Raw genomic sequence first — 1137898 nt, forward strand, 5'->3', positions numbered from 1 at the left:
GCCCATATGAGCACAAAGGCGGAGTGCTCACAACCTTTGTCTGTGGGTGTGCGTGCGTGCGTGTCTGTCCTTCCTCCCCACCCTTAATAATTTTTTAATCTGTTGGTCAATTGGTCGATCTGATTTGACAGAGGGAAAGAGCCTCCAGGAGCGATTATAAACATCCTGACCAGGGCAAAAATTTTGGGTGGAACTTGCACCTTGCTAGAACCCAGATAAGCCCAGCTGTGAGACGTGAATGCTTCAGAATCCAGTGTTAGCAGACGCTGGCCTTTGGGAGTTCTCGCAGAGCAGGGACACCAGCCCTGGCTCAGGCCTTTGTGTTTAACAAATAAACAAATACAGCTATTAGCAAACTTGAATACCAGGTGAATCTGTCAACAGATTCAGGAGGACAATAAATCCCCTAAGTCAGATAATAGAGGAGTAAAGCTTTGACGATGAACTTTTATACAGTCTCTAGGCAGCCAAGCAGGAGTTGCTAAAACCTGCTATTTCCAAATATCTAGAACACATGACTCTGTCATGCAGTGTTCAAAATTACTCAGAAGCATAATATAAAACCTCTCTCCAATTTCCTAATCTAAGAAAACAGATGTTAATCACACTTGAAAAAAACAGAGTACAAAGAGGATCCCAGCAGAACTTCCTCAGGCCTGATCTGCATATTGAGTTGTGCAACAGCTTGTATGCTGCCCTACCAGCTGCACAGGAGCTTTCTATGTAGCAAAATCAGAACGTGAAATGATTTGCATCAGTGTTATCACTGCACAAATTTAAGCACAGCCTTTTGTTTTAGAAGATGTACAAAACTGCTCCCAGCAGTGGAGAATTTTCAGCCAGTTGTGGGGAGTGGAGGTTTGGTCTTCCACTGATTTCTGTTGGACTCAGTGACACTTCGCACGTGCCCAGAGGTAACTCAACAGCTTGCTTGACATCCCTGAGATGCTGTCATGAATAAGAACTGGGTTTTTTTTCTGAGACAATCCATTTAAATGTGGCAGTGTTAAACTTCTTCGGCAACAGGTTATTTGCAGCATCTTTGCCTTTCCTCTAGCTGATAAAGGTATAACCTTTCCCTCTCCCCTTCTGGTAATGTTTCCTTTATGCCTGAAGAGAATGACACCTGCAACTGCATAAGTGTGAAGGAGGAATAGCAACATTTTGAAGGAGTAAATGGTAACAGAAAGGAGGTGCAAGGACTTAGGGTAAAGCAAAAACCCCAAACAAACTAACAACCCAAACAAAAGACCAAAGAGGTTTTCTCAGACACTTAAGGTCACACAGAGATGTTGCATATGGGTTGCATATGACTGTGCTCCAGATCCTAAGACAAGGTCAGTAACTCAGCTTTCATACGGGGAAAAAAAAGTGGGTTTTAAGACTCACGGTTGTTAGGACAGAGCATGAGTAGGTGGACCAGATATGATCTGTGCCTTTCTGAGTGGGCAAACCAACTGAAAACAACCACTGCAGGAGGTAGGAACTTCTTCATTCATTATATGCCTGAAGTCTGCTGCTTTGGGCAATTACCTACTTTAATAACACTCCTGCAGAATATTTTTCAGAGAGGCTTTTGCTCTGCTGCAGTATTGTCAGCAGAGAACACCTTGAAATGATGCTCAAGGGAGTGGAGAATGAATCTTTCCTTCTCTGGAAAAGCCCAAGTCTTAATATCGACTCAGCTGAACGCTGTGAAGGGTAGACACAGGAGTGGTGGCAGGTTCAACTCAAGGACCACACTAGTGAAGCTGCTTCAACACCTGCAGCTTCAAGTAGTGGAGTTGTACAGAGGTAGGGCCCAAGTGATTTGGCAGACACATAAGATCACCATATCTTTATGCCTGCAGTCATTTCAGTGTAGCTCTTTGGAAACTGTGTAGGATCCCTGGGTTTACTGGCAGAGGTCACAGTGGACTCTTCATGGACCCATATGGCTGGTATAGCTTTAGAGACAAATACTATCTTTGTGATGCTCTCCCATATTTAAATAACCAGCCTGGGAATGTCTCCTAAAGCCTTTGATAAAGCAATAGCACTATGGATAGTTAGAAGTTAGAGCTGGAATTATTTCCGTGTTTCCTTTTGATTTCTGTTTTATCTCATGACATGACATACTCTTAGAGCAAGGTTGTGAGGTTGCCTTGGAGATGGAAGGCTTAACCATAGGGCTATCTGTCATACTGAAACGTTCACATTAGCCAATGTAACTGTGAATGCTTTCAACAAACAATTGAGTGAAGTGACAAAAAGCTTACGAAACGGTCACAGGGGAATTGCATAAACTGGGGTCAGATGTTCAATTTGAGACTGTTACATGACCGAGGAGTTTTGCAGCTGGTTGACGAAAGGAAGCTGGAGGTCAGCTGGTCTCTAGTTGTTATAACAACAACCTGTTATGTTTCTCAGGCAACAGAGATGCCCATAGTCTTTTGGCAGGGTGGATCAGGAGGATGATTTCCTCTTTTCCTGGAATAATGTTCGAAAGCTGCGAATGTTTTTCAGCCGGTTGAATTTGGGATTTCTCTTGGAAGTGGCAGGATCCTCCCAAGTGCTAATACACCATGGTGCAGCTTTTGAGTGGATCAGCAGGAAGACTTTGGGAATGCACCATCGATGTAGCCAACTTGTAAATGATTGAGTGGAAAAGAGGAGGACAGAGAGAACCTACAGTTTTGCTGCAACATCCAGCTGGGGGAAAAAAAGAGACCCAAGTGTGCATTGCCTTTATCCCTAATGTTTAGTTTACATCTTCCAAGGTAAAACTGGCAAGTGACCGGCTATGAATAATGTACCCATGGGGAAAGTTTGTTTCTAAACATGAACAGTTAGTGCCTGGCTTATGTCTGGGTGGGTGTGCTGGCTATTTCATAAAGATTTCATTCTACTGAGGCAACCACATGAAAGAATTGCTTTGGAGGAATTCAAGGTGAGAATATCTTTATTCTGCATCTACATCAACACCAACACCCTTAATGCAGCAGAAGCAAAATGCAGAGACTAGCCTTTCTCCCTCATCTCTCCCATGCCCCTCTCTGTGCCTGAGCCCCTTGCGAATTATAACTGAAGTGGTATGATCCTTTATATTTCTAGCTGCTTCAGTTTGGCCCACTCAATGAAATGCTGGGCTTTTCTGCCATAGTGGCAGGACAAAGAAAAGGTATGGGCTCATGGTATAGTTTGTAGTTGTTTAGGAAAAGATGCTGGTGGAGTTAAGAGCTGCAAACAAAGCAAAACCAAAACATTTCCTTCAGCTATGGGAGTCACAAAAGTGAGGGAGCCTGAAGGTGCAGTTCTCATCAGAAATGGTAAATCTGATCACATGATAGCAGAATTTGCTTTGGTTTTTTTTACACATACCTAAGTCTCTCATCTGAACCCTACCAACCTTGAGGAGTCTCAGATGCTCTTCAGTACCTATGGTCCTCAGTCCCCCCTGGATAAGCAATGCCAAATACATATTCTCCTTTGCCCTCTTGGTCCTCTTCAGTGTTGCAGTTTGAAGGTAATGGCTCTTAGCAAAAGAGTTTATCATCTGATTCATCTGCAGTTAACCTTCTCTAACGAGTCTGAGAATGGTGTTTGTGTCTACATGTGAGAGAGGCAAAATATTACATTATATATGGAAAACCCTCATTCATGCCAATGTAAATCAGGAATAATTCTGTTTAAATTGGGTGCCATTGAGATGACTATCAGGTCTTGAGAATTCCCAATGTACAGAATATTTTATGCTGCGGTATAGGTAGGGCCAAAAAAACACAGCAAGGCTCAAGTAGTTAGAGAAACACTTTCCTAACAATTCCCACCAAAAAGTTCTGTTAAAAAGCAGTTAAGGTTGCTGCAGGGCAAAACACACCCACACAAGAAATGACAGGTTAGGGGAACCTTCTTCCCATAAGCTATCATGCACACCTCATACTAACCACTCCCAGTGACAGACTCCAAACCCCAACAAGAAGCTTCCCTTGTTCTGCAGGATAAAGAAACAAACTAAATACCCATCCCTCCTACACAATTCAGTGCAAAACCCTCTGGCTTCTGTAACACTAACATTAGCAGCTCGTGCATGCATAGAGGCTATGGTGATTATGGGAAAAATTTGAGATTAACCGGTGTCCCCCTGAGCATGCACTCTGCTGGTACTGCTGGTCTCAGGGACCTTCTCTGACTTGGTCAGATTCTATTTTCTCTGTGGTTGACTACTCCACTCAGTAGACCCCTTCCACAACGCAGAGCTGAAGAGCTGTCTGTTGCTTTTTATTAGATTGGAGAATGAGGTATTTGTTATATTTACACCAGAGTAAATATGGTTCCCTTGCTGCAAAAATACCTATACCTGCACCAGATATTTGTATGGGACTTCTTCTAGATGATTTATTCCCAGCTGGCCCAGGAGAGATTTTACGTGAAAAGGGTTTTGTCACCCAACACTACGGGGATTCTGGGCAGAATGATGACACCACTAAGGTGTAGTTAAAATTAAAGCTTTATTTTTTAAACAGAATTTTATGATTGCCATAGCATACAATTTTATGACCAGAATAGCACAAGACTTTTATAATCAGCATCAAAGTACCACAATTTTATAAGCAGCATAGCACATTTGTAGCACAGGTTAGCTTATGGTTCCTAATCACCTGGACCCTCTGCAGATCAGGTCAAATCTTGATATTTGGCTTGCACTATCAATATAACAATCATAATACAGACTCAAAACATGTCAAAGAATACGAGTCACTCAGTCCTTGGAGGAAGCAGATGGTGGAGGCATCCCTGACCACTGGGTGATCATGGGTTTTGCTGTCCAGCAGCAGTTGTGGTCCAAGTCCCCCTCAGGACTTGTAACTGCTTGGTTTTACAGACAGTGCTCTGTGTGCTGCTACGCTTCCCTGTTCTCTGATGGGGTCATCACAACCTGGTTGGCCGGGTGCCTGGGACCTTCAAGGCTGGTAAGGAGGGGAGTAGTCAGCCCGGTGCCCAGGAACATGGAGGCTGATGTGGACAGGGAGAAGAAGTCTGTCTGGTGTGCAGAACCTTCCAGGCCTGATGAGAAGGGGAAAGGGAACTGGTACACAACCAGCTTGGTCACAGAGAATGGCCATCTGCCTTATAAAATGGCATTAGTTATGCTAACGATATTACAAGGGGTCAGGAGCAGGGAGTACCGGTTACAGATTTGCGTTGAAGAAGCCTTTGCTTCAAAGTGTGTTGGTGGTCTTCCATCTACCTTCCCACATAGCTTTATACCTTCCCACACCTAGCTGCTACTTTCATCCCAGTTTCTTCTGCTCCACAAGGTCACAGTGACCGGTACTGACCAGGTTTCACGTTGTTTAAATGCTAATACAGAGTTAGTTCTGCCTTTTTGTACCCAGGTGCTCTAGGAGCAATGTCTTGGCATCACACTAACAGACTTTACCCGCTACCTCTGTGCTACTGGGGGCTCAAGAGTCTTCTCATACTCTGCAGAAAGATAAAGATGTGTTGGTCCAGGCACAGAAGCCAGGTTTATGTTGGGCTTCAGGGGAGGGTTTTGATGCCACTCCTATACAAAGCTGTATCTAAACGAAGAGTTAAAGACAAGTAGATGAAGTACAGTAGTGCTACAGACCTTTGTCCATTGAAAATGAGCTGGAGAAGACTTTGTGAAGATGTATTAGTCTAAGAATGTAATTTTGTGTCATGGGTGATGACCTTGAAGATGCTGAGGATGGTAAGACTGAAAACCTCCTCGACGAAGCTACCGTACATATGCCAATGCTGTGACCTGGTCATAGTCTGTTACTTGATCAGGTGTCTCCAAAATTCTGGCCCGGCTCTCCCTGACTGCTGTGCTGTGTGATCAGCTCTGATCTGGAAAACTGAAATCATATTAAAACTCTGCTCATTATGGACTAACCATTTTATAGTTCTGTCACAGTGCAAAGATCCCAGAGAGCAAACTAATAAAGGTTTGATATGCATTTATAACCTCGCCTTTAAAAAGTCAGCATGAAGTTTTTATTTTCCTGTCCCCCAGGAAAATCTATTTATATCAACAAATCCCAGAGAATCAATAATAATTTAGAAAGCTGTAATAACTGAAACATTAATCCTAATGCCTTTTTAGTGTTAAATGCCTTTATTAATGGTTTCTAACTTTACCATGGTCTATGTAAGGGTAATACCCAACATAAACCAAGCTTGGAGCAGGGGGCCTTTGAGGATACCTATACATGACATGCACGTCTCTATTCACTCGTCTAAGAATATGATATCAAAACGGGTGGAATCTTTTCTTTGTTTCCATGACAAGAATACATCCCATATGGAAGTCATCAGCATCAATGCTAAGCTTCCCTGTAAGCTCTTTTGAGCCACCGTTATTAAAAATACATTACACATACACCTGTACAAGTCGAAGTCTTGGAAGAACATGTCTATTCCCCAGAAATCAAAGTGCTTTCAGTGCGGATGCCTGCGGGGGACAGTGATCATAAAGCAGCCAGAGAGCAAAAGGAATGCTGAGATTTCAGAGCCTGCGTGATTACCCACAGCTGTACAAACAGTACAGTGGAGAAAACAGATTGACCTTGGCCATGTTTTGAGAGTGCCAGATAACCAGGTCCTTCAACAAGCCCTGTTTCAACATGAAGAGGAAAGAAGAGACGGTGACCCTGAGGAACACGAGGAAACACAATAATGACTAAAGCAGCAACATCGCAAGTCAGCAACTGAACATCTTCAATGGACAGGTCTGGGATAGAACTGGTTGGTGATGACAGACATCTGCCTTATGTACCTGGCAGTGTGAGAAGTGGATTAGGCTATATAATATATGACAGCAATATCTCAAGTACAAGCAGACAGCACTCTTCAAAACATGAATTATTGTGGCTTAACCATCCCATAAATATCCATGGCAGTGAAATTTTAGCCTGTTTGCAGGGAATTTGAAATAGAATTTAAAAGGCAGACAGTGTTTTGGTGTATTTCTAAATCCACAGGGCGACAGCTATCTTTTCCCAGCTTAGCAGTGCCTGTATCCTTCTGTATAGAGAGAACATGGGGGGGGCCCATACTAACAAATAATTGCAATGCTCATCTCACTGACCTCCCCTTCACCTTTGCAAATAAGTATTTTCTTTGCTGTTTCCTCACATGACTGGGGAACACACCCTCCAACACCAGGATCACTTGCAAAAGTGCAAACACTATCACTAGGCTGGCCATCAGCATCCCCTCTAACTCTTATCTTGGGCTGTGCCCCACTAAGGTTGTTAAGTTAGACGCTTAACCTTGGGGAATCTCCCCCCCCCCCCCCCCACTCGCTGTGGTGGATGAAACACAGTGGATCAGCTAACTGGTAGAAAGCTCACTAGATGTTAGGCCCATGAACCACGGAGGCTTATTCCAGGATGAAAGCTAGAAATGAACTTCCTCCAGAATCTCCAAAAACTCAGAGCAGGCTGTGGAGATGATCCTCAGAATGGTTGTGGGAAACAGCTTGAGGATTGAAGGAAACCTTATCTTTGCTGTGCTGGAAAACCGAGTGTTACACAATACTTGTTTTTCTCACCTTGTGAATTCTGCCCTTGCAATGTGCAAATCCTCAGGCAGACATGTGTTCACTGCCATCCAGTGTCTTGGTAACTAACTAGAGAATAAAGAAGAGATGTTTGGAGAGCTTGTGAAGATCACTGCGAAGAACATTACCGTAGTTCTGAAATGACAAGAGTTCCCTAAAGAAAAGGGGGGGGTGGGGGGGGAGATGGCAGAAAGGAGGTGGAAAGGGATCAGAAGGTGAAGGGCACTATTCTGTCAGTCAGTCACTGGTGGAGGGCTCCCCTCTGAGCACAGGGACTATGAAAGTGCTTCCCTGTTAAGGCTTCAGCTATAGCTGCTGCCAGCTTGGCAGGGAAAGCATCTCTCTGATGAAAACAAATTCCTGCGCTCCCCTGACATTGAGTTGCTCCTGCAACACTGCAGCTTTCAGGGAACCTGAGAGACTCCAAGGAGAAACACTGCATTTACCCTGGCTGTTTTGCTGTCCCCTTTCAAACACTAACTTTATATTCTACAGTCAGCCAAGCAACTCTTTGCAAATTTTACAACCCGTTCTCTGTAGAGCCTGAAGGCATAAAGCATTCATGCAGTGCACAACCTGAGAACTAAAGTATAAAATACTTGAAAACACATAAAGCCTATACGGAAGGTCCTGAATAAGATCAGTGAATCTGCCTACACCTTCAGGAGCAAGAACTCACCTGACTGATAAATAAAGAGTTAAAAATAGACCATGCTAAAAGCTGATGAAAGCACAAATAGGCATAGAAATATTATTTAGAACTGTCACACAAAAATCCTGTATCTGATTTATGAGAAAGTGTATGGAACCTGTCCTCACCAGATATCTGCCAACTGCATATTGAGACCTTTAGAACAAATTTAGAGGAATGAATAATTACAAATTGCATGTAATGAGTCGCTGGGAAACAGGATAAGATGCAAGATGGTTTCTTTCAAAACCAGATCATGCCAAACTAAGCAATTACCTTTCCTAGATGTGATAACTCAATCACTTTGGCAGCGGAAGCATGGTAGGTCTCACCTATTGGGCTTCAGTAAAGCATTTGATTCAGTGCCACTACTTAGGTGATTAAAAGGCAAACCAGAGAAGATGGAGGTTAGTCGGCAAATTGTAAAGGGGTGAGGAACTGCCTGAAGGGAAGGAGATAAGAAACATTGGAAAGGTGCCATGCTGGAATGAGGGGGTTCCACAAAGACCAGTCTTAGGGCTTTCAATATTTTTACTGACAGTTTAGATATTAAAAAAACAGGAGTGTTGTGAAATATGACTAATGTGTGATGAAATCTGTCAACAGCAGAAAGCTGGAGGGTATTGCTGGTACTCAAGAAGTTATGGATATCACAGGCAGAGATCCTCAAGAGATGAAATTATACAAGTAGAGTCAAACACTGTAGTAAAAATCAGATGGAAAAGAGGTGGAAATAATGCTAATAGCATTGTAAAAAAGACACTGAAGAAACTTCATCCGGAATACTGTATACAATTCCGGTTAGCTCTATTTTCAGAAAGCCCTCAAACTGGAACAGGTGCTGTGAAGAGATGTCCAGGAAAATTATGGGGAATGGACAGCCCACCCTGTAAGACATGGGAAGAATTTCAGCAAAGCAAAGGATGAGAGAGCTTACGATTTCTCTCTATAAACACCGTGGGGGGACAGGAGGGAAAAAGACAAACTATTCAACTTGACGGACAAGCTGACCCAAAAATATCTGAGTGCAAGCTGGCCATCAACAGACCGAGTCCTGAAATTAGAGGAAAGTTCCTAGTTACCACAGGCATGACCAAAGAGGCTTCCCACAGAGGAAGACAGCAGCAAATGTTGCCGATTTTTGGTATGAGGTGTATGTAGTTTCCAAAGAGCCTGTACCACATGGCCGCCTGCAGCGACTCGGGCCAGGCTCAGTGCCCCAAGGGATCAATTCCCATCTCTGTCCCCGCTCCTGTTCTCAAAGCAGCTGCCGGTGATGTCCCGGGAAGGCGTTCCTGGAGTCTGGTCTTACACAGGCGGGTGTCTCACCGGTTGCACAGACTGGGAGGCAAATCTTTGAACCTCTGTCTCCCAGCCCTCAAGGAAGGTCGCTCCCTTTTCTCACAGTGCTGCGCAAAACACAAAGTCCTCTTCTATTTCTCCAGCTGCCCCGGGCATTGCTTAATACTTGCCAGTTTTCCAAAGGTGCTCTTCATTTTGATCTTAGGCAGTAGTTCAATGGCTTATTTCTCCAGCCCAGGTGCTTCCTCCACCAAGGCAGCAGGGAAGAAGCAGGCTCTGTGGCAGGCGGGTTGCTGAGCCCCTGTGCGGCGTTTCTGCCCCTGCCACTTCACGGCTCTTTGCCCCGGGGCCACAGCGTGCCGAGCTCTCGGCTGTGGCAGTGCAAGTGTCTGTGGGGACCTACCAGAGCAAGAACCAGGTCTGGCCGAAAAAAACGTGCCAGTGCGGTTGCCAGGAAGGTGGACGCAGGGTCATGGGGAGAGGAGGAGGAAGGGGACGCACACAGCTACTGGTGATTATCCATGTTATGGCTACGTGTCCATAGCGGGCCAGCCACCTTTCTCGCTGGGGAAAAGAAATGTGTATTTTGAAAAGTTTAACATGATCTTTTCCGGACCTGACTACTTTAAAAACAGTATATTGACCGTGGTGGATGGCCAGGTGCTAAAACACATCACAGAAGCGCTCTTTCGTATTTATGAACTCCAAAGCCTGGTTCTTGAAGAAGGGGCAGAGAGTGTGGGTCAGGCAATAGGACTGTGATCTCTGACAATTGCACCAACACATCTGAAGCACCTCTGACCTCCAAAGCCATTGATCATCTCCCAGGGACTGGCTTTCTACCTGTGCTCATAGTGATGCACACTTTCATCTCCACTTGCTTTGACATGCAGCTGCACCCCCCACCCTCCCCAACCTCGAGGGTGACCACCAGGAAAATGCCCTTTGTCACCTCGGCACTGCTGGCCACGCCAGGTTTACTGAACCACCTGCCTTTTTTCTTCAGCATGGTACTGGCCTTGCAATAACTGGAACTTTTCAAAATCCTCTTGAAGCTCTCCCGTCTCTGCTCTCCCTCCTACTTGCTGGCAGCGGCTTTCTGTGGCCAGAGGAAGGAGTGGGTCACCTGCAGGGTGTCCCCCCGGGAAAGCAGCTTCTGCTGGGAAAGTAAAAGCTGACTTTTCCTTTGCACGCGTTGGCATCAAGGAGGTGCACTGGACTTGTCTGTCTGTGCCGCTCACGCGGATGTAAGATCCGCTGGCACCGAGGAGTCCCGTGGGATTTGAGAAGGGGATCTGGCCAGTTTTCATAGAAAGTGTTAACAGAGAACATACTGCGAGCAAGCTCGTGGAAGGCAGGGGATATGGGACAGGGCTATATTTTGAATTCTCTGTTAGCACAGTACAATCCTGGCCTGAGCCCAGGGCTCCTCAAAACCATCCAATACCTATTCAAATGGTGACAGCATTCAGAGGTAAACCTGTTCCTAGGCAGAGGGGACACACAATTGTCCCAATAAATAGTTCAGGAGTCTATCTTTAGAGCAGAGCTCCAGCACACAGGGAGAAAAGCTGCTATTTCTTCCACTCCTTTATATATTGGCCCTGATGTCCCAGTCTGGCTGACCTTTCACTAGTGTAAAACCTCCGAGGGCTATTTTCATCCTAGTGTAAATCAGCGTAGCTTCGGGGTTGGCATCACAGGAGGTTCTTATCTCATGGGGACTGTCCCAGCACAACCTTCCTCCCGAGCACACCTCTAGGCTGGAGAGAACAGGATCTGCCGTGCACGCTGACTGCTGCTGGCTGTGGCTGTCATCCCTCCACAGCGGAATCCTGAGCCAATCATTTAGGATTTCCCCCTTCCCTTCCTTAAGAGTGGCCCGAAACAACTACCAGTATCTTCCCTTTAGGCGGTGTTTCTGCCACCCTGCTCCCTTGCTGGAGCTGGACTCCTTGCAGGTGAGGAGTGTAGCTCACCTTCTGTGGTCGAGAGAGAGGGAGGTGCCTGCAGAAAGCAATTTATCCCTCCTAAAATCTGAACTGCGTCTCTCTCCGAGGGAGTGCCCAGGACGACTGTGCTCCTGACATTGATGCTTCATTTAGACACCTAAAATGAGGTGGGGGTAAATCCACACCTTCTGCTTCTCAGGCATGATGTTTAACAAGTAGAAGCGTTGTAATTCTCCTCCTGCTTGTTGCTCTCAGCCGCTACGTGTTAGGTAGGATGTTAGATAACGTACATCCTCCCACGTTCTGGTAGAGCTCTTTCACCCAACTGGCATAAATGATGACTTTCATCTTGCTACACTAGATATTCAACATTGCTTAGTGTAAAGGATGCATATTTTCATATCTGGCTGTGATCAATAAACAGTTCCTATCTATGGCAACAACTGCCTGCAACATCAAGTGTTTAGATTTTGTTATGTCATGGTTGTCAAAATGGGTATCTTTTGTAATCAATAGCCTGAGAGTCTTTCTCAGGAAGATTTGCGTTGCATGATCAACAGCAACAGTAGTCGAAGCCAACTTGATGAAAGGGACAGTTAATCCCAAAGAGCCAAGTAACTGGAATGTGCACTGCTCTGGGCGGGCATCATGCAGCTACGTGCGTGCAGCTGGGTATGGCTGGTGTAGCTGAAGCTGGTAGTTAGCCAGAGGTTTGGGGGTTGGTTGGTGTTTGGTTTGTGTTTTTTTTTTTTTAAGTAAGAAAAACATCCACAGTTGTTGCACAGGAAAAGAACAAGTAATCTACCCACGTGGAATATATGCAGTTGTCCTTGTTTCCTCTTTGCTTACTTTCACCTTCTGCTAATGTAATTTGGGTGACAAGATTTTTCCAAATGCCAAATTAGGATAAACAGCAGTTGGGTGCAACAGATGAAGGGGAATAACCGGCAGGCTTTTAACAAATGAGTAACACGTGCATAGGGCAGATACTGAAATGCATAAACCTTGCAGTATTTTACAGGAGGCAAAGGCATTTAACTCATCCACACAGGTAGAGTCCTATAGCTGGAGGGTCTCCGTGCTCCACTGCCCACTCTCCCCTTCCCCTGGAGGCAGCTGCTGCTGAGACGGAACAGCTGAGCTGCATGTGAAGCAACTCCTAACCCACTGAAGTTTGCAACCTGACATGTTAAAACAAACTCCCCCTCACCCAAGCAGAGGAGTGAAAAGAAGCCCAAGGCGTGATTCTCCATGAAGGTAAAACACCCCAGGTGACAGCCCCTGATAGGTGAGCAGGGGCCGTTTCCACATATGAACAGCAGTGGTTTGCACCTGCTTTGCACAGATGCACGTGCTTACGCAGTGCCCGGTGTGGTGAAGGACACGCTCTGAGTCACGTTCAATGCAAAGTCAGGTCCGAGCTGACCACGTGTGAAACACCTGCCAGAAGCCAGCCTGTGAAGCAGGCTCTCCTGGCGATTGATCCTGTGGAGCTGCACACACCCTGGCAATGGAGCAACAACTCTAAAAAGCATCCCAAACCTAAGGGGAAAGAGCAATGACAGTCAAAGCTAGAGCCACGTGAAACTGCATAGGTAGGCAATATTGCCTATGCCGTCTGAGCACCACTCAGCTGCATGCAAAACATCTGATTGACAAGTGCAAAGGCCTAAATTAAATGACTTTTAACATGTTACCATCCTCTTAGGTGAGGTCCAGTCACTGACTGTACACGCTTTCCTAGGCTGGTGCAATATGAAATGAAATGGGTTGGCATTAATTGTAAGCGAAGGTACTAAAACATGGCAAGCCTATGCCTGGTGCTTGGTGGAGCGGACCCAGGGAACGCTGCATTTCAGGGCACCTGGTTGGGTCTGTCTGGCCAAAGCCATTTCTCTGGGCTCCCCAGCTGAGCCGGCAAAACTGACTTTTGCCACCCCAAGGATAAAAGGCCAGGACTGGGACTGGCTGACATCACTTACAGGAAGATGGGAATGGCCAAGCTGGAGCAGGGAGCTGGCAGAAGACCTTGGACAGTTGGGTATGCTGTTCTACTACCATCGCAGAAGGGGGAAATAGCAGAGGTGGGAGCAGGGACAGTAGTTTGTACCCTCCCATTCCAGCTTCTCAAGCTCTGCTGTAGCTAAAATACGTAGCAAAGCCACCACCATTCCAGCTGCTTACTTTGCCAATGGTGAGAGCCAAACTCGACTCACGTTAGCTTTCCCTGTGTCTCGCTGCCTCAATGCCCAGAAGCAGCTCCGTTTCTCCTGACGAAAGGAAGACGGTGCTTTTATTTCTCTGTCAGGCCTCGAAAAGCCGCAACACAGCAGAGCAGATGGAAGGAGAGTTCAGATAAGCCTCACAAACTGGGGAAGAGCCCAGGCTGCCTGTGGGACCAGGTGCCCGGGATGTCCCCACGCCGTCCATTTGCAGGTAACCTAGCATGCCCCTCGCGAGGCCACCTGAGCGCCGGTGGAAACCAAAGCGTGGGGCTGGGCAGTAGCGTAGCCGAGAGGGATTAACACTGCTGTGCCCTACGTGCTCTAAGTTTCCACTGCTTACGTGCTGGGAGGGAACAAGTTCCTCCTGCCTGGCATGCGGCTGCCTCAGCCCTGGGCTGCTCGCTGCCTAGCCCGCACCCCGGCCCCGCTTGGATTCACAGGCGCCACGCAATACCTTCAACGTAGATATATTTATCAAGCTAAAAAAAAAAAAAAGTTCTGGTTAACTGGTGTGTTGACTGTGAGGCCTATGCACTATCTAGGGGGAAAAAGAGGCCACTTGGAGCTGCAAAGATCTCATGAGCCTGCAAAATAAGGAGGGCAGCACACTGGTGGGAGGTTGGATACTTACTGAAGTGGCAGAATTCCTGCAGCAATACAGAAATGACTCATTTTCACCCCACAGTCCTTCCCTCAACCATGAAAAAAAAAATTTACTTTTCACATATTTCCTGGAATATGTGATTTTACTAGAAGTGCACTTTACACTCTTGTTATGAAAGGGAATCCAGTCCAGTGGGACAAAGTCATTCTTGGAATAACTTTCAATGAAATCAAGAGTTACAACTGGACTGGCTTTGGCATAACAAGTCCTCAGGATGTTGGTGGCTGCTGCAGTCATGTTTTTGTAGGCAGTCTGGATCTACTAGTTTTCCTAGTATAATAATTGCAGTAAGAACTGTGATGTTTTGCAACCGAACTAGTTTATACTGGCAAAAGCCCTACTTTGGATGATAGAGAGGTGACTTATACCGCTAAATTTCTTCCAGTTCTTATTTGGGAATTGCTATTCTATTATAAAATATCTTTATGCTGTCTCCAGAATAGGTGGGGATGATTACTTCTGCATTGTTACAACAGTACCATTTTGTAGCACAAACAAGCTAAAATTTCTAAACTTTTATATTTTGTAAAATACTAACATTAGAATATGGTTTGGGGAAGAAAGAAACTACTGTCTTAAAATAAAGTAGACTGATGCTCTAGATTAGCCTGCAGGACAAATTCTGTGTGACAATAAGAGAACAGAATTCACAAAAAGATTAGAATATTTTCTTTCATTATTTCTATCAGGCTTCGGATCTTTATTTCCTAAGCCCTCTGTATAACTATCTGCATGAACCCAGAGCCTATATGTATCTATTTTAATTTCTAAGAACCGAGTTACTCTTTTCTGCAGCATGCAGAGAAATTGAGCAGTATTCTGTATGGGATACCACTTAGCGTCATACCCATTTAGAAATGCAGTAGCACTGTGGTATCACTGCCTGGCCAGCCCAAGGGGCAGTGGCACACCAGCCACCTTGCCATTGCCAGTTTGGCTGTGGACGGGTTTAAGGAGCTTTTGGGAAGCAGATGTTCACTGGGAGCATCTCCTGAAAGGGAAAGGCAGCATGATAGAGCACAAAGTTGCAGGGATAAAATCTAAGTATGGGGCAGTATGGGGCATCTCCTTGAAGGTGGGATTTTACCTTGTATTTTGTCACAGGGAGAATGGAGATAGGCTTGGAAGGCTTTGAGAGCAAAGGCAAGCAGCTGTGTGTGATGGTTTAAAATTAGGGGAAATTCAATCTGTGCTCGTTGAGAGCAGCTTCACAGTATTTCCATACGTATAGCATGTACCTTAGAAAAACTGGAGATCAGTGCCGTACCGTTCCTTAAAACAAGCCCCCAGATAACTTGCACAACATCTCAGCAGAGGCAGGAGAGCTGGTGAAGGAGAAAGAGTCTATGTAGAGTCCTAGCAGGCAATCTGCGGGGCAAGAAGGGGCTCTGGGCTACTCGAACGTGCAAATTGCTTCTGAGTGGCCCATCGTGGACAACACTAACAAAAATCGGGTCGTTTGGCCTAGAGCCTCCCTTTGACAACCTGTTTCTTGAGGCAACTTGGAACTCACAGCAATTAGGCTGCGGGGGGGGGGGGGGGGGGGGGGGGGCGGGAGGAATTTGCTCTGGGGGTGGCAGGGCTATTCTGGCCCCCTGCAGCCATCTGTCCCCAGGCCTCCTCGCTCTCTTGCCCATCACGGGAGTGGTGCACATCCTTGATGCAACAGCGATGGGGCCCTGGGACACCAGGAAAGGTGGTGCTGGAAACAAATAGCCGCCTGCGGCTCATTTGGAGCAAGCCCCGAGGGGTGTGTGATGCCCCGGGGGTGTCACAGCAGCAGGGTGCCTCCGGCTGAGCTCCTTCTTGCAGCAACCTGGGGCGCAGCAAAATCTGCTCCACCCGCTGTGCATGTGCAAATAAGTCCATCTGCATGGATAGGGTCATACCTTCAGCAACAATATAAATGGGCTTGTAGAAATTGGGTTGAGTACTTCTCCTACCCAGATAAGGGTGTCAGTGGAAAGGGGTGACAAAACTGGCAAGTGAAGAGAACAACTTTTGCAGCAGTCCTGTGAATAAATATCCGCAGGGCAAACGTGTATGCGTCTCACAACCAGAGAAAGGACGTTGCAGCAATCAAGGTATAAGAGAAGGAGAGTCTGGCACAGTTTTGGCTGTGAGGCTGGCTAAAACAGACTGTATCTTGTAGATATTATCCAAAAATACTCTGCAAGACTAAAAATAGCATGGATATATCAAGGTTTAAAAAGAAATCAGAACTGAAGCCTGTGAAGATCGAGAAAGTCATATGAGAGACAGAAAATCAGCATGAACTTCACAGCTTATAAAAGACAGAGAAATAGAGATTAAATTATACTAACTCACACTACCTAGTCTCAGCCTCCAGTCACCTGAGCCAAAACAAGCAGGCAGTTTTATTTACTGGTTTTTCATTTTTCCTGGGATGTACAAACTGAAGGTGCTGTATGCCAGACCTCCCATGCTTCTCGTGTACGGACCATGCTTCTTGCTTGCACAGGCCTCGCTCTTCTGCCAGCACCTCAAGCATGTGCTTTGGTGGCTACCTCAAAAATTGCCTGAAGGACTGAAAAGGGGAGAAGCAAGAAACCGGCTGTGGCTGGAGGAGCAGGCTGCGCATGAATCCCACTGCTTTCTGCAGGTCAGGCACCTGCCTCAGGTTTGCAGGGTTTTGCGAAGCATTTCATGTGCCACTTTCTTCTGCCGGTGGGTTAGGATGCCCACCACACGAGGCTGGTGTCCTGGTCTGGAACAGGCAGGTGCCAAGCTGCCCAGAGAGCAGCAGCTCTGGCTACGAACAGGGACGGGCAGCTCCCACGGGCAGCTGCCTAGCAAGTCTTGGCACCACGAGGGGTGTAGCCAGTTGCCTGGGGGCATTTGGGACTTTAGTTTTAGGCTCTGGACCCTTAGTTAAGCATATATCCTGCTCAGGTACTCTAATCTTTCATCTGATTTAACCCTCCATCCCTGCTCAGGTGTATTAAGGGTTTAATTCGGCATTTGCAAGGGGACCTAGATAGATGAAGAGCTTAAGGTGAAAGGACAGGGTAAGCAGAGGCTGATCCCTGTCCCGTCTGGGGGGACAGCACAGACCCCCGTCATTCCTGCTGCGTGTTGCTGCAAGCGCTGGACACGAGCCAGCTCAGCGCGGTGTGGCCGGCCCCTGCGCTGAGGACGCGGTGCTCGGTCCTCGGAGAGACAAGGGCAGCCATGGGAGAGGACCGGGGAGTCCTCTTGCTTGGGCAGTCATAGCCTGTATGCAGCTGTATGGCCACAACCAGGCTGCAGACCCAAGTCTTCTTCCAGCTGTAGTTGAAGGGTTAATGCCCCGGTCTACCCCACCCCGGCTGGCCACCGTTCTCCCGCTAACCACAACTACCCTCATGGTTTTGTCAGCAAAACTGCTCGTACGTGCTTCCCTCGGCCCTCTGGAGTCAAAGCGAGCCGTGCTAGCTCAAGCAGTTGAAAAGCAAGGTCTGCCTGCATCTATTTCATTGCTAGTAAATAGGTCAAGGAAAGCTGGCGGGGGGGGGGACACGGGGACGGTGTGCCTGAGTGCTGGGCGAGTGGTAATCTCTTCAGCCGACAGACCCGGAGTTTAAATATTGGCTTATACACCTCTGTGGTGATTTGCCCCATGCACCCAGAAGCTAAGGCAGCTGACATTCTCTTTCCGTGGCTCGTTGTGTTCGGCGTGAGCTACACCGAGAGGGCGAGTCTGGTCAGAGGAGCTCCTTTTCTCATCCCCACAGGCTCCTTGACTGCCTTTTCCCCACCTTGGCAGTTATCTACAGCTAGCATATAGGTCCACCCGGGGGGGACAAGCAAAGCCAGGCTGCCCCGTGCACGTTGCCGGTGTGAAAGCAGGGGGGTGCAGACGGTCCTGGCGATGCACGGCGAGCCTTCCTCTGCCGCGGTGGGGGAAGACAGCGGTGCCGCTGAGCTGCCTTCTCGCACCGGTGATTGTCGTGCACCTCGTTGCTTGCAGCTGCGAAGAAACTGTTTCAGTGCTGCTTTAGAATCTGGGATCTTGACTGCCGAGCCCTGGCAACACAAAGGAGAAGGAGATGCTCTCCTCATACGTGTAATACATGTCTTGTGGTGTAGATGGGGTTGGGGTTGAGCCTATGAGAGCACAGAATTTGCAAGTTCTCACCTCTTCCTTCCTTCTCAAGCACTCTCAAACCAGTACGCCGCACGCTCAAAACCAACCACTTCCTTGCAAGCATCTGTACTACCAAGTTTTTGGTAATTCAGAACTGCAAAATCACATTCTCTGGGTACCTTAGTGAGCATCAGTGTGGGATACTCTGACAAGGGATCCGAGGAGACGTGGCGTTCACTTCTCTGGACAGGCGAGAACCTTATTCTCTCTAAATAAGATGATTATCAAGGGGGTGTTTGTGCCCATTCTTGTTTTTGGGGACTCTCCTTTCCCTTTGCTGCCATGACTCATAAAACTCGTTAAACCAGAGTATGCCTAGCAGGAGAACATTTAATTACATAGCAGTTGCAGGGTAGTGATGGAATTTATGTTTGACAGGCTGACGGCAAGATGGCTTTATCTACAAAGCTGTTTAGATGTCAGTAGAGCCAATTCTGTCCATAAGGCTGGGCAAGCCATACCAGGCACCAAACCAGCAAGGAGGAAGGTAAAATACGTGCCAGGAGCAGGCTCGGGACACTGGTGGTTTGCATAAACAGCCTGAAAACGTGCCTGTCATCACCGCGTCTGGGTCAACGTGTGGAAACATTATCTGGTAAACCAACAGCCTCGCACTGCACAGTGACCTAGATAGGAAATATGATGCAGGGAGGGAGAAGGTGAGACTGTGCACTGTTGTAACACATGGATCAGGTTATTTGCTGCTGCTTTTATCTGGCTATAAGAGTTTAATAGTCAATAAACCACTTGGAAACAGGTTCTGGCCTCCCCCTTCCTTCTCAGGCACTCTCACACGAACACAGCGTGCAGCCAAACCAATCGATGAACAACGTATTTCAGTACTTAGCAAAATATTAACAAAATATTCTGGAAACCACTGTACACATCTCAGCTACGTGTGCACCACTTCAAGAGTACAGCCTTCAGGTTTCTGTGAAGCTGCTCAGAGGGATTACACCGACAGCGGAGTGACTGCTCTTCCCTTGTGTGTGTAAACAGATTTGTTTACATGAAAAAACTCCTTCCACTCTGGCCTTTGAGATTGCAGTAGACAATTCAGTTGAAGCAGGCTAGGATAGGCTAGGATGATTTTGCTCACTGGAATTAAAAAGCAAAGGGAAGTGTTTGGGAGCTAATGCATACTACTGTTTGAAATCCCTTCTCATTTGTACATGTTTTGTCACGGCATACTTGAAAGCCATATGTATGACCAAGTAATTTGACATTAGTTTTGGGCTGGGTTTTTTTTTCCTTGTAATTTACCTTATAATTAGCACATTGTATCATACATTCTAGCCCATCTAAGATCAGATTGTTCTGATTTTAAAACTACCATAAAACCTTAGCACGCTGAAAGAAGTTAGTACTGTTCTGGCACGGAAAGCACATCTCCCTCACCTTTAAAGAAATTGTATCTGGATGACACTTTCAGGAAGACAGAGGGATGATGATAATCTTGTAGGGCAATGGCTCAGTGTTCCTATATTATCATTTCCATATTATTTTTATATCAACAAAATAAAGATCTCTCTTAACTCTGAAATTCTGCTGGCAGGAAGAAAAACATTTCAAGATTGCATATCAAAGGTCTTTGAGATCAAATAGTAACTTATCTATAGCCCACTGTGTTCGATATGCAGTCTGTGAGCAGGAAAATGCTTTCGTTTTTCATTCTTCTGTAGACAGAATGTTGTCACCCAAATTAGCTTTGTTGGCTCCAAATTACTGTGCTTAGTCGGAATTAAGCCTCTTTTTTATATTTTCAGATTTTTCCCTGAAAATAATCAAACAGGTAATGGAGTATTCCTCTTTTAAATGTATAGTAACCGAGATTTTGATATTGCCATGAGGCTGAGCTATCAGAAGTCAAAGTGAATTTTTCTTTTTCAATAGCATTTTTAAAGTTATTTATTTTGAAAAAAATACACGAAGCTTGACCCCAACAAAATTTTTGCCCCACATTTAAACTGTAGATAAATCTTGGAAAATACAACGCTTTTTAATCTGCTCTCACAATCAAGGGACCTACGTTAATGAAAACGGAGAGTGTTAGGACAGATTTTTCTAGCTTCTGTAGCAATCAGCTGATTTTGTTATATATTTACATATTTTTTAGCAACAAAGTTCCAAGTGTTTTGCTCTTGGGTCTTACTCCAGAGTTATGTTTGTGATTACTCTGTCGCATATTATCTCACTTGTGACAGTCCATCAGAGCAATTAAAAAACTTCTACGTGGTAAACTACAGTAATTCTTATGGCATTTATTGCTGTTTTCGCTGATCCCAGCGAAAGCATTTTCCCGTTTGTTCCAGTGAGCAAAAGTTCTCCTCTTCAGGAGTGTTTCTTGACTGATTGAGGGAATATCAGGTATCTTTCTTTGTCATTTGCAGCTGACGGTCACTGTGGCTGCATTTTCCACTCTGCTGGCAGTAGTTTCTGTGTAGGATCTAAGGGAATTTCTCCCCGCACACCCGTTTTTGGGAAGAGCCTTCCATCTTAATTAGCCTCCTCTCTACCTGTCCGCAGACCTCATCTCACATTCAAGGAGATCCTGGTCCCCTTCCCGGTCCCACCATGCTGCTCCGTAACTCTCCTGCTGCTGCCTTCCTTGCAGTTCGGCACTCCCCTGCAGAACGGCATTGCAAAACCTCCTCGGGGATGAAGACCTCCTCTATTTATAGAGCGCTGAGGCTAGATGAAAGTTTCCAGAGAGCTTTCTGGAAGGGCTCCCATCTAGCTGCTCTGAAGGCTTACAAAGGAAAATGAGCTTGCTACCTTGCTTCATAGCTTTGCCCTGCATATAGCATTCACTAAACCTTTGCAGTAAAATATATAGCGCACCAGGCAAGCATTTGGGGTTATACATTGGCATTTATGAACCTCTGAAGTTTTCTTCCTGACATGTCTTGTCCATATCTGGATTACAAATGCAGAATCGGAGGCGTGGGGCAGATTCTCTGACATGAACCCACATTCTCAATTGATTTTTATCCTGGGTCTGCAATTCAGTACTATCTTAAGATAACAGAGAGGGAGAACTGTGTTTAGCTTCGCGCTGTAGTTTTTTCTTAAAAGATTCAGTCTCTTGAGGCCGATATTTTTAAATTGAAAATACGGTTCCATTAACAAATGCACCGCTGAGTGTTGCTCCACAAAGATATGATTCAGCATTTATTTTCCTCATGTCACAGATGAAATACGGAATATTTCTTAAAATAGGGGAGAAATGGTCACCTTAGCTAAAATAAGGCAGGAGCCAGGCTGGGTACGCAGAGTAGGCATATCCACAAACACACGAGCCTTTGTGTGTATATGAGCTATTTGGCCTCTCACATTGATAAGTTGCTGTTTATTTAAAAAAAAAAAAGCAGCAAGCCCTTAACTACTTTTGCCCACAGCACATGGCTTTTATTGGAGGATATGTTTGCACATGGGAGGAGCGTTGCCTCCCACCCAAATTTCAACAACATTTGGTAAATAGGTGAGGATTGAGTCTTTATCTATTCTCTGCCTATCCCCTCCAGTTCAGACTCTATCTATATCACACAGTGAGGAAACTGTAATCTGAGAAGTCCTTTTAGGAATCTGTTTTTTAATGAAAACTCCTGAACATGGTCCTAGCATTAGACACAGTCTGAGGTTAACCTTCCCCCAAAACCAACCAATCAACAACAAAAATACCCCAACTGACAACAACAAAAAAAAGAGCAAATATTGTCAGGGAGAAAATGTAAGCCTAATGAAACAGTAAGGAATAAAAAGTGAAATCCATCTCCTGACAAGATAAGCATTATCATCTTCCACTGCACTGTGGGTGGATGAAGAATGTGTAAATTGCTTGCTGACCTGTTTTTTGCTTCTGCATAAAAATGAAAGGCCATTTCTTCTAGTACCAATAAATGCCACCTTATCTCTAGGTCACTAATTAGCTAGCTGGGTGAGCAAGGAACAGGTTCAGGGGTAGCAATTCTAACAGTGACAATCTGACGCAGCACGATAGCAAGACTCAGATACAACCCAGCCCTAATTACAGCTCTGTAGCATGTACTATCACTCCAAGAACAAACCAAAGATGTTAATAATTCATATTCAGCTGTGTACTTGCACAAACTCCTCGTAAGTTTAATTCTCCGGGACCTAGTATTTAGGTACTGCTTTGTAAAAGCTCTCCAGCATACAATTCCGGCATTATGTTTTACTGGATCCATTAACAGCATTGTGCCATCTGAATGTCCATTGAAAGAGATAAAATGAATGGTGTCAATTTAGATCATGCAGGGGGAAGGAAACAATTTTTTCATATTAATATAGGAATTTAAATTACTATATATCCACTACCAGCATTCCTGGTTTAGTAAATATCTGTCATTGGTGTAAGTTGCTTGGGAAGAGCTTTAAAACATGCTGAAATACCTTACTCCGGTATTAGACTAAGAGTATTTGCACAAGGGTTGTTCTTCTTAGCATAGGAAACAAGAAGACACAGAACAACATCAGGATGAGTGTGCATCGATATCACAATTTTTAAGACCACATTTGTTCAGTTCTAAAATCTCAAGAAGTATTTTAATCAACAGACAGAACCTTTCAACTACTAAAACCTGAAAAGAAAAAAACACCAAACCCTTACAAAATGTGAGTCCCTGGCATGCTGTTCACAGCATCAATAGCCTAAAACACCTCTCCCTGCATCCTCAGATAGCCGAACCAGCTGATGCTAGCCATTATCCTGTCTTGGTATAGAATATCCCGCATTTTGGATCTGCTGATTCTCTCAATTCAAAAGTTTCAAAAGGAAAAGCTTCTCTCTCAGTCTCAGAGAAAGTAGAAATGGGTCAAGTTATATAATATGAAGTAAATAAGGGTGAAGTTACATGACGTGACTGAGTCAGCTTACCGTTCTGACTTGGGTGGTCCTGCTTTTCTCTCCCTGACTCCTGGCCCTGCTGGTCCACACCCTCTCTTGCACCACATCAAACCACTTGGTAAGCTGATCCAACTCGTTAATCCAACAGAAAACTATTCTCTTGAACTGACTCACCAAAGGGCTTGACAAGCGTGGTGCTAAGGAGCATGCTGCTGGAGGGAGCAGAACCACCCCTTTTGGTGGGCAGCAACTCAACACCGCGACTTAAATGTACCACAGCCGAAGAAAGCGTTGCAGAAGGGCACAAGAAGAGCGCTGATGGCAAACAGAAGGGCACAGGGTAAAAGCCTGCGTCTTCGGGAAGGACTGAAATGCAAGAAAAGGCTTCACCAAGCCCTGGGGATGGGGCAGACACTGAGGGGGGCAATGGCAGGAGAGCAAGAGGACATTGCATCTTGACACGAATCAGAGAGCTGCATGGGAACACACCGGCGCTGTCCTGGCAGAAGGGGGAGCAGGGAGTGCAGGAGAACACGGTGCTGAGCTGTACTGAGTCCATCTGGAACACGACAGCTCTTCAGGGTTCAGGCTCAGAATGCTTTTGTGCGTGTCTGCAGCCAGCCCTGGCAAAGGTGAGCTCTTCAGGACACATGTGCTATCTTGATAGTTTAACAAAACATGAGCTATAATATTGTATCCCCATTGTTCAAGAAAAGGGGGAGGACACCATTGTTCACTTGGCAAACAAACAAAAATGAAGCCTGTCCCCATTCTTCTCGAGAAATTGCTTTGTCAAAAAAAAAAAAAAAAAAAAAAAATCACCCCCCTAAGTCTTATTGAGGAATAACACCTAGTCGGTCTTATCAGCTCAAAAATTCCCTATTATCTTTTCCTTCCTCTCTTAAATTACTGCGACAGGTTTCTTCTTTTATTGCAGCAAACGTTTTAAGCTTGCTGTTGTCTTAGAATCTCTCTTACTGGTACAACTACCTCAATAAGAAACAGAATTTAGAGATACCAGAAATTGTGCTAGCCAGCTGGAGAAAGGGAAAAGAAACTGCATCTCCACCCAAAGATAAAACGTCCAGTCTTTTAACAAATACATCTTTATGGCATCAGGAACAGTTTGAGTTCCTCCCTTGAGCTCTGGGTAATAGTTACTAGGGAATCAGGAAAAAAAAAGCAGAGACTGTAACTCATTAAATAGCAGGATATATTGTAATGCATGAGCCGAGGCGCTCTCAAGCTTCCCAAACCAAGGGGCACAGAGCAAACTGTCCTTCTTGCCCACACCCCAGGGCATCCCTGTTCTCTTTCCCAAATGCGAGGCCAGGCACTGGCAGAAGGGAGAACTACGTGCCTGGCAGCTGAAAGACGAGGGAAGAGAAAATATGATGTGCAATAAATCAGGTACGTGCAAAATAATCATGGCAGGTCACATCATCCTAACACTGCTCGGCATTGTTTCCACCTTGATGATCTTTCAGCATGTCACGATGCTGAATCATGATGACACAGGGGCAGGAAGCACATATCAGATGCAAAGTGAAAAGGTCATGTTTTGCTTGTGGCCCTACGAAGCACTGGAGAGACTTTCTTTACGTTGGAGTCCCTTTTTCTCACGCTGGGAAGACTTGTCTCCACCAAAATAGAGAAAAGCTTCCGGAGCAGTGCAGATAAATTTGACCTACATACAGATAAACCAAGAATCTTTTCTTTTTGATTCCCCCCCTCCCCCCCAAACTTCTTATCGCTGTATCAGTGCATGGGATTTCAAATAGTGTTTAAAAAATGTTCTTTAAAAGTAACTTTCTGTCCATAATTGGACTTTAAGCACCCTGAGGGCCTGCTGGCTTGCTTAAGTTGAGGCCAAAAATGTACATAATTGTCAATCTTTAGCAAGACAGGGAGTTTTTTTTCTAACCAAAGCCAGAAATACTCCCTCTGGAGAAACCTCACAAACAATGTGGAACAAGCTTTTGAACTTTCCATGGTACAAAGTTTAAAATGAGGACAAAACTGGAATGAGTCAGTCTTGAGCATTTTCTAAGCTCAGCTGCATTTCCATAGCTTTACAGATACAGACATCTGGTAGCAGCATTTTCATTTAAAAAAAATAAAAAGGACATTGTCTTGTTCTTCACTAGTGTAATTAATCTTTCTTTAAATATGAAAAAAATTAATAGTCAAATATTTTAATATGTATAAATCTCTCTGGATCAACCCTAACCATATTTTTGGTGTAATAAAAATAGGCTATATTCCCAGAGAAGCAAATGCATATCATTTCAGACAGATTCAGGGACAGCAAAAACAATTTTAGTCGAAGAGCCCGGAGGAATCCCGCAATATTAAACACAATATTAAACACAAGTTTACACAAAGTAATTGAAAATACTTCTCCTTATAATTTAGCCCAACCCTTATAATCTCAGATTATAATGCAAGGTTTTTCCTTTAAACATTACACCATTATGCTATTCAGTGATAATCAACCAAATTATTCTGTTACTTTAGTTTCAGCAGAAACTTTTAGGGAAACTCTACAATGGCATCAACAAGCACTAAGCGGGATGGGAGGTGGTCCAGGGTTTATTTTCAGGACTCTGAGCCTGACCCTTCGTTGTCCCAAGGGCTGTGTGCCACTGCATACTGTGAGAGGAGAATATCAAGCTCTTGGTCTATCAGAGAGCTGAAGCCTGGATCCTGAACACTGCTGAGACCCCTTAGCTTGTGCTGGCCACAGAGTGACTTGATGGGACCCTGCAGGCAGTCGTGTGCTTCGCTGTAATGGTCCGCCGCTAGCACAGCCAGTCAATAACCCCACACCTTCCTGATCACCTCTAACGGGTGAGCCTTTCCTCGCTTTGCAGAAACAGGGGGGCAGGGGAGGTATCGGGGAGATGAATAAACCACGCCAAGAGCATGCATTTGACAAAGGAGTACTTCCACAGCCTTGTGGATGTACTTTGTACAGTTTGTCCTGTTTAGAAAGGAAGTGAGTTTAACAGAGAATCCAACTCAGACAAACAGTACTCTAGTTTTATTTGGAAAAGCTGCAAACCTGTTACAGTTCACTTGCTAGTATGAAAAGCAAGCCTGAAAAATGCCACTGTTGAGATCAGTGCACAGTGGTTTAAGTGGAGTAAGAGCAGTCAGGCTGAATAACACAGTGGAGTGGTGTGGAGGGAAAGAGAGCAAATGCTACAGGCCCCCAAGTTCTGAATTTTAATCGTGACGCTGTCGTGGGCACATGTGTCTGACTGACACCTTGCACTACCAGCTCAGGAGCATGTGTAGCTTCCAAGTGGCCTTCTGGCAGCAGTGAAAAACTTAGCCTGGAGTTCCAGGGACTTTTTTCCTGTTCACAGCGAACCTATCTGAAGATGAGATTACTTTTTTATTTAAACTTTATTCCTAAGCTGATTTTGTTCTGTGAATTAAAATTGCCTAATCTTGTTATTCTGTATTCCCCCCCTTGCCCTGGGCTTCAAAGATTCCTTTTTGGTTGCTTATACAACCTTACTGCTGCAGTACTCAAAATATCTAAAGCATGGTATAAATGCAGCTATTATTACTACTTAATGAAAACAGAGAAGTTATTCATTGACCAACCTTTTTTTTTTTTTTTTTGCATTTCTAATAAACATATCAGATCCATATCTAAGTGGTGAGAAAAAACTACGACCTTGCATCCTCATCATGACTGGTATTAAAGACTTTTCATCCGCATTCTCTGCAAAGCAGTATGTCTCATCATTACCTAGTCACCAGTCAAGTTCTTTTCCAACATTCACTGACACAGACAAGAAATTAGCTATCTTGGAAATGCCACATTAAGGAGCAAGTGAAGAGTAACCAGCAGAAAAGAAGGAGGAGGAAGTCCCTTCCCCCTCAGTTTTGGCAACCATCATGTTGGTCATTTTGCTTTGTATACCGCATGTCGGCTTTTCATCGTGCTTTGTCCTTACGCTCTCTTTTACGGAACAAGCTCTTTGGCAATGAATAGAGTCTTTATATGCTTGGAAAACATTTCTAGCATGCTGTAGACACTATTGTAATATAAATACTCATTGTCTTCCAGAGTTTCCTTACCACCACCACCACTCTTTCTGCAGCTTTGTCACTGGACAACAACCTTCATTAAACTGTTTTGTGCCTCTGGTGAAGTGCTGTAATCATAAAATATGGCAAATGCTTCACATAACCGAAGGTGGATTTTGTTGAACTTGGCATTTCTGTTGACCATGCTGGGGAACAGTATGTCAAGACAACCTGAAGTAGCTCAGCACATTAGCAAATGTAAAAACCAAGACCAAGACCTTTAATTGCATCCCAAAAGACAGGTGGGAAAGAACAAAAGACTTTTGAAGCCAAATTAGCCCATAAATTAGTAACTATCATTAGGTTTTAGCCAGGCACCATATTTGTACCTTGGTCCTTTTCTTGTTTCATAGTTGGACTACTGAGTTTAGGGTCTGTGACTTTCATCTCCATTATGTTTGGTGAAGGAGTATGCAACAAATGCAAAAGGTTTTTAACTCTTCAGTCTTTTTCTGGCAGAACGTCATTGTTTGCATTTCTCAAGTTTTTGAAAATAACAGCCTTGACTCTCTTCTCATTTAGCTCGGTTTAACAATGCTGCAAGTCCAAGGAATTCAGCTGCGTTAATCTCAGTTTAAAGCAAGCCAGAGGAATGCCTAGCCTAATATTTCCGACATACCTCATATACCTGTAGTTAAAGAACAACTCTCATTAAACCTAGATTAAAAATCTGTCCACTTTATGTTCTGAATTTAAAACTAGTTTTTGACCCACTTCCTTCTGCCTCTGCCGCTGTATTTTCCTCCCTTTAAGGGCAATGAACAAAGAAATTACTAATCTGCAACTCGTATCTGTTTTTAGTTCCCAGCTTTTCCAGTTCATTCGGCTTATTTTTATTTAATTCAGCCTTGGAGCTCGCTGATCACACTCACCTTGAAATCTCATCCTTTGGGCTTTCATGACCTTGTCCTCTCGGGATTCCTTCTGTCTTTCTAACAATTCACCCTGTTTTTGCTCCTCATTTTCTGTGTATGTACCACAGGCGTTTGTAGCCTTGGCACACTCTGTTTCTCCTTTTACGTTCTTCATGTAGTACACGCAGTGCCCAACATTCCTCCAAGTCCTACTGCTATGTCAATTAATTTTGAATCCAGTTCCATATAGAGAGATGATAAGAACCAAACCATTTTAATTGCGTACATAAAGCCATTTCACTGTAATACAAGTATATTACAGTCTTAAGCTTCACAACAGCCTGCGAGGAGCAAAAAAGCATTACTATTCCTCTTCTGCAGTGGCGAATTAAAACCGACTTGTCAAAATCACACGGAAGTCTGCGGCAGCCTATGGGTTACCAACCAGAGGATCCATTTCACCCTTCTACCTCCAGATCTGTATATTGGCTCATGTATTTGACACTTGGTGGACTTTAGAACGGATTCGCTTAACTTACAGGCTGGGCACACCAACTGCAGGCGCTGCCTCTCACCAGCCCAGCCCATGGAGCGCACGCTTGCTGCCTGTTCACCAAATGGTTCTCCGGGGGGGGGGGTGGGATGGGGTGGGCAGGAGAATTCCCCCAGCCCGGGAGGAGTCCTTGCTCCAGCTTACCACGAGGCTCTGAGGCACCGACCACCATGTTGGGCTGTATCGCAGGAAATCGTAGAAGAATACACTCCGCTTTCCTAACATCTACCACAAGCAAGCAAAGCCACGGTTAAGCCGGATCAATCGGAGCTTACGCATCACCTCAGAGGAGTCCCGGTCCTCGTGTGGCTTCTGACAGCCGACGTGACTGCGCCGGGCCCTTCGTCCTTCCACCGGCGCGGCTCTGCCAAACCAACTTCCTTTTTCCTGTCAGGGGCTTTGCCATGTTGATCACAGCACTGGCCCCAGCTCCTGGCCTCTCCTCCTTTCAGAGGCCACATCACCTGCTCCTTCTTCCTGCTTTTTGCTTTTTTAACCGGTCTGACTCCGGCCTTTGTTACCGCCGGGTTAGGCGGGACAGAAGCCACAGGTTATTTAGGAGGGAGCCAGCGCACGTCCCCCTCTGCCAGCTATCCGGCGGGGATATTTTGGGGCCTTACGGGAGTGACAAAACCTGGCCCGCCGCTGTGGCCGGGTGCGGCCGCCACCCTCCCTGTCACTCATGGCGCCACAGCGCCCGGCTTCCATGTCAGCCCGGCTCCCCTCCTGCTCCTCGGTGCCCCCTCCGCCCGACCCCGAGGGGCAGCTCGCCACCGGCGACAGGGACAAGGGCACCCACCATCGACCGCCCGGGGACGGCGGGGGGCGTCCCGGGCAGCCCACATCGGTGACACCCCCCCCCCCCCCCCCCCAAAGCCCGGTCTCCCCCCCCGCCTCTGGGGCCGTGGCGGAGACCGCGCTCCTCAGGGGGCCGCTGCCGCCCGCCGCCCCGGCCGAGGACCGCCCGGCCCACGGCCCGCAGCCCGTCCGTGCGCTCGACGCCGGGGCCGGGCTCCGCGCCGTGCGGTGCGGTGCGGTACGCTGCGGGCCGGCCTTCCCCGGCCCGGCCCGGCCCCGCCCGGCCCCGCCCGGTCAGCGGCGCGGCGCGGCCCCGCCCGCCGTGACGCGCCGGCGGCGCTGGCGGGCTGGAAGTGGCGTACGTGCAAAGCGGGCCGCGAGAGTGGCGCCTCCTCCTCGCCCCGACACAGCGGCGGAGAGAGGCGGCGGCCGCTCCGGCCCGCGCACTGGGCAGAGAGGCCGGGCGGGGAGCGGAAGGCAGCTCCCCCCCCCCCCCCGCCCCGCCATCCCCCCTCCTCCCGCCCCACCGCCGCTCCCCCCCCCCCCCCCACCACCACCCCCACCCCCCCGCCGCCGCCGCTGCCGCCACCCCCTCGGCCGCGCACGCCGCCGGCGGGGCGGCGATGAGGCGGCGCTAAGCGGCGTTAGCGGCGCAAGGGAGGGCGGCGCGCGGGCCCCCGCGGCAGCCCCGCGCCCGGCCGCCCCCGAAGGCAGGCCGCGGGCCGGCGGAGGGCGGGAGGGCGGCGGGGGCCGCGGCGGAGCCGGGCGGCCATGATGCAGTGAGCGCTCCCTCCCCGCGCGGCCGGGTGGGGGCCCGCGTTAGCGCCGCTCCCGCCCGCCTCCTTACATAACCCCTACGGCCGCGGAGCGGGGCTGCGGCGGCACCACCACCACCACCAGCGCCATGGCGAATGACAGCGGCGGCGGAGCCGGCCAGGGCGGCGGCGGCGGCGGCGAGAGTAGCGGCGGCGGAGGCAGCAGCGAGCGGGACCGTCAGTACTGCGAGCTGTGCGGGAAGATGGAGAACCTGCTGCGGTGCGGGCGCTGCCGCAGCTCCTTCTACTGCAGCAAGGAGCACCAGCGCCAGGACTGGAAGAAGCACAAGCTCATCTGCCGCGGCGGAGGCACGGCGGCGGCGGCGGCGGCAGCGGCAGCAGCGACGGCCGCAGCAGGGGGCGCTGCCGAGCCCCGCGGCGGGCAACCCCCGCCGCCGACCCGCGCCCACAGCGGCGGGGCCGCGGCGGGAGGCGGCAGCCGGGCGGCCGGAGCCGGAGCGGCGGCGGGGAAGGGCGCAGCGCCGCCGCCGCCGCCGCCGCCGCCTCCGGAGGCCCCCGGCGAGGCCGCCCCGCTGACCAACAACCACGTCGTCGCCGTCGCCGCCGCAGGAGCGGCCGCCGGCGGCGGTGAGGCGGAGGCCGCGGCCGCGGCCCCGGCCCCGGCGCCGGCCCAGTCCCCGTCGCCCTCCGGGGAGGCGGTGCTGCTGTACCGGGACAAGTCGAACCTGTACCCGGGCGGCGTGCAGGCGGGGCCCGGCGGGGCCGCGCTGCGCCCCAACGGGCAGACGAAGTCGCTGGTGCCGCAGCGGCTGGCGCTGGAGTACATCGTGCCCTGCATGAACAAGCACGGCATTTGCGTGGTGGACGACTTCCTCGGCAAGGAGCTGGGCGGGCTGGTGGCCCAGGAGGTGCGGGCCCTCCACCACACCGGCCGCTTCACCGACGGGCAGCTCGTCAGCCAGAAGAGCGACTCCTCCAAGGACATCCGCGGCGACAAGATCACCTGGGTGGAGGGCAAGGAGCCGGGCTGCCAGACCATCCGGCTCCTCATGAACAGCATGGACGATCTCATCCGACACTGCAACGGCAAGCTGGGCAACTACAAAATCAACGGCAGGACGAAAGTGAGTGCGGGGACCGGTGACACCCCCCCCCCCCCCCCCTTTCCCCTTCCTCCTGCAGCCGGGTCGGGCGGGAGGGGGGGGGGGGGGGGCGGCAGAGCCGGCGCTTGCCCGGGCAGGGGCGTGTGTGCGCGCACGTGTACGCCTGTCTGCGGGTGTGCGTGCGTGTGCGCACGTCCGTCCGTCTGTCTGGGTCGGTCGGTCTGTCTGTCTCACACACACGCACCCCGCTCCCTCCCCGCAGCCCCGTCCCCGGGGCCGGTTCGGCCGCAGCCCCGGGGACGGGTGTTGTCCGCGGTCAGCGCCCCGGGGGGGGGGGAAATCGCTTTGGACCCTGAAGGTGTGAAAGGGTTGGTTTGCCTCTCTGCTTTTCCAGAGCAGGGGGGAGGAAGGGGGGGGGGGGGGGGGGAAGGCAAACCCCCCCCCCCCCCCCCCCAAAGCGATCTCATTTATATCCTTGCGTTTTCTTAAAAACTTGACTTGGAAGCTGACCCGCTAGGCGATGAATTATTAAAATGCCAGTTTTGCCGAGGTCTCCCGAAAAAACTGAAAGCAATATACTCATTGGCTTCTGAACGCGGCGGGGTAGCGTGCGCTAGGCGCCGGCTGCAATGCCTTCTCGGCAGCCACAGCTGCACGCACCTTACCCGGAACGGGACTTCCCGAGGAGTATGAAAAATTCTGTGCGTAACTTTTTTGCAGGCTCGCATGAATAGGTCGCGTTTTGGTAAGCCCTGGCTCAGAATGCGGCCTGCCAAGTGTTAGACTTAAAAATGCGGAGAGGAGACCCCGGGCAGCAGAGGCACAGCCGTGAGGAGCAGGGTGGCTTTGGGAAGAGGTTGGGTTTTTCTGTGGGGTTTTTTGTTTCGGTTTTTTTTTTACTCTCATCAAGTCTCTTTTCTGCAAATCCTTACTCTTTAGCTGTATTTCGAGACCAGAGAACCGAGTCAAAATCTCCCATTGTATTAGCCTAATTTGCAATTCCCTTCCAGTCCTTTAAATAAAAATCACGCCCTTGATAAAGGGCTAGTAATGAATATTCATCAGTATCTTTTCAGTTCAAAAAAAAAAAAGAGGGGGGGAAGCCCCTTCACAATGTGCTACCTCTATTAAAACATAAGGAAGCTAGTGAATTGGTAGGAACCATCCCGCCGCGGTGGTTGCACTGTCACAGACAGACTGTTGTTGCTGCAGCTGCAGAATCTCAGCTGGTAGGAAGCTGCGGGAGGGAGGAGGGGAGAAACTGTAAGGCAAAAAAACAGCCTTGCATTTGTTTGGGGCACGAGAAACTCCCGTGATAAAGAGAAGTGAGTGGGAATTTTTCTTTTTCTTTTTCTTTTTTTTTTTTTTTTTTTTTGGAAACGCGGCCTTTGTGTACCTTTAGTTGAACCAGTACTGTGCTAAAACTTTTTAACAGGAGCGTGGTCTAGATTCCTCCTAGATCCCTGTTAGCTTGGACTTTTCTAACCCAACTCATCTTTCAGACACTCCTAAATCTCTTTAAGGCCCCCGTGCTTCAAACTTGCACTCTAAAAATATCAGTGGTTTTGCTGGGTTTCAGTTTTATGCAGCAAAGAGGAATACCGCTTCTGTGTTTATGCGCAGAGGTATGCTTCCATAAATAATACGTGCCAGGGCTTTAGAAAAGGACTTTCAGAATTGTAATCCTGAACCATGCGTGCGATTCCTGGGCTACTGTACCTTATTTTTCTAAGTAGTCGATACTTTGGCTAGTTGTGAAAGAGAGGGGAAAATCTCTTCATGCTGCATGCACGCTTTTGTGGAGCAACAGCGAAGCAATGAAGATTGTTGGTTTTCAGTCACTGCTGAAATTCCTCTGTATTTGGGGGATCAGAACAGATGCAGGGGGGCAGGCTGGTGAAGGTGCAGTGCTTTACTCCTTGGTGGTACAGAAGTGCATCACTTTCTGTCTTCTCACCTTCCCTTGCTTATCTCCCCACAAAAAGTCAGTGCTTGTGCTGCAGGAAAGCTCAGTTCCCTAAAGTTTCAGCAAGAGCAGAATGAAAGCTGTCAGTCACTCTCACAGATTCGCCCAAGCTGAAGAAACAGAAGCCGTTGATGAGAAGAGATGGACAAGTCAGTGGAAGAGTGTGATCTGTCGAAACGCGGGGTTTGTCAGCGTTTGGGAATGCTCATTCGTAAAGTCAGCAGGGATGGGAGTGGTGTGACTTTCCCCTTCTCTCTTCTTTTGCATCCCTGGAGATCTGTACCTTTCCTCTGCCCTTAATGCCGCAGTAAGTTGAGTCGGGGGTGGGGGGGGAGCAATCCGTCAGTGGAGACATCTGTACATCCCTTCAGGGCTCCTGGCTGTTTAGAGGGCAAAAGGGAAGTTGTAATATAAACAGAGACGCCTCTTGGTTATCTGAAGTAATTTTTTCTTCACTTCTTGCCCTTGCTGTTTCTGAATTGAGGTTTGATTGCGTTGCGCCAGAGTCCCGGTATACTTTTTATTCTTGGCAGTATAGAAGGCTGTGCAGTGGAGATACTTGAATAGCTGCAACAGGTTACTCTGGAGCTTTTCTGTCGGTGCACTTTGCGTGGTGACAGCTGCTTAGTTCATTTAGTCAAACACAGTCTGCTTTCAAATCTTGATGGGTACGTTGCGTTTGCATTTACAGCAGACTTTTTAAAAGGAACGATGCACGTGTAGTATTTATTCTCACTGGTTTCATTTCAAGTAATAAGACCAAAATGCATGGAAGGGTAGCACACCTTGGCCGACTGAGCTCTTACAGAATAGTTTTACTACTCCTGTGTGCATATGTTGCAGTACTGTGGTTTGCATAGTTGGTGTGTGGAGAACTTAGCGTACCATTTTACTGAAGGTGCTAAATAAACCAATTTGCAGTGTCACTGCTGAGATTTGTAGTTCCCCCGGCATCTGAACCAGCAAAAGAATGCCAGCCCTTGGGGATCCCCCTGCCCTCTCTAAAACACTACCAGTGCTAGCTGCACAAGGTGATGGGTTGGCATGTATTAAATGATTGCAGTTTGGTACAGCACCTCATGCAACAGGGGATCTGCTAGCATTGGACTGTGCTCATAAATGTCAGGGATGTACCTGGGCTGAGGAGATCTGGGGTGGTGAAGTCTAGGAGTTTGTGTTTCCTCAAAAAGCCATTTAGTGAGAAATCAGTTGTGCAGTGTTGTAGCTTTGAGGAGAAGATGATTTTTGTATTAACAGTTCTAAAGGTGTGTTGTCTTGTGGTTTTTTTAAGCCTAGCTTTAATATTTTTTTTATTAGACCTTTAAATGAAAAACAAGCAAAAACCCCAAACCACTTGCATCCAGTTACTGAAAATATTGTTGTTGGATTCACTGCAGTGTCGTCTTAGAAAACTGGCTTTGTTTTCGAATGTTGTGCAAGGGTTGGCATTATGTCACAGGAGTCACAGGAGCTTTTATTGAATCTTTAACCTTTACCAGATCTAGTTCAAGCTCTGTAAACAAGCATATCCTATTAGAGGGAATGAATCATAAATAAATCCGCTCCACAGTGTGCTGAAATACCTATCCTCTTTCTATTACTGAGTCTTCAAAAATGTTTTGTTAACTAAATATACCTATAAAATCTTAAGAGTTTTATTCTCTGTGCTTTAACTAGCAGCTGGGTACTTCTACAGAATTGAATGGATTATTGATCAAAGGTTTTAATGATGCTCTTGATCAAGGCTAATTGTTTTTGGTGTTGGGGAAAAAGAGCTGTAGGTAAAATGGAAGACATGATGCCTGGATTATCACTTCAAATTTAGCAAAGGCTTAACTCGCATACCTCTTGGCATTGTTGTTGTTGAACTTGCCATCACTTCTACAAAGTGTCTAGAAAGCAGTACATGAAAAGGGGAAAAGAAATGGGTCTTGAGATGTATACCTTGCATCTCTTAGCCTGTAAAACTCTGTATCAGGGAGAAAGCTACATTGTTTTAATGGAATCTGTTTTAAACTGATTTATATTCATCAGGGCCAGTCTCTTAAGGTAAAGGACATGAAATAAGGGAAAACATTAGGTGTGAGAAACCTGAGATTTAACATTTGAAAGCCTCTGTTGGGGTTTTTCTCTAGATTAACTGGGTTACCTAGAACTGATCTACTTAAACCGATGTGGTTCTGCTTAGACCTGACAGTAGATTACTCTCCAGCCTGAAAGTTATCCATATAGCAGTAGGTGCAAACTAGGCATCTACCTCTCAGGTGTGTGGACACTACAGCAGCAGGTATAAGAGAACGGCTAACTACTTACTCATCTCAGAAGTCTTGACTTACTGCATTCCTTGCTTTTGTTCTCTTAGTCTCTTTCTTTCCAGAGTCTGCTTCCTTCTTTTCTCTAGCAGATGGTGGCACATACTTGCATACGTGAGCTGTAGCGTCTTTCTCCTACTTCCTGTTATTTTCTACGTTTTTCTTCTTCCGTCTCTTCACAAAATATTAATCCCCTTTTTTTTTTTTCTTTTCTCTTATCAGTTACCATACTTGTATGTGCACATATTTCTGTTTCCTGCCTGTCCTGTCTTAGATAGCCAGTGGAGGTATAAACCTGCTCATCAAAGTCAGGGAATGAAATCCTTTTGAATCTCACCCAGGTGAGAAGGTTTTTAACTCCTTGCCCACACAGAGGCTGAGAAGGGGTTAAGGGAGGGGGCAGCTTTATCATTTCTTTGCTAGGTTTCTCTTTCCCCTGTTGTGGTCTCTGCTGATTATCTAAAACTTCATAGAAAGCTGAAGTTGGCATCCTTTACTGGTATTGCAGTAATATTGGGGCGTCCCAGCTGTGGACTGGATTCCTCATAATCGCTGTATGAACGGACATCTGATCTATTAGCTGTTCCTGCTTCTGCTCCCATCACACCCAGTGCCATCCGTCTCCTAAGCCTACCCATGGCCTTTTATTAGTAGGAGATTGAATAGACAGTTTGACAGTCCCTGGTTACATCCCTTTAGTTTTTGCTTCATTCCCGCTCCTTGTAACCTGTCAGAAGACCTATAGTTCAAATTGCTGCATTTTAATGCTCTCCTGTTTCTACCAGTAGGCCAGTGGTACCTGCCGCTTCTCAGCCGTCAGTGGCTTAAAAATTTGCTTTATTAGCTACGCATTGTGCAAGCCTGCTTTTCTGCTTTTTCTTGAAATTGTTGAATAGCAGATTTGCTCATCTCTAACTCTCCCCGCCTCCAATCTCAAAATAAACTGACCTGATTGTAAGTACTTTAACTGCTGCTTATAACTCCCTGGATGCTCATCAGTTTTCAATATGATGCTGCGCACTAGAGCATCCTGGAGTTTTCTGAAGACCTAGAGGGCTCCAGATTCGGACTAGTCTGACTGCGCCCTGTTAAATTAGCTTCTTTCAAAGTTAGTAATGCTCCTTTAGAAAATAATCCTCTAAGAGTGAGTGGATTTCTCATACCCTGCTGTTAGCTTTTCTGTAAGCTGGAAAGAAGAGGCTCTCTGCTCTGGCTGTTTGTTTATGTTGCAGCTTTCTTACAAACATGTTGGATTAATGTTACCAAGGAAAGAGAGATGTAATGAAGGAGCAGTAATCAGCTGATAGAACTGAAGCTGTCAGCAGCTGTGTAGCACTGAGGGGGGGGGGGGGGGGGGGGCAGAGGGAACATGGGAGGAGGATAGGTTAAATCTGAGTTTTGCAGATGCTGTTTAAAATAGCATACAGGAGACCCGAGCAAGATTCCTGGATGTTCTTTCCGCTGTATCTGATTCTGCAAAATACAACCATGAGTGTGCGTGGCAATAAGAAGACAGGGGAAAATCAGAGGTAGAGAATAAGGATTCAGCAAGCAAGCAGGTACTGGGAAGTGATGATGGTGGTGAAACGCCAGTAGAAGGAAAGTGAGCACAGAGGCGGGTGCGGGGCTCTGCTGCAGCTCCGGTGAGTCCCGCTCTGATCAGAGGACCCAAGAGCTGCGGCTGGGGATCCGGGCTGAGGAGCATCTGTAAAGTGGGGGGCTTCCCCTCAATTTGCTTGTGGCATGCCCAATTAGAGATTCTTCTGTATCATTCTGGGCATTTATTTCACTGTCACGCCTTGAATTTATTTCTTGGTAGAAAGCCTGCTGATTTAATTGGTTCGTAATGGATGGGTTTGACTTTGTCACCGAGTTGTGGGAAAGTGTGGCTAGGTCTCTCTGTCTCCCAATAATCGCTTGAGATGCTTGATACAGAATATGACTGATGCTCATCCTTACTGATTCTTTTCCTGACAGTGATGTGTTTGTTGGCAACAGTCTTTTTTTCTAGACGAAAGTGCTGGTTAGTGAAGGGTTGTATAGTGATTCATGGATACTCAGCAGCCCACAGTTCTCAAATCCCTGTTGGGCTAGAGCCCTGACATGCGATGAGTACAGTTTCGTTTGTTGTTGCTCATGTACAAGCATTTTGGGTCCCAAAATGAATAGATGATCAAAAGGCTCTCTCTTGTCTCTAATGCAGATGATCTTTTGATCAAGAAGCACAGCATCCAGAAAAGACACTTGTTTATGGCCAGTGAAAATGAAAACGTGAACACGGCTGAGATTACGGCAGGTTCTCCTACTAGAAAAAATTACAAAGATATACTAGTTTCTGAGGGGCAACTGTGTGGTGATTGTAATTTTGAAGTGTAGTATGAATATAGCATGTCTGAGGGTGGGGAGCACCACCTGTGACTGCTAGCAACTTCTCCATACCCCTGTGTCTTAGGCTGTAGTTCAGTGAACGCTTCTGGCTGGTGCTGCCGGAGAAGCAGTCCCTCTTCTTTGCCAGCACAAGTATTTACATGGCCATCCTGTGAACTGGTTTGGGGAACTGATCCATCTGAAAAATAAACTGGCAAAAGAAGTGCTCCTGGTTCAATGTTCGGATGTTTGTGCTGGCACAGGGGACTGGCAGATGGTGAGACTTTCTTTCAGCAGCAATGCAAATTTATGCCAGCTTAAAGTGTTTGCCAAACTACAGCCTTGGTTTAACACTTAGGGAGTGATTATCCCAAAATTTGCCTGTGAAAATTTGAACATGGTTTAAGAAATCTTTGCTAGCTGTGCATTTTTTTTTTTCTTTCTTAACCTTTCTTTTCTTTGTTCTTCCACGTTCAGTGTGAGACTCAATTCTTGCCATCAGAAGTGCATTCTTCTGTCCTCCAAGGATCTTCCTTGTGACAGTTTGATACAGAAGCTTTGCAGGTCTACCCACCGTGTGATCCTATCTAACATGCACAGGGAAAAAAGTATTTTCTCCAGATGAAAACTGATTATTTTTTTTTCTCCTCATCTCTGCCCACCCCCCAAGATATTCTTGGTTTCTCTGTTGCAAGGCAGAGCTGGACTGACATCCTCTGCGATGAACACTGTGTTGCAGCTTGCTACTGTTTGCTGCTGGCTGCTGCTGGTAAGGAAGGTCCCTGCTTGGCCACATCCCCTTGTGCAAGGTCCAGCACTCATTCTACTTCAAGGGCTCTATCTGAAATGGGCAATTTCAGTATTATTTCTTTTTTTGTTGTCCTGTTTCCTTGCTGTTCCCTGGTGCATTAGGATAGCTCTATGAAATTCTGGGTTGGTTTGTGGCTTGCTTTTCCCCAGTCATTTTTGACTCAGAAACTGCAGTTAGTTTTTGAGTTCTTGCTGTTCTGGACATTAGGAACCCATAGGCTTGTGGTTTGTGCACATGAGTGATTTCAGTACACTGTGGGTAATTAATTTCATTTTTTTCTTGTTAGTGGTGTCCGTGATTTTCTGACCATGTTACTGCTTTGATGTGCTATGCTGTCTCTTCTGTGCAGAATGGGCTTGATTCAATACTGCCCAAAAATCAAGCAGGATGCTTCTCATCATAGCTGTACAGCTCGAGAAGAAGAGCTGTCTTCCCTTGCCAGTGGCCTCTTGGACTGAAATTCCTTGGAAGTGATGTCCTGCCAAGTCATAGGACTGTCTGAACAGCAGTTCTCAAATCTCTGTGTTAGTTGTATCAGTAACCTTGACTGGCTGTTTGAGAGATGTTTTCCCTTCTTCTAGATGATGCTTAATTTCTGAATAGGTTGTCAGCTATTTCCTGCAAATAAATTGGCAGCATATTATTATTGTGATACTTATCTGCGTTCATGTTTGTAATTCAGTTGTGGTGTTTAGTCCGTCCTGGTTTATATCTGACAGCTTTTGGCTTGGAACAGGCTAGGTTGCTACGGGAATTTTGCAAAATGCTGTCTTTCTAGTTGCTACCATGTTGTCCTTTACTGACTGGTAGTATGTATGTATGTACTTGTAGGTATTTACACAGTATACTTGTAGCTAGTAAGCTATGTTTCACCTTGTTACTTAAATGAAGGCTTTCTGCTGCAGCAGAAAGGAAACTTGTTTTATAAAAGGGAAACCGGATGCTCTCTATAGAGCAAAAGTTTCTGGATGGGCAAGAAGAAACTAAATTGTTTTTCATTAGGCTCCTTGGAGAGCTCTTGTACAAAGACAGCACTTTTTTCAGTTCAAAATTCAGTTTGGGACTGTTGTGAATGGGTTGGTTAGTTAATTCCTCAGTGGGACACTTGTGGGGCTCCCTGTCTCTTGTGCTGCTGTATTTTACTTTACAGTAAGGGAATGACTGTGGACAATCCAAGGACTGTGCAGGTGTTTCTTGGAAACAAACTTATTTGGAGTATATCAATACAAGATCTTTAATCATTGGCATATGTTTTACACTGCACTAAGGAAATAATATTTTGAAAGCAGTATTTTCAGTGAACAGAACGGTAAAGTTATTTGACTTTGCAGCTAATTGTCATTTATGATACCCTTTTTGTCTGCCACATTTGTGACTTATTACTTATACCCTTCAAAAGGAGGACTAACATGGGTCTTTGTGGCCTTTTTAAAAAGTCATTTGGTGCTCATAGATTAAATTTTTGTAAGTTTCTGAAGATTGTTCGTTAAAAATAGCTGATAAAGCATATTTTCAGTGCAGGCTTGTGCTAGAATTAGCTGGTAAGCGGCAGTCATAAGCTTCAGGTCAAAAGCAAATTCACTTGCTGTTCCAGGGCAGTGTCTGTCAAAAATAGAGAAATGCTTTTATGCACGTAACAGCTGCTTGCACTTGAAGACTTTCTTGTTCTTTGGTATTTAACTTAAAACTACTCAAGAGTATTTTCGTTAGCATATGTTATGAACAGGAATCGGGTAGAAATGTGTCTGCCTGCACGTCGGTATGGACATTGTGTGCATCGTGCTCTAACAAAGAAATGAAAGCCATATCTGCATGGTAATTTATGGCACCAAACGAAAAAGACTGGTTTATACCCTGGGATTAATTTTACACGTTAATTTAGGGTCAGACCAGCTCAGAGCACATAGTTTGACCATGAAGGCGTTCTGGGCTGTACAAGTGATGTACAACTTTGAGGAGACGCTGCTATGTGGCCCCAGCATGCTGCTGTGAGAGCAGAGCCTGAGACTGCCTCACCTTGTTTCAGCAGAAACGAGCATTATGTTGAAAATGATAGAAAGGTGAACGCAGTGAGGGAGTTCAGGAACCTGTTCTCCCTTTTGGTCCTAACAAGGTGGAGGAACTGTTGTATTGGTTGTCAGATGACTGTAAGAAGTTTTAAAATGCAACAAACGGGCTGAAGGCTTGAGGGGCTTATATGTATTTGCTTGGTTTGGTGTTTTTTTTAAATATGAAGATATTTTAAATCTATTTACAGGAGGAGCTTGTATTGTCAATTCACATCACTTTGTTCTGTTGATAGCTTGAAATGGCAGAGGCTGTAGGTTTCTCTGCTGGGCATACTTCTGCTGTGGCTTGCTGACCTTCTGGTGTGGCAGTCTGTTATCCTCCTGCTTGCGTAGTTCAGAAGGCTGCAGCTATATAGTTAGAACAGTCCTGAAGTTACTAGTCAGATTAAACTGAAAAGCTACAATAGGCTAGCTTGACTGTTGTGGTAATGTGGAATTTAAATTGCTGTAGATGAAAACTTGGTCCGTACTATTTTTGAGGCAGAAATCGTCATATGTTTTAAGTTCTCTGCACTGTGAAGTAGTCCAGGGATGCCGTGCGTGAAAGACTTCCAAACCAGTTTATAGTTGGTTAATAACCTCTCTTTCTTGTTGCTGCTCTGTGTCCCAGTCAAGCGTCTGTTCAAGCAGCTAACGCTTGCCGTGGACACCAAGCTCCTTCAACAGCTTCTGCTGTATTCAAACAGCCTGTGGTCTGTGCTCGGCTGAAGGCATCGCGCCCGTCCAGCTCCAGTGGTTGCCGCATTGTTGTTCAGGCAGCTGGCACGCAGCCTTGCTGCTGTGAGAAAGGAAATTGTGGCCGGTTGATAAGGGCATCTTAAACTGACTCAGTTTCAGCTGGCATATTGTATGATGCCCAGTGAAATAGATGTTGGCTAATCGTAGCTCTGTTTGGCTTAACCTTATTTGTGTCTTCTTTAGCCCCTATATGACACAGCATCAGCCAGTCAGTAGCTCTCTTCGTAATAGTGGATTTGCTTTTTCAGGTCATATGGGGAGAGGCTGAGAGAGCTGGGGCTGTTTATGCTGGAGAGGAGAAGGTGGCAGGGGGACCGTACCGGTGTGTACAGATACCTGATGGGGGGAGTGAAGAAGAGGGAGCCAGGCTCTTCTCAGCGGTGCCCAGAGACCAGGCAGTGGGCTTGCTGAAATGCAAGAAATTCCATTTAAACGTAAGGAATGTTTTTTTCCACTGTGAGGGTGATCAAACAGAGAAGCAGGTTGTGGAATCTCCATCCTCGGAGACATTCGAAACCCCACTGCTGGTCACCCAGCCTGCTGTGGGTGACCCAGCTCTGAGCAGGGGGCTGGACCAGATGAACTCTGGAGGTGCCTGCCAACTTCAGCCCTCCTGTGGAAAAAAAAATACTGCAGTTTGGAGTGGAGGAGGTGCAAAACCAGCCAATTTTTGCAGTCTGTTAAAATAGCTTTTTTCCAGCAATGGTACAGTCAGTAGTAAGTCCTGCTTATTGCATCTCTGAGTGAAGTGACCAGAAGTCTGTCTTCCTACTAGTAGTCCTTTGCTTCTTAAAGGAACATGGTGGTTGGATATGTAAGCAATGTAACAGTTTCAAATATTCCTGGTTTGGATCCCTTTTGGTCATCCAGGTGGTCACTTGTACTACAGTCTGTGCTGCTGCCTATTCACCGTTTTCTCCCAGTTGCCTGTTTTAGAGTTCACATGCGCATATGTCCATTATGCAGTCCTGTCCTAGGGTAGCTTGCTGATGTAAAGCATGTGTACACTTCACAAGACTGATATAAGCAAAAGTTTAAGAAATTAAAATCAATTATTTATCTATAGGGGGTCTCATACTTTCTCTCCAAAACTATTTTGAAGTTATGTGTGATTTTGGGACCTCTTCTATAGTGAGAGGGCATAGTGCACCAGGGATAGCTACGCTTTCTTTGCTAGACAGGCAGAAAAGTGAAATGTGCTGTTTCAAAGCCATGAACTACCAAAAAGTGCTTGACTTTAATATTTCCCATATTTTTACTTTATGTAGCAAATTTGTAACAAACATCTGGACAAAATTATTTTAAGTACATTTTCTTTTACTTAAGAAAAATGCCACCCACTTAACATTAAAAACAGTTTCAGAGAAGTGTGAGGAGGGAACCTTTGAACAGGTAAGAGTCAGGCTCATTTATTTTGTCAGGCTGTTGTATAAATCAAACCCCTGCAGCTCTCAAGTTACAATCCTCACCCCCCATTTAACTTCCAGCCATTTTTCTTTCATCTGTATTCCCTGTACATACTTGCTGCTCCTGCCCGCTTCCCTCCTCCCTGTGCTCGCTCCCCTGGAGACCTCGGTCTGCAGTGGTGGGTTCCTTTGCTGTTGAGGGAGAGGAGAAGGGAGAAGGAGCAGGTCTTGAGAGAGGTGGGCTTCCCCTGGCAGGGGTGCAGAGGACTAGGCTTGCCTCGGTTGGTGCCCTCTGCCAGGTAGTCAGCAGTTGCAGGCACCCTGTCGATGGGCTATCCTCTGCAAGGACTGCGTTTGAAAGATAAGGGCTCCATGCCTCTCAGGAGATGCCAGTTTGACCATCCGTGCCCTATATCTAGTCACAAATTGAAGCCAGATGGAGTTGTGCTCATCTGAAGTGACCTTCTGTATGAAGTAGATGCTAGACCATCCCTGAATTGTAGGTTAAAGCTATGTGTTTTTGAAGAGTATCCAGTCTTACTGAAAAAAATAAAATATCAAAAATGCAGTGAAACAAAGTATAAACCAGCCATTGTTACTGTTCAAATGCTGATGACCCACTCTGCTCAAAACAAAGACCATTTTGCACTCTGACTAACGAGTTTCAGATTGTAGCAAGTTGCCTTCTCATGGTTGCTAGATGGGAGTTCTTCCTTATCGGATATCTCTGTTTCACACAAGTGTTTGTTATCTCTATTCATACCATTATGTACTTGTAAATAATCAATAAGTGGTGCGTCTATGAAGCTTCAAAATCTATATAGACTGATGCTCTTATGTACCATCCACCTTCTGGCAATTCAGGAACGCTCTGAGCCAGAGGTTGCATCTGGACCACTGCTCATAATACACACAGATGAATGGACGTACTTGCCATTAATTTATGTAATCTTGTTTTAAAAGCCATTTGTACTTTTGGCCTCTGTGACATCCTGTAGCAACGAGTCCCTCAGTTTGACTAGGTGGAAAAGGAACTTCCTTTTGTTTAAAACCTACTGCCTGGTGATTTCAGTGTCTCCTAGAGTCTGTATTGTAAAAACTCATTTCCCAGTAGTTTTACTTTTCATGGTTTCAAAAGTCAGGCATTTGCTTCCATACATTTTTCAGCTGACACTTTTTCCTTCCTAAACTGAAGAATTGTAGTTTTAGTATTTCTTCAGATGGGTACTGTAGCACGTTTCTGGTCATTCCTGCTGTCCTTCAGTGCAGCTTTTCTGGCTATGCTAATCCCTCCTTAAAGAAAGGCAACTGGAATTACAGTAGTTAACGTATGAGTACATCACGAATTTGAGTACATCACGAATTTGTATGCTGGCATAGTGATGTATTTTGTGTCGTCTTTCCCTGTCTAGTGATTTATGACACTTCACTTGCCTCTGTTACTGTGCTGAGATGATGTTCTTAGGAGAATGGCCTGTATTTACTACAGTTTTTTGTAAAGTCATGCTATCCAGTTTAGATGACATCGCTGTGTATGTGCTGAGATGATGTTCTTAGGAGAATAGCCTGTATTTACTACAGTTTTTTGTAAAGTCATACTATCCAGTTTAGACGACATCGCTGTGTATGAGGAGGCTTTTTTTTTTCTCTCCCCCCCCCGCGCCAAGGGTATTCCTTTGCACTTACTGTTTCCTGAATTTCACCTGCCATTTTGTTGTCCGGGCACTTGGTATCGTTTTGCCCTTCTGTGCACCTTTCTGCAGTCAGGGCTAGGGTGGATTACGCAACTTATTTCAGTACTGCATGTAAACACTGTCACTCTGCTTCTCACCCCCTTTTCCCAGGTCATGTATGAAAAGTATAGGTCCTGTGAGGGTCCTGCTGGTAACTCCTCATTTTTCACTGAAAGGGGGTTAGTTTACAGTAGTGAAATTCCTATTGCAATTTACTATTTTATTGCTCTTTGCTTTGCCTGTTCCAGTACTTTGGAATGCATTGGAAGCAAGATCCATGCTTAAAGCTTTCTAATTTTTGCATTAAAATTAATGCCTTGAGTAAATTTTTATTAGATCTCCATTATAGCTTGGAGAAAATGACATGTAGTGACTCCCCAAGGCTTCCTAACAGCTGGCACAGACTCAAGAAAAACACAGGAGTTCCTAGACTGGAGTCCTGACTTTGTCATTTTCCTTAGTGAAAATAGAAAACAGGAGTGGTCTCTCTCATGAGCCAAAGGCTACGCCAAAATTATATTGTAAGCTATATAGGTAATAAGATAAACGTATATTATTTTTACCTATTTAGTCCTATAAGTTTATAAAGAGCCTTGTAAACATGGAAAATAATATTCCTCTGCGGGACAGGAAACGTAAAAGAAGATACTATCAACTAGCTTTGTTTTCGGTTTAGTCTTCTCATATAGCAACATGAATGTTGCAGAGGTGTTGTTTCTGACTTTTTACTGTGCCTTTTACCCTTTCTACACTCACATCCTGCTACTTTGAAGGTACACACCCATTGAAAGACAAAGCTAGTAACAAGTGATCCTTCCTCACCCTTGAGGCTTCAGCTTCTGCAGTTCAACTAGTAATAGCTCCATAGTAAAAACCCAGAGAAAAAATTGCCTTTGAGTGAATGAAAATTCCAAAACACTTTGTTTGTTTGTTTGTTTCTTTCTCCTCCCCGTTCCCCCTCCCTCCCACCCCCCCTTTGGGTACAGCTTTCTAGAGGGAGTGATGGAATTCTTCAGGATCTCAGTGAGGAGCAGAATTTACCAGTGATGGAAAGATGGACTCCCTTTGAGATTTCTCTCTTTGAAAAATCTCTTCTACTTTTTTCATCGTCTGTCCTTCATTTGGAAGGAAGGGTTATCTTGGCTTGGGAACCGTTAATTAAGGTTGCCTTTACAGAGGAAGTAAATTCTGGAGTAACTTTCAGTCGGCTTGCTGGTAGCTGCATAGCATCATTGTTTGTATTGATCCTGGGAATAAAATATATTACAGTCTCTTTACTGGCACTTCAGGGCACTGGTGTGTGCCAAGCTGGGGGACCAGTCGATATGCTTGAGGGCAGAGCTGCCGTTCAGAGAGATGCAGACGGGCTGGAGGTAGTTAGCTTTTTGCAAGGCCACTCTGTGTGAACATTTTATCTGGGAGACAGATTATGCGAGCAGCCTTCTGCATGCAGTGGGTGGATATGAGCATGATAGTACTCTGCTGTGCATGGAGCAGTGGCTTTTTTCTTCGTTTTCAGTTGCAATTCTGTGGGCTCACAGTAACCTCCGATGTCCAAGATGTTTCGTAGCGTGGTTGATTAAGAGACCGGAGGACACAGAAAAGCAATGATAGCTGAGGCCTGACGGGGTATCTCAGTTAGTGCTTGCAGCTTGATGTCATGGGGTTAGCAGCAGGGCAGTCGCAATTAAAACCCATGCCGTGGAACTTGCTCCCTTTGCTATCGCAGCACATGGTTGGCAAGCACCTCTGCTGTCCTCGGGTCCTTACCTACTCCTCCTCTTCCTCTTCTTCCCTTCAGCTGTTCTCTGGCTTCAGAATCGGTTTTCCTCTTCTTTGGTTGCTCATCTCAGATCAGGTGAAGACTTAGAGAGGATGCAGAGCGAGTTCTGGGATCTGTAGTGTCTTTAGTGTAAAGATACAGGGCCGTCTGCTACATGTAATAGGAGTAAATCAGTTGGCTGCCCACAAGTAATTTCCTGAAATGCTGTTTCCTATTCAGAACTACTATCCACTGTTAGTGTACAATAATAGATACGTGGTTTAGAACACCTGTTGTTTATTTTCAGTAATGATGTAGGAATTTCGTTTTAAAATAGGGTCTGTGGCTGAAAAATACACTTCTGCCAACCCTAAAATCTGAAATGATTGCCTGCTGACTTGAAGGGGAAGTTGATTTCTTGTATAGAAATCTAATCTCATAGTATTTTGCAGAACTGACTGTTCCACTTGTTCCTGAGTTCTCATGGCACTCAGCATTATTTTCCCCCTTCCGGTAATGCAGACTTTTGTCAGTGCTGCTATTCCTTCTGCTGTCTGCTTCTCTTTCTTCATCTTCGTTTTGTTTCACTGTACTTTGTCCATCAGTAATTTCCACTGCTGCTGCTTAAGATGATGAGGAGTTCATATCCTTGAGTTGTTTCAGGGTGTTTATAGACTGAGGCAAACAGTTTTATTATGTTCTTGCATGTATTGTTTTTATTTATCTTTTGTTATTGTTGGGGTTTTGTTTTTTGTGTTTTTTTTGTTTTGTTTTGTTTTGGTTTTTTGTTACAACTTAAAGCTGGGAAGAAGCTTTGAAAAAAACCAAAACTTAAGCTCTGCAGATCTTGAGTGTAGGCTGCATAAATATGTCCTGTGGATCAGTTGTCATGGTCTGACGTGACACCTCTGTAGGCTACTACTGCTAATCCTGGCAGTCTCTCCGTAGTGGGTATGGTAGATTGTAAAGCCTTAACTGTCCTTTGGTTTACCAGAAAAGTTCCTGCTGACTGGGTTTTTAGGGACATACAGAAAAACGTTTCTGCAGAAACGTGAGAGAATGAGATGTGCATGTCCGGTCTTGAAATCCATCATTTCTGGGTGGGATGTGGAACAATGTGCTTCCCTTTTTTATTAAACATGGTGTTTTTAAGAAGGTTTAAGAGTATGTAAGTACTGGCTGCACTGTTTGCATGCTGACTCAGCCGGTGTTAGGATTTCTAACTTCCCGTGTGAGTATGTGGGGAGAGAAGTCCTGGTTCTGTACTCTTCTGAATGCCTTGAAAGAGGAAAAAAATCTCAGTGACAAGTTGTTTCAGAGAGGCTTTCTTCTTGTTCCTGTCAGGTTTTGTACGCTATGGCTTTTCTGCTTACATCATCACGTTGTGTGGAGTTTGGTTTCTGCCACCTTCTGATTTTTAGATTGGAAAATTCAGCGTTTGAGGTTAGCAGCCTACTTCTAACCATGATACTTGTTTGAATTACAGATAGTCATAGCAATGTTGATTGACAGGAGCCTTGACAGATAGCATCAACAGCTGTTTTAGTTGTTCACAGAAAGGGGCCCATCTGTGGAGAAGCCTACTTGCCTTTTAGGAAGGGTGAGTAATTTGATGAATATATAAAATATTGTTTTTGTCACTGAAATAGTGACAAGGACAAAAGTAGGTAATCTTTTTTGCCTGGATTGGTTGTTTTCATGGCATTTTCCTAATGCAAAGTATAAACGGACTTGGAATAAACCAGATGGGTTCCTTTTAATCAATTGATAGTTGGTACTGCAGCATGTTTCATTCTTCTGAAGGTATGAGGGTGTTGAGTTTTTCCATCACGCTGGTCTCTCCGGCCATAAGTGGTTGTGATTGATGGGAAGAGTGGGCGAAAGCCTGTTGGAGCAGCACCAGGGAGCTCTGCTCTCTGCAGGAGGTCCTGACCTAAAGATGATCTTGTTTCTGCCATGAGCATAAATTTGCTGTAGTCAGCTGCATTGGTGTTTAAGAAGACGGTGGGGCTTTTGTGTCAGCCACATGAGAACAGGCAGTTTCCTCAGGTGTTTCTTTCTCGTGGCCACATACTCCTAGAGCAAATACATCGCGTTCCTGAGCTGCCCTGTCGCAACAGAATGACTCCTTAACGTGAAATAACGTGGCTGGCTCTGCTGGGATGTATGTGGAAGCAGCGGGTTTTGGAATCGCTTTTCTGACTCACATGCCAACGTCAGCAGTCCTGCTCCTGGCGTTTATGGTCAACTTTCAGCTCTGCCTGGCCACAGCTGTTCCCCAAGGCTTTCCCCAAGCACTGGTGGGAGCCTGACACAGCTGGAACACCGGTGGGTTTGTATAATGCCTGCTTACATTTGAACTGGATACGCTGGGTGATCTGGTTAAAACCCAAAAAACCCCAAATGTTGTTTATACCAGCTGGGAGAGAGGCCTTATTACAGTGCGATGGTGGGATTGTAAAGAAGGGCTTGGATGGAGACAGTTTATGTGTGAAAGCCCATAAAAAGCAGTATGGGCAGAGTCAGCATTTCTTGGATTTAAATTGTAGGTGACTTGAAAGCGTATTACAGGCTGTTCATTGCTATTTGGCTTTAAACCTTACTCAGACTTTTGTGCAGTATGAATATAAATTAAAGCAACACTTTGTCTATTAGTGTTTCAGTGCAGAGTTATTTGTTTTTTTAATTTATAGATAATTTCAAAGAATTGTTTGGACTCCTAATAGTAGGAATGAATGCCGTAGTGTATGGTGTCAAGTTTGGAATGTTGTAGGCATGCTGAATCATGCATGTCCCCGCGCAAATATCATTAAAAACGATTTTAAAAATAATTTTCCTCAATGTACTGTTTATGGCAGTAATCTTTCTGTGGTTAAAATCTAGAGGTGGTGGCTGAGACCTGGACTTGGACACTTCTGTAAATGTTCATGTAGATGCAGTAAACTTAAGATACTTACCATACACAAGTACCTTCAAGTATCTGGCTAACCATGGTATTAAACATGCAATCCTATTACTATGCAGTTGCACAACATTCAGATTTACATAAAGATACCTTTCCTGCAAGCTAGATTTCAGTTATATGGTTATTTTGCTCCTTAAAGCAGAAACAAGATTACAGTTTTAAGTAAGAAGTGAAATAACTAAAATTGGTCCTTTATGTGTGTGTATGTGTGTATATATATCCTAGTATTTAGCAAAATTATCATGTACAGTTTCGTTTCTTCTATAGGGAAGAAGTTCTCAGTATGTATAGTCTTGGGAGGAGAATGGTAGTGATGATGAGTGATATTCTTTAAATGGCAGCTCTCTCAGCCATTCACTTTCACAGATATTACAGTGAGGTTTTATTTAAAAACAAAAACCAACCACCTCTTGCCTGCCCTTAATCCTTATGGTTTCTTCCTTCCCAGCCTCTGCTGGTATTAAGAAGTATAAAAAGTCTCCAGCTTTGAAGTCTGGGCTAGTGTGCATGCTTTATTTTTAAGGTAATGTAAGTTCAGCTTAACCAGTAGATCTCTCGCAACTGAACAAATTCACTGATTGTATCACTGATTGTATGTAATAATCTTAAAATAGGTAACCACGCTTTTTCACGTGTCATCCATCAGTGTGCCTGCATGTCATGTGGTTGGCTCTGGAAATCTGGTGTGCACAAACTCCTGTCAGAATATATTTTAAGTGATGTAGCTGAATGAGACTTAACTTCTTACTATTTTAGTGCACTGCGCTGTAATTTGGTTTAGTGTTGTGTTATTTTTAGTTCTTAAAGATGTTGCTTCTGTGTGCTCTTTTTGAATGGTTAGTAATGAAACTAGAAGTTGACTAGTCTCATGTGAGAGCAGAACATTGTGCCCCATCTTGGGGGGGAAAAGGTTTCAAAGTACTTATTTTCTAAATGGTATCATTCATTTCAAAGCATTATGAGGTTAAGTTAAAAACAGGCTCTTAAAATTTGTGTTGATTGACTTCTCTGTCAAATTTTTGTACAGTGCCAAAACACTTGAGTCACCAGTCTGCTTCTCTTGGAGGGAATGGGGAGTTATCCATGGAGGCCAGCCAATTCCACAAACACATCTTACATTATTCAACAGTTGTCTGAACCTGAAGTGTATTGGTCAACTTATTTAATCGTAATGTGGACAGATTTAGGCTGGCACAAATCAAAGTATGCTTTAAACCCTTCTCAGCTGCAAAGTCGAGTGTTGTGTTTGCTTGTAGGCTTTTAAGAGAAAACTTTCTGCCCCTGGTGATGGTGCTTTTCATCTACCTTCTTTGGGAAGCCTCGATTAGGTATATCTGTTTTGGGTTGGGTTTTTTTCCATTAGTTCTAGTTTGTTAACTTTTTTCTAAGTTTGTAGTAGACTTTGGTATCAAAACTATCAGAATGTGTCATGTTGAACCTTAGGGGAGCTATTAGTGCTTTGAAGCACTAACATAGCTTGGATGTGCTCATATTAAATGTTGGGAGTTTTTTTAAGGGAATGCAGGTGGTTTAGGCTTGAAGACATTGTTTATATTCAGAGATGCATTAGATAAACTTCACTTTTTTTTAATACTGTGTTTAAACCAGTGCACAACTCTGTATACTTTTTTGTATTTGAACCCAGTTTTATTTTCCTAATTTATTTTCCTGATAAGCAGTTAGATTAAGTTAATGGAAGCTAGGCCTTCGTAAGATTGAAGGGCAGCTGTGAGGTTATTTGCATCCATTTCACTGATTCAATTTTAAACCAGCATCTTTTGGTTGAAATGGCACAATTTTGAGAATACGCATGTCCTGCCTAACTCGGCTAGTAGGCTGGAAAATGCTAATGTGTTAACTATTAAGGAAGATAGAATCTTTATTTTTTCCCCTGAAGCTTTTAAGCTAACTCAGCGATCTCTTGTCTTTGCCTTTGGAGATTTGAGACTTGCACCTTTACAAGCTCAGGTACAGGAGAGCAGAGAGAACCTCGTTAATGTTTAAATGTTGTTATCTCAGTTTAGTAGCAGTGGGGGCTGCAGGACTTCAGCTGGGAGTTAGGAAGTGTATTTTTTAAGTCTTCCTGTTATGTCTGTCTGTAACACTGGTTTCAGTTGCTCATTGGTTCATCTTTTGAGATGCATTTCTCCGATTGCCCTGCTTTCCTCAGGGCTCAGTCCAAGCCTCCATGCAGGGGATGTGCCTTCTGTCCCCGCGCGAGAATCTCCACCATCTCCCCCAGGGTGGTGGCTCTTGATAGTTTCACGGGAGCTTCTCTATCCTATGCAAGTTTTTTATTTATTAGCCGTATTCATCAAAGTGTCAGCACATCCCACATTCACAGTTATTTCCTGAATATCAGACTTAAGCAACTGCAGTTCTGGGTTTTTTTCCTGTGCCATTTGGGAGAACTGATGAATTATTCGAACTTGTATGCACATTTCTTCAGCGATTCAAGAGCTCATGAACATTTCTTAGAGCCTACGCACATGCATGAATGAAAAGAATGCTGTTTGGAAATCAACTTTGTGTGATCTTGCTGTTGAGCGCAATTAGAATTGAACGGTAAAGGGGGAGTACCAAACTTAATGTGGCTACAGCGTAAAATACCTAAGCTTGTTTGCTGAGGAGCACCCTGGTTACATTCAAGGTGTTTGGATCCAAACTCCATGTGGGTCTTCTGGCCCTGGAGTGCTGGGCTGAGCACGGCCACTGAACCAGCATGAAAGTTTCTGCCTTCTGATTTGCGTCAGTTTATTAGGATGAGTGAAGTGAGTGTTGCAAGCAGGTAAACGTCACATAAAACTGAAGAGCAAAGCAGTGACTTAATTTGAAGAGAAGTTGTAGAGCCTGCCACTGAACTGCTAGGTTGGCAAAGCTTTCTCTGAACTGCAGTCTGAGAAATCAACATCTGATTGACAAGTTAGAAATAAGCAATGCTATTGTGCCAAACTTTTAACGGTATGTTATGTTGTTTGATTTTGCATGCTTGCAAAATGTGGTTCTATCAAAGCAGGTAGAAATCTTGTATTCGCCATTGCATTGAAAGGCCTGGTAAGGAGTGAGGTAGGTCAGGTTACCATTAGTTTCTGAGCTCCCTAGGAGCTCATGGAAGACATAATTCGTGCACATAGCCGTGTGCTGATTCTATTTATAGTGTAAGCAGCTATGTCAGCTCTCATTTTTTCCCCTCTCCCTTCCTATCTGAGTTCATTTTTCATCGCTGTTCCCAGTTCAGCTTGCCTCCCCTTTCCCAGCTCAAGAGCTGGCAGCTTTGCTGAGCCTACTGTCCTGGTAAAACTTCTGCTGCTGCCTTCAGCACCCAGAGGAGAGGGGTGACCCGTGCTTGCCGTTCTTGCCTTCAGTTTTTTCCTAGAAGAGCAGCTTACTCTGTGCTTGCCAGAAGATGACCCAAATAGTGGGTGTTTGAAGTAGTTGGGGGGTTTTGGGTTGTTTGTTTTTTCTTAATCTGCAGCTAGGTGTTTTACTATATCTGCAAAGAAAAATGCCACAGAAAATAATAGCTCATACTCCTTTGCTAATAGACAAATTCAATGTCTATAGTGGTAACTTAGGAGAGAGGACTTAAAGATAAATGATTCCAAGTGCTGCAGTGTGTCAGTCTTCTTTATGTTAGCTTCTAACTCAAATTTCCAGATTCCCATTCTCTCCTGGGGACGTGTGAACTACTGCATTGTTTAATTTTTAAGCCCATAAGTAGTAGTTTGCTTTCTTCCTGCAGGTTCTCCAGTTGACCATGATTGCAAGGCATGGATTTTTAATGAGGGAAGCTTTGCAGGGGCTGATAATTCTCTCCAGCTTTTCTAGTTTCATCGCGTTGACTCGTGTGACAACTTGGTTCTCTAGCCTTGCTTACTAGATAATGGAGGATATCAGCATAAAGTTTTACTCAGATGAAAGTTAGTATAGAAATACTTGGATTAGCTGTGTCCCAAAGAGTTCATTTTACCCCTTTCAGCTTCCTCTGTTTTGAGTAAAGGCTGACAGCAGTTTCTCCCTGTTTATGCTTTCTTTCTGTTCCAAGTTTTTGTCTACGCTTATGAAGAACTTGCAGGAGAAGAGTTAGAAATCCAAGCCAAGTTGTACCATGTTAGTATGTTTAAGTCAGTAACCTTGCCACTGCTCACACAAGGTAGTACCGGTACAGTCGTCTTTCCCTTCAATTTGATTGTTATTTTGTACACCTTGTGAAAAATTTTAAACTGACATGTGCTTCGGCTGAAATGTATTTCCTCAGGACTGTTTGTTTTCCCTGTTTGTCAGGGATGAACACATTCTTGAACTAGAATACATCACAGATGGACCAAACAGGGACAGATCAGATTTTTTTTTATTATTATTTTATTTGGTTTTTCATTGCAGTGGTGTGTCATTTGTGGTTTTGGGTTGTGTGGGTTGGTTTTTTTTCCTCTTTCTTTGAATAATCTGTCAGATGACCCATGCCAAGGATTTGCAGTGAAGTCTTTGTGAGAGCATCTAATAAATTTTGGTAGGAAGTAATTGATCTTGCATTTAGACATCTTGTTTTGCTCACTGAGATTTGCAGTTCCTTCAGCAAACAGCAAAAGTGACATCTCCTTGACTGATGCAGCTTTCTTTAATCCAAGCTGAACAATAAAGTTCTTTTACATTAATAGATTAATATGACAGAACATGTCCTCTCTCCGTTCTATGTTTGTGGTTCGGGTTTTGGGTTTTTTTCCCCTTAAGGAATTTTACGTTGTCATGTAACTGGTATTTTCCGCTCTTCCCTAAGAGTTTGCTTTTATTGCTTCCTTTTTTTAAGGAACAATACCTAAACTTGCAGGTATGTTGCTTTGAGAAGAATGGAGAGGATAGAGGAAAAAGCTTCAGTCTGTTTACCTGCAAGTCTTCCTTCTTTATATACGGGTGTGGCTGTCATACTTCCCTGTGAAAGGAGGTCGAGGCTACTCCCAAATGAAATCACGTTTTCAGCTGCACTGATGCCTCCTTACATAGTGAACAAAACCATATGCACTAGGGATTATTCCCCCTGATGTTACCTTCATGCATTTAATTGTTAACGGGAGTAATGGCTGATACACTAAGGATGCCAATGCTTTGCAGAAAATCTGTGGTTTCAATTAGTTCTTCTGTTAACAACTCAATGTTGCTCGTTTGGGCTGATGGCCTAAAGTTAATTTTCCAGAGTTAAACATTTGCAAGTAGAACATCTGTATGTGAATGAGGGATCAGCAGCTTCTGAAGTGCGTGAGTACTTTGGTTTGATAGACACAAGTTGGGGCGGATCGAGGAGTGGTGAGGGTGCTTTCATGCTTTCTCCATTACTCATGAATTCCAGAGGGTATCTTAGGACAGCACTCGTGCTAGGCATGAGAGCTCAGACTAAAAGAGAATGCTGTTGGGTTAAAGAAGGTTAATATTAAAAGTGTTGGCAAAGGAATCCAGTGGGTGAACAAATCCAGAGTGTGATTTAAATGTATTCTTTGCAGAAATTAAGATTACTGAGTGCTTAAAAATTATAATGCCCAAGAAGCATGAAAGGAGAGACCTTGAGAAGCAACTAATGCCTTGAATTGAATTCATAGATTACTTTTATGGGAGAACTAATGAGACAGGTAGCTTTTTGTTTTGAAGAGCTAACAATTTTATTGTTCATAGTCCAAAATGTTAAGGAATCTTGGACGTTCTGGTCTCAAATGCCTGGCTCTCCTGACTGCCATTAATAGTGTTTAAAAGAAAAGTCACAAACCCCAGATTTTCTCTCTGCTTAGCATACATGTATTTGCTTGCTTATTTTTTACAGTAAAATGTTAAAACAACAACAAAAGTATGTGACTTCATTATTTACCTGGGTCACTTTTTCCATGTGGGTAATCTTGCAGTACATGACAGTTTGACATGAACTCACTTCATATTGTTTCACAAAGCAATATATTTCCCATGTCCTGTAAATTGTGAAGTTTTATGACTTTCCTTATCATAGTTCAATTGGGGACAGGGAATTGTCACACTAACTGGCAAAAGCAATGTATATTATGACACACCGGTCGATTCGTGAATTTGTTTGCTTTCCAATTTGCTGCTAAAGGCTGAGTCATTCTTACTGTTATAACAAATACATATTAGATAAGTTATCGCAGCAAAACTGTTTCTCGTCGCTTGCAGTTAGTGATAGCAGAAGTTTCAGACTCTAAAGTGAAAAACAAGGGCTTTTTTTAAACATTTGACAGTATTTTAGACTCAAGTGATTGTATGAAACACTTCTGACATGGAATATGGCTGCTCGGTGTGTGAAGTTGATGAAAATTGGTGTCTCCCCAGACTTTCTAGAAAGTGCTGCTGGTCCTCTTTTTCTTCAGGAGCACTGATGTTAAAAGATTCTTTTCTTGATTTCCCTTCAGCAAAGAGAACAAGTACCCATTTCAGTACCTTATGAAAGAAACTTTAGGGTGCAAATTTATGCTTCTCTAACTGCAAAATTATCTTTTCCAGGAACAGATGGCAACAAGATGCCCTTGAAAAAAAACCTGAATTTTTTTCAGGCCAGAGAGACCTGGGAACTGTCCTAAACTTTAAACACTAGGTTTTTTAGCTCAGTGTCAGATACTTAGGTTATTTATGTGTCTGAAGACCTTTTCATATCTGAGTCTAACTCGTGATTTCAGTGATAATCGACATTGCTCTAGCTACTTGGTCTCAATGTTTTCTTCTTTCTGAATGAGTTTCAGTAGCTGTTTCACACAGACGTTGAACAACAACTAGTGTCGGGGTTTAATTTACATGATGCTTCTCAGCAAAACCCCTTAAATTAAAGCTTTCCTATTATTAGTAATGCTGTTACAGGATTGGACCTGGATCTGCTTTCACTGCTGCTCATGCTCCGTGAGAGCTTGGTAGGGTTTATGTGGTACGTGGGACTTTTTTCAAGAGGGTTGGCTTTCAGTGGAAACCAAATATCTTCCTCTTCCAGCCCAGCTTTGCTTTTGTTTTGTTCCTTTTTTCTCCATAAAGGAAATTACAGAACCCTTATTACATTATTTGGTATCTTTAACTCACTGTTTTGATTTTTGTGGGTTTATCTTCCTGCAGCAAAACTGTTAAATAAAGACTTTGCCAAATATTAAGTCACATTACTTGATACATGCAGTACGGTCATATAATGTGAGACCCGTTATGATGACTACACTATGGTTACAGTAAAGGGATTGAGAAGCTGAAGTGCCTAATCTCAGAGTTACAAGTATATTTGAATTCTGTAGTTTTGAGGACTTTCATGCAGTGTAGTCACTTCCATCTCATGTGAATGAAGTTTGGCTTAATTTTTAGGTGTGTTACAACCATGGTGCTACTGCCTGGCAGATACTATGTTCTGATTTTTGCTTAGAAGGAGCTACCAAAAAATTGCTTCTTCCCTAAGTAGGGGTATATGTGGAAATAAAGATTTTAAAATGTTTGCTGATATGGTGAAATCCATTCTGCTTACATGTGATATACAAATATTTAACTGATTGAACCGCAAGTACTTTAAACTAGTTCTCGGCTGGCTCGAAGGACAGTTTCTTGCAAGTAACGCAAACTGTGGAAAGCTTTATTTGTTAACATTTAAGGGGGGAGGGGAGTTAAAATTATCAGCAAAAAGCAAAAAACACACTCAGTTGATTTGAAACACTTTTATTCTGATGGGTTACATTTTCACAGTTAACACTTTATTGGGAAAACTGTTTTTGATATATTATGTAAGAGAGGTGAAAGAGTTTGCAATCTAGAGGTCTGACTTTAAATTCTAACTTAACCAGGCTAAATCTAGACAGGAGTGGTTGCATTTAAAAGTTTTTAGGTGGTTTTTTTTAGACAGCAGATGGTTCATTGAGGTTAGTAATGTATTGCACTGTTGGTAGAAACTTACTTTTTTGCTTTTCTTTTAAATTCATGGTACAACTTTTTGCAGATAGGATATTATCGCTGCAGACACCTGAGTACTGTGGTGGCAGTGGATGACTTGGCCTGGAAAACTTTTTTCTGATCTCTTTCAAAAACCTGAAATGATTACTACTTCCGCAAATGCATGAAGATACAGGGATGTGCCGTACAACAAACTGGCCATGTGAACCGATAGCTAATCAAGCTAATCAGGCCGTCCGTTAGCAAGGTGGCCAGTTTGTTTCACGCGCACATCTGCATGTCTGGACACTCAGAAACCAAACCACCTTCAAGGGGTCTTTCAAGTCAGCTGCGCTAAGTGCAGCATGGGAAGTTAAATACGTGACTGTACTGGGAATCGTTTGATGTCAGAAGGTTATTGGAGATTACTGTTCGGTGTCTGTTTTCAGTTTCTCACTTCTTGACTAAAGAGGATGTTTTTGTTGTACATGTAGGCTTCTTTCCACAAAGGTTCAAAGACCTCCTATGTACAAGACAGAATACAAGCCCAAGAATGCACTTGGACTGATAGAGTAAGATGGGCTAATGGTCTTGTCTAAAAAGTCTCCTAAAAATAAAGTTTGACGCTATTTTTTGAGGAGGAATTCTTTGCATTGGAAACACACAAGAAAAGAAAAAAAGACAAAAAGATAGCTGTCTGTGAACTTGAGTCTGGAAAACGAGTATTCTTATCACAAGGAGAAGCACATGCTACTTAATTATACACAAGACATTTTTCCTCTCTTGTAGTTCATTCAAGGGAGGGAAGCCTGAAAGATTAGTCACAACTTGGGAGCAGCCCCACCTTCCATACCTTAATTAACAGTGTTCCTCTCAATGTGTTTCATGACTTTTTTTGTAGACATCTCTTTTCAAAACCAGTTTTTAACTAGAAAGAAAACACAGATAAACAAATTCTTTTCCCATTATTTCTAACTTAATTTTTCTGTTGCTTATGTATGAATTACTTAGGAATTAATACAGATAAAATGTAGACTTTTTCCCCACACATACAGATAAAATTAATTATTGTGTTTGATTCTTTGACTCTAGGCTATGGTGGCATGTTATCCAGGCAATGGAACGGGATACGTGCGCCATGTTGATAATCCAAATGGAGACGGAAGATGCGTTACATGTATATATTATCTTAATAAAGACTGGGATGCTAAGGTATGCAATAATTTCTTTCTTATAACTTTTTTTTTACGTATGTCTGCTAATGCACCTTTGTTACAGGTCTTTGTTCATGTCCTTTATTTCTGTGCCTTACTTGTGTTCTTACATTATGTTAAGTGTAGGTATCCTTTGCCCCCCCTGATTCTGCTGTTAGTGAGAGCAGGTAGAGATGAGGTGTTTATTTTCAAGGTTTTGAATGATGCCAGCAGGATCTCCTTGACAGTGAGACTGAAGGGACGTTGCATGTTTTTCATGAATGTTTCTTAATTATACATATAAGTATGTGCTAGTATCCAAGTTTCATAAATATGTAATTATGCAACTTACTGTACATTACTTGTATGGTAACACCCCCACCCCCCCCATACACAAAGAGTAAATAAAGAACATTTGAAAGATAATGGCTTTTAGTTTATTTCTCCTTATATTCCTGTTGAGACTTGAGTTTACTGTTTGTGCAACTGGATTACTTAATTGAGTATGCTTATAAAAAGAAAGATGCTGTAGCTTGGGAGCAGTTTCATATAAGCCAAGTGTGATGGTTATTGCTACATCAGTACAGTTCAAAGCAGCACAAGTCTTTGTGCTATTGTAGGTACAGAGTGTAGAATAGATAAAGGTTTAGAACACAGTTCAAGTGGTCTAAGAATTTACTACGAGTGACTCAAAACTCTCCATAGATGTAGTGACTATGATAAAATAACTTTTTAATACAGATTTTCCTAGCAATTCAGTGGAATTAGGTAGATTTGAAGAAAGGATGTAGCTAACTGGCTGTATTGAAAGCATAAGAGAGTCACGCAGAGATAGCTTTGTTTATTCCTTGATGGCTATGCAGTTAACTATGGAGAAGTTTATTCTCGTTGTATATGGAAAAAAAAAGATAAAACTACTGATACTTCTGTCGTACTTAGGAAGTAGCATGTGGAAGAGCACGTAAGCAGTAAGTTTCTGTGAATTGGGTACACCAGATATCAATAACACAGGTTGCAGCTGAGGTGGGGGGGGGGGGGGTTGTGTTTTTCCTTTCTTCTCCTTTCTTTTCCTGAGTGCTGTACATTTCTTATAAGACCATACAATGAGACTAATAACATACTTGCATAAAACTGGTAGATCGGAAAGCTGAGTCAGAAATGGATGCGCTTGAAACTTTCTCTTTCTGACTTGCTCTTTGAAATGTCAAATTTAATCCTTCAATTAGAAAATAAATTACTACTAGCCTTTTTTTGCCATGATAGCATCTTTGCATATAAGTGCACTGGTTGGACTGAACATCTTAAAATGCACCTTTGGGGCATTTTTAGTTGATTTACGATTTCTCTCCTGGAAGAAAATGAATACATACCAGAGTGTAGAAGTCAAGCAAATTGCATTTTCACAATAACTGAAAAATTTACTAGCTGGATATTTAATTTATGAACAAAGGTATTTCGTTTCCTGCAGAATCCTTTTTAAATTACAAATTAATATATTATCAAGAACATTCATTAGCAAAGAAAGAAGCTCAAACTTTCTTTAGGAGAACAAATTCATCTAAATTGTCACTTCTTGTTCACTGATTTAGATCACAATTATAAAACAGTTATTTATATCAATTTACCTTGTTAGTACTTGCACTGTTATGACTTAACCATGAAGGCCTATAGTGGCTATCTGTAGTTAGATTTCATCCATACCATCAGTAGGAAAAGTTAATGTGACTTAAAAATGATTAACCCCACCTAGTGACTTAAAAATAATAACCCCACCTACCTGTGCTGTTTTCTAGGCATGCATAGGTAGGTCCAACTGTTTTTTGAAGCCTGGAAGAGATCTAAATTCACCAGGGGTAATAGAGATTCAAGCTTTAGTTTGAAGTTTCCTAGTCTTTCCCCATCTTAATTACAGAAACGTAACATAAACTTGTGCTGCTGTTAAATGAAACAGTCTCTTTAATGGGAAAGGGTGAAACTTGCATGTGAAATATGGTGTTTCTCTCATCTGTATTGGCATATTTTTAGCCACCTGTGTAATATCAGTCAGTCTTGTCCATTTTTTGTGAGTGGGTAATGCAGCTAATAAACAGCAAGTCTAAACCCACAGCTTTTTACTTAAACATGAATAGAGGTTTAATATTTGCAAGCATTCTGAAATTACTTAGTGAAAAATGTGCAAAACGTTTTGTTAAATGAAAGGTATCAACAGAAAAGCCGTAGATTCATAATTTCTGTAGCATCTGATAAAAGCTTTTATTTCAGTTCCAAGTGTCTGAAATATTTTCAAATGTGATATTCGGTACTTCTAAATGCAATGAGGCGTTGTTTTCAAGCACTGGTTTTAAATATTTAATTTGCAGGTAAGTGGAGGCATCCTTCGGATATTTCCAGAAGGCAAAGCCCAATTCGCTGATATTGAACCCAAATTTGATAGACTGCTATTCTTCTGGTCTGATCGCCGCAACCCTCATGAAGTACAGCCAGCATTTGCTACAAGGTAGGACTAATGGACTCTGTGTATTGCATGATGCCTCTCACTTACCAAGAAATGAGCAAATCCTAATGAGAAATGAGTGACACTATGAATTATGACCTGATCCCAGGTCTTTTCATGTACAGTTCCAGTTGCACCATGATGAGAAGGGTTTTTTTTCTACTGATTGATTAGTCTTCTGCTGTGCTGCTCAGTTTGTATCGATGTCTGATCTCTTATTTTGGAGAAAACATCCTCTTGTGTGGGTAGGAGGGAGGACTGGAAACACCAGAAGTTTCTGAGCATGTACTTGGCAGAACTGGGCAGGAGCTTGCAGAGCCATAAGCAGACCCCACCTTGGCCAAGGGGTGTTGTCTTCATTCTTTCTCCGTAATGGCTTTATGGCTTCTCCCTTCCCTGTGTCCTTAGCACCTTACTATGTTACTGGAAGATTAAGTACTCAGTTTTATGTCCCATCTTGTTGTGAGGGAGTCATTAGAAAATAGTCATTTTCAAACTAAGCCACAACTTTCTAGTTTTGGGAATTGGGAGAGGGCTGTGGGGCAGAAACGGCCATTGATACACAAATCTTTTCTTTCTTTGGAGTATTAGAGTTGCTGCTCCCAGTCTGAGTCACAGGGGGAACTTGCTATCTCCTTTGTCCCTCAGTGTAGGGCAGTGGATGATGCTAAAGGTACCTGCATTCAATGCCCCCACATCTTGAGTGGCGTTTCCAGATAATGTTAATAGGTGAATCATCGGAGTCGTTGATCCAGGCTTCCTGTTGCCCATGTCGCAACACAGTTTGGATGGCCAGAGCCCTGAACATTGGCTGGAGCTGCGAGATAACACCAGTACATTTGCAAGAAGTAACTTGAATTGCCATCGGCGTGTCCTCTTGCAGCCTTTCAGGAGGCTGTACCGCTCTGCCCTCCCCCTTTGTGCTCCGAGCAGAGTCAGGGGGTGAAATGCCATTTACTAAAGCTCCTTAAAGTCTTTTCTCAATAGCTGGCATTTCATATTTAAATCCTCTGTGGGCAGTGGAAAACCAGAGGAGCTGTGTAAGAAGGGGTAGTTAATTATCCCTTACAGCGAATGTCCAAAAAAAGAGGTTCTTGCAGTGTGACTCAGTGCTGGACTTGACCGAGTAAAGTAAAAGTTGAGGTCGCAGGGCAAGGTGATACGGACGGAGACTATATTACAGGTTCTGGGTGAGACCCCTAATAGCAACTCATCAGGAAAAAGAAGTGTAAACTTACAGCATCAGTGTCACCCTTTCAATGACTGTTCAAATGATACCTACTGATAGAAAAAAACAAACAAAAAAACCAAAACAAAAAACCTGCTTGCTTTGTGTTTCATGAAATCTTTCTTCTGTCAGACTGCAGAGGAATCATCTCATTTAGGCTGTGTTTTATCTCAAGTGCTTCACTGGGTTTTTTCTTCATAGTTCAGGAGTTCTTTTTCCATCCGTTTCCCTAGGTACGCAATAACAGTCTGGTATTTTGATGCAGATGAAAGAGCACGAGCTAAAGTAAAATATCTAACAGGTAATCTTGTTAATATCTTCTGTGTTCTTTTTTGCTGGAAGAATAGCTAGGTAGCGCAGCCTCATCTCCTTGGCCCACCCTGTGCACAAAAAGGGGGGAGAAAAACAGCGTAACTCGGAGTCAGGTTTTACAGGGAAAGGTGACCCAGTGGTTGAGCTGCTAGACAGGGACTTGGGAAATGCAGGTCGGTGCCTTGTCCTGCTCGTGCTTCCTCTGAGACCCGAGGCTGCGCAGTATTTTTATATGGGGGATACAGCTTCTCCCTCGTCTTGCCTGCCTAATAGCTGCGGAGGATAAATACACCAGAGACCGTGAGGTGCTGCAGAACCGAGAGCCCTGGAAATAGTTTTGATAGAATATAGAGATTCAGCAAGTGAATGCAACTTAACTTGACTAGAATCTGTATTGGAAAAACAAAAGCCTAAAATTAAAATCTGGAATCAAAGAATGGAGTTACTTCCTCTATTTCCAATTCCACATATCTAGCATCTGTTTTCCTTTTCTGGCTTCTCCCTCAAGAGGAAGTTGATCTAATTTTCCTGTTCAAATTAGCATTATAAGGAGAAATGGCCTAGGACTTCTGTCATGTTTGTAATTGCCATCACGATTTTGCGTTTGTTTCAGTAGTTTGAAAAATAAACCAAAATCAGGCGTACCGCAAGGCACGCATGCACACGGCCAGTTTCTCCCTGGTTTTGTCAAGAGCTCTGAAACCAGTGATGTCGAAGACGTGGGCCAGTCACTTCCGAGTGAGATTTCCATTCCTTGCTGTTAGGCGACTGGAGCAGGAAGCCCGTCTGTCTGTCTATGAGCTGGGCTTCGTGTCCAGATCGGAGCTGTTGGGGTTATTTCCACGCAGCTTCAGCTGCTGCTGTTTCGGAGAGAGTGCAGGGAAGCGGTTTGGGTGGGCTTGTGTCTGCAGGGGAGGTCTCCGTCCGTCCCCCCTGTCCCCCCTCCCTTTCCAGGATCCCCCTAAACTGCAGGCACTTAAGGAGGGAAGGCTGGGTTGGAGGGCGTATTTAAATCTCAGTATTGGTTTGCCCTGTAATTGATTTATATGATCATATTGTTGTGATTTCCATTTTCATTTGCAATTAAAATTGCATTCTTTGCTCTGTATCTGCAGCAAGAATTGTGCAAGATACTTTTTATTTTTTACTGACAGTAAAATAAAAATGTAGATATAATATAAATTATATATGTATAATTTATATTTATATATAAATATAATATACTATGTAAGTTATAGATCTACAACTATTCATTTTTGGCTTAGCGTCAGTCTAACTAAAGCCATGCAGAATATGTGTGATTTCTTCTTGAATATGGGATACTGTGTCTGTTAATGTTTTGACAGTCAAGTTTTTATTCAGGGGTATCTGAAGTTATCTAGGTCAATTTTTAGAAAAAAGGACAGAAGAGGTGTGGGTTAGTTGGTGGTTTGGTTTTGTTTATTTCTTAGCAGCAAGTCAAATGGAATGTTGCATTTTAAAAATCCCTCAGAGTTTCTTTACAAAGGTAAATACCCAGAAACTCTGGATATTCTGATGTACTAGACAGTCTTTGAAGTACTCTCTTAAAACTAATCTAGAAATTGATGTAGCAATTCTGTAGACTGTACTTTGATAAATGTTGAAAGTAATACCAATTTCCTTTTCATATTTCTGCAGGTGAAAAAGGTGTGAGGGTTGAACTTAATAAACCTTCTGACTCAGTTGGGAAAGACGTTTTATAAGCCTTTGATTTAGCAACTCCCCTTGCTATTCTCCCTGATAAATCTTGATGCTATCTATTAACTTTTGAATGTGAATAACAAGATAAAGGAAAATCAACAACAAACCAATATTTTAATAAAGAAGCAAACAGTGTTTCAATGTTGCATCAAATAGAAGGTTCTTTGACTGCTGAAGCATTGTACTATGTGATTGTGACTCCAGGCCTGTGACTGCTTATGTGAAGAAGATAAGCAATCAGTAAGAAACAGCATATGCATCTGGACATAAATAAGTGCCCTACATAGAATTTGTCCATCCTTATATTTTGCCAGACCTGTCATCCAGCTGAATCCAATTCATCTCTCCCTTTTTTTATATGGTAAAAGTTTGAATTTTGGGTAATTTTTGTATGACCAGGTACAGTTTATCAAAATTGAGTCTTAAAAAAAAAAAAAAAGAAAAACTGAAAAAAAAAAAAAGAAAAAAATTACAGTATTCTCCAAAATAACATGGATCTATTTTTGTAAAACTGTTCATACTGTTCTCCTCTGCCATGAAAGACCTAATTTAATGTAAGGGTTGCCAGTAACTGATAATCACTTTAATTTTCTTTACACCTTACGTCAGAAAAGGAGCACTTTAATTACCAGCTAAAAACCTGATTGTTTTATATCATATCTCACACTAATCTTAACTTTTAAAGATTGCTGCTGTATTGTTTTTTTGACTATGTCCTCTTGAACCTTATTAACAGAAGCAAATCAGTATCTCGCTATTAGTAACATTCAGTTTGTGGTTTTATGTGTTGAATCCACAGAGGGGAAGTTTCTGTCTCTTCTTTGTTTTTTTGGTTTGGTTTTGTTTTGTTTTGGGGGGGTTTTTTGTTTGTTTTGTTTTGTGGGGTTTTTTTTTAAGTGACTGGCACTAAGTGAACTTGACACTATCGGTTGCTGTCATTGGCTTTGGGGACCTGGTAAATACCATCAAGTTACAAGAATATACAAGGGCTTTCCTAGGCTATTAGAGGTACCCAGAACCTCCTTATGTACTTGACAGAAAATTTTGAGCTTTCTCCCTTTTCTAAAGAATACTTGCCACCGCCCTTTCCTTTGTATATAAGTTAATAGAATATCTAAAATTCACTTTTTTTTTAAATTTCCTTTTCAAATGTTGGTGTCCCATGTAGTCTGTAAGTTGACACCTTGATCTATTATATAGTATCAAGGAGAGGGTCGGCACACTGAAGCTGAAGTGCATCACTGTAGGCTCCTTGTGCAACACATCTTTAGGTTTTCGCTGTGCTGAAGGATTTCAAAAGGCACTGCCCTTTGATCAGTACTGAGGAATATATTTAGTAAGAAAACATTTACTTTCTTTTACATTGTTTTCATTTTATCAAGGAGAGGGGACATCACAGAATAGAAGTGAGATGTGCAGAAACTTTGATACTCTTATTTTTAAGAAATTAATGTTTTGGACGCTGATTTTTTTTTTTTTTCCCTTCCTCTTCTTTCTTTTTTTTTTCCCTGAGCTTTAAAAGCTTGAGAAAACAAAAGCAAACCGATGAAAGACAGCATTCATATTTATAGGAGTTTGGGGGTTGATCAACTTATCCACTGCAGTTTTCTATCTGTCCCTTATTTCCTTACTTAGCCAAAACAATGTGAGTGTACAGAAATATTTCTGTATATATTACAACTTGTGACAATTTTAGCATCTGTATAGTTTGTATTCAATTAGAGACCTTTTCTATGGAAAGCTCAGTAATTTTTTATTAAAAAGATTACTATTGTTCATGTAAAACATGAAAAAGCTAATTGTTTAGTAACAAACTGACAGAAGGGGGGGGAAGAATCAGTATTCGTATATCATTTAGGAGAACCAACAGAAATCCCAGGGTTTTTTTACTTTGCTTTTCCTTCTTTTTTTTTTTCTTTTTTTTTTTTTTTTTTTTTTTAATAAGTTCTTGCCCTTTACAGTTCTCTTCCTCTTTCCTCTTTTCTTCCCAGAAAAACAGACAGGATACCTTTACTGTAAGTGCCTCTGCCAACCTGGCCAAGGAGTGCAAATCTTCATTACTGTCTGGTCTGCAGTGCATTTAGGCTACTAATGAAACAAGCAAAAAAAAGCCACCTCTTCTACTTCATCTTCTTTAGTGCTACTTTATCGGAGGTTTGGTTGGTTTTGTTTTAGAAATGTAAGCATAAGCCTTTAAACTCATTTCACTCCCTCTGTAATTCAAACTTCTGCAGTTACATGGCGTATCAAATTCTAATCACACTGTAGGTTTGTGCTTGCCAGACAGGTTTAAAAAGTGCTTAATTTTTCACTCCATGTAAGTCGTTACAATAGGGTCAACCAATCAGGTCAGCCATTTCTTCCATGTCTTTAGAAACTGTTCATTTCATGTCGGTTGAACATTCAGTCTTGAGCATCACCAAGCAGGTCCTTGTTTTAAAACTATTTTTTAAACTGTCTTATGATCTGTATGTGTCTAGTCCTGGTTAAAGATAAAGCTTCATAATGTTATTTTTATTCATGATGTTAGCTGGCTGTGAAATATGAGACCTTTATCTATAGCAGGCGAAGAAATTCAGGATTCATTTACAGGTTGCCTATAAAGTTGTGTAATTTGAAAAGCAGTGTTCATTATGAAAGAGCTCTCAAGTTGCTTGTAAAGCTAATCTAATTAAAAAAAGATGATGTATAAAGGTTCTTGAAAACTATGTGGTTATTTGTAATCTTTGTAACTTTTAAAACTACTCCGTAGCAACTAATTTATAAATGCCCCCTGATAAAGGGGACGTGGATTTTTGGTGGGTTTGTGGAGGGTGTTTTGTTTTGTTGTGGGTTTTTTATTTTTAAATCAGAGCTATTTCTGCTCTGGAGAAGGATCTCGGGTTTGGGAGGGTTTTTTTAGACTGCCTGCAGTTACCCGGGTGTGGTGATCATTTTCCTGATTATTTTCTCCCTCAAAAACAGCACCAAGTTTAGGCTGGCTGGAGAGTGATGAAGGACATAGAGGCAGCTCTAGTTTATTCACCACTTTGTTGACAGGTACGTGGGGTGCAAAATGAAAGTCCTCTTCAAACAGGATTTGTAAGGTTTAGTGGGAGCTCTTCAGTTGTACGTGCCTCCGAATGAATTATGAGCCCTTTGAAGACGGCAGAAGAATGGGTAGAGTCTACAGATGCCAGCCCGTACTGAGATGCCACACCATTTCCCTAAGCTTTTTGATGAGCTTCATAATGAGTGTAATCAAGGAAACATCTGGCTGGCTGTGCTTCTGCTGTTTTTCTAACTCTTGTGAAGCCCCCCTGCGTGTGCTTGGCTCTCTCGTGATGGTTCAGGAAGAGTTACCTGGATCTCCAGATGAGTCTGCCAGCCTTAGTGCACCTTTCATGGCTTAGTTCTGCTCTGAGGTGATGGTTCTTGCCAGTGTGTTAGGCTGAAACCTAAGTGCAGCAGCACTGAGCTGATCCCAAAGTGCTTTCAGGCTTTTTCCATGCTTCAGTGCTGTATAACTTCTTACATGTTCTCTTGAAATAGCCCCTTCCCCATCTTTGTTTTACATTGAACAAGGAAGAATCCTTTCTAGCACTTACAACCATCCTGAGCAGACCTGATTTTATTATTTTTTTTAATTATCGCATTGTTGAGCACAATATGCTGAGGGATCATTTTGCATAGTGAAGTCAAACACTGCAGCAGGGAAAGAGGGAGTCTCTCATGGGGGTTTCTCAAAAGAAGGACACTTGCAAACCTGAGAGGAAGCAGCTGGCAGCCTGTATCTTCCGTAAAACATCTGGCTCTGCTGACCACTTTAAGGTCAGGAGTGGGAAGGTCACATCTCTAAGTCATACTGATAAGTATAATCAGGCTGGAAAGTACCATTTTTGTGCTTGCTGAAGGCTTTGAAGAAGAGAGGAGAGTGCTAAGTGACAATAGCAACCTCAAAGTCTCCAAACCCCGCAAGTCCAGCATGTGTACCTTGCCGGCTGGTGTGCAGATACACAACTGCCTGCACTTGCAGATATATAGTGGGAATGTAGTAGTACTGAGCAGCAAAGACTTTGAAGAAATTCATGGGACTTACTGGATTTGGATCTCATCTGCTTCCTTTGGGGTGGGGGTAAGGGGGTATGGATCTGCAGAAACTTGGGTCTCCCATCGTCAGCTTTCATATAAAATAGTCCCTTAGATTTGTTTTTTTGCAGATGTTAAGTAGAGCTTGAATGTAAGCAATTACTTCAAATGCGTTGAAGTCTGTCTGTGCGTTACACTGCTGCAGGAGCTGTGTTCACCCTGGAGCATCTGCTGAATCTGAGTTGTCTGACCCTGTCTGGTGGGGGTGGGTGGCAGCTGACAGAAGCAGGTTCAAGGTCCTCTGTCCTACCAGACAAAACCAGTTCCAGAGAATTTGCTCTGTTGACTTTTGCTACCACCTACTCAGTTCCATCAAGTGTTTCCCCATCGCTTTGAAGTTGAGTGAATGTACAGCACATTCATCCCTTTCCTGAAATAATTAAAAAAAAAAAAAAAAAAAGCCTATGGCTCCCAACTGGACGAGCCACATACTAAGAGTTGGCTATTAAAGTGGAAGGGGCAGATGAGATGCAAATCACCAGCCTACTGGGGATAGACTTAGGTCCTCAGCAGGACAGGGAGGAAGGCACGAGGTGAACAGGAATGGTAAAGTAGGATGGGAAGAGACTGATGCATGAGACCAAGATAAAACAATATGGAATATGAAACATGCCAAGTAAAAAAATTTGCTATAGGTGTTTGCTTTGGGGAGGAACGAAGTGGGAAGAGAAAGAATACACAATATGTTTGCCTCAGGAAAGACAGTTGTTGATGCATCCCATCCATCCTTTCTTTTCATGGATGTGTGTTGCAAAATAGCTTATTTTTATCTCTGCAGATGAGAGGTGCGTAACTTTTGGCTTGAACCAGGAGTTGGTTTCCTTGTCTGTCTTCCAGTTGTAAGTTGTTGGGCTTTGCGAATTTTTTTTCCCCTCTTATTAAATGTGCAGCTCAGGATTGAACTTCTACTCGTAATAGTTTATGGGTTCTTCTGGATAATTTACTATAACCACCTTATATATAATACGGTGATAAATGCTGGAAAAGGTGACCAGCTCATTTAGCCTATAAGCCCAGTACCAGTGTCTTCAGGTGGCTGAAAGGTTGCAGGACATGCCTCGCACCTGAGTGAGGGGGGATGTAAAACACACAGAGGGACTGACAACTTGCAGGTATCACATGCAGGTGCCTCACTGCTTCAGGGCAGTGTCTAAACTGGAAAGCCATGATTTCTTTCAAATGCAGTTGGGGCTGGGAAGTAAAATGTCATCTCTGAATATTCACCATGTGGATCCAGTGCTGCTTGTGGGACTGTGTGTGTCTCGGTGTGGTTTGCTGGGGTGGAACCAGTTCTTCTGGGCTCATTTCAAGGGCTGTTAGGGTTCAATTTTATTTTTGCTTTTAAATAAAAGATGAATCCACAATAACTAAAATGGAGAGATTTGACTCCTATTCACAAACAGAAAGCCTAATACCTGAATATTGTATTGAGTTGTGAGCTGGTATTTCACCACCTAAAGAAAGCAAGTGTCAAACAAAAAGCCAAGCAAAAAAACCCCAAACCGACCAGAACTATCTTGAGGCAGGTCACTTGGGTTGTAAATGTATCTTGCTTACATTACTGTATGTAAGCAATCTTTGTAAAGCTATTAATAAAGATTACATTATAGCAGAGGACATGGTAGTAGCTCTAAGAAACATAAGGAAACAGCAATTGATTAATTGCTGTTGCAGTCCTGAGAAGTTTTTCCGTACAGTGAAGACAGGAGTGAATGTGTCAAAAAGCCCCAACAAACCGCTAGTCAGCAACAAACTAAATGGCATCTCCCCTAAACCTGACAAGTGTGGACTTGGCTGTTGGTGAGGGCAGTACCTTAGGTTACTGGAACTGAAAGACATTTGAGAAGAACCATTTTTATTTGAGCACTTAACAACATCCTTGGGCATCAAGGTGGAAATAGTTTTCCAAGGAAGATGATTGTGGACAGCACTAACATCTGGCAAAGGGAATCGAGGCCATAGGTATTAACAGAATCTGTTTTCTGCGATTAGAGGCCAGTTGATGGTGTTCCTGATAGCAGAGAGCAAGGTTTGAGCTCTTAGATTGGGCATATTTATTTTCCCTTCACTTTCCCTTCCCCAGCCACAATGTAACACTAAGTAATGCGGTGCTGGGCGCATGTTCTGCATTTTAATGAACAAGCAAAAGCTGTAGTAAGCTAACTCTGTCCAGTCTTAAATTTTTGTTGTATGTAGAATGCTTTAAGAGGGTGTAGGTAGCCATTTCTAAACTTCTTTGATTACTTTTCTTTTTCCCCACTTACACTCTGAGAACATTTAGTCTCTAAGAAACGCCTTTAAAATGGCACAAGCAGGAAACAACTGTATATAGTCAAGAGTCGCTGCAACTTCATCACCATGCAGTGTCACGCAGTGACGTAGCCTGGGAAGGTCTGCATTTTCTGGTAAAAATTTTCTTATACAAGTCCAGGAGAACATGGAGGGGAGGTTTTGTGTGATCCTTGTCGTGTGTGGCTCAGGGAAGGTGCCCACGGCCGCGGCTGTTACTGGGGATGGAGGGATGCGGGGATGCAGGGATGGAGGGATGCTTTGGGAACCGGCTCCCAGGGACAGCTGGAAGCAAGAGTGAGTGACTGGGTCCCCCTGGTGTCCTCACCGGGACAAGGCTGCTCCGTAAGAGCAGAAAAAGGCGTTTTTAGTGTCCTAGAGAAGGCAAAGACAAGTCGCTCTATTTTAGGGGGAGGATGTTGTGCTGCACAAACAAAAGTTAAAATAACTTGTAGCAATCAAAGGATGTGTATTTTGGTTGGGAGGCTGTTTTTGTTGGTGATTACAATGGCGTAAGCTCTCGTCGAGGTACTCACGAGGCAGCTTTAACTACAACTAAAAACATCCACCGGCGCAGGGATGAAGGGAGTAGGGGAAGTGGTTGGTTACACCTCCAGTGCTTACAGTAGCTTTGCAAATTTGCTCTAGTTTCCTCAGGCGAGAGTGCACGGAGAACAACAGCTCTGCTTCCGACCTCCCCGGCACGTTCCCTTGCCATTTCTGCTCCCGCATGCGCGTCGGGGCCTCTTCTGCCCCTTGCTAACCCGGCACTTTTGCATCCTTCCAGGCTGCCTTAGCTCCCCAAGCATCCCACATGCTGTCAGCCGAGCTGCCGGTTTTTATGCTACACCCCTTGTGCTGCTGTCAGATTAAATTAGAAAATACTTGGCTGGGGAAAATGTTTGCGTTTAATTTTTTACTCTGAGATGAAGGCTGGCAGCAGCCTGGTGCCTGCCTTTTCAAGGTGGTCGGGTGCTACCTAAACCCTTGGCTCAGAGTTGCAAAAAAATGCCTAGAGAGAGTGGCTACCAAAAGTCATGGGCAGCAGCGTAGCCTCTGGCCGCTGCTCCCACCTGCCCTGAGCTGGTGCTGCTCCACAAAAGCTCCGTGTGGCAAGCTGCTGACCGTCTCGGGGAAGGAAACGAATCGTGAATTGCGGAGGGTGCTTCTCTTTTGGCAGAGGTGGGGGGATTATACACGACGCAGCTGAACCCTGGCAGTTCACGCGCCATACCCTTCAGCTGGCACTGAATTCAGTGTATGTAACCATGCCAGCATCGCCCAGGAGCAGTTTCACGCCAAGCTTGGGGAGGCTTTCTATTGAAGAAAGAAAGGGAGAGACACAAGGAGACTGGAAATTGGTGCAGGATTCACAAACAGGACGTTTACTTGTCAACCTCCTGAAAATGGTGTCGCTTTGACACAAATCCACAGCCACATGTGAAAATACGCTCGGGGCTGGCATCAACCCAGCATATAACAACTCAAAGCTAAGTGAGGATGCTTGCCCAACAGCAGAGACCTCCAATCCCTCTCCTCTTCCTAAAGGAGTTAAGGCAGCTTTTCCCTCAGTGCCTGCTGCAGGGTGGGCATGGACTGATGCCGACCCTATGCCGTGGCTCAGCGCCTGTGCTGCTGAGGGTGCAAAGCCGCAGAAGTCTTGGGGGAAGATAACGCTTCTGGAGTCTGTAAAGGGACTAAGAGAAAGGCTGCATTAAGGCAATTTTTCTGTTTTCCTCCAAACTGAGGTCTCCTCATTCCTTCAGGGGATGCTTGTGTCTGTAACGCCTTGCAAACAGCTCCAAAGTCATGGCATCGCTTACCACTTGGGACATCTGTCTGCTTTGACAAAACTGCATTTAAAGACTCAAGTCTCAGCCTGAACATTAGCAGTAAGACCTCTTGGGTGGTGTCCTCTTTACCAAATTGCCTGGGAAATGTTGCCAGCTAGCTTGAATAGTCTTTTTAAGGTTTTGCAGTGCCTGAAATACCTCCCATCTCCTGTCATCTGATGCTTTTCCTGCCTTCTAAATCTCTTACAGGTACATTCAGAGTTAATTACATCTGAGCTTTAATTCACGCCATCTGCAGGGCTGATAATCCTCCCCCCCCCCCCCAACTCCCAGCGTGGCTTGGCGAGGAAGCAGCAATTAAAATCTGCCTTTCCAGGGCAGGCTGTGAGCTGTGGTGATCCAGCTTGGCAGGGCAGAGCTTTCTCACACCCGTCTTTGTCCCCTGACGACTGCCTGGCTCCTGCCTGAAGTCATCCAGTCTCTGATGCATGGTGGGCAGACTTCTCCCTCATGGACATGATCTGGGTGGTGGCGGTGACAAGGGCTGCCCATGGCAAACCTTGCAGGGAGAGGAAGAAATGGTGCAGCTGGAAATAAACTGATAGTTAGAGATGATGTGAGCACTCCTGTGCCAGCCCAAAGGCAAGCAGGTGGATGCTAACGGCCTTCAGCTGTAATTTCACTCTGTCCTGAAGTGCCCGTGGGGTTGTTAGGCAGGAACCCAGGACTGTGGAGGTGGGAAGGGGCTCCTGGAGAGGGTCTGGTCCAGCTCCCCTGCCCTTGAGCTGGCTGCCCAGGACCACGTCCCGTTGGGGTTTGAGTATCTTCAAGGATGGAGACTCCACAACATCTCCAGGCAACCTGTTCCTGTGTTTGACCACCCTCACTGTAATAAAGCTGTTTCTTGTGTTTAAATCACATTTCCTATATAGGAACTGCTAAATGCAAATCAAAGGAATAACCCAAACAATTCTTAGCAGCATATCCTGCAGAAGACAGCAGATTTAAGACCAAAGTCCCTTACTCACAGCTTTCCATACCCCACCTGGTACAGGTGCCATCCCCTCTGAAGCCCCTGGGGTGTTTTATCCTGAGGAGGACTCTTCCCTTCGGATGTGTTTCCATTCGCCATCTTCCAGCCCAGCCCAGACTTCATACCATAGCCTTCCACCGCCGCCTTATCTGGAGCAGCCCGTGCCAAGTTGTGTGGTCCTGTCACACACCAGGGAGTTTGTCTTGCTGTTGGTTGAAAACCAGCTGTGCAGGGTAAATACCACAGCCCCTAAGACTCTTAGGAGTAACGCCTGTAAAAGAGCAAGTGTGTGCTGGGTTGTACCTGGAACAGGCCAAAACCATTGGACTTGGTAGGCTGCACTCAGAATGAAGGGGCGTTAAAAAAATAAACTGCTCTGGTTGAATTATTTCTTGCTTCTGGGAAGTGCTGCTCTCGAGTTGACCAAAATGGCCAGGGCTTCCTCAAGCCACGTGTGGGTGCTGCGGGCAGGCTGCGTCCCACAGGGCACCGGCTGCAAGCAAGTGCACCCTCCGAGCAAGGGTTTTGTACGGCTTTTTTGCTTTGTGCCTCTCCCAAAACACAACCCACACTCTCCTGGTGAATCGCACACGGGTGGCAGCACACCCACCGAGCGGATCCTTCTGGGAAGAATGCGGATTATTGCTGGGAGGCTTCTGGGAAGGGACCAGGGTGGTCAGTGGGAAGGCAAAGGAGGGGAGCAAAGCAGTGGAGAAAGAATAGAGAAGCCCCATGGCTGTTCCTCCCATTAGTAAGTTGCTGAATGAAGCTACCAGAAGAATTAAAAACCCCAGCCGAACCATATTCCTCTAGCTAAGATACTGTACCAGGACTTCACTGAGCTCTAGTCCACATCTTACCCCAGACGCTATGTGACTAGTGACAGATCTCTGAAGAGAAGGTACTTGCAGTGAACACAGAAATTATGGTCCAGAGGTTGATGTCATTTAAAGAAAAATAAAGTATTTACTGCTTCTAAATTAAGCAACGGGGGAGTCAAATATTTGTTGGTTTTTGCTCCTTCATTCTTTCTTATGCAGTTTATGAAATGTCATGTCTAAGACTTACTTATTAGGACAAAAAAGCAGATGAAACGATGTGAGTGAAAGGGGGATGGATGGGACAGAGACAGGGTGAGCTATTCAGGCCAAGCTCCTGCACCTTCTTAGTAACTTAATCTAGTCTTAAAGCAGCCTGGCCTGGCAGAAGCTAAAAGGGAACAGAGGGATTAAGGCCACAGCCATCTCCCTTTTTTAGCTTTCACACCTACAGTACAGTACACTACCCTTTCCTCAGCCTGTCGCACCCCTCCAGCTCCCCGGCTTAGCTGAAGCATGGGAGTTAAGTTTTGTGGTTTCTAAACCCCTCTGAGTTCCTACAACTCTGTCCTGCCTCTGTTGCAGAGCTGGGTTGATACCAAATGGTGCTGAAAATTAGATTTTTCGCTGCAGTGGATGCAAGTGGTGCGGTATATGTAGACCACAAAAGGATGCCTTTTGGGTTATTCACTGAGCCCTGAACTAGAAAAAGGAGCTACTGTCTCATCTTCCAATTCCCTCTTGCAGCAAAGCTGAAAAAAACACTCACAGAAAACCCAGTTAGTTGTAAATTTACTTCTCAACTCCCAGCTAGTTGCAGACCTCCCCCCACACTCGCCCATTCCTCCTCCTTTAACTTCTTCATGCTCCAGTCAGGGTTTCTGCTAATCCATCTTCAGCACAGGTGTAGCTGAAATACAAGCCTGCTAATTCTGCACTTTCTGTTCTTTCCCTGTAAAGGCTGGAGTGGAAGAAATAAGTATTCCTTAAGTGCAAGGAGTGCCGCCTAATGGCCTGTTGAAGAATCCCAAAGCTCCACACAGCTTAGTGTCTTGCACTTTTTTCCATATACACCCATATATGAAAACACGCACAGCGTTATTTTCACACACATATTGAAATGCAAGTCTCATTCACGGCCTGTCTACCCACAAACTATGCTTTAAGGGTAATATCAGGTAGAGTCTTTATGTTCATATGCAAACAGTTGTTTCTTTAAGCTCAAGACTTCAAAACAGCTGTAATAATCCACATACAAGTAAGAACTTGGGTAGTGTAGTTTGGAGTGTAAAATTCACGAATGCTGCTGGAGAGCAGCTGTTTCACTGCTGGCATTACTGTGTCAGGCAGCAACAATCACACCCTCATAGTGTAGGTCAGATGAAACCTCAGGAGGTCACCCAGTCCAACCTTTTAGTGGCCTTGCAATTTAAGGTGGCAAAATGCGACAGCTGATGCATGGACACCGTGCTCAAGGACGAGTGGATCCAGCAGCGATGAAGCAAACAGCTGCGGTGGCAGTTTCTTAAAATTCCCCAGCCAAAGCAGTCTGCATCATCCCTCATCACCATGAATTCCTCCAACCACTTGAGAAGAGACGTCCACCTCGCTTTTTCTCAGAAACTCATTGTTTGTTCTTTCCTGCTGTCACCCTTCAGTACAGTGTAACTTGCTTTACTTTAAGGATGTACAGGGAAGCTGCATGTATGGAAAATACAACAGATCCGAGGGGCTCCAGAACACGTGAGAAAGAAGAAAATCCCTACAAGCCATTTACTCTATTGCACATCCTGCTGCTGCAGCAAAAGCTTGGAGTTTGAGTAACTACTTTGTATTTCAGGAATTATTCCCTAGTTGTGCAGTTACAACTAAGCCCTCTCTAGCGTTTGATTTTTAAAATACTGTTACCCAGTATCCCTTATTACTAACACTGGAGCAGGGGCAGGTAGCATAGCCTGTTCCAAATGAACAACATGTAGTTGTTCTCTTGAAAAACGTTCCTAGAAAGGAGGGTCAGGTAACCAATTCCTACACAGTTTGAGCAGCAGCCCCTGCCCTGTCTGAGAAGTGTACTTCCACCTAGACGTAAGTAGCCTGCTCATCAGCTTATGCACAGGCATTAGGATTGAACTTGCTGTAAGAATACACTTCCCATGCGACCTAGATATCCCAAGTGAAAACAAACAGTGGTTGGACTACTGGAGATGGTAAAGTATAGAGGAACGCAAATTATCACCTTTAAAACATGTTATAAAGCAGACTATTTCTATTGCATCTCTTCTTGCAAGATACCAATTCATTTTTATTAGTCCAGAGAAAAATTCTACCTCCTCCTCCTTCATCAGACCTCATCAAGTATTAGGAAAACTTCCTAGGTAACATTCCCATAAAGTAAAAAATACTTGAAAATATTTGATCTTCAAGATTTCTTTCCTGATAACCAGTTTCAAGGCAATGTAAGAGCAGCCTTTTATTCTAATAATGAAATAGCTAAATAACCCCCACGTAGGTAGTTTAACCTCGGGAAATGTTATCTGAATCATTCTGAGCAATTCCAGTAGATCACCACAGAATGAGATTGCTTTTGCCTTTAGTTTGCAGAAACATTTGTTGACAAATAGCACGCACACGTTTGACCTCTCGTACCTGATTTGTCTCAGAAATCAAGTACATTAACTCATTTCTCAGATTTCCAGTCAGGCAACTTATTTTTGAAGTTCAGTGAAGCATGTTCATTCAAGATTCATTACTAGTTTGTGTTGTTATAGACAGTATCTGAACTCACTCAGGACAAAGTTAACTGATATAGAAGATGAAATTTCTCACCTTTGACCCAAATTTACCAGAATATTTGAAAAACATACCGGTAGTCATTGTTGTCATTGTAGGAAGGACACTGTATTCAAAAACAAAATCTTACAGAAACAGCATTCACAGTAATATATCCAAAAAAACGAGGCCATGACTCAGTAACAATAGCCCACGATAGGTAGCAACTGCAAAGCCTATCCACCCAGCTCTTCGTCACCTTTCTGTCTGTCTAAGAAAGATCTTGGCATCATAATACTTCATTGTAAAAGCATGCATGGGCAGAGGTGATATTTTTCCACATCTGTTCCAAAATTGCTCAGTTGTTTTGAAAACAGATCTATTTCAGGACATTTGTATATTTGAGACAGGACTTGCCTAAAGCTTAAGTTCCCCCCTGCCCCAACAGGCTATACTACTCACTGAATTCTACAGGTCGATTCCCACATTTGTTTTCTACTTGTTGTTCAAATGAACGCCACTGATATAAGAGACAACACTGGAAAAAAAAATTCTATTTAACAATATGCACAATCCTCCCTTCTTTACTCTTATCAGTTGCAGTGGGAAAGACAAACCAGGAAACTGATGAGAACAATAGTAAGGGAAATCTCTCAAAAAATGCTTCATGGTGTGAGAGACCATTCATGATATGAATCTAGTCCTCATCTTAAAAACATATGATAGTACAAATACTTCTGAGTAGTACTGTCCTTGTAAAAGTCAAGTTTCACTGGGAACACTTGACACATACTGCAGTTTTAAGAAGGAAGTACGGAAAATTAACATGTCAAATCAAGTTTTAGAATCAGTATTTGTAAAAGTTTCCACAGAGATGCAACAAAAGTAAAACCGTACTAAAAGTATGATGGAGAAGGCAGAGTTTGATGCAGTCTATATTCACCAATACCTGTTTTTACAGGGACATTTAAGAAGCAAAAATGTTAATACAGAAAGGATCTATTAAACCAAGACTGTTATTAGATATACAGGTAACCACACTGGTGAGTAAAGCAAGACGGATACAACTGCCATTTGAAACCCAGGCTTAATAAAATTTTAAAATGCGGTATCAATTTATTCAGAATATGCAAAACCAATCCAGTTCACATTAAACATCTGTAGCTCAGTATTTAAAAAAATACACCAATGTTTAAAAAGAGTTAAGGTATCATTTGCCAAATTCCATTGCACATCAGTTTATTTCCCAATGTCAAAAGGGAGCAGCAAGTAATTGATTATATAAAGGCAAACATGTATGCATCCAAGGCTAATACAGCCATTTGAAGTTGTAGCAACACTATGTGAAACAGCATAATATTTTTTTTAAACAAAAATATTTATAATCAGTTTTACAAGTAAGGAATCAAGCTGTTAACTGTTTAACCAGTTAAATACTTTCAGTGCAGCAAGAGAACTATTAACATTTCAGAAAATCTATATTAAAAAGACCACATCTGCTCAGCATTCATAACTTTTCACAGCACAGTGGTTTTAGTACTCAACCAACTGTTGGCTTGTTGGATACTAACCACCAAGCTGGCTGGCTTCCAGAAGAAGCAAAACAACAACTGTCAGCTAATATCAATTTAATGCCATTTTGACCTGTAAGCACTGGAAGTTTAACTGAAAAGTCATGAAGGCTTTTATGACATGGCCAAGAACAGTCTTTACCAGTATTGCTATCAATATTCCTCACAACTTTTATTTACTAGTGTCAGGATATGGAGGTCAGTTGCTCATGCACATAAAACCTATATCCTAAAAAAACTAGTGAACTTTTAACACAGAGTTTGTGCAAAACATCAGAAAAAGTGGGTGGAAAATCTAGCTGGGATCCTGGACCAAAAGACAGACATAAGACTGAGGTTCATTAGCTTCCATTTGACCACTCCAACTTTTAACAGCATAGCTGATTTTTAAATCCTTTTTGAAAACAAGCTCCTCAAAGCTTTTTTTTTTTTTTTTTTTTTAAATTCAGCCCTTAAGTGTAGGGCCTTCTCATCTACCAAGTATCTTGTGCTTGATTTCCTAGCACCTTCATCACCCTTCTGGATTTTCTCTTTTCCTGCTACAATGCACCCATTAAACCTAAATGGATGCTTTGCTATGTTTTTTATGCCTATGTCTCTCTCATCTTTGACAAAAGCCTGTATTTGAGATTCTCACTCTCATCTATCTTTTCAAAGAGGTCACAGGTGAGAAGGACCACCTCAGAGTGTAATTGTGGCTTATGCAAAATATTTAGTGTTCCAAAAAATACATGCCACTTAATTACATTGCAGTAAACACAAGAATTTTTATCTATTAGGTGGTTAACTTTAAGAATGGCCAAAAACACATTAAAAAAAAACAACCAACCAACACAAAGGGATCTTAAGAACAAAGATGAATTAGCAGGACTAAAAATGTTTTTAATTTTTAAAACTGCCTTGAAAATACACAGTTCGGCAAGTATCCACCTTCTCTTGTATTACCTAGATTCTGCAGCAAGAACGGTGGCACAAACATCCACCTACTAAAACTGGAGTATTCAATTCTTTGAAACAGAAGTAGCAGCTAGCTTCGTAGTCAGTGCTGATGTCCAACTCCACAAGACTTGTTGTTCAGCATGCTGACAGTAGTTTAAATTCCAGTTCATAACAGGCACAAGGGAAGTAACCACAGCTAAGCAAACCCTGAGCAAAGTAGTTTTCAAGCAATGTTTTCAGCCCTGGTCCATCTTTTTGAGATGGCTTTCTGAAAGGTTTTATGCAAGACAAGAATCAAGGTGTTCATTTATTTTAGACTCCAAAACCTCAGTCTGGCAAACAGGACAACTGACTTTTTCATCCTGCCCTACAGCAGTGCTGGAACTTGCAGAGGACACTGTAGATTCAGCTTTGGTTTTCATAGGTGTATTTATACTCAAAGTGGTACTCTCTTTTTTAATGAAATAGTTTTCAAAGGCAGTTTTGTCTTCCATTTTTGGCCATTGCTGCAGTGTATTAGTAGATTCTGAGCTTTTTTTCTCAGATGCAACCTGAGCTGCTGTTGTCTGCTCAAAACAAATTTGTTTCAGTGGCCTGTTGTGAAGTGGTCTAACCCTCTTGCCATTTGCAGAACCTTGGTTTGATTTTTCGTCCATAACACGAGCAATTTTAACAGGCGATCCACTAACATTCTTGTAAGCTTTTGTATCAGCAACAGAGAGTTTAGGAAACTCACGCTTTGAAGCCAAGTTGATTTTCTCACTGGCATCATCAGTATAAAGTGGAAAGAAGATGCCACTACGGGGTGATTTTTCAAATTTTATCTCATTTTTAGGGATTGGTATTGTCCTTACTGCTGAACGATGCTGTGAACCAGGTGTTTCACTGTTTCTAACACTGCTGCTGGAATTTGTGTTTTTTTCTGAGAGTCCACTCTCTCCTCCTCCAAGTTGATATCCCTTTCCACTAAAAGGGATCAGATTTTGCGTATCATGCATTTGTGCCTTGCCTGCAAAATAAGAAGAGCAGAAAATAAGAAAAGTTAGTAACTTTTTCCATATATAAATCATGGGCTTAGTATTTTACGTGCTTCACCTGAAAAATCTGCTGCTTGAAAATAGTGTAGCAAACTAAATCTTTTGCACACAATTAAGTTGTGAAGGAGCCTAGAAATGCACAAATAAAATGCGCCCTGTTTTTTGCTACGTAACAGCAATATCTAAACAAACCTCACATAGTGGTTGATCTGCATTTCTTCAAGGAACTGTTTGGACAAAAACAGTTTGAAAAAGAAAAAAATTATTTTAAATACCTTTATTAGTTGCCTTGGAATTTGGAAGTTTTGCTGGCTGAGTTTTCTCCTTGGACTTCTTAGAGAAGTTCTCTGGCTCCTTCACTTTTGTGAATGTACCTCCACACGTCTCTTGATGCTCAACCCACCAAAAGTCTCGTGCAGAAGGTGCTCTATTCATCGAACGTTTCACATATCCAAAGTAAGGTTTTCTATTTTGACAGGGGCCGTTGCATCGCCACCAGTGCTGGCGGTACAAATCCACCTCATCATGAAAAGTATGATAGATCTAGGTTAAAAAAAAAAAACAAACCACAAAAAAAACCCCACAGTCATTCATAAAGTTTCTAGTTTTATAGCACTAATTTAATTTAATTTTAATTTAACTTAAATGCCTCTATGCAAACGCACATAGCATGGGGAATAAACAAGAGGAGTTAAGAGACGTGCACACACTTGCAGGGCTATGATCTTAGTGGCATCACGGAGACGGCGTGGGATGGCTCCTGTGACTGGGGTGTTGGAATGGAAGGATACAGGCTCTTTAGGAAGGACAGGCTGGGGAGACAAGGAGGGGGTGTTGCCCAAAGCTGGAGTGCATGGAGCTCTGCTTGGGGATGGATGAGGAACTGACCAAGAGCTTATGGGTCAGGACTATAGGGAGGGCAGGGACAGGTGACATTATAGTGGGGGTCTGCTACAGGCCACCCGACCAGGATGACCGAGCGGATGAGGCCCTCTATAGACAGACAGGAGCAACCTCACATTCACAAGCCCTGGCCCTCATGGGGGACTTCAACCACCCCGATCCCTGTTGGAAGGACAACAGCAGGGCATAAGCAATCCAGGACGTTCCTGGAATGCATTGATAACAACTTCGTTCTCCAAGTGACAAAGGAGCCAACGAGGAGAGGTGCTATGCTGGACCTTGTTCTCACCAACAAGGAGGGGCTGGTGGGGAACGTGAAGCTTAAGGGCAGCCTTGGCTGCAGTGACCATGAGATGGTGGAGTTCCAAGATCCTTAGGGCAGTGAGGAGGGTGCACAGCAAGCTTGCTAGCCTGGACTTCAGGAGAGCAGACTTTGGCCTCTTCAGGGATCTGCTTGGTAGAGTACCAAGGGATACAGCCCTGGAGGGAAGAGGGGCCCAAGAAAGCTGGTTAGTATTCAAGGATCACCTCCTCCAAGCTCAGGAGCGATGAATCCCAACAGAGAAGAAGTCAGGCAAAAACACCAGGAGGCCCGCATGGATGAACAAGGAGGTCATGGACAAACTCAAACACAAAAAGGAAGCCTACAGAGGGTAGAAGCAAGGACAGGTAGCCTGGGAGAAATACAGAGAAACTGTCCGAGAAGCCACAGTTCAGGTTAGGAAAGCTAAAGCCCTGATACAATTAAATCTGGCCAGGGACATCAAGGGCAATAAGAAAAGCTTCTATAAGTACACCGGTGATAGGGAACATGTGGGCCCTCTCTGGAAGGAAACGGGAGACCTGGTTACCCAGGATATGGAGAAGGCCGAGATACTCAATGACTTTTTTGCTTCAGTCTTCACTGACAAGTGCTCCAGCCACCCACCCAAAGTTGCAGAAGGCAAAGGCAGGGACTGGGAGAATGAAGAACCACCCACTGTAGCAGAAGATCAGGCTCAAGACCATCTAAGGAACCTGAAGGAGCACAAGTCCATGGGACCTGATGAGATGCATCCATGGGTCCTGATGCAACTGGTGGATGAACTGGCTAAGCCAGTGCCCATCATATTTGAGAAGTCATGGCAGTCTGGGGAAGTTCCCACTGGCTGGAAAAGGGGAAACATAACCCCCATTTTTAAAAAGGGAAAAAAGAAAGACCTGGGGAACTACAGGCCAGTCATCTCAACTCTGTACTCGGCAAGATCAAGGAGCAGATTCTCCTGGAAATTATGCTAGGGTACATGAAAAATAAAGAGGTGACTGGTGACAGCTAACACAGCTTCACTAAGGGCAAATCATGCCTGACAAATCTGGCAGCCTTCTACAACAGGGTTACAGCATTGCTGGATAAGGGAAAAGCAACAGACATCATCTACCTGGACTTGTGCAAAACATGACATTCTGCCACAGAACATCTTCATCTCTAAATTGGAGAGACATGGATTTGACGGATGGATCACTTGGCAGATAAGGCATTGGTCACACTCAAAAAGTTGCAGTCAACGGCTCAATATCCAAGTGGAGAGCAGTGACAAGTGGCGTTCCTCAGATGTCAGTATTGGGACCGGCGCTGTTTAACATCTTTGTCAACAACATGGCCAGTGGGATTGAGCACACCCTCAGCAAGTGTGCCGAGGACACCAAGCTGTGTGGTGCAGTTGACACGCTGGAGGGAAGCGATGTCATCCAGAGGGACCTTGACAGCCGTGCAACAAAGCCAAGTGCAAGGTCCTGCACATGGGTCGGGGCAATCCCAAGCACAAATACAGGCTGGGCAATGAGTGGATTGAGAGCAGCCCTGTGGAGAAGGACTTGAGGGTATTAGTGGATGAAAAACTCAGTATGAGCCAACAATGTGCGCTTGCAGCCCGGAAAGCCAATCACGTCCTGGGCTGCATCAAAAGAAGCCTGACCAGCAAGTCGAGGGAGGGGATTCTGCCCCTCTGCTCTGGTAAGACCCCACGTGCAGTACTGTGTTCAGCTCTGGGGCCCACAGCATAAGAAAGACATGGACCAGGTCCAGAGGAGAGCCACGAAGATCATCAGGGGGCTGGAGCACCTCTCCTATGAGGTACAGGCTGAGAGAGTTGGGCTTGTTCAGCCTGGAGAAGAGAAGGCTCTGGGGAGATCTTATAGCAGCCTTCCAGTACTTAAAGGGGGCCTACAGGAAAGATGAGGAGGGACTCTTTATCAGGGAATGTAGTGACAGGACAAGGTAATGGTCTTAAACTGAAAGAGAGTAGATTTATATTAGATATTAGGAAGAAATCCTTTACTGTGAGTGTGGTGGGACACTGGAACAGGTTACCCAGAGAGGTTGCGGATGCCCCATCCCTGGCAGTGTTCAAGGCCAGGCTGGATGGGGTTTTGAGCAACCTGGTCTAGTGGAAGGTGTCCCTGCCCATGGCAGGGGGGTTGGAACTAGATGATCTTTAAGGTCCCTTCCAACCCAAACCACCCTGTGGTTCTATGATACTACCATTTCATTCCTTCCATTACTGCTGTAATTTTTACATTACCAGTTAAAAGAGCTGAACCTGGGTAAAATTTAATCAACATTTAGCTACCATTAAAACAAAGCTTTAAAAAAAAAAAAAAAGAGACAGGATATGTAGGAATAGGTCCTGGCTATCTTGTTTGAACTGGAATAAGATCACTTTGACAATCTATCTACAATTTCACCCTAAATGATGTACTGTTTAGAATGCATTGTAAACAATATCAGTATTGTATTCTTCCTCCAGCTATTATTTTAATTGATCTTATCAGACACATTATTTTTAAATATCATCAACCCATTAGCCACTACTGATATAAATCTTAACTAAAACAGACTGTTCTTCCCCAAGTGTTATTCTGAACATGGAGCTATTCTGTCCCTGGTATTAAGTTGTTTCAAGTTTAAAACAAAAGAAAAATACTTACAGAGGGTATACTGGAAAATTATACAACTAACAGCTCACCACTTCTTCTTCAACCTGTTCCCACCATCATCCCCAACAAAATAACTATGGAACTGGCATACACTTGGATGCAAGTTTATATTGGTACCAACTATGGAGCGTCTAACAAGAACAAGTATACTACTTATACCACACCAGGCATACTAAAAAGCCAAATAAGGAAGAAACTTCTATTAAATTAGGTTAAGTGGATTATGCTTACTGTGACATTGGCTCCAGTCAAGCGATTAATACGACGCATGTGTTTGCGGAACTCTGGTCCATGAGATTCACGATCTTTGTCGTTATTAGTAACAAAAAGCAGGGCATGGATCATTTCATGCAGCAGCGTCTGAAACAATGGAAATCATTAGCTATTTGCTGAAAAACATTACATATAGTTTCAAAATTAAGCTGGAAGTATTTTACTCCTCTACATTTATCTCGGTACTGATCTTATTTTCATGCATTCACACATGTTCAATCTGGGTCATAAAAACATAATACTTATTCTACCTGTCAAATCCAGTTACCTCTATTCCCATACCACCAAAGCATGCTGGAGAATATTACTACAATATGTGACATTCCAAAAATGAGAAATAATTCTCAAACTTAAGTTAAATCTTTAAAGAGATGATCCCCTCTACAACCCAAAAAGAGACACTTGTAAGAAAGTTGAAACTCTACAGCATTTCTGTTCATTAAGCAATTCTGAATGTTGAGCCAACTCAAAGCAGCAGCCCTGACAGAGGCACAAGAAGCAACACAAAGTTATGTTTACAATCATATCCTATATCCTTATTTTCTGCTGTTGGCCTTTTGTAGATGAAACTACAGCTATTTTCTGATCGTGCTTTCAGTCCATGTTTGGTTTTAATATTAAAGGATAATTTAGGAGTAAAAAAGTTGGTTTTTTTCTCTTTATAAAGTCAGTAACATAAACAAGTGACTTTAGACTCCTACTCAGAGTTGCCCATTTAGAAACACAAAACTGAAAAACTACCACGATATTGCAACACAAATGTAACAATAAAGTCTGTATATAAGAACCCCACTATGAAATGTAAAATGTTTGTATGGAGGCCGGAGAGGCACGATACATTTTATGTGCAGATTCATGAGCAATCTTCAAATACCTCAACGAGATCTTTCCTTGGTCTTAACTTTAGAAGTGGCTCACTTAGACGAATGGAACACATTCCACCTCTTCCTTCGTATCTACATACTCCAGCACAGCTAAGAGACACAAAAAGAAAAATATGAAAAGCTACTTGTTTCTGTAGTACATGAAGAAAATTGACAACTGGAGTTAAAACGCTGTCCCTTTCCAATGCATGCTAGGTAACTCTGAACAAGAAAAGACACTTTTAGTAGTTGCTTGAAAAATTCCACATCATTAAGGAAAAAAAAAAAAGCCCACAAGTTCCTTACAATAAGCTGTGACTGAAATAGCAAAAGTGAAACTGTAACTTATTAGATCTCTTGCAATCACTTAATACAAATCTAGCAATCCTGGAAAAAAAAAAAAAAGATTCAAAATCACAATGGACTGTTCCAAGCTAACCTGTTTAGGAGGCAGAGGATTGTTTTCATCAGAACTCCTGATGGAGTGAAATACATAAAACAGAGGCTGGAGATTCACAGCAGCCAAAAACAATTTAACTGCTGGTTGCTGCAATTTCACCCCTCACACTCCCCCAACTTTTGACGCTTACTGAACCTTCATTTCCACATGCTAATTCAGCAGAAAACACTTTTTTTTTTTTAACCGAGTTAGTCCTCTACCAGTTCAGCATCCAAATATTTTCAAGTGTCCAAAGAGTACTGCAACCAGCAGAGCACAAGAGGGGGCAGGACTCCAGCAGCTAGCAACTGCATCAGCTGATCTGCTGCAGAACTGCAGCCTCCACTGCAAAGCTTTTTTTTTTTTCATCTCAGATTGCCTATATATTCCCCTTCCTAGTCTAAGTCTTGTTAATTTGCTATTATCAAGTCATATTTGCCCTTCTGCCATGCTGTAAAAGTAACATAAAAACTGAGAACAAGAAAAACGACAGCAATACAAGCATGTTAAGTTTTGACACACACAGCTTAAGACCAAGTTATTTATTCCAGTTTAACATCTCTCCAGTTTTGCCTGCACCAGAGGAAAAGCCACTTATGGCTGCTAAGGTCGACAAACAAAGGACAAAACAGACAACAACAGTGACCAACCCAGGTCCTGGGGTACAAACTATGTTAGAAAAGCAGGACGTTCAAATATCCGGAAGAGAAGCTGTGGCACTCGCCCACGGTGCCTACTCGCCCCAGACAGGAGCGGCACATGGCGACATACAGCTTTTCTTCCCCGAAACCCACAGCTATATGATGAAAGGAGCTGCTGCCTCTCTGACGGGCCGCAGCCTCCTCCCACAGCTCTGGCTCAGCACCAGCACGATGCTGGGGCCCTGCAGAGGCACGGCAGCTTCTGAGCCCTAAGGCCGGTGAACGCCACCGGGCAGCGCTGCCCGGGAAAGGCCTTACCGGGCCCCCATACCCCCGGCCCCCTCCCCACGCAGGGCTGCCCTGCGAGCCGAGCCCGAACACCCCCCATCCCGTCCCGCCCCCCGCCCCGGATGGCGTACAGGGTCATGCGTGGGCTCCACGACACCTCCACAGCCGCCAGCCGCCCCCAGAAGAGCGCCTGGTTGAAGTGCACGAAGAGGCCGTGCACGTCGGGGCTGGGGTCCAGCAGCTCCCAGGCCTCGTCCACCACCGACAGCGAGCGGAGGAGTGAGGGGTCCGGCGAGGCCTCAGGGCACGCCGCCGCCGCCGCCTTCTTCTTCTTCTTCTCCTCCTCTTCCTCCTTATCCTCCGCTTCCCACAGCTCCTGCAGCTGCAGGGCCAGCACGAAGTCCTCCTCCTCCTCCTTCTTCATCCCCCTCAGCTCGGCCGCCTCCACGGCCGCGACGCCTCAGCGCATGCGCGCCGCGCTAAAAACCGCCACAAACGCCACCACTTCGTTCCTAGGACGCATGCGCCGAGCGCCCTCCAACGGCGCCCCGCCTTCGGTGCACGAAGCTCCTCCCCCGCCCCGCCCCACCCGAGGCCGGCGCTTCCTCCGCCTCGCTCCGGGCAGTTGCGTTGCGGCAGCGCGTCCGCGCATGCGCGATCGGCGCGGCGATGCTGGCGCAGGGGGCGTACGTACCGCTGTGCGCAGGCGCAGCGGCGGTCTCCCCGCTGGCGGCGGCCGTGGCTGTGGCGGCGGCGGCGGCGGCGGGGCGGGAGGCGGCGGCGGAGGCGGCGGGCGGAGGCGCGGCGATGGCGTTGTCGCTGGGGGAAGGTGGCGGGAGCCGGCTGCGGCGGCAGCTGGAGTCGGGGGGTTTCGCGGCGGGGGAGTACGTGAAACAACTGTCGCAGCAGTCCGACGGAGACCGGGACCTGCAGGAGCACCGGCAGCGTATCCAGGCGCTGAGCGAGGAGACGGCCCAGAGCCTGAAGCGCAACGTTTACCAGAACTACCGGCAGTTCATCGAGACGGCGCGGGAGATCAGCTACCTGGAGAGCGAGATGTACCAGCTCAGCCACATCCTCACCGAGCAGAAGGGCATCATGGAGGCCGTCACCCAGGCCCTGCTCCTCCAGGCCGACCGCGACGACCCCGCCCTGGGCGCCCGCCGTGCCGCCGCCGACCCCTTCCTACCGCTGTCGGCCAAGGAGGCCGCGGCCAGCGAAGAGGGCCGGCAGCGCACGCTCACCACCCTCCTGGAGAAGGTGGAGGGTTGCCGCGACCTCCTGCCCGAGAGCCCCGGCAAGTACCTGGTCTACAACGGCGACCTGGTGGAGTACGACGCCGACCACATGGCGCAGATCCAGCGGGTGCACGCCTTCCTCATGAACGACTGCTTGCTCGTGGCCACCGCCCTGCCCAACCGCCGCGGCGCCTACCGCTACGATGCCCTCTACCCCCTCGACGGGCTGGCTGTGGTCAACGTCAAGGACAACCCGCCCATGAAGGACATGTTCAAGCTGCTCATGTTCCCCGAGAGCCGCATCTTCCAGGCCGAGAACGCCAAGATCAAGAAGGAGTGGCTGGAGGTGCTGGAGGAGACCAAGCGCAACCGGGCCCTCAGCGAGAAGCGACGCCTGGAGCAGGAGGCCCTCCCGCGGCCTGCCCCGACGCCCCCCGAATCCACCAACCCCTTCGAGGAGGATGAGGAGGAGGAGGAGGAGGAGGAAGAGCCCTCTGCTGAGGAGGAGGTGGTCGACCTCTCGCTTGAGTGGATCCAGGAGCTGCCTGAGGACCTGGACGTCTGCATCGCTCAGCGGGACTTCGAGGGGGCGGTGGACCTCTTGGATAAACTCAACGAGTACCTTGGGGACAAGCCTGTGAGCCAGCCCGTGAAGGAGCTGCGGGCCAAGGTGGATGAGCGGGTCCGGCAGCTTACAGACGTGCTGGTGTTTGAGCTGTCTCCAGACCGCTCGCTGCGGGGAGGGCCGCGGGCCACCCGCCGAGCCGTGTCCCAGCTCATTCGCTTGGGCCAGTCCACCAAGGCGTGTGAGCTCTTCCTGAAGAACCGGGCGGCCGCGGTGCAGACGGCCATCCGACAGCTGCGCATCGAGGGTGCCACGCTGCTCTACATCCACAAGCTCTGCCACGTCTTCTTCACCAGCCTTCTAGAGACGGCGAGAGAGTTTGAGACGGACTTCGCTGGCAACAACGGCTGCTACTCGGCCTTCGTTGTTTGGGCCCGCTCTTCCATGAGGATGTTTGTAGACGCCTTCAGTAAGCAAGTATTTGATAGTAAAGAGAGCTTGTCAACTGCAGCAGAGTGTGTCAAGGTAAGAGGGCCCAAAGAGGGTGGTGCGACGTGATAGCCTAAACAAAGGCTGCAAAGCTTGTAAATCCTCTTTTCTAGCCCTAGTTTAGTTGTTGACTCTTGAGTGGGTCTCCAGAGAGGTTTCCTGCATTGCAAGGTTAATATTTGTTTGGGGTTGGGGAGTTTTTTTCAGTTTAACAGAGGGAAGCATTAAGATCATAGAACCACAGGATGGTTTGGGTTGGAAGGGACCTTGAAGATCACCTAGTTCCAACCCCCCTGCCAGGGACGGGGACACCTTCCACTAGACCAGGTTGCTCAAAGCCCCATCCAGCCTGGCCTTGAACACTTACAGGGATGGGGCATCCACAGCTTCTCTGGGCAACCTGTTCCAGTGCAAGAATGAAAGATGAAAATATACAGCAAGAAAAACCCTGCCTTTATCAGAAATGCAAAATGTGTTTATTTTTAATTTGCCTTTAACCAGTAGGAGGTCCTAAAATTTACGTAAGCTGTATCTGAACAATGAGTATTTGAAGACTTGTTGTTTGTTTTCCAAGCCTGTCCTGGACTACATTTACATAATTTTTTGCAAGACTAAATTTCTGAGGTTATGGTTTCTTTCAGCTGGTAACAGGGAGAGAAAAAAAAAAAAAAAAAGGGAAAAAAAAGCATGTGGGCTATAATGTAATTGTCCAGAGTATTTTTGACAAGCAGGGTTTTTCTTTCAGTTATTAATTTCTCATTAATAAGGAATTTCTTAAAGCAGGAGAAACAAGTGAAGTATGACTAATGCTTCCCCGTTTTCTGAGAGTGATGAGTTTGGTCAATGTGTAAGATGTAAAGGGAACCTGCACACTAGTAACACCCTTCACTTTTCGTTAATACCCAAGGTAGCTAAGGAGCACTGCAAGCAGCTTAGCGAGATTGGACTGGATCTCACCTTCATCATTCATGCCCTTCTGGTAAAGGATATCAAAGGTGCTTTACAGAGCTACAAGGATATCATTATCGAGGCCACCAAGCACCGCAATTCTGAGGAGATGTGGAGAAGGATGAACCTAATGACTCCAGAGGCGCTGGGGAAACTCAGGGAGGAGATGAGGAGCTGCGGGGTAGGCAATTTTGACCAATACACGGGTGATGACTGCTGGGTGAACCTTAGCTATACTGTAGTTGCTTTCACTAAGCAGACTATGGCCTTCTTGGAGGAAGCATTAAAGCTTTACTTTCCAGAGCTGCATATGGTTCTTTTGGAGAGTCTTGTGGAAATCATCCTGGTGGCTGTCCAGCATGTTGATTACAGTTTACGATGTGAACAGGACCCTGAAAAAAAAGCATTCATTAGGCAGAATGCATCCTTCCTGTATGAAACTGTCCTTCCTGTTGTGGAAAAAAGGTTTGAGGAAGGAGTTGGAAAGCCGGCCAAGCAGCTACAGGATCTGAGAAATGCTTCAAGATTGATGCGTGTAAATCCGGAAAGTACCACTTCGGTGGTGTGAAGTGACCTAACTGTTCTTATGAACAGAGTGTAAAAGCACTTACTGAAAATGTTGTACATTGAATATATGAACTAAATGTTTTTTCTGACTCCCTGAAAAATGCAGAAGTCTAACTGCTGCATTCCAGAAGCTGAAGACTTAGAATCAAAGCCTGCAAGGATGGAACGCTTTTCTTGGTGGATGGGGGGTAGGGGAGCGAGAAGTAAGGTCGCGGTCACGTGTCCTTGGACAGCATATCTTGTAAGAATGGCTTGTGTAGTGTTTGTGACTCGAGAAATACTGTAACAAACAATTTTTGGCCAAATGTTTGTGAAAGTCTTAAATATACATACATCATATGGCAGGAAAAGATCACTTCTCATCATGCCACGGTAGGAATTCTTTTTTTAAGGCAGCGTTCTGGTAAGAGGGGAAGTGCTGAAATGTTCCCAGGGTGTGGTATTCGGTAAGGCATGTCTACCATCCAGATGTGACTCAGCACTGCAGATAAACAACATGGATTTGCACAGTCTGATTTGTTTGGTAGCAATGCAGACTCCTAAGTTTCTCCAACATTCAAATTCTCTTTATTCATTTCAGAGGCAGATCTAAATTTAAAATATGTTTTGTATAGTTTTTTCTGTTTGGGTGAAGCAGCTTCTTCTGTTTAATAAGCTGGCTGTCGGTTTAAATTACAGCTCTCTGAAAGCAAACCTTCTGCTGCCAGAAACATTTATTCCCTTCAGAGGAGAAGTGAGAATAACTCTTCCCTTCCCCTTTGTGTTCCCCTTCCTTGTTTTCTCATGGACTTCATTGGGGTCAAGTCTATTTGATGAAGCGTGCACTCTTGCTTGAGGTGCTGTCATAAATGCATTACAGGCCATTACCTACTGGTAGAAAGCATAGTGAAGAGGCATAAATGCTCTTCAGATGTGCAGGGCAGGGAGAGGGTCTGAAGGTACTGTTTCATTTGGAAGAAACAGAATGCTAGTTTTGCTGTACAGAAGCAGCACAGGATGAAGAGACTGGGTGTGAGGCTTTTGGTAAATTATGTGATCTTCAAAATTCACACTCTGTCTCTCCTGCAAATATTGGTATCTTTTCCTGTAACACAGCAATAACCAAGAAGAACTATCTTTTTTTGCAGAAAGCACAAGGACTCTATTTGGTTGGGAATGCTAATGTAGATGGGAGAAGTTTATGCAAATGCCTGTATGTTTGGATTGAATGGTGATGGCTATCTCGTTCAGTATGTGTCTCTGAAAATAAAATAAGCAGAGACTTGTGTAAAGGCTGGCTTTTGAGCGCTGTCAGCATCACCTTCTACGCTGTGTAAACTTCTCCCCCTTTAGTGCAGACTTCTTAGTTGTGAGAAAATCATGTTATGGCTAAGTCACCATTGTATTAGACTCTGAATAAGTGTTCTTAACTGAAATAATTAAGTATCCTATTCCTCTTGCACTTTAAAATGAAAGCTTTTGCAATTTGTATCATGGTAATGAATGCCTTGTGACTGCCTGAACAAAGAAAAGATATCGCTAGTAAAACACTCTGCATAACTGCTTATACTGGAGCTTCTTTGTTTCTCCCTATTTTCACAGTGCTAGTTCAATGTATCTTTCACTTTAGTGGCTAGTTTCCGTTCTCTTGCTCTTTGGATGCCTTTTGAACTGTCAGATTTTGCAAAGCATCCTACTGTCTCTGCTCACTTGCCTTCCAGTGCTTGGGTCTTTTGCTAGCAAATCACGGAAGAAAACCGTACAAAATGGTTTTAAAGGGTAACTCATTGCTCTTAGCTAAAACTGATTGAAAACCACTGAAATAGCTATAGTTTTATTTCAAGGGACAGGGAGAGTTAGAGCTTCTGTGAATATGTTGCATCCAAGAGAGATCCACACAGGTGTTATTTCACTAGTGAACTATTTTTGATACCAGAACCTAGTGAAGTATATCAAAGGAATATATTCTGTATCACCTGTTTAAAGTGGGCAAAGGTAGTAACCTGGCCTTACTTCATCTGAGAAATATTTTCAAGTGGATTATAAGTGAGAGCTGTCCATGATAATGGGTATTTTGGAGCAGAGGGAGAAGGGAGGGCTTTTTTTTCTCTGAAGACAGGTATATTTTATTGTTTTCTTTACAGCAGAAGAAAGCAGAATAAATACAGATGAGCCTTATGTAATTTTTTTTTCCTTTTTTTTTCTGTGCAAGAGCAGGGTAAACTGTAGGACTGTAACTCAAGGCTCTGATTATTGTGATGCTTGAGGATTTTGTGTAAGAAGCTGAGTTGTAGTTTCCCAATTCCCAGCTCTGGCAGAAGATTGAATAGGGGGAGAGCCCTGGTCGTGCTTCTGTTGCAAGCTGGCGTAGCTCATCTTCATCCTTGTCAGAGGATGAAATGTAGAATGTAATTCTGCCATGTGCTCTGCTATGCCTCTGTCACCGCTCCCTTCATCAATCTATTTACGGCACGTGGTGCCTACTGGTTTTGGCTCTGCCGTCATCCATGGAGCAGCGGGCTTATGTGGATGTCGGTTTTAATGGATTGGGGAATCTGGCCTTTCGTTTGGGTGATCAAGTATCACGTTTGTGTGCCCGTCACAATTCAAACAGGTGTGGATTTGTATAAACTGCTGCAGGTAGCATTGATATTTTGTAACTTGTGAATCTATTCAAGTCATAATAAAAGACAAACAGTAACTTAAGGAAAATGATGTGCAATTAAATTAAACACGCTTTGGGTGTTAATTCAGTTAACAGTAAAAGTCAACATGTGCTGAGAGTCATGATTTAATAAATTTCAGATTTGCAGACAGTAATTTGGAATGGCACTTTTCTTTTCCTGAGCTGTACACTTGTGGGGATAGCGTTGTTCAAGTTGGAATTTGCAGTAACTACTGAATAATATGATAGCAGTTTTGTTGATTTGGGGAAGAACTAGTCATATTTTTTTTTGTTTTGAGACAATTGCATATAAAATCTGGTTTCCTTTAGCTGCTATGACAAAATTGTGATGTGTAAATTGAAGATTTTTTTTTTTTTTTAAATTCAGATGAATTTCTGTATTAGAATTTAATGCAATAACTTTTCTGAACAGTGAGGATCATGTATTAAAACTTTTGGACATACAACACTAGTGGTGTATTTCTGTTTTTATTACATCATCATCAGAAAGAGGATGTTGGTTCAAATTTCAAGTCCACTGATAAATTTCCTGTGAAGTCAAAGAGCTTTAGGTCAGTTGTTTGTGAGGGAGACGTAAGAGGCAGCCAGGCAATGAAAGCCAAGTGATGTCACTTCAGTTACGTTCTTACAAAGTCAGTGTGTGGCTTAATAAGGTGAAGTTGGAAGAAAATGTTTGTCAGCATTGTACCTGATTCAAATCGAGGAGAGGCTGTACTCTAGGCTAATAGGACTTTGGGTGAGTAGGTATGAGAGGTACTATCAACACCAGGATAACCAGTGTAATGCTGTAGGGTTTGTTACCTTCCAGAGATTATTTTGTCACTGGAGTCCATTCATACTTTAATGCTGAATGTGCAGTACAGTCCATCTCCTCACTAGGTGGAGTTCTGTCCATTGAAACGCAGGCACAGGCGTTAAAGCTGTGCTACCCAGCAGCGTGGCTTGGGATGTTTTTGTAGCACGTTGGGGAATGAAGGTGCTGCGCCAAACGATTCGGATGTTAGGGCCAACTTTTTCTGTCCTTGGTAGTGCTTTTCTTCTGCATTTTCTAATTTTTGTACTGTTAATTTCTTAATTCTCCATGTTTTCCTTTCCTGCTGTGTTTCTGTACCATCGGCAGGCATCCTGCAGAAGATCTCAGCTTTCTACTTTTTCTAAAGGTATGTACCAACATGTGCCTTTTGTTCTGCCCGAGAGACACTCTGCTAGACCGCAAGACCTTGCAGACATATGGAAAGTCGCTTGTCCCAGCTTCAGCTGTCGCGTGTATGATGTTCAGCTTAATGACTTCTCAAAGCCAAGCTGTGTGACCTCTTGTCATTTTACTTCAATATTGGGCTGAAATTCCACTGAGAGCTTGTGCTCATAATGCAGCTTTGCACACCAGCACAATAATGCAGAAGATCCCCAACACCAATCTTTGTAACTTGGACACTCTTTACATTCTCTTTGCTGCACAACTCTTATGTTTTAATTGGATTACCTTTTACTTAAAAATAGTAGTAGTTCCACAAACTCCCTGTGCATTTTCTCTGAAGAAAATCAAATCCAGAATGGGGCTTATCTGTCAGGGAGCTTTGTAAGCATAGCCTGTAGACACATCTTTTTCCTCAGAGGTTCAAGAGCTGTGTGTATTGGGTTTGTGTGGCAAGGTTTTGGTAGCGGGAGGGTTACAGGGGTGGCTTCTGTGAGAAGCTGCTAGAAGCTTCCCCTGTGTCCAATAGAGCCAATACCAGCCAGCTCTAAGATGGACCCGCTGCTGGCCAAGGCCAAGCCCATCAGCAATAGTGGTAATGCCTCTGTGATAACAGATTTAAGAAGGAAAAAAAGTTGCAGGGCACACAGAGACAGCAGCCGGAGAGAGGAGTGAGAACATATAAGAGAAACAACCCTGCAGACCCCCAGGTCAGTGCAGAAGGAGGGGGAGGAGATGCTCCAGGCACCGGAGCAGAGATTCCCCTGCAGCCCGCGGGGAAGACCACGGTGAGGCAGGCTGTCCCCCTGCAGCCCAGGGAGCTCCACGGTGGAGCAGATATCCACCTGCAGCCAGAGCAGGTGGGTTCCCAAAGGAGGCTGTAACCCCGTGGGAAGCCCGCACTGGAGCAGGCTCCTGGCAAGACCTGTGGATCTGTGGAGGGAGGAGCCCACGGTGGAGCAGGTTTTCTGGCAGGACTTGTGACCCCACGGGGGACCCACGCGGGAGCAGTCTGTGCCTGAAGGACTGCACACCGTGGAAAGGGACCCATGCGGGAGCAGTTTGTGAGGAACTGCAGCCCGTGGGAAGGACCCACGTTGGAGAAGTTCATGGAGGACTGTCTCCTGTGGGAGGGACCCCACGCTGGAGCATGGGAAGAGCGTGAGGAGTCCTGCCCCTGAAGAGGATGAAGCAGCAGAAACAACACGTGATGAACTGACCATAACCCCCATTCCCTGTCCCCCTGCGCTGCTGGGGGGTAGGTAGAGAATCCGTGAGTGAAGCTGTGCCCGGGAAGAAGGGAGGGGTGGAGGGAAGGTGTTTTGAGATTTGGTTTTATTTCTCACTACCCTACTCTGATTGGCAATAAATTAAGTTAATTTTCCCCAAGTTGAGTCTGTTTTGCCCATGACGGTAATTGGTTGAGCGATCTCGACCCGCAAGCCCTTTGTTATATTTTCTCTCCCCTGTCCAGCTGAGGGGGGTTAGTGATAGAATGGCTTTGGTGGGCACCTGGCGCCCAGCCAGGGTCAACCTACCACACTGTGGTACGCATTCAATCCTTACAAACTCTGAAAGGTAGCGGAGAGAGAAACACTGCAAACAGTGGAAAGAATGTTTCCCAGTCTTATGCAGTATACTGTTTTTGTGAAAATAGATTTACGCCCTTTATAATTACAAAGGATGCCGACTAGAGTAATAGATCAGAATTTGATTGAGCCACCTCGGACACGGAGTAATTACCTCTTGAGTATTTAGGAAACTTGCTAATACCACTTCAGCGGCCTCAACGTGCCCTGTAACACAGTTCTCAATTTCAGGGTTACAGGCTGAACTAGATTCTCTGCTGCAGGTGTGCTCTGTTTGACACAGCAGAGCGAAAGTCCTAGCAAGAGGCCTGCCGTGTGCTGACTGCTGAGCAGTATTCCCCTTCCCAATGGCTGATGTGACTGATCAGGACAGCTTTCAGGCAATTTTAGATCACCCTTCTGCGACCCTGTGGTATTTATCCTCTCTTGCTAACCATGCAGTAGCTGGATCACGGCTGCATTCCTTTTGATGGCCTGAGCATCCCACTTCTCATCCAAGCAGAAGATTATATGGGAGGATGGAGAGGGAGAATCTGCTCCCCAGATTACTTGAAGAGAGCTGTGATGGCACATGGTTACCAGCGGGGGTCCTACAAGAGCTCTGCATTGGTGAGCATCACCTCGGTGCAGGGAAAACAGGCGTCCTCTGCACATGCAAGCAGATACGATTGCATTCAATTTGTTCTCATAGAGCAGTACAAGAGCTAAAAGCAGGTATGAAAGCTGAGATATTAATCTCTTCATGTCATGGCAGGAGCTGAACTCTGAGGCATCAGCTTAGATCACCCAAAATATAATTTGGCCCTGCAGCTGCTGGGAATCTTGTTCAGATGTGCTAATGAGTTGGTATGTGATTATTGAATGTATTGCACTAGGGAGGTGGACCAGGGAGAAGAGCAGGTAGCATTAACTTCACTGCTGCTTGGGAAGTCCTTGGAGATGCTTGGATTAATAATGATTTCAAGTTATTTACAAAAAATAAATCATGCAGCTCTTCAGCTAGTTGCACCAACACACGCAGTCCTTTCTCTGTCCTCCCTGAAAGCTGACCCAGTGAAATTGAAATTCTCATGAAGGTGAGAGAGAGTTAGCCAAATCCTTTGCGATACATGTGAATCTAAACACCTGCAAACTTGGGCAAAATTGAGATCGGAACTGTGGGCTGAGGGAAAACTTTGCCTCAAACACTTCCAGACTTCAAGTTCTCCGGGCTTTGAGTCATTCCTACTGTTTCTAAAATCCCAATTCCCAGACAACCGTCTGTGCCAGTCAGATTTATTAAGACTAGCATGGTTGGGTTTTTTATTACAGCTTTACAGCACTGCTGCAGTCTGGGGACTCCTGTTGTTTTGTTCATTTTCAGTTCTCCAGACCCAGTTTCCACAATAGGAAGGGGCCCAGCTCCCTGCCCGAGCTCCTGCAGGATGGGGTTGTCAGAAGAGTACTTGAAGCTCTGCAGAGAATCCTTCCTTCCTCAGGATTCAGTAAATTTTCCTCTCAAAATGTGGGTCTCTGATAAGCAGCTCCTGTTCTGCTTTTTTTTTCCCAGCACTAACATTGGCAGGATTGTTTGTTTTCCCACTCAGCAATGTAACTTCTCCAGCAGAGGTGCCAGATTGGCTTTGTGGAGGAAGGAGGCCAAACTGCATGTTAAATTACAGCCTGTGCATCTGTCTTAACATCATTCAGGCCATATACCTCCCTGCCTGCTGTCGCTAATGACAACGTACGTGGGGAGGAGGGGGACTGGGAGGGTTGCAAGGAAAAATCTGTAATCTTTGTCCCTCCGACTTCCATCCAGCATGGTGCTTAAGCACACACTGAAGAGCATAATATGTCCCCCTGAATTTCAGGGGCCGACTCCTATACTCAGACCTCATTAGATGTTGAAGTCCTTTTTGTGCGTGGAGCATCAGTAAATTTCTGCTGAATCTTGCAAAAACAACTGGCAAAGAAGCGATAGAGGGGTGATACTAGAGCAACAGCAGCACATGAGCAAACACAGTGTGTGTTTCTGTAACACCTCAGCTCTAGTGTGACCAGCTGTGCTCCCAAACAACGCTTTCCCTTCTTCAGTGGGAGCGGTAAGCTCCATCCATCACCAGTGTTGCAGCATCCCAGGACGCAGCAATAATACACTTGGGCAGGCTAAAATAAAGTTGCTTCATCCGACCAGGTGCGATACGTGGCACGCGGCGTTAGGGTGGAGGAAATGCCCTGGGGAAAACGACGACGCTTAACGAAGGGTGCGTGGTGAGGGTGGATCAGCCGCTCTTCTGGGATGTTGGTCCACCTGAGCTGGACACCAGTGCCGGCTGGCACTGGGGAGGGTGGTCCCAGCCTCCCACCACACTCCATCCTCCCTTGTTTTACCCAAACTCAGCACCTCCCGCCATCAGCGCTTCCCTCCTGCCGTCCACCCGGCCCGAAATAGGTCTCCTCCCTCCCCGGTGGGATTAAACCCCATCTTGTTTGCTCGGCGAGGAGGCAGAAGGGGCCTGTGCCACCGCCTGGCATCTTCACACCAAATAGCCCCGCTCCTGGTGTGCCTGTAATCGTCGCCAGTTTTTTTTTTCCCCTGAAGTTTATTACCATTTAAATAGCCTTCCAACCTGAGACATCCTGGGGGGGGTTCTGGCTCTGCTTCCTCACACTCTGTGAAATTAATTCCCCTAAGATCGTGTCCTTGCAGGAAGATGGTACAGGTTCAACTAAACTGGTTTAGAAACTGTTTTAAACCCACGCGAGACCTTCTCTGGCCCTTTAGTTTTGACTGGAGCACTTTCTACGTACTTGGCTTGGAGTATGATACGCTTAAACAGAAAGTGTTTATTCCCAACCAAAATTACAGCACCGAACCCTGCTGTCTGGGGCAATGTTTTTGACTACTGTGGGCAAATTCCGTATTTAACTCAACTTGTGTTTTTAGTCCTTGAAGATTCAAGGGCCAGACTGCAAATGCCTTTAATCAGGAAGCAATTAATTGCACAAATTTCCTTCTCGCAGCCAGCATAGCGCTCATCCAGGTAATACTCCCTGTGAGGCGGTGGCTCATGCCTGCCTGTGCACTACTTTTATTACTGTATATCTCTGCTAATTAGTTCCTGTCGGATGGCAGGCCAGGTTGCTACAGGGGGTTCAGATAAAAGGTACCATCAGTTAAGACAGTCTAAAGATAGCTTTAAGAAGAAAAACAAATGGTTTGTTTTCCTGCTGAGCTCTTTTTATTATTATTTCTGAAGAAAACTCGCAAGCAGGATTCATGCTTTTGACGGAAGTCAGGACCGGGTTTGCAGGGGTTGTTCCAGTACCTTGATGCTGAGCACGCTCAACTGGAGCTTTTTCCAGAGCCCCCTGGTGCCCACCCAAAACCGGTCCCAAGCAGGAATCACCTAGTTTGTCTTCTTTGCACCCACCTCCGTGCGAAGGATCGCAGTCCTGGTTCTCCCCCAGAAACGATGCTCAGCTTCACTTTGAGAGAGGTGTACCTGTACCAGGGCAGGGGGAGCTGGGGGGATGTTTAGCCCTCCTCAACAGTCCCTGGGGCAGCACATACACAATCTCTCACAAAACAGGAGGGTAAGGCTTCAGCTGCCCCTCTGCCCCACGTCCACGGCTGGGCCATTCCCCCCCCACTAGCGCTGGCACCAACCTTGGCTTTTCCAAACACAAGCCACACATCCTTCCTGTCCTACGTGCTGCCTAGAAATGACAAACTCCTTCATTACGCTATTATTGTAATTTAGTAGCAGAAACCTTCCTCTCTGCACACACCACTCTTCATGTTTGACTATTATAATTGTATTTTCAAAGTTATAAATAACACATTAGCCTGGTTTATGTGTTCATGCAAGTCAAGCTATAAACTGGCAGATGAATGAAATTAACTGTCTCCAGAATTCACATTCCTGTCACTTATTCAATTATTTGATCAACATAATTGCTCAGAGCAAGAGCTAATTGGAAAATGACATGCATTTACCCTCTCTATAGAGGAGGAGAGGCTTATCGGGTATTTTACTGCAGGCACTTTCATTACTTCCAATATTCTGGAAGAAACAAGGTTTTTAAACGAGCCAGGCGCAAACACACAAAGCTTGTTTGCTAGCCAGATGCTCTCCCACCCTTAAAATAGTTCCAGTATTTTGCAGCGCGAGGGTTTCAACATGTCTATACTGCAGTGCGTACAAGTACCTTGGCACACATGTATGGAAGCCACAAGCCAAGCTTGCCTCCAGGAGTCTACAGCACGAAATGTGTCCTTGCTTCCGTGTATCCGTACTCAAGCTGGTGCTGCAGCTATACGTGTTTGGTTCTGCCTATGACCGGCTCCCATCCCTGGGAGCTGACGTGGAGAATATTGGTCGGCTGAGGCAGAAGAGCCTCTCAGGAGTAGGAAAGGCAGAAAGTGATTTTTTTTCTTGTTGCTTTTGTAGAAAAGACTGTAATTCCCCACCTTGCCAGCTCAAACCCCGCATCAAGGTCACAGTTTGAAACGCTGATACCTTTGGAATGATTTTTTTTGTCCCTCGCCTCACTCAGAGGTTCTGCTTAACTCACGTCCACACATCTGTGCACAGAGTTATTAAATGAAAAAATCTAAGAAGCGGGTGCCAGAGCAGAGGGGTGGGGATGGAAAGAATCAGGAGGTAGGAGACTCAAATCCTAAACTGGTCCCTGTGTCCATTACTAGCTCTAGCATTGTTTGGGGTTGGAATATTTAATTTGTTTAAGTAAAAGACAAGCAAGCACTTTTCCAGGCTGTGTGAAGGGGAGGAAGCTCATCTATCAACGCCAACAGTTTGCAGCCTATTGTCTGCAGGCCCCGAGGGGATCTGTGGGTTATCTGTAGGGGAAACGGAGCTAAGAAAATCAACCCTGTTGTCAGTTGCCTTAAATTCATGACAGATGGCCTGCACCTCTGCTGGAAAATATTGGGGTTTGCAAATTAAAACTGGGTAAAACCCATTTCCCTCCTGCTGTCCGTGAGCAGTTCAAACATCAGGTTTTGGCTGCTTGAAAAGACTCCAGAAGTGGTTCACGGAGCGATGGGAGGGCCGAGAAACACGCTGTCCTGGATCTTGCCCCCCCGAGCTCTAGCTGTGCTACTGACCCTGCACAAGTGGTACAGGACAGCTCTGGGAAACTCACTGTACTGCATGCAGTGTCCTAAAGGCTGGTACTGTCTATATTTGATGAGAAGTAGTTAACCAGGTGAGTAATTATTTAGTTCATCCAAGAGCAGATTAAGAAATGAGTGCAGCGCAGCCTAGTTGTACTTATACCAGGACATTTCTGATAGGTTTTTTAGGGTAGAAAGCAAAAGTATACAACAAGAGAATAAAAAAGTAGCCTCGCCACGGGTGGCCGGGGAGCTTGCAGAGGTCCAGGAACTACCTGTAAGCCCAAGTTTGTTGTGCTGCTTAGTAGGGACGCCCCGCAGTTTGGAAGAAGAGGGGTGCTGAGGACGCCGGGTGCCGCTCCCGCTCGCAGTTCTGCCACGCACATGGCCACGGCAGGCTGCGAACGAGGGCGATGCCAAGGTTTGGTGTCCTGTGAGCGACTCCAGCTAGTGGACAAATAGCCCCCGAGTGCGACGCTGTGATCTCTAAGCTGTGACTAATGGTATAAATCAGTAACCTAATGGCACCACAGGACATCTCACATGGAAAATGCAGGCTCCTTTGTTGCCGGCTCAAGGCACAAAGGAAAAAAAAAAGAGAAAGGAAAAAAAAAAAAACAAAACCAAACCAAAACCCACCAAAACCCCCACGATATGTCGGGATCTTGCAAATCCAGGCCGCCGCTACGGCCGAAGCGGGGCACAGGCGCGCAGGGCAGCGGCCGTGGGCAGGGCCGGAGAGAGCAGGCAGCCCTGCAGATGCCCCCCTGGGGGCCAGGCTGGCACCCCGCCGGCCCCAAACCCCCGCCACCCCGGCCCCCGGCCCCCGGCCGCCGCCGGGCTCCGCGGCGGGACCGACAGCAGGGGGCGGCCGCCGCCGCCGCCGCCGCCGCCGCAACCCGCGGCCCGGCACCTCCAGCGCCCCGCGGCCCGGCCCAGCTCCTCCGCGTCCCCGGCGCCGGCCCCGCGGCCTCCCGGCCCCGCACGCCGCTCCGCAGTCCCTCCACCCAGCGCCCCCCGCAGCCCCCCGGCCGGGTCGCAGCCCTCGGGCGCCGCGTTTCCGTGTGCCCGCCTCCCATTCCCCCAGCTCGGCGTCCCAGCCGGCCCGCAGCCAAGGCCACCGGCGGACCTGCGTCCAGATGGCCGGTTCTGGAGACCCACGGCCTCGCGTGCAGCCCCAAATCCCTGAATCCCCGCAGCCCCACAGCCCGGCATCCCAGCAGCCCCACAGCCTGGCATCCAGCCCCAAATCCCAGCATCCCAGCATCCCCACAGCCCACCAGCCAGCACGACATCCAAGCTGCGGAGCAGTCCCAAAGCTCTGCAACCCCGCAGCCAACATCCAGCCCCAAATCCCAGCATCCCAGCATCCCCACAGCCCACCAGCCAGCACATCAGCCGAGCTGTGGAGCAGTCCCAAACCTCTGCAGCTCTGCAACCCCGCAGCCTAGCATCCAGCCCCAAATCCCTGCATCCCCGCATCCCCGCATCCCCACAGCCCAGCATCCCAGCATCCCCACAGCCTGGCATCCAGCCCCAAATCCCAGCATCCCCACAGCCCACCAGCCAGCACGACATCCAAGCTGTGGAGCAGTCCCAAAGCTCTGCAGCTCTGCAACCCTGCAGCCAACATCCAGCCCAAAATCCCTGAATCCCCGCATCCCCACAGCCCAGCATCCCTGGAGCCCAGCATCCCTGGAGCCCAGCATCCCCACAGCCCAGCATCCCCGGAGCCCAGCATCCCCACAGCCCAGCATCCCTGGAGCCCAGCATCCCCGCAGCCCAGCATCCCTGCAGCCCACCATCCAGCACAACATCCAAGCTGTAGAACAGTCCCAAAGCTCCGCAGCTCAGCATCCCCGCAGCCCCCACACCCAGCAGCTCAGCAACCCAAGCGTCTCAGCATCCCAGCCCAGGGCAAGCCCGGCTGGCAGAGTGCTGCTGCTCATGGGTCTGGGTTTTATTGTGGGTTCTGCCCTCAGGGGCAATGACAACTGTGACTGCAGTGGTGGTTGTAGTGATGCTGGGGCTTTTTTGCCTGAGGCCCTGTTATAAACTGTACTGGCAGAGGTGCTATTTCATTCCTGGGGAGGTGGAAAAATCTAGCGCAGGCTTGCCAGAGCCTGAGGAAGCAGCTTTACAAACGTGCAGGATGCAGCCAGAGCTGCTGGTGCGCTCCTGGTCCCGCTGCTGTGCAGGGCTGGAGGCAGGCATGCAACGTGGGTAAAGGCAGGCAGCAGCTGCCTCTGCAACTTCTTGGCTCCAGTGCTACAGCCTGGTCGTTCACTGTAAGCTTTGTCCTCGTCAGGAACAGTCCCTCCCTAACCACAGTCACAGATTTTTCTGCAGGGTTTTAGCATTAGAAATGAATACTGGAAACCTGGTGCTTTTCTTACACTGGGTACATTCATCCTGCTGACTGTGAATCGACGTGATTGCATTTCTGCAACTGGAAAATTCAATAAATATATGCAGAAAAATTAGTCTCCTCCAGTTTTTTGTCAATTCCTGTCCACTTTCTTGTCCTGCTCAGCCTCAGGCAGGCAACTTCTTGCAGGAGGCCGGTAGCGTGTTTGGCCTGACGGAGGATCCTCTCCTGCCTGACTTAGAGCAGAGTCTTGCTCTATACCTGGAGCGATGGCACAGGTGTGCTGCTCCTCTGTGAACATATTCCAAAGGCACATGTGGGCTGTCTTAGCTGGAATTTCATCTTATTTTTTTATTTAGGCACAAAATATCTGGTTACTATTTTCAGCAGAGAGAAGGTACTTGAAATGGAAGACGTCCCTCAAGTCACAAAATGGGATAGAAAATCAAGCCGTGGAAAATACTTGCAGGCAAACAATAAAAATGCAGTTTGAGTCAATGGGAATATTCCATTTCAGTAGTTTCCAGCTGATTTTTTTTGATCACTTATAAGTAAAGTTATTTAAATTGTAGAAGACATTTGAATAAAGAAAATGCTATTCTAAATGTCAACAATGGAAAAACGTGATGTTTTGATATTCATAATTTTTTTCCCTTATTCCTTCTATTTGAGAAATGTATTGGGCATGTTTTCTTTTGTAGCTCCCACAAGAAAAACAGTAGTTTTAAGGAATGAGTATTTTTCAATTAGAAAATATTTTCCTGAAAAATTCTATCTGGAAAAAAGCTGGAAATAGTTAGTGTGAAAAGTCTAACAGGAAGCTTTTAGTTCCAGATGTGTTGTTCTACTTCCCCTGGTACAACAGAGGTACTTACAATTAAAGTTCAAAGATGCAGCGCCGGTGGAGCTAACTACGTATTTCCCGACGTTTGTGCCTGTCAGCGCAGGGGTGGTTAGACCGCTATTTACAAATCGGAGCTTAATTCATTCTCATACCAAAGGGAACAATCAGAACCCCAGCGATTCCCAGAAAGAAATCAGAGTCAGTGTACCCAAGGCTTTCTCCCATCTGATTTCTGGCTGTGTTGTGTTCGGAAGAAAGATGCACATAGCAGATACAGTCCAATCCCAGCCCTCCTCCGGTGAGTCAGAGTCAGCTTCTTAGGTCTTACGGATCTTAAGTCAGGAGGGAAGGATGGTCTTGTGGCTTAGGATGAGGACTGTGAGTCAGAAGAGTTTATTTATGAAAAAAAAAAAAAAAAATTGCTCCTTTCATTTATTAGCAGATGTCTCTAACCAGCCTAAGCAAGTTGCCGCTAGAAAATTTCAGCTGTAGGCATTTTAAAGCCGGAGGGGGTAAAAAAAAAAAGAAGTCCAATTGACATTTGATCATTTCTGCAGCAACGTACTTTTACCCATAACCAGTTGTCCTGATAGGAAAAGGACAAGCACCAGAGTAAATACCAGAAATATCCCGATTTGGTTTTCAGGCTAGCTGAACTCCAGTTGATTAAGCTGGGAATGTTGATTAAAGACCTCAAGCTGTGACCCACAACAATTCAGTCAGGTTACTCCTGCCGCTCAGCCAGGCTTGAGCTAAATTGGAAAGCAGGATGGAGCCTCAGTGAGTTTATCAGCTCTGAGCAGTGTGTTTCTAGGCTGATAATCTGCAAGTACCTCCCTGCTCAGCCCCAGAGTATTACGGGGGATTCAATAGGTTGTCTGTGTGGTGGTGGGAGATATTGAAGTCCTTCAGAAAAAAAACTAAAAACCAACCCAGCTTTGGACCAATCCTCTGGAAATCAGTCATTCAGTCAGTATAGTTAATGGTCAGTTGGTGGGTTAATAGCCAAACATGAAGTCATGGGTGATTAAAGCTTAAAAAAAAATTAACCGCTCAACGACTGTATGTAGTCAAAGACAACATTTGGTTATTTTTTGATGGTTACTTTTCTGTCCAGGCTCCCTCAGAGCTTGTCAAGGCAGTGGCACCATAGCAACAAAACCCTAAGAAGCCCATCAGTTTGGTGCACAGGACCTGTTTTGCATTGCAGGCCTTTGATCTCTAAGTATATTTAGTGTTGCCATTTTTTTGTGAGTGTGGTGGAAAGGTGAAATAGGTCCCTCGTTTAAGTAGGACAATTTATTATTGTCATTTAGCTTTTGAAGGACAAGCCATGCAGAAGAGCTCCAGTGAGGGGAGAGAGGCCTTGAATGCAAGAACATTTACGCTTGGGTTAACAGGGAAGCAAGTTGCACAAGGGGTTGCATAATCCAGTCCTTATTGCATTGGAAAAACATTGATATTTTCATTTGTTCATCTTCAATTCATGTTTCCTCAGTTTACGGACACAAGTAATTTTAATTATTTGAACTACAAATGCTACTGCAGTAAAGGTAAAGATAGGGCTTCTCCCTTCTGCTTCGTGCCACAGCAAGAAGGCTGTTGGGCAAACTTTGGCTGAATAACCTACGATGCCACTAGCTGCTGTGAAAAGTAGAAGGAATTCAGACTGATCTTGAGGGCGCCAGCTGGGTCTGTCAATCCACCGGGGAAGGAAAGCGGAATCACTGAGAACCAAATGGAGACCATACAGGGATGGTATGATATGGGTAAAAGATACAATATAGGTAAGAACGACTGCTGCTTCCAAACACTAACCTGTAAAGAGGCAAGTGTCGTTTCTTGTTCCTGTCATCTTTCTCTGATAGAGAGCAATCTGAAATCCAGGCCAGACAGCATTTAGCAGGATCTAGCTGTACATCTGACAGCTCTTGACTATGTCTTCTCGCAGGTTTTCGGGCAGCGGCCGGCAGCGTGAGCGCGGCAGGGCTCTGCTCAGCACCCAGTGCCCATCCGTGCCTCGCCCACAGAGACGAGCAGTCCCCTGGCCGCAAACAGCGCCCGGCGCTGGGCAGCTGGCCGCAATCACTCGGGGAAAGGACCCAAAAGGGCTCCCAAGAGGATGTCCAGTCCCGTGGTTTTCAGGCTGCCCTTCAGAGACACACCGGTGATCCACGGGACAAGAGGAGGTGGTTGGTGAAGTGGACGGAGAAAAAGTGAATGGAGCAGGCGCTTCTACTTCCACACATGCAAACAAATATTACGGTGAGGGAGCAAGAGCACTGAAATGTATCCTAGGCTTTGTCTGGTTTCCTTTCTGTTGTCAGCGAAAATCACCACGGAGCCATTGCACTTGACAGTCCTTGGATTGTTTTCCAAAAGTATGGTCGGAAAGAGCCTAGAAATAAAATCAGCTGTCCCTAACCATTCCTGACAGCCCTTGGGTGTCTCACCTTGCTGGAGATGCCTCAGCTCCTGGAGGCAACTGCAATATGCAACTGTCCAGACCATAAAAGTTTGTCCTGCCGTCTGTATTGAGCTTTCTGTGTTGCAATTTGAGCCCATTACATCTTGCCTTATTTACCTCCATGTGCTCTGGAGAATATTCCCTTTCTCGTCGATGTGGCAAAGCTGAATTGTGTTCAGCTCCCTGTTGTTCCTACGGCCCTTTTGCGGGGGCAACCCATCCTTCCTTCAGCTCGCTGCATGCCAATGAGCCAGCGATGACCAATTTACCCCAGAGCAGCCCGGGAACGGCACTCTCGGCACTCTCCACAGCTCCCCTTTTCTCTTGCCTTGGTTTTGTTTAGTCCGGTCTTCCCAACTTTAACCACCTGATGGATTTGCCTCTAGGTTTAAGTTTTTTTCAAGCGCTCATTCCTACCCCTGAGCTGTATTTCCCCGGAGCAGCCAAAGCACATTCCTGTTTCCTCTGCAGCCGCCTTGCTCCTTTGCTTCCCTTCAGGAGGGTTGCCCTTCACAAAAGGCAGCTCCTAAACCCACGGGGACTGCACCACACACACATATGCAACCAGCTCCACATGAACCAAGACCTAAGATAACCCAAAGCACGAGAAAAAAAAAAAAAAAAAAAAAAAGAGTTTTGTGTATAGTCAGTACCTGGAGCCAAACAGAGATATTCTACCCCTCATATTTTTTTGTTAATTGTTGCTCTGGACATTTTTGCTTTATCAGATGGGGAATGACACTCGAGACCTAACTAATTTGTGCCTCTTGTCAATGGCTCTTTGTTTTCTATTAAGTTTTTTTTCCCTTATTTTTTCGCTGACCCTATAATCATTTCTTTGTTCCCTTCGGTAAGCTGGCCACTCGGAGCATTACCTCCCTGCAAGGCAGGCCTGTCTTAAACCTGGCTCTATTATTATTTGCAGCAGCAGCAGCAGCATATGCTGGGATGGCAGCGATGCAGGGCTCCCTCTGCTAGGCACCGTGCAAAAAAATCATGCTACCTGCCATCAACCAAACCCTGTTCCGCAGTGACCAGGACAGAAGAGCTTGAACCCTGTACGAGAAAGTACCTTTTTCTTATAAAACCTGATGAAACACTTTGGACTTTTCGCTCATAGGCACTTTGTTGCCCTTGTTAATGGCAAGCTCTCTGTCTATACCAGTGTAGGCTAGCAGCAAGGTACTAATAAACTAATAAACAAAGTGGAGGCAGGGCACAAGCCCAGGTGGTTGCCTGTACAGTTAAATGGTTGGCATTGTCCTTGCATGAGTTTGTCCCAGACCAAGCAAATATTCCCGCAGCCGATGCCCAGGCATGTTTCAGAAGCTGGGGTGGGCCAGGGAGGGTTCCTGGCAGGCGGTTTGGGCACAGCTCTCCTGCTCCGGGGGGACAAGAGCTCGTCCCTCTGGGGATGGCTGGGCACGCTAATGGGTCTCGAGGGTGGAAAACATTCCCTGGCCTGTCTTATTAATTTGGTGTCTCGGCACTGCACAGCTTTTAATGGATTTACTCATCCCAGCAGCCCTGCGGGGTGGGGGAGAGCTGCTCAGCCGCTGGGGCTGAGGGGAAAACCAGACCCGTGGGGACACTGAAAGGGCAACGTGGCTCCAGAGAAGCCTTCAGGTCCCGCAGCCCACTTGTTTCCTGATCTCCTGCCCCAGCCCTGGGGCTTGAAGCCCCTTGGGCTGGTGAGGACGAGACAGCCAAGGAGGTGTGCTCCAGGTCTGGCGGGGATGCTGAGCTGCCCGGGACCACACGGGGTGAGACGGGGCCACCTCCTCTGAGCTCTGCGGCTGAGACGAAACCCAGGTTGGGCGGCTTAAAGCATGTGCCGGGCAAGTCTGGTCCCGAGAACAGGGTCAGGCTTGCACTTAACTTGACCCTTTGGGACTTGCAGAAGCTTAGGCAGGGACCTGGCTCCTCCACCCCCTACGCTTTGCCTTACTGGGACGTACGAGGCCTCAGGGCTTCTCAGAGACCCCGTATCAAATCCATATGGATAGTTTGTGCAGAGGAAATTGGTGGGGTCAGGAAGAGCGGAGGGTGCCCAGTTACAGCCGCATTGCCTGAAGTTCCTCTGCTGAGAAAAACAGAAAGCAGTTCAGCATCATGAATTTTCCATGTTCATTTTCCCCGTGCCTGTGTTAACAGGGAAATGATCCGTCTTAGCTACTGGGTCATCTGTCTCCACTCTTGGATCATGTCCATCACCATGGTGTCAGGGACTGCGAATCCAGAAAATCTGTGTTCATTAATTAAGGCACTATGTGAAAATGCACTATTTTATCTACAATCCTATTTTAAGATTTTTTTTTTATAAGCAATATCATTATTTTGATACCTGAACAGTCACAACTTGACCTTTTGACAGAGCACCTTCAGGTTTCCAGGGCCAGCTCCCAGGCGCCAATTTAACGCCCCTCAGAGCCCTGCGCACCTGGGGTGAGGATTTGCGGCAGGAGGAGGGACGTGTGGGGAGTCGCAGCTCCCCGTGACGGGTGGCCCTGTCCCAAGCCACCCAGCTGCAGCGAGCCCACCCCTGGCCGTAAATCAGCGATGAGCTTTGCTCTAGCCAGCGGCCAGCCCGAGGCTCCGCAGGGCAGGGACGGATCCGGGGGGGCCATACGGATCCAGGCTGTGAGGATTCAGCTGTATTTATCCCAGGCTTTTGTTCTTCCCGGCTCACCTCTCACTGACACCTGCACACCTCCTTCGTGGTGGGAATATTTGTGCCTTTCCCTGCTCCAGGGCGCTGACAGCAGAGGTGCAGCGAGGGGCCATTACCCACACAGGGTGGGGCTGCAAAATTGGACCCCACCGAGGAGGTAAAACCTGCTCATGGCCTTTCCCTAATTATTATTCTCCTCACTGAGTATTCTCCTTGCTTGGTACTGCCTCTCGTAGGACAGATTTTTTTTCTTGCATTATCAACGCAGCTTAAAAGGAAACAGAAAACTCAGCAAAATGAAAACTATCACCACCAACAACAACAAAAAAATCCATGCAAGAAATATGGGTCTCATCCACTCTTTTGTTAATTAGCTTTAAAGAAAACAATAAAACCAGAAAGCAAAGCAAAAGCTGATGGAGGTAATTGGGCCGGGCTGCTGGGGAAGCAGGAGCTGTGGGAAATGGGGAGACAGCTGCAGAAAGCATCACCTTGCAGGCAGCCCCAGATTTCTGAGGTCTGCCTCTCCCCTGAGCCCCATTTCGTAGCAAATCAGAGTAGATGGGGTAATTATCGCAGCTGTGTTTTGGGCTGGTTTAAGAGGTTGTACTTTCCCAGCTGCCTTCGGAGTGCAATAGCAGTGGCAGGCAGCATTCCTGCCAGCACAGCCCAGCTAAATCCACCAAAACAAGCCACCAGCCAGCCTTCTGGAAGAACTTGCTGGGTGATTTTTGCCTGTTTGTTTTCAGTGACAAGTTTCCAAGGAAAACAGTAGCTTTTAAAACCCACATGTACAGCCAAAAAGGCTTGTGGACTTTCCCCCCCTCCTCTCTAGCAAATACTTTGCTGCCTCTTTTACAATGCCATTTCTATTGACGTAAAGCAAAGATAAGAAATGTTTGCCCGCGCTGCCTCGCTCGGTTTTCCATGTGTGGCTTCTGGCTGATCTGTCATGTGTCCCTGCTGAGGTCTCAATCCACTTTTGACTGAAAGCGCCTGGGTCCTTGCTTGGCTTATCATGCCGACACAGCTGGCAACCTATTAATCTCCTGCTCCCAATGCCTTTACTTCAGTGGGAAAGCTCTGGGTGCCTTTTAGTGGTTTGTATTTGTAGCTAACAGACGCTGGTGCTCCAAGTCCCTCGGTCACCTGTCCATGAAAACCTCTCTCCTTAACCGTTGGAGCGGGGGGATGTTCAGCATTTTTGTCCCTCTTGCTCCGGCACTCTCTTTCAAAGGTATGGAGAACTGTAAAGCAGCAGAAGTAGGTCTGAAGCCAGGATCACATTATCTACCAGTAATGCTTTGCCCTTGTTCACATCTTTAATTTGAGGACTTCAGGACGTCCATGTATCTTCTCATACATTGATAAACTGAGGCTCAGTTTTCACTCTACAGAAGGTTCCCTGTAGAGCTATGTTTCTAGGCACATGAATTCTGCCTTCTCCCTCCCTCCCCAGCTAACAGAGGACCCTAGTCTGGCAAGATTATCCAGCAAAGGACTCCTTCGAATCTCATTCTGTTCAGAAAACTGTTTTAAACAAGGCTGGCTGGTGAAAGTAAATCATCCTAGAAGGGTTTGCCTTATAGACCCATGTTGGTAGTACTGTTCCAGCAACTTTTTCTTTCTAAATCCAGCTAAATCCTCAGGCAGAGGGAGGTTTGTGAGCAGGAAAGCTGGGACTAGAATGGCAATTTCCTGAGCCTGGCCTTGTACACTGGCCAGGCGACGCTCTGGCTGCTAACAAAATAGTTAGCTAGGGACTCACAGGTAGAGACAGGACGCCTGAAAGGGAAAAAATAACTTATATTGTGGCTGGCTTCTACATCTGGTTATGTATACCTATTATGGCTGAAAAGTACTGGCCTGAAAACCTGGAAATTGAAGGTTTTCATCCCTTCCCTGAAAAAGGAGAGAAACATAATGCCTGGCTAACTGCTCTCCAGTATCCCAAACCTGCTTACAGTTCCTCCCCCAAAGCAGATTTCTGGTGGGGCGAAGCACAGCATGCTGAGAAGTTACCTGCTCCTCCCCAGCTGTGGCTGCCAGCACTGGGGAGCTGGGCTGGACTCGGTGCTGAGCTGGCTCAGCTAAGCTGGGGATCAGGGAGGCACCTGGGAGCCTCCGTGTACAAACACCCGAGCCAGAACAGTGCAGATTTGGATGGCGGGGTTTGCTCTGTACCAAGTGAATCGTGTTCTTTGCTTTCCTGCCTTTGTATTACCATGCGGTGCAGAAAAAGTCGTGGCTTTTCCCCCTCTGCTAAGCTGCCCCGGAGTCATCTGTGGCTGCTGTCCTGCAATGCCTGTCCTTGAAGTCGGGCAGCTATCAGGGAAGCACAGCCTGCTCACTTTCAATAAAACTGACACTTGGGCTGGCTTGTTCCAAGCCTTTCAATCCCCACCAAAAAGATCCTAGCAACTGCTTTCAGAAAAGATCTTTAAACAGGGAAAGGGAAAAGGTTTTTCAGCAGCGGCCATGGGGTTCTTCCAAGTTTGATACCAAGAGGAAGCAGACGGCTCCAAAAGCGATAACACTAGGGCCAATCGTTGTTTTTCAGACTTTAAGAGTAACCAACTAAAAATGCATGGGCCAAACCGTCCACGGAGGCAGGTCAGCACAGATCCATTGGCTGAGACAAGTTTCACTGGGGAAGGTGGGTGCAGAAGTGAGCACAGGAGCGTCCCTGCAGAGCAGACAGATCTCTCTGCCCCCCTCACCTCCCAGCACTGCTGACAGACGATAAGTTCCTCGTTAGGAAGGTGCCTGCCCCCCCGTGAAACATGGGCTCACGCAAGGACACGTATGGCCCAGCGAGAGATGCCCCCAGGGACATCCCACGGTGGTGGAGTCCTCCAGGGAGTACTGATCTCTGTTCACCCTGGCTAGTGACCATTTCAGCCCAGTTTAGGCATATTTTACAAGCACAGTAAGATATCGCTCAGCGCTATGAGGCTGTTCAGTGTCCCGGTTCTCTATGCCTAGGGGAGACACGGACCGTCCGCTCCCTTGCATTCCCTTTCCTCTTGCAATGTTTGCATTTGGGTTCAAGATGCGCAAAACCTGTGTCCTTCCACCCGCCTCATTGCTGACTGTCTCCCTCTACGCTCACTGCCTTGCCCCATCAGCCTGAGCTCTGGCTGCCTATTCCTGGTCCTCCAGCCAGGTCTGATCACATTAGCCTCTGTCACAACCCATTTGCAAACTGGGACCTTATTCTTAAATACAGCCCCGCATCCAAAATGCAAAGAGATATCCTTGCATTTGCTGTATCAGTATGTATGGGGAGGAAACCCCAGGTCTGGCAGGCTGCTTTGGAACTTGGCTCACCTTTGAAGCAGCCCCGAGGCCCGAAACTCTGGCAAAGTGAGGGGTTCAGGCACGGCGTGCAGGTGGGGTGCACGGAGGCAGGTGATGAATTTTGGTGCACATGCACTGCTGGGGTTCATCCGCATTCAGAGAGACTCTGGGTGTCTAACCAGGGTGAAAACAAAACAGACGCCTGGCATAACCCTGAGCGGAAAACCGATAAAGGTCTTTTAGCTTGTCTAGGATAAAGAAAATGTCTGCTGTACAGAAAATGCCTCTGAGATACAGACAACTTCAGGAACACAAAGTACGACACTGAAGATCGGGGTAAGAGTGTACATGGGAGATGGTGGATTGGGCATGAAAGCCATGGAGACCTACCTGCGGGGTCATGTGAAGATGCCCATAAATACAGGTCACCTCAGCTCAAGCATGGGTGAAGGGTGAAGAGAGTGCTCACAGCACTAGGACTTTGACAGCTGCTTTGGGAGTCCACCTGGGGAACTGGTGGGGTTGTGGCAGCTAAGAAAAACTAGTAAGGGGATTCACATATGGGCTGATGGGCAGTGTGGCAAAGAGCATCCGTGCTGCAGACACCATGCCTGTTTTGAGTGCTAGCTGCTCTGCCCTGGCTCCTCAGAGACATGTGTCCAAACTGAGCTGTCGTTTCTCTGCTCAGCTCTCTCTTCTGCCACTCTCACCAGCCCCACCAATGTGCAGCACATTGCCCAAGCATGTTTTCTTCTCCTCCAGCTTAGTCTGCGGATTTACCTCCATCCCTCCGGATTGTCTCTGTAAACTGGGGCTCCTGGGGCAGAAATAGCATGGCAGGTTATAAATCCCAGTGAGCAGGAGGGCAATGAAATGCAGTGTGCCGCAGGGCAGGGGCAGTTCCTTCATTCAGATGTTTGGCAAAACTGATATCTGTTATTTTTCTTACCGAGACATTTATCTGCCACCACCTCGATCTTACCCAGTGTGTTCCCAGCAGTGTCCAGGCGACCTGCTGGGGCCACTGCTCCGTTCCGGCTCAGACCCAGCAGGCAGAGCCCTGGGAAGAGTGGCCGATGCGGAGCAGAGCTCCCACCTCTGGTGCACCCGGAGGGGTCTGGGGCAGCCCTAGGGCAGTGAGAGGCTTACAGGACAAGCAGGCAAATTGGTGACCTTCACACAAAATACAGGACATGCAGCACTTTTCAGCAGCTGTGACTGCAGATCAGCTGAAAAGGATTTTGAAAGTGAGATAAAGGGCTCACCTCCCACCGTGGTTCCCCTGCAGAGGCACTGCAGATAGGAGGTTAGGGTTAATTTGTTTTCTGAATTAACCAGGAATTTGGGAGGCTTGAAGCAACTGTGCTTTGTTTTGGGGTTTTCTTTTCAGGTTTATCTCAACAATCCTTTTTGCCTGGGAGTTTTTGGTAGCCTCTTCTCAATCAGAACTTAGCTGGAGGGGTGGTGAGAGTTTATTGTGTTAATAACGTGTGCTGCTTACTGATCCCTTTCCCCAGGTAGTGAAAACTTCCCTGAGATCAATATCTCAGGCGATGAAAATGTTCTTTAAAAAAGCCCTGGCATATATTTTTTTAAATTTTTTTTTAATTACAAATCAAATATATAATAAAAGCAGCAATATCTTGTACTTTTCTAGCCCTTTTCTCTCCTAGTTCTCAAAGAGCAGCCTCAAAAGCACTTCTCTGGAGTCAGAGCAGGTCAGAGCCATCCTTTATACAAGCTGCCTTTTCTTTCCCAGGTTGTGGCCCTTTCTTTGCTCCCTCATACTTCCCCTTTCTTTTCTCCCCACCTCCCCTGCCACCGGCCAGCTCAGCTGCGTCACTGTGATCCTGCTCTTTGGAAAATGAAGGGGTGCATCACAGATGGGTTTTTTCAAGACCTTGGAGTTGCTCTTCTCAACAAAGAACAGGATCTTGGTGACAGCCCTGCAGAGCAGGCTGTACTCTTCCCTTGAACAAGGAGCAGTGCATCACGTCACGCTCGGAGTGTGCCGCCTCACTCCCTCGCCTCTCTCCGTGTCAGGCTTTTCAAGTTTCTACAAGAAAAAAAAAAAAGAAAGTTTTCATTCTACAAGGCCAGCATCCAGTTCATATTTTTTTATATCACAGGGAAAATGATAAGCCAGGATATAACAATGACCTACTTCACGTCTTGATAAAATAATTTCCTCTCTCTGCCATTTTTCTCAAAGAATAATATTTGACTAACGCAAGCATGTGAGATAGAGCAAGAGCTTTTCTGTGAACTGGCTGATAATGTGCCAAATTCAGCCCTGAGACAGACAACTGCCACCCTGTTGACCTACGTGGAGTTAAGCCTGTTTATCCCCCAGCTCAGAGCTCTGAAAACAATTGGGTTCAAACCTGTAAGATGTGTGTGTGTGATAGGGTTGAGGCCAAAAGCTTCAGAGACAGCGGCTATCTGTTACAGCATCCCTCCATCAATGCACCCTCAGCCCACCGCCAGCACGCCTGCCCGGGAGCTGCTCCGACTTGCTGCTGTGGTGCAAACGGCCCCCCCCCTCTGCAAAACAACCGGTTAGCTCATCCTTTTACACAAAAGGCTACTGTATTTGGTAGGGTACATTACACTATAGGGCAACCATGCAGCTCTGAATCCACTCACGCCCCCCTCCCCGAGCACAGAAACAATGCAGACCGTTATAGCTATCTCACTGGAGCCTACTTAGCTCAATGCATTGACTGTATTTGTCTACTGAAGGTGTTTAAAAATGTGCACGTGGCATTTTTTGCTCGCAGCATTTGCATGAAGAGCTTTCTCACATCATCTTTCAACTCTGTTCAAACGGATTGTCACCCAGCGCCTATCGCCCACCCTCTCACCTCCCACCTACAGGAGTTTTCCTTGTGGTTGTGCATCTTTTCTCTTAACGAATTCTCATCACAGCATTGATACGGGCTATGGATTCACCATTCGTCACTGCAAATAAGAAGCGACATTGCTCAGGCATCCTTGTGCCCTCAGGTGGGTCATGTTCCGTCCTGGCATCAGAGATCACAGTGCATCCGCTCATCTTCACTTGGCACACTGTCCAAAATGGACAGAAATTTATCTGCTGTCATGACACGCTTACCAAGATGGCCAAAGCCGACCAGCGTACAGTGTTTACTGTATTTACCGTCAGCATATTTACCGTAGGCTGACTTCCCGCATCACATGCCATTCCACAGTACTAACAAGGTACATGATTTATGGGATGCTGCTGAGAGCAAAATATAGTTAAAATTTAATTATAGTACTCCTTTTACTTCTTTCCTTGCATAAATGTGGTATGAATCCAGTCTGGTCTATTGATTTTCCTCCAACTTCTTCTTCCCCGAGGTGGAAAGTTGCTCTGGATTTCTAGAGATGGAAAACTACCGACTGCTGGGCTCTGGCAGGAGAAGGGTAACAAGCATCTGGGGATGGAGATGGAGACTCCTCTTGACAGCTCTGCTCCTCAGGCACAACGGGCCTTTCTATCAAAGCTCATGTGTGTGTGAGACAACTTTCTTGGATGCTGCTCGGAGCCTGAAGAATAAACTCCCAGAGGGAACTAGAGCGCTAAAAGCCATACCTTTTCCCGTTGTACGAGCCTTTTGTTAGCATTGCCTTGTGTCAAGATGCAGCTATGTATACGCTCAGAACCATGCAGAATAAAAATGAGACACTGGGCTGCATATGTGCCTCTGCCCCCTCCACAGAGCAGTAGGGAGCAAATGCATCAGACATAACAGCATCTAATCTCCATGCTCCATGCAGTCCTTCAGAAATGACTGAAGATGTTATTCCTTGTCTTGCGTAGATCCTGACTACCTTCAAAGCTGCACTGAAGCAATTTGTTTCCAATTCAGAAGAAGGGACACAAGTCTCTCTGCTGTTCACCCATTTTCCCCTTGGCTCAGTTGAAAAGGACCTATATCTATTTTTGGTACTGGGACCTGATTTTGATCAGGGATGTGATTTGTCACCTGTATCACTCCTACCCCAAGGTATGTGATTCAATGTTGAAACAGCATCGGTGCTTGAGATATTACCACACTGCAGGTAGCTTGGAGCCCCCTCGACCATTACAGCTGAGCAGCCATGCAAAGGCTTCTCACTCCTTTCAGGGAAACATCTGCTGGGCTGAAGCTGCCTAATACTGAATTAAACGCCGTGACTTTGCAGGCAGGTGGCTGGGGAGCACGTAGGCTTTAGGGCTCTGCTATGGAGGGAGCAATCCCAGGAACAAGTGTGGCAACAGGCTGCTGTGGTGGTAACCTTTCAAACAGCTGCAGCTGTTTGCAAAGCGAGCCTGCACCTACACACGTAATGTTTTTCCCTTTCCTGACAAGAATAAGCCATATTAGCGTTATCCCAGCACAACTGCATCCATACTCTGGGGAGTTAGCTGTAACAGTATTGTTAAAGCAATCCAGCTTTTCGAGGTAGACTGCCTATAGTTACACTAAATTAAAATAGAATACTTTTGTTCTAACCCAGGCATCCCTACAAGGACTTGCACCAAAATAACCAAAGGTACGAATTAAGGCACTTCTGTTATTTTAGTACATGCCTGAGCGCAAACAAGCTCCCACTCCAATCCTTCTGGCTGTCGATCCTGGCAAAGCTCAGCTGCCTGCGTGATCTCCTCTTCTCAGGCTTCCTCACAGCGGGGATCAATATATGAAAGCACCCAATGGGGAAACGCTTCTTGGTTGTAGCCGGGTGCCCTGTACGTCTGTCTCTGACACCAAGTCCGGTACTTGACAGCACTGTCTTTGTTCATTTAGGGGAAGGTAATTCTGTAGGACTGGGGAGTCCCACAGGAGGGTCGGTGGCCCCTATGGGTCTTGAGCACGAGGGTCATGCTGAGCCCCTGTGCTCCGCTGGCTGCTGTGCTTGCTCCCTGCAGGGAGTGGGTGGGTGCTGCCGCCCCGGTGCAGTGCTCCAGGCAGCCGTTTCTCCCCTACCCCTCCAACTGCAGGCACAGGGCATCCAACCTGGGGTCTTCTCGGCTGGGAGGACCTTGGCTCCGGCCCTGCTTTGGAGCGCCCAACATGTTGTCTAAGTGCACAAGGACCACGACCCCACGGAGAGCCGCAGCGGCCATTCCCATGGGACAGGCCTGGGCACACAGGAAAGCGAGATCAGCTGTACCGAGTGCTTATTCTCACGAGGCACGAGCCTCGGCAGGGCCTTGGGTGGTCGGACCGCAGAGCCCCAGGGTTTAGAGAAGCAGGAAGACGACAGCCTCGTAGGCCCGACATTTCCAGCCCCTCCAGCGAGCAAGGGACGGGCAGCGGGAGCACGCGCTGCGCTACGAAACCAGCTGCATCACGTGGGTTTCCATTTCGGTGAGGGAAACGGGGAAACAGCACTCCAGGTCACACTGGGAACTCGATGATGCTGAAAACGGTAAACTGGAATCCCGGCCCTGCCACAGACGTATCAGCACTGATTTGGGTATATTGTTTAAGATACCCGTACTTGCTGTCTGCAAAATGAGGACACTGACATCTGTATCCCGGGTTCTCCAGGTGGCACCGTTCATGTTTGTACAGTGCTGTTAAGATCCCCAGAAGAAACGCGTTAATGATGTTCCCAATTTAGGGCAGGGCCAAACATCGCAGCAGCCTTTCGTTTTCTGTGCTCAACCGCAAAACTTTCCACGGCCAACTTACTGCTAAAAACTTAGTGTTCCACCCCCTTTCCCACGCCACACGGCCCAGTTTACCCCTCCCCAGGCCCGCAGGTGGGAGCTGCCCACTGCTTCCACGGCGAACGCCCCGAGACCACCTGTCGCGACTATCGGCTTTCGCTATCCCGAGGCGGGCGAGGGGCGCCCCGCAGCCAGTGTGTGTGGGGGGGCCGGCTCGCGTCGGAGCTCCGCCGCTGCCCACACCTGCACGGCGGAGCCTTCGGGCCCGCCGGCGAACGCCGCTTCCCCGCGGCCCCTCGGACGGACCAGCCGGGCAGGCCCGGTTCCCTCAGGGCGGCGGTGGGCAGGGGCGAGAAGGGCGGAGCGCCCCCGCCGCGCCAGCCAATGGCGGCGGGCGGTTCGTCGCCGCGCTGTTGCGGGCGGGGCGAGCTGGCCAATGAGGGGCGCGCCCGCGCGGCGGCGGCGGCGGCGGTAACGGCAACGGCGGCGCGCCCCCTGCCCGCTCTGCCCCGTCGGGGCGGGCGGCGCGGAGCACTGTGGCGCCCCCTGCTGGGCCGTGCCGTGCCGTGCCGTGCGGCGCCGGCTCCGGCTCCGGCTCCTCCCCGCGCGGCGCTATGTCACGCGGAGGCGCGGGGCCGGCGGTCGGGACTCGGTAGCGCGGGGCGAGGCGAGCGCAGCGCAGCCGGGATCTCGCCGCCGCCGCCGCCTGCTCCGGGAGCCGCCACCACCACTACCACCACCACCACCACCGCCGCCGCCGCCTGCGCCCGGGAAGAGCCAGCAGCGCCGGGGCTGGCTTCGCGGCGGTCGCGTCGCGCCTGCCGGCCCGCCGGGGCCCCGCACCGTCCACCCGTCGCCGCCGCCGCCGCTGCCGCCGCGCCCCGCCGCCCCCCGGCCGGCGGCCCCGGGCCGCACGCCGCCCCCCTCCCCCGGCCGGCGGGGCTCTGCGTCGCCGCGCGGATGCCGCCGCAGCAGGAGGGCGAGGCGGGCTACATCAGCAAGCCGGTACCGGGCGGCTGCGAGGTGCCGCCGGTGCCCCCGCGTAGGGTGCGCAGCGGGAGGGCGGCGGCGGCTCTCGGGGCGGCGTTGGGTGGGCGCTGCCGAGCGGCGGGAACCGGGACCGGGGCCTCGGCGGGGACCGGAGCCGGGACCGGAGCGGGGGCCGAGCCGCGGCGGAGCATCAAGTGCGTGCTGGTGGGGGACGGCGCCGTGGGGAAGACCAGCCTGGTGGTCAGCTACACCACCAACGGGTACCCCACCGAGTACATCCCCACCGCCTTCGACAACTTCTCCGGTAAGGGCCGGGGGGGGACGACACGGGACGACCGGGGCGGCGGGAGGGGGGTGCTGCCGCCCGCGCCTCTCCCCGGGGCCGTGGCGGGGCTGCTCGGGGGGCGGAGAAGGTGTGTGTGGGGGGGTGTCCAGCTTCGGTTATTTTTTCGTTATTCGTTTCTCCGGGGGCAGGACCGGAGGTTGTTAGCGTTCCCCCGCCGCCGGCAGCACCGGCTGATGGACCGTGTGACGGAGCCAGGCGGGCAGCCGGTGTGGCGGGCGGCCGTGCGGGCAAAGCCGGGCTTTAACCGGGAACTCCCCGGTGTAAAACTTCCAGCTCTCGGCCCGGGGAGGAAGCGCCTAAAAGGAGAAAGCTTAACTACTTGCCTTGGGTCCTCATGGCGAAGGGCTGGGGGAGGTTCGGGGGTTTCTCCTTGGTGCGGAGGGGGGGGAGCGGGGGGAGCTTTTTGTGTCCCGGGCGTGTTGGAGACGTGCAAGAGGGGGATAAACTGAACCCTTTGGAGCAGAAAAAGGAGCCGGACCGCTCGGCTGGCTCTCCCCGCTGCCCCCCGAGGGTTATTGCAGTCACCCTACCTCATCCCTTGCGGTGAAATGGGTCGGAAAGCCCTGAAGGGCTTGTGTGTGCCCAAGTGTTAGCGATAGACTCCCTTCCCGCTCTGTTAAGTTGTTAAATCTAACCTAATTGAAGACTATAAGAGCTGAGGGATGATAAATCTTTCTTCCTTCCTTCCTTCCTTTTTTTTTTTCTTTAATGGAAAACGTGTAAAGTTGGACTCACCACACTCTTCCCCCCTCCCTCCTCCTTTCTCTCCAAAGCTGTCGTGTCTGTCGATGGCAAGCCGGTGAGACTTCAGCTCTGCGACACAGCTGGTCAGGTCAGTGAAGCCACTCATTTGATTTAAGTGACAGCGGGAGGGGAGAAGTTGTTGCGCAAAGCAGTCCTGCTAATGACTTCATGGATTTGAAAGGATTCCCGGCGTTTGAACTTCTTATTAAACTGCTATCGTTTTCACTGTTGCTTAACCCACTGCTTTGCCGGGTGTCTGGTGAAGGGCGAGGGACGTACTGTGCCTTCGTATCGGGGCTGGGCACCGGCTGCCGCTCTGCTGGCTCAAGCTGCTGCTCTGCTTAGCTTGACTAGAAAGGCTGAACATATTGGGGATTCAAGGGCCACCTGGTTTTCTCTCTGAGCGGTTGTCACTGTCTTTATTTTTGCTAAGTAACTGCGGGCTTAAGAATTCTGGTGTTTGGGATGTACGCATGCAAAGCATCCCCAAGCTGTACGTGTCTGGAGATAAGAAGAGAGTGTGGTTTTGAAGGGGCAGGATCTTAAGGGAGAAAACTGTCCTATAGGGAGCTGTCTGTGGACACTTCGTATTTGCCATTCCCGCCCCCTAAAAAAGTGCTGCCGCCCCAAAGCTGAGGCTTGCTGTAATCCACGTCCTGAAGAGTCGAGGGTGGCTGATGCCTCTCAGCTCCTAGTTTGCCCGATACATAAAAAGAGGCCATTTCTTACCGCGTTATATTTTCTGCAAGTCCCTGGCTTGTACCACCCTGAGCAGCATGCAGCACTGCTTGCCAGAGGTTGAGTCTGAAGAGCCAAAAGTAGTGAAGAGTATTTTGCTACCTTGCTGGTGTTTGAAGGCAGCGGGAGTTAGGTTCCTGTGCAGCTTTGTGGATCTGGGTCTACGCCTTGACCAAAACCACGCTGAAAAATCTCAGTGGCCTTAACATGCAAACCTATTTAGATGAGTTGTAACTGGGCGTCCTACTTAGGAAAGGGCTTTGAAGGGCTGTGCAGTCCTAGACAGCAGTGTCGGACTCCCATGAGCCCTACAAACCAAAGCTAAAATCCTACAAGCAGCCTTCTGCGGGTAAGGATACGAAGTAAAAGAGCAGAACCATGCCCTGATTTTGTGTCCTGCTGAAGAGTCGGGGTGGTACCGCAACAGCCTGGGCTGTGCGTGTTCATATCCAGAGCAGCGTTGGCAGGTGAAATTGCCATCGGGTGACAGCCTGTGGACAGGCAGCACCTGCAGAAACGCAGCCGCAAGCTGCAGGAGGGACGGGCAGGCCCAGTCACCTCTTGCCTTCGCTGCCGTTTAATGATCAAGGTGTTTGCTCTGGCTGCCCAAGAGTCACTGCCTTCAAAATGAAGGGGTTATCTAAACCAACAGAAGTCGTCCTGAGTAAAAGATCCCTGGCTGGATACTTTGGTAAAACTGCTGCCGTGAGATGGCTGCTGAAATCTGCAGCTAAAAGAGCACTCCAGGCAGAGGGAAATTGTATTTCAGCATCACCAGCCCGAAGAGGTGTAGAGTCCCCGCAGGTCACGTACCTACCACTGCAACTGCGGGAGTGTACTTGGGCTATAAAGGGCACTATTTTATCTCGGTAGAAACCCTTAAGATCGGGGTTTGGCTTTCAAACCCATTGAATCGAGCCCTTTTGAGGTTTCTCACGTAGCGAGAAGAGGCAATTACATGGTAAGGTACCTTTCTGTAAACCGTCCTGTCGTTCAGGGCAGCATCTCTCAGTAAATGCGGGGTTTCTCTCGAGCCAAGCGGTGAGAGCCTGGTTTCCTCTGAGGCTTAATCTGAGAATCAAGAGAGCTAATGAAGCTTGCTTTCTTGACTCGTGTTTTATAAATCGCTGTCTCTCTCGGAGATACTGCTGGAAGAAATTCATTCGAGCAGAACAAGACTTCTGAGGCTTCCAGGGGGCTTTAAACTGCATATCCTGGGCCTCCAGAGGCTTTAAAGCAAAATTTCATGTCTCGAAAATTAACATGGAACTTGCAATTCAGCAGTAAACTGCTGGTACCAGAGAGATGTTTTCAGCTGTGTGTGTTCTTTGCACTTTCAATTCAGAGCTTTTGAGAACGGGGTCCGTTTTAATTAAAATGTCACTGCTGCTGAGGCAAATCCTACCTGTTCAGGCTGCTAGTGTTACCCTGCTTTTATCCTGCTGTCAGCATAAAAGCAGCCTGCCTGGAGTTAACCCTTACTTCTTGCTGCATTCTTCGCTGAGGATCAGCTCGCCTTTGTTACCAGAAGGTGTTTGGCTTTCTTGTGGCTAGCTCCTGAAGCTGAAAAAGGGCCTTGCTTTGCTGGAGTTTGCAGTAAAAGAAAAGAAAAGGGGGGGGGGGGGGGGGGGGAAAAAAAAAAAAAAAAAAGAAAGGTAGCGCTGGGAGGCCTGTTTGCAGTTTGTTTGATGTGGCATGGGTGGGAGGGAAAGGTAAAGCTCTTACTCTATGCCATTGGCATGTTAAGCCTGCACATTGTGAGTCATTATTGCTGCCATCAGATTTAAATCCCTGGGCACAATGGCAGGGAAATTATTCCCATATCCTGTAGGATGTTGTTAAGTAGTCACCAGTTTAAAAGCCTATTCCAGGAAAGGTACGCTTGCTGTCGCTTGTCTTGCTCCGCTCTTGCCTGTCTCTGGAGGTCTGGAAGTAGGGGTGTCTGTTGGCAGAGCAGCTTTGAGGTACGCGGGTGCTCCTCATCGCAGCAGCTCACCGACTCACCCCTGTAAGAGCTGGACCTGTAGAAAGTACCTTCGCCCTCCCATACTTTGATTTTTGGCTTCGTCGCTCGTGAGCCGTAACCTGCTTCCCGCAGCATTGCTCCTTTGCTGAAATAGGGCAGAGGGCCTGTGTACAAAGAGCGAAAGAAATATTTAAGCACTTGAAACAAGCTGCGGTGTTAGAAAATCTCAGCTACGTGGGGAAGCCAGCACCTTTGTCCTGTGTGCCCGACGGTGGCAGAGTGCCTGATGGCTCGCAGCCATGCTGGGGGAGACCTCAGGCTGGGTCCGGGCGACTTCTGCTCCTAACTCTGGGTGGTCTGGGTGCTGATATCAGGGTGCCTCTCAAGAGGGCAGCGGCAGGTGATCCTTAGTCCCTCCCAACATCGGCGGCAGGCTAGAGCCGGGAGCGTTTCGGGGCGTCCTCCGGGGCTGACGTGCTCTCGCTGTTGGGTGCTAACGCGATTTTGTTCCCTGCAGGATGAATTCGACAAGCTCAGGCCTCTGTGCTACACCAACACAGACATCTTCTTGCTGTGCTTCAGTGTGGTGAGTCCCTCGTCCTTCCAGAACGTGAGTGAGAAGTGGGTTCCCGAAATCCGATGCCACTGCCCCAAGGCGCCCATTATCCTGGTTGGGACGCAGTCGGACCTCCGGGAGGATGTCAAAGTTCTCATCGAGCTGGACAAGTGCAAAGAAAAGCCAGTCTCGGAGGAGGCCGCGAAGCTCTGTGCCGAGGAAATAAAAGCCGCGTCCTACATCGAGTGCTCTGCTTTGACTCAGAAAAACCTCAAGGAGGTCTTTGATGCGGCCATCGTGGCTGGTATTCAGTACTCGGATAGCCAGCAGCAACCAAAGAAATCCAAGTGTAGGACTCCAGACAAGATGAAAAACCTCTCCAAATCCTGGTGGAAAAAATACTGCTGTTTTGTATAGGGGTTGCAAGGACCTGAGTGCTGCTCTGAGGAAATCGAATAGAGGCTATATTAGCTGAAATCTCATTCTGTGTCGTCCCGAGTGTATAGTATAGATCTGTATGTATGTGTATATGTTGCTACTGGATATCTCGGTTGCCCTTTCGAGGGTGGCAGAAGGATTCTTAGTTAAATAGTTGCTATAAATCAGGTCTGGCATCCAGTTTCATGACTAAAGCCTCTCATTAAGGAAGAAGAGCACCACGTGTCTGTGAGGGTAGAAGGATTTGTCCAAAGGATTCGACTGCTTGTGTTGTAAGGTGTATGTGACGGGGAGGAGCACACCAGAGGCCTTTGCTGCCCGGGCTTCGCAGGAGGAACGCGCGAGCCACGGTGGAAACGTAGAGCTCTGCGTGTGGACGATCAAAGGGAAAAATAACACTGTGCCTCCTAACTGACATTTGTAGCTTTAAAACCCCCCTCCTGCTCTCTTCTCCGTGTCTTCCCAAGCCAACGCTCTTAGGGATCGCTTTAAAAAGTGTATGCGAGAGGTGTAATCTATACACAAATGCCACGGTTGGAAAGGTCATGAATATACCTTCAGCATGCGGTGAGGGAACCTGATCCCTTACGGAGCTGGCACCTCGTTTGTCACCTCCTGACTTTGTGAAAGTCCTTTCTGTCCTCCTTCCCCTGCCCTTCCCAGGCAGCCGAGCGGAAGCCCGAGAACACGACCAAGCTTTAACTCGCTACCTCGAGCAGTGGCGATTTCCTCTGTATTTTTGCAGACATGACGACAGTTCATCTATTTCAGCTGAAAGGAATGTAAATGCTGTTGTGTTGGGGGGTTATTTTATTATCTTTTTTTTTTTTAAAGAGATGTAACAAATATCCATGCAGCACCATGTAAACCACATCTGGTTTTAAGTCTACAGCCAAGAATTTCAGGATGTCCCTCCTTACCTTTTAAGGCTGCTAAACAAATAACAAATCAGGCAGATTAAGATCTATATCAAACCGGACTCTAGAAACTGAGGCTTCTGTGTCCTCTTCACGATGCTGTTTTCAACCAAGTTAATGTTTCCCTTCTAAAGGCAGCAGTCGCTTGTGGTTGAATCTTGTCCAAGCTAGTAGTCGTGAAATTGGCTGAGGCCACCCCAAAAATTTAACTGATTTTTTTTTTTTCCCAGATCAGTACAACAGATTAACTGAAATGTGCCTAAAATGTAGCTGTGTGGTCAACGTAGTGCAGAGTTCAGTGTGACCTATTCTCTGACTAAATCTGGTTCCTACTAAACTAAGCCTAATTCCAGCCCCGGCGAGTTTGAAAGGCCTGAGGGATAACATGACTCTCTGCAAAAATCAGTATTTTAACTTATTCTGCAGAGGACATTTCATTTGTGCTGTCTGTCTGTCTGCCTTTTTATGGCCCTACCTACTTTTTTTTTCCCCTAGGTATTTCAAGATCAGATTATATATATATATTTTTTTTTCTTTTTCCTTTGGCCATAGCCTTGAAGTGACCTTTTTCATAGTCTTAAACTAAACTGCAGTGACAGAAAGCCGGAACCTTTTTTTCATCAGAAATGAATCAATGCCTGATATAAAGAAGAACTGTGGAAGCCATTTGAGTTGATAAAGATGACCACAGTTTACCTCCTGGCCCATTAAAGAAAATGACACTATGTAAATGGATTCTGGGCTGTATTGGCATAGGGTCCACAGGCAGTATTTTTTCCTCCTCTACAGCGAAATGAGTGCAGAATGGGTAATGTTCCATTGCTGAAAACTTGAAAATGGGATGGAAATCTTTACCTAGGGCCTGATTCAATAAAAATGTGTTGGCTTCTGCACTGGAACAGCCTGGAAAAACAGTTTCCATAGCACAGAAGCTGGATGCATTTAACTTGGTTGCATCTGGTTGGTAATGGTTTAATGTTTACTGGTCATGAAGTTAGCATCTGAGCCTTTATATTTCTTACTCGAATGCTTTGACAGGATCTCAGATATGCAGTCATACCGTCATCTTGGAGAAAAACATAAAGCCAGATTTCTCTTGGGTGCTTTGCTCCTCTGAAAAACGGTCTCAGTTGATCAAAAATGTGGGTTTGGGGAGGAGACAGGCTTGAATCTGATCAGCTTCCATTTGCAAAAATAACAAAATTTCTTCTGCAAGATCATACTGCTTTATATCATGCTGTACTGGAAGCAGTAGGTTATATTTTATAAGCAGCCTGTTTCATAGTCTGGAGTAGCATTACTTTTAAATGTAGCCAGCTGTGACTGTTTCTGAAAATGTGATGTATATACAACTTGTTATAGCCCTTTACTAGGTGTGTGTAAACTGAGGTCTAATAACTTTATGAATACTGCTCTACATGGGGCTACACAGGGTCTAGGTTTTAGAAATATTACTTTGAAAATCAGCAGTATTTTATGAGCGCAAGTGAGGGGGAGATGTCTCTATGTAGTCTATAATCTGATGTGCCTTATTAAAAAAACACCTCTCTTCTGTTTTCTAAGTGTAGGCTATATTCCGAAAGAAATATTTCATGTGAGAATGATATAAATGAGGTATTTGGAAATAAATTCTGACCTGTGTACGTGTCTGCCTCTGCTGCCCGCTTGGGGAGGCTGGAGGGCAGGCTGGCCGTGCACCGTGCCGATACCCGGCGGGGAGGGGGCAGCTCCCGGTGCCCCAGCAAAAAGCCTCTCGTTAAAAAATACAGACTTTTTCCCGCGCTGCCCCGCCCCCAGGGAGCTGGGCTGGGTGGGAAGGGTGTGATGGTGGGCTTTCTGCCTCCCCGGCAGCACCGCAGCCTCTTGCTGGGGCCCTGCGAAGTGCGGGTGGGCTTGTTGTCCCTGGCTCCCAAAAATGGGGCGAGCAGCAGGAGGAGCACGGTCCGGCCGGGGCGACACCGAGACCGGTGCCGTGCGTGCCTCGGGGGTGCCAGAGGGCATTTTTGGAAAAGCGGAGCCCGTTGCCTCTTGGCACCAAGGGTCTTGTCACCCCCTCCCTGGGTCCTGTCCCTCATGCCAGGGCTGAGGCATGCGAGGCTTGAGGTTGTTCGTGGCCATGGCACAGGGGCCTCTTCCACCCTTGGGTGCCGTGACGGCTGCCCTGGGACCCCTGGGCATCCCTGTGGAGCCAGTGGTCCCGCTAAGAAACTGGTCCAGAGAATCATTTAGGTTGGAAAAGACCTTTAAGATCATCGAATCCAACCATCAACTCAACACCACCATGCCCACTAAACCATGTCCTGAAGTGCTTCGTCTACACGTTTTTTGAACACCTTCAGGGATGGTGACACCACCACTCCCCTGGGCAGCCTGTTCCAATGCCTGACAACCCTTTCAGTAAAGAAATTTTTTTCTAACATCCAATCTAAACGTCCGCTTGCGCAACTTGAGGCCATTTCCTCTCATCCTATCACTAGTTACTTGATGGAAGAGACCAGAACCCACCTCACTACAACCTTCTTTCAGGAGGAGCTTTGCTCTGGACAAAGGTTTGTAAACTGTGACTGTTGTGTTTGGTTTTTCTGTGAGCAGAGTGGAATACCGGGATGCCCTCCCATGTTGCCCGTCTCTCAAGTCATAAGGCCAATGTCTTTTCAACCATCAAAACGTGTGCAACCCGCACAAAGTAGAGGAAAGGAGATTGATGTGCTGTTCTTTTTGCCCATGGTCGGTTCCTCGCTTCTTTTCTGCTTCGTTAACTGGCGTGCTGGGGGCTACTGGGAAGCTTGTTCACCTGGTCATGCCTGCAGCACAGCCACCCTGCCCAGAGTGCCCGACCCACCAGCGAGCTCCTTTCTGGTGAGTACGTGGTGTTGAATCCCCGCTGCCGTTGCTGATGCCTTCGAAGAATCACTTCCACTGGGTTCGTGCGCTGGGCGGCGTGAAGTTGGGGTGTGCTCGCTGGAGACCGAGTCACCCCACCTTTGCACGCTGACTTTGCAGGAAAAGGGGCTGCACTAGCTGAAAAGCCCAGAACCCGCCGTTGCCAAATCCTGGCGCAAAAATCTTTCGGCTACTTGTGGGGCGTTGATTTTCTGCTGAGGCAGGCTGCTGTCTGACGCATCCCGACATCTGGACAGGGCTATGTTCAGGTCCTCCTTTACGGCGGGGTAACTCTCTGCATGTGTGTGCTGCCGTGATCAAAAGGCTCCTTCAGCTGCCCCGCTTCAGATACAGGCTGGGCTGGCAGCTGAGCCTGATAAGAACGAACCGAAGTGAGCTGGCTGTACATAAGGTTTTCCAGGAATACTGAAATCGCTGCTGCTTTGTGATGGATGGAAGTTCCCAAGAGAGGATTTTGTTTTCTTTCACATCAAAGTGCTCTGGGAAAAAAGTGATCTTTTTTTTTTCCGGTGGAAAAAATTGTCACCTTTACCATTTTCCCCCAGGTATTTTGTGCATTGGACATACCTCTAGGGTATGATTGAGGGTTGCCTAGAGCTGAGACATTGTCAAATGTGGCAGTTTTGGGAGAGGGTGTCTCTAAGGAAACTTCACCCTACTTTTACTTTGCTTTTTATTTTCTCCCTAGGCAGCAGTTACTGACCACAGGGAGGGAGAGACTGCTGCAGGGGGTGGCCTTTTTTATGACCGCATGCAGCTGACGTAATGTTGTCACACGTATTATGCTTAAACACTGAACCTCACCAAAGCACGTGAGCGCCCTTACAATTGAGCAACCTTTCTGAGCTCTAGTAGATAATCGATGTGCTCAGAGTTTTGTCCAGAAGAGACCTCTGTCAACTTCTGCCTTGAGTGTTGCCCTGGCATGCAGCAAGGTGGGGAGAGGGGAAAAACCAGCTACTCAGGGTAGTGAGACACTATAAACCTCAGAAGAACTGGCAAAGGGACTCCTGGGCAATGGGGATTGATAGAAACTACCTACTTTAGGCATAAGCAGATTAAAAGCCCAATTACAGAAATGGATGGGGAAACAAACAGCCTCGAGGAGGGCTGTTAGGTACAAAAGTACAACCTTTTCTTTAGGAAGTTTCAAAGCTGCGGTTAGCTGGAAGCTGGGAGGAAATATCCCTGCACACTATAGGGAAAAATCACTCTGCATTTGCTTGGTTCTTACACTCTCTTCCCAAGTACCTCTGCTGGCTAGGGACAGCATGTGGGATGAGGTGGACTTTTGGCATCAACCAGTACGGCCGTCCTAACTTACTTAATGGTTTTGAAAGAGCGGGATGGGTTTCAGGCGAACAGCAGGGCCCCAAGATCCAATAGGACCTGCTGAAGCTTTAGCTTCCCACATTGCTGGCAGCCAGTGGGAAGATGTAATGGGATGAGGGTTGTTCATTGCCCATTTAGTGCAGTCCTCTATGGTATAAGCTGGGGAACAAACAGTTGTGTAATTCGATGAATTTTACCATCTGAGGCAGAGTATTCTTCAGTGTAACCAACTTAACTTCCCACACTGTTTTAACAGGATGGATAAATCAGTGATGTGGATAAAAAAGGCATAAAGCCCCAACTCGGACCAGCATTTTTACTTCAGCCCCGATTTTTTTAATTGAGCCAGGGAAATGTGTCTAGAGGAGGAAGCCTGAGGAGCAGCCCTGCTGCTGTGCAGGGGACTGCACCGATCTCCTGAGGAGCACAGAGCAAGGAGACCTGGAGCAGACACCCATTCAGAAGCTGGTGGTGGGTGCAAGAGTCTCCCCACGTGTCTGTTCTTCTTCAGGTCTGTGCATTTAGGTCGGATCCCGATCTTATTATTTGGAGGCAAAAGAGGAATCATTTCACCACGGTTAAGCAGAGTTGTAGGCCTGTAAAGCTTTATGTAGCCTGAAAAAAACTCAAGCAGGGATCCCCGTTAAGCTTCTGGAGTTGCAGGTGTGCTGGTAATGACATTGCCTCTACATGGCTTTCTCCCCCGAACTTCACTGGGAGGGATGAATATTGCTCCGCTACTGCTGCTCAGAGTTTTGCTCCTTTTGGTGGTCCCCTGGGTCCAGCCCACCCACTTCAAGTCCTCTGTAAATTTTAGCCTGCCATTTCTGTGCATAAGCATTAATTATCCAAAGCAGCTAGTTTTTGTGTCTGCCTCACAGACTTACGTAGGAGTCCTTTGGTTATTGCTCATCAGAGGACAGCCTTAATCACTTGGCTTATACAATCCCAACCCAACACCTCTTGCAAATCATTTTGCTCACCCTTTCTAAAAAGTGTGTTGTCATCACCGATCTCCCCATGTACCTATCCGATTTTTCTGACTCCTGGTCCACAATTTATTCAGTTAACTCCAAACATCTTTTTAAAATCCTTCTCTCTGGGATGGCAATTTTAGCAGCAGTGACCTAATGGGGTTAATACGAATGGGATAAATATGCCATGGGATAAAGCAGGCTCCTTGTCCAGAGAGCCAGTGCTTTTCCTGAGACGGTGGGATGTCCCTGGCCACGTGTGTGTGCTGGGGGCCCTCCGTGGCCACCTCACCTGTGTCCCTGATGCCGGCCCCTGTGGCGGTGCTACTTGTTAACAACAGCAGAAAACTGGTTCTAAGCGGAAATGTGACTTTAATGTTTCATGTTTCCATTTTGAAATTGCTGATGGAGTGAGAGCTGCATGCATGGAGTCCTGTCTTCTGTCCCAGCAGGCACTTGGTCTTCCATGGTTCAGCGGGGGTAAAAACACCATGAAACAGCTTCACCGCTTTCCTCCGCCTCACTACACCTCGTCGTCTTTTGGTGGAGGAACGCCGAACAGGATTTATCTGAGGGCAGTGCTCGAACAATAGCCCCCCCCCCCAGTCTTCTTCTCTTTCCACGGCCACCTCTCCCCCCGCTCTCTATAGGCAATTTTCTCATTTATTTTTAATTCAAAATGGTGCATTGCCCGAAGCCTGGTGCTTAGCATTTTTCTGCTCCCTGTATCCCATTCTTCCGTCTTTTGAGCTCTGTCATGGCCTTTCCACATTTTAATTACAAGCTCAGCAGGCTTCAGGCTTCCCCGTTCCTCAGGGCTGAGCAAAACCACTCCGTTTTCTTTTCCCTCATTTTCGTGATCTGCCACAACCCACCTGGGTGAATCTGGGGAGAAGACGGGCAGCGTATCGCAAAGCAAAGACTGAAGATTGGGAGGTGATAGCAAGGGGGTAAAGTCTCTCCTGCTGCTCGTTGTTGGGGTGGTGATAAGGCAGCGCATCGCGGGGCGAGGGTGCCTATATCTGCTGGGCTACAGGCAGAGCCCTGGCCATTTTCAAAGGGCTTTGAAGTACCCTCTGACAATCCTCTGGGAGATAAGAGATTGCAGGGAGAGGAAGGCGTTCCTGGAAACAGTTTCAGCAGCACGTATTTTTATCTAGGCTGGACAACCCAGAAGGAGGCCAAAACCTGGGCTGCTGACACCCAAGAAGATACGCAGGGATTCAAGCAGAAAATGCAAAGTAATGTGAAACCGTGGGGTTTTAAAGTTTAAATCAATCATTTTTCTAGCATTTGACTTATGCCTGCAGTTGTATGAGGCAGGCATTGGTGGGTACGTCTCTGCCTGGTCCTTTCAGTATCTGCACGGAGCTGTTATTCGTGAATTTGCCTTCTCCCTGGCCGATGCCATCTGCCCACGCATCTGCCCAGGACAGCCAGCCCCAGAGGTCCCACACCCACCGCGTAAAGAAGTATTTGTTTTTCTTTGTTTTAAACTGAGTTCCCGTTCGTTCCATCACGTTCGCCATAGCTCCAGCATTGTAGGAGGTGGTGAAGAGCAGTTTACAGGTAAATAGGTGTCCACGTGAGCAGGTAAATGACAGTGTGACTTGATCTACTGCCTTTTCTGTTTTGTAAACTACTGACACGTGGATCAAACTTTACAACTCGGAGAGTGAGTTATAAAGCAGGCATGTTTATTTCGGCACCAGGTGCAAGGGGATTTCTCCTCAAAGCTTGCACACTGTCTCAGCAAGCAGCCAGATATTTATTACACCAAAACATACATATTCATAGGGTTACACAATACAAAATATACATATGTATAAGTTGGGGCGGGGTTAGTTCAAAAGCTTGTGTCAGCAGTTCTAAAATGTTTATGTCGTCTTGCGCAGGCTCAGATCTATCTCTGGTGGTCGTTTACTTCTTCCTCTTCTTCTGTCCTCTAAATGAACTTTAGTTAGTTCCCTGTATCACTACCATCGTATTTGCTTTTTTTCCTCCCCAGCTGCACAATCCCAGCTTTTTTTAGTGTCTCCTCATAGGACAGTCGCTCCATCCCCTCAATCATTTCAGTTGCCATCCCTCTGGGTCTCCCCTAGCCCCACTGTCCCACTCCCAAGGGGTGGAGAGCAGACGGGCAAAGTCTATGTCCCATGTTCTGTTCTTCAGCACTCTTCCTGGTAATGTATTATTGGTGGTGTTTCAATAAGCTTTGGTGTTGAACCTTGTCAAAAACTTTCTGGAAATCTAGCCATATCATGGCTCTGGGACCCCCATTGCCCCCCCTCTCCCCCCCCAGCTTGCCTTCATCTCGTAGAACTGCAGCAGCTTTCCAGAAGGATTTCCCTTCAGAGAAGGCAGACTGGCACTTTCCCAACAGACTGTGTTGTGCATGTGGCCCATTATATTACTCATTATTGTAGCATCTACCCTCCACGTGAACATATGGGAAATAGTCTTTGTTGTGAGAGCAGTACAGCACTGGGAAGGAGAAAGTGCCCAGGGGTTCCTCTGATCCAAATTCTTCTATGGATCTGTGATCTTACCAAGGATGAAAGTCAAGTGACTGCTTTCTGCATCATCACCTCCATCTGGAGGACACGGATAGCGAAAATTTCCTGTTGCACCAGAGTACTATAAGGCTCCAGTATGCTAGGCCAGGATTTTCAGGTGCAACACAAGTCTTTGGCCACTTTGGTGGGTAGCTCACCAGGTTTGCTGATCACCGACCCAGTGGAAAGCAAGTCCCTTTATCATTATTCCAGGTCTGACTGCACAAATCCCCAGCTGCATTTTTCCCTTAGGAGGGCACAAATGCTTGAGGTGTCTGAGATGGGAGGCAGAGCAGCAGTGCAGAATAATATTCTCCTGCTAAAGTGCTTCGGGAAAGGAGTCTCCATGTCCTTCTTTAAGGTAGAACTTAAAACTGACTTTGACTCACTGGACAAATATTTTGTGCTGAATGTGTCATTTGCCCAGTTGGAGTGGAAATTCAGTAAATTTTATCAAAATGACATTGAAAATGTTCCCATAATAAACTTCGTTGTGAAAGGCACTTGTGAGAATGTAATGTTTGTGGTGGGGTCACAGAGAGCAGATTTGGCCTAGTAATTTTAAAATATTCCTAATTTTGTGGCAGATTGTGATCTCAGGCTTTCAGCGATATACATCTGCTGTTGCTTGACATCAGGCAATGGGGATGCTTGATAAACTGTTACTCCAGGCTAGGAAAAAATGGAGTATTTGGATAATAATGGATATTATTATAACTGCTGCCTTTCACAGGAAAATACAAAAGAAGGAAGCATGTTGGACCCTAACCTAAGTTTTAAAGAGGTGAATCTCCTCCTTGTCGCATTGGGAGCTTAATGTAAGGATGCAAGGTGCAGCCTGTAGAGATGATCAGGCATTTTACCCCTGAGAATCTAGAGAAGCAACTGTTACATTCAATGCTTTTGGGAGCAGCAACATCAAAATAATGATGAGAAACGGACAGGAGGGACTTGGCAAACTTGATGACAGAAGGATGCCTTGATAAGCACCGCTATTTTTTGGGATCCAGTCCAGATTTTTGGAGTTCTTCATCTAAAACATCAGTTAAAGCAGTCACTAAACCCTTTTAAGTGCCCCAGATCGGTCCTAATTGGGACCAGGTTGCTCTGATGGGAGGCTGTGTTCAGTGGTAAGGCTTTCTGGCGTGAACCAGGGCTGGCCGACCAGCAAGCAGCCCCAGATCCTCATCGATCTACCACAGTTCAAAGTGCATCGACATGTCACAGCAACTTTCTTATGGGTTCTTTGCATCACTTTACAGCTGAGAGTCTTAACATCTATGAGTCTTGAAATTTTGACCTAGGCTTTGGACGCAGAAGACCATGGAGGAGAGAGGGATGTAGGGAGAGAAATGGCAGCAGGCAGGGTCAGGGCTGCAACCAAGCAGTGCCCCAGGGATGCCGGGGCTCTTTGTGGTCCTGACAGTTGTCGTTTCTGTAATAAACAGGATAAAAAGGTGTTTGGGGCTGGGGAGTGCTAGATCCTCGGTCCCGGTTTAACGCAAGCCCCCATTTGCTTTGTAGTCCAGTCTATTGGCTCCAGAGCAGTGTTTCCACAGTGAGGACAGCAGTTGCTGTGCAGGTTCCCATTCCTTTTCCCCTGACGCTTCGTATTTTTCACCCAGGCACTTCTGTTTCTGATCAATTAGCAATCAAGGTGGCAAAAAGATAGCACAATCTGGTGTTTACAAATAGCTTCGTCTCAGTGGGTGGAGCACAGTGGAAGTTCTCAGGACGCGTGGCCCATAAAATGCCCATGATGGAAGGGCTTGGGGTTGCTTTTTTTTTCCCCCTTCTCCTTTTCTCAGCCTGGTAGGCAGCGTTACTCCCAAGAGCAGTGTTGCTGATTGATCATTTCCCCAGGTGCTGCAAGCAGGCTGGGACTTCTGCTTCAAAGAGTAGTGCATTGGCTCACCCGTAGCCAACATGCCTTGCCTTTCAAAAGCGAACCCTTGAGTGGGAAAATGTGTAATAAATGGAATAGCAGCATTGATGGTGCTCATTTGGAAAAGGAGATAATCTCCTTTGTTTGCACTACCACATGTTAACGGGTGAAGCATCTGCGACATTTGCTCAATAAAGCTGGCCCTGGATTTGTCTCCATTGCCTGGAAAATCCCCTTTAATCTTGTGAAACGCTATCACTGTAATAAGAAGTGTATCATGACTTGCATCACTTTGCTTATTCCCCTCTATTGTCTCGATCCGATGTGGTGCCAATTTGCAAATATTTAGCTAGATTAAAGCATTAGGCTTGTATGAGGGGGAGAAGCATCATGTAACAGGAAGAGAAAGAGAAGAGACAGAATTTATCGTATAAATGTGATTCCAGACACCTTTTACTCAACACTTAAGTCTTTTGGTTTTACTTCTCCTCCAGTAAGCTTTGTACCCAGGCAAGTCAAACCTTTCCCCTCCACCTTTTATAGCTGCTGATAAAAATTAGATGTTGTTTGGTCCTTTTGGGCTGCATGCTGCCACATTAGTTAAATAAAAAACTCATTTATCTGTGACCCATTTGGCTGTGCTTGAAGGTGGGAGTGCTCTGGCTGGGTAGCTGAGGAAGGCCTTAGCTTTGTGTGCTTTTCTAAGCAGGCAGATTGGGCTGCTTACGCAACGAGCCGGGGAGTTTAGGTGAAACGAAGAGGGAGAGAGGTGGGATTTTCCCTTTGTGGTCTGGTTCTTTGGCCTGCAGACTCAGGTCCCAAATCTGCTCCCGGTTACACTGTGTAACTCTAAAGTAACTTGATTTACAACAGCCCACTCTGGATTTAACTCCACGTAATTGATGGCAGAGTCTGGTCCTTATTATTCATTCTGCACCTAGCCAGTTTAAAGGGTCAGGGAAAATATCTGAGGAACAGAACTGCCTTTGATCTTTGGTTTAATATCTCTGCTACATTTTACATACACAATGAGTTATCGTGGCCTTTTGCTAAGAATTGTTCAGCAAGGAGTGGCATAAGAGTGGTCCCTGGGATGGTGAGGAAGCTGCTGGGACATGTGAAGTTTAAAGTAGAAATGGGTGAAGGAACAAGACCCGTTTCTCCCCCTGTTATTCTGACTAATAAGGCTATATGCAGGTAGAGGAAAATAGTTAGTGAATACACATCCTCTTTATTAGATCTTTTCATTTGAAATTGTTGGTTTGCAGTGTCGCAGAGAATGACACTGCAAACACCAACACTGTCACTGTAATACATAGTGGGGTAGTTGCACCCAAGAATTCACATTTGCCAACACCTGCGCTACCTAGTCGTTAGAATATTCGAAGTATAGTGGTAAAAAAAAGATAAGACATCTCAGTTCACAGTTTGCACATGCCGGCTTTTGTGACATCGGTGCTAATATTTAATTTCACCGCTGAATGTAACAGGAAGTGTCAAGAGGGTTTCGGAGAGGTGAGACGTATATCTGTAACATCTGTTCCAGGTACTCACCAGGGCCCAGTTACTCAGTTGTATTTGACGCTATCTGAGCATAACTTGCTTTTCTTCTTTGCTTTGCAAATCACCTGTAGCAAAACAACGGGATGGAGACTTGAGAGGCGCTTTTCAACACCACTCATTACGAGAAGCAATGCAGCGTGGCTTCCCCGGCGCGTCAACAGCTCAGGTTTTCCTTTGGAGACCCATCCTCTCCAAATCAAGTTATCAGCCATGCAGAGCAACCGGTGGTTGGAAGGTCAGGATTAGCCCACAGAGACCGTTTAACTGGCTTCCAGACATGCCAGCAGGTCTCCAGGCCAGCCAGACTGTGGTGCCTGCTATGTGTTTTGGGGGATCAAAGACCTCTGCTAGAGCTGTCGGAGTTTGTTAAGTCAGGTGCAGACTGCGCAAATGAATTTCTAATGGTCCAGGGACTCAGCCCTTGACCAGCAAGGTGCGAGCGAACACGAGGTGGGAAGGAAGACGGCACATAAGCACACAGGGTCTGCTATAGGGACAGAAAGCCTTAGGTAGTGGAAGGGATTGGCTTGGACTTCAGAAATGTTTTACTTTTAAGTCCCTCCTCCTGCTTAAAGAAAAATAATTTGCCTTCTATGCTGAGATATCTGTGGGGGGACCTGTCTGCAAAATGGTAGTGTCTAGAAAAAACTATCACATGAGCATACATTCTCAACAAATTCCTTGAATTGTGATACTTACTGATCAGAAAAGGAGTTTGTCTTTATAGGCTGTTGCAGACTTTCAGTTGAATACATGCAGGGAATGAAGAGCACTTCAGATCTATATTGACATTTTTATCCAGCGGCATATAAAGCACTGCTGCCCCATAAAAATTCAGTATATCTGCTGTCTGTGTGCAAATTTTGTCTGCTTTTTGCATATTACTTCCATGACTTGTTGATGTTCAAGTTGACGCTGTGGAAAATTGGCTGTTTTCACTTCACACAGGGAATTAATTATACTTTTGCCATTCAAACTTGCAGAACTCATGCCAGATAATTTTCACAAAAGATTAGGGGACTGAGCAAACCTATGAAAAGCCAAACAGCATCAGCCCCGCGCCCCCCGCCATATTGAGGGACAGGCAATAAGAAGCCAATTAATGTCCCCAGGAAGGTTTATACACTTTGGCTTGCATCCAGGCGCAAACATGATAATGACTGGAAAGAAGACATTTGTCCGCAGCCTGTGCCAACTTTTTAGCTTGAAGTCCATTAATTATTCCATGTGCCATGGGACGATAGGACGTGCCCGCAGACAGACCGGCGGGTCTGCGCTGGTTGAGCAGCAGCAGCCCTGCCAGGTGAGTGAGATGCCTGCAAGCCCTGCCCTTCAAATGTGTCCTGCAAAAATTTAGCTGTCAGCGGGATGTGCCCGGCCTAAATTGCCTGCAGCCCTGGGTTAGGGCTACACGAGGGGATGCGGATGAGTTCCCAAGCTCCTTGCTCCTGGTGTTGCCCCAGCTGCACCCGGTCCCTGCAGCACTATGGGATCCAGGACCCCCGGGGCGAGCTGCAGCACCCAGCCTGCCCACGCAGCCCACGAGAAGACGACTGCATTGCCTCACCTGGAAATACCTGAAATACCTGTAGGCCACAGGTGCTCCCTCACTACGGGCTTACTGAGCACCCCCAATGACCTTCCCTCCCTGCGCTCCAGTTTTTTTCGTTCTCTGCCTCCTCGCTTTTGGGCTTTGCCTAACCTTGGCAGCGCAGGAGCTTGGCCCTGTCCTCCCCTCCCAGGGCGGAAGCACGTCCTCTCCTGGACCGTGCAAAAGTTTGGATTTGGACTGAAACTTTGCCTTGCGGGCCCATTCCTATAGTTTTGGAGTGGATTTTCCTTTCCCAGAATCTGCTCTCCAGTACAGGCGTAGCGCAGATATTTCCTCTTGCAATTAGTCCTTGAGCTTTAGAAAAAATGCAGCTTTTTAAAGGGGAAGGATTTTAAAACCCTCGCTGAAGCGGAGCGTCCAAGCTGACCCACATTGTGGTTTTACTGTCTCAACAGGGTCAAATCCTGCTTCCAGCGGACCGTAACACAAGTTTTGGTTTATACCTACGTGCCTAGAAAATGTAACCCAGGCCTTCCCCCGCACCGAACAAGACAAAGTGCTAAAAACCTCTCTTTCCTTCAGTGGGTGAAATGGTCTCTCTCCATCCTTGGGCAGCAGGCCCGTTCTCAGAGATGGGAGCTTAAATCAAAGATGAATCTGGGGTGTAACCTTGACATGCTGTCCAGCAGAAAGACCAATCGTATGAGCAACATGTGAATTTTCCCTTTCAGCGACAGGCAGCCCCGTGCCCACGGCAGCCCCTAACTCATCCCACTGACCCCACGAGTACGGCTGGTGGTAACACGGGCTTCAGTTTCCACAGGGAGAGGCATTTGGCAGGGAGGCAGGAGCCGGGGGAAGCCCTATGTCCCAGCAGTGTTGCAGAGGGAGCCCTGCCCTTGCCTGAGGTGCCCAGGCAGGCAGGAGCTTGCCACAGCTGGGTCCACACAGGGATGGGTCCTGCCATGGTGCAACCATCACAGGGTGGCTCAGAGCAGAGGGTGGCATGCAGGCAGGGAGGGCTCTGGGACAGCCGGGCTGCCCGGCCCCGTCCAGCTCCGAGCTGTGCAGCCGAAAAGAGCCGGTGCTCCCATGCACACCCGACTGCTTGCCGGGGAACGGACGCTGTGCATCTGGGGACAGCCCTTGGTATGAAGCAGCTGAACCTCATTCTCATACCTTGGTGGGAAAGCAATTGCTTGGCATGTTTATGCAGCGCAAGGCACTCGTGAAATGTATTTTGCAGGAGCTGTGTCCTACCGTTGCAATGGCTGAGGCAGCGTGCATGCCCTATACCCAGCACGTGGGATTCCCCGACGGAAAGCTGATGGGTGCTGCTTTGTTAAGACTGCCTTGAGCCTTCCAGCTAGCAGCAGAAGACTCCTCCAGCCTGACCAAATCTTTGCAAAAAGGTAGTACAGCACTCGGTCTCTTGTGCTGAGGCTGCACTGTAAGGTTCAAGCCTGGGATAAAGTCTGTAGGAGCATCTCCTCTGAGTTTCTAAAACACGGAGAAAACCTGCCTTTCTTTGAAAATGGCAAGTTCCATTCTGTAAGTTTTTTATTCCTCCTATCCTACAGGCACTTTAACATGAAGAGCAATGTGGGTTTTATGTCAGCTCTAAGAAACCATCATTCACGCTTTAAAGAACTGTCATTTATCTTCCAAAGACCTACCTTATAGTTGAACCTGGAGGGCTGAGAAGGATTCCTCTTCCAGAATTCCCCCAAAACATGCTTCCACATTTCTCACGTGGATTTTGAACACCCCGCAAAGAAGGGTCACAATTTGCAATAAATGCATTACATGGGATGTCGTGCCCTGAGACTCTGCCTGCAATGCAGACCTGACCTATAATCCCAAAGTTTCCGTTTTCCTTTGTTTAATCTTGATGTCTGTCTGGCTGCTTGGGGCACACCAGCATCCTGGCTAGCAATGCCACTTGGCCAGACCATGAGCATGGAGATTTTACAGTGCTTTTTTCTTTGCAGCTGAGTATCTGCGTGATCGTCCAGTCCCTGCATCACCTGAATAGTGCTCACAGCCCTTGCAGAGCCAAGCACTCAAACAATAAGCAGATGTCCCCAGGCATTTTGGCCTTTATTTTACCGAGCAAGGAGAAACCAGAAAAAGCTAAAGTCTCCCTGAGCATGCACAGGCAAATGCACACAAGTCACAAGTGAGTGACCTGTCTCCGGGCCCTCGCAGGCAGAAGTGGCCGGCAGTGATTTAAAGCTGCTGTCTGCAGAAAACAAGGGGATGATGGCTCCATTGCTCTGCACACAGCAGGGAGTAAGGGAACAGATATAGGGCTCAAGCAGGCCTTGCTTTGTGTCAGCAATAACCGCAGGGTCACAGGAGGATTCTGTTATTAAAGAAAATAAATTTGGGTAAGTTGGGCAGTTATTCTCCAGTGGGCTGTTTGAGACTGATTGATTGGACCACAACTGGTACCAGGAACACGAGGGCTCTCTGACCGACTGCTGCTTTTACAGCCATATTTCTCCTTCTCTCTCCTCTCCACTTTGTTTTCTTTAATAGATGAGGAGACTAAAATGCAGGTGAACTCTGTGAACTGCAAACAATGGGAGCCTAAAGCTTCCTGAATCGAGACATTCGGGGACAGGCCAGTATGTACTTTGTGCTGGGGTGGGGGGTGGGGGGGCTTTAGTTCCTCTGGAGGAAAGTCACTTGTTTGGAGACTTGGAGCTTGCAGAGCATGAAAGAGAATAAAAGAATTGAATCTGAGAGAAAGAAGGAAAGGAGGAAAGGAAGAGGGAAAGAAGGAAAAAAGAAGGAAAGAAGGAAGGAAAGACGGAAGGAAAGAAAGAAGGAAAGAAGGAAAGAAAGAAGGAAAGAAAGGAGGAAAGAAAGAGGGAAAGAAGGAAAGAAAGAAGAAGGAAAGAAGGAAGGAAAGAAAGAAGGAAAGAAAGAAGGAAAGGAGGAAAGAAAGAGGGAAAGAAGGAAAGAAAGAAAGAAAGAAAGAAAGAAAGAAAGAAAGAAAGAGAAAGAAAGAAAGAAAGAAAGAAAGAAAGAAAGAAAGAAAGAAAGAAAGAAAGAGAAGGAAAGAAGCAAAGGAGCCAAGGTGTTGCAGGGGGTCCTGAGCACTGAGATACTGAGGGGACCAGCCCCCGGGGTCAGAACGGATGGCCTTCAGTGTCTAGGAGGTGTCTGTGAGCTCTGGCCATGAGCAGAGAAGGGAAATCACCCCCTCCCAGACTTTCCTCAGCAACTGCAGCGTGGCACAGCTTGGAAGGAGATAACAGCTGAGGAGCTGCAAAGGGGGAGGCATGGGAGGGCTGAGGGGAGAAATAGTATTTGAGCGCACAAGAAAGAAAAAGCAGGGCAATAGGGAGAGGGTGTCTTCAGGAGCTGGTGTGCTGGAAGGGATCTGATGAAGAGGACGAAAGTGAGGAAGACCTATAGAAGAAGTCAGCACAAGTTTACTGGGCCTCTTGGTGTGAATACAAAGGCAAAAAACATGCTAGGGCCAAACTGGGTAACTGGGAAGTGGTGGGTTTCTGGACAGAGACCACAGGACTCAGTAGTGTATGTAAGTGGGGAGGTGGACAGCGCTGCCCATGCAAAAGACAGCTCGGAGAGCCTGGAGAGACGGAGACCGAGATGCAGCAGCAGAGTTCTGCACCAGGAAAAAAAGGAGTAAAACGAAACAAAGTACTTAGGAATTTGTGTCCTACCTGACAGAGAGAGCAAGAGGGATGCAAAACAACGGAGAACAAATGCAGGTGGGAGGGAAGTGGTTACAGGCACTTCTGTCTCACAGGATACCTCCTTCTGCCCCGTGTGAGCCTGGCCCAGGGCACAAAGGTGAACTTTCAACAGGATGGAGCCTGCATTAATAACAGGAACTGTTTGGACTCCAGTTTCCAGGCACAAACCCCAGCAATCCAGCATGAAGAACAGCTCAGATGGCTTGGCACCTGCTGAGGACTGAGAACAGTGTCTCTATGTACAAAATGTCAAGGAGAAGGAAATATATTCTATCTGTTGTTCCCCTGACTTAGAAAGGACATTTTTATGGGGCTGGAGATTGCCTGGAGTCTGTGGAAACTTAGGGAAAGGCACAACCACTTCCATCTCCTCCGGATGAGGGGGAATTTTGTCACTGGGAAGGGTCTGCCCTGCCTGGGCATGGGGCTGCAGAGGGCATTGACCCCTGCAGCACCGGTGCCTTAATGTCAGCAGTAACTACCCATAGCGTGGGATCTCTGAGTTGGTAAAAACCCATTTTACCATTGCAGCCTTCAAAACGTATTTTGGGGAAAACAGACATATGTTCACACTACCTTGAGTATTACCACAGGATAGCTCATTTTGGTGAGGCACAGGGAATATTTCTTCATGTAAGACAAAGGGCTGCTCTGCAGACAACAGGGAGGCTGCCTGGGGTGTGTTTAACCTTTACCGCTTTCTTTGGGCATAGTGTGTGTGGTGAATATCCAGCGTCCAGCAGAAATCCACTAGTGAGGTGGAGGAGAAAAAGTCCCCAGTCACACAGCGGATATGGTAGACAGCTGTCACTGCAAAGTAACACCGTTTATGACTTGAGTGAAAGACAAAAATGGAAAGTAGGAGAACGATGATTCATTTTAGGCAAACAAGGCAGAAGAAATACTGGTAAAATCTAGTGGTGTGCACCACATAGGAAAGAGTTAACTCCTGTAAGACTTCTCTCTGCACAGAAGCTGGGAACACTGACATCCCCCTCCAGCGAAGATCAGCCATTGAGATTTTTTCCTGATGATGTAACACTTGTAACGTGACATCTTGCATACATTTCCTGGTTGGGGTAGTTATCTGCAGAACCGGAATGATACCCCCTGTGCATTGCTCTGGCAGTTGCCACGGTGCGATGAAACTCAGTTGATTTATTTTCTCTTTAATAACACCAATTATTATTTCACTAATCATTACTTTGTTGTGTGGCGCTGTGGGCCAAATTATTGGTTTTCAGCTGTACCAGCAGGAACCGTTTATTCTTAATGTATAGGCTATAAATGGGGGGGGGGGGGGTGTGTGTGCAATGGAGGGAAATTATTCCAGCTGCCCCCCAAAAAAGCACTAGGCAACGGAAGCCTCCAACACATGTCAAGGGCTGAGCTGCTTTTCCAGATTAAATTTACAGTTTATGGAGGAAAGCAATCTTTTTGTGATTGCTGAGGGCTATTTTAGGTATCTACCATAGGAGAAGATGAATTGTTTCCTGTAAATGCCTGTTTATCTCTGTTAACTGAGCCCAGGGTGTCTGGCTCACGTGTAGATGTCACTCACATGTAAAGACATTTCAGACAAATCTACTGCAAAATCTGGGAAGAGACCGCAGGCAAATTTCCCAAGAGTGCCCAAGCCCCATTTTACAAAGACCTAAGCAAGCAGGGCTCCTAAGGCTCCTGCAATACTTTGCCTATGGTAACTAGAGGCTCATGGAAGTCTTCATCTCCCTCTTTGGGAAGTGGAATGTTGGTAGTTGAGCTCCAAGGGCAGCGCTGGTAACAGCACGAGCACTTTGAGAGCAGTGGCTGTAGCACAGCCCCAGCCTGTCTGCCAGGCATCTGCTCCTGGAGGCAGAAAGACCAGGACATTTAGGCAGCTAAGTGCTAAGTATTCCCCAAAGTTTCTGAAAGAGTGCCTAGTGGAAAAAAAAAATTAAAAAATAATAAAGGCTAGCAGGGGGTCCTGCGCGTAGGTCAGGGGAAGAAGATGGCCGGGTGTAGTGGCTGGCTGGGGCTGCTTTTGGAGTAGGTGCACAGGTCTGGCTGCTACAGAAAGGAGACAACTGAAGTGGAAAAAAATACAGCAGAGCCCAGCCAGAGTGCTGCAGGGGATGGAGGAAACATAACTAGGCAGGAAGTTTAGTAATGCTGGATTTGTTCTCTCAGGGGAAGAGGAGGTAAGGAGATGGGGCCGTTAGAATGCACGGAGTGCTTTGCTCTTCTCTTGCACTTTCCAGCAAAGGGCATGCAGATGTTCACATCCTCATGTCACCATGGGTTGCTACTTGTTTCCACCTTTTACAGAGGGAAGCAGCAAGAAGGACTGTTGTCTGACACAAAGCAAGGCAATGGCAATATTGGGAACAGAGCTATAGGTTCCAAGCCCTCATCCTCTGCTCGGTTTGCAGGTAGAGACTGCAGAAGACTGAGGCTTTCAGACTACCTACGTAACATCACACACAGCAAGATAGATACAATTTAAGGAAGACATGAGGGTCAAAAAATTGAAAGAAACATTTTAAAACATTGCTTGTCCAGGGCAGCAGGAAGATTGCTGTGGTGATCAGCAGTTCTGAGGACAAGTGGCCTGTGCACCAGGGTTTGCAGTCACATTGTGAAAGTGTCCTTTTGAACAGGAATCTCTGTTCGATTTCAATTAAGATATGGCAAAGGCCACCCACAGTACTGATCACACTAGAGAGAGTCATCATGAGCCTTGCAATGATCTGTTAACTCTGACTTTTTTTACTTTGTCAGTGAGAGCCATCTTATGGCACCTGAGTGTGCCTTAGTTTCCTTTCTAGGATGGAGAGGTCAATACTGCCTGCCGGTGGGCAAGCGAGAGGAGGAGAAACCAACATCTTTGATATAGTCACACCTTTAGTTTCTGATACTGAGGTAGAAAATGCTCGGAGTACAAAGCCTTGTTCTTGGTGCTGGGACAGAGATGGACAGAGCCCTTCAAGAAGTCAAGAAGGGCATCTCTGGGCTAGGATCATGGGATCACAGAAAAATTCTGGTCGGGAGGGACACCTCAGGGGTCTTTAGACCAACCCCTGCTCAAAGTTGGGCCAGCTTTGAGGTCAGGCCAGGTTGCTCAGGGCTTGATACAGCTGGGACTTGAAAACCTCCAGGGATGGAGCCAGCACAGCCTCTGCTTGTCTGGGTTGACTGGCAGGTGAACGTGGAGGCAGAGAGAGACCCGGCAGACGTGGCTCCATTTCAGAAAGGCATTAATAAGCTGTGAGGCTGAAGGATCTCCTGTAGCCAAACTTCCAGGCCCGGTAAAGCCCACTTGTCCCCAGTTCTACTGCAAGACCTGTGGTGCAGTGCGGTGCAGCTTTAGGGTGGCTGGCACAGCACAGAGCAATGGCTGGAAGATATTCCCAGCAGATGTTGCAGGCTACCCTGACCTCACACCGTAACTATTAGACCTTGGGTTTATTAGCCTGCTATTAGAGCCTGGATGTATTAGACCTATTAGATCAAAAGTAAGGCGGGTATGTCTACAACACAAATCAGTGTGGTGACTGCACTGCAGACATGCCCTTAGAAAGAAAGTAGGTAAATATTTAGAGAAGATATGCCCCTGGTTTCTGAGAGAAAATAAACAGTACGTTGTGGTGTATGATGAAAGCAATTAAATCAGATATTCTTTTTGGCTTCTTCCCTGGTTAGAGTTTTTTTTTCTCTTCCTAAGCAAAAGCCCAAAATATTAAGGATTTATTCTGTAGGAGACTGACATTCTCCACTTAAAGCCCTGAAGGCTTAAAAAAGTTCAAAACCAGACATTTGTCAAGTGAAGCGTTACGATCAGTTTGAAACTCAGCTTAAACGCTGTCTGTGTTATCCCGTTAGCGAGGCTTCCCTAAATCCCATTTGCACATCAGAGCTGCACATTGCCTTACAGATTATTATGGTTACTTACGGTGGCTACTGACAACAGCCCTAGTTTAAGAGAGAGAGTCTTGTTCCTGTGAAAGGGATGGTTTTAGACAGGGTTGAGGGAAGGAAAAAGAAGACTGGGAGTAGGAGCACACTTTGGGTGCATCCTCTGCATTCTTGGCGGAGACCGGCACCTTCATTTGGGGCCAAAAGTAAGTCTTAAAACCATCATCCGCAGAAGACTCCCCACGGTACCAGCCTCCCACTGCCCACCCCAGCCAGCTCCTGCCTTCTCCACCACGCTTGCTTGCCTTGCTGTGACCTAAAATCAGCACTAGGTACAGGTTTGAACCTATGAACTCTGTGTCCAAACAACCCCAGGCTTTTGAAGGGTTCAGCTCCAGGTAGATGGAAATCCGCCTTCACAGCTTGCTGCCTGCTCTCTATAAAGAGCAGGGATGAGGCCATCTTGCGTGCTTCCAGCATGGCCTGGAGCAAGAAGGACAAGCAACCTCCAGGCACAGCTTGTGCCTGTAATAGTGCAGCGTGGTTTTGAACATCTGAGCATCTGGCAGCCGAGGACGTGCAACTCCACATGCGCCCAGGACCTCTCTCTATTCCTATGGCTGGAAGCAGCTCTGTGGGGCATGGGGGGAGGACCACCCTGTCCCTCTTAGTGACGATGAGGAGCACAGCAAAGGCCCTGGCTCTCTGAGCAATGTGAGGCCGGGGGTACTTGTGGTTGCAGACAGCCTGCCAGGGCGGGGTTTAAAATAGTGTAGAATAGAATCATTAAGTTTGGAAAAGACTTCTAAGATTATCAAGTCCAACTGCCAACCCGACACCACCATGCCCACTGAACCATGTCCTGAAGTGCCTCGTCTACATGTTTTTTGAACACCTCCAGGGATGGTGACTCAACCACTTCCCTGGGCAGCCTGTTCCAATGCCTGACAACCCTTTCAGTAAAGAAATTTTTTCTAATACCCAATCTAAATGTCCCCCGGTGCAACTTGAGGCCATTTCCTCTCGGCCTATCACTAGTTACCTGGGAAAAGAGACCGACCCCACCTCACTACAACCCCCTTTCAGGTAGTTGTAGAGAGCGATGAGGTCTCCCCTCAGCCTCCTTTTCCCCAGACTAAACAACCCCAGTTCCCTCAGCTGCTTCTCATAAGACTTGTGCTCCAGGTCCTTCACCAGCTTTGTTGCCCTTCCTCCCATGATATTCAGATTGTCACCGTTCAGCCCCCTCCCCGGTTAGAGATGGAGTATGCCTCGGCAGACATTTGATAGCCTTCAGGAGGGAAGATAGAAGGGAGGAAAGGGTTTAAACTTGTCCTTGTGGCTCAGACAGCCTTTGCTCCATTTTGTCCTTACACCCAAAAGGCACTGGCCTGGCCCCCTCGCACTGCCCACGGTCATGGCTGGCAAACCCAGTTTTCCCTTGTGGTGAACCCAGTGCTGTGTGCATGGACAGTACAAGCTCACCTTCTTCACAAAGTCAAAGCAATGACCTTTTCAAGGTGTTTCAAGGTCTTCACAGAACATCAAGTGAGCCAGGGCCAGATCCTGCGCTTTGCAATTTCCGCGCAGTTGCTCTCAGTTACAGTTGTCTTTCTTGGATGTGAATTGCCAATAATATCTGCAGAAAATATGTGCGCCTCAGATCAGTCCTTGGTCAAGGTGGGAGTGGAGAGCGGAGGCATCACATTCTCCCTGGGCTGTAATACCTCTATAGCCATGATGAGATTTAAATGAAGGCAGAGTTTCATCTAAGGGTTCAAACTCCTAGCCGAGCTGACCTGACCTACCATTTCTCCTGGAACGCTGGGCATATAAGTAATACCAGTTTAGGATCATTAGAGTCCCTTAGATCCTATTTGCATGATCTTAAGCTCTGAGCTTCCTACACTTCACATCTAGCTTTGTCTCTCCACTGGATAGATGCTTGGAGGAGAACCAGGGGACTGTCAAGAGGGACAGGGGCAGGAAACGGTTTCATGAGCCAAAGAGAAACTGGAGAAGGTTAAAAATTAGCTGTCTGTATTCTCTGCTGATATCAGTTGGCCTAACATAATGGAGCTGCATTAATTTACTCTAGGAAACCATCTGACACCACTCCTTGTGCAGGACTATGCTGACAGAAGAGTAACCTGTCTGGGAGAGACGGGGAGGATGTCCGTGTCCCGTTTGACACGGACCTGTTGGTGCAGGCTGTTGCACACACATTTGTTTCTGCACCAGCGACCAAGCAAGAGATGGTGAGTTTTGCATATGTGAAAAATATTAAGTAAGTCTGGACGTAGGAAAGCCTTTGCAAGTGCTAACTCACACCAAGTTTTCTTTGGTCTCCTCTGAATCTGGCCCAGTGTTACTAAATAACTTAATGCTCTGTAGAGTTACAGCATTTGCTGAAAACAGTTTGTATGAAACCTGACCAGCTGAAAGAGTCTGAGAATATCTCCAGCTTGCAGAGATTAAACATTAACAGCAAGCAGCTGGGTCTCCCGTGGATAACGCAGGCTTGCACTCCTGTCACTGCTGGCGCGAGCAAGCTTCGTGAGGAGCGGAAGGAAAACACACCCTGGCATGTACAACCCAAACCGTGAGTCAGAGGAGCAACAGGTTTAAACTAGGACTACCAACCTTTGCCTCTGAGGCTGAAGTGGGAGGCATGTGTCCGCAGAACAAGCGGCTGGGTTAAACAGGGATGGAGCTGCCTCAGATGCAGCTGTTCATGCTGCTTTATTCGGTGTTCGCATTGCTTTCTGTCCAGCTCAGCATCGCAGCATCGTTAGGGGAAGCAGAGACTTTGGCAGAGGACATTTCACAGGGGCTCAGGTCCAACACCAGGCAGCAGAAAGCAAAATGAAAAAGAGGGGTCTCACCGATGACACTTGCAGCCCTGTGCTGGGCTAGCTGCTCCAAGCAGATTCGGGCTGGTGCAGACACTTTCCCTTGGCTGGGCCAGCGCAGGAGCTGGCCACCGCCAGCCTGGTACCTCCCAGGCTACCATTCACAGCAGCTAACGCTGCTTTGCCCTGCAGACCTCATTGCTGTGGCACAGGCGGGTGATGGCATTTGCCTCAACTCGCACAGGACCAGCACCGGCTCTCCTGCCACCAGTCCTAGCAACGGTTCAGCAGAGAGCTCTGCTAACTCGACGGAAATCCCTCGGAAAAGAATTAGTGGGGAAAGGAGATGAAGACAGACAGAGGCTTAGGGGCTGAGAACACGAGTGTCCTGACTTAGATTTGCCATGTAGTGCATTATTCTGTGGTGAATGCCCACGGGCACCCACTTGCTGATGGGGCAAGTACCGAGCCTCCCATCTGCCCGTGCCATGATACAACCCGTGAACGTAGGCAGTTACCGCAGGTAGCTATGGCACAGTGCCCGTGGCTTTCACCTTGCCTCGGGTGTGCAACCATACCTCTGGGCTTGCCTTTGAAGATCCCTTTGCAATCAATACGTCAGGGATCAAAATCTGGGGTGGTGACCCTGCGGACCACCACACCAACCAGTCCAGAGCCTTGACCACCATCTTCCTCCTGGCCTCTTCCCTGTGCGGCACGGCACAAGCGCTGGGTGCAGGCTGCGGGCTGGTGGCTGCAAACTGTGGGGCTTCACCCCTGTCTGGTTATGGGGAGGGGAGCCTTGGCCCAAGCCTCAAAAAAGACACACTCCCAGCCAGGGAGCAGAGCTGTAGTTAGTCTAAGTATCTTCTGATTATCCCATGCTCAGCACCACTCTTAGCTGAGGTGGAGCCTGTTGATCCAGTGAAGACTGGAAGACTGGCCAGTGACTGATTTTCTGTGGTTCAGCCAAAGGAAAGAAACCCCTGGGTTTGGATTGTAGACTGATTTAAGCTGAATTCTCCTCTCCAAGCGGGACCCGCTAGATACTTGTGTCACATCCTTATTCATTTAAAATACATATGATTAGCCCGTGTATGTGCAGGAGTCACACCACTCAACTCCATGGAATCAAAATGAGCAAAGCTCAGGATACGCAAGCTCTACATCAGTCCCAGCCCCTGTGTCTACACAAGGACTTGTCGACTCTGTGTCTGAAAGGCACCTCTTTCAGAGCGGATTTTCAGACCGTGGTGCCACAGCTGCACAGGTAGACAGGCAATTTCAACTGAAGTTAATAAGAGACATGGAGCTAAGAACCACCACCCCCACAACCCAGCATGGCTTTGAAAATGTGCCCCATAACTTTTTCTTTTTTTTTTTTTTTTTTTTTTTTTTTAATTTACTAGAGGTTTCATGGAATGGAAAACACATTTTTTATAGACCAATGTGTGTTTCATGGGTAACAGAGGTGGTGTGTTTCCAACCTAGGCTCAGCAGCAATTGGCATCAGAGCATACAGGAGAAGACAGTGAAACAATACACAGGAAGTCTTTAAAATACACTACAAGAGCACTTAGGCTGATGAAATAATAATTAGAAGCTGTATTCAGTAGAGTATTTAAGCATCTGCCTGATTCTGCCCAGAAACAGTTCCACTTGCTTCAGTAGGATTAATCACGAGACTACAAATGAATACTTTAAGACATCCTGCAGAATCATAGCTTGAGCAAACAGAGCACATTCATTTGATTTTTTTCACATGTACTTGTTTCAGGGCTCTTGCTTTGCTTGCTGGAGACTCTTGCAAGAGCTTGTTTTACTGGGAAACCTAGAGTACATTTCAAAATCCTGCATGAGGAGTCATGGAAAACAGATTTTAAATGCCCGTCCTCAGGCAGTCGCGCCAGGAGAGTTGGTGCCAGTAGGGGAAGAGCCCCAGTGTCATATGATTTATTTGTCTGGACAACGTGGCTTGGATTTCATGTATCTGCAATCCAATATTTCATGGAATAAATATCCAAACCGAGTTGTTTTAGATACCTGATACGTACTAGATGTTTGAATAATGAATAAATCTGAAGAAATCCCAGTATCCTCCAGGCTATTCCACCCATGGGGAAAAAGAATTGAAATGCTTCCCTACCCTGCGAGCCACTCACTCAGTTGCAGTCATAATACTTCAGTTTTCCAAATGCATCTTCCATTTCAAAGCACTTTTCAAATGCTAATTAACTCTGACCACAGCCTTGCCAGAAAGGGAAATATTATCCCATGCGACACAGGTGAGGAAGACAAAGACGTAAAGAAGTTCCCTTCCTTGCCCCAAATCTCATAGGAATCGGTGGCGGACAGAGCTGGGGCTAAAACAGAGCTCTTCTTTTTTTTTTTTTTTTTTTTTTGGTTTTTTGGTTTCTGGTCTTGTGCTTTAGCTGTTTGTCTAATCTGTGTCTAGACATTGCTTCCTTGTCAGAGCAGGACCGCTGTGGGGGTTGCTTGCCTTTGAGCAAGGGTGAGGAGTGGGAAGTACGTACGTCCCTCCACAGCACCACGTTCACGCGGGGCTTCACCCATGGGTGGGGAAAGAAGGCGATGACTAAAAGGGCTTCAGCCTCCGCCTGAGACCAGGAGGATGGGTGGGAGGTGGAGCAGGGGGGTGCTGCCCAGAGGAGCACAGACCCACTTCTCTGCACCTGCAGCAGGTTGGCCGAGATTCCCCAAAGCACGTTGCTCGCCTTGGCCCAGGGTGCCTGGGCAGCAGCGCCTGGGTTGGCTCCTTCTCCCCCAGAACAAGTTGGGGGACACAACTGGGCACTCACTGCTTGGGTCTCCAAGCCCCTCTGGGAAGGGGGCTGCAGCCTGGACGGGCACAGCCGGCGGGGCTGCAGCAGGTCGGGCTGCCCGCCGAGGCTGGATGATCTCCAAGCCTTCCCGAAGGGCACCCCTTGGAGAAAGGAGCATTGAGAGCTGGCCAGACCACTGTAAAAGGGTGCAAAAACCTAACCCTCAGGTGTAGAAGGGAAAGTCTTTAACCTCAGACTGGGTCCTTGGTGCTGGAAATGGTTCACAGCCCCCTTCTTTCCCGTCCCCCTCCCCGCAGCGCGGCCTCGCACACGAGGAAGGGAGAGGATGCGTGTTGAGGCTATTCACCATCACAAGGTGAGAGCCAGCAGCTCGAGGGCTTGTCTGTGGTGAAAAGGGCTTGCTGGGCTATTCCAGTGAAAATACAGCCCTATCCTGGCAAATAAAATCCAGATTGTCCTGCTGGTATAGTCTAAACCTGTTCCTTGACGGGGATAAGCTGTATTAGCAGCAAGGCGTCATTGCCTGCATAGCTACACGAACACTAGGAAGAGCGTAGGCTAGGGATGTAATATGTTTTTCTCTTACTCCCATAACTGATGTAGCTATACTGACCTGCCTTTTAATTCCAGTGCTAGCACCGCCCCTGCTGCAGCGTACCTTATATTTTCCCATTTCTCTGCCCAGCAGGTTGTGAACCACTTCAGGTGTAGTTAAAGCATCCCAGGGCTTTTTTTGCTGAGGTTATAAAGAAAGGCATTTAGTCAGCAGGAGGCCTCGGTGACACTTAAATCCCCACAGATGGGCTCCCCCCGACGCCCAGCCCTATGCTAGCCCTCAGCACAGTGCGAGCTCACCCAGGGGAAGGACTCCAGGAGGATGCTCCCAGGAGGAACCGTCCCTGTTTCACGGATGAGCAAACCCAAACCCAGGAAGATTAAGGGCTCCTATTCCCTCCAGCCACCACCGGCGTGGTGGTTACTCGACTGTGATTAAAAATGCAGGTGGACCGAGCTATCAGGGATTACACAGTGGGAAGGAGCCCTCTCTCCATCACATTAAGGCAAGGGGAACTGTGCTAGGGGCTGGGTTGTTAGAGGTGGACACCTGCCTGCTTACAGCCCTTGGTCTCAGGACCCAAATACTCCCATAATTAAGTGTACAGCTCTGGGGGAATAAGGCACCAGGGTAAGACCATTAGAGAGGGGATCTGCACCGGAGTAGAGATGTCAGGTGGGCATATGGGAGCCTTGTCAGGATGGGGCCACCCATGCTGACAGTCTTGCCCCAGAGAGTAAGGTGAAACCAACGTAACTCACAGAGCAAGTTTGCATTTGGTGAGCGTGTGTGGGTGCTGCAATGGGACCTAGAAGCGGGGAAATTAGAGCGTGGAAATCAGTGTGTGCATCTGTTTTAATTCCCATTTGTGCGATAGGATGACACATTGAAAAAAAAGAGTGGTAGAGCATGTGCGTGATGGAAACATACTTTTTTATATTCCTGTAATTCATGCTTTACATAGCTAAATAAATGTTAGTGAGCTCATAGGAGAGGGTGAAGATGACAGCCTGTGCTCATCATAGACGGACAGAGAAAGCAAATTCTCTGGATCCAGCCACAAAATGAGGATCTTCCTGATTTTTTTTCCCCTTGACATTTACACAAGGTTTGTTCTCACTAGAAAACTCCAGAACTATTTGGCAGGTGTGTCTTAAAATGTTTATGGCCGTACTCATGACTTCACATCTGTGAAACGCTGTCTGTGCGGGAGCCCGAGGGATAACTGCAGGCATCTTTCCTGGCCGTTCCTCTACAGTCCTCTCAGCAGATTTTGGCACCTCTAGTTTTTACATGAAAAAGCAGATGGGAGAGAGAGCACTTCTGAGAGGGCCTAACACCTTCTTAACCCAGAGACATTTAAAGCCTAAATCTGCTAAGAGACCTCACGAGGTTCCAGGCTCCAAACTCTCCCAGGGTAGCGGACTCAGGTCTGGTGTCCCGTGCTGTGCAAATGCAGAAGCAGTTGGGAAGGAGGTGCAGAGGCAGTGGGACCACTCCAGCTATAGTGGAGTCACACCAAATGAAGCCAACGTGGAAATTTACTGGGCAGAGGGGGAGAGCCAAATCCTCCACGCCAGAGAAAGTACCAAGTCGCCTTGAACTGATAACGCATTCACCAGTACAGAAGTGGCCAGATGAGCCTCCGTGGCTGGCCTGAACAAATGTCAGGAAAAGCAATCGTGGGATAATGCCAGTTTTTGGAGCTGGATGCCCGCCTCTGCCATCGGACAGCTTTGTTTCTGTACCGGCAGGAGCAGGGTGACCTGGTGAGAGGAAGGTGGCTTGCAAAGAAGGCATTGTGGCACAGCAAGGAGCTGCCACCGAGCCATCGGGACAGGCTGTACCTGTGCTCCTGACTTCTTCCAGCTGGGTGGTGAAGTTGCTTCAGCTTAGACCTTGGCTAGAAGTTATTTGTTGAGGGAGGAAAAGCACCAGCAGCTGTTGGTTAAATGAAGCAGGGGCAATGATTTGACCGCTGATTTGAATGCGCTTTCTTAAGAGCGTTATTCAAACCTGCCACACCGCTCGCTTCTCCTTCCCTGTTAATAATTACAGTCACAGTGCCATTGGTGTCAAATCGCTGTAGAGGCACGGGCTGAGCTTCTTTGCGAGCTGTTTGATAAAGAGAAAAAAGATCTTTCCCAAGTGTTCTGAAGAGCCAGCTGCAGAGCAGCCCAACTTCTCGCTGCCTCCCAGCTCCTTGACCCAACACCCACCTCAGCTCAGCACCCTGGTCCCCTCCGAGCACCCTGCCCCGGCTGCAGGGCCAGGAAACCTGCTTTCTTTGACAAAGTCCCTGCTGACTGCTGTTTAACTCAAGTGCCTCTTCAAGTGGAGGAGATGGGGTGTTGCTTGGCCGATGTCAATATGTTGTCCCTCAGGGCTGGCACCAGTTACTGATGTGCTCCGATGTGCCTCTGCCATACGGTGACGGGGATTGTGCCTCACCCTACTGATGTCAACTCGTAGACCAAACGCTTAAAAAAGCGTTGACCCTTAATTTCAAGGTGAGGTTGTTTTTAAACGTCACATATCTCCACAGTCCATGACACAATGCTTACCCTCTCTATCTTCAGGTTTCGGCCTTCCTCTGACTGAATTGCAAGCAGCAGTATCCCAGCATGACTGCTGTTTCCTATTCCATCAGTGGCTGTAATTAATGGCTGCTAAAGCAAGATTGGGACTGCCTTTTATATACATTTCCCCACCCAGCACTCCCTCAAGCTCTACGTTACCCCACTGGAGCCGCGCTGATTTATTAGCGCTCAGGCAGACCTGTAGTCATAACAGGCTGGGGAATATTTTCTGTACAGGTTCAAGATTGACACAGGGGTTCAGACCTTACTCAGAGAAAGGATTACAGCGTGGGTAAGTGGACCCCTGGTAGATATATCTAATGACACCAAAAAGCAGTGGCTGGGGATATGATGGAAGAGCCCAGGCCATAGGGTCACTGCTGCCAGAGCTGCAAGCCGCTCTCTGGGCATGCAGCATGTCATGTCGTGTCATGGGCATGGGCACTGCCACCACCCTCACAGGCTCACCCTTCCCTCCCTTGACTTCATTCATCATCCACCAAAGCCACAAGCCATTTTGCTGTCCCTTCAGGAGGCAGAAAATGGGGTACACCATTTCTCAGGGGCATTTTCTGCTCTGTAGAAGAGCACATTCATATGTCCCGGTGATCATTGGACACATTCATGCCATGAATGGTTCCAGTCAAGCCCATAACATCCTCTGAGGACCAAGGTACCATCCAGGAGGGGTGGCCCATGGTTTGCTGCCCTGGGTACTTACTGCTAACTTACTGCAAACTGTCCTCACAAAACCACCACCCTGTGCTGCGTTACATCATATCATGGTGTAATGCCTTTAAATCATTAATCTGTCTTACTTTCTGGACTAGGGCCAGAAAACCTGATGAAGGCCAGGCTGAGTTCAGATCAAACCAGAGGACATTGTGGTTACGTTTATGGTTTTTCAGAGGATCTCTCACCTGCAGCCACAAATCTGCCTTTATTTGGCTTGAGCATGATCCAAAATTACCTCAGAGGTCAGCAGTGCATGTCTTGCGGATTAGTGAAAACTACTGACTAACCTGACGTAATGCATTATTATTATTCTGGGAAAAAAGGGTGGCTGTAGTCTGTTGTTTTGTAATAAAAGCCTAACATCGATTTTTCCCTTCTGCAAAAAAAAAAAAAAAAAAAAAGGCACAGGAGTGTTTTGCACCCTGCGTCTTGCTGAATGCTGTAGCCCTTGCTACAAAGAATTCATTGTAGGCAGCGCTCTAAATCCACTTTGCAAATGCGAATTCATGAACCTTCCTAAGGTGTAAGTCAGAGGGTCTGAAGTCAGCCTCCGTAGGAGCCGTGTCGGGGAGAGGAACCATGACTCAGGCCAGCGGTGGCCGAGCCTCCGAGGGAGGATGGTGGTACTCCCTGGGATGCCTGGTGATGCAGCCAGGGAGCTCGGCTCCTGCCCACAGCCAGGCTGGCTCTGGCTGTTTACTCCGGCTGCTCCTGTCCAAAGTCCCTCAGACTCCGTGGTAAAAGCACCGCTGACTTTCCCCAGCTCGAGATTAAGTCACCTTTGCCCCAGTCGTGTATCTGTAAAATGGGAGTAATAATATTTCCCTGCTGCTCCATGGCCAGGGAGGATCTGTCATTGTTCCCATGGGTGAGAAGAGTGCAGAAAAGGGAAAGGAGAATAAATATTTACCCCAAATCAGATACAGATAAATCCATCTGTGCGATCATCCCCTCCTCCAACAATGTTCCCTTCCTACGGGAGAGGGAAACTCCTGCCTCTATTTGGTTAAATCATTTACGTACATTAACAAACAATTAGGGAGGGAAGAGGGGGAACCAGCCCAGAAAGCCTTCCACAAAAGAGTTGCCCTTGGTTCGGCTTGTTTGATTTAGGATAGGAGGGGAGCAACCTGACTGTGATAGATGAGGACTCTGTCGCGACCCCGAGCGTCTGTAAAATCAAGTCTGGGTGGGAGATTTAAGACAAAGGGCCAGACACGGTGTTGATTTAAACTATTGTAGTTTCTCCGGAGTCACTGGAGCGATAAGAGTCATATTGGGAAGGTCTGGTCCCATGGGTGCCAAAAGAGAAGGGCAGGGTTGGAGCAGCCCCACACTCTTGGCAGGGTTCTGGCTCCATCAGAGGAGTTGTGGGTTTTGCTCTCGGTTATTTAATTCACGCCTCTCAGCCTTGTGACGGTCCCTGGGGCCCAGCTGCTATTGAGAGCTTTCAGCTTTTCACGTGCAATCTATTGGATATGACAAGGTACACATGGGTCATATGCGTCTCTCTAAGTAAGCCACATTTAAGTCCAGCATCACAGTAAGAACGGTAAAACCCCAAACCCATCCTATTCACCCCAGTGCAATCCACCCCACATCCTGGCTTTGTTTCTGGACTCTTTTCCGGCAGTGTTCCCTGCTGGAAGCTGGGCAAGAGGTCCCCCCGCTGATCCTCTGCGCATCCTGGGGGTCTCTCCATGCAAGGAGAGCGTTGAGAGCAGAGTACGGAGCCGGTGAGTTGGCATGCTCTCCTAGTACAGAATGGCCAGAAGAGGCTAAAGCCCAGAAGGCATGTCCCTGTTTTATGATCATTTGGGCTGAGTAAACAGATCTCTGTGAGCTGGAGCTTTGGTTGCTAATTCTGACCGAAGTTCATCAAAGCTGGAGAGATGGGGGTGCGGAGCATGGAATAAACTAGATTGGCTTTGTGCTGAAACAGAGAAATATAGATCAAAGAAATGCAAATTCAAGGAGAATCCTTGTACCCTAGAAATCTTTGTTTAAAACCACCTTTTTTCGTCAAAAACCAAAGCATGAGGAGAGCAAACATAATACTGCTATGCCCAAGTCCTTTCTGCTCTGAGCAACGCTGCCTAGCTCTTTGCAGACTTCCCTATGCAGTTCTGCTAATTCCTACCTTTGGGGGATACAGCTGAACCATTATTTCAAACCACCTCCTCCGACCAGAGAAAACCAATACGTTAGAAATAGGGCACTGAAGCAGGACCTCTGGGACACCCGGCTCACTCCCAGCATTGCTGGATCTGCCCCTTTCCCACATGTTGGGGTTAATTCACTTGCACTTTCTCTGTCACAGCAGCCCTGGGACAATCTGCCATTTTTGGGGACAAGGACTGTGAGGTCACCAGGGACGCGGTGCCCTCTGCAAGCCAGGTGGGGATGGCTAGCGAGAGTGCCAACGTGACTGAAGTCTGCTTGGCTGTGTAGAAGTCCTTTGACGTGGCAAATGGCCATAACAGATCAGAATTGACTCAAATCCCGTCGGGTGTTTGAAGTTAAATCGCCAGAGGTTCAAATATTAGCCTACTCCATCACCTGTCCATCAAACATTAACTCACTCCACCAAGAGCACACTTACCCAGTCCCTTAGCTCACTACTTCCCGTACCAGTAATTTTTCTTGAGATGAATGCAAACCACTGCATCCTGGATGCTGCTACTCTTGCAGAAGGAGATAAGCTCAAGCCCAATTACGGGAGAACATTAAGTACCATTGATTCACGGCTGGGGATTTATATCTGGCTGGGAACTGAGGGTCAGGGTAAAGAAAAATAGTTTCAGTGCATCTGTGAGTTAATCTGTACATTAAATCTGCCTTCCTCTTGGTAATGAAACCTGGATTGCCAATGCCATGTATTTAAAAAAACATAAGTCATGTTCTTAAACAGTCACAAGACTACCTTGAAAATCATACAGCGATGTGTCCTTTTAATGGGCTTCCTGGTCCTGGAAGTACTAGGAGTGTGTAATTTCCATCCTTCTTATTTTGCAAGGTGAGTTAGATCTGTGCTGCTGTTCCTAGGAGTGGGGAGGGTCTGGGATAACCTGGTCCCTGGGGAAAGCAGGGCTCGGAGGAAAACGGGCTGCGACTCGTCATGAGAGCTGGCAGCGCTGCGCTGGCAATGCAATTTGTCCTGTCCTCTTTGCCTCCACGCATTAGCTGAAATCTTCTGGGAGTCAGAAAGTCTCAAAGGAGCTTGGGCCATCCAGTCCCCCACGGCTGCCCACCTCTGCTTGGTCAAGCAGGCATGGAAGCAGGAGGGGAGCAATAGGGCATCGGGACTCGCTGGAGGAGGTCTGTGGAGAAAAAACTCTGCTCTCTCTCAATATTCAACTGGTGCCTGAAAGGTTATAAGGGAAGTACGTTTTCCCTAATTCTTCTGAGACGCTTACGCAGCTTCGGTCCTGTTGCTTTTCAGAGGTGGGAAACAGTGAGGTTGCAGGAGGCAGCCTTGCGCTTGTTTGAACATTAGGTCTGTGCCCAGCAGTGAACAAGATTATTTCTACGGGTATTATCAAGATCATGTATTATATTAAAAAACATTATTTTTAACCTCTCTATATTGTGTACTCCAAACTCATTAATGATTAACCGAGAGGATGTATTCCCGGCCCTACTTCTCAGCTGCCTTAGGAAGCTTACTCAAGTGCTTTGAAATTCTGCGATGAGAAATACTGCCAAAGTGCTGTGTGTTATAATTATTACATATTTAGGAGACAAGTGATGACCATACGGTAATCTGATGAATGAATGGGGATTTTATGTGCTATTCCCTCAATCATAAACATTCTCAATGAACAGAGATCGCGGTATGAGAACCTGCTTAATACCATAAACTTTGACATAAAGGTGTAAAGCTGGGTTGATGGTCGCACGTTCGTCGTCTCCCTGAAGGAATGCACTTTGGACTCACTTCCCAGTGCCAGGATTTAGCACCCACAGCTTCCATTCTCTGGGAGATTAAACTCTGCCGCCAATGTTATCACACTATAATATTTGAAATGGTTTTACACAAGGACCGCGCAAGGCAGCTCTGGCTGGGGCAGCGGAGGCAAAGTCGCCTCGCTGCCAACCGGGGGTAACAGGCTCCTTTCTCAGGCAAATTGCTTGGCGATATTTTTAGTTGCAAATGTACTGTCTGATGCATTTAGTATTCGGTTTGCAGGGCTGCAGGACACATCACGGCAGCTCCTGCTAGGAGAAGTGACAGACGTGTGTAGGGTGCTTGCCAAGTGTGAGCTCCCCGCTCGGGTGGCTGGCCGGGAGCCGACGAGGAGCCCGGCATCACCGGGAACGCTGCTCTCAGCTCCAGGAGAGAAGAGCCGTGCCAGGCAGGCTGGCAGCACTCGTCCCCACATAGGAGCTGGTTATGTGTGTGTTACAGGACAAATCGTTAGTTCCTTTGCTGGTAATAACACAATCATGGAAATGACATCAGCTGCTGTTAATTATAGAACAAACCTTTCCAACCCCAAACCAAAACCAGGAGTGGGCTGGGCTCCTCGCAGAGCTGAGCTGCCCCAGTTTTTCCTTGCAGGCACAGGTGACCGTGATGGGGTACAGCCCATCTCCCTCCCACGGGGCGTCCAGGCCAACGCTGTGACTTCAGCTACAGTGAGGGGAACACGGACAATTCACCCAGTGACGTGGTGACCAGGGGAGAGGGAAGGTGGCCTCTGGCCTTGGGAGGTACCAGGCTATCGCTTCAGGGAAAGATGCAAAACCACTTGCTCCATCCCTCTCGCCCGAGGCAGAACCAAAACCTGCACTTCTGCATGCTCTGGTCTCAGACCATGGGGATTTTTTTCTGCATGAGTAACAGCAGGTTTCCCTGAACCTGTTTTTCTGGAGGAGTATCTCCAAATGGATAATCAGCCCTCCTCGTGCACGTGATACCAGGCTGGAGCTTTGGTCAGGTGGGATTTTGCAGGATCTCAGGCCCTCCTTCGATGGGACTGTGGCGAGAACACCTTTTCTAAAGAGGCATTTATGGGTAGCGGTTATTTCTTGCACTCAGCCTTCGGGCAGATTGCAGCTTCCCTCCCAACAGGAGCAAACTCGCTGCAGGAGGTGACGGAGCACACGAACAAGGCTTTAAATACATTTCAAGTAGGTCGTGGTATTTCTTGCACCTTTAACAGAGCAGGCAGCCAGAAAGCAGGTGCTAATAGACAAGGTGATAAGATGCCAACACCTGAATTACTCCTCACTGTGTTTCTGGTACCTTACAGCAATAGAGTCAAGATCTTAAAGCCCAGGAGAGACTATCGCAATGACCTAGTCAGTCCATCTGCATAACACAGCCCAGGAATTTCACTTCAGTTTTTACTCCACCAGCTTGAGTAATGTGTGGCTGAATTTTAGCGATGATTTAGAAGATCTACTCTTGAATTACACAGGCTTCAAGTGGTGGCAACTTCACGCCATCCTTCAGTGAATGCTTTCAGCAGTCATTTATCCCAGCTGTTAAAAACTTGCACCTCGCTTCTTGTTCCTGCTTTGCAATTTCAGCTTACAACTTCTGGCGTGCCAAGTGTTCTGTAACCTGCTGGGGAATTAAAAGTGGCGGAGAAGACCCAAACGCTTGCCTCTGACCACTCCAGAAGCCATCGGAAGCCACAGCAGTAGCCGCTGCACCTGGGGAGCGAGCTGGGATGCAGCCCTGCAGAGACCTGCCACGTTGGCTGCGGTGGGTTCTGCAGGGCTTCACTGGCTGGAAACTGCTTCCCGCTCCATGTCCGGGCTTCTTTTGGTGTGGATCTGTACAGCTTAGCTCTCCTGCAGGAAAAAAAAAGCTGGTTTAGTAACCTGAGCAACCCGATAAAGATTTCCATGATCCTCAGCAAATATTTTAGAGGTGAGGTGGCAGATTGCTTCTTACTGCTGTGCACATACCTACGTATATAAATATACATATGTATTTATATGAGATGTAGTCTTTCTGCCACTCCTTTAAAAGATTTAAAAATCCTTTCCCCGGGGATGTATGTGGAAGCTGTCATATTTTTAACATGTTGCAAATCTGCATTTCCTATTGATCTTATCTCCTTTGCTGTGCTGCAGCAGTCTCTCTTTCACATGGCAGCCCCGGGGCCTCCATGCTCATTAGGAATCCTTTCCCAGGAGACTGGAGATGCACCAGCTGATCACAGATGCAGTAGTAACAGCCGGTGACCAAACTCTCTGAGCCCCTGAAATAAAAGCGAGAAAAGGCATGTGAAACACAAGGTACCTTACAAGCAGGTTTTCTAACTCCCTGGTCCTGTTCCGCAGCCACAACAGTCACCAGGCTCTGCCTTGAGGTTTCACATCCTCCCACGGTACCACCGAAACCTCACCAGCCCATGCTGCTCCTTGCTGCCCCTGTGCCACTTGCACCCAGGAGCACACGCAGCTCAGACTTTGTTTTTGGTTTAAATCTGGGCATTAGGGAGCATGCCTGCCTCTCATATAGCCCAAACAGCGGCGTTGTCCCACTTCATTTCTCACGGTGCCTGTGGGCAAACCCCGTTGTCCTGGCAGCACAGCCCTCGCAGCTCCCCGATGCCCCGAAGCCCGTGGGGCAGTGAGCATCCAAAGGGTCTGAGCACGTGAGAGCAGATGAATTGTCTCTACAGTTACTGGGGCAAGAGCATGGTTTATGGGAGCTAAAAATGCCGGCACCTCAGGAATTTAACTGTTCTGACCGGACTTTTTCAGCCCGTCTTTGCCCCAGAACTGCTTGCCAGGCACTGCCTGAAGTTGCTGCTTTTCTTTGACATGCCACCTTCTGAAAACATTGTGGAAAATTCCTTGACTGCATCAGACTCTCTCTCCTTTTTGGTGGATTAAGCCTCACATATATGGTTTTCCCAGCTACAAATCTTAACCATGCTCCTTAGCAGGGCATTAAAACCCGTGCTGAAATCAAAGTGGTATCCTTCATTCATTCCTCTCACGGTCACAAGAAGTTCTTGAGCCCTGTGCTTGTACCATGCCTAACGCAACAGGACCCTGGCTGAAAACTGGGGATCCGTCAAGTCCAATAAAAATAATACATAAAAATTTCATTTTATATCAGGAACGAGAAAGCATCAAACTAGTATCCTTTTTAATATACAACACATGTGAAAATCAGCTACAGGAGCAGAAAAAGCTTTCCTGAGTTGTGCTTTTCTAAGCAGAGTTGCTGCCTATCCCTCTTCTCACAGCAGGCAGAAGAACCTCAAAGAAGCAGGTGTTTTTCATGGATGAGACAAGTCCCCGGACAGTGCTTGTAGTCCGCTTGAAACACACCACTAATCTTCAGTGGGGTCTCTGCTCAGCTGTGCAAACATGCTTTTTTTTTTTTGAGGATTAGGTTCAAATTCACATGAAGTTTGGTGGCTGTGTTTTAAAAAGAAAGATGAATCCAAAAAAACAATAGCATGGATTACCCTCCGTTTGGAGAAACAGATTGCAAGCTTTCCTGCAACCTAGGGCTAGACCGACCTCAAAATTATACAGCCCTAGCAACTTCCATTTGTAGATTTCAAGGCTTTTTATTAGAGGGAACATGATAAAAAAATGCAGCTTCCATGGGTTAGAGATGGGAGAAAGAGGCCTGGCCAGCTTAAAGGATTTCCTAAGGTTGTGGAGAAAGTACTAGACACAGCCAGGATCTGAACTGACTCCCAGCTTTAGCAGGTCTGCTTATGAGCAAAGCTGTCCGTCTCCAAGTACTCATGAAAACAGAGTGGGAAGAGTTGTTAAGAAGCTCACTAGAGAAGCTATTTTATATTTCCTAGTGTCTGTCTGTCTATTCAGCCCCATAAGAGGTGCAGGAGAGGTAAAGTGCAAGCACAAGCTGTATAAAAAGGAGAGGTGGAATCAACCCCGATACCAGGGATGAGTTTAGAGCAAAGGTTCAGGGCGGCTCTTGTTTATCCCCTTCCACCGCACCCCAGTCACTCTGAATAAATTGCCTTCAATGAAGCCATTCTGGGGCTGTCCCCTGCACGCAAGCAACATTTTTACATCGACATTTTCTCCTTGCAGGACAGCGAGGGCTGTGACTGGCACCATGGGGAGTAAGTGGCTGGAAGGCTAACGATGCGACCTGCTGATAGCTCCATTTTTACTACATCCAATTAAGCAATAAATGATTCTGGTGGAAGTGTGGAGGCACACAGATTATTATGCAAATCAGGTAGCTTTGCTACCAGCGGGCTCCTGCATTGCCCGAAATAGCACCGGTAGGATATTAGTGCAAATGTCACCTTTCTCCTCCGTTAGTTATTGCCTCCCATCTCAGCCACTGTGCAGCTTCCCAGAGGTCAAGAGCCATGATTTCTCACAGGCTCAGGACTGCAAATGGGTTTTAAAGGGGATTTTTAACAAAGCTCCCGTCACCTTCCACGAACATGCTAACAAATTCGGCGCCGGTGGCCAGGGAGCCTGCTGCGCTGGCAAGGCCACCTGAAGAAGCCCTCTTGACTTCTTCACCAAGAAATTTGTGTGGAGCCAAGATATGAACTGGTTTATGGATATGCTCCAGACTAGAAAAGACACCTACTTTTTGGGAGGTGGCGGACAGAGCTGCCTGGAAGCAACAAGCTGAGGGTTCTGGTGGAAATCTAGGGCTTTACCATCAGTTTACTTATACCATTAAAACGTAGAATGAAGGAGTGACACCGACAATTTTGAATCATTTTATTTCCCAAGTTATTTTGTCCTCCCTGCTTCCCTCAGAAAGGTCTCTTTTGCTCCACGTCCCTAAAATGTGAGTGAGACAAGAAGCGTGAGCTGCTTGCTCCCATCCCTGTCACTAGCTGTTGTTAGCAGACAAAAGCTATTGTTTGCTGCCACTGGTTATTGTTCCAGTGGTGGCAGCAGCCCCCAGCTCCAGCCCTCAGCTCTGGGTCCTTTTTGTACTCGGCATGGCACAAACAATTGCAGTCCCTTTCTGTAGAAGGCTGCAATTTAAAGAGAGAAATACTTTTCTCTGCATTTTCCCACAGGCCCCAGCGACACAGAAATTTGCAGGCTGGCTGCAGTCAGCCTGGAGATGGGGGTCAGGGAGGGAGCAATCGTCACCCATTGCTATAGCACGTCGCCCAGACCAAGCACACCGCAACCTCTCAAGTGAAAAAGAGTATCGCTCTGTTGGCTGCACCAGAGTAGATCTGTCCCTCAATCTCCAGACCAAAACCTCTGCGTTCATATAACACAGTTCAGTGGGGTTTACTGTCCCCTCTCTGTCCCCAGTGCAAAACTAAACTGAACTGCACTTGTCCAGATTTTGCAAAAGAAATGTAACTGTCCATGGCCAGTGATGCCGAGACCTGATGCTGGGCACAAGGCTGATAGAAAAGACGAATGCAAACAAACCCAGCTATATAAAATGCGCAAGGGACCCTGATAACAAGGCAGTCTGGGTCATTTAGTGATTTCTTTGAACATCCGCAGCACAAGTCCAAGATGTATGATGAAACCTGATCAAACTGCGTGGATTTGTTTGAATGTGTCTTGGAGTTTTGGGGGTTTATTCGGACATGGGACTCAGGAGACAGTGAGGAATGTGGTCTGAAACAGAGCCAGGAATGCCACGTGTCTCTGCAAACCCAAGGTCCCGCTGCTCAGTATCTCCAGGGATAAATGATGTTCACAACCATAAATAAATCTGCTTTAGCCTCTGACCATAATTTGCTTTGCACCAGAGTAAATCCAAAACTGCCTAACCCACCTCAGAATTAAAAAAAAAGAAAGAGACAAATCATTCTTTTCCTTCTGCAGTCAACAAGGCAGAATTCAATATTTTCTTCCTATGCCTAGATTGGAGAGAAAGGGATATTTGTCTTTTCAGATTGCAAATTGAATTGATTTTTGCTTGTCCCTTTGGGAGAAAAGGAGAGCAGTGACTTTTTAAAATGTCAGGAGACTGGTACAGATGGGCAAATCCCTTTGTCTCCAGGCCATGATGCAGAGCTGAGGAGTGGCCATCACCCCCTGAAATCCCTGGCTCTCTGTGATTGCTCCAGGGTTTTGAGATAGGAGAGAAAATCAAGAAGGAAATACGCAGCTTTTAGAGGTTCCTTTCTGCTCTGACAAGTGGTTCATCAAACAGCAGCCAAGCAGTTTCAGGGTTTCCTTTGCCTTCTCCTATTAATGGGCTTTGCCCCCAGCAAGCAGGAGTACAGCCCTCAAGCTCCATGCTACTATTTTTATACAGTGTATATAAACCAGATTCATATTAAATATAATAAAACATTAGATACATACATTTATATGAATATTTGTTTATTCATTCATTCATTTTAATGCCTTCATTCTCCAGAGGAACAAGCTTATATCCCAAAAGAAGTCAGTGTTCAGCACAGGCAGAAAATCAGAACTTATTTTAAGTCACCTCAAGTTGGCCACACAGCAGAGGCTTCCCCATTCCCCAGGGACTGACAAAAATGCCCACTGAGGATAGCCTAGAAGGCTCTCGACCAAGGAGGAGGAGTGCAAATAATGTAGTGTGAAGCTACCTGCTGTCTTGCTTATTACAAGTTTATTTTGTCATTTTTCCAAGTTACACTAATCATCTCATCATCACGCAGCTCTTTTGCTCTTCCTCTGCATGCCAAACAGTCCCTACAGCAATGCTCTGATCACACTTTGTTATTTGAAGCAACGCTATAAAGAGCTTAAAAAGGAAAAAATAAAAGCCTTGAATGAAAGAGCGGAACCTCTCCATGGTGTTTCCAGTAATACTTTTACATTACCAGTAGTGAAATACCATAAAGCATCTCAAATGCTTTTCACAGTTGTTGTCTTTTTTAATCTTCTCTTGCTTTTCCCACCTCTCAGTCCTGCCAGTGTCATTGCCGGGCAGTTTCACATTTGCTTGCGGTCCCACCACCCCGTGGAGGTGACCGTGTCCCTGGTGGTATTACACCCACACCCAACGCGGTCACCAACCCTGAGGTCCTGGCTACACCTCTGGCTCAGCAAAAGTAGCTCCCTGGTTTCCCTAAAGCTGCTGCTGGGCATGGTGGGGCTGGCGAGGCCACGGCACCGAGACCCTACGTTGCCGATGACCATCTTCTCCACCACCCCCGGGTGCCGTGCTGCTGGCCCGCTTGCGGAGCTGAGCAGACACTTGGTCTTCCAGCAGCAGACCCCACTGCATGGCACTGTGCCCACCACCGACGTTTAGGTGCCTCAAAATTTTATTTTCCAGTTTGGATTTCAACCAGCCTAGCAGGCCCCCCGACGCAGACCTTCCCCCATTGCAGGCAGGGCCTGGCTTGAAGACACAGGCCCGGCCTCCGCGGCTTGCTGGTCCCCTGAGACACGGACCGGTTTCAGTGAGAAAGAGAGCACATTTCTGTTAGTTCAGTCACCGAGGTCTCCAACACTTCATTCAGGTCTCGTTAGCATTTACCATCTGGGTCCAGTGACTCACAGTACTTAATTTATTAATTTGTTTCAGCACCTCCTCTTTCAACACCTCAGGTTCTTGTGGTGCCTTATTTTTATTACCTGAGTGTAGGAAGCCTCTCCAGCACCCTCTGTGGAAAAGACTTGCATTTAAAGGGACCAAATACCTGTTCTGGAATAAGATTACTGCTTTGTTTAATTGCTCTGCTTCCTAGTGACCCAGTGGGCAAATTTGTTTTCCCATGTATTTCAAGGAATAAGTACATTTGTATTTTTTCATGAGCTTAGTATTTGCTCTTCCAATTAGCCTTCCTAACTTACTTCTTATATTTTAATGATGCAAGATTTTTTTTATAAAAGAATTAAGAAAAGATAAATTCTTTTCTAAAAGTTCTAAATTTTTTTAATCCAAAAATTCTAAATTCTTTTCATGCTGTGGGAGCCTGACGCTAAAATTGAAGCATATGCCTTAACCACCATACCTCTTGTACCTCCCCAGGCAATAAATCTTCCTCACCTAGTGACTCTTCCAGCAGTCGATCCAGCCCCTGCCACCCTCCAGGACTCCCAAAGCTACCTGTGACCCCCCCCGTGGCTGCCCGGGGACCCTGGGGCTCCCTGTGCAATCCGGGTACTGAGTCTAATGGTCATTTCTAGCGAACTACTGCATACATACATGTGTGTACATACATACATCTGTATGTATGTAAATCCAGACAACATAAAACTGGTTAATTATTTGTGTGGAGTGGCTTTAAAAGAGCCAGGGGTCAAACCGAAACCAGCTGTCAACCTTCAGTCAATCCCAAATTAATAATACAACGCAAGGCAGGCCTCTAAAGGTTTTTTAATGTGTTTATATCTAGACTTGATAAACACAGTCGAGAGAGAAGATGGAAGAGGCAGGAAGCTTAGCAGGGTTACTTTTCTGTAAAAAACAACTTGTGAAAACATCTGCGCAGCCCGCAACTTCCCAGATGTTCTCTTTAACAGAGCACTTAACTTGTTTATATTTTGCCTAACACTGGAATCGTGGCAGATTATTTTTGTTGCGGGGTCCTTGCAACATTTTGTAGGTGGTCTCGTAAAAGAGAGCAGATATTTAACCCCACCACCACCTCCTTCTCCTCTGCCCTGGTTGTTTACACAGCGGAGCTTGGTACCAGTTCCCTCTGATAGCATGTGCGTGGGGGGCCTGGGGGCTCAGCTATCGCTCTGCTTCTGCACCAGAGTCTCTCCGTTGGCTCTGCCGCGAGGGCTGGAAGCTGACGAGGGTGAAAACGTGAGATTAGATGATTCAGGCATTCACTTCAGCCTGGGATGTCTGAAAGGTGGCTTGAAATCATTATTCGCTGCCTTCGACTTGTTCACACCAGCAGCAATGGGGCACCATCTCAAACCTGAATGACTTGTCCGTCTGAAGCTTGTGTAAAATAAACATGCCCACAGAAGAAGGATCTGACGATCAGAGTCCATATATATAGTAAACATCAGCAGGTTTCCTATTTGCATGGGCTGGAGAATCATATATATGTAGCTTTTACTATATGCAGATACAGCTTTCAATTGGGAGTGTTTTCCTTAATCCTGGCTATTTTGCCACATTTGCAGAAGATGCATGAAGCACCTGTGATCTTGTCAGGTCCAAAGCTTCTTGGAGTCCGAAGGGCTTTACCACCCCCCCCAAAAAAATCCCTCCTCACAATCCCATGTCATACGGCACAGTTGCAGCTCCACAGGGTTGCAGATGGGGCTGTGTCTCCTGCTCCTGGCCAGACTTCTCCACTTGAGCAAGTTTGGGCTGATTCATGATTGGATCAGTTTTTGGGGATGGCAGGTTCTCGAAGGAAAACCCAGGGGCTGGAGGAAATGGTGTGGGCTGCTTTTTGTGCTCAGCTTGTAGCTCTGACTGGAGTTGATGCTCTTTGCATCCTGCCCTAAAGGGCTCTTTCTACAGCAGGAATATATTTATGAAAAGCTGTTAGAGCGTGGCCCAAAGTGATGGGCAAAGCGAGGCTGGATATGTCTCCTGGGGAAGACTTGCACAGCTGTAGCTGGGAGCTAGGTATGTTGCCCCCAGAAAGGTCAAACAGGATTTACTATAGATGTCTTACTGACATTAGTGCCTTAGAAAATGTTTTTGAACATGTCTATATGATTGACAGACAGAGTTAGGTCACATAGGCTGAGGACTTGGGGAAGTCTTATATTTCTTTAATCCATTTGTTTTCTGGTTTGATTTTTTTTTTTTTTTTTGTCAATTTAAAATGAATTAATCCTGCCTGTACTGGGTGGATTTAAATGAAAGATGCTGTAGAAATACTCCACGTTTTCCAGTAATGATATTTGCAAGCTGTGCTGACAATATTCCGTCCCTCTGACAAAACACAGACAGTTATAAAAAGTCGTTTCTCCAGAGCCCTCTGTAGCTAAGTGCCTGAATGCTGGAGTACAAGCTGACAGTAGTATATATGGCTGGGATACAACCTAGCATATTGTCTAATGTACTCTTCATTTGTGCTTTAAATTCACAGTATACACTGACGAGTGTGCAGCCAGCTTTTTACACCGGTGTGCACAAAGTTCTCTAAGTCTACTTACTCTCTTTCTGGGTTGGTTTTTCAGGCTGGTTTTCTTTGATTCATTGGTTGTTGTTTTGTTCTTCCTTATTCCCTTTTATAGCCACTCCGTTTGGTTTTCCCATGTGTGGGAAAAACATTGACTTTCAGCGCAAGAAGCTGCTCTGCGGGGAATGGTGCCTAACGCACCATATGGTGTGGGCGAAACATCTGCGAATCTCTGACTCTGCAGTTCTGTTTCGTGGGCCCAGGGTGCATTTCACACGTGTGCTAGGGAGAAACGAATATGACACGAGTATTTCTCAGGAACCTTGACATATGAGAAACAGAATGAATTTGCTAGAGGAGACTGTAAAAAAATCAGAACACTACATTTTGCTAAACCCATTTCCCTAATGGAACTGTATCACCCCTATTACGCTCCCTTTCCCATTAAATTGCAGTATCTATTTTCTATTGCCATCATGTAGCACTGAAAATAAATCTCGTGGTGAACGGAGATGGCTCATCTTACAACTTGCAGAAAGGTTAATTAAATGGTGCGTGGTGCTGGCACTTGTTTGCTGCAGCCCAAACCCGGGGATGACAGACTGCCGGGGGCGTGCGAGCAGCCTCCTCCTTCACCCTCACACAACCCACACGTCAGAGAGCTGCACCGGGGACCACATCCTAAGAATATGTCCCCTCAGCAATAATTCCCCTTCTACAGGTAAAGTTATTCCCATGCATGTGGGCTTTCTGGAAAAGAAAGTTCAGATGTGCCTGTGTTTCAGATAACAGTTTCGTGGTCTTTTTCTGACTTTTTAGGAGCATCATTGGCCTGCTTACAAGTGACTTTTTTGGGGGGGGGGGGGGGGGGAATTGTCATGAGCACCTTTTGCTTACAATGGTCCTGGTGGTCTGCAACGCTAGTGATGTGGATGAGTGCTCAAGTGGAGACCGCTGCACACTTTTTGCATGATCTCTCCTCTTGATTTTGCTGCCGTAGCTGGGCACAGCTCCGTGCTGAGTGCCACTAGTTAACATCGAGCACCCAGACACTGCCAAGGAATGACAAAGCTAAGGATGACCTAGCATTAAAGTACTTCACAGGGACTGCTGGGGCTCAAATTCAGCTGCTGGCTCTGCCACAGCGCGCGTGTGCCATTCGGTGTGCAAACTTTGTGTGCCAGACTTGGTGCAAGGTGCCGAGGCGCAGGTCCTGCTGAGTGACTGACGTCAGTGATCGCTGGGGACCACAGACTTTGTGAAATGCTCGTGATGCTTCCTTACCTCCCAGGGCCATTTGGATATGGCAGAGGAAAGGTGGTGAGGTGCTTTGGGACAGGGGTGACTGGATTTCTGGAAGGACCTTATGCGGGGAGTAAACAGTAGCTGCATAGGAAAGACCAGCTTTTTCTGCTCACGTACTGCATGGAGGGTTGCTGTCTGCGTGGGCTTGGCTGAGGAAGAGAGGTGTGTGTCTGCTTATTGAGCACCATCACAGCAGAAATGTCATTCCTGGGACAGAGGCTTTTAGACACGGTGATGCTGGCTGCTCTGGAAAAGCAACCAGCTGTGCAGCTCCTCCAGAAGGTCGCAACCCCACTGGGAAATGACCACTGGGGTAAATCCCTAAAACTGTCATACAAGACAGTTGTTCTCAGGCTGGTTAGATATTGAGGACTCTTGCTGAATTTTGCATCTAGGCACAAGTCAAAAGCACCAGCACTAGCAAAGCATCCAGAGGCAGAATCCTTCCCTTGAAGTGTACGGGGAAGGCCTCTCCTCCTCCCAACAACGGTGAAGAGAAGGGTCTTCTGGAAGGACTCTACAGTGATCGCTTTCCCCAAAAATCAAGATGCTACGAACAAGGAACCCCATTTTTGAACTGACAGCCTTCCCTGTGGCTGTGCTGTGAAGCGGCTTGTGACCAACAGCTGAACATTGTGCTGGAAAGGTGCAATACGTAACAGTGCAGAGTCAGAAAGAAAATCCAGGCATTTCTTAGCCACAAAGTACAACCATAACCTTTAACTGTGAGGATAGCAAATACAGCAGCAGAAAAAAGTCATTGCTGCTACTTAGGACTTTAGTCCAGTGCTTGGAGTGCCTTGCTGAGCCTCCTGCATTTGTGGCTTCCTTGCCCCTTCTTTATTGCTCTGCTTAGCCCTGTTAAATAGGAAATAAATGTGGGAGTGCCTTGGGATCATTAAGGAGATTTAGGAGTAAAACCCTAGTCAAGGCTGTGAGAAAAACTCTGTTAAATGGCACCAGCCAAAGGCCCCATTCCCACACATACTTACGCACATGAGCAACTGCACACGCAGGAATAATCGCCCCGGAGCCCGGTAGGATCAAGGACAGATTCCTGCGTCAGCATCAGCAGCAACGGGCATCTCAGTGTGAGACTTGTTGCATGGCTTTTCTCAGTGTATCTACCCATAGCAAGCTGAAATGCTGTCCCCGGGTCTTTGATCAGGATACACTTCAGTGGCATTTGAATGTTGCACTGGCCTTGACCTGCAGAGAGAGGAATTTTACCCTTCCATAAATATGCTGTGCCCTGGCAGGTCCTGCTCTCTGGGGCTGGCTGGAGCTTGGGAAAAACTACCCAGCCACGGCATTTCTAATGTGGGTGCGTGGGGTTTGCTCACGCCTGGCTTGCTGGTGCACGTGGGCCACCCTGCGCATAAGTTCTCCAATAATTTCCAGAGAGGCAGCGGATCAAAAAGCACTGCATGTGTTTCCTGGGCTCCCACCCAGGGCTGTTGCCTTTACTGGTCCAGCCTCAACGGGCAGGCAGCAATGGTGCCAGGAGCGAGGATGGTTGTAGGGCCCGTGAACACCTGCTCTGCATGACCAGGCTGAGACCGTGGTCTGATTTTGCAGAGTTCACTCCATAAGGATTTTCAGGCCCCCTGGACCCCAGCTGTACTAAACCCCACGATGCTAATGTGAGGGGCACCAAGTTGCTGCCCTCCCGGGCACGTGCATCATGAGCCACTGTATGCCCGACGCCAGCTTTCCTCTCCCTTGGAGAAGAGGCTGAGCCTTGTATGAGGGATGCTGACAGCCGAGGGGTGTAGACTTGCCAGCGTACAGTTCGTATTTTCTGGACTAGGGATGCAGAGTGTGTTTACCTTGACTTAATGACGAGCACATTTAGAGAAGGTTTCCATCACGGAAGGCTGAGGAGACTGATAAAACCAAGGTCTGGTTCCTCCTGGACTGTAACACAAATGTTTCCTTTGGCTTTCTGTTTTATTGGCTCCATTCACGGTGGTCTCTAAGGAGCCCATCAGAGGCCTCTGTGCTCATTGCATTCAGAGCAAGCGTGGTTTCTACAGACAATTGCCTGCAGCTTGCAAAAGCAGATTTGCCAAACCACACATAATAAATCAAAACACAATTTCCAAGTGCTAGAATGGGCAAAAGCTACATCTTATTACAATGCACTCTTTCCAGGAGAATTGCTTGGCCTTGCTTTTTCAGGAACATATAACCAGAGGAAAGAAAACAGGTGGGTAGTAGAGAGAAACAAGATGGCACAGGTAGGTGGCTCATTGACTTTACCTGGTTATTCTCAAAAGCAATCATTTTACAACTGTCAGAGTTACAGTCTTTAGGAGCTGCTTCATATTCCCTTGTGCTAGGAGCTCCCACAAGCAGCCAAGCAAGTTCTGATACGATTCTCCATCACCCTTCGGAAGTAAACTTCCTTCAGAAACAACTGTCTTCTTTCCAGATACAAACCTCCAAAAAAGTCAAAGATAAGGTTGTACATAGTTTTTCTAAAGTTATAATAATGATGTTTTTCTACCTCCTAGATATTCATAGGTCTCTTTTTGTATAATAACAAAACTTTTCATAGTCTGAAACTGGTTCGGCACTGTCTTAATGTTTTTAACATCAGATTGCATTGTATCAGGATGTACTTACTGAAAAGATCTGAAAGCAAAGAAACTGTAGATGTGATTAAAAAACCCCCAAACATAAAAGCTGGGCCTATTGAATTAAGTTCCTAGCACAAGCCTCTATTTCTTACTTTCAGTTCTTTTTTTTTAACTGGCATCTGAAAGTAACCTGAGTTTCTCTCTCTATTTCCATCAGAGATCGCAACAAGATGCTTCCTGGCAGCTTTTGCCTGTCACTGCCTCTAACTGTCTCTAGGGTTAGTATTTTCAATAGGTGATGCAAAGGTATACCGTCCTGCAGCATTAATTCTTAAAAACTATCTTGGATGGGATCTTTCTGACAGCTCTACAGCCAGACTTTTTTGTTTGCATCTCACAGTTGTCCCTTTCCAGAGAGCAGGCTTTTAGAAATCCACGTGACACCTCCAGTTATGATCCGCAAAGCACAGGTCTGGCAGCTGATTTGTAGAGGAATGCGTGTGAACTAGAAGGGGCCCTGAACTACTTTTTAAAGTGGGCCTATCTGGTTACCATCTTTCATTAAATAAATGCTAATAGGCTGAAATTGCCTCCCCTCTCCCCTGCCGTTAGGGGCAAGGTTTGTAATGCAGACCTGTGCCTTTGTTAAACCCGTGTCACCTCTGCCTATCAGCAGCATCCCTTTGGCTTGGATCCTTGGGAGCCATCATCATCTGAATTTTGCGGGTTGCATTTCCCAGTCCCCGGCCCTGCTGCACTATCACCCCTCTTTCATTTGGGAGGTCCACACACACATATCAAAGTTAAGTACACGGGTGGGGGAGGAATATTCCTCCCTAATTTTCCAAAGTAGTTTTCAGGGATTCTCACACTTGGGGTGGGAATGAAGCGCATGGCGAACTCCCTTTAACTTTTGAGTTTTAACTTATCCGTTAGCTAAAGCTTAATGAATTATTTTGGAATCCATGCAAATTACGTATCAGATACCTTACTCATTCCTGTTAATTTTCTGCAGGCTCATTTAGTATTCCTGCAGATGACAAATGTCCTGCAGGGGCTATGCTAATGCACTTAGCATCTGTAAATGGGTCCATAAAAAGGGGCAGGTTCCCAGTCACTGAAGTGGGAGACGGAAGGATGCTCTAGGGTCACTGTGCCTGCATCCTCCCCCGCAGCACTCCTTCAGGCATAGTCCTCTCCAGGGCTTTGGTGTGACTAATTGCAAATGGCAGAGGAGATGGGGAATACCTTCTGTAAGAGGGAGTTTTGAAGCATTTCCCTCCCAAAGTGCCTTCCTTTGTTCAGAATTTGCAACCAAGTCAGGAAAAGCAAGTTTTCGCATGATGCAGTGAGGAGCACCAAAGATAACCTGGGTTGTGCTCTCTGTCTCAGACAAGAATTAGTGTGCAAGCAAAGTGAGGAGGCAGCAAGGTTTGCCAGCACCCCAGAGCTGGCAGGAGCTGAGTGAGCCTGGGGGGTGGTGGGCTCACCTCTCCTCCAGCCTTTCCCTTTCCTTCCCCAGCCAAGGGGCTGAAAGGGGGTTTCCAGATAAGACACCTTCAAACAGCCCTGCTGGGAAATCTGCATCTCTCCCAGCAGATTTCAAGGCTTATTGTATTTTCTTTCCCTTTCTCTGTCTCTTGGTGCCTTTTCCCCATCACCAGAGTATCCAACTTCTTCCATTTAAAGTAATTAACAATAATGAGGTCCCTGGTGAACTTCATAGACTTGAGTGTAATTTCTGCCTTTTCCAAGTTAAATTCTGTCTGGGATGGGGCAAGCTGCCTCCCTGTAGGGACAGTGAGACCTGGCGACGTTACCCTGACCGTGGGTCTCTCAGTCCCCTCCTGGTATTCTTGAAACCATTGACCAGGGGAGAAGTTAATCTACATTCCTTTAATAGCTTTTTTTTAATTGCCAGCAGGGTAGAAGAGGGGTGATGTGGCAGAGGGAAGGCAGGGGACCACCACTGTTGCGAGTTTGGCTTGTGGCTGCCGGCTGACCCCCATGGGACCAGCTCTGCCATCCCCTGCCCGCGGGTGCTCCTGTTACCCGTGGAGGAGCTGGGGGCAATACGGCATGGGGGATGCAAGCCAGAAAAAAACTCCCTCTGCCCAACAAACGATGTCTTTCTTTGCTTTTATTGTTTTCAAAAAGCCATGATTCCTGGAGTCATCAAAGGACACGAGGAACGCCCAGTTGTGGCAGAAAAGCCTGAAACCATGAATTCTTGAGGCTCAGCCTCTCCTCTTTCCCCCTCTGGCCTCTAAAAAGGGAGACAAGGCAGGAGGCTGGGGAAGACCCCCACATTTGGGTCTTACAGGGCTCCCAGGTCCCAGGCGCTACCAGTGTGGGCGCCTGACAGGGGATGCCCTCACCAACGTGGGATGCTCGTGCCCCGGACACGCAGGGTTTCTAGCCGTGCTTTGCTTCCCCTGCAGCCTTGTTACTACCCCTTCCCCGAGGGTGACATGCAGGTCAGAAGGAGAGGAGGAGGAGAAATGGGGGGGCTTTTGGTTAGGCGCTCCTTTTCTAGATTTCTCTCTGGGGTGTCGGAAGAGCCGTTTCCCTCTGCCTCCCCCAGCCCTGCGCTCAGCCGGCTCTGGGTTAACCCAGCACCCTCCGGAGCTGCAGCGCGGCTGCCCCCCATGGTCCCTGTACCCCAAAGTGCCAGGGCAGCCCCCATGGTGGCCCTCAGCCCCCGTGGCAGGCCTCCTCGCCACAGCTAATTGCTAGCATCTGTTGGGACGACCATTTCAGCAGTTTGCAAAATCCAGGGTGGGGATCTTTAGGTTTTCCATGAGAAACCACTTTCTTTCAGGATGGGATTATACACTTCCTTGAGCCGTAAGAACATGCAGATGTTGCAGGGCCAGACAGCCCCACCGCTCACCAGGGTGAGAGGAAATTACCCTCTTCTCTCACTTATTTTTTACAGGGGGTGGGAGTCTGTGTTTCCACTCCCTCCTCGCATTCGCACACAGGATTCACAAGCAGCAGAAGCTTAGCCCACTTGCACCAGGCTTCTGCTTTACGAAACTGGGCATTTTCCGAGCCCAAGGTGGGTGCAAACCTCTACCCGCAGATATTAAAGCAGAAGCTCCCATTCTTACTGCTGCTCTTTGCAGCACTGTTATGGCACTGATATCTGGAGGTGGTGACAAAACTTACCCCGCTGGGTTATTCTGTAGCCCTTCACCTGTGCCACCTGAATCATGGAAAGAGAGCATGGTTGCTGCCTCTGTGGGCAGGGGGAAGCAGGCACAAAGAGGGGGCAGCTGCCCCCGGTGAAGGCAGGAATAGGATTCCCTTGCCCTGGATCTTAGTCCGGTGCAGACTCCCTTTCCCTTCCCACTCACCTCCGCCAAACCATCAGACTGGGACATCCTCTGTCACCTTCCCAATTATTGCTTTCCTTGCTCCAGAGGCTTGCAGAGCTCTGTGGGCAGGGCTGGAGGTGATGTAAGCCAGCTCGCAAAATACAAATAGCAGCAAAGCAGACATCCCGGAGTACGGCACCTTTCGCAGAGCGTTGCGAAAGGGAGCGATGCTTCACTTCGCTTTGGGTTCGGGACTCCAGCATTTCCTTTTGTTCCAGATAGGAATGAGCAAACCCACCCACCCCCCCACCCCCAAATCCCCACAGTTGTCCATGAAAGATACCAAAAAAGATTTTAGTTTGACTGAAGCATTTTGTGTCAATTTTGGCTTTTTAGTTAATAACATGTTACAGTAGAGATAATAACCCTTTAAAAGCAGTCACATTAAAAGGCTGTTCCTGAGAAATCAAAACACTGAACTCTGTGACAATATTGAAACCTTCCACTTCCCTGCTTTCAATCTTCTTCATTGCTCCCATTTTTCACAAAACACAGAGCGGTTTTTGTTCAAATGGGAGCTGTGTTCCCAGCGGCTCAGCCACAGTTGTCACGGCTGGCTCTGACTGCATCCTCATAAAATAAAGAGGATGATTTAAAGGCTCATGTGATGTGATGGTCTGGATAGCTGATCTGAGTTAAAAATCTGTCCCATCCCAACTTCTCCTGTGTCTCAGAGCCTTCCCACCTTGTTGGTTGTTATTACACCAGAACTGCCTCTGTACGTGTATCTGTACCCATATTTATATCCTCTATATGCGTGTTGCTTCCTGAACTTCATCTAGACAAAAATACTCAGGAGCAGCCCGTTCTGGCAGAGCAGCAGTTGACTGTGCCCTCAGCCTTCCCTGGTTATTGACAAAGCAGAGAGGACATCTTTTCCTCCATCCCGTGTAACTCAGCTAAGAGCTGGACCTGTGCATCACCTATGGTGATCGTCTGAGCCAAGCAGAAATATAGCTGAGCTTCAAGGCAGGCAAGAATTTTTATGGCTTGTCAGTTAGTCCTTGGCCTCTCATCAGAGGGCAAAAATTAATGCTAATTAGAGCAAGTTAGTATCTTTGGAAATTTCTCAGCCTGGACTTTACATGACTGTGCATGCTACATTCAGAACCATAAATCAAATATCGGGAATGGGTTTCGGATGCCAGGCCATTGCTGCTGGGGCTTTTCTCTGCCTGCTGCCCAACATATACATGAACGGTGTGTTAGAAGTGGTTTCTCTGACCATCAGTAGCTTACCTCCAGGATAGATGTGCTCCATCCCAAAGAGCCCAGCGCCATGCTGCTCTGCGCCTTGCTCCACCTCACTCTGCAGGGACAGCTTTCCCCCCTTGTGTCCCCATTAGTTTCTGCTCTAAAACCAACATATGCCCCATGTGGGAAGCTCTGATGAATTGAGCAGCAATGCAACCTGCCAACAGCAGGTTAAACTGCGCGGGATGCATTTCCAGCAGCGCAGGGCTCGGCTGCTCCAGCGGCTGGTGCGGACACCCTGGCCCAGCACTGGGTTACCCTGTAGTGGGGCTACTCTTCCTCAAGCCAAACTGGGAAGCTTCACATCAGGACGTAAAATACCTGAGTTATCACTGAGCAGAAGACAAGGTTGTTAAAAAAAAAAGGGGGAAATTGTCTAATTTGTCTAGGGCTGATAACTAATCTACCTGTATAATTAACTCTCTTCTCTGCTAAGCAGGTTGTGGCACTGGATAAAAGTGATATAGGTAACATGCTGGTACCAGCCACATTATTAAGAAACTTTTTAGATGAGAAATGGTCAGGCTTTCGAAGGTAAATGCCTTCCTCCTACTCCCCATGGGAGTTATGCTGTTGGCTGCTGTTGGTTCCTTCATAAAACTCCACGCAAAATTTTGTTATATCAAAACCCCAAAGTCTGAGTCCCCTTCTAGAGGCTTAGTGTGGGCAGTTTGTACCAGACTCCCTCGACTCCTAAGTGTTGGAAGATGATGGACTTGTCAGTGGGTCTTTACACGGCTTCTCTGCTTGTCTGTGGAGCTGCGGGAACCCCAGGGCCTCTGTCCAGAAGCATATTCTGGACTATCCTAAGCACAGAGATATTGCAATGCTGCAAAAACTGTGGGAAAGAGACTCTTGTTAGACTTTAATCTTCCCTCGACATGTGGCTGATGTGTTCACCGTTGCCCAGGCCTTTCCCTCTGAAAGGATTACTTTATCACGGAGCTCTTTTCCTCATTAAATAAAAAAATCAAACCAAACTAACCAAGACCATAGTTTATTTTGTTTCATGCTATGGGTTTATTTTAAATGTATTAGATTTCCTTTCAAAAAAAAAAAAAGCAATAACTGATAACGAGCGCATATGGATCTTTTCAGTTTAATGCTTTGTTTACACTGAACACTGGTTTGCCTGCAAAGTGTGTGTTTTAAATTACTCTGCTTTATTTTAAACCAAATATTAACCTCTTTGTGCGTGCGTGAGAGAGAGAGAAGGAGAAAGGGAGACAAGAGGGAGCCGGGTGACAAGGACCATGTTGTGTGCTGCACTGTTGGCGGGTGCCTCCTCCCCTCCCGCTCCCGTGTCATTCCCCCCGCTCCGCTCCACCACCCTTAGGACGAGAGTCTGAATTTGGCACAACGTAATATGAGGTTTGTGCCACAAAATGCACCGCCTCCTCCCGTGGAGGAGCTCATTTCGGAAGAACACGGCGGTATGTTAAAACCACTGCCGCAGCCCCATCCCCGTGGGCTGGCTTTCCCCCGAGCCCCCCGCTGCTCCTCGTCCTGCAGACCCCCACGGTGTGTGTCCCCCACCAGCCCCGCGCCTGGGCTTGCTCTTGGCAGCAGTAACCGGAGCAAACGTCCATACAGTCGCTGAAGCACCGTGCATGTCAGTGCGGTGCTCCACTTCTTAGAATATTATTTGTCAACCAAGTTGTGACTCCAGCTATGAATGTGCTGGCCATATCTGCGAGGGGAACAGGTTAAAAAGGTGCTTTTTCACCCTTGGGGTTGGAGAAGGGGAGGGAGCTCGCTGCAGGTCTCAGCCCAGGAGCAGAGTTTACGGGGATTGTCAGACCCTTGTTGAACTGGGTCTCCGTGAGGAGGTAAATCCAAATTTCTCCTACAGTTACAGAAGTGGGGGTGCCTGGTGAGGACCTTTTCAGAGCCACAGCCCCCCTGAAGCAGCCTGTCGCATTGAGGAGGTGCTGTTCCCGGGCTTCCCTTAAACCCATGACAGTAACACAAAGTCCCGAAATGGCTTTCCAGCTTGCGTTCAAAGTTTTTTGGCTCAAGCTGATTCAACTTCAAAGGCAGGCAAATCCACGAAATTTCTAAATCTCCTCAGCCTATTTCTAAACACAGACCCGACATGTTACAGAGTGCTTCCTGTCTGTTGGACACATACCCCCAGTATTAAGTGAGCGCTAATACCACAAATTGAATCCCCTGGAATATCTCCAGACTGCCTAGAAAACATGACCCAGACTTGAATTAAATCCTTTAAAATCAGAAACAATGCTTCTTGCAAGCACAAATCATGTGGGTTTTAGTGCCTTCCAAAATGAATCTCGGCTCTAGGCTGGAGCTGGCCTTACACATCATTCCCATTTCTCAGCCCAAATTTCTCTGGATGTCACTGCCTCACTGCCTGGCTGTAAATTCAGCCTTATAAGTTGCATGTTGTCCATCCGTGGAAACTCTCGTGAAGCTAAGTGACTTCTGAAGGGAAGGATAGGAGTAGGATAGAGCCCATGTATATAGGTCCGGGCAGATCTTGATATAAAATAACCCCCATTTTTCCTAATGCTGCCACACAGACCCTAGTCCATATCTTAGTCCCATTCTTCTTCTGTTTGTCATCTCTGTGTCAACTGTATTTAGCATCTCTGTATTCTTTATTATTGTCATAACACCTAATCCCAACCGCAGCTCTATTGTGCCGGGTGCAGCCTAGGAGGGTTGTCTCTGCCCCAGGGAGCCTCGTTATTCAGACACAAGACGCGAGGCAGCAGACGGCCATAGGCGGGTGGACATGAGGAAACACTGGCTTGGGGTGTCTGCACACCAGACATACCATTTTCCAGCCCACCGTCTGGTAGTGATGCTCTGTTCAAACTTTTTCCCAGCAGTGGCTGAAAATACATCGCCTTCTAGTTTTTAGCAACAGAAACTAATGCTGGAAAGGAGGGACAGAGCACAGAGGAGTTTTGTGTTCCCTGTTTCCATCAAGTGTGTAAGGCCAGTGCTGAGGTGTCCTCATCCCCACCAGTGTCCCAGTGGTACTCGCATACCTGCTGACCCGCATGTCCTGCAATGGTGGGAAAGGCGTGAGAAGGAATAAAGGCTTCAATGAGAAGGGAAACTGAATTATCTCCTTTGCTGAGGCACTGAGCAGAGCTGGGGGAAAATGACCGGTCTGCAGCTCCCCGTATTTGACATCACTGCATGTTTGCCTTTCCTCTGTACGGTGACCAAAGCGGTGGGGTGAGCGGAGGACTGCGGTCTCACCACTTCCATGACTAGCAGGGAAATGCCCCAAAAGAAAAAAAAAATCTCCCCAAGACTTTGGAGCAAGCCAAATCTCGCAGTTCCTTTAAAGCGTCCCCATACAGCTTTCTTCCCCAACAGACCCTATATCACAACAGGGCCGTTATGATCATGGTGGGGCACTCCGGCTGACCAGGCACAAGTGCCCCAGGGCTGCTTTGCACTACCCAACCACGGAATTTTAGGGAAGCTCCGCTCCCCCACAGGGTGAACCCTCCAGAGTGCTCGGCATCCAGTGGCTCCTGGGATGCTGCTTCTGGCCCATTTTTTAGGCAACGTGGGTGCTCTTTCAAAAACCTAGCCACTAGTTTTGGGCTTGTGGTGGGAAGAGATGAAATTTTTTGCAAATCATTTCTTGCATGGGTGAGTCAGAAGGGAAGGTGTTTGGAGCAGTTCAGGGAGCGATCAGAGTGCAGTTGTCTGCTTCACAGCCTCTTTCATCCTCTCCTTTCCATCTTTCTTAGCGCAGTTATCTGATGTCTATTAGCGCTGAGTTTATCAACCTTTCACCTGGGGGAACACTGGCAGGATTTTTTTCCATTGCTACCTAGTTTATTTTCACAACCTGGCAGAAAAATAAGAGCTTTTAGACCTCCACTGTCTTGTCAAAATGGTTGAAACTGGCCAATAAGTTGAAAAGCTATTGGCAGCAGATAGTTGCAGATTAACTCACAAAGCCTGATCCTATGTCTTGTTTTCTTAGGGAAACAGGCTAAAACCAGCTGTAGCCTGAAGGTCATGGTATTTCCACCCAAGACAAGCCTTTTCAGTCTGGACAGCAACCAATTCATCCACCTAACACTCAAAGTAACACCTCCCTGCTCCACCTGTAGCAATGAGGAGGCAAGACGCGTTCACACAGTTTTCAGGGCAGTTTCAAAGCTGCTGAAGTGGAGCCCACACTGACAAGACCATCTCTCACCACCCTGCAGCCCACCGTGCAAGCAGTGACAGGCGTTTGCAGGACTCTGCTGGGTGGATCTGCCTGGAAGGGCGAGTATGTTTTTGGGGGAGATGGAAAAAGAAATGGGCTGGATGATCTGGAAGAGGGAGGCTTCCTTTGCAAGGGAGAGTGGCTACAGGTGCAGAGGCGCTTGTGACTTAAGAACCATTATACATTATTATTTATAATTAAATGTCCATCTGTCAAATTAAAATGCCTTCTTTTGAAGTTACACATCGCAGAAGAATAAGAGCGAAGCCACAGACATCTCTGTACAATGTTTTTTGTCCATCATTCTCGGAAGCCTATTGAAGCAGAAAACACATTTACATTACAAAGGATGCAGTGTCTTTGTGTCTCAGGCCTGAGCAACCTTCCTTTCTAATGATGGTCAAGTAAAAACCCTGGTCCAAATTAATCTGTGGTGTCACTGCTGTTACTTCAGAGGAGTTACAGCCAGAATAGAGGCACCCCACTAATCTCTTCTTCCAGCCAGGGCTCTTCACTTTGAGTGCAGCCTGTTGCATCAAGTCAGTTAGCTACAGGGGGGACACTGGCAAAGAGTCCCCAAGGACCTGGTTCTTTTCTTCCTCACAGTGCATATCACTTGCTTGACATGAATCAGCTGAATTAAGATAAAGTAAGAATGGCAAAATCACGGAATTTCTACTCATCAAGCCCACTTCCAGCACATTGATTTGGAGGCTCGAATATGTTCATCAACTGTCCCAGTATTCAAAAACCAAAGAAATGTGACAACTCCAGCCCACCTGTTTCTAAAGAAAAAGTTTTCAAAGGATCAGATATTTTCCAAACCTTTGTGTGACCCCTCCAAAGGCCTGGGTCACTCTAAGTCAGGGATTTGTAACATGGGCTAGGTTTTCTTGCTTTCACATTCATTCTCTAAGGCCACGTAGCGTAGGCAAGGCTGCCCTGCCCTGCTCGCTCTTGTTGTGCCGATGGGATCTTGCCTCTTCCCCATTAAGAAGTGCTCTCTCCTCCCCTGCCTCCTATGGCACAGACCCCAGCGAAAAGCCTTCCCTGCAAGGGGAGCACAAAGGTACAAGCGTCTGCATTGATGCCACCAAGTGAGCAAGCAATTAAAGCGCTCCTCGCCAGAAAAGAGCTTCTGCAGGCTGTTGCTGACTGCAGACCCGGTTTCTGACAGCAGCAGCTGATGCACAATGCTCCCATTCAGCCGCTGACAGGTCCTCGGAGCTCACAGGACGTGCTGGCCCTCGGCTTAATTCAGTGTGTAATGGATAAATCACATAGAGGCTTTGCTCTCTGCACTTACCCCCACCGGGAAGCGCAGCACTGGGGGAGCCTCAGCGGCCTTTGCCATGTTTTCACCCCCAGGCTTTGAAGGAGGCTATTTCACCGGCCATAGTTTGTAGCTGACTTTCCTTCAAGTCTTGAGTCTCTCTCCTACTGGTTTGATCAGGTTTCCTTGTTTTCAGTTTTCTCCTTTGCTCATTGCAGGGTGGCTCCCGCTGCCCGCAGCTACTGCTCCTGAGCAGTGGTCCCTCCGTGTGGCATCGCTGCCACCGATCCCCAGTGGTACCCGAGCATCACCACCAGCACCGTACGGCAGGGCGGGCAGCAGGGAGGGCGCTGGGGACAGGCTCGCTCTGTTCCTTCACCCCACAATGTGGGCTGGAGGTTGGGGGCTTGGTTTGGATTTAATCAGGTGTGATTTCTGTTTGGAAGATAAGAAGGGGTGGAAAAACAGGTCAGGCAGTGAAAGTGAGGGGTTACGGTTTAAGAGGGCATAGTGTGTGACTCGGAGGCAGAGGACAGTTTGGAGGCAGACAGAACAGAAAGCAGGAGGGTGATGGCTAAATACTTCTTGCTTCCTCCAAAATTTTCTGAGCCAGTTTGATCAGGAATGCAACTAAGAAAATCCCACCTTGTTTCTGTTCCCTTGTTGGATTTTGACTGACCCCAGAAAGGAAAGCCCCATCCGTACTGTACACTGCAGGCAAACCTCTGGCACGCTCGGAGCAGAAGGGATGTGTACGAGCTCCGGATTAAGCTGTGTGAGACCGTGAGCGTGGTGCTCGGCCAAACCAGCACATGCTGCCCCTCAGCAGGGCTTGTGCAGCGCACACGATGCCGTCTCTGCTCCGTGCAAGTGAGTACCATCCCTGTCCTCTCTGTCTACAGTGGGAAGGAAGCTTTTGCCAGCATGGGAGCCAACCTGCAGCTGATGAAACTGCTCAAAGCAGGGCCAACGAGACCAGGTCACCTAGGGCAATGTCCACTGGGGTTTGGAATATCTCTGAGGATGGAGATTGCCCAGCCACCCTGGGCCACAAGCATAGTGAAGAAGTTTTTCCTAATACCCATTGACTCATAGAATAACTCAGGTCATGATGACTAATATTATCTTATGACAGGAAGGGCACCTTTTCTTTCCTTGACGTGCATGCCCTTGTACCTGCGGCAATATCGGCTTAACTGCTGTGTGTGCACAGAAGGGAAAGCGGAGCTCTCAATACGTGATGCAGGGCTCCCTGAAAAATGCAGGCAAAGGTGGTTCTGTGAGGAATAAAAACCGTGCTCGAAAAGCTCTTAAAAGGCCTTGTAGCTCCAGCTTGGCTCAGGAAGTTTGAAATCTCATCAATGAATGAGGCTTAGTTTATGGGTTTAGATAGAAATCAAATAAATGTGTAGAGTTCTGGCTAAGAAACATGTTTGGGATTAGTAGCTTGTAGGATTTAAAAATAGCTGTATCATTTTAATTAGTTTGGGAGTCCTTTGGTGGTCCTACGTGGTGAAAGCTGCCAGGAACTGCTACAGGCAGCAGAACATATGAATATCTTTTTCATAGAGGATTATGTGGGATCCGGTTCTGCCCATGAGGTCTCTTCATATCAGTCAGCTGAGTAAGAGCAAAGAACTCTCTAAGGAAAGGTGGGTGCCCGCCCTTGGGTTTCATCGGGGTTTGGATTTTGTTGCTCTGACGTTGTCACCTCAAGTCCTGCTGTTTGGTGGCTGCTGGGGAGCCCCGGTGATGCACTTGTGGGAGAAGCCGAGGCAGCTGTAGGTCTACCCCACACCTGGAGCAGCCCACAACGCTGTCAGGCAAGTGGCGAAGGTCTGACTCAGGCTTTGCAATCAACATCTCCTGCGTGAACATGAGCCATGGTTTGGATTGATCTTCTCGCCATTCAACCAGGAGCTGAAGAAACACCCATAACTTGCTCCCGGTAGGATCTCCCCAGCTGTGGACAAGCCCATACCAGAAGCTGCTCTGTTTATTTTGGAGGGTGAAGATTTCTGCATTCTCCTGCTACTGCTCAGTGAAAAAGCCTGCAGGTCTGGAAATTCATTCCCTACAAGCTCTGCCAACCATGCCAAAAAATAGCACTTCAGCAGTTAAATCACATCCTACCCAACCCCGCCCTGCCCAAGAAAGCGAGAAGTCAGGATTTGCTGCCATTAAGCCCTCTCCACCATCAAACCTAAAGCAACTTCTCCAAGAGCTGTTGCTGGGGTTTTTTTTCTGCCAAGCCTAATTACCGAGACGCTGCTTAGTGGCCCAGGTCACCCTGGCTCTCTGCGCTGCACCGTTGCACAATTCATGTGTAAATGTCAAGTTTTAGCAGATCCCAGCCCCGGCCCTCGTGCCACAGAAAAAGGCGAGCAAGCGGGAGGGCGAGGGGTGGAGGGTGGGGAGTGGGCTGCTGCGGTACAGTGCGGAGGGAACAATAGCTGCTGCATATGGGACAGGTCAATAGGCTGCCATATGCTGGCTCCCTCAGCGCTCTGCTGCTTAATCCCCACTTTCAATATTGTTATCAGTGCTGGTTGCTCCCCCCCCCTCTGCAGAAAGGTGGTTTATACTGCGCCGTTTAATGCGTTCTTGTTTTTAAGTCTAAGAGTACTTTCTCTTTGTTGTACCCTTATTAAGATGGGGGACAGATTAACAGGGAAAGGTTAGCTCTCTGACAGCCCCAAGAATGAGTCCACAGCCAGCCTGGGAAAAGCATGAAATTCATCTTTTCTTAGCCAAAGGCTTCAGTCATGAAGTTTAGTTTGTGGCATTCACTCCGCGAAGCAGCGGGGCTGTTGGGAAGGAGTACAGAAAGGGCTTTGTTCATGCTTCCTTGGCTTGATTTATACGATGAAGGGGTTCTTGCTCCGCATAATATTTCATCTCTGCACGAAGTTGTGGCACCGCTGGAGCATGAGATTCCCCAGTGATCAGAAATGAACTCTCCACTCAGCGGCTTTTTATTCCACATCCTCCCCGGATCCTTCTTCTGCATCCATCCCCAGCAGCGCACAGCGCCTGGCACCCCCCCAGCCAGCAAAGTAAGCAGGGGGTGCTTATGCGAACCCTGACGGGTCCTCATGCTTCATTCAGCTTGGCACAGGCGAGCATATGTCTTTCTGATTATAAATGAGCAGCGAGGGTAAATAGGTCTCCTGACAGCAGGCTGTGTTTGCAGCAGGATTTCAGGGCACCTACACAAAGGGGGGAATAGGGGGGGAAGAGTATCCCGATCCCGGGGAGCATCCCAGTCCCAACCCACTCATGATGGGGCTAATCCCCTGTGTGCAGGATGCCCACCAGCCTGCTTCCCCCGCATCGCGGTGATGGCAGATACCCCCCCGGGAGGGATGGCCTGCCTGGCAGCAGCTGTGCAGGGCAGTGGGCTCGCTGTGGGAGGACAAGAGGGGATGTGGTTGGAGGTGAAGAGGGCTGGGAGCCCGCGGGACAGCACTGGCTCAGGTGGGAGGCCACCCCGGACCAGGCAGGGGACCAAGCTGTCATGCTTCGGCCGTGCAACCACCGCAGGGGCGTTTGCTGCTCCGGCACAGCAGAGCTGGAGGGTTTCCCCAGCATCATGGCTGGCACGGCAGAGCGGTGGGGTGCTCCTGGTTTTCCCCTGCTGACGAGCCCCAGGAGGTCCCCGTAACCACCCCTGCTGCTCTTGCCACCACCGTCCCCAGCAGCAGGGCAAGGGGGGTTCCTCCTCCTGCCCCTCCAGACGACTCCTGCTCCTCGCCACGGCACCATGCTCTCCCCCAAGCTCTCCAGCAGCACCTCTAGCACCAATTCCATCTTCTCCAGCTCGACGTGCTACAGTCCTGCATTGCTCCAGCACTCCCCAGTTACTTTCCTACAGACAACTGTGCTGTGGACATCTTGGGGGGAGTTTTGTTGTCCCTGGTTTTGGCTCCAGGGCTGAAGAGAGATGATGATGCTTGGTTGTCTTCTGGACAGAAAGGCAGCCAGGGGTAGGGATCTAACACAATCAAACTCTCCAAACCTTTAACTCTGAAGACCATTTGGGGAATACGGCTGAGGTTACTGGTTCGTATATCCCCACTGAAGATTCTTGTGTTGGTGGGTCTGAAAAATGCTTTGTCAGGTTAGATTGCTCCTCAGGGACATATAACAAAAAGGCAGAAAAACTGGCAGCCTTTTTCTGAAAGTGAGACTCCAAGCGAGAGCTCTGCGGTGGATTAATTAGTAGGTGACGGCTGGGAATCTGATGAGCTGCTGCTTAAAATTACAGCCTGCCTCTCTGCTTGTGGGACAGCTGAGCAATGCTTTTCAAAAATATGAGTGCGCTTGGGTGTCTTAAATTATCAGATAGATTTTATATCAGAGAATGGGGCTCCACTATAACCCTGGATGGATATTTCATTTCAGACAGGAGCAAACCACCCCTATAACCACAGATCCTCCCAAACTTAGTAGTTACAGTCTGCAGCCAGATACGGCAGTTGTCAAAACCTGAGGCACTCAGACTTGACCAGGGAGAGAGAGAGATTTGAACTGCAGGCTTGAAATGGGTTTTGAGCTGAAATTTTACTTTCATCCACCTCTAATCCTTAGTAATCCTTAACGTCTTCTTTCTCTCCCTTAACATATGAATTGATGTCACTGGTTAATGGAGCAAGGAACCTGGGAACAGGAACCCTCAGTATTACATATGTGCATGCCTAATATCACGCTGCGCTTGACAATAAAATTATGTAAGCAAAGCACAAATGGCTTGTGGTAGCATCAGATGCCCTGGGACAACCTGACTCATCTGATTCTTCATTCCCTTTGGTTATAGATTTTGTTAGACCACAAAAAAAAATCTAACCACAAAACATCTCCTTAAAGATCACTGTCATTCTCTCTTCCTTTTGTTTGTTTGCCATCTGTATCACCGCAGCTGCTGCCCACGACTGTAGGCTGAAAGTGCTCCCCATCACACAGAACTTGCACACTGCGTACAAGGCGACAGAAGACAGTGAAACAACCATAATGCCATCATTAGAGGAATCACAGGGCTCCTGTTGCTCACCCGCAGCTATGGTACACTCACATTTCTAAAACATTGCCATTTGATGTCTTCATAATGATCCCCAGGCCTGATACCTCCCTCAAGAGAGCTGCTCTTAGGTTGCTCTTTCCCAGCAGGACTTTTTGTCTGACATTATGAGCCAAGGCACAGGAAAGGCAGCTCCCTGGCCAAGAGCTAGAGGCAATGGGGATGCTCGTACCACTGCTGGGGTGAGTTCCTCCATTCCTGGGCAAAATATGCCCAGGGGCATTGGGGGCTGTGCCAGGGATGGGGTGAGCACAAGGCTCTTAGCCCAGGGACTTGCACGACTCGCACACTTTGCAACACACACACCTCTCTGTGCTGAAAGGTTGCACCAGCGCTGCGAGGGTCACAGGGAAGGGAAATTTCCTCCTATCAGTCAGGTTTTTCTCTAACTGTTGCCTTCTGAGGTACACATTTCATGTGTTTGGTTGAAGTCCAGAAAAAAAGTTTAATAAAATCCATTCCACCTTTTTTTTTTTTTTTTCGTACAAAAGCAGTGCCTGTGTGCTCCAACGATGAGGTCTGGCAGAGGTGCCATGGGGAGAGGAAGATTACCTCTTACCGTGAAAAGACCTATTACAATTTAAGTGCCAAGTGGCTGGATGGGTGGATGTTGCTGTAGGAACCTTCCTATCAGTTTCTTAAGCTTGTATCATAAAAATCTCAGGCTTACCTAGGGATTAACTTAGAGGGTTTGTTAAGCAGTTAGGACAATGTCATATATATTCTGGTGTTCATCTTCTGTGAACGAAAACTGTCATTAAGGGAGTATAGAAAGTGAGTATAGTGCACAGCAGCCACAGCACTGGTCTTTCAAACATTTAACTGAAACCTTACATGCCTGCTTATTCTGATCCTCATTATGTATTAAAATAAAAAATAATCCAGGTAGGTAGGTGACTGAAGAGTCACTGTGGGGTGATGTAAGAGAAGAGTGGAAGGGATATAGTATTCTTTCAGGTGGAAAAGGCAAGCTCAGAGGGGCTGAGTGACTGATTAGGGCTAGTCTGTCCCCTACAAGCTTAACCCATCTGGCACAGTCACTGGCAAAACTCATCTGGTGAATGTCTGCCTACTGGCTAGAGAAGTATTTTGACCAATTTTGTTAAATTTGAGCCTCAAACAATGTGAACTGAAAGGCAAAAGGGTGCTTTTAGCCTTGGAAATTACATCTGTACTAAAACAGCCAAAGGTTTTTTGTTTCGTAATCAGCAATCTTATTTTATTAATAAATGAAGACTGTCAATTATCTTCCTCTTTTTTAGGTCCCAGATAAATACTTCTGTTTGTATTTCTTCTTTCTACATCCCAAATTGGTTGCTGCCTTAATTTTTTATTGCTTTGGTTTTATTCTTGTTTTGAGTTTATTTGATTCACAAATAAACTTCTTTGAAAGAAGCCTTACCTGGTGGTATTTTTAGCAACATTAGGAAAAAAACTCCAAACCATATGAAAAATGTGTGCTGAAAGCAATCAAAATGATCCGTCTTCAACAGAAATTGTCTTCCTTTGTGTTTGTAGAACTGGGTGTCTAAATGCATGGGTCAAACTATGGTTTTGCTTGGTTTTAATAGCACGATTGGCAAGACTTGAGCTAGGGTCCTGCTGTTCCTCTTGACTAAAAAAAAAGAGTTTGTTGTTATTGGGCCGTCCTGGGAGAGCAGGAAAAGATGGATGGCTTCTTCTGAAGAGATCTGAGGTTTAGTGCACAGCTAGAAAATTGGAAATTTCTGCTTCTGGGGTGAGTTTGTGAAGCACAAGGAGTGTGTGTGAGGGTGGAAGGGAGAGACCATTGCAACTGCCCACCCAGTGACATAGCAGGTACCTCGGTAGAAGGCTTCCACCTTTCCCAACTGTCTTCAAAGGCAGCACCATTTTCAGTGGTGGATGGAAAGGAATATGCTCTCTGTCTAGCTGTGGACAGCATAAGTGAGAAATGCTACAGAAGGATTTCTTTAACTCGTGCCTGGTTAATTCACCCCAAATCAAGACGTTTGCCCAAACGAGAACTCCATAAACCATTGTCCTTTCACAATAGATGTACAAGGAGCTGTGGGTAAATCATCTAAAAATACTAGCAGCCTAATGCCAGACCCTGGGAAAGAGTGGTCCTGGAAACAACACCTACACAGCACTTCCTTGGTCTCCTCTTGCATGCCCGCATTCACTGATTTGAGTGATGGCACTGATTTGAGTGACGGTAGACTCATTTTCCAGGAAAAAATCAGCACAGCTGTGGTTTTGCATCCAAAACCTGTAAAATTAGCAGCATGGCTTTGTAACAGAGTAAGGCTAGGTTGTATTTTTCTTGAGAACTTTCAAGCGAAAATTCTTCTTTGTTGTTTTGGTTTGAATCTGAAACTCCAAGTGACAAGTAAGAATGTGACTACCAGTATGACCCACTTTCAAAGTAAGGGGAATTTCCATGAGAAGCCCTGGAAGTGAGGACAAGCAAGTCTTACAGAGTCTTACAGACCTCAGAGCAAGGGTAAAATGATGACAAATTCAGTTAATAGTGTTCTTCCTCTATGAATCTACTGTGACAGAGAAGACCTTCATGAGCTGGATGAAACATCTCAAAATAAAAGTGAAATAAAATATCCTTCTTCGTGAAGAATTTCACAGAAATCATAATCTTAAAAAAATTTTTCAAGAAAAAAGCTCTTACTACCTATAACATTCCTTCAGATGTTTGCTTGTATTTTTACAAATGGGAAATATTAATAATCAAAGGACAACCAAAGAGCAGTATTAAACTAGTCTATTTCAAAATGCATGATTTTGTTTTCTTTTTAAGTGAACTTTCATTCATTTTGAAAGCGGAACGATGAAGCAACTTTCCCAATTACATTTCTGGGTGATTGAAACGAAAAAAATTAACCCTTAGTAGTAATGCCCAGGCTCAGGCACTTTACCTCATGCCTTATTTGTATGAGACTGCTGCAACTGCATTAGCCCGTGCTGTTCTTTTAGATGGGAAATCAGGAGGTATTATTTTCAGGTTTTCTCATTCTCCCAGCTGTAGGGTGGTTTTGCGTAGCCGTGGCAGGGTGCCAGCTTGTTGTCAGTGAGGCCTATTAGATCATTATCCGGCATCATAGCGTATCACAGAGCCGTGCAGTGCTCCTAAAGTGATAAAATCCTGGTTCCCTGGTGAATTTTGGAGAAATGTTTATAGTGGCACTTGTTAAAGTTAAATGTCTATTAATGGTCCTACTAAAATCCCCCTTTTTTTTGTGGAAAGCACAGTGTATTCAGTGATTTAAACTCTTTCTTGGGAGAAAGGTGGGTTGTGGGAAAAGCCTGTATGTTTGTAATTATTGATTTCTTTATTTTGACGTAAAATGCCTTGGCTTTGTATTTTCCAAAAGAAGTGGGAGCAGGAAAAGCTACAAGGATTAGTTTTTAACATTTGCTTTAAGTTCTTTTAAAAGCTGCAGATTTTACAAAACATTTCTCTGCCCTGTAAACTAATGAATTTCTGTATTTATATAAAACCACAACAAATGATCACAAATGACTGGAAAAATAAGTCTTAATCAGGTTTTTCTCAAGCAGAGCAATTGGTAGCTGCAAAAGTGGTGGACGAAGGGGTGAAATGGGGAAGTTTGGGGTTTTTTTCTCTCATGTCAGCTCTAAGTTGTTAAAGGATTTTCATACTCCATTGCTTGTGTCTTTCTTACCATTAACTCTGCGTTTTAGTTTTTGAGGCTCTAGTCTTGTCAACACTAAAGCAGACGCTTAATGTAACAGTGCAGTAATTGCCACGGCTTTTCACTGAATCCTCCCCAATTTTTCAGCATCCTTCCTGATTTGCAGACCCCAGGAGAGGGCACGGTGCTCCAGCAGTGATTCCCTCTCACTTGGTAGTTCCCCAGTCTGCAACCCAGAGCAGCGCTGACCTCCCCAGCTGCAGCATAACGCTCAGATCTGCCTTTCCACTGACCACATGGCTGGACCTCCTTCTGCTTTCCTGCAGTTTTGGAAAGGACCTGATCCCCCTCCCACATGCCTGCACTCTCCGACCCCACTGTAAACCCATGCCTTGTTTGCTGGGCTTGCTTTCCCAGGGAACCAAATCGCTCTGGATCACTACACCTAATTTAATGTTTATCGCTATCTTTTGATCATCTGCAGGCTTTGCCAGTGGTGTATCTTCCAGCTCATTCATAGAAATATTAAATAAGCCCCCTGCCATTCTTTCCAAGGAAACTTGCCAGAGGCGCACCACTTTGTAATGCCGTGCATGCTTGCACTTCCCCATCCACTCTTTCATTTCAAGATCTCTCATTTACCTCGTTTCCAAGTCAGTCAGTGTCACACCAATTTTCTTCACTGCTCACATTTCTTAACCAAAATGTTGTATATCAAGTGGGAAGCCATGCAGGTGATGAAGTATACGGTAGTAACGTAAGCTGCTGCCTCTACCAGTCACACCAGCAATCCCATTGAAAAAAGATATCTGATTTGTTTAGCAAACTTCTTTACCTTAATTCATAAAAATCGTAGGAAATGTTGTCAGAAGATCATGTAGTCCAACCTCCTGCTCAAAGAAGGACTTCACCAATGCCAGGTCAGTCAGGCACGGCTTTGTCACCAAGGCTTGACGACCTCCGAGGACAGCAATTCAGCAGCCTCCCCGGGCACCTCTTCAAGGGCTGCCCTACCCCTTCTCCAGTGAAGAGGCTTTTTCCTACTGTCCAACCCATTTTGTGTCCATTGCCCCTGGCAGTACTACCTGTGTAACCATCCTTTAGACAGGTATAGGCAGCTATTAGATTAGCCCCCACATCGCACTAAGCAAGCCAGCCCCCCCAGGATCTCCTTGCAGGGCATGTTCCCTCAGCCCTGACCGTCTCCGTGCCCCTCCACCAGACTCGCCCCAGTTTCTTCACATCCCTGTTGAACTGGGAGACCCCAAATAGGATGCAGTATTCAAGACCTGACCTCACCAGTGTTGGACACAAGGGAATAATAACTGGCCATACACCTCCAAATGCAGCCCCGAGCAATGAGAGCACACTGTCGGCTCTGCAGTGGGTTGGCATCCAACGCAACCCTGAGGTGTCTTTCAGCAGGGCTGCTACTAAATCGTACCACTACTCCTCTTTAATTATTTCCTAAGCGTTTCCTGTCCCAGCCAGCTCTTGCTGCCCATTGTTATGAGCTGAAATGTTGTAAGTGCGTGCCCTGCTTGCCTAGTCTACCACTTTGCAAGTCTAATAGAGTACTAATTTTCTCCTAGTCCTATGGAAATGTCCCCATAAAGATCCATAAGACATAGCATAGCCACCATAGTTTCTTAGCTTCAAGTAGTCCCTACCTGCTGGTTCAAAAATAACTGTTTTTTCAGAATATATTTGTTAACATTTTCTTGTTGCTAGGCCATAAGAAGTATTTTACAGTCATCCTTCCCCTCACCCCCAGTATCATGAAAAAACTATTGACCATACCTGTCTTCCCAGAGTGCTACTGCTAAGTAGTGCTTACAAAGTGTTAGTACCTTTTGCTCTTAATGCTAACTCTCCCCTCTTTCATGCCCTTCAGTTCTACTGTAAATACAGAATAAATTTTCTTTGCCTTTTATGATCATTTTTCTTAACTTCTAATTCATATTTGCATTCATTACTGTTTTGTTTCTCTTAATCTAACACTTATTTTTTATACCTGCCTTCATGGCTCTTCTCAGCCAGGCTTTTTCTTTTTTAAAATCAGTGCATGCATCTTGTCTTGATCATAGGACAGGGACTAAAAAAGGTGTTGCAGTACCCTGCCAGTGCCAATCACACAGGAGGGTTATGTGCAGATAGAATATTGTTTCTGTTTTAACGCTCGCATACTTACTATTATCAGGATTTCTCAATGTGCAAGTTACATGGAAACCAACTACGGTTTGGCACTGAAAATATCTGGCAATAGGCTCCATCCTGCTCCCTGTGCTAAGCTGTAAAGCAAGAGTAATTTTGAGTCTTGCTGGAGTGATGCAAGACTGAGGCTGAACTCTCCTTCAGAGAGCTGTAAGAAGCTGCCTGCAAGGCTGATGGACGTTTCTGTTTTATATCCCACCTTAAACTGATGTAGAGGTTCCCTCGTGTGCCTAGACCAGCCGATCTGCACCAAAGGCCTCAGCATGGCAGAAGCACTGCCGTCGGGTATCCCTTGCCCAAAGCCCTGCTGATCCGTTGGTTTGCAAAGTGCCCTTGGCCAGGACGGTGGTGCAGGGCACAGGCAGGTGCCCCACTCAGACACCCTTTCCTGCCGTCCCTGAGGACTTTCTATCACCACCATCAGGATAACTTTTCCAGCTGTTGCTCCCCACCTCTGTTTTTCTGTTACTAGATAAAAATGGGGGAGAGAGGAGGCTGACACTGCAGAAATACCCATTTGTCACGGGCTGCACCTTTACCAAGATCACGCACCTCACTGGGGATGCCCAAAAAGCGTATTGCCCACAGCAGTGCAGGGTTGCTGCCGCCCCTTGCTTGCCTGTTTTAGGGGCGCCTGCTGGCATTTCAGTACTCACAAAGTGCTCTGGGTGCAGGTCTAATCTGGGACCAGCTGAGCCATTTTTGAACCTTTTTTTTACCGGTCTCGGAGCACCAGCAGAACTGGTTGGACACAGATGCGGCACCTGCTCGCTGGCACAGTTTTACTGAGGTGGCCACGGGGCTTTTGCTGGAGCCTGAGTCTTCCCTTGGTCCTTCCCATGGAGGTGTAGCCAGGCAGGCACCATCCCTTCGATGCTGGATCCTAAAAGAGATATGAGTCCCATTAGAGCCAGCCAGCGCTGGACCTGGCCCCCGGGAAGGATCCTTGCTGCTCCAGCTCATCTTCAGCGCACATATTTACAGCGGAGTCATGAACACTTGAAAACCTAGGCTCCTGGCAAAGAGGAAAGCAGGACATTAGCCTGAACAGTGTGAGCCACAATGCAGCAGCTCCAGCTATAAAAATACCCATTTGCAAAAAAGAAGCCCAGAACAAACAGACAGCAAACACATATTTGATAGAGAGGTCCTTATTACCTCACCCTCTGTCTGTGGGGACAGCCATGTTTTATTGACCAAAACCACAGACGATTATGTTTCTGGTCTTGTCTCTTCATGTGCCTCCTCCCCTGCTTCTCCAAGCAGCAGCTCTTGCTAGGATCTGGCACGCTGGCCGGCTTTGCCGGTTTGGGGGCAGCTTCCCTTCCCTGCTGCAGGTTTTCTCAGCCAGCCTTCTGCATTGCTGCGAGGAGAGCAGCCAGGCAAACTGGGATTGCCAAACTTTTTATTCTTTTTATTTATTTATTTATTTATTTTCTTTGATTGTCCCAACCTGCTGAGAGTGAGCGCCAGGCCCCAGAAGTCCCATCCAAGAGCGATGCTGGGGGCAATGGGGTTTTTTACTGTCTTGAGACATCAGATCTTGATCTGCCCTCCACCAGCCCAAATCTGGAGTAACCCCATTGCTATCCGAGAGGCCCTGCAGGAATAACGCTCCTGGCAAGCTGGCAGCCCTTCAGGACTGTAGCTCACCAAACAGACTAAAGCAGATTACACCAAAAGCTGGACCAGACATTAAACTGAATCCAGGACCAAGCAGAGCAAACCCATAGGAAGGGTAAGAGAAACATCCTTTGCACTTGGGACTGTGAGATCCTGAAGCACTTGGCTTCAGCCGGGGAAGTAGCACATCATCCCGGCGTTAAGTGTTGTTCTTCACAACAGGGAGAGTCAGGGTACACCGTTTGCTGACCTCCGTCCTTTAGGCTGGGTCTATGACCTGCTGAAATCCAGGGAGTATCCTCCTGTCCCTTGACAGGCTTTGCAGCTGACCCTGTGTGTTGCACTCTGTTAACCTGCCAGCAACTGAGTTTAACCCAGCTGAAGGTCTGTGGAAAGCAAATTTCAAAACCTGTGGTGGCATCCCTCTGTGAAAGCGGGCTGAGTATCTCAGCAGAGGAAGAACCTGTGCCAGGTGTGACTCTGCTGTCACCTGGCCTGGGGACAGTGAACTATGAACAGCACTATCCTGTGAGCTCTGGAAAACTGCATTTAAGGAACACAGCATCAAAATTTGAGCACTGTGAGCAGGGCGGGGGTAAGATTTGCAGCGATGATGGGACTTAGCAGCAGCAAGAGCAATAGAACCTGGGATTTTGTAGCATTAGTCTTATGCTCTCTGGAGCTATGGCAAGCAGAAGGAAGGGTCCATAATCACAACTTGTAGTTATGAACGTACAGCACCACCCTGCTCTTGCCTGAAGAAGGGGGAGATGCCATGGCATTGCTTGTCTGTTGTGATGGTCTCAGTGTGTTACTTGCCGGTTATTTCTTTCCTACTGGAAACAAATTGGATCTGTACCACTTTTGTTGTCTTTGAAATATTAAGTGGTTTATGTCCAACAGAGCTGAGCACTTAACTTCAGGGGGTTCTACTTGGCTTGCTGCCCAGCCTGGTGAATCCCCAGGGAAGATCTTTTTAAAGGCCGCCTGAAAGAAAACAACTTTAATGACATAATAAATAAGTACACCCACACCATGAGGAAATGGCATTGCTCTTGGAAAGGTGACATCCATAAGGAGTTCACCAGATGGATTATTTCCAGGGATGACCTCTTCAGGCTTCTACCGATTGCTGGTGGTTTAAAAACACTTGAGGTATTAAATGTTTGCTTTTAACTTTTCTCCTCCCACTTCAAGGATGGGTGACTGTAATGTGGAAGGAAAAAACAAAGGCAAGAAGGAAAGGAAGAAAAGAAAGGCAACAAGAAAAAGAGAGTGCATAAAAGGCAATAGCAAGAATTTTTCATGTAGCCAAGATCAACTTCAATCAAGTCCCAAGCTGCTGGAAAGCGGCACCCTAAAATGTGAAGTCTGCCAGCAACAGCGGGGACCCTTACCATGGGTCCCCAGCACCATTCTTCTGCAAGCCTGTCTCTCTGCCAGGCTGGCTGACCAAAGCAGGAGAAGACCCTCATGAACACAAGGCTTTCTAACCCTGGTGGCAGGAGGGCTGAGAAAGGTAAGTGGACTTCACTGGTTACAGCTGATGTGATCTGTGTCTTTTCCCTTCAATCCCCTCCCAAATTTAAAGGAAGCAGTAATTCCTTTTTAGTGTTGCCACCAGCTGCAGAAGGGGATGTGCAGGGCAAGAATCCTCAGCTGCAGGAACCAACAGTGAGGAACACAAATTGACAGCCTGTTTTTTGCGGGTGCTGGGTACTAAGCACATCACCTTTAACACATGCTGGTACCCAGAGCCAAATTTTCCCCAAGTTTTGGAATAAAGACGGATTTAGCATTTATACTTACCTCACTTCTATAGCTTCAGCTGAGAGCTGAAGTAGAAGGATCAGACCAACAGCAGTGATGTAGTAGCCTAGTCACGTAGATTTTGAATCTAAGCTGTGGAGACATAGATGCCTGAATCTGTTCTGAAAATGGGATAATGGGCCTCAGGTAGTGCACTTCTTCACCCCTTTCCCTGGAAGAAGGAGTGCTGGAGGGCACAGCCTTCCATACCGCCCGTGGAAGCCCAGCCACCCTTATGTCGAAGCACAGGTAACATCTAATTAGCTTCAGACAGGCGTTTTGTACACGCGCTCCAGCTCTAAGCCAATTCCTGCAAGTATACAAATACCCCGAAGGACATTTTTCCATCGTGCTCTGACTTTTTTAGATAGCAGCTGCTCCTTTTTATTATTTATAGGGACAAGCTCTGTTCTCCAGTGTTGTGGGTTGGTTTCGCCTCTTACAAGCTTGCCAAATGCTTCCCATTCCAGGAGCCTGATCTGAGGTATTTATCAGTGTTGCCAACACTTCACCTTGTGGGCTGAACGTTTACATTCCTGGGGGTTGCCCAGACTGAATTTTTGGTGAAACAGGTTAGCCATAGCTGAGAAGACTAGAGACTAATGGCTGTGTTGACAAAATCTGATGGCATATTCTTCTAGAAGTCCAAGTGCTCTTGCGGTTTAGAGCAAGGACTTGAAAGCACTCAAAAAATGAGGAAGCAAAGCAGCGACTGTCTGCAAAACATTTGGCCAGAGTGATGTGTTTAACATCTCCGAGGTGCTGAGCAGGAAGGACTCCATTACCCAGGGCAGTACTCAGCCACTCAGCACCACGACCTCTCTTCTCTTCACTACATCTCCTCCTGCCTCCATCCTTGCTTAACATGTTAAGTAACATGGGAGAAAAAACACTGACGAAGGAGTTGCGACGGCTAGAAGAGACTCCGAGAGAGTCACACAAGCACTATGGCTTGTGTAAGTTGGAAAAGCGTTTTGTTTGGAGCAAATCCAACATAAGCCCTTCTTCCCTAGCCTTCACTCTCATCCTCACCCTTGTACCACCCCTCCAGGCTTGGCACAGAATTGATTTGGGCAAGAAATAATCATTAGCTCCATCTGAGATATTTTCCATCCATCGGCTCCTCAACCCCATTGACCTGGTGGCCGTCCTGCGTCGTGCTCCCGCAGCTGCAGGGCAGACAGGAGGGACACGGGCTGGTACCTCCAACACATTCGGTCAGCCCTGTGTGACAGCTTTGCCGTGGGAGCGTGCGATACTGCCTATGTTTGAGTTCCTGCGGGAGCAGCAGGGAATTACTGAGGACACCCAAAAACTTGTCCCTGGGTTCTCCCACTCACAGCAGACAGGCTGCATGGAAACTGCAGACGCTGCTGCGGGAAGTCTGGACTCTTCGTGTATTAAAGTACAGAGGCAATATTAATTCTAATGTTTCCTAACTTTTGAGTACTTGGCTTTTCAACCTTAATATTGTGTCTGGGTATAATTATAATTTGGACGGTAATCCTGTGAGAGTCCCCCTCTGAGCACTGTTTAGATATTAGAAAAGAGAGTTCAAAGAGGTTAGAGGACAAATGGAGAACACAGACAGAAATCACAAAGCGTAGGACATATGAGGCAGACCAGAGGGTCTATCCGCTAGTGGCTGTGCACCCAGGACCTCTGTCTCTGCTGAATTCAGGCTGCCTCGCTCAGCCTGCCCCTGCTCCCACGGCAGGAGGTTTCTCCCTGTGTTTTTGGGACATGCAGGGCTATCCCTTCACCCCGGTAGCCTCCACACAACCCAAGAGAGGCAAGGAAGGTGGTCAGAAACCCAGGTGTCCTTTCATCCCTAGCTTCATACAGGAACCACCTGCGCCTGACACCGACCTCAGCACCTCGTAGAGGAATTGTGTTAGGTTTAGTGAAGTGAGGCCATGATGGAGATGGGGAAAGCTCACAGCCGAGTCCCTGGCTTCATTGTGACCAGTGCCTGCAGGACTCAAGTGCAGCATTTTTTAATAAAGCAAATCCCACCAGTGGCTCTTTCCCCATTGGGTTTGCCGTTTTGCTCACCGCTGTTTGCTGCAGAGCTGTGAGGAAATCTGAAAATGGTGCCCCTGTTGTTGGCTTCCCTCGGCTAAGGATGCTCCCACTGGCTTGTTAGCGCAGGCTTCTTCTGCTCCGGTTCTCTTACGGGGGAAAAAACCTCCAAACGACTACAAAAAAAACCAACCAAAGAGGGTTGTTTTGAGAACAAAGAGCTACGCAGGCTTTGCAGGCAGAGAGGATGGAACAGGTAGGTCGTGAGAGGAAAGTCTGTGAGCCACAGTGGCGTCCCCTGAAGCCTGCTGCAGAGCAAGCTTTTCTTTGGCCCAGAAACAAACCTAGCCAGTCACTGTTCCAGATCACTGCCCCAGCGAGGACAAAGACCTTGAAGTGAAGAGGACTGAGAGCCCGGAACGCTACCTCCTGTAGCAGCTGTATTATTAACAAAAGCAGTGTAACAGAAGGCTGCGCGTTCAGCTCACATACCTTAATGTGGCTCCCTTGGCATCGATGGAGGAAAGGTGGTGCTGCCTGCTGAGGCCCCCTCTTGCCGTGGCCCGGGGGACACTCGCTCACTGAAGGGCTCCATCCGTGAGGTGTGTGCGGTGCTGAGCCACTCACCCCAGCCCTCCTTCCGCCCCGCTGCCTCTTTTCCCTGCTCGCACGCTGATATTGCCATTAAAGAGAGAGCCTCTGTCTCAGGTGGATGTAAGTCATGAGGCACTTGAGTGAACCCACGATCATTTTAGATTGATCGGAGATGGTCCCTTGGGGGCGGTGGTTTTGCCGGTAACATTATCCGCTAAGCACTCAGCTCTAGCTCAGCAATATGTGGTATACAGGCATGCACAGGTACAAGAGACAGCTTTATTGACGGAAGCAGTGATGTTTAGGATGTGCATCTCTTGCTTCCTTCTTATTCCCAGCTGCTTTCTGTTGATTCCTTTTTTTCCTGGGTAGCAGCTAACAACTCATCTGAAGAATATAGCTAATCCCAATGACTGCATGGCTGTGTCAAAAGGCTGCCCTACCCCACCTTTGGTGTGAAGTTTGAATTTACAGTCATCTTCCTTGGAAAGGAAAATGAGGTTTTACAGCAAAGGGATCTTAAGAACAAAAAAACTGATGCACAGTTTCAGGTTGGATATACCCAGCTCAGCATTCTGTTTCTGCCAATGGCCAGTAGTGGGTACCTAAAAAAACAAAGAGCAGCAAGACAAAAGAAGAAGGATCCTCCCCTCAGCCTGCCTTTCTGGTTTCAGGCTTGAATCCACAGAATCTCAGAAAGTCTGGGTTGGGTGTCTGCTCCTGGGGACCATCTGGTCTATGGAGAGCAGGGTCTAGACTGGGCTATCCAGGGCCCTGTCAAACCCAGTCATGATTATTTCCAGCAAAGGAGAGTCCAATTCCTTATGCCACCCTAGTCGGCCAAACGTTCCAGCCCACCCAGGGCTCTCTGTGTGTTGACTCTTCCTTCTGGCCATCTGTACTGTCCTTTTCAACCACTGCTCATGGGCCAGTCTTTCCCAAGTTCTGCTGATCTCTTTTGCTGAGCCTGCTTAAACATTTGCCTTTGCAGCTTCCTCTGGCAGCAAGTTCCACAGTTTAAACTAAGTGTCATGCAAAAGAAGTACCTCCTTTAGCTCAAATCCTGGTACCCAATCCTTTCATCAGAGATCCTCATCCCTGTACTGTGAGAAGTGGTGAATAATTGGATAACTCCTGTGTGCTAGGTTTTAACAATAGTTCTGATGCCAGCATATAACTCAGTACAAAGATTTATCAACTTAAAAATAAATTACAGCCCAAAGATTGCATATGTCCATAACTCAGCCTGCTATCTCAGTGGACCTGAGGTCTGCAAGGAGACCTCTGTATTTTCACTCTTGAAGCTCGTACTCAATCCATTTGAGAATTCCTACGCTTGCTGCCAGGCTTCTGGTTTACAAGCAGTTAGAGGAGTGCAAATTAATGCAAGGAAAAGCAAGGAGGGTTAGGTGGGATGAGGAAAAGGGGCTATGCAGTCCAAACCCAGTGAGTCCTGTTAGGCATGAAAAACATCCTCAACTCCACAAGCTCTTCAATGCAGGGCGGAGAAAGAGCAGATCCCATTGGTTTTGTAAGGAAGCAGATGAGATTATAAAGCCATGGCTGCTAGGATCCTATTTCTAGCAATGCCTCCCTGCTTGTATGGTGGGTTTTGGTTTTGAATTTAATCGTGCTTTTCCAGAGGTTGCTTTAATGACAGGGGAATAGTAGTGGCACATGAGTAAAACCAAACCAAAGGAATTCACAAAGAGCCTATTGAATTATCAACTCTTGGATGGCTTTGCCAAGCCAGCGGCACTTGCTCACTAATTCTTTCATCTGCTTTTCTTCTTAACCAGCTCATCCTCAGGGAAATCATCAGATGGCTTACTGAAGACCTCAACTCTAACAGCTGAGGTGACCCTCCGTCTTCTTCTTCCTCCTCCCCAGCACGTAAGAAAAGGCATTTCCACAGGAACATCATGGGTAAGATCCTGCTCCCGCTGCTTTCTCCAGGCAAAAGCAAGCGTGTGAGATTAGTGCCTTTGAAGGTGAGCACACCTGAGTTCTGTACCTTTTCTTCAAGCCACCTCCAGCTTAGCTGGTCATCTCTCTGTCACTGTATGACAAAGTACCTCAATCCTGGTGCGTGATGACATTATTCATTCAGCCCTGAGCAAAGGCTGTAGCCTGGGCTTTTTCCAGGGCTCTGGCAGAGGGCTAAACAAAGATGCAGAAGGCAAACACGAAATGTGCCTTCACGGAGTTGTAGGCTAGTTTTGATCCCCATTGTTGATGAATATCAAAAGCAGGGGGGGATTTTGCAAGGAGGAGGAAAGTCGGTCATATAAAGCATAGCTGAGTACTATGTGTGGGATTAGAGTCTCAAAATGAGAAGAGATTGGGATGCATAAATCCCATTGATTTTCAGAGGAGGTATATGCCTAGCTATTTTCATTTTTTTAACCGAATTTCCTCCTTGGGAGGATATGAAGTGTATTTGGCATTCTCGCTTGAGCAGCAGAAGGCTCAGGCTACATGTGAGGTACACAAAGGAAAAACTCCTTGTTAACTTTTCTTTTTTCTAGACAAGGATTTGGTCTAACTATGGACAGCAGTATCTTTACCCCATATGAACACAGTGACTGATGTGGCCCTTTCTGTCTCACCCACGGTCAGCATCTCTGCTGTGGAAAGCTTTGCAAGCACGACTGCCTAACTCCCTCAGGCTCACAGTAATCAGCCTCTCACTGGGCTTCAGACAGATGCTTCGGCAGAAAGCATGACCAGTAAATCCCAGCTCACATCCCATCTATCTCCATGTGTTGCCTAACACTAGCTTTGAGCGTCAAAGCCAGTCTCTGTTCATACAGATTCACTAAAAATGATACTTTTGCAGGTACCAGCTCCATGGTGTTGTAGACAATGGCAGCCCCATAAGCAGTATAAAGGCTCTGGAGAAAATCATTGGTCCTATTAGCTTAGCTTCCTCACCTGAGCTGTTCAGAGACCACTAAGCACAGAAGACCCCCATGGATCAATACTGGTGCTTGCTTCGGTCCTGTTTATTCTCAACATGGCACAGGCACTCTGAATGCTAAGCTCCAAAGTCAGTTAGGTTTTACCGAGAGTCACTAAAACAAACAGCACCAAAAGATGCATAGGGTTTCTGCTAGACGAGAGCGTGAGGTCACCCTGCAAGACCTCTCGCATATCGCAGGGTATGGAGTTTCACACAGCTACCCCAGTATTGCACCCAATAAACAGGATTTGATCACCCATCTCCATGCAATAGCTGGGATTCCCATGCTTCTCAGCCCTCCATCCTCCAAGTCTCCAGCATAATAGAAGTTCATTACCAACACCCCACAGATGGACCCCAGATGAGCAAGCATTACAGTGCGACTGTGAGGGGGAATGATGACATTTCGGTGTGCGTATTGCATTCACGCCAACAAGCGTGGGCAGGAAGGGAAAAGTTAAATTAGCCACATGGGGTGGGGGAGGAAAGCCGCATCAGAGGAGCAGGGTCTTACCGCAGAAAGAAATGATTTGCCCAAGAAAAGAGTTGAGGCTTCCATTGCTCGAGTTCTCTGAGAGGAAATTAGACGAGACGTATAGACAAATACGTCTGAATGGCTCCTGCCTGATTGCAAAGCGGCTAGAGTAGATGGCCCCTTTTTGTTCATCGGTTGTTTTAAGAGTTTTACTGCTACTGTAGTTAAGCAGGTGAACATCTGTTGTCCACCTGACCCACCATAAAACCACAACTGTCAGGAGCAGGACACACTGCGCTGTGATCAAGGGGCGAAGTTTCCTATCGTGAAGCCCGAGGGCTTTCTTTTGCATCCCTCCATCCCGCTAACAAGTAGTTGTGCACGCGTTAAGAACAGGCTCACCAGAACCAAACAGCGTGCGAGTGCCTGCCAAAACAACTGGCATCGATTCTCGGACATATATGGGATAAATTATACTTTCTGTTATTATTAAGTAACTGCACTGAGTTCTCACTTAGTGGTGTGGATACGACACAGCTTTTGGTGGGTTTGTATGTAGTCCCAGTGACTGCCACCGATCTGCTGTGTAACTGTGGGCAAGGCACACTGCTTCATTGCACTTCAGCTTTTTCACCCCTTAAATGGCAATAACAATGTTCCTCTTTCTTTGTAAAGTGCTCTGAGCACCACAGGGAAAAAGCAATCTATTATTACAACTGCAGAACACAAATGCAGAATAGCTCTGGGTGTTTCGGCTTTCGTCTTCTCTAGTTAATGATTAGACATCAGCTGGGAGATTCTCCACAGGATACAGGACAACTCTTCAAGGTGTAAACAATTAAGAAACCAGGACATGATGTCGGTTGTGATAGAGGCTGACTCCCCTTTAACAGGAAGCAGTAAGTAAATGGCTGTAGGTGATGGTAGAAGGGGTAGTGTGACACTATCTAGTGATATTCATTATATGATGAAGCATGGCTCTCCCACAGTGTTATTAGCGTGTAATATTTCTGTTGCAATGGTGCCAAAGAGTCTTGACCCAGGTAGGGCTTGCCGTGCCGGGCCTTGCACAAACGTGTCAGCAAATGGCTATTGCTTCCCCAAAGACCATCCCGTAGCGAAGAGGTGGTGAATGGGTGAAAGGGAAAAAAAAGCAGAAAAGGGGGAGAGGATGCGAGGAGGAGGGTGTGCACAGTTCCTAGCACGCCCTGCAAGGGAACACGGGATGAAGAGAGAGCGTCCCGTGCTGCTCAGAGGGAGGCCAGGGAGGTCACGTCATCGCTGGATAAAAGCTGGTGGCAGCTCCCGAGCTGTAACGACTTAGTGCTGAGTGCTGGATCGCTGAGGACTGAGGCACACAATGGAAAATAGAATTCCCTCACTGCTTCCAATTAGCAAGGAGCTTCAGTCGATTTCCTGAAAACAGTCATGTTTAGTTAAAAGCATAAATCCGTGCACGTGAAGCAGTCTTGGCTCTGGTAGGAGGCAGGCTACCAGGGACTCCTTCACCCGCTCACCAGGGCTTGCTGGGAGTGCTGGTGGGCTGCAGCTGCCCAATATCCATTAGACCTGGGTGAGGTTTGTTCGCTGATGGCTCCTGAGGTCCCGCTCCCCGGGGACGGCTCCTGGCTGAGCCCCGCGCAGAGCCTTCCCTCTTCCCGTGCGGTTTTCGGGCAGATGCCAAAAGCTGAGGCAAAAGCTCATAACATGCCAATTACCCTGGCCTCAAAACCACAAATGATTGTATACAGCTGTTGGCAAATGAAACCTTGTTCCAAACATTTAATACCTAATTGAATAAACTTGTGGAGCCCGGCTCTGGGTTCGTCTGTTCCCCTGCCCTCGTGTCATCTCTCCAGCCCACTACCAGACCCTCTGTGTTCCAGTGAGAGGGGAAGGACGCTTGCCTTACGGCTTTCCATCATTCATTAAAAAAAAAAAAAAAAAAAAAAAAAAATTCTGCCACGGCATAAGTTTCAGATCTATCAATTTTCTGTTGGAGCACTAAGAGGGTTAATTATAAAGCCCATTTCCTCTGTTTTCCCTACACCAGCTTTCTGCTAATGGACAAATAAACCAACTCATAGCGGCTTTTGGTTCTCCAGTAAAGATGCAACAAGCGCTTCATTTAGATGTGGTGAATGGTAATTACGTTTGATGGGAAAAGTGGGCAGTTTTTCCTTTCTTTGTCAAATGCCTTGGATAAATTGTTTTTGTGACCTTATCTAGAACACAAAGGTCTAGTCACCACTTAAAATTATAAGGCAATTCATGAAATACATTCCTGGATCAGACAAAGAGACCAAAAGTGACTTTGCCAACAATAACGTACACCGCAGAGAAGGTCAAAAAAGGTTAGCACTGTCTTTTTTAGAATAACAATATCCTAAATTAAATGTACCATGTTTAATTTAAAAAAATCCAGAGATTATATGGTTTACTTCTAAAGAAAGAGTACCGTTCTGAAACATGTGTAATGTTTCAAAGGTTATGAGAAACAGATGCCACTACCCCATCCTTTTTGAATGACATCTGAAGTTATATGTAATTTTCTCCAAATTGCCTTTTAACATGTGATTGCCTCAAACCCAACTAACTGAGCTGCACTGTGCGATATGCAAATGGAAAGCCTACTGCCGCAATCAACATCTCCCGGGGAGGGAAATATTTCTGATCCAGCAAATCATTTTGACCCGTCAGTAATGAACTGTGCTGCAAGATGTTGCCCTCTTCTTCAAAATCTGTGCAAAGTGAACAGCTTCTAGTCTTTTTCTTTGCTTTAGGTTGCTAGTGTTACTAAAATAATTTTAAAGGATTTTCTGGCTTAGGGAGAAAAAGGGGTTGTGTTAAATCTCCCAAAGGGAATTTGTTTTTTCAGTGCTAGCCTGATCTCTCTGGTCCAGAGAGTCAGTATTCTGACAGAAAGTAGTTCAGATTATAATCCACATAACAGATCCCAAGACAAGCCTCCACTCTTTAGTGAAGATGTCAAGAGAAAAAAAAAAAAAAAAGTATGCATTATACTGCTTTCTAAACACACTTTCTGCTTCTCCAGTGGAATTGTTGCCTAACAGACAGCTCTGTTAACACTCTATATAACTCTCCATTGGAAAGACATTAAAGACTTTGTACTCAATGTGAAAATGTACAAATCAAATAGTGATGTTGATTCTTGGATTAATCGAAAATAATTCATTATCCACACCAAAAACAAAAGGAAAAGTGCAATCCTCTTCCTTCAGTTCCTCGCATACAGGATGCTGCAATGTCGGGGGGGGGGGGGGGGGGGGGGGGAGGTGCCTGGGTGTAGCGAGGGGCAGGATTTTGTCCTGGTGGGCTTCTGCTCTAATTCCAATGCAATGTGAGGAATCTGTCCAAAGACCCGTTTGGCAAGGCCCGTGGTGGCTCGATGTGCAGTGTGTCAAGCCCCTGAACCCACCAAATCTCTCAGTAAACTGTAACTTGTTTGTTCCCCCATCTCCCCCTCGCGTGGGTGCCCGGGACACAGCGGAGCAGAGTTCACTTGGTCACGCAGCCCCGTTGTGGCACCTAACCTCGGGGTCTGTGTCACCTTGAAGGGGGCTATTGTCAGCACAGGGAGGCGACCGGGGCTGCACAAAAGTCCTTTACATGGTCAGCTCGGGATGGAGACCAGCCAAAAGCCACAAATGACCTCTGCCCACCACCCCCAGGGTGGCCAACGCTGCCAACCCCAGGTGCCACGCAGAGCCCAGGTGCCCACAGGGGCATGACGTGAAGCCAGGCTTCTCCTCGCCAGCGCAGGGACTCGTGAAGGTGGCAGGTTGGACTGGGTGCAGCTGGGTGTCCGCTGGGACAGGGGCAAGAGGAGCCTGGGTTTGTGTGCAGGTGAGGAGATGGGCCCGAACACAACAGCGATGGTCAGGATAAAGTCAGCTGGGGAACGAAAAATAATTAATGCTTGAGCTTCTGTTCTGGGCAGACACATAAAGCCACGGTTCTTAACACCCCAGTTACTCCACCAGTGTTAGTGGGAGAGCTCACACGTTAAAGAAATGCACATCTTTAAGTACTTAGCCTGAATTAAAGGTTTAGCCTAGTGCCATTGGAAAGGAAAGAGGCAATGTGGAGCTCTACTGGTTTGGTAGCTGCACAGGCAGGACGGAGAGGTTGTATCTTGGAAGAGAAACAAGAACGATCCAGGAAAAGCTCTTCGTCCTGAAAAACTCTAGAGATCGCAGAGAGAGTACAATGGGGGATGTGGGCAAAAGCGGGGGTGGGATGCAGAAGGCGGGGAGGAGAGGAAACAAAAAAGAGCACAACTGTGGAAGCGGGGAGTGAAAAGGCGATGGGAAGTTTGAAAGGGAAAGCTGGAGAAACAGTCTGCAGTCCTTCCCTCTGGGGGTTACAGTCAGTGATGTGGGCTTTTTATAAGTTAGGATAACTCTTTTTTCCCTCCTGTTTATTCCCCCTTTTAAGATCTGTACCATGTTTGCATTTCCCCCCTCCCCTCCCTTTGCCATGGCTGTTCAAATCTAATTACCAGAGGTTCACTATATTCATTAGCTTCGTTCCCTCAAAACCCTGGGCTGCATGTCATCTGGATCTGATTATGTATGGTGCATTTCATTTTCCCAGCTATTCCCCTACCTGCTTTTAATCAGCATGAGATTTTTCATTTAAATGCCATTAGACTTTTGAATAAATACGTAAAGAACATTACATAAATATAAAAGCTTCGTGCAAGTCAGGCACAACGAAAGCTATGCCTGAGACCACCCATTGCAGTGTCCTTCTCCGAGGAGGCTATACCAGATATGCCCAGAGGTGCTAATACAGCCTGCCCCGTTTTGTTAGAAGAGCACTTTGTTAAGCAGCAGACTTTTACTAGCCCCTTGAACGCTCCTCTGAGGTTGTATATGAGGTATGTATGAAGCTCAACACTCGGCGATGCATATGTGACTTTCATTTCTGTGTGAGTTTGGTAACATTTCCACAAGTGATTTGCCTTGTGGCTTGCAAGGTGGCTAACCAGACACGCTCACCTGATGGTGTCTGCCAGCTCGTGGCCTTCAGCGCCTTTCCACACAAGTGAGGATTTATTGTGCATGGAGAGGGGATCTAATTAACAGAAATAATTGAGCTATACTCTTTGTAGTGAAGTTAAGCATTGTTACATGCTTAATTCTCCTTCCATGACTTGTTCGGCTCTGCTTGCCTTGGTAATGTTAAGTATCAGCTGAGTTCTCCACAGAGCGAAGGTGTCACGGTAGGATTCTAATGGACCAGAAGTAAAAATAAAGTACATATAACCTTTGGGATGGGTTAAAAGGAGGATTCAGCATCTTTGGGAGAGATTCCTCCGACACAGGTTTGTCGAAGTCTCTGTAGTTGTACTTCCTGACCCTTTAAAGAAGCAGCTCACTGCTTCAGTCAGGTTTAATTCTCATAGAATTTTCTCCTTCCCCTGTTTGTTCTAGTAGTTTGGTTTCTCCAGTATCTGTAAAGCCTGATCTTATTTTCTTAACCCTTTCCAAAAGATTTTTTTGCTCTACCCATCCTTTTGTCTTCTACAGAGTGCCTGGTATCTTCAGTTGCTCCTCTGAACAAGTATAGCACACAGTTCCTTAGCCATTAGACCCCAGCTTGAGGCTAGTATGGCTTAGCTTAACTTGGACTTCTGCTCTGATTCACTCTGAAGTTGACTTTACCTCTCTCTTTTCCCTGAGTAGCCCATCTAGCCTTCCATGCCTGAAGTCCTCATGCAGGACATGCTCCCCAGGATTTGGCTACTCTTATTTGTATTGCAGAAGAGCTGAGAGAAGGCACAGGTTTGAGTAAGCAGCTAAGCAAGCTTGCCTGCTTATTATATTTACACACACAACACCATGCTTGGCAATTCCCTAGAAGGATGCTGTGTACCAGACAGAGCTCAGAGCTCTCTCTCCTTTCCCATGTGGCACTGAGACTATGCCTATATTTAGAGGTAGATCTAAGTTTAGACCTCATATGGGGCACTCATCTGTAAATAAGCTAAAACGAACCTAATTAATGGCAGGAAAAAAAAATTCCAAACAGTGCATTTTAAGCAACTCTTACAGATTATTTTCAGGAAAAAAAAGCTTACATCTCTGCTGATATGGGTTTCAACACTGATTCTGTGGCATTACATTCACTGCATCAAGGAACAACAATGCACAATCATCTGAGTTATGTAGCCAGTGACATTGCTTTGAGTATCAGTTTATTTCAGTGACTTATTGTTGAATATTGGTTTGGTTCAGTTGCTCAAATTATTTAGCAAGTGGTCTGAGGTAGCAAACTGATTTTTAAAAGATCGCAACCTGTTTGAGGACAATTTATGAAGTAACATGAATGAAGCATAAACATGAAGAATCAATGGCATGATTTTCTTGCCTGGCCTGTGCACTTTCACTTTCCAACCCCTTTGTAGGGTTGTGTCCTCCCAGAACCGTCTATTAGTTTAGACAGGCCAAATTCAAGAAAGCTGTGGTCAGTATTACAAACTCTCCTATTGTCTTCAAACTTTTAGCCCTCTCCTCCTTCTGGATCATTTGATCTAGAATATTTTCACTTTTTTTGATTTATTATCTATCCTTTCCATGTCATAAAGTGGTCCTATCTGGAATAAAAGAATGATTTTGGCTTAAGATTGAGGAACATCATACCCAGCAGATGTCTAGGTAATTAAAGTCCCCATGAGCACAGTATCCTGATCTCCTGAGCTCCTGTATAAACGGTTCAGGAATGTTTCCTTCTTCCTTTTTTTGAGATCGGTAACAGATGCCCTCAGTAGTGATCCTTTCGTCTTTCATGACATGACTCCTTACCCAAAGCATCTGTGAGCTGGCTTCCTGCCAGTCAAACTCTGTCTTTGTCGGCAGCTGTATTTCACAGGTAGGAAGCTTTGTTGGGAAATGCATAGCCATTTTCCACTGACTTTTACAGATGGACTGATTCCTCGGGAAGAGGATAGGGGAAATCAGATCAATGGCACAATACTATTTATTCCTGGCTTGCAAGTAGCCTAGGTATCTCTCAGACTCTCTCTCTTTTTTTTTTTTTTTTTTTTTTGGGGGGGGGGGGAGGTGGCAAGATGTTAACAAAGTTGGGTTCTACTTGAGAAAATTCAATCCAGTATGTGCTTAAATGCTTGCTAAATCAGGAGCAGGGCAGACAGTTTGCAAAATGCATTATGAGGCTCGTAAGCAAAGAGAACAGACCCCTAAAGTATCTGTATTCACTGCTGCCTTGTAAAAAAAGAAATAAATTTGGTAGGAAGCAAATGATTATGAGTCTTCAGTCAATGAAATACTCACCAGCCAGGTGTTCAGCAATCTTACATCATCACAAAGTCCATTCATTTAAATGTAAAATTGCTTCATCTGAATGCCACCTTCACTTTTCCTACTTGATTTGTGTCCAGTTCCTCCACATTTCACGATTTCCTCCTTGCAACTGCTCTGTCATGGTAGACCCTCACCTAGGTCTGAATCCTGACTTTCTGACAGAAAATTCAGATTCAGATCTAAATCCAAACCCAAACCAGGGTAACTCATGTGTATCCTCAGTTCTTGACATCAAAGCAGAAAGATAATGACTGTCCTGACCCTACCATGACCCAACGCAGGAGCATGAGTGCCACCAGTCACTGCCCATCCAGGCCTGCTTTTGATCTCCATGACACTGACATAGATTGGGAACCAGCCCATGGAGTCAGTGAAAACCAGGTCCACGCAATTTAGTGAAATATCTTTGATTTTACAACAAGTAAATGACTGAGGAGAAAATCCAGCCCACTATTTTCAGAGGGTTAAGCGATACGTGAAAAGGTGGCCTTCTACAGGTTGAGCTCCCCATATCTGCTCCACTACTCTCTAGGAAAGATGGGACTAAGGCCTGCGAGGAAAGAAGGAAGCCACAACATGGAGCAGAAGTCTCATGAGGAGTGGCTGAGGAAACTGGGGTTGTTTACTCTGGAGAAAAGGAGGCTGAGGGGAGACCTCATCGCTCTCTACAACTACCTGAAAGGGGGTTGTAGTGAGGTGGGTGCTGGTCTCTTCTACCAAGTAACCAGTGATAGGATTAGAAGAAATGGCCTCAAGTTGCAGCAGGGGAGGTTTAGGTTTGATATTAGGAAAAATTTCTTTACTGAAAGGGTTGTCAGGCATTGGAACAGGCTGCCCAGGGAAGTGGATGAGTCACCATCCCTGCAGGTATTCAAAAAGCACACAGACAAGGCACTTCAGAACATGGTTTAGTGGGCATGGTTGGTGGTTGGACTTGATGATCATGAAGGTCTTTTCCAACCTAAATGATTCTATGATTCTAACATCAAAGTGCTCACCTCCGCACAAATTCGTGCAGCAATGGGGAAGCCAAAAGAGGTGGGTTTACTGTGCCATGAGTTCGTATAGCCCATGAGTGGACTCATGGAGGGAAAGGAGTTATTGACTGTGAGTAGAGAATTATAGAGGTCTTTACAACCCCAGGGAGTGACCATGGGGGTCAGACCCGGAGGCAAGGACTTTGGACCCAGGTTCCTTGGACGGTCACCTCAGGTTTTATAGATTCGGGGTGAATTAGCGAGGGGGCTTTTGTGGAGGAAAGGCACCGAAACACTTTGCAAGGAAAGCTGAAACTGAAGCTGAAGCCTCTTCCTTGTAATGAGAAGCTCTAATTCAAAGCAAGGTTTCCAAGGCACAGATATGTGTATGTGCTCACGAAGACTCACTGCAATAAAGAGGAAAATGGGATGACAAAAGAATGCTTTTCCTTGCTTTAATGAAGCTAATGGCCCTTTGCTCTCCATGGGGCGCAGGAGGATGCGCCCATTAACTTTTTATTTGCAATTTGTATGCACCTTGCTCCACTTGCTTCTTTTATAGTAGTAAACTCAGTGCAATATTTAGGATGGGAGGAAAAGCAGCATGTAGAGAGAGGGTCCCTGTAGTGGAAAATTATGAACTGCCCAGCCTATCTGCCAAGCTACCCCCTGCTAAGCTGCAGAAGTCGTGTGCCACTGTCAGGTAGCTTGGGCACAGGATGATGTTAGTAATGTCCACTTTTGATGGAGCACTGCGTGGGGTGAGCCCTCAGTCCCTTTTAGAAATGCCCTTGCAGCCAAGGGCTGAGCAGTTTATCTCGGTGGTAGAGTGAAGAGCACCCCTTTTATCTGAACTGCTTCATTTAGAGAAGACGTAGCAGATGGCACAGAGGGGAAGGAAAGCAAAATGTAGGGAAAAAAGGAGGCAGCACATCCTGTTCCACATGAAGCCTGCCTGCAAGGAAGGAAAACTATAAAAGCAGCATAAGTATATGACATTTCAGCATGTGCAAAAAAAAAAAAAAAAAGACTCTGGCTAATATATCCAAGGCTTTGCAATGAGTGACAAGACATTATTATCACGGTACCCTGTGTCTATGTACATATATATGTGTGTGGGATGGGACAGAGTGTCAAACAAAAGTCTAACTATCTCCTCAGGCACTGGCAGGTTTTCTTTTCTTTTCTTTGGTGGTAACTCTCAACACAAAGGCCACGCTTCTGACTGATCCACTTTTAAAAGTCAGTAACAGCTGTGGGATAGCTTAGTTGAGGACTTGGGGTCGTACAGCAAGAAGAGCTCCCTGTTGTTTTGGGAAGAAAGAAAAAGCTCTTCCAAGTTGTGGTGTGAGAAGGCTATGTTCAGTCCAGACCCAAGTGGGGAACTCTAGCCCTTATTAAACTCAGCCATAGGGGGGATTGCCATTTGCCTTGATGTCTCTTGTTAGTAGGGTCATTGATGATGTTAATAGCTGGAAAATCACTTACCGCCTATACAGCAGTAGGAAAACACAGAGAAACTGCTCCAAACGCAGTGTCATAAGCAGCCCTCGGGTTCAAGACAGCAGGCCAGGAGGGATAAGCCCACTGGTGAAATATAGGGGTGGGATGTGGGAGACCTGAGTCCTTGTCCCAGCTTTACCACATGTTCCCAGTGGGAGCTTGTCTGTCAGCAGCCACGGATTTCCTTTTCTGTGACCCCAGGCAGATCATACCTGCCCACCTGGCAAGGGTAACTCATCAGGGTCTGGAGGACACCCTGAGATGCTTAATTAAGAGGCAGTACTCAGGTTGGGACTCAGACAATGGTTGACTTTTTCCAGAGCCAAAATGACAATCAAAACACAGAGAAGATCCTACTGATCCCAGAAAAATATTTTTTTTTTCTTGGTGGATCAAACCAAGTGAAAAAAATTTGTATTTTACTTGAATTCATGTTGCATCTCTGGCCATAAAAACCCAAGAAAACAAAAGACACTCCATGCCCTCTTCTGAGGTGAGAGCCTGACCTTCTGACAGGGCGAGGAGTTGCTCTGTGTGGCTCATCCACAGACATCTGGAAGTACAATAAAGACGGGAACAGAATGAAGTTTTGCTGGGTCTTAGGTCTCTCCGCCAAAAGGCTTGCCAGACATCATCTCCTGATTTTCCTCTGGTGTTCTCTTGAAGTGTCTTATGTATCTCCCTGTATGAGCTAGAGCTATTTATAGCACAGCAGCAGGCAGGGAGGAGAATATAGCTAAGGCTACAGATTCACTGGCATTCATCATTGAACCAACATCCCATGGCTCTTGCAAGGACAGTGTGGCCATATGCAAAAAAAATTAATTTTTTAGCATATATCTTCACTCTTTCCTCCCTAAAACAGCCTCATCCATTTTAATGCTAAATGAATAAATAATAACAAGACACTTAAGGTGTTAATGGAGCATTAATTATTGCTGAGGTTTCCATGGAAGGGCATGTGACATCCACGTGAATACCGAATGACTTTCTTTATGACTAGCATAATTACAGAGAATATTAAATGAAGCAAAGAGCGATGGAGCTCTTAGCAGTAATTGTTAGCGATTGTTCATACAGAACCCGATTTCCGATACCGTATTTACCTAAACTGGCTAGGAAAAGCACACGAGGCATGTAAAGCACAATGAATCACTCCAGTTTACATCTCTAGCTTGAGAAACTGCTTCCTCATTGCCCACAGGAGAATAATAAGCATGGCCATTTGGGTCTGGTTTAAACCTGAGACTGTGGCGAAATGAGTCAGAAGAACAGAGTGCTGCTTTCCATTTCTGTTTGGAAAGTTGGGGTTTTGTTTTTTTCTTGTCAGGAGTAACAAGATTTTATGAATAAAAGCGAGGAGGGGAACTTAAATTCACCTGCCCGTTTGCACATTGCCGGGTAGTCAGAGTTTTACAGCCGGGTAGGGCTCTGGGTGAGCAGCTGATAAGTTTGGGCTCTTTGCTTGTATTTGTGTGGAAGAAGCTGTAGGAAGTGAGGACAGGGACATGTGAAGAGCCAAGTCCTGGTGCTTGGAGCACTTGGAAGCTATCGGGAATGAGGAAAGAATCTGGCCCTGAGGACAACTGCAGCATCCACCGGCTGATGGAAAGACTATCCCTGTATTTACCTTTGAAGCTGGAAAGGGATTTAATCCCTAGGAAAACACACAGAGTCCTCGCCCCCGGGAGAGAGGGCTGTAGGGTTGGGGGTCCCCTGTGTCCCCTCCCTGCCGAAGGAGGGATGGCAGCCCGGGAGGCAAAGGGGTCCCGGGTCAGTAAAGCCCAGACTGCAGGTACGCCCAAAGCAGGGTTGCAGCTCTGGGGCTTTGAATTGGATGCAGGTGGGAGGCTGCAGGGATAGAGGGGCTCCGGCAGCCACGCTGAGGTCCTGGGGTGTTTTCTAGGGTGTGCCCTATTGTACAGCCCCTCAGCACCACACTGGGTTTAATTATGTGAGACAAAGATTTGACCTGGGAGCATGAAAGCAGAATAAAGAGGCTTACGGCTACCTGTGAGAAAATATCCTCACTTGTGAACTTTGAATTTACTTGAAACTGAAACTTGAGCCTGGATTTCAGCATCAGGATTGACTGCTGAGTGTTCCCATTGAATAGCCTTTGATGAGCTGCTGTGCAGACCTCGCTGGCTTTTCTGCATGGCTGATCTCCAAACTCACGCGGCATCAATTCAGCGCATGACTGACTGCCTCGGAAACTGGCCTCCCTCTGCCCAAAGTGACTTGAGCTAACTTGCCAACATGGTTTAACTTTTGGATTAAACAAGTTCTAGATGTGTCTGAAATGTTCCCGCATGTAGAAATCCCTCTGTGAAAGGGCATGTGAAAGGTGAGCAAGATGTGGGGGAAACTTGTATTTCATTCATACTTTCTTCTCTAATTAGAAATGTGAGTTGATCGCTGTGTCCCTTTCTTCTATTTCTATAGGCTCTTTGGAAGCCCTATTGTATCTGTGTGCCTGTTAATTTCCTCAGCAGACTAATTCAACTTGCTCTGCTGACATGTAGTTAATTATGTTTCAGTTAACTCATTTTCCTGGATGATGCTCAACTGCTGTCTGTAAATGAAATCGCTGCCCAGCTAATCAAAAGTTTCTAAGAGCGATCTCTTCTACGTGTGCATGCACATGCTGGTCTGGCACTCCGCTTGAGATCCTGGCCAGAGTGTTGGAAGACAGACGTGTGCAAGTGAAACATAAAGAGGAAGAAAGTAAATGGACCCCAAACCTTCTGAAACTCCAAAAATCTTTCTGCAATTAAACTAATTAAGTGCCTATGCCTGGGACCATTTGATTAGAAATGGTTAGCCTGTGGCGGCTAAATGAGCTCTTATGGGAGACAGAGACATTTGCACAAGATGCCGTCAGCAAATATGTTCTCTCTGCTAGTGGTCACGTCCTTCCTTCAGCTGCCCGTTTGGGTCAAAGCAGGCCCAAATAAGTGCCTGCATCTCACGGAAATGTCCCCCTTTTTCCTGAGTGAATCTAGTCAAATTTTTGAGGATGTTAAGTGTCCTGGGCATGCTTTCACACCGGCTACGTACAAGATAGGTTTTCAGTATCACAGCTGCCCACAGAACCGAGCTCTTCCCAAGGGAGGCCACAGCACGACCCGTCACCACTTAATTAACTGTGAACTCACATGGCAAGAAAATTTAGAATTAATCAAACTGTGAGAAATGAACGTTAACTGGCCACTTTCACGGAAAGATGGGGCCAGACTTTGGCTTAGATCAACTTCATTGGTAGCTGCGGACTTAGATCCAGGATGAATTTGCTCGCGGTGTTACAATGGGCATGCAGTTCATCTTCGGACGACATGACCGGAGTGCAGCTTGCTGCTGGGCAGTGACAGGATGCCTCAGGTGACATTTCAGAGCCCTCCATCCCAGCTTCCAGAAGCGTGACGGTCCCCCAGGGAATGTACTCCTGCTATCATGAAATGGATTTCACGAATAAAGCGGAGGCAAGCACTGTGAGCCGTGCATGCCAGGAACGTCTGAGGTGAGGTGTCTGAGAGGCAAACAGCTTACATGGAGAACAGCTAATAAAACTCACTTGCATGCAGAATTCCAGAGTTATTTCACAATATCCCACATATTCCCCTTCATTTGCTTGTCTGGGACGCGTATAAAGCAGACATGGAAATTTTCTGTTTCAGGAAGCTTGCTTAGGTCTTTGTTTTTAATGGGGGAACTTAAGTAGACACCTGATTCCTCCTAAAACTCGCTGGCACCTGGGCATTTAGCTCCGGTTCCTTCATGTCCATTTTTGGTAACTGATTTATACTTCAGCTTACGGAAGGGGCATAGTTATGGGCTCTTTTCTTTCTTTTTCCTGCTCTCAGAGGCTTACTTTTCCTAGTCAAGTCTAGCATGAAAGTCAGTTCCATCTAAAGGTAATCTTAAGTGGCTAAGCATCTAAACTGAAGTGGAAAAAGTACATTTTCCACGCTTTAAAAAATTATTTTTCTCTATCTTAAAGGAGGGGGGAAAGAACATCATTAGGGCTGGATTTCTTCAACACCACTTCACTGTTGAGTATGTCTGAGGGAATGGTGGGTTAAGTTGTTAGAGATCTCTGGAAATCATGAGCACATCCTGGCTGATTTGCAGTAAGCAGTATCCAGCAAATACTCGCTGTACTGGTCATGCATGAAAAACAAAATTATTGGCAGAAATAACGGGTGGAAGGTGCACAAGGGCAAAGGATAAAAAATAGGGTTTTGGTCCCTACTCTGCAATACTACTAACAGTGTTTTACAGGTTACTCAGATATTTCGTAGAACTTCTTGGGATCTTATGTCCGGAGACCCTTACCACGCAGACATTACTGACAACACGGACCTGGCACCTATCTACATCTGTAACATCATACCGAACTGGATCTTCCCCTAAAGGTATGTCAGGATGCAATCTGTGTTAATATTTCAGGCTTCTTTCTTTTGTCTCTGGATTTTGAACACCAGTTCTGTCACCTGTACAAGTTCTTGCCACTGCTGTCAGCATCCTAGCTCAGGGCTCCCTCACTGATTCCCAGTAAGCAATTCAGGACTGGCAGCACTTATCTGTGGAGGATGGTTGCAGGGGGAATGTATTTCTCTACTCTTACTACTAGCAGGAGGAATGAACGGATCTGGATGAAGTACTGGCACCGTGTTGAAATCTCTGGCAAATATTCCACTGATCTCAGCGGGGATGAGTCAATTTTACTTTCAAAACTTCAACATATCATTGACATAACAGTTCCAAACACAGATTTTTTGAAGAAAAGAGTAGTGGGGCTAAGAGATATAAATAAAAAGAGTGCAAAATAAACTATGCATAAACCACTATGTACTTAACAATGAAATATAGCAGGATGGATTTTTCAGTAAATGAATGCATTAGCTCATGTGCTGCAGCATCTGTGCAAGCAAATTCCTGCTGTATGTAAATTGGATGCCTAACAACTTGTGTGGCTAGGCAAATAAGCCATATGTATGCTTACCTTGTGAATTTGTAATTAATTCATGCTCCTGGGTAAAACTGAGTCCTTCACGAAATCCAGCACCTGTATAAGTCTCCTCTTTGTCCTGAAAAATCTTAATGGTAGAATAATTCAGACATCTGAAATTCTATATGTAATTAATATTAAATGAAATCTAACACACAAGTTGTAGTCAAGAAATTAGCTCGTAATTAACACTCATTGACTGGCATCTGAAGACTGGAGGGAGGCAAATGTGAGTGTAATCACATGTAAAAGGGATGAGGACTGGGGAGGAATCTAGGAAATGACAAGTCTGACATCTGTGCCAGGCAAATTAGCTCAGACTGTGATACAGGATGGAGTTAGTGGACACCTGGAAAAAAACAGGCAAGTGATGAAGAGTCAGCCTGGCTTCTGAGAGAGAAGTTCTGCCTAACAAAGCTCTAGGGGCGTTTTGGTGAGGTCAGCTAATATGTAACGCTGATGACACTGTCTCCTTGGTTTTCCAACAGTCTTGTCATAAAGGTTTTTATGGAAATTAAGAAACCAGGGGCCAAGAGGTAAGGTCCTAATACACATAAGGAACTGGCTAAATGAAAGAAAACTACAGGTGGAAGTGAATGGTCATTTTCCTCATTGGAGGGAGTTGTGCAGGTCTCTTGTCTGTACTAGTAATCTGTGCCAGGTCTGGGTTGTTTGATGTGTTCATAAATGATCTGGAGAGGGAAGGGAGCCATGAGTTAATAGTTGTTGGTGATACAGAGTTATTTAAGGTATTGAAATGAAGGCCGACTTTTAGGAATTGCAAGAGGACCTAGTGATACTGACTGGCAATAAAAAAGCAAATCAAATTCTTGTAGATAAACGATCTATATTGTGAACCAGTTTACATCACTGTGCGAAGTGTCGCGGGGCGGGGGACACCCCATTTTGTGTGTACGGTGATGGGCTCTGAGCAGACAGGTCCATGGAAGGAGCAGCTCCCTCCACCGTGACAATCAAAAGCCAATTAAATATTGACGCTTATAGGGAAAGGAAGAGAACGTGAAACAGGAACCCAACGCTGCTGCCAGGGTAGGGGTCTGGGCTCACCCCTCTGCAGATCTGAGCGCTTCTCTGCAAACCGCTCCGGAGGACAGTAACAAGCACAACCAAAGGTATTCATACAAGGAATGACTGAGTTGGTGAGGACTATTAAAGCCTCCAAAAGGTAGCATTTAAGAAGATATAACAGAGATTTAGAAAGTTGTGAGTGTCGTGGGGGGGATGGCTAGGAATCAACAGCTCACTGTCTCTTCCGCTGCAAGTCCTAGGGCCATGCAACTGCTGTTGAGTGGAGCCAGTGAGACAAAGGCAACATAGCTGATCACTTCTCTTTGTCTACTGCTCATTCACATGCAAATACATTGGCTGTCGAGACTCAGTTGTTCAAGTGGACTCTGACAGTTTTACCCATCTGGGTTAAAATACAGCTGTAGGGTCTAGCTTTGGGCTTGCCTGTGGCAGCAGGGCAGAACTTGCAGGGCTGCCCCAGCTCCATCCTGCCTGGAGAATGGAAACAGGAGTGCTTTTTATTAACAGCCTGCTGAAATGACTTCCCAGTGGCAAATAAAGGACCAGACTCGCAAATGAGCTGCTCAGACACCATTAGCTCCTGTCATAGTGGTGCCAAAAGAAAAAAATGGAAGGAGGGAATGTGTTTATCCACGCCAATTGAACAATCTCCAACAACCATTAAAATGCTTTAATCATTTAATTATTGCAATCTTTTTACCACAGAGCAGAATTAAGTACGGTTTGCAAGGCAAAGCTTTATTTTTTCTCTTCACAAGTTTGAATTTCACAAGTGGAAAATAACTCCAAGTCTTCTTCGCGTTGAATGCTGAACAGGTGATTTTACTCTTAAATAACGGGTATGCCATCCACTTTGAGTGGATTCTAATGTAGTTTTCCTACTTTTGAGGGAAGACAGTCCTATAGATTTTGGCACCTTGCCTGTATAACCTAGTTAAGCAAAAGTGAGAGGTACATCTCAGCTGCCTGATCTGCAGGTCCATTTATTGCGGTGACTGCTGAGCTTGCACATGGTCCTGGAGTGACAACCCTCCTGTTTAGAGCAGGAACATATCTGATGAACGGAGAGCTGTATCTTCTGGACCCTCATGCCCACATGTGTCATCCATGAAGAGCAGAAGTTGAACTCTGCAAACGGCAGAGGATCAGCTGAGCTGCTCGCACAGCCCGGCTCATGTAGCTTAGGCTGGATGGCAGCTTGGGCTCCCGATGTAGCAGCTCAAGTGCTAACAGCAGCCTCCCACCGAGGCTGCCAGCAACACTCCAGCGCTCGTGGCTGTGAGCATCTCGTCTCTGCTGACTTTGGCATGGGGAGGGGGGTGAGCAGCTCTGTGCCTCCCCCGTGGCTGCTGAAGCCCCGCTGACTGCTGTCCTCCAAAGGATGCTCGTGCCAGAGCTGCCACTCGCCTGGGTGTTCGACGGATTCGCTTTTTGTTCTCTCTCTCTTTTTTTTCCCCGTGCATAAATCTTGTCAGCTTCAACCTAATTGCATCCCTTTCCGACAGACTGTCTCAGGAGCAATGCAAATGAGCTTTGAAATGTGGAGATCTGGTTTGTATTTGTCAGTTAATTGCCTGAGTGGCACAGACATGTAGAGCTGGCACCTGCCTTGTTGCATTAAGATCCACTTTTGATTTTAGGCCCGATGATGAGCTCCTGATGGAGGAGGAGGATGAGCTCTTCAGGCCGCATCTTGCTGTAGGTGACAGTGACCTAGATTCCTCAGACTGGGTCCCTTTTACACTGCAAGCGCTGATCAGAGGTTGTGTCCCAATGCACAGTAGCGTGGACCGGTTCACTTCTAGGCAAGCTGGCCCGGTCTTCACCCAGTGAAGCCCCAGCCTTCTCACCCATCTCTCTCTGTCCATGTTGTGTGACCATATGCATCCACGGTGCATGCACTTGCTGACTCTCTGATCCCTGAGATTTGACTTCAGGGTGCTTATGGACATGAACAGGGCAGGGAGAAGCAGCGCCTTCCCTAGTAGATTGTCTTACTCTGCATGCAGATGCTGGAAATAACAGGACCTTTTGTTCTTTTTGACTTCTTTAATTTAAAAAATTCCCTCACAGTTAAACATTAGGTCCTGAAATTCAGTCTATATTTCTTTTGCACTTCATTTCATCCCCTTGTCCAAATTTCTTCATTCAAATCCATGTCAGCTTTACCCAAACTCCCGGCAGCGCACAGATGAAGTTAGTCAAGTACAGAGCTGGCTCTCATACCAAATGTCTGCAATCAACCCTGTTTTCTTTCCCACACACTTCTGTCTTTTTCGCTCTCTCTCTCTCTTTTTTTAAACAACAAGATGGCAATCAGAAAAACAGCAACACATTTTCTGAGAAACTCTGATGAAGACCATCACAATTACTGTCACCCTATTGGGCTGTGTAAGATCTGGCTTCCCTTCAGATAAGACTCCCTGCTCCTGCTCCCTCTCTGCCAGCGACTCCTACGGCAGCAGATCAAATTAACTATTGGGTACCCTGCAAAAAAGCAGTACTACAAGCAATACATGCGTGCAACTCCACAACAGACCTAGTCCTAGCTCTGACATTTGCTAGCTCATCCTAACGCAGAACACAGCAGAGACATGTTGGAAAGGTTTGATGTCTTCCGCTGACACAAATATCATGGTACCTCCGTGCTGCCGTGACAGCTACATTAGAAATGCAGAGTTCAATTTATCTGTGCTGCAGAACGAATCTGGGTGGGCGCCTTCAAGGCTGGAAGGACTTGCCAGCATAGATCAGCACAGCATAAACTCACTGAGCTGTTCACTGGTTCTCTGGTTAAATTACCCAAATATTGAAGAAACGGTGAAGACGTATCGATTCAACGCGGCTCTGAGGATTTGTCCCAGGTGGTTCATCGTCTTTCCCACGGAGGCAACAGGCAAGGGTTGTTAGGACAGAGCAGAAAGATCCTGCAGTCAAATGCATGTACATGGGTGGGATCAAGAGCTTAAATCTCCATGAAACCTGGTGAAGGGATAAAACTGGCATCTTGCGTCTGTTGCCAGGGAGCTGGGACCATCAGGCAGGAACCGTAACAGTTTGTGCAAGGAGAAAGCCCTGGAAGTGATGTGCTTTCATGAAGAGTTTGCTTTTCTTTAAAAATCCGTGGAGGACTATTAAATTCAAGTCTTATCTGGGGAAACTGAACCACAGAGGCACAAGGAGGAGGGAAGTATCACCACGCCTGCCCTGTTCTCATACTCTTTCTGGGCTCCTGCTTGCTCACATAAGTCCTTATTCTTGTTTTGCAGGTGGGGAAATGTAGCCAGCTAGTGTTAAGGCTGGAAACCACCCCACAGCTGGATGTGGAGCCGCGTGGGTCAGCCAGCTGCGGGGAACAGCTTGCACTTTCACATGGAAGAAGCAGAGAGCATGACTAACTCCTGGGCTGCGGGCTGAGTTAAACCCACCACTGGTAGTGGTATCTGCTCGCTTCTCCCAGGAGCAGTACGCTGATCTCTGCTCTTGGCAGGCGGCTCTGTCTAATGCCTTGGTTTGTTTATCTCCATCGAGGCAAACTTATCCCGGCTGTACCTCCACCAGAGTGAGCTCAATAACACCAGGGATGAATGTGGGTCTCGCAGATTTTCACACTGTTGCCTTTGGCAGCACTGCAGTGGGCAAACACGCTAAGATTCAGTATTGGCAGTTCTTCATACTTTGTTTGTTGTAGAGGGTAAATACGTGTTGTAGAAGTCTTTATTTTCCCTATAATTTTTGCAATAGCCTGTAATTAACAAAATGCCCTGATTAATCAGAAAGGGGAATTTTAAAAATCCGCCTTCTGATTCTGCACTTCTACTGCTTATTAACAAACCAATACGTGCTGCCCCAGGGTATTTCCCATAGAATAACAACCAGATGAGTTATATTGCTTCAGGCTGTTAACCTGAGCTGGAAAAGGCTTATATACTTTAGCTCTTTAATGATGTCAAAAAGTTGCACAGAATATCTTTCTCATATTGCCCCTGATAGCTTTTCCAGAAGTATAAGGTTGATCAGCTTCTCTTGATAAGGAAACAATTTTTAAACCTTTATTCACATATATCTAAAGTGTTCACTAATGCTGTGGTCTCTGGTTTTCGTCCCTAAATGGAAACTTTCAGGGGCTCATTTCCATTGAAGCTGATCATTTGCAGTGCTCAATATTGAGTTGTGGCATCTCATTTTGTATCCTGCTTCTATCCATGCTAAGTGCCTAATTTTGGGCTGGAGATTATGCCCTGGGAGTAGACATGGAAAATTCAGCATTGCAGTGCTGGAGATGTGGAGATGGTGACATCTAAGGTCCTTTTTGGATCAGTTCCCGGGAATCTACCCACATAAATTTGTGTTGGTCTGCCTTGTAACATGAAACAACATCTACTCCCTTTGCAGTTCCTGCTACATTGCTGTTGTGTCAGTTACCCCACACACATTAAAAAAAAAAAAAATAATCCATGTCTGCCTATGAGTCTAATAATCATCATGTCAGTTTTATTTGTTGCACAGAGGAGAGGCTATAATAAACATAAAACAAAGAAATAAGGAAATCTCCATTACGGCATGCTTTTACTAGTATCTTGTACTAATAAACACAGTTGTCTATTTGGAAAGATGCCTTCAATCTGTTGATTTATTAGATATTAGCAGTGCCGCAAACGCCAGCTCCTCTGCTTTTATAAGGCAAGCAGAGGAAAGAGGGCTGCCTCACACGAGAACTATGTAAAATTAGCTTGGCTTTTTTTGTAAACACTGTTTTATGCCCGTCAGCTGGGAGATTATTCTGAGCAATCGAGAGAGCTCGTTGTCTCAGCCTTTCTGTTTGCTCCCACCAGGCCAAATCCTGGTCCTGGTTGAACCGGTGGGGGTCTTCTTGCTGACTTCAGTAGCACCAGAGCATGGCCAAAAGCCTTCAGGGGATTAGTTGCCATGGGTCACTGCCGACCTCATGGTCACTGCGGACAAAAATGTGTCCATAAATCTGGGCTTGCTGCGGCAGTGCCCAGGCAAGCTCCAGGGAAGGGCCACAGCCTGCTCCCATCCTGCTGGGGGGCAAAACCCAACCGGCTGCGGTTGTGTTCTCCATACGATAATGCTCGAACCCAAGGGTTTGCTCACTGGCACGTGGAAAATCTGAATGTTTTCAATTTTACTGATTGTTTTTTAAATGTAATCAGATTTTACTCTTGAAATGAGATAATGAGGTAGCTCTGGCAACCACTCCCTGGCTACTTGATCACCAGGGTGTGAGGAACAGGGCAGGGCTGCTTGCTGAGTTCCCTTCGGAGGGCAGCTTGGAGACCCTTTTCCTCAAAGAAGATGGAGACCTTGCTTCAGTTACAGCACTGTTCAAAGCTCCTTCTTCCTCACAGCTCTCGGCCAGCTTCCTCAGGCTGCTTTCCATGTACTTTTATACTTTTTTGCTTCAGAGGGTGCGGGAACAGTTGTGTATGCTGGTGTAGGGTGTAAGCAGCAGCATCCCGGGAAATGTGATTGCCCAGTGAGGATGGAGACTGCTCGAGGTGATGCTCTCCAGCTGGGGTAGCTCATACGAGGAAGAACCATGCATTTTTGCTCTCTTACAATTCTATTATAAATCTGAGAAAAACTGCCGTTTTGCCATAAGACCTAGCTCTAGATGTTATGTCCTCCCTTTATTGTGGTCACAGTTATTTTTCACAGTCGCAAAGAAAAGCAAAGACACAGTGTCTCTTGAAACTTCAGAAGCCAATTGGTAAGGAAGAAAGCTGATAAAGACAGTTGCATGAACAAATGCACGGAGAAGCGTATGTTTGGGAGCTCCTTGTTCTCCTTGCCGGGGATCATGTTATTTTACACTGATAAGTGGGCTCGGGCACAGAGAGCACACAGGGGCTTGTTCTGCAGCTGCAGTAGAGCTGCTGCCGGCCTCTGGTGATGCCTCTAATTGAGCTGCTTTGACGATGCCATCACAGCTTCATCCTGAGACTGCGTTAGTGAGCATTAACGCAGCGGGTGAGAAGCCCAGCTGGATACAGAGTGTTCCATCTCTCGTATTGACCTGTCAAGTCTCCCTTACAACGCAGAAGTAAGCAGCATTATTTCCTGCCCCCGTGACTTCTTTTTCTATTACTCGGATCTGGCAAATGTTATTCTTACCTGGAATCAGAGATTTAGCTTGGTGGGTTGGCTAGATCTGTTTAAGCCATTAGCCACCATGTGCTACGCAGGGTTGGGACCCATGGTTATAGCCTCCCCAAACCCTTTTTCCATTGTCCTATATTTTTATTCAAAAACCCTAAAAACATGGAGGGAGGGCACAGGACTCCCTGCACAATGATACATGACCTCAATTTTTCCATCTGAAGCTTGTGTAATGATTCCTCTGGTGCCACCAACACTGTAGACTCACTCTCTCAACCCACCCCCCCAGGGACAAGGTTCACTTTGCTGTGCCCAGGCCCACGGGTGAGTCTGCTCCTGAGTACCACCAGCCAAGGGGAAACTGATGTTTCTGTTCATTGCCTGCTCCACTGCAGCACCTGTTCCTACAGTAATAGAGCTCTTCATAATCTTTTGCTTAAATCGTATTTTTGCAGCTGGATTTTATTATGCTTAATTCTTCTCTCCTTGATGAATGTTAATTGATGCAAGTTCTCCTTCCACAATCCCTAATAGCCAGTGGCAGCTAAAAAATCACAACCTTCCTAAGTTTTGCTCATATTCAAACATTTCTATTATTCGTTTCTTCTACCATGAGAAATTTGCAGAAAGATTGCAAGGCCAGCTTTATATACTTGCAATACTTTTTTGAATTGTATTTTTCAAGTGGAAATGCAGTGCTTGTGCCCAGAGAGGGAATGAAAATCCTGAGGATCCAATGAAACATCCATATTGCAGCAGTGCCAGACTGCAAAGATCAGGGCCTCCTGTTGCAGATAGAGTGTGAAGACCCTGGGAAGGACAGCATCAGCCCAGAAGACCACAGTTTTGATCAGCTAGCTACAGTACAGCAGGTGGAAAAGAGCAGCAAGGAGGAGAAGCGATGTGCTGTTTTCATGTGCTCAGTGGCAGCACCAGGGATAGACCTAAGTGTCCTGATGTCCTTGTAGTATCCCTGCCCGGGAGAGCTCATCACCACAGATTTGCCATGATATCCGCTTGCCCTTGAAAGCTCCCCACTATCCCAGCCAGGCTTCCCAGAAAAAAGCTGCAATTAAGGCAAAAAGGGCTCCCTTACCCCTCTCTGAAGGGGGATTCAGCAGCAACAGATGCATCCCAGCCCAGATGGAGGCTGTAGCAATATGGGGTATAGGGAAGAGGGGCTCTGGAAACAGTTATTTCCTCATTTTGCAGGAGGAAGGGATGCAGTGTGAAATTTAGGTCCCAGCATACAGCTCGCTGGCTGTTTCGGAGCTGATCCCATTGAAGCCGTGCCTGCTCCGCCGTTCCCCCGCAGGCTGTGATGTTAGCTGTGTGCTGACTCCTGGTTTTGTAACACAAAACTGCTCCACCTTAGGCCTTGGTTCTGTTAATCTCACAATTCATTTCAGTAATCAGAGTCAACCCTGGTTTTAACTTTATTGCAGCCTGAGGGATTTCTGAGATAAGAAGCATGGGGTGGTGGGTGAGGGTGGTTAAAGGCATGTTTAAATACAGTTTTTCATACCTGGGCAATCCCCAGAAGACATATAGCAGGTGATAAACTTGGATGCCAAACATTCTGCTCCGCCGATGAAAGTTCCCGGTACATCTGAGCACCACACACGCTCCTCTCCTCCCCTGACAACTGATCTGCAGAAAAATTGGGGAAGGAAGGAGCACGGTTGTATCCTCAGCCATTTATTTAAGCTGCGGTTATTGCTTATAGTGCCATTATATTCATATGCATTACATGGCAGGTGACATTTCAGTTTTGTATAGTATCACTAAAGAAAGGGATAGGAGAAAATAGGAACACTGCATGCTGTAATTACATTACACAGGCCAAAGCCATGCATGATGTGACCTACCCCAAACACCCCCACAGCGTAAGAGGCAATGTGGTCTACAGAAGAAGCTGGTCTGAGGTGCCGGGGTGGGTGACAGGATGCCTGGGTTCACTTCCTGAGCCCGTCATTTTATGGCAGGTAACTTGGGGCAAAATACATTAACCTCTTTCTTGCTATGCCACTGAAGAAAGAACTAAACAATAAGCTATCACATTTTGTAGAGATCCAGCAACAAGAGAAAACATTGTGTAAGGGCTCAACTTTATTATTGAATAAGGAATTCAGCATAGCGTATTTAAGTTCATACACTTATGCATTCAGGTATAAAACTTTTTTTTGACAACTTGTCAATTGCAAGCAGGAGTGTAAAGCACATCTCCCTTGGGATGATTGTCTGTGCATCACTAATGATAGCTCTACTGGGAGGAGTAATCACATTAAATGTTCAAGTAAGAGAAAGATTTTAAAAAGTCAGGCTATGAGATATGAGAATTATTTCAAATAAACCACCCAAGTACATCTGTTTCCCTCCAAATGTTATCTTAAACTTTAGTGCTGGGTTTTCTGGCAGAGAAATTAAACTTCAGGAGGACTTTGAACACCCAGATATTATTTTCTTTTTGTTTGCTGATCATGACCTTTTCTTATGGCAACCTCAAGGAGTCTGAGGAGCTAGATTTTCCTCTCTTATACCGAAGTAACTCTGTAGATTGCCGCAAGGCGAATGCTACCTTATCTGTTACCTTACCTGCTCGCACGGATGTAGCAGGCTGCCCAAGTAGTCTGTCTGCCACTTCCAGTAAGAGAGTTGTGGACACAGTGTCCCCGGCCCTGCAATTCACTGTGGTGCAAACAGCTGGAACAAGTCGAAATCAAGCAGGAGACAGTATTGTTACCATATGTATTCCTTATCTTGATTTACTTTCACTGCGTAAATTTCTAAAGGAGTTTTTAAGAACTCAAGTGCCATCAAGGACTCTAGCCACTTCCAGAAAAAACAAAGACTACAGGTAGGAAGTTATATTTTAAAACAACATGTTTCAAATGCTGTTTGTTTTCCTCACAGGCATTCGAACATGATATATTTTTTCCTGACTTTTTTTTCCCCCAATCTGAAAGCCAGGATAAAGTGCTACAGACAAAACCAAAAAGGAATAGAAAGAGTATTCAGGCAAAATCATCTGAAAGTTTTTCTATTTTGCAGACTGCTTCCTTTAGGACTGAGAGATAATGAAGGCTTGTGGGAAAAATTTTGTTTAGTCATTTACTGTCTGATGTGCCTCTTGTTCAACAATTAACACAACTTGGCTGCAAATATGGAGATACGCAGTGAAGAGGAGTTGAACACCTTTAGGATCTCCTACATAGGCTTAGATCTATGGATCTGACCAAGAAAATGTCTTTCAAAGCGGAAGAGCATCAGGTTATATGAAAGAGACTTCTACCCAAGAGGAAGGGGGCACACAATTTCAGAGCCCGTAGTCAGACTTGAAAAACGGGATACATCCGCATGTCCCCCTGCTGAACGGACAACATGACTCTACTGACTTTGAAGACACATGCCAATTTTGAACTCGTGGGATTTCCCTCTAATGACCCATTCACCAATTTCAGAGGCACTGTGCCTGACCCACCTTCGTGTTAGTGAGAGCAGGACTAGGAGAAAACCTTCATGTGATGCTAACTTAGATGCAAGTTTCCTCTGGCATGTTGGTTGTGGCTTTCCGTGCCATCAGATGCTTGGTCATGAACTCTCCTTTAATTCCCAAAGCCAATGCATATCAACTGGAGCAGCTGCAGTGCTTAATGTGAGGACAGCGATACATACAAACAGTTGGCTGGAGTGACTTCAGATGAAACCCTGTTTCCTTTGAGACAACGCGGAGTTTTGGGGCTGACGGAGCCAGGACCTCAGCTTTCCCCTGCCCCTCACCCTTCACTCTCTCTAGACATTACAGCGCACTGCTTACCAAAGGATTTCACTCAGGGCTCTACCTGGTAGTGAGTATGCTATGGTTTAACAAGAGGTGGCTGGAGGCTGTCCCATCATTCTAGTTTGGGACTAGAATGACAGATTTGGGAAGTTACCATCGCTGAACGAATGCATGCACAGGGCTTTTGGGGACCTGCAGCCCACGGGGTCTCTCCTAAACTTCCTCTGACCTGTTTGGCCTCAAGCAGATCCCACCAGCACTCAGTCCATGGGCCAGCACTGCCACTTTGCCCAACCAGGACCCAGCTCTAAAATCCTCCCAACAGGGAGGAGGCCTGATCCTGCTGCAGGTACATGCTAAGGATGCTTCTGTACAAGCCTGCAGCATTACGGACATATGATGCAGCATTGGAGGCATTATGGAAAGCCCCTTTCCTTCTTCAAACAGGTTGCTTCAGCCCTGCTTCCAGGTCTTCCCGTAGCACTTTTCAGGGAAATAATTCTGGCCCAATGAGTAAGGCAGGGGCTCGGATGGGAATCCTCACGCTGCCTGGCTGCAGGCAGTGCCACTTGCTAAGAGCCCTCCAGCCCCCTCTGCACGGGCTGATGGGGGGAACTCACCCCAGGCTGTCCCTGTGCTGGACCTTCTAAGTAACTAAACCCAGCAGCGATTCCAACCATTGTCTGCCTGCAGCTCATGCAGTAAGGTGATTTGCCATCCCCTTTTTAGGCTGTTTTGAACAGGTACATAGATCAAAGCAGGATACCACCCGTTTTCATGGTCTCTCTGCAAAGCTGATTTCAGTGGCAAACTACCACTGGTTTCAACATAAATATCGTTTGGTCCACTGTAAATAGAAGTGGTGTCAGTTTTAGAAACAGTCAGAAATGCTTCCTTCCATTCTTTGCCAACCTTTGTCTCCTATTTTTAAGCTGTTTTTCCATTCCAGTCACCATTTTATCTTCCCTTTAATGTCTTTGTACAAAAGCCATTAATCTCCTGTATGGAAAACTGTCAAATGCTTCTGGAAAATCAAAATATTCTGCTACCCACTAAATTGCCCTTATCTGTCATGGCAGTGGTATCTTCAAAGAATTCCTGAGGAGTAGTTAAGCATGACATGATCCTCCTGTGCCTCAGCCTATGCTGGCTTCCTCTAATCAAGCTGGGGTTTGGTCGCCCTTCTCTTACCACATCCCTTGAAATGGGTCCCAAGCCTTTTCCCCAGAACAGATGTCCAGCTTACTGGCCTATTGCTTCCCAGATTGTCTCATTAGTCTATTTTTTTTTATTTTCTTAAACAATAGTCATCTTTGCCAATTCCCAGTTCTTGCATAGCATTTCCCCCTCCTTGGACCTTTTACAAATATGAGTGCTTCCCTGATTCCTGTGCACACTCTCTCAGATACCATGAGGTGTGTGATATGGGATCACGATGGACTTCTGACACTTGGTGAGTCCTGGGAGCACTTCTGGACAGAGCTTTCTCTTTTACACCTGGAAGTCTGATCTCAGACCTGAGCAGGCTCTTTTCTCCAACAGAGTTTAAAGCCTGCATTTTCCTGACATCAGTTATCTATTCTCTTAATCATGTTGTGTAATAGCTAATGATTGTTTGGATTATTAAAAGAGAACATGTCTTTGGAAACTTAAACCAGCTTCCCTGAACATTGTCTCAACACCCCCACCTCCAACAAGAGGTTTGTCTGGGGGACGGGGAGCAGTAATTGCTGTCCCATCCCTGGGAGGTGGAGACCGTAAGTAATTCTGTATCAGCCAGAGACATTTCTCTAGATAGCTCTGTCTTGCTGCGAGAGGCCACGCTGGTTCTTGGATGCCCAAGGTTGGACTGCGTTTAACTACTGCTCCGTGTCAGAAAGTCCATCTGGGCGTATCGAGAGGGGAAAGGCATCAGTGGAGAACACTCACTCCATCTGCACTCATTAAAAGCGGGGTTTTTTTCTAGATGATTAGCTCCAGGCTCCAAATACTGCTGGGTACTGACTAGATTCAGGTGTGATCTTCCCCTCCCACACACACATATTGCTAACATCTGTTAATATTCTTCTGGTTCAGTTTCTCAGCCCAGGAAGCGCTAACCTTGACACACATATTTAATTTCAAGTGCAGCAAGATTGTTGATGGTAAAGCACTTACTGAGCCTGCTTGGATGGATACATAAGTTAATAGCTTTCTGTTGGACTCATGTATATGCATTATGTTAATGACAGCTTTTACATGAATTCCTGTAGGGAAACAGAGCACAGTCTATATTAATATCCCGTCTCCATTTGAGTCTGCAAATTCACATATTAATTGATTAACAGCAGCCAGGAGGAATGAACAACAAGAACACCAGGCCAATTTTGGAAGGGCTGGCCAGCACATAAAGGGCTTAATGGATCTCTGTCTGCAATGGCCCCAGCCTTGACCTTACTGAAAGTAATGGTAGTTTTGTGCTTATTTCAACAGGAACTAATAGAGGCTCAATAGCTATACCTCAGCAACAGGAGATCTAAAGAATGCAAATACCACAACCTCTCTGCTTCATAATTAAAAATATTGACATCTACACCCAGATCTGCTTGGCCAAAGCCCATCCAGAAGTATGAAGCTACCATTCACAGTAACTGATAGTCACAAATGCAAAAAAAAAAAAAAAAAAGTGACCTAAAAGCAAGTTAGGAACTTCCCTCTTTTTAAAACTAGCCTGTACCCTCCCCGCACTCTCAGCACACTGCTTTTGAGCACAAAAGTCACTTCTTGTACTTAGGCTGATCTGTAAGCAGTTCTAGATCTATTTTAATATGTACTTATGTATGAATATACATATTTTGCAGAAGTTCCCACGTAGGGTCATTCTGACAGCAGCTAGAACTCAGCCCATCCTCAGCACTCCTTTCTCCCTGGGGATTTGTGCAGTGCAAGGATTTGAGCAGTGCCACTTTCCTGGTTAAAATGAGTCAGCAGGACTCTGCAGGTATGTCCAGGGAGGCCCCAGGCTGGCCCAGACTTGCCGTCTCAGGGGGGCAGAGATAGGGAGCAATAAGCCCATGGAGCTCACAAGTGTCCTGACCCTTCCTCATTGCCCTTTTTTCCTATTCCTGTGCCCTGCTGGAGCTCCCAGATCTCTTCAGTAATCCCTGAGGGTTGTCTTACATAGCAGGAGTCCCCTTCTGGCTTGTTAGGATGAATTAGGACCACTTTCTCCACCAAAACGCAAGGATAAAGCCTTGTGTGTCAGTGAATCTGGTGCGGGACTTCCATGGGGCTGCCAGCCCCTTGCCCTGGTGTCGGTGAGGGCACCTTCTTCCACTTGAGCATCTCTCCTCTCCGCTGGCACGTGCAAGCTCGAGAGCTCGAGGGCCATCGACAGCAGGACAAGGAGTGTTTTCTCCCACCTTTGTTCAGCGTGTCTTTAGTGACCTTTTCCGAGGGATCTAAAATAACAATGTTGAAAGGTTTTTAACTGAGTCAACCTCTCACTCCCCTGGAGTTAAAACCACTTCACGATTCAGATGCTTCTTCCAGCACTGCACAAACGAGGATTGTTTTCTAGAAGAAAGGTTGTGTGTATAAGGATTGTGTTATAAATCATCTTTTTCATTACATGTCTAATAAGCATGAGTAAATCTCAGGCAGAAATGTTCTTAAAGATTTTAAAGCGGTCTGTAGACTATTACTGGGCTATTCAGGGCTAGGGATTGGGGTTTTTAATGAGATGCTCTCTTTGTTTCATCTTTTCATTCCCAGCCAAAAATCGTATCAGGCAGAAGATTTAAAGTATTTTCTTCTGAGGTTGGTGAGTTGTTAGTGAACGCATAAGCCAACTCTTTCTTAAATACATAAATCCATCTAAGAGGTCTAGACATTTCCCCAGCTTTTTCGATTATTTCATTTACTTCTTGCTCACAAAATTTGCATTTAGTGTTGGGTAGGTTTCGTTTGGCATAACTCTTTTAACAGATGGTTTTCAGTAAATTGTGAGCATGGACTTGCCGGATCGCACCGGGGTTAAACAGTGGGCTATCATTTAGGTGGGCAGGGAATAAGGTTGCTCTGCTACACAATTCCTTTTTGGTCTGGTTAAATCAGGTTAAAACAGCCTGTCTATGCTTGCAATGTCATGTGGACTAAGACAGGCTGAGGATTTAACATGCAGCAGTGTTTCTGAAGGACCTCACGGTGACTGTCCTGGTGGCAGAAGAAGAGCCTGTGTCCAGTGTAAGCTAAGGAGATGGGTCGAAAGCCCTCTGGCTGCCGAAAAAGAGGGACACACGTGAAGTAAATCAGGAACACCTCGCAGTTCCTCTGCCTCTTCAGTTCCCTTGGCCAATAAATGGGACAATAATGAGCCCTTTTTCTCCCATTCTTTGTGTGTCTTGTTCATATACACTGCGAATTCTTCTGGGGCAGAGACTGGCCTTGCAAGGCAACTTTGAACTCTGAGGACACGTTGGCCCTAGGGCCAGAGGAGCAGTGGGCAACTCCAAGAAGCTACTGCTTTGTTTTGATACTGCTTTCAATTTTTTTAAGGAAACGCTACACGTTATGTACGGCTAGTTGCCATACAATCTCAGTGACGGGACAGATGCACTCGTCACACATACAGTAGTGCATGGGATTTCCAGACCTGCCTGCGCCCACCTCGGGTGCAGGACACGCTGGTGCGAGCCACTAGAGATCTGACAAGAAGGCGCTGGCTGCAGAAAGGTGATCAGCAAACTCCCCGAGTTTACCAAGCCAATCCCTTCATACACGTCTCCAGCATTTCAAAGGCCCAGCTAAAAGGTTTCTTTTACCGATCAGTTTTTCTGACACTATTTCTCTTGATTCACCTTCTCCAATGAGTCAACACAGCCATGCCAAAAGCCTCTCCCCTTTTGCAGTGGCTGAGAACTAAGTAGCAGCAAGCCAGTTCACGAGCCTCAGCTGAGTTACCAACTCAGTAGCTGCCCAGGGACCTGCAGGCTTTTTAGGGTACGCACAGCACATACGTGTGCGATTCCCCCGGTATTGGGGCAGGGGAGGTGGGCACTGCCGGCACTGGGGTTGCACAGGGATGGGAAGGGCTGTGGTTTAGCTGAGACAGACTCGTTTCACGCCATCACTGAGTTCTCAGGTTTGTTTAGGCAGAGCAAAAGAGGAAATGGAGGCTCCTTTGCCAAAGTAACAAAAAAGGGCGGGGGGGTGGGGAAACAAGGAAAGGAAACCCAAAAATGCTGATTAATAAACCTCTTTCCAGGCTCTGCTGTAAGGCGATATCCAGTGACAGGGAACACACACATCTCACCACTTCCACTATCTTGGAAGATGACAGGAAGGACGAGACCATTTTGCTTTGAGGATGAGCTGAGTTAAGCCCTTAAAACAAAACAAAGACAATTTGTAGACCCCTGATAAAAGCCCTGAGTGTGGCGTAGAAACTTCTCGCTGCAGTCCAATGGCTTTGTTATAATCCTATCGCCTGCTACTGACTTATCCAAACAGCTGCCTCCTACCTACTTATCTTTGTAGAGGGGTGGGGAAAATCACAGTATATAACAAAGAGCTGCGGACCACACACGCACGCACTCGGAAAGTCCTGTGTGCACAGGACTCTGAATTTTCAGGGGCAGAAAATCTCCAGTTAGGAAATGCAGGATTTACCTTCAGCTTGTTCCTTCTCCTGCTGCTGCTGCTCTCAGTTACAGCACAAATCGGTGTTTACTCTCCACTAAGGTTTTACCCAAGCAAATTAATAACTCTTCACACAGCTTCTCATGGCACAGTTCTTACTCTTCCAGCTTCCTGGGAGCAATTTGCTCCATATTAAGCTTTTCCTGGTGCAAGTAACTTTGAAACGGTGCTCCTTATTCTTCTGATGAAGTGGAGCTCACCTGAATTTTGAAAACACAGCTCTGGCTCCTTCATGCATAGAAGGAAATTAAATAATTGCCTCCACTTGGAAGACCTCAAGTCTGAAAAATGGTGAATTACAGTGGCAGCTCCTAGCCATGCTGCCGCGCTGAAACATGGATGCTTTGGGATGAAAGAGGCATCCAAAGAGTTATCCGCTTTGGCCATGTTAGAGCAAGTGCTGACCTCTTACATGGAGATCTTGTCCAAAATCAAAGTGTGCACAGGGCGTATAACAGGCAGGAAGACTATTTTATACCACTGATTTGCAGGTTGCCCAGGGAGGTTGTGGAGTCTCCATCCTCGGCGATATTCAAAAGCCATCTGGACATGGTCCTGGGCAACTGGCTCTCGGTGGCCCTGCTTGAGCAGAGGCGTTGGACAAGATGACTTCCAGAGGTCTCTTCCAACCTCAACCCTTCTGTGATTGATTCTGTGACACCACTGGCATCGTGGGACCCCTTGCAAAATTTCCTTGGTGACAGAACGACTTGATCTCTACTCCAGCAAATCCCCAATGCTTCAATGGCTTGCAGATTTTTTGATGCAGCGCGTAGTCCCTTTGAGTTGGCATTGCGGCTGTGGGTCATAAGGGAGTGCTGTACACACTTACGGCAAGCTGGGGCCCACAGTGAGCCAGGTCAGGTGCCAGCAGCAGTGATATCGTGCCAGTGGGGCTTTCTGTTAGATACCACTCCGGAGCCCACTCTGACTCCATGGCCCTCAGTAACTTGGAACTCGCTTGGCTTGATAAGAAAAGTTTTCCTAATATCTAGCTGAAATATCCTCCATCTATCGCTTTTTCTCCAGCTCTTCTTGGTCTCTCGCCTCCTGACATTACAAATTCATGTTCCCTGTCCTCTTTGTGGGGAAATGTTGTCTTTGTCCCATATATTACCTATCAAGCCCAGTCCTGTTCCTTTGCTTTGCCTTCTTTCCCAGTCTTACACCTGGGGTCCCTCTGGCAAACGGGCTTGAATCCACTGCCCTGACACACAGAGTAGAATAGTTCCCATATTTGAGACCTCATATTTTAAAGCCACAAATCAGTTTCCAAACTCAGCCGTAAGTCTATAAACCCAGTGTGATTTCCCTTGGACCCTCAGGACTTACATGCACTGGGCAGAGGTCAGAAGCAGGGAGCCCCACAGGACTCACTCGTGGAAAGGAAGATTTTCAAGAATGCAGATACGGTCCAGCAAGGTCCAGTGCACCCCAAGATGCTGCTCTCGGTCCTGGGGGTCCAGTCCCCCAGCAGCCTACACAAGGTGTATCCGTCTCCGTGGAAGCAGAAGTTGGCCCAGAGCATTGGTTTTGTTGAGACAGCTGTACATAGCTAAGAGATTTTCAGCTCATTATTCCCTTAAACTTCCAAATTGAATTTTGCTCAGGCCAAATAAAATTCACTGCTCAGAATCTGAGCGTCGTGTTATTCCTTCCTGAGCAAGGCACTTCACTGTCCTCCCTTTTTTCGCCCTTTCCTCTAAATCATCACCATCTCATTGTCAGTAAGGAGAACACTAGAGCTTGCTGTATTTTTCCACACAGGTCAATTGTTTGCATCAGCTCAATTTGCTTTACAAGAGACACAGAACTCTACAAAGTGCTGCTAAAACATCAGTATTTATTGTGTATCTATCTCTGCTGTTTAAAATGACTGAAATCGCATGCTTTTCTTTTGTTTTTGTTAATTTGGGAGCAGCTCCACGTTCAGTTTAATCCAAAGGCAAGAGTCATCCTAAACTCAATGAGAACATTGGACTGGATAGCCACACCAGTTTCTCAGTATGCAGTACATATATTTTAAATATAAATTGTGAACTAGAACAGATAAGGTACAGTTTCTATTAATTTGTACTGTGAACGGCTGAGAAACAAAGCTCAGAGGAGTCAGAGACTCATTTGGTTGTCTGGAGACACAGATGCCAAATCTTGAGCTATTTCGGAAAGAGCCGTGGCTTTTTTATTGTTTTCCTAAGGATCTGGCTGTACAGCCCTGTGAGTGCTTGAGGATCTCAGCTTTCTTTCTCCTGTGCATTGGGAAGAAAGGGGTTGCAAATATAAAACCTGAAGGTTCAAACAGAAGAGGGCAAATAAAATGGACCTGAAACCTTGTTATCTTAAAATCTCCTGATTATTGGCCACGACCCACTTGCAATAAGCAGCACTGCAAAGGCTTATCCAAAATCTGGACTGAAACTAATCCTCTGCAGAGGTCTGCCATCTTGGGAGACGCAGCCGGAGAGCCCGGCCCCTTTCAGCTAGAAAAGCGATGGTGAACCTTACAAGGAAGCCCTTTCTGACTTCATTTCTGCATTCAGATTCAAGGGAGGAATACAGGGGATTTTTGAGTTGAAGGTGCTCTTTGAAATCTTTTGCAAACATTGCATTAAGGTGTTTTTAAGAAACACCTATATATGCCTATAAAATGAGTTAAAAAAATTAGGCAGGAATGTTCAAACAGATCAGCAGAATTTAGTAGGTTTAAAACTAAGAGTTTTGAAACTACTCTGAAAATCTGCAAAATCTGATGGGAAAGGAGGTTCTTCCCAGCAGGTGTTTCAGCTGTACTGGACAATTCTATGAAATGGAAGTACCTCCTGACAGTGCCATGCAAGAGGCGGTTTTCAAAAATAATCATTTTTCACTAACTGCAGTAGGACTATTTTATAAAGTCAGCCTTGCTCAATTTAAATGCTCTCAGGCAAACAAACACCTTTTTTCTTAACCAAACCCAGTGTTTTCCCGATCACCTCCTTTTTACTGAAGCTCTACAAAAGGTTTGCAATGAAACGCAAATCCTTCTGAAGCCTGCCTGGTTTCGGATTTCGTTATGAGCTCGAAACTCAACCCAGGTTCGTCCAAAAGTTCAGTAAGGGTTCGTGAACTTTCCTAGCCCAACTGGATTGATTTATGATTTTGTGTCACAGCTACACAAATCACCCGGCTTCGGCATACGGCAAAACTCGGCAAGCCTGAGCACTGAGCCAAGCAAATCAGAACGGCGGCCTCTCCCCTTCCACCCTCTCCTCTTCCCATAAAGGGTGGATGCTGACTGTACATCCCCAGCGGCTTTCTGGGCCGTCATCTAATAAAAGAATCGATCTTTAGAAAGCTTTAAGGCGTCTAGTTGTGCTGACCTGTCAGGAAAATGGTCCAATCTCACAGGGACTCGTCCAAAATTAAAAAAAGAACAAAGCAGGAAAACAGATGCTCAAAGTTAAGTATCTTAATTTTTATTTTGGTGACCAAATAGCTGGGCTGATCTCCACACGCGGCTGAGCGTACAACAGCTCCTGGTTTTAATCAGAGCCCTTGTTTAGATGACCAAGTGCAAAGAGGAAGAAAGCTCAGACCGGTGCTCCTTGGAAAATCCTATCCCTCAGCTGCAGGCAGCGTTCCTGGTCGGCCGTGGGTGACGGAGGCAGCCCGAGGCTGCAGGCAGCCGGTGGCTCTGGGGACACGCGGGGACACGCGGGGAACTCGGGAAGTTGCGGAGGTGCGAGGGCAGTTTGGTGCCTTCCCCACCTCCCACCTTCCTGCCTCCCAGCCCCACGTACCGAAGGGCCTGATCCAGCCAAAACCTGCCCAAGGCCGTGTTTGCACGGTCCCCGCCGGTGTGGAGCATCTCTCCACCCCTTTCTACGCTCTGTGACGTGCTCGGCGTCTCAGGAGTACCTCGGCTGAGTCCAGCGGGACCGCGGTGACTGAATGCCACCGCTCCCACGTTCGCCTGTGGTTTTGGCTTTCCTGACCTCAAAGCCAGGCACGGAAACCCTATTCCACCCCAACTGCTTGGGATCCGGTAGCCACGCGTGTCGTTAGGATGCGGTGACGGTCCGTCGTCCTGCCACGCGACACCGAGTTCCATGAGACGGTGGCACCAGGCAGCAGCCCCCGGCGGGACCCCGACTCCGCGACCCTGTTGCTGTTTGTGCAGCTCTGAATCTCGAAACAGCACTGGGTGATCGCTGCAGTAACGAGGTGTAAACACAAACAGTTTCGGCTTTCTCTTAGCCGGTAGCTCGTGCCCCTCTCCCAGAGCGCCTGGGCTAATACTGTCCTTGCGGTGACGGGGTCCGTGCCGGTTGCAGTTGCTTGTCACCTTGCTGTCAGCTGGTGCGTGCCCGTGTCAGGCGGGTGACAGCCAAGAAAAACACTCTTCGTGAGATCATTACGTCTTAGCTCACGCTGCTCGTGTGCTATCTCCAGCTCTGTGGCTGGCCTGGGGGCCTTGAAATCAGTTCTGCTGGGCTTTCCAGTGGGAATTTTGGATTGTTTTGTTGTCTTCCTCGGGAAAAAAAAAAAAAAAGCAGAAAATATTGATTCAAAAGAAAATGTTGACTTGAACCACGCCGAGGTCAGGGTGTAATAAAAGCATTGTGTGCGGGGCTCTGTTTATCTACAACGCTAAGATTTTTACGCAAGTCCTAAGGGAATGAAAGCAGAGAGGATTTCCAGCACTGGTGCACCAGAAAATGCAGCATGTGCTCCTGAATGTAAAATGCTTGAGCTGTGGGAGAAATCACCGTGTCCGGTGGGTACCAGGGCACCCTCCTGAGTGTCTGCCTTGTCCTCCTCAGGAGCCTGTCACCCTCACCTGCCGGAGCAGAGCTGGGTGCTGGGCGAAGGGTGGTGGGAAGGCTGCGTGGAGGCGTTGAGCTGGGGGACCCAGTTTCCCGTGTTGGGAAGCGAGAGCAGAAAGCTCAGTGGAGGCCGGTGCTGCAGCAACAGGCATTGCAAGGGTGATGGATAAGCCACATCGCCCGGTGAAACCAGCAGTAAAATGGCTATCAACTTCAGGGTCCCTCAGCCACTGCCTGGGCATAAATAAATGAGAAGGAGCAGAGCTTTCAGGCTCCTCCAGAGATGTGCAAACTCGCACATGAAGAGTTTGCTGGTCTTCTCCCAGGAAGAACCACTGCAGATTTCAGCAGCATCTGCAGAGCTGCCGCTGCCTGGTCATGCCTGAGGACAGAGCAGGTCCTTCTTGCCCACCAGTGCTTCTGGCCAGGGGAGGAGGAGGAGGAGGAGGAGGAGGCGGAGGAGGGCTGAGCTCCCCATGTCGGCTCAGCGAGCGAGCAGAGGGCTTCAGGCCCCTGGGCCAAAACTTTTCCCTCCTCTGAGAGCTTTGAATCCCCTCTCCCGCATTAGATTAATGAGCAGAACGGAATTTTTTAAGTACATCCCTAGCTCAGTTCTGGTTTATCCTCTGGGTTTCCTCTCCTCTGATGGTACCACAATGCAGCATCTGCCGCGCTGCCAAACGTGGAGGAGAGTGGGCTCCAGCGTGCACAAACAGAGAGCGCGGTGTCTTTGGCAGCTGGCGGAGCAGCCGTCTCAGGTTTCCTTTCATTTTAATGGTTCACATACCTCTCTCCACGTCTGTGTCTGATTTTCAGGGCACGACCTTGATTTTACATCAAACATTCCCTATGTCTCTCCTCATCCCACTGCTGTCTGGCTAGATTACCGATGCTAGAGCTGATCTTTCTATTAAAATGTTTGGGTTTTATTATTTTTCTAACCTAAAGCCCATCTAAAATGAAAAGCCTTGTTCATCCTTTCCTCAAGGGCTCCTGCACTTTGATTCCTCCTCCTCCCTGCCACTGACAGACAGCTGCAAAGTGCGGTGCATCTGCAGGGGCCGAAGCTGGAGGCAGCCGCCGTCCTCTGTGTACTTACCAATACCATAGGTAGCTGCTGTGATCCTCCTCTTGTTCATAAATCAGCTCATAAACACCCAACATCTGGAGTACTTCCTATGTCATTGGCAGCTGTTGCAAAATTAATACTGCTGTTAAAGAAGTCCCACTGACAGCACAGGTACACCCCTGTTCGTCGGCACCTGAGTGCTGCTCACGAACAGGAACGGGGAACTGCCTGGCCAGCGATTTTGCAGTTGAACGTTTGGCACTTGATGAGGATCAGATAATTGGGACATAGATGGTAAATGTGGGTCGTTTTGTTCCTAACACAGTTTTCAGCCTGATCCACACTCTAGAAGGCTACGTCCTTTCATACTATGCCTAGCACCCCAGCATCCTTCAGAAGTCAGCAGGGATGTGCTACTTTTCCCCTTTTCCAGCTTGGAAAATGACCTCCCTGGGGATAGCCCATAGCAATATTGGAAAGCTCCATCTCTCCCCCGAACCCTAGGCCACCTTCCCCCTCATTAGTTCTCATTTGGGGCTTTACAGCCTAAGCCTATCTCTGCTTCCGTGTGGCTGTTACCAGGCCCTGTAGCAGGGAGACTTGTGCCCAGATGCCCACTGCAACAGCATCCCCTTCTCCTGTGTGGTGCCTTGGGCTGCTTTTTGCCTCTGCACAGCAGTGGTGTATACGTGTGAGTTGTAAAATGCCCCCAGACCCGCTTGGGTGAAAGCCATGGGTGCTACCACACTGTGGGAAACTTTCCTCTCGTTAATTTACCCACTGAGTACCTCCGGCATGGAAGCTGTAAGTAATGAATAGAAGCCACATTTCAAGCCCTGGGATGTGACCAGCCCTCGCGGAGTAAGTTCGGACTGTCCTTACATTGTAATGATAGCCGGCCCAAAGATCCAAGATTCAGGGAAAATTTGGTACCTAGGGTCAAGTATCAGGGATGTTCCCCCAGTATTAGTGGGAACCGAGACAGTTTCCTGGACTCGTAGCCTGTAGGGACTCTAAACAGGAACAAGCCTGGTTTTGAGCTCTCCTGAAAGAGGTGGGATATGCTTTGAAAGGTGAAACCCTCCCAGACGATACAGAGCATGGCTAAGGAGAAGTCAAGCTGAAAATTTGGTGAGAAGGCATGTTCACAAAACAGCAACAAGCAAAGACAGAAACTTTAAAAAGCCAAGAAGAGCTACATACCTCCATTCCCATTTCATAACTACACGCAAAGCCGCGCAGTTAGGTGCATAGGTGGGGATGACAGCGGGCACCATATGTGCCGATGAGCCCCCGCGCGCTGCCACGACCACGGTATAACCCTGCTGTGCTGCCCTTTATCCCCCGTACTGCCTATGCGAGCCCTGCTCAAAGAAGCCTCCGCCACCAAAGCCCCACCGCCAGCTCCCCGCGCTCTAACCCACGGGGTGACCTCAGTGAAGTTCAACCCGGTGCAGGCAAGATGTTCTGGGAAGATTCCCCACCCTGCCCCTCAGGGCCCTCGCCTGCTGTCACAGGCCCTTACTAATTGGATACATCTGACCTACCGGTGTCTTTGAAAGTCCTCCAAGGATCTGTTTCAAGAAACACATTTGGTTTCACACTGAATTTACAGAGTGAAAGTTTTACCAGCTGGAGCGGTCTGAACCAAAGCTGGTCTTTCCACAAGGAACAAATCACATATTGGATCCAGATCCCTCCCGGTTTCAGCTTTCCTCTCCGCTTACTCTGCTCATTACCTTTCGGGGCGAAGAGAGTGGAAACCGTGAAGGTCTAAACCCCGCTCTCTGGGGAGGGAGTTTATTAAAACATCAACAAGCAACAGTTCTGTTTTCTTGCCCCACAGTCCTTGCTGTGCCTTGGATGGCTTTTCAATAAATTTCAAGCCAAAAGCAAATCACAATTAAATGAGATGCTCCAAGTGTGAATGGCAAGGTGGCACCCAAAGAAGAACGAAATGAAGGCTATTCCTGTCCATCTCAGACTCTTCTAAAGCCCCCTTGATGGCAGAAGGCTTAGCTCAGGGAAAGTGTCCTCTTCCACAGACCCCAAACACTTCCTAGAGGAGGCGAAGCAGCCGTGTGTCCCAGTTATTAGGCAGGAGAGCTGGGGCACGGGCAGGTAAGTGACTTGCACAAGAAGACTGAGTAACAGAGCCAGCAACAAAATCTATGTCTCCCGAATATGAGGATAATCCTTTATCTCTCCAGTCAGGCTCCATCCCCCATCTGTCGGCAGCGTTGTTGTGTGGGGATAGATATTCTCCATTTCAATCAACTTGGACTTAGTAAAAGCGAAAAGAGCAGTGTCTCTTGTGCCTTAGCCCTCCTCATCAGGGTGAGATGAACGACCCAGGCAAGAAAACTTTGACTTTCATTTGTGTGACTGAGCAACATCCTGAATAATTTGTGTTTTTCAAATTATGTATCTGAATGATGCACCTAAAAGACAACGCTGATTACACATATTCAAACATCAGGAAACATTCAGATAATTGTCATGCCAATAAATAATTCAATGAGTCCCTGTATGGGCCATAAAGATACACATTAAGAAATGAAAAATGAGTCCTTACAATAATATTAGCTCATTTCTAGATAGAGCTGGTGAATGGCTAATGATAATACGGAAGAGTTCGATTGATATTTTTGTTCTGTACTTGAAAAGAAGAAGATGATATGTTGAGATGACATAAAGATGATAAAGTGCTCTCCAGCGCATTGCTGAGAAGAGTGACAGACAGCAGCTGTTAGGGATAAACAATTTTAAATTGCAAAGCCCAGATAACTTATACCCTGAAGTCCTTAAAGAGCTGTCTGGGAGATGTTTGCCTGTTGGCATTCATTTTTAATAACTCCGGGGGTGCCAGTGAAGTTCTAGTGGACTGGAAAAGGTCTAAGTGTATGCCAGTGTTTAAAAAAAGACAGGGTGGAAATATCTGACATCAGTCCCAGACCAAACAACAGAGAAGATGACATGGGATTCAAGTATGACAAAAATAGAAGAGAGAGAGCATCAGTGCCGGTTAACGGCATTTCATGGAAAACAGGTCTCATTTAATTTTCTGGTGAGTTTATAAATGTGACTGATAACAGTAGCTGCCTGGAGGCGATGCCTGGGTGAGGCAACACAAGGCACCACACAACACTTTTGGGGGAGAATGAGCATATTGCAACAGCTCCAGACAACACGTGAAACAGTTGAGGGCCCACATGGCTGACAGGCACTAATGGAGGTGACACACACAGGAGCACTTCTGGTGGGGCTCCACAGGGACCTCCTCCAGACCTGACCCTTTACAGCATCTTCCTCCAGTGATCTGGAAGAAGCGACTATTGCTACCGACAGAATTTGCAGGCGACCGCGGGACTGGTGAGGTGTCGGGGGGGTTTGGTGATCCCAGGCAATGAAGACAATTAGGAAGCTGAAGTCATTCGGACAAAATGCTCTTCAGTACAATTAAAAAAAACCCACCTTGTGCAAGGAAGACGGCGGTACCTACTGTGTATGGACCTGTAGCCTGAATTTTACCTTCCTTGTAGAAAAGCAGCACAGCGTGAACCTGCGAGACGATGATACCAGAAAAGGACTATCGGGGCCCTTGGTGAGAGTGCTGAAGGGACAGACATGGTTGTGTCAGGACACCCAGAAAGCTGATGAACTCCTGCAGCAAACCGCTGGAGGAAAATCGCACTCTCTGCCCTGACAATTGCCTCTCTGAAAGCTTGGTTGGTGCCAAGGTGAAAAAGAAGGAGCCGTCGTGTCCCCTGCATCAACAGCATTTCTCAACGAGGAGTTGCAGGCGGTAAAGTTACTCAATGCCACTGCACTGCTGCAAGGCGTGCAGCACAGCCACAGCCCTCGGGACCGCCTCGCTTCTCCATGATCCCTCCGAAAACCTGGGTGTGAGCTTTGTCAGGATTCTGCTCTCCTCGGATGCAAAATCAGCTCCTGTGATCTTTCTTCATTTTTGCCAGCCGGGACAGCGCATGTGTCCTTGAGGGGAAATGAACCAGGGGAGACAGTAGGTGACATTGCTGTTGTTACCAGTGATTTGGGTTGAGGCTCAAATATTCTTATTTTCTGCCATAACCATCCTATGGCATGGCTGGGGGCAGCTCCTGGGCACATGCCCTCTCTCCAAGTTTTGTCCAGCTTGTAAGGAAGGGATGGAGGAGGAACATATGAGGCCAGACCACATGGCAGTGAGGAAAAATTGTCGCTACAATTAAACAAACCCCCTCCAAATTTTCTTCAGTTGTACCCAACTGGATTCTCCCAACAACAATTCTCTAATTGTTGTATTTTTTTTCCCCATGAAGCCAGTCAAAACAAGAAATGACCTGCATCTCATTAATGCCTCATGCAAGTCCTCGCAGTGCATGTCTCACAGGTGGGGCAGTGGGGAGCAGGGCTGTCGAAAACAGCAGCAGGGTCCCACAGCGCTCCCCGGAATGGCGCAGGCAGTGCCATGGGTACATACAGACTGCCTCACCCTGCACCCACCGACACGGAGCACACTTTGTAATGTGCTTTGCACCACAAACACCCCGAGGTAGGATGGGGTTTGCCCTTGAGGCTGAAAAGAGACCACGTTGCTCATCTGCTAGGGCTATTTTTGGTTACCGTGCAGTGTTCAGTTAAGCCCCTTCATCCCAGCAATCCCCACGCAAAGAGGTGTTGCTGGTAGCTATGGGCTGCATCATCCACAGGCTGAGGTTAACATTTGCTTTCATTTAAAAACAAACCAAAAAAGCCACTGGCTTGAGAAGCTGGAGCGGTGAGGACACCAGGGGCCGACCTGCCAGATGGCAGCTCTGCACGGCAGCGAGGATGCTCGCTCGCCAGGGCCGGGAGCCAGGTTTTCGCCAGGGTTTGCGCTCCGTGAGCTCGCAGCCAAGCTGTGCATCATCCCAGTCTAATGGCACGCACGGAAATCACGCAGCACTGGCAAGGCTCGAAGCCCCAGCATCTGGAGGAGCTTGGACGGAGGCATCGTTGCCTGGTCCAAGTCCTGCTTGCATGGATGATGAAGTATCCTGGAGAAAACCAGGCAGGACTCGTGGGGTCAAGCAGTAGGTGATTAATAGGCCATTACCAAAAAGTTGTGATGCCATGGACTGGAAGCTGGAAGGAGGGGAGGGAGCTTGCCAGGTGAGGGTCAAATAGTCTGATTTTGGGGAATAAACATTCACGCATGGTTACTTTTGAATACCCCCCCTCTGCAGTGCTGGTAGCACAGATGTGCCGCTGCATGGGGAACCAAGAGGAATAAAAGAGCCATGGCCAAAAGGATCCTGGTTCAGAGGGGAGAAAAGGCTGAGATAAAACTGGCTGCTGAGATTAAACTGGCTGCTCAGTTTTGCCTAAGCCGAAAGGCCTGTAAATCACCAGTCCATTCCTCCTCAGCGAAGAGCTGTCCCTTCAGTGACAGCACAGGCTAATGTCTGTTTCCTTGTCCCTTACACTGATCTGATTTTGCTACATCAGAGAGAAGCTTATGAACCCATCTGCAGTAAGAGTGTATCAGTGAGAAAAGTGAGCTCTTTTGCTCCTTAGCTTAGATAATAGAAAGCTCTTTTTTAAATCTTAGAAGAAAACTCCCTTTCATTCCATTTATGAACATATCGCGTTAGTGTTCCTGGGAGCGATGGGAGGATTTTGTCTGGTGCATTATTGAAACGCTGTCATGTTTATTAATATTTCCAAATCGGCCCAAGCCCCAAGCACATCATTACACAGGCAAACAATAAACAATCATACATTTAGCGAATTCGACATCTACCACGAAGCACTGTTTATTGTAATGCAGGATTAGCTACACACGCTGCCTCTCACTGCGTTCACAGCTCAGCAATATCAAACCCCTACAAAAGCCCTGGAGACTCCCCAGGCCCCGCTCTATTACCCTGCCTGGCAGATAAACATGTGCACGGGACATTGGTGTAAAGCACTGTGTGAACATGAAAGGAGAGGGGGGAATGAACTGCTTGTCATGCCCTGAAATAGGAAGGATCCAAGTAATCAGAGCATCCCACCTGCCCCTGACGTCCCACGATGCTCATTGAGATTCAGATGGAAGCGCAGCGCGGTGCCACCGGCCAAGAGCATCCCGGCACGCGGACGGGCAGCTCCGAGCAAGCACCTGCTTCCCTGGGATCGGATCCAGCCAGCGCCCGCTGCTGCTGCCACGAAGATAGAAAAGGCCCTTCATGACACCAGATGATGTCATCTGCAGGAGAAGAAGGGAACATTCAAGCACGGGGCTCTGCATCAGCAACAAACCTATTAAAAACCTGCCCGGAGCGAAGCCTGGGATTTTAGCATGCCACCCCACTTTCTTATGACCCCTGAGCTGCAGCCAGGGATGAAGGGAAGGGGAAGAATTGCTGCCTGCAGTTTCCAGGAGAAGGTCCTCGAGAGCATAATGAGCAAAAGCCAAAACCAAATGCCCCCTTCAGCTAAGAGGGCCTTGCCTCTGCTTGCACATTGCAATATAATGGGGTATTCCTGATCCACTGGTTGCACCAGTTGAAACCCAGGACAAATGGATCAATGCCATTGCCACCCTTGCCCATGGGCAGTGCCACAGTCCTAACACTGATCTCCAGGGCAAAAGCCATCACGGCACCCCATGAATGACATCTTCATGCTGTCCCCGCTCTGCCCAGTGAGCCCACAGTGCTGTGAGCCATTCCGGGGAGCAGTTTGTTCCCTGCCACTCTGCTGGCACAAGGCACGGAGGGGCTGTCAGATGCAGGACTGGCTGAAGTCATCGGCGCTAGTGTGACTGTTCCTGTGACTGTTAAATTACATCTTCATTATGCACATGGTAAAAATTCTTCTACCAATGGGAAAATACACGTGTGGGCAGCAAATTTTATTTGGAATCAAGCAGATGAACCAGATCCTTGGAAACACCTCTTTGGAGTGGCTTTCTGCTCCTCTCAGTAAAAGTTAAATATTATATTATCATTTAGCAACTCTAGTAAAGACCAGCAATTTCATTCAGCTTTTTTTCTGTGTGAATGCCCCTTTGCATTTCCCAGGGAGATATGCAGAAACCAGTTTGAGATTCTTGAAAAGCAACATATTCCTCAAGCAACTTAACCGGGAGTTTGTTATAAATTTTCACCAATCTAGCAAGTATTGCACCCCGACTTGGCTGCTTGTGAAAGGGCAGCAAATAGTTTGCAGGCTGTGGGGGAGAGGGAGTTAGAGGATAGCTGGAGTCACGAACTGGGGAGAGGGGTGGCACCTGGCACACCTCAAACACCAAACCTGGCCTCCGAATGCTGAAGCTCTGAGCTGTGAAGCTGTACCACCCTGTCGTCTCAGAATAAGCAAATATTCCCTGTGAACTCTTCAGGAGATGCCCTCAGATGAGCTTTGAGGGACATTTGAGAGGGGCACAGGACATCAGTTACTATTTAAAACTTTTCTGCTGTTTCCCTGTATGGTCTCTAGCAAGTCATTTTCTACTTTCCTTGCTCCTATCAAGCACTGTGTAGCATTGAGGGCATTTGGTGCTCCCCCTCTGGAGGCTGTGAGTCTTAGTTCAATAGAGGCTGTAACCTGCAGTTTCCCTTTCTGCGGGCAAATAGCACTTACCTGTACAGGAAAGAGTGGAAGGGACAAGTCCTGGTTAGAAAAATGCTTTGCAATAGTGTTTCAAAACTGCTTTGGGATAGCCTAGGGTATGCAAATGAACATTAGCCGTTAATCTTTGTTTGTGCTCATGCAAGTCCTCTTGAAGGGAAAGAATTTGCATGAAAATCAGATTGTTGCTTTCACCTTGTTTGTTCATTTGGCGACTTGTTTTCAAGAGAAGGATGCTTAGCTGGTCCATCAACGCTCTTTGTTAAACAGGGCTTTTTACAAGTTTTCCCTCCCCTGCCTTTGTCTAAACAAGGGTATTGATTATACACAGCTCAGCGCCAATTAAAACAAAAAGATCTGAGTTAGCAGGAGTAGCAAGGCTGGTATAAGATGTTCTTTTCTGCTCCCTTCCCTTTGGGAGCAAACCCTAGAGGCCCATCCCCGGAGAGCTGGCAGGTTTTTAGGAAGCTGATGGTCAGGGTTGACAAAACCAATCCACGACTCTGTCCCTGGTGGGTGGCATTCAGCGTGAGGATGCTCTTTTCGTTCACACCACTGGTTAGGGAGAGAGCAAAGCGCGCAGATATTTCAAGGAACCTCTTCGAATTAACGTGTCTGGGCCTTACTGTGTATTGGTAGTGCATTAACGTACTAAATTCATCTAACTTTCCAAGTTTAGGTTGGTTACTCATCGCTCAACTCTTTCTCCGAACCCATCATTGCAGCTCTTGAGGACAAGTGCAGCTGTGAGCTGAAAGGCGTCGTTCTCATACAGAAATTCTATTTGCAGAATATCCAGGCTCTTGAAAGTTGCAAACACTGGACAGCCAAGCAGAAAGCCCTTCCATGTGATGAAGAGCCATATTTCTTGACCAAGAGTTTTGAACAGCTCTGAATAAAGGCCCAAGGTAATGTCTTGGCCCCACTGCCTCAGCCTTGGAGTTCAGAGAGGTTTCACCCCAAAACTCTTTGCCCAGCCTCCTGGAAGTCGCCCAGCCTCCTGGAAGTCACCCATCCCTGATGTGACCTCTTGGACTCTTTGCTGAGTGTATACTTTGGTAAATCCAGCGATGCAGCTGAGGATGTGGTAGCACCTGCCACATAGTTCAGAAGCTCATCTCTTACCTAACTGGAAGGCCATGGGCTTCCTCATCCTATCTAGTTTTAGAGCAAAGAACGAGTAGCGTAATCCCTGAGAATAAACAGGATAGGGTTTGTTCAAGATCACCATTGTGTGTATGAAAATAAACGAGCAGCATGACAAATTAACCCATTCGTATTTTGTCTTGTCAGTGCCAGACCCCAGATTTCTCCTGAGGCTCCACAGACATGCCGTTGCAGCAGAGAGACTTTCCCGCAGTGAGACGGCGTTCTTTCACGTGTTGCTGCCCGCTCACGTTGGCAGTGCTCGGGCACACTGGCACGCTCCCTGGGTCCCAAACCCCAGGGCAGAGGGTCCTGCAGCAAGTGCACCATCAACTCTACAGCCCGGCCAGAAGTATTGACCCGTCCTACGCATCTGGCCCCAGTTACAAGATGAGGCTGGGCTTCAGGGCTTTGTTAACACCATTATGTTACCATGTTAGTGTGTTACCTGCCTTCAGCTTCATAGTTATTCCTCGCCCTTGCTCCAACCTCCTCTTCTTTCTCACGTCTACTGCAGTAAACCCAAATCCTGGCTGCTTGTGGCTATTAAAACCCCCTCCCACGCATGACTGTCCCTGCAGTTCATTTTTGGAGGAAGAAAGGTGAAAAGGCACCCGTATTTGCAGACACGCACCATGCAAAGCCTTTGTAAATGCATTTTGGAGCACATGAGTGGCTTTCTGCTGATGTCAGTGTCAAGGCATAAGCCCTGCACACCCATCCTCAGCTGCAGTTACTGGTTATATTACAGTAGCTTCCTCCAGGATCAGGTTTCCTCCATGAAAACACACAGAGATCTGTCTCTGACTTCAGGTCAGCCACCCTAAAGAGCTTAAAAATTTGTTTCCCCTCTACAGATGAGGACCACAGTCACATACAACATTGGCAGCTGTGCCAAGAACCATTCTAGCAGCTTCAGAAGCTTTAGCCTGGTCAGGCTTTTCCTCTGCAGCTGCCTTCTTCAGTTGCTTTCCTCCCACCCTAGCCCTGCCTTCCAACTTTGAAGGGCAACAGTCTCACCCAGAGTTTGTACAGGAGCTGTTGTCACTAAACACCAGAGGACTTTGTTTCCTTTGTTTTACTAGATTCTGTTGTTGTTACAACAACAAAAAAAAAACAAGACTAGATTTTTTATTATTTTTTTTTAATTTTGTTTGCTTTTAAAAAATCCTGCCAGATTTTGTATACCAAGTTCCAGTGAAGAGCAAATGCTTACAGCGGCTGTAAAACCAGCTTGTTTTCAAAACAGCCTTTATCATGGAAGCAGCCCTATGGCTGTACTTAAAGCAGTCTGAAGGCCAGTGCTGCCAAAAGCACAGGAATGTCCTTGTCTTCCCTGCTTGTCCAGCGATGCTCTGCCTGGCTGAGCAGCCCATCTGTACCCCACCAGTGGGTTTTACACCAATTTAAAATCACTGCAACAGAATCACGCTTGGTTTGCCACCTTTTTTTTCTGCTTAAGAAAGTAAATGAAATTGAAAACTGCTTGTGAGAGGTTCAGTTCCAAGGGCAAGGAGGGTGGGGTAATAAAGATTTCTGTAAAAGCTCATATCCATCATACTCTGAAAGTTGTGGTGCGTATGGTAGCCATGCCCTTTGCTCTGGGCAGAGTTAAGGCAGAGCACTCATTCATCATTTGCTGAGAGCAATTTCATGATGGGAAATATCCAGGGGAGTGGTGAATCAGCCAGAACACGAGAGTGCCACTCAGCCAGCAAAGAAGGAAAAAAAGAGGCAGATTTGAAAAACAAGGGAGGTTGTGAATGTCACAGCTTTGTGGTCATCAAAGTCTTCCAGGAAAGACCAGGAATGAAATCACTCACATTTTCAGGTTGGCAATGTTATGTCTGAGCCTGACTTCAGGGGTCCCTTCAGAGTCAAGAGAGAGAAGGAGACACCAGTAAAGCACGATTCACCCGCCTAAAGTTAGAGGTGTGTTCTGGTTTGAGGTGACCTGGGCACAGAAATGCCCGTTTCCCTCCACTGACTGTAGCCAACTGTTGGATACTTACATTAGGTGTATCTAAAGGTCAATGAATAAATCGCACCAGGGATGTACTTCTAAAGGAGGACGTCAGCTACCAAGTCATGTCAGCTCTGTGCAGGTGTTGCTTGGTGGCATCCTGTGGCCCGTGTTAAAAGCAGTGGTGCCCTACCCTTCCTTTAAAATATGGGAAAACAATGTGTATTTTTTAAAATGTGTAGTAACTATATTTTTTTAAAAATTCATTTTGGTAGTGATTGTAATTGCTCCGCATGTCTCCCATGAACCAATAAGCCACTGCTTTCTACTGAGTCAAGCTTGCACACAAGAAGAGGTGCTGGTGTGTTTGTCTCAGTCAGGTACAAACGTGCACTGGCACAAGCTTCTTGTGTGATCAGGAGGCAGAAATACAAACCCCTGGCTTGTGCCAGCAGCCACTAGCAAATAACACAACTTACCACTTAAAAAGGAGATGACAGACACCTTGCATGTGCCCAAGGAACACGGGTGTGTAAAGTCAAGCAGCAGAGGGAAACAGATGGAAACAGCATTCAGTGCTGCATAGTAAGAAAGAGACATTTATTAAAAGTAATTGATAAGAGGAAAAGAGATGGCATTCACTGAATAAAACATTCCTTGCAAGCTATCATACCCAGATCTATATTTAAAATCAGAAAGCAAATCATTGAAATAAGTAAGCTCGTCTTACTAAGAGTTGCAGCTGCAGGACGGAAGGAAAACTACAGCTCAGCTGAAACCGCCTTCAAACCTCAGTCTCCGCAGCAGCGTCGTGGTATGAGGAATGGCAAACGAACGAAGCGAAGCCGAGGCGGGCGTCAGAGCGAGCTCCTGTTGGGGGGAGGCAGCTGGGGCAGCAGGGTGAACAGCACATCCATGCTGAAGGAGACTCACGGTGCTGCTGCCACGTAGGCAAAGCCGCTTGTCCTGGAGGAGCTGATGGGCGACCAAAGACACCCCGGGTAGCGCCCAGCAGAGCACGGCAGCCCGGCTGCCGCCCTCGGTGCCGCGAGCGGGACAGAGGTGCGAGGTCTCTGGGGAGGTGGGGAAGGACCCCACGGGCCGTGGGGGTCCTCCTCTGGGGAGGTGGGTGCCCTGAGCTACGGGCGAGAGCGGCCGAAAACCACGCGCCATCGGGCTTGTGTCAGGATGCCGATCTCTGCCCGCCTGTCCTCAAGCGTGGCTGTGCCAGGGAAGGTAACTTCTCCCTCCCGGGTGAATCAGCCCTGCAAGAAGGTGCTGGGAGCAGGAGGACGTCCGCTGCTGAGCATAAGGGGTCACGGTGCGTGCTGCCATTTTGCATCACGTGCCTCCCCCTCCACCCCGCGTGGCTGTCCCCAGGGCCGCTGAGAGCCTACCCTGCCCCGGGCTGCTGAGGGCACACAGGGAGCAGCCCCACGGCACCCCACCGTGCTCCCCTCAGCTCGCCATCGTGTCCCCCCCTGCAGCATCACCCCACCGAGCCCCCCACCCCGTTCCCACCAAAGGCAGCGGGAGATTTTGTCCCTGTCCGGAGCAGAATTGAGCTCAGGCCCTGAGCGACCTGTGTTATTGCTTGGTGGATTTATTTATGCCTGTGGCATAAATAGTTCCCCCTCTCCGCAGGACACGTAACGCCTCTGGAATTCAGCGAGAGGAGATGCAGGCACAGGCACAGGCGGTCTCCGGCGTAGCCGGGTGCTCGCCTGCAGGTACACGCGTGCACGGCCACCCCTGCGCAGCTCCGCAGAGGGTGGCACCCCTCCATCGGCCAGGTCTGCCATTGCCCACACCTTCCAGCCACCAGCCCTGCCTGCCGCAAACCACCCGAGGTGCACTGTCCCTATAGCATCGCTTTGGGAAAAAAAAAAAAAAACAAACAAACAAAAAAGTGGATTTGGTTAGAAAGCAAAAAGAATGGTATGGAGAGCCAGTTTGCAAATCCTGCGTGTTGTCAACATATTAGGGAGCAAGTTTTTCATTCCACCTGGGGAAAAGAGACTTCTGCAATAGGGCTGTCATGGGAGAAGTGGGAAGTCACTTTGCCCAAACTGCAGTCCACTAAATTTGTACGTCTGTGCCTTCACTGCTGTGTTTCACACACCTGGCCCCATGCCCACCGAATCCATGGGAAACGAAGCATCCAAAATAAAGCAGCAAGAGGAAAAATAGACACCAAAAGCACAAGTGGCCCAAGAGGAGAATGGAGGATAGGGATACATCATTGCTCTGGAAAGAAAGAAATATTCTTTAAACAGAGGGATGACCTGAAGGCTGTGCTGTCTGAGTATAAAAAAATTGACTTGGAGGGCACCCGCCCCAGTCCGGAGCTAGTGTAAAGCCTTGCCCCTCAGCTGCCCCACAGCTCAGGACTCACAGAGCTCCCGTGCCAGGAACGTACACTGGCCACAGGGGCAAAAGGCCTCTATGCGTTGTAGGGAGGTGAAGCAAACCTCCTCGGGAGCCGACGTGCTGAGCGGTTGCCCTCAGAGCGGCCAGAACCGGCACGTAGTTTCCTTGCGTTCCCTCTGCTCAGTGTATCTGATCCTGCTAAGACCCTGCTCTGGGTCAGTTCAGCGCCTAACGTGGAAAGACGACAGCCCTTGCTTTGGAGAGGCACCTCAAAACACACGAGCATTCATAACGTGGTCCGTTGGTATCTATAGGCTGCAAAACCACAGCGGTATTTTTTCAAAACAAGGCACTTTTAACTATGAGGACCAAGGAGCCTTGGCAGATTCTCAGTGTGGTCCTGCTCAAGGGAAGGCAGCTTTTTCTACACACCTCTCCACCCGGCTTAGTCCATTACCTGGGGAGAGGAAAGCAAAGCGGAGGCAATAGAAGGAGCAGCAAGGTGCTGCGTGCCCTGCCAGGAGGGCTGGCGCTGAGCTGTGCAGACCCAGGACCTGCTGCCCAGGCAGGGAGCCCTGCCTCCAACCCACCTCGGGTCCGCCGAGAAAGCTGAGCCTCTTGGCAAGCCACCTTATACGCCTAGCTGAAAATAGCACTGTTTTTGCCAAAACATACACTCAGGGCTTGGATTCAACAATGCTGCATCAGCAGCTCGTAATCAAGTTGACACGGGGCTGATTGTTTATTGAAAAGAAAGAGGAGGGGGAAATCGTGATTTGACCGGATTCAATAAAAAGCAAATAAGCCAGAGGAGAGAGGCTGGTTTTGGGGGGTTTTTTTGCACATGACGGGAAGTTTTTTCGGTGGACTTGTGACAACTCAGACCTTGACCTGCCATCTCCTCCGCATGCAGTCGGGGTGGTGGGGTGTGAACCCGGGGAAGGACTGGCTCAAAGTCTGAGCAGGATGCGAGGGAGGAGCAGAGCGCGTATTTGTGCAGCACAAGGCGTGTATATGAGCTGTCAGCGGAGAAATGGGGAGAAAGAAAATGTGGAGTGATATAAAATGTAATATGTAAACTGCCAATCATGTCCGTGATGGTTTGTGCTTGGGATATAAGGCTTTCATCTTTGCTTTTTATTTTATATGCGTTTCTTCCCTCTTTGACTCAAGCAAAGCCGACTCCCCCAGGGTAGAATATATTGGCTTTCCAGCCTCCTCTGTTTACTGTCCTGGGTTCCTGGCTGAAGCCGAAGCGATGTTTTTTTATTTGCTTGTTTTATTTTGGTTTGATTCTTGGGATTTTGGACCGCTGCCTCCCAGACTGCCTGAGATATTGCTGTCCTTTCGTTCCTGTGCCCACGCCAGGCCCCCCTGCAGCGCAGCACGGGTCCCTCCTCTGCCGAAGGGCAGCCACCGGCATGTGATTTGTTTTCCAGAGCAGCTGAGCTCTCGGCCCTCCTTGGTCCTCAGTGGGCTCCTGAGCACCCTGACTCTGAAAATCGCATGGCCTGGGGGCATCAGAAGGGGACACAGGGGAAGGGCTGTAGGGAGACGCTGTCCTCAAGCTTTCCAGCCATGGGAACACCCTGCTGTAGATGGGACCTCCCAGCCAAGAGCAGCACCTATGCTGATAAGCAGTAGAAAGAGGGATCTGGATATCACCATGGGAGAAGGGTGGAAGAGGGCAGTTGCATGCAGAGTATGGCCCAAACCAGGAACCAGGGCAGGCAAACTGGGCTTCAGGGCAGGACCGGGGCCATTCCCACCCTTCCCCGCACCAAGGGTGGCTCAGCCTGGGGTAACTGCTTCCTCCGCAGTCCCCAGCATGGTCCTGGGTTTTCATGCACTTTCTACAGCTGTCTGCTCCTAACAGAAATACCAGGTTGCTCCAGGGCAGGGAGGCAGCAGCCTCCAGACTGGGCTCTGCAGGCTCTGACAGAGCCCTTGGGGTGGCTGCAGTTTATCTCCCTGTTGTGCCGCTTCCAGGACGGAGCTCCGTGACACCAAGCTGAAGGTGGCCGAGGACTTTCCATTTACTGGGGGAAATGTATTCTTTACCTTATGGACTCAGTCCCCGGGGGCTCCTCCGCTGCTCCGGCTGCTCCTCTCCGGTAATCAGCTTAATCCCATGCGCTGCAGGCAGGCTGCACCTCGAAGTGCCTCCTGCATGATGTCACCCTTCACAGGCTTAGCTGGAAGCCAGGATGGACGCTGCCTGCTGCTAGCACGATGGAGGCTGGCCCTCCCAAAACGACAGCGTTATGTGCAAGCAATCTCCCAGCCCCCGCTGAAAAATGGGGCTGCACAGGAGCTGTCGTTATTTCTCACTCCACGAGCACGTTGAGAGGTGGCCGGCGGGGATTCGCCGCCTGGTGTATTTCTGCAGCGGTGGCTCTCAGCTCCTGCGCTCCTCTTGTCCCAGAGCAAAGGGGATTGCTTGCACCTGGCTCTGGCCAGGAAGGCTACCTCAGATCCCCAAGGAAGGAATATCTTGCATGGAGAGATCCTAAGTCACGTTTCAGCCCGCGGTTGTCCCCATGAGGGCAGAGGAAGGAGAAGGAGCCTGCACAGGACTTGCCTGCAGCAAGCAGGGCTGCCTCGGAGGTCACCCCCAGCACCCCTAGCCCCTGCCACCACGCTGACATAAATCAAGCCAGCGGGTGTTTCTAGACCCAGGATCCAGGTGGATCAAAGATGATTCCTTTCACTGCCATGGCAATTTAAATTAAGTCACATAGCGGAGGGCTAGGACGACTTACATGCTAAGTTAGTACCTACCTGACAGATTCCACTGAGTTGTGGCAACCAGTCAACCGTGCCCCAAGCTCTTAGTGTCAGTGGAGTGGCATGATCCACCCTACCGCCAGAGCCAAGAGCTGAGGCTCAGCACCCTCAGTCTGAGGCGCTAGTGGATTTTCCTCAGGTATAGATATCCAGGAGCCTGCGCAGCCACCCTACAGAGGTGATAAACTGTTCCCAAAACAGCAACATCCAATGCAAGTTTCAGGCTTGCTACTCTGAAACTCATCCTTGTTTTTCTCAGCTTGGTTAATAAATTGGGAAAGCTGAAAACAGGACTCTTTGTAAGCTCTGGGAGTAGCACAGTGCTGGTGCTGAGCTCCTGAAAGTGGTTTTTGGTTTGTTTTTAATACAATCTCTCCCCATAAAATTGATGGAAAATCTCATTGAAAATGAAATAGCTATTTCATTTTCAATCACATAATCTTGTAGGGGAAAACAACTTCTTGGATGCTGATGACGTTCAACACTACTTGTTCTATACAGCCACCAAAACACTGCAAAACAACCTTCCCCAAGGATATCATCTGACACTTGAGTCTTCGAGGCCTTGGTGTCTGGATCTCAGTTCTGAAATTGGACTCTGCCCTGTGTTTTTTTGGTAATCTTCTGCCACTCTTCCAAATTCCAGCTAAAGCACACAGGCTACAAAGGAGGAGATGAACTCGGACTTTTCTCCAAGTCTGTGTGGCACCTTCATCACTGCTGGGTCTACTGTCTTCTGCCAGCGAGAAACATGCCTGCCTCTGGTAGGACCAACCCAAACCCGATGATACAGGCTGGCAGCACAAAGAAATCAAATAAAAGAGTACTTTGCATCTATAAAAGAGGGTCAGATGTTTTAAGGTGTGATACCTACCTAAAGAGCCAACTTTTGGAAGAGTTAGTCATCCAAAGGCCAAGTTAAACAGGAGACAATCAAAGCTGCGTGGCTGTCCAGGGATGGGCTGGGTTTATGAATGACACTGGAGGTGGGGCCTCACTGAGTCACCAGCTTCTCTTGTTTAAGTTGGCCACATCTATGGACAACCCCTTGTAACTTGGCTCTCTTCAGCGGTTTCACACCTTTAAACAACTGCTTTTCTTTCGCTAGCTTGTCCCCTTAACTTTGCCTCAGATTAAATGGTTTTGGTCTGCTATATTTTCTTCTCTTTCAGTTTCAGGAAAACCAATAAAGTGACAAGACTTTAATCACCTGCTTTCTACCTAGTGATGATTAAAGCTAGTACAGCATCCTGGCACAATACAAGTTTGCATTAAGAGCAGACACCTCATCCACTATTGTACCTTTGGTTTATAGCACACATACCAGAACTTGCAGACATCTGGAAACGTGCATTTTCCCAAATCAATTGCCAATAGGCCTGAACGCACCACAGGCATGTCTGTACCCTCTGTTTTTATCTGTGCTGCTTGTGAGTAAGCGGAATCTCACACATCCCTTGGAATGACAAAGCACGCCGCTCGCCTTGCCCTTCGAGTCTCCCTTTTAACATAGAGACAGCATGTGCAATAGGGCATCACCACCACAGCCCTGGATATGAACCCATAAATGTTCCTCAGAAGGGAAGCCCAGGCTTTCAGGCAAGACTGAGGGACTCGCATCTGATCTCAGGGCATATTATGAAGCCATTTCCCAAGGATGGCTTTTCCCAATTTCCCATTACCTCACTGCACTATGTCTCCATAGGCTGTGACGACAGCCTGAGCGCACTTTCTGGTTTCCCGGCTCCAGGACCAAGCATACCAGGACCACACCAGGTCTTTAACGCAGTTAGCTCCTGGCTCCGCTCCCCCAGCACACCATTAAGGGCCTGAACGTCTTCAGCATGACTCCCAGCTCCTGCTCGCCCATGGCCCTCCTCTAGCGTGCCCACCCTGGTGGCAAGATGCAGCTGCTGGGACCGTGGGAGCATCAGGTGCCCACATCCACATCCCACTCCACCATCGCAGAACCAGGGAGGAGGAGGAAAGGGGATGCTCCCCCTCGCCACTCAAGGTTGTTGTGCTGCACCATAGCTATGCTGTCATGGCTACGTTATCCTGCCTGGCTGGGTAAAACTTGATTTTTGTTGGGAAATTTACAGGGCTTCTAAGGCAGAGTGGCCAGGTACCTGCCATGCATGATAGGGCACAAAAAGCCTTGGCATTTGCAATGGGCAGCCTCCAGATTTCATTATGCAATTGGTTTCTGTGTTTTGCAACTTTTAAAGAAAAATTGCTTTTCATTAGCAATGTGATCCCAACCTTTTGTTAGCAAGTTGCCACTTTAATCTTGCAGCAGGTACTTTCCCACATTTGGAGGTGTTTGGGGGTGTCTATATATACTTATGCCATACTGTACACCAAAGTTACGCTTGAACTTCAGGATTTTGTCTTTTCATCAGCGGTGCTGTTCTAGATTTGAAAACTGGCCTAATCAAGACCAAATTTAAGTCAGAAGTATGAGGGGCTGAGTCATGACCAGAGACGGCACACTCCTTACATCTGCTGTTCCCGGCTAGACAGCCACAACAGGAGCAGCCAGGTCAGCCCGACCACCTCTCGCCATAAGCTGAAACACAACAGTTAGATAGCTGCTCCACATTTTGTCCACCTCCTAGTCCAGATGTTCAAGGCACTAGATACCTGGAGCACCCTCCCTGTAGGATGCTTCTGCTACATGGTTTGGATGTAACCCTCAAAAGCCTTTGGATGAAAGATGTTTCATAAAAATGAATAGACATGGCAAAGAATATTTATTTGCTTGGTAGCCTTTAAGAATCTCTAAGTCAGGACCAAGATCCTGCTGTGCTAGGTGATGCGCATGAATACCAAAACAGCAATTTCCATTTTGCCCTTTCATAGGAATGAGAATTAGAGCAGTCCTTCCACAGTAATTTCCCTGACATGCTTGAAATGCAGAAGTGCTGGCTTCTCTTTGCACTTAGCTTGGGAAATACTGTTTGTGTCTCTGTTTCAATGACGATCTTGTCCATTTATGCCTTTACTTACTAGTCAAAATAGAAAGAAAAAAAATTCAATTATTCTTTCTACCTATCTGACTGCACTAAGGTAAAGTGTTCCACAAGTGAAGATATTAAAAAAGGATTGAACTCCCTACAGGAAAAGTTTCATTACAAAATTCAACTGAGATTAATAAAACAAAATAAATGTATGTGGCGTTTCTTTTGCATTTGTAGGAAAAACAACTTATTATTTATGATGTATGAGCTGCGATCTCAACGATCTCCATGATCCTCTTTTTTCATGTATGGAGTCCCCGTTTTTTAGATAAGCGATGTGTTGGTTGGTACACTTAGCAGCCAAAAATACCTCTTCAGACATGCTTTGGAGAGAGAAAATGATGGAATGGCCTTTTTGTAGAGCTTGATGGATGTCTTTGGCATTTCAAACTGAACAGCAAACACCATAAATCATGTCAGCAACACAGCCAGGATCCAAACCCCAAATGCACTGGAGCCCTAGGCCCAGATATTAGCCACCCATTGAGAGTACTCTTCTGGGCTTATTTTGCTGTAAAGGAGAGTGGGTGTGAAGAAGTAATGGATGGTGGGCCTGGCCTAAACATCACAAGGAGCAAAACACCCTAATACTTACTGGCGAAAGCTGAGGAATAAGGCTGTTGTATGCCAATAGTTCTTGCAATTTATGGCAAAGCTCACCGTTTTCTGCCTGTCTGTCTCTCTGCCTGTAAGCATCAAACCCATAGGCTCACTTGAGCCCAGGTTGACCCAAAAAGCTTAAGTTCATATGGGTTTTGTGGACACAGGTGGCTGGATGGAAAGGACTCAAAGTGCTGCTTGGCTAGAGGGTAAGGCTGCAGCCTGTGGCAGACACTGATTTTCTCTTTGCTATTTGCAGCTGAAAGATTCAAAGGGTCACTCCTTACTCCTGAAAAGGGGAATTTAGATGGAAACAGTGGAACCTGTTAAATCACTGGATTTTTAAAGTGTCTGCCATACGGAAGATGCAGAGGGACAATATGCATTCTTGCAGCACAAGCACTGGTGACACTGGTGTTAAGGTAGCTTCATATTCTTGTTATTATACCCTACTCCTGTCAGTAACCCAGCATCTATGTGTAGGCACTAATTTGCCCAGCAGAGTTGCCACAGTGACTTTGCTGAAGCTGCTGTTCTGTTGCACCAAGCTATGCACTCTCCAGGACATACCAAAAAGTTCCTCAAACACCTTCTAGTCCCATCGCAGACACACGTACACTCACACTTCAGAGCATATGGGCCGCTCCTGCAAGATTTTTGATCCACAATTTACATTTCCTTTTGCTTAATGCTAGAAGCAGTATTACAAAGGCACTGAATGGCTTAATGAAATGGAGGCCTGAGTTTTCAAGAAGACACTAGAGCTATCACAACCTTGACTATAATTGCATTAATAGCAATTGGACCATTTAACCTGCTGTAGTTCACTAATTGCAAACCTTGTTTCCTCTTTAAAAAATTCTGGGGGATTTTAAGACTTCCTGAAGGGCTGTCAGTTCAGCTCAACATCTGCTTTTCTTTCCTTAATTCCAAAAAAGCGAGTTGGCTTTATTAATACCTCAGCTGAGAGAACAGGGCGTTCGCTCAGTGAGGGGGGAACGTGGGCTCCCTGGAGTCTGTCTGAATCCTGGGAGGGGGCAGAAGGGGCAGAATGAGCTGTAATATTGTCTTCTTCTCTTGTCTTCCTTCTTTTTTCTTGCTTCCTTGGTCCCTCGTGAAGCTGACTGGCTCTCACAGCCTTGCTGGGACTCCCTCTGTATGCATATAGAAATATTCATACATACATTTGTATACACGTGTGTGTGTGCGTGCGTGCGCATGTGCCCATACCTCTTTTTGCCATGGTCCTGCTGCTGCAGGACCTCCCCCTTATTTTGAGGTGACAGAAATTCACTGAAAGCAATGGAAATTGCACCAGAAATTTTTGCCTGCGTGTTAAAAACCAGTTTTGTGCCCACAGAGTTGTACCCTCCTACCACCATCACCCACAACATGTCAATACCTCTCCCTCCCTTATCCACCCTCCACTGCCCCCCACCCCCAAACCACCTGGAAAGGCATTTCGGAGAGTGGAGGTGAGCTCTCTCTCAGCCTGGGATGTATCAACTATCTCCCCTCAAGACCCTCTCCCCAGAACTGCCTTTTTTAGGGTCCCCAGACGTGCATTTCTGATGCTTTTGGAAGAATTACCCTCTAATGCAGCGATGCAAGTAAGTGGGAATAGTGGTGTGATACAGATCTTCCATATTGAAGACAGATCCAGTCTCCAGATTCTTTAATGCACTTCAGCATTATTTACTCTGACATGACACAACCTGCCAAGATAAGATATTCTCAGTGAGGTGAGATATGCATTACCTCCAGAGGACTTTGCACCTCCCTGGAATTTTATGCTCCAAACACCACTACAACAGAGCCATTTCTGAGATTTTAAAGCATCCAGGTAACATTATTTTTCATGTGTTTTGGCTTTTTGAGCTCCAGCTGGGGCTAGAAATGCAAGTGCTGAAATACATCAGGAAAAGCCAGTCTGTTTATGTGGGATTCACAGTTCAAATTTTCAGACCAAAGGGGGGCAGGTATTTCTGCTACATTATTTTCATAGAGAAAATTAAATATCCATAGGGAGTCAGAATCAGTTTTGAGAGAAAAAAATAAGAACAACAAAATATTAAGAAGTAGACAATAGGTCTCAGTGGGAACTCAGGATCCACTTCTTTTCTGAAGCCTTCTGTACCAACGTCACAAAATGGCAGCTGTCCTGCAGCCAAGCCAGTCACCTCGAAAATTTTTAGGTTCAGCGCATAAGAGTTGAACAGTTACATTTGCTGTCAGCTCTCATAAACAACTGACGGCTTTCAGAAGGTCTCCTAACAACAGGCCTGATCCTCATCTGATTAAAATTAAATTCTGGACAATGAAACCTAGCCAGTTTAGAACATCTGAGGGTCTTGCTCACTGCACTCATGCCAATTATTACATAAATGTGCCTTCAATTAAGTAGAAAGTTTTGTTCAAAATGAAACTGCAAAGATAGAAATAAATGGGCAATATGTTTAAGCTCACTTAGTATTTTCTTTCAGCAAATACTATTAGAGGAAGTGAGGCTGCTTTTGGTGAGTTTGCTGTCTTTGTACAAGACCTTGTTATACTGCATCGGTAACACTAAACATTTCTTTGTAAGCATGGAATCAAACAGCTTGATTAATAGTGAGCTAATTGCTTCACTCAGAACACATGAGCTGGACGTGGGTCTCACCAGCTCTTGTGAGAACGCTACTGCTGAGCAGTCAGCCTCCGCTCACCCTGTACTGGAAAACCAACCCTACTGGCTAAATTATCTCCTTCTTCTTGTCCAGTTACGGGAGGTTAAAAATTATGCCTTTGATTTCCTAAGGCTTCCTCTGATTTTTTTCTTAAAGGCTTTTTTTTGTTTGAGAGGGAAAGAGGAGAAAAAGGGGGATAGGGAATAAAAAGCTGGAGAAACGCAGACATTTATTAATGCAACCATTTCCTTGCTAGGAGGGTTTTTAAAATCTCCTTGACCCCTCCAAACGAGCAATCCATCTCTACTCCGGTCAGGAAGAGTGGCTGAATTTCACTCAGCCAAGGTTACAGGAAAACCCAGCATCGTTTGCGGCAAGCTCTCTCTTTCCCGGCTCGGTATGAGAGACCCCAGGACGCCGGCACTCGGAGGCAGCCAGGCTGTCCCCTGCCACCGGGCACCACCTGCCATCCCACTGTGTGGGCTGAACACGCACGTGCAAGGTTGCAATTTATGGATTTCTGGCCTAGAGGCAGAAAGTGCTGCCTAGCGAGCCACCCCAACCACCAGAAAGAGATTGGATGTTAAAAAAGAAGAAGAAAGAAACGCACATTACATCCCTGCTTGCTTGCAATCTGATCCCAAGCTGTGCAGCCTTTGAACGAAGCACCTCTCTGAGAGGCAACTGTCCTATTAGCATAACGTATAGCATGAAAACATGGGGCTCTTCCCAGGGAATGCTTTATTGTGTGCATGCTTCATTTTTAATATTCATGGCCAGCTCCGTTTAGAACATCCTTTTGACAGAGCAGAGGCGCCGAGATAAGCCGTTGGGATAGCGGTTGTCCTGGAAACAGCAAGATCCACTTATTTTTAGCACCAAAGTCATCCAGTTAAACAAACTACATTAAAGGAACACCGTGATTATGACACAAGAATAAAAAGATGCGTGGCATATTTACAGTCACCGGGATGCTGTGACGCCTCGTCTTTGGCCGCCGGTTCTGGCTGCCAGCAGTCTGGCCCCCGTGCTGGCAGGGCAAAGCGTGCCCTTTCCTTCTGGGGGATGGCAGAAACCCAGGAATGGCCGGAGCCGGGTGGTGGGGAAAACACAACATGTGCCTCCCCTCTGCCAGGCTGCAGCCGCTGCTCTCGGTAAGTAAGGAGGATCCTCCCCAAAAGCGCAGCACAAAACAAACAAAGGTATACTTTTTCAGCGAGGTATGCTACCAGGAATGTATAGATCAGAAGGAGATAGGCCATGAAATATGGGCAAACCGGGGCAGAAACAGGGAGGTGAAGATTATCTCTTCATCTTCCTCCCTAGTGCTGATGGTCTCCAGTCCCTGGTGTGCACCACCGGAGTGACCCCAGAAAGTCTGGGAGCTCCACCCAGAACGTCACCCCCAAGCCCGAAAGCTAAACCACAGGCACAAGCAGTACACCAAAAAAGTGTCTCTCTCAAAAGGTTCCCTCCCCACCTGTGCTGGGGCAGGCCTGAACTGTAACAAGCAGCTCCCTGCTGCTGATAGTTTGATCCTTATCCTTCAGGATGCACAGCAAAACCGCACGTGTGTGAAACCAGAAAAAGCAATGAAAGTTAACTGCAGCTTTTCCAAAGGTAATTGGAAAAAATCTTAGGGCCACAATAAAACTTCAGTGACAGTTTAAAAGTGGTTCTTGCTTTATCTAGGCCAGTTTCGCTGCTCTCATTCCTTCAAGTGCATGGTAAGAAGGCCTGACGGGGAAGGAGACCTCCTAGCTTCAGCAAAAGCTGTGCCATTTTTACCACCATAAAGGTCTACTTGTCAGTTTGCAAAACATTGTTCTCAGGCAGTGCTGTTCGGCTATTAAAGCACATCTTCGAGACACTTTGACACACCGCTTCCAAAGTTTCAGGGGCTGTTCTACCTCCCCCCCGTTGGTTTTGGTGAGGATTAGCAAAGCCCAGTGGGTACAACAGATGTAAGAGCAAACAGGCACAGCCACCTCCATCGCTACCGGGTGATGGTGGCCAACACATCCCAGACAGTACCCATCAAATCAAGTGTTGCCTGAAACTTTGTCCCCCTGAAGGAGAAAGAAAAGAAGAATGAGAAAAGAGGAATAAAAATTAGAAAGGCTCAAAAGAGGGAAGGGAAGAGGTAGAGGAATTTGGGGTGCAGCTTGGGACAAGTTTCTCCTTGACATGGAGAAAAGGGTAACTTTTAGCTGAAGGAAGCACGTGGGGAAAGGCATAGAGACAGGGGAAGAAGTGGAGCCACAGAGAGCCCATGTACACATATACGGGAGAAATTCTAGGTAGAAAAAAGGATTGCAAGAAGGCTTTGGTATATGCGGCAAGCTTGGCCGTTAGCCTCAGTCGCACGAGCAGTCCTGCAGGTTACATCAGCTTGAAGCTGTCCAGTGCCACTACTCCTTGTCAACGTCAAGGCTTTTCCTTACACCAGAGCTGAATTGGGGTGTGAAGGTGCACAGAGACAGAAAACCCAAACACACTGTTCTTCTAGATAACATCTCGTAGCCTCTCCTGTACAGCATACAGTAAGTTTCAAGTAAATCCATCCAAGAGAGAGAGGCATAGCCACTCCCTGTGGGTAAAACTGGAGGGGTTCAAGGCTTTGCTGTGGTTGTTAGATCTCAAAAAAAGATGTGCATACCTGAAGTTCATCCTAACCTATTCACAGCTGTGGAAAAATGACTCATTGGAAGTTCAGTGTCTTCCTGGCACCAGTTAAAGTGGCTGTTATAAATCCATCTGAGCAGAGTGGCTGTTCTTGGAGCAGCTATTCTAACACGAGCTTCTCCCTCTGCTTTCAAGTAACTGCTCACTCCCAGAATAATTCTGAAGAAAAAACTTTGCTTGCTTCCTCAGTATATGTGTGCCATCGTACTTTTGGTCCATCGCTGATGGGAAATGAGGTGACCTCCTGTAAGCAGAGACAGCTGGTGAGGAGGGGGAAAGAGACACAAGATTTTCTGATCATTGCATACAGTTCCTGAGGGGCTCTGACAACACCCTCTTAACGCACTGTCTTCTTTGGAACTGGTGATGCCAGTTGGGATTAGATTTCACATTCATCATAGTGCTAATGCTGTAGAAAATGAGACCCTAATGCTTTAATTTATTTTGCTCTAGCTTTTGTAAGATGCTTTTGCTACAGTAATGAACTGGCCATTGTATAGCTTCACTAGCAGCAGGATGGGCTGCCACTGGCTCGGTGGCATGCTGTGACAGCAAGACTTAGCGGTGGCTCTCTCTTGGGCCGAAGGAGGTTATCTGTCATTCTGCCAGGAGAAGGTCACCAAATCCTCTCCGTCCTCCAAGTGGATGCAGGCATATAGCACTACTTGCGTTACCTCCCAGGAGAGGGGTCACAGAGCTACCCCATCATTCACCTGCAAATGCTGCCTGAAAATTAGTGCTTATATTAAGACACTGCGGCAAGAACAGCATCCCATGAGTTCCTGTAGTCTTGCCGAGTGCACGTCTGAAGCCCTCGGCGCAGGTATGAAAGACTCAATGTTCACAACTGCACGTTAATCCAGCAAGTATCCCCCCACCAGCTCTGACTTCCTCAGGTAGGTTCAAATACCTCTGGGCCAAGCATTCCTCCTCGTCACCCCAAGAATGTGCTTCTGGGCGCAAAAGGCATCAAGCAAAGCCAAACCACAGCTCTGCTATCTCATTTTGTGGCTGCAACTATTTGTTATAAGTGTTTTTTCCTTTTTCTCCCCCCCCCCCCCCATAACAAATGGTTCTTATTTTAAAACAAGAATTTCTGGGTAATTCCCCTGTCCCCAGCTTTTAGGTACTTTTTCCCCTTAAAAAATTCTGGTTTTTCATCCCTTGTGCCTTCTTTTTCTCCTTGTGTCACTCATCTATTTTTGCACTTTGCCAGATGGAGCTGAGGGAAGAAAACAGAGGGAAATAAACACAAAAGTGAGGGGGAAAAGAAAGCATCATCCCCAGTATTTTTATTGATTTAAACTCACCCAATATATTTACCAATTTTTCTTAATTAAAACCCCAGGAAGCTCATTTTTTTTAAGTTATTTTTTATAGCCTTCTCCCTTCCTACTTTTGCTGCTTTAGCTCAAACAAGCAACGTGCACTGACGTTCAGCTTTGCTGGGCTCGTCAGCCGGGGAGAGCAGCGCGGAGGCCAGCAGACTACCCCGTGTTCAACATCGTGCCCAGGAGCTGCCCTGGCCCCAGGTGTTGCCATGCTCAGCGGGGCTTTTTCAGCTCCCAAAAGCCGTGTCAGATGGTGGTAGCTGTCAGTCATGAGTAACCACAGCTGGAGTTCAACCCCTGACCTGTAAGTTGCTGGTCAATCCATTAAGCTGTGCTTTTCTCCTACAATCAATTTTTTAATATCTCAGTTTTCGGGTCAAGATGACTGCGTTAGCTCTAACACATAAATAGCAGGATGAGCGAGGAGCTGTGTTTACCCTTTCCACACCACACGCTTGGGCAAGAGGAGGTGGGGACACGGTGGAGCAGAGTGGATGGACGCCCATGTTACCCCTCCACTAACCTAACTCCATTTACATAGAAACAAACAAGCAAACAAGGCATGGAAAGAAGGAAGGATTCTTTCCGATGGTATCTTGCATTTTCATGTGGTGACTCAGAGATAAAATCATCTGGAAGGGAGCACACAAGCTCTTTCAAATCTCCCTTTTGAGGAGCTGTCTCCTGAAGCCTTGATTTTACTCTGGTATTTCCAACAGGAGTGCGCGGTACTGTCATGTCCTGCTTGCTTTGATAACTGGAGGCGAGGTGAGAAAGGTAAACCAGGTGTGTGCATGGACCCTTCGATGGCTGGGATATTACCACACTACCTTGGAAGGGCAGCTTCCTTGCTGATGAAAATCTGCCTTGCTTCAAAGGACCTCTGCTGTTTTCCATTAGCCGAGAGCACCGGCTGGCCAGATTACAGTGAGAAGAAAAATCCCGACACCCACAACACAGAGGGTATCCCACCCAGTCGCACACATGTTGCCAACCCAAGGCCACAGGAGCTTTGTGGGAAGAGAGGATGCCCACCTTGCATCCTCCAAGCAGCAACTCAGATGCTCTTTCAATCCACTGTTTGGGTGGCAACAGGATAGCTACTGGTGACAGCCATGCACTCCAGGTGACGGTGCTGTGGCGAGCTAGCTGCCTTCAGGTGCCGGGCAATTTGCCATCCCACAAGAAAATAAACATAAAGAATGTGAGCCACCGCTTCAGGAGCCCTAGCACAATGGAGTTACCCCAACCATATGGGAGAAATTACTTTTTCATGCCAACTGGAGTCCAAAAGACACAGATCTTTCAGTGGATTGCAAAGCAAACCTTTGCCTGATTTTTGTTACGTTTTAATAATAGACTTAAAAAATGCAAGGCACTTCCCTCCTTACTAACATATTTCCTTTACATTTAAGTAGAACTAAAGACTGCTGACGCTAAGTATATGTAGGAAGCAAAATACGTCCTCCCTTCCCCAAAAAACCCTCCTACTCACTTTGTGGCCCAAAAACTCTTCTCTGAAAAACTCAGGTTAACTTTCCTCAATCCTCACATTCCAGGGTACATTTACAGTTAGAGTAGTATTGGAGTAGAACGACTAAAAAAGCAAACAAAAAGCTATCAAATACGTACATGGACATATGTGAGAGTGTGCCTATAGCTATATAATTCTCTCTAACGGTAAAAGATACCGTTTTTCAGATTACCCAGAAACTGGTCAAATGCCTGGAAAATATTCTTTCCAAGTTTTCAGACCGGCCTCTGAAACTGCACAAACAAATCTTATCCCATTGGAGTTAGTGGAATAATTCCTGTTTGGCTTGGACTCAGTCTGCTGCATGCACATGAACTCGTACGTGCAGATACTTGTCTGAGTCTGCGAGCCAGGTAGATAACTGTGTAAACTTCTTATTTGCGTGCAATCTTGTCCAGCTGGCCCATAGCATTTGCGTAGGCTGTATAGGCAGACATAATTGCTGTATATGCTCTCGCTTTTCCTGCCCCATTTAGCCAAAAAGTTCACTCTTGCAGGCGTGCTGGACTGTACTGCTCTCATGGGATTAAAGCATGCAGTCACATCATCTGAATTCATCACAGGAGGGAGACAGTAGCCAAATATTTGCCCCTAAGGGCCCAGCTCTACACCGAATTGTGTTGAGGGCTAGTTTCAAGGATGAGCACTCAGGGGAATTGCACAGGGCCTCGGGACTTGCAGGGTCTCGTTAGAGTAAGGCAGGGAGCAAGCCAAACCAGCCAAAATGAGGGCTAAGACAGGGCTAGCCCATGGCTTGGACCCTGCCCAGGGTCACCCAAGGCACCGCTTGCCCCTTGTTACCCCCCCCCCCCATTAATTGCCTGACGTCAAACAGCCTGCAATATCTGGAAGTGATTTAGGGAAGAACTTGCTCCATAAATGGGTCTTGGGCTTCATTAACCCACCAAAGCTCAGCCATGCACTACTACATCTCGGGAGGCTTGCTGTGCCACCCAGAGCATCTCCAGGGGCACTGACATGCCAGAGTTACTTCAGGAGTGCTGCTATCCTAACTGCATGTAAAACAGCATGAAAATGGGAGGTTTTGCTGGGAAGAAAGATGGAATGAAATCTATGCGCACAAGGAAAGCTCTTTTGGGAAAAATTGTGAGGACCAAGCTGCCGATGGGGTGAAAGAGGAGGGGAATAGCAGGCGAAGATTATCACATACTAAGCAGGCAAGGGTATAAAGGAAGCAAAAACTGTAAAATTATAACACTCAAAATAGTCATTTGTTTGACTTCCGTTTTAAGTGGCTATATTTTATCCGTTGTCTCTTTTTGGCTTCTCATAACCGCCCGTGACAGCGACTGATGGAGACACAGAGAATTAACTTGCAGACAACCCATTCCAAACTTCAGCCACTCTGTAACCATTTAAGCAGATAACTCTGTTTTTATGTAGGGCAACTGGTGGGGAAAATGTGTCACCATTTTCTTTCCTACTTCCTTTGAGTGGTAAGATGAGAAGCAAGAACACTTCAGACCCAGAGAGCTCAGTTTCCCTTCCCCCTGCACCGGGGGTGCCAGGGTCACCCCCACAAATGCCAAAAGCTCTTGCTAGGCAGCAGCACGAAACCAGAGGCATCTCCCAGAGTCACAAAAGTTGGTCCTTACCTGCCTCAGGGCAAAGAGGGAAGAGAATTAAAGCAATTCAATCCCCTCTGCCGTCTGAGACAGGCAGCTGAGTGCTTTATGTGGCAGCCAGTTCCTTGGATTTATGTGGTACGCATAGTGAGAAAGTATGTTGGTCCTATTTGCTTTACTGGGCTTTGCCACGCTGTAAGTGTTACTGCCTGGCAACAAGTAAATCTCCCCAGATCCCATCTGAAATGAAACATAAGTTCTGGGATACAGTCTGGAAGGTGTTTGGAGAGCAGGGCAAAGACAATTATTTTTAAATGATCTAAAATGCCACTCAGCAACCTCAAAAGCTTTTTCCTGGGTCATCAGCAGCAAACTCACTTGCTCCCTTCAGTCTCCTGGGGAAGGCAGCATATTGGCTTAGCACAGATTTTGTTTCCTCTCTGGCAGGAGTCCGGCTGTGCCACCAAGGCATGGCGGCCAGCAAAGCCCAGTGCTCTGCCCATGCAGGAGGACGGCAAGGTGGTGGGAAACCCTTCCCGGTCAGATCAGAGCTCTACGGCACAGCTCCCGAGCGTGCCGGCACTGAGGAGGATGAGGGCAGGTAGGGCACAGAGGCAGAGCTGCTCTTGGGGATGTAGAAACTAACAGCCCTTGGGCTGCTGCAGCCTGGTAGTTCCCAACATCTTCTGTGTTACAGCAACCAAAGCAGTCAAAAGAGCACCCTGAGACTCGTGTTGTCAAGAAGAAGAAGGGGTGGCTGTGGTCTCCCAGACCCCACCTTGTGACCAGAGTCATTGCTGCTAGCCCTGCTTGTGTTCCCAGCACAAGGGAGCGGGGCGAGAAGGCATAAAGGTCCACTTGAACTTGCCTCTCGCTGACATGAGGGGCCAGACTGGACAGCCAGCAAGGACTGCAACAAAAGTTGGTCAAAAACCAGCTTTGAACCATCTCCACAGTCCCTTTTGCATTTAAAGCAAGAGAATGGGGTAACTTCAGCCTCCATGTAGCCAGCCTGCTGCCTTGTTGGCTCATGGTATGGCAAGTCTAGTGACTCAGTAATCTGTTTGCCATGCATTTTTTGAAGCAGGAACATAATTTAATTCCCTTTAAGGAGATCAAAACCAGGAAACATTTAAGTAGGACTTCCTGCCCAGTGTGAAATACAAATTCTTTTCATCATGGAAAGCTAACTGAGCTTAAACAATAGTAAATAAAACTGGTTATGCAATGAAGTTGTAGAAGATCAAAGCTGATTTTGGTTTTTAATTAAGATAACAAGGTACCTGGATTAAGGAAGCTAGTGGTAACCCACTGCCTAACTACTTAAAGAAACGCAAACACTTCCCCATTAACTTGGTGCATACACAGAAGAAAATGAGGCAGCATAAGAATTTGCCTGTACTTACAGTGAGGAATTGCAACTGGGGAAACATCCTACTTGAATTTATCTACATCAGACATCATTTCTTCAAGAAGGGAGAGGATCTCATGAATCCTCCTGAATATTAACCCTGCTCCCATCCATCTCTTCTGCTCACTTCTGCTGCAAATATTCTTCTGCTCACTTCCTTTAAATATGTCTTTGTGCGTATTGCTAGGTTGTCTGTCTGCACAAAACCCCTGCTGTTCCTCTTCCACCCATGGGGCTATCTAAAATTCACAATCTTGTAGGTTGTTGAGTCAGGAAGAAAAGTCTGTGCAGGGCTTAGGTAGTTTTTTGGAATCGGCTTTGTTTATTTACAAAGGAGAGACAAACTCCTGTGTGACACAGCAGGAGCCGAGCCACGGGAGAGTGTTTCTCTGTTCCCAACTTCCCCCACTGTTTTGGCCAAGCCTCCCACCCAAAAGCCCCCTCTTACTGGGCTTTTCGCAGGGCCACACACTGTGCTTGCTCAAGCGTCCACCTTTGTCTGGTTCTGCGCCGGCTCCACACTTCCCCTCGCGAACCGCCTGGCTTCACACCCACACTCACCTCTTCCCAAAACAGCTCCGCGCCAAAGCTCCCCTTCCCAGAGCCTGCACGCTCCTGAGGAAAACAAACGAGCCCGTGGTTTGGGCAGAGACCTCTGTGCAGGGTGGAGGTTTCGAGCTAGTCATTATTTTGCTGCCTGCTTTCCCAAGGCGATTGCGGGGGCTTTTTAAAGGAAAAATCTGAGAATGGGGGTTAATCTGGGGTCTATCTTATTAGTAAAGCCATAAAGCCTTTCAGGAAAGCCCTACAGAGCAGACCGGGGCTGAAGCCAGTAGGTTTCTGTAGAGGCTTGGAATATTTATAGGACCGTGTTAGGAGTGAATATTGGTGCGTGGTCGTTAGAGATGAAAGGGAGTTTAGCCTGGCTAACACCACAGGACTGTTCGAGGGTTTTATCTCTTCTGCAAGGTTGCGTGCACCATCCATGCATTTCAGTAGTGGGCGTACCGTTCCTAAGAACCTTGAAACGATGGTTCATTAAGCTTCCAGAAATGTTATCATTTTCCATAAAATTTGATAGGATTTTCCAGGACCTGCGATGCTTCAGTGTAATGCATTCTTGGCTATCAACAGCCATCTTGAGCCCCGGGAGAATGCTCTGCAGAAACTATAAAAAGGTTTTAAACATGCATTTTGATTTACGGCAATGTCGAGTTCCTCCCGTGGTGTGACTGGGGTGGGGATTCAGAACATATTTCTGGGCTTCATTCAATTTCCATGCTCGTTTTCCCAATTACTTTTGAAATCATGTTGTTCCCTCAGCCTTAACTGTAGTTTAGCCCATACTCATACCACCACATGGCAGAGATTCACGGGGAGGGGACTGTTGTCAGAAAAAATTGCTTCAGAGCTTGGACGTATATGTCTTCTCCTTGATTAATTTAGCTACCTTATTTGTTGAAAAACACGGCTTGTCCCTCTTAAAGTAACTCCCAGCTATTTAATGGAGAGGCAAGACTGTCATGTCCCTAGAGCTTGGTCTGCAACCACACTCCAACCTCTGTCGTTGCATAAAGGTATAACGGCGTGTTTGTCTCGCAAGCACTTGCTGCAAGCACTGAACCCTTATTAGTGCAGGACGTGTCCACGAGGGAAACCTGGCTGTCTGCTCCTGCCCTGTCCTGGGAAGAGCTGCTATCTCCCATCTTTTAAATTCCACTCAGTCTTTTTGAGTGAACATGGTGCTTATTCACATCCTGATTTGTAGTCTGCTTAAGTTAGTGGGAGCCTTGCAGTGAGCTTGGGATCTGGTGCTTACAGACCCAGCAGTAGCCGCTGGTGACTGAAGTCTCCTGTTTAATCCCAGACAGTTGGCAGGGGCAGGCCAACCTTCCCTATGCCTCACTGGTGACCTGTGAACACCTTCTTTCATCTTGAGAGGCCAGATCAATCTATAAACTTTCTGGGACTGCAGCCCTTGTGTTAAGACTCTCAGTAAAAAGTGGCTGCAGTGCTGGTTTAGGCAGTAGGGATATTTATCGTCTCAGGTTAAATATGGAGACCTCCTGTAATACAGTTCTCAACCCTGGGTGTGCCAGCATGCAGACCCTTTCCACATATCCAGAAGGGAGTCTTTGGGAAGTTAATCTGTGCCACAGCTTAGAAAGAGTCTGCAGAACAAGCAGCTTGATGCCCTTTCACTGAGGACAATATTTTCCCCTCTCCCGTCCTTGAGCCACAGCCTGGCAATTCACCCATTTCCAGCACTGTACCAACAGGCAGGTCCACTCCGGGCTCTGCATTGTGTCATGTAATATAATCACTTGCACCCAAAAAGGGGATGTGTCCCTTATCTCATAACCAGCAGGGGCTGCCTTTGAACCACTGGCCCAAGGGCCTGTATCTTACTATCATTTTTTTGAATCTTCTAGGCATGCTTCTTCTGTCCCTTACTAATAAAGTTTTGCATTTTATTGCTGCAAAGCATTCACCCTGAAAAAAAGGGAAAATAAAAAGACCAATCCAAGCTGAAAACATCATGGCCAAGCAAGAGAGATGTTTTTAAACATCCCCAAAGCAACATCTTTGTATTGGTGAATAACAGGACTTCCCGCAATCTGGGTGTCTTTATGCAGAGCCTTGTGAATAAGCAAATCACAGATCAATACAGGCCACAGTGTGCGTTACTCATTAGCATGCTGGGAGCTGGGAGTGCAGAGATGATATCAAACACCAGCCCCCCTTCCCCTGAACAGAGCTTACTGATAGGGCAGTGTGTGCTGCCAACAGTGAGTCATTCATCACTCCGTCCTCGTTTCACAACAGCATGATTCAGTGTTTGTAAAGGAAAGTCCTGACTGCAAACATTACCCTCATTCAGCCGCAGTTAGCCTCGTTGCAACATACAGCATAGATTGTGCTCTGCATGATATTTGCCAGGACAGTAAATCAGCGGAGGTAGAGCATCCCCCGGTGATCTGGAGATCTGCGGAAAAGAAGAGCAGTCTGGAGGGGGACTGTGCTGTGAAACTATTGCCCTTGGTACTCCTGACACTCACCCTCTCCTCACTGCCTCCAAGTCAGCCCCAGCGGAGAAGCCCAGCTGAGTGCCGTGCCTGTTGAGGTCTAGGATGAAACTGAAACAAAAGTTTCAAGCCATAAGATGAATTTTCTAACTGCCAGCCCTACTAATTCAACCTGAGGAGAAGGAAGAAATTAAGCAGTGCTATGCCCTTTCTGCCTCTTAAGTTTCCAGCAGCTGCAACGCTGTGACTGCAGACTGACAGTTTTGCTGATAAGGCAGGAAACAGAGTGAACTCACCTTGCTTTTCCCTAACCATATTAACTTCCTCTTGCCAGCAAGACTGAAAACTATTTTTTGTCAGTCAATGCAAAGCACTCAGTCTCTCAGAGTACAGATATGCTGATCAAAGAGATGCCTCTATGAGAGAGGAAGGTCAGCTCTATAGGATCAGCAGAATTGGTGTGGTTTGGCTGTGCTTAAACTGACACGAGCTGTTGGAAGCCAGAAAAGGATAGGGCGATGCAAGCAGTCTCCCCTCTGCGTGGTTCATTAGGTTGAGGGAAGATTTAGCCCCTAATCGGTTTTCTGATCCTCCTTAAGACCATCTACTACTCTGCTTGCTGTTTCTGTAATTCTCCTATTGGCTTTCTTGCAGCCATCAGTGTCAGGCAGCAAAGCAATTAGGGTAAGCATGGCATCGTCCCATCCAAGCTTGTTCCCATCCAGGCTATGCACCAATCCTGGATTTGATCTGAAAGGTACTTTGAAAGACAGAGTGAAATGTTTTCTAATAAGTAAGTAATTAGTAAAAATACTTTCTATTTTTCTTATTTTCCCCCTTTTTTCACGCAAGATTAATGAATGACCTTCTGATTTAGAGATATATCCAAAGCGTGTATAAATCAGCAGAGTCCCACTGACATCTGCGGTGCTTTGTCAATCTACACAAGCTGCAGATAAAGCCTTTAATGTTTCCACAAAGCAGAGTTATCAGGCTCCTTGTGGGCTTGTATGAGTTAACAGAAAGAGCTTTCTAGCAAAGTCATCCATCATTTGGCTATCTACAATCACCAGCGTGCAGGTAAATCACCAGGGTTCTGCTACCAGATGTTAAAAAGGCAGTTGACCTTCTTGTATATTCCACACATGAAAAGAACTCAGTAAATTATTTGACTTTTAGACAACAATATTCAACAATTTACTACAGAGCCCACTAACTGGATGAAGTGTTAACCTGGACATCCTGACCAAATTCCAGCTGGGTTAATTATACGTTGCCTGAGTGTTCCCCTCTGTTTCAATTGTGACACTATTTGATGTTATTTTTTTTGTTTCCCCCCCGCAAAGATTGTGCTGGAATCCTGCTGTTGCTGTGTTGCACACCAAAAGTGTACGTGCTACAATTGTAGATGAAAGATCTCTGTATGTAGAGTTTTAAAAGCACTCATAAATGCATTCTTTATGAGCATAGGAGCTCTAGTGCATGGATATGATTGTTTTTATTGCTTTTATTGATGTTATTATTGTTCCTGCTGTTTCAGATACTATTTACTACTGAAATACAGATTTGGATTAGCATTAAAATCAGAACCTGCATTTACCCAGAGTAATGTGGCGTTCAAATTTTGGGTTCCAATTCAGATCCATTTTAAGGCAAAACCATCAATGGCAAATCCTTATTGAGATTAGAGTTTGAATTTCCCAAATCTTGTGGGCAGGAATTGCTGCCAGAACTTACTTCAAGTCAGAATTAGATCAGAAACAAATCAAAACAAAAAAGGAGAAAGAAAGACAGGGTAATAATTACTGTGCTGGGAAATCTTACTAATACTACTTAGGGACCTGTCACATAAGATGTGATCAATAAATACTATGTTGGTTGCGGTTGTTCTGTAGAGGCTATTGACTAGTAATTCTACACACAGTTGTCTTGGCCGCTAACTTTTATGTATAGTTTTCTCTGAATACCTCCCCCATTTCTGTGTATACCAGAGTTCATATTCTTGGCTCACAGTAAGAAACATCAAAAGGCAGAAGCAAAATGAGGAGCAAAGTTCCCTTTGCTAAGGGCACATGCTGTGGCTGCAAGGTTGGGCTGTGGGCGAGACCTGGAAGGGAAGGAAATTCCAGCTCCGGTGAATTATCAAGTAAGCAAACTCTCTTGCCAGGGAGAAATGCCTGTGATCTGCCAATCATACTGCTCAGCTGGTTTAAGGGACTGAAACTATTAAAGACTTTTCACCCAGCTTAAGGTACATTCTGTACGCTTCAATGCAAAGACAGTGCATTTAAAAGGATAAGAAGAGGAGCTAAAGTTTTTATCAAAATCTGTGGTCTGTGGTAAATTTGCAAGCAGGAATAATAAGGAGCACAGGGCAAAATTCTGCCTCGCAGAGTGAAGTATGAACCTCTTGTGAATACTCTGCTCATATTCACCAGGATCATCCTACATATCAATACAACCTGGGCAAGGTCAATTTTAAACTCAGAGCATCTACCCAACAAATGAATTTCATATTACTTGGCTAATTATACATAGCTACCCAAGCACTACCTGTCAATGCAGAGAGTTAGCAAAAAATGACAACTGTATTACTTGGCTACATTACTTCATTAAGTAGGTCCAAAGTGGAGCTAGCTGATTGTTTGTTCCTTGTCCCCTTGTTAAGCCTATGACCTACTGCAATCCCAGCAGGTGGGTGGCCAGCAGGACAGTTTGCCCCAGCCTTTTCATCTGACAAAACACACAGGGCTCTGGCTCCTTACAATACATTTAATATGCCACAGGATAAAATTTTGTCTCGGGCTTTTCTGTAAATCAGTGTTAATTCAGGGGCAGGAGAGCTGAATACTACATACCTGTCCCCCTCCAAGGGGATGCAAGTCATCATTTCTTCCACATAAGCCACCAGCTGACTATCAGCTTGAAGCATTGCGTACGGGATTAAACCAGAATATTTGTGGGCACAGAGCCCATGGTTTGTTTTGCTTGCACAGCACCTAGCACCAGAAAGCCCTGCTCCCATAGCCCAACAATAATTCAGATCACTACAGAGTCATATTAGTGATGTGGCTAGCACTAACCATATAACCTGAATAACGCATCAAGCATCATTCTTTCTCCTCTCTCCAGCTCAGCTTATTTCCTAAACTCTAATAAAAAGCCAGCTGTTTCAAAGTGTCTACGGCACATACCTGGCAGGAAGGGGTTTACATTCTTCACCTTGCACACTAAAAGAAAGTGCCCAAGAACTGTACACAACAAGCCTGTAGCTGTGAAGACAAATTTTTGGATGCTGTTCTCCTGGCCACGATATTGAATGTGTCCTTTGCTACAGTGGAAAGAGAGCTTGTATTCAGCTGGTAGTGCTGCCGTACCTTCAGTCTTATCTAATTATATTCAATAAAGTGAGTTATTTGCCACATGTTTATATAACCACCCCTCCCTCTCTCTTCCTACATGTAGAGCAGCCCCTCAGCTGTCATTTGGCCACAAAGGCACCAGTTTACTAATCTAGTTTCATGGTCTGGTAGACCCGGACAGTGATCAGTTTGCTTCCAAGGCATTTGTGTAAGAGGGAAGAGAGCTCTGATCCCTATTGGCAAATCAAGCTAATAGGATTGCTCTTCTTATGCCTCAACCAGATTGTCACAGTATCCTTATGTGATAGTCTGCAGTAAATCCCATTCCCAGAAATTTAAGCCTGTGGCCTCTAGATCCAAAGCCATTAACTTCGTGACAATTAATGGGTTGACAATACAGTCCCCTTCCACGCAAAATTCAAAACAAAAGCAGGCTGGCAAGATATAACCTCTCTACAAGGCTAGTGGATCCTTTATGTAAATACCCTGCACTGCCTGAGCTATGAGGTGATGGAACATCTGAAAGACCTGCTGCAAAGAGACAAATTTGGGGCATTTTATCTAAATGCCAGGAAGAGGACTTAGCCATATCCTTTAATCCACAAGACATGAGATGAGGGGATACTGAGAAGGGAGGGGAGCAGGGAGTGGGGCAAGACCATAATTTAAAGCCACCCTGTTACGGGAAGCTTCAAATGCAAAACTTCCCTTCTTGCCTGAAGGGAACAGAAGTGTCCCAAAAGGAGACCAGCTCCACCACTCCCCAGGTGGCCTGAGGGAGGCCACCTCTGCCAACTCTGTGTCCTTCCTGCGTGCAAAACTCCCCTTCCCCTCCCACAAGTGCTTCTTTCACTCTATGCTCTACTAACAATGAGGGTGGCTGCAGACCAAACTGCAAGGCCTTTGGAGAACATGTGAAGGAAGGGACTCAGAACATCTCATTGCTCAACAGGACTGAGAGATTCAAAGGCACTGAACTGCTCAAAACAAAGACTATTGGATGGGACATAATGGAGGCAGGCTGGGAGGGAACATTATGCAAAGGGTTATTAATGTTCATTTTATTTTATAATCAAGATATAAAGAGGCACCTGTCCTGAGCCCTGGACATCTTTGCCGGGGAGCTCTGGGTGGACATCTCAGCCCTGCGGGAAGAGGTGGCACCCAAAATCCAAATGAGAGCTTTGGCTACACCATATCCCTGGGCCAGCTCCTGCTGGTCCTCCATCCTATCAGTCCTCCATCCTGCCTCTTCTGCTCTTTTCAAAGATAAGCCTTCCTGAGCCACACAAAAGAAAATGTATTTTCATGTCAGCCTGTTCCTCTAAACATTCAATTAGCCTGTCAAATACCAAACACCTCTTCTTTATGGGAAATTCCTCTGGCAGGCTCCACCTCTTCCTCCTGCCAACTGCTCTTTGCTTTGTCCTTTTAAAGTGGGGCTAGAGGCAACAGTTTCTGCCCTTACTTGTTAGCAAAGGCAATTATGACCACCTTCTGTGAGTAATTACCCACTTCTATCTGGTTCCTACAAAAAACTAAATTTTATACAATTATAGGCTGCCTGGCAACTCTCATGCTGCTGGGATGCACAGCAGAGCACTCAACGCAAGCCATGTTTCAGGCAGTTAAGTGCTGTGTATATTACTTTTTGTTGTCTTTCAGACAAGTGGTGCGATCCGCAGTGTAGAGTGACAGCTTAAGGGCTGGAAGAGCTGCCTTCTTTCTCTCCTCCCTCCCTCGCACGCTCTCAGGAAAGCCACACCAGGTCCCTGAGCAAGCAGTATGGCTATGCCAGTACAGACCTACACTTGGACTAAAACAGTCCTGTTGCAAAGCAAGGTATAACAAACTGGAAGACCACTGGAGTACACTGCTCCCAGGACCTCGACCGCCGTACTGTGCTGTGCCATGTATATGAACGAACTAGCCTTTCTCTGTGCCCCATTGTGTTACATGACAGTGGCGCACCCAAATTCCAGCTCAGTTCTCCATTTTTAGGCAAGAAATAGCCTTCTTTAAGAAATACAAAGTACTCGTGTGGATTTTTCAGTGAGAGCAACAAATGAAACTTTCTTTCTTTAAGCTTGCAAGATCAACCTCTTCTGCAATTTCTGAGAAACAGCACAGCCCAAGTAAGCTATGGCTTCCCATGTACGTACAAAGCACCTGCCTTCCAAGACCTCTGAGATGATCATGCACCTAACTCAGTTATGTGCATATCCAGTAAGATTAGTGATCCCGAAGCACTTCTGGAAATGCCCAACTGTGCCCTTACCCAAGAAAGGACTGAATTTGGTGACTGAGTTCCAACAAATAGCTGATCTAAGGTGTTGGACAGTTATGCATGTTTCTTGTTCTTGGTATAATGCTACGTGATGCCTCCTGTAAAATGGCAGTCATATATTTATTAAAGATATCTGAATCTGATCTCAGCCTGCCACAGCCTATTATTTGATTCTGCCTGTGGTGAACACAAAATGCTCTCTACACAGAAAGCGAATGCCTCCTGCCTACTTTGTGTGCAGGCAACTTTGACCGACCCAAGGCAACAGCCCACAGACTCAGTTGAATTTATACATGGTTTCTACTGAGAAGAGTTTAAAGTGAAAGGTCTGAATACTGACCCTGAGTTCCTGGTGTAGTATAGGGATAATTTCACTGAAATCAATGCATTACATAGGTGGGAAGCAAATTTAAAAATCAGGATTAAACTGTACATCAGAATGGCACTCAAACAGGCAGAAGCAACAGCAGCTCAAATTACCAGTGAGCCGAAATGGTGTCCCATTCATTCCACACATCTGCCATCTACGTCGGGTCTTTGTGATTAAATACAACCCTGCAAAGGACAAAGATCATGGCACTCATACAGATGTCCCTTTGGTATCAATAGTTGTGTGCATGTGAGGAAACAAACCAACTGCTCTGCGGAGGGAACATTTTTCTGTGGACTGTTATCCAGAAAACAAAGTAAGTAGCTCTGTGAGCAGCAGAACTGACATAATCCAGTTTCCTACAGGTTAATGCCTTGTGGCCATACTTTTTCACTGCAGTAACCCCTCCACCAAGTTCTCTTTGATCATTCCCACCTCCAAAATGCTTCCATTCCCCTTCCACACTGACGCCCTGAGCCCAAGCCCCTCTGCAGCATCTTGTGTGTACCCTAACTACTGAGAAGCCATGGGGCAACAAGGGCCCTGGTCGATCCCATGCCACATCTTGACTGGACAGACCCTGACCACATCCTCTCAGCAGGCACTGTATTCTTTCAAAAGATAACATTGAAATGACGCTGCAGCTTTTTCTTCACCAGAGGTACTGATTTTAAGTATGCCACAGGATACGCAGTCCCTTCTGAATAACCATCAGTTTCCATGAAACTTGTGGGAATGTAATGCCTTTTTTGATCTCCACCCCCATGTCAAATTTGGCTACGTTAGTCAAGGGGCTCAAAGTTTCTTTTGGGAAGGGGGGAAGTCTGAGAGACAAATGTGTGGAAAGAAATGCAATCACATAAGCCTTGCTTCATTAGGGAAGCAGAAAACCCCAAAAAGCTGCATAGTTAGCTGATATAACCCAAAGTATGAGGACATACATTGTCAGAGGGTGTGACTCTCTAGGATTAGTTGCATGTGTGATGGAAATCTCTATCAGAACATTAAAAGGATCAGAAATTGGCCCGTGTTCTCTTTTTGGCTCTGGAGAGCCAAACTCTCGGGGTTTTAACCAGATACATAATACAAAACTATAAATTGACAATTTTGCATGGCCTCCCATTCTCAGAGGATTCCTGAATACTTTAGGGAAAGAAAACCTCCCAACTCACCCGGCCAGTCACTCAGTGCCATGCTTGGAAGGCAATTCCTCCCTGTCCCCTGCTGGCTCTTGCTTTCCTCTCTGAGCGTTTGTTACCGACTGTCGCATTTGTTGCGCTGCTGTCCTTGAAAAAACATCTAGCTGCAAGAGCCTCCTGCAGCCCTGAATTCCAAGGGTTACAATGACAGTGCTGCCTGAAGCAGTATTTCCTTTTCCACGTTCTGCATTTGCCAGCTGTTAACTTCATCAAGATCCTGTATTGTGAGAGTCTTAAAAAAAAGGGGGCAGCTCTGTTTTCTCCATAGTCTTTGTGGGAAGGCTGTCAGGCCAGATTCGACCCTGAAAATTAGTGAATTCAATGGGGTGCCACAACGTGGCAGGCAGGGCAGAGAATAATTCAGCTGTAATTTTGAAAAACCACTCCTAGTTCAGGAACAATTCCCAGTCACCTCTGGCTTTTTAATGTCAGCCTTCCTGATAAACAGAGGGAGTAGAAATCACCTCCTCTTTTCTGAAATAATAATCATTTGTCTTAAATATCAACGGCACTGGAAAAGCTGCATCAGGCCCGCGGTTGCTGGGCTGGATTTCACTGCCCTCCCGAGACAATAGCAGATCTATAGGACACCCTGCGCCGTACGCGCCTGCGGGATGACTCAACCCACAACTGTCCCTCCTACCCAGGCACAGAAGTGATAGCTTTGACCTTTTGCTTATGGAAGAAATGATAGGGAAGAAAGGTCCTCCACATCTTTGGGACGAACTGCAGTGTCACTTTACTGGGGGAGAGCAAAGCTCTGGAACAATTTGGGATAGGAAGTGAGGAAGGGCTGTGCATTGACTGAAATGTCAGCTGACATTTCGAAAAGGCAGGACAGGATTAAGCAAACTGGAAGAGGGACAGGATGCAGACATGAAGAGATCTTTAATGCCGTACACACCCTGGCACACTTTTCATGCAGCACATCTTAAAGCTGGAGCGTCCCTCCCAAGCCCCCTTCCCGGAGCACTGGCTCCCTGGGAAGCACACCAGCTACAGAAACCTCCATCCTCCCATGCACCTCTGCTGTTTCCTAAGGCTCTCCTGTCTAGCTGTGCCCCGAAGCTGACTTTGCTTCATGTAGGGAGAGCAGACAGAGCCTGTGCAGCTGCAAATATCTCCTAAGTTGCATTGGGATCCAAGATCCATTGCATTTTCCCATCATAGCAGCTAAAGGGTTTCAGACTGAAGGTAAGTTCTCAAAAGGCTTTTGCTGTGCTTGAAGGTGCTGGTACAAATCCAGACTACCTTTTGTGAGAGCAGAGTTAGGGCGAGGCTGAGCACTGTTGAAAATCCTGCCCCAAAGCAGTGAAATGATCATATGAACAGAGCCATTTAATTAATAAATTTAGTGTCGTTTAATTATAGCTAATCCTTTTACTGAGAACACAACCATCACACGATTCCTCAAAGCTGTCAGGGCCCCTGAGCTACCACTATTATGCAGCCTTCCGAGGTGGGGGATCCACAATTATTAATTCCAGACCTGCGCCTCTCCAGCTCTCCTAGATTTGATGTGGATCACATGTGAGCACACAATAGTGTTTTTGTTGAATTAACCAGAGGACACATCCAGTATTTATGTCTAGGTGCACCGTGGGCTGGTATCAAGGGTTGATTGCATAGTATCCTGCCTCCCACTCTGCTTCCCAGTGGTTGCTTTGTGGGATGTCTGTATGCAGCTTCCCAGAGAGAGTATCCTTCTGTTTTCCAGCATCTGCAACCACTCCAGAGAGAAAATCAGCAAAAGTACGGTGTGGGACTAGGATGCCATATACACTTTGGCAGCACAAGGGTGCATGTCTCTCTATTTTGGCATGTCCATTTTCTGGAGGGCTTTTGCCAGGCAATTGTCCTATAAAAGGCAACGCACATATCTGCAAAGGGAATGAAGAGCATGGTTTCCTGACCACCAGGAGCCACACACAGAGTCCAGGTGGAACCAGAGGCAGCAGACACATCTGGCCGTGTGGCTAGCTGTCCTTTCTGCTGACGCAGGAGTGCAGGTGTAGGGTCCACGGAGCATCCACATCCCTGTAAGACCAATGAGGTGTTGGGGGGGGGGGGGGGCAGGCTCTCATCTCCAAAGTGTCTTGTCTCACACTTTCTCACTAGCTGGGCTAACAAGTCCCAAGATCCACTGCTTTCCACAAATCTTGCCTGATCAAAGCTGTATAGATAAGCCAGTGTGCCCTTGGTTCTCAGCCTGTGTCAGTAGCATTGATATCTCCAACTCCAATGGAGAAGACAGGGACCACTGTGAGGGAGAGCAGAACTGATTGCCTTACCTCCAGCACCTTCCCTGAAAGGGCAGACAGTGAAATTATCTGTTCTCACAACAGCAGGTATATGGAGTAACTCACTCACTCCCAAATACCTTTGGGCTAAGTGGGAACAGAACTTGCTTCTGCAGAATAAGACCTTATCGTCAAATCTGTGTAAGTACATATCTCTCTTCAACCGTCTGGGCTTCTTATTGTTTATCTGGACAATGGTAAGCTTTTACCAGCCTTTACTTTATTTCAGACAATGCCTAATGATGCAATTTTTTCTCACAAAAACACACCTATGACTCCCACCAAAGACAGTTAGAGTCACACAAAGATATCTGAGGGGTCAAATCTGGGAAAAAAAAAAAAAAAAAGTATTCAGCCTTTCTCTTCTGTTCATTCTTCCTATTCTTGCCTTTCTCTTCTGTTCATTCTTCTTATTCTTACCTATCTTCTGTTCACACAACAATGAACAAAGTTTTCTATCCTCCCATGCGCAGTTGACTATTTTATACTAATGTTACTCAGCTGGTTTTGATCCTTGGGTTCAGTCAAGACTCATCCAACGACAGGCTGAGGACAAGGGTGTCCTTTGCCACCTTCAGCTTGCCCCAGGTGCTTGGGCATGTAGGAGTCAGTCCTGGCTGCAGTCTCAGCTGTCCCTCCAACAAAATGGGCAGCGCTTAACTCCCAGCCCTGTATCATGAGTTCCGACCCAGCCTGCTGGGCAAGACTGTCAGCTGGTGTAACTGTGACAAGTCAGTGACAGATCCTAGCTGAAGATGTTGTTCATGGCTGCTCTGAGGACGATTCCTGATTTTCAGCAGTAGCCCCAGCCTGTGGTCTTACCTCTCAGTGGCAGTGCTAGGCTGGAACTCAGACAACACAGGAAATGAAAAAGCAGCTCTAAAAATAGCAGGTTCCAGCTAATGCAGCGACACCTGCTAGGGAGAGTTAAGATCAGAGCTGCAGCCTGCTAATTCTGAATTCCTCTGCGTTTTGTTGTTGCCAGTTCCTGTCCGAACACCACCACGTGCTGCTCCTCTACCCTTCTGCTGCCCACAGGGGAAAGCCCCTGGAAGGCAGATGTCAGATCCTGCCAGTACGTGCGAGAGGGACGCGGGGACAAGCTGTGTGGGATGGGCAGCCTGCATAGCCTCCGCGTCTTCACAAGGAGCAGGAACTGAAGGGCACAGGAGGAAGGAAGGCTAGGGCGAGTATAGTGAGGCATTAAATAGCATTTGCTGGATCTCTGCTTGGCAGGGATCCACCTGCCCCTGTTTCTAAGCCCTCAGATCCTGGGGAAGGCTGGATATGAGGAGGCTGGAGGAAGTACAGCTGAACTGGTGGGAGCAAAATTTACACCACCTACCACAGGCTCCTGTGCCCCATGCAGAAGTCAGTGACTCTATAGAGCTCCCAGCAGGTGGGAAAACTAGGCCTCAGCATCTGGCCTGCCAAGTTCCCAGAAGACATGCATGCAGTGATGGTGTAAACAACCTGTCTGGGATCCCACGTACGATATTTAGGGTCAGCTGTACTGAACAGCCCTACCTGTCCCCTGCAACCCTTGGCACAGCGCAGCCCTCTCCCCTTGCCCAGGAGGGCTTCACTTCTACCTTGCTTTCCTCCAGGCGGTGGGAGAGAGACTGATCTCCATCACCCTGCACTTCTCATCCCCTTAATGAATAAGGGAAGGAGGAAAAATACTTAGTGCAAGGAAGCACTCACTTGCAGTCCTTATGCTGGGGCTCTGTATGATCATTGCTAAAGCAAAGGACAGTAGTCCCTTCTGGTGGGAATTACTGGGTGAAATACTGTGGTCTGCATTACACCAGGAGTTATGCCAGAGAGCAAAGCTGGAATTAGAAGGGTCCCGGGACAAGCTCAGTCTACCACAACCGCAGGCAGATGGTTAGTTCAGACAGGTCTCCAGAGCATCCACCCCCCAGCCCATGGCCACAAAATGCTCCCCAGGGCTCTGTAACAAGCTCGAGACCTCACATTACAAAGGGAACGGGGAAAAATCCAACATGCAGTGGTGCCTCCCCATTTGACCTAAAGGGGCAATTGCAGAGGTCAGCTTGACCCCAGGATCATGAGCAAGATACACAAGACAGGACAACGTAGAGGCTGTCCTGCCACTAAGCCAACCTTCTCCTTAGCTTTAGCCACTTTTCTGAGCTTCTGCTGGTGAGGAAATGAGACCTGGGACCCAAACTGTCCTGTAAATTGGGGAACAAAAAGTCTCTCACGGCTTTTTCCTTGCCTTCCTTTCTGGCCTTAGGATGATTACGTCTCTGAGGGAGGCGTGTTTATTTGCCAAAGAATTGGGGAGTTTTCCACCTCCCTTTATTCTTACGAAAAGATAACGACCTTTTGGTGGGAAGATACAAGCCTTGCCAAGAAATATGTTTTGGCAGCTCTCCAGAGGCAATGACAGTTAGAGGCAAACAGACTTCCCTGGAGAATAAAAGGGTAGATGGAGCTATGTGACCCTGGACTTCAGTTTAGGCTTGGCAAATTCTTTGGATCTATGAATCTGTGTCGTAAGCAAGGGTGTTTGCTACCCGTTTGACCCCAGAGGAGAAATTAGCAGCATGGGCACCACAGCGCCCAGGCATGCAGTGGGGTATGTCTGAAAGGCATCACTATATTTTGTACACGCATTCTCAGCTGGAATGAAATTAGGTAGCTCAGGCACTCCCATTCCTGGCAGCATGGCTCCAAGCCAGCTGCAAAACCCATGCAGAAACTCTTTGGTTCTTGGCTATCACTGAACTCCACATTGCTATGACTCCCAGGTATTTCAGAGGTAACCTCCGTGTGTCTGCACGAGCTGTGGGCACAGCTTCGCACTGTAGCACAGGCACAGCTTGCTGACTCCGTACACGGCCCCACAGTCACCCTGGCCTGGTAGTGTCCACAGTGTGCCTAACCCAGGCAGGTTGGGGTTTCTGCTGCTCCTTGCCATCTTCAGGAGGTCCTGCTCAGAGCTCTCTGCAGAGAGCAAGATCCTAGTTCAGGGTCCATCTCTGGATGCATGTGTTGCTCAGAGATTCACGTATTGTTCTCTCAAAGGGACCGTGAACTCATATGTAAACGGGGAGAAGCATCTGTTTCCCCATCAGCGCTCAGGTTTGACATTTTCACTCTTGCCGGTTTCCAAAGTGCAGCTGAGAGCGTAGGTAATCACAATGGACAATGCTTCTCTCTTTAACAGACCATGACCTGGGCCGCTTCCTGGAGAAGCATCTGGCTCGGCACACTTTTGCTTCCAGGGATCCCCAGAGATCCCAGAGAGCTGCTGGAAATGTCAGTCATTCCCTGAAATTCAGCCTCCAGGCTTCACCACAGGAAGTGAAGTTATTTTGCTCAGCCCTGCAGCTCCTCATGCATCTTTATTCAGCAATTTCACGTGGAGGTACAGGACAGTTCCTCATGGACTTACCCCCTGCCTTTGGCCAAAGAACAAAGGTCAAGCAAATAATACCAAGTTATTGCAGTGACTGACACATAATCAACAGAATAGGTGTAAGGACTATATCCTGCGAGATCTGGGTTGCCTCTAGTCCTCACCAATTGCCTTCACTCATAGCCCATTTTGAAAGCTTTACAAGCCCTCAGCAGCCACAGATCAGTTACCTAAACTCTGCTTTCTGAACTTTTCTTGTTATCTTTGGACAGCTGGGTCTGTGAAATTGCCTATTAACAGTTTGCAGAGCGATTTAGCTAATCTCAGAAGAGTACATGTGAATCTAATGGTGAGGTATAGTGGCTTGACAGATCAACAAGGCACATTCCAACTCAGCAGAGTCTAGACTTCCCAGGGAGGGGTGGCGGGATTTTTACAGCAAAGTCACCAAAAAGTTATGCATGTGTTTGTGCAAGAGGGAAGGAAGAGGAGCAGAGAAGGGGTGATGTATTCAGCCAGAAAATGTTTTGAAGAGCCTGAAGAAGTTTGGTACTGGATCAAGACATCCTAGAGAGACCATTGTAAATGCTTCTGCTCACTAATTTCAGTGAAACTATACTTTCGTGAAGCTGAGAGGCTTTGCAGATCCAGGTTGGGTGGGTATATGAAACTGGACGCACATGTGCATAAGCCTGTATTGCAAGCACATAGGCACGCATGTCACACTGTGGGGAGCCTGTTGCACAGACAACATTTGGATCCACTGAAGTCCCTGGGACAAATGGGTTATGCAGCTGTGTCTGTCTGAGGACAGCCTGTGGAGGTACCTGACGATTCAGATGACTGATGGATACCTGCACCACCTGTGTACTTCAGCAGAGAAGAGACCATAACACATTTCCAGCCACATCTTTTGTCACTCCACTGCCTATTCCAGCAGTGTGACTACTCTCAAACATCATGCCCATTTCTGTAAATAAACTCTGATAAGGGCCTAGCCCCCAGCTGGCGTAACGGAAGACCATGCAGCGGCGCTAATTTACAGCAGCTGAGAATTCGCCTCAGTGTCTCCCAGCCCAAAACAAGACTATAAAAAGATGGTTTCTCAAGTTCAGCTGTGGTGCAAAAAGCCCTGTTCCTATAAGAGTGGACTAACTGGGTGGCTCACAGCAGCAATGCTCCTGCTAGCGTGCGTAGGAGACGGTAGCATGGCTACGCTGCAGCCTTCTCCCCCCGTTTCTCTCCTGCAGTCCAGGTGCAGCTGACCCTGACGTGCTGGCAGTAATTCTGGCAGCACTTTGGCCCACATGGATTTGCTCTGGCCAATCCTAGAAAAATGAGTCTGAGAAATCCTTTGCACGCACGGAAAGCTCTCCTCCCCACAGACACCAGAAGGCTGTGTCTTCCTCGTAGTATTTTCTGTTTTCCTTACTTCCCTCTCTTCTTCCCATTGTATTTGCCCAGTAGGTCCTAACAGGAGGTTTGCCACAATGTTCAGCAGAAGATGCTGGTGCCACTTTGTGACAGAAAATCCTGGCTTCTGTGCTGCCTGTGGAAAGCTTGGTTTGGTCTATCTCTACCTCAGCACAAATCACTTATTTGCTCTGTTTCTGCAGAGCCTGTACAGCTTCATTCTTTACCCTCCAAGTCACACAGTATACACTTAGCAGCAGGGATGAAAGGGGCTTCAGGAAATAGCATGCTGAGATGTGAGGCCTCCCAGGCCTCCAATCAACCCCCCTGAAGGGGAAAAGCCTAGGGCTAAAGACCAAACTCTAATTATAACAACAGATCTGCAGTCATTCCCAATTATGTCAAGCTCTTCAATGAGGAATTAAACAAGTTATAAAACTGGTGCACTATCTTATTCTTCCTTCTAGCATTAATAATGTGATGTTGTAAAAACGCGGCGATATCTAAACAACATGCGAAGGGAACATTAAAGTGGCATGTGAATGACAGAGGAAAACAATATTAGCATGATAGACACATCCTTTCTTGCTCCACAGGCATGATTTACTACTGAATTACACGAGGTTTAGGCTACAGTAATGCCTCAGATTGCAGTGGAGATAATTCTTAAATGAAACCAACAAAAACCTAACAAAATTTGATTGCTGGGATCTGGGAAACTGCAAAGATCACAATGTGAAGTAAAAGAAGATTCTGCGCTTGAGAACAAGGATCATGGATTATGTTACCAGCAAGCATCAGGAGTTGGTCAGTTTGCATCTTTGGATCAAGAGCGAGGAGCTTTCCAGGATACAGAACCTGAAAGTGTACCTCAATCATAATTTTCATGGTCAGAATCAAAATTGCTGGGAAAAAGAATAATAGCATGGTTAAATAATAATAATAAAATCACAGTTTTCCCTTCCAGGCTGAGAGTTTATGAAACTCTTAAAAACTAGTACCAGAGAGGTCAAATGGAACAGATCATAATTGCATGAGCCCAGATTGAGCATGCAGTCTCAATAGCTGTTCCTCCAGAAGCCTTCGCTAGCACTTTCACATCTGCTTATCTTGGTGTGCAGCTCTTTAGGTTAACTACACATGGGTGATACCTCCCTCCCTGTGGCCTGATTCCTTCACCGCCTTCTCCGTTGTGCAGTCATTTCCATCTGTGCAAAGTGGGTGGCATTTTACACTCACTTCACTTTCTCTTCAGTTAAGTGTAGATGCTGCAAAAGGTGCAAAACAGAGAGGAGCTGGGGGGAAGAATAAGAAAAATAGCCTGTGAGAAGGTTATTTCTCTCCATAAAATCTGCTTCTTGCCTCTAGCATTGTAGCCAGAATATGACTGAGAAAATGTCATAAGAATATTCCTACTAGTTCAATATATGACTGCACAGTACCTAGCACAGCCAAATAGTAATAAATAAAATTTTTACACTGTACCCAAAAGAAGCCCTAAATGTGATTTGTAAAGTGATATTAAAGAGACTCAGAAAGGCAGAGAATTCAGGCTGAGGAAAATGTTTCATGCATGAGCAAAAAACAGAGCACAGGATTACAATGGAAAAAAATTGTACTACTTCAACTGCAGTAGCAACAGCAAACTGCAAAGGACAGAGCACTTTGTTTTACATACATCAAACCTTTTTGCAGTTAACCTCTCCTATCAACTGTCAGTTGAAGGGATGAGTCACCTCTGCTCAAATACTCATTTCACATAATCTTCCCTCTCAGGCACTTTTTACCATGCAAAGTATTTCACAGAGCTGTGCAACAGACAACATAGGAGTTTGCAGTGAAATTTTTTTTTTAAAAGGACATTAAAGTGTTTCTTTTTAGTCTCTTAGGTGGGACCAGACAAACGGTGACAACACACTGTCTGTTTTAACAACAGGATACTGAGCGTTACTCTACCTGCCCGTCTGAGCAACTGCTATATCCAGGGGTGTGCATTTACATACTGCGCCTTCTGCAGCTCCACTCAAATCAGCAGGGTCTTTCAGACCACAAAATGCCCAAGTCAGAACCTGGCCCATTGGGGCTGTGCTGTCCTCCACCATCACCTGCTTTCCCTCTGCTCCGTGCAGGATGCATGTGTGGGGGTAATTCTTCCTTCTGCTTCCCTTTTTCTACTGCCAAAAGAAATGCCTGATGGATTTCCACCTGAGTATCAAGGTCTCTCAGATGCTTTTGGCCTGATACAGGGGCAGATTCTTAACTGCAGTGCAACTTCTAGGCTGTCTTTAAAACATTTCTTATCCTGACAAGAGGTTACAATGGATAAGGAGTTACTTGGGGCAAAGGGGCCTGCTATGACAGCTTAATCAAACTGAAACCTCTCCCTAGCTGCCCTTCCTTCCCAGGAGACCCACAGGGATTATGGGGTGGATTCAGTATTTTGTCAATGAATTGCTCCCTGGAGGGAGCTTAGGCAGGGGGCTTCTGTGTGCCTATAAGCACTGTAAAATATGTGGCATCAGGCCTCCTGTGCCTGCAGAGATCCACCCTCCTGCACATGGGTGGCATGCGTGGATGGGTTACACCGTGAGCGAGGTGCCTTAGCACATACCTTCTTGCCCCCAGTGGGTGACCCACCAAGCTGGGAACACTGCACACCCCCTCAATCTTTATTTTCATAGGAAATAAAAAAGAAAAATATTAAGGTACTTAGATATAAAAACAATACAGGACCAGATTTATCTTTCAGGTTTGCATTGCCTACAATTTAAGGCCAGAAGGGACTATCAGACAGACTGTTCGGTCTGACAGCTTGCTTATATATCACAGGTCACTTAATTTTAACCACTTTTCCCTGCAATGAACCCAAGAGCTTGTGTATTCAAAAGCCAGTTCAGTCCTGATCTGGAGCCATCAAAACATGGAGAATCCATCACATTCATTAATCATCTTCTCTGTTAAAATCTAAGCCTTCTGTCAGGTGCATTGATTTGGCTTTGATTCGCAGCCATTGTTTCTCATTTTGTCTTGCTTTGCCAGGGTAAGTAACCCTTTAGGGTCTTCCGTTTTATCCCTGTGAAGTTACTTATAAATTTTAATTCAGGCACCATTCCATCTCCTTTCTGACAAGCTAACCTCTGAGTCTCTCCCTGCAAGGCATTTCCTCCAGCCTGTGAATCATTTTGTAACTGCTTTCTCCACACTCCAATTTTTTCAACGTGAATTTTAAAGCATGGACACTAAAAGTATATGCTTTTCCGTTTGGGTTTCCCACATGTTGAGAAGTATGAATTATACTCCCCTCCTTCCTCTGTTCTTATCAACCGAATCACGTATCAGCTTTTCCATTATTTCACTCCAGACTGATGTCAGGCTAACCAGCACGGAGAAACCCAACTCATCCCCTCCCCTTTTTGGAACTACTGGCATAAAATTAGCCTTTGCCCAGTTTTCTGGGGGACTTCCAGCATCTGGGAACTGCTTGGCATTAGTACCAGTGGGCTCGTGATCCCCACAGCCAGGTCCTTTATAGCCCTGGACTGTAACTTCTCTGGAGGCACAGATATAAATATTTTTCTGCCTCTTAAAGGTTATTCAACAGTCTCTCTCCTTACTAATGGAAAGTATTTTGTGTCTTCATTTAAGAAGAGGATATACATTATTTGTTTCCGACTGCAAAACAGAAATATTTATCCAACACATCTGCCTTTCCCCATCACGGACATTTTCCTCATCCCCACCTAATCACATATCCTATCACCAGAGGCTCTCTTCTTTCTCTAAAGGCAAGTTGTTTTGGTTTTAATTCTCTTTTTTTCCCTGATATCTTTCACTTGCCTGAGCAGTTTCCTACATTTTATACTACCTCTCGGTTAGTATTTCTTGCAGTGTCTCTCCCTTTTTCCCATTTGTTATACACCTGAGAGAAGAGAATACTTCTACGTATTGCTTTCACCATGCCCTTGATCCAGCATTTGAGGTCATCAGCATCTTCTAGGTTTTAAAATGTGAGCATTCAGACACAGGGAGTCAGGACTGAAAAGAATACTTATTCTGCTTAGATGACTACAGAGGATATAAACCACATCAGTGACTGATTACTAATATTCAATCATTTTTGTTGTTTAGTTACAATATTGTTTACTTTTTTATAATAGTTTAATGTTGAATAATTTTACCCTGCAGCTCAGTATTTTCATTTTTCTCGGCTGAACCTCAACCTTCCAAAATAGTTAAGTCTAGCTCAAAATGCAGGTCTGTCATTTTTGGTCACATGCCCTGCTAATGCCCAATTACCCGTGGGCTGGAACGAACTTGCCACCCTTGTCGAAGGGGACAAAACCCTTTCGTTTACCAAAATAAGGCTGCTAATGGCACACCTGTGCAACGAGGCGATGTTCAAACAAGGGGTGTTTTCCCCTTAGGGCTGTGAGGGCCCTGTGGGGCTGGGGGGTTCCCCATGGGGGTCCCTTGGGGCAGGGCCTAGCAGCCAGGGCCTGGCCAGGGGCAGGGTAGCCGGGAACACCATCTTGGGTACCTCCTAGGGCTTTTATTTATTTATAACAACAGTGGATTACAGTAATTAACACGATGGAACCCCTCCTTCACCACAGGCAGGGTCCCCGGGAGCCACACTGCAATGGCGGTGCCACCGGTGGGCTGCTCCGGGCTCCCCCTCAGCTCCCCTGCGGCCCTGCCCGCCCTGCAATGCCCAAAGAGCGAACCCGCTCACTCTTCTTTCTACAGTTGCCTGAGTTTCAGTCTTCTGACCCATAACCAGTGGCAGCAAGAGGGGTCAGGCCTGACAGCAGTGCCCCTGCCGTGAGGGTGCCCCGCTTCCCTCCAGTTTCAGCTGCCAAAATCCGTCCCAGTGGAGGGGTGCGCCTGGCCCACGGCTTCCCGTGCGTGCCATGTCAGTGAGGCCCCTCTAAATTTCAAGGCGAAGCAATGTAGAGGTGCATTAGCCCGGGCTGGGAGAGCATCGCAGATGCCTCCTTGGCAACAGCCAAACAAGTTTCTTAATTTCCACTGGAGCAAGTTAAAAATGGTTCTGTAGATCCCTGGCAGAAGAGGGCGTTTATTTTTAGCTTGGATGACCAAGCCTCAATGGTCAAGATGCCTTAGCCAAGCTTTCCAAAACGGCGGGGAATTTCAGGCTTGAGGGTTTTGCTCAGGGGTCATCTCTGGTGCTCCCCGTTTTCAGCGGTTTCTGCTCCGTCACTCCTCTGAGGAAAGGCCAGGGCAGCTATGTGCTATTTCGGGAAGAAACCAACCATTTCCACAACACGTGATGGGCAAGCCCTGAAGCCACAGACTGTTTTATGAAATCAGAAATGAAGCAGGCAAATTTTAGATTAAATAAAAATTTAAAAAAACCAAAATGCATGTACAAACCACACACTTTGACAGCAGTAGGTGATTCGTTCCTTATTTATAAAAGCAGCATCTCTGAAGACTCATGGAGATTATTCTGTTTCAGCATAATTTTGTTTAATCAGGCCATGAATTAATTAACATAATTAGTCACTATGGGGGGGATAACTCGGACTGATTTTATGGAGCCTTTTGTTGTGCTAGTTCAGGTCTTACAGCTTGATTTAAATGTGGCTGGAGGGCCCTATTAACAAGAGTGATTAATGCTGCATAAAATTGATTACAACCTAATTTTAGCTGCAAAACCACGTTTCTGCCCGCTTTCGTCATGAGAAACCGCAGTGACTTCAGACCAAAAGCAGTTTGGCTTACGGTTGGGTAGCATCGATTGCACTGGGGCCCGCAGCCCTCGCCATCGGGGATGGCAAAATCCACCCTGGCTCACACTGCTGAAGAGCCTTCAGCCAAATTGGAGTTACTGTGAGGGGACAACACTTTGCCTGCAGATGGAGATAGAAAAATCCAGCAAATCCTCTTTACCAACTGAGAAATTGGTGTGCAGTTTTTTATGTGGTTGACTTCTCTACTTAAGCATCTGCCTGCTGCTTCTGTTCCTTTTTCTACAACACTAAACACAGAAAAGGCCTAGCCTTGAAAATTCCCACTCCTAACTTTCCTTATAAATAAAGTCAAAAGAATTTCAAACATTGGTGGGCTGCTGAGCTGTCCTGTGTATGTAAGCGTATACAAAATGCAAGTAACATATGTGTGCAACGGTTAGAAAGAACGGGACAGATCCTGCCAGAATGAGTAGTACCTGAGCCTACAAAGGGGCCCAGCAACTGTGCAAAGTGTCTGGCACTCTGCATTGATCTTTTAGATGACTTATATTTTTCTATTATTAATCGTACCACCAAAATATAGTAAAAATCTAATTTGAATTGTGCGGCCCTGGATATCATTAAATAAAGCAGATGTGAAGTCTCTAAACAAGATATCCTTGAGGTTTGGCTTTGAAAAAGAAGGAAGACATTTCACACAGCCAATGACATCTGATTTTTTTCAAAGGCTTAGCTCGACATTTCCAAGAAAAACAGTTCTTTTCTGATGAAAGGCTGCACAGAAAGAAATGTCATGTGGAAAGGAGGAGTTCAGATTTGTTTGGTGTTTATATTCATAAAAAGGAAGAAGTGAGGATTGTGAAAGAAAACAAAAAAATAAAACTTAAAATTTAACAAAGATGTAGCATGTCTCCATAATGTCTGACATAAAATTACCACAAAAACTGTATTAATTCATGTCCCTGAAATCAGCTTCTGCAGCAAATAGGACTCTTCTCCTTTTCCAGTAAATTATTTGTATGCCTGCAACTTTCCAGTCTAGTAAATGAGGGGGTTTTTTTTGGTTTTTTCTTCCTTCCATAAAGCTAGTTCAAGACAATGGGCCTTGCCACCACATAATTTGAGGACAAAGTACCAGGAAAAGTGCCAGCCTTCTGTGTTGGTAGAGCTTTTGCCCACACGCCTGACACTAACTACAGACAAGAAAGTAAGTGAGGAGTTTGCAAGCTTGCAAGCTGACGGGCTTGTTTCGACAGCCCGCCACGGCACGCTGAGGTCTGGATATCTGCCTCAAGCTGTGGGACCCTCGCCCAGAGGCTGTCGCCTTGCCCGTGACTTGGAAGGGAATGTGCACGCACATGCGGGGTGTACCAGCAACCCAGGCGCATGAGGTGTGTGCCCAGCTGGGTCATGCGCGTCAATGTCAACAGGAGATTCTGTATACTTTTTTGTATCGGGGGCAAAGGAGGAAAAGCAGAAAAGATCGGCTCGCTGAGCACTTGCCAAGACATCCATGAGTGCCATGTGCTGTCTGCATTTCTCGTTGGATCAACTAGAACTAGGGCTGGATGAATATTATTTGCCAAATACATTATTTAGCAAATGTTGATCTTCTTTACTGAATATGTTATTTGACTAATCATTTCTGCAGTAGCCTACCAGCTCTAGCACCATTCAAACACTATTTGTTGAATAATTTATGAGATGAACAAAGACAAAATGCATTGAATAATTTATTCAAAGCAAAATTGCTTCCAGTATTTGGTTAGCTCTAATTAGATCCTCTTTTCGGCTAGATTACACACATACGTGCACGTGCTCAGACATACGTACACAGGGGCACACGCGCACATACGCAGCAAGCTCGAGTTGGGATGCGCAGCAGATTAGCACCACTTTACTTCAGTGATTTTATGCTTGAGGCACGCTGGCACAGACAGGATCAGAACAAAGCCTCATAAACAGAGGGAAAGAGCGAGTCCAAGTCAGAAGCTTCGAATCTGAAACTGAATTTTCTCTGCAAAACACAGGGTGATATGCAGTGGGACAGGAAAACAGGAGCTGATAATTCATCTAGCAGATGATTTTAGGACAATTTGAGAAGAAGCAAGAACAAAAAGAAATTCTGCCTCAAGTGGATCACAAGTCCCCCATCTTTGACAGAATGCATGTAAAGAAAGAAGATATTAAATGTGGTTGTTTGCAAGCGCGGACTTTCCTATTTCACACTTATGTGTGGACAGAGAAGGAGATCAGAAGGGATGGATGGCAGGTATTTTGTGAACAGAATAAAAGACCACTGCAGCCTGATAGCAGGACTGCTGGAGCAGCAGGTAGTCCCGAACTGCCAAGAGGCCCAGATCATATTCCTGTGCCTCAGAATGGCTTTTTTCCCCCATCCCTCCTGGAGTACTTCCAGTTACTCCATTTCAACTGCAGTTTTTCTTATCTTTAGGACAGGTTATGCATGCATTCCTAGGGCAAGGTGAAGCTTCGCTGACCACAGTGAGCTGCTAGACAAAGACATGCTGGCATCTTCTGTTGGTTACCTGATTTTTCACAGCTAATTTGGGGGCAGGTATTTCAGGTAAAGTGTCAGCTTTAATCCACAGCCCCTTCAAAGCTACTTTCATATGGAGCCACGTAACCTCTCAGAGTCTGGTACCTCCAGGTCAGGGTTGAGGGCAGCAGAAAGATTTTACTGACAGTGCGGCTGTTTGCACCATACCTAACCACGTGGATAAACAAAGGGCTATAATTTAGCCAAGATAACCTTTGCGATAACCTTACAAATGCTGACATAAACCATATGCGCTGCCCAATCCCAGAAAGGCAAAGACAAACCTTACATAAACTCCCAAACTTTACAAAATTTACATGGTGGCATATCGAGGAGCATTCATAATGGAGAGGGATCCCACATTCAGGCCTAGATTTTAAAGCCTCTGCAGCACAGGGAGTAGAAGGTCATCTCCAATAATGAGACGTGTATCACATAAGAAAAGTAGCCAAAGCAGACTAGAAGGCAGTGTCTATCTCAAAGAAAAAAGCTTTCCTTGACTGTTTGTTGTCTGCATCTTTCATTTAGATAGCTGGACAAGATAAATGGGACAGATATGCAAGCAAATCAAAATGCAATGATAAAACAGAAACCTCTAACTGGTCATGTTGAAGGACAAAGCTGCATCTTCTGTGGTTAATTTGCTCCCAATTATTTTTTTTTTCCTGGTTCTATTTTTGTAGAGCTCCCAGAGCTGCCCTAATGGTAGAGAAAAACAGTAACGGAGATAATTGGGAACATCCTGAATAACCTAATTCCAGTGTCCCTACGGTATGAATAGACACCTAAAGGATGTCTCCAGGACAATGTCAAGCAGCATGAAAGGCTGCGGCAAAGGCATCAGAGCGAGGTCGCTCTGTTTAAAAGCTTGTTGGCACTTTCAGTTAATAAAAGTCACTTGGGAAGTATTTCCTTTTATGTCTGACAGGTTTCTTTTTTTGCCCTTTATATATGATGTGTTACTGTGAATACAGCTCATCCACTGTTTAATCATCCTGTCTGCTTGTGGTGCATACATAGCGCATCAGTTTGTATGTAGGACTTAAGGAGAACTTGGGTTTCAGAGAACATTAGCATTCAGAGGCAGGACTCAGAAAGACGACACCGTAGTTAGGCATCTTGCTTAGGAGTTGGCGTATGAGGCTTCTGCTCCCCCTCCAGCACAGGTAATCTCCAGCACAGGTAATTTTGCTGCACAGGTATGTGAACACAGTAGGAGCATGCCGGGATGGCTGGGGGATGCCAGCTGGAGCATCTCACATCAAAGAGCACGCACAGTGGTGCAGGCAGCCACGGGGACAGGGAAGCGGGTTATGAGCATCCCATAGCTGTCAACAGTTGTGTATCCAGATCCACTTCATCCCAGTGCCTCCTTGGAAGATACACAAGATTTCATTTCGCTGGGTACTTTCAGTAAGAACACACTGACACAGCTGTGAAGTGCCTGGATCCACTGCAATGGGGGAACATATCAGTAAATAAGAGCAATCTGAGATGACAAATGGTCAGCCCAGGCTGTACTCAAAACATGGCCCTAGCTGTCTCATGGGGGTCTTCAGTTCTGAAAACTGGCACCAAGAAATTAATGGAAATAGGAGTAATTTTAAATTCCCCACCTGAAAAGCAAATACCAAAGTCATAGGCTGCTATCATCTTCACTACCTGCAGGAGTTGGCTATAACACACACATTTAGCAAACGTAGGGGCAGGAAGGACTTTTTCTCCCAGTATTTACTGCACCTTCTGGCCAGTGTCCTCTTCCAGCATTGAGCAGGGACGATGATGTGTCAGCTCCAGGGGAAGATACTGCCTCTTGTCACAGTTTGCTGACCTTGCCAGGGTCCAGCGTAGTGCCCGGACCCCTTCTCTAATACGTGTTTTTAACTCTACATATGAGCACATGTATTTTAGCACGTCGCTATGTGGAGTGCCAAGTCAGGTCAGAGCCTGACGTTTGATTATTTTGCCATAAAGTGAGAGCTCTAAAAATTTCAGGCTTGGATAAATAATCACTGCCTTTTTTTTAAGGAATTTATTTACAAGAGCATCAAAATGAAAGTGACAGCAGTGGCAGCAAGTAAATTACCGCTGCCTAATTGGGCCCAAAGAGAGTTTGGGGCCTGAAATGTCCCTTCAGGTAGACTGACAGAGAAAAGAAAAGCATACTAGACACATGCACATTGACTTTACCAGTCCTTAAATTTCTTACTTTTCTGCTAGTCCCTGAAGTGCAAAAAGTGCTACATTCTTCCCTGCTTCCGTTCCTGTGTTTGCAGTTGGAGATCTTTATTCTTAATTAGACTTGAAAACAAACTTGCCAGGCACTCTTTGTTGACCTTGTTCAGTTCATTTTCTCTCCCCCATCCAGGAACACGGAGCCAGCCCAGTAATTCTGCTGCTCTGTGTCTCCTAGGCAATCCTGCTCAATGCTGACCAACTTCTTGTAAAAAGAGCTGCAAAAATGCCAAGTACTGTCTGCTGCACTTACAAATACACCTTGTTCCTTCACACTGAGAGCTCGAAATTTCACAGGGGAGCTTGCACATCCTTGCAGCACTGTCCTTCAAAAGTGTCCGGCACAGCCACAGCCCTTTGTTACCATGCCATTGGTTATAAAACAAAATCAAAAAGCCTTTAATTATTTCACTAGAAACAAAACTGTCTTCAGTTGGGAGGTAGGGAGAGGTTCATTGTTTGATCTCGGCTACTAACCAAATAGAAATTTCCATGGCTTCAAGGCTGTAAGCCATAGAATTTTGTATCACTGGGATTGAATAACTGCTTGAGAATAAATTTTCTGAAGTTAAAGGCTGATGATTCTGCATGTCTTAAAGGATTTTGTTCTGATTTCAGCTTTTTTTTAAAAAAAGAGATAAATGGAGATAATTCCTCAAATAACCTCAGTGTGTGAAGGTCTGGGGCTGCTTCACAAGCACAGCATGGGCCTGGGAGCCAGCAGGGAGGAGCAGCAGGCTGATGGCCACAGCTCAGCTAGATCCCCCCCAAGGCAGGGAGTCAGAGCCCCATGGGTGAGGACCATCGGTCTGGCAGGGCTTAGCCTCACCGGGCTGCCGAAGGGCACAAGAGCACTTGTATGAATGTCCCCCAGCCTCTTTATCCATTCTTACTTAAAGACAGGCATCTAATTTTCACAACAAAAACTTCACAATAAAAAGTGTGCATTAAAAATGTGGGGAAGGAAAAATATAACCCCAGCTTCTATATGAGTCCAAATTGCATGAGGACATCGAGGCAGCACCGTTTATCCTACAGGATTCAAAACAAAGAAAGGGCATGCCAGGCTCCAATGTTAAAAAAGCCCCGTGACTGAATTATATGAAAAAATGTTCAATCGCAGCAGAAAATTGAGTTAGGTTAACGGAGAAGCTGTCACTTTTAAAGATGTAGAAAGTTGCAAGATCAGATTTGTCATCAAAAGTCAAATTGGTGAAATTTACCTTGCTTGCTAGCAAACCTGAATATTAAGCATCATTCCCAAAAGAAGCTTTAGAGAAATGCATAATCCTCTTTCTATGGAGTTTTATTTCAGAAAGGGGCAATATTGCACATGATTTATCTTTTTTCTGTGAATAAATTTGTTAAGCCTGAGAAGATGGAGTCCATTATATGGTCCCATAGTCAGATAGCACAATATGCAGCTGTGAGATGTGTTATTATGCAGTAGAGATATAGCACAATTGCAATGAATCTTCTCAGAAGGGTTGCAAATCCAGTAAGAATGGAAAATTTTAATCTTTTGTTAACTTAGCTTTCGTTATTGATTTCTCTGGCATTTTAAAATGAAGGGAAGAGAAGAACCAGAAGCAATATGTGATAGAAAGCTTGTTAATTCAAAGCTGAAGTCAACCCCAAAATCCTATTGACGCTGGTGAGTTTAGAGCACACCTCATATGTAGGAAATTTCCTGAACCCACAAAGTCAGGCTTTAGGGTGAACAGACTGTAGAGCTGATAGAGAAGCAAGATAAACCACGTTCTTAGTCACTGGAACCTGTGAGCTGTAGTAACAGCTACAATATTTTGGCTGCTATTCACCGTCAGTTTTGCAGGGTACAGGGGCTCTTGGATTTGTTTAAACAGAAATCCGTGACCTGTACCTGACCTACCCTCACATTACCCCCAGCCTTCACAGAGCGTGAGTGACCTTCTCTGCTGCTGCAGTGCAAATTGTTAAAGATTATTGTTTTCTCTCGGGAAGGACTTGAGGCATGCTTTGCTGTTTCCACTGAAATACACTGTGGCTTTACCATTGATCACCAGAGGGCAAAAAGGAGAATTTCATCCCTCTGGGAAGAAATGCTCTCCAGCAATTTTCTTTTTTTGTTATATGTGCATGTCTTCTCATCTAATTTACTGAAATCATTCAGTTTTTCTCTGCAAAATGCTTTTATTCAATAAATGTTTGTCCTCTTTCAGCCCCCTTTGTGTTTGCTGTCCTTGATTTTATAGCTCTGCTAGCTCCACCAAGGTCTGAACTCCCTGTGCAGTCCCTCCCTGTGCAGTGAAACAGTCAAAGGTACACTTTACTTTCAAGTATTAAGGCATAACACTGCCCGAGCTTGGCAAGGACACTCCGTGCCAAGCTGGAGGGCTGGATCAGGTATCTGTTGGATTTAGCAAGGTTACTTCACCAAAAGCAGTACAGGCAAAGGAGGTATCTCCTAGCTGAACTAAGCATAGAGAGTAAAGCCTGCTCGCTAGATAATGAAAATGGGTTGACATACCAGCTTGCACCCTGCAGGGCAGAGAAGCCCTGGGCCAGGCCAGAGGAACAGCCAGGTCCGTGTCCTGGCCTCGGGAAGACATGGAGGACCCAAGCAGTCTACGCAGGCGATGCCTCCAGGCTACAGCCACAAGCGACCGCAGGACTTAGTGAGCTGGCGGTTGCATCCACATCATCACGTTTTATAAGTACAGTCTGACATTAATCATGTTGCCCTGTTTCAGTCAGTCAGGGTGCTGCACGTGGCCCTCGCGTAGTTAATCCTCTTGTGCTGTATAGGAAAGGGAACACGTGCTTGACACCAACGGTGCAACCCTCGGGTACAATTAAACATCAGGAACTACTCAAACATTTGTAAGGTTTCCTTTTTATGCACATCTGTTTGTTGACCTTTGGGAGAGAGACTCTTTCATGGCCGGTTTTCAGTGATAAGAAGCTGCTGTCACGAAAAGCCACGGTCATAGCTGGTGCAATACCAAAGACGGAGCTGGGAGATTGAATTGCTGCTGGAAGGGGTTCGTCCTAGTCCACATGGGGCAATGCAGGGAAGTTTGCTCTGCTGTCACCCTTGTTTTATCTCTTCAGTGGGTAAATAAAGGACTTCAATCTTCGCAGCTGCAAGCTCAGCAGCTTTCTCCACCACATCATTCACTTGAAGATAAAGACAATTGTGGAGAGTCCCAGGTCTTTGGTGCAAGCTGTTATTTGATTTATTTATTGGCACAGATTTCTAAAACATGGTAGGTGCTGCTTTGCAGATAGGAGGAGACACAATTCCCTGGCTTTGAAAGGCTGACAGCAAAGGTGTAGCGTACATAAAGAACACAAATACAGAAACAGAGAGAGGGAGAGAAAGCTTGCAACATTAGATTAAGTGGTTACTTATGGTTGTTACCCACGTCTTGGTTGGTTGAACAGAGATGGATATGTGCACATAGGCGCCTCTGTACTGAAGACGTTATATGTACAAACAACAAAATGGAGGCTCAATGATTTATCCAATGGGAATTAGGAAAAATCCAGCATTTCATGGCTAAGGTACCAGACCTAACCATGGCTCTAAATTATTACAGTGCTCAAAATAGTACAAAGGGCTGCAGTATAATCATTGCAGAAAACAACTGGGATGCAAAGGACAGAACAGGCACCACTCTAAAGAGCAAAAATGTCTTCCATTGCCCTGTGGATAGCGTCTGCATGTGAAAGAGCAAATCCCTGCTCAGCGAGCAGACTAGAACGTGATGGAAGGTGCGCAGAGCACCAGCCGACTGCAGGCACTGATTACTGAGTTGCCTCTGATGAAGCTCCCACTCTGCAGACAGTCCCTTTTTTGCAAGTGAGTTTACCATGATCTCAAACAGCTCCTCTACTTAGCCAGTTTATAACTCAGTGGATTGACTGCCTTCTTTTTAACCCCTGCTACAGCCCCTCGAGAGTGAAGGGTGCCCTCCTGCCTCTTGCCCTTGAAGGGGTTGCTGCGGTGGATGTGAACTTTTCCTAATACCACAGTATCTTGGCAAGGGTTGCTTCTGGCTTTTACTTTGTGTTGTTGCCTTTTCAAGAAACCAGTTGAGACTTGTGTGAGACTTTGATTTTAAAAATGCAAGAAATAATATTATAGAGAGAGATGTAAAAATTAAATGGGTGCCCTGTTTCTCATCTAAGTGGACTGGTAGTGTATAAGAGGGTATTTCTAGAGAGCCATGACACTAGATGCGATCCCTGAGAAGGCTGTCTGTGTTACGGGCTATTATTTAAGACTTTGGAGCATGTAATTGTTTCCTTTCTTCCTGAGATTAAAGACAGAAAAAGCAATACTGTCTCTTTAGGCAGGAGGAATGGACGTTCAAAGCCTTTTCTGCCGCTTGAGCAGAAAAGCCAGACATTTAGTGACTAGGTCCTAGTCACTAAGAATGGTGAGAAGGGATGCAGTGCTGCCCCATCAAAACGCCGCAGTGATGGCAGGGCCACATCCTCTGCCTGCCCTGTGGCAGGCAGCAGGCAGGACACTGCTGGCTATTTGCAGCAGGCGGACAAAGTGGCTGCACCCGAGTTAATGATGGCAAATCCTAAGGTAAAATTGCAGCCATACAAAATTGTCTGTCCCTTTTTTGTGCTTTTCTCAAGTGAAAGCCTTAGAGTGGGCTCTGAGGGTTTGTGGCTTTTACCTAAGAGCAAATGCACGTTTGTCACTGACTGAATATTCAAGCTAATTTGCTCTTGCTCCCCTGCTGCCCCCTCCTTCCCTGCAGGCTGAAGACCTGCAGCAAGCGGTGACTCCCAGTGCCTGACACCAGCGAGCACCTTGCACTGACTCCGCCAGGAGCAGCTCCAACACCAACCCATGGGCAGGCGGGAGGGGAGAGCGGCGGGGAGGGTGAGACACTCCTCCAGCACCATCCAGCACCTCTGTCTTTCTTCAGCCAAGCACCCCGCTTCCTCCTCTTTTGAAGTAAACCCCTGGTTGCTAATGAAGTCAGAGGGAACTGTGCCTTTGGCCTCAGCGGGGAACAGGAGTTGGCCCAGGATCCACCTGGACCCTCTGCTTTCTGGTTGCACTCCTGAAGCTGCAAAGCTGCCACCCTAAATGTTAACCAAAGGTAAATTTACCCGGCCCTCCGGTACCTTAGTTTCACGTTGACGTCTGACATCTTCTTGCTGATACCGGCTGGCTGATACCCAGCCTGGCCACCAGTGGACCCCCAAAACTCCTCCTCACCACCTCCCCTCTCCGACCTTTCGCATCCCTCCCGCAAGCAGCAGAGCCCGCACCGCCTGCCAGACCTGCAGCCCGGGGCCGGCTGGGGCTCAGCCCTCATGCCAGCACACCTACCTGTTTTCTAGACCGTTTTAAGGATTTAACCTTTCCTCTCTGCTCTCGTTCCAAGATTTTCCTCCAGGCCTTTGTCACCTGGAGTCTGGATTACCGCTGTGCCCCTGGCCCCAGCAGCCGTAGCCTTGCGTTCTGCAAGTTGCCACAGAAAAGTCCTCATCCTGGCTTGCCGATGGGGCTGCCTCACCCCCATTTGGACGTCAAACCACCATATCACCGGTAATGACTTGGCTGTGTGTTGGTGCTCTGGTAATGCTGACCTCCATCTTGGTTGTGCCAAATGGCCAAGTTTTCCTACCAGCTAAGTAGCTTCCCTCACGTTCACCATTTTATTTCCTCTCTTGCCCCTCTTTCAGGGAAGGAGAAATGAAGACAGAGAAGGAGCGCCAATGACAAGATGGTCTCACCCTGCCACAGAGCTCCCTGCCCTGCAGGTCCTCCCTGCTGAAATATGGGAAGGCATGAGGCGAGCTGCATTTCACCGCTCACAGTGCAAAGCTCAGCAGTGCCCCACTCCTTCATCTTACAAGCATCTGTACGATGCTTACAGCATGTCCCAGTGTGGTTTTGCAGGGACTGTATTTTCTTCCCTGCCCCACATTCATCATACCCCATATATGATGCACACTCTGGACCTCATGTTGCAGGGACAGCCATACAGCAGCACAGCCCCCTTTCCCTAACAACATTGTGGCTTCTGCACCCACCTCTGGTCCTGGCACAGTATTCACAGAGACTATCAATTACTCCTGACTCATCTCAGCACCATTTCTAGCATGACAGTGTCACTAGCTCTGCAAGCAAATCACTGCAATATATTACCAGCATGGAGTTGGTTTCCTTCTGCGGGCAAATGCAGACTCAGGTGCCCAAGACAGCACTGTTCTCCTGGACTCCCTCCCCATTCCCCTCTTCATTTTACCTTGCTGCCTCATGTTCTCCTTATCCATCATCCATTTCTGCACTTTGCCCTTACCTCCGCTCCTCCAGCCATTTCCATCTATCCTCCTCAAGTAATGGCTATATAATAACATTACTGAAGGATTTGTTTTCTTTTGCAGATAACCTGTCCATAGTCCAGCTGAGTCGAATTTAAACCTGACAACGAGGACTTGGTAAAAACCTAGAGAAAAAGACCTAGAGGAAGAACAGGTCTCCTGAGTCATGATCAGCAATCTAGCATCAGTCCTCAGACATTTCTGTGAGCTTCAATGGCGCTTAAATGCTTGTTGCAGATGCGCCTCTCTATAGATGTTTCTTAGAGTAGATTATTTTTAAATTAAAAAAAAATATTGCCCTGGAGAAAATAACCTTCCATTTGGCACAAAATACAATTCTGGACAACAACCAGATCTGCATACATTTGCTTTCTCTTGCACAACATCTTGTGTTACCTTCCTCCCTTCTCTAGAAAATGCACAACGAAATACAAGCGAATATATGTATTTTATTTTTCTTGTGAAACAATTCTTCTCATGAAAGAAAGGAGGCCTTGAGAGTATTTCAGACTGTCTTTTATAGTTCCTGTAGCTATAACTAAAACATGTGTTTTTAACATAAATCAGAGGGATATAACTATTTACACATCTTGTACAGTGCCTTTTTGTTCCTCCTATAGAAAACTCCTATAGGATCCAATAGAAAATTACTCTTTTACATCCAGCTTCAAAGGCTATGTTCTCATTTAGAGCAAGCAAAGAAAAACATGACAGCAGATGATGGTGAAGGAAGCTGGGTGCTGCAGACCTGGGGTGTTTGGGAGTTGTCCCTCTGTGCAACACACACATTTTGATGAGGCTGTGAAACCATTTCATATCATGGGGTGCCAAAAAAAGTGTATGTTCCAGTCAGATCAGATTTTGGGTCACTGGACGCCAGGGTGCAAATACCCGAGTTGTACTGCATAGACCTTGATATGTGGCTGGTGCAGCCTGGCTGGTTTTCCATCCCTGTGATGGCAGAAAGGGTTGGCATCTCAGATGTTGCAGAGAAGGAGAAGCAGAAGTCATTAAATGGTCTCTCAGGTCATCTTTGCTGTACTGTCCCACCCAGGAACCCTGTGCCCTCCAGCTGAGTAATAAGGAAGGCATGTTGTGAGAAAGGTGGCTGTGATGGTGCAAACATCCTCTGGCTGCTCCTCGTGCTGCAGGGGCAAAGTCTAACCACAGCTGGACACAGTCGTGATGAGGAAGAGGAGCGCCGGGGCTGCACAGCCTGGGCTCGGGGTGGAGGAGCTGCCCGGCTGGCTCCTCTAACAGGGACTTAGAGCGTGGCTGTCCCATGAAGTTAAGCACAGCACTGCCTGCAAATGTATGACCACAAGGTGAACCGGGGAGAGCTGTCAGCAGCAAGAATGGCAAGAGGAGGTGGGGCTGTTTGACTTGGCTCTGGGATACTGGTAAACCAAAGGAAATGTCAGTAAATGTGGAAATGTCACTCTAATAATAGTAACTGGCATTGCTGCTCCCTCTTTCATCAGAAATCCCGAACATTGGGTGGGGTGATAAGAAGAAGACTGCTTAACCCACCAGGGGCAGGTGGACACCTCTGAAACAACAGGATGGGAAGTTTGGACACAGAAACACCTCAGACATGAGTGCAGAGCCCACAAGAAAACCCTAGAAACACTGGGCCCACCTTGGTTATCAACAACCATCAGCAGGAGAGTTTGAGCCATGCAAAAAGGCAAAACGCAGTTTTAGGTCAAGCCCAAAAGGCAGGTGTTCCCAGTGCATCAGATTTTAGATCAGATTCAAGCAGGGTCTGTTTGGAGGAAAAGGATCAGGAATATTTTTATTGCTTTCTGTGGGGCAGTATAACGTAACCTTCTCCAAGCCTGATGTGACATGGAGCAGTATTTTGCTGTCGCTGGTTGATGAAATTCCACATCAGCAGAGTGACGATCAGCTGTCCTAAAGGTTTTGTTTTCTTGCCTTTTAGACTTTATTGATCCTCCTCCCCAAATCACACTCTCAGGCTTGACTGCTGCACACGGTGAAAGCTACAGCGTGGAAATGCCAAAAGCGGCTCTGTGAAAGCCCTGTTCTGAAATGATGCCTGTGCACCACTTTACCAACGAGTGCCACTCACACCCATCGAATTGCCAGGATGCCTGGGGGTGCCAAGAACCTGCTGCTCCTGCTGGAGCTCACTCGCAGGAGCAATGCGATGGTGACAATGACATTGACAGGGCAACGTGTTGTGGCACAGCTGCTCCCCATCTCCTGGCCTGCAGCACGCCCTGCGCTCAGCTGGTGCTCATGTGGAAGCAAAAACCTTCTGAGCAACCCCACTTTGCTACACCCCAAAGGGAAGCCTCCCTGCGCTGTGGATGCTCAGCACTTCTTAAAAACAAATGTGCAGCTGAAAAAGGACGTAGACAGACACGCACCTTTTTCCTCAGCCAGGGCCTATGGATGTTTCAGGTCCAATCAATGTAACACTTTGGTTTTATTTGAAAGAGCTTGAGGACCAGAATCGTGAGGTACAACTAGCATGCACTTATTCGAGATGTCCATACTTCTGGCTATGTCTCAGTGCTAAGATTCAGAGCTAATATCCTGGCAGTAAGCATAGAGACAGTTTGCACCTTTGAGAGATATTCTCAGACAGTGAAGAGTTTACATGCTTGAAAGGACTCTCTTTGCAACCACACATACAAGCCTGCATGTGTATAAAGGGTTGAGAAGTTGCTGTATGGTTCTTCAGTGATGAAAGACGCTAGGCCAGCATGCTCTGAAGTTTGCCAGCCAAATGCAAACAGGGCTCTTTCTTCCTTTGCTCCTGCTCCCCTCATATCTTGCACTGCATGATTTATTTAGAATTTTACATTTCATTCAGCTTAGTATAAACCCAGAGAGCTCTGAAAAGGGGGAAGGCAATATATGAGTAATTTCTGGCTGCTGCCCTCTGTTGCTTCTGCAGCTTGCTGTTAGGACAAATGTGTATAAGCAGAAAAGCTGTGTGAGCAAAGAGGCAAACAATAAAGTTCTATTAGAGAAAAAGCATCACCATTGTGTACTGGAAGGTACATTGAAATCAATGCTAATAGCTTGTTTGGAAAGAGTTTACAAGGTAAGTGTTCCTGAGAAGTGCCTAGCAGATAGATGTTCTGACTTACAGGAGGAAGCTGTAGCTTTCATGAGTCCCAGCTACTTACTCATAGATACCACTTGGATGAGACAAGCAGAGGTTTCTTATTTACTCAACTAGAGAAAGATGTCAGTTCCAATGTCTTCAGTGCTCGTAATTTAATTCTGAATCTTATAATATTCTTTTTTCCCCTTAAAGCCCTTTCACTTGGAGTCCTGTGAGTGTATCAGAATCAGGGCTTTCATTTATTGCAAGGAAGAATTTTGCAGCTCTCATGTTTTATAGGGGAAATCTTTAAAATATGACCCAAGAGCTCAAAAAAACCCAACAAAAAGCAAACATGCACAACAAATCAAGTAAAACTCAATGAACACCTTTATCTGGCAAGGTTGAGGCTATATACACACACCTTTTTGTCTGGGTGAAGCAACTGACAGAGCTCTAATCTGTACCTCACAGTCACTCTGGTTCAGAATAGCAAAACTATTTGAATTTGTTGAAAAGATGACTCCAAACCTTTGCTTCAGCCCATCGTCCCATCGAACATCTAAGCACAATTTGATGTTTTGTCTCCTGCACTTCCCCTCCAGCCTGCTGAGGTTTCCCTGGTGCTGGCCCATGACAGCCTGGCTCTCCCCATTGCTGCTCTGGTATCGCTCCTGCTGCTGTCTCCCAGCCGGCCGCGCTGGCAGCCCTGTCCGGGGATGGTCCTCTCCGAGAGGAGTGCCAAGCCTGGCAGAGCAACAGGCAAGGACAAAATGCCAAGGGGCCCAAATTCCTGCAGGCATCCAACACTAGCGCTCTGATTGCCATCTTTTAAAAAGTCCTGCACTATTGAACCCGCTCTTGGTAACCAAGGCATCTGATGGAGGGACATGAAAGATGTCACCATTATGTGCCTTTGAACTTCTTAAAGGTTCCCTAAAACATGACATAAACATCCCTGTAAGTGCAGCAACAAAGTTTTCTTTTGTCATACTGCAGGACCAGAGGGATCCCAGACTTCTCATTTTTATTATCTTACTTTCATGCAGCATTAATTTTGTATAGAATAGAGGTTTTGCAAAGAGGCACAACTGTGCTACTACATATAATGAAAGGATGTTTTTGTATGCTGGGAGCAGGCTTAGTACAACAAAACAGGCTCTGGTGTACAGCAACCATGGCTCCTGGTGCTCTGAAAGTTTGGGGATGCTAAAAAATGGGGATGTTGAGACAGACGTCTGCACTATCCCAGCACAAAGCTTGCTCTCCACTTAGGTCTTTCATGTCAAGGGGATTATGTTATCCTCAGGGACAATGAGAATGGGCCCAGCTCTGTCTCCCAGTGCTCTGGGCAGGGCTCAGTGACAGCTTCCCTGGCTAATCATCACGAACCTTTAATTTTCCTTCCTTGGTGGCGTGAGGCATCATACCCCACTGCTCAGAAGATTGTTTCTGATGGATTAAGGCAATTAGACATCGTACCTAATGGCAGAGGACTGTGCTGTCTTCCTTCCCAGCACTGCCAGAACTTTGCCTTGTGAGTCAGAAATATGTCCGCTATCAAGGACTAAGGAAGCAATTCAGGAATACCTGAAAAATTCAGGAGCCTCCACATAGTGCAGTCACAGAGGGCTTAGCCTCCTCCCCAGAGTGAGGTATGCCAAGACACATCACCTGCTGCTGGTGGACAGACAGCAATGGCAAAAAGCAGTGGGGTCCAACACCAGCCGTTGGACTGGACGGCTTGGGAGCAGGAGTTGTAGTAATATCATTTACGGTTTAGCTGCTACCTGTTGAACTGCTGGCCGATGGCAATGACTGTCATCCAGAAAAAAAATTATACCAGTGGATTACTCAGCTAGTGTTAACGATCCTTGAATAATCTAAATTTTCAGGACAATTAGGCTGCCCCCATCTTTGGGCTTGTACCACAGCATCCTGCCTCTACAGCACTGAAATACAGTCTTGTCTTGCGTTATCCCCGGGCTGCCCAGCTTATTCTGCAAAGACATCAATCGTGCGGCACCAGAAGAAACCCTGTGACTCCCATTTAGATAGTGCTATTTCCCTAAATTATGGTCACCAGGGCTGTATCCAGATTAGTAAACAAATAGATCAAAGACTACTCTCTGGCACTGAGGACAAGTGGCCCAAAGCAGCCCACATCTGCCTGGCTAAAGTCTTCTTTCCAGGAAAATGGGATGGCTGCCTCCAAACTGCCTGTTGGGAATGACCTGGGACATCCATACAATAAGTCATACCTTGGGTGGATCCATAACCCTAAGCAAACTATTCACATGAGCACTCAAATTATGCCTCCTTTTTTCTAACAGACCTCTCAGATCCAAATCTTCTTTCTTAATGGTGTAAACTATGAATAAAGCCCTGTTCTCCTGTGGCACAAGCATGTTTCTCTTCCCTAGGCATCTAAGAAAAAGAAGATTTTTATTTCATTTTGTTTTCTTCTCCATTTTTCAGTTTTGCAATTAGTAAAATTATTAGTATTATTCCAATGTAATTCACAGAACGCTTTCAGATGAGTGATGACAGGTTGGATATGTATCGACCCTAACATCTTGGCCTTGCTTTCCTTCATATGCCAGCATAAATCAGTGAAATCACTATATAAAACCAGTGTGAGATCAGAATCAAGTCTATGTGCAGTGACCATTATTAAAGGGGAAAAAAAAGTGCTTCCTTCCCATTATATCACACAGCATCGTTTGCCAAACAACATGCCATGTTGCCTTCAGGCACATGATTAATGCCAATGCAGTTCCAATAAAGCTTACAAAGCGCACAGCCCCAGTCTCCCTGGAGAGTTAGCAACAACAACGAGCAAAGCCTAAACGATGCTGTTCTTCATCTTTCAGTCACCGGGGACTTCCAGCCTTTTCCTCATTTCTGAGTATTAATCTTTATTTCTTTTTCAGAGTAATGACTTTTCTCAGCAGTGAACATTTTTATCAGCTGGCTACATCCACAAGACACTGACTGTTCATTTCAGCTGTCTTGTTGAATGGATTTTGCCTTGGAGTGCCACTTCCATTTCTCTTTTTCTAATTTGTTTATTCTCTTATTTGCATATTGTTTTCCAATTTGTTGCGGCCTGGATTTTCTCTGCTGTAAATACCAACCCCCAGCTCCTATGCTGGTGCAAAGGGCTTTCTTTCAAAGTTATCTCAGGTATTCTGTGTCTTTTATGTGCAGCACGAGGTGCAAGTCCCTTGTGACTGGGATAGTGGCTAGTCAGGGCTAGAACCAGCTAGAACATTAGTTTTCAATACAGTGAGGAACAACAGTAAGCCTAAAGTTATATTAATACGTGGGCTAAATCCAAATGCTTTTACCTAGGCAGAACTCCCAGGGGCCAAATTCTCATTTACATGAAAACCTCTTTATACTAGTCTGGCAGTGGAAAGAGACCTTACAGTGCCTACAGATATTGAATGGCTATTTGCAGTGCCAGAACATTGGAAATCCTTCAAGGAAGGATCAGCTCCCAACTCTCATGCGTTTGGCCTGACTCTGAAGTTATGGTTTTGACCTACTGTGGGTTTTATTCCTGGACACTTTACAGTATCAACCAAAGCACTTTCACAAACTAGGCATTTCACTGCCTGCTCAGAGGCAGCCATTTGCAGTGATTGTATGTGGGTGTAACAGTAATGTCTCTAAAGTCTGAAGGCCAAAAACTAAAAAATACCTTTTCCCTTTGATCCTCCAGGGGTGATTTTTGGTATGCAAAAAAATGTAGCTGCTCAGCCTAACTTCTAGCAGAGCTCTAGGATTTCAGGAACCGCAGTCTCCCCAGTGACCACACGTCGCCCTTCACCATCGTGGTGGGAAGGCAGGCGTGGAGGTGTGGAGTGTGTGCTGCTGGCGCGCTGCGGGACCTGACCCAAACCTCCAGCCTCAGCCTGCTCCAAGCTGATGGGCTCACAGCACAGAGGCAGGGCTGCAGTGGGTTGGACAGAATATGTAGGTGTACGTTATTCATGTGGGCCTGGTTCTATTTTCCAGATAGATAGCTAGATAGAGAAAGTGTGTGTGTGCGCGAGTGCATTAATAGCATGCTCGCTTTGAGTAAATGAAATATGCTTTCATTAACAATTGACTAAATCAAGTATGGCTTTTCTTTCTTTTACCCATTCTTGATCATGCTTATTAGAAAACCCTTGCTGATCAAGCCAGAAGTGATTATTATAAAGGCTTCTAATAAAAACTCCTAGCTGCAGTCTCCTGGGGAGCCCTGCAGATGTACTGGAGACCGATAGGGAATCAGGCAATTAAATCTTTGGTGGTACAGCTCTGGGGGAATAAATACAAATTTGGTATGTTTCGTACAGTCAGCAAGATCTGATATGATGCAAGACACTGAAAGTCTAGTCAAGTCTAATGCATTAGGACATTAGTTAAGCACGTGCAGGTGATGAGACAAACAGGTAGCATCGTTTCACTGGATATATGAATTTTAAAGGAGTGAGTGAAGAGAACTGCTGTTTTTTACAGCACCATCCACTGTCCATCCCTGGAGGCAGAAAACAAGATGTGATGAGCCAAGAGTCTGATCTGGGTGGCACATCCATCTTTAGCATGGGAAAAGCAGATACTTCGCTATGAAATGACATCATCTTTAATAGCGTGGGATCTGTCACCGGCAGTTGTAAACAGAGACTGATTTACAAGCCAAGCAGCCTTCTTAGACAGCAAGACTTGATTCAAATTTGCAATCCTATTCCTTTGTAGAAGAGATCTTAAAGTACCCTGACTTTATGTAACTCCTGCGTTTAAAGTTACCCAGCAAAGAATTTCTCCAGACTCAGCAAACCTGACCTTCTCACCAGGCGATTTCTACTTTAACAAAAGTTACTCAGGAAGATCTCCCTGATGCTGGGGTCTTTAAAACGAAGGATCATGTGCAGGTGGGGGGCCGGTCCTGCAGCACCATAAGGCTCCTGCTCATTTCATGCTATGTCATGTGTAGGACTCTAGCATGATCCTGTAACACATTGTGATTAATTTTGGACCCTGAGCACAGATTTGAGTTCCAGCAGTTGAAGCCCATGCTGTGAACTCCAGCCTCACACCTCCCTGCGGCTGGGGGCACGGCTTGTGCATTCACAGCCCCCTTGACACCGCCTGTCTCCTGCTGTAGGGCTTTGCCTGTCAGGCTGTGCTGATGTGATCTGCCAACCCCTGATCTCCCTCCTCTATAGTCACGAAGGGAGAGAGCGACAGACGTGCTGCCTTGCAATTGCAAGGGCTGTCCCACAAATCACCCTGCAAGCCAGCCTAAAAATCACCCTACAAGCCAGCCCACTCCTTAGGGGCCACCAAGAGCCATGGCCCTTTGCACTAGAGATGTCTGATGTGTGCCCCACTGTGACACCCGATACAGTGCTATCTCACAGAGCACATAAGGTGACGCTCAAGACAAATGTGTTACAGCACCTCTCTGCAAATGTGGTTGTGTGTAGATACGAGAAAATTGTCATCATAAGACAAGTTGCCCATTATAGCAATGCTTTATAGTACTAGAGCCTTCCAGCTGAGCAATCGTAACAGCATAGGAGTGGCTTATTTGTCTTAGCCTAAGTGCCTCCAAATTTGACATAAGATAAAACAGCATAGGCCTTCTCATATTAAAATAGCTTATATTACTAGCCTGCTATAAACTTACACCTGAAATTATAGCAAACATATTTATGTGCCAGTCTCTTACTTCCAAAACACAGTAGCATTTCAAAGAGAGACTCCAAATCTGTAGGCTCCTGTAAATTTTAGAGCCTGTTCCCATGAAGTGGTTTATGAAATAAACCCTAAGAACAAACAGGAGGCAGATGACCCTTTATGGAAGAGTATTACTGATGATCTTTGCCCTGTAGGAGGATGAAGTGGAAAGCTCAAGCAGTGCCAGTGCTGCAGCTGAATTTTGAAACACTGCCACCTCACGTCAGCTTAGCAAGGAGGCACAATGCAGGCTGGCCTCCCAGTGCCCTTGGTTCTTGATTCCTCTCGTGTTTGCCTGGCAGCATATGGCATGGCAGCCTCACTCCCAGCGGCACTGTTGTCCACATTACTGTTGTTATTTTTTAATTGAAAATCATTAATAATGTCCATACCGCTTTACAAACCCAGAGCCAAGCACGGGCTCTCCCTTTGCAGGCTAAGCATCCAGAAAACATGAGCTATAAAGCCAAGTACTGGTATTTGCTATTTCACATTGGTATCTCTGTCGTGTTGGATATATTGGCATCTCTCGAGAAGGTGTGAGGCACCAGAGGATCATTCCTCCTTCTTTCTGACTCTGCAGAAAGGCTTCAGGGGAAAGCTGGATGTGGATGGACACTCCCAGGGTGCCGAGACCATGACTCCAAAGGAGAGCTGCTCCTGCAGCTGGGCTCCATTTTCACATCCTGCAGCAGGGCTTGCTTTATTGCTCTATTTTCCACTACTGAGCAAGAACTGAAGTTTCTCTCTTCCATATCAGGGAGACAATTGGTGAGCAGCTTTCGGTGTGATTATTGGTTTTAGGATAGAGCAGAGACTTAAAATGAGTGCTATGGTTTTGTAGTTAATAGGAATGCTTCTGTATATAATACTTGGGTTATGTTGTGGTTTAATCCCAGCCAGCAACTAAGCACCACGGAGCTGCTCACTTACTCCCCCCCATCCAGTGGGATGGGGGAGAAAATCGGGAAAAAGAGGTAAAACTCGTGGGTTGAGATAAGAACAGTTTAATAGAACAGAAAAGAAGAAACTAATAACGATAATAACACTAATAAAATGACAACAGTAGTAATAAAAGGATTGGAATGTATGAATGATGCGCAGGGCAATTGCTCATCACCTGCCGATCAACACCCAGTTAGTCCCCGAGCAGCGATTCCCTGCCCCCACTTCCCAGTTCCTATTCTAGATGGGACGTTCTGTGGTATGGAATACACCGTTGGCCAGTTTGGGTCAGGTGCCCTGGTTGTGTCCTGTGCCAGCTTCTTGTGCCCTGGCTGGGCATGAGAAGCTGAAAAATCCTTGACTATACTCTAAACAATACTGAGCACCAACTGAAAACATCAGTGTTATCAACATTCTTCGCATACTGAACTCAAAACATAGCACTGTACCAGCTACTAGGAAGACAGTTAACTCTATCCCAGCTGAAACCAGGACAGGTTATCCAACTCTTCTGCAAAAGAAGTTTTTTTTGTAGCTGACCTGTGTTGAGCAGTGGTTATATTACAGGCTGAAGAGCAGGACTGAGACTCTTTGTGCCTCTATTGCTGGCTAAAACTTCAGCCCAAAGCAGCCAAACTCCTTAGGAAGAAGAAAGCTTGGGGATCTGCATCCAGTGGGCCTGGGAGCTGTGTCCATCTAGACTGCAGCAACAGGAGCAACAGCCCTACCAGAAAACTCAGTGCTGAAGGGTCCCCTCCCAGAAACATCTGGGGACTGGCCTGATGTACCCTCTTCATGCATGATCCTGCCTGAAAACAAACTGCTTCTTGCTTTTTAGACAAGTTAGTTTTCAGCCTGTTTAGCTTTCTGAGCCAGCTCACAAGAATTACAATGTTGTCCTCAGGACCTGCCCTGAGGATGGAGAAGGCTATACGGTTGTGCACTGTCTACTGCGGCGTTTGTGCATGTAATTCAGCTCACACATGCAGAACGGTGGTTCCGTGGAAAGGGCTGGAGCTCCCCCAGCATCCTCTCCTGCTGTCCCCCCAGTCGGACTATATCTGCTCATCTTATACATGTACGTGCGTGTGCTATTCACTCACGCAGGGGTTGCAGAATCAGGCTCTATTTCAATGCAGTAAGGTACCCACTTCAGCAAAAAATACATAAGCATGTGTTTAACTTCACACTCTTAACACTAGGCGTAACGTCAGCTTATGCTTACTTTAGGAGGCATAATTCTCTCTTCACCTTGAGTAGTCACCCGCTTGATCCCCTCTTCCAGCCTCTCTGAGACAGTCCGGCACCTACAGAGCCTACAAACACGTTGTGCAAGGAGCTCACTGAGCCTTGAAGTGCTCCTCTGGCTCCTGTGAGCACCCGGCAGGGACGACTCCTGATGCTGGTCGGCTCGATTCCCAAGCCCTGGGGACCACAGCCATGCCCCGGCACCAGCCGGCCGTAGGTGAGCAGTAAGGGGCTTGCAGGACACAGGAGGGGAATCCAAAGTGAAAATGGACCAGCGTCAGTAAATGAAACCTGGAGGGCCATGAGATGGCACTGGGGAACTGCACAGTACATGGCAGAGCGGGCAGATGAGGGACCTAATTAAAAACAACCTCAGGCTCCGACCCAGACCTAGCAGCCCCAGCTAGGAAGCAAGCCCAGACTCAGATCATATCTAAACAGGCTTGAAAGTTTTGTCAACAGTCTGGAGGTGTGGATTAAGGGCAAAGCATCATCTCAATGCTGAATAGAGAGGTGTTTAAAATCTGCCTTAAATTAGGGAGATGCTTACCCACTTCCCGGAATGGGTGGGTGTCAGGGACAGCCTCAGCCCCTGGGAGGCTGCGTTTTCCAGTTGCCACTCACCCTTCAGAGGGTGCCCATGGATGAAACTCCCTCGTTCTCAGTTTGATGGAGACTCCTGCATGGAAAAGTAGGTAGGGTTGAAGGTGGGAGTCTGTCGCAGCCCAGTCTCACACCAGTTTAAATGTCAGGGAACCACATTCTCCAGTAGCAAATGCTTGAGAGCTAGAGACAAGAATTTCTGCCATGGAAAACCGAAGAATAATCTGCCCATCTGCCCATGGGGAAAGCCTTTTCCAAACTCTAATCTGTTAATAGCTGCCTTAGGTCATGTAGCACAGTGATTTATATTTCCCATTACCGTATCAAATGTAACAGTTTTCATTATCTACCTAAATGGTTAATCCTTCTTGTCATTCGGCCTTTATTATGGGGCAGACCCTGACACATTGTAGCTGCTTTGGGCCATTGTGTTCATCTCCAGTACCCAGAAATCTGGATTATCCTGATAGATGCGGAATTTCCAGGTGGAATAGATGCAACTGCCCTTCCCATCCCTCCATGCTAGGGTTGCTTGTGCCCTCTGTACAGCTTTCAGGGATTTCTGCAAGAAACAAACTTGTCTGATGAGGTCGTTCTCTGCTGTCTTTTTGACAGTAGATTGTCGGAGAAAGCAGAACCAAAATGAAGACCTAACTCCCAGAACGGTGGTTTGCAGATACCCGTGCTTGAAATCGCATGGCTGCATATGTAGGTGTAGTTAATACCTTTGCCTGAACAAACAGGTTTCCCTACTGCAATGAGACAAGCCTCCCATGCAGGTATCTGGAAGTTCCTTTTGCATAGTGGAAACATCTGGTAGTAGGTGGATTAAATAAGCCAGAAATCGAGCTGGGGGGAGAGGAAGGAGACAAGTATAGGAAGGAAGCAAAGCTAGCAATTAGGTCCAGAGAGCTGTTACTGTGCAAGCTGAAGTGGGAGGAGAGGGAGTGAAACATTGTTTGGGTTGTCAGGAAGAAGAGAAAATAGAAGCCATGACAAAGAGGAAAGAACAATAAATATAGATAAATTCAAGTACTCTTTGAATCTGTGTACCAGTTTTGAGATTGAAAAATCTCACATCAGACCAGGACTGCTCTATCAACTCATCAAAGTGCCGTCCTGTTTTCTGAAGACAGAAAAGTGACAATCTCCCTTTCAAGGCAAGATGAGTCCTGGCACCCCGGAGGCTCCCCAGCAAAAGCATATACACATGCACGTGCATGTACACATGCACATGCACACACAAGCAAACAACGAGCACACACATGCACACAGCGTGACAGGGAACTGTTCAGAATTGCATTTAGCATCTCAAGAAACCTAGGGATTACAGACTGGACTGCAAAAATAAATCTGTGCAGCCTGCACTGGTATTGAAAATCTATGCCCACCAGCCGCTTGGTAGCCATCTGTCCTTGCCGGTGAATACCAAGCAGGAGCGTTCCATACATGCTTTTTGCAATTGCAATTCTGCTCACCTTAAGTTTGGGAGAAGCAGCAAACACCATCAGAATGACAAGCTGACACCAACAATACTGCAACAATATGCTGTGGGAGAAGGAAAAGGAGAGAAAGAAAGGGCATTTCCAAAAGAGATCAAGACGTGATGCTGACATTATCACACCCCAGGGAGAGGGCTGAAACCATCCAACATATTTCATTTTAAAACCTTAGGTTCATTCAGATTTCCATTCCCAAAGGTAAGCAGCCAATTTCCTTTCTCCATTAATAATTCAGCCTTGCTGGGTATTTACTCTTTCATATGTCATCCCCACCTTAGTGTGTAACAGTTCATTTTGGACAATATCTTCTCAATGTTCTGGAAAATATCTTTCTCTTTCCTATTACAAAACATTTGCAAATTTCTTCAGTTTCTAGATCAAAGCTATTGGAGTGAGTCCAGGAAAAGTGGAGTTGTTTTAGCCTGTGGCTGTATAGCAATCAGCAGGTCACCAAAGGTTTCTGGATCAAATGTTAACACTGCTTGGGAAGATGTCCATAAGTTACTGAACATTTCAGCACAGGAAGGAGGAAGCAAAGAGTGACTCAAATCGAAACCAGGATTTCTTGTTTCAGTAAGAGACAACCAAATCTCTTCACAACTTTGCCAAACCCCATGATTGAAGGCACACGGAAACACATGTCATAGCTTAATGTAGCTGTCCCTGAAGTCCACGAAGACATCCTTGTAAGGTTTTTGTGGTCTTTGGCTCAGACACAAAATGCACACAAAGCACTGATCAGAAAAAGGACTATGCAGAACTCAGTAGAGAAATGAAACCCTATCAGGGCAGGCTGATAGGTTAGAGATCAAGCTAAACTGAGTGTGAACTTCTCCAAAACGTAGGTTGGAGGGAAGTTTTTTATTCCTAGAGAAAAAAAGCTCTGAAAATTTTGGAGCCAGGTCCAAATTAACTCAAAATTTGGGACACATTTGGTTCGGGATTCTGTCTCACACTCATCCTAAGTATAAATAAGGAGAGTACTGAGCGAAGGGGTCCTTTCAGTAATCTAGTCACTGGTGCTGAGCACAAGCTGAAGCAAACTGGAAATCTGAACCAGATCCCAAACTTTCTGTTCAAGCTTGAAATTAATTTTCTCCCCCGCTAAGTTCTAGCATCTAGCTCTTCCGAGTGTGAAATAAACCACATTAACCAAGCCAAGAAAATCAAAAGGAGACACCCTTCTCGTGCCAGGCTGGTGCTGATGGGATGAGAAGCTGCTTGCATAAGACAAGCTTGCTTTATACTCCCTGCAACTAATAAAAAAAAAGGCCTAGCTATATTAGCATTTTAGATGATAACGGAGGTATAATTTGCAAAGCTGTAGTCAAAGGGTCTCTCTCTCTCTCTTCTTATACCAGGACTAAGACAGTCTTACAGAAACCAAGCTGGAACTTGTTGGAAGCTCCATCTATGACCAGGACCAAAGTGCCTTCCCCCTCACCCAGTTCTTAGAAGTTCAGATAAGGATCTGCTATTTCTGTTTTTAAGCCTAGAGCTGACTGCTGTCAGTCTCATTAAATGTGCAACATGCTCGAGAACTTGTACAGGGCAGAATTTTGCCAGAGGGCAAAATCTGGCCAAGGATATAAAAGCTCCAAACATCCAGGGCGGAGGAAATCAGGCCTCACAGTGAGGCATCCCTGAAAGCAGTAATAAAAAGGCGATCTTCCTTCCTTCCCATAAAATAAAGCAACAAATGGTATCTGCAGTGCTGATAGAACTTGCTGTTTGCTGAGGCTGAGATATAGCCATTGGCTGTTTATCTAACACAGATAAATAAGCAGATATCAGAGTAAAGGTCAATGAAGTATTTGCCCTATCCCTAAATTACACAAGAGTGTGTCATCATGCAGATCTTAGCTCAGTGTAGCTACCCTGGCTTGTGTTTTAGCTCCTTTCATCCCAGAAGTGAACATTCCTGCTTTTGACATATAAAGGGGCAGTGAACAAAGTTCAGGAGGCACCGCACAGAGGGAGAGCTCCCTAACGTTGTCATGGGAAAAGGGCTGCTGGCCAAAACAACAACTGTGTCAGCAGCATGTGTACATATTCAGAAAGTACATTTTATGAATCCATGGGTTTGTAGTCAGAGAATGTCAGAAAGCAAACACAGACACTGCCCCGTCTTCCCCCCTCCCCCAGTTTACCCAAATGATGTGGCCCAGCATAGTCCGGAAGGAGAGAGGGAGCGGGGAGGGAGGAGTTTTACGTGACTGAAAGAGCTTTTTTTCAGTGTGTGGTTGTACTAAATAAGAAAAACATGAGTAAGAGCCATGGGAGAATGTGAGGAAATCCCTTTGGAGCAGTTAGAGGTCAAACCCTCTTTCCTTGGACACGAATCTAAATGCTGGGTGCGCACTACTGAACCTAAGTGTGGATGTGGTCCACTGGTTCCATACTGGCCAGGATGAACGTGGCTGGACACAAATACCAGCGCATCATTTGCACCAATCTGAGAGAGTCCTCCTGGGCTCCTACGATGCATTGTTTTTTTCTTCCTCACATCACAGTGAAGTCTTCCTGGGGAATCACTATATTGAACAGGGTATGGAAAAAATTATTCTTACTTTTTATTTGTGAACTGCCGTAGTGCCCTGAGGCCTCAGCTGTGGCTGGAGCTCCACTGTGAAAAGCATCACTGCACATGGAAAAAACACCCTTCCTGGCTTTTGGCATCGCTCTCTGCCCCTGAGGAAGAGTCACTCCCAGGGGATGCTCTGCAGCCCCACTCTCCCCCTACTCAAGGTGAGAGTCTGCGGGTGGGCTCAGGACCCCAGCACAAGCTCTGCTCCAGGAGGTGTGTTTGTGAGCCCATCTTCTGGCTTTGCCTCATCTCTGATCAGCGTCTCTGACTTCCCAGGCCCTCAGCGAAAAAGAAAAGTAGCTGCTTCATGCCTTTGTGACTTCACGCAGTGAATTTCATCCTGCAGCTGGCTCTGTGCCCTGTATTACATCACTAGAAGGTGGGATAATACAAGGCCGGGTTTATCTTCATATGTTGTCAAGACATTTGGGACAGTAATGTTTTCCAAGCCTCCTCCACTCATCTTCAGGAACTGCAAGCCTTGGAAAACCAGATGCTCAGGCATATAATTCAGGCACAAGGCTGGTGCAGTGAATCAAAAACAATGCAGGAAAGCATCTTGACTCTCATTACCATGAATGAGAGAAAGATGAAACCCGTGGCTCAAGCCCCTCAAGAATTTATGCTCTGATATAACTGAAACCTCCCAAGAGATCCTGGGTCAAGATAGAAGAAACAGACAATTTATGCCATTCCTAACATATCCATCTCCTCCCTCAGCATGTAGCTGCCACTTACATTAGTTGTGGATTTTACTCAGACAAATGACTTTTCCTGCAAGCTGCTATGATGATTCCTGTTTTTTTGCATGAGCAATAAGAATACACAAAACAACAGAAAAGTCATAAGGGAGGGAGTAGGGACCAGAAGAAACTTCATTAAAACTTTTTTTGTATCCACAGCAGCAAGTTATCACAGACCAGTAACTTCAGCTAGGGTGAAAATGGTAGAGCAGTTACACAGTGCCAGCTGAACAGATGTAGTTGTTCAAAGAACGAAAATTTGCAAAACACACCAGAATTTAAAAAAAATATTTTCCAAGGACCAACGTTTTTCTCACCTAGGACAGAAGATGAGACATCACTTGCTATTTTCTTTTGTGAAAGCTCCTGCTACAGAAACATCCACATTTCAGTGGGGTGCTGGTGGTCTCATGCCAGCAAGAGCTGCAGGTACCAGGTGATGTCTGTGTGGCGGATGCACTAAGGTGATGGGTTATTCTAGCGGGTAGGATGCTCTGCATGTGCTGTGGTTAAGAAAACACCACTTCCACCAGAAAACAGCTTTCCAAAATGGGAAGCTTGCCCTTGCTGCCTGCCTGGTCTGAAACAGTCATCTGTCAAAAGCCACAGTGCTGCTTCTTCACCTTTGGTGTAAATGATCTGCCCCTCCACCCCAATTATCTGCTTGGATTATTCGAATGACTTACAGTGCCCAAGAGTGACCAGCATCACGAAGTTGGCCTTGTTGTCTCCCAGTGATACCTCCTGCAGGCACCCATGAGACCAAGGCATCACTCGGTCCCCAAAGCGGAAGGCTGTGCCCCCTGGGCTGTCAAAAACAGGTCCTTCATACAGCAGAGCAGAAAATAACCTACTAGAAAATCCCAGCCTTTTGTTTTCCCAATTAACACTTCCCGATTTAGCTGCTCCAAGACAATTGCTGAGTTATTTGTGGTTTGTTTTTTTCTTCCTCCACTGTGGCAGCTGCTACTTCTTTGCTTTTTCCAAGTCTCTTTCTGGCCACCATTGGGCAGCTGGCCAGCCAGGGAGCAGGGGGATGCTGCCGTAGCAGGTTACGTGTGCTTTCCCACAGCCTCACTTCTGGGGCATTACTAATATTGACTAAATACAAACACTTCGTGAATTTGACAGATATCTATGCTGTATATGCTTTCACAACGGCTAGAAAAATTAGCTCCCAGGAATTACAACTTTCTCTTAATTAGTAAAATTGCATAAAATAAGAGGTAGATTTCATTTCAAGATTTTCTCTATTTGCACATGAAGAAATTTTTTATTAGGTACAATCAAAAAATATCTTTACATTTGCTAGGTTTCTATAAACCTTTCAGAAAGTAAGAGCTAGCAGATTTGTGAAGGACATTCTGTTTAGGGCATCTACATTTAATAAGAGATTGATGTAGCAGCATTTTTGTTCTTAATAAATGTAATGTTATTAGAAGTTTTTCAGTTTACTAGGATACTAATGAGGGTTTATTTGAATGATATTTATGATTTCTATATTTGACAATATCAGCTTTGAAAGTGAAGTGTTGGCTAGAAGAGATGTATAATCAAGTGCATCCACCTGGGGAGTTTTGTACAATTTATACATAGACAAGGCAAGCCTTGCCTCTAAAAGCAGCTTCTGGTCTCAGCGGGGGCATCATTGGAACCAACATTTGGGAGCATTTTTAGGGGCATTTGAGGAACTTTCCTTTAGGCGTGACGCTGACAATCCCTGATTCAAACCATAGTGGCCAGATGGCTGAAACTACTGGAAGCCCACTTTAAATTACCTGTTTTCTATGAGCCTTCATTTTTGGAAGGATGGATCAAATTAATCATATTATTAAAACAACATCGAGGAATCCAATGACTGCAAGCACAGGGCATTGGTCCAGGGAGAATTAGATAATTAATTGCAGTTGCTCTAAACCGACTTGGGCACACCTGCTAAACTGGGGAAGCCAAAGCAATATTTATTTTGACACATTTTTGTGGGAGAATGCTTGGAAAGCTAAGGATATTGTAATGTTACTAGCTTATGTAGTTTTAAGTCTGAATTGTCCACAAATGATTGAATTTCACTGAGCTGTTAATACATGACACTTACGTGTATCCAATTAGGGCTATTAAAAGCAAGAATGTTGTGGATAATGTTTCCAATGTTAATTAATTGAAATAGTATCAGCTGGAGAATGCTTCCCCAGAAGCTGCCTCAACCAGCCCCTACCAGCTATGATTTATAGCCCCTTGGCCAGGCAGCATGGAAATTTTAAAGACTGAATTGCTGCTGCAAGCTTATTCTTTAGCAGTGAAATTAGGCTATAATTCTATACAATTTGTTAGGAATGAAATAAAGAAATATTTTTCTTTTAATAATGATGTTGTTTTAGAATGTTGTAAGGATTTGCAAGTTGAAGCCCAAAGGATTTATGTGATGATTGCTTGAAGCAAGCAGTGGGTAGCCTCTCTAAGTTTATTAATTTCATAGAATAGTTTGGATTGGAAGGGAGCTTTAAAGATCCTCTAGTCCAACCCCCTGGTTCAGTGGTTACTGTGAAGAAAAAAGTCACCAAGGAAAAAAAAAGAAGGTTCACAAATCTGTAATGTACTTTTTCAGCAGCGGCAGGGGCGAGGGTTCCTATGTTTTACCAAATACGAAGAACATGTATTAAAAGTCTATAAATTGGGAAATACTTGAAAAAGCCTGTAACAGGAAAAGGTGCTCATTATAGGATGGTGTGGTGAGGGGCAGGTTTCCTTTTAATCCTACAAAAGGTTTGAGGCAAAACCACCAAGACATCCAGTGGGTGTTCTCTGAATAAAATTCTCATTTTAGCTCAGGTTATGAGATATAGGGCTTGCTTATTTTTAAAGATTTTTAGATAGCAGAACTTGTTGTATTCATTCATGGTTAAGAAGAACCTTTCCTGAAAATGCAGATGAAAACTATTGGGCAAAGTTTTAAGTGTAAAATGCATCAGCCACAAAAGACAAACTTGTAATGGATTCAGTTCATAATACGTCATCTGACTAATGAAAGGGGATTAGAATAATTATTCAGCCACATATAAATGGATAGGGAAATAAATCATTTACTTAGTTGATAATAGCTAAGATAATGTGCTAAAGTTTTACGACCTAAGAATGAAAGATTACTCTCTAATTTTATTGTTTATTTAAATAATTTTAAAATAATTACGCTCACATGGTTTTATTACCTGCCATGGTGTTGCAGCACAAAATTTAAGAAATATTTGTATTTTGGCAACCCTCACACTTTATCCAAACACAGTTTTTGCTATTGGGACAGGAAGACCCTGTCTGTGTCGTTCTGGAGTTTTTACCTGTATGTTTGTGATTCATGAGGTGCTGATATTTCTGCACAATCATCCATTTCTGGTCACTTTGAAACCAGCATCTCTAAGACTGAGGATTAATTCAATGCCTCCCTTTTAAGTGTATAGCAGGAAGATACAAACATTGCTATCCAGCTTCATTTTGTCCATAGGTGTGCTGGGTTTAGCGTGACAACTAAAAGGTAAGCAGTACAAGCTAAGAGAAAAACAATGCTCAGAAAAATTGATTAGAAAAATTCTGGTCAACTGTGTGTGATGTACCCCCAAAAAACTGGCAAAGAAAACCACCCGAGTAAAGCTATAATTAGCATATGGGTATTTATTTTTTAAAATACAACAAAGCCCAACAGAAAGGTTCAGCAACTACTGTAAGCTTTCATTTAAAATTTTAGTAAGCCGTAAGTGTATTGTGGCTGCATAGGTTATGATTTAATTTGCAATATTAAAAATTGATCGAATAGAAATATTTTTAGTAACAGAAATTTACGGTGACATGCCACTAGCAAATCTGATTACTATTACAGGACCAAAGTTGTTACCAGCAAAAGTAAACACTGGATGTATTAAAATTTCCTTCCAAAGAAAGGCTGCCTATCAGTGTGTAATCTTGTTATCAGCCCAGCCAGGAAGGTCTCTCCCAACCCTGAGGGAATACTCTAATTTTGCAGAAATACAGGTTGGGAATATTTAGAGGCGAGATGTTCGCCTAATGTCAGTGAATTTCATTGTAGGCATGCAAGTATGTTGCCCAGCAAGGTTATAGGAAACCTTTTTCCTGGTTAAAAAGGAAAATGAAAATGTGCTGGTTTTATAAGTTTACTAGAATTCCTTCCAGTTAGTCATAAAGACGAGATAATATGAAAATATTGGGATGTTTTATATTTTGTGGACACCATTTGTAGAGCCACAAAATATTAATTGCCTTGACTAAAAGTTAATTAGAAAGGGAGAATGTAAAATAGAGAAAGCAGGGCCTAAACAGCATATTTAGGAGGAGGGCTCTTTTAAACCCTCCTAAGGGTGACACTTCTAGACTGCCCACCACAACACTGCTGCTGGGCTGTGCTGGAGTAGCCCAAGTCAATAACTGCTTTGCTGATAGCAATAATTACCTCTATATTTCAGTTTTAATGAATCCCTGAGGTTTCTCTAGTAATTTTAAAATGATGGGTCAGAAATGAAGCTGGAAAAGGCAAGAGGTGTTAATTGGCTGGTTTTTAATCTGAGGATAATCCAGTGCTATCTTTGCTAATGTCTCCAACAGAGAAAGCTTCGATCTCCTGCCTCTGGACTCCTGAGTGATTTGTGTCTGGAATTTTTAAAGTATCTACAAATTGTTTATTCAGACACAGGGCCTTCTTCCATCAGTATGGACCATGAGCATCATTTGAGTTATCCTCTTATGGGGGAGCATAATAATGGACTCAACAACAGATCAATATGATCATAGTTGAAGACCCTTTACTAGAGCAGCAGACATCATTTTTATACATTGGTTACATCCGTACATGCATTTAGCTATTTTACTATTGGTTACACACATTATGCACACGCTGTCCACGCGCCTAGTTACACTTAATGATAGGTTATATCAACTCTGTACACATGCATAAACATAAGATACAATTGGTTATACTAACTCTGTACACACGCATAAACATAGGGCATAATTGGTTATTCCAACTAAAACATGCAAAACTTGTCTCAGTCTAATTGGTCAAGATAAACTGCCCAATTGAGGTTCTTTGTGCCGAGTTCCCTTTATCGTGGAATGCGCACCTGTGTTCTTCTAATTGGCATCTTTCTTTTTTTGTCTTCTTGTTTATTCTGTTCAAGGTCTTCTAAAGGCGTCTGAAATTCTCTTGCAACCGTTAGCTAAATATGTGTCCACAATTCCCCCTTTTTTTGTTTTTTGTCAATTAACACCTGCTGTATTGCCCTTTGCAAAGATCTATGAACACAATTAATTAAACACAGTAAAAGCAACATTATACCTAATAAAAGAAACCCCGATTTTTAACAAAGATACAAACCAACTCCTAAGTCCCCATCCCGTAGCTAAATGCTCTAAGCCGAAATGACAGCATTCTTAACTGCGTTAAAGCTCTTGCAGCTCCTTCTTGCCTCTGCAGTTCTGTTATCTTGTTTATTAATTGCTCCACTGTCCAAGTTCCTCATGTCCGTTATTGTTCTGATGGTTCAAAGTCCTTTCATACTGCAGCTGTCACATACTCTGGCCCACTCCTGCTAACTGCGGCCTACTTAATGCTAACTCTAAATAATCAGGCTCAAAGAAATGTCCCCCATTTTCCATGAAATCTCCCACAATTCCCCCTTCTTGCTTTTGTTAAAGCCAAGTTACATGAAATGCTTTTGTTAAAGCATGTGAAAGTTTACATGAAATCATACGTTCAACTATTTTTATGATACATGGTACAATCATTACAACTGCTAATATTACAATTAAAATAACAAAGCCATGCATAAACCAAACTTATGTCAAGCTGCTAGTTTGGATAGGCCATATGTCCTTGTTCTGCCAAGTACATGGCCACAATTCCCCCTTTTTCTTCTTGGACTATCCAAACCTTTTTCATTGCCTTTTCAATCATGTTAGTGATACATCTAAATATGCAGGGTACAACAATTATAATTATTAAAATTATAATTAAAATCATTAAACCTTGTTTAAATCAGTTTAATCATGCTTAATGCTTAAAAACAATTCTATGCGTAATACAGCAAAAATATCCTCTAACTATTAATGACTCTATACTATTTACCCTATTACACCTAGTACATAAAGGACTAAAAGTTCTGCAAAGATGTATCTGTTGGCTCCCGTTAAGATGAATTATATTCCCACAATATTTACAATAACCAATTATATACAAACTGCAGCGATGACAAATGGGGCAAAGTTGACCGCTAGCTCTCGTTGTTACCCTTATTTCTTGGGTCGTCTGTTGTGGTGTTCCTCCCATTTACAGTGGCAGAAGATTTCCACGGTTTTACCCAGCGAGCCGGTACCCACTTTGGTTCTGAATCTGTAACGACACACATATATCCTCTACCGGTTACTTGTACTTCTGCTAGGCCCATCCACTGTCCCGTGTTCAAATCCTTATACATTACTTTAATTCCTGTTGTTTTTACTGTTGATAAATCATTGCTCAAGGCACTGTTATGAATTACCATGGGAGGGTTATCGGCATTGCCTGCCAGCCGCAAAAAATTGGGTACATATAAAACTTTCCATCAGTCTGTCCCATAATTCTCACTGTCTCCTCTGGTTTGACTTTTGAATATTTAAGGCCAATAGCACTGCAGGTGAACCAGAGGATCCAAAACCTGCATCCCCTCGCAAAAGTTCGCCAGATTTTGGTACTCAGGATGCAAACCAAACTAACTGCGCTATGCGTGCACCTTTCGCAATATTCACCGGTGGCGTTATTGTTTGGACCATGATCATGATCACGCCAGTGTAATCAGCATCAATTACTCCTGGCAAGACAAAAATCCCCTGTTGAGATGTTGATGATCGCCCCAACAATATCGCACATAATCCATGACCAAGAGGTCCTTTCATGTTTGATGGAATGCAACGCACCTTTGTGTCTAACAAAGTTACTTCTACTGCTGTTGCCACGTCCACTCCGGCACGTCCTGCAGTGGCGGAGGGGACGCTGTCCAGACACCCTGTATTTGTGTCGTGGCGCGTGGGGATCTCGCGTTCGGTTGAGGGTTTCCCAAAACTCTGCCGCTGACATGATACTTTGATTTACATTCTTTAGTCATGTGGCCTCTTTTCCCACATCGATCGCATGGTTTTTCAGCAGAGGTTTTATCATAAACTTTACATTGTGCCTTAAAATGCCCTAGCTTTCCACAATTAAAACATTTCTTTCCTCCTGGCCTTCCCCCACTTTTTGTTTGCAGCAGACGTCGCACTGCTGCGGCAAATGCAGAAGCAAAAAAAGCAGCTCTCTCTTGTTCACGCATACGGTCACAAGCTTCTAACATCTCGCTAACAGTAGCACCTCGAGGTAATATGCACAATACTCGCTTTGTTTTCGCATTTGCATTTTCAAATGCCAACTGATCAAGCAACTTAACCTTCATGTTACTATCAAGATCTGTATGAAATTCCAATGCGGTATGCAGTCTGTCTATAAACTGAGCAAACGGTTCAGATTCTCCCTGCCGAATACTAACACAGGAAGGAGAAACCTTTCCTTGCTCAGGTATGCTTTGGAGAGCTTTAAATGCCAATTCCTGAGATTGCATTAAAACTTGAGTACCAAATTGAGCTTGCCAAGCGGTGTTTGAAAATGGTCCAGAACCCATCAGCATTTGAGCAGTACATTGAAATAAGGGATCATTTTGTTGACGTCCCCTATTTCCTGCCTCTGCATCATCACAGAGTTCCTGCCACCTATGGAAAAAATATAACTGTTGTGATGGTGACAACAAGATTTTAGCAAGCATTCGTGAGTCATGTGGAGTTAAGGTTGACCCAAAAAATATACAGGACAAAACTGCCTGCGTAAAAGGAGATTTTAAACCATACTGAGCAATTGCAACTTTTGCTTCTTTTATGATTTTCCAATCAAATGAAACCCATTGGTTAGGTCCAGCCCCAGCCATAACCAGAAGCTCTGTGAGATCTGCTATGATTTCTCTCTCAATTAAGGCATCACGAATAATTCCCCACCATTTATTCCGGGGGCCCGTTGTTTCTGGAAAGGTGGGGATCGGTTCCCTGGGAGGTGGAGAAGGCAGAGGTATAGGTGCAGGATAAGGGGGGGGCAGAGGTAAGAAAGAGTTTGAAGGAGGAGGAGTAGGAAGAAGTGCATCAAAGGATACAGCTGGCGGTTTTTCTTGCTTCGCAGCAGCCTCCAACTGTGCCAGCTTTTCTGTTACTGACTGCAACTGCTGCGAAGTGAGCTCCGGCCCCTCTTCATGCTCTTGAGGCAACCCGGGCGTAGATGAAGGCAACAGAGGGTATATGCTAGGTATAGTTTGTTCATGTTGAGCGGCAGTATCGTATGCAGGAGGAGACACAGGAACCTCTGGGGGCTGTTTTTTCCTAGGCGGATTTTTACTCGCGTCCTGATTCTGTAGGGTTTCCTTTGAGTGTACGGTTAGGGAGGCTTGGGAACTGTCAGATGGCTGATTAATATCGGCAGTCCCAGCGACTGGAGCAGAAGTTAAGGGCACAGGAGCAAGCGAACAAGCTCTGGGGAAGCCAAAAGTCTCTCTCGCTGCATTATGTTTTTTTCCCCGCGGTTCCCCTTTGCTTGAGGTTGGGAAGAAAGCAGCAAAAGCAGCCGCAGCCGCTTTACGATCTGCTTCCATCTCTTGCAGAGTTGTCTTAATTAATTTCCATAAAGTTGCAAGACCTTTAACTTCTTTAGACCCGTCACTAATTTCATCCCATAGGGAGGTTCCTATAGCTTCCCAGGTACTAAGCTCAAAAGCTGTACCCGCACTAATTAAAAGGTTTCTGTCCTTGCTCCATTGTAAAAGCCGCTTTAAACAAGCTTCATCATATTTTATGCCTCTCTTTGAGAGTATATGTTGGAGGAGCTTAACTACCGCTTCTTCTTTGGAAAGCGTATGCCCCATCTCCTCCCCCGACCACTCACCTCCTTTACGGGCGAGTCCTCACCTCGACGGGCGAAAAAACCGACAGCGCTGTCTTATCTGCCTCTATGGGCGCACCAGCCGGGGCAGCCAGTCTTTCGATCGGGTTCCTCCCGTCCTCCTCTTATCCTGCCGTTCGTTCTCCAAATGTGGCACAAAATTTGGGGGTCCCTGTTCGGGCGCCAATTGCAGGAGCGTAATAATGGACTCAATGACAGATCAATGTGATCATAGTTGAAGACCCTTTACTAGAGCAGCAGACATCATTTTTATACATTGGTTACATCCGTACACGCGTTTAGCTATTTTACTATTGGTTACACACATTATGCACACGCTGTCCACGCGCCTCATAACACTTAATGATTGGTTATACCAACTCTGTACACACGCATAAACATAGGACATAATTGGTTATACCAACTAAAACATGTGAAACTTGTCTCAGTCTAATTGGTCAAGATAAACTGCCCAATTGAGGTTCTTTGTGCCAAGTTCCCTTTATCGTGGAATGTGCACCTGTGTTCTTCTAATTGGCATCTTTCTTTTTTTTGTCTTCTTGTTTATTCTGTTCAAGGTCTTCTAAAGGCGTCTGAAATGCTCTTGCGACCGTTAGCTAAATATGTGTCCACACTCTTAGAAGAAGATCACAACTGGAAGCCCAGGCCCAAGACTTTAAATCTTATTACAAGCCTTTTAATATAATTTTAGTGTTGACAAGCTGTAGGCAAATCTCCCAAAATTTCCTTTTACAGTATCAGATTGAGTGACATTTTTGCTACTACTAACAAAAATATTCTGAGCCATTGTGCAGAGGAAACGTACCCAAACATGCACAAGGTCCAGAAGCTAAAAGAAGAACACAGTGTAAAGCACCCTGGGCTGTGGAGATTTTTCCCATGAGAAACAAGAGCAGGCTTGCACTATGTCCCCTCTGAACATGATGCAGACTATCTTTTTGAATGTATGCAGCAGAAACCACCTAGAAGATCATCCAAGACAACCTTGCACGAGTCTCCAAAAGAGGGAGTGAAATCAGTCTTTTTCTGTCTTAATCAGCGTGAATCTCCTCAACATACAAGGTGCTTAAAGACTGCTGTAAAAGATGCGTTACAAAATACAGAGTTAGGCATGCTGGATCAATCGTAGCTTCTGCACAACTAACTCTCGCTACAGCTTCAGGAAGTAAATCCAGTGGATTTGTACTTTTATAGGATTTCCATTAAGTCCTGTGCTGTTTACATTGGCTTTATATTTAAGGACCTTATGCAGACCTAAATCTGATTTCTGGAACTTAGAGAGGGATTGTGTGTCTCAGCTGTAGTAAAATTTAATCCTGAGCCAAAACTTTGAGCACAGTCAGTGGTGTGCGGAGTATGGGCATCACCCCATCAGCTAAGTGGTGTCAGAAAATTATCCTCTTCGATCTCCCAGAAGAAGCTGACCTACACTGCTTCTGTTACATTGAATTGCTTTAATTGACTTTGTCCATCTAGATAATGTTGAAACTAACACACACGCAGAGCTTTCATGGCTTGACAGAAGCCTGCAAATACGTATTTTTGCAGCTTTAAAGGATGATGAGTTCTTCCTGTAGAGAGTCAATTGCATCTGATATTTTCAGCTGTGACTAGGATTTTGCTCAGTTCCATTTCTTTTTTACTTCACTTTCCAGCACAGAAAACCTCTTCTGTTGTTCTTTTGTTTATACCGAAGAGCATCCTATATTCTCAGGCAACACTTCATCCACTCAGCAAGCAAAGTGCTCAATTTATGCTTTGAACTCAGCAGGATTTTCTCCTTTTTTTTTAAGTAATTTTCTTGCTATTGCCATGGACTGACATTGGCATGACCTTCCATGGAACAGCCCAAGAGCTTTGCTGGCATAAGCTCCCTGTCCCTTAAAAGGAGAAGCAGTGTGAGAGCTTCCAAGCTGCCTACTGCAAGACAACCCATGTATCTGGCAAACAGCCCGAGCCCTCATTCCTCCTTTGCTGAAGGGGACGTCAACAAGAGTGGTCAAGAGTGAACAAACATTGTTCAGATACGTATGTGCTAGTGGTCTGAGGAGGCCACCATCCCGTTAGGAGGTCACTTGCCAGGTTACGAAGGTCAGGTACCAAACACCATGCCTGGCACAGCACCAGCACCTATGAAGAGGACCCGACCGGCCTGGGCCCAGTGCCATCCTGACAGATGGGCACATGTGCAAGTATCCAAGTAGGTGTAGGCAGGGTACCTGTTTTGGGATGTCTTAATGGGCATCTGCTCTGAATTTCTGTGCCTGTGGTAAAGGGAGACACCATCCCAAATCCCAGTCAGTACGCAGCTGCAGAAAAGCTTTGAGCTGAATTCTGGACGCCAAGCCTCTCATCTATACCTGCCTTCAAGGTCATTTTCGTTGCCAGAGTGATCCAAAGGGACCTTAATATGTGAGAATCGGACCTAAACACGTGCTTTTAACCAGAAGGAGGTGCTGTCAAGTGTACCTCCCCTCACAGTTGCGAAAGGGAATTTGCCCTTCTGGGGCAGTTGTAATGGGCAGCAAGAGGGACTGTGAAGAGCTGGTGCCTCTGATGTACCCAGTTGTAGGCATTGCTGTAGGTACAATGCACCTGAAAAACTAAAAGGCACAAAAACATTCAGCTGTCTTTGAAAGAGAAACACAGTGAGGGTCGAGTCTTCTGACAGACTTAAAAATTCTGTAACATCTGCTGAAAAACATATCTGCCTCATTTGTCTTCAACCTCTCCTCTAACTGGTGATAACAGATCTGTGTGGGTTTTGTGTGACAGCAACAGCTAGGAAGCTAGATAAGATCATCAAACACATTTTATATAAGCCATCAATAACAATATTCAGTCACTAGCACCGTAGGCTGGATGGAAATCCATGCCCATTCATTTCAATCAACATGTCAGTTTGATGATGTAATTTAAAAAAAAAAAAAGAAGAAGAAGAAGAAAGGAAGGAAACTTCTTCATAGACCACAAGTATTTTCAAAACTTTTCGAAAAAATACTATGGAAAAGAATAGCTACAAGGCAAAACTAGCTACAAGGTTATCTACAAGTGAAGGTGAACCAGGCAGAAACACAGCCATGAAAATTGATGTGCGTGGCCAGAGACAGAATTGCATTTTGGAACTGAGCTTCACTTGCTACACAGATATTGTAACATTTAGGCACAGATTCTTCCTTCAGACACTCTTGAACATGCCCAGCTTTCCTCTTTGTAGCACAAGTGAGCTTGCACACCTCATCCACGTGGGGCAGCTCAGGCACCTCTGCCCAGCAAACACAAGGTGAATTCCTTGGCTTTCATACCAAAAATATTGTGTATAAAAAAGCAACTTTAGACGTCAGATGTTCTGAATTTTATGTATGTCTAAAAAAAAAAAATCCAAAGTCTGATCCCTTAATAGGTGATCAGTTACTAAGAGATTTTCTTTTGTGGAATGCTTCATGAGTATATGATAGCAAGTTGAAAAATGCTAATTTTGCAGCTTTTAAGACAGAAATATTCTGTGGATTCAGAGAAATTTAACACATATTCAGCAGTGAAAGGCTTAACACTGCACTGCAGACCAGTCCTCTCAAACCATCTTGGCACAGATCATATCTCCAGGCTCATGCAAAGCCACAGCAAGACTTTAGCCGTAGAGACATGCCCTCACGAATAGCTGCCTTCTCTTCCCCCAGACCTCTTCCAGCTGCTGAGCTCTCCTTACGGCCACGACAGATGTGCAATGTGCCCTTCTTTGGCCTCTTTACATGAAAGCTGGCCTATCCCAGCTTTCACGGCTGCATAATATCACCACATTCAGGAGGGAGAGCAATATTGGGAAAGCGTTAGAGGCAGTTGCAGCTTATTTTGACAACACTGCGGCTGAAAATCACAGCACCTCATGACCAGAGGACTCTTGCCGGTCAGGGAGCTCTCTCCACTGAGCAGAGTTTAGCACTGCCAGCCTTTGTCCCACCAGCTCCCCCTCTAATCACATCTGTGCACAAAACAAAACAAACATATTCCAGGAGCTTCGCAGTCTGTTTAGACTATTTAATGAAAGAGGCTTTCAAAGTCAAGGATGTCACTACAGACTGCACTTTTAAAGGTATGTAACAGTTCAGAGAGGGAGATAAGCATATTAAAATTCGGCTTTACTTGCCAAACCTGAACAAAACAGCATGATGAACTTGCCAGTAGCAGGCCTAGAAGCTGCAAAATAATATACCATCAGCTGACTGCACAGACCTCCTGGCTGTCTCCAAAAGCAGCTGCAAGCAGAGCCTGCCGTGAGTATGCTGGCAGCAATGGGTCACTGGGGAGGCAGGAGGCCAGGGGACAGCCGAGGGGCACGGGCCCAGGGGATTCAGTGGTTTTCCCCACCAACCTGGTGCCTCATGGCTGGCCCCTCTTCATCTGCACAAGCAAGGCCTGGAGAAAGGAAGATGAAGCCAGACTCCCCGGGGTGGGCTTTGACAGTTCTTACTTTTAGGTATCTGTAATTTAGTCTTTCAAAGCCTACATTGGGCTTCCTCTATAACAGCGCCAGTGCAGAGAAAGTGATCCACTCTGTCCTCAGATGATGACAATCCCTGGGTCTCTGGAGGTGCCTCTCATTCTGCACTGATACAGACGGTGCCCAGACAACCAGTGTGTGTTTAGGCCACACCTGAACAAGGGACGTGGGAGTACTTCCACGGGCCAGGGTCCAGCTACGCTGCTACTTGCAGCCCCCACTGCAGCAAGGCACGGGCATCATGGTACATTTTGGACAGGCCACTGATTCAGCTGGCTGGGAGACAAGGACCTTGGGAGCATGAGGTCATGCATCCACCACTTGGTTACCTGTCACGTGGGATGTGACAAGACAAATTCCTCCTCGAGCATGCAGCTCACCACTGACCCAAACAGAGGCACTACTTGCTGAGCCATCCAGGTGAACCGTGCAGGTTGACACCCATGTCTGAAGCCAGCCTTGATTGCTTCCTGGTGCTGCATTCAAAGCAACTGAGGAGGCAGAATTGAATCAAGACTGCTATATGGCATCTTCGAGGATAGTCACTTGAGAAACAGGACCCAAACGAGCAACTGTTTCATTATATGTGAGTGCTCCTGAGCAGGAAGAACTGCTTTGAGCTTGAAAGGGGGAACACTCACATGGTCTCAAGTGTCCCCGAGTAATCTATTAACAAATCTTCTAGTTCAAGTATGTGGTATTAAAAATATCAAACCCCTCTGCTATTCCCTGTTGTTAAAAGTGAACAAGTACAGCCAATTACATTCCATTATCACTATTTCACTAACAGAGCAGTTAACTGGTGACACCATGAGGCTAACTTCATAAAACACAGGTGTCACACAAACCTGTGTGTTCTAGACACGGTTAATGAGTAATGTACTTTTATAACATGTCCCAAATTTCTGTTGCCTTCATTTTCCTGTGTCTCTCTTGACATGCTGAAATAAGTATTTAGGGCCCTTCACTCTATTTACATGATTCTTGCAAAATCAAATCGCTAACTGTTTTGAAAGCTATGGCCTATAGTCTGATTTCCTTTAAAATCTTTTTTTTTTTTTCCTATTCTGCACATTTCTTTTAAAAATATAGGGCTTCTATATAGCTTTATGCTAGTAAAAATGCATTAGTATGTTTCCCTGGACAAAACATCTAAAAATGTCATATAGGGTTCTGCAAGACACAAAGAGATGGTACTCAATCCCAAATCAGGGCAAATTTGTACTTCTGCATTACAGCATAAAGCTATCCTAAAATGAGCTTATCCCAGCTTCTGGTGATTCTTCACAAATACCAGGTTGCACAGCGTGGCTGCCTTCTCCCTACTACTGGTGAAGAGAGCATGATAAAAGACAAAAACAGATAGCTAGCATACAGCATGTCAGACTCGAGCCATCACTGGCTGCCAGTACGGTAGTGTAGCTTGTGGGCTTCATATTTATTCTTGGAAAAGTTCACTATGGGGCAAGATAAAGCAGTTCAATTAGAGCTCCAACGTCCCTTTGCATCAACTTCTTCACCAGCTCCCATCACTGTGGTCTAACAGCTGAGGGATGAGCCCATGATTGTAGAAGTATCCAACCCATACATTTCCACGCATAACTGCAATTACATCAATTGACAACCATGTTCATAGGTTGAGGGCAGCTTCGGCAGAAGCTGAAGATGACAGTGTTCAGATGATGTCAGTTGTTTTCAGATGAAGTCAGCTGGGCAATGACACTGCATACAAGGAGGTCATGGAAATCACAGAGGCTTCTCAGAGCATCAATACCTATCTTCATGTTTCATTTGGGTTGATGGAGCTAAATTCATTGCTGCTTCAAATCGAGCTGAAGCCTGCAGCTTCCACATACACTGGGTTGCTTTCCACATCCAGCACACAAGGAACAGGAAAGTGCGGCAGAATCCATTTTACCTGGGTCTCTCGGGTTGGACTGCGTGCCACACAGCCAAAACTAACGCAGAAAACACAGAGTAGTGTCAGGCTACTGCAGTGCCTTTCACATACGGCCTTGTAGTGCCACCTTCAGACCACAGCAAGACTTGGAATGCTAGGTCATTAAAAGCTGTGTCCTAATCTGCAAAGTCCTAGGTCAGGTTATTTTATTTTGGAAGAAAGAGCTTTCACAGAATACCCCGTCCTGAGTCTGGCTCTGAGGAGATCTTGTGGGTCCTCTTGCATTCCTAAGGTGTCAGGCACTAATATTATGGTACACTGGTTAGTAAAAACTGGTAAAAAATTAGATTAGCATTTTTAGAGAAATCTTAACGTGACCTTCTGAGCAGCAATTTTACAACCACAGCCAATTATAAGCACAATAATTCAGGTGAAACTAATCTGAGGAACAAATGATAGCATTTAAATGCCTGATCTGCAGATACAATTTGACTTAATATATCTGTTTTTACATGAGCCAGAAGTTTCTAGCAGATGTAAACAACAGAAACCATAAATCAGAAGATGAATTAAACATTTGGCTTTTGGGTTTTTTCACCCTCATACTCAAGATGGACACCAATGAGGTCAATTCTAGCTGTTTATTTTTTGATTACTCAGAAAGAATGATTTTATTAACACACAGGACCCTATATTCTCAAATTACTGAGGTATCAGCTATATATTTTCTAACCTAGTGCAATCTTTCTTAATTATTTCTGAATTTTACTTTGTTCTAATTTCCTCTTCAGAGCAGAAACACTGAAACACCGAAACACCGAGCCCTGTTCATCTCTCATGTTCTCCTGTCTTTGCTTTACTATTCTTCCAACCTCCCTTTTCCTCTTCAGTATTACTAATAGCTTTTATAGAGACCTTTACAGTTTTAATGTATTTTATTGGCATGTGCATGTAAACTAACTGGCAGTGGTTGGAGGCAGAGGAGTTGGCATTAGCACAGCGACATATTTATCAAATTATAACCTCCATATAAGCAAGCTCATCTTGCAAGATACTCATAATAAAAAACAAGATCTGACAAGACTAATTTGTCTCTTAGCCTAAAGTACTGCTTACACAGTGCAAGGTGTCTAAATCTCCATGTTCTCTTATTGATATAGCATGACATATTTTCAGTAATCTAGTAAAATCTGTCTAAATCTGTCTTAACTGATCTTTGGGGATTTTTTTGCTAACGCTTTTGGTCGGGGTTTTTTGTGGGTTTTTTTTGTTTGTTTGGTTGGTTGGTTTTCTTTTTGAGCAAAAATAACTAACATCTATCGGGGATTTGGTGACTTTACACCAAACTTCTTTAAGGCCCAACCTAAGCCTGAAAATGTATCATTTTGGAGGACAGCTTTCAGCCACAAAGCTCTCGTCTGTGATGTACTGGGATCCATTCAGCTCACGTGAAGACCCCTCAGCTTCCTCCAGCATTCCGGAGAGCAGATACCCCAGAGAAATGTTCACGCGTGGCATTTTAGACCTCAATATCCTCTGTGCGTCAGGGCTATGATAACTTTGGGAACCTGTGTATACAACCTCTAATTACTGTTAATAGTACGAATTCATTAAGTAGTTGGTTCTTTGAGAACTGTAGCAAGTTTCTTTGTCTATATCTATCCACAACATGAAGAATAATCAGCAGATTCTCTGAGGGGTTCTTGGTGCTGGCCTAGTGTGTATTGTTTCACTGATTAGAGATGGGAACTTCAAAGCTGACCTCTGTCCAGCAAAAGACACAGTAAAGAGGTGGCTGGGATGGGCAGAGGCAGTTTTTCCTACAGCTTGGGAGACCATGGAGAAGTGGAAAGAATGGGAAGTTGTGAGCAACAAGATGAAAAAGCCAGAAATGACAGAAGTGGAATTTTTAAAAGGACTGGCAGAAAGGAGAGTGCAGAGGACACACAAAGAAGTATGGTCTGAGGAAGGAAAAGATGGACAGGCTCCTGTGGTGGAGTCTTACTGCTCCTTGCTGCCAGACTAACTAGCATCACAGGGGAGTTAATAACACATCAGATAAAGAATAATATAAACGAGGTGCTATTGCACTCAGAAAGTTTATTCAACAATCCTTGGGGTTTATCTTGGAGCTAAGAAAAGCAATGGTGAAGTCCGGAGCTCTGAAAAAAAAAAAAAAAAAAATAAAAGCCCAAGTCCCTGTCTGTTAGCTTAGATACCATGTCCCTCAAAGAGATTTGCAGCAAAAGGCTCAGCCTTTGGCAGAAATGCTGGCAACTGGGGGGCAGGGGGACACGGATGGTATTTCAAAGAATCTGGGGTAGACATTTTAGGACTAAAGGTGGACAGTGGGATACAGTTTCCAGGAAGGACTGTCACAGGGAGGTTCTGCACCAGGGAAGAAAGGTTTGTGTGCTCACTAGCAGGAGAGTCACCTGGAATCAGCTCAGATTCGAGACAATCAAAACGTGCCAGAACCGAGGGACTATTCCTCGTGAAGGCAGACAGGAGCGCCCCGCTCCCTGCAGCCGCCTCCCCAGCTTCTGTCCTTTCCAGGAAGAGCGGAGGACAACTTCTTAACGGTATAAACACCGCCAACTGCCAAAGGCAGACATCGGAGCGGCAGGGCGTATGTTTGGATGAGGGAGGGTTTTGTGAAGGCGCAGGCGGCCGCCATGGCCGCCGCACCTCACAGCCCGTTCCCGCCTCGGCCCGGGGCGGGGTGTGGTGTGTGTGTGCGCGTGGGGTCACGTAGGCCGCGCTCGCGCCCTCGCCCCAACGGCTCCACAGCCCCCCACGTGCGCCTTGTTTTGGTGACGGCCACTGCGGGGGGAGGCGGGGCCTCCGCCCGCGAGCCCGCCGCGCCTGCGCGGGGAGGCGGGGCTTGCGCTCCACCCCGCCCCCACTCCCGCCGCCGCCGGCGGAGGGCGAGGCGGCACCGGCGCGCGTGCGCAGCTGCGGCCGTTGCTGGCGGGGGCTGAGGCGGGCAGGGGCGCCGGTGGCCTGTCCGCTTCCCTCCCGGCCCGCTCGGCTCTGCCGGGCCGCGAGCCTCCGCCGCTCAGCAGCAGTCCCCGGGCAGGAGACGCCCCTGAAATGTCGCAGACTGCCATGTCCGAGACCTACGGTAGGAACCGGGGGGGGGACGACGACCCTCCTCTTCCTTCTACCCCCCCCCCCGCCACCTCTGGGGGAGCGGGCCGGGGCCCGGGCAGTCACCTCCTGAGTGGTGGGGAGGCGGCGGCGGAGCGGGGTCTGAGGTGGCGTGGGGTGAGGAGCGCGGTTGCAGGCGGCGGTTCTGCGGGCTGAGGCGGGTGTGTCTGCCCCGGGTCAGGTGCGCTTGTCTTTTTTTGCCTGTTCTTGCGAGCTGCGTGCGCTGCAGCTGCCTCTGTTGCCCGGGCTGACATGGCAGCGAGCGTTCAGCATTATCTTTCGTGGTGTGGAGGTGTTGGCTCGAAACGTAAGTGAAATCTAGGCGAGGGAGCTCCTTGTTATCGTTAAGTGAATTCGGAAGGAAAGTTGCGGTGCGTGTCCTCTGGGAGAAGCTGCACGTTTCTTTCACTGGAGGTTGTGCTCTTTTGAGGGGCAAGTTAGGATTCCGGTCCTGTTGTCGTTGGTGTGCAAGCATCAAAAAGAACTGATTGTGAGAGTGAGTTAGGGGAGGAAGAAGATCAGTGAGTATGTTCGTACGTCCCTATGTTGGCACGGATGTCTAACTACTGCTGGTAGAAGAACACCTGAAGGAGTAAGTCGGTGTGCAGGCACTGCCACAATGTATCTTCACTTCAAAGAGAAGTGAGGAGCTGAAAAAGTAAGCAGAGCTAGTATTGCTGCTAGTATTGCTGGCTAGGGGGAGGAGGTGGGAAGCAACTGAATAGTATTCATTTCTCTTCTTTATAACTTTGCTTGAAACTACTCAGCTTGGATCAATTTCGGTTTTCTCCCCTTCCCATAACATACAGTTCTGTAATATTTTGTAGTATAAAAATGCCATCATACATGTAAATGTAGTCAAAGCCAAATGTGGTAGGTTGTTGGAGAGTAAGATCAGAATTGAATACTGTGACAAACCCTTTCACTTGACGTTTTCTAGCTTTTTCTGTTGCAACATCTTATATTCGTTAGCTGTTCAGACTTTAGAGCTGGACTTGCATCCTCTTGCTCTTAGAGAAGTCTTGAAAATAAAGAATAGTTTGGATAATTAAAGCAAAATTGGACACGACAACTCTGCTAACTGTGAGGGAGGCTGGCATGGACATCAGGAGTTCTTACTAGTAGGCCGACCCGATTGTTTCTGCTACGTAATTCAGTTTATTTTCAATACCCCAGTCATCAGTGCTCAAGATGTTTTGTCCCACTGGTCAGTGCTTCGGTGTACAGCAAATGCACGGAACTAAGGGGCAAAATGAGGCAAGAGTGTGGGGCAGCCCTTGAAGTGCAAACCTTAGGATTTTAAGACCCTGGTTCTTTTTTTCCATACTTTCTATATGTAGAAACCAGAGGGGTGTGCTTTGTAAATCTAGATTCGAGTTGGGATTAATTCTTCATGCTCTGAACTCTTGTGATGCAGAACTGGGATTGCTTTGGCTGTGCCTATAGTGGGATTGGTGGTCTCTAAGCAAATGGGTTGGTAGACAACCAGAGATGACAGAGGGACTTTCAGCGGTGCTCCTCTTTTGATGCTGTAATAGTAAGCAAGCTAAATAGATTATTGTATCTTAAAGAAGTACATTGCAACTTTTTTGCATTGTGCCAGAGATGCAAAATATCGACTGTAAGCCCACTGTAGCTGTTGATACTTTCAGATTGTTTTGGTGTCCTAGAAAACAAGCCCTTAAAATTGAAGTTTTGCAGTTGTGGGTAGTTCCTTCTATTTGCTTAATTCTTGTTTGGTATATCTCTCTTTTGAGCTTCGGTGTTTGTTCTATTCATACATATGCTACAAAAATTCTGGGCTAGAATACTTCAGAATGTCAAGGTTTAGAGTAGATAGAAGAACAAAAACTAAGTTATAAAAAATTAACAATGGCTATACTATCTCTGACCATAACAGTAATCAGTATCTAATTTTGCAGTGTCCTGTCCACATATGTAGCAGCCCAATTGACAGTTCAAAGTAAACAGTATGATGTGATAAAATTGTGGATCTTCTGTGCTGGATGAACTCTGGGATTTAATGTGCTCACCGTCCTAACAAATCATGGTTTGTTTCTGACCAGCTGTTACAGTGATTGTCAAGGATGATGGAATTATTAGGGCAGTTTCCCCCTGGTGACTGATCAGTGGCCACTGTATTGCCTCAGTGCTGGTATCCCTGTAGCTTCTGCCCTTGTAAATGCTTATTCATGAATTGGATTTTTCTTCTTACCGCCTGGATTATGACCCATTCTAATTATGTAACCTCAAGCTTTTCATCCCATAGAGAGAGGCTCAGGAAAGTGGTTGGTGGTTTTGTTTGGGGTTTTTTTATGTCATTTTGCTGTCTGACTTCTATGTGACTACTTTTACTGTAAGGTTTCATTTTCTCTTCCCTTTGAAAGGGGGGGTATTTTTTTTATATTTTTCTCAATCCATGAGAAATAGAGCCTTTCCTGTGGTCTGTCCTTTCTGCCTATCATACTACATTATACACCTCAGTTAATTTATGTGTCTCTTCCTGTTGTGGGACTTTTTTTCCTCCCTGAGTTCTTTTCTCTGTGTCAAATTCTGTCTGCTTTGAAGCTTTTCTGTTCACCCAGTTTTCCCTACTGTTTCTGTCCCTTACTGTGATTCTTGTCTCTTCCCCCTTTTCAAACCGAGGTCTGTAGCCTCTTACAGTCTTGGCTCTAAATTTTGTGTTCACAATCCATATTTTCTCTCCTATAGATCTATTTCATCAGTTGTATATCTTCTGTTCTTAGCTTTCTAATCTGTTTATCTGTTTGCTATGTGATCAATTTCTTTCCCTTACAAAGTGCCAAAACCATCATGAATACAAGAAAACTCCATGAATTTTGAGACTAAGCTTAGAAAGAACATTTTACTGCTGCTTTTGGGAGAGGAGGGTCGTTCTTGACAAAATTTATTTTATAACATTGGAAACAAATCTCTTATTCATAGAAAAATTATTTGAACTTGAGTTTTCTGAGATGCCATGGCCTCTCTGTAGATAGTTACTATGTAACAACACATGCCTTCTCCTGTTTCCCAGCGCAAAGTGTACATGGCTTTGTGTTATTGTAGACATAGACTGACATAAAAATAGCTTAGCGTTAATGGATAAATGCAAAACAGCCTTTGGATTTTAAATGGTAGAAAGATGGAAAAAGGTTGTACTACTTTTGAGTAAATGTTATATGTAAGATTCCAGTCAAATCTCTTCAGTACCTACTTCCCTGTGCTTTCTCCTCCAGTATCTACTATTGCCGGTCTGGTCACATTAAGTGTGTCGATCTCTGTCATTGTCAGAGAATAGATAGTCTTTTTGTCCATTCAAAAATACTACTTTTTCATCTGGACAGTTTGATTCATCCTTCTCTCCCCATCCCGTCCCCTTCCACTTAACTGATGGCCTCTGCATTTATCACCCTGGCCTTCAGTTTATTTCAAATTGATTTTATTGTTTAGAGGGCATAGCTCTTTTGCTTGTAAGGAAGATGATCTTCCCTCTTCCAAGCATTTGTTATGCAGATTGGAATAGAGCCAGGTTTATCTGTTCTACCTGTTTGTCTTGTTAACTCTTGCTGCTAGAGAAAGGAGTAAGCAGGGAGAATAGCTCTTCTTTTCTCTCATTTAGAGGCAGCATATGCCAGTAGGAATGCTTCAGAGCACTCTCTCCTTATGCAGACTTCTGCAAAATAGAAGATGTCTAACTACTAGAAGACTCTTTTTTCGGGGTGTGAATGAGAGAGTTTCCAAAGGGTCAGCATTAGTGAATATAACTTCTACTCTTTATCAAGGAGTTGGAAGAAGAATGAGCTGAGATTGAGGATATAATTGGGTCTTCCCCCCCAGCCCCCTTCTGTATTAGCAAGCATATAAGAAACAATTTAATTCTCATTACGTTTTAAAGACCAAGCTGCAATAGCTCAGAAGCTGTTCAATTGTTCCTTCTGCTGGCATAAACTTCAGTCAAAGGAGGAGGTTGGATGTCTGGAGATGGTTTCCACATCAACCATGTGGTTTTGCTGGTACTTGAGTCAAAGCCCACAATTGTCTCCCTTCTCCTTTCCCCTCAGCTCCCCCTCCTTTCCACCCCTTTCCCCCCAACTATGTAGTTTAGCTGCTGGTGCATCTTGGGGGTGGAGCCACACCTTTTCCTTTATACTAGAAAATACGTTTTGTTCCCTGTACCCCCTACCCAGTTTGGGATCAGGTGATGCATGTAGCTCACAGAGGGGAGTAAGTTGATTCTTTATATTGCCTTATTTCCTTTAACAGCCATGCTATGCTATCTTTCATCTCTTTATGCTTTTTCTAGTGCATGTCTTGTAACCCTTTTTCCTTTTGGCACAGAGTTCAGTTTTCGTCCTAAATCCTTTCTGTATATAATGATCTTATTTACAGGCACAGTACTTTAACTTTTCTAGACCTTTTCAGTAGCCAGCATGGTAGCAAGCATTTGTAACATCTGAATGATGCTGCTTTTCAGCTTTCCCATGAAGGAGGAACAACAGAATTCAAAAGAAAAACTTCTCTAGGGTGACAGCCTTGGCAGCTAGCTGGAATGTTGGAGCTCAGAGCTGCTTTGTCAGTTGGAAAAAAAAAAAAAAACCAGCCTATGAAATGACTTAACTCTTCTGGGAAGAGGACACCAAAAAGAAAAACTAGAGCAGTTAAGCAGTAGCGCAAACACCAGAATAGGAGTTGTGTTGGGTGAAATTGCAAATAATTAATATATAAAAGTTTTTCCTGAGTGTGAGTACACAGTGATGTTACAGTTGGGCTGAGAGAAGCTATCTGTCCAATCTCTCTCATGTTCTGTATTTCGGAACTGTGCTAAATTTTTAGATACATCTGTACAGTTCAAAGAGAAGATATTTCATGTCCTAAATCAAGCAATAAAATAAGTTATAAAAATGTAATTGATGTGGTTCCTGTTATCATACAGAATGACATTATAAGAAGGAAGATCCAGAATAACAAAATGAAAAATGTTCTCCCTGTTCTTACCTGGTATTACCTTACTCACTAATATGCTAGACTGTGAACTTAAAAATTTGTTAAATATGTATATTTGTGATTTTTAGTGTTGGCAAATCCCTTTTCTTGTCCTTCCTTGCAGTTGATTAAATGCTATATTTTCTGAAATGTGTTATCCATTGCTTGTGGATAAACTGTTAACTTAAGTCTAAAAGCCTTTTGCTATTTTAATCAATTTACATAAAATTGGCATTTAAGCTGATAAAAGCACAGTTACATTTGTGAATGTAACTTGAAAGTGTCATTTACTCTACAAGTCTACATGTGTTTGGAAACATTGCTGCAGCCTTTGGTGCAGAAAGGTTTTGATTTTTTTTTTTGTTAAAAGACTTTGATATTTCCATTCTATGGTAGAATAAAACATATTTCTCTTACTTTCATACTGTAAACAAGTGAATTGTAACTGCAGTTTCAAGTTTCACCTTAGAAAACTTGTTTGCTATTTTGCTAGAGGGAAATATATTTTTTGTCTACTAAGTAAGCAGGTATTGAATTGGCATCTAAGTGATTTATTTGTAGGAAAGACACCCTTTTAAAGTTGTCTGACACAATAGAATCTTGATAGGAATTGGGAGTCTATTATAAAGTGCTGATAGAACGTTATCAGTTTGAAGACATTAATATAAAATCCCCAAATATTGCTCTTGCTTTCAGAGCAAAATATAAAGCACCTCAACATAAAACACCTCTGGAAAAATACACTGCTGTTCTGAAGCTATTCCAGATCAGTCCATGACAGGAACACCGTTCTCTCAAATCTCTCACTGGCCTGCAGTCTGTCTGACCAGAATGGAGCAGTGTGTTAAATTTGCTGTTCAGCATGGTTTTTTGGGTTGTAGAAGTATGGGTTCATGAACCATGTTTAACAACCCGTGCTTACAATCACAGAGCAAATTAGTGTAGGAATACAGTTTTGTTTTTATTCTTTTCCTGGTTTAGTTTTACAGTAGCTGTTATACTACTGTCAATAATAGGAGTCTTCCATGGAGAAAAGGAAGGTGGACTTGAATTTTGTAGTTCTTAACATGAAAAATCTGACAAACAGCATTTGCCAGATACATAGGAGAAACAGTTTTAACTGGATTTCAGATTTATTTTTGGAAAAACTGCAGAGACCAGAAACAGATTATTTTAATTCTGACTATGTCTCAGAACATCTCGCATTTTGAGGAACTCTCTGAAGGTGGTAAAAACAGTGAGATTACACACACCCACAGTAGTTTAAATATACAAAAAGGTACACAAGGCAGATAACTAGTGGTATTTGGACCATAAAAAGAGAACTTGGCTTTCTTTTAGAGATGATTTTTTTCTTAATCTAACACTTTGGGGATATTTGATACCTACATTTCATACTAACAGTGAAGATTTGCTAGAATAAAGCATTCTCAGCTTCAGCATGTTTTGCAGTTGAGGTGACATGAAGGGCACTTCTTTACAGGAGATAACATGCAAAATTTTCACAACCTGAAGTAAAATCCTTTTTGTAACTACTTTTTTTGTCCAGAAAGCATGAGCAGCTGGGTGGGGGCGTGAAGAATGAGAGGCGTTTGGAACAGAATGTCTTGAGCGTGTAAATGGTCATATTTGTGAGCAAGAAACAGCAGTCTCTTTCTGAGGAGGGTAGAATACAGAATCTATACCAAGCCTGTTACAACATTTGAAACAAGAAAAATCATGCAAAGGTAAAATGTAAAAAAGAAAAATCCTCAGTAAAACACTACCTCATTTTAGATATGAATAAAATTTGGAAGACAGGTGAAGACAACGGATGGTGGATGTTCTCAGGGCTCATACTCCTCTGTTTTGCTACTGACTTCTCAACAGGGGGAATTTTCTTACCATATGAGAAACTTGCTTGTTGCTTTTACTGTTGCTAGGGCTTGTTTATGATGTGACATAACAAATAACAATTCCTGCGTAAAGGGAGTGAGCATGGAGATTTGTGTGCATGTTAAATTCAATTTGTAAAACTAAAGACTCAAAGTTCTGACAGAGTAATGTATCGGTGCTTTGACTTGCTTAACAGTTTTGTTTTGTTTTTTTATTCTGCCACCCCCTCGGCCAATATCTGTGTAACCCATTTGTCAGCTCTGAACCCTGTTAATGAAACTGATGTTAAGTTTTTATTTTTGTTGATATTGCAAACTTAATCCTTTTCATTGCATGCTTACCTGATGTCTTCTGGAGACCTGCTATATTTATAAGAAACTGTGCAATAAAGTTGTAAAGATGACTGTAAAAAAAGCTGCTGCTGGTATAAGAATAAATAGTGAATCTTGCACAATCTGTAAAGGTTGCCTTGATGGCTCTATATTGGGGGAAGCAATTGTAAACTTTCTAATCACAGTTTATCAGTGCACATGTTTGAGAGTGGTAAGGCAAGGAAGCTTTCTTCAGTCTTTAGCCAAACTGAAAGCAGATCTGGGGAGGTAGTATTAAAGCATTATATGTAACTGTTAAAGCAATACAAATGGACCATAAATCTTGAATACGTGTATTACTAATGAACACTGATGTAAATGGCTCATAAATAGGTAAAGTGCCAGAAGTACCTGTTTCTTAATTTGCCACATGGAGGAAATGTGAAAGCAGGTGTCCCAGAATAAAAATTATTTCTTGCCTGTAAATTTTGTAGAAAAATACTGTAGTTGTTCCAGCTTTACAAGTATTAAAACAAAGTATGAGTATTAAACAGTTAATGTAGAGAAGTTCAAATGAATGTGAATAAAATAAAATTTAAAAAAATTCTTAAAAGTACAAAACCATAGATTTTAAGAAGTGGCATCATTATATAGGACACTTGTACTGACTATAGTTAATAGCTTACTCTTAAAACAGGTTGCTGGAATACATGCCACCCATATGCCTGTAATTCAGCCTATTTTAACTGAATTCAAATTCAGCCATTTCCATCTCTTCTTGTCATTCTTGTATCGCCATAAACAAATAACGTTCTTAGCTCTTACTTTGCAACATCACTATTGACTACATTGGGTTATTCTTCAGATTTATTGTTATTTTGCTAATTTTGTCATCTATTCCCTTCTCTGGAATAACAGCTAGTAAAGAATAGCTGCCTTGTGTACTTGGACTTGTGACAAAAATCTGAGTGCATACTAAAATTTAGCTTTGGGATTTTTTTTTTTGTCTTTGACTCTTCAGATTTCCTGTTTAAGTTCTTGGTCATAGGAAATGCTGGAACTGGAAAATCCTGTTTACTACACCAGTTTATTGAAAAGAAATGTAAGTACATGTCAGTGCAGTAAGAGTTCTCCATTGCTTTACCACAGATGAAGGCTCTGCCTACATGAGTATCTATCATTTGTATGGAAGTTCCAGTAATTTTCTTATTTATATAGATGAAGATTTTGACTGAGAATTATGTTCAGAACCATGCTGTAAATCTTTATTGCTCACTGTTTGCCTCTAATCAAAAGCCTGATATTGAGCAGTATTCGCTATTACTCTCAAATATAATGGGATGTTGATGAAAATACAGACTTACATTTTTAAGAATTATACCTTGCAGCTATAAGCTTCCCTAGATATATAGTAGAGACTTGGATCTTTTTTCTAAAATACTGGGCAGATAAAAGAAAAGTTGAATTGCTTGAGTAGATTTAGAAAGCCTGTAGTCTCTAAATACATAGATACTTTGTGTTCTTTAAGGACAGTGTTCTATGATAAATACTGGTAGGGACTCCATTGTAAATGTTATTTAGAGATGAACAGATGATATAAAAGAAAATTTCCTGTTGGGTAGTGCATTTTTCATCATGATTAAACAAAGATAATATGCATTTAGAAACCTTTGTAAATCTAAGGTGACTGTTATCTTTCTTAACCAAACAGTAATTTACCTTATCTCTTGAGGAATAGCTCTAGGCTAGTAATGTGTAATCACTAAGGAACATAGTGTGGTTCTATGATTGAATTTGAGCCGTGACCTTGTTTCTGGTAAGGGCAGTTGTATATTGCTGAGAATCTATGATATCAACAGTGTACACAGAGCAAGTATCTTAACTTTGTGCTTTAAAGAAGTAGCTCTTGCTTATTTATGGGCAAGACTGTGTCTTTTTGTGTTCTGCACTTTTCCATGAATTTTAATTTTAAATTGCATCGAAGTATTTGAAAACACAGTTGGGGAAAAAAGCATACATAAGTTATCTTGGTGTTTATGAATGTGAACTGGGAATGATTTGATTTAAGGCAGGGCCTTTCTAGTAGTAATTTTGAATTGAATAAGCTGTTCAGAAATTGTAAGAATGTTTATTTCTGCATGGTGGCACTAGACTTATGAGTGGCACTGAATTTGGTGGTTCAGGAAGTAGTTTGTAATTTGAACACTGAGGAGTTTTGATAATACCTAAATTGGATTATGTAAAAACTAATTATTCACTCTAAATATTCTCCAAATAAGTCTGATTTTATTTCTCTTCTTGTAGTCAAAGATGACTCAAATCATACTATAGGAGTGGAATTTGGTTCAAAGATCATAAATGTTGGTGGAAAATATGTAAAATTGCAGATATGGGATACAGCAGGACAAGAGAGATTCAGGTACCCTTTTCAATCATTTTATTAAGTGTTTGTTGTGAAATTGTTGCTGTGGGTGTTGGGTATTATTTATCCCTGCTTATAAATAGGCTTAGTTTCTTGGTCAGTGGAATTGTTTGTCCACTTTCATATTATTAACTAGGCCAGATTTTCCAACTTGGACATAGTGACATAGATTTGTTGATTTCAGTAAAGCAATACTGCCGTGCAGGATCAGAGGTTCTGCTCTTTCTTTCATTGGGTATTTTCTATGATAGTTAAGGTATACAAGTGGAATATTTGGCTAAAAGTTTGTTCACCAGCCAAACTCAGAATAGGTTTTTAACTATGTGTGCTTAACTCTGTGTTTAGAAGACTTTCTGTTGTTTGGAATAAGTAAATGCCAGGAAGTTGTAAGCTGTTCAAAATCTGCGTGAGAACAATTTCATAGTATAATATCATTTTATTTGGGGGGGAGGGGGGATCAGTTGTCAAGTTCACTTGGCTAAATACACTTCTAGAAAGTCTGAGATCTCTTAAGTTTATTAGAGTAATGTATTTGTTGGCTTAGAACCACCAATGTACTTTTAATGCTGTATTTTAGCTGTGTCATACATCTGAGGCATAGATCAAACTCACTAAAGATCTAATGTATTCCTAAGTACATTCACTGTCAAATAGGACATCAGTTTTTTATTTTTGGGGGGGTTGTGTGGGGGAGGTTTCTTTGGTTTGGGAGGGGTGGGCCAGTGGTTAACAAAGGTGAGCATGGTGGTAGAAGTCTGAGTAATGGGCAGCAATCCAGGTAAATGTCCTTTGCTAGACAAATTCTTTGGATACATCCGTGACTAGGTAAAGCTGGGTAGTGCTGTGTAGTCTCTGTTAATGAGATCTCTTCAGTGTGTTGGCCAAATGTCCTGGGATTCTGAGGAGCTTGGAGGCTCTGTACTTTCAGAGGCTTGTGCAAATTCTGCTCTTTGAAGTTCAAAGTGTTCACAGGCTTGCAGGTCCTTTTTTTTCTTGTTGCTTTTTGTAATCTATCTAATTCTTTTCTTAAGGCTGATCACGCTTCTGTGTACTTAGCAGTTTTTCTCTTCTTCCTCTGCCTTTTGAAGGATGCTTTTCTTTGCTTTCCTTGCCTCCTCCTCTTCAACTTAAGGAGTCTTAAATTGTTCAATTACAGCTACTTTGGTCATTCTCGCTGCTGAGAGTTCAAACATAAGTTAATTATGCTGTTTTCATGCCACAGATGTCACCATCAGCTCCCAGTTCTGTATCAGGCCATATAATATGATGATATGTGTAGCTTCAGCAGCACACAGGTCATAAGGGACTTTGAGAATCCCCTGTACAGCTATATTTAGTGAAAGTGCTTCATCAAAAGTCTAGTTGTAAATACTGTGCTGCTGCACAGCTGATAATGTAATCTAAACCCCACATTTTATTTTAAATATGTAAATGAGAATTCTGTTTCATAATACGGATTGCATTATATTAACCCAGATTTGAAACAATGAAGCTATTGCAGAAATTTACATCTGTAATTCTATTTCAGGTCTGTAACAAGGAGTTACTATAGAGGAGCTGCAGGTGCTTTGCTTGTATATGATATAACCAGGTAAGAAAGCTAGCAACTCTCTTGCTTATAGACTACCAGATACAATTAATGCATAATGATTCCTCCCCAAGTACCTAATCCTCTGATGGAAAATGAGCAGGAAGAAAAGAAAATAAGTATAAAAAGTACTTCTGGTTTAGTGCATATTTAAGTTTTGGAACTTGCTTACATGAGATATTGTGAATGTCATAAATGTAAAGAGTCTCAAAGGATTAGACAAATACATGGGAATTGGCCCACCAGTAGCTGTTGTAATCATGGTGAACTATGTGCAACCACTGGCTCAGGAAGCCTTGCAACAGACACTAAGAGCAGACTTTAGTCACTTTTAACCAAGGTGGTACACCCCTATCTGTGGAAACTGCTTATTAGTATGCTGGTATAACAGGTCATCCTCTGAAGAAGCTAGGTCTACCTACAAATTCCTTAACTGTAGCACAAAATTCTGTTCATCTCTGCATCTTTTAACATTTTAACATTATAGGCAGCCAATAGGAATACCTTACCATTACACATTTCCACTTTTTTTCCTGGCCACCGTTGATGGATATTTGTCACATAAGTTTTGTGTTGATTAACGATGATTTGCTAGATCTGTTGCTTTTTGTCCTGTGAGTGGACTGTTCTCCTCTGAGCAGTCTTTGAAATCTGTGGTTTGTGCTTAAGGTCAGTTGGACTCATATGTCAGTCTTACCGCTTGAAGGCTTTATCTGTGACCACCACTACAATGACTAATGGTGTGTGCAGGGTAACTCCCTGCGGTATTATTGGTCTTGACACAAATGTGAAAGTTCAGGCATGTGATTCTCCACAAGTTTAGTAAATTCTTACAATCTCACCTGAAACTTAAGTATCAGTTGAATTCCATGTTAAACGATAACTCATTCTGTTACCCCAAAATTTCATATGCAAAAGGCTGAAACTAGATTAGTGCTTAAAATTTTAGCTTTTCACGTTAACAGGGTTGTCTATAATTGTGTGTATTTATTTACATTTTGTGGTTGATTTAGTTTTGCTTTTGAAAAACTTGAAGCTTTCAAATAGGTTCATGAAGGAACTTGATACTGTTCTCGGTTCATAGCTGGCATACTGAGATGTGTAGGTGACTTGCCTGACTAGCAGCAATTTGTTGTTTGCCGCAAATAGAGATTTGCCTTCTGAGTTTTAGTTTGGTGATCTGTGCATGAGAACTGAGTGTGTTCTAATAAAGGATGTCATTTTCTACATAGCCGGGAAACCTACAATGCACTTACTAATTGGTTGACGGATGCAAGAATGTTAGCAAGTCAAAATATTGTGATAATACTCTGTGGAAACAAAAAGGATCTTGATGCAGATCGTGAAGTTACTTTTTTAGAAGCATCCCGGTTTGCACAAGAAAATGGTAAGTAGTACAAAATCTTCATGTAGCATTCCAAGATACTTAATATTTTTGTGCAGTTAGGGAGTACTTTGGCCACTGTACCTTGTCAAGTACCTACAGAGAAGAAAGTTCTGTCAGTACATGAGGCAGAGAGAGAGGACAGTGCCTGCAGTGAAAACTGTATGTACTATTTAAGTCTTATTACCAGTGATTCTTTCAGTCGTAGCTGCTACTTAAAGAATACCTTTTATGTGGAGATATATTCCCTAGGGAATGTAATACAACTTCAGGTATTGCCTTGCCTCTAAAGGACTGAGGAGAAAATGAAAAGCACGATTTCCTAGTTTTCAGCATCTTATAGAATCTATAGATCATAGGCAAGGTTGGATGGGGTGCGCTGCAGTTGGAAGCAGTGAGTTTTACTCATTGGAAACTGAGTTCAGTGCATGGCATGGATCCAGAGGACTGCTACCTAGTCTGTAGCATTCAGTATTTCCCATCTGAGGACACATTTCTGTGGCAGCTAAAGCCAGTCTCAGTCTGAGCTTCTGTGCTGCAGTCCTGCCATCAGTAAAATCTGGTTTTGCTTTTATAAATAGTCTTTTCTACCAACTATGGCTAATGGCTGTCCTTTTGCATATAATTTTCTATTAATGGGTGACTATGTGAAGTTCTTTGGTTTCATGCACAGCCTGGGTTATTATCTTTGGATTCCAACTTTCTAGGGTTAATGTGTAAATTCCAGAGGAAGTTTTTTGTGGTTTTGCCATCAAAAGCTAATTTTTCCCAACCATACTATTTGACAATAGTTCTCCTTAAGAAAATTTTTATTGTTCCTAGTTTTAATGCTTTGAATTACTACATCAGATATTCGAGACTTGTTTTGAGATTGTTTTTCTGGTGTCAAATGCAGAGCTGATGTTCTTGGAAACAAGTGCACTAACGGGGGAAAATGTTGAAGAGGCCTTTGTACAGTGTGCAAGAAAAATACTCAATAAAATTGAATCAGGTAAATTGAGATTTATTTTCTTTTGATGTTTTGGGGTTTATTTTTTTCCCTTGAAAACTAAAAGTACACATGGAAGTACCGCCATTCGAAGTTCTCCAACAGAATTAACCCAAAGAACCAAAATTTCATGGTGGTACAATAACCCGTTTGGTTTATACCTGCTTCGCATATGTTTTAATAGGAATGGATGTCTAATTCAGATCTGTATATCTAAAAGGGGAGGTACTGTGAATTATGAATGTTTTTACACAGTGTTTACCTTAACAGTTAACTCAGTGTAGGTTCTGCATTCTGTGGGTTGCTGTGTCCCTACAAACATCAAGCCTGACATTAGGCAGTTTTAGCAATGCAAAATAAAAACCTAGTATCGGGGTGGATGTCACTTTTAATCCTGCTTCTCATACATAGCAGGAAATAAGTCAAGAGAACTTGAACAGTGATACTGAAAATTTCAGAGATGTTTCCTAGCAACCATGTTTCTTTGAAGTGACCTTCCTGCCTCTCGTTTGAAACCATTTTTACTTTTGCAGATCTAGAAATATACCAGAAGCTTCTCAGCACAAGTGGGCAGGTTTCTATCGGAGGCAGGCTCCTAAGTGTTAGGTGTCATGACAGCTAATTTGCATTTCAGTTTTCCTGTCATATTCTAGCTGTTTGATATCTTCAAAGTTTTAAGTATTGGCTATATTGAAAAGTCTGTCTCAGACTCTAATTACATATCTTGAATCCCAAACACAATTTTTTAGATTAAAAGAATATGGTATTTTCATAGGAATTTCCTGATTGCTACATCAAATTAATGGCAAACAGAAGCTTTCATTTTACACGAAACAAAACAAAAAAAAGTAAACAAAAAACCAAACCAAAAAAGCAAAGTATAGCTAGTTTCTCATGATACTGTAGTGCCATGACTGATTTAAAGAGGCATTACCATAACAGAGGTAGGTCCTACTTTCAGTGAGCTCCTCCTGTTTTCTTTGTGCCAGCACACATGCATTGAATCATGGAAAAATTGAGACTGGAAAGAACCTATGGAGGTCTCTAGTCCAGCCTCCTGTTTAAAGTACATTCAGGTTCAGAATGAGAGCAAGTTGCCTGGGGCTTGTCGAGGCACGTTTTTGTATGCTCCAGGAATGGAGATTCCACAGCCGCTCTGGGCAGTATGTTGCAGTGCTAGCCAATTGCTGCTATCTACCTAGTCAGCCCCCAGCCTGTACCAGTGCTTGTTCCATCACAGATGCAGAGCTCTGTATGTGTAGTTGCTCAATTTCATGAGGTTCCTGCTAACCTGTTCCCTTGGCTTAGCCAAGGTCTTTCCTGAATGGCAGCCCTACTCTTGAGCTATCAACTGGTCTCCTCAATGTGGTGTCATCTGCTAACTTATAAAGCGCTCACATGTGTGCGATGAACCTGAATAAGTGATCTGAATTATTTGCAGGGATTCTTTTTTTATTGTTGTTTGGTGGTTGGTTGTTTGGGTTTTGTGGTGGTTTGGTTTTTTTTAAGACTAAATGCTTCTAATCTTGGCCAGTTGACCATACAGCCATAAGAACATTTCTGTAGGCACAGGGTATGGAGTAGGCAGAAATGGGTACCAGAAGTAGGGAAGGTTGAGATAATTTCCTCTGGGGGCAGTGCTTTATGGAATCCTACTGTCAGATTGATCCATTTTTGTTTGGCTTGTTTTCTACAGTACTCCTTTCTTTGCACATTAGTCTCTAAAAGCAGATCTCTTTTAAACAGTGTTCACAGGAAACATTTTGAACATTTCCTTTGTTAGAAGCAGTTAGTGCAAATACATTTCTTGTTGCAGCTTAACTTGGAGACAAACCGTTTTGTCGTGGCTAAGGGCACACTGTTGAAATTACAGGAGAAAATGATACAGGTTTGGAATTGCCAAAAAATAAACAGAATTGCTATAGATCTCTCTGTAACTAAAGCAGAATATCATTATGCATTTTTTTAATCTAATGTTGTCAGTTAAACTGGAATGTATTATTTACACGTGATCCATCTTCTCGTGACCATTTTGTTTCTCATCAGGAGAATTGGATCCAGAAAGAATGGGCTCAGGTATTCAGTATGGAGATGCTGCCTTGAGACAGCTGAGATCACCACGTAGAGCACAAGCAGAAAGTGCTCAAGAATGTGGGTGTTAAAGAAACAAAACACAAAATCCCAAATACTTACTTTAGATACAGAAGGTAAGGTTACAAAAATCTCAGGGTGTTGGGTAAATTACCATATTTCATATATGTGCTGTATTGAGTGCTTGGCTTTTGCACAGTTAGCCTGTAAAGTAACATAGAATCTAGTGAAATAATGCACAGTAGAATGGATTATTTTTTTATACTGATTTTTTTCTTCTACCCTCTACATGCTAAAGCAAGACTAGTGGTCTTACTGAAGTATTTCTAGATCTTTGCTTACTCTGAGTAATGCTGTGGAAAACATTTTAAAATTCTGTATTTCTGAAATCCATTATAGCACTAATAGTTACTTAATGTACCGTAGAGAAGGTGAATCATTTCTGTTGTATCGTGGGCAAATATTACTAGAAATGAGAATTCACAAAATATATGGTGCAATATTTTCTCCAAAGCTATTATGTAGCCTTTTCTGAAAATAAGAATTTTAAAGACTGAGACTTGAAAATTAAAGGAAATACTGGATTTCAAACTTCCACTGACTTTTTTTTTTCCTGCTACCTAAAAGCAGCCTGAAGTCATTCTGATTCCTGTCTGCTGAGTAGAAATGTAAACGAGAGAATAGTAGTAGTTGCTGCTTAAGCAGTGTTGTCATCTCAAGTAGCTCTTCTAGGACTGTTTCAGCCTATGAAGGGGTGTACAGTCTTCCAAAGACAGTCTTCAGAGAAAGTGAGATTTTTCCCTTTAGCAGTGGCAGGGGAAGAGACATAAAAGTCACATAACCTACTCCTAAGAACAGCTTGGTGGTTAGTCTTTCTTATAAACAATTGTCTTTAAGACACTTCTCAATAGCCATGGATTTTACTTAACTCCTTGCAATATGTAAGTGACCCTTTCTCCCTGTGTAGTTAATTATTCTGACATAATTAATCCTTATTTCTGTAATACGAGGACAGTGATATCAAATTAAACAAGTACTGCAGGCATAGTTACTGCATCATTTTTACTGTATTCATTTTTTATCTGTTTGAGCCATGCACACCAGCAGAACCTTTAGAGAACATTAAATAAGGCAGCATACAATTCTACAGTCTCCTGTTTTGTTCTGTATTCTGGGAGCTTAGCTCTCAATTAAAGCTCAGAATTTTAAATAAATGGATCGGAATTGTTGAACTGCTTTCCTCCCCTTATTTTCCTCCTATAAAATATCATCCTTCAACTAAGAGACTGCTGAAAAAGGGCATTAATTTAGTCCAACTTTGGTATGGCTCTACAGGACTGAATATTTATTGATCTTATTTCAAGTGTTGAGTTTTCAGAGGGATCAGATGTAGATAATTGATGGAGTTCTTGTGTATTTTACAGCTGTCCTTGCAAATGGTGTTTGAAGAAACAGAAAAGCTTGAAGGCTATGCAGTTTTTAAAAACATCTTTCCACTAGCTACAAACAGAGCAGACCACTGCTGAGAGAAAAGGTATACTGTGTGGTGTGGGGCAGGAATGTTCACATGACACGAAAGTCTGCAAAGCGAACTTGATAATTTGGTGGACAATATTAACTCATACCTGTATGTAAACATTTTCCATTACCTATTTTTGTTCTTTCACCTCTAGTTTAAAGCATTGCTATATACTGTAAATAATGTAACAGTAAATTTACAAAGCATGGTATACTTCTGTATGCTGATAGAATGTTGCACTACAAGCAGTTTAATATTTTATTTTTTTATCATATAAACAAATCTAACTGAGGTAGGCTTTGTCATGTTTGTTTGTTGCACAATAGTTTATATTTATGACCTGGATTATAAAACCACTGGCACTGTCAGTGAAGGGTGGTGGTTTTATTTTTTTCCTACTTAGTTTGCCACATTCTAACAAGCTGTTGACATGACTGACTCTCAACATATGCTTAGGACCCATACTTATGTTTAGTAGTATGTCAAGTTGGAAGAGTAATTTTTATTGATGTTCACATATCCTGTTTTATCACGGTTCTTAAATAACTTCTGAAGCTCTTTTATCAAATTTCAGAAGTTTAGAAAAAATACTTTTTAAGTCTCTCAAATGGCTGTTGACTGACTTGGATTTTTTTTTTTCTTGGTCCTGATGTTTTGTATAGCACTGACATCATGAAGGTGGAATGTATATGTGAACAGAACTGTGCATCTTCTGTGTGTGTTGCAATTCTAGGGCAGGGGAATGGGCTTATGGAGAATTATCACAGCAGCAATTCTGACCTCTTATCACAAACAGCAATCAGCTGTGGAAATATGATCTCTGTTGAAGAATACATGGTGAGGTACAAACTGAACCCAAATGAGTGGTTCTAAAATACCCTGAATATATGAAATTTAAATTACTAATTCCTTTCTCTTAAAATTTCTTTCTCTTAAACATTCATAAGTACAGTTAAGAGCTTGAACTTTAAAATTAGACTTTAAAATTAGGAACTTAGTCTGTCTTGCTGGAGCTCTACCTTTGAACTTCATGCGAGTGCACTGCTATATGCAATGCTGTCCACATTGCCCCCAGGAGACTTGTGTGATGGAAAAAAAACAAGCGTACTACTTCAGTAGGTCTGTCTTCCTGTGAAACTCAAGGGGAATTTCAGCCTTGGTACTGGTTGGGTGTTTTTTCCCCCCCTATGCTAAAACACAATTCAGACTTTCTTTCCTGCCCTCTTATTGTGGGGAAGAGGCATGGGGCAAGACATTAGGAATCCTGTCCTCATTCCTCAGCTGGAGACAGAAGAGGAAGAGACTTCCATAGGGTCGAAGAGGGAGGACCAAACCAGAAGTATTGCATATCACTTTTACAGTGCCATGACAACTGACCAGGTAAGAGACCTGTGGCTTTTCCTTTGCCAGATAAGGAGCTGCAGAACTATGCTAGTGTTTCTGGAGGTAGCTGAATTCAACCAATTCAGTGGGGCAATTTCACATGCACTGATGGGAAGGAAGCACTAGTGATGTTTTAACTCGGTTGTATAACTAGAAATGGGATGTCTCCTTGGAAGTGCAAATTAACACAAAATAATTAATTTGATCAGAACCCAGTATTGAAATTCCAAGGTCAAACATGCTGTATTTTCTATATATGAATCTTTTCTATTTAAGGGTTATTTGTCAAATGCATGTTTAAAAACTAAACCAGAAAACAGAACTGATGCTGTAGTTTAGAGGGCAGTTAAAGCACAAGAGCAAAGCAGGAATGCTACACAGAGGTATATCATCTTTCATGGAATTATAATTGTGTTTAAAACTATTCCCTTTGTTGTGACATTTTTGGTTCAAATGGATGCTTATCTGAAAACTATATACCTTGGGTCATCTCTGAATTAAAAGGAATTAAGTTTGCTGTGTACTTGAAAAGCCTAGGTTTAGTTTTAAAAAGGCTGTTAGGTCTAAAGAGTTTTATGTTTAGTCTCTCTTCTATGTATCTTGTTATGTAACTGGTAACAATTATTCCCAAGGAGTATTCTCTTCCTGGTAAAAGTGTATTTTTGAAGCAGCTTAAGTGTGCATTTACAAGAACTCCAAAGAAACTTACCTATCTTAATTTATTTTGGGTTCCAGTACTCAGAACTGGAAGTAATTACTGAAAGTCAGTCCTCTGAAGTAGATGTTGGATGTAGTTGCCTCTTCCACCAGTCCAAATGGCAGATTATTAACTGGGATGTGTTGTGTTTCTGCCAGAGTTGGGGAGGGGAGAGTGTTGGTTCCAAAACCCCAAACCAGTTCTGGAATGCTGGGAAGAGATGAGGTATTGGGGAGTCTGTTTCCCCCCCCTTAGCACAATCTAATCGGGTTTCTTGGTACACTGACAAAAGTGAAACTAAGCATGCACTTACCAGCTGTGACATAGCACAAGTAAAGCTAAAGGTCTTCCCTGTCACTGTTAAAATTGTTGAAGTGATGGTGGTGGTGGCTGATCAAAACTTCTTTCCGTTACTACAGTAGCAGTTGAAGGGAGTGGGGGACTTACTTAATTCTGTTGCTTTTAAATAGAAATTTTAGGGGTTTGGCAGGGATTTTCTTATACTTCTTCCTGTCCCTTTCCCTTTACATACAAGGCTGGCCTCTTTTGTATACTTGGTTCTTATGATCATTTTTGTCAACTGTCTGTGGTTAAGAAGCAGTAAACACAGTTTTATTCTTTCTGTAACCAACTGTCTTAAGCTCTCCCCCTTCCTACCTGGAAGGAAAGAATAGTATCATTATAATGAGTTTTGACAGGTTTTTACCATTTTTTTTAATGTATACTTTTACTGTGTACACATTAACCAGGTTAATGTGCATGTTTTGTAGTCTTGCAACCTTTTATGCTGCATATCTTGCTGATGTTTTAAAAAGAAACTTTCTAAAATGGCAACTCCCGAGGGAAATACTGTTGGAAGCAATAGCTCTCACCAGTACAAGCTATATTGTTTACTTTTTTTCCTCTGAGGGTTTCTTATTTCTAAAAATAAACATCATGCCAATAATAGCCCTGGAGTAGATTTTAAGCTTTTTAGCATTATAGTTCACACAGCAAACCAAACCTAGCTCACCCAACCAGTAAGTAATAAATAGGTTAAATTATGTATGTTTTTAGTGTAAAATTCTTACTGCACCAAAGCAAGATGGCTTGGAGTTTTACATGAAATAATACTGGATACCTATATCCTAGGATTTATTGGATGTGAAGCTTTAGCTGTTCAGACCTTTACAAGATTTAAATGTCTTATTAAAGCCTGTGTCTTGCCTTTTAATGAGTCTGTTGGCCTACACCATTTCATTTAATGCTTGTATCTAGCACCAAATAAAGAATCTTTCTTGATTTTCTAGGTGTCTTACAGCACATTCTATTTACTTGTACAAGTTTTGCCTGCTAAGTGAAGTCTATGACATGACAAACCTTAGATGCTCCTGAAAAAAACACTTCTACTAAATTCATCACAGAGTCAGTATACTGCTGGGAAAGCAGCAGCAGCTGCTAAAGGAGCTGGAGTGCTTCAGTGTATTCCCCAGGAGCCAGGGCTCTTATTCCCATCTCTGGTGGCAGCTGTTTCCCCCTGTTAGAGAAGAACGATACCTTGTTTCTCTTCTGTGTCTTCCTTGTGTCTTCCTGCACTAATGATTAGGGATGAGATGGATCTGTCTAGGTCTTGGAGAATGTGGCTGCATAAGTTAATGCTTTAAAAAAGCTAAAGCAGAGGGGAAGATACTTTTCCACACTATTAGGCAACTCACATCATTGAATTCACAGCTGACCTGTCTCATCCATTCATTGTATTCAACTAGGTACCTTACGGCTTAAAAGTACACAGCTCCCTCAAGACCTTAAAAAATGAATGCTATAAAAAAAACAAAACAATTTCTCTGCAACTCACTCATTTACATTATATTCTATATGCTGAAAGAATTAACGCTAAAAAAATCTCAAGAAATAGATTGTAAATCCAGAGTAAAAACACCAGGTCTCTTTCACTCACAGTAGAACCAGCAGCATATAGAACTTAAGTCTAGCCATCCTTTCATAGCTTAACTAACTCTTCCTTTTTGCAAGATTGTACTTGTTCTCAGTGATGCAGCTTCCTGTTTTTTCCCTATGTAACCCTTTTTCCAAAGTTCTAAATTAAGATTCCCAAAGGCTTTAGCATGCATAGCACTTTGGACAGCTATTATATTTTCCACTGTATTTGTTTTCCCCTTGTTAGTGGTAGAAAAAGCCAGGCAGAGCTTTAAGAATCTGTGGGAGAATTACAGGAAGAACATAGGAGACAAGCTCAGCTCTTCAGCTGGACTTGTAACTAATCCAACCCTTTATCCAACACCAGATATTACAGAAGCCTGTTACTTTACATTCCAGGAGAGAATATATGGGACAAGCAGAAGCCAGAGTTTGCATGCAGAGACTGAAGCACCCCATACTAGAAAACCTGAGATCCCAAAAAACACAGTACTAGCAAAGCACTTTGTGTCACTCATTTTATTCACATATACAAGTTGACACTACACTATTAAATACAGACAATACAGAAGCATTAAAAACAAATACTGTTTAAAAACTTTAAAAAACACATATTGCTTCAAGCTTAAATGGTATTTCCCTATGGTTTTTAAAGTGAATTCAGTGCTAACAATAGCTGAGGCAACTTCCTATTCACTTGTACCCTTAATGTTATAGGGGCTACTGTCAAGGTGTTGTTGAGTCAGGCTCCATATGGCTTTGCTGCTGAGTGCACCAACTGAGCTGGAAAATAAACTGGAACATCCAGGTTACCACACAAGGCCCTCAGTTTGCTAGCTTTTGGTCCCTATCACAGTCAAAAACAAAAGAGTCAGGCCTTTATAGTTCAGTGGCACTGCATTATACCATAAAATAAAAATGAGAACAGATACACACACCTATATGTTAAAAACCTGATTAAAATGTGCATTTTCTACCCGAATAAAATTCTTACTAAAAATTCAGGTCTGCCCCTTAGTTTTGTTAAGTTTGGCTATAAGCTTAGCTGTTACCTTGACTATGTCTCTCAGCTTCCAGTGAAAGAATCTGTAATTCATAGTTGCAAAGATGTGACAGCAGTGACTGAACAGGCATGCTACTGTATTGTACAGGGACATTCTTATGCAGTTTTCATTGTAACATTTTACATTGTAAACACTAGTCTTCACAACACTATAGTTAAATTGCAGCATTACACATTGTAAAAAATCTTCTTTCACTTAGCCAAGTACTTTCAGAAACAAAAAGGAATAAACAGTTATTTTAATGAAGATTTTGGACAACTGAATATTTACTGTGTTCTTGCAAACAAAGTTTTACTTTTAAAACAGGACCGAGAAGTGTCATCGCTTGGCTGAATTCAAGAGTCCATGCAAGACAAAGTTCAGAACTTCCTTAATTGATAGGGTGACATTCACTGGGGTTTCCATTTTTTTAGCAAGTCCAATTTGATGCAAAACAGCCACATCTTGTTAGAATCTACAGAATATAGTTAAAGCTTTTATACTTGAAAAGCTCTGCTTTCCAAGTCAATTGGCTTTTCATTGGTTAACATGAAAACACTAAAATAATGGTTTTCCAGACTTGAGCCTGGCACATGCCAAATATTTTGCATATACAACTTGCCGTGATCAGAACTATACTATTTCACATAGTCTAAGCAAACCTACTAGCCTTGTTTTAGTCAAATAATGCCCAAATGCAGGAAGGCTACCTGATTTGCAGAATAATTTACCCCTCACTTCAGCCATTATATTACTTAAACCAAGATAGTACCAACATAGCACCCAGGACAATTTTTAGCTACAGACCATTTGAAAAAGCATGGTAGTGACTCACATGACCCAGTTAGTGTCACTACTGTCTTCTAGCAGATTGTTTTTGTGAGGAACAGCTCTTGACCAGACAAGGATAAAAACTGGATCATTTCCTCAGTACACAGCAGCTTTGATGCTGTTGAAGATTCTCATGCTCTGTAGAACACCTGAACAAGCCTGTTTGAAATGTTTTCAGTTTAGTACCCAGTATCCAAGGCAGAGGACATTTAAGCCTTCTATAATTATTGGAAAACCAACATCTAATGGGAAATCCATCTTAACCAAAAATGGGTACTTCAGGCAGACACGTAGTCATCTTGGCTCCTCCATTCTCTGTGGGAAGAGAGAACTGTAGAAGCCATCTTTGAAAGCATGGCAAGATGAGTCCTGCCCTACCCAATCAAGGAAACTCTTTAATATGACAAAATACACTGAGGGCACAGTCCCATCTGCTGTAGTTACATAAAGCCTACAAAGCCTGTGGGCAACAGGGACAGGCTGAGTTTTTATTGAATAAGGCTGTTAAACACTACTGAGCTAGTGCTTTGATACTATTGTTGAAAGCTAGGGTGGATTTCTGAATTGAAACAGCATCAGAAGCAACTTAAGCATATTTACAGCAGCTATTTGAAGAACACACAGCATAAAAGGAAATTAAAAGAATTTCATATTGAATAAAGGCATCCTCTGGAATAGTTTGCCTCAGTTCTGGGCGCTGTTCTGACATTTTAGAAAGTTCTAGCCTGTGGTTTACTTAAAAGTTGGAATACAGTAATTTTGCTGTGTATAAAACATAATCATACTTTGCATTCCCAGACTTAAAAGCTATAAGATGTCTAGTAGGTAGCCTGAACAACAGTTGTCAGTATTTTTATAGCTTTATACTTAAAAGGCAGGTAAAAAAATCAGATTATGATTCTAGGACATCTTGGTAAGATTAAAATTGAGAGTAATAAAACCTTTACTGATGTAATGTACTTAACACTAGGAGGCAGCAGTGCTTGGTCCCTTTCCATGATTACTGTCTATCAGTAACACTTGCAATCAGGCTTTCCACTAAGCCTGTAACTCTGTGTTGCAGTAGTAATTCTAGAGTCCTGCCTACTCACTGAGATTGTGGCATGAAGCTAAGACTAGTGCAGGTTTCTGCTGCAGAAGTGCAAGTGTGCTTCCTGTGAGAAGGTGTCCAGTTGGTAAAACACAAACTTCAAAACAATTAAACTGAGATAACCCAACATATATAACTAACACACAACACATCTGAACAAAACTTTGAAGCTCACAACTACAGCAATAATCTGCCTAAAGCTTAGTTACCAAACTGGAAAAAATAATTTACAGCAGCTTGAGGGGAAAAAAACAAACAAACCACTGAGGATCTCACAAACAATGACTGTCTTACCATGTAGAAGTAGGACCTACAAAGCAAGAGTCTTCAAACTCCATTATATGTTCTTGTTTACTGCAGGGTACACCTGTCCTTCCCCTAGCCCTCACCCCCCTGTAGTGAGGAGTTCTGCACCCACTTTGAGAGGCAGAAAGCTGCTCAGGAATTCATCTGCAAGTTTTATCAACATGATTTTCAAGGTTACAATCTTTAACAGTATACTTGTACAATACCACCAGATGGAATGCATATTTCACTCTGACCCCCACTGAGCATAATAGATATTCTTAAGCATTAATAGTAGACTTCACGAGACAGGAGCCAGCCCTCTCCTTCAATAAACTGGCATTTACATGATTAAGCCTAGAGTGTGTCCACAAGCTTAATACAGTGGTACAACGTGATACTAGTAGAACAAGCAACTGCTTATTAGGCAGCAGCTATCAGGTAATGATTGTCTACATCAGTTATTTGGTACAACTGGCACAGCAACAGCAAAACAATCCTGTAGCTGTTTCTTGCCCTGAAAATTAGTAGTTTAGTCTGATGACCTTAGAAACAGCAATAAAAGTTATCATCAGCAGATTCACTAATCAAACAAGGTTTTTTGAAAGTTTCTATGTACAGACAATACTTGGTATTTGCCTGCCTAAAGCATCTACATTTATTAGTGCTGCTTACTGGCTTTCCTGTTGCCTGTCTTAATACACTTATTTTGGTAGAAGTATTAAATCAAATAGTACTATAAATGCAAAGGCACCTCCATCACACCTTTAAAGTCTTTCCCCAACACCACCTCCCCATGACTTGGATTTTTAAAATATGGGACAACAGATTATTTGTAACCAAGTTCAAAAAAGTGTTTGCTTTGACTCCCTGTATGCTGAGGTTCCCCCCTCCTTCCCCCCAAAACAAGTCAACTGAAGCATTAGAAAAATTCCCAAAAGAGGAATTGTTTAAAAGTTTGGGTAGCTATATCTAAAAGCCTCTTCAAGTGTTATGGCTCCAACAATACACCCCACTGTGAGGTAGGTAGCCAAGATAAAAATATCATAACAAATATCTTAACAGCTGGAAACTCCCTATAAAAACCTTGCATAAGTAGTTTGGTTCCTTGCACCAGTGTCCTGATATGCGTAACTTCTTTTGAAGATGCCTAAGGAAATCCAAATTCACCGAGCTCTTGCTGAGTAGCATCTCATATACTCTGTCATCCAAGGGTTATCTGGTGGGGAGGGCTTTATTCGCCAAGTTTTCTCTGCTTCTGCTGATCGCACTCGCCTCTGAGAAAGCTTCCTTTTCTCCACTTGTCTCCTGTTCTTTGCTCGCAGAGCAGATTCATGAATCTAAAAGACCAGAGTTAGAATTACAGCAGGAAAACAGCCTAGGAACCCCCCCAGGAAAGCCAAGGATCACTTTGTATTTGTCCCAGTCCCCATCCTGAAGAATCAGGGTTTGCTAGCAAGATTGTATTTTCTTCTGTAATTTGTACCACTAACAGAAGAGAAGCACAGAAATTTTTTATAAAAAATGCCTTAAATTCTATTCTGCATTATCTTTCCCACTTCACACTATTAAACAACTCCAAAAATCTTGAATGTTTCTCAATCTTACTCTGACATTCTAAAACCCTCAATTTTCCTACTTCTGCTGTTAAAAATTCTTAAACATCCCTCAAATATGCCCAAGCATCCCTTAAAACCTAAGCCATAATAGTAAGACCAATCCCTAGAGATTCCTTACTAGAGACTGAAGAACTTAATTTTGACAACATGCCGCAGGCACACCTACATACATTTTTATATTAATAAATTATCATATGTTCCCCAAATTTAATCTTAAGAGCCAGATTCTATGTTTGCTTGCTTCTATTTCTAGATTTAAAACCCTGTCTCTCATCTCAATTAGGGGAAAGTAACACCTTTCAAACATTCAAGAAAAGTGACCTAGCCAGGCAGTACATAGCCAGTTCCCACTTAAGGAAACATCCTTAGTGACAAAGCACTACACAATTGGAAGTGTTTCAGAAGCATCCCACTCATTCACTCCAAACTCAAGACCTGATCTTAGGGGTTCTGTAACTGTTTCCAGCATAGGAAATGTTAGAAGTCTTAGACCGTATAAATATCTCTGCTCAAGTCAGGCATCAGCCTGTTAGGCTTCAATATAAAGCACTGGTCAGCTATTTCCACCACTAACCAAAGTTTATCAATCCAGTAACAGTGTCCATTATCAGGAAGGGCAGCTTCTTGCAAGAGCTGCAAGGCCCAAGTTCCTCATTTCCCCTCAAAGGATTGAGCTGTCCAGGAAGGAAAAGACTATGCTTGAACCACCTTCCAAAACAGCCCATCAGAAGTCAGCTCTTATACACCAAGAACACCATCCACCTTAATCCTCAGGTACCTTGGGTCATGGATTCAGACTCTGCATTAGTAGTAAGGTAAAGACAAGACACTGGCAGGGCTATATTAATGATTATGTTTTACCAGCCTAGGAGAGTTACAGAAAAGAAAGAAATGGATCTGTTTTAACACTCCAACCTTAGTGTTTCTTGCTAAGCCAGGAAACAGACCCCACTACAGCAGAATCCTGGTGCTGTCCATGACCATATGAATTTTATTTGGTGCTATTTTGATAATATTTACATCAACCCTGAAATCCATCAGCCATCCAATAGACCATTCTGCTGTCAGAAAAATGTTCCCCGTTGGCAACCCGCTGAAACAGGCTGCTAGACAGACATTTTAGCAGCAAAGCATTCGTACCTTCTCAGTGAGGCTCCCATTCCTAGGGAGTGCCCCAGGAAAAGTCACTCTTTCACAGCACAAGCGCTACCCCAGTGTTTCTATACCTGCCTGCTGTGGGATGCCTGGTGCTAACTGCCTGCTGCTTTTCTCTTGTTTTCATGAAGTTCAGAATGCAGAAATATATTTATAACAGCCAGTTTTGCTGGTAGCACTGTAACAGCCAGAAACAAGATAGCCAAGTTTTAATCAGAATTTGCAAGTATTAGTCAAACATGGGAAGTTTCAAAACTGATTAACAGTTAAGAGCTATTTGATTATTGCTAGAATTTTTTTATTATTTATTTTTTAGAATTTATTGCTATAATCTCCACGCACTCAAATAAAGGCAACCCTGAGAAGTTTTACCTAGATAATAGACATACATCTTATCCAGACACTGAGTAGTCACTGCCCTTTAATGAAACAGAAGCTTTTACTTACTTCACTCGCTGAAGCAGAAGCACAGACGTTGTGAGTTTTCTGGCTTCCAGTATCTGTCTGTCTTTCTCCCCACCCATACAGAGCAAATGGATGTTTATTCTCCTTTGGTGCATCTGTCTTTTGAGGACTTTTGGCTGATCTTCGATCATTACGACTGGACAAGGCACTTCGACTCGGATGTCGTCCTGAACGGCTGGTTTTGTCGGCTTCCTTTATAGAAGTGTGTTCTACAGTTTTTTCTTGCTCTTCCCTCTGCTGCTTTTCTTGATCTTCTTTTTCTTTCTCTAAAGAAAAAAAAAGTTATGCTTTAAGCTCCCAATGACAACGTATCAATGTCTCATTTGCACAGCCTCTCAATACAGCATTAAAGCTGTGCTTTTTTTAGAAAGGGAAGAATTAACTTCCTTTGCAACAGATGTATACCTTGCTTAAATGCTTTCATTCTTTCTTTAGTGATGACAGTATTTCTAAGCCCATCCCTCTGTACATCAGCTTTCACATACTTAAACATGCCTGTTGCTCCAGGCAGTTTTTTAAAGACTGTTTCCAGTGATCTTCTGTCTTCACTATTTCATCTTTCCATCTTTCAGACAGCAAACAGATGGACTGCTGAATGCCATGTAGACGCTGGCAGCCAGTCAGAGATGAAGTCTTATAAGAGTATGTGCAATACTAAATCCCTCATATTATCAGCTTCCACTGAAAGAAAAAAGTGGTTTGTTTTCAGGCTCCCTGATTATACATACATCTTGATTACAGTTTTCTGTTTATGGAGGAGAGGGGTGTATGAAGCAAAGGCTTACAAAGTGATAGACATCACCCTTGCTATATGTTCTGTGAAGTATGTTTACATTTAAAGTACCACACCCTACAGGCAATACTCTCCAAGGCTCATTTCCCCCACACATGCTTTTTAAACCTTCCATAACAAGGGTCCAGCATTTGTCCTCCAGGCAGTGGGTATTTTAGAGTAGGGTTTGAGAGGGAGAATTTAAAGTCTGTATCATTTGCACCATAATTTGCAGATGTAGACCAACACTGAAGGCTGAATCAGCATTATATAAGACATTAAATAATAAAAACACAGGGAAACAACTGTTCGTAAGATCCAATCTTCTTGCATTATAGAGCTATGGAGGAACTAGTTATCCTTTGTTTGTGGTGCCTCACAGCTAGCAGTTCTTGACTTTTCCTGCATACTACTTTTTGTATACAAAAGTTTGGGTCTTAGACTTGAGATGAAGAAAGCCAATGTCTGGTATAGCACTGCAATACTTCATAAATGTAAGAGAAAGGCTGGTAAGGAAGGCTGTAAGTAAGCCTTACAGTAAGGTTATAAGTTGTTTTGAACAAGTCTGTTTTATAACATCATTAATGCAGTCAAGTGAACGCCCATGGATAACAATTACTGACTGGAAAAGAACGACCAAAGATTTTTCCCCACCTTTGAGATCTGTAAGGTGTTACAAACTGATGACAAGGCCTTGAACTATTCTGTTAATACTAATCTAATCCGAAATCTTTATCAACGATCTAGACAAGGGGATTGAGTGCACCCTCAGTAAATTTGCAGACACCAAGTTGGGCAGGAGTGTTGATCTGCCCAAGGATAGGAAGGCTCTACAGAGGGATCTGGACAGGCTGGATTGATGGGCCAAGGCCAACTGTATGAGGATCAACAAGGCTCAGTGCTGGGTCCTGCACGTGCATCACAACCACCCCATGCAGCACTACAGACTTGGGGAAGAGTGGCTGGAAAGCTGCCTGGCAGAAAAAGACCTGGGGGTGTTGGTTGACAGCCTGCTGAATATGAGCCAGCAGTGTGCCCAGGTGGCCAAGAAGGTCAACAGCATCCTGGCCTGTATCAGAAATAGTGTGGCCAGCAGGAGCAGGGAGGTGATCGTCCCCCTGTACTCAGCACTGGTGAGGCCGCACCTCGAGTACCGTGTTCAGTTTTGGGCCCCTCACTACAGGAAAGACATTGAGGTGCTGGAGCATGTCCAGAGAAGGGCAGCAAAGCTGGTGAAGGGTCTAGAGCACATGTCTGATGAGGAACAGCTGAGGGAACTGGGATGGTTTAGTCTGGAGAAAAGGAGGCTGAGGGGAGACCTCATCGCTCTCTACAACTACCTGAAAGGAGGTTGTAGTGAGGTGGGTGCTGGTCTCTTCTGTCAAGTAACTAGTGATAGGACAAGAGGAAATGGCCTCAAGTTGCAGCAGGGGAGGTTTAGGTTTGATATTAGGAAAAATTTCTTTACTGGAAGGGTTGGCAGGTATTGGAACAGGCTGCCCAGGGAAGTGGTTGAGTCACCATCCCTGGAGGTACTTAAAAGATGTGTAGATGTGGTGCTTAGGGACATGGTTTAGTGCTGGACTTGGCAGTGTTAGGTTTACAGTTGGACTTGATCTTAAAGATCTTTTCCAACCTAAACAATTCTATGATTCGAATCAAATATACTGCTTACAGTATGTTAGTAAAATATGACTTTGGAAAAAAGTAAAATACACAACCCTGTTTTAGCTCTCCATCCTGCAAATCTTCATCAGTAGTGTGAACAAGTTGGAGGTGTGTGCTAGACACTGAGCATGACCCCTAAGCATCGTGGGCACAAGCAGACATTGTGATCCAAAGTCTCTGTGACTTTCAGGCCAACCGTGCCTTTTATATAAAAGGCAACTAAAGCCTTTTATTAACCTAACAGCAGTCCACTAGTAAGTGATTCTCTTCAAGTGTCTACCTTTGAGCATTAGATGCTGCCTTCTGTTAGACACACACAGTGTGATACATTCAAACTCTGCTGACCTTGCAAGTTTTCTGCCACACCATCTATTTCTGGTTGTGGTAGGGACCAGCTGCCAGCTACCCCTGTTCCAAGTCTCAGCACTTTCAGCCACCACCAGTGTACACTGGTGTGTATGGAGGGAATGCCTCCACTGGTGTAAGGAGGAGTTCATCTAGTTAAAGGCTTGCTTGCAGATTGATAGGCTGACCACAAACAGCTAGAACAAATTTTACCTAAGCATCTTCATTAAAAGCAGAAGGGCTTGCCAATCCTGTGACACAATAGCAGTCATTCTTGCTAATTGCTATGATTTAGCTAGTCAAGCAAGTACATGCCCAGTCTGACACTGCTTTAGTTTAATTTCATTCTGCATCCATCCAGCTCTGATGAAATGGAAGTTGCCTGCCTGGCACACAGGTTAAGCATCCATTTACTCTTGCACTCCCTTTGCAGTTGTAGGGTAAAGACATGCCACATGCCCCAGCATTCCCATAAGGCAAGCCTCATGCTCTCTCTTGCTAGCTGTTAGTCTTGCCAGCACATTTTCTACTTGCTGCCAACCAGCACAGAGGCCCTGGTGCCGGGCCCTGTTCAGGCTAGCCTATACACACATGCCTTCCAAGCTGTGCAGGTGCAGCATTCAGCTACAGATAATACTGCAGTGCAGCCAAGTATCTGGTTAGTAGCAGCCAGCAGCATTAATGTATTGGGAGCTGTATTTGTTAAGAATTCAGTTAAATGTCCCCACAAAACAACCAAGAGTAGTAGTCAAGGCCAAAGGAGCAACAGAGTGAGAACAAAAAAAGGCCAGACAAATTTCACATATCTAAATATTGGCTGCACAAAGTTTCAGTCATTATAGCCAAGGCTGGATAAAAAGCATGCAGCAGTGATCTCAATGTGGTAAAAGACCTGCTCTGCACAGTGTCCTGGGCTCTGGGACACACAGCTTCACCTCTAGCAAGGCAGCTCATCCATCACAGCTGCAACAGGTAGCAGAGCTATCCCCTTGCAAAATATTATCCATGCATCTCTCTACACAGCTGGCTAGGTCCCCTTCTTTGTAAGGGAGGTCATTATCAGAAGGAAGCACTGTTTTGAGAAAATAAAACATTGAAGAGTAACATTGCTGTCAATTCCAAAACAGGAGTGTTTTTATTTTGGGAAACTGTTCCATCCTCCATTCAAGAGAAAATGGCATCTTCCTTCTCTACAAAGGAGAATGGAGCAACACTGAGTTCATGAACAGCAGGGGTGGCATTTAGAGACTTAAAATTACAGGAGAGTGAGGACTCTGCAATTGCATGGGCACTCTAGCTTTAAGATACTACTTCAAGGCAACAGCCATGCCTGGGGATGCTGCTCACTAGGATATAGTTCCAGCTGGTGCAGAAATGATTGAGCCAGCTTGTCCCAAAATAGCAATAAAAGCATATGGGTAAATGGCACACAGAGTCCTGCGCACAGTCTTACAGTAAATGCTGTATGCCAGAGCATACTATAGCACCCTAAGAGCACCTGCTATTAGAGCAGGTATTTCAATGAATTCACTCCTACAGCACATTTATACAGAACTCAGCTGGTGAAGGCACAAGGCCGGTATCTTTAACAGTTATTTAAGGCTTTTATTTAGAACTATAGTTTATATCCAAGCCATTTTGTTAGGCATCCCTGTTCACAGGAAGGTAGAAAAGCAGCAGCTGATAGCAGGCAAGGAGTTAGACCCAGGTGCTCAGGGAGCCCAAGCACCAGCAATACCTACAAATCTCCTTCCCATGCAGTGTGCCAGCTCCAGCAGACACAGGAAACTGAACTGACTGGCTGCAGCATTACAGGGATTAAACAGAAGAGGGAAAAAGCTAGGAACATTTAAAACTGCCTCATGGATGCTAAGCAGAGCACACTGGACAGGAGGGGATTAAGTGCTTAGCAGGCAGAACAAGGCTGCCAGGCCCACCCAATATGGCTGTTGAAAGCTCCTGCCCAGAAGGTCACTTAACCCTGCTGCATCGCCCAGCTTGCATAACAGCTCCTCTCCAGGGCTCAAGCAGAAAAAGCTGAAATGGAGCTTCTCACCCTCCCACAGCACTGGATGCTCTCTGGGGCAGGACAGAATTCCATTTCAAAAGCTCTGTTGACTTACTAGAAGTATCAACAACCTTCTGATTAGACCCACAGGTCCTAGGGATCAATGGTATTAACCTCTGTATAGAGAGATTTGCTCCTTATAGGTAGTACTCAGGTTCAAGAGGAACACTTTGCACTTAAACTGCCATGGGCAGAACTCAAGTTTCCTGCTTTAGTACAAACTCCTCTCCTAACAGGTCAGGCCTCCAAGGCATCCTGAGGCCTCCACTCAGTTGAGGGTATGAACTGACTACAGCTGGGTAGAAAGTAGTGACTACAGCTGAAACAGATTGCAACATCATTGCTTCAAGACACACCTCATATGAGGCAGTATCAGAGCTACCAGCAGCACAGCAGTTAGATTCACACAAACTTCATCTGTAGCAGAGTCCAGAAAGCAATGACTGGCTCAGCTTGTTAGTAAAGCTTGTTTCCAACCAAAAAATTAGAGCAACTTGGAATCACAGTACTATAAACCCCTAAACTGACACTGTTGCATTCTTCCCCCACCACCAGCTACTCCTTCCCATGTTCTTGGGCCAGCAAATACACCTGCAGACAAGATCAGGGAACCAGGTTGAAATTGGATCTTCTGCCGAGTTGCACTAATGCAGATCAGTCGCTTTCCAACTACTGTGTGGCAACTGCTTTGATACCGGCTTATCACTGCTGTCATTTAAGACCTGTCCACAAGAATGCTGAAGGCGAAATGGCAATAAGGATTGAAAGATGCCTTCATGCTGCACATGTGTGCAGCAGTATCATTTCACAAGCAACAGGTCTGACAGCAGCGCTGCTGCCAAGAGCTCCTGTCTTTCACTTACCAGCCCACTGGGTTCTGTTGACAGTTTTGAGGACATGTCAACTAGACCAGTTGATTTAGGTCAAGATTTTGTTGGATTATGTTTAAAGCACATCTGTGCCTGGGCACATTCTACAGAACAGTCCCGCAAACAGTTGCTGCAAGTGAAGGGCCAGAAGGAATTAACCCAAAGTTGCCACCAAGCATGCCCTCCTATCACTCAGCTATAGCTTCAGTGTGAGATACAGTGACAAAACACATTTGTCCTACATGCCGTCTCAGGTGTTCATATTGATAGTACTTTAGAGCAACACCACTAAAGTCAAGCTGCATACATCAGCTTTCTCTACACATACCAGAAGCATTTACAAACTGCTTTACAAACACACAGAGGCTCATCTTAACAAGGAAAAGGAGAAACCACAGCCACACACACCATTACGAATTGGCTTTACCTTGGATACTAGGCAACATTAGTGCTGGCCAAACATACTTGGCCAAAAGCGCAGTGGATACCACTCAGCCAGAAGTCAGGTTCCCCACAGAAGAGGGAAGCAGCAGTAGCCAGGTAACAGCCAGGATGCTGCAGCATGTGGGTGGATGTCAGATTCAGAAGACAAAGGATGTCATCAACATGAGCACACTCAGCTACCCCCACAGCACTTCAGTGTAATTAAGTTCTTCCAGAAAAAAAGCAGGTGAATAATAGAAGATTCACAGAGTGGTAGTTTCTGTGCTATCTCCTCCGCATGTTTTAATTAGCCAGCCACTAAGCAAAAGAAAAATACATCCTTATAATTGTCCAGTACTGAATGAGTTGCTTGCTTACATGTTCATGTACACGCTAATATACAATAAATTGCCACTTAACCCAGCTGCCCAGAGTTGTTTTCAGTCCTTTTGCTAAGGACTTGCAAAGCTCTTAAATACTGGCAGAATTTGGGAAAACATTTATCCTAAGCCACTTGGCAAAGAAATGCATGTTAGGTGCAGATTTTTCTCCCATTGTAAGTGTAAAATTACAAGGACCTAATGGACTGTTAAGTGTTCCCTTACAGCAGCCATGGCAGAGTTGCATCAGCTAAAGAGGCACAATTGCCCCAAACACCGTGGATTGGCAGGCCGCTGTTGCTCTGCAGTCCCTTTGCCACTGGCATAAAGTGAGGACACAGCTATGTGTGTACTGGATAGTCACACACACCATCACCGACCACAGAAAGTGCCTGCATGAGCAGCACATCCACAGCTATCAAGCTCTTATCCACTGCCAAAACTGACCCAGCCAGAATCAGGCTACCAAGTAACGCCAGCCCCATCTCCCCCCAGAGAGGAGTGACGGAGAGCAGCGGGCGAGCAAGGCAAGGACTGAGCAGAGCAGCCTGGCCAGCAGCCTCTAGCCTTGGCAACTGCCAGTCCCACCTAGATTGTGGCAGGCTACCTGCTCCACCCCGCTGGCTCAATGAGCAGGCAAATGAAATTCCGGTCCCTGCCATAACTGCCCAAGATTGGCATGTGTTCAAACTGCACCAGAAAAGGTGTAAGTGCCAAGCTCCGAGTATAGCTTCAACAGCTTCCACCCTCCTCTCACTAGAAGCCAAGCCTTTAAACTGCCCACAGGACACATCACGTTTTCCCATGCAAGCATTCCCTGCTCTTTTGCAACTCCTTAGTGCTCCATCTCACCGAGATGCTCCCTACTTACTTCTTCCACACATACTCCCCAGTCTTAACTTCCTCAAAGCCTGCTTGAGGCCGGCAAGATTAGACCCGCTAATATTTTGTTACATACTGGTTAACTGGGGTGCTTTGGGGAGGTGGAATACACTACTACCCTGGCAGCCAGCAGCTGTGTGCACCCCCATACGGGGGCTGAGTACCACGGGCCCACCCAGCCACGAGGACCACAGCTCCCCGCAAAACCCTGCATCCCTCATACTCCTAAACACCGAGCCTCTTGAACAGATGACAGCATAGCTAAAGCTTTTGTGTAACACGGAATTCCCAAGGAGAATGAGTGCAGTTTAGCCTTGAATAGCAGAATACAGCTCATTCTGGTGAGCTCAGGCCCCAAGGGGCATTGAAACAGGTTAGTCTCCCCACTCCAAACAAGCACATCTAGCCCCAGAAAGGCCCCCAGGCAGCTTGAGGCTTAACTGAACAATTCTCAAGGATTTTTCGCTGCTGCTGTACAACAGGTATACACCCAATTCAAAATACATTGCAAAACACCAGTCAGTGGCTCCAGATAAAGTTTTCTTTCATTATAGGCAAGAGATAATAGCCTAAGGGATTAAAAATTGCCAATTTGGGAAGCTTGCCAGTGCTGTTACCTGTCTACCCACTCTGCACAGTTAATTCTCAAGACATCAAAAAGCAAGATACACCAGAAGAGAGCAAAACGTTATCAGCCCCGCACCTGCTTAGGCCTACAGAGCTGTCTGCACTCGGCTGCAAACCCCAGACCAAACCTGGGGCAGCATCAAGAACCAAGCGTTCAGCCGAGGCAGATTACGTGTATGGATGCAGGAAAGCAAGCGCGTCAAGCGCTCTGGCACACAGTCCAACTCGCCGCTGTTAGATTTTTTTTTTTTTTTTTTTTTTTGCCAGAGAACCTGCTTATATAATGGCAGAGATGCTCCGCTCCCATGGCAACAGTTGACATAAGCGGCTGTGACTCAGGATGAAGAGTTACCACCGCTCGGCTCTTGCGAGAGACGCCTCCGATGCCGCAGCTACGGCTTCTCCGCGGGCCTAGCAAGGATCCGCCCGGTTAACGGCGCCTTATTGCCTTCGGTCGGGAAGAGCGGGCCCTGAGGACAGTCGCCGTGGCCCCAGCCGACGAGAGGTGTCACCCCACACACACACACACCCCCCCCGAGCCCCCCGCCGCTCCGGCTTCCCCTCGTTGCGGGGGGGACACGGTCTGACGCCAGCGGCGGTGCCTGCTTTCCTCAGAAAACGCCGTCGTCCTCCCGCGGGGACCGCCCGGCCCGGGGCCCTGCGGACGCCCCACGCACCCGAGGGCGGGCAAGACGAGCTAGCCGGTGCCCCCCACCCACGGACGGAGCCATCTTTGACGTCCCCCGAGCTCACCGGAGACACACGCAGACCCGACCCCCCCCCCCCCCCCGCCAGCCATTACCCCCGCTCCCTACCGGGGCTCGCCCGTCCCGCCTCGCTCGGCGCCGCCGCCGCCGCCTCCTCCTCGTCCTGCGCGGCCGCGGGGCTGCCGGCACCCGGCGGGGAGGGAGACCCGGCGGTGCTGCCGCTGCCGCCGCCGCCGCTGTCCTCCTCCCAGCCGTCCCACAGCCAGGGCCGGTGCGCCTGCTCCAGGAGGCGGCGGCTGAGGCGGTAGCGCAGCAGCTCCAGGTAGCAGGCGCCGCACGACTCCCACTTGGGCTCCTTGAAACGCTTCATGTACTCCGTCTTCACCCGCCGCGCCGGCACCACCATGGCGGGGCCGCGAACCGCCGTCGTGACCGGGAACCGCCGCCGCCGGCCGGGCCCGCCCCCTCCCGCTGCAACGTTTAAATCCAAACAGCGGCGCTCGGCCCCGCCCCCGCCCGCCCCGCGCCAATGGCGGCGCGCCGCCCCTCCCCCCCCCCCCCCCGCCCCAACCGCCCCGGCCTTGCTGGCGTCACGGCACGCGCAGGGCTGGGGGAGAGGGGGGGGGAGCGATAGAGCGGTGAGCGGGGGGGGGGGGGGGGGTAAAGCGAATGAAAGAATAAAGTGGAAATTAGAATAGAATAGATTCAAATGAATAGAATAGGATAGATTCAAATAAATAGAATAGGATAGAATAGAATAGATTCAAAGAAACAGAATAAATAGATTCAAAAAAAGAGAATAGAATAGATTCAAAGAAATAGAATAGAATAAATAGATTCAAAGAAATAGAATAGATACAAAGAAATAGAACAGGTACAAAGAAATAGACTAGAATAGGTTCGAATAGAATAGATTCGAAGAAATAGAATAGATACAAAGAAATAGAACAGGTACAAAGAAATAGACTAGAATAGAATAGATTCAAAGAAATAGAATAAAAAGAATAGAGTAAATAGATTCAAAAAATAGGATAGAATAGATTCAGATAAGTAGAATAGAATAAAGTAGAATAGGATAAGTAGTGTAGAATAAAATGAGGTAAAATAGAATTGAAATAGAAAAAAATAAAATCATTGGAATAAAATAAAATAAGATAAAATAGAATAAAATAAGTAGAATAAAATAAAGTGAAAAGTAAAATAAAAATCAAAGAAACCAAAATAAAAGAAACCAAAATCAAAACTAAAATAAACCAAAATTAAAAATAAATAAATAAAATAAAATAAAATAAACCAAAGCACTGCAGCACAGCCAACCCCCCCCCTTGCCCACGCTTCAGGAGCAGGACCCAGCGCCAGGCTGGGGGCTCAGCCGCAGCGAGACCCTCCGCAGTACCCCAGCACCGAGCCCCCCCCCGCCCCCTCCCCGTGCGCAGCAGCCCCCCTCGACTCCCCCAGCCCGCACCAGGGCGAGCCGTGACCGGGCCCCAGCGGGACGAGGGTGCCCGTAAAACCGGGGTGCCCCCAGCGGCGCTGGAGGCCCAGGTGAGGCGGGAGCCCCGTCCTGCCTGGCGGCCGTGGCGGCACGGCCCCGCTGCCGCCAGCGGAGATCTAAAACCACGGGGTGCAGGATTAAGGCATTTGCAACCACAATTCCTTCTTTCCAACACCGCGGCAGGGGTGATGGCCGACGTACGCCCCGTTTCTGCGAGGCAAAAAAACCCAACCAGAACGGGGAGCAGCGGTCGGCCTGCCAAGGGGATGCAAAGGCGGCTGCGACGACAGGGACCTCTCTCCGTTTTGCGTTAATCTGCTTTAAAAAACCCATCTCCGGTGAACGCCGGCGTAGGATTCGCCTAACCCAGGCCTACGCGAGGTCACCGTTCCCGCTCGGGAAGACGAAACCCTTCGGAGATAAAACGAGGAGGCCTCTCCTGGGCGCCCACGGCACGCCGGCACGGCTGGTTCTCCACCGGACGGCTGCAGCGCCAGCCATGGCTGGAGATGTCCTCCGCAATCTCTCGTCGCTCCGTATTTAAGGCTTCGCACCCAAATCCCGCCCGTGCGTTATGGCTGTCCCGGGGACGGTTTCTGCGATGCCATCGCCACCGCATCGCCCGAGCATCCCAACACCCCTCGGAGAGGAGCCGGAGCTCTCCGGCCGCCTCTCCAGCCACTGCTCCAACACACGGGGGCACTGACGGATTTTCAGAAACGGTCCTAGGAAATGACTTTTTTTTTTTTTTTCTTAATAAGGAGACAAGCGGGTTTTTTCCCTTGCCTTGCCTTGTGCCTCCCCTAACTGGCACAAATGAAAAAAATGCAAGCTGACGCGGGTACCCGGGATGGAAAACGCCGGCCCAGACTGTTCAGCGTAACAAAAGTGCTGGCGGGCTTTAATGTGAGGGGCCGGTGGTTATACACAGCATCTCTGCCTGTGCAACACGTTGATGCAATCCCCGACACAGCTGCCATAACCAAACTCAGTCGAAACGATGCTCAGACCGAGCAGAATATAGCTCTCGGTTTTTACACGGAGCGGTTGAGGCTTTGCAACCCCGCGGTGCCCTGGCGTGAGTGATGCTGCCTGACCTCTGCAGAAGCACTGGGATATTCCCCTCCAGCCCTCGCAGACCCCCCCAGCCCTTACAGTTACAGCAACGGCCCCGTGACAGCAGGATCTTGGGCAAATCCAGGGTCCCCCTCTGCAATTTGGGAAAATGCCATCGGGAGAGTCCAACCACACTGGTGTCCGGAGCCTGGGGCTGCAGGTGGGCACATTGTACAGCTGCGTTCATAAACCTATTAAGCTCCATTTTAAAACCAGTTAGAGCTTCTCTGGCTCCCTTCGGCTCCGCCGGCTGCTCTCAGGGGCAGGCGGCAATGGAGCTACAAGGGAGCGGAGCCTGGGCAGTGTATCTACCAGGAAAACGGGCACAGAAATAGCACTCCAGAAGTGCCAACCATCACACAACGGCTTAAAAAATGAGCGAGGAGCAACTTCTGAGCGCGCCTCCCCACCGTGCTGTGCCGTGCGTGGTGCCTTTCCTGAGGCAGACGTACAGGACCCTTGCCTACACGCTTCGCTGGAAGATGCGGCGGTTATCCCCCTCTCCGTGCTGTCCTGGGGATTGCATTTGGGAACTGCCTCGCTCATTCGTTCTCCCCTACCGAGGGCTTGCGTGGCAGCTGGGTGGGTTGTCCCCGCTACCTTCTCCCGTTGGCCTTACCGGTACCTCTGTGATCCCGCTGCAGTCCAGCCATGCCCTCGGCACCACCTGCTCTAACGGAGGGTGTTTCCTGGAAAATAACAGGGGACAATTGGTATAAAAATACCTGTAACTGAAGACGGCACTAAAGAAGACTGCCGTAGCGGCGCAGGCTAGAGACCAGAGCTGATCCCTCCCCAATTAACCAGGACTCTGGTTCGTTACTCTGATATTCTGCTCGGTCCATATGAGCAGATGACATTAGTGGATTTCATATAAATGGGCAAGGTCTGGGGTTTGCAGCATTTGCTTTCCGTCTAGAAAATGTTATTTTGTACAAAATGTCATTTTGAGCCAACCTGCATGGTTTTAGCTTGGCAGTTGTGGTTACGAAAAGGCTGCTGCTGTTCCTAGGCACGATTTTAGAGCAACAACCATTCGCAGCTTTTCCTGCCCAAAGAACCTCTGTCCCCAGTTTAGGAAGATGCAGCTGTATCACAGGTACACGGATACCCTCTGGTGCCTTCCCTTCCTGACAGAGAAGAAAGGGTTCACCTTTTGCTGGGCCAAACTTCTCCTGGGGTGCCCATAAACCTGCTGCCCAGTCGTTAACCCCTGCCTCAGCCACCGCCACACATGAAACGCCAGAACAACAAACACCAGATCCTGGCACACGGTCTGTCAGTTCCCATTTTCTTGCATTTTTTCCCTAAACTCTGCACACTCCAGAGCAGGCACCTACTCTTCTTATCAGCCTGCAAGATATCAGCACCCTCGTGAATAACATAATATTGTTAGTAGCTGCCTCCACCCAACCTCTCCTGGTTTTAGGGCCTCTATCCCTTGCTGGCACTAAAACCAGCGCCCAGCCGCACGTGTGCTATGAGGCAAGCTGCACCTTCACCCTCCCGCTCCAGTTTTTCCTTTGCAGCTCAACCCTCCCATCCGACGGTTTGCACATACATCCCACAGTGCCTGGCGGATTGGCAGCAGCTAGGCTTGGAAAATGACGGGGGACCATTTGTATGAAAAGACCTGTAACAGAAGCACGCAGAGACTCCCCGCAACGCTGATGCTGCAAATCACACGTTACCTAAGGCTGATGCAAGCAGCAGCGGTGGCTGTCGGGCACGTTCCCCACGGCCTGCCACAATCAATCTCAGGTTTACAGCGGAGGGACCGCCAGGCAACAGGGCCCAGTGTCCTTCCAGGCCTCCCACCGTCCCAAACCAGCTCCGGAGACATTCAGCAGCTCTGGGGGAGGATGCTGAGACTGTCCTGGATGAAGGACAACTCCTCCCTCACTCCTCCAGTTAGAGCCAAGCAGCTCCGTGTGTGCCAGACAAGAATCATTCCCCGTCCTCAGCACAGCAGCTCTGGATGTTCTCAGTGTAGCTGTATAAACATCATTATTTTTTTTAATCCTCAAGTGTTTGGCTTCGATACCTCATGACAGAGATGTCCATGGGCTGAGAGTAGCCAGTTATTAAATGATTCCTGAATGAGGAACTACAATATTTATGAAGCCGATACTAACACTAGAATTTCCTCCCTTGCATAATTTCCTTGTTTTTTCACTTCATTAAAAAGCAAAATAAAGACACCATAAGACTGAAATTCTAAACATGCTTTTTTCCTTTTAAAGCGCTTTTCCCCTGAGGATCTTAGTTATGCCTCTTAATCCTTATTATTGCTTTCCTACAGGTAGCAAACCAGGTGGCCAGGTAGGTCTAGAGTTTCAAACCAGATCCATGGCAGGTGACTGATCAATGCCAAACCCCAGGAGTCCCGGTTCCCTCTGCTACCTCTGTTCGAATGGGAGCACCAGCGCTTCTCACCAGGGAGGACAGCAGCTTTACTTCTGTCTGAAAGAACCACGGCAAAGTCAACAGCAGAGAGATAACCTGATTTTTATGCAAAAAGTAGTGGGTAAGGAAAAACGAGCATGGGTTTTATTTTGCAGAGTGTGGTCACAGAAAGACACAGGGTAATCACGTGGGTGATTTACACAAGGTTTGGACTTGCAGTCTTTCGCCATTGAACCTCTCTGTGGCTCTGGGCAATAAGGGGGGATCGTGGACAGTTTATATGTAGTAGGAGTGGAAAATTACATGTCAACACATCTTTCAGATTGGCAGACTGGCTGCCAGCCGAAGCGGGAGCTGTCATGATCTGAAATTGGGCTGCCGAGGTATTGCTTGGGTGAAGTCTGGAGGAGAGAGAAAACAGGGAAAAGAAAGAAGCTGTTTCTCATAGAGAACCATATTTTTAAAGTATTTAACAACATCAAATCCAAACCAGCGAGAATATTTTGCCAGGCAGGGAAAAAACACAGACTTCCTAGACCTGTGAAACTCTGCCTTCACCTAGATCAGTGAAACTCTGCCAAATACTAGGGGTAGCTGTCCCAATCGCTTCACAAAACAAGCCATCGCGCTGTTAATAGAAGCCTGGTTAATCCCGCAGATGTGGGTTCTTTGGTTTCACGGGCTATTATCCCTTTTAGGTCTGCACCAGCTGCCCACAGGGTAACACTGTCATGAGAGAAGGATCAGAAGAACTGGTTCAAATGCTCTCTGTGGGGCAGCAGTAGGGCACTTGGCTGCAAAAGTCCCCCAGAACTGCCTGATGCTGTTATCCAGAGCTCTGGGAAATTTGCTCGTGGCCAGCATGGGCTGCGACCATCCAGGGAAGCCCTGCAACGCATCTTCCAGAAGCTCTGGGCACAAATCCTGTTACTTGTGCAAATCTCACATTTTTCTTGGAGCAGCTTGAAACTTTTTGCCATTACAGCTCAGAGCAGCACTCACAGCAGCACAGTTTACAGCTCCTCTCAGCCTTGTTGAAGGTCCACACTTTGCATCCACCTTTCTAAGAGGTGGAAAAAGAGCTGTAGCTCCTCGGGCTGTGTGCTAGAGGTGCGGGCCCAGGAGCAGGGAGAGACATCTCCCGCTGCTGAGTGTCCTCTGGCTGCTGCAGCTCTGAGTCCTGGACTGGGCACCCACCTTGCTGCTGCCTTTTCACCACGTGGTGTGAACGCAGCTCAGCTCCCGGCTTAAAAACTGTTAGCATGGGCAAAGAACAAGGTCCTTACTGGTATCAGCCTTTTTTTCCCCTTTCTTTTCTTCCTGTCTCCTACTCCTTAAGGTTGCAAGGTTGCACGCCATTGCTGACAGGTCAAGGGGGTCCTAGCAAGAGAAGAGGTCTCACGGCCAGCAGTAACAGGGTGCTTGTCAAGGCGCTGCCCCCGCAACACATTTGCAGGTTGCCGACTCAGCCTGAAAAAACTCCAAGTTTACATGCCGGCCAAGGAAGAGGCAAGAGAATCCAAGGAGATTTCCCCTCCTGCTCTCTTTTTATCTCCTGCTTGAGCAGCCCCAGTGACCAGCAGGCTGGCTGGGGAGACTGGGTCGCTGCCCGTCCCACGGCCGAGGCGAGGAACCGGGTCCCAGCTGTGCAGCCCCCATGGGCAGTGGAGGGGACCCCACTCTCGGGCGCATGCCTGAGTGTTTTCTGCGGTGGATTTGGGTTTCCCTGGAGGTGGGCACGGCTCCTTAGGAGCAGCAAGGCATGGGCAGGGGTGGAGGTGGCTGCGTGCAGGCGGCAGTGCTCGCCCCGCACCGACCCACCACATCCCTTCTTCCCAAGCGGCCAGTGAATGGGGTTTAAATCCAGATTCGGCTGCTCCCCGAAAATCCACATGTATTCGCTTGCTATCTCCAACCTAGGGCTCTTCTAAAGGCTTGGGGCCACTTTTCCCGGCACAGCTGGGTGGCTTTGTGAATGCACCCCCTCACTCACTGCCTTCCCACTTCCCAACAGCCAGCCTCTCCCCCTCCAGCAAATTAACCCTTGTTCCCCCACGCCGTCCATCAGATTTGCTTGCGTCCCTCTGGTCTGTGCAGGCTGCCTTTCTTTTCTACAGAGCAAAATGTGTTTCTTCACTGCTGGACTATCGCAGGCAGAACTGGGAACTGTCAGCTCTCATGGATTTCTTGGGTCCAGTCCTGCCCTGGAAAACCATCTCTGGGCTTTTTCATGCCTCTGGGCCTTTCTAGCTTGTTCCTGCATCTCTGTCCCTCCGAGGTGCAGCACAGGGGCAAGCAGGAGGAGCCTGCCCAGCGCCGGTGGGGATGTGCTGATTTACTCCTGCCGGGAAGGGGCTGGCCCCACATCTCTGCCCAGCTCCCAGGCTTCCCTCAGGAGAAAGAGCAGATTTGGTCCAACGTTTCAGATCATGCTGTAGGGACAGGGACTCTAGCCATGGTGAGGAGGCGGGAGGAGTGCTGGAAGCCAATTTCCATGTATGTGTCCCCTGCCTTGGTCCCCTCTGCCTTCCCTCAAACCTTGTTTTCTTTCCTCCTCTCCCCCTCACCAGCTCTGCTCCACACTGTCAGCCTGGCTACATCTCCACCGGGAACTGGGAGAGAAGCTGGAGAAGGGATGGGAGGTGTAACGCTGTGGGAACCTGCAGCCACCTCTCCTTCTCCGTGCTTAAAGGGGATAGTTCAAAACAAAGAAACCCAGTCTGAGAATGTCTGGGTTCTTCATATCTGTCAGAAATAACCAAAGTTCCCCTAAAAGAAAGGATAAGCAGGGATCGAGGCAGTTCTCCCTGTGGAGGGATCTCTTTTCCACAAAAAATCATCAAGACAGAACTGGATCACGTTCCAAGTGGCAGAGCCCAACACATTCGCCTGCAGCTTGCAAGACGTTGTCAAGTTCATGGTCTCAGTAACACCTCCAGGATGCCACCTCCGTGAGCCGAGGCAGGAGGCAGCCTGTGTGCACCCACTCAGGGACAGGCAAGAGGTGGAGAAGTATCTGAGCCCACCCACTTTCCTCCAACCTTCGCTCAAGCTCATAATGCTGCACAAAGCTGTTCTCTACTCATACTCCCTTGCCTCTGGAGCTCTGGGAGGGCAGTCTGGCCACTGGTCAGGGTTACTTTTACTCTTGTTCCTGTTCACCTTCCTTTTTCAATCCCAGACACGTCTTCCTCTCCTCTTGCCCCTGGACCACAGCACGGCACCCAAGAGGCTGGTACAACATTTGCCACAAGCAAGGGATTACAAATCTCCAGCGTGGGCTGGCCACCTCTGAGACCCAATCTGTCACTGGGAGAACACAAATTTGGGGGGAGAAATGGAGGTGCCTGTGCTGTAACCTACTCCCCATCTCACAGCAGTAAGGGAGTGCTGCTGAAATGATCAGCTCTGAAAGATCAGCGCTTCAGACCATCACTGCTGGGCTGGTGTCAGCCTCTAGGTGATGGGGATGGAAGATGTTCCTACGGCTTTGGGCTTGTTTTTCCAGCACAGGAACCCACATTTCTCACCATTCCCCATGTGCAAACCTGGCACCTGCCTGTCATGTGGCCCAGTGCCAGTCCTGAATCTAATTCCAGCCTGTACAGTGATGGGCCTCAGTTTCCCAAGCACTAAACTGAAGGGTAATAATAAATGCATTGTGGAAAATAATTTAATGCTTGAAAAGAACTTCACAGAATTTGCAATGAGAGGGCTGAGGAACAAGCCCAGCTCAAGTGCATATTCCTGAATCTGATTTTAAACACCAGAAATTAGTGGCAGCTCAGTGTTGACTCTTGGCTGATTTCACCGTCAGTTTGTGTAACCTAATCTCACTGTTCCTCCCCCTGGAAACGGTGGGCCTTCAACACAGAGTAAACCTCATCCCAAGGCAAACTCCATTTATGGACCTCAGTGGCACAACCGTGTGCTTTGAGATCATCCATTGAAAATTGCCACAGCCGTCTACCTTTTCTCCGAAGCCCTTCCAGCACCAGTTCACAAAAGCCTACGTATTAAAAGCTCTTCCCCAGCCCACCTAGAGAAGCAGCCCCAAGGGACCTGCTGGCTCCAGCTGAGGATGAGGGGTGGAGGAAGGCATCGCGATGGGGCAGGACAAAGGCTATATGGGGACGTAGGGACCTTCCCGAGAAGGGGTTTCCCTGCCCTTGCTGGTACCCGGCGGTGTGCAGGGGTCCCAGCCTCTTGATGGAGCAGTGCTGCACCCTGCCAAGGTTCAGTCCCAAATAAAGCCAGTTGCATCGAGGGCTTGGCTCTGAACAGGGACAGGGCTCAGCTGCTGAGCTAAGCTGCTAAATTGCTTCCAAAATTGCCCAGGGGCAGCAGGAAGAAACCGGGAAATGGTGGTGGGGAAGGTGAAGGCAGGCTTGGGAACCACGAGCAGTAGGCTGGCGGCTCCTGCTTCCCTCCTCCCCACTGGCACCTTGGCTCGTCCTCACTTCTTCCCGTTTGGGAAGAGCACTGGCTTGGAGGATGAGCAGCCGGGTCCCATCCTCCCTGCCTCTCACCCAGAAGCCGCTGCCTTTGCTGACTTTTTAAGTCAGGGTAGGGGGGACATCGCAGGGAGCCTTCCTATGGGGAACGTGATGGTGCGTACAGTCCGGACTCGGGGAACGGCATCCCTAATATGGTCTCAGCCGCGCTGACTGGCTGGGGGCTCCTGGGGGAGGAATGGAGCCCCTTATAAAAGCACCCAGGTCCTCCCACGAAGGCAAACCTCCCCGGGCTTTAGCAGAGTTAGAGTGAGGCTTGCTTGATATGGGAATTTTATCCGCCCTTTGGAGATTATCCAGGCTTTCTTGGGTTTCACACGGCGCGAGGTGGTGGCCTGGGCTGTTCGTGACCTGGTGGATGCCAGCAGAGAAAGCCCCTTTTCAAGCAGTGCGCGGCTCCTGCCAGCATCGCTCTCCGGAGGAAATCTGCTGGCACCCCTCGCTCCCCACTCCCGGCCACCGCAGAGGCATCGCACGCCTCCAAGTGTGCAGCCCAGTGCCACGGAGCCGGCCCCCACCTCGTTCCTCCCCTCCATGGCAGGACCCGCAGTGACTCCGCTTTGGTTTTCCTTCTTCTAAAATCTGCCCGATTGCCCGTTGGTGTATTACACCCATCACTTCATCCCATCCGCATCCCAAGCAGCCTCCTTGACCTGGGGAGCCATGCGTGGGACCCCCACCTGCCCTGCAGCACTGGCTGGGACTGGACCCGACCTGCACCGGGGCTGTGGTGTGCCCAGTATGCACCATTTCCCCCCTACCTTACCAGCGGTGGGGAGGTGGCAGCACTTGGGGGACCCAACCCCAGCAGCCCCAGTGAGGCCAGGGAGGGTGCCGGGCCAGGGATGGGTCACGCATGAACTGGGGTGACTGGTGCACCCAGGTCCAGCCCCAGCTGTTTCCGACAGCGTGCGCGTGGTGGATGCTTGGAGGAACATGTGCCTGGTACCTGCTGGGACGTCCACCCCAAAAGTAGTACCACCATCCCACACGGCCAACACGAACAAGTGGCAGAAAGGACGGCACTCTTCTAACAAGTCTTCCCTGCCCCGGTACATCAAAAGAAAGAAAGAAAAATGAAGAAAAGCACTTTATTCATTTACAAAGCGAATCCCTGCCTTGCTCAGAAATAAAAACTCGTTAGCTGCTGACTGTGTTGGGGCAGCCATCACCTCGGCAGCAGCGGAGAGCACCATGAACATGCCGGCAATCGTGATGCAGTTCCCCGTTTAGAACAGGGCAGTCAGGGGTGAATGCAGCCCCCCCCCCCGAAATAGCGCTTTGAAGGGGAGCTAGCCCGGGCAGCCACAGTTTTAAAAAAAAAACAAAAAACGGCCTTGGACAAAATGTCACCACCACGAAGGCATTTTCTCGGGTCTCACAGAGGAATGTTAGGATGCAAACAGATGAAAAGCATGGCACACCTTTAAATGGACATAAAATTTGCCATCGGCGGGGTGGGATCTATTTTTAACCCTTTGGAGTCCGCAGATGTGCAAACCCCACGTATGCAGGTCTCCATAGCTAGCGAGAGGCGTGGGATCAGCCATTTGGTTATCGGACCGGGAAAAGCCAGTGTAGTCAGGGTTCATTTAGCCTTCGTCAAGGAGGGAGATTAAAGTCTTACCATGCCCCTTCCTTTGGCTCGGTAGCGCCCCCAGCTCGCAGCCTAAGCACACGCGTACGTGCTAAGCGCTACCGACCGGACACCAGCTTTGCAGTTTTCTTTTTGGAAAGGGCCACGCTGGGTCCAGGTTTCTAACCTCGGTGTCCCGCCTGGCTCTGCCTGTTGGACAGAACTGGCAGCGGTGATGCAAGGCAAAGGCAAAGCAAGGCAAGGCAGCCTGGGGAGGGTGAGATGCACACCGGTGACCCGCCGGTAGCTGCCGGCAGCAGGACAGCATCTGCGGCGGAGGCTCAGCCCGTCTGTCAGCTTCGCTGCGATGCCATCGGGGCTGGATGCCAGCCAGCCCGGCCTGTGGTCTGGCATTGCCCTGAGCCCCACCGCCCCTTCTGCACCGGCAGCAGGTAACATACACCCGCCAACACGGGCCTCCTCTGTTTCTGTAATTAAACCACCAGCCTAATATGGTGGGGGGGTTGTCTGCAGCCCCTTACGCCACCCAGCATCTCCCATCATGTCTTAAGGGCTTCCTCATCGCTTCCTGGGAGAAAACCTAGTTGTTCAGCAAAACACAGTACTGATTTAAAGTACAGAAAAGCAGACACTACAGCCATTCCCCCAGGCCTTTCCAGATGAAAATTTTAATACATTTGTCTCCAGACACCTGTTTGTCCCCTCTGGTGCTCTCCATCCTAAAACACTCCAGCAAAGCAGCCTGCTCGCAAGGACAGTCACCGAAAAGGCCAGCTGCTCTCCAATGGCAGCTACGGACCCTGCGGCATCCTTACAAAAAGGATACTTCAAATCCACCGTCACACGGCCGGGTGCCGAGATTTCATTTCGCAGATGGCGGGGAGCAAGCGCAACCCGTGCGCGGCAGGAAAACCCCCAGCTTGAAACACCACATCCCCCCCCCCGGGGCACCAGAAATTATCTTGAGAATGGTTTTGACAAATGGATGCCCTTGAAAAAAACCTGTGCACCACTTGTGAGCAGCTCCCCTAGAGAGTGCTGACATCTGTGTATATTGTTTATAATGAATTATCTACTCGGCACGGGGAACCTGTTGGCTCTGGAGCGTGGCGTTAGGCTGACTTTCATCTCCCCAGCTTGCTGGTGTGAATCCAGCCCGAGCCGCCTGGGAACCAGACCTCTCCCTGCGTGACCCACCGTAGTATCCCGAGCCCACGGCGGCACGGAGTGGGGGAAGGCAGCTGGACCCCCTTGTCCCCACCGCCCTATGCAAAATGAACCATCGGTGTCCAGAAACACCGCTGTAAGTGTCAGCCGGGCTGCACGTTGAGGAGTACGTGCTGGTTTCCCCTCGGAGGGGGCCAAGGGCGCTGCAGGGGGCTGGTTTTGGAGCAGTGAAGGAGCTGGTTGTGCAGCTCGCTGGCTTCTGCTCCAGCACTGACACTTGTCTTCTGCTCCGGCAAGAAAGAAATGACTCCTGCTGCACCCGCCGCTCGCCCTGGATCAGGGGCGATGGACAACGTGAGGAAATTCGGGAGATACAGAATTGAAAATACTGTGCTGAGCTGAGCCCGCCGGAGAAGCTCAGTACCAGCTACGTGCTCGCCGAGAGGAAACCCAAATTATCCACGAGCACGCTCGAGCTGGGCATTTTGCTAGCAATGGCTGACGAGGCGGGTGGCTTTACTCCTGAGAGAGGAGACTGGGAATTTGGGAGTCTGGGTTGTGCTGCTGGCACTCCCACAGCCGTGTGGGCATCCCTGCTGTCCCCACGCTCCCACTCCCCGACCCGCGCAAGGGCAGAGCATCTTCCTCTGGCTGCGAAATACTGATTGATTTGTAGTCGTACGCCTGTCTGAAGAGCCCTACGTGATTGCTTCGGTACGCTGTCCCTGTGGTGCTCAGACCAACTGCACGCCCCAAGAACTCTGCGGAGAAAGGTGCTCAGCAAAGCTGAATGAAAGCTACAGCAGCCCAGCCTTGCTAAGCTGGGCAGGAAAGAAATTGCCTTCCCATGAAGTCCTTCAGAATCAAACATCCACCAGAAAGCAGTTAGCTCCAGGAGGCACACAGAAAGAGGCAAGCAGGAATAAAACCAGTACATTCCGTCACTAAAGTCTCAGAAACGGGCAACTCTGCAACCCCACCAATCTGCTTTCCAAGGAAGATTACGAATGTGCTGGACTTGCCTACCTCCATATTTGTAATTTTACAGCTATGCCCTAAGGTTCCAAGGAAGATAGAGAAGTAGGTCTCCTGCAGAAATCATGCTCCATCCCTCCCCTATCAAACCTCTCCATGGAGAGGAGCAAGACCACACAAACCCAGGATGCTCCCTGGACATTGCTCAGGGGACAAGTCTGGCCAAGAGGTACAAGTAGAAAGAGCCTTCATTAAATGTAGTGAACATTGAGCAATTTTGTTTCCCAAGATACGGCAGCTGTGCCAACACAGGGCTCTGCGGTCAGCTGAGGCAGAGGGGCACCACGCCTGGCTACTTTTGCACAGTCCTTCTAGACGCTTTGCCTGTCCCATTGAGTCCAAATACCGATTTATGTGTAGGGAACTTTGTGTATGTCCATGTACGCTACCAAACCGTGTTTTATTAAAGATCTTGGGGGCTACAGGCTGCTCCTGAAGCACACTGACTGCACCACCCTTCCTTCTGCGAAGGCAGACATGGCCCTCAGGCCCCAAGGTAGCTCCGAAAATGAGGATGGACGTGTCCCACGTTCAGCCCTCGTCTCTCATTTGCCCGATGATTTGCAGATAGCCACCATAGAAAAATGACTGACAGAGAAAGATGATCATGCATTCATCCAAACCACCCTTCAAAAACCCTCTGCATGTCTTTGTCCCTCTTCGCCTGTTGCCTGGGGAGCGGAGACGGGGAAAACAGGCCAGGACTTTTCCTTCTGCATTTAGCGGCACCGCTGCTGTGCTCCCCAGTACGATTCCCACGTCAGACCTCACGCACTTTTGCCTCATCTCCCCTGCCCTCCGCCCGCTTGACGGGGAGATGCGCATCACCGCACGAGTCACGGATTTGGGCATTTGAAGAAAACACCAAAGGGGACTCCCTGCAGAAGGCACCAGCTGCGCGGGAGGGGTCTGGATGGGGCCGGGGGGGGGCCCGTCTCTGCCCCCCCAGAAGGCAGCAGCAGGCAGGGCACAGGGAGCCTTTGCCTCCCCGTTGCAGGGAGCAACACAGACGGTGCCGGCGACCCTGTGCCGGCGGTGGACACTGATGCAGCGTCCGGGGGGGCTTCTGCAGCCCGGCTTTTGGTAACACGCTCTTTTTCCCGGCTCCAGCTGGAGCCCCAGCTCTGGAGATGTGTCCGTTCCCCCCTCCTGCACATCTAAGCCCTGTCGGCACCAAGGCACCCCACGGCCGGCAGCCAGCCGGCGGGCAGCGACCCGAAAATTCGCTCTCGTGTGTAGCAGGGCCCTGGAGAGATGCCGGCGGGGACCCCCGCAGACTCCGGTGCTCTCCACTCGCAGGGGTAGGGACCAGCTCCAGCAGGTGCCCACCCTCCCTACAGGCAGCGTGCACGGGGAGCGAACCACCGGCTTGATGGCAGCTGGGTTTGTGGGCATGTTTCCCTGGGATAACCTCACCCTGCTCTTCCACACGTCCTAAAACACAGCCAGGGCTCAGGCGAACCCTCGCTCTGCCCTTCTTTCCCCACCTTGTGCCCAGCAGACTCAACGGCCCCTTGCCTCCCGGGCTTTTTCACGGTGAAAAAGCCAAATAGCACATTAGCTCTGCTCTTCAGAAGGCGGCAGGCATTTGGAGATTTGCTGTGCCCTTTCTAACTTCCCCTACTCTTCTGAATTATTCCCCGTCTCCCATAATACGCCACCAGAATCCCTTCCGCAATTTGGAAGGCTTATTTAGGGAGTCAGATATAGCAAGGCATGACTTTATAAATAGAGAGGGGCATGGTTGGGGACTGTGCAACGTGACTCACAAGTCAAACTGCCAGTGCAGAACTTATCAGACATTTGCTTTAAATATTCATTTAGCAATACCAAACCCTGCTCACCGTTACACTTACCATATAAAAACACCGTTCCCATATGCAGTCAGTATATTTATGGCGATTTCTCCAAAACTACTCAGAAGCCACTTACTGTCTTGCTGGGCAGAGATAAACAAGGTTGGAAAGGAAAATACTTCCTCGGAGCTTGAGCCTGTCCTCACTTCCAGCTCTGCAACTCAGACCTCTTTCCCACTGCAAAGCTGATGGGGTGATGGTTATGTCATAAAACGTTTTCTCCCTAAATGGTTTTTTTTTCCATCCATGTACCTTATTTGTCAAAGCTGCTACTCCTACAGAATACCTGTGGTCCAGACTTGGGTCTTACTGCTTTTCAATTTTCTTCTGTACCCTCATTTGCTCACCTGGTCCTTAATTCAGACTGATTCTTCCACAGAAAATGGAGAAAAATAGATGTGAATTATGAGATCAGCAATAAAATCTTTACAGAACAGGCAATAGTTCAAATGCGTACATCTTACACATTTCAGGAAAATAATATTTTTTTAATCTTTTTCTTCCAGATGACCATTTCACAGCCTCAAGCCATGCCAGATTCCGGACTTACAGCAACAAAATTAATTATTCCCTCTTCCTCCCACCTCATGTGATTGCTTTTATTGCTATGGCTTTGTTTCTTAATCTGGAACCTGATCATGCAAGCACTTAAATATTAACCAAATCCGTTGTCCTCTCAGCGGCTTCAGAGAGGATTACTTGCGCGAATCAACACCAGCAGATTTGCAAATCGTTAAATTAAGGGTTTGTCCAACCCCGCAGAAGGTGTCTGAGACTGGATAAATGGGCTGAAAATTTGCCGCAAGGCTGAAATAGGCCACATCTAACTCGCACAAATAATAAAAATTGATACTGAGGATAGTGTCAATACAGGACCGCTGTATTGGAGCCCTCTCCATCATTCCTGTGCTGCAGATTATCGCAGACACCTTCTCCTTACGTGGCCATGCCTCCGTGTCCACGGCTCCCAGTATCTGTCCTGTCCTTGCCCAGACCCCCCTGCCCAGGCACGAGCCCTCCCCACGCCGTCTGCTGACCTTGCAATATTTTCCATGTTATTCTTTGCTCTCCCCTTTTTATTTTTAAACAATGATGCACGTTCAGCAGGTGCGCTCCCTCGGCTGCCCGCGGTCCTGCTGCAGCCTTTGCCGTGGGAAGCTGCGGCTGATGAAGAAACCGATCACCTCCAGTTTGGGCAGAGCTACACCTGGTTTCTGGATCCCGGTCGAGATGTGGCTGGGGTTATGTTGACTTGCTTCTCCACACAGGAGCATGTGCAGCAGGCGCATAGGAATAATAAAGCAAGGTGTCAGCAGAGGTTAAGCACCTCAAGGATTAACAGGCACCCTTTTTAACTTGGACTTTGGATTTTAGCACCAAGTTCCACTTAATGCCATATTTTGCTGTCTAAGCAGATCAATCTTCTTTATTAACCTGTCTGGCATTTAACCCCTCACATGTGAGCAGGGGGATCATAACCCCTCGACCATGGAGTCTCAGCCAGGATGGGCTGTCTTCAGTGGGCTGACACAAAAAAAGGGAAGAGGGACTAAATCTCAGAGAAGTAGGTCTAAAATCGATTGCCATGTTTTTCCTAAAACATATATCCCAAGAGAGATTTCTCATGTTCTCCCCGAGTTGACTGGATTGAATACTGTAATCCTCCTAAATTTGCCACTTCTATTAGGGTTGAAGAATAATCTTATCCCGCAGGGCTCTTGCAGGCCAAGTATGGAGGCATCACACCCAGAGCGAGGACAGAAACTGCTGGTGTTTCGGGCTGCTGGCGTGAACAGCTCGGGAAGAAGAGGGCGGTCTGGGCTCTCAGCAAGGCGAAGGACTCTCCGAAGGCACAGCTGGAGATCCCCAGCAACATCGGTGGCTACTGCAGCCTCCGGCTTTTGGCTGCTCTTGGAAAACGTTCAGATTTCAAGACTTTCTCTGGTATTTGTGCCCGGAAACTGGGCTGCATGACTTTCCGAGCTAAATTTAGGATTGCAAGTATTTCACATTCCCCAAACACCTTCTATGACAACATCTCAAAACCCTTCATGAACATTAGCTACTCCTCATTATCTTCCTTTGAGGTGGAAAACAGAAAAGCCACTTTGCTGGCGACAGAGCCACGGGCATTGACTTGCTCATGGTCACAGAGGAAAACCATGACGGGCTTCGTACGGGGAAGGAGAAAAGGGAAAGAAAACCAACCTCCCAATGTAAACTGCTTGTTCCTGCAGTCACAGAAACACGGCACATCACCTGCAGTAGTGCTGCTGGGTTTAGGTAGGAACACCACCATCACTACTTCAAAATGATTGGGGTTAGGGAGCTCTGGTAGCATTTTTTTTTGGGGGGGGGGGGTAGGTGTTTCCAGGTCAAAAAAATCCTTATGGAGGAAATATCCTGCTCTATAGCCTTTTGAAAAGTGCCTCAATCCCCACACAAACACTCCGAATAACCGATGGCAAGAAAGTGGACGGCCTCAGCACCTGGACCACACTTCATCTCCAGCCCGGGATGTAGTGCGGAGCACACAGAGCTCCCTCCCCGCCGCAGCCTTTGGCTGGACTCCACAGGCGTATAGTCCAGTCGCACCACTGTTCATCACCGGTGAACTCAAACCGGTTTAGATCCTCATGCCTCTGTTATTTTAACCATTCCTTGTGATTACGGTTGCTAAAGGGAATTAAAAAAACCTTACAGAAGCGGATACAGTTTCCCTGGGAAACCTTGTCGGCTTCTTTTGGATTGAACTGCTTCAGACCTCCTCGCGCTTGCATGGCCCACATCCCTCCCTCTGCGGACAGCCATCCCCCCGGACAGCCATCTCCCCTCAGCCACAGGGAGGTTTGGGAAGAGCAGGACTGTCCCGTCATCGTCTGCTCCCCCAGCACGGCTGGCAGTGCTGTGGGTCTTGCACTGCGCTGGCGACCAGCCCTTCCTCTGCAATCTGGGTGTCCCCTTCCCAGTCCGTCCTGGCCAATGCAACACCGGCTACCTAAGCTCAGCACCGGCCGCTGTTAATGGCACTGTAAAGTCATTTTCTTTTGCATTTAGCTGGGTTAGGTGACGTCTGTGTCTGAGGGAGCAGTAGGTGTGAGAGGAAGGGTCGCTATCTCCTGTAACCACCGCAGCGCCGCATCTGGGAGCACCCTTGTCCCTGCCTCCGTGCACCGGGCACCAGGGCAGCTCTTCCCCTGGGAAGAGGACAGACCTGCATCCACACGGAGGTCCCCTTACACTCATGTACCTGAACCCCTGCTCGCAGCACTCCTGCTCTGGTGAAAGAGGAGAACCTGACCAGAGGAGCTACGAGGCATGACCTCCTTTGCAAATACAACTCAGGTCCTCGTGTCCCTGTGAGCCAGGGTCAAGGACTGATGCCCGTTGCCACTGGCTTTAGGCTGCTCATCTCTGAATAGGTGTGAAAGCCCTTTTATAAGGCAGTCCTTCCCCTTTTCCCTCCAGCAGTGAGATTTCTCAGCTTTAAAGCTTTGTTTTCCCTGGGAGAGAAGCTGCTGGAAGCCGAGCAGCGAGGGCACAGCGGGGCAGGGAGAGCATGTTTGGTGGGTGTTACGGGTGGGAAGGATGTGCCAAGGAAGAAAGCTGCTTCCAGGGATCTATATATATGCAGGTCCCTGAGGTGGGGTTACAGAGAAGCTCATTCCCGGGCTGCCTGCGGCTATCCCTGAACAACGGTGGCCAGAGCTGCCTCCGAGCCGCACGCTTTAGTTTCAGAACATGGCCTCGAGCAGCCGAGACAAGACGGGGTTTGACTGTGGTCCCCGCAAGCACAAGAAGATAACCTGCCCAGGGTCACTGCCGTGCCGGAGGTTTGCACGCTGCCGGCCTCGGTTCTGCACCGGACGGTGTAGTTTCAAGGTTGACTGGATGTCCTGGAAGGGGGAAGAAGGAGACCCCCTGGGCGATAAAAGTTCTCTCCATCATCTGCTCATCTCCATCACACCCAGCGCACGTCCACGGTGGGAGCCAGCAATACTCCCACCTTTCCCCGCTGCACAGCAGTCAGAAGCTGCTTTATTTTTCAGCTCCCAAACAAATAATAAACGGAGCCTTTGCCGGCTGCAATTACAACTAAGTCCCCAGGCTTCAAGCTGGACCCTTTTGGTCCTCTCAAAGGCTGTTCTGCCCCTGAGGGACTGAAGAGGATTCCCAAAGCTGCCAGCAGTTCCTAGGACAGAGCGTGAGGCCGGGGGATGCTTCTAAGGGCCCTGTCGCTAAAGCTGCCCACTCCGTGTGATGGCATCTGTCCCACGTGGGAGCCCTCCAGAAGCAGCACTGCCTGCAGTTATCCATCGGTTGATCAATAGGTTACAGTCACCCTCATGTGCTCCTTTGTCCGGCCCCAGGAGGTGCACCGTGGAAATCTATACATCTGAATAGCTCTTTTAATTTTTTTTTTTGAAGAAAAAAATGCCTGTTTGGTTCAAAAAGAAAGAAAGAAAGAAACCCTAACAAGCAATGTGCCTTTTGATTAATTTTTTTTTGTGGATTAATGACATGGAAACAGCAAAAAATTTTCCTATAAAATAAAAGCATTTGAAGTTTTGAACAACTGTGCCTTGAAGGGCTTCGTTTTAATGCTTCCCTTTCAAAAATACAGATTGCCACAGAATTTGTTACTTAGGAGTTTCCTGTGAAAACTCATGGTAATTTTCAAGTAGTCTCTATTTTGCCCTTTTACTAAACCTCGCTGAATAAATATTATTGGCCAAATGCCCACGGAGATTCACAGTCAACTGAGTACGCAGTGGAGCTGCACTGGTGTTGGCACTGAGGGGTTGTTAGGTCCTCTCAGCAAAGCCAAACCCAATACATACTGTAGGTCGAAGTGCTTTTTGTTTCTGCAGTTTTGGAGCCTGAGGGGAGAAGTATGTTGGGGTGCCAGTTCCCTTCCCAAACTGGGGACAGCGCTGTGACATTTTGTGGGAGGTAGCCCATCCTGGGCCATGTTCTGCTCTCAGTGCAATGCAGATTATCACATTAGCAAAAGCTCTATCAAAATAAAATTAGAAAGCACCTTCAGTACCCTCATCTTCTCCAGGATTCCCTTTGTTCTTCTGCTCAGAGGCTCTCTGAAGCCTGTCCTTCAGAACCCAGGTGTTCCCTGCTACTTAGCTTCTTAAATAATTTTGCTAACGGCCCAGACACCTGCAGACCCTGGAGAAGCTTACATCAAAACCCAGTCATGGCCGTGCCTTTCAAGCTCATTTAAACAGCCCCATGTAATGTTTGTCCCCTCAAAGACTCTTTTTTTTCTTGAGATTTTCCATCCTTTGGTGATATTTGCCTCCAGCGCAGCTTCTCGCGTTGCCCACTGGGTGCGACTGAGGGTTGTCCTGCACCGGTCCAGCCCCAGGTGTAGCAGGCTGTGGAGCAAGCAGTCTGCTACAGCTCCAGAGGATGCTGTTGGTGCAGGCGAGAGCCATTCTGCCATTACCCTCTCTCCCGCGGCACGTCGGTGAAAATTAAATTAAAATTTAATTGAAAATTAAATTAAATAAATTTAATTGAAATTAAAACCTGAACAGGTTTGGTTTGGTAGGCTGTAAAATTTGTTGCATCCCAGCTCATTGGTTAAGCAACCAAAACAACAAAACAAACCAGTCATTTTTCCCAGCTGTAAGAATGCACTTTTTGGCACTTAACTTCAACAGGATGAAACTGGCACTAGGACTGTTGAGAATACCTGATGCTGTGGGTTAGTACGAGAAAAAATGCTGCTGTTTGTTAGAGACAGCAGACAACGAGATGCCAGTGGCAGCACCAGCTTCCCTGCATGAGGCAGTGCCCGTGCAGTGCCCTGGCTGCTGGAGGATTGCCCTCTGCCCATGGCTGCGCTTGTGAGCAGTCCTAAACCCAAGTTTGGCACTGCAAAATCCAGGTCTTGATTCAGAAGGAGCGAGCATCCCCTGCTCCCGCTGATTTTGATCAGGTTGGAGGGAGGGTGGCTGGATCAGCATCACTCCCCCCCAAAAAAATCAGCCCCTTCTGTTGTGGGTTTAGGACCCTAACTTCAATCACGCAGGTGGAAAAGCCGAGTCTGCACTAGTACCCCACAGCGAGTGCTGTCTAATCCATGAGGCTGCTTTTCTAACTTAACTTTTATCCGTGCTTCTTAAACAGCCTTTTAATCAAATAACAGAAGCAGGTCCTAAAATCCATCTCGTAACACCACTTAAGCCACAACTGAACCCGAGATCAGGGGTCAAGCACCGAGGACTTAACGTTAGCTAAGCAGCTCCCCAAATCCCAACACAGAGCTGTCAGATGAAATATGTGACACTACGCAATAACTTCCACACATGGCAAGTAAAAGCTTGTGTTTGGTTTTTAAGAAGCAACCGTGTTCCTGCTTTCCGGTCCAACCCCACTCACTCAGAGCGCGATCTCGGCTCAGGAGCTCCTAGGGCTGTCTGGGGCCCTCCCTGCCCCCAGATTCCAGGGAAGGATCAGGCCAACTCCTCCAGCAGGCTTTTCCTTCGGGATAGGGCTACAAAAATGTATCCTCAAGTATGGATCTCTCTTTAATGCAGATAAAACCAGCCGAAATACGAAAGAAGTGCACCCTTAGCATAGTTGCAGCAGAGCAAAAAAACCTTCCTGGTCTGGAAGTTTAGCTGAAAATCATCTTTTTTTTCCCCAGCACTGCTGTCTCCCACAGCAAAGGGACACCCCAAATGTCAAGCACTGCTTTCCTGCCAGGTCCCTGTGCTCCAGGAGGAGTCTTTCTCCAAAGGCTGCCTGCTCCAGCACGTGTGCCCTGACCCGGGGAGCTGTGCCAAGCCTGGCAGGGCTTTAGGGTGGCTCCCTGAGGGAGCCGAGCACGTGGTGGGGTGGAAGCAAAGAGGGACCCCAGACCCCCACCCCCCCCACCCCACCCCCCCAGTAAAAAAGAATTGAGACAAGCAGGGGCAGCTTCCCCACCTCCCACCCTGCTCTGCCTCCTCATAGGCAAAAAGGGCAGGCAAACCCCTGCGGCAGGGGGAAGCCCCTGGGGTTTTCCTTCGGGCTCCCAGGGAGTCCCTGCGTGAAGGATCTGGCCCTGGGAGGGGGTGGTCCCTTCGCAGGCAGCCCCTCATCCGTGACCATTGGCAAGGGCAAGCGAGTCAGGCAGGGTGAGGAAGTGGCCCTGCCTGCCCTCGGCCCCCCAGGGACAGCACGATGGCAGGCGGGTTTCCCATAAGTGGAGTGGAAAGCTCTTTATTTAACCTGCACCCGCCACCTGCCCTCAGCCCCAGCCTTGCCTCCGTCCATCACGCCTTGGAGCTGCATGAGCGTGCCAGGGCTACTTTTTTGGCAGGGCGAGCCAAATAAAATCCTTTGCAAGCCAAGGCTCCAAGTAACCCTTTCCTTTCCTCCCCCCACCCCGGGTCTAGGAGAAGCACGTTGCAGAGTGGCGGGCACCCACCTTGCAGTGGCAGGATGCAACACAGAGCCACCCCCGGGCTGCTCTCAGCGCCGCTGAGCTGCCTGCAACCCAAGCAAGTCACACGGGGCTGGCTCCTCCGGCTGGGGTCCTGTCCCCTCCCCAGTCCTCCTCCTGTCTGGGGAGGTCCAGCCCCACCACCCACCGCCCTCACTGTTCGGTGACGCACCACGTCAGCGAGTGATGGAAGAACCCAGGCAAATGACGACAAACAACCGCATTAGGGGTGTGACAGAATGACTGATGATTTAATGCTTCTTGAAGTTTTTTGTTTCCTTCCACAGGGCATTGGTTTTAAAAACAAACAAAACGAGGTAAAATAAATTAATTTATGTACACTTTACATACACTGTGTCACATGGAGCTTTGCAGCAACAGTAACCAGAAACCGTTACAAAATAGAAAGTTACATGGCTGTTGCAGGTCCTTGGCAGCCTGCAACCTAGAAGGCTGTCATCCTGAGTGTGGCTGGCAAAACGATCATGTAAACGTGTTTAGAAGCATTTACGGTGGACAATGGATGGGCCAGCTTCATCGTATTCCTGCTTTGTGATCCACATCTGCTGGAAGGTGGACAGGGAGGCCAGGATAGAGCCACCGATCCAGACAGAGTACTTGCGCTCAGGTGGGGCAATGATCTGGAAGAAGCCAAGAGAGCCAAGATCAGTAAACAAGAAACCGCTGCGGGTGACAGGCATCGGGGTGTGCACAGCCCCGCACGCTGTTTGCGGGAGGGCAAAAGAAGGCAGGTCCTGCGCCTGGGTCCTTCATGCTCCAGCCTTACCTTGATCTTCATTGTGCTGGGGGCCAGGGCTGTGATCTCCTTTTGCATGCGGTCAGCAATACCTGGGTACATGGTGGTACCCCCAGACATGACATTGTTGGCATACAGGTCCTTCCTGATGTCAATGTCACACTTCATGATGCTGTTGTAGGTGGTCTCATGGATCCCTGCGGACTCCATACCTGGGGGCAGGGAAGGGGAGAAGAGCAGGCACAAGTTAAGCACAAAGCGAGAGCTCTACGGGAGGACTCGGGAGACATGGGAAAGCTGGCAGGGGAGGAGAGAGGGAGGGGGGCACACACACCAATGAAGGAAGGCTGGAAGAGGGTTTCTGGGCAGCGGAAACGTTCGTTGCCGATGGTGATGACCTGCCCATCAGGCAGCTCGTAGCTCTTTTCGAGGGAGGAGGAAGAGGCAGCGGTGGCCATCTCGTTCTCAAAGTCCAGCGCCACATAGCACAGCTTCTCCTTGATGTCACGGACAATCTCACGTTCAGCTGTCGGGGGGAGCAAAGGCATCAGCGATTGCAAAAGAGGAAGAGGGAACGCTTGCATCTCCTCCATAGGTCTGCTGGGACTCCAGAGCCCCAACCACACGCAAACTCCCAACAGGGAGCGCTCACGGGGCTCGCCATGGGGCGAGAGGCTGCAGCACCCCTGGAGGTGCAAGGGTTGGAAGCGAGGGGGGGACATTTTGGGGGAGGGAAGAGGGCTTACCTGTGGTGACGAAGGAATAGCCACGCTCAGTCAGGATCTTCATCAGGTAGTCGGTGAGGTCCCGGCCGGCCAGATCCAAGCGCATGATGGCATGGGGCAGCGCATACCCTTCATAGATGGGGACATTGTGTGTCACACCATCGCCGGAGTCCAGCACGATACCTGGGGAAACAAGAAGCAGCCACCTGAGACGCAGCCCACAAAGGGCCCAGCCCTGGGGGGCAGAGTACTTGTCAGCTGTGGGGGACCAGTCCTGGGCGTCCTTGCTTGTGGAAGAGGGGCCAGCGGGACACTTGCACTCACCAGTGGTACGGCCAGAGGCATACAGGGACAGCACAGCCTGGATGGCCACGTACATGGCGGGGACGTTGAAGGTCTCAAACATGATTTGGGTCATCTTTTCACGGTTGGCTTTGGGGTTAAGGGGGGCCTCGGTGAGCAGGGTGGGGTGCTCCTCAGGGGCGACACGCAGCTCGTTGTAGAAGGTGTGGTGCCAGATCTTCTCCATGTCGTCCCAGTTTGTGATGATGCCATGTTCAATGGGGTACTTCAGGGTCAGGATACCTCTCTTGCTCTGGGCTTCGTCTCCTACGTAGGAGTCCTTCTGACCCATACCCACCATGACGCCCTGCAGGGGAGGAAAGGGGGGGCTCAGTGATCTCTCCACGGGCTTCCCCAGCAGTCCGGGCGTCCTCCCTCCACACGGAGGGCTGGGAGGCGGCGGGGACCCGTGACCGTGTCCAGGCTGGGGGGGAGGCTCGGAGGGGGACGGTGCCGTACCTGGTGGCGGGGGCGGCCCACGATGGAGGGGAACACGGCCCTTGGGGCGTCATCCCCGGCGAAGCCGGCCTTCACCAGGCCGGAGCCGTTGTCGCACACGAGCGCGGTGGTCTCGTCCTCGTCGCACATGGTGTCGGTTGTCTGTGGGGGCAGGGGCTGAGCCTGACGGGGACGGCGGACGGCCGCAGGCAGAGGGAGGAGGAGGAGGAGGAGGAGGACGAGGACGAGGACGAGGCAGCGGGGCCGGGAACTTACCTGGGCTGGCTGCGGGCTCTACGCGTCGGGCCACTGGCAGACAGGCCTCCCCGCTCCTCGCCGGGTAGCTCGTGGAGCCGCCGCCGGCCACCGAGCCTTTTATCGGGCCGGGCGGCGGCAACGGCCGGCCCCCAGGAATGCGGCCCCGGCCGTCGCCATATTTGGGCGTCGGGCCCGGCGCGGCCCCGGCCCGGCGCTGCCCAAAGAAGGCGCTCCTGGCCGCGGCCCAGGTGAGACGGGCCCGGCCGTATATGGAGCGTCTGACGGGGTGTCCCCGTCCCCCCCCCCCGCCCCGCTCCACCACCGGCGGCCGGGGACGAAATAATCCCCCCCGGCACCGCCGGGGCCGATAAGGGCAAGGCCGGGGGCAGTGTATGTGTGTGGATGAGGGGGGGCGCAGGGCCGGAGCGGGCCCGGGCCCGGCGGGGTGTGAGGGCGGAGCGGGCCCCGGGCCTCGGTGGGGGTTGTTTGGGGCTGTGAAGGGAAATAACGGCCCTCGCCTGGAGGTGTAGGGGAGGGCCTGGCGGGGGAGAGGGGGAGCTGGGGGAGAAGGGGAGGTGAGGAGGCAGATCTGGGGTCGGCACAGAAGGCCGACAGGCCGCGTAAAAGCCACAGCTTTACGCGCTCAGTTAAGCCGCGCGTTGTTTTCTGGCTTTGCCGGGGTTTAAAAATGGAAAACGAACGCAGGGGATAGCATCTGTTAGGCAAACGCCTGAAGAGAAACCCGGCGAAGCATTAATCCCCCCGATGGCAGGAGCCTGACGCAGCCGCCAGTGCTGGTGCCGTTACCCAGTGCCCTTGGCTGGGCAACTGGGCATCCTCCAGCTATCCCTGCGGCTCACCCGTTCGAAAAGGGCTGCAGCCTCACGGGCAAGTCATCTCCGACGAGCGGAAGGTACTGTGCGAGTGAAGAGGAACAGGTCACCTCCTTCAGCTACGGATATTTGAGCAGAGATTCCCCAGGGGACACGTGGGAAGGTTTTATACAGAAATTCTGGTTACTGGTGGAAAGAAGAGGCAGTGATGCAAGCGGATTTGCAGCCCTGCCGACGAGTCGATGCATAGAATCGTATCGACCTTCAAGATCTTCTCTGAAGGCACAACTGGCTAAGGGTAAATCCTTTTAAAATTTAGCAGAAGGGAGTCAGGAGAGGAGGAGGAAGAAATTAAGCTGGACGCGCTCGCGCTGTGAGGAGTCTCCTGCAAGTGAAGGCATTTCTGCAGCTGATTTCCTCCACTGCACGGCAGAGCAGACGAGTCAACAGAGAGGCAGACAACTTTTCTTCTCTATTTCACTTCTGCAGCCTCCAGTTTGGCAGCGTTCCTCTTTACCTCTGGCAGCTCTCTATTTCATTCTGCTATAGATTTTAAATTCCTGTCAAGTTATTGTATGAAAAGTATGCTGGGGATAAAACATGCTATTCTCTCATACTGTTCTTCAACTTCTCGTATTATTCTTCAGTTCTGTCATCGACAACTGGCAGTACAAAAATCGGAAGCCTGAAAGCACTTAAAGGCATCACAGCCATCAAATCTGTTTACAGAACTGTAACGGTCCATCGTGGTTTCCAGAATATAGTCAGTTGTGTGGAATCAGAAATCAAGTAACAAGAAAGCCTAACCTTGCTGAAAGAGAAACATTCTTAATCCTTCAGTGAAACCTGACACAAGCATAAACCCACTCTATCCCTTCTATTTCTTTTAATTTTCTCTCTGCCGCATCTACTTTACAGTAAAATGCCCAATGGCAACGTTAAATTGTTAACAGTTCTGTGTAAAAGATCATTTTCTGATATTTAAGGAGACTCACGAAATGAATTTTGTTTTGGTCCCAAGTCAGAAAACACTGGAAGCTAGTGTCCGGAACAGAGCTGGGCACAAAGGAGACCACTATCCACAACCCATAGCTTCTGAAATTGATGACAAATGACAACTGATAAGCTTTCCTGCTACTCTGGCAACAACAGAGGACAGAAGCGCAGACATCCTGTACTGTGTGTATTTTGCATTATTGAGAAAACAACTATTTAAGAAACAGCATGTACTTCCTTATTCAAAAGGAGCTATCCATACTCCTTAAGCCATTTTAACCAAAACTCGAAATCTTTTTGTCCCAAGTTTATTTGTTTATGTTACACTTGGAAACAACCTAGAGATGTGGCATGACCTGCCATATGCAGTGGTAAATGAAGGCATCCTCCCCGTCCAATAATCCGAGACAGGGGTTCTGCACCAGAACAGCTTATTACATAATGAAACAGTGGGCAGAGAGGCGGAATAGCCCCAAATCCCAGCCTCTTCAGGCTTCCCAAGGGAACAGTGAACTGGCTCAACATTCTTAATACAAGAACATTAAACTTCAGTTTAGACACGGAAGTTATTTTAATGAGGTTTTATTTAAGTAAACTCATTGCTTGTAGCCTTCTGTTTTGGCAATAGTCGGATGGAAAGCCGTTGTACAAATGCCAAATGCCTCTCAACCCAGCAATAGAATAAAACATCAGTTGTGAAGCCTACACGAGTGATGCTGAGAACCTGCGGAGTGCTTTTATACCAACCGGAATAAACCCATCCCAGCAGAGAAGCCAGGCACTTTGAAACAGATGGACAGCTAAGGAGGAACAGAAACGCCTGCTCCTGGAGCAAGCTTTCCAGGACTCACCCTGCCTCTCCTGACAGAATACAGCTGCTCGACAGTCTAGGAAGAGATGAGATAATCCCCAAAGTGTTTTACTGTGGACAGTCAATTAGAGAGATTCCTCTTCAAGCAAAATTCAGGAGTCTAGTAAAAGTCTGGGTAAAACATATTTCTGCAAGGGGTGGCAATCATTTGTTAGATTATTCCCTTTCTCCCAAAATGTTTAAGTTTATCAATAATGTGAAACCACCGTTAAAGTGACATTTAAGCAAGCACATGGCATTCTTCTAAGGCTTTAAATGACCCACTCCTTTGAAGCCACAGCTGGGAGTTATACCTGCACTTCTTTCTCTCAGCCATGCAAGGCTGCAGAAGAGCAAAGTTCGCTTCTTAGAACAATCTTAGAAGATGACTGCTAGTGCATTTCTTTCCCATATTAGTTAGAACCTCTCTAGATAAATCTATTCTTCCAAACATGTTCAGACTCTCAGCCCAGCTTACTGTATTAGTACAGGGAGGAGGGGAAGCCACGGAAAGGGAGCTGTGCTTTTAAAACTAGAAACTGGATTCTCTTCAACCAATTTAACTTCTGACCTTCTCAGCTGTTGGATCAAGTTGTTGCAGCAGGCATCAAGCCAGACAAGTAAAACATAAGGGCATGCAAGTTGCTCTGCACTCACTCTCGGGCTGTCAAGCTACTTGCAGAAGAAAGGTGCAACATGTCAGATAGAACTAACTTTTCTTTAAAGATTAAAATCTGCTGCCAATCAGAGTAATGAAAAGTGAAAACTTAAATCGATTTTTTTTTTTATTCCTATGTCAGAGATAACTAAATGGGGCAGTGGGGGGGGGGGGGGGGAAGTTAGCAGCATCAACTAGTAGAACAAGTCATCGAGTAAGGAAGATCATGCTGGACTCCTACACTTTCATAACTGCTTTCTAGGTTCAAGCAGTTGCTGTGAATGACTGCATGGTGAGCTGTTAATCTCATTTTTACATGTGTTCTAGAAATCTGGATATAACTTAAATGAAAGTTAAATAGATACAATATTAAAATGTTTTGAAAAAGTTTAATCTTACAGATATAAAATGAAAGAAAGGTATATTTACTGGACCAGAGGGCTTTGAATGAGAACTGTGCTTTATTCCTTTCTGTCACAGACAAGCTGCATGACCAGTGACAAGCCAGGTATCCCTTTTGTGGCAGTAATCTTTCATGCAAAATTGAAATTACCTATTTTCTACAGAAAAGTGTTGTACAAAAAGAGGGACTAGAGTTATCTTATAGAGTAATCATTTGTTTCTTCAGTAAGCTACACAGTCACCCAGCATTCATGTTTTCAGTATGTTCTCTGAATTGAAATCACAGCCCCAGTGAAGTGAGAGCAAAAAATTCCACCTTCTGCAGTGGGTCCCACATTTCACCCTGTGTGTCTGTGTATCTTTGAGTCTCAAGCAGCACTCATACTAATGAAGACATAAAACAAAACAGCAAGTTTATGAAAACGCGTGGAAAATGAAAACTTTATTTTTCTTTTGCCTGAAAACACACCTCTGCCTCCCCTGACTAAAGTGTCAATGTCTATAAATTTAAGACCAAGTATATTACTCATATAGATTTTATTACAAAGTTTTAGCAAAAACCCTAACAGAACATAAAAAAGTATACAAAAATTTAACAGTTCTTTAGAAAAAATATTTTAAAAAATAGCGAGAATCATGCTTGTCCCTGAACATAGAGTTCATAGTTTGCCTTTAACACAAATTCGAAGTAAGCATTGTATTTCAAGCTGCCAAGTTCGTTTGCCTGCAGGAAGTCCTTCACCTCTGGTAAATACTCACTTAACTGAACTCCTACAACACAAAACGTTTTATTACAGCACTGATAAAAAAAGTACTTTGCATTAGCAGCTAAGATCATTTTTAAGTAAACACTGGTGCCTGCCTCAGAGTTAAATTACTCTTTTGGAGTTGAAAAGATCTAATTCTATTACACATGTCAAGAAATACAATAAACCTTAAGTAGCCTGTAAAACCGAGATAAAAACAAAATAAAAATTTCCTACCCAAACATAGCTTCTCAGTGAACTTATTAAACCTAAAATCCTTAAACCTAAAATCCAAGTCTTCACATAACATGTCACCAAAATAAATAAATAAATAAGAAAAGAAAGATCAACAGATCAGTCATATAATAAATATTTATATCATCAGTTGCAACACTTCAGTCTGGGGTGTGAAAATCTTACAAAAGGAAAGAAATTGACAGGATTGAACACACAAAACTATGACTGTTCTGAAGAACTTCATTTTTGTATTTTCAACATGCAGCTTTCTCTGTTCTGGAAAAAGTTCATATGCAGTAATATTTAAAACAGATTTTTACTCTAAATTGCTTCTCTCCCCTCCCCAGCTATAACCTCCATGGCGATAACTTCCCATCATCAGCTTTAACTTGGGGGCGTGTGGTGTGTGTGTGTGCTTGCGTGTGTTCATCATTTTTTTTGTTTTTAGAGAGGGAAAACAAAAAAAAAAAAAAAACATTTAAGCTAAAATAGATTAAGATCTTCTGAATGACAGATAAACAGTTAGTAATCCATGTTTTACAGAAGATATACTTTACTGTAGAGTAAGGAACTGCTAAAAATCTGACGGCTGCCCTACTGAGCAAATAATTTGAGGGTACTAAGATTATAACCGAGAAATCTGCTCCTCTCTCATCCCCTCAATATTTTATAGACAGAATTAGCTCCATGTGATTGTAATTGTCTAGTGGAACATATATGGAAGTTTTTATTACTCTGAGAATTTATTAATGCTACTTTTATATAGTAGTGTTCATCTTAAGCAGCTTTTGAAACAACTGAACAATTTCAAGAAGTTCAATTATATTTAAGCACACTTTACCTTCTTTCAATAGTTTTTGTAGTATTTTCACAAATATACTATCTTTAGATGCTTCAATTGGATCATCTTTACCATCTGAACTGGACCATCTGCAAGTCAAAGAATAATTTGTTGAAAGAATTGCACAGATGAAATCAAAAGAAAACTAACAAGAAAGAATACGCAGGAAATTTGATAAATGACCAAAGGTGACTAATACGTGTTCACACATAAGTGTAATGTGCTTGGCTACAGCTCAAAGCAAGAGGTTTTTTTCTATCTTGTGTTAATTATTCTTTATTCCAGGAGTAAAACTGCAATAAAATTGCACTACTATAACACAGTCTAGTTAAGATGACAATAGAAATAATTCCCATCTTCTAAACTGTAAAAGAAAACATTATTTCTTCAATGAAATAAAAAATGTTATCCATCAAGATAAGAATTACCTATTCTCAGTAATTATATTTTATGATTGAGATGATGCAAGCATAGATTTATTTTCTGGTAGAATAAAGTAAGAGCTGCAATTTGCTAACATATGTGAAAAAAAACTCCCCACAAACAAAAAAGCAAACACCACGAAAAGGAAGGAGGAGGAAAAAAAAAGTGTAAAACATAAGGTGCAGGCCTGTAACAGCACACAGAGACACAAACTAAATACAGTTTGTCTCATTTGTGAAGTTGAAAACTATTGAATGCAAATCCCGTCTGTGATAAAAAAATCCCAAACAGATTTTTCTAAGAGAAAGATTATTTTAAAGGACAATTTTTCATCCTTGCAGAGCTTTATATGTAGTAGTTTTAAGTCAACATCAATATAACTTCTTTTGTTGTGGTTCTAACCTTTCAGCTGTTAGAATTTCCTGGTTCCATATGTTAAACTGCCAGTTCTCGTATCACTCCCTAAACCAACACAAACCTCCTTGGGCCAACGGGACATGCTTGCAACAGATCTGGACCTGGCTCCCAGAAGACATTACTGACAAATCCTCTGTACTTCACTGAAACCACAGTTTTACCCTGGATGACACTTAGATGCCTAAACTTCTAGAATTTCATCTTTAACTCTACTGGGAAGAATATGAGGGAAGGAGGGAGGGAAGGGGTGGGGGGCTTTAAGGAAACAAATCACTCTTAGGCACAGAGGAGAATAGTGAGGGCCCTACCAGAACGCCAGGAGCACACTCAGCAAGGCTCTCCATTCTACCCAAGAACCTTACCACCATTTGTAGCTGTTAAGCTAGAAACCAGATGTCATCCTTAAAAGTAGGTCCTGTAACATGTCAAATGCTTACTTTTGCATGCAGATGAAAGTTAACACTACCTCTTTTGAAATAACGATCAACCACTTTGTGAGCCTTCGAGCCTTGCTGGACTGGAAACTCAACTGGGACATCAAGTTTTCCAAACACCATTCAGTGCAAAGTTCTATTCAAATTGCATCTGGTTAGCTAGTGGAGTGGCCACAATCTTGCCAGCATTATATATGATTTGAATGGTTTAAATATTATGTCCAAAACTCTATTCTTGGCCCACAGTAGTCAGGACATAAACTAATTATTGGACTGGTGCCATGTAGGAGTTTCTGGATTCTTCTGACTTGAAAATAATAAGAAGGGAAGGAAACACTTGGAATAGTGTGAACCTGTTTCTGCATATTATTTATGTCATATGTGACAATAACTTAGTCATGCAACTAGGAATTTATTTTCTACAGACCACTGTCCTTTGGAATCTATCCTATGCCTAAGTGTGAATCCAAATACTGCTTATTTCCATTTTAATCACAAATGGCACGGTCCATTTGGAATCTAGTCTCTCCTCATCTTTTCTTCCTTAGGTCCTCTTGGAACATAGATGGGAGTTACAAAAGCTGGATAACTTCTGAAAATTAGAAAGGGCAGGGAGGAAATGCCATTTGAGTTATTTAACCTAGGAGAGAACAGTAGCACTGCTTGATGAGACGATTCTTCTGACCAACTGAATTCGGCCTGTGTTTGGTGTTGAACATCCCTAAGAGTGGCTCTCTTAAGCAGTATTTAAGGCTTCGATCGCTTACAGTCAGGAATGCAGCTTTAGCTCAAAAAGGTCATGAACTTGTCAGTGTGGTTCAATGGCCAAAAATTAGTGAAATGAAAGTTTGCAGGAGTGACCTCTGCATATGTTGCTCTTCAAAAGCTTCTACCTTGAGATGCTTCAAAGGGAAAAAAAAATGTTTCAGCACTGGTCATTCCTTTTACCTTAGCAAAGGGTTCAAGGATGAAAGCTGCATGGCTACACTTCTGTCTCAGTTGCCGAGAATGCATAGTAGGTTGCCAGTGAGCTAAGCGAACAAAGTACTACAGGGGTTTTTTTTGTGTTGAGGTTTCACTTCACAAATAAAAAGACACATTCAGATCACATACTTTATACTCTACTAACCTTATATTATGAAATTCAATCCTTTTTCTGAGCTAGAGAATAGTATACTAATATGTAATTCTGGAAAAGCTATGTCACAAATACTCCCAGTAATTTATATTTATATTGGACTTACCCATCTCTTTGGAGAGCCTTACAGAGAATTTTAAGTTTCAGATCATTTACATCCACTTCCTCTTCCTTCAATTCAAATAAGGAGAAGAGACAGGTAAGTTAATTTTTTTTTTTTTTTTAAAGAAATAATCACTCTGTCACACAAATTATACCAATGAATTAGATCCTTCAATTACTGAGCATTGTTTTTAACACATGCTATTTTAACAGATGACCTGATCAGACTGTTGAAACACCAAAGACTGTTCACTTCCATTTGAAAACATGGCTCAGACTTTCTACATCACCACAAGACTGCTGAAGACCAACTACCTCAATTTAAAACCCAGCATACTTTAAAGTACATGAACAAATACCAATCTGTAAAACAGTGTATTCTAGGCAAGGTTTATTTCAAAATGTGCTAACAGGTGACTGAAGTCAAGGCTCTTTTTTCAGCATGGCCAAGCTAACTGGCATGCATTAGTGTCCACATTAGGATGTATGTTTTATGAATATATTAGTAAATGTCTTCAAAAATACATATTTGTCTTGGAAAGGGCAGTCCCTTCATTGCACAGAAACTTTGAGATAATTGGTGTGAGAGCCCTTTTTAAAATATGTCAGGAAAAAGACCCCATATTTTTTCCACCTCTCAATGTCCCAAAGCATCACACCTACTTCAGATTCCCCTCATAAGAGATAACAGAAACCATGAACACTTGCATTTAGAAGCCTGGAAGCAAGAGGATGGGTCTCAACTTTATGCTATGCTTTTGCAAGAGAAAAGCAGGGAAAACTAGGGAACAGCTAGTTTTTGGACTCAAACCCACCATCTCTTAATTTGTGCTGAAGGTTCTACTCAAGTTGTTAGAGACTCAAATATCTGAGCAAAAAGTAATTTTGAAATCTCATGTTTTTAGAGTGACATTTCTTTTATTTAGATGTAAAAAAAATATAGTTGTCTCTGTTCATGAATTGTGTTGACAAAATTTAAGAGGAAAACGAATTTAAAAGAGAGAACGAAATGAATTCACTCAAATTTATTTTACTGCAAAATATTATTATTCGGACTATTTATGTTGTAAAAATTAAGGTGGAAGTTAGAAAAAAAGCTTTGAATTTTCTTTTTAAACTAAAGAGAACTAACTCAGAGTAACATGCTACTCTAAGTAGTAATACTCTCCTCAGTACACAAAATATAATATAGTACTAAACACAGGACAAGTAAACATATTCATACATAAAGCAAAAAAAAATACTAGTTAATAACAGTAATGTTATTCAAAAGAAAGTTTGGTAAAAGAAATGCAATTAAAACCAATTTTAAATCAATTTACATTTAAAAAAAATTTAATTATAAAGATATTTGTAGTTATCAAACCAAAGTTAGTGAAGACCAACAAAATGGCACAATGGTGTTTACAAAGCAATACTACAGAGAGGATTTTAACTTGAAGCCCTACCCAGACTAACAGGAATTGGGATAATCAGAAAAGAGGTCTCATTTTCAATTGATAAGGAATACTTCTGCTAAAATAATACAGCTTTAGCTTTTTAGCAAAGACTATTGCTAATTTAGGTTTGATGCTCCGCAGAAGTTGATTTATTCATGCTTAGTGAAAGTTACTCCTGACAAGATACTAGCTCATAGAATGAGATGCAGTGAGAAAGCAGACAGCAAATCTGTGGTTCAATGTTATTTACATATTAAAAAACTGGTGACTATCCCACCTTATCTCATGACAACCAGAGAAACTGCCAATAGGAAAGATACAAGGACTAAACTACTGAAAACAGATGATCTTTGTCCTGTTGGAGAAAGCCTGTAGGGAAGCAAGGCTCCAAAAAAGAAACCATAGACTATAAATGGGAAGTAAAGATGAGCGTCATTTTTCTTAAATTATCTAAACCACATTTGGCAGTAAGTCTCCAGTGACTTAAAAACAAACTGAAAAAAACCCACATCAGGGGTTATTTTTAATTACAGTACACTAAGCTAATATGTTAACTAACTACAGATGCATCATTCTAGCTTTAATAATAATAAATAAAAAAAGTGTCTGGGTTAGAAATCCTACAAAAACTTTTCGTACCTCATCAATATATTCCAGCAGATCAAGTGCTTTCTTGAAGTCATACTCATTGGCCCTTCTGTTCTCGTCACATATGTACATCTATGATATGAGAGATTAACGTAGAAAATTATTTTTAGCCTACAAACTAATGTAACTGATATCATGGACAACTCATTGTGGGAAGACCACCATGTATTTTCCACTTACATGACCTTCTCATGAAAATATGTCTTGATTCAACTGCAAGTATTTTTATAGTAAGGAATATACTTAAGGTTTTAGAGCAGCATTCCACCTACATGACAATGGTCTGTGGACAAATGATATTGGATATAAGGCTGCTAGGTTTCAAATTTAAATGCCATTTAAGGCTGTAACATTCCTGGACTATTGTAGCCAGAGCTCAGCTCCACAAATAAGATCTCAGAATTATTTTGGTAATTAAGCTCAAAGCAATGCTTAAGCACACGTACTGCCTTTCACCTTTTAAAAACAGATGAGTTTGCTATCAATATTTCATCCCCTCCTGCCTCCTAATTCTAAATTAGTACTTCAAAGGAAAATTAACATTAATGCTCTTTTTATTTACACTTTCCAAGTTTCATTCTTGCATTGCAAGTAGCAAGCATGAACATTGGTTTGACAATAGAGACAATTCAGAAGGAAAACTGTCATGGTGCCAGTGCTTGCCAAGTCATGAGTGACACTTCCTACTCTTCCCTAATCCCACAAATAGCCTCACTTAAAGATACAGGTAATGACTTCAGAATCTGCTATGAGTGTTATTCTAAGAAATTGCAGAGAATGTAAACAAGCACACTATCAGCTTTTGATTTTCCACAAGATTACAGAAAAGTAAGGAGTTGCAAAACTGACAACCAGACAGGACCTGATTTGTCTTAAAATGTCTTGTTGTTACTCATTGAATATTTTTTGTATGCATCACTGGATGGTAAAAATATGCTGCCAACAAGGCAGAAACAGTAAGGCTACTGGCTACCACCAGAAAGGGGTGCAGAAAAGGACTCAACGCTATTAGCGATCCCAGTACTGGAACAGTTCGTGGTTTTGTTTTGGTATGAGTTGGGTTTTTTTTGTTTTTGAAAAAGGAAGAAAAAGTAGAGAGACTTTGGGAGCCTCTTCTCAATAGATGACCAAAAGCCTCTTCCTGCTTCTAGCCCTTTCTTTTTCTAGATAGGGGCATCCTTTCTCCACTGAGGTGGAATTCTTTGGTCCTTTTACCTTCCAAGTTCTGCCCTACTGAGATTGTAACAGAAGGTAGAAATTGTCTCAGATTCAAAAACTGGCTTAGACCAGTAAACCAACTTCTAGCACCGATTTGCTTTTTCTCCTAGCAGCCCTCTAAAGCACACATTCAACAGGAAGAAATTTGAATGAAAAGCAGCATTCTGAAGTTTGGTGCTGGTAGAAGCTAAGCAAAGATAAACCAATTCATCATATACCAGATCTTTAGGTGCTTAGCAAGTCATATAACGGATAAAGACAACTGTGATCTCATTTATTTTATCACACAGAGGCAGAAAACATACTGGAACTTTACCTGTGTAATGAAGAAAATACGAGATACTTACATCAATGAGCTGAGATGCAGACAACACTGGCATATCATTGAGGTTCAACTGTTTTTCTGCCAGTAATTGTTCAGGAAGTGTCTCCTGATGTAACAGAAAGCGTTCTTGTTCTGATATTTCTTGTAGTCATTTAAGGAAATGAATGTTTCATGTTATTATGGCAGAGTAGTAACTGTCAAGTCACAATATTATTCAGGTCTACAAGTGTTTGTTATGAAGCATTCTATTTGGACACTCATCTATGTTCCTGAAGCACAGAAATACTTCCACTTCAGTATTACCATCCTGGTCAACTAGTTTTTACTTTCCACTCAGGTTCCCTGCATAATGCAGACTGATAACTCTTCTTTTTTTCTCAAAACCACAAAATGGAGGGATTGGAGGGAGGCTGTTGCACTATGCAGCAAAGTAAGTTGCTTGCAATGTTAAGAGCTACCTTTTGGCTGAAGACCTGTGCCATGGACCTGCTCCATCTCATGAATTATTCCATTTTTGATTGTTTTATTTTTCAGTGTGATCTGCTTCAGGGTTAGAAACTTATTAGGCTGAAATAATCAAAATGGAATAATTTCAGCCACGCTATGTGAACCCTGCCCTGCCCAGCCAGTTCCATTGCATGGTAGAAAGGGGAAAATAATTCTAAGGAGCACTTTATCTGTTTAAATGGATAAGCAAAATGTGGTGGAAATAATTGTTCTTTCTTTATCAATAGGAAACTGATAAACAAAGAGCATAGTTTTAAAAGCTGTGTCATGTGTCAATATAGAAACGTGTAGCAAAGTCCAGACCAAATTTTGAGAGTACATTAGTCTACTGAAATAAAGCTTTGATTTCCTCATTTTTCTACAGTCTTCCTATTTAAAGATGAGATTCTTCACATCAGCATAGGCTTTTTTTTTTTTTTCACAGTGGTGAGAAAAACAAATGGAAAATTTAAGATTTCATGCAATGTTTTACAATTTAAAAGGCAGATAACGTATTATTATTACAAACTAAAAATAATTTGTAAAGGCTACTTAGTTGTCATAATTATCCCTGGGCTTTTTCAACAGGATTTATTTTAAGAATTGTACATAACATACACGGATAAACTTGCAGATAAATAGAAGTAAGCTTGAGTAGTAACCTTGAGTAGTATTTCAAAGCTTCCCCCTGGTGGCCAGTACCAGCTTAACTATTAGTGTAGAACTGCCTTTTCACAAACTCACAGAACCACGTGCTGCACAAACAGTATCGGGAAAAGGGTATTTTCCAAAGTGATAGGAATAGCAGAGCAGTAGAACCGCTGCATTTGGTAAAGAAGCAGAATAGGTATTCCTACTTTACCTGTTAACATCCTTTCAGTTACAGCATAATGAAACGCTGTCACTGTAATCTTTCTAGATACAGAGCAAGATGCTGAGAAAGCACTTCTTGATCACAAATGTATATATTTGCAGGTATGTTATTACACTACAACACAGTTACTGGAGTTCCTTGTACAGCCTAAGAGTCTCAGGACTTGAGAAGAATTCAGAATTGAGAGCCATTCAATAAACAGACTTTATGAAATTAAATCATTTTTACCTTGCACCTGAAATATAAAATGCAGCTTCATGAAAACATTCAGTGAGAATGGTTTACAAGTTTCAGCCACTTCAGAACTGTCTATGACATCTCAAAATACTGTGCAGCTTGTTATGTATGCCAATATTTTGAATGTTATTAGAAGAAGTGAAAAGGTACAAATTTCCTATGCTCATAGTCCTAACTCACAGGTGAAAGTGAACACTGAGGTTACTGCCTCACACCATCTTCCTTATCGTTCCTGCAATGAGCAAAATCATCTGCCCATTTATCCTTACCACGTTAACTCAGAGCCCTCAACCTAACAAATTAACAATCTGCAAAATTAACATGATTCTAATTCATAGACTAATGAAGTTATTCTTCATTTGCTCTGTTTTTATTTCTTACCTTCTATTTTCTCTTGCAATATGTCTTCTGAGAAGTCAGATGCCAGTGCAGCTAATTTGCTCAAGCCAAGTAGCGTTTTCTTCTTTGCAAAATATCGGGTCTCCATATTTGCTAAAGTCTGCAACGTTCTGTGAGCCTGAAATTAATAAAGATATTAGAAATCAGTTTTATAAGTTAACATCAGAAGGTTAACAGATAAGGATTTAATCTGAACTACAGTCTCACAGCTATTTATCTTTTGTAATACTATAACTCTTATTTTTAAAAGTCGTACAACTTGCTCATTACAACTTTGCATTACACTCTTCAGGAAGAGACACAGATCTTTACTCCAATTATATCAAGAAAATCTTTCCAGTACCAATCAGGAAAAACTATCTTATGATCAAGGAAAAACTGCAACTTTGCATATTATACCTCTGGGATCTTATTCAAGATACTCAAGATAAGGTGGCTTTGCCATTAAAGCCAGGCAAATATGCTTTGACAGAACAGTTGCGCATGCAGTTTGATTTACTTGTTAATTCAGGAATTTGAAAAAACAGAATTGTATGTATAACTGCTGCGGTAACCAAACATATAGGCAAGAATTTATTTGTCTATCAGACAAAGGGAGAGAAAGTTTCTGAGCACTTACTCAGAAATAAACTATCCAGACTGAATTACTTGTATATTTTAGAGTCCTTGCCCCCTCTTCATAGCACTTTGCCATAACAGAGAAAACCTCAGTTGACACAAATAGAATATTACAATATTCTCAGGGTGGGGTTTTTTGTTGTTGTTGGTTTTTGTTTTGTTTGGGGTTTTGGTGGTGTTTTTTTTTTTAAGGGGCATACAGTATTATCAACCTATAATTTGCCATAAGGTACATGTTTCCATGCTCTGCATACTTAAGAAATGTGCACATGGACTGAAAGAAGCCATTTTTGTTTAGAAATAGTTGATTTGCTAAAGTGAAATACGTTCATAAGTCTTGCAGAAGGAAGGAAAGACTGACCAGCCGGAAGTGGGGAAAGAATAACTGGACAGCCTACAAGGCAACAAACGATCAAGTTTAAAAACAATGTCACATTAATCTATCCACATGCACATCTGCTATTAAAAAAAAACCCAACACTTTTAAACTATGCAAGTAAGTATTAAAGTAATCAATACCTTTTTTACTTTTGTGATATCTCCAAATTCCTTTGCTTTAAATAGTTGCTCTTGAAATAAAAGTTCAGTTTTTCCCTCACTGGATAATCTGATAATGTTATTGATATTCACTGTAAACCCCCAATTCCACCAAAGTAGTGATCACATAGCCAAACAAAACTTCCTTATTAGTCACCACAAGGGATGAAAAGCAGTCCTAATTTCCATTACATGGTGCAGTGGCTTATATGATATACCAGATGGTGCCCAGAGGGAGGTTATTGGTACTCCATTAATAATCTCTGTCATCTCTCCCCTAACTCATCTAGATAAGCCGTCTTTTGATGAAGAAGAGTCATAACTAGATTATTTGCCTACTTGAATATGTACTTGACTTGTTTAACATGTGATATTTCAGTTTGGTTGTATTTAAGAAACTCTACCTTTTGCAAATCCTGGCTATTGATTTCATGTAACCAGCTCAGATGCTCGTGAGCTTGCAAGAAATTGGCCAGCTGTCCGTGCTGAGCAATAGGCTGAGACAACAGCTTCCCTCGCTTTCCTTTTTCTAGATACCAGCGAAACAGGAAATCTGAAAAATTCTGAAGATAACAGGAATATGAATACATTTTAGAAGTTACATTTAAATATTTTGTTTGTCTTCTAAGGCAAAATGCTTCATAAAATACAATTGGGAAGAACATGGTAAGAACCTGCTTAACAAAACAAGACACACACACAAAAATATAGTGTTGATGAAAAAACTTAAGAGTCCTGATAGAAACAGTGTTTAAAGAATTCATGAGCTACTCTGCAACAGATGCTGATAGACACGGCATCTTTCAATGGAAGTGAAGGAAGTGCCAAATGTAAATTCTTCATGTTAACCCACAAGAATGGAAACAGATTTTGCATCAGTCACAGTTCTAGTCTTATTTTCTTACTTGTTCCTTTGCTCTCCCTTGGAACTCTGTGCTTACTATTTCCTTTCATATATGTTTACTTCCACTGTCACTGTTTTTGAAACATTCCCTCCTATCTCCAAGTGAATGTACAACCTTAATTCCCTCAGTCATTGTTAAAAACCAATGTATTTTAAAAAAAAACAACAAACCACAACAAAACTATCCTCAAAAACTTCAATGTGAAATAACTAATCAGGATTTGTGTTTGAGATTTAATTTAGTCTTTTCAGAGTAATTTAAAATAATGCTAAATTTTAATTGCATTAACAATTTAAAAAAGAAAGTTTAAAGAGGCCACTGGTCTGATATTCTATCCATTAGACTTGATCTATTCAGCTCTACATTTGCCACAGTAACTTCTTTTCAGAAAGTGTTCCATTTTTCCTTTAAAATAAAGCATGTAAAGAGAAAAGAAGAAAAAAAAAAAAGATAATTTATCCCCTTCTTTGGCAGTGAGTATTTAAGCCTCACTATTAAAAACATTTACTATAATTTCTGTCCATTACTGATACTTTTGCTTTTTCTTATTAAAACAACCTTTCTGTACTCTCTTTATTAGGAAACCTGTAGACTGCAGGATTTCTCTTTCCATAGTTGTTGTGGAAAGCTAAACAAATTGATCTCACCAACTCTCAAATTAGGAAACTTTTGTCCCAGTCCCCCTCACTTCAAGTAGTCTCTACTGCCTTTTCCTTAAGCTTGCAATTTTTTAGCACACTTCAAAGTTTTTACACCAGATTTTAATTGACATTGGAAAAATTGTCCAACAAGTACCTAGCAGGACAACAAAAAAGACCACAGCAAGACCCCTACCTTCCTACTCTTAACTACCTTTCTGTTTACACATTTAACAATCTCATCTTCTCTTTTGGAAATTATCCTTAAATTTCTATTATATTAGTTTAATAAAACGGCAGTACACTGACTACAGCACCTCAGTAAACAAGTCACAAAATGCTGAAAGCTGTTAAGAGTGAGACAATGTGTCTGAGGCACAAAAAAGGACCCATGAAAAGCCACTGTCCATACAGCTAGCACCCATATTTCTGCTGACTTGCTTTGCAGGGTCAGGGTTAAATACTCAATTGAGTTCTGCACAGTGAATGTTGAGTTCAATTTTCCACATTACCCACATATGTATATGTAAATACATGCGAATTAAAAAAAAACCAACAAAAAAAAAAACCCAAAAGAAATCATAACTTTTGCAACATTTCAGGTGCAAACTTATTATAAAACACTATCTAAAGGAAATAGATAAAAGAGTTACCTGATCTGCAAACTGACTCATGTAACGCTGTAATCTGGCCTGGTTGTCTGTCTGCTCACACATTTGCACCAGGATATCAAAGTCACAGTACTTCTCTGCTAAAGCAGCTGCCATCTGATACTGTCCCAGGGAAACTAAGTAACCAAGAAAAAGACATCATATCAAACAAGCTCATCTTTGACTGTAAGAGGATGACCGAGGGCAGAGACCAGAAAAACGAAAACAACTTTCAAGTGTTCACATCAAGAAGATACTTACACATTCCCAAAGAAACGTTCACCTACTGCATACATATCCTGTGCATGTGCAAGTTCACATACCTACCACCTGTGTCCCCCAACACAAGAGGGAAGAAGGGAAGTTTAGAATACTAAATGGCCAGTATACATCCTATTTTCTCTGAAAGTTGGTATCATCTGCTATTTGTGCTGGGACAGGGGGGAGGATTCAACCCATGATTTATTATCTGTAATAATAGCCATTTAATTACACAAAGTGAAAAAAAGCAGCAGGCAAAGGCTTTTGATAAAAAAATAGAACAAGTAAAGACAATGGGGTTTGTGTCAAAAATATGTTATTTAAACTCTTTCGGGTTCAGTTAAATACGTAAAAGTTGTTAGACTACTCAATTTTGTTTGTAAGGAAATATGAAGTTTAGATTGAACATAATGATATCAAATGTATTTACAAGCTAACAGAGCCCAGAAATGTCAGTAACACTGAGAATGATAGTTTAAGAGACTCTTCTTAAGAATATTTAAGAATGTTAGGAAGCAGTGATTATTAGATTGTTCTATTTATATAATTAATTTTTCATCTAAAAGATTTAAACTTTATTAAGTTACTAAAATATATTTACTCCAAGTTATTTCCACTTCAAAAGGGAGCTTTGCTGTCAAGTACTCATTAAAGACGTGACCACATCTGAGACATTAAACAACAGGTTTGATTATTAAATAATCAAGATTCAAAAAGTAACTTTTCCCTGATAAACACTAAACCAGCTTTCAGGCAGGTAAGTTTATGTCAACTTGCAACAATATAAACATTTAGAAATCCATGTATAAGTTATTTTCAGCCAAGTGGCAAGCCATAAATTACTGCCAGAAAAATGTAACAAGTTAGCAAAAGAAAAAAACTTCAAGCAACAATGTGTCTTATTACAGGTATGGGCATGGATGCAGTCCTGGATGCAATTATGTAATCTGTTTTTATTTTGCAAATATCTCATTAAATCTTAAAACCAGTCGTTTATACTCTGAGGGCAAACATGTAGAACAAATAGAATTCATACACAGATGCCATTTACTCTATCAGATTTGCATAATTTCCTCATCAAATGGAACATTTAATGCTTGCATTAAGGAAAACAGGCACTACTTACGGAGAGGAGACAAGAGTTCTGATCTTTTCTGCACATACTCCATTTCCAGACTGCTGTATCGCTCTTGATCAGCAGGGCGGTCCACAGATTTCAGCTGAGAAACATAGCCATCTAGAAAACAATCCAGTAGTGCCACCAACTGTTCAGCCACAATGCTACGGAGGTTACTGTCCACTTGGGGATACACCATCTTCAGAATGATTCCATGCTGACGTATTATTGCTGCACGAAGGCCACTAGATGCTTGGGAAAACAACACAGAAAACAATAACCCTGTCACCACAGGAATCTATGCTGAAGTGTAACAAAAACATTACTATATATAATGAAAAAACAATAGAAAGAAAAAAGCTAATAAACATTTAAATTTTAAAAATCAAAGCAATATTATAAAAAAACCCCGAACAAACCAAACCCGTACTCCCATCTACCTTTACATATTAAATTTGGCCAAAATGTAGTAAACAAAAAAGAACAGAAATAGAACCACCCCATGAACAACACAGATCTACACCATCAATTATCAATACCAGCTATGTTTCAGAAGAAAAGAATCACTTGCATGATCTGTAAGCAAAGTAGAGAATACACAAGGAAAAGGCAACTTCTGTTAACCTCATTTAAATACTTGGAGGTAGTCATCAAGATATATAACACACCAAAATAGCTTGCGTGGGTCCTACTTTTCAAAAGATTTTTATCTTGGGAGCACTAAACAAGTGTGTTTTATATGTAGAGGCCACAGGGAAGCTTAAGCACCAACTGGAAAGTGCTTGCTTCTGCAAACATCTGTACTGATAGTTTTTCATGTTATTAAACCATCAAAACAAAACACAATTAAGGGAGTGGAGAATCATCAGTTCTTTTAAAACAGTTATAGATCACCTTTTATGATTCATTTTAATGTTACATATCCCATAGGTCTGCCAACCAGAACCAGTATACACAAAACAAAACAACAAAGAATTAGTGTTGTTTCCCAAACTTTGGGTTTGTAGTCAAATCTGCAATGAAAGTTTTAAAGAATTATCATCAATACTGGACAAAATAAATGCTCATTGGTTCATTCCCCAAATGAAACCTTTAGCTTTTCCTATTCTTACTGACAGCCTTGTAGCAGCATTTAACAGCAAGTTTAACATTCAGATTGAAATTAATGTGTTCTGAAACTCATGAAAAGTACTTTTTGTTTAGGATAGATAATTAATAAACTAAGTAATAATAATTTCTCACCTGTCCATGGAATATATTCAGGTTCTCTTTCTGGAAGCTCTCCTGTTTTATATAAAGAAGCTTTTGATTGACGATACTGACAGGCAGCATGTAGCATGTCCTATTTAAAGGCAAGTACATAAGTATTTTTTAAAGTCTACCTGCATATACACAGACCATAAAAGACGTTGTCTTTTACAATTCCGAAATGTTCTTTTAATATCCCCTTCTTTCTATGTCACTTTCTCAGTTGTGCAGAAGAGCACATACTGACTGAGCAAGACACCTCAGTGCTCCAGCACAAGCTCTTCGCTCTTTGCTACATACTCACACTTTCACAACTCCTAACAATGCTGCAACTTCTCAAACTCTCTTTAGCAGTGGCTCAAGAGGAAGAGGAATGCCCCTAATTCCACATAAGACCATCTTTTCCTTCCTAATATATCTGGACACGTGAAAAGTGCATTCACTTTTGTTCTTGTGTCAGTAACTCAAATGTGCTGCACTTGACTTGATTGCTCTTCAAGATTTACCTTCCCCTCCCACAAACATTTAGTTAATGCAGTTCTATACCTTAATGATGTTGTTCACGTTGACAACTATCTGGGCCCACTCAATTGATTCAATAGGCATATCTTTCAGGATTTGTTCCTCTTCTTCCAGTAAGCATTCAAAGATGGAATCTATTTGGGACACCTTAAAGATAGAAAGAAAAATTGCACTAAACACAAACATATCCATTACCAGCTGATACACGAAAGCCAAGTTATGAGAGTTTGTCATGGTTTTGGCTGGGATGGAGTTAATTTTCTTTCTAGTAGCTGGTAGAGTGTTATGTTTTGGGTTCACTACCAGAAGAAGGTTGATAACACACTGATGTTTTCAGTTGTTGCTAAGTAGCATTTAGACCAAGTCAAGGATTTTTCAGCTTCTCATGCCCAGCCAGCAAGAAGGCTGGAGGGGCACAAGAAGTTGTGAGGGGACACAGCCAGGACAGCTGACCCAAACTGGCCAAAGGGGTATTCCATACCATGGGATGTCATGCCCAGTACATAAACTGGGGGAGAGTTGGCCTGGGAGGGGGGCGTGCAGATCCCTGCTCAGGAACTAACTGGGCATCAGTCAGCAAGTGGTGAGCAATTTTATTGTGCGTCACTTGCTTTGTATATTCCAATCCTTTTATTATTATTGTCATTTTATTATTGTTTTTATCATCATTATTAGTTTCTTCCTCTCTGTTCTATTAAACTGTTCTTATCTCAACCCACAAGTTTTACTCCCCCCCCCCCCCCCCCCCCAATTCTCTCCCCCATCCCACTGGGTGGGGGGAAGTGAGTGAGTGGCTGCATGGTGCTTAGATACTGGCTGGGGTTAAACTATGACAGAGTTACACAGAAAATAAACAAACGCTAGTAGAAACCACATCAATAACCAAAAATATTAAAAGGTGTCAACTACCTAAATGGATAATGATATCACCAGCTTATGGTTCATACAATTCTTAGAATACAAGAATTGCCTTCTTTCTGGACTTAAATGTTGGGGGGGTTGGAGGGGGACGGAAATCTTACTTTTGAAGGCAACCCCATAAACTTTCATTAAGCATATTCCTCCACCTTCTGAAACATTTGGCAGTAGAACCTTTGTTAGATAAAGTATACTGGATATCATACCTGTTTTAAAATAGTAGACAATTATTTCTATTGTCTTTTATATTTATTTTTCTCCATTAGCAACTACTGTCCTCTACAGGAAAAAAATTCCTAAGAATAAATGTTTTGTGCATAGTTCTTCTCAAGAAGGAAGAAAGAAATAAAGACTGGGTGCTTGACTGGAATGCAGCATAAACTGAGAACTAGCTTAGATGCACTAAAGTTAAAGACGACAAAAAAATATGAGAGACTGAATTGATAAAATTCCATCCAGGACAGCTCATCAAAGCAGCCCTCCTGTCTGAAAAGCTTCATATTCTGCAATTCACCCCTTAACAATGATAATTTAGCACACATTTTCTGATGTGCCAGAGCATTTCACTTGTCTCTTTCATTGCTCATCCATGTTGGTTAGTTGGAAATCATAACAACTTTATTTCTGCTGGATTAAATTCATGTTTCAGCTGCAGACATAAAAAAGTTTGTACACTAAAGTGAGGAAAATACTACCACACCATGCCTATTCAAAGAGAAATTGTGTAAAGTTGAATTGATTTTTAAAGGGAAAAATTTCAAAGTATACATTAAAGTATACAAATCAAATACAAATCATCAAAGTATACACTGCAACTTTTACTACATGCAATACTATACAATGATTCAGAAATAACAGGTTTCTTACCTCTCGAAAGAACACATCTGCAGGCGTAAGACTTGGTGGAATGTCACACTCCCTTTTGTTTAATGCGATCAGTATAGCAGCATTCACTAGATCAGGCAGCCTGGAGTGGTGATTCTTGAGAACAATAGTTGCTGCTAGTTTCTCTGCATGCTCACAGAGCAACAATCGAGTTGCCATCGGCATCCCTCGTACAGGAAAACTGCCCAGACGCTCAAATGCACCAACCTTTTATTAGAAAAAAACCCAACATCACATGCACTTTAAACAATGTTCTAGAAGAATTACTTTAAGACAAAATAATACTCTACTGTGTGTGCTAGTACCAAAAGAACAAGAAAATTTTACCTGATGAAGAAACTCAATGAAGAAGGAATGTGCTTTTGTCTTATCCTCTAGCTGATGAAGAAGAATGAGAGATGTGTTGCTGAAACCAGCTGCTTCTAAAAAGAGAAAAATCTTAGATCAGAGCACTTAATATCTTCATTTCTTTGATAACTATTTTTTCTTGCCTCTGAGGTAAACACATTTCTATAAATTTCTATAGTGTTACCGCACTGGTACTTTAAGTATGTGCACACACATTTATATATTGCTTACCATGCTATTTTTAATGTGGCTTTTGAACTCTATCATAGCTGAAGTAAAGCCTTTAGAAGAAATAAAGTATCTTCAGATCAGTACAACCATTCTGAAGCACTCAATTCATTATGCTGCTAAAATAGCAGCTCACCAGCTTGTTAAAGTTCTAGTAAGATTCAGATTCAAACTACCAAGATACAAAGACCCAGAACTATCACTACAAACAAAATTAGCAAGACTGTTTCCAAGAAGCTATCAATTTTCACTTCTTGCTTTAGCCAGGCCTAAATGCAGATAAGCCGCCAAACTAAAAATAAAATTGATCCAGAAAATACTAAGGATCTGATGCCTGACAATTTCTAACTGGCTGCCACACAGAAACAACAGCAGGAAGCATCATCCATCTGTAACTATTTACCACATGAATTTTCAAACTAAGTCTCTGCTCAGTAACCGGCAACTGCTGCCTAGAGGTCCTAGGGACAGTTTCAAATTAACACTGTGCATAAGTGACAGGGAAGTGTGAACAAAGAAGTTTCTTCCTCAGAACATGTCTGCTTTAATCCTTCATGTACAACAAATACTCCAAAATAAATTTCTCTAGTCCTCTTTTAGGTAGACATAAATACCAATGTCCCAGAGAGATACGAGCTCACTCTACCCAGGATCCAAACCTCCCAGAAGCTGTGTAGCCACACTGACAAAGGGCAAAGCATAAGCAAATAGACTCTTTCTCTCAACATATCTGTTTGTGGAAAATAATTTAGATTTATCCAAGGAAACACTAAAGTGACATCACCTGCTCCTTGCATAAAGTACCCTTCTCAGAAATGTTTTCTTTGCTGTTTGTGTTTACTATATGAAGTCAAGAACTAACCACAGTAGACTGCAAGTTTATCTGGTAGTCTCATAGGATGCATCTTTTAGCCTTTCTGGAAATATATCTAGTGGTAGAAGAGGGCAAGGGACATCTGTGCCTTTTTTGCAGAGCTCAAAATATAATTTTATCTAGAGTACTATAGAGAGATTTTCACAAAAAAAACCCAAACAAAAGAAAACCCCAAGAAAAAATCCCCACACCATTATGTTTACCTTCAGGTACAGATTCAGCCCATCTTGGATCAGAGGCAGGGTAATCATCCATTAAGTCCACACTGATCTGAGTCACTGCCCTATCCAATTCAGCATCAGAATCCAGCTCCGCATTACTTGGAAAGAGCTCAACTACCATGCTTTGTGCATTGACTATATCTTTTCTGAAATGAAGGAAATACAAAGCATGTGAAATAAAAACAATAGATAGGATTATAGGAACTTAGTAGGATTTTCTGATATGCTTTTTGTAAAGTGCTTTAGATTATACGCATCAAGCACTGTTTGGGATATCTTTAAACTAATTATGGATAAAAGGTATTCTGACTCTATGGATAAAAGGTATTCCGATTCTTTAAAAGCAAGGGGGCTGCACAATCTATAAAACAAATAAGTACAAACCAGGAAGTGATTCAAGTCACTTTTTATTTTATTATCCCTATCACTGTTATTTAAGAGAAAAGATTCATCATACAGAGCTAAGTCTGGATGTCTCTGGTAGCTAAGTCACCAAATTTCTATTCCTTGCATTAAAATCCTCTCTTGAGTACATGTAATCACTCCCACGAATGGCAGTAGAGTAAAAGCTCTCAGGAAAATGCTTCAGCAAATATAATGCATTATTCTTATTTGCTATAATTTCAGAGAACCCTCTTCAATTCAGGTCAATAAGTAAAAGAGTAAGAAGAATCCAAATGCTTAAACCTCCAACGTATGAAGTTGTACTGAAGAACTCTATGTAAGAAGTATGCAATATTCACAAAAAGCACTGATTTTGTTTTGTGACTAAAAATTATAGTATTCTGACTGACAAGGGATACTGTGATTCCAATATATCATCTGCTTTTGGAAATACTTAAATTTATGATGAGACTTTCATTCTGAATGCTTATATAACCAAGATATCTTGAAATAAAAACCATCAGTGCATCCAGAAATTTCACAAAGGCTTACTAAAGCAAACTATATTTTTAAAAACTAAAATATACTGAATCTTCTATTAAACAACCTTCCATTCTTTTCTCTGCATCAACTGCTTGGCTATCTAGACAGGCCATTGCTACATCTGTTCTGTGGACGATTTCTCCATTCATTTTACCACACTATTTTTCTGAAAAAAATCTGAATCAATACTATACACATCATATTACTAATTTCTTCTCATTTCATAAATAAAACCCAAATTTTCATCAAAACAACATTAAACTTTCATACTGTTCCACACCATTTTCCTTACTACCTCCTACTTTCTTTTGACCCTGTTTCCAACCCCCTTGTTCACATCTTCAGTGATACCAACTTTCACATTTGTTATCTGTGCTCAGACCTTAGCTACTTCAGTCACCTCAGGACCATCTGCAGCAACAGTTCTGTTTACTGACATGTCCACTTGTGAATACATGCAGATTTTCTTTCTAAAAATCTGTGCATGTTTACAGATCTTGTTTTGGTATCCTTTATTATATGTGCCTAACCTCCTTTATAATCGTCTAACTCACATGCAGCTCTATGTCAAAAGCACTCCTACTTCCTGTTATCTTAAATCTGTGCTTTCCAAGTTTTAAGACCCTTTAAGGAGATTAGTCCTAAGAGGTTTGTGGGTTGGTTTGTTTTGGTTTTTAAATAAATATATATTGAAAACAATCACCTCTAAATATAATTAATCTAAGTCTACAGCTCTGTTTATCTTATCTCTCCTCTTCCTCCTTTGTTTACATAACTTATCTCAATGTCAAACCTTTCAGAGGCATTGCATGCCCCCCAACAGCCAGGCTGCTTTTAATCAGGATAGTTTGATGAACAGTGTATTTCCTTCCATTCCCACTCCCCCCACATCAGTCAGTCTTAAAAACGGTATCATCTTGCCACAGAATCTGCCAGGCTAGTTATTCTTCATAGCCACATAAATAGTAATTAAATATATTCAAAAGTACTACTGAAAACAGCTATGCAAATAAAAATAAAAAAGAAAAGGAAAGAATTTTTTTTAACAACAAAACACCATTTACTAAAAGAATAAAGAAGTCAAACCAACAAAGTTTAAAGTTGTTTCACTGGCAGTAATGTAACATCACAGAGTTTATGCAAAGTAACCAAAAAGTCATTGAGATTATAGAAGCCTGCTCCTTTCTAGCATGTATCATTTCTTCACTAGCCCAAGATGTATCTAACACTTTCCTAATAAAGATGTGCATGTGTCATTAAAAAAAGCTTTAACACAGCACAAGAGTATCTTTACCAAGACCATCTCTCACTCAAATATCAGAGTGCCTTCAAGAATAACAAACACACATGCCTCAAAAATTAAGTGCAATGTCTACCTGCAGTACTGTAGAAAAGCAGCTTTCAGTAATTTAGTCTTGTCTTCTTGAGCTATAATTTCCAGCCTACTGGTTGCATCAAATGCAGGACTCTGAAAATGCAAAGTAAAAACTTCAGCTGAAACACAAATACCAATCTTCATTATGAAATGAAAACAATTTTTCTCAGTAGCAACAACAAAGATTTAAAATAGAAATGCCAGCTGGAAGCAGTTACATTTATTAAGCCAAACATAAGCCCACAAGATTCATTGTAATGTAAGTCACACTTACACCAATTTATTTCACCAGTCAAACTTTTTATGGTAATTTTAAGTATTTCAACATTCAAACCCAACATTTTAGACAGAATTTAAAAGGTATTCATGCGTACTATGACCCACAAAAACAATATAAATGCAGACAAGTCTAACTAGAGATTGATTCAATAAGAAAAATACAGTTCCATCTGAGCAATCACCACAAAGGTCTTCCACTAAATTACTAGTTATTATTAACTGATTTAAAAAGTGATTTAATTGGAATAAGGAGTGAAACTCACTATTACCAGAAAGAAATATTCTCTAATTATATTGTAACAACTTTTGTATTCTTCCCTCCCAAGCCAGGGACATCTCCACGGCACATACATTTTAAACAAAACATGTTTGATATAAGAGCTTAATAAATGCACATTACCCAAAATATCAATAAAAATACTTTAACATATTTTTGTAAGACTATATTAAAAAAATATATATATATAAAAAACAGAGCAGAAACAAAATTCAGCCACCATACAGCCCTTCTCAGCTTAGCCTCTACGCTTTTCACAGCATAAGAAAAAAGTGTCTCTTACATGCACAAAGGAACAGACACAAAAGACTGAAGAAACTATCCTGATCGAAAAGCGAGAACAAAGTCTGAGTCTCTGCTGTAGTGTTATATCAGCCCTAGTGACGTACAGTAATACATCCACTTGAAACAAAAAAAATTCATAGAAAACTTGACTTCAAAAAAAGGAAAACAAAAAAGTTACCCAAACTGGCAGATATTGTTAAGTTTCTTGGGGTTTGAAAACTGCCTTTGTTACAAGTGTTCGAGTCTCTATTTAAAAAAAAAACACTTTAAAACTCAAAACACTCTAGGATTTCCACAATGAAAAGTCAAAACTGCCAGAAAAACATTTTATTTCTACCCTCAGTTTTCAACTAGCCAAGCAAACAACCATTACCTCACTTCTTGGTCCAGCAACAGAAGAGGACAGGGAATCCTCAAGGTCTTCAGGAAGCACAGAAATGTTTTCCCTGGACAAGATAGTGATAAGTCCACTTTTTTTGGTAAAGAAGATGGGGAAGCTAGTACAGGAACCTGCTCCCAAAATGCTATCTCCTAAGATAAGGGGGGAGGGGGGGGAAAGGATGAAAAAAGAAAAAAAACCACATAAATGCCACTTTAATTCAAGAACAAAATGTAACAGTTTCATAGACAATTATTAAATTTTGTCATGAACCAACCAACAGCAATTGACAACCGCACCTGATTTACATAAGTTGTGGATACTATTTGCTACTAAAGATGCTGATTTCCAGATACTGCAAGTTGGGGGGGGGGGGGGGGAGAAAGGAGGGGAAAAAAGAGAAAAAGGAGGAGAAAAAAAAGAGGACTAAAGAGAAATAAAAAGGAGGAAGAAAAAAAAAGAAAAAGAAAAGTCAAGATTCAGGTGGTTCAAGTTCTACCTAAGGACTGATGTGCGCATCCTACTTGAAAACACCTCTGAAAGTCAAGGATGACATACTTGGAGACATCTGACACAGGCACCTAGTATCTAATTTAGACTGAGCCTTGACACAAAGTTAACTTCAAGAAAAAAAAAATATCCATAGTGAATGTTGGAAGAAAAGAAAACCAAAAAGGGCAAATAATCCCACAAACAAAACCCCCACCCTTTCATATACCATGAGGGGGGATCTACTTCATTTTCATCCAAAACACTGTAGAGAAAGCAATAACAATACTGGATTTCACGTCAGTGCTTTCTCCGTACTCTCATGAGAAACTCCCAACTTGAAAGATTTAATAAAGAGAAAAACGAGTGTAAATATGATTCTGCTCTCCAAGAAATCCAAATACTATAAAAACATTCAATTAGAAAGTATCAACAAAATGTGATTTTTTTTTTTCCCCTGCACGTTACCTTGTATGCCAAATACGATTTTCTCCTGTGGTAAAGAAATTCTTCCAGTTCCAGTGGAACAAGCAAACACTTCATCTTCCTTATAGAGGTAAGCTGCATGGCTAAAGTAATCTGGGACTACCAGACAGCACAACACTTCCTCTTCTGACTGAAAGTGTTACATACGAACAATATCACATATATAATCAAAACCTTAAACAAACATCTAACATTTTAAAGGCTGATCTGAGTTGCCTGAATTTGTTTTCATCAACAAGAAGATATGGATATAACTTACAACCTATAAAAACCAAACAAAACCACTTTTAATTTGCCCTAAAACTTAAGATCCTGGGGGTTTTTTGTTCCGTATATATTAAATTCTTGCTAATTTCACATGAAGAGATAAGTAAACATCAATTATTCCCCAGTTTTCACACTCTCCTTCCATCTTAAGATTCAATTTTAAGATGCCACTACAGGGAGGGGGGAGAAGTGGAAGAGTGGAAGAAGTTTACCAAAGAAAGTTAATGCCCAAGTTTATGCTTCCAGAAGAGATAGCACAAACAAGGAACACTAAGGACAACCAGTGTGTCCTCCCCTCCCAGCAAGCCAACTGTCTAGCAAGGACCAAAATACAAGCCTCTTCACTCCTTGTCCTGCTACAAGAGTCTCAGAGTCTGAGATCTGTTCTAAATGGATTGCATGAGTGTACCATAACATTACGCTGCAGAGACTTTCACATACGGGACAAAAAATAAAATAAACCAGTAATAATCAGATTTAGACTTCTATTTTTGAGGCTTTTTTATGTTATACTTTAAAATGCAAAGCATAAACTTTACATACAGTTACTATTAAACATCAAAAGATGCTAGTACACATTTTCCTCAGAATACTACAAATACATAGCTCCAAGAACAACCCTGAAACAGAGAACTTGATTTTCCTTTAGACAAAAATCTGATAGCTGATTTATGTACAGGAATATTCTGAAACACTGTGCTTTCTTAACTCAGTTTCAGAACCTTCATTTATGTACCTGAAAAGATGGATTATACTGTGTGACTTCCACAACAACGTCATCAGACATCTGGTAGCCTTTATCTTCTACTGTTATCAGAGTGTAGTAGACAAGACATGGACGATCTCTGGGATGCCATGCTGCAGCAAGTATCACCAGTCCATCACTATTCAACAACAGATATCACACCATTGAGAGATGATTATTACATATTTCACTTGCTCAAACTGTACCACTCACAAAGACAGGTATTTAAGTACAATCACAAATAAATATTTTCCAATATTGTATAGGACTTTTTTTTTTTTTTTAGAAAGAAAGACTATACTATTTGTTCTTTCAAGCTGTTTTATTAGAAGTATTCATATTTCAGTACAAAACTGAACCAAGGCAGTTGTGATTTATGTAATTAAATTAAATACAAGAGATATTGAATTCTCTGCATTTTCTGGAACATGTTACAATTGCTTACTTGCTGTCTTTGTAATATCAAGGCAAAACAAACACCCAAACCTGATAAAATGACACTAAAAAAAGTGAAAGGAATTATTCTTAGGTAATTTGTAATGCTACAGAGATAATGATAACATGAAGTATAGGATAACTTAGTTATCTACTATGACATGCTCATTTTATCAACAGTGGCACGGCACTCAAGTAAAATTAAATTGCAATTACTCATATAAAGTTTTTGCAAGAAAACAGAATGCATTTATCTCATTAATGTTAAGTCTTACAGATGCAACTGTACTTCCTTACCGATTCTGTTGCAAATCCATGTATTGTATATTTACTCCTCCTTTAATATCTTCATAGTTACTTTCAGAACCCTAAAAAACAATACAGCTGACATAACTATATATAAATAGGCTCTTAATTAAACAAACATACAAACACTTTCCAGGTGAGCTGGCTCTTACCCAAATTGCATCTGTAATATGTTCTTTCAGGATCCTGTTGACATCCCAGCTGAGAATATAACGTTCTGATGAATCATCGATGTCCCATTTGTTTAGATTTGAACTTGTCAGCATATAAAAGCTTGACCTCTCTTTATCCCAAAGAACGCTAGAAATCTGCATTTAAAAAAGAAAAAGCTAAAAAGGTTAAAGCACAGCCTTAATATTTGGATACAACAATCTACACCGCTCTCAGTCCACAAAAAAAATCACTTCCTTGGGCAACCTACACAAGTTATATTACAAGATGAGAGTATTACGATAATTTCCAAGAGAAGTCTTATTTTATAGATGTAAGAACATTTGTAGTATGTTTCTCTTCCAGTTTCTGTGGAGTTCGTTGACAAAGCTCAACCCAATCACCAACCCTTGGCAACCCCAAATCAGAAAAGTAAAATTACAGGTTACTGTTAGTTTCTCCAAGTAGTAATGAGGCTATTACTAGAAAGAGGCGAGACTTTGAATCATTGCATATTCCCCAGGAAGCATTACAACTTTAAAGTCTCCTTTCATTCAGATCTAAAGAGCAAGTCAGCATTCTTCTTCACAAAGCATATAGATTTATTTGGTTTCTGTCTTTCTTTCAAATTTCAAAGACATATGAGTAATATGAGTTGAGTCTTGCCTCTTTTTTTGGTCATCATACATCTTTATGCAGTCCTTTTATTTTTTCTTTCCTTAAACACTGAGGCTTAAAATTACAGAAAGAAACTAAAGCAGATTACTATATGAATGTTTTTCATGCTTACCACAGCATCATGTCCAGGAGACAATATACCCAGAAGAGAAGAAACCTTTCTACCAATTCCAGAAAACATGCCCTGACCCTGTGGCAGGGCATGCTGATGAATCTTGCCAGAACTATCTGGTATCAGTCGAACTAGCTGGCCTCTGGAAGATGATAAAATAAAGCTTCCTCCCTAACAAAAAGAAAAGCAACTATATTAAAAAAATAAAAATCACACTGCTTAAACAATTCTATTGTCAAATAAAATTCTTTATGTCCACTCATAAGGGTAAACACTAAACAAGAACAAGACACAAGGCATCCACAGTACTTGAGAGCTAACAAAGGAAAAAAAAAAAGCATTTATCACATAAAAAGCCTGTTTAAACAAATTTTCCACATTATTCTCTATGCTTGAATCAGTGCAAGGTACAGCTCACAGTAAACTTTTTTTTTAATTTTAAACCAAACTTTTAAAAAATATGAAAAGAAAATGTATTTAATCAATCTCTACAGGCACTATTACATGTAACATTCATATGTTGAATTATCAATTAAATAAATGCACACATGGAAGTTGAATGTTAAAATCTGAAGTGTTATTAAGCACACCATAACTTTTTTTTTTTAGTAGCATCCTATCCTACAGGCCACTAATCTAAATGAACTGCATAACCAGTCTTCCATCTTGTTATGTCAAAAAAGTCTGGGATGGGCAATGAAAAAATGAATAGTGCATTAGTCAATGTGTAACTGAGAAAAGATATCACAATGCTAGTGTCAGACCAGGAAAGAAAACAATACATGGATACAAAGAAATAAGTTGTTTTCTGTTGGGGTTTTATTGTTGGGTTTTTTTGGTGGTGGTTTTGATTTTTGTTTTGTTTTGGTTTTAAGAAATAATAAACACTAGTGCTAAGTCACACATCTGACTGGTACTTAGCACTGTCAGAGACTCATTTTCTTATCATTGCATGACATTCTTATTCATGAAACTCCATTTCAGTTTAACAATATGTCCTGGTTTCAGCTGGGATGGAGTTAATTTTCTTTCTAGTAGCTGGTAGAGTGTTATGTTTTGGGTTCACTACCAGAAGAAGGTTGATAACATACTGATGTTTTCAGTTGTTGCTAAGTAGCATTTAGACCAAGTCAAGGATTTTTCAGCTTCTCATGCCCAGCCAGCAAGAAGGCTGGAGGGGCACAAGAAGTTGTGAGGGGACGCAGCCAGGACAGCTGACCCAAACTGGCCAAAGGGATATTCCATACCATGGGATGTCATGCACAGAATACAAACTGGGGGAGAGTTGGCCTGGGGCAGGTGGGGGTCAGATCGCTGCTCAGGAACTAACTGGGCATAGGTCGGTGAGTGGTGAGCAATTGCATTGTGCGTCACTTGCTTTGTATATTCCAATCCTTTTATTATTATTGTCATTTTATTATTGTTATTATCATTATTAGTTTCTTCCTCTCTGTTCTATTAAACTGTTCTTATCTCAACTCACAAGTTTTACCTTCCCCCCCCACCCCCCGCCCCGATTCTCTCCCCCATCCCACTGGGTGGGAGGCAAAGTGAGTGGCTGGCTGCGTGGTGCTTAGTCGCTTGGTGGGGTTAAACCATGACACAACAGAACTAAAATCTCATGTAATCCTAATGATGAAAAATAGCGTTACCTTTGCACTAAGAAAATGTGAAGAGTCTTATGCATTATGCAAAATATGCACTCTATTGTAGGTGCTTATATACTTCATTTAGGAGGCAGAGACTTCTGTTAGTGCATCTCTTGCCCGTCCTAATGGGTGCACTTACATTAGCACTTTAATTAGTATCAAAAGCCTGCTTCTGAAGTGACCTTCTCTGAGTCCCCACATACTACCTGCTGGATCACATCACATAGCAGTCTGAGTGTACCAGCTGTACACCCTTTGAATGAAACTAAACTGAAAGATGGGCTCTGACCACTAACAGACATTAATTTCATGCAGCTAGGCTGGAACTAGTTTAAAATAACAACCTCCTCCTGCAGATGACCAGTGTAGATAGTGGCACTGCCTCAGCACTTATGTTTTTACTTTACAGATTCTCAACTATTGCCTTTCACTACTTGCTAACAGACATAGCCTTCGTGTGCCCCACCACCAAGTCATTAACAAAAGGGTGCCTTCAATTCAAAACTGATCAAAGTTTGTATGTTACAGGGAACAAACAAGGCCTGTTAGGTGTACAACAATTTTCAAAAAAATGAATGCTAAGGGCCTGGAGGTTGCTGAAAGGACGAACTGTTTACCTGTACAGGAAACATTCACAGAACAAAATTTTTAAAAAAAATTAAAAAACAAACCAAACAACCAAAACACAACAAAAAAACCCAAAACCAATCAAAACAAAAACCAGCACCATTTTCATCATCATTATACTATACAAAAATTTTGCTAAAGGTTAAATCTGCCCAGTGACAGGTTGACTAATGAAGTATTGTAGTTATATACATAATAGTGCAGCTTTAGAACACTGATTAATAAAAGGGTTCTGCTCTGAAAAAAAAGTTCCTCTAGCTCTGAATTCACATTGATTGACGTCAATGTTTGAACTACAGGTGTGATAAGACCTTGCTTTCCTCATCTTGATACCTGAAACTTGGACACAATTCAACTCTAATAGGGTAGATACAAGTTAGTATTTCTTAACATCTTGCAACTCTTAAGAAATTTGTCATTAAGATCACTGTCTTCTGATTAGGTTTACAAATGTTTATGACACACTGATGCCCTAAAGTAATATTTATAATACAGGATATGAACCGTAAATGTTGAAAAGGCCATGAGATAAAATGTAATTTAATTGATAATACCTAGTTTTGAAGATAAAAAAAAATTGTAACACACTGAATTTTTTTATATATTCCATTTTAAGAGTTCTCCCCATTTAGGCACACCAACAGCAGAAAACAGAATTTTTAAGAATAATTCATAATATACTTGTTCATTACTTTCATACAGAAATCTCTCAAATTCAGTCACTGGTGAGCTACACCACAAGATGCCAAGTGTGTGGTCTGCAGATTCAGATGAAATAGTTCTCTGTTTTTGTGATAGCAGGGTTTTTACGTAATCACAGTAGTTAATACTGACGCTCCTTATAAGCTGAGGTACCAAACCAGTCCTGTTAACTTTACGGTTGAATCCTGCATGCTTCCCCAACTTCAACATTATTATTTATGACTACCAGTCATCTCTGCTACTTAAGATCATCACACTCATCAACAACCTCTGAAATTACTCCTCAGAATATTTGATAGTTTGCTGTGCGACATTTATTGGAGATTTAGGACTGATAATATGGAACATGCTTTTTAATTTTTAAAACAGGAATTAGTGCAGTATTTTAATATAAATCATACTATACTGTACCTTTACTGCTGTTAGGAAACTGCACAGAGAGCCTCCAAAGTCTGTAAAAGTCTCAATATAGGAACCTTCATGTGCAAGATTGGGCCAGTAGCGCACAGAACCTTCGCTGGTAGCAACCATTATTGCCAGAGACTTGAAGTAAGAAAATAATTAATAGAACATGCAAAATAATAATAATCAGACCGCAGCTTTAACTAAAACATGTTATTTTACATATCAGGGTTGTGGGTGACAAACACACAAAATTAGTAAATACATATGGATGCACACTGACAAACGTAGAACCAAATTGCAAAATGATTCTGTAGCATAACTTAGTATGTGCAGGGAATGTTACACTCACTTATTTTGCTAACCATAATATTTTCTACTGGCTCTTGTTCCTGATAACTCAGGGTCTGCTATTGAAATGCAAACAAAACTTACAGTTGCAAGACAGAAGAGAGGCTGTGGAGAATTCCAGATGCCGAGAGTTATAAGCTACTATGGAAGATCTAAAATGCAGGCTGCAATTTAACAAAGAAAGTGCTCTAGTGTCATTAAGAGAAATATCAAATCACATGGTGGCTCTTCTCTTCATAAAGACACAAGCCCACAGCGTGCCTACATTAGGGTTTCTGACTCAGGAAATCACTAAGAGACCAAATTCAAAGCGTGAAGCAAGAGACTGTGGTCAAGTAGAGATTTAGGCAGAAAGCATCATACCTAATGTACTGGTTACTGAAAAAAATCACGGAACAATAGAAGAACTGTAGCTGAGAGCTCTTATTGATCTTGGAGTTTTCTAACTGATTTTTGACTAGACACAGATCTTCACAAAGGAAAGCAGTTGGCTAATGAACATCATAACTATTAAAAACACACCACAGAATGAGTCCTTTGTGATTCCTGCCCATTATTTGATAATTTTCATTGTAGTGAAATATTTTCTACCACTAATATTTCTACTTCGCTCTATACAATCATAGTATCCATGTATAGCTCACAAGCTGAAGAAAGATGAAATTGAAAAAAAATAAAATATCTTGGTTTAGGTGTATTACTTCCTCTTAAACTTCTTTGGATATGACTAAGTCATAGAGTATTTCAAGTTTTATGAGCTAATCACGAGATACTAAGATTGCTTTTCATCATCTGGAAGCGTAACAAAATAACGAGTCAAGAGAAAAGATCCTATTACATATTCTGTGCTGCTTCTTCCTTCCAAAGACAACTGCTTATCCAGTTTTATTAGAGCACCACATATATTAATTGAAAACTACACCCAAGCTGAAAATGAGAGCTTCTTTTCTTCATGAATGATAGCAACACACATATTAACATACTTTCAGAAAACTTAGCTGATCTTCAGACCTCACCCTCTAGCACAGTATGTTACGAAAAGGCACTTAGGAAAGTAATCAGTCAAGACAGATTGAATCATCTGTCCTCCCAGTGCCAGCTTCCTCATAAAGACCAGCCAAGGGAGGGTGCTGTTGTTTGCTTCTCATCCATCTATACTCAGAATTAAACCACCGGTGAACAACTTTTTTCTGCCAGTATGCATTTAAACTGCACTTGCTTAGACTGAGTATTTGATTGCCCTGGTGTTTGTTAATGCAATACTACTTAGCTTACTGTATTTTTGTTATGAAAGCATACCAATTAATCCTTCGCAAAACTATTATTTAATCTGATCCTACAACATGTAAATGATGTAATTTGAAAAGACGAGTTTATTTCAAACATATTTATTGCAAACTATCAACCCTGACCTTTTGAACAGATAGTACACCACCAAATGCAGTTTTCAAATAAGTACTTGATAAAATAGGATATATTCAAAGCTACTCTAAAAGTATTTTTTAAACACTAAAACTTAAAAGTTGATCACCTGCAGAGAAGGTGCTTCACCTGAGGAACTGAGACAAGATATAGCTGCTAAACTAGAACTCCACTGGAAGTCACTGGGTGGCAGCTGCAGTTCTTTGCACAGAGATAACTGTAAGAAAGAAAGAGATACCATAATAAATATGAGACTGGAAGAACTTATTCCTCTGCCACAAAGTCTTTAGACTTTTTGACCCTGCTAAATATTAATTTTCAACTAGTCCCAGACACTGTGTAAGGGAACCAAAAGAATGTCATTAGACATTTTCAGCAAGGTTCCAAACAGCTGAAAACCACCTACTTTTACATTTTCAAACGTTACTGTTTCTTTAGTTATTTCTGAGTGTTTCTCACAACACTACAATATGAATTAGTTCTTTCAGAGGTGCAATTATTTGACCATTCCTTAATACAATATGCTAACAAGGTAGCAAAACAAAATAAACTAGAAGTGCTTGAGAAAGCTCACTAAGTACTAAGAGTGGACTCCCCTCCCCCAAGTTAAACAATCAGGAAAATTTTAATCGCTTGAGAAATCTCTACAAGTACCAGAATGCATATACCTGACTCTCCACTATAAGTGCAGAAACTGTACAATTAACATACATCACACTAATTGAAAGATACTGATTTTGTAACTACAGGTTTCCTCTGACCATACTTGCAATTCACTGAAATGATGTTGAAAGAAACACTGCCCAGAGGGAAAAAAAATTTCTTGACATAAGAAACCTAGATGAAACATGTGTTCAGCACAGCTGAAACTAACTTTTTTTTTTTGAGACCTTGAAAATCAGTCCCAGAATAATCTAAACCGATCAGTAGCATATCAACTAGTTTTTAACTATCAAAATAAGCTTTACCAAGATTATCTAACACAAGAGACACACCTATTAAAATGTAAAGAATTAACCTTAGTGTTAAGGTGACAATTAAAAATGAAAAGAGGAATATAAAAATGTTAAGCTCCCTCAAAACCTTGAGTTTTAGTTACTGTTGTTACTATGACTTCATACCAACCCTGCTGCTTTTGAGGGAAACGAGACAAACTCCAATTTATAAAGAAACTCTTGCTTTAAAAGAACCACAACTGAATAACTTGTTCAACTAGCATAAAATACAGTTTCTCCATCTTCATCTTTCAGTTACCTTAGCTACTGGAGACTGACCAATCTTCCAAATAATCAGCCTTTCTTTATGGACTAGCCAGGCCCATCCACTTTCATCCACTTGAACGCTCAGCTGGTCATCAGCTACATAACAAGTAATTTTTTTTAAAGCATTCAGATTTTTAAAACACTGCAGAGTAACCTTAAAACCAATAAACTTTCATTCTCATATGAAAATAAGAAATATATTTTCTATTAAATTAATTTCCATGTTACAATTTCCATGTATTTAATTAAGATACCAAGCTACTATATATTGTTTAAAAATCCATTTGACAAACACTCAACTTTTACAAATGAAAAGCAAGACAATCCCAGGAGCTATTTCCATCAACTTACAGCAGATTATAATAGCTTTGTAAATTGCTCAGCAATTTTTAGGATTATTTTTAAGTATGCATTTTTGTTTCCTCTTATATCTACTATAAAAAGAAAACATGCACAGGGAAAAACTCTTAGGAGACCAATTTCTTGAACTCAGGGAAAGGTTTGTATCACTGGGGCTTTTAGAAGTGATAACAAATGTGGATTAAATATAAATTTAAAAAATTTAGAGCATCCACTCTAGAATCAAAACAAGTGAAAAAGGTGAGAAAGAACCAATAAGCAAAAGTTACTATAAAACTACTACTGGCTTTCTTGATAACCTTGGATTTTACGACCTACTGGTTAAGACAGCACCTGAAAGATATTTACATGCATCTATACCCACATGGATGTTATTACAATTACAGTTACATAGTTAACCAAGTTGGATTCAAACCAAGGCACAAACATTTCCATTTCCACGCTAAAGTCAGCATTTAAATGGCATCAACAACATGGTAACACTTTTCTTGTCTGACAGTTTTCATGAGAAAAATAACAGATAAAATCAGTTCTTACCATCAGCCTTCTTCAGGGCTTCCATAACCTTAACAGGCAGAGAGGATCCAAAAGCCTTAACATCATAATTAATAGTCTCACTTGCTGAGGGATGCTGGATAACCCTAGTAGGAGTTGCCCTTAAACAAAAAGTTATAGTTAGTTTTTTGTTGTTTCTTCATCAGTTTCAACAGACATTTACTTCATTAGTATCTGTTTAGAAATAATGTGATGAAATGGGTTTCTGTAAAATAAACATGCTCCCTCTGGGAGCACCATCTAAAGCAGTAATGTGGTGGCCTCCTTACAAGTTGTCAGCTGTCAGTAAATTCCTTTATTTTTTAAAGGACCGATTTCAAACATGCATTCCTCTGCCAGCAACAAAATCACTGTTCAACTTCTCTACATTCTGGTTATCTGTAGAATAAAGCTATCCACAATGCCAGGAGAAGCTCAACAGAAGTTCTTCCCCAACTGCAGGGCCAGTTCTGACACTGCTGGGCAATATGTACTGTACAACGCTTTGAACACCTGTGGCAGCTCAGATCAGCTAGCACTTCTACTGACCTTGTTTTACTGTGGAGACTGCAGTTCTTATCTGTTTCAGTCATTATTTGTTTCACAATATAATTTATAAAAGCTGCTTTGCACCTTCCCCTACCTTCTCTCTCTGGAACAGCATAGGTCTGTCTTGTCTTTTGAATGTGATTAAGTGGGTAAATTTCTCTCCTTTTAGAAGATACTGCCCTCTTTTTATTTCTCCTCACAAGGAAAATGATGTCACAGACCTCCCCAATGTGAAATGCCAAAAGATGATGACACATAGCTAGAACACAAGCCTGACACCCAGTTTGGGAAAATACTGTATTAAACAGACCTGAAGTAAAAGTTCCCTGAAACTGGAAATGGGCATGGAAATGTGTATCTCAACAAGAAACAGCTGCTCCTGAGAAAAGAGATTCTGAACCCTTGAAATTGATCTGGGGCTCATGTTAAATCTCATTTTTTGATTCATATGGAAAGGAGAAGGGGGGAAGCTGGGGCGAGGGGGGAATGCCTAAACTTTTACTATTTTATCTTCTTTTTAAATACAGAGGTTCTTATTATTTTCATATTTTTCCTTTACCAGGGATACATCTGAGGAACCCTCGAACTCAAATGCTAGTAAGAGATTATAACACTGGTATTGTATATTTATAATGTACAATACCACTTTTAAAGAACTTTAAAACTGTTCAACTATAAAACATTTCAGTCAGAATTTGTTACCATGAGAACAGAGTGTATCAAATATCCTACAAAGAATCTGAGAGCACCTGAGAAACCACAGACTCATAGTGTCTTAACTAGCGTAGGAAAGTAAATGAGCAAAATGAATAAACACAGATTACTAACTCTCTTTTTTTTTTTTTTTCCTTTTCATACAGAAAAGTCATACCTAACAGTTCAATCAGAATTTTCTGAAGAAAAAAAAAGTCAGTGAATATAATCCAGACAATATTAAGTACTTAAATTTCAAAAAATCTTTCAAGAAGATCTCTTATCAAAGATTCCTAAAGAAATCAAGCTGGGAGATAGGAAGAAAAGTCTTACTGTAGACCTAAACCTGTATAAAAGAAAGCAATAAGCAAAAATAATACAGAGGAATGAAAGGCTAATTCATACACTGCAGGAAAGTTTCCATGCTACAAATCTGTACTGGTGTCTCAAATCTTCAGCACAGTCATAAAAGAAACCAACTACCAGAGTGACAGTGTCCTGACAGTACAATATTATCTAGGACAGTCAAACAGCAAACAGAATATCTGAGTTGCTAAATACAGAATAAAAGGCAAAACAGAAAACACGACAACTCCACATACAGCTTCTTGTGTACTAGGATGACCTAGTATGCACACATCTCAAAGGGATATTGTAGAAAAGCTACTGAAAAGAGATTTAAGGGTGACCAGAGATAAAGAGTATCTTACAATACATCCCAACAGAAAAACAAATGGTAACTCTGCATTTGCGAAACAGCAATTTTGTAACCTACAATGGCTTCAGCATGTAAAAATGAGGCAGGGTTTGCAAAGACAGACGCAAAATATTTTTTTAAACCTTCTTGTATAGATAGTGGAAAGCAAGAGCTTTCAGGCAGAGCCCTCTCATTAGGCTCATTTAGAAGTATGCCTTAATACACTTACTGAGGCACAGGACCGATATGATCTAATTGCTATTACACATGACCAAACGACACTTTTTTCCCCTCCTTTTACTCAGTAAGGTCAAATGATTTTATCTAACCAAAAGCCTCCATGTCTGCATCTGGATTTTGGTTGTGTTCCTAAGACTCAACGAAGAGATTCGGATGGGCAAGCACTTGGAACGCTTGTCTTTTTTCTTTCTTTTTTTTTTTTAATTATGATACTTTTTTTTTTTTTTGCCACTTTTTTAAATCACTAGCCTAACTTCCCATTAGCTCTCTCAACAATTGCTGCTACTTCAGCAAAGAAAGAGCAAGTCTCTTCAGATCCTCAGCATCAGCAATTCTGTGTGTGACAGACCCTCTCCCCAAGCAACAAACGAGCAACTCTCCCCTCAACGAGGCAGGCGACGGGAATGGCAGTCAGATCTCCCGCAGCAAGAGGTAACGCCGCTCGCTGCTGGCCGCTGTGGAAGGGGCGGCCGGAGAGAGCCCGGCGGAGGAGCTGAGGGGCCCGGGGGACACTCCCTCGCCCTCCCCTCAGCGGGCCGGGAGGGGGCTGACCCTACGGGCAGCGGTCCCCGCCAGGCCCCGGCTGCGGTGCCTGCCACCGAACCCCGGCAACGGAGGGCTCGGGGTTCATTCCAGAAGCGGGGACGGAAAGGGAGAAGGGAAATCCCTCGGGGTCCGAGCGGCGCGGCCTGAGGCGGGCGGGAGGGGCGGGGCCCGGGCCCGGGCCCAGGCGACGGCCCGGCGGGAAAAGGCGGCTCGCGCCCCCGGGCCCCTGCCCGGGCGGGACTCACCGGGCGGAGAGGGAGCCGCTCCTCCGCGCCACCGGGGAGAACAGCACCGGGGAGCCGGCTGCCGCCACGACGGCCAGGTTCTTCCTGCCGCCCGGGCGGGAGAGAGGGCTGGGGGCGGCGCTGCCGAGGTTCCTGCGGGCCGACCCGCCGGGAGTCCGCGGGGAGGCGGGAGCCGAAGGGAACATGGCTGGGGAGAGAAAGCGGTACCGACCCTGGGCTCCCGCCGGGCGCCGGCTGACTGCGTCACTCCGGGGCGGGGCGGGGCGCAGCCCCTGCCGGGGAGCGGCGGAGACCCCGCAGCCGCCCGGCCGCCTTCCCGCCTTTCCTTGGTTCAACCCAGCAGCGGGAAGCGTCCGGTTTTTACCTCAGGTGCAGCAGCGCTCCCGCCGCGCCGCAGAAGAGGGGTTTTTGCTCTCCGGAGCGGGGGAGCCGAAGGAGACTGCTTCGGGCCCGCTGGCACGTCGTGACCTGCGGAGGATGGCTGCTTTACCGTGCCCTCCCGCCCGGCCCAGGAGCCTGAGCGGCCGCTCTCCTCACTCTGAGGCTTAGGCTGCCAGCTGTGGCGGGTGGTCTGGCAAAAACAGAAGTCCGTCCCCTCGCTGGGATCTTTCTGAGGAAGGGTGTGTGCGCTCGGTCCTTCAGGACGGTGCTGGTGGGATTCACAAGGCTGGATTTGAGAACCATTTTTCGCTGACTTCGTGCAGTTCTGGTGCTGACTTGGGCGGAGAAAGGCAACAGCATATGCTCAAAAAACTGCCGTCAAAAGACCATTGCGAACTTCAGGAAGGACGCGTGTTCCAGTAATAGTTGCCTAATCTTTAAAATAGCCTGTGCTGTAACCTGTGCTCGTCCCCAAATTCCTAATAAAAACCAGACCAAAACAAAAAAAACCAAAGAAAACACAGTCCATGCAAATCTGGGTATGTTTCACATCTATGGTAAATGACAATCGTGCGCTACAACTACCTGATGGTATAGAATTAGATTTTAGTCTTAAAGGGGAGCTAAATGTTCCCATTGAAAGAAAATACTCAACTGCATTTGTTTGTATGAAAAAAAGAGTTTCCAGAAGGTACATATGTACCATCTCTCTGGGAAGAAGTTGAGTTATATGTACATTATCAGCGGAGTTAATTAGTTAAGATAAAATTAGCTAAAAATAGAATATTCAAAAACTGCCCATCATTTGCCAAAACCACATTCTTTCATTAAAAGAGTTATGACAGTTACGCTTTCTATGTGGATTGTGGTCCCACAGGACCGAACCTGAAATGCAGAGGAGAGAAACTTGAGATACTTCATCTGGCAGTACTGAAGTATGAGGCACCTGTCTGAACGTTTCAATGCTTTGACTTTCAACTTCATTTCATCTCCGTTTTGCTTTGATTTTATGGGAAAGGCCAGATACGAACGTTTAGTGGAACATCACTATACTATTACATTAATGTAGTATCCTTCTATACAGCCTTCTCTATTTTACTCCATGCAGTGATGCTAAATCATCACGTTACTGTTGTTTCATCAAGAAAAACAAACGATCCAAACCAGAAAATGCATGCACAAAACATACAAATGGGGAAAAAACTGAGTAAAATTCAAGTTGCTGTCCACATTGCCCAACATCCATGAACAGTGACATTCAAATTATTTTAAAAACTGAAAGCTCCCCTTCACATCTCGTTTCTAAAATTTTTAAGATGATGCAGTGTGAGGCACTAGTTTTTTTGCTGATTGGATCCTGCACACACTTTGTTACACTTCCTGAGGGAATTACTTGGCTTCCTTTTGCTGTCCCAGTCCTGTGTTAAGAGCTCCATCTTCAGGAGAGAGGATACAACTCAACCTTTACATCTCATTTTTGACGGAGAAAGCTGGCTTATGCTAACTATATCGGTTAAAGGCTTAACCAGTTCTTGAACTGGGACTCATGTGGTACTTGTTTTTCACAAGAAAAGGTGACTGTCCAGCAAGCAATTTCGACAATACTGACCTAGTGGCAACTTGAACTAAGAGAATGGAAATAGTGGACTTACATTAAAGCCACAACTTCAAAATATATGGAATTGATAATCTTTTTATACGTCTGGTTTTGATTTATTGATTGATGGATTGAAAAACAGTGCAGAATATCTTGCTTGGGTAGACTAGCTACAAATAGCTGCCTACTTATTTAGAAAGAAAATTAGTTTGAAAGGATAGCAGGGATCAAACCCCATCATCTGCAGAGCAAAACAAAATTGCCATGTATTGGTTAACTGCTTGTGCCTTATTGGGACTATGCAGATGTTTAAACAAAGATGCGTAAAAAGATCAGTAACATTTTCTTCTTCATAACATATGTAATGTCTTGCTCATCAGAATACAGAATTCCCTAAGAGGTCAGAGTATTAATCCATTGGATCACTGCATCATGAATTTAAGACCTCTTACGCAACTGGAAATACTTCTCCCCATTCAAGACAGCTGAAAATGTTGAGCTGTGGAAATGTGAAGACAGAATTAATTGGAGAGACCACAAAGGCAGGATGTTGTCTTCTATTACTCCCCTAACTGGAGTCCACTCCCTTTTCAAAGATTAAAGTATTGACAGAAAAGAGGCTCTCTGTATCAGAAGATCAAAGCAAAAAGTTGCATTAACTACTTGAAAGCTGAGCTGAAAGAACTTCAGCTCTTTCAGAGATGCCGACCATTCACTGCATTGATGATGCTGTGACCAATACTCTATTTAAGCATTAAAATAAATAGTTTAATAAGTAGTTTAAGTAATAAAGTTATTCAAGATACTTTATTTGTCTCAGGAAAACATTCATGCTGTCAAGAATCACAAAACTAATTAGGAACACAGTAAAGAGATTAAGCATACATTGAGAGCTGACCTGTCATTTGATCTCCAAATACTCAACCCTAACTAATACATTCAATTTAGCAAGGTAGTTTTGAAAGCCATTAGATACAGTATTTAAACCCCAGAAGTCATGACTGAGTAGCAGAAGTTAAGGAAGGAAATAGTTCTGGCCTCCAAGGCAAGAAAGGCAGTATTACTAAAAGATGTCAAAATGTTGCCCATAGGTATCAACTAAAATATGGCAACTAGTGATAGAAACTGAAAAATGTTTATATTACATATTTGATATACATGTGTGCATGTAAAGTTAATTACATTTATTTTTTAATGTCTGGGAAATCATCTTTACTACTTTTCTACACAGAGAAGATATGTTTAGGCCAAAGTTGAACACTAGTGTGTGTGGCATAAGAGAGACATGGTCTTACATAATGTGCTGCACCAGGGCTACACGGACACTTTGAAACCTCTAACAATTCTGAATAAGGTCTGGCCTTTCCTTCAGGAAATGTTGGATAAGTTTAATTTGATTTAAATTGTATTTACCTGCAATCAAAAGAATTTCCGAGTAACTTTTGGCCTCTGGAACACAGTAGGAGTAGCACAGCTGTGTTTTGAGCTGTTAATACCATCCTTCATGGAACTGAACCTCTTTGTACTGACAGTAGCTTAAACAAAACAAATAGCAAATATGCAGTATTACTAAAAACTGAAGAGAGCAATGATGGAAAATAGGAGTCAGTGACTCTGAGAAAGTTTGGTTTATACTTCTTTCTGATGCACAGTTAGATATTCTCATGTTAAGTCTTTTCTACGTTGCATAGCCCATTTTTGTCCTATGGACGCAAGGCTGCAGCATGAAATAGTGGTCCTTAGCAAAAGATGCCTATCAAGATTGTTAATGATACACCAACAGTTTCCACCTTAGATAGGAAGATCTTCAACTCTCGTAACAAAAAGAATGCAATAGTTTAATTTCTCTTTCTCACACCTTTTTTCTCACTGATCTACTAGGGCACCTACAGTTAAAAAATGCAACCATACCCAGTGTTGACTAGCACTGCTGTGGAAGTACGCAGCATGCCACATGCACACATCACGTACATCACAGGTGCGTAAACCACAAATCTGTAGTTGTCCAGCAAAGCTTTCTACTTGCAGATTACTAAGAAACTCTGTTTTCTCACCTCGTTCAGGTCTGTGGTTTGTTCTAAGGAGTATTTGGAGTAGTTCTAACCTGAATAAAGTCTGTTATCCAAAGTACCTGTTATGACAGACATTCACCTTTCAGTGGACTAGAGCTTTTCTGTAGTTTTTCACACTTTTCTGTAGACTGCAATCCTGCCAGAACAACTAATGAACAAAAGACATAAAACATTAATTCAGTTTGGCTGCAAGTAATTCCTGTAACCTGTGTAAACACATGAATAAAGGGGCTCATTGCATCTCACATAAGGAGCAATTACATGAGTAAAGATTAAAGTTCAAGCCCCTCTAAATACATTATAAAGAGAATAATTGGTAGTCAACACTGAAATTAAACACTGGGTCAGTGGTATTTTTGGCATATCTTTAGTACAATATCTGCTTCTAGTAAAACTATATCAGAAGATAAAATTACATCTGGATGTAATTTTCTTTTCATTCCCTAGCACAGGCATCTCTTTAGCATTTTCACTATGTTCCACAAAATGCCATTAATGGCACATTAGATAAACATTTTAAGCTTGCCCAGCACTAGGTATCTCACCTATTGCCAATAAAGTTTTCCAGCAATAAGTTTTCCTAGCATAGATGATTTTTAATGTGACCTGGAAAGTTTCTAGCTTTTTTAAATTACCTTGTGGGTTTTTGCATCTTCAGAAGTTTAGAGAGATTCTGTTGGAAAAGATTCTTTAATTAGAAACGTGAAGCCTACTCTTTACTGCCAAATGTATCCTTCTGCAGTTAATCAAATTCATGTACAGCTCTTATTTTACTAGTTGTCCTTGAGAAGGTAGTTTCCTGGTTGACCCTAACAAGGCAGTTAGGCCAAACTCGGGATTTCTGTGAATGAAATTTTAAGCAACAATAATAAACTTACATAGGCCTTAAAAAAGGATAAAAACTTACATATGTAAGAGCGCATTCTTTGAATGTCATCTTAGAAAGGAAGTGAACCTAAAGGACTGGGAAAATAGGGAAGGGAAGAAAATGCATGCAAATTTTAGATTTTCCTATGCTGACTTAGTGTACTAATACACTTCCTTTGTCCTTATGTAAAGTCAGTTAGGTTTTTTGTTTGGTTGGGGGTTTTTTGTTTTTTGTTTGTTTAAAGAACTTTCCTCCAGCTCATGCTTCCATACTTGCTAAAATGTGTTCTCATATGTAATTCTCTACAGTAACTGTAGATGGTGATCATAATCAGCTTTCACATTTCAGAACAAATGGTAACTGAAAGGACAGTGCAGTGGAAGTCAGAACTTTCAGAGTACGTTAGTGTCACGCATTTTTGAATTCCAGCATTTTAAGACTACTGACAAGCAAAAGTTCCTTGAAAAGGGAAGAGACAATGATATGAAAATGATAAGATTGTCATTTAATTACCCTTAAAATACTGAACTTACTTGAGAATGCAGCACACCATTGTACAGTGCATTTCAGCAAACCAGATTCTAAATGGTCTCAATTAACATAACACAAAGGAGAAAAATCTATACACTGAAATTATCTCAATGTGATAGACATTTTAAAAAGTTGCAATAATTATTAAAAAGCTTTCAATAAAAAGTTTAAACACATTTAAGTTTCAAAAGAATATTTTGTACATTTTGGAAAAATATAACATTTACTTTACATAACTGAAACATAAGTTATATTCTTTGTCGTTTGTAAGCTTCTGTTATTCATACATTCTCATACATTTTCTTTTAATACATGCTTTTCTCTGGATTGTAAATCTAATGCAAAAGTATCATTATTCTGAAGAAAAGCTTGTTTCTGCATTAGTTTCCTGAAAAGTCCATTTGGATTTGCAAGTAGTTCCTCATGTTTTCCACATTCAAGAATTTTACCCTGGCCAAGGACTGCAACAAAATCAGCATTCTGAATAGTAGACAGACGATGAGCAATAATTAGGACTGTCCTCCCTTCCATCAGCCGGTCCAGAGCTTCTTGCACTAGATATTCATTTTCAGCATCCAAAGCACTAGTAAGAAATGGGAAGCAGGGAGGGGAGAGAGGGGATATTTGTTATTTTAAGACAGGTTAGTTTTGTAAGCATTAGGCTTATTTTGCTAAAACTGCAAACCCTTGCTATCGTTGGTGAATATGAACCAATGGAACTGCAGGAAAGTTTCAAGAATATGCTTAGTGCACACATCCAAGTTATAGGCATTGCATATTCTCATATGCAAAAGCGTGCATGGAGAAATAACACTAAATTAATTCTGTGAAAAAAAATTAAGTTATACTGCAGTATAATCATCTCTTTTACACTAAGATCTTCATTTAACTAAAGATAAAAAAAGCTTTAAGTAGCTGTTTCAAAATCAATTTACATATAACAAATTTAACTCCATGAAAAATTACAACACAGTGTACCAGCTATCCTTTCCACTTTGCATAAACAGCTTTTATCACAGGTCTCCTAACCAATTCACGCTTTCTAGAAAGCACATTCTTTTTGTGGGTAGAGAAGAATAAGGGGCTAGATAATTTTTGCAAGGGCATGCAGAGAAAGAAAGAAGAGAGAACACCTCCCAAATCAGCATTTTACAAATACATGATTTCTAAGTTTCTACTTCTTTTCTTTCTTACCTCGTTGCTTCATCTAACAGAAGAATTTTAGGATTCTGAAGAAGAAAGTAAAATTGGTTATAATAAAAATTAAACAAGATCTGAATATTTATATCAATAGAGAACTGGATTCATACAGCTTAAAATCCCAAGTAAGTGTACTTCATCAAAAGAACTGAGTGTCTTTCAAAGCATTACTTTTAAGAAGTCTAAATGCTAAGAGGACAAAACAGAAACAACACTCTTCCACCTTCACATTTTCCAGACTAAAGTAACAGAACACTATTACCTGATAACTATTTGGAAGATACAAACTAAAGGTGGGAGATGGTTTTTAATGCATACTTGGCAGCACTGTGGTCAAAAGTTCAATTTCCTATTTACTGCTCTTATGTGGATCTTTCACAGAGGCTCAGCTACCTTCCACTTGCAGTCTGCTATATATAACTCTCTAGTAACAAAAAATAACAAAAACCTACCAAAAAACAGTATTTCACTGACAGATGAAATACGTAATACTTAAGAACTAGCATTTAAGAAGTCTTCCCAATTAAATAAAAAAAAAAAAGAAATAGCTAGTGCTCAAATCCCTAACATGCTGCTTCTGAACTACAGTACATAACCCAAACTTCCTTGATAAAGTTGAGAGTAAAAGCTTTAGACTTTATCTGGAAGAGAAGGGACTCCATTGAACCCCAATCACATATATATCAACTACTCATTTTTTAAATTCCCACCCACCCCACACACACCCCCCAATAAAGTCTCTACTCCCATGAACTGTACTTGACATGAAATGCAATCAGCTTTTCAGCATTTGTGGGAAAAGAGAACTGGTATAATGAAAAATTCCCAGGAATCTAGCAGAACTGGGCATGCTAGGATGCTATAGAGACCCGTGTGGCTTAAGATGAATTTAAGTTGGGTTCAGCTAGGGTCAAAACTTCTAGCTGAGCATCAGCACCAAACCTCCTCCCTGTGAGGCCCTGAACTAAGCTCCCTGTCCTTCTGATTCTCAGAAGCCTCCTCAAATTTGTGAAACACAGAGCCCACCCTGAAGCTAGACCCACACCAACCCTTGAAGAAAAAAATGACACAACGTTGTGCCTGAAATAGTATCTTGTCCCAAATCCAGAGCAGCTCCCCTCAAAGCCAAGACAGGGCATCTATAGTGCTAGTAAGCTGCAACCCAGAAAAATCAACCCATGAATGATAGAGGTCTGAACACAGAGACAGAGCTGTCATATATGAGTTTACTAGCACCACATTCTTAAAGTTTTCCTTCATCCCAGACCTGATCTTATGAAAGTGGGCCATTATACAATGATTTACCATCAGTCTTGGCAAGAATTATGAAAAAAACATGACTGAAAGATAGGAAGAAGTACTTACATAAGTAAATTGTCTTTAGTTAAACCACTCAGCCCTTTCAACTTCCTCATTAACATAAAAGATATAATTTTCTTCTTAAAAATCTTTTTCTACCTCTCCCATTGAAAGACCTCCTCCTTTTTAACCCTTCCCACCTCCCCACAAAGTAGTTATATAGCTATTTGGGTACTGGCTTACCTTGAGCAGAGCTCGAGCAATTGCAATTCGTTGCTTCTGTCCACCTGGGGGAAAAAACTCAGTAAACTGAAGTAGGAAAACATATGTAAAGTAATTTTACCTGATGCCTGGACTGAGCAGAATTACGCACATGTACTTTAGGGGGTGGGATGGAGATGAAGGAGGGATTTTTTTAATACTTATGGCAGACTATGACTTGGAGAAAAAACTAGTAACAAAAAGTAATAGAATTTTTACTTCACTCTATAGCATCCAGACTTTTAAAATAAGCAATATAAAGATGTACCTGAAAGCAAAATGCCTTTTTCTCCAACTAGAGTGTCAAACCCTTTTGGAAAATCTCTGATAAAACTAGCAGCATTAGCTATTTCAGCAACTTTCTGAATCTCCTCTGCAGTCACAGTAGAAGGATCCTCTGCACCATACGCAATATTTTCAGCAATAGAACAGGAGAACAGAATTGGTTCCTAATAAATTCAAAAACATAACTAATATGGTAGAGATCTGTAATCACATGCATGTATTGTCTATATCTCAAATAACATAAATCCCACTTACAAGACCCAGCATTAATTTCTTTTATATCCATACAAAAGAATATGCAAGCTAGAGTTAATTGAATTAGAAACAAAAAACAAAGAAGAGGACTGGCGGAGAGGACAAGTGATGTACAATGGGAGAATGTCTGAAACAAGCTAAGTCTGCTCTGTTTATAAAATAGAGACATGCTATAGTATGAATACCAGTATGAATCTCCTACTGGTAACTCAAGGGGAATACATATATTCAAAAAGAAAAACACTAATGTGTCCACAGGAAAATAATTTTTGCACAAAAGCTTTTGGTGGCATTATTACATAAAGTAGATGTTTTGAAATGCAACATGTGCTCAGTTATCCTCATGCTTTTAACCAGAACATCAACCTAACAGTTAATTGCACTGTGAAGCACCTGGGGAGAAGAGGGAAGGAACATACATATTCTAATTGTCAAATAGTTTATTTTTAAGAGACCATTGAATATCTCTCTGTATTTGCAGAGTTTGGGGGTTGCTAGGGAGAGGGCACTACAAGATTAAGTGCCAACAGTGCTGTATTTTCATGCTTTCCTAATGGAATTGTGTTTGCCTGGAAACAACACAGAGCACAGGTGGTCAGTTTTCAAATGATTGTGTAAAATATGATTGTGTAACTGCCATTAGCACAAAACATGATTAAATGTTAAGCCTTGTGTTACTTTCTTCAACAAATCATAGCAAACATCAAGATGGTCATACCTACACAATTTGCAACAATGTATTTTCCAGTCTCCACATGCACACTTTTCTTCTAAGCTAACACTTTGAATCTCTATAATTACGTAAAAACAGACTACAGAATAATGGGACTAGCTCTGAATACTTATTTTTAGAACAAAGCATGCACAACAGCAGTTATGGTGACATGGAGGGATTTCACTGAGAAGCAAGATTATATAGTTTTAAAAAGAAGTGAGGCACAGCTAGTTGATCACACAAAATTATTTCATTCACTTAGAACTTTTTTTTTGTCCTTACCTGACTCACTGTTCCAATCTTTGTCCTGAACCACAGTGGATTTAACTGACGGATATCAAAGCCATCAACGGTGATAGTACCTTAAATTAAGAAACAGTAAAGTCAAATGTGTTTGACAAGTACTGAAAAGAGGCAGAAAGAACAGTTGAGGATAACGACTCCTGAGGAATCACATACTGGTGGATCAGAAATGCAAAGCTATACAGGCACCACCATAAGGTAAGAAACCATACACCCCAGCAGGAAGCACAGTTCATCAGTGGAACAGTCACATCAAGACGTCAAGCACAGGAAGCCTGACTGTTTGTAAGGTGTATCTGAGATGCAAAGCACCAGTTGTCACGAATGAGAGCAACACACAAAACATACCTGAGATAGGATCATACAGCCTCAGCAGAAGGGATACGATAGTTGATTTCCCTGTACCACTTGGGCCAACCAGAGCCATAACAGAGCCAGCCGGAATGGAAAGGCTAAAATCTTTGAAAATGGATGTTTCTGGGCGTGTTGGATACGCAAACTCGACGTCCTTGAATTCCAAAGCACCTTTGAACGTGTCTTTGCCTAGTGTGATTCCCTCTATATGAGAAAATAAAATACAAAAATGTGAACAGAAACAAAAATCAGCTCAGCCCTCCTAGAACTTGCTTTACAGAAACCCAATAGAAATATCTATCTCCATGTTAAATCCAGGGATAGCTGCAGGCCACAATTCAGGACCACAGGGGTTATATTTCAGCCGTAACTTAATCAGTGTGGTACACCACTGGTTCCTGAATGTAATTTCAGGTTGCTCACCAGCAGTGAAGCTGTAGGCTACCTACAGCAAGAGGGAGAATTTGCATCTTGACAATACCTAACAATGAACAATGTTCACTTCTAGTAGAATTATCTGAATTTTTAAGCATATTATGAACAATTTAAGTTTTGTCAATTAGAAGCAATGAAATGAAATGGCATTGTTGAAGGCCAAAGTCCTGTTGCCATAGAACACATGCAAAAAGATAAACATTGCAAATCATTTACTGCCCTTTCATCAAGCCACAAGTCACCTGAAACACCCTCCTCTGGATAAGAGCAGTTCCCTCTCCACCACCTGTTAACTGGGTAGCTTTTAAGCTGTCACTGGAATAAAGTTGCTGCTAGCTTTGTTGCATTAATGGCCATTTTTTAGGGTGTTTTTTTAAAGTGGAAAGTATATTTAATAAATTCAGGACTACATTATATTCAAAGACCAATCAGAGGCATAGCTCTTAGGCAACAGTTCACTGAAACTAAAATTTCAGTTTGTGAAATACCATAACAAACCATCGCGAATGAACAACTGCCAAAGTTAAATAAAACCAGCTTCTTTCTGGAGCACAGCACTGGATTTAAACAATTATCTTAAAAGAATATCAGTACTAGAAAAAGCTTATAAATAGGTAAGACAAAGAAACACAATTTCTTCAAGCCTTGTTAAATCCCAGCAACACATATCCATACCAAGCAAACTACATGGACAGTGGTGCTGCATTCCCAAATGATAGAGTCTCACTGAAAAAGTTCCTACTAGTTTTGTGAAAACTGGCAGCACCAGAGCAATAACCGAGCAGTGTTTGTTCATGCTGAAGACATGCAACTCAAACCCCTTAATTCTGTTCAGATGCAGCACATAGGTAACCCCCAACTAGCCACAGCATATGGTAGCACATGCCCGTGTTTGGTTAAACAGTAACTGTGGATAGGAAACACAGATACCCATCAGCTGCAATCAAGATTTCACTACTCCTGCAGTTCCTAGACCAAATAATTTATTTTGCTTTTCTTTTTCCCAGATTCCCTCCTCTTCTCCAGTCTTTCAGTTTAATGGTAGTAGCACAGCAATTGCAAAGGCAAGAGCATACGATTTCAGACTCCTTCCTTGACTTTAGTCCATGGACATACACATTGTAACTTCTTTGTTATGTAAAAGCACAATGGCCTGTAAACTGCCCTTTGGGAAAAGAAACGTATTTGCTAAAGTCTGTGCTAGCAGCATAACCTTTACTATTACCAAAGTAACAAGTAATCGCTTGTCTTTATTCTCAGTTCCAGTTATTGCACAGTCTATTCTGTGCCCTGAAACACCGAAATCTACTGCAATACAGGAAGTCTGGTACCACAAGTCCTTCCTCTATGTATTACTGTAAAAATATCCAAAAGCTATATTCAGGATTGTTCTTGTTTCTTGTTTGGATTCCAGATACAGGAAAAAAATACATTATAATTTGTTCCTGAGATATCTGTTGTCACCAACAACAACTGGAGTTCCGTGAAAATAAAACCTAAGTAGCCAAAAGAGTAGATGTTTCAGGTGGGTTTGGACAGTAGAGAAATAGTCTCTTGGCTTTATTGTCTGATGTGCCAGAAATCAACTATAATTGGGTTCTGAGACTAAGGTTTATATCCTTTCCTATTCATTTATTTTATACTGAAAGGAAACTTAAAAGAAGCTTTCTGTAAGCCTATGCTACATGGACATCTGAAACTTTGTCTGGCTTATGTTCTGTCTATGAAATAGTTTTCTGGATGTCACTATTGGTGTGATTAAACAATTCAATACCTGCAGTGGGAAAGACAACTTCTGCCCCAATACTGCTGCTTACTCTGCGCTGGTATCACTGTAAAGGTGAAGACCACTGAAATAATTCAGATTAAAAATAAAAAAAATCCCACGCTGCAGCGTGGCACTGGATGTCATGGAAGGAAGTTTAAGCCAGCTTCATTTGTAAAGACAAGAGTGTGTAACTATCCCTTCATCAGTCAGTTGGTGGTTACCTTTTGGACAAAGGACCTTTGGACCTTTTGCTATTCTAAGTCTGCCTCCATCCACTGGAGACAATATTACTTTTCAGTGCCTAAGTCAAGTCTATGCACATTGAAAAGCATCCTACAGACAGGCTTGCAGCTGTGAAGAGAAATGAGACAGAGGCCAACTGTGACTTGGTGTCCATCAGATTAAGAATCTGAGGAATTCCAGAGCAGGGAGACTGAAGCAGAACAGAAATTTGAAGCACAGCATTTCAGAAGAACCTCTCTGTAGTAACCAACTCAAAAGATAAAACTCCATTCTTTCTGTGCTGCTGTAGCAAAGAAAGCCAACAGGATGCTGGGTTGCATCAACAAGGGCATCACCAGCAGAGATAAAGAAGTCATTATCCTACTCTACTCCACGCTTGCCAGGCCACACCTGGAGTACTGGGTTCAGGTTTGGTCCCTGCTGTACAAAAAAGATGTGGGCAGGCTGGAGGGGGTCCAGAGAAGGGCCACAAAGACGATCCAAGGACTGGGAAGCCTGCCATATGAGGAAAGGCTGAGAGAACTGGGTTTGTTCAGCCTTGAGAAAAGCAGGCGTAGGGGAGACCTTATCACGATGTTCCAGTATTTAATGGGTGGCTACAAAGAAGATGGAGACTCCCTTTTTACAAGGAGTCAACTGGAAAAGACAAAGGGTGGGATGAGGGGGAGGGCAGGTAATGGGTACAACAATGCAAACAATCAGCCACTGGAAGAATCTCCCCAAGGAAGTGGTGTATTCCTGTATTCCCCAACATTGGACACTTTCAAGATTTGGCTGGACAGGGTGCTGGGCCATCTTGTCTAGACAGTGCTTTTGCCAAGAAAGATTGGACCCGGTGATCCTTGAGGTTCCTTCCAACATGGTATTCTATTATTCTTTACAGCCAGAGCTCACTCAAAAAACCTGTTAGGTCTGTTGGGTGTTCTTTTCTGACTCTGACTCTTAGAGCGGCCCTTACAAAGTTTCCAGATCAGAGGACCATATAAAACTCAGAGAGAAACTAGTGTTGACAGCTCACCTGGACTCTGCTATATTGCGTTTCTCAACAACATACAGAGCTGGTGAACACTGATGTAAGACTTTTGCTAAGTGGGATGCAGGCAATTAAATAAAACAGCAACTCACATAGAAAGTACCTTCTACAAGCAGCTTATTGAACTACTTTGATGGATACAGGCAAACACTGTTTACACAAAATACGCTCAGTACTAGAGGGCGTTGTCTAGCTTCCAAACAATACAACTGTAAATAAGGTGTTGCTGGCACTGTATTTTTATTTACTATATTTAAATATTATTAGATATTAAAAATATTTGCTTGTTCTATTTGAATAATTAAATATTATTAAATATTATTTTAATTATTATTAGTATTTTTTATATTTGTTTAAATGTTACTACATTTAAATACTTATTCAAAAGGTGGATTTATAGAGGAATTTTGTATATCTTCTTTCGGGGATTTGACTAGTACCTCAGTAAGCTTCCATAAAAAGCAAACTTCCGTAAAAGTCTAACACCTCTCAAAGGTGAGCACATTCTTCTATAAACATACTGATAAAACCAGATGTGGTTTCAGATTCACAAACCTATCTTTAGGCCTAAAGCAGCCCATGAAAAGAATTCAGATGTGAATGACTGATTTGCCACAAAAATTGGTTGTTTCTCCTCACACAACCAATAATGTCAAACTTGATTAATAAAGGACATTACCTCCTCTTCAAAACTTCCTTGTTCATACCTAAAGAAGGGAGAAATGTGGGTAGTGCTACTGTGAAGACAGGGGTGCAAATCATTCCAAAAGCAATACCTGCTGTACTTGCACATTCACACGCTCCCAAGAAGCTGGACTCTCCACCTCAGCTCCACCCCTTCCTTCCTTTCATTTCCCAGTCATGCCTCAGTCCCGCTGTGGCTGAAGAACTCAAAAATTCAGTTTGGCATGTGCTGCTGAAAGGCCTCAAACTTGTGCTTGCAAATTAGGTTTCAAATCAACATGTCTCACTAAGGAACTGTTTTCACTGGATCAGTATGAACCATTCAAACTCGAAACACTCTTAATGAAAAACACCTGGTTTTGAAAGCATCTCTTTTCAGACTGCTAATTTCTTAGCCATTAGAGATGAGCATGGTAAACCTTTTAGTGGAAATATGAGATACAACCATCTCAGAGCTCCTCCCTCCTCTCCTTTTTCTTCCTTCCACTCTTTTCACTCTAAAGCTGATCCAAGAGACAGTGGTGATGACATCAAAGACATATTCCAAGAAGCTAGAAATGAGCATGTCCTCAGTTACACTTTCAAAGTAATACATTTAAAACCATATTCTGACTTAATTACAGGAAAAAAACCACCACATTTTCAGCTTCTAAAATTTCTGATTAAAGGAAATTTTCATCATCTGTTTCATAGTTAGGAAAATTCACAACAATTACCACTATATCTAGTTTCTTTCAAAAGAATGTAAGTCAGTACTACCTTTAAGTACAACACACATCCTTCTGAAATACTGGTGACCAATACAAGAAAAATCCACCTATGAACAGTAATAAAGCAAGGACTCACCATTAAACGGAAGTTGAGGCTTCCTTTCAATAAGTTCCCAAAGACGTCCACCAGCACCTAGTCCTTTCATTAGCTCAGAATAAAAGGAACTTAGACCTAAATAAAAAGCAGAACAGTATTATGCATAAGGAGTGGAAGACACAGGAGGCATAAAATTTGCATTATACTTTTTGTCACCAGCACTGAAGCATCAAATGTGTAGGGGATCTTTTACTCCAACGCACTATCAAACACGTTGATTTAAATCCTATCTACTCTCACTTAAGAGCTACCAATAACCCTTATTCACCATTCTTACTTATATCTGTAAAAGAAATCATTCTGAAGAAAAAAGAAGAAAATGTTATTACACTTAAGCTTGCATATACTCAAAAGCAAAGCAACTCTTTTTCATTCATCTATCAGGAAGAACAGCATCCAACTTTAGAGAAATAGCCTTGCATGCAAGCAACTAGGACAATTTTTAAAATCATTCAGCAGAACGGAACACTCTGAACGCCCTTCTTTGTCAGACAGGGTTATACTACTACAGGGGAGCCTGACTGAGTCACCCACAGGGGAGGGAGGGCATAAAACCTAAGGCTGAACTGATGCTTGGGAAGCTATGTGGAGAATGAACAATGTAAAGAAATATATCTCCCAAGTCAGCATGCTTCAAACATTACTGGAGAAAGCAAAAGCTAAGGACAAGGCCTGTGTATAGCACTGGGTCCCAGCTCTTAGCAGCTGTGTGAATCATCTTGGAGCCGGCTTCACTGAAGGGCTTTCCAGCTGAAATAAACACAGAAACCAACCTAGAACCAAAAACGGAGTAAGACATAAATATAAAATGTCTTACTTCTTCAGTGTTTGTGTGTCTTTCAAAACAGCAACCAATTTAAAAAACTCTGAATTCCAACAGAATAAACATACAGAAGAAACCACTTCCATCTTAAAATGCATATAGTGTTAAGAGTGATTTCAGGAGGGAAGAAAACCCAAGGTATATTAAAATAGGTTTACTGGTTTATTCTTGCAGAGCAACAAGCCCAGCACAAGGTCATGAGTCTGTAAGTGTAGACAGGGCATTTCATCATGCTGCTGCTGAGGACTATCTGAAAGCTTGCAACACAAAGCACCAGCCGTGGTAAGAAGCTGTCTGCTTGGAAAAAAGAGCCAAAGCACCTACATCCTAGAGCAGAGCACAGGGGAGAAGGCATGAGCCTCACAGAGTACCTTGAAACTGAGACACTGAGGTTTGCAAATTCACAACCACTCTTAAAAAGCATTATATAATAAGGACAGGAAATACTACTTAGAAAATGGTTTTTAATTTTCATAACCTGTGTTCACAGTGTTTGGTAGAAAACACAGAAAACTGTTACAACAAAAAGCGGCAAAGTCCCAAATTATGCAGTGAACTTCACAGTTCATTGCATGAACTTCCATATGTATTGATGATGACATGGCAAGCAGACTTAGCACTTCAATGATTTACATGCCTTGTAGGTGTCAAGGAAGGCAGGCTTCTTGTGGCAAGACACCTTTATTTCAGAGTCCCCATGAGAATAAGCTCTGTACAGAACTATATTCTTCAATAATCTTAAGTAGAATTTAACAATATGTTTTTATAGCAAATAGAAATTAATTCAATGACATTTTATCACTGCTTCTAAACTTATTCTTCGTTTATTTTACATTAATTTGTCCCAAGTTTTCACAGTGCCAGGTATCTGTCTGTTGACCAAACTTGGATGACTTAACCAGAGATGAAAGGGTTTTGGTAGTTGGTATGGGTGCCACTGGAATTTTGATATTCGAGGAAGCAAGCTTTGTGAATTTTGCCTTCAGGCGCATCTTTGTGTTTCCCACAATATCAGGCTTAGTCTTAGAAGAGTACAGATGAGCTGCATTGCCCTGCCAGTCTATCAGACGTAACAGACTCATTTTAAAGAACAACCCTTCCAATCAGTTGTCAAACTTCAAAGTACCTTATCTTCGTTTTTGCCTGTATGCAGTAGTAAAGACTGCTCTGTCAAAAAGCTGAACAGTTTGTTTCTGGGCCAGTAGATTACAGAGCCTGAGCTTCAAAGGAGGAGCCAGTCAGTAAGGAAAAACAAAAGGTTAGCACCAGAGTGTAGTGTTCTGCTGGCACATTGTTTACTCTTCCAGCTCAAGACACTCTATACTGAGTTACAGCTAAATTCTACATGTCTTTCTAAATAGAGTAAGTTTAACACAGACCCACATATTTTGTAAAAATTATAATACCAGTGTTACTTCTCTACACAATATACCAAGTATCTTAATTTAGACCTAAAGAAAATTAAAGTAATATGTATCTGTCACATACACACATTGAAAAAAATAATCTCTATATTCCTTTGGGAAAATGGAAGGCTTATATTAAGTTATAAATTATTATTTTCATTAACTCTTCAGAAAAAAAAAATTATGTATAATTTCTTGGGAAGATCATTTGGAAGAAACTTTTTAAGAAAGCCAGATCTTTTAAGAGCTTCTTCCCTCCCGCCCCCATACTGACTGTAATGCTTTGAAGTGAAGAAAATCTCATTTCTCATTCCATACCTCCAATGCTTATTCCAACCCAGAAAGCATACATTAGGAAAGATGAGAGTTCACCAACTGTCATGTAGGCACTGCCCATTAATAATCCTCCTTTGTATAAGACTGAGAGGACAATTAAGTTTCCAGAAAGGCCAGTCTAAGGAAAAAGAGGAAAAGGCAGATTTTGTCACATATATCTTAAATTTCAACCTCTAAAATGTCGCTTCAGAATTTTCCTTCTAATAAAAGAATTCCCATATTACGGGTGTCTAGATTTTTAGAAGACTGATTTAAATTTAAACAAAACCAATTTGAAAGCAAACCAAGCCAACAGCCAGCCAAACATCCACTGGCACTGCACTGTGCTGTCCAACAAGTGCTCAAAAAGCAAGCAACTCTTTTCCCCATGCCCGTCTGCCCGCCCCCCCCTCCCCCCCAAATGGAAAGGAACACCAAACATTATTCTCAACCATCATTAAAGGAGAAGAGTTGATAGTCTGCAGTTACATTGCAGGTTTAGAATACTGTTAAGCAAACTCACTGCAAACTGTTATGGAAAAATGCAATCCCACCCTCCCTCCCCGACCTGCGCACTCCCCAGCTTCCTTTGCATTGATGCTCATCTCATCAGGAACACAAACCTGTAAAACACTAAGGGTGGGGGGAAAGGTTTCCACTAGTTTAGTTCCCCGAATAGGAGGTATGGGCTCAGATAAATACTACCAAGCTAAGCGTGTGGGGCAGAAATAGAGGCTTAAACTGGCTTTATCATACCACTGTATCTTGAAGTGCAGTTTCACAGCAATTTAGACTGATTTAAGTCCAGTCTTCCCACAGTTTTATGTAGGTTCAATTTACACTCAATTCATTTATTTGCGGATTTATAAGTACCTTCATGAATTTTAAAATAATCGACACTTGGCAAAACATGGTTGGTTTACTTTCATCAAAATATACTTACTGCTCCAAAGAAGCCTGCCCGAGCTAGTGCCTCTTTTTTAGCCAGTTGTAGTACATAATCAACTTTATTTGTATACTTTCCCACTTCAGCCACTTCTTGTCCAAAAGCTCGAACTGTTCTTATGTTTCCAATACGCTCTTCAGCTAACTACATTAAAGCAAAGAACAAAACAAATATATGCAGACACACAATTTGGAATGTTCATATTACAGAACATTTAAAAGCTAAACAAGTATCACTACACTAATCTCCAAATACATTCCTTTGGACACCACTGGAAAATTTCTTATGCCCTCCTCTCTCCACCCGCCCCCCCCTTTTTTTTTTTTATTTATTCTATTAAGTTGAAAGTAAACTGCGTGCCCAGACAGTTAAAAAAGAACTTCAAAATTGCCTTAAGTGCTAGCAGAGACAGAAAAATATAAAAGTAGCTTTAAAAAAAACACCTTAATTTGATGTAAATAACACACATAAGAAAATTACTATTCACAATAACTTGCAATAACAACGTGGGGAGGGGAAAAATAAAGAATATTCTATCCTACACTAAATCATGCAAGAAAGCCTGCTGTCATTTCCTGAAACAATTCCACTCATTTGATCAAAGCAACATTGGGAATTAATTTAGCCCAACTACTAATGTCTCATTTCAACTCAGTATTTTATTTTAACTTCTAAACAGCAAAGTATTAATTCTAAAATTACCTCAATTGTAACCAATTAGACTAAGTTGTTAACAGACACTGCGATGGTCTTACAAAAAACAAGGCCCCCTTTTGTGAGTAAAAATATGATATAAAAATATAATTCTCCTTCTTCCATCCTCCATTCAACCTGAAAATTCAAATGGAACACTAAAATTGCTTGTTCATGTGAAGTCCCACACTCGGTTTGCAAAGGCATGAGCTTCCCTTCAACACAGGATGAGGAAGATAAACAGAAGACGGATAATATTCCTTCTGCGCAGTCAATTTGCAGAAGTCCTACAAAGGACATGCCAAGTTTAAAACAGCTGACAATTGTGGTTATTTTAACTGGATCTTTCCTAATTATATTTCTATGGTTTTTAATGATGTGAGGAAAAGGTCACTATCACTACTCTTCTCTGATAGTGCTTTGCAATATTTCAGTGCAGTCAGCAAACACAACGGAAGCCCTTCTACAACAGCCTCTTTAGAAACAACAGCTTCCTCTACTTTCCTCCCAAATATCTGGATATGTGTTGAGATGCCCAGAAAAGCTTAAGAAATGTAAAACCTCACAAACATTAAAGAGCTGACAATAAGGTCAAACGTCAAGGATTCATTTCAGAGAAGGACTTGCTAGCAAAGTTTTCCTAAAAGACAGAACCATCTAGGATGCTTCTGATGGCTTCAAACTCATAACCATAGTCCAACGAAAGTGTTTTTCAAACCCAGGTACCAAATTACACAGGACTTTAAAGGTTGATTTTTTCATGCTCTCACAAAGCTAAAGCCTAACCTCTTTATCCTTTCCTACATTTCCAAATTCTCAAGGCCTGGTACCTCCACATTATATTGTTATGGACAACCAAAGCACCGTTGCTTTTGACATCTATGAATAAGTGTTACTGATGTTTACCTTTCATACTATTCAGGTGCAAAACTACTGGCTCAGCATGGCTTAGGGCAATGAACAGTACAATTATCTTCAGAAGTTCTTTAACTTCAGAGATATTAACCTAAATACCCTAGAGCAACTTTGAAGTTAACTAGAAAGCATCTGTTAAAAGATTACCTGTGTTGCTTCTGCGAGAGAATCTTGGGTCATTTTAGTTAGTTTTCGCAAGTATCTTCCATAAATCACAGCCAGGACAGCCAAGGGTGGCACAACGCTCAGAACAAATGCAGCAAGGCTAGGAGACACAAAAAACTGGAAGAAAAAGGTATGTGTCAGGGGTGGTGAGTGTTCAGATTAAAAAACCCACTAGAGTACTGCAGTGCAACTTGCCTCACTAGAGTTTTCTAAAACTAGTAGGACTGTAATTTAGTGCTGCCATGCTTTCATTTATCTTGTTTTATTTCTTCCAGACAAAATATCCATTCCTCCACAGCATTTGGGATGTATCCCATGGTTAGAACAAAGGATTATAAGCAAAGCGGTCTGGATTTAATTTCTTGCTTTCTCACTGGTTTGCTGTGTGGTCTTAGCCAAATATCTTAACCTGCCAGTAAACAGGCCTACTAGGAAATCTCTTGGGGATGCTGAAAGACATAAGTTACTATATAGTTTCTAAAGCACTTACACAATTTTTAAATAGACAGTGTAATCCAGAAAGTTTGAGTAGAGAAATATCGTACACTGCTTCTGGGTAACTGAGGAACAGGTGGAGTCACCAGTGCTCCCTAGCACCCACGAATGTTCACAACCTGGAATAATGGATTTAATTTAGTGTTGCAAAACCTTATCACTTGTAACAATCATCATCAAAGCTCCTAAATGGGTTCTTTTAATAGGATTTATTGAAATTAGATCTAATGTGCTTTCATTTAATCTTGCTTTCAGTATTGAAAACAAAAAAACTCCAGCAAAATTCAAAATCAACTTAACTGACAGGCTTTATAATTATTTCATAATAATGTCTTCTTTCTGGGCAAGCTTTTATAGTCCACCTTTTAACACTGTAGCATGGAAGCATTTTGAGCAGAATGCCTTACATAAAGTTATTCTATTTTATCTATGGTAGACTCTATTTGCTTAGATAAATACAGAAAGCCATAATTCCTATCAGTGACAAAGTATTAAAGCTTTAAAGCTTCATAATGGAAACTCTTAACAGTTTCTAATAACATCAATATTGGAAGCTTATTTTTATTTTGCTATCTGTTTTTAACTCCAGGTAGACAGCAGAAATTACCACACCTTCATTTAAGATGATTGCCACCAACGTATCTTTTCTCAGATAAACCTAACAAAATTAATGCCACCAAAAACTTCAAGGGAACTGATGCACTGCACTGAAGCCTTCATTAACATGCTTCCTACCTAAATATATTCTTTACCAACGGACTAAAGCAGAAAGACTAACACTTATAAAAATCCTCGGCAGTAGTTTGATATTCGGTGTTGCCTTTGCTCACCTAGGCCTTAACCAGAATCAACCAACACCAATGACTTTTACATCAGTCCCTTCACACCCTATTTTACCTACAAGCATGGGAACGTTATCACTGATTTTAATATCTTCAGTAAGAACAGAGTTAAGCTATTTGCCTACTATACTTTCCTTGATAAATTTGGGCAGCAACAGTAGTTCATTTCAAACCTTCATTCTCCATATTTTGGCCTGTGAGTAAACATCAAGTGGCTACAGGCACATCATCTATTGCAAGGCAGTACTTAAAAGTTATTGTAGATAACCAGTGAAATACACTTGTATCCAAGAACACACATTCAGTTTCTGTACTGAATCACATTCACCCATTACTTAACAGAACTGAAACAAACTTGAAACTACAAGAAGTGACAAGCAGGGAAGAGACCACCATACCATCATTCCAACCCCCACAGATGCCTGTGCTCCTGCCCGGAGCCCATCTGAAAGGTTTTCAGTCACTGAACGGCCCAAGAGGGCTGTATCCGAAGATAAGCGGTTTATCAGCTCTCCTGTTCTGGTCTTGTCAAAGAAAGCCGTTTCTTGCTTCAGAATAGAGGAGAACAAGGTTGTTCTCAAACGCTTCACAATTCTTTGTCCTGTCAGAAACAGAAGTCAGTGAAGCATGGCACACAAGACTTTACACAGACACCAACAATATAAAAATCACAGGATTACGCAGCACTGAACAAGTCACATTACAGAGTTTTAATATACCAGAAGAGAGTGAGCTTTAAGATGTCATGTAACAGTAAATAAAAATGAACAATTATTCCAGCATACTTATGTTTGCACTATTAGTTTACCTTTGACCTGGTTATAAAAGCTACTGATTCCAAGAGGATCTCTCAGCCCGTGCCAAGAATTTATTTCGGATCATTAGATATCCTGACTGTGAAATAAGGTGACTCTCAGTACCACTTTTTGCTTCTGTTTTTACCTGCAGTCTGCATGAGGTAGACACGAGTAGCATTAGCAGCAGCACCACATAGAAAGATTCCACTCAGCAAGGCACACAGGCTGGTCAGGCTGTCAGTGAATTCTTCACTGGGGTTTGTATAAATAATGTCAATAACTTTCCCCAGAAAGAAGGGGGCTGACATGGTAATGACACTGGAAACTGTCAGAAAGCCAACAGCAGCTGCAAATCAACAAGGAAAAGGACAGGAAAATTATTCTGAATTTGCAGGATCATTAATAGTATATATGAAATAATTTTTCACTTGAAATTTCTATTAAGCTTGCGAGTGCCAGTATTAAATAATCAGTGTTCTTTTAGGCCTAGTTCTGAATGGGCTATTTTAAGTCACTGTATAAATTAACTTGGGCAAGGCACATTTTAAGATCCTGAAAGCCTCTCTATACAATCAGTCCTGGAATTGCTTCTCTTGTCTAACCTTACATAGCACCATCCAACAAGGTTAACTTTTCACAGATGTCATCCTTAGAAAGCATTAACAGTTACCAAATTTTCCATATCTCACATATAATCCTTCAACTCCTGTTTGGTTTGGTTTTTATTATTCATGCTTGTTACTGTATTATAGCTTCCAATGGTCTATTTCTGAGATAGCAACGGACTGAAGTAAAGATCTGATCGGAGAACCATCTAAAACATGCTATTTTATTGGGGGGAAAAAACCAACAAAAAAGCTTTTGATTTACTCTTGACTGGAAAATTTATATACATTTGTTTTGTTTTACTCTTCACTATTGTTGGTCTAAAAGAAACATAACATAAGTTTGAATTAGAAGTACATTTGCTGATGAGCAGAGCTCTTGAATTCCATGTGCAAGGTCAGCTGTGGAACAACCTGCGTGACTTGATTTGACACTGTATCACAGAGAGTATGAAAATCGCACTGGACCAAGAGTTAGCCTTTTGAACGTTAATCTGCAAAGAAATTTCTTGAGCTAAGGACACAGCTTGGTTCTGAAAAGGCAAGCCAGGCTGAGAGCTAGGAAAAACCCCATCTTAAATGAAAACTGAACAAACTTGATATGAGAACCACTGAACCACAACAAACAATGCCATTTATACAGTATAATCTTCCAACAGCCGACCCCACACTTAAAGCAACCATTCATAGGATTGCTACAAAACTACTAGCAGATAATGTCTTTAAAGGCAAAAAGACACTGTACTGAAAATCCTGAAGTTGTCTGAGTTTTAGTTCCATTCTAGTGAGCTTCTTGTATCACTTCTGTGATGCAGACAGCAGAGAGCCTCCCAGCAGCGCGTGGCTGTAAGCAGTATTTCTAACATCTGCCACAGACGGTTTGATACCTTTTACCACCTCCACACACAAGTGGAAAGCTTTCAGTTTTTACTTGAAGTGTAAATACAGCTGTGCATTTATTTGGGGTACAAAAAAATGCATACCTGCCACCTCCTGAAGCAAACTCTTCTCTGCACCTTCATTGCAGCCCCCCCGAGCAGTCCTGGGAGAGCTCCACACACTGCCCAAACAAGCTTTATCCTTGCTGTTGCATCCAACCTGCAGCCTGTCGTTCTTATTCAAGATTTCTTCGTGATCTTTCCATTATGTTACACTCAGGCCAGCAAGCATATGAAAGATAAAGGACTCGGGACCTTAACTTGAAGCTATAGAAAGCATAAGAAGCCAGAGCAGAAAGGGAAAGACTTCCTGCTGCCATCCTGCTTTCTGATGCCATCAACACATCTCATAAGCATATTATTTACTAGCTGAAACTTTGTAAGAATGATTGACCTTATTAACAGGCTGGCTGCACCAATGTATTCAAGCTGTGAAGCAACAGGGAAAAATCCAACAAAAGCCAGGTCATCTCCTTTCAGGAAAAGCTGGTCTATAAGGCAGCTGGAGATGGCCAAAACATTGCTTATAAGCTGCACGGCAGCTCAAGTCTCCACTAATCCAGACAATTTCGCAGTTATGGATGGAACTGGACATATGAACTGCATATATAAATGGACTGTATGGCTAAAAATCCCTTATGTCTCTGTTTGGTGGTACAGCCTTCCTGGCTTGGATTTACCTTCAGCTCTTCTTCATGGGTTTTACTGTAATTACTTCCAACAGCCTTAACTGAACTAAAAGTAAATACTAGTACATAAACTGAACTGAAGACTACTAAACTACTTAAACATTTGACAAAGTGTCAATAATATATTGGAACAATGCAGTCCTGAAGATGAAAGCTTATATCATCCAGATGTCACTTAATTTTCTCCTTAAGCAATATACCTGTCTTTATTATTTTAATCACAAATCACATGCAAAATAAGGTTCCCTAATTGAAACTCTCACTTTGATTATACCAGAACAACTAGAAAATAGCACAGATGCCAAGCTGTTGCTTTTTTTTTTTTTTTTAAACTGTTGACTAATTGAAGAAATAGGAACCAGCAAATACTTGTTCTATCTCCTCATTCAAAGAAGAGCTGTCATTGTGATAACTGGCTAAAGGGAGGAGTATGAGGTGTTCAGCAACCAGATATGAAGACATTTCAGTGACACTGAAGGCTGTTACTGACAGAAAAAAGGTCAGAGTAAACCTTATAGTATTAGTTTCACATAGCTTACTCTGTTACCCAGAAAACTATGTCAAACAAAAGAGTATATTTTGGAAGCTTTATTTTTTAGAGTAAATCTGTTTTGTAGGCTATGAGATGAAAATAAAGTGGAACTTAAAAAAACAGGGCTACATCAAAGTGGCAACAGAAGCAAAGACAAGGCAAGCTGGCTGCGGCAGCAGCTGAGCAGTCCTCCTGGAAACGTTAGGCAAACAATTTGCTTGTCTGCCTGCACAGAAATCCAGATCACTGCACAGACAAAGTGATGTCTTTATCACTATTAAGACCAACATGCTCTCTGCCAAGGCTACTGTGGGCTTGTTTCTTGACAGCAGATCTGCAACTTCATTTCATAGTAGATGTATTCAGGTGCAAGGAATTGGTTACCAACTGATAAACCAGGACACTTACAAGCAGTAATTGGGCAGAGCTATCGGAAACCTCTCTTCAGAACATGGACTAAGTGACTCCAGAGAGTCATAAACCAATTTTCTACATGCAAGAACACCACCACGTGAGTGAAAATTTCTAATTTTGCTGGTTCTTACCAGAGCATACTTCTCACCCAGTACAGTATGTGGAAGTGTTCAAAGCCAAAAAAACTGCTTGCAAGCCTGTTGGGGGAAGGGCTATTTTAAACACAAATACATAAAAATTTGACCTCAGATGAATTAAGGTCATTCAAGACAATGAAGAACAGAAAAATAAGGTAATGATGATGTTTGGCAGTGCATGGTAACACAGCATAGTTTTTACTATTCAGTAAGGTTATGAATGCTACCTCCCAGAATCTTGTAAGTATTTTACCAGTTTCATTTGAAGATCAGGGCTGGCAGGTCACAAAACAAGCTTTGGATTTGTGAGAAGTACCCTTCTACCAGTAACTAAGAATGCCTGTCCTTTACCAGTTATCTGTGTAGTTTTATTCTAAGACACAATGACTTTTTTAGCTTAACACAGATTTCCACAAGGGCATTTGGAGTGATGAATAAAGTCTACTGCATTCTCTCATATGCATGCACAGGGATTGGGCTCTTCAGTTGTTCTTTTGTGGGAGAAAGATGCACTGATAAATTTTATATTTATTGGTTAGGTAAAGTCCATTTCCATTAGGTGAACCCTGGCCCACAAGAAATTTGTTTTGGATTAATATAGGGAGGTTGAAGGACTAGTATCAACCCTGCAAAGCGACAGTTCTACAAATATTTATTTCAAGAGAGAATCTTCTTCCAGAGTACACTGTAAGCACTTAAGAATGTTCTGTATAGTTCTATGTTAGGTATGACTGGTGTGGTTTTCTTTCCGTCTTAAATATCTGGACTGCACCTATTATTATGCAAGAAGAACCTTTTAGAATCATCGTCCTTACATTATTAAGAACAACTGTCATACTGTGCTCAGAAAAAAAATACAGTTCGTGTCTGATGGCATGGTTGTATACTGCATTCCTGGTGCATTCTGGAAAGCTGCTAGCTTTTTGAGTGGAGTTGTCTTAATTTGCAGGTATTGTCAATATACTGAATCTTGCAAGTTACTATTTCCAGTGATGATCACAGTTTTTAGAAAATGTTTATAGGAATATTCTATAGACAGTCTGATGTGGTCATTGAATCTGTGGTGCTTTTTCTTTTGTTATTTTTTTCAAGCACGAAAAAGCAGTTTGGGTTTTCAAATGGCAAAGACTGTTTTCTTTGGTACAATAATAATACAGTTGCACAACTTACTGAAAATATCTTCAAGACAGCTCATGAAAAGGCTGGCATACTGTGGGTCATCTGACTGACCAGGATTATACAACAGTTTGGAGAAATTAACAGTTGCAGAAAACGGCCGTGGGACATAATTAAACAAGAGAGACAAACAGTACCTTTGAGATAATATCTCAAGAACAAGATAATATCTCAAGAACAAGACTAGCATCCAGGGTTTGGAGGGCACAGTGAGATACCAGCACAGGAGCGAGCTCCAGATTAATCTCTCATGCTCACAACATTTACACGATGCAACCTACAGAAGTCTATCACCTTGAAGAAAGCCTGCTCTTTGAAACGATGAGGAGTTCAGGGTTGACAGAGATCACCCTGGGTAGCTCCTCAGTGAGGGTCCTGTGATCAACCAGGACAGACCTGCCAGGAGTCCTTTGCTATAGAGCAAACAAAACGTCAAGGAGCCTTTACAGAGTAGGCTATAGAGGGTTTGTCAGAAGAGCTCTCAGAGAAGATATTTAATAAGTGCCCCTCCAGGCAGAGCAGAAAACAGTGATTTGAGGAAGCCCAAGAAAGGGAAGAGCAAACAAGACTGCCACTTTGCACAGGAGAGAAGGAGGAAGAGGTAGCAAGGCACACAGCCTGGCGGAAGGCCTACGCAGAGCTGTGCAAAACTCTGCTTGAAAGCAAAGATGGAGGCTCGACTCTGACTGTAAGCAAGTATCTTCACTTTCTGTTAAGAAAGATGGTATCTCTGTTTTGCAAATTGTTATTATCAATACAAACAGTACCACAAGCTAGTCTTTTTAAGACACCCAAAACCAGCTCATCGAAAACAGGCCTGTTTAAGAACCCATTGAAATTTTTCTTTTTTCACTTTTTTTTTTTTTTTTTTTTGGCCATTGTGGAAAAATATTTGGAGAACTACACCCAAATCACCCACACCCAAAATGTAAAAGCAGTTCAGGGTGGGGGGAAGGGGAATGCTATAATTTTTATTTCTAAAAGCTTACTATCCTGCAAAAACCCACAATAAAAGGATGGCTCATATAGCCAGGCTAGAATCCTCTGAATGTTTTCAACAGCTTCCCTGGACTACTGTTTCAGGACAATGAACCAGTCTGTAGTTCAGATACAGCAGAAGTATAGGGCTTACTCAGAAAAGTAAGAAAATCCTAGTAATTTCTGTGTTTTATCACAACATGTTAAAATAGCATAAACCACTAATTGCGCACTCATAGTATTCAGATGGAGATATTTAGAAACCAGAATTCCTTTCAAAGACAAAGTATTTTAAAATGTCTGTTGTATTTTCTCATTATATTGATTTTCCTCACCCATAAAAATCAGCCGTTTCTAACCACCAAATGTTAGAAAGTAATAAAATAACTCTAGGTTTGCAGGAGAGAGTGTAGCTTCTTTTTTTTTTTTAACCGTGCGTTTAAAATTAAAGCATTTAACTTGTTCATATCTATTTTGTGTAGAATACAGTCTTTATGTCAGACCAATCTAGCTATGATTCCTTCTATCTTCACAATTTATACAAATAATGCAGCAAAAACATTCCGCAGAGAAATTAAGTTGTAAGCACCTAACAGATCACAGTGGTCAGCAGCTACCATTTCTGCAATGTCTTACATAAGCAGTTTCATTAACAGTTCACCACCAATTTAAAATAAGGAACTGTCACCAGCTAGCCACAGAAAAGCAAACTTTTTGTGATAAAGCTACAAGGTTGCTTGGACCTTTTGTGAGTTTCATACCAAACACTGACAAAATCAGAAGAAAAACTAGGGGGGAAACAACAAAAAAACATGTAGCCTTTTTCATTTCTACAAAAGGCACACTGCACATGAGAAAACAATGAGTAAGTTACCCTTGTATATACCACACATGTAGGAATTATGATCTTAAAACCACAAGAACTGCCTTCAGAAAATTCAAGTTAAGTGTGGTTGTTGAGTTGCTTTCAAATGATCGGAACCACTTCACAGTAACTAAATACAGTAACAAAAAACAGTGGCCATGTACGTGGACTTAAGAGGTGAACCCAAATTTTGGCCAGGAATTTCCCAGCTACAGGGTGACAGCACAGGAACAGCAAGATTTACAAGACTGGGGTTCAATCCAGGTTCCAAAGAGAAGGGTATTCTAGTGCTTATAAGCCTTGCCTCTGCTCCCACTGGCTTCCTTCCCATTGTGCACACTGCAATTAATTTGACTCACTGTCAAGGTTGGAATGGGTGTATGAAAACTGATTTTTCAGAGAGATGCCACTTGTCTGACTTTAATAAACTTTTAAATGGAGGTGGGAAAAGCATATCCTTAACAATGTGTGGCTTGTCTGTTGATGTTCAGACTCATGCTACAGAGCAAAAGTTTCAAAATTAAGTCATTTAAATGTTACTATAAACTAAATACATAGTATTTGCCCAATTTAATTTCCTAACATAACTGAAGTTTTCAAAGATACTCCTACTCAAGTACTTGACATAAGAAATGTCAGCTTGTACAAGTATAAATAACCGAAAGCATGACTTTCTAGTAGCAATACTCACAGCTGATGCATTCTACATTTCTAGCTGCATCTTGCACAAAAAAATTTGAAGTTGTTCACCACCCCAATCATCCCCAATCAAATGAATTATTAAAATCGTTTCTGAACTCCATTACAAAGAATACACCTAAAAAATTCAGGTAGTCTTAGGTAAAACATTTTGGGTTTTTTTAAATGCATTTCTTTAAGAATTGTTTTTATAGACATTTATTCCTTATTAGAAACTACAAAAGATAATTCTACAGCAATGCAGTCTTTCTTGTTCAAGGATGAGAAAGTGCATTACTTGGTGTAACTTCAAAGCACAGAAAAATCAGATTATGAATAAGGCAGTGGGCTTCTGATTTAACAGCAAATTTTAACCTATAGGAAAACAGCTATTAGAAATTATGCCCAAAATTCTAAAACTACTGAAATAACACTTTTTGCACATCTCTAGAGAAGACCTGTGTACAAAACAAGCCTTCTTACTCAGTGTGCAGGAAGTGTTATACAGGAAAAGGGCACACTTTGCTATTGGATTAAAAATTTCAGAGTTCCTTGTGCTTACTTTACAATTCAATAGAACTATTGTTTCCTTTGAGTGTGGTTTGGATAAAGTGCAACAGACAGATTCTCACAGGGAAAAACAAGGATGCTGGAGGAAATAAAAGGGATCGTTTTGAAAAGGCATTTTTGTAGCCTCGCACACACAGCAGGATTTAATAATTTCAACAATGGCCCTGTCCTCTTCCCTGGGAATGGAACTGAACTGAAGACACAGGTTTACCTGATCTGACTGCACAGGATCAGCCAAAGAATTCATGAAAATTACTTCTCCCCTATGTTAAACCTGGGAGGTATTACAGAATTTACAAACTCCTAATTACAAACTACACAAAATTGTGGCCACTAACAGTGAATTCCCATCATAGCATTTAGCCAGCTTTTTACCACTTTAAGTAAGAACAACAAAATTTAACACATATGTCCTGTTCACAACATATTCGCAACTCTACCCAGCTCTAGAAGTAACTGGACATGAAACATGGAACATATTAAACTGATTTTTTTTTTTTTTGGGGGTGGGGGGGGGGGGGGGGGGGGGCAGTAAGATATTTGGTACATTTATTTTCATTCTTAAGAGGCTCCGGAGGGTCAGAACCTCCTTCTGCAAGGAGAGTATTGCAAGGGGTGCTGCGTGCTGGAGGCGTTGGAACTCCTGACGAGAGCAAACTGCTTCTTCCTGAGCCAGCAGATGGTGAAGAGGCCCTGTGTAAAACAAGATGTGACTGTCTCTTTTGGTGTCAGACACAACAGGAGCAGGTCACCTTCACCTCTGTACCTGTACCTCCTCAGCTGACACCATTTCCCCACCACACCAAGATGGGTGAACCTAGTCTCGCTCAACCTCCTCACAAATCATCCTCTGCTTCCCAGGCCTCCGCTGCCATCACTGCAACAACTTCACCTTCTGTGACTGTGAATTTCAAGGTACAACTGCAATAAGCAGAATATCACAACCTGTGCCACATGGAATTACAGAAAAGGCACATATCACTTCACAGCGGTAATGCTATACACTTATGTTACCAACTACTACCAATGCAAAAGATCTGGAAGAGCTCAACTTTCTCGCAGAACGAAACAGCACCTGTAAGCCTCTGAAGAGATCCCACAGCATTTGTTTTACCAGTTACATGAACTTGAAGAGGATACTAAATGTTTGACCCTTGGTTCATTGTTTCATACAGTGAAACCATTAACCTTCCTCCTTCTTCGAATGCAGGGAAAACAGAGATACTGAGTTTTTAAGGACTAGTTTCTCAGTACGAAGATGCAACAGGAACAAAACACAAACTATTTTTACATATTTTAGAAAAAATGGGTAGATGTGATTTCCCTACAACCACCTACAAGGCATTTTACCCACATTTGTTATTCCTGCACTCTATAATGACCCGAAGTATTTTACTTGTTAGCTTTTCCATCCTCCCACTTAATTACAACTTAACAACACAAGTTCTCCCTTAAGTATGATGTCAACAAAGAAGAAAAATTTCATGTAAATTCACAGAACCAAGACCAACAGAACACTGAAAAGCAGTTATTACATTTGCATATTTTTTCCATCCTCATGATTTGATATCATCAAGTTGTTGTGTTGTGGGGTTTTTAAACTTCAATTCAGGCCATTTTGTTATCTCAAAAGACAAAACTGCATGTAGCTGATTTTTAGTAACCCTGATAGTCGACTGACTTAGATAAAACCATGAGCAGACTGCACAGATTAAGGATACTTAGCCCTATTTTGAAACATAGTTACAACCAAGTATACGGTACCCTGCCTGTGATAAACAAGTTGACAGCAAGTGCCCATTAAAGGGAACTAAATTAAGCTCATACTTAGTTAGGAGCCTTTGGCTCCTAAAAGCCATCCTTAAAATAACTGATTTATTTATTTGTTTCAATTTCAATGGGAAAAGCAAAGAACTTCACCATAAAATCAGAAGGTAATCTATCTGATCAGATACTCACTTCTTCACCAAAATCTGAATAGATGGAAGGTTAGTTACTGGCAAAGGGCTTTTTACTTTTTAGTCCATAAGCTAGTGAAGAAAAATAAGCCTGCACAAGACTGAAACCTTACTGAACATTGTACCTTTTCCCCCCTCCATCCAGCCCTGTCCCATCAATTTCCCCCCACTTTTGTTCTGCACACCCAAGACGGTGATATTAGCTGCATAAAACAGGTGTTCAACAACATAGAAATAATTCTAATTTTTTACAAAAATTCATTTGGATCCAAATTATTTTGGCTACGTAATGCCAACATGTAACGAAGCTCGCTAACTATCCACTGTGAATAAAATCTTGTACAAAGTACCTCCTATTTCTCAAAACCACCTCTTTATGTAAGCCTACCTACTTCACCTCTGATCTCTCGAACACCATTTACTCACTCCATGGGAACTACCCAAGTTTTTGCAAAAGCCTGCAGGCCTCACACTGCCATGATAGCACATGTGCTGTCCACTCATAAAGGTGGTTTTAAAAAAACCAAACCGCGTAGTAATTTGACAGTGTTTTCTTACTAGCAACTATTATCCGCACAAGAAGCGATGTGAAGAAAATTTTGTTTCTACTCTTCGTAGACAATACCATGTAAAGGGCACAATTTACGCAACCGTGGTGTTTGACTTCACCATATAGACGCTAAAAAAAAAAAAAAAAAAATCGTTTTCAAAATATCTCACAAAAGTGTTAGGCAAGAAGTTCTTGGGGGACAGAGCTCCAATTTATTTTTTTTAAAAAAGCTCAGGATTCCCGCTTTTACTTTGTTCCATGTAGTCTCAGGCCTGAGTTCATTGCAGGCTGCCTGTGAAGCCAGCGTTGAACAGCAGCACAGAGGCATTAACCGACACTACTAGCAAAATGGGAGAGTCCTCTAACTTCCCAAACTTTTGCCTTCCCTTCAAAACAACGACAAATTAAGAGGTGGCAAGAGGAGGAGGAGAGGGGTGCAGAATGCACGTTTGTAGCTTTTTACAGGCATCAGAACGCTCGCCTCGCTCGAAGACTCCACGTCGTGCTCCGATGCTACCAGATGGCTCCGGTTCGGGAGGGAAATACCCTCCTCCTCCTTCACCCCGGCCTCGGGCCGCCCCCCCCCCCCCCCCCTTCCCCCAGGCGGTTGGGCGGCGGGGCAGGACCCCCGCTCAGGCCGCTTACCTCGGCCCCGGGAGACCCTCCGGGCGGGGGACCGGAGCGGGGCCGAGGGGAGCCCGGCGTGGCCGCGGCGCCCCGCCGCCCCCTCCCCGCTCGGACAAAGCCCCAGGGCGGCCCCCGGCGCGGCGGCCCCGGGCCGCGGCCGGTACCTGTCAGTCTCCAGCGCTCGGGGTGGGCCAGGGCCAGCAGCCTCCCAGCCTCGAAGAGCGGCGGGCCGCCCGCAGCCCCCCGCGGCGGCGGCGGCGGCCCTTCCGCGCCCCCGGAGGCGCTCAGCGAGCGCGGGGCGCTGCCCGCCGCCGCGGGCGGGAGGAGGAGGAGGCGGCGGCGGCGGCCTGACGGCGGCGGCAGCGGCGGCGGCGGGAGAGGGGGGGACGTCCCGCACCTGCTGGCCGGGCGCGGCGGGGCGCGGAGGCCGGCGGTGCCGCCGGCGGCCCGAGCCCAGGGCGGGGGCGGCGCCGCCCGCCGCAGCAGCGGCAGCAGCCAGGGCAGGCGCGGCGGGTAGCCCGCCATGCGGCCGGTGCGGCGGAGCTGCTGCTGCTGCCGGTCCCCGCCGCGCGGGTCTTGCGGCAGGAGGAGGAGGAGGAGGCGCCTCCGAGCCGCCGCCGCCGCCGCCCATGGGCCGGCAACCGGGGACCCGCGGCGGCCCGGGGCCCAGCCGGCCTGCAGAGCGCTGATAAGGCTGCGGTTGTCGGCCTCCTCCCGGCCACCAGCCAGCGCCCGGGCCCGGGGAGGAGATGCGGCCGGGGCCGGGGCCTGCCGAAATGGCGTCCGAGTCTGTCCCGGCCTGCCCGGTGACAGCAAAGTCCCGGCCGGGAGGGGGCCGGGGGCTGAGGCACGCCGACCCCGGGAGAAGGAATCGGGGACTCTGGCCCCTTCCCCTGTGCCTCCCGCCCAGGCCTGTGCAGGTCACGCCGGGGGAGGCCATCTCCGGCTGGCCATCAGGCCTTGTCGGCCTGTGTCCACCGCGCGTCCTGCCTCTGTCCGTGGGTTTGGTCTCGGTCTGGACAAGAGAAAATCTCCAGCCAGGGCAGAGCTGCCTTTCAGAGACACCACGTGCCTGACTCCATGCCCGGACTAGAGCCCATGGGATCCATACGAACGGCCCTTCCTTGTTACCATTTTCTTCATGTATTACTGCTCAGGGTACAAGCTGTTTTCCAAAGAATCTACTGCCTCTAACCCTGATTTAAGACAAGGAAACTGAGTCACCAGAGATGCAGCTTTGCTGTGGCTGTGCAGTACTGGAAGCCAGAGCAGGGAACAGACCCCGGTGCCCTGTTTTCCCCTCTGGGGAGCCCGGTATAGGGATACCTACACTTTACTTTTAAAATTTTGACTCGAGCTTCATTGTGAATTAGTTAACGTCAGCTTGTGAGATTTGGTTTGCTAGAGCACTGTTTGAACAACCACACTTTAAAGTCTGCCAAGGGGAAAAATTGTGTGAAAAGAGCAGGAGAAAACACAAATACAGCCTTTCGCTACCACAAATGATATAGCCAAGTTCCCAGTATTTAGGGAAATTGAGGGGTTAGCACACCCAGCGAGCGTGCTGAGGGATGGAGCCTCATCCTGGGAAAACCACCACCTTGCCAGAGCTGTTCCCCTTGATATTTGAGTAAATTAGCGTAAACCTTCCTCACAGCCCTCAGGTGACGGCTGAAACATTTTGAGACCCACGCTGCGAGGGCAGCAGCGCGGCAGCCTCACCCAAAATGTTTGGTTTTCCTCCTTTCTCACACCCGACCTCCCTGCCCTTTACCATGCCGTCCTTTGAGCCTGCGAGGCGGAACCGTACATTTACACCAAATCCCATCTTCATTTTCCAGCACCTGGGGCACCTCACAGAACCCAAACGAACAAAGCTCCGTGACAGCAGAGCACCATGACCAGTGGTCAGCCATAGGCCCGCCAGCAGGTGTTTAGGCCATCGCCGACCCCCACTCCACACGGAGCCCTCTGGGAGCGGTGCCCGTGTGGGAGCTCACCCCTACCCACTCCACGGGTGCCAGGGGAGAAGCTTCGCTGGCTCCCGGCGACCAACGCCTCGCTTTTAATTAGCGCTTCGCCCAACGTTTCCGTTAAGGTCGGGCCGCCGCGCCTTCCCCTCAGCGCCCTGCGCCGCGGCGGCCCGCCAGGGGGCAGGCCACCGCCCGGCTCCCGCGCCAGGCGGAGCGTGAGGCGATATTTCACGCCTCTTCCTCCGCGGAGAGCACCTGGGGGACGTTTCTGGCGCTCGCCGCTTCCCCGAGGTGCAGTCGGAATAGAGGCTCAACCAATCGATCCCTCGGGCGAGGAGCGAGACTGGCGGGACGGGGCGGAGCTTCTCCGGGCCGGGCCGAGTCGCCTTGTGCCCGCCCGGCGCGGCCTGAGGGGGAGAGACCTCGGCCTCGGCCTGCGCGGAGCCGCCCCGGCCGCCGCCCCGTGAGGGGGCGGAAGGGGAATCTTGACCTGAACTTCCCCCTCCCCGTCTTCAGTTTTAGGGCGGTTTCGCTGGTTTTGGTTAATTCGCGCCTCCTTTGGAGAGGCAGCGCAGCGCGTTGCCGCTTCCCGCGGGTGAGGGAGAGGGCCCGGTCAGCACCCTTACGCGGCCTTGGACCCACCAAACGCGCCTTTCCCGAGCAAAGGAGCTTCTTGGAGGAAAGCTGTGTGGGATAGTCTGTAAAAGGGGGAAAGACCCAATAAAATAAGATAGTTTTAATAGGAGGGATGGGTTAGTTGAGCCTGTTGTGGCCTGTGAGGAGCCTCACGAGGTGCCATAGTGCTCCCCAGGAGGGGGGGCTGTGCCATTCCCTGTGCCTGCAGGGACACCACGCCAGCCCCAGGCTGACCACCCCACATCTCCAGGGGCTGGGGGTGAATAGGAGTCTGGGCCGCTGGACAGAGAACAAACCTTCGGCCTGGGGGCAATAGCGGGGCTCCTGCCAAACCTGTCACAGCCCGGGCCCCCTTCCCCTGTGGGGTGCTGGAAGGTGTGTGTGGGGAAAGCTGGTGAATGCAGGGGACGATACAGGTGAAAGGGAGGCAGGTGCAAGCACCGCAAGAAGGGCACGCTCGGGAAAGCGTGCAGAGATGTGAGTTTATGTCTTCCAGAAAATCTTCAGGTGCTGTGGGCTGTCCTGCCCAGCCTGTGCTGTCCCCAGGTTATCTGGGTGTATGAAAGCTGATGGGGTTACATGTTGTACATTAAACTGCAAATGCTAAATTTATATTTGGTTATAGTTTTGTAGCCTGTTCTGCATCTGCAAGGAGAAACAACCAGGCACTGCAGGGCAAAAGCCTTTGCATTGAGTGAAGCAAGCAGTACAAAAGCAACACAGAACATTGAAATCCCACAATACATGTTCTTTTGCAGTGCCATTTGAAGGCAAATGAAACATCTCCATCGTTAAATTAAACCTTGTTGAAGCATGCAGTTCCCATTGCCAGGTGCACAGTCCACACGAGCCAGGGCAGCGCACGCAGCTCGAGCAGCAAGGCGCCCAGGGTGGGGCTTTGGCATCCTCGTATGTAGATGTCACCAAGATGCGTGAGGTGATGTCTTGACAAAATTTTGCAGGTAAGCAGCACCACGCTCTTGCAATAAAACAATCCATATGGACATAAACAGTGCTTCAGGAAGGCAGGTTCTCTGCACTTGGATGTTTCCTGCGTTGGCTGCAGGATGAGAGCTGTTGGAGAACACAGGATTTTTTCTCTTGAGAGACTTTGGAGAAGTGATAAATAAGTATGGATAAATAATTTAAAAAGAAAAGAGAAAGCCAAGCACCCCCTGCCTCCTCCAGGACAGGGAGATCTGACTGGTAAAGGTGACGGGAAGTTTACATGCAGCAGAGCTTTACATTCAATTTTTTAGGCTTTGCTTCTGAGGAAAAAAAATAGCGTAAAAAACCACAACCACCCCCAAACTCACCAATGGTTATAGAGTCATCCCAAGTGGTCATGAAATATTTGTGCTAGTGGAATGGAGTTGCCAGGAGGGAAGAGAGCGCCTAAAATTCTGGCTATTCTTCTCCGGTTTGTTTACCACATGCAGATTGCTTTGCTATTGCCTTAAGCAAAAATGGCAGAAGCAACAGCAGTCCAGCACAGAAGTCTCCAGCTAAGCTGCTCACCAGTACAAAAAAATGAGCAAAAGCTGTGCAAACATGCCTCATTTCAACTCCAGCAATGGGTTGAGGTTGTGTTAACCTAAAATACTACCAAGTCGCCTATGCACTCACAACTCCAGACCTTGGGATGCCTAAGCATCCCGAGGTTTGGGCTTGGCTGCCTTCTGGTGTTGAACTACGTGCAGCTCTGGAAGGATCTGTGCTAGTTCTAAAGGGCAACTTGTCTTTACACGAGTTTTGCTGTGCTTTTATGGATGCCAGACAAATGGCCATCCTCCAGATGCGGTTGGCACTAGTTTGTCTGGAGTTGTCTTACAGCATGACCCCAGTTTATCACTGCAGCAAGCACACAGCAATTTCTGCCCTTATTTGCACTGTCCTTTCCCTCTCCATGAACTACGAAGCATCACTTGCTATTGCAAAGCCAGGTCCAGGGCTGGCCTAAGGCAGACATCAGAGTGGACAGGTACTATTGCTGCTGTCCAGAGATCATGAAACTCCTGGCAAGACTGGTTTGTTACCTAGTGGCCTTTTTCCCCCCTTAGTGTCCATCTACCTCTCCTCTACCCATCACTTTTAGGAACTTCCCAAGACTCATGCGCAACCCAGCCTTTTGACGCTTCAGTGGGAGCATTGCTGTGCTGCTGAATAGAGTTATAGCACTCACTGCTGTCTAGGTAGCCCGCTTGCCGAAGTGTAAAAGCAAAAGTAAAGTCTGAACCGGCAGCTTCCAAATTAGGGGTGAGGGATTCGGGACAACCCCCAAATATCCCAAAGAAAATCGCAAGACCAAAGACTTCTCGTGGATGGAAACAGGTAGTTCAGTATGCTGCAGCTTACCTCTATTAAACAATTTTAATCCACAGGAACAAAAAAAACCCCAAACCACCCCAAAACAAAACCCAGGCTTGATGAAGGAAATATTTAGAGGCAATTTACGAGCAAGGAAGGCAGCTTGATTATTTCAACAAGCTGCCTGACCCGCCCTGCTACCCTACCAAAGCTGCTGGAGTTGGTGGTGTTGCATGATGTGTAGCAGTGTGAACAGAACCATCGCTACTGGGTGGGGGGGGGAAGAAGTGGCAGCAAAGAAATAGAAATGGACACCATTATGATCCTAGTCTTTTGCCCTGACACTCACAGCTTCTGCGCCATCTCCCATCCCCTTCTCCAGAACTGGATACCAGTACACCTCCTCCCTTCGGCAGCAGGGTAGAGGGATTCAGGTGGGGTTTCTTCCTCCTGTTCTCAGACAAAGTATCAGAGGAGCACTGCCCATGTGCTGATACACTTGTACAGCACCAAATGTCATCAGTCTTGTTCTTAGCTGATCCCCTGGCTGTATAGGCTAAAATAGTTTTGTTATCAGGCTTGTCATAAACAGAGGATCATGACTTCACTGAAGATCACAAACCTATGCAAAGAGAAGAGAATTTTATCCTAAATGGAGCTGCAAAGATCTGGAGTAGGTAGGAAAGCAGGGCTACCGATAAAGCAGTCTTCAGAAGAAGTCTTCTTAGGAAAGCAGGGCTACTGAAAAAGTAGTCTTCTGAAGAAGTCTTTTTCCTTGTCTAACCCTCATCAGCTTAATGCAGTTGATCCCTTCTCCTGTTTAAAAACAGGATGCATGTTTTAGTCATAGAGTAACACCTATGATATCAAGTTATAGAAATAGCTTCCACAGCTGCCTTGTTCAAGAATTTCACTGTCCCAGGAGAGTATTTCTGCAGGATGAGAGACACAGCGGATAATGCCTTGTCTTAAACTGGGCACTTAGAATATACCACCTTCTCTGTACAACTGCTGCTCAGTGCTATTGTATAGCAGTGTCCAGGAAACAGAAAGCCCAATGCGTGTTTAAAATTGTTAAAAAGATTACCAGTCTAGAGACAAATTTTACCAGTATTTTGTACTTGAAATACATTGAGCATGGTGAGCATTGTTGAGTTATTTCAGTCAATTTGGGCTCCTATCCAGTACTTTTAAAAAAAACCCCACAGCTAACATGCGGCATGACGGGATAGTCTTTGGCGAGGGACATCCAGGCAGTTAATTTAACTGTCACATCGGTGTCTTGTAATGGTACAGTTTTAGAGCCTGGCTCACCGCGAGCAACCAGACACCACTCAGAAGGAAGGCCATTTCAGGACTTTGTTGAAGAACCCGCTGAGCCTGGAAGACTAACAAAGTCAGCAACAGTTGAAATAAGGTTAGCAAAACGGCCTGAAGTTCTTTTTATTTTTCTTGGCGAACCTGAAGGATCTGTTAATGGAAATATCATTTCTGTAAAATGTTTTTAGACTTGAAAGTCACTTGTAAGAGACCGCTTCTTCACAAAGGAACCAGAACGGGAAGGAATAGGATGAACTTCACCATTGGGAAAGTCAAGACGTTTAGACTGAACAGCGTGGCAGCACGCTGCTCAGGAGATGCCAGTGTTAAAAGTGGGAAGGGCAACTTTAAGGCAGACCTGTGAATGGGTGTAGCAGTTTATTAGAGCAATCAGTATTTCATCAGTATTCAGTGACTAAGCATGGACTGTACCTCAGCTTTGTCTATATTTACCTGACACCTTTTGAAAGGGTGTTTTGCTGTTCATTGCCTTTATCAATTCAAGAGGTTAGGGAACAGAACAAAATTATCAGATAACAGATGTCAAAAACAAGGAAATACTTTTCCCCCTCATAAAATCAGGGTGTAAAACTTGTTGCAGCAAACTGTGGAAGCTACAAATATAGAGCTGATTAATAAAAGGGATAAGACAAAATTAACGGAAACTAAATCCATCAGTGGCTATTGCAGATACATAGCCTGCAGCTCTGGAGGTCTACATAAAAAAAACCAACCACCAAAACCCAAAAAAACCAAACCCTGCAAAACCAAACAGTAACCAAGAGGATAGGAGTGTGTAAACCATGGAACGATCACCATCTATATGCCTTCTTTCTCCAAGCATCTCCTATTAGCCCCTGGCTGATACCATGCAGTGCCTGGTGTACCATTCATCGTCCAGGATGCGCATGAAGTGAGTAGAGCTTTGCAGGGGAAGGAGTGCCCAGTTACATGACTGGGAACTGCGTTGCACACAGACTGACAAGCAGCAACAGTCCCTGCTATGACACTTACTAATATTTGAGAGCTTACCTATGCCAACTTACATGCTTTTGTGTTTTTTATGATACATACTTAGAATAAGGAAGGGGTCTCTGCAAATGCAGACTTATTTCTGAACTACACAGTTAATTAAGATTATGGTCCAAATTTTGCTAGACTTAATGGTATTCCTTCCTCCCAGTTCTGCCCTGAAATGCAGCTTGTCAATCAATGGCAGACACTTCTTATAGTCTAGATTATTTCCTGGTTTCCTGCCTTCAAACGTTGACATTCCATGAGCACCAAAAACTGTCCACACAGTATGTCCACACAGTACATAAAGTTTATAGGTTTGAAGCGCATTGTTATGATATTGTTTTTGCAACACCTCAGAAATAATTTTTACATCTTTTGGCCTATGTACATATAATAGGATTTGCTTCCTAAGCCTCTTTACTCTTGTCAGTTTTGTATGCAAAATACTTCAGAATAGCCCAACTAATAAAAAGGCCAATTCCACTGCAGAAGATATTAAAGGGAAACTTTTTTCTCTGCCCATCTTGCCTTTATATCCCCCCCCCCCGGCTTTCAGTTGCCGTTTGCTCTACTTCAGTACCAGAAGTCCAGCTGTTCAACATCTAAACACTGTTCAGGACATATGGCAACAAACAGAAAATGAGTTCCAGTGAACACTGGTGAGCCATATCCTTTCTAGGTATTCACACAGGCATTCAGCCAAGCACTTCGATACTTTGCTATGATACAAGAGCAGCCATTTCACAATGAAATCTTTGGGCTAGAATCTGCATAATCGAGCAAAACCACTCAAAACAACCATAGACATTACTGCAGGTTGAAGAATACAGTGCATTTAGTCTGCTAAGCAGTTATCAGCTCAGTAGATCTGAAGCAGAAGGTCTCTCTAGAGACTTGCGTAGCACAAAGCATCAGCAATACAACGACCTCTCGTACTGTTTTTTTTTTTTTTTTTTTCAAAAAACCTGATCCTGGTCTGGGATTGTTCAGCTGCTTCGCACTTCTGATATCCAGCCATCAGAAGATGAGCAGTGCCATTCAACCCTGAGCGTACAGCGGGGTTTCTGGTGCTCACAGAGCTGAGCCACAGCACACACGTTACTAATCTCAGAAAGGTCAAACACTTTTCTGATAAAAGGTTTTGGTCGTTTACCAACCTAAGTAGACAAAAAAACCCCACCAAACCAATTGTGAGCTGTCATCTAAACTCTTAAGATTGTTTGGATGTTCTCAAGAGAATTCTCTCATGAAAGTCCAGAAGCCCTGAGGGAAGCTGAAGGGAATTATTATTTAATATTGACAGCCTGTCTAGAAGACATTAGGCCTGGGCCTCTGCTCAAAAGAGGCATTTTAGAACATGAAACCACCAAGTAAAGGTCATGCAGCGCTACAGAACGAGGCCTTCTGGTGCACAGTGTCAACCTCAGGGGGTACCTAGATCCTCCACATGCATTTCAGCTGACCTACAAAGCTGTGTCAATACCCTACTCCATGACCTGCCAAGTCAGCTCTGTGGAAAGCAAGCAGGGGACATCAAAACAGCATGCACCAAGTGAGTGAGACCACCAGATCCAGCCTCCCAGTGCCAAGCAGGCTCTGGCTCAAGCAGTGTAGGAGACGCATGCTCCTGCCCTCTCCTACCCCTGCAAGCCAGAGCAAGTTTCCCAGAAAGGGACCAAACCAAATTTTTTTTTTTTTTTTAAACTAAATGCTTTTAATAGAAAACAAAATACAAAATAACTCTTTCCAGAAAGCAGAAATATTTAATCTCTCCAAATGACAAACTAGAACGTGCTTTTTTCGCAGATCCTTGTTGTAAATGCTGATGATTTATCTCACAAAGCGTTCATGAAACTGATATTGCAACATTTTGAGAAAAATCCAACACTGGCAGAGCTGCCTCTGTGTACGCACAATAATTTAGTAATACTATTTTTTCCCATGTCACTTTGTGTTTGTCTCTCTCCCCCTTCCCCTCTCCCTAGACTGCCAACTTCCATTTACGGAAATATTTCTGTGAGGTGCAGTGGTGGACCGACATGCCCCGTTTCCATGAGGAGTCCAAACTTAGCCACTTCGGTTCTATAGTGCCCTCCCTCCAGACAAGGCAAGTTGTTTATTACCCTTAAAGCCACCGCTCTACCCCCACTGTCCTCCCATCCTCAAAACACAGTGCAAGCAGATTCAGAAAGATTCCTAATAAATGGAACATAAATACAAATATCACAGCTAGTACCAGGAACCAAACCCAAGTGACAATGCAGAGATGGGCCCCAACTGAGGTCAGATTTCCATCCCCCTACTAAAAAGAAAGATGGTATTTTCTACTTAGCTAGTCCAAAATACTCCAGAAGTGCTACAGGGAGCTGTAATATTTAGGACCACTATCACTGTAGAAAATACGTAATGTTCTTTTAATAGAAGGGTCTTAAAATGCTGGTCCTCTGCAAAAACAGGAAAATAAAAGCAAAACAAAACAAAAAACACTGGGCCAGTAGTTCTCCACACACTCAAGCCTCAGTTAACAGTAGGTAAGATGTGCCCATCAATCAATGCAGAATATTTAAGTGCAGGTCAGCAGCTTATCTGGTTGGCAGTTTCACTTGTCTGGACCAGGCTTTTGGTTTCCCCAAGCTACTGGAATTAGTCCCCTTTTCCCCATCCCTACAAGTACAAGATTAGAATGTATATGTATTTTCATCACTCCTTTTTTCCTTACTCCGTTCAACAGCACAGGCCTTTTTGCGGGCAAGACATTTTAAAGCATTTGCATCACTCTGAATGAACGTGCCTTTCAAGGGGGCAGAGGAAGAAAAGTGTTTCACAGTCAGTACTCTCAGCTTGCAATGGACTCTGACGTTCAGTACACCCACCCACTTCCCTAAGAAAAAAAAAAATAATTAAAGTTCCTGATTTTCTTGTGCAATTCCAGTCACTAGAAGAAGATTACAGGCCATAAACTGTACACTCAGTACATTATTCATTTGTCCGGTATATACACCAACCAGTTCACTGGAAGACCCATCTGCAGGGGCGTTGCAGTAAGTGTTCCGAATGTCCCAGACCCGGACTGAATTGTCCATCGACGCTGAAGCAATTAAACTACTGTCGGGGCTAAAAGTAAGGCTGGTTATGTTGTCCGTGTGGCCCCTCAGTTCTTTGTAAAGAGTTCCTGATGCCAAGTCCCACAGCTTTAGCCGCTGGTCTTCACCTGCTGATGCCAGGTACTTACCGTTGGGAGAAAACGCAAGCGCGAGTACAGGGCCACGGTGCCCGGTGAAAAGACGCACTGAGTTGCCTTGCTGAGTGCTCCACAAGCGCACAGTTTTGTCTGTGGAGCCCGTCGCTAAGTAGTTGGAATTGGGGTGGAACTTCACACAGTCTACGTCCGCCAAATGGCCTGCGTATATTCGCAGCGGGTACGTCCGATCAAATGACCAGAGTCTTGCAGTGCGATCGTGGGAACCACTGGCAAAGTACAGGCTGCAGGGGCTAATATCCAAATCCCAAACAGGATAGGCATGTCCTTGGTACAACACAGTGTTTGTAAAACTTCCGAGGTCCCAGTATCTGATGGACATGTCCTCAGAACAAGATAAGAGTCCCGAACTGTCTGAAAGGAACCTCGTGCTATACACAGGTCCACAGTGTCCTCTCAGGATCTTCATTTCTGTGCCTGCGCTGTCATCCTCTTCCTCCTGGTCAGGGAGGAGAAAAAGAAAGAAGAAAGGAAAGCATGTTTATCTGTTGAACAAATACAGGAACCACCATGAGGAAAACAGGGGGGTGTTAATACAGAAGAAGTTATTTTAGACGTGGCACACTGTGCAACTCTGAGACACAAACATTGTTAGCACTTTTGCTACACCTAAGTTAATGCTGGAAGAGGTGGAAAGATAAGGCTTTATATAAAGGTTTTATCTTCATTTTGGGTAGCTTCATGCTTACTCCAGAAGGCACCTTAACCTGGAACTGTACGCACACAGGGGAAAAGCCCCAATATCTTATGACATTTTTCCACTTGCTAAAAACATATGCTTATTCCCTATCCACTCTCTGCTAAACTTTTGGCTAAGATGTTGAAACAGATCTTGGCATCTGCTCTTTTGGTGTGGTCATTATTGGAAGTGAATCTCACAGTACAGAAAAAGAAACACAGATGTCTTAAACAAAAGGCAGGAGATGAGCAAGACAAAGTGTATTTGATAAACTGTCTGCTGGACATTATTTCTTAGCCCCACAAGTGAACAGAAATGCAGCAAGGCCATAATATCTCTTTCTCCATGCAAGCCCCGTCAGGATGCTTTCACATCCTCACCCTTCAAGAACAGCAAACGTATGCAGCTTATTTAGGTCAAAGGATCTATTCTGGGGTAGGAGAAGATGAATAACCACAAAAATGATGGCACTGGAAACCCTTTTATCCTGTAATTCTCCAATTCAAGTAGCAGGGCAGATAGTCAACAAGTAAAGGCTTTTACATTTAAAGACTGTTCAGTGAGCTGTGCTAATGCAATCTCCCAATGGAGGGTAAGAGTCTGAAAGTCAATGCCAGTAGCACCTCTTGACACTCAAAGGCTACAGGCTGCACAAGTTTCAACAATTCTCACCTCAAGAGAGCGTCCTTGCCTGACAAGCTGGGGTCTCACTGACAGAGTACAAGATAACCACAGCTTGGGGTGCACCAGTGTAGTAGCTCGAGACCACTCTTCCTCAGGGCTGTCAAGCAGACACTCTTCCTCAATACTGCATCAGTAACACTCATCCACAGACAATCTCAGTACATCAAATTCAACACACACCCTTTTGTTTGTGAGCAGCCCCTTTAACTTTTATCATTGCAAACTGGCCTGTTTCCTGCAGAAGGAACACTTCCTGCCCTGAGAGGAAACCCATTTCCCCAGGGCTGCCGGACTGCTGAAAACCAGCAGAAGTCACTGCATCGTGAGCAGCTCTCTTGGCTGACACGACATCTCCCATCCCTCTGACCTCAGGACCCACAGACGGTTTTGCTTCAGACTTAGCAAGAGTCCTGAAAGCCCTTCTCCTCCAGTGGTTTCACATCTCATGTCAGCGGTGAGCAAACTCTGACTTAGCTAGCTCACTGCCTTTCTCTCAGCTGTGTGTTTAGTAGTAGGCAGCAAGCCGTGTTTAGCAATGCTAATTCTCTTCAGAGTAGTCAGTGCCCATGGGAGTTTTATGATGGGGCTGTGAGCCAACTTCATCTCTACGATGGAGGTGAGGCAGAGAGAAATTGCAGGCTCTAGCACGAAAAGCCCCATTCTTATTCAAATTGCTTTTTCTACCTCAGATAGAGCATTGCTTGCCGGAATCCACAGCATCTCTAGGCTATGTTACCACATTAAAGGAGAGAAGCCGATACCTGCAGCATTTTATACTATTTAATTATGACCATAAGATTCCTGACAAGTTACCAGTGGAAGCCCATTCAAGTTACCCACGTTGTACTATAGTTTCTGTGAATTCTGCAGGACCAGATACTTAATTTTATGCCTTCAAATTCAAGCAGGGCTACTTAAGACTGTCTGCAAGCACATGCTCTTTCTCTCTGCAAGCACCTACTCTTTTCTTGTATTACAGTAGCAGCTTATTTGACAATGCCTTCTGCAGCATTCAAAACCACACTCCTGTATGGTCACAGGGAACAAATCTTATATTTGACTTCTGTTTGACACCCACTTAGCGTAACAACTGCACACTGCTGTTATAGCTCACCGAAAACGTATACCTATAATGCTTTCGAGTCACTAAATTTTTCCATTTCCCCCCCATCCAAGTTAGTCTGCTGACCGCATTAACAAAGCAGCTGGAAATCCAGCCACTATATTACTGCCTCACAGAACCAAGCTTCATTTCTTTGGCAGATCAAGCACACTCTTCCTTGCATCCCACAGCTACTACCATGCAGGTGAGCATTTGCAGCAGCTACAGAAGCACTGCAACCTGTGTTATAAACCAGCAGGAAGGCAGTGAATCCCTCTTCATAATATTTTTTCAGGATTCCCATTTCACACACTGAGTATGTTTCCTGGATATAACGTACCCCTGGGCACTACCCAGACATCCATTAGCTCCTTCTGAAGTGGTTGCTGCTGCAGGTTAACATAAACCTATTTGTATTTCCTTGGGATGGACAAGAAATTAAGTTATATATGCCTATTTTAATCAATAACCTACACACACTAAAAGCTACCTTTTATTATTTGAGCTATCCATTTTGAAAAGAACTATGAAAACAGATTTTACGTAATAGGATAGAACTGGAAAACCTACCAACAGTAGGGCTGAAAAAAAAAATTTCCGCTTCAACAGTGAACAAGAAATCTTCCTGAGCAAATACAAGACTCCCCAAAATTATATTACTAAGAAACTGAAAAGAACAAAAACATTGGCATGTTTTGTTACACAGGACACCTTCCAAATGATACACCTGTGGACAGACTGCCCAACTTCTCTGCTATTACTTAAATCAGTAATGGATTTTGCATGACAGTCATTTGGACGCAGAAAAAATTACCGATGATGAATTTAACCATGCGAGCAGCAAATGTTACCTAGCTGACAAAAATTATTTTGATCTTCCACCCAGCATAAGCCTCAAAGGAATGAGTGAGCTTCAAAAAGCAACAATAACCTCAAAAAAACGAAACACCCCCCCCTGTTCCCCCCCCCCCAACAAGTAACAGGCTTCTCTGGGTGTTGCCATCTCTCTCATCCTGAAGTGCTCTTAAGATGTCAAAAGGAAGGATCTCTTACCTGCCTACAGTAGGGATGTCCTAGCAGGAAAAGATGAGGAAGTACATACCACAGCTCTCTTTGCAGGACATTTCTTACTGCTCCTTCCAAAATTCCCTCCCATCTGCCATCCACCAAGGTGTCAGCATCATGCCTGCTGATTACCACTTGAAGGACTACTGCCACTTAAAACCAGAACCTTAGAAGCAAAGCTGAAAGACTCAAGTCTTAAGTCTTCACAGAATTTGAAGGCTGCCACTCTTGCAGCTTGGAACAGAAAGCATTGCTTTCTGTTGTTGATTTATGTAGTATCAGTAATGAGCATGGCAAAATTGCAGACACAAACAATACGTCCATTTGCACAGCTGCAAAAATGCATTTTTATACTGGACCTTAAGTAAGAGAGACTATAAAGTGGCATTTGTGAGATGCTACTATGAAGAAAACAGAATTACTTTATCCCAAATTAGTAAGGCTCTCCTATTTCCAAGAAGCAAGACAACACTGGTGAAGTGCACTGGGGCATCACAGTGATCAAAATTCACTAAAACTACACCTAGCTGATGATTTTGACCTTAGTGACACAAAGGTTTTACATGAACTAGCAAAAAATGTCGTTCTCTAATGCTTTTGCCAAGTCTCAACCTCATTTTTTTATATACATATATACAAAAAGAGTTAATAAACCCAATACCATAGTTCCGGTGCCACCTTGAACAAGATCCACTGAAACTAGCGCAGTTTTAGACTTCTATATCTTCATAAACAGAAGGACCCACTTGCAGCAAATCAGAAACCAAGCTGAAGAGTAATTATTTCAGGCACTACTATTTAAATACTGTATCCAAAGCTAACTACACAATACAGAAATCAACCAAACCAAACAAAATTTAGAAACCTTACAAAATCCAGCCAAGTTTAACATCCTCACAAGTTATTCTATAGAACTCACTGAAGTAATGTCAAAGCACATTCAGAATTTTTGTTCTTTATCAAAGTTTTCATCAGATTTCTCACTGTGAATTGTTGCTGATCAGACTGCAGTGGCAGTCTGAAGCACAGCCCCTGTTCACCCTGAGCTGCATTACTGATGACTGCAGCCTGGTCAGGGTGGTCTTGTCTTGTTTGTCTTGGTATCTGTGGCTTCCACTCCTGTGGCACCCAAGCAGGTACTGGTCTGTTCCCACCTGCAACCCCATGGGAGCCTGTGTATTTTCACTTAGGGCTTCCAGACACTGGAATTTATTTCCTTTGTAGTCAATAGGCTTTCTTTTGCATTGGGACCCATAACCAGCAGTGCACTCAGGCTGGTATCCTCCCTTAACTTTGAACTCCTGATCAGGTCACTTTGTTTTGTCAGTGATGGAAGATATTCAGGGCAATGATGACTTTGATCTGTGCTGGTCTTTGACCAGTTTTTGGCTTTAGACCTGTGCACAAATAATGCAGGATACACAAAATATTAAATGGCCAACAAGGGCCATTTGTACTCAAGCTTCCATTGCTGTTTCATAATACACTTATAACATGCAAGTATGTGCCTATGTGCCAAAAAAAGCCAAAACACACTCCTGATAACCTGGCAGTATCTCACTTTTCTATAGTCTGGAGCCAAAGGAGGTGACCTGCTGATTTACCAGAGAAATTCTCCTCTGTTGTAGGTTATTGACATTTGGTTTCCATGACAGGCAATACATAGACACATGCCCTATGAACTCTTGCAGCTTATAATGAAAACAAGTCAGTCCATAGCTCCATCTAGGGCTAGTCCGGCCCACTTACCTGCTCACTCTGCAGAAAGGGTTAGCCTGGGAAGCAGTGAGCATGCCACTGTGCTATCTCACCTGGATGCCTGCCTCTAGTTCTCAAGCTGACTAACAAAGCAATCCCTCACCATAGATCTCTGCACACAGCAAGCTCTCTGCACTCATCCAAAATAAACAGAACCCTGCCACTAGATATTTTTTATAAGAAAAAGCAGTGGAAAAAAGGATGTTTTTCCTGCTAAACACTCAACACAAGAACAAATGAGGCTTCACACACACCCCCCCCCCTTTCAAGAGGGGAGTGATTAAACAAAGGAAGAGTCACAAATTCTGATCTCTAACCAGATATAAGATGCTATGTGGGCAGCTGTGGTGAGAGAGAAGGAAGGGCGTGACTAGAAGGCAAAAGAGAATAAACTAGAAGATGCTATCTAGCCTGGCATGTGAAGGCACACACATCCCTGTTCTTGTCTCCAGCACTCCAGAGTGGGAAGCTGCTGAAGTTTCTACACCGCAGATTCCTTAACAGAGACATTTTGCATAATTTTTCCATGCCAACTCTTCACCTCTAGTTAAGGCGATTCCTGAAATACGGTTTTGCACTTGGGCATCCCTCCTTCTTCCCGAGACATCAGACCAGCCTCCTTTGGCTCTCTCCTTACTTTGTCTTTATTTTCCCTCTTCCTGCATTTCTCCCCTTCTCTCCACCCTCTAACTGCTTGTTCTGAGCCACCTTCCTTCTAGTTTTCAGTCATCACTGTGTGTTTTTACTGCCTGCATCTCCTCCTTTCATCTTCCCATCCATAAGAAGACTTCACTCCTCAGGGAAGGGAGCCTTCTCTAGTCACCCATCCTTACTGGGCTGCCTGTGTAGTGCTGTCTGTTCAAGGACAGCTGTAGGAAGGAGATCAGCACCTAGGGCTAAAACTATGACCCAAGCACATACTCATTGCAGCATTTACAGCCACTGCAGGAAAGAACAAGGATCAGAGTAGGCTATAAAATTTGTGCGTCAAGGCAGACAGGTTGTGGAACAGCCTTACAGTCCCCTAAGACATTACTAGATACTCCACAATGCATACCCACAATACCTTGGCAGAAAAGGGGGGGGGAGGGGAGGGGGGAATGGGTATCCAGACCTCCTCATCCAGGATGTCACAAGCCAGACGGATGCGGGACACATCAACCAGGTGGGGCTCAGATTTTAACTTCCTGGAACGCAGGCTCCACAGCTTCACACACGAATTATCAAACCCAGCAGCGAGCAGCTTGCTATTTGGTGAAATCTCTGCAGTGTTCAGCAACTGCTCCGTGTTATAGAAGGCATAGAAACAGATAGTTGTTAAGGAAGGGGGCCCGTCCTTGACACGTTTAATGCTGTCCTGCAGTAAATCCAGTGCTGCCTCGTTCTGCAGAATGGAAGCCGGCATGTCGCTGGGTTCCAGGCCGTTGCTCTCGTTGCGTGAGGAGCTCCCACCGGCGTAGAGCTGGTAGTCAGTCCTCTTGGCAGGCTGCACATCCAGGTGAATGTGCAAGGTCAGGACTTTGCACAGGGCGTTGTTGTTGTCACTTTGGAGGTAGCGAAGAAGGTAGTTGTAGCTGTCCTCTTGAAGGCGGATGACGTACTTGTTGTCCAGAAAAGCCCGGAGCTTCAAGTTGGACAGGATATCTTGAATAGTCATGGTAGTCTGCAACTGCTCAATGATATCCTTCTGGCTGGCATTCTGCAAGAACATGCCATGGAAGCGGCTGTAAAAACTGTCCACTGTGCTTTTTAGGCCATTCTGGACCATGTTCAGATGGAGGTAGACAAAAAGGGGATACAGAAGAGGCATCACTTCATGGCTGTGCTGAGAATCTGAATCTATATGAAAAACAGCAACAAACTTTGAATGATTCCTCAATCCACCTTCTACTGGGAATAAAACAGAGCAAGAACAATTACTGCAAAAAGCCTTGATGGTGGCATCAGAGAGCAAGCAAGAGGAGACTTTTGCTGACACACCTAAGTGAACCTCTTCTGTCACCTAAAAGGAGATACACAGTACCTATTAGAGATCTGAACAGAGATTTTCAAGTCAGCGAAGTACCTTGTCAGAACAAAATGCAGAGATTTCAAAACTCTTTTTAGGTGTGGGTCAGCTTTAAAATACCACCTCATAAAATACATGACAGCTGAATTTTTCCCCTGTTTATTTAAGGAGAAAAACTATGCCCTCTGCTTATTGTAATAAAATGGACTTCAAAATTTACTCTTTATATTTAAAATAGTATTTAACACGTTTAAGTCAAAATTATTTACCTAGCTTGTGTGGGCCTGAACTTTGGTGGCTTTTTTTTTTCTTCTCAGCTTCAATAAAACTTGCATGTGATGCTTTGGATGAAACTGATTTGTCTCCAGGGGAAAGGAAGCTGCAGCTTCCAAATGTACTGCAATATGCTGTGCTCTTGTGTTATTTCTGTGCCTGCTCATGTGCATGCTTTCTCTCTCTCCCCCATTCTCTCTGCCAAGGCAAATCCCAGCAGTAATTCCTAGTACACAGTGTAACGAACTCCTGATTAGGCTGTGCTGTACCTTGCAGAGACTAATCTGTGCCACAGCTCCACCCCTCCTTCACCAGCTTCTTGGGGCTGTTTCCCTCCCACATTCAGCTGGTTGCAGGGAGCTGGGAGGAGCAGAGCCCTGCCACAGAACACCATGGCAACATACAGGGCCACAACAACGAGCTACCGGAGGACCAAACGGTCCAAATTACTGGAACAAAATAGGCATTGCTGATCCTCAAACATCATTGCTTCTTTTCAGCTTGTTCTTTCCTCCTGCCACTCACCAATCCATATTCTTTTTTTCCCCTTCCCATTAGGTTATTTTTCCTCTCCTGTTGAGCACCCTTCAGACTTTCTCTGGTCCATACTGTGCCTCTTCCATTTCTACATGAGTAACTAGAATGTGTGTGGTGTGCAGTGTATGCATACGTATTTGCATACTTAGGCATCGTTCTCCCTTCCGTCCCACTGAAGCTGGGCCAAAGCCAGTGAAACCAGTGGTCTGTATGTAGTAAAAGCTCTAAGCAGCCAGCAGCCCCTCTTTTCTCTGCAGGTGCTCTAGTCCAGAAATGCAACAAGGGGAAGGACCTCACTCTGCAGTGGGGGAAAAAGGGAAGAGATAGGAAGTTGTCAGAAACAGGAACAAAGAAAACGTTCCCCAGGAACATATGAAGAGAGGTTACAGAAGCTGGGTCTGTCTAGCCTGGAGAAGAATAAAGGGATATCCAATTGCTGCCTTCAGTATCCAGTGGGACATTATGGAGGAAAAGGAGCTAGCTTCTTCTCTGAGGTGCTCAAAGGACAACAGGCAAGCTGCTGCAAAGGAAATTCTCACCAAATCGCTCAGCCCTGCAGCTGGGGCCCAGAGGTGCCAAGCAATCACCACACTTTTTGATTTTCAAACCCTGGCTGGACAAGGCCCCGAGCAACCTGATTGAACTCCGATCTTGCCCTGCTTTGAGCAGCTGGTTGAACTACAGACCTCTGGAGCAATTCCTAAATTATTCAGTGGTCCTAGTCCCCTGTCCAGACCTCAGTGCCCCTGGAGGCAGGCATCACAGAAATGGGAATTGTCCTGCTGTGCCTTGTGGCTGGCTGGCAAGTTACGCCCTTGCAGAAACAGAAGCAGTTCATGTGTGTAAAAAATCAAAACTGCGCAAGGTGGGGGGAGAAAACAGTCGACCTGAACACCAAAACCACACCTAGCACTTCCCCAAGCAATATTTAAGCCACTGAACAGAGCAATGGTACTTCTCAAAAATCTATCAAACAATAAGGATTTACCTCCAACACTAAAGTGCAATGGTGTTGAACTGCTCTAGATGGCAAGTCTAAGACTTCACTGTTTTCTGCCTCTGCTTGCCTCCCTCCCTTTCAACAACTATCAGGAATATTAATCCCAGTGTTGTGCACACTGGGATCAAATCCCTACACTGGACAAATGTAGATGTGCCCAAATATGGGAGGAGTGGCAACCTCACTTTCCCCGGTACTGTTCTCTAAAAATCCTATCTGGTTTCTTCCTACATTTGGGACTCACAGAATAAGGACATTCCCACTTTTTTTTTTAATTATTAAAAAGTCATTAAAAAAAAGAAACATCATTATAGTCTTCTGCATCACACTACAGAATGAGAATTTTTTAACTTTGTCATATACTTCCAGTCTCAAAGCCAGTACAGAAAAATTTAAGGGAACAAATTCTCCCCTAAAAAGCCAGACTATCATAAAAATAAGCCAATTATGAATAAAATTAAAAACCCTAAACTAGGAGACAGCAGAGAACTACACTCATTTTTAAGTTACCTGCCTTTCACATAAAACACTAATCTTCCTTCTTGTCATATATATGTATGCTGTTGTCTAGAAGATATACAAAGGCCAAATGCTTGAACAAGAAAGGCCAAACAGTCAGGTATCTACAAAAACCAAAGATACTCAGCACTTGGACAAAAACAAAAAAAAAAAAGAAAGAAAAATTAAGTATTTCTAATTGTAGTAACAGAAATCTCAAAACTAGAAATCAAAAGATTATTAGAGACATGATTTTAAATTTTATTATCTTGCCTTTTACTCAATGAAATGACAAAAAAAATCAGCTACTTTCCTCTTCCTTGCTTCCTGATATTTACCTGTGAGAAAATTGCGTAATCGTCCAAATTGTACTTCATATTGCTGTGGCTCTGCCAGGCAGGGAGCTGCAGACACAACGTTGGCGCAACCAGATTCAGATTGGACTGTGAAATAAAATAAGTAAAAATTAAAGAGGGATATAAGGAGTTTTGCATGTGTCTGGAAACAAAGCTTCTCAAAATCCAAGGTAATGCAGCCATCAAGATGACATTTCATCTTTCAAACCATCCAGGGATGACATAGTCTGAAGCATCTAAACATGGCAGTAACAACCTAGACAGATCATGAATGAGAAAGTATACTGAAAGCTTGAAAAAAACCCCACCCTAAAAATCTCAGCAACTCACCTGCTCCCCCCAGAACACATTTTTAATTTCAGAAACAACCTTAATTTCCCAAAAGATTCAGAGTAACACCGTCACAAGTCCCTTAACAGTTTTACGAGATACTCGGTGGTTTTACTCCTTTGCACTCAGAAAAGATGCAAGAAAGCAACCTACAACTTTCTCCAAAACAGAGTTTCTTTTTCAGGGGGACCCACCAACTATCGTGGACAGACGGCCTGCAGTGACACTACCTCAGTCTCAAATTCCTTGTCCCAGTCATTACCATTTACAACAAATGATAATCATTAGCATTTACTAGTCTCCCGGAGGTGGTGGTGAAAACACACTGCATCTCTAAGCAAGCACTTTTTAAATCAAAACATCTCCTCCTCCTCCCTGAGGATTTTAGGTTAAAGGGCAGCTGGTATCTGACCAAAAACCCAGTTGTATTGGTCTCCTGAGGTGGTGTTAAACTGATTTTCAGAACCAGTATCAACTCCGGTAAAAGTGGTTCTGAACTATTTAGAAAGGGAATTGGCTTTTCTTTCTCTGGCACCAAACCTTTGCTCTTCAGTTAACCTCTCAGAATCTGACAGGGGACTCTGTGCAAGTTTACAGACACCCACCAACAGACCCTAAGCATATACAAGTACCAGTGATTAGAAACACAAGTTACAAAATTATAACTAATGTGTTTATTTGTCTGCTCTTCTAAGAAGAGCACTAAAGGGCAAGGAGTTTCACTGTTTTCCTTTCCTAATTTTTTTTCAATTCATAACCATTTTCCCCTCCACAAAACCTGTTTTCATTACTCTCAACTCCTTCAACTTCTTTCAGTCTCCCCTGCCCCCCACTGCCTTCCATCCTCTCTCTTTGCCTTCCTACTCCCGATTCATCGCTTTTTGTTCCAACATTTGGCTCACACACAGAGGCACAACTCTGACAGCCCTGGAAATCTATAAACAACATCATTGAATGTTCACATGCTAAAGAGAGATAGGCCAGCCTCCAGCTCATCTAAATGCTTCTAATTAGAAAGAGATCAGCACATGGTGTACAGGCAGCCTGTCGCTATTCTCGCTCTCTCTCCCTGGTAAGACACAGGTCTATCTGCCTGGAGCTTACAGAAATACAGAAGGTATGTTTACCAACAGGGCAAGCTGAATTCAGCTTTGGAAACCGAGAGCTGGGCTGAGCTTATTATCCCTGCATGGGAAAAAACCAGACTCCAGCACCAATGCCATATCTTCTCTCAAATCAGTTTAGAAATAAACAAATATAACCTCTTGAAAGGTACAGATACACTGCACTTCCTACAGCCTGGCTGCTTGAGAAACTCAAAGCTGGCTCACATACTGGTATTACTTAACAACTAAAGTAAAAACTCTGCTATTCGGACTTAAAATTTAATATAATCAATATTCAGCATGAGAAAGTAAACTGCATGCACACACCTGTAGTAACTGAACAATGCTTAGTGACAGTTTTCAATGTCACCCATGCTCCTTTATTGTAAAAGCAAAGAAAAACAGAAATAGGAGAGCCTGTCTTTTACGCTGTCACAGGGTTACATACAAGGGTCAACTCTTCACAGAGTTCTTGTGGCCTCATTTCAGCAGGAATGGGAATGACTTCCCACCTTGCTCATGCCATGCAAGCACAACTTACTATCCTTGGCTTTATGAAGTGCTCCCCCCATGTCACCTATTCAACTTTCTCTGCATAGCAACTTAATTCCAAAATTAAGATGTACGTCATGCTTCAGAAAGAGGATCATCATCTTTGGCTACCTATCCTAGAACAGTCTGGCTGGGCAATCATTATGCTCTACTCTTTCAGTCATGATGCTAGAGCTCGTCCCCATCAAATGTTAAACAAACCCTACATACCAGACAGTTATAACAAGTTCAAATTCTAGTTCTTTTCCTTCCCAAAACTTCACACCAACCAGAACTGCAAAAAGGATCAAGAGCTCAACTGATTCCAAAACAAGAATAAAATTTTCAGGCATATTTTTCTCCTGGTGGAAATAAAACAGTGGCCATATCCTTTTCATACATTAATAAATATACCATAGTTTCTTTTCCACCTTCTCCAGTGGTCATAAGAACATCTATTGGAAATGTCTGCTCCTTGACATCACTTCCAGTAATTGCAGCCAGCTATGCAACCTGATAGCAAATTCAACGGAACTCGCTCCTAACTCAGGGATGTGGACAGTACCCTCCTGGTCTTGTGTGTTGGCTACGAGCAGCATTCCTTCCAGCTAACAAATGCAGGGCTACTGTAAATGCTGTTTAACAGCAACTGATTCCTCTTTTACGTGAGTGTATGATTTACATATGATTTTACATTATTTCAGATAGTCCTATGTGTCAATAGTATACTATGGACAATATTAGAGCAACCTGTTCCTTAGTCACTCATTCTGTCCTCAAATATTCTTCTAGTTTTCTACAGAAATACAGGGTAGTCACAAGGAAGCTCTGTGCTGTATTGTACTGCACATGCGATCAGGTATAGCAAGTATATGAAGCAATGGAGAAAGGCTGAACTGAAGAGACTCTGGATGAAGACAAAAAGAAATGCTGAGGTAAAACTGAGAAACATAACTACTTAAAACCAAAACCAGAGGACACTTTTCACTGTGAAAGAAGAAATCACAGAATTAAAGACAGAAGTAAGCAACTCTTCCATTTATACAGGCTGGTTAATTTAGAATTCAAACAAAATAGAAGAGCTGAACAGAAAAAGCAAGGTGAATTTTGTTAAGGAATGAGCAAAAACATCTTCAGCAAAAAATATTTGATTGCTTTCCTCGAAATAAAAGCAATTAAGGCTTTAGAATCTGGTCAGTTTTTATTCAGTTTGCAAAACTCAGATGACTGCAGCAGAAAGTGTTTTCAGCCTCTGTTGTCAGAGTAAGTTCAAGCTGAGTTTTTCTTTTTAGAGTCATTCATGGAACTGCAGCATACTCGCTGACAGCTTACTACAAGCATGTTTGACAAGAAGTAGTAAGCAGCTGAATACATAAGAGCTGACCATTTTCAGTTCTAATAAAAATTTATGACTAAGTTCTCAATCACTAGCCACAAAACCCTCGCACTGGCAAGAGCGTACAGACTAATAAATTTAGTAATAACATTTGGTGGAAGATTAGTAAAAAGACAAGACCCAATCAGACACTTATTCACACACTTTACTGAAACATTTTTTTCTGCACGATGCCATATGTGAATGCAAGGGCTCGAAATCCAATTAATCTCTCTTACTTCAGATAGTCGTCTCCTCCTGGTATGGACTGATCCCAAGTTCTAATCCCATTTCAACACTGGCCTTTATACCCACCTCTCCCATAAGATCTCACATCAAGAACAATTCAGCATTTTACTTTGGTTTAATACCTTCCCCGTCTCCCCCAGTATTACTTCAGGGAGTTGCAACAAACTTCTGATAGTTACTCTGAAAACAGCAAGGAAACGGAAAGTACTAAAATGCAAGTCACTTCTAATAATGAAATATTACCCAATTTCCTTTCAGGCCCCTGAAAGAGTTAGCCTGGACAGTTACTCACAAGTAACTCATCTTTGGATTGTAACTACAGCAAAATACTCTAGAGGTGGGAAGAGCTATTTTGGCATCCAATTGTACTGACCTACGAGGAGAGGAGTTACACAGCAACTAATGTTCTGTCAAATCAAGTTGTATCTCAAGTAAATAAGGTCTCCACCACTCTTAGCCTGGGATACTGTCACAATCTAAGCAGTTTCTTTAACAGAAAACATTTCCTCCTTTCATTTTCACCCAAAGGTGATCCCAGGATTTTCTATTACTTTTACAAGTAAATTGAATCTTTATAACCTCCACATGGCTTGCATCCTTTCAATATTTGTACATGCTCAAGCAGCAGCATAGTTTGTTGTAACAAAAATAATTACAATGAAGACTGTCACATACAGGATTTGAAAAGCACGTAGTATAACAGGATTCAGAAGCCTTTAAGGAAGAGGTGAAAGGACATGCAGGCACATAACTGTCTCATCTGCTGAAGGGTTTGTTGTGTGTCCCCCCCCACCGCCAAGTGACAGAGCAGAGCTTTCACAACTAGAAAGCTGACTAGGCCAGGGAAAGAAACAGCCTGTATCACTTCTATTTCACATGATACAGCTCTCCTGGAGTACAAAGGTACAACAGATTTTCCTGCTTCTTAATTCCTCATCTAGGTTCTTCTCACCTCCGTCCCAAAGCATCACTACTCACCAGACTTCATGTTCTTTGGGATACAACTCATACATTTTCCACTACCCTGACCTGATTATTTCAGTCTGCTGTTGCACTGACCATGAATCTCACCTTGTTACAATTTCATCCACATTTTCATTCTTCAAAAGTTCCCAACTCCAACTTCACACTGGAAAATTTCTTTATTTCAAAAGGAGAGTTGTCTGTATGTGCTGACAAATTCACGCAGTTACCAACATACATACTCACACTTGTCACAGCTCTGCCAAGAAGCATGCATGGAAAATAGGATAGGATTACCTGTGAGATTAGCTGCCATCTCTTCAGCAGTCTGACACAGCCTCAGCCCTTGTTTTAGGGGACCTTCCGAGTCCACATACTGACGGCGCTTGAGGTAGCAGGACACTGCCATCTGAATCTGTTCTGTGCGTACGCGTTTCATGACCTCAAAATAAAAGAAAGAGATGATGAGGCTCTTACTATGTAGATATACGCCAAGATCAACGTACACCATAGCTGTATTAAAACTGATGGAAGACAAATGGCTCAGTATTTTCATTGCTGAAGTCAAACAACTTCATTACTGAAATACAAAAGCAACAGAGAGCATTTGCCTCTCAGTACTAAGGCATAACTAGACACGTTGAATCAGATCCCTGAAAATATTTCACTGCCTAATCTACTAATTTCACCAAGGAATCAAAAATACTTTTCTGGATTCTGGGCTAAAACTGCAATGGTGAGCTGAAGCATTTGTTTTTGTTAAAAATAACTCATAAAAAGGGAACATTTCTCCTCCTTGCTTTTACAATAGCAGTTGGGTATTCTTCAGTCATTTTCTGATTCATCTGCTTGACCAACCAATAAAACAATTCCAGAAGAGTCAAGGGAATGAGAAAATAAAATAGAAAGAAGGAAATTTCAGAATCATAATGCTTTAAATAGTACACCTATTTGTGGAGTCCAAGAAGCAATAGTTTATCACCTAACCTTAAAGGTTTAGAGACAGACTTCTGGCACTTCAGTCAGGTAAGTCTCCAGAAAAAAAAACCCCAAAACCAACCAAACAGGGAAATTAAAAGCAGAGTCTTCTGCCTTTTTCACCTGCCCTCATCTATCTAGACTTCCCTCCTACAAAAGTAAAAAAAAACTAAAAAAGAATGCTCTGGAAATCCATCCTCACAAACACCACTTGGTAGTATCTCAAAACCAAAAAGAGCCCAACACTAGCTTTTAGACTCTGGCTTGTAATAAAAGAATCTGAGTAAGACGAATGCAATAGCTCTCTTGCTATTTGATTAGTCCCTGACTACCACCAATCCTTCGCAATACCCATTGATTTTACACAGAAGTTTAGATAACCTAAAAGGCTTTAAATAAAGCAGAACTAAGCGACAGTTTTATTCTAGCAGATTAACAGGTAAAGCCTGCCTCAAGATAGTTCTACACCTTACAGCCCCGCTATCAATGACCTGCGTAAGTTTTACAAATGCACATCCTTTCCAGTTTGAGCAGCTAAATGTAACGAAACACAGCTTCTCAGAGAGACAGACAAGGATGCCCTTCCCCCCCTTGTAAGAACTGTATTTCTAACAAACTGACAGCTTTAAAAACATGATCATAAATGAGCCTTTTCTAATAGCCATGCACACTTCAGTGCTTATCCCAGTTGTTAGAACAATAAGCCCTCTGTGAAGTTCCAAGCGGACGGGGATGCAAGGTTTCAGCAAAAGTTACTTTAAACAGATATGTGGAATTGCAAACCCATATGCTTTGGCGAAAACCTTAAGAAGACTTCCATTTGTTCTCACAGGTGAAGTAACTGTTGAAGGTGGGGAAGGGGCATCAACAGGTGTGGAGTTTTCACAGCATTTCCAGACAGACCTATTAAAATCATGAGTTTCAACCACAACTTTCCCACTCCAAAAGCAAACTTCCTTTTCATCTTCCTTTGCAATTAAAGAAATTATATCTGAAATGTACACAGTCTCAAATAGAACACTTATTCTGCCGCACAAAAGTGTAGGAAAGACAGAATTCTAATGAAGACCATGAAGAAGGGTGGACACAGAGATGGACCAGCATCTCGGCACCCTCCCAAAAACACACCCTTAACCAAGCTTTGCAATGTATTACATTTACCATGCTGCGTTTCAGCTAGCAGCATGGACTCACGTACAAGTGAATTGCCCAGGTCCACACTAACGCCTCTGCATCCAGTCTGCCATACAGCTTCAGTTTGGGTAAGCAACTTAATTATATTTGAGATGTTCTCATAGATGCTTATTTCAGGTCTAGAAACCATTTTGGAGATTTTGCATCTAGACTGTTGTATTTAGCTTATAATCCAAAAGAAACTCACTCCCAAAACGGCATGCAACAGATTCAACTAAATGTTTCTGAAGCGGTTTAGCCAGTCAGAACTGCGCAAATCAGCCTCAGGTCTGTGGTTCAATTGCAAAGAGAGAGCATCGAGAAATATCCTTGCCCATACTTTTTTGCTTCAGTTACAGGATCAATCTGCACTAGGTTAGATTTGGTGAGAAAACCCTTCTTATTTATGGCAGAGCATGCATGTACAGATAATTCCTCATAAACTCATAATGGATCGGAGAAACTGAAAACTGGTGTGTGAAAGACGCAGAACTCCAGAAGACCCTTTGAAATAACACTGACAAACAAAAGGAGTACCAAGATCAGCCTTTTCAAGCTGCTAAACAAGCAGATGACCAATAGAGAAAACGGTAAATTTTAAGTGATAGGCAAAAAAAAGCAGTAGGTTATCCAGTAATCTCAGATTCTAACATCAGGATTGGACATTTTAGCAGCAATAGCGGAAGACCTGGGAAAGGAGCAGTTGCTGGCAGCTGATGCAAATCTGAGCTTTTTCAGAGCTCTAGGGTAATAGTGAAGCCCCAGTTTCTTCAGCCAAGATTAGCAAGGTGCCATTTGCAGCTGCTTTATGCAATCTGTACAGTTTCTTTCCCCCTTTGCATACTCTTCCCAGCAGCCACAGTAGTGGTTGTTAGTAGCAGTATCTCAAGGAGATCTTTTTCCCTACTCCCAGGTGACAGAACAGGAACTACCTTACAGGAAATTCGTCTTCACGAAGAAACACCCATGGGCATCAGACACACTATCACCCCTACTTTCATTTCAGATCTTTGTTTCTTTGTTCACTTTGCCTTTATACTTCACCCTCAGCATTACAAAGAGCAATGTCACAGGAGCAGGCAAAGCGCTCATGAAAAGTGCAAGAGCAAAACCAACGTTCCTACAAATATTCTTCATCAAGCCCTCAAAATTAGACTACATCGTAAAATAAACATAAGGATGGCCTGCCAAAATACCTTTAGCTGGGTTCAAGCTGAGCCAGTGCACAACAGGTCAATGATGCAGAATTTAAAGGCAAAAAAGGACAAGCCTGCCAGTTTAACTTCCAATCATTTTTAAGACTCTAGCTCCCATCGCTAAACATAATCTCCAAAATATGAAACAAACTGAAGGCCTACAGCAATCCCCTTCCATGCCTGCAGAAAGCTTGAAACAATCGTTTGGAAGTCCCAGCTGCCTCATTCTTCTCAAACAGCCAGCGAGAACAATAAATACTAATGCCCTTAACTATTTTTACTGATAAGCAAAACACGTAAGGAAAGAGAGAGGAAAGATCACATCGGGAGTCTGCACAGCTACTATGTAGCCTCTTCCAAAGTGTCACAAATTGGAGCACAAAAAAATAATAAAAAAAGAATATTAGGTTAATTTTTTTTTTTAGGAACCAAAACTACTGAAGAAACCCAGAGGAGATGCTGCTCATACAAAACACATCACAAGTTCCTCTTTCGTAGAAAAGTTGGAAGTTAGCTGTGTACTAAGCACTGGACCCAGGAGATTAACTTCCTGCCTATGCTACATCTCATGTACAGGTTTAGGCAGATTCCACAGCCGTGAAATTTTACCAGTACAGCTTGAAAACTAGCATTGGAAATGCTGCTTCTAAATTACTCTGCATTCCCATCCTGACGCTGGGACGGCAGCCTCTTCCTTCCAACAGACTGAGGGAAGACCTGTGAGCATCAGAAAAGAACCAAAAAAACCCCCAAAGCAGTCAAACATCCCACAAAAGCACATTTTGAATATTCTCTACTGACAACTGTGTCTCAGGCCTCAGTTGTGGACAGAGAAGTACCATCTTTTATCCCTTATCGCTACAACTGAAATTTGGAGCCTACCAACAATACTAAATCACCCAATTTTCAATTTTGTGACATTCACTTAAGATTTACAAAATTTCAGAGTAAACAAGGATAAACTGACACGAAGGTAACTGTGAACCTAGAGCCAAGGGACTTCGCACACGCAGTGGCTGCAATTCAGAAAAACAAGCAAGTAAACAGGACAAGGCGACAGGGAGACGCGGCGTGGTGGTGCAAAATCGGAAAAGCGCCGCAGATCGCAGGAACTACGGAGAAGGCTTTTGCCTGGGCAGTGGTGTTCACGGGAAGAGGCAGAGGGGAAACAGCTGTGATTTTAGAAGAGCCTGCATCCATTTGCATTGGACCTACATTCGGCTCACCGTCCACAGATTAAGTTTTGCCAATTCCACAATGGTTTGGTTCTTTTTCACTCCCCCCCCCCCCCCCCAAAAAAAAAAAAAAAAGACAGAGCCAAACAGCGCGTTTCGCCCCTTCGATCTCCTCTGCGCTACCTGGGCAGGACGCGCTTTCCTCCTGCCCACGACACACCACCTTACGCCTTCAGCCTCCACCGCCGATGCCTTCCTCCTCCTCCTCCTCGGAGCAGAGCTGCCGGACCAAGCGCCGCTCGCCTTTTAGGCCCCAGGGACAGTAAACCCGGGCTAACGCCAAGAGTCCTACCGAGCCCCGAGCCCGTCCCAAACGCGTCCCGGGCTGCGGCGGCCGCCCGGGCAGCGCTGGCCAGAGGGAAAACCGAAGACGCTCGCTGAAGGGACGCGAAAGTGAAAGTCTTCCCCTATCAGGATTAAAAATAAAATTAAAAAAAAAAAAAGAAAAAGGGAAGAGAAACGCTGCGATAAGGAGCAGCTAATTAAACCCACGCGCTTTTCAAGGCGAAAAAAAAAAAAAAAAATACCAACGAGGGACAGCCCACCCCGCGACCCACGGGCGCAGGGCAGGCGCCCGGCCCTGTCCTCACCCGGGGCTCACCCCGTGCCCGAGGCCCACCCCACCCCACCCCGCCCCGCCCCGGGGCCCGCCGGCCTCCCGGGAGCCGCCCGCCCGCCGCGCCGGGCCGGGCCGGGCCTGCGGGCCTCCGCCACGAGGCGGCCCGGCGGGACGACCGGGGCCCTCCGCGCGCTCCCTCACGCCGGCCCGGCGCGGGCCTCGGCCCCGCGGCCCCCCTCCCCCCCCCCCGCCGCCGCCGCTCCTCGCTACTCACTGAGCATCGCAGGCGGCGGCGGCGGGAGGCGGGAGGCCGGCGGGGCCGGGGCGGGGGAGCCGGGGGCGCTGTCACTGCGCCCAGCGGCACCAGGCGCTGCCGGCGGGCTCGCCGCCGCTGCCGCCTCCCCTGGGTGCCGGGGGTGGTGGTGGTGGTGGTGGTGGTGGCGCGGCCGGTGCTGCCCGGGGGCCGGCGGCGGCTGGCGGCGGCCGCTCCATGGCCGGCTGACACACGCCGCGGCGGGCGGGTGGGCGGAGGGGGGGTGGGGTGGGGGTGTACGGGGCGGGGGGGGAGGGGGGGAGGAGGAAGCGGGGCTGGGGCCGCCCCGTGCGCAGGCGCCCGGCGGCCGCCAATGGGCGCGAGCTCCCGCCTCTCCCCGCGCTCTGCCGGGATCGGCGATCGGCTGGCGCTGCCTGGCGGGGACAGAGGTCGGCGGGGGGAGGAGCGGGAGGTGTGGGGTGTGCGGCGTGGGCCCGGCGGGACGGTGAGGGCCGGGCCGGGCCGTACCGGGCCGGGCCGTACCGGGGGACGGAGGGAGTGGGGTCCCTGCGAGGGGGACGGGGGGTCGGATCCCTGCGAGGGGGACTGGGGGTCGGGGGTCTGGTGGGGGAGAGGTGGGAGCGGGGGTGCGCGGGGGCCTGGTGTGCCCCCGGTGAGGGGGAGGCCGTGAGCGGTGGGTGCGGGGCCGCCTTCCCGTCCGAGCGCCTTCTCCTCCTCTGACGTTTCTTTCAGGGGTGCTGTCCCCATGGCAGCGATCTACTCTGGGATTTACCTGAAGCTGAAAAGCGCCAAGACTTCTTGGGAAGAGAAGCTCAAACTAGCCCATTTTGCGTGGATTTCTCACCAGTGTGTTCTTCCTAATAAGGAGCAAGTAAGTACTTTTCAATGGTAGGCAGCGAAAGAAAGAAAAAAATTATCTCAATAGTTAATTGGTGATGATGGCGAATTGATTCATCAAATCCAGGTCTAGTTGCTTGAGTGTTTGAGCCTAGGTAGTAGTGCAAATACAGCTCTGATGTGGAATTGTTGGTGACTCTTTATTTCTGCGTGGTTATATGAAATGTTTCCACAACATCAGCTTTCAGGTAGCTTCAGCAGAAAGATCTGCATTAGGGCAGGAAGGAAGAATCTTTCTTATAGAGAGGACAGTGCACGTGTTCTGTCTCCTGGGTCCACGAGAAACCACCCCCTTCAGAGCTGTCATTAGCATTGGTTATTATATCCTTATCCTTGGTTTCAGCTGGGATAGAGTTAATTTTCATCCTAGTAGCTGGTGTAGTGTTACGGTTTGGGTTCAACACCAGAAGAATGTTGATATCACACTGATGTTTTCAGCTGTTGCCAAGTAGCGTTTAGACTTAAGTCAAGGATTTTTCAGCTTCTCATGCCCAGCTAGCAAGAAGGCTGGAGGGGTACAAGAAGCTGGGAGGGGACACAGCCAGGACAGCTGACCCAAACTGGCCAAGGGGATATTCCATACCATGGGATGTCATGCCCAGTATATAAACTGGGGAGAGTTGACCTGGGAGGGTGTGTGTGCAGATCACTGCTCAGGAACTAACTGGGCATCGGTTGGCAAGTGGTGAGCAAGTGCATTGTGCATCACTTGTTTTGTATATTCCAATCCTTTTATTAGTATTATTATTGTCATTTTAGTATTGTTATTATTATCGTTAGTAGTTTCTTCTTCTCTGTACTATTAAACTGTTCTTATCTCAACCCATGAGTTATATTTGTTTTTCCAATTTTCTCCCCCATCCCACTGGGAGGAGGGGGAGGGGAAGTGAGCGAGCGGCTGCGTGGTGCTTAGTTGCTGGCTGAAGTTAAACCATGACAGTCCTATACAGGAACACTCTAAAGTCTGATGCTTCTGGTCATAGTTAAGAACAAAAACTTCAGGGTGGGAGAACTGACTGTAGCTAGACACGTGTTTTCAGGTGCTCTAAACTTGTGCACATGAAAGAGCGCACTGTGGATTCATGGGCTTCTCCTTAGAAGGTGGTTTGGTGTTCTCTGCTTGGAACCCACCCTCTCCCCTCAATCCTTTTGTTTTGACCCTGTTTCCCGAAGGTCTGCTCAGTGTTTCCCTGAGAGAAGGGTGTCTTGTGCTGCTCCTCCAGCCAAGCTGTTTTGTGGGGTCTAGGGTTTGCACCGTCCGAGATCCATGTTTTGAGTTCTTGCTACTTCAGGTACTTAGAATATTAAACCTAGCCATACACCATCCTTTTCTTTTTAAATCAATAATTTAAATTAGTAGGTTTCAACCTTTTCCAGTTTGCACACATCTAAATTCCTAGGCCTGAGCTTCTGGGTAGTAAATCTAAATATACAAAGAGGAGGATGTGAAAGGAATACCAATTGTCAGAAAGTGAAAACCATCTGATTCTTTAAGTTTTGATTTAAAAGACTACATTTATTAGTCAGTATCGACTGTCAGAATTATGCCCTGATGAAAGGGCCTTAGGGTGTTGACTCCTGAAAGCTGTTTTAGGATGGTACAGGGGAGCACAGGGCCAACGCTGGGTTTAGAATGAAAGCTTTTAGGAATTGAAACCTGCAAGGGTGAACTTCTCTGCTCGTTCAGAGCCTATTCTGCTTGGACATAGAGCAGTTCTCAAGGCACAAGTGCTGTAATCGTGAAGAGGTACTACTTTTGTCTTGTTTTCTTGTGGGCGTTATTAAAAATTATTTCTGTTCCCTGTTGTTAACAGGTATTACTCGATTGGGTGAGCCATGCGTTGGTTTCGTACTACAATAAGAAATCTGAACTGGAGGATGAAGTTGTTGAGAAACTCTGGGCGTATCTAGACAACGTTATCCATAGTAGAAGACTACAGAATCTCTTAAAGAGTGGGAAGACAATCGGTCTCAGTTTTTCAATTGCACAGGTAACTAAAACTGTGGGTATTTTGTCACATGCTGGATAGCAGTGCGTGTCTTCTACAGTATGTGACTCTTTCTCACAGTGTAGGATGTTACATGAAGTATATAATAATTAATCTGATGGCTTTTAGGACCACTACTAAAAACTCCTCTTATTTCTGTTCTGCAGTACAGTTTGTATTTGTGCAGCACTAAGGCTGAAAATGGCAGAGCATTCTAATAACCATCTTCCTCTCTGTCTTTAACTTCTTCAAACTATCAGAGAGTGAACTGGTTTAAGTATTTAAGTAAAGGCTCAGTTCCATATGTTGCTCTTCTAAATTATTTACTGCTTATATTGCCATTTTACCTGGGAGTCTTAGAGAGAGAGAGATTTTCCCTCACTGAGGGGCTCATCAGTGTGTTTGGCTTAAGTACTTGTGCACTGTGATGTGCTGTTCAGCAGACCCTGCAGCTTCTTATGATGACTCTGAACAGTGGTGGCACCAAATCGTTGCTGATCTTAATTGCATCATTTTAGCCTCAGCTGGATGTGAATGGGGGAGACTGCAGTTACAGTTTAGAACTGAATGAGAAAATGTAAATTCTTAGTCAGCTTCCTGGTTACAGAAATAGCAGAATTAGTGCATGGCTGCAAAGGCAGTCAAAATGACTGGAAAAATGACCTTTTTAGTTGTGATCTGGGTGGAAGGAAGCAAGTCAAGATTGTCTTTACCTGCAGAAATTGAGTTGTGAAGTACAGAGAATTGATTGGATGAAATCTGTGCTTCAGAGATGATACGTAGAAATTGTGCCAAATTTGAATCTGGTCTGGGTGTGAAAAGCTGTCTGGCTGAAGATTAGGTGAGAGGTACAGGCCAGAGTACCCTGAAGGCCAAGGACAGAGGTGGTAGAGGGTCCAGTGGAAAGAATTTAAGGATCTGTTTTAGTCCAGTGGGGCTTGAGCTGAGGAGGTGAACCATCCACTACAAGGTGTAAGGAGACAGGTGCAGTTTTTAACTCTGGAATGGAGGCAGATTTGTAAATTGCTGCTGAACTTGTTTGCTTCCGGATTATCCGGAGGTGAAAAAAGGGAGCAAATAAAAAGGGGATCAAAGGAGAAAACTGTAGGGAGATCAACACAAAGTTTGGGAACAGGAAGCAAAATGCAAGTTCAAGTAAACATTAATTCTTTAGAACTGTATATCCCTCAAAGAGGAGAGAGAATGTTCTTCACATTCCAGATATCAGCACAGGAAACTGGCTCTTTTTAAAATATAAAGATGATATTTAGTCACAGACATTCTTACTGAATGAGCTTCCTGGATCAAAGGTGTGATGTTTGTTGTGTGTGGGGTTTGTTGTTGTTTGTTTGGAGCATAGTTTTGGGGACCTTGCAAGAAGGGAGGAAATTTACCTCTACTCCCTTTCTGTAGGATCAACTATTAGGATCAAGTATGGATAGTCTTATGCTGTTGCCAGTAGCACACGTACTGAATGAGGGCTTCCTCACTCATCCTGTGGTGCAAACAAAAGCACGGACACAGTTCTGGCCAGAGGACCTTCTAGTTTGAGACCTATGATGTGAGAGGCCCAGCAGCAGCTGTTGGCAGGTCCCTGTCACTTCCTTCTTGCAGCCAGAGCTGACAGAAGGTGTTGTTGGCTCATTATGATGAGCTTTATCTTTGTGTGCAAAATTGACTGTTTTTTTTCTCTCCCCTTCCCCCCAATTTTCAGGTCATAAATGAAAGGTTATCAGAGGCCTGTTCTCAAAAAACGCAGCAAAACATTGGCACAGTGCTGAGTTGCTCCAGTGGCATCCTTTCTACTCCTTCACTCTCCATCATTTACACAGCAAAGTGTGAGCTCTTGGTTGATCTCCTCAGCAAGCTGTCCAAGCTGGCATGTCAGCAGCTAGCTTCTGATGATGCTGTGGGCTCCCAGTTGTTCAGCGTCCTCCAGCTTACCTTTGCTCAGTACCTCCTGATCCAGAGGCAGCAAACCAACCCGAATCGTGTGTTTGGGCAAGTGACAAGTCACTTGCTCCAGCCGTGTCTGCTCCTGAGGCACTTGCTAAGTGTGAGGAGCTGGACACAAGCAGATGACAGCCATGTTCGTCAGCACCTGAGCAGGGAAATCCGAAACCAAGTAGAAACTTTGCTGCAGGCTGGGTTATTTCAGCCTGAGCTTTTCTCATCCTACAAAGAGGAGCTGCTGCCGGAACAAGAACTCCAGGAGAAGAAGAAAGGAGCTTTGAAAAGTCTTTTGTTACCAGTCAACACAGTGCAGACCAAGCTGGGCAGTGGCTTTTGTGAACCTGCCCTCCACGGAGCTGTTGTAGCTGGTTCGGTGTCCCTGCTATATAAGCTATTTCTGGACTCATACTGTAAGGCAGAAAACCACCTTGTGTGTTTCCACATGCTCAGCAGGCTTTTTGGCTGTCTCAGGCTCTCTGGCCTACAGCAGGGTGCGAGGGAGGATACGCTCTCCTCTGCGGACTGGAGCACGGACCTGCTTGCTTTGGAACAACTTCTGAACTTGGTGCTTAGCAGTGATATCTATAATGTTGCCAGTGACCGTATCCGGCACAAGGAGGTACAGTTTGGGTTTTACCGCAAGCTAGCCCAGATGTTGATGAGGCACTCCCAAGCTTCCATCCCAGCTTGGTTCAGGTGTCTCAAACTCTTGATGTCATTAAACCACCTTATAGTAGAGCCAGACCTGGATGACTTAGTGGCTTCAGCTTGGATAGATGCCAAGGTCTCTGAGCCACGTACGAACAAGCCCCAGGAAGCTCTCATCAACACCATGTTTCAGACGTACTCCAAGCTGCGACAGTTCCCACGGCTCTTTGAGGAGGTGCTGACAGTCATTTGCTGGCCAGCTGCTGATGAACTGAGGCCGCCTGTCTTCTCTGCTGGCCTGACAGTAAAGCTTCGTGAGTGCCTCCTTGAATTGCCACCCAGCCAGATTCTGGACATTTTGTGCCTCTTCGTGGAGAAGTGCCAGACCCTTATCATTCCTGCTGTTGAAGGGTCAGCCGACATGGCCTTGAAGCTGCTCTCAGTGAGCTCGGTGCTGCATGCTTTTCTGTTCAACATGAGGAGCCTAGATGATGTCACTCCTTCACCTGTGGTCCTTCGCACTCAGAGTCTGCTGGCAAAGATGCAGAAGGGGGTAATTCAGCCACTGATGGAGCTGCTGCAGGCTCCTAGAGGAGAGGAAGAGAAGTCAGACCTTTGGCTAAGGAAGGCCAGTGACTCTGCTCTTCTCCTTGTTTACACTTGGGTTGAGGTAGACACTTTGTTCGGTGTTAGCTGCAGTAAATATGTGTCTCCAACGGCTGAAATTGCTGCTGCTGTTACTGAACCTGCTGCAAGGCACTGGGGCATTTCAGCTTTCCTCCTGGGTGTGGAGGAGCAGTGCTGGGAGAGAGTCATGGAACTTGCAGATAGTTTTGCCTCCACTAGCAAATATTGCTTAGAACTGCTCACACTTCAGAAAATGAAGATGATCTTAATGCAGACCAAAGCTGACCTACAGGCCTTGCAGCATGCTGCAGCTTTCATCCTGGAGTCTGGGAGATCCAGCATGAGCAGGGGAGAATCTGAACCATGGGATAGAGATATCAGCGCAATAAGCGATCTTACCTACCCTACAGCACATTGGCATCTTGTCATTTCCAACCTGACTATCCTGTTGCCATATATTTCCTTGAAAGATGTGGAGTACATTGCAAATGTGCTTCTAGAGACGTTAGTATTGGCCAAAGCTCAGGAAGCTGCCACAGACCAGGAGCCTTCCATCAGCATTGGAAAGATATCTCTTGGTTTGATGCATAGCTCCTTTCTCCCAGAAATGAAGGTTCTGCACTGTGCTTTTCTGACCAGTCTTATTCATCAGATCGCTAGGGTGCTGCCCACTGCTGCCAGGGATTCAGTAGATCTGCCACTTCAACTGCTGGCTGCAGGTAATATTCCTTGGCATGAAGAAATCCTGGCTCCTTGCAGACCTGTTGACCCGTTGGAAGAACCTTCCGAAAACAAACTGCTAAAGGATGAGCTCAGCTTGTCTTGGAAAACACTGGAGAAAGTTGCCCAATGTATAGTATTGTTAGCAAAAAATGACTGCCCTGTCATCCTGAAAGAAAGTCAGCTAGAAAACTGCTTGGGTTTGCTAGAAATTGCTTCTCTTCTGAAACTAGACAGTCTTCTTCCCTCTGACTGTACCCGGTGTTTTCTGGTGCTGCTGTCCCTGTTAGTCAATACCAGGGCTAGTGTCTCTTGCAGCAAGCTGTTATTGCTGAAGTTTTTAAGTACCTGCTTCCACCTCCTGAGGTGCCTGCAAGCTGGCAAGAATGCCAACTCTGTTTTTAAGGTGTTTCATGCCAGTGATGTTCTCGAGGCTGTCATGACCTCCCAGCTTACAGCTAGCAAAAATTTCACTGATGTCTTGACGGTTCCTCTTTGGGCGCAGTATCTTCAGGAAGTCCAAGCCTTTTTGGAAAATTTTCTTCAGATGATTATTGAAAGAAGGCAAAGTGTGAAGCTCAACTTGGAGAAGTTCATGTCTTTCCTGGTGAGCTGCAAGCCGGATGTTGGTGCAGCCAAAAGCAAAGACTCGAATGCTGCAGCTGGGCAGTTACTGCTCATGGCATTCACCACACTGTGTCATGTTGTCACACTCTACCTTCAGCAGCTGCCAGAAAAGAAGCTGCAGTCTGCAGATGTACTGTCTGCTCTGTTGGAGCCAGTAGTTCTGCAGATGGTCAGAACTGTTGAACACGGTCTTCAGAGTAACACCCAAACCCAGCCTTTGCCTGTAGCATTCATACCATCTGTCACTACTCTTCTCAAAGCAGATCTGAGCCATGGTGTCAAGAAGGGCTGGCAGAAGGAGCCCAGTGGGTTTTTGGAGCAACCCCGTATTAAACTGTACCAAAAGTTTTACTCTCAGATACTGAGAGAGCTGCCCTTCGCTGGGGGTAATCTGCAGTTCCTTCAGTCTGCGTTGCAGTTCCTGACGGTCTTCTGCTCAGTGCCAGAGCTGTATCCTGGAAAAGAAGCTGCGGTCATGGTTGTTTTTGCTATAAAAAAGCTTCTCACTGGTATGAAAAACCCTTTCTCCACTTCCTTTGCTAATTTTGCAGCACAGAGGCAAGTTAAAAGCCATTTAGCAAAACGTACATGTTTTTGAAAAGTCTGTATCTATTTACTTGCATTAAAGCAGTAGGCTATCCTTTTATAAATGCGTAACAGGAATATTTTCAAGGAGGCAGTGTTGTGGTACTAGGACCACAGCCACCATCTAATTTGGTAATGACCTTCTGGAAGATGTAAACATCTTAACAAAGTTGAGGTCCTAAGTTACTCATCCCTGGACAGCATTTTGACAGTAACTGGAACATGGTAATGCTTCTGGTTGTAGGGCTGAAGGTGCAGTGTCCTACTCGTGTCGTCGGTATGGTGGGCACCACTGCAGCAGCAGGTGTGCACCAGGTCAGATCTGGTATGTCTTATCTGAGGATCTCGGAGGACCTTGCAGTAAAATACACATCTGTTTTTGTATCTAATAGGTGAGGTTATAGAACAATGGAAGTCGCCTAACTGTTAAGGGTGCTGAACACCTGTAATTCTGATAAAGTCCGTGGGAGAGTGGCAGATTAGTCCCCTTATCCCCATCAAATAAAGAGCCAGGGCTAGAAATGACATGAAAAACCTCTCTTGCCAGCTGTATGACCTAATGGCTCCTTTAAATTGTCTCATTCAGAAAGAGGAACAAAACACAGCACGGGCATAACTGTTCTCTTTGACTTCTTCAAACAGTTGGAATTTGTCAAACTTGCTATTAACATGCTCTAGTGCAGTGGTCTCCAAACATTTTTAATTGTGCATACTTACCAGTTGAAAAAAAAAGTTTATTTACAAATTATATGCATGTGCTATTCTACTAGTATACTACGTACATGACAAAGCATACACAAAAAAAGTTTAAAAAGCATGAGATAAAGATGCAATAAACACTATTTTTACTTATTTATTAAAGATATTTTATTTATAATTCCCACACCCCAATGGATTGTCTTGTGCGTACCCTGGGGTGTGCGCACCTCACTTTGGATGCTACTGCTCAAGTGAACTACAGTCATAATCTCAATGTTTGTATTGGCATTAGGTAGTTAAGAACAGAGCACAGCTTTCCATAGAAAATCTGATCTTGAATTTGCGCAGTTGAATTTGAGCTAGAACTTACATATAGGTACAGGCTTAGTCTGTCTCTTCCCTGGCCTGCGTTTTGATCCTTCAGTGTTGTGGGGTTCAGTAAGGGCACTGGGAGCAGGGATTTCACATTAGAACTAGGAACCATGAGGATATGTCAATTGTTGTAATTTTTCTGCTGGCTTTTCTCTCTCTCCCATGCCTCACTTCACTAGTGTAAGATTGGTAAAGTGCTTTAGCCGGGAGACATAATTAATCACTGTGAAAATCTAAGAATTTCTGATGAATAAGTAAAGTATTCAATAAGATGAAATGTGGATTCCTGTTGAAAAAGACTTTCAGCATTGCCACAGATCCTGTGGGTACTCGTGGAACTAAAAAACAAGCCTTCAGAATCGATTAAGACAGAAGCTAGTCTAGGACTGTCTACGTAGTAATAATTGAGTAAAGGGGGAGTGTGACTTATGATCAGCAGAGACCTAAACTTTGTCAGTTTAATGCTTTTGTGATTTGTGATGGCTCTCTGGTCATCATTTGTAGTAAAGCCCTGTGGTTTGTTCAGCCTGCTCCCTTGGCTTGTGCACACACTTTGTGGCAGTACTTCATACTACTGAAGGCTTTTCATTGGTATGATGACTGCTCTGTGAACCCTCAGGTAGGAAATACTTGAGAGCAGCAATTCATTGTGCTAGAGGGGAGGGAGGTAAAGGGAAAGCCTGGGGCCCTCTATGAATTTGAGTGTTAAAAAGGTACCCACAGAGCTGTTTTAAGGTTCAATTCGCATTGTTCTTACTTGTGGAAGTCCCTGTCCTGGGAATTGGTTAAGACATGCTTGTGTCTCTTGAATGTGCAGGTCCTGCAATCACAACCCAGGTGATCCAAAGTATGGAGATGGAGCTGACGGAGGTGCTTGTCCAGCTGCTGGGAAACTGCTCTGCTGAGGAGTTTTATACCATAATGAGGCTGGTGCTGCAGGGACTTGAAATGAAGAATGTTTGGCAACAGAAGGCTAAAGTAAGGCATGAGTTTAGTTTATTGTCAACTTCTTTCTTCAGTCTTCTGCTGCCTCTTGAAAAAATTTTGTTGGCTGAATGACATCTGATAAATATTTTTTTCCTCTTCCTGGTTTATGTTCAGTGGTGAGTTCAAATTAATTTACATGGTTAAGAGCTTGGTGACTGTGCTGTGTTCTGGATATAAATTGAGAGAGGTGGAAAGATCATGGAAACCTACTGGAAAAACTTTCTGTCCAGTTTAAGGACACAGCAGTCTCTATGTGTTGTCAACAGAAACTACACAGTTGTGTAGTATTTATTTTATTAAACTACAGGCCATGCTGAATTTTTTTTTCTGCTTGCTGATCAGAGCTCTTCCACAACAGATGATAGCAGTCAGTGAGTTTAACCACTGTTTGTCTGTGGCTGCTCTTAACAGGGTTAAAGGCACTTTTAGAAATGCTGGCATTAAGTAAAACCAAAACTGCACCTGTGCTTTTGGGTTTTGTCTCTATAAAGACTTTTACTCTATAATAACCAGATATCACTCAGTAGCTTTTTAAATACTATGCCTTTCTCCAGAGCAGCTTAAGCAGCAGTGGTGACATATTGGAACACTTGCCAAAAAATCCAGCTGTACGCTCTGTAGAAAGCTCAGTGACTTGAGAATGAAACTTGGGGGTTTGTCTGGTTCTGTCTTATTTGTCAGAAATAGACACAGATATGCTGCATCAATTCTTGATATGGCTTTTTGAAAGTGTATCTGGAATTCCTGTACTGTGCATGTAATTCCTGCCACCTCAGTATAGCTCGTAATGTTTCTTTTATTAGTGTGTCATAACAGCCAGCAAGTAAAAAGCCCCTGCTGCCAAACGCAGCATTCTTAGCGTATAGTGTGCTGGTGTCTCTGTATTACCCCTGCTTCCCTCTGTTATTTAGTGGCAGTTGAAGGAGAAGGCTTTCATTTCTTAAGAATCACGTAAGCGTTTTTGTACAGTAAGTTGATTCTAAAATAAATGTAGCATGCAGTACATTTGGGCCAGAGCTGCTCAGCATATTGAATTTTGTTGAGCTGCTGCTTACTTTACAGTTTCCAAAGAGATGTGTTGGTGGGAGGACTTTCATGTGTCAAGGCTCTGGTAATGCTCAAAACTGCCACTGCCCTTGAAAAAGCTCTTCCTCTCTTGAAAGGAGCCAGTGCATCTTGTACCCGTGACTGATCATCAATCTGCTTTCTGCAGGAGGTATTGTCAGCTGTTACGCTAACCAAATTGTTGCTCAGCTGCCCATTGAGTGGAGACAAAGAGAAAGCTTTCTGGTTTGCCAGCCCACAGATAATCACAGCTTTAGCTGTAAGTATCTATTGTAGCTTCATTACCTATCCCTTTTATTTGCTGGAGTCTGTAGGCTTACATCTAACATGCACAGGAGCATACAGGAACAAAAAAGTTGTGCATATTAGACAAATCCATACCAGATTCACCTGCACTTTTTTGTCTAGACCCTTTCTCTCCTCCTTCCTCAAGTAAATCTCCTTCTGTGAGTGCAGTGTGTAGGTCATCCATTTCTTATTATCAGTAATTTGCTGGGACTGCACCATGTAATCTGGAGCTTGGGAGAAACTTGTTAGGCTGCAGAGAAGAGAGTCTGAGTCTCCTGTCCTTCCTCCTGTCCAAATGAGAAGGTAACTGTCAGCCACATGTCGCAGCAGAAGCCAATGGCAGCAAAACAAAAAGAAGAAAGTGCTCATATTAAAAAAATAATAATATAAATTCACTGAATTATGAATGGGAAACTTAACTGAAAGTAACCAAACTCAGGTTTCCTGTCCTTCCTGTACAGCATACAAACTTAGTGATTTAAGTTTTTCTTCGCTCATGGTGATGGTGTCTCCAGACCAGAATTTGTCAGAGTCTGGCTCTGCAATGCCTGTGAATTGTGAGCATGCAACTTCTGCCCTTTTTTGGTAGGTCTGCATGCTTGTAAAAGAGAGAACTGCATCAATGCATTCATGTGAAGAGGTGCTGGTTGTTGGGGGATGGGGGACCAGCTGCAATTCCACACTCACAGCAGTGCTTGCTTGAAATGCGTCATATGCATCCTCACCCAGGGTGCAGTTGCACAAAAATGGCTAAAGTGCAGGAGTCTCCCTGCCAGTCCAGCTTGCACCAGTGTAGTTTCAGTGACTCAAGTCAGAGCATTATGGTTCCATGGTGTGCGAATTCTAGTGATAGGTGGCTAATGCACTCCTCCTTATCTGTTTCCTGTCTTGTAGATGCAAACTAAAGAGGCCTGTCAGGACCAGTCACTGATTTCCACCATAGTTGTACCTATTCTAGAGACTGTAGCAGCTCTGCTAAGGCAAGGAGAAGGGGTTCTTTTGAATCCACACCATGTGTCATTGGCATTCAGCATTCTCCTAACAGTCCCTCTGGATCATCTGAAGACAGAAGACTATCACAATGTCTTTCTGGGAGTCCACGAAGTGCTCTTCTCTATTGTGCAGTGTCATCCGAAGGTATATCTGTGAGGGGGTGGGAGAAGGGGAAAGAGGTAGAAAAAACCAACACAGAGGCCAGTGATGAGAATTTTTTTTTTTTAATAGTGGTTTTGAAATAATTTGTCCTGATAGTATGAAAGTGCTTTGTACCGCTTGTCATTTAAAAGGCTGGGTATCTCAAAATTATGTCATTTACGTTGCTCTTCTGCTTTGTTTTATGCCTGCATTGTTGGTCTTTGGCAGCAGATTGCTTATCAGCATCTGATGCTGGATTAGAATAAAGCTTTCCCTTTTTTCATGATTGATTTCTGGAAGCACAAATGGCTCAGGCTCTAGGACCTCATTCTCACTGGAGATCAAGATTCTGCAGTCCTTTGAAAACAGTGCTTAGACATGTTAGAAGTTGATGACCTTCAAACATCGTACCATCCTGGTATTCTTGTCAGCCTTCTGGCATGGGAAAATGAAGATGTGCCAGGACTTGCCCAGGGTTGGAGATACTCCTACGTGGAATATGTAGGCAGAGGTAGAATAAAAAAGAAAGGGGCCTCATGCATTTTTGTTAGGACTGAGAGTGAAGAGAGTTAAAGGTGGGGAAATGGAAAATTCTAAAAGCAAGGCAGTACACATTGCTAAAATGCCCTTACAAAAACCCTGTGGTAGAAAGCTGCCTATCCAGGCTGTTTTCACAGAGTGATCTGTAATGTTGTCGGACCCTGCATTCTGTGAATCTGTCTGGCTACACAGGTTCTCTACCAAAAAGAACAAATTCCCTAGACATTAGACACTAAATGAAATGCTGGTTTGGAGAGATGAAGTAACTCTAATGTGATGTTTACTTGTTATTTATATTTGAATATGGCCAGGACTGCAGTCCTGCTCCAGGATTCTCTTGTGCTAGATTCTGTATGGATGCAGAGTGAAAAGATAGTCTCTGCTCCTGACAGCTCTAAAAGCTATACGGTTTCCTTCACAGGAATTAATTTCCCTCAGACTATGGGGTGGTGTATGTCTATCCTCTCCATTCCTTTTACTACATAATCTCAGATGTTTTTATTTCATGTCTTTGCAGGTGCTGTTGAAAGCAGCACCATCTTTTCTGAACAGTTTCCATCGTCTGGTTGTTTCTGTCATGCATGAAGGGCGTCAGAAAGGAGACAGAGGTACCATATCTTTTCCACATTGGCATTATACATGCACACTGTAATTCTGTATATTCTAGAAGAGGAGATGCAGAACAGGGCAGTCTGACACCAGGAGCAAAGTCCTCAAAACCTAGCTGTGGCATTGAAACTGTTAGCCCTATCTGTCCTTTATGTAAAATTGAGGATGAGCTTTGTAGTATCGTGGGCTTAAGAAGATAAGTGGGGCTCCTGAGGAGCTGCATGCAGACAGCACTTCTTTAGGTGGATAAGGTATTCTTCACTGACTGGCTGGCAAGTAGACAGGAACTGGTAAGGTTTGCTGTGCCCAATTTCTATCAACCCCTGTGCCTGAAAGTATGGTGGCTGTGAACTCTGGTGATATAGACTAATATGCTTGATTTATGGCCCCAAATCGATCCTAGTAAATGGAGCTTCTTGAGACTGGAACTATGGTTACTACAGACCTGAATTGTCACCATTCTATGCTAAGCATAAAGCCTGAACATTACACATATCTGAAGCATCAACTGGGATTAGATGGTTTGTCTGCATGGTCAAGGATTTGGAATTAATGTAGTTCATTATCTCAAAAGGAAGAAAAAAAAAAAAAAAGACTTATTACTGCAAATTATTAAAGAATTTGCATTGTTAAAGTAGCCAAGTCAAAGATGTTCACAGTGATTAAGGTAATCATCCTGTGCTTTATGCTGGTCAGGACACAAATACCCTGTCATTAATAGTGAGACAAGTTGACTTCATGGCCTGCAACTGACTGTATCCCAGCTTTCCACTGATGTCCTACAGCTTATGCCATGATCAGATTTATCTTAGGTGATATGTTGCATGCAACTGTGGGCAAATATAAGTGTATGTATGCATCGTGGAGGAATATACTAACAAAGGCTCAGTGATAGAGGAAAAGGTATGTTAAACTGGTGCCAAACTTTGAGAATTTGCTTCATTCTGCAATACGTTTACACAAGGCAAGGGTCACAGGAAACTTATGGGTACGTGGCATCCTCAAGTTGAAAAACATGCTGTTTATCTTTGCAGGATTGTTCTATTTTCCTAACAGATAACATGAAATTAATTTCTAAATTTCTCTTCTCCTTTGTTTGTGTTAGTTCTCTTCATTCACTACCTACTGAGTAAATTCTCAGGTGATCTCTCCAGTCTCACTTTAAGTATCTCCAGTTATGTGGCTTCTGCTGCTATCTTCCACATAACAGATCTCATCAGAAAGCTCTATTACTTTGCTGTTTCTAAAAGATGTCTTCTGATTTTCTGTAGGTAGAGAATATTATTTTTCTGTCTCCTTGTTCTCATGTCCACAGTGCTAGTTGGGACTGAATCATGGGAGGGACCATAGCTGCTGCTTTTAGCACTTCAGCACCTGTAACAAATACTTTTTGCCTTGCAGTGCACATGGAGTTGGAATCAGTGTGCTCTTACAAAATAACCATTGAAAGAGATGCATATGGTGTTGTGGAGGTGTGGGGGGCCTCTCAGCTGTGGCTTGATAAGAGAAGAAGATAAAATGGGCAAGCTGGTGTTGGCTTCATGTAGTTCAAGGATCATGGAAGACTGGGTGATTCTTTGGGTTTTTTTCCCTAGTGTTTTTAAGCCTCAGATGCCAGTCTGCAACCACTTTCTGTTTTAGGCAACACAGATGAGTTTGAAGATATACTGAAGTGTGCACACTTGGTGGAACGGATGTATACTCATATTGCTGCAGAAATGGAGGACTTTACAGTGTTTTCTGCTTTCATTGTGGCTCAGTATGTGACTGAATTGCAGAAGGTAACATGTTCTCATCCATCTTTAAAGTGCCATGGTATTGTGCGGGCTTTGGAGTTGCTGTTTCAAAGGCAACCTTGTTTTAAGTTCTGTAAAATCTGTGAAGTTATAAAAGTTGCTATGCCTCATGGGGATACAGGTTTGATCCAGACTCTCTGTTATTTTGAGCAAGAGTTCCTAAGAATCTTTCTTACCCAGCTCCTGAAAACTTTCTAAAGGTGTAGGCTGTGGGGTTTTTAAGGCAAAACAATGCAATGCCTATTTACAGAACTGTTTTGCTTTTCTGTCATGTTGGGTGTTGCTTTTTCTTCATGTGGTAGTTAGGTACTTCTCCCAGCTAGTCTCAGTTGTCCAGGACTGATAGCAGTTAGGGCCCCATCTGGCAAAGTAATGGAGAAAAATTCTCCTGGAAAACATCTTTTAATCTGGTCTAAATGAGTAAGTGAATGGAAAAAGTGTTACCAAGCCAGAGAATTGTTAGCTTTTCAGTAATTCTCCTTCTGAACCAAAGATATAATTCCGATCCTTACTGAAAACAGCTACTCCTGCTATTACAGATGCCAGAGCCAGGTCAGTAGCTTCTCACATCCAGACCTAAGTTCAAATTGTTATTCTGTTGAGCCTAATGGATTTAATTTTCACCAGGGTTTGAATGCTGCTTGTGTTGCAAGTACCTGCAAATTGATTATTTGTGGCTCTGGCCTGGGCATGGGCTGAAATACAGAAAGGAATTTTAGGTTTTGTTTTTAGGCTTTCTTACCACAAAAATATCCTAACTGGTGATATGTTTCTGAAGGATTATGGTGTAACCGGTGGCACTAACCATGAAGGTTGTTATGGAGCTTAAACTCAGCTGCCTTCTCTGTTCCCCAGCTTTTTTCCAAGGTTTGAGAGCAAAACAATGGGATATATCAGTTTTTAGCCATGTTATTTAGTGTTCTGGGTAAGTTAGTTTTTGTTTACATAGTAAACATAGTAGTTCAGCAAATACTAGGGACAAATTACTGTTAAGACTACTTCTGCTCTATTTAACTATCTCTGAACTCTGTAAGCTGTTTGTTGCTGAATGTAAGTCAGAAAGCCTGACTTGAATTGTTATATGACCTTTTCAAGTTGAAAGGGCACTTACCTCAGTATTAGCAGGAGTACAAAGTCTCATGAGACTTCTAGGAAAGTTTTGTGCAACACTTTCACTGGGAAGTGGAAGGTGATAGATGATAGCTGAAACCACAGATCACTAATGTGTGCATGGAACCTTTGGGCATGGAAAGGGGAATTGGTTTAGCGAGCCACCAGACGCTGTGACAAAGGGGTGTTTTCTGTCTGACAGAATAGATCACAAGTAGGTGATGATTTATTTGCTCATTAGACTGGTGAGAATTGATGGATATCGGAGGAAGGGCAGGCCAAAGCATGCCTGTCTTAAGGGGGGTACATACCCATCTTTCATGTTGCTCTGCAGAGGGAGAGAAAAACTCTTTTAACCATTCATCTCTTCTGAGTCCAGATCAGTGGCTTTCAGCCTGTGATCTGAAGACCCTGGGGGTCTGTCCAAGGTAACAGAAAAACGTGTTGGTAGATGTAAGTCTTTATATGGGCATCTGCACACTTACTGGAACCCTTTTAAGGGTCTGCAAACTAGAACTGATGAAAGCTACTGGCCTAAACAGTCACTTACTCCTAAAGTAGTTGTGTAACAGTTCCCTCAGTGCTCCTTTTTATACCAGGAAATAAAACATTTTGTGAATTATGTTGTGTTAATCTAGAAAGATTCCTTGCTGGGGTGCGTAGCATCTATAGCCTCTTTCATACTGTTGGCAGTGCTTTTCCCTTGTTGTCTATGAGCTGTTGCTTAATTCAGCAATAGTGAAATACCTCTTCGCACATTTAATGTCTCACATCAAGAGCTCTGTAATGCTTGACAAATTGGTAGTGCTAACTATATAGACCATAAAACTCTTACAAGCATAATTAACTGTCAGCCAGTTGTGGCAGCTGTTTAAATCTTTGGTTCTGCTTCCCATAGTGTTACTGGAGGGTGTTTATAGGAAACTGCACTGCAAAGCAAGAATGGCCCAAATAAGGCATGGGTCCAGAATAATTTGTGGTGTGAGGGATGCAGTTCCAGTAACTGCAGCTCTGAGGTATCTGCTTATCCCAGGTGGGACATCTTGTCAATAGCTGTGGGTTTTCCTGTCCTTGTTCTCTGCAGTCATTTCTCTGCCCTAGGGCGGGAGAGACCAGCCCAGTGCATTCACTGGGAGTTGTGATGCTCAACTGTTCTGTTACTTAAGTGCATGGTGTAGGGAGAAATAACATCTGTTATGAACCAGCCAATAGATAACTGACATAGAGGGGAAAAAATGACAACCTTCTGGACGTGCAAACTCTTCAGGGTCACAAATCCGAAGAGGCTTATGTGCCTTAATGCCCGCTATATGTTTTTCCCAGCTATGTTAGCAGGTCCAATAAAATATATTAGCTGTTTTACATTTAGGGCAGAAAGAGAGCAGGAGCCTGTCACAGTGATTAGGAGTGCACTTCATTAGCGGAAAGTTTATTAGTTGCCTCAGGAAGAAAGAAGTCTGAATTTTAATGACAGCTTTTTATGTAGTTTTCATTAGGCCTGGAGTGCGGAGGCTTAGGTCTGGAGGCATAAAGCTAATTTTGGGATTCAGCAAAGATAAGACAGGGTTCTGCGGCAAAAATAATGTGATTATGCCAGAGGCCAGCACCGCCTCAGGCACTGAAGTATTTAGCAAGTGATTTGTGAGCACAGGACAAATTTCAGTTAGCCTGGAGCACTAGTGGACTCCAGAGTCAGTACTGATGTTCCTGGTTGTAGCGGGGGTTTTGCTGGTTGTGAGGTTGAGCAGGGGTAATGGCAGGAGCAGGTCACTGAGTCCTGAGTCATTCCTTGTATTCCTTCAACTTTCTGCATGACTTCAGGCAAGGTACCTGATTCCTGATGTTAGAACAAATCAAGGAAACCCACATCTCCTGAGCTTTTTGAAGGTTTCTTTTATTAAGGCTTGAAGTCCTCAGATACAAATTGTTAGATAAATATCAAGTTGTTAAGTGATCAGTTAAAATTGATTGACTACCCAATGTAAATGGTAGAGTAGCCTAAAGGAAGTGCTCATGTGAAACTGAGACTTAGCATACAGCTAACACGAGACATACAGAATCTGCTGAAATGTGTAATCCAGTTTTCTTGCCTTTTTGTCTTCAAGTTTAATGCAGTTTTGTTTCTCGTAGGTGACTTTGCACCCGGCTGTGAAGAGCCATCTCACAGAAGGGATATATCACATCCTTGACCTTTGCATTGAACGTGACATCAAGTTCTTAAATGCGTCGCTACCAGCAGGTGTAAGGGAAGTCTTTAAGGATCTGTATAATGATTACAACCACTACCACAAAACAAAAAAACAGGGGGAGGAAAAGTATACTGCATGATGAATCCTGCCCGGTGCTGCGTAGTCAGTTATGAATTGATCTTGCAGTGCTCAGAAAATCCTCCGTTGCTGTTTGCTTTGGGATGACTAGCAAGATCAAATCTGAAAAGGGTCCGCTAAACATGGATTGCATCTATCTCTATACAGCCAGCCTTCATAATGGGGAAAAGGGGAACGGGGAGGGAGGATGTGCTGTTAGGTCTGGTCCTGCTGTGTGCCACAAATGGCACAAGTGCTGCACCTGTGCTGACCCCTGGTGAACTCACTGGGATCCCCAGGGAGCTCGCTGCAGTCTGGCAGCAGATGTCAGGCTTCAGGCTTTGGCACATCATGGTGCTTTTTTTATGGAATCAATAGTCTGGTGTAAAAGCCAGTGAGGGTTATAACTCCTGCTCTTGCTTACATAGTAAGCAGAATTAAAGCAGTTGAAGTGCTTATTTTTGTACCCTGTTATTTTACATTTTGTTACTGAAGAAATTTGTGAATGTTACACAGCTGCGCGGTAGGTTACTGTGCAAAACTCTGGAAATACAGTAAAAATTTGAAAGTTTGTATCTCTTTGCTTGATTGGTTTTGCTCTTGAGTCCAGCCCTGGGCAACAGGGTCTGACCTATTGAATTTCCTTCCCAACCGTATTATCTTGTGATCTCATGATAATCAAAAAGACTGACTACTTAGAGCTCTGGTCGATTTACTGTCATTAAGCAATTACACTTAGTCATCTGAGCTGTGGTCGGTCTCAGTGTACATTTTTAGCTTGTGATAAATGTTAAGTACCAAGACCTATCTGATACCTTTTTGGTCTAAGCTGAGCCTTGTTGCTTTTCATTCACTCTAGGTTAAGAGCAAGCCCTGGACTTACTGCAACTCAGCTGACAGTAATTTAATAAGCTGTGGTAAATTAATCTCATTTGAGCCTGTAAGAAGCTTTATCAAATAGCTCCTTTTCATTAGCTAAACTACAGAAGTTTATTTTCTTGAAAATGATAGAGACTAAAGATTTAAACTTTTATGTAAGTGGTAAAACAATCTTCACACGTGTATGCAGTTAGTAGTAAGAACTCGATACTCTCGCATGATTATTTGCTTTAATCGATAGGTAGGGTTTGGGCAGAGGAAGGCTGGAATGTGGCTTACCACTTTTACTGGGTCCGTCTGCCTCATAGCAGAGTCCAAAGGCTGAAGTTTGGCTGGGACAGGAGACTCCACGTGGCACAGACAGGGGAGGTGAGCAGGGCTGTGGGGGACCCAAGGCAGGTGGAGCTGCACCTCGGGGCAGGCAGGGCAGGGGCATGGCATGGCATGGCTTGGCAGCTGCTGTCTGTCATAAAGCCCTAGGTGCTCCCCCTGCACCGTCCCGCTGGCTGTGGCCGTGGCAGGGCACTCCTGCCACATCACAGACCTCCGCTGGGACCTTGATTAGGCTGTGCCATCAGGTCCCTGGCGGGTGTGCCCACGGGTGGGCAGCGCCTGCCCCTGGCCCTGGGGCAGCTACCTCTGCAATTCACACTGGTGCCTGCTCACCTCCTCCATCTTTGCCATGCAGAGCCTCCTGTGCTGAGTAAACTTCATCCTTTGGACTGGAGATGATCCTCCTCACGTCCTGAACAAGAAGCACGGAGAAAAAGCTTTGATACCATGCAAGTGCTGTTCAGAAGTAGCCACAACAGTGGCATGTCACCAACACTGTTCTAGCCACAAATGCAAAGCACAGCACCATATGGGCTGCTACAAAGCAAGTTGACTCCATCCAAGCTGGACCCTGTGTTTTATTTCAAAGCTGAAATGCTGATGTGGGCCAGCATTGGGAAGGACAATTACTGCTGCCTCACCAGGCAGTGGGACAGTGAAGTAGGTCCCAGAAGGGAAACATGTATGAGCTGTGTGCAGCCAAAGGGGCACCGAAGGAGGGAGGTCTCCAGGGTGAAGACAGTTAATACGCTAGTAAAATGAAGGAAGGTTATGAGCTCTGGGAGAGGGTCTGGAAAGAACAGTTTAAAAAGGAGAGCTAGGTTTGGAGCAGGGGAGGAAGGAAATGAGGTAGCATCTCTGGCGTGTAAGTGTCAAGACTCCCCCGATGTAGCTAGCCATATGGTTGCAAGCCACACACATAGCTCAAAAGCTTCTGAGTGTAGACCACAGAGTAAATAACATCTTACTCATCGCTTTGAAGGAGGTAAACTACTTGAAGTGATGTCAGTTTTATTTCATTAATACTAACTTTAAAGATTTTACCAATTTTAACTTTTTGGCTTGGAAATGAAAATGTGTAACTGACTGACATGGACAGGGGTGATGGAAATAACAGACTCCTACTATAAAAAGAACTCAGTGCTTGAATGAATGAAAACTTGAAACCCTGCCACAATTAAACCATCCTTTCAAACACGCTGTGCAACTGCCACTTACCTCACATCCCTCCTCCTTCTCCAGGCTAAGCAGGGGAGTTCTGAAACAGAAGGCAGCATTTCTGTGTAGAAGTTACAAAAGGGTTAAAAAGAAGGCTGTATTTCACTTGCTAATCCTAGGTCTTTGTCCAAGAACTGCTCGGAGTTTTTTTAGCTAGAATAAATTAAGTCACTGGCAGAGGACCACCTGCTGAGAAAGCAGGCTTTGTTTTATTGAGTACATTCCCATGTGGGTGCAGTGTTCCTCTTTTGTCACACGATGGAGCCATCCTGCAAGGGTACAAAAGCACCATCTGAAATCACAGTTTTGGAGTCCTTTCTCCTAGGCTGGTTTAGTTTATGAGCTCTGAGCAGCAGGAAGGTAAAGGCTTTGGAAGAAGCAGCATCTCAGGGCTAAAGGACAGGATTGCGACCTTTGTTTCACTTGAGCTTACAGGCTTCTGCAACAGTTAATCTTGGCCAAATTTCCAACTGTTGATGCAGTGCATCTCTTCTGAGGGCTTCTCTTGCTGCTGCTGCTGCACTAACAGAAATATGTCCCACAGCCAGAGCTCGCAGGCTGGGATATCAGGGTCCTGCTGGCTGTGCTGCAGGCTCAGCCTGTGACTCTGCCTGTGGCATTCATTAGTCGTGCCCGGGCAGTGCCCAAGTCTGCTGTGCCAAAACTAGCTCAGATATAAAGTAAGAGACAGGACGGGCAAGAAGAACACTCATGACCAGCAAAGATCACGTTGGTTTTATTTATCCCTTTTTGTGTTTTTTGTGTAGCTGCTGTGAAAATCAGCTGATTTTTCTGCTTATCTGGGGGTGGGGCTTGATGCTTGATTTATCTTGCTATTGTGGATAGAAATGCAGAAGAAGATGATGGTGTAAGATGGTAGAAGTTGTTTTGCTAGTTTAGAAAGAAGTTATTTTTCCTGTTCTTACTTGCTGGGAGGAGTCAACATACTGAGTACTTTGAGTTTGAAATGGATTAGTAACTTCCTATTCGTTTACTTCTTGAGGTGGGTCAGGGGCTACTGGATAACAGAAGGCTCCTTCCAAAGCTTCTTATGGGTTAAACAAAATAGCATGAATAAAGGAGTACTTTGAGAGATTCCTATATCATAATTACTGAACCATTAAATGTCTACAGTGATAATAGTTTGCTGATTATACCAAACTGAGTAGGGAGGTGGACACTTTGGAAGAGAGAGCCACCCTGCAGCAACCTGGATAGGGGGGAAGAGTGGGCTAACAAAAACCTTATGAAGTTCATCAGGATGCTGGGTTGCATCAACAAGGGCATCACCAGCAGAGATGAAGAAGTCATTATCCCACTCTAATCAGCGCTTGCCAGGCCACACCTGGAGTACTGGGTTCAGGTTTGGTCCCTGCTGTACAAAAAAGATGTGGACAGGCTGGAGGGGGTCCAGAGAAGGGCCACAAAGACGATCCAAGGACTGGGAAGCCTGCCATATGAGGAAAGGCTGAGAGAACTGGGTTTGTTCAGCCTTGAGAAAAGCAGGCGTAGGGGAGACCTTATCATGATGTTCCAGTATTTAATGGGTGGCTACAAAGAAGATGGAGACTCCCTTTTTACAAGGAGTCACATGGAAAAGATGAGGGGTAATGGGTACAAGTTACTCCCGGGAAGATACCAATTGGACACAAGAAGAAAATGTTTCATAATGAGAACAATCAGCCACTGGAATAATCTCTCCAAGGAAGTGTTGTATTCCCCAACATTGGACACTTTCAAGATTTGGCTGGACAGGGTGCTGGGCCATCTTGTCTAGACCGTGCTTTTGCCAAGAAAGGTTGGACCAGGTGATCCTTGAGGTTCCTTCCAACCCAGTATTCTATGATCCTGTGATAACAGCTATACTGGGATTCTATCATCTTTGTGTGTTACAGACTTGTAAGGACACTTGCCTTAAGGTGTAACAATTGCTCTTCTACTTGAAGTAGATTCTAGCCTTTCAGGTGGAGAACTGCATTTGTGCAAACACAAACTAAATGTCTTTGCAAGCATGGAGAAATGATTTTTTTTTCTTATTTTTTTCAGCGAAATGACTGCTTGATTTTTTTCAATAAGAAACATACAAAACTGCCATTGTATCACTGTTGACAGTGCTGACATTTGCTGCTGTATGACCAGTGAAGTACTCTGCAAATGGTTAAAGTTTCCAAAATGCAAGATGCTGCTGTTAATGTATCTATCCTGTAAGATTTATGTCACAGGCAAGTCAAAGTGAAACCTGACTTGCTATAGATTAGTACTCTTTTGTATTCACATACTTTTTTTAAAGTATGAAAGGGTTGGGGGGGTGTGTGTGACTTTAAAGCCTGGAAAATTTGTGAAAGAAGGTGTGTCCCTGTGACCTTCTCAGAGCTTTTTGTCTAGGAGAGCCCTCTAGCAAACCCCTTGACAGTTCTTCAAGAGAATTTGTGAAAAATAAATAAAGGCACTCCAAGTGCCTAAGCTGTATTGCCATCCCTTTCCTCCTCAGGCAGGGCGCTGACTTTTTTGTACTTATTTCTAAAGATGGTAACTAACGAACGTGGCAAAATCCATTTTGTCTTTTGTAGGCATGTTCTAATGCAAGCATAGAGTGGCAAGAGGTACAGCCCTGCAATGACTTTCCAGCAGTGGCTGCTCGGTCCTTTCTAGGTATAGAGCTGTTTGTGTCAGAAGAGCCTTATTCTGACACATAGTTCTGGGGCTTTTCTTTTAAGGTTGATGGAGACCAACTTCTGCCCCAAAGCAATTGTCATTGGCTTGATTACTTTTTGTAGAATTCAGAATTGCTTCTTGAAGGGAGAAGTTCTGCAGATGATCTGCTCTGAACTAGACATCTTCTTGTGGAGGCTGCTGCAGAGCCTGGGCTCTCTTTTTCCAGCAGGGAAGTCACTGTAATGCCTTTTCAGCTCTTCCCCACAACCAGAGGACAGGGCTCTTCCTCCTGATTGCTGGTGGAGAGGATTTGGAAAGCAAGCAAAGAATACAAGGAGAGGGAAATCGGGGACATGTCCCCTGTTAAGTTGTTCAGCAGCTGAGTTTTCTGTTAGGTGCAGGCACCCCTGCTTTTATTTCTACAGCCTCCACTTGAGGGATTGGTTCTGCAGATTTTCACAGGGCTGTGCTGGGGCTTCTCAGGAACGTACACAAACCTGAACATTGCTGTCCCGAGGATGAGAACCGTGAGCTGCTTCTGCTGTAGGACAGGAGAGAAGAAAAAGAGCAGAAATGGAGGTCTGGGATGCAGTCAGACTATTGCCAGGGCTCTTTGTTGATGAGATGACTTCATTAACGATCTGATTTTGGGTAGGAATCAGCAGCTTACAAGAAGGAAAGAAACTCCTGGTAGCTGAAAGCAGAGCAGCTTTGAAAATCAGGCTGTTCCTGGTTTTCAGTGCATCTTAAATATCCGTTGCTTTATTTGATGTACTACAAGCACCTAGAAACCTCTTTCAGTGGCGGTCCTCCCTGTGTGCAGCAGTGTGAACTGCGAGCAAGCACTCGGTGTCCTAACACACTGCCAGGTGTGAGAGACGGTGGGTGGGAGAAGAAACAACACTGCAGGATTGATTTCTATTTAGTTTTTCATGCTGGTTTTAGAACAGCGTGTGCGAGTTCCTCTTGGTAACCTCGGGGAATACTATTGTTGGGTTTGGGTTTTGTTAATATCCCAGGAAAAGAAAGGAAGAGTAAATGACCATGTTATAAAAAAATCAAATTTTCATGTTGGGGCACAAACAGACAAATCCATAAAAGACAATTTGATCAACTACTGCCAGCGGTAAATTACGTGGCCTGCGCAAACAAAGCCTCAGCTTTATCGGACAGTGTATTCACTCGTGGAGAGAAGGCTGATTTATTACTCCATCCAGTCAGTAATTGTCAGCCCATAATCCCCTGAAGGGAAAGTAGCCATCCGTGCTTAGCACTTGAGAAGAGACACTAGAACAAAATGATGCTGATTTTAGCCTGGCAAAAAACATTGCCACTTGAGCACAGCTGGTCTGTCCGAAGGCAAGTGGCTGCTGCTTGTTCCTGTTCACGAGACTCAGGGGTGCAGTTGATTCTGAGCACGCGCGGCGGGGAGTAAAGCTCGGGGCCTTTTTGGTGCAGCTTTGTTCTTGCATCTGCTGCAGGTCACCTGTGTGCTTTGCTTGCCGAGGCCTTACCTTCCTTGGCCTCTGACACAGACATGAGTCTTCCCCGTAGGGGATTTGTGAGGTTTGCATGATGTTTAATGCTCTGTGGGTACCTAGGTGAATGGAGATGATTTTTTTTGTAATGCTACAGAGGTGAGCGATACAGCATTATTCGATTTATTCACAATATTTCAAGTGATAACCGGAAAATATGTAGACTGTCAGCATCATTTCTGCCCCCTTTGTCCTCCCACCAGACTTATGTGAAACTTGCTATTGTTTTAGTGTGCATTTTACTTTATTTTCCAAGATTTGTTGAGATTGCTTAGTGCTTTCAGGAGACAGCTATGCAAATGTGAGCTGCTAGCACCTGATTTCTTCAGACTGACATTTTAAAGTATGTTCATTAAAGTTTTCATAACCTAAACCCATAATAATGAGAGCCTAGAGTATGTGCCTCCTGGTACCACATGTGAAGGAAATGTGTGTCTAAGAAACCTGTTATTAGCAGCTCGTATTTTGTTTGTGCAGTGACATCTAAGAGACTTTCTAAGCAACTTATTTTCCCTTGCTGTAAAGGGAGATTTCTTACTGCAGCAAGGGGCAAATCTGTTCTTCAGATCTCAGCCTGCACTGTATTGTCTGGATGAGGAGAAACCTGGAGAGGAGAAATACTTTAGTTCCTGAGCCATGGAAACTTCACCAAATGGAAATCTCCTTTGACCCACGTGCCCTTTCCCTGCAATAGCTAGGGATTATCATCTGTCACGGTACTTCTGCCCGCACTTCTGCCCTAAGCTGCTATTTCTCTAAAAGCATCACCAGACCTGTTGCATCTCGTCTATTAGCAAGGGGACTGTCCCAGCAGCTCTTGTTTGAGGGGAGACTGTTAGCATACTGAGAGTTGGGAAAACCCATTAGCGTAAGTGGTAAGAAATGGTAGCGTTCAACTTCCAAGGCATGAAGTTTCAATCTGTTCTTTCTAAGTAAGGATAATGGTATTATAGCTGGGCCATCTATCCACAGAGCATGGATGAACTGCATTAAATGTTTCCTCCTGGCACTCCTCCATTCCTGGTTTTGGAGGAGAATATGTAGCTGTGTTGTCTTAACACAGGTGGTATGTGGAAGATGGGTTAACCTCGGCATGCAGATCCAGGGTGTTGAGGAGTAGTTGTGGTATGTGCATCTTTCTCCCTGCCACACCGTAGTAGTGGTAATGTTTAGAATTAGCTTCTGCACACGATTCCACGGGACTTCGGAGGGCAGAAACGTGCCCTTAGAGCTCACGGCACTTTTCATCTTCAAAGTGCATTATAATCATTAATACATTAATTAGGCATTCTCCCCTTCCTTCCTGCTAACAAGGTTTATTAAGCTGAATGTATTTATCTTTGGGCAGCTTCTACAAGCAATTGAATGAATAATTTTCCTAATAACTTTAATAGCAAAGACATGAAAGGGAACAGGGATGATGAGAAGAACAAGAGACCGAGGTAAATAAAGCTGCACTATGAAAGGAGAGGAGCAATTTCATTCGAGGTGTAACTCCACCTACCCCTGCAACTCCCAGCTGTGCAGCCTTTGTTGCTTCTGTCTCCCCTAACCTACATGTAATCGCACATCTATGCAACATCTATGCAACATTTATGCTAGCACACACAAATGCAAAAAAAGGATGCTATGGATGACTGGGACCTGCAGGAAAGGAGAACGTGAAAATAGCTTGCAATTGACTTTTACATATGCTTACAATGTCCTAGGTGTTTCTATGAGAACCAGTATAATCTAGCAGAGTATTTCACAGTGGGTGAGTTGCCGGACCCGGGAGGTGGAGGAAGGTCATAAAAGGCTACGTCAGGGAGTTTAAGGCATTGAAAACTGTAATCTAAAGCAAATTAAAATCGTGCTTTCCTTCTCCATCTTTACCCCTCAAGCATTGTCTGTTGTGCCCTCAAAGCACACACAAATACATGGTGTGTGGATGTTACCATACATATGCTGGTTTGCTCCTAGTCTCACAGTAAATGTTGGTGGAAGGACATAAAGTGTTTTCTCTGAATAAGGACATGCCCCCAAAAAAGCTCTGAGACTGGATGACTTAGTGGCTGGGATGCTGCACTGTGAATTTAGTGATTTGCATCTTAGGCAATGCTCTGCCGTTTGCTAAGTGATTTCACCTCTGTCTTCTTCCTGTCTAGTTTATTTAGATTCACAAGCTTAAGACCAGGAGGGACTACTAGATCATCTGGCCAGACCTCTTGCGTATCACATCACAGTCCATTGAGCTTGATATAGTTACTGCTGTAGCGAACCCAATAACCTGTGGGTAGTTGCAATATATCTTCCACAAAGCCAAATTTTTGACATTAAGCTCTTCAGGGCAGGAGTTGTGTTCTAACCACGCTTTAAGTAGAGCTTCTCAGCAGTGTTATTAACCAAGAAAAACAACAACAAGGGTAATACCAATAATGTTAATTATAATAGAATCTATTAATATTTTATTGGTTAAGCTTGCAAAGATTTCTTTTTTAAATTGTGAAATCAGCTACTATATATGAACTGTAGCCTTCAGAAAGGAGATTGAGAGGTGGCTTTTCAATTCTGATATGCATATACTTCTGCAGGGCAACAGACCAGCTATTGGGAGGGCTCTTTAATGCAGTGGAGGAGGTTGTAAAAAAAAAACCAACAACCCCAACATAGCTAGGAGCTGTTCTCTGGCCACGCAGATTTGCAGTAAGTTGCAAATAGTTATGTTACTGAGCTCCATACAGCAGTAAAGGAGTAAAATGTTACAGCTGATGGCATACAGGATAAATGCTATGAATCTGAAATGTAGATTTTATTAAACATGGAGAATCAGCCCTGTTCTTATATCTCTTAATTCCTAATTTAAAGTTCAAGTAGTCTGCCTGTGCCACTTTGATGGAAAGTGCCTTGCCAAATGGAGGAAATATTATTTTTTTGGTAAGAATTCTTTCAGCTAAGGTGGATTTGATACTCCCACAGCTTTGCTCAAACTCCGTCAGACCGGGAAGATGTTTGTCAGCATCCTCTTTTACTGGAAAAGCTAACCTAGCCTGAAATCTTAAAGGAAGAAAACCTTGACTTAAAATAGAAGTGTTTGTGACAGGACGGGGTCATAGGAATGGAAGGATCCTTCCTATCCACCTGCCTGTTGTCAGAGGAGCTCATCTCTTCCCCTTGGCACCTTTGGCTGTGCAGAGTTTGCCACAGACTGCCTGCAGGCTGCGAAGACAGCACGGGAGATGAACGCATCCACTGAGAAGTGAACGGGATTTATTTGCTGCGATAGGAGCAGTGCCCACCACCACCACCACTGGCAGTCCCTTCTTACAGCCCTCGGATGGAGGAGCTTCAGCTGGTTTAACTGGAGCAGTGCAGGGTTTTATCAATCTCAGTGCACCCTCTTCGAAGTTACTTTCCCCACAGCAGCATCAGCAGAGCAGAGCTGTGGTCTCGCCTCAGACCCTGCAGCTCTGAGCCTGATCCATCACCCCAAAACACCGGTGAGGACGCTTTGAAATAAAATACCGAGTTGCAGAGAAGCTAACATGCTTCTGCTCTCTCTGGTCCCTGCTGTGGGGCAGTGGTCTTTGGCACACAGGCAGGATGAACGTGGCTGGTGAAACTCAAGGGAGAACCTGAAAGGGATGCAGCTAAGTCTGACAGCGCTGCCCGTGAAGTCCCAGGGCACTGCTGATCCTGCACGCTCAGGATGGAGCTCAGCCCCGTCCCGAAGCTCCCACCCTGCCCAGTGGTACGGCTGTGCTGCAGACGGAGGCACTCACAGCACCAGCGGGGAAACTACCTCTCAGCTGGCTTCCCACGGGTGCCAGAGCTCAAAAGTCAGGCTTCAATCCTGGCTACTAATTGCCTTGCATGGGGGTACTGTCTTCCCTTTAGCCCTTATTACCCTGGCACCACAGGTACTGCCATCACAACTACCTTGATTAAAGCTGGCCGAAGCATAGTGAGGAGCACTGCAGACATGCCTTGGCTTTAAAGCCTTGCCGTGGGCTTCAGCACAAGAATGGATTCTCTTTCTTACAGCAGCATGGGAGTTGTTCAGACTCTGCAGCAAGAAAGAGAAAGGAGGGAGTGAAACTGGACTGGAGCAAAATGAAGTTTATGGTTGCAGGGCTTGTGATGCAGTTTCCTCTCTGTAGCCAGAACTGAGCTTTCAGCCTGGTTCAGTGGACGAGATGAGCCACTAAGGCTTCATTACTTTAAGGTGCAGTGATAACACCCAGTTGTTTGGGAACCAAACAGCTTGGGAGTCCACCCTATTGGGACAATCTTAAAAAGAAACATTCCCAGGTTCAGATGCAAGTCTTTTTCACAGTGTTGTTTCAAAGCTAGTAGGAAACGTTCAAGTGGAAAGCGTGCAGGAAGAGAGCGAAGTAGAAATCCCCAGTGCAACTCAGTTCAAAGCAAGGTCTGCCTTGCTGTTTCTATTTAGAGTACCTCGAGAATGTGTTTATTTTGTTATTACAAGAGGCAGCTGGGATGGGAATTGCAGCGTGGAACAGGACAGGTTAAGACAAAAAAGCACTGTGGTGGTAGCCCCTCCTTCCTTTTCTTTTGGAGCCAGTGTAGACTGCAGGTGAACAAGGCCACGATGAGAGTAATGTGCAGCTGACAGATGTTAGCTGGAGTGGTGGATTGCCAGAGCTGTGGAAAGCATGTCTTGAAGACTGTGTGGCATGTGTTACAGGGTGGGTGGTTCCATGCTCCTTGCCTTGGATTCCCACGGGAATGGCCTGTTAGCAATGGCAGAATAAGCTGGGATGGGGTAAGTGCGGGCTCCTCGTGTTGTAGCCATTATTAAAGGTAATGTCTTCCACTGCTCTTTGACTGATCAAAGGTTGAGGTGGCTTTGTGCTCAGCTTTTGTGGGTACCTAGGCTCACGGGCCTTCATCTTGCCCAGGTTGCAATCCTCGGTGCTGGGCAGGGTCATCTCTGTCAGGCTGCTTATCCTCCTTGCTAAGTGCTGTATCCCAGCATCTGCAGTATTTCACTCCCTCATGCACTTCCTCTGTTTGCGTAATGATTACAGAAATAATTTTTGCCTGCTGTACAACATTCCTTAGGTTCCAGAAATGCAGGCTATTATTGTGATTGTTAAAGAAAAGCAAAGCTGCAGCACAGTACCGAGTATGAAATATTCCCTCAGTCAGATGTGGTAACTATGTCCATAACTCTCAGGCTTCTGAGATGTTAAACTGGTCTGAGAAATGAATGTGGTGCATAAGACCACTTGAGGGGAAGCCAGCCTCTATAGCAGATGACTGAGCAGCTTCACTTGCTCTAAACGTTTCAATTTTTTTCAACTCTTCTTTTCAATGTGCATCTTCTGAAATGCCTTCTCTTGCTCTGATTCTGCTGACAACAGTTTCCAGGGGTCTTCTGCAACAGCATGAAAATCATAAGCCCTGACACTTGTCAGTCTGATGACTGCTTTTCTTTTATGTGCCATCTGCATGAAGCCATGCTACTGTGTTGACCTTTTTGCTCCTCCTGTCTTGGGTTGGATATTTCTACAGCTAAGAATTGATCAAATGGGCTCATCTACATTTTGTGGGCAAAGGAACAGTTCTCAACATCTGCAAGAACCCTGCCCTTACAGGGAGGGAGGGGAACCCCAACATTTTGTTGCCATATGGTTTTGGCTGATTTGTGGCTTTAATCATTTTATCTTGGCAGAGAACTAGCCAGCTCTGTGCTCTCTACCAGGAACTGACTCATGGAAATGGAGTTTTCCCTCAGTGCATTGGGAGAGCAAATATCTGTGTGTGTTTGAGGAAGCTAGTGAGCTAATGTGCAGATGATGAAGATTTCTAAATGTGGGGGGGAAACCCATATTTAGCTATTTTACATAAAGCTTCTCATTTTATGCATCAGCTGATTGGAGGGTCATCTATTTTAAATCAGAGATCTGTCTGCCTCATTGCTCACAAATTGCAAAGCTAGAGACCTGAATGTTGTTGCTTTGTAGAGGTAAGTCATGGCTGGTAGTGGATAGAGCTGATCAGATGCCATGGTGATAAGCCTGATATAAAATACAAACCTTAGTCTTGCTGTCAGCTCTGTGCAGATCTTGTGTCCTGTGTTGATGTAACATCATGGCCTTAGGCATCATCATCATCATCATCATCATCATCGTCTAGGCCTGAACCTGGGATTTGTGGATCTAAAAGCACAAACTGCTATGAGCTGGAGACTCAAGCAGGCAAAGTGCACTGTGACCAAACCTGACGTAAAGCGTATTTGTGTAAGCTGCAATGAAAAAGATTTAAGCAAATACATTTTTATCTCACTTTTGTGATAGGCTAAGTGCGTATGTGGTCCGTCGCTGCAGCTCAGCAGATAAGCAGTGTCTTCTTGAGCTGTAGCAACTAATCAAGTATCTGAACTGTAAGCTGAGGGGCCCATCCTTCTTATTAGGAGACTGAACTGTCTCAGTAGTATTTGTGATCCAGCCACAAGAAGGAGACAGAACTGCAGCAGGCAGGGGTTCAGACTGTGTTTGCAGGAAATCCAGTTGATCATAGTGGAGCTCAGGGGGGCGGCAGGGATTTGCGTATTCAGGGGCCTCACAGGACGGGTGCTTCTGGTACGTTAGAAGTGTCTTGGCAAGCCAAGCTCATTAAATGATGTGGTGTGTCACCTGTACTGTCAAAAAGTTGGGGTTTTTTCACGCTGTTTGTTTTCTTCTGTGATAGGATTAAGCACTCCAAACAATGGAGCCTTCTCAGTATCCTCGGGAAGTTATTTCCTACCTTTAAAGATTAATGTCATGGAAATTTTTCTTTGATCTCAAGCCTGGCTTTCACTGGCTCAGTTTTATCCTCTTAGTCCTGGATACAAGGGACAACGGCAGGAGAAGTAGGATTTCTTGCATCAAGGTTTGGAGGCACGGTATCGCTGTCGCCCCAGCTGTGGAGGAGCCGTGGATGGCCAGGCTTCGAAGCAGCGATGCCTTTCCCTTATGAGCAGGAAACCTGCTGCGTTTTAGCTGTGTTGCCTGCTGACCCGCTGACTGATCTCCGACGTTTTTATTTTGAAACACATCCCACTGTACAAGATATATGCGTAGCTACAGCCCTGAAAGATTATCTGTATGCTGTTGCACACGAGCAGCCTGCGCCCAAGGCTAAATCCCGCAGCCTGGCCGGGTATTAGCTGACAAGCAGGTGATAGGCAGAGAACAAACGGGGAGCACAGAGGGTGTTTGTGAGGCTCCTGGGGCTGAAGAAACGGGGGTCTGTGCTCAGGAACAAAGGCAATTTGCATTTAATTTCTCTGGGCTGCAGCGCTGGCAACAATGGTAGATGTTCATCCGTAGCACTGAAGCGCTGCGCGGGCTGGGCTGAATGGCCGTCTTTGTTCAGGGCTGGAGCAGCGGGAGCACCGGGAATCGGGACCGAAGCACTGCGTGGCCACAAGCGTGAGGGGGGAGGAAGGCAGAGAAGCTGGCTGCTGGTAAAGCCTACCCCATCCCTCCTCCTGTCCCAGGGGAGGCGTTCGCTAAAGGGAAGATGGTGCCATCCTCAAGTGGCTCTCCTGCGGGGTTACGGTCAATGCCCGTCCGCGGTGGTGTCCACCTCTGCTCTGCACCGAGAAGGGGAGGAAGGCTCGGATGGTGCTCATCCCAGGGGACTGTTGTGGAGGGTCAGGCAGGAGCAAGCCAAGCCGTGCACGAGGTGCGTCCTGCTCCTGCAGCTAGCTGGGGCTCCACGAAAGAGATTGAACAGCCCAAAGTCCTACCTGGCTGGGACAGGGTCTCCTCCCTAGATGAGGCCGTCAGAAGGCGGCGAGGAGGGTGGGGATGGAGACGGAGTGCGAAGTGTGGTACAGAGCCCTGTTCCTCTAGCAGACACCCGAGTTCAGCCAGGTTCTACGTGGTGGCTGGCATTCCCCTTCCAGACTCTGGGGGACAGGCTTAGCGCTGGACCTGTCATTCAGCTTAACAGCCTTTTGCAGGGGCCTGAGGCTTGAGCAGCCCTTCCCCAGGGAACTCCAGGCGCTCACTGGGCTGGGAGAAGCACGTCCCCTCAGCCTGGCAGCTAGCAGCCACAGAACACGTCGCTGTGGCCACCAGCAGCGTTATCTTCCCCACAGTCCCTCACCTCCTCGCTCGTCACCGTCGCCGTAGTTCTGGTACAAGTGGCAAAGCCGTGGAAGTTCAGCTGAGACCACCACCAGGCAGCAGGTGACTGGTGGGGTCTTCTCCTTGGTCTCTCACCAGGAGTGATTTGCAGTCTGCTGTTGACAGCAACAGCCGGGAGAAAAGTATGAGAAGTAGGATCCTATTCTCTAGCCCCACAGAGAAATGGTGTTCGGCTCGGGGATCGACTGTGCCGAATAACATCACGGAAACCTGAGCTTCTCCCCCCTCACCTTACCCCGGTGTACAGTGCTCGCCATGCCAGCTAAATGAGAAGTCGTGTTAATTGCGCTGTGTGCTCCTAAGCTTCTTTCCATGGCTTTCTGGAGGCTGATTAAGAGAGTGAAAGTAAAGTGGGGATTATTGGGATCCTGGTGGAGGCTAGGGGTGGGGGGGGGGGGGGGGAAGGAAATTCCTTGGAGGGAGAAAAAAAGAGGGATTTGAACAGCTGATGGCAAGCCTCTGCAAACAAACTGGGAGAGTTAGGCAGCAGATGGACTAACACTCCCTGGGCTTGTGCCAATACATCAGATTGATTTTAAAGATGAAGAACCCACTGCCTGGGAAAGCAAGCCAGTAGCCCTGCGAGTAGGAGCGCTTCCTGGCAGCTGTTCAAACACTAGCTGCTTTACAGCTCGCTTTCGGTGCACCAGGAGCCAGTGAGAAGCACTGGGGACTTGAGCTATGAAATATGACCAGTGGGGACTATGGACCAATAAAGGGATTATTTTTGTAGGGAGGATTGTGTGGAAAATCATGTCCAGTTGCTCAGAAACTCACGGTGCACAATTAAAGGACCAGAAGAGATCAAAGGGCCATCAAGTCAAACTCTGAGCCTCCCAGCACAGTGAGTGCTGCATCTTTTGAAGCAAAGGTATAGGCTTCTCTGGAGTTCAGTTCCAGAGGGGAATTTTTTTTGCTGGACCTCAGCTGTAGACCTTGCTCTCGATCAGCTTATGTCCTGAGGTATGACTGCTGTCCCAAATGACATTAGCTGTGTTACAGACATCTACCATAAAGTGTTTGAGCTGAACTCACAGGGTACCTCAGTGATGGGTTTGGATACGTACACTGACGAATACCTCCTACTCCCACGCCATCCCTTTCCTTCTACAGAAACGATGTGAGCTGGAGTGGTTTATTTTTCCCTCCTGCACTTTTCTCAAAATGAAATGAACCCCCCCTGTTGATGAAATAAAACCACTGAATAATAAAACACATGAAGACTCTTCAGTAAAATAAGCATTTTCACAGCAGTTCATTCCATCGGATTATACATACATATGTATGTATATCCAACATAGCCTGATGGCCCACCTGATTTATGAGGGCTGTTCCATGGTTCTTCCTCTTAATTTCCCATTCTATATTATAATTTGGTCCTCTTTTAAGTATGCCATACACTGTTTTTACGGTATGCATGGCAAAGAGACACAGACTCAGACCCTGAGCTGGTGCCAACTCCCACATCTTGAATTGCCCCTTGAACATAAGCTTATATAAAAGTTAATCAGTCTTTAGGCTGATTGTACAACATGTGCAGTTGTGATTAGAGTCTATATTTAAGACTCGGCTGCCAAAAAGACTTCAGCAATGACAAGCTTACAAGTATTTCAGCAAAAGGCTGACATGAATGTGGGGTGGGCTGGGAGTGCCACGCAATTTACTCTCTGCCCCGAGGAAATGCCACCCCCCACCCCGGCACGGCACCTTCCTCCGCCTCTGTTGGCGTTGCAGCGCAAGGTGCTCGTGTTTGTCATCCTGCCTCCTCCTCCGTCCCGGGATTTCTGATGCAATAGGACCGGAGTGCGAAAACAAGTGTGATGCAGCAGGCCTGGCAAAGCACGGCCGTGGCAAATGGAGAAAGCGCTGGGAGGCTGGCGACAGGTCCGATAGCAGAGGTTTCAGGGGCAGAGGTATGGAAAGGTAAAGACAGAGCAGCATCAGCTGCTAGTTCACATTGACGAAGAGTTCCCTCTTCCCCTCGCTGTGCTGCGGGTTGTTTGCAGGCAGAGTAGTTTGGAGAAAACCAATATCCAGCTGTCACTCAGAGCACGGACGGGTTGCGTCCTGATGTTTGCAATAGTGTGTCCTGACTTTTGAGTAGCTGGGGTCTTGCTGAAGCCAGAGAACCTGATCGGAAAGGATTTTCAGTCAGATTTTTCAGCTTTAAGTTAAGACAGACTCTTATCTGCCCGCTTAGCTGACAGCCGCGGGTCTGGAGGCCGGTGACTTGGCCTTTCACCGCTGGGGCATTTGTTCGGGTGTACTCCACACAAAAAGCATGACAGGCTCCGACAGGCTCTACCAGCTGCTTGGCCATTTACGACCTTGTGTAAAATAGATGTGGTGGTCCCTAGAAAGCTAGCAGGAATTCCGCACAAGGACCGCTAGGCTCAGATGAGTATCACTTAAGCATTCGCTAAACGGGCATGTGTTCAGATTTGTCCAGTTTAATGGGAGAGCCGCCTTCTAGTTCCCAAAAATAGCATCCCATCAAGCGAAGGCCTCTCTTGGTCTGCTTTACTACAAGACTGTTGTTAAAATATTAAACCAAAAGTTACTTCCCCCTGTTGCAGTCTTCTGTTGTATCCCGCCAGTTTTACACCGCTGACTTTAGTGGAGCGATGCTGGCACGGAGCTCAGACAGCCTGATGGTGAGTCTGGTCCTGCATTTGCTTTAGCAAACTCATTTAATAGATTTCTAAAAGCGGGACTGTCATGGTAACTGATGGGAAATGCATCACGTAAGAAATGACAGGTTTCTGACTGATAGCCAGGCACGTTAAAGATATGGGTGTTTACTGGCAGGGAGGGTTACTGGAACAAAACATTTTATGATTCATGGAAAATAAATGTAAACATAAAATTATTTTGTTTTACTTTCTCCTTTTCTGGTCACTGAGGACACCTGATTTTAAATGTTACCTACCTGCTTAGAGAACAGAAATGTTTTCTGGGCAGATTCGGAGTCTGGTAACACCAAAGTCATCCTGGAGTCATGCCCCAGTGCAGCCTGTGGAGTTCCTCTGCATTTACACCAGCGTCGTAGATGAGCTTCTGGCTCACGAGAGCAATCAAAGCTAATCGACGTAGCTAGAATTTGAAATTTCAAATGCTTCTGCTGAATGGTTCGTGAGCAATCTACAGGCTAGGAGTTATTTGCGGAAAGTATCCAGCAGTTAATTTCAAATCCCATATACATTTGAGATGTTCATAAGCTACTTGCAGACAATTTGCAAACAGAAAAAGAGGCTAAAATTCATCAAAATAAATGATCTGCCATGAATTATTCATTTGGCTCCCATCAATCATGCCAAATGTCTCCCTTGTTGTTAGTCTCTGCAAAGAGATCAGGGATTGAATTTAGCTTAGAGACAGAAGTATGCTTTCACCCCTAGAGGTGCTTCTTCAAAGCAGACTAGCGGCATGTAGGTGATGAGAATAAGAAAGCTTCGGCAGCACAAAACGTTCCCACTCTGTGGATAAACAGCAGATTTTAGCCAGCAGGGCTGTCAGGCAGGCTGCTTCCACAAGGACCATTTTTACAAAAAAACCCCGCAACCACCAAAACAAACCCTGAACTTGAAGGGGAGAGGAAAGAGAGAATTTGGGGTGTTTGTTGTAAGCAGGAAAGGTGTCTTTCAGCCCATCCTGGCAGCTGCCTGAGGGTAGCTTTGCCTTTGAAGGTAGGAAGGAAGAGTATGGGTGAAGTGAAGCCTGGATCACTGAGAAATAAAAGCAGGTATCATGACCTGAGAGTGTTCCAGGCACCAGCATGGCTTCCCTTCCTTGCATACCTAATTCATTTCTGGTCATGGGCATATTCCTGTAACAAGCAGAAAGGGGATGGCCAGAATTAAACATGTAAGTGGTGTCCATGCAACATCTTGGAGAGAGGGGCTGCAGGGGGACGGTGCTGTACTGCTTGGTTAATATAGTGCACACCCTGTCCAGATACAGCTTTTTGGGGGAGCAAAGGTGGCTAATTAAAGGGAAAGGGCCTCATTCACTGCTGTTTTGCTCAGGTTGACAGCAGAGAAATACAGCTGACACCAACTGCATTTTGATAAATGACAGTGGCATAGCACAAATAAGAGCACTAAGAGTAAATAAGCTGTCTTAAGTTGAAAAAAAAAAAAAGCTGAATTTGATTCAAAAGCTATACATGTAGCAGCATAAGCCCTCAGCACTCAACAGACCCTCATATGTGGCTCTTATAACCTGGATTTACTTGCAGCATGGACGTATTATCCCTGTTTTTTCAATAAAGGCATTGCCATGGCTGCATGAGCAGTGACAAGCCAGACTCAACTCTCCAAAGCCTCAGCCCAGTGCCTGAGGTGCTAGGTTACAGCTTTTACAGTTCAGAAAATGGAAATAAATAGGGCATAATAGAGTTTGGGGAACTGAAATGCCACATACCTGAAAGAGGGGCATCTAACAGCAAAACTGATAAGAACGTATATTGAAGCAATCTCTTTGGACTTGAATTTACATCTGACGCTTTGCCGCGAGCCCTTTACTTGAGAACCACTCAGCAACATTTAATTTAGACAAGTGTACCTGTCATCTTTGGCCTGTTGCTTCTAGCATTGCTATAACACAGATGGCTTGCTGGGGGGGAGCGAGAGGGGCTGGTCTCCCGCAGTGGGAGAGCCTGGGCTGCTGGCAGCCGGCCGCCTGCCTCCGCGTACTGGTAGGTACCCAGACAGTTTCTCATTCGAGCCCTGGTTTGGAAAGGAAGGTCTTGTATGTCTGTCCTGGTTTCAGGTGGGATAGAGTTAATTGTCTTCCCAGTAGCTGGTAGGTGCTATGTTTTGAGTTCAGTATGCGAAGAATGTTGATAACACTGGTGTTTTCAGCTGGTGCTCAGTAGTGTTTAGACTATAGTCAAGGATTTTCCAGCTTCTCATGCCCAGCCAGCGAGAAAGATGGAGGGGCACAAGAAGCTGGCAGAGGGCACAGTCAGGGCAACTGACCCAAAGTGGCCGATGGGGTATTCTATGCCATGGGACATCACATCCAGTATAGGAACTGGGAGAGCGGGGGCGGGGGGAATTGCTGCTCGGGGACTGGCGGGGTGTCGATCGGCAGGTGGTGAGCAATTGCACTGCGCATCATTTGTACATTCCAATCCTTTTATTATTACTGTTGTCATTTTATTAGTGTTATCATTATCATTAGTAGTTTCTTCTTTTCTGTTCTATTAAACCGTTCTTATCTCAACCCACGAGTTTTACTTCTTTTCCCGATTTTCTCCCCCACCCCACGGCGGGGAGGGGGAGTGAGTGAGCGGCTGCGTGGTGCTTGGTTGCTGGCTGGGGTTAAACCACGACAATGTCTCCAGGAGAGAGCAGCCAGGGTCTATGAGAGAGGTCATGTGGAGGAAATGCTGATTTCTTTTCTAATAATATCGCCTTCCTTGCAGCAGATTAGAAACAGGCTTATCAGCCAGGTAGCTGTATTTGAGTTCGTTTCCCCCTTTTTTAAGCTTTTATTTCAGTCTATTTGACATAAAAAATTAATTCTAATTTACCATAAACAAAGTAACGTGTCTTATTTTACAGTATATTATGCTTGAAGGTCTTAACAAGCCCGTGTCACCAAGCTAAGGGCAGGGCTCAACGGGGCACGGGTGAGCTGACGACACCAGTGTCGTGAGAGGGGACGCAGCTCATGTCTGCAACGGGGCAACCTCGAGCGCCTGTCCTTGCCTGCCCCGGCACGCTACCCCTTTCCAGAAAGGCTCCCCAGCCCTGGAGACGAGATGCAGGCAGCAGCAGAAAGAGAGGAGAAACCCCACCACGAGCATCACTGCCTTCCCACGATGTCCCCGGTTCAGCGCTGACCGAGGCAGGCAAACCCCGTCCTGTCCCCTGCCTCCTCTTAAGGTCTCTGCTTCAGAAGGGGATATGGCAGGTCTTTCCCTTTCCTCGGTCTAAGCGACCCCTTTCCAGGTCCCTTCCCCAGATTCACACCTTCCTGCCAAAAATCTGTCATCGGCTGGGAGGCCGACAGTCCCGAGAGGAGCCCAAGTCCCACGCGGAGGCCGGCCCCGTCCCGTGTGGTGGATGGAGTCGGGCAGTTAGGCCTGGCTGAAGCTGCCGTGTTGACACCCCAGTACACCCACACAGTCTGGGGGCCGTGGGGGTACTGGGGCGGTGGTGGGGGGAAGCGGGAGCAGGGCAGCGTGGCTTTTCCCAGCCAGGATCGGCCGCCGCGCTCGCCGGGGCCTCCTGCGTTGGGTGGCCGTGCGCCGGTGGGAAGGGGCAGCCCTGCGACCCGAGCGGTGCTCCCTGCTCGCTGAGGGGGGACACGACCCCCCGCAGAAGGTCCCCGACACCGAAATCTGGGGCAGTGCTCTCACCAGTTGCAACCGGTGGTGATGGTGGGGGGTGCTGGAGTCCCGATGCTGCTAAATTGCTTTGCCATTAGTGACACAGACTCTGTTACCTCAGTTACCTCATGTTTCATTTTAAATACATTTGCTTGCAGACAGCAGTTTTGCAGTCTTACTTACATTGCCATAGAAACAATCTTTTGCATTCCTCTATTTGTTGTGCATTTTTGTTAGAGGCTCTTTCTTCTTTACTTATCCACTCCATCTTTTCATTTGCTGCCGCTCTCTTCATTATGTCCTTCTAATTCCCTCGCCTTCTAGCGTGCCGTGCTACAGCTAAATATTTTTCTCGGTAAAGATACCTGTATAGCTGTCAAAAGCCGCCAGCGATATGCCACACAGATAAGGAAATTGGGCTAAGTGTGTGCAAGCGTGCACGTGCCTATGCCCACAGGTGCTGGGATGAGGAGAGGAGAAGGAGGTGGGAAGAACTGTGATAATCTGGTATCAGACTGGTTGCCCTTGACAGTAATGAAACCAATTTTAACTTCTGCTTTGTGACCAGGGAATGAGGCTGCCCAGCAGATAAGGGACTGTGGGACTCCAAGGGATTTCTCGCCTGGTTCATTTACACTGGAAAGAAGTGCTGCTTAAAACTTCTATGCTCCACGTAATTATAAGAAGACAAAAATCTTTTTGGGCATGCTGATTAGACAGAGAGATTTTATGATGAATCACTCTCCCCAGTGGATTGCATTTGATTGTTTGCTTTAGAAGAGAAAAGGAAGAAAAAGGAAAAGGTAGAATGTAGGGCTTTTATGATTGCAAGGGGTGACTTTGCTAACACCCAGATTATATCTTGTTTCCCTTCTCCTCTGCTCTGGCTGGCAGGAAGTGCCCAAGAAGAAATAAGAGCTATTCAGGGGTGGTGGGGGGGGAGAAAAAAGGTGCAAATATATTCAGTGACTGATCACACGTAAACAAATAGGTCTTTTTTCCCCCATTCCTCATGGGAGGCTGCTCTACTGCTGGAGGAGGGACAGGCAATGATGCATCAGGATCACCTTGCATTGCAAGTGCTGGGCAGGGCTGGGGCCAGAGCCCTCTCTCCTGGGAGGCAGGGCAGGGCTCTGCATGCCAGGCTGGATGCTTCTGAGCTGCTGGAACATCTCCCAGCAGTGAGCTGGCATCACCGGCTCCAGAACTTGGGGAATGTTTTGCCCAGCCTTTGCTGTGCTGCGCAGTGGGTGAGGGAACGGAGGCTGTCACCTCTGCACTACCACTGGCTATTTTCCTTTTTTAAAAATTTTGTATTCAAGAGAAGGGTTAACTGCTTTGCACTTACTCTTCAGCGATACCTCTTATTTAAATTCCCCTTCCTCAGAGATGCAGCCATTCTGTATGTCCAGGCAATGAAACTGTGACAAGTGGCTAGAGCGTGTAGGAATCCTAAAGCCCTGCTTGTCTTGCACAACAGCCAAGGATAAACAAAACCAGAATTTCTCCTGTAAACAGGGCAGGAGAAGAAGAATTAACAGCTGCAAGTGTTTGGATTCAACATCAGGAAGCCACATGCAGCGCAGATTCAGTTCCTTCCTTCCCTTGCCTTTAGCAAATCCTTTAGGAGCACTTAGTGCAGTGATGATGGGGTGGACAGAGAGGACAAAAGAGGGAAAGCAGGACAAGATTTAACTTGATTCTTCCCACCCTTCAAAGTCAAGGGAAGCATGCTCAGGAGAGTTTTTGATTCTTGCTGGGTGGCTTTTCATTTTTTCCCTTGAAGCAGCCATGCACCAAAATCTGTTTATAGTACATAGTTATTAAGATCAAATGTAGCAGTAATAGCACGTGGCAGTCTTCTCTTTTCTGAATCAATTTGTACCATGTATGAGTCTTAGTCCTGTCAGATGAAGTGAACTGTGACAATGTCTATCCATCCATCAGGACAAATCAAGTTATTCATACATATACTCTGAGGACATCTTACTGCATTTAAGATTTTTTTCCTGTGGCAGAGTCTCTCTGTTTTGTAATGCCAAATCTAAGAACTGTGGGGTCACCAGGTCCTTCAAAACTGTGAGAACTGCATTGGCCATGTTGATGTCATCTAATCACTTGTATTTCTCATATTTGGCTTCCCTCCAGCATTGTTTTCTTTTTCAATTTTTTTTTTTTTTTTAATTTCATCTACAGGGAGCTCCTTTCCTCATGTCATGTATGGATGTCATGCACAAACTCACAGCTGTCCCATAGAGATGCTCCAGGTGCTATTAGCTAATGGCAGCTATTAGTGCTGCTGGCCTACTGGTGTGGAAGAGCACGGGCTTTTAGGATAGAAATGCACGCTTTTTTCAGCCTGGTGATGATGCAGTGCAAGTTCATTATTAGAAGTGAGTTACAGTAGTGGGAAACTGAGAGGCCCCAGAACTTTTGCTTGGAGGGTCCGAAATGTGTGTTAGTGCTAGAGCAGAGCACCTTTGCCCGTTCAAGGAGAGCAAGGCCAGCCATGGGCTGCTGTACCCAGTATATCCCCAGGACAATTTGTTATTTATAAAGATATGTCCAAAGGCTAAACCCCAGGGTGCAAATTCCTCCCTTTTATAACCCCCATTTGAAGTGGCAGTTACCATGGTCTGACTCCCAGGTGTTTTTTTGTGTAAGAACGTCACTTCTCTACTAGAGAAGCCCGTGGTGATTGTTCCAGCATCCTGAATCCATAAAACTCTTCAGAACCTCAGCTGCAGCTATTGATACTTTTTGTTTCCTAAGTTATTTTTCTCCCCTGTCCTCTCTAGAGACTTAATTACACAAGAAGCAGCTATATGAAGGATCGATAACCGACTCAGAGCAAGTGATGCTTCCATGTAGCAGCACAGTGGCTATCAGTACTTTCTGATACTCAGACCATGAGGGGAGCATCCTGACCAGCTCTAACCTCCGTTTCCATTTGCACTGGGCTCCTCTAGAGCATGCTGGCTTGTCAACAGGTTTATCGATATGGTGAACTACAACTTTCTCCTGCTTTACCTATCCCTCCCTGCGATGAGAGCAGTCATGCCCAGTAAGATGCTGTCGCTGCAGGAGAGAGCTGTTTCTTGCTATCACATCCATGCAAAAAATACAGAGAGCTGTCTTTACTCAGCAGCCAAACAGGTTTGGCTGGACAGAAGAGAGCACAATAAATCCCTTTGATGAGTCCCTGGATGGTGGGTGACAGGTTGTGGTTCAAGTCTTACAACAAAGTTTTGTTTTCACACCACTTTGGCCACATTAGGGCAGCCATAGGGAGTTGTTGCTCCTTCAGAGGTAAACAGTGTTTTGGCTGCAGAGTAAATGGATAGTCCTTTTGCACCTCCCTGCTGGAGAAGTGGCTCTGCTGGAAAGGAAAGAGATGACCTCAGTTTTTAACTGAGCATTTGTGTTTTTTTTTAATAAAAGCGGTTCCATTGCTTAGGCCAAAGATGCTACGTGACACATAGCAGTGATGCCCTCACCAACACAGACACTGCTGCCTTTGAAGGAGCAGCCCTGTGACTAAAGACTGCTGAGTGAAGCCTTTCCTTCCCCGAGCAGACTTAGTGGGGCTGTCATGGACCTCCTGGAAATAGTGACTGAGGTCTGGGTTTGTAACTGGGTAATAACGCAGAGAAGATTGCATGTGCTGTTAAGTCCTGCAGTGTGTAGAAATAGACCGTAGGCTTGATCTCTTACTCGCACTTACTTAAAATGTTCTCCTCTAACTAAGCAATAAGCTGTGGTAAATCACCCTTTTATATCCTGATGCTTTAGTTAAAATGTTTCATTAAACAGCTCAAATTGAATGTCTGGAAAAGTTTACACCTCCCACAAATTCTCTTCTGCTAATGGAAAAGTCATGTAAACAAGCATCACTTTATTATATCCATTGTTCCAATAATGCCCCTTCCAAATGGGAAAGACTTGAATCAGAGCAGTTTAGTCCTTGTCTCAGTGTAGTTTGTCTTCTGGCCACTTTTATTGGGGGGGAAAAATAAAAGACACCCTGAAAATACATTTGTGTGAAAAATGGTGGCAGCTTGCATGCTGCGTGGTCTCAGCAAGCCTTTTGAATGGCTTATTTAAAAACCAGTTGCAGAGTACACATCACCTCCTGGGGCTGATGTGGCCACTGAACTTTCTGCCCCGGTGCCTGTTGTGCCAGAGTGCTGTTGATGTGCTGGCAGCGTGGGAGTCAATCGATACCCCAACGCGATGTGAAGCAACCAGAGTCTGAATTGCCTTCCAGCGGTTGAGGCACTGCGGTCTTCAGCAGGGTTGTTCCCAATTTGTCCTGACTTGTAAGGTGTTTCAGGCCTCTAGTTTGGGTCCAGGTATTCAGTGAGAGCCAAAGTTAACCCCATAAGGTAAAAAAAAGGTAGTTTACCCTTGCATGAAAGCCCGTTACATTCCTTCTTTCCCATCATTTCTGGTGGATTTTTGCAGTGGTTCTTCTCTGTTCCTACCTAGTGGACAAGGCTGGGTGGATCTTCTGGGGACACACCGATGCACAGCAGTTCCCTGCAGTTGCTTTTAGAGGTTTTGACCGTATAGAGCTCAAATCCTCTCTGATGACTGGCCTGAGCTTTTCACAGCAGAACTTGCAGGTCCCAGGTGGGTAAAGTCTTCCAGCCCAAATGGTGCTGTTTCTCTGGTGCTTTTATTCCAGCGTTTGCTTTAGGGTAGCCCTTGTACCGACTTGCACCTCCAGTGGGGGATGCTTGAGCACCTCTCCTTTGAAGCTACACTTGGACAGCAGGACCTGTGCCTGGACCACAGGCACAGGCCCTTCATTGCATGTCAAGGGAGGGCAAAAGGCTTGAGCAAGCATCACTCTCCCTTCGGTTGCCTGAACCGTAAAAACTTGCAGGCAATTTCCTGGTAGAGCCTTGCACTCAGAACTTAAAAACTCCATCCCCAGCTCTTCTATTTGGTTTTCTCAAGGACCTTGCATGAATCACTCAGCTACCTGCACCCTCAAGTGTCTTCACTGTAAGAGCAGCAACAATATAACCCCGCAAGCTCGGTGTTTTGGTACCACAGCTGGGAGCCTCTGGGGTGCCCCATCCTACACATGTGTCCCTCTTTCCTACAGATCACTAGGCAAAACTCTTGCAAAAGACAGCATGAGAACCCCTTTCTGGGTCTTTGATCACCGACTCAAGTCTGACATAGGGTAAGGAGAACCAGGTGCTGTATCGCATGGGATGCTTTGAATTCTCTAGTCTGTTTTGGGGAGGAAAGGAGGAAAATGAGATCAAGGCAGTTACTGAAGGCAAGCCGGGCTCAAACTGTAATTGTGCTATGTTTAAAATATTTAATTCCACAGTATGAGTCACTATGACTAGGCTGCTATTGACCTGGGTAACCTGAGTGAATATTGCATAAAAGGCCCTCTCGTTTTGTCACTATAAATAAAATCTGTGATTATTCATAGGGAATGCTGAGTTTCTATTACCATAAGCAGCCTTACAAGAGCGTTATGCTCCAAGATGGGGCTGCATTCGTAGAGCTTGCGGGTCATGTGGAGTTGCCTTCATGGGTGACCGGCTTGAAAGGGGCAACGCATCTACCCTCGAGCATTTCTGCCCCTGCCTGGCAGAAGGAGATGCCTGCATCCATCAAGAACCAAAACCACTGAAAATAGACTGTGAAAAAATTGTGCAATGATTGAAAAAAAAAAACCCAACAAAAGAAGCTGAGGGAGAGAAAGCAAAAAGAACTAAACATCCGGAAAGTAAAAAAAGAAAAGGAAGACTTAAGGTCTCTCCCTCCCTGCCTCCCCCCCAGGCTAATTTTCATTACTGTCTGCTGTTTTATGGCACCGTCCCCTCCTGCTCCATGCGTTGTAATTGGGCTGGCACACGCTATACACATCCTAAAGGGACATGGTAATTATTTGTTGGATAACCAGAAAGTCTGTGCGGGGATCTGTGTTTGTGTTGAGCCCTGCGGTGCCATCTGGCCCTGCCTGGGACCAGCCCCATGCCAAACCTACCTGTGATCCCAGCCCATCTTACACAGCTTCCTCCGTCCTCTGAAGAGTATATAAATGCTCAGCGGACGGCACCGGGTGCCTCTGCAGGGGCATGAGTTAGCTGAGCTGCACTCGTCGTGTGCTTCAGGGGGAGATTTCAGTAAGCCTGGCAATGATGCGGGCTGCTGCCTGTGTTGGTGGCTGTGTGGACCAGGCTCAGGAGCAGCTCTAGGCAGCGGAGGATGAGGGTGCGTGAGGTTCTGTCCCCTAAAAGAGGAGGTGACACCTTGAACAAGGCGAGGGAACAGCAAAGGGACTGGTGTACCCGACACCAGAGCAGGGAGCTATTTGGGTATATCAGAGCTGTCCTTTCTAATGTTTTATTCCTGTATTTACTGATGATTAAGCACCATGCAAGGAAAAAGCAATTAGGTACTTAGAGTGAAGTGTGGCCTCTTGATTTTTGCCTGAGTTGTGCCACTGAAAGGCAGTCCTTAATTGGCTCTGTGATCGTCAGGGGAGCAGCACAGATCTGCTCCCTGCCCTTACCCTGGGAGACACAGGAGAGAGATGTCCCTGTTGTGCAAGAAGCATCAGCTGCGAGCAGCCACGGGTAGAGAGGTGCTTAGAGGTTGGATTACGGTGCTTGTGTTGCAGCTTGACCAGAGACTCTGCGATGGAGGCATTTTTCATGTTGGTTTAAGTTTTAATAGTGTTGAGATAGGAGAGTGACTTGTCCCTCAACACAAACTTCTGGTCTGCTTCCCCGTTGCATGTCCTGCCCTGCATCAAGCCTTCTGCCAAACTCTGGTGCTGGTGCTGGAGAGGGGGGCTGTTCCCACCGCTGCATCCCATCCACCTCCTCCTTTTGTCCCACACAGCGCAGCAGATGTCCCATTGACCCGCAGTGCCTTTCGACAGGTGCCTTCTGCCTGTGGTCGACTCAGTTGTCTGTATAAATCAGTCTATCAGATATCTCAGCTGCCCAACTTGATCTTCACGCTATGTCCTCACACAGATGGTGAACCTTGTGGCAGACAGAAAAGTCTTCTTCATTAATTACTTCACTCAAGTCCTTTACTGCAGACATCTCTATCCACAAACCAGGTAAGTAGATAATGTTGGCTCATTTTATGGCTGGGAAAATTAAGTCCGTGGGGTGATCAGCGGGGTTTAAATAGAAAAAGGCAGATGTTAAATGACTTTCCAAGAACATTAAGGTGTTCACTGTCCCCAGAGTCCTTGGTTTAGATTCACTAGCAGAGAACATTATTATAATAGAATGGCAGTGGGTTGCTTTTAAAAGATTTTCATGTTTGAATTGAAAGACCCACCTTACAGAAAGTGCCTGGATATGTGTGTGTCATGACAAATACAAGCACCCAGGTAACAGAGCATCACAGCACTGAGCTTGGAAAATGCTCGTTCCTGTTATTTACCAGATGTTCTGGGACTGGGACTAAAATACAGGCTAGACCACTCACAATCCTTTTACTCATCTATACCAGATTTACTGTACATGTTAATTGTCACCCACCAAAGTTACTGTTTTCCCAGAAAGCTGGAAATAATGTTAAGTTATGAGGCGTGAGTAGCCAATGGAAATTTGCTAGGGCAATATGATACCACTATGTAGATAATCTTGCTGGGAGCTCGGATACAGCTGGAATCCCTCTCTGCTGTTCGCACGGTCCCAGCTAAGCCCTGTTGAAGTAGCCTCTTGCCCTGGATTGCTCATCTGATGTATTTCTAACTCACCTTTGGACTCTTAAATATTTTTACACCAAATACTCCACTGTACTCTGCAAGCATTTACATAGCGCTCACCTGATTGATACTCCAGTGTACGCAGAGGTGTAGGGGGACACATTTTTGGAAAGTGTGTGTTGAGTATATGTTTAAAGATAAAAGCAGTGCAATAAAATTAGGAGCAGTTTCAGGTGTGAGGGGGGCAACAAGCCCACGGCAGGAGGGATTTGGGAGAGTAGGCTACTGACCCCAGCAATGGCAGGGTCCGGCTGAGCGGTTTTGCCAAGGCAAGTCCTTCTGCGGTGCCTCCTTCCCCCAGCTTGTAAAACAGTGCCTGCACCTAGCACCTGACTTGCTGTCCTAGGGTGCTCTGAGGTCTTCCTCAAGAAGCTACAAGTGCTGTCTGAGATACCATACGCAGCTAGAAAGACTTGTGTAAAATACTGCGTACCTCGGTTGAAAACCCTCCAGTGGCCCATGTTGGTTGTTGTCATTTTTTCAAAGAGCTAGAGGAGGTTTTGTGCTCTTTGCCATGCTCTGAATCAACAGTCCTTGATGCCCATTAACATACATGTTTCCACCGAATTTTGCTTGCATTTGCACTAGGTAAGCTGCAGCTAACATTTTCTTTCCTCTTTTCCCTAGCAAATTTTGTAGCAAAGAGAAGCCTTATCAATAAGCAGAAGCTTTTTCCAAATGAAAATTGAAGGGTTTTTTGCCCTTTCCCTTCTCTCTTGATTTCTAATGGGTGTTTTGATTTCTAATGGTTGTCTTAGAAATACTCAGTCTTCACAGAGAGACCAAAAGCAAACTCCGTCCCTGAGTAAATAAAAATGCATATTCATGTGTATGTATATGTGTATGTACATATATACTCCTGAACACATAAAAAAACCAAACACATGGCATTGCTTGGAATTATGTAGACAGTTTGGCTGCCTATTTTATTTATTGTACTTCTATTTGGAGAGGAAAATTGGATTTGGAGCTGTGTCTGTCTCTGAGAGTGCATTATTTGACTTTTAATCTACATCAGACTGTAACAAAGCACATCCCATATCACAACTTCTGTTGCTTCTGATACAAATTCTGTATTTCAAGAATATTTATGCATGCAGGATTATTTAGTTTGGTGGCAGAGGTGTTGCATTCTGCATTTTTTCTTCTGAAGGGTATTACTGGTTGTTACTGATTAAATGGACTGTTCACATAAATTCAATCTATGGAATGTGTAGTTATACATATGGGCTAGTGAATACTGAATGTCCCCAGAAAACAAAGGGTTAACTTTGTATCCCTTTTCCTCCGCTGGGGGAAGGCTGTCAGGGATGGAGAGAAGAAGAAATGGAGGCTCCCCCTCAAATTTGTGAGGAGAAGATGAGCCCTAGCAGGGAGGGGATCCCGGGTCATTTTGCAGCGGTGGTGGTGGCTCCTGTGGGTTTGCCCTGGGTTACAAAACACGAGTTGCTCCTGACAGACCTTGCTAGTTTCTGCTGTGACCTGACTGGGAGGAAGGATCATAAAATCTGTTTTGCGTAAGTTATTATGTCTTTACTTACCTGCCGCGGACCAGTCATGTTTCAACACGGGCTTGTCTAAAACTTCTGTGTTCAACTGTGGTTGCCGCACCTAATTTTTCCACTTGTCTTGTCTCCCAAGCCCAGCTCCTGCAAATACATAGGCCCATCCTAGACTGAAAAAAAGAGGAGCAGCAGTGCTGAGCTCTGTCAAATTCCCTTGATGACAGCAGTTTTTCCCTTGTGCCCCAGACAGCCCCGTCAACTGCCGTGCTCCCGTGACAAGGTGGCTGCGTTTCACAGCAAATGAGATGCTTTCTCAGTGCACGGCTCTAAAATATTTTGAAACCCTAGTGGATGAATAATGTTGTACCATAAATATAAAATGAATATTGTTTTACAGTTCCTGAAATATTAATTTGTGCATGGAGCCACTCTTGGAATGTTTTTTTACTAAATGTAAAGATCCTTTCGAGTCCTGAATGTCCTTGCTTAGTTTTATATTATTAATATTCCCTCCAGGAGACACTGACTTTCCCTTCCCCTAGACATGCTGACTCCTGCCTGCCAGAGTGATTCAGCAGCTTGCCACTCACTTTTACAGAAGGGAAGTTTTCTCCTGGCTTCTTCCACTGGCCTGGTGTGACCGTGGCTGCGATCGAGGGACGTATTTGTGTGGCTGGTTGATTTTTCACACCGAGTCACTGTCGAGCAGCCGGGCAGCCCTGAGCTCTCTGCCTAGCTGATGGCTCTGTCCTCTATGTGGGGAAGGAGATCCCCGTGGAGAGCATCGGGGCTCTCTCCTTCACAGTTTTCCCCTTTCCAGGCAGGATCACGTTAAGTAACCGAAAGTTATTTATAATTGAGGCTGGTTGCTGACTGTCTGTCACAGTCGTCCGGGTCTATAGAGGAAAGTCTATAGAAAAACGCTGCTTGTTTGTTTAGCTGCAACAAATGCCCATAAAAAATACAAGGGATGAGGAATGACTAGCGCTTCCTTCTCTTTCTTTCCCATGTGAAAAATGGGGGCAGGCCATTATTTTTAACTGAAGCTGAGGAGAGGAGACTCACATTCCAATACTTTAATTACGTTTTGGTTTTCCTAATAAAGTGTTAAATAGCTGTCAGAGCTTAAAAGCACAAAGCCTAACATAAACCAAACCAGAGACGTAGACGTATATACCTGTGTGCAAACCGACTGACTGGTATGCCTTATTTTATTAAAGCATGGTATATGAAGCTAAATTATGTGGGTTTTATGGATCCCTAAATTACATTTTTTTATCGATCTCTTGTCACTCTTAAAAATATATTACGAAGAAAAAGAATGCAGTCTTTGATATTGAAAAAGAAATTCAACTGCAACACATAAAAGATCTGGGAAACTATAATTCAATGTGTGGGGCTGACAGAAATGTAAAACACTTAATCGTAGCTAATTAGTTTTAAAAATTCCTGGTCACATGCCTTTAGGGACCAGCCGGAAAACCAATGCTGTAGTCATTCATGGGACAATTTTCCTGGTGACCCTGAGGTAGACAATTTGAAGCAGATGTCTTCACACAAAGAGTGTTGCTGCCCCTCACCTTCCTCCAGACCTGGGAAACAGGAACGTGGGGTTTGAGAGTGAGGTTTCCACAGCAGCATCATTTCTAGAAACCTGGTTTCCATCTTGGTCCCAACCTGGGGGAATAACACTGAGCTGCCAGCTCTGTGTGTGGCCTTCTGTGCTTGGACACCGAACAATTTGGGAAGTGGAAACCCGTGCCAGTAATATGGGAAGAGCTCGGGCACGAGGGGCAGGGGTCTGGCTTACCCTCTTGCAGCACCCATCCTCAGAGCGGGACTAAACCTCGGCAGTGCTTACGGCACGTGGCAAAGCGCTGCCGGTGAGATTGAGGATGCTGTGGTGTGTCTGACCTGGTGGGGAGGGGGTGGGATGGAGGACCAGGGTGGGTTTGGTGCTACTCCTCCGTGCTGGGGGTGTGTGATTTGGCTGATGGCTGTGGCATGGCTGTACCCTGCCACAGCTCGTTGCCTTGGTTGAGGTGTTGAGTGATTCAGAGCAGTCATTTTTCTGGTTTTTTTTTTCAGAAATTGGTCTGTTTCTCTAGTGGCCTCTTGCAGTTGCTGGAATTCAGCTGCTAGCCCCAAAATGGGCATCTCCTTTAATATTGCTTGGTTTTGTGACGCAAAACAAACCAGATGCTCATGTCCGATAGACCTGAACGTAACCTTGGTGCCGTCTTTTCTTACAATAGAGAAATCCCATCATTTAATCTGTCTCTGAACCTGGATTTTTGTGCTCGAATAAAGACAAATATGAAAGATGTACTCATATCCCGGGACTTGTTTCTGGTACTCAGCTACTAAAAATTCAGCCGTGGCCTTCATAAGTTGTTACTAATGTTTGAAGTTGCTTTTTTACCTTATCTGCAAGGAGCACCTGCTCTGCTGTATTTACGAAGAGCAAGAGTATTTCTTTTGTTTCTGCAGAAAGATTTAAAAGAAGGGACATGGCCAGTTCATATGCTAATGGAGGTACCAGCAGAATGTTAATAGCTGAGATGATAAACAATAACAAAAGGAAAAATAAAAGTACTTTTGTGGGTAGTTTTGAGTCTGAGGGCTGGGTTTGAGGGCATTTTCACCCCAACTTGCCTGTCTGACAACTGGATTTCATTGTAATACAACTTTCAGTGGAGGAAAGTTGTGAGTTTGTCTTGAGCACTAAGTCTGCTTTGAAAGCCCACTGAAATTCAAAAATCCTGTTTTCCAACAGCCTTCCCCTGGCACTTTACAATTCATGCCTCTAAACGGGGTTGTTTGCAAGAAACTGAACTGTGAAAGCATAACATGTGAAGACTTTAGGAATGTTGTCGTGAGCGTTTCCCGGGGGCCTTGCTACCGCTTTGACCCTGCTCTCAGTGAGGGCTCTGACCTGTGAGTGAGGACAGTGTCCTCGGGACATCTGGTTCCCTCTTCTACCTTCCACTACAGTCTGCTCCAAGGAGGCTCCCACTCAATTTACACTCTCATGCCCATTTCATTTCTCCTCTGTGCTTTGCTGTGCAGACTATGGTGGTCTAGGACCCACCTCGGGGCCACCTGAGATATCTGCAGTGGGGCCAGGGACCTCCCAGAGAGGACCAAGGCAACCGTCTGAGCGCAAAACCCACCGCACCATCCCGCTTTTTTGAGTCAGAGCCGCCGAGCTCAGTCCTGCTCTGTGCAAAGCCACTGACGAGCCTTCAAGCGTCCCACTTTGAACCCACACACCGAGTTATTTGTTCCCAAAGAGAGGAAGTGGTGTCGCACATTGAGGGTTGTTTGTGAAGCCGGGAATGTTCTGTGCTAACGAGAGCCTGAGACATGGCTGGCTGACAGGGTGGAAACGTGCCTGCAGAGGGCCTGGCGACTCATCCTGGATGCGAGTGATGTGGAACCAGGTAGGATGCTTCTGAGGACGTGGCACACTGGCCAGAAGAATCTGGATGGGTAATTCCCTTTATTGTATGTCTTCCCTCCCTTCACCCCGAAGGAGAAAAGAGATATCGCTCCGGGGTACGGCCATGCTCGCTACCTCTGAGTTTGTTCTGCGCAGAGGCTGTTGGTTTGTGCTTCAGGGAGAGTGAGAAAAACTGCTGCATTCGCAAAGTTCAGCACATTATAGCCAATGATGACAGTTGTGCTGCTATGCCGGTCCAGCCTACCACTGTGCAGTTAAAGTAGGGCTGTAAATGAGCCTCTGAGGCATTAACTCAATATATGTAATATTTCACATTTTCTTCTGGCATAAGGATCATAAGGTGTTTCTTCCAAGAGCTTTATGGAGAGGGTAAGGCGTCTTCACAGTCAAGGAGCTGAAATAACAGTGGTCATTCATTGCCCAAAATGGAGGGTAAGCTCAGGGGACGGTGTGAGCAAGGGGAGTTTGCGTGCCTGGGAGAGGAGAGCAGGAAGCCCACAGAAACTGGGAACGGAGGCAGCGGAGAAAGTCTTCAGCTTTGCTTGAAAAGGTGGTGGGAGCCTGGCACTGAAAGAAATGGCAGAGGTGGGGGACTTCTCAGTCAAGGCTGTGGGCAGAGGGCAATCTCCTGTTGTTTCAGTCCTACGGTACCCAGGAAAGCCAGACATTTCTGTGGCCTTAGTCGATGAGCAGGGGTCCATCAAAGACACAGAAGACTGCCACAGCTTCCCCTAAGAACCGAAACAACCTGCAGGGCCCTGAGCTTTGGCTCGTTGCTCATGCCAGGGGTAATACCAACTTCAGAGAACAAGCACCACCAAATTCTGTTTTCTTCTTGCTCCTGCAGTAGCAATGGAGAGGGCTTTCCTTCCTCCCTCCTTTGGCCAATGGCTCTTCAGAGATTGAGGCATGAGTGAGGAAATGTGCCCGCTGTGGAAACTGGCACCTCCACCATACCCCTTGCCATATTGTGCATGCCAGGAGAAGGGCTTCCACCTGTGGGGAGAAGACTGGCTAACGCTGACAGGCCCAAATCTTGTGTAGGTGCAGGCGTGCTGCACTAAAACAACGAGGGATGATGGGGTGATGACGTTTGCTCAAGCACATACCAGTCCCCCTGCACTGGCTTCCCCTCTGTTCCCAAAGCAGAAGGCATGGGATGGCACCACGGGCTGATGGTGTGGGACGGGATCATGAGTTCAGGTCCCCCCAAAACAAGTGCTAGAAACAGGGTTCTGCCATGCATTTCTCTCCATCTTCAGGTGGCAATGATAAAACCCCTGGATGTTTTGTTCTTCACTGCAGATATCTAGCCGCAGTCCTCCTGGGGCAAAGCCAGGGTGTCTGTGAGCTAGCCCACCCCACAGATACACCAAGGTGGGAGCCAATACGTCCCATAGCTGCAGGGTCGGAGTTCCTGCTGGGAGTGATGCTGGCATGGTGGTCTCGGGAGCAGATGCTGAGCCTGGGTCCCACTTCCCAGGGGCAGAATTTCACCTGCAGCCCATTGCTGTTCCCAGCGTATTCTGGCAGATGTTTCACTGGGGCTGACCCTGTCTCAGCATGCCAATCTGAAACACTTGTTCTTCTGAACATGAGGTTGGCTGGGAAAAGCGCAACTGTTTTTCTGATATCGTCTGCTGGGTGGCAGGAGGTCAGGAGGGTGGTGCAGATGGGATGGAAAGGATTTGAAGGGGAGCTGAAGAAGCAGGGGGCATTCAAGCAGCACTGCTCAAAGCATACACATACTTCTAGGAACGCTCTGCAAGTTATGTCATTACTACTGTAACGTCCACCGACTGAAACCAGCTACAAGCAAATGCTGGTTTCAGTCTTGCACCAGAATCCGGCATCAGCATGAGTCGACAGGGGACATTAAAATCGAAGCGGAGTTGTATTTACATTCTGGGCATGAACTAAGCCTATACCAATGGAGAGAACATGTACCCTCCCCACCACCTACCTTCAGGGAGTTTAAGCTTCCTTCTGCCAGTCTGACTCCCACTTGGGCAGTGGTTACTTACAATGCCATGGCATGAGCTGGAGGTTGCCTTTGAAATACAGCCTTTCCCAGTCAAAGGCCTTTGGAACAGGGCACTGTCTCTTTATTCTGGAATTACGGCATTTATATTAGCAAGGCTGCTAAGGAATTCATGTTCAGAAAATATGCACTCTGCAGAAATGTTTCATGGAAATTAGATTTCAAGAGGCAAAAATAGCACAGTACTCTGAGATTGCAGAAGGTGGAGATCCTTTTCTTCCCCCATTCCCTCAGTAATTAATTTCTCCTCTGGCATAATTTGAGGAAAATACTGTCTTTCATTAATGCACCCTCTACCTGTTAGGGAGCATTCTTTCAATGGATTTTTTTAAGTATGCACAACTTTGATCGAGTGCTCATCATAGATCTGGCAGAGCAATTTAATGCTGCTGAGCGTTTTCTTTGTAGGACATCAATGCTTCGTGCACTTAGTTAAATCCAAGTCTGGGGTAGGTAGGTTTCATCTCAGTGAAGCCATTTGAACTGCATCTACTTCTACATGAGCTCTGCTTGGCCATTTGTTTGCACAATGGAATTGGCTGTGACTCATAAAGTCAGATTGTATCTAGCTAAACAATAATATCTGTGGAACACACAATTCAGTGTGTTCCAGTCCTGCTTCTTTATAGTCATTTTCTTAGCAGACTTTTATCTCAGAGGCTAGTGAGTCTCTGCTGATTTAGGCTATGAGTGTTTCTCCCAACCTTTTACCTCTAGAAAACTGGAAAGAGCAATATTCACCTTTCATCTGACTTGTCCAGATAGTTCCCTCATGTCAAAAGTCAACTGAAGCCTTACCTGCACACAGCCTACACTGACAGACATACATGGTCAGGCTCAGCAGATGGGAACTGAGCAGAATCCATAGCCCATGATGGGCAGGAGGTTCGGCTGGAAGAGTTCCTTCCAACCTTAAACTCTAGGAGTTGATGGAAAACCCCTTTCTTCCTTTCCACAAGTAAGATTATGTAGGACATCCCCTTGGCTTAGATCAAGATCCTCCACTGTTTGGGGTTCAGATCCATCAAGAACGAGATTGTGTCTGGACGTTTCTATTCAAAACTCCTCTCTATTCCCGGAGAAAACACATTACCAGAGAGTCTGTTCCCTAGTGACAGTCACTTGCACAAGTGTCCTTTACTGTTAAAGATTGGTGCAGAGTGTCTTGGGCCTTTCCCCTCCTCAGCTTGATGTAATGATAGTTGAACTGAGATAGATGGTTCACCTCAACTAGAGGGTTATGTGGTGAAGCCACACTCATACATGTCCCACAATTTTGTCTTGATCTAAAATGGCACGTCTTGCTTTCAAGGTTTTGAGGGTAGTCACGTTTTCCTTGTCTGCAGGTTGATTTTGTTCTCAATGCTCAGCAGCTGTGAGATTCTTGGACAAACTCCAACTTTCATTGCATCTTCCACATTGTCCAGTGCATGGGGGACTGAGCCAGCAGCTTCCAGAGCTGCTCTTCACAACCTTTTCTCCTCACAGAACTGCATTTGAGGCCACAGTCTTCCTTCAGTTGGCACTTCTAGGCTCAAAGACCCAGGAGGAGCCACAGTTTATTGCACAGAAACCTCTGCTCAGGAGCTAGGCTGAATCTTCTTCATGAGCGGAAGGGAAGCAATGGATACTGCAGTCAGTCAAATGGATTCTTTGGGCATTACAGCTTTTGTGTGGGTGATTATTTTTTTTTCCTTAATGCAAAAAAATAAATAAAACCACTTGAGTCCAAATGGTCCATATGAGTCATGAAGAAACCGTTCTTCCTCCCCCTGAGACAGTTATTCACCCTATCACTACCAGAAAGGCAGAATTAGAATTCTGCTGACTGCACAGGAGGCATTTAGGAAAATTCCTGATAACCTGTGTGGAGTCTTCATAGCATGCTCATACTTGGAGTATAGGAATCCCGTCCAAGTCCTGCCTTGTCATTGACTGTTGCTCTGGAGAAAGTATTCAACGCCTGTGCCTCAGCTTCCCACCTATGAAATGGGAATTGCAAGGGGAATCACAGCCGCCCTGTGCCACTGTCTTATTCTGTGGCTGAACTAGTCAGTGTTTGGAAATCACTTTCAGGCAGTAAAGTGCTATCTTTTTAATAGTAAAGTTGCCCTTTTCCCCAGGAGTCCTATTCAGAACCTCTCAACCTTGACAATAAATTGAAATGGAAATCTTTTGAGTACTGTAATGAATATATTATCTTAATTTCAGAGGATTTTTTGAAGGGGTAAGATTTTGTGCAGAAGGTGATCTTGAATATTTAGCAACACAGCCTTAGCTAAAGCTTTTTGCTTCCATAATTATGTTTTTTAATACAATTCTCTTAGTATTTTAGATTCAAAATGAGGAAATATCCTTTGGCTCAAGTCCAAAGTTTCCTCTTTTTTTTTAATATTCTTTCAAAAGATAAGGGTCTAATTCTTCCTTCCCTGCTGCACTTTATAGTCATTTACACATGTAAAATGCTATTATTCTTTCTTGGAAACATATACCAAAATGCAAATTACTCTACAAATGAGAAAGCATCAAACCCAAGGACCCAGAGTATAAAGGACAAATGAGCATCCTACCAGGAGCAAGCTGGAGAGTCAACTTAAAGCCTGTCGGCTACTTTGTGGCCGTAATCCACATTCACACCCTTACTCCTTGGCAAAAGGAAGGTCAGATAAATACCTCACACCCACCACAGTCTGAAAGCACACACATGACTGTAACTTCATATCTGATCTTATGGGTTGGCGTCTTCTCTGGGGGTCTGTGTCCTCAGACTAACCCACCGCGAAAGTCGTCCAAACATAAAACTGTAGCTCACAGTGTACGTTCACGGCCTATGTGGCCTTGTCTATATTATAAATTAAATGATGGCTGAGCGTGGCTGGCAGTTGGTTTAGCAGGACGGGTGACCAAGCACGCTCCAGCTGCAAGCAGAGCCGAGGGTACCCTCAAACCAGCTCTGAGCAACGTGTCCTTCTGTCCGCTTGCCGTCTGTCTCTGGGCAGGCCTGAGGAGCTGGGCTGCAGGAACAACTTGCTGCTGCCTAACTGCAGCCGGATCGGGCGGTTTGGGGCTGGTCTAAGCTTTTGCAGCTCCGTCCCTCCGGTGTTGCTCCGGTTAAGCCTGTGCATTTAAGGGAAGCGGCAGGCTGCTGCTGGATCCAGTTCTGCTCTACCCCATCCTTTGGGCAGGCAGCCTCTGGAGGCAGGGCTTTTGGTCGAAAGGCAGCCTGGCTGGGCTTTATTTTCCTTTGAAAGCAGTCAACAAGCCCCGAGCTCTACGCTGTCAGAAAACATCAGGCTGATGTTCTCCTCCACATACTCCTCTTTCAGCCTGGAGGAGGGGATGGACCTGAAGAAGCAATTTGGCATGAAAATGAGAAACAGGCCAAGCTGCTTGCAAATCTGGCCTCTGAAAAAGAGATAGGGAAAGAGAACAGAAAAGCAATTACTTCAGAAAGCCAGGTTACACCTTACTCCAAATTAGTACAGCTGCTTGGAAAATCCCTGACAAAACCTTTTTGTAGCTCAACTGATAGGTTGGCTAAAGGTTCTCTGTCACCACTGAAGCAGTAATTTCCAAATCTGGAGGAGACCACCATTTCCACTTACTGAAATCCTCCCTGAATTGGAACGACCCGTCTTTGAGACCCTCATCTGAACAAAGCTTGGTGCTAGAGCTATGGAGGAAGAGGTATAGATTTATAAAGGTATCCAGGTGCCTAAGCGGTTGTCAAAATTCCCAGGTAACACAGTTAAGTCACCGACCATCTATATTTCTTCCTGAAGTTTGTTGAAGTTATTGGTAGGAACTCAACAGCTTTCAGAGTCAGGCTTGTGATCCTTGCTTGAGCAGTGGCTGTGGTATCTAGGAAGAATTAATATATGTATCATAAATGCACTTGGTCTCTTCTTGATGTATGTTCAAAGAAGTATTTTTGTGATGTGGCTCATTGCCAGTGTTCCTGAGAAAGTCACATATGTAATTTTTCCTCTATAAGTTGATAAAATACTATAATTAGTTTTTCAAATATTTCTAAACCTCTTTTTGCAGTATTTAACCCTTATTTGTTGAGAAAAAGGAAAAGCCAACATTTCCCTTCTTCCTCTGAAGTCCCAAACAAAGAGCTTCTCTCACAGTTGCAGTGACAGTCATACATTATCAGGCACCAAAAGCTGCCTGCCTCCTCCGCTCAGGCCACTCATATGAAAAGTTAGCTGAAGGGACTTGGTCAGTGAATTTCCTCACTTGCTTTGCAGTTTTCATTCCTGATTTTTATGCTATGTTAGAATAAATGTTTCTCATTTAATGTTAAAATCTCTGGATGATTTCTGATCCCACTAGATTAATTCCAACTTCCTGTCCCTCGATAGCTGATTTGGGTATATCAAATTATGTTCTGTCCATTCTGGCAGCTGCCCAAAGTAGCTGGTAATCCTAATTTGCCACTAGTCATGCCCATCTCTCAAAGAAGAAATTAGAACGTAACTCTCTCATATGTCAATTAAGGCCTTATATCTTTCTGCCCCCTGCCTTGACTGATAGGATTTTTTTCCCCTTTTCTTTGTTGTGCTCACAAAGGCCACTAGATTTACAACTCTTGAAGTCAAAGGCCTTTTACCTACAGATCAAGCACAGCAAAGAGAGCAGCAGTTTTCAGATTATCCTGCCCATCCATCTCAGTCCTGGAGGAGGCCAATTTATGAAATGAGAATTGGACATTCTCTGTGTCTGTTTCATCTTCTGCTGAAACCAGGGACGGGGAACAAATCACTGGCTATTTCAGGGTCTAAGGGTGCCAGAATGAAGACCTGGCCTCAAAAAAAAAAGCAGATTTCAGCAAATTCAGGAAACAGGCAGAGTCTCTTGGGAAGAAATTCTAAATGAAGAAGTGCAGAGAGCTGGTGGCTATAGTACCAGTAAATCAGCCGCTTGTCTCAGTGCAGACAAGCAACAGAGTTTACAGTAAACCCTATATAGGTGCATCAGGAGCACTTCATTACTTGAAATCCAAAAAAAGGAGTCTTGCAAAGAGTGAAAACAAGGCAACAAGGCAACATAAACAGTTCTTCTGAATGCATGAGGAGCAGGAGTAAGGCAAAGGGAATTGTAACTCCGCTACTTAATGGACACAGAGAACAAATAAAGCATGACAAAGAGGTGTTTGAAGTACTCAGTGCTTTTTTGGGTGAATCTTCATTAGAAAGGAAATCACCCTGAAGTCATGTTCAAGTGGTTGAAAAAATTTACTGACTGGTTTGCAATGGTCTCTTGTCAAAATGAGAAGGCATTTCAAGTTGGATTCTACAGGGGAATTTTTTCCTTGGGACTATTTCTGTTCACTGTCTTCATTATCAGGGTGGATGATGGAAACGACTTCATGTGCAGCAGACATCAAGCTGGGAAGGAGCTATAATGAGTTTGGAGGACATAATCAGAAAAAGAGTGATCTCGATGAGCTGGAGAAATGATCTGGACCCAGTGAGATGGAATTATTTTGAGGCAAGTTGGAAGCATTACACATAGAAATCAAATGCATAAAAACAGATTGCACAATAAATGCTGAGACAGCAGCACTGAAGAACAGGAGCTGAGGTTTTGGCGTATCACAAACTGAGCAAGCCAATAATATGTTGGTGTTTTGAAAAAGGTGAATCTATGGGTAGGAGGTGTTAGCAGGCAGGCAGTATGAGAGCTACTTATGCCACTCCACCCAGCGCTGCTGAAATCCCACCTGGTGCAATGTGTCCAGATTTGGATATCATGTCAGAGACAATCTGGTCAAAGCAGCAAAAATAGGAGAAGTTTCAGAATGCATGGGTTAAGTGGGACTTTGATTTTGTCTAGAAAGCAGATGACTGAGGGGAATCACAAACCTTTCAATACGTAGAGAACTGTTCATATAGCAACGTACCCTTAGATTAGGTGTAACAAAAGCCTGTAGAGAGCTGTAAGCCCTGGGCGTGGGGGGAGGAAGAATATTGCAGAATTGCCTTCAGCGAAAATTCTCCAGAGCAGGTGAGAGGGTGTAGGGGATGGAGTCAAACACCTCGCAAGGTCCCTCTGATCTCTTTCTCAAGCCAGGCTGTGGGACTGGGGAGAGATTTTGGGAGACTACATAGTCCATTCCTCCTCCGCAAAGCACAGTTAACTACAAAGCATTAGTGTGTTTCAGGAAACAAGGTAACAGTGCTTAAAATAACCCCACAAAATAGGAAGTAATGCTTTTAATTTCTGCTGTCCCCCAGCAGCGTCCCAAGGTCCGTCTGTCCCTGGCAGAGGTGGCAGTGGCAGCCCTGGGCTGCGAAGGGCTCTGCCCTGCAGTCTTGGCGTGGGTGTTGTGGGGTTTTGTGCAAAATAGTTTACAACCAGCAGATGCTCTGTAGGTCACTGCTTTGTTTATATCAACCTGCCCGTGAGGAGTTACGTCCAAAGAGCCGGTGGAGGGAGAAACATGCTGGGATGAAGCTGCATTGAAGGTGAAGCTGTTTGCCAGAATAAGGTGGTGATTTCCCCGGCTTCCCAGCCTCCCTTCCCACAAGGCTGGGCACCTAGGCCCTGACATTGGAAAGAAGTTGATCCTGGAAAAGAAGAGGGCACAAGCGACTCATCTGCCGCTGGAGACGATCCCCCTGTCCAACTGTAGCACCAGGGATGGTATTTTATGCAGGGAGAGCCCAGGTGGATTTTGTCAGAGAGGATGCTGAATGCAGAGGGCCAGAGTTTATTGGCAGGGAGATGTAAACTGTTAGTTCTTGGGGCTGGGGACGGTTCCCCAGTCCCCACAAACCTGTGCACAACCAGACGTCTGATCTCGCATGAAAGCTGCTGCACTGGAGCAGCCGTGGCGTGGGCACAGGAAGGCTCAGTGGGACGGCGTGAACTTCTCTCCTTGTGCAGAGGACGGGAAGCTGGCCCCAGTCCTATGTCTCAGTTGCACCTTTTTCTCATGGTCTGTGTTCAAAAGAAAAATAGGCTTTGTCTGTCCTAAGGTACTGGGATGTATGTCACTCCAGAATGAAGTATTCACATATGACTGGAGCTGCAAAGCTGCTCTCACTTTTTTTTGAGCTGTGGAGGAGAAGGAAGTCCCAAGGAAACTTGAGCATGAGTTTTGAGCTTGAAAAAATGAGTTTCTTAATCTCTCCCCACCTTGCTGGAGTTATGCCCATAAAATAATCATTGCTTTTGAAGCCAGCCCTTCTTTTCTCCCATGCTTGAAAAGCTGCTTCCCCCAGCTCGGTGTACAGGCACCGACTGGCTCTCCTCCAAGTAATACTCAGTGAAGAAACGCCTGCTCGCGTACCTGCTGCAAACTATTTACATTTTGCTTTCTTTGGCAATAAATTAGCTCCGCAGAGGAGGTCTGAGCAACAGTTGTTCTGAGCAGGGAGGGAATCTGGATCCTGCGACAACATTTAAACAGCCAGTCCTTATCATCATGAATGTAAGAGAGCAGGGAGCTTGTTGATGCAAACTAACATCAAGCGAACTGTGGTTGCCAGCAGAGCAGCTTCCCATGCGAAAACCCTGATTCCCTTCTTCTTGACAAGGCCATGGCAAAGCCAAGTCAAGGACAGAGCCTCTTTTTTTTTTTTTTTTTTCCCAAACCAACTGTTAATGGAATAAGTAATTCCGCAGACCTGTCTTTCACATCTCACTCACTTTATATGCAGTTTAATTAATTCTGTCGGGGAAAGTAATTGGCTCAGATCAGGTCGATCTGACTGAAGTTCTAAATAACTTTGGTTGAGTGGTATTTATATTTCAGCAACTAGTCTTGGGTGAAGCACTCACATGCGCAGAATACTAAGCCTGTGCTAACTTGGCACAAAAATAGTGCTGTGGTCCATCAAGTGACATTAAGTCCCAGCCATACAGCTGCCTCTGAAATGTGGCTATCTCGGGAGAGAGGGAGAGGAGCAGACCGACTTGTGTGGGTGCCGAGCAGCAGGCAGCACGGATGCACTACCCGTCAGCGGGAGGGTGAAATAAAATGTTTCTCAGCCGCAGAAGAGTGATAGGAATGACCCTGTGTGGACACAGGAGCTGGTGAGGAAAGATTTCGAGGATGCGCTCACGTCAGGAAGGTGCAGAGGCAAGGAGCAGTCAGTGGTGGGAAGGGACACGGGTTTCAGAAGATCTGATGTGTGGGAGGAGGCAGGGACAGGGGGGAACGGGGCACCACAGGCGAATAAAGTGCTGGTATGTCTGTAAGCTGTGACTGTCCTCACCTGAGGGGTAGACCTGGTCGGAGAGGATGGGCCTGAGTGCTGGCAGGAAGATGTTCTGACAGCTGGACTGCCATGGTCAGTAAGTGAATACCGTCCTCTCACCGCAATGTGGGGTGGGCTGTTCCCATCTGTGCTTCTTTAAGGCACGAGCATCTTGACTTCAGAAACACACAAATGGAAGGCAGGTGCTACTGTGCTGAGGGTCAGCGCTACACTAGAAGTACCTTTAGTTTTCTTCATCCTACCGGTTCTCTGTGAACATTTGGGCCAGCGCTTCTCTCCCCCTCCACCCAACAAATTTTAGATCTGCAGCCAGATCCTCACTCTCCAACTCAGCCTTCATCTCCGCTTGCAACAGCGTCAGCCCACTCTCTTGGATCCTAGAAAAGGAAATTCATCTTTCCATCTGGTCCTCTTCATCTCCTTGTTGAATAGGTAGTGTTTGCCTGAGATAGCTCGCCCCGTACTGAAGAACAACATGTTTCGTGCTGCACTGAGTGCCACAAAAGGCCTTCTTTCTGTAGGCAAATTGTGTAAACTGGCTCTCCTACTGAAAACCTTCTCTACTAGCCTGTGTTGGCTGCCGGTCTCTCTGGGGGAAGCCTGGGTAAATGAACAAGTGTGAAGAACAGTGTCACAGCCTTCTGCACTTCCTTTCTCCCCGATGCTAAAAATAACATCTCATTTGTAAATAAACTATCTCCTAGTCTATTTTTATAGTGCTTTTGAGATGTGCTGGATTAACAAGTCCACATCCTGACTTCCTCTTCAACCACAGCTCACATCCAGCCTGGGCAGTAGTTGTGTTTACTGTGTCAAATCACAGCATGCCGTCGGTGTATTTCCATCCTGTTCCAGCTTTCCATCCCCTTGCAGAGGAGAGAGTTTTTCGTTCCAGCTGAGTTTCTGATTTCTCTCCCGGGATTACCAACATGACATGCACACTGGCAGTTTCTGATCATTGTAATGAGGACACCAGTCTGCAAGAGCTACCGGCTCGTTCACAGGTAGTAACTGAAAGGTGCAGAGGACTCAAGCAAGTGTTGCTGTCACACTCACTCCCCTGCTCCGTTTGGGGCCAAGAGCTGCCTGCTGACTGACAGCGTTTGCCAACACTGTCACAATACTTGCTATCGCTAAAGAGTCTTGTCTCCTTTCCCAGCCCTTCAAAAGAGCACACCAACATGAATGTTTCTTTCAACCATCTCTCCTGTTGATCCTGCAGTTAAATCCCCGCAGAAGTCAGTAGCCCTGAAATGAATTGGCGAACAGAAATATGGGAGTGTGGGGGTGCTTAACACCCAGCCTACAAACTACACACTGGGCTGCCATTCTCCAGCTCTCCTTAATGTATCTGAATGAGGTCAAGTTGTGAGACAGCATGGAGAAAGGCTACTCAGAGCAGGTAGCTCTCCCTTCTCATTGCTAATCTAAAGGAGCAAAAGGGATCGTTGCAAAGCTACTCAAGCTACTGGACTGTGATTGCGCCCATCAGAGTGGAGCTAGTCTTAATCCAGCTAATTTGTGCACCACCAGCAACAAAATCATGGCAGCTTAGAGCCCAGGATGCCGTGTAAAAATGTGCCCGGAACCGTAGTGCTTACTGCAGCCTGGACCACCGCTGTTTCATCCCGATCTATACTGGAGCCAACTTTGTTGAAGCTATCCTGAGCGCATGTAAAGACACTGGTAGTTAGCCTGTATTCGGCTGGGATGGGACCTCCAGCTCTGAGGAAGCACCAAGGGATTGCAGTCTGTCCAGCTGCACCCCAGCACCCATCAGGTCTTTCCCAGCACAGCGCTGAAGTCAACAGGTACCCTTACTGGGGGACTCCAAGTCTTCCATCAGCTCCCAGAGCCTCCAACCCCAAAAAGGATTCTGGCTGTGTTGATTCACTGCTGAGGAACAAATGGAATAAGAAACCTCTGGTGGTGACTTAGGATGGATCCAAGCTGGTGGGACGGCACAGAAATCCTGCTGCCTGCCCCAAGGATCCTCCTCATCCCACCTCTCTGGGCAGCTGGAGCTGTGGTCACTGGCCTGTGATCGGTTCGCCACCCTCAGGTATGGTCCAAAAGCAGGACCAGCTGGATGAAATCCTATGACCTATGTTATGAACAAGATCAGGCACCTTCTGCCTTTAAATCTGTGAGTCCAGGAAAATTACCCAGCATTAAATAATGCCCTGCCTTAGGAAACTTCCGTGAGAGTGTTACCTATTTCTCAATGTACCTTTAAGTATTTTCCCCCATCCTTCCCTGCCCCCACTTAAAGATTTATTTGGTTTCCTTTCTCTCCAGGCTCAATCCAATTAAACAAAAAAAATTGCTTTATTCATGTGAGTGTTCTGTGAACTTTACTCGGGAAAAGTGCTGAATATACCAAAAGTAAAGAATAGTTTTTATGTGACTAGGTTTTTTTTCTGGGATTTTTTTTTTTCTATCTTGCTCAGCAAAGACCTTTTCCTCTTAAGTAAAGAAATGGCTGAAGCCCCACACTTCAATACAGAGACAAGTCAAACTTCAATAAAATGACAAAACCATGAAATGCTATTTTATTGGTCACTGAATTCCTTTTCCACGTTGGGAGCATTTCCATACAAGCGATTAACAAAATAAGGCCTTGATCCTCTGAATGTAAGAGGATTTTAAAACGGCAAAATTAAGCTCTTGGAATATAAGAATGGTTAGACTTAGGATTGTCTGGGCAATATTCATTTGTTTCCCATTTCCATATGTATTATGATACCATCTTTCATCTTGTACCTACGTACTTGCATACTAATTTTTCCCAGGGAACCTCTCCTACATTCACCGTCCAAAATAAATTGTGATCTCATGATCAGCTATTTCATACTTTTTATCATTTCTCTTCATTATTCAGAGTGCGTGTCATGCCTTATTTACAATCCGTGATTCAAGCTGTGCCGTGGAGGAAATGGATGGCAATTTCCTGATTAACTTTCCTGCCCAACCTCCTGTGGTAGCATCCAAGCGCTCCGCAAGTTTTCATGAATTTGTCTAGACAGCTTCTGTGGGAGGTGGACAGGGCCGCTGGAGGCAGGGATGTCAGAAAAAGACCTGGGAAACGGGAACGGCAAGAACAGGCATTTGCACGGCAGCGTGGTAAAGAAGGAGAAATGAGACACCGATTAGTCACGGTGCTGCGAACAGAAGGACAACTAGGAGCCCGAGGGAGGGCAAAAGTGTCGGTGGGTAAGCGGGGGCACTGGGTGCCGGTGTCCTACCAGGGAGGCGAAAACAACCGCGGAAATGTTACTAACGAGGCATCGCATCGCGTTCACCCCCAATCCGTCGCACTCCGGCTCGCTGGACGTCGCAGCCCAGGCCGGGAGGCAAGGGCTGAGTCCAACAGAATAAAAGGTCTTCTTCCCAGGCATGGGATCGCCAGAACGAGGGGCTTCTTGCTGGGTCTGACCTCTGGGGTGAATACAAAGAGCAGGAGTCACTCGCTGAGAATTTCCGACATGCGGCTGAAGAGGGCAAGTGGGATTTTCCCCTGGCAGGAGAGCGAGCCCCTGGTCCCGTCCGCAGGTGCCCCTTCAGCTCTTCTCCTGAAGTGTCCGCCTCTTCCCCCTCCAAACCCGACTGTGTTTTTTCTGGTGTATTCCTAGCTGTTCTGCTCAAGGGTGCTTCAGCTGGGAGGGGCGAGTGTGGGTATGCCAACGTGCTCAAAAAAGCAAGGATGGGCAGGAAGGTTTCTCAACGTTTACACTGCTCACACCGCTGGCGATTGCATGGCATGCTTTGAAATCTCGGGGGGATATAACTCTGGGTTTGCCATTCCCCGGTGAGACTGTTTCTCAATTAAAAAGCAATCTCATTTTCTTAAGAGGAAAGAAAAATGGCTCTAAGAACTAATATTAGCAGAGCCACACAGGTGGATTACAATATAAATTGAATGTAATTGAATATTCTGTATGGGAGGAAACTTTTGATGTGAATTTATGGATTAGGTGATTTTGTTTGTGTACTGGGCGAGGGAGGTGTATATATGTATATATGTCTGTATTTTAGATGTGATGCAGGTAGTTAACTCTTTAACTGATAACAGAATGTGATTATTCCTGCTTTTCTGATTTTCTGGCCTCATTACTCTACTGCTCCTCTGAACGTGGAACCTGCAAATACATTGAAGATTGAACCTTAGCCTGTAAGCTGTCAAACAACTGTGTTTCAGCAAAACTTAGTGTCATGCCTGGGTGACTCTGTCCCAAAGCTAAGCTCCATGCCATTGAAATAGTGTGGCAGAAAATAGCATATTGAAGCACGCAAAGGTATGGATCAATGAAGTCATTAACTAAGTGACCTTACGGATAGGGGAGACAATGCAGAGGCTCTGTGCGATGGTGCCCAAGAGTCTTCTTTAAGAGCAGGCTATACAGTAATGACTGGTAATGCGGAGAGCGGCAACATATTAAAGAGGCCCTTTATGACACCCCCCCTATAATTGAATTTCCAGGAACAAAAGAACTTTTCTCTCCCTCTCGTGCCAAGGCTTGTTTGAGCTGACATATTGGCAATGTCAGGAGGCTTATTCGGGGAAGACAGCCCTGTTGCCGTCACCATCGGCGCTGGTGCCCTTTTGCCTCTTGCTCCCCTGCCCTTGCCTCTCGCCAGCCTCGGGTGAGCCCTCCTTGGAGGACAGGCAGAGAAAGGCAACTGCAAGTTTCCAGAGAGGACCTGGCACTATGAAGCTGTAAGTGAGGCTTTATCGTCAAGCCATAAACTGCTCCTCCCCACCCCCCCCCCAACATGACTTGTCTGGCTAATATCACGCATAATAAATTGAATGAGCACACAAACATTGACCGGCTTGAGCATCTCTGTCCGATTATGAATTCACCAAGGGGAATAAGGTAGGAGCCAAGTCTCCATGAGGCAAAGTAAATAAAATAAAATTAAAATCTAGTTTTCTCTAGATTCCTACAAGCCTTTGGGAAGACGAGAGGTTCACAACAGGTATTTGTTTTCCTATAGATTTCCAATCATACTTTTGTTGCCTTATATTACCTACACATACACAGTGCCTGTTTATTTCTTCCCCATTCCGTAAAAAGTGGAAAATAAACTGGGGGGAGTCCAATTACTGAAACTTAATTAAAACAATTTAAAGATGACTTAAGCAATTATCTAACAAGTGATCTTTTTGGTAACAGCTGTACACAGGCAATTTATTAGTTAGTGAAGCCAACCCTGTTTTTTAATATAAACAGACTAATTAATCAGTGGTTAACTCTTGTAATGACCAGCTCTGGCATTTAATTATTGCTGCTGTCATGAAGCATAATAGCTTATTTCCCAGGGTTATTATGCAAATTGCCAACAGTGACCACTCTGTGTGAAGTTTAAAGCACTTTCCGTGATTATCTCTCATTTCCACATTCTCACGACTATTTGGAGCACATGCTTTTCCTGATGTGAAGAGTTTCATGCAGCTTTTCAGCTCAGTAGCAAATTTCTGGGAACGCTGGAGCAAAACATCCCAGTTCTTTATCTTCATCCCAGGTTTTAGTTGCTGGAGGAGAAAGGAGGAGGAAAAAAATATTTATTTCCCATGTTATAAATCCACTCTACGCACACATTTTTGAATGAGGCTGTGGCGAAAAGGACCAAAAGATCTGCAACAGGCAGACGTTGGAGGTGATATATTTATTTAAGCATTAAACTCAGTTTGGCGGTGAGGTCCTGCACATCCAGCAAAGCGAGGCAAACCCCTGCAGAGGAGAGCTGAGAGCTCTCCACAGCTCAGCAGAAGGCAGAAGTCTAAGTGCAGGCAGATAAGAAAAAAAGTTCAACGTGAGACCAAGGGGAGAAGGCAAGAAACCTCCTGGAGTCCCCAGAGCTCGTGAACAGTGGACCAAGAGCTGCTGTGGTTAGAAGAAAGGGACAAGAAGAACCCACAGAGATGACCTAGTCCTCACCTTAACCTTGGCCTTTCAAAGGCTTTGGGGACAATGACTAAGATAAGAGTAGTACATTGAATAATAACACTTAAAAGGAGGCATGGGCATTAAGTAAGAAAGACATCAAAATCTCCGAGATGAGCATACATATCTGGAGCGTGTATCCGTGGACATGGCAAGGACACGTAGGAAGGTAGGTGGATGGATGTGTGCATACAGCCAGTGTCTAAATCACTGCCCTGCCCCTCCTCTTGCTCACCCCTGGGAATTGCCCCGCAGTACTGGGTACTGAACCAGTGTAAACTGGGAGTGCACAGGGAACCTGGGGCCACCCCTTCTGCTTCCCTGCTGTTACCCAGTCCTGCACACGTTACAGAGTTAAAAGATTTTTTAACAGATTTAATAAACCTGAAATGTCCAGCAACAGATGCCAAATGTGATCATCTCACCGGAGCTGACAATAAAGAGGTTCACATAAACGCAGTGGGAAGGAAAGCAGAGAGAGCAGAGGAGCCGTTAGAGAAGAGGCTAGCGTGAAGCAATTGCAGGCAGCAGTCAGTAAGGCAGTAAAAGCTAATAAAACCTTGATGTACAAACCACCCTCATCAAAGAACAGGTCTCATAGTCGTGTCTCCCATCTCCTCAGCCTCCACACAGCAGCTGGTGGGAATAGCTTGGTCGTTCTTGTGGATAAACAGATCCCAAGTAAGCTATACCTGAGCATCTCTGTCTGCCCACCGAAGTGCAACAAGCCTTCAAAATCCTTAAAATGAAGCCATGAACTTCCACAAATTTTCAAACCGCCAGCTCTCCCCAGCCTTGTGGTAGAGAAAAGGCTCAGGGCTGGCTTTGAAGGTCCAAGTCAGCAAGGGGAAGGGAGGGAGGGAGGGAGGGAGGGAGGGAGGGAGAGGCAGCCTTTTTCTGGAGCCCATTTCTGGCCTGTTAGACAACTTGCGTTAACCTCCTGAATGCAAAGAAAGAACAAGTAGGAGTTGCTGTAATGGACCTAGACTAGACATGCATCTGAATTTCTACCTGCCATAACCACCTCTGCCCAATTCCTAGCATGAAGGCACCCAGTCCTCCCTCCCCATCACACAAATCCCCCCACCTGCAGCCCTCTCTGAGGTTAGCTCACATCTGGGGAAAAGTGAGACTTTTCTTAGAGACCTCATTACGTAGGTTAGTCCCAGTCATGACTGGGACCGAACCCATTTTGAGAAATCTAGCACTGTTCCACCACCAGCGAAGGCAGAACAGGCGGTTTTGAAGCACTTTAAACTCTGACCATTATTCTTGGCAATGGAAGAGTTTTCTAGTGGCTCAGCATCCAGAGCTGGGGTTAACCCAGCTTCTACTTAATTCAAACACCAAATCCAGAAGGAAACAGAAGAGCGGCTTTGCTGGCTGAAAATGCACCATGGAGGCAGTTGGTTTTGTCCTGGCTGCTCAGACCGCAATAAAGCGGCGTATGGCCCAACAGCACGGGCATTTACCCGCCTGCGCTGCAAGCATGCATGGGTTGTAAACAGGCTGCACATGTGCCAGCAAATGCTCTCCTCGCTGGGGAAGAATTGAAGGCCAGACCTTTTTCGGGGGCCACGTCTGCCCTCACGCTGTCACCGAAGACAAGAGGGACCTTGCTAGCATCAGGGGCTTTCTGCGGGTGTAAAAGCAGCTTCCTTCTGCAAGGGCAGGGGAGCAGAGAAGGCAGCCTGCCCGCCTGCGAGGCAGGACAGCAGGAGCTGTGCTCGACTCGCTGAGCTCGGCACGGCCCTCCGCGTGTATTTCTCGGTTATCTCAAAAGTTTGGTGACTCAGAAGTTTGTTTTCATTGGTGGGGAAAAGGGAAATTATTGCATTATTTCTTGATTGCATACCACGGCGTGTCTCCAGGAGCACAGATGCTCTTACAGCTCTTGATACCGACCGAGCAGAGATTAGTCTGGTCCGAAGCATCACATTTTTACTGAGCGTCAGGGGGTACCACTCGCCCCAGGTGCTGGCAGTACCAAGCGGTTTTGTAACTGATGTTCACATCTCCCATCAGAAAGCGCATGGAAATAGGGCAGCCATATATTTCCTCCAATTTGGCGTTGAACCGGAGGCATAGAACAAGCGTAATTTCCACGCCAGGCTGGAGATGTAATAGTAAAGCTATCTAACAGGTGAAAAATGAAGTGGCCCCTGACACAGGCAGCTACTCCCTCCTGCCTGTCACAGCTTTCCCCACTGCTCCCTGATGTCTCTCTGTAATATAAACTGTGCTCATTTTGCAAGCTCACTGCAGGCCAAATGGCTGTTAATCGCACTCGACTGTGCTTCTGTAATCATCTGCAGGCTTTCGGCTCCTACACGGGGTATCTGCACGCTGCAGCTGGAATACAGCATTGTAGAACGTGTCGCAATACCCAGACTGCTTGTAATCCAGGGTGGGCTGCACAGCCTGATGCTGCAGAAGCACAGGCTTCATTGCGGGCTGTCAAAACTTGCTGGCAGTCTGTGTACCTCCCTGTGCTTTCACAACTGATCACGACCAGCTCGGTTGTGTCGACGTGCATCACGGTCCCACCTCCTGGCTGTGGGGTGGATGTTCCTGAGACGGCAAGCGCTTGGAGGTGGACCATCTTCTTGTTTCACGGTGATGGTCCAGGTCGCTAGCAGGGCCCTTGGAGTTTGGCCAGGCAGGAGGGAGCACTCCGGCCCCTGCCGTGGCCTGGCCTCGCTGCCTGGGAGCTGATGCCGCGGGTCCCGGTTGCAGGATGAGCTCTGCAGACGGAGGTGTGGGCAGCTGCGCACGCCGGAGGGGGAGGCAGATGGGTAACAAGTACAGGTTGCCAAAGCTTGGTAGTAAAAGCCTTGTCCAGAACGTGCGTTGTGTGCTACGTGTTCCTAAAGAACAGCCACTTCTTTGCTTTTGCTGTGCCTTCCCTTTGTGGTCCAGTGTCACCGGCATGACTTGCTGGCTCTGCGGTCCTGGAGGAGTCTTCTTCTTTCCACAGCGGACCACTCTCAGATGTGTCTCGCCACCACCAGGGATGTCTTTCCGTGGTCCTAAAATCATTTGAATGGGTTTCATTAGCAAAAGAGGATCTGCTTTGAAAGAGATTTCTTTCTTTAACAGATGTGCCTCTTTGTGGTTATCCTATCTTAATACTCCAGTCTTGTTTTTGTAATATTTAACTGCCACCCAAGTGAGTTGCCCCTGCTCTTGTTTTGTCTCCCCAGTATGCCATACTCCCATGGTTATCGACCTGCATTAAGTGAAAGAGGTCTTTTTTTAATACCCAGTATCTTGAGTATTTGCTTTTTCGATTACTTTAGCCCCTAAAAGGACCTCACTGTACTACCTACTGTATAAGCAAATGGCTAGGGAATTTGTTCATTTTCGAAACGAAATGCATTCTTAGACCTAGACCTGGATGACTGATGAGCAAAACAATGTTGTGACTATGGCTTGATTAGACCTTAGCATTTAAAATAAATGAATCTGCTTTAGTGATGCTTACACAGTTTTTCTGCTACTCCTCAGTAGCCATGACATGGTGGAGCTTGGTTAAAGGAACATGGATTTCAAAATCATGTTTGTACACTTGTTCACTCGAACTGAATTTGAAATGTTTAAATATGCCTGTCTGCTTTGCCTTCATGCTAATCAATCACAGTGGTGAACTGGCACATTACCCGTTAGCTGGCCAATTAGGCAGCACAGCTCACAAATTCTAAGTAAAATATTGGGCAAGATAGCTGTCCATCACAGTTGAAAAATAGATTTGAGGAGTTAATGGTCTGTTCCCAGATATGTTATGAGCAAAAAACTGGCCTAAATATATAGAATTAGTTATTCACTGAGAACCATTCTCCCAATTTTTCTCATTCAAAACACAAGATAGTTAAATATGTGCCATTATCTCCACTCTTCTAGATTCATGGATCTTAAGGCCAAGGAGGTAATTAAGATCGTTTAGGTTGACCTCTAGCTTAATACAGGCTAAAAACTCTCTTCTGATTACTTCTGCATGGAGACCATAATTTCTGCTTGAGCAACAGCACATCTTTTTAAAAGACAGCTAATTATGGTTTGAAAACATCATGTGTTACAGAATCCGGTACATCCCTTTGAGCTGTTTGGATAATTACTCTTGTTGCTAACATTTTTGTCTTGTTTCTAATCTGAATTTGTCCTGCTTCAGCTTTCAGCCACAGCGTCTTACTACGCCTTTACACCACCAGATTACAGATCCATCTGCCATCAGAAATCCCTTTTATAATGGTGTTTGTAAGTCAGGATCAAGTCACCTTTTATCTTCTCTTGAATAAGCTAGAAACATTAAGCTTTGTTAGTCTTCTGCTGTACAGCCAGGTTGTCCCGTTTCGGATTATAACTGCAGCTTCCATCTGAACCTTTTCTGGTTTTCGCTTTTACTCATAAAACAGACACAAAATTTCCTTAGAATTGCCAAGACCCATAGCTGGCAATTCCCTTCCTGAGGGCGGCATCCAGCCTCGCATAGCTCCAAATCAGGCATTAACTCAGAAAGAAGGTTGCATCGGGCACAGAGCTGAAACTTGCCACTTGCTGGAGCGCAGTGATGGTGGCTTCGGTGTCTCTATTCTAGTCAAAGAAGCTACAGTCTGAGTCAGTAATGGAGAAAAACTTTGTAGTTTAAAAGCCCAGCTTCAGGAAGTTGAAAACCTTTAAAAGACAAGTCATGCTGGAGAAAGAATTTTAAATGCAAGACATCGCAGTAGTTCGCACAGTTTTGTTTCCCTGCATCTCGAAAAGCGTAAAGGAGAAGTAGAAAGGTTCAGAGCGGCACAAGAAGAGTGATCACAGATACAGTAAAAATAATTTCATTCAAGGAGTGATTAACTAGACTAGACTTTGTCAGCTTGGAAAGGAGTTGATTGAGGAAGGAAGGCGACAGAATACAACTGAAAATGATGCAGAAAAGGTGAATGGCAATGACTGAGTGCAATGATGAGGAGGCATCGAAAGAAAAGACAAAGTGAACAAAAAAAGGCTCTTCTTTATCCATCCTCTCATCAAACTCGGATCTTTCCTGTCACGTGGGCTGTGTGGCTGCTAAAAGTCTAGATGGATTCCAAAAGCGACTGGGCAAGGGAAGGGAAGAAATACCCAGTAAGACCTGGGGGATGCCAAGGCCCCCACCGCCAGCTCAGACCCCTCTGGGGGACGCACAGGAGCTGGGGGGGGGCGGAGGGGACGTACTGGGAGGCGCTGGCTCTGTTCGTGCTGCTCGGTTGGTTGTACTTCAGGCAAACTGGCCACTGCTGGAGGGTCACTGGATGGGCCCGTCCAGCTGTTCTCATGGTCTTAAAATGGGAAGCGTAATTGGGAATTTTATACAATGGCTTATTGCATGCCCCAAAGCCACACGGCTGCCCTAGTAAGACAGAAAAAGTTGTGCTGGTAAAAAGAACCAGGCTGGCTTGAAATAGGCAAATGTAGCTGAATACAAATGCACAGAGAGAGAGAGGAAAAAGAGATAGTAATGAATATAAATTAGAAGGGTGGAAAATCAGAAAATGTCTTAGCGAAGTGACAGGACACAAGGAAAAAAACGAAGGCAAGAGAGCGAATGGCAGTAAACCAAACTTTTTAGTATGTCTCTTCATAAAAAAAATTCCTAACAATGATACTAGTCTGTAAAAACATGTTTTTAATGTAGAAATGTCAAATAGTTTCAATATATCTTGTTGTTCCAAGCGTTTTTTTTTGAAAAGTCTGCATGAAGAATTCACTGAGGGCGAAGATGAAATCTGTTCCCTTCCAACAGTAACTTGGCAATATGCGAAGCAAGAGCTAATAAGCTGGCTGTTTTTAACCAGTAGGTCTGGCTGCAGCAAGAGCTTTAAAGAGCTGGATGAGGAGATGTGTGGGCTATTAAAGTTGGTAAATTATGGGAACACTAGAAAGACTTGCTTGCCTGGAGAAACAGAAGATACAGATATTGGTAATTATAGGCGTATCAGCCTGACATTGACAGTGAGCCTAAGCAAAATAATATGATTTCATTAACAACAAGGCAAAAAAAGAACTATGCTTAATAGTAATCAGTTTAGGCTTAAGGGAAACAAATTGTTCAATACCAGCATGGTACCACATGTATTTTTTCGGTGGCAGAGGTGTTGGGAGTAACGTATTCATATATCTCTAAGGTATTTGTTATCGTAATGAAAATTTTTTATTGAGAATTATTCAAAATAACATGGCATATTAAATGGGATTAAAAATATATTAGCTGACTGGGCCCCAAACCTGCTGTTATGTATAGGACCATCTTCAGAAGGGAACTGCTGGCTTTCTTGACCTGTGCTGTTTAACCCTTGGCTATATGAATGGCCTAAAAGCAAACCTACAAGTATTGCCAAAGACTGGGGAGTGAGGGTAATGAAGACATGCCACTGAGCTGAATTACTTCTTAAAATTGGGAACCTGCAAATTCTGTGTACTTCAGCACAGCCAAAACTGACGTGATACCTGTAGGAGGAAGATGAGTAGGCTGCACTTGCAGAAACAGGGATGCTGCCTTGGGTATCAGCAACCCCAGAAAAGACTTGACCGAAGCCTACGCAGCTACACCAAGAACAGAAATCTGATCCTAGAGGGCTCTTCACCCTACGGGCTTAACAAGATCCAACAGTTTAGAGCTGAAGCTACAAAGCTCCATTTTGAGATAAGATTCACTCTTTTTAACACGTGGAGTTCCTAGCCATCTAACTGCTTCCCAAGGTTTCTAGCAGATTCTTTGTCACCGTAAATCTTTTGTTTGCGAGAGTATATAAAGGTCTTTTATACAGAAGGTCAAACCAGAACAGAAATTTTCACCTTTTTCAGTAAGTGGACTCTTAAAAATTTCCATATGCCTACTGCTCTTTTTGTGGTCTTTTACAGATCTTCTAGAAGTAGCCGATGGACACCTCAGGAGACCAAACTGGCCCACTGATTCCTTCTGCACACCTAACCAACACATTTACAAGTAAGCCTCTGCAACGGGCACAGTATTACTGTGATAGTTTCAGTGGCTTTATATAGACGATTCCTCCACCTCCTTGATATTTCTTTGTGTCCTCCACATAACTGTACTATTGCAGGGGATGCTCAGCTGTGTGTCCAGGCTGACCACCCCCATCCTTTTCAGTATCCTGTAGTCCAGCTTTTAACAGTCACCATGTTCTTTGTTCCTATGGATGTGATCTTGCTCCTACACTAGAAACTGCCCGGACTGGTACGTATAAATGAGTTGTCTCCCTCACTGCTTCATAGTCCCTTATTTTTAGGCTCAGATAAAAACTTTGTCACCGATGATTTTCATAATTTATTTCGGGTAAAAGTATTAAGCGCAGCTAGCTTGCAGACTGATAGTAAGCTAGATTATTGTCCAGCCTAATTTCTGACCATCTAGGAAAACTCTTTGACTTCAGCAGGAGCCAGATTAAGATTTGACCAAGCGAGTTATGTTAGGATTAGGATTACAATTTTGTAATTATTTTGCTTTTCCGTCTTGGACTGCTAGACAACACTTCTGTCTCAGTTATTTCTATAACAGCAATAAGGGACAAAGCCAGGATTCAATTAAGTCAAAGAAGAAATGATCTTCAGTGGTGCAGGATTGTTTCTTTCTGCAGGAGCACACAAAGTGCCTGTTTGTTGTCTGCGCGTTTGCCAAGCTGAGAAGTTATAGACAATATTGATTTGGGCTCCCAGCTCTTTGGAAGCAGGCACTGGGTGGAGGCCAAGAAGGCTGAAGTCTAAATGCAAAGTTGGCCTCAATAAGCCGTTCTTTGAGAGAGGGGTCCCTTCTTTTCAGTGGTTGCACCTGTGCGGGTTGTGTGCGTGCGTGTACGGAGCTAACAGGAGGCAGCACTGTCCGGAGACCGCGGCAGGGAAACCAAGGGAAGGACGCTCCGCGCCAGCCCACGGTTTCAAGCTCTCTCGCTGCGATGGCAGCCAGTCCACGTGAACTCTTCCCTTGCCTGAATTTAAGTGCTGTGAAATGGGGATAACAGGACGCATGGCATGTTGAAGGTGGTTGGAGGGCTCTAGATGAAAGCTGAAAAGTAAACAAGTACTAAGTTTCATTATGAAATTTCATAAATCCTTTTCCTGAATTTTGATGGTTATTAGCTTTTCATATCGCTTCACGACTGTGTAAACCGGCAACTGAGACGACTTAATCCAAATTGATTTGATTTTTATTTTTTCAGGTAAGCCCTACAAGATTCCACAATAATTGCTCAGTGGTGGCTTCACACAGGTAAGAAGAAATACAGCTTCACTAGCCCTTCTGGGCACAGTGCTGGGACTAGGTGTGGAAGGTGAAGTCTCCATAATTACAGCGTTTTCTACCATTTGAAATCTTTCTGCCATGTTTTCTTCCAGCTGGGGGGAGTTTGACAACAGATCCGGCATTTCTCTGTCACAAAACTGGTTGGAAAATGTGAATGTGAATTCTCTTTTCCCCTTTTATAAACAATATAATTTATATAATAACACATACAAAGCTTATGCCTCTATCTGGTTTTTATGGCCTGTAAATGTGGAAAACGTGTGCCAAAGAAGGGCAAAAGCACTCCCAGAAATCAATATAATACGAATGGCCCCGCACAGCCAGCCTGCAAGAAAAATGTGATAGCTGACAAATTCTTTGCTCCCTGCAGTACTCTGGGTTGTTGGCTAACCTCAAACGTGCATCAGTTAAAGCTCCATGTGGACAGCAGGATTTTGCTCACATTGGCATTGTCTGACCTCTCCATTTCTGCTGAATATCTGTGTCACCTCCCGATTGCTCTCTCTGTAAAATAATCCTCCTTAAATTATTTAGATACATATTCTGCCTTCCCCTCGGCTGGTGTTCTAATTCTGGTGAGTGAAATGACCTCAATTAGAAATTCTTGCTTAAACATACAACATCACTAAGAGGCTTGCAGTTTGTCTTGTCCCTTCTTGCTTTTCTTCAAGCCCCATTTTGTATGTTTTTGCTTGTCTGCAACTCATTAGCTCCTGTCATTACCTTCTCTTAAAACAAAACTCACTAGAAGATCATTATTCAGTTTGCAAAAAGGAATTAAAAAATGCCATAATTAAGGTTACAGTTTTCCTTTTTATATCCTTGGGGGGATACTATGTTCTCTAATCATATCATCATAAAAAAACAGGCCCCATATACGCATATGTGCATGTTTTATATCAACATAATTTTTTTGGTTTCATTAGAAATACTTCCAATTTATGGCAGCAAAAGTGAGACTGGTGTTAGGGCTATTCATTTGTAACTCAGAGCCTTTTATTATTGCTCAGGTTACTATACTAATTAAGACGTACAGCATTGTATGTCTCTCAACTACTCTGTTATAGTACCATTTCCAAATATGTTTTGCACGTCATTCTTATGTCAAAATCAGTAATAACGTGGCTCTAAAAGTAGTTGTGTCCTGACCAACAGAGAGAGGACTTCAGCTTTACCAATTCTTGCAAAGAAAATTGAATTTCATCCCAGCATCCACTTACCTACAATTTTTTTTTGTTTCTTAGAAATGATCTGGCACTTACTCTGAAATTTAATTCTGTGGCCCACCAAAAATTTTATCACTTTTTTATTTTTTACTTCATCCCTAGTAATCTTCCAGTGCTTCCTCATTCATTCCATATTACTCCTGAGAAAATCAGGAGTAGTAGTACTGAACCGTGACCTTCACGTGAGCCAAGGCTCCCTCAGTCAGGACAGGCTTTTCAAGGTCACCCCTGGCTGTCACATCCACATGGTTTGAAGTTTATTGAGAATCCAGTTCAATTTTTACCTCATCTTTCCGAAAGCAAGTTATTTTGTGGAGAAAACCCACATCTGTCTGACATGATTTGCCTTTCAAAAAACTCTCCTGGCTCATGATTAATAAATAATTATCTCAGAATGTACAGTTTATGGTCCAACTGTTTGATCCCTAATCTCCAATATTAACTGTGGATTAACTCATACTTGCCTAGCATTTTGTATCTGTATCCTACATGAGAGGGTCTTTTGCATTCTTTCATTAATCTCAGTAATGTCTGGTTTGTGCTCATTAGTACCCACACATGTCCTCCACAGGTTTATTGTTAATATATTTTCTTAACTAATTCAGAGGCAAGGAAAACATTTAGTTCCTTTGTCACTTTTTTCCCCCCAGAGCTCTATTTATTGACCCATTATTTTTCTGGAGTTTTCATTCCTCACTGTATTGATGACATTTCCTTTCTTTAAATATTTATATGCTTTCTTCTTGGTTGCTTTTCCCCCCCTTTTGCTCTTCGTGTCCTAATGTTACTCATGTTTCTTCCCATAAACTCCTAAGATTGCTGTGCTGGGGTTTTTTTCCGTACCCGCAGTTAGAACATGGCTTCTTTACTGGAATACTGTAAGTATGGCCAAATTCCACCCTGATAGGATTTGTTGGATTTGGCAGATGAAAACCAAACAAGCCACATCCGGCATCGGTTTCATATGCAGATAGATTGCGAAATTAATCTTATATTTACTTCAAATATTTACTGACATCAAAAGACACCTATCTTCTTCCTCCTCCCCTTTCCCCCTCCTTTCCCCCATATGTTTTTTCTACCTGCCCTCTTGCTCATAACACCGAATATAGGTCCGACACTTGTGTTGAAGGTTGCTGGATGAGCGTGGAGGGTTGCTGCTTTCCCCTCGAGCCACCGGCCAGGAGGAGGAAAAAGAGAGAGGACTGGGCACAGAGCTGTTTGGCTCTGCAAAAGGCAAGCAACACATTTTCTGCTTCTGGAAGATGTTTACGCTACAGCTTTTTTTTTGGCATCATCTGGCATCTCGATGAAAATCTTACAAAAGTATAATGTAATGGGAAAAGGGGGTTGGTTAAGAAAAGTGGTTGTGGTAAAATCCAGTAAAATGAAAAGAAGTATTTGAGGAAAAAGAAGAGCTCCATTCCAAACTCAGTCAAATGAACATGACTTTGCTCTATTTTGTAAAACAACGTCACTGTTTTCCCATCATTTCTAGCAAGTACGCAGGAAGAGTGCTGACGGGAAAAGAGATTTATCATGGAAAAGTATAGTATAGAGAAAGGGTAGGCTTTCTCACTGACAACAACCTTAGGAAGGCATTTGAGCTGATACAAACCCAGCTGCCTGCAGCCTGTTGAATATAACTATCAATCAGAGAGGTACCTGGTGGGTTTTTTAATCTGTGTAAATTTATTATGCAGGTACGTGTAGAGATGCCAGACCTGGCGGCTGGGTACACAAGTATCCAGTACCTTGACGTCCCCGCTGCTGGTTACTATGGTTGTAAGTCTGAAATCTCCTCACTGGCAAGAGCATTGTCAGTCACTTTTGACCGCCTGTGTGAGAGCAGGAGAGACAAACTGGATCAGGCTAGTTACACCTACTGCCAGTTTTGGTGTATTTATCATTTTGTCACTTTGATTAGCGACAGCGCTTTGAGACTCTCGCTGTGGACTGGAGCCCCACTGTGCTACGTGCTGTGCAAGGACAAAGCAAAAAAATAGTCTTCTCCCTGAATACTTTACTTTTCCAAGATAAAAACCCATCCAGAGAGCAGAATGAGATAAAGGAACAATAGTTGTCAGAGCAATAGTGAAGCTTCAGGGTTACGAGCTAGGGATGTGGGTCTCTGCAGCGGTAGCCTTACGAAAGGATGAGGACAGGATTGCTTTAGTCAGGTCAAAGCCAGAGAAATGGGTGTCAGGCCAACAGAGATGTGAGATGGTGAGGAAGAGGGTAAGATTCTCAGTGGGTGATTGCATCACATTCTGGAAAATAAATGATGCAGAAAGAAAAGAGGGTGGAACCAAGGGCAGAGCCTTGAAGCCCCAAAAGCTGGAGGAAGGACACAGAAGGCCTCCTAGTTGAAGGGATGGGAAAGAAACATGCAGGGCAGAAAAAAAGAGTGTGGTTGCCTGCATTGAGAGTGATGGACAGGCCAAGATAAAGGAGGAGGAGGAGGATGGAGTCCTGTAGTCTGATTTAGAACAGATCGTGAAGGACTTGTCTGTAAATCCTTTGCCGACTCCTGTCCCTAGTGATACCTCAACACCGAAAATATATGATTTCCATGTCCTCAGTTCCCATGTGTGAAGCGGAAAAGGCTATTCACAGCCAGGTAGACTAAGCAGACATCTGCAGGGAAAGCAGCATCCCTGACTGAGAGCTGTGACTCTGCAGGAAAGACGGAAAGGAGGGATGAGAAGCAGGTTATTCCCAGTTGCCCAGTGCGGGAACGAGGGAGCTGCGGGGAGCTCTCCCAGAAGCCAAAAGCAGCGGCAGTAATTGAAAGAGGAAAGAGTGGGAGTCCAGGCATGACGCTGAGGTCACCAAAAGCACATGGAAGCAGAAACACTAGGAAAACAATCGAGATGCCAATAATATCATTGGCAAGGGAGATGCTGAAATCCACCAAGAGATCAAGAACATCAGGACGAGGAGGGAGAGGAAGCGGGAAAACAAAAGCTAAGGAGCGGGATCGTGCCATCGCATCCCTGCGCGAGTGTGGGCAGCAGCCCCTGGTTCCTGTGCCGTGTCCAACGATATCGTCTTCTCCAAGGAGGCCGGGCAGAGCGGACTCTGGATGCAGACGTTGGCCGGGGCCTGAAGCTGCGGGGCTGGTGTCCAGCCAAAGGCTTGGTTCTGCTGTGATTTTCTCCCTCTGCTCATCACCCACCTCTGCCCCGAAGCACACACCTGAAACAGGCCATTTTCTAGCCGTTGTGCTTTTTTTTTAACCTTGTCCTACGTTTTCTACCGATGGCTAGCGACAGAGGCCTGGTGGCATTTATATCTGGTTTTATTTCTTTTCTCTGTTTCTTCACGTTTGGATTTACACCACTGCTTTGTGGTGTGTGAGATGGGGAGAGCCGTTACGTAATATATGGCAGGCGACGTTTATTAAAAAAAGAGGGAGAAAACAGAGAAGTGAATGATTTGGTACAGCAACTCAATAAGCCAAAACATATTTTACAAAAAAACATCGGCAGTTGTGTAGTATAATATCACACACCGAGCGAAATAAGTTAGTGCAGTACCTTGACAGATAAAAAGATTAATGAAATCTTCCCTCTCTGCTCACAGAAAAAAATGGGTCTCACAGACACCCTTAAATCTCTTGTCATTGCCAAACTCCCATTTTCCTTCTCCATGAACTCAAAAGCCGGGGATGAAAAGGCATAGAGAAATTTTGCCAACCTCCAGCTTCATATTTTCTGGCATAGACATTTAATTATCTCTGCAGGCATGTGGCAGACAAGTCTGTTGCCGTACATTTTTTATATACCGAGGATGAAATTTCGTGTGGTGATTAGAAGGTGGTACCTGAGGTGGGGTGAGGAGGTTCATTGGCTTTTAAAACGATTGTCTGTGAATCAGCAAAAATGCGTAGGGCACTTTACACATGAAATAAGAAAATTTAGCTCACAGCGGGAGCAAAATACCTCCAGCCCCAGCTCTGCATTTACATATGCGCTCAACTTAACCTGCCTGTGCTGCTGGAGGGGACTGGGAAGCTGCTGGGCTTGATCCAGTAAGCCCCACGTGGATGTTTAGAGCCAACCGAGATGCCCTTGGATAACAAGCTGGTGACCCGGAGGGGCCCAGGGTCTTGGGAACTGGAGGGCAACCTCGGGCAGCACGAGGAAAGACCTGGTCCCTGGGTGGCTTTCGGAGCCTTGCTGGGTGCCATTGAGCTCCTGCTGAGGTCGGAGGTTTTAGATGCCCACGTGTGCTCCAGGTGCCTGGGCCAGGCGACGGTTGGGGCAACTGGGGGGGACTGAGGTGGGCAAGAGGGTCAGGCTTTCCTCTTGGCACTGCTTTACCTTCCAGGCCGCTTTCTTCACCCAGGGAACAATGATGGAGAGGGCTGGAAAGTGAACTTGACACCCGTTGCTTTCCCTCAGACAGGACCCAGCTGCAGCCCAGACAGCTGTGGTGGTTGTGTTCTTGCTGGTTATATTTTCCTAAACTGCTCATTATTTTAGGTGGCCTGAGTTGTTTAAGCCCTGTCCTCCTTCACAGCTGCCTTTTTAGCAGCTCTATGGATTGGCAATTGGTTTTTCTTTGCTTTTTTCCCTGTGTGAGAATAAAAATGGGAGTATTGAACGGTTCATTTTCATATTTACAAGACAGATGCATGCTGGCAGAATGAGTAGCTACGCACCTTATATATTCCTCCTTGAGCATTTTCTGCCCCTCTTCCCATGCCCAGCCCAGGTCTCTGCTCTGTCATGTCTTTCTCTACGCAGGTGAAAAGGTGTCTCTTGTGAGGTGTGATACATCTAATGCAGAAGATCCAGCTGATGAATGAGCCTGTGGCTACCATGAAGCAGCATCTGTAGTTATGAATGTCACACAGAGACAAGTAAGTCTGCTTTGGCAAATAAAACCCAAATAGGGATTTTTTTTTTTCTTTTTTTCTTTTTTCTTTGTTTTATTTTTGGGTTTTGATTTTTAAAAAATCATTCTGCTTTACTTGAATGCCCTTCTACCAGTAGACTTCCTCCCCCTCCCCCTTTGGAGGAAAAAAAATGTGAAAGAAAAGATGTAAAAATGCAAAATGATGTATTTTTCCCTCATGGAACAAGCCAGAGCTGAACATTTTTAACCAATTCCCCTAACTCACATGACTTTACAATAAGCAAAGAGTGTAAAAACACTTAACAGCCTCTTGCCTAGACAAATACAAAGCAGTGAGCCCAAACTTTCCAGCTGGGTGGGTCATGCTGTTATTCTGGTGTCAGGGTGGGCTGGATGCCAGAACCATTTCTCTTCTACCCACCCGGATCTCCTGCCCATGTGCCATATGGTCCATCGCTATAAATCCCAACCCCTCGTCAATGCGTTGCACCAGCGCGGGTCGTTTGCGGTGCGTCCTGCGTGGGGACGGTGCACAGCCCCCAACCCCGGGGGTCTGTAAGAGCAGATTAAGTGAACATCTGTCAGGAGGGCTGCAGGTTGAGCGTCCGATGAGGCTCGATGGGCTTGATGGTTCACAGGATCCCTTCAACCCTATGGTTGTGGGTGCTATGCATGATGTTTTTGCTGTCCCTGGGGAGTCCCCAGGAGGTGACCATCACGAGGACAACTAATGCTGCCTGGTCCCCACCACCCTCTTTCCGAGAAGTGCCTTCAGAGCGGGCAGGCAGCAGGGCACTGTTTGCTGTAGCTGCCCTGACAGCTGCTGGGACAGCTCCTCCTTGGCCGTTCCCAAGAGGAAAGGTACCAGGAGCAGGCTGTGGACCAGGTAAATAGCACTGGTGGCCTGTGTTTGGTCTATATATGAGCTATGAGTTTGGTAACCCAGATGTGGATGCCTCAGGACCTCTCCAGGCATCACACTGAAGTGCAAGTAGAAGCAATGCAGAATAATGAGAGTGGAAAAGACCCACAACAGCGAGACATTTGGAGGAAGACATACTTTGCTGGTGGATGTTGGGGTTTTCTTGCCATTCCCCTAAGGAGTTCGCCGAATAAGTAGGTAGTGAGGAAGCTGCTCCAGAGGCAGGAGGAGACTGGACAGATGGCACCAAGGTGGAGAGGGCAGCAGCATCCCAGTGTGCTTCTGGAAAAGCAGCAAGGGAAAGCATTTAGGAGGAGCGGGGCAGATGTGTAGGGGAAAGCAGAGCCAGTGGGAACCACAAGGAGCTTTGGGATGTGATACAGGAAAGAAAGAAAAGTGGTGCATAAGGTCCAGGCCTGGAGAGGACAGGGAAGTGTCAAAAAGCCAGGAAAGGAGGTTATCCATTATACTGGCTTATATGTGTGACGGCTTGGGGAAGGATTATGGTTACTCTGTGGGGATGAGGGTGAGGTGACAGTAATAGCCCAGCAAGTGTGTGGCCCAGTATGAAATTGCAAGCTGCGTCCCTGGATTTAATCACTCTGAGAAACATCTGGCTAAGATTAGCACGTCCGTGGCCAGCACAGCTCCATTAGCTGCCCCTTCAGGGCAGGCTAGCCGGCGGGCTGGCAGTGGCTGGCACGCAGGGAGGGGCAGGGACAGTGACTGAAACCAGTAACTTGAAGTGGGGTCCTCCCTCAGGACCTCCAAGCAGCACTTTGCAGGACCTCCAAGCAGCACTTTGCAGGACCTCCCTGCTCTCCATGGACCGCAGGGGCAGGCTGGGGAGACTCGCCTCCCGCCTCCAGCATCGCAGCATCTTCCACCAGCAGCGCGGTCCCAGGCAGCGGGGAGGGCAGGCAGGCAGGGGGCCCCACACCACCCTACCCCATCCCACCTGCCTCAGCCATGGATGGCCTTGGCCAAGTGGCTGGAAGTCTCGGTCCCCTCACAGTTTGATTCACCCTCACGGTTTGCAGAGGAAGGGCAACACAAGTATCACCAGCGGGTCTGTTGACCCCAGCTTGGTCCGAGCAGTGCTCGAATTTGCGGGGTGCTTGGTGAGTGCATAACCAGTGGGAGCCAGTAAATGGTTTCCATATGCTATTCATGTTCGTATTGTTCTTCTGACAGGTGATACCTTTTTTCCATTGAAATGGTATCCCCTCATTGGCAGGCTGCGGGTCAGCGAGGGGGAGACGTGGTCTGTTCCAGTTAATTCTGTAATTGCCATCTAACTGCTGACAGAAAGCATTTGGGAAGCTTCTTAAGCAGCCTAATGATTTTACATTGTGTACACCTAGAGGAGCGCTCAGCCTTTCCAGCTCTGTTGGTGCGTTAACATGTCATGTAATGAAACTATTCAGCTGAGATTAGAGCGGGCAGTGGGGAATTGGTTAGAGTCACAACTGTGTCTTCCTGACACTTGTATTGCCAGGGTCACAGAAACAGGCGGAGTGGAGCGTGAAATGAGTACATTGCTGATAATTTATTAAACAAAACAAATTGATATTAAGCCATCCAACAGAAAGGGTACAATTCCCCTCCAAAAGCCAGCTATCGCAACACCGCCCTCATGTTGCTATAAAGCACTTTTTGTCCCAAGATCTCGAAGCACGTCCTGGTCTGAGCATCTGCAGTTTGCAAATGGGAGTCAGGAGCTCAAGCACGGCGAGGTTCAATTGTCCGCTGCCTGTGTCCACAACCTGAGAGCAAAGCTGGGCCTTCAGCAGGACTTTTGTGTGCTGGTTCAGTGCTGTAACTCAGAGTCCACGCTGCCTCACTTGCCAAATGAGCAACAAATCTTCGACTTTAAAGCACCCCCTATTCAATGTCGTCCTTTCACTTTGGACAAGGCTTAGCCTTTCTGTACAGCGTTCTTCAAAAAAGCCTCTAGCTCGATGAATTGCAGTGGAATTAGATGGCAATTTCTTTTCCACGACAGAAGCTCCCCCATGCCTCGTTATTTATAGTTTTCAAATGTTGAAGTTAAGTCAACAAAATTGCAATTGTTTTTCCCCTAATCTTCCAGCCAAGGGAGGGAGTATTTATGCAGATATTGCTCAGAGTACTTGAGAAAATGTTTGTTTGTGGCTTTAAGTAAAGGACTGCAAATTTCCAGCAGAGCCCCCCACGGATTATTTCAGTCCTCTGCTTAGGGAACGCAGCCACGGTAGAGGAGCACAGCCTTCTGCAACCCTCGCAAGTGCTGGGCGGCTTGTGCTCCTGTGAGTAGCTCCCAGTAGATTCAAGGGACTACCTTTGCAAGCACCACTAAAAATTCATGTGGGTTTCGGAATTTGCCCTGGAAAGTCTGGTAGGGAAAACTCATCAGACAGTGGAGTGCTTTCTCAGTGCTCCAAACAGAAGAAATCGTCTTTCTTTTGTTCTCTCATGCCTCCATTTCCTTCCTTCCCTCCTGCCTTCCCGTCCTCCCTGGCTTGCTTTCTCTTCTTTCTCCCTCTTCTTCAACACAGATAATTGAAAAACTGTCATTCTGGAATTCCTTTGTCCCTGCAGAAGGCACTGAATAGTGATTCCAAAATAGCCCAGCCTTTTCTTTTAATCCATAATTCATCATCCTAAATTGTTGTTCACTCACTGAAACCCTGAACAAAATGTCACAGACGCACCATAAAGAAAAGAAATCAAGCAAATGTAAAAGGGACAAAAGGAAAAGCAGCAAACCCCAAGGGTATCTGCAAAGAGAAATAATTTAATCCAAAAGGCTCCTCAGCTCTCATATAGGAAACTTGACTTGTGCCATGTGTGTCACCACATATTAGGGGAACGCAGGACCGGTCTTATCCCGAGACGTGCTGTAGGGCGACTTATTGGGTGGAATAAAATGGAGACAGGACAGAGAAAGACACTAGAAAATAACTTTCTCCACCACCTGTACTTTCACAAGCAGGACTGCAGTGAGCAGCCAGGCCTGGCTCTGTCGAGACTTTATCCTATAGCAGATTCTCACCCGACTGCGATTTGCTCCAGCCGGCACCAAGAGCTGGCACTGACTGAGCCCGATGAGTCTGCCCTGATCCCTGTGAAATATTGTAGCAGCCATGGAAATGCCGGGAGAGTGGGACAGCAAAGTGGGATAGGATCCAGTGGGATCGTCTTCAGGCTTCTGAGACCTGTACCCAGAGCAAAACTCATCAAACCTCCCCGACACGCAGCGCATCTCGCAGTGCTACGCACGCCAACCTGAATGTCGCATTAATATGGCATTTCTTGAAAACACCTTCATCTGGAGGGAATCCAGAGAGAGAGTTTTGTGGCTTGCAACCTGTAATCTGTCTTCAGCTCTAAGCGCAGCACGTTCTGGCAGCGGTCGCCTGGATTCGGCTGCCCTCTGTACCCCGTGAAGTGCCACCAGCTTCAGGACGAGGAGCAGACAGTTTGGACAGGGTTGCGAGACGAGACAGGTACAAAGCCAGTCAGGCAAGAAAGGATCCTGAGAGCGGGAATAATTGAATTAATACGTACAAGTCTTCCTGCTCCTTCTGCCATTGATGTCAGTGGGGAATTTTACTACGACCTTCAGGGGAAACAGGATCAGGCTTACTTCCGTTGAAGAGCTCATCAAAACTGGGGAAAAAACCACTTGTATGTGGGATTGCGCTGTGATTTGAATCTTGTTTGTTATCCTGAGATGCCCATGCAAGGATGTTGGAGAAATCAGATTAAAAAAGAAGATTTTAAGGTCCCCCTGACAAGAGGAATGCAATGAAGAAAGCCATGGCTTTAGTAAATGTAGTTATTATCCATTCATCCTACGTATCCCCTCAGGCTTGTGGCATTCGCATTAGGGTTTCCTTTATATACACTGGTTTAAGTTAGTCTTGATGATCCAAATAATGCCGGGAAAAAAAAAAAAAAAAAAAAAAAAAGACGATAAACATATTCAAAGCCTTTTAAAACTTGCTCAGCTGTGAGAAAGAGGGGTTAAGTCCTTGATCCAGCAAGGTGTTTAAACATGGGCCCTTATTTTAAGCATGTGAGCGGTCCCATTGATTCACACTTAAGAATTCTGCTGAAGAGGGGTCTTTGGCCTCTGGCTCGGCAACGCAATTACGCACGTGCTTCGCTTTTGGCGTGTGTAGTCCTGTGACTTTCCTGTGGAAATTCACGTGCTTGGCCAGCTTGGGGCTGAAAGAGAGTCTTCAGGAGGTGGCCGGCGTTGCGGCATGGCCAGGGTTAGAGGGAAAAATGTCCCAGATCTGTGTCTCTGGCTCGGTCACCACCTCTGCCTCAACTGTTAAACTTTGTTCAACTGCTCGTAGCTTTGGGATAAGCCGTAGTGGTGAGGGAGTTTCTCAGGAAAAAACAAACTTTCACTCAACATTTTGGCACTTACAGTCCTGACCTTTGCCAGACATGGAAAAGAAAAGATGTAGCCAAAAAGTTTAGAGTCTTGAAGAAAAAGATACTATAAAAGTTTGGTTTTAATCAGGGAGAGGAATTTCGGGAAGCAGAGAGGAAACAACAATTTGGGTCTAATTCTGCTCCTTCTGGCAAAATACCACCCCCTGTGCATGAGATCACGAGTGTGACTTTTTTTCCAAGCTGATAACCGAAGTACCTGGCTTGTACGCCTTGCTCACATGCTCAGATAAACCCGTTGCCAGTTTTGAGGCGAAAAGGGATTTCTCCCTCAGGTCAGCTGCGCCGATTTGGTTTCACGTTCCTCTGCAGGGAAAGGCATGGTCTGCTCTGCAGACCGCTTGGGATGGTCTGCCAGCCCTCCTCCTGGGGCCGTCGGTGGGAATAGCTTTTGGTCTTTTACTACACAACTTGAGCTTATAATGGGACATTGGGAAGTATTGTGGAGGGGGTGGACTGTCCTTGTGCCCTAGGTCCCACTCCCCATGGCCTGCGATGCCGGGGTCTGGGCTCAGCAGCCCCAAGGTGGTCCCTTCCCATCCCTAAAATCCAGCTAATGTGTGCGTCGTAGGGAGGGACACCCGTCACAAGCAGTAGCTGCTGGTGTGTTGGCATGTAAATATTATCCCAGTAAGGGGATAAGGTGGATACATACAGGGCATAGGGTTTCTCGATTCATTTTGACAGCTGGAATACCTTCCGACTCGCTGTCAATGCACAACCTCAGCTCTACTTCCAAAGCAGAACAGAGCCTCTGTGCCGGGCACGCCGCTAGAGCTTTGGTGGGAGCTGAGCAGCACAGGCAGCTTGAGCAAACCGCATGGAGAAATATCTGAGCACTCTGGGACGCAGGAATGCTGGGGAAAGGATGATGGAGTTGTCTGGGATTCCAGCTCCCTGGGCCTGGCCCAAGACTTTACACTTTGTTTATACAATAGTAATCCCGAGCACTTCACGTGATAGAACCCGATGATACATTTCAGGGGAGTTACACTGATTTACACTGCTCGAGGCCTATATTTTCCAAAGGATTTTCCAAAATTTGCTAATGAAAAATACCAGACTGGTCTAATCAGCAGAGGGTTATGTTACCCCGGTCCGTGGGCTGGGCAGTGCGGGGACCCCCTCTCCCAAGCCCCCCAGGGAAGCCCTGGGTGCAAACCCTTGCAGCCTGCTGAGGGGTGCGGGACAAGGTCTGTAGGCATCGGGATACCGGGGGTTTATCTGCTGGCTCTCATCCCCTCTGGAAGACTGTCTGTAATGCACTCAGCTCCCACTTTCAAAAGCTGTGGGTCACTCCTCGCAGGGCGTTCAGATTTAAAAGTCTCGACACCAATTAACTCCTTCAGCACCAAAGGGCACCCCAGAGACAGTCTCCTCCCTTTGCCTAAATGGAGCTCTGGGAGTGGCAGAAATGAGGTGACAGTGCATTAGAGCCTGCAAAATCCCATTCCCCAAGTAAGAGGATGTAACAGTTGGGTCTTGACTTAACTCCACACGCTCCTGCTGCTATACAGCTCGGAAACAGAGCACTGCCCTCGCCAGTGCCTACTGGGGGGAGCCAGTTGGCAGGAGATAGGAAGGAGAGCAGGCATGACCAGAGAGGTCAGGAGATGTCCTCTGCACTGCTGGAGCCTCAGACTCATCTTTAGATATGAACAGCCCCAGTAAGTCAGCCGCAAGCTCCGTCTTGCCCAGTCTCCTGTTTCCAGCAGCGGCCCTGGGAGGACATCATGCGTGAGACCCTCATCACTCTCCATCCCCTTGTCCAGAGCTTCCCCGCAGGAACTTGTGTTCCTTTGAGGTAAGGACCAGGACAAATGTAGGTATCAACTGAGGATTGCTATCCAGGTAGAAGGAATTTACTCCTGCTGTGTTTATGGATCAGTGGAGAAATGGTGTAGGAGGAGAGAAGGGCTGATGAGAACACAGTAAGCAATCTAAACCAGGTTGTTTGTCAGGTTTTCAAAGTCTGTGTAAACCGTATTATTAATACCTAAACAAGGCTTGCTTTTTTCTCTTCCCCCCCCCCCCCCCCCCTTCCTGTCTTCCTGTTACAGGATTGCAAAACTCATTTCCAAACAGGCTTATTTCTTTCCTGTTACTAATAGCAGCAGAAGTGATTTATATGCACATTGGGGGAAGAAGCATATCTGAAAAGAAAAACCATCCATCCTTTCTTCCACCTGTATCCAAACCTGCTCTCTTCATCCTTCCCTCAGGGCTGAAACACACGATGGAGTTACTGTGGTTTCTGGAGCTGCCATGGTAACTTGATAGCGTGTCCAGGCCCAAGAACAGCCCAGCTTTGCATTGTTCAAAGCAAAAAGTCCCTTTTTTTGTTTCAGGGGCTGGGAAAGGCTGAGATGCTGAGTTAAGAAAATTGCCTGCTTACGGGCAGTGAGGTTTGGTCTGAAATTCACTGCTCCGGTAAGAATTTGTGTTGCAGGTTTTCACCTGGAATTCATTTTAATCATTACATCATGCAAGCTCTGGCAAAACGGAGTTTATACTGGAAACACTGGCTTCACTTTAATGGGAGCGATGAGAGAGCAATATCAATGCCCGTGATTATTTAAGCTTGTTTGGGCTGTTTTGGTGCTGGAAATGTGCAAGTCTTCCTCAGGGGCCAGAACGCAGGCTCAGGCTGGAGCGTGGTGGCCGGGCTGTGGGTAGCGCCTGCCCCTGTGATACGGCTGCTGCAGACCGTGGCCGAACAAGCCCTGCAAAGTCAGTAGCCTTGCCCAAACGCTTTTCTGTGGAAGCAGTTTACAAACCAGTACAGAAGAGCTCAACACTAGAACCGTGTCCACACTGTGGGAAAAGGATCAGGCTTAAATGAAAAAGGAGTTCTGGAGGTGAAACAAGTGGCTTAGGGAAGGGCTTTGGCAGGCCAGAATACAAGAAGTTAACAGCAAATGCTGCACCTGATTTTGGTGGGAGGATTTTCTGTGCGAGGTTGGCGAGGGTATGTTAATGAGTATCATTAGAATTGGGTAACAGCACACTTCCATGTAGGGTTGCCTAACTCTCTTGCTGTGCTTTCAAGCTGAACATATGTTTTCAATTATTAACATGATTAATGGGAATGAGGTGACTTGAATCCCAATGAGCTCTATCTTGCCATCACATGCAAAATCCACAATACCGGAATGTTTATGCAGTGTGGAAGTGCATGATTTCCTTCACCAGGAGGGGTCTTAGGAGGTCCGGGTGTCTAACTCTTCGCAAGTTTAGAGAACCACAATTAGAGCCGCTTACTGAATTAAGTCCCTGGGTCCCCTGTGTCTCCAGCAGCACGGGGTGTGGAAACTGCTGTGCACGAGCCAATTCGTAGTGTGCTGTCCCAGCTTGGCATGGTTTTTTGTCAGGAGTCCGAGAAGGGCTGGGAAACATGAAACCACCTTATTCCCATCGTCATCTGGAACAACCTCCAGGATGCATAAATCTCCGGTTCAGCTGAGACTCTTCCACTATTTCGTGGGGGCTGTAAACCTCCCTTTCCATTTGTGCTGGGCAAAATTTGCTAAGGTGTGCATCATTTTCGTCCTGCCCAATGTCTTTGGGAAGGAATAAGGTTCGGGATTTGGAACAAAAAACCCCCAGACTTGGAAATTCTTTTCATGTTTAATTCCTCTCCAGCTGCCAGACTCAGCAATCATCATTATACTCAGACCCTTTTTCCCTCATCAGTTAAGTCCTGCTCTAATTCCTTCTGACATAAGTATACGTCACTCACCCAAAATCTGAAATCATATCTCTGGAATTGAGTCATTCAGCCCTTTAACAAATGGGAAAGTGTTAGGTAGAAGCAAAATTGTACAGAATGAGCATATTTGCTGAAGGTCCAATCTAGAAATGAATAAAGGAACACCCTCCTTCAGATCAACAGAAACAACGTAGTGACATGAGCACCAGAACTAATGAAGCCAGCCTTCCCATCGGCTCAGGTCTGGTGGTTGAATGAAAGTTTGCATTTAAATTTTCCTAGAGTTGCTAGACTTTCAAATTTGCTGTCTCGTAGAGATTCTGTGGGTTAAAGTGAGGGTAAGTTCGTATTACAGCTTTTACCTCAGTCACGGTACAGATTGAGGCTTTTTCCTCTGTCTGGATGCATATTTTCATTGATTCTGTAAGAAATTAGCTGTCTCCAGGTAAGCTTGGAGCTGATAAAAAGGTTTGGGATTGCAAGGAGAGCAAGCAGGCAGAAGCAGAATGATTTCATAAATCATTATTTCCATGGGAAATGTGACTAAAATTGTTATACAGTGCAAGCACAGATGGTTTTTACAGTACCAGCAGTGTGTGCACGTGTGTGTATGCAGATAGACATATAGTATCCATTAGCATCAAGAAGCTGTGTGACTAAATCTCCTTTTTGGTTTTGAAATATTCTATATATATATATGTACATATGCATATATACACATACATACAGATGACATCTTCCTGTCTGTCTCTACACGTATATACCCGTGCATTTTTCTGCCTAAGCATTCTCTATATATTTAGCCAGAGTATATAGCATTGTTGAATAGGCTGGTATACAAGTATTTGTCTTACTGCACTTCAGGCATATACTGATGCTTTTCAGGTTTACCAAATCAAACAAATAAATAGGTTGCATATTAGGACTCCTGAATTCAGCCACACAAGGGGGGGGGGACGGACGGGGACTAGGGTCTGTGAGTATGTGTGTAGGTGATGTACAGGTGTATAATAGGTGAGGTACAGCAATACAAAGGTTGCACTCAGGTGAGAGACAGCTACATAATATAAAAGCAGTAAGGTCACGCCAAATAAGCACCTATTGCCACCATGACTGCCACAATCCGAGCGTCTGTATGCTAGCAAATGGTCCCAAATCACCCGTTCATTCTCCATCTTTCTGCGAGTAATTTTTCTGTTAGCAAAATGGAAATTCATGTCACAGGAATAATCTGCAAATGGTTATGGGTGGTATTTCCATGTGTGACTGTAGCTGGGATCTGTACAAATAAAAACTTGCCTAGTAATAAACTACAAGTTCCCGGGCTGTAAAATACTTATAATTGGATCTGCACGCAACTGATGTTTTGCTTGGGTGAGCTGCAGTGGAGGAGCGTGGAGCATTACCAGTTAACTAATGACACTTCAGTAGAAAGCATGGAATAGGCTCAACACCGCTGCTGCTATGGGTGTACAATCACACAGAAGTTGCCGTCAAACAGTAACAATTTTTGGTAATTGCCAAGCACGGCGAGAAGCAGCAATCCTCTATATTCCATTACCCGTTCTCCCAGACATCCACTTTTGCTGAGGAAGGGATTTTAGAAACAGAACCTATATTTAAGGTCAATTGAAGTCTGAAGAGATTCCAATTTTTTTTAAGTTGCCATTATTCAGCGTAATGCACTGCTGCGAGCATCTGGAAAAGGCGAGGCAGGGGGGCGAGCTGCTCTTGTGCTTGGAGCACAGGCAGGCATCTGAAAGCGGAGCAGCTGCTTTTCGGCTGGGGCAAGGCAAGCCTAAACCGAGGACCTTAAATAAAAGCAAACTGCCGTCTGTGAGAGAGCGTGTGCCAGGCCGCGAGCCACTTGCCGCACGACTCTTCGTTGGCACCGGCTGGGCTAAAGCGGTTATTTATGGCAGGTCACAGGATTTCAAAGGGAAAAGAAAAACCGCTTTAGCAAAGGGTGCTGGAGTGTCTCAGGCTGAAGGGCATGCTTTTAGGGCTGGCGGGATATGTCCCAAAAGAGATCTTCCCCTCCTGCCTCCCCATCTGCCTCCACTCAAGAGAACACCACGCGTGTGCTATAGCCCGGCCTGACGAGGAGGGCTGGCTCTCTCACGCTTCTCTTGTTTTTCTGTATGTAGCATGAAGCAGCCTGGGTTTTAATAACAAAAGCTCATCATTCCTGCGAGACGGGAGGCGAGCAGGAGGAGTCCACCGCGGTTAGTGCAGCAGTGCTAGCTGGTGCCTGCACAGGTTGCAGGGTTTGTCACCTTATTTTGGTACCGGTTTTTTTGCTGGCAAACTTTCCAAAGCCTTGGTGCCGTTAATGGCAAATCTTTGTATTTCATTCTCAGCATCAGACTAATCTGGCAGCTGGACTTTTCTTTGACCTTGCCAGGACTTCAGTCCTTGAAATAGCTGAAGAGGATGGAGAAAGGAGGATTTCCAAAGATAGGTCTGGGGACTCATCAGCCGGGCCAGGGCACGGTATGCAGAGGTGGGGGGGGACCGCTGAGACCCCAAACCACCCTACCTGGGACCCAGTGCCCCGAGATGGGGGCTGTGAGCTCCAGCAGCAAGGACAGAGCGGAGGCTTGCTTTCTCCCACCCCTCCTTCCCCAACGCTTTGCGTGGGCTGGCAGCCCCTGCCGAGCGGCTGGGGGGGAGCAGGGGGAGCACGGGGGCGGCTGCACCCGCGCCTGCCTTCCCCGCGCTTCAGTCACAGCCCTAATTCACTTCTGGAGTGAATTAAGATAAACTGAATTAGGGGCACTCTGTTTCTGCATAAGAGTGTTTAATCTGCCTCTGTTTATGTGTCAGCACGTAATCCACTTCCAAAGATAAATCAATTTAATTCTCCTAAATGTCCCCATATCAGCAAGCCCTGAACGCGACTGAGATGAAACCTATCCTTCATGCCTAAGGTGGCTGGAGAGATAACTAAGTTTAAGGACGTTTGCAGCACCTGATGACCCAAGGCAGACGTGAGGCGTGGCAGTAACCTACTCCCCGAAAACCCCGTGAAGAATTCCCTGTGAAACCCCCTGTGTCCGTGTCAGCGGAGGCATCCGGCAGCTTCAGCAGGGGAGCGAGCCAGAAGCCCGCGGGTGCTGGTGCTGGCTCGTGCTCAGCTCCATCACTTTGCACGCCCAGAGCATGTTCTTCCAGCTGAAGGCAACACCATGAACAAAACCACATTCTTCTGCCCACATTGTTTCCAGCTGCAGTTAGTTTTCAGCAAAATCAGATATTGTTTAATGAGGAAGGTTCACTTTTTTTTTGCTTCGTCTTGCAGGTTTCAGTTTGTAAACAGTACTTAAACTTCTGGATGAGAGTATTTTACAACTACGATGTGGCAAACCGTCAGCACAGCAAGTAGCACTTTGATGAATCCCAGTAGAGACATAGTGACCTGGAAGCATAAAAAAGATGTCAAATTCAGTTCTGAAAGAACTGTGCAGATTTGACTAAAATATAGTTGTATATTGATACTAATGTAAAACTGACAATATTGTACTTGTTTTTTTGAGATAGAATGACACTGAGAATACAGTGCTTTTTACTGCCGTGCTGCTATTTATAAGGAAGGGTCAAACCCAGCCAATCCAGACAGAAGAAAGCACTGCAGAGTGTTAGGAGGGTGATAACAAAAAAAAATGACAGTTTTGCTGTTGGAAACCGTAGGTCTAGAACACGACAGCAGGGGACCTGTGTCGTATTTTAAGTACTTTTAAATTAAATGTTTGTTTGAGACTGCTGAATTCTGTGGGAAATCACCCTTATCTGTGGCAGGAGCAAGTCATCAGTACCACCCTTCAAGGCGTATACCAAGGGGCTCAGAGGTCCTGCTAGCTCAGGGCAGAGCTCAGCTGCCTGGATGAATTTGCAGGGATGTCTTGTGATTTGTGCTGCTCCGGTCACAGCTGGAGACCAGAAGCCGAGCTAGAGGGATGGCTGGTTGCTTCCTCCAAGGCAGCAATGCTTCTGGTCGCACTAGGTCAGGTAGTGGCTCTTAAATGTTTGCCTGAAGTGCCTGAATGTGAATAGCTGAGATGTCTATTGACAGCAAGTAGCTTCCAATCCAAGACACCCATTTGCAATATGAGATGCGCTTAATACCAGCTTGAACCAGCTGGTGTTCATCTGCTTGTCCATAGCCCTGAATTATTTATCTATTACCCATTGCACAGCATTTTATTGCTGCAGCTTACTCTTTTGCGCCTTGCACTCATTCTCAAAAGAATAGTACAGATCCACAGAAAAATCTCCCGTGTCAGTCTCCTGCGACTAGAAATCCCTTGTTTCACTGCAGAGGTCCTGAACAACCTGAGAAGAAAGGACAATTTCCGAGATAGATGTTGTTCCATCAACATACACTTTTGTGCCTTCTGCACTCATCCAGCCTTTTTATTTTCCCCCAGTCCTCTCTCACAAATAACAAGTCTGGCAGGTCATCAAGATGCAAAGGTTGGACCGTATGTTAAGAGAAGAATTCAGATAACTTTAACGCTTCAGTCATTATTCCCAGAACACCATCCTTTTGGTTTATGGACCTCCAATATAATCTGCCTGATAATTTATATACTTTTTGACCTACCACAGTCTCAGATTATTGTTTTTATCACCCTGGCTGGAATAACTGGTGAAAAGTTAACAGTTACTTTACTGTAAGCTTCCAATGGAAGTGTATTTCCCTGTGCTGAAGGCAATGTGCCATTTCTAAGGGAATTCCCCACACAAGTAATTTCTGTGCATCCTGTTGGTTATGCTTCAGTTTTTGTTATCGTTATTTATTTATTGAGCATTGCCAATGAGCTCAGTTTTGTACACTGTGTAGGAAAAGCACGCAGAGCCTGACTCTCAGCCAAGTTAAACTGGCGTGTTGTCCTCTGGTGAGTCTGGCTTTCACTGGCTTATCTTCAGGGCTTACCATCAAAGGGTTTCACGGGGGTGCATTAGGTACCAAGCTCTTCTTTGTTTCGTTTGCTAGCTGTACATTCAAACACCTTTGGGGATCTGGCCTTGCGGAGAAACTGGGACTTAAATCAGCTGCAGTGGGAGTTCCAGTACCTCATTCCTAAATCACACCGGTCTGCTTTTCCTTTTATTTTCTCTCTCTTATTTCTTTTATCCCCCTTCTTGCATGCTGATAAAGTGCTGTATATTATTGGAAGCAAATACCACAAGGCTTCTCTTATTCCTTTGAACACAAAAGGAAAATTCTCCTGGACGTGAATAGCACACAAGCAGGGCACTTGGTGATGTGAGGTGTTGCACAGCCAAAAAGTTAACCTGCATTACCTTCTTCCCTGCTTGGACCCCTGAACATTGCTCACCCAGGGGCTACGAAAGGTCCCACTCCTCAGGGGAAAGATTATTTCCCTGTGAGCCCTGCAGGGAGCATCCACAAGGCTATATTCCTGGGCATTAGGCAAAGTCTGGGCAGAGATGTGCTGGGCTATCATGATTTGGGGTACATAAGGAAAGGGGGGGGGGCAGCTTTCTCCTCTGCCATTTCTAGACAGGATCATTTCTTCTGGCAAAGCCCTGGGAACATCCCCTGTTGGACTCCAGCAGAGTTTCTGCATTACTCAGAGCGTTCTGGAGCAACGCAGGACAGGGTCACGTACAGGTACCTAAAGGCTGCCGTGCCCTGACCGTGGAGGTTGTGAGCTCCGAGCTGTGCCTCTTACAGCTACTTTACTACGCAAGGATGCGCTTACAGCTGGCTTGGGCCTCGTGTAGCTGTCGCAGCATAGAGCAGAGCCACAGCTAAGCCCCCATGTATTTATTAAAATCCTGGACAGACTTTGCAGTCCATACTAATCCCTGCATAGCTATAGTCCTACTGTTTTTAATACTGAGCTAACGTAAACCTAGGTGTTCTATCGGCTGCAATTGTTGTGTACCCATAGCTGGAGGGGTGGAGTGCAGAAATGTACCCCCGCTGCAGGGGACACGAGCCAAAACTGGGAGCCAATGGGAAATGTGAAAAATGTGAGGGCTTCTGTGAGGCCAACAGCCAAAAGCAATAAATATATAAGTAAATAAATCAGTAAATGGCTGAGGAAACATATCTCTGGGTGTAGTAAGAGAAGTAAGTGGAAGAAAGAATAGAACTAGAGAAAAGGACTGGAAGACAACAAAAGGAGAAGAGATGGGAAAAAAAAGAGATAATTTTACGGGGTGTTTATTTTTCTTAGGGGGAGTTGGGAGAGGGAATTGGGGAATGGGAAGAAAGAAGATAGAAAACAAAGAGCTGTGAAAGGAAGGAGAAAAAGGAAGTTGCTGAAGGATGTAAAAAATGTTAAAAATAACATGTTGAAGTTATGGGATGGGAGAACATAGGCTGTGAATGGAAGTAAAAAGCAAGTAGAACCAGACTTTTCTGTCCTTCCACACAACATCCTGCTGTTCAGTGCGAGTAAGCCAGTGGACCCAGGGGGATGCTCTGCAGAGTAAAGGGCCTGTCTGCGTGAGAGAAAGCGTCAGAATCTGGCAGGAGGGTGAGGTAGATGGAGAATTGGATGGCTGAGAAAGTGTAAGAGAAAAAAGAAAAATCGATGTTGCTGTGGAAAGGCTGATGCCAGAATGTTGTGGAAACAAAATTTGATTTTTCACTTTCTGCAATGCGTGACTGCTGAGAGACTGCAGAAGAACTGGGCAGGTCTGGCGGTGGCTGAATGGTGTGCACATGAGCCCCTGCATTTTGGGGGCAAGTGCGAATCTCCCTTTTCAGAAGTTTTCTTGAGCTTTCCTGTGGTGGCTAGGACCCACATGAGTGCATCCATGCAGTGACTTTTCTTGGTGCACGCTGATGTATCAGAAGCCCAACAGCTTGTTATGAGCAAGTCAGAATTCTACCAGGAGCCTTCCTTTATTCTGACTTAAAATCTTTTTTGAACAAAAAAAGTTTTCTGAAAATACAGGCGATTGCACTTTTTTTATACTTTCAAAGAAAAAAATTACTTGCATGAAAGCATCTACATTTTGCTTTACTACCTCTTCACACAGGTTTGGTTGTCTGTTGGAGCGGGGCAGGGGGGGTTGAAATTCTCCAGCCATAATGAAAGCACCACAGGGTGATGCAAGGGAGATCTCTAGTCTGCTTTCCTGCACAGGTCTCAATCCTGAGGTTGCCATTCAGCTTTCCTCTCTGTGCTAATTGCATTGCTAGGGTTTTTGGGCTGTGAACAGAATAATTCGTAAGAAAGAGCCACTGTGAAGCAGGGCAAATCAGCCTGCGTGGTGCTCCATCCTCCTGCAGCTAAACCATTTCTTGTAATTTCAAGTTATCGTCTCACACATGTTGATGCTGGAGCACACAAGAGAGCAGAGATCCAGACGAACATTGCCCATACCGCTCCCCACCACTAAGACATGGCGCAAGTGAGGTGATGGTGGTATCTTCATTTTCTTGCTGCGCAGGCACTCTCTTGTGCTCTATTACAAACCTGCATGGAGGAAAGAGTCTGGTCCTTTCCTCCGGGTCCCTGGATGGTAAAGCTGTTGCAGGTCTGTGGCGCACTGGGAGAGGGAAGATTTGCGAGGGGCGCTGGGCTTTCAGGCTCTGGAGGTGACCTTTGTTTTACGGGACCCCTTGTGAAGCAGCATGCAGGGGGTAAACTGGAACAACGCTGTGGATTCCCCATTTTCTGGGCCCTGGTGGGCAGGGATGCAGGACTTGCAGCAGTTCAGGGCTCACACAGCACCTGCACAGCAGCCCACGGGTCAGGCTGGGGGGCTGTGGCATCCCACAGCTCAGGCTTTGCCTTCAGTGGGGGTTGATGCCGGGGTAGGGATTGGAGCCTGTGCGTCTTCATGGACAGCTGAACACTGAATAAATCCTCCCTGCTTTCAACCTCGGTGAGGATACAAATTCAGGGCGGCCTAGAAAATATTACGAGTAGATCTAGGAGTGATTGGAAAGGGGGTACGTGTGACCACGTGAGTGCACCGTGCCTGTAGCTGGGAACATGTGCAGCGTGCTGGGGGGAGAAGGGGGAATGCAACCCCCTCAGGACTCTCGCCACTGGAAAACCCACATGTGCAAGCAGGGAGCAGAGTTAGATGATGAGAATGGTCCCTGCTTGTCCAAAAAAAGCATGAGAAAGGAAAGGTGTCTGATCCTGAATTTGTAACTGCCAAAGTGTTGAAGTGACTGAAAAGCACTTGCAGCTCAGGTTCAGTTCTGTGCTGTTGCAAACAAAAAAGAACTTGACGGAGCTGTTGATAAAATAGGATCGAGAATGTTGGGAAGCTATATGAAACCACTGAGATAATTTCCCTGCTCCAAGTGGGATCAAATATACCTATAGCACTGCCAGATCTATTCCTAAAATCTTCTGCTAGCACAGAGTCCCGAGTCTCCCTATGGATTATTAGCCAGCCTTGGATTTTCCTCTAGTATCTAACTGCCATTCTGCAGGATCTAGTGGATTGTTTCCTGAAAACTGGGGAAAGGGAATAAGTGATTGTTGTCCTTTCTTGGACAGTCTTTCACATCCTGGGAAACTATTATGAAATCTTCCTTTGGAGCTTCTGGAGTGACCAACCTCATTATCTGAGCTCTTTCTGGTAGGCCACATTCTCTAAATGTCTTATATTCTTGTTGCTCTTTTTAAAAGCCACCCAGAACTAGATCCAATACGCCAGGTGGGTCTTCACCATCTCCTTGCAGAGCTGAATAATTCCCTATTGCATATGACACTCCTGTAATAATACATCTCCGTACGAGATTTGCCTTTCAGGAGATTTACCTGCTTTGCTGATATTTGCTTTGAGTTGTACTGTAGCTCTCACATCCTTTTTTTTTCAGTCCTTCCACCTCTCCTATGATTCCTCATTTTGTATTTGTGCATTTGATCTTTCATTTCTTCATGTAGTGCTTTGTACGTGTTGTTACTACATTCTGTCTTGATAGTTTTAGACTGTTTCTCCAATGTATCGAGATAATTTTGAATTCTGATCCCATCCTCTGAAGTGCTTCCATCCACTCCCACCTTGGTGTCATCCGCAAATTTTATAAGTGCACTCTCCACTCCATCATCTCTGAGGATGGCAAGAAGATACTGAGCTAGGTAATAAAACATTCTTTTTAAACCTTGCAAAGATAAATAGTGAGTTAAGCTCTGATAAAGAACACTTCAGGATGAAAAAGGTGTGAATATATCTCAGCTCTAGGACTTCTAATCCCGGTTTGTGTGAATAGTTCGCATGCGCTACATACTTGAGTAAAGATTGAAAAAACGCAATCCTAATTTTTGTGAGGGGCTTTCTTCCTCTACCAGCGTAACTGCAAATGAAGGACGCTAGTAAACTGAAGCATAAAAAGAGCCATATTGTATAGCACAAGATAGTACCAGGGAGAAGTTTAGTATTCAGGGAATGTACAGCACTAAAATACTTGTCAATGTTGCAGTATTTTGACGTATAAGTGGGACACATCTGAAGCCTTATCTTTGCCCTCCATTGCCTAGTGCTAAGAATTGGCACAGTGACAGAATTCATCTTGCTCAGGAGTCAAGATGTTACAAGAGCCATCTCTAGCAAAAAAAAAAAAAAAAAAGAAAATGGCAACACCTATAGAAGTCTTACAGCCCTGAGTTGGCAGTTGCAGCATCTATACTCTTGACAAGCCTGGGAGGTTTTGTCTGAACTCAGAAATGCACAATTTGCACATTTGCTTTCCGAGGAAATGTCAAGAAGCACTGGAGGAAAAGAATACTTTCCTTAGCCTTTGGGTTGTTGCCAGTTCTCCTAAACTGCTGTCAACTTTGCCACTGCTTGTATGATTTTCCCATCTGTGTAATCAATTGACAAAATACACCTTTTTTGCTTCCAGAAGGTATTTATCCTGCCTTCACTTGAAGCTGTTTTTTCCTATGTAGTGCTGTTTTCAGGCCTGGAGATCTAACTGGAACAATGAGCTGAAAAATGCAATAAACACCAGTTGTATCTGTTCTTTTTGTTCAGATGGTTTTAGCGACTTTAATGGTTCTGAACGGTGCCGGATCAACAGCCTCTGTGCCGATGTTCCCTTTCTTTTCCATAGAGCAGGTACAGGACCAGTGCTGGCTTTACTAAGGCTTCCTCACTGGGGCGTATCTCCGCCCAGTAGAACCAAGAGCAGCGTACTCGCACGGTTGTGGTCCCTGCAACAACCCCCAACACAGGTACCTGTTAGAAGTGCAAACGTTAATCATAACCCGTGCTGTGGACTCTGATCCACTACGAGCGGCCTGAGACCGGGCCATTTCACGGGCAGCTATTGAATGGCTTCGTGGGACTGAGGAGCCCGGCCAGTTCTCTCTGACGGAGGCTGGGAGCTCTGTGTGCTGGTACCGGCTGCCCGAGACTGCCAGCTCTCCCAGCAGACACGGGGAGAGCCTGCTTGTGGCAGGACCAGTCTGAATGCTTCTGGGCTTTTCTCAAGGAAGCAGAGGAAAATCTCAGCAGGGTGATTTACATGGGAAGGGGGGAACTGGTTACACACTGAAAAGAGGCCTTGGCTCAGCTGACTTATTTATTCAAACTTTTCTCAGCTCTAGGTAATGTCACTCCCCATGGGGCACGCAAGAAAAAAGCACTGCTCTGGCAGGGTTTCCTACATTGAAGAGGTTCCTCTCTGAAGACTTTTTTCTTCTTGGAAGGAGAAACTTCTGCACCTGGTAAATCCTGCAGTAAAAAACTGCAGACCTCTGTTGTGTTTGTAGGTGTGAGCCCTTTGGGTCTGCATTTCTTGGGATGTCAGAAGCATATCGACTCCTCTCTGACAGGTATCAGCTACTGCCTTGAGTTCCCACCAGGACCTTGCTTCCTTGGCTGGGGGGCTGGGGTGTGGGAGTCCTGTCAGGATCTCTTCTGGCTCTTGAAGGCACCTTTATTTCAAGTTGTTTTGCTTTTTCCTGTGCAGCAGCACAGTACAATTTTTCAAGAACTAAAAGAATGACACGTGCAGACTGACCCTGACAAGCGCTCGAGATCTGAATCTGTTCAGGTCCTTCAAACACAAACTCCCCATGCTTCCTCTCTCTCTCTCTCTCTCTCTCTTCATGAGCGATCATGGCTGATCAAATTCAGCAGCTGAAGTACCAGTGGGATCCTGAACTAATTTGGTGTCCCATCAAATTCTTTGATATAGCTATACAACAGCTCAATGTTTTAGTGAGTAGAGGGAAAAAACAGCTCTCCTGAGTGTATTTGGCCTGCTGATGTTTTTTTTTTGCTTTTAGAACAGAAAATCTAACTAAAATAATAATCTTACGAACTGCCTCATTTTTCCTGTTTATTATTGTTACTCAAGCACATGGTATGCCTGAAAGTAACCTAGCCAAGAAAGCAGCGTAGACAGCAAGCAAACGCTATGGAAAACCAGCACAGAGCATCCTGATCCAACCCAGGGAAACTCCAGCTGCCAGGTTAATTACTGTTATTTAGTCACATGCCAGAAAACATGTGATTGATTGCAACGAGAAAATGCCCTGCCCTTCGTCGAATTTGAAAGAAGTCTGCCTGCCAGGAAGACAGACAAAATCTGTGAAGATGATAAACTGAAAATGAAGCAGGAAAGAGAAAGATGAAAGCTAACAGCGGTCCGGCAGCAGGTGAGGCTTCCCGTTGCATCCATCCTCTAGCAGGGTCCCATCAGGAAGCAGGGAAAACCATGACACCCAAGCACAGAGGATGTCGCTTTTATCCTGGCTGAAATCCTGTACCGGTGGCTTGACAGAGCCCTGGGGAAGTGTGGGAGCACAGGGAGATGTTTCTTCAGTACAGGGTTTCTCTGCAGCGCGTAGGCGTGTGCCTGGCGAACGTGCAGTGACATGGCCCTCTTCTTGATGGGATCCCTGCCTTCAGGTGCGATGGTGTCTGCAGTGTCGAGCCGCCATCCGCCTTGCACTCTCGTCAGCAAGAGCTCTTGAGTCTCGACTGCTCCGGGGCATGTAGCATGCAGGATCCTGAAAGGGCGGATGACTCAGACAAATAATGGTTTAGTTGAGGCACTGCTAGGCTTGGCAGGGCCTATGCTGGATAAAGGCAGGATTTCTGCTGGTGGACTGCTAGGATTTCTGCTGGTGCTCCGCATGGTGTACGACCGCCAAGGTCAATATCGTGTATGTACATTTGTCTCGCCACTGTCACGCTGTACCTCTGCGGGTACATCTGTGTCCCTAGGCAAGTATTTAGTGACCTCTTCTGTAACAAGGACGCACAGACAATAGCTGGTAAATGTTTTGTACTGTGCGGTACAGTCAAGGATGTTTGCTCCTGTAAGATTGTCCTGGGACATCCATCTAGAGGGGACGACTCAGACAGTACAAGACAAAAATAAGTATACAGTAGAAGTGCCACTTACAAAGATGCGATACCAGAAATAGTGTTTTTCTTGTTCATCATCACAGAGTTTTCTACTCCCAGCATCGCAGCCAGAAGTGTTTCCTAAAATGTAGGGGTTTTCCCCTCCTTAACAAGTGACGTCTGAGAGGCTACAGTGTGAAGGCACATCCCTCATGCTGGGCTTCCTGACACAACCAGTGTATACAGCCTGTACATAACCAAGCAGAGGGTCTTTTCCGATTCTCCTCTCTCTTCCTCTTCCTCTTCCCATGCCTTCCTTACCATTGCCTCCCTGCACACAAGCCTTTGGGGCTGACAGCGGCCCCGTGAGCATTTCCATGCACAAGGTCTCCTCTGGTGATAGTTTTCAGGACTGTTCTGTGCAAAGTATACGTAGAGGTGCAATACTCTGTGCGAATGCCTTTTTTTCCCCCCACTGTATATTACCACCTTTCTGTGAGAGAAGGAGCTGTAGCGGAAATCTGATTCTTTTTCTCAACTTACATCAGTTTTTCCCTGTTGTAGTGACATGGCCTTCTACAGAGTTACTCCCAATTTACACCAGCGCATGTGAGATGACAATCAGACAAAGTGCCTCTCTCTTGGACTTTTGGAAGGAATGACCTTGCTGGGGAATTCCTGAGGCCAAAAATGTTATTTCAGTAGGGAAGGCCTCATTTACACCTGTATGCACTGGAAGAATCGAATTTACAAGTAGAAGTAAAAATCATTATTTGACCACTTCTCCACGAGGTGCATGTCTCTCTCAGTTCAGAAATAGTTTTGAAAGCTGGAGAAAACAGTGAGCGATGGTCTGGTAGAATGAGAGAGGAAAAAGGGTCTTAACCGCGGCTCACAAACCCACAGCTTACAGAAACAGGACAGAAAGTTCTTTTATTTGCCGTTTGACTTCTTGGAAGAAAACACTTGCTCCTCTACCTGAAAATCCTGAAAGAACAAAGGGGATGAAAAATACATGGTCTCTGCAGGGCAATCCCAGTTTCTCTTTCAAATTATTTTGTTTGCGTGATGGGCACCGGGGCCAAGTTCATTGTAGTTCAGTCATGTTACACAGAGGGTGGATCTGCCTACTTTTACTGGAAGAGGAACAGCGTAAAACTAATTTCTCCAGGTTTGCTGGTTTTGGCCCTGTTTTCAGAAACAATGACTTTCATGATTTCAACAGATGATGATAAGGGTTTGAAGCCAAAAGGGTCATGAAGGCTACAAACGGGGTCAATTTTCATCCTCTGTGGTAAGTGAGCCTATTTACTGTCTGTTCCAAAGTACTGAAAGATTAAATTTGGGAGAAATCAATATATGACTTCTAGAGGGTATGTGAACTGAAATAGCTGTGAGCATCTCTTTTCCCTCCTCCATGAAATACACTCTTGAGTGTGATATGGAAGACCTGTATAATTTGTTATAATGATTGTGGGATTCGAACACCGAATTTTGCAAATTGGCAAATATTCAAATGAACATGATAAAGCAACATATTTATTGATGATATGTGCTGTGTGAAAAGACTACTTTTAATTGCACAGTGCAAAATTTTCTTGAGCGGTATCCGGGAGTACAATCTATAGCACTGATAAAAATTTATCACCAGGGTTTATATGTTTAGCCGCAGTTGTAATGCAAAAAGCAGCCACGGTGCTAGGGCAGGCGTGTGGGGATTGGTATCCTTCACCTGGCGCAGAGGAGTCTCTGGGGATGTACAGCACTGCTGACTGTCAGATTGCACCGTGCCCAGGAGGAATTGTGTGAATAGGATTCTATGGACAGCATATCGCTTTTGAGGCATGGGCTCCACTGTGTGCATCTCAGTGGGAGCCAACAGTATGAAGATGGAAAATGATAGTATATTAAAAAAAAAAAATTAATCAAAGACATCTGAGCTGTATTCAGCCTGTCCACTATGGCATCTCTGGACGTTACTTGTCATTGTCAGTGATTAGGATGCTTCTCCACAAAACTGGCGACCTGCTTTCCATGTCTCAGACTGAAAGCACTTTCTTTAACACCTACTGTAAGGGAAGTGGGGAAGAAGTAAGGAGATGCTTTCCATTATCCAGTTGAAACTAAAATATTGTATAGCAACGAGAGGTATTCTCTCTCTCCCCCTCCAAATCATACAAAGTCACCGAAGAGAAGCATTTGCAATACCTAAGTTGAGCACTCACTAAGCATCAGATTCTCCCTGCTGGCTGTATAAGAAATCAGGGTCTGACATCCTAGGGAGCTGGTGATCCGAATCACTTATCAGTCTTTTCATTCAGACACTGCAGAGAGTCTAAATATGGTGCAGTAACTTTGAAAGGGAAAGGCCTATGTTGCTTCCTTGTACTCTCACCTCTCCTCCTACCACACCTCCTTCAGTCCTCTCTAAATTTTTTTCTTTCTTTTTCCCTTATTCTCTCACATTCCCTGTGGTGAGCTGATGATGGTGCAATTCGCTAGGGAAGACTTTATTTAAAGAGATAAGCAAAACCTGCTTCTGGTAGAACACTTTGACTCCGGGAAACCTTTTTCTTGATCTCCAGGAATCTTATTGTAGGGTAATTTAGCTGCATTTTCTATGCTTTGCTGTAGCAAAGCTGTATCATAGATGGATCGCCTCAAATTACTTGGTGATCTGGATTATGAGTTTGAATAGACAAAGCACCAGTTGAGATTACAGCACCATTGTGTGATGTGTTCACATTTGTCTTTGTTGCTCAAAAATAGACTTTTGTATTATGCATTAGCATGTAGTGTTTACCCCTAGCCTCAAAAGACTTACAGTACTACAGCTGCACACCACTGCAACGTAGTCTTGCTCGAGAGGAAAGGATGGAATTTCCTGCCTGGTCTCAGACTGTAGATCATCAGTCTTTACCACTTCTGGCAGCTATGAAGCATCCAGCATGACCCTCAGAATTCAGATAAATGCAATGAAAGGGGATCAAGTTACCTCAGTCAAAGGTGAGGTCATTGTTCCAGCAAGCCTCTCTCCACGGCCGATTCTCTCTTTCATCTATCATCGCTCTCCTATGAGGGATGCTTCTGAGTTGTATCACATTTTGGTATCTGATCGTCAGCCTACAGAATGCTGCAAGAGGTTTGTTTTGTGCTGCTCAAGTTCAGTCCAACATGCTAAGTGACTCAGCTCAGGGAGAATAGCTGGCAATGGGACTGCAGTTTGTACTGGCTTCTGCCATCTTTAGTGGGAGGCCTACCAAAGGCTGAGTTGTTCTTTCTTTGTCTTCACCACCCATAGGAAAAGAATCTGTTTCCTCTCTTTGTAGAACTGAACAACTCCAAGGAATGTTGAGCCTTAAACTTTATTTAATAGGGAGGAAGGGCTTCCAGATTTGGATCCTTTACCTTGGAAGCACGAGGGCTTAAGCTGATACTGCAAAGCTGTCTGAGAAAATGCAGCGTTTACAGTATAGTATCTGCATCGCATGATGTAATGTGTTGATCAATCTCTAATGGGGAAACAGCATTAAAAAACTGCTATCAGAGGAAATAGCCATTGCTTTATGCTTTAAAAGTGAAGATACTGCCTTCTCGACATCAAAGTCTAGGACGAGAGAGCTTTAGTTCTGAAAGGCCTGAATGTATTCGGACCTTGCACGGCAAACCCTGTAGTCAGGCAGGGTGACACACTGTTTTCAAGGTAAAATGTGAATGATACGATATTTGATACTTGGGGTTTTAATATCTTGAAAAACATTCTTGGAGGGTAACAAGATTTTCTGGAAGTGAGCCACTTTCGAATGCTATTGCCAGCACGTCTGCCTACTCTGGGTAGCATCAGAAACTGTGCTGAAAAATTAAACAAACATAGTTCTTGGCATCTAAACAGATGGGAAAGGACATGTTGACTCCCAAGCCTTTAGCTGAGGAGGTAGTCTGTTTCTCATTGTTACCACTGTGCAGTGAGGAATTGCAAAACACCCACATAGATTTTCAGACCTGCTAGCTGCACTTAACCTTTAATCCTGCAAGTACTCAGCCATGAGCATATAATTTTAAACGTCTGAGTAGTCCAACTGACTCCAATGGGAATATGCACTGAATGAAGTTAAACATTTGCATAAACGTTTGCAGGATCAGGATCTTTCACTACAAACACAATTCTTGCACTACAAACACAAACTCGGCTCGGTCTGAGTACTCAGCTCAAGCTCTCAAGACATTAATAGACCTATATCCTCTACAGATGTATTTTAAATTTCACGTTAATATGTGATTTCTATGTTATAAACTGTCATACATTAGGCTAATGAATAACCTTTCTCATGAGAGAGGAGGAACAATACACTTTCTGACATAACTGCATAGGTTTGAAAGAAAGTAAGCCGAACTGGATCAGCAACATACTAGCTTCCGTGTATCAAAGAGGTTCAGGCATCTCGATCGGATTTTTGGCCTTTTAAAGTTTGTAAAACCTATTTTCTGTGTCTTAGACCTGATCTGAAAATCCTTCCTGTCTTTGCAAAGACAAGGTTGCTTGCATGAGTAACTCACCTATTCCTAAAGGTAAGGACTGCTTTTCATTCACACTGTCAGAGGATTCGTTCACATCTGATCAGGTCATTTAACTCCAGAAAAGGATGAGCAACTTTTGTGGTTTTTAGTTACAAGAAGACGAACACTAACACTCTGAATGAGACTCTAGTCATGGTTGTGTCTGGTTTTATACCCGCTCTCAAATAAACTTGGTGAAATTCCCTCTGGTTTACACCCTAGCTAACTACATCGCCATTTGACTCATCGAATCTAGGTGTCTGCATTACAGATCTAAGGCAAAGTTTTGATGATTCCTTCTGCAAATTTCACTCCTATTTGTACTCTCACATGCTTGATCTCTCTTTTGTTTAAAGGGCTGTGGTTGATACAGAGGCATTTATATTCTGTGAATCATTCTAGCAATGCTGCTCTTAAAATATGCTAATATTTTCTTTTGAAATGCACTGGAAAAATCATTAAAAAATATCTTACGTTTTTCTTGAATTCTTTGCTTTAATTGAAGTGCTTTTTTTTCCCAGTTTTGCTTTGCTGACTAAACACGTTAGGACTTTTGAGGCAAAGAGGTATGTGCATGCGAATGCGTTGTAATAGAACAGGCAGCCTTTCCTAGAGTTAAAGCGACGTAACATTTTCCATTCTAAACCTCTGTGTTTTCTGTGGTCTCTGAAATATAAATGATTCAGGATGAAATCTGCCAGATTGGGACTTTGTCCAAATGTGAATATTTTGGAAAGATTTGAAGAAAACTGGTTCAGCCAGTTCAGAATATCAGGAGAGTGAAAAAAAAAAAAAAAATGCGTTTTTTGAGCTAAATAGGTTCCTACAGCCTTTTTTGAGCACTTCTGTACTTTATCAGCAGAAGGCTGAAAAATGAACTCTGACATGGAAGTAGCCTTCCTCGAAGTAGACATGTATTTGCTTGTTTGAGAAGAAATTAGTTTTGATTTGACTGAGTTATAAACCTTTGAAAACTGTGATTGAGCATGTGCAGTGGATTATTTCGGTAAACTTGTGAAGCGTGCAGCTACAGAAGGATTTTCTGTACATGCACGGCTGGCTAATTTTGCTGGAGAGGGAAAAATCTATCTAAGCACATTGCTAAAATCAGTGAAAATACCTGGGGCTGCAGGGAGACCTTTGAAAATTGTCCCAAGATCTTTTAGACTATGAAAAGGGCAAGAAAAGGTGCTGTAGGCTTTGCAAGGTGTTTAAAGAGTAAGTGGCCTGCAGATTTTGTAAAGTTAAATGGGATTATGGCTCCAGAATGGAACGCTTTACACACTTAAGTATATGATGTTTTCTGTGGGGAAGCAAGCCATGCACAGCACCCTCTCCCTCAGCAGATCTGCCCAGTGAAGGAATCCCCCAGCAGCAGGGAAGCCGCTTCTTCATCTCATGCCTAGCTGATTGTAGAGCTTAAGCGGCAGGAGTTTATCAGGATGTTCACAATTTTGGCCTGTTGAGAGTGCTCTGAATTATACAGAAAGTCTTGCTAATTAAAATTTAGCCTTTGGGGTGGTGTGTGTGTGTGTGTGCGCGTGTGTCTTTTTAGACGCAGGCACAATCAGTGCTTTTGCAGGAACTGCACTCACTTGCATCAAACACACTTTGGATAAATCAAAAACTCTCATCCAGAACATCTGCGTGTCTCCTGGCAGCCCATACTCTCCAGTGTACCTCACTTCAATAGATGCCAGTTATTTGATTCCAAAACTTGTATTTGGCTCAAATTGGGTGTCTCTCTGCAACTCCCTCCAAAACCAAGAATCGTAATGCCGTGTTTATTGAAAGAGTCATTTACTCTGAAGAAAGAGATCTCTTTATTTTACACTCCCCAAATGAATACTTATTTGGGGTTTCTTCCTTTGTCTTTTCCCCCATCCTATCTCTCCATCAGGGTTCTGGCAGGTGGGAAGGTGTGCAGTTATTCACCGAAATCTTTGCATGCCAGACAACTTCTGCCCTGGCGGTGCCAACACTGGCGCAAATCACCTCCCCGACAAGACTGTCAGCGGAGTGACTGTGAGCAGGTGAGCTTTTGATGCCATTTCTTTTGGCTGCTGGATCTTTTCCAGCTCATGCAACAGAATTTCTGCCAGACCCCTGCCACATCCTGGCACGGCCTGGTGAGCAGTCTTCTGCAGAGGTTCTGTAGCCGCCAGTGCGGCTAGACTGGCAGAGATCCGACACCAGTATAGACAGAAGGAGGACAGAAATGTGGGATACAGTCAGAATGGGTGGTAGTAAAACAGCCTATTGAAAAAATGTGGTGAGATGTCAGAAAACACCTTTAAAAACCGGAGACGTTCTGCTCTGAGTGGATACTGTGGCTCTGAAATAGACGGGCTTTTTAATTGTTAGGGAACGTGTCTCTTCCCTTCTTAGTTTTGCGTTCTCATTTCTTGATGTCTCACAGTGGGACGAGATAGCAGCAAATGCCAAACAACGGGAAACTCGGTGGCGTGGAAAACCAGCAGCATGAGCTGCACACAAGCAAGTCAGTGAACCACAGTGAGAGCTAGCAGCAGCATAGCGTCTGTCCTGAGGTGTTTAAGGGTGGAACTGGGTAAGCAGAAAGAAAGGTAATTTTACCAGGCGATGACCCCATATCAACAGACCAGCCTCTAAGAGCGGAGCCCCGCTTGGGTCAACCTGCCGGGGAGATCCAGGCAGAGTCCCCCATGGCTCCCTTCAGGCCTGCGGAGGGGCGACCATGCTTCCAGGCTGGGCTCTGCTGCAGCGCAGCGACCCCAGAAGTGCAAAGGGGGAGCAGGTGCATGACCTCGGTGGGCCGGCGGGGCTGGCGGGACCTTGGTGTCTCCCGTAAAGGCCACGGAAGAATCTCTTCAATAAGGTAAGGCGGAGACTTATGGAATGAGGTGCGGATAGCTGTCACGCAGAGGAGGCCGGACATCCCCCAGCGTGACTTTGCTTTCTCACCTTTGAGGTTTAGTGAAGACCTGCCTTAGGCGACTTCGAGGACGCCGCCTTCCCAAAAAGCGGGTTCTCCCTTCCCTTCAGCGGGAACAGCGGGGAGGGAGGCAGACGCGGGACTTGTGGCGGCCAGCCTCGGGAGCTTCTGTGGCCCTGGGAGTCTCTTCCATCACCCGCCAGTCCCGGTGGGAGCGGGAGAGCCCACAAGAGGAGCGATCCCATCCTCGGAGAGCGCAGGGGAGGGAGCCACCAGCCAGCCCTGCGAGCCGGGACCGCTCCTCACGTCAGGGGGGTTCCGCTCGGCGCGGCCACAGACACTTCGCCGCCGGTCGGCCCGGGGCGGCGGGAGAGGTGGCGGGCCGGGGCCCAGAGCGGTACCCGCCGCCCGCCCGCCCCTCAGGCAGCCGCTGAGGAGAGCCGCGGCGGGGAGGGAGGGAGGGGTGGGCGGGGCCGGGCCGTGCCGGTGCGCGCCCTGCCGCCGGCGGGGGGCGCGCAGCCTTCCCCCCCCCCCCCCCCGCCCCGGCCCGTGAGGGAGGAGGCGGCGGCCCGGCGTGCTGCAACCATGGCGACGCCGGTAGTCCCGCCCCGCCCCGCCCCGCCCCCCCGCGGGGCCGAGCGGCGCGGGATTGGTCGGGGGGCGGGCGTTCGCCCTCTGCCCCCTGACCCTGCGCGGCAGCGGCGGCGGCGGCGGCTGGAGCGGAGGCGGCGGCGGCTGGTGCTGGCCGTTTCGTGGTGGCCTGGCGGCGGCGCGGGAGGGAGAGAGGGAGGATGCGGCGCAGGTCTCGGCTGCTGCTCTGCTTCGCCTTCCTCTGGGTGCTGGGCATCGCCTACTACATGTACTCGGGCGGTAGCGCCGCGCTGGCCGGCGGCGGCGGCGGCGGCGGCGGCGGGAGGAAGGTGAGAGCCCAGCCCGGAGCCCGCCGCGGGGCGGGAGGCGGGAGGGAGAAGGTGCGCCCGTTCCGCGTCCCGGCGGCGGGGCGGCTCGGCTCGGCTCGGCTCGGGCCGGGCGGGGGACGGCGCTGCCCGGTCCGCTGGGCTGGGGTGGGGTGGGGGTGAATCTCCTCAGCGCCGCGGGGCGGGAAGGCGATCGCTTTCGGGCGGGGTGGAACTCCCCCCGGGCTTCCCCCCGTCCGTCCGTCCGTCCTTCCTCCCGCCCTCCCTTCCCCAGCCCGTTTCCCGGAGGCAGACGGCTTCTTTGTGGACTTCAGACCGGTTTTAGCCTCGTCACGTCGCTCCCTATCCAACTGCGGCCGGCCACGTCCCGGGCCGGGGGAAGTTGGTGTGGGAGGGGAGAGCGGGGCGGGGGGAGCCCGCCCGGGCTCCGCTCCCCTCCCGGCAGAGAACGTCTGCCCCTTCCTTCCTTCCTTCCTTCCTTCCTTCCTTCCCCCGCCGGCACCGGAGCCGTTCGGGCTCGCCTTCCCACCCGGAGAACCAGTGCCAGGATCCGAGCCGCAAACGCCTTTCCCCCCTTCTCTGTTCCCTCTTGGATGCGCAGCGGTTTCTTGTTCTCCTTAGCGGTACGCCTGAAATACACTGGGTTTCTCTTCTGATCGCTTTTGCGATATTTCAGGAAATAGCTGGATTTGTCACCGCTCGTGTCTGTGGTGTGGAAGGTCCGGCTCTTCGTTTTTTTTCAGCGGCTCCGTCGCTAATGTTCAAGAAGTTGTCTGTTGACAGTAGAGGAGTGATTTTTTTTTTTCATTATTCTGTCCGTCAGCTTATGAAGTAAATTTTTCAATGTGTTGTAGCAATTCCTCGGTCAGGAAAATAACTGGAAGTTAAGTACGTCAGAGTTCACGTTTGTGTCGAGCAAAACAGGCTTTTGTGGCATGATGTGGGAAGTGGCAACTTTATCCACTAACTCTGTTTAGAAAAATTAATTATGAGTGAGTGCCTTTTGGGGGGGGGGGGGGGGGGGCTTTTTTCCCCCCAAGAATAGCAAAGCCAGGAGCTTTTAGAAACTGTTGTTTAAGCCTTATGCTTTGGAATAGGAAAGGTGAAAAAGCATCTCATAATTGTGTCGTTTTTCAAAACAACCCAAACAAACCCAGAAATGGGAAGATGGCAAGTGAGTGAAGCACACCGCAGTGAAGTAGTGTTATTTGATAATAAATGGCAGTCTCCTGTTAAATGAAAAGCAGTGTTTCTTAAGTCTAGCAGTGTATAAGAAGAGGAATCTTTTTACGTTGCTTTGATGCAGTTTGGTTCATCAATGCATGTATTCCTGGTAAAAATCTGCTGATGGCTGATTCCCGTGGCAGGTCGTGCAAGCAAATACTTCCACGATTACTTACATGAGCAAGGGTCTAGAGAATGAGTTGCTGCTCGTTGATAGTTGACTCTCTGTTCTGATTTGTCCTGTTTTATTTTCTCCCCGTAGCTTAGGAATGTGTTCAATAGCAACTTTTGGCGTAATATATTAAAGTAAGTGTGAAGTGCGTATTGCTAAATACAAGCTCTTGGTCCTTCAAAGTAGATACAGTAGCAGAAATAGATCAAGCATGTGATAAAAAGTAAGGCAGTAGCCTAAAGCCATTCTTGAAGAACCACTAGAGTGTATTTAGAAAGTAAAAGCTATCTTACGCTGCTGCTGATGTATAATGGGATAAAGAAAAGCTATCAAGGCAGATATATCTGCAGATAGGGAAATATATTTTTAACTCTTATGGTGTGTTTCATTTGGAGTTTCCAGACAGATCTGCAACTCTGTTCAATTCATTTTTACTGCTGGGGAAACTGCAGTGTAGGGATAGTGATTTGCCCAAGGTCACCTAGAAGACTAGGTGAGAATAAAATGGAAAAGAAACCAGTTTTTCTGAGTACGAGTCTGGTACTTAATCTGCTAGAACCTGCTGCTGTTTATTATTGATATTGGTAGGAGTTTTTATTATGGCTTTAAAAGATCTATGATCCTGATACTTGCTTCGGTAGTATTATTTGTTATCATTCTGCATAAAATTTAGTAAACCTTACTGGTTGGGATAATTGGGAGAGTTCAGTAAAGATAATTTAAAGAAAATGAGACATTTCATAGGCCTGCGCTGAAGCTCAGGGCTAGTTTTAAAAATGTGAAACTTTAAAAAGTAGGGCCATGATAAGGAAGAAAGTAGGTGCTGTGACCACAAGAAACAAGTGGGGAAATTAACAATTATGTGTGGATTGGTGATTTAGGATTCTATTTTCTGTCAGCGAAGCGTAAAATTTAATCCTAGGCCTCAGCGTAGGTTAGCAAATGTAAGTAGAGGAAGATGTGTGTAATGTAATAGCTTTTGAATCTCAATAAAAGGCTTATTAACTTGGTGTCAGGCCCTGATATAAAGCAAAAACACAAACTGTCTTAAACTTATGAACAGAAACCCTGCTGTAGTAAATTTCTTGGTGTGTATGACTTCATGTAGTCCTTATTACTTGCCCACTATTTCAATATAATGGAAACAGAGTTGCATACAGAAGAACATCACTTTTAATAAATTGAAGTCTCTGCCGTGTTCAGTCTATAAAATTACAAAAGCCGGGAGGGGATAGTTCTTCATTTGTGTGAGTAATTTGCATGTTAATTACAGATCTGGTTATACAAACAGAATGGTTTTTTTCCAGAAGGATGATTTTTTTTTTCCATACACAGACCTAGTGTGTTATCCAGACATACTGGACTTGTTTGGTACGGCAGCCAGCCCCGTGATGTGATGAACATCACCGATTCCCTCTCTCTTCAGTAGTTGAAGGTGTTTGCCCTTTGCCAGGATTGCACTGGAGTAAGAGAAAAGAGTGATTTCTGTCTTTTTTTTTTCTTTCTTTTCTTTTCTTATTAGAGTAGTGTCAGAGTTAATGTGAGTGTCTACTTATTTTGCTTCTCTGTTTACAACCTTTCTAATGAGATCTATGAAGCTATTTGGATGTTGCAGTGTGCGGTACAGCCTTGCCTAAGTTTTTGGCCCCTGGCAACAGTGGTGGAATCCACAGCCCTCTGTGCAGTGCTCTGGCCTGGTAGGAGCTGAGCAGGCACGAAAGGGTCTAAAGCACACAAAGTAGAAGCTGTCTCCTGGGTAAATCTGCAAATGATAATAACAAAAAAAAAAAGTGCAATGCTTCTCATTCTGGACCTAGGCATAAAAACCGTAGCAGAAAGAAATTACATCTTCCATGTCTGGAATTTAGGGTGTGACAACATTTTTCTTTTTTCTTTTTTTTTTTTTTTTTCCTTGAAAAGAAGAAAAGGGTAGAGTCAAAGTCTTTCATTCAAAATGTGTGAGGTGTTTTGGTTTTTTTCTTCTTCTTCTTTTTCTCCCCTCCAGTAAATCTCCAATTAAAATGACTATAAGCATAAGAGAGCCATGGGTTCAGTTCACTTCTTTTCCAGCCAGATCACTGGGTTAGAGATTGGAAAGAGTCTGATTCACTTGTTTAAAGGCTAGAGAAACTGTTCCCAAAACAGAGGCTGTGACACAGAAGAAAGCAAGTTGCAAGCCCAACAGTTGTGAGATGCAGAAAAATGTGGGCTACTTTTGTGTTCACTTAATGTGTTTTATATTAAAAAGCCTTTGGAGTGGAGACTGGAACTTCCCTTCTTGTGGATGAATTTCCTAACTCATAGCAAAAGCGATTCATGCTCTGTGTCTCAGACTTGCACAAAATGGAGCAGCTTCTGCAAGATGGTTAGAAAGCTACTCATACCCTCCTAAGCCAAAGTCATCCTGATGATGTGATCCCCTCCTAAGACTGGTGTGAATTTGAATCTGTGTATTTGTCACACAGGTTTTGAGTTCTTTAAGCACTAAGCTCTTGCACAATAGAGTGGCTGGATTGAAAAAAAACCAAACAAAACCCAAACAAAAAAATCAGCCAAAACCCCCAGCTGTTTTCTAAACAACTTACTCTTCTAGGCATTAAGACAGTAGCCCCGTGTAATTGAGCCCTTCAGGCAGGACAGAGGAATGTCTGCATCTTGTTGAAAGCACCAAATGCTTCACTGCTGCCAAGAGTGAAATCTTCCTGAAGGAGACCTATAGGCAGAAAGGGAATTTACTGTTGAAAGCTAAGGCATCAAGAGTGGCCTGCTAGGTTAAGCTGCCGCTGAGCCAAGGTTTGGAGCCTTCTGGATTTAGGTGCTGGAGTGCTGACAAGCTTTTGCTTTTGTTGCCATGTAAAGAATGTCAGTTGTTTTTAAGTTGGACCTCTGTCCCCTCCCACCCTGTCTTTGCTATCTAGAGGAGGAGGCTAAAAGCAGTCTTTCAGTAAGGACTGATGGATAACTTTTGCTAGTGCTCCTTAGAATTAGAATCATCTTTCTTTTTCATCAACTTCCCCGCAAAAAAAACCCCAAAACCAAAACCCAAAACAACCCCCCCAAAACCAACCAAAAAACCGAACCCCAACAAAACCAAACCCCCAAACCACCTTGAACTAGAAGCTTGTTACTCTCTTGGCTCACCAGATTTACTGGGTGTGATGGAAGGAATTGGAGAAATCTAATTTACGGTTAGCTGAGCCACAAGGAGGCAGGCTTCTCCTGTAGAATGGGTTATTACCCTGTACATAGTGCTTGTTTTCCTTTCCGTGTTCTGGTTTGGTTGGTTTGTTTGTTTGTTTGTTTTACTTTGGAGCAGGCTTTCGATAGGTGGCTGTACCATGGAGCTAGCTGAGATGAAATAAATCCAAAGGTAAAAAGTGATGCTTTGCCTTGAGTACGTGACTGATTAAAAGTGACTCAATCGCTTTGGGGAAAGCAGGGGAAAAAGAAGCAAGCTCTGTAAGTTCTTGTTCTACAAGGATAAAACTTTAGAATAACTCCTTTCAGCATACGCAAAGGTTTCTTTTCCTCTTTCTTTTCTCCTTTTTTGGAAACCCTGTACTATTTCGGTTACTGTTAAATGAGGCTCTTACTGTCATTACACATAATGACGTACATAGGAGAGCAAGAGTGCTACATATACTACAGATTTAGTGCACCTAAGTTTCTTTTTGAAGGTTTAAGTAGGAGGAAAAAGGAAATGTGTTTTAACTTTAGGTATATTAACCTGGTTTTGTCAGAGAATGAAACTGTGGAGTGTAACTTCTTTTTACTGTTTCTCTCAAGGTGCGTGAAGGCCGTAGAGCTTCTTTTTGGAAGGGGGTTAAAAATAACCTCTCTGGTTTTCTTGCCTTCTTTCATCAGAGGAAGGCATTGCCTGTTTTAACTGCTAAATGCTAAGTTTAGTTTGCTAGACAAGTGAAGATATCAAAGGTTAAAAAAGTCAAATTGTCATGTGTCCTTTCTGTGGCATTCACTTCCTAGAAGGTGCAAGGAGATAGAAAAAGACATTCCTCTGTGTAACAGGTAACAGTTTCTGCTAATAGATGTCTGTCTTCTATACAATACTGTAATAAATGGGAAAGAAATTAAGTGCCCAGGCACTTCAATAATAAAGCTGTCCTTCTCTCACTAGAATGTAAAAATGAGTCTCTGAAGTTTGTCATACATGCATGTTTTCTTAATCTAACCTATTTCACTTGACAAAATGACTGTCTTGGCAATTCAGTCACTTGTTTTTGTGGATTACTTCATAAAATTTAAGTTTCAGTGCGATGCAAAGGCAGTCAAATGCAAATTTTGTGCAGTCCGTTTAGGTCTGTCCTTGTATTAGGCTCTTCCCTTTTTCTCCCCTGCTATTTGAAATGCTTCCATGGGTTTTTTTTCCTGTTGATATGGAGGGGCAGTGAGAAATTAATTCTTAGCTAGAAGACTCTTGCGTTGTCCCCTGCAACCCACCAGATTAGAAACTGATGACTCTGGCATAGGTACAGATGCTGTTGCTCTTGGATTACTGATAGCTATTTTGTTTCATAAATGGAGAAGTAAGAGCAGAGCTGTAGTAATGGCAGAAGGGCTTGGGGAAACAAGAATGAATTCTACACTAGTGTCATATGGAACAGGGTAGTTAACCAGCTTTTCCCCTAGCTTTTCCCTTTCTTGTGGGTATTGTAGTAGTTTGCTGTGCTTCTCTGTGTTATTCCATTGCTGCTGTGGTTTGCTGCTTACTGTGGTCTCTGTGTACAAAGTTTGTAAGTTGTAGTGATGTCCTTTGACAGATGTAGTTTAAAAATTAATTAGTGCACTAATGAAATGTGCCATGTACCTTACCTGTTCTGTCTTGTTGGTCTTGTGTTTTGAGGTGTATTGCAAATAAATGCCAGTCATTCTTTCCATGTGTTCTAGATCCTGCCAAAATACAACATGAAAAGTGATATGATGGCTCTTTTCTTCAAATTTAGAAAAGGCACAATATTACTTCATATGATGTAAAAGAATATTAAAGATCCATCTCAGGAGTGATTACTAAAATGAAATTGTCATCACTTGGTCTTTAGACCAACCTGGAAAACCAAAATATAAAATATGTTAGAGAACGTCAATCTCAGTCTTCAAAATTACATGGTAATTCCACATTTTTTCCTTAGAAAAGCTGATTAGTTTTTCCTCCTTTGTCCCGTCTGTTCTTTTGGTTCTTTTCGGTTTACAAGGTTATGTGGTAACCAAGTGCTTGTGTATAGCTGATACTGTTTTGTTAAGATGATGGTAGGTCAGATGAGAGATGTGGTATTGTCTGCTAGAAAGCTGCTCACAATGATATTCTATGACATAAGACAAGAGAGACTTCTATATTGGTACTGGGTGTCACAAGGGAGTAACCCTTGTTGCATGCCTAGAAACTGTTTAAAAATACTAATTCCAGCAGACAGCCTAGAAAATATTTTGGTTGGCTTTCTGGTAACTACATGTAACTTATAAATAAGTTAATATACAGTACTTTTGGTTAAGTTAAATCTGTCTGAAGAGAAAACATTAGGATACAGTTGATCCTGTGAAACTTGGGTGATGAGTGCAAACTGCTCAAATGAAGTCAGTGCAAAAGATAAATATAAATTTGTATTTTTGTTTAAATCGATTTTGTTCACTTAAATCTTTTCTTAAATAACCTGCTCTTGACAGTAGTTTAGCTATAGCAGTACGAATCAATGTATAGCCAGGTGTCACAGGCATTTTTTCAACTCCCTGGCCATTGATACTGTGTTACTAAATGTGATTTTTTTATTAGGACTTAATGGAGAAGCTGCGTATTGCTAATATGTTGGCAATGCCATGTGTTGGCAATACATTTGAATTCTAATAATGAATCTGCAGGAAGCAGTGAGACACTTACATTTTTGTAATGTAATATGGGGCTGAATGTCATTGCCCAAATATATCGGGATAGTGTAGAAATGGAGTATCAGCGTGGGCATTGCAGAAGGGAACTCTAAGCAGGTTGTTTTATTGCCATTGTGTAATGCAAAGTGGTGGTATCTTAAGCTATATAAATTTTAAAACCTGGGTGCATTCTTTCATGCTGTTTGTTTTGAAATTAGTAGGTGCTCATCTTCTTTTCTGCTTTTTCCTTTCATGTAAGCTTTCAAAGGAATAAGGGATGGATTGAGGAGGGAAGATTAAAAAAAACTAAAAGTTAAATGTTCACATCAAAATGTTTGTTTTATGTGTTTGGGAATTTAAAGTCATAGTATAAGATAGTCTAGATAACACTAGAAACTGAACTGTTTCATGTTCTCTCTGGGTGTGTAAGGTTCTTCCATAGAAAGCTTAATATGGTAGAGCTCTCCCACTAAGTGGAAGTGAAGCTATTTAAATGTTTGGTTCCCCCCCCCCCCTCCCCCCCCCCATATTTGGAGAATGAATTATTTTATGAAACCTGTATGTTACTGATGCATACTGAGGACATGCTTACCTGTCATTGTCTAAGTGTTCATTTGCCAAGTAATCTTACCGTGAATGAAGCGGTCCTGGACTATTTATTGTGTCCTGTGGTAGTTGTTAATGATCAAGACAGTAGAAAGAATCAGCATCTGTTTTCTTTCTATAAACTGTGACTGATAACATCCCCTGTTGGAATATAGTGTATTTCAAACTTCCATTGTGGCTTTAAGGTAGGCCTTTTTTCTTTTTTTTTTTTTTCTTGGTGTGCATCAACTTGCATGTTGAAGTTGTTTTTGTTTTCTTCTAAGAAAACAAAGGAACTTGTTCATATGATAGTCTTCCAATGTAGCCTGTACAAATTACTATCAACACTTTTTTTTTCCCCAGTTGCCTTCTTATCTAAACTGTTTATTTTCTCCACTATCCCTTTTTTTTATACACTAGTTTTGTTAATTGCCCAGGGTACTTTATTGTCATTTAAACAAGTTAAAATATGCTAATTCAAATAGCTCCACCACCTGATAGAGCACATCTGTGTAAAGGGACTATCCAGGCAGATGTTAGTTTTGAGCTCTTATGAAATTCAAATGGGAAAGGAATGAGACAGTAAAAGAACAGAAAGTCTGAGTTTTAGAGCATTCCATATATCCCCCAAAACTGCTATGTAGTGCACATCAAAGGCAATAATTTGGATTTGTTGTCTTTATAACTATGGTCTCTTATGGAAAAAAATGAGCCTATTGAAAAGGTTGCAGGTTCAGTTGTTAAACAACTTTTCTGAAGTTGTAAAATTGTCATAAAACCTAGGTGCTTTTTTAAGGAAAGCAAAGAATAACTAGAGATTCTGCCAAGTTCAGGCATTAGCAAAGTGCAACAGGCTGTCCGTACTGAGTAACAGATCTGCTTGAAACAAAAAGACTTTAGCCAAGGAAACATTATACAAAGAATTGGCACTGATCTAATGCTATTGTGTACAAATTCTCAAAGAGCTATGACTTGATGAGGAGAAAATGTTTTCTCCTTGTATGAAGTTCCAAATGTTTAGCCACCCTGGAAGTAATCAGCACAGCTGAAATTAGTTTCAGTTACTAAAATTTGCTCTAGCTGGCCTGTTGGTTTAAGGATGGTCAATAAATATATGAGTGTATATATGGATATATTTTTTAGCAAGATGAAGTGTTTAAGGTTTTTAGACAGCTTGGCTTTTCTTTTTCTTGCTTCTCTTAAATGAAGTGGCAAAGTCTGTTCACTCCAGTATGCTTAGGTTCTCTTAAGACCTTGGTAAGGAAACAGAAAAATTCCTTCTCATTAATTACTTCATGTGGTAGCAAACTGCTACCAACTAATGGTGGGCCAGCCTATATACTTGCAGGTCGTTGTTTGACCCCTGGGAAATGTCCCTGTCACAAAACCACTACTGTAGTAGGCACACCTACCAAAAATGTGGGGGCGATTGAATTACAGTATATATCTGCTGGAGTGTTTTGCAAAATTAGGTTTGCATATGTTGTCCAGACAGTGTAATAGGTTCTCGTTACGGGTGGTGGCATGTCTTTTGCTACCGTGGAGTGTAGCAGTCTTCCTGGTTACCACAGCAGACCATCTATCAACAGCAACCTTACTCATTTGCTCCTGCGTTATCTATTTGGAGCAAATAGAGGGTGTCCTTTAGTCCTCTGACTTGTGTTCTTGTCACAACACAGTGTGATGCTTTGCCAACAGCCACTGACATGAAGATGTGCTATGTGATTTAGCCTCAACGAATGGTGAACCGACTGTTCTAATATGTGGTATAGTTATTGCCCATATGCACTATGTTAGTGAATACTTTTAAAAGTTTTAATTAAGGAAATGTTCCTTTTTGTTCCACTGACACAACATCTAGCTCTTTTGGCATTCTCTGGAGATGCTGATGGTGAACAGTAATCGTAGCAAGTGCAGTAAGGTCCCCGTGAGAGAGCTGCAGCTTGTCTCTGTTACTTGGTGCACTTTTAAGAACCATTCTTAATACCTTTTAAACTGGTAGATGTCTATCAAAGACAATACCCCCACTCCAGTAGATTCTTAGTGGGAAGTTTGAACTGAGTGGATGATTGTGATACCTCAGTGGTAGTATCAACAAGAGTTGGAAATACGTTAGGACAAAACTTCTACTGATCAGAGGAGAAAAATTTTTTGAAGGACTTGTCTGCAGTGACTGTCATGTTTGTGAGAGACTTGGTAAGGATGCAGAATGTCTCGTTAAGGTGCAATTGTTCAGTTATTCCCAATACGTTCTGAAGATTCTCTAGCAAAAAATAAGCAAGAGATTGATCTTGATGTTCACTTTAGCCTAGACCTAAAGTACTTGGCTTTATACACAGCAAAAGCTATTTGCTTAAAAATCCATTTCGGTTACCTACTGAGATGACTAATGCAGATCATAGTGGTGTTCTAGGAAAAATACTTCTTGTATCATGGGAACAATAGCTAGAAAATCAAGATGATACAATCGGTTTGCAATCATTTAATGTTCTCTCATGTGTGCTTGCAATCCCAAGAGCCAGAAACTTAGGCAAAACCTGGTTTTATACACATGCATGGTCTTGGAGTGTGACTTTTAAAATATATATATATTTAATTTGTCATTATTATTCCTTAATGGTTGCAAATGTTTCAAATTTGGCCATGATTGTGTCTTTATTTAGTGATATGCCAAAGTAGTTGTGTGGGTGTTTTGTTTTTTGTTTTGTTTTGTGGGTTTTTTTAAGCATGTATAAAATATTTTTGACAACTTCAAGTAGTACATTTGCTAAGTTGTCTGTGTGCAAGTAATCCTTTTCTTGATTAACTTGGCTGTTGTAAACGCTGTCTGACAGTATGGGAAAGTCTGGTGAAAAGATACCACCACTTGTTCAGGACTGATGTTTGCATGACAGCACTGTCTAGAGTCCTGGTTCTATTGTGCAAAAGGTTGGATGGCCTTAATAGGTTATTTCTACACCATGAACTTAGAAAAGGGCTTCTTCCTAGTAGTATTTAGATATCTGTGTGTGAATGTTAGCTGTGGTCTTACAGTAGAAATTCTCATGTGGTCACCTCTTGGTGTGGCCTTTCACTCGAAACCAAACCTTTTTGTCTATGCATATGTTGACAAGCTATACTAGATAATTGGCTTTTATGGATTAAAAGGCAGTAATTGAATGGACTTTGAGAAATTATAGTGTCCCAAGTTATACATCATATAGAAAAGATGGCTCAAGCTTTTCAGTCTTCAGCATTGAAGTGTGATGGGACCTCATGCTGCTAAGCTTGCTAGAATGTAGGTCTGGATCTGGTACGGTAGTCAAGCTGTGCAGTGAACCACATCTAGTGTCTAATCTTAGTGTGGTTGATGTTGACCATTTCTGAAACCTCCAGTTCACGCATCTTCAGTTTTATTTAGAATTGTGATATTCTAATTTTATTTCCAAGAGCAGCAACAGCTCAGATGCAGGCAACAGTTTGGAAACATCATGGCATTTGTTCAGATTAACTGTGATTGTGGCTGTCATCTCACAATGTCATTATCCCAGTTACTGAGAAAAGTTTCCAGTGACAGATCTGGATAAGTACACAAGAAAATTGATGTGAAAACTCTTTCTTCTACTCACTGAATGTTATGTATCATGTAATGATTTTTTTTTTTTTTTTTTTAAACTTAAAGAAATGTCCTTGGGGTTCCAAAAGGTGTATTAAAAAAAAAAGAAAAAAAAGGCAGTTTGGGGATGTTGGTTGATGAGCCTTGCGGTATAGGAGTACTTTGGATATTACTTCCTTTGAATACTTTACAATGCCTGAACTGATTGCTTTTCAATTGTAAACTGCTCTGAGGATGGATTTTTTTTTTTAAGAGAACTGCTGTGTGAGTAATTTGGTGAAGTCTTGTGAAGACTTCTAAAACTATGTTAAGAAACGTTGGCTTTAGTGCACCCAGTTTGTGACAAAAGCCAGTTCATAATGATGAATAAGCAAGGTGTTGGATGTTAGTGGGTGTATATACTTGATAGTCTTCCAAGATGTTATCTTTTTTTTTAAGAAGGCGTGACTAGTAGAACTTAAGGAGAAACCCTGTACTTAACATGGCAGTTTTTATTAAAATAAATCCATAGAAGCTCTGAAATTATGGCAGTTCTTCAAGACTCTAAGCACTTGTTTATGTGTGCAAAACAGCTAATAAGTGTCTGTGTTTGCTTTGATTATTAAGACTTTTCTGTTTGAGTGTTATATACCATCTCATTTTGAGTTTATCCCTAATTCCCCTTAGCTATGTGACTGTCACTTTCCTCTTGTACTGTCAGAATACTTGTCAGAACATTATGGCACGTGGTGGATTTTTTTAAAACACAATTTCTTAGGTAAGGCAGGTTTTTAGATAGAGATTCTATTTTATAATACAAGTGAGGATAGATGTTTAAACTGGTCTTGGCAAAGTGTGTGTATGACTTATGGTTTTGTTTTTTGTGTTTTTTTTTTTTAAACTAAAGAGAGTGGCCTTTTTGTAGATACTGATACTTTGCTGCTGTTTCTCACAGAATATTTGAACAAGTCTGACTTTCTTCTTTTTGCCTAGAAGTGTGAACTTCGCAGTGACGCAGCTTGCTATCTGCAGTTTCAAGTGAGTTGAAGGCATTTGTCTGCTTTCGTCTTCTGTAGGTTAAAGTACTGTGCTCCTTTTCCTGGAGGGAGGTGATAGAGAGGCAGCATTAAATGATCAGTCCAGAAAATGTACTTTCACATAAGCATCTTATCAGAATAATTAAAAAGACTTTTTTTCTAGCTTTTTGTGATCAGCTAGTGCTTGCGGATATCAGTTTTCTAGCTCTGAATTTGTTTAGCTGGCTCTTTTGTCAGCTAAAGGAAGAAGAGTCTCCAGTGGGAGAGTTTTTTTGGAAGTATGTCAGTATAACTGTTCTTCTGGCAACTGCGCGATGTTTTCATTTAGACTGTTCTCATGCTCTTACTGGCAGTAGGCTGTAGCAGCTGGGATGCCAGCATGTTTGCTTTCTCGTGTCATGGTTTAGTCTTCTTTTTCAGGCTTATCAGTTTAAGACAATAATTTTGTAGTATTTTTTTTCCCCCTGTGTTTGAATGGTCTTTTGCAAATAGTGAAGAAAATGGCAGATAGGAAGTGCTAGCACTGACTTCTCTTCTTGTTTTGGAAGTTACAGTGGTTATTGCATGCCTGAATGCTATTTTTTGCCCACAATTCAATGATCAAGCAGTTGATTCTCTTCTTCCCTCTCTTTCTGAATTTTGCCAGGAAAACAAAGCTTTTCCCAGATCTGCCAGTTAACGGGAGTGCTTGCCAGTTAATGCAATGATGTTAGCATGGATAGAACTACTGTTGAGATGGGAATTGTCCCAATAGTACTGTTTGAATAGGTGGATAACGTGGTATGGGCTGTCTTTTCACTGTTCCTTTGAGTGCTAGCATGCTGAAGTATGTGATCTTTAATTTGTCCATGCTAACTTTAAGATTAATCCCCAAAATACTTTAGCCAAGAGTATTCTTGTTTGCTGTTGAAGAAAATTGTAATTACTGGCTCGTGCCCAGTAAAAATGCAGATGCCTTTTAGCTTTTTATAGTGGGATTAATTAGTCTCTACCATGATATTAGTAATCACAGGTTTTTATGTTTACTTATCCTAGTATAATCTATCTCACATGTAGTACCTTGTAGATTTTCAACTCTTAACTTGATTCTGCCTGTTTTTTCTGGAAGCGCAGTTCTAGCTCTTATGCCCGTTCCTGTAATAGAGGTGACTTGTAACATACACTGCCCTGTTGCTCCTTTGAGGATTGAAGATGTACAGCAGAAGCTGTATTAGTTCTATTTGCCCAGTTTCTGTGCTGTGCTCTTGGGTTTGTATTTGAATCTCTAGTGGCTGTACTCTTTATATCTTAGTTGAAAAACAGTACCGTGTAAATAAATTGCATGTTCTCTTTTCCCTGCAAGTACAAAAAGCTATAGATATTGACATGACAGTATTCCTGCCATGGAATAAAGAATGTACGGTGAATAATCCCTGGGAAATCTGCTATCTAACCAGGAGCTTACAAAGAGGAAGTTAGATGGTCATTTGATTATTTTCCACTAAGTAGAACTTTTATGATCCTAGATTTAAGCATTAAATAATTGCATACTGGTAGAATATGAAAAAAGAGAGTTCAATATTTCTGTTTCGATAAGTAAATTAAACTAGGAACTAGCTGCTTGTGTTTCTGATGCCCAAAATCAGTGTTTCCATGGAGGAAGAAGGGCTGCAAGAATCTAATAATTTTAATAGTATTTGGCACACACCAACACACATTTTACTTGTGTTCTGCAACAGAAAAGAGAAAGGTAATGATATAGGCTGCTACTTTGCTTTAAAAGGCATAGTATGTGTTGTACATAATTTTCATCAGTTACCAACAAAGCATCCTGTGTAAGAAAAGGAAAAAACGGGGTGAAGATAAGCTATAGGTCAAAAAGCAAGGAAAGGTATGCTAAAGAAGTGTAGCCTTTTACTTCCATTTTCTCTATCTCTGAAAATCATCACAAGCCCTAAGATGCCAAATGTCTTTTTTACTAATCTTACTGTTAGTATAAAATGCTGCCTGTATTATCTGGTCTCTGCATGAAAGTCAAATTTGGTTGAATTGAAGGAAATCTGGGAAGAATACCATCCTGCAGATGGTTTTTTGGTTGATTTTCATTTGTACTAATGGCAACAATGTATAATTTTAGTTATCCTATTAAATTCACTTAGCTTTGAGGTTTACAAAACAATAAATAGTCTCTGCACTGAGAATAACAATGCAGTTTTAGATTGAGCTGTTCGGTACACCCATTTTTACCAAGTTTACTTGTAGACAAAACCAATTTTTCCCATTAAGAGCAAATGTGAGTGGAAAGCTGTTCTCTTCATGTTTATGTTTTGTTCTTTGGGTTGTTGTATCCTTCTACTTGACCATTCAGTTGCTTCTTCACAACTCGACTGATCTATTTCTTTTTCAGACATGTTTGGATTTTAATGATGATAATTGGGTTTTTTTGTAGACTGTCAGCTGCCTTCAGATTTGCATTAGCAGGGAAGGAGGCTTCTAGAAACGGAAACCACATCCCTCGTGATACTACAGTGTTTTTTTTGGCAACTATAAAGTATGGTGTATATATAGAGAAATTAAAAGTGTGGTGTAGGGGTGGACAAAACTAAGAAAAAAGATATGACACAGTCATCCCAGGATGCCAGGTGACTTGGATCATACCCACTTTTGGTGGGTACATTTTGAAAAAACTTTCAGGTCACAATAATCTATAAAAATCTGAGTTTTGTGTAGCCACAAACCATGCTTCAAAAAATTGCTTGAAACAATCAGCTGGGTGGGAGAATCCGCAAGCGAAGTTACAGCTCGAACTGTGGCAAGACTAAGGTATTGAAAATCTCCTAAGAGAAGGGTCAATTTACTCTGTAACCATCACTGTGACTCCAACCATTGCAATACTAAGTTTAGGTTCTCTTTAAAGCTAGAAGACATGTCTGAAAGCTAAAATGAAGCTGCTTTTTTCAATTGATGGCTGTTTGGGAATTCACAGTAACTTCTGGCAGGTAGTGAATTGGGCTCTGGCGAGCATGGGATGCCCGTGGCTCCCACCGTGTTCAGTACCTCTCCACAGTACAAAACAGTTGGCATTGAACTTGTTTTTCCGTCTTCCTTTCTTCTTGGGCCATTGCTTTTGCTAGTAAGTGGCACCGGCACTAGAAATGACAATGCCTATCTTAATGTTGCATGACTTCAGCTTATTTCAAAATTGATCAGAAGGTGTTTTGAGAGGAGATCTGCAATTATGAAAGGGAGGTGAAATTGCCAACTTAATTTTTTCCTGTGGTTGGGTATCTACAAATTTTAACGTGTTTGCTGTTTTACTATGTGGTTTTCAAACTCTTGGGCTTGGGCTGTTCATTGAGAGAAGCTGTATATTTCACAACAATGTTCATTTGCCAAGGCTCTGTTTTGCAGCTGCCTTCTTAGAGATGTACTAATTCTGAATGTGCTGCATGTTCAGCATCCCTCTTTGTCCACCTTTGTTACTTAAAACAAAACCTGTCTTGTCATGTTGCTGTAAAAGAAATTGGAATGGAGATTTCTCCTACTGCAACAAGAACTAACAAGCACCATTTTTTCAAAATATTTTTACCATTTGATGTAAGCATGCTGTTTTACTTTATAAACTGTCTGCATTGAGTGCAAGTGGAAAGTATTATGTCTTATAAATAAAAGCTAATTTAATCTGCTTGTGATATTTTTGCCATTGTACTGTTTATAATGTTTAAGACTTTTTAAATATGTTGGAGCTTGTTTCTTTTTGAGATGGCAGAATGTGTCTTTTTCCATCTTTCACATCACCATTTACTCTGTGCTACAGCTTGAAGCAACAGGGGTGTCAGAGCCTTCAGCTTTCTACATAAGGCTGCAGACCAACACTTATTTTCTACATCTCGTGTCACTGGATAGTTGCAGTTGAACAACCTTGCCAAACCAGAGAAATGTTAACCTGAAATGTCACAGAGATAAGGACATTGTGATAATTTCCTCTATAAAGGACTGATGAAGTAGAGTAAAATCCATGTGGACAGGTCACTTGTACTTTATTTTTGTCTATAGGGGGAAATGCACTGTTCCTGAACTATCTCATGGCATGATACTATGACCATATAGTCATGATTAATGCATAAGTCTACTTAATGAAAAAGTTGACAGTCCTTCCTTTTTCCCCACTTGCTCCCCTCATTGTGTACTGTTAACTAATAGGAATGAAACCTTAATATACACAATTATTTTCCTCCTTGAGAGTTAGAAGTGATACAAGAGAGTTACAAGAAAGTGATATCCTTTGGGAGACCAAGTAGCTCCTGGGAGTGCTTGAAGAAGCATGCTGTTCTTGGTAACGAAGTCTTCTGCAGAGCCTGAACAGCATCTTCCACACAGAGTTGTCATAATAAAAAAAAATCTTGGTGTGTAGCCAATGCTTGAAATTCAAGGAAGGTTTAGTAGGCTTTCTTTGAATCATTATACAGAAGTAGTACAGAGGCTACCAAACTTACAAGTTAAAATTAATGCTCATTTTCAAGATGATACTGAAGAAAATTGGTTCCATGTCCAGAAGGTTAGCTCATTGCTCTACCAAGGAGCACAGTCAGCTTTGCCCCAGGAAGGGAGCTTTGATTTAGTTTATAGACCACTGAGTAGGTTCTTCTGTGCTGACTGGCTTGCTTTGCAGCTGGTAACTCTGTGCTGTCCCTCTGCTTTTTTTCTCTGTTTTCTCCCTAACAGCTGATACTTGACTGCTGCAGATACATAGCCATGTAGTTTCTGTCCTCACAAATAGTTTTTTCTGTGTCTCTTCCTACAAGTTATGCTATTTTGTTGTTCCAGGTTTTAAAGAATTTAGCCACCGGTAGGATTATACTGGGTTATCTGTTTTACAGTAATGCTTTTTCTGATGCAAGGCATGCATGTAGACACTGACTTTAAAATAGAGTTCTTGTCTGTTGAGGTTTTTTTGGCCACCAGTGCAGACCAGTACCCTTTGGGGAGAAAATTATGTAAAACATTGTCATTAAAACAAGAATAATTTTTTCCCCCTCTTGCTTAGAGAATCCTCAAATTAGTGTGAAAGGAGGAAGTTCAGATACAAAGAAGAGTAACATGGTTATTTTCCTGCTGGAGGGAAAGTGTGATGCAATGCTGTGCTGGTGGTAAACAGAGCCTGAGGAATATAATGGTCTTGGGGAAAAAAACAGTTCTTCAGGGTGAGATTGTGTGTGTTGGGTGGATGGCAAAGCTTCAGTTTACTACATCAGGCAATTTGATGTTTCAAACTGAACTTAGGTATAAATTTATATCAAAGATTTTGAATGAAGGTTAAAGATGGCTTCACAAGGACGTTTTGAAAAACAGTTTCTGCCAGAGCTGGATTTGTTGTCATTGTGGGCTTTCTTTTTCCAAAGAAATCTGCTCTAGTAGCAGTCTTGGAGTCTGTGTTTGTGTGGCATGGCATGACTCCAAAGGCTTAGGGATTTGTTTTTGAAGAGTGGTGATGTAGCTATTTCTTTATTCTAGTTGCATACAAAATCAACAATCTTTGTTCTGCTCATTCTAATATATTCATTCCATAAAATAGATATACCCTCAGTATTTTTCCTTGAAGCTTCCCTCGCCTTTGTGACATTTTCAGTTCCTTGACTTGAAGAACTGGTGTTGAAACCCAGGAGTTTGTATTTACTGAGAGGGATATAAAACTTAACATTTCTGCTTTTCACATCTGAGATTTGTCCATAGCAGGCACTGATGACAAGAGTACAGTATGTGAACTGCAGAGAAATATGCTCTGTTGGTGCAGATTATCAACATAGGCATATGGGTAGAAATCACCACAATGCAGAAACCCCATCAAATTTAGCCTCTAACGCTGAAGCTATATGTCAACAGCTAGGTTCAGAAGCTGAAACATTACTTGGTTATTATAAATAGTTGAGAGTGGCTTCTGGATTTTACAATCTTATTTTAACATCTTTGACTGTAAGCTATACCTTTGTTGTACTTCTGTTCAGTGAAGCCAGTATAAGCATTTGTCTGATGCAAGAAAAAAGCAATCTGTTCAGTGGCTTTTTTTAATCTTTTTTTTTTTAACAGCAGCACACAGGAATTCATGTCTACCATTGCTCCCTCTGTCCATGTGACTGCTCTTAAGGGCTTTTGTCAATCTGGTGTGGCTTTCCAGTGGAAAGGTCAAATTTTTCAAGCAGTCTTTCTTTTCCATTGCCGTAATAGTAGTATTGCCATACTTTTGAGTAGCTTATTTTCTGATCAGAAAGCAAGTCTTGGCATGGGCACTTATCTGTTAAATGGGTGAATAAGTGGTCTCAATTTGTGCAGAAAGCAAATAAATGGACATGATTATTTTGTTAAGAGCCAGATTTTAAATGTGCCTAATTCACCATAATTACTGATTGACTAGTCCAGTAATTGGCCACTTCTGCAGAAGGTGCATCTGGTAGCCTCAGACCACTGGTGGAATGGCCCTGTCTTGAAGTTTTGGGAAATGGGGCACTAGTTGTAAAGCTGTCACAGACTCCAAAGGCAATCATTCTGGAAAAAATGTTCCTAAAACCAAAGCTTTCTAGTTCTGCACAAACTTTCATCAAAGTTTTTTATAAAAGGAAGAAAAGCAGGTTTTCCTTGCCCTATTTCAGAATTTAATTTCTCAGGAAGTGCATGTACTGAGGGGAGTGGAATTCTTACATTGAACACAGTATTGGTGCTCCTGCATTTAATAAACTAATGTTTTTGATGGCTTTAACTGTTGTTATGTTTTTGAAGAATGTGCTTGGAAGAGCTGATTAATTGTTCACAACTGTTTTGAGACGGAGAGTTTTCACTGTATTTAAATTCCTCTTTACTCAATATTGCCCTTCAAGGGGGTAAGAACAGCTGTTTGTCAGTACAGGATATGCCTGAATGAAGTTTTTCTTTTGAGTGCCCATGTCCAGCCCCCAGTATTGTTGTTCCCCCACAACTCTTTCCTCTCTTATTTGAGCTAGATTGAATTGATTTCTTTTTAACACATGTTTATCTATAAATCTTTGTGGCTTTTCCTGTGCAGGAGGGAGAGCATAAGGAGAAGAAAGAGTCTAAAGAGGGGCATTACTGAATTCAAAGGGAAGTCTGGTGTTGGACTCAGATAATTTTCCCATTGTGTCCCACAGCTCAGACAACTGTCCATGACAGAGTATGTTTTTACAAGCAGCTATGAAGTTTTCTTCTTTGAGGGGGTGGGAGAGGCTGCATAGTTGCAGATATTCTTATTAGTACAATAGTAGTATTATTTTTTTAAATCCAAGTAGTGAATTTCAAAATTCAGGGGCTGAATCTGTCAACTAATAATGAAGGTATTTCAGTACCTCTAAAATTACAATGACTTTCCTCCTGGGCAATCTAGATTTCCATTTCCTCCCTGCTTTGGGGGCATGCAGCATGATCGGTAGGATCTTGTACCTCATGTTTTAGTCTGTCCGGTTAGACTCCAAAGAGCAAGCCTATGAACAACTTCACAAACCCTGTGATTTTGTATTATGTTGGAAGCTCTTTTGCTTTGAATCTAAAAAGGCAAGTAGCGAAGAAGAAAGCCTCACAGCCAGGCATACAAATACCCTTTCTTCTTTGGTTTTGCTGTATTGTGCAGTAATAAGCATAGCCTATAAAAAGCATTCTGTTATTTTCTTAGCTCCTACTTCCTGTGAAGATCCTTCTTCTAGTAATGTGACAATTTTCCATTCTCATATCTATACGGGGGTTTGGATAGACTGTGAACTCCCCCTTCCTCATAGCTGCAAATGTCCTAGTGAGTTCCATTGAGAGAGGCTGTTGGTAGATGGAAATAAGTCAAAATAATTGCTATTGCTTGCAAGTTTGGCTGTGCTGTCAGTGAGATTTTATTGTCAAAAGGACTGTGGGGTGAATCCATGACTACAATAGAATGCAAGCCCACAGAACTGCTGCAGCAGACATAGTTAGCACCTTGGAAAGACAACAGAATGTCTATATTGCAATGGAGATTAGACCTGTGCTTCCTGCTTATGAATGACTGAATACTGTCAGCTCTCTGAGGTGAGTGGGATATGTTTTGCTGCTTTCCACCACATTAGGGTGGGTTAAAATATGGGTTTTGGGATGTGGCTTACACTGTCAGGAAGATTTCACTCTCTAGTCCATGATAAAAGACTGCATTTGCATGAGAGTATTGTAGAAAAAAATACTTAGCAGCACAGGTTAGAAAGGACATTCTGGAAGCAACAGGGATGTTTGAGGGCTATTCATTTTCAAGTCAAGCAAATGAATATAGATCTTCATTCAGCTACTGCTCAGTGTGGTGGGTTAACCTTGGCTGGCTACGAGGTGCATACCAAGCTGCTCTATCATTCCCCCTCCTTGACAGGACAGGGGGAGAAAATACAATTAAAAGCTTGTGGCTTGAGATAAGGACAGGGAGATCACTCAACAATTACTGTCATTGGCAAAACAGAGTCAACTTAAGGTAATTAATTTATTGCCAGTTAATAACATAGTAGGATAGTGAGAAATTAGAACAAAAACTAAACCCACTTTCTCCCGCCCCTGTTTTCTTCTCAGGCTCAACTTCACTCCTGACTTTTCTACCTCCTCCCTTCCTTTTATCATATAAGAGTACTGTAAAACTCGGTTGTTTTTTAATTTTCTGCTTGTCCAACTCTTAAGTGAGTAGAAACTTAGGACATAACTTAAAAATGTGGAAAGGTAGTACGGCAAGAGAGTAGTCAACAATTCTGGTGCACAGTTCATATGCCCATTTACAGTGTAGTAAAATGTGTAAGCTTGTCTTGAACATGGAAACTATGGCTGGGCGTAAGGGGCTTCTGTATCTTTAATAGCATGACCACGGATCTCTGACAACTTTGTGCGTTTTTATTGCAGATGGTATCAGCACATGCGTTTAAAAGATGTAGATTGCTGATTGAAACAGCAGTGTTACTCGGAGCAGTAAGTGTGTGCATGGAAAATCCAAACATGTATGTTCACTCTTATGTTTTGAGGAAATAAAAGCGCACAGGATAGCACCATTGATATAAAATCATTACTAGTGTTGCTAGAGGTCCAGTAAGCATATGTGTGAGTCCTGTCATGTAATAACTGGGCTGTTAGACAACTGCAAGAGAATGTGGTAAGCAGCCATGTCTCTACCTTGCCATGCTGTTAAAGTTTGGTTGCTTTACAGCATGTGTCACTAACACTAAGAGTTTTGAACCAGTGCCCTTTTATTTTTGTCTATAAATTCTGGTAAGGCAACGCATTGTATGAAAGCAAAGCAATAGTGATGAGGAACCAATTTTCTGTTTACCTTGTGACTGTCAGTCTGAATAAAAGCTCAGGTGTGAGCTGACTGCTCTAGGCTCTTGCAGAAACCCTGTTTTAATCAGCTTATTAACATTAATAGGTTTATGTGATCTCAATTACTGTGTATCAATACTTACGTAGCAAGAACAGATAATTTAGTGGGCAGTACTACTGGGCTAGTAAAAGACTTTGCTAGACCCAGCTGTTCTGCAACCCATACAGCAAAGAGAGAGGAAAGCAGAGTTGGGGAAAGGAGCAGGAAGGAAGCTCAAAAAGCCCAATTAGGGTTGAAGAAGGGCAGAAGAAGAAAATATGAAAGGACATATACCAAAGGGTTATTGTCAACACAGCACAGTAGGAATAGTTGCTCTGCTTTAGGAGAAAATAGTTGGCAGAGCATAGGGAGTGGGCACTGTAGAGCTGAAGGAGCAGATGGGTCTTGGCAAAAAGAGGGTAGATCATAGAACGAATTTAAGCATGTTACTTTTGATCTTGTGCCTTTAAAGTGGCAGTGGGTAGACCAAACACCTGTTCTTTATCTTTTTAGGTAATGTAAATAAGCCTAAATGTTAATTTGCTTCTAAAACTTCACCTCAGCTTACTTTGAAAATTTTTGCTGATGTATTTGCTCTGTACACAGATGGGGTATTTTGAGGAAAAACTAATTTTTTGGGAAAACACCCTCCCAACCCTGGCAACCCACTATAATATAGGACAAGTTAGGAGTTAGTTAACTTAGGAACCAATTAACTAATTTTGGTATTGGTATGTATGTAGTAGTAATATAAGAAGAGAGGCTGTTTTCTATGTTCCATTTTAGTTCTAGGATTTCATATCCACTTTGCATTTCTTGTGTCACGGAAGTTTGCATTAGCTGTCAGCCCTTGGAGTGCACTGTGCTTGTGTAGAGATCAAACTGTTGGAGGATCTTGCGTCTTTGTTAAAAGTAAGGAACTACAGGTAGAATGCTGGCCTGTGCCTTAATAAATGCTGCAAAACTCGAGATACAAACACAGTGCAAACTTGCACCAAGGACTACCCCTTTGGCATGCTAAATCACTATTGTGGATGCAGCTGGTGTGAGCCACATGTATTACTTCACTGTTAATGTTTTCAACCAGCTGTAATCTGCTTACTGAATGCTTAATTTATAGAATCATAGAATTGTTTAGGTTGGAAAAGACCTTTAAGATCAAGTCCAACTGTAAACCTAACGCTGCCAAGTCCAGCACTAAACCATGTCCCCAAGCATCACATCTACACATCTTTTAAATACCTCCAGGGATGGTGACTCAACCTCTTCCCTGGGCAGCCTGTTCCAGTGCTTGACAACCCTTTTGGTGAAGAAATTTTTCCTAATATCCAGTCTAAACCTCCCCTGGCACAACTTGAGGCCATTTCCTCTTGTCCTATCGCTTGTTACTTTGGTAGTTGGTGCCCTAACAGTGTTGCCGGTTAGGCTTAATACTGGCTTCTGTGCTATGACAATATAGGCATTCCAGTCCAGTGCTTAATATTGACCATGCTGGAAATCTGTCTGCATTTATTATGTCATTGCATCTCCTGAAATCATGTTACTGGGTATTGTCTTAGAAAGGAAACTGCATGACATAAATTTATTCAAGTCCCAGGAAATGTGTTTTATTTGGTTCCTGACCAGGATTAAAGGGCATAGCTGAGAATGTGAGTCCGTTCTGAACTAATGTATGTTCAGTAACTCTAAACTGCTCTGTTTGTTGAAAATAAAAATGCTTCTGGGGTTAAATCAGAAAGAAATTAAAACACAAACTCAGTGACTAACAAATTCCCTGAATGGAGGTCTTGCATGTTGTCTGTGGTGGTTTTTCTGCATGTGTATATTTTTTCATCAGCCATCAGGGTATACATGAGTATAAGCCTTAAAAATTTACAGGAAGAAACAAGTACTGCCTATTTTATATGATGTTTGTTTGCATCTTCAGAAACTCCTAGCGCTAAATTGTTGTGCTAATTTCTATGAAATTAGAACTCTGAGATTTCTGTAAGGTACTGCTAGTATTAAGCTGCACAACTTGAAGTTGCAATTTTTCTAATCATTCTTGATTACATCTTCATTTCTTCATGTCAGGGGTAATTAAATGTTGACTAATTATAGTGCTTTAGATTTTTGCTGACAAAAACCTGCTTTAGAAAGTGCAAATTCCTGTTCTAGTTATAGTTGTCTTCCAGCCTATATTTTAACACAAAAATATCATTTGGAGACTGTCTAAGCAAAAATGAAGGCAATCTGAATCACAGTGTAATTGGCTGCCCTGAACTACAGTAAGCTGTAGAATTAGCTGCCTTGAAATGGTGGTACTTCTTGGGCACATCTTTCTGTACAGTGATTCTTTTTATACCTGCCAGTCACTTCAGTTCTTTTGCTGAAGTCCAGGATAGCAAAGGGTGAGACCAGTGCAAGTGGCTTTTAATTTCTATCAGTGGGATCTAGAGCGTAGTCTTAGTAGAGAATTGCGTGGATATGTAAGGATGTTTCCTTCCAGAAGTTCAACAATGTTATTCTCTCTGCCATCCTAAAATACTGGCCAAACCTTTTCCACCTCTCCTACCACCACTCTTGGAATTCTAGATACACTTTTTTTTCCTGCTACAGGTCAGTATTTTCCGCAGGGTACTAACTGAATTCAAGAGATGGAAACTTCAGTTAGGTTTCACAAAGCAGCATACAAATTTGTGCTGCACAAAGCTGGAATATGGAGCAGCCATAAATGAGATACCTAGTTGTGAGTTAGCAAGGTAGTGTTACACTTAGTGGTGGAAAGCAGCTACCTACAGAAGCTGCAGGAAAGTGCTTAGTGTTTGAAGACATCTTTCAGAAATCTAGAAGAGGATGAAGTTATGGTGATCTCTTCAGCATTTTAGAGCATAAGACTTGCTTTTCTGTATGCCAGCTGGCATAACTAACTCGTGTACCTGAAGTGAGTCTCTAGAGAAGAGGATAAAAGTCGATACCACTTTTGTCAATACACTTCTATGATGTTCTGTTTGTTAACTTGGCACACATTTTCAAGAATTAAGATATAAACTGCTTAAGATGCACCTTTAGTTCTCCTAAATTAAAAGAAGGTTTTATGGAAATTCAATCATGAGTATCTTAGGCACAATATAGTGAGTTACCATACTAGAATGTCTTTTTTTTTTTTTTCCAAAGAACTACAAACTCAATATCCCATAGTATTTCTGTAACAATTTGTAAAAAAGTATCACATATAGTCTTACAGATTTAAAATGCTTCTTCACTTTCTGTGAATATATAGGGTTATAATTTTAGATAAGGCAAAATATTCTTGGCGCTTCTTGCGATAATACTTCTTTAGTTGACTCAGAAAATAGAGAGATTGCAGTGATTTCATGGCAGAGTGACCACAGAAAAATTATTCTTAGTACTGAAGCAGATCTTGGTTTTGGCTTTTTTGTTGTTTTGCTATAAGGCACGCTCACAAGCAATTGTGAAAATAAAACTTTACTTATCTAGCCCGCCTGATGTGTTAGAGGAGTATTGATTGTTCTTGAAATTGATTTAGAGATGCAGCTTGCTGCATGCCTCCGTGATGACTATATAAAATCTGTGGGTCTGTTCTAAATGTTGGGTTTTTTTGGTTGGTTGGGTTTTTTTTTGGGGGGGGTGGGGGTGGGGTGTGTGTGTCAGTGTTTGTATTAGAAATAGCCTCCTGACTGTGCCATCGGCATTGCTGTGTGTGAGTTGTCCACGAAAAGGGCAGTGCTAGCATGCCCTCTGAAGCTTTGCTACAACCCCCCACCTTCCCCACGTTGTGAGTGGAAACTTTCAAAGCAACTTTTAATGGCACTGTATTAGACATAGAAAACATCTTGCTGCGAGTATGAATGCTTCCATATTCCTTAATGGCTTGCTTGTAAAATTTTATCAAAACCATTTCCTTTGTCTAATGTTGTACTAAGCAGATTGGTTTTGCATGAGAAGTTGTATCTCGCTTCTGCAGTTTCAGAACTGCACTACTTTGTCTTCAGCTAACAAACACTAGAGCCAGTCATGCACATATCTGCCACTTTCTCAAAGTGGTTTTGACAATTAAAATTTGATTTCTGTCGCTGAAGTCAAATCCTGTGTTTTCCTCTCAGCCCTAATCTCCCTTGAGTGATGAGCTTTGAAAACTTGACCTCGGTTAAAACAAGAGTTAGGGCCGCATAGTCTGGGTGGAAATGCAGCCGAGCCTTTTTGGTTGGTCTTGGTTGGGACCTCTGAACTCGGTGATTTTTTGTAACTGGAAGGTTACAGTTAGTGCAGCATACTGCAATTTGTCTTTTCGTTAATATTCTGACCACCTGTATTCTACTTTCTTGTTTTCCATGGTATCTTAACTCTTCTCCTTAGTCACTTCATCCCTTCCTCTCAGTCCTTTTACTGTGGGGAAGAAACGTGGTAGATGCATATAGTCAGCTCTTCCCTTGATTGACAGGTTATATTGTTGCTTAGCACAGTGGCTGTAAAAGCAGCTGTGTTCAGTTTCCTGATACTGCACCCATCAACTCCAATGAATCCTTCACAGACCTTAATGTTTCTGAAGACACTGTTACTAATCAGAGTACTAAATGAAGGTTTAGTAGTTCTGATCCTGCGTTGTTATTTTGGGAAGAAAAGAGTTTTACTGTCACCTGCTGCCTGGGGGGGCTCTGGAGGGCTGCCTGGACACCCCAGTTTCCCTAGGCTTTGGTAGTAGGAATAGCAACCATCTGAGCTGCTACTCCATCTGAACAGTGGAAGTGAGTGTTTTGTTCAAGGGTACTGGAAAAAGGTCTCTAATCTAAAACTCTGTAGTTGGTTTTTACAACTGTTGCAGCTATAGCTAGTGGCCAGCTTTCTGTTTCCAGTTTCCCAGATGACTAATAACATCTTTTAGATAAATTCATATTTCTCAAGTGGTTTGGGAAAGTTTGGAGCAAGAATATTGGGATTTGAACAGGGATGCCTCACTGTAAATTTGCTTTCTCTCAATTCCTGGAAGATTATCTTTAGGAAAGGACAAATCCAATGTCTGACCTTCATAAAGGAAGTTGAGAGACGCCCTGAGACTCTTTGCCTTCATTTGAGGTGACACTTCTCTTCCTAGTGGTCTGCTGCTAATTTAAAAAGAAGTTTAGAGGAAATATTGTATGATCTAGACATTAGCCCTAGCTGAAAATGACTGACATAGAGATGTGCTTACCTGTTTAAATGCTTGTTGCTAAAGGCTTGTTCTGTACCTTCTAAATTTCTTTGAAGAATAAGGCCTGTAGGAAAGAAATTTCTAGAGTTATTTGACGTTTTTTGATAATAATAGGAGGAGGAAAATGGTCAATGGTGCAAATTTTAATATGAAAATCAGCATAAATTGAAATACCTTTCTTTATGTGTGATTCTTGCTTTGGCCAAAATTCAGTTATTACATCATCTTTTGTCTGTCCTTCCTAATTTGTCTGAGTACTTGAAAACTGCCACAGAAATGATATACCTGCTGAAGATTATTAAACATCAAAATGCAAACACCCATAATGCTTAATATTCCTTGTGTTGGTTTCTTACATTGTTACCCTTTCATACTTTATTTCCCACAAATTATATGCAAGTCTTACTGATCACAACTTTGTATGAATATACTTGGTTTTGAACTAATGCGGATGCCACTTCCATGATGCTCTAAAGAAGTTATGTTTTTTTAAGGATGTCAGCTGCCAAATTATGTTTTTGAAAGCAAATTTAGGCGAGCTGAATAATGAAAGATGTGACTTGTAACAATTGTCAGATTGTTTGGCTGGAAAGAAACTTTCACAAATTAAATGTGTGAGAAACATGAGCGTGTTCCTACTGTGTCTGTGTAAATAGTGTTCCATGCTGAGCAGACCCTTTATTTAACACAAAGCTTGACAGTTCAGATTATCAGATCATTAGGAGAAAAGATGCACAGTCTGTCAGTTCAGTGAGGGGAGCAATGACTTCTTCCTTTACAGTTCAGTGAAGAAAAATGTTTTCTGCTCCTTAATGTGAAGGTGCACTATTTTTAAGAGTTTTGTTCTTTACTTCACCTATGCCTACTACTAAGGTGTGGCAATTGGTAGTCTATGTCCTTTGACAAATCTGAGACCACCAGAAGTTGATGTTTTACCCTTTGTTCTCTCATTTTAAAAACTTAAGGAAAATTTTAGGGCAGAGAGCCATTTTGCAAACAAACCTTTTCTGGGGTCAACTTTTAAGATGTTCTATGGTGCAAAAATTCACTTTGAAAAACTATGGTATCTCACTTCTTGCTGTTCTTTTATTGAAAGTTGTTGGGAATAGTGTTAAGGATTTCTTTGAAGTTTGTTTCTTTTTTGAAGCTGTGAAATCTGCAGTGGTTTGGATTCCTGGTTATGAAAACAGTTGTTCAGAGCATGGCTGATAAATTAAGACAAAGCTTCCTTCCTCAGCTTAACCAGGAAGAGTGTGGTTACTTTTGAAGACTCAGGGGGGCTAGGTTAGCTGGTATAAAATGTCTCTCTGGGAATTGTAGCTAGCTTCTTGCGAAGATGTTTCATGAAATGCATGCAGAGAAGGAAATACCCTTTTACTTGCAACTTACTTCACTTGTGCCTGCAGGAGAAAAGAAGTTGTATCTCAGGAGTTTACTTTTGATCTGTACTGAAACCTATGGCAAGGATTGTAATATTCCAGTGGGTCTCAACAGCTCCTTTGTAGAAGCCTGATAATTACTCATTTAAGGTATTTTGTACCTTTGTAGGTGCTGTATACTTTAAATATCTTGCTGGAGTTAAAAACAGTTTATGAAACTGCTGTTCAGCATTTCTGGACTGGAAATTTGTGTCTAACTTTTATATGCATGCTTATGAATCTCCATGGTTAATTTGCAAAGTATTTATACCGAGACCATGTCTTCTAAGGATCCATGGTAGTGTCTGTTTTTCCTCATAGTCACGATGATTTTGAATTACTCTGGAGGCACCGCAGAGAGATCAGGCTTTCCCCAAAGCAAGTCTGCAGAACTGGAAGTTATTAGAAGCGTCATAGTACTAATCCTCAATATTGCTTCAGCAATTAGGTGGATCTTAAGTGCTCAAAATCCCTTTACCAATTAATGATGACAGACTTCTAACAACACACATCTCTGCAAGGAGTTCTATGCAAAGGACTGCTTTAACATGATAAATTACTTCTAATCTTTTTGCAGAGTAGGGTTTGAAATGCCTCTTATATAAAAGGTTTATCTTAAACTTATACCAAATAGGCCTAATATATGGGGTACTTGATATATTTTTTTTTTTCTTCCTCTAACTATCAAGTTTGAGTATCTTATCTTTTTATGGCATTGATGAAGATCATTTGCTTGATATTTTTGTGTGTGTGTTTGTGTAACTACATACCAGAGTTGCTTTGGTTTTTTTACCCTCCCCCAAATTATGAGTATTAGCTCACGGTTTTAAGGTAGAATAATTGTTATAGCTCTGCCTTTGCTTCCTCCTTCATGAATGACTTCTCTTTATCAAGAGCCCAGCAAATCCCTAAAGCTTTATTCCTTGGGCTTTTTTATTAAATTTCATCTAACTTGATATGTGTTTTGTATGATACAGTAAGCCAAATAGTTAATCTTTTCAAGCTTCAAACTTATTACTGAATCTCAGTCAAAACAAGTTTGATTAGGACTCTTTTTTTTGTACAGATAAAGTTTTGCTGTGGAGGGAAGAAAGGTAGGGCTTTAGGGAGCACTGCTTGTTTAAGATGAGAAGGAGCTGTCTTAATTGACTTCTGGTTAACTTTTTTTGTCTCCACCTGTGTAATGTTGAAGTGGTTCTTAACTGACTCTTTAATTTTGTCATTTTCTTATCTGGGCTATCTTGCCTGTTATCCAAGTTCTTCCTTTCAAGGAAAAGTATTGCATATATATTTGTAACATAGCCCTCCTGTCTTTTAATGCTACAGCATTTCTTGTAATCGAGATAGCTGAATATGATGCTAACCCGTCCTGCCTCCCCAAGTCATTAATTATTGAAGGGAACTAATAGTCTCATGAAACAGTGACTTTTGTCTTCTAAAAGTGCTGTACAGCTATTAAAGTAGTGAATGAAGTACTGTAATGCAAAGTTTATTTTTGTAGTAACTTTCTCTAAAGTTGCAGAAACTTAATTCTGCAGAGTAATCTTTCAATGAAGTATTTGACAAGGTTGGCTTCAGAAAAGTAATCCTTAGAGTAACTGGTAATTTCCTTTCGAACTAATTAGTATCCCATTGTTTGGCTTTTAGCACTTGCTAAGTGATATCAAATTAAATTGCATGTCTGTTTGTTTCCAAAATAATCATTTTGGATGTTTGACAAATGGGCTTGCCTTTATCACATACTCATTCTAGGATAGTTTCCCTATTAAAAATGGGAATAAGGCTGCCTGTGAATGTAACTGGAAAACTAGCAAAGTAGCTTTGTATTTAAATATTCAGTAGAGCTTAGGGCCCAATTATGTCCTTAGATGTCATTTAGACTCTACAGCAATACAAGTTAAGAAAAATCTAGTATTTAATCTTTTGACGTGACACTTCACTGCTTATTGGTAGTAAAACCACAGCCCTGTGTGAGAATGCACACTGTACGGTGCAAGATGGTTCACAGAACTGGCTGTTAGTCTGTCTGCTGCTTTTTATGCTATTTAGTTAGGTATTTTTAACTTCTGTATGTCAACAGGTGAGTCTGTAGGCCATGCAATGTAAGCCGTCATTAGGGAAGTGAAGGGTTGCCTGGTTTTGAGGCATATTTATTCAGTTGCATTGATTGCAACTAAGGAGTATATTTTCTAAAAAAAAAATAATTTTCCTATGATTCTATAATTTATTGCTGATGGGGCGGATGATGTGATCAGAGATCAGGTTAAAGTTGTATTAGTCATGAATAGCCTCGTAAGAGGGGGACTAGATGCACAGCCAATGTAAGTGGACAGGCATGTCCAGGCACTTCTGTGTTGAAACAGTTAAATTTCATCAAAACTGCACATAATTGATTTGAGCACACCAAGTCTAGCAGTGGAGCAAAAGCTGCTGCTCCTCCTGCCTGCAGTAAATTAGTGGTAGAAAATACGACTGGAGAAGAGCACAGTCCACAGTGCTTGTTGCATTTAAAGATATTTTTAAGGAATAATTGGTTATCAGCTGTTCTCTCCCATAGGCTTGTAGGAGGCCACAGAGTAATGGCTTCCTGGCAGAGCGGGCGGCCGAGCTGGCAGCTCTGAGCAGGCACCTATTGCCAAATTCTGCATGGCGCAGGGGATGGCCCGGGGCCAAGCGGTGAGCTGTGAACTCTGGGGATAGTTCTTCTGCGGGTCGTTGTGGAGGCGCTGAAGTGAATTCTGCCCAAAACACAGCCTTTTGAATTAAGAGGAAAGCTACCGTTTACTCAAGCTCTTGTTTGTGCTGGCAGATTGGGCTAACAATTTAATTCAGCTCTTGCTCTTCAGTTAATGCCTAGGAAAGATATGAATCATGTTGCAGTACATGGCTGTCGTGCCTTCATTCTGGAGTCTTAAAATTCTCTTGCAGAAAATTAATGTCAGGAGTATCTGTTCCTCTTTGTTAAAAAAAAAAAAAAAAATCAGGGAAAACTCTAAATGTAATATTAAAGTGTGTGTGTAGAGACTTCAATGTTGGGAACATTTTAGAAACAAATGCTTAAATCCTCGATGGGGTGCTGAGAAAGTGGATGGGCTAGAACGTATTAGCTGCACAGAAAAGCTAGCTGTTGCCGTACATTTGACAATTCTGTAATACTCTGTTAGCTTTATCTTTTAGATAGTTGGAGTAGTCTACCATATGCATTTCTCCAAAGGTTTAAAACAAAAGTTGAAAATCCTTTTCTTCAGTCACCTTCTCAAGACAGGAAGGAATGTTACTAAAGTGATAATTTTATGTAGTAAATTAGACAACTCTGACGGATTTGCTGTCGTGGGTTCATCTGGGATAGAGTTCATTTTCACAAGAAGCTGGGAGGGGACCCAGCCAGGACAGCTGACCCAAACTAGCCAAGGGGATATTCCAGACAATGGGACATCATGCTCAGTATATAACCTGGGAGAGCAGGTGGTGAGCAATTGCATTGTGCATCACTTGCTGTTTCCTTTCTTTTATTAGCATTATTATTACTACTTCTCTCTATGCCTTGTCCTCTTAAACTGTCCTTATCTCAACCCATGGGTTTTTACCTTTTTCTTCTGATTCTGCGTGGCACTTAGTTGCCAGCTAGGCCTAAACCACGACGTTTGCCAAGTTATTCTTCAGTCATCCGTAAAGCAGAATTGTCTTGGCAAGCAATGCCTTAATTGGTAGACTAAGAAGTATATCTAGTGTACTTCCAATAAATCTTAATTTAAACAGAGTATTATTCAGAATGGGAATGCTGTCAACCCATAGATAAGCATTCATACAGAAACTTAAGGGTTAGCACATTTCTTGTGTTTTCCCTATCTTATTTTGATAAAGCACTTTTTCTTCTTGTTTACATCTATATAAATCTTATCAGTAGTAATTTCATTAAAAATTCTTTAAAAGATGAAGATTTGTTTGGATGTGAGTCATTGGAAGACTAATACAAGAACTTGGTGATATCATGAGTAGGAGTAAGAGGAAGCCAAACTTGGTTTTCTTGTGCTGCAATGAAACTTGGCAGCCTGAGGATTCTAGACTTTTCATTTCTTTATTAATACATTTCTCCCGATGGATGACATGTGGTATGTTTTTCCAGGATAAGAGAAGTATTGACTGCCAGAACAGCTATTTCATTTTCTGTTCTTTCCCTTGTAACTCTTTTTCCTGTGAAAGGAATATGTTTCCGTACAGTTTGCTGGTTGTGCAACAAAAAATCTGTTCATCTAATAATTTTTTTGTTGGCCAGGGACTTTTTATGCATCTGCTGTGGTATTTGGCTTTATCAAAGTACCATGAGGGACCAAAGGAAAAGGAGAAATACCTTTTTTTTGTCATATTAGTCAATGTTGCTGTGTAAGGTGCTGTAGAACAATTAAGAATGATTTCTCATAGCCTGTGTTAGCTTCTGGAGAGGTAGGCTTCTGAGATGGAACCTGTTTTTACTTTTAAGCAGAAATCTTATGATGGAAATCTAGTTTATTTCCAACAGATTCTTGTTTCGTTACAAAGTTCACTACTTACTGCTCTTACAAGGAAGAAAGACCTGTTTGAAACTTTGCCTGTAAGCAGGAGGTACTTGGAAAATGAATAGGACAAATGGCATATTTCAAAGTTTTGTACCTTTTATAGTTAAATATATACTGTGGTTTGGTTTTGCCCACCTCTTCAGTTTCCATTGTTCTTGTGTGCATGAAAGCTTTTTTTTTTATTAGATTAAATCCAGGGCAATTTTTGTGTAGAGGATACATCTTTTCTTTGGGGTGAGTAGGGGTAACTAAAATGCAAGTAAATTTACTGCCAGAAAATTGAATTTACTTATGTACTTTTCAAAATGTCTTGCACATCCATTTTCTGGGTCAGCCTAATAGATTTATTAGTTGTTCCAGTGGCTGGAGAGAAAGAGAGCAAAACTTCACAGGGCACAAACACGACCAGATTCTCCTTTTTATGATTCAAGCCTGCTACCTTGGCTGGACCGTGTCCTCCCGATACATTATCCATACATGCTATGACATTTTTGCTGTGGTGTGCATTCAGGTGTGCTAGCTCTGCCGTGTGAAGAGGACTGGTGTAATTGGTCTAGCAGAACAGACTCTTGCTAAGTGTTTGGGTTCATGTGTCAGTACTTGCACGTTCTTGAGCTTCAGAACTTTTACCTGGGTCACAGCTGACGTAGCCGTGCAGCTTGGGCTCCGAAATGGAATGTAATGGTCTCCTGGAGATGCCTGAGCCCACCTTTAGTGGAAAACGAAAGTGAAAGCTGAAAAGTGCTGCTCTGTTGGCACTCAGTAAGAGATTAATAGATAACTAGGTGCAAGGCACGAGAAACTGCTTGAAAGTATTTTCTGTCTGGCAAAGCAGAGCTCTCCTTTGTTCTGCAGAGCCCTGCTGAAGAGCTCCTGGACAGACACGCTCTTCTGTGTCTGCCAGCTCTGCTCCTTTGCCTTTAGCTCATGTATGTCCTTAGCTCTTGCTAGTTGAGTTGATCGCTATTTGAACGGGCCAATTTTTTGGTGGTATTGTGTGTTTGACAAAACCAGGTTTGCTTTTCTACATATTCAGAATTAGATACCTGAAACTCATCAGAAGTAAGCTTTAAGAGTTTTTTTTTTGAACTGGATTTCAGCTGTAACTAAATATATTGCCAATGTGCACGTGTAACACATCCTTCTTTGTGTTGAACCAACGTAGAAGGCGGGTTAAGAATGCAAACTGCAGAAAGTCTGGTGCAAGAGCAGGGAAAACTGATTTTAATCTAGTCCTTTGTTGAAAGCCAGACATGTCCAGTTTATCAATAGTGTGGAGGAGGAAGGTGTGATATTGTTCTTCCAGCAGCTCTCTCATTTGGGTTCCCTGACACTTGGTATATTTCCTGTTTCCTACACTGTATTTTTCCACCCTAGCTACATAAATTCATGCTTTTAGTGTTTGACTGGCAAAAAAGACATTATTTTCTTCAAAAGGTTACGAGATTTCGGTATGGTTTCTAGAAAGTTCAGAGCCCTGCAGCTCATACTGATCTTCTCCAAGAAAATTGATCGTCATCAAGGATGCAGTTCCCCTTTTAAGGGGATGAATATGTGAGAACTCAAAGTTAGGTAAAAATAACCAGTATTTTATTTCATCTCCAAAGGAATGATTTCATTAAGAGAACAAATATTTACTTTCTGTCATCTGGAATATGTATTATTCATACTGTTATATAGTTTGTAGATATTCATGATTAAGATTCATTTTGGACTTCAGAGCAGGTTTGTTTTTTCTTGATCCTGCTGGTGCAGAGCTCTAGGTTTCTTTTCATTTTGGAGAACTATTCCTTATGATCTCTGCTGCCTTCCAAGAGTTTATGGTAGAAATAAGCCCAAGATGCTTTTCTTTTCCATAATTAAACCTGAGTATGCAGCTTGCTTTTTTTTTTTTGTCCTTAGATACGTGTGTTTGGGTTTTATGAGTAAACAGTATATTATATTCTCCCCCCCCCTCCCCCCCAAGGGTTCCAGACAAGCCCCTTTCTTCTGAAAAATCTCTTTACTTTGCTTCTGTCAGTTCTGCAGGTTCTGCATTTTTCCTCAAATTCCTTTATCTCTGCTCTCACTACAGTTTCCTGGAATTTAACCTGGACAGATTCAAGTAGGTACAAAGGACTAACCTGGTCAAAAAGTGAGAAGCATTATATTTTGTTCAGAAGAGAGCCCTCTTGACATCACATCTGAGAGCTGATAGGTTATATTCTCCAGATCACCTTTTGCATTGATCCCCCTGCCCTATATGTTCACCCTCCTTGATCTGGTCAAGATCTTCAATACAAAGTGGTTGTTTTCAGTGGTGGTGGTAGGTGTTCCCCAAAATTATCCCTGAGAATTGCCATCAGGTATGTAAACTGTTTGAGAGGTACTGTGTATTTTTCTTTGGGGAGGAGGGCAAGGAAGAATAAGCATACAACAGAAAAACTATTATGGGGGCAGTCTCTCTTTTTTATTTTAAATCATTCCATATAGAAAAGTGCATTAAAAAAAACCCATAAAATCAAACCACCTTTTTAAATCCAGAAACCTAGCGGAGTGCAAGACAGTAGTAAAAATCCATTACTATGTAGAAAACTGGGCTAAGAAATCTAAATTAAACAGGAGTGGAAAAATGTACTACTTCAACTTGAAAGTGTTTCATGTGAGAAGATACAGACATGGGTTCATCTCTGTGTAAAGGGACACTAAGAAATAAAAGGTGCTGCTTGCTATTCACAAGGCTTAAACTGGTTGCCAGCAAACTATTTCCGAATACTAAATTGACTAGACAACTCTTGAATAACTGTTGTAAGACTTTGTATCCTAGGCTTAAAAAAAGCTACTCTGCTTTTTACTTGCAGTGATGTCGAGGGTATCTCATTATTCCATAAATACAATTTTACCATTAATTAAAACACTTCTGAAAAACAGTGCAAAAGGATATTTGAAAATCTAAAAATTGAATTGCCTTGTTTCTCTTCAGTGATTTTAGCAGCTGTGGTTTGTAGTCAGTGGAATAAACTGATGCTTAAGACAGAATCAATATCTGCTATTAAAGTGAAGCGTAAACTGCAGCGTACGAGTTTCTGTGTAAGTTTATCTTTGCCTCAAGTACTTTGATTTCATAAATGCAAGATCTTCCTGTGTCCAAAACTAATCAATAAACCTGTCTGTGTGCACTGCTTCGGGCTTACTGTAACCAAGCAATGAACCAAGATTATTCTCAAAGTTGTTTGTAGTCATGCGTTTAATAAGACATTCTTATTGTATTTGAAAAGCATTTAAACTAATAGCCTGATTAAAAACTAATTTACTTATAAAGGTGTTCCTTAACATAACACCTATTGCTCCCATTGTAGGTTGTGAATTTTAACAAATACTCAGCTTTTTATTGGTTTTCACCTGCTTAAATAGGATTTTAAAATTCTAAGTTCCCACTTATGTCTGAAAATTCACCTTTCTCATCTCTAGCATTGGGCTAGTTGTTGTTTTCAGTAACTCCAGCCAAAAAAAGAGAATCCCTTTGGTAGCAATAAAAGCAGCTGATAGAGGAATAAATCCAATAATAATCTTGTGCAACATGTATTCCAAACCAACTTATTATATTATTGTGCTTATGAAGGGAAAGTCTTGCCCAGTTGTATTTCTCTCAGCATTATTTCTAAATATGTGCCATTGCAACAGCATTGGGTATGGAGCTGACAATGGGGTTTTTTAGTGTTTTGTCTTAAGTGCTGGTTGTAGAGGAGTCACAAGCACAAGAAACTGTAAAAACAGTGGTTGCTGGATGTTACTGTCTTTGAAGGAGTAGGAGAAAGTACGTAAACAGCGTTTAGCTGTGTTTTAGAACCAAGTATGGCCATCCCAAATCGTAATACATAGGTTTTTCAGGTGTAGCTAATGCTGACAGTAAGCAACTCTTTTTTTTTTTTTTTTTTTTTTTTTTTTATAATGCCAGCAGTCAAAAATATTTGGAGAAAGGGAAATGGAGGATCAGAACAGGTTTTGATGTTAGGTTGAGGAAGTAGAGCCTGCAGTTTACAAAAGTGATGTGAGAAACCAGTGCTATAACTTGTTCCTGTTTGCGTTGCAGCTTGATTCAGTGGCACCTGATCAGCTGCAGCATCAAAGAATTCAACTCCGGTTTTAAGGACTGATTCATCCTCTTAGAGGAAAGAAGTGTGAGTGCATGAGTTAAAAGGATAAAGGTGGCAAAGGTTGGCATCACCAAGCAATATTGCTCGGGGCTGGCAAAAAGTAGCAGATACTTGGCTTTTGGAAAGTAGCCTTCAGTAGTTCAGTAGCTAGAGTAGTTAACATGCCTCTCCCCCTCCTTTGCCCTTTTTACATTATTTGTGAATGTTGCTTTTAGTGCTAGTGTAAATTTAGGGGGTTTTATCTTTCAGAATTTCCTTTAGCACTTCATTTTTTCAACTTTAATCTTGACATGTGAATAATATCCATCAACAGAACAGCACGCACTTTAAGAGCAGGTGACCTAATCTATGCCTCTGTCTTTATCTGTGTTTTCCTGCAAGTGCAAAATAAATGAGTTTTCAAGTGGTCTATGTTTTTAATAATAAACCTTTTAAAGTTGCTGTTATCTGAAACCTCTATCCAGTAGTGAGAATTAAATGTCAAAGAAATGCTTGCTTTGAATTGTTGCTTGGTGGTTCTGAAGTTTTCCTTCATTTTCTCCAGGAGTTTTTTTGCATTTGTATGTGTCAGTATTTTTTTTTTAGCCTTCCTCCCGCCCCAGAAAACTCTTTTGATGGACTATCCTGTTTCTTTCCTTTCTTATTCTTCTCCCTTCTCCAACTTTTGAATATGTTGTTCAATTCAAAATAAACTTCAATATTTCATCTTTGTCAGGTTCTTTGAAACTAGACAATGTAGTAGATAAGGATGGATCAGATTATGACATCCTTGAAGGAACAGCTATATTGTGAAATTGAAATATTTGTAACTCCTTGTGGGCTGAGACTACAAAGCCTAATTTCTTATGGCCTTTGCTTATAAATGCTGCTGCTTGTGTAGTTCTGTTATCTATTCTAGTCTTAATGAAGTCTTAAAAATGATGCTAAAGCTGCATTTAGGCTGCAATTCAACTATTAGTCTGACTATGCGAGTCAGAATTTAAGGAATTTGTCAGATCATGTTTACTCATTAGTCTAGAAATAGCTTTTGAATTATTAGTCTGTGTAAGTGAGAAGTACGGCTATGAGAAGTACCACGTCTCTGAAGCTCAGTTTCACTTGTATGCTGTGGCTCAATATTTTCGTGCTTTTTTTCCAAAATACAAACAAAACGGGGTAAGAAATTAGAGCAATTTGTGGGGTTTTTTTGTTGTCTTTTTTTTTTTTTTTTTAAATCTGGTGGCTTTAACTTTTGGATAGCATGACTGATCTAAAAATTGAAGCCAGTTGACTATACCTGGTTTATTTATCCACACTATTCAAAACAAGTCATTAGGAAGATAAGACAGTATCTGAACTTCTGACTTGTGTAGTTTGAATCCCTCCAAGTTTGACGAACAACTTGTTTCTTAATCTCTCCTGTAAACCTCTTAGGTGAAACAAACTGTTCTAGGAGTTAAGAAGTATCCAGAAAAGTTGTTTTGGTTTGGGAGTGGTTTTTTTTGTTTTGCCTTAGAGGGTCTAGCTTTCAGGCTTGAGATACTGGCTGTCTACAGCTATAACCTCTTGCTCTCAGAAATATTATCATTCAGCTTTGAAGTGAAAGGACTGACTGATGAAACTTGACACTTCCAATACCTCATTGTGATGAGGAATTACGGATGAATTGAAAGAACGGCAATGAAGGAAGTAGTTTACAAAGCCAATGATGCAGCTGTCTTGATATCTACATGTAGTATCTCATGTTGCTACTTGTTCCCAGTTGTCTGAACTCTTGGGGCTGGACAGCTGGTTTATGTGTTTGTAAAGGAGGAGCCCGCTTAAAGTGCTATGTAAAATGAGATTCTGTATAAAAGAGAGACTAAACAGTGTCTACAATCAGTAAAATTGGAAAATACAGCCATAGCAATCTGATTGCACAGTCCAGTGTTGAAGATTTTTTTGTGTGTGTCATGAGATCTCTGACAAATTTAGTCAACACAGTGGCACTTCATAATGGAGTGTGAGACTGATTTAAAGATAGCAATCACCTTTTTAGCCAGAAAGAAGGTTGCTATCCTGTAGAGATGATGTTCTGGTTGGATAACAGTTGGAAAAGAGTAGATGAGTCAGATTTCAGGTGTGAAGTGGTGCTACTGCTGTGCAAAACTGAGGACCACATCTGCAGTGTATGCAAGAGCATAAATAAAACCCGTGGTTTTCAGACTGATGCAGGGAAAGAAAATGTTGCTGTCTCAAATCATATATTTTTTCCTGAGTATTTTGTAGACTAGGCAATACTAAAATAATCCTCACTCCTTTCCCACCACATCAGCTATTTCATTCTGTCAGTTCTGCTACTGTTTTGACTATTACAGAAAATGAAATGAAAAATGATGAGAAATAAGAAATAATATCCTAATAACGAAATGTAAGCTCTTTATGGTCATGAGTTGTGCTTTTTTTTTAAATGATTTGTAGTGTTAGATACTTACTGTATTACCTGACTATATCTTGATTGATTGACCACCAACGCATGAATGAGTTAGTATGTTCACATAGAGTAATTAAAATATTCTCAGCAGTGCAGTGATCTTTCTCAGTATGAAGCCTCCTGGTCAGTATATGCATTAAACTGATAACCATATTCTTTCTGGAGCTAATTTGTGATTTGGAGCTGCCTTCTATTGTATAGACATGCATGTCTTTCCTGAGTATCATGTAGTCCTTACTCTCTCATCCTTAAGGACTTTTCTTATCCACGTGACAATGTATTTTTCAGGAAGTTGAACACACCTTTTTATCCTACCAGCTAAATTTGAGAGTGCTGCGGTGGCTAGTGTTCAAGACAGTTTATATTACTATTTTTTTTCCTTAGCTTTTGTGAAATCTTGTTGCTTCTCCTTAGTTTTTTTTCCTTCTTTGGAGTAATGTATCTCTTAATTTTGTTATTTGCTGTTGTGCTGTGATCAGGATTTCAACTCATCTCTCGCTGGAGAGCAATTTTTTTTTTCTGTCTTCTAGTAGTAGCTCAGAATACATATTAGGATTTCTGTTGTGCTTTTGAAAGTGCACTTGGTCTCCCACCCTGTGCCTGCCCCCACTTTTTTACCACAAGGTAAGTCTGCGATTTGAGTTCACTTCTGGCTGCTCACGTGAAAGGGTACTTCTCTCTTTGTGTATGCATGTATATATATATTTTTGCGTGTGCATATATATGTATATATGCATGCATGCACATGAATTAAAGGAGTCTTTCTCCTCAAATCCTTTTCTTATTTTCTCACTTACTTTGGGATGACTTCTGACTTAAATGTCAGTAAATAGGCATATCTAGTGAGAGGAGGCAGAGAGCTCACTGTTGAAAATAGTGGGGTAGTATTGTGGAAACAGTAGATGATAGGAGCGACGTTTTGCTATTATCTTTTATGTACCATTCATGACTTCCAAAACAGGCAATGGCTTTTACCTCCATCTTTTGGCATTTTCCAATGTTAAGGCTAATATTCCATTTCCAATTTGGTAGTAAAAAACCTTGTTTGAGCTAATGAATTCTAGCAAATCGTAGCTCATAAAATCCTGCAGAAGGGTTTAAATTTTGACTTTGAGAAGTTTCTAATACTTTATGAGTTAGGCAGCCTTAAAGCAAAATCTGAGGTGGAGTCATCTTTCCTGTTGGAGTCTTTTGAGTTGTTAAATTCCAAGACTTTTCCTTACTAGTAGTGTTGAGAGCCGCACAAAAGCTTTCTGCGTTGCACCTGGTTTAGCCGTCATGCTTGGATCAGCCTTTAGTTCTGGCTTTCCCCATCTTAGGTCAGCTTCTGTGATAAGGGCTCTTTGTGGAGGTTGTGCGAGATCTCCGCGAAGGGTGCACAGTTGGTGACCTCTCCTCTGAGGGACTGCAGATGAATAGACCATAACTTGAGCAGACGTTAGCCCCCATCCTCTTCTTGCTAGGCCTTAACATCCAGGAGGAGGTTTCCCACCTCTTTTTAGGATAAATTTAACTCCAGTGTGCCTGTATAGTGTGAAATCACTTTCCAACCTGCTGCTTGCAAGTGTGCAGAATTCCTGGGATGCTTCAGTAAATTGCCCAGTCCTTTCTAAACCTCTTCCTTGCAGTCCTGAAAAACTTGTTTTCCTGTGAACAGCTTTGTGTATTGTTAGCTTTGTCTCACAACTGAAGTTATCTTTTCCCAGGTCTCATAGATATATCTGATACGCAAGAGAAATCTTGAAGATTTTGCACACAGGGCTTAAACCATATCTAAAGGGCCTCATTCATATACTTGGTATAAAATTCAGCTGCATAAACCTGCTGCTCCCCTCTGCACCTCACTATCTGCCTTTGCTCAGGACTGAATAAACAGGATCCCACCTTGAAGGCACGTACTTTCTCAGAAAGTACAAACTAATGAAGAGCAGTTTGGAGGAAAAGCAGCGCTGTGTGCTAGGAGCAGAATGTATAGCAGCAAGGCAAAATGCCTGATTTCCTGCCTTGAAGCTATGGGCCTGTGTGTGGTCAAAATTTTACTAATAGAGTGCTCTGACATTGGTTTCCTGTAATAGGTTTGGTTTGGGTGTTAACCTTAGTAGACAAAAAAAGCAAGCTTTTTTTTTTCCAGTTAGTGCCTTATTGCAGAATGATGTCTTTCAAAGGTATAATGTTGTATAGTTTTGTTCCATGTTGAGCAGAGATACAAAGATCTGCATTGCCTACTTCAGGTACAAATCTTAGTACTAAAATTTGGCAGAAAAAAATTGAAGGAAGAATAGATGTCCTTTATCTCTGTAGAGATTAGTATTTTTTCCTCCTGATGGAAGGGTCTGCCTTTCACAATTCTTGTCTGGTTTGTGATAGGCCTTGGTTTCATTATGGGATGGAGCTTTGATTTAGTAGTCCAGAGTGTTTCAGATGAACGATGTTGTCTAGGTCTGGCAAAACTGAAATATGTTATTGGCAATTATCTGTGTGAATTTCCTACTGTGGAGCCCTTGATGTTTGATATCTACTAATGCATTCCTGTACTGTCAGAATTTTTGGACTGTACTAAAACTTTACACTTGCTGTGGACAATATTTTTTCATTTTGATTTTTTAAAAATAATCTGCAGTTAAACATTGATGCTAAATAGTGATACCACGTGTACTGTGTCATATGCCCAGAGCTGCAGAGACTTGTCCATAAATCGTAATGTTGGGATAGAAGGGAAAATATGCAGAGAGTTATTGAAGGCAGAAGTCATCTGTCAAATGCAAGCTTGTCATAAGGTTATTTAATTAGAGGAGTTACTAAGTAATTTTTCAGACTTCTGGGACTTACTCCCACCTGTTTGTGTTCAAAGATGTCCTCCTTGAAAGAGGCAGAAGGAAATAGTTCCCTTGTTTTTCAGTGGCTCAGTTTCTGAATCTGAAGATTAACCTTTTCCCTTCTTTAAAAAGGTTAAGATTTTAAGTTAATCTCCTTTTTTGTTTTCCTATTGTTTTCTTAGAGCTCAAAACAATGCTTTTGCATGCTACAGAAAAGATCTAAGACACAGCAACTTTAATTCCCTCGTCTCAACCTATCTTCAATTTCCTTATAAGCCTGCGATAACCTTCTGTTAGGGCTGAGAAAATGTGGTATACTTTTGTGTGCTTCATTGCATCATGACCTTGCAGATCTGATCCAGCAAAACACTCAACCTTTTAACTGCAACTTGTTTTCCTTTTTTTTTTTTTCCTCATTCAAGATAGCTCTCCTGGATCCTGTTTCTATGGTGTTTTGTTATAATAGTCACCTTGTTCCCTTTACTAACAAACTGTGGATGTGACTGCCACAGCAGTTTTGCCTTTACAGATACTTGCATTTCTGATAAATGTAATCCTTTTGATCTGTTACGTTTGCAGGTTTAAATAATTATAAACCAAAATTAAGCTGAAAAGGGTTTAGTTCTAATTGCTTTCCCTTTCTGCTCTCTGTGCTTCAAGATGTGTGTAAAGGCATGGGAGGTTGGTTTTTTTTTTTCTTCCATTCTTCCCTTCTGCCCCAGCTGGTTCTTGTACTGCAGCTGAGGGATTGCCTACTGCTTCCTTCAGAAGTATATAGATGGAGAATTGGAAATACTTGGGTTATTGGAATACTTCAGTATACTTAAGTTATTGGATGCATACATTTTAAGTTGAGTTCTGCTTATTTATTCAATCCCTTGCTTTTCTTTCATTATTTACCTCCAGTTTGCTGGACTCCTAGAAAATACGAGACTTTCTCATGAGTGTAAATATTAAAACAAAGCACCACCCCCTTTGCTTTCTGTGTCCCCCCCTGCTCTCCCCCCTGCCCATGGAAAAGCTTTCTTTTGCTTTTTTTTTCTTTTCTTTAGAGAGTCAGTCTTAAAGCTAAGAGTGAGCAGTGATGAGTTGAATTCAAAGAGGATTAGGGACAGGACTTTGAAATGCAGGCTAATTCATCAGACACTTCTGATATTGTAGAATTAACAAGAGATGGCATTAAATCATGCCTGAGTATTTGTTGGAGTAATTGCCTTCTTTCAAGCAGAAAAATATGTAGTGGTTTTGACTGATGGCTGGTTTAATGTTGTAACTAAACTTGTAATCCTTTACTTGTAATGAGAACACCCCTTTCAGTGCTTTTTTTCCCTGCTACCCTGGCTGCTGCTTCCCTTGCATCCAATACCTCTGATAATTTAGTGGTTTAAAAAAAGCCCAACTAGTGAAATACATCCATACATCCGTACCACCCCCACCCCCCCAGCTCACTGTCAAGTCAGCCGAATGAATCGGATCACCAGATCTGCCACACCAGTGTCTAGAAGGGGAGAAGTGGGGACAGTCCAGCAGCTCAGGATGGAGATGTGGTGAAGTGTCAACAGCCTTTTTCAGCAGCAGTTGGTCTTCTTTAAAGCAGCTGACTTGTCAGGGTAAGCAGCACCAGCTACATTCTGCTTTGCAAAGCATTGCAGCAGTTTAAGATTATATTGTCTTTCTGGTTTCTTACTCTTCCTGCACTAGTTGTTCCGTGGGATCTTTCATCTGCTATAAGTAAAGTCAACTGGGATTGTTAAACAGGGGTTTAGTCTAATCTTGTTAATTTTTTGAATGACTAATGTGCCTGCTATATCTCTTGGATCTGAATTGGAGTCTGTACTTGCATTAAGCTACTTGAATGTTCAGATTTCACATCTTGGAAAGTGCTCAAGCGAGAAAATTAATACGCTCGGTAATTCTCAAACAGGAGCTATGGACTTTAAAAGAAGCACAGTGGGCAGATACTGTTTGTGCATCAAGCCATGCCCTACTTTTTTGAGACCTGTCACCACTTTCTACCTTATCCCATTCCAGAAACTGATCAATTAAAACAATCTAACAAAAACATTTAAAATATTCTTTGCAAACCTTATAAAGTGTGGGAGAAGCAGTAGGTGTGAGATAGGCATGCTGAAATTAATGCTGCTGCCTGAGTATGTACCTCAAAACACTTTTTAACCCATGAGACATGATGACAAAATGCTCCCTGGAGGTGGACATACCAATAAGATGCTTTTAACAAGTTGCAGGTGGTAAAGTTTTGTGGCATCTTCCTGACTCTTCTTTTTTTGCTGTTGTTTTCCTAGTATATGTATAACAGATCAGATCACTCAGCTCCTTTTGATGATGATTTATGATTAATTTATTCTTGGATTTTTTCCCAATCTAGCACAACTAAGAGCAACATAAACCCCATTGCTGCCCAGTGTGCACTTTCTGTGTAAATTGTGGAACTAGTGTCTGCACTGACAATAATTTGAGAATAGAAGGCTGTTCTAAACATTATTTTAAAAAAACCCGTGAATTAACTATTGAAAGAAATGTCTTTGTCTCCATCAATCTTTCCTTTTGGGAACTAAAATTGAGTGATAATAGACTTAGATGTTATCTCAAATTTAAATAATCATTTTGTGGTGTTTTATTTCCATAGTCTGTGGCAGGTAGTGCAGACAAGTTAGATTTTTTTTAATTATTATTATTTTGAGACACGAAAAATTTAACAGGAAATACTGGATACTGCTTCTGACTCCCTGCTGCCATCATCCTTAAGAGTTTATTTGTTGCTTTCAAAGTTACTGGTGCACTTGAGAGTTTACCCTTCCATCAGTCCCAGTACTCTTAAATGTTTTTCCTCCTCTTTTTTTTTTTCCCCTCCCTCCTGCCATCTACCCTTATACATTTACGCAGCTTCATGAATCATGAGGATTGAAGTCAGAAAAAAAAGCCAGCAAAGCCTTTTAATGGCTCCTCTGCAGTATTTCTGTTGCATTCGTGTTCTTTCTCGTGTATGAGATTTTCCCCTCACTTCTGCTGTTTCTGTGGAGAGGTGACAGTCTCTCCCACGAGACAGAGCAAGATTCTGTTTTGCTTTCTGGTCCTTGGGCACTTCACAGCAAGTGCCGGTCCTGGTTCTGTCTGTGGTAGCCTTTGCAGAGATTTTTGCTTGGTTGGTAGGGCTTCTTTAGGCATGGTATACTTGGGTTAGCGGGTGTTGTTAGAAATAGCTGCTGGCAAGAAGATGCGTTCTTATCCACCCAGGCTTTAGCTGAGCAGGGTGTGTGTTATTGCACTGTCTTGACTGTTCTCTCAGTCTGATGGCCACTTTGGCTCCAACAGCTTTTTCTCACTGTATGGCTGAAGAAAATGAAGGGTGTGTTTGTATTTTTTGGGGTTTGTGGGTTTTGTGTTTGGGTTTTTTTTGTTGTTTCCTCTTTCTGGTGGTATACTATCTTGCCAGTTTTGTAAGGCAAATAAAGTTTAGTTTTCTGCTTTCTTGGTAGGTGATAAGGTTGACAACTTAGTTTAGACACTTATTACTGGAGTGGATGAAGTCTCTAGGCAAAAGGGAACATGGTTAATTAGAGGTCGTCTGGAGCTGGGAATGCTCATGGAGCTGTAAGAGGGGTTTTTTTATACCTTTAGGATCACGTTATATGATGTCAGATGCTTACAGAAGAATTTATAGTTTCTTGTAAAATACTGGAGTACAGTCTAAAACTGCATAGCATTTGTGGGCTAATCAATTAACCCAGTGTATATTAAAGCAGTGTGGGGATTTGGAGGATAAGTCATGCTGTTACTTTTTAGGTTATCTTCAAATTTTAATTAGTTCCCCAAAATATACCGAAATGCAAATCTTCATATTTAACAGTTTACCTGTGCTTTAAAAGCTTACTGCCTGAATAGCCCTGTCTGCCTCACCTGAGGGTTTCTGTTGCTCGTTGGCTTTTGTCAATTCAATAAGCTTATTGTGCCCAGAATTCTTAAATGAAGTGGAACCAGAACTTGCAGTGGATCCCATTTGCTGTACAAATAAGTCTTCTGCTGCAAAGCTAGATCAGACCTTCCTCAGAGAATATGTGTACATGTATATCAGAAACTTCAGATAAAGCATTATTTTTGTCTAATCCATTTTGGGTTTATAAAATGTCAGGTTTTATAGTTGTTTTGGTACCTCAAATAGTGCCTGTTAGCCCTAAAATATGTACTTTGCCCTAAGTAAATGTAAAATTTACAGAGAAGGTAGGGCACTAAGGCATTTAATTTTGTCTGGAGACTACAGCTTATAGTAATTGGCATTTTCAAAATGTTTTGAGTGTATTCACTGAGAGTATATCTAAACATATTGCCTATATATGGAGCCATCTAAGTATAATCTTCATACTTTTTCTCCCTTTTTTGAGAATTTTAAATTGCCTTCTTGTATGCATGAGGAGTGTGTGCATGTGTTTGTTCCCCCCTCGCTGGAATCTTCTATTTTTGTTCTGAATATTCAAACATATGAAAGGAATGTACCTTTGGCAGCAATTCACTTAAACTGAGTAAAGGAATAAGAATGAAAATTCAATCATCTTTGCTGTAATAATATGAGACATTATGTCTAACAGTGGTAATCAAATATCACAAAGTATTTGTCTATATGTTCACTGGTTTTTTTCTGTTCATTTCTGCTTCGCTTCTTGGTGTACTTGGAAATGTCTGTTTTACTAATGCCAGGCAAGTTGGCCATCTAAGGAAGTCATCATTTGTTTAGGGGATATTTCCTGCTCGTGTTGCCTCTAAGAAGCAGTGTTCTAGGCATTTCAGAGCACGCTTTATCTCAGTTTCGTACAAAACATTTTTGCTGACAAGGGAAGACATGGGTGCCCCGTAATTTTAATTACATTAAATTGCTAGAGTGCTTGCCTGGCACGTAGAAAGCTGGATTCATTTACTACAGCAAGAGAGACTTGGAGTCGTGTTTCTGAAGACCTCTTGGAAGGCAGCAAGCAAGCGTTGGGTCAGAAAGCAAGCCAACATGCTGGACTCTGTCCTCTGCTGAAGGTTCTCCTGGGTTAGGAGGAGCTGGTGCTTCAGAGCCTGCTTAGCTATTCCATAAGCATCTAATGTGATGTCTAATTAAAAAATTGTAAACGGAATTGGGGGTGGGGGCTGGGGAGAGAAGCGGATATTAAGTGCCAGCAGTAGCAAAGAAAATCGGGCTTTGGCTGCATCTGTGGCTTAGACAGCTGTCGAACTCTGCTCAGCTTTCAGTCCTTTTCTTAGCTAACTAAGCTCTGTAAGGAGCCTTCATGCTTGGTTTAGGGATCTGAATTGTAGCAGGCATTAAAACTGTTGCAATGCCAAGTGCTGCTCTACATAACATCAAAGTGCTTCTGTGTATCTGGCCCCAAGTACATGATCAGAACAGAAGTATATGAAGTGCTGAGAGGAGTGTCGTCTGCAGTGAGAGCACCCCTTCCAAAATCATCTGGTGATTTGACTGATGTGTACTGCATGATGCAGTGAAGCCCTGTATTAGGCCAGCTGGATCAAATGATGCTCTTTGAAGATGTTGCCAGTATGCAGTTTCCTCTTAGAAAATCATCAGTGAGAAAATCTGTCTGCAGTTGGCCCTTGGCCAACACCTTAAAAGCAAGTACCAAAAGAGATATTAAGCCTTTGCATGCATTTTGTCCCACGAAGCCATGTTTCTCAATTATTCTATCTGAGTGTATGCTACGAAGGCAAGTAAAACTTTGCTTTGTTCTGTGTAATTCCCCGCTTTGTATTCCGCATGAACTTCTTTGAAAAGTAGTGTTGGAACATGGTGATGAGCAAAGCAGTTGGTTTGACCGTGTCTAGGATAGCTGGATGGTTTAGCGCTTGGATAGCTCTGTGCGTTAGCCTGTGAGATGTTTTCATCTGTCTCGCTGCCATTTCCATGGAAGAGACAGCGAAGAGCTGTCCAGGTAGCACGTGGTGCAGTCATAGCTCCCAGCCATCTCCTTTGCCCAAATGTTGCATGTTGTTCAGCATCTGGGTTGCCTGAGAGAGGAATAGCTTGTTTTGGAGGCACATTCAGGTCCCACTTAAGATGTGTTTTCAACCACAAAAGCTTTGCTGAAGTCTGTGTTGAGTTGCCACTTGTAAGGCGTGTAGTATCTTAATATATTTGGTGATGTTACATGTTGGCAAGTTGTTCTCTTGTTGATAGGAAGCCAGTGTAGGATAGAAATCTCTGCTGTAATGAGATCTAATACATAGCAGCTAAATGTCAAATCCGTGATGCTTGAAACTTTAATTAAAAGAAAAAAAAAAAAGAGTATTGGAAGACAGAAATAGAAAAAACAGTAGTGGTTTAAAGTGTTTGTTGGTTTTTTTTTTATAGGAGCAATACCTAGCGACTTGGATCAGTTTAATATCTTTTTTTTTCTTTTTGTGCCAAGTGAAATAACAATTGGCAAAACACTAATTGCTTTGCAGTGCTTGTGAGGAATATAGTATTCAATGCAAACAAATATATGAAAACCAGAATGGTAAGTGGTCTGGAAGTTCTAAGTAATGGTAACAAAATTATCCACTAATGTACATCTGTGTATAATTACAGCTTTCTAAACTCAAATGGCACTAGTCTTAAATTTCTTGTTGAATATGATTGTGTCTTGTTGTAGATGTGTAGAAATGCTGTAAAAATGTGTTTGACTCTTGCTTTGCATTTGTACTACCTCATCCTCCCTTTCCCTGCACCAGTCAGAGCAGCTGCAAATGTGTCACTAATCATTTCAAGAAACAATTTTTTGAGTCTAGCTCTTGAAACTGGATTTTCATATTGTATCTTTGTCACGTCTCAAATTTAATCTATAGGGTAGTCTTAATGGAGTGGGTGATTTGAGAAGGAAAAGAAAAGGGGTAATTGCAAGGTTTGTAAACTGATGTAGGCTTTCTGAGGCATGGAAGGTTTACCGTATCCTGAAAGAAAAAGATGCTGCACTTCAGTGATTAATCAGCATAAAAAAAAACCCCCAAAGCCAAACCCCTAAGCCCCCCCCACTGAATAAATTTAACCATAATGAATTGTGGGTTATGGTTTGCAAGGAATGTTTTAACACGTTGGCAAGTAAATGTACATCACCTAACTTCTGAGCTTTTGGAGTGGCAAAGGTATTTAGAGAATTGGATTTAAAAATTACAGTTAATTCAGGTTTATTTGGTACACCTAATATATTACTACAATCCTGTTGTAAGATTTCTCACTGAATGGTGTCAAAAGGTTGCAATTTTCTTTCTTATGTCATCTGGTACTGAATCAGGAATTAATGGGAAGCAGTGATATGATGTGTAAAATTAATGTATGCCAAATCCCTGCAACACGTGCATTATAGCTGGTGTGTACTTATTTTGATGTTGCTATATGTGTCCTGGCGTGAGAAAACAACTGCATGAACAATGACCCCAAATGCATTCCTCTAGTGGCATTCCACGTGCATCTAATGTTTGGATAATGTCTCTGCTGGTTGGCCAGCTACCTTTTTATTCTTTTTAGTAAGCTCAAAATACTTGTCCAGGTGTATTTACAGCATTTACATATTTAGGTTGTAGCCTGATATTTGCAGCTTTTTTAGTATGTCGGGAAAACAGTATTTTAAAGTATTAAGTACTAATAGTATTAATATATAGAAAGAGGCATTAGCCTTTTCTTTTTAATTTTATTCATTCAATCTCCCTCTTGTGCTCTCATGATTAAAGAGCTGTGCCTCCTCTTGAACGGTTTCAGTTGCTTTCAATCTTGCCTTAAGCTTAGCTTTTTGTATGAATGACTTTTGTCAGTGCAAGCATTATCTTCTACCAAGAAGATTACTCATCAAATGCAAGCAGCCTTTTAAGATCACATTAGAAGTTGGGATTTTGTTTCACTCCAAGCAAGCTGAAAAAGCAACTCTTGTCCTGTGATGATGACGACATAAGAATGTCATTTTGGCCATACGATTAATTTGTGTATTGCACCAAATTAACATGCTGAAGCAATTTACAGTCAGAGATGTAAAGAAACTGGTTGTATTTATCACTGTGGTTTTAACATCTGCTTTCTTCTCCTTTTGTGCACTCGAGTTCTCTCTAAAGGATATAACATATTGTTTGCCCCTAAAAGGCATGGGGTTCCCATGTGTACTTTCCAAATGCTTCATTGGGTGAAAGTTGGTGCTTACAACAGAACATCAGTTTTAGCAGAGTAGTCTTTTTTAAAAATAATTAAAATAGACTTCTTTTGGAGAAGAAAAATACCACAAAGCCCTAATCTAGGGCACAAAGGTTTGAGGTTAATATCCTATACTCTCCCATCACTATATTGTTTTATAAGGAGTCTTACGAGGCAAGTTGAACATCCAGCAATCTGCAGTGGGAACTTTCATCCTGGCAGCTTGGCTCACCCTAGAATGTCTGAAGGCTGTACCCAAGCAGTTTCTTAGAAGCCTCAAATTTATAAGCATTCAAAATGGCATTTAGCTATAAGATCTCTGAATCTAACTTTGCCTTTGGTAGTTTATGTTTGTTAAAAAAACCCAAAACACAACAACATCAAAGTCCAAAGTGAAAGAACTTGATAAATAATTATGCTTAATGGCACAAGGTCCTCAGCTAGAAGGATTAATGGGAAGGCAGATTTTTTTCCCCTAAAGACTTAGAGACTTAAACTCAATAGTTTTTGTTTAATTACAGGAGACAGCCTTCCAAATTTTTTTGATAGCTTAATAGATGTGTTGCATTTATTCTTCAACTTGTAGGTTTTTTTTTTTAGACTTGTTACAGCAATTTTGTATAGTGAAGAGCTTTGTGGAATTTTGCAAAACTTGGCATTCTTATTCGGAAGATTTTTATTCCAGCTACAGTTGATACTTGCACTTATTGTTTCCTTAGTATTTCTATCTATAAAATGGTGTACAAAGCCAAATAACTAGTGAAATACAACTTTCTAGAACCATAGAAATCTTCTGTTTCAGTGTGCTGGTGGGACTCAGCGCACAGGGACAGACAATTTCCCTCACCAGCAGGATCTATGATCATGTTCTTGAAATGCATTGTGTGTTTTGGGGTGTGTTTGGGAGGTTTTGGTTTTTTTGTTGTTGTTGTCTTAAATCTTTCTTTAAGCAAAGCTCTTGACCTCCACGAGGCCCAGTGGCCCAAAGCATGTACCCACATGGTTGAAATGTAGTTTAAGAACTTGGACAAATTCCTTCTCTCTGGTATCCTCGATGCATGATGCTATGAAAAATATGCATTTATAGCATTTCATGTTTAACTGATGTAGTGTTTAGATAGCTGGTTTTTTTTCTAAAAAGGATTAACAAAAAAGCATCAGTATTCAGTTTTGCATTTCAGTATTTTAGAAACTGGATGCCTTCTTTCAACATATTTCCAAATATTAGTGCCTACTTAAAGTAGACACTTAAGCTGACTTTACATTGGTAAATTCAGACATGCTTGGGGACATGCTGAAATGATATAATTTGTGATTGAAATGTTCCCCAGCATAAGTTTGGCCCATTTCAACTGCTTACTATTCTACTGAAAGAATTCCCAGACGTGGCTAAGGAGCTGGGATGGCAGAGACAGTTTACAGTATGTGGTTTGTACACCATCACCCTGTTCTGGAGACTCTGACAGGTTCCTAGAAGAGATACGAACTGTTCTGCACTGCTTGGCTGCAGTGCCTAGTAAAGATTAAGGTGCACTTATTGATTTGTATAGGCGTAGTATTGTATCTTCAACATGGTGTAGTAAAGGTGTTGTCTTTAGCAGGGTTGTGCAAATAAAACCGGTATTGTAACTGGGACTTCTTCAGTGCAGATGTAGAAAAGGAAACAGAATTTCCTTTGGCAAGCGTGCAAGAACAACAGAAGCTGATGGCACTTAAATCAGTTGGCTAAACGTAGTGTGCAAATTGGCATACAGTTACTAATTATCTTTAAAAAAAAAAAAAGTTACCCTCTTCTCTGCTTCTTCCAAATGCATAATGGGATCATTCCAGCTTGACATCTTATATTTTTGTGGTAATGAGCATACAAGAGTGTGTGTGTGTGGGGGGTTCTGTTGAAAGGAAAATGAGATTTATAGATTCAGAATAAACGTTGGAAATTGGAGGAGGGGGGAGATGAAACTTTTCTGTCCCCTCTCTGCATGGGTATTATCAATATTAGTGGAATCATAAATCCAGCAGAGTTGCCTGTGAAGCCCAGAAAAAGCTCCATTGAAATGAACACACGAAAATAGCAACTTGAAGATATTTTGGAAGTTTTTTTCCAATAGTAAGGCTGCCACTCTGGATATAACTGCTAGATAACCTGACTTCTCTTTTTCAGATAACTCTTCTATTTGGGCTGTTCCTTGCTAGAGTAGGGCTTTCTTCAGGTTTTGTTTAATCTTTTTGCCTGCATTGCTCATTTGAGTATTACCAATTTTAAAATGAATAAACAAACAAATAAATGACTTAGTAAAATTATTCCATCTTTCCTAATACATTTCCTTCTTAAACATTTCTTTTTTTTCCGTATAAGAATCACTGCATAAATTAAATGCAAAAGCCTGTCTTAAATTTTTGTTCTAGTTTTTTTTTGTTTTTCAAGTAATAGAGGAAATAATCATCCTTTCTCTTAAAATCCAAAGTTAGCTCTCTTGGACCACTTTGTGAGTTTAAAATACACAAAACTTAGTTATTGCTGTTTGCTTTGAAAACAAAATAAAATCAATTAAGGAGATTATTTTAAAGATTATGTACTTTTTTCAGGAGGACCCAAATGATATCAACCCCAAAAGGAAAGACGTGCGTGGCAATGATGGGGAGGACAAAGCACAAAGTGTGGAGACGCTACCTCCAGGTATTGCAGTAACATTTGTTATGAAAGATCCGTAGCCATAAAACATTTATCCTTGGAAGCTGTAAAACACAGCAGTTGTTCTGATTCTAATCATTCTTTGTAGTTCGGAAGTGCTAGGATTATGTTAGCAATATGTACTTCTCTATTCTTAAAGCTTCAGCTTTCTTAAATCTTATCTGCTTCACTGCTCCTTTGGGTTTAAAGCCATACAGAATGTCACTCTTTGCTAGTATGTTTGTATTGTCCTGCAGTAGGTTTGAGCTGCCGTAAAAGCCTCTCGTATAAAAGTAGTCTGTTTCTCTCAATGGATAATGCTGGCAGGCAACAGGCAAGTTGCCTTGGGACTGTGCTTCCAACTAAAGATTCAGCCAAGGTTCAAACTTTTTTAGTTTTGTCTAGCTTTTGATGTGGCAGTTTTTCCTGAGTGTGCTGATGGTGTACCTTTATTTTTCTCATACTTGCTCAGTATTCGTCACATGCTGGCAAATAACAGAGCAACGTGATTTTTGTTTTATTTGAGTGAAATGCTCTTATGCCTTGAGTATGAGCTAGGAAAATTAAGTGTTAAGGAATCTTCATTTCATGTGACTGCTTCCATAAACTACTACTGCTGCTTAACTGTTTCACGTCGGAGAGATTTAATATGTAGCTAGAATTATTGTACTAAGAAATACAGAAATAGTAAAATGGATTTGAATATTTTACGCTGTATTGAAAAATTTTACTGTACAAGGAGGACAACTTCTGATCAGATAGCTTCACAACACGTTTTACTCTTCTATTAATCTGAATGTTTGGCTTACGAATTTGGTGTAGCCAAACATTTGAAATACTATGAGGTCTTGAAGAAAGAACTAACCAAGGTAAACTTTCCTTTAAGCAGCTGGCAGCTTCCATCCCCAATAACGTGTGAGTTATGATTTTTGTTTTACAGTCTTAGACTCCTGGTACAGTATAAGCTGTTTGACATTCATGGCTTTTTTCCTGTAGCCTTTGGCCTACCTTGTCTTAGCAGCTTTCTGGAGAGGAGAAACAAGACTCTGGCTATGTATGTGTGCTATTTTGGCAAAACCTTTGCTTTGTGTGTGAATTGGGAAATAAATCCTAAAAAGTTGAAGAGCCTGGCTTATTTAACTTGGTTTCTGGCAGATCTTTTCAAGTATTTTTTTTCCTCTTAATAGAACTCTCTGCAAATATTGTTACTGGAATTATAGGTCAGCCAATTTTGCACCTTCCAGCTACTATTCGTATTTCCCCTTTTGAATGTTTATGTATTCTGGGCCAAACCCTGTACATGTCCTCTAAGACCTTCCTTTCCCAGTGGTCCTAAGTAACCATTTGAGTATTAAAAGAAGTGGGAAGTGTCACGGGTTGAAAGGGAGAGATATCAGAAGCTGGAGGGGTTGAAGCTAGAAGTAAAATCGAGTGTAAAGTAGAGCAGGTCAGGCGTTTTTCATTTCATCTGTTGATTAGTAATCTCTTATGGCTTGACTTAACAGGCAGGAGAATCGTTACTGCAGTAGTACAAGAGTCTCGAATCAAACATCAAAGGCTACACAGAATTATGCACTCTTAAATCACTATTTTGATTATCTTCAGTTCATGTAGGCAAACTTTTGAATCCTAATGGCAATGAAGCTTGGAATTCATATTTCTGCAGGTTCTTTGTACTGTTTTAATGCAAAGTGATTGAATTTTAGGAGGGATTTGGTTCAAAACTTTCTTGCTTTTCTACTGAGGCTAGGAGACCTGTAGTTTAGGTTTCAGCACTAAGTAGCATAGTATCTTTCAGAACTTCTTGGAATTACGGAATTGTTTATTATCTTTATCTTTAAAATGGCTCTATATAAGGATTAAACTGTTGGGTTTTTTTAGCTTCTGTACATCAGAGCGTATCTCTCTATCCTTTGTCATTTGATGACTTTTTTATATGCTGCAAAAGTCTATTTCTTGTTTTGTGAAAATAGCGATGTTAGCTTTTGTAGTTGGGAAGACTGACCCTGAACTGTCTGCATGGATGACTAAAGCAAAACTGTGTAACTGGTTCACTGTAATGACAGGAGTTTCAGCAGTTACTCAAACAGCTCTTTTTGTTAGTTAATGAAGATCTGGAATCTCTTAATATCTGTAAGTCAAAATAATCATATTTATACCAAGTATCCTACTGGTTTTAAGCTGTATTGAGTCAGTAAGAGGGAGTGCAAGCTATTTAGGAAATTTTGTGTCCATCTATTCCTACTCTTTGTTGCCTGCCACTTGGTTGTGTGCAGATTTATCTGCTGTGCTTTCTTTCCTTTTCTATCTCACTTTGAGCTGCTCTTACTGTTATCTGACTTTTCCCTAATAGATCTGATTCATATTGCACATGGTTGACAGGGCCTTCTGCTGCAGTCAGAGCCAGGCTTTGCCTCCTTCCTGGCTCCTGATGCCAAATTCACTTGTTCTTATATTCTGTGGGCTGTCACTGCTTTTCAGTAAATTTAGCTCTATGAAGTGATTTCCTTTCTTCTCAAATTTACTCTATGCTTTCTGGACTAGTGTTGCATTTGCTGGTTTTAAAGTCTTGGAAAATGGCAAATGATACATTTTAAATAATTTATATCAAGCTCTACTTGGGTGGAAACTGGAATGGAATAAAATCTACCAAACTAGCACTATTTTTTAAAATACAGCTACTTATTACAGGGCAAAAAAAAAAAGAAAACGTGCCTCCTATTTAAAATCAACTGGCTTGTTATCAAAAATAATAGCAGTGAATTGCACTATTTTTGTTGATTGCCTTCTTAAAACTTCAGAGTTGGGAAATACCTGGGACAAAAAGAAACAGCTTCATTGGACAAGAGAAAATGGCCTCAAGTTGCACCAGGGGAGGTTTAGATTGGATATTAGGAGAAATTTCTTTACTGAAAGGGTTGTCACACATTGGAAGAGGCTGCCCAGGGAAGTGGTGGTGTTGCCATCCCGGGAGGTGTTCAAAAAGCGCGTAGACAAGGCACGTCAGGACATGGTTTAGTGGGCACGTTTAATGGTTGGACTCGATGATCTTAAAGGTCTTTTCCAACCTAAACAATTCTATGATTTTACCTTTTTATTTCTCTTCAGCTTCTCAGCCTCAGAACAGTCTGTAAAATAGGCAGTTTTTGTCAAAACTAAGTTTAGCACTGCAGCATACCCTGGTTCCAGGTTCTGAGCTGGTTCAGTGATTTTTTTTTTTTTTGGTTTTAGGGTTGGTTGGGGTTTTTTTGTTTGGGGGGGGGTGGGGGGAGGGAGTCGGGGGGCGGGATGTGTCTGTTTGGTAGCAAACTCTGCAGTTCATTTACTGTTGAGTTTAAAAGATTAATTTATTGCCACGTGAGATCTCAGTACAGGCAAACTCACATTTTCTTGAATTTGAAGTTACAAACTTGCTTAATTTAAATTTGAAATAATGGAGCTGTGTTTTCTGATACTCATTCCACCTGGCAAAGTCATTGAAACTCAGGAAACTACAGAGCCAGCCAAGTCCCCAGAAGAAATTAAATCAAACATGCTCCTATTTGTGTACCCGAGGGAAGCATACAGCAGAAACAGTACCTATTATTGGAAAAGGTTTGTTAAATCACTTCTAACTTCAAAATTTAGTTAATAAATTGTCAGAAAGGCAAGCCTTTCAGCAAAAGGAAGGCTGCACAGTATACTTAGCTTTGGATCAGCCTTTCATTTTCCAGCAGTTAACTTGAGCGGTTAGCACTTGCAACCATGTGGGCAGCCCACATTGCATGCTGTAAGTTAATGAAGAATGCAACCTGTTATAAGAATAATGCTTGCAACTGCATCACCCTTATCACTGATGTGATGCCCTCGTGACCTCCTGTGTTTTACCTACTGTTTCCGCTGGATGGAAGGCAACTGGAGGAGTGGATGGGGGTGGCAGTCCTGAAGCAGGCATAGCATTAAAATCCATTGGAAGTGTTTGAAAGTTGAAAGTCCTATATAAGTGCATTTAAGTGTAGATTAGATCTTGTAAAATGCACCAAAATCTTTATTTTTAGACCAGAAAAGCAGTGACGTGACATGTTCTGTATTTCAGAAAACATTCAACGTATGTTCCAGATTGAAGCTATATTATAAATTAGAAGCAAGGGTGATAATGTAGTTTAGTTACCAAGGAGGTTGCAAAAGCTTTGGGAAATGCTAAAGTAGAGAGTTATATGATAGGGAGATGATCTTGGGATCTCTGTTTCTTTTTCCAGTTTCCTGAATTAAGCCATTCTTGCATTTTGTATAGTTTTGTTGCAAGTGAGGTTTGGTGTAATTTTTGTAAATAACTCTTTATTGGGTTATTTGCAGTGTGGTAGCTGGCTGAGGTGTAAACTTGTTTTCAAAGAAAGTTCCTGGAAATATGTTGAAGAATGAACTTGAAAGGCTAAGGAAAACTCTTGGCAGTCTGTGGGCTACTAACAGCAGATGGGAAGTTTCCTTTTTAGAGTTCTTTCTGTAACTGGAATTTGAAAATCTGTATTTCTCCCTCCAGTTATTTTCCTATAGTTTCTCTCTGGGCTGCTTCACCAAGTGTCTATTAAATGTTGTGCAGTTTGTTTTTGTTTAACTCTCTAGTTCTGGCTTCTGTGTCTGTGTGCATGTTTTAACTTCTTTAGGATGGTAATTCAGATGTAAAGATAGTTGCTTAGTATTAACTGGCTAGCTTTTAAACCAGTAATCCAGAAGTATGGACGCTTTTCTCTTACTCTGTGACTTTAGTTGGATGTTGGAAGTTTCTTAAAAACAAACCAACCAACCCAAAACTACCTCCCCTCCAACCTTGATATTTTTGTCTTAGAACCTCCACTACCATCTGACAACCAAATTGCACTTTGGGTCCAAGTTTCTTTTATAGATGAGCTCCTTGGATGATCCTGAGATTATAGAGAATTTTTAATAAAGTTGGTGGTATTTGTCTGGTTAAACAACAGACAATTATTTTGTTTAATCATGGAAAGTGTTCTTTCAATATCAGAATCTTCTAGCAGGAGTTAACGCACCATAGGTGGGGCATGATTCATGGATAGAAAGCTGTAAATGAGCCCTACGTAGCTTCCATGCTGTGCAAACCTTGAAACATCTGAGCAACCTCCGACTCTCATCAATAGCTGTTAGAGTAGCATTCCCTCTATGCATATTGGCTTAGTTTAGGATATGCCTGAGCTATATTATTTGTCTAAAAGTTGAACTTGAATGGAGTGACATCTCTGTAGCCTGCTGCTTACTGACCTTAATGGAAAGTACCTCAAAAACTTTGTATGTTAATGATGAAAACAATGAATCTTAGCTCCTCTAATCTGTAATAAATAGTGACCCCAAAAGACAGCTTTTGCTTTGCAGGAGATTCTCATACACATCCATGTTAAAAAAGAATGTTTGTATTGCACTAGAACTTGAGCTCCGATTTTGAGTTCAAGGAGGTATAAATTTGCTGTAGGTAACACAGGTTTGACTGTCAATAGGCCAAAAAATAAACATTCAACCAGAGGTAAGAATTGACAGATGTAAGATATTTGGTAAATATCATACTGTTGTTTTACATCTGAAGATGGAGAAAGTCCTGAAATTTTGTTCCTGGTGGCTGGATGCCAGTCTAACTTTCCATGTTAGTGTCACAACCACTCACATAACAACACAGTCCTTGTTAAAGAGGAGTTAAGCAGTTCTGATTGTAAAGGGGGTTGCCATTAGGTTGTATTGGAGAGCGATCTAGTGCTCTGCCTGTGTGAAATGCTGGGTTTTGAGAATAATGTTGTCTTGTACTTCTAAAAGGCTTGTTCCTTAAATGGTTTGATTATAACTGACTGTGCTTTTATTTATGCAAAGAGACAGTAAATTAAATTATAATGTCTTTGTAGTCTGGACTGGATTTTAAACAATAAATGTTTCTTGGATAACTTTATAGCCAGATCATCTGCCATATTAATGCCTGTCAATATGTGGAGGGTTTTTTTTAAAAAATGGAGGTTGTGTTAGTTGAGGTTAAAAAAAAAAAAAAAACCAAACAAAAAACCCCCAAACAAAATGGGCAAGATGAAGCATGGTCTGTTGATTACTTGTATAAACTGAGATCTGTAAAATTGTTCAATTTCATGTTAATTTGCAGGATGTTCTAGAGGAATTTAATAGGCAAAAGTGGCTGTTGATGTTACACTTAACAATACTGTTGCAGTTTGATTACTTTGTTGCAAAATTAAAAACCAGGCTATTTCATCAGTGGTGTTTGGATTGCTGAAGGCTATTCTTTAAATTACAAAGATTAAATTGGATATTTTCCTGTTTTTCTATTGTAGGAAAAGTTCGGTGGCAAGACTTTGATCAAGATGCTTATGTTGGCGCTACCATGGTGCGATCTGGTCAGGATCCATATGCCCGCAATAAGTTCAATCAGGTAGAAAGTGACAAACTGCGAATGGACCGAAGTATTCCCGACACTAGGCATGATCAGTAAGTGCTAAACTGAGCCATGTTTGACTTGGATTAACCCTTTTGTATTTATGGCTTTTGAGCAGCAGGTGGTTTTTCTAAAGCAGGAGCTCTCCAGCTTTCGAAGTGACAGGAACAGTAAACTGCAGTGCAATCCTCGAACAGTGGGTTAAAGAACAATGAATCTTATTCAAGTTTTTCTGTTTCCATGGCTTCCATCAGTGTGTATTCTGCATCCAAACTGGTGCTGCATTTCAGTCTCTTTTTGTTCCTGTTTATCTGATGGCTTTTCTTGGTTCCTATATTTGTAAGTCTCTTTCACTGTGAGGATGATCAAACAGTGGAGCAGGTTGCCCAGAGAGAGTGTGAAGTCCCCAGCCTTAGGGATATTCAAAGCCCGATGCACAGCCTGCTGTGGCCGACCCTGCTTTGAGCAGGGAGTTTGGACTAAAAGATTCCAGATGCCCCTTCTGATCTCAGTCGCTTTGTGATTCTGTTGTTCTAAGTAGGTGATGATTGTCAACTCCAGACCTAAAGGAATCCATTTATGCACACCCCAGTGAACATAGGACAGAATTACACTTCAAATGCTTAAAATTTTTTTGCTATGTCAGGCTACTTGTGCAATTTCAGGAAACAGTACAATTCATTGTAAGGAAAAATACTATGTTCTTGTGGGTAGAGAAATCTTCAACTTAAAAAGGGTTTGAGTGACTTGCACTAATCTTGTTTAAGCAGAATTGATTAATATTAAACCAACAGTTGTTCATTAGGACTTCCATCACTTAAAAATAACAGAAGCAGGTTGAACTTGATTTTAAAACTAGGCAAGCATAGGCTCAAAGCATAAAATTAGCCAGCTGTGTATAGTTAATTTGCCTAACTAATTCTGCAGTTAGGGTGAATGTACATTCACAGCTTTGTAAGTAGAAGAAGCTGGAGGAGGCACCAGAGGGAGAGGGATAAGGAAGGTGCCTGGTTTTTCTCCATAAAGCTCTTTAATCAGGAATGGCATAGCGAAGGAGATTTGTGTAAAAACTCAGACACTTACTGTGTCATTTTTAAATCCCTTCCATAATAACACGGTTTTAGGTTCCTCTAAGGAGGTGATTTGTAGATAAAGCTAGTCGTGTAGAATTTGCCATTAATTGAATGGAAAAGTAGGAAGAATCTGATGTTTCACTTATTGCCATGAAAGCAGTGAAAAGCACGATGTCCCTGGTATACTGAGGAGTTTAAAATTACTTTTGAGTTTTCTTCATCACATCACTTTTTTTCACAAGAAATGCATTTTAACTTTTTTAGATCAGTTATTCTTTTCCCACAAGAGCAAAGCTCAGCCACCAACTTCTAGAAGCTTCTATGATTCAAATATGCAGAATCTGGAATTTTTCTAGATACTTAATAATCTCTCAGGTGGGTCTAACAGACGAATGCTCTACCTTGAAAAGAACTTAAATAAAGAGAGATGACAGGAGACAAATTATATTACAGTCACTATGTTTTAACTGTCAGTGTTGTGATTATATGCTGACCTGCCTGTGTATTTTCAATAAATGGAGCTGGAAAAAGAACCCTGCAATGGAGAGAGAGAGACGTTTCTAGGGAAAGGCTGTATCTCTGCTGTGATTATTACTTACACTTTGCTGTGGAGCAGATTTAAGTGCCCATCAGTCTGTAAATGGTCATCTTTTTGCAGAAAAAAACCCAACCAACCAACGAAAAAACCCCAAACCAAACTGAAGCAATCATTCCTGCAAATTGTCCATGATGCTTTCCCTGCCATGTTGCAATTAATTTTCCTTCCATTTTGGCAAGGACATTCACTGCAGAAGCTGAAAAAGTTACATGAAATATTTGTTTGGGTACTGTCCAATGGAAAGAGCAATAGCAATAGCCATAGAATGAAGAATATGTTATGGATCTGAGCACATGATGCTTGGAAGCATGTTATTTTCCATAAAATTGGAGGCAACTGTATTAAGATTAAGTTCTCTTATGGAGCTGCTACAATCTTTTTCTTTAAGAAGAGAAACCTGGATGAGGAAATACTTGTTTCTGCTTAAGCAAATTTTAATTAATTGTACTGATGTGTCTAAGAGGCTGTTTGACTTTAAAATAACTACATAATAATACTATTTAATTGCTGAAATTGTATAGGCTGTTCAGAAGCAGTTTACAGGATTCTACACTAGATACGTAAAAGTGTGTATAATCATGCATATCTTCTTTTTTATACTACATTGTTTAGTCTTTTCTGCATTGGACAAACTTTTACTAGCAACGGGTTAAGACCAAAGTTTACTACTTGCTTTTTGTGAAAGCTGCCAGCAGTACTTGAGAACACTTTGGTTCGCCTGTTTAAGCTGCTGCTTGCCTTTATTTTAAGCAAAAAGGAGAAGTGAGAAACAGGCAGATACAACATAAAGGAAGCAGAGAGAGAGGAGGTCTGAGCAGCAATGCAGATTCTCACTCCAGCTGATGCTCACAACTGCCACTTCCAACAGCTTTGAGAAACCTCTGGGTTTCCTTCTGTTGCAGTCTGTTTATGATGTGTAACTGAGAGCTATCCTTGTCATGGTAGATTTTGGAGATCCAGAAAGTGAGTGTCACAGTTGTAATAGGAAACTTCCAGTGCTGTCCTCCTGTCAGTGCAAAATAGTCTCTGAAGTGGGAGGAAGGGTGAACTACCCCATGGTTTTTGTGGACCAGTGTCCGCCACGCTTACTTTGGACCAGTGGTTTCTGATTGTGTCTCTTAACTGATGTGTTGGCATAATTCTTGAGAATTACTGGTAAGTACTTTAGCTGGACTAAACCATGTTTTCTTCTTCATTTGGCAACTATTAGAAGCTTCTGACCTCACACTCAAGTTTTATTCTTAGGCAGAGAAGAAACAAACTTTCCTGTCTCCTTGGTACCCAGACATCTGTTGAGGTGAATGTTCTCCTTGCACTGGTTAAAGTGGATATTTCTGTCAAAAAAATGGTTTCAAACCATAGAGGCTTCTGAAAATTTGTTAATGATATGAACTAGTCCGGTGACTCAAATTTCTGGGGGAAAGAATGCACTTTTCATGTTTTAACTGATTTTAATGACCTATGCTAAGCATTGATGGTCTAGATTGAAGTTTTCAGTTCAAGTTCTATTTTATCCAAATGTATTTTGTCATTCTGCACGTAAAATTAAGTGCTGTAACTTGAGGAAAGAAAGTCTAATCTCTGTGCCAAAAGCGATGACATTGTTTCTTTGGTTTGAGTTTCAAGTGTGGCACTATTGACACAGAAGAATAGAAGGAGGACTGCTGCTGAGTCAGTTAAAGCAGGGGGTTTTGGAGAGCTGAGAGCAGAAATACTCAGTGAAACACTCCTCCAGTTTTATTTGGAAATCTAAAAATCTTAATTTCTCCTTCAGAAATATGCAGTGTAGTGCTCTTGAGTTTTCTTAAAATTGAGAGGCTTCATTGCCTTGAGTAATTCTACCCTAAGACGTGCTCTGGCTCAAGTGCTCTCTTCTGCAAGAAGATCAGTATAAGATTAATGTGACTTTTTAAATTATTCTAATGCAGGCTGCTTCATGTGCTAGCTGCATGCACAGTAGACTTGTCCTCTGTGGGCAATTTGAAATTTAGCACAAAAAAGAGAGTATCTTTTTTGGCACCATAGGCTTTGGTGTATTATAGCTGGATGTCTTACACTTATCTAAATGAATTGCCAGAAGCTCACAATTAGAGAAGGTCTTAATTCTTCACTTTCTAGGAATGCATACATGTTTGATTTATTGCTTCAATGCTGGGCACTAGTGACGAAGCCATCTTGTATGCCTACTGTTTGAGAAACGAGGCAATCGTAGTGTTGGAGTGGGCTTTGTTTTTCTTCAGAGTGAGCGAGTTCACCATGGCACAATAATGTTTTGTTTCACGGCAAGCGCTAATGTGTGTGACGTTATGGGTGTGCTGTATCGAAAACGCTGCGAGTCTTTGGGGTTTTTTGGGGTGGGCAAGGGCAAGAAGCCCGTTGCTGCTTGCACTCTGATTCCGGGAAGTTGAAGGTTGCATGGTTTATGATGCGTGTTGCAGATGTTTAATCAGGTGTGGAGAGGCCTTTTATATAGGCAGAGGCCTAGTTTTAGAAGTTCGGGTAGCAATGTAGCTTACCTCTCTTCCCTTAAAAGCTACTTTGATTAATACTGCACAGAGTACAGAATTATTTGCTGAATTGCTACAAGTGGATGCTAGCCAGGTTTATCCCGTCTCGAGACAACTAGGCCTGTTAAAACTCTACCCCTAATATTAAATAAAGGATATATGAAGAAATACATTACTGGTGTACGTTACTGCATGAATGGCGATGCGTATCGTGACCTGTCAGACTGTAATGCTTTCAGCACAAACTCATTATACAGCATTTTCTAGTACTGTTAGCTTCTAATACAATGAGAGTAGTGTCTTTTTTAGGTTTATTGTCAGAGGATTTGAACAGCTTAACTTTATGTAGTCCTGCAGAAAGTATTTTGGGATTTGCTTCTTTTTGCTTATTATATTAATTTCAGGCTATTAGAGGTGATGAAAAATGAGTTGACATAGGTGGAATATTTCATTATTTTTATGGTTTGGAAGGATGTGGTTCTGTGTTTAGTTGGCTCAGCATTGTCACAGCTAGCTTTGTTTTTCAAATTCTGAATGTTGCAATCCTTACAACTTCTCATTAGACTAGAAAACTGTTTTTATCTATGAGCAAGACCAGGATGCTACAGGAGCTTTAAAAACTAAAGGGAGAAGTGGACACATGCCATTCTAAAAAAGAGACATATGGTAGCCTGTGAACCTGTGCATTTCATTGAAAATATGCTTATTTGCTTAATTTATTGAATGCTTTTAATGTAAAATAAGTGCTCTGGTTTCATACTCAATTGCATGAAAGGTTTTTATGACACACTGTAATGATGGTAGTCCTGTGACTTTTCTGAACCTGCCTATATCTGACACTAACCGTTCGTAGTCTGTTTCGTACCAAGACAACTACCAAAAGTGGCAGAAGGGGAGTTGGTTATAATCGCGCCTGCAAAAAGATATTGCATTCTTCCTACGTAGATGTAGTGTGTACCCAAGTTTAATAAATAACTGCTTCATGATGAAGGCTGTTTGCTAAGCCTGGGATGTAACTATTATGTTTAAATAACAGTATTATGTCTTACAGGTGTCAACGGAAACAATGGCGGATAGATTTGCCAGCCACTAGTGTGGTGATCACCTTTCATAATGAGGCAAGATCTGCTTTGCTTCGAACTGTTGTCAGGTATACCGAAGAGAGACCTTGATTCCACCCCCACCCCCCAAAGGCCATTCATTTGTGTCAGATAATGGCTTATGATAAGGAAAGGGAAGTAACAATCCATTATGCTTTTCTGAACCATTTGCGGAGGGAAAGCTGGGCCTTAATTTCATTGATGCCTCCAGTTCTTAATGTTCTGAAACAACAGCATTAAACAAACAAAATCGCTCCCGTTAACTACAAATGCGTGAAAGTGTGGCACCGATTACTAGAAGATGTTTGGAGGTTGGCTGTATAACTAGTTTCAAGAAAAACTCAGGGAAGATGGATTCCCAGGGGGTAGTTGACCGAAAGCTATCTGCAAGACTTCCATGTTGCAAGTTGTCTGTTCTACTCATTTCTTAGAGACTGGAATTTCAGGGAGAATGATTCTATGTGTGCCTCTCTTCACAAATGCTTTCTGTAAGAATAAGCCAATAGCTGTTGTTGAAGATAGGGTCCTTGGCTAGGTTCTACTGTGGCTTAACAAAGTAACTGCTTATATGACATTGTTATGGAACATTAAGACTGCTTAGTATGAATACTTTTTCTTTTTTTGGTCTGTTTCAGTGTCCTTAAAAAAAGCCCATCACATCTTATTAAGGAAATCATACTTGTGGATGACTACAGTAATGATTGTAAGTACTTTTACAGGGTCTTAACTTTATTTTGTTTATTCTGGTAAGACTTTCTGTAGATGCTGGTAGGTGACTCAGTTAAGAACAGGTCACATGAGTAGGAGTTTGCAGAGGCTGATCCAAACCCAGTTCTTAATTCTTTTATATCTGTCACTGTGGAAATATGAGGAGTTCTGACAAATATTTCAGGTATATCTTACTACTTCTTGCTAGCTGAAGGAGCAGAGTGTATAACTGAAAACAGCCTTTACATAGTATGTCATCTGATGTAAAAATAAAATCCATGGTGCTTGCACCAAATATTTTTTGTAGCACTGCTTTAAATGAATGCAGGTCTCCATCAGTCTCTTGGGAAAATTCTTACTAAATCTAAAATAAGTCAAGGTTTTTAAGTACTAGGGTATCACAATACAAACTTGAGCAATTGAAATGGACCTCTGAGTAACATTTCTTAAAGGAAGTTAATGTCTATATTTGCATTGTTAGTTTATAGCTAGTTTAGGATAGGTTTAAGCCTTAATGTTGGTTAAAAAGTGAACTTTCTTATCTGCAAAGAAAACAGTTTATTTAATCCTATAAAAGGTGGGGGTTTTTTCTTAGTAATGTAGAAACAGTCTAAAGTTAGCAGAGAATATCATGAAATAAAAATATTTCAAAAGTGTAAAATTAAATTAGCTTTAAATAACATAATGAGTATAGTAATTTCTTTGCCTGGTAGCTTTTCTTTATTTCTGTTGAGACAAGTAGGTAATTTTTTTTTAAGCATATGTCTTATATTTAACTGTTTATGACCGTAAACATTTTTGACTACAAAGCTTTTGTATTTCTTTGAAGACAGCCTCTCTTACGGTGTACAGTGTTGGATATCAAACTGGTTCTCATCACTTTCATCACTTGATTACTTGATTTTTTTATTTTTTTTTTTTAAAAAGCTGAGGATGGTGCTCTCTTGGGAAAAATTGAAAAAGTGCGAGTTCTTCGAAACGATCGCCGAGAAGGTAGGCTTAATCTGGGGGAAGGAAGATACAAATTCCACCGTGCTGCCTTATCTGTTTATCTTCACCAAGTCTTTTAAAGAAACATTCTGCTAGACACTCCGTATTGGAGGGGGGATTTTCACTTTATAAATCAACTTACTAGCGGAAGGAATAAAAACAAATTCATTTGTGCAAGTAAAACCAGTAATTCTGATTAATTCCATGTTGTGTGTGCAGTTGCCCACTGTTGTCTTTCACCAACTTGAGAAATTGCCTTTTACCCTCAACCTCTCCTTACTCTTACTGTACTGAATCCTCAGTTGAGCTGCTCCCATTGTATGTAAGGTCTCACTGTAAATTGTATGAATGTTTGAAACGATCCAGCTTAAAAAGAGCCTTTTTTTTCTTTCTTTCTTTTCTGGTTCCCTTACTAGAGTAAGGATCCAGTTGATGTACAGCCTGGCAAACAAACTGTTTGCCAGACTTGAGAGGGTTTGAGCAGCCAGGAGGTCCGGGACCATGTATGCCAGTTTTGCTGAAGCCAGTGGGCCATGTAACAAACTTTGTCTTAATATTTCTGTTTTCCTCTTTGTTGCTTTGTGACTTGTGGTCTCGTATCACTGACCCCTTCAGTCAGCAGCTTCCTTGCTATGGAGCTTAAAGCATTAGATACAGGCAACTGTTATTCTACAGCTGTTTGAAATAATAACTGATAGTTTATTGTTGAAATAGCTGACTGAGCAGATATGTGCTTGTTTATTTTTGTAGGTCTGTATCTTCTAGGCTGCCAGCCTGGCCTGGGGAGCAGCTAGAATCATTAGACTGTCAGAAACTGGAAATGACATGCACAAAACCTGTGTCGTTGTGCTATAATTAATTATTGCGAACTGATGGGCTCTTAGTGTTTGTAAATATTTTGTTTGGGATATTCTTGTGAACAAAGGCTTGTTAGGAAAGCAGACCTTCTATGACTTGGCATGGTTGCAGGGTTCTGAGTAAGTTTATCATTCCTCTGATCAGTACAGCACTTAAAGATGGAGATAATCGTAATAGCAAAATGGAATTAAGTTAAACTTTTTTGATTTTTATTTTTTAGTAATTATATTAACTTGGTACCGCATACACAGATAAACTGAATTTTCATTCATACTTAAAAATATGCATCAGTATATCTGAAAATGAAATTCAATTTGACAAATCTTTTGTAATGTCAAAAAAGAACAACTATTTGCAAATTGAAGGCACAATTGCCTTACTTGGTATTTTTGTGAGATTAGGATTAAATTATTACCTGTGGGATCTACCGTACTGTTTATGAAGTTTTGCCTAGGCGTGTGTATGTGCAACCAGGTGATAATTTTTTAAATTAAAATATTTTAAGATTCCATTTGATTGCTGGCTTGTTACGCTTGAGTTTGATGCTCACTTTGCTTTTCATTTTCAAGTGTAGACTGATACTAATGTCTCGGACACATACAAATTAAAATTTAAGAGAATCAGTAAAATCAGCCAGTATGTAAGATGCTATAAGTAACATGTTAGTATTAACAACAGAGAAAGGCAGTGTGGTTTAAAATAGAAATTAAAATAAAGGCATAGTGTCTGTGGAGGGGATGACATTGACTGCCTTGCTTTCAGAAATATGCGATAGTAGCTTTTGGTCTCATCTTAAGACCAGAGTTTGTTATGGCAACAGATGTATTTTGGAGGGCATGGTAGTCTGTGAATAAATGTGAGGGGAACCTTCTCAACTCTCTGTAAGGTTGAGCGTGATTGTAGAAGACTCAGTGACCCAAGTGGTCACCTCAGATGTGGGGCAAAAAAAAGCATATTAGAAACACTGTTGTGTGTTTTCTATGGCAGTAGAGCAAGACAGTAAGTATTCTGTTTGGCAGTTATATTTTGCAGGTTTATTTTGTAAAGGGAATGGAAAGAAATGGGGTTGACTGTTTTACAAAGTTTCAGTTAGGGGAAAATAAAACCCCAAAACCAAAACAGACTTGGTGTGAAACAATGTAGAAAGAAAAAGGAAAAAAAAAGTACTTGGCTTTGGTCTTGAGTGACAATGAAATCAATTAATTTTGAATAGCGATAGAGAAAAATAGGGAGGAAATTTGCAAAGGACTGAGGAAACTTGCTATTTTCTGTAGTGGAGTAAATGGTGGGATGTTCTAGGGTATGTGTGTAAATACAGCAAGGGACTTTAAGGAATGGTGAGGTCATCCAATGAACAAATATTAAAATTGAATTAAGGAAGGAAAGGAACAGGGTAAATCAGTGAGGGGATCTATATAACTGAGGTGTAGAGAAGAGAAGAACCTCTTGGATATACCAGAATTTTCTTCCTAAAGAAATCTTTTCAATATTAAGATTTTCAAAAAAATCCTAAAACCAACCAACAAAGCCAAACCAAAAAAACCCCTGCTAAACTACAAAGCAAGAGAGTTGCAAGAAACACAGAGGAAATAGTTGAAAGGGGTGGGGGTAAGGCTCTCAGGCATGAATTGATGAAGCACGGTTATTTCTGGAAGAAGTTGACAGGAGAATGGACAGACTGTGGTGAGAACTAAGATGGGGGGGGCAGCAAAAAGATGGGGGAGATAAGTTAATGATGGTGCTTTCCTCAGTTCTATCGTAGAGCTGTAGGGAAGGCGTTTGTTTTCAGGACCGATCTTGAGTAACGTTTGTCAGTATGATTACCTTTTACTGTAATGCAGACCCAGCTGTACTTGTGTATCACTTTTTTTTTTTTTTTTAAAAAAGTACTCTAATTCTACCTAAGTCAGATTGAAACCTGTAGACTAGGGTGCAGTATGTTGGAAGCTTGCAGGCTGTTTGATATGAAGTCATTTCACTAAATTTTTAACTAATATCTCATTTTGATAATGGAACTTTTGTGTTTGTCCTGTCTGAGTAAGAGTAATTTAATTAATGACTAACTTGGAATAGTTTCTCACTACTGTTGATTGTTTTCCTCAGTAAGTACTTAAAACTTTCTATCTTTACTTCTCAGGCTTGATGCGCTCCCGTGTCAGAGGGGCAGATGCAGCACAAGCAAAAGTGCTGACCTTCCTGGATAGTCACTGTGAATGCAATGAACACTGGCTGGAACCGCTTTTGGAAAGAGTAGCTGAGGTTAGTAAAGAGTTCTTCTAAAGTAATTTCCTGAAGAAGTAGCTTTTAAATTTTAAAGCCATCTGGTTTATACTACATTAATTTTATGCATTTTTCTAAGGAAGCTTTTTCTCTGAAGTGAGATGATGGAGATGATCAGAGTGTTCGGTGATTAAAACCCACTTTTTGTTCATTTAATCTGTGAACACAGGAACATAAAATGTGAATATTTATTATTATCTTTACAAGCAATTTAAATATATGCTTCTTTGGTTCTTTAGGGATCTCCTCAGTAAGTGTTGAAAATCTTTAGAGCAAAGTATAGTTCTCCTCAACCAATATCTGCTCAATGTAATTCAGTTTACCTGAGTATTTATGCCTCATTAAGATTCAGTGTGATAATAGGAGAGAGGTTGAGCTGTGAAACCAAAATTGTCATGGAAATTAGCAGGGACTGTGGGCTTTCAGCTTCTATGAAAATGATGCTTAGTCAGTGTCCCGGAAAAGCAATTGAGAGGATTGAAAGTATACTGTTTTCTCCAGGGCTTGGTTATACTTGTTAACTTGCTCTGGAGGAACTCAGTTGAAGTGGAAAGTGAATCAAGCGTGATCCCAAAAACCACTGGGGAACACTCGAGACTACAGGGTTTTTCTTATTCCTCTAATTGCATTCCCTTTCTGGTCAACTCCCCTTCCTGGAAAGGCTTTCTTTCAAAATGCTCCTGGTCAAAATGGTTTTGCTAAGCTACCCCGTCTTGTTAAGGCCCAGTTCTTTGCTTATGCTCCCTACAGTTCCCTTTGCACTTCCCCCCAAAGGGGGCAGGCGGTGGTGGAAAGAGAGTAAACCCATATACTCAATATGCCACTGGAGAAGCTATCAACTGATGACTGATTTTCCTTATTCTGTTTGGTTCTGTGATGGTTTACTGTCTATTCCAGAAATACCCTAAGTGGCCTAAGACATATCAGCAGTTAAAATCCTATTTTGGAGTAGAAATAACTTTAATCAGCTCAAACCTGGACAGTATTAAAGTACCTAGAGCCTACAAAGCCCTTGAGCATGAGAAACATAGCACTTCCTTCTATTTTTGTGCCTATGTGAAGTGTTGTAGCCTCAGAAGGGTCGGGGCAATTTCTCTATAATTATTAACTAGGAAAATAAACTTGAAGGCATTACGTGTCTCTCAGAAGGAAGTGCAGAATGTTTGCAGCTAAAACACTAATGGATTCTAGGATGTGGAATCTGTTTTCAAGCCTTTTTGTGTAAATGGTTTGAGGAATCAGAAGAGAAATGGTAGTTTTGGTCAACAAACCCCTGCTTTTTAGTAAGACAGCTATTTTGCCATTTACCCTTTTTCTTGTCTATGACTTTTTTCAGGGCATGCTCATTTAGCTTTCTGAAACTGATATGGGTTGTGAAAGTGTGCTACCTTTGCATCGTAACAGAATGTAAAATCTCTTATTAAATAGCTGACAATTTTGTGGAGATCCAGCATTACGTGTGGTATACTTGGTGGGAGAAACTGGTGCATATTTTGCTTTGTGCAGCAGCTACTTTTTAGCAGCACAGGAATTATTAGATCCTTCAAAACTTGCTCCTCACAGTTGTCACCACGGTACACGCTAATCATGTGTACAAAACTTGAATAGTTTTCAGTTGTATGAATACGGGCTTTCATTCTTAAAAGCTTGATGTGCTGTTAAATAAATAATTGATGTGGAATTCTAGTTTACTTTCATCTGGGAAGACTCCCAACCAAAGGTGTGAGGTTTGATAAAGTAGCTTCTAAGCTTTCTGCTTGTTCAAATGCTTAAGGCATGGATAGTGTTTACCTATAGTATATGATAGTTCTTTGTTATTTTAAATGGATTGATTTTACTCACAGTGCAGATAGTATGCTAATTGGCAGCATTTTCTTGATAGTCTCAGTGACAAGAAGCTGAATAGATGTGAACTCGTATCTGCTCTGGCCTCAAAGGTAACTTTTTCAGGTCAGGGGTACTATGCATTAATACAGTATTTTCTGATGCACTGCTGCATCTGTTCTGTATGTGGTGGAAAGTGTGGGGTTTTTCTTTTTTTTTCCTTTTGTTCCAGAATTGCCCACTTGGCATTTAGTTCTGTTGGAGTTTTAATTGTGTATGTTACAAAAGAAAAGTATATCACTTCCAAGAAACAGTCTGAATTGAATCAGTTCTACAATACTCTATCTGATGTGCTGTAACTGCTTTAGAAAGCTATGTCTTTAACATCTTGCTTGTGTTAGGAGTACCTGGGGCATCAAGCTCTCCTCTTCAGTTCAAGGATAATCCATCCCATGGTTTTCTTCTTAGAGATAATTTCCTGGTTAGAGTATCTTTGTGTCTTGACCAGGCTTGCTTAGCATTCCTAGAGGGGTCTGGCACTGCTAGGGATCTTTCTTCAGCAATTTGAGCAAAGGCTTAAAGCAGAAGCAACATACATAAAAGGTGAATATTTTAGAGTGCAGACTGTGTACAGATACCTGTGTAACCTGGAGCTGGTATATCTTCTCCCTCTTTACTCCCTCCTGGAGAATGGCTTTCTGCCTGATTCCCTAAGGCTACCTTTTATGTCCTCCTCTAGATTTTTTTTGTGTGCTTGTTAGGGGAGATCAAACAAGGAGCCAGTTTAACCCTTTAATTCCCCCCAAATGTCAACATAGTAATAAGTGTACACAACCTTATAAACATTGGTAGCTACTAGCTGTTGAATGAATATTTGTCTCCTTGGCTTTTTCCATTTCCAATTTCTAATCACTTTGATGTTCTATTCTTACAATATATCAGTTACATGAGAAAAATAAAAACTGAAAGGTTCTGGTGCAGGACTGAACTAATCTGTTTTCATAGCATAGCCATAAAGCCTGTCACTTTTAGGAAGGTATTTTTAAACAAAGACGATCTTAAAAGGAAGAAAGAGCTAAGATTAAGAAATGAGATGTGGATTCCTTTTTCGTATCTGTCTCAGATTTTGTGACCCTGAATGAGTCAACTTTTAACTGGTACAATGCTGAAAGGAAAATATTTATATTTTCTCTTAAGAGTGTTGTGAAGCTTAATCTTTGAAGTGTCTTGAGATTTTTAGAGAGGGGGGGAAGCAATGTATGCAGAACCTTGAGGAAAATTTCTGATGGTTTATGAGAATAATATATAATCGTCTAAGTCTCTAGAGCATACATAACCTCCTTATGAAATAGTAAAATGAAGTAGTCTGCTACAAGCTTCCAGGCACTAGAGGCTTGCAGTATTCACAGGTTATTTCTTTCCATTACCCTCACCAAGAAACACGTGGTTTTCCAGTTGTGTGTTCCATTATGAGTTACGGTGTCAACCCTTCAGAATGAAACAGAAGATTACAGAAAGACTTCCTTTTTGCTTGTGGGTTTTTTTTGTTTCAAAAATGTACATTGGATTTCTACTTTAATCACACTATGGATAAATAAGTATCTAGCTTTAGGACAATTTAAAGGGGGCAGCTGCTGTGTAGTATTTTAAGTGAATGAAATCTGTGTACATTGGAGACCCACAAGCTCTGTCTTTGTAGCAATCTCTGTATTGACAACTTCGTAGTGCCCTGCAAAGCATCACCTTAAGAATGTGCAAGTCTTGTCTGCTTTGCTGCTGAGCAATTCTATAATTTCAAATCATGGAAGGAACAGCATGTTTCCAAGCCAACGAAGTGGGGGGTGTACATTGAACTGCAAGTTGACAACCTGGGTATTTGTCTGTCGGAGAAAAAACTGTAGGTTGTTTAAATAATACATTAGGTGTAGCAAGTGGTGTTAGTGTGGTGTCGTACTGATACTGATAGAACTAATCAGACCAGCAGTAAAAGCCTGAGGAAATCCCAAATGCATAGAGACAGTGTGCTACCTGCTTACTCAGCACGGTGGAGATGGGTTTGAAGCCTGACTGAAGCTCTACCTAGTGTGATACTTGACAGCTTGGGAGATTTTTACCACCAGGTTCAACTGTGCCAAGTAGAACCTTTTGAGAAAATGCAGATTTTTGTCAGAAAAGATTTTTAGAGATGGGCATAGATGTATAAGCTGTCTTAGCTTCAGCTAAGGAAAGAAGGAGAAAGAAAGGAAGGGTGGTTTCATTTTTGTTTTGTGTATTTCATGGGTGTATTGTAAATAGATGGACAGGCTGGATATCTTCTATCTCATCAGTCTTTAAATAAAGGAGTTTTCTAATTCTATCACTGTATATAGAATGCCTAAAATAAGGTCAGGGGTATACCTGAAATGCTTTAGCGGTATAGGAGGGCACACAAACACAGTTAGAGTTTCACAGTTTAAGGTGCAGTAAATCATTATTGCTTCCCAAGTACAATACAGTTAGCAAAACTGTATGCTTGCCATTATAAACATGGACTTGGGGCTACAGCTAACAGAAACAGGAACTAAAGATGTGATCGATGGGGAAGTAGGACAGGTTGGTCTTTTTTGTCTGTGTTTCTAGCTTGCTTTAGACCAAGCTAATTGATACTCAGTAGCAGAGCTGATTAGGTGTTATATTACATCCCTCATAAAAGCAGATATTTGGCCAGGGTGGTATAGCCGCAGTGATACTTAAAAGGAGTGTAGAAATCAATAAGGAGTCTTCAGCTTTTAGCTTAGTCTTCAGCTTGAATTCTCTTGGGTTCACTTGGATTCTCCTTTTGGCTGATACAGAAGTTAGTGACCTGTTGCTCACTCAGGCAGAATGACCTAGTAAATGCCAACAATGTAGTTAGGGCTTATTAAAATCAGCACAGATTGAATAGTTAAGATCCAGTAAATGCAAATGGGTGTTTAGTGTCCTTATTGGACCAAGGAAAGCATTTGACTAAAAGAGTTGTTTTTAAGTCTCTTGTTAGGACCTCAAGCTGTTCTCGTACTAGTTTGGTTCCAATCTGTTCTGTACAATACTGATTAGCAAGGGGGGTGCATTGCTGAAACACTGTCTAGAATATATGTGTTGTTGTTTGAAGACAGACTTACGGAATAATTCTTAAAATGGAGATGTTTAGATGGTATGGTTTTTTAACCATGAGAACTGTTCCTCTGTTAACAGTTGCCAAAATATCCCATTTGTTCAAAACATTTGTTTATATTCACAGATTTGGCGATACACTGTTCTGAAGTTATCTGTGCTCTCTGAATGATGTTAAATTGTGGACTTCAAACTTCTATTTTGAACTCAAGCAAAATGTTCCATCAGACTACCATAGAAGTTATGCTTCAGTCTGTAAATGTAATTTTTTTTCCCCAATAACTCATGGGGACAAATTGGCTTAACCATGATATTGCATTTCTAATATTAGATGAGTCTTTTTTTAAAGTACTTCTGTCTTGTGATCCTACTGGATGATGCACGTGGAGTTGTTGGAAAGATTTTTGTTTTTCTTAAACTGTTTTGACAAAAACATCAGCTGAGGTAATTAATAATGCTCAGAGTACTATGTGAGACCTTGGTTGGACAGAGGAATGTGGTATCTGTACCACTGGAATCTTGGCTGCTGGAGATTAATAGCGTTCATTAGTTTGAGGTGGTTTTAGGTTCTCTTTCCTGTCTAAGTATCTGATATTGAAGTGTGATTCTGCTAGTGTGAAATGGGTTAGCATTAACCTAAGACTTTTCTGATTGCAGAAAGGCCTAAGTGTTCCTTAAAGGTTGAAATAATAAGACCGTAATACACTGCGTGGCTAGATATTTGCTGTGGAAAATATGAATTGCCTGGATGCTTCTTTTCTTGGAGCTGGTTTTAAAAGTAAGAATGGAAGTGCTGTTTGCTCGACTGCCTTTAGAACTACAAGTTTGCTGCCTTCTTCAAGAGCAAGTCAGAAGAGGGGGATTACTTGAATATAAGTAGCCTAGAATAGAAAGAGGATTCCCAGCTATATTGTGTGGTTTCTGCTTTCTGAAGCAGTGCTGAGCAATGCTATTCACAGCACTGGCTATTCAGAGCTGTAAGTTGAAGTAGGGGGAGAGCTGGGGGAGACGTGCTAATGAAATCCTGCTGAACTGTTCAACCTCTCATCCTGCCTGAATCTTTATATATTGATTTCATTATTTCAATATTACTTTCTAATATTTATTTTAGGACAAGACCAGAGTTGTGTCTCCTATTATTGATGTAATTAATATGGACAACTTCCAGTACGTGGGGGCGTCAGCTGATTTAAAAGGCGGTATGTACCTGTACTGGAATACAGATTTTAAAAAAAAAAAAAAAAAAAGAAAAAAGCATCAAGAATCAAAGGTCATAATCACTGCAGTTGTGGAATGAGCAATTAACATACTGTTCTTCCCTTTCATATATCTAGTTTTAAGTTCTGTAGGTTACTTGTTTCTAGGCTTGGATTTTAATTGGCCTTATTGTCCTCTACTTTAAACCAGTTGATCTTTATTATACTAATACTTATAAGTTTATGCTGCCTTTTACCAATGTGCAAGACTCACTCCAATGTAGGATTGTGTAAATATGTCAGAAGCAGCTTATGGCCGGAGCTTATGATTCTCTTTTTAGATAAGACAGGCTTTAATTGCTCACTAGCTTAGAAGCCCATCAGCAATGCAGTGCCTATGAGTTTTTTTCAAGATGCTGATTTGCTTTAAAAATTAAACTCTTCTGAGTAAGCAGAAAGCTTTGGAATGTGTTTAAAAAATACATGTTTTTGTTAGCCATGATCTGTAATTGTGAAGAGAGTAACATATGACCGTGAAAATTTGTAGCATTTATACCTTTACTGTTCCAAATTTCCCTGTTAAGTTTAGAAGTACTACAGTTTCACTATGTCTAGCTAGTGTAAACTGTTGACAGCAAATAGTAAAAAGACTTGTGAAGCACTCAATAAAAATGAATACAATAAAAAAAATCCTCCCCTTTTCCAAGGAGGGGGAGGGCAACCACACACTAAAATCCTTACTCGTTACAATTTTTTTTAAAACTTTTTTTACTCCTAGCAAGAATCTAGAGTTTAAAATAGCTGTTCTCTGCCCCCCTCCCCTTTTTTTTTTTAAATAATTATTCCCACAACCCTGGAAACTGAACTGTCTGCACAAAGATATAAGATGAGCCACTGTATAGAAATTACATAGTGCTGTTCCCACAGTGTTTCAGCTTTTTCTAAATGGACTTTCTTGAGTGAGGAAGGAAAAAAAATTTCAAGCCTGTTCTTTCAGTTACTAGTCTCCAACCAGCCACGAAGTGTTGTTCCAGTAAACTAAAATAAAAGCAATATTTGCATAATGTTGCATATGCTTCAAGTTCATCAGTGATATGGAGGCGAGAGGTTCTGTATCCTTTTAATTAACGTTTTGAAATAACACCTACAGTGCATATATTCACAGTATGCTAATGTATAGTCTGTGCTATTATCTGTGTGCCAGCTTTATTAAAACCTTAAGGCTTTTACCCAATCTATTCATTATACCTCGAGTATGGAAATCTCTATACCATTATGTGGTTTTTATTGTTGTCTGCAGTAGGAGGAGGAATTCTTTCATTGAAATCTTCGATTGGTTCCTGCGGGGTTCATGCTCTTTAATTCTTCCCAAGTGAAGTGGGAGAAGATTGAGAGATCATTTCACTTGTTACTGCTTTTCATGCTTCATCTTTGGAACTACGTTTCTCTATTTTCTTTTCTTTTCTTTTCTTTTTCTTTTTTTTTGTGTGCTCATTTTCTCCCCTCGTACACAATAGAAATAGATAGATTATTTTTTTTAAGTGCACGGAGCCTCTGTATTTCTGGGCTGAGGAGTGAGAAGCTGTCTTTTTTTTAATGTTAACAATAGAAATTTTGCACATACCAGTGTTTAAAGCTATTTGGGGGTCTGTTGAAACATGAATAATATATTTCTTTTCAGTTCCCAGAGGACAGATTACCATGTTAGAGGCACTACAGCATTTGGCATCACGGGGACACATTCACTGGGGCCAAGTCTAAACATGGAAACCAAACTATGCTTTCAACCTTAGATACAGTATCTGTGTGGCTGAAGCATGGAGACTTGAGACAGCTGGGACAGCATTTGTGCCTGGTCTGTACTGAAAGGGCTTAATCACCCAAGACAAGCAACCTAGTAAATGCCACAAACTTTTTAAAGCAGACAGGGATGAAATAATTCCCCAGTCTGGCCAATACTAAATCCATGCACTTCATGTTACAAATTTTTTTTGAGGGAGGGATTTGCGAAAGTGTTTATACTGCCCTGAGAAACACTTTAATTACTGGAATAAACTGTAGTTAACAGAGATCTAATAATTTAGAGTATGCCTATGATGCAGTTTACACTGGATAGAATTTCATGTTGGATATGCACTTGTGTTTAAAAATACTTCCTTTACAGAGTTACTGATATTATCTCATTGAGTGCAGATTTTTCCCAGAGTCAGTGAAAATGGAGATGGAAACCCAGTTTTTATGGGTAGACAATTTGTGCACTTGTTTGGAGTTTGTAACAGAGTGCTGTGTTCCAAAAGAGACCCCTTGTGTTCACTGGAGTATATGTAACTCTATCTCTACTGCTTCTGCTGGAGAACAGTAGGTTTTTTCAAAGTTCTCCCAGATGCAAGTAATTTTGCTGGGTACGTATGATAAAGTACGACTTCTTAACTGCACGGAAATATTGGAGCTCATTTTACTTTTCATGCTGGAGGCTTTGCAGTACTATCGATTGTAGCCATTTTACTGTTTTGCTACTTGGAGTTTTAGAGTAGTTAGATGGTCTTTCATTTTTACAGTGCAACACTTCATGAAGTACTCAAACATGGAGAGAAAGAGTTGGCATGCATGCTGTAAAGACTGTTCAGGATAATTTCTGTAGTGTGTGTGTCAAATATCTTGTGAGTTAAAATGAAAACTGTTTAGTTTTCAACTCTGCATCGGTCATTACTATGCATGTTTACAGATGCAGACAGACAGTTTGTAGGACTGTAATTGTTGTCTGTTTACTTTAGCTTTTTCCCCACAAAGTAATTGCTTTATCTTTATGCTGGAGAAAGAAAACTACTGACATCTGTGCACCAGAAATCTGGAACTCATTCCTTACGTGACCTCATAGGATGTAAATGTGTTTGGCAGCAGGCAGTCTGCGTAAGGCTGATTTGCTAGGTGTACTGGGAGAGGGCTATGGACCTTGTGTAGTTTTTTAGTAGATGTTCATGCTTATGGGCATAACCCAGCTCAAAAACTGTTATGAAAGTGTTTCCTATAGGGAGTTTGTCTTGTACCAGCTGTGTATGGTTGCCTAAAGGAGGTAATTCGAATGGTTGTCAGGTAGAAAGCTGCTGTAGGTCCCCTATTGGTCTTGTCTATTCTAGTGATCTTTATGGGCTTCTGTGCTTAACTCGGGAAAGGACCAGACCAGCTGTTGCTGTGTGTACACACCTATATGTACATATGTAAGGGAAGTAAGATTTTGGTGCTCTAGTACTTGCCTCGGGTTTAAAAAAATGATGCGCTTGGAAGCATGCAGTGGGAAAGCAGGAAGTTAAAGGAATGCTAGTAAGATAAGAGGGAGCTCCGTAACCTGGTGTGACCTTCACGATGGAGAGCTCCTGCTGATAGAGGAGCACCAAGAGTACTGCCTAAAACCTGTGTAAACATAAATATGTGATCATTTGTTAAGAGTTGAAATGCAATTGTGCAGTAATGACTGTTAGGAGCATTTGTAATGGCTGGAAGCTCTTCATATGATGTTCTACTCAATGTAAAGATATGAGATGTTAGATTCATATATAAGGCTTTTGCTTTGTCACTTGTTGACTGGGTTTCTTACTTTGCATAATAGATGGCAACAAGAGGAATGGAAGTTACTTAATATTTGGGATTCCTGTTTTATTGCCCTGTCAACATCTTTACCTTTCATCTGGACTTGTTTGTTTCTACCCAGAAGTTTGTCCAAGTTTAAATTTTTAATTCAAATTACAGTTCCCAGTGTTTTCAGTCAACATTATGTTACTACAAGTTGAATGATGACCGCAGTCTTTTTAACATCCTCCTCTAATATTTTCTTCTTGAAGGCTTTGATTGGAACCTGGTGTTCAAGTGGGATTACATGACACCAGAGCAAAGAAGAGCACGACAAGGAAATCCAGTTGCTCCCATAAAGTATGTCTGTACCACCACTTCTCCCTCTAATAGATTGCAGTTTGCAACTAAACAAAGTTAGAAATCATCTTCTCTGAGTCTGGAAGGGGATCTTTACTATAGCTTTCATTAATAATGAAATTTCATTCATATTTATGTGGCATTATGAGACTCATAAATAAATTGTATTTAAAAAAAATACTTTAAAGCACACTAGTAGATTATTTACCCTTAACAAAAAGTAGATGTCACTTTGTTTAAAGCTGGTATGTTTTGAGGGCTAAAAATACAGCATCAGTTTTAATGTTTTTTAATTTTAGTGTTTTTTAATTTGCTGGCACAAATTGCCACCCTTTACATCAGGAACTTGTAAGCCAAATGGAGATCTGGAAACTGCCTCAGAAGGTGATCAGGGCACTATATATGCCATAGAAATGTGTGCAGACAACATTTGAATTGATATATGCAAAATTAGTTGCATTCGAAAGCATTGCAAATTTTTTCAAGGGCGTATTAACCTTGAGGTGCAAATAATGGTTGCCTCCGAGTTCATGGTTCTGTAAGTATTTAATTTAACTTTTCTTGTCTGTTTAGGACACCCATGATAGCTGGTGGGTTATTTGTGATGGACAAATCCTATTTTGAAGAACTAGGGAAGTATGACATGATGATGGATGTTTGGGGTGGAGAAAACTTAGGTATGTATATTATCTGTCTTCAGATCAATCTTGAAAGAAAGCATGTTTCACCATTGCCTGTACTGTCACGGAGTCATGGTCTTCCTGATTTTGTGCAGAGGGTTAAAACCAGAGTTAAAACTTCACATGTGTTACTGGTGAAATCCAAAAGGTTTATTTCAATGAAAGAATTAAAACAAGGTAGGAATTATATGCTAAATATGAGAGAATAAAAGTGTTTGTTCATTAAGCAAGTAATTTTTTTGTAATGGAAGTTGGCTGATAAAAAAATTACAGGATGTAGGTAGGCAGTTACTTTCAAAAATGCTATCTTGTTTGAAAGTCACATCCTTATCCAAAGTTATTGATTAAAATACAATAATGTTTAAATGCTGGCAATTTAAGGCATGTTTTAAGATGTTGCTGAAATTTAATCGTGAAAAGTAGAACACAGGAGTTCATGAGTTTAATGTTCTCACATACACCTTAAGAAATCAGTTAAAATGTAGCTGACTAAAGAATAATCTGTTTCTTAACTTTAATAATACTATACTGCCTGACATCGAAACTTAGTGAGTTTTTTAATTTGATACCCCTACTTTAGCCCTGTGAGGTAACTATGGTTGAGAAGGCATTTTTGCTGTAAGTCCTTATTTTCAGATATTTAAGTGAGTGGGATTTATGGAGGAGGGAGGAGGAGCTGAGAGAACTTGAGCTTTAGCCGTTTCTTCTTTGACCTGGCAGTTAAATCTGGTGTTATTAGGGGAGGTTTGGCTCTTTGCATTACAGTATTGTACAGAAGTTTTTTCTGCAGTTAAGACGGGTATATTTGTATTAAAACAAAACAAACAAACAGAAATATTTGGGAGGAGCAGACCTCTACAACTTCTCAAAACTTCCAGTCTGTCATTCATTTAGTGTTTTGGGGTAGAGATTCATCTCAGACATTTTAAGTAGTGTGTTTTAGGACCAGTTCTAAGGATAGAAACTTCTCTACAGCATGTGCTAGCTGCAGAACCCTAAATACCTTGAACTTGTGAAAACCCATGAGTATTTTGAGTTACTGAAATATGCATATGCATTGAGCATATGCTTGGCCTTCAAGGAAATGTCTGCTGTATACAGAACACTAAGTATGGAGACGTGGTAACCAAATGTTTAAAGTTCCTGTAAGGAACTAAAAGGTTGGAAGAGGCATCCTTACAGTCCAGTCTCTGGCCTTCCTATGCAACACTCAAAGAAACCTCTTACATATTTTGAACAATCACTTTCTGTGTTTCTGTGTTCTCATTAATTTGGCTGTATATTGCTAAATTGTATTAATATGAATATAATAATTTTTCATTTTTTAGATGTCCTGGAAAGTCATTGGATAAACTTACTACAGCAGTACTCATGTTCACTCTAAAAACCTTTTTTGCCACTAGAGCACTTAAATATTTGATTAGCTGCAAGCATGTACTTGAGCGACCGAGTTTTTTCTGAAAATTTAGCAGCTGCCTTTATGCTTTGATGACTGAGGCCTTGATAGCAGGAAAGGGCACAAGCAACAGCTCCTCACTCAAGGTGAGAAGACTGCATGCAAAAAGCTGCTTATGTTGCTCTTGATCCATTCCTTTCCCTTTCCTCCATGGGAAGGAGGAGATGGAGACTTTGGGGTGCCTTTTCTCGGCTCCCTGAGAAGGCAAGGTCAGTCAGTCCAGCAGACAGCTAATAATTTGTTCATAGTTGCCAGACTAACTGAAGATGAGTAAAAATCACATGGCGTATGATTTAATTTGCAATAAATGACACATTCACCAGATACTGGAAATCTGTGACATGCAGTTTAAAATTCAACATGCACATATCTCTGGATCAGCAGCTTGACATTACGTACAAATAACCTACCAGACTTGCAAAATAATTCTATACGTTATATTTATGCTTTATAAAACTTCGCATTTTTCCTTCAAGCATGTGCAGAGCAGCTGTTATGAGATTTAGTTTACATGTTAGTATAGTCTCAACTTTAGAAATTTCAAGATGGACCTGTGGTATTTTGTCTAAATTAGCCAAGGGACAGCTCTTACCATGAAGATACTGCATTTTCAGATTGTTGCTAAATATGACCGATAACACATGCTCACTGTACAAAACATGGATCAAGGTTTGTTCAGTCTTGTCTTAAATCTGTAAATTCTAATTCTCAGAATCTTTCCAATGCTTTTTGATAAGCATGGGAGGATTGGAGTACACTGGAGACTGGATGAACCATTAGAAGGTTTGGGTCTAATTTGAAAACCTAGGCTTTTCTCAATAATTTTGCTAAAATCAGGGAGCAAGTAAGACATTCCCCATCTTCAATAATGATGACACACTACAATGAAAAGAGCAAATCTGTTAGAGAGGTGTAACATAATTGGATGCAACTGAAGAATGTTTGACATGCTGTTTATGCCTTTTTAATGAAAAACTGTGTCCACTGAAATTGTTGCAACAGTAGTATTTCTTCTCCCACTGTGAGTATGGCAAAAAAAGATGTCTTCAGGGAGTTTGTGGGGTTTTTTTAAGTTTTAGTTGCTGTAGATTCCTTTTTCTTTAAAAATCCACCCAGGCTTTAGAAGCCGTGTTGGTGCAGATAAGAATTAGTTTGCTTCTCCTTACTTACTAGTCCTTTGCTGTCTTTCCTATAGAGTTATTTTTCATCATTTTCACTTTTTTTAGATTCTTCAGAATCTAAGGTGCCAGAAAGTATACATGTAGGTTTACATTTCTGGGAATTTAGGGAAGGAGAATTAATCAAATTAATGTACACATTAGAAGAAGCTATGAATAATGAAAAAAGTTGACACAAGATATTTCTAAATTACTTCTAAAACAAAAATACTTTTTCAATGCCAAAATACATTCAACAGATGACAGTGACTTTCTGGATTAAACCTTCAGATGAATCATTTAAAAAAGAAAGAGCTTTAGCCCTACTGCACTGACCTTTTATTTTTAACCAGAATCTCACTTTACTGCATTTCAGAAGTGTGTATTTTCTAATACTTAAATAAGTCTAATACTAGATTTTGAGCATTTAGTCTGCACCTGTCTAATGCAAAAGCCTGTATCTTTGATTGGATCTCTCTGCCTTCGTTCACTAGGCTGTCCTCACTGACTGCAGCATGCCCTCACATTGGGCAAATAACTGTATGAACTTTCTAGCAAAACTCCATAAATAATGCTTCAAAGTGGTACAAGAAAACTATTACTCCTCTGCTTTCACAATTTGAGCAGTATGGGACCAAATTTGAGCTAGATATGGGAAAGCCTGCTGTCTTCCATCTGTGTGTAATTTATTCTGGTAGAAGCAGAATTGCTGCTGTTACTAACTTGTTTAATAGAAGCAGTGACCAGTTATTTATTGTGATTCTCATTTTTTTTCATTCTAAGCTCAAAATAAGAGGTGTAAGACTGAAGTCAGTGCTGTGAAAAATGTACGAAGAGAATGTCACATTAAGTTGCTTTAAAAATTACTTTTGCCTGTTGTCCCATGTTAATTCAATGGGAAAATCAAGACTGAGTTAATGGCAAAGACAATATTGTCATTAATATTTTTGAGGATGATCTGTCTATAGATCAGACTATGTTGACTGTCTAGGGTTCATGAATATGCCTAATTGGTCCCAATGCAACAGAATTTATCGCTGAAGTAAAACAAATAGGAAATTATCCTTGTAAAAGTAAAGACTGTTTGGAAGAAGGGCAGTTAACCTGCACTGTCAACAGTTGAAATCACAGCACGTCTTTTTTTTTTTTTAATTTTTTTTTCTTTCCTCTGGACAGACTGTCATGATGACATGCTCTCTAACCTTTGAGATGGTTGGTTTTTTGGTTTTTTTGGGTTTTTTTTTCAAATTTAATTTTTGAAGTAATGTTATTTTTATGACTTATTTTGTGTGTGGGGGAGGAAGGCTTCCAGGGGAAGGAATGGCACTTAGTTTAAGTCATAAAAGGTAGACACTGACTTTAAATTAGAGCTGATTATTATTATTATTATTATTATTCTTTTTAATCTGTGGAAAGATACTGAATGATTATGAAGAGACTTGGAACTAAGGGTAACCCTCAGTAACTGGTAGCAGCTGCTGGACTGAAGGGGGAATCATCAAAATTGAAACAGTGCTACTGAAAGCACCCTTACTATGCTAATTTGGAATGAATGAGGAAAAGTTCCATGTCAGCATTAGGTGACTTCTGCTGTCAAAGGTCTAAGCTGAGAAAGTGTGTAAATATTTCTAGACCTTCTTGTACTCCCTAGTTGGGTCAGCTCACTAGATTGGCTTAGAAGTGTATTGTCCATAACCTTCAGTTTACTGAAGTTGCATCTTTATTCAGTCTGTCTTCAAATCAAGATTGACTTGATATAACTCCTTCCACGACCAGTGTTTGGGAGTGTTTGGTTATCTGCTGTAATAAATCAGCAGCTCAAATCTTCTGACTGTTTTATCATGCCTTGATTTTGTTCACTGTGTTATTCCATCTTTAGCTGAAAAATTTTATTATAAGCTAGTGATGTTGAGTGTATTTACTGTTCCTTACCCTTTAGATAAAGCACAGTAATAGTACATATAGACCTAATTTACTCTGGCAAATTGCAGAGTGGTTTATGAATTTGGGGAATGCTGGTAACCCCAGACAAGAGAAGACAGAGTTTTGCTTCCAAGTTAATATGATTATTTTTCCTGAGCTTAGAGAATATTAGTAAATGCTCAGATATGCTTTTGCTAATCCTAGAATTTCTCAGAAAACTATCTTATTGATCTCAGCAATAATCAGTAAAAGCCTTCTCTGTAAATAGTACACTACAAAATTACAGTATTTTGTGATGTGGTGGTCTTTCATTCATGTTTTTATTTCAGAGATCTCATTCAGAGTTTGGCAATGTGGTGGGAGCCTAGAAATCATCCCTTGCAGCAGAGTGGGTCACGTATTCCGCAAACAGCATCCTTACACGTTTCCCGGTGGGAGTGGTACCGTGTTTGCAAGGTAACTGTTAAGTCATGTCTTCAGCTAAATAGCAATGTTTTGGATTTCTTCAGATGGTCAGCAGGTGGCAGTAATTTCATTTTAAGGATCTTTTCTTTAGAAATATTTTCAATATTATCTAGCATGGAAAAATGTTAATTAAAAGGAAATTAATGACTGAGGCAACTACACAGATTGAGAGAAGAACCTGAGAGTTGAAAAAGGGAAAATTCTAGCAGACGCAGCCTGAGAATCTGGAAAAGAAGGAAATGCTTAGCTTGGCATTCTATCAATTTTGAGAACTTTGTTTATTTGGTTTTAAAGAAGGCTTTATTTTCAGAACTGTCTCATAAATCTTCATTTCATAGAAACAGTTTCATCCTTCTCTAAGAGCGAGAAATACACTAAGATATGAATATGCTTTGCTTGCTTTCTCTTAATACGTGATTGGTATGTGATATGCAAATGGTTATGTAGACTGATTCTGGCATTTGTGCCAGTCTGCTGGCAACTTCATTCTATATCACATTTGCCTTTCCTGTGCTATGTTTAAAAGTGCTTTTTTTCTATAGACCTAAGAAACTGCAATATTAAGTGCTTAGATTAATATGCCTGTTAATTTTGCTGTTGATACAATGTACAGCGGTAGCTGAAATACTGAGCTGTTTCCTCAGTTTCTCCTCTACAGAATAAGAACAGTAATTCTGATTCATGTTCATGGTGTTTTTTAAGTAATATGGATGAAGGTATTGTAGGAGTGTATGGTGGATGTTTTGACCAAGGCACGCTCAGTTGTAGCTGAAGAATCACTAGGTTTTGATGTAGAGAATTGGACTTGATGTTCAGGGGGCTGAAGAAGTACAGATCTTGGCTAAAGGTTCTGTGGGTTAAGAGCTGCAAATAAAATTGTTTATTTATCTTTGAAAGGACATGGAGCCCAAACTCTGTTTTACATGAAGCAACACAGAAAACGCAGATGTATTTAAATTCATAAGAATGTTCTAAGCTGCCAATATACTTGGATTTGTGTTTCACCTTAGATTGAGGACCCTCCTTAGGGTGTAATTCTTTTCTTCCTTGCTGGTATGCCACCAAGATGACTCTAATGAATGTAATAGTCTGCTAAAATGAAGTCACTGTCCTGTTTCTTCCAGTAGTTAGAGTAAGGATTTTTCTGGTCCCCTATACTTTGAGATCTGTATTTTATGCTACAGTGGAAAATGAATAATAGTACTTAAGGGAAAACAAAAGCTAGCAATGAAATATCCTTTCTTAATAAATCACATCTCTATTCCAGTATTTATAGTGTCATCAGGAGAGTAGGAAGATCTACCAATTAAACTGTATTATGTAGGCTTAGGATGCAACTGTTTTAGTTTCATGGTAGATTTTAAAATGACAATGTCATAATAAGGAGCATAGTTACTAAAAATAAATAAATATATACATTGTGTGGTTTTCCCACTCCTTTGCAGCTTTTCTTTCTTTGGGCTGTTGCCAAGATGCTGCTTTTCTTGTGATTTAAATAGGTACTTAAATATAGTTCAACTGCAAAGTAGGAAAAAGGTGTGGCTGTATGCATGCAGGTGTACAGCGGTCATCAGAAATGCATCATATTAGCAGGGGTTGCGTTCGTACTGCGATTAAAGCTTTTGGATTTTGTGGTGAAGTCAAATCATCATTGTCATTTGGTCACTCAAATGTCCCGATAATTACTATGACAGGTTTTTTTAAAGCCACATAGTGTTTTCCAGTCCTTTGTGTTGAAAATGACTTTGAAAAGAGATCCCACATGTGCTTGAATAGTGAGGGCAGCTGAAGCCTGCAAACTAGTGTCTTGGGTACTTACATCCCTTTCCAGGTCTACCTTTCTTTGCAAGTGGTTTATTACCTGTGTCCTTAGCTGTCCAGCTGTCTCAAATTCTGAAATACCATTAAAATTCTTTGTTTCATTGGAATGATTTTTGAATTGACCTAGAAAAGTTGCATGTCACTTAAAAGCAGGGTTGACAAGTTGCTGTATATTTGAACGTTTCCTCCTCAGTCAGCTTTCTTGGGTATCAAACCAATATAACATAAAGCCTTAAGATCAGTTTTAGCAATGAGAGAATGAGAAACCTAAGGTAACGGGATACCCTTGTATTACAGGTATTATCAGATATGTATGGGACATTGGTGCCAAGAAACTTGGTGCGTGGAATTGGTGCTGGTCTCGCAGTCGGGACTTGTTAGCTTATGCCATTCTCTGTCCCTTGACTGTGTGCAATTTGTTCTGGAGTGCTCTGGGTAGGCATCCTATTTTTAGCTGACTAGTCAGTACGCACTGCCTTTTGGCAGCCGAAACAAATCGGGGGATTCTGGAGGAGAGGCTGGGAGTCCTGTTTCATGAGAGGCGAGACCACATCCTGGCTGCGTGGTGTGGGCACATACAGCTTGTGTCTGGCAGGATTTCTTAGACTACTGTGCACTGCCTTTATACGGTGCTTCAGACGAGCTAATAAACCTTGCAGACCCCAGTCTGCTCCACGCAAAGCTCCCTCTGATTGCTCGGTGCTAGGTTTCATTAACTATGGCTCGGCACGAAGCAACCGAGTGCACCCTACACTGTGTTCCTCAGTACCCTGCCGCCTTTGGGGTCTGTGTTAGTTTAGGCAGTTCTCAGCATCTACACGGTTTTCATATTTGTGTCGCACTCAGCCTGACCTGTTCATCCCTGAGTACGGGGAAGCGTGATGCAGGCATGTGTTCTGGCCTTGAAAGTGTCTTTGGAGTCGTTAAACCCTGGCAAACCAAATAGTTCTACTCCCACCACCAAAATCTGTTTGGCCTGTGGGCAGGCAAAGCTGATTGCTGAGCAAGAAACAGGGGCAGGTGCTGAGTGACTGGCTGACACGCAGGCCTGAGTGGCTGCAAGGGAGGAGAAACTGAAACAGCTCTTTAATTTGTATTGAATGGGATTTTGCTTACAAAAAAATCTAAAAAAGAATCTTTGCAAGGAAAAATCAGTCCTCAACCAAAAAAAAATAATTGAGTCTGTCTTGTGACTTTTTTTCTTCTCTGTGTCCTTCCTTCGACCTGCAAGAACAGCTTGCTTTATCCTGACTGTTTTTTGTCTTTTGAATTGGAAAATCGTATTAAAGAAGTTATTGGCTGACTAAGTTTACTCAAGTTGCTTTAGATGAACTTACTGCCAAATGTAAAATAAGCTTCAGAGCATGGCAGTTGCAAGTGAAATAAGGCTTAATTTTCTAAGCATAAAATCATGAACAATAGAAGTAAATGATTTTTACATGGAAGCCAGGGGACAGAAAAAGGCCTTACCATCTTGCGGTCCAAAAGGAGATTTAAAGACACCAGTTACATAAATACAGGAATTTTAGTTAGAGATGTGTTTGATTAGAAGTAAAGAATTTGGGTTAGTGTTTTTCACATTTATTGCAATAGTTAATCTCTCTTGAATTTTAAAGCATTAAAAATATTTTCTAATTACTGGATCTCCTCTGTTACCTCAGCTACAACAGACTTGCTTGGTTCATAGCCTTAAATGTCATGGAAGCTTATGTCTTTTTGGAACTTTGAGTGCTCTTCTGGTAGAAATAGGATGAAGACTGAAAATGTCTCGCCTATGTTAGCATATCTGTTTTCAGAAAGGTAAAAGACATTATTAAATATTGGCAATTGTTGAGTTTTTTATGTTTCCAAATAGCTTGCTTATCCAGGTGAACACTCACTGAATTTGGCTTCTGTCAAGTTACTCTTATACAAAGCAAAAAAATCAAAAGCAAACAACAACCTAACAACTTCCATGAAGTTTGCAGAAAGAACTCCAAGATGTGTATTAAATTCTGGATGAAAACCTGAAGCAGTGATGAGTGTGGAAAAGGCACAAATTTCATTCTAAATGCATTGATTTCGGCTACGTTACTCTCTAATGGTTTTCTATTACTTGGGTCTTTAACACAGAATCTTCTGCCTGGCTTGGAGGCAGCTGACTATGTGGTACTAAAAAGGATTAAAATCAACCCAAGGGTAAATGACCTGGTTTAATTGCAGCTAGAGAAAATGTAACCTATGTGTTTCATATGATTGTCCCTAGAAATACACGCAGGGCAGCAGAAGTCTGGATGGACGAGTATAAAAATTTCTATTACGCAGCAGTGCCTTCAGCCAGGAATGTACCTTATGGCAAGTAAGTCACAAGTGCTTTTTTGCCCTATTGATTTATTCTTCATGAGACAGCACCTTCTGAGGTGAAAGCAGTGCTAGCTCTCATGTGTTATCTCTTTATGATGTAGTTCTACAGTTCTACTGTTCTTGAGTTTTCTGTGTATTCCTTAACATATATGAAGACAGCAGCCTGACTTTGAAAACTGTTCCTTTTTCCCCCCCTCTAGTATTCAAAGCCGAATGGAACTCAGAAAGAGACTTAGCTGCAAACCCTTCAAGTGGTATCTTGAAAATGTTTATCCTGAGTTACGGTGAGTTTTGGCTGAATCAGAGATAGTATAGAGGTCTCTTCCCCATACCCGCCCCCCCCCCCCCCCCCCCCCCCCATCATCACTTTCTCTTTCTCCTTCGTTGGATGTAAAGGACGTGTTTTAATTTTTGTGCAATCAGTGCCTAGCGTGGGCTTATTTGCTTTTTTTAATTAGTTCTATTCCTGAAGAGCCATTTTTCCCTGCTAAGCTGCTTTTTCTACTTACCACAAGTACAGCTACAGCTGTGGATATTTTAGAGAACAGTGTCCAAAGGACTCACCTGAGCCTGAAGCTAGTCTCCTACACAAGCTGTTTGCTCAGAAGTACGCTGTTCTGCATCCTGTTGTCAGCCCTTTAAAGCTTTTGCCTTCGCCTAAGCACGTGCCTAGTAGAGCGAGGAGACTGTATCTCGCTCAGTACAGTACAAGGAATGGGAGTCGGCAGACAAGAGGGCCCTTTACGTTTGGCAGACAAGGGTAGATGTGTAAGACTCTAAGAAGCTGAGTCTTCTGCTCGTTCTGTCTTTTGTTCTCTGTCACTGCATTATCACTAACTTTTGGGGGAGGGGATGAGAAGAGGGAAATGAGGGGTAACCTTGCTAACAGCTTCTGTAACATGAAGGCATCCTAAAAAATCCTTGAAGAGAAACACTTTTTGAAAGGATAAAAAAGTTTTTGTTCAATAACCTGTTAATAAGTATGTCTGTCAGATCTGAGTCTATAAACTAGTTTGTCTGCTGTCAACCTAAAATTGGTAGTGTAATGGTAAGATACTGTGTGGCTTATAGGAATACTTGGGTTTTTTTCCTGGGGGCACTTCATGTCAGTAGAGTCAGGTAACTACTAGTGGCATACAGGCTTGGAATGCAAAAGCACCAGCCATTACAGCCCTAGCGAAACATGTACAGAACCACGTGTGCTAAAGAGTCTCATAAACCAGGATGACGCTGAGGAAGTCAGTTACTCTTTATTTTCTCTTGTAAGTGCCAGAGGATATTTATTTTTGTTTAATTTGTCAGAAGAAAAACCATCATGCAAGCTCTCCTGGAAAATGCACTACCATAAGCTTTACTTAAGTGTCATGTCATCTTGCTCTGTGTTGTCTGTCGTGCTCATTCTGCTGGGTTGAATTATTATACTCATATTACAGTCTGAAGTTTTAAAAGGAGCTAATGTCCCCTTACTTTACTGTTTGACATGAACTCATGGACTCTACCCCACAACTGTACTTTGGTGAATGGGTTTGCATGGGTATTTCCATACTGTAGGAGTGCAGTTGATGTGCAACAGTTAGAAAATGGGTGTCAGCAAAACACTGATTTTATTTTTTTTTTATTTTTTTTAAATTCCTAACCCCTTTTCTAACACTTCAGTAAAAACAGTCTGGAAAAAATGTAGAATGTCATATTTCTGCCACAAGCTAGCTTGGCTGAAAAAACAAGAGGGCTTGATGACCTTAACTGATAGCATTAAACTTGAGTAATCTTAGATGATGATGTTAAGTCATCTTTAATTTGCTTTTTGTGCTGAGTTTGTATGTTCATTCTCATTCGCCGGTACAAGTCTTTTTGTATTCTGTCCTAAGCTTGCAAGTTAACTCATGTTTGATCAGTTCATGATCAGATAATTGCCTTCCCCCCCTCAGAAAATGATTGAGATTTCCAGCTAGTAGTCATCACTCATCTTTAACCTGTCATCTTAAAAATACTCTGATTAAAGACAGGAAGTTAAAAAAAAAAATAAAAAAAATTTAAAGAAACTGAATTAAGCAGCTATTTCTGGTTTTATTTTAGGGTACCTGATCATCAAGATATAGCTTTTGGGGCTTTGCAGCAGGGTACCAATTGCCTTGACACTTTGGGCCATTTTGCAGATGGTGTTGTTGGAGTTTATGAATGTCATAATGCCGGGGGAAACCAGGTCTGTATGCCATTAATTTTTTTTCCACAGTATGTGATCTTTTTAAAAAAAAGAAAAAAAAAAATAAAAGAGAAAGGGAAAAAAGTGAAACTTTTTAACTCGAGCAGGTACTGTGTACTGGTGATAGGAAGGTGAACCCAAATCAGCAGATCAGTTGTTATAACAGATTGGCTAAATAAGTTCTCTCTCAAATATAATTTGCATTTTCAGGATTAGAATCTGAGCCCAAAGATTCATTCAGTGTGCATCAAATTATCCCCTTCCTTTGTCTCTATTAATATTTGCTTTTACACTGGAGGCCAATAACTTCCCTCCCAGGGGTTTTATACTTGTATAAAAAGCTTTTTTCAATGAATTGGTGTGTTTCATTTTTTAGGGGGGATTTTTACTTGACAAAAGATTTGGGTTGTATTAAGCGTAAGGCCTACTAAGGTCAGCAAAACAGAAGAATACTTTACTGTGATGCCCTATTAGTAATTTCCAATTCGTGCTAGCGGGGTATAAAAAAACCTCTTAAATCTGCATTTGGCTTTTCTAGAAAACAGAGGTGCCTAAATGTCGTATCCTGTTCACTCACAGTAAAGGGAGTGTTTCAACAAATCCTTTTAATCCTACTCTTAAAACTAATTGCAAATGTGTCAAATCTGTAAATGAGAGCATTAATTATTTCACAGGATCTATTTATGCAGTTGTGACTTAGTTGTCGTTCACAAAATATACACATACGTGCTCACTGTTTTGTGTGCTGCTTTATCAGTAAATTCTTTTCAGAATCAACCTGACTAGAAATCCAATGTAAGATTAATACTTCAAGTACATCTGTTAAAATAGAAGGCTGACCAATTGCAAATCTACTGTTGAATGACTATCAGAATTTTGCTTGCTCTGATTTAAATTAGAAGGGGAAAACCCTAAAATCAGACGAAGCCTAAGATAAAGAAGTTATTTCCTGGAAGATGTATCGCATTGATTTGAATGCATTGCCATCATACATCTGAGATATGCCTCTTTTCCCTATCGTTAAAGAGAATGTATCTGGGGAGGCTTTTTCTATTACCTTTATGAAAGTACACTCATCTTTTCAGAACACCACAGTGGTTTTTAGGAGGAAGGATGGATGTGTCTGTATTGGTTTTGTTTGGCAAGGTTTTGGTAGCGGGGGGGGGGTTACAGGGGTGGCTTCTGTAAGAAACTGCTGGAAGCTTCCCCTGTGTTCAAGAGAGAGCGAGCCCATATTAGCCGGCTCTGAGACGGACCCGCCGCCGGCCAAGGCCGAGCCAATCAGTGATAGTGGTAACGCCTCTGTGATAACATTTTTAAGAAGGAAAAAAAGTTGGGACGGAGAGAAACTGCCGCCGGAGTGAGGAGTGAGAACATGTAAGAGAAACAAGCCTGCGGACACCAAGGTCAGTGAAGAAGGAGGGGGAGGAGATGCTCCAGGCGCCGGAGCGAAGATTCCCCTGCAGCCCGTGGTGAAGACCCTGGTGAGGCAGGCTGTCCCCCTGCAGTCCAGGGAGGTCCACGGTGGAGCAGATCTCCACCTGTAGCCCGTGGAGGACCCCACGCCGGAGCAGGTGGGTTCCCGAAGGAGGCTGTGACCCCGTGGGAACCCCGCGCTGGAGCAGGTTCCTGGCAGGACCTGCGGATCTGTGGAGAGAGGAGCCCACGGAGCAGGCTTTCTGGCAGGACTTGTGACCCCGTGGGGGACCCGCGCTGGAGCAGTGTGCTCCTGAAGGACTGCACACCGTGGAATGGACCCATGCTGGAGCAGTTCGTGAAGAACTGCAGCCCGTGGGAATGGCCCACGTTGGAGGAGTTCGTGGAGGACTGTCTCCCGTGGGTGGGACCCCACGCTGGAGCAGGGGAAGAGTGTGATCAGCCCTCGTCCTGAGGAGGTGAAGCGGCAGAAAATAACGTGTGATGACCATAAACCCCATCCCTGTCCCCCTGTGCCGCTGGGGGGGCTTGGTGGTGAAATCCGGGAGGGTAGTTGTGCCCGGGAAGAACGGAGGGGTGGTGGGAAGGTGTTCTGAGATTTCGTTTTACTTCTCATTACCTTGCTCTGGTTGATTTGTAATAAATTGAGTATGTTTTGCAAAATTGAGTCTGTTTTGCCCGTGACGGTAATAGTGAATGATCTCTCCTGTCCTTATCTCGACCCGCGAGCCTTTTGTTATATTTTCTCTCCCCTATCCAGCTGAGGATGGGGGAGTGATAGAACGGCTTTGGTGGGCACCTGGTGTTCAGCCAGGGTTAACCCATCACAGTGTCAGAATTGCCTTGGTGCAGAAATATTGGCAGTTTCCGGTCATGTTGTGTATTCTCTATAGATAAACAAAATTATCTTCTTCTTTTAAACTCCCTTCCCCTGAACCTGACCCTCTTTTCTGTGTAGTTGCTTCTGTGAAGCTGGCCTTGACAAACCAATATACACTTGCTATGAACAGGTCCCTGTGAGAGGACGTTCAGACAGATTAAGAGGCAGAACAGGTCAAAACCAGGTTTTATGTCCAAGCAGAATTCATATTGAATTGGAGGGAATGAACAGCATGGGAGAAGAGGGATAGGGAATAAACCAGAGTCTTTAGATCTGTACTGTGTTTTTTGCACCTATTCTTATCAAGAGGGTTTGGGGAGGGTTGGGATTAAGACTACTCGGATACTGTAGGCTGTGGAGACCTTCTCCTATAATTTGAAGAGTGTACTCTGGCCTGTGTTCAACAGAAAATGCAAAATTTAAGTCAAAATGGGATTTCTGCATGCCTCTGCCCCCTGCCCAGGTTGGTAGAATTCAGTGATTCAAAAAGTACATGTGTACCTCTAAAGGGCTGAAGAAATTGTGGTGTATTTGACAACTGTGTACAAATATGTAGGGTTATGAGAAGGAGCTAAAGGTAAACCAAAATGCATCTAGGTGCAAGGGGAAGATTTCAGGTTAGTGGTGTTCTAACTTTATATTTGATTTGACACAGGTTTTTTCAGATGTCCTGATTTTCAAATTGTTACATAGAGTTATCCGATTTCCAGCCTGTCCCTGAGCACATACACTGCTTGCAATTTTGCTTCTCTTCTGGTGTAGCGGAACTTGCTTAATCTTATCTCCATTATAGCTAGTCATAGTTCCTGATCACTGGAGGAAAGTAGCTCTACACTGTTTCGTACCATGAAAGGCCATCGCGTAGATGTCTCCAGCAGCAGAGCTTGGAGCTTTTGTGAAGCAGTACCTTTGGCTTTTAAATGTATTAATTTCTTGCAGGATTTCTGTTGTGTCTGGGGCTCTTACAGGCTTTTGATGGAAGGGTGAACATGCATAATGCAGTATTTTCAAGGCTTTAACTTTCTCTGACTACAGGGTCCTCAAACACAAGTTTTACCACTTCCCTGGTAGTATTTTCAGCTGTCATTATTCAGTATAAATCTTACAAGGGCGCCATCTGTTTCAGGGGCATTTGTGATTCCTGCTAAGCTCTGAAAATAACTTGCTTAATTCCTTAAGTTGCTGAAAGTGTCTGTTATGATTCTTGTTGACATCTTATGAACTGGACAGAACTGAGAGGCAAGTAATTTTGCTGTCATCCGAGATTAACATTTTAAGAGTGAAAGGAAAAGTGTTCACCTTAAGTGTTTGGGATGCAAATAAAGGGATACACAGTTTTCCTGTCTTTGCTTTGTTTGGCATAGTTGTCATTATTCTAGTACTTGCATAATATGGTGCCCGTCTAATGGCTCGCTACCTGTACAATAGTGATTACTTGTAATCACGTGGGTTAGAAGTTCAGATTGTTTCCTGATCATCTGTTCTCAAAAGAATTTAATAATTGTTAAATCTGCTGAGTTTAAAAGTGATTATACAAGCCAAAAATTCAGTTATGGTATCAGAAGATAAGTAAAAAAAAAAAAAGGGGGGGGGTGGGATTAGTCATTTAATTTCTTTCTGAAACACTGATTGCTTGCAGAATAACAGGCTTGGCCCTGTATATTTAGGGGTTTGTATTATACAGCTCTGAATCCTCTTTAGTTGCTGGAGAAAAGTTAATCGTGCCATTTTAAGTAGCGACAAGCATGATTTGGATAATTAGCGCAGCTTTAGTCAATAGCTCAGCTTCTGTCCGCAAAGGGTAATTAAACAAATGAAGACCAATCTGCATCCTGGAGACCAAACTCTGGGGAGAAAGGCGTGGAGAGAGTCTGAACATCAGCGCGAGATCAGACCCTGTGTAGAAGGATGCTGAGATCAAATAAGCTGGCTGACAGTATATACAGAACAGCTTTTTTTTGCTCTCTATTTAAGAGTTGCATCTTTAAATGCATTTAAAGGAAATTCTGTTGTACATTTGCCTTGGATAGGAAGTAACGTTTTCCCTCTACCCTTGATTTTGGCCCTCTTGTGTATTGCTTTCTGGTGGTCTCTATCATATTAAGAACTACTGTTTCCTCACTGTGGTACATATGCTTTGTTTAGCATGTGGGTAGGGTGGCCAGTGACGTTGCAGACCAAGCTTTTAGGGTTTATAAATATCATTATACATATATTTTACATATATAAATCTCTCCTACAAAGAAGATATGGGGGGGTGTAATACGCACACATACAGAGAGAGAGAGAGGGGTAGATAAAAATATAGCTGGACAAATATTTGGACAAATACTTGGAACCTGAGGACCTGTGTGACTGCCTGCTGTACTTGTGTGAAGCCAGCAGAGGGAGCAGAGAGACAGCCCAGCCCTGAGCTGACCTGGGGATACTGAAGCAATTGGAATTACTGTATTTGAAAAGGGCCTTTTTTCCTCTCCTGCTCTGTGGGAAGCAATGAACTGTTCTAATGTGCATATACAGCTGTTTACAGGATTTGAACCTGTGCTATATATGCAGAGATAGCATGTGCTCATTGTGCATATGTTAATATATACAATTTTGTACACTTTTTTTTTCCTTCCTTTAGGAATGGGCCTTAACAAAGGACAAGTCGGTGAAACATATGGATTTGTGCCTTACTGTTGTGGACAGAGCACCTGGTTCACTAATAAAACTTCAGGGCTGTAGGGAAAATGACAGCAGACAGGTTAGTATGTCGTGAGTGCACTCTGCAAACAGTGGGGAAAACAAGGGTTGTGAAAGAGAATGCAAGAACATGCACTTCATATCTTCTATCCATTCTACTCTTCACTCTGTCTTGCTGGTGTGTGTGTAAAGTTGGTATGCATGACATCTGGGAAGAGCAGCAGGAATAAGTTTGTGTACTGAGCTTTTCTTCTCATAGGCCAGTGACAATCTTTTATGAACATCTAGAGGTTTTATCCCAACAGTGGCCTTATGTAAAGGTTTCACCCAGCAGCATTGATGTGTAACAGTCTTCAGCTGCAACGTCTGTTTTCTGAAATAGAATATGTATTCCACAACGTATTTTTGAAAGGTCTTGTGCAGTGAAGTTTGAATATTATGTGGTCTGTGTCTCGGAAGAGCGTGGTTTGGCTTTCCTTTCTTCTTTTCAGCTGTGACCTGTTTATGACAGCACTAGACTCGTTCAATTCATTTTTATTAATGCAGCTTTGTAACTTCATCTATTTCCCACGCCTGAGGAAAATCACATTTGCAGAGTCATACCATCTTTTTGATCTTCAACTCTTTCTGCGAAGTCATCGGTTCTGATTGTCTGCCAGCTTTCTTCCTTCTGTATCTCAATTTTTGCAGACAGATAACTGAAATGCTCTTCCTTGATGAAGGAAGAATATTTTTGCCGCTTTTCAGAAAAGAAAACTAAGGAAGCAAGATTTTCTTGATAAGGTTTAAAGGCACAATATGTTAAAAATACAACGGAAAAACTTTTTTTTTTTTTTAACATCCTGTATTCGGGATTTACTCTATCCTTTGCATCGCCTTGGGCAAAGAGCTTCTAACAGCACAGATTGACTGGTTGTCTTCTGTACAATTGAAAGGTGTCTGACAGATTTGTGGATTTCTGTGAAGTTGTCTTTAGCGATTGTGCTTCTTCTCTATGTTCAGAATTGTAGTGTTATGTGGATGGGTTTTGTGATTGTTATGGTTTTTTCTTCAGACCAAAAGCTTTGTACAGGTAACATGGTGTGACAGTGTATTTGAGAAGGGCTGAAGTAGAGGAAAATGATCTGGTGTGTTCTGTATCTATTGCAGTGTGTTAGCTGAATGAATTGTTGTTTTGGCAAGGCTTGCCATAACTTGCATACTCTTACTCAAGGATCATCTAAACTGCGTACTCTTACTGAAGTTTTCACAGCTTTCCCAAGCACAGGCCGGGGAAGCTTACAAAGACTTCAAAGGACAGGATGTAGAACTTATCCTTTTCCTGCTTTTCCAGCTCAATAACTGTATTTTCTCTTTCAGAAATGGGAACAAATTGAAAGCAATTCTAAACTGAGGCACGTTGGCAGCAACCTCTGTCTAGACAGCCGAAATGCCAAAAATGGTGGTCTCACCGTTGAGATCTGCAGTCCTTCTTTGTCACAACAGTGGAAATTCACACTTAACCTGCAGCAGTAGAAGGACTTACAAGCAAAATGCTGGTTTGATTCATAGACGTTGGGCAAAGTTTTGATTGAATTACTGATGTATTTCTTAAAACTTTCCACGGAACTTATATACCTCAGTATTCCACCTTTATCTGAAAGTAGGAGAGTGCTGAAGCAGACACCAGGGATCCAGGGGACTTGGAGCACTGCAAAGATGTCACTGAACATGACTGCAGCACGATTCCTTCTTGGTGCGAAGACTTCAATGGTTCCTTTCTGTCTTCAGTTACATACTTGCACAGCAGATAATTAACTCTAGGAACAACTGATGTATGATAAAAAAAGGATCTGAAGAAACACCTGTGGGGAAACAGGGTGTGGGAGGGAGGGTGGGAAAAATTACTAGGAGAAGGTAATTTGAAAACTCCATTTGCATAGAAATCATGGTTTGTTGTTTCCAGAAACAGAAGTGTCATTTTGAAGGTTATTTTCTCCTGTGTGTACTTGGTAATTTGAATATGAACTTTTCTATGATGGACTCTAAATATAAATATATGAAAGTATATATATTGTCAGCTCCCAATGATTTATATCAGTTTTCATCATCCTATAATTATCAACAAAGTGATTGACATATGTATAACGAGAAATTGGATTGGAACGCTAGGAGAGTGAAACTTTATGAAGGTGCGGATTTTGTGCTCCTGAGTATGATGTCCGTGCTAACACTGGATGCTTTTGCTTTGCAAACTGGATCTACTTCTTAACACTTCGCCCTCACTGGAGATCATGAAACTCAGGAGGAGAAAGAAAATAGCAGAATAAGCCAATGTATCTGCACAGATGATTGCTTGGATTGTTTATTCCAACTTGGAAATTCATTACATGTGCTCTGGATAACGTTAAACTTGTACTTGATATTTGTGTTGATAATTTCTGTAGTACTTTGTCTTTAAAATACTTCTTCCTTTGTTACAAAATTATATAAACAGTACAGATCTTTCATGGAGCCATGTGGGTTCAGCAGAGTTTTATTCTGGGCCCTAATGAGAAAAATTTCTTTGTCTCAAACTCCCCTTTTGAGTTGTAGAAATATGATAGAATAGTAATGTCACTGTCAACAGCACAAGATCTGAATTTTAATTTGCAAGGATGAGCAGCTATGTAATATCTCTGAATTGCACTTGCTTAATTTATAGACCTACTACTGGGGAATTTTCTTCCATTTTGTTTTTTTTAAATGGAGCTTTTGAATGGATTCAGGCTTGGCTCTGGGAATCAGCCTGGATACCAGCAGATCCTATGTGTTTTTAACCATAGAACCCCTGCATTTTGCAGCTTCAGTCCAGCTGATGTCATTTTTATATTAAAATATTACTGTCAAAGTTAACCCCAACTTTGACCTGTCCTTTCTTATGTTTGCATAGACTATATACTTTTTTTTATTAAAAGCAAATGCTTCAATGAGCTTTTAAAATGAAAAGGAAAGGTAAATAAGTACTAATAAGCGAGACAGCATTGACAAAAATTAGTGCAGACATGCAGTGCCAGGAAGTGGTTTTGGTAAGATGATGGATCTCGGAAAAATGTAAGGGTTGATCCTAAGGAGATGAAAAACATCTGGTGTACTGTAATATTCTGGTACAGTTCCCTTCTTTCTTTGTTCCTGGAGGTAAAGTGGTTCCCAATTTTTCAGTTTCCTCTGGCTGCATCGATACGTTAGGTGTAGAGGTGGTTTTCTTCTGGGCAAAATGGCTTTAACTGTGCCAGTCAGTGTGCCCATAAAATACCTTGTGACTGAAGTTAGGACTTGCAAGTACCTGCATACCTTTTGGATGGGGGCATGAAATCCCGTTTCTCCCATCCATCATCTGACTTCTTTTCTGAATAATTAATTTCCCCCTCCCCCCCTTCTTCACCATCTACTTTCTCCAAAACTTGCCTGTTTTAGAGGCCATACAGTGGATAAACTCTTTTTCAGCTTGTAGTCTCTCCCTACGTGTAGCCTTTTAACCTAGCTGAGAACTTGAAGAACGTGAGTCATAAACATAGCAGTAGCTTTCTTCATATTCTGGAAAAATAAATGCTGAAATATGGGCTCAGCAGCAAGTGAGGTTTTTTGAGGTTTTGAAAAACAGAATTTAAAAGTAAAAAAACCCAATGACTGAGCTTCTACCGTGGAGGTATTTCCATTTGCAACTTTGATCATAGTAAGGGTAGTACTAACTGAAATCAGCAGTTGCAACTCTGAATATTGACCTGCTGCTTATCTCTGAATCAGAATTGCTAGTAAAAAAAAAATAAAAATCCATATTCCAGCTCTTAAGTCTTTAATGTCAACTGCTATCATAGAACGTAGGAATATTGTCAGTAATTCCCCACGGATGCTGTGCATAGGGGTTTTAATCTAGGGGCTGTATGTCTCTCTTCTTTGGGAGAACAAAGTGGTATCCTTTTGTTATGTTTACATGACAGCGTGCCAAAGTTACTTACTGTGATTTTAGGGGTTTTTAATGTTGATGAAATTCGCCCATTTGAAAGATTAATTAAGAGCCCTTGAAGCAAATTGTGATGGAGTCTCCTGAGAACTTTTCTTACCGTCTTCAGAGCAAGAATGGTGATATTGTTTGTTTTGCAGATTTTCAAAACATAGTTTGGAAACTGTTTTTTCAGTTGGTTTGAAAAGTCTGCTGTACAGAGCTTGTACTTTGTTCATTTTATAGATGGAAACCATCCTTGAAAAATTGTTTAACTTAAATAAAGAAGAATGCTTTATAGATAAGTGCGTGGTGGTTAATATAACTGAGTAAAACCAAGAAGTCTGCCTGGAGCTTGTAGACAAGTAGTCTTCAAATGCTGCAGTTCACTTGGCTGTTTCATAAAGTTCCTCTTCTAAAAGTGTGTATATGTGGGTGTACATCTGCATTCATAAAAAGAGAATTTGTTTGTATTTAAATTAATATAACTTTGAGGAAATTCTCATATTTTAGAAGCTGCTTTACATTGAGGAGTGAGTTAACACTGACTGTAGTCACCTGAAAATACGCTGTTAAGCCGCTCCCCCCTCCTGCCCCATTAGGTCTAATCTTCTCAAGACTTCCACTGTCCCTCTCTTTGCTGCCCCAAACCCCTATGCCGGGCAGCACAGGACCTCCTGCAGCCGGCAGGATGGTTGCAGCAGCAGCAGCTCTCGTAGCTGACCGGGGTGCCTGCCCTCATCTGCTCGCGTTGTCTTTCTGCTCTCTGTTGTGCCTGGTTGTAATTCAGATGTCTGGGGTGTGCTTGCAGCTAAATCTTAAATATGCCATAATTTAAAAAAAAAAAAAACAAACTTTTTTTTTTTTTTTAAAGAAAGGTATTTCTGAGGGCAAATACTTCACAGGTCTAGTTTAGAAAGTTTGCAAACGAGCTTGCACTGGCAGAGTTGGGGAGGGACCAAATCCTCCACGGTAGGTGACGGAGCGCTGTGCAAGGGTGAGATTCTGCTGCTGCTGTAAGAGTAAGTGGGGCTGCAGCTGGGGCACGGTGCTCCGTGATGGCATCGCCTTGGTGGAGGTGGGCTGTGAGCCAAACGGGTAGGGGATGGTATGGTGCTCTCTGGGAGGGTAAATGGGAAGCAGGAGAATGAATTAAGTGGGAAAAAAAAAAATAAATAAAATAAAATCATCTCATCTGTGATGTTTTGTCTGGCTTGTGAGATGCCTCAAGTCAGTTCTTGGGACACATCCTTCTTTTCTACCCCGTGGCATACAGGACTAGGATCCTTGCTCCTGGTCTAAAAAATGTAGCTCTACAGTTAGCCCCAAGGACATGATCAGCTAGCATAACCTGCAGAAGCATTTACAGGAAAGACTTCAACACTTCTACTCTTTAGTTGTACTGACAGGAAGATTTTTACTTTTCACACTGTAGGAGAGTTCTTGGGTGCGAACTTACTCTCCCTGTGTAAGTCAGAAGTCGGTGACTAGTTGTCACCTTTCAAAAGTCTAAATTAAATCAAGCAAATAGATCTTTAATACTTACAGTTGGGAAAAATAAGAAGGCCCTGTCAATCTGCGGTAAACAAAAGAAAACAACCTTGTATTTACAGATTCTATCAGAGAACTCGTATGAGGATTCTCCATCTTAAATGCCCTTTGACACCTGTGAGCTGACAGGTAATAGTAAAAGATGATTACAACAGGCTTCTGGCAGTAGAAGCTTTTAATCTAATCCAACGTTAAATGTCGAAGTCTGTCTCTTAGATTTCTGCCTAGAGTCTTACACGTTTTCTGTGTGTATGGTTCTCAGACTTCTAAGTATCAGGACTGAATGAACCTTCCAGCAAATTGTGCATTACTTCTGACCAGAAGTCCATTGTTTCCTTTGCCTTATACCCAAGCATATATATGAAAAAGCTTTCCTATTCGGTGTAATTCATTTTTTGGAATTTCAGGTCATCCTTTTTAGCCAGTTCCTATGCATGGGTTTACTCTGCTTGCAGGTCACTGTGCATAAAACCAGATATGTTTATACCCTTTTATAAGGGAATGCTGAACCTTTCCTCGTTGTGGATTAACAAAAGTAGATTTTAAATCCTGAATTTTCAAGAAGATGTCTGCGTGCGTTTGGAAAGGAAGCTGAATACTGGGAGAGATTAAAAGGCTGTAGCCTGCTTGAGGTAAGGTCTGTTGTCTTACTTGAAGTGGGTCCTATAGAGCATTGTCCAGTTCCTGTCTGGGGTGTTACTGCCATAACCTTAGTTATTTTAAAATGTTATATTTTTGTATACAAATGCCAGCATCTATTTTGGCTGGCTTAGTTGTATATTAAATGTAGACACTCTATAAAATTTATACAGTCCTGAGTTGCATGCACGCATCACCTGTGTCTTCATTCAGCCTGAAATACAATGAGTAATTTCATAGCAATAACTTGTTACAGAACACTCTAGCAAGAGGCTTGTTCCTGTACAGAATGATTTCAAATGAATAGAAACCACTGAAAAAAATAGTCTGGGATAATAAGCCATGATTACAGAATGAGCACAAATGTCAGGGTTGCATCTTTTGTTAGACTGCACATTTTATTTACAGATTAACTTCCAGTAGCTATTTTAAGATCTGCTAGTAATCAAGCTTAAAAATTGGGAATAAAGTCAGTCCACAGATGTTCTCTCTGTACAGCCCTCCAAGAGGCTGTCTGAATGGGTGCAAAATACCCTTTTGATTTGATTTCTTGCAGCACTGCAGCATGTTGTTGCTCTGTATGCAGGAAGAGGGACCTGTTGGACTTCAAGTCCCTATTTCTACCCAGCAGATGTTTTTAATCCAAGGATTTGGGGGAGGGGGTTGGTTTTTGCTTTTTGTGGGTTTTTTTTTAATTGAAAAGGTTCTGGAAGTAGCAAATAGCTATGTTTTCTGGCATATCTGTATTAATTAATCCTCAGCGCTGGTAATCTGGGCATTATGGTAAAAAGGGGGTTAGAAAATGACCACCAAGAGTCTGTTCTCTGGTTGCGTGGTGAGCACCACTTCTGCAGAACGCTTTTCTCTTAACTTTTGTGGTACCCTTCTTCCTGTCCAGCAAGTTGTTTCTGAAGCGGACGTGAGCTGGATTCCTACGTGGCAGCTCCGTCCTCAGCTGAGCCAGCCTGTTTGTTGCTGCTGGGGGGGAGAGGGATGCTGATCCTGCCTCCGCTCCCTTGTGCTGGCCTTGGCGCCCCTTCCACGAGACAATTAAGTGAATAAAGCAGCAGGACAAGATTAACTTTATTTTTTTTCTCTCTGTCTTGGAGAGTTGAGTTGGCCTTTTGAAGGGTCTAGAGAGTTGGAGTTGGCACAGAGTGGCAGAGTTTCATAACCAGCAGCAGGCAAGTGAGGAAGATGTTGAATTTTCCCCTTCCCCAGCACCAGTGAAACGTAAAAGCAGCTTATCTGTCCTGTGGAGCAGTGGGACCTGGCATCTGCTCAAGGTAGTGCTCCTCCCTGCTCTTCACGCTGAGACTTTGGATGGAGTTTTGTCACTGTCCTATGCCGATCTGTGAACTAGCAGCAGCTAAAAGGAGCATTAGGAACGCCTTGTGGCGAGCCAGCGTGCGGTGTAAGGAAGGTTGGCAAAAAAAACCAACCCCATGGAAAGAGTGTTGTTACTTTCAGTAGGTGAAAGCCATTCGAGCTTGGCTTAACTAGACTGTAAAATCAAACCTCCTGTTTTCATGAGAGCACCTGAGCTGAGGGATGTTCTATTTTGCTTTCCAGCTGAGTTGCCTTTAGTAATAAGAATTATTATTATTACTTATACTAAAACAGCCTTATTGCTGATATCTGAGTCGTAAGCCAGCAGTTTGTGTAGTGGCAAGACAGGAGGAAGAGGGAGCAAGAGAGAGAAAAACTTTTTTAAGTTGCATCAAGGTGTTGGTTTCAACATCAAGCTAATGTTTGATAGGGACTTTCCTACTTGGAAACTTTGGTTTAGATGATCTTGAGAAAGAAAATGCTCCATCTTGCGCACAGTTTGTGTTTTGTGCGGCATGGCGCAAACCATACTGGTGTTAGGGTCTCTGCCAGCTGGTTTCAGAGTTGTATGAAGGCGTTGCTTTTACTTTTCCTGTTGCACAAATTATTTGAGAGAGGGTGGCATCTTTAGGTCACTGGTGAGGGTCGGGGCTTCTGTCACAGGAGCTACAAAAGATGACACGCTTACTGGTATCCTGATGTGTAGGTAGAAAAGATGAAAAAAAAAAAAAAGTGAAGCAGACATAGTTTAGTGGGCATGGTGGTGTTGGGCTGGCGGTTGGACTCTATAATCTTAAAGGTCTTTTCCAACCTAAACGATCCTATGATTCTATGGAAGAGAAAGAGGTGCAAAGTGAGAGGGTGTGGAGAAGCAGCTTCAGAGCTGCAGCTTAGAATGTATTTCAATGTTAGTAAATTCACAGTTTAAGGTAAAATGAGATCTAGGTGTTCTGTGCTCTACAGCTTAAGCTGTGGCATCTTCGACAGTGATATCTGTGCCAAGTCCTCAGCTTCTCTTTGGATGCAACCTCTGACAAGAGCATTCAATTTGGATGTAAAGGACTGGATACAATTTTCAAAAGTGTTTAGGACAGTCAGTTTTTAAAAATAAAATTTAGGCAGTTAAACATCTTGGGAAATCGATGAATTTGAGAATTAGGAAATCTTATTCTGCAGCTGATCTAATTCTCTTCTTGTCAGCTATTCTAAGTTTGTTTTAATGAGTAATTGGTTCCAGGCTGAATGTCTAGCTTCAACTCCCAGCCATTTCTTCTGCTAGTTAAGTTTCATTCCTCAAAATATTCTTTGTATCAGAGCTTCTGGAGTCTGATTCTGTCATCCCTTAACTTTTCGCCTTACAGACTGAACCTCTTAAACTAGCCGAGAAGCAGGTTTTTCAGACCATCCGTTGCTACAGCTGTCCCCTGAGCTGTCCTCAGTGCAGATGGAGGGATGGTGAGGAATGGAGGTCTTCCTCTTGACTCCAGTAAAACTCCTCTTGACTCCAGTAAAAATAGGATGAGGCTTTTATGGCTGTTACTGGTGTAAGATTCCCACCGATCCTTACCACTCGTGTTGTACTTTGGGCTTTGAAATACAAGCCAGCCAGCTTTTAGACAGTGCTCCGAGAGGCTCTGAGTCAATGCTCCTGAGGGGTGGTCCCTCGTCCTTGGCTTCCAGCAAATCCAGCATAGCAAGGTAAATCAGTGTTGGACCTGTAGGCGATAAGATAGAGGTTTGGGAGGTTTGGGGGTTTTTTTGGATGAAAACAGTTAACAAAACACTGCTAGATGTCCACAAGCAGTGCTTGCAGGCTGCTGATCCAAACCGATACTCTTGAGGGTCTGTCAGTTTGCTCAGGGAACATCCCCCAAATTGGTTGTCTGCCTGGGATCTCTGACCTGTTGTGGTTCCCATTTTTCAGAACAGGATTATGTGCTGGAATATTTCAAAGTATTCACCCAGCACGCTGGTAAATCTAATGAGACATGGGGAAAATGGAATAAGCGAGGCAGACATAGCTCCACTACAAGCCGAGTGGCACAGAGCAGATGCCATGGCCGACTTTCTTTCCCTGTTAATTTGAAGCCCTTTTTCAGCAAGGAGCAGGAATTGTCTTGCTCCATCTGACTCGAGCTGAAAAGGCATGGTGACTGTAGAAGAAGAGGTTAAATGGTGAACAGTAAGGAGAATACGGATAGGGAGTTAACTCTTGGTTGTTCTTTACAAACAGTGAATGAGAAGGCAAAAAAGGGTGTTTTCAGGTACCAAGTTTAAGATAAAAGTACTTCACACTGTTGAAAATTACTCCATGGATGTGAAAGCCCTTCCAGTGAAAAAAAGCGCTGTAAAACATGCAAACATCTCAGACGTGCACCAGGAAGTCTCTAGGTCAGAGACTGATGGGAGCTGGAAGGGCAGGTGGAGGAAATATTACTTGGTGTTAATCTCAGTCCATTGATCTTTCCTTAGGCATTTGGCTACTGGGTTATCTCGTCCTTTGGTCCCTCTTGGCTAGCAGTTTCCAGCTGAAGTGCCCTGGGTAGCTCATACCTGAGGTTGGACAAGCAGGGGACGCAGAGAGCATCTTGGAGAAGAGCAGGCTCAATAAGCAACGGTGCGTCGCCAGGAACGTGCGAGGCGGAGGTGCCGACTGAGCGTACCCAGAAGCGATTACCAAGCAGCTGATATTTCATGTGCCGGGTGGAGATTCCCATCTCCAGCTCTCCTTTCAAATTACCTTTCTTTGCTACAGCTTACTTACAAAGTGGTCTCCTTAACCTCTTGCATAAAATGTGAGAAGGTTTTTGGTTGATTTTGATATTATAATGGCAAATGGCTGCAGAAAGTATTTAAATTTCAGACTTTCAACTCCAAAGATGAAACATGAAAAAATGAGCCTAGGAAAGATCAGGAAATTAATTTTGTATTTTATTTTGAATAGCAGAAGTCCAGTGCCTTCAGGGATCAAATTCCACAAGCCATTTTAAGACTTTTCTTCCTATCCAAAACTGCTACCGGTATAAACCCATAAGAATCGTCATTCTCGATAGCCTCTTAGGTAGAAGACGGCATCTTTGACATTCTGGGGTCTCTTCATTGCACAGTCCCTAAGGACAGTCTTTGAGAGCTTCTGAAGAAAAGAAGTTTTTATAGACTTCTGAAAACATGCCATGGGATTTTTCCATTAGCCTGGATGCAATGACCTTTGTGCTGCATTTGAATTTAGACCTTTATTAACAGTGCTTGGAGAAAGGCTTGTATGAGCTTCTCAATCTCCTCACCAGGTGCAAAGGGGGTCCTGGTTCACGACGGGGCACCCTGGGCTCCATTGCTAGAGAAATGATGACGAAAAGGGGAAATGGCTTTTGGAATCTGGGAACTCCTGCATGATGGTGGGGCAGGTTCCCAGCAATCCCGTGTTTGTTGGTGCCAGGACTGTACTTCTGTGATCCATTTCATATGGATGAAAACAAGTGCTGGCAACAAAGCTGAAGACATGCAAGGCCCATTGAGTGACTTTCTAGAAAGAAAAAAAAAAACAAAAACAAAAAACCAAAAGGAAAGAAAAGCATTCACTTTAACACTGAGAAGAAAATGAATAACTTATTTAGACCTGGCCAAATAAAAGGTCATTTCATGGGGGACACAAAGGGTAGGCCCAAATCCGTGTGAGTGGAACGTGACCTCTTAGCCTGCTCGCTCTGTTCTGGCTTTGCCTGAATATTTGCATCGGAGGTGGCGTTCACGTTGGCGTCGCTCCCTGCATCTACGAAGGCTGGAGCAAGAGTAGCCACAAATGTGTGTTAAGCGCGTTGTTGAGCTGGGGTTGTAATGCGTGAAGGGCTCTGTTTAGCAAGCTGATGCTTTTTGTTTTGTCAGGGGCTGCCTTTCAGGGCGGGGGAGGTTACCACACACCGCTCACAGCAAAAATTTGGGAGGATTGTACATACAAAAGAGGCTGAGTGTAAGCTATTCGCAGAGCTTGTCTGTCTGCTTCTCTGTACGGTACGGTTATTTCTGTGTTCACCTTTATCTACCAGCCCACTGCTTTTTTTTTTTTTAATTTGTGGGAAATGGCCTTCCCTTTCCCGGCGGAGGAGCTCCTGCTTGCCCGGCTTCCCTCGCAGGGAGGGCTCGAGCCGTGTGTCCTGCCAGCAGCTCCGTTTTCTTGGTCTGGCTGCCCTGGAGCACAAGTTTCCTTAGGAAAGCCAGAAATGGCAGCAAGACAAGTTTCCTGCTGGTTCCCTTGTTCCAGTTTCCTCCTTTTGGCAGAAGAGAATTTGATTTCTTTTTTTTCTCGCTATTGTCATGGGCTGAGAAGAACAGCTCTTAAATTAGCCCTGAGGAGGTGGAAAGGTAGAGAGAGCTCCCTGTGGGGAGTTTGGTCTGATGCATGTAATAAGCACAAGCTCCACCTGATTCGACTGATGAACCTTGTCATAGGCACAGCCCTCTCCTTAGTTTGTTTTTGTTGTTTTAATTAACTTTTGGCAGCCACGCTGAACACAAGTCCTGTGTCTTTTTCCAACCGCTGCTGCAAAGTTCCAGCAAAGCTCTTTGGCCGTAGCTCAAGTTGGGAGGCTCGAGTCCATCCAGGGAGCATCCTGTGAAACTCAAGGCCTGAGTGAAGGTGCCAAAGGTCCAAAAACGTCCCTGCAGCATCGATGGACGAAGCAGAATTTTGGTCACCTGCCCAGGGAGCGGCGTGCTCTCTGCCGAGTGCCTCCATCACACAGCCCCGAGGTGCCGACAGGAGGGAAGGGCAACTTTTGAACCAGATTGTAAATCCCCTGGACTCTGAATAAGATGTTATTCTTTCTTTTCCATGAGGGAAGATGACTCTGCAACCACCCATTTTTAAGTAAATCATAATTTTTAGTTCTTAAAATTAATGCTTAAAAATATATTTTTTAAAAAGATAGAGCTGCTCATGTGTTCCCGGGTGCTTCAGCCTTTGTGTAGGGTCCCAAAGAACAGTAGCAACAGCAAATCTCACCCACTGCTGATTTTCATCAACCACACGAGAAACTAGGTTAAGCTACCTCAGGCAATAAAATCCTGTAGGCTACTGCGAGGCTGTCACTGCTAGAGAGGCTCTTTCAGCTGGGAACGGGCACTGCCGTCTCGCAACAACGAACCTAACTGGGTTATAAATAACTCCTCGCTGTTAGAAAAGAAACAGTGGAGAAAAATAATTTCTTTTTCTGTTCTAGTTTTCTCCCTTTTGGGTAGCATCGAAGCGATTTGGGTATTTGCAGAGCCGGTCAGGACCAGCAGCAGTAAAACTGAGGAGGCAACGGGTAGGGCGAGCACAAGGAGAGAAGAGGAGGGAGCTGGTCTGGCGTATCGGGGGGTTAAACCGGAGGGACAGGTACGAGGTTGGGTTCCCACCTACGAGGCTGCAGGACGAGATTTCCAGCACCGCTGAGATTGTCAGCTATTCTAAGGGAATAGCTGGGAAGCTCCCTTGCAGCCCAGTTTTATCGGGTGCCTGGTCATCATTCCTGCAGGTCGCTCTGCTGGGAAGTAACCGGAGAAATGTTCATCCCGGTGCCTCGCAAGCTGTTTGCGATACGTGGTTTACCGCTGGTGCACTGAACCACCCTGCCTCTGCAGATGTTGCCATCGACATTTGGTGGTGATGTTGTTGGACAAATCACAAGAAACAGATCATTCACAGTGGCCTCTGGGAACAAAAGTTCAGGAATCTCTTTTGCTTATTGTGTGCGCCATAGAAAGCTGTCGCTGGCACCCACTGAGTCCACTCGAGTGTCTGCACTTGGTGCGTGCGTACTCGCCCCAGGCCTGGGTGAAGGGGGGCATATTTTACGCAATGTAAAAGCAGCTTCTAAAATCACTGCAGTGCACAATGCCTTGACATTGGCTGCTGGCACCCCAGGTAAGAGAGTGCTGCTGAATATAGATGATTTGTTTAAACTATCTGTTTATTGCATTGGCCAAGACCCTTGTAAGGAATACAGATGTTTAGCAGCAGCTGGTCTGAGTCCTGCTGAAGTCCCTCACAGATACCTCAGAGCTTCTCTAGTCCAGGGTCACAGGTACCAAGCTCCTGGCTACAGTAACAAATTTTCTTCCTTAAAAGTGCTAGTATCGCTCTTATTTTAATAAGTTTATTAAACCTGACTTGCAGTATTTAATAGCACCCACTGATTGCTCAGTCTGGCTGCAGACTGTGGGTCATCCTCCGCGTTCGGTTTAGTAAGTACTTGACATTACCTGGTGTCTGAAAAGACAAACTGGAACTCTGCAGTGGCACTTTTGAAATTGCTTTTCTGAACAGAGCAGTGCTCTACCTGCTCTATATTAATCATGGGACAGGAACAAAAAAAAGGTGATTATTTGAAGACAAAAATGTTATGCTAAGCTAGTTGTTGGGAAGCCTCTCTTCCACCCAATCTCAGAAGCGGCTCCGTTCCAGGTGGTAGTGGGTTGCTGGGCACAGCAATGGAGAGGACTGAAAATCCATGAATTAGAGAGACGATGAGAAGAGGAGCAGCAGGCACAAACTGGAGGAAAGCTGACAGGTACAGAATTATGTCTGTCTTTACAAGTGTTGGATGGGGACTTTCTTCTGTGGCTTTTTCCGTCCAAATGTTCGAGAGATACATATGTACATTAATTCATGTATATGTCACCACCTCCAACAGTTTCAGTGTTAAAAGGCTTTGCGATACAGAAGTTTTCCAGTTCCTGAGAGTGATTTGCAATTTATTCTGGCGTGCCTGGCTGCAGACGCTAATCTTACTCACACCAAGTTAAAGAAATGTCTCTCCCCTTTCCCTCACAACTTTCCATTTTTGTAGATTATTATTTGGCATCATTGTACCTGACTGCTTGACAAGATTCTTGGTGGGTTTTGGTTGTTTCTTTTTTTAATTTTGTGTGTGTCCAGAAGAGATGGAAGTGGTTTGCTTTGCTGTCTCCCCAAAGGGTACAAGACAATGCTGCGATTTTAAACCCTGCCTTGTTGTTCTTGGGGACCCTGACTCTGGCAGAAGGAATATCTAACCTTTCTTTTAAGGTCAAGACCCAGCCCCAAGGCATGGAAGTATGAAAAGGAGCGTATTTTGGCTTGTCGCACCTTGGTGTGTTCACGTTGCTGTTGGTACCAGCCGCCTCTTGGTCAGGGGCGAGGGCTGTGGTGTGGTAGGTGAGCCTGTCTGCTCCGGGGAGGTTATTCCCATCCACGTTTCTGGATAGCAAATTCCCCATGAGCCTGAGAAGGTGCTTTGCTGCTGCTCTTGCTCCTTGCATGAAGGAAGGGTTTCAGGTTCCCAAGCAAAACCTGTAATGGAAAACAAATTCTGCAGGGAAAAGCAGAACAAAGGCTGGTAAAATATCTGAATCCTGTGTCGGTATCTCTGGCGATGTCAGTGCAGGCGTCCTGGGGAATCCCGTCCAAGCCCAGCGGGGACGGTAGAAAAGGGAGAGAGGTCTCTGCCTCCTCAATTCTCATCACCTTTTTTTCTTCAACTCGTATTCGCAAAGACAAAGCTGTGGCTGGCTGTGCATCTGACCTGTGCTGTAATCTAAGGAAACTGGAGCGCAGAGGCGGTGTCTGAAGAGAGTTGAGATGGCTTTGCTTTGCAGGGGTCTGATGAGATGCTATTCATTACCATGTGTAAAGTGTTTTTTCAAGTCTCCATGAAGGTGCCTTAGGAGCGCCTGTGCTTTGACTTAGTGACGGCTGGGGGTATCGTTCTCTGCAGCGTCTGTGACTTGGCACTTTTTCTCTCTGCTCCTCTCTGAGGACCGAGGGGCGAGTGGAACAGGATGTTAGAAAACACTGCAAAATGGAACGCTAAGTTTGGCTTAATTAAGAAAGACTGTGTTGTTGGAATTATTAATTGCAAATTCTCTGGAGGCTAATTTCACGGGAGATTGAGTTACTGCAGGCCCTGGCCTGATCTGAAGGGATGGCATTGTTTTAAATGGCAGCGCTGAGGTTACGCACGTGTGTGTGTGTGTGTCTCAGTGTTAATCAGATCTAGGATTTCATAATTTCATAAATTCAATTCCTTGTTTTATTCAATTAGTGCATTAAAGATGATTCGCACCGCTTCTCACAACTCTGATCACGTAGCCTTATTACACACAGCATTAGGTCTGGTCACGGCACATCCAGGGACCAGGTTGCAAAGCGACGTGCCGCTGGGGCTGGCGCTCCAACCACGACGGGAACTCGGAGAAATTCTCATTTGGTTTTATGACACAGCTGAACATCTCGACTGGTGGGCGGCTGGTCTCACTGCAGGGGCTTGTAATCATCTCCTTAGGTCCCTCCTGCCGCTGCGTGCCTGTGGAGTGATGTACGGAGTTGCCTGTGGGTGCTGCGCGTGGCTGCGTGCAGCTCGGGGAGCCCTGACACCAGCCAGGCTGTGTTTGTGCCAGTCCGTCACCCCGATGATGCACCCGCACATTTCCAGCCTCAGGCGCTCGTTTGGGACGAGCCAGCCTCGGCTGTGTGCTGCAGGCAAGCACTGTGGTTTGATCACTTCTTGACCTTGGATGTGATGTCTCGGAGTAGTAACCTGTGGGCTCCTCCCCAGCTACTCGGTGGTGGCTGTTGTGGTGCAAAAAATATAAGGCAAAGGAGAAAAGGAACCCGTTTCTTGGAGGAGCCGATTGTGTGAAGAGTCCAGACTGTCTTTCAGACCAGCACATTAAGGGTTGTTGTCCTGGTTTCGGTTGAGATAGAGTTAATTTTCTTCCTAATAGCTGGTACAGTGCTATGTTTTGAATTTAGCATGAGAAGAAAGTTGATAACACACTGATGTTTTCAGTTGTTGCCAAGTAGTGTTTAGACTAAGTCAAGGATTTTTTGGCTTCTCATGCCCAGCCAGCAAGAAGGCTGGAGGGGCACAAGGAGTTGGGAGGGGACACAGCCAGGACAGCTGACCCAAACTGGCCAAAGGGATTTTCCATACCATGGGATGTCATGCCCAGTATATAAACTGAGGGGGGGTTGGCCGGGGGGGGTGGATCGCTGCTCAGGAACTAACTGGGCATCAGTCAGTGAGTGATGAGCAGTTGCATTGTGCACCACTTGTTTTGTATATTCCAATCCTTTTATTATTATTATTGTCATTTTACTGTAATCTTTATTATTTTCTTCCTTTCTGTCCTATTAAACTGTTCTTATCTCAACCCACAAGTTTCCCACCCTCTCCCCGATTCTCTTCCCCATCCCACAGGGTGGGGGAGAAGTGAGTGGCTGCAAGGTGCTTAGTTGCCGGCTGGGGTTAAACCAGGACGGTTGTCAATTCAGCTACCTACATGTTGGAAAGATTTCCGAGATCTTGGCTGTGTTGAACATGCCAGAACTTCCTGCCCTCCCCTTTTTTGATACTAGCTGAGCAACTTAACATAAATAGTCACCTCCTAGAGACTGGGTCCATGGAGATATTAAATAGGTCAAGGGACTCGCTGCTGGTTGCTTTTCTTCATGTTTTATTTTCCCTGAAAAATCTGGATTTTTCTCTGGACAACTTAGATGTAAACTAAATTTCTTCCTGCGGAAAACACAAGTTACTACGAAGAAACACCCGGAGCAAATTAAGACTGAGATCGCACAGCAAGAGGTCAGTGTTGAGCCACACCAGCACATACCTTACCTGGAGGATGCTCTGCAGCCTGGTCCCTGGTGGACAGCTCTGCGGCCACAGGGCCATGAGGGACGCAGGCCCAAGGCATGGGGGACATCCTTATTGTGTTGTTGGCAAAGACCCACTGTAACCCCACTTACGTTTTCTCCTGCAAGGTTTCTACTCCCTTTGTGGATGAAGGTTTAAACCAGGTCGTAGTAACTTGTCGACTCGGAGCTGTGAAACAGCCGTCATCCGGAGGTGATGCGTGTCTGGTTTTGCCCGCAAATGCCACCTAATGCATGCTGTGGTTTCGGTGGGTACCACCGGTGGCACAGACAAACCTTGCAAGGAAGAGTCAGAGCAGTGAGGACAAAGGGCCGGTACCGTTCAGCAGAGAGAATCTCTGAGAGCTGGGACAGACGCCCACGTCCTTGTGTCCACCCCTCCCTGCCCTGAGATGGCTGGGAAGCATCGCTTGTGGGTGCCGGGGCAGGGGGGGGTAGCAGTCCCCTTTCCTAGACCACATTGAAAGGCTTTTTAAACTCAGTTCTTTCTAAAGAAAATGCTTTTGTACTCAATGGCTGGATAAAGATGTCAGGCTTTTGCCTCTAATGGTCTTAGAGTGAGAACCTGTAATTTCTCTAGCAGCATTTTCTCCATGTCCTTTCACCTACACAGAGGACTACCACATATCTGCCCCAACCTATTCCAGAAAAGAACGAGACAGAAAAGCAACCAGTAATATATCTGACTGTATTTCAAAGTTGTTGATTGTAAACAAACTTTGTTGAAGAAATAAAATCACATGACAAGATATCAGAGTGATACTATAAATCCATTTTGTTATTGTTGCCACACTTCACATTTTTGGAACCCAGAATTTAGCTCATGGTGTACAAAACTTGTAAAAATTTATTGCAAGCGTGCCTTTGTGTAGAACAAAATTGGTGTCACAAAAGTAGTTCCCTGTCCCACACAGAAACACAGTTGTGTATCTCTTACCATGAAGAGGTCACACACCTGGATTTCCTGAAAGACTTGGCTGTTACAAAATTGCTCTGAGAAGTTTAAAAAAAAAAAAAAAAAAAAAAAAGGAAAAAAGAAAGCAATTGCAGCGTATGCTTTACCTCTGGAATTTACACTTTCAATGGAAATCTTTAGAATTATAAAGAACATGGAATTTTGCAACAGAACTGCAGTTGCCGACGTTGTGAGCACAGCCCAATGGAGTCGTCCCGAAAGCACGCGGCCAGATAAGGCCCGTCGCTGCGTTTGGTACCGTCGCTGCGTTTGATGGAATGTAAGTTGCACATATTGGAAAATAAATGAAAATTAATCCCCACTGTTCCTGTTTCTACTGTGGCACTTCCTCAGACTGTCGCTTCCATGCTGTGCCGACATGCAGCAGTGCTTTGACTCCAAGGTTGGTGACTACTGAACGTGTATAGTATAAGGAAAGGCATGGAGTGAGGCTGGTGATGTAGCTAAAGCAGGATTGATGTTGCTAAAGCAGCTGTGCAGACTGGTTGTGTTAAACATCAGCCTTTTCTTCTTAATTCAAAGGCAGCGGGGGAGGGGGGTACACATGCTGGGAAGATGAGAGTTAGGAGGGATCGCCTGGCTCCTCTCCCTCTGCGTGCCCAACCTCTGAACTTTCCTCTGCCTCCTTAAACTCCTCGTTGTATCAGACTGTGCTGATCAGCCTCACCTATGCGGGATCAGACCAATATCTGGCATAAATCTGAGTTTTACTATCTCTGATCTCACTCCAGACCATGGGGTCAAGTTATTTTTAATTTCAGTACTGAAATGCCAGGCAAAGATTTGGCTTACAAGCAGCAGAAAAAGCCAGCTTGCAAAAGTAAGTCCAAGAGACCTGGGATTTGTTTTCCATCAAAGGAGTAACTCTGTTTCATAGAGACATGTGAATTGTTCAGCAGTCACATTTTGCATACACCTTGACACAGATTAATTGGAGAACAAGACCACAAAGTTACTTTGACACCAAGTGGGTTGGGGTTCTGGACAGATGAACCTAGTGTATTGGGCTTTGCTTTTTGACTTCTAGGCTTTTTTTTTTTTTTTTTTTTTTTTTTTTGGTAACTAGGGAAAATAGGACAAAATGCTCTGTTTGAAGTCCAGAGCACACTGTAAATACTTGAAGAGGGAAAGCAGTTGCCAGATTCTTCATTTCAGAAATGGAGTTGCCAGGGCTGGGAGCAAACTGTGTGGGCCTGCCATCTTCCCTTCCCCAGTAAGACGTATGAGACTAGCTTGACGATGAAGTCTGTTTGTTCGAGGAGCTTGGATCCCACACTGCGCTTGTTTTTTCCCCTCTTTGTTTATTCAGTCAGGTCCTGCACACCATGGCCCTGGACGATGGGGTTATGGTCCTTTCCCACTAGGTTCTTCAGCCAGGTCCCCCACACATTCAGGGGTTGTTACAGTTACATCAAATGAGCACTTTTGCAGAGTGATGTTTTCACGGATAAGATTTTTGCACTACACATCGTGTGGACCACCTTGACATCTAATACAAGCAAAAATTATTACTTCAGAAGAGGGATACGAAAGGGATTTACCACTTAAGGCCTTTTTGTGATAACTAACAGCTGTTCACCAGACCCATCAGAGTGGAAGGGTTTAAAAAAAACCCCCAAAACACCAAAAAACCTCCCGAGACCCCGCCAAAGGCCCCTCTTTGACGGTGATCCAGAGCTGAGAAACGTTACAGCCATTGCGATGGGAGCAGTGGGTGTGGTGATGGCGATACCTGTTTTGGGTCGGTACGAACCTGACGGGCAGCGCTAATGGGGCAAAGCAGGCAACACCGTCACAGTGACTGCAATTAGTGTAGGCTTGAGAAACGCTACCCTGTTTCATCTGAGATCTGTGAAACAGCAGAAAGGATCAGCAAAGTAATACTACAGAAGTAAATTGAAAGGCCAACTCTGTGTTGTCACCTCTTCCAGACTGACCAAGAACCTGCGGGCTGATTTGGATGAGCTCTAAATCCATGGAATGAGGGAAGCAAAGGAAAGCATGGGGCAGGAAACTTCTCCAGGGCTAGATTTCTGAAGACACAGAGCTGTCTCTCAAAAGAAGAGGAAGAGACCCTTTTTGTACAAAGCTCAGATATTCTCAGCTGTTCCACAACAGTGAGATGATGGCACGGGGCCTTTTCCAGTTCCAGTTCATAATGCTTCTGGAAACAAAGGTAGGTTTGGGAAGAACATCAAGTACATCAAGTAGCACTGGTGATAGGCTTGGATTTGAGCAGATGATGATGTGATCTGTCTGTGCAAAATATCCCAGTTAATGAGAGGCCAGATATATACATGTTTTGAGCTTAGAATTCCTTGCCTTTGTGAAGTGTTGCTAACAGTCCTTTGACACTTGAATGTTCTCAACCAGATTGAGATGAGCTCTTGTTTTACAAACAACTAATCTTACATCAGTTCTAGCAACAAGAAAGTGCCGTGGCAAACTCCAACAGAGATGGATGGAAGACTTCATATTCCATCTGAGCCTCAGTGACTTTTCTCAAGTCAGTCTTAGTAATTATTTGACTGAATTTCACATTGATTACTGGACTATAGTGGAGGTTCAGATTCTCCATTTTATCTCTTCTAGGCAGGTTGGGCTGCTATGTTTTATCCAGTTTTCTCTTGCCTTCAGTGCGATTTGGTTTTGACTCATAGTGGCCTATATGGAGCAAGAGAACCTGTGCTGACAAAGTCCCACAGACCTTACTTCAGGGTGGAAAAACATTCAGCATGCTTTCATTTCTAGTTTGGAAAAGTGCATTTGAACAAGAAGTACGTCACTGAAAATGCAGAACGTAGACGTAAATCAGCAGGAGTGCAAATTCCACTTTACAGTTTCATCACCCCCTTACCTGTGCTGTGCCTTGGTGTCTGATTAGGAAAGGGGAAGCTCCTATTTGAGGAGCTAATGATGTCTCATGAGTGTCAAGGTTGTTAAAGCACTTTGCCATCCTTGCATGGAAAGTAGCACAGATGTGCAGAATTATCATCACCCCACTCATCACTAAAATCAGCTCCAGAACTAGGGGACTAAGACATGTAAGACTGAGATATTGGAGGCTTCTTTCAATACTCACCAGCTCAAGACAGACTACTAAATAAATTGTGGAAGGAAAAAAACCTCTGCAGCCAAAAAAAAAAAAAAAAAAAAAAAAAAAGCCACAGAAGTGTAGCTGGAGGTAAAGAATGGGAATGTTGTTTTGAGTTGCTGTCCTTAATGTCAGTCTGGAAACAGCTAAATGTATTTCTCTCTAGAAATTGTCTGAAGAAAACAACATTGTACCCATTAGGGACACTGAGACTTCTATAAATTGGGATTCTCGGACTACCTTGTAAATGTAGAAGGGTTGGGGCTAAAGAATAGAAATGGAAAACAGAGATGAGATTTCTTTAAATTGTGCCCTAGTGTCAAGTGCACAAATGGACCGAAGTAAAAAGTGGCAGTTTCTGCAAGCCCTTGAAGCATTTTTCAACTGAGATAACAGCAGTGGAAACCACAGAGGCTTCTAAGCTCTAGTGAGTGTTCTATTACACACCAGGAAAAGAAATGTTTTCCAAGAATGGATTGTGGCACGACAGACATTTCTTGAAAGCATTACTGTGCATAGAAGGTGGTCAGTATGTCCTACTGCTGGTCTCAGTTCTTTGAAACAAAGTTTGCATACTATAAAGAAGTAATTTTCAGTTTTCAGAAGTTTTTTTTTGTCTGGAAAAATTTAGAGATGTGACCTCTGTGACTTGGCTGGCATTTCCACTGCACTTCAGCTACTGCTGAACTTTAAGATCTCTTACCCAGATTGTCTCAAGGCTACAACCCCCCACCCCCCCCAAACAACCCCAACTTGCTATCATTTCACAAGCCATTGCACAATTAACACACACGTGCACACTATAACTAGCATCCTTGCACTACTTTGAGACTAACCACCTCCTCCCCCCCCCCCCCCCTTTTTTTTTTTTTCACTTTAACTAGGGGGAAGCCTTAATGTTACAAGCAGGTAGGGAACCAAATCTGAGTGAGCCAGTTTGCAGTAAAGGAAATGCTACAGAAGCTGAGCTGCAGTTAACAAACTTTTGCCTTTTAAAAAGTATTCAATTTCTTCCTTAATTACTTTGCCTCATTTGTAGTAACACAAAGAAAGTGCAAGATGCTTTTTCAACAAGGAGAAATCTTAACTTTCCCCAACCCTATCCACTCCTAGTCAATAAATGGAGAAGATGAGGTGGTATAGTCATCTATGGATACAGACTATGCTTTGGTGGCTTTTGCTTGTTGGCTTCGAGAGCCAAAAGTCAGGCATTTTGTACATATAAATATATATAAATATTTTTGCTTACTTATGGAATGTTTGTGCATGTTTAGGGCACCAGTTCAAAATGATGAGGGATGGTTAAGGCTAAGAAAATGAAATTCATTGCAAAGCTATAATTTTGTCTCCATTTTTCTCCTTTACGAAGGAGACTAAAGCATCTTCCCTGTAATAGTTAGCCACTGTGTAATCCCCCGTTAATACCAATTCTAGGGAAAACTACTCAGGACCCAGTCCCTGAGGCAAAAAGCTAGGACCTCATGATTTTAGCTCAAGTAATCCATATAAATAACAGCATACATTTGTGGAAAATTAAACATTCCAAAGCCTTGGACCTACTGTCACCTGAAAAAGAAAAGGCATTTTCTGTACAGGATGGCCTAGATCCAAGCCTTTAAGCATACATAGTAACGTAACAATTGGCCAAGGACTCCAGATCTATCTCGGGGGGCTACGACAGAGCTGGAGAGTGCTGTGCTCGCTCCTCAGAAGAGCCAGGTGGCTCCGAGGAGCTCCTGCAAACCTCCCCATCCCTGCTGGGAGTATGTGCACCTTGCAAATGCTGCACCACTGCAGGGCAATGCAAGGAAGCTGGGCTCCCAGCAGCTACTGTTCATTCAAGCCATCCCACCAGCAAAGTTCCAGCCAGACCTTTCCTTTCTCCCCCAATTTTGACTACTGTATAAATTCACAGGACGTAATGAACTTGTAGCTACTCTTCTTATTGCAATATAGGCTGGCACTGTCTGAAGCAAGGAGCAATAAGAACGCCAGATGCCTTCAGGTACCTCTGTGGAATTCCCTAAAAAAAGGAAACTGGGGGCTTATATTGCAGAAGGTTTTTTTTTCATGCCTCATCTCCCCCTTTGATACTTACAAGACTGACAAGACCCAGCCACCCCACACGCTGAGTCTAAAGAGGGGTGGTCTCCATCCTCTGCAGTGCCAAGAAGTTTTGAACTCATCCTTGGGCTCCTATGCAGCTTGACATTGCCAAGGACTAGAGTGGTACAAACTCTCCTTCCTTTTGAGGCTAGGAGGTCTCGGTGCACAAGGTTATATCCTTCCTGCCACGTTTCCTGGGTGGAGACCTTGTGGACTGAGAAGTGAAAAGGGATGCTTAGGAAACCCACTGCTGTACACTGTGCAGCTGGCAGGCAGGGCAGGCCATGGGGGAAACAATGCCCAGAGAGAGAAAGGTATGAAGTTGGCCGTCCCCTTACTCTCCCTGCAACCAGGTGAGAGCTGCCTCTAAGTCTACGCCAAAAAAGTAAGACTTTGGTGGAAATAGAAAGATGGCAGTGCAAGGATGCTCTTTGGGCTAGTCAGTAATTTACTGACCTCTGCTGGATTCTTCCTCTGGTGTGATTTACATGCTATGCATTTGCATATCACATAATGATGAAATCTGGGGAGTTCTCAAATTTGTATTGGTTAGCCTCTATTGCCGCTTGCCAGACAGACACCTATAACCTGGTGAGGTTTACACTGATAAAGAAATCAATCACTCCATTCCTCTTGAATCAATCAACCTAAGTCATTCTTAGGTAAAACTTTTCAGGCTTGGGGACCTAAAACCAGCTGGTCCTCTAAGCAAGATGGTTTCTGCCCTGTAAGTTAATGCAATTCTGTTTGTGTCCATCACTGCTAACCTTTAGAATACAGAGGGGTTTGCTGATTGAGTAGTGGACTGAAATCAATAATGTGTAGAGGGCAGGGTAGTATTTGACCTCACTGTTGATTCTCCCCTGTTTCAATCATACCTCTCTCTCTCGGCATTGTTTTCCAAAGCTTCAGCGACCTTCAGACTCCACCAGCACCAAAACACGGCATTTCAGCCATGGGCACCAGCTCAATGACGATGCTTGGCCTCTACAGCGTTACTCAGAACAGGAGAACTCTTTGGGCTTGCTCTGTTTTTGTGAGGTTTAAGGGCTGGTTGCAACCGGACTTCTTTCTTGTTGTAAAACACAATGCTATGTTATTTTCCTAAACATGTAATCTGCTTAATTACAACTACTGTGACAAGCCCCGAACTCTAACAAGAAGAATTCCTACAGAACACCCTGCAGTGATAATGGGAAACACACTGCTATTAGTGACTTATTTTTTTCCTGCCAACTGTGTGCCAAATGAAGTTCTAAAATGGACCAAACAAGTCTTGACAGTTACAGAAGGAAAAGAAAGAAATTATTCTTCCTAAGAACTTAACAGTCCATTACATTAGATTTTTAAGCAACATTTAAGATACAGTTGAAATCAAGAAAAAATAACATTGTTATACTCTGATTTCTCACGTGTACACTGACTGTGGCAGTTAAGAAGTCAGGCAGTATTACTTACTGGTTTACTCACTGTTAATACTTCCAGTGTTATTCACTGTTTGTTTGCGTATAAAATGTTTTGTCCTGGTTAAAAAAGAAAACCAATGTAATATATTTCCATTTTAAATTCACTAATGTATTTGGTTTCTCCTAATTTTGCTGTGTTCTTGCTGGGATCAAATTGCTTTACATTACATTAATAAAAACAAAGAAAAGAAAAAAAAGACAGAAAGAAAAAGTCTTAACTGGTCCTCAGTTCCTGGCTGCCTGCCTGCAAAGGTTTTGTTTGTCAATATGCTTGCTTCAGTGTTCGTGTATCTGAACTGCTTCGTTTAGCACACTGGGAGGACAGCAGCGAGGCCGTACAGGATGGCAGGCACTCTCACCCACAGCCCATGGTGTAGACTTACGTTTTTTGTCCCAGGATTGAATAACTCCAAGTAAGGTACAGAGTTTTCTCTAACACCCGCCTAGGGCTGCTGAGCTACGTCAGCTTATGACAAGCTCTTAGCCCAAGAAGAACTTTACAAGATGACCCTGTTGAACAGATAGTATTGAGATGACGACTAACTTGAGTCTGTTTCTGGTGTACAGATTCCCACAGGGCATTCACATATGCAATTCTGTGTCAGCTTTTCCAGTGGCACTTTCTGCAGGACATGTATACATCCAGCTGCTACTAGGAACAAAGTTTCCACCTCTCTAGTGGCATCACTTGGCATTTTTGGATAAGGACAGCACTGGTGGTGTCACAAGTTCCTTGCTTGGCCGTTCCAGGTGTGGTATCTTCTTCTGCTTACCCTCCGCCCCCTGCCTACGCCACCAAGAACAATGCATCAATGGGAGGGTGAGGTGTCTTCCAAGCCCAGAAGCTCCTTTACAAGTCTTTCACCAAACTGTGCGCGGCTATACCTTGTCACATGGTAGGCCTCTGACATTTTGTAGAGGATGTAGGCATTGTTTATAGCGATGCTGATGGCAAACCAGAATACTTGTTGCCAGGTCTTGTTTGGTTTGTGAGAAATGAAATACCTAAAAAGCCAAGAGAGAAGGGGAGGTAGAAGCACTGTTCAGCCAAACACTTGCAGCTGGGATGCAAGAAATAATCCCAGACAAAGATTCTGCAGTCACAAAGGGAAAGCAGGCCCAGGACTTAACGCCTAGTGCAAGTATCATCTTAAGAAATTTTGTACAATGTATTGGACAGTCATTTACAGTTAAGTTACTCAATTTTGGAAATTTCTAGTAGTGTCTAAAAGAACAGACTTCCTTGCTCTCAGAAGCAAAACCTCAGCAACGCTCTCACCTCTGTACCACTCCACGTAAGTAAGAGTACCGATACAGAGTCCTTGAGCTTACCCATGACAAACATCCACATGATGGGAGCTGTGGGTCTGAATCCCTTCAATTTGTAACTAAAAAAAAAAAGCCTCAGGCACGTTATGTTACGGTTTAGGGAAGATTGCTGATGCTTCTCCTCTTGTTTATCTCTATTGCGAGCACAGAATGATTTCTGTTGCTGTCAACAGTAGGTGGGAGGATGTGGGGGTAGAGCCAGAGCGTGCAGGGCTGGTATGTGGAGCACCTCTCCATAAGGCAGAACTAGGAAGGACTGACATCTTTATATTTAGGTACTGACAAATTCGAGGACTGCCAGAATATTTGCTCCTCGGTCACAAGATTTCCCACTTTCCTACTTTCACTTTTTTAGTAACCATTTACATCTACTACCTCACCTCTTTTTCGTATTGATTTCCTCAGACCAGATCCCAGCATCGGTCTCCAGCAACCACCTCCTCCTCTTTCATCCCTCTACTGAATTCTTGCTGCCTTGCCCAGAAATGGCTTGAAAAATCTGTGCTGCTTTTTCTCTCTCCTCAATTTTAGTTCTCAAAATTTTCTGCACTTCATTGCTATTCCCACAGCCAAGCTTCACCACTGCTATTCTTACTCGTTTCTGTTTCTCCCTGCTACATTAAGAGCTAACACTGAGGACTCTAACTGGAATTCAGAAGCCAAAAGATCTACATTCTGCTCTCCCAGATCATCTAGATCAGCTGTACATCCACAACTGAATATCCTTTTCTTCTGGCTCCAGGTGACACAAATATCACAGGACAGATAATCACCTAAACACCACCTGCTGATAGAGGTGGAGAGATGAGCTAGCTTGCGAGATCTGTGGGGCTGGTAGACCCTTGTTGAATTCTCTATTTAGCCTTCAATTTGATGCAGCCAAGAACATCAGCCTGCTGGCTCAACTTCCCAACACTTCTTAAAAGTAATTTACAAGATAAGAACATAAGTCCTAATTTTTTTTTGACTGGTGGATGGGTAGATAGAGCCAAAAACAACACTAGCAATACAGCTCCTGCCCTTGTGCAGAGCCAGCTTCAGATCTTTGACTGAAACAGGAGTTTTGTCAGAAATTAATTCCATGAAAGCAGGATTGGGCCCTCAGCTGCAGCTCAACATGGAGAACTTAAACATTGCAGCAACAGAGAAGGAGTGAAAGAAATACAGACAAACACACATGCACACACATACTCTTACTTACTTGCTGTATTTGTCATCATATTTGCAGATATAGCTAAGGTGAGCAGCAAAGGCTTCAACTGCCAACGGGCATGGAATTTCTCCGCTTTTTCTCTTAATTATAACTCCTGCATCAATTAGAAACATAACAGTTTTAAATCCACATCATAGGTCTAGCAATTAGAAGATACAGTTTCTTTATATGGTTTATTATAAAATAAACCTTATTGACAGTTTCTGCCCTAAAACTGGGAAGTTATCTGTAACAGAGATGCTAGTTTCATATTTTTTTTTCATTGGTTGTACATTGAGCAAGTGGAAGGGGAAGAAGAGGGATCATTTTTTCAGCTGGAAATGAAAAGCGTTAGATAAAAACACTTTTACCATCTGTTCAGAAAAAAACCCATACATTGCCATAGTGCCCCAGTAGCCCCCTGCAGCCAGGATTAGTCTTCTCTGTTGGTTCACAAGGAGTTGTGGTCACCTCTAGAGCTGTGACTTGCTATTTTATGCTTTGAGTTCCGAAGGACCCGAACGAGTCCTCTGAAATTAAATCCTTTGCTTATCTCCACGCATGGGGGCCACTCTATTGGGTGCGAATTGACAAAGAAAAGAAAATACAGTAAGAAGGAGCCAACTGGCTAAACCCAGTCAAGACAGCGGTGATGTTGGTGGGTGAGTTTAAAGAGCCACAACCACAATATCTTTGAAATGAGAAACAGCCTGATTTGCTGCTGTAGAGAGCCAGAGCTCAGATGTACGCTGAGGTTGCTCAGTGGAGCTAAGCACACATTTCTCTGCCTGCAAGTGATGTTTCCTGCCCTGCCTGGCCAGCTGGCTAGGTAATTCAGCTCACCACGGGGGATGATCATCCTGCCTACTGCAGAAATCTGGGGTAAAAGGCAAGAAGTCCCCTGCAGCTACCTGCCAACCACTCTCTGCACAAAGATGTGGTGCCTAGAGCAGGTTACTCCAAGAACGGGCCCCATTCCCTCACGTGGTGCATCTTTGACCTTGCCTTCTCCAACACTACAGCAGTATTTACGAGTCCAATGCTCTCTCAAGAAACTCCCCTAGCTCTTCTCTGATTTATTGCTCCCGTCCTCCATGTTTTCCCTCTCTGGGGCGGGGGGAGCTCCTTATAGGAGGGAAGGATGAGTAAAACAAACATAGCATAGGAGTCTGTTCCCTAACATTTGACTTTACGTCCCTGGAGGGTTTGATGGTCAGCTCTCCAGGGTATGGACCACCTCTTGCTCCATGTCCATGGCACACTGTCTAGTGAGGATCCCTGCTCTCTCCCAGGCACAATGCCATTTTTCTCCGGGTCTAGAGAAGCACAGGCTTGGTCGCGTCCTTTCTCAGCGTTGTTTCAGTACAGGTACAATTCTGGGCTTTCTCATTTCTCAAGCCTTCAAACTCTCATTGCCTTCCTTCTTCCAACTCTTTTACAGTCATCCCTAAAATGCTCCTCACGTTTTGATTACAGACTTCACCATTTCATTCCTTCAGCTGGAAGTCTCATTCCATCCATTACCTCTGTCAAGCCCCCTGTGCTTTCCTAGCTGGCAGGCTCTATTTTGAAGCAAGACTTATGACACATACTAAATGTCATGTTACAGCTGAGCCATGCAGCAATTTATTTAGGGTCTTTAAAGTCTGATTTTTCAAGAGTCCAACATGATATCACCTCTAAATTGTTCAATACACTCTCCTTTCACCTCTGCCTCCCCAAGCTGAGTGTAACTGTAGCCCAAGGGGAGGGGAAAAACCCCAATCAAATAAATAAATCCTTCATTACATTCACATACTTATTACAGTGCTTTTTTTATCCTTTTAATGAGTCCGAGAAAAATGTGGCCAGCATGAGGTAAAAAGGGCTGATATACCACCAGCCTGCTGCATCAATGCTGCAAAATCATTTGCCGTCCCACCTGGGCAGGTCAGGAAAGGGTAAGGATGTTCCTGGTGCCAGCATTTTACAAAATATCCCCTTCTTTCTCCTCTTTCTCTCCTCTCTTCCCCTTCTCTTCCTTTGGAGGATTTATATTTCCTTTGCGTTTGCTTTGTATTCAAAATCCTTAAAAAAAAGCATTGCGGTAGCAGCTATGTGGGTACCCTCTCATTTTCTATTGTATTCCGCGTAACATTCCTCTGTTTTGAGAATATAAATTGCTTTATAGGCAGATTATTTTTATAGCCTTTCCTAGGCTTGTTTCATAGCCATAGGCCATCTCTCCAGGGAAGACAACTGCCAGAGCTGGGTCGTTCCTAGCTGCGGGTCTCTGTGGCAAGCGGTCCCAAGCCAGCTGAGTCACCGGCACCATCCGATGAGCTATTTCCCCTCCTGGTCCTCCCCCAGCATCGCTCTGTTCCCATCCCTGGCAGCACTCCAGGGAACACACCGCCTGCGCTGCAGCCGCGGCCTGCCTTTGCCTGCGTGCTGGAAGGGGTGCTGGCTGCCGGCCTCCATGCTGTCACTGTGGACGGGCATCAGCTTTTGGGGTTGGGGGGGGGGCGGTTTTGGGGTTTTTTTTGTGTTTGTTTTTTTTTTAGTTTTTAAGCTGTATGCTCATCAAGCAAAGCTTGGGAAATACCACCCCAACTGAAACAAGCAGAAAGATAAAGGGGTATATTAGTTTGTTTCCCCAAAACCCTTATTATAAGCCAATCTGTGATTTTTAGGAGCTAGAATCATGTTTTTTAAAAATGGAGCCTCAGTAATACTAGCACGTTGGCAAACACTGAGATTGCATAACATAATATAACCGAGGGGGCACTGCATGTTCCAAGTGCTATATGGCTTTTCATCAGGACTTAGATTTGTTACGGTTCTTTATCAGAATTGCAGACAGTCAGCGTTGTACAAAGTCTAATGTTCAAGGTCTTCCCATCAGAGTCCTCTGGCCCCAGCCCCACTCTCACCATACTCGGACACAACCTCCTGAACGTAGGGGTCACGAAGGACACATGGTTAAAACCCTAAGCTTCTCTGTCCTAAACCATACTTTATAACATTACACTTCTTTCCCCAGTCTTTCCAGTCCTGGGCCAATCTCACAAGCTGATTTTTTCAGGAAACTAGATTGTCACCGGACACTCCTCTCTCCAGCTTCTCCTGGGCTAAGAACCACACAGGGACTTACACAACTGCTTCATACAACTGCGATGCCACCACAACATCTCCCATCTTCTCCCAAGTCACTTGTGAGATGCCAACAAGGCATCTGCAGTTCTTTAGCCCTTGCTTATGTGACCCAAGCTTTGTTTTCTATCCTTAGCTATTGTACATTTAGCTTTTAAGTAGAGCTGGTTGGTGAAGAGCAGCTGTGAAAGCTCTTCTCGGAAAGAAGCTACTTCTTAAAAAAATCTTGGGTTCAACAAGTTTTTGCTAAAGATGTCATTCTGGTCATCCTGCTGTGCAGCAAGTGAGGTTGCTGCCTGCTCCATCCTGCTTCATGTGAAATATAGAAAAGATTGTAGTTATTTCTAGAATATATTAATGGAGATGCCGGGAAAGCGGGCACCAGATCTACAGTGGAAAACCAAAAATGCAGCCTTGTCCCACAGATGGGGAGTACATACATAACCTGCTTTAGAATCAGGGTAACTTTTTACTTTCTGGGGATCCCAATCTCTTTTGGCTTCTCAGTTCTTCTGTAATACAGGCACAAGGAAAAATTAAACTCAAGTTAAAGCTTATGGGAAATTAAAAACCCCACTGAATTTTGTTCTAGGCAGAAACTTCATACTTGATAGCAGAGTAAGCAGGACATTTTTGCAAGACTAAAGGAATAAGACTCATGCTTTAGCATCTGAGATGATGTATTATGGCATGTTGGTTCAAAACATCCATAATAAATAACCTGCTGCACCTAAGAATAGTATTCATAGATCAGCTCTGACAAGTGTACTGCCCTCCTGGTGCCTCTGGCTTGGGTGGGATTTGCACTCCTAGTACAGGCAAGATCTACCTTCTCGACTTTGCTTTAAATTGCAATAAATAGCTCATTATTAGCTACATCCACCCCTTTTCTCATCCTAAGTTTTGTTTGGACCATCTCTTGCTTTCTGTTTTTAAGGTTTTCTCTTCACAGCCTCCTCCACCCCCGTCAACATTTACGCTCAACCAAGTGCAAACACCCACCATGCATTGCCAGGCGATCCCACTGGTACCAGTCTCTGCCCAACTACCCAGCGTGGGTTTTATTCCCCTTTGTCCCTACCTCCTCTCCCGTCTAAGACATATGCTCAGCAGCTCTGTGCTACAGGCTTGCCTCAAGGAGCATGGATTCCTCCTCTTCCTCCTCTATATTTGCATGCCTTAGAGGAGACTTTGGTGGTCCAGCTTCAAGTTGGTTTAAACTAGCTTTGCTGCACTGCCTTCAGAGATGCCAAATTAGAGGCAGGCAATCTGGTCTTCTGCCTTCCTACCGAGTCTCCATCTGTTCCCAGCTCTCCACTAGAGACTCTCTTTCCCCCCCAGCACCACTCTAAAAAGCCAGTCTCTGTTTTCTGCTCTGATTCACGGTGAACTATGATGTCAACTGTCCCAGCCAGCATTTGGTGAGCAAATGTGTTGGGCAGGTCTTGCCCATCACACAAAGGTCCTCATCACTGGACGTTAAGTTACCTCACACACGCAACCTACAATCCCATCTATGCCAAAAGAGACCCAAGATCAATCACAAGCACAACAGCTCACACCTCCGTGTGCTGCTTTTAAAGGATGCTGCTAGGGCAGAATCTGCTTTCTCTCCTTCTTTTAATGGGGCTGTTAACACTGATGTTTACAAACAGTATTTTTTCTAGTAATACTTATGAATTATAACCAAATGGTCCAAGCTAGCCTATAAAACCCAGGTGACATGTAGTGATAACTCTCGTCCAGTTAGTGCAGTCGAATAATCTAAATCCAGCAAAGTGCACAAGGGGAACAGCACAAATCCTGATAGTGAAGGCCCCTCATGGGGAACAACACTGCTCCAGGGACTGGTTTCTGCAGGGTCCCCAAAATGTCCTATTTCCTTCACGTACATATTTTCAGCATTTGTACTCAGACACCAGTCCACCTGCGTCACCAAGTCTTCATTCTGCTGGGGTGCCCAGCAGAATTCTTTGGGATCAGCCATGCTTTGCTAAGGTAACGAGCCTTGTGGCAAGGCACTGAACAACACACTAAGTCAACTTCTCAGCTTACCATACAGTAATTCAAGGCCTTAACTTTGCTTCTGTAGCCTGTACACATGAGAGAGTCACTCAGGATTCAGAACATGAGTGTACAAGATGCCTTTGAATTGGTGGCTTTACATTTAAAGGTTTAGGTTATTCGTATTTGTCTCAGGCAGTTATACATAAATCTGAATAATAAAAATGAAAATAAACTGAAACAAAATTTTCACTTGAGGACAAATTTCAAAGAGCTAGTTAATCATATTGCATCTTACAGAAGTTTCCAAACCTTCCTAAAACTATCTGTATACTTTCAAAAAGGAAAAGATTTCAGTATCAAGAAGGTCTTGCAATTATTTGGACTATCCAAGTTATTTGTTTTGGTTTCTTTTCATCAACTGCTAAAACCAATTTAACATACAGCAGGAAGCCTTAATCGTATTCACTTCTGGCAAAAAGACATTTGTTTGTGACTAAGTTTTTACTGGATAAGATAAATTAATTGTAGGATCTGCTCAGAGTTCTAAGTACACCATGACATTTATTAATTTTTCTGTAGCAGCAATCCTGCAAGATGCTTTGCAAATGGAGTTATACAACAACCATCTTCCCTGCTCTGACCATCAGTAAAGATATAATCTTTATGCCTAAAAGGATACTGCCTCCACCAGCTCAGGCAAAGGAGGCTGCATTAGCAGTAGGCTTTTAACCTTTGTATGGGGAAAAAAGAATAGCTGTAGGAAGACACAAAAGGGAAGTAATCACTACTGCTACTGTTTATCTAGGATATTATGATCAAGCTCTTTGTTCAGGCTTATTATCAAACTCTGACTCATTTTGCCTTGTCACATAAAGCACGTGCACTTTCGAGATGAGCAGTAGGAATGTTGCTTACCTTGTTGAACCGGTGAATAGGCATTGGTCAGAAAACGAAAGTGCCCTTTATTGTACCAGCAGATCAAGGACATGTTTCCCTTCATTCTTATTCTGTACTGTCCTCTGGACTGGGGAGTTTCAGGGTTGTTCAGCATGGATGGAGGTAGGCCTGTGCAGTCACTCTTCCTGGTGCTCAGCAACCCACAGCAGTAAATCTCTGCATGTGAACAAAAACATTCCCTATCAGCGAGCCATTGCACGGACCCAGAAAGCAAGAGTAGTGGAGCAAGTCTGAATGACCTGACTAGAGGAAGAGCTTGTCCTACAACTTTCTCATCCAACAGATATGTTAGCCAACTGTCCTTCTCCTGTAATACCAAAGATTCGTGTCCTACATGAATGTGTCTGGAAACTGAGACAAGTGCAGAAAGCCTGCTCTCTTGGTGAAAGGTACTGACACCTCCTGCACAGTCATGATGAAATGACAGGGAAAAGAATTCAGGGTATCTTGCTAACAATAACATCTATAATCTGTGTAATAGTCTTCACAAGCTTAAAATTGGACTGAAAAAACCCGCTGACAGTGATATGTATTATGGAACAAATCAGAATTTATGATGCAAGAGAGTCTTTGATGTTTAACAAAGAGAATAAATCGTGGAGGGAGCGGGGAGGTAGGGAAAGCTATAGCATCTTAGATGTTAGCTGAAATAAATTCTCCTACATGACTCCCATGATGCTTTTAATCACACTATACATAGCTGACAAACTCTGGTTTAATCTACTGCTTCACTGTGCTGCCCAGTTCTTGAGTTTCACCTCACTACTCCTTGCACCTCCATCATCTGGTTAGTTAAGGAAATGCTGCTTAAGCAATTAAGAACCACTGAAACCACTGGTTGATTTAAAAAACGCATGTGCCCGAAGGATGGAGAAGATGGAAATACAAGTTCAATGAAAACAGATTTTAGGAAAAGGAAATAAACCAAACAGTGCCCTAGCTGAGTGAGCACTGATCTTGTCCTGCACAGACGTCAGAGGCTCCACAGGCAACACATTCTGCTGTTCACAGCTTCTTGGCCTTTTCATACATGAAAGAGGCAATGAATAAAATCTAACACCACAAAAAATGCCTCAATGCAGCCAGGTGGGCACAAACAAGGTTTAGAAACAACATTAATAACGACAATGCTTGAATTTGTCATTAGGCTGTGAAATAAGAATGGCCTGTTTCTGTTAGTCCAAGAGAAGATCTTCTTGATCGAATTAATTGAACTCAAGGAAATCTTGGATGGAAAGTTCCTCGGTCTCCCCAGGTTAACCCACCTGAGTGGAAAACAACGATGGGCATGGAACCAGGTGACATCTGTGCACATCTTTCATATGAGGCTGGTGGTAGTTTAGAGCTCATCTGTCAGCTAAGTCTGACCAAATTTTTCATTGTGCTGAATTCTGCACATTGCATAACTGGATATCCTTACAGGGGAAATGCTAAGTCAGACTACAGCATCTGGCTTCCCCTGAGCGCGTTACGTCTGTTCTTGGGTTTCCATTTATGTGGCTCTTCTGCCTCTGTCTTTCTGGAATGACCAAAGCTCTTAAGTGCAGGTGAAGCCTTTGTCCTTGGTTCTCATAGTGCCTGGCATTGTGACCATCCCCTCAACAGCTCACAGATACTACAGGAATAATAATATAATAATTGCTAATACTCATAGATTGGTCCAGTTGCTATGGGCAGGTCTACAAAGGGGTAAGGCTCTTTCATCAGAAATTTAAGACACTTATGTCAGAAGAAGGTCAACCAACACAGCAATGGGGCAACTTCATTCTGAAGGAGTAAATCTGCACTCCATCCGTTATTTCTAATGAATATATCAGTCCCTGGAAATCTGTACATTCCTTCCACAAAAGACAATGAGAAAAGCCTGATGGCAACAGGCTTACAATCAATATAGGAGAAACTGCACCTCCAGTGGAAGGCTTTTTAAAAATCTTTTCTTGCTAAGAGGAACACAAACAGTGTAGGTCACATACCTGCAAACTTTGGCATTAACATAGCAAACTTTTAGAAAGCTTTTTTCTAGCCAATATTAAGAACTTCCTGCTCTGATAACAAACAAGCCTGAGAAGAATTTCCTTAGCTGTCTAAAGTTTATGACTCACTGAAAGGTGATACTTACTCTCTCCAGGAGACTGCAATGGTTTAAAACCAAGCTAATAACTACATTATTGTGCTAGAGCTTCAAAATAGCAACAGCCATCTCTGAGATCCCTTAATAATTAATTGTAGCCTTTCCTTTAGCTCAGGCAATAAGCCTGCAGAAAGCTTCCAGCAGATGCTTCGCTCCTCATACAGAATAATGGGAACCATTTCCTCTCTCAGGAACACACTGTGTAACGTTCCTGCTGTATAGCCTAGAAAAGTGCAGCACTTCTGCAGATTTACTAGCATCTCTCATCATGGATGACGCCCTTAATCTGTAGAGTTTTTTAAAACCACCCAGTTACTATAGCAATAGACACAATAAAAATTATGCCCATCTGGCTCAATGAAGTTTTTGTGTGTAATTAAATTGGAATCACAACAGGTGTTTGCCACATATACAGGAATCGGTGGAGACAGGTTGTCCTCCCCTGGTCTTCTTAAACTGTAACTGCAATATAAATGCCTACACCTAAACTAGCTTAGCAAAGATGAGGAGATGTGGTGTAGTCACCCAAGATTCATTCCCAGGGTCTCCTGGCCTTGCAGAGCTTGTGCTGAAGCCTGCTTCACCACATATTCATTAGTACCATTTGCAAAGGCAGCCAGGGTCGAGCTAGTTCAGGCAAAAATAAATACACATTCTGCAATCGTTTATCCTGGATGCAATGCTGGGTCAAGTCAGAGCTACGGCAACAGGGGGTCCTGTTGTGGGAAGGAGGTGAGAGCTTGCTTTAGTCCATGTGCTGGAGTTGCGGGATCCTGCGAAGCTTGTGGGAGTGCCATGGTTGCCCAGGCTGCAACTCCTGCAGCTTTGCCAACCCCTGAGGCTTTGCAGGACAGAGCCAGCTGCTCCAACTGGTTCAGAAAGCACAAAAGGGACTTTCGGGGGTCATATGTTTAAGGGAAGCATGGGACACAGGGCTTTAGGAGGTGCTGTCCTCTGTAATGGAAAACACTAATGCTTAGAGGGGGAAAAAGGAATATGCACTATGAATGAATGTCGCAGCAAATAATGACAGCTGTCTGCTTGCAGAACAGAGAATTTGGGACATTTCAGTGCAGGTTTCCAGTTCTATTCAGAGGCCAGAGAAAGAAATGCTTTGTATGGTCCCCTGAAAAATAAAAAAAAGAGGTCTATTCAGGTTTTGGGTTTTGAAAAAGATCAAAGTGACTTGTCTTATTTTCTGAAGTTTTCTCAGCTCTGGGTATCTTCATAGATCTTAGGATTATGTTCACCAGCATCCCTTTATATTACTAGGCACTTATTCTTTCCTGTGGTACAGCGAAGGTGCTACACAGCAGGCTTTCAGTAAAGAACACTGTGGGTTTTGCAGTAATGCCTGTGTGTGTTAGGGTTAGGAAAAGCAAACGATAGTTAAGGTTCCACGAAAGTCTTCACAGGATGACAGGATCCTATAGATTAAAGGATAATTCAGGTTAGAATGCAACTCAGGAGGTCTCTAGTCCCATCCCTGCTCAGAGTAGGGTCAGCTCTGAGGTCAGACAGCGCTCCTCAGGGCTTTATCTTGTCTGGTCTTGAAAACCTCCAAGGACAGAGACTGCACAACCTGTCTGGGCATCCTGCTCCACTGCCCTCAGGAAAAACCTTACAACTAGTCTGAACTTCTTTTGTTTCAGCTTATGTCTGTTGTTTTTCGTCCTTCCATGATGCACCACCGTGAAGAGCCAGCTCCATTCTCTCGATAACCTCCCTAGGGTAGCGTAAGGCTGCTGTTGGGTCCCCCCAAAGCCTTCTCTTCCCAGGCTAAACAAGCACAGTTCCCTCCCCATAACAGAGCATGTGGTCCAGGCCCTGGTCAGGTTGGTGGCCTTCTGCTGAACTCACTCCAGTTTATCAATGCCTTTCCTGTACTGCGGGGGAGTGTTGTGCAAAACTGTGCTAAGTAGGAGGCAATAATCACCTCCCTCGATCTACAGGCTACCCTCCTGTTAACACAGCCCGCGGTAGTGACGACCACCTTTGCTGCCAGGGCACTTTGCTGAGTCATGTTTGACTTGTTGGCTACCAAGACCCCAGGTTCTTTTCATCAAGAATTCCGAGAGGAACTAATACATTTTTAGTGGGTGCCTCTTTCTAGATTTTCCAGAATTCCCTGTAGTTCCCTTAAATGTCAGTTTAGGTTCCCAAAAAGTTTACAGTTTCTAAGCATTAGATTATTTAAATCTCCCCCTATTTCTCTGTTGATAGTGTCCCCCCCCCAACATAAAGCAGTTAAGGTCAATACTGATTGTTTTTTGTTTTCAGTTCTCGATGGGATCTTTCTACCACTGATCCTGCTGTAGCCCAGAAACTATATTTTCTTGAACGAGAAAAGTAAATTCGTCAGTTTAAGAATGGGTCTTGAACTGTCATGAGCACCTGAGCATAGATGCTTTTCAACAGGCTCTCATGACACTTCTTGATCATGGTGTGGCCCTGTTCAGATTTAGTCGGCTAAGCCACATACCATAAAAAGCATTAAGGTCATAGCTGAGGGTGACTGTAGGATACATTAGGAGAGATCTCTCTGCTGAGTCCAGGCTTCTCTGCCTGCTTGTCCCCAAACATACTGCTAAAGCAGTAGGATCCCAGCAAGTGCTGGCAATACATTAGCTGCTTTGCAGTAGAGTCAATAAACACCATCATCTCCTCCGGGGCTCTTACTGAGTTCACCACTACCTGACATCTCTAGCATCTCACCTCTCCCAGCGTCTCATAGGCCTTCCAGTTCAACATCCCCCTGCAAAACCTCTGAGCTAGCTCCTAGTAACTCATGGCAAACACAGACAATCCCATGGCCTTAGTAAACAGAAACAATTTCACATTCTCCTTGTGATCTTCTTTATATAGGAGTGCCACACTATTTTGCAAAGCCAATAAACCTGCTAGCTTAGTGTCGTGTCCCCCCCACCCACCCCATAGCTTCACTCCTAGGAAGGTGATGGTATGTACCAGATCTGAAATTTAATTTTGGAAGCAGCTGTCGAATATCATAAAAAGTCTCATGAAGCCATATAACAAATCATGAAGCAAACTGAAATCTCAGTATAGCATTAGCCTATTTGATCAGATAGTAAGTCAAAAAACATGCTTTAAAAAGACATTACTGAATTTGCTACCTGCTAGAAACTGTTAATTTGAATGATCTGTTCAGTGTAAAGACCATGAATAATTCATCTCTGTGAACAATCGGAATTATCTGTAAGTAATAAACACTCAGCTGGTTTAGTAGCCCTGCGTCTTTTTCACTGGGGTTATGGACCAACTGGGTCATGCCATTTTGTCTTTATCCTGCTCCAGCTGAGCATAAAGCTCAAGTTTTTGTCTGCCAGTCTCTACATGTAAACCTGACACGCCTCAGGTACTAGGAGCATGTGGGTTATCCTCTACCTTTTTTTGAACCCGCATTTTGCATCATTGCTTTGGTAGTCTTAAAAATGTAATGCTTATAATCAGCTGTGAAAAGAGTCATTTACTAAAGAACAGTCTCTGCTCAGAGGAAAACTCCAGTACACTCTAAATATGCTTGACTTCTTTCCCATTTGGCTATTTGCAGCATTTGGGAAACCATGACTCTTGTGTGAGAATATGGCAGTATTCCACTGTACCCTGTGAGCTTCCAGCTTACCTAAAATACTATAGGAGCTAAGTCCTGCATGGAGCTCAACAGAGACAGCCCTCAGTGCCAGCACAGTCTAAAATGCTCAGCTACAGCACTGGTGCAGCTCACTGGCACTCTCGTTCTAAATGAGAATCAAGATATTGTCTCAATTCCCAGTCTTTCGCCCTGCTTTGGGCCATGTTTCATTAATATAATGCTTTACGTGGGTTTAATTTTCGCAATGCCTAAAAACCATGCCAAAAGCAAAACTTGGTCGTCAGTGGTGTGTTGAAAAGGGAAATGGCCCCGTAGCCTTCTCATATGTGATGCATAACGGCAGCCTCCAGTCTTACTGGGGCAAAGGACCTATTCTACACACCACACCGAGTCTGAAAGGCCATGCTGACTGAAAAACGAGTGGAGAGTTACATTGAGATGACTTGTAACTGTCAAGAGTGCAGGAGCCTGTAATTCAAGGGGAGTCACAAGTTCTCAGCATTTCTGAAAGCAAAGTAACATGTGGCTTTTCCACACCCAACATGAGGGGGCATTTGACACAGGGGATGACCTGGGATTACTCTCTGCACTAGCAAGAAACTGGCTGGGAGAGCCATATCAACAGACATTTTGCTGGCAAGTGTGTTTTTGCTAATGTAGAGTTTATTATGCTTTCAAAACTAAAAACTGCCCTCCCAAAGCATGTTGATACCAGCAACTAAAGCAAACTTTGCTAAGGCTTTTGCAATGCCATAAAATGTCATCTAGAGAAGTCACACCTTTAACAGGTATTAAAACCAGCAAGCACTTCTAAGACACACCTTTAAAGATTCATGCCATCCCTAGTCTTTCACCACGGGAACAGAAAAATCACAGGCAGCTAGGAAATCCCTTGAAAAGTCCCCCAGGCCATATAGGAGATTAGACCTCACATTTCTAGGGCAAAGAACAAAAGCAAGGGCTTTAATAACCTTATTTAAAGTGTTTTTACATCCTCATTTTGAACTTCAAGAAGGCTTGAAGAGGAAGATTTGAAGAGCAACTTAGAAAGCCCTCTGTATAGTACCTTTTCATGAATGAGAACTTTTCTTAGAGATGACCAACTTATCTATAGAAGGAATTGAAATATCAGTGAAGCCTTTTGGGAGGTTTTTTTAATTCAGTGGCAGGAGGCCTCTAGGTCTGTCATCACTAAACCCAGTGAGTCACCCGATACACACCTTGCTTCTCAAATTCTTCAAAGAGATTCAGGCTGGTAATGCTTGGGCCAGTGAAGATGATGTAGTTCTTCCCAGAGGCGTTCTGACAAAGGCTTTTGGCCACCATACTGTGAAGCTGCGGTTTGTTCTTCAAAGCATCCAGCCCGTCAGCACCACTCCCTTCTTTGAGGTGGACATAAATCTTAAACAAGAAATGGTAAGAAAAGTCAGAAGGTTATAAGGAATCCAGAGGGAGCAGATGCAATTGCTAACATACCTGCTCAGCTCAACTGGAGACAAGCTGAGAAACAAGGCAGCAGATACTTTTTATAAACTGCTAATTAATCTAAAGTCCCTTTCAAGGGGCTGTTACTTTAAAACCACCTCAGGTTAGCTGGCACAGCTACTGATAAATACCACGTCCTTTGCCTCAGCTTAAGGGCTTCCTGAGGTTCTTTGTCACTGTTGTGCAGTTTGAAGATTGTTTGCTTGGCAAGAAAAGACTCCAGTCATAACTGAGATTATGTGTTGTACTGAATCTGCATAGGCTTCAATGCTGCCAGCAAAAGGAGAGCATGGGAACTTCAGTTTCAAGAAAGGCCCCTACAAGATGACCAGAAGGAAACGGCCCATTAGCTTCACTGCAGTGATGTGCAGATTTATTTCTGTTGGCAGCAACCCCTAGGCCGTGATGCAAGTGTGTGTGCACCCCCATAAATGAAAGGAGCCAGCAATACGCATACCCAACCAGCCAGCACATCCTCACCAAACTCGTCAGGCACAGAGCTAATTCTTAGATCCTTTACTTAGACCACAATTTGGAGACAACCCACCAAACCAGATTGAACCAGGAAGCAGGGTACAGCGCAATAGGCTGCTGTTAATAGAGAAATGCCTGGCTCATTTGTAGCAGGCTGCAGTAGCTTTAGCGTGTATCCTGCTGCAGTACAGTCCACAGTGCTATGCATTTCAAGAGAGCTGTCACCATCATCCGTAGCATCTGTAGGTGGACATACATGTTTGTGTTAGAGTGCAGGAACATTTATCCCTTAGTAATGTGACTATAATTAACCAAATACCGTCCCACCAACTGAAAGAGCACTGAAGTAAAGCTATTGCTTCATTCCTACAAGTGATCCCTCTAGAAGAGGAGTCTTCTGCATTGTCATGCAGAGGGAGAGAACAACACATCACCCTTCTTTTTGTACACAAGCCTTTGATTTTATTTCCCTGACGGTATTTTACAAGCATAACTTTCACCAAAGTTGAACACCTATTAAAATCGGCTAGGCATCTGACCTTCATCTTGTTCTAAAAGTCAGCAGAAATAACCTGCTGGAAAGAGAAATGAGAAGAAGCAGACACTGTGCTCAGTCACTCAAACAGCACTGTAACACTATGGAGCTTGTAAAGATTTAAAACCACACACAGATGCAAATTTTCTGAAAAATTTGCTCAGGCCTGCCTTCACAACTTTGGCTCTGAAATACTCAAGTCTTTTAGGAATTCCAGAAAATTTTACCTGTTAGAGAAAAAACTGAAACTTGCTCAGTACTTAGGAGCAGGGAAAAGGATTTTTGCCTTGTCTGTTGGAGTGATGGATCCACAACGAGCTTTTCATAAACTTATTTGACACCTCAACCATCCAGAACATACAGCATTGCCTTCCTGTATATGCATCTGTTTCTCTTACCAACACACTCCTTCATAAAGCAAAGTTCATCACAATGCTCAGAGAACAAAAATGCTCATATTTACAGTAGTGCTCCCAGTAATTTATCTCAATGATCTCAGAGAAGAAAAAAATTCAATTAAACAGCTTCTCCCTATTTTAGATGGTGTATCTCCTAGCACTGGCATTCTAGGCATATTAATGTAATATTCCCTAGCAATTCATGCATCGTAGAACAGACCCCAGAGGAGTGTGTTATGTAGGAAATCTCTGAGAAATAAGACATAATTTGTATTTTGAAGTAATTGACATGCTAAACAAAGATGTTGGTTCAAGGCGAATGCACACTAATTCCAAAAAGAAGTACAGCATATATTAAAAGGAAGTCTTAAATATACATTATTTATCTTAAAAAAAAAATCTCTATTTTGATAGAAACAGTTTCCAGATGAGGACAAAGGCAGGAATGTTTGTAGACTCCCTGATCATGCTCCACTCACTTTTGAAAGCTGTCAAATTTGTGCTTTCCCCAATGCTAAGGCTGAGGACTAGCTAATTATGATAAGTCATTTAGGTTATTAATTAGGGCTCCAGAGAGCAGCTTAACAGTGGAATGCATACAAAGGGCAGACTGTTCCAAATTTACAGAAAAGGTATTTCATGATTATGGGCATCGAAATTAAGATTAGGGTACTAGTATGACAGCGCAGAGACCACACATCAAGCCCTTAAAATCTACAGACAAGGCAGTGGAGACAAAAGATGCAGACACATTAGTTTTGACCTTGGATTACCACTTGAGCTGAAAACAAAGCAGGAATCTCTAAGTCTAGGAAAGTGTCTTACACCTTCCCTCCCCTACTGCAGTAAGTCTTAGCCAACCAAGAGTCTCTCCTGCTCCATGCTCACTTTGTGTTCCCCATAGAGTATCCCCCAAGAGATGAGACAGTCTGCTGGTGAGTCAATTGGTCCCTCACCATGGGTTGGTTTGGGTCTGCAAGCACCTACTTCAATGCACACGCCCACCATGCAACTTTCTACTGAGATATCACTATTTTCCTACTAGGAATCTACATACCCCATAGGTTTTGTTAGCAGAGCTCCCTGTGCACCTGGCACCCTCCCTCTGCGCTCTGCTCTCTCTCTAGGGTCCTTGTAATGGCCACCTTGTGATTCTCATCCCTCCTTTGCTCTGTTCACCTTCCCACTGCCCTTTACTCAAACATCCATACCCAGCGCTGAACCTTCCCCCCTCCTCCAATGTTAAATATATCCCCTTTTTTTCTCCTTGGGCACTTCCTTGCCTATCCAAGCACAGCCTTTGTTCTTGGCACAATTTTTCTTGTTTTGGAGAAGCATCATTCAAAGCTTTATCATGCTCTGCTCTATTGGGAAGATGGGTGACGGCAGCATAATGTTGGAAGATATAAAGGCTGCTGTGAAACAGCGGCTTGGGTACAGACAACTGGCAAAGGCATAGCTTCAAATATCCTTGCAAGTGCCTAGGATCCCATATGGCTTTTATTTTCCCTCTCCCCATCCTCTCATCCAGCTTATTTCGTTCTACCTCAAATCATTACGATCCTGCCCACTGAAGCCCACAGCATTCCTCCCCATTCTGTAACGCATTAGAAGTGGTATTTAACAGTTTGCAGTCTGCAGAAAAAGCACAGAATTGCCAGAAAACGGCTGCAAGACTTTCACAAGCACAGTCAGAAGCTACTCCCCAAAAACCGTTTGTTAAACCACTCATCAGAGCTCCTGGTTTGCCCTGTGACAGCCTTAGAGCTTTGTGCCCTTTCCACGTGCTCCAACAGCAAAATGTCGTCAGAAGTACAGGCTCGACAACTGCTGCTGGACAACAGATGGAGATGTTGGCAGCAACATCCTCTGCTTCTGCGGGTGACAGTCAAAGCAATGCTTCTCGAATATCTGCAAAGATCACTTTTACTGTGTATCTTTTTCTAGTGGTTACTGATCCATTCAATCTACAGCACCAAACAGGATAACTTCTATAGATGTGGCATCATCTGTCTTAGCAGGCAACTACAGGCTGAAGCTCTTTATCCTGCAGTGCTGGGACAGAAACGGAGCTTTCTCTAGTCATGCCTCAATTATTTGTTTCTTACCAGAACAGCTATGCATTCAGTTCTGCCATCTCTCTATCTACTGCAGCCCTACTGCACCAGATACTTTCAATCCAATGTGTTTTCATCCCGTTCACACAATACCAGCTCTCTCTTCTCACACCATTTAACTCATCCCTCAAACCCTCCTCTCTTCTGCCTTCAGTCTCCATGCAGCATCCTAACAATCTCTTCCCTTTAAAAGCCTGACAGTGAGAAGGAAAGAAAAGATCTTCACAGTCTCTGGCTCATCTTTCCCTCCACCTACAACTGCTTCTGCCTCCTCCCATCGCAAACACAAAGGTAGGTATCAATCAATACACTTGAATACCCGAGCGACAGGGTACGGGTGAAGACTGTGCTGAGCTCTTCCAAAACAAGAAAAACAGTGCAAAGTGGCCCGGAAAGACCATTTGCCTACACAGAGGCAATCAGAAAAGACATCGCATTTCTGAGCAGGAGATGTCACATGTTGACAGATGAGAGGCAAGCCAATCACCTGTCATTCAGAAACTCAAACCACGTATGTTCAGCTACAGAGACAGACTGCTAGCGAGAGTCTGGAAGGAAGATCTCAGAGCAGGCATCTGTGCTACAAGCCAACAGGAATTTCCTTGCCCTGTGCTAGCAATTTATTCTAGTTCGTAAGGTCTCACTAGAAACTGGGTAAAAAACTGAGCACTTAGGAACAAAAGCTGCACCTTGACTGCACATTTAAAAGTGCCCTAGAAACTAAAATATTGGCGATTCTGCTTATATTCAAAGCTCAGATGGCAAGTTGAAAGCACTTGTGAATAGCACATCCCAAATACTCCACATTCATGCATAATTGAAGCACCCCAGGGTACAATTCTCAAACAAAATAGGTGACATTTGGAAGAAAAAAAGGGCAAGGGTATTAATAAACAAGAGGAAAATTTACATTGTGCAAAAAATCTCACAAAGGGCAGACCTAAACAACCACAAAACAGAAGCCAAGTTTTTAATTATAAAACAGTTATAAAACAGACACAGTTATAAAAGCAAGATAACAAAGAATGGTACTGTCACAGTTTTTGGATCCTAAATAGCCATCGAAAAAATAACTTTATTTTTCTATAGACTTCACAGCCAAATACTCAACTGCTCATTCCCAGCACCACTCCCTAGACACTGCCTCACTCTGTCTTCCCGTCTTATCCTAAACCTCATCTCTGTTGCCATTACCATCACCATCGCTGTTGGAGATGCTCCTCTCCAGTCCCACCCCAAACCTTCTGCAGCCCATATTCCCCCCTTTAACGCCCTCTTCCCAGCCAGCTCTTAGCTCTAGCTCCTCCTCAGCAGCTATTGGCACCACTAATAGTGTTCTTACCAAGACTGGATCTTTTCATTTGCTTGAGCCTCTCTTCATTCTCTTCCTACTCCTCTAAATGCTACTTTGAAAACGCATGCAAGGGACATGCAGCTTTCCCATTCTGTTCCCAGCTAGCTCTTGGGGTTCCCTACAAAGCTCTTTCCTTGGTCCCCCTCTCTTCTCCCTCTGCCTCCTATTTTGAATGAGTCCAACCTGCATTAACACACAGATCCAGCTAACACCTTTGTGTTGAGGACTGGCAAATCTCTGTTTTGTCTGCACATGTTCTTCAAAGTTTCTTACAAGATGTATTGGGTCTGCATGGCAAGATTTTAGTAGTGGGAAGGGGTGAGGGAGTGCTACAAGGGTGGCTTCTGTGAGAAGCTGCTAGAAGCTTCCCCTATGTCTGACAGAGCCAATGCCAGCTCATGTCCAGCTTTTCATCCACCAGTACACCCAAGTCCTTCTCCGCAGGGCTGCTCTCAATCCCTTCATCCCCCAGCCTGTATCGATACCTTTCTCAGAAAGGATGCAACCCCCACAATGCAATTGCTAGTCTATGCACTGGTGCTGCTACTTTCTTAGCATTTCTTTGCCAGGCTCCCTCTGTGTAACTGGCAGCCCAGCTCCGGTCCAGGATGGAGGCCTCACTCTGGTGGCACACGATTGCATGGTCTTGGTTCAGTTTTTCTGAGAAAATGACTGTTGAGGTATAGGAAGGTGTATAAGTGCGAGTATGTAAGTAAGAAGGTATAAGTGATGCAAGATAAAAGTAAAAACTATCAGGAGTGCTGTAACTGTCGAGGACATAACATTTAGGTGCTCAAGATAATATTTAGTTGCTCAAGGGAGAAAATACTTACATAAAAAGCTATAAAATCTTAAGAAAAAAACAGAAGACGACAATTCAGTAACACCAAGGACCCAGCTCGTTTCCAAGGAGCAACAAAGCTGATGACCGCCTGGCCTGCGCAGGCTCACCGGGAGCAGGGAGTACCCTGGTGCCTCGCTAGCACTGTGCTGGTCCCAGCAATCGGCTGTGTGCATTACCCAGTAAACACTGCTGTACCACCCTGCCTGCAGAGCTGAAAGGTGCCCGAACTAAAGTGACTCGCTGTAGGAGACTTACGCCTTCATCTTGCATTTAGATGCTGAGCTTGCGAGGGCAGGGATTGTCTTTTTGTTCTGCCGACAGCACAAAGGGATGGGATCCCTGAGGGTCGTTCCTATGGCAAGACTATTAAGTGAGGAAGAGAGGAGGCTCTGGTGCTTTTATCCTCCTTCCTCAGGCAGAGCTGCACTGAGTGAGAGCAGCTGCAGAAAGGAGACAACTACGCAGGTAGGAACTAAAAAATAACCTTCATTTCCACCTGAAAATAGACAGTAAGACTGCACGTAAACTCAGGGAGAGATCTTTGCATTAGGTTACATTTAGATGTTTGTTCTTCCCATTCATCCGGAAACACGGTAAGATTGTAAACTCCACAGAAATTAACGGGGCTGGCCCATCACACATCTGCAAAACTACCTTCCCACTTAATACTGGCAAGCAAGAGGATAATTGACTTTTAATCAAGATCCGAGATTCTCAGATGCTGACAATACAGAACTGCATGCATTAAAAAGCCAGGGCCTGGTGGGAGCCAGAGGAAGAAAGCAGATAGGATTTTCCAGCCACCAGTGACTGACAAATGAAGGCGATCAGATTTCCTGGGATCCCCTCGCAGCCAAAGCCTGACCTTGAGAACCTCCTCAAAGCAGCCGCTACATCTGTGCATTCCAGATGCAACTGTTCCAGCAACAGAGAAATTATCAGGGCACTGTTTAAAGAAACCCAAGGGCTCAGATTAATCTCTAAACAGAACTTAAACCAGGCTGAACACCAACATTTCTGAGCAGCTTTATTAAACAAATGCACAGATGGCCAACAATTCTGCAACTCTGACCTTGAAAACAAAATTCACTCCAGGCTTATTTACCCCTCCCTTTCCCAGTGACTGAATGCACTTATGTGGTACGGTGTGAAATTATAAATTCTTTGGGGCACCATCTCAGTTTCCCTAAATTCTGGAATTAAGTTCTTACTCTGTAAAACCAACAGGGTTATGAAGTATTCAAGCTGATTGTACTTACCCTGTTTGAAAGCAAGAATGAGCTACAGCATTTACTATAAAAGCATGGTGTTTACATTGGGGTTTTTTTCTGCAACTGAGAGCTCTGCCACTGATCTATGGAGCGACCTCAGACATCTCCCTTCACTGAGACTGCTGCTCTTTAGGGAGAGAGCCATTTCTTACCCTCTCATGCAGGGGCCACCCTGATCCAGGTCGCAGTCTTTAAATACTGCTATAGTGCAAGTCTCTGACCATTCAGTAAGGTGGGAAGACTCAAGCTACAGAGACACAGTCTTTTTCCTTAATCTGTTGTGACTCATCACTTCTTCAGGGTAAGCAGTGGAAGGTGGAATCTCAAATTCAGTCCCAGCACAAGGATCTAAAGGACTTCATAAATCTGAGGAGTGACACGTTTCACAGGGATATTAGTGAAAATGAAATGCATTATTGCAAGAACTTTCTGCCAGTGAATAAAAGCGAGTGCAGAGCCCATATATAGTTTGGGGGCAGGGAGGGGGTGTGGGAAGGGAAGAGCGTCCAGAATAGTCTCAGAGAACAAACTTCATCCCAAGGAATAGGAAAGGATACACACATCCATAAAGTCATTTCTTCTCCACCATATCATCACAGGTTTGTTAAGTGAATAATTAGGTTGATGAGCTAATTCCATTACCGCCTATCATAGTGATTAATATTGCCTGACAGTCCCTTTGCAGTGCTCTCTACCATCTACACACTGCCTTCCATTTTGCTGATTGATGGCTCTTTGGGTCAGGGACTGCCTTTCGGGTTATGTTTGTGCCGTGGCCCTGAGGTTCAAGAGGAGGCACTAAAGGAACAGCTCATCCTGCCCAACTCCCCGTGGGGTCCAGCGCATGGCACCAGCTTCTTGCGCTTCCTTCTCCTTCTGCAAAATGACCAGAAAACCTTCTTGTGCAGGAGAACAAGGACTAGGCATCACTTAGTAACAGTTACCCAAGGAAAAGAAAGAGAGAGAACGATTTGCCCTGCCAGGACAAAATAATTAGCCCTGATCATATTTTTGGGAACTCTCAGCAGTTTTTTTGAGCTTTACTGCTATATCTAAAATGATGAAGAGTCTTACCAATCATATTTATGAACATCTTTTACAAGCAAGTGTTCCAGACTTTTTGAGAGAAAAAGAGAGAAGTAAAACTGACACAACTAGAGTTTTGATTTAAATAGGATGACTTACTCAGCAAATACACTAAGAAAGAAAGAAACGCTTCTAAGCCACTGTGATCATTTAAACTGCAATCAAGATATTAAAATACTGCTTCAAAAAGTGTCTTAGTGGTAACACATATGTAGGGAAATATATTGGAGGGAAATGAGGAAAGCAAAGAGAAGATGGAGCAGAGACGGACACCTGAGGTCCTGCAAGCTGAGTCTGCTGTTCTCATTGAATTAGAAAGAAAGAAACAAGAAGGCCCAAGCCCTCTCCTGCAGCAGCTGCTGCTGCCAGCTTGATGTCCAGCATCAAGGATGGCTGAAAAAAGCAACAGTATCAGGGCAGTTTTGCTGCCTGCTTTGCCAAAGTCAGCTCTCCTGGAGCCCTTCTAGCCCTCTGAAAGGTTTTGTTCATGTTCCCAGCTGCTGTAGACGTATATTTACTTTGTTTGAATGATGTGTCCTTCCTGCATGTTCCCACTTGGCCAGCTGATCATGCAAAGATACTCAGCAACAAAGCTATTCGCTGCAACAAGATGCTTTGCTTGAGGAATTCCAAAGCAGAGATATGATCTGAAATTGTGCATCCATCTTAAAACAGAGACTTAACTGTCAGTGTGGAGCCAGGTTATCTGTATTACAGAAAAGTAGTCTAATATATACACATTATTTTTATTATGCATATATAAGCCTATGCACCTTCTTATATCCACAAGCAATATTTGGTTTTTATGCCACTTCTGTTCCATGAATGGCTTAATGGGCTGGATTTTTAACCAAACACCATTTGCTTAAAAAAGCAAATGAGCAGCCATCAAACAGAAGTATTTACTCACCCCCAAAAAAGTGATTCAGAGTTTTTTTCATGAGAACAAGATGACAGAAAAATTTGGGGGGGTCAAACAGCTAAAACTACTAACATTAACAACCACCCTGTGAGCTGCCAATCAGGAGCTGTTCACGGAGTAGCTCAGCATGTGGCTTCAAAACAGTGATATCAATTTTACATTAGGAAAACAAACGAACCAACCCTTTGCATCGTGGGAAAAGCAGATCACAGGGAAAATGGGGATGTCCTCAAATGGACATTTTTCAACTCATCATTCAGGTTCAGAGGACCTTTCTTCTGGCCAGAAGCATCACAGCCTTCTTGAGGTTCCTTCCACTCCTGAGAGCTAGTCATATGTAGCTCACTTCCCTCTTCTGCCTGGGCTGCCTCACCTTTTTATAGATATTATTCAGACTTTTGAAATCGAATTAGCCTGATTTATGAAGTGTTTATAGTCATATATTATCCTGAATAAAATGACCTTGATGTCATCATGTGGAAACAATGAGGGAGAGAATTCATCCAGACCATATTACAGAATTTCTGCATATTTCCAAGTAGGTGCTGTAAGGTTTTTCTGACAGCATACTGGTGCTAGACCAGTCAGTCCTTAACTATCAGGCAACAAGTCTTTCTTTCATGATGGCAGTTTCACAAGAGATGGAGGGGAAGGTGTGCACATGAAGGGGGAAAACATTGGATTTTTTTCTTATTTAGATCAATTCTCTCCATATGTTAAACACAGTAAACACCCTCTTCTCTGTTTTAATACAGTCAACACACCAAACAACTACCAAGTGCGTGCTTTGGATTCTGCAAGATCCCTCATAAGTGTGACGGATAACTGAAGGTAGCATTTCAAGCATACCATATTTGAAGACCCCCATCCTCCCCAGAAAAGGTTCTTCCATTTTAGCATGAATGTTCATGTTCCTGTTCCTGTATATTCTTTTTCACTCTTCCCCGAGGTCCCTCACACCCAATCATTTTAGCATGATAATTACAGCCAACTCATGGAATGAAAATAGAAGGCAGCTGGTAAGATGATCCTGGACGTCATCCGGATGCAAGTGAAGCGTGAGTATTTAATTCATTAAGGGAGCAGAAAGATTAGGGTGGTGCTGAGCATCCATTCTGTCTAATTTGACATTCCATTAATTTACTCTCTCGATGGACAGGACAGGAGGCGCAACGTAATTATAGCTCAGAATGTGAAACCTCTGGCATGTCTGAAGACTTATTAGTTTGGCGGGAGTTGGCTGGGGGAAGCATGGTGAGAGAGATCAGCAAACTTTGTGCTCGCTGTACCCATTACTCTTCAGTAATAAACTGCATGTGGGACTGGTGGAATTCACCTTGGAGATTAAGGACAGGGCCTCTGTGTAGCAAATGACTTTCCAAAAGTCTTGAGAGCAGAAACTTCCAAGGATGCTTCACAAGGTGAATCTATTTTGTATTGGATGAAAACAACTGCTTTAAAACCTGGATGGAAGATGCATGAACCTAATTTTCTTCTTAGAGTGAATAGCATTACTGAAAATGCAAACCCCTGTTCCCAGTGAGCCTCTTTTCTTGCATAGCTACTCAAACAGTCACAGTGATTCACAGATCAAATTTTACTGTGAACAAATGTTCAACCACAGCAAATCCACAGGCCCTGCAGTTTTGACATGCATTCAGCCTAAGCAGGCAGTGTGCACGTCCTACCTGCACCTCCAAACCGCTGCTCTGGAGCATGCAGGACACGTTTTCACAGAAGCTCTTGGGAAAAAGAAGTTATCAGAAAATATCTGCCCCCTCACCTCTAGGTATCAAAAAGAAACAGCTGGATTTTTCAAGAGCTCTCAAAATACATCAGCAATTGGGGAATCCAAGAATTTGAAAAGTTGTCCCCAGTGCTTTACAAAACTAAAACCAAATCCTTTAACATGTCTCCCACTCAAGCTCATATCTCACCATGAAGTCACATCGGATTTTATTTCTTTGGTAGAGAAGTAGAGGTGTGAAAAGAGATGTAATAGGAAACCCCGCTAATGTTTCTCACAGAAAAATGGACATCTTGATACCATATTGATTTAGTCTATTGGATACCACTGGCTATCACAGATGCAGCGTTATACTTAGAGAAGCTGACTCATTAAAAATTACAGAAGTCACAGGACCTAGACATTTAGATAAACTTAGGATGTACAAACAGACAGACCTTTTAACTCCATTTCAATTTAATTAGCTCAGGGCTGGCAGCCAGATGGACAGTATTAGAGACAGGCACCCTCAGTTAAATCAAACAGCAAACAGAGCATCAGGAACCTGTCATCACCGTCCATCGGATCTAGTATCTGCAGCAGTCAGAGGCCTGCTGCATTCAGACTGTAGCCCCCAGCAAGGCAATGAAGAGAAGTGGCTGTTACCTTTGGTCCTGCAATACATTTAAGGGCCTGCTGGAACTGGATCAAGACATCGGAAGAGGTAAAACCCACCTGGCAGATGAAACCGGTGGATGAGCACTGCCGAACCCAGAGACTGAATTTCCTCTTTTTCCTCTTGCGCAGCTCCCTCTCTGTGCATGTGGCAATGAAAACAGGATCTTCGTCAATCAGGGGCTCATGTAGTACCTGCAAGTGGCAAGAAAACAGGCGGGGGAGAGAAACAGAAGAGTACGTGATTGCTGAAAAAAATGGTGCTTTAAATTCTTCCAAGGAAATACAAACCTTGCATTGTGCTTGTGTGCATTACCTCATACAAAGGAGCAAACCCACTTTTGTTCAATGCTACCATCCAACAAAAACCAAAAACCAAAGCCTGGCCACACTCCATTGTGGATGGCTGCTCCACACGTGCTTTGCAAACATTGCAAGGCATGGCTCTCACTTCTCACTATCAGCTACAGTTTAACATCCCTCCAAAATGTGGCCTCTACCTCCCACTATCAGCTACAGTTCAAAATGAGGCAGGGGATGGGGGTAGGTGGGTAGAGATTGTTAGCAGCATCCTTCTCCAAGCTTCATCATCAGCTTTGTCTTGTTTGGCAGAACGTCTCCTACCCAAACATGCCCTACAATATGTTGTAAGGTACAGTCCTTGGTTACAGCAAAGGCAAACACACAGCAGAGGGAGAGAAGTTAAGGGAGAAAAAGATATCTTCTAGTGTCACTTAAGGAGGTGGTGAAGAGACAGAAAACATTTTTCCTGGTGGCAGCAGCTTCAGGGAAGCCTCTCTTGCTTCAGGAGCTGAAAGATTTGACAAAAAGAGACAGGAAGATAAAGGACCAGAGGCAGGAATAGAAAAAGACAAGGCAGACTGGAGCAAGTAATGAAAATCTGTGAAAGTGAAGCAATTTCTGCACTCTGCATCCAGATGATATAAGCGGTTCCTTGTTCCTTATAGCTGTTTTGTTACACTTCTCTCCATTAATTCTGTAGCAAAGTCGCTAGGCTTTACACCCTAGAACCCACCTATAGAAAAGCACTACTACCTCCTTGCAGCTCGCAGGTAGCTATGCATAACATACACGTCCCTGACTGCATGGTGAGTTGTCTAGCAAGTCACTTGCGAGAGTACGAACGCTTGGAAACTGTTGAAAAGTCTCAGCTGATGAATAGTGATCAACTTCAGACCTCTACATCTAAATTAGAGCAAGCCACTGCAGGCTCCCCTCCTAGTACACAAGGGAAGAGCAGTCCCAGGAGGCCATCATTCACACCCTTTTAAAGATGTGCAAAATAAGTCAGATGGGTTATGATCTAAAGGAGCCCATTCTTTTTCAGTGACCACCACCCCAAGAGACAGGCTCAGATACAGGTATCCACAGCGCAGAGGCTCTCACCCTCAGACCAAGCCTTTCCACATCTGCATGCGTGCTACTTTTGTGCACATCTGCACGCAGCCAGTGGCGGAAATGAGAACAAAGCTGCATTAAACCTGGGAGCGATGCTCGTAGGAGAGATGTGGTGGGTAAGCAGTTAAGCACCAGTGACGAGCAGCTGCTGGCCTCCTGAATGCAAGACGTTTGTTGAACATCACTCTGTTAGCCCAAAATAGGCACCCGTGCCCTCCCGACGCAGTGGCGGCTGCACACTTTCCTTTATACGCACTCCACTTCTTAACGGCTCATAAAACATTCACAGGACCATCTGAAAGCACTCTCATGAAATGTTCAAATTATACACCAAAATGCAGATGCGAGCAAGGAGAGCCGCACACAAAGCTATTTGTTCTTAAAGCTGCAGCTGCCCCATTTCCCCACTGAAGCCAAATCCTCTTCCCCTCTCAAGGTCCACACGAAACACAGATCTTTCTTTCTGAAGGCGTTTCACACTTCCACCTCCGGGAATTCTGACAGCATTTTGCAAATATTAAACGTGCCCTTATTTGCTTGTGCCTTTCTGCTTCTTCCGTGCAGAGGGGAGGACCACATCCTTTGGGATGGGGTTGGATACACCGTTAAGAATTCCTCAGCTTCTGGAAAGGCCCTCTTACGTGCCAGATCCCACTGTGTGGTGTGGTTCAACTATTATAATCTCCCCCGCTGTAGGATGGAGAGCAGCAGAAGGAAAAGGTTGTATAAGCATCACTTGAAGACATTTTTTACCCTCTGTCATTAGCTCAGCTCCCTCCCTCTGCGCCACAGCATCAGCTCTTCTCACAGCAGCTCTACTGCATCCTGCTTACCCTTCACACTCTTTTTGCCTTCTAAGACACATTAAGGCCTGTCAGCCTTAAATTTAGAAAACAAATCTGAATTTTTAAAACGTCTCCCCATCTTCTTCTTCTCCCTGCCCACACTCAGCCCTGCCTTCCCCTAGGACCCAGAGCTTCCCCTCCTTTCCCCTATCGCGAATGTTTAAGTCATTCCTATTTCTCCATAAGAAGACTAATGCTCCACTGAAGTTCCTACTGAACTGCTGGGAAGCTGGAACAAAAATGGAAACAGAGTAGGGCAAGATTTGCTGTTGTTGCAAAGAGGCAATGTGGACAGGCAGGGAAACTGAACTGAAAACCCCGGATCTTGCTCTTCTTGCTTCCTCCAGAGCGGGTGGGGAGACAACTGTTGTCACCCCTCCATACGCAGCCACTGCTTCAACAGCTGTGAAGGACTTTGCAAGCAAGGCACTGTATGGGCTGTGCCTGCTGCCGGAACAGCTGATCCCTATCTTGTTTTCAAAGGGGGCAATTTGTTGCTTCTGGCACTGACATGGTTTTCTTACGACAGAAGTTAGCCCTGTTGCCACTGGCCAGTCCTATTAGTTTGTTCACTCTCCTCCATTCTCAGCCTCCTCGCTCCTCCTGTAATCTCAAATCCACCTCTGCCAAATCCCCATGCAAAGTGGTATTTGCTCCTTCCCCATTCCCCATTCTTGCTGTCGCAGCAATGACTGCTTTTCCTAGAGTGAGCTTACTGCCCCCATGGCATATTCATTCCTGCTTCTCATCTTCCTAGATAAAAACCTACTTCCAGGCTTAATTGACTCCTACACGTATTCCTGGCTGCCTCTTCACCATCTTTGACTCACTCCCCAAGCCCTCCCCTCTTCCTGTTCTGAATTCCTTTGATGCAAGATATCTTGTGGATTTCTTCATAGAAATCATCCCCATGTCCTTCTCTCACATCCCCAGTTTTGTTCAGCTCTAAGCAGCTCATCTAGTTGCTTTGCTCCCCACAGCTATCCCATTGCTTTTTTTTCCCCCCCCCTCTTCTTTATAGCCATCCTCATTCCCGCTACATCTTCTTGCCAAGCTTTAACTCTTTGTTTTCCCCTCAATATGTACATGCACTCCAACTGCTGGAGTCCCATCTTGGAGTCTTCCCTCTCCACCAGTTGCTCCATCTCACAACATCTTTCATTCACTGAACAAAACAGCTAGCCACTGTCAGGAGTGCCTGCCTTTCTTCTCCATTTTAGGTCACCTCCAAAGCTCTTTCTGCTCCACAGTTCCACCCATCCTGCTCTCACCACAGCCCAAATAGGCTTGTAGGCAAAGCCCAGAGCCACTAACTCTTTTGTACTTGGACTTCCTGGACTCCACTGCCTTAGATAATGAACCAACACGTCCTTGAGATAGCTTATCTTCTCTTAGCTCCATGGCCATTCCCAACACCGGCTGTCTCTTCAGCCCATCTCCTGGAGAATCTGCCTCAGTTTGCCTTGTCTCTGGCTTTTGGTGGGTACCATCCAGTTGCAAACAGAGTCCCCCTGATGCACCTGCATGCACAGATTCAGGCATTGCTTCTGCAATAGTAGCTTGTGCTTCTGCTTCTTTGCTCCAAAGCTCCTCCTGTCTTAACTAAATTCTCTGCTAGTATCTGACATCTCTGCTTGCATATCTAGTTGTCAGTTCTGATTTTATTACGCTGCATTTGAGAGCATCTCCCTTCCCTTAAGATAACCCCTTACTATGTATTTTTTTGATCATTGCAGACATCCCTCTCCTGCTCCAGATCTCGCTGGCCAGTGAATCTGAATGTCAGTCTTTACCTCCAACTCCGTGCAAGGTCTTCTGAGCCAGGCAGTGCCTGCATTTTCCATGCTTTCTGAGTAACAGCTCTAAAATGTTATTCATTTGAGAGTAACAACCCACCCACTGAGTGAGGTTTTCATCCAAGCACACAGCCATTCTGCAACAGTTTTCCTTTTGGCCTCAACATAAAGCAATCTTGCCCTACAGATTGCAGCTGGAAAGCCATTCTCCTAGTCCATCACACCAGCCACATCGCTTTTCTTTATTTCTCTCTGATAGCTCTTCTTCTCCAATGGATCAGGCAGATTCTTTCTCTTTGCTTTCAAAGACCTGTTTGGTCTATCCACATTTTAGTGATCCCCTTTGCCATCATTCAAAGGTTACCTCCCACCTCTGATGGGGCCATGATTTCATGCTCTTCTGCCCATTTGTTCAGTCTTCAATTGACTGTCTTTAAAGAAAAATCAGTTCTTACAGCACTCCATTATCATTAGGTAATTTAAAAATAGCCATAAAGGTTCATCATTTTCTGCTGTCAAACTCTCCCTAAAATCTGGCTTCACCGGAGGATCATCCAGCCAAGAGCTACAGAACATCTGAAATTTACCTTGCTATTCAATATTCTTATTGCTCCTCTGTCTGCCTTTCTCTTACTCCATGTCTTATACTTGGCCATCATCCTCTGAATACTTACGTCTTTGTGTTACACTCACAGAAGCCCTAAGACAGAACAGTCCTGGTTTGGGACCAGCATCCTTACTCACAAAGAATCATTCTGAAAACAGTAAAAGTGAGATATAGAGGTTTGACTTGAGCAAGATCTTGTAATTCGGAAATGCCCAATACCAAATCAACATCTAATGATGAGGACACAAAAGAGCTACGAGTTCATCAGACTGTTTTTGCCCCTCTGTGTTTTCAGAGAAGCTGTTGTGTCATGCTGTGAGCTAGTTTGGAAGAACTATGTTGAAACTGCTTAGCTGTACCCTATGATACCACCAGGAGCGAAATGCAAACAAGCCCCCACAGCGGCCATATTTTAGCACCATGCCTTTGGAGCAAGAGGTTAGAGTTATGTCTCTCATTTTGCCAGGGAGTTCATTGCTGCCTGAGGTAAGGACTCCAGGTGGCTGTTCCCAGCTGACATTTCACTGGGCATACGCAGAAATGTTTGGTTCCAAAATGCTGAAGAGAAGGTACTTTGCAGCGAGAGGGAGGAGGAGAGTGCCCGGAGTTGTACTCCTGACCTCTCCCACACCAGTCAGGGGCAGCCAGAGACAGCGATCCTGTCTAGTCACATCCCACTGACAAGCATATAAATACTCAGCAGGCACAGAAGGATATTTGCGCACTGATGTTATTTTCCTGAGCTCCTCCGGTTTCTGGAATTCATGTATATCCTTGGCGGGTGAGTACCCTTGAATTTGTTGCAGTATACCTCCCGAGCTCAGGCAGGGCATCTTCCCTGCCTCCAGGCTTCCACTCGTCAACAGCAGCACAGCTACAAAGCTATGTGGACCTCAGCAGCAAAGAGATGACACTGATGGCAGGAACCGACCCAAACCTCCGCCTCTTGTTGCTCAGGTAGAGGCAGTGGTTATTTTTACAGAAGATGCTGGGGAGGGATAGGATGCAGAGGATATTCCTGTTGTTCTTATCCAATCTACGTCAGAACACCATTTTTTTTACTTCAGAAATTGAAGCTAGCACTGCTGATACACAATTACAATGTTCTGGGCTTTCAATACCTTCATAAGATGGAGAGTAATTATTTCCTTTTGTTTGCTCAGTATATTTAGCAAAATAATTATAATTCACTAGACTGTTTTCTTTGTTTTGGTATATTGGCATAGTTCTCTCTTTCCCTCTGCTTCCTTTCATAGAAACCGTGGTGTCATTTTTGCATGCACATTTTGGAGGGGGGAGGGGAGGTTACACATGAGAAAAAAACCCTAAATATTTTCTGAGACAGAAATTCCACTTAAAGAATCTTTTCCAGCTCTTCAAAAGGAAAATATCCAATCTGTAGAAGACATAACTGTGAAAGCAGATGCTGCACTGCCTACCTGACACGAATTGCCTGCTCTGTCCATAGGGTGAGTTAAACACGGCATCTTCCTAGCCCACGTTCTGTGAGTCCACAGAGGAAGAAAATCACTAATAAGTCTACCTACAAGCCCGGTGACTTTGCTGCATTCAACAGCAAGGAGTCCAAGTCATTCCTCTGCTTGATGCCACTTACAAGACATTAGCCTAAAGCTTGAGCATAGATCACAGCTCAGGCACAAACCATCCAGATACCATAAATCTTATGTTTAAGATACAGGTATACCTTCAGCAACGGATCCATTTTGATCCATTTGGGATTCCAGGTATCACTGATCACAGAAACCTGGGCCCCTCTTCCCAAAACGCTTTCAAGAGGCAGCACATCCAAAAGCCCATCTGAATGGGTCCTTCCCCTTGTCTTTTCCCTTTGTTTCTGTGCAACTGGGTTATTATTTTTAATTATTTCTATTATTTCTCACTGGGCCTGACATTCTGGGTTTGATGTTTACTGCAGTCTGCTAATCTGCACTCAAGGCAATTTCCAGGGCGAGGTCTCTCCTGTTGTTTTGAGCAGATGGGTCCATGTCTCCTGAGACAGGTAGCGTGCAGCCCTGCCTGATGGCACCCAGGAGGACATTAGGCACAGGGCTCCTTTCGGGAGGAGGCCTGGAACATCCCCCAGTAGGCTACCACCACTACACTAGAGTATTTTTAACAACAGATTCAAATCCTTTTTTTTTCTCACAGAGTTATTTTTGAAGCTGTATTTTAGTGCTTTTTGTTTCGCTCAATACCACTGAAACATGCTGTATAGAAATCACTGATGTAAACACTGAAAGGGAAGAGAGAAGTGGAGAGGGAAGCAAGAGAATTGGGCTGTCACCTCTCCTTCTCCCCTTGCCCCCCCCCTTTTTTTTTTTTAGAGTAGCATCTCCTTACCAAGCTCAGCACAAGCATACATTTTGCTTGTGGAGATTTAGATGTCTTGCCACTGCAAACAGGACACTGTGATTTTGCCAATTCAGTTCTCAAACTTTGCTCGGGAGTGGGGAAGGGAGAAGGGATATACATGCAAATCAAATTTTATCCTTTAATGGATTTGCACTCACAGCATGTCCCACAGTACACCATTATAAGCATTTACATTAGACACAGTGATCACATTTCTGAAGCCTTTATCTTCCACCTATTGAAATCAGCGGCCATAAGGATTAGATTTCATATCTTAATGAGAGCTTGGTCCCAACAATACCGTGTCTCTCACTGCCTGTTTTGTCTTGATGGAAATGCACCTTGCTGGCATGGCTTAGTGAGAACACTCCTCCCTCCTCCCTTCTCCCATCTTTACCGTAACAGCTTTTTAGACAGCTGTGTTGTCCTGATTATACAGGCATGATTTTTTATTCTCTATAAAATAGAAAAAACCTGTAATCACTCCCAATTTACTTTAGGCACACTTCAATGGATGTAATGCATCTATGTCTTTATTAGTTTTGTGCAGCGGGCAAAAATGTGATGTTCCAGAGGGGAAACAGGAAGAAAAAGATGAAGATGGACACAACACCCTTTCCAAATGTCTAGGAGAAATCTTTATACTCTGAAAACAGAGAGTTGATTGAAAAGTTATTTCAAGTAGTAACATATTTCATGCTTATTCCTTTTTCTTTCCAGACTTCTGAACATGGCCAGTAGGAACAGCTCCAAAAGGAGCTCCAAAAGGAGATCATTTATAGTGGAACAAAGTTTAAATAGTGTATGATGAATATTAAGAAAAGATTTCTTTGCACTTTTAATAATTAAAAAAAATATTCAACTGTACAGCTGCAGTGAGACAACCACCTGCTACATACATTTCTATGTTTAGTTCCTTACATTGTCTGCCCAGTCTACAGAGCAGTCTCCCTACAGAATGGCCTTCTGCTGTACCCGTAATTGTATCTGGAGATCAAAATTCATCGGAATCCTGTTCACTTTTATTCCTGGTAGCCTGGAAATATTTCCAGTTCACTGGCACTTGGTTGCAAATCCACAATCGTTAAGTTCTTCCATAGAAGCATCGCACATCATTAAAAACCAGGGCTGGCACAAGGCACAGGCAGTGCTGCTGAGGGCAGCTGACAACCGCAGCGAGAGAAGGCACTTGCCCCCTGCTTATTTCCCCTTTGCCCAGTCATGGGGAGGCAGCCGTGCTGCTGGACCATACGGCAAGCACCTACTGCTAGGGTCAGGGCCAGTCATTCCTAGCAAAGTCAGCTCCTGCATCCCACGCTCAGCCTGTCGCAGGAGCAGCTACAAGTTCTCCCTCCAGCCCAGCAGCACCAGCTCTGCCCTTTGCACTCGCCCTCACAGGAGCAGCCTGCAACCTCCCATCCTCAGAATAGCAAAACCCGGTGGTGCTAACCTCACTGAGAAGTCTCCAGGCTTGTTTAGACCACTAAAGCAAACAGCCCCAGCTCGCAGAGCATCATTCCTATTGCAACATGCCAGGTACCTGCACTGCAGAGCTGTAAGTCAAACATTGCTGAGCACTCGCATAGGACAGCGCTGCTTTTCCTCGTGTTCCACGGAGGCACCGCAGCACGGCTTCACGCTGTGAAGCCGCAGCTCTTTCTTCCGACAGCTGTGCTCTGCGATTTCAGTCAGCGAGACAACCTAGAGCACGTAGGTTAAATGTTCCCCGCCAACAGGTTAACTCTTACCTGGGCTTGCGAAGGTCTGAAAGCGGAGTCAAAGCCATTCTGCAGAGAATCCAGAAAAGGCTGGATTTTGTAGAGGCCGTGCGTTGTCTGGCTCGAGCGGAAGGCCACAATGTGGAAGTACTTCAGGATCTTCTCAAACCGTGATTGTGTCATGATAAGTGCAATGCTCTTGTTGCTGTAGAAGCCGCTGCTCCAGATGCTGAGAACGGACTCACAGTGGTGGATGCTGGTTGATATCATGTAGCCTAAGAAGGCCTTCATTTCCGTCAAGGTGACGTCAATCCAGGCATCGTCGCTACCAAACCTCTCCTGGTACTTCTTGGCATACATGTTGGTTTGGACCACCATATTCTTTAGTACGTTGTCAGGGACAAAGAGTTGAAAAAAGTCCATGGCACTGGCAGTCAGGGGCATTTTTCGTGTTGGACCTAGGACAAAAGCAAGAAGGGAGGATAAGCTCACTCCCGATCGTCACAAGGCATGTCTGATACCAGCAATTTAAAGCAGGATTAACTCTCCTAAAGCAGGAAAACAAGGCCAAGGTGATGGCATGTCAGCTAATTCCTTTGAAAGTGTACCCACTGTCTGACAGTTCTCATCAGGAAACTCCCCCCCTATATTCTCTATCCTCCTCCGATATGATACAAATACAACACACTGGATAGTTTCTTCCTCTGCTCTGCACACTCATTAGTTTGTAGCATGCAGGTCTGTGAGGCAGCATGCATTTAATATTTCCACTTATACACTATCTGTACTTTTTACCCTCAGCATCTCTTTTGGCCTTTTTCTGGATAGTCTTTTACTTGTCCATATCCATGTCAAAGCAGTGTTTTCCTCAAAACAGCCCAGAAGGAAGGTGTCCGAGCCCTCCAGAGCGAGAGTGCTGTCCCCATCCCAGCTGACATGATTCTGGGCACTAGAACCTGATCCCACCTTTTCCTTTTGCACCTCCAATTCCTGCCCAGTTCACTGTCACTAATCCTGTGACTTTCAAATCTGCTTCTGCTCCACACACAGAGCCACGCAGATCATGTCTATGTGCTTTTGAGTTCTGTGCCTCTGCCACCACACTGGAGCCTTATCCTGCATTCTGACACCCCCAAGAGAGCACGTTACCAGAACAAGTCAAAGACACCACGTGGCTACTGTCACCGTCCCACATCACAGGGAATATTTTTAGCATTACAATGCATATGCTGGTCCTCTCCCTCCCATAATGTAATAAGCCTTGCAGTCCCATGCTGACATTACTCTAGCTTTTCACTGATCTTACACCTTCTCTGCCAGTTTCAACTATTCCATATGAAAAGGAGGGGGGGGGGGGGGGGGGGGGAAGAAAAAAAAAAAAAGGAGGGGACGCTCTAAGGGTTGGCAGCACTGTATCAGTGTAACAAGGTTATCCAGTCAGACACCAGATTACATTAAGCTGAATTAGGAACATCGAGCCTGCTATACCAGGGATGCAGACACCAGTCCTTACAGCCCTCTCTCCTCTAATCCCTTCCATAAGCTAATTAAGCTCCATTTTAAAAGCAGTGTTTTTCTTGCTCCCACCCTGTGGCAGTGCTTTAGTCACCAGGTGAGGACTATGGAGACGGGGACATTCTCTATTCTCCTACCAAAGCAGTGAAAATCTATACACCTGAGACGGGCAGCGTGGACAAATCCAATGGATAGGGCAATGATTAAGAGCAGTTCTACAACCCTGTGCAAAAGATAGCGTCCTGATTATAACCCCAAACTATGAGCTGGATCCAATAAATACTGTGCCTTAATTTAACAGCCTTCAGCCTTGGGACTGTCTGAAAAACACTCTTCCTGATCAAAAGCAGGAGGCGCACAGCTTCTCATTTGAAGTTCTGCCTAACAAGAGTGAGTCTTCATTGCATATGTGGCTGCTCGGATCTCAGCGTCAGCTCTCCCAGCTGAATCAGACCACGAGATTTCCCATTCTACAATGTGGCCCTGCAAAGATCCACTACCCTGTTGGTCAGGTCACATTCTCCAGTTCCCCTGTATCTCAGGGCACATCCTTAGTTACAGCAACAGCTATAGCTTGCAGAAATTTTGCATGAAACAGTATAAAGAGGAACTACACAAATACTGTGGTTGGACTTGCTCTTAAGCCTTAATGTTTGGGTACACTCTGGTGAACTCAAGCTATTAGGACAGCAAAAATAGCACCAAGACATTGAAAGAGTGAACCTTCAGCTTGCAAAGAATGCCAAAAAAGCAAACAAAAGTAGTTGGGTTTTGTGGGATTTTTTCCCAAGTGCAGTGGGGAAAGAAACATATATTTAAAGATCACTTTCCAGTTTTAATTTGTGAGATTGAGAAACTGGAAGTAAACAGTTCAGTTGAAAGCACATTCCTCTATATAGCAAGACCAGAGTAAAGAGCCCCCCACAAACCATGTACTGGTAAGGACAGAGCAGAAAATTTCAGCTTAAATGATAAAAGGTTTTCATTATGAAGTGAAAACTATCAGGTTAGAATAGATATACTTACTTAACCTTAAATGCTATTGCAATAAAAAGTCTCTTAACAAAGACTTCTCTTCTTTTGATCAGATTTATATTCTGCTAGCACCCACTAGACTGTTATAGCTGACGTAAAATGCTCCACAAATGATTCTGTATGAATGACTTACAGCACATCACTTCCTTCTTCCCCACAACTTAATAAAGTTTTGACATTCTACAGTAGATATGGCCTTCTGATAACAATGCACAGAGCATATTTCTAGTTATACATGAAGTCTTGAGTAGCTACTGAATTCAACTCCAGTGCCCAGGCAACCTTCGAGGTAGAGCATAGAGATAGTTTGTAAATTCTTGCCTTGAGAAGCAGAAGCTGGGAGTGGGGATAACATTTTAAATCATGCCTACAGCAAACAAGATGCATTCATAAAGCATTAAGTCTTATGAAGTTAAATACGTTGGTCATGAGACAGGTGGATATGGACAATAGGTATGTGCTGGACTCCATCTTTAGGAAGTCAAGAGTAGTCAGAAGCACAGAAAGGTATTTTTGATGTAATTAAATTTCCAGTAGCTGCACAAGTTTACCTTGAAAAGTGATTATGGAAAAACACCAGGTACACTGGATAGGACAATCCTTTCTTACCCAGCAGTTCTGCTCCAGCCACACAGAATCTCCTATCTGCTCTCCTTCTCGAAATAAATATGCAAGATTTGTATCCCATTGGTCATGCAGAACCCACGCAGCTCTAAAAGAGTGAGCTGAATCACTTTCTGACTCAAACATCAACCTAATTGTTGACTAAATATAATTCTGAAAGCCCCTGTATAATCTCATTGTCTTAAAAAACAGCCTTTATTGGCAAAGTGAGCACAATTGATTCATAATTTACTGATATGCAATGAAACAAGAGTGACATTGAATTTCTGTAGGAAGAGAACTGAATTTTTAACATGAATTGGGTTTTGCATAGTTAATGACTAGCCTAAAATAAATTATTTAAATATGACTTTCTATCTAAGTACACAAATATATCCCATATATAGAGCCAATTGCATAAGAAACTTAAATAGCAAATTTGTACTTTTTAAGGATTTTTACATTGACTTAAACGGCACTTACCCAGAAAATACTGATATGAAAAGAGTTCGGTGTCCCATACATGCACCGTTTACCTTTCAAAGCTTTACTCAGTCAAATAAAATAGTGGCTTTGCCTAGACTTCCATTCTCAGAATGAATTACGACTATGTAAAATTCAATTTTTCTCTCTCCTCTGCCCTAAAGTGTGTGCATGGACAATATATTTATTTACACAGAGTTTTTTGCTTTAAAAACCAATCAGGATCTCCAATATAAGTTACAGAGTCAGAGCGCAAAAGCATTCCTGGAGTTTCCAAAGGTGCAGCTAGACCCAGCATTCTGTGCACACCGACGGTGGGGACAGAGCTCTGCTGAGTAACCTCTGGCTGGGCAGCACACACGCCAGCACTAGCACTGTGCGCTTCCTTTAAGTGACCCTGCAGAACATGGAAAATAACATAAACTTCCTCTGGTACGATACAACATGCACAGACAAACTCTCCTTCTCCCTTCTTACCCTGTCTATCAGCAAAAATCTGCACGTGCAATCGGCAGCAATCACCTTGCAAGTCACTACTGCTACTAGATCCTATTTTGACCAGATTGGTTCCATTTTCTGTTTTCAGAAGGAACGTCTCCCCCAGAGCCATAGCTATTCAAATTGTGAGAATAGACTCAAAATAAATGAAGAAGCTAAGCAGGAGAGCCATTTGTGTTTCCGTCCTGGAGATGGGATTGTGGAGCGGCCGCTGGCACCTCGCCCTCCGACTGCGCGCACTGCAGAGCCCGTTTTGGCTCAACTCGGCTCAGAGCAAACTGCAGCAGCCTCGCTGGGTCCGATGCCTAGTGAGACAGCAGGCTGCACGCTCAATTTCTCAGCAAACAGACACATTGCAGAAAAACCAGAAAGATTTAAGAAAAAGTTCACGTGAAACTTCTGCGTAACCATCCTTCGAACAGACCCTGCACATCCTCCTACAGACTTTGGTCTTCCCTGTCGGATAGATCCCCACCACTCACATTCTTCCCCCTGCTCCAATCCCACCCGTGTTTCTAGCCTTCCTTACTGAGCAGCACGTTAGGAAAAAAAAAATAAGAACTCTAAGTCAATTAACTGCTTTTTCCTTACTTAACTGGTTTGCAGGACTAAGTAATTTGAGTACATTTTTAATAGGTTAATTTATCCTTTCCCATTGTTCCCGTTCTGATTAGCAACCTGTTATTTAGTAGCTCAGAGTTCACAGACTCAGAATAAAAGATGGAAAGTTTCAAAACCTACTGTAATCTATCAGCGCTTACAACATAATGTACAAATCTTAAGGAGGTCAAAAGTGTTGTCATTTTGGGCAGGATAAATCAGATGTGTAAGAAGAAAATGCAGCAGAAGAAAATTCTCCTTTTGCTCTGCTGTGCAAAAGACTCAGTGCTCTCATTCAAAGAGTAACTGAGGTTCATGATAAATTAGCCCATTACGTTGATAGGTCTAGTATTACCATATGTATGGCAATCCAAATTGCATGGTTTGGAAACAAATGTTGTACAGAACTAATCCAGGGTAGACTTTGAAATTAATTTAACTTCATTAGCAACTGGGCAGATCCCAATACCTCTGAATGAGGCACAGGAGTGGTAGAAGCATCAGTTTAAGAATTTAGAAGTCATTTTATTGTCCTCTTTGAGCAAAAATCTAACAACTTCTAGTCACGCATGAGGGTAGCACATTTAGGTGTATTGTATGCAGATGCAAACCTAAGAAAAAACTATCCAGAACCTGTTATTTTTTGGCAATTGGGAAGTATTTTCTCCTCTGACATACGGCACAGCTTTCAAAGACCAGGGTTTGAAAAGCCAATTAATTCCTTTTTCCTAAGTCCGAGCAGTTAGAGACTGTTTTATATTCCTGAGAAGTTACCTTTCCAAAAGTACACAACATGATTCTGGGGCATTATTTAAATAATATAAAAAAAATGCCGACAGGAGATTTCTGTCAGAAAATACACATTCATCAAAAAAATCATGATGTTTTCAGGGAAAAGTGTCAATTGATGAAATAGGACAGACAATGTAAACAGTTTTTCATCCTTCTCAATGAGTAGAGACCAATACAAAAAGCTGAAAAAAGAGCAACAAAATCAAAAACAATGTTCCAGTATTTCCCAAGTGAGGTTTTTCAGAATTTCAGTTTCACACTAAGTTCCCTCCCATAAGCTTTGGAAGCACTGGAGATTATCTGGCTTGCCAGAAAATCAGTTTTCATATCAGCTCTATTCTTAATGGCCTGGAAGAAATGTACATCAGACCATTCTCAAACCATAGCCAGTTTGACGGCCTTATGACAAGCCTGTCAAGACAGCTTGAAGTAAGTGCATGTAACAGTTCTCGTCTGAATTTTATTCCAGTTTATTTCAGATACTGCTCTCCTGTAGGAGCTGGGCAGCAAGTATCCAGGTCTTTAATGTAGGATATTATGCTGCATGTATTTCGTTCATTAAAAAAAGCAACCAAAGCTTCAGTGACAAGTCTATTTTGCCAAGTCAAAGGAGTCATCCTAATTTATACCAGCTGTGGTTCTGACCAATATTTTAGAGCAAGTAGATGCTTGCTTTTGTTATTTTGGTAAGTAATCTAACTTTCCTTTAGGGCTGCCTAGCACAACAATTCTATATAAATGATCAAAACATGAGCTGTCCTGTGCAGTTGCTTGGAGGTCAGAGACAAGCTACAAGAATGCAATAAAAAAACGCAAACCAAAACAAAACAAAAACCACAACTCCCAAACAGAAACTTTATTGGCTTTCTTACATGAGAAAGAAGAAACTGGACATAGTCCTCCAAAGATGGTTCTCTTCTTAGACCATAAGGGCTCTCTCAGCAGCTCATGCTTCTGGGTAACTTTTCACCAGGTCACCTTCCCCCAGAAGCTTACTGTGCTCCCTTGCCTGGGCACTCAGTAGCACCCACTTTTGCTCGACACTCGGTTTCGGTTAAGTTTATTCCAAGCTATTTAGCAAAGCGTGATTTGACTGCACTTATCCAACCTCTATAAGTAAGCCTTTGACAATGCCTCCACATCTGTATGCAATAACCGTAGTCACAAAAATTGTTCCAAACAGCTTCTGTGAAAGGGCACTTTCTCTTCCCTCCCCAGCATTAAAAAGGATTGTTTTCCTCACAGCGTCAGCAATGAAGTGATCCACACATTGCAATCTGACTTCTATCCATAGAGATAATTAAGAGCCGGGTCTAAAAGCAACCCAAGGACAAATGAAGGAGGACTGAAAATCAGCGCACAGCTGCTCCGTGCTGACTCTGGTCAAAAGGGTCCCTGGCCGCCACAGCAGACAGCGCTGAGTTATGACAAGTTAAATAAAGAACTTAGTAAACCAAACAGTAAAATTTAAACCAAATGGTAAAATTTAGCAAAGTATTTAGTAAACTAAGGAACTTCCTCCAGTTCAGCTTGTTTCCCTGCTGTACACTGCATCCAGATTCTCATCTAGCTTTCTTCAGCATTATAGCAAAACCCTTGAGAGTCAAGTCTAGCATGTTAACCTGACATAGGTCAGGGACAAGTAACGTACCTGTTCCCACCCAACACAAGACAGCCTTCCCACTCGACGTGACAGTGGCCTCCCAAGGCCCAGGGTGATAACCAAAGTGCCCTCCCCATTCCTCCTGCCCCATGCTGCTGTGTGCTAGCTTGCAGTTCAGCCCAGAAAAGATGAAGAACTTCAGTTGAGCACCAAGAACAAGACTGGAATGCCAAGGGTAAAGAATTTTGGCTGTCACCCAGCAGCTTACCATGTGTGATAAGACACTGTACGAAAATAGTTAAATTTCTGGGCATTTTCAGGGGACCAAGCAGCCAGGTCTTACACCTTCCCCATTGACCAAATGTATGCTGTGCCACCAACAGCACTGGTCTGAGAATGAGAACACATGAGAGATGTTGCGGCAGTCTTTAATGGAAGTGTGGCTTCTTGTAGATTTAAGCCACGGTCAAAAAACCATTTAATTAAGAGAGTATTCCTCATGTTTACCATCATGTTTTAAAGCTACAAAGCCTTCAAGCTGTGACAAGTGAAGTAGAAAGAATAAAAAGCCCACTACAGGTAATGTTGACACCTTTAATTATATACTTACTTAATTTCTGTGGCGAGATCTTACAACCTACCAATCACCATTACCAACATCCAACAGAACCTCCCAAACACTGGTACAATATCCTTACAGTTAAAATAATTCAAAAAAGCCAAACACCTTAAAGCAGCAGTCAGCACTGAAACAGTACCATATCGCGTCAGCTTACATAATCCTTTGCACATCATTCATTTGGCTGTGGGACTGAACACACTTGTCCCTCGTCAGGGGAATTCCTGCTGCAGCAGCTTCCATAGCAAAAGTCCATTAGACTTTCTTTTGCCACTACAGTTTTCTGTTAACATTTTACTGCACTCGACCATCAGAGCAGATTGGCTGCTCCTGGCAGTCCAGCTGACCCTGAGCACATGTAGAAGGTTAAAGACAACCATCAACATGCTGACTTCATACATCATCTATAATACAGCTTTCGGTAGACCACAGAGGAATTGCACATCTGGCTGTAGACACAGCTGTGCACATTTGTGAAATAACTCTACAAAGCAGCATGGATAGTTTTATGTCAGCACAACTTCCATTACCAGCTGGGTGACCCTCATAACTAAATCCCAGGAGGCTGCTTTGGGGTGGTCCCATGGGGGGCTCCCCCTGCACTGGCAAATCTTACAGATGCAATCCACCCTTGCATCTTTCTCTCCTGGGCTCCTGGTCTGTTCTAGTGCACACTGTTCACAAATACCATTACCCACATGCAACTTGCTCCTTTCCAGCAATTTAAAAATAAAAATCCACCTGTATAAGTATTAGCAATATTTGATGTCAGGACCCTGCCTCCAAACAAAGGGATTTTGCGTTTGAAGAAGTGAAAATAGCCTAGCATATTTTCCAGGCAAATCATCATGACATTTAATTTATCTTTTGTAAATAAAAGTCAATAAGCAAGTGACCCAACTAATGAGATGCTGAAAGCCTTCACGTCAACTCCCACATTTGCATGCAACACATATGTCATTGAAAAATGAACCTCCTATATTTGAGCAAGTCTCATAAGGAAATGGTTTTCTGCTTTGTCCAAAAATTGATTATTTTTTTTAAAAAAAGAAAGAATATATCAACTGGAAATTCAGACACTTCAGTAAGAACAGTTCATGCAAGAACATTCATTTCAGTACCGAATCTCCTAATGATTCATCTCCATCCTACAAGAGCTAAGGTAGCTACAGTAGTGGTCTTTGCAATTGCTTCCCAGCAGCTACAGCCTTTTCTGGAGAAGACAGAGAATAGTTGTTAGGGTTAAGCACATAGTCCCCAAAGCGTTTGATGCTAGTTCCCATGAACAGAGTTAAGCACCTACTGCTGCACCCACTTGGGAGAGGGTAATGAGCAGAGTGCTCTTGCTGCAGCCCGGCTAGAAGAGCTCAAAACCCAGAATCTGCCCAAGGAAGTTGGTGCCAGGAGCTCCATGGGGATTATACTCAGGCTTTTTTTCCAAACCTGCTTCCTTTGGTTTGTAACAGCCTCCCTTGGATTTTACTGCTCGCTGTAGGAAAAGTGTGCACATGCATATCTAGGTGAGCTTCACGACCTGCCCAGTAAGACAAGGTTTCTCTGCTGTGATCACCCCAGACTAGGATGCAAAGGAGATCTTGTACTTTAGAGATCATAATAATAAAATAAATCAACACTTCAGTCACAGGCACCCTCATTTGAAGGCTGCACCACCACTATCAAAGAAGATCATAACGCATCTGCATTTACACAGCTGCTTTTAAACTTGTAATTTCCCCACTTTATATTCTCCATGTTCCTCCCCAACACCCTCAAAAACCTTGGGACAAGCAGTTACAAGCCACACGTTCCTCACTGGTGCATTAGGCTTAGGGGCAGATGAAAGCCTAAATATTTTCTTAGGACACCTAAGATGCAAGTGGAGGTCATGTATTTGCAATCCTTGCTAGGGCCAGGGCTCCTTTACACATGCACAGGATGCACTTTCTGCTCTTTTGCTCCTGCCCCGTTGTTAGACTGCCTTTTTCCATCCTTGTTCTGCCTGCCCTTAGAAGTGACCAGTGCCACAGGCTGTCTAAACATCTGAACTCAAAATAGCCAAGCGGCTGGAAAGTTCGATAAATGACTTCTATATACCATGCACATCAACATCCCTAATCCTCTTACCACACACAGGATACATGACACACTCCACAGCACTCCAACTGCTTAGGCTTCCTAATAACTCATAAATGCAGAACTTCTCAGTTTTAAGAAACCAGAGCATTTCTTCAACAGCAAAGTGTGAAGGAAAAAAAAAAAAAGCAGTCATCTGTGCAAAAAGGTGGATTTATTACTTGTACTGCCTGTGTTACCTCCAGGGTGATGCAGACGTGTTTACAAACCACTGTACCCCCAGGGAAGGCTTTCAGGGATTTGTATCTGCACAGAACAAGCCAGACGCACAACTCGGAGCTAGACAGCGCATGAAGTCGGAGTGGGATGCTCAGCAACACAGCACCGCTCATCCTCAGCAATAGCAGTCCCTCAGCAACACAGCACCGCTCCTGCAACCTCTGCCCAGCTACTGTGTGCAGCCAGCGTAACTGCTCAGCACCCAGCAGCCAGTTCCCCCCACGGCCCGCGCCGTGCTGCACAGCTCCCAGGGCGCAAGCAGACCAGGAACTAGGTCATGGAACTAGGTTTGCAAAGAAGAGCATCATGGTTCTTTACCCATAGCCTTGCAGGAGAGATGCTTGTTACTTTGGAGCCAAAGTCCATCTCCTCAAACACAGACTTAGTATGCTGCACTCTGAGATCAAGCAAGGCAAAGATTTAAGGTCATCGGACAAGCACTGCTTACTGGTAGCCATCCATCACACCAGGTCACAGCTACACTTGGAGGTCATCTTCTCCACGCTTCTTGGGGGCTGCCAACATATGAGCCAACAAAAGCTGAAAGACCTCGTAGGATTTAATCACTGTAAGAACATACCTCAGCTTACAAAATGAGGAAGTAGCTTGTATTTCTCAATTTGGACCTAGCCGCAACAGATATTTCATACAGCAGAGATCTTCAAAGAACTTCATGCTGTGCTCCCATAAAAAAAAAAAAAAAAGGTTGTTGGTGATGAAATCTGGGTCATATTAAGTAGTGGAGTGGAAGACAAAGCCAATAAATCTTTCTGCTATATAAAAAACAGGCCCAAACATCAGCTCCTTGAATCTCCAGGTATAATTATACAGGATGCATCTGCAAGGTGAATTTAAATTAATAACATGGGAACAACCACTGCAAAGCGTGTCCTTCTGTTTGCCAAGTGCCAAGCACTTCACATTAAGGATTCCTACAGAGGCTTCTGGGCATTATCACAACAGAACTAATAGCTTCCCATTCTGTAACCATGGATTAGGACATTTATAGCTCAAGACCTCAGTGACTGGAGCTTCACATTTCCTAACTATATTCTTCCTCTTATAGAAGAAGTGCATAGTCTTCACAGTAGGGTTCAGAACAGATCTTTGGATTACTATACCAGAGCTAAATCCTCCATGATTTGGAAAAATCTGTCTGGAACAAAAGCCTGTGACTGATTAGAGGCCATAGGCAGAGTCAATGGCATGCTTAAGATAATGTTTTATTAACATAGTAATAAGGAAGTTTCTGAGTATGTTTTTTGCTCTGTAAACCCTGGCCCCATGTCCTGTCCTGCATGCTCTTATCTACTTACAGATTGATTTTCTTAAAGGGGAAAGATGCAAGCTGCTGTACTCGTATCAGCCTGGCTTATGATTTCATGATATGATGAAGGAGTATATTTACTCGGTCACAAGTAACTGGAAAAGTTCCCATTTAAATAAAGGCTGTGAATTTTGAGTGCTGCTCAAAGACAGAAGTAGTGCTTCCCTTCCAAACTGCCTGCCCACTAAGCCAGAACAAGTATTTCCTGAGTTCAGGAACTGGGAGTCAGCCTCCCTGAATGTTTTACTCTGTGACTGATATGCTCTGCTATCTTGGGCTAATCGTATCATCTGTGCTTCTGGCTTATCCATGTCTCAGGCTGGCACTGGGACCTATGCCCTGTTTTCCTTTGCTCCATTCTGCACATTCCCAGCCTTCCCCAACTGCTTGCTGTTATCTGACCCTGACCTTCCCCACCCTTCCTCCTGCGTTTTTGAGGCACTGCCATACCTCAAAGTTTCCCATTCTCTTGGCATTTCACTTAAGTGATGAGATGAGGCTTATGTTAGTATGAATTCCTCAAGTCTACAACTGCTGTTTCTAAGGATACATGTTTTGAGACATCGATTAGCTGTCAGATAAAAAAGGTTGTCAGCTAGGTCAGCATTGGTTAGGAGCATGTCCAACTGTATGTTATTCAGTTGTAAGTCACAGAATAAAGATCTGCACCTGTGGCTGCTCAAAAAGAAAAATTAAGATGTCCCAACCCCCTCTGGTTCCTGTCCCACTTCTCTCCCTTGCTCCCAAGCACTGGCCCATGTGAATTAACACAGTCCTGACATCTACAGTCATACTTTCATACATCATTTTTCCATTAAACCCTTTCTGGCAAGGAATACCTAATTAGCAGGTAAGCACAGATCAAATGCCGTAACTACTGGTGATGGAGGTCTGCCACTGGAGACTTTTCGCCTTCATTTTAAAGACGGTGTAATGTTACATGAAAGTGTTCAAAGTTGTATTCCCTGCCTCTTTTCCTACAATCCACAGGTACAAGCATGCTGTACCTACATCCTCCTCAATCATTCTCAACATAATATAAGCAGCATTGAAAATCTTAAAGTGTAGATTCAAATTCTGTGGGCTTAAAAGCAAAACACCAAGAGTGACGTACATATTTCTGCAAGCGAGCAAAGGCAGAAATGTACTCTTCTGTATAGCCTAGCCAGCCAGCCAGAGCACCAAGATCAATTTAATTTCATAGCAGATGTGAAACGATTCACAGAGATGCTGTTCCAAGTCCTTCTTGCCTTGGCCAGTCCCTGCTAGCAAGAAAGTGCCCAACATCTGTGGAGCACATCAGGGTTTATTTTTACATTTTCTACAAGGAAGACTCAATTCTCTAGATGCCTCATAGCCTCCACTTAAATTACAAACTATTGAGGGTTATTTAAGCAAGTCACTGCTCTTACATGGCAAAACTCTTCTTCCTTTTATTGCTACTGACATCCAAGCATCTTTGCCTCTTTACCGCTGTGTTTCTAGAAAGCTGAGACCTCCCTTCATGCCCTCACTGAGACGCTGCCTCAGTCACTGTTCCTTTATCAGAAACCCCAGTGTCAACTTGCTCTCTGGGAGAGATGAGCCTATGCTGCTGCTCCAGTCAGGATAACAGCATTGCAGCTCTGGCATCAAGAACACTCATCTGCTTCCAAACCTTCTTTCATTTTCTGATTTACTTTTTAAGTGCTCTTTGAATATGGAATCCCCCAGGAAAAGAAGTATCCAAGAACCTCAAGTTTTGATTGCTAAGTCTCTTCCCCACTCTCTCAGCTCTGTGGGCAGGAATAGCAAGGCAAATAGAGAAGAAGAATATGGATCTCCACAGGGACCCTCCTGCTTCCTAAGCCTTCCAGACCTAACTGCTGAAGCTGGTTTCATATTATAGACAGATTTGCTCCTTTGCATTGCCTTTCCACTTCCTCAGCCGCTTGTTGCTGTGTTCACAAAGGCCTCTCATTTAAGCAACATTTCTCTCCGTTCATTCTTTATTTATGTTGACCACCTCATAAAATAAAATTAAGAAAAGTAAGAGACCTGCTGCGTCTCATTCAACCCCATCAGCTTCTTCCATCATCTCTGATGTGGCTCCTTTCCTCCTCACTAACTGTGAATGGCCCTGAATAGGTAGCATTTTCCCTTCCACATCAAGAATTTATTACATTCCTCCCTTAGGGCCAGATTCTACTAGGTCCTAATTGCTATAACCCCCATTGATGTTTGGGGGGGGAGGGGGGGGGGGAAGCCTTCAAATTATTAGCAAGGCTGGGCCTGGAGTGTTTATAACCTTGTGTGATCAAAACCTCAAGCCTGCTAGGCAAGCTAGAATGTTATTTGTTTGAGGAGGAGAGAGAACACAGCAAAAGCAGGTGAACATACTGTTTTTCATCACACCTAAATATTTGATCTGGGTCTGGTAGAACTCCTGGCAGATAGAGCCAAGCCACTTGACAGAAATTCTCTTTCTGGGCCTGGACTGCAGCAGTCTGGCAGAGCTGGACACAAATGACCACAGTCCTGCTTGCCAGGCGCTGTCTGCTTGCCCATATATGAACTTCACATCAAGATCCTTTCATAGGTCCTAGCACAGGGGTTTCCAACATGGGGTGCCAGGGAGTGCACAAGACAATCCATTGGGGCGCCAGAAGAAAATATTTTTTTGTACTGTAAACAGATACAAAGATGAAATAAACACTATTTAAATTTTTTATTTTATCTTGTCTTTTTTTAATTTCTATTTTTGTGTATGTTTTATAATGTACATAGTATATTAGTACAGTACTGCATGTGTATAATCTATAAATAAATATACATACATTGGGGGTACATGCTGAAAAAACTTCTACTGATTGGGTGCCTGATCAAAAACATTTGGAGAACACTGCCCTAGAGTTCTTCAGTAATTGCATTCAGGACTGAAGCAGCCTAGCAGACACAGCTCACCCTCACTCTAGCAGAGAGCTGAGTGCACGCTCAAATCCTTCAGCTGACCTACGTGTAGGTTTTATACCAGCATAACGAGTTTGCTTTGAAAAGGAGTCATTTCCCTAGAAAACTGTTCTTGTAAGAACAGGGGAGTGGTGGTATAGTCAGAGGTACTTTTGCATTGGTGTAACAGTTTTCAGGTCACTCTGCCTCATACATGCAACAATTTACTGTATCATTAAAGTAGTATCACATACACATTTATTTAAGCATGAGCTTATATGCTTCTCTGGATTCAAAGGATAATGTACTATATTAGCATCCCTCGACACTCACCTTTGAGTTTTAATTTGCATCGCTCACAAATCAAAAGGATGTTCAACAGCCTTGTGTTCTTCTCAAGTGGAAAGAAGTTTCCAGAGCACACACTTGCTGTGCAGTCAGCCATGCAAATTATTAATCCTAGAAGCAAGGCTGAGTCTGCAATATGCATAGTGGTAGGAAAGGAGGAAAATGTCTTTTTACTATAAAAATGCACTGTAGTCTCTCCTGCAGCCCCACTGTCCTCCTTTCAGGGCCTTACAACTACCACTCAATAGATTCTGGTTGCTCTCCTCAAACCTTGGCAAGTGAATTGAAACTGGGTGTTCTTCAGGGAACATGGGTTTTTCCTTTTGATCATGGGTCTTAATGTTAGTTTCTACCACTTATACTCAGATCTGTGCCAAACTTACTACTGTTCTATGTATATAAAATGTTTATTAAGACCTAATTAAATGCTAGGAGGCATTTAGGGAGCAATCCAGTCACACAACTTGCCATTGAATTTTAGGTATGTAGCAATGTCAGGCATTTAAGTTCCTCATATAGTGGAAGCAAACAGGTTGTGCTTTCAATAAACCTCAAAAGGGATCTCTGAAGAAATTTTTGATGCTACAGTTTGGGAGTTAACTGACAACAGTAATCTCTTCTAGGGTCTCTTAGGCTCCAGTCCAGCAGAGAGCATTTGAGGCAGATACTTAACCTTAAACTACAGTGATCAAATTATTCTTAGGCACCAGGGCAACACTACACGGAAGCACATGTTTTTGAAGTGAGATTACACATTGCTTATAGCCCAGGGTTGCTCCAAACAAATGACTTAGTGGTATAAGTATTATAATGTCAAGTGATCCAGTCTGTAAAAAAACAGGAATAACTACAAAACAATGAGTACTGAGAAGTACAGATTCCTCAAAGACACAGCAAAAGAGCTGCTTAAAGACTCTTCTTAAAAAAAACTAGGTTTTTTTTTACTTGAGTTTAAAAGCTTGCTTACTTTCTTCTCCCCCTTGTAAATTACAGACAAGGTGACTTACAATGGCTGTCTACAGCAGTGGTCACAGAAAGCAAAGCTTAAAATACATGGGCGCGTTTCCTTTCTTTAGGAAGCATTCAAGCTCCACCAGTATGCAGAACCGTGAGTTCAGCTAGGCTCAAAGACAAAAAGAAAAGCAACAGCTACACCAAAACTGCTTAAGCAACCATAAAATTTTGTTTTCTTGGTAGAAATTATCACTTGGTTTTGGGCACATCCTCCTGCCTCTAGAACCAATGTCTGGGGGATAAGGGGCTCCAGAGTACACTGTGCAGGTGAGGGTAGAACCAGACATAGGGGACCCCATCCCCACCAACAGAAGTCATGGAGGAGAAAGGAAAATATTCCTTAAATGCTTGCCGCAAAGAATTGAGCCCATTACTTAGTGCATTAGCCTCTAAACTTCCATTAGTCTTTTCTGCTAGGCAGCAGGAACACAGATGCATTCACACCTCAGGCCCAATAAAATGCTCACTCAAAACTCTATACAGGGGCAGCTGACACCCCTCCAAAGGGCAACCCTCACCCAAACAGAAGGCTGATTAATCACGGGATAACCACGCCCATAGATAAGCACCACTCCTGTTAGATCTGAAACTCAAATTTTGAGCTGCACACTGTATTCCTTCCAGCTTTTTAATCCTAAATTTGATGTTGCGGTGGGTGTGACAGTTGTTCGCATATTGCATCTCCTACACAAGCAGATCTGGAACATCAGCTGTAGTGGGTGTGGGTGAGCAGCGTGGTCAGGGGCATCTGGCCATCACTTTCGTATGTTAGAAGCACCAGCTGTCATCTTTATGTGACACTATGAATGCAAGAACAAGCAGAGGCTGGTTTCACATAGCCTTGCCTCTCGACATCAACTAGCTTTTTAAATGCTGGAGATTCTGTTAAAGCCTACAGGCTCTTCTCACTACAAATGTGCTGTCTAATAAGGATTGAACTCAAGCAAGCTATCTTTCAGCAAGGGCAATTCAAAAGGCTGTCACCCCATCAGCTATTTTTGCATATGGTAGGTGAGAACTCAATACTTGGAAGACTTTTACCTTCTCCTCCCACAGGACAGACCTGGGCACATGGGGCAGAGCAAAATTGCAAAAAGCCTGGCTTACTAAGCAGCAGAATTTGAACAATGAAGCCCCTGCCCCAGATTACCTGCAATTTTAACAGGAACAGTGGACACAGGGTGTCCAGCAGAGCCCAGAAGAATAAAAAAAAAGGAAGTTCCATAATGACCAAGAACATCATGTTAAAATGTGAAGTATCAGTAGGTTCTATATTAAGACGTAAGAGAAATGTTCATTTTTATGACAGCAAGGGATTCTAGGATTCTAAGAAGTGAAATACAATTAGAGAAACTAAATGCTGTAGCAGAGAAGAGCAGGTTAGGAAAGGTTATAGTAGAGATTAAAAGGATTCAGCAGAAACGGAAAGCTTCAAAGTAAAGTTTTGAACAGCTTTTGTTATATTTGTTTCTTGGTCCTTTTCTGATTAAAGTATTGCGCTGAAGCATTCTCCCTTTAGGTGCCCATTTCAGCTTAAAAAGAAAGAATCCCATCTCCCTTTTATCTTAGGAAGAAAGCTGACATTAGAACAATTGGTAGTGCACTGCTCGATGTCAAGCTGCTCCAGGTCAATACTCAGACCCCTCTTGAGTCAACCTTTCAGCAAAAGACCTGAAGAAAAGGCACGGTTTGTATTTTAACATTTCACTCACTCTACTGCAATATCTAGCCATAAAATGGTATCAAATGTTTCTGCTTCAGCATACAATACAAATGGCTGCTTTTAGAAAGAAACTAATGCTCACTTAGTTTCTTTGCATTGATTCAGGGAGTGATAGCCAACAGCCAAAAAGAAAAGAAAAGAGTTAAAAACTGGTACAATCTCAACAACAGCATTAACAGTGTCAAGTCCATTTCATATTCCTAGAACAATTTCATATTCAGTACCCACTTTGACAGTACAAATTCAAAAATATCCATAGCTGAATATTTTACACCCACCATCTGTCCCAGAAAGCAAATAGGTGCTTGCACTGTAATTTGCACTTAACAGAGCTCAACATGGTTTGTATTTACCCCAGTCTAGTGGGACTGCAGGATTAGGTACTTCTGGCTATACTCCCACCCCTCTTAACCAGAAACAGCTGTGCCTTGTACAGAAGGATCCAAAATGCTCTTTAACCAAATAAAATGGGGATGAAGGAGAAGAAGAAAAAAGGGAGGCCAGTGCAATTTTCAGGACACAGAGATACATAACCTAGGCGTGCTTCAGATGTCAGGGCAAGGCTTTTCCCTTCATTTTCAAGGCAACTAATGAGGTTCATAAGAAAGTAAGTTTATTAAGTCTGAGGACAGGACACCAGAAGCTGCAATACCTGTGGCAGAGACAAAGACAAAAAAATTTCAAATCTTGCAGTTTAGTATATTTTTTTGTTTCTAATTCTCAAATACTAGGAGCCCCATAACAAGAACCTAAGTGAATCCAAGTTCAAGGTAACATATTAAGCTGAGAGAAGAAAGACTTTCAAAGAGAAATAAAAGACTTGGTGACTTTAAACTTGTTACTCTGATCTCAATACTCCTCAAAGACTGAATAGAATTTGGAGGAAGGATTAATCAAGGACATCAAGACAAATGCAGACCATTTGTATCACAGACAGGTCACCTCAGAATCATTTTTAGTGGGTAAGCTTCTAAGATATTACTTACAGGATAGCTGAATTTATCTGTTCTGTTTCTAGCTAGGTACTTGTTAATTGGCAGCAACAGGGATGAGTATGAGTATTAATGTCTCCTCTCTACCCACATCCTTGACAGAGAGGAGTTGTCTGGATGAAGGTAGGTGACTTTGGGAAAGAGATTTTTTGTTTCTTTTTTTACTAGAACATGGAAAAAGAACCGAGTGTATGATCAAGACGCCAACAAGCAAAGCTGGGCTGATCATCCTACTAGATAGTAGCTGGATTTGTCGGCCAAAATCAATCTTACAGACCAATAATGAAAGTTTTCTCTCTAATTATCTGCTCAAATCAGACAATCTCTTATTCTGTAGAAAAGTGATGCACAACTGACTTCTAAACCAGTGGTTTTCTAGGTAGCACTAGGCAGGTTTTTAGTTATCTTTAGTGGAGATAGTGATATATTAGTGCCTTTGAACAAGGAATCATAGATCTTACTTGGAAACCTGTGCAATTTGCCAACAAAGAGTTGATCCTAAGCTGGGAAAGACAGAGAACTACTCCTAGAAGAAGTAGAGGTGTATTCTTGCAAGGGATGATTGTGAAGAAACCTGTTACTTTCTCATTTTTAGCCGGGGCAGGGGGAGGGGGAGCAGCAAATCTTTTAAATATACTTGAGGTAAATATCAGGAAAAGAGAAGACCTAAGTGCCAACAGTACTCTTTGCAAGATGAAACAATTCTGCAATGCTCACAAAGAAGTGAAGAAACAACCTTCTGATACCGAGTCCATGAACTGGAGAAACATGGAGTAGGCATTCTGTTGTCTTTCTTGCCAAGACATCTGTTAACATGGTCATCACTCATTGCAGGCATCTGGACTATGACTTAGCTAGGCCTGTCCCAGACCTGTGCTTGCCTTCCTCCACATATCCAACCTCATGGTCTACTGAGGTTTGTGTTGGGGTTCAGCTGCAAGGAGACTCTTCATAACTCAAAGAGTCATGGACAAAGGCCAGTAAAAACCTAGGCACCACTGGATGATGCAGTAACTAAGTGCCTCCAAAGTGTAGCATTGCTAATCTCACAAGTATTTGGGTAGTGTTGTATCAGACATCCCTGGTATAAGATTAATGTTTTCAACACACAGAAGGAGGCTCAGAATCAGTCATTTGAGCAGAGATACAGGATTCATGGATACACAACTCATTAACTTAGAAGTGATGCTGAGAACAATACCCTGAGTAACTGTTAAGTGTGCCTGGGCCACTTTACCAGGGCAAAGGGAAGGAGGGAGTTTCACCTTAACAGATCAGGAGGCCATGTGCAAGCACACAGCTCCTTCCTACAAGCTATACAGCCATCGCCCTGCTTCCAAAGCTGACACACGAGATGCAAGTAGCAAGTCTTTTGCATAGCTCTCCAACACACAGCCTGCCACTAAGCACCTTCCCTAGCGTTTGCATTTATCTTCACCAATCTAAAGCAGAGGAGAAGAGTGCTGGAAGGGACCTCAGAAGTCCTTTAGTCTAGGCCTCTAGCCCTGTTCAGCGCACATACTGTGTGTCAGTCTATCACAACAGGTTAGCACCACTTGCTCTTAGGTTTCCAGTGACACACCTTGTGTTCTGCAGCATTGCGCTGTCTGTTTAAGAGTTTCTATCGTGTCTGATTTAATTATCCATCAATTCAATTTATACCTGTTATTCCTTATATTCAGTGTTCAGAGCAGGTATGGCAGATAATTCCCTTTCCTATAAAAGCCCTTGCTTACCCATATGGCCACTTAGCTTAAAAACAGAATACTGAAAGGTGGTCCAGTTAGTAGATTTTCTGCTCCTCAGTCCTTTCTCTTCACATTTGACTATTTGCTTCTCACCTGGGTTGGGGATGCAGAATATCCCTCCTAAACAGCAAGCCAGTCTCATTGCAAGTCTTGCACAATCTATTTAAATATCTGGGGAGGATGTTTGCCTTTTCACAACATGACACTGAGTCACATTTGTCTGGTGTTCAGCTTCAACCTCCAGTTCCTTTTCCACCTAAACAGTTCATCCCCTCCATTTTCCACTTCTGCTGTTAATCACTACTGCCTTCACACTAAGCATTTCTCTCTTGCACCATGCCATTTCCCCCTCCCGGGGGCTATTTCAGGCTGTCAAGAACCTTGCAAATTCTCAGCCTACCCTCCAGTGCACTTGGAGTCACTCCCAACTTCATGTTATCTAAAAGTTTAATAAACAAATTCAGCAAGTAAGTCCACCTCCATTCAGGAAGGCAGTTTCAAATTCTCATTAAATTTGAAAAAAGAAAATTCTTCCATCAGAACATTTACGCTTTTGCCAGATCTTTATGCAATACATTTTTTGAGATACTGGGCCAGACCTTATCGAATTCAAATGGAGACAGAAACAGACATTTGCAGTAATGACAATTTTAGTGAGAATACCTGACAGGGACTAGATGGTATTTATTCAGTCAGATGCTTCTGCACCTGCCTGCTTCTCCCCCCTATATATTTTAATCTCTGCAAGGCTCGTTGCAACAGACATAGTATAACACAAAGCACAGTGTGAAACTCAGAGCTAGTAATGCAGAGATGGTTCCTGCCTCAAGAATTTGCCCCCTATTCAGTACAGAAAACAAGGAGGTAAGTCTGACGGGGAACGCAGTGACCATGGCAGGCCCCCGCAAAGGCTCAGGTAGCTCCTAACTATGCACAGCCGCTCCAGGTGCCAAAACCACCACCACAAGCTGGTACCTTGTTTCATACATGAGAAACAAACCACCAAAGGTAATCTGAAGCAAAAGTAACTTGCAGGGCACTTAAGAAATAGAAACGTAATGAGAAGTCAGCACTATCTCCCAGTTGCTCTGTGACAGGGTAAGGAGAGCCCAGAGCCACTGGGAAGCGGGCTGGAAGAGCGGCCCAGCCGAGCACCGCCAAACTCCTTCTCAAGACCTTTTTTTTGTAGAAAAGGCATTACAGAAGGTCATGGCTTTTGCCAAAGAGGTGGTTTCAAGGAGCTGCTGCCAGTGGCCCAGGGGCACCACCGTGCCTGGCTGTCCCTGCACAGGGCCCCGTGGCAGCCCCTGCCCCAGCAGGGCTGGCCTCCAGCCCGCCACAGCCCTCCCCTGCCCAGCCAGGGGCCAGGCCGAGCCGGGCCCACCTGCAGGCCCACGTCCTGACCCGGCCTCAGCCTGTCCCTAGGGAGGGACATCTCTGATGTCAGTTTAAGCGTGAGTCATTACCCAGTAGTACAGAAGCAGATGATGAAAGGCCTTTTTTGAGAGGGTCATTCCTTATTTATCAAGCCCAACCCCTGTCAAGTGGAAAGAGCAGGATGTCATTCGCTCCGAAACCCATCGCTCTTTTCCCAACGGGGGAGATTTGCAATATGCTTAAAGCCACCTCCTTTCCTTACCCTTAAAAGAAAAGACTATTTGCAGCAATGTTAGCACCATGAAAATAGCTACAGATCACTCAAAGGCACTCTAAATCTTAGTGCTTAATTTCTTTTAATCTTGAAGCCAATGACAAGAGGGAATTAACGCAGATCTCATGAGTATAAATCTTCAGACGTCGTATTTTACTTCATCGCAAGCCAACCAATAACTACCAATAAAAGGACAAGTTTATAAGTAAGGAATAACTATGATGGCTAAGAAATGAGGAAAAGTCTTCAGTTTAAGGAGGTCGTCTCATTTAGTGATCCCGTTCAGGAATACAGTCCAGCAAGCCCTTTGAAAGGCTAAATAAGAATTTATATCCACATATGTATTTATATCCATAACGCAACATATCCAGAAAGACAGATGTAAAAGCATCTTACATTTTTCAAGATCATCTTGGCAATCCCTCACCCCAAACCAAAGGTGGTTCATTTTCGCTAGGCCACTGCAGCAAGTGAAGGTTTACGACCCACCACCCTGCCCTCTCAGGAAGGCTGGCCACCCCTTCCCTTGCAGTCCAGTTGAACTGTTTTCCCTGTACTAGGGCAGAATAAGTAAAACTAGATCCCCACCCCAAATACCATAAGCCATATGCATAAGTGCATACATGTATGAGTTTCAATACATATAACCTCTCCAAAGTAGTTTTTCTGGGCATGGACTGACAAGATTACCGTTCCCATGCCGTGTATCGGCAGGGTGCATCCAGCAGCAGACAGCACAGTGACATCAATGGGAACAGCCACATGCACAGAGCCACACACTGACCCCAAATTGCACACCTACAAGTGCTACCCTCCAGGAAGTCAGCCAGCATCTACCTTTCAAAAAAAGCAGAGATGACTATACCCACTGGGTAGTCAGACTTTCCACAACAGTGAATTTCGTAATTAACTTAAAAAATAGAAAGAAATTCTCATTTTTTGCTCCAATTTAATCTGTCATACACACCCATCTCTCTGCCATATGTAATCAGAAATGAATCATGGTTATAACAGCAGCTGCTTTAAGTCTTTTTTCTGCTTTTTCTTCACTAGAAATAACACTTCCATTTGTGCTTACTGATGAGCTTGCTGTAGTTTTTATCTCAGTCCAGTAATCTTCCCATCCAATGCACAACTAGTTCCCCCCATCCATCCAGACAGACATGATAATCTTCGCTTCTGTCTCCTGTGTATCCCTCTCTGACATGATTTTTGCATCCTTACAGTGTTCCTCATGGACTATGCTTCAGTATGCCCAGTTTTCAACTGCACAGCTACAGCTTTGTATTGCTTGCTGAATACAAGTTGCTTGGTTTTGTTCTTTGTCCTTCTTAATGGCAAATATAGTTTGTCAATATAGGTCATGTGAATCCCTCACGCTGTCCAAGAAAGCAGAATCAAAAGCATGTTTTTTATCATGTGCCATTAATACCAGCTGTCTTCACAGAAAATCAGGAGATAATCCAGGAGTAATTTATACAGAGCCAAAATAAGCTAAGGAGATTTCCAAGCCTATTTCCCTCCAGTCCCTCAATCAAGAAGCTCTGGCCTCATTTTTAAAAGACCCACTCAGTTACGTGTCCATTCATTTTCAGATGGAGCCAGTGACTGATTAACGTCCTGTTCTTTAAGCAATATGAAGTGGGAGTTTGGATAAGCTCCTAGAAAGGATGCCTGGCCACAAGGAATAGAGATGTCAAATGCTAGTATTCTCATGAATTTGTCTTAGCCATGCATTCCTTTTGAGTCCATCTCTTCTGTTTTCTAATAACATGCCCAATTTTGGGCAGTATTCAGAAGGATGAGGTATTTTAGGGTTTATATTCCACTGCACTCTAGATGAGATGAATAACTGTATCCACGATTACCTTCCCTTTGGGCAGCACCTTGCATTTCCAAACTGCTAAATCCATCTACTCCAAAGTTTTGGAAGCTTGGGCACGGGAGAGAAACAAAACACCTACATGAACAAGCATACCTAAGAGAAATTTCCAGCTTCTTTTACCTCTATGGCATCCAGGACAGCTTCCTGTGGCCTAGCAGTCTGTACAGAATTAACAAGTCAACTCCACTATTAGAATCTTCATTAGACTCAGCAGAGAGGCTAATTTCCTCTCCAGGTTGACTTAAAGGTATGCAGACAAGGAAATTGTTTGCTGTACTGTTTCTGTGATGTTGACAAAGGGACATGAGTACCTGTAGGAGCTAATGTACTTCTTTTAAATGACCCCATCAATAGCTGCAAGGGGAAAGACTCATTTTATGCAGTAACAGATCTAGGAGTAAATATGCTTTTTCTCTGTAAAAGGCTAGATGGTGTCTATGGAGAAGACCTTGATCTGCAGTGCTTATTGTCGTGATTTAACTCCAGCCAGCAACTAAGTACCACGCAGCCGCTTACTCACTTCCCCCATCCACTGGGATGGGGGAGGAAATCGGGGAAAAAAGGTAAAACTTCTGGGTTGAGATAAGAACGGTTTAATAGAGCAGAAAAGAAGAAACTATAATGATAATGATAACACTAATAAAATGACAACAGTAGTAATAAAAGGATTGGAATGTACAAATGATGCACAGGGCAATAGCTCACCACCCGCCGACCGACACCCCGCCAGTTCCCGAGCAGCGATTCCCTGCCCGCCCCCCCCCCCCCCCCCCTTCCCAGTTCCTAAACTAGATGGGACATCACATGGTATGGAATACACCGTTGGCCAATTTGGGTCAGGTGCCTTGGTTGTGTCCTGTGCCAACTTCTTGTGCCCCGGCTGGCCATGAGAAGCTGAAAAATCCTTGACTATAGTCTAAACAATACTGAGCAAACACTGAAAACAGTGTTACCAACATTCTTCGCATGCTGAACTCAAAACATAGCACTGTACACCAGCTACTAGGAAGACAGTTAGCTCTATCCCAGCTGAAACCAGGACACTTATAGACCTTCATGTCTCAAGTACTGACCAAAACTGGTTCTTTGTATAAAAGCAGAGAAGTACAGGGTTTTTTTCTGTGAAGTTCATCAACACTAGGTTATTCCCCAAATGCATGGTTAATAGCAGAGGTCCGGGCAAAAGAAGGAAGGGAACACAGATAGCTAACTTGCACTAAATTTTAGAATCAATAAGGCTGTCATGTTGTGCACTTGATTCACGTCAGTGATGATGGAAGCAGGAAAATGTGCTCTAAACTCAGTAAAACCACCCGAAAAGCACATTCAGATGTCATAAGACATATGAGATATTAAGACTCTGCGTAATTCCCTTATTTAGCAAAACTTAAAACCTTTAAGTCATCCTGTAAAGGCTCTGCAAAGTAATAGTGTACATCTTTGTGACAGATTTATCATATCTTCCTGGAAGTGTTGTGATGCTGTCATTATAAGTAATTTCTGCTTAGAACTTAAGAACAGATTGCATATAGATACGCAATTTTTTTCCAGTATTTTCCATGGTTATGCAAGTCAATAGCAGCTAAATTCTCTGATGACATAAATAAGCAAGAACAAGTCACATCACTGCCACTTTATCCACTTACAGTCAGAGAATTTGGTCCAGATTTTTCTGAAGCAGATTCTGCCATAAGTGACTAAGTAGCTTCCATAGCTTTTCTTTCACCTGTGGAATCTTCTAAGTATTGACCTCAATCTAATAAGACTAAAGCCTTCAGATTCTATTCAGGACTTGAACCTGATCAGCACCACTGTTAGATGGTGACATGTATATGGCCCTCTTTTATGGCCCAGCCTGACCCAAGAGCTCTTCCTCCAGGCTCCCTGCTGCCAGAACGCTGCTTTGCCATCTGCCTGCCCGCACTCTTGCGAAGAAGAGTATCTGCATTGGATCTCCTCCTACATCCTGCAAAGACTTTCCACAATTCTCTGCCCAGTTACAATTCTAGCCATTCAAATAACAGCTAAAAGCCTTTCTCTCCTTATCTGTATCACTTTCCTCTCCTTTGATTATTTAACTGAATTGTTTTGCTCTGCTAAAACTATTTAGAACACAGGTCAAATGAACAACTCCATGCTATATCAATATATATTGTACCATATGATTTGCTGGAGACTAACCTGAAGGAAGTAAATTCATTTTCCTTATTTAACATTAATAAAATAACACTGCCCAAAAAAACCCCAATCAAGAGTGAAGTCTTATCAGCTGACCTGCAAACAGATACTTGTGATTAAGCATAAGAAAAACCTTTTTTACTGGGTGGTCACAACCTGGAATTTAAAGCTGTGCATTGCTTCCTTGACTTTAGCTGGAACATGCAGGCTCATTGAATCTCTCAGATAACATACCCTCCCTTGTGCAGAAGATCATCTCTCATGTGGCAGCCATGATGGAATAAATGACTCTTTCCCATCACCTGGTCTTTCTGGAAAACAATATTCTCATTAAAAAAACAAAGATTAAAAACTACTTTAAATATTCTTTTAAACCTCTTCAAGGTGACAAGGAGACCCTAGTTGCTAGACATGGTCTACGCAACTTCTCCCCGAGAGCATGCTGTTCTACTGGAGTGTGTTCTTCAAAGATGGTAACTACAGCACATTTAGTGTTTCAGAGAAATACTCTGGAAATCCATAAAAAGCTAGTTACACTCTCTAAATGCAACTTGAAGAGGAGCTGCTATGCTCTTTCAGCAAGGAACATTCTTAACATTTTGTCCTCGGGCCTAGGCTTCAGAACAGGGTTTGGAAGGCATAGAAAATGAAGAAAACAGTAGCACCGTTTGGCTCTAACTTTGAGGACTTCAGCATTAACTTTTGCTCAGACTCCCCTGCTATTGCTGCCACCCTAAAACATTATCCCCAACAATAAGTGCTCTTATATCTGCAGTCCAATTTTTCGGTCGCTGAACTATATGTATATATAGGAAGCATTGGACGCTAGGAAGAGAACGCTAGCTACCTCAATTCAGGAACATCAAGCTGCAGCAATACCAGGATATTTGCACCTTCTCAGACCCTCCACTAAAAAAGACCAGAACCAATAATGCCTCTACTTATTATGGACCATTTCCTGGCCAGATTACTGAGCTAACAAAGGAAAGCACCACCCAGAGCCACCCCACTCTCGAAGGAATGAAGAGCACACCAATTAAGTCTGAGGCAGGAGTGACCAGAAATTAAGGGTTTGCATTGACTTACCAGCACTTACTAGCTTGTCACTAAGTAATAATAGTTGCTTGCTTGCTTGCTCCATTTCAGTTACGCTTTCCCTATCCCAGCAATTGCCTTTCCCAGCAATTTGTTCTCTTACTCTTTCTGCACTTCCACGACTAGCTCTGTCCTGCCCTCAGAGGAAGGGAAGCTAGAGGACCCGCAACTATCTCTGCTTTCAGAATTAAAGCACTGTTTGGGCAGAGGTCAGACCTCCTTTCCTAGAAGCCTATCTATTTGTAGGTTCACTTCCCAACAAATCAGTTCTGCTCCCCCTTATCAGTGAGGTTTGGAGAGAATGAGAAGGGAGATGCCAAAACATGCCTGGATCCAACATTTGATCATGGATGCCATCATCGTTTTAAACACACATGACCCACGCACGGACCTGCTGTAGCCAGGCTCTCTTTATGAAAGGAAGGCATTTCAGCAGCTGCCTCCAAGACCAAGATCCACTACTCCTATCCCAGTACCTCAGAACTCACGTTACTGCTTTGGTATTTGTGACGGGCACTTGTTTCCTCAACCTATTTTAATCAGAACTACACAGTGTCACTAGTTACCAGTTCAAAAATCAGGCCATCACAATATGGTTGGGATTTTTCTCAGCAACTAGAGAGAATGATTTCACAGAGTAGCTTCACTGGAAATAACACGAAGTGCCAGCAAGCCATCTGTTCTAACCTCTGTGTTAACTTTAACAGCTATTTTGGATTTCCATAAAGGAAGTCAGCTAAAGCTATTAATGTGTTTGTTTTTTCCCCCTAGCGAGTCTAAGCACCCAGTATTTTTATTAAATGGAACAACAGTAACTGGAGATCCCTGAAGAAGGGGCAGAAAACAAAAATCAGGGACACAATCAGCAGAGTGTTGCATAGCGATGCCATCCAGTAACTTCTCTCCTGACACAGAAGTCAATCCAGACCTTCCCCAGTTTGTCAGAACTTGCCACATGGGCAAGGCAGGTGTCACCAAACACACACAGTGACTGACTGCAGATTGAGGACATACTGAACCATCTAACACTGCCAGCAGCCCCCAGAACATCTGGGCCTCTAGTATATTTTTGAGATGAAGTATGAGTTAGCTTGTCTGTGCTCAGGACTATTTTTAGGGAAGGATACAATACTTTAAGATATCAGTTTAATATTGAGGCTGGGGAAGGAAAGGCAGTATTAAGTAATTTACTCAAAAAAAAAAGGAAGCGATACTATTTTCTGCTTGTAGTTAAAAAGACCACAAGAGTTTTGTAAGTGGCTCTTAATTTTTTTTTCTTGGCAGCTTTAGCTCATTCTCATTAACTAACTCAAACCTTTTCCTCCTCCGCGCCTTCCATTTCATGAAGGGGCAGTCTCCCAAACCGAACACCTTGACACTAGGTTTGATCCTAGTCTGATTCAAAGATTTATTTCTAGTATGAGACTTCAGTCCACAAGGAAATTTGTCTTCTGGCATCAGATGACGTCAAGTACTTGCCACTAGGATTCTTGAGATTTTGACCAAAGGGCTGCACTTGGAAGTCTTGGTTGCTAACCAAAGATAAATTTTATCTCAGTCTCATGAAAACATCTTCCTTTCAAGTTCAGAACCTAGAAGGAAAGGATTCTTACATCCAATACATTGGAACCATGAACACGGTTTTGTTAGTACTCTGTGGCTGACCCTGCACTTCTTGCTTGTACTCCACTAGTGACTGAAAGATGTGCTGCCACTGCAAGGGACAGCTGTCTTGACCTCAGTGGAGACCTTTTCCTTAGCAGGTATGGACCCAAACTTTTGGGTCAGAACAGCGTCCAACAAAGTGACAATGGTGCCAGTCCAAGTATGCTTAACATGTCTCCAGTTATGATACATGCATGGTCTAAAACCAGTCGATCTACAAACTAGATTTGTAAGAGCTTAGTTATATACACTGCAGTAGTTTCCATAGCTTGGAATTTGAGTAGTCAAAATAAAAATATCACAGAGGGTACACATTTCACACACATCAAATCATGACACTAACTGAAATTCTGCCAAACCAAATCACCGTGCTATGAACAGCGTGCAGCATCTATCATCATCATCATGATCAACAGAATGAAAGGGCAGCAGCAACCTCTTCTCCATCTATTACTAGGAGGAAATATTCACAGCAATACCCATACACCTTCCTCAAGAGACGTCCGCATCTATTTCTGACAACCATAAATCAGACTCCTTTATTTCAAAGGAAATATGAATTCCTGAATTAATAGGTCATCAACTTAATTCTTTTCCAAACCAGCATTAAAATGCTAATCCCAGTTCTGTCTACGTTAAAATGGATATTACTATAAAGCAATGATATGAAGAAATAAGCCAGCAAAGGCAGAGAAATTAAGTGATAATTGATGCTGAAACAGCATCACACCATGAAGCCTATGGTCCAGAACCTGATCTTAGGAAAGCTTATGAATAAGAATCGTCAATAAAACCTACAGAGTTGTTTAAAGAGGAACATCAATCAGCTTGATCTTTAAACATTTTACAGGCTCTAGCTATTTCCAGAGGTAGATGCAACTTCTACTTGCACATCAGTCAGAAGCATGACAGAACTTTCCCCGGGCTCCAGTCCCAGGTCCGCCTTACTCCCCCATCCCACGCCGCTTCCTCAAATAGGTTTTTGCCTGTCCCACTGCACAAATTTCAGCACACTACACCAAGTGTAGCAGCACTCTTCTGCATTTACCTTTTAACAGCAAAATGAAGGAATTAAACACTACCAAAAAAACCCCAGCGAAGACAAGCAACCTTAAGACAGGCAAACTGTCAGCTCAGTTAGGGATGACAGCAATCATCACGTCGTGTTCTGAGATGCGAGTGTTTTATTTCACATCCCAGCTCTTCATAAGCGTTAATCTTTTTTTGCAAAGCCTTGCTGCTACACAGTCAACTTGGTTGTTGAGGCCTGCAGAGACAGACACCTTACAATGGCTCCCAAGGCAAAACAGCGGTACAACTTGCTACACAAGCCAGCCCACGGAGCTCTCAGTGCCGTGCACTGCCGCTGTATGTCACCTCATGCCAATTCGCCGCTCTTTTGGGATTCACCCCGGCCAAAAGCCGTGCAAGACGGGTTGAGCTTAGGGACGGCTAGACAGAAAGCCTTACAGCCAGAGGGAATCCGCGTCCCGTTCCCAGAGCCCTTCTGCACAGCACAGAGGCAGGTCACCCGCATCGCCCTGACCGGCGCTTTTCCCCTCCTGCAAGCAGGGGAGAGGAGCCACCGGCCACACCGGAGCGCGGCCAAACGGAGTCCTGCGCAGCACACCCTGCCCCGGGGGGGAGAGAGAGAGACCCTGCCCCGGGGGGGAGAGAGAGAGACCCTGCCCCGGGGGGACCCCCGGAGCTGCTGGCGCTCGGGGCACCGCTACGGCGCCGGGGAGGGGATGCCTGTGACTAAGCACAGGCATGGCCTCCCCTCGCCCTCCCGCTCCCTGCCTCGGCCCGGCTCTCCCCGCACCAGCAGGGCCTCTCCCGGGAAGGCACCGAGCAGGAGGCACCTGCCGTTCCCCCACCATCACCACCTCCGCCCCCGAGGCCAGGGGCCGGGCACCGGCCCGGGCCGACAGCCTGGCCCGCAGGGGCTTCCCTCCCCGGCGCCGGCGGACACGGCTGCGCCGCGACCCAGGCCTCGGCACCGGGCTCCGGACACCCCCCGCTCCCGAGGGCCGCCCGGCCCCGCCGCCCACCCCGGCAGCCCGCCCTCCGCGTACCGCTGCCATCCTTGAAGTGAGGGGGTGGGACGTCTCGCAGCGACCGGGTCCAGCCCCCCTTCTCCGCTTCCTCCTCCTCCTCCTCCTCCTCCTCCATAGGGCCGGGGCCGCCCGGGACGGCGCTGCCGCCGCCGCTGAGCTGCCGCTGCCGCCGCCGCTCCGCCGGGGTGGCCGCCGCCCTGAGGGCGCGGCGCCGGGCCGCCCTGCCCCGCGGGCTCGGCCCCTCCGGACGCCCCTCGTCTTCCTCGTCGTCCTCCTCGTCCTGGGAAGAGGCGGCGGAGCGAGAGTCGGCCGAAGTGCTGTAGAAGGGGTTCCCGCTGCTGTCCTGGCCCGACTCCCCGAAGACGTCGTCGGAGATCTGCAGGCTCTCGTAGCGGGAGCGGGCCGCCTCCAGCAGCGACAGCGCCTTCCTCCGCGCCGGCCCGCCGCCGCCGCCGCCCTCCGCCATCATCTCGGCCGCCGCCAGCAGCCGCCCGCGCTCCCCTCGGCCCGGCTCGGCCGGGTCCTGCGGCCGCAGGCAGCAGCCCAGGAGCAGGAGCGGATCGGGCACGGCGGCGGGCAGGCAGGGAGTGGGGGAAGCCCCTCCGCCGCCACTGCCACTGCCACTGCCGGGGCTGAGCCCTGCCTCCCGCTCCCTCCCGCACCACCCGCCCCTGTGTGTGTGCAGGGACATGGGGGGAAGGAGCCAGCTCAACATCTCCAAGTACCACATCCAGCCAATTACCGCGGCAGTCCGCGCCCGGGAGGTGGGGTTATATGGGAGCCGCGGGCCGCCGCGGGCCGCCCACCGCCCGCCCCGCCGCCCGCCGCCGCTCCGCCCATTTAAAAAAACCACAGCACCGGCTACGGGGAGGCCGCCGCTGCGCGCCGCCGCCGGAAGGGGGGTCCCTGCGCCCGGCCCCCGAGGCCCCGGCCCCCGAGGCCCCGGCCCCCGAGGCCCCGGCCCCCGAGGCCCCGGCCCCCGAGGCCCCGGCCCCCGAGGCCCCGGCCCCCGAGGCCCCGGCCCCGGCCCTCGGGGCCCCGGCCGGAGCTGTCCGCCCGCCCGCGGTGCTGGAGCCGGGCAGGGCAGAGGCAGGAGCGCTGGCCTCGCCGCCTGCAGGCCCCTTAGTAAACACCCCTTAGTAGTAGCGTGAAGGGTTCCCGCCGGGAAGGGGCCTGGGCCTCCTCAGGGAGGAGAAAAGGCGCCGAGGTGCGTCGGGGCCTCGACGGTGTGGCCGGGGCCGAAGCAGCTCGTCGCGGTTTCGTGACAGGCGAGGGAGCGTCAGCGGGGACGCGGCAGGGAAGGTGAGGGGCGTCTGGGACCTGGGACCCACCAGGGACCGCCGCAGGGCCTGCCGGACCGCTCGGGCTCCGGGGATGCTTTTTGCGTGGGCCTGGGGTGACGTGGGGGCTCCTGCCCGTTGCTGGAGCCAGCGCTGAGCGCGCTGCAGGTCGCGGGGCTGAGCGCCCGCGGTCTGTGGTTTGGCGTCTCAGGCGAGGATACGGTGTGAAGTAGCCGTTCTTCCAAAATTGCCGCTGATCTGAAAGCAACACGGTGGCACAAGAAAAACGAGGGAAGTGAAAACACCCGTGCTCTGACTGGGTTAGTTAAACAGGATTCAGAAGTATCCCTGGAGTAATCTAAGGATTTCGTGCAGCAGCTGAAGCCCCTGCTTATGCAGCAGTCAGAACGGTCGGTCTGATGTTACAGGAATGTTTGAAATCTCTGATCAAGGTTTATTATTATTACTATTGGCATCCCACCGTGCTGGTTACTGTACAAACACTCATTAAGAAGACAGTCCCTGCCTCCCTTCTCGCCGACAGCGATAGCAGCTATCGAGCCTACCCTTTCACAGCAGTGCTTTCAAAATAAACAGTAATCGGATTCTGTGGATTGATTGTATGCAACTGGAGGGGGCATATTATTTGCATTTTTTGATGCAAACTTTCAGCGTAGGTTGATCTGAAGATGTGTTACTGCTACAGATTTTACAAATTTTATAATACCGAATGCCTCCGTCTTTAAAAAACAAAAATTAACATCCTTTGATGATTCTCAAAGACTCTAGCACAACCTGTAATATGATAAAAGCTGGACTGTGTAGGTGTTTAAAATACCAGCCTTAAGTTCTATTCAGAGATTTTTAAATTGCAATGACTTCATTAAAACTTTAAAGTTCTATGTAGTGCATACAGCCAAATCCAGAGAAAAGAATCCCACCTCCTATGCATCCATCCTTAAGCAAAGAGAAAAGCCCAGCGTGATTTGAGGGGTGAGATTTAAGCCATTTTTCTACTCTGAAAAATCTCATAAGTGTCTTACTGATTAAAGAATTATTAATTTTATATACAAATGGATTTTTGAATTTATTTTTTTTTACTGCAAGCTCTGCCAACTTAGGCTGTAACTTGGGCATCACACTGGGTTCACTTCATCTCACTGGTCACCAGAAATCATAGCTCTGTAGGCCAAGCTGTCCTTTTAATTGCATCCATGCCCCCGTGTCTTCAGAATACCCTGATGGGAAGGCGTAACTGGGCTTGGAAGAATTCTTCTTGCTGGTAATGACGAGCGACCAGGTCGAACCTCACGAATGCAGTTTGCTGGGTTGGCACGTAGAAAACCACAGGTTATTCTTCACAAATGTTGTCTGTTTTATATGCAGTTCCCATGAAATAAAAAATAGGCATGTCCTGTGATAACCTTCTTACAGAATGGTTTTTAAGACTGAAAAAAACCACTTTAAAGATGTTCACAGGTTCTTTGTACTACAGACATTGAAATAAACTTCTGATCTGTGGATGGACGGAGGTGTCCATCCAGGTGATGTAGACTTCACCTCAGCATCCAGGTTTTATGAAAGTGTCCCTGGACACTCAAATGTCTTTAAATTTGCTATTTTTCAGTAAAGCACAACAGCTCTGAAGTCCAGGACAGAAAAAGAAGGTTTATCAGAATGGGCTCCCAGTAAAAGTATTAATTGGAAGAGTCCAGAGACTGAAGAAACCCACACAGCTTTCTCTAGCTGCTGGTTGTAGCAAAGATGGTTTCTCCCAACCTTCTCGCACACTTCTCTTGCACACTTCACTCCAAAAACAGGCTCCCATCACAGCTGACTGAGGCACACTGCCAAGACCTTCCCTCCTAATGGCAGGCCAGGTGTCAGAACTTCAGCTTTCCTTTTTTGAAGAGAATGCTGGACACAAGAGCTCTGGGAGGAGACCGCTGCACCAACAGAGAGAGGCAGGACTGACCCTTGCAGTTTCCCATCCAACAGGACTTTTTAAGGATGGAGTCTCCTGCCGTACACGCACGTGCGCCTTTTGGTGGTGGAACTTTCCCCTCTTTTAGCCTCGTCTGTACAAAGACAAGTCACTCTTCTGCCTGTCCCACAAGCAGAGAGACTGCTTTATTCTCTCATGCACGCATGGGAAGATAAGATCACTTTTGTGAGACAGGACCAGAGAGGGTCCCACGCAGGGCTGTGTGCCTAGGGTTTTGGCTTGCCTTATGGTCTAAGACATAGCTGTTCATGTGTTCCTCTCAGACCAGCCACACAAACTGCCGGCTGGATTACTGTAACCCAAAATGAGGGTTCACGATTGTGAAAATTGCCATGTATGACATGATAGTATTCATTTGATCCCAAATGATTGGGGAGAGGCAGAGATAGGACAGCTGGTTCTAAAAAAGGTCTCATCAGCCCACTGGGATTTTATGAACAGTTGAGAAAAAGGTCACCAGTGGTGGTTTGCAGTTGAAAGAACTAATTATATAAACGTAATGGAACATTATAAACATAGCTGTCTTTTCTCCTTAATCACTCACACTTGTGTTTAGCTGCTAGAAAACACTACTAGAGTAAATGGACTTTTGTATCCATGGCAACCTGTGGATCCACTTTCAGTTTGCCTACAGAGAAAATGTTTGGGGTTTTGTTCCTAAAAGTTTTCTGGTTTTATTGCAATAGCAATGGTGCATTCTGTACGCTCCTTCTGAGTCTGTGTCGTGCTTTAACCCCAGCCAGCAGCTAAGCACCACCCAGCCGCTTGCCAGTGGGATGGGGGAGAGAATCAGGAAAACAAAAGTGAAACTCCTGGGTTGAGATAAAGACAGTTTAATAGAACAGAAAGGAAGAGAATAATGATGATGATGATGATAAAAGGAATAAAATGGCAATAATAGTAATAATAAAAGGATTGGATATACAAAACAAGTGATGCACAATGCAATTGCTCATCACTTGCCGACCGATGCCCAGTTAGTTCCTGAGCAGCGATCCCTCCCAGCCCAACTCCTCCTAGTTTATATACTGGGCATGATGTCCCATGGTATGGAATATTCCTTTGGCCAGTTTGGGTCAGGTGCCCTGGCTGTGTCCTGTGCCAACTTCTTGTGCCCCTCCAGCCTTCTTGCTGGCTGGGCATGGGAAGCTGAAAAATCTTTGACTTAGTCTAAACGCTACTTGGCAACAACTGAAAACATCAGTGTGTTATCAACATTCTTCTCATACTGAACAAAAAACATAGCACTATACCAGCTACTAGAATGAAAATTAACTTTATCGCAGCCAAAACCAGGACACCCTGCCAACCTTTGAGGTTAAGACTATATAGGCCTAGGCCTCTCATCCTGTGCAAGAGGTCATTAAAGTCTTTAACACTTGCCTTGCAGTCCCAATGGCCAACTGTCAGTGGCTGATTCCTTAAATTATGTTTCAACCAAGTGATAAACTGTTGAGGAAGATGCATGTTGGACCACATTATGCATAGCAGAGCACATTGAGCAGTGTCAGCACTAGCGGTCAGATGGTCCTTCGTATATACTTTACAGTTTCAAACCTCATTCTGCTTCTGCTGCAGCCAAAGGTACCATAATCCCATTGCCTTGATCAGCGTGGTCCCTGCTGGGGGTGGGATTGGGCCCTGTCTGGGTTTTGACTGGGATAGAGTTAATTTTCTTCTTAGTAGCTGCTATAGTGCTATGTTTTGGATTCATTATGAGAAGAATGTTGATAACACACTGATGTTTTCAGTTGTTGCTAAGTAGCGTTTAGACTAAGTCAAGGATTTTTCAGCTTCCCATGCCCAGCCAGCAAGAAGGCTGGAGGGGCACAAGGACTTGGGAGGGCACACAGCCAGGACAGCTGACCCAAACTGGCCAAAGGGATATTCCAGACCATGGGATGTCATGCCCAGTATATAAACTGGGGGGGGGGTTGGCCGGGGGGGGGGGGCCGAGGGGGTTGGCGTGGGAGGGATCACTGCTTGGGAACTAACCGGGCATCAGTCAGTGAGTGGTGAGCAATTGCACTGTGCATCACTTGTTTTGTATATTCCAATCCTTTTATTATTGTTGTAATTTTATTATTGTTATTATCATTATTATTCTCTTCCTTTCTGTTTTATTAAACCGTTCTTGTCTCAACCCAGGAGTTTTACTTTTTCTCCCCCGATTCTCTCCCCCATCCCACTGGGTGGTAGGGGAGTGAGTGAGTGGCTGTGTGGTGCTTAGTTACCGGCTGGGGTTAAACCACAACAGTCCCTTGTTTTGTTTCTTGGTTAGGTTGCTGAGGAAGACCACTTCAGTTTCACACTTGCCTGCTTTGGTGGTTCTGTAGCTCCCATAAATTGACAGCGAACTGTCTGAAGGGCTCTAGCTGAGAAACTGAACCACCAAAAGATGGCAAAGCATAGGTTTCTAACTCTCCTCCTCTAACCACTTCCCTTTACAGTGTTTAAAGATAGCTAGAAATGTATCAGGGTTTTTCTTGGTACTGGTCTCCCTTGTGTTTCAGGAGGTGATAATCTCTCACTGAAGACAAGCCACAAGAAGAGGATTATGGGCTACTTGGAGCAGGTCCATTAAATCTACATGTAATATGGTGGGGTTTAATACTTAATGGGATAAGAAAAGTGAGGTCTCGTGCCTGTAGTGGGAAGTCCTGTGTTCTCTGTAATATACTCTTCATAGTTAGACATCAAGCTCTTTGAGGAAGGGTCTTGTGCCATCATTGCACAGTACTTTACACTGTCAAAGCTTGGCCCAGAGCCAAGAGAATATTGACATTTCTATCTCCTCCCTAAGCTTCCTCACTTCCTATTGATTTCACAGAGTTTGTAGACGTAAGCCCTGGTGTGTGCCTGGTCCTTTCACAGCACAAATACATCAAGATGGAATAATATATAATCACGTTACAAAATTATTCTTTTCTAATCCCCTGTTCCGCAAGTGCAGCCCGGTATCTGAATTTCAAACTGTCTTCCATCTCAATGCCCTCCTAAAAAGAGTCCGAATCAGATTCGGATTTCTTCATCCAGCGTGAGCTCAATAGGCTCCAGTTCCCTCTTCCATCATTGCACTGCCCCAGGTGAACAGGAAAACTTGGCAAAAAGGCTTTATCAAGACTGAAAACAGCCATGACTTGGAGCCAGCATACGGTTTCCTCCCACACGCCCAAGAAGATGCCAGGAGGGGCTGTCCCATCCTTGGGAGAGGTCGTGGATCAGGCTGTTTTTCAGCACACCATGTGCCATCCATACTTCGCAGGGAAGAAGTCTGTACAACCACAACCAGTCACGTCACATTGCTCTCTGTGCTCTACAGTGAAGGCTTCTGTTACGTGCCTGGCTGCATAGCATGGGGAAAAGCAGCTCTGTAGGGCTTGATTTCCCACCGTACTGCCCTGTGTAATATACCTGCTCCATGCAGGGAGCTGTGGAGCTCTTTTGCCTCCTCTCTACCATTCTCCTGTTGCAAGTAACATTGATATTAGGTGGGGGTTTCTTTCTTTCAAACTCATCAGGTATTTACAGCATATGGGGTGTTGGCAACAATAACAATGCTTGTCTAGATATTTCCTTTTTGCATTCTGGTCTTCAACTTTGGGCCCTCTTTGAGTTTGAACCCTCTGTTTCTTGGATTGATATTTTACATTGCCCAAATATGATGTTAACTCAAAGCTCAAGGAAAAAAGCAAGTTGCTTTTTTCAAGTGAGAGAAAAGGAACAAATATGTTTTTTTCATAATAGGGAAAAGAGAGGTGATTTATGACACTTCTAACACTGAAACAGGTGTGGGCTGAAATTTAAAATTTAGCAGAGAAATTTGAGTACTTCAGTGATGAACACTTTTGATTTGCTTGGCTTAAGAGCCCTTGAAAACCACGTTTTGTGCATGCACAGTACATTTTTAGCAAAAGCTGTATTATGAACAAGTCTCACCTAAGCTCCAAAGGGAAAGATAAGGTGTGTTGCTCAGGCATGCATGGAAGATTAGCTTTTTCATCAATAATTTATGGACGGTCCATAGAGTATGCTGCAACGGTCCGCAAAAGCCGTCTTGCTCTCTGGCACGTGCATGGAGCAGAAGTTATATCCGGTAGGTCAGAAACACAGAACTGTGCTGCCTCTTAAAAATCTGAGTGCTCTAATGCTGCATTTGTTTTTCGATTGAAAACCACGCAGTTTTGAAATGTGCTTTTTGAAGGGCTGAGCCCGTGCACACACTTCACAGTAAGACCTGATCCAGTAAGGCAGAGCCTCGTGGGAGCACTGGTAAAGGCTGCAGTCATTAAGCCCATGCTCTACAACAGCCTGTGTCCTTCACAGTGTAAATCATGTTCAGCTTTTGATCAACATGGGATTGGAACCTAGAAAGTCCCTGGGGCTGGGACCGTGGTAGCATCTGGAGGCTCTTTCTTTAGCTAGTTAATTCTATTAAAACACACTACAGGATCATTAAGTTTGCAGGGCATGATGCCCAAAGCTAGTGGTAGGAACTTTGCTCCTCAGGACCTACAACTCACAGTCAGGTCTGTGATAGCATGTTCGCTCCTTACTATGCAAATAACGCACTCCAACGTACCTGTATTTCTACCATCTCTAGCCCTGTTTGCTGTAAATGACGATTTCAGGTCTTATCCTGAAACCAGGACAGTTCATTAGTTCAGTAAAAAAATAAAAGCTTTTTCAGACAAAGCCACATTGTGGCAACACACGAAGGAGGTGATCGGAGAACAGGATCCCATCCAGGCTGGCTCCTAGTTTGCTGACTTGCATAGCATTTGCTTTGCCATGGCCATCCTTGCTTTATCACCACCGGTCTGCAGATTTCCAAGTTCACCTTTTTCAGACCTTCCTAGAAGGATGCTTCAGCTGCCAAGCCGGGTGCCTGCCTCCCTGCCTGCCTGCCTGAGTGCCTGGGTACAGCCATATTCTGGCTATTTGCTCTACAGGCTACACCAGCGTCTATTCTTACCATTGCAGCTCAAACTGGAGGGTACTTCAGCTGCAGAATTTGCTCATTCTTTTTGTGTATCGGCTTGTGAATTACATTTCCAACACAGAAATAGAGTGGCAATATCATTAAATCTTACAAACATCAATAATTGATAATAAATATTTGATAATTAATGATTAGTTAATAATTACCTTATCAATATTATTAATAAACCATTAAACTTCAGAATATCATAAAATAAGGATAAGGTGCTATTGAAAAGCGGCCCCAAAGATACACTAACGTTATGCATACCTCTTCTTGGAGACAGAAAACAGCTTCTAAGTGGGTAGAAGAGCCACAATGCCCAAAAACAGTTCCTCGAGTTGTTTATCCTTGCCATCTACCACCACTTGCCTTTTCTATGCTGAAGTACATTCTGGGTTTTAGCATCTTTTTCTAAAACACCCTTTGAAGCCACCAGGAAATACAGTATCCCATCTGGCAGTTGCCAAGATGCATCGATTAGTGTTATCTAAATAGGCTCCAATCCATCAACAACCTATGGTAAACTTTCTCATAAGAGATCACCTCTTTGGTTTTGTGCTAGTAACTTGTCAGACAATTAATTATAATCCTATTGAAAAGGGTAGTCCTTGCAAAGCAATACAGGTTAGTAAAGTAAGTTTAGGCTGACACTCTGTTGTATTTCATCAGACACCCAACAGATTCATTTATGTTTTGGTCAAAAGCAGCCCCCTTGATTGCATTTTTTAGGGGACTCAACTTCTCTCCAGAGGGGGAAAAAAAAAAAAGAGGCTGAAAAGGCAAAATATCTTCTGTATAGGGTGATTTGAATTGCTTAAGAATCTGAAATGGAATCACATCTTCCCACAAAAACAGAGTAATGTTAGTCACAGAGTATGGCAGATGACTGTTAGTCACCATTAAATTTGAAGAGTTTACCCACTCTGTTCAATCAGTACAGCCATGAAAGAGACGAGTTCCAATTAGCTCCTGCAAAAGCAGTCTTTCAGAAGTCAAAATCTGTTCATAAAAGGGAGCAATACTGAAAATGTGTGAGGGGCCAGGGAAGAAGAAAGTGAGAGAGACTAGTTTCATTAACAAAAATAATTGTTAATCTCAAAAATACCTTCTGTTTGACATCTGTTAGGAGATAATTTCTTTTTCCAAGCAAAGGCTGAAAGTTCAACCATCACAAAATAAGTGGGCTTTGCTCTTGAGGGTAATTGAACATCTGCAGCAGTGAATGAAACATACAAACACTTCCCAGCTCTCAGGATTTGGCCCATCAAACCGTCCTTTCAGGGCACATCAGTGACTGCTGGCTCGGCACACTTGGAGTTTCTATTCTGAGATGCACTTCTGGAAGCAACCAATTCCAAAAGCTGTAGTCTCTGAATAGCTTGTAGTGTTGTTAGATATAGGATATTTAAAAGACATCTGGAAAAAAATGTTTGTGATCCTCTGTCAGAAATGGTTGATTTGCATGCCAGTTTTTCTCCAAATATGCAGTCAGGATGCGAAAGAGGAACATTTCCAAAGAGCATTGTCAAGATAAAAATCAGACTTCTTGGTACTGCGAGATGGAGAAAACTATTAACTGAAATGCATTTTTAGAAGTTCTTTCTATGTGATGCTGAAAATAATTTTACAAAAGTGAAAAAATAATACAAATCATCTTTATGTCAGATTTATGTTCTCCCTTTGTTTGTTGGTTTGGTTTTTTGCTTTTGTGTAGCTTAGATAATTTGGTTAATGCCTGTTACTTTCATACAGATGGGCATGCCCTAACGAACTCCTTGCTTTTTCACAGCTTGGCAACCTTGTTGTGTGTTGGGTTGATTACATTTCAAAAGAAGCTTAAAATTTTCTTTAAAAAGCCTGTTCCCACTATCTTAAGGAAACACATGAAAACATTCTTATGTGGTAGAATCCTACTCTGATCCTTTTTTGCAGGGAGATGATGTGGTCTGAGAGGCATTAAAGCAATGCTGGTGACCAGCTGCAGCTAACTCAAGCCAGAACACCGCTCTTCTTGATTCACCATTGCGAAGAGCTGCCGGCAACCCCCCAGCTATTGCACTGTCTTCCTCCTGACAGTACCAACCTACCGATAAATCCAACATATGAGTTATAAAGCCACCATTTCTTGTTGTATCTCAGTTTATTGCAGCGTGTTGTCCCATGGTATGGAGCTACTTGCTGCTCGCTGGGACTTCATGGTAGAGCATTCTGGTCCTCAGACCTTGGAACATTTCCTGGTGGCTTTGCTTGGGGATCACTCTTCTTAAATTGGCAGAGACTGCTTGTAGGGATCGCTTCAGTCTTCATACTCATTCTGTCACTGGTCAGACACTCGAGTTGTAGTTTGTCCGGAGTATCACCACTGTATTTTGGTCAGAGCATCGACTAGCTACCAGAACTCTACAAAGATCAGGCCCCAATACATTGGCCTGGATTTGAACAGGCACCTTCTCTGGCATCAGGGTATCAGCCTTCTCTGTTGTCTGCTTTCTCAAAAAAGGGACAAAGAAAACACTTTTTTTTTCATGTTCTTTTAAAGAAAAAAAAAAATTCCTGCTAGGTGAGCACTGCTTTGCTGAGATTGGTTTTTTGGGAAAGCTATGTATGCTGAAAGCAGCAGAATGTTCATGGAAATTCAGCTACCGCTGTAAATCTGACAGTGCTTCATGTGTCATGTCCTAGTCTGCTTAATTTCATGAAGTAAATGACAAACCACGGTGGGTAAAGGCACTGGGTCTTCACTAAATTCTGGAGTGACGTTGATATTTGTCAGGCACTTAGCTATTAGTCCTTCAAAGTTGCTTTGTAACACAGAGTCTAATAAAAAAAGAAAGAGAAAGAAGAGAAACCCTTCTGAATGCCAGTTTAGTTATTGAAGCTTAAAATAGATATTATGCAAAATATTCTAGCTGCTTGCTGTCAAACCATTCATTTGTTCACTGCAGTGCCCACTTACTTCTCCTCGCTTGGGTCACCTGCCTTTTCTAAGCTCTTTATGTGTAAGATCAGTCCCTGGAGGAGATTACACAAACAACATACGGAAATACGGTGTTACTCTCCTGATTTACACAACATCTGCATTTTTCTTCGTGTTCCCCACTTTATGTATCTGTTGCTTCTTCCCCTGGGAAGCCTGCCGTCACAGCTGAGAGCCTCCTTCGCAGTCTGTAGGCTGAGGACACACAGGTTCCCTGCACTTCCCTTCCAAATAGCCTTAAATCGGTCTCTGAGCTCATTTGGCACGCCCATCTCATCAGGACCAGTAGGGGTTTTGTCACTGATTTAACTGAGCATAGGTTTGTGGACTTCATCTTCCTTGTAAGGTTTCCCTGGTTGAACTTTTGATTTTAGGAGGCTTTTCCCACAGTGGATCACTGGTTTCTTCCAAATTCTCTTCCCCTCCATGCTCAAAATATGGAAAAGAAATTACAAATTAGTATGACTGCCTGGTATCTATGTGGGGAGCAATGAGGAATCAGTACGTTATGTTTAACTGACTTAACTGACAAAAATATCTTGTGGTTTTTTGGATTTGTAGTCATTACTCTTAAAAAAAGGTTGCATGGCTTGATTTTCACCCTGATCATCCTTATTACAGGGCTGCTACAACTACAGAGGGAACATTCTCTGCTGACTACAATTCCTTACCCATTAAAGAGGGGAAATCACGCTGCTCTGTAGACACAGCCTTCTGTCACAAGCTCTACTGTGTAATAGCTTACCCTTCTCACAGGAATGGACTGAATAGTCACCGGGCCACAGAGAAACGTCACGGGTATGCTGTTAACCTAGTGATGTGGCTATAGTCCCTGTAGCTTCTCTCCTTTCTCCATCCCTGGGTAAATTTGCACCTGCCCTTCCTGGGGCTTTCTCCTGTTTTCCTACCTAACCCATGTCACTGCCTTCCAGAGAGAAAGCAAAATCTAGTTCATGATTTCTTCCCATCCTCATACTGCTACTACGTGTCTTCTCTGACCTCTGTCTTCTCCAGGAAAACTTCTCAACCGCTTTTGCATCCTGGACATCTTCAACAGCTTCAACACCTACTAGCAAGGTGGTACCTCAGGAACATACTGCCAGAATTATACCCCCTTCCCAAAGACAATTAGTCTTAGCAGTACTTGAAGATTGGTACGTAAATTACATTTCTCTGGCGTCTTGAACTTCTTAGTAAAATAAACATTTGCTGCAGGCAGCTGCAGTACAAGTCAAACCAGTTTATTTAGTGTAGATTAATAATTTGATACAATTATTAGGTTTATTTTTGAACGTTCAGTCATTTCACAGCCTAAATCCAAAACACAGCACTATACCAGCTACTAGGAAGAAAATTAACTCTGTCCCAGCTGAAACCAGTACGTATGATGAATGTAGCTGCATTTATACTTTTAAGTATACTTTTGTTTTATTTCAACTCCTTTTTCCAAGCAGAGACTCTACAAAGATGAGCAGAGGTCAAATCATCTGCTGTGGACTGTAACGCTGTCCCCATTCTCGTAGTTCAGTGAGCTCAAATCCCATAAATCTCCTTGATCTTGAAATACACAAAAGTACACTGAAAGCTAAAAGAAAAACCTGAGCATTTAGCTGTCTTGGAAATGTATTTCCAAATATATTCTGCAAGATTTATCTTGCAAAGGTTGTTAAACAGATCTGTTCAGTAGTGGGCATATTTTGTCTGGTGGTTTAAGTAAAGAGGCATGGATTGCACTGAGAGAAAATAGCAACTAAAGGCTACTGACAATAGCTGACCACCTATCTGCACTTCTTCAGGAATAAGGGCATATACCTGAATTTATATAATTGTGGAAAATGTACTCACGTTTTAAGGAAAGTCTGGCTACTCCTTCATCACATAAACATCCCCTATTTATCATTCGCCATGTCAATGAATGGTTGCTTGTTCATGAGGATATGTGTTTGCAGCAGGTACTAAGTGAGGTCAATCAATAGATTAGACCAGATAATCTGGGGCTGTAACTGTCTGATTCAATAATATTCGGCCCTATTAGCCTTATCTGGCCATGAGATGCATGATGATCACGTTGAGGAAGCTCCTGTTTGTCAGTGCTCTTGCGTTGCCATTTCTCCCCTCCTCTGCCTTGTGCATGGCACAGGGAGCAGCACAGAAATGCAGGCTCACCGAGCTCACAGCCCCGCTTCTGTGAGACATGGACAAGATCCACATTATCCGTGCCGCTTTTTTCCTTCACAAAGGCTCTGCCATGTTCTTTCAGAAAAGCTTTTCAGACACAGTGGAGAGCCGGCTGCTGGCTGGATGAGTTGCTCCCAGTGACTGGATGTATGCCCATCACGTTAATTAAGAGATTTGGTGGTGTCACTGGGTGATGGGTATGTGTCAGGTTGCTTGATGGAGAGTGTCAGATCCTGTGCTCAGATGCCACAAGAACGTCCTGTCACAAGACAGGAGAAGGGCCATGTTGGTGGGTTCTCCATCGGAAACATCCCTCTTCATGGAGTCTCCTTTCCACGAAGGCTCTGCTGGGCAGGATTTCAGCTGTCTCCAGCACTGTCTTAACTTTTTCTGCATTAACTCAGAAGCAAAACTCATTCCCTTGATCAATGCTGAATGCAGAGTGCACCCATCCATCTCTTCTTTCTTTCTTTCTCCTATTTTTGTTTTCCTATTGATCTCTGCCACCACAGGAAAGCCTGTGAGATGTGGGCGTGATAGTATGAAGCTCGAAGACACAGTGACATTTCTGCATCCCTGAAGGCATTCTCAGCAATCTGCAAATGTTAAAAAAGGATGACACCTTCCAAAATCAGTTGGTGTTTTGGTTCAGGTTATGACATATACACTGAAGGTAAAAGGCTGATCATGATGTGTTTTCAGGATACCCAGGAATTCCCGTGAAAGAGATGGAGGACATGGGAGGTTTACAGTAGGGCAGGTGACCTGCTGGACGGGAAGACCAAAAGATAAAGAGTCCCAGAAAGAGAGAAAGAAAGAAAATAAGGATGGTAACGCTGGGGCAGATCAAAGGTCTCTTTGCCTACACACTCGCTCTGTCAAGGCTAGTAGCAGAAGCTCGGAGGAAAAGCCTAACAGGGCAGTGCTGTCACGCTGCCATAGTTAACCTCCAGCCTTGAGCTCTCCTCTGCTTAGGAACTTCCAGAGACTGATGTAACTACAGCCCTCTGTCTAAAGGCCTTGGTAAGCTTTATTTCCAATCATTTTTCTAATTGCTTTTTTGAGCAGACTTCTACTTTTGGCTTTCTCAACACCCTTTGCAGCTTGCTGTGGCAATGAATTCCACAATTTAAGAGCAGTTTGTGAAGTATTTCCTTTGGTTTTAACCTGCCACCTGATCACTTTGCTTGGCGTCCCCCAGTTCTTGCATTGTGAGAAAGTCAATACTTAGTCCTCATTTATTTTCTCTATAGTGTTCGTGATTTTGTATATATATTATTTATATTTTATTTTGAAATTATTTTATAGTTATAAATTATTTTATTTATATACCTTTTCTAGTTTTACTATATCCTTTTAAAGATTGATTAATCAAAATTGCATGAAGTTTTCAAGGTGTGTGCACGTTGCAGACTTTGGCAATGACCTACTGATGTTTTTTTATTCTATTTTCTACTCTTTTCTTACTAGTTTTTAGCCTCCTATTTTCCTTTTTCATGGATGCTGAACATTGAACTGATGTTTTCACGAATTACCCAGAAAAAATTCAATTTCTCTTTCATGAATAATAGTTGCTGATGAGAACATAACAATAATGAGGTGCAGAACTTCAGAACTGAGGTGCTTTAACATAAAAATGGAGACAAAAGTGTGGAAAAGGGAACAAAGATGCATAAATTCATGTGAAGATAAACGATACAGACTTCTTTTTCCTCAGCCCATCATCAGAAAGAAGTAGCTGGGTGAGAGGAAACTACAGAGAAGCAAGCTGCAGAGTGAGAGGTAAGAGATGACCGAGATGTGGACCGTACAACCTCTCTTTTCACATTTGGATGAAGTAGACATTATGAATGAGGAATAACAGCATTTAGTGTAGTTCCTGATGAGGACAGAAAATAATCAAAGATGCCGCAATTGTGAAAATGATGGCATTTCAGCGGTGACAGGAGGAGACGGAAAGATGAGAGAAGAAATGATGTAGCTATTCAGCACGCAACTGCACCAGGGACCACTTGTCAGCAGGACCCAGGTGCAGCCTAAGAAGACGGGGAGCGAGGGGTGAATGTCAGCAGCTGGTAGGATAAACGGTCTCATTTTGCTTATTGCCCTGCTGCCTGTACTAAACACACAGTACCACAAACAATAAATGCAAAACTAGAAGACTAGTCCCAAATTCCCTTTCTATTAGTTTTTAAAATGTGAAAAGATGAAATGAATGAATGAAATCAATTCTTTTGATTAAAATTTTCCACACATTTAGTGACAGCAAGGTTCTTTACATGTAATATATTGGCTCTGTTAATGAATTACATATGAATTTACAGCCATTGTTGCCATAAGCGGCCTCCAGCAGTTCTGTCTTAGAATATTTCATGTGAAAATTCATGTGCTCCAAGCATTATTACTCTTTATTGCACTTAGGGGATTATGGTGCACATATGTTGGCTTTATACTATCTGAATAGTTTAATCGTTTCAGTCCCTTGCAAGGAGATGACCATCAGTCAAAGTGATTTTTATACTTCTCTGTTGACCCCATGAACGTCTAAATGGCTAAATTAACCTGTTTTTCTCCTGATTACTCTAGGAAAAAATGTTATAGGACTAGGAATAGGATGGAGACCAGACAGTTTCTCCCTATTTACTTATAAATCTGATTTTTCCTCGTTTATTATTTTTAACTGACTAATTGATTTGGCTTCGGTTAGTTACTATTGGTTTCTTTGAAGTCTAAGGGAAAAAAATAAATCTGGAAAGCCTGAAGAAAAATGGACAGTCTGATGGAAACAAATGTCTTTTTTTCCAGCTATCTTTGCTTTAAAGGAATTGTTTAGCGTAACGTAGCAATTTCCAGAATGGTCAAGTCAGTGAATTAGAAAAAAAAATGTTTGGGAATTGTGATGAATGTACTCATTAGCATATTAAAAGCAGACTTAAATGGGGCAAAGAAGCCAGCACTGAAGAAAACCAGGTAGTAATAGCATCTTTGCAAAGTGTTTTATTCTGCCCCTTTATATAAACAGGTCAGAGTGAAGAAAGGCAGCTTCTTCCAAACACAAGCAAACACCACGCTGTTATCCAGAAATGATGCAGAATTGCAGCAAGTTTCCCATAGGGTTTGGAGGGTATCTGCTTTTCCCACTACTTCACTAGAGGTCTTGCACAGAGATAAGGAATGACCCTTACAGTCCTCTGGTGCTGTCCCCCGCCCACCAGAGACGGAAAATCTTAAGAGAGGAAAATCTATTGTGCCTTGCTGGCAATTTTCCCTCTTTCTCTGGTGAGAACAACAAAGACAACATGGTGCATCTTCTTGTCCCTAAGCATTGAGAAGCACTAGCACTACACCGGTGTGGCCGTCCACGTGGCTGGCTGTGGCTGGGAGCTTCTCCTCAGGCTTCAGCAGAGCTTCCACTCAGGACGGGTGGACTGGGCTGGTGTGTGCTCAGCTCTGCCAGTGCTGAGGCCACCCAGGCCACCCAAAAGAGATGTTGGGTACAGGCTAAAGCATCCAGCAAGCCTGGGTATTTCTGCTTCCCATTCAGAGTTCCCTGTCACCCTGGCAGAGGGGACATCTTCAGGCTAATACATATATATGTCTATGCTGGATGAGTCTGATCTGGAAACCAGGCTAGCCTCCGTGTCGTAGACAAAGTTTTTGATACCTGGCAGCACTAGTCGCCTGCACGCTATTATGAATAGCAGTGAAATAGCAGAGAAAATCTGCCTCCATCTCCTCCAGTGCCTGGGGTCAGACTCTGTCTGTGTCCAGAACAAGAAGCTGTTGCCTCTTATAGAAGCTCCACTACACGAGCAGAGACCCTGGAGAAATTATGAAGTCTCTTGGGTCCCCATGAATTGGAGTGCATAAAATAAAATGCTAGGGCAAGTCTGAAGTTCAAGGCTTTCTTTTCCTTAAGACAGCTCTGTTTCCACTTCACTTGTTATTTGAATCATGCCTTGACTACTTTAAAAATCACCTCTTGCACAGCAACCTCTTCTCATATTCTGATTTCAGTCATCCTCTAAGGTAACTAAAAGGTAGTGGCTGCTGGTTCAGGAACTCACAGCCCTAATTGCTGTCCCTGATAGAGAGGAGTTTGTCTTTTTTTTTTTCCCACGTGGATGCACTGTGAAATCACAGCACACTTACATAAAACAGTTATTATCTCCAAAAGAGTAGGTCTCTCAAGAAGTCATGTCAAAGACTTAATCAGTGTAAGAAATCACATCAACTTGAATTGCTCTTCAGTGTGGCAAGTCTCTTCTAGACCAACCCAGGAAAAAATGTCAAATTAGACAAGAGTTGTATTCATTTATTTGGCACACTGACAGCTCTGACTTCATGTATGGAATTTAATAGCTATTTACTTCACAGATCCAAAAGGTATGGGCCAAATGATCACTGATGTTAGTCCACTGAAGTAAATGGAATTAAACCAGGGTGAATAATCTGTGACAGTCTAACAGAATTCATTAATTTAAAAAGTTTTTCACGTCCATTTTGTTGCAATGATCAATATACTGTGGACTGCCTTTGTGGATTTGGGGGGACGGAATGAAGTCTGGAGAAGCTGAGCAGTGATTCCAGGTGATGGTGTAGAAATGCACACAAAAGTTTCTGGCCTCTGAACCAGGAGTCTTATTAGGCTTATTTGGCTGAATGAAAGGATCAAAAGAGCATCAAAGCATGGTGAGAATTATAATCTGGGCAATGTAGGGCAGAGTTAGAGAAGCAGTCTGCCCTGGGATTATAATTGCTAACCGATAGGTCCCTGGGATTACAAATGCTACCTAAGGGTTCTCATGTGGTGCGAGTCCTGGAGAATGAGTGCCGAATGCTCCCAGGCTGCCTCCACATTCTGCACCAGCCCGGTGATGCTGGCAGCCTGCTGCCCAACAGCAAAGCCAAAACGGCAAGGTTTGCAACTCGAAGGAAAAGCTACAGAGTCTTTGTCCGGGTGTCCGGGTGCTCAGAGGGACAGGATCAAGCGCAGAGACAGCTGTGGAATGTGGGACTTGTCCTACCCAAAAAGGAAGAGGTGATCCACTCTGGTGACAGTCCCTTCTACACCTGCTAAGTTTTACCTGAAAAATGGCAAGAACTGTCTTAGAGCAGGAGAGATTCAAAGAGGTGGCTGAGCTGAGACAGCCTGCGTTTACTACACTGTGTTCAGTCTGAAACAGAACTGCTCCCAGAGATTTTACACATTCTGTCCTAAGCAAAAAGCATGTTCTCCTTGCTCTTTGTAAGGAATTGTAAGAGTTTAAAGCCCTACACTTAACTTATATCACTATCTACCCTTTGTTTCCCCTCCTAAATATCAGAAATACCTGCAAATAAGTTCAGAATACCACAAGGAGACTCCTGCAGGAGCTGGGTCAGTTCATTAATGCTCAGAAACGTTCTCACCCCCATTTCTTTGCATGACTTCCTTGCTCTGTCCCCACTCCTTCTCGTCCCTCTCACTGTCACCCCGTGCCCTTCCTCCTTAGCTGTTGGTAGAAGTGCCGAGCAGGCGGGCAGGACCTGCCTGAGGAGCGTGGGAAGGGAGGCAAAGCCAGGTTCCTCAGGCTTGCTAACTGTGCTGACAGGCTGAGTTATTTTTCAGATACAGAGACGCACGGGCAAGAAGAAGTGGTGGCTCAGGAGAGTGATTGTGCTTGACAACTCTTTCTAATGCCCTAGATATTGCTCGGGCTTGGGAAGAGGACTCTGCTCCTTTCATGTAAGATGTCGGTAAAAGCCTTGGCTTGTAAAGGGAGGAGGAAGGGGACAGAGGGAAGGGGACATGAGGTGCCGACCCCTCCCAGCCAGGGTAGCATACGCTCCTCTATTGTACGCTTCGGTCTGCACATCTGTAGGGTTTCGCTGTTCCCTGGAAAGCAGCCCCACCGAACCGAACCACACTCCCTCCCACAGCCGAACACATGGCTTTGGGGTACAGTAGTGCCCTGGAGAACCCCCGCTCACCTGGACGAGCCCTGTCTCTTCTGCTGATCTGAAGAAGAGAGGCCGAGAGCCAACCAGCCAGTAATTAGCACTTGGCTAAAATGCTTCTGTGCTGATCTCCGTGGGCGTAGTTACGCCAGCAGTGCAGCGTACGGCTACAGGATCGGGCACTCCTTTTGCCGCCCCACCATTCATTTCTGCTTTCTCCCTGCTTGTTGGTCTGGCCATGGGCACTCTCGCTTTGCCTTGCCGTACCACTCGAGGTGAAGCTACAGCCAGCCATGCAGCTGTATTTTGGCTACCATGGAATAAGAGCGGCAACTTGGCAAGCTTACTTGAGAGTTGGGCTGCAGTCCCAGCCGCTGCCAGGTGGGATCCAGTACTCCATTTAGCCAATCCCAGGTACGTGATGTTCACCCACACCATCCAGTTTCATGCAGCACCTCCCTGGCTCAGCCAAGACCGTGGTCCTGCAGCACCAAATAATGCACCACTGTGAGGATCGCTCCCTTCCCGGCAAGTATTACAGTGAAAAGCAGGTGCCGGCGTCCTGTGGAGCACCCTGCTCGTGGCTCTGAGCTCCCCGTGCACCCACACTCCCTCCTCACTGGGGGTCCACCTAACCGGAGGTGGTGCCCAGGGTGAGAGGCAGGTACAAGAGGTAATTATGGAGCAACTGGCCTGCTGAGAATATTCCCCCAACCATTATCAGTCTGCTTCCCCAAGAATAAATATTGATGTCCTATATATGCATATGCATATATATATATATATATGTAAAAGACTGCCTAATCTAAGTTCTCCATCTGTGTTTGTGGTAGGTTTGGTGCCACTCAGATCACCTCAGTCCCACAGCTGCAGCGCATCCAGCTTCTCAAGAGCACACAGGTTTAGCTGCTAAGTGCACATGATGTGTTCATTTTTCTTCTTTTTTCACACACCTCTTAATGGCAATTTGGTTTGAGACTTTTAAAAGGGGCAGGATGCACCATTGTTTCTCTGCAGAACGTAAGAGGGAGGGAGATCTCTGCTCTATGTTTATTTTATTGCAAGGAGTAGGAAGGTTGTTGTCGAGCAAAATCTTCCAGCTGCTCTCCTGGGAAGGCACCACTCCTTCTGCTGGGTCTATGGAGCTGCAAGAACACCAGGCATACAAGTAAGAATAAATAATAGATAATAATTACTCAAGATTACTTTCAGTATTCATTTGTTTGCATGGTATAAGCTAAACTCTCAACTGTCCTCAGACAGTGAGCAGAGTGTTATTTAAAAATGCCTGCTGGAAACACAGCTAGTTGCAAAAACATCTGTATACTCATTTCCCCTAAAAATGTGATTTCCCCCCTAAAAATTTCACAGAAATATGCTAATTTCTTTCACATGTTCAGTAGGGAACAGTCATAAATACCTTGGTTTTGTCTCTTCTTGATAATTTCATTCAGATTGCCTTGGTTTCATTCACCTAATTTTGACTCAAAATATTAATACTATGCTATATAGAATGTTATATTTATCTGTACATGTACTAAATATATTTATATTTTATAATGTTTCAACATTATTGAAGTGTTTCAGTAGAATCACAATAAAGTGTTTAACATTTAAATTCAGCTAAATTATGGATTTAAGTTTTTAGTATTTTAATTCATTTTCATTTTGATACAAAATACAACTTCTTTTTGCAACTTTGTATTACCTGCGCAAAGAAATTGCAGCTCTGGCCCATTTTTAGTGTGCATCCTTCCTGTGGATGTTGGGAACTTTCTGAAAAACTGCCTCCTCTGAATGTAAGTCTTTACATTTAGGACCATCATCTGCTGAGGAGCCTCTGCCTGTGGCAGAGAGGCCCTTTTCAGACTGAAGGCACTTATAATAACAAAAGCTGTCAGTATTTCTTTTTAATTTATTGATTACTAATCTGTTTGACTTGCACATCTGTCATTGTGGAGTCTGGGCTCAGGCACATCTAATAATAAAGAGAAGTATAATCCCGTACACCTACAGCCGTCTCTCTCCCTCTTCAATGTTGGTGATGTTTTTCACATTCCAGAAGTTCTTATATGCCACACAAGAAAATATCAGTTTTCCAGTCCCTGAATGCCCTAAACCTTCTCAGTCAGTCTGGTTATTTTTAAAATGACTTCCACTTCTATTCAATTTCAGATTTGACTACAACTAAACCCTTTCTTTCCTCTTTTTTTCTATGCCTATAATTGAAAATTAGAACTCCTCACTTCTTTGCTCAACTCAAAGACAGCATGAATGGTGAAGCCTGAAAGAATGGAAATAGAACTGCAAAGAAATTTCTGTATATGGTCACCTTATTTAACAGGGATTCAGCTTTTTAATAATCCACCGTGTGATTAGAGAATTAAAGAGCAAGGAAAATCTGAAAAAGCAAACAAAAATGATAGAGACCAATTACCAAAATGAAACAGACTAATGCACCCTAAGATGAATGATGCTTACTTAAAAATGATATTTTATTGAATCAGGCATAACTTGACCTATATTGGAAACAGAAGGAATTATAGTGATTATGCTGGACTAATGCCAGAAAGCAGCTTGGCTGCATTATTAAGCTCGAATGAATCAGCTTCCACTATAAAATGCATCACTAAACAGACAAGGACAGGAACAAATTATAGAAAAGAAAGTGAGGGAGTCGAGAGGCCATTTTGTCACTGCACCGTCAGTGTGCAAGCATCGATCATCTGTCTTGCTGCGGACAGTCCAGGGAGGTGGGGAAATACCTGTACTCTCAGGAAACCAAATCAAGCCTTGGCACGAGGCCACCATGGAAGGATTATATCCGACCATATCGAAACCCAGGTAGCAGTTTGCCGATCAATACATTTAACAGGATACTGAGGCTGGATCAAGGTCCTTCGGGAGGAGGCAGCTCCTTTTCACCTGCAGGGATGGTCTCATGTGGTGTCTGTTTGCCGTCTTGTTTCTAACAAGGCAAACCCTTGAATGCAGGCATTGTTTGTTAGAGATGCTGAGAATACAAATATACAAATATACTCGTAACATAAAATACAGTAGCATAAGGTGCCAGGGTGAGAAGGACAATTACAAATGGAGATGGATTCAGACTTGGTTATGCCTTTCTTACCTCTGGGATGCTAGTGAAGTTGCTCAGTTGGGACTAAAATTAAGTTTTTAAGCCAAGAGAAATGAATACCGCTCTGTGCGCCACAGCAGGAACATATATGTGACTGTCACATATGCCTGTCATGTATGTGTCTGTATTTTAAAGCTAGTGTTCTCAGGACCAAGAGATGCTAAACCAATAAACGATGGCAGAACACACTCCAAGCCACCTTTCACTTCTAGAAGACAGATGCAAACTATGGTAACTAGTTCTTGGGGGGTTTAATGTGTCAATGTGCGTGTGGGGGTGGAAGTGACCTCATGCTTCCTTGGACCAAAAGGTGGTTGAATGACACAGATGGATCTTCTAATTGCCAAGATGAGGAAGCGCGTCACTGTAAAAAATAACTTATTATTAATGGGTCATGTTTAGTCAGTGAGAGGTCTTTTGGAGGTACTATAGGGTATGACCACAGATGCCAATATTTAATAGTAGAACTGGAGACTGGTCTTGAAGCTTTCAACTGCAGAGATTTCCATGGTGCTAGTTTTTGCTGGAGGGTTGAGAACAGCCTATAGAATTCACACTGGAATTCTCAGACCTTTATTGTGTTTTTATAAGCTACAGGCTTGTTCTCTTCTGTTAGAGAGTCTCTCATGGGCTTGATTCACCATCTGTAATTTCCTTATGGCACTGAACTTTAAGACATTGGTTTCTTCCATGACTTAATCAGGCTTTTTTGAAAAAAAAAAAAAAAAGGTACAAATGATGATATTAGTCAGTGTTTTGAAACCGTTGTTTCTGGCTAACATATGTACTAGATGGAGATATATTTACCCAGACTTTGCTTAGGAAAAAACAATGCAAATAAAAAACTTCATTTTTCTATAGACCAAGAGGTGAAATTCTGGGATTTGGGTGTGGGGAGTGAGGGTTGAGTAAATTAAGAAAGAAACTTAATTTGTGTCAACTTTTTTGTTTCAAAAACTTTGAAATACTTCCACCCAATTTTCACAATTATTTTACTCAAACCATGGATTGTGCTTCAGCATAGGGAAGCCCTCTAAACACAACAGAAATATGCTGAAATTAGAAAATTAGTTATGTTGAAACTTCAATTTTTGATGATTTCTGATGGTAAAAAAAATATCAGAACTGACACTTTCCTGCAAACAGTTTCAGCTTGAATGAATCAGGATTATTCCACAGGAAACCAGCTTGCTGAAAATTACCTTGACAGTCCAAAGCTTCATTCAAAGGGCCAAATGCATCACAGGTGTCATACACTGTAACTCTTTGATGCAAAAGAGTTGTATCAACTTTGCCCAAGAGTAAATTTGGCCTGAGAACTATTTAGGAGAGTTTATTTCCATGTAGTTCCTTTCCTAAATGCATAAATTTTGACTGATAAAAAACTCTCTAAGGAGCTCTGTTATAAGTTAGGAAAATGTTTTTCTTATTTAATTCAAGCAAGCATAATTTTGATCAACTAATTGGGGCGGGGGGGCTGAAATCTGATTTTTCATTCTCAGCCCAATTTGACTTTTTTTTAAGCTTCAACAGAATTTCTTTGGCCGTCTGAGTCCTTCAGCTATATGTAATTTAAGAGAAATCAATTTAGAAATTAAATGCATGAATTAGTAGTGAATAGAAAAGAATTTGCTTTTTTGTACTTGGTTGAGTCCAAATATCTCTTTAAGAGCTAAAGCACTAAATCTATTTGGAGGAAAATTAGATCAGCTTTTTGAAAATACCAGTAGTTTTCAGTGGAAACATTCCTATTTGGGAAGAGCTCTTTGTTTAAGGTTTTAGGTTGATCCAAATTTGGACTGATCACGCACGCCGCCTTGTGAAATGTTAGACGTGAATGTGATTCCCTCTTTTGATGCAAAATGCCCCTGGGTTCACAGCAGCATGAAGGAAGACGAATGGTAAAGAACACAGCCTTTGGAGGGGAGGGAGGCAGTCAGGGATCCCAACCAGAGCTGGTCTTTCCACTGACTCTGGCACATCCAGGATCCCATCCTTTGTAAAACCGGAAAAGCAGCAGGATTTTTCTGTTCCCTGGGTAAGCGCTGAGGTTAGATTATGAACATTTATTAAACATTTAGAGTTCACCCAGTGGAGGGACTGCTACAGCTGAATGTTTTACAAAAACTCCAGATGAAGGCTGCTGCAAGATAACATAATCTTCATCAAGGGCAGTATTTAGAGAAAAACAATTCATTAATATTTTTGATCTCGAAATCAAGAAGAAAATTACTTTCATTTAGCACTTTGGTGGGTTTTACAGGTAGCATTTTTGTCAAATTATATATCTGAAAGTGGAACATTTGAAACTCACTAGCCAAAACTTTTCCTGTATTGACTTCTTTGTTGATCTTCCTCAAAGGTACACGTTGCATACTATAAAGGATTAAGTCAAAGCCGCAGTGGAACTGGTAGTCTGTGATACTCTCTAGTGCATTGCTCAAGAATGTGTGGGAAAGAGTGTTGGCTGTATCCTGTAAGCAAACAGACCAGTGTTGTCCTTGGGTTACAACGAAATTAATTTTATTGGCTGCAGATGTGGCCCACTGTTTTGACTCGCATGCTAGTAAAGAGAGTAAGCTCTGCATTTCTGATTGCTCACCCCTAATGTTCCTTATCATTTGCTGTACTTGGCCGCTGTCCTGTCTATCCCCAAAATACGTGTTAAAGCACCAAAGTCGTTCAGTACAGACTAAGCAAAAAAAAGATGTCCTTCAGTTTAAGATTAGAAATCTCTTCCTCCCCTCAAGATGCCACACAGAGGCAAAGCTGGTTTCACCTCCATTTGATGTTAGGCATATCTGATGTCCCTGTCAAAAGCACCTGTCGTACTGTGTTCCTTTTGACTAAACTTTGCTCCTTCAGCTTCTCCCTTAACTCTGCAGGTTTAAGGAGAACATGGAGGAAAACCTCAGTTTATTAGGTTTTTTTAATTCTTTGCTACTAAGCTCTTTTAAGGACTGTAAGTTGGGGAAGGAAACCAATCATGCTGAGCTATAGATCTATGTTTTTTCACTTGGAGAACCAAGAAAAGATGTTCACACCAGAAGCTGCTTTGAAAAAACACCCCTGCAACCACTGTTTGGCATCTGTCTGAAAAGATACTGATATAGCGAATAGATGAAAGGCATTACAGCATGAGGTTCACACCAGATGCATTTGCACTGCATAACTTGGAGCTGGTTTGTCAATAATTTCCTACATGACAGAGACAGTGCTGGAAAATGCTAGGAGCAGTGTCGTGTTTGTCTCCTGCACACACAGGCAGCTTAGGCATTTCTGCTGCAAGCAAGGATTCGGAGATCGCGGTTGCTCCCCATCAGTCTGCTGACCTAGTATGACTTACATTTGGGATCAGGTCAAGCGCAGTAAAGAACCAGCACCCTCCTATAATGGTTGTGCATGGGCAATATAGCGCACAATCTAACGGAGAGCCCCTTTTGGGGGAACCGTTCAGGGTGCTGTTGTAGCTCTCAGCCTTCTCGTTCCCTTGAGGGCCACAGGAACGTGTCCAGAGCGTCCGACAGAGCAGCAGCGTCTTCCTCCCTGGAGGCAGGTCCTGACCGTTTCCACCCTCAGTGCCCTCCATGGGGGTGGGAGCATGCCTACATTTTCAGCAGATACCAGAAAAATGCATGAGAAATGTTGCACGGGAAGAGGTCAGAATTCACTTACGTGTATATGGAGACTGAAATTAAGAATGAGCGATAATTACCAAAAATCCAGATGCTTTTTTACCTTTGTTATGCAGGTAACATTTGCTCACAGTTCCTTGTACTCTTAGGAGATGTTGCTGCAGAAATATTAATATCAAAGGTAAATACCATGGTAAAAAATGTCGGATGATATTCCTGAGTGCAGCAGCTGAGGTAGGGGACAAAGTTTCCCTGTTGGTGAAGTGGCCACGGGCGAGCTCAGTCCCCCACCTAATTCCAAGCACCTCACGGGCTGTCCTACCTTTCCCCTTCTTTGGATCATCCCGTTTGTCCCACGGGCACCCCTCCTTCACCGACCGACCCCGGCAGAGGCATCCCTGGCTGAGGGCAACCCCCTGGCCGTCACGAGGGGAACGGCATGGCTTCCTCCAGCCCGCGTTCCCCACGCAAGGCCTCAGCTGGGCTGCGGTGGCTGCAGGCCCCGCGACGCCATTACTGGCCTGTCTGTCACGTTGCTATTAGTGTGACTGAGAGGAACGACTCCAGCCAGGAAAAGGCATTAGCAGAGGTCATTAATGAAAGTTTCTGGGTATTCTTAGAAAATTGCAGCATTAGTGGGATGACTTGAAATATTTATTAACGTGGGGAATTATGTCAGTTTGCAGATTTCTCTCATTACCCTATTTTTTTTCTTGTTTTTTTTTTTTTTTTAGCTTGTTGCAAGGCTACCAAGCAGGCCTATGATGAATCCAGCAGCAGTGTCTTCAATCACAGAAAGTGCTTTTAGAAAACATTATGGTAATGCTTAGCGCTAAATGCTGTTTGTCCCTGAAAAAAAGGAAAAATCACTGTGAAGAAAACAAGAAAGTAGCACAGAGACAAGAGTGTTCACTGCAGGAAAAGCGCTTCTTCACTCCATCTGCAAATGTTTTTCCTACGCAAAAGCAAGATGGCTTCAAGCAACAAAATTCACATGGTGAACAGTCCCCAGGCTTGAACACAGGTAACGGGCTAGTCAAATGAGAAAGCAAAATCATTGTTTTCATCACATTTCCTTTTGCTCGCCAGGGATGTTTCAAAAGAAAGCATGCAAGCATGGTTAAGGAACAGATATTTGGGGCAAATTTTGAGCTAGTTTTTAAAATTAATATCTAAGATTCGTTTGCAGGTCCTTTGTAGGTGCTGATGAGTGGATGCCACAAAATTTGAATCCTCTCTTTAGAGATAGTTTGCTGACTTTCAAATGTCCTTCCTAACTACTTTCTTTTGCATCATTTGGAGTCATGACATCCTCTGCAGATGCTACTGATGCCTGCCTACAACCGTAGGCTGGAAAAGTAGACAACATGTACAGAATCAAGTTAGAGGAGGGGTTTTCAATCTATGTTCTCAAGGCCCATGTACAATCTGACTCAGTAGGAGAACTGCTACCAGAAAAATCCTCTTTGAGACTTATACCCACTCACATTTCCACCTGAGCACAAGCGCCCACTCAAAGTGAGTCTGAGCACTGATGGGCGAGCGTGCTTGTTTAAATCGTTGTTGCAGCAATGGAGAGGTTGTTAGAGTTACCTGATGAAAGGAAAAATGATGATAGGCTTCAAATTGGTGAGAAAAATTTAGGTGATTGGCACAAATAGGCAAAAGAGCAGTTGTCATTCGTGTTCGATGCCAGGCAGAAATTGCTGTGTGGGTGTGTAGCTTTGTGTATGTTGGTTGTGGTTGACTTGGCTTAAGTCAATAATTCTGCTGAAGTAAGTACCTGAAATGCCAGAGGCAAATCAATGAAGGAAAAGCCAGGTATCTAAACTTCTCCAGAATCAAAAAAACCCCCAGTGTAATACCTGCACGGTTACAATCTAAAAAGAAATTGGCAGTTAGTTTTGAGCAGAATTTGACTTACAGTGAAAAACTATAAAAATATATGAATTTACTACGCAATAAAAATAATCAAAGGATTTTGATGTTATTGTTGGTTTTAGCAATCACTGTAATGATTAATCATTTACCTTCCATGAATCTAAAAAAACTAAGGGTACTAGGGAGTGAACAGAGATGTAAATAATTGTATAAGCATAGACTTTAGAAATTTTCTGTTAAACCTGCCACATCTGTTTGTCTTGTCAATGGGGGAACACACTGAAGAAGGAAGCACAGTATGTAATAACAATAATAATAACAACAATAATAACAATAACAATTTTTAAAATTTAAATGAAGGAACACAGAAGCTGTAATGTATATTGACCACTTGAGTCATTAAGGGAACTCTGAGGGGCTCAAAGTCAGAGGGAAAATATAAGCTCAGGACTATACCATGCAAATCTGATACTACATGGCAGTTTCCCACTAATGCAAAGGAAAGCATTTCATTATTGATAAGCAGAATGCATTCTATATTAGTAGCTGCAGTCAACACAAGGGCTAAATTAACAGGCTTGTTTACCATGCACATCCCAAAATTGGATCAAAACCAATAGAATGTTACTTGAAAAATCTTCATTTCAGACACTGTTCACAAATCTAGATATGTGACTTACAAATGTCTTGGTCAGCCATCCCCTTCAGTTAGAGAAAGGATAAAGACAGCATTGATAAGATTTCTTCCTGAAGTTATGTGTAATTATCTATGGGGGTGCAAAAGCTCCACAGTATTCTCTCATTCATTTAAGTAGGATTCCTCATGTGACTAAGTGCTCATTGGCAGGAATAAAGATTAATAAAGCCTGCCCCTGAAAGATCTTCATGCCATTATCAGATGGATTTTATTCTTGTACAGTTTATTAAAAGTAAGATATCTGAAACTGGAGCATTGTTGCCTAGATTTAATTAGATATATATGTAACATAGTAAGTGCATGTCCCTGGACTGGAAGTACATCAATTTTGGAAGCAAATTTCTAGAGAAATTATTCCTTTGTATAAATGCAAAATGTATTTCTTCATTTTTTTCCATCATTATTACTCTTACTCTTATTATTGTTGGTGCTAACGAAAATGCTCTCCAGAAAATTTCTTGCTACCCTTTTATCCACTGCTACCCTTTTATCCAATTCTAATTTTTTTTAATGAAACTTTTTGCACCATTGTCCCACCACAAATTTTTATGTTTTACAGTGTATTGAGGAATTAAGGAGTTTTTTGATGCTAAACAAATTAGTCATAGGATTAAAAGGAAGGCTGAGAGACAGCACTGTGGCACATGCAGAGTAAAAGTAAAGCCCACCACTTCTTTCAGAGAGCTCTGGAAATGGGCTGTTATGGTCTGTGCAGCTGGAAATGTGCGAGATTTCTCCTTGCTTTGGTTGAAACTTTATTTCTATCCCTTATGCCAAGAAACAATTTCAGAACCACTTCTCCTGTTGTCCTTCTGCACAACGTCCTATGGCCTCAGGAAGCCCTCTCCTCTGGGTGACCTCTAGAACAACAGAGTACTCAAGTGTCTAAATGGAGTTCCACTGAAATTCATCTTAAAATTCCCATAACTTTCAGTGAAAAATGATGCCTTCCCCAGAATTTCAAAATGCTACAGAAAGCACACATCAACTCCTCTGAAAAATAGTACACTTCCACCTTAAAGGTCTAGGCAGCAAGAACAGACAATCCCTCAAATGAATGATTTCTGAAGCCCTGGACTGCAGTAATGCCATTTGAGAGACTGTCAGCAGTTGCAAAGATGAAGCTGGACCCCGACCAGTTTGGTTTTTATGCTGAGAAACGTGCATGGGTGCTGAAGAAGCTCCATCTAAAGACAGCAGCCATCTGTCCTGCTTTCATCGGCCCCCGTGGCTTTCCATGCACGTCCAGTGAGATGCTGGTGGCATGGCAAGTCATGGCTTCCAGAACCCCCGTAAGAGAAAAGCAACTTACAGCTGTGCTCATGAAATGAAACTGCAGCTGGGATGAGAGGAAAAGTGCAGTGAAAAATGAGGACAAGTGGTAAGCCCTCAGAAACTAATTGGCACCACAGCCAACTTCATTCACTAACGCATGGGCATAAAACCAAATTGCTTTCTCATCATGAAAATACTGAGGGGTTTTTAATACTGTTCTTCTAGGCTTTCATCCCTTTTATTATTTTTCCCCTACAGTTTTGTTCTTTCTTTCTGCCTGAACATTGATTTTCCTTTCCCCCTTTTCTCTCTTAGTTCTAGCATTTTTGCTTTTCTCTGCCCTTCTTTTCAAACACTTAAACTCATGTTTATTTTTTGCCCTTTAAATCATCCCTTGGTTACTCACAGTTTCAAACATCCTTTTTCCCTCTGTCAGTTTGTCTCTCTCACCTTCCACCTACTCCACTAAGTCACACCTACCCAAACACAAAGCTATTATTTTTTTCTTTTTTGCCTGGTAAATTTGAGTGAATGGGCAACGGGTGGGAGTGAAAGGGTATTTCCAGAATGGGTGTCTTCAGCTTCAGCCATCAAGTTCTCAATGAAAAATGAGCAGCAAATGGTTTGGGGTAAAGGCAGAGAAGATGGCAAGGAGGTATTTGAAGGTCTCTTTACTAGACTGGAAAGCTGGGGGCAAAGATGTTCTAGACAAAAGTTTTGCTTGGAAATACAGCACCTTCAGCTGGAAGTATGTCTTATTACTTAAAATCTTTTTCCACTGGAAACTCAGTTTTCAACTGACCTGACTCCACATGGGAAGCAGGTACATGGCGCCAGACAACTTGTTCCCTGAACTTTGAGGATGATCTATTTGATCTCCAGTCAGTAAGCAGGGCAGTGCCCTGCCACACAGTGAGGCATCCACGGGCTGCTCATCCTGTCCATGCCACAAAGTCTTAGTTAGACAGAGGTAATTTATCTTTGGAAGATGTCTGGGTTTGTCCATTCTGCAGTACTGCTGACTGCGGACTGGGGTACCCAGCAGCTGTCTGCATGAGCAACTAATTGGGGGTGATTGGAGCAGATCAGATGAGGCTCCTCTGTCTACACTATACCCGAGCCAAAGGACTTACCTTCAACTACCTTTGCTCAATGGACTCTTGGACTCCATGGTCCTATCATGCCTGTGGTTCAAAGCTGTCCCGAGGACCGATAACAGTTCCAGACCTTTCTGTTTCCCACAAAGGATGGGAGGGCATTTGGTGCACAGCTGGAGCAGAGCTTCCCCTTTAGTTGTCTCTGAAGCAAATCCAGTTCCTGTGCACAGATGCCACTTGGTGAACCAAACCAACAGGTGATAAGTGGAGACAATCACAGAATTCTCTTAAAAACCTCACTACTTGTCCGAATTGAAATGTTAATTTAGACACAGGCAGCAAAGACAACTGCTGAGATTCAGGGCTCTATGTGTCTAACTTTTCGGGCTAATAACCCCCTAGGAGTTCACAATAGTCTGAGAAGAAAAGACACACACACACACACAGGGTACTCCCTCTGACATAGAAATTTTCTTTTTTGTTATCTGAAATTTAAATTAAAGTCATCCAAACTGAAAGAGTTTCTGGCTATGTGCGTGGCATAACAAAAGTCACCAGTAGCACAGCACAGCAACGTATCATAATGAACTCTGTCTTTTCATGCAGCAAAAACATTCTTTCAGTGATGAACCAGGTACATTTTTGTGATGAAACATGAGAAGACTCTACAAAGAAATGCTAGCTCTGTTCCCTGTAATTCTGTTGGTCACATAACAACACACATAGAAGGAATTTTCTGATATGTGTTTAAAGCCTTGTCTCAGTCAACTAAAAGATAGATTTTTTTTATAACTTGAGTTCCCTGTCAGCCATTACTTTGCTTCAAATAGATCACGTGGTATTTTTGTTACCTTGCCTTTTAAAAATATGTATTAACACTGCAGAAGGAGCAGTTTGAGTGAATGGAAGTCTGGGGAATAACAATGCATTTGATTAAATACCACACTTTTTTTACTGAGAAGGACAATTTGGTGGTAGCAGGCTCTGTGTACCCTTAAAAAGATGGATTGGGCGTGCAGCTCATCCAAAAAGCCAAGGCTGGGGAACAAAGAGGCAACTCCAAATATTTTCCAAAACCAATTTTCAACCTCTCTCTAAAAATAATGTAACATGTATAAATCAACTAATTCAAAGATAAGCAGTGACATAAACAGAAAACAGAGTAGGCTGAGTGAAAGATCTCAGCAACCAAAACTTGTGTGTCTTCAGTCATAAGTACAAGCCCATCAGAAATGGATTTGCTGGTGGGCTGGGAATGAGGTTTTTCCTCTTACCCAGTCAATTTGGCTTCTCTGCTGGCACCCTTCATCACTAACAGACTGATGAGAAAACCAGCCTTGGGCTCTGACTCCTCAATATATATTGTGGGACAAACTAAGATACCCACCTCCACTATCTCTCTGAAGAGCTCTTCCCCCTCTGAATTAATTGCCACCCAAAGAGGAACAATTTCTAAGACGGCATTTTAGGACAAAGTGCCATCCAGAAACACTAACAGGCTTGGTCCTGAGAAGTGGCCCAGGGATGGAGCAGACATCCAGAGGAAATTCTGTGTTGTCCCCATTTGAATGAGTAGCACTTGCAAATAGAGATTCATACTGTACTAGATGGGCCACAAGATGCTAATAAGTCTTGAGCAACACAGCCCTGATCTGGATCTAAAATGACAGTCAAACAGGAATGAGACACACAGCCTCTCCCTCAAGTCATCTAATCCTTTTTCTGTGACATGATTTTAATATAATTCTTTGCATTCGCATAGCGTGGTTTAATCTGAATCAGCTTTCTAAGCAAGACCTGATATGGGCCTCTCCAACCTGTTTTCTCTCAGCCAGACCTGATTTTAGGTCTCCTTAACATTTTCTCCTGCTGTTTTGCCATGACCTTCAGCAGCTCTAGCTCCTTCCGTCTGACCCAGATGCTCTGCTTCTGTAATCTGGATCCCCAGCTCTCAGAGGTCACCCTTGCTCCATGGCTCCTTTCAAAGCTTTCAGTAAGCTCTCACAGAAAGCTCTCAAAGGAATATAGTTATCATGACATGGAAAAGAAGGAGCTCTTGTCATTAAAATCTGCTTATGACATAGCAGAAAGAGGATAGGAACAAACAGTCGCTTTTCATAATGAAGTGAAATTACCACCAAGAATCCCAAAGGTTATATGCTGGGACTTGTGAAACAGCTACAGATGACAGGAAAAGGAGGTGCATACATAGGTGACAAACTTTTTGTGATGACAAAAAAATATTTTAGTAAAATCAGTTCTAAAGCTGACTGCAAAATGTGTCTGAGGGATTTCACAATACTGAATAGCTGCAAGATAAAATAGCAGATGAAACATAAGGTTAAGATCATTGTATCACATACAGGAAAAACACTTCTAAGTATACATTAAAGTGAATGGACTTTAATTGACATTGGGAAAAAAAGAATAGGAATCACAAATCGAAACCATCATTAATTAGATAAATACACTGTGTGCCCAAGTTTTTTCAAGAAAAAAAATATCTTTTTTTTCTTTTTTTTTTTTTTTCCCCAGAAAAGATATGGACAAAGGAAATAAGTCTGTTCAAAGCTATGGAAATAGCTCAGAGCCTTTTAACTTGGAAAAGAGATGACTGAGGTAAAATATGACTAAGGTTTATGAAATGATAATGGTTTGGAAAAGGACAACAGATCTTCACTGCTTCTCATAATGTAAGAATGAAACAGCACCAAAACAAAATAGCTGGCAGCAAATATAAATAAAACAAAGAAGTGCTTTTTCACACAGCAGGTAGTTAAACCATGGAACTCTTTGCCACAGGTGTTGAGGAGACTAAAGCATGAATGGGTTAAAACACCTGCTAGATGTACTCATTAATGCAGAAGTTGATCAAGAGTTATTTAACATACACTCCAAATAAGTCTTTGAAGTGAAGAAAATCTCCTGGCCCAAAACCCTCCAGCTGTTGTTGATGTTTCAACAGCTGAGGCATCAAGAAATAGAAGAAATATTGTTTTATATTTCTCCTTTTCCTTACTTTCTTCTTCTATTGGCCAGTATCAGAGACACGATACCGAGTAGAGGAGTCTTTGTTCTGACTCCATATGGGCATCCTCCTGCAATTAAGGAGAAAAGGCTATACAGAAACTGTTGACCAAAAGCGCCTTTATACATTGAATGAAGAGAAGTAAACGCAAGGTCCAGCTCGGGTACTTCCAATATGCAGTCAATACAGCCTCCAAAGAGATTACACAGACGGCAATGGTATTTGGAAGTGCAGAAAGTGCATTGCCAGTGCAGAACCATCCAAGGAAATTTCTAGCCAAGGAAGAGTCTTGTTCAGATCTTGTGTTGCCCAGATATTTGGATGCAGGGTTAACGTAAGCACCTGTGTGAGCCATCCTGCCTAGGGCAATTTTGTGAACCAGCTTCCATGATCAAATACTCTGCTGCATGAGGGAGGAGCTGATGATGATTTCAACTGAGCTATAAATAAGCTGAAGGACATTAAATAAACAAATCACATAATGATTGTGATTGAGATTAGCTATTATGAGGAACAATAACAACTTCTTGTGGAGGAAAAATGGAGCACGCACAATGACGATTTTGCTAATAGCCCAGGCTTTGTGTCAGGTGTAGAAAGCAGACAGCAACAGAAGGAAATATGAGCTACGTGTATTTATTGCAGCAAGAGAAAACCACTGTAAGAGGCAGGCCAAAAGCTGTTTACATAACTACAGGGGGAAGAAAAAGGAAGGAAGAAATGATCCAAACAGGATGCTGCATTTCAGGACATAAGGTGGGAAGTGTTAGTCACAGCATCAGGCATGCACGTCTTCAGTCCAACGAGAGGAACTGTCTGTGTGAAGGCACTGGCTCTACTTTTCAAAGCTATCTGGTACAGTGTGTTTTGAAAGGTTGCAGTGAAAGATCGTGAAATGACACTTTGAATGGTGAGGCTCATCATGTCAGATGGAAAATTAATCCTCCCCTTTGCTACTGAATCACGATGAACAATCTCTCTAAAGTACTGCGAAGTCTGGAAATTTCATCAACTACCCTCTTAAAAAAACAACATTCAGTTCACTTCCATTCACCCAAAGAGTTAAAAAGCCACAACTTTTTCTGGAAGGAATGCTACCAGAAGCTTGGAAATTGATGAGGTTTCTAAGCACTCAATAACAAAGAAGATTCAAAGAAAATGCAAAAGTAGGTGACATGTAAATTCAGGTAATCAGCATAACAGATTAATGTTTTAAGCCATCTATTTCAAAGTTCTTATGTCCTAAAGTTCAGTATCAAATCAAGATTTGAAGGCAACAGCTACAAAATTATTAAAAATCTAGCAATTCTTACCACTCCTATCAGTAACAGAAATTTCAGCTCAGGGTGTATTTATAGACTAGCATTCCGAATCCAGCTATGACTAACTGATTTTTCAGCTTTACTTTGCTGATTTGGTAGAACTGGCAATAGTGTGCATACAAGCAAAGTTTCACCACTCTATGTCAGATTAAAAATATGACTTTGACCAGGATATCAGAACTCCAAAGGAAATGTTTTCTACATCATACAAGGGCAAACCTGATGTATTTGACTTCCAGTTGTTGCAGAAGAATTCCATGAGAATGCAAAAAGAAAGCTCAGCATCTCTTTAGCTTCAGAAGTCATGCTTAGAAAAAGTAGTGCTTTAGTGAGTTCATTTGTGTCATGACTAATTTCCTCAGTTTTTAATAAAACTGAGATGTGAGCATCTCTTCCAAAGGCAGAGTGTCCTTTGTACACTTATATAACCCATAAACACTTCAGAGGAGTGGGGACCAGTCCCTAAGGCCACCATGGCTTATCTCTGTGTTGTGTGCCTCAGACTGGTCCATCGGGCACTCTCCGTTCCCTGGAAATCAGCTCCACGTCTGTCATATGTTGTTGCAGAGCTGAAGTTACCCTGCCAAGGCAAGTCACCGATCACAGATCCCCAGGGCAAGTATTTTTGTAGTTTGCTTTCCACAGAGGGAGTCAAAGCGAAGGGGTATGGGCAGTGTTTACAGCAACAGGAAGGATCCATCCTTCACGGTGACCCAAGGGTGGATATGGGTGAACCAACAGATGAACGTGAACCTTAGCGAATATATGTGGGGGTGACAGCTGAGGAAAGGGATGGAGAGGGTCAGCGTAGAGTGACAGTCTTTACACAATTCATCCTTCTACATAGGAGAGACGGGATCTGAGCCATCGACACGTGAAGTCAGAAAGCATTTTTGGAGCACTGGTCTTGAAGCACAAAGGAACAACCACCTTGTAAAGCTAACACGCAAAGACCGGCTGCCTCCTCAACCAAAGATATGGTGCTGCACCTGCAGCTCCCAACTTTGACTACAACTGTCTCTTATGAGGGTGCAAATACATATAGGGGTTTAGTCTCTCCTCTTCATTAGTGGCAAAGCTGCTCACCTTTGCTTTTCTCAGTTTCAGAAAAATAGGTCTGATATACTGCACTGCCTTGTGAAACTGAAAAGTTGTCACATCCCATCACAGAAACAATGGTCTCTTAAAATGGGTAGGTCACCGAATGAGGCTGAGGTTTCCAAGGCCAGGGCATTGCTACTTAGGTTAAAGAAGCAGGCAGTTTTCTATTTACTTATGCCAATAGCTGCATATATCATAATCCATTAAGGAGGCTTTTCTGGACGGTCCTGGTTCATAGGATGCCATTCTGGATTTTACTGTTCCAGATGGTGAATATCAGGGAAAGCTTCCCCAGGGTTTGTCTTCTGTCATTGAGCATTTAGTTGGCATTAAAAAACAAAAACCCTGAAACAAACAAACAAAAAAAAGAAGAAATCTATCTGCGGCAGACACCTAGCAAGGCAAGTTTCATCCTAAACAGCTAAAGGGTTATATAATTAAAGTCAAAAGAAAGCAGTCTTATCTGGAAAACGTCAGGCAGCCTTACTTACAGGCAGTGATAGGAACTCAGTTCCTGCCACAATATGCTCTTTCATGTTTCTTCTTTTTATTGTTTCATCTGTGTAACTTTGTGACCTGATTTTACACTGGTTGTATTAGTCTGGTATTAGTCTTCTGTAAAATCAATGGGGATGCTGAATTAAAAAATATAGATTAAAAAGAAAAAGAAGGGGGTTGCCAACATAATATTAATGACTTGTCAAGAAAGCTAAGCTTGGCATGCGAAGGCACCTTTCTTCGGCTATCCAAAATAATTTCTACAGTAATTGGCTTCTTTCTCACATTTTTGAAGGATGTATCTCTAGTACAGTACTATACAACTGACAATTTATGCTCCTCATCAGAGTAGGGAAACTGCAAGAAAAATAGTGCCTAAGACACACTGAGAAAAAATGTCTATAACATAGCTTCTAGAACTTTCTTAAGCCACTTTATTAAAAATTAAGAGGTGAGGATGCTGCAACGAATCATTCAAATGGGTAAAGCCCAGGCTTCTCACAAACTGCAAAGTCATTGCAATAGTCAATGAATGGAGAAGTTATTTCCCTGGGTGACTGTAAAATAACTTCTACAAAACAATCTGCAGCTATTGTGGAAGAGGTGTTTTTAGCAGCTGTATTGTCCTAAAGGGACACAAAAGAGCCGCAGCTCTGGATTTTGGCATGCCACCCCTTGGATTTGGGCCTACATGTGCATTGACCTGGAATGTGATGCCCTCTGGCTTTGAGAAGGAGCAGGAAACGGTGACAACCAGAACGGGGGTTCAGGTATTTCTTAAGCTCTTTTTTCTGGTGGCTTTGTGAGGGATTAATCGACTAGACAGGGCAGACCGTGGCTGGTGTAAGTGCCTGCGCAAGCAGGCTCCGTCCAGCCAGGTGTCATCTGCAACATCTGCGCATCTTTACTGCTGAGTCCTGGGTATGGAGCATCCGTTCAAGGCAGAACCACCTGTGCACACAATAGCAATGCTCCTGCCCACCTCCCATGCAAGGAGAGGAGCCTTGCAGGTACTAGGAAACAGAGGAACTATAAGGCAAACAATCATACAACTTTCCCACTCTGTGAAAAAGAAAGCAGTCCAGACTATTGTCTAGTCTGGTGGTCACGGATATCACCTGTAAGGACTGATAGCTAATGCACAGAATCTGTACCATAGATAAGGAGGCATGGTTTTTCCATCAGCAACACAGTTCATCACATAAAAGAGAACAAAAAATAGAAAAAAATAGTACTGGGTAGTGACCTTCTGTAGTAGCAAAATTATGCTAATGCAATAAAAGATACAGGTATAAGAAAGTGCTGCATTAGCAATGAACGGATGAATAATCTCCACAGTTCTGCTTTCAAAATCTCCCTATCCAGTTATTTTACAGAAGCCTTTATAAGAACATAGAAACCTGTGCTGGGTGATCCTAGGGTTGTATGACAGCTTACAATAGCCACAGGACCAGAACCACCAAAACAACAGGGCAGTGGCACTTCCATGGCCTGTGATACTCTTGTGCCAACTCTGCTGTGGGCCAGCTCTCCTGAACATCTATCTGCATTCGTGGCTCACTACTCTGCTCAGAGCTGCAAGTCCTTAAGCCTCAGCTTAAGGAGAGGAGAGAGGGAAAGGCCAGAGGTGGGCCATGGCCTTTACCATCCACAGATGGACAGTGCTCTCCATGGAATGGCCTCATGTTGGGAATCGATGAGAGGTGTGTGTTTTTGAGGGATGCGGTGAAAGAAGAGACTGAGAAAGAAGGGAGCAACCTAATCACCCTTTCCAAAGCAAGCAACACTTGCCTCATGTTCCCTCATATATGGTGGGACCTCCATTCCCTTTCACTCATGCAGAAGTTGTCATGACTTGTGTTGACACCAGAGAGCGGTATCCTCCAATGCTCTGTTGCTGGCAGACTTCTTCAGAGTGACTTGAGTTCCTCCTAGCTTGTTGACTGGCTTCCCCATTGTGCTCTATGCAGCTTAATCACATGCTGTCAGACACTAATGGGGATGCTAATGAACTAATTAACATTTATGGGTAGCTGAGCTTCCTGGGAATGCAAGGGGAGCTGCTCTTCACGTATGTCACTAGGACAGCCTCTGCTCCCAGCTTAATCAGAGATTTCCACCTGTTGTTTTTTTCTCTTTGGCAAACCTTAATGGGATAGAAGGATCATGTGAACCAAAGTTGGGAAGAGATATATTGCACAATCCTTCTCACATCACAGATTCCAAGAAGGTGCATCCATCAGTGGGACAGGCAGAGGTGGGGAAGAGAAACAGAGGATCAGCCACCTGAGTACAGCCATGCGCATCCCATAAATCACCCTAAGAAGCTTGGCTTGATCCCTGTGGTAGCAAGTTTTAGAGGAATGATATGTTTCTCTTGCCTATTGGCCACAGCAAGAACGAGGAATTAAATGCCTGATACATGAGCTACAACAGACAAATTAATTGAGTGTAAAGGGACATCTTCAAAAATTGATTCTAGGTTTTAGGCAAGACACAGCTTGTCCAAGAAAGCCAAAAATGCAATGGATATTATCTTCAAGGAATTACTGATACTGCTGTAATAAGACACGTTTATGAAAGAGTCTGGGTGTTAAAATTGAAATACCTCTGGCTAATTCAGAAATGGGGAAACATGCACAAGGCCTGCTAATGGACTGTATCTCTGCAAAGTTAAAAAACAACATGTGAGACAGAGCTGCCAAATTCCAATGTGTGATCTGTGCTTTGGAAGAGGACACCAGATATGCCAAACTCCAGTTCTTGTGATGCTATTTTTGTGTATAGCTGAAATGGAGAGATTTCCCTTCATTAAAATGGATTTTAAATCTGGCCTGTATTCACAGAATCCATTGGGATATCTGGGATATTCTTCTAGGAATGTTAAAGTGAAGAATTGGAATGGAAGAGGGGAGAGAAAGGGGAGTGAAAACTGTTGGAAAACAGATAAGAGAGAGGGGGGAAGAGACAATTAGGAAATCTCAGAATAATCTCAGAATTAGGGAATCTCGTAGGCAAGAGAGGCACTACACAAACATAAGTGAGAAAAGGCAACATAATGAAAGAAGAGAATATTTCTATTCACCTCTCTGCTTTCTGATAATGTCAGAGGGACAAGGCATTATCCCTAGTAAAACTCTCTTATGGTTATAGAATGGAAGTATGTTGGGGCACTTCAGGGAATAGTAAAAAAATGATTATACGTTTTGTGTGGTTTGAACAACTGGTGGTTTGATAAGAAATACTGGAGATACCCATCCAGCTCAGTATAAGATTTCAGGGCAGGGGGGAAAGAAATAAAAGTGATGAATTTTGCTGCAGTTGCCACTTCTTTTGAGTGTCATGCAGTTCTGATCCTAAGACAGGACTGCAATTTGTTAAAAATGTGCTCCTGTCTCCTGTGTGGCAGTGCCCTATCAATCATCGCAGCAGTGTTAGGATTGCTGTGTGCAGGTACAACATTGCCTTGTCACAGGGTTGCCATATGACTTTGAGGAAAGGACAGTCCTAAAGCAGGGACGTTTTTAAGATTATACATAAATTTCAGAAATCCTTACCTTAAAATCAAACCTAGTTATCTGCAAAGAAGGGGGCTGAATAAAATGAAAATAGTAAATAATATTTTAAACAGTTGGTTTCAATATTACTAAATAAAATTCTATTTTCTTCCTTGTGATTGGAATTTTTTTTTAATTATTTTGTTACTGGGATAAAACGGGAAGCTGGGAACTGGTAAAGCTGCATGATAGTAAGGATCAGTTCTTCACTCTGCCACTTATTCTATGCATAGCTATACACAGATAACATTACAATTTCTGTGCCTTGGTTTCCCTATGAGGTAAGGAATAGGTATTCCTATTAATAACTTCATGATTACTTTACAGGAGTGAGATGAGGCATTAGGAGTTTTCAGATCCACTGATAGTAAATGCTAAAAGAATTTCAGGTGTTGTTATTACAGTAACTGGGTTTCCACAGAAGACAACAAACAAGCTGAAAGAAAACAGTAAATAATAACACTCTTGAACGATTGACCTGACTTCCCCAGATACAATTCCTTCCAAATAAGTTGGGCCTGGTTTTTTTGTTTCTCTTGAGTTAGTATTACTTCTCATCTTTGCTGCTGCACGCATTATACCCGGACTCTGTCAGCTGCATAGCCAAAAGGGTGAGGGGAGTGGAGGGAGCCTCACTGCTTCACCCCATCTCACGCCAGCCAAGGACACGCCAGCTGATGCTATCTGGGCAGCTGCTATCCCTTCATCTGCAATGGTAAATCTGTGTTTTCTCTCTTTGTATTAAAGCTGCGGAGAGGCAGAAATAACTGGGGCAAAGTTCTTAATGGCAGAATTGTGTAGCTTTTATTCCCTTGTTGCATAACACGTTATGTGAGTGCCTGAAACACCAAGTTAAGACTTATCTTGAATTTAATGATGCAATTGCCCCATTCCATAGCAAACTGCAGGAATCACTAATTACATCTCTTAGAGGCCAAGCTATTCAGCCTACATCAAAAGAGAGGCTGGAAAAAATAATTACTGTTAACAAGTGAACTGAAACTATTATGCAGACTTCCCCAGTGTGCAGAAGCTGTAAGCCATAATCTGAATGAGATGGAGGATAACAAACAGCAAATGGTGTTAGAGCACGTGATATTTCCTGTGCCCTCTCTTAAAAAAAAAAAAAAAAAAAAAAAAAAATCTGAGAGGTCAATGCAAAAAATGGGAGCACAGATTTCTGCCCTGGGGTCATAAAGACAAATTGGGATGCTGATGAGACACTGCTCTCTGCAGAGCCTGAGCCGAAGGAACAAATTAAATTATTGCCATCAACCAGCCCAGCTGAAGACCAGTTCAAAGACCCCTTCCCTTTTCTACTCTGCCTGCTTCCCGCTGGTCCTGTCAGCTCAGATGTCGTGAAGAAAATTCTCCTTCTCTGGTGAGGAGTGAATGTGTGCTGTAAAGACTGGCTTGAAGTAAAACTGGGCCGCCCGCCAAACCTGGATTCAGGGCTCCAAGTTGTTCTAAAATAAGCACATTTACCTTCCCCCACGTGGTGAGAGCCCATCCCACGGCTGTCTTCATCCTCTCCACCTCTCCCATGTTCTCTCTGCTTGTCTCCAGTGCCTCACCCCATACCGTACCCTGTTTCCCAAGCCCCACCAGTACTTTTCCAGGGCAGTGCTAGTCCTAACGCTGGCTCAGTCTTTGCACAGGGCACTGTAGAAGAGATCTGGGAGCTGAAACCCACCACCTCCCACAAGAACACATCTGTTGCTCCAGCATCACTACTATCTTGTGCCACAGTGCACATCAAGCTGTCTTTCCTTCCAAGGGAAAGAGGCCTTCAATTATCTTGAATTAAAGCCTCCGCATCAGCAGTGTGGCTTGGCAGGACGCAGGACCGGGCAAGGTGGCACATGGCAAGGTCCTTATAAGCACATGGTTACAGCAGTCATCAGAGTATTTATGCCTCAAGCTGGATCTAACTGTAAGCCTAAGTCTTGGTCTTTTGTTTCATCAATAGGGACATTGTAATCACTGATTGGGGTAAGAAGAGATTTTTTTGACTTCCCAGGTTGTTAATTTGCTTTGATGCATCTGAGTCCTTTTGAGTATTAGCTAGGGAGAGGTTTCAGTAGAGTATCTTTCAGGGATTCAGTAAGTATCCTTGTTGTCTTTACACACCGTCAAAGACAGAATGTGGGGCCAGCTGAGCTGTCAGTCAGACTTTATGTAGCAACTGCTATAATCTTAAAAAAAAATAGAACCCAAAAGCTGAATTGGAAACATTTTTAATTTACAAAGGGGACTAGAGAAAACATTTTAGGAGAGGCATGTTGCAGAATGGGAGAGAGCTGGAACAGTAAAGCAGAACTGAAACCTCACCTGCCATACTTTATGAGACAATGAGAGAAAATAGCAGTGAGTTATATTGGTAGCAAGGTGACCCAAAGTGCTTTCACGGTTGAACTCACAACTTCCACAAAATAGTCATGGTTTAGGGCCTGTGAGCCAAAAATAAATTTAAACCTTGTATTTTTTTACACTGCCACAGTATTCCTTTCTTCCTTCTGTATTCTCCTGTCCTTGCTGAGTGTGACACTTAGAGCCTGTGATCTGTGGGACTGTTAGAGAAGAGAAGCAGGTGTGATGATAGCTTTAGTCTATTTATATCTACTTGAAATGTACCTCAACCTTGAAAATTCTCCCAGGCTCTTTTCTCTCTTTTTCAAACAATGTCATTGTTGTGGACGGCAACATACCCAGTTGGGAATCACTTACTATAGCCATGTGAAATACAGCTTACAAAATTTCAGATGGATACAAAACCACTCAGGCAATGGAGATAGATCTAGAGGTACCTGGTCGAGTGGAATCAAGCTGTGAACAGCAAGGGAAATAGTCATCGCAGAGCACTGCATGACTCAGCACTGCCAAGAATTTCAAAGGCAACAACTTAGAGGTGGGCTTCAGAAAGGCTTGAGAGTATTACAGCCTCATTGTTTTCCTCATGAGGCTCTCCCATGATTCAGACAGGAGCTATCCCTTCCCTTGAGTTCAAACCACTTCCTTCAGCATCCCCAGATGTCCTGTAACTCTTCCAGGTTCATTTCCTGAGGTTTCTTTACTTCAAATGCTTCACACAGCACTCCTGGGCATCTTGACAGCACCTGGGTTTACTGGGTAAGTTCAGACCACCCTGGCTCCTTCATTATCTTTCTTCCTCTGTTTTTGCCCTCTTGGCTCTCCTTAGCTGAGATGCAAATATGCTAAAATGCGAAGTAGTGCTCGGTATGCTCTGGGGCTTCCCCAATGCCACAACCTTTTAAAGAGAGCAACCCAGAAAGCACTCTTCAAAACACCTGTCAGCCCAACTCTGGGCTGTACCCCATAACTAGGAGGTGTGAAACTCTGATCTCAGGCTGAGAAGTGCTCCTAACTTCTCTAATTGTCCATCAAGTGTTTATGCCTGGTCCCCTGTACGTGCCCCAGGGATTCATCCAACTACTGAAAACCAGCCATTATCCATTCTGCCATTTGGCTATGGCGAAGAAAAGTGAAATAGGAACTGAAGGAAACAAGTGCTGTATTGTGAGACTTAATATAAAAATTACCAGCAAACAGCATGTGTGGGAGCCCTGCGAGCAGCTGACAGAAATGCCTCCCTCACACTGGCGGTTCCCCCGCAGTGGGGTGACTCGTGGGTAGCCAGCTCCGTTACTTTAGCAGACAGGGCCACAGGTAATGTTGTGTGCACCCCGGCAACCTGCCCTGCACCTTTACATTTAACATGGGTGTGGGGAACCCCAGCAGAGTACACCAGGTATCCAATGCCCCTCATGCAAGACTTACAGAATAGGACCACACACATTTGCTCATAAAGTAGAGAATGGGCAGTAACTCTGATCAGTAAGGGAGGAAAAGGAGAAGTTCTTCACAGCAAATGATATTTAGCACTCCTGTTTCTAATCAGTCGCCATAGCACATATTTCCCATATCTCACAGGAACCATATACTCAAAGATGTCAGAAAAGATGAAACCACGGTTTTTGCTTTTCAGAAACTGGGTCAGGCTGGGCATTGTCTTCTTGGCACAATGATTCTTTTTTTTTTTTTTTATAACAAACACTGACCACTTCACCAAGGCAAGCCCTTTTAATCTGTATAAAGAAGCCATATCTTGCATTCAGTCTTCTCCATGAGAAATTTAAGCTTATTTGAGCTATTTGTGTTCTTTATTGCACAGCAATTATCCTGCTGTGAAGGGATGGACTTAATGACCAAACAGGTAATTTCTGTTGCTATTTTCTTTGCTTATATCTCAGGAGGGTGCATGCTGAAAATTCTTTTTAATAAAAAGAGCTTTCTTAACCTAGTGCACATAATTACACCACTGGTAAAGCACAGATATGTTCTACTTTTTAATAAATGACTCATGATTTTGCCTGCCTTGCTTTTCAAATGCCGAATGTGATCCATCTTGTAGGGATCTGATTCTTAAGAAGCCTTAAGCATGGCTTTTGCATATGTGGCCCTTTCGAAGTGTTACAAACTGTCTAAACTAAAAGCACCATAAAACTAGTTGATTGAAAATTTCATCTGCAGTTACACTATCTTTCTATACTGTAGCTGAGGTCAGGGAGAACTTTTTTTAACAGAGGCACTTGGATGCACAAGTGTCCTGACAAGAGACAGTCATTAAGTTTAGACGGCAGAGGACAAGCAGAAAATGGTGGAATCAACAGAAAATATGAGCTCATGGCCAATCATTTATTGCCATGTGTAAATTAATTGGTAGCCTCAGTGAGAATCTGACAGAGCTGGTCTAAGGACGGAATGAGGATTGCAAATCATAGCGTTGGTTTTTTTCCCAGCGATAACCGTACAGCATTAGACAATGACAGTGACTCACAGCCTTATGTGTAGTTCAGGCTACCGTATGTGTGAGATACAGTCTCTTTCCGCTCAAAAATTTTGCCTGGGCAGAATGAGGGGATCTTTCCTATGATTTCTGGGCAGCTGGCATTATTTCTCACTAGCTCCGACCAGGCTATCATATATCCGGAAAGCTGGGATACTTCCTCAAAGCATCGATAGATCAGATGTGCAGTGCTTGACGTGCAGGACCAACACATGAACATGTGGATGGTTTAGCGCAAGTGCTCATAAACCCTACCCTTCTCAGGGCACCAGCTGATGAGCACATGCGTACACACTCAGCAGTGGGACGTATCCTAGAAGCACTGAATACTCTATAGGGCTCATTGCAATTATATGGCTCATTGCAGTTAGCCAAGTCTCACAACTTGGGAGTGTCACATGTGTTAATTTAACAAATCCAATACAGAGGCAGTATGCAGTTAGCCAAGTCTTACAACTTAGGGAGTGTCACATGTGTTAATTTAACAAATCCAATACAGAGGCAGCATAATTTTCTGAGCAGATTAAAAAGGTTGGTTCCCAGTGACAAATCATGCCAATGCTCACCTACCGGCACGTTAACTGGAAACCGTAGCATGACAAATATGAAAAAGGAATGACACATACAGTGTTTCTATGAGGAGTTCTCAAAACTGTCAAGATGTGCAAATTTTTTCACAAATATTTGAATAAAGAGTAGAGAGATTTTTTTTCCCTGGCAGTGAGTCAAATTATCTACAAGTGTATTTTTGGTGATTTCAGGGCAAAGATAACATTTCCTTATACAGCTGCATCAGAAAGATACTTTAAATGACTTCTGAAGACTGTCAATTTCTATCTTTGGAGAGTGCATATGAATCTGTGATCTGCACAGCACTTGAATTAACAGCTGTCTTAACCTAGTCAAGACCTCCTGGACATTACCAACAGAGCGCTGATCAGGCACCATGTAAAGGAACAGAAAAACGAGACCATTCTCTTTTAAAATCACCTTGTCACAGCGCAGGAGAGCTTAGTGTAGAGAGAAGCCATGCCAAGTTAATGACAAGCGTCTGCTCAGACACCTGCTGTCCTAAACAACTTGACATGCTGTAATCATTGAGCAGTCCTGGGGTGAAGCTGGGGAGGAGAAGGCTGGTGGCTGGTTGGGGAGGCAAACGGCACCCACGGGGCAGCTGCCGGTCAGGGGACGGATCCTGCCAGGGGAGGCCAGGTAGCAATGGGGTGCCTCACTGGCCCTCTCCACCGTGAGCTCTGCCAGCGGCAGACAGCTTTAAATCGCATCTCAACTGGTACGTAGCCCTCCCCTGCTGATCCTCTTTACTTTTTTGGGCTGGCTCCCAGCACCTAGCAGCCGTGAGAGGTTGCCAGCGTTTCATGATGCTGCTCCCGCTCCCCTGGGAGGAGCTGGGAGCTGGAGGAAGGTGGGCTGAGGAGCAGAGCTCGTCCTCTTTGGCGTTCAGCAATAAAACTGCAGGGTTGACAGGGACGAGAAGGATCTTGCCAGGAGGGGAGTAAGAAAGATTTTTCATTTCGCATTTCCACTTTCTTTCTGATCACTTGCTCTGTTACAGGCTGAAGTGCCAGTGTGTACTTCAGCACAGAAAATGGGAGGCTGAAAGGGAGCCTGATCTCACTCGTTGCTAAGAGAGTAACCTAATTTGCAGCAGATGGTGTTTATTGTTACTTCCCATCTGCATGAGGATTAAGAATTCTTCTCAGAAGAAAACGATGCAGCCTGACAGCATCCCAGTAGGAAGGGGCAAAATTAATTCCAATCAAATATAGCTTTTCTCACAAAAGACAGGTTTTTCTGAACATATGAGTAAGCGTAACTTAAATAAAGTTTAAGATTTTTTAAAAAATAATATGACTCTAAGTTTCTAGCTGTGCAGAGTCATTTTTAAAAATGTATGGGAATGGAGTCAAGTAAAGGTTAAGCACATTGCCTCTGATCAAAAAGGAACTTAATGTCAGAGCTGAGATTAAAGTTTCAGCTCTCCAAGGTCTTAGACCACGATGCAGTCCCACAAAGGAACTGATAGCACATCTTGTAAGCATCTGTCCTTGGCCCAAGCACTGATAAAAGAGAGCTATGGGTATGCTGTCTATGAAGGATCGGTCCCTTAAAACCACAGATGTCTCTCTTATGTTCGGCTCCCATTGACCAACGTTGCCTCATGGCTCAGCATGTCTTTTTGTACATATTAAGAAACTAAATTTTTGCTCTATAACTTGGCATAATCCATCTGAAGTCATAAGAGTTATACCAAGATGATTACTACATTGAGCCTCATTATAGTCTGCCTGGGGTTTTTTTGTATCTCTTACTGTAAAATTCACACCTTGCATATACCACTGCCACTATGACTTTCAGTCATGCCCAGACTTTAATTAGCACACAAACATTAACACAACTACAACTTAGAAACACAGATAAAACTTTAAAATAGACATGGAAGGAACTGACAGTGGACAAAGCAAAAATAATAGTATTCAAAACAGAGATAGCAAAAACCCAAAGAATTAAGTGATAATTTGATCAAATATGTATTCATGTATAATGGCAACTTGCCTTAATATGTGGGCCAGTCCCCAGCCTGTAATGGTTATACTGTACTTAGAGTGTACTTTTACTTCTTCTCTCTGTACACTTGCTTATAGATTCATTTTTTGACCAGCATGCCCTCTTTTCCTTCCTGCAGTTTATGTCCTAGAAGAAAAAGCAGAATCTGGATATTTTTCTGGCATTTCTAGAAATCAAGCAGCCCCTGGCAGATGGCTGGTGGTGCATGAGCAGATTGACTGGGTATGTCGGGGAATTCGTGGCATTCCAGGCAATGGGAATGTATCTGAGGCTGGCAGACCTGACCAAAACACCTGCCTGGACTGCAGTAGATAGCCATCCCTTGCATGGCGGCTGCACAATTCATCTGTACATTCACAGCAAATCTGAAGCAGCTGGGGTATGTCTGATATCTGGCATATGTGCTGCATAAATAGAAATCTCACCCTAGGATTTCTTGAACATAAGTCTGGAAGTCCTACACGCATCTGTAGCAGGTATTTTAGTGGTTGGTAATTTAATGCAAAAATCATGGCAGCATTAAGTCATGTGGTGTATTGTCTTCTTGAGACTTGCAGTGCTAAAGGCACAAGCAGTAGTGGCACATATATATATGGTGATGTTGGCCAGAAGATGCTTTGCCATCTTAAAGTACATTTATTAAAATCCTCAGATGTGTATTTTTCCTCTTAACTGATTTATACAATAATGGCATATCTGAGTCTTTTTCATTGTTTCCTCTCTTGTGGTGTTATTAGGTCGACTCTGTGTGTGTGAGTGTACACCTATGTGCAATATCTATTATACATACATCACAACTCACACATTTTCCCATGTGAAGTTTCTCTTCCAGCTTGGTTATGCTCATGCCTCTTAATGGAGCTGTGCAAGAAACTTTGCAGGCTTTGTTCTCTAGTGTCTTATAATGGAGGATCTGTTTGCTACCTAAAAAGTCATCAAGTTCAACACAGCTTGGCCATCCCAACCAGATCTATGCTTACTGCACAGTCATAAAATTTGCTCCCATTTCACATGGAAATGCTTCTGCTCCAAACTTTGTGCTCTTTAAGTAATTTTTTTTTACCGTTTGGAAAAAGTGCACAAATTTCTATGTTTCTGTGAACCATTAGTGACATCCAGTGGCTACGAGTGCAAATGCTAAGAATGCATAACCCCTGTTGTCAAGGGACACTTAAACTTCCATCTCTTTCTCTAACCGATAGCTATTAGAAAAAGGAGAAGGGAGGAAAATTTGTGTTTCCTGGTTCTTCCACAACACATTCTTACTGTGGATTTGATTATACCTCACTGAAGTCGCAACATACAACTGTTCTCTTTCCTTTCTGATAACTGTAAGAAACTATTGAGCTCCCTTAAGAAAGCAAGTGGCTGAAACCATGCGATCTCCAAACAAAACACAGATACAGATCACAATGCAAAACAAACAAACAAACATGTGAAACCACTGAGAAATATAAACCAGATACATATAAGGGTTTTACTAGGTAGTGTGTCTGGCAGAGTAAGACAAGGTGAAGAAACAACACAGAATGAAAGAAAAGCAACAGCAGTGATCTTCTGGACAGTCACAGCATCATAGAACCACAGAACTAAGGGATCATTTGGGTTGGAAGGGACCATTAAAGATCATCTAGTCCAACCCCCCTGCCATGGACAGGCACATCTTCCAATCTTCCACTAGACCAGGATGCTCAAAGCCCCATCCAGCCTGGCCTTGAATGCTTCCAGGGATGGGGCATCCACAATTTCTCTGGGCAACCTGTTCCTATATCTCACCACCCTCACCGTAAAAATTTTCTTCCTTATATCAAATCTAAATCAACCCTCTTTCAGTTTAAAACTGTTGTTCCTTGTCCTGTCACTACAGGCCTTGGTAAAAAGTCTCTCTCCATCTTCCTTACAAGCCCCCTTTATATATTGAATGGCTGCAAGAAGGTGTCCCTGGAGCTTTCTCTTCTGCAGGCTGAAAAACCCCAACTCTCTCAGCCTTTCTCTGTAAGAGAGGTGTTCCAGCCCTATGACCATTTTCATGGCACTCCTTGTGAATAATGTAATCCTGATGAAAAGCTTTACAGGCACTTTTGGGCAGAGCACTGGCTAAAGGAGGTTTGGATCCACAGACCAAAACATTGTGCTGTTGTTTGAACCTTTTTGTTTTAAAAAAGGTAAGCTTTTGTACTTTGTTGTAATAAGCACATTATCAAAGAAATAAACAACTCAACCATCTGTTTCCCTTCCTGATGGAAATAAGTTGCTAGTTGCTGAATTTTGGGTAAGAGTGTATCAGATATAGGCAGTTATCCAAGTTCCAGTTTTGCCACTTTTGTGCTGCCTGGGATATCACTGAATTCCAGTTAGGCAGCTAACGAGTCAACAACCCAGAAGAAATTTTCAGGTGAACTCAAAATAATTAAGTCCCATTTTGAGAGCTTTCCTCAGTGTCATCGTGAGCATGTCAAGAGCAGGAGAAGGTGGAAACCCACAGCTTTTTTTTAGTTCTTATTTGGGGCACTGAGGTAGGATGTTGTAAGTTAAGCAGCTCCTTTATGCTATGATTTGTTTGTGCATGGCAACTCAAGCATGACAGAGCTGAAGCCCCCTCCTTCCCTGCCTCCCCTCCTGCCTCCTTCCCTCGTCGTCTCTCTGTACTCAACATATCTTCGATGTAAAGTATTAGTCTATACTTAACACATCAGGGAAAGGGGACGGTTCTGCAATATTTTGACAGGATATGTGTTCAAAACATGTTTTCAGCTGGTCCATTTTCATACTGCAGTTTACATTCCACATGCATTCAGTATAGATCTTATAATATGTATCATAGAATCTTAGAATCATAGAACAGCCCAGGTTGGAAGGGACCTTGAAAGATCATCTGGTCCAACATTTCATGGGAAAGGGAGCCTAGATGAGATTACCTAGCACTCTTTCCAATCGCATCTTGAAAACCTCCAGCAATGACAACTCCACCACATCCCTGGGAAGGTTGTTCCAGTGAATGATTGCTCTTACTATAAAAAAATTCTTTCTTATGGCAAGATGTATGTTTGTTTATATCATACATATAAAATCCTATTTTAATATAATCACAAAACAATGGCATTACTGCATTTTATAGTTGGCTTCCAAGACCCACCACTTGAGGAATTTGCAAATTTCTTTACCTTGTTCATTTAGGACCAAGGCTTTTATAAGCATGACTGCAGCCTCACTGGCTGCAGCAGGATTATTTACACCTTGGAGTTAGGCACATGTTGCAGTGACTGACAGTTATCACAGAAATCAGCAGCATTCACTCATGGACTTCCATGTTCAGGACTGCAACCAGGGACATAAGCTCTTCTACCTGTATTCATGTAAGCAATTTTATTCCCAAAAGAAAACAAAATAAAGGCACTCAGTAGGATGCCAGTATTAGCAAAATATCCTTTTCTGCCTTTAACTTCTATTTATTAATTGGTGTTCTTTGCTTTTAACATCTACTAAAAGCAGCTAACACAGAACTTTTCTTCCACGATTTTGCCAGAGAGACAAGCGATACATTCATGGAGGTATCATTTTAGGAAGGCAAGATATTGAAAATAATTAATCAGCACTGGCACGTTAGTTTGTCTAATACTATCTACATTTCCTGAAGGTTCTTGGTACCCGGAGTGTTTACCACAAATTAATTGTAGTATCTCTGTCCCTGCATGCAGCAGACTGTCACGCTTTTCTCCTTTATCGTAAATTGTACGTAATGCCTTCAGCTTTTTAAAACAATAAAACCAGAGAGAAATCTTAAGAATGTGGTGGGAGGTAAACCTAGCTGCTTTCCTTCCCAATTTAACTGATATATACTGGAATGAAAGTATTTTCAAGATAGTGGATTAGTCATTGGCAGCCTTCAGGAGAATGATGATACAATTATATGAAACATCATTTGTCACATCATTACGCATCCCTTGAAATGTTCTTTATTTGAGAATAAGAAAGGATGATGGAATCTTTAAAATTCAGCACCCACACAAGAGCTAAAAGTAGCTCTTCTACTGTCTGGCACCTACATCATTCCTATTCAGATAATAGCAATAATACTGAGACAGACTTTCAGATGCTCTCTCTTAATTCATTTAATGGTTCCATTAATGATATGTTATCCAAAACCTGCAGATTAAATAGTGATTACAGTTTTCACAAGAAATCATTGAGTGTCATGTCTTTGTGGTTGGGAAAGGATGATGGGGGAAAAAAAGAGTTTAAAACTGTGTTTTCTAAGCCTGGAAATCTGAGAATGACAGAGATGAGAGGAAAGGAAAGGGATGAAGGGGCTTGGAATAGAAATAAACTAAATAGTCCTAGCACGAAAATAATGGAAGTAAAGAGAGCTTCGTATGACTCTTTGACATGGCTAATTCCCTCACTGCTTTACTAGTCTCTTCTGTCTTGCAGAAACTTTACTTTGTGCACCACTGACCCAGGTGAAGATGGCTGTTCAGGGACAGACAGCGTGTGGAAACAACCCATGAGTCCTAATTCTGGTTTTACTGTTAACTTACTGAAATTGCTATATTGCAATTTCCATTGGCAAATGATTAAATTCCACAAACTTCATATTTAATTTACATTGATATCAATTAATATGAAGACTGTAAAGAGCTCATCAAAAAACAAATTGAAGTGGAAGCATACTTTTTGTTTCCTCAAGGAACTTTGTAATTAGAGCTTTGTAAACAAAAACAGAAATGGCAACAGTTGGTCTTTTTAGAGCAAGCTTTGTCTTGGCTAATACATAAGACCTTAAAAAAGTAGGGGTAACTCCTTTGTTAAGAAGTTAACACTAAAAGCTGGTTAGAATTTTAATGTCAAGCATCCAGCTCATTAGATTAAAAAGACAGCTGAGCAGTAATGTGGCTTTGTTCCTGTACCAGAATGTAGACATTTAAATATCACAACATAAGAAAACCTTTTTGATCTGATACATACAGTCATAGCTATCACAAAAATGTGCCAGTGTGGATTTATGTGGTGGCTGTACCTTTTCTGCTCTCTAGCTGACAACACGTGACAGCTATAAACCATGCCTGCCAACATTTGAGATCTCTGAGAAGGTTGGACATTGTGAAACGTGTCAGTCTTGAAGAGTTTTCCAAAGGGACAGGGTGAAAGCAAGAGGGGGCAATTAGCATGGAGGAAGCCAGCCAGCAGGTGCACGTGCCCACCACGTTCATCACTGAACTGCTCCACTCTTCATACTTCTTTATAATTCAGGGAAGTCCTAATGAACTCAGCACCAGCCGTGAATCACTGGCATGAATCGTTGCTGGTTACAGGCCAGCTGGGCTCTGCGGAAGCGCTGCCGGAGTTAGGTGGGGATGTACACATTAGCTCTCCTGAAATCCTAGCTGCCCAAGAAGTCTGGGAGTTCTCCGGCCCACCATACTGCTGCAACACCACTGAACCCACGCCCGTCAGGTCCGGGGAGTCTTCTCCACCCTTGCCAGCAGACCAGCCGGCAGAGCTACAGCGGATGCGCCCTTACAACTGTTTGGTAAGGCGCTGGGCTCACTCCTCGTTTGAGCTCACTGAGACATAATTAAATCCATAAAATGTACATGCGAGGAACAAGATCGTTTGCTGTCTTCCATCCTGAGGCGGCAGACAGCAGGGAGGCTTTTTAGAGCTAAATTTGTCTTCACTAAGGCATAAGTGACCTTGAACAAAAGATTTTGAAGGAAACAAGACCCTAACAGAAGAGCCTGCTGAAAAGCTGGAGGATGGAGGAGGTAAATTATGCTCTGACTCAATTCCTGATGCTCAGGACCACGTGGGCACAAACTGCAATAAATTCAAACATAAGGAAAAGCTTTTTTTTTTTTGCTGTTAAGAGCCGTCAGACCCTGGCACAGCTTGCCCAGAGATGCTGTGGGGCCTCTACCCCGGCGATACCCAAACCCTGAGGGGACAGGGCCCTGGACCTCCAGCTCTAGGTGACCCTGCTCAGGGCCCCAGGGGGCTGCACCGTATCATGTCCTAGAGCCCCATCCCACCTCCGCAGCTCTGGGTCTCCATGGCTTGTGCCACGGCCCTGACAACTGGCCCCCACAGCTTTACATGATCAGGTCAGTTTTACGTGCCAGGGGCCCGCTGTGGGGCCCCAGGCACCCACTTCAGCAGCACAGCCCAGCTCCCCTGACTTCACGGGGTGGCAGGAACCAGAAAACCTCCTTCGAAGAGGCCGGGCAGGCCAGCTTTAACGGCGCGGTGCCCCACACCTCGGCACAGTCACCACTCCACCACACGCCCGCCCCGCCATTTTGAGCTCCCTGCCGCGCCCCCGCCAGCCCCAGCCCGGTGCCGCCTGCAGGGCCGCTGGGGGCCCTCCAGGGGGAGCTACCGCGGCGGCGTGCGGCCGCGGCGCCTCTCTTGGCGCACTCCCTGGCCTGCCGGCCGGTGCTGTGCTGGCGGAGGAGGCGGTGCTGTGGTAGCGGCGGGTACTGCCGCCGCCTTGGGCCTGCCGGGCCGGGGCCGGTCGCGGAGGCGAAGAAGATGAATCTGCCGCGGGGCCCTGAGAACCTCTGCTTTGACAAGGACGAGTTCATGAAGGTGAGCGGGGGCTGCGGAAGGGCGCTGTGGGCCCGGGGGGGGCCCCCTGAGGAGCGGAGTGGCGGGTTCCCTGGGGCGGTGAGAGGGGCCCGGGGCCTTGGGCCGGGATCTTAAAAGATCCACCGTGGGATTTTTTTTTGCCCGGGAGAAGCGCTGAGCGTGTCACTGAAAGGGAAGGGGATCCGGGCCGTTTGCAAAGCCAGGCGGTTTGCACCTCGGGGGTTGTGTCCAAGCAGGGGCTGCGTCTGAGCCTGGTGAGGCGGAACCGGAGTCGGAGCGGAGGGGGAGGCCTGCCCGAGGAGAGAGCCGGAGGGTTTTTAACCGGGGGATCCGAGTGCCTCTGTCCCGGGCCGGGGCCGGGTGCTGCAGCTCACCTCCTCGGGCAGGTCCGAGTCATAGTTCCTCCAAATCGTCCTCGGCGTGCTTTGGAGCCAAGTTGCAGGTAGACTGAGAAGCAGCGTTTAGGCCTCGTTGCTTGGAGAGGTTAAAGTAGTTCGTAATACTGTATTTCGACTTGTGGTTGGTTTTGTTTAAAGCGTATGCAGGGAATATACAACCCTGTATTTTGGAGAGCTAGTCTTTCAGGTACTCTGACCCACGACATTGTGTGCTTTTGCGATTAAAGACCAAGACTTTGGGAAACTGCTACCTTAAGTAGCCTTTTTGCCCCTCAGAGCTTTAGTTTGGTGGGCTCACTGGCATATGGAATACTTTATTTTGGGGCGGGGAGGGGTGTTTCCCTGGCTTGAACTTTTTACTTAGATCCTTCTCTCTTTCCTGTTTCGTTTTCAGCCGGATTTTGATGTTGATCACTTTGTATCAGACTGCAGGAAACGTGTGCAGTTGGAAGAGCTCAGAGAGGATCTGGAGCTCTATTACAAACTCCTTAAAACTGCTATGGTGGAACTCATAAATAAGGACTATGCAGATTTTGTTAATCTCTCAACAAATCTAGTAAGTGTTATTCAGTTGTACTGTGTAGTTCAGTCTTAATGCAGTTTAGTGGGCTTTTTATTTTTCACATGAAAACTTTAGGCCTTTTATTTTGCGTTGTTAGAATTGGGTCTTGAACTGTGACCCCTTGCACTGAGAGAAGCTGAAAGACCATTCCTGTAGAACTTAGCTACTGTACAGAATTGCTGTTGGCCTGTAATAAATACTTTAGACATGTGCTTTTTGTCTTGAAAAACTAATTCATTAGGAAGTCAGACTCAAGGCAATCTTTTTGTTCAAACTGCCAGTAGTTGTAAAATTGAAGAAAATAAATAGTTAAAATAGAATAGGAATTATACAGATAAGGCCATCCTGAAGGATTCTTTTAGGAATCTTTAAACTTACTAAACAGTCAGTATATCTTAAAAAAACCCCAAACAACCTGCTTGACTGAAAATTGTAATCATTTTCATATTAAAATATCTTGCCCACTGTGTCTTCTGCTCTTTCACCCCAGTTCATCCAGGTTCCAATTATACAGGTTCAAAGATTGAGATTTAACATTTTTATGGGTAGAAAAATTTCCATAGGTCAAGATTTTCTTTAATTTTTGGCTTTGTGTGACAAGCAGTCTGATATCTTTATGCCTGTATTTGAGGTAACATATGTTTGCGTTGCATTTAAAACTGGAGACTATGAAGGGGTATCTTTTTCTCGGTTCTTTTTTAGTATCTGTAAATGATAGGCTTTGTCAGTAATTCCCATATGAAGTTATCAAAAAAGTAATTAATATTTTTATGGTAATTTCTTTAGGTTGGCATGGACAAGGCTCTTAATCAGCTTTCCGTACCCTTGGGACAGTTAAGGGAAGAAGTTATGGTATGCTCAAAACGATCATTATACACAGCTTGGTAAACTTCAGCTTGCTTTCATACGATGTACAGAATATCTTTTACTCATATTAGTAATTATTATAATAAACTCTTAGAAAATTGATGACTTAGAGTGGTAGTAGGAGAGGCATTGTGTTTTCAAGCAGTTGAAGTAGCACTAAATTTACATTTTCTATAGTGCCTTTCAACCAAGAGATAAAGGACTCCTTAAACATGAAAATGAATGGACTCTTGCAGGACAAGTCTATGGTGAAATACTGAAACTGTTTTAATATTTGCATAACTTAAAGATGGTAGTAAATAACTCGGATGCAACACAGTGCTATTAAGGACTCTTTTTGCTCAGTCCTGTGGTTTAACCATAAAAGATCACCCTCTTGAAGGTGAGTCTTACTCTGCCTCTTCCACAGTGACTTGGTATTTAGCAAAGGGCAATTTTTTATCATCTTGGCAGCCAGTTCAAAAGGATGTTTGCTGCATAAATGTGCCTTCAAAATACCACCTTGATGTCTAAAACAGCAAATAGGTTCAGTTAGCATAGAGAAATATTTATTATGTGAAAAATGCTACTTAAATCTGATTTATAACTTCAGTTTCAAGACATAAAATCATATTGGTTTTATTGCCTGTTTCTGGGTGAAAGGTGGTTTGTTCTCTGTAAGCTACTAAAAGAACACTTCTGGTTGAAATAGTGATATTTGTGATAGCAGTACTTAAGGAGCAGATTACACTTTCAGTTATTTAGTCTTATTTCTGGCTTTTTCATTTAGAGGGCAGTGGATGTATTGTAGCTTTTATTAGTCCTATATTCTTATTTATCTGTCTCCTAGTTTAAGTTTAGATATTTGAGTTAAGGGTTTTTTTAAACCTGGCTGGAAAGCCAGCTTGACATATTGACTTTCTCTCTCACAGAGTCTTAAGTCATGTGTCAGTGAAGGAATTCAAGCGGTAGATGACCGGATGGCTAAACAAGAAGATATTAGAAGAAAAAAGGTACAACAGATAAATTATTACCTTGAAAAGATCCTCCTTAGGATGATTTTGGTTTTGTCGTTAACCTAGAGAAAATGAAATTTTAAAAGTTCTAGGCTGTCTAGATGCACGCTGTGCAGGATTTTGTAAAATAATTGTTGACATTTTGGTTGACAGACTTCATTTTTTACAGTGTCTAGTTGATTATAAATCTTTATTTTACTTTATTTGCCAAAAACATATTTGTTTGATTTGATTGGGGTTTTTAAATTATAGTTACTCTTGTTTCTGCTTGTAGTAGTGTATAAACTTGCTTATTATGAACGTAATTGAAATACAGCAGTTTAATTTTTATACGGGGACACATACCCCAACACTTGTCCTTGTGCTTAACTTGGAAAAAAATCAGGGATAAGAACAGCTCTTCTACGTCTGTGACAAATGTTCACATAAGTCCGCAAACCCCCACAAACAAACAATACTTCAACTGAGACATGACTGAAGTATTAAGATGGAGGAAGAAAACTTACACCAGCAAAAAAACCCCAAACCTAAAAAACAGTCCAAACTATCTTTAGGGTCATTAGGTAATGTAAATTGGGATTGGGGTCAGACATGAAAAATCTTTTTTCAATTACAGATGTGTGTCCTGAGACTTATTCATGTTATTCAGTCTGTTGAGAAAATTGAGAAGATTCTACATTCCCAAGGCACTAAAGAATTGTCCTCGTTAGAGGGAAACAGGTAAAAAAATATGTAATGTTCAGTTTTGTTTGTAACTGTGGACTAACTTAATTTCATGATATTATAGATGAATTTACAAGCATTAGGGTACATGTTTGGAAATGTAACTCTGATGGAATAAGTGACTGTTATATTAGTATTTTCTCAGTTTTAGTCTTCCGCAAACTGGTCATTCACAGAACATGTAACTTAGCCTCCAAAGTTCTGAATTACTTGTAGTGCTTTCAGTAAACATTTAAGTTTACATGCAACAATTTATTTATTTTTTTCTTGGAAGTCACTAATCCTGTTGTGTCTGAAATACTCTCTACAGTATAGTTCATTCCAATATAATTTGGTAGTAAAATGGGATATAGTGTTTCTCGTTTTCTCTGCTTATGTATGACTGAAAGGACTGTTGGAAGAATAGTCTGAGGCAGGCAAGCCACACATGTAATGCTTCTGGTACGAGGAAGGTTTGTGACAAATTCCAGTCACACTTCCAAGTTTTGTTTTTTAACAATTACATGGAAAGTGTCCTCTGCCTTTGCTGAGGGATGGAAGATGTCTTTCAGCCAGTTTTGGAACTGATGTACCAGCCACACGCTTGAAATAGTTGACTGGGATGCAAGTGCAACTTAAGCTGGAGGAAAAAAGACAACATTGTGAATGAACCTCTTTGAATGTGAGACTGTCTCTTCAGTTTAGTGCACTGGATCACATGGTAGTGAGTGGGGGGAGGTAGACAGAAGAATAGGTTGATACCTAGAGGGACAAAGCATATGCAGATGTTTTCAGTCAGGGTGAGGCACTTTGCAGAATTATGTTTGCAAGCAAGATTGTACTCGAGCGTCTGAAAATTTGGCTAATTGCTGGGAGTATGTAGACCTGAGGAGGGTAGGACTGTTTCTCTAGAGATAGCTGTCATTACTTTTACCACATAAGAGAAAGGGAAAATAAGAAACCAATCTGGATGGTGGAGAGCACTTACTGCAGTTTCTGAGCTCTGCAAGACTGACTTTTCATGTGACAGTAAACAGCACTGCCATATAGAAGAAAGTGCTTCATGCTGCTGAGGCAAGATCTTATGTTCCTCTCAGCTTCTGCTTCACCCACTTCATATCTTAGTAGCTCCAAAACAACTCTTATCATGTAGTGTGTTCCAGACTATTATTGCATGATTGCAATAATTGTGGTAGTACCTATCAGAATTCCAAATATTTAGAGTAAACCACAAAAACTGGGGGAGAGCATTATCTATCTGCTGCAGATGAAAGTGAGTTGAAAGGATCTAACTATGTAGTCTCATTGCGTATCATCTCTCTTCTAGCCCACTTTTAACTGGACAAGTTTTAGAGAGAATTGCCACAGAATTTAATCAACTACAATTTCACGCAGTACAAAGCAAAGGAATGCCCCTTTTGGACAAAGTGAGACCAGTAAGTATTGCACGATAGCCAGCTTAACACTTGTGAGATCAAACAAAATCCATATAATTGGAAGACAAATGCCTGTTTCCACAGAGTTTTATTGAATTAATTTAAGGGGGTAAATGGGTTTCAAGAGGTCATTTTTATCAGTTGACTAGAAGTATTGCTGCTTCTGAGGGTTTGTGCTTTGTTTGGCTAACTTCTGTAGGATAAATTACTTAGAATAAGAGTAGGAAATACAACACATATTTTTGTCAGCCGAATGTATCTTGCAGTTTGTCTGCTTACTAATACTGAGGCCTAGTTCTAGAGACTTAAGTTGGTTTTGTTAGCTGCAGTGTACAGACCAGAATATAAAGGGAATGTACCTACAGAGTGGCTGGCTTGAATGTACTCAGGTTTATCTTTTGGTGAAATTTCTTGCCTAACTGGCTATTCAGGCTGATATACTGATCTCCTTCTTTTTAATAATTATCTACTGTAAAAGATGAATTGATATTTTGGTGGGTTTTTTTCTTCTATCCATTCATTGGAGAGAGGGAACAAATGGAAACTGGTGCTTAAACATAGATATTATGGGTATGGAGACGGGGCAATGCTTTAGGCTGATTAGCATGGAGCTGTCATTTGTTGTGTGTTGTGTGGCTTCCTTAATGATGCTTGCCAGGAATTCTGTCCTGTACCTGTTGTTCCTAAGAGTCATCAGACCATAGGTTTCATGACTAATCAGCAATTGGATTACTGACTTCACATGTACAGAGCAAATTCTGTGGAATCATTTTACAATGGATGGACACAATACAGCATGCGAAAAGGCAGAGAAGAAATCTGGTTAAATTGGTAGTTCAACTGGGACTACATTAATGTGTGTTGATGAACTTGCTTCAGATACAGAGTTGTAAGGGACCATCTTGGGCCAGGAGTGTATCTGCAGGTAGCGTAGCAATGAGTTGGATCTAGCAGAAGAGATGTAGCAGGAGATCAGGAAAAATGGTTAGCAAAAGGGAGAATATATGTTGACTGAAGCAGCTGTTAGGCAGAAGCCAGAAGGAATCTAACAACGTGTAACTTTTTTTTGCCAATGTCACTCAGTGTCTTTGGTTTGCAGTTATTTGACAAGTAGTGCTGAAAACACACTAGCATTTTAGTTTTTGACGGTGAGGGATAAATGCCACAGTTGTTATCCCTGGTGACTTACTGTAAAGCTTTTGTGTATTATCATACATAGTGGTTCAGTTGAACAAGGAACAATTACTAATGTATTTCTTCAGGTTAAAGGGGACCTTAGGTAAGTTACCCCATAACTTACAATATATAGAGGAAAATAATTGCCTTTAAGCCTTATTGCAATAAATACCTTGTTAAATAGCATCAGTAACCCATTCAGCTTGTGTTAATGTTCATTTAATGCTGACAGTTATTAAAACTTGTGCATCTTTCAAATGAAAATGGAAAGCTGAGTTAGGTATTTCTGGAAGAATTTACTTCAGCAATGCTGGCAAGGCTTTGCTTTTGTTTTTTTATGACTATATTTTGTTTCTCTTTATAGCGTATAGCTGGAATAACAGCTATGTTGCAGCAGTCGCTGGAAGGGCTGCTCTTGGAAGGCCTTCAAACTTCCAATGTTGACATAATACGTCACTGTCTTCGCACTTATGCAACAATTGACAAAACACGAGATGCAGAGGCATTAGTTGGTCAAGTGCTTGTAAAACCTTACATAGATGAGGTAAGATAAAATCAAGAATCCTAAGAAAATGAACTGATTTGCAAACATGCTTATTTCTCCTGTTAACCTCCAGCTTTCATTAGGAGCTTCAGAGTGCCTTCATGGAGAGAGCAGGAGAACTGAGCCCCAACACGATGTCAATTTGTTTCTTGTTGCTATTTAATAAAAAAGGGTGGAGGAATTCTCTCTGCCTGTCACCAGCTTCAGGTTATATCCAGTTGGGATTCTTTTTCTTACCTACATTTTTCTTGGGGTGAGGAATCCAAAAAACAAACCTTAAACCAAGCATATGACTGGAGTAAAATCCAGTTTATTCTGGACCAGGGTGCATCTGTGGGAACTGGATCGGATCTGGGGTTTGCATTTCTCCATGGCTGGCTCAGTAGCAGGCAAATGCAGTAAAAGTAGTTCTTAGTGCAATGTCCTTTTCTTCCCATTGTATGAAGAAGCAGTTTCTGCAGTTCCCAGCTGTACCAGGACATTAGCAAGAGCAGGAACAAGTGTTTGTTTGGGAAGCATTTGCTGTTGTCTGGTAGGAAAAATGTGTCAGATGGCCAGTTTCTCAATTAACAAGAAACTGATTTTAGTAGGCCATCAGTTTACAATACCGAGTTGGACCATTCACAAAGCACTGATTGAATTTTCTGAAATTAGGGGACTTTCTGCTAATTCTCTTGACTGTGCAACTTGTTCCTCACTTTCTTGTAACACCGTTTGTTCTTACGTTCTTACCACTTCTTGTGGCCTGAACAGTTGGTGACTAGTCTACGCTACTTTTTTTTTCTTTTTGTTGTGGTTGATGATAATGTAATTCCTGAAAAAAAAACAACAAAACACCACCAAACCCAAAAACAAAAAAACAAACCAAAAAAACCCAACAAAACCACACAGTAACCTGCCACAATAGTGTAACAGTCAGCAAGTCACTCAGTTGTGCTCAATGCTTCTTTGTATATCAGCACATCTGCAGTTGCCACTAAAAACATTTTTAAGGGCCTACAATTATATTATGGTAAAGTAAAAATCTAAAAATTCATTTTAAGATATGTGATAGTCTGCTGTGTTTGAAATGACTTGATGAAACAGGTTTGTTACATTTTTGATGAGTGTTGCTGTAATACCAAGACTTCTTTTAACGCTTTTCATTAGTGTGTTGTGAATTATGTCCAGGTTGGGTAACAATTCCATATCATTTCAGAGGATATTTGTTCCTTACTGAGATCAGAATCAGTGCCCTTTTACAATGTAATTACTAGTGCTGCCTGACTGCCCTATTGCAGGAAGTTTCCCTGGCTTTCACTAGATTGTCAGAGTATTTCATGAATGCATTAAATTCACTGTCCTTAAAGAAGTTAAACTGGGCCAGCACCAGGGCTATAAAGTTGTTGTTCTAAAACTAGCCTTCTGAATCTTTCAGCAGTATTAATTTTCCTGTTCCTCTGAGGAGAAAAAACTGTAAAGTACAAGAGCTGCCTTGGCGGTTGCAAATACAAAGTTGCTTGAATTTGTGCATGTTTACAGAAGGTGGAATAGCTCTTCCCCTCATCATCCCCTGTGTAATACATAGCACACTTCAGTGGCTTTGAGTCCCAAGTTATGCTATTGATGTATCTTTCCCTTTGCTGTCAAGATTTTCTTTTACTGTCGTTATTCTTCAGATTGAGATATTCAACAATGTTCTCTGTGCTCAGTAAACCATGAGAAGCATGTTGTGATATGAGGTACTTCTTTCTGCTTTCAGGATATTTAAAACAGTTCGTTCTCTACTGGTATTTTATAAAAAAAATGAGACCGCTTACAGTATAGAGTTAACCATTTTTATTAAGACCCAGAAAAGCAATGTGAACATTGTTTCTAAAAGTATTGAATATGTTTCTGCAGACAACAATAGAGTTGCTTTTTCTTACACTGATGTGCCTTTCTGAACATAAATGCAAAAATGACCATAAGGTATTTGCTTCTTTTTTTCATTTTAGGGGCTATTTGCCCCGGTGTTCCCAATCAAGCAAGTGAAGAGTTAATCTGTATAACTTTTGCTGAAGGAGTTGTTCTTCTAAATCAATATAGGGAAAAGAAATTACTTTTTTTTTTTCACTCGGTAATGTCTTCAGCAAGAGATGGACTTGTTACCTTCCCCTTCCCTGTGAAACAATAGTAAATCTCATAAGACCTGAGCTGTATGTCACTGTCAGTAGGATGTTTTTCTGCTGTTGGGAAGGAAACATTTAAAATTATTCTGGTTTTACTTTGTATGCATACAGATTACAAGGCAAAGCCAGCTCCTAGCTTTTGGATGGGAGAGGGAGTCAAATGGTGGTGACCTCTCCTGTTAAGGACAAACTTTCTTTGGGTGCTTGCTAATGCTGTGGCAACTGCTACAGGTTGTCTTCCCCTCTTGGTTTTCTCAGTATCTATTCTTTCCCCACTTCTGCACCATTCTGCTTGTTTATGTAGCAAGAGGCAAAAGTGTTCAGACAAGTGGAAGAATACCAAGAAATACAAGCTATTGTTCTTTTCCTGTGTTGTCCAACTACTGTCTGCTTTCTCTTTATGGCAGAGATTATCCCTTTTCACTGAATATGAGGTACTGTCTGGACAAACTGCTTTCCTAGCTGCATTAAAGGCTTAGCATTGTCATGGAAGATTTTTGGCTATTGGCTTACTTGCATTTGGGGTTGGACCAACAACCTCTACATTGGGAAGAAATTTTTTAGTTTATTTTGAGGGTTCATTAGCTTTTGCCAGTCACCTGTTTAACTTCACAGACTGCTTCAGGTGACAGCAATGTGTGCACTGTGTGGGGAGCCAGACATGGTGGCTAACATTTAGAAGGAAGGAGCTCATTCCCGTTCCTAGGGCCAGTCTTGTCAGTTAGAGTGCTACATTAAAGGAAATAATAATTCAAGCTGGGAAGTTATAATTGGAAACTGTAATATTAAAAAAAGTAATATACTGACTACCCCAATATTTGGGATTATAGTGGTAAGAGTTTTGAGTGAGTCTTGCATTACAGTATTTTATATTCGCTTTTCTGACATTTAATGTTGAACTCTTCTTGGCAGGTGATTGTGGAACAGTACGTTCAATCTCATCCTAATGGTCTTCAGGCTATGTACAATAAACTATTGGAGTTTGTTCCTCATCATTGCCGTCTCTTGCGTGAAGTAACAGGGGGAGCTATTTCAAGGTAAATATCTTGGAGTTTCTTTCAGTTGCGCTAAAGTTAGAGCAAGTATCATATACTTTTGAAATGCTTTGCATAATTAGCTTCCATGCGCAAACAACTTATCTGGCCTTTCCTGAAGATTCATAGTCAAGTTTGATTTCTCTCTCATGTCTCTGTTTTTCAAAACAACAGTGAACGAACTTCCTTGGTGCTGCAGTCCACACCTTCAGAAGAGGGAAAGGCAATCCTGTATTTCAGTAATAGAATTAAGTACTGTTCATAATACAATGTGTCTTATACCTTGGTTTTTTGAATCCATGAAATATGATTGTACATTTCATTTAAGGAGAAGGGCATAATAATGCTATTAAAAAATATAAGCTCAAAAGTTATTGGGTTATTAGTGCACATCAGAAAAGTGGGGATGATCCCCAGAGGTTTGACTGATTTATTGCATGTACTGGAGCTACAGGTTTAATTGATTTGTGCTTCCACTGTCTTCTCCAAAAGTGCTTAATTCCTTATGCAATTAAATTGCCTGTTTTGAAGTTTAAATAATTCAGGTCTACTGAATTGTATCCATTTATTCATCTGTTTGCAGGCTGGTTAATATAGTAGACTGCTGTAATTAGCAGAACTGTGGATGTAGCCCCTAGGGGCTGCAGAATTACTTTTCTAATTAGTCATCCATTGCTGAGCTTTTTATGACTCCTAAGTTTTACTAACATTTCAATTCTTTTAATCCCTCAGCAAGTTTTAATCTTTCTTCTTAATAATGGAATGTTTCTACTTAGTACTGTGGTGTACTGGACTGGAATTAAATGCTTGTATCTCTTCTACTCTCAATTTATAAATTTTCAAAATCAAGGTAGCTTTTAATCTTTTGCTTCGAACCACAATATCATGTATAAATACAGCTTGGAACAGTTATGAACAAGTTCTGCTTCTTTTCATTGCATTAGTCACATTACTCCTACTTAGTACCTCTTTGAAGTGTGGAGCTGTTAAAACTTGAAATATACAAGTAAGAATAGGAGTTCTCAGCTGAAATATACTCATTTTCCAGAACATACTTGCAAAATATATAACTGATAAAATTTTAAAACACTGAGAGTTATAAAAAATACCTTGCATTTGATGAGACTGTGGGATCAGATAAGAAACCTCGAAGGAAGAATAGTTTAAGGGAATCAGCATACCTATGTAAAAAAAAACTTAATTATGTTTTGTCTAATTCAGTGCAGTTGTTTTTAGTTATCCCTACCTCCAAATAGAAGCCTGGTGGTAAAATATAACCATGGAATAATTGGAATTTCATTTCAGTGAAAAAGCAGATATTGTTCCTGGATATGATTTCTTAGTGAATTCAGTGTGGCCAGAAATAGTACACGGTTTAGAAGAGAAATTGCCATCACTGTTTAACCCTGGAAACCCAGATGTGTTTCATGAGGTAATTAATTTTAATTATTTCCATTTGTGATTCCTTTGACACACACACAAGAATTGAATGTCATGTTCTCTACCTTTTTTTTTCCCTGCTGCTTTTGTGTGAAGTCGTGTTGTTGCATGGCTTGGAAGAGAAGGTTATCTCAAACCACTTGATTTAATTTATATAGGAATTAATTCTCCCCTCAAGTTTGTGAGGAAGGCTCATACAGAAATTATTGGAAGCCATTTAGTCATGTGAATTTGGCCTTAGTATTTGTTTTAGGAGTAGATGTTCGTTCTTAGTTGTAGAATTACAACGTAAGTGAAGGTGGGAGTGGACTACTCCACTGTTTGCCCAGGACTAGCACCTCTGTATAGCAAGGGCTCTGATGTTAATTAAATACCTGTGTTACAACTTGCTCTATACTATGGGAAGGTTAAAAAAATTCTTTGTTTCACTTGCTTGTTTTAGCTTTTGCTCTCTTTCAGAATTGCAGATTATGTTGTGATTAGAAACACAAGTCAACTAAAAGAAATAAAAATACTTGGAGGCAGTGTGGTATGGTTTAGAACATCAAAGAAGCATTTTTCCTGATATCACAACCAATTATGAAGCACGCTTACATTATAAAATGAATTTAAAGTACTTGTCACTCCTGTATTTTCATCATGGGCAGTGCTGCTCTGCTTTAATAGATTATCTTTTACTAATGTTGAAACCGATTTCTTGCTCTAGTATGAAGATTGGCTCTGGCAGAACTGTATTAGTATGTCACAATTAGAAAATACAAGCTTTCTGCTTTTCTTCATGTCCTGTCTCTGTATTTAACCATGATTGCTGAAATATTTGGATTTATTTTTTTTTTCCTTGCAGCTTGACTTATGATTCATGTGAAACCTTTTATTTTCAAGATGGAGATGGCAGGCAGTGATAAATTGTCTGAAGGAAGGCATAGTAGGCAGATCAGGACAGATGACTTAGGGAAATATTAGATTGGTGGTAGAGGTTTATAAGGCAAACTACTCTTCCTGTGTTCATGCAAAACTTCTTTTACTAAATACTTACATTTTTCTTGGATTTTAAGATCTCTCTCATACAGATACATTGAATAATTGAAGGCAGGCAGGCATTACAGTGAACGTTTGCAGGGCTGGCTCTGAATAAGAAGCAAATGAAATGGATGTTGAAGTAAGTTATGGTAATGCCATGCAAATGACACTATAAGGTGTTTGCCCACCCTGGTGAGAATACTTAGTTCCCATAAAGTTTCAGTCACTCTTGAAGTTTTCACCTAATGCCCTGCATACTGCAAATTGTGAGCTGTGCTGGGCTTTTGTCGCCTGTGCTGCTTGGTTTACACAAGAATGTATTTTATCTTCATAAGAGCTGGGTTTGCTGTTTGAAATGAATTATTTTTAAAAGGCTGTCATCTTATATTAAGCTGATACTGACCAACAGTGACATTGTGTTTATTTAAAAAAAAAAACAAAACACAACAAAACCAACATAAAAACCCAACACCCCCCATGACTTTCAAGTAAATCATGTAGTAAGTCTAAAGTACTTTGCAGACTGCTTTTGACTGCTTAAGTGACTCAGACTCTTAAGTCATTACAATATGTTATCTAAAAATCAATAAGAAGTTGAAATGCCAAGTTGTAAAAATGCTGTTATGTCTATCTAAAGACAAATAGCTCTGAATTAAGACAGGATAAAAAAACCCTTTAAAATTGTTTCTGCACTGCTGATAACCCAAGTAACACCACAGATTTTAGACACTAATCTTCTATCTCTGTTTTCTAGGTTCATAGAAATGCAGAAAAGTCTTTTTCGCCAGGTTTGTTTGCATATGTATATATGTAGAGGTTTAATGCTGAAAAGTTTGGATATGCAGTATTATCCGTTAAGAGGTTTTTAGATGTAGAGCAGGGGAATGGAAAAATATTTTTTTAAGTCCTGTGAAAATCAGACTGGCAGTGTTAAGCATGTATGTTAAAATAACTACTTGTACAGAGTTTTTTTTAAATTGTTTCAGGTTGTCATGCCGTTATTTCTGAGTCAGATTTGTAGATTTACAGGTATTTGGAAAAAGTACTTCTTTTATCCCTAAACATTCGTTTGAGATTTTTTAAGTTTAGATTCCTCTGACAATCACTCCATTTTGTTTCCCACTTTTTAGCTTCTCTTAAATAACTTTGTGCAGTCAATCCAATCCTAGAAGCTGAAATGGAAACCAATCTTGCAGTTAGTTCCCTCTCTTAGATATAATATTATTGATAACTAGATAAACACCTCCTGAGTTGTCTTCTATTCTGAGAGTGATAGGTCTTCTCAGTGTTTGGCTTATATCTCTGACTAATACTTCAGGTAGCAGAGCATTAACAGCTTGTTTGCCTTTGCACAGTGCTGGGTTTATTATCTAAGAAAGGAGGCCTGAAAGAGCACTAATCTGTCATTCATTCTGGATTTAACTCCCATACCTTTTACGGTTCCATTGTGTTATAAAGACAGCCGAGTTGGGAGAAAAGTAGTTACCTAAAAGCTTTTGTGTGCAATTTCCAGAATACTGCCTTGACACACTGGAACTGCCATGTCACAAGAAAAATATGCTGTAATTATACGTTTAACAGAAAGTCTTGAACTTACTGAGATACACAACACAAAAGTATGCCCATGTCAGAGTTTCTGAGAGCAGAACCTGTAAGCAGCAACTCAGGGGCTTCTCCTGAGAATGTTTTACTGCTTAAGAGGCAAAATCACATCACTTGCGTAGTGCTCTGGATCATGGTAAAAGCCTTGTTGCTACAGCCTAGCTGCTGCTCTTGCCTCAGTGAAGTCAGAAGCACTGAGAGATTCAGTCAGGCTTATTTAATTATTTCAGCAGTGTCTTAATGAGCATGTATGATGGGTTTTATGGCTGGTTTTTTTTTTTAATAGAAGAAACTTGTACATAAGCCAAACTGTTTTTCATTGCACAGTGGTAGATTTTAACTGTAGCTGTATTTTGATTTTAAATTGATTTACATAACTTTTGTGTTCTGTTAGCAAGGTCTGTTTTGTGTGAAGTAACATTTTAATGCGCTATTTTGCTTCTGGTTTTCGCTCAAGTGTTTGGCTTTCTGCTTTGTGTATGGATTTAATTTATTATTTTGTTATTTTCAGGGTGTTGATAAGTTACTGTTGAGAGTAAGCCTTCAGTGTATTTGAGGATTAATGTAATTTTTCTTTGCTTGCAACTGACTCAATGCTATTTGTAAACATCTTATTAGAAGTATACACTGGGTAAATTTAGTTTATCTGAAACTGTTTAAAGTTCTTCTGCAAATATTTTGTATTTGCAAAACATATTTTTAGAGAAAGAGTTCTAGAAATTCCTGTAATACAGGCCCTATATAACAGAAAAAAATACCATGCTTTCATTCTTGTGTGTGTTTGGCTATGTGTATTTCTGGGTTTTGTTCCTGATTACTTCTGTTTGTTGAATACCTGTATCTCCCACGACTGACTGTTCTTAGTGCTGTGCAGCACTGTTGTTCCACCACAGTGATTCAGCTCAGAAATACTGATGCATGTCTCTGATCAGTTCTGCTTGTTCAGGGCACTTGGACAATTTTATGCTTTTTAGAAGTGTCTTGCACTAGCTTTTCTTATCAGAGTAACACCTACTAGTTAATTGGTTTTGGTTTCACTGCAATCCAGGATTTTAGCCTTGTATGATTAGATAATGGGGGCGGTGTCAGCCCATTCTGAACCTCAAGCTTAACTGTAGCATAATACAAGAGTTCTGCTGAATGAGTGGTGGCCTTCCTTGTTTGCTGGGACACTGTGCGTGATCGGAATGCTCATTCTTTCTGCAGAAGTACACTACTAGTATGGATTTCGTACGGAAATTTGAACGACAGTGTGGCTCCCAAGCCAGTGTGAAGCGGTTAAGGTCTCATCCTTCTTACCACAGCTTTAACAACAAATGGAATTTGCCTGTATATTTTCAAATAAGGTTAGTATGCATTTTTTTGTTCACTCTTTCAAAAGTAGAGTTCAGTCACAGCGAGATGATCTGGCTTAGGGTCGGATCTCCTCATTGTTAAGTTTCACTTGTCAACAAATCATAGCAGAAGTCAAACTAAGAATTTAATTATGAAGTCAAGTAACTGTTTTGTATATCTCTCAGCAATTTAGAAAAATCACAGCTCTTCAATATGTACTGTGTTGTAGTTACACTGAATTTGATATGCTACTCATAAGACTTTCAGGAACAGATCTAAGCAAGTCTTGAAGTCTTGTTCAAATTCTTTTTCTCCAGTGTCCCTGTAACTAAACTGTATGTTGAAGGATGCCACTTGTGCAAATCCAGAGGAATACTTACTACGAGGGAAGAACTCTTTCTTCCTGGAAACACAGAATTAAAGGACATGACAACATGTAGCTTTTCCAGATCTAGCCATGTTTCTGACATCCTTTTTGTCTCACAGGATGTACTCTGTAAAGTGCTGGGTCTTGTAGCATTGCCTTCCCAAAGATTGCCCTTTTCCTGAGGAGCTAAGTAATAAGTTTTAGCTTACTTTTCCAGCAGGTCTTGTGTACCTGTAGTATTACCTTTTACAGATCTTGCAGCTAGAAGAGAACAGAGAGACCCAAGAAAGCTCCGTTTGAATTCTAGTAATGCTAGAATTTTAATGAACAAAATAGAATATAAACCCATGTTTTTAGAAAATGTAGTCTACACATCTGATTTTAGGACTGGATAGCAAGCCTGAAGGCAAGAAAGAGAACTGTTGATTAAGTCTGTTATGACCTAAGTGTGTTGTGTGTGATCTCTCATCGTCCACAGCCTTCTGAGCGTGTCTCTCTCAAAAAAAAAAAAAAAAAAAAAAAAAAAAAAAAAAAAGGTAGACTTCCAAAAGACAGGGGAGAGAAATTGATGTTTATTTTTAACCTGGATCACTTTAGTGGCCTTTTTTATTGCATAATTCTAGAACTGGCAATAACAGTACAACCATAGCCACATTTATACAGTTTCTTTAATCCAGGATAAATGTACATTGCTGCTGAAAAATTCCATCCAGGAATCTTATGAGTGCTGGAGCTAATATAAGATAAGTGACAGGAGCACGGGGCTGGGAACAGGGTCTTAGTGTTTTGGTGGTTCACTACATTTTGTAAAATGGTAGCCCCAGCCTCTGACATCCTTGCTTGCACATCAGGTCCTGCAGCTGTGTAGCGAACTGATACGAGGATCTGTTACCTTGGGCAAAAAAAGGCTGATGTTCAACTCCAATCAATTTCTCCAAACCACTTAACTGTACAAATACACGTGCTGGCCCAAGGGAAAGGATGGGAGTACTCACTACAGTAGCAGAGCTGAGTACACAGACTAAATGTGTCCGTGAAACTGCAGCCATTATAAACCTTTTAACAAATGTGTATTGTTAATAGGTCTGTGAGTCTGCCCCTTCTGTTTGAAAGTGCAACTTTTAGAAAAGTGACCACTTGATCAAGCCTTGATACTCTTGCTCATAAAATTGAAATGGGGCTTTACCATATTCTTTCTGTTCAAAAATGTTCTTTTCCATTAGGTATTTTGAGCTCTGACTGATTAAAAAAAATTTTAAAAAAATCATTTTCCTTTAATCCAAGATCACTGTAAATCTAAATGGTGCACTATTTTAATAAATGGTTGTATAACAGGAGCTGGTTCATCTTTCACCATGTTATTCCTATCTATTGGAATAATGTGATAACTTTTGGAAGTGCCCATGAATTCTTCAGTGCACAGCTGTGAAAATAATGCAACATATTCATTATATATGTCAGGGAAGCTTTTTCTTTGGTGTATGTTAATATCCTTAAGTCATACGGGATTTTTATTGAAGTATTATCTCACACTATGACATTTATAGTTAAGACTATAGAGTTTTTTCTTTTTTCAATTACAGAAATTACCCAGAACAATCAGCCCTCACTAAAGCCTTTACAAACGATCCTTTGAGGAACAGATCGATGTACAGGCATTTCTTCTGTAGCAGTGCTAGCACAAACAGCCCCAGTAATTCTTTCCCTTGCCATTCCTTCAGTTATGTCAGTACAACTAATAGTGGAACTGTAGTGAACCCCACATTGGGGAAATTTTTTTCCTATGTAAGAAACATTCAGCAAAAAATTATGTCATTGTTAAAAATCTGATTCTATTCTCTAATCTTTTTCACCGTAAGACTTAAAGACAGTGCTCTGTCAGTGGAAGTGGTGCATATGCAGAAGTGAGGCTTTGAAGCCATTTTACAAATATTTCTAAAATACGTTTAGTTGCTAAACCTGCATCTACTCCATTAGGAGTGTGAACAAGAAAAGCTAGATGCGCCCCTGTTCTGATCTGGAAATGACAATTAAGAGGCTTTAAGAGCAGCCCTACAGGTTTGTAATTATTAAGTTTGATAGAAAGGGTTACAGAATTACTATGATGCACATAGAAACAAGAAAGGGGAAACCAATGACAATAGAACTTTCTATAGGGGAGCTTAAAACAATAGCTTTGTTTCACCATTTAGAGGGAAAACCTGGTTAAACAAGAATTTTCTGCAGCTCATGCTTGGCAATTTTTAGATGAGGGAAATGCTATGTTGTTTATCCAATATGGTTTAAATATGGAAAAATATCAGAGGTTTTAATATTAACTTTGCTGCTATACCAAAAAAAATTGGGGAGGCAGGATTTTTTTTTACTTTTTTGAAGGGTGAATTTTTTATAAAGGGGGTCAAGGTATCCTGTGAGGAACTATTGATTTTTATCAGGTACAGAATTGTTTGCAGAACCTTATGCCACTGTATGTTAACAAACATGTAGAAAGCTGAAGCCTCCCGTGTCACATGACATATCTGAAGGTCAGCTAAAGCAAGTATGAGACAATGTGTTCACTTTTACTTTAAAAAAAAAAAAGCTGAAGGCTTGACACTCTGTGAGCTATCATTTTGATAATGTTTGCAACTGTGACTAATAATTTCCCAAACTACAAGCTTCCTATCTGCCTGTAAAATGTCAAAGGTTCTCTTCCAAGTGTTGGTCTGGTTTATATCCCAATTTATGTTGGGCAAAAATAACCCCATATTTAAAATTTGTGTATGTGCATTGATAGCACATTGAAATAAACATTGAAAAAATGTTTAGGCATCAATTTAAGCAGTTGTTGAATTGTAATATTCAAAACTTTTCTGTCTCTCAGATTCAGAGAAATCGCAGGGGCCTTAGAAGAAGCACTTTCAGATACGTTAGAGGAAGCACCAGGTAAACTTTTATTGGAAAAAATGATTTCTCTATTGTGAAGGAATCAGTGGTGTAAGTAGCAGTGGTTACTGTCTGTCTATTGAGTATTTAGAAACATGTATCCCACAGGTTCACATGAGCTTTGTGTTTTCTGATGAGCTTTTTAAACAGTGTAATACATTTTTATAGAGAAGGTAATATGAGAGTACTGTTCAGTGATCACTTTACTTACTAAAAACACCCCTTTTGGCAGCAGCCATTAACATATTTGTGGAAGTATCCCCTCAGTGCAAGAAGGAACTAAACATGCATTTGGCATCCTCTAAGTGACAACCAAAAGGCTATGCTGTGTTATTGGGGCATATTTTTCTTAATTGTTGTAGGGCTATGTAGAGGCGAAAATGGCACTCTGTTGGCAGCATTTAGGCTTGCTGTGGTTTATAGCGTTGCTGTCTGCTCCAAAAACATACATTGATTATGAGAAGATGAGGAAGCATGCACAGGAAGGATTAGAGTGGAAGGGAAAACGTGGTATATTCATTAGAAGTATATTGTAATCAGAAAAACTTACTTCAGTTAACAGAGTAAATACTTACGAATGCGGCAGCTAAGAGCCACATAAATATGTGTCTCTGTGTGTGTGTGTGTATATACATATATATATACACACCTATATATATATATACACACACATGCTCTCTGAAGAGAGCAAGGAGAAAAAAATCCTAATGGAGACGAAATGCATAAATCCTACCACTTCAAGGCGTTTGCCTGGAACTTGCAGACACATTTCTTAGCTCTCTGATTGTATACTGTAAAATGTTAGTGCATGAACTGCTTTAAAAGTATTTGGTTTAAATATTCCTACTGTTTTTTAAATAAATATTTCTAGCAGATAGCTCAGATATAACTGTGACAGGAGCAGTAGTTTAGTGCTAAGACAGTATTACTGTTAAGGTTGGCAAGCATGTCTAATACAACTTCTTCATGAGACAGCCAAAAATTATGCTAGAAACTTTATCTCCTGAAGTGGATTATTTGGCCAAGCTGTTCCTGCCTTTGTTGCAGGCAAATTCCCATTTGTTGCTTTTGCCTGCACAGCTACAGCAAGACTTAGTGGAATTTTAAATCTAAATCAATGAGGAGCTAATACTTAAAGAATTTGTTTCCGACAATGCTTAATAAATCCTCTTTGCTATCTTTGTGATTGTGTCTTTTGGAGTACTCTTTTTTTACTTTTTTTTTTTTACAAAAAAAATCTCAGGTAACACAATTACACTGATGTTACAACTTTTTAAAATGTGCTTAGGAACTTGACCTTTGTTGTCTGATTGTTTCTAGCTGGCAGCTCATACTGTCTTTTGGCCACTCACATGGTCTGGACGAGTCTTCTGAAGTGCTGGTCAGATCAAATGTTTTTACCGTTATTAGCACACCGTCTGTGGAAACTTAGTCTGCAAATTTTGGCACGCTACTCTGTGTTCGTTGGTGAGGTAAGAGAACAGCATGCTCATGGTTTTGGTGATTGGGTATGTCCATCAATAAGAGACCTTTTGAAAAAAACATTGTGACCTCTTTTTAAGTGCTTTTTTCCTGAATTTAGCATTCTTTAACAAGAACACTTTCAATCAGTTCATGAATGTGTTTTGTAAAAAGTATCACTGCAAAATATGTTATTAACCACAGATTTCAGTGCTGCTGCAGTATTACTGTCTGATGGTTGCCAAGGCTGTACTTCCATGTAGGCTTAAGGCTGCCTTTGCCACTGAGAGAAGTAGCCATAATCTTTGTGGTTTTCTCTGTTTGTGTAAGTGTTTACTTGTTGATACAGTGAACAAGGTTGTGAAACTGAGCCAGGTAAAAACTAACCCTGAAAAAAAGGGGGGGGGGGGGGGGGATTAATCTGGATCAGTTGCTCAATGTTGAGACTGTAACACTGGAAGTTTGATGGGCAACTGACTCAACATCAAGGATTCCCTGCTTCTGAGCAGGAGAGGTTGTGTGCTTTGCTCTTCTACTCCCTGCTCCCAGCCATACAAGTTTCCCCCTGTTTCTTGTGTCATAAGAAGACAGCATGATAGAATAATTTGGTTTTAAAGGGACTTCTGGAGGTCACCTGGTCCCAATTCTTGCTCAAAAGAGTGCCAGCTTAGATAAGGTTGTGCAGAGCCTTTTCAAGCTGAATTTTTAGTATATCCAAAGATGGCAGTTTCACACCTCTCTGGGAACCCTGGTTCAATGACTGACCACTTTTACCTCATATTTGATCAGAATTTCCCTTGCTACAGTCAATGTCCCTTGCCTCTTACTCTGTCACTGTACCTCAAGGAAAAGTCCGATTCCCTCTTCTCTATACATGCCCCTTAGGTAATTGAAGATAGCAGTAAGATCTCTCTTTATCCTTTTCTTAAGACTCAAAGACTCAGTTGTCAGCTAAATTGGCTCATGAAAAGTACTGGTAAGTACTGGAGTTAAAACAGAGTAGTTGAGTGAAGCATGTGCCTGACAGCAGAGGGCTAGAGGAGGTGGGAGAAAGGGGTTGTTTGACAGCAGTGAGCGGTTATGGTTTTTGTATTCCAGCATGTGAAAATAAACCGTTTCTGTGAGGCAGATAGTGATCAAATTTTTGTCCCTGCACATCCCTCCAGTGCAGAAGTTCATTTGAACACCACACAGGTGAAAATTGCTGTAGGACTGGACTGCCCTCTACTATAGTGACAAATTTGTTCCAAATCATCCAACTCCTTAGTGCACCAAAAACTGTTTTAAAAATATCTTTTTTTAACATAATTTAGGAACGCTAATATCCCTTGTAAGTGTGGCATTCCAATGCTGAGAACTTACAAGTCCTTTATGTGCCGTTTGTCCAACTTTAACTGCCTTCACTGTTGCTAGGGCTCACTCACATCTCAATTTCATGTTTCAGGTTTCTGTAAGGCCCATTTCTAGTGAGAATATGAAGGAAAGCAAAAAATCGGTGCCAGTTGGTAGAAAGGAATCTTCTGTCAGCCTCAACCCTAGTGAGGACCAAGGGAATGGGGCTTCTCCAGAAAGTCAGCCATTGCCTTCTATATCTAGTACTCAGCTGGTATATGTTGCTGCAGATCTGGACAAACTCCAGGATCAGGTTTGTGCTTGTGACTTTACTTACAAAAGAATCTTTGTTGATCTTTGTGCCAATATTGTTTGGCATCTTGTTAAGGACATTAAATTGTTTAAAATAATGTACCATAAAGCAATTTTTTTACCTTAAATGCTATAACTGGAGTAGTCTGATATAGAAAATATCACCTGAAATATATGGTCTACTCTGTGCTTATTTGGAATGGCAGATTACAGAGAAACCACTTCAGATATTTAGACTCTTTTTATCAGTAGCTGCTGGACTTAACCCCTAAAATAATGTTTCTGCTCATTTTTGCTGCAGAGCATCACTATGTCAGAGTCTTATCTTTGCTAGTAAAAATTCTGGAGTGTGGTGCAATATTCAGCTTTAATATTATGTTCTCTTTTAAATGTTTACTGGTTTTAGTCTTTGAGGTTGAAAAAGGTTTTCTCATTATGATTATACTTCACTAATGATCCAGAACCTTGGAAAAGAGATGTATGATACCAAATTTTCCTCCAATAGGGGTGAATTCTGTGTATTTTTGGTCAATAAGGATGATATTTCTGTAATTTATGAAGTTGTAAGTTGCATCTGGGTTGATAATATTTTGTTAATTCTAATTATTTCCTCTGAGGGCAATAGTAAGATAGGGGATTTATTGCATAGGCCTTAATTCCTGTGAATATTGTATTCTTCTAGTACTGATTTCCCATAAATGCAGTAAAAATGTAGAAAAGATTGAAGGTGTCCTTTGATGCACTGGAAACTTAAAGAATGTAGGAAAAGTAATTCAAATATGTTTATAACATGACTGTATCTCTTGGGTTTTTTTGTTTAGATTCCTGATATCTTAGAAATGATTAAACCAAAACTTGAAATGATTGGCTTCAAGAATGTATCTTGTATTGCAGGTAAAGCTGAGAGGCTGAATTCAGTCTCTTTCCCCTTTCTTCCAAATCCCTTCTGCCTGCTAACCAAACAAAAACAGCTTTTACACACAGTTTCATTATTTACAAAGAAAAATTTGAAAATACTAATGTTTTTATTATTTAACGAAGCTTGCTTAGGTTTAAATTGTTAAATAGAAACTTTTGAACAGATGTTGAGTCTGGAAAACGTTTGATTACAATTGAGTGAGTCTGAAGTGCTTTGGGTTTTTAGGGGAGGGGCTGGGTTTGTTTGGTGGGATTTTTTGGAAGTAACTTATCATTGTCCAGTAATTAGGGTGCTTCTCCAGGAAATGGGGGACCTAAGACAACGAGATTCGTATCATACTTCTTCCCCATTTCCTTTACAAGTAGGGTTTTAAAGGTAAGGAGAGGCTTTCCATTATCCAGTTGAAACTAAAATATTTTTCTAAAAAGATTTTTCTCTCTCTGGCCTGATGAATCATGTAAGGAGAAGAGTTATCAAAGTTTCATAGTTAAATACCTTAACTTCAGAGGACAGAAGCAATTAAGTATTTTAGCCTCTCTTTTTCTGGTTGTTTGGTTTTGGTTTGTTTTGTGGGTTTTTTTTGTAGTCTGATCATTCTCTATGTGAAACATGGAGTCTGATTTTAATTTAGTAACTAAAGCCAGGCATGTAGCTGGGTAAGTGTACTAGTTAGTCCCTGTCTTCGAGTACAGCCAGAAGTTCTGTGCTGTGAATTCCACTTAAATCTCTAAATCAGGGTTATTGGTAGATGTCCAAGCCCCTAAGAGAGGTAGGAGCTTGTGCACATTCCCCGCTCAGTAGATAGTCTGCTGTCAATCAGAGCTTTGAGTTGAGCATGTTCCAGACACTCCTACAGGGAATTTAGGTACTATGAGAAAGAATTTCACTACCACAGTTTCCTTGGTAGGTCAGAGCCTTTTGATTCGAGCCCCTTGCTACATTGGTAATACTGAAAAAACTGTGAACCTGGAGAATGTTACCTGACCCCTATTTTTCTTTCTGTCCCTCCATCAGTTTTTCCGGCTAAGGAATGGTTAATGTTACTGGTGATTTTTTATAAATGGCTGGTGTGTATTTATTTAGTAAGCATTCTGTATTTGACACCTGCAGCCATCTAGGATAGTGAGTGAGATTGGGATGATGGCGGAGTTCACATAATTTGTTGTGATTGGGCAGGGTAGCTCAGTTTAAACTTTAGCATTTTTACTTCAATAGGAGCCTTGGAAGACTCAAAGACTTCTTTATCAGCCTGCGTGCCTACCTTGAATAACAGGATTATCCAGGATCTCAGTGAGTCCTCCTTCACTTACCTGAAGAGTGCACTGGAAGTTCCAAGACTATATAGGAGAACCAACAAGGTCAGTGCTGGTTGCAGATGAAAAAATAAATCAGTAAGGCCTATGCTAAGAATGCTAACGGGGTAGTACATTTATGAGTTCTTCAGGCCTGTCCATATCTGCTTGACAGTCAAGAACCCTGTTAAATACCATGAGATAATTTAGTGATTTGCTGTTTACCTCATTGCAAAGGAAAAAAATAATGGTATTTTCAAAATTTTAGGTAGGCTGACAAAGATGAGTGCACAGGCCTGAGATAGAAGGAAGAGCAAGGAGTAGAACAGTTAATGTGCAAAAGAAAAAGGGTTAATGAGAAAAAATGTGTTGCCCTCATGTCATAGCATATACCATAAGAGGCAGTGCTGCTGAGTGGCAGGCTTCTTTTGGGAGGATGACTCTTCTGCCTGCTATGTCAAGAAACTTCTTCCCAGTGAGCAAGCAGCTTGGATTTGATTCAAGAAGTATCTTGCACAGAAGGAACAAGATGAGAATGGCTAAAAAGAGTAATATGTTGAGAAACTAATAAAAAGTAATGGTGAAATACAGTATCAAACCCAATTGTCTGATCTTGGCTTGTTCTATTACTGTGACATGCCTTTGCCAGTCTGTCTGCAGAGTTGTGTTGGTAGTTAGCTTGGTATCATTCAGGCAACAGAGAAAGATTTGAGTAACAGGAACCACAGACTACTACATCCTTGCCTAATTTGAACACAGAAGGCTGTTCTTTCCCATTCACCCCTCTCCCCTTGCTCTCTCTTCCTTCTTGTTTGTCGGGTTGTTTTGGTTGGGGGTGGGGTGAGGGTCGCCTTGGCTCACCAAAATCAAAAGCACTTTCCTGGCTATCACGAAGAAACTGTGCTGCCACCAGCAATGCAGTAGCTACATGGAAAAAAATAGAGCTGTTAAGTCTACTTCTTTCAAAGGTATTAAATTTTCTTTGTGTGCTAAACATTTAGGGTAAGCTGAAAGAGAAGTTGTTCCTAAGGGAGTAGTTTATTACTTCAGTTTATTACTAAGGTTTCTTACTGTCTTAGTTTTAAGGACATACTTAATCAGAAATTGTATTTAAAAAGCAGAAACAACCTCAAGGCTAATAAAATTCATCTATGTAGTGACTAGATTGTTCTGTCTTTAACAAAGAATATTTTTACTTAAGAGTAGAACAAAGTATGTAAGTCCAAGGAGGGTGAAAAACCCAACAACCCTACACTGCTTAGCACAGTTACCTGAAAGCAAACTCTGCGTAGTGATTCAGTGGACTGCCATAATCTCTCAGTTGTCCATGGGATGTTTAAGCAGATGGTGGGCTAACTGTGCCAAAACAAAGACGCAGGACTTGGCCACCTTCAAGTCAGTTGAGTTGCTAGCTTGAGCTCTGTACTCAATGAGTGTGACTGCATTGCTCTCTTGGCCATCAGTCTAACTGGCTTTGTGTGGTGCAAAGCCTGAACTGATGAACAGGAGACAGATGACTTGGGTAGAGAAGGTACTTAATTACAGTCATGTTAAGTGCTGGCAACTTTATTTTTACTATGTTCTATTACTTTGATTTTTCACCAGAATTCAGAATTTGGCATGAGGATAGTCTTTGCAGGAATTGGATGTGCAAAGGCTCTTTTCCTTGGCCAAGTTCTAAGATTTGAAACTCTAAGAGGTTAATGAGGTATTTCAGGTGTCAGATTTTGTGTGTACCCTGGATATGTTCCGTTGCTTTGCAATGCATGAGATTCACCCAAGCTATGTGTGGGTCATCCCTGGAGAGATGAAGCACTCTGCAACCAAAACTAGCTGAGAAGAAGATATTGAGGTGATATTAGTTATCCCAAAAGCATTCTCCTGGAAAATATACTGAGGGAGCAGGATGGTATAAGAACAGAAGGAACAATGTCTTCAGCTTAGTGAAGTATAGTACAAAACAGTAGGCATTTTTAAAAAGGTCTAACAGTCTGTTGTGGATGCTGAGTCTGCTCAGCTTTCTCTGAAATCAGCATGAGCAGAAAGGGCATTCAGGATCATGCCTTGATAATAGGAGTGGCTGGCTGGCACATGCATCTCAAAAAGCTTTGGTCATTTTGAACCTTGTTTTATATTATATCGCATTGTATAACACTACCGAATGATTTTGTGATGGTGTCTTTCCTATGTACAATGACCTCTATATGGATTCGTCGTGAATGGAGTATGTATCTCTTTGCTTAGGTGGAGGCTTGGCATTTTATATATGTGCTAGAATTTGGTGTTGATGCTTTCAGTAAGTAAATGGTTCTTTTTCCCCATCTTGTTTCCCTGTCATCTACCAGGAGGTGCCAACTAAAGCTTCACCTTATGTTGATAGCGCTCTTAAGCCCTTCTACCGACTGCAGAATGAATACAAAGATACATTGAAGCAGCCCATGGTTCATCAATGGTTGGAAGGTGCCCTCTCTGAAAGCACACAAAAGTAAGACAACCATACAGAACGTTCTTTGCATTAATTAAAAACTCCAGTGTCCATTGAATGGGCATAGGAAAAAACCAGAACACTATGAATTAGCATAAGTGTAAAAATCCAAGAATATACCCCTCTTTTGGCAGGGTGTATTTCTTCAGATTTACTCTGGTGTTAGGTATTCAGCAGATGAAAAGCAGGGCAGGGAATCCAGAGACCTGGCTTCTGCTCAGATCTCTGCGAATGTGACATTGTGGATAGGGCATTTGAAAAATTGTTTGGCTGTAGTAATGCAGCAGTGAACTAAAAATTTGCATTTTGTTTCAGAATCAACATAAAACCTTAACCTCATGTTATTTTCAGTGAACAATGGTTGAATTTTCAAGAAACTTGAGTTATGCTTTTCTTTGACTTTTTTAATGTATGTAATGATTGTCCAAATTTTTAGTGGTTTAAAAAAAAAAAAGCTTTGGATTTTTTTTAATTGCTGAAGAGATAACTTCACAGTTTAATAAGGCAGTCATAAAGCAATACCTTCATTAGAAGATCTTCTGCTTCCTAGTTAGCATCTTGAAGACTTCTTGAGCATGAATATCCATCTGAATTAAGTTCGTTATTGGATTTTGTTTCTGTCTGTCTAGCTGTATTTTAAATTCATTCTGCTGTGGGATGTTGCATTCTGTGAGTTCAGACAGTTAAACTGAGTAACATGAGAAGGCAATACTTTTTGGAAGTTTTTCCAGATGATTTCACTGGATACCCCCTACTTCTTGCATTGTGGACAATTTATTCCTTGCGCCAGCTATGATTTTTTATATCCTGTAATCTTGCTTCAGACTAAAGAGTCCCCTTGACGATTTTGATGTTTCTTTCCTCTTCCCTTCTCTATAGTTGTTGTTTGCTCATTTTCTTTGTCCTTTCTGGTCATAGATGGTATGGTCAGAAGAGTCCTTGCAGGTTCAAGTGTGATGCTGTGATTTCTGTCTGTCCTTACATGGTTTTCCTAATAATTCTTAGCGTATTGTCTTGTCTGTTGGCTGCTGCTGAGCATTGGATTGATGTTTTCTGAGAATTAGCCACATAATACTGAGGCTTCAAACGCTAATCAGAACATGAGTTCTTGCCTGCCCTTCGTCTCCTTATCCCTCCCTACTGCTCCACTTCTGGCACCTCTCAGGTACTTATTAATGCCCAATGCATATGCAGCGCTTTGCACTCACTTTTTTTGGTTATTCAGAATAAATTTAAAATTATAAGACAATTTTGACACTCAAATATTCACCAACTGTCCTTAAAATTATTCTTAAGTATTTTGGACAGGGCTGAGCATAGATTGGTCCAGATTCCACTGGTCACTTCCATTTTGCAGAAAACCTGCTTTTTCAAGCTTGGTGTCTCTTTTCTTAACCAGTTATTAGTACATAAAAAGAAGCTTGTTCTTAACCCACAGCAGTTATGTTTAAGTAACATTGCTGAAGGACTCCAAAGATTTCTGGAATGTCAAGTTGCATGCTTGTAGAGCTAAAATATCTTAGAGAGAATTCTTGTCTGTCTGTCAGTCTATGTACCTCTCTGTCTAGTAAGCCTTGCTTTTAAAGAAAGCTTCAGTAAATCTGGTGATACCACGCAAATTAAGTAGCTGTTCTGTAGTTCCTTGGATCCAGCCAGAGCTTTTTTTCCCCAAAAAAGGCGGTTTCTCACCTTCCATGTCAGCATTGCCAAAACCAACTTAGGTGCTAGCTTAAACACAATGGTAATGGTTAAACATGGGTAAGATCGGCAGGGTCATTTATTAATTTCTTAGAATTTTCTGTGGAATTCTGTTTTTATAATTTGTTGCTACTGTTCTTATCAGTTTGTTTTAAAATGTCTTATCCTCACTGAACAAGAAAAGAGGCAAAGAAACTGAATTTCTTAAATGAAGGAATATTGTAGTTTCTTCGTTGAGAATGTAGATGTAAGTAATGAATTTAATTGCCTGCTGTGACAATATCTTCTGGCATCCAAATGAGAAAAAACAGAAAAGAGCATGAACTGCTTAAAAACCTCTGAGGACTAAACTTGCTTATATGGCAGAAGAACTTCAAAGTACAGCAGAAGTAGGAAGTCTTCACGAGTGGTACTAGGAAGTACCACAACGTATGAAAAGAGAGCACGGTTGACTTCTGTTAGTATACTTTTACTTTTTGTAGAATGGTATCTTGAAACAGCTTCCATGGCACTGGCAAGCACTTTTTCTTTAGCCATTCCTATCTAATTATCCCTTAAAAAGCTTGCCTGCTTTCTGTTGCCTCCCTTTTTAAAAGTAAGCAGTGGGAAGATTCTTTCAACTTCCTTAATTCTTACAGTAGTTGTTTGATTATGGATCCTCTAATTTCCCACTGTTGCTCTATTTTCTCCTCTTAGCTGTTCTTAACAACTTGCTGTCCTAGGCATCTGTTAGTTAATTATATGATATTATGCCTTTCCATTTAGGCATGAGATTCCAGTCCATAAGGCTTTTGGAACTTTTGCTGATTAGTTGATTTGTTTACCTTGTTTGATTTTATGCTTTCTTTATTGTGGATCCCAGTATGTGGGAAGTGGTGTTTTATTCCGTCTATACTATTTCTAACTTGGCATTACTGTTTTTCTGACTTATCCTGCCAGCTTCCTGAGAGTCCTGTTTAGATCAGTTTCTTCATTTTAGAAATAGGCACTTCTGACTGGTGTGCACTTGCACACTCTCGTATACATGCACACTTCTATAACTTGTCTAAAACTACGTATTTTTTGGTCTGTCAGGCTGTTATTCTTGTCCTGCTTGTAAAAGGAATTTTACTTAGCGCTCTATTGGTTGTAAATAGAGGCTGGTTCAGACTTTTTGAAATTGAGCAATTGCATTCCTTGGTCTCTATTGAGTTCAAACATCTTGAGCAGGTCAAAAATGTTTTGATAAGAAGGAGGCTTCAACACTGAATAGTAATCATCTGATTGACCTCTAGAACTAATGATGGAAATACTGATTCATTGATAATGATGGAAACGTAAGTAGCTTCCTCACAAGGAAAATCGTTCCTACCAGCATTGTTCAGCATTTTTCTCAGGGCCAGTGATGTACTAATGTGTATCAAGTAGGGTTTTCTGTAACAGTGTAATTTTTTTTCTTTCTCATTGATCTTCCTTAATTCAGGTATTATGAAACTGTATCTGATGTGCTAAGTTCTGTTAAGAAAATGGAAGAGAGCCTAAAAAGGTTGAAGCAAGCCAGAAGAACTACAACTTCAAATCCTGTTGGTACAAATGGGGGCATGAGTGATGATAACAAAATCCGACTACAGCTGGCCCTAGATGTTGAGTATTTTGGAGAACAAGTAAGTTATGAGGAACAAGTTTGTTTATTACTGGTTTTGGAAGGGAGTGAGATATAGGAGGAAAGGGAAGCTTCACTTACTCTTTTGGTTGTTGGTGGTGGGGGGGTTGCATTGTTTTTTGGCATCTGTGTAATGGAGGTGACTTGATACCTTGGTGACTGTAGATACCACTTGAGCAATGCATGCTTTCCTGTCCATTCTTATACACATGCATAACTTGTGTTTCTTACTATTCAAAATTCAAGTACTGCTTAGGTGTTTAGAAGCACAAAGAAGAAACACTGTGTGGACAGATCAGAGGGCAGGGACCTTCCTTAGCTCTGATGGAAACATCTTTATGGCCCTGCTTTTGGTTTGCCTTCTCTCTGGGTATTTCCAGCCTTGAGTTACTGCATAGTCAAGGGTCTATTCCCAAGAGCTTTGAAGATGTTAGCCTTATTTGTTGTGCTGCGTAACTGTAAGTTCCTTTCAGTGCTAAATATGAAACCTTAAATAACAAAACAAATAAAAGAAGAAAATATTCCAGGAAGTGTGTGCAGTAGCTACATAAATTGTATAGGCATACTGGTTTGTACTCATTTTTTTCTGAAAATTATATATAGAAATAAACAAATGTTCAAGTGCAGGTCCATATCATTAGTTGCAAACAGTTGTCATCAGTCTTGTTTATAAGCTTTTGATGCATTATAACAGGTAGATGAAGCCTGTATGTGAGCAAATGCTTTTCTCATATCTGAGACCTACCACAAAGGAAGAAGATTTCGGTGGAAGTACAGAACACTTACTAACAAGAACTATTATTTGGCAGTTTTTGAATGGGGTTGGGCTTTTGTTCTTTTATTCCCGTTATGTGCACTAACATCACTCCGATGTGAATTTAAGCTGAACTGGGATAGATTATTCATAATAGTTTAGGAGCTGTTTTGGTACATGTGAACATTACAAAGAGTTCCAGCAGCAAACACCTTTTCAGAGTCATTTCATTATGGTTTATTTAGATCCAGATTTTTCTTTTTCAGGGCACTCTTAGTTTTCTCATGGTTGTATTTTTCTAATTGTCAGAGCAATAGATTTCCTGGGTAAGAAATGACTCGTAGCAACCTCTCTGTTTGTAGAGTTGTTTTCATCCCCCGGGAAGTTCGAAGCTAGAACCATAGGCCCTTGCAGCCTATTGAAATGCTTTCATCATCATGCTGTTGGCTGTTCTTGGATGTATTTATGTTTATCTTTAAGTTTTGTCCAGAAACGTCATTTGGGGGTTGAAAAAATTTCAGTTGAAATCAATGCATATGAAAACAAAGTTACAGCCAAGTTTCTCTCTCTGTTTCATTGGAAAACTTCCAACTGGCTTTAGTTACAAGTTGCCTAGAAGATGGTTCAATTTTCCCTGCAAGACACTACATTAACTGGGAAGACTTAACTGAGTGAAGTTGGATACAATTTTTTTTATAGTGCGCACTATATGCAGTTGTGGTTTTTTGCCGCATGTTGATGCAGGACAACACATGCTTTGCTAAATGTTTTAAGTAGAATAATTAGTGAGTTTTTGATGTTTTAAAGAAAACTGATGTTTCTTATATGTCTTTTTAGATACGAAAGATGGGACTGGAAACAAGCAGCATAAAAAGCTTTTCAGCCCTTACAGAGCTGGTTCTAACTGCCAAGGATCAGGCTACAGCAGAACAATCCTAGATGTTTTTGAAAGCACGTGGTTGAAGATAAACAATGTCCCTAAAAGAAAGAGAAAGAATTTAACTCTTCTTTATTTTACCAAATAAGTAGCAATGAAGTGCTTCCTAATGTATCTCGAGCAACAAATCAGTGCATCTTCTGTCAAGATAGGCTTGTTTCACCAAAAGACTGAGAATTTACCATAGTTTTCCATTATATGGAAAGCAATCAAAAGTTCTAAACTTTCTACTATAGAATAAAAGTGGAAGAAAATGTTTTTTTATTTTTGTTGTACATCTTAAAATGTAGAAGAATGAACTTATATGATGAAAATAACATGTAATAAATTGTCTTCCTAACTTTTGATGTCCCATATGTTTTTAAATCAAATGTATTCATTGATGGCTGTCAAAAGTTTTCAAAGGGACTTTATTCCAGCTCTTCTGGAATAACGAAAGTGCTTACAGGAATAGGAATCTGCTATTTCTTGTTACTGCTTTGCACTTAACCTGCTTTCCCTCATTGTGGGATATGGTTAGCTCTTGTTTGGGTTTTGAATGTTTTCATTTTACTGATTTGTTTTTTTTTCATGGACCTTGTTCGTGAGGAAAAAAAGCATAAAAAAAGCTCTTAAAATACTTTAAATTTAAAAAATAATTTCTAGTATCAGAATCTAACTTCTACTGGCTGTTACTAAAACTTAACTCACTAAGCTAGAATTGACTCGGAGTTGGCATATTTCTGATTTATATTATAATGTCTGTTATAATTCAGGGGAATATTTTGCCTGAATATGTGCAGAATTCTTGTAACTTCAAACCTAGTTACTTCAGTACAAGCTGCATCTTTATACAGCAGGAAATTTGAAAGTGTTATTAGGGTTCTAAATGGTAGAAGGATTAACAAAGAGCTCTCTTGAACCTAGAGTGATTTGCCTGTTGACATTTCTCTTTTGTGTGTGAGGAACAGGTAACAGTCTGGGCACAGTAGGAGGTGAATTTGAGGCTTTGAAATGAGAGAATGCTCTGTGTGAGTGAAGGAAGGTTTTGTTTGTGTGTCTTTTGTTTGTTTGTTTTTTACCCTGTGAAAATTTAACACTGGAATTCTAGTTCATGTTTATTAATTAAAAATACCCATTTCTTCCTAAAGTATTTAGAGAGCTTGGATCTTAATGGGGGAGCCAAAGATGATGCAAATCTTCCAAGTACTTAGAGATACGGAGTTCGTAGGGCACAGCTGTTACGTAGCATTGAAGTTGTAGTGAGCAAACCTTTCACAGCATTGAGGCTTTTATTCCTCACTGTTGGAGAATTGACCATATTTTAGTTGAGCAGACACAACTATGTGATTGCTGCTTTTGAATTGATTAGGATAGGTGATTATTATGACTTCTCTAAAATTAATTTTATGAAGGGGGGCAGTGGGGAAAGTACTACTGCTTAAAACTACGTTGGTTCTTCTTGGATTTAATCTGAGTAACGGAGAGCAGGATTTGGCTCTTCTAATTTGCTTAGCATCTCTCTGTTCATGGCAACACATACAGTTGAGAGAGCATCCAGATTTATTTCTGCACACAGCAAAGTGAACCAACTTTCTGGGTGTCAGGTCTGTTTGTCTCATTCAGGGATGTGGAGATAGCCAGCCAAGGGCTTAGGTATACACTGCTGAATGAACGTAACTCTTACTCTTTATGGACAAGAAGTTTGTTGACTGTATTGTATTTTTCCAGGCTTCTAACTGATGAATCTAGAAGGATTGGTCTCCCTGCATCTCTTCGTTCGCTTTTATTAAGCGTCAGGAGTAGAGGTGTCTTGCTACCACTAGCTACTGTTGTTTCAACAATTTTTCTTATTATAAAATGAAGGTGTAAGTTATAGTCTGAGACTGAGATTGCAGTATTGTAAATGCATTGTGCAACTTCTTATTTTGGAAGGTATGTATCCCTGTAAGTTTAAATTTCTGTAACAGCTGTCACAAAAGTAGCAGATTCTAAGATCTGTGCATACTAGTGATTGATGATAGAACAGCTTTGTTTGTATTCCCCAAAATCGGTGATAAGGATGCAATCTGTGTACCAAACCAAAAAGGCATGAAAAGGTCACTTGCCCTTTTGTTGCATGTGGTTTCCTGCATCTTCCTGCAATAGCACAACTTCCTACTTGTCATCATCAGCTTGCTGAGTATACAGGCTGAATAGTGTTCTTTCCTTTGAAGACCAGCTTGAATTTCAGGGCAGGAAATAACATTGTATAGCAAATCAAAATTATTGAATGGTCCTATGATTGCTGTAAATGTCTACATTTCTGGTTTTATGTCAGTTCCCCATCTTTTATTTTTGTTCACTTGAATAGCATTTAATTTTCTTTCAGTGGTATACGACATCAGTTAAAAATTTGTGTGATCCCCCTCTTGAAAGGAAGAAGAGGTGTGAATTGACTTTGTCTTTGGTAAAATGAATTTCAGCATTTTCAAATACTGTGGATCAGTCAGGAGAGGATCTATGGTGTAAGTAAGTGTGTTCTGATAGAGATGTCTTCTGCTACTAATCCTCTTTCTTCTATTCCTCAGATTTTTATGGGATTTTTTTAAGTGCACTTCATGAGCAATGCAGATTTTGTGCCTTTTTCTTCTTCCCTTCTAGGACCTCTAGAAAACTTGCTATACCTTTTTAAGTCTGGAAGGAATTTAGCTGCAAGAGGTTTTCTTAATAGCATTGAGGAGGGAAAGAGTGGTGGCATGTTTTCCTCTAAAATGGTAATTGGATTCTCAAGTGTGGGGGTTATATCAGAATTGGACCAGACTGTTTTAACCTCATCACCTAAAGATAACAAGCAATATGTATATTTGGCTGGACCACTCAATATTCAGGAATATTTACTCTCCTTTTTCTATCAGCAGTTGTATTTTCATGCTTGAGCCGGAGGGATGAGGAAGTAAATTGCCTAGGTTGTTTTTGTTTAAGCTTATCAGCATAATTGTCAGCTATGCTCAGGTATAAACTCTGTTGTTTTATCAAAACTTAAAAAGCCTGTCCTTGTCTTTTTCTTTCTTGGAATCTCCCACCTGTTAGAGCATGATTTTAGGTGCTTCACTCAGTAGACTGTTGAGCTGTAGACTGCAGCTGACAGCTCAATGTGTGAATGATGCTTAGGATGCTTGGAACGTGCCTCATGGTGTGCCTGGCAGAGGAATTTGGTCGGACAGGAGGAGACCACTGGAGGAGAGTGAAAGCTATAAAATGCCATAAAAATTTTAGGTGTAAGATTGATCTCAGAAACAAGTTGCAGGAGAGCATATGTTGTTGGGGAAGCGGAGAGAATTAGTTGGGTTTTTTGGGGGTGGTTTTTTTTGTTTGGGGTTGTTTTTTTTAACCATTTAAATATCTGGGAGAATGGGTACATTTACACATAGCTTATCTTTTTGGTACTGTAGCACTTGTTCCAGCACCTCTCTTTTCCCAGCCCTTGCTCTGGCCAGTATACTTTAGTAGTATAGTTCCCTGCCTCTGTCCATCCTTCCTTCCTTTTCTTCTCCAGGGTGTCAGTGGAGAGGTGCTCCCCACCACAGAGTTTCTTTTCTGAAAAGTGTTTAGTTTTGTGGGTGGTGGGTTTTGTTTGTTTTTCTGCCTGTAACCACTGAATAGGGTATGGAGTCCTCCAACAGCATGCAGCCCCTGCCTGTGAATAATGGCATTTTGTCCCAGAACTTACTGGCAGCGTGGCCAGGGGCTCCCTTCCGTTATCCTCCATCTTCGTCATGGAAGTGGAACATTTTGTGGTCTGAAATTTTATTTGTGGCAGATGCGACCATCTGACTTCCAACGAGTAAATGGGATAACTTTTGAATTAGCATGGACACTTGGAAGCTGCCTCTTTCATGCTTACAACTGTATCTTTGGCTGTGTTGCATGATAATTTGCAACTTACTGTCTTAAAAAACATAAATCTGACTTGGAGCAAATTTTAGAAGCCAGAACAAGGGATGTAGTTATGCACATAAACCCAACCGAACTGTGGCAATGCAGCTTAGAAGTGGTTTTATTTGCATCTTTCCATCTCTGCATATTTATAGTTAATTGCTTCTGTATATAATACAAGTACAGTATTTAGATGTTGGAGCATCTGGAATACATACGCTGTAATTGGATAAATATGCGGATGCTATACCATAGCACTTAAAATCCTAGTATTCTCAAGAGTGAGTTGTGGGTTTTATTAGTCTTTTCCATTAAGCTAGAAGGATCTGTCACGTATCTACATCACCGATAGCAAGCCACTGCCATTAGTGGGTTTGGATTAGACAGACATATGAGCCACTGTAGACAACAGTGAGCTACCGTGCTCTGTAGGGTACATCTGGCATCATATACCAAAGAGGTTTGCGGTCCTTTTCTAAATGCCATCAGTGCTAAAGACAAATCTAGAGATGAGAGGTGGAAATCCTTGTTGTGCTGAGAGGCTTTCCGTAGTACCAAGATTTCACTCCCAATTCCTCGCTTCCTAATTCAAGAGTTGTCTAATAATCTGTTGTTCCAGTTTAATGTTTCAAACCTTTATGACTCTGCTAAGAGTTGGATTGGACTACTGAAACCTTTCTATTCATGTGTAGCAGCACATCTACCATTTATACTAGTATAGATTATTGCCATTAATACTAATTTTCAAGAACATATGGTTTGGATATGTTAAAGTTGACAGATCTGGGCTTTAACCAGTAATGTTATTTTTTGCTATAGGGCTGTAATAAATGCCTCTCAGGTTAGAAAGTAATTCAAGGAATGGAATTGCATTGGAATAGCAGACCTTATTTTTTTTCTAAAAAAACAACCCAGAGATAATTCTGTCAGGCTATGAGAATTTATCCAGCACAGTTCATTAATGCTACCAGACCCTATTTTTAGCTTTTCCATAGAGTTAAGAAATGAACGTATCCATCTGGGCTGCAGAAAGAAGAAACTTCCTTTGAATGCGTTTTTGCTTCCAAGGCAAAAAATCTTGTCTCAGTGGGACAAGTGAAGCCTGCCCGTGCTGTTGGCAGCATTTTAAAGGAAAATGTTGCTGATGAAGCTAGAAATCTCTGTGGATAACTGTAAAACTTTAGTGGTAACATAGAAGGGGGTCTCTCTTGCAAAACTGACCAAACTAAAGATTAAAAAGTGACCTCTTAAAGAATGAAGAGGTCCTTTTCTGTACCTTTCTATAGTAAATGCCACTTGCACTTATAAAACTGTATTTTTCAAGTCAATGCCCTGCTAGCTACTGCTTTGTCCCCACTGCATCGAAAAAGGGAGCTGAGGGCAGAAGGGAGACAAAGTGGGAATAAGGAAAGAAGAGAAGCTGGAGAAGAGTTGGAGTCACCTCAGGTGAAATAGATGAACAAGGATAAAATGTTGCAATGTTTTAGCTTTCAAAAAGCTGTATTTCAAACACTACCTGCTTCATCTCAAAGCTGAGTAGAGCACTCAAGATCATAAAAATAGCAGATGAATAAGAAAAAGGTGATGGGAAATGTGCATCATTCCCCTCCCTCCCCATCCCCCATGCTCGCATTTAAACCCCAGGTAGAGGGTTTGTTACTCTGCCAAGGAATAGCATGGCCCTTGACTTCTCTTCAAAAACAGCTAAAAGGAATGGCTTGTTCAGTGTTACATCCAGGAACACCACATCTTCCTTCTGTGCTGCAGGGTCCTCTGGCTGATCTGTTCCATCACCGGTCAGTTTGAAAAAGGCTTTATTTATTACCTGTAAAGCAAAACATATGAGTAACTCTGCAGTCATCAAAGCATGATAGTGAAGAGACAAATGAGAGTTTGAATAAATTATAAAGCACATGAAGAAATCAATAACTTTGATCAGCTGTAAGCAGCACAGGATAAACTCCATGGATGTTTAAAAAAGATGCTGGAGTACTTGTTCCATAACGTGAAAAAGTTCTACAACTGTTTGCACACTTGTGCTGTGTGAAATCCTGGTACCCTTGAAGCCTCTAACGGAACTTCCAAGGTAGGGCACCTTCTCAAAATAAAATTAAATAAAAGTAAAGGCACTCAAATTATACTTCTGGAACATAATTTTCCACCTTGTTATGGAAGACAGCCCTCTCCCATCTTCCCTGTGGGATTTTAATGCTGAAGCCTGTTTTCAGGTGAGATTGTGTGCCGCATGCACCGCTGTGTTTGCAATTTCTGGGAGTAGTAGTCCCTACGTGATGGAGGATTATCCTCGACAGCCCAGTAGCTGCAGCCTCTACTACGCACTCCAGCTGTGGTGCCTGGAGGTGTTTGAGCTGGAGGTGGTAATGAATGTAGCCTAATTTGTACATCAGATCTCAGATCTCAAAGTTCCTCTCTGTGTTGCATGTTGTGTTTGCTGCAATGATGAAATTTGAATAGTTTAATGCAAACCTGTTGCTGCTAAGAGGTTAATTTAAGGAATATTTGCATCGTTTCAGTCATCTTGAAAGTCCCCTACCAAGCATGTGTCCCACGAGGCTCTGACTGGTTTGTTCTAGGTAAATTTATACAGTTAAAGGGGCTGAAACTGAGCAGGAGGCTTATTATTTAAATATCAGTGACATATACCGTACCTTTCCAACTGTTAGATTGGCATCGCTTATTTTACTGAGATCTGCCCCCTTTCCCAGCAGCGCAGGCAGTTCTATAGCTGCAAGAAGCTCCTGTAGATCAGAGCTGCCTTCTATTGTTAACTCAGGCAGTGTTAATTTAATTTCTCTGCAGAAAAGAGAGAGAGAGAGGGGGAGACAAGTGAGTGTGTGCTCTCCACTATGAAATCATGGTGTTTGGGCAGTCCTGGGGCACGGGCGCGTGAAAACAGCCACAAGAAGTGTTCGGTATGTGGGGACAGACAACTACAAAGGGCCAATGGGCATCATGTTACTGTTTCCAAGTGGGAAGTCACCCTAAATCTGCCCTGGGTATGCTATTAAACCCCAGATCACCCCAATTCATGGGTCCTGCGTTGTCAGCTGTGGAAAGGCACTTGCTTGTTTCCTTGAACTACCCCCAGAGAAAAAGCCGATGGCACCAAAGTCGAGCTCCCTCAGCATGAGGTCCACTGCGTTTGCAGGTGTTTCTCTTTGTCCTGGGTGTTAAACCCTCCCTGGCAGGATCTGACCCCGGTCAGTAGGCAGGCAGGCCTGTATGGTACACCCTGTCCCGTTTGTCCCTACGGGAGGGTGCCCGTGCCCGTGCCCTACCTTGGGGACAGCTGCTGAAGCCAGGCCGACGACTGCGACAGCAGCTCCGACTCCACGTGCTCCAGGTCGCTGCTATTGACGGGCTGCAGCAGCACCAGCAGCGCGGTCTTGCTGATGGGGACTTCCACCACAGAAAAAGTCCCGCTGGCATCAGTTTTGTACTTGAACGTCCCTGGGACTGACAACATAGGGACCAAGACCTTCGTGTTTGAATCCACCCAGAACTCCTGAGGCTTTTTGAGCCGTGAGGCTTGCTTAATGTTCACTGAAAAACAGATTGAGAAAGAAATTGATTCTTCTCTTTCTTCACTCCTTCCCTCTGCCCCTTAGCTGGTATGTATGTTTGTTTAAAAACAATACACTGTGCATTAGACAAGGGCTGTGTGTATAAAATCACGTTTAGCTACCGTAAACTTATGTATCCTGCCTTTAACGTGCCTTCTGGTAGCATCAGACAGAGGCTGGTGCAGGCTCACAGCACAGGGACCACGACCATCATGACTGCGGCCAATTCTGCTATATTTCTACTGGCTTTGTGCCCTTTCCCGGGCACGGCATTTCTGTTTGCTTGGTTGCCTGCTTCCTCACAAGCTGCCTCGTGGCTCCCAGTTGGCTTGCAGGCCTACACAGAGCGTCTGCTTGGATTTTCTCTCTATCCCTTGAGTGGCAGCGATGGCACCTTTGGGAACACGTCCATCAGGGCCAGCCTGTGCTGCAGGAGCACTCTCAGGCAGCCGGGTGGGCTCGGGAGAGGGAAGGGAAGGCGGCACGAGCTCTGGCTGAGGTCTCACCCTTGGCGATCTTACGAACCAAAGCAATGGGAAAGGTAGTAAGCATAACACCGAAGTGTTGATTGAGCCAAGGGGCTTAAAAAGGATGTACCTGAATGCTTGCTAAACCTCAATATAAATTTCTTACCCAGTTCACAAGTATGGGAAGCCTTGCTCTCACCTCCCGCTGCTTCTGCGCAGCTTTGCATTTCAACATGTTAGCTGCTCACTGCCATAGATCAGTGCTGCTGCCCAGTTAGACAAATAACCCTGTTGGCATTAAAGAAACTACTGCCATCAGCGAGAAATGCTGTGCAATCCTCTCTGATTCACCTTCCCACACTTTTCCTAATCCTTAGCTTCCTGGACAAGGAAAATTTCTTGGAAGCCATCTGCCTCCACCTCTTCCCCGTTGCCCTTGCCGGCCCGTGGCAGGGTGCAGGCAGGACCCCCAGCACAGCGGTGGGGCGCAGGGCACTGTCGGTGGAGCAGCGGTCCAGCCTTTCATCTGAGCCCTTCCCTCTCGCCGCTGGCCAGGCGTGACTTTTTTCCTTCCTTCCCGGGAGCTGGGCCGTTCCCCGTCCTCCACCCAGCCTGCCCCCGAAACGAGCAGCGCTGCCTCGTACCTGCAAAGCGGATGTCTACCACAAACAGCAGGTTGGCGGATGGGTCGATGTCTGTCAGTAAGCACTTGCTTCGGCCCTCGCTTTTGGCCTCCACGAAGGCGTTTATTTGCTTTGCTGCCTCGCTTGGGTTTGTAAAGTCAACAGCTCGGGCGTAGAGAGCATCGGCAGAGGGGAGCAAGTCCTGCACGAACAGTTGGGACAGAGGTACGCCAGGGGCAGAGAACAGGCAGACCGTCTTGGAAAAGAGCAGCTCCTTGTCCCTGCTCTTGACAAGGCTTTCGATCGTCCTCAGGCTGGAAAGGACTTTGTGTCCGTCCACCCTGGAGGTGCAGTCAGGGTCCCCGGAGGGGGGAACAAATCCCAGCAAAACTTGCAAATCGGCTGCCGTCTGGTTTGAGGCGCCCAGGTAGAAAGACACCAAGGAGCTGTAAAGACTGGTTGGGGACAGGAGCACGTTTTGGCCCCGCTGTGCTTTCCGCAGCACGCTGTAAAACCGTGCAGCCAGGGTATCCACAAGGTCCTTCAGGTAACTCAGTTTCTGCTTCCCCCAGCCGCTCAGGCTCGCGGCTTCCAGCTTATCCTCGTCATTCAGGTGGTCTTCGTAGGCAGGTGTGGTTTGGGACTCGATGGAGATGGGGACAAAAGTTTTCTTTCCCTCCTGGACCAGGCTTTCTAGTTCCTCACAGGTACTCTTGTTGAAAGAAAACAAATTGAAAGGGTGGACGTAGACCCGGTCACAAGTCACTGCGGTGAGGCACGCCAACAAACAGAGAAGACCTGCTGCCGGGTTCATGTTGAAAAATTGCTTCCAAGGTGTCTGCTGAAAGAAAAAGTGGGGAGGAAGGAAGTCTCATCAGCCTGTTATAAATACAGTTTCTCTTACTTGCAAGGTGAGGTGCTAGTATTGCGTTGGAGTTACAAAGGCAGGAATTTCAGTATTTAGTGCTGGCTGGTCTGACTCTGCCCCCTGAAAAGCCCCGGGTGAGATGGCCACCAGTTTCAATGGCGGCAGGTGGGGAAAGGCGAAGCACAGATTTGCCTCCATTACCCGCTGCAGTACCCTAACGATTTAGCATGGGGAGCATTACAGTTGGGCATGCCAACCGGTTAGGCTTGCAAACTAAAGTGTGCTAGTTCTGGCAAAACATTATAATAATGCAACTCTATTGCTTCTGGGACCTGGCCAGAGCTGTCTCTGCAAACTGCTGCACTAAATCTTGCTGACACACGGACGGGCTAAGCGATTTGCCTGCTGTTAAGCGGGAATTGGGTTTGGAAACCAGGTCTCTTAAGGTCCAACCACTGAACGATCCTGCTTTGTATGTCTAGTCAGCATAATACTTGGCACTAGCAGAGTTTTCATAGCCCGGTGCAAACATTCGTTCTAGCTTCTAGGCAAACACACTCAAGGCTTCCTTATACAAATGCGCTAACAGTGAAACCACCTTCTTTATCCGAATACAGAGTTGGAAGGGGTAAGCTGAGTTTTGCTCTACTGTACAGGCAATCTTCTCCTGCGCTAAAAGAAAGACCACCTGCTGCTCTTGTTTTTCCTGATGAGTAGAGAATTTTACTGGATGTGGATGTCACTGGTGTTTAGCACAAAGGCTCTGATATGTATTGGGAGTGAGAAAGTCATGGGCACACAAACACACACATACACGTGCAAAAGTGCTGACAAATTTTGCATTTGTATAATTCTCACTTCTCCTATATTCAGTTTTTTTATAACTCATAGCTCAGCTGTACCTTCCCTGGATTTCTAGTATACAACTTTGAATTTCTGTATTTGAAATCCAAATGTGCTGGAAATTATGCATCAATAACACTTATCATTGGCCAAAACGCTGTTATTCAGAGCTGTATTTTTATTCTACTACTCATTTCTTGTTTATTGTAGCTCTGTTCACCCTCTTTGGCCCTTTCCAAGCTCTGCAGAGCTCATTGGATGGGCAAAATGCTAACAGCCTTGCCAGTAATCAAGCTCTGTTCTCTGCCTTCTTTCTGCAAGGTTCTTTGAGTCGCGCCAGCCTGTCAGGTATTGTAATTCTGGTAGCCTGAGCCTTTTGAGAGGACACAGTGCAATGTCTGTCTCACCGACACTTTAATTTACACAGGGTGGAAGTGTCTGGGTTTAAATCCAGCCGTTCAAGACCTGGCACCTTCCCAGCCTGATTTATGATGTATAACCATATTCATTTTACTGAGGGATCCCCAAGTGTTTCATGCCTAATAATACCCCAGTTTGCAAGTATCACCACGCTCTTGCAAATACAAAAACCGAGATGCGCAGATGCTTGGTAATTAGCCATACCTTGCTAAGTACATGTGCCTGCTAATGTGCACATCTACATTGCCAGGCTGTAGGCTCCTATCTGACAGCTTGGTTTGCAAATGGAGTTTCTGTTGTTGTGATGGTCCCTCGGGATGTCTGAGCATCTTCCTAGTGAGTACCTGCACATCAGGCCTGAAACTATTTGCTCCCCAGAGGCATGCAGGGGAGGCCCTGCTGTAGGTCTCCAGCCCTCTGCCTTCGTCCAGGGATTGCTCTTCCCCATTAACTCCCACCCCATCCTCCAAATTAGCGTGTAGGCAGCGGCAGTCGGTGCTGCTGTCCCCTCTGCTCCCTGCTCTGTCTTCACCTCCCCAGCCCTTCTGGCAGCAGCTGACATGCATCACAGAGCTTCTTCATTGCTTATGACCGGTTGAAAAATGATTTTGGGAGCTGCCTTCCCAACTTCATCCTCACAGTTAGCCCAGCCACAGTGCTAGTGCATTTCTAGACTACTCGCTGCATTTTCCAGATTGGGACAGCTCAGGAAAACAAACCAAAAAGGCACAAATTAGAGGCACTCCCCTTCCCACCCTGTCGTCTCCATCATACAATTCTGTTGAAGGATTTCTTAATCTGTCCTGTAGCAGCAGGGAGGATGACTCTGTGCCACCCAGTCAGGCTGTGCCATTAGGCACCGCTGGTGCCCGCTGGTTACTTCTCTACAGCTGCCAGAGCCGCCATGCCAGCTCTTCTCTCATGAGCAGAAGTGAGAGGAGCGGTTCTCACTACCTGCACTTACACTAAGCCCCATCTGTGGACAGCTTTTCCCTAAAGAACTCAGCCCCGAGGTTTCAGAAAAAGCAGGAAAACCTGAGTTGAAAAACTGGCATTCAGAGCAAATCCAGTGAGCGGGCTTACTTGCCTCCGTCCTGGTGTGTGCGGCCCCTCTGACGCCGTCCCCCCTCGGGTAGGCTCCTCGCGACACCTCTTCTCCCTGGAGCAGGGTGATGTGATTGCGGATGGATTTATGTCCTTTCCACAGGAGGGCCCTTTCTACCTGCCTGCAGTGGCATTGCGCAAAGCTACTTTACATCACAGGCTGGGGGGCTGAAAAAAGTTAGCTCGGACCAGAGCGGACCCGATGAAACCTGGGCACGGCTTAACACCAGCTGTGTAGAAAGTTCCAGGGGGGATACACAACCTTTAACCGGACCCAGCACGTCTGCATAGCCTGCAGTTACACATTTACTAAGACAGACACAGGTGTTTTACTATGCAGAAGAACCGATTATAGGACCTGAAAATAACTCAGCTCGTTCTGTGCCAGACTGAAGGGAACACAGATTTCTTTGTACCTGTATTTGTTGTACAGTGGGACCAGATTTTTTTCTTCTCGGATAAATTGACTTTAAACTCTACCTTGCAGACTGGGTACCCATCAGTGAGTGGGACGTGTATACTACTGCAGAGTAAAATGATTAAGCTCTCAATTTTTACCTTTTCATTCCCTCTTGATCTATCCAGAAGAGCAAAAGTTTGTTCTTTTTCCTCTTCAAAACAAAACGTGTTGAAAAGGAGAGGATGAAATACAGATGGATTAGGTTGCCAGAGCCAGAGCACAGAGACTTCATCCCTGCCAGGCTCAGCTTCCCAAGTCCTATTTGGCAAAAGGGGTGGGATTTGGAGTGCTCCTTCTTCCTCTTTAAGCAAATAAACAGTGAGTCAAACTGGGAATGATGCAGTTGGGTTAGACTGGGTCTCTTTCAGTACCCCTGTTATAGTTAGTAATTAAAATCCCATGGCTCTAATGGCAGTAGGGCTGATTTAACATCCATGCCCTGATTTTAGAGGGCCAGGCAGGCGTGGTTCATACTGTGCTGCCCAGTTATGTGTTGGGTTCAAGGAGAGAGCCAAGAGAGAGGAATGTTCTCAGTGTACCTGGGCAGTCACAGCTGGTGGACCTGAAGGTGGAGACAGGGACAGCCAAATCCTGCCAGCTTGAGCACAGTGTGCCAGGTGCCTAATGCCAAAGGGATGGGAAATTTCTGTCTCTGCAGCCCTGCCCTTCACTGAAACAATCCGATTACCTTAGCTCTAACGAGGTCTGAAAGCGGTTCTGAGCACAGGCCTGTATGACATACTATCAGCACACAAGGCTTAAACAGCTTGGAATATTCAAGGTGTTTTGTCCTCTTGCTGCCTGAGCATCTCAGTCAAGGCAGCATCTGGCAACAGAATAGTCCCTGAGCATTTGTACCATCTCCAGACAGCTATAAAATGCGTGCAGCCCAGCCACAGATCCAGGCAACGGGAGAAGTAGTTCCTCCATTAAAACTGCATTTTGTTCAGCTAAATGCTAAGAGAATGAACTAGGTTTCGGACGGCAATCCCCCTTCTTTCCCCTTTCCCCCGGAGAGTCCTTCCTGCAGGCAAGCTGGGGGAGAAAGCTGGTCCCTTCGAGGCCAGCAGAGGTGCGGGTGGGACGTGTGACAGCACAGCCCAAATCCATGTCTCCTGCACCCCCAGCCACGCGGGTCCGCGTGAAGCACTAGCACCAGTGGTGTGCGCGAGTGGCCGGACCACACTGTGCCTGTGAGCTATAGCTGGGCTGCTGCGTCCTCCTGGGAGAGGCTTGAACACAGGGAAAAAGCAAACCCAGCATGATAACTCTCAGCATCGAGGACACAGAAATGAAGGCTGTTTCAGTGAAGGGCACCTTTGTGTTCTGTAGAACTCTGAAAAGTATCCTTATTAACAAGAACTATTGACTTTGGCTAATAGGCTACAAGTGATGCTAATAACATATACTACAGCTGCCAGACTTATGTGTTTGCTGTGGACAATAAACACTGGAAAAGGAAATCACATAACCCACAGCCGCTGTATTTTTTTTCCTTAATTCATTATACCTCTGTGCTGTAGCACCCGGAGAGCATTGCTGTTTGGGTATCTCCTGCTTCCAGCTCCCCTGCAGACCATGACCGAGTCATGCTGCAGCTGATGATCTCCTTTTGCTATAGGTACCAGCTCCAAATCAGGCATCCCTGGCTGCAGGGGATGCTGCCCCACAGAAGAGGGGGAGCAAGAGGCACCTGAACAATAATTCCAATGTGGTGCTCTGGTGGCTCTGTCACACAAACAAAGTTCAGTTTTTGGTTGCAAGTTCTCAGGGTTTTCAGCCAAGATGACTTTTGGGGCTCTTTTGGTGTTTGTGCACTCAGTTCTATTGTTTTCTGTTGACAAAAACCTGTCAATGTCTTTGAGGAGCGCAGGCGTCTTTCTTCTGTCTCCCTCCCCCCGCACCCCCCCCTCAATCAATAATGTCATCAAATTAAAATACCCAGCTTTCTCCAGAAAAAAAAGTTTCACCAGAAAATGTTCAATGACCCACTTTCACCACAGTGCTCCTCCTGTTTCAGACCACCGGGAATTCAGCTGGCTTCAGTAATGAGGGAAAACCTTTGATTTCAGCTTACATTTGTGCCCTGCTACAAAGCTCAGAGACAACGCCGTGCTAATTTTCTGGTCACTTATGCTCACTCAATTAATATTCCCCTATTAGGCTGCATCACACACTAGTGCACTTCTTAGATCTTTGTCTTCTCACAGTTCCTACTAGAGGAGAAGCTTTCAGACTATGAAGAACATAGACTGCTACACCTGGAACACACTTTATCCTAGTAAGACTTACTTACAGTTAGTCTTTCATTTTACTTCTGAGCAGTGCACGAGCATTATCCCAATTACTATGTGTGGACCCTGTTGTCAGGCGCTTTTTTGTTGGGTTGCCACAGTTTTAGGAACAAGCGTGTGCTTAAAGCTGGGGCTTCGACTTCAGAAAGAAGAGAGTCTCTATCCCGCCCTTCTGCTCCAGTGTCCGAGGATTTGGCTTCCTGAAGAGAGCTGTGCTAGAAAAACTGCCTTGGGCCAAACTTGGGCAAAAGGTTTTCCAGCAACTAGGAACCAAAGAAGGTGAAAACAAGGCTGTTCCTACAGGCATTCCCTGTGCAAAGCAAGCCCAGGGCCCACGCACGTTTCCTAACGGATCTCTCCCTGCAACAGCCACAGTAAAGGTACAAAGAAACACAGACCTCTCAAACCTGCTCTTCAGCGAAGAGGTTCGCGCTCTCCTTTTGCCCCACTCTTCCCGATTTTGGAGGGGCAGTCGGCTCCCCCTTTTATACCCGCTCTTGCATAAGCAGGGCCCTCCCTCCTCCTCCCCCCACTGCCCTCATTTCTCTTCAAAACCTGCCTCTGTTTTTCCTGCTTGTTATTCATGGTTGCTGCTGAGAGGGAGCAAAGAAGGGTGGAAAAACACTGGTGCTGCCCTTACGGGTTTCCTCGCAGCCGTGCTCAAATCTCCCGGTCAGCCTCACTCTTCTGCATTGCTAATGGGGAAGCACTCCCCTGCCCCACGAAAAGTTCTCGGTGATGGTGCTGCTAGAACTTCTTCATGTAAATAACATCAGATAAAATTCAGAAATTTTAACCCTGGCAGAGGAACACTAACCCTACAGCCAGCAGCATGCAATTCGGTCTTGAATGGGAAAATGATTTTGTCGGAGCTAGAATTTCGATTGATTACCCAGGCGGCTATTCTTTCACTGAAGAATATCATGTCTCCACTCTGTTGAAAAGTGTTTTCATTGATCCAGATTGTTCTGGGAAAAGCTGTATAAAATTCAGCACTTTCTGTGGAGACATCAGTAAATATTTTATTCTGTTTTGTTCAGTTTGTTCTCCAGCTTTCCCAAATTTTGCTCTGAGATCTGAACTCAGAAGGGCCACATGTATTCCTGTGATGATGTTCTTGTCTCCTGCAAGGTTATGGTGGGAGTCATGGAGGAGGGGTAATAAATTACTCCGCTCACAGCCTTGGACCACAGACCTTCATGTGGGTTCTTGCTAGGTTAGGTTGGCATGTCTGACCTACATAGATTATGAATTAATATATGACTAACTCAGACATAATAGCATGTACATGATCATATATCATTCATTACTAAATTTGAGGGTTTCTTTTTTTAAGACTAAAAGTACCTTGAGTAAGAAGTAGGCCACAAACGGTTTATACAGCCTGTGGGTTGACATTGGTAATTGTCAACCTCTACACCCCATCAACATTCGTAACATTGCCTCTCTCGTCTGCTTTGGTAAGAGAAGACAGTGCGAGGTCTGGACAAGGCACCCATCGGAGTGTGCAAACAGGTGCTGGGAAAAGGACAGGAAGGAAAGGAAAAAGAGGATGTCCTTGTGGGAGGATCTGACAAAAGGAAGACAGGGAATATCGCTTCATCGGCTGGAGCAGTGGTTGCCCCGGGTGTGGCAGGCAGTCGTGACGGTGGAAGGACCACTGGTTGTGAGACATCCAGGAAAAAACTTTGTAGAGCAGCCCAGGGCCTAGGGAGACCATGACGCTTCAGTTTGGAAGAGAAACCACTGGTATAGGGAGTATAAACGTAAAATGATGAAGATGAAGAGAAAGTCCTGAATCACTGTTTTGTAATGATGCCAGAAGCAGCGGCGTCCCAGTAAAATTATCAGGCAGCAAATGTAAATGAAAGGAAGGACCCTTTCACATATATAAACTGCAGGAGGCACCGCCATAAGGTGCTGCAGAGGCCGAAAGTCTTAGCTGGTACAAAAAGAGATTAAATGAAATCACAGAGGGCACGGCCAGTAGAGGCTGCAGAATGTGATGGCCCAGGTGCGATTGCTAACTGGGGAAATCCCCAGACAGCTGGCTGTCATGAATTTTAGCTTGATCCATATAACAGCTCTTGCACTCCTCTTTAAGGGCTTGTCTTCAACTGGCGATAGAAATAGAGATGTCTGAGCTGAGGCCGCCTTATGCTGGCTCATTTTGCAGCACAGACTGGAGACACACTTTCAGCAGAGCCACGCCAGTGAAACATCACACCCAGCGAACTTGACCCTCAGCCTCGGCGCTGCTGGGCTGTGCTCCTCTGCACAGCACATTTAGAAACCCGCTGCTATCTCTTCAAAATCAACATAAGCCCTGGAAAATATGAACAATTTTTAAAAACTGCAGGTAGGCTCTTAGTATTAGGTAGCCACTTTTCAGGTTTTTTCTCTCTTAATCAGGGTATGTGTACCAGGCAGTGGCAGAGTTACTGCACTGGGGTCTGCAATGTGTCTCTGTCTCCTGCTGGACCATTGGGCTCTGTTCTCACTTTAGCTGCACACAAAGTACTCGGTGACTTTTTCCAGAGTAAATAAGTAGGGAAGAAGGGGTACAGCTCTGGCAATGGGTCAGGCAGGTTTCTGTATGTTAGTAAACCAATTTTTCCCCCATTCTGAGAGAATTGTGGCAAGCTGCCATGGGCCTGATTTTATTTGTTTATTTTTGCTACCTCTGGTGGGGAAAGGCTGTGCAAAGTAATTTTTTTTTAACTGTTTTAATAAAACTTTGATAAGGAATAGGTTTGCATGTGATTTTCCCCATGTTTTCTCTGTACACCTGACCTCTGCCCTTGTTGGCTGGAACCACTTTTCTGTGAAAGCAGCTGGTGAGCGTGGGGGATGTACTCAGCTTGCCCAATTTTTTGTGTAAAGAAGATTGCAAAAATGCTTTTCAATTATAGCATTCAAAGTACAGATGATGAAAGAGAGAGATTATCCTGCTTCTGCCATGGGTTGTCACAGCAAGAGCAATGGAGAAATTGGTAATGTGGCTGCCACAAACCCCAAGGACCGCACGTGCCATCCCTGTGCTGGGGCGGAGGGACTCAGCATGCCAACCTGAAAGATGCCAAAATGCACGTAGTGAGTGGGCAGCTGGAGAGCTGACTCAGGTAGCTGGGGATTTCCGAAAGGGCACAAGTGGCACGGCTCTCCCACCTCACAGGAGCAGAGATGCCTTGGCTGCGCCAGCTGCCCCGGCAGCCAACGTCCTGGCAGTGCTGCAGAGCCTCCATGATGGAGGAGCGAGCATCAGGATCTCTGCATCTCTTTCTGCTTCTCAAGGAACAGTCCCTTTGGGGGAGGTCTGTGTGCTGATGTTCCCCTATCTGTGGAGCTCTTCTAATGATCTAATACCTAAATGAGCTTATATTAACACTAACACTTGTTGTTCCAGCTTATGATTACTTTTGGTTTGTTACGGCTTCTGTTTGCAGGCCCTGAGTGTAGAGATCGCTTTGAATTTTGTAACCCTATTGTTTTCCTCTCCTGGTGGAAGATGCAGTTTTTATTAGCGTTTTAAGAATGGTCTATGCACAGCCTGCACATGCACACAGAGGCATGACCATGTGCCCACTGTGTGTGTGAGCAAAGGGAACCTCCTACCCTAGGGATCTCAAAATACTTTGCGGTCTAACATTTCTATCAGTGATCTAGAATTGATTTGGGGTCCTTCCCTGTGGCAGGTGCTGTGCCTATGAGGAGCGAGAGACAATCCCAGAACAAAGCAGCCAGGACAGAGTGAGCCTGTCCTAAGAGGGAAAGTGGACATGAAGAGGTGACATGACTCACCTTCCGTCATGCAGCAGGTTGGCAACATCTCACGGACAAGCAGCCAGGTTTCTTGACTGCCAGCCCAGTGTGTTACCTATTTGATCACACTGTATCTTCATCCCTGGGATGAGAGCTGCAAGGCAGAGGAGCAGGGATGCCAGTGCCTGCACAGCAAGATGTCTGTCTCAAAGAGCTGGGGCCAGCTTTGTTATCAGAACTAATACACTTTCCATGATACTCTCCTGATGGATGCCTTTGTGTCAGGGAGGGATTTTGCACTGTCCCAACACTTCCCAGCTGGGTCAGCCACTGAAGCCTTCAAGCTGTTCCCCAAGATGAGTGAGAGAAGCAGCCAGGTGACCTCTGTCTAGGAGATGCCACAATATTCAGCTCCAAAAGGCTCCACCACCAAACATCCTGCTCCCCTCAGTATTGTGAGGTTGCTGCATAAAGCTCAGTGAAGATTTACTCCCTGGAGATCTTCTAAGTGAGACCTTGGGAGGCTAATTCTTACTGTCACTACTGGGATTTTGAAACTTTCATTGCACTTTTTGGTCCCGAGCCAAATTGTCCCCAGGGGTCCATGCACGATAGTTGTTGTCTCCTAGCCTGGAAATTCAAAGCATAGCCATAGAAAGACATTTGGAAGCTGGGATACCCCTATTCCCTGGGCAAATTCAGGTTCCCCTTCATCTTCTCCCCAGCCTTCCTCAAGCCACCTCCACCCCTCCTCCCACTCCTCTGCCCACGGCTTCTTGCCCTGGGTGGGCAAATAGTTGCAAGCAGCAGGACTCTGCTATTTTGGCTGCATTTCGGTGTTCCTCTGAGAAGACTATCTGTGGTGGTCTCCTGCCTCCCTCGAGGAGTGGTTTTAATTCTCTACAGTTTATGTAGTTCATTAGTGAGAAACAGACTGACTCCCTCCCCACTGCGGGGGTTACGGGACTCTTCCATTTTGCGGAGTCATAGCCACTGAAAGGCAGCTCCCACACAGCCAGCCAGCTATGGGGGCAAAACTGCAACACTCTTGGGCCAGCAGCAGCAATTTTCACTGCTCCAAATATAATCTACAGTATAAAAAAGGACAGACCCATTTGCAACCTGAGCTAAGGGTGTGGATTTCAGATCCGCTTTAATTTGAGGGGTGTACAACTGACGATAGCAAAATTGTTGGCCACATTGGACTCCTTCCCGCTTTCAGATCCTGGTAGAAAGATGGAAAGGTAGAAAGCAGAGAGAGAGACTGAGCCAGGCAGCATTATGTTAAGGCTGCCCAGGTTGCTAAAGCCTTGCAGGATCTCTCTCCTCGGGGCTGCTGTGCAGACCCATCACCTCCTTCAGGACCAGCTCCAGCCATGCCACGCAGAAGTGGGAACCAACTTCCCACGCCAACGCCGACGTGGAACTATTTGCAGGTCTAAAGTTTGCAAAAAAAAAGGCGAAGAGGGTGAAGACAGGCATTCATCCAGCCAGTTGCAGAACTGCAGGGATGATGCCAGATCCCTCTCTCCTTAGCCGAAGCTGCCTCCGTGCGGAGTGCCTCCGCATCGCTGCTCCCAGCTGGGCCGGGGCTGTGCTGAGCGCCTGCCGTCACGGCTGCAGCACCAGTAACATTTGGAAAAGTTATTACCTTACTGTGCTTTGTTAAACCAATAATTCTGAAAGCAAGAGGAGGGAAAAGTTAAATTTATCCCTGTGGTAGTTTTTTACAGGAAATAATGAAAGAGCTTGTAATTGAAGTTTCTGGGGTTTCAGTAAGTGGCAAAAATCAGTCTTCTTGCAGATCAGAATTTCCTGCTGTTCTGTTTTTACTGGACAATTTTATGCAAAGGCTTAAATGTTTGCTGCAGTTTTGGCTTAATTTTATTTTTACTTTGCTTTATTTTTTTCCACCTTTTCAATGTTAACTGTAAAAACATGAAATAACATTTTAGCGTACTGCTTAAGGGATAAAGCTGAGGAACAGAAAATTCGGCCCTGGATATTCCTAGTGAGAAAAGAATTAAGATTGCCTCGTGGTCAGGATGCTGAAACATACCGCGATGAAAGCCTCTGAAACCCATAAGCTTCCCCCAAAAAAAAGATCGGTGGGTGCTCTTACAGGTATTCTCCCAGGAAAAGTTGAGCTCCCGTAGGGACTGCCTCTGACTCAGGGGGCTGAAGACATGCTGCAACTTGGCTCCTTTCCCACACTGCCACTTGGTGTTTCACAGTCTAAAGAAAAAGAATAAAAATAAGCTTAAAAGCTCTCTTTTGTTTGTAAAACGGCCCCTCCTCCAAAGTAATGAATTAATGCAGTGGTGTATGCTTAGCTCTGACAAAAGCCTGGAACAACAGCTCAGAAAGCCGTGCCTGTTTGGCTGGGTAAAGCACTTAGATGGCTGTCTAACCATAATATTTCAGCTGCCAGCACGGATAATGTCGTTATTACTTACCAAAGCACACAGCCCAGTGAAAGCAGCCAGGCTGTGGCCGCTCACCACTAGGCAGAATGATAATGAACATTCACTGTAATTTTAGGATCCTCCTTTGAATGAGATTTTGATATCCTGCAATTCCTCCAAGATTTTTTTTTCCTTAATCAGCTCCGGGCAAGATTTTCAAAGGGCACTTCTTAAAACCCTTCCCCTTGATTTCCAGTACCCTTTACCTCATTGCTCTCCAGCACCCTTTTTCTCATTGCTCTCCAGCATTTTTCACTAGGCAGTCCACGACATTTTGTAGGGCTGTCCAGTCCTCAGGCCTGGCTTGCAGTCCCTGCACAACCCCTAAAGCCCTGCATGATCTTTTTCACCTCCCCTCCCTCCGCCTCACTTCTGCTTCTGGAAATGAGGGAGAGAAGGATGCTCTAGCCCCTTGCAGCAAATCCTGGAAATGCCAGAGAAAGCGTATATTACCTTATTGCTGGAAGCCAAAGGAAAAGTCCTTAAAAAAACAGCCCCAAGCTGGGCTCAATTTTATCTGGTCTCCACTGTTGTCAGAGCAATATAGCATCTCCTCAGTTAGCAAAGATGTGTGCAGGAGCATGTGCAAAGCCTGCCAAGCTGCAAGCCACCGGGCAAAAGTCCATGCTCTGCGTTGAGCCAAAGTAATGGAAAGTCTAAGAAACAGCATGGTTTCATGTGACCAAGATTGTGGCATTTGGATTCAAACCAATGCAAAGTTCAGAGGGCACCAAGCAGTATGAAACGAGACTAATCTCAGAGACAGAACAAAGATGTTTTCTATAACTTCATACAAATTCGGAGGAAGGAAGGAAGGAAGGAAGGAAGGAAGGAAGGAAGGAAGGAAGGAAGGAAGGAAGGAAGGAAGGACAAAGAGTTGCTGAGCTTCACAGATGGTACCTCGGCCCACATAATAAGATCTACCTACCTTAAATCTTTGCAAGTATAAGGAGAGCTATAAAGGGACCAAGACAAAACCAGTCATGTCTCTCAAACCCCTGGAGAAAGAGCACAAAATGAAATAATCTAGCCTAAATCAGTCCCCTAGAGAAGGTCAGATGACACTGAAGGCTCTTAGCCAGCAGGCAACAAGCACTGGAGAATGTGGGATCAGTCAGGTCAAAGGCTATGGATAAACCCTCCAATGTTAAAGTGATGACAAGGCATGAGGTTTAATGACAATAGGGTTATGAAAGACTTAATCAGGTTGCTGTCATTTGAATAACCAACTTTAAATCCTGAATGACCAGGGTCCACCTGATGTTAATGAGGAAGGAATTACATAAGTGCGACTCAGAAAAGCACACGCCAGATGCTGAACAGTGGGGGCTGAAAGTTAGAGCTGTAGCATGATGCTAAGTGAGGAGGCCAAGGAGAAGTAGAAATCATAGTTTCCTGCATCAGGCCTTTTGGGTTCCCTTTACGTCACCTTCTACCCCATGAATTACAGCTGCAGAGAGAGAGAGAAAAAGAGTCTCTCCCAGATAAAAAGCAGTTAAAACCACAGAAAAACCAAATGAGACTTTCTGACTTCTTGATGAAAACAAGATCCAAGGAAGTATGACCCAATGGCATTGATGATAGAAAAAGAAATGACAGAAGTGACTCTGCTCTTGTTCCTATCAGCAGTAAGTGTGCCTGAAGCTCTGCTCTTGGCAGAGGATGCTCACCAAGAGCCACTGCTTCTTCAATGCAATGCCCACGCAGTCCCCTCTGTGGATGTCATGGGATGAGCAGTGTGGCTAGGCAGGAGGGTGATGCTTGCGGGCAGCTGCAATTCACTGGTGTTCATGCTGTGCGCTTTGGAGCCATGGCTGAAGGTAGCAGATAAAACTCCTGGTGTTTCAGGAACAGGCATTTAATGATTGTGTCTGGAAGAAAACAGTGTCCAGCTTTAACATACGTTGCCAGCTTGTGCATCACTCATGCTGCTACACTGTCACCTTGAAATCTTGCCTGGTGATGCGGCTCATAGAGAGTTCTCTGCAGACCGCAGGAGCCTAATGGTGTCCAGAGGTGGCCTGTTGGGAATTAATTGCATTAGATCTGACATCTATCTCTCAGCTGGCAGCCCCTTCACATGCTGGCAGGTACCTAGTTCACAGACCAAGGACAGACCTACCTTATGGCCCCTGCTGGGAGAGAGATCGGTGGGCTGGAAACCTACTGTCCCCGAGACAGTGTCATCGTGGAGGAAGGACTTTATTACTCAGGGCTCTCCTGTATTGCTTTAATGTCACAATATGTCTGTTGCAATGGCGTGCTAAATTAAAATGTATGCAGCCTGGTGTTGCAGCCTCTTACTGTCTGTGTTCACCCACTGTTCCAGGGAGCATTAAAATCTACCCTGCTTTTACTCAGTGGACCAGCACATCTAAGGAGCAAAGCTGTTGTAGGTCAGTTGTTCAAATCCTGCTGGCCATTCTCCTGAGCTAGTAACAACATACAGCTGTTGTCTGTCCATAACAGAGTACCACAGGACCTGTGTTTTACTTTCCTCCCGCCTGTAACGGTCCCTGAGTGTCTGCAAAGAGCACCAAGTGGCAGCAATTACAAGAGTCATCTTAGGGGAGAAATGCATTTCTCACTGCTTTCAAAAGGGGATTTGATGGTAAAAGAGCAAAACTGCTCGAAGTCCCTTTCCTTGTAAAATACTTGACTGGGGTAAGTATGTAAGTGATACATATGTTTGTATGTTTCTGCCCCTCCAGACCAGAAAACCTCAGGGATGAGCCCATGATTCTTAACATGTGACTAGCGAAGTGTTGTATTTTAATCAGAACCAAGCCATTTTATTAGCATTTTCTGCTCATTTCTCTTTTTTTTCCACCTGCCCTCCCCAGGCACCATCTTTCCTGGGCACTTTCAGTGCCCTGACACCAAGGTTGAGATCTCAGAGACGTGAACTTACCCTGCATGACATGAAGCAGCAGGGTGAGGAGAGGGAAAAGCTATCCCTGCCCTCTGGGAGAAAGGCTGCAGCATGAAAACATCCCTTCCTACACACCAGAACATTCACATAGGAGAGAAACTGCAAGTCCTCTGCAGCAGGATGAGCCCCCGTAGAGCTCAGCTCACACATTTTTGAATGCAGCTGAACTCTGAAAAGCAGAAACTGCCTGAAGTGATATATGGTTACTCTCCTTGGGCCATAGCAGGTGTGGAGGCTGCATGCCTGGGACGCTGAACATCTCCTTCCCCAGTCAGCACGTTAGTCTGGTGATTGGGAACATGCCTTGGACCACACAGAGGTGTTGTGGATAAAGTTCATTCCTGGTTTTGCCACTGGCTGAATGTGGGATGTTGGATATATCGCGTCCCTGGGCTTGTGTTGGCACTTAAATGCCTTTTGCCTGCCTTAGCCCCATGGCTGGGATCCCTTTCACTTGACTATAAGCATTTAATAGCTGGGCACCTACCCTGAGCTAGTCCATGGTCTACAGCCAAATGAAAGATGCAGTCATCTCCAGTAGGATCTTATGGATGAGTACACAGTGAATCACTTTCTGGAGGTGCCGATCTTCTGCACTTACTGTAGAAAAAGCTGAGGTGAGTAGCTTGGACTCTATTCTGCAGACCTAAAGTTCGGTCAAATGATGGCCACGTTTGGAGCACGAGGCCTGCCTCTTCTCACACATTTGGACAGCATCCATACATTTGGACAATGGGAACTCGGTCTCAGCAGGGAGCCTGCAGACATCAACAATGGATGCAATTATGGGGAATAAACAAGGGAATATATGCTCTGAAAAAGAACGCTTTCCTCACAGCACTGCTGTGAAAAATAGCAGAACAGAAAGGAACTAATTCTGTTTCACCCAATTGCTCTCCATAAATCATCTCTTGGCAGCAAGCTCGACTGGTCCACCAAAGGGCCAATTAAAGCAAAGGGAGGCTGAGTGCTGTTCGTACTCAGGGCTGTGTTTTGTATTACAGGAACTGTAATTTGTTCCAAGAGGGTGGCATCTCTTCCCTTTCCAAGCAGAGAGAAATATCCATGCCCGTCTGGCTCCGAGCCTTGCCGTTATTCCTTCAGAGCATCCACGGTGCATTGACCAGCGTCCTCTCCAGCGCAGTGTTTTACTGTCCAACGATGCGGCAGGTAAAAGCCACGTAGCAGAAGTACAGTGACCGACGAACAAGGTCATGAAACCTGGAAATCAGTAGCAAGTACACATGTTTTTAAAACCTCCTTCAGTGCACGGCCCATTAAAATCCCTCCTCAGGGTAGCATTTCCTGACACTTTCTCTGGGATTTGCCCTGCTGCTCGGTACACGTCCTGCTCCGAGCCCTCCCCACCAGCTACCACCACTCCTCCTGTGCGCCCCCAGCCCTCGGACCCCCGCCGGCAGAGCTGCCCTGGCCGTGGCCACCTCTCAGCCCTGCTGTCCCTCCTGCATCTCATCTGACAGGGACAACACCTGCCCACCAAGACGGCCCTGCCACCAGGAACGCCAGGCTGCTCTCCCACCTGTGAGAAACAGTGGCTAACACCCCGCCGCGCGGCTCTGGTTTCTCTCCCAGGGGCTCGCCTCCGCCGCATGACGCCGAGGGCACTGGCTGGGTGTTGTGTCCCTCAAAGCCATCCCCGGCCCGGCGACAACCTCCCGTCCCGTCCCGTCCCATCCCTGTCAGGGAGCGGTGCCAGGCCCCGTGCACGCCCTTGCCCGCCGGGCAGGCGCAGCGGCTCTGCCCCGGGGGGAAGGACAGGGCACACCACCCGGCCGCTCCCGCTTCCAGCGTGGCCAAGGCTGGCCGCTTTCCTTCCCTGTTTGCTTTCAGGGTGTTCGTCTCTGCCGCCGCGGTTCGGAGCAGCCAGGAGGTCGGCCTGGCGCTGCCGTTCGAGGAGGCGCGACGGAGGAGGGCACCACCGGCTTTCCCCACAGCGCTGTCCCTCTTTTCCTTCCCCGGCCTCCCTCTTTTCCTTCACAAGGCGCGAGAGGTATTTTTGCTCCCTCTCCTTTTTGCCTCCAGTTCCCTCTCGCTTCTGCCCCAAACTGCCCGCTAAGCCTCGGCTCCCTGGGATCTCTCTCTGGCAGGTGGGAGGGAGCCATGCCGTACCTGTACCAGGACTCGAAGCCAAGGCCGCCCGCCCTGCCCGGGGCCGCCCGTGGCACCCACAGCTCGGGGAAGGCCTTCGAGGAGCTGAAGCAGGAGTGCCTGAGCAGGGGGGTCCTCTTTGAGGACCCCGACTTCCCCGCCTGCAACTCCTCTCTCTTCTTCAGTGAAAAGCCACCCGTTCCCTTCATCTGGAAGAGGCCCGGGGTGAGTATGGCGTCGTGTAGAGGAGGGTGAGCCTTTCGCTCCTGTCACCCTGACGGCTGCTCTTTGGGATCACACCGAATGCGTGGCATGTTCAGGGAGACGTGGAGGTGAAGTGCGGGGCGGGAAACCCTTCCCACCTCAGGGGCAGTGGCGTGGGGTCGGGATGTCACCCACAAAGAGCTCAGGCTGTGGGACAAGAGGGCTGGAAGGCTTCACCCCGTTTTTAGATGTAGCTTGTTGTTTAGCCACACTTTATGCATGTGTATTTATGTACATGCATAAACAAGTTGTAATCAGCCTTCTCTCTTATGTTAACTGCCAAACAAAGGCAATGTTAATGTGAAAATAAGAGGACATGCAAGGAATTCAGGGTAAAATACATTATGATGATGTTCTAACTATGTAAAATCAAGTGTTGTTAATGTAGGAAATTCATAATTCAGGTTAAACTTAAAAAATTCAAACCTTTTAACTTTTAGAGTATGAGACTCTTATACTTACTTGCTCGCTTCCATCATGAAACACTGAGAGATTACGAATACATGCCATGGTTACTGAGCCATTCAGCAGTAGCCAAGGGCTTGATGAGTATCTGTTAATGCATCTTGCATAACAATCATTAATAACACAGCAAGAGCCTGAAGCTTCACTAGTCACATGCTCTCAGATCACAAACCCAACATCACTCCAGGTTCCTTCTCCCCACTTAATTCTCTATTTTTTTCTGTAAATTAATTCTTATTTTGTGGCTAGATTTCATTCATTCACTAATGACTGATGTTTATTCTCTTCATAGTCTGAAAGCTTCTTACTTAGTAGAAAACTTTACTTTGGCGACACTGATACCAAGGAAACAAAATAAGCTTAAAGAAGGGTTTAAATTTTGGCCTGACTTAATCCACAATGATAGGTATTCAAATGCCTCAGCATCTGATAGTTAACATAGTGCCACTACAGAGCAGAATTAAAGCTATTACTTCTGGACAAGTTTCAGCTATGAAAAAAGAGGAGATCCCTACCCATGGTAAGTGCAGCCCCTGCAGGCCCTGCTGCCTGCGTTGCCTACCTGAGCCCCAAAAGCCAGGTGGGCTGTGGGGCTGCCCCCCAGCACAGGACAGGGCTGTGGGGTTGAGATGCTTTTGGTGGGGTGACTCTGGAGTGCTGTGGGGTATCAAAAATGCAAGTGCCTGTGACACTAGATCAGAAAGAACGGTTTTCCTTTGGCCAGCCATTAGGTGCTAGTTTCTCTTTTTTTCCATTTGGGGCTTCACAATAGTTAAACTTTGCTTTAAAATGTAACCAGAAGCAGCTGAGAGCTTGTGTGTCCTTGTGCGTGGTGCCTAGGCTCTGTGCATTGTAGTTGTCACAGTTTTCTTCAGGATCGTTGTACGCTGAACTGGAAACATTTCCAGGATGAGTGAGTTACCTGAAACGGGATCTGCCTTCACACTCCAATTCCCACCATGCAAAAAAAGGTGAACTTTTGTGAGCTGCACAGCAAGAAATAAAGCTCAGGGAGGGCTGAGAGGATGTGTAAGGACAGGGTGTTAGTTATGGACTTCTCTAGCTCCTCAGCATTTAAGCTAAATCAGTTTAATCTCTATTATCCATCAGGAACAGCAGCAAAATAGAGGCAGCGTAACACTATTTCAAGTTAACACGTTTTACTTTGCAAGTGGGATATAGGACTGGAGCATGTGCCAGGTTAGTTGCCACAGCTCAGCTGGTGAAGCTCACAGAGACCATGAGCACAAGAGCATGGCCGCTGTGTAGAGAATCTGTGTTTAAACTGCTTTTCATGGTGACTGGTTTTTACTGCCTCTCCTACCAGTATTTTACAGTAGCTTGGATGAAGTGTAGCACAATAAAAGCAGGTAATTGCAGGGCCAAATAATGTTAGTCTTCAGATCTACACTTTGTTAGAGTTTAAGCTTTAGTAATGAGAGTAGAGAAGGCTTTCTCATTATTTTGTCATGCATATACCTGCATGTATACAAGTTTGTAAGCAGTGTGAACAAGACCTTCAGCTAGCCCTAATCCATAAATCTCCCACTGCAATCAGTGAGCTACATGGGTCTGCACCAGATGAATATCTCGCCTTCTACATAAATCTTAAGTGCTCTAAGATTCAGAAAGTTATTTAGCAATTTTGTTTAGCAATCCTTTTTCATTACAAATTAGACTTTTGAAACTCTACCTTATCAAAATTTTAGAATAATCTGAAGAACAGAAGACCCTTTTCTCATTGTATTTCCCCTTTTCCCTTCCCTTCCCTTCCCCTTTCCGTTTTTCTTTCCCTTTCCCTTTCCTTTCCCCTTTCCCCTTCCCTTTCCCTTTCCCCTACCCTTTCCTTTTCCCTTTCCCTTTCCCCTTCCCTTCCTTTCTTTTTTTCCTTCTTAATTTATATCTAAATTCAACTTCTGGGATAAATTCAACAGCTCATTGTCTGGGAAAGTTAGACATATAAGTTGAAGAATGAAAAAAACCCAAAACCAAAAAGGAAAGACAAATGTGTTTTACCAATGCCAAATGAGTCTATGGTCTACAGAAGGAAGCAAGAAGGTGCTTCTAATATTAACAGCCACTGGCACCTGGTATGACAGGTACTGCATGCTGGAACCAGGCAGAGAAATGTAATCACAGAAATAAGGCCACCTAAACAGCCTCACATTCAGCCTGTCTTAGGTCTCCATGTACTCCCTCTACCAAAGTGAGACAGAGGCACAGGGGATGCAATTAGTTTTCTTTTGAGTCTAAAGAATCACAGCTTTGATGTAGCATCAGGAGAATCACTGATCGCTTTGTTTCATCTCTCTGAGAACTGCACATCCCTACTTCTAGGCAATGTCGCTGTGCAGGTGAATCTTGAATTACTGTGTGCTGTGGGTGAATGCAAGATCCAGCTCTGGGTTTTGTCCTGTAACATGCTGAAAACCCTGATACATATTATTATACCATCCAGTCTGAAAATCACTTTAAAATTAATATTATTTTTGCAACATCCACTCAAAAACTGTAGTGTGGTTTTCTTTTGTGCAGCAGAAAACGTGGCACAGGTGCAGTCAAAATCCTTTCAATTCATTTTTATTGATTTTTTATTATTATTATTTTTGTTTGCTTTAGACATAGGAGATGATGGAAAATGGTTTTCCATATGTCAGCTGTAGAGCTGGGTAGTAAGCAATGAGCCAGGAATCTAATGTTCAGCCCTATGTCAGTGGAAAGGGTTTTTTATCTTGTCCCTTGCTAACACACAGAGTTTCTTGGTAACAGCTAAATTTAGTTCTTGCCACGAGAACTAAGTTCCCCAGGAGCAATGGTGCTAAAACAAGGCATGTCATTGAAGATCAGCCACTTTATCAGCTGTTGTTATATTAATGTCTAAAGGCAATGAGCCATGTTTTTTATTGTTCACATCCAGTCCCAGCAAGACTGAGTGTATTTAACAAGCAGGCGGGCCAGGTAAGGAGGAGCTGCTGTTTGAATTCCCTTTGCTCTACGCATTGGGGACATGCCGTGCTGGGGTGCCTCCTCCCCAGGGCACCTGTGGCTGAAGCACAACCTGGCTGCCACCTCCTCCCCAGCAAAGGCAAACAAAAAACATGCAAACCAGCTTCCTCCTGAATATTGCTTCTGCAGGGTGAGCTTCATGGGAGCAGTGCTGGTTCGTTGGGGAGAATGTCTTGGTTCCAGTGGTGGCTGGCAGCAAATGCCCCACCAATAAGTGTGGGAAGCTGAACAAAACTATCAATATCCTGCTCTGATGGCCTCACAAAATGCAGTAATATGAACTAAAAGCAACTCAGTTTCCTTCTAGGCAAATGCAGGGGTTAAATGACTGAATGTGTTCTATTCCCCAACCCCCCCCCCCCTTTAATTTTTTTCTTTTTTTGGCAAGCTTCGGCCACTTAGGCAGAAGAGTTTGCTTCATGCCATAGGGTCTGCAACAACATATCAGGACAGACTGATTAACTACTGGTATACTCCTCTAGTAAAATATTAGATACCTTCCTCCTCCCTTTTCTATTCAGTTCAATCAATTAAATTCAATTTACAGTTCATGGGAAAGAGAAGAAGAGAGAGGAATTCCTGCCACATTTATTGGTTTACCACTGTATTTTTTCTATTCAGCTGTGGTGCTATTAACTGAACTAAAACAGTCAAATGAATGCTTGAGAATTGCTTTAATGTCACTATGACCACAAGTCCCTCTGAGCACACAAAGGTAGGTAGTGTTAGCCCCTCCTAAAAATTAACTCTATAAAACAAACAAGGCTGGAGTCTACCTTTGTTGTTTGCTTATTTGAGGAGGAAATGGTCTGATGGTTGTCAGAAACTGTATGTTCCAGGTTTTATGTGCAGGTAAATAAAAGGCTTATTAGTGCATTTAAAGGTAAATTGCCAATTTTAGGGTTTCCAGCCGTTGGGGGAAAACAAACAAACACCCCCCCACCCCATTAATCAGGATTGTAACCTAACATCAAGATTCTGGACCAGGTTATTCTATGATGTTTTAACAATTGCCTACAGATGAATAAAGACTGCCAGCCTTTCATTAGCAGGCAAACAATTAGGAAAAAATGGGGATAGTTGATTCTGTAATTGCTCTGCACTGTAATTAATTAGCAAGGATTCCCCACCTAGGTTTTTTGTGGTGGCTACACTGCTCTAGGATAATATAGTTCATGTGGCACATACACTATGCTGTACGTCTGGGCTCAGAGTGAGGGTGGTATTTTCCTGGAGCATTCGAAGTCATTTCTCTCACTCTTGCAGGACATTGTCAAAGACCCCAAGTTTATCCTCGGAGGAGCCACAAGAACTGACATTTGCCAAGGGGATCTTGGTGAGTGATTCCCCCTGGGGGGACATGTTCATGCCTACACCCTGTGAGGAGCAGCAGGAATATCCTTGCACATGAGGGGATGTTGTCCCACCTGAACTGGTGGAAGCTGTGAAGCTGGGGGTACCACCCACCCATGCTCACCTTGCCCGCAGCCACCTCTTCAGTAGCACCCTCCCATTGGTGCCAGGGGCCATCCTGGTGCGGTGGGATTCAAGATCAGGGAAGGTTCTCCACATGAGTGTACTGTGAGCCCAAGGGAGCCTTTTGCCTCCTGGCACCTCCGAACTGCAGCGCTATCTGCCCTGGGTAGGCAGGGACGTGCTTCCTGGTGACACACGGGCTGGCTTTTTGGATTTCAAGAGGGGTGGCAGCTAACTGTTACAACATCTCCTCTGGCCCCTACACCACCTTCTTTTCCTCCTGAAGGGAGGAAAATGAGGGGGTTTTTTCCCCCCTTCTCAATTCACAGGTGACTGCTGGCTATTAGCAGCCATAGCTTCTCTCACACTGAATGAAAAAACACTAGCAAGAGTGGTGCCACTTGATCAAAATTTTGGGCCGGATTACGCTGGAATATTTCACTTCCAGGTAAGATGAACATCTGGCACAGCATGCACGCATTTCCATCATTACATGTCATGGTCTATTTTGCAGTGGGGTTGCAGGTTATTGCAGAGGAGACATTGAAAACACAGGGATTGCTGAGTTTACACTGTTGTTCATGTGTTGAGACACAACGTAGAGGGTTATGTCAGCCTCCCACAGGCATGCACTTAGCCACTTCTGCTCTGTGAAGAGATATATGGCTTTAGAAATCATTTCACATCTTCCTGGGCACACAAAGCCCGCTTAGGATATAAGGCCTTAGAGGAGTTGGACTGGGATCTGTAATACATGTGTGTCTTAAAGGTGTCTTCAATCACGTGGTGACCACTTGTGTAGCTACATGAATGATGTTATCCAGACAAGGAGCTACAGTACAGCTCTATGCTTTTAGTCTTAGTCTTTTCTTAACATAGATTACCCTTCCTTCAGAGCAGCCTGGCATGGTATAGTGGGAACGGATGATTTACGTATGACTTCTAATCAAGCCTATGATTGCTTCTAACTTACAATGAGAAGTGCTGGGACACCAGAGTCCTACACTCAGGAAATGACATGCTGTCAGCAAACTCATGCCCCATCCTTTCTAAATAGTTTTGGCAGCACAACGAGTGGCTGGATGTCGTGATTGATGACCGATTACCCACCTTCAAAGACCGGTTGGTTTTCCTGCATTCAGCTGAACACAATGAATTTTGGAGTGCCTTACTAGAGAAAGCCTATGCCAAGTAAGTAACACTTTGCATACAAAATTGGTTATTTGTACATTCATTATTCACAACTCGTACATAGATTATTCACAACTCAAGTGAACAGCTTCTATCCAGTATTTGGGAGGGTGGGGTGTTGCATTTGCTACTGCCCTGTTATAAAGATGTTATGTCTATCTCTTGTGACCTGGTCCAGCTTCCAGCACATCAATAGATACAACCCTAGCTGATAGCAACAGGGTTGGATCAAAGCGTCAATCCTGCCATTTGTGTCTCTGCTGAGACCTCAGCTGATGGTTCTGGCAAACTCTATATTTTTAAATGATTTGGCAGGTAGCAAGGCACTGACACACGGTGATGTTCAGTCCTTGCCAACCTGACAACTGGCACTAAAGAAAGAAAAGTCCCAGGCTTTAATGATATAGAGAAATTAATTAATTAAAAATGCCATTAACGAGGAAAACAGAATGATCCCAGTATGCCTCCCATATATCCTGGGTACGTTCTGGGGTACTTCTTTTGACTTCAGTGCTGTTGCAATTGTACGCCTGTGTGAGAGAGCTCTTGAACACGGGTATCTTCAAACTTTTGAAAGCATGTCTCACAGTCAGCATGTGTTTTCCAGGCTGAATGGCAGCTATGAGGCTCTGAAAGGAGGCAGTACAATAGAAGCCATGGAGGATTTCACTGGGGGGATAGGAGAAACGTATGAGGTTAAAAAGGCTCCTGACAATTTCTACGAAATCCTGGAGAAAGCTCTGAAAAGATGCTCAATGGTGGGCTGCTCTATTGATGTAAGTAAGAAATGGGGTCTGAATTTCTCAGTTTATTTTTGTGGTTTCTGCTTTAAAAAACCCTGCTTTTTAAAGACTGGTTAAATTAATGGCAAGTACATGGATATGCACTTAACTCTGCAAATAATAGCTATGAACTGATAGATATGTAATATGAATGTATTCCTTAGTACAGTTGTTTAAAAGAAAAGATTCATCACTTTTCAGCACATGATGGCCACTGTGTTTAAGGCAATAACGGCATGAGTATGAGCACTTGGTGAAAGTGAATTTTATTTCCTGACTTATTTGGTCACTTAGCATTAAAATTGGCCATAGCTTTTTGAGGATTTACTGGTTCCAGAGACTACAAAATTGGTTTTTTTCAGCCCTGTATCCTGTACCAACACCTATGGGAACTTGGGGGACTCAAGACAATTTTCAGGATAGGTGTTTTTGTTTGTAAAGAGGGACTGGGGCTTAGGATATGTCAGGTTTATCCATCCAGAGACTAAAACCTCCAGCATTCCCAGAGGAAAGGTTGCTGGTGGATAGCACCTGAATAGGTTACTTGCTTATACTGCTCTGGCACTGTGTCTGACCCAGGGTAAAAGGAGGAGTCCAGGTGTCCTTGGCTTTCGGTGAAAAATGCCCAAGCTGCTCAACAGCAAGAGTGAAAGCCCTGTGGCTGTTCCTTGCTGACTTTGCTCAGCGGTAAAGGCAGTTCGGAAACAAAAGTGTCCCAGGTTTCTCCACCAGAATGAGCAGATGGAGAAGATTTCAGAGCAAACGAAAAATCCCACCAAGCACAAAATGTTTCATTTCCCTTTTGGGCACTTGAAACAAAGGCAAAGGAAGTGGCCAGGCTGGGGGGAGGAGGAGAGAGGCTTTCCTTTGCCCTCTGCCCAAAAGCCTCATTGTTGAACATTTGGCTGTGCTGAGGGAGACCTGTTGTCTCAAACCCATTGCCTGCCTGACTGAAAGCAGGGCTTTTCCACAAGCTCTCCCTTTTACTCAAGACTCTGCGCTCAACTTTGGGGTTCAGTGTTTTCCAATGTGAGTTTCCCTTTCTCTCCTGATGAAGCTTTGTGCTTGCAAAGACTGATTAAATATTTATTGAACTAGAGAGAGAGTGTGATACTCATCTGGCTGATGGGACCCTTCACTGCTATCACTGCTCCATCAATGTCTTTTTACAAGAAATGAGGCCATACCAACACCTGATCTCAGTCTGAGAGCACCTTTTTGCACCCCTTAGCTGACACAAACTACATTTGAATGGGAGTTAAGACTGAGATGCTGGAAAGTAGATGATGTTGATACCTTCTCTGCCCCTGTGATTTTGTATTTCAGCCTGAAAACACCTTATTTTCCCTCTGAGTGAACAACGCTAAAAAGAAAAATATCCTTTATTTCCTTAAAGGGCACCATTGCACCATCACTATCTGCATCCAGCAGAAAGACCAGTTCCCTGTTCTCAGTACTGGTTAGCCACTGACCTCCCACCTGATGGTTGGAAGGGACCAGGTGGCACCACTCGTGATCTCACTCTGAAGAGAGAGATTCACATCTTTTTTTCCCATATTTCAGACCAGCAGTGCTGCAGAGTCAGAAGCCAAAACCCGCTTTGGCCTTATAAAGGGCCATGCTTACTCCGTGACTGGCATCGATGAGGTACGTTTAGCAGTGCAGGGCAAGGACAGACCTGGGTAAAAAATAAGGAAGTGTCCCCCAACCTCAGGTGATAGGGGGAGTTATCCTGGGGGAGATATCCAAATTCCCATCCATCTTTCCCTCCCACATCTCCTGTAGCAGTCTGCACCTTTCGCCCAGCTGTTAGACCGGCTTGCCCAGCCTCTGCACACTGGAGAAGTCCTGCTCCCTAGCTACTGACACTTGGTATTTTCTCTATTTCCTTCTTCCCCAGGTGAGCTACCGGGGCCGGCAAGTGCAGCTTATAAGGATAAGGAACCCCTGGGGACAGGTCGAGTGGAATGGCCCTTGGAGTGACAAGTAGGTGCTCTGTCCCATAGATGCTGGCCTCGCAAAGGCCAGATCCCAGCTGCTGCCCCACAGCTGGCTTTCTGCAGCCCCAGCTATTCCACAGAAAATTGAATCAAGAGTTTGCGCATGCGTTAACAGTATTAGTGCCATACTAACATGTCACCCTCAGTATTTTCAAAGCTACTCAATGATGGGGACACTGTCAAAGTTGTTTAGCCCCCAAAATCTAACATTAGCAAAAATCATGCATTAATAGTAATGGGATAAGTTAATTTTAAGACACTCCAGATTGGAAAAATTATATGTTTGGAGTGACTTTTTGTTTATTTTTTGCAAGCCTGTTGCTGTAGTACTTGTAACACAACATCCATACTTTATCCTACTGCAGATAAGCTGGAAACTGATATTGTATTACCCCCTCTAAGCAGCTTATGAGTGTCTAGTTGCATTTACTGTTCTGGGTTTCTAAACACCTCAGAAATAGGCAGGAACCTTACGGGTTGTATATGACCATTAAATGAGACCCTCTCCATGAGGTACCCACCAAAGTTGTGGAAGGACCTAAAAGTACAACAGGACTGGTTTGAAAACCAGTCTCTTTTTACTACCAAAGGTAAACAAAGTGCAAATAATACAAAAGAAAAAAAATTATATCGTAAAAAACAACACTACATTCCTCCCCAACATACACTTTCCAATATATTTTTGCACATATGCATGGCTTCATTTTTGTTTCACTTTCTTCTGCTAATTTTTTTTTTTTTATTCACACAAATGTAGAGGACAGGAGCCATAAACTGCCTTGCCCTTTAAAGTTGCTGTGACATGTAGTCATCCTTAGGACTACTTTGAATGTCCGTGTCGTTAACGTGACTCAGAAGTAAATGAAATATTTCTACATCAGCTCTGATCCCTTGTTATCTTGAAAAAAGAAAGATGTGGATAGTTGGCATATATAATGAGTGATTAAATCTCAGAGAGGTTAAGATCAGGACAGGCATCTGACAATTTGTGCTGTTTATTAAAAAGGCTGTATCTGCAAAGCAGAGGCCTGATTCTGCTCTTGGGATGTTTTCTGGAATTCAAGATGCAGAGGGGCTTGCAGGTCAACACAGGAATCTGTATTAACACTTTGCAGTGGTTGCTGAAATTAAAAACCTCAACACAAGGTACCTGCTAATCCCTGTTTATTATGTCAGATTGGAAATGTAGTAGGGCATTTCCAGTTTTTCCAAAAAGCATTAGCAGGTTTTTGTTTGGTTTTGACCTGCTGCAGCTGGAGTTGTAGGGGTGAATGAAAAGGAGGCAAAGACTTAACCTGGAACCCCAGTTACTCCAGCAAATCTCTCTGTATGGGGGAAGGAGCCTATTCAATTCCCATTGACTCAATTTTGAAGAAACGTCTGGCCCTAAATTACTGATAAACATAAAAAAGCAGATGGTGCTATGGATGGAAAACAGATTTAAAGAGGGGTGTGACTCACCAAAAGCTTTACCAATAGCCCCATTATACCCACCCCCAGCACCTGACAGTAGTCCCAACTCTGAGTGCAGGCAATAACTCATGCAGGATCATCCTGGAGCAGCTTTAGGATCTTTGACCTGGTCCTGCTTCCAGCTACATTAGTTGGGTCTCTGCGACCATGAGTGACAGCAGGAATTGGGAAACCTCTTAAATGCATCTGTGTTCTTGTGAGTCACTTGCATAAAACCCATCTGGAAGAATAACAGCCTACTGCTGTGTCCAGCCAGTCATTCTGAGGCAGGCAAAATTAATTGCCGCATACCTGTAGTAAAGCTTGGTTTTGTTTTCTTGCAGCTCTCCGGAGTGGCGTTCAGTCAGCCTGTCGGAGCAGAGACGCCTAACTCAGACAGCACTGGATGATGGAGAGTTCTGGTAAGCCACAGGTTTTTAAAGGAGTCTCTATGTGAGGAAATAAATGCTCAGTTTCTGCCTAGGAGAGGGCAAGTAGAATGCTTACTTGGTTTTCTGTGTGTTTTGTGTGTGCCCGTGTCTATTCCAATAATAAAAAGCACTTTAAAAGCTACCTTAGTCAATGGCATTAGCATATTTCAAATACTGTGTGTCTGCCATGAATGTAATACCCTTTAAATCCTTCCCATGAACAAAGGCAGGCTCTACAGAAGGGAGAATTGTATTGCACTGTATCACCGATGAAACGCCTTCAGGGTAGATACAGTACTGGAAGGGAAGGGAGTCCTGAGAAGCGATACTACTTGTTACAGAAAGTAAAAGTACACCAAGATATGTGTGAAATGATGGAAAATTTTAAGAAAAGATGAAATGAAATGGAAAAAAAAAATGTGGTAGAAATTGCTTTAGAAGTGTGAAGTGTTCTTCATGCCAAATTCACAATCTCAGACGGAGCAGATGGCTGACTTGCACATGATCCCCCCCTATATCAACCATGCTGTGCACTACCGACAATGTGTCTGGTCACATTTTCTAGGGCCAGATGTTCATCTCTTTTACACAGAGGTAAATATAGAGAGATATGCAGTGGGGCTATTTCAGATTTTTCCTGCAAGTTAAACCAAAGTTCAACTTTAGGCCTGAAAAGGGATTTGAGATAGACAAAGCAACACGTTAATTCACATAAAATGATTTATCCCAAACTTTGATAGCTCTGGAGGGAAGTAGGTCCGTTAGCTACTTAAGTATTTTTACATAGGATATTTTTAGTTATTTTGCTATTGATATTGCAAATGCAGTAGGGTGTTTCCAATTTTTCCAAAAAGCTTTTGTGGGTTTTTTTTGTCTGTTTTTGACCTGGCTACAGCTGGAGCTTATGGGGTGAATGAAAAGGAGGCAAAGACTTTACCTGGAACCCAAGTAATTCCAGCAAGTCTCTCAATACAGGGCATGACTTAAAGCCTGACTGTGTAATGGAGGTGCAAGTGTGCAAGAAGGCATCAAATGAGCAATGAAATTCATGAAAAAGTTGTCTGCCCAAAAGAGCTAAGCTGATAGTTAAGTAAGTACTTGGAAGGCCAATAAAAATCAATGAGGTTGAGCATACCCAGATAAATGTTGGCCTTCCTCATCTAGCATCTCAGCCATTCAGAGCAGAAACAAAAGCCATTGGGACTGCAATTTCCACTGAAGGGGTTAAGTGGACAAAACCCACATGCTGAAGATAAGAAATGCTTCCAAAACCAGTCAGGCAAGTTTGTTACCAGCTAAACCCTCCACCCAGTCCAACAGACTTATTTTTCCTAATGTCTTTTGACTTCTGTGTATTTCTCTAAGGAGTGTTTGCCTCTGCCCCCTCTAAGCCACACCTGTATGGTTTCCCCATCAGGCTTCACATACAGACTTTGCATGAGCAATAGTGTGATGTATCCCTGAAGACATTAAAACGGCCAGATGAGGAAAGAGATGAACATAGCTGCTTCTCTCCAGCTTTCAGTTTGTTCCTACTGTGGTTTCTGCTGATGCCGTTTAGCTGAGGAGATGGTGAATGAACCATATTCCTGCTTCTGCAGCTGAGGACCTTCAGCCAGTCTGTTCACCACTCCTAGTGGTGACTTGGCTTGCCTCCCTGGAAAGCTGGGGTAATCTTTATGAGGTGCTTTGAAACCTGCTGCTAGAAATAGTGAGTAGCAAAGTACTTATGTCCTCAAGAGTTCAAAACATGTTCTCCATGACATGCATTATCTTTGGGCTTAGAAAATAATGTAAGGTGCAATCGGGCTCTTCTCTTTGTTCACCACAATTGGCTTCTACTGAAGTAGACTGAATAGTAAGTGTTACAGTCAGTAAGCTCTTTGTATGTCATTTCTTAACATGTCTAGAAGCTAAAAGGGAGCCCAGGTAACCTCCTATGCACTCATGAACTACTTCTGTAACTGTGCTGCAGGTTTTGGACCCAGCTTATTCCGTGTGCTGACTGCACACAAAAGCAATGGCCATTTCTCCTACACAGGCTCATTTCTGTTAAATGAAAGATGTTTATTCTCATGTATTCATCCTAGGTGGCACAGGAAGGTTAGGAGGAAGGGTAGTGCAGCCAGGGAAATTAGATCTAAAACTATGGAACATTTAGAGCAAAGTAAGTGTCATATCATCAGAGTGTCTTCAGCTAATGCAAAAAGGCAGCACAGCTGTAGAGGACTACATGGGATAAGGCAGCCAAGGTGGTAAATCTGGTCTGGTAAGACCTTTTGTCCCTTTTGTTCTTTGGATTTGTGAGGACTGAAGAAAATCTTCATGGTAACATGCTGAGGGCCTGCTGACCTCATTAACTACCCCAAAGATATTTTGGCTACATATTAGCAGCTCAGATTGGTCTTGTCCAGATGCTTCTACTAGATATGAAGAAGGCATCCTGCTGTTGGCTAAGAAATCCTTCTTCACCCTAGTCCCTTTCCTCCTAAACTCAGAGGATCAGAGTCTTCTCTTCCTTTCACCGGTACAAATCCACAATGGGCCTAGGGAAGTCAGAACAGGTGTTTTACCTCTTAGGAGCCAAATCTGATCTATAAAGTGCAACTCCTTCATCTGCTTTGCAGCACGTTTCCAAAGAGCTCAAAATTTCATAGTGTGGCCAGGAATCCGAGTGACTCGGAGACAGATTTTGCTGTGCTGCCCCTGCTCTGGTGTACTGAGCATCAAAGCAAGAATTAGCAGTGCCTAGGACTAGCAATACATGGGAACAGCCGACAAGAAAGAGGACAGAGCTCAGGAAAGCAAACCCTGCTGCTCCTTCCCACACTAAAAACAAGTTGTAAAATGGCCCATAGCAAGTGTAAATTAATAACACCACACACATCTATTTCTTATGCAGCAGAAAAATTGAGCTAGCTGTGTTTGGTGAGTTGTGCTGAGGGCTAGCTGGGTCCTATTTGCCACTTCTGCAGCTAAACATGCAGTCTTGGACAGCTTTTGCTTTCCTGCTACTCCATTTTGTTGTTAGGTATCAGCTACTGGAGGAAAAGGATAGTTACAGAAGTTCATGTTAGGGAGGAGATCAATTTCTGAATGTTATTTCTATGGTCCATGGAGAGAGAGGGGCTGTTAGAGATAGCAATTCAGAGCAGAGGACAAACCTGGATGCTAAATTGCCCTCAGGAAGGCCTAATACTTCTCCCCTTTTACAGAGGGAAGTTCAGCCTACCAAGGCTACCCTCAGTCTTAGAGCATATGGGCCTCCTGCCTTTGCAGTGCCCACCATGCAAGCTGCTGTCTCTTAGACATCTTCCCTGCTCTGTTCCTTTCGCCCAGGGCTGCACACCATGCCCAGTGGTGCTGTTTGCTCCGTCCTGAACACCAGGCTCCTTGGCCAGCAGGACTGTTGGAATCTTTTCGCCCTTTTACTTGCTAGATAAAATCACATGGCTTATCTGCTCCTCAGCATGCTGAGCAGGCTACTTTCAACCAGCCCAGCCCAGCAGCTCAGAAACGTCCATATTGTGGCGTTTGCTTCCTCCTTCCCGTGGCCAAGTATATGTACCCACCCTGGGTATAAAATAGATGTAGTGCAATCTACATGACATAGTAGCAGGCAGCAGTGTCTATACTGCCTTCGAGGGCAGAGTGGAGCCACTACTCAACTCCAAACACAATTTTTGTCTCATGTTTGGTGTATGTTTTTGCTAGGACAAGGTCCTAGGCACCCATAAAGGAGGGGAGGGTGGGCACCTTGAGCCTAAGCACCTTAGCAGAGGCCCAAATGTGAGTTTAACTGCAGTGTGGACAGGCTAACTGTACCATGGCTTGGCTAATCTGTCACCATGTGTCCCTTGTAGTGCTGTTGTGCATCTGACTTTGAACACACAGCTGATTTGTAGGCAGACTTAGCTCCTGCACGATGCCTGCCATCCTTTGGTTGGCTTTTCGGCAGTATAGATGCAACCGTTAAGGCCAGGATGGCATCGGTGAAATAACTCTTTCCACCATAGGTTTTGTGCCAGTGTCACTTCTTTTCATCTTATACCCAACTGTAATTGAATAAAATCAACAGTTACAGCGCAAAAAAGAAAAGTGTAAGGAATGTCAGAATGAGACCCAGACAATGAGGTTGCTTGTGTTTTACACCACAGTGAGGGAGAGCTGGCTTCTCCCCTGGTGTACGTCAGCATATCTCCATGGTCACTGAAACTATTCAGATCCACATGAGCTGGTGATCTGGCCCCAGGACTCTGGGAAGTAAGTACTTCTGCTGGGCGTGCTTCACTGAAGTGAATGACCGCCTGTTCCTTCCCATGTCTTTCGCTCAGGATGAAATTTGAAGACTTTCAAGTGCATTTTGATAAAGTTGAGATCTGCAACCTGACTCCAGATGCCCTGGAAGACAGCACTGCCCACAAGTGGGAGGTGACCATCCACCAAGGGAGCTGGGTCCGGGGATCCACTGCAGGAGGATGTAGAAATTTTCTAGGTAAATAGATACTGCTTTGAAAATGAGAAGCAGGCACTGAAGTCTTTACCCACCCTCAGCCGCCTCTGCTGTTGCCCTTAGCCAGAATTTCGGGTACAGGCCAGGCCAGCTGCATCTCGGCTTACAGGAACCAGCCAAAGTGACAAATGTTCATATGGTCCCACTTGAGACTTTGTGGTAAAAGAGCCGCTTTCTTTGCTCCCAAATTTGTTGGATCTGATTTGCCTCTCATTTACATTTGTATGAGCAGGACTAGCTCCAAATAAGTCACTTAAACTGCAGCAGTAAGTGTAAAATGAGACAAAAATCCAGCTCAGCCAGCACGTTTATGTGGCTCTGAAGTAGCATCATGGATCTGAACTGTGTTACTCTAGACTGGCACCAGCACTATGGGATCATTGTAGCTATGTACTTTTAACAGAATTCCATCTGACAACTTCATTTAATCCATGGTAACTTAATAAAATATCAGGCCTAAAATCTTTTCTACACCTAGTTCCATGAAGGATTTTGGCATTTGGCTTATTTGTGCCGAGCTTAGTGGAAAGAAGCATGACAGCTAATGGAAAAATTAAATTTGAGCAAAACCTCAGCTTCATTGTCCTTTTTGTCTTCCTTTTTTTTTTGGTAGTAGTAGTGGTGGTATTATTCTGAGGCAAGAAACTCTCTGGTGTTCTTTACATTGGCAGAGACTTTCTGGACAAATCCACAAATCAAGCTACATTTGACAGAGAAAGACGATGGACAAGATGACTGCACATTCATAGCGGCTTTGATGCAAAAGGACCGCCGTAAACTCAAGAAGGTTGGCGCTGAAATGCTAACCATCGGCTACTCTATTTATGAGGTACTCTATTGCTTTTACAGCGCAGTAGCCACACTATCAGTATTAACATCTTTCTCTGGGTTTGTACCCCTGCCAGTCATCGTGTATTTTTAGGGCCCTTGCTCTTAAAATAATCTTCTCAGTTACATCAAGCCCCACAGAGAATTTTGATGTGGTTGGGAAGGAGCCCTCTCAGAGGAGGATTTAGGAGTCCTTGCGGGGGGCCATGGGTTCCCAGGATAGACTCTTTGGCCCCATGATTCTGTTATCCCCTGCCTGGCTCCTGGAGAGGGGACGTTGCTGCTTATGAGCCTCTTGGGATGCATCACACACAGGGGTGCCCTCCCCTCAGTGAGGTTGGGATTGGCAAATCTGTTGTCACTGTTCTGTGACACCCTGCCTGGGATGGTGATACTTAATGGCAAGAATTGTTTAAGCCCGAAGACAATGTTCCAGAGCAGTCTTAGGCTGCCTTCTGGGTGGGAAAGGACCACTGGTAACATGTCCTTGCCATAAGGTGGGAGCTAGGTAGCTGCGAGCACATGGGTGAAGGGATGAGAGTCGGGGCCAGAGCCAGGGGAGAGGCTTGTGGCAGGCAGAGGTTGGCTCTGTGATTGGGAAAGGGGCAAGGATGGCCACCAGCACACCCCGGCCAGTGCAGCGCTGCCTTCGTTTCCCCTCCTAGAGCCCCGGCAGAGACGGACACTTGGGCAAAGACTTCTTCAGGTACCACCCCTCCAAGGCCAGGAGCAAAACCTACATTAATTTAAGGGAAGTATCTAACAGATTCAAGCTGCCACCGGGTGATTACATTCTTGTTCCCACCACGTTTGAGCCGCACCAGGAGGCAGATTTCTGCCTGAGGATTTTCTCTGAGAAGAAGGCCATCACTGAGTAAGTCAGCAGCGAGCCGCGGGCCCTCCAGTGCTCGCCTGCGCGTGGGCCTGGTGACTGCTGGGGGGAGTCTGGCTGCTCGGCACCCACCCCTACAGCAGAGCCCTGGCATGGAAAGCTCCTGATGTGGTGTTTGGGGTTTTTTTGTATTTGCCCATTTTTGCTAAACCTGACTTTTTTTTGGAGAGGAGTTGAGGAGGTGGGGAAATAGGGCTTGCCATGGTGAATCTGCTGGAAGCTTGACAAGGAAGGGTTGCTAGCTGGCTGATACTGTTTGGGAATCTGTGAATGCAGCAGTGTTTGTTTCCTCTCAATGTTTGTCCAAATGATGATTTTATATGAAAAAAGGATATTGAGGAAAAACTGTGTGCACAGTGAATAAGGAATGAGATGAATTCTTTAGTGGACAGCATGCACAGCTGTGCCCTACCTGAGTCCTGCTTAAACTCTGTTTTAAGGGCTTATACCAAAATTTAAACAGTGTAAAAATCTGATTGTCTGACGATTTTTATCTAAACTTAACCTGTTCGGTAAAGTTTTATCATTCACATCTGGAACAAGTAATAAGCAAGCTTCTACCCCAAGCAGATGTTGAATATCTTCAGATACTGAATAAGGTTTTGTTTTCTCCAGGGATCTAGATGAAAACGTTGCCATTGATCTCCCTGAGGTAAGTCTACGAGTTAAAATAGCAAAAGAATAGTTCAGCAGAAGCTGGCACACACTGCTTTTACTGTCTTTGGCTAAACCCATTCATTTCACAGGAATGTTACACAATTGCCAGCTTTGTGTATGTGACTGAAACAGACAGTTCTGCTGAATATGGTAAAAGAGCTGTAACAATCAAAATCATAATCATTATGCTTCTGCATCTGCTTCAAGGCAGTTGGCGTCAGCCGGCACCAGAGGCATGTATCGGCCACCACGGGTGCGCTGAAAGCACACCCGTTAGCACCAGGGAAGCACATGGCCATTCATATCTTTTAAAATTGTATGTATTATAAAAAAAAATAAGAGGCAAGAGAATGTCCACAGACCTACATTCATTTTGCATACATACACATTTATTTTACTTATCAATATCCACAGGGCTTGGGAGGGAATGCTTGATACATGTGCATGCCTACTGAAATGATTAAATTCTTTTTGTTTCTGAATGGCCTGGTCTGCCTGCTGAGCACTAATCGCAGCTGAGTCTGAGTCAGCTCCTGTTTAAGTGTATCCCTGCAAATAAGCTCTTAATTGTGGTGCGCCTTCCCATGGAAACAAGCTAAGCTAAGATCTCCTGTGTCCCTTTTCAGTGCAACTCTCCTCCAGGGACCAGCTAATAAGCGCACCTTCATTTCTGGGATCTCAGGGCCATGTTCAATAGTAAAGTAAATCTGTTCACCTGTCCTGGTATCATTAAGGGACTTCATCCAAACTTGAGCAGAAGGAAGTGAGGAACATGCGTATGGTCAAAAAAAGTGCAAGCGGTCAAGCAGTGTCACCAGGGCCACTCTGGTGACAGTACACGCAGTAGCACCTATGTCATATCTTCTGTGGGTAGAGAAAACAAAGCCCAATTCTTTGCTTCCTGTAATGTGCTGTTGCCTTCTTTTTCCCCCTTTTTTTGGCTCAAGAACTCCTCTCTGTTCACATGGTCACCCCAGCTATAGCAGTTGGCTCTCCACTACTGGATCTCTCTGCTCATCAGTGTAGACTGAAGGCTGGGCTCTACACCCCTGCGACTGCACTGATGCACTCAGCTGGCAGCCAGCTCAGTAGAGCTGTGGTTGTTCAAGGACCCGGGGAAGCAGACTGTTGCAGGGATGGGATGAGAGAGAGGTGTTTTCCAGGATGGGTGCTATTGGTTTTGATATAGACAAGGCAATGGCCCACTATGCTATCACCCAGGCGAAGGAAACGGTGGGGGTAAGACTCCCCTCTGGCAGCTAGATGGTTGGAATGCCTTAGGTCTAGCGATGTTCAGGAGCATGTGTACCCTTATTTTAAGATGTACTATGGTCCCCTGGTGCACAGAGAGGCTACGTGCAGGAGAAATGTCATGTTTTACAATTCTTCCAATGACTTGTGTGGTTGATGTTGCAGCCTCTAAACCCAACCCCAAGCCCACAAGAAAATGAAGAGGAGAAACAATTCCGGGCACTGTTTGAGCAGATTTCAGGAAAGGTGAGTGCAAAACCCTTGTGGGTCCTAGCAAGGTGTAGAAAGATGGGAGACACCTCTGCACCCACTCAGGGCCAGGCGAAACGAAAATGACGTGTTTGGGGAGAAGTATGCTGAGTTGTAGTGTGTTGTTTGGGCACCAGATGTCACCATGCCTTATGGCTAGATGGAGAAAGGGACAGTCCCTGGTGAGCACACAGGAGGACCACAGCTAGAACTCAAGCTCTGAGAGAGCCTACCTGGTTCAGTGTCCAGCCGCAGTTTATTGTTTGAATCAATGGTTCCCACTTGAGATCTCCTTCAGACAGCCTTATGCACAGCAGCACTCCTGTATTTTGCCATCCCTTTAGTTTTTAGCCTTTTCTGGGTTTTGTATGGTTCTCTTTTCCTGAGTTGCAATAAAGTACAGATGGGCGATGTTTGTGTTTTCTGAGGTCTTTGGTATGTCTGATTACAGAAACATCCAAGTAACAGATGCTGCACTTTTTTTTTACTTTAGGACATGGAAATAGCTGCAGAAGAACTCCAATATGTTCTGAATGCTGTATTAAAAAAAAGTAAGTGCTGATAACCTCTACGTTAAGGGCTGTAAAAAGCTTTATGAAAGCTGCCATTAAATTCACTTTCAGATAGAAAAATAGAGGCTGTGTTATGGCTGCTGCCTGGTGTCCTCCAGCCAGCCGGGGCAGAGCCAGGAAAACATCTGGTCCATGATCTAACCACGAGCTTGCCCTGCCTCCAGCATGATCCATGCCAGCTCAGTGAGGCCAGCTCTCCATTGCACTACTGCTCTGCTGTGAAGACAGCCGCTGGCCTGGGACTTGTAAGACCTGGACATAGTTCATGGCCCTGCTGGAGGCCGTTTGTACCACGGGAAACCTGTCGGTCTCTGAACCTCAGCTCCCGACTTACGAAACAAGGACAGGATTTCCTGTCATGTCTTCAGTAAATACCTCTTCTGTCTGGACTGTGACTTCTCTACAGTGAGGGCTGTCTGCATCTTCCAGTGCACAGGTCCTCCCACAACGAGGACTAGCAGCCAGCTGTCTCTGCTTATTCAATCCTATTTTCTACTTTCAGTTTATAAAAGGCAGATTTGCCCAATGACTTCTTATTATTGTCCCTTTTCAGCAAAGAACATCAAATTCAAGAACTTAACTCTCATTTCGTGCAGAAATATAATTTCTCTTATGGATGTATCCTTTCAAATAAGTGCTTGTGAGGCTAAATGAATACTGAATATATGTCCATAGCATTACCTGTTATGGATATGAGAGATGGATGTGGTAATGTCATGGTGGAATACTACCCAAAGAAAAAAAATTATGTGAAAGTTGTATCCTGATTTTTATTTTAGAAATTTAGACAGACCATTTTCTACTGCAGGCTTAGAGGCAGATGCTTTAATGCTGAGAACTTTTAAAAGTAATTCTCAAATTACTTCTGTACAGAACAGTGCATTTTTTCAAGCTGTGGTTTATTTGAAAAAGGCCTAGAAGAGATAACTCAAGAAAAGTCTATTGTCTGGAGGGTTAAATTCACCAGGTGGAGTTGTGCATGCAAGTTATGGGTCAGAAATCAAGAATCAGCAGTGTGTTGAAGATTACTGATATCAAAGCTGGGAGTTTTTTGACAACCAGGCTAAAAGCTGGAAAATCTGGTCTTTCAGCTAGATCCTGGAACTCCAGGAAGCAGACATGTGGGTGAGAGTTGTCTGTCCAAATTTAGGCATTTGTGGTGTAGGTGTCTACATCTAAGCTAGCTTTCTAGACTTCCTTTGTAGATAGCGAAAGGCATGGTGTAATTATGCTTGTTCTGGATGCGCCTAACTGTGAGGGATGCTAAATGACTGCTCAGACATTAGGTGAGATGAATCACAGCCCTGGTACTTCCCCACCAGATTCATATTTTGCGATGTTCTGGCGCCTGTTGAGTTTGCTTAGCATGGCTTCTCCTCAGATAGAGCTGTTTTTTGTAGTATGCTTTCCTGATAGACAATTTTGTTACATGTGAAACAAAACAGATACAGTCTTAACAAGGCAAGAATCTAACATTTGGTTTGTGTCTTGCTTGTTCAGCTGAGAAGTTCTTATCTTTTGCTTTTGCTGCTCCAGTCGATGACAGAGGTAACACCGTCTCAAACATTTCTAACAGAAAACCAAAACAGACAAAACTTTATCCTGTTAAAGCTATGTCCATAATATTAAAATTCAGTGCAGATCAGTCCCCATACATATGCAATGAGAAACAGGGGACCAGTCCTAAATTTCCTCCCTTAAAAACCAAGCTTCAGCAGGGAGCTGGTCCATGTTCACATCTCATCCTTACATGGTATTGGGACAGAGCCAGGGGCTGCATTTAACCCAGGAGCATGGCAGCAGTCCTAGGTTTACTATTTAGGATGTAACTAAATAGTTTCCATGATTTGCAATGCTTCCAAGCAAATCTCTGCATAGTTTTGAATAAATGGGGATACATCTCTTCCTCTGCTTTGGAAGCACAAGGAACGCAGACACAACCATCCCACTCTGGGCATGGTATTTGGAGCACAATGGAGGAGCAAAATGACACAAACGAAAACCCGAGTCAACACTGAGTCCCCTCCATGTCCTATGCCACCAAATTCCCTGGCTACAGTCACTGTGCGGTGATGTGGAGTGGGGGCGAAGTTCTACATGACCCCAGAAGAAGAACCTGGCTGGGTAGAAAGACAGACTTTTTGCAGGAGTGATAACATCCTTGGGTTCTGTGGGTGCCCTCAATAATGTCACCAGTATAGGTGCTTAACTAATGGCAGGCATTAGCTAGACCCCGCTTGGCATGTTTTGAACTTTGTGAATGCTTGCTGAGCTCGTGTCCCTCTGAGCAAGGGCTTTGTCCTGGCAAGTAAGGTTGGAAAGGGGAAGGGGAATGGGTCCATTCCTGATTTAGCATTTCAGAGCAAGTGCCCCATCCTGCAGCTGAGCTGTGCTTGGACAACATCAGTGACTCAGTAAAATAAGTATTAAGACCCTCACGTTTCAGGCAGAGGGAAGGCCAGGCAGATCTAATCACTGCCCCTCAGAACTGCTGTACAGGTATTTTTTTCAGACCAGAAGGACCGGATTTTGCCAGCCTCACCCCACAACTCCCATTAATTTTTGACTGAACCATTGCAACAGAGCCTGGTCTCTAGTTAAAAATACAGACTAGCACACTGATTGACTAACTCCTTTGAGTACAGTAGCAATTTGTTTTAATCAGGAAATTAAATTCTCTGAATCATTTATATCCCATTTACATCCAAAGCTGTTCCTGCCTTAGAACAATCTGTCTTTCTTTCTCCTGTGGAGCCTGCATTGCTCAGCTGTGTTTTTATATCACAGAATGTTCCCCAAGTATCCCAGCCACAGCCATGACTGTAACTGCTCAAGCTGCACCTCATGAGAAATCCCAATATCGGTTTCAGCAGCACCATAGGCTTTCCAGGCAACTTAACATTTTCTGCTTAAAGGAACAGCGCTGATAAATTCAGGCAGAATTTGGACCTTATGTAACAAATCCTTTTCCTTAATTCAGATTACCAGACCAGCGGCAATGGGAAACTGGAATTTAGTGAGTTCAAAGTTTTCTGGGAAAAAATGAAGAAATGGATAGTAGGTGACATTATTCATTGTATTTGTTTCTCCATTTCATTAGCTATTTCCTGCATAGTTTATTGCGTATGCGCAGACAAAAATGGAGACAGGAGTGTTTACAAGCCACGAATTTTAACTCAAAACAAATGTTTTAAAAGTATGGAGGCTTGTTTTGGATAGCCAAAGACATTCTTAGCTTTCCATGATGCTAAACCATAATGGTTTTCTGGAAATAACAGAGATTTTTGCAAGCAAGTCAACTATGTTTGGGATAAAGAATGCAACGGGCACTAATAAGCAAGCCAATCAAAATGAAACTTAAGGAGTTTCCATTACTGCTATTGTACAGAAGAAGAAAGTGATGATTCATGACTAGTAGGAAGCAATCAATTCCTAAGTCACTGCATTTCCATTATTGATCTCTCAGGATTCAACTGCACTGAAGTCTGGGAAAGTCTTGGTTCTAATTTTAAATACATTTCCCTGCCACTGTATATGGCAGTAAGAGTAAGCAGAATCAGGCCACAGACTGAATATTCAAATAAAGACATCATAATTGTTTCCTCATGGTCATTAATAGTTTCTTCTGAATTCGTGCTTTACCCAAGCATTCAAAATATGCAGTTCTCTGCTCCTTGTCTAGCCCATCAGAAATGGAAACACTTTTTCTGGGTACTAATGGCACATGTCTTTTAACAAAGGACACATTGTTTTTTAATAAGGGGGCTTGAGAAATCCTCATATCCTGCAGGAAGATTTGCACGTATATTTGCTGGAAAATTTTAAGCTGAATATGACGAGAGCTTTAAATAACTCATTTTCCAGGGGAGATTCATGTTTGTCGTCTCATTAAAAGGATGGAATTTAGCTCCAGCTTAATAATTATTTAATATTTAGGTCAAAATTCAAACGGTTTGTTCCAGTTCTCTTGGTTGTACCATGAATGTGGCTGTTTAGATCTTTTATACCTAAAAGCAAATGAGTACGTGACAATCTTAACTTCATGTTAAACAATTTGTCTCTAACCTTTAGAATTATAGAGAAAAACATAAAAAGAGATTAAGAGAATTGCATCAGTCAAGAGTTAAAAGACAAAGAACAATAAGTCCTTCCCAGATAAAATAACTTTTTAAAAAATCATGGAGTTTTTTATGAAGAGCAAGGCATTATTTTTGAACACTTGGGTTTGGCAGTACTTAAGTTTCACAACAACCTATTCATATGACAAAGAGAACTGGGACCTAGATTTGCTCCTCAGTTACAAAATCAGACTGGATCTAGACCAAAGTCTTGTCAGCTTTCTTAATGCTTATGCTACACAGAGATAAACACCTTGCCTTTCTATGCCATATCTGTGCTCCCTTTCATATGCAAATACTGAACTTTCCATGTGCTCCTTTCATAACAGAATATCTTTCTTCAATTTGACTTTGATAAATCTGGCTCCATGTCCTCCTATGAGCTTCGCAGTGCTCTTAAAGCTGCAGGTAAGACAAGCACTGCATTTTATCTGGGAAACCTGTTGGGCAGATCAGGTGAGGGTGAAGAGGGCTGTGACCAATTATGCACGCCAGGTGCCCCTGAACAGAGAGGAGGTCTAAACCCCAGTGAGGACCTGGGCACCTAGAGAGGACATTGAGTGGACTAATTTTGCCCCGGGTATCCCCAAACCTGCAGGGTGGTCAGTCAGAGCAGTCTTTACATTTTTCTTGAGCTCAGTTAAACTCAACAGGGCCACACATGTGCAGGGTTAGATCCTGAAACAAACCACTTCAGAGTCCATCTTGACTCAAGGGTTGGAAGAACACTGAGCGAGCTGTTTGTTATGAAGAGCAGTCAGTGCATTTGTATTTCATCACAAATTATTCTTACTAAAGCACCTAGTTTTGCAGAAAGCCCTCCAAATTTCAAGGAGACAGAACGGTCCATCATATGTCAAAAAGTGCATGGACTAGAAACTGCAGTGACTGCAAAATTTCTTGTTCAGAGTTTGTTATTCATTGCAAGCTTAAAGAACTTTGTGGTCACATTGCTTTCTGGATGGACGTGTGCCACAGAGTATCCTCTCATTAACTGGTTTTCAAGATTAGTTAGTAGAGATCTGCAGATTCCTCCCTGGCCTATGAGGTTGCTCACTTCTCCTTTGTGCATGTGTCTTTGGGAAGGATACCAACTCAACAACTACCTGCTGCAACTGATTGTCCTCCGATACTCTGACGAACAGTTCCAGATTGAATTTGATGATTTTCTGAACTGCTTAATTCGCTTAGAGAATGCAAGTCGTGAGTATCTTCTTCCTCTGGAATTTCTTGCCCTTTGAAAAAAAAAATTAAAATGTTCCACTTTCAGATGTCGTTGAGCATGTTGCACAATATCTGAGATCAAGTGTGTACATGGCTAACAGAAAGGACCTGTGTTTAGCATTTGCTTTTAGGATGGTTTTTCTCCTGTAAAGTGAAAAATGTTCTGCTGCTAATGGAAAATTTCCCCATGTGAATAGAGCCTGCTTCATAGACTCTGCAGCAACATAGAAGGCATGTGAAGAATGCTGGCAAAGTCCGTCTTATAGCCTTTCTTGTGGCTCACTCATGAGCTTAATTTGGGATCACGGAAGTTCAAGGTTCAAATATTGCTTGTGCCTCATTCAAGGTTCAGATATTGCTTGTGCCTCATGCGGAGAGATAATTGGCATGTGCTTGGGCAGATATCTCCTGTAACTTCTACATAACTTATCCACTTTTGCCTGAAGATATGGTTCCCTGTACATCGAGGCACCCCAGGTCTCAGTTCATTTGTGCACAGCATCACTCTTGTTCCAAAGCAGCAGTAGTAGAGATAGGTAAAATGCCCGGATAAATGCTGAAGTGATCATTAATGTGGCTCCAAATTCAAATCAAACACAACTCACTCTATGAGAAGCAAAATCAACTTTCTTGCCTGTTTGTTTTGTTTTGTTCTTCTCTTTACTTTCTGGTTCAATTTGTGGCAATACAAGTATGAAACTAATGAGAGAGAAAAGTTAAATAAGATACATAAAGAAATGCAAACTGCTTGGCTTCATTTTGGGGTATCATCCAAATCCAGCTGTTTAGCACATCCAGGACACCCTCTTCCACTCAAGTCCTGAAGCGAGACTTGCACGAAGGCTTTAAGTCAGCAAGACTTTTCTTCTTGCAAGGACTTCATTTTGTCAGAGCAGCTACCACCACCAAGCAATCCTAAGCCTTTGCGCCAGGCCCTCCCTCTCCTTGGCACGGCCACCCGTCGTTGTGGGATGGGGAGCTCATGTATGAATATGAATGAGGTGTATTTATAGCAACGATGTCCTGTTTTTCATTTCAGGAGTATTCCAAGCACTGAGTGTGAAAAACAGGGAGTTCATTAACCTGAATATAGGCGAGGTATGAGCACAGCTTCATAAACACTGACAAAATTATGGGGCTCCTCTAGAGCTTTGTCCTCTTGTAAGAACCTGAGTATTTCTGCATGACACTTCAGGTGACATCTGTGACCATGAGAGTGCAGGGGGGGGATCTGCCGTAGGTTTCAGCAGGGCTGGGATTTTACAGCACAAGCACTGATTACATCTCCTCTGTGCTATTTCCTTCCTTCTTTGCCCTGTGGCATATCGACAGCTTCCCATCTCCCTTTCTAGATTCTCTGCTTTTTCCTTCCTTGCGTGCCAGCTCTTGATGGGGTAAAGGGGAAGCAGCAGACAGGGATGGGGGGGGTCTTTCACTCCCCCCAGGAGTTCAGATTAGCCTCTCCTGTGCATGTCCATCATCTGCTTCTCACACTGCTCAGCACAGGCTTCTTATTTTCTTGTGCTTTATTTGTCTCCCTGTTGCACACGTGGGTCATCGCTCATTTTACACTAACCCAAAGCTTCCTGGGGCAAGGCACAATGAATTCCCTGGTACAACAAATGTGGGAGCCCGTGTGGACTGCTGGGATGCAAACAAAATCACTGCCGTTCTCGGCACCAGTGCTTGGAGAGCTCTGCCTTCTTCCCTCCAAACACAGAAGTAAATGCTGGCTGAGGTGTCTCCTTAGTGACAGGACATAAAAGCCTAGTGAGCAAAGATCCTCTTCTCGGCATGGGGTCAATTCAGGGCAAGGCACTGCTTTTGAACATCTCACTTTCATTTGGGGAAAGAGAAGGGGAGGGAGAAGAGCATGAATTAATCTATTGTAAAGTTGATCTTTCTTCTGATATTAGTTTATCAACCTGGCAATGAACATCTGAAGAAGTCTGACTTGGATGCCAGGAGCTTCTTGCGACATTGCTGCCAAGAATTCTGCCCCCAACAGCTGAGGTCCCCTTCGCGTGCAAACTTTACCAGGAGATTTTGTGCAGAGGAACATGCATGCTGCCCACCCTTTCTGGTCTCCAGCCTTGTTGATAAGTTCAACAGTCAGATCACATTTTTTTTTTTATTTTTGGTAAAGCCTGATACTGGATTCTTTACTGTGAGAGGCATTTGGATGGAGCACACACGCCTTTCAAGAAGACAAACTGATGTCCCTGAGTGACCACAGGTTTTTATGAAATAGGATTGTATTTAGTTTCAGCACAGCACAGACTACAGTGATTAAAAGTCTTTATTGCTGCTTGGATACAGATTACTGTAAGGTGCTTTTGAAAATATAAGGTTGCGTAAAACTTTGTTCAGTTTGGAATTTATTTCCAGGCACGCTATGTGGCTACATAACAAGCCCCCTGTTTTAGCCACATGAATTGCAGTCTGGTGGAGTGCAAACAAAGGAAGACTAGGGAATGTATGGATGAAAATTCATCCCTGAATATTTATGACAGAGGTCCCTGGTCCAGGCTTCCTTAGAAGGATGCTTAAGCTAAGGTTTGACATTCATTGCAGATTTAATTTAGGGAAAAATTGTTGCATCTTACCTTCCCTTAGTCCTTCCTCTGCTACCACCAAAGTTCCTCTGCTACACACTTTGCTCTGTTGCCAGAGCATGTCTCACAAGCCAGTCGCTGCAGAGTCGCACACAGCTTGCCTTTATCTTCAGAGAAACACGTGGCTGCCGAGACAGTAAGCTCTTGTGTGGAGCCATTTTCCTCCAGGCAGTCTGAGATTGTGTCCCACACCAACCATGCTCCAGAAGAGCAACTCTAATAATTTTAAATTAATTAAATGTACCCATTGGTAAGGCCCTGATCTCTGCAGCTATTGCTATTTTGCATCTGTGACTTACATAGTATTATTCATGTGATGTGGGTAGCCAGTGCTGACTTAAAAAATAACAGTAATAGCAGCCAGGGACTTAAGAGGTCTTCATAGGATTTGTCTCCTTGATTATCTTCATAACTTGTGTCTACTTTATAATGAATCAACTGTCTGGATTTGTTTTCTAAAACCTTTCTTGCAGTGAAACAGATGGCCCCAGAATAGCCTTGCATTCCCTACCATCCAGGATCACTGAGAGAGCCAGGGGTTTGTTTTCTCTAGATTTAGACCTAATGAGCAATTCTGGAAGGAAAATCAAGCTGCAGTAAGGGTGGAGTTCAAATAATGAAAAAAACATAGGGACCATGACGTTTAAAATACCCACTTTCTTTTCTTCTAACAATTATAATCTTGTAACTATGCAGAAAATGCTCTGGAGCTAACTGGAAGCTGAGCAAAAGCTAATGGTTGCAGTATTTGATTAACCGAGGTACTCAGCCCCACGAGGTATATTGATTTTCAGATGTGCTGATTGTATGCCCTTTTGACAGCACTGGAGGCAGCTGTCTAAATTTTTGAAAGTTTGGATTAAAATCTAGACTGTCCTATAAACATTCCGCCACATACTTGAAACAAAAAAATCACAGATCCTTAATTGGTTCATTGTGCGAGCTTAGATGTGGATACAGATTTGTGGTAATATAGCATTGGTCACAAGCTATGCAGAAGAAAAAAGGTGTCCCAATGCCTGGCATAGCCAGTGTAGCCTTCTGTTCCTCTACACAGAGCTGGGAATGTCTTGGCGGAATCAGGATTGAGATGAGAAAGTGATACATCTTGAGGTGGGAGCAATGGGGCACAGGTAAAAGTCTCCTCTGCATTTAAAAGAAAATTCATGCACTTAAGAAAAAAACACCCTGAGGTGTTTTCTGCCCACTCGGAGCAGTTGCCTACTGACTGTATCACAAGGAGTTTGAGAGCTACATCTGAGTCCTTTACAAATTGAGCCTCTTTCCTGGCCAGCCAGCTTGCTGCAGAGAGCTAAATCCCCATCCTACCTTGGGGTTTACGCAAAACCCGTAGCCACAGCAGAGGTGCACGTAAGGGGAGTGCAGCACAAGAAAACCTGCACGTACGACTGGGCTGGCCCAGGGCCACCCAGAGTCTGTTGCAGCACAGTCCCCATCTCACCGCTATGGCTGTAAGGAGATTATGGGTACTTGTGCCGAAAGCCTTGCTAAAATCGAGGTGAAGAACAGCAAGCGCTCCCCCTTGGTCTGTGCACTAGACCATTTTCTTTCTGCATCAGAGTGAGACCCACCTTAAAAAGAGAAAATTAACCTTAGAAGTAAGTGCATGTGAAGGCAGAGGGTTATATAGCACCTGGTAAGGTGTTTTTTTTATTTATTTTATTTGCTATTATATGCTCCTGTGAGTAACTGAGTGGGCGAGCGAGAGACATTTGACTTCACAGCCCCATCTGAGTAGGATAGTCCTTCTCAGCACTGCACCCGCCCGGTGTTTGAGCAGGAGAGTGACTCAGCACCCAGAAGCAGGCCTTTGGGCTTGCTGGTCTTCTTTTCTTTTAGTCAAGGATCTTGGACTTAAAGCTAGACCTTGCTGCCTTCTCTGACGTGAGGCATAGATATGTTCAGCTCTGTACCATTACAGGAGCTACGGCAGATCACGTACGATGCTCTGAAAGCTGTGTGAGTGGCACATTCCCTAATGTGGTACACACAGACCTTGTCAGCAAGAACTGGCTCATGCTGGGAGCCCTGCCTTGCCTGTCTGCTAATAGCAACATTAATGGGGAACACGAGAGGCATTTTTCATAATTCTACTACTGGAAAAACTTAGCAACCCTGTAGGTAAGTGATTTTAATCTGAGCATGCTCTCTCACAGAACCAAAAAGCTCTCTCTAAACCCTGCTGCTAAAGCCTCAGGCCAGATGTTAGCAGCAGCTGGCTGCTGCCCTGGTGCTGGTTGTCCCTCCTCTGCTCCCCTGTGCCCTCTCAGCAGTCTCAGCTCCCCAAGATGTTGGGCAGTGCTCCGAGACACGGCACGTTTCTGAGTTTAAAGGAACAACATCAACTCGAGGCATAAGCCTTTTGAGAGGGGATTCATTTGGAGTTTATCCTGAGCTCAGCCATGTCCACCGCCCTAACCACCCTGCTGGTAGATTTGGCAATGGCGTTTTCCTGTCTCAAAGAAGGTTTCCTGCCAAACCTGTTGCTGAGGCCAGAAGGGGTATAGTTAGTGAAAACCACCATGAAGAACTGCCATAAAAATGTAAAGAAACCAAAAAATAGTGAAATTGTATGCTGCCATTTCTCCGTGCAGAGATAGAAACTTTCAATAAACATTTTGGGCACAAGAGTGGGCAGAAGCATCCCATGCTTCTTCAAAAAGCTTGCAGGGAGTGGCTCAGCAATGATGAGTCTTTGGCAGCAATACTTGTCTCAGAAAATCATATTTTTTTCCACAGGCCTATTTTAATCCCCCCTAGGTTTTTTGGGGGGGGGGGGGGGGCTGCAAACACATGTGTCAGCACGGGGGGTGCACAAGGCATTGTAGGGGCGGAGAGGGGGAAAGAAAAAAAAGTGAAATCTAGCCATCCCGCTCCTGACAAAGCCTCCATATTGTGGTGTGGTAGCATCAGGCGGGAGACATGCTAGAAGCGATGTGGCGGTTCACCCCATTTATAACAGTTGTGGTTGCTTCCAGTCATGAAAATTAAATATTTGTGAATAGATACCGAGTTATCTAAATCATTTTCATTTCAACTGCATCATGTCCCCACTTCTTCCCTGCCTCTCCCCTAAAATATTTGAGTCTTTGTGCTTTTTCACTTGTGGCAGTGTATGTTTTGGAAGCACATCAGAGTGCTGAGGGCAGTTTATAATGTTCCCAGTAAGGCTGGAACATCAACATTTTTAAAATTAATTACAAATACTTGCTGATTGAGGTAAACACACAAGCTGTCACCAATTGCCAACAACTATCTTTGGCACGTCAGCCACTTATAAGGGCAAGTGTGTTATAAACTGTTCTCCTAAAAACTCTAATTAATTTTCATCCCTTGCCCTTTGTATGGCCCTTCAGGGGCAGTCAGCTTCTCTGAGCAGGGTTTGGCTTCCTGGGTAGCCTGGATACCTCTCTGAGTATTATCCACAGAGGCAGAGGAGTCAAACAGGGCAAGGCCAGCAGCAGGCACTAGTCACATGCCTGTTTTTCTTCTGGCCCAAAGAATATATAGCCCTAAGTCTTCATCGCCATTTTTTTCTTTGTTTTTATTTAAAATGCCCTGAACCAAAGTAAGATGGTGTATTCTTCTCCATCTCCCCCAAATACGCAGTCAGGAATGGTGAATATTTTCATTTTCAGGTACCTCACGAGAATAATCCAAATGTACTTTTTATTCCTGGTCCTTCAGGCAGGAAAAAGCATTTATCCACTCAGACCCAACAAGGCGTCGTGATCAAGAGCGTCCATGTTCCATCTGCCAGGGCCGGGGCCAAGGGGGATGCTGCCTGCGTGCCTTGCCTGCGATGCAGTGTTTGCCATGCGTGAGGGCCAAATTCCCTCGCATCTTTAGGACAGCCCACCAGATGGGACAGGGATAGGGGGTCCCCCGTGAGCACCACGTGGACACCTCGCCTGGCAGACAGCCCCCCTGGGGACACAGCCCCGTCCCTGCCCTGGGCAAGGAGGGAAGTGCCAGCATTTTGTGACAATTTTATCCAGTTGCTAAGCAGCTGGGTCCCAGGGACAAAAATACAGCAAAAACAAACTGTCCCGAGGGAAAACGCTGCTCTGGGAGGGCACTCTCCGCTTCGGACCCAGCGTCTTCCTCTCCCTTCCTCGCTGAGGCACGCACGGTTTCGGGGGTCTGTGCCAGGACCTGAGCGAGGGCGATTGCACGGGCAAGGCTTTGGGAAGGGGCTCTGGCAGCCAGGGTGCAAGCTGAGCTGTCTTCTCTGCTTGAGGGGGTGGCAGCCTGTGGAATGACGAGGGCACAGACCTCTTCCAGCCCCCCCCAGCTGCAGCCGTGTCTGTGCAGGAGCGCATTAAGCACCTCTGGGGCCAGAGAGCAACGCCGTGTCCAACTCTCCAGCCCAGCACTCAGGGCACCCGCTGCTGGGATGCAGTTTCTGCTCTCCTCGATGGTGAAGTGTTTTACGGCATGTGTTCACATTGTCTGACCAGCAAATCATGCTTTTAAATACTTATATGCTCCCTCCACCACGCCTCACCTCTCAAAGGACTACTTTGTTTCAGTGCAAAGTGGAGTAGCTCCAGCTTAAGGAGCTGAGAAGACCCTTACCACCACACCACGGTGTCCCATATCCCAGTGGTTGGAGCAGAAACAGGAGATATGGGCTCAAAACCCTTGAGCAACTCAAATAACATTTACCCTTCTCCAGTCTCCTCTAGCTGTAAGACACTCGGCCTTTCTGCATCGGCTTAATACTCAAATGAAAGGCTGTCAGCCATCCAGGAATTAATCTGTGGGACCTTTAGAAAGACGCATCCTTTCCACACAGCATGCAAGAGTGGGATGTGCCATACCTCAGCAGGGTATCTTAGAACACAATACTGTGTAGCAAAACCATTTCTTGTACAAGGGAACACCAACACGAGTCTGCAGGGATGCAGCCACATTGCACTGCACCCCCCTTGGTCATCCAGCGGCAGGCTGCCGGGACGGGCACCTCAGCATCTGCTCCAGCTTGAAAACAGATTATCTGGTGCCAGAGAGAACGGATTTATCATGACTGATCCCATTCATTTCCTAGACGACACGCCAAATGATTGAAATAGAAATGGGGTCAGCAATTAATAGGGTAGCTCTCAGTCACTGTCACCGTATGGTGATATGATGATGGCTGGTTTACATATTTACCTGATAAATAGCTTACTGAAAGTTTTAGCAGAGCACAGGTCAAGGAGAGTGAAAACAAAACTCGAGGGGCTGTTGTACAGAAACTGCCACCCTCACAGATTTCTTCTCCAGCGTGAAAGCATGCGTAAATATTTCTCCTGTTTCAGGGAGGGTTTCTGCATGTCACTGGGGAAAGGGGAGAGGGTGAGTCGCGATCAGCTGCAGCCTCAGCTCAGCTTTCTGCCCTGCCAGGCTCAGCTGAAGAGTGTCTGACTTTATTCCTCACAAGGACATCATATACGCTACATTTTCTTGAACTGGGGTAGGCAAACATTTGAGCACAAGAAACAGAGGTTGAGAAGTGTCTTTATGAAGGTGCCTCGATGGCAGTGACCCAAGCCGTGTCCTACGCTGGAGCCAGGAGCTCTGGGACATCTTCAGTACTGCCACCACAAGGGCTGTTTCAGTTTCTGATCTTTTTAATAAGTCCAACTTTCTCTGCAGCTCATGGGTAATGCCTCCCCAGCGCAACCCATGGAGCTCTTAGAGAGATGTTATTCCTTCCCGAGGCAGGAAATTTCAAGCTTGTCAAAGCACTTTTCTGAGCCAACAAGAGCTACAGTAGAAAAATTTTAATCAAAAACAGGTGGACAGCTGGCTGGCTGGCTGAAAAAGCGTCACAGCGCAGTTTGCATAACCCCGGGGGGAAAGACGTGTACTCAGTGTGAGGAAAAGAAATTGAGCGCTAGGCTGAGTGTGACATGGTGAGCCTGCAAGGAGAAGGGAGCGATGGATCCCTCAGCAGCTTGCACTGCCGTCCACAAACATTTCATTGCAATTCTGGCTTAACTGGGTGGCCATCCAGTTTGCCTAGCCCAGGAGGGAGCGAATGTGCTGCTACCTTCTGCCAGCGCGATGAAAGCACGCGAGCCATAAAAAGCCGTGATAGTACGGGTCTAAGCCATGGGAACAGAAGCAAAGGCTCCATCCCCACCCCAAAGGGTCTGAGGAGAAGAGACCTGTTTGTCAGGGGGACTGAGGAGCCCACCGATGTCGAGGAACGATGGATGGGGCAAGTCCCTCTGGGAAAAGGAGGCCATCTGTGTGCAGCTTCTGGGGATGGGACAGTGGTCGTCGTTATTTTAGCCTATAAAGACCTTCAGTAAAACCATTTAACCTTAGTAGTCAAACCCCTATGGTCAGCATTGGAAAGAAACTTTCCCAACTGCGTATAAATTTTGCATTTAAGCTGACCTCATGCACTTCCAGGCACATCCTAGAGGGCAGCCATCTAACTTCTGCATTGCCTAAAACCAGCTGCCTATTTGGGAGTAAAAAAACCCCTCAAGGTGCCAAAGCCCACCTGAAGAGCTGTGCGCACAGAGCGGCTTTGCTGCCGGGATGCGGCCACGTTGCACCCCAAACACCTCAATAAGGATGGTGTGAGGGGCTGGGTAGGCAGCGGCTGGACCCCTCTGTTGTGGGTGGATGCAGGGATGTACCCACAACACCCAAGGCACAGGGACAAAATGCCCACGTAAGGCAAGCATGGCCCTGTCCTTATTTTCCTCCGCAGACCACGGCAAATTTTTCCAGCAAGATGCCATTACCATGCAACACCTGGGACCTAAGATGGCCCAGGAGACATTAGACAAAGTGCTTCTGCCCTGGTTATGGCAGAAAGACACGGCCCAGGATTTGGTCTCGCTGAAAAGATGCTCTGTGCCTCATGTGAGGTGGAAATTACTCCACTGCTGCTCAGAACTTCAATCTGCATTAGAAAGACGCCTTCCTTGCTGGCAGCCTTTACAGTTGCGCTGTCAGTGCCACAGCATTTCATCTTCTCCAGAAACCTCTGAAAAAGTGAGAATTGCCAGCTTTTATATTGGAAGTTTCAGCTTTTATGATTACAGAGAATAACTGGGATTTGAGCAGGCCTTAAAGGTTCAGAAACCAGAATACAAATAAAGACCAACCCCAATTTATTAGTTTTTGAAGTCTAAACCCTGTTGATAATTTTAGTGGCCCGAACTCATGGCTTGTGAATGCTTTGATGTGTTGTCACTGGTCCTGACGTGAAATAAGCCTACACTGGCTTTGTTTACAGGCAGGGATTTCCTTCCCTAATAAATGATTGAAAGTGTTCAGACAATTAAGTCTCCAGAGTTGTTAATTTAGTAGTTTCCCTGATCACTAACAACCAGCTCTTGAAAAACATTAACACCAAACTACCACAAGAGTGGGAATTAGTGGTTTAAAGACCTTTGAAGACCTAACATTAGTTTTCTAATGCTGCATTCTTTAACTAACTGAGTGGTATTCCTTTTCTCCCCGTAGTCTTTCTGCTCTTGTGCTCAGATGCACAAACAAGGGAGGGAGACATGGAAAACCACTGCTTCAGAGGCATGTGAAGATATTTATTAAGTTATGTGTATATACTTTATATAAAATATGTAATATAAATCTTTTTTTCATGAAGGGAAAGATGTAGACCCATGCGTGCGTGCCCACATGGGGAACCTGGATGTGGTGGCTGTAAGGAAGCACCCACTGTGGCCAGTGCCCACGGCAAGTGGGGGACCAACCGTTGTGGGTGCTCTCCTTCAACAAAACCCATCATGCCAAAGGCCCTATCAAGCTTGCATCACTTCTTTTGTCTCTAAATGTGAGCCAGCCTTCAAAACTCTAAATATTGGCCGAGTGGCTGGGCCGAGCAGGCAATAGCGAACGCAGAACTCGCAGGAAAATGTCCTTTTTTTCCCAGTCAGTCCCTTTGGTGTGTAGGTTGGTGAAGCCTCTACAACGTGTTTGGTCACCTTGAAACAAGGAACCGGCTGTCCCTGATGTCCATCCGTAGACCTGAAGAATGCTCTGCACCCTGCAGGTACTTGCTGCTTATTTCCGTGCTTCTAGCTTGCATCCTGCATATTGCACATGTAGATTCATTCTCAAATTTGCATTAGACAGCAAAACAAAAATATCCCAGGCATTTTTGCCTCTCCTTGGTGTCTCTCTCAATTTCCAGTCCCTGCAATCCTCAGATTGGGTAATTCTATGCTGAAGGCAGACACCTTCACCTTCCATCAAAATTATGTTTAAAATTCAGCACTTAGCCTTTCCCATCTGAAAGCCAGTTTTAGGCCAAGCAGCATTGATTTAGATGATTTATCAAGGTATGCTGCAACTCAAGAGGGCTTTCGGTGCTCCCCTGCAGATCTCCTGGAAAGCCACAAAACCGACCTTCAGTGGGACATCGTCAGTGGAGAGGCCTCGTGCCATCTCCGGGCTCGGGGCAGGGTATTTAGCTGTGTTTGCAAAGGTGGTTAAAAATAAAATAAACTAAAAGCTATAGATCCATGAGTAGAAAGTGCATCCAAAAGCGGCTCCATGGCTGGCCCCATTTCAGAGGTGCTGCCTCTCTTTCTGCCAGCTGTCAGCAGGAGCACGGGTGAAACGCCGGGTCTGCCTTTCCTTGGAGACACAATAAGCCACTGCTGTCCAAACGCAGGATTTGGGGGCTGCAGCTGCCTGCCAGAAACATGGCACAGAGAAATATCAGGGAGAGAGGATCCCTTGCCCCGGGAAGGCTGGGAAGCCTTCCCCAGAAAGGGCCACCACATTTGCACAGCCGGGATGCGTCCTGTCCCCCATCGATCCTGTTCCCACTACGTGTGAGTGTCCCGAAACATCCATGGGCTACAGAAAGCTCCTTGCCAGGCCTGTTTGGGAAGTGAGAAAGCCTTTTCTGTTCGTTAGTGTATTCTGAATATAAGTTTCTCCATAAACTCTAGTCAGAATGACTTGCTCCAGCAAAAACTTGCTTTTATTGCGTACCGGCAGGTGCCACCTCTGCAGGACACCTCGGTGTGGGAAATGCTTTTGGGTTGCCATTTCGTACCATGGAGTGTCCCTGTGCAGGCCCTGGCATGAAGTCTATCAAAGCGTGGGGACATTTACTCCACTGCTAGCCCGTGCTTTTGGCTAGTGTCCCCAAAGACGTCTTGGCCGCCATCTGAAGTGACTTATAAAGGTCTATTTCTTGCACTCCCCACCACGAGGCTGCTTCCAAGTGACTTCAGCTGATGTTTTTTGCAGCTTTTCAGGAGGTTAAAATGATGCTTTGAGCTGCGTGCCGGCATTCAGCCTGAGGTGAGCGTTGCCATTTGATAGCAGGATCAGAGCCTCCTGCTCTCACTGGAAGTCTCAGAAAAGGAGTCTCAATGTACTTTCTGTTACCAAGAGAATATCCAAAGGATTTCAGTGAAGAAAAGCTCTTTGGAATAACTTCGGTGCTGGAACAAAATGATGTCCTGTAGTAACAAAATCTGCAAGTTCGTTTGTTGGGCTACGGCTCATAGTCAACTGAGAAAGGGGTGTCCTCTTTGGCTCTTCACAGCAAAGAACTGTGGGCTGTGAGTAATTTGGGAAGGGAAACACTGCCGTCATTAGTGTCCCTGAGGCTGAGACAGTCCATGAGGGGCATGAGCACATGGTCTTTACCACGATTATTAGCAACCATTTTTGCCAGGAAATGTTCATGTTCGATTTCTCTTTTCGTTTTCTATTTCATATGTAAAAAACCTAATTCACAGGCTCCCATGGTCTTTACCTAGCCGGTCCTCAAAAGACAACAACAAATGTCAACGTTACTGTCCTTAGGCTCGTATGTGCTCTACACACACGCCCAGCATCCCCGCAGGACAACCTGTAAGGGCATCTGGAATTGAAGCGAGTGATCTGACCTCACGCCAAGTTCGCAGGCAAAGACCTGAGCGGGGGTATCCCGCAGCAACGCCCCGATCGCTGCGGCTCTCGGCAGTCCGCGGCTCCCATCCCGGCTCACCCCTTCGGCACCGGAGCAGGAGGGTGTGCTTCGGGGTGGAAGCCCAGCCCGGCCACCAAAAGGGACAGCAAAGAGCCGGGCTGTGCCGCAATCGGCGAACGTGACAGATGGAGCTCTGGCCCTGGCTCTCAGAGTGCTGCTGAAAGGGGAAACGCTGGCAGATTTTCAGTGTTTTGATTGCTGTTATCAAGAGTGAGCCCCGATTTCTTGAAGTTAAAAATATACGTATATATTTACTTGCATCCTGTTGACACTTGGTGTCCTTCAGGACCGTGAAGGCCCCTTCCCTACAGCCACCACCGATTCTGGGTCCTGCTGTCTCCTGCCATGACTGGGCATGGGAAGAAAACACGTCACACAAAAATGGATCAGCCGTAGGTAAGGGCTTTTGAACTGAGCACCTTTTGGAGGTAGCTGGTTGCAAGCGCTGAGGCTGTTGAACTCAAAAGTGATTTTAAACATGACGGAAGTAACTTGAAGCCTATGAATCTTTAAACAGCAGAGCTCTGGATCAATTAAAAATCTTTCAGTGCACCTCTCCAGTAACAACTTGTTTATGTGCCACGTGCTTTTCGTCTCTCTTTAGTTGGGTTATAATTACTCTGTTTACAATGCTATGTGTGGTGAATGCGCTTGCACATCTTGCCTGCATTTCTTGAGTCAATCTGGCAGCTCGGGTCTGGTTCTCCCCCACCTCAGAGAAGTCACCTGGGGAGCTGGTTTGCAGCCGCTCAGCCCTGCACACGTTGCCTGAGCGGAGCAGGGAACTGAGCTGCATCACCCTTGTGCTGGGAGGATGGTGAAGCTGTTGGGTTTTGCTTTTTACCTTGCTTTTGCTGCCTGTTTTTTTTTTAATTTAAACCGCGAAACACCGTGGCCTCACCTTGAGGCAGTGGGAAGCTCTGAAATGCTGTTTTTTCCCCTTTCGTGGGGCAGGAATCTGGTTTGCTCCCCCATCAGTCGCAGCACCCGACCATCATCCCTCCAGGGTGGGTGAGGATGTGGGGTGGGTACACCGTGGGTGCTGGCAATCACCTCTCCCAGCCTCGTGGGAGCCACTGGCAAATTGTTTCTGTTGGGTGCTGGTCAGGCTGGGCTGCGTGTCCGAGGAGTAGGCGGAGAGCCAGAGCTCCGGTCCATCGAGGTCTGCGGGCTGGTGGTGGTGTTTCGGAGACAGGGAGAAGCTGCAGAGGGGACGGGGTGGGTGGATGCTGCTGGCTGCGTGCGGCGGCACGGCCGAGCAGCCGCTCCAGAGTCTCCCCGTGATGGACGTAGCGGAGAGAACGCTTCCGAAATGCTGGGTGCGAACGTGTCCTACAAAAGCATTTATTTTAATTGGAAGTTTAGTAATTTCTTCCCTAAGTATTTCTGCTGCTTGGCCAAAACTCGTGTCTAAAATTAGCTTCCCCAGATAAAGACATTGTTGTCATATTTGGTACATTCCTATCCGAACACTGAAAGCCAGCTGTTTGGGCTGGGTTACGGAGACAAATCTGTTTGTTTGTAACTATACTGATCTGGTATTGTTAGTCCTGGAATTAATAGCTTTTTTATCTGTCTATATCCTATGCTCATTTTTTCCATACTAAGAGAATGCCAGAGGAAGCATTATAAGGGCTACATAATTAAAACCAGAAGTGCCTCCCAGTGAACTTAACAGTAAATGCTAATGGCATTTCTAGCAAAAGTAGTGCCCTGGGGGACTCATTGCAAATGAACTAAGGAGGACTCAGCGCTGCCGCTTTTACGGATTTCAACCGATTGTACAGTTGAAAGGAGTCGGGATTTGGATTTTTTTCATGCCAGCTGAAGTCCTCTGTAACTGCGGTCCCCAACTGTTGGGTAAAACCTGTGACGCCAGATTCAGAAGCCACCCCTGACTCTGCTGCTCATCCTCATCTAACTTCCCTTACCATCATGACCCAGTTTTGCCATTTACTCTTCTGGCTCTACACTGGTCAAAGTCATTTGACTTCAGGGAGCGGTGCTGGAGTGAGAAAGGAGCTGGGCTCCGGTGTGAGGAAAGGGCAGTGGGAGGCTGGTGACCTTGCGGTCCCTCCGATGCCCACCTCCAGGCTGATGCCAGCAAAGGGACCGAGGGCTGGCTCTGCACATCTCAGGGCTCTGCACCCTTTAGTGTGGGAAAAAAAAAAAAAGATGTTGAGAGGGACAAAAATAACATATTTAAAGAATGCCCACAAAAATCCAGCGGTCTGGTAATGGCCGTGCTTTGCAAATACTTCTGTGCTTGATTTTCCAGGCATGCGTGAGAAGTTTTGCGAAGGGAGATTTAAAGTGAGTGTTTTAGGAGACTTTGCTGTAACTGGGGAAGCTTTCCTGTGGCCTGGCCACCGAGGTGCTTGCTGCAGGGGTGGGGGCTTTGGCAAGAAGGCAGAAAATTGGGGAGCGGCTAACAGCTCCCGATGAAATGCTTTTCTGCGCTGAGGGTCATGAGGATTGCACTGGTGGGCTACAGACGGGCTCGGGTGCCTGCCTTACATGCTACTGACAGCTAAATGCCTCGAAGGGAAAGCGGCCCGTCCTGGCACAGGGCCTTATGCTAAACTGCTTCTGCAATAATAAACCATGCTGCTGCGGAGAGAGCCGGCAGCCCGAGAGGGGAAAACTTCCTTTAAAAGGGCAAGCCCAGTGCTGGAGCTGGAGGCGGGCAAGCTAGTGCCCACCTTGCCAGCTCCCGGTTCCTGCTCCATCCGTCAACACCGAATCTCCCCTAAAGCCCTGGAGAGCCCGCACAACCCCAAATGGACAGCCGTCTGCTAGAAGTGACCTAGACCAGTGACTGTCTGGGCAGGGAGAGGTCTCAGTCCCTGGAGCACGGATGGAGACCTGAAGGACCTGGCCTGGGGCTTGGGCAAGTTCTTGCCATGCTGGGAATGGAGGGAGAAAATGTCGTTCCTGGCAGAGAGGTGCTGGACATGTCAGTGATGAGGGACCACATGGGGCTGCGGGGCAGAAGTTGATTCATCTAAGAAGTCATAAGCGAGGTTTGCTTGCTCCCAGTCAGCACTGGTTTTGAACCAACTGGTGGAAAGACCATACAGGAGCGTACGTCGCTCTTTGCTAAGCTTGTCCTTAGTCATCTGTGCTCCTGTAACATTACCGGTGAAATCCTTCCAGCTTCCCTGGGGCTGTTGCAGGATTTCCACACAGTCGGTTGAGTTGATGCCACAATTAATGGGTGAATCTAAAGTTTGGGTCAAGGCTGGTGGTTGAGATATGGTACAAGTTGATGAAGGATTGGGCACTCAAAATGGTTTGATCTGGGTTTTTTTCCCCTTCCTCAACTCCTTTTAGTCGTTTCTGGAGGAAATGCAGCCCAGGTCTGCGTGCAATTTAATATGCCAGGTGTGCCTCAGTGAAAGTAAGTGCCTGACACCTAGCTATGTTATTAAAATGTCTTGCAACTTCACATCTTCTTGCTAAGATGGCACTGCATGACTTCAGTGACAGCGAGCCCATTCTCTTGGTGAGATGAGAGCGAGAGAGGACAAAAGAGAGGACAAGCAATAAGCAGTACTCCTGTGGTGGCAGGGCAGCGGGCCAAGAAGCTCTCATCTGTTGGTACTTTTGCCGTGACTTTGGCCAGGCTCAGTTTCTGGAGCCAGCTCAGTGTGTCTCAGACTGAAGGTCATGGGATTTACTGAAGGGCTTAGAGGCAGCGGCTGGGAGCTCCTCGGTGCCCCGAATCACCGGCAGCAGCTCGGTTTCTCCGGGATGGAGAAGTGAAAAAAAGCTGTAATTACTGGCCAAAAGCATTTGCAGTATTCTGTGCTCTGGAGGAACTGAGCTGCAGCCAAACAGGGGTGGAAGCCAAAGGGTTCGACACAACGCCTGGGCCAGAGCAGGGTTTCTTAAACATAAGCTTATAGGCACACACCAGAAGTTTCCTTCTTGGTAGATGTAAGCTCTGAAAAACGTGGCAAGGAGAGCAGGATGTTGGGTCAACCCTTTAATAACACACAGCTGTAATAAAGTCCCGGCTTCCTACAAGTCAAAATAAATTTTGCCACCAAATAACTCAAGCTAGTGCTTCAGATCACGTAGCTGGGAAATGTCAGGGTGGAGAGGATGTATGTGGTGAATTTTCTCCTCCCATTTGAATTTTGTTCTTTCTTCTGTCACCTTTCTTTCTTCTTCCCTCTCCATTGCAATGCTGCACACCATGGCATCTTTTGTACAGCTGGCATTGTACAGCAACAAAACCAATCCTTGTAACGTACTTTGTATTTAGCCACAAGTGGGAAATTTTCAAAGGCTGCCTTCACTCTGGTTATTGGACTTCAGAGAACAAGCCCAGGAGACAAACGGCCAGCTGAATGTCGGGGTCACTGGCACTCTTGCCACTTTTGGTAAGAAGGGAAGCTAAGGCTGAGGTCAGGCCCTTGTGTAAACCTCTGGTTGGTCACTGAAATTGTTGAAGCATCCAAAAAACACAAACAACTCTTTCCCTCCCCCACCCTTTTTTTTTTTTTTTCATTCCCTCATTCGTTTTGAAGACCAGCATTATAGGAAAACTGCAGTAAGCTCTTTTCAGGGCAGCTACATGTTTTTTTGACTTGTTGGCATCCCAGTAAAATCCTGACCTGCCAAGGGCATTCAGCCCTGTACCTCGGTCCTGTACGAGGTCCAAGTTTCGCAGCCATTAGGCAGCTGAGCTGGTAAATGCTGTGATTTAGAGGTCGCTTAATGGAATCTTTTGCCCCAGAAGACATTCAGAGTAAAACCCACAGTGACGATTACAGAAAGGTGAGTTGAGACACGGCTGCCAGGCTTTGGCCAAGCCTGGCTCAGGGGTAATGGGCGGTTGTCCACCCCAGCAGCTGCCCTAAGAGAAAGTACCTTTACTGTGCTGAACACGTGAACTTGTCCCGGCAAGAAAATCAGGCTGCTGGTGAGGAGCAGGATGAGCGGTGGCCTGTCCCTTGGCATCTTCACCTTGAACAGTGAGGAGGAGAACAGGAAGGAGCAATGTCCTTGGGAAGAGGATCTCAGGGGACAGAGGGTCTGTTGAAGGAGAGGGATGAGCTAATCGTGAGATTTCCTTCTCTGCTCCGTTAGGATGGAACAAACTTGGTCTCAGATCAGTATCCTTTGGGTGCCGTTCAGTACCATTGGGGAACTGCCAGTTAGGGATGCAAACAAATCTTGTGATCATCTCCCACCTCACATTCACTGACTGTAGAAGGTGCTGTCAAAGCTTCCCAGACGGTGGGAGGTCAGATGAAGGTGTAGATCCTCGTTATGAACTACTTGGTTATATTACACGTTGAGGTGTAAAGCCCACTTGTGAAAAGCGGACAATAACAGAGATTTTCAATGGAAATGTAGAAAGTGTCCTGCTAAGAAGAATCAGAGAATTACCTGTTCTGTAAAGGCTTTCCCTGTATTAACTCAATATTAACTCACAAACATAGGACAGCCAGATTCCAGGTTTGTCCTCACAGTAACAAGAACATACTGATTCAAGTAGGTCATGGGCAACTTAGACAGAAAAGCCTGGGGGCTTTTTTGTGAATGCTGCCTACAAAGTCAGGTTTGTATCTCAGGGTACGTGACTTGCGAGCTCTTTGGGGGATGCTGGTGCTGAGCAATCACCAGGACTCTGCCTGCTGGGTGCTGCTCCAGCACCCACAGCCGTGACCTCAAAGACAGCTCCGTGCTGTCTGAACCTCAGCAACTGTGACCGAAGCCACCAATAAATAAATTGATCGCTATCCTTCGGCAGGCAGCCGCAGCGTGTTTTTGACTCTGCCTTTCCAAATCTTCAGTCAGTCATGAGACCTGCGGACTCCACATGCCGAGACAGCGCCCAGACGCTGTGGATTTGCCTTTATTAGAGAGGACCTTTAAAGGTTAAGACGGAGCTTAAACAAGACTGAAACAAACTATGTGTAGGCCAGATCCTAAATATAGTTGGAATACCACCCCTTAACTGGCTGCTGCATCTCTCCAACCCAAATTCTTCTTCAAGTGCCTTTTTAGTTGTTGGTAGAAACTCAGCTGAAGTATAAACCGAATTGAGTTCTTTTTCAAAATACACTTCTGGAAGAAGCGGATGTGGGCACGCAGAAGAAAAACTACCCTTGTAGCTGCACATTTGATTCTCTCACACTTTGAGAACTTGCTGCATAAGACAAAAGGCAGAAAGAGAGATTCCCCAGCGGCCTCTGCTAGCACCTTCCTTTCTGTGACATGCTTTTAAAACTCATATGCAACCGTCAGCTGACAGGAAAACTGCCTGAAAGTTTGTCATTGCCAGTTCTGGTCATCTGCGCTAAGTACAGCGAGCCTGCTGATGGGAAGTGGTGAAAGAATTTATTATTTTGCTTTGCGTGTGTGCACAGCTTTTGCTTTACCTATTAAACTGTCTTTATCTCAACCCATGAGTTTTTGCATTTTTACTCTTCCACTTCTCTCCCCCAGCCTGCTTGGGGGAAGCCAGCGAGCAGCTGCATGGTGTTTAGTTGCCAGCTGGGGTTAATCCACAACATACAGTTTTCAAATTGCTCCTGCAATATTGATCCAGATACTGCTTTGGACTACCTGAAGATATTGCGTGTGCGCGCAGTGTGTGCCTTAGGTGTAAGTCAGAGTGAAGTACAAATAGATTTTAGTCTTTAAAAAAAGTCCCAAATCTCATTCTGTCTCCGGCTGTCAGATAAAATGATAAAGCAAAGACACTTCCCCAAACAGCCTCACTTAAAAGCTTGAAAACCAGCTGCAGTGTATTGATTTTTTATTTTTTTTATCTGAAAAATTCAGTTTCTAAATTCTAGACCAGATCACTCTTGGCTGCCTCTCAGGCAGATTCAAGATGCCCCAAACAACTCCAGTGGCACTGAGAAAAGCAGAGTATAAAGGACAATACACAAAGCAGTACAAAAGCCTTGAATGTTCTATTTAAAGTGACTTTATTAAAACATTGTTAATATAAAATGTGACCAAGTACAATTTTTTTGTAAGAATGTTTAATAAAAACATATTAAAGAAAAGAAGGAGCATCAACTCTTGTCAAAGCACAGGAAAAACCTACCAGGATAAGTAAAAAGTTCTGCAGCATGTTCTACCAGCTGGTCCCAATGTGTATTAGGGTCAAGTTAGCCGATGGAAGAGATAGGCAGCCCAGGTTCTTCCCTAAGAAGCTTTAAGGTATTTAGCAGAGGTTTAAAATTACACTCCTCAACAGCAGGAGACTTAGCTTTCAGATCTCCCCATATCAAAGTAACTTTAGAATGCGCATCTTCACGTTGGATTTATAACTTTTCAGCAGCTGAATGTACAGAAAATTAGATTCACTGGTAACCATAAACCCCAGGGATAACATTTGTCAGCTTTGAAAAGAAGGTGCAAGTTAATACTAACTATACATCTAAAGAATTTGTGCTAAAGTTGTTCTAAGCTATATTAATGCTGGATACTTGTAGCAAATGCTAAAAAGGGTCAGCTAAGAAAAAACCAGCAGTAAAGTCCATGCTGGTAGAAACGACAAGTGTTTTCTGAACTGCTGAATGCAGAGATAATATCCACGAATTACAGGAGTTTGTACCTCTCAGGAAGCATGTAAAGAAGCTTTCAGAAGTCTATAAATAAGGCTACACAATGCCTTATACTCTGTGGCAATCTTCCCCTTTAGCTAAGAAACCTTATAAGAAAACACTAGAAAAACTGGAGGTTTTGGGCTTGTGGTGGCTCTATTTTTTGGGGGGGGTGGGGTGGGGGTGATGTAGCTTAAAGCATTTTCCTTGATCAGCAAGTAAGTTTTAATGCTCCATCAGCATCCTCTGCTTGTTCAGAGCAAGCAGCACACCAATTAGAGGCAAGGATTCTTCCAGGACATCTCAAACTCTTCCTGTAACAGGCAGAAGAAAATCCTGAAGCATCCAATTCTGCACATTTAACTGCCCCTGGCACTGAACCAAATGTCAAGTGCTAATCCATGAGAAGCCTAGCACAATTATGGTCTAGGAGATGGTGACCTTCTTATAGCCTTGGCTGGGACCCATTAGACCCATTAGAGCCCTGCGTTTTGCCTTCTACCCCAAACAAATGCTATGGGACTATTGCTGAGGTAAAGGGAAAGGTCAAACCTTTGGCATTGGAGCAGACCAGTCACTGGCTGTGCGTAGGGGGAATTAAGGCTTCAAGGTGAGGTAAACACAGTGAGAGTCAGTGTGTAAATCATGCTGCATTTCAGAGACGACAGATTCAAATGACAGCTAGTCTTGTTCTCTACATTTTAAACACCAAACAAAGGTAATTCGAAAGCAGAACTGGAGGCAAGTCTGCTGAGGGCCACCTTGAGATGCCTCTCTGCACCTCGGGAACAACTGTAACCCAGATGTTGAATGCTGAAGAGAATGTACCCACAAGGAGGAAAAAGCACCAAAGTTGACGAGTCCTTGAGACGATAAGCTGCTTAAAAAACAAAGAAGCCTTATACTGCTATGACCTCCCATAAACACAGTGGTTTCCTGACACAAAGGTAATCTACACTCCAGCAATTCCCAGTGCTGTACTTCCAGCACTACTATTATGAAGAGTTATGCTCTAGTAAGGAGGCAGTGAAATAAATCATCAGGCTTGTGTTCCCTGAAGACAGTTTCTCCCGTTTATTAGGTGGTGTCCCATTCCCCTCCACCCACCCCCAAGTCTTTAATCCAAAGATCAGAAACACCCATCTTTTCCCCAGGTCATTTTTCTAACACTCTTATGTTATTTTAGCAGATTTGTAGGGTACACACACAGTGCTTCTTTGGATCCATCATTTTGGCAATGCCTTTGCCCTCTTCAAAAGAAAAGTGTTTTCAAATACGTGGTAAAAAAGTTACTTTCAAACTAAATGAAATATACAAATCAATGCAGTTCTTCTGTATGCTTATTTTTCATACTGTTTTTGCTAGTTATCTGAAGTATGGAATTATTTGCTCATTTGGAACCATTGTGCAATGCTATTTCTTACAAGCCATGCTAGCAAGGTTTTGACTGAAAACAGCAATCTGGTCCTGTAGGTTCCATTTCCAGGATATGGAGACTCTAATTTCTTTTTCTTTAACGTGTATGGTAACTTCTCCCATCCTCTCAATACAGTAGCTACTAAAAATTTTAACAGATATTAAAAAAATATCCAAAAGAAACCACACTTCTATCACTGTTTAAAAACCAAAAACGCATATGGTATTACAAAAGTTTATACAAAGGCAACATTTAAGAGTTTGAAAGTTACTTCTAGAAAAAGACACAAATGCTAGTAAATTAACATACAAGGAGAAAGATATTCCACTCCTTCCCCAAAATTGGTTTGATCTATTTTGAAGTATCTTTTACCAGTTGTCTAGAAAGTCAAAGCCAGTCTTCAAGATAACATTGCTTGTACTAGTCTGCAAGGAAAAAAAAAAAAAAAAGTAGTAAGATGTGGTTGCTAATTATGGTATTACAAACTCAATACTTGACTGCCTGCCTACAAAAGAAAGTTTAAAACGTTGTCTGCCAATATTTCAAGTTCTTCACCTTGCTCTACGATACCCAAGAACCTACACCAGAAAATGCTAGAATAGGAAAATACTCACAACAACCAAAAAAGCAATTCCAGATAAAAAAAATGAAATTCTTGTAGTGATCTGCAGGCAACATGGGTTTTTTTTTCCACCATGGAAAAATTCATGAAGATCAATTTTTAGACTAGAGTGGGTACTGCAGAGAATGAAACAAACAGAATGTAAGCATCACTAACTCAATGGATTCCCTATTGCAATGATAGCCAGTTTTTTCCAGAAAACTACACAGTTTAAATTTTATTGACAAGTTATTTACTGGGCTATGCTCACTCCTGCAGTGTTGCACTTTTAGCCATGACATTTATGGTGATTTTAGTGTTCGGGAAGACTATTCAAGGGACACAGCTGAGTTCCTGGATTCTCTTTCTAGAGCATGGCTCTCTTCCTCACAATAGGGAAGATAATCCAGAAAAGAGGAAACAAAGAAAATTCTGTCATACTATCTTCTCTGCTACTCTGTTCACGATTTGACATGGGAGGATTGTTTCTCTACAGAGAAAAATCAGGCCTATCAAAACTATTTCAGTTCGCTAGAAAACATTCACAGAGGAATTAAAACTGTAATAAACCATTTTTAGGAAAATCTGATGAAGCCTTTAATTAAATATAAAGGACTACCACGGTCACAATTAGTAGCAAAACAGCTCAAAAAGCATTATGTCTTAGCTTCAGAAAAAAAATAACTAAACATAGGGCTCCAAATACTGGAGTAGCTTAAGTAGTGTTCTGTCCTAAGTGCTGCCACTTCCTTCTTTTGCAAGTATTTACCTCATCCTGCATTTTTCTGACCTTACATCATCTTGTTTGGAATTTAAACCATCACTGTTGGGAAAATATGGTAGAGAAAAAGCTATATGACATGCTTAAGGTGTACAGTAATATGTTAGGCTTATGCCAGAGTGATGCTACAGATTCCAAACAGAACTGCACAGCTCTGTTTGAAGAATCACTCTTCTACTTCACAGTTTTCAGGCTTCAGTCCTCTTCCTTTTCTTTCCCTCACCATGTCATGTCCTGTTGTTCCCTTTCTTTTCTCACAGATCAGCATCAGCTTTCTAAACAGCTTCAATTGGCTATTGAGCTGCTCAAGGTTATTTTTTGTTGTTGGGTTGTTTGGGATTTTTGTATTAAAAAAAAAAAACAAAACAAAACAGAACATTGAGAAGGCTAATTCTGGAAGCTCATTCCATTTCCATTTTGGACTTCAAGAGAAAACACATTTGAAAGCAGCCCAGCTGCCTGGGACGAAGCACTGGGAAGTGGCCCTTCAGCTACCACTTAAAACAGCTGAGAAACTAGTTCGCCATTCACTGCTATGCTGTGTGTACCAATAAAAGTATCCTAGACTCCAGTTTATCTACTTTCCAATTTAAAAAACTTTTTTCCATTGAGTGTTTTGCTGTTTCAAGAAAAAAAAAACAACAACCAAAACAACTCTTTTACACCAAACTGTTAGGTGGCTTGCTGTCAGTTAGCCACTGGATACCATGTCAGTGTTTCTGGTATTATATTTAAATGATGCCTTTATCCTATCCACTTTACTACCTTAAAAAATACTTGACTGAAACAAACAATTTCAGTTAACATGTTGGTTAGATAGACTACTTTAAATTTGCAGAATAAAAAGCCAGCAAGCTTAGCTATGGCTTAAGGCTTTATGGAGTCCCTAATCTTCCAGAGCGGCCTTGTCAGATTTTAATGTGCTATACAGTTTTTAAATCTAAGGACAGCGGATACAGCAGTCCTTACCTGTCCAGGCATTTGTGGATCTGTAAGTATAGTACCATCAGTATCTTCCTTGTTTGTCCTAGAAGATGCCAGGTCCTGTGGTGGGTCAGGAAGAAAGAAGTCATCTAGAGAACTAACAGGGAGTTGAGTGGGTCGAGGTTTCTCCCATTCAAGAGATACAGAAGGTAGGCTGGGGGCGACAGACTTCTCTGATTTAGTTACACTGGGCTTCTCAGCTTTTGCCACCTCCTTTGGAGTAGACTCTTGTCTGTAAAAAGAAGGAAGGGCTTTCTCTCCTTTCTCCATGGACTTGATCTGGCTGGGGGTCAGGGACTGGAACTCAGATTTGTCTCCTTCAAACTTTGAGCGCTCTGCATTTATCTTCCAGAAGGAGGACTCTTCTTCCTTTCTGGATGCTATCAACCCATCAGAGCCAGGGGTCTTACTGGCCTGAGAAGATTTAGGGACTTGGACACCAGGTGCTGCTTTAACGGGCTGCCTCTGTTCATTTTGCAACTGGGCACCACCTTGCTCTTGTATGGACAGAGATGCAATGCTGAACTCCATTTGACTCTGTTCAGGGTTAAAGAAAAACAGTATTTCAAAGCCCTTCACAAAGACACAAGTTTTGAATGTCTGTTCCTGATGCATTTAGATAACACCTTTGCCCACAGCTAGGCAACTCCCAGACAGTAGGCACCACAGCAAAGCTAACTTATTTTCTCCATAAATGTCTATCTTTGTAGCCACGTAAAAATAATAATTTTTTAAAGTCTGAACTCTAAGCAAACATAAGAGTCCTAGACCTGCTGCAGAGGAGTCAGAGAAAGCAATCATATTCAAGTTACTCAGTGCCATCCAAGATAGCAGTGCATAGCATGCACAGTGCTAAAATATTAGCATAGTGGCACTAAAACATTAGACCAGTTGTGGATGCATTTTGAAACCCATAGATGTTTTACATGAAAATATAAAGCAAAAAAGCTTTACAGCACAGTTTAAAAGGTAATCTTCCATTATTGTCTTTGAAATAGCTGGCAACGTGTTACAACTCCATCTATTTCCAAGACAAAGGATTAGATGTAATGGGTATGTGTAGACAAGTGTTTTTTACAATTCTAATGCCCCTCTGAAGGAAGAGAAACAACTCCAGCAGGACCAGTTCTTCACTTATTCCAGAGCCTTGTTTTGTTTTTACTTGGAGTGCAGATAGCCATACTCATTTCTGAGAGGTAACACTGGGTCAAGGAAGCAAGTGACCACAGTTAAAGCATGATACAGATCTTGCAAAAGCGACCCAAAAGTGAAGAGTACTTCAAAATGTTCATTTTACTTACCACCACTTCAGTAATCTTGATTGTCAACTAGCTGCACACTAAAGTTAAACCTTATTTCACTGAGGAACACGTAAGCTTTACTGTATTTAGGAGCACAGCACCATAGCATGTACTGGAAAAGAACAACCTAATGTCTAGACTTCTGCTTGTAAAATGGAACAAACAGTGAAAAAAAATATTTAAAATTGCATTTACTGTTAGAGTGACACTGTTGTCATTATGGGCCTAATTAGTTTTGAAAAAATTCAGAGGACATTTCAAATACTAGCTTTTGCTACAAACAGTTAATAGATACTTTTGAAGATCATTACAGATTTGTGGTGTTTTCCTCATTCCACTTCACTACTTGGCCTTTCCTGAATAAAACTGCAATAGCATCTATGGGCCTGAGTCTAAAACAAGTCCTAGTTGCATATAATTTTCACTACAAGTGTTTGATCTCGAGTCCTACATTATTGTGCATGTTAAGTTCAAAGGGACTCTAGATCTAGCAGGTCTCACACGCCTAATAGTTAATATTCAGAAACTTCTCATTAAAGTACAAATGTTAACTCAGCAACTGATTATTTATAAAACAATTTTTTTTAAACAGTCAGCAGCTGACTACACATAATTTGATTCATGGACTAACATCTGACCTTTCTAAAGAATTAGATACATCAGATATTTTTCCAAGGTTATAGGCAAGGAAGCACCAAGTTCCGTGCTTTCATTAACAATATACTGTGTTACCAAAAGATGCAGAACATTAACAAGCTGTGATTATAGCTCAGCCAGAATAAGGTGAGTGCAAAGATACATGCAACTTACCAAACAGCTCGACACCCCACCCTGCCTGCAAAAAACTAAGAGGAAAAACCTTAGTGCTCCATTTTTTTATTTTTTAAAACAAAAATCATGATGTAAAGTTAAGAGGAGGAGATTTTTCCTTAGATAAATTCTGCATAAACAAACTATGGATGCATAGTTTGCATCCATAGTTTGTTTATGCATGGAGCACCTCCCCTATGAGGACAGGCTGAGAGTTGGGGTTGTTCAGCCTGGAGAAGAAAAGGCTCCGAGGAGATCTTACAGCAGACTGCCAGTACTTAAAAGGGGCTTATAAGAAAGATGGGGAGGGACTCTATCAGGGAGTGTAGTGATAGGATCAAGGGTAACAGTTTTAAACTGAAAGAGGGCAGATTTAAATTAGATTATTAGGGAGATACTCTTTACTGTGAGGGTGGTGAGGCACTGGAACAGGTTGCCCAGAGAGGCTGTGGATGCCCCATCTGTGGCAGTGTTCAAGGCCAGGTTGGATGGGGCTTTGAGCAACCTGGTCTAGTGGAAGGTGTCCTTGCCCATGGCAGCAGGGTTGGAACTGGATGGTTGGAACTGGTTGGAACTGTGGTCATTTTATGTTCTTTCATATGGGTCTAAATATCAACTCAGAGGTCTGGTTTGGAAGCGGCAGACCCCTTCTAGTAGTATAGAGAAGAGTGTGGCACTGCAGCACAACTCCAGGCAGTTGTATCCTTTCCAACCCGCTCATGGATGCATGTTCTGGAGAGGATGCCCTCTTTGTACTTCTAAAGCAGAGACCGTGAGGTGTACCTTCCCCTTTCAGAATACAGGACCACCCAACATTTAAGATTGCATATTTGTGTCACAGTATGCTTCGGAGATCAAACAGTTCATAACCTGACGCAGAATAATCTGAATAAAAATAATTCTTCAGGAGTTTACTTTCTCCCCCAAGGAAAGCAAAAATGACAAGACTAACCTGACAGGTTTTGAAAGCACTGCGTCTCAGCATGATGTAAATACAGCCCCGAGAGGTCAGATGTATAATTCTGCTTCTAGCATTTAACTTGAGAAGCCAAGAACTTCTGTACACCACTCACAAGTTATTCTATTTTCCTTGAAATATATAATGCTTCTATTTGACTTTCAAGGCTACTTAAGACATCTGAACCCTTAAGAAATGTAGCTGATGAAAGAAAATTATTAATATGCAATATTTTAAGTCACAAAATTGGCAAAAAATACTATAAACACCCTCCCCCCCAAAAAACCCCCACCACAACAGAGCAGCAGTATAAGTAGGGAGATAATTTCACATAGAGATGGAGAAGACCCATGCGTGAAAGATGCCATGCTGACATCTAAGTCATGAGCAGTACTGTATGTTCTAATGAGTCACTAGACACTACAAGTGCGAGTTTAATTAGTGTTCTGCTCTCCATTTTTTACATCAGATTCCAAACTGGCAATTGACTGGGTCAGCAGGAGAGGGAAAGAAATGACAATTATAAGACAGTTACCCCCCAAAACATTTCCTTTTCCTTTAGGTTTGCCAGCCATGAGAATATATTGATGCACATCTCTCCTGGCCCCAATCAAACTTAGAGTAGCAGCTATTCTGTAACGGGCCATATCGCGTGTTCGCTTTCCTCGGGCTGAAACAGAGCTGCTGTGATCTGCAGTCGCACACTTCACAATTTAGCAGCAGAACTGCACTTGTGGCACTCTACCAGCTGCCACTCTGGGGATGCAAACACTGAACGCTGCGTAAGATTTCATGCTCAAAAGTGAATTGTCATTTAGGCACAGTTTTGGATTCTAGAGATAGGTTTTCAGTCCCCAGCTGCTTTCACAGATTTTGTATGACTTTGAATGAGCTGCAGTTTCTGTTCTTTAATTCCCCATCTATGGAATAAAATAAAAATACTTTCTTTTTCCTACCATTTGTCCAAATTGTATTTCTGGGAACTGTTCGGCCCAGAAAGTCTCAAGAGTTTGCAGACAGGCTAGTACAGTCCCAACTGCAATTTCTAGAAGTTATCAGAATTCAAATAAAAGCTATTAACAGCAGTAGTATTTTAAAGATACTGCTAGAGCAAGTCATTCTCAACACATTGATAGAGAGGCAGGGAGAGAGAGTTCATGTGAAAGCACATACAAGTAGTTATTTTGAGGCAGAGCAAACCTAGAAGTCTGTGGTATTTTCAGTCTTATCCCTCTGGTCCCAAACCCCTGCAAGGGTTAAAAGAAAGGATGCCTAGGTCTTGGATCATCTTTCTGTCTAATAAATATAAGTAATATTAAAAATTGCAGTTTTTAGGAAGCTGCATGTCCATCTTTCCTTTAAAAGACCATATTAAGGTATTCAGGAATTTTATTTATGGGATTAAAAAATTTAGACCTAACTTCAGTCTCAAGGCAGGGATAATCCACCAAATTGTCATACTGGCTGTATATACTCACGGGAAGCAATGTATTCTAAAAGAGAGGCACCACACACTAAGAATGTAATGATTTAATAATACTGTATAAAATCAGGTCTCAGTTTGTAAGTCTACATTAAAAACAAGATGACCACAAAGAACCCGGGACCTTTTTTTTAAAGCATCTTATTCACTCATCAGGAATGTGTAGTATTTTACTAAACAGTCAAGCAAACACAGCCAAAACAAATTGTTTTGCTTGGCAGCCTGAAAAATCCAAATTGTTGAGACAAAGACTGTAGAAACACTATCAAAAGCAACTCGTTTTAAACACAGCCCGATATATGCAGAGGTAAGAAAGCCAAGTTTAAAATGATTTAGAAGATGATTTTGCTTTGCTGCATGGACAAACCCAAAATAAAGATGGGACCCAAAGCAGTTGCAGTTTTTGCTTTGTTTCCTGTGCACACCATGGGTGTTTTCAGGATCTTTTCAGAGTCAGGAAGAAATCCCTAGTCAGCACAGACCAATTGCAAGGGCAAAAATAGAGCAAAGCACTCAAAAACAATCTAAGTAATTTTAGTCCATATAGAAAGACAACACCAAAGATACATAGCGTGGAGCTTTGGAGGAAATTTCATGATCTATTGTTTGGTGATAAGAACAGCATTTTAGTTTGCCACTGTTACTGGGTAGCCTGAGCAAACTCATACTGACAGTATCTGGTATGTGCACAGTTTTATGCTCAAAACCAACTATCTAAAGATTGATGTAGGTAATTGAATCCTTAGCCGAAGAACATCTGGCCATGCAGATTAAAATAAACCTTGAACACAGCTTGATATTTGGACCCATATGAAAGAACATAAAACATGACCACAAGTTGTTTGTTGGTTTTTTTTCCTCAGGAACTAATAGTCAACAGTAGTCTTGCAGCACTGTCTTTTAAACATCTGTAGTCTAGATCAAAAAAGGAAGTGAAAACCCAAAACCTCAGGCATCACTCTTCTCTCCCTCCAAGGAAGCATTGCCATTTATGCCAGCTTGATAAAAATAATCACACTGAAGTATAGTTTGTAACAAACAACTCTAATATAAGGCTGCTAAAGAAGGAGGGGAAAAAAATTATTTTCTGCCTATTTAAAAAAAACCAACACAAACCCAACTAGGACTTGTACAAAGAAGGACGTTGAAGACTGTCTTCTAGTTTTAGATAAAGGAAACAGTTTGCAAACCACTTTTAAGTGCAACATAAATTTTTCTTTCAAAATCATCACTGGGATTAGATCACTTCTGTAGCAATATAATTACAGAATTCAGACAGAAAGGCAGCAACCAGATTATGGGAAGGATTGAAGACTGACACTTTCTCTTTTTGCTTTTTTTTTTGTTTGTTTGTTTATTTTTAAACACACTTTGAAGGCTTCTCTTTTCAACAATGTTTGAGGGCCTGTTGAAAGTAGAAGTGAGCTGAATGAGGAAAAAGCCAGGAGTTAAAAAGAAATAAGTACAAAAAGAACTCTCTAAAGCTGCCTTCGCAACTACTCTACCTGTATCAAGACCAACAAATTTTTATATGTGCATGTGTCAACTTTAAGCCTTTGGAATAAAACCTATTTTAGTTAATAGTATGAATTAGAAATAGATCCCAACTTATTCCCATGCTGCTCTGTGCACTCAATGTATCACCTGAGGTGGCAGACTGAAATTACATTTTCTGCCCACTACTAAATTAATTTTCTTTTAAAAAACCACACCAAACCCAGAAAGTTCTGAGTTCAGGAAGAGTTGCAGAGAAATTTTGTTTCCAAACCCAGGCATGATTCTTGTTTTCCATTTATATCTCGGGGTCCGTGCTGAGTTTCACTGAATTTCTACTTCAAACAAACCAAGAAACCTCAAAGGCTAAACTCAGCCAAAACGTCAGCTTTCATCTCACTTAAACCTGAAGCCATAAATAGAATGCCCTAAATTCATAAACCTGGCTTTAGACCCAGTTAAAAATGTAACCCGCATTTCAAGACGTGTTATGTTCATGAGGGGCTCCACCCATGAACTAAATCACTCCCTCCAATTCAATCTTTAGTTTTAGAATGTCAGTTTATTCGCAGTGCCATGAGAACTCATTGCTTCCTGAGTAGTATTCCTTCTGAGAAGTGCTACAGGTTTCTATTAAAAAATTAGTATTTTAAATGCTGTCTAACAGCTAACTCAGCAATTTACATTGCATTTCTGCTTTGTTAGCCTTGTTTGAGGGTTTAAAAATAAAGAGGTAAGACAAACAGCTAAAAATGGTGGAGATATTCATGCAAGTGTTTGCTGTGATATAAACTACTTGAGCCATATCTCACATTTGTGTTTAAAATAAGAATGCAGAAAGTTTACTTTTGACAGAAGTGAAGTTATCAAGCCCTTCAACAATGTTCTGCAAAAAATGATAGCAATTTAGTACACCATTCTCTGGGGAAGTTCGACAGCCATGGAATTAGGGAATCCATTCCACTAGCTACCATGAGAAAAATTTGTCCATACCTAATCAACTGGAATCACCACTGGCATCACTTCAACAGCTGAGAGAGGCTCCAACTTGCAGAAGACATGCCCTCCCCTCTTCTCACTACCCTCTCAGTTTTCCTGAGGTTAGTTACAGACAAATACTGATTTTGCTGCTTTATTTTTCTTAGCCTCAAAGGAAAAAAAAAAGGAAAAAAAAAAAAGGAAAAAAAAAAGGACCTATTGGTTTTACTGATGTTCATGTCTGTTTTCTCCTTCTCTGCAAAAGCAGAAAGTGAACACCACATTCCCTTCCTTGGATAAGCCAGAGCACATTCATGCAAAGCTGCAAAAGAATGAAGGAATTTCATCATCATGGCAATAACATGCAAAAAACCCCAAACCAAACCCTCTGCATTAAAGAGACATCAGGGAAAAGAATATTATGGAAAGAATAACCCATCATGGGGTAGAGATCATGGAATGGAAAGAGCCTGACAGCCTGAAATAACAGTGGGAACAGATCTAGCTCACAAGACACTGAACGTGCATTACAACATGTCAACCTTATTAAACAGCTCATTCCGGTTTCTTCACTGTTTCCCCATGCTGGACCAATTGGGCAAGGATGCTTGTTCCTCAGCCAGTACCTCATGGAGAAATTGCCTTCCAATATTATCTTATTAAAGTACTGGTTAGGGAAGAGATCAAAGGGTAGGCACAAAGCAAGATCTCCACCTTTAGAAATCAAAGACTCAGCAGTTGAAGGATTTAGCTGAAAGACTGACACAATATGAGGCACCAAGGAAAAAAAAAAAGGAAGAACCCACAGAGACCAACCAACCCACACCCTGTAAAGCCAGACAAAATGGATTCTCTAGAGGTTTGCTAAAGGAAAAGGTCATGCAAATTTTCAACCTACAGCTGAGGCACAGCTTTTCTCTCTGGTCAACAAGGAGGGAGTGGGAGAAAGAGGGAACACAGCTTGATTAGCTGAGACAATTATCTCTAAAGCAACCTCCTCCCCACCTCACTTTTCTTCAGCAGTTACAAGAGTGTTCCCATATCATTCTGTTAGCCTCCATTCATTACAGAAAAGCATTAAACTAGAGCATCTATCCATTGCAGTCCCTCATTTTGAGACACCAGGAGGATCATAAAAATAATCTTAATCAGCAAGGGATAAACCACAGGCTGGGTTGAAAAAACACTTCACTAGACATACAAGCATTTAAAAGAAAAGACAACTATCAGTTAAAGAGAAAATCCATTTGAGTGCAGATGCATCTCATCATGGATCACTAGTCGGTGCATTACACAAACCACCATCTCCAGGAAGTTCAAGTATTTAAAACTTACAAAATCCTATCAAGACAGAGCTTAGAAATACAGTTAGAGCTGCCACATTCCCAAACCTGAGTTTTAGGGTTTGCACCAGAAAGTAGGGGAGAGACAACACCACTGTCTCCAACATATGATTTATTTCACCTTATTGTTAACGACGTCCACACTCTTCTCACTATTTTTCTTTTTGACAGCTTCACCCAAGTACACCCATACTAAAAGCCTCTTTAGTATTGTACTAAAAGCCAGTGGCTGCTTCTTCTAAGGGTCCTGAAAGACAGGAGGGATTGCCTGAGCTACCAGACTTCCACTGCAGGAAATCCTCCACTAGCTCCTGAACCACCACAGCTTACAATGGAGTTCTAAGGCCAGTGAAGACTGGCAATGGTTTCTCTTAAACTGCAGCACTGTGTGCTGCAGTGACCCAGGAGTCACATCAAGTTATAGGTTAATCAGCATCTGCAAAGCACAGATGGGGTGCTAGCTACAGCAGTGACCTTGAGCAGAGAAGGCTGACAACAAGCCTAGGGTCAACCAGATTAATTTTGTGCTCACTGGCATTTCCAAATAATTACTCTGCATTAGGCTAAGATTATATTCATAAGCTCATACATGATTATCTACACAGTTCAAGGGCAAAAACTGGAGGAAATGGGGAAGAAGCAGCTTTCTCTGGCAGATAAAGCCAGAAAACACAAAGTCTGAAATGCATGATTAAACTAACATGCCCACCATACCCAGTTGAGAAAGGCAACAAGCTGTGTTTTTGCTCCCAGACTTTCTTCAACAAGAACCACCAAACTTGATTTCCCATCACAAATATGGTGCAACTATATTTCCATTCAGAAAGATGGAGAACTCTGGCTCTGTGTTAGCCTTATGAGAATCCCATCATAAATAATGCTTTAACAAAATACGAGAGATAAAGCAAGGAGAAAACAAAACAAAACAACCAAAAAACCCCCAACCCACCACAGAAAACTACATTATTTTTTGAAGGAGCTGCCTCTTGGAGAGGAAGTAACACAATGCTTCTAGCATAGCCCCAGGTTAATAAGTTTCATTACATTCTAGTACATAACAAAAAGATGAAGGGTAAGACAGGCTTTAAGAAAGAATCCAATGAAGTTACTAGATATCTGTACCTCTCTCACCCCATTTCCTAGCTACTTTACACCTGACTTGAAAAGTGAAATGCAGTTATGTTTGTACAATATCTGAGACACTGGTCTTGCTAAACATGGAAATTTGTTAAAAAAGTTTACAATGAAAAATGAAATAATTGATAATGAATCAGTTTTACACCTGCACTTGAAGGCAGAACATTCATGAAGTACATGCTGTGTTTCTGTTGATGTAAATCAAAGCACACCAGTCCCACTTCATTTGCAGGATGGTCACTTTACACAGCTCTCACAGAATAAAGGTGACATTAGTCTATCAAGTCTCAAAATGAAGACAATATAAATGCACAAGGAACAGTATAAAATGACAAACCAACATTAAAGATAAAATTGCTGCATATTTACCTTCGTTTCCCAGGAGAACGGAGCCGAGTGTTCATCTTGCCAAGTTATGTCCTGAAATAAAATTCAAGAATGACTAAAAATCAGATGAGCAGCTTTACCTGCTCAGGAGCATCATACAGACGACATTACATTGCACAGCTAGGAGCATAACAACCACTACCACAGAACTTGCTAAAAAGCGAGAGCACTACTTGGAGATGGGGCAAGATTATCAACTAGTATACCAATTTAACCTACAAAATAAATGAAGCTTTAACCTGGTCTAAACCTCTTGATATGGTTTCTCTAAAAATAGATTAAAAAATAGCTTCTTTTTTTTTTTATAATATATTTCCAGTTTTCTACTAGGCATTTTCTTTGGTAGCCACTAGCAACACACAGGGACAGAAATAACAAGAGGAGCAGGGGCCTTAGGGAAATAAAGTCCCATTTCCTCCCCTCCACGGACTGAGGAGCACATGTGCAACCAGGCAGTCACATGGCAGCAAAACAGCTGTGCATCCATCAGGCCAAGCCACAGCTGGATCCAGCCCTGACAAGACACATCATTATGCCACTTCAGTGACGATCAGTCTGAAATAAGTATTCGGTGCTGTTGAAAGAACCACACAAAGTCTGGAGTAAAACCCCAATCTGAAATAGCTTACTTTAAGAAGCTATTTTTCTGAAAATAATCCTGATTTGGGAAGTTTAAATAACGTCTTCGTACACAGCATGCCCTCCAGAAGTACACGTGACCCACATCGAAAAAAGAAGGGATGGAAAATAAATAAATAAATAATTGTTGCTCACATTTGTTCCAGACTTGCAACAAAATTATCACACTTCTATTCCTAGTTGTGGATGAGTCTCAATTTGTACATTGGATGTTCACACTGGTAGAGGTAACGAGTTGCACCCTCCACACCGAGTATACCACTGCTCGGCCACCCCAGTACATCAGGGGAGGAACAGGACTCGGAACGGCGGATGGAAGGAGAAAGGCCAGGGAAGGAGAGGACAGGACAAGGCTTGTTTCACACTCCTGCTGTTCACAGGTTTAAGAGAACTAGACCATGCTTTAAGCTAACATAGGAACCCCGCATCTTACCATGACTGCCCTTTTTTTCTTGTTTCTGACCTCTGCCTTTATAGAAATAAGTGTCTCAGACATCTGATAGCTTTCTCCTGATCCGCTATCTCTTATTTCTCCCTAGGCAGATTTTGCTGGCCAAGGGCTATGAAATCTCAATTAGAAGTGTCTGAAACCATCTCCTAAACATGAAAATGTGTCATTCTCCAACTATTACTCACTTCTGAAACACAGGGTTTCTAGCAGCAAAGTATTTGTGGTGTATATATGAGGGTAATTCCATGCTCTTAAAAAGAACTGGGCTGATAGAGAACATCTGAAAGAAAAGGCCTGGGCTCTGCTGGACCACAAATTCTGGCCAAAAAGGAAACTTGGTACAGGAAATTTTTGCCGAGAACACAAGTGTAATACTGGGTTCTCTCATTCCAGGAAATGGATATTCATATTTATTAATGTTTAAGGGAAACAAAGGGAGTACTAGTCTGCTTTTTAGTTATCTGTTCTAACTTCTATCAGTATTTGCACTGCGGAGTGCTGCTGACCCCATGGGAATGCCACACCACTTAGGTGGGATGCCTTGCAGCAGATGAGTGTCAAATTATTTCAAAATCATTTTAAGACCGTATCCTTTGCCTCTGAAACTGGTGGAGTTGGCACTTCATTTCTGAAGCACGCACGACAGGAATCATGGTCCAGGAGGGAAGAGAGACCGAAGAGCCCCAGCCATGGGATTGAGTCTCACACACAAGGTAGGACCATAACCCTTCTGTTCACATGGGGTCTGGACAAATCAGTACTTGACTTCAGCCACAGCAGTAGAGGACAGAAATGAAGGCCAGCAAACAGTGTAACACTCCTACACACTGTCACAGCACCTTAAAGCTCCAGACACACAGCCATAGCTGTCAGTGGGTTTTACCTAAGGAGTTTAAAGTAAACTCTGACTTCTTGCCATTTACGGGACATGCAAACCAGCCGTGGACCAGTTTTAATTTTGGGAGCAAGCCAAGACCATCCTCGTCCTGGATCTGAGACAGCCAGTTCTTTATTTTCCTGTTATTTGAGGCAAGTGTAGACAGCACTGGGAGGGACACCTCTTCACCCAACGCTCGCTGCACATCCTCAACTCAGCGATGGCACCGCAGCTGCAAGCAAGCCCTGCTGACAAAAGGCAGGGATAGAAAAGCAGCACAGGGAAGGCAGAGGGAAGGTATGAGGTTGTCGTGGACCAGGATACATCATTCCTTATAGGATGGAGCAAGTCAGCTTCCCCCTTCATAGAGTCCAGTATCTTCTCCACTGCCACTGCACACGTTGGCACCTCAACTTGTAGCCTCAACCTCCAGTTTAGGCAGACAAAAATCTCCTGAAATGAATTAACGGTATTTTGGTACTGGTTGTTAAAAAGTTCTTGTGAGAGACAAAATCTAAGCCTTTCATGGATTATTTCAAAAGATGGAAGTAGTAGACACTTGTTAGGCTGGAACAGTTCTCTGAAACCAAACAACCATCAATTTTTCTTCTTAAAAGGATGGCTCATTGTATCTCAGGCTGCACAGCCCAGCACACCTCAGAGCCACTAAGTCTGAGGAGCTTTGCCCACATTCAAGAGATCATCCATAGGATCTAGCAAAGGATAAAATAGGATAAGACACGGTTTGAGGATACAAAGCTTCAAGGAGTCGGTGTCTGTAGTTATTTGGAATGTACTTGAAGCTAGGGTGAAGGAGACAGTTGTCAGGTTCTGTCCATTGTCAGGGAAGGAAAGGAAGTTTCTGGCCTCCACCTTTTGTGCCCTCACACAGAGGACATGCAGAAGAAAAAGTGAGAAGCAGAACAACACGGTTCAACAGTTTCCTGTCTGATGTGCCTGATTCATGTTTATCACCAACAAAATCTGGGAAGTAAGTTTGCTTTCTGTAGGATTAACAAGTTCTCACACGCTTTAAGAAAATGGGAGCAAAAGCATCAACTATTTCAATATTCACAAAAGTAAATTATGATTGGAAATTCTAGAGAAAAAGGTTTCAAGGCTATCTATCATCAACACAGATTAGAAGACATCCATATCTGATCAGCTTTTGTTTTCAGCACACAACAAAGCCTTCTTCCAGAAAGAAGGCAAATAAATACACTTTTGTTCACCAGCATTAAAGAAGCCATTTGTAAGAAACAGGGCCTCACACAACATATTTCATAGCTGAAAAAAGAGAAAGAGAGGCAAAAATCCAGTCATACACTTGACTTCAACAACCAGCTGCAGAATACATAAAAAAGAATCACAAACTACATTTGCTATATGTAGGCAGCTTGTTGCAAAACAGCATCTGAATTTCAAAATGGAAGACACTGGTAGAAACATGCCAGCATATCTGACATGAGCATTGCTCAGAGCAGCTGACAATAACCAGGCAGTCACAAACCCACCAACAAATGGATCTTAGAAGCATTATCGGAACAGGACTTGCTGGTTATTGGGGTTTAACTGCACTCAAAAGCTGCACTGTGTTTTTTATTTTTTAAAAAGCACAAGTCTATAACAGGCCCAACATAAAAGTTATTGCTACACTGAATATTTGTTGCTTTAAAGCATTTTTAAGTAGGAGATAAAAGGGTCAATCCTTTGGCTTGGTGTCAAAGTTCTTAAGGCTAAGCAAAACAAATACTCTATCTGCCTTCAGGTAGGTAAGTCAAGCTTCCCTATTAAAAGATGATGAATGAAGCCGACCGAACTCTCTCACCTGTCTTCCCTCCACATGAAAAGTTTACCACTTCCTAAAGCACATGGCATTTTCTTCCATGAAAAGTTTAGTTATTTCAAGTTCAATTCTTTGAGCTGCTGACTACCACTCAAATACTCAATATCTCTTTAAAAAAAAAGAAAAATCAGACCTTAAAACCACATGTATGTCACACACTTGTAGATAAAGAGGAACAGTATTAAGAGAAGAGCGAGAACTTGTTGTAAACTGAATATCTAAACTATCTTTCACTGAACTATACAGGGAGCATCCAGTGGCAGCAACTAACAAACCAGAAGCTTAACCAAGCTGACCTCTACAGTGGTCAAAGGGTGATACGTCCCACACACTACTGTTTTTCCACCTATTCCTCTCATGATGGCTCATAATTTATGGCATACTTCTAAAATAGCCCATTTATATTACATTTGTATTCAATCCCAGATTCTATTTCCAGATTTTCCTCTGCTCAGTTAACCTTATTTTCTACCACTACAAGCCCTAGACATAAATGGAGAAATGCCAGCAATTGGAGGCTTGTTGGGAAAGAGGAAGCTCTGGTTGAAGGTTGCAGCCTCCAAAAGCCCCCAGCCAGAAGGCCTAGGCTGTCTAGACACAGAAAATGATGGTGAAGCAAATAGTCTCCTGGTGCTGGGCCCATGTGCGATGATAGCAAGTTAATCTTCAGCAAACAGGACAAAACTTCTTTCATGAGGTGTTAAATGACCCTATTAGCCTGGAAGAGATGAAAAATACATGCATGACCTAGAGCATGTGACTCTATAAAACAGAACAAGATAGAGAAGCAAGAGATGTTGGGTCTCTCTAAGAGGTGGTGTTAGAAAATACCAAGGCCTGCAACCCCATCAAGGTTATTGAGCTGGTGTATCCTGGGGTCCGTTTCAACTAGGAAGACTTAACTTGAGACCAGTGAACACGTAAGGGCTGGTGTTAACATTTGCGTGCATCCTCACCATGACAGTACTGTGCACACAGGTAAATGCCAAGTCAACTGGCTGCCACCCAACCCAACTCTGTGCTTGAGAGAGAAATGCTGTCTAGCATTTCTGTACTTCCACTTCTTTCATCAAGCTTTTTGAGACTTTTAAAAATACCTTCGGTTCTTTGACAGTAAGATGGGAGATTAAAAAGCAGCTGTGGTGTCCTGGCACCGATCCTCTTTAGGAACTGCATTCACAGTGGACGTCCAGCTTCAGTTATTAACTCCAAGACTGGCAATGCCGCAATGAGGATAAGATCATGGAAAAGAAGGAGCAGCGGCACTCAGCTGACTCTAGCCTTTTGCTAAGAGTCACACATGGTGCTGCAGTGCTCTAGCACTACGAAATGAGTAGATCATGGCTACAGGATGCCACGGTTCTGTTACTGCACATCTATTTTCTGTCATAGCCTTCCCACACAGTCAACATACTGAAAGGTGTTTTTTAAAATGCAAGAGATGCTTATACTTTGAGAACTTACAGTCCTGGGCTACAAGTTCAGGAGATGAGTTTAGTGTTAGATAAGTGCTGTGGTTTAACCCCAGCCAGCAACTAAACACTACGCAGCCGCTCACTTACTCCCCCACCACCCACCAATGGGATGGAGGAGAGAACCAGAAGGAAAAAGGTAAAACTCATGGGTTGAGATAAGAACAGTTTAATAGAACAGAGAGAAAGAGAATAATAATGATAATAATAACAACAATAAATTAACAATACTAATAAAAAGATGGGAATATACAAAACAAGTGATGCATAATGCAATTGCTTACCACTCACTGACTGATGCCCAGTTAGTTCCAAAGCAGCGATCCCTCCCCTAGGCCAACTCCCCCCAGTTTATATACTGGACATGACATCCCATGGTATGGAAAATCCCTTTGGCCAGTTTGGGTCAGCTGTCCTGGCTGTGTCCCTTCCCAACTCCTTGTGCCCCTCCAGCCTTCTTGCTAGCTGGGCATGAGAAGCTGAAAAATCCTTGACTTAGTCTAAACACTGCTTAGCAACAACTGAAAACATCAGTGTGTTATCAACATTCTTCTGGTACTGAACCCAAAACATAACACTGTACCAGCTACTACAAAGAAAATTAACTCTATCCCAGCCAAAACCAGGACAAAAAGATATATGGGAAATAGTGGGGGGCAAGAAAGAGGGAACCAATTGTTCAGAGATACAAGACCACTGCATATATCCTCTGGACCACCTTATCAAAGTGGTCACATGCATGAAAGTGGGAATGAAATGGTGAGAGTCCTGGATAGGTAAATCAGTATCTTCAGCATTCATCCTTGTATTGCTTTCTCCCAAGTCCTCCAAAGAACACGAGGTGAAAGAGATCAAGTTTCCATGCTTAAGCAAGCACAGGTAGATCACTACAGATTTCAACATCAGTTAACAGGGAAGATGAGCTGTGGCTGGAAACATGAAGCTTTTGGAGCAGGTGTCAGCAAGAACATCATCAGACCCAAACACACTCACACTGAAAGCGCTGCAACATCATCAACGAGTGATTCTGAGGTATGCAGACTACTCTCCGCTTCCTTGCCTCAGGATACTATCCACCATGAGACAAGGACAGCGGCCAGGACCGATCTAATTGCCCTGAGCAAGGGCTGGGTGACCATAGTATGTGCAGCAGTTACATCTTAGAAAGATGGCAGTAGTACAGCTCAGTAAGCTGTCACACCAGAAGAGGGCAAGATAATAAAGCTCTATAGGCAAAGCATTTGCAAGCCTGGAAAGTTGAACCGAAATGGCAAGAGACCAGATGCCGTGGCTCTGTAACAGCAGGACAAGGAGGAACAATTAGTGAGCCAGGGCAAATGTCCAAGAATCAGGTCGAATGCCAGCAAGGGAGCAGGGGGAGAGGAAGCTATCAGATGAGGAGCCAGGAAAGGCTCCAAGGCTCAATAGTGCCGTTAGAAGAACTAAAATGGAAGTGGACGATGCCAAAATGAGTGGAAACTCTTTTCTTCAGAAATACAATATATATTAACTCCAGCTTGGAAGTCAAGGAGGAAGTCAGTTGAGACAGATGCTTCCAAAATTACACATTTTGCATCACGTAGTTTGATGAACCATGCTTTCTTTGGTTAATGGCTTCACAAACGCTAACACCACCACTATTTGTATCATAGCTGTACTTTGGGGGAAAGAGGGGGGAAAAAAACCAACTTGCCAAATTTCAGATGGACTCTCTAGCTGTTTTGTCAAGCAGGAAATGGTTACTTCCATACAGTGTAGCACAAAAACCTACAACTTGCTTGCTTTCCTTCCGGATCCACATAATTCAAAGCAGAAAGCACTGCAGAGCTGTCTGAGACTAGGAAAGCTGAATATACTTACTTTCCACAGTCATTAACTTAAACCCTTTCACAACTAACTTCAGGTTTAGGTTTCCTTTCAAAGACTGCTTGCACAACCAAATTTGCCGTCTTGCATCCTTCTATACCCCTTTTTCACCAGGAGTTATGGTGTTACTAGCTATTACTAGCAGTAACTGTTACTAGCAAATATTTACCTAGAATTTCTGGTATCACAGACTAAACAAAACTGAGCTTGACTGCATGTTCTCTAACTGTAGATACGATGTGTGCGGGACACATCATCACACCTTCCTGACAGGTGAAACACAGGCAGCAGTCTTCTAGCACACAGCTGGTCAGGAACCACGATGCCAAGTATCTATGTGCTTCAAACGCTTCTTAAAAACCCCATTGCAAGGGATATTGGCGAAGAGACTAAAAGCAGCACTGTTCTCTTTAAATCGGATTGATGACTACAAATGCAGAAGCAGATTTTTTTTTTCTGGTAGAAGCCACTAAAGTTAATCAACAGTAGGTCACTTTAAGATGTTATATGAATATAGTGAAAGATAGCAGCTCTGTAATCATACCAAGACGTAAAAGAAAACAAAACAAAGGAAATCTCATATGCAGAATAAGAGAGATACAGGATCTGAAGAGCACCGCCAGGTCTTTGCAAGCATTGTTAGACCTTCTCTTCTAGGGATCACGCTCGGTAACATGACCCACTGCTCCAGACCGGGTACCCTTATACCTGTGGATTTCTAGAAGGGCTGCCACGCTTTGCCATTAGACAGATGGCTCTCGGAAGCTTCAAAATCCATACTTTTTGCCATCTACCTTTCCACACCCGTGTTTTTTCCTGGCATGTGACACGGAACAGGCTACTTTTTTTTTTTCCCTAGGTGTTAAAAATACCAAGAGCTGGAATGTTTTCAGTGTCATATTTTTAACTGTGCCTAAAATTAGAAACAAAAAGGAAGAGATTTAACTGGGTGTAAACATTCCCTACGGCCCGTTTTCAGCAAGGGGCTGTTTCCAGACGGCCATGCCCCGCTTTCGGGGGGGGGGGGGGGGGGGGAGCAGCTGGTACCGGCCTCTTCTGTAAGTCTCCGTTTTGCAAAATCCACCTCAGAGTTACTTCTGCTTCTCTCAGCCCAACTCCCGGTTTGGTGCTCTTACCGTCTGACCAAGTCCCCTCGCTTACGGTGTAACACCCCGCCCTCCCGCAGAGTCACGGAGGGGGTAAAAGAAGGGAACCTCACCACACGCCCACCCCCCCGCACCCTCCCCGCTGCTAGCGACCAGAAAGGCCCGCTCCTCTCCACAGCCGAGCGCCGGTCTCGGCGGCAAAGAACCCACCCGTGACACCGGGGCTACGGCCACCCCACCCGGGCGGCGGCGGCGGCGGGCCCGCGGCGCTCCCCTGCCTCCCGGATCCCGTCATGGCGGACCCCCGCCCCCTCACACAGCCGAGCCCAACCGCCGCGCCCCGGCGGCGGCTGAGGCGAGAGGGGCGGGCCCCGCCGGCGCCCGGCCGCCTTTCCCCCCCCGCCCCCCGTCCCCCCGTCCCTCCGTCTCCGTGCGGGGCGGCGGTACCTCGTCGCCGAAGCGCACCACCTTCTGGCCCGTGTTGAGGCGGAGGCTGGGGTAGGAGGCGGGCGGCGCGGCGGGGCGGGCGGCACCGCGGTGCGCGGCGTAGCGGGCCTGGACGTGCGGCTCCACCAGGCACTTGTCGATGATCTCGTCCTGCTGGCGGGGCGGCAGCCGCTCCCACTCGGGCCCGTAGCGTTCGCGGATCCGTTCCTTCTCCGCCATGATTTTACGCGCCATGGGGCTCAGCGAGGAGAAGTAGCTGAACCGCTTGCGCTCCCGCTCGTCCAGCGGCCGGTTGCCGTTCATCACCGCCGTGCGGGAGGCGGCGATCGCCGCCGCCATGGAGGCCATGGCCACCCCGCCGCCGCCAGCCCCGCACGCACCGAGCCGGCCGCGCTCCCACGGCGGGAATGGGAACGGGAACCGCCTCCTCCGCCCTCCCTTCCCTTCCCTGCTCCGCTCCCCTCCGGCAAACGCCGCCTCCCCTCGCTCCCTATAAAGGCCGGCCGCCGCCCCGCACACCCCGCCTCCCGCACGCCCAGCGCCCGCGGCAGACCCGGCCGGCCTCCCCCGCGGCGCCGGCCGCAGGGAGGGAGGGAGGGAGGGAGGGAGGGAGGGAGGCCGGCCGCCTCCCGAGCCTTGCTTCGGTAATAACGTGGAGCTGACCGGGTCGGAGCCAGCCCCAGGCGTGCCGAGCCGGAGCCGAGTCCCGGGCGCTCGCCCCCCGCCCGCCCTTCCTTCCCCTCCGTTCCAGAGGCGGCGAGCAGTAGTAGTATTCCCACGCTGCCGCGGCCGGGAGCACTAGGAAACGACTTGCCTCAGCTGGCAGAGCAGCGCCGGAGCCAAGAACCTGCCTTTCCCAACTCCGAAATAAGTCTGACTCGTTTCTTAACGCGACAGAAGGTCCAGCAACTCCTGTCAGAAGGGCCGTCAGGCCGGGGATGGGCTATTCCGTCCCACTCGACAGGTTCAGCAGCAAGTCGGTCCAAAGCCTCAGCATTGTTTCGGCAAAATAAAAAAAAGTTGCAGCCCAGGCTTAACAAGTCCGTGCAGCAGGCAATAGTTAAATCGGTAAAAGAGATTTCCTAGAGGCTGAGAGAACCAGGGTGTTTTAGTCTTAGGTGTGCTACAGGAGGAAGAATGCTTTCTTCCAAAACGTTCAATGAATTAGGAGAAGGGGGGTAGAAAGCAGTTGGCGAAGAATAATTGCAGCACAAACACCAACATCTTAAAAGAACGTTTTGTTGCCAAACTGTTCAACTCTCTGAAATCAAGTTGCCAGCATTATGACCGGCTATCTGTCAAGAGCAGGGTTCTGTTCAGCCTTAACTCTTAAGAGTCTTATTTTCCTAACTAACATACTCCAGCAGCCTGCTCATTCTAGCCGCCCATTCTAACCTCCAAAACCCCCATGCTTACTGCTGTCTGAACTCATCTTTATTGACCACCGGTGGCTGAAGTTGTCCACCAGAACTCCCCAATACACCACTATTGCAGAGGACAGCCCATCAGTGATGTGTAACATCTTTACAAAATTCTTGACTAAGAGCATCTTTCCTGGTGTACGCAAGGGTTTCCATATGCCTTTTCCAAAGCTGCCTGTTCGTAGCAAGTTTCATTGGTTGCAACTTGTATCACCCAAACTTGGAACTCAGTATTTGGAAATTACAAAATACTCAGGATGAAATTGTATTCAATAAAATCCTTTCAGGTACTTTCAAATGTTGAGTTCTCCCTACTTGCTATTCTGTGCCTCATTTTATTAACACACTCAAACCTCCATAACCTACAGATTTCATTGGCGAACTAAACTACTAACCTCAGGATGCCTGGCAGCCCACCACATTGTTTCTCCCTTTCAGATAGCTCCTCAGTCACTGTACACACGTTCTCTTTTCCTGTATAAAGTCCTAACTTTGTGTGTGGTACCTCAGCAAACGCTTTGCCAAACTCCCAAAAGACCCCCAAAGTCTCCTGGGGGGAAGCATAGTTCCTTTCCACAAAACCAAAGCAAACCTACCAAAGACGGATAAATATGTCAGAAGACTTATTTGAGACCAAATCTACTTTGCCTTTTGTTCTAGGTAGTTGCATGGGATTTTTTTTTAATCTTCAAATTATATTATGAAGTCACACAGATATTGAGGTTCAGATTAATGGGTTTTCATTGCTTAGCCTATTTTTTTTTCCTCATTCTGCTTTCTTTAATATTATTCTTAATAGATAAATGGTTGGGGCTGCAATGCATTAATGTTTCCATTTAAGAGTTCAAATGATATCGCTAGACCAGCTGTCTAAGAGGACACAGAAGAGGATGGAAAATGATAATTAGATTTCTGCACATATCTGGTTCTTAGGAGGTAATTACAGTACTTTAAGTCATCACATACCAGCCCAGTTATATAATCCTGTTTTGTTTGTTAAACTTGTTTGAGAGCATTTGACAAGCTCACTTGCTTTCTTAGTCATCTGTATCACGCCCAGAGAAACAAGCCTTTGAAACACATATACACACACACACACACTCATAGAGGTGTAATACATGTTACACCTGCCCTCCCTTGATCTCCCATTAATATCATCTTTTTGTCTGTCAGCAGGGGGATGGGTATGAAGTCAGTCACAGGAGTAAAGAGAATAAAACCCAGATAGCTGTACATGGGCTTTTTCATCCAGAGAATTTTCTTCTTCCCTGCCACCCCTTCCTAACTCCCTCTGGTCTAATCCCTGAAACAAGAAGCCTCTTATTTTATAGTTCCAAGAACTGTCTAGTCAGTACCAACAAAGATTTCCCCTTTCTCAATTAATAATACAAGGCATAAGAAAACTTACAGGCTTAAAGGAAAGATCATACTATTAGAATACAATCAAGGCACAAAGTTAGGCATCTCTTCTGGGCTACTGTACCCGTTTCTCCATTAGGTAGGCAGAAAATAACAATTCCTTTCCTCCATAATGGAATCTAATAGAGGTTTCTGAAACTTCTAGACACCATAGAAGCAAATAGTGCTTATCTCTAGTGGGGTAAGGGAAGGTACTCAAGCAAGAGAATGGTGGGAAAATACCCTTGTCACAATTGGACAGCAACCCTATTCCTTCCATGAAAACGCACAAGCCTCCTTTATCCTTACTTGGAAAGAAATACCTACTTTTGACCTTTACATAAATTCTGATCAAGAAAGTTTAAAATGCATGTTCATTAGTACCAGCCAGACAGGTGGTGAATTTTGCCTTCATTATGGTTTGGTTAATGAACCTTAGGTCTGCATATGAAATTCTGCTTCTATTCTTTTTTTTTTTGTCTGATGAGTTTTACTTACTTACTCAAAATTATACCTATCCTCCCAAAAGCTTAGTGCTCACTAATGGCTAACAATGATTGCAAACAGGTGTTACCCCAGTTTTCTAGATTTCCTTTTCCATTTTGGGCACTCATCTGTTGTGGATGCCCCTGATCGGACACATGTACCTGAACTTACTTAGTTATTTCCCCTGCAAACAAGCAGAAGAGAAAAATAGGTTTAGGAAAAATGGGCTCAGACATGGGTACACCATTTGCTTTCTGAAATTTGCAAAATAAATGTTGATTTCTACAGTTCAAAATATTACACATTAGATCATTATTCCCTTGGCTGGGAGTTGGGTCATGATTTTTTCATCAAATCTAACCATGTTATCACTGTAGCTCCAATACAGTCCATGCAAATTTTGAAATAGATTCTAGACCTATTCACAGACATACCAGAATCAGGATTAAATACATCTAATAAAAAAAAAATCTGCTTCCTATTCCTTCCCCTGCCTTCATGCAACATTACTTCTGCTGTAATTATGACTCTGGTAACAGTACCACAGGTTAGCTGGCAAGAAGTTAATACTGTAACAGCACTTCTTAGGGAGGAAGAGTTACTACACAGACAGCAACATTTGTTTCAGCAATAGATGGTAAAAAGGTGTTAAGTGGAAGAAAAGCACATCCTTTCCCTACCCTTGTATTTTCAACATGCAATCTTAGAATACAAGAGTTCATGAAAAAAGTTCCCACGGGTATATATGCACCACTGGTTTAATTTTAATTCACAGCAGCTTCTAACTTACCTTATGGCACTTCCCCCACGCCCCCTGAACTCGCACACACACCGAGTCCACTTTGAATCCGATAAATACTTGTGTGAAATAATCAAGAAAGACCCTCCATTCAATAGATCCACCCTGTTTTCAGTCCCACTATTAAAGTAGGTCACCTATATCAACATTCTTGATGCTTTGCTGCATTTCTTTCTTCATTAAAGAGGGGCTTGAGACTGCCCTGTGCTGTAGCCAGAGAAAAGTAACAACAACACTGCTATTGGTACGCTTGGGATACGCAGGATGTTTTCCCCTCTTCCTTAGTAAATAACTTACTCTTTAGCATCTCATATTACATGGTTAGGACAGATATTTGCACCTGTCCAACAAAGCCCTAACCTCTGGAAAACTGGAAGCAAGCAAAGTAAAGAATAGAGTATTTGTGTAAAAGATGACAGCAACAGATTCACAGTTTAGACCATCAATATTAAACAAGTTGAAAGCTGTATCTAAAACAGAACAGCTTGTACACTTTCTGAAATGCTGAATATTCAGGCAAGAAAAAAAGCTGATCAAAGCCACTGAGGAAACCAGACATTCTTCCCACCGTTGCTCACTGTTTCTGAAATCACTTCACCTGGTAAAGAGCTCCAAAGTCACAAAGCTCAGGCTAAAATGAGTACAGTTCAGTTAGGACTCCCCAGAAATATCATCACTATTACAATCAGAAATTGGTTCATGGTACTGTCCATGTTGTTTGAACTGAATTAGCCCAGCCTTACTGGAAGCCTGCCTTTCCAGAATGCTGCCAGACCCTTCCAACAAAAACAACCCAAGAAGCCCTAGCTAGCTCTCCCAATATACTGTCAATCCGTTGATATCTTTCGCCAACCACCACCACTGGGTACTTGGAAAGGGAGACTGATGTACAGTTGCTGTGTTTCTGACATTTACTCACCAAGAGCCCAACTCAAAATATGTAATTTGTTTGTTTTTGTTTCCAAATGATGTCTTCCTGAAACCCATTCTTTTAAGCTGACATCTGTTCCTTCACTGGATTGCATTACATGAAATGCATGTGTATTAACCAATTACTCACACATGTATGGCTCACGAAGTTTTCCATGCAGAAGACAGAAGCTTTGAAAAAAACTAAAAAACAACACCACACAAAACAAACCAACAAATGGGAAGTAGCATAGTGGTATTTCCAACACAGACCACCTTTTTTTTTCTTTTTTTTTTTTAAATAAATTTTCACCTGCGGTATGTTCAGATCACAACTGTGATCAAGTTTCTTATTGCTCTTTGGTTTGGTCCTTGAACAACTATTTCCTGTTAGAGTACGTCTCAATACAAGAAATCAGCTGTTCTACTTCTTTTTTCCTTTTTAGTATTATTCATCACGGAAAGATTCCTTTTATTCTAGTGATAACTAGTCAAGTAAGTTTCCTCTATTAAAATAAAACCAAACCATTTTGACTATAATTTCCCCTTCAAAATAATTTATGAAGCAGTACTTCTTAGCCTTTTATTTGTATAAATTACACAACAACTATAGTTTTTTTTAGACAATGAGATGAGTCTGTATTTAGTACTTCAATCATCGTTCTCAGGGTTGGAAAAGTCTCTGATACTGATGGTAGGTTCTTGTAAGAAGGTGAAATACTGAAAGAGGAGAAAAAAAGAAAATTATTTATCTTTTGCTGAGTTTTATGATTTACCTGGAAGTTAACACATTAGCTTATACTTCTCGTCATCCCCTTCTCCAACAAATTTGGGACCTGAAGTCAAGAATCTGTTGCCCACAGCCAGCTCTTGCTTCTCATGACTCTTCACTCACTATACAGAACAAAAAACAATGACTGCACAGAAAAGCCTTTGGAAATGGCAGAAGTTAAAGCAAAATTTTATTGCTTTAAGTCTTCAAGCCTTACTTACCTTACCCACTATTATTCTTCTACCACAGACAAATTAGCTGCTCAGGTTAATTACCTTCATATTATTACTTCAAGTCCTTTGGGCTGTGGTTCTATGGATATTTTTCCCAGCATCAGGCAAAGCCAACTTTAGCATTTGCTCCACTCTAGCTCATTCCTCACCCATTATACATCTCTCAAATGAGCCAGCAATTCTATCAGTGGGACTATGCTACAAAATGGTCTCGGTTAAAAATAAATTTTGGTTTTGGCAAGGTTACTTTTAACACAAATCAGTTACCTGATCTGGTTTGCTATGGATTCACACAAATTTCAGCAGTACAACTAAGAGGGTCAGAAACACATAGGTAGGATTGAAATTACTTAAGCTGACTTTGCTCCCAAGACAGAAGTTCCCCTTTGGTAAAGATGTCTTGGGGGGGGGCGGGGTGGGGGAAGAGACATGAACAGAGGATTAGGAAAGAAGTTGAGTATATAAATTGGGAGATTTACAGTAAAAAATGGTGGGAACCATAAATATTTTATATTTCCAAGACAACCAGGTCACAATATTTATGCAGACTACTTGCAATAAAAACCACAACTTGCTACACTGTACTTTAAAAATGTCACTCCTTAATAAATGCCAAGTTTGACTGCATTTACATGTAGATTTTCAGCCCGAGCCTGACAAAGATGTCCTTGAGTCTTCTTAATAGCCCTCTTCATTTAGGAAGAGATTTTATAGTCTAGTGAAATTCACCAGGCTGAGAACCACTGGTAACTAAGTTAAACAACACTAATCAGTATGAGATATTCGGCGCTAACAGCAGCTGCCAAGTTCCTCAGGCTCTCAGAATAACTCAGGTTAGACCAGACCTCGGGAGGTCTGTGATCTAACATCCTGCTCAAAGCAAGGTCAACTGCGAAGTCAGACCAGGGTGTCAGGGCTTTATCCTGTCAGGTCTTGAAAATCTCCAGGGATGGAGACTGCACAGCCTCTCTGGGCACCCTGCTCCGCTGCTTGACTACCCTCAGGGTAAAAAGATTATGCTCAGTCTGAACCTCATTTCAACTCATGCACATTGCCTTTTGTCCTGCCACCAAGCACTGCCTGGCTCCATTTTCTCAACACTTACAGGTACTGCAAAGCTGCTGTTAGGTCAGGGCCTTCTCCAGGCTGAACAAGCCCATCTCACTCCTGTTAAGGCATGTGCTCCAGCCCCCTGACCATCTCGGTGGGTCTCTACTGGATTTGCTTCAGTTTATCATAGTCTTTACTGCAGCTGCCCCCAAACTGGATGCAGTATTCTAGGTGTGGTCTGAAGTGTTGAGTACCCCCCTAAATCTGATTCTCCGAACAGCTTTTTACCCATCTAGCTGTCCATTCGTCCAGACCATAATGTGCTATCTTGGTATGAGACTATTGTGGGAGTCCTTGCTGAAGTAAAAATAAACAACATCAATTGCTCTCTTCTCATCCCCAAATCTAGTTGTTTTATCACAGAAAGCAATCATACTGGGTCACACACGATGTTTAGTAAACCCACGTTGACTGTCCCCAGCCACCTTCTCCTTCATATACCCTGAAATGCTTCCCTCGAGGACCCACTTCATGACTTTCCCAGGGTCTAGAGTGAGGCCAACCAGCCTATAATTTCCCTGGCTTGTGGTTTCTGGCCTTCTTGAAAACAGATTCAAGATTTCCTTTCCTGCAGTCACCAAGAATGTCCCCTGATGTGCACAACCTTTCAGAGATTATAGATGGCCTTGTAAGGACATCGGGCCAGTTCTCTCAGCACCCTTTAAGTGTCTTGACCCTGACGTGAAGGATACCAAAACTGGTTTTGTCCCTGGCCTGATTTTTAGATTTTGTATGGGGAATAACCACTAAGGGATAAATCAAACACACCAGGTTCATAATACTGACAAGGAATTAATGTGTTCAGTATTCAAAAATCAATTCATATGAAAATAAAAATTTTAAAGCATTATACAAATGTCTTGCAGCAACATAATTCTGTACATTCAAAACTTCCATTTACTTTGAAAGTACTTACTCTCCAAATTAAAATAGCACTAAAGGATAAGCAAATGACTTTTGATATACAGTTTGAAGAGATCCATAAGAATGGGGAAAAAGACCCACAAATTAAATCACCAGATTTACTAATGATAAAAAAATAAAAAAAGGCAAATTTGACCACTGAACAAAATGAAGAAAATATTAACCTAAATAATTTTCTCAGAGGATAACACTCACATAACTGAATGTCTAGACTACTAACTACTCTGTTAGACTAGAAATAAACTACTGTGTAAATTCAAATCTTGTCTTATCAATTCCTAAACAGTGTTAAAAAATACACTGAATCATTTACTAAGCTCATAATTTCTAAGTAACATTTTTTAGTATAGGTTTAAATTTTACATATTAAGTCTTTTGTATTTTATTTCCCCACCCCCATCTGAAGAAAAAGATTTACCTTTTCAGATTCATCCAGCTCCTTGCTATTTTGCTAAAAGCTTCAGACCCTGGTGCTGTCATTGCTTCAAAATCAACCAGCTGAAAATGCAACAAAATAAAAAAAGATCTTAAGAAATTAGAGAAGTTTTAAGTTCTCTAATTTCAAGAACTTAATCCTCAAATATTCTTAACATATAAATTCAACTTTAAAAACATATCCTTCTTTCTGTGACAAAAATCCATTTATTTTTTTTTAATCTCTTAACAAGATGTTTGTACTAATGAGTCAGTGCCAGAAAATATTGACTGTCTTCAGCCCTTTATTACAATTTCCCAGTAAAACGGGGATATTTCTCATTTCTACATACTGTATTCCGCAAAATATTGTATCACATGATTGGTAGATTTATATTGGACTTTCCAGGAATTCTGTATTACTTCTTTCCACAGTGGGTTTTCAGACAAGTTTGATTACATATAGCCAAGAACTCTGTGCAACTTTGTATCTACAGCTGAAAATAAGTTTTCAGCAAAACAATGTTCACTCAAAAGCATTGGTTCACTAGTACTGAAACATTTAAGGTGACACACTTGTGGTTCAGTGAACTTTGGCTGAATTCAAGGAAGGGTTCTGAGAGCATGCTACCTATATTCTTGGTAAGACAGCAGTAAGCTTACTAACTATAACTAGTCTGTGCCCAGACTACTTTGTTCCTCATCACCAGTTTGGAAGTCAGCACGCATGCCAGGCACTAAAACTCTGTGGGTTTCCACACCCCACCACAACCAATACTGGAAGTTACATTGGCTGTGGCTACTGACTGACCTGTCAGGCAATAACAGGACTCTTGACTACTGGGTATCTTTGTCTTCAGAGTGGTCTGATAAGGCATGCTGTCATAAGCCTGGGACCAGAAATACCCTTCTAAGGAATCTGGCAAAAAAAAATAAAAAAAATTAAAAAAACCCAAACCCCAGTTTCATTCAACTGGGGAAAACAATTTCTTCCAGCTGGTGAAAACTTTTCTAAAAAAATGGCTTTGTTCCAATTCAGGCACTCTGTTTCAGGAAAAAATCTCAAATGTAAGAATGTCCCAAAAGCTTCCTGTAAGTCAGAAATCCTGCTTTTTAGTAATCCTGCAACTCTGCTTGCCTGCATTAAATCAGTCAGCAAAATGCACTACCCTATTAAGTCCTAAGAAGATGCATAAGAAAACCCACATAAGCCTTTTTCCTTAGCTTGAACTCCCACAAAACGGTGCAGATATCAGCTTAGTGGCCTACTGAAAAGGAAGCTTTCTTGCTACTAAGCAAGTGCAGTTTGCTCTTAAAAGCTACTAGGAGTTCATTGGACTGAACAAACTTCACTGTTTTCAGGGCTTTCTAGAACAAAAGGGAAAGTCGCTCTTTCTTCAGTTATCCACACAGGATATTTTCTTCAACAACTTTGATTCTCGCTGGAATTTCACCGATTCTTTTGACAACACATTAAAGAGACAGAAGTGCTCTCGCTCCTTTCATGCTGAAAAGGTAACACAGCTAATAGACCAATAGCTCAATAAAGAAAGGGAAACCCTTTACTGAGCAAGGTGGTATAATATTCAAATGTAGTCACTTAAAAACTAGGACTTATTTTAAATTAAGCAGAATATAGAGGGGAAGGAGAAATCAAGAGAAGTTGCTAATACATTTCTACTTACCAAGCCCTAAATGCTCTGGAACACATTGAGAGCAAAGGCAGAAAATTTCTGTTGTGTGCCAGATGAGTCACTAATTCTGCCCAAGTATTCTCAGAACCCTTCTCAAAGCAAGCTGGGAAGAGCAGCTCAGAACACTAGAAATACTTCAGTTACATATTTGTAATTACTGTGGGACACAAACTGCTACAATTTGACTAACCAGAATTGCACATACTATCTCTAAATCTCACCTGCTGACAGAACAGCAATGATATTTTCAAAACTCTCTCAGGCTGCAAGACACCATAGTATGCAGCTAACTCAGCACCAGTAAAGAAGCATGCAACTTCTGTTCATTCTTACAGCTCCTTCCTCGCATTTACAAGTATGACTTCCTCCGTTAAGGCTGAACCAGTGTATTTTGATACTTGCCTTTCCTTTAGGGATTTTTCCTGATACTTCTTTTCCACTTGCCATTAGTGCTCCCATGATCACTGAATAAGCTATCACACTTAAAAAAAAAATCAAGACCAAGAAAGTACAGTAAAAGTATTTCTATAATGCTCTTTTTAGACTACAAAACAAACAGAATATAGTACTCTTTCATAGAAGGCTAGTAAAAATTACTGTGCTAGTTACTTTATTTTAGAAGTAAAAATAACCATGAAACACTTAAAAAGTGAAATCACTGTTACTTTCCAACACCATTGGAATGAAGTCATGATCCTATGGAATTTAACTACTGAAAAGCACTGTTTCTACAGTAGTCAGAATCATAATTTCAGACATGAGTTCTTAAGACTCCACAGTGCTGAAAACAAAGCAAACGCCTGTTCCCAAGAAGCTTAGCTGTAGCCCAGAAGAGTTTATGAACTCTACTGCAACAGAGCTAGAGGCACTGTAAAGCTGTTCAGTCACTTTAGGTTTTTTTAACTTTTTTTTTTTTTTTTTTTAAATTGGGAAACTCAGACAGAATTTCTGTTAATTTTTACATTCTGTAAGATAAAGGCAAAGTCTGATTATAAAAATGATGTCTCAGGATTTTTTAAATTTTATTTTCTTCTGAACTGTGTTTAATAATAAGCTTAAAGATCTTAAGTGCTTTGTGGAACAGAGGTTCATAATAGTCTTAGATGTAGCCAAGTTTGAATTAATCTAGAATTTCAACTGACAGCATCTGCAATGTGGGACTTTATTCTAGGGTTTCATGGGTGACGCTAACAGTTGCAATAAATTACTAAAACAATATTTTAGTGTATTTTATTAAGTTATCTCAAAGTATATTTCATCTTAAATACACATTTTGGTAAAGCTTCTTGAGTGAAATTACAGTGGTGTAACATCACATGGATTAGGAACCCAGGCATTACAATTTAAAAATTACACTTAAATCTGTGAGCTGAAGTCTATAAATACAGACTACTCATCATTTTAAATATACATGCAGCTATGAATAGTTACCACCGGCATTAGAAACTAGCTTTTAAACCAGTACTAAGTCAGTATCCATCGTCATGGCAGCACAAAATGAGAGACTGTGCAGGACACACAGCTCAACCCAGAGCTTTTTAGCTTTTTTTGTGTTAGAAAATATATTAAGGTACTGCAACACATGGACATTTTACAGTGTGTATCCAAGACAACAGACATGATGAAGACAATCACTTACCTAGATCCTCTTGAAAGCGGCATTAAATTATAGAAGTAATAAACTAATGACAGGATCAAGTTGCAAACAGCATCTACTTCCTAAGCAAGAGGAAAAAAAAAAGTCAATTAAAGATGATTTAATAGAGAGGTAATACCATATAAAGGAACACATACTGGAAATTCTTACAGTACTATGCTTTTTTTTTTTAAAGATCCATTTAAAATGTGAAAAATGTCAAGCTAAGAAGTTGAAGTCTGATTAAGAGATGTTTAAGAAACTTGTTTTGTTATATCTTTAAAATTCAGGTGAAACAGTTTATCTACACTGTGTTAAAGGATGAAAAATGGAAAGCACAAACTCAAATGTAGTCAGATTCTCACTGCAACACAAATCAACACAAACAAAATTCTAGTGCTTCTCATGAATTTGTGTTACTTCTCATCTTATATGTAGCCATCATGAGCCAAATCGTAAGTAGTGCCTATATGGATGATGAAACAGTGAACACAGACCCATGAGAAAAATAAAGAAAATAAGGGGAGGTGGGGGAGGAACACAATGTGATACTGAGAACTTGTCTGGACTCTGTTACTGCAGCAAAGCATAGCAAATTTTAAAGTAACAGATAGAATTATGGCAACTTCTTATGGTATTTTTCATAATTGGGTTTAAAGTAGTCAATTTTATTACTTAAATCTCCATCAAAAATTATTAGAACAGTGACTGTTAAACAGAATGCATAAAGACATAATAGAATTTTATCAAGGAATTCATCATTTCCATTAAACCTGCCTTACCCCCAGATCTGCAGACAGAATTAGAATTTTTCCTTTAGCTGTTAGATCCTTATATAGTGCATCTATTTCCGCATGATACAGTTGTGTTCTCTCTTCTGTTGTCTGAGTTTCTACTGAAAATAATACGTTCCCCACTCTATCAAGCAGATGAAACAAAAAAGGAAGTAAGATATTTTTTGAATGAAACTTGATGCATAATCTAATATCCAGGGCAAGTTACAAATATACTACAGTTAAATACCACATCATAACCTTTCTCCTATAATTTTTCCTTAAGCAGGAGATTACACGCATTGCCCCCCTTTTAGTTTAAAAAACCCAAACCAAACCACACAACACTGAATTAAAAACTTTTTGTCACATTGTAAGTCTGTCTGAAAGAATACATAAAGATTGCTGTCTAATCAGAGATGAAGTATTTCCACTGAGGAATACCTGACAAGCATTCTTGTTTCACTTAAAGTGTAGGTAAAAAATAAGAAACATGAAATTTTCCAGTATCTTCATGGGCTTGAGATTTTTTTTATAGAATGTAAAGTGTAGTTTTGTTAACTTTTAAACTACCAAAATGGAATTGTTTTGGTATAAAAGCAGTTACAAACTATGGATCAAAACAGACTGACTGATACAGAACAGTTTGTGCAGAACAGTTAGACCACTCTACTGACACCAAAATATTTTACCCCCAACAGTGAGGCCATATATTTAATACCAATTTACTGCATATAGGCATATGGTTTAGAATGTAAAATTAAAAACCAAGAGATATATTAACATTTCAGAGGAGAATTTTGGCTTCCATGCCACTCATTGGAAGCACACAAGTTTTGGGAAAAATTCCAATGCATAGAATTTTAAATTTTAAATAAGCCAAAGTTCTTAGTAGTAGGACTGAGCTTCTGAGCTTCAGATTAATGCTCATTCTTCAGGAAGACAAGCAGCCAGTATCCATAAAGTGAGAAATCTACTATTTCACCCAAAGAGTGGCCCAAAGCCTCCTGATTGTATCCTCATACATTCAGGTACTAGCTAAATTGACGTTTGCAGATAGAAGGTCTGCAAACATCTCAAAAATAAACATAAAAAAGGCCAACAATCCAAATAGAAGAAAGTCTCTTCCATGCTTTGATCATAGACATTTCCATTCCATTCAGGACTTTTCAGTCACCACAATGCACTAGGTCTCACAACAAGAAATGTATTTTGATATGGATAAAGTCCAAGATATTTGAGATTTTTTTCCCCTTTAGGCATTTTATAATCTAAGATGAGCAACAAGGTGTCTCTTCACTTTTGTGCTAAATGTTAGAGAATCATCTCAACCGGGCCTACTCCACCAGTGGTATCCCTATTCCCTCTTTGTTAGGCAACACAACAGGAATCAGAATTCCTCAAATGAAAGAATTTTTAGTTATTCACAAAAATGCCACTAGTGAAAAACAAAACCCGCTTTATGCAAGTAGAAATGGCATTTGAGAAGCTTAATTGCTAATACTTCAGCATTACTTAATGTACCTGAACCCCTAAAAATAGCAAACATACTTATCTCCTGTTATTGTAATTGTGAATCCATCATATTCTTTCCCTTGATCCTTGAGGCTAGGGACTTTTGTGTTCACAGTGAACCCATCTCTTGTTTTACTGTTAAACTGCTTTCAAAAGAAAGAAAAAAAAAGAGTAACATCAGAATGAACAGAGACAGACTGCCTAGCTATTGTTTTGAAACACCTGAAATACATGGACCAGAAATTAAAATGGACAAACTGAGGGAACAGGACAACTACGCTATTTCATTTATCCTTTATTTCATATTGAATGGCAATCATAAATATTGAATGAGACACACTGACATTCAGCTTTACATATAGCAAATATAAAGCAGCAATGTTTATGAAAAGCAACTGTACAAAGCAGTCCGAGTTGTACAGATTTGTCCCCAAATTGCATGTTGATAGTAACCTTTTGGTGTAACTATGTAAATGCAAAAGCAGGAATTTGAGAGCCTGTTTTAAGTTTACACTAAGAAGTAGCTGCATTAGTCCAAGTGTGGATTCCAGAATACAGCTCACAGCAACAATTTCTTAACTGTGATACAGTTTCAATTAATGTTTATTCTCATCAGAAGGAAAAATATCAAAGTTTAAGAATTTTACAAAGCTACATTATCTAAGCGTAATACTGTAGCCAAAGAGTTGTATAAACCAGACAAAACTGTATTTAAGTAAAGCCAAAAGCCCAGCATTTGACATACAACATTCCTAGCTACCCAAATAACTGAACTACATCAATATTAGCAGACATTCATTTTATACAGGCACTATTAATGACTATTATGCAATAGTGCTGAATGAACTACTCAAGCAATTATTTATTTTAAGATAGAACTTGTGATCCAGGATGTTTTGTTTAAAGAGCATCTGCATTTATTTTAAAGAAACAAATCTAAAAGCTTCTCATGACAGACAGCATTCCACTTTGATACAATTTGGAATGGGATACAGGAGATTCAGGCCAGACCAAAATGTACAGGTTATGAAAACCAGAAAGAGTATTTGCTGCTAGTCGAGACATTTATTTTGAAATTAGTCACGTATAGTCCACTATGTTTATGTATTTTCATCATCCCCTTGGAGTAACCTATATTTTTAACTCCACTAATAGCATTTTTGCTGGCTTACAATTGAACAGCAGCCATATTAGGTGCTCTACAGGGCCCTATTTGCACATTTGTGTGTCAGTAGGGAACATTTAATTGTCTATCCACCCCAACATCTACTAGCTCTTCATCAGAAGTTTTTGTTTAGGTTCACTTAGTATCTACTTGGCTTCATCTTTCAAGGCCAAGAACAAGACAGTAATATAAAAAGGGTCTCCAAAAGTATGGTATGTTCTTTGAAGACACTTATATTAGTAATACATACTAAAAAAAGCCATATAAAAATTGAGTGCTTGAGCCATGTAGCTTCTGTAAAGATATCTGTAGAGCACAAGTGAGTGAGCACTACTACTGTGAACAAATCCAAACCCAGCCAGTCTACCAGCAGTAGCAGCAATGTATCTTCCGAGAGCTCTGTTCTATGGCAATCTGTCAACTTTGCTTAGATATGAAACTGCAGCACGGACACACCCGGTAAGAAAGCCATGAGTTTGTCTCTACTTAAGAATGACTGTTTCTTCCCAAATTTTATTCTATTCTAAATAAAATCCTGACCAATCCTTTAAAATGAAATACTTTGTAACAGCGTTTCCCCAAACTCAAATACTTGCACACCGCTCATCCTAGATTAATTTGGGAGAGTCGGGGGGAGAGAGGGAAGACCTTTTACTTAAACCCAGCTCAAGCCTTATTACTCAAGTGGAGATAAGAGTTAAGAGTATAAATAATTTTGCACATCATATATCCAAAGCCTTTCTATGAAGACCACCACCAGCAAGAAGAAATCCTGCAGGTTTCCCCACTCCTTTTCTGACAGTCTTCCAAGGCACAAGAATGTAAACCAAGATTTCCTTTCAGATTAGCTATCAGTCACTAAAGGCAACTATTCCCCCTGCCAGCCCCACCAGGTCCTGACCTGCACCTAAGGTAAAAAGAGCTTCCATGTTCCCCATCTTTCAGACTCACATCTTCGATTTTTTCCTTCAAACTGTACAGGCATACTGTGAGCCCATTATGGTGGATCTGACCACAGACCCTCCTGGTTGATAAGGCTGGCTTCAAAGAATTGCAAAAACATTTTGTCTTCCCATCATTTCTTTACCAATGCACAGTTAGGCCAAGCCTTTCAAATATACATCACACATCTGCATATATCAAAGGGAAGGTCATACCCTACACATGCAGGTTTGAAATAACCTGAGTTAGTGTTTCCGGTTATTCATTTTAAGCTTATACATAATGGTTATATTCTGAGGAACTGGATATCTCCCAGAACACATTCTATTATTTTTATAATCTTTTGAAGTTTTTATTTAATTTACCTTCATTATGGGAAGAAGATCTTCTACTTTATGTACCTTTTCCAAAGCTTCTCGAACCTCTAATAGTCCTTTTGGATTATTAGCACTGGAAAAAAAATAATTAAATATGGAATCGCAGTGGTTGAACACATGTAGCATTTCTGGAAATCCATCTAGCTTTAACCTAATTAGCCATAGTGGAATAAGTTATTGAAAGTTATTTAATTATTTCTTTGCTGAAAATCAGTTCCTTCATACATGCTCTCCTATTCTTCAAAAAGCAATTTCCTCCTATATCAGCTCAGCTTATTTTTTCAGTTTCAAACCTCAACTTCAAACTTTGCTGTTGGCCACTCTAAAGCACTGAACAGTGTTTGCATGAGTGCGCGTGGGCAGGGGGTTGTTGATGAGGAAAGATGGAAGGATAGAGTTAATGTTAGAAATACTCTTCTCAAAATACATGCATCTGTGTAGCCTCAAAAGTATGTAAATACTACAGATGCAGGCAAAGCTGGACCTTGAAGAAACCTACTGAACTACTGCTTTAGTATTTATTAATTACTGTACACCCAGATTTTAAGAACAGAATTATTTTAAAAATCACAGCACAAATTGTTCTGGTATAAGTTCAAATGCTGCTGGCTCACTCTAAACAAACTTGCTCCCAATAGAGCCAGACTTCCCAGTTACTACAGAACTTGCATATCTTCAGCAACTATCATAAATTTTCTAAAACTTAAATGTTTTCAACTGTCATATCTTCTGCACTTTCATTTTTTGATATAAGTAGCATAATGAGATTGAAAAACAGAACTCTGTATTTAATAAATGTTACCAGGCCAACGAAAAATTAGAGTGTTTAAAGCTAAAAGAGTTTCTTCATTTTTAATGTTATCAGAACACTGTTGCTACAAATGAGCCATAGGTGGGGAAGACATTTTACTCAAAGAACTGATCAAAGTTTTAAATAGATACCAACATCAATTTTCAGATTACTTTTAGTCACATTCTTTCATTCAAGATTCTACAACTGTCTTCTGTTCCAGGACAAAGTCTACCAACCTATCTATGTAACAGGTAGTAAAGATTCTCTGCTCCAACTACTTTTCAAACACCAGTTTCAATTAAAATTACCTTCCATATCATCTTTTCTCTTTTTTTCTCACTCCTACTATTTCATAAATTGATCTCAATATTCAGAGAAACTGTACACTATTCTACCAGGAAGAAACCCAACATCTTTAATAAATCATATTTTTAGAAAGAATTGAGACGCACTCATGCCAAAACTGTGGGTACAAATTCAACACTGTTATTACTTTCTAGGTATACTGTAATTCACAATGTTTCTTCCTATTAGTTTAAGTTTCTTTACATGGCAATGAATAGGATTTTGCATTTCCAATAGAAAATAAGACAATTATAGATACCAAGAAAACTAGACCTTACTGAAATTAAGAAAATATCCCTCAGACTTTCTCAAATGAATATTATGTAGATTTCAAATCAGTATTACCAGGGGAGTAAGGCAGGGGAAAAAAACCACACCATATCAGTAGTTTACCCATGATAAACAAGGATCCTATCTTTGATAAAATGAAGAATTTTCTCAAAATATTCCAGGTACCGCATGTTAATGACCTGTCCCCTACAAAGAAAAGAAAAGGGTTTTTAAAGTCTTGTTTTTCAATCCAACATTTCAGGGTTAAGACACAAATATTACTCATTAATATTCGACAAGAGTTTTATCCACAAATTCTTTGTAAATTAAAGGATGAACTAGAGGTTTGTCTGAAAAGGTCAATTGCCCATCCCCCATTTTGAATATAGATTCCACAGTGAACTTGCAAAAGCTCACAAATCATTAGTGGTGGTGTTCTTTGATAAAACTACATTTCATGCGATTTTCCCATTTTCAGCATGCCCATGTCCAGTAAATCTTATCTATATGATAATTATAAATTTGTACAAGGATATAATCTCTCTTAGACAGTTATTTACACTCATAGATATTGCAGAACTAGGAGAGTTCAATCTGCACATTGATTTACTTTGACAACCAACACTCTCCAGTTTACATAGTTGCCAATGTATATGCTGATCTGCTCCGACAGTCCACATACATTTTTCTTTATTCACCTATGCCCCTCTATATTGAAGTAATTTTGCTTTGACTCCTAACAGTTACAAGTAGTAACTGTTAAACAAAAACATCAAAAAGGTGTTGTTTTTTCCCCTTGGACTACTAAGGAAAAAAATGTACATTAAAAACTTGGTAGAAATCTGCTAGGATTATAACCACTCTGAGAAGAAAAATTACATACCATTATTGCATTTGTAGGAGTCCTTCCTCTTCTCCCAGTCTACAAAACAAGATTTTATAAAGCAAACGTTATCGCTCTCTGTGGAAGCAAAACCACTGTCAATCACAGGAAGGTGTGTACACCTAACTTTTTTTCCCCCACTCTAAGTGATTTTTGGCAGCTTAAGTCCCTGTCTAATGTCTCATTCAATGGTCTCACACTTTAGTAGGCCTAGCCTCAGAATAATGGCAGAATCAGTCTTTAAAAACTGAATTAGAACACATATACATATCTGCACATAGGAAAGGGAGGTAGGGAAAGCAGAAGGATGAAGACAATCTATATACATAATTTGCCCTTGTTGTACGTCCCATCATTTTCCATCTGTATTAAAAAACATACGTGTACAACAGGCAGAAGCATGTCAGTATAAGGAACTGGATTCTCCCTTAGTGGTGTCTTGGAAAATACATGCAAACCAGACCTATCATTCCGTAAGGCAATCTAGAAGCAGTAGTACCAAGAAAAGACTTGGTGGGTGGTCAGAAGTGCTTTGTGTTTATTCCCACTCTTTCGCCTTGTTTAATAAACACTAACACCAAGAATTCAAAACTAGTAGTGTTCCAGACAGTGCCTTCATTTTTTTTTTAAATAAGAATATTGAGTATATAATTAATGTTTAGCTGATCCCAAATCCTTGTTTTGCCGATGAAAATAACTTAAGCTTTCAAAAACATTTTCTCTACTTTAAATGAAACGTGGTAGCTTTGATCATTTAAGGCAGAAAGGAGAAAAGCTGAAGTCACACTTGTCTATAGACCCATGAAGTAGTAGTGACAGCCAATATACTTTCATCTGGAGAATGCTAAGATCTGGAAGCCTATCAAACATTGTGAAGGGCAAGATGTTTCTTACACACCTTTAACAAAAGGTCCCCAAATTGATTTAAAACAAAGTTTTTGTTTTCTGACACTCTCCAAACATTTTGCCACTCTGGAAAACAATCTTTCATTCAGCAATCACTGAATGCTAGTGCCTCTATGCAAAGACTCATTTGACAGGAATCACTGAACAATAATGGACTTTAAATGCAAAGAATTCTAAGTAAAGAAAAAGGTTATGTTAACAGATATCTAACCCAAGTATTTTTGCACACAGAAATTACTGGTGTACAATTTAGACCAAAAAAAATCTAGAGATATTTTGAGCTCATCATGATTAGATCTGTTATGAATACTAAAAGAACACCCAACTACTATTGTTACACTTCTTATTTGACTGAACAGCTTGTATCTTTGTATATTTAATAACCATGAAGGCTGCCATTTGTCAGCCTAAATCTACTGTTACACTTGGTTTTCAGGTAGCCATGCTATTGGAAGAATTCAGCCTTAGTCATACAGTTATGACAATAACTTTCAAATCATAAATCAAATATAAAGCAATGTATGTCTTCCTGAAAATGTCAAAAAAACATAAATTGATCTCAATTATCAACAAAAAGGTGTTAGCTCTGTAGCCTATTAATATCTTCAATAAGCAGCCATTTTACAGTTGAGTAATGCAAAAAAGAGATTATATAGATCTGTATAATCCATTAAGAGTACCTGTCACTTAGAAATCATAATGGACTAGAACATGCTTCAAAAGTAAAATAAAATATATTTTAAAAAACCTATTACCGCTTAATACATTATTTCTTTTATCCCTCACCTCATGTGCAATCATCAGGAGGGAATCCAATAGCAGAAACAAATCACTACGGAAAGCTGACCTATGAAACAGCTATGACTTGGGATGCAGAATGATCAAACAAGGACGGGTTTCCAGAATCAAAAGGGATGCAATCACCATCCAGCACTAAAGTATGATCAACTCCTAAGGCAGGGGGTGTTTAGGCTGCTTTGAATCTATTGTTCCTTCCAAACAAGCACCAAATCAATAATTTTCAGAGAACCACTACCTAGCTATCAAAAAAGCATGACCAAAATGCTGATGAGATCTCCAAAAGCCAAGGCTAAGCCAAAACCAAAAGGTTAGAATTAGATTCACTGTGGGCCTACCATTCTGAATGTTCATGAAGCTCATTTTAGATTACTATGAAATCACCAAAACAGCTGGAACAGTAAATCATGAGTTTTGCTAACATTCTCTAATGAGAAAGACAAGTGAAGTACTTTGGCCAGTAAAAAAGAGTTGCTGACACAGGCATCCAGTGCAGGGACACATTTCCCCAGATTAAATGTTCAATGTTATTTTCAGCATGGTAATCAAGTGTTGTTACATGAATCCCCTTCTGCGAGCACAGGTCACCTAGAAATGAAGCTTTTACTCTCCCATTTAAAATAAAACCAGGAAGAAACAGATGAAATACGGAACGCATCCTTGTCTCAAAGTACAGATGGTTGTGGTTTCTGCTGCATCGTATGTGTGAGAAGAGAGAAATGCAGCAGTGGCAAAGATGGACAGAGCCTGAAGCCCAAATGTAACACTTGGCTTGAGGGAAGAAAGAAGCCTGAGCACAAGACTGTTCAAGCAGCAGCACATCCTGCAAGGCAACTACTGATCTGCAGTGGAGTTTAACTCTACATTGTAACCACTCCCTAAAGTAAAGGGGAGGCTGCTAGGGTCCATTCCATCAAGTGGAAGGAAGAACGTCGACAAATTCTTGTTAGCCTCTGTATGTGTACATTGGAATATCAGTGGTTTTCTCTGCCTGAAATAATTCTTGAGAAGGCTTTGCCTCCCTTACCCTCCTTTTTCCACATGGCTTCTCAAAAAAGAAAGCAGTAGATACAAAAGCAGAATGATGAGATCAAAGATTCAATACTTCCCATGGTGGGGGTGGGGGAAGGAAATAAGATGAAACCTGGCTAGATATTTACCTACACAAACACACTCTGCTCCTGTGATTGACAGTGATGTTGCCACATTGAGTCTCACACTTCTACCACTTCATGGAAGGTAGCACTGACATGACTACAATACTGAGTCTTGCAGCATGGGAGAAGATGGAACGTACAACAGTGGTTGAATCTCTTAAATTTTACCTTTGTTTGAAAGTGCAACTGTTACCTTTCACAGGTTACTTATTTTGTCATTTTTGCCTTACTTTGGCCTGCTCTGAAAACAACTAAAAGAACTGGTTTTCCTCTCTATTGTAAATTGGTATTACAGCCAATAGAACAGCATTGTTTCATTACTGCTGCCACTATCTTTGAGAAGCAGTGTTTGCAAAAATTATAACTGTGATGAACTTTACGTTAAATGTAAAAATTAGATTATTTGGGAATTAAAAACAGCACATAAAAATATGCATCTTCTGGATCCTAGTTAGATCTCGCTATGACTCAGTTCTACAACTAAAATTCAGTAAAAAGAAGAAATGTCATCAGGGAAAATGTGAGGTAAACAAAACCCAAATGTTCCATTAGAAAATACAAAATACAAAACAATAAGCACATATATATTCAATACTGTAATATGCTGTTTCATGAACAGCTGGTAAGTTTTGGTACAATCCTTTAGTATGTGGGGGAAGGCTGTTGGGTAAAACTCTCATACCTGATTAAGTTAATGTGATTATTGAAGCCTCTGCTAAGGCTTCGGGCAGGCATTTGGTCCAACCAAAGCACAGGCTGGTCAGGGTCAGCTATCCTACAAAGACAAAGGACATTAAAATTGGCACACGTTTCACTCCAGGTAATATTTTAAATGAGCTTTGTTCACACACAGAATAATTTTTAGGCAAAAGCTAGAATTCATAGATCGCAAAAAGAACTTTTTATTGAAACGCATGTACGGTTTTCGTAAGAAAAAAATCAACTCATAAGAGTTTTATGTTACTGAAGTTTCTTAGTTTTTGTTAGCCTAAGCTGCAATGCATCCTGTGGTCTTTCACAGCTTTGCCTCAACCAGAAAATGCTATTCCCAACTCTTCACCTCTTGTAAAAAAGAAGAAAAACGGAGTATTTTCAGAAGCGCACTCCTTGTACCTAAACCATCCTTCTCTTTTATCAGAACACTTTATAGTTACAGTGCGGCGGCAACTGTTCATTTTCTCCTCTGTGACTTCAGCCCTTTGGTTAACTGAAGAATGCACTGTTATTATAACCAACATAAGGCTTGTTCTCTCTCTTCTTTTACCATTACCTTCGCCACTTCACAGCAATATCGAACATATCTCTCCACTGCATCAGTCTGGTTTTCCCATTCATCCGAACTTTTGAGTTTGCCCAAGTCCGCTGCACAGCTTGCATTACTTCTAGAGTGGCCAGTCCCATTGCTGGGGGTGGGAGAGGAGGATAGAAGGACAAACAACAACAAAACCAAAAGCCAGTTAGAACCAAACACTCGTTTTTTGTACAGACAGGAAAACTGAAGCAGGAAAGGGATGTATTTACAGGAAAAGAAATGCCAACATCAATAAAATCTGGGAGAACATGATTTCCAGTCCCCAATTAGGTTGAGAAACTGCTGACATAATGATTATTTTAATTTTAAACTTATCTGATTTCAGAGGAACAGAGCATAAAACTAACTTGCAGATAGCAAAGGTATAGCATTAAATTATCACCACCTTGATTTTTTTCTCCCACTCAACTTTACAGAGCATTTTCACTATACCTCTATGTATTCTTTTATTTGGAAGAAATCCTGGCGTCTCATACTGCATCATGGAACCCAGATGATCAGCTACACATATGAGTTCTTGCACATCAGGCTTATAGGTTTCAAAATTCTGAAATAACACATCTCTTACAGAGGAGAAAAACATGCATCAGACATAACTTGGCAACAAAAGTCCTGAAAGTTGTAAAACACAGATTTGTTTGTCTGATAATCAATACCATTTGTGTGAGAAATACTTAAAAGAAGCATAAACAACAATCATTCCTCTTCCCAACCGACTGAACATACACAGTACATGGCAGTTACACCCAATATCTAAAATGAAATCCTGGTCTTACGGAATTCAGTGGCTGATCTTATTACTGTCACAACCAGTATTTCACCTTCAGACTTGCTCGTAATGATACCAAATAAAGTTCACAGATAATGCATTATCCTTCAATGTTACACTCAGCCCTGAGGAACTTTAACACTAAGAAAGAAAAGAATATGTATAGAAACCTGAAGCCTTATTCTGTAACTTCTCCCTTAATTCTGTAAAAGCTTCTTGTGCTAAAGAGGCGGATTTTATTCATATACACAAAAGCCATCCGTTTTTAATTCAGCATTTTTTCACATAGGCAAAGTGAATACATGAAAATACATCTAGAAAGTAGTATACAGCCGGAGAAATTGCTCTTTCCTTTAGCTATATATTTTTGAAGCCTATTCCAATAAACCCCCTGCTTTGTTGATTAAAATCACCCGCCTCCTAAAATACTGGTTATCTAAATTACTCCAGAGAAGATTTTTTTCCCAGTGAAACCCAGCTGCCATTAAAAAAAAAATCTATTAATTATCTAGGAAATTACACCTATAAAAAATGAAAACTTAACACACAACAAGAAACTGTAAAAAGGGTGCTACATAACGCTACACTGAGCACCTCAAGCTTAACTCCTTAACATTAATTGCACGAAAAAAAGAAATAGAATAGTTAATCAGTAAGGCCACAGAATATGAAACAACATTATGTGAATATTATTATGTGAAGACAGAAGTGAAGAAAGTCATCCTAAGTTTCATTCTTCCTCGTTTATGGGCTAAACCAACTCCAAACCCTAGGATTTTGAAAAGCATTTACACACTTAGTGGAATTCCACTTTCATATAGCATTAAACATTTATGATGTTATAATGCCTCGGAATAGCACTTTAAAAAAGTCAAATTGAAAAAAAACATTTGAGTAGGCTTTAAAAAAATAAAATTACTCACTTTATATGTGGCTGTAACCCTGGCTGTTCTTCATAATTTTCTATAAGAAAAGGAAGATTTTTGGCCCAGTGGTCCTTGAAATTTCCAGGAAGATCTATATCAATATTATACTCTGTAAGAGGGGTATCCAAATGTGCATGCAAATATCTAGAATACTCTGGAGGAAAGAGATAAAATTAAATACCATTTGCATAATCAGTCTACTTATGTAATTACATAAAAACAAAAGCCAGATTATATGTTTGTCAGTTATCCATCATGACTTTAATAAGTCATTACTCTGAGGTAATTTAATTTTGCTATTAGCTAATTTCAAGACAGAAACAAGTCTATTTCAACTTTTTACCATTATACAGAATGTATTGTGGTCCTAGATTTCTGGTCCTAGATTTTAACTGTATGAACAAATAAGAATCAGCGTACATTTTTTTAAACAGACGTACTCAAGAGCATTCATGAGAATGTACGATAGTTTCTCTAAAATGCCTACAGCTACAAGCATGCTTGCACTTTCAGGATTCTCGACGGATTTAAGTAAATTAAAAAAAAAAAAAAAAAAGACAAACAATTCCAACTTACCTCGAAGGTATTTCACTTTCAGATATTCTGGGCTGGCCTTCTGACCTGGTAGTGGATCATTTAACATAACTTTAGTCTGAGCTTTTATGCCTTCATAAAACTGTCCCATTGCAACATGGCTGAGACCTTTCATGTACTGGCATACTTCATTATATGGTTCTAGCTGTAGACATCTCTAGGAGATTAAAGAAACAAAGCACCCAGAAATCAAGAGAGAGAATGAGTATCTTCAAATAAACTAACCTGTTCGGTTGGAAGACCTGCATGAAAAGATTTACTGATTATTAAGATCCACTTCCACAGTTTTCTTTCAAATGATGCAGAGCACTTAAATTGCTAGCAAACGTAAGAAAAAAATATTTTCACCTTCATTAAAGGGAGAGAAAGGGAAAAAAAAAGGAACTGCCATTGCAAATATGCTTTTGATCACACTTTAACTGTTATGAAAATAGATAATGTTTGCTCTAATGATATTGGCACTACAGAAGTTTCAACATTAGTTGAATGAAATTAGACAAAACACACTGCTGACAATATTAGTAACAAGTCATTTTTAGCTAGTTCAACGTATGTATTGTGCCATTTCTTCCACCCCTACCTTTGCTAGTTCATGCACTAGTACACTTCATTATGTTAGTCAATTATTTACTATAGGTTAAATACATAGCAAATTCATATTTCTCATTGAAATTTAATGCTCTGGTTCTTCTAGTTGTTACATGTAATCAGAAGAGCATCTCCATCTTAAAAGTTGAAATATCTTTTCAATTACACAAGTATCTACAAATTGTGTTATAGAAGGTGAATATGTAATAATGCACATGAAGTGTTCTCCTTGGGATAAGCACACACTCATTCACAAAGGGATGTAATTGTTTCCACATCTTATTTCATTCCTCGTTTTAAGCATGTGGACATATGATTAACACATGCCTTTATTGTTCTGTCTACAAAATGAGGCCATTATTTAATGCCAGCGGAGAGGCACAAGATTTTGTTTACCTATGGAAACATGCACATTTTTACAAGCTCAATGAATTACAACATACTCTGAGTCTTTCAAAACAAAGACAATACCTCAGAAAAAACAGATAAATATTGGAACTTTGCATGCTTATTTTAAGCTTAAAATTACAAAGACGACTACATTCCTTCTTCCATCAGATATGAAAAAAACTTTAGGTTTCAACCCAAAATAAAATACTAACAAGAACACAATTACCAGTTTAAAAAACAGATAAAACATTTCGACCAGAGCTTGGTTGTACAAATTCCTAAAAACAGTTAGAGGAAGTATCTTAGTTTTAGCAAAATTCCATTTTTAATTAAAAACTGTAAGGTTTTATATATAACACAGACTTCACAAAAAAATAATTTTAGTCCAAATGCACACACATACTCAGAATGAAAACCTTTGACATTTGTCCATTTTATTACACTTGTTGAATATTAGTCCTTGTTAAAACATTTTAATTTTGTATTTACTTAGGGCCTGCTTACCTTAAAATTCTTCAGAGCTTCATCTAAGCTACCATGATGATAAAGCATCATTCCTTTGAGTTGCAATGTCTGAACATGATTTTGATTTAGGAGCAAAGCCTTCTGGAAGTTCTCGGTAGCAGCATCGAAGTTGCCAAGTTCTCTAAGCATTCCATAAAGTGGAAAGTGAAGAATATAGAAGGCAACAGTGACAACGAAATTACTTGTCAGAAGTTGTTTTAACACTTCTGAAGGGGATATCATTAAAGAGGAACACAGTATTAATGGAAAATGTCCTTAACAAAAGCAGTAATTCTGCAACTGTTCTTCAGTGGTAATAACAGAACAGCTGTACAGTTTTTCACTCCCAGAAATGTGTACTCCGAAATACAACCCAAGACAACCACAGATCTTCACAATCCCCAGTGGACATAAACCATAAAAATACATACCTATGGTATTTCTTCAGAAACTAAAAGAAACAAAACTTCCATAGAAAGCACTCTTGGAAAACACTATCTATGACAGGTCTTTTAAACTTCTAAATATAAACACATTTTTAAAATATACTAAGTACTTAAATGCTGATTAAGAAGAAAGCATATGGTGTTTGAAAGCTGAAACTAACTAAAAATGTATTGACTGGAATTACTTCATGTGCAGGACAGCTTTTAGTAAAAATAGCCACAGAAACTATAATGAAACAAATAAAAAAGAAATAGTACATAATTTTTCTTCAGATTTTTTTATTCCGTAAATTTAAGATCATAAAGTTCTTTCCACATTGTCCTGGTTTTGGCTGGGATAGAGTTAATTTTCTTTCTAGTAGCTGGTACAGTGCTATGTCTTGGATTCACTACCAGAAGAATGTTGATAACACACTGATGTTTTCAGTTGTTGCTCAGTAGTGTTTAGACTAAGTCAAGGATTTTTCAGCTTCTCATGCCCAGCCAGCAAGAAGGCAGGAGGGGCACAAGGAGTTGGGAGGGGACACAGCCAGGACAGCTGACCCAAACTGGCCAAAGGGGTATTCCATACCATGGGATGTCATGTCCAGTATATAAACTAGGGGCGGGGGGGGACGGGGACGATCCCTGCTCAGGAACTAACTGGGCATCAGTTGGTGAGCGGTGAGCAATTGCATTGTGCATCACTTGTTTTGTATATTCCCATCCTTTTATTAGTGTTGCCATTCTATTATTGTTATCATTATTAGTTTCTTCCTTTCTGTTCTATTAAACTGTTTTTATCTCAACCCACAAGTTTTACTTTCCCCTCCCCCCCAATTCTCTCCCCCATCCCACTGAGGGGGATGGAGGAGGAGTGAGTGGGTGCGTGGTGCTTAGTCGCTGGCTGGGGTTAAACCACGACACACATCAAATTATACTAGATGAAATTAATCCAAACAAGAGCAATGCTAGAAAAGACCATACAAGATTTACTAGTTTTAAATACAATTGCCAAAAAGAATTTTTAGACAGAACAGTGATTAACCACAGCTCTTTAGTTTCAAATAAATGCACAAACACCAAAGTCACTAGACTTGAAGCAGGAATTAATAGGTAAAATTCTATAACTCGTGTTGTGTAGAAGGACAAATCAGACTCAGAATTGTCTGCTTCCACTAGAAAAAGAATTCTTTAAGAGGTATTTTTAAGCACTGTATTTCAAACTTATTTGATGCAGAAGAAAGCAAGAGTGAATTTAAAATACAGGGGTTTAGAAAGAAAGAATTTAACAGCTGAAGTTAACAGTGCCCCAGAGAAATGAGATTATTTCGTGTATGTTTTAAGACCTGAGTGTTCATGCGAAGGTAATTTAGACTTTTCATAATTGTCACCAATTACACTGTCCTCAGGTGTTAAACAATATTCTATTCAGCTTCTCACCTTCTCTAACTGCTGAGCATTTAGAAAAGTCAATAGTAATTCTGCTTTGTACATTAAGTTCTTAAAAAAAAAAAAAGAAAAAAACTAAAAAAAAAGAAGAGGTAGATTTCTGTACATTCCTTCTCCTATAATTTCTTGAGGATCAGAGTACTTTTGGAGGCAGGAGACAGTGAGAGGGAATAAAAGCAACAAATTTAAGCTGATTATGAATAGTCTCATTAAATGACTTTTGCTTTGTAAAACAACAATGCAGTGCAAAATGAGCTATTTTAAGGCTTGCTTTTTTCTCTCCTTCAAAATAAAACTCCTACAGATTAAGGTTTCTTGGGTACAGGGCAGAACAGCTGATCAACTAGAGAGGCAGTCCCACATCCGAATACAAAACAAAAAAGTTAAAGCATTTATTGGAAATGTAAGACGACAACTGCCCATCTTCCAGGCTAAATTACTATTATTTAGCACCTTGAAAGCACTTACACATCACAATAACAAGTACCACAGAAAAACTCATGAGGAAATTAGTGATTTGACATTGAGTTCAGAATTTAGACACTAGTAAATAAGGCACAAGTCCACAAAGCAAAAAATAACAAAAAGAAAAATCTAATTGACAATGCTTTCAGTGAATATTCTACGTTCTGTATGCTGACGGAAACATAAAGCCTGAAGAAAAAAAAGAAGTACATGATCATGTAATGCTTGCACACCAACCCTACACAACTTAATCCTGGCTACACAAAAGCCATTTATGTTGCAGCAGCATCTATGCTGCAGATCAGTGCTTTCCAAAAATAAAAATGTAAAAGTGGAAATAAAAAGCTGACAAGACACAGCAGATTAGGAAAAGAACTACAATGGGCAGAGATATTCAGTCACTGACTATTTTATGTTCTTGTCTTGTTGTATACAAGCTATATGTACTTGTCTCCTTAGTAAGTATCTGCAGATCACCTTTAAAGTAATACATTTTATTCAACTATAAATTATTTTATCTTTAATATAAATTTAAAAAAAGAAAGAAGTGACTAGTTGCCTTACTAGAGATTGCTTTTTTTTTTTTTAATTATTTGATTAATAGCTAAGAAACTACATTACTATTAAAAATACCTTAAACAGGAAATTAGCTAAATTCTCAGAATTGTAAATCTCTTTGGTAAGAGATAAATTGATACAGGATCTAGCAGTTCTATAAAATGATACGCACTGTGCAATGAGTTTTTCATAAGTGTAAGTAGCACAATAATCTCAGATGGCAAGTAAGGAGCATATTAATCAACAGTTCATATTAAACATTTCCATCATTTAAAAATCATTTAGCATACCTAAAACACACCTTATTGGAAACCGCCATTTACCTAACCTTTGAGTTTGGGAGACTCAAAGAGCTACCGGAGACCGAATTAAAAATACAAAGCAAACCTAGAAATTATTTATATTGAACATATCCTAAAATAGCCATACTGGCTGTAGGAGCTAACAAATACACATATGATTCGCCACAGTTTTGTAACAAACCTGTAAAACTTAAAAAGAGTGCATTTTAAAGAACACAATCAGATAGAAAACAGACTTTAAAACTATTTCTGAATGCAATTACCTGTAGGCTTGTCCCAAACTTTTATACGCATCTATGAAATCTGCTTTCTGCTTTAGAGCTTCTTTGAATGACTCAATGGCTTCCTACAGAAAGACACCAAGAGAAATATTTGTCACTGACTGCATTCATTTAATTTTATCACCCTCAGTAGTTAGTAGCCATGGAATTACAGTTATTCGTCAAAACCTTTGGAAGGAACAAACAAGGCATTAATTTATTATAAAATCTATAGAGTAATAATCATCATATAACAAATGAAATATTGCAACATTCTTTATGGTAATGACAGATTTAGCAGAAGTTCTTTGTCTAACATGCTACGAGAATGAGCAATTATTTTAGCATTTTAACAGAATTCAGAGATTAAATCTCTTCAGAGCTTGCTTTCAAAGCTCAGCCTGGTTCCTAAGGCAAAGCAGTCTCTCCTTACAGTCTTCCTTCTTCATTCATAATACACATCTTGATTTTTGCAGTCCATAAGACTCCTTCAACTCTGTATTCTGCCTTTCATTGTTTTATTGGGCTCTGTGTTAGCTGCAGTTAGCAAACACTCCTGAGGGATTACTGCAGTTAGCAAACACTCCTGAGGATGTGTGATCATCTTCATATAATAACATATACTGTGAGGAATACAATGTAATAAAAATAAAATCGCTAAAAATAATTATATGCATATGTTCAAACAAATCTTCTTCAAAGGATTTGATTAAGAACTCAGGTTTTTAAACTGGATTGGCCTGTATAAATCAGCAAATGCAGTACTTACAAATAAGGGCGGAATTATCAACTACTTTATATTATGAAGGAATGCCTGAAAAGTATCTTGAATTCTATAGTGCAAGAAATTAAATGCTCTAAGAAAAGAAGTAGTATCTTCAGTCAATTTAGAGATTCTTATTCAAAAAAACTATCAAATATATTCTGAGCACTACAACATGCACAAAAATATCTATTGAACAAAAATAAAAACATAATCACCTATCATTACTGATAGGCAGCAGTATCTCAAGAAATACTTCACAAGAAACAGGTGCAATATTACTACACCTAAAACATAAAGCCTGGTTTTAAGTCAGAAAATGGTGAAACATTAAAAAAAAGCATGGGAAGAACCTACTTCCCTGCTGATTTTAGAATCTGAGGGAGCAACTATGTTCCCTCAATTTAGATATGAGCATTTCAGAATCAACATACAACTAAAATACACATGCACACATGCAGGGCTCTCTATCATCAGTCTCCTTGATTACCTTCTAGCTCATTCGAGGAAGAGTTTAAAATTACATTTTTAATATAACCATACAGCCATTAGTAGCAGAGGTGCCAAATACAAACACTTTTCAAAGCACTCTATAAACACGTCAGTTATCATTGATTTATCAATACCTACCAAGACTGGCAGTATTTACATGTCATACCATGAAGTATTACAGTCAGTGATAGCACCTTTTCATTTTGCTTGCACTCTTTTGCCTTAAAAAGTCTCCCTTATGCGAGAGAAAATATGTGTGTCAACACCTACGATATTTCTACTATTTTATAGAAGTAACTTCAAATAGAGGACATGAACTATTATTTAACATAACTTTACCTTCAGAAGTCCTCTGTGAAAAAAGGTTAAGCCTTTATAAAGCATAGCTATAGGCTGATTCTTGTTCAGTTCCAATGAATGCTGAAAATCTTCATGGGCTGTTGCATAATCCTGTGATAAAGAAGATTTTAGACAACAGAGGAAACACCATACAAATAAAGAGGAATACATACTTTCATGAAAATAAAAGTAAACAACAGAATTTTGCTTAATATATGAAGTCAGTCTCAGGGCTAAGCAGCAAAAATTGTCAAGTGCCGGTCAGAATATCAAAGAATAAGGAATGCACAATACACTTCCAACTTTTACAGCAAATGCTATATAAAACGTAGTAAAGCAAGGGGGAAAATAGCTGAAAACAGAGTGAAATCAGAAGAATAAAGTGGGAAATCAGCTATTTAGTATTCACACAATATTTGAAGATAAAAGTTATTTGTTTTACATTAAAGCGTAAGAATAACACACACCGATTACATAGCAAAACAGGATGTTAGCATTTTTGTAGGGGTTTGTTTGTTGCATGGGGGGGGGTGTCAGTATACAGGACAGTTACTGCCTTGGCCATAACTGTTTTCCTTTTTAGACTGGCATTTAACAATACTACTTAAATGCAGCTTTAGGTTATAAATCAAGTCAAATTCTTCATCCATATCCTACTCCTCAAACACACAAAACAACCCGAGATGTGCATGCAAGGTACTTGCCCTCTGATTCTCTGCATTAAATAGATATGCAGATGAAACACTTGAATACCTCTGAACTGTCAGAAAGTCAACTACAGGAAAATCAGGGCTTTTGTTGTTATTTTGTTTTTCAATTTAAATAGGAAAGAAGCTCTTGAACAAAAGTAACAACTGGCACAAACAGCAGCAACAAAATAATCAAGAACACCCACGCAAACAAACCAAACGGAATCCTCCAAATCCACTGACCTCAGATATGAAGTAAAGGGTACCTCTGTGCCTGTAGAGCCGTGCTGATGGTTGTAGCTGAATAGCTTTGGTGAGATCAGATAATGCTTCACTGATTCGTCCTAGTGGCGACAATATCTAAGAGTATAAACCAAAGACATAGTTTAGAGCAAACAGGCTGACTAGATTTGTTTTACAAATACAAAGATTATTCTTTTCCATGTTCAGCTGTAACAGAGTAACTGTATTTGCTAGAACAGGCTGGAAAGTTCTGCTATAAATTTCAGTATTTATTGCTTTTAAACACCTATCGAAGGGAAAATCTGAAAGCATTTTTCTCCAAAAGAAAAATAAAAATCAGTGTACATGAACATCACCAATAACATTTGCAGAAACCTAGTATTCCAAATAAAAAGTCAGCCAAAGCAAAATACTCTATTTCAAGTTATTTCAACACATTCAACTGAAAATGTAGTAAAGTATTCTCATAAACCTTTTTATCCTGACAAATATTCCCCCCAATGGAAAGTGGGCCATTTTCCAGTTATTTGAATGCCTTTCACATTTTTAGATCAAGATTATTAACAAATGTATTAACGAATCATTAAAAACATTAAAATTGTGAATTGGAATTTCATAGTGGCAGTTATACAGTATGCTGACTTTAATAAATATTTATGCTTTTCATTTGTCTACAAAGCTGCTTCTTGAAATCCATTTTCTGTAATTTAATTGGCAAAACAAAACATGATTTTCAAAATGAAAAGTATCTGTGTATCTGAATGATATTTAACTTATATGCATGAATATATAAACCAAAACATTTGATTAAAAACTCATTCTTTACAAGTTTGCCATTTTTACCAGCTAGTCCTAACAATAAATTTACTAAGGTGACACTAAGTGCAAACAGTAAGGTTCAAGTGATATTTTGATTCATTAAAAACAAAGAAACAAACCCACCCACAAAACCCCACACATGATCTTGCTATCTAATATGTCAAAAACTAAACACTTAGACATAATATATGCTATTCTATTGGCTATAGTAACTCCATATGGTGTATGTTTCATTTTAAAAACAAACATTCCACAAATTACACTGTTTGAGAGCAAATACGTGCATTTTAAAAGAAAGTAGGAATGTTCACAGAAAAACCACAGATAAGAGCATTAGTCACTAAATCAGTGAAGAAATACTTGAAAACACTGTATAATTTCAACTTCTCCAAAAATCTGAAGAGACAAAAAATGCTCACTTCTGCTCGCTGTTCAAATACTTCAGGATGATCTGGTTCTAGACTAATCACCCTACTGAGCTCGAACAGAGCAAGTTCAGCATTTTTCATATCCTGAAAAGGAGAAAAAAGAGAAAAATAAAGAAAGTAAAAAACTGTGCATACTTAGAATAATATACTCTGAAGAGTGACGGACAATTAGATTGGCTAAATTTCTGAAAGTGTATCAGTTTAAATTAAAAGCCCTTCACACCTTCACTAATAACATTAAGATGCAGTATTCTACAAATAGCTGAAAAAACCTAAACCACCTGTCCGCTATAAACAAGAAAAATAAACTTTGCTTGTACGCATCATCTTTGTGCTGTGCCTTTAATAATTTATTAATATAACTCTGTGAATAAACATGAGGTTTATGGCTCCATAGGTACCTTTCCTGGCAGCAAAGCTGGCTTAAGCTCTTATGTGAACTAACACATGCATACTCTTGCCCACTAGTGTTTTCATCAGTACTGTCTGTAACTTAATCCAAGTACTACTGGTGGATGGGTTGATGCCATCAGCATCTTGCCTATCGAAGTTTTTATATTGTCCTCAATAAATTGTAGGATGGAAACAGTTACTTAACTGAAAAAAAAAATAAAAATCCAAACTGGTTATATAACAAGTTCTGTATTAGATTTCATTGATCTTTTTCTTCTTTTTCAAGGCAAAGAAATTTTGCATGTGCCTAACATCATCTTTGTGTCTTTAAAGTGTTGCTCACAGAAACTTTTACGAAGTAAGCTGTCTCAACACCTAGCCAAACTGAGAAAATAAACTTATGCTGGTGTTAAAACCATGCAAATATGAGGGTCTTCAAGCTCCTGTCAGCACCACTGAAGAATTAAATATTCTGCACAAAAAGAATTTTCAGAGAGTTATTCAACTATTCTTGCTTCTAGAATTCCAGCAACCATTCAATCACGATTCAACAGGTCACAAACTCAAACTACAAGGATCCATAGTCTACTTTTAAACTTACTTTTGCTCAGGAAGTTGTTTGAGCAGTCAGCTTAACTGTAAGTAATTTAACTTTGAATTTTTTCGAACAAATTCAAGGTGGTATACATAGAGAGGCATAGGCAATCAAGAAGCAATATAAAGCCTACTGGATTGCAGGAGCTGATGATGTTTCCAAGTTGCAATAAAAGACCTTTTCATTTCCAAATACAGACTAGATGTGGAGAAAAATTCAGTGGGACTTCATAACGTTGTCTCTGAGAAGCAAGATACTCCTTGTTATCTTATTAGATCACTTTTTCAAGTGGCCATGGCTCTCAGAGTTACTATCCACCACTCACAACTGTGCCTATATTCTCCTTTGGCACCCTTGCTTCATGCTGCTTTACTTCCACAGTCCCACAAAGCAAATGTACCCATGGCTTGAGCGGTATGATCCACTAGATCCCTCAATGTTATGGAGTACCTACCAAAGGTTGGACACATCGTTATAGTAGGACAGCACAAAGACTTTGGGATGTACCTATCAAGTGCTAATCAGTCTAGCTCCTCCTGTTACAGGCCATATTACAGTTTGGATTCAAACAATTTGGTCAGATAGCAATTTAAATAATTATCTACTCACATGCAGTCCTTTTTTTCCATATGCTATTCCTCGCCCATAAATTGCACTAACCAGCTCTGGTTCTTCCTGTTAAGATTAAAAATGAATACAATAATCAGCTGTGGTTTTGGGTTTTTTTGTTTTGGTTTTTTGGTTTTGTTTTTTTTTTTTAAAGGTATCTTTCTTCAATATGTATGTATTTCTTGCTGATCTTAAGTAATAAGCAATGAACAATCACATTGTCAGGCAAAGAAATTGTGTTACAGCCCATGCTTTCATATGCTCACAACTTCCAATTCAATTCACTGGAATTGTTCTGAAGTATTTGTCTGGAAAATAATCTAAACAGTGCAGTTATAGTGTCAGTGACCACCTATCAGAAGCTATGTACACATTAGTATAGTCTGTTGTCCAAACTTCATTACTTGTAACGTTATCAGTAATTATATGACTTCTTTTATCTAATGTCACTGAAGTGATAATAAACAAATACAATTCAGCCATTCCAAGCTTGTTTTGTTTAAATTTGAAAATTTAACATTAGGAAGCAGGCAACTGTGACATCCTGATGAAATTTGTATTCAGGCAGCAACTAAAACTAGAGATATTCTGCCAAAATAGTTCTGCAAAATTCAAACAAACCTTCCCTGAGTTAGATTGAAGTCCACGGCTTTCCAACTCAGGCACTTAAGACGATGCAACTTACATAGTGAATCTACTTCTTGTTTAATGTTATTTACTCCAGCCATGGTTTCCCATCCAAATGTGAAGAACTATGACAGCAAAACTGGTTTCCTTGGCACAACAATGCCTATATACAGTCAGTTTCCCTGAAAACCAGTCAGGAATTACACCATCTTCATACCTGCAACCAACACAGCTGTGCTACAAAAGTTTGTAGCATAGGCCTGGTCTCATTTAATTGGGACAACTGCCAAAACCCAAACTCTTTCTTTGACAAAACAACAGATACCTGGCACACCAATGCTGGCAGCTTGCCAGACTTGAGCTGATTCCAAGTGTACACTTGCCAACATCAACTTCAGGTAACTTCCCTAATTTTAATACAGTGGCTAAGCAAGGCTGTTTTGTTCTGTTAAATGTTTAAATATTCACTTTATGTGTATTTAAAATTGCCTTATAGAAGACAGAGTCAACAATCATAGCCACTTTACAGCCTTTCAGGCATACAATAAGCATGATATTAATTTCAACCGAGATGTGTGCATTGTAAAGGTACTCTATTATATATGCACTTCTCACTTTATCTTTCTACAGTTGCTGTATCTTGCTTATCTTCACTTATATTAAGTTTCCTTCTTAATAAAGAGAAAGCAGGAAACATTACATACATCCAGTGGTTTTTGAAGCAGGATTTCTCATTAGGGTAAGAAAAAAACCATTCCTCCCATTAAAAACAAATAAAAGAGAGATCACTAAACACTTAAAAAAACCAAACAAACCCCAACAAAAAAAATTCTTGTCCCCTGATAAATTCCCTGGAATAATTCCATTAAATTGCCACACTTTCACTCAATTTAAGTACAAGCCATATGACATTTGAGTTAAAAAAAAAAATACATGCTAGTATTTGCAGTATTACTTTCAGCTTGCATTTGTCTACTACAATCAATTTAGATTAAAAAGCGGGTCCATGCTTCCGGTAGTCCCTTAGCTATAAAAATACAGTATTTGGAAATAAGCTTTAGTCGAAGCTTTTTAAACTGTTAGGGTTGGCTTTGTTTTAAAAGTGGCTACTTTCTACTTCATAGAAGAAGATTCTGAATTCTTTACCTTGGTCAGAAAAAAAAATATGTTGAAGTATTAGTTATGTTTTACTTGTATATTAAACTCATCAGATGTTTACCACTGAAGAAGAAGAATAAACCCAACATACAAAAACCATTTATCATCATGAAAGCAATGCGGTACTTGCCACTAGCAATAAGTGATCTCTGTTGGGTTTTTTTTCTGATGTTACTGGCAACATGCTAACTGTTGCCCAAAAAAATCCACATTAAAATATCTCAGCCTACACATCAAGAGGGCAATTAAAGGAACTTCAATTTTGTGCAGGTCAGGTTTCTGAAGATGCCTTTTTTTTTTTGGTCTAAGTGCCATAAAAAGTTTATTCCTACAGATGAGAAAAATACTCAGCAAATAACCAAGATACTGAGTATGCTTGTGTTTGGATGGAAACAAAGGAACAAATAATAGAATAATTATTCTCATAGAATACTCCCATTTTAAAATCCTTAACTGAATCTTTGTTTTACTAAAGCCATATGTTGTAATGGATAATTTCATAGAGTGCTATTTTAGGGGTCCAAACAGAAAACTTACCTGCAGCATTGTTGAAAAATGTCGTATGGCTTCATCATACAAGCCGTTGCCAATCAACACGTAAGCAATTGCTAACAAAACATTACAAATGTAAATAAAACAGAAAAAAAAATCTGGTTTTAATACATATTAAATACAACTAACTTATTTTACAAGTTCCTACATTGCACTGAAGATTTAGTTAGTCAAAGGATTTCTGAACTGCCACTGAAATAACTTCCCTCAACCATTACCTAGCATTCGTTAATTATTCAATTTATACTGTGCTCATTAGAATTGCTTTGGAGTTTTGCAGTTTGTTTGGGGTTTTTTTCTGTCCTTTTTACAAGCTGTTCAGGAAAGGGTCCATGTTGGCTTCTAAAGTACTTTGGACCAGGAAAGGTACCATGATCCCATTTAGTAGCCCTAGAGGCTTTCTCCATTGTAAGTGAGCCTGGCTAACACTGGCTAACTTTTTTTGATAATTCCATTAGAGAACATCCTATGGTACTTGTTTGTGCACATCTTGCTAAACTTTACTAGCTCATAGTAAGTTTTCCTTCATTTGAATTATCTAGAAAAACTTCAACTAAAGCAAGTCCATTATTTAAAAAAATGAGATTGAAAAACTACAGAATCTTTACCCATGTTAAAATTATGAAAAGCTTTAAAGTTCTTGCATACCACCACCACCCACCCCCCCCAAACTTTGGAGTAGAAGCCAGGTGTTTGAAAAAGAAACAGAAGACTGTTTTAGAAACATGTTCTTGTAATCTCCACAAGATATAAAAATACAGTCAAGTCACAAGACTGAAAAGCTGTGGTTGTGCTTGCATACTGAAGTTCAGTTCTGACAGCTGAATATCTCAAGATTGTTTCATTTTTGCATGTTTTAATCTCCCACAGTTCTTAACTCTGGACTAAGCTCTGTCTACTCTGCCCAAAAACCCCAAATATCTTGCAGACCAGAGCCATGAAAGTTAAAGTACAACTTTTCCCCAGGCAGTTTGCACGAACAGCTGAGAGTGGAACTAAGAGTGGGAATTCACTTTCCCCATACTTCTAATGGGTTTTAGCAATCATCCAAACAGAAAGGAAGAGGCGCCTATCGGCTTAATTATTTACTCAAACATGAGAACAGACAAATAAGCCAGTTAGAACAAAGGTATTTTTAATAGGACACAGACACTTATCTTTCATGCCAGCAGAGCCACATTGTTTTGGCAATGTTGCTAAGCATTGTTCATTAAAGGAGGAAAAAAGTTAAATGGAAGAGAAATAAGAACTGTATTTAATCCAGAGCTTGCCTCATTCTTGGAGCATTTCTATTATGCAGAAGGAAGTATTTGTGTGCAATATAAGCTTTTTCCTCAATACATAAAAAGCTTTACTTGGTACAGATACATAGCATTGCCACAAAAGGAAAGAAAATTGGCAGAGTGAAGGACCGGTTGAAGAGCTCTTGAATTTTCCTTGTTTCATTCTCCTCCAAGACTATGCAGTTCTTAATAGCATCTTTACAGTTCCAATCCCACAACACAGAACAGTTGGCACATGAAATAAAATCAACTCAACCATGCCAGTATTAAGGAAAAAAAAGTGGAGGAAGCAAGATAATAAAGACTCATGGTCTTGCTGATAATGAGTTTATTTTGTCTATCCAAAACTCTTGGCAAAACACAGGAGGTCATAGTCTATGTCTGTAAAACTATGACAAGTGATTGGCAGCTAGTAGCTGATAAAATTTAAAAAGAAGCTGATACTGTATCTCTTCAATTAATCTTTTCATTTTAAATTAAACACTATAAAACTACAAGTACTTTATTATGAAAAATCTAAAGATTAACAATGGTCCATTAATCCAAGTATTGGGGTACCAACATTGCTTCACAATGCCCCATACATTTCATACAGTTTTTCCTCAGAACAGTTAAAAGTAACACGCACAAACAAGAAGGGCCCAGGCTCCTCACACCATGACATACTTGAAATAAAGTGGGTAGGTGCCAGCCTACAGGCCAAACATGAGGATAGGGACCTTCTGGCATAATCTTCCAAGTCTATAGAGCAGACACTAAAAGCATCAAATATTTTCTGCTGGATGGAAGTTCGGTATTCCCTGAGTGATTCTACAAATAATAGTTTGGTATGCTAGGAATATGAAAAAAGATTAAGTCCCCAAAATTTTCTGGATAAATCTGTGGAGGCAGAAATTATGTCAACAAAAACTACTCAACTGTTTTAATTTCATTAGACAACTTGTGAGTAAAGTCGCCCTCTGCTCTTATATAAGTCTGCTGCCTTCCTTGACATACATCCTCAACAATCTCTTTGCATAATACCTCTGCTTCCTACAGAGGATACCAGTTTGGAGAAGCAGTGCAAGTAACTCCTGCCTCAGGTCCTTTGAGAAACATACTTCCTGTTGCTTTATTTGAAATGCCTCCATTTTCTGCACTGAGTGGGCTTTGGAAAAACATCAAGTAGCAGCCTGTATAAGGACATAATTCAGAAAGCCTTCTTGCTGCCTTTAAGCGTTGTCGGGAAGAGCGTGCGGAGAGGGGAAGACAGATCCAAGATCTGTGCTTGATAGAAAGCATACTCCATTGGTAACATTTTCAGAATGTTTGAATAGTTTTAGTATCAATAATGACAGAAAAAGGGAAGCAAGAAGTAGCTGAGACTGTTTAACAGAATTTAACCAAAATGCTTTTTGAACACCTCCTTAAGCAGATGTGGTAAAGAATTCTAGTGAGCAACGCTGAAAAGATTTTTAGGAAGAGAGATACATATTTTCTTTGTAAGACCAGAGAAAACTCATTGTATTTCCAGGCTTATTAGGTTCACTTTAAAATTAATGCATCACTAAGAAATCATCAGTTTAGTTTCAAAACATTCAGTGCTAATAATTAGCACATAATTCACCTGCACAAACCTTATATAAGGCATCTTACCCAGTTCTTCATTTGTGTTGTCATTATCAGTAGCAAATGGAAATCGTTTTTGCTCTGCAAGCAACTTCGCTTGACTCTGTAAAACATCATGTTTTTTAAGTTTTCAGCAAACAACAGCAAAGAATTTAATAGAAAACCTGTGTCTTAAATCCTTAAGAGAATGCCTTAAATCAAAAAGTTAAGGCTAATGTGATTGCTTTAAGGTAACTGAAAACAAATTCATTTCTAGTCTTCCGCGGGGAGAAAAATTGCTCTTCAGTCAGGTGCTGCTGTTACCCTCTCTAACATAAGGCTAACCAAACCTTTCAGATGAAAGGACATTGTCAGCATTTTACCAGTGGCTTATGTTTCTATATTACACCTGCTTAACATGAAATTTTGGAAGTCTTAGAAAGACACATGCAACTTTATAGGAAAGCTTATACTCTTTACCCCATTAATTAATCCTTTGTCTCCTGCAAAGGAAAGGGTACTACAGAAGAGTAAAACACTGAAGAGTATCCCTCCAGCAATAAAGACAAGTTTAACTTAACAGTGCCATACTGAAGTAAAAAGGCTGTCCTTTTAACAATAACTTTCTAACAGTTATAGACTTTGTTCAGCCAATTGTAGCCTCATCTAAGATTTCTGTTCCCCAAATAATGCGCCTACAGAAACCAATACTGCCAAAGACAACCCCTCAGAAATACAGAAATACTCTACTCAGCTCATCTTCACAAGTATTTTCCATAAACAGCTGTAAGCCTACCAGAGCAGTCTGTTAGAAAAACATAAAATGCTCATTTAATTAATAGGCCTTCCAAACTGTTTTAGGAAGCAAGAAGGGGGAAAAATAACTTCTCTCAGTGCATAGTTCTCTTCTTTTGCTTCAACTAAACAGCACATATGTACACCTTTAACTTCAGAGAAGAGAGTTAAACACCTTAAACTTCAGGAATCACATTTAACTCCATTTTCTCTACTGAGAGGACTGCACTTTGTCCTCCTCCCTTCTACTTTTTTTGGCTTGTTCAATCAAAAGAAGCCTCATTATTCGTTTCCATAACACAGACATTTCAACAATCTACAAAGCACAAAAGTAACTGGCCAAATCCCATTGCACAGTTTCTGCCCTATTCATCTAATAATCTTAGAGATTAGAAGAAAGTTTGGTCTGCTTTAAAAACTTGAGTATTTTGGAGGGTATGAACTATTAGCAAATCGGATTTTACAAACCTTGTATTTACTGAAATTAGAGATCATGTATGAGCTCTGCATGACACTATAACGTTCTGAGAATTATTACTCTACCTACTGCTGCACCTACAGTAACAGAATGGAAAAGTTCTTTTCCTCATAGAAAAAAGTCATTAAAAAAGCACAAGAATGAGCAAGGTTCAACAGGTATACCAATTAGAAAACTAAATCTACCTTGCAGACCATATATATTTACAAATCACACATCTGCAAACACAACCTTTTTATATCATCAATGGCTTTCAGGTAATTTCCAGAAAACCTACTTCAGAAAGGGATCTTCAATATTTAACTCTGCAAAATATTATTCTTCTATAATTGTCTTAACATTAGAAAAATATAATTTTTACTAAAGTACAACCTCTTCCTTGGTGAATTTACAAAAAAGGCCTAGACTTCTTTGTAGACAAAAGATAAGATACAGCAAGATTCCATGTTGGGTATTGGAAAACAAGCTACAACCAAAACAATCTGGCATTACATTAATAGCCTATAAATTACAGAGCTGCATGTGACACTCAGCAAGAGAAGTACCACACAGTTTCCCCCGCCCTCATCTACCTCATCTGTTTTGTTATCATAGAATAACAGAATAATGTTTTGTTCTTGGGTGGGGGAGGAAGGGGGATTCATAACTTCCTCAACAAATTCTCAATCCAGTTATAGGTTAGACATCCTGCAGCTCTACATGCAAAAATTGCAAGTCATTCTGCCTTCCAGAAATGAGAGAAGAATTTTCATCATAGCACCAGCTCTCAATAGGTTGAATTGTTGCTCTCTTCAAAACAATTTTTTTAATTATTTTTTTTTTTTAAACAGAGAAATTTCTTACAAACTACTATACATTAGAAAGAATTGCTGGTACCACTAGACTAGACTGAAGATCTGACCAATATCTGATGAAGAATATTCTAATGAGAATATTCAAGTTAAATAATTGGCTTAGTGGATTTGCAGTAGAGTAGTTTTACTTCCAAATGCCACCTTTGAGGAAGCTGCTTCAAATTAGAATATTGTTTCCATGCTCCCCCATAGCCAATAATTCCTACGAATTTGCCAAGGCTTCTTTGTATATTCACATGGGAATTACTTGAAAATTTTCACTATCTGTGACTCTACTGGACTGAAGAAGTAACATCAAACCTGTGTTCTGATACAGACTGAAGATTATATTTATTCAAGATCAATAAGTTCACAATAGTGTTGCAAGAAAACCCAAATTCAAAAATAATCCTCTAAGTTTCTCTACCAAGAGATACTCTTCCTCTGTTAGAATACTCTACACATACCATGTCTGTATTACATTTAGCAAAATATGGTCTGAAGCTTCTAGCTTTATCATCTGTGCACAAAGTTATTTCTGTAGCAATTGCAAGTTATCACTCCTCTTACACGCATTTTGTGGTAAACATCCACAGGTAGTTAACCTGGGTAAAAACTAACACACCTTTCCTTTTTCAGCCATAGCCCCTGCACCCTTAAAAACAAAAAATTAATTGGTAGACTAATACAGGTGAAGGTTAGTCTTCAGTGGAAAAATCAGCTTCAATTAGTTGAAACTGCTGATAGCCCTAGAGATTCATGATGGAGTACTATGAAATCATACTTTCATGAACAACTTGAGCTCATTCATACTTAAAGCTTTTGGGGACCTATGCCTACTGATTAATAGATTCTATTTGTAGTTATTTGCCTGAACTTCATTCTAACTGGTTATGCAGCTGAAGTGATCTGCAACTTCAACAATCTATTAAAAATTGTTTTGTACATTATATTCTTGATAGCATACCAGGATTTTTTCTGTGTTGAGAGAAAGCACAGATTCACAAGATGAAGACCCTCCTATGTCACAATCCGATTCATGGAAGTGCAAAAATGATGAATCTGGGGGAAAGAGAGAAAATACTTTTAGGCAAAGAGTTACATCTTGCATTTCCTCACATTCATCTGAACAGCTTCCTCATTGGGCACTCCACTGGACAGAACTTTCATGACATGCTCTCCGCCCATAGCACTATATCCACACAGCCAGGGAAGCAATAGTTGACACAAGTGCTTTTATACAATTAATCACTACTTCTGCTTATGCTTTTGGCTAAAAATACATGAAAAAAACAAGGTGCTAAAAAAAAAGCAGGGGAGGGCAAAAAGGGAGGAAGCTGGAAGCAAATAAGAGAAGTCTGCAGTAGACATGTCCCCATCTGGCATCATGATTCCATCCTCTGGCCCAAGAAATTACAGACAAAGTTATCATTCCAGACCCAGAGAGGAAAATAAATGGAATGGACCATACAGAGGTAGGGAAAGAGGTGCTGCTGGAAGTCCAGGAAAAAGCAGACCGAATAGTAAACTGTAATTAACTGAACATATATAAAGATCCTCACAGGTATATTACTAAGAAGGCCATTACAAAAAGTATAAAATTGATTCAAATCTATGAAAAGTCAAAAACAGCTTGTTGGCATATCAGAGAAAACGTTTAACAAAGGAAAGAAATAAACAAGTAACAACAATAATCAACAACACCCCCCAGATTGATAGACTATAGAAGTCACTACTTCACCTATACGGTGCTTTAATTGCTATCCCAACAGAACTGCTTTTAAATCTTCAGTTCTTAAAGCTTCTATTAACTTGAAATATTTCAAGATAGCTTGATGCCAAGTTTGAAAAGCAGGGGGGCAGCGTGTGTTTCTAATTCACTTTTATAGGCAGTGCTATTCTTATATACTGATTACATAAGGGTTGTAGTTAACTCCCCATTTCTCACAAGTATAGTGCTAAAAGAGAAAAAGAATCCATTTTCTTATAAAGAGAAATCAAAACAGCATCTAAAAAACTTCCCTGTAAATAGAAACTTGGAACTAAGTTGAGCTATAAACGATAACTGGTGGGAGAAGTTTTACAACAGAAGCAAGAGTGGTGAAAAGCAGAAGGTCAAAGTTTAAAGTCAGAAAGTCCTCACCACCCATAGTTTCTAGAAAAAGTGTTACCAGTAAGAGGTTTCAACACTGTCCTTTGTTATTCACATTGGCCAAACTCTCCTGTGCTACGGCAGCATTACTAACACATTACTTGTTCTGTGTTGGTGTTCACAGTCACTGTCACACAGTGACAGTTCAGAGCCATCACTGTGAACTCACTGAGCAATTTTTGCTTCACAAACCAAAACAAAGAGGTGCAGGCACAGCCTACCTCCAGAATAATTTTCTGCGTAACAACAAGAATTTAGTGAAGGAATTTTTTTAATAAGGTGGAAGGAATACGAACAGCTTATCTGTTACAAGCTATAGGGGGAAAGAGACCCTTCTAATCTTGCAATTCTTGGGGCAACAAACTGCTTTACTCATAGGGAAGAATGGATCTACCTTTGTCTGCAAGTTAGATATAGTCAAACCTGTACCACACTGCCTCATCAACAACTTTATGAAAAAGCAGAAATACCAACCAGAGAAATTAACCTGGACCTTATAGTAGGCTACAAGAGAAACTATATGAGATAAAAAGATTCTCAGTTTCTGGGAAAGTTGTACTAAAACAAAGACTGACAGCTTAAGGGAATTTTTCAACTGGCAATTTATTTAGCCACAGGATTTAAACAGCAAGGAATGAACAGCTATTTCAGGGTAAGTATGCTGTTCTGTAATTAAGGACTACCTTATTGTCAGTGCATGCAAAGCACCTGAGGTACCTGACAATTTAAGCAGAATTCCTTATATCAATCCCAGTTACACTGGTCTCTTTAAAACAACATCCACCATTAAATCAAAATCTAGTCTTCCAAATACTCCTCTGAAGGAGTATCCCAAGTCAATCATTCATGTCCTAGTAACAGAAGAGATGTAATCAAATGCTTTGCCATTTATTAACTTGTATGGTATACCGATTTTATCTCAACACTGGGTGAAGGTCTTTTTGGTTTCGTGCTTAAGCTTGAACCATTTGGAGCAATGGTCAGCTGAGATAACTTTCACGATCTGATTTAGTGTTTACATACTATGACTCTCAGCTACTGTAGCCACCACACACACAAAAAAAAGCAGCTGATGTAAAATACCTACTTAACACATCTGATATAGATAAAAACTAACCAAAGATCTTTAAGCTGTGATGACAAAAGCACACATACAGAGGGGAGAAAAAAGCAGATGTAGTAAACTGATAAGAAGGTATTTCTAGAAAAAGTTTGTAATTTTGAGTGGATTACACTAGCTATATCCTTATATATCCTATATATATATCCTAGCTATTTTTACATATCCTAGCTATATCCTTAGGGACCACAGCAATTGTTGATATGAGCACAGAATTTATAGGGGAACCCTGCAGACTGCTAAGCAGTCCTGACACATCATTGGTTATTCTCATATAACTAACTGGGTGCCTATATTGCATTGAGTTGATAGAACCTTTTTCTTTGTCTGTATTACACGTACAGTATGATTCAGAGTAGCATTTTTGTATGGCACATTCACACTGTGCTCATGATCAAAATCATAACAGATTACTTAAGCCACATGATCCTGATGCAACAGGCATTTAAGTACATAAGAATAGTTTTAACACTGCCCGTATTAGAAGCCATCAATTAACTTGAAAAAGACCAGAAGGCCTGCTACCTGAACTTGGCGCTCGTAAAGAAAAGCATCCAGTTCACCAGCAAAACACGCATAACCGTAGCTGAAAATTAACGAAGCCATATTCAACTCAATAATACAAGCACAAGCCGTTGGCATGCCTGCGTACTACTAAGTGCAGGGATTAAAAAGCAGGCAGAGTCCAGCAGCTAGACTTGGCCGGTTGGCGAGTGGGACAACAGGAATCCTCCCGGCTGACGCTGCAGGCCCTCCGGTTTACCCGTTCCAAGGGCGAGCGCTTCGCCTCGGCTCACTGCCACAGCGGCAGCCTCTGCTCCGCGCTACCCGGAGGCACGACGCTGCTCGGGGGTGCAGCTTTCGCAGAAGATGCCTCGGGATGAGTCAGCTGAACAGCAGCAACGCGTACAGCCCCAGCCGCCCGTCCTCCCGCCGCTGGGACCCCGGGCCGGGCCAGCCTCGCCTCCCTTCGGCGCCTCAGAGGGAGGCGAGGCCCGGCCGCGCTTTCCTCTTCTGTCCCCGCCGCCCTCCGGCGGGGCGAGGGGAGGGAAAGGGGGGGGGGGGGGGGGGGGGGGGCAAGCCCGCCCCGGCGCTCCCCACCACCACCACCACCACCACCACGCCCGGGGCCTCAGGGCTCCCCGATACCGAGGAGCCCCTCGTTTAACGGCCTCCTCACCGCCCCCCGACTCACCGCACTCGGCCGAGTACGGCTCTGCCCACTCCCCCGCCGAGGCGCAGCCCCCCGCCGGGCCCTGGCGCTGCCGGTGCAGCTCCTGCTGGAGAAGGGACAAGGCCGGGTACTGCTCGGTCAAGGCCAGCGCGGCCCGGACCAGGGCCAGGGCCAGGACGGCCAGCGGCACCCATAGTCCCCTCACGGCTCCAGCGCCGCCGGCAGGTGCCATCTTCACAGGGCGCATGCGCACCGCTTCCGCCTCGGCCGGGGACAGCGAGGGCCCAACCCACGGGACCGGCGGGGAGGAGGCTGCCGCCGCGCTGCCCCCTGGGACATGGAGTTCCGCGCCGGCGCCCCCCGGCCGACGGCGCTGGAGGCAGAAAACTACAACTCCCGGAATGCACCGCGACGCGGCTCCGCCCCCTCCCCAACGCGGAAGCGAGGCGGTTTGAAGCGCTGACAGGCCGGGGCGTGCTCGGGCGTGCCATGGCGGCGCTGGGCGCCTACCGCTGCATCGAATGCAACAGGGAAGCGGCCGAGCTGTACAGGGACTACCAGCGCGGCGTGCTCCGCATCTCCATCTGCGTGAGTCGGGGCGGCGGGGAGGGGGGAGCCGGGCGGTGGGCGAGGGAGGCCGGAAGGGAGGGAAGGGGTGTAAGTGAGAGGCTGCGACGTCAGCAGGTGGCGGCAACGTGGTGGCGTGCCCGCCTGGCCCCGCCCCCTCGGCACGCCCCGCGCGGCGGAAGCTCCGCCCGCTGCCGGCCTCGCGCCCTGGACCGCGGGGCGCGTGGCCCCGGGTGTTGCTCTCGCCGCGCTTCCGGCCGCCATTTCCTGCGGTTCCTCGAGGGTACCTGTGTGGTAGCGCTGTCCCGGTTGGCCTGTGGCGGGCCTGTCGCTGTGCTCCCTGGTTTTTACTCCCTGAAAGGCAGATCTGAGTGCGGCTGCGTGGTTAGACAACTTCAGCGCGATTGGGAGAGTGCTGGATCTAAATGTCAGGTTTTGACTGATGATTATTCAATGTACGTGCGAGGACTGCTGTATTACTTACCCAGCTGCAGTGGTTGTACTTTCCAAAATGGTACCACCATGTTCTACGCTGTTTACTGCTCTCCCCTCCCACTCTGCCTCTCACAGAGTTCATTCTTTTTCCATGGTGTTTTCATAATGTTAAAATAACTTTATTAGTGTTTCCTGTGTTTTCTTGGAAATTTTGCAGCTGCAGCAGAAAAAAAAATATCTTTTAAAGCACTGTTTTCAGCTATTTCTAAAGCACTGTTTTCAGTTTTTGATACAGTTTATGTAGCCTTGTCACCAGTGGTTAGTTTTGACTTTTTTCGTAGCATGTCAAAAAATGGATCACTTGGCACCCTGTATTTCGGGGTGGGGGAAAAAAATTTTGGAATGGAGGGATCTGCAAATACATCTTGACTAAGCCTTTGATTTTGTACATGATTGTGTTTCACAGCATCCTGTCTGATCCTTATAAATTTGGGAAACCTTGTGCTTGAAGCAGTTGTTGAATATTTTGTAAGGAATTAGTTGTGTATCATTCAAACTACCTCTGTGGTTGTTTCCCCTAGTTTTGTAGCCCTTGGAATTTTCAGAATGCTGATAGAAGGTGGGTTGATTTACTAACTAGGAAGCTATAAACGTAACAGGTGACCAGAAAGCTCTGTATGAAACCTGTGATGAATTCCTTTATGGGTTTGTAACTTTGAGTCATTCAAGCATTCCTTAGATCAAAAATAGAGATCATAGGCAACCAGATCGTAGTGGTCTGTGACCAGTTTATATTTGGGGAAATGGCAGTTAGCTCACGCTGAAAGATGTACATGTTAGATCTCAGCTTCTGTTATCAACAAGAGGCTGTGAAAACAAGATACGTACAAATTACTGATCATAGTAGAAAAAGCTGATTCACATCCTTCTCTGTTCCCAGCCCAGCAGTCAGTTAAAATGGCTTGTTGCTGTAGAGCATAAACCAGCTGAAAGTGTACACAAAAATCTCTGCAGACATTCCAAAAATCGGAGAGATCAGCAGTTTTCGTAGGTAAAAGACAAAGTAATAGAGAATGATTTCTGCTGGCTTTAGACATGCACACTGTAAGGAGAAATTGATTTTTAGTTGCGTATTGTGTCATGTTTAGTAGTGGATATGGACTACATCAAATCATTGGTAGTCAAATAGTGTAGTCAAAATTCATCATTGGTACATCATAAAAATGTAAATGGTTTTCTCTGGAGCTCTTTCATGTGGAGCTTTGAACTCGTCTTTGAAATCAAGGACAAGTTGGATACAAAAGGACAAGTATAAAGCTTATGCCTGCAGCCACATCACATAAGATTTAGCACATGTTGTAAACCCAGGTCATCAATTATGGTTATTAATTTGGCTATGATAATCTCTAAGGCAAACTGGGAGCCAGTAGATGGCACTCAGTCCTCTTAGCATTTAACCATTTGAGGACCGAAGATCCTGGTCTTCCAGAGCTGTGCCATCCCACGTAGAATCAAAGACTTAAGTCCCAGTTGCTGTGTTCATCACAAACGCCAAACTCTTACCAAAACAGTAAAGAACAGAGTAAAAGAAAGAGCAAAGAATCACATGTTCCTAGCAAATTGGAATTCTGTCCACCTTTCTTCATGCAGGTCCAGATCGGTACCATTTTTCACTTACTCCTACTAGGCTGTTTCCTCTGTCTGTGTTGTGGGTTACCAGAGTTCAGTTTCAGTCTTAGTCCTACTTGCTCTTATGTGGTGCATGTCATATCATCTCTAAGCCTTTCTCTCCATTTCTCGCCACCCTGGAAGTGCTGAGTGTAGGAGCGGTCCACAGGAGGAACAGGCAATACGAAGCACATCAGTAAAAAACATGTTAGCTCATGGTTTATAAAGTGGAGATGAGAATGTTAGAAGATTGCCAAATCAAAAGATTCCTTCAGTTGAATTGATCTGAATTCAGCTTTATCTACATATTGCAGGAAAGCACTGCTGTTGTCTCCAGCTACCAAGACCTCATGGTTTCTAATAGGGCAATTCTTGTTTTACTTTTTCCTTTTCATTTGCAAGGATAGTTTTGTGACTGCACTAAACCTGTGCAGGCATTCTACTCCATGCAGGCAGTGCTGTGTTCCTGCCAGAGACCTGAAAAGTTGGTCAGCATCGTGCTACTGACAACAAAAAACAATTAAGTACACAATGTAATTTGATACCCTTCACAAACTTTCAGGAGCAGTGTTACAATGAGTTTGTCATTGTTATGAATCATCTTGACCTGAAAATAATGATAGCTTAAAAGTCTTCTCCACTTCAAAAAATACAAAGGTCCCACTTACCAGTGTGAAACATCATTTATACCAGGTATTTATAAAACTTAACAGTGTAGGCCTCTAAGAACTTAGGAAAAGCTGAAGTTATTTAAGAAAAATTGGAAGTCTGAGGTAAGATTAGAAGGTGTGATCACCCACCCTGAGAAGAGTTTTCATCTATCTTTGTGGAATTAGAGCATTGAGTACTGCTACTACATTGTAGCTTAAGACAGAAAAAAAAGTACATAGAAAGATTGTACAGTGATACTCGAAGTGAGGCCAATGGACATTGTCTAGATAATTCTTTTGTTAAAAAGCTTTGGGATAATTGTGTTTCATTCCCATTTTCAAGTAGTACATGAAAATACTGACACATTAAGGAAAAAAAAACCCCAACAACCCAACATTTGTTCCCCGTGATGTGTAATATAAAGGGCCCCAGAAAATTAGGAACAAGCAGAACATTGCCAAGATCGTCACTGTTTTATACTGACCTACAGACGTGCCCTAATCCTAGTTTAAACTTATCCTTGATAAATTAATAATTCTGCATCTAAAAGGTCTTTGCTATTCTTGGGATGTTGCTGTCATTTAACACCTTTCAGAACATCATCTTGAGGTTGAAGAATCTAAGTTCTCCCAACAGTCTGTCTAGTTGTACATTTATTTTTAGGATGTGTTTAACCTGATCTGGGCATGATTTTCAGGTTGAAGATTTAAATTTGAATGCCTAAGCAAAATACCATGTGTCTGTATTCTCTTATTAATCTGTTGAAGAGAAGAATGGATTTTTTCCAGAGGCAAATACTAAAAGGTTCCATTAGGGAACATCTGTTTCCAGCCCACAATATTAGAGTACAATTTTGGAAATTCAGCCTAATATTGATGGTGCTGCTTCAGTTTAGTTCCTGCAGCATTTGTTACTTTTCTTAAGATAATTAAAAGTGTCTTTGAGCTCCATATTGTAATTTTAATGTGGGCAAGCATTAAAGACCTCACAAGCATTACTATCCACTCTGGAAATAAATTTGCAAAGGATACTGCAGAACCTAAAGATACCTTCTTCTGACAAACATAGAAGTCCACATAATACCATAAAACTCAGGATGGAAAGGTCATGTCTTTTGTTAAGAGCTCTGCAAGGTGGCTAACTGCCACAAATTCTTCAAGTTCTGTAACTTTTTTTTAATCTGCTTTGTTTAATCAAGGCCACTTTCAGCAGAAGCCTAGCCCAGACCTCTGGTATTGCGCATTCCTCCTTGCTTGAGATTTGCATTTAGTGAATGAACCTTTTTCTCATCCTGCATATATTCTGCTGTGGAAGTGCCGTTATGAGAGGCGGGTGGACTATTGCTCCTTTAAAAAGAACTTAAAGGTACTTAAAAATGGGTAATAAAATTCTGAGGAATCTCACCTCCTCACGGAGACCTGTTCAGTGTGCTTTGATAACTGGGGGGTGGCGGGAGGTGTGGGGGGGTGTGCAGGCATGTTAGGATTGCCTCCAATGAAGGTGACTTCTGGTGGTCACTTTGCAACTCATGGGGCTGGTTCTAGTCCTATGCTGTGAACATACTGATGTTTTCCCAATTCCGAACCAGAAGCGATGGTGAAAGTAAGCCTAGGTGGTTCTTTATAGTGATTTTTGTTAATTATTTTGAGATCCTTAAAATGTAAATGATCTGTAAATAATACAGCAAATCTTCACTGAATATATTACAAACCAACCATTGCCAACAGTAACAAAAAATACTGTTCAGATAGCATTGCCACTATAGCATTAATGCTATAGGGGAAAAAACCCCACATTTGGCTAACCTGGAATAAATTCTGCAGTCAAACTGCAATGAATATAAAAGGAAATTAGCAAACTTGACTTATTAAAAAATAGAAGGAAAAACATGTAATTTTTTGTTATTTGGTTTTAAATTACATATATGGGTTTGTGTTTAAAAATAAAGTTTTAAAGATGTTAATCATTCCAAACCCTAACAAAGGGAAAGAAATTATTTGTTACAATATGTAGAGCTCAGTCAGGATCCCCCTTGTGTTTTGTAATAAGAAAGCCAAATTGCCTGAGCAGTGCACACTTCATTTATCTTTTCTGCAATTAAAAAATAATTGAAAAGCTCTTTTATTGCAGCAGGGCAGAGAGAGTGTAAATGCTTCGAATGCAAAGCATTTATGTGGCAAGGTAAAGAATCTGTCAAGAGTACAAAGATCATCCTGGAAAAGTATGTTATTGTTCTTATTTACATAACTCAAATAGGCAGACCAACTCACTACCGGAAAATGTATCATACAGGAAAAATTATAAAACAATATTTTTAATTTCAGTTTTCTGAAATGGAATGCATCTGAAACTGGGCTGTTTTGTTTGTCAGCTTATTATGACACTTAGCCACATCCCTAATAAAGAGCCCATTCCTGAAAGCAGCACAGCTAATTACGTTTTATTGCTTAAGGGTGCAACTGGGATTAAGGGCATTCTCGGAAAATGATGGGTCTGTGTTAGTTTGCCCTATGAACCTATGTAAGTGGACCTATGTGCATGTTGAAGCTATGTAAATGTTAAAATCTGCTGTACATGTCGTCCAGCAAAAGATTGTAGCTTAATTTTGCTAAACTCCAAACCCTGGGGAAAGGAGTACTAAAATGAGGCTGTTTTAGTGGTGTTTCTAATGACCAGAGATTTGCAAACATATTGCTGATGTGGTTTTCATGGTATTTTTAGTTCAGGATGAAGCTTGGTAATTCACTTTGTATTTTCGTTTTCTGCTGTGTCCTATGGCTTCCTCTTCAAGAACATTTCCCCCTTCTACCACCCACATCCCAAAATACTTTTACTTAAAAATTCAGTTATGTTTTAATGTTGGAGAGAGCACTCTAAAAAAGTCATGTTCATATACTTTAGGAACTTTGCCCTTCAGTGACAGTAGGTATTTCCTCAAATATTTATACACTGTATTTTATTTGGCATATGTTTGTGAACTGCATGAACAAAGAAGATGTATGTCTTTTGAGTAGTGTTTATAAAAGGCTGATAAACATGCAGTCTGAATTAACATTTCAGTATTTCTTTTGTCTTATTTAACACAACCGAGATATTAAAACAGATGTTACTTTCCTTAACGGTTTTGGATTGCTTTGATCAGAAAGAATCTGATACACTACACTACAAAGAACATGGTTGTACTAGCTTTTGAAGATTTCTTTTTTTTCTTAGAGCTGCCTTTGCTCATTTTTTTAAAATATATTTTTTTTTAAATAACTAAGCAAATTTCGAAGTTATGAAAGTGGAAGTTTTTGGGGGGTTGTTTTGGAAACAACAGACAAGCATAGTCAAATGTTCCTAAATATTTGATTAGTCAAACAATTCCTAAACTAACACCATTTAAATTCATTAGAATATTGAAATAGATTGAACACCCTTTTTTAGGGAAGCACAGTATCTATTGGAATTCTGTGTGTCAGTATCAAACATTCATAATTTTCCTTAAATTTACCAATTTGGAAGAAGATAGTAAATAGAATTTATGGTGTCAAGCTTGACCTTTCTCTTCTGCAACATAATCTGAAAGTACTTTTTAATCAAAGTAATGTCTGTTTTTTCATGGAAAGATACCAGTTATTTCCTGTTTCTGTTGTCAATTACATATTTAAAGAAGAAATTAAAAGCTGGTTAAAAACAGAGAGAAATCCAGTTACTTCTTTCTATCATTTTAGAACTGGTTATGGTAACGGAGGCATTTCTTTGAGAAAGCCCAAAGAAGATTGAAAAAGCTTGGCTTTGTTAAAGATGTGCCGCCTTCAGTCTTGCTGAACAGGCCATTGACTACTGCTGTGCAGAACTGCAATTGGGAATGAGACCTGAGCACCAGTTTTGTAGCTCACTCTAAACTGCCTGACTAAAATCTTAAAAGGAAGCATGTAAGCAGTTCTCTGTAATAGCTGAGCTGCTCTTACTGATCTTCTCTGAAAGTGTTAGTGATTATTGATGTCCATACAGTTACATCACTTCAACTAGATAAAGCCATCTAGTTAACCCTATGTGTGATTAAACTGCATTAACCCTTGCTTGTATTGATTTTGTTGGTCAGGCTTTAGTCACAGGTTTTGTTTCTTCCTAGGCATTTAAGGCTAGTGTCAGATGTTTTAGCAGTACAGCTGGAAAAAATAACAAAAAAGCCAGATATGGAGAAAATTTCATCTTAGAGGGTCTGTTAATTCTGTAATGTTCTCATGGTATAGCAAGTGTCATCTTTATTTTGTCCAGTTAGTCTGTATAGGCAGTGCACATGCAAGTCTTTTGCAGTAAGGTGGTTTGCCAGTGTCACAAGTCACTGAGTTAACTCACGCTGGCTAGGTCACTGGCTGGGTAAGCACAGAAGACTTTTCTTTCACGCAGTTGAGACTCAAGTGGAAATAAAATATATTAAGAATAGGGCTCTTGTCTAGCTCTAGAAGACAGGCAGGGGTGTGGGGGTGTGCGTATGTAAAAACATCTGCAGATTTGGTTGTAGCTGCCAGAAGCCGTGGAGCAGGAGACCCATTCTTATGGGTAGCACCACTATATGTGTATTCACTGGTAGCAGTCTCCTTACATTCCTGCAGTAGAATTTCTGTATCATTGGTTTTGCCTGGAGGGTTGGTCTGATATATTTTAATTGTCTAAAATTCAAGTGAGCTGTCAGTGAAAATTTTTCAGTACCACTTAACTGCAAGTTTTTTGATAGGTGTTTGGTTGGGAGCCTCCACTTGAAAAGATCATTCTTTACTCTTCTTAGAAAGATTTTTGACCCTGGTCAAAAAATGTTCTGTTGTAGGGAAATTTGAGAGCATAATAAATCCTGGGGTATGTAGGATCAAACCTTTATGACACCCATTGTTTTCAAGAGTAATCTTTTGTAAGTGCTTGTCCAGTGCTTGTGTGAATAAGCCTATTTAAAAAAAAAAAAAAGTTTTCCTGTGCTACATCAACCCAGAGATTTGACATATGTAAATTACCACCTATAAGAATATCTGTTCATGATTTCACTGTAGAAAGAAATGAAGCAAGACACTGCCTTTAATTATAGTTGCAATTTCTTTTTCACACTATTAAATCCTGTAGCTGTGGTCTTCTTTTAATTATGTCCTTTCTTCCATCTCGCTTACTTTAATTTTAGACCTATCAAACTGTTGGTTAATTGAGTCAATTTTTGCATTCATTACCTCTAACTTGTGTACTGTCATACACAGTATTTTCTAATCCAAATGAGTTTGTTGGGTTTTTTCGTGAGCTGGACCAAGAAACACTGATTAGTGCCAGTGACATTCCATAGACACTCTATTCAATTTATGCATTTGTTTGGATGTTTTTATTGATATGGGTGTTGGACTTTTGAGACAATTTGCTAGTTAAATTTTGCATCCTCAAATTCTCCAATAATAATTCTGGTAAATAGCAAGGCCTTTTAACTTTGGACACAAGGAATCCCTATAAAATTGAAAAAAAAATTTTGTTCTTTCTTGGGAATTTGTCTGTAGGTGTGTGGTGTCTAATGCTGCATTTTTGACTGTTGCAGCATTTCAGAAAGCTGTGTACATAGATTTCTCTTCTGGCAGTGCACAGCCGTGCACTCGTTAAAATGGAAATAGAGATCATTTCTATGACTGTTCTACTCTGAGCATGGCAGTTAATGTGAAGGCCCAGGGGAGCAGGATTAGCTGAGGACAGGTTGGAGGAAAGAAGTAGCTGAACTGGAGGATCGGCAGCAGGAGAAAGCTGACCTGCAAGTGAGCACCCTCCTCTAAGTGCGTTTGTTTGAGCTGAAGTGGTTGCTGTCATCAACTCCTGCTGCTCCTCAGCTCTCTGCTAGAAGTTATCTCCCCCTCAGGTCTGCTAGGTGAGCCTTTTGTAAGACTGTTATTTAACCATCCTGTTCACAGCTAGTATAATAGCCTTTTGTTAGCTCTTCTCATTTCTCCAGTCAAGGAGTGGTCACCCATGCAGGTAAGTCAATAAATCTGAAGGGGGTTGATGACACGCAGTTCACAGTGGTCAGGGTGAAATAACCTCTCTAGTAGGCACAGCGGGAACCAGTAGATGTATTGGAGAAGTAATGGTCTAGTGTCTTACCACTGTTTAGTAGTAACTTCTGACTCTTTGGCTATATCTGTGCGTGAAAACTACATTACCAGTATCCTGAATATATTGGTGTTTGGTCAATAATGGAAAATCAGTTCAAACATCCGGACAGTTTACAAGTACAGAAGAACAATGCAAGAGCAAAAAGCATTTACTGTCTTCTCGAAAGGAAGAAAAAGGTAGAATAGGAGGATAAAGCATCTCTGAAAAGAAGGAAGTGATAGAAGAAATTAATTTTCTTTGCAAATATACCAAAAAAACCCTAAAATACCCAGTGGATGAGCCATGATCAGTTAATCTTTAACAAGATACTGGTGCATTTCTTGAGTCTTGCAAACATAGTTTGCTTTTTTGCATCTGCAGGCCACAAAATGATAACTACATCCTTGCATAGTTTATTATCTGTGTTAATCTGAAGCCTGTAAAAATCAATAATGTGTCTTTATGCTTTACAAGGGAAGTCTGTGTCAACTGTAGTGTCAAGGGAGGGGAAGCAGTTTTTCTGGATGGATTGAAAACCTATTGAAAATGAAGATTACATTAAGGAAAGACTAGTAAGAATTGAATAGCTGGTTTGGATTTATGCAGTTGTGCTAAGATTAGAGGAACATCTCATAAACTCTTGCGCTTTTTTCCCCTAATTTTTGTTATTTTGTGACTTTCAGAAATCCTGCCAGAAACCTGTGGACAAATACATTGAGTATGATCCTGTTATCATCTTGATTAATGCTGTTTTATGTAAAGCACAAGCATACAGGCACATTCTTTTCAATACAAAGATAAATGTAAGTTGCTATGCCTCCACCCTGTGACTTTTTTTGGTTAAAGATATGTTTAGATTTGGCAAGTTGATTGTAACAACTGTAAAATTTTGGAGACTGTTCTTCTGCTCTTCCACAAGTTCCAGCAAGCTGAACAAGTTATATCATGAACAGAACACATGAAATCTCAAACTACAGCTGTTACTAAGAAAGTTACTGTCTCCACAGTAGTGATGCCACAATATCAGCAAATACAGCAGTCATCTTACACATTAAAGAGAAGAGAAGGAACTGTGTGGAACTGTTCATGCAGTTTTCTATACCTTCTAATTTGCCTGTTATGTTAATTGATGTTAAAAGGATGATGTGCTAAACTACATTGGAAGAGAAAGATCTAATTTCAAATTAATTTCCAAATTAAGTTTCTGTTGGAAACAATTCTTTCTGAAATGAGCTGTGGTAGTATAAGATACCATATTGACAACACTATGCCAATTAAAACTGTACTAATTTCTCGTGAGTTTCTTCCTGCGTAATTAACCATGCCCTCAAAACTATAGCAAAAGATAATGGCTTTCACACGAAGCGTTGTTGATGCAGAGTAACGTGGTCAATTTAGTTGTGCTGGCCAGGCTGGAGTGTAGAGTTGTAGCTTTTCTGACAGAATTCCATCTTTTTACTTTATGGATTGATTTCCCAGGAGAGGGAAGCTAGTCTAGAGCAAACTAGGCAAGCATAAGCATATGCTGTGTTCATGTTGATACTTCTTGGCCAGTCCAGTGTTAAGCAATGTGGATAGACATATTCGCCTCATCTTTCAAGCATAAATCTGACTAAAGGATTTTTAATTAATTCAATGCTTCTGGAGACTGGTAATGATGTTTTCCATGAAGCTTCAGGAAGAACTATTCCATCTGTGGAAATTTCATCTATTCAAATAAATTGAATTGAATTTTATACAGGCTTAGCCTGTGCATGTACGTGCAGTTGGCATAACTAGTTACTAATGGCAAAAGTAGAATCCACACACAGAAATTGCATTGGTTCATTTAAATCTGTATAAAATCAGAATTCACCCCACATACACACTGGCTTATAGACTGTTTAATGTGGAAATATGCTAACTATAGGCCCTCATGACATCATTTTTGCAGTCACTTCAAAGGATATTTTTAAGTTTTGTTTGGCTGTATTGCTCCGTTTATTTTTGGTATCTCACCCTTATCTGAACTATTTTTGGTATAACTACACTACCAGTTTTTTCTAATGGAGATTGTCCCAGGGAAAAAGAGAAACAAGGCTATTTAAACTAGTTCATTGAATGGAGTAGGTGCCCTTAAACTGAAATTTTTGGTAGTATAATTCTACTAGCTACGGCACAATTTTGTTTTTATATTCCTAACTGAAACAGCATTCCCAATTTTAAAAAAGTATAGAGCAGGCTTTAGAAACCAAATTTATATACCTTCTTCTGTATGGAACTGTTCATGCAGTTTTCTATACCCTCTAATTTGCCTATCATGTTGATTGACGTTAAAAGCATGATGTGCTAATCTAGTGGCTCAACAGAAGCAATTTGCTTATCTTTCTAAACAAAAATAATAAACCTACAGAGGTTGTTTGTGTAGAGATGTTGAAATGTATTTTAAATACCAATTTCATACTAACGCTTTAATTTATGCTGATTTAATACTAATGCTTTTATTATTCTTTCATTTACCAGATTCATGGGAAGCTCTGCATATTTTGTTTGCTCTGTGAAGCTTATCTCAGGTGGTTGCAACTACAGGATTCAAGCCAAAATATAGATCCTGATGACTTAATCAGATATGCCAAGGAATGGGATTTTTATAGAATGTTTGGTATAGCTTCTTTAGGTAAGATAGATTATTAGTTCATGTCACTATCTACTCTTTAAGCATTGAATAACTTTATGAGTCTTTCAGCAACCCCATATTCCAAAAATTAATACCGAATGGATGTCATGTCCAACTCAGTATGGTTAAACGATTATACACATACTCTCTAATTTGCCTTCATTTAATGCAAATGCATATTTTGATCCTGATTACAGTTCAGACCGATATGATCAGCATTAGATATCAAAATATTGAAAAGTGGCAGTATTCAGAAATCTTTGTCTGAATCCATTTACATAGTTTGAAGACCAATGTGGAGCTCAGCCTTATTCCATATCTTATGTTGATTTCAAGGTTTATTATTCATTAAGGTGATACAACATTAAGGATGATCCTTACAGAAGTAAACAATAATTGGGAAAAGCTGTATCTGTTGGTTTGTGTTTTTTTAATGAATACACAAAAATACAGAGCAGTGTCATTACTGGTAACAAGTAAATACATTTGAAGGCAAGGGAGGGGTTTTGTTTTATTTTGGATAATACTTTTATTCTCATACATTTTCTGTTGATAGTGTTTAAATCAAGCCCGCAGACTAAAACTAGCATTTCCTTTAGACGTTCAGAGTTTAACTTAAGTCATTTGTTGTCTAATGTTGCTCGAAGTAGGTTTTCATAACATGTCAGTAAAAATATTGGAACTCATTCTTCAGCAGTAATTCATCTATTACAGTTGTCGTGAGAGTTGCTTTGACATCTGCATTAATTCCAGTGTTACACAGGAACAAGGTGTCAAAAAAAGTCTAATATCTCAATGATGTTTTCACCGTAGTGTTCTTTCTCATGCTGGATGGAAAGGGTTCCTTGCTGGTGACCTTTTCAAAGAAGACAAGTATTGATTTTGTTTTACAGGCTAACAGACAGCTGAAAAAAACCTCTCCTTTTGTTAAAAAGGAAAGGTAAAGAGGTTCTTACGCTAAACTTCCTGTGCTGTATTGTGTCAGAAATTACAAGTATGACAATCCTACAGATTCTGTAATAGAATTATTCTGAATGTTATGATACTGAATTAGTTTAAGTAAGTAATAGTAATATTTGCCTATTAAAATGAACACAGGAGATAGAGGACATGTTCATATTTGTGTCTGTCTTTCAAATAGCAGTGACTCAGTTGTATTTGGGACATGTCATTTCACTGAAATTCATCCAAAAAAGGACTTGATTTTGGCGCTTCATTCTCTCTTTCCAACTCCTCTTATTTCCTCTTAGAACAAACTTCATTTTTGGTTGGCATTTTTATTACCTTATGGTGGATGAGACCTAAAATGCTGAAAACAAAGTCTGACTTCATTTTACTTCTCAAAGCACTGCTGTTGTCCAGCTATGGAAAACTTTTGCTAATTCCAGCTGTTATTTGGGAACATGACTACACACCTGTGTGCCTTGCGTTTATAAAAGTGTTTGTCTTGATATCAAACTCTCAGGCAATTAGAGGTATGTTTTTGCTTTTTTTATTACTACTTTATTTGTACAGGGTATGTGTGAGAGAATGCAGCTGTTATAGAAGTCATTATTGTTGTTACATTTTTTAATCGCAGATATGAAACAGCTCTAGCTTGAAACTGTTATTTAGACTTAAATAGAAAGTGAATGAAGGAAAGCACTTCATTAAAAAAAGAAAAAGCACCTTTTATCTCACCATCATCTCTGTATATGCTGTATTATATCTATCAGATCCATCAATTAGAATTTTAGACAACTCATCATGGATCATTGAAACATAAAATAGAATTCTTTGTGTCTCTGGAAAATGAAAATTTCATGGTAATTTTATGCATGGCTTTGGAATGCAGACTTTTAACAGGTTTTTGTAATTTCTTATACATACAAACTAATATGAATTCTCACATGGTTTCTATGATCTTCTTAAATGCTAAGTGGTAATTTTGTTCTGTTTTCTTCTGCAGTTACATTGAACTTGAACCGACTGCTCCCTTGGTTGGCCATCTTCTTTGGATTAATTTTGGAAAATGGTGTGGTGTGCTCGTTCCAGAAAATGGGATGGGATGTCTGAAACATCAGCCCAGATCTGAAGAAATACCAACAACATGACGATCATTTTCTGAGAATGATCTCTGCCAGCAGGCTCCAAAGACACTATTTTCATAGTGATAAAGAAGGTGATAGATAACAAAAACGTGCATTAGTGGTGAGCGTAGACAGCTCTAGGAAGAGTTAAAATGAGAAACTTCAGAAGTTTGGCTATTTAATGTGGTGAGCCATAAAACTTCAGCCTTAGCTTGTTTATTTTCCCATTAAAAAATATGAATGTGTCACTATCCTAATAAGCTTTATAAATCTGGCTGCATAGCTATGGCTGTAACAAAAAAGGTACACTAAAAAAATTCAGCAGTGCTACCAATCACTGCATTTTGGCAGGAAGAGGAGGATGAATTGTTCCCTTGAGAGGGAAATATAAAAAAATAAATGTAAAAGCCAAAATTGATATTTCTGCAAAAACAGATTTTCAAAGAGAGAAGTGAACATGTGCAAACAGTTTATTAGAGAAAAGGTAAGTATTGCAAAGTAAAACTAGAGTGGGAAAACTAAGTTGCATGCTCTGGAATGTTTATGTAACAATCCAAAACAATAAAATATCTAGTTCTAGAGTAATCTCTAGGAACTATAGTTTTAACTAGCTTGAAATTTTATGTGATCTCATAAATCCTACTGCTTTATTCTGAAAGCTGAAAAGAGAGTGGGAGGACTCTGATCCCCAGCATACACAGTTGTTTGGGATACCGCTTCTTCTGCATTTAATGTTAAGCCACATCCCCCACACCCAGCCCTCATCTGGCAGCAGGTTTAGTGGAAGCAAAAAGTGAAGTATGAGGCTGCTCGGCAATACAGTAGTACTTGTTAGAAAAAAAAACAACAAACAACCCACAACCACATGTTTAGGCCTAAATTAGTGATGAAACATTTATAGAAGTTCTGTACCTTTTTCCCCAGCAGGCAAAGAGAGGGCTAGATGGCCCACAAGGAAACTTGTAGAATTGGTTTCTGCAGACAGTAATTGGGACACGAACCTACTTCTTTTGTGCAGACCGGTTTCCTTTATGTTCCATCCAACGTTTAATTCTTCTGCTTCAGTGCTGGAAGGCTCTACTATCTATAGATAGATAGAAGGCTCTACTATAGAAGTAGGCTCTACAAGGCTCTGCTATAGGCTCTACTATCTATACTGCCATTCTTCATTTTCCTCAGATGCCATCTCCTATCCATGTTTTGCAAAATGCATCAAATAACATTTTGCAACATCTTCAATTCCAAACAGGCTTAGAGTAAGTCTAGCTTATGACCACAGAAGACATCAGACATGTTTGTCTGATGCAACTGCCCGTGCCATGGTTAAGTTACTTGGGTGAGAAAAGCAAATGGTTGCTGATTCTGGCTGACACCGCTCATGTGCCATTTGTGTTACACTTTACACGAGCATGTAGCAAAGGTGAAAAAAACCAAATTGCAACCTCTTTCAGTACATGAGACTGTTTAACACTGCAACTGCTCCAGCAAGCACATAGTATATGAGGGATCCACCTTGCTACTGGTGTGACTCAGTGGTCAGACAATTGAGTGTAGGTGTGCAGTTGCTCACGGGCTGAGCAGCAGCCTTGGCAACACAGTACCTAGAACATGCTTTGCTTTACATAATTAGATTTGGGGAGATACTCTGCCCCCAAAAGCTTTTTTAAAAACAGTATGTTGCCAAAGGTGCTTTGAGTAGTGCTCATCTTCCTCCTACAAGACCAGCACACGGCGTTGCAACAGAGACTGCAGGTTGAGAAGGTGCAAAGGGAAAGAGCAGTAGGTCTTTTAGAAAAGCTTCAGGGATGCTGGTCTGGCCTGCTTTCGTTTTCTTCCTGTCACCACTGTCACTGGTTTCAGTCTAAAGGCTGAGTGGAGTACATTTAAATGTGACTATTGCAAGGGGAAGATTTTGTATTACATGTGATGTAAATATTACCTAGTCAGCAGGAAAACCATGAATATAACGCATATAAATTTTGCTTTGGGACAGTTTTCTTAAAGTTTATTTTGAATTTAAAATAATTGATCTCAGGACATTGTGTGAGTTTTATTCAGAAGACCTAGAATGGACATGAACACATTCTAAAAGAAGAAATGTTTATCTATTGTGTCATATATGCCGATAACATATCAGTTATGCACTCTGTAATGCTATGAGGAGCCACCACTGTCCTTATGCAACTTTGAGGATGGAGAAGAAAATCAAGAGCTACAGAGCTGTGGAATTAAAACAGGTGTTGTACAGGTTTTCAGTCTTCAGAAGCATTGTTATTGTCTAGTAGTGTAGGACATTCTGCCTTGTGTGGTTTTATGGCTACTGATTTACCAGAGCTAACATGACAAATACACCAGTATTTTGTAAATGTTGGGGGAGCTTAAGGATGCCCAGGGCCGGGGGGGTGGGGGCAGGGCAGGTGTATGTGCATTTTTTTATGCCTTTGGAAAAGGGTTCCGTATGGTGCCTCAGAGAGAACTGAGACTATTTTAAGGTCCTAACTGTTTAAAACAGTCATCTCTCTCTCACTTATATTCCTTTTTGTCTTTTGAGCAACTCTTCCTTCATAAACGATTTGTAATGACATAGTTATCTGTGCTAGAAGATGTATGACAAAAAGCCTGCCCTTTCTGTATATCTTCAGTTCCTTCATTAACTTATGGGAAAGGATTTACTTGGGTTAAAAATATAACAGCCTGCAAATGAAGCCACGTAAACTCTTCGAGTTTTGCTTGGAATCAAAAGGGCTATCATGGCATATGGAGCAAATTCCAGAATTCTGTCGGATGAAACGCACAGAAGAACCACTGATGTTATTCAGACTTGGGTTGAGCAATGGTTTGGTGATTGCGTAGTGGGAGCTGGGAACTTTAACTGGGTCCATAGGTCAGGTAACAAGTATTTAGAAATTATTCTATACAAAATTGGAGAATTAGGGTATAAGCTAGGAAGGGTTAAAAGAGAATGTAGGTGTCAGGCAGACTTCTACAAAAATAAGAGTTGAGAAGACTATAAAAACTAGGGGTAGAATCTCAAAAAAAATTAGTATGTAAGAAAAGATGCAGTATAGATGAGTATGAATGTATGATTAAGCAAATATATGAACGTCCCACTTCTAAGTTTTCAAAGGATGAATATGAAGGAAGAATATTATTTATTGTAGACATTTTTCTAATAGTCTAAGCGATAACATGAAATGGCAAAGGATGTCTTCCAAACAATAAAGTCTTTGGGTTTCCCTAGAAAAGTTACTGATGACCTCATTACTTAAGTGGTTTGCACTTCATCCTTGAAAATACACTTTTATAAGCAGAATTACCAGTTGTACAGAGATAGAATTATTCACTGTGCATAGGAAGAGCTGTGCAACAGCAGAGCTTCTCCATTCTGCAATAGTGTGTGTTGCATTAGGTTTTGCTGGTGGAGCCAAGGGCTACTACCCTTGTGACCTCGTGCAAGTACAGACAAGCGAGTCCTTTCTTCCACGACAAGTCATATCTCAGGCATATAAACTGCCATTTGTTAGCCCAGTCTTCACCGAACTGAAAGTAAAATAGGACATCTGCAGTGGAAAACTATTAGCGGCTGATTTCTCATAAAACAAGAAAGCCATTGTTTTTCAGGAGCTTGCATGCTTTTGCAATCCATCAGCTCTCCCCCAACTGGGTCGTGTTAAGCACCACAGTGCCATCTGGAGTTGAAAAGCAAAGCACTATTGTTTCCAAAACTGGAAGGAACTAAAAGCGCTAGAAAGACATATTCTTTGATTTATTTTTGTTTTGTAAAGTCACAAATTTGAGCCTTGAAAATTAACATTCATGTTCAGTTTGGAGAAATGTTAGCGTGAAGTTAGTGAAAAACAGGTCACAAAATACTTGTTTTGGTGACTTGATATCAAGGCCAATTCATCAATATATGCCCCATGAAAGCTATAAAATGCAAATTATTGTAGCATGGCATCTCTTTAAGAAGTAAACAGTCCTGCAAACTGGGATTATTCTGAGTAGCCTCGCTGAGATCAGAGAAAATTCATGTGCCAAAAGACATAGTGAATGCATTCCTCCACTGCTAAAATTCCTATTGAATTTTGTTGCTGAATTGATTTGAAACCCAGTTTACTGCAGTTAGAATTTGCAGGAAGCTGCACATAATAGGACTCCCCGTTTTCTCTCCTGCCTCTTATAATGCTGTTCTGACCTTCTTAGTCTTTCCAATAATGCTTACTATATTACTGAGGTGGCTAGAAAGAAGATCTGAACATGAGGAGCTTTGTAAAATCTTTTCCCTCAATTTATAAAGCTCTTTTGAGCCTTGTCTAGATAAACAGCAGGTCTGCAAAACATCTAGAAAATACTGGCAATGATGTTTTAATTGCTATTCATTAGGATAATAGATACTGTGGGGTGTTTTTTTCCTGGGTAAAAATGTGGTTTAAATTCCTTTACATAGTAGCGTAAGAGTGTGAACTCATACAGTTTGTACATGTGCTGGCTGCTGCAGAAATAAATCCAGATGACCCCCGTAACTTCTTATACTCTCTAACCATAATTCTGAGTACATTTTTAGGCAAAAGAACTGTTGTCCATAAGCTGCACAGAACCGCCTGCCATAGCTACTTGAGCAGAGGAGTGGGGACCTGAATTAAGACCTGAATCCTAATCCTGGCTATAAGGCTGACTAGTGCTGTGACCTTAAGCAAGTCATATATGTGGCTCTATAAAGTGGTTGTACCTCCACCATTACAGGATTTGGGGGAGGATTAATTTGTTCATGTCTGCTTAAAAAGATGAAAAGTATTAAGTCCTCTCAGCTGCAGGTTGTTGGGAGTTGGTCAGCACCATGAATGTCAGATGTTGAAACACATGCCAGGAGCCAGAGAATGTGAATATAGAAGGTGACGCGTTTAAAGTCTTCATTATGTTATGGGAAGCTTTAATTCTGGCCCTTGCTGGCATACAGTTCTATAACATACGTATCTGAAGACTTTTAGGAGGATATACAGCAAATTGTGAATTTTAAGTTACTGCAGCTGCTGTGTACCAGAATAAATCTGAAATTAGTTAAAAAACTTGGAGGGGAGGGAGTTGGCACATTAACTGATCTTACTTTCAGCTATCTGAAAGGAAAATTAAGGTATCTTATTTGACAGTTTGAGGCTTTGAGGTAAAAAGTCTTGCATAAAAATTGCTTTTTTAAAAAACATTACAAACCATTGATATCTTTTCAGTAAATGAATCCACTAACACTGCACAAACTTAAACAAGAAAACAAAGTCTCAACAACACAGAAGTGCTTCTACTCACCTTGCACTCTCTTCTCAGAACTGCTAATTCACTCTGTAAGCGTCTGTGGATGTTACCTTTCTAGTGATTCCCTGCCACACACGTTGTAGCCCATCTGATGCTGTCATACATGCATCACTCCTAAACTTTGATCCCTTCTTTGGTCTCACTTCACTTCCAGTATAAAGCCTTGGTTCTAACCTTCAAAGCCACTGATGTATCACGGGTTGGCTACAGCAGCTATAGCATCTCTTTCTCTCAGTAGGACTACAGCGTTCTTTTGATCACCAGAAATCAAAAGCTAAGAAAAGTGTAATAATAACTAGGAAGAAAACGTTCTCCATCGAGAGCATCCACTGCATAATAAAGTGCCACATACCAGCACCAGAAAAAATGGCTTGGACTTTGCAGGACAGGGAGCAAAAGTGAATGCATCACTTTGAGCATACTGCTTATCAATTTTTTAAACAACAGGAATCTCTGTTTCCCTGTGAGGACATTTCTCCTACTTCAGAGTGTGGAAATGGCAAGTGGGTTGCACAGCAAGGAAAACACAATCCATCTCTTACTCATTCCATCCTGGGAGAGAGCAAAATGAAAATAAGACAGTGCTGATTAGTGAAGAATTTTTTCAGCAAGGGTGGACAGATTATTCAAAACCTTTCCTTTGGAAAAGCAAATTAACTTTGCTGTCCACGAACACAATGGTAGCTATTTGTTTCTTTACATAACCACATGACAAGACTTAGTTTGTATTAAAACTCACGTCTTTTCCAACTTTATTTTATCCTTCTTTCATTTTAAGTGGATTTTTCCTTAAAAACTTTCCTGCTCAATTGAATTGTTCAATTTATCTAAATGACGTGTGTGTGTGTGTGTGTGTGTGTGTGTGTAGATGGGGAGAGAGGGAAGGTCAATCATATTCTTACAGCCCGTGCATTTTGTGCCTTATCTATGTATGAGATTGTGCAGCTTCTGACCATATAAAGGCCCTGCGCTGAAAGAAAAGGCCACCTGGGAGAAAGACACCTTATCCCCACAATAGTTTTGACTATTGTGCAACAGGACAGATTGTATCAGTTTCAAAAAAAAAGACACTTACCTGATAAAACAGCATCAGAAACATGTACAGATCATGTCTCCCTTCCCTCACTGTTACTCATCTGCTTCCATTCAAAAAAATGCCAGCCTGGTGACGCTAATCTAATTCAGCTGCAGGAGCGCTTTGACAGAAAGTTCAGCAAGGTGTTTTTAATCCTCTACAATACGTTCTGCTAGAGGACGGCAGAACAGGAACCCCTCACGTGCAGATCCTTCCGGATCACTGTAACGGTGGGGCGGAAGGTGCCATCTGCCATTTCGTGGCGTTATATGGGAAAGTGCTGGCTCCTCTAAACTCCCAGCAGCTGCTCCCGAGGGCTCAGCTCTTTGTCCTGCCTGAGCTGACAGCTGCCCCTGCCACTGCTGATGGGAAGAATTTTTTTTTTATTATTATTATTATTTTTTCCCACAGAGTCAGATGGGGCTAGAAGTGAACTCAGAAGTCATCTGGTCCTTCAGCCCTCAGGGTGGATGGGTACTCTTGACAGATGTTCTCACTGCCAGAGTGAGATCCAGGCTCTGAGAGAGTAAAGCTAAGCCTCCTTTCCTAAATTAGGAGACCTGTCAGTTCTTACTGCTTGCAGTGGCTGTTGGATGTCCAGCTGCTTTTCAGCTATGACCATTTATTCAAGCAATACAATTTTGTGAAAATACAAGATTTTATCTGAGGAACCCGTTGTGAAGATGGTGGCTTGATCTTTTAGTAAGTTTGTGTTCTCTACTTTTATTCTCCAGGTTGCATGCTTCCAATTCCCTGCTACCCCCTGCAACAGCCTTGCTAAGCCAGCAACATGAAAATCCATCAGACAGATTCCTTGGCTGTCAGACTGTAAAGCATTTAAGACATATAAATAAATAAGGCAGCGTGTACCTCTTCAGATCTACTACAAGCTCCGTGTAAGGACTTACACACTGGGTTACACACAGTTAAGTTGAAACAAAAATATGATCATTGCCTACAAGTGAAAGCATTTAATTCAGAGAATGAGAGAACAGGCATGGTGAATTGAGATCCTTCTTCCTGGAGAATAAACGCATCTGTACAAACTCCCTGCTAATTTGCAAAAGAAATTGTAGTGTAAATTTCCATAGTCGGCACACTTTTAAGTAGACGCTCTTACAAATTAATGTCTGGAGTAAGAGTGAGATATGCTTGGCTTCTCTAATACTGATTGACGTATTCTGTCCGTACACACCTGCATCTGAAAGCATAGAAAAGATTTTTATTCTCTAGGAGGAGAAGTGACATTGAAAGCAGAGAACAGTGCTACATTTGCAATAGAAACAGAAAGGACTTTCTGAATGACTGGCTAGTGATAAGTGGCATAGAGGAAAAAAGTCCCATTGTGTAACCACATAAAGCACTGGAGACAAGACAAATCTATTTACATATGAAAACTCGGACCTCAAGCAAATCCTACGGAAAAGGACATGAGACAGGATAAATGCATAAAACAGAATTCCTTCTTCCCCACAGAATCCTTCTTCCCCACCACAAATTTCTACCTCTCTCATTTATCATTAGATTTTAATCCTTTACACAAGCGCAATGACTGTGCTGTGACAGTCCCCAAAATACACTAGACCTTTGTTCATAAATGTCTTTCCTCTTCTAAAAATGCACACAGAGAAAGGTATAATTTATAGTGAATAGGTGCTATATATTCAATTTCTCTCTATAGGTTATATTCTATGATGCAAGGTATTTAAGGAAATGCTTCTCCAATTTGAGCAACATGACTAAGTATCAGTCAGAAAGAACAAGGGTAATTCAAAGATACAAGACAAGACTGTTATTATTTGTACAATGGTAAACAGAAGAAAAAGGAATATTGAGACTCTTAGAGAGAATATAGACATGCTGTGTTCATACAGGATAAAACCAAAATGGTAACAGGACTTCAATATTCTAGTGCTATGAGTAATTAATTCTCACTCTGATTTGATGTATTATTTTTCTTTCAGCTGATTCTGATAAAATGTTTGTCCCTTATACCAAACAACTATTTTAATATTTCAGTAGTTTACCTTTTGTGTAATGTAGCATATAAAAAATAATTTTATTCCATGATAGGAACTGCCTATGATGTTACTTAGTAGTAACGGAACAAGTTAGAAATGTGGTCCTGTTCAAGCTTGTACTTTACCTGTTCAAAACTTTGCATCACTCCCTGTTAATTCACCTCTGCATGCCCTGCTTGAACTTTCCAATATCTTAAGCAACCCTAACAAAATTGTAGGCTGTGAGGGCTTTCAATACAAATAATTAGTGCTACAGGTTTCTGTTAAATTCCAGATTCAGTTAAACTGAAGACATTGTACAGGGTTGAGTTGGGAGGAAAAATAACTAAATGTACTGTCCCTATCATCCAGGTGCTTTTATAACTGAAGTAACGACCTTACGATGTTGCCTTTTTGTAAGTGATTTAAAAGGTTCTGCTGTTTGACCAGTCAGAAGGGTTTAAGCAAGAGCTGGTAGGGCTCAGACAGGCAACTTTATTGTTTGTGACAGCGCCTGCTATCCTGAGCCAAAATGAGCTCTCAAACTCTTACTCATGCATCTGGCCAGATAATCACAGGGACGTTTCTGACCTGTGGAAGAAATGCTTGTGATTTCTGAAAGAGAATAGCATTGCAGGGAGGATTGAACTACTTCTGCTAACATGAATTTAAGGCAGTGGTTTGACACAGGATTGAACCCTCTATGCACTAACAATTCTAAACAGTCTGGTTCAGTCACATTTTTTTAAAATTCTAATAATCCACGATTTGCGTGGCATTTCTCCTCGCATTTTAAATTGAGGAATTCTCAAAGATTACATTCTCTTGAAGACATTATCTTAATAATGTCTTAGCATGAATGCATTTAAAATCCATGGCAAAAGTTCAGCGCAGAGTTGGAATAGTCACAAGCATGAGTATTTCAACAGCAAATGGGTTTGTCTCTTTAAATTGCATACCGTCCTTATCTGAAAAATGTTAAATTCTACTGCTAAAAAGGACATTCCTCTGAAATCAGATGTGGGGTTCATTACTCAGGGCTGGTTGTTTCCACATTCATCTAATGACTTTTCCTGAACAGAAAGTCTGAAAGGGAGCCAAAAAAGTAAGGCAAACAGACTTCTGCAGTGAATATTCATCCCCTCCAAAGTTCCTCTGTCATTTAAAAATAAATGGCCAAACTCACTGCTGGTCATCTGGAATAAGAACTCCCTCCTAATCCTACTGCTTCCTTACAAGGCATAATTGCTGCGCAAGCTGCAGGCACCAGTCCAGCACACATCGAGCCTCACCTAAGGTTTAATCCATCACATCTGTCCTGGAGCACATCTGGGTTCTGTGGCGCCTCCGCTGCTCTTCCAGACAACCTCAGCTCGGGAGAGTTTGTCACCGTGTCCGCACAGATCCCCCAGGTTCTTTGAGCCGGGGCAGAAGCTAGTCCTCGCAGCAGACCCTGGACATCTGCAAAGCTCGCTGTGGAGTTGGAGTTGCCAGGATCATAGAACAGCCAGTTAGGAAGCTTTAGTATGTAGTTTAGGAGCTTTGAAACTGCCAGAAAATGTTAAAATCAATATAAGATGACTCTGCAAATACAACAGAGCTTTTAACTAGTTTGCTAAGAAAACAAACAAGCTATTTCCTTGGGTCATGCAGCATTGTCTAGAGTTAAATTTAGTAGCTTCAAATAAACCAAAGATAACAATGGATGGAAAAATGTACTTCTGAGGAGTTGTTTTCTGAGCAAACGCATGTAGCATGTGAAAAGGAATACGAAGCTCAAACTGCTGTGGTAATGTATCCTCTACAGGCAGGCATCACGAAAACAGGAGTAAATTCTTTCGAAGTGGCTGAAAGAAACAAAGCCGCGTGTTGGAGAAGAAAAGACCTGTTGATAGGGTTCCCTTTGGCATGTACCCGATTAATCCTCCCATTTCACATTCCTCCCCAGTGGTCAGCTGAGCGACAGAGTGGGGGAATTAGTTCCCCTTGCCCTCAGAGCAACCTAATTCCTCAAGCAAGATGAATGGCTTTAGTTAGGCAGCAAGGCAAACCAAAAAAAGAAAAAAAAAAAAAAGGGTTCTTTCCAGCTAAGCAAAACTGTGTACCTGCAACAAATGACTGTAACATTAAAAATGCATGACAAGTAGCACATACCCAGACTCTAAAACAGGTTGGAAAAGGACATGAAAAATCCCCCAAGCTGTCAGCAGCAGAACTAATGAAACATGGGCTCTTAAACAACTTGTGTCCCAGGACCTCAGCGTCTCTTTCCAAATTGCATGAAGCTCCATCCTCCAGAAACTGTGACATCCCTCACCACAACGCTCACCCCTTCCAGCATCCCATTTAGTCTCAGAGGTAACACCTGGGGTTTTCCCTGGGACCCTTGCTGTAGCCCCAGTTTTCATCCTCACTCGCTGAAAGATGTGCTGAAGACCCTCCACCTCCTTCCCACACCACCCACTGGCACCCAGCGCCATGGAAGATACGGCACGTGCCCTGGCTGCTGCAGGGCTTCTGCTTTCTGGGTGCTGGGTGCCCAAACAGAAATTAAAACCTGAGTTTTACCTGTCATCCTGTCCGTGGAAGCAGCAGAAAGTCTCTCCCCTCCTCCAGCTGCTAATTTTCAGAAGGTTTGTAAACACAGGATAGAAGTTGGAAAGTTGCTCTATCAGACATGGTTTACAGCAAACAGACTGACAGAACATGCATGGACAGAGTCATTGCATAAGCTTTGTTTCCTTAGGAACTTGACTAAATATGAGGCAAAACCTTAGGTTTGTGAAGAGGTACTAAGTGGATCAACTCTTATAGAGATGCTGGGGGCTTTGCTACTGTCTACTTTCGTTTTATTTAAGATTTTGCAAACTGTATTATTTACAAGAAAATGTAAATATAATTTTAAAAAAATATTTTAGAGGGTCATGCAAAATTATTTGGTTACCTATGATTAGGAACTAAATCAATTACAAATACTGTAATAGTAATTTTTGCCTAATCCTTCCCTTAGTCTTCCAGTTTCACGTGACTACACTAAATTTTGTATTAAAAACTCAACTTTAGTGAGCATCCAAGTCCAAGCTACCCATAAACAGTGCGATTTTGCCCTACCTTTACTGGAAAACTCTTTCTTTGAAGCAACACTGATCTTTTTAACTAGTTATTCAAATGACCGCCTACTGCGTTTCACTGCATTACAAAGTATTACCTTTGAAAACATTTGTAGTGTGTATTTGAATACTTCTTATATCTTAGTATAGATACCATGCAGCTCTTCCACAGTCTTGGAAATACAAGAGACCAGGCAGCAGTTCTGATTTCAGGAAAAAGATCCCTGCTTCCATGTCCCTCCACACTAAAATCAATAGGGCTGACAGTGAATTCACCAGGAGCTGAAACTGAACCTAAATGCTCATCTGTTGTAGGTGTCAGGGCATCAGCCACCCATTTTTTATGACACCCACTTTCTCCAGAGTGTGGCACCTCTTCCAGACTCCTCTCTTTTTCTAGACTAAGAACATTTCCAAGGGACTAGACTGTAATATAATTATGATCGTATGACTCTTGCAGTTGTCATAGCAATAAAATGAGGGTGGTATGTTGTTAAAAAAAAATAAATCTTTAAATATAGATAGCACAGACCTAATACTTTCTTATTTCCAACTGGTTTACCATATTTGTAGGCCCTTTGGAGAAAGGCCAGTGAAGAGTTACCCATGGCAGACTGCCTTCTGAACCGCTGTACTCACAGTTTTCCACCTCTGAGCCGCAGGAGCCTGGCTGTCCTTGTTTCCTTGTAAACCTGTCTTTTCCTGCACCCTGCTCCATACTGGCTAAGATGACCACGCTGTGGGAGTCTGAGAGAGTTGTGCGGTATTCACTGGATAGGGAAGTTTTCAAGAGTTTCTTTCGTTATACCCTTAAAAGGTATCCTTAAAAGGTTATGTGCAATTCAAATTGGGGTTACAGAGTAAAAATGGGAGAGAGATTGTTGTCGGTATGTGGTTTGGACCAAGGGTACCAAGCTTTTGTAGTAACACAGCTTGTTCTGTCATGCACACAACCAAACTTACGTGAAGCTGCACGTAACAATTACTCAGTGTTGAAGCTCTACTTTCTCACCAAGCTCCTCTCTTTCAAAGCAATTTCCCTACTTAATGCTGTTATAATGTAGTAGAAAGAGACACAGCTCACAACTGAAACACCTGGCACAGAAATCTGCCTCTGGAACAACTGCTTATTGATTTTATAACAAATTTACTCTTTTTAAAAACCTTTGTCTAGCTAGCCAGCCTTCACAGCTTCTGAATTTGCCTTCGGAATATAGACTGTAAACTCTCCCATGCAAGACGGTGTTATTAAAAGGGACAAGGTGCTGAAAACTTAGCAAGTCCTAATAATCTATCCTTTTTTCCAGTACAGATAATGTTGTGGAGCGATGCCTTGAAACTTTTATGCTTCTTTTGGTACTGCAAATATCAGCCAAACGTTCCATGTTCCCCAACTCACAAGCGTGCTGTATTGAAATTAGAAACATAAATAATTTTGCTTTTTAAGTTTCATTTATATAAGAGGAAGTACTGTGAATTTTGCTTAAGTCCATTCTCACCAGTGGGACTATTAATGAATGGCACCGTGTAAGTATCTGTGAAACAGAATCTTTAATTCTAGTAGAGACAGGATCGTCTCTGTTGAATTACAAAACAAGTAAAATCCAATTAAGACAGAGAAGTAGGAAATTCCCATTCCACATATAGGCAGATAGAACCTTTTCCACTGTAATTTAAAAATTGCTCCCTCCAATCCAGGTATTTAGGGGGAGGTTGGGAAGGGGGGATGGTTTGGATTCATTGATGGAAATGGTAAATTAAAATACACACAACATTAAAATTTTATGCTAAACATCATGCTTTTTATTTTTTGGGAAAGAGCAAGAAAATAGCAGTACTTCAACAGTCTAGAAAAAGCCTCATCTAAATACCAAGAGCACAGCAAATTATATTCAAAGCTGACACATTCTTAAGTCAAAGCATAAAGTTGTATGTAGAGATGTGTGTGTATATATACTCATACATATATACACACATACATATACAACTTTTTAAATATAGATGTAGCCATTCGGATTACCTGTGTTTGCCTTATCATTCATTTTAGTTTGGGGTGAGTGAAGTAATTAGACCAGAATTAACATTTAAAAAAAAAAAAAAAATCCAACCATTGCCACAGACTAGATTAAGAATTTATACACATACACAATTACAGCACAGTCTTTACTCTTGTGGCCTTTAAATTCCACTAAAATAAGCCGGTTTTAAAGGGAATGCACAAAACCTCCACCCTGGAAGTCTCCTGGCTTTTATCACTGCAACATCCTAGCCTTTGCTAAAAAACTAAGAGAGGAGCTACCCCGGAACGTGATCTCCAATTCTTTCTGTAAACTGTATGCATGCCAGACATGAACCATGCAAAAACCCTTTGAGAGTTAAGCCCTTAATTATTAGCTTGTGTCAAGATTCAGGCACCGTGTTTTACAGCAATCTTTAGAATTAAAGTTAAGAAATGAAAATCGCGTTGGGAGCTGATTTTACTTAAAACAGAGAAGGGTGAAGACTCAGATAGTTGGCAACTCTCATTTTCCAAGCTGATTAAGCATTACATGTACACACTATGAAATAATAAAAACTTAACCAAGTGCTGTAGTAAGTTCTGAAAACAAAAATAAGTTATACTTCAAAGAACAAGTTAGTATAAAAAGTTTTAACATATGCAAAGTATGTGCTCTAAATACTTATTCTGCATTTTTAAAAAGAGCTGTAGTCTACCTCACAGAAACAAAGTTCACCCAGTATAAAATATTGCAGTTTGTCCCATTGTGTCATATGAGAGGTTTCCTTATTCTTCATATGATCGAGAACACTTGCACAAGAGTTCATGTTATTCCAAGCCACACAGTGGCAGACAGACTATGTTTGAATCTGTGCTTTTACTATGCAGGACAGTAAAAGCTAAGCAAACCATTTCAGAACAGAGTTTAGCAGGTCAAAGAGCTATGTTTATGCAAGAAATCCAGACAACAGTATAAAAGTTAATGCCAAGTGGCAGTACCAAGAAAGTGAATTAGATCAACAGAAAAAAAACCTGCTGATAACATTCACTATCACATGTACAGCTTTGTAAGCTAGGAATAAGGAAAAGTCAAAATTAGCTTAAGGAGGAAAAAAAAACTTAAACTGTGTAAACAATCCACCCGGTACAAAACTGGATGCAGCTGGTAAGAGCAGATCTAGCTTAGTAGAGCTGAGGATGTGCGTGCATCCAGATGCCTGTTCAGACTGCATTTATCAATACCGTTGACCAAAAAAAAAAAAAAAAAAAAATCACCTATAGCTATTTACACCACAGCGGAGGCTTCCCTCCCCCCCTTACAAAGTTATTACAACTCAGGAAGTCGCTGCTGTCTTCTACGATAAAAATTCCAGTTATAAGCTACCAACGTTTGCAAGTTGAAAACACCCACCTTGCAAATTAAATTGAAAACTCTTGTCAAGCATGTCTGAGGACTCTTCAAAAGTTAGAGTACAGCACTTTCCTCAAGTGGTATTTGCATGAATAACTTGTACTGACAGCCTGTTAAAATAAGTGAATTTAACACAACTCGGGGTAGCTGGGCGTTCCTCCTCAGGAAGGGGGATCCGTACAGATTCCAGTCGTTCTTGCTGAGGTGTGTTACAGGGAGAGAAGGACAAAAGAACCTTGGTCAGCCTGGAGGTGAATCTTCCTGCTTCTAGAAGTATTCCTCCTCTTCATCAAAAAAGCCATTTTCCAGAGCGTACGTGCAGTCTGCATTAGAGTCAGCTTGGCAGGCACCTTTATATTCTTGAATCGATTCATACAGGGAGTACAGCTGACACAGTAATGACATATCTAGTTGTCGAAGGCCAACCTGAGGGGGGAAGAATTCAAGCAAACAAACAAACAAACAGTATTACAATTGTGATTTTACTGGCAGTATAATACTATGTATCTTTCATTGCTAAACAAGAGGATCAAGCGTCTTTCCAACTTGAACAGTTATGAAATATGGAAGTATAATTCATTTTCTAAGGTGACAGACTCCCCACGGAATAAACTGGGCAAAAGAACAAAGTGACACGATACAGAAGAACGCAAGCAAAGTGTTCTTCAAGATTTTGTCGTATTACAACGCCCTGCTTAACTTCCAACAGGCAGTTCACTCCTATCTGAAGCATTACAGATAAATTCATAAACTCTATATTCCTCATTATACAGGAGACATACTTTTCCAGTAACTCTTTCACACATCTTTCTCACACAGTGTCATAGGCTCTCCGTTTTGTTGGTTTTTTTTAAAACAGCCTGGATTAAAGGTTGTAAATGGAGCTCTGCCTGGTTTTCTGCTTCCCAGCTAAGCATTTCTACCACCCTTTCTTTTCTGTATCAACACACATAGGCATCTGACAAGGCTAGGTATGTCTAGCACAATACAGCGTGCTACTTGAAGGCAGCAAAACTAAAGCAGAAGTGAGATGAGGACACACGTTGTAGCCTGCAAACCTTCAGAATATTTTCACGTGCTACTCAAGCATAGGCTTGATTTATAATTAAGTGCCTAATGGTTTGGTCCCCAAACTTCTAAAATATTAGTTCCAGACCTAATTAAAGATTTGGAGCAACATTAAAAAAAAGGTTACTGTGTAGCCTGCATCTTTATGTCACGTACAAAACCAGTAGGTTGCACCACAAAGCAAAATAAAGCTCGTCATTTAACTCCAAGCAGTTTCCCTCTCTGGCAACAAAATGGAGAGTTCATCTGATACTGTCACCTATCCAAGTCAGATCAAATTAAATCTAGGTTTTGTCTTGCAGTAAATTAAAACCACTACCCAATTTAACATTTTCAAGAAGCAGCCATTTCTGCCTAAATTTTCAACTAAGTGTTAAGCTGACAGGCTGTTCCTAGTGAGCCTCAGTTTCATCAAATTAAAGTTTTTGCTACAACTCATGTTCAGAGGAAAAAACCAAATAATAATGTTAGTAGCCTTTACTGCAGCCTGAATGCCAGGCTGTATTTTACCCAGAATGAAAACTCTTACCTCAAAAACCTCTCCTTACATGTCTAATTCTAAGGACAGATACACTCAGCACACAAGAAAACCACAAGAAGCTAGCATGAAGATCTTCCTTTGGCATTGCTGAAATATCCTACTAGCTCCTTCTTCTGAAGATGGAACAAGGAGAAGTAAGAAAAAGTATCATACACCACAACACAGTTCCAGCTCAGAAAAATAGGATATGGCATCTTTCAAGACCAACACAAATTACTTGGTGAGGTCACGAAGCTGAGACATGATGTCCCGTACAGACCAAACATGAGGACGTTAGGACGAGACATGGAACAAGAGGTAGAATGCTGCACTAGCTGCCAGGAGGTGACAGACAAGCCTTTCCACCACCTCGGATATATGGTGATTTTCTTACCATTTTCCTCTGTAACCAACACAAGTTTGTCTCCCCTTGTTGTTTAAGCATGCACTCCGCAGGAAGTATATGCTACTCTTCTTTGCTCTCTATTCTGTAAGAGGAAATCAGCACTTGTGCAAATCTCCTTCTGAAAAAATTTGTAAACCAACCAACCAAGACTGCAGGAGGGAAAATAAAATGGAGGTATTTGTACCATATCCAGACCCCTCCATCTAGCCCTGCTGAAGTAATTTCTTCAGACTCATTAAGCTAATGACTGTTTACCTGCCCAAGAATAAAGTCTGAACATCAACCTTTGGAGATGGCAGGCGATGAAGTCTGGCTTGCTCCACCTAAACAAACGGCTCGCCTCAGGTAAGAAAGCATGCTGTGAAGCTGGACTTAACACTACGATATGCGAACATGAGGCCCACCAGGCAGACTTGCATCAGCAAAAAATGTTTGAAGGACAAGACTGCGGTGAAGAACGGTTCAAAGAGCGATTAGGAGTGAGTCAAGCCAGAAAACTCAACCTGGAGACAGACGACCGGTTCCTCATCTCCTGAGGAAAGCAGGCCCATTTGCACCAGCAGCTCTCCCGTTTCAACTCCATAAAGCACTTCAGTGCTTTCTATGAAGATCAGTTCTATGTGAAGTGCAACCTCCAAGACAGAAATTTCTCAGCAGAATTAACTTAGCAGGCCTTAACGCCAAATAGTTACGCTTAATATCTTGTTTTTCTGTAGCAGCCACTAGTGTCAACAATCAAACAAGAACAGTAAGTCTATTGAGAAAAATGCAGCCTCTAGCTCTTCATGACTTTCAAGTATGATCCCCGAGGTAGCAAAAGCCTGAATAAATGCCTGAGCCTTTATGCACAAGCATAAAGTTTTTAATCCCAGCCAATCTGCATTTGACTCTAGAGTTTTACCATAGCACCTACAAGGCAACCTATAATGCACAGTCCCATGCAGTGGACTCTGTTCATCAGGATCACAGTTCTGAAGCGACCCCTCCTTTCCTTCTTCCCCCTCCAAAGCATCTAAATCCATCACCTTCTCATCTTCAAAACTTACATACATAGTACCTTGCTTCATCATGCAGGGGAAGATGCTGCCATGCATTTCTTCCTCATTCACTATTGAAAACTCAAAGCAAGCTCGTTACTCAACAGAAATGATATCTTTGACTGCTGCAAGAAAGAGTGTTCAATATAAATAATAAAGTGCTATTATCTACTTGATGAAAGGCAGCCTATTAGTACGCGAGAGTCTCTCTAATTTGTACTGGCCACAAAAAGTACACCTGGAACCGAGGAGACTGTTGCTTGAAACCCTTTGATGTGTTCAGAGGTAAAGTATTTCTTTCTTCAGAAGCATTTTATCAAATTATCATCAAGGATAACAGAGTATCAAAGGGCAAGTGTCTAGTCGTCAAGCATGTCATTTGATTTTTCATTCAGAAAAAATAGATTAGACTTTTGTAATGAGTTATCTTTGCTTTTCTGGAAAGGATTAAGATGACCAAGATCATACCCTTGTTTCCCCTTAGAGCGCTGCAGAAAAAAGCCCCAGCGGTCGATAGCCACTTGCGCTTCCTCTGCCTCAGAGCAAACTGGCAATCCTAACACACAGTTTTAAGAATATCTCAAACCGCGTTTGAGCTACTTGTTGAAACACTGGTGGCAGACTTAAGATTTCAGCACACTACATTGTCCTGAGCACAGAAAGCTCCTTCAACAGGGTTTCTTGTACTCAAACACCGTTTGACCACGAGAAAAAGGGCCTTAAAACAGGTGGATTTTCAGCAATATCATATTTTCTGTGTTTCAGAAGACTTAAGTGCACAACGCTTAGGTTATTATTAGTCATTACAACCGCAGCCGGCATCAGCAAAGCACCAACACCCAAAGCACTGTTTCATCAAAAGGTGCGCCCGGAGGAATTCCACTAATAACGCCGCGCTACAGAATCAAAACAAAGTCCTGAAGAAAACTAGGTTTAATTGCACTTCACCCGAACTGAATGAATCAATGCTGACACCCTTTTTTTTATTATTTTATTTAACCGACAGACAGCCTTTTAAAATGGGCGTCAGGTTCAAATGGATGCTCGTTAAACGGCTCCCAATCCGCAGACGGAGGAGCCCCACCATTACAGAGGCAGGCCGGTAGAATCGGGGGCAGGGGGGGGTCCCTTACCGGCGCCTTTCACGGTACCCGCACCCCGCAGCAGCCGGCCCGGCTTAACGTGGGCCCGCATCCCCCCCCCACCCCCCCGCTCTCTCCACAGCGGGCTCCACGGGCCGCGGCCGCCGCTCGCCACGTCTGCCGCCCCCGCCGAGGCCCGTCCCGCCCCGCTCACCATCTCCTTGCGGAGCAGGGCCAACGCCGCGTCCAGGTTGGGAGGTTTGGGCGGCCGCGGCGAACCCCGGCCGCCTCCGCTCAGCTCGTCCTGGATGCGGGATTTCTGCGCGTAAAGCCGCTCCAGGTCCCGCCAGCGCCCGCCCTGGCCGCCGCCGCCGGAGGAGGAGGAGTTCAACAACCCGCTCAGGCTCTTGGGCAGCGGCGGCAGCCCCGCGCCGCCACCGGGCCCCAGCAACCCCGGCCCGCTCATGCTGCGGCGGCGGCGGCGACCGACGGAAGGAGCCGCCTGGGCCCCGCTGCGGGAGGCGCCGCCCGGAGCCCGCCCCGCCTACGGGCCGGGCCGGGCCGGGGGTGGGGGAAGAGGCCCGGCGGGCGGGGCGGAGGCCCTCGGCGGCGGGGAAGCCGGGCCGCAGGTGCCCCGGGGGTGGGCAACGGCACCCGGCCGCCTCGCCGCCTCACCGCGCTACGGCGGCTTTGTCTGAGGCGAAGGTGCGCCGCGGCGACTCTGTCTGAGGCGAAGGTGCGCCGCGGCGACTTTGTCTGAGGCGAGGTGCGCCGCGGCGGCCCCCGGCCCCGCGGGCAAGGCCCGGCTGCCGGCCTGCCTCCCGCCTCGGCCCCGGGGGGCCGGCGGGCCTGTGCCCCCCCCCCCCCGTCCCCGTCCCAAAAGAGGCCCCGCGGCAGCCGCCTGCCCTGGGGATGGGAGAGGGGGAAGGCCGGCGGCGGGGACGGGGCTGAGGCCCCGGGCTGGGGCCGGGGGTGCCGGGATGAAACGCAGTGAAAGCAAGCGGGAAAGCGGATTAAATGCTACAGGCGGAACGTAGGCAGCTCTTCTGAGGCGATGGTGTTGCGGCAGTCACCTGGTGACACCAAGGTGCTCTCTCCTTCCCATCGAGGTGCTTCCCTTCACACCCTCCAGCCGGGCGTTGTGTCGGGAGGCCTTATCTCCGAGCGTTGCACCCACGCTTCGCTGTACCTGCTCTGTGAATCAAATCTCGCCGTCTGAGAGACGGCTCGCTCCTTTTGATCCAGGGTTATTCACAGGGCGGTTTATTGCTCTGGTTTACAGAAATACCCCGGGGCTTTTCGCGAGAAGGGTGGTTTTGGGCAGGGGGGATGTGGCACGGGGGTCCCTGGAACCGCCAGTGCGGGCAGAGTCCTGTTACCTCAGTGGGCCACCTCTTAGGTGTGTTTCTGCACCTTTTATATCCCCCCCCCCCCCCCCCCCCCGCTTTTCCCTTGACCTGTTTGTATCTCTAGAGTCCCTTGAATAAATTACGGCAATTTTGGATCATCCAAAGTCCAAAACGAAGCAGGGTATAAAATTGGGAGTTCTGGGAATGCGCTGCCATTGCACAGCCAGGTGGTTTAAAGGTGCAGTCCTGTTGCTACAACCCTGCTTTGTTTGTGGGGTTTTCTCTTCAAGAAATAACCAGATACAGCGATTTTGAGTTAAGCCTCTACCTTATTTTCAGTTTTGTTCCTACACTCACATGGCTTTTTCACGGTTTAAACATTGTCAGACTCTATGACAATTGTTTAAAACCGCTTCCAGTGGAGGAAGCTTTTGCCAATCTTTATTCATGTTTACACGCTACTTTAGGGATTGATTTTTCAGATGACCTGATGTGCTTTTTAATGCTGTGTACGTTGGAATCAAGAAGATATTTTTTTTCCCCTGTTTGTCATGATGCCACTTCTGTCCAGGTCGATTGTGAAAAATAAAATAGTGGTGATAGCTCTTAGGAAACTAAAGGCATTTAAAACCATCCCTACTGTAGATTAAAAGCATCAACAAACCCCTCATCCTTCCAGGCCAAGGGTGCCTGACAGCAAAAATATTCAGCTTGCTAAGGATGTAGGCACTATATTATCTTACCGCTTATTAGCGAATACATTCATTTGTTCTCCTTCCAGCCCCCCCTGCCCTTTTTTTTTCCCAGATGACAGCTATTTGGAAAAGCTTGTGAATATTCTTATTTTATCTAGACCAGCTTATCTTAATTATTTTTTCGGCTTGCCTGATCCCATTAGATTCTAAGTGCATTTTCCTTACACTCAGGTCCTTTAGGCACCTTGTTGCCATACCTACTATTGCAAAAATCTTTATGCTGGCTTACCGCTCAACTTTGTTATCTGAAAAATAAAAAAACCCTGCTTTTTGTGTTCTCGGTGACCCTTCTCTCAGTTGGCAACCTTTTCTAGCCTTCATTCATATTAAATTTGTAACTCCTTTAAAATCTAAATCTACTGCTTTATTTAGTCTGACCTAGTTATAACACGGTGATAATGGAAGCTGGAGTCTTTTGCAGTTATGACTTTTGGTTATGGAGTAAGCTTTCGTTAGCTGTACAAACCTCTCAGTCTTTGTTGGTTCCTAGAATTGAACTACAGAAACGTGTTACTCATCTAAACTGTCCTTTGCTAAGGATGTTAACCTAAAAAACCCCACATTAAAAATACATGTAGTTTATGTCATAAAGAATTAGGAAGTGCCAGAAGAGAGGTGTCCCATACCATTTCTTTACTCAAATGCATTATGCTATATTTTTAATTTACATAGGAATATGTCCTGTTTTTTCCTTTCCTTGTTCATTAAGAGGATACACTATGCCCGTGTATCATTTGTACCTCATTTCCTAACACTCCTCTTTCCCAATGTGGTGATCTGTATGCATTATAGCGTATCTTGAATTGATCCAACTGACTTAGCTACAAATGTTAATGACATTCTTTATGACAACCCTGTGATAGAAGGTGGTATTGTTATCCACACTGGAACAAGGTCACGGGGAGCTAAAGGTAGGTCATGGTAAAAAACTGTCTACTAATTTTAAGTGCCTGGTTTGTGCTTCCTAGGGATGATTTTCCACCAGACAGAACTGACAGAAGGACACGTGCCTCTGCTTCAGGCTACCCTGCGCAGAGCAGCACCTTTGCTTAAAGCCACCTTCATTAGAGATTTAAAGTAAGACTCCAGATTTTGCAGTGATGTGGCTAATGTCACATTTTGTCCGCTGTGCAGCAGGGATCTCTTAAAACCTGCCAAACAAGATGCACCAGAGCTCATCTGTCAGTGCCATCGGCCTTTTTAAGTCCTTTTTGTGTTTGCAAGATGTCTCCCATGGGGTTAACTTGCAGTCAGGATTGCTTGTCAAGGACAGGTCATGATCCAGATACCACAAACTGGGTGTATGCAAGATAAATTAATAATTAGTGACACATGCTTTACTCTTCCATTTGCTCCTGTAATCAGAGTGCCTGAACATACTCTTGTTTCTCATGAGACCTATGGTTTTTATCACTGGTGCAGAGGAACAGATATCACACTGTTCTGTGGTGCCCTGGAAATGATGTGAAATTCGGTCCTTTGGCTAAGGAGAATTTAGAAGATGCTGGGTAAAATTGGCACCTGATATATGATGCCATGTAGTGGCATATCCAAACAGAAATTAGATTTTCAGCCACAGATCATTCAATTCTTGGGCATCATTTTTCATCAGAAATGTGGTTTGAAATAAAAATGGTTAGGAGTCCTAATTTTGACACTTTTTTTCTCAAGTATATTTCCATACCTATGCCTAAAAAGTGAAAGCCCAAGTGTGTACTAACACAGAATATCACAGTGGCCTCCAGGTAGGTCCCTGGCAAAGCGGTACCCTTCAATCTAGAGCAGATACCCTCCTATTTAAGCTATCTGACTAAACAGGAGCAATAGTGAGCTGTTATCTTTTTTATAGGTCTGCTACCACAGACATACACAAGAAGGACACCTCCACCTTTTTCTGCAGGGTTCAGAACTAGCTGCTAGAAACACAGAAATATGGAGATTTAGGAATCCAAGCTTCAGTTTAAAGTTCCTGCTGAAATCTATTCTTGTGGTTATAAACCCTTGTGTGTGCCACTTGCTCTCCCAGCCTGCTCCTCTTGCCCTTGTTGCTGGTTTTTCACCAGTTCCTGTCCTTGTCCTCTTATGGACCCTCTTCCAAAGCAATGTCCCTTAGCTATGGTGTCTGATGCCTCAGTTCCTATCCTTGCCTTTTGCTTTTGTTCCTCTTGCTTCAGCTGCCACGCGTGCACTCTTGTGGCTGCCTTCCTCGGCTTCTCTTTGATACCTAGTGCTGCCCTTAGCCCTCTGTAGTGAAGTCAGACTGCTAATTCTTCATTTTTCATGGAGAACCAAAAGAAGCAAAATTTTGACAACAGAAGAGAAAGCATGTCCCTAGGGCATGGGGGGTAGGTGCTTAGGTGCAGAAAGGTGATTAGGACTGGGCAGAGCGAGGGCAATAGATTCTGAAGGAAGCAGGAATCGCAGGTGACACAGAGGGACTGGTCTGTAGAGATCTGCAAGTGCGTGTGAGTAACAGTTACACCGCTGAAAGCATCTTCCAGCCAGCTATAAAGAGCACGTAGGGTTATTTTTTTCCCCTTTTTGTTTGCAACTACTCAAAGCAGAGCTCTGTTTCCTTTCTCCTTTTCACAATGAGGATGGTATGGATTTTTGAACTAATTTATGCCCACCTTAAAGCAGCGAGAAGCAGTATGGAAATCCGAAGAGCATGTGAATGTGGCAAATAGGCAGTTACATTTCTGCAATGATGAGGGGTCTCATTCCTCTCTTTAGCTATTTTTTTTTACATTGCAGTCAGTTACCAAGTGCTGCTGGTTTGTGTTGTGAAGGGGAAAAAAAAGAATGAAAGTCTGTACTTTCATATCAGAATCCTGGTTCAGGATTATAGGAAGGATCATGCTAAGGAGAAATAAGGACTTGATCTCATAGTAAAGTTGATGGGACATATGGCTTGTTCACATGTCTGTTTAACCTTAGATCAAACTATACATTTTCTCCACAGTACATCACTCGGTGTCCTGCAACACTGGTTTTAAAATCTCCTCACTCTGTCCTCTCACTTTATTAAATTAGATGTGGCAGTATCAGTCTTTTTTTCCTACCTCTCCAGTCTCATAGATTCTTCCCCATTATGTGAAGTCTAGCAGAAAAAAAGAGTCGCTGTTTAGACCACACCATATTCATATTCCTGCAATGTCCTTGTCTTCAGGATTTCTGTTGTAATTAACAAAGCAAGCCATTTTAGTATTTCACATCAGCTGGTAAAAGCAAATCCACCAAAATTAAATGAGAAACAATGGTAGGTTGTAGGAGTTAATCATTTCGGTATTACATGAAAATTCATAGGCATGACAGAACCCAGCAGAGTTTTGTGAAATAATTGTGTAATAAACTAGCCTCGTGCCCACAGCTCTTAATGGCTCTGAACATCTTCCCTTCATCTCCTTTTACTGTGTCAAAAATACAAAAGAAAAGGACTTCAAAGTGTCTTTTGATGTTTTTTTTTCCCTTTCCTATAAGTTCAATCTAGGTCTGATAAGCATTTGCCTCTTCAAAAAGAAGGCTTGAGGGGACATTTATTACCGCTGTTCTGCTATGAGTTCAGTTTGTTAGCCTCACAACACCGCGCTTCTTACTCTTAACAGTACCGACTTACAGGGACGGCTTTCCAGAATCTGATTACCGAAAGGAGATAGCCGAGGGATCAGAGCTACAGGCTTTAAGGGTATTTGTCTTATTATCCTAGTGACACTGAACAGACCCTTTCTTTTAGTGAGATCTGCATCGGGGTCAAATCTGGAGGATGCTGTCTAAGCTGGGCCAAGGTCGTTTGAGGTAAAAATGACGGGAGTTCTAAATCTGCAGGCAACACTGCATGGCAGAGAGAAAGCTCTGCTGAACAGGTATGGCTGCGGGTGTGCAGAAGAGGCAAGAAGGATTTGTGCTCGTGGAATGCAGAATATTGCAGATTCTCTAGCAATTTGATATCTGCCTTGAAGCATTTATGAGTGAGGAGGAGGAGTCAATCATTTTTTAAAAAGAATTACTTATTTTTCTGTAAAATGGTCAGTTGTAAGCAAACATGGAAGTTCCTATATACTATTATATTCAGATAATGTTAATAAAGAGATCGTATTTCTTGGTTCTTTCCTTGGCGTTCTCCCTTAGTAAATGTATATATGAGATTTTTTTCCCAGGCTGAATAGAGAAATCTGTTAGATAATCTATTTCCACAAGATAGATGTAGGTTACACCGCTCAGGAGATAAACACTTCTCTTCAGCAGTGAATGGCTATAATGCTTGCTGGGGAAGGGGGGACATAATTTTATATTCAGACGTACCAGTGTTCTTGAAAAATGACCTTCCTCTCCCATGATGCAAGTAGACAGGTTTCTGCCTCAACTGAATTGCTGAATAATCAAATGCAAAATTGAGGCCATAAAAGAAAACAATTCAGACCCTTCAGTTCAGCTGGGCCAAATGCCATTATCCCACACTGCCTTCCACCTGCGCTGGAGTACTACCTGGTGCTGTAAACAGCCTGTGCTGCAGTGCGAGCTCTCAGAAGGGGAGAATGATGAGCAGATTTCAGCAAGACCTTTTCCTTCCAGCAGCTGGGGTTGCACGGGATGGATGACGCTACAGCGATGCCCGAGAGCACAGCACCCAAGAGCTGAATCAAGGCTGGGCCAAAGCTTGTGCGGAGCGTCCTGGTATGGACCTGGATTGCTTTGTCTTGTGCTGAAACTGAGCTGCCTCTGAGGTGGGGCAAGGGCAATAATTTAACAGTGCATAACATTATTTCTAAACAGTTAAGAGGAGAAAAGTACTCTCTGTAGTTGAAAGTTCATTTAGGTAGAGAGAACGTAATTACCTGGCACAGTTAGAGGAGCAAAGCTATTGTGAGTCTCTGATGAAAGCTGTCATCAGTTATTTAGTGGCCAACAAGTGATTAGAATTTTTGTTTCATATTTCATACAAGAACAGCACATTCAGCAGCCCAGTGACCCCTACATTTAATGCAGGGGCACTCGCTAATTACTGACTCAGAGGCAGACGTGCTGCTAGCTGTACTACGATTGTTGTTTCTTGCAGCATTTTAGTGTGTGGCACCCAAACAGCAACAAGACTGAGCCTTATTTAGAATGGGCAATCAACTTTTATAATGTATAGGCAAAGGAATAACTTTAAAATACTGTTAGGATTTTAAAATAAAATATATTCCATGTAGCAAATGTAACGCTTGAAAAGAACTTCTTGGCGTAAATACTTAGGATACCAGATTTTTAGCTGACATGAACCTGTTGGAGAAATACTATCAAAGCAGTTCACATTTCAAATAGCGCAAAAATGATTTACCCATCTTCTTTCCCTCCTTTTCTGTTAGAAATGTCCCTCTCAGATCCTGCAAACTGAGTGGTTGCTTCTCTGACTCCTTCCCAAGAACTGGTATAACTCCAGGGGGAAATGCGATAACAAATATCCGCAAAGAGAGGAAGCTGTGAAAACCAAACATCTGTGCTGTAAAGGAGATCAGATCAAGCCGATCACTGCAGCTGTAATCAGTCACCAACAGGAACAAACAGGTATACAAATGAGTTAGAAGGAAAGAACGGGGATTTCTGAAGTGTTTTTGGCAAGTCTGGAAAAATAAGAATCATTCTGCCTGGGCAAATGCAAAAGGATTTTTTGTCTTTCTTTGCTAAATTGGCCAAGGAAGAGGGAAGCCTACAGAGATTGCCTGAAGAGGAACCATCAGAAATACGATTGCTAACAAGTCCAACACTTAACCGTGAAAATGGATTTTGGATAACATGACATTGTACAAGTTCATTGTTTCATGATGTACAAACATGCAAGGCCACAAAGCCCCTCCCTTGTGAGAAATAAGATTTGGAGTGCAAAGTATACAGGCTTTGAGTTCAACTTCGCGGTTTTGCATGGTCACTTTTTGCAGTACAATTGCTTTTTAATTAATTATGAGCTTTCAGAACTTTTGGAATATCAGTGACCTGAAATAACTTTAAAGTGTCTTGCAATTCTTGTCAATTTTCTACTGTAAGAAAAAATAACAAGAACCAGCTCTTTTATGTTTCAAAGATTATGAAAGTGTTTAAAATGGAATCGACATAATTCCGTCAGTGCTCTGAAAGCGGGTTACTTGCATCCTGTGGCAGTCACTCTTTTGATGAAGCCAGTTATATTTACCAACTTTACTCTTGCTGAGTCATTCTCTGCCCTGGTATTGCTTTGAGGCAGGGAGAAAGAGAGAGAGAGAGATGATAATTTTATATCACTTTGGTGAATTGTCACAGATCAGAAGGTAAACAAGTACTATCTTATAAATACTGTGATTTTTTAATCATTTCAGAACTGAAATACTTTGCTGTCTCTGCTCTAAACTTGATTCTGAAAATTAATTACTTTGAATTCTCATTCATATAATGAAATACCAGCAAAGCCCTAGCTAGTTAAAACTGCAAGAAGCATGCAATTTAAGATAGTTTCCAAGATTTTCGTAGGAAGGTGCTGCCTAATATGTTCTGGAGACCTCTGGCATTCCTAAGAGAAGCCCCACAAAGTGTGATCCAAATCTCAGGGAAGTCAGTGACAGTCTGTCCACCGACTTGAGCTGTAGAGGGAATTGGGTTAGGGCCTAGGACTGAAATAAGCTCCATATCGAAGGCTTGTGCATGTCCTGCTCATTGAGTGATACTCGTCCTCAAAGACAAGCTTATATCAGTTTTTAGTGGAGGCGGCAGCCTGGTTGTCAAATACATCCCAGCAGCAGTGATGACTCTTACAGCCGTTTGCAATACTCAACAGAGCACAGCATAGAGCCAAATCAATACCTATGGGGGATTTCTGAAGCCAGCACCAGTTGTCAAGGGAGGTATGGCCCCTTTAGCTTTTCAAACTGTACATCCACACCTTCCTGAACTACAACTTGGACTGTTCTTGGAGGAAATGGGCTGCTTGGGACTAGTGCACGCTTGTGATGTAACAGCCGGAGATGGGTTCATCTATCAGTGCAGTGATGGTGTTTGGGCTTTCTTGTTCATCTCTGGAAGAAAGAAGGGTAGGTTGAGCTGGAAACAGTTGGTCACACAGATCATTGTGACCAGCCACTTCTCCCTGCTCTTAAAAAGTGACTGGATGTCTGTGGTGTCTGAATGTTGCACGGTTCAGAAAAAAGCTGATGAACAAACTTGCTGTCACCCTCTTCCCTGGGGGAGCTAGGTCCTTAGAGCAACACTGATTTACCAAATAGAGCTGGGAGGTGTGTAATAGTCACATAAACAAGGATCAAGAAAGATGGTGTCATTTGTAATACTGGCCTGCATAAAGGACACCGTCAGATAGTTTTATCACAGAAAATGTAGGGAATTTGAAGAAGGATTTCATGAAACTAAATATTAATAAGGATATTTTATCACATTTCACAAATAGCCACTGAAATGTTTTTGGGTTTTTTTTTAGCTGAGGACAAGAACTTAACATGTGTGATTTACAAATGCCACTTCCCATACTGGCAGGGATATGAGATGACCTGAAGGACTGCAGGTGGCTGTGCCCTGGATTGGTGGTGTACGGTAACATCCCTGTTTCGTTGCCAAATGCCCAAGCTGTGCAGGTAATGTGTCTTTAGTCTTGTCCTGATTGGTTTTCACACTATTACTCCTTCTTGCTGATACAACTGAGTGTACTTCAGCCTTTCTCAGTTTTAATCTTCACTTTTCCTGAGGTCTTTTCTTTTTTTCTTTTTTTTTTTTTTTTTTGATAGCTATATAGCAATACCTTTACCATTGCAGATTGAAAAGTCTGGTTTGATATAATCACTCCTTTTCCTCAAAACTTCTCCTAGAATTGTTAAGTGTGCTGCCACATCCATTTGAACCTCAGCATAGCAGGACTACAGCAGAGCAGTTAGGTTGCATAATGCACTTCTCTAAATCAACTTCAGCAGATGGGAAGGAAAATAGCTTCAGCTAGCAAAGCGCAACTGCCCTTGGGCACTTTTCAGATGGCAGTGGAAGTACAGCCGGCAATGCCCTACTGTCTTAGTTTTGTCCTCTTGGATGACAGAGGCAGCGTTGCCTGAACAAAGGATTATTCCCCTCTGGCTATTCCTCTCCTCCCAGTTTACAGAACTGTTCAACTACATACCTTTAAACATTTCTTGTATGGTAATTTTTCCTCAATCATCATGCATTGCTTCATTTCTACTGATATTTAGGCAAAAAATAAAATAATGCATAAATAAAAAAATAAACACTCAAGTAAAATATAAACAAGAACATAGGTTAAAAGATGACTAAAAATAGCGGTATTAGTAAGTCTTGTTTTATACTCATCAGGTAGGGAACCCACAGCTGTAAGAAGAAATTAGACCTTGTCAGTTTATATAAAAACCCATGATCACAACTGGTTAATTTATCAAAAACGGAAGGGAACACTACCAAACGAGGCTAAACACATCACTTAATTCAACTCCACTGAAGTCATTAAAGTCATACTGGCATAAATTTGTATTTATCTGGCATCATCTGTTCTCTAGTATGGAAGCAAATGGTTATGTAAAAACGGTGGAAAAATCAAAGCTGACTGTTGCAATGGACCTTTAGAGAAAACAAGCTACATTTTAAGATGGTTGAAACAGACTCCATTAGTTTTGAGCAAAAGCTTTACCTGCAGAATTTGTTAATGCAAAATGAATTGCATACATGAACGTCGGTGGTGATGTCATGGGTTTTAAAGTCCTGGGTCAGCTAGTCAGTGAAGGAGGGACACATCCATGATCTGGCTGGAGGTGCTGCTTGTTCAGGCTGCCTCGTGCTAAAAGGGGGAAGAGCTCAAGACTGTTTTGGCACCCTTGCTCCAGAGTGAGCTGTGGCTGTACCTAAGAACTTGTCTGAAGGGCTGTGAGAAGATCACAGACTTTTCTCCTGTCCTTGCTCTGGTAAAACAGTAGCAGTGCCTGCCCTCTTTTTCTTCTCGTACTTCTTCCAAAGATTCAGTTCATTTCCAACCCTCTTTCCTCATATAATTTATTGATGTCAGTGGTTGGCAAATTGCTAACTACTTTAAGCTTTTATGATTTTCAAAAACACTACAGCCCTGTGTGCACAGATATTCCCTTATGTGTGTCCTCTGCAACTTAAAGTGTGCTAGACCTAGTTTAGGATGACGGCAATATGGGCCAAAGAACTGATGAAGCTACAGAGGGTTTAGGGCGTCAATTACTTTATAGTCTAGGGACAAACACTATTAGAGAGCCTGGAGCAGGAAGGTGCTGAGCCAGATTTAAGCCATTCTAAGCCAACTTGGTCCTGATTGCCTATATATGCAACAGCTGGGTTAACTTAACTTTAAATTTCCAGGTTCTAATTCCTCCCGATCTCCTTTTTTCCTGTGATGGTTCTAAAGTTTAATACCACTGTGCTCTGTATCACCCTTGCATCTTAACCCAGCACTGTGTATTTCCTTCACATTTCTAAAACTTCCTTAAATGAGTCATTCTGCAACATTTTGCTGTGCTTCCTTGTCTTGCAAAGGTTGAATATATTTATCCTTACTTTTTTCAAGTTTCAGTGTAATGTGAAGCACCAGGGGAGGCCTTCCAGCTTCTGTTTTCTCTGCAGGAGTCCGTGCTTAGTTTATCATCTTTGCAGGATACCATGTGAACAGCAGAGTTCATGATTGACACGGGAGGCTCGCAAGGGCTATCGCTATCAGTGCAGGTACAGCCAATGCATATTTCAGCACTTTGGCAGGGGTTTCTACGGGTCTTGTGATCTTTGCAGGGATCCTTATGGGAAATTCAATGAGGAGAGTCTCAGGAGAGGTTGGAAGACAGGAAAGATAGGGGCAGCTTTGAGGGGGTTGTGTTGGTGGTGGAAAAGAGAGATAATGACATTGAAAAAGAAGCAGTGAAATAAGAAAAAGGTAAAGAGAGAAGAAGAGCCACTTGTGAGGTTAAGACCTCTGCAGGGAATAAGGACCCGAGTTCAAAGATCACTGGGGCTTTGGCTGGAGCAAAGATAATGGAGACGAATAAGCAAATTTGAAGTGTACATTTAGGGGTATCACCCCAGCAGCAGAGTGAGGTGTGTAACCAGGGACACAATAAAGAAAGAAAGAGACACATGTGGCAAAGGGAAGAAAAGTTTGCTGGAAACAGTGCTTAGAAAAATAGCACCCTTAAAAGAGTTATTAAAATGGTTATTGAAGGACAGAAAGGAGAAGCCAAAAGAAGGGGAAAAGGAGAAAAACAAGAATGGCTATGCTGAAATGCCTGTAGGGGAGAGGGGGCTCCGATTCCCCCATTTCTTCTCAAATTTCTGTTAATGTACATAGCAACGATCTCTTATTTTTCCATTCACATCTGTTTGCACCTTTGCACGTAGCTTTCATATGTTTACTCATATATGTGTGACTTACTTACAGATGGGTACACCCCGTTTTGCATCACCCCTGAGAGTTTTTGGAGAAGTTACAGCCTGAGCAGAATGCAGCTGTCAAAACCATCTGATGGTTTGCAGCGTGAGCAGTCTGGTGGGCAGTAACTGATGGACATTTCCGACACCCCATTTCTCAACAATTGCAGGAGTTTCTTGTTTACTCCTGAATATACCTCAAGATTTGATTTTTGACTGCTAAAAAGTCTTTCTTTCATTAAGAGCTGTTGGGGGTTTACAAGCCATGTGCCTTGGTCTAATGTGCCACAGCTATGGAACATTCCCAGCCAAGACCTCCTTTGTGCTGTGTCCTCCTCAGGCAAGGACTGTGGAGTGGTTTTCAGGGAAAGATTACAATTTCATCTCTTTCCCCAGGTCTTTGTCTGAAGGAATGTGAAAGGATTGGATAGATGGGGGATGTGTTTATTTCAGGAAATAACTGTGTCTTCTTCTGTCTCTGAGAGGGAATACACTTGGCGATGTGTTATTGTTAAACTATGTACGTGCTCCCTGGAGAGCCTTGTACACAATGTACCGGATCTGCCTGTAAGAGGAATAAACAGGTACATGCTGGTACAAAGCCGGGATCTGTAACACAAGCTCAGCTCTCCACTGACAAGGAAAGTGCAAGCGGCCTTTGCGCAGGACTTTGCGGCAGCTTCTCACACAATATTACACAGGCTGAGAAAAAACAGTCCCTGAAGAAATGGATGAAGACGCGTTCCTCAGGGATTACTGTGTGCCGAGACTTCAAGAGCGGTGTGCAGCATCGGCAGCCAGCATCCCAAGAGCAGTAACAGTCCTCTTGCCCAAGGCACTGCCGTCACAAATAGGCAGCCTGCCTCTCTAAAACTGGGGGCAGAAAGACAGTTAAAGGCGAGCCTTGACATTTGGAAATTAGTCAGCCGCTCTGTCTCACTCCTGCTTGGCTGCCTGTTTGGCATCAGAGCAGGCTGGCGAAAATGCTCCTCTGATCACAGACGGTTTGGAAGCAAAGTGGTAGATCTACAGCGGAGCATGTGTCACCATTACCTTCAATCAAAAGCCTTCGCTAAAGGATTCACTTTAGCAGCACAAAAAATAAAGGCTTGTCTTAACGTTTTGTCCCTCTCGTCCTTCCCCCGGAGGAACCTCACACACAGCTCAGTGAAGGGGATGCAATTTCAAACAAGCTTCTCACAAAAGAGCCACACTCCCCTCCCAGGACTTGTACCTGCCTCCCCCCAGTTCAGTCCCATCCCATAGTTCTCCAAGGCTCCCAACTGATTTTTCAGGATAAATCAATTCCAATCCCCAAATCTGTTTTATGACCTTATAGAGCCCAAACACGAACTCGAGGCTCTTTCTTCTCCACATTGTTGCTCACCTCTATGTCAAATGCTACCTTTACAGAAATTCTCATCCCAATTAATCACCTTTCCCTTCTCCCTCCCTGTCCCACTGTTTTCTCCCTGCAGTACCACACGTGGTTGAGGCTCTTACCATCAGCTCAGCCTCATTCCCCGTGGAGGTCACGAGTCCTTGAGGTGGAGGAAGCTGCTGCTGAGAGAGGAGGAAAAGCCGAGAAGCAGTGAAGCCCTTGCAAATGTGAGCTGGAGAGGGCTCTTTTCAGCTCTCTGCTTGTTCTCAGATGTGCTTCTTTTCAGTCTGGCAGCTCTTGGGAGAAACAGGCAGAAGGGCCTTTTTTTTGGCTCAATTGGCTGGTAACCAGACAGTCAGGTAGGGCAGAGGCATGCGTAGCTACAGATGAAGAAATAAATAAATAGCTGAAGTCACTGGAATAAAAAAAATTAAAGTTGCACAAAGCCAGAGACAAGAGACTTCAGACAGCTTCGCTCTACAGTAACCTTCACCATGTTGGAAAATAGGTTTTTGCCATTGTTGTAACAGAAGCATTGGGCTTTGACAAACACGTCTTTCAACTGCTTGTTTCTTCTTCCTCTGACAGAGCTCTCTTTCAATAATTCACATAAATTCTCCTTGGGACCTGCATTTCTGTACTGGAATAATTAAGATTGGAGCTTATTCCCCTAAACTGTTAGACAGTGTGGCATCAATCACGTCTGTCAGCAAGACTTACCTCTGTCGGAGCCGCAGGAGTATCGGCTCAGCAGTGGTCTGTGAACACAAGAGAAGCAACATAAGTAGGGAGACACAGCACTTCTTATTAGACCAAATGATAGACCTGAAGAAAGACCCGTGTATCAAAAGTTGCCCGTTTTCTCCAATAGTGTGTGCTGGTCTAATAAAAGACAGGATTTCTTCCTACTGGCCTTGTGTTGCTTACATTACCTGTGCTTTGATCAGGGGCTGCAGTTCGCTTCAAACACTTCCCCAGGATGCTTGCTTGTTTTAATCACCACTGGCTGTCTCTTTTGCTATCAAAGGAGCTCCTTTTGCTAGCTTTTGATATGGGGAATGCATTACCCTGAATCAAAGTGATGTTTAACTCATCCCTGAGCATCTGGAAAGAAACCTTGAACAGCAGTTACTGGCTAAATGTAAAATACATATTTATTAACAGCTGTGCAGGCTGAGGGGGGGGGGGGGTTGTGTGTACATGTATATGTATATAGTTTGTCATGCTGCATTTCTATTGCTGGAATGTGAAGGCAGCTGCTTTTTTATATTCCAGATTCAAAGCATACTATCTTTACTTTTTAAGTAGAGATGTATAATAAAAAAACATGCATGGGAAAAATAGTTTGAATTTCTTATTATATAATACCATTCAACTGAGTGTCCTAGAACATCACAAAACCCCACTTCAATACTTCCAGTGATCTTGTGATTATCATTGTAATTATTAGTAGTGGACTGACAAATGGCTCAGTGAAAGTATTTGAAATTTTAAATATGAAAGAGGAAGAAACAAGTGGAAGGTGGGTGCCCTTCTGGTCTCATTGGGGGTCACCTCAGCAGCCTCTTCCAGAATTTCTGCAGACCCTATCCACCCCCGATTCCCATCCACCTTCTCCTGTGGTAGAGCTACAGAAAAGCAGGCTGAAATTTCTCAGAGCTGATCAACAGGAACATCTGATGTACATATACTCCCATAGAACAGGTTTACATGCATGAAAAAAAATTCTAGTATTATTTTGAGACCTCTGCTGTCTCAAATAATGACTTCACCGATGATGCCACTACATTTGGGTCCAACCTGTGTATCACCCAAGTTTTAGCTTAGAATGTCTTTTGCCTGAGCAGATGTTTGTTGGTGGCAGTTGCACCTTCGATTGAAATACAATTACGGCTTCCGCTGAAGAAATGGTTGAACGCGTTGTCCTGCCCAACAAGCCGCGAAGCGAGCCATCCGGGATTAGTGACAATTTCTGAGAAAACAAGGAGGACCAGAGGAACGTCCTTCTGCATGCAAGAGACAGTAGAGGGAACGAGTGCCCTCAGCAGGGCTGGGGCTGGAGGAAGGCTGGGCAGCCATGTGTGCCCGGGACAGACACCACGGAGAACCTGCAGACTCCTTGGGCAAGACGATGACAGGAGAGATGAAGGGCTTTCCAGACAAGGGTGTGTGGCCTAGTTCAGTGTATTTATAGCAGAGCCTTTCTTTGTTCTGCTCTGTGTCCTTGAGGGATGAGGGTCAATTAAGCCTGAATGTCAGAGCTAGCATTGCTACCCACACTCATTGTATGAACAGAAAGGGCTGTCAGGAAGGCCAGAAATAACCTGACGCCCCGAAGCAGGCAGGATGGTGAGCAGAGTGGGGATCTGTTGTACAAACCGGTGTTTTGCCAAAAGAACGATGCCCCACCATCTCCTCTGGTGCCCGCATCTGCCGTACCTCTCTAGCCCCTCACCGGGGATGATGCTGCCACTTTAGCAGAAAAAGACCCCGGAGACGGCATTTCCCTCATCCAGCCTGACCCAGGTGAAGGGTGGGTGACAGGTCTAATCTCACTGAGTGTCAGGAGCAGCACAAGCAGGGCGATGGGCAGCGGGTCCCCGCAGCCAGAGGTTCCTGTCCCGCAGCGGGATGAGCCCCGCTCTCGGGGTGAAATGAATCCCACCCTCCACCTCTTGCTTGCGGACCTGCGCTGTGCACAGATCATGAATGGAGACTCTGTTTTACCCAATCAGAATAATAATAAAAAACAACAAACCAGCAGCATTCATACTGGAGATATTCCAATTATTAGGAGCAAACAGAAATCACTGTGCTCTCCTTGTGCAAAACATTTGTGCTGCTGCTAAATGAGCCGCTGCAAATGTTGTAATGTTCCACTGATTTTTTTTGTTACTCAGCAACTACTGTGGTGGTTCAGCAATGAATAGGCTAACCTGAGTTTTCCTAGCAGAAAAATAATGAAAGAAAATGGAAAGCTCAAGATGTAGAAAAGGACTGATGACACTGGTGGCACAGTGGGAAGGAAATGAGGAGCAGATGGAAGTTTGGCAGTCGGGAAAGGTTAGGTTGCAGGCAGAGCTCCTGGAAAGGGATCAGGGTGTCACCACCCTATTAGATTAAGGGAAGGCAAGTTGTGAAGCCAAATGAAATAATTTAAAAGAAGACTAGTGAGAAGGAGAGATGAGGACAGCACAGCATGATACTAAGGCAGAGATCTGCCTGGTTTGGGACAAAGAATTTTGGGAGGACTGTTAGAATCTTAATCTTCCCATTAACTAAGCAATGAGAGAAGATCCCAACACATACTTTGAAGACAGACGATTTCTGCTTGCTGTTAAAACTGGCTGAACCTTAGGGGCAATAGCTCAAGTTAAAAGAAAAAAAAAAAGAGAAATGAATGGTTGGCCAAATCCCCGCTGCTCTGCCTCTGCAGGCAGGAGAGCCGATCTCCATCGCTGCTGTCAGGTAAGGGAGCACTCATGCACAGCCAAGAGCCCTGCTCCCTGCGAGCACCGCTCCTGCTCGGAGCTGCTGCTTAAGAAATCCATGTGCGCCCATCCATGGGAGTAAAGCCTTGCGTGCACTGATACGATGCATATACAGCTGTCTACAAAACTGAGGGAATTACTTTAGTTCCTCCGCCTGCCTTAACCTATTTTTCCTCTTCCTCAAGTGATCCTTAGCATTTTTTTATTCCCATCTGTTTTGTTGCACTCCTATTTTAGAGTCTTCCCTCGGTATCCATTACTGGCTGCTGTCAAAGACAAGGTGGACCAGGTTCATCGTTAGGCTGTTGCGATATGGCCTTTTTTATGTTCTTCCTTCGGTAATGGCTTGCTAAAAATTAAATCATTTAGTAAAAGGACAAATTAAATAATCAGCTGGGGTTCTTTTTTCCTCAGGTAACATAAGAGCATGTATGTTACATTTCGTTTGAATTAAGACTATAATCTTATACACATTGCTGAAACTGTTATGTTTCATACAGTGGCCTTATTATTTTCTGCATATTTTTCTTTGTGTGTGGAGCTTTTCTTTCTATTAAATTGCATATCCATGGAGGATTTGGGGGCACTCAGCCAGTCAATCCAATTTGGAGTTGGATGGTGGTTGTAGTGGGCTAAGTCCCTTATCTGTCCCTTTCAGCTGTTTTACTTCTCTGCTATTGACGGAAACATAAAATTAAAAGTGGAATCAACTCAGAGGCAAGAGCCCAGCAAGAGACTTAGGAGGGAAGAGTTGAGGGGGGAGATTCTGACTAATCTCTCTGCAGCTGGGGTAATGTGCTGATGGATTCGGTTTTAAATATGCATGCAGTAGATTGGGTATTTCACAAATCTTGCCGTTTCATTTATCTTTGTGGGTATCAAAGCAAGTATAAGAAGAAAACTGAAATCAGATTGGTAATGGTTGGGGGTTTTTCTGAGAAGTGGGATTTATGGAATTCTCGTTTCCCACATGGTGGGTACTGGGAAATAATGAAGCTCGAGGAATGAGTAGGAGGCCTGAAAGTGGATTAGCCATTCCTACAGGACGAGAGCAGAAGCATAAAGAGGAACTGGTCAGCGAATGTACTTGATTCCATGCATACTTCATGTTATGTACACACCAAGGTAAAAAGCAGCTCATGCTATTGAAATCAGTGGTTATAATGGTGCAAAATCAACGTAAATAAGAATTTGAAGCTGACGGACCAGACTGTCGGTGTGCTTTGTGGGGCTCACAGTTGTCTTTGTACCTTCTGACTTTGGACCAGAGAGGGCCTGGCATTTCTTCTAGGTTAGTACTTCCCAGGAGGCTAAATGGTGGCAGCTTCCCACGTCCCTCAATGACCTACATTGCTGGAGGTGCACAGGAGTCTGATGATGCTGCTTTCTTCATGCAAACCCCTCTGCTCTGCTTCTGTTCAGGGGCTGGCATCGGGCAATGCACACTGATGAATAAAATCTCTTATGGGAGTGGTTCTCCCCAGGGAGGATCCTCTGCCTCTTGCATCACAGCGATGTGAAAATGAAAACCTCGTGGTCAGCATCTTTAGTGCCTGAGGGACAGGCAGGCAAATCTTCCATCTCTTGAATGAGGGTTTCTCACCATAGCCAGTACAGGGGACTGACGGGATAAACCCCACCGCTTTGTATAGGAATCGTGTTCTCCAGCTCGCTGCCCTCTTGTCCGTGGGGGAGACAAAGGTGGGAGAAGGGCTGAAAGGCTGCGATGGGTGTCAGGAGGGGAGGGTGAAGGAGCAAGGGAGTTTCTCTGCAACAAGGAGAGAGTGAAGAGTAGCAAGGGAAAGCAACACAAGGAAGAGAGAAGCAGAATTTCTGTACTTATTTAAGAATATTTAAAGATACCATCATAGAAGAAAGGAAAACATAGCAAAGGGAAAGAGAGACTGAAGGCAGAAATAAATTGTTTTTCAAATCAGAAAATGTAATGCTAAACGAAGCAATAAAATATATTGCTGGTGTGAGTGCAATTGATTTGGCTGACATCTATTTTCTCCCTCCTACTAGGCAGCTCAACGAGCTGCTGAAGAGAGGGGTGCATAAATCTTGGGTGGGTGAGGTGCTGCATTGATGAAAAAAAGGTATAGAAAGCTTGGCATCTTTTGGACGTGGCTCCCCACCTGATTGATGCTGATGTCTCAGGCCATGGACATTTCTCTTTGGACCCAGCACAAATTCTCAGTGGTGCTGCTCACACCCGTCCTTGTGCAGGCACAGGCATCTCTGAATCAAGAGGCTGATGCTGAAAACTAACTGTCCTGGGCTGGTTTAATTCTTGTGGCTGTGTGAAAGCTACCGTGAGTGCAGGAGAGGCGATGAGACTGGACAGATAGGGGCGGAGGCAGAAAGGACCTCCCTTTAGAGCGATGACACAGATTTATGCCGGATTACCAGTGCTTGTCTCATTATCAACTGGCAGGACATGAGTCCCCATGCTCGTAAGAGGCCTCTCCTGTCTTGATTCTCTGGTGCGTAACAATGTAGGAGTTCTTGTTTACTTAATAGAAACCAAGCTGAAAAGAGAAGGGGAAGCCCTAGGCAGCCCCTGTTTCTGCAACCTGTCAATCTGGTCTCACTCGCAATTATCACCTCCAACATTTCTCCCCAGTGATCCTGTTTTCTTGGCTCCTACCCCTTGCTTTTCCATGCAGCTTCCAAGTCTCTTGATTTTCAATGCTCCTGGGTGACATTGTAATAATTAGAGAAGGCTTTGGTCAAACCCACTAGAACTCCATGTAAATTTTGTCCCAGTAGTTACAGCCAAGGCAGGGTTCACAGGTCTCCTGGTCTTTCAAATATGTGTTCAGGGCATGGTTTCTGGAGACCTTGTGGGAGGGACTGATCTCAAGCTACTTGCAGAATAGAAAAGCAAAGCCCATCTCTTAGGGTATTTATAGATCCTTCATGACTCAGGGAAATTTCCTCACTAGTTGTCTTTTGCTAAACGACAGCACTTTTTTATCTTTTCTGGTATGGTAGAGCTGTTCAAAAGCTGCTTGGGCCTCCCTGCTTGATCAAAGACCTTTTTCAGTGAGTCATAAATGGATCAGCTCCCTAGCCCAGCTCAGGGACAAAAATTCACTACCCCATTTATGTAAGGATTTTCTTTACATGTGCAGAGATTGCCACATGGTGGCAATTACCTCCACTTTACAACTGTATATACAAGTGTGTAACCCAGCCCAGCTTCTTTTCCAAATGCCTGTTTTCTTTCGGCCCGTCCTGTGCTCTTAGGAAACGCTGGCACTTCAACGTTAAGATTACTTGCTCTTCCTTTGTTTTTGTTGGGGATGTTTGTCCCTCTTTGCTCTTCCCTCCCACCCCCCAATGCTTAGGATGCCATTACTTTTTCCTACCTCCTTCCAGTCTTCCTACCATAAGAGAATATTGGGACAGGTTTGGATTTTATATAAAAAAAAGTCAGACAAACTTCTTTTCCTTACAGGCATGAATAAGATGACCGTGGGGACAGCTGGGGAGAGCAGGGAACCACAGGAGGACGGATTCAGAGGGTTGAGACAGACTGCAAGTCCGTGCTCAGGACAGCTTCCTACGACCCTCTCCTCAGGTGGGCATGGGGAACAAAATGTGGAGCCGTAACCCAACCTCTGCCATAATACCGCTGAAACCAAATCAGCTCTGTGCGAATTTACACGCTTACTTAAAAAAAGGGCAGCAAATGACACAAGAACTCCCTACAATAATCGTACTGTGAAGATGCTGACCATGATCCCGTTGTCAATGGTGTTCTGGAATGGGTCCAAAGCAGGGCACAATTTCCTGCTCTCCTTCCCACGCAGCTGCTCAGGGTCCAGCGCTCTCGTCTTCTCCCCTCTCAAAAGACCGAGCACCCCACTGAGGATGCTGCCTGCAGGTCCCACTGTAACAGCGAAGGAAAGGATCTCACTCCACTGCAGGAACAGCAAAAACAGAGAGGGCTCCTCATGCAGCAGAAAAGCCAAGACGTCCCTGGAGTAATTCCAGAGCCTTGCAGGCTGAGGTATTTTTACATCACAGAAACATGAGATCTTATTTTTCAAGAGTCCTGACTGTAGGTTAGTGCCTTTTGTGCTTTCTTTTCAGCACAAATTTTTGAAGAAGTGTTGAAACTGACCTCTTACTGAAATCTGTCTGTGCCAACCTACCACTTTTTGTTGGCATGTACGTTTAAAGTAGTATTTTCCTCTGTATTGAATTTCATTCATAGATTGCTGAAATAGATTTAGAAGTGCGAGTATTTGTCAAGCAACGTTTAGGATCAAGCATCATTTTTTGCCATTTAACCATCACAGCAAGCATACACTCAGCAGACAGTCTGAATCAAATTCCATTGTATAGAATTGTCCTCTGTTCTGAATTATATTTTTTATGGCAGATTTACTCCTCTGACAGAGAAAACTCAATACGTAGCTGCATTTCTATTAGAGATACAGTCTTCTGCTAGCCAACAGATAAGCTTTTTATCAGCAGCCATGCTTCTGTGGCACTCTTCTGGGCTCCTGCCAAGCTCTGCCTTCATTCCTTTCATGAACAGATCAATGTGCAAACATTTGAAAACCCTAAATAACATAATAGCTACTTGAATGCATGCTCAAAACTCCCCTCCCCCCTGAATCAAACCGAGTTCAAAACTGTTACACCTACCTAATGTACCTAATACAAATCTACAAAACCAAAGAAAGAACGGAAAGGGGTAATGCATAGCTACCATTTCCAAAGCTGGCCTGCCCCACAGACTGTATACATCAGCTTTTCCTCTAAGCCATGGCAGAAGCCTGCCCTCCCATGCCTCTTTGGCACATCACCCCTCAAACAGAAAGTGCAGCATCAGCTGGAGCTGGTAATGCTGGGGAGAAGAGTCTGGGTAAAGAACATGAAGAACAAGGAGAGAGGAGAGATTACAGTGTGGTGTGTTGTTTGTTATGCATAAGAGCAATGCCAAGGTGGTGGTGGGGTGTGTATCAAAACACACAGCCACCAGTTAGTACTCCGGCCTAAAATTCAGAGATGACCTGCAGCTGCATCATCCACAGTGGCTGCTGAGGGCATCCTCTGCCAATAATTGAGCACCAAGCATTTATAACGAGGCAGCAAGACTCTTCACCTTATGCCACCCCACAAGCTGCTGGCATCAGCCCAGGTGTGTTTTTTTCTCTTGTGAACTCTCTCTCTGTCCTCCTTTTTGCAATGGAATAAGCACCTGAGGAGATAAGATCTTTTTTTTTCTCTGTTACCCTTCAAACGAGAGGATGTGTGCTTGGAGTGATGCCCGTTAGCGGGAGCAATGCTGGAATACTGGAATCAAAAAGTTCCCCATGGGGAAACAGCAGTGGTAAAAGAAGAAAACTGAAGAAAGTGAAGTGACCTTGGTGGACAGCTATTGAAGGAAAAAAATGAGAAAAGAAAGAGGGAAAACTAATTGGAAAGGGGCTAATGTGTAAGAGCAATATAAAATATAAAAAAGTACAAAAAAAGGAATGGGAAAACAACCCAACCCCCCTAAAACCAGCAAACAGAAGGAGAAGGCATAAGCAATAAAACAAGAGAGGCAAAAAGATGAATCAAATCCCTCTTCTTACTGAGGGGCTGTACCGCAACCTGCCTTATCTTTTTTTTATATAAATTTATAAATAAACTTCTTCATTAGCTTTTTTTCCTGTCAGGGGCAATATAAAAGATGCTGATAAGTTCTTACAGAGGGTAAATAGTTTAAGGGGATGATACTAGTGATACTGAAGTATTAAAATAAAGATCAAAGCCAGGACTGCCAGAATAGGGTTTCTAGGTTATCCATACACCGTTACAGCTCTAACAGATTAAAGACTCATTTGAACATAAAAAGATGAAAAATCATAGGGATCATCTCCATTATAAAAATGGCTCAATTACAAAACATAGTAAAGGCCCAATTCTATCAGGCTCAGACCAAACAGTGCTTTATGAATAGCTCCATTAAAATTAGTGGGAAAGACTCAGTGTGATCTGTTCCTCACCAAGAGTAAGGGTGTCCAAAGTCAATCTGCTCAAGCTCAGTGGCATTTTTCAATGCTTAGATCAGTCTCTGGAGCAGTAAGGATGACAGTGGTGTGTTTTGACTGGTCATCATCGGTAGCGCACTTATAGTTCTATAGACAAATATTTGTCATAGGGAGGAAAATCCGTGCTCTACAACCTAAACCCATCAGAGCATTGAGTATCGTTACAGTGGATGCTAGTGCCATCAGCAGTCTCTGGTGCCATGGGGATGAAGGTTTCTGCACTCAAACTCTACAATTCCTTGGAAGCAAGAGTCATTCTGGGATCAGTAGGATAGGGAAACGGGTGCACCGGACCATGCAGCTCTCCCTTCTCTCAAAGCCATAGCTTTCCTGGGCATAAACGCTTCAGACAAACTTCTAAAGTAGGTGGAAAAAGATGTTGAATGAAGTACAAGTCACACCACAGTACAGAGAAGACCAAATCACTTTTTCATCTCCATTCCAAATGTCATCTGTTATGGAAATATGCTCTGAGGCCAGATCAGGAGAAGAAAAGTTTGGGTTGAAAGAGAGGGGTTGTACTTCAGAGATGGTTTATTGCCATTTCCCTCTGTAGTCAAGTGCAAACAATCCTAGGATTTCACATAAACTCTAGAGTAATGGTCAAAATGGAAATGTAATATTCACCGTATTGGAACTGTGGAAGTCGTAAGCCCTGGCTAAAAGGTAGCTACAAAGGGGAGCTGGTCGGGTTTGGTGTTGAAACCTTTTCATTTCCACCATTTTGCTTAGATGTCTCAGACCTAGTGCTATCATTACACACATTATGATCACTGTCACCTTACACCCAACGCAGGTAAAGAAAGAAAGCTAAAGTCCACAAAAAAAGCTACTGTGCCTTCCTAATTACCTTTAGGTTTACGGCTCCCAACACAGACTTGAAATTTGCACCTTGGATTCACCTATGGATCTGCAAGAAATCTTTAGCACGCATCCACTCCCGCTGCTGACAGATGGTAGAGCAAAGAACAGAGACTATGAACATAACAGCATTTCACCCACAGCTTTTTTCTTGCGATATAGTAGCATAAGGTAGCTGTGAAATCAGCGGTGTTTCAGACCATTCCTTGCACAGCTGAGGTTTCTGGCTGGAGGTAGCCCAAACACACAGTCAGTCTATAAACTCTCAACCTCGGCACAGAGGTCACACCAAAGAAGAAGATACCTAGCCAGAAGACCGGAGGGTTTATGTGAGTCAGGGCTGTTTCTTTTCTGTGACAGAGGACAAACCTTCCCCTTTCCACCTTGAACTGGGGAACTCCAAAGCTTTAAACCCCTCGGGGCTTTCTTCCCCCTCAGCTTGACATGAGAATGGCTAGGCAAGATACAAGAAGGAAAAGAGCAGAGGAAAGACTGAAAAAACTGGAACCTTTAATATATTCCTGCTCTCTGTCTCCATTCCTCCTTTTCTATGCATCGACAGTTTTAATAATCTGGCAAGAGCAAAGCCTGAAACTAGAAAATCCTTTCCTACCCAGTGTCCCCAAATGCTCATCATGTCCTCAGAAACATTATGATGAGAGGGGATGCCTTTAAGATGTTCTAGCTTTTCTTTTTTTTTCATTTGATGCCAGTTAGTTCTATATTTTTGAAAGAGCTGCTCTGAAACAACCAGCTCGCATTTTAAAACAAGCAAAAAATTAGGATCTGCTTATGGAACTGAAGTTAATACAGAAGTGGCTTTTAAACAAGATAGACGAATTTAAAAAAAAAAAAGGAAAGAAGCAGTGAAATCACTCTTACGCATCATCTCTTCACTATGAAAATAAACCACCGTTACATCCACCCTAAGCATATGTAGAGTAAACAAAACAGACGGGGGGACTTCCCACTGCTGGTTTCTTTCTTCTAAGGACGGTTATTTTCAGTTCATAAACTCTCAGCTGTCATCCCTGATTTATCTTGGCAGCAAATTTCTGACGGGGTTACACGGCTCCGAGCTGGGGCGATGCGGCACGTCTCGCCGCCCGCTGCTCCCTTCCCTCCCTTCCAGCCGCCCCATTTGCAACCGGCCTTGGCGCTTCTCTCTCAACCCCTTTTCCATTCCTCCCTCTAACAGGGCCTGACATTTTGTGCCTCTCGGTTCTGCTCCGGCACGGTGAGACCCGTACGAAGGAGAAGCGGGCTCTCAGGTTTTTTTTGGGAAGCGTCCTCCTTTCCTCGGGGAGGGAGGAGAGGGCTACAAGGGATGACGAAACCCCGCCCGCCTTCAATCCGCTCCCCAAACAATGGCTTTATTTAAACCTATAAAGACATCGCTGTACGGAGAGAGCCTTTAAAAAAATGTTTTCGCCGTCCCCAGCCGTAGAGAGAGCGACCACTTATTTGCTGGCGAGGGCTCCTCCCGCCCCTTCCCACTCCTGCCCTCCCTCCTCCCCCCGCCTCCCTTCCCCATATATTATTACTCTATGCCACCAACGTTAAAACAGCCCCACCGCGCTCCCTGACCGAGCCACCGGCCTGAGGGGGCCCTACCCGAGCCCCGAACAGCCTCCGGGCGGTTCCTCCGGCCCCGGCCCCCTCCGGCCCCGGCCTCCTCCGGCCCCGGCCCCCGGTCCCGGCCCCGGCCGGAGCTGTCTAGCCCCGGCGGGTGCTGAACGGGCGGGAGCGGGGCCCTCCCGGCCTCTCCCCGGCTCCCTGAGGCGAAGCCGGCGGCGGCGGGCGGCGCGGGGGATGGGGGGAGCCGGCGGCCACCCCTCAGCTCCCGCCTGAGCCCGCCCGCTCCCCTCACACAAAGCCCCGCGCCGCGGCCATGGAAGAGGAGCTGAAGTGCCCGGTGTGCGGTTCGCTTTTCCGGGAACCCATCATCCTGCCCTGCTCGCACAATGTCTGCCTGCCCTGCGCCCGCACCATCGCCGTGCAGACCCCGGAGAGCGAGCAGCACCTGCCGCCCCTGCTCCACCCGCGGGGACCCCCGCCGCCCGCCGCAGCCGCCGCCGCCGCCGCCGCCGCACCGGGGCCGGGAACCGCCGCGGGCTCCGCCGCCTGCCCGGACTCGGAGTGCGCGGCGGGCGGCGGCGGCGGCGGCGGCGGCGGGGACCACGCCGACAAGCTGAGCCTGCACAGCGAGACCGACAGCGGCTACGGCTCCTACACCCCCAGCCTCAAGTCCCCCAACGGCGTGCGGGTGCTGCCGCTGGTGCCGGCACCCCCGGGAGCGGCGGCGGCGGCGGCGGCGGCGGCTCCGAGGGGCGCCGGCCCCGCCAGCTCTTCCCTCACCTGCCCGCAGTGCCACCGGAGCGCTTCCCTGGACCAGCGCGGCCTCCGCGGTTTCCAGCGCAACCGCTTGCTGGAGGCCATCGTGCAGCGCTACCAGCAGGGCCGAGCCGCCGCCGCCGCCGCCGCCAAGTGCCAGCTCTGCGACCGCAGCCCGGCCGAGCCGGCCGCGGTGCTTTGCGAGCAGTGCGAGGTGCTGTACTGCGCCGCCTGCCAGCTCCGCTGCCACCCGGCCCGCGGGCCCTTCGCCAAGCACCGCCTGGTCCCGCCGCCCGGACAGCCGGGCGCCCCCGGCGGCGGCGATGGCGGGAAAGGGGCGGGGGGCGGCGGCGGCGGCGGCGGCGGAGGAGGAGGAGGAGGAGGAGGCGGCCGGAAGGTACCGACGTGCGCCGAGCACGACCTGGAGAACTACAGCATGTACTGCGTGAGCTGCCGCAGCCCCGTCTGCTACCAGTGCCTGGAGGAGGGCAAGCACGGCAAGCATGAGGTGAAGGCCCTGGGCGCCATGTGGAAGCAGCACAAGGTGAGTCAGTCAGTCCCCTCAGGGGTGACCTCGGCCCCCCGGGGATTCCTTGGGCCCAGCGCCCCGGCGTCGGGCTGGAGGCCGCGCGATGGGGGGCTACTTCACCTCCGTCATCCTCCCAGGCTTTTTTCTCCTTGGCGCTTTGCTCGCCGGCCCTTCCCGACTGCAGCCTCTGCTCGGGGTTAGAAGACCTTCCGGCTCCCTCCCGCGTTGGCCCCACCTTAGCCAGCAAATCTCAGGCTCTGCCAGGCCCCAGGCAGACACCTGGAATTAGCGAGTCCGTCTCGCTAACTCGTTCGCCTTCCACAGGGCCCTTGGCCATCCTGTCCTCGCACGGGTGCCTGGGAGGAGACCGGGTGGTCATTCCATCCCTTCGCCGCCTCCCTTTCACCCAGTGCGAGCTGCCACAACCGTTTCCCACCCCTACGTGTCCCCCGTGTGTCAATGAGGGAGAGTGGCCCGGAGCCACCCAAGGGTTTTAGGCAGGCGAGCGTGATAAGGAGGATCCCGGGACCTTGTGTTGTCTCCTGGCCCTCAAAGAGGTCTCACCTCCCACTCAGTTCCCAAAGAGGCCAGGAGCGATGGCCAGAGGGACCTTCACGACACAACGATGAGTAAGGAATTGTAGGATGGATGGGGTCTGGGGATAAGTAAAGCTTTTTCTGATTCATATAATGTCACAGTCCGATTCAGGCTTCCCTGCAAGCGATGCTCCGTAGCCCTCCCTGGAGCCCCCGGGGGACATCGGAGCCAGCCGCATAGCTGCAAGGGGGGGTCACCGAGGTCTGGTAGAGCTGCTGGCTCACTTGGCCATGCTCTCCTTGTTAAAAATAAGACTTTGCAACCATTTGAATACAGAGCAAGACATGACCTTGGAAGTTGAAAGAGTGTGTGAAGTTAGCTCTTTCTTGCTAAGAACAGTGAACCCTGGAAAAATGATTAGTTAATACATATGAACGTATGGAGGGGACTTTAATGCCTGAGTGGTGAAAGCAGTCCTCTGGAGCTTCCCACTGTACTGGGGGAAAGGTCTTCCCCCCAAGCTGAGCAAAGAGCACTGGCCGCAGGGTTCCCTTCTTCCCGCTCTCTGCTGCAGTTAGCAGCAAGAGAAGCACAGAGAGAGCCTTTCAGACACTGGGAGAGGACAAAATCAAAACTGGTCTCATCATCCCTCAGCCATGGAGTGGTTGAGCACAAGCTAGGCCAAGACATTTGGCAAGGCAAAAAATTGACTTTTGATTTTAAGATTCAAAAAAGATGCCCCTTGGGGGCATCCATCTGAGAAAGACAAACTTCTTCAGTCCGTGTTTTGGTTTGAATGCTCTGCCAAGGGCTCAGCCATCTCCTCCCTAACGTATTTGTGCTGAGGAGAAGTTCTCTTGGCCCAGAAGGAGCAGATTCCAAATTCGCGGCTATTGCTGCTTATGCCAATGGCAGAATCCACTTGGGAGCAGAATTATTTTAATGAGCAGGGACTGAGTTCACTCTTCAAGTGTGGCTGATGTTTTGGAGAGTGTGAGACACCAGCTTGTGCTGTATTATGGTCTACTTTGAGTTACAACTGATGCCTTTTTGAACAATGTGATAAACTCCGCTGTAATCAAAGTTCAGAGTCAGTCAGTTTCTCTCTTTCCTACTGTCAAGTATTGTCAAAAGACGAACAATACCCAAGTGGTTTGTATTTTAGTGCATTTTTTTCTGGGAATAAGGTATCACAGAATGTGATCTTTCTCTTGTTTTACACACTCAATCAATGCGAAAATTCTAATGAAAGAAAAAAATACTCAAAATTAACTAATTTGGGGACTCTAAAATTGTGCTCTCGTGAATATTATTTTTCCCAGAACAATGCACTTGGCAGAAAAGAAATATAATGGAGCCAAATAGCCAGACAGCCTAAATCATCAGCTCACATTCGTTCAGATCAATTGTTTTGGAATTAGATACTTCTGCTTAGAAATAGTTCTCATATACAGTAATTTCTACAAGTCTATTACCTGTAGTTACTTTGGCCAATCCATAGATTACTTACATTGAGTGGCATGCCAAACGTAGTGCAAGGTTTATGTGTTCTCTCCAGATGCTCCAGGCGTAGCTGGTAGAGGCAGCTGGAAGGGCTCGTCCATAAGCGTTCTTAGCCTGACAGACTGACAGTTGTTCGCCATCAGCTGATAAGCACCTGCTTATCTCCTTCTAAGGCCAGTGGCTGGTATTCTTCACCTAAAAAGGGCTGCTGGAGCCATTTCCCCACCTCTCAGGACACAGTTTCATCCCACAACAGCAAACTTAAAAAATTTTTCCTACTGACTGTAGACCTGCTTTTCCAGAGGCCCTGCCTACCTTCAGGTTTAGGATCCATTTCCATTCCACTTCTGTATTAGCCTTTTGTTCGAACTGTTTGACTTCGTCTTTGTCAGGGCCTTATGTAGTGATCTAGTGGCAAATTAGAGTGTATAACCTTGTCCGTACAGTGCTGCAGACCGTGCCATGGAATGTGCGTTTCCCCTCAGCTGTGCTGCTGTCACGAAAGCTGTACTAGACTGGTTGGCCCCTGTTAAGGCTGCAGGTTCCCCATTACGCTGCTTTATGTAACTTCTCCTACAGAGAAATTAAAACTGGCGTAAAATAACAACAGGGCCCCAATGGCATAAATCTGTGAAAATCCACTGACTTAGCTGGACTTTATTATATTCACTTACATGCAAAGAGCATCTGGACCAGCAGTTTAAGGTTATTAAGTAAAACTGTGTAAGTCTTCTGCCAAAGTGAAGTCCTTAAGGTTATTAAGTAAAACCATGTAAGTCTTCTGACAAAGTTAAGTCCTTTTATGTCTTTGTAGCAAGAACAGGAACACTGTTGTCAGATTTAAGTTGGTAGGCCTTTTGACCTACCAATACCAGGAATGATGGTGGACACATTTCAACTCTGCCCATTCTAAATGGTTATATATATATATATGTACATACATATATATACCGAAACTCTGAAAAAAACCACAGCTGGATGGGTCTTTGAAGGGCAGAAGGGCAGGCAGTTGAAGGCAAGTGTTGGAGTCCAAATGCCTGCTTTTATTTGCTGGCCTAAAGAGTTGTGTTCCCAAAATCATGTGGCCTGTTTCAGAATTCAGCACCAGGGCAAGATTATCTAATCAATAGTTAATCTGCTGCTAAAGAGAGATAGAGGAAAAACAAGTTAAATGAGCATGAACTGTTTGGTTGAAAAAGGACGTGGGCATTATCCGGTTCATTTTCTAAAATCAAAGGAAGCATCGGTCTTCCATGCCATCTGGGTTTAATTACTCACCCTTGTTATCTCCCTGTTTCTGTATTTGATAGAAGTAGAAACTTGGTATCCATCTCCTGCATCCACATTATTGGTTGCAAGACCAGGTATTAAGGATAACGCCAGGTAGAATACTGTTTGTCAGGAGTTATTAATTGTCGCAGTCAACGGAGCTTATAACATTTCAGTTTGGCTTCCAGTAAATGTTTCTACACCATGAAAGATTGCTCTGAGTGTACAGGGCATTTTTTATGGCTTGGTTGGTTTACTGAGGGCTTAGTCATGTAGCTCCATTTGATTTTAATGGGAAGTGCATGACTAAATTCCACTGCTTTGTAAGGTATCTTTTACAAATGCTTGGAAAAACAAGGCTATTATCTCTAAGTGGCTTTCACAAATGGAGATGGGGTCTTCTCCTCGGCTTCATGCTGCAGTCGCGTTAATGCAACCACAGGTTTTAATGAACCTGGCAATTCGCTCACGAGCCCTTTGAACAATGACGTCGTTGAGTTTCTATTGCAGCCCTTTGCGATGGGAGCGTGCCGGGAGCCAGGAGTGACTGTGCTAATTGCCGTCGGTACATATGTGGGTTACAATTTGTCTGCGGTGATTCAGTTTTCTATGGCTGCTGTGATGCCCACATACAGCTTTTGGCTCCTCTTATCTGGTGAAATGCACTTTGAGATGATTTGAGAGCCAGGGCAGATGTTGGAAAAGCGCAAATTTTACTGCTGTGGGGACCAACCATTGGTTTTGATTTGAAAGAAAGGAGCCCTTGCCTCCCTGGGACAATTTGGTCAGGCCAGTCGATGGCAGAGCATACCATGCTTTTGCCACCTATTTCTTTCTCGCTTCCTTCCCAGCCGCTGGGTCACATGCTGCTTCCACATTGTCCTGCATCAGCTCGACAAACCAAAAGCTCACATGTGCCTTGTGGATGGAGCAGAAAGTGCGATCCAAAAGGGTGGGCTTTAAACTCCAGCAACCATGATCAGCCCATGGAGAGCTGATCTGAAGCCCTGATTGTCTGATCTGGCGGAATCAGTGACAAGAGTTTGTGTAAGAGAATACTAAATATTCAAATACTGAGACACTTACACAGTAATGTGTCTTACCATTACATTTGTTACAAATGACTTGTAGTAAAGCATACTTTATTTCCAAATTTAGCATTAATGTAATACCTACAACTGGGTTAAAAGGAAAAAGTTTGTGTGAATATGAGGAAAAAAATCCTAGGGTGGCTTCTTTCTCTATAATTCAGTCCGAGCTCCTGGTCAGGGTTTGTACCCACTTCCTGCAGAGCTGTGTGGGGTTTAGGCAGTGCCTCTGCCTGTGTAAGGCAGCCTGGCTCCAAGCTGGGCTGTGAAGTGCCCACGAGGAGCTGCCAGGGTCTGCTTTTTGCTGTCCTGCATGAACGGGTGAGCACAAGGGGAGGATGAGTTGGAGATGTTCAGGCAGGAGGTAAGCTCAAAACTTGGGCAGCCTAAAGAAGCGAGCTGTTCCCTTTGCAGGGATGCAGTAATTTATGTCCCTCCAGGAGCAAGAGGGAAGCAGAGAATGAGTGGTGGCTTACTGAATTTCAATTAGTTCTCTTCTTAGAGGCTCATAACCTTTGTGCCTTCCTACATACAAGGCTCTGTCTCAAGGCACACTCTAGTCCTAAGGAAACAAGAGATGGCAACCTTCTAAAAGCCTGACGTGAGCAAAGATACTTAATCTTCCATTTCCTGATGTCTGCTGTCATATCCGTTTGGTGAGGATAATTAACTGGACATCAGCAATCGGTAGTTCCCAAGTCCACTTGAGGGGTAGACCAACAAAGAGAGCGTCTAACCTGCAGGACACTCAACGATGGGACTTATCCGGTTGCTCTGCATTATGTCTGCACGGAGAAGTGATGCTGGATCCAAGCTTGCCATGGGCTGACAAGCAGGGCAGTATGGTTTCTGTAATTCCAGTCAGACTTCCAGGGAAGTTGTGCTGGGGCTGCTCCGGTCAGACCATGGAGGTTCTCGGTCTGCTGGGGGCAGAACAGCCGTTTCCTTCCCATCCTCGAAGTCCATCAAGAAGCTTCTGGTTTGGTTTAGAGATCTCAGGTGCCGGCTGAGGAAAGGGGAGGTTAGGTGTTCAGTGTGGACTTAGAAAAGACATATTCCATATGTCTCACCAGTCAAGAGTTAGAGGAAGGGGTTTTTTCCAGCTTTTCCAGAAATATTCACCCTTTTGTTGGGTAAGAGCATGGGAAACTGGAGCCCCAAAGGGATATTACTATGAAGTCTGAAAATGCAGATTTGTCTTTGAAGTCCTAGTGTAACTCAGGTTTGGTAGGATCTATCACATTTATAAAGAATTCAGGCTTTGGTGAAAAAAAAAAAGTACCATTTTGGAAAGCACTGGGGGATTTTTCAGCGTGACAGATGCTACTGTGTAAGTGTGAGACAGTTATCTCCTTATATACGGGGGTAGCTGTCTTATAAAAAGGTATTTTGACTTACCAAGTCACTGCAATAAAGTGGAATGTGCAGACACAATACTTGACTGCCCCCACATGCATATTTCACCTTTATTAAATCTTATTACCGTTAAAATCTTAACTATTCTTTTCTAACACAAACACTGTGCATGTAAGACCACATGCGACAGCAAGTAAGCCTTTCAGCACACTATTAATCATCAAACCCAGGGATTAGTAAGAAACACATTTGCATTTTATCTCTAATTTTTCCTTTTTTTCCTTCTTTTTTTCCTTGCAGGCACAGCTGTCTCAGGCTTTAAATGGTGTTTCAGATAAAGCAAAGGAAGCTAAAGAATTTTTGGTCCAGCTTAAAAATTTATTGCAGCAGATCCAGGTAACTGTAGAATATTAGCTGTTTTGATAATACAGTAATCAATAGAACTGAGTGAATAATTTATTTGATGACTTTGTCTCCTCTGCTATTCTCATCTTTCCTGGAATCATCTAACCTTTCTTGAATGGGTTTGCTAGGCAAAATTATTCATCAAGTAATGCCTGCAAGCCCCTCTGAGCTTCTAGATTGTTTGTTGTGAGAAGCTGATACTCAATACTGGACATCTGAGCTGTGTTGATTAGTATTTGATTGAATCCATCGGTCATGCTTCTGGGCTCCTTCCTGACTGCAATTGCTTGAATTGGGCATTTAGGATAAGTTCTCATTTTAACACATTCAGAATTTACTACTTGTTTTTCATCTTACATTTTCTAAAAATGTACTCATTTCTGGACAAAATCCAGTCGACCTGCTTATTAGAGTATTTGTAGGAAATAAAAAAAAAGGAAGAAGAAACAAATGCTGCTAAATCAGTGTGGTCGTTTATGGAAGCAGAAGATATTTTCATGCCTATAATTGCCCAGCTTTAATAGTCAGAAAAGTTGCTCACGGTGAGTGCCATAATTGAGGGCACAAACCCAAAACAAACCAAGTCCCATTTTCAACCAAATTTAGACTCATCAGTGCTGGAGGTCAGATGATCCTCAATGTCCTTCTCATCCTGCAGAGTGTGGCTGGAAATGTGCCGCCGTGGTTTAAGCCGCACGGTGCCTGGGAGGCGACACTTGTTATCCGCAGCAGCGATGCTCTGCGGCGGTGGGTTTTCTGTGGGGTATGCATCATCTGCTCTACGATATGCCTGCTCTGCTGCTTGCTCATCTTCCATCACCAAGCAAGTCCTGTGCCTGTTAGTAACAGAAAGCCAAAGCAGGAGTTCAAAAATCTGTATTTAGTTTAGCATAAAATCATTAAAACACTCCACTTAACACTCCAGGTGATGAACTCGTATCACAAATGGTGCTCAAGCTCTCAGGTTGCCCCAGGGCAGTGCAGCTACCCACGCTCACAGTCTTCTGTGGCCACGTGGGGAAGGGAACAAGCCAAGACTGAGAAACTGGTAAAAAAAAAGCACATCTAACTGAAAAAAATGAGTGTGGAGCCACCAACCGGCACCTGTCACGTGCCGTGTTTTGGACACAGTGTGAGGTTTCTCTCAGCTGACTTTACCTATTTAAGAGTTATGTAGCTCATCTAACCCAGTCATTTAGGCTTCTTTCCTTGTCCAAGGACAAGAGACACCTCTAGAGAGCAATTCTTCCTATGGGTATGAACCGCTATTTTAGGATGGGATAACTCACCCAAAACAGTAGTCTATCATCACCAATCTTTTCTTGAGTCACCTAGCTCCATTAAAAATGTAGTTTTCCCTCCTGAAACCTAAAGGTGGCCTATTACAACTATTTATGACTATGCTGTCAAATCCTTTAATATGTTTCAACAAAATCACTGCCAAATTGCTCTGCATAAGGGAGCTGCTACAATTAGATCAAAAGACCAAGCCATTTATTTGATGCTGCTGATTGCTTAAAATGCTAGAGGAGAGCTCAGAAGAGGAAATTGTATCCAGCAGCCACGCTCTAACATTTAGGCATGTCTGGGCACAAAGCTGAATGTGACCCTCACATGTTGAGCCAGTCTCCGTCGTGAGTCTGAGTGAGGACATCAAATCTCAGCAAACCAAAACAGCAGGACTAATCCACTGCATAAGCATTCCTAAGTAAAAGTGGAAGGCTGGGGCACAGGTCTGAGGTGATCACCCCCACACTTTAACCCTTAATGAGCTCCCTGGCATGGTTTTCTCCCATGACAAATTGCACTCTTCCCAGGTGATGCTCAAGCAGGATTTGATGATAGCACATACCAGGGAATACTCCTGGTAGGCAGGTTTGGTACAGCCACGCTATTTGAGGGAGAAGAGTTTAGATGTGCCGTGAGCTGGTCTGTGCCTTTTGGCATCTGGACCGAAAAAACAGTTCTTGCACTGTTATTTGGGGGGGAATAGATGTAGCCTTTGTGCATAGATTCATACCCAGAACCATGTATCTCAGAGCAGGTTATTTCTAATAGAAGTCTTATGGTGGTTGCCACACACACGTACAGACATTTACCCCTCAGCAAAAATGTCTTTAAAATGTATGTTTATACAAAGGAGTGAGCAATATGTACATTTTATTATCCTGTCTCAATGCACAGTGGACCAGACAGCCATCTGCACTCTTTGTCTCCTCGCTGAGTTTGCCACAGCTACCAGGAGCTGTGCTTTTCTCTAGCCTGGGGCACTTTGCAAATTTGTAATCTACATTTCTTTTTCCTGCTTTGCAGATCTGTTGTTTCCCCCTCTTTTTTCCTTCCCTTCTCCTTTCTGAGGTCACTTTTAAATCTCTTGGTCTCTTCTTTTCGGAAACTGCCTGTTCCTCATTGCCCCTGTTGCTTCCTGGCTCCTCCTTGTTGCTGTCACTATCTGATTTTCACATTTTCCCATCTGCTGTAACAATTTCATCCTTTCTCACTTAAAAGAGGCATATCGCCAAACACCCTGTTTGACACGTGAACAGAAAATGAGGAGAGAAATGATGTGCTATAGCCATTGACTGATTCAGGCTCTGTACACAAACCAGCCCTTCAAGAGTAGCTGGATGGAAACCAGCTTAAGGGGGAGTCGGGTGTGATATAAGCCGAGGAGGGAGAGATGCAAACAGGAAGAGTCTAAGAAAAACCTGTGAAGAATAACTGGGCTGTTTGGTGTCTCTCCCCCCCACATCTTGCTGACAGGTCTAGGGCTGCGGTGGGGGCCTTTTGGGGAAGGGTGACCCTGCATCCCTCAGCTGGAGAAAGGGATGGGTGGATTTCAGTGAGGGAAGGGGATACAGTGCTGAAAATTTTACTCTCAAAAGAATGAAGACAAAGCAAATGAACAGAAAAGAAGAGAAAAACATAAACAAAAGAGCTAAGAGATAGGAATGAGTTAGAGGCCTGTGATGGCTTACCACAAAGATGCTTCTTCTTCAGCACTTGTTTAAAATCTTCTCACATTTAACGCTGTGCTTTTTTTTATTGTTTTCATTGGGGCATTTGGGAGGAAAGCTGACAGGACAACTGAACATCTCCTCGAAAGAGGAGCTTGAAAGCTTTCCTCTTCTTCTAGCCTCACAAGAAGAGGAAGCGAGGGAGAACCTCCCTCTGAATGGGTGCTACAGCATCAGTTCTATGGCCAGAGCAAGCCGTCCCCAGGATCTTGTAGTACCATCTGCCCAGGTTTCTACAACTGCATGGGATTCTGTGGTAGCATGGTTTGTCCTACCCCATTGGTAATGTGAAGTGATACCCAGGCCCTACGCAAGGCTCAGTGTTGTATACCTCAGATGCTGGCCTTTGCCTGGCAGAGAGTTTTACCACAAGGCAAATAAAAAACTGCCAAGTTTTTTGGTTTTTTTTAAAGCTAATCAAATACATGTCTCCACTGCCAAGTGCTAGCTATTTTTTAAAAAGTACTTGACGCAATACACAAATCTCAGGGCTTTGTACCTGATTAATTTCCTTGTAATAAACCTGTAGACTAGATTCTGGTCCATAATTCTGTTCTAATTGCCATGGTGTAGAGCTAGTGATTTCAAAGTTGCTACAGTGGGATAATTAAACCAGAATGGGGCTGAATGCTCTTATGTATCTGTATGCACTGCGTATGTTAGGTTTAGCTTTTATATTATGTTGTACTACATCTGTTGTCCGGAAAGTGCCAGTAAATCAAGGTTTTAAATAAGCCCATTTGTGGCACAGCATCTTTGTTTCATTTTATAGCATGCAGCTATTACTGGCACAGCTATAATGAAATCAGAAAGGCACAGAAATGCCGAGGTCTTGAAAGGAAATCTTTCCTGAATAGAAAAACAGGTAAGAATGAGCAATAGCTTAAGCTGTAAAGTATGCTTTCTTTGATGAGTATGACTCTCACCTTCTTCTAGGAGAATGGGTTGGATTATGAAGCCTGCCTTGTCGCTCAGTGTGATGCCTTGGTTGATGCATTAACACGACAGAAGGCAAAACTGCTCACAAAGGTGACCAAAGAACGTGAGCACAAGCTGAAGGTGAGCACAGCTCTCATCAGCTGAGCACGGCTGCTGCTTCTACCTGTGTTACTGTGCATTTTATCAAGTCCCCAGCCCTTTACACCGTGAAGATTCCTCGTGACGAAATCCTGAAGTCCTTTCGCAGGTTCCAGTTCAGCAGTTTAGTGGAACTGTGCTTATACACTTAAAATGAGGCATATACTTCAGCCGTTTGTTGAATAAGGCCACCAGCCTTTATCTGATGGTTTTGAGCTGTCTTTTGAGAGGTGCTTATCAGTGAAACCTGTGTGTGGTTTTGATTCTGGGACCTTCTGCCCAGGTAAAAGGTTGGGATTTTGGTGTCTCTTCAAACCTTTGAAATTCAGGCAAACCACCTCCAGAAATCCATGTTCCACTCAAAAGATACTAAAGAAATGCAGTAAAGGGAGGTAGGGAGAAGAAAGGTATAAATGGTTCAGCAAAGTGGCAGTCAAGAAATATTTAAATAGACACATTTCTTGAAATGTTGAACTGCATATGTGATTTTGAGATATTATAGTGCCAGTAACATTAATAGTACCTAAGACAGAATGAAAAATTGAAGTGAAATACCTATGACAAACAATGAATAAAACCTACCTGAGATCATCATTTACCCCCCCCCCTCCATGCTTAACAAGAACCAATACATAGGACATAACTGCTAACAGCACAGCTAATCCTGCAGTTTATTCCTGTTAGGCTGTTGTACCTCAGGAGTTGTGCTATCAAACACAGTGCTATTCAGCCTAGTCTACAGCCTTGTGGCAGCAGAATCAAGTCCAAAATGTGGAAAAGTGAGATGCAGCTTTTTTTATTTCTTAATCCCAGCAATGCGTTCTTAAGCAGAGCAGGATCAGTGGTGAATTGTGAAGAGCATGGTAGGGTATAATCTGCAAGAAACCACTCCTGCAGTTATCTTCTATAATATTTGCCTTTTGAAGTGAAGGATTTTTTAAAAGCTCAGATTTTAGTGAAAGTGTGATTGTAAATGTGAATACGGCAAATGCAGAAACATGTTCTGTGCTCTTTCTGCCCCAAGCAAGTCTGATCTTTGAGCAATTAATCTGCTCTGAAAATTGTGATTCCCTGTGCACAACATTTTGCCAAGCTAATTATCGGTATTTACAATACAGAGCAAGTGAGTGTAGCTGATGGAGATACGGCAATGGCCATATGGCAGCTAAATTAAGCATAGCTTTAACACACTTTTCCATTTGTTGTCTCTTCTGAAATAATCTTACACAATTCACTGTAAGCTGAGGCAGTCATCAGAACTGTACTGATGCTTGTTTTCCAGGTTGTTTGGGACCAGATAAATCACTGTACACTGAAGCTACGCCAGTCAACAGGGCTTATGGAGTACTGCCTAGAAGTTATCAAAGAAAATGATCCCTCTGGGTTTTTACAGGTATTTTTCTTTCCGACGTTCTGGGGGAAAAAAAAGACAAGACGTCAAATCGAAAAACGGGTAGCTTTGCTAATTAGCCTCTCCCACCTCCAAGGCAGGTTCACCTTACCTCCTGTTAGTACTGTCTAAAAGCTCAGATGATAGTCTGGTGACTGCATGAATGTCCCAGCGAAGGGACTGCTTTGAACAGCTGCACTCTGACCAAGGTGTGGAGTTAGCAGTCACACCATTTCCCTGACTGCTGACGTCTTTCCTCTTGCCAGCACTTCCTTCTGGGCTGAAAGAGAGGTGCTATGCAGTTCATGATAACTTTCTGCAGAATATTATTTTATTCTCCTCTGAGAAAACCAACACAGGACTTCACAGAGCTCTCTGGTCAATTTGGAAAGGTCTATGACTCACCAGAGTAGTACTTTTGTCCCTCTTTGCTTCTCCCCTTTGCATTACTCTTTCCCATGTGAAAGAGTCCTTTCCGCATCTCCCCTGTGAAGAAATCCAGCCTTCAGAGCTTGCGTGTAGCTTTGCATCACTGGGGTTGTTGCACCTTACCGGGCTACAAGACTTGTAGCTGGAGGATCCAGGTACCCTATCTTTGCAAAATATGGCCTAGCCAACAATCACCTTAATTTGCAGTATATTGTTTCTTAGGTACAAGCAGTGAAAGTGTCTCTTGATGAGGTAAAACATAACAGTTTTATTATCCAATTAATTCTTTTGTCGAATTAATTCCATTATTTTTATTAATTATTTTATTTTGCCCTGTTAGTTTTGTTGCCTTATTAATTAAGAAGAAAGGCACATCAAACAAAATGATCTGCATGTGGCTGTCAGCTGAACAGGGCACGCTGCGCACATGAATGCATGAGTATCAGGGGGCTGTCACAGCATCCCTAAAAAACAGGATAAGAATTAGCCAACTTAAATCTATTAGCACTCCAGATTGATTGTTACTGTCACGTCTGGTCTCAAGCGAGAGTGGGGAATGTGTGGTGTATATTAATCTCAAGACTACACAGGTTTTAGCAGGCTGTCGGTTGGATACTGCAGGACAAATGAAACCTTTAGGTCTTATCTACATGCTAGCTAGATACATCCTTCACTTTCATTTCAGCTTGCTTTTCGTACAATCACAGAATGGTTTGGGTTGGAAGAGACCTTAAAGATCATCTAGTTCCAGCCCCCAACTAGATCATCTAGTTCCTGTAACCTTTGTGGCTTCATTCTTTGCAGTCACCTTTTATTAAAAAAATACTTCTGTTTTTACCCTTTCCTGGTTTATCTAATGATGCTTTCAAGGCAACCAGCAAGCACTGAGGCACTGCTTTACTTAGAGCAACTACTCCTGCAGCCAGGACACTGAAACACAGCCAAGGGATCCAGTATCCCAGTAAGTGACTCCAAGGTTGTAGGAAGGCTATGAGATGCTCCTCCACTTACTGCACAGACTGATTAGGAGCTGTTGATGCAGGCACTTAGACAGGAGTGTCTTCCATTAACAGTAATGAGAAAAGCTATCTGAACTCCTGCAGTAAAGAAAAATTCTCTCTGACCTACCAGAAGAAAATTCTGCTCCCTGTGACTTCCAGGAAGCTCACTGGGAGGGACTCCAGATATCCAAATGGCAGCTTCACTGAACTCAGGGACAGCTGAGTTCATTGATTTCCATCCACAGAGCCAGGATTTCACTTTTAGAAGAGTCCATTGCAATCATCTTAGTCTGACTTTTGGCCTAATTGTCTGTGGGCTGAGCTACAGCAACACATTAAAAATGAAATTCAGTTCTGATATAATCCATCATATTCTTAAAAAATCTGACAACTTAGCACCCTCACTGTCAGAAATACACACCTTTCTTCCCATATGATTTTTTTATTCCTTTCAGCTTTCATCCACTGAATCATCTCTGCTGAACGGAGAGATGCTCTAACTTTTAAACCTCTCTTTGTGCAACTGCTTTTTAAACAGGACAGCAAAACTGCACAGGTCAGAGAATAGAGTGCAGAAGTATAGGTGGCATTCAGAGGCATGATATGTAACATCATCTTAACAGGCTTTATAAACGAGATTTTTACTTTCCTACCCTAGGATGAGATTTGTTTTGAAAAGACAGGATGAAAGGATACAACATAAATGGACCTCACCCCAAAATGACCAGACACCATCTCAGCTGTTGTGCTGTCATATTCCTGCTTTCTTTGTACTGTATCTCGCAGGTGATCTGTCACTTTTAATGTCTGCATCTGCCATTTTGTTATAAGCCTGATACTCTTTTTCAGATTTCGGATGCTTTAATCAAGCGTGTTCAGGTATCTCAGGAACAGTGGGTCAAAGGAGCCCTGGAGCCAAAAGTGTCTGCTGAGTTTGACTTGACTCTGGATAGCGAACCTTTACTGCAGTCGATTCACCAGCTGGATTTTATTCAGATGAAATGTAGGGGTGAGCTTTTATGATTTTCTTTTTTCTGTTTTTCATGCATGTGTTGAAACAGTGCTGGGAGGGACAGGGGCATGGAGGGAGGAAAGAGAAATGACTTGAAATTGCTGGATAGTTTTAAAAGATTTTCAAGCAAATTCAGATTACTGGGTGTTTCTTAGAAAGGTGTGTTCACTTCACCTGCAGTGACCTGAACAAGCTCAGACAGAGATACCCGGTACAGTTAAAGATTTGAAAAGAAAAATTCTTCAGAGTAGGGCTATCTATCAACTAAAAATACCAACTACCCCTGTCTTGTCAGGATCTGCTGAAGTAGTAAATAAATATTCTCACACACACACACACACACACACACGCTTGAATAGGGAAAAAAAACCCCAAACCCTCTGACTTATATCTGCACTGTGCTGTGAACAGTGCCCAGCTTAAAAAAAAAGAAGTTGTGAGGCAGAGATTCACAAGGGGAAAGGAGCTCCATGGCTATACCCTTCCTTGATTCCAGGTATCTGAATGATTCCAAGGGACACACTAAAGGGAAAGGAGGTTAAAAAAAGTATTTAAAAGCAGAAGCTGATAAAGAGTGGATGCCATTGGCAAAAAAATTATTAACATCATGCACTTGTAATGAGCTTGGTTTATATGGAGCAGGATGAGAACTGCATCAGAATTAGATAGTTCCATAGACCGGCTAGATTTGAAGGCCACTGTGGTCCCTGGGAATGATGGATGCCATTAGCTTCCCTCAGTGGTGATTCAATCCTTAATTATACATGTAGGTGACAGGGTAGAGGCTGCCAGAAGTCAATGAACAAGTTAAGGATAATTGTGTTGTGATGTCAGATGTTCTTTTTTTTGACTCCAAGCAAGCATAAAAATTTCTGTTCAGTTTATCTGTTCTCTCTGGGCCTAATTCTGAACCGAAGAGACCCAAGATGAAGTAATTAGGGTGGATAATTTGGCAGGTAAATATTTGGACAAACAATGGATAAACAGTTAAAGGCCAAAGTCTGCTCACCAAGAGTGGTTTGCATCTTGGCATAAATGGGCTGTGTTAAAGTTACTCAAAAACCGCCTGTGAACTGCTCCTTTGAAATGTTGACAGCCAGGAAAGTGGAGTCAAGGAGAAAGAGTATCACTGATAAAACTCCGAATACTGTCTGCACTTGTCTTTTTAAATCAGTTTATGTTTAATGCTGGCCATATTTGTTGTTAAATACGTTTAATACTAATGTTCCACCACTCTCCTTCCCAAACCATTTCCAAAATTTTAGTTAAACTATCCACTTAGATTGCTAATTAACCACAGGTCACTTGAGGTGAGAGCAGCTTAGGTATTTGGCTTTTGGACATTCATCTGGCTTTAAGCTTGAAGACTTAGGAGACTTTAATTGAGTCAGATTCACTGGAGCTTTACGAAAGATAGTGCTGTCTGCTACGCTCTCATTTATCATACGATCGCAGTGAAGCTCTGGTACTGAGCTAGACACAGTCTGAGGAGCAGAGAAGAAGACAGGACTGCTTCTGCACAAACCTGCATAGAGCTTACAAACACCCTGGGGCTTTGCTCCGCAGAGGCACCTTAACAGTCAGTCCTCAGGAGGGGCTTTTCCTTCAGCTGCCTCGGCCTTGACCAGGGACTACCTGTTGCATGTCCCATCAGGTTGGTCAGCACAACTGGCATGAACATGTACACACCACGCAAGGAGTGGTGGAAATGGCATTAACCTGGCCAGCATTCCTGAAGGTGCAGAAGGGACGGCATTATTCCCCCCGCACCCCTATGTGCCCAAGCAGAACAAGCTACCGACTGTTCCCAAGCTAACATTCATAGATATTGAGGATCGTTTAGTACATAGAGGTGTATTTATGTTTTTCAGTTTATGACAGTGAATCTATTTGCATTTAAACTGCTCAGTCTGACACTTTGGCATTTTTTTCTGAAATTTTACTTCTATGACTTCAACCAGCTCTGCATTATCTTCTCATGCATAGTGGTCTTGCATCTAGAAATACAGGTACCACAGAGTAAGCAACTCGGCGTTTCAGCAGCGAGCACCCAGATTTACTGGGAACAACACTTTGCTGACTGTGAGGAGAAGCTGGTGTTGCAGGGTGATGTTATGCTCTTTATCACCATCAGGACTTGTGTATTTCTGAGCCTCCAATTTCACAAAGAAAAATCTATGTGTCTCTTCACATCTGCTCCTCTTTCTCCAATCCTACCTGCCCCAGCCCACCAGCAAGTCATCAATCTTTGCCAAATGTTGGTGTTGAGGGGAGCGTTGCTAAGTCATTATACTGCTTGATCTGGCATGAGTAGATGCATTAAAGACATCAGAGACGATCTGTAAAGGGAGTTTTGGGGAAACCTAGAAGAATAGGACCAATGTGGCTTTTCCAACTGCCAGGTTTTTTGTTCCAAAAGCTTTGCAATTTAAGGTCTGTACTATTGTTATCGATGCTTAGTGCATGACTGAATTTCTATTTTTTTTTTCAAACTCTGGCCTCATTCAACCTCAGTGAGCTTGCATGGGTCATTTAGAGTGAAAGCATGCTTGTAAGTAAACATTGATTCACTGTGTTAGACAAAGAAGAATGAAAACGAGAACAAATCACATTACATTTGCTTAGATGACTTGTTCATATACCTTACTGGTGGACTTTCTATAAGCCCATATCTAAAGCTCGTCTCAATAAATAAAGATCAGGGGGTACTTTTTCTTTTTACAGAAAGAAAAAGCAATTTGGTAACAAATTACATGTGCAGAAACGTGATAGGTGCAGAAGTAATGCTAAGCAGTCATGTTGACCAAAGGGTCTCATTGATAGCCCTTTGGCAAGAGTCCTACACTCCCCAGGCCAGCTGACCTGCTGAGACACGTGCACAGCTCTAGTAATTGCTGGCATTTTGAGCTTTCCCAGATCCCTTTCCTCTGTCCATGTTTTCTTCTCTCTATTGCTTTTTCTGAGTGCCTTGGCACAAAATTCCTGTCCTTTTTGATGACTGGCTTAATGTGTACATCACATTTCCTCAGTTCAAATGCCACGGGCACAGGCAAATATGTGTTCCAGGTTTGTTTTATTCAAACAGCTGGAACTGTCATGTAATCTTCATTTGTTGCAAAACGGAGATTAGGTACAAAATAGGAAAAAATACAACTAGTCTTTACTTTTCTGTACCACCTCTGAATACTCATGCATATGCCCCTTCTCCTTGTCAGGAGTGAGTGACTCCTTCCCTCTTCTGCAAACCAGTCCATGAAGATTCCCCAGACACATTTCCTGCCACAAGTCTTCTCTGCTTCTCCAGCTGTGAGCTGCATGGCCCTGATAATGAAAGAGTAACCGTTTCATTGTAGGCTTTATCCCTGGTTCTCTCTGCTCTGCATCATGGACCTGCATCTTTGCCTGGGCTCTTTCCTTCTCTCTCAATAACACTGTTTGTAGGGCACTTGCTACAGCAGCAACTCAGGCTATTACCGGGCCATGCTGCAGTTTTGGAGGAGGTAAAAGTTTTCATGTTTCTGAGGGTCCCATTCTTTCACTGCATTTAGTCCTTTAAAAATTAATCCAGGAAGGTGGAGGGCATCACTGCACAACTTGCTTGTCAAGAGGACAAATGACAGACAACATCTTAGAGCAGCCCTGCTCTACCCTGAGAGGAGATCAGCTGTGAGATATGTTGAGCAATGTGGTTTTGAAACTGCTGAGTTGACATGAGGCATCAGTATCACATTTTTTAGCTAAGTGTGACCTGCGTGAAGTGCTTTTAAAATAGCAGGACATCGTTCAGACTCATTAATAGGTCTTGCTGTGCCAATGCAGTATCATTTCTCCCTTTATATTTTCAATCTTTTCCTTCAAAAACTCTCTAGAGGACTTCAAGTTGAACAAGAAGTGGGACAGCACTGTAATTTAACATCTGAGTCTTCTTTCTGACACTTAGCCTATATTTTTCTTTTCTTGGTCCTGGCTCATTGCTCTTCACAATGAAGTATATCCCAGCGCCCTGATTATTCAACTCACTTCGCACTTTCCTATGACTTTTAAACAAGCATTCACCTTTTCTCCTCCCAGAGGGAATCTGAGATCAAAGCAAATCTCTGCCCATCCGTGTCCAGGGGAGGAGGCAGGAAGGTAGGTGCAGCGAGCATCCTCCAGCAAAGCTGCTCAGCTGCTTGGTGGGAGCTTCTTACCTCTCCTTCAGCTACTGTAGGTTGTGCAGTTCAGGCCACAGGCTGGCTCAAAGGAAGTAGGGAGGCTGATAAGGGTTACTCAGAAAAACTTCAGTTTTTTTCCAGTGACACAGTAAAGAAGCCCAGGCAGTTGCCCATAGTATGCGTGACTCTCACATGTAGGACCAAAATTCACACGGGAAGTGGGAACAATAGCACTTTACTGTATGAAAACATATTCTAATCCTAGATGGCATTCCTGTTTCCATAATTAAAAGGGACTCATAAAACACTCTTCCCCCAAAATTCTGCTCTTTTTTTAATAGCATTGTGCATTACTTGAACCATCCCTGAAAGCCTCCTGTCAGTGTTCTTAGGAGATTTTTGCAGGGGGTTGGAGACGTTAGCAGTTTATTCGGAGGTGAGGGGGTGTTGTATATTTTCCACTTGGTAAACTTCAGGAATTGGGTTTTCATCCAGTTTTGCCAGGAGGAGTGTCAGAAGTGGGGAGGTCCCAGCAAATGCCTCCTGAGAGGGTTAACCAGTTTGCTAAAGTGACAGGAGTGTGGATGGCTGATACAGCCCTGTCTTCTCCTGGGCTCATCAATCACTGGAAATACACAGGCTAACAAATGCAGACAAAACCCTGAACTTAAAATGGTTCACTTAAAAAATCCCATTACCTCTGAATTCCTTGTTTTCAGGTTTTTTACTCTTGTAATGTCACATTTCTGTTACTTCTCTAGACACAGTTTCTCCTAGAGAAAAGTCTGAACTTTCCATGTGAAAAAAACAAGTAGGTTTTTATTTATGACACCCTCTGAATCATCCTTAAATATCAGGGAAAAGGAACAAGGCTCTTTTTGCAGAAAAACCTTCAAGAGCTAATTTATAAAGCTCTTTTGTTTCAGACCACAGCCATTCTTCTGGGCTACCAACCATCTGCGTTCACTGCAGTGATGGATAATGCCAGCAGAAAGCCGCAGTACCTTCTGCACTGTTTATCACAAGTGTGATGTTGACTTTTGTGTCACTTCCAAAGTGGGGGTGAAGCCTTAGCCGCATCACACGGTAGCATCCATTTTCCCACAGACTGCTTGGCACACAAAACGCAAACAGTCCTCTTTTATCTGGAGAGGTAAAATAGGACGAAAGGAACAGCTCAAGGGCTTAGCTTTCATGCAGACGGAGGAAAATAAACTAGAGGCTCAAAGCAGAGTAGATAAAAGAAGAGCAAACTGACATTGTTAAGAGCTAAGTCAATGAATGCTCAGAGAACTCGGCTCCTTGTAAGACACAGTCGAGCTCTGCAGAAATTATCCCGAACGATGAAATTCAGCCTGGGGCAGAGGACCAGGCAGGGTATATGCATCACTTACACCCCACTTAACCTGTGCAATTTCAACAGTGCCTAAGTTACATGCCAGATCTCTCCAGAAGACTAAATTTTCACTTTATAATTTCCAGCAAAGAGTGAACAGTGAGAGTTTAGTTTTGTTTAGCAGAGAAGGTGTGGTGGAGGCTTCTTTCCCACAGAGGCATGGCTGAATGTTTTACTCTGTTTATTTTTATTTTTAAGATGCTGGGCTGGTCAACAGCCTCTTGGTGTTTCTCCTGAGCGAGTCACTAAAAAGTCATGTTGGTAGATAACTTTGCACCTGTAATTTCCAAGAGAAGAGAGCCACAAGCAGTGTCCTGTGGTGCAGAAGTTCCTTTTGTTACCTGAACCAAAGGATTTAGATAAAACTTGCAAATGGAACTATTTTCTTCAACAGTTTCTTTTAAGTATGGCTGCCATAAAGATAACATATCTAAGGTGGTTTTGATGAAAAACTGGGATTGGGGTGTTACATTAGTTTTTTAAAAAAAAACTATTGTGAAGAATTATTTTCCTGCTGTCAGTGGAGCTCGGGCTCTATCTCGCCACCATGCTGAGATGAGTGGCTGCTCTGCCGGTTAATAACCCAATTCTTTATTAATGAGCTGGGTTTCCTGGCAGCACTGCGTCATCTCCCATGCCACCCCGTGGTCCAAGACACCCCCTGCCACCCCTGCTCCCTCTCTCCTTTTGGGGACAGCGGGGGCCAAGTGCTCTAGCGTGAGAAAAAACTCTTCCAGCCATTGACCCCTGGGAAGAAAACCTGATGTGGAGTCCCCAGACTGTAGTTCTTATGAGGCACCAGAAGCATGTCCAGATATGTTGCTGTTCATGTATTTCAGCTGAATGATTTGTCTAACTGAGTAACGACATTTTATTATATCATTTTTGCTGCCTTTCATTTCAAGGAAGGGAACAGATCCTCTTCCTAAGGCATCTTGACCCCCCTGCAAGGGGAGGGAGGTGAGCGGTCACCGTGCTGCTCGTGGCACAGACCGATGGGGTAGGGCAGAGTGACACTAATCTGTACCCAGTTCCTTTTATAGTGCCACCTGTCCCATTACTGCAGCTGGAGAAGTGCTGCACCAGAAATAACAGTGTGACGTTGGCCTGGAGGATGCCGCCTTTGAGTCACAACCCGGTGGAGGGTTACATCTTGGAACTTGATGATGGAGACGGTGGCCAGTTCCGAGTGAGAATTTCATTCAGCATTTATTTGTGTTTTTTTGTATGTGACTTTCCTCAGAATATGGATTTGGGTTTGTCTGAGGGTGGGGAGAGGGGGTGGGGAAGATACGGGTTGTCAAAACATCCCTGCTTCCGTTGCGTGGATGTGGAAAGCAGTGCAGATGCTGCTTATTAAAAGGCCCCCCAGCTTGGGTAGGAAGTTTGGTTGAGGTTATTCTCAGGGCTTTGACAAAGAGGGCCTTGAGGTCCCTGAGAAAAAAATCCCCTACTAGCCTACAGGAGCTGAAAGTAGTTCATTCCACAAAACAGAGGTCTCTTTGAAGGCCCTACTCTCAGCTGTCCATAGCACCCCGTTTCAACAGCTGAGATTCTTGGTCCAGAAATGCAACTCATTTTTTCCTGGTTTTCTGAGTAAAAATGAGCTCCTGTACAAAAATACGGGATTTCTAAATCTTTTCTCTGGGAGTGGATGAGACCAGGCTGGTGGAAGCTTTCCACAGACACGCTGTGATGGGGTTGGTAAGTATGGGAAGGCATCCCAAGTGCTGTCCTTCCAGACCCTCGGGGGGATGCCACAACGGCTTGCTCCTTGCTGCAGGTACAGGGTACTTAGAGGCTCCGTCCTTTCTCACCACGTCCCAATAAACAAACTATGGAAATAATTAAATCAGCTTTCTGCCAGCCACGGTCCTGCTGGAAGCTGTGACCCTTCCTTCTCAGACAGGCTTCATGCTCCTGTTGCTGCAGGACTAGGCTGGCCCCGTGCATTCCCTAGGGACTAGTGCCTTGAAAGCATCTGGAGGTCATTGTGGAGTACAGCTGCTCTCTTCAGAAATGGGAAATTTTGCCAAAAACATGTGATGGCATTTCTTCAGGAGCTGCAAACTACCTTCTCACTGGAAGCCTAAAGTTTTCTCAATCTGAAAATGGCCTGGCATGGGTCCATCTAAGGAATTGCCTCCCTGTGCCAAAGGGCTGCCCCCATAGCCAGCGAAGGCACCTGATTTGGATGCCCCTCATTAGAAGAGAGCAATACTGGCAGAGTATTTTGAAGAGGGCACTGTGTTTCTCCTCAGTTCCTTGGTCCAAGTCTTGTTTCACATGGGTTTGAAGAGGCTGGTCTCCGGTACTGAACGGGGGAAAATGTACCTTTGTGAACGGCTGCTGGGAGCTGCTGGTAGAGTTACTGTTAGTAGGTAAGAGTGTTATCAGTGCATGATGAATGAAGAGTTAGGAACAAGGTGTAATGAATTCCAGTGTCTTGCATAAGCACTTTTCAAGTGCTATTCACATCTAAATAAATCCTTGTGAATAAACAAGATTTCAGGCTGGTGCGGATCCAAGCCCATTTGGGGGTGGGGTTTTGTAACTGGCAAAGGTTTTAGGGCTGCCAGCGCTGCCATGTCAAGATTTTGGATTGAAAAAGATACAAAACCATCCCAATCCTTAAAAATCTAGGTTGACAGCTTCTCAGGGGAATGCTTTGCTTGCTGTGGTAGGAACACCCTCAGTTTTACCCATTGAAAGATAAACTGCAGGCTTCTCAGAAATGCCATTTCAGTAAGAGTTTGCTGACCCTTTTCATGAAGGATTATGTATCTGAAAGCAATGACACTGACTGCACTTTACCAGTATTCAATGGGTGGATTTAAAGAATAGGTTTTGTCTCCCATCATAGCAGAGAACATCAATCTGAATAAGCACAAGCAGTGAACAGTGATAAAAATATGAAGTGGATTAGAAAATGTGAGAGCTGTCTTACAAATACAACTTTTTGCACAGACAGCGTATGTTATGACATGGAGATGAATTAAGCTATTCTATTAAAATTCTTCTTTCTCTCCATGGAAGATCGTCAGCTAACTCAGAACCCAAGAGATTTCGTTATTTGTAGCAGCCACCATGGTAGCAAAGTGGACAAACACATGGCCCGCTGTAAACTTAGGTAATCCCTTTCTTATTCATCACATACTTAATTCACTTTAGGTTCATATCAAAGAGCCTTAATCAACAGGACTGCTCTTAGGCATATATGTAAGTGTCTTAACTGAACTGGGGCCTGAGTGTCTGCTTAGTCACAGCCTTAAGCTCTTTAGGGCCTTTGCTACCATAAACCTATGGATTTCACAGAATCGGAGAAATCGGAGGTGGAAAGGAATTGTGACCTTCAACCCGCTGCCAAGAAAGGATTTTTTCCTTTTCTGTCATTTTCTGTTCAGTTTTCCAACAAACACAAAGTTTCCAGGCTTCTTTCAGTTCATCATAGACTGTACAATCTGACCGATCCTCTTCATTAGCCTGCCTAGACGTTTCTCCTCCTGAAATATCTCACATTACCCAAGTGCTTGCTGGTCAATAAATCTTTGCAGACTTTTATGATGTCTCTGTTGTCTAGTTGCTGTTTCATCATGTGAGCCTAATCTTTAGGAGATCAGTTTCTTCTGGCTCTGTGTTTGCAGGTTTCAAAACTGTATTTTAACACAGGCACAAAACAACCTTTCCAACAGAATAAAACTGAGCTTACTTGATTTTTTTATTTTTCCATGCCCCCCTTTTTTGGTCCTATGTAAATATAAGAATGGCCACGGTGGGTCAGGCACTGGGACTACTATCCAAAATAGTGTTTTGGAGGAGATGTTTAGGAAAAGAGGATAAAAATTAAGGTCTTTCTGTGTTGCCCTTTATTGCTGTAGCCTTCCAGCTTCATCTTCACCTTAGTGTCTCCACTGCTAACCATCCTGGATGTCTCCACTGCTGTGGCTGACCATGTTATAACAGCATAACTTCTACATTCTGGGAAGCAGTGAGAAGCTGTTCACTTGTGGCTTATATTCAGGAGTCTTAACATATGAGCACAAGGCACAGAGAAACAGTTAAACTGTGTCCCTCTTTCTCTCTCTCCTTTTTTTTTCCCGGAACCTTTAGGAAGTATATGTTGGCAAGGAGACTCTCTGCACCATCGATGGCCTTCATTTCAACAGTACCTATAACGCAAGGGTCAAAGCTTTCAACGCATCGGGAGTTGGTCCTTACAGCAAGACAGTTATTTTACAGACATCAGACGGTGAGTTGGGTTTTTGCCAGTTTCTAAGTCAAAAGCTGCAGGTCTCAGTGGCAGGACACTTGCACCCTTTATACCCACTAATACCTTTGGCACTCACCGGCATGGAGATTTTGGATCATCTGAGTGGTGAAGCCGGGAAGTGCATGTGCACAGGGACTGAGCTCTCCTCCTAGCACTCTTGGGGATTTTCCATTATCAGTGACACTTCAGGTTTCACATCATGCAATTTTATTTGGCTGTAGAAGTTTAGGGTCTAGCTAAGATTCTTATTTGCTTTGGTGTACAGAAGCAGTTGTGCAACACACAGGATATTTTTGTGCCATTCTGTCTCCACTTCTCCATATATCTTCGGAATTTGCCTTTTTCTTCACTACTGTTTCAATTTCACAGCAAGGTTTGATAATATAGAGATGGGAATTCATGCTTGTTCCTCTGTAATTATACTTGACATCCATACGGGCCTTACAAGAAGTTCATCTTCATTAATGATATTGTAATGAATCAAGAAGTGCATGCTATTATCACTTCTACTTTTATGCTGTGTTGCCAAAATAGGCCAGTGTAAAATATTTATACTTTTAAGAGCTTTTCCTGTTTGGGGTTTTTTTTTTTCCCCTTTTTTTCTTCCTTTGATAAACTAGTGAAGTCAGTCCTAAACACTGAAGTCAGCATAGACACAGTGGAACTCCATTTCCATTAAAAGTGATCCTGAACCAATTCACCCATGTAAGCAGTTTCCATATCATGGAGAAGCCTTTGTCTCTTCAGTGACTTTCTTGTTACTGTGTGAGAACAGAAAGTCACTGCCCTTGGCAGGTTACGTTCAGAGGAACAAGCACGGATAATATAAGGCAGTTCTGAGCTGGAAAAGAGCAGGGTACCAGCTCAAAGCAATGATGTTGTGTAGCTGCCTACAGTAACAAGGAAAGGTTGTCTTTATTACCTGAAAGTGCAGCGGGGTCTTTAGGAAGGCAGAATCTCATTCTCTTGATGGAAGTAAAGCAGACGACACTTGAACACAGCCCATTCTGCCATAATCCTGCCTTTCCTTTTCCCCTTCCACAGTGGCGTGGTTCACCTTCGACCCCTCTTCAGCTCACAGAGACATAGTGCTGTCGAATGACAACCAGACTGCTACCTGCAACAGCTACGATGACCGGGTTGTTCTTGGCACAGCAGCCTTCTCCAAGGGCGTGCATTACTGGGAACTGCATGTGGACCGGTATGACAACCATCCGGATCCAGCCTTTGGTATTGCCAGGATTAATGTCGTCAAGGACATGATGCTAGGCAAGGATGACAAGGCATGGGCCATGTACGTTGACAACAACCGCAGCTGGTTCATGCATTGCAATTCTCACACCAATCGGTAAGCGACACTTGCATGCTTTTCTGATTACTGATAGTTTTTTCTGCTTTGCATCAGAGGAAGGGATCTCAGCAAGCCATCTAGTCCATCTCCCTGATAAATGTAGTTATTTTATTCCTTCTTAAAAATCACTAGTGACAGCGATTGCATCTCAGCAATCTGTGCTGGTATTTATCCTCACTGTTAGCAGTTTTTTTCCTAAGATCTAGCCTAAATCTCCCCTGTAGTGATTTAAGCCCATTATTGCACATCCTACCCATGTTATCAGCAGACAGGAGTGCAGCGCACTGGGATGCAGGATTTCTCTCTCATTGCTGGAGGAGTGTGTGGGGGAAAGGTGGTTGAGTCTCTTCCTTCGGAGGATTCTTGGCTGCAGGGTTGCACAATAATTAGGCAAAGCACTGGTGGGCACCTGTCCAAAATGCAGGTGTTTATTGCCAGTCCTGAAAGCTGATTAAAGGTAATGCCTTAGGTCACACCTGGGGTGATCAGGACGCAGGGGACTGTTTGGCAGTGAGGGCTAAGTGACAGCTTCCATCCAACTGAGCCATTGCACTGAAGAGCTTCTGTTATACCAGATGATTAAAAGAAAGGCTTGCAGTGATTTTTAAAATGCTCAAATGCAGGTATTATCTCCTTAAAGAGATAAGTTCATGCCAGCATGCCCTGGATCCTAAAGCTGGTTGTAATGTCTCCTGTTGAATAGTCATTTATACTCTAAAGCATACTTGTAAGTATACTGCAATTGCTGGGAATTTTTGTTTGAAGAATAGTTTGATTTTGCAGTTCCTTACAGACAGGTGGAAGAACCTTACAGCTGGATCAAAAGCTATCTGAAGTCAATTGGAATATTTTCCATGGCTCCAAAGACCTTAGATCATGTCCTAAGAAAATGTAGAGTAAAATGACATCAGTGTAATAAATGTATCATCAAAAGTGTCTCTCTCCCTTTAACATCTTGATTCAATTTAGTGTGGCAGTAATGTTAAGCTGTATTAATTTTAACGCTCTGTGAAACAGCTTATGTTTTCTGGAAAAAAGCTGGCAATGATTCTGTGTACTACTGTCCCAGAAACCTATTTTATGGATTTGGTCCTCGGCATGCTCCACACGAGCTAAGCAAGCGCTTTTTTTTCTGGGAAGCTCAAACAGTGGAAACACTTTGGATTTCCAATCATCCTGTTTAAACAGGAGAACTAAGTGCTTTCTGTTGATGGTAGTCTCCTGGTTTTTACTAGGTAAAACACAAAGGCTTTGCAGGCACATCCAAGGCATAGATAGACCCGTGGAATATCTGTTCAAGTGAAGTACACTCGTAAAGGGCATGTAGTCTTATGAAATCACATGCGCTTCAATGAAATTAGGTCTAGGCATTATATTTTTAACCGTGACAGTCAAGTAGGTCAGTTTTTTAACTCATTAGCTGTAACAGTCTTGTGGAAACAGTTATTGCTGCCTAGTTGTTTTTCCCCACTGGAGACAAGTGCATGACAGCACAGTAACACAGTCCAAAGGAAATTTATTGTCAGCTTTTGGCCTCTCAGATGTTATTGTGATGGAAGTTACATCTTAGTAATCACTTCATGTTTCCTAATCTTCATGAGAATAAATTAGGGCAATAAATAAAGGACTAGCTTTGAGGATAAGCTGAGGTGGAGCTTGAAAGACCTATTCATGGGACCTGTCACGTTTAGAGTATTTTCCTGTTCCTTTCACTCACAGCAGGCAGAATTGGACCTGTCTACATCCTTAAAAACTAGCATGCCTTCTGTAATGCTAGAAGAAGAGGCATGAACAGAAGACTCTAATGCTATCAAAACCAGAGGAAACCTTTGAGAACAGGTTAAGCAAACTGGTTAAGAAATCACTTTAGGGCAGGGATATAGCTTTATGAGGTGCCTTTCAGCCTCGTTGTTCCTGGAATTAATCAGTTCACACCAGAGATGATGCATGCCTGTTGCTAAGAGGCACTGGCATTCATTGCAATAGATCCATTCCTTGGCAAAGTTCCCAAGAGCAGGAGTACCTGGTGCTATAGGCGATACTCTAGCCACTACATGGTTATGTAAAGAAAGAGATGGAAATTGCACTGAGCTGTTTGATGCTGAAAGACAGTGGGAAGTCAAAATGTAGAGAATTGGGAGTGCGGTCTTAAAGCCCCCTGTGATCAGGAGAGTCTCTTCACTGATTTCAGAAACCTCAAGACAAGTTTTTCATCACACAAAAATGTTATAATTGACTGAAAAATACTGTTCTCGACAATAGGTGTGATGAAGTTCTAAAGTTACTGTAAAGCTCATGATTAAAATACTGTTAACAGAGTTAAACTAATTCTTCAGTTTATTAAAGAGTTCATAAATTGTTAAACCTTATTTTTCAATAATAGTGAAGCTTATTACTATCTTTAATTGCTCATGCCAATCCATTCGTCCTGTTCTGCACATTGTCCAAGCTGCTGCTGAAAGCATCTTAGAAAAACAGCCTCCGCCACCACAGGCAAAGGCATTTGTCATGGTAGCCAAATTCCCCCATCTGTACTCTGACCTTCCAGGCTTCCACCCAGCACTTCCACACTCAGGACTTAATTGTTGCACACAAAAATAAAAATGTGTGTAGGACTGTGAGAAAAGAGGTGTGAGAAGTGGGATTTACTTGAAATAATGAAAGAGTGGTGCATAACTTCAAAACTAGATTATAATTTATTATTGAAGAAGTATTGTAACAAACAGTTGTATTTTCCCTTTACATGGCCTGCAGATTACTAGGGGCCTATGGTATAACTGTCATTAAGTAGTTTAAAAAAATGCATTACAGTAAAGTAGCAGCTTTTTTACATGCTGTGACAGAAGAAAGTGCACCAGGAAAGACATCAACATCAGTTGGAGTCTCTTGAGCTAGCCAGCTTCTTTTATTGCAGCTAAGGCATTCATTAGAAAAATGATCCTGTAATACTGTCAAAATGATGTACAGAAGAGTGAGGAAATGCCTTGCATAAGTTTGCTCATGAAACTTTGACTCTCCCACCTCTCCTCCTAAAGGAAGTGACCATGACAGTAGTCCAAAAAGCACTGGAGTCCTCAAAGTACTGTTCCCAAGGAAATCATGGTCTGCTGGGGAAGAGCAGCTGTTCAGTCTCGGAAGAAGCAGCACGGCAAAGTGCCTTTGCCCTGCCTTCATCCTGTCAGAGCTGGATGCTCACCACGGGGACGTGGTGGCTGAGGAACGGGACAATCTACCTGCTAAAGTCCTGCCAGCCTTGTGGCAGCAAGGAAGGGAGAGGGACCCCATCCCTCTGCTCTGGCCCCGTACCCCTGGAGGGGTCTCAGCTGGGTCCAGCACTCGACTCACAGGCAGCATCTATCTCCTCTTCAGCAGGGCTGTCCCCAGGGGCTGCAGAGGAGTCACTCAATGTCACTGTGCAGCACACAGCTAATTAGCCCACAAGAAGCAAATTAGCTTATCATATAGGAAAGAGCATAATAATCTCAAAAAGGCAAAGTTGCAGTTTCTGTTGCCATAAGAGAATCAATGTCCTTTAAAAGGATGTCACAAAATCTATTTTAAAACACTGCAGGATATAAAACATGGTGCCCTACAATCAAAGCTGTTCCTAAACAGAGAAGGAAAAAAAAAGTCTACTCTGTTTGTAAATAGCTCTAGATCGTAGTACTGGTGCTTCCCACAATCTCATCACAGGTTTTATGATTGAGTGCTCTTAATAAAAACAGTCTAGATACTGACATACTGAGGATAGGTAAGCATCTTGAGTTTTGTGGGAAAATAATTTACTTTATGGTTTTGGAGAAGAGCTCAAAGAGAAACCTATTAATGCTCATAGGACCAGAAAGCAAATAAAAGGAACCTGAGAATGGTAAAGTTTGAAATCTAACACACCTCAGAGTCAATTCGTGATTCTCAGCTATACTATTATTGTTTGAAGAGCTTTAAATGAAGAAGACAGAATAGTATTCTATAATTATGCCACAGATGAAACTCCCTTTACCTTCAGAGGAAATGCCATGTGCCACATTTAATCTAAAGGAAACCTGTTTCTGACACCTAGTGGACAAGACGAAAATTTCTCAATCTGCACTATGTTCTTCCTAATCATATTTTGATCCCCCCCCTTTTTTTAATATTTTGTCTACCTATTGCGATAAATTTTATGTTAGAATTGCATTAATCCTGTGAATGTTGTGTGCCTGAGGGGAGCACGTGGGACAAAAGACAGCTGCTTCCTTTCCTGTTGCAAATTATTTGAAATCTGATTTACCCTGAATAAATTGTGTCAGGCTGTAAATCCATCACAGAGCCCCCATAATATTAGCAGAGTAGCAGTGCCTGTGGCCAATCTGCATATCTAGTAGATTTTTTTGCTGGGTGCTCTTTAAAGTAATACTGGGTTTGACTAAACCCCAAATCAAAGTGCATTAATGTCAAATTGCTCAAGCGTGTAATGGCTGGCTGAGTCTGTCCTGGCAAGCTCTGATACTGTGGTAGCTCTCAGCAGCTGCTCCTGACACAACCAATTATCACTGATATTAATAACCGTGCCTGCACACTTGAAACAGCTCCCAGTCCTATAGCTGAGCACCTTGTCCGTCAGAGAGCTACGCTTATCCCTAACCAGCCCCAACTCCCATTCCTCCCCAAAAACCACGGTCTGCTGTACCTGTGCTGGCTCCTGCGTCTCTGGAAAGCTGGGTCCCCTTAGAGAATGCCAAGGTGAGTACTCGAACTGGAAGTCTGAGTCTCACGGTGTAGCAGGCATAATGATTAGAAATGAACACCTAGGAAACCAGCTTTCTGCTTTTTCATTCCCTGCTGTGCATCACTTCACTATAGCAGGGATGCTCGGAGGAGCCGTGTCTCCAGGACTCCTGTCCCGCACGCTCCGTACTGACCTGACTTGCTCACCTGCCCATCTCTCAGCAGCCGAGGGGACCTGTTAGCTCTGGACCCTGTTTTCAGCTCTTAGATTGCAGTCGGTGGAGAGATGGACCTGATTTCTCTTTAGGATCCCCCCACTAAGCTCCCACGCATGTGGTACATATGCTTCAGATAAAGGGGTGGATCAGGTCATTGCCAAATGCTGCAGGGATAATCATTTCACTGTGCTGCTCTGCTCTCCCGTTGCCCTTGTCCCTGAAAGAGCAGCGATGGTGTAGCATGCTACTTTTACCACCAGTGTGGTCTCTTTGTACCTTAGGACTGAAGGAGGAGTTTCCAAAGGTGCCACCGTTGGTGTTCTTCTGGATCTGAACAAGCACAACCTGACCTTTTACATAAATGGGCAGCAGCAAGGGCCTCCAGCATTTGAAAATGTCGAGGGTGTCTTCATGCCTGCGTTGAGCCTCAATCGAAACGTCCAGGTAAGTCTGCTGCAGTTCAGTCCCACTTACCCTTCTCATCTGAAGGCGATTGTATGCTACCGGCCATTGCTGCTGGGGCTGCTAATGCTGTCTGTAGGTAGTCAGTACGGACAGGGGCTCTTTCCTTCTCAGACTGACACCTAGGCTACTAACACTTTTTGGAGAACTGCATTTGACTTTCTGCCTTGCCTCACAGATGTGAGGAATAAGCTTGTAAAACCAAGTAAAAGTACCTGCACGCGCTAATTCCTACGCTTATTTTGCTGCAGCTCTCCACTTGGAAAGCAGCGTTGCTGAGGTTTGCTTCCTCTGCCAGTTTGACTAAAAAAACATGAGTATCCTAATTCCTCTTAGATCTTACAGTTGGAGATTATTAACATTGGCAAGAGCCAGAAATGTGAGCAGCACAGTGGTAAGGAGAGCAAAATCAATGTAGGTCAGAGAATTAGTGCAACAGAGAAGAGCCAGGCAGCATGTTGGTTCGTGCTCTTTCTGAATTTTGGAGGTTGCTCTCTGTTCTCAAGAGGGCCTCCTCTTGGAGGAACCTTCTTTAAATATAATGCATTTTTACTTCAAGACCACCGCATATGGCTAGAAAGAGGACGTAGTGTAAGGGAGAACCTATGGAAACATCCAGGAGCCTGAGGGCTGAAGGAAGTCAGCTTAGGTCAGACAGGACCAATGCAGCCAGGGTGGAACTCTCATCATTTAAAACCAGAAACCTTGCATGGCTTTATTAGTGCATGAACATTTAGCATTTGTTACTGGTGGCATCCAAGTCTTTCAAGGAGGTTTCATAGCTTGATTGTATTTGATGCACCAACTTGGAAGACACAAGCACTTCTCTAGGCACCTCACTGCTCTATTCAACACGGATTTTTACTCGCAACCTACCTTCAGTTTTAGTTACCTACATCCTTTAAGTATCTGGCTTACATTTCTTAGGGCAGTTGAGTTAAGGCAGAGCATGGCTGACAAGGGGAAACTCTGAGACTAAGTTTGTGTTTGCTGTTGAATGGTGCTCTGGTATATCTGTGTGGGAACCCTGACCTTGTAGAGATGTCAGGATATAGAAGGAGCACCAACCCTGACCTTGTAGAGATGTCAGGATATAGGAGGAGCACCAAAATGTCCTGTGTTCTGTCCTGCCAGGACAGCAAAGATAAAAGGATTTTCTTATATTTGGTATATGGGCACCACTGTGTGATCCCAGTCCTGAAGTACTTGGGGTCCCTCACACAAAGATGCCATCCATCTTGTGTCTAGCAAGCAACACTGCTGGAGACCTACAGCTGGTGGCTGGATTATGGAAGAGGTATGGACACTTGGCTTCTAGACCCTGAGGTGTTCAGGAGGGAAGGAGGAAGGAGACTTGTGTATTGCAGGGGCTCAATATCATTTCCATTAACATTGTTGATGACTTAAACCTGGACCTGAAGTCCTGCAGCCCCTTCCCTGTCATTTACTTGCTCTTGGCCTTCACAACTGCTTTCTGCTGAGGACATCCCAGTTTTGAATCTATGTGTTATTTCTTCTTTGTGCAGGTGACCTTGCACACGGGACTGGAGGTGCCACAATGTGTAAAACAGCCCAAGTTGCCCAACAACTAAGGAAGCCCCTGCCCGACCCTGTGCTGGATTCTGTAAGCTTTCTCAGTGTGATTTGGCACTTTTCAGTAAGTCAGTAAAAAAGCATTCTCTTCCCTGACTTAAAACATGGTACAGCATGTTGCTCACCGAATAATCTGCTGGTTACAGCTAGCACACTTCATTTTTAATTTAACAGCCATAGCAAGCATACCCACTGAACTGGCAGTCAATTACAGATGGGTACCTGAACATATCTACACTGCATTGCATACATATGTACACATATGTGCACGTGCACAGACACGTACATTTATAAAGCAAAGGGTTAAATGAGTGTATTTTGGCTGGATGGCTGGATTTGCGCTTAAAAGATATTAGGGATGCTGGAAAAAAATAGGTAAGACTAAGACTGAGGGACAACGGCTGTTGGAGCAATTTACCAGTAGGTGAACTGGATTCCCGTGAAGTCCTTATATCAAGAAAGCATATGTTTTGACAGCTGAAGTGGAGGCTGTGTGCTTGAGAATTCCTGGTTGTCCATTACATGCAGGGGCTCAAATGACCATTAATTATTCTTTCTGGCTCTAGACTACAGTAAGCTATGGGATAACGTTCCCCTAGAATTCAGTGGCAGAACTTACCTCGTTGTCTTCAACGAGAATAAGATTGGTTTCCAAACACTGCCATGTAGTAGTTGCGCTCATTTTAGCTAACACTATGATATACGCAGAATTCAGATTCGAAAAGTAGAGAGAAAAATATCCTTGATACATTTTAGTGTTTGTTATGTAGGTGTGATTGTGGAGACTATCACATACAGATCTGATTGTGGTTATCAGCACAACTCTTGAAAAATGGTGCAGGGGAGATCCCTTTGAACTGAATTGATAAGAGATTTATTTAAATATGGCACATACAAAGTATCCCCTGTAGAGAAATGCTGCTTTCTAGCCTTCATCCTGATAAGCCTGGGGCCACTATAGTTCCAATGTAGCTTTGAGATCAGAAGCCTTAATTTTCTATGAGACTAGTTTGAGCCAATTAATGTCTTGATCCTAATGAAGCACTTGAGCGAGAGAGATTTTATAGCATTTATGTGTGAAATTCATCCCTAAGAATTTTTCTGGGTTGGGACACAAATCTTTTGCAAGGCTTACCTGTTTCTGGCATGTCCCATGAAAACAAGCAGCCATTTCAGGAGCTGCCCATGACAACAGGAGTCTGACTGACAGGGAACTTTTCCCACAGCCATGGCACTGTCACCAGCTTGCTGTTGTCAGAAAACACATTGATATGTGCATGTGCTGCTTTTCCTCTGAACCCAGTTAACGTATGCAAGCGTGTGTGTATAGCGGCACTGTGTCAGGACAAGATACAGCAGACTGCGTGAGCCCATGACACCTCGGACTCGGTCACTCTGATCCTATGTTAAGTGTGGTGCTATCAAATAAGAAAAGCAGAAACTTAAATCCCATCGATGCACTACTTCCTTTTTTTAAATCCTGCCGCATATACAAATTTTCCTCTCCAAGCATACGTATACGCACATGCATATTGTTATCAGACATGTAATTACTAAACCTGAAAACAAATATTGTAACTGAAATCCAGCTTACTGGCTTGCATTACACCACAGCCACGGGACAAACAGCCCAGGCCTGCTTTTGGGCAGCCTGCCAGGCCCCAAGCATCCTGCTGTGGGTCTGCTTCTGCTCTCTGGCCAGAGCACATCACTCAGGTCGTACTAAGTGATGGCAAGGCTTCCTGGCAGCAGGGCGGCCAGCATCTTCCCAGGGTTCATCCCACCTTGCAGCTGTTGTGGGGAACGAAACAGATCCGGGCTATTGCACAGACAAAAAGCAGTCTGCCTGTAACCAACCAAGCATCCTGTCGCCCACCTCTCCTGCAGAACAGCAGTGCACCTTCAATGATGTCAAGACTGAAATAGGAAAGAAAAGCAATGACAGGAAAAAATGACGTAAGCTTTTAAGTGGGAAAGCAACGGTACTTTCTTCAAAGTCTGGAATGGATTGTGTTAGTAGAGTTGTAGACATTGGAATAACTGTGCTATGCTCATCTTGGTTTCTTAAAGAATAGCCGAGACCAACTGTGTTACAATTTTCAGTTTCCTTTAATACCATATGAACTCATGCAGGATTTTCTAATTAGTGGGTCTGTTTTAACCTACCTCAGCTAGAATGCTACCAGACCCCAAATTTCCTCTTCAGTGTGCTCTTCTATGAACCTAACAGTTGCATAGCATTGGCTTTGAGTGTTGCCAGTCAGAGCAGTGTATGGGAATACTGTACATAAGTTGCACATAGTTTTTTATATTGGGAAACACCCCATCATAATTTTAATACAGAAGGCACTCCACTTTCCCTTGTATTAAAAACAAAAGGGCATTGTTTGTTTTGGGACTGAACCTTTGTCTTTACTCCCAACTTCTGTGAAGGGAACTCAAATGAATTTACATCTTTCCAATCTTCAACCATTGCCAGATGTTTAAAATTAATTCTGAATGGGTTTTAGAAGTGTTTGCAGTACTCGGTTTTGGTTTTCATAGTTGCTTTGGTATCGGTTCCTGGTGTGTTATACCTTGGGGAGAACACAGTAAGTGATACAGGTTACTAATTTCTAATGGAAATATGGACAGTAGGTAGGGACATGCTTCAGAGCTGTAGAGGAGCTCGTTTGTTATCCTCTACAGGTTCTAACATTCGCTTAAGTAGGGTACAGATTAGCTACCATTACAGTCTCCTTTTAACCTAGCGGAAACGCAAATAAAATAAAAAGAATACAGTTACAAGTAGGTAACCTGCATTAGTAAGACTAATTTCGCCTGGGTCAAAATCTAAACAAAGTGGCTGTATGTGTTGATTGTGTACACATTCAAGGACTTGGGTTTGGCACGGCTCATAGCAATAAACCAATTACCCCAATAGCATGTAGTCTCATGACTTCAGCTGGATACATTTTGGTAGTTTGATTAACAGAAATAACGCTTAAGTAGTTAGAATTACGCTAGGAAACTAATTACTCCACATTTGAATATTTATGCAGAGCATCCAGATGGCAGTGGCCATCTGAACATAGGAAGAGCAGAATTTTCCCTTCGCAGAAGAGCATGGGGTGGGGAGAAGTGGGGCACTTCCACCTCTCTGCTTAGGCTGGAAGTAGTTTGCTTCTCTGCAGGTAACTCCCCCGAGGGCTGTCTCATTATAAACCCAGCAGTTCGCAGGTTCTTCATCTACAGCATCTCTTATGCCAGTTTTTGTTTCCTTAAAATCCTTTCTTTAGGAGGGAGTCAGGCTTTAGTACTACGGTCCCTGCAGAAACTGCATTGCTGACTGTTGGGGAGAACGCAGGGGGCTGAAGGGTAGCACAGATACCCAGGGGGACCACTTTGGATGCTCTTGCTTCCTTTTGATTTCTTGGGATATTTGCGCAGCTCCCTGGGACTCCAAGCTCCTCCGGCACTTGGACCCGCATGGAGCTGCCTTTCCTGGGACTCTTCTACTCGTAGAGGCCAGGCTGCTCCTTACAAGCAGGAGAGCAGAGCCTTTTGCATCCCATCTGCTATGGTACAGAGCCGCCACAAGATAGCTGTACATTTAAACTTAATGTTTTTTAAAAAAAAAAAAAAAAAAACAAAAACCAAACAAGCAAACAAGCCCTCCTCTAATAAACATGACAAAGCTTGACTTCTGAATATATACCAATTTGGAACCTCTGCACAGCTGCTAAATAAACACAGCAGGCAAACCTTCTGTCCCGCAGAGCACCAAGGGACTTCTAGTTTTCATCTCCCCCCGTGAACCCCAACCTTAGCCTTTGTGAACCTTCTTCCTGGCTCTTTCCTCTGCAAACTTCCCTGTTAAGTTTAGTGGGAACAAACAGAAGAAGCGTGCCATCAGGAGCATTGTCAGACTTTCCAAGGCGTGCAATGCTGCACAATTTCCACACCCTTCCTTTCCCTCATCAACTCAAAAAGAGCTCACAAGATCTCTTACTAAGAGTTAACGTCAATATGAGCACAGGCCTAGCTGACAATCCCTTACTACTTCTGCTGTGGAAAGGTATGCGCTATAAAATAAACGGCAGTGAGGACAGGAGCATACTGTGATGTATCATGAATTTGGAAAGCAATTTGGCTTCTAAAAACATAGAAAAGATAGGCAAACAGCATTGCCATCTCCTATACTTGCCTATTCAGTTAAGATACATAGAAGAAAATATATTGGACTGAATAAATTAAGTAAAATTTAAAAAGCACGAGCTTACCTATATCAGAGTTTAAGAGGAAAAGTATTAAATGTAATTTATTATATGCATAACATTCCATCGTGTTGTAAATAATGCCATGATAGTGTATTGCCGTAGTTTGTTCTTGGCTGGTGATAAGAGTTCTGTCGTAGTGCTGCGTAAGCTTTTCTTTTTATCTTGTTGGGGTTTTTTTTCCAAAGCGTAGTTAGTAAAGATGGCAGAGAGCACCCAATACTCTGGTTTCCGAGTTGTTCTAGAGCAAGAAGAAATGTGAGATGCAGCTTTTTTTTTTTTTTCCTTCTTTCTTACATAATATTTCTTAAATGAGGTAAGAGAGAGATGAGATCCAAGGCTAAGCTGCCACTACCACCGTATGAAAACCACTGTGCTTACGACTGCCAACGAGAGGTGGTGCATTTTTGGACCACAATTCAGATTACCTGTTCCTGTGAGAAGGGATGCAAAGTACCAACAACCTGGTAATGGCAGCTTTCTAGTGCCATCTCGTACATCCTTTGCTCACAAACAGAAAGACGAGGAAAGAGAGTTGTTAGACCTAATCTCAGGCCCTACCAGCTTTGCAGCATTCTGCTTAAATAGCAAAGTCAAGAATTCAACTTTGAACCAGGCAAGGTAAGATGAAAACCCCGAGCATCTTGGCTAGATCAACTTTGGAAGGGAGATTACAGTTTCAAGCCCTTCAACAGGTTACGGTAACAAATCAACCACACTGGAAATGTAAAGGGCACTTGTCACTGAAAATTACCAAACAAAGATGGAGAGTCTTTTTTTTTTTTTTTTTTTTTTTTTTTTTTTGAAAAGTGAGCTGCTTCTAGTTTTTACTGACAACATTTCTGGCGATTCCTCTGCCCAACACTACTGAACGCTGCACATACACAACCGGCTGGAGCGGCAGCCTGAAGCACAAATCCATCCCAAGTAAGACGCACCTGGTCTTCTTACACGCGGAAGCCCATATGCAAGTCACAGAGACTAGATGTGCGGGGCTCCTGCATTTTTGCACAATACAGGAGACAGACATGCGTTTTACTGACAGAGGCACTTGGCAGCATTCTCCCCTTTTGTTAAGCGATGTTTTTGTTACGTTTGTTATTGCAAACTTCCAAGCAGAATTAATTACAAAATTATTTTTTATGCTAATTGGAGGATTTCTAACATTTTCTTGTTAAGCAGTAGATAGAAATATTCCTGGATCCCAACTGCATTCCTTCATCTTCCCCCTCCCTTAAATGTTGTCAATAAAAACACTAACCTTTCTAGGTAGCATGGTGAGAAGACATTACGTGATGAATATTAAAAATAAATGCATGAGGTAAACCTGCTGTTATTTCTGATTGTTATATGAAGCATGAATAACACTAATTTAAATGTTGGCAACCAAAAAAGTGCAAAGGAATAAGATAATGGTGTTCACTTCTGGTTAAACGAAAGATGAGAAGTTGTTTCTCTGTTTTCTTCTTAACCACAACATTATTTTTTCTTTATGGTCATTTCCCATAGCTTATATGAATTTGGAGCTGGTGAAATATACATCTTTGCTGTATGTGTCTGTCACCAGATCAAGAGGAAAATACAAACTTTTTATAATTTTGTACCTGTAGCAAACGTTTGTATTTTTTGAATTGGAAACAAACTGCTTTTTGTCTTTTGGTCTGACTAAAAATTTGTGTATTATTATTATTACCCTTTTGGAAAACCTGACATATGAGTTTATGCTGTTTTACAGTTTCTAAATAAATTCTTAAAACATTGCCAACAAAATCAGCATCAGTACCCTATTTATTATTACAAATTATTATAAAAAAAAAATATTATGACATAATGTAGATGAGGCACTCACGCAGGATGCAAGCCTAACTCCAACTGTTGATACCTGCTTTGTTACCACAGTGAAGAACAATCTGGTAGCTGGAGAAAGCCAAGACTCTTCCCTCAGAGCAACCATCCGTGCCTCAACTTCAGACATAGCCCAGATTCAGTGGCGTGGAAGAGCTCTCTTTCTCTGCAGCACTCCGTTAGCTCTGGCTCACGTTGGTTATAGGGTACCCGTGGATGTGTTATTTAGCTCCAACCCACCTTAGACACTTTGGGTGACTTCCCAGTCTCCAGAAATTTCTGACGCTGGAGTAAGCAGAGCCTGGAAATAACTGTGACACCAGTAGGATCCGACTGGAAAGGCCTTTGGGTAAGCATACAAGTCAGACTGGGCAGTAAGCTCGTCAGGGCAGGAAAGACAAAACTTTGTGAGATGGTTTAAAATGACATTATCATCTCGGAGCTGCACACCTCTATCAAGCAGATGCCTTGTGAGGGACTGAGCAATGCTACGGAGGCAGCACACTCAGCCCCTGCACAAAGACACTCATCGAAGCCGTGCAACCTTCATAAACGTCTGTTATTAAGCAGAATAAAGCATGCTGACACACGAACAGCAGTGCCAAGGTAAGAAACAGAAATCCGGCCAAAACAATCAGGAGTAAATACAGACAAGAGTGTGGAGACACCATCCATCATCACCTTGTTTTCTTCCTGCAAGAGACAACAACTTGGTGTCAACTCCTTCATGGCAAAGGGTTTGACTGGGAGGAAAGATAATCACAATGGTTTTAGCATACGGGGAAATGGGAATAAAGCTAACTGTCACAGGAAAAGGCATGCGAAAGAGAGCAGATAAGGAGAAATTCTTGCGTTCTTCCTTTATCCCTCATTCCCCTGCCTGACTGCAGATAGAGGGCAAAATGAGATGGTCCATGCTCTCCCTTGCCCATCATCAATCAGTTATTCAGTCAGCACTGGCTTTCGTGTCTCAGTACATGCTCCAAAAGCAACAAACACAGCTTGCTTGCTGCCTGAACATACACTTACATACTCTGTTAATTAGTCTCTTAATTAATAACACATGCCAGCCCAGAGAAACACATGCTGCATAACAGGTTCTCAACAGTTTTGTTTGCCAAATGTTGGTTGCTACCATTTTTGCTAATGCATCTAGTAACAAAATAGGGCTCAGGTAAATATGGTGCCTTTAGAACAGTATCCTACAAGGATATAGCATGACCAGCTCAAATCACCTTGGGGATTTGATATAAAAAAGCAACCTATCACCATATAACAGAAATCCTTCATAATGCAAACACACCAGTGTTAAATGAGTGCGGAAACACAAAATTTTGAATGAGCTTTTATTCTTGTTTCCCCCCCCCCCGCCAAAGCTTTCATGTTCCACTGTCAGCTTGGCATTTCAGTTTTCAACTTTTTATCTTAAGAACTGAGTTTTTCAGCTCTTCTTTAACAGAGCTTGCAAACTTGAGACCAGGACTGCAAAAATCAGACATTCCAGTCTGACCAAGTTTCACTCCTAAATAACTTTTGGGACCTGTGGAGCTGGAAAGTGAGCCATTTAAATTGCCAAAGTTGACTGAGGATGTAAACTCCCACCACATGCTATACCCAAAGCCAGCTGAACAAAACCTTATCTAGAAGTGAGCAGTGAAAAACCAAGCTCAAGGATTAACCAGGAATTAAAAAACACGGGTTATCCCACAACATCCAAAGCCCATCTCCTGCCTCAACAAGTCTTGATGCTCTGTACTCAATTCTGCTTAGCAAGCACACCTTCACACCCAATCATGATTCGACATTTCTCTAAGCCTGCAACCAGATAGGATTATTAATTCCGGTTTCAATCTGCAACCAATACCGAATAAGAAGAAATCAAATTACGCAATTACAAAAGGCGATAACATTATTGAGCAAACCAACTCTGCACACCCCTCCTCTTCCCACATGGCTCCAGAAACAATTCTTTCCACTTTTTAGCCAGCTCTTGTTCCCTCCGGGCTCTCTCCCTCCTCTTAGACCCCTCCGGCAGGGCACTTCTCCAGGACCTGAAAGTAAGCTGGCAGGCGTGGGGGAAGGAGCGCACCAGAAAGCATCCCTTTCTGTAGCACAGCTCTCCCTGCCCTGGAATATTTCCCTGTCCTGGGAAGGGGACAGCCTGCGACGCTGCTGCTTGCAGACAGGACTGTGCTGCTGTTCTCCTTGCTACCTGCAAGCTCAGGGTTAGAGATCACCTTACTCAGGCTCCCAGGTGGCAGCCGAGAAGCGTGCTTCACTTCCCCAGCCTACAGGGGTACACTGAATTTCACCAATACACCTGGACGAAGTTTCTCCAGCAAGGGCTGTTTTCCTTCTCGTATACACCTGCTTCACTGCCAGAGCTGTTCAAACAAGCTCCAGATAAAGATAACCTTACACAGAAGCAGCACAACATGAACTTTTTCCTCTGTCACTTAACAGTTAACCTTTTTTTTTGCCTCCCCCTAAAATATTCAAGTCTCTTAAGCTTAAGGTAGAATGGAGAGGACATTTTGGAAGGTTACTAACCACTGCCATTTCTAATGGAAACACAACCTTAAAACCAAAAAAATATTTAGCTACAGAGGACCAAACTGTTCTTTCAGAAACATCAAAATAGCCGAAAACCAAATAGCACTAAAACTTCAGTTTTGACAAAGATTTCATAGAAAAGCCTTATAAGGCATGGCCACACCGAGCTAACCATGAACGACCAGTAGCTATTGAGTGTCTATGCCTCATGTTTTTAAAAACAAACCAACCAAGCCACCATTTGAAACGGCACTTATTTGGAGGTCTCTGCAGAGATATACAAGCTGAATCTGTAACTCTTACCTGGGAGAAAAC

General features: G+C 43.6%; 21 protein-coding genes and 3 long non-coding RNA genes across 50 annotated transcripts; 12 read left to right on the forward strand and 12 right to left on the reverse strand.

Moving 5' to 3' along the window:
- Window positions 1-27014: 27014 nt before the first annotated feature.
- On the reverse strand, window positions 27015-29775 carry LOC126051760 (uncharacterized). The gene is made up of 2 exons (XR_007509866.1): window positions 28395-29775; window positions 27015-28059 (listed from the first exon to the last, which is right to left on the reverse strand). It is a non-coding gene; the product is annotated as an uncharacterized LOC126051760 (long non-coding RNA).
- Window positions 29776-30388: 613 nt separating this feature from the next.
- EGLN1 (egl-9 family hypoxia inducible factor 1) lies at window positions 30389-625686 on the forward strand. 4 transcript variants are annotated; one of them, XR_007509862.1, is made up of 6 exons: window positions 30389-31627; window positions 58715-58834; window positions 61176-61312; window positions 62771-62838; window positions 64509-66515; window positions 625672-625686. XR_007509862.1 is itself a non-coding variant. In XM_049831370.1 (5 exons), the coding sequence occupies exons 1-5, from the start codon at window positions 30632-30634 to the stop codon at window positions 64571-64573; spliced, it is 1386 nt and encodes a 461-aa protein (XP_049687327.1). In that variant the 5' UTR covers window positions 30389-30631; the 3' UTR covers window positions 64574-67279. The 4 variants fall into 4 exon arrangements, 1 of the variants encoding a protein (XP_049687327.1); XR_007509863.1 differs by lacking the exon at window positions 625672-625686 and adding an exon at window positions 66563-67279 and having other exon boundaries at window positions 64509-64932; XR_007509864.1 differs by lacking the exon at window positions 625672-625686 and adding an exon at window positions 66563-67279 and having other exon boundaries at window positions 64509-64811.
- On the reverse strand, window positions 78624-87795 carry SPRTN (SprT-like N-terminal domain). The gene is made up of 5 exons (XM_049831368.1): window positions 87463-87795; window positions 85975-86074; window positions 85059-85187; window positions 81224-81491; window positions 78624-80920 (listed from the first exon to the last, which is right to left on the reverse strand). The coding sequence occupies exons 1-5, from the start codon at window positions 87753-87755 to the stop codon at window positions 80190-80192; spliced, it is 1521 nt and encodes a 506-aa protein (XP_049687325.1). The 5' UTR covers window positions 87756-87795; the 3' UTR covers window positions 78624-80189.
- On the forward strand, window positions 88101-94698 carry EXOC8 (exocyst complex component 8). The gene is made up of 2 exons (XM_049831350.1): window positions 88101-89659; window positions 90531-94698. The coding sequence occupies exons 1-2, from the start codon at window positions 88139-88141 to the stop codon at window positions 91137-91139; spliced, it is 2130 nt and encodes a 709-aa protein (XP_049687307.1). The 5' UTR covers window positions 88101-88138; the 3' UTR covers window positions 91140-94698.
- Window positions 119920-127347, forward strand: RHOU (ras homolog family member U). The gene is made up of 3 exons (XM_049831379.1): window positions 119920-120318; window positions 121134-121192; window positions 124326-127347. The coding sequence occupies exons 1-3, from the start codon at window positions 119985-119987 to the stop codon at window positions 124779-124781; spliced, it is 849 nt and encodes a 282-aa protein (XP_049687336.1). The 5' UTR covers window positions 119920-119984; the 3' UTR covers window positions 124782-127347.
- RAB4A (RAB4A, member RAS oncogene family) lies at window positions 341039-812911 on the forward strand. 3 transcript variants are annotated; one of them, XR_007509865.1, is made up of 9 exons: window positions 341039-341251; window positions 349471-349551; window positions 350754-350868; window positions 352400-352462; window positions 353692-353846; window positions 354739-354834; window positions 356878-357038; window positions 358347-359304; window positions 812901-812911. XR_007509865.1 is itself a non-coding variant. In XM_049831382.1 (8 exons), the coding sequence occupies exons 1-7, from the start codon at window positions 341221-341223 to the stop codon at window positions 356991-356993; spliced, it is 657 nt and encodes a 218-aa protein (XP_049687339.1). In that variant the 5' UTR covers window positions 341039-341220; the 3' UTR covers window positions 356994-357038; window positions 358347-361807. The 3 variants fall into 3 exon arrangements, 2 of the variants coding, with proteins under 2 accessions (XP_049687339.1, XP_049687340.1); XM_049831382.1 differs by lacking the exon at window positions 812901-812911 and having other exon boundaries at window positions 358347-361807; XM_049831383.1 differs by lacking the exons at window positions 341039-341251; window positions 350754-350868; window positions 812901-812911 and having other exon boundaries at window positions 349482-349551; window positions 358347-361807.
- CCSAP (centriole, cilia and spindle associated protein) lies at window positions 362954-378110 on the reverse strand. The gene is made up of 3 exons (XM_049831380.1): window positions 377773-378110; window positions 368906-369189; window positions 362954-367024 (listed from the first exon to the last, which is right to left on the reverse strand). The coding sequence occupies exons 1-3, from the start codon at window positions 378068-378070 to the stop codon at window positions 366851-366853; spliced, it is 756 nt and encodes a 251-aa protein (XP_049687337.1). The 5' UTR covers window positions 378071-378110; the 3' UTR covers window positions 362954-366850.
- Window positions 400521-402932, reverse strand: ACTA1 (actin alpha 1, skeletal muscle). The gene is made up of 7 exons (XM_049831371.1): window positions 402836-402932; window positions 402581-402721; window positions 402104-402428; window positions 401801-401962; window positions 401389-401580; window positions 401085-401266; window positions 400521-400938 (listed from the first exon to the last, which is right to left on the reverse strand). Exons 2-7 carry the CDS (start codon window positions 402707-402709, stop codon window positions 400795-400797), a joined length of 1134 nt encoding a protein of 377 aa, XP_049687328.1. The 5' UTR covers window positions 402710-402721; window positions 402836-402932; the 3' UTR covers window positions 400521-400794.
- On the reverse strand, window positions 406977-445040 carry NUP133 (nucleoporin 133). 3 transcript variants are annotated; one of them, XM_049831348.1, is made up of 26 exons: window positions 444324-445040; window positions 440993-441111; window positions 440088-440191; window positions 438943-439050; window positions 437070-437201; window positions 433681-433851; window positions 432893-433048; window positions 432732-432802; window positions 431991-432138; window positions 430970-431117; window positions 430007-430164; window positions 428794-428885; window positions 426473-426636; window positions 425147-425241; window positions 424802-425026; window positions 423041-423163; window positions 422489-422588; window positions 421256-421498; window positions 419872-420005; window positions 418080-418238; window positions 416503-416638; window positions 414547-414665; window positions 412973-413053; window positions 410899-410963; window positions 408381-408469; window positions 406977-407327 (listed from the first exon to the last, which is right to left on the reverse strand). In XM_049831348.1, the coding sequence occupies exons 2-26, from the start codon at window positions 441015-441017 to the stop codon at window positions 407191-407193; spliced, it is 3183 nt and encodes a 1060-aa protein (XP_049687305.1). In that variant the 5' UTR covers window positions 441018-441111; window positions 444324-445040; the 3' UTR covers window positions 406977-407190. The 3 variants fall into 3 exon arrangements, with proteins under 3 accessions (XP_049687305.1, XP_049687304.1, XP_049687302.1); XM_049831347.1 differs by lacking the exon at window positions 444324-445040 and adding an exon at window positions 443960-444186 and having other exon boundaries at window positions 425147-425238; XM_049831345.1 differs by lacking the exon at window positions 444324-445040 and adding an exon at window positions 443960-444186.
- On the reverse strand, window positions 449362-477764 carry ABCB10 (ATP binding cassette subfamily B member 10). Of its 3 annotated transcripts, none has more exons than XM_049831351.1 (13): window positions 477389-477764; window positions 466653-466853; window positions 466109-466311; window positions 464356-464490; window positions 462598-462744; window positions 461658-461793; window positions 459090-459185; window positions 454075-454284; window positions 453706-453785; window positions 452437-452617; window positions 452151-452194; window positions 450603-450637; window positions 449362-449991 (listed from the first exon to the last, which is right to left on the reverse strand). In XM_049831351.1, exons 1-13 carry the CDS (start codon window positions 477747-477749, stop codon window positions 449700-449702), a joined length of 2121 nt encoding a protein of 706 aa, XP_049687308.1. In that variant the 5' UTR covers window positions 477750-477764; the 3' UTR covers window positions 449362-449699. The 3 variants fall into 3 exon arrangements, with proteins under 3 accessions (XP_049687308.1, XP_049687309.1, XP_049687310.1); XM_049831352.1 differs by lacking the exon at window positions 477389-477764 and adding an exon at window positions 468096-474562; XM_049831353.1 differs by lacking the exon at window positions 477389-477764 and adding an exon at window positions 467471-474562.
- Window positions 484803-507905, reverse strand: TAF5L (TATA-box binding protein associated factor 5 like). 8 transcript variants are annotated; one of them, XM_049831358.1, is made up of 6 exons: window positions 507666-507905; window positions 506956-507239; window positions 502548-502692; window positions 497679-497783; window positions 494139-494863; window positions 484804-488175 (listed from the first exon to the last, which is right to left on the reverse strand). In XM_049831358.1, the coding sequence occupies exons 3-6, from the start codon at window positions 502687-502689 to the stop codon at window positions 487378-487380; spliced, it is 1770 nt and encodes a 589-aa protein (XP_049687315.1). In that variant the 5' UTR covers window positions 502690-502692; window positions 506956-507239; window positions 507666-507905; the 3' UTR covers window positions 484804-487377. The 8 variants fall into 8 exon arrangements, with proteins under 8 accessions (XP_049687321.1, XP_049687319.1, XP_049687320.1 ...); XM_049831359.1 differs by lacking the exon at window positions 506956-507239; XM_049831361.1 differs by lacking the exon at window positions 507666-507905 and having other exon boundaries at window positions 507001-507423.
- On the forward strand, window positions 507979-527189 carry URB2 (URB2 ribosome biogenesis homolog). Its single transcript, XM_049831344.1, has 10 exons — window positions 507979-508149; window positions 508398-508536; window positions 510377-510553; window positions 512265-515634; window positions 517599-517759; window positions 518982-519092; window positions 520016-520258; window positions 521313-521403; window positions 523046-523185; window positions 526441-527189. Exons 2-10 carry the CDS (start codon window positions 508411-508413, stop codon window positions 526636-526638), a joined length of 4617 nt encoding a protein of 1538 aa, XP_049687301.1. The 5' UTR covers window positions 507979-508149; window positions 508398-508410; the 3' UTR covers window positions 526639-527189.
- On the forward strand, window positions 620607-721972 carry GALNT2 (polypeptide N-acetylgalactosaminyltransferase 2). Of its 2 annotated transcripts, none has more exons than XM_049831366.1 (16): window positions 620607-620823; window positions 673958-674048; window positions 680363-680516; window positions 685693-685791; window positions 686377-686444; window positions 687377-687442; window positions 690435-690556; window positions 696645-696732; window positions 700569-700656; window positions 701230-701333; window positions 706202-706328; window positions 710404-710496; window positions 710702-710785; window positions 712578-712704; window positions 717648-717767; window positions 719066-721972. In XM_049831366.1, the coding sequence occupies exons 1-16, from the start codon at window positions 620695-620697 to the stop codon at window positions 719219-719221; spliced, it is 1716 nt and encodes a 571-aa protein (XP_049687323.1). In that variant the 5' UTR covers window positions 620607-620694; the 3' UTR covers window positions 719222-721972. The 2 variants fall into 2 exon arrangements, with proteins under 2 accessions (XP_049687323.1, XP_049687324.1); XM_049831367.1 differs by having other exon boundaries at window positions 673961-674048.
- PGBD5 (piggyBac transposable element derived 5) lies at window positions 738993-810041 on the reverse strand. Its single transcript, XM_049831369.1, has 7 exons — window positions 809240-810041; window positions 778541-778968; window positions 769813-769947; window positions 758086-758266; window positions 751080-751277; window positions 745035-745140; window positions 738993-743509 (listed from the first exon to the last, which is right to left on the reverse strand). The coding sequence occupies exons 1-7, from the start codon at window positions 809949-809951 to the stop codon at window positions 743314-743316; spliced, it is 1956 nt and encodes a 651-aa protein (XP_049687326.1). The 5' UTR covers window positions 809952-810041; the 3' UTR covers window positions 738993-743313.
- An 18390-nt stretch (window positions 812912-831301) lies between the features above and the next one.
- Window positions 831302-836377, forward strand: LOC126051761 (uncharacterized). The gene is made up of 3 exons (XR_007509867.1): window positions 831302-831429; window positions 831860-831955; window positions 836094-836377. It is a non-coding gene; the product is annotated as an uncharacterized LOC126051761 (long non-coding RNA).
- A 27342-nt stretch (window positions 836378-863719) lies between these two features.
- On the forward strand, window positions 863720-898224 carry COG2 (component of oligomeric golgi complex 2). 3 transcript variants are annotated; one of them, XM_049831356.1, is made up of 18 exons: window positions 863720-863853; window positions 864646-864807; window positions 865600-865665; window positions 866592-866672; window positions 867292-867395; window positions 868705-868813; window positions 870354-870533; window positions 873596-873720; window positions 875023-875149; window positions 878986-879125; window positions 882345-882406; window positions 883727-883878; window positions 885312-885512; window positions 886333-886405; window positions 887646-887788; window positions 890068-890207; window positions 893368-893548; window positions 895139-898222. In XM_049831356.1, exons 1-18 carry the CDS (start codon window positions 863797-863799, stop codon window positions 895238-895240), a joined length of 2205 nt encoding a protein of 734 aa, XP_049687313.1. In that variant the 5' UTR covers window positions 863720-863796; the 3' UTR covers window positions 895241-898222. The 3 variants fall into 3 exon arrangements, 2 of the variants coding, with proteins under 2 accessions (XP_049687313.1, XP_049687311.1); XR_007509861.1 differs by lacking the exons at window positions 893368-893548; window positions 895139-898222 and adding an exon at window positions 888109-888296 and having other exon boundaries at window positions 863728-863853; window positions 890068-890155; XM_049831354.1 differs by lacking the exons at window positions 863720-863853; window positions 864646-864807 and having other exon boundaries at window positions 865608-865697; window positions 895139-898224.
- A 1014-nt stretch (window positions 898225-899238) lies between these two features.
- AGT (angiotensinogen) lies at window positions 899239-910248 on the reverse strand. Of its 6 annotated transcripts, none has more exons than XM_049831135.1 (6): window positions 910197-910248; window positions 907024-907099; window positions 903831-904647; window positions 902435-902699; window positions 901805-901949; window positions 899239-900960 (listed from the first exon to the last, which is right to left on the reverse strand). In XM_049831135.1, exons 3-6 carry the CDS (start codon window positions 904621-904623, stop codon window positions 900769-900771), a joined length of 1395 nt encoding a protein of 464 aa, XP_049687092.1. In that variant the 5' UTR covers window positions 904624-904647; window positions 907024-907099; window positions 910197-910248; the 3' UTR covers window positions 899239-900768. The 6 variants fall into 6 exon arrangements, with proteins under 6 accessions (XP_049687092.1, XP_049687091.1, XP_049687087.1 ...); XM_049831134.1 differs by having other exon boundaries at window positions 903831-904650; XM_049831130.1 differs by lacking the exon at window positions 907024-907099 and having other exon boundaries at window positions 903831-904650; window positions 910197-910234.
- Window positions 910249-922237: 11989 nt separating this feature from the next.
- On the forward strand, window positions 922238-948765 carry CAPN9 (calpain 9). The gene is made up of 20 exons (XM_049830773.1): window positions 922238-922315; window positions 926068-926137; window positions 926607-926725; window positions 927335-927468; window positions 928076-928244; window positions 929814-929897; window positions 930151-930236; window positions 932047-932124; window positions 936468-936628; window positions 937318-937475; window positions 938140-938348; window positions 938982-939018; window positions 940440-940520; window positions 941017-941074; window positions 941649-941713; window positions 944084-944152; window positions 945543-945621; window positions 946300-946416; window positions 947477-947535; window positions 948354-948765. Exons 1-20 carry the CDS (start codon window positions 922313-922315, stop codon window positions 948378-948380), a joined length of 1863 nt encoding a protein of 620 aa, XP_049686730.1. The 5' UTR covers window positions 922238-922312; the 3' UTR covers window positions 948381-948765.
- Window positions 948766-965967: 17202 nt separating this feature from the next.
- On the reverse strand, window positions 965968-989439 carry C28H1orf198 (chromosome 28 C1orf198 homolog). The gene is made up of 4 exons (XM_049830984.1): window positions 988987-989439; window positions 980265-980315; window positions 970377-970928; window positions 965968-968450 (listed from the first exon to the last, which is right to left on the reverse strand). Exons 1-4 carry the CDS (start codon window positions 989332-989334, stop codon window positions 968394-968396), a joined length of 1008 nt encoding a protein of 335 aa, XP_049686941.1. The 5' UTR covers window positions 989335-989439; the 3' UTR covers window positions 965968-968393.
- A 5129-nt stretch (window positions 989440-994568) lies between these two features.
- TTC13 (tetratricopeptide repeat domain 13) lies at window positions 994569-1036635 on the reverse strand. Of its 2 annotated transcripts, none has more exons than XM_049830893.1 (23): window positions 1036402-1036635; window positions 1032902-1032996; window positions 1029877-1029952; window positions 1026944-1027014; window positions 1024622-1024687; window positions 1023016-1023108; window positions 1021778-1021894; window positions 1020846-1020956; window positions 1019255-1019337; window positions 1015790-1015931; window positions 1014290-1014464; window positions 1013711-1013867; window positions 1012451-1012581; window positions 1011977-1012109; window positions 1011389-1011481; window positions 1007086-1007169; window positions 1005543-1005627; window positions 1003107-1003213; window positions 1001565-1001700; window positions 1000786-1000865; window positions 999549-999627; window positions 997457-997536; window positions 994569-994719 (listed from the first exon to the last, which is right to left on the reverse strand). In XM_049830893.1, exons 1-23 carry the CDS (start codon window positions 1036625-1036627, stop codon window positions 994596-994598), a joined length of 2544 nt encoding a protein of 847 aa, XP_049686850.1. In that variant the 5' UTR covers window positions 1036628-1036635; the 3' UTR covers window positions 994569-994595. The 2 variants fall into 2 exon arrangements, with proteins under 2 accessions (XP_049686850.1, XP_049686849.1); XM_049830892.1 differs by having other exon boundaries at window positions 1003107-1003216.
- A 196-nt stretch (window positions 1036636-1036831) lies between these two features.
- Window positions 1036832-1053923, forward strand: ARV1 (ARV1 homolog, fatty acid homeostasis modulator). Its single transcript, XM_049830980.1, has 5 exons — window positions 1036832-1036968; window positions 1046484-1046603; window positions 1048303-1048456; window positions 1049707-1049931; window positions 1050405-1053923. The coding sequence occupies exons 1-5, from the start codon at window positions 1036870-1036872 to the stop codon at window positions 1050509-1050511; spliced, it is 705 nt and encodes a 234-aa protein (XP_049686937.1). The 5' UTR covers window positions 1036832-1036869; the 3' UTR covers window positions 1050512-1053923.
- A 9898-nt stretch (window positions 1053924-1063821) lies between these two features.
- Window positions 1063822-1070079, reverse strand: FAM89A (family with sequence similarity 89 member A). Its single transcript, XM_049831252.1, has 2 exons — window positions 1069755-1070079; window positions 1063822-1065853 (listed from the first exon to the last, which is right to left on the reverse strand). The coding sequence occupies exons 1-2, from the start codon at window positions 1070004-1070006 to the stop codon at window positions 1065695-1065697; spliced, it is 411 nt and encodes a 136-aa protein (XP_049687209.1). The 5' UTR covers window positions 1070007-1070079; the 3' UTR covers window positions 1063822-1065694.
- Window positions 1070080-1074554: 4475 nt separating this feature from the next.
- On the forward strand, window positions 1074555-1079188 carry LOC126051766 (uncharacterized). The gene is made up of 3 exons (XR_007509870.1): window positions 1074555-1076318; window positions 1076993-1077191; window positions 1079086-1079188. It is a non-coding gene; the product is annotated as an uncharacterized LOC126051766 (long non-coding RNA).
- Window positions 1079189-1095527: 16339 nt separating this feature from the next.
- Window positions 1095528-1130359, forward strand: TRIM67 (tripartite motif containing 67). 2 transcript variants are annotated; one of them, XM_049831406.1, is made up of 10 exons: window positions 1095528-1096709; window positions 1102748-1102843; window positions 1106806-1106928; window positions 1108229-1108339; window positions 1110616-1110769; window positions 1117372-1117517; window positions 1120439-1120577; window positions 1121643-1121946; window positions 1127156-1127318; window positions 1128863-1130359. In XM_049831406.1, exons 1-10 carry the CDS (start codon window positions 1095723-1095725, stop codon window positions 1128926-1128928), a joined length of 2289 nt encoding a protein of 762 aa, XP_049687363.1. In that variant the 5' UTR covers window positions 1095528-1095722; the 3' UTR covers window positions 1128929-1130359. The 2 variants fall into 2 exon arrangements, with proteins under 2 accessions (XP_049687363.1, XP_049687362.1); XM_049831405.1 differs by having other exon boundaries at window positions 1110616-1110775; window positions 1128863-1130358.
- The last annotated feature ends 7539 nt before the right edge of the window (window positions 1130360-1137898 follow it).

Source organism: Accipiter gentilis, chromosome 28 (assembly GCF_929443795.1).
Source record: "Accipiter gentilis chromosome 28, bAccGen1.1, whole genome shotgun sequence".
NCBI classification, from domain to species: Eukaryota; Metazoa; Chordata; class Aves; order Accipitriformes; family Accipitridae; genus Astur; species Astur gentilis.

Bases quoted from the DNA above. Each gene is read 5' to 3' on its own strand.
- AGT (XM_049831135.1), bottom strand. From the start codon at position 904,623: ATGAACCCGGCAGCAGGTCTTCTCTGTTTGTTGGCGTGCCTCACCGCA. The intron at 902,700-903,830 runs GTACGAGGCAGC...TCTGTTTTTCAG, and splicing joins GGTAGACATCCGCTTTGCAG to TGAACATTAAGCAAGCCTCA. The intron at 901,950-902,434 runs GTAGGGCACGGG...TCTTTTCTGCAG, and splicing joins CTTCAGCAGCTGTCCCCAAG to AGAAATTAAATTAACACTGC.
- TAF5L (XM_049831359.1), bottom strand. From the start codon at position 502,689: ATGAAACGCGTACGCACAGAACAGATTCAGATGGCAGTGTCCTGCTAC. The intron at 497,784-502,547 runs GTAATCCTATCC...TTTATTTCACAG, and splicing joins GATGGCAGCTAATCTCACAG to TCCAATCTGAATCTGGTTGC. The intron at 494,864-497,678 runs GTAAATATCAGG...TTTTTCATATAG, and splicing joins ATTACGCAATTTTCTCACAG to ATTCAGATTCTCAGCACAGC.
- GALNT2 (XM_049831366.1), top strand. From the start codon at position 620,695: ATGCGGCGCAGGTCTCGGCTGCTGCTCTGCTTCGCCTTCCTCTGGGTG. The intron at 690,557-696,644 runs GTTAGTAAAGAG...TATTTATTTTAG, and splicing joins TTTTGGAAAGAGTAGCTGAG to GACAAGACCAGAGTTGTGTC. The intron at 710,786-712,577 runs GTGAGTTTTGGC...GTTTTATTTTAG, and splicing joins AATGTTTATCCTGAGTTACG to GGTACCTGATCATCAAGATA.
- URB2 (XM_049831344.1), top strand. From the start codon at position 508,411: ATGGCAGCGATCTACTCTGGGATTTACCTGAAGCTGAAAAGCGCCAAG. The intron at 515,635-517,598 runs GTATGAAAAACC...TTGAATGTGCAG, and splicing joins TATAAAAAAGCTTCTCACTG to GTCCTGCAATCACAACCCAG. The intron at 517,760-518,981 runs GTAAGGCATGAG...TGCTTTCTGCAG, and splicing joins TTTGGCAACAGAAGGCTAAA to GAGGTATTGTCAGCTGTTAC.
- RHOU (XM_049831379.1), top strand. From the start codon at position 119,985: ATGCCGCCGCAGCAGGAGGGCGAGGCGGGCTACATCAGCAAGCCGGTA. The intron at 120,319-121,133 runs GTAAGGGCCGGG...TTCTCTCCAAAG, and splicing joins CGCCTTCGACAACTTCTCCG to CTGTCGTGTCTGTCGATGGC. The intron at 121,193-124,325 runs GTCAGTGAAGCC...TGTTCCCTGCAG, and splicing joins TCTGCGACACAGCTGGTCAG to GATGAATTCGACAAGCTCAG.
- TTC13 (XM_049830892.1), bottom strand. From the start codon at position 1,036,627: ATGCGCCCTGTGAAGATGGCACCTGCCGGCGGCGCTGGAGCCGTGAGG. The intron at 1,029,953-1,032,901 runs GTATGCTATCAA...GATGTTTTACAG, and splicing joins TCAACACAGAAAAAATCCTG to AGTCAAGCGAAGTTGCTTGC. The intron at 1,015,932-1,019,254 runs GTAATTGCATTC...TGGAATGCTTAG, and splicing joins AGTTTGGGACAAGCCTACAG to AGAACTTGGCAACTTCGATG.
- CCSAP (XM_049831380.1), bottom strand. From the start codon at position 378,070: ATGGTGGTGCCGGCGCGGCGGGTGAAGACGGAGTACATGAAGCGTTTC. The intron at 369,190-377,772 runs GTAGGGAGCGGG...TTTTTTCTTTAG, and splicing joins GGCGGGACGGGCGAGCCCCG to AGAAAGAAAAAGAAGATCAA. The intron at 367,025-368,905 runs GTAAGTAAAAGC...CTGGTCTTTTAG, and splicing joins CTTCTGCTTCAGCGAGTGAA to ATTCATGAATCTGCTCTGCG.
- TRIM67 (XM_049831405.1), top strand. From the start codon at position 1,095,723: ATGGAAGAGGAGCTGAAGTGCCCGGTGTGCGGTTCGCTTTTCCGGGAA. The intron at 1,106,929-1,108,228 runs GTGAGCACAGCT...CTTGTTTTCCAG, and splicing joins AACGTGAGCACAAGCTGAAG to GTTGTTTGGGACCAGATAAA. The intron at 1,127,319-1,128,862 runs GTAAGTCTGCTG...TTCTTTGTGCAG, and splicing joins GCCTCAATCGAAACGTCCAG to GTGACCTTGCACACGGGACT.
- ABCB10 (XM_049831351.1), bottom strand. From the start codon at position 477,749: ATGGCGGGCTACCCGCCGCGCCTGCCCTGGCTGCTGCCGCTGCTGCGG. The intron at 466,312-466,652 runs GTAAAAACAGAA...TGTTTCTGACAG, and splicing joins CTACCTCATGCAGACTGCAG to GACAAAGAATTGTGAAGCGT. The intron at 461,794-462,597 runs GTAAGTATATTT...CTTTTTCCTTAG, and splicing joins GGGCAGGCTTCTTTGGAGCA to ACTGGCCTTTCTGGAAACTT.
- CAPN9 (XM_049830773.1), top strand. The intron at 926,726-927,334 runs GTAAGATGAACA...CTTTCTAAATAG, and splicing joins CTGGAATATTTCACTTCCAG to TTTTGGCAGCACAACGAGTG. The intron at 945,622-946,299 runs GTAAGACAAGCA...GTCTTTGGGAAG, and splicing joins CAGTGCTCTTAAAGCTGCAG to GATACCAACTCAACAACTAC.
- EGLN1 (XM_049831370.1), top strand. From the start codon at position 30,632: ATGGCGAATGACAGCGGCGGCGGAGCCGGCCAGGGCGGCGGCGGCGGC. The intron at 31,628-58,714 runs GTGAGTGCGGGG...CTTTGACTCTAG, and splicing joins AAATCAACGGCAGGACGAAA to GCTATGGTGGCATGTTATCC. The intron at 61,313-62,770 runs GTAGGACTAATG...CCGTTTCCCTAG, and splicing joins CAGCCAGCATTTGCTACAAG to GTACGCAATAACAGTCTGGT.
- SPRTN (XM_049831368.1), bottom strand. From the start codon at position 87,755: ATGAAGAAGGAGGAGGAGGAGGACTTCGTGCTGGCCCTGCAGCTGCAG. The intron at 86,075-87,462 runs GTACGCCATCCG...TGTGTCTCTTAG, and splicing joins TGGAGCCCACGCATGACCCT to CTGTGCTGGAGTATGTAGAT. The intron at 85,188-85,974 runs GTATTTGAAGAT...CCATTGTTTCAG, and splicing joins CAAGGAAAGATCTCGTTGAG to ACGCTGCTGCATGAAATGAT.
- NUP133 (XM_049831345.1), bottom strand. From the start codon at position 444,144: ATGTTCCCTTCGGCTCCCGCCTCCCCGCGGACTCCCGGCGGGTCGGCC. The intron at 416,639-418,079 runs GTAGAGTTTCTT...TATTAATTTCAG, and splicing joins ATAGCCAGGATTTGCAAAAG to GCTCACAGAACGTTGCAGAC. The intron at 410,964-412,972 runs GTACGAAAAGTT...TTTGAATTGAAG, and splicing joins TGCTGGAATATATTGATGAG to GAAGAGGAAGTGGATGTAAA.
- ARV1 (XM_049830980.1), top strand. From the start codon at position 1,036,870: ATGGCGGCGCTGGGCGCCTACCGCTGCATCGAATGCAACAGGGAAGCG. The intron at 1,036,969-1,046,483 runs GTGAGTCGGGGC...TGTGACTTTCAG, and splicing joins TGCTCCGCATCTCCATCTGC to AAATCCTGCCAGAAACCTGT. The intron at 1,048,457-1,049,706 runs GTAAGATAGATT...ATTTCCTCTTAG, and splicing joins GTTTGGTATAGCTTCTTTAG to AACAAACTTCATTTTTGGTT.
- ACTA1 (XM_049831371.1), bottom strand. From the start codon at position 402,709: ATGTGCGACGAGGACGAGACCACCGCGCTCGTGTGCGACAACGGCTCC. The intron at 402,429-402,580 runs GTACGGCACCGT...CCTCCCCTGCAG, and splicing joins TGGGCCGCCCCCGCCACCAG to GGCGTCATGGTGGGTATGGG. The intron at 401,963-402,103 runs GTGAGTGCAAGT...TTGTTTCCCCAG, and splicing joins TGCCTCTGGCCGTACCACTG to GTATCGTGCTGGACTCCGGC.
- EXOC8 (XM_049831350.1), top strand. From the start codon at position 88,139: ATGGCGTTGTCGCTGGGGGAAGGTGGCGGGAGCCGGCTGCGGCGGCAG. The intron at 89,660-90,530 runs GTAAGAGGGCCC...TTAATACCCAAG, and splicing joins CTGCAGCAGAGTGTGTCAAG to GTAGCTAAGGAGCACTGCAA.
- COG2 (XM_049831356.1), top strand. From the start codon at position 863,797: ATGAATCTGCCGCGGGGCCCTGAGAACCTCTGCTTTGACAAGGACGAG. The intron at 866,673-867,291 runs GTACAACAGATA...TTTCAATTACAG, and splicing joins AAGATATTAGAAGAAAAAAG to ATGTGTGTCCTGAGACTTAT. The intron at 875,150-878,985 runs GTAATTAATTTT...TTCTTTCTGCAG, and splicing joins ACCCAGATGTGTTTCATGAG to AAGTACACTACTAGTATGGA.
- RAB4A (XM_049831382.1), top strand. From the start codon at position 341,221: ATGTCGCAGACTGCCATGTCCGAGACCTACG. The intron at 349,552-350,753 runs GTAAGTACATGT...CTCTTCTTGTAG, and splicing joins CCAGTTTATTGAAAAGAAAT to TCAAAGATGACTCAAATCAT. The intron at 352,463-353,691 runs GTAAGAAAGCTA...TTTTCTACATAG, and splicing joins CTTGTATATGATATAACCAG to CCGGGAAACCTACAATGCAC.
- FAM89A (XM_049831252.1), bottom strand. From the start codon at position 1,070,006: ATGAGCGGGCCGGGGTTGCTGGGGCCCGGTGGCGGCGCGGGGCTGCCG. The intron at 1,065,854-1,069,754 runs GTGAGCGGGGCG...TTCCCCCCTCAG, and splicing joins CCCTGCTCCGCAAGGAGATG to GTTGGCCTTCGACAACTAGA.
- PGBD5 (XM_049831369.1), bottom strand. From the start codon at position 809,951: ATGTGGTACTTGGAGATGTTGAGCTGGCTCCTTCCCCCCATGTCCCTG. The intron at 751,278-758,085 runs GTGTGTATCGGG...GTTCACATGCAG, and splicing joins TGAAGAATTTGAGAAGCAAG to AGATTTACTGCTGTGGGTTG. The intron at 743,510-745,034 runs GTAAGTAAGAGT...TTGGCTTTTTAG, and splicing joins TATGATGACAAATACAGCAA to GTATTTCATTTCTCACAAAC.
- C28H1orf198 (XM_049830984.1), bottom strand. From the start codon at position 989,334: ATGGCCTCCATGGCGGCGGCGATCGCCGCCTCCCGCACGGCGGTGATG. The intron at 980,316-988,986 runs GTACCGCCGCCC...ATTTTATTTCAG, and splicing joins TGGTGCGCTTCGGCGACGAG to GACATAACTTGGCAAGATGA. The intron at 968,451-970,376 runs GTAAGGACTGCT...TTTTCCTTGCAG, and splicing joins ATCCACAAATGCCTGGACAG to ACTAGTACAAGCAATGTTAT.